Below are 1,153,433 nucleotides of genomic sequence, written 5' to 3'. Positions count from 1 at the left end.
TTCATGACTTTAAATGACATTTTTCATCTGGAAATTAGTAGCATCTGCATTACTGATAATAACAGTGCTTGAAAAGCCTGAATATATTTTTTCAAGTTTACAAAATCCTCAGTATGCCAAAGACCTAATTGTATGTGCAGTCAAAAATGGAGAGAAGATGAGGAATCCTTATCGATTCTTGAAAATTACTCTATAGTATCAACAGAGCCGAAACAATAGAAGAAACCTAATCAAAATGGCTAACAGAGGTAGAAATGCAAATTTTTGCAGTTCCCATACACTCCCCAGATAGAGAGTGTATATTTCTAAGCACAACAGAAAATCCACTGCCCGAAAACTCATAAGAAAACATTTGTGTTTCCATTGCATTACCTACAGTAACAAACCAAGAAATCAGTCAGGTGAGCTGTTGTACCAAATGCTAAAGGTTTATAGATTCACTATGGTTTTGTTTGTTTGTTTGTTTTTGTTTTTGTTTTTGACATTAATAATATGCATCAGGTAACAACTTAGAATAATAAGATGATAATAGGATTGATAACTATGCATTTATTCTGTGCTGCTCTGCCAACACTGATGCTTTTATCAGAGGAAACTTGAACTACACTCCTAGTTTTGTTGTTCTATAAAACCAAATCTGTCTTTGAACTGCTTACTAAAGCAGAGCTTTCTCTTTTTCAACTATGTATGCAAAAGAGGGAAGAAACTGAAATTCTGGAACCTTTGAAATCAACAGGATAAAGGTTCTAGCCTTCCAGGTCCTCTATAATGAGCAACAAGGGGAATTAAATTAAAATTGTGGGTTATATAACATTTGCTCCTATACGTCAATGACAATAAAGGAAGTACTAAGTAGACTTCTGTTATATGCAGGGAAAAAAAAGTAGGATCATAGAAAGTATCTGAGGAAGCGTGAAGTAGTGTGAATAGTAAGAGTTTTAAAGTAAACAAAATTAGGTCTATTTTACTAGTTCTTGTAATACTGTTCAGTACTGTTCTTATATCCAAGGATGAAATGAAATGAAATTAAATGTCATTTTGCAAAAAGTTATCCTGTCCTTCAAGCCGCTGGAGTTACATTTGCATTTACATGTAAAATCAGGAAAAAAAAAAATAAAAATACTAAAACCAGTATTCAATAATATGTCAAGCATATGTAGAAACTTTCAGTGAGTTTTTGTCAAGCAGCAGGTCTGAAGAGTTACTTTATTATTGAAATAATGGACAACTAACTTGGATAAAGTTGCATCAATATTTTTTTAAACAATTTTCAAATTAACTCATATACTAAGAAACACATTTACTTAAGCATTCTAAAAAATGTAGTCTATACACAAGATCTCAAACAGTGATCAAATGCCATTTTTGAATGTGTAATTTGATATACTTCAAACATAACAACTACACTTCTGCACTAAAACTGTACTTCACCATGAAGCAACTGTCAATGTCTTGCTTCTTTCTTTCCTTCTTTTGTTGCATTGGTAGGAAATGGGCAGAGGCAAAGGGCAGAGAGAACAGAAAAGAGATATCTAGATTACCTAAATAATTGGTTTATATTTTTAAATCATTACATTATATAATATCTTTCATAGAACCAAGTATCCTCCCTTCTGAACAAATCCAGGTAAGAAAATGAGAACATCCATACTGTATCTGTAAACTGCAGTCTAACCATTTTTTTTTTTTTCTTCTGATAGTATCCTGTAAAGGTTGTTTAGAGAAAAAGAAATAGGCAATGTACAGAATTCTGTTGTCTTCGAGTGTTCCTCTAGGATTTCTGTTTAGACAGATAAAGGAAATATTTTATTCCTTTTTTTTTTTTTTTTTTTGATTCCTGCTATGGCTAACTTTACAATATTTCATTCGCTTCTCTTTCTTAACACCCTCCATTCTCTCTTCTTTTTCACCATGCCAAAAGTATATAAGTAGTAAATTGAACCAACAGTCTAATATTTTTATTCAGAGTTAAGTTCTTTCTAATCACAATTCCTCTTGCACAAGCCTTCTCCCTTTCTTTGTACTATTTAAATTTTTTTAAAGCTTTTAACTTCTTAATAACTTTAACTTTTTGTTTTTAGTTCCTTAACTTTAATAACTTTAACTTTTAATAACTTCATTTTTACTGTCATCTATGAGCATTATAATTAATAGAGAAAAATGAAGATGGTACACATGACAGGGAGTGAAGCATAAGCAGGAATTGTGCTATACTTGATGTTTAGCTCAATTATATAGAGAATGTGTTACTTACTTAGTAATACTGAATAATGATAAAGTTGTTTTACTTCATAGCATTTATTTCCTATATTTTTCAAATGTACAAAAATAGATTGGGGGGAGCAGGAAAGAGATGGGAAAAAAAAGTCATTGCTGTATTGCTGTAGGGCTGTTTTAGTTTGGATATGTTGTTTAAGACTGGCAAAGGTATTCACAACTACAGTGATCAAAATGGAAATACATCCATTAATATTCCCCTTCTGGTCTTAAATAATAAAGTAGTAGTGTATCTCGTGACTCAGGAGAGGTGTTATGCAAAAATAATGGATTATTACCTCTGGAGAGGAAGCCTCTCAGATACAACAGCTGTTATCTTCAATGATGCATCTTAATATGAGAAAGTAAAACATATGCATGAGAATATTTGCAGAATTACTTGAAAAAGAGCTTTCAAAATTTTCCAGGAAGCTTCTCCAAAGTCTTTACAGAAAGTTTCCATAACACACACGCACACATTAAAAAAAAAAAATCCGATTGGCATATTTTGTATATTATGTGTGTTACTCACTTCATGTGTAAAGCAGGGGGGTTTGATGTTTATAGAAATAAATAAAATAAATAAATAGAAATATAGAGAGCCTGATCTTTTAAAGGAACCATTAGCATTGTGTTTGTACTCTGAATAACATGGATTAATTTAGTTGCTGGAAAGTTGTTTTTGATGTGTGTAATCTGCACTTTATGTTTCCGTTAGCAAGACTTTATGACAAATGCATACTGTAATGTTATTCCTGTACTGCTGTATAGAATAGAAATATGCCAGCATCCCCTTCTTAAGTATGTTGAAGAAACCATGATGAAATTAAAGGCTTATGAAAACTAAGGAGTTTAGTTAATTTTAAAAGTCAGACAAGGCTTTGATTTGGAACAAATTACAGAAGAATACAGGTCATTGAATGAACAAAAAGTGTGTTCCTCTGTGCTATCAAACCATTTAAAGGAATATCTTGGCACAAGGAAGCCATGAAAGAGAAAAAAATTTCCACAACTTTTTGAAGTGTTTGTTTACAAAATATTTTACTTCATGTTCACAAAATCTCACATGAAAATTATATTTGAATAAAACATGAGAGATTTAGAAGAAAAGTGCCATAACTCGCTTGTCAGTGTTCTTTCTTGTTTCTTAGCTCTTGAAGAATTTACTGGACATTTGGACTGACATCATTTTTTCATAAATGGAGAAGTAATTTAAATTAGAGCCTTAGCCATACTTTTATCCAGACAGAAAGAAGAAAAATCTGTCAGAAATGAGAGCCAAAAGAAGATTGAATCACCTGTAGAGATTTATTATAGTTTTTCAACGACAATAGAAATAGCTTAGGGTACTGCAGTCCTCAAAGGTACTAAGAGAGTTAAGAGAGTCTGAAAACACTTTGAATCAGGTACCTGAAGCCAGAATAAACATTGTGGGGAAAAGCATCATTTCCAGACTTTTGCTGTGTATAACATGGAAAGTAGCTTAATGAGAGGTCCTGCCCATAAGTGGCTAACTGACTTGATGAATTCCTTTGAAATTTAACATACTCTTAAACTTTGTGGTCAAAGAGGTGATCTGTTACTTCATATATGTGGTGGGAGGAGGAAAAAGAAAAAGAGAAAGAGAAAGAAAAAGAAAAAGAAAAAGAAAAAGAAAAAGAAAAAGAAAAAGAAAAAGAAAAAGAAAAAGAAAAAGAAAAAGAAAAAGAAAAAGAAAAAGAAAAAGAAAGAGAAAAAGAAAAAGAAAAAGAAAGAAGAAAAATAAAAAAGAAAAGAAAAGAAAAGGAAAGGAAAGGAAAAGGAAAAAGCTAATTACAGTATTCCAAGGAAACAAAACAATTGAGTGTAAGAATCATTACAATCCGCCCCCCCCCTCCCCCCCCCGTTTTTTTTTCTTTGCCTGTGATCTTCAAGGAGGGGGATGATGAACATGTAAATAGATCATTCTGCCTGTTTTCGAGGAAGTTTTGTACACTGGTCCTCACAAAGAACAAAAATCAATTTCTTCTCATAAAGTATTTCAGGTGAGTACAAGCATTATTTTATTCTCTTTCTTACTTTTCTTTTGACCAATAGGTAAATTAATTTAATATTTTGAAATATTAAAAGGAAATCAATGCAAACAATCAAGAGGTTAAACTGGTATTGTTCATGTCCTAACATGGACAAACTGAGTCTCAAATACTTCCAGCTATCAAAGAGCCAGAATAAAGATGTGTGTGTTGCATCAACTGAAGAAAAAGTAATTCACTCTTTCTGGGACAACAGTAAAAGCAGAGGCTATGTAGATGATCTGTTCAAAGCAATAAACAGCCCAGACCCAGCACAAATATTCCAATGCCTATCTGAAAGCTCCTTAACTAGCAGATTTTTTTCTTTTGCATTGAACACATTACTACCTATTACTACCTATTTCAAACTTTTCCTCCTTTTAGACTCAAATAGTAATAAATAAATAAAAGATAAAAAAATAAATCCCAAGATAACAAAAGCAGCTGAATATTTAAATGTCAACTTATGTCTTAATATCTGTCTTAAATAGCTTTTTTCTTCCATCCACACTTTACTTCTCACCATTTTTTCTCTCAGGGTTCAGCTCATCCTCTTTACACACACACAGATTCTCTCATATCCTCTTAGAGGAGGTTAGGGTGTCCACAACAATATTCTGGTTCTCTCTGGAAAACACAAGTTGTCCTCCACATGTGCAAGTTAAGGACAGGTTTCACCCTTATTCTGATGGAGATCCCTCAGCTTGACCTTTTTTTTATCTCCTTCAACTGTTACATTTTCATTCTTTTAGACAATTTGAGACACTTTTCTAAGGCAGATGAGTTTTTAACTTAGAGATCATTTTGTGGTTCTCCTTCCCTTTTACTATAACATTCTCAAACTCATAGCTTCCCTTTGGAAACTATTGTACAAGAGTTCATAAAGGTGTGTAAAAGTAAATGCCTGAATACAACATGATTGTTTCCTCAGAAGGAAAAATGCCTCATTGTTCAACATGTAAAAACTACAATATTTGTAGATTGGCAGATTTGTAAGTTGTAGATTTCTGTGGCGATTCTGTCTATAAAGTTGTCTGTCATAGTTTACACTGTAGAGGCAGAAAAAGGCATAATATCTCATGACACAGCAAAAAATACTTTTGAACTTCAGAAATTCTATGTAATGATTGGAATGGAGAGGAATAAAAAAGTATTGCTGTGTTGAGAATTGCCTAGAATTGTATGATAGTTCAGTCCCCTTAAATTCTCAAGTTTGATGCTTTATTGCTTACATACTCCTGTGTGTTACTCTCTTTCATTCTGTGTTGGCAATGTTGAGAAATAAACCCATTCAAACCCATTGACTGTATCAATAATAAGAAGTTTTTCATCTGAAAACAGGCAAAATATGTCATCTACTTGCTTTGAAATGCCTTTTCTTTTTCTGACATTTTAATATAAATTTCTAATCTAAAATCTAAGTCCAGAAAATGCTATGAAAGCATAGGATCAGAAACTAGACCACACTTCTTTCTATTAAAGTGTTGAATGTACTAGTTATATTAATAAGAATGGCAGTTAAAATCTACTCTAAACATGTAACAAATTGAAACTCATCATATGAATTTCAACACAGTGTTAGTAAAACAAGAATACAATGCAAAGAACCTTTTTAAATATGCTCTAAGCAAAGCAAAGTTTTGTTTTTGTTTTGTTTTGTTTTGTGCGAATATTGCAGCTCTGTTTGCAAGATTTTTCTGACATTTGCATTACAAACAAGTGTAACAACTCCCCTCAAACATATGCATTGGATGTGATTAACCTTAATAATTTTAGACTTCTGCTACATAGATAGCCATATGAACTAAGTATCTAGACTCCCTTAAGAACTGAAGAAGAGAAATATGAATTTTCAGTGTCCTTGACTTAACCTATCTTAAACTTCTACCTAAGCAGCAAGAACAATGCTCTCAGGAAGAAGCCCCTTTAATCCAGATTCATGATAAGGTCAGAATGGTGCCTGTGTTACTTATAAAAACAAGCAAACAACAATAACAAAAACACAACTAATAACTGAGTGTTTATTGGGTTGTATGCAGGTATAATTGTGAAGTGATTGATTGTGGTAGTTTTACGTTGATGGGCAGCTGAGCTCCATCACAGCCACTGTCTCTCTCTCACTCTCCAATCTCAAAGGGAAAGGGGGAGAAAATATTAGGAAAAGGGCTCAAGGGTTGAGAAAAGGACAGGGAGATCACTCAACAATTACCAAGACAGGCAAAACAGACCCAGTTTAGGGAGATTAGAGAAATTTATTGTCTATTACTAGCAAGCTAGAGATGTGAGAAACAAAGAAAACAAACTAAAATCACCTTCCCCCACCCACTCTCTTCCATCTCCTCTGCACGAGTGGCACAGGGGAATGGGGTAATAGGGGTTGTGGTCAGTCCCTAACACTTCATATCTGCTGCTCCTTCATGGTCACTCCCTGCCCCTGTTCCAACATGGGGTCCCTCCCACCGTATGTCATTCTGCACAGACTTCCCACAGGCAGCAGCTCTTCAAGAACTGCTCCAACATGGGTCTGTACCATGGAGTCCATCTCTCAGGAGCACACTGCTCCAACACGGGTCCCTCACGGGTGACAGTTCCTGCCAGGTCACCTGCTCCTGCATGGACTCCACTCCACAGGCTACAGGTCCAGGCTGGAGTTTGCTCCAGCGAGGGCTCTCCACAGGCCACAGCCTCCTCCAGGCCACATCCACCTGCTCCACTGGGGGCTCCTCCACAGGCTGCAGCATGGAAATCCACTCCACCGTGTGACACCATGGGTTGCAGGGGGACAACCTGCTCCACCAGGGGCCTCTCCACAGGCCACAGGGGAACTTCCTGGAGCACCTCTTCCCTCTTCTGCTTCACCAACCTTAGCATCTGCAAGACTGTTTCTCACTCCTTGCTTTCCCAGCTGCTGATGTGCAGCAGGTTTTTTTTTTTTTTTCCTTTATTAAATCTGCTCTCACAGAGAAGCAAACAGCAGCTTATTGGCTCAGCTCTGGCTAGCAGTGGGGCCCTTTGAAGCCGGCTGAAGCTGTCCCTTATCTAACATGGGGCAGCTTCTGGAGTCTTCTCACATAAGACACCACTGTAGCCCCAATGCTACTAAAATCTCACCACGTATAACCCACTACATTGATTATATATATATATATATATGCAATTTTTCTATTCTCATTAATGTTAAACAATTCTTCTGGCAAAGTTATTGCTATAGAGTCTGACAAATTCAAAAAAAATCTCATGCTTGTAGCTCTGTAGAGCACGGACACACAGAATATTTGAATCTGAATATTTGGAAGTGACTCAAAGTGTGCATCTAGTGATTGCCACATCAGATTTTCAATGATTCCAGTCATGCTCAAGTTCAGGAAGTTAGTCAATAGCTTTTTTGAAGGTGCAGTAATTCTGTGATTTCACTTTCTACTTCATACATAATTCTGATGGATAAATGGAAACGGTCTTGGAAATCTGTAGAAGCTCATTCTTTGAGAGTCTTGTTCATTCTTACGAGTCTCTTTCACAGACTCTTAAGTCTCTGACATCCTATTTCTTGCAACTGTATTACCAACATTTTTATTGTACTGAAACTATGAGCAATTTTCTTTTTCTATGAAGGTCTAATTATTTTGTTTTGTTTCATATTATTTCTTAGACACACACAGACAAAAATGTGTCTGCAAGTTGTTGTGGTGGTTACATTCAAGTGGGCAGCCAAGCTCCACCACAGCCACTGTCTCACTCCCCCTCCTCAAAGAGGAACGGGGAGAAAATACGATGAAAAGGGCTCAAACGTTAAGATAAGGACAAGTAGATCAAGCAGTAATTATTGTGACGGGCAAAACAGACTCGGCCTAGGGTGATAGTAAGATTTATTGCTTATTACTAACAAGCTAGAGAAGTGAGAAACAAAGGAAAGAAACCAAAAGCACCTTCCCCCCCATCCACCCTCTTCCACCTCCTCCCCCCGAGTGGTGCAGGGGACGGGGAAATGGGGGTCATGGTCAGTCTATAGCGCTTCTTCTCTGCTACTCCTTCTCAGTCACTCTTGTCCCCTGTGCTGTGGGGTCCCTCCCATGGGATGCAGTCCTTGATGAACTGATCCGGTGTGGGCTTCCCACAGGCAGCAGCTCTTCCAGAACTGCTCCAGATATGGATCTGTACCACGGGGTCCATACCTCAGGAGAAAACTGCTCCAACCTGGATCCCCCATGGGCAGCAGCTCCTGCCAGGTCACCTGCTCCTGCGTGGTCTCCTCTCAATGGGCTACAGGTCCAGGCTGGAATCTACTCAGGCAGGGGTCTTCCACTGACCACAGCCTCCGTCGGTGCAGGTCCACCTGCTCCACTGTGGTCTCCTCCACAGGCTGCAGCATGGAACCCTGCTCCACTGTGGTACTCCATGGGCTGCTTCACCATGGTCCTCACCACAGGCCGCAGGGGACTTCTGCTCTGGCACCTGGAGCACCTCTCTCCCTCCTTCTTCACTGACCTTGGCAGCTGCAAGGCTGTTCCTCACTCCTCTCACACTCCCAGCTGCTGTGTATTGCAGCGTTTTTTTTCCCCTGTCTTAAATATGCTTTCACAGAGGCTCAAAACAACATCACTTACTGGCTCGGCTCTGGTCAGCAGTGGGGCCCTTACCAAACATGGGGCAGCTTCTAGATTCTTCTCACAGAAGCCACCCCTATGGTCCCCTGCTACCAAACCTTTCCACATAAACCCACTACAGTTGTGTAGACAATTTCATATATGGAAGAACTATCTGTGTAAAATACACCTGACTAATGCAGTCCTTCAGAAAATCATAATCCTTTTCCATCACACCTCATAAAAGGGGAAGTATAACAGGAATTACATGGCTGAGTAGAACACTAGGGGTTGATAAATTTATTCAGCATCTGTTTGTTTAGTGCTACATCCATATTAATTTCAACATGTTATTGTGTCATTTAGAAATCAAATATCAATTGTCTAATTAAAAATAATTACCTGGCACTGTCTAGTAAAATGTCAGATACACTGGAAATCATGTATCCTACTAAAGAAATGTGTCATATGTGCATTAGCTGTCTTATCCCACTATAGTATAATAAAAAGTTTTAGTACAGGTTTTGTCTTTTTTCCAAGAGAGATCTTTCTCTCTCTCTCTCTCTCTCTCTCTCTCTCTCTCTTTTTTTTTTTTTTTTTTTTTTTACATAAGATGCCTAGATAATTAGTTTATGATAAGTCCTTATCTTTCAGGTACTTGATGTTAATTAAGATAGACAAAGTCAAGGATAAGTGATCTTTCATGAAGAACACATTAAGTTTAAGCAGATATATCATCAACTCATGTCACTGACAAAGGTGTCAAGTTATGACAAAAAGGCTCATTCACATTAAAGAGTGACCATATTATTTTAGAAAAGCAGAAGTCTGCCTTACAATGGATCCAAGTTTAGGTAGCTCTCCACGAGACTAATTACCTATGCAAGATTATACTGACATTTTTTTAATGAATCCTCATTCATAAATCACAGTCCAGATGTTTTTCACAGTAGCATGCTATATTACTGAAGAGCCATTACCAGTCTGGCACCTGCCCTCGTCACTTTACATCTTACAAAGCCATTTTGATTACAGTTACTTTTGTTTATTTTTGAACTAGTTAACATGCAGTAATAATACACAGATGTCCAGAAAGGTCATCAGAATACTCAACTGCAGTACGGTTCTAGTCACATAATGTAGGTCAATGAACTATATGTGTGTAAAACTCTTTGCAAACACTCTGAAAACTTTGCTATAACCCAATACATAATCAGTAAACAAAACAAGAAATTTAAAAAGAAATTAGCCAAAGAGATCATCAATATAAGCTTCCTTATATTGATAATTGATAAATAATTGATAAATAGCTGATTCATCTGACCATATTTTTATATCAACTTGAAGAGCATTTAATCTCACTTTTAAAGTTTTATTGACAATAAAAAAGTTGTGTTTTTTTCTAATCTTTTCTCACCTTTATAATTTACATGGTAGAGAGAGGGATCTGGGAAGTGTTCTGATCGCTAAAAATAATCTTTGTAGTTTATCACCATTGTTTTTCATGTACACACACAAAGGGCCAAAATTATCACATTTAATATTAGAAAACTAAGCTGGCAATAAACTTCCTTTACATGTCTTGATTAGTTAGTTAAAAGATGCATCTCTAATTGATTCAGAACTTGGAAACATCAAATAGCTCTTTGGATTTGTGTCAGCTAGAAAAGAAATGTAGTCTTTCTTGCTTGGTGTGTAACATTAGACTAAAATCTTATGGACCTAAAAATCTAGAGTCTGTATCTAAATTTAGTTTATAAAATTGTATCTAGGCTACAGGACATTTGAGATTCATTTCCCTAATCCGGGAAGATTAGAATAGTTTATATCATAGAATTATGCAATGGTTTGGATTGATAAGGACCTTAAAGTTCATCTAATTCCAACCGCCCTGCCATGGGCGGGGACACCTCCCATTAGACCAGGTTGCCCAAAGCCTCATCCAGTCTGGTCTTGAACACCTCCAGGGATGGGACATGCACAACTTCTCTGTGCAACCTGTTCCACTCCCTTACCACCATCATGGTAAAGAATTTATTCTAATATCTAAGCTAAATCTACTCTCTTTCAGTTTACACTCCCTGACAAATAGTCCCTCCCCAGCTTTTCCGTAGTCCCCATTTAGGTATTGGAAGTCTGCAAGAAGGTCTCCCCGGAGCCTCCTCTTCAGGTTGAACAACACCAGCTCTCTTATCCTGTCTTCACAGGACAGAAGTTCCAGCCCTTTGATCATCTTTGTAACCCTCTGGACTCATTCTAACAGGTCCATGTCCTTCTTGTGCTGGGGACCACCCGAGCTGAACACTGTACTCCAGGTGGGGTCTCAGGAGGGCAGAGTAGAATCACCTCTCTTGACCTGCTGGATACACTTCTTTTGATGCAGTTAACTTTCTGGGCTGAAAACAAACATTGCCAGCTCATGCTGTGCTTCTTATCAACCAACACCCCCAGGTCCTTCTCCTTAGGGCGGCTCTCAATTCATTCTCTGTCCAGCTTGTGTTTATGCTTAATATCACCCTGGCCCAGGCACAGGACCTTGCACTTGGCCTTGTTGAACTTCATGAGGTTCTCACAGGCCTATCTATTAGACCTGTCCCGGTCCCTCTAGATGACATCCCTTCCCTCCAGAGTGTTAATTCACCACTCAGTTTGGTGTCATTGCCAGACTTGCTGAGGGTACACTTAACTACATAGTCTGTGTCACCGACAAAGATGTTAAACAGCACCGGTCCCAGTACTGACCCCTGAGCAACATCACTCCTTACTGATCTCCATGTGGACATTGAACCGTTGACCGCAACCCTGTGATCATCCATCCAGTTCCTTACTCACCAGCTGGTCCATCCATCAAATCCATGTCTCTCCAATTTAGAGACAAGGATATCATTGTGGACAGTGTCAAAAATTTTTCACAAGTCCAGGTAGATGATGTCAGTTGCTCTTCACCTCTCCACCTATGGTGCAACCCCGTCATTGAAGGATGTCAGATTTGTCAGGCATGATCTGCCCTGGAGATGAAGTCATGTTGACTGTCACCCATCACCTCCTTATTTTTCTACATGCTTTAACAGGAGTATCTTTTTCCAGGAGTATCTTCTCCATGATCTTGGCAGGCACAAAGGTGAGTGGCCTATAATTCTCCATGTCTTCCTTTTTTCCCTTTTTAAAATAGGGATTATGTTTCCCCCCTTCCAGTCAGCAGGAACTTCACCAGACTGCCACAGTTTCTCAAATATTATGCATAGTGGTTTAGCAACTATATCTGCTGGTTTCTTCAGGACCCATGGACATATCTCATCAGGTCCCATGCACCTTTATGTTCCTTAGCTGGTCTCAAACCTGATCTCCTACAGTGGGTGGTTCCTCATTCTCACAGTCTCTGCCTTTGCCTTCTATGGCCTGACTATGTGTCTAGAGGGATATGAATCCCTCTCTGACTCAACACCAAGGTTGCTTTCCAAGAAAGGTCAAAGGAAGGAAGAAGATGCATACTTTATGTTGACATGAGTCAAGGTGCAGAATTCTGACAGTACAGGACACCTATCCTACAGATGCGTGTAACTAGACTGGCTGTAAAATTTTATGTTGTCTGAAAATAGTTCATATATTCAATTTTCTACCCATACATGACCTGATTTCATGTTGTTTGCCTATAAATCATTGAAAATAAATACATTTGGGGGAAATTCATATATAAAATGCAGTATGAATTCCAAATAGAAAAATCATACAGACCATTTTCATAAATATGTAAACATTTTAAATTGTTTCATTTATACAATGAAGTCATCTCAATCAGTAGAGTTTTGTTAAACTTCTCAGTGAAGAGAAAATTGCAGGAAGATTATTATTATTATTATTATTTATTTATTTCATGTAATTTGGATAAAAATTGCACTAACTCTTTTATCATTGCTATTTTATTTCAGTTTAGAAGGAAAATATTTTGACCTACAATGAAGATCTTCTTGGTATTTTGTCAAATTTATTTTATGCCAGCAGCAGTCACTGATTTTAATTGAATGGAAACAACAGTTCTCATCTTCTGTGTCACACTGCTGGATTTTGTATCATTGAATTTCAAGCTGGTTTCACTGGGACCTGTCGGCTGTAGCTTCAGCCAACCTCTGAGTCTCCTTGCTACGCTCCTTTCCAGAGCAGCATTATTTGCCTTTTGTCTGCTCTCTGATTAAATTGACATCATTTTACCTTTTGTGACTCCTGTGTCATTTTCTGTTGACAGCATCTAGTAATGGTAACAGACCAGTGTCCTTGTGGAAGGGGCATAAACCATTGATTGGCTGGGTGTATTAATACAGACTCTTTAAAAGTCATACAGACGTGTCTTTGTGCTAACTGGCAGCTGAATGCGGGCTAGAGAGATGTTATTAACCACAGATAAGAGTCAGCACCCTCCATTCACTAGCAATGTCACTTTGTACCATTTGAGGAACAGTCCATAGTGAAATTTGCTCACACAATTCTTCCCTTACCTTTATACATCCTGGACTGAAGCTATTTAAAGCAGAAAAGTGGAGACTGTTCTGATTAGACTGATGTTCGTTGGATACTTACGTAATTTCCAGAGAGCTAAATCACTTTTAATAAAACCCATCTGCACTTCACAGCTAAAATCACTTCAGAACAACAAGATAGGCACTGCTGGCATGAGAGGTTAAATGTTTTCCATGGACAGGGAATTTGTAATTGCCTTTTCAGAAATGAACGATTAAGAGTGGTTACAAGAAGTACTGTATAAGTCTTATCCATAACACAAAAGGGAGGTATAATAATTATGTCAAATCCTTTCATTCTGATCATTTTAAACAGTATAGAGAAATATGAATACCAAAGCCTTAAAATTATGAGCTTTACGAAAAAATGCATTTAAAAATAAAATGTCTGAGTAGTGCAGAATGGTCTTTGTGCAAGCTTATACGCTGAATGTGAAGTACCTATTCAACCCCACCTCTGTTCAGCAATACAGTGAAAGAAAGACTTACTAAATAATAAATTAATTAAATAAATAAATAAATAAATAAGTTTTTTTTTTTTCCAAAATTAACATGTACGTTTCAGTTGGTGTTTTTAGATTTTATTATTATTATTTGAAATTAAGAAATTTGGCAAGAATTAAAGTATAAACTGCAGTTGGAATTTACCCTTCTTTCTGCTAAGTTGACATTAACACAAATAGCATGAAATAACTAATATAATCTGAATTTTCATCAGCATTCTGAAAACAATCATCCTTGTATTCTCCTCAGAAATGAAGTATTTTATCCTGATTCTAAGTTATGCTGTGATACTTTCCTTATAAGAACAAATTAAAATGGTGATAATAGGTCAGTATTTCAAATATAAAATATTCTGGATTATAGGGTATGCTAGCTCATACCCTATAATGGTATATAGGGTATGCTAGCTCATACCCTATAATGGTCTCACACTGGAGCTCTCTCACATCCAGCCACCTTCAAGCACTACTAGGATAAATTCAGTCTGCCTGCTGAATTTAAACATTTAACACCCATTTGAACATTTCTGAATTATTGGGTGATGCTGTAGAAGTTGAAGAGAAGTGCAAATCTTCATTGATTCATGTAATACCAGTAGAATCCACATATATATAAACATGACCCACAAATATGTACTGTCGTATGATTAAGCCAAAAAGATGGCATATTTAGAAGCATAGAAGCATAGAATATCCTGAGTTGGAAGGGACCCTTAAGGATCATCAAGTCCAACTCTTGACACCGCACAGGTCTACCCAAAAGTTCAGACCATGTGCCTAAGTGCACAGTCCAATCTCTTCTTAAATTCAGACAGGCTCGGTGCAGTGACCACTTCCTGGGGAGCCTGTTCCAGTGTGCAACCACCCTCTCTGTGAAGAACCCCCTCCTGACGTCCAGCCTAAATTTCCCCTGCCTCAGCTTAACCCCGTTCCCGCGGGTCCTGTCACTAGTGTTAATGGAGAAAAGGTCTCCTGCCTCTTGACAACCCCTTACGAGGAAGTTGTAGACTGCGATGAGGTCTCCCCTCAGCCTCCTCTTCTCCAGGCTGAACAGGCCCAGTGACCTCAGCCGTTCTTCGTACGTCTTCCCCTCAAGGCCTTTCACCATCTTCGTAGCCCTCCTCTGGACACTTTCCAACAGTTTCATGTCCTTTTTATACTGTGGTGCCCAGAACTGCACACAGTACTCGAGGTGAGGCTGCACCAGCGCAGAGTAGAGCGGGACAATCACCTCCCTTGACCTACTAGCGATGCCGTGCTTGATGCACCCCAAGACACGATTGGCCCTCCTGGCTGCCAGGGCACACTGCTGGCTCATATTCAACTTGCTGTCTACCACAACCCCCAGATCCCTCTCTTCTAGGCTGCTCTCCAGCGTCTCATCGCCCAGTCTGTACATGCAGCCAGGGTTTCCCCGTCCCAAGTGCAGGACCCGGCACTTGCTCTTATTGAACTTCATGCGGTTGGTTATCGCCCAGCTCTCCAACCTGTCCAGATCCCTCTGTAAGGCCTTTACGCCCTCATTTGAGTCCACAACTCCTCCAAGTTTGGTGTCATCCATCTTTAATATTACTTTGAGGAAAATTAAAATGACACCTGTTATGACAATACACATGTACTATTCCATAAAATCAGTAGACTGATATTTACTTTATTGAGTGTTTTTCTTCACAATATTTATGATAAATATTTTCTTCACAATATTTATGATATTTATGATACACTGTGGAGCAGTGTTGCCTACTTAGGCTAATATTCACTACTTATGTTTTTTTGTTGTTGTTGTTTGTTTTTGTTTTTGTTTTCAAAAATAATTTCAATTATAAAGAGTGACATTACTTTCCATTTCATTATTAGATTTTTTTTTATTATTATTACTCTTATTTTTAGTAGCAGAGTTATCACAGGAGTAGGAAAAAAAAAAAAAAAAAAAAAAAAAAAAACAGAAAGAATATTATGTTATTTTTATTCATATTCACCATAATAAATTTATCCCAGTTCTTATAGAATTTTTTGCACTTTATCAGAAAAATATGTGGCAATGTACATAAATACTGTATAATGAATATAGACTATTATTAAACTTGATATAACACTATTGCAGAAGAGTTGTTCACTTGAGATGAAGCATCTCAACAGTATGCATCCATCTCAAAGGAGAATTTACTGGTGTGTATATTGCCTCTGTATATATGTCAAAAAGCAAGTTTTCAGAGCATTATTTTAAGTAAAGTAAATCATTAATTAATCTTTGCATATTCTCCTTATTTTGGTACTGTATTTGAAATACGCCATTAGATAAGTAAAAATGTCCCTACAATAAGGATATGGCAACATTTGTGGATTTTTGGGTAACAGTTGAAATAGCATCTGGCTGCAATCATAACTGATATAGATGTGTCTAACTAGTTCCTGATGGATATTTTTCTTTGTGTCTCCATCTTTGAGAGAACAGTGATGTCTATGACACTCAGAGGTTGCTTAATTAAACTGTGCATCTGTGCATAAGATTTAATATTTTCAAGAATATAATGTTTTCAGTGTTTGTATCTCTTTGGCTTGCTAAAAGGCACATTATCTTGTGTCTCAAGAGCAGTTTATAAGGAAATTTCCTTCAGAATATTTAATGGAAACAGAAGACAGCAGCTGTTCACAGTATTTAAAGGTTCTTTTTTTTTTTTTTTTTTTTTTTTTTCTTTATAAGAGGTAGTGAAAATTTATGAGAGGTAGTGAAAATTTTTGTTTGTTTCTTTCTTTCTTTTTGTTTTGCCTTTCTCTGCTGTTAAATATTCTATAGCTATGAAATGTGCACGCAGTGAAGCTACACTAGGGCCAGAGGGGAAAAACAAACAAACAAGCAAACAAACAAATAATACAAAAAGGCAGGGAGAAAAAGAAATTGACCAATTAAGTCCCATTTTGCTTTTGGCATGAGAATTCACATCAAGAAAGTTGTATTACTTTCAACAGTTGTAGCGAAAGGTGTTTGGCAGATATATATGAAACCCTCAGTTGATGGAAAATGCTGTTAAACCTCAAGTAGTACTGTACAAATTCAAAACAATTGTCAATGAGCCTATCAATGAAAAATTAAAACTCAAGACTTGGAAACTACTGGGAAAAAAAAAAAGTTTTCTCTGACAGAAAACATAGTATCAATATTCAATGCTATCAATATAAGATGTTGTACTACAAAATATCTGCCTGAGCTTACTGTCTACATAACTGACTTCAACTCTCTTGGTATCTCATTTAGCTGTACTTTCATCATCCTAGGTCAATTGAGTCATGCAGAGTACAGATATAACACTACACAGCAAGCTGAACATGAGCCAGAATTGAGCCTTGGTATCCAGGAGGGCTAACCACATCTGGGGGTGCATCACAAATGCATTGAGTTGGGGTATCCTGGGGTGCATCACTAGCCAGTCAAGGGAAGTAATTGTCCTGCTCTGCTCTGATGTGACCTCACCTTGAGTACCGTGTGCAGTTTTGGGCACCACAGTATAACAAATATATAAAACTGTTAGAGCATATCTGAAGGAGGGCAACAAAGATTGTACAAAGTCTAGAGGGAAAGACTTATGAGGAGCATCTGAAGTCTGGATTGTTCAGCCTGGAGGAGACTGAGGGGAGGCCTCATTGTGGTCTATAACTTTCTCATGAGGAAAAGAGGGGCAGGAATTGATCTCTTCTCTCTGGTGACCAGCAATAGGACCCAAGGAAATGGTTTGAAACTGTGTGAGGAGAGGTTCAGGCTGGATGTCAGGAAACATTATTCACCAAGAGGGTGCTCAGGCACTGGAACAGGCTCCGCAAGGAATCGGTCACTCATGGAGTTCAAGAAGCATTTGGATAATGACTTTTTTTTTAATATATATATATTTTTTGGGGGGGTGGTCCTTTGGGACCCAGGAGTTGGACTTGATGATCCTTGTAAGTCTCTTCCAACTCGGATATTCTATGATTCTATGAGTATGGTTTAGTGTCTTACAAATAAAAGTGAGAAGTTCTTGGTTTCTGTTGAAACCACTTGCCAAGTATTTCTGTTTCAAAATTATTTTTCACCAAGTATATTTTAAATACTTCCATTCATGAAGGAATAATCAAATGTGAGGTGGTCTGTTCTTGCTGAGGTGATCAGCTCCAGGGCAGATGTGTTCTGCAGAAGAGCGGGGGATTGAGACAGGCATGGTGTTTTTTTTTGGCACCAAGGCCACTCGAAGCAGCCAAGGGAGCCACCAGGACCCTGCAGCCCTTGTGAGAGAGGCTGATGAGGCATAGGCAGAGCCAGCATCGGCAGCGGTGGGCCATTTAAATCAGGCGCTGCCACCATTTTGCAGCCACTTGCCGAGGCGATCAGCTCCAGGGCAGATGAGGTCTGCAGGGGAGCAGGGGATGGAGACAGGCAGGGCTTTTTTTTCGGCATCGAGGCCACTCGATGCAGCCAAGGGAGCCACCAGGACCCAGCAGCCCTCGCAAGGGAGGCTGATGAGGTGTAGGCGGAGCCAGCAGTGCCCCCTCCCCAGCCTTTCAAAAGCAGCCCCTAAGGAGCGCAAGCGAATAGGAGCACAGCGAACAGGGCAGGGTGCATCGTAAGGGCGTGGCATGGCAGTTCACACAGGCAGGGAGAGCAGGGAGGGCCCCTCACTGCTGTTTTGCAGCAGTTTTTCCCTTTGGTACTGGTACTGGTAGCCTGCTTGCACGAAACCTGTCCATGGTATCAGTCAGGAAGAAAACCGTGGCCTCAGCATCTCTTGTGGCCTCTCCAGCCACAGTCACTGATATGACTACTCAGACAGAGAGCTTGGGGAAACAAACCGCCATCCAGGTCTTGGGCCTCAGGTTGTGCCCGAGTCTTCTCTCCATATCCGACAGCAGCAGCAAAGGGTATGCCTGTGGGAGGTGTGCCCAGGTTGAAGAGCTGTTCAAACAGGTAGCGGAGCTTCAGGAGGAGGTGAGCAGGCTCAGGAGCATCAGGGAGTCAGAGAGGGAAATTGACTGGTGGAGGTGTACTCTACCCTCTCTGAGACAGACTCAGGAGCCTGCCTCAGCACAGGTGCCTCCTGCTGCACAGAAGACAAAAGTCCCCTCATCCCACCAGGCAGTAAGAGGGGACCTATGCCACAGGGGGGAATGGAGTCAGGTTCATGTTCAGGGTGGTAGGCGAGCCCTGTCCCTGTCCACCTCACCTTCCCATCTACCTTATTTAACAGGTACAAGGCTCTAGAACACCATAGTCAGAACAATGAAGTAGGCAAAAGCCCGTCCCAGTTGGAGAGGGTGCATAAGGCAAGGCAACCTAGCCCCCGCATTATTACATCATCTGTCAAGAAAGACAGAAGGGTTATTGTCATGGGAGACTCCCTTTTGAAAGGGACAGAGGGCCCTATATGCCGACCGGGCCCAACCGACAGGGAAGTCTGTTGTTTCCCCGGGACTCAGGTGAGAGACTTCGCTAAGAAAGTCAAGCACTTGGTACAGCCCACTGACTGCTACCCACTACTGGTCTTTCAGACTGGTAATGATGAGGTAGCAATGATAAGTCTGAGAGTGATCAAAAGGGACTTTAGGGCTTTGGGGCGACTACTTAAAGGATCAGGGGCACAGGTTGTGCTTGCCTCTGTCCTTCCAATAGGGGGGATCGATGCTGATAAGCGGGCTCACCACATTAACACGTGGCTTCGGGACTGGTGCAACTGACGGAACTTCGGGTTTTTTGATCATGGGAAGGTCTGCATGATGCCAGGCCTGCTGGCACCAGATGGGATGCGCCTCTCTCAGAGAGGGGTAAGGATTTTGACTCAGGAGTTGGCAGGGCTGATAGGGCTTTAAACTAGAGTTGAAGAGGAAAGGGGATAAAACTAGGCACGCCGCTGATGAGCTAAAGAATGGTGTGCTAGAATCAGAGGGACTGTGTGCCAGAGAGGTTGTTCGGTCAGCTCCATAAGGTGCTGTGTGTAGGGAAGTGCATTTGAAGTGCTTCTACACAAACAATTCTAAGTATTATCTCAGAAAGGCACTGCTTGCCTGAATATTCATGTTTGTAATTTGTTATTTGACAGTAATCACAACTGTGATTTTTTTGGAAGCCTATGAAGATTTCTTTCAGTTCACTAGCCTTTTCATCCTAATTTCTGTGTGCTCAGTGGCATTTCAAACTGTCTGTTTTTTAATATTGCAACTACTTTTGAGTTCCTCAGAAGCTGCAATTCTGTACAGCAGCTAGTATCATCATTTATCTGCCAACAGCTCTTGTAGTCTTGTGCAGTTGGCCACCTCCAACATAAGATTCAATAAAGGTAAGGAGGAAGTAATGGAAAAGAAAATTTTTATTGGAAGTCTGGGAGCTACAGCCATCAACTTTGACGTTCTCTATTTTCCTGTGAATAGAAAGCCACACAGCTAATGAGACACCAGAATTTACAAAGCAATATGTACAATAAATTAGGAACTGAAAATTACATCCCTAACATTTAAATATGATGATTAAAGATAAGTGGTTCTTGGAAAGAAAAAAAAAAAAAGTTAAATATTCATAAACAGCCCATAGGTTGAATAGTCTATGTCAATTCACAGCAACTAAATCAAACCTTTATCATGTTTTCTCCTCAGATTTTAGGAAAGCTTATTCTAGTGAAATCTCACTAGTTATTCTGCACTACATTTGACCAAGTTTTTAATACTCTCTGTAAAATCTTATAACATTTTTTTTTCCAGGTATATTCTATTGAAGTAAATCAGTAGAATGTGTAGGAAATGAAAACACAAACAAACAAACAAAGGTTCAGTTTGGTCCTCAGAATATTTTGAATTAATTAAATGACTTCATGACATGACAAGAGGTAAGGCAGGTGAGTCAAAAAGCAGCAGAGATAACAAAGAAATTGAGAACCACAAAATCAGGCTTCCACTTCTTATGCGTATTCATAAACTGACACTTTATAAAAGTATTTCACTCTGTTTAGAAAGGACCTCAAAAGATAGACTATAGTCCAACAAGTAGATGTAGTCACTGCTGAAATATATTTGTCTGCCCTTCAGTTAAGGAGTTCTAAAGATTAAGATAATCGTGCTTGCTTTGGATTTTTGTTTGGACTAGTTTGGTCTAGTTTGGACTAGTTGATATTCAGAGGTCTATTCCAACCTCAACCATTCTGCTGTGATTCTGTGATTCCTAAATCCCTGAAATAATCCATTCCAGGTTTTATTATTTTATTGTTTTATTTTATTTTATTTTATTTTATTTTATTTTATTTTATTTTATTTTATTTTATTTTATTTATTTTATTTTATTTTATTTTATTTTATTTTATTTTATTTTATTTTATTTTATTTTATTTTATTTTATTTTATTTTATTTTATTTTATTTTTACCCACTATCCAATTTTCCTCGATTCAATTAAACTTTATTACTTCTTGGTCTATGCTGCTTGGAATAAAGAATGGAAAAATACTGTGTTCTTTCTTACAGATGCTTTTTATGCATATGAATCTGGTTTCTATATTCAGTCTTCAGCTTTCCTTTTTATGTTTTTAAACTGCATATACCCATGTATCAAACAAAAGACATTTAATTATTCTCTTAAATATTTCTTGGCTATTCCCAGTTGCCTGAATATTTCTAGAAATATGATGCCCAAAACTGCAAGCAGTATTCCTACTGAAATTCTAGGAGCTCTGAGAAGAGTAGAAATTTTTTTTTCATTTACCCTGAAGTCTATACATTCTGGTTATGTGTCCTTCTATTATGCTAGCATTTTCATAACCTTACCAAATTGGTTAAGACTGCTAAAGTGGATATACTTGATACCTTTATTACTCCTCTGTTTACAATTCTACTGTCATTTTATAAATAAAAACTATTTCTAAATAAATCTATATTGGCTGTAATTCATTTCCTTTTCTTCTTAGAAGTGCTTCCAATTATTTCTTTCAGTATTTGTTCTGGGTGTCAAAGTTCAAATGACAGAAATATAACTCCCCTTGTTTTTGACAAACTGCATTAACCACCTGATGATAGAAGACCTTCTGTTAAAACTTATTCATATTGGTTTTATTACTAATACTAACTTGAGAGTAAGCCTGTTTCACAGCAAAGTATAAACACCTTATCTTAATCTTCCACTTGCTACTGAGGTGCTTACAGCATTCTTTCTGCTTATCCTTGCCACTGCTTGACAGGTTTTTATTGATTTATTTATTTATATATATTTTTTTATTTTCCCCACAACTTTCAAGCCATTTTTATGATTCTAAATTAAATAAAGCATGGGTCACCTATAGATGATATTGATATTTGTTTGCACATCATTTGACAATGTTTTGACTTACTACATCTCATACTGCATGAGGCAATATGGAGGCAAAATTCAGTAATTCAAACAAGTCTATGACAGATCTGTTTTCCTTGGGTTTCTACTGTCCTGCAAAACCACTGCAGTCAGCTATACGTTGTCCAACTCCACTACATGCCTTTATGTCATACCCTCTGGCCAACAGTGCATATCTTCAGGCTATGTCTATGCAAGTAAATTCAATTACGCTTAGGAAAAGTCTCAGGCACTGGAAGGCACTGCATTTGGGCAGGTTTTTGGCACATTCCAGCTAGCACTAGCCCCTGGCAATTCTTACCACAGTTTGGGAGTTATAACTATTCTGTAGCCATGCCCAATAGAGAATTTGCAAGCTATAAATTATGTGGTGCAAGTTAGCATCAGCACAAGAAAACTTTATGGGACATACTTACTTTGCCTCAGTTTCCCGGTAGAGTGAACTCTAACATGTGAATGTAAGTTTTATATACTGTTTATGTGGCCAACTCACTAATATAAACCAGACAATTCTTACTTCATATTAGTTAGCAGTATCTCTTATTTCATGTATTTTGTTTTTGTTCTGTGTCTCCATGATTATTCTTTAATCAACATGACTAATTCCATTTTCTAAATGTTTTGTTCTTTTGTTAGAGATCGATGAAAATCATGCAGCTCAGCCAGCTTTATTTCTCATAATACTTCCAACCTTTTTTTCACAAGGTGACACGGCTTCCAGGAAGTCTTTCATACAAAATCCTATTCCTCTTCAAGTCCATCTTCCAATTGCACTTCCTCTTCTAAGGAAGTTCCTCCTTTTCTAAGGACAATGACTGTCATTATCTCATGTTTAATCTACCTATGCCCCACCTCAATATTCCCAATCACGTCTTCTCTATTTATTATTAAAAAAATATATATGTATATATATATCTATTAATTACAATCACATCCTTTAGATATTACATTTTCTGTAAAACTAGATTGTTGTTAAAGCCTTGCAAGAATTTGTGGATCAGTATGGCCATGGGATTCGTCTCAACCAGCTGTTTAAATCAGCGATGCAGGCTGAGAAATCTGACTGTCATCAAAGATTTGATTATAGTCGGTAGAGAAAAAGAAGCACCTGTAGGGCTTTATCTACCTGCTGCATATCAAATGATAGCTACTGTCACTCAACAATCATGCCAACTAACTGATTGATCCACTTACTAATTGGATATTAAAAGAATTACAATTTTCGTCATCAAAGGATTTGTGGAACGATGTTCCACTATATAAGTAACTGCAGATTACTCATTGGAAAGCTATGAAACAATTTAGACTTTTCATCCTAACCTTTCATATAAAACTTTGATTTACCTGGTTTCTCTGTGTCAATGCATAGTGACACCGATCATAATCAACTTAGTTCAACTTTATATATTCACCTACAATTTTAAAACTGATGGAGACTGTTATTTTTATATTAGTTCTGACTTACAGTACACCTGAAAGTTAAAAATATTCTATATGTAACATTTCTGGAAATAGATACTGTTACTACATTTGTAAATCACTGAATATTTCTGTTGTCCTAGAAATCTGTGTTTGAAGAGAGTACTTCATTTTCATTTGAGAAAATGCCAACTACAAAAGCAGACAATCTGAGCAATTAGCTAAAGGGATCCTGACTTTTATTTTTAACTGTCTGTCAGTGAATTTACCACCCACAGCTTTCTCTGTGAATATATGTACAGATTATCCTCCAGGGCTCCTCACATTCTGCTACTAAGATAGCAAGGAAATCATGTTTTCCATTTGATTATTCATTTATTCTCCTGATCTATCCAAGAAAAATTCTGTACAGAATTTAGAAAAAAACTATATCTGCTGAGATTAGGAATTCTAGAATGGCATGGGAGCAATGTGTTGTCTTTTTATTAAATGAAGATTTGTGCTCCTACAGTTGTGTATACTTTATTTTAACAGGATAAGAAATTTTGTGAATTTAGTAGTTTTGACAATTTTTCTTCAAATGGTGATAGTTCTGCACTCCTCATCCTTTCAAGATTTACTATATACATTTGGCTTATTATAAACTATATTATGCACAGTTACCATACTCTAATAGATAAAATACTACATATAATGAGTTTTAGTAGATGAATATCACTCTAGTATTTCAAGGTCCACAATACCGTAGTAAGCACTGGCATTTTCATAGTTACAGTTTTAATGCCAGACTAAATCAAGCACCAGTGTCTGATTGGTGGAAAAGACATACGAATAGACATTGCTCTTTTTTATTTGTCACATTGTCAAGGGACTACGAGAAAGAGTAATAGGACACTAGCAACATATAGGCAGACACCTCTGAGGCATCAGAAAACTAATCATGCAAGAATAATAAAAAGGAATTCTGATATGTGATGATTAAATGGTCAATTTCCAAAACCTTTAAATTTCACCAGCTGATATTTATTTCTAACTAAAACAAAAGTTACCCTACAAACACTAAAAAGCCTAGACCTAAATCAAAAGAAGCCAAGATAGGACTCTTTGACTAAAGGTTAATCACAGAAATCCGAGTGATAACCCATGTTATATTAGAGGTCTGATTAAATAACCATAATATTTTCTGAATTGACAAAGAATAGATGTTGTTGCCTTTTACAGAATACATCAGTAAAATATTTTCTTTTGCACAGTCTATCTTTGAGGTTACACTAAAAGTTCTTTCTCTTCAGAACATAGGAAAGAGATTGTACTTTTCCTTATACCTTCTATCTTTGGTTATGTCATCACTTTGAAGTAACAGAAGGGCAATGTGTGACTTCATGTACTAGACTATTGATTTGGCCACCCTAATTCAGCACTGTTGTAAGTAATGTTAGCTGTCTGCCAGCTGCTCACCCATCTGCTCTCTTACTCCTCTGCTTCACCAGGATGAGGGTAAAAACAGTAAAAATGCTCATAGATTGAGAGGACAAGGAGATAATTTACCAATTACTGTCACAGTCAAAACAGATACTGATTTGGGGAATATTCTTGTTAATTAAAAATAGAGTAAGATGGTGAAACACAAAGACAAGAACTAAGACACCTTCCCTCACACTTTTCTTCCCAGGCTCAACTTCAGTCTTTCATTCTTGACTCCTCTTCCGCTCCTTGATGAATAGTGCAGGGGAGATGGACAATGAATGGGATGTTGTGGCAACACAACAATAAAGTTGTTCTAGAATGACCTGATTCTAATGACAGATGAGACTTCAGATGCCTCTAGGACTCAGAAAAACAAAACAAAACACCATTTCTTGTTCCTCGTTTATAGGGACATTTATAGCATTATCATTATAAATTTCTCTTTCAGTGCCATGGCTTTTCAGCCCCATTTTGTTCTTACGACCACTAACTGAAGGTGATACAGATTACTCAAACAGACCTCCTGAGGACCGAAAGAGCTGCCGTTCTATGATTAATAACATGCATTCTTGTACACTATCCTTGCATTTAAATAAATTGAAAATTAAATGGGAATAAAGAATTGTAGTGGACTGCCTAACATAATAAGATAGTGCTTCTGTTAATCCTGAACCATTAGGTCACTTCTTGAAACCAACATTAATATTAACTAGCAATGGTTTTATCTGAGAAATCTTTTGAACGTAGAAAAGTGCCAATAAGCAGGTTTTTTTTGTTTTTTGTTTTTTGTTTTTTTTCCCTTTATTTTTAAGATATCCATGTCTGGAAGGTTTGAAGTTTTGCAGTCTAAAGAAGGCTGGACTTGTAGCAAAATTAACTGAAAATAAGAATAAGAATAAGAATAAATAATAATAATAATAATAATAATAATAATAATAATAATAATAAATAAAAATAAAAACTATAGAAAAATCTTATCCTCTGTATAAGGAAAAAAAAAAAAGGATTTTTTTTTCTTATCAGATCAGTCAGAAACTTTTCACAGAGATCTAATTTTTCATTTTCTTTTTATTTTTTTTTTTTATAATCTTATCACATATGTAAATTGAGTGGTGTAAACAGTATCACTATAGTTTTATGGCAATTTCCTTTGTTTAGGTACTGACATGAATGTCTCCCTGTAGAACAAAACTATGCATCAGCTTTACTTATAATTCATACAAACTGTTCTAAGTTTCTGTCTCACTATACCTGCAAGATAGAATACTTTTCTTCTTTTGCCTAAATACATAATTTGTTCTTACATGATTTTTTAAACTGCACATTTTCATTGTATACCAGGATTTGGAGCAAGTTAGACCACAGCATGTGCCAACAGGTTTAAAAACAATTCTGTCGGGGATACCATATTGTCAGCCAGTGCCAGAATAGTCAGACTCCAAGTTGCTGGTACGGCTAAAACTCTGTGGTAATATTGCAGAGAAAGAGAAGTTTTCATCAGACCATCAAAAAGGTACAAGCTGCGAGCTGTGCTCACTGTCCTAGAGTGTGCACTATATAGCAACACATTCTTATGCATCAAAGAATTTGAAAGAGAAAGATTATCTATCAGTTCTGCGATCATCATCATGAGGCCATTGTATTTTAACTACAATAATTTATAAAATTAATACTGTTTTGAACTGAATCAGAAATATATATATATATATATGTATATATATAAAAGTCTTTTTTAATTTTTTTCTTCCTGAAATTAATTCAAAATAAACCTTCAGGCTTAATTACCATCTGACTCCTGTCTTGTTAAACTGAACAGCCTAAATAATTACTTTAAAAATTGATGGTCAGAGATACAGGACAGTTGTTCACATCTGCAAATGGCTGCTTTGTTTCTATTGAATGCAGAACTAGTGTAAACTAGTTATAGATTTTAATTGTAGACTGTTAAAGTAGGATGAGAAAAATATCATTTACTATCTTAAAATGTACACAGTAGAAAAGGACAAGAAGGGAAAGATTTTTCATCACTGACTTAAAAACATGCCATACATTGGTGGAGTAATCACCTGCCAATTTTCTGAAATTCATAACTGTATTTTTGCAGATTCAAAGAAGAGATTTATGCCAAACAGTTCTACTTTCCAGGAAAGTATTTTAGCTAACAGCTCATGACTTCATGACTTGGCCTCTCCAATACCACTGCCATATAAAATACTTAGATCAATCTTTGTTTAAAAATATTATTATTTTTTTTTCTATAGGAATGAAACAAACAAAAACAAAAGAAAAATAAATAAATAAATATAAATAAATAAAATAAAATAATAAAATAAAATAAAATAAAATAAAATAAAATAATAAAATCACACCACCACCACTACCACCACCACCCCCGCAATACAAAACAAAACAAACAAAAAACAACAACAAAAAGCAACCAACCAACCAAAGAAAAACAACTGGCTGTTACTGGAGGTTATCATGTGGGTTAGCTGTTGTTTTGTGTTTTTCTTTTTGTTTTCTTTTTTTGTTTGTTTGTTTGTTTGTTTTTTTGCCAATATATCAATGGTTTTGCTACTATGCTATAATCTTAAACAACTCATCCCATCTGTTACTTCTTTGTCTTTCCTTTCCTTTTCTTTTCATGCCTGTGAAAGTCAGGTTGTAACTCCTAGCACTTTGAAGAATATTGTAGTTCTTTGATGTGGTTCTCAGCCACTGAATTTGCACTACATAGTGAACTGAAGCAAAGTGCCGCTTTACCTTTAAGTTAGTAAAATCACAAAAGTAAAAATGAACTCTATTCTCCCATTAGGCTGACGTTGTGGTCGAATGGAAAAACAGTGTCTATTTTATAACTACTTTATAAGGCCTAATAAGGTGCTCACTATATAAGAAATAGTTCTAGGAGTAAGAACATATCTGAACTGAAAATACTTATCACAATCTGATTTCTATTTTCTGTGTGAAACTGGTATTTCTTTCAGTGAGTCTCGTGAGTCTCTATTATTTTCTCCCTATGGAATTTCTACTTTTCTTGGATAATAAATCCATATGATTGCACAGATCATCTGGATGCCTTGGCAAGTCTGATACTGAAAAAAATGGGTTAGCCTGCTTTACTTAGGCTGATATAAAAAGTATGTGAATCTTTTCAGAGATAGCGGTGAACAGTTCGAATATCATAAGCCTACAATCAGTTTCTCAGCTTAAAGTTATTTTTAAAGTAACTTTGGACTCCCTTGGATTCACTTTTTGCTATTAGACTTTTTCATATTTTTGATATTTTAGTTTGTCAGCAGCTCACACTAATATATGAAGGTTTGAAAATGCAGTCCCTGGACACAGATAACAGATTATTACTCTGAGTTTGAAAGCACAACATGACATTTTCCTAGATTACATAGGAATGATCCTATATTATTGGACAAATCTTTCACAGTCTCCTGTGCTAAACAGAAATTTAGAAACACATTATTATTGTTGCAGGACATCATCAGCATGTTGAAGGTATAGGTATTGAAACACCTATTTTTCAGTTACAGTCAGCAATTTTACCTTTTCTAAATATGAGGAGAATTATCCATTTAAATTAATCAGAAAATAATCACGACTCTTATACATATCTCTGTATGTTTCTGTTATGAATATAAAGGACCTACTTCTATAAATTAGAAGAATATGAAATCATTGCACTATTTCTCCAGCATAATTATCATCCCATTGAATTCAGGTAATATACGCTTTCATATATTCAGTACTCCTAAGTAATCCATTCTTCTTTCAGATAGGCTCCATAGGTGGGCAACATAAATGCATAGTATTAACATTTTGTGATGACAATAAATTATTTGGAAGATGCAGCGTTTACAGTAGATACCAAGGCTAAACAACTTATGAAAATCTCTGAAAAGCAGATTTATAAAGTGTACAATGTTGTCTTCTAAACTACTTGTCCTTTTGCTAACCCTTGAAATATTAGGTGTTGATGCAATATACATGTACTTGGGAGACTGAGGTGTCCTTCTCTCAATTTCTGCTCAAGAGTTTCAGATGAATTTATGTAAAGGAATCTTATATAATCAGTAGATCATCAATATATATTGCTTTCTTTAAGCTGTAGGTATTTTTTTCCATGGATGTCTGTATTGTAATTTAGGCTGGAATTACATATGATATTGTCCTGGTTTCGGTTAGGATAGAGTTAATTTTCCTCCTAGAACCCGGTATGGTGCCATGTTTTGGATTTAAGATGAGAATAATATTGATAATGTGCTGATGTGTTTGTCTGTTTTTTTTTTTTTGTTTTTTTTTTTTTTTTTTTTTTTTTTTTTTAATTGTTTCAGAGTAATGCTTACACTAAGCCAAGGACTTTTCAGCTTCTCACACTGACTTGCCAGTGAGGAGGCTGGGGATGCACAAGGAGCTGGGAGGGGACAAAACCAGGACAGCTAACCCAAAGCCAAAGATATATTCCATACCAGCAAATGTGAGCAATTGTGTTGTGCATCACTTGTTTTGTACGTTATTATTATTATTATTATTATTATTATTATTATTATTATTATTATTATTATTATTATATTGTTATTATATTTCTCTTCCTTTTCAGTCCCGTTAAACTGTCTTTATCTCAACCCACAAGTTTTTACTTTGTTTTTTTTCTAATTCTCTCCCCCATCCCATTAGGTGGAGAGTGTTACTGAATGGCTGTGCAGTGCCAGCTGAGCTAAGCTGGGTGAAGAAATTATTCATTTCCTATAGATCTGATTTGTTATATGAAAAATAAACAAACAAAAAAACAAAACAAACAAAAAAAAACCAAGCAAGTAGTTGCTTGAATATTGCTATATCGTGGATTTTGAAAAGGTTGGTTGATGAGCATTATTTTTCCTCCTGATGTTTTGTTTGTTTGTTGTATTGCTAAACATGAAACAACTTATTCTGTATTGCATAAGGCTTAGAGTGTGTAATTACGTATTTATTAGTAAAAAAAAAAAAAACACATTAGCATTATGTCCTCTTGTATCATTCTCTTTCTCATTAGTCTTTTTCCTCTTCTCCTTTCTTTCCTATATGGTTTATAATCTTATGCAGGGGTGGAATTCAGACTGACACACATTCAGAAGGATTTAGTTCAGCTGCTTATACACCAGATACAAATGCTATTTTTGTGTTGGGTGCTTTTCTGTCTGTCTTTCAGTTTCTGTTTCAAGACTTTGTAGGTCTTCTGAAAGCCTTGTGGCCTAAGTACCATCCCTGTGAGATGGATTGTCTACTCTAGGGCAAGTCAAATTGCAGTAGGTGCCCACATATAAAGCAAGTAATTACAGAATCACAGAATCACAGAATCGTCTAGGTTGGAAGAGACCTCAAGATCATCAAGTCCAAACTCTGACCTAACACTAACAAGGCCTCCACTAAACCATATCACTAAGCTTTATATCTAAATGTCGTTTAAAGACCTCCAGGGATGGTGACTCCACCACTTCCCTGGGCAGCCCATTCCAATGACTAACAACCCTCTTGGTAAAGAAGTTCTTCCTAATACCCAACCTAAAACATCCCTGGCACAACCTCAGCCCATTCCCCCTCATCCTGTCACCAGGCACATGGGAGAATAGACCAACCCCCACCTCACTACAGCCTTCTTTAATGTACTTATAGAGTGTGATAAGGTCGCCCCTGAGCCTCCTCTTCTCCAGGCTGAACAAGGCCAGCTCCCTCAGCTGCTCCTCATAAGACTTGTTCTCCAGATCCCTCACCAGCTCTTCTCTGGACTCACTTGAGCACCTCGATGTCTTTCTTGTAGTGACAGGCCCAAAATTGAACACAGTACTTGAGGTGCTGCCACACCAGAGCCAAGTACAGGGGAAGTACTACTTCCTTAGACCTGCTGGCCACACTGCTTCTTATACAAGCCAGGATGCTGTTGGCCTTCTTGGCCAACTGCACTGCTGGCTCATATTCAGCCGACTATCAACCATCACTCCCAGGTCCTTCTCCGCCAGGCAGCTTTCCAGCCACTCCTCTCCCAGCCTGTAGCTCTGATTGGGGTTATTGTGCCCCAGGTGCAGGACTCGTTACTTGGCCTTGTTGAACATCATGCAGTTGACCTCAGCCCATTGATCCAGCCTATCCAGATCCTTCTGCAGAGCTTTCCTACCCTCGAGCAGATCAACACACGCACCTAACTTGGTGTCGTGTGCAAACTTACTGAGGGTGCACTTGATCCCCTCATCCAGATCATCAATAAAGATACTGAAGAGGACTGGCCCCAGTACCGAGCCCTGGGGAACGCCACTAGTGACCGGCCTCCAACTGGATTTGACTCCATTCACCACAACTCTTTGGGCCCGGCTATTCAGACAGTTTTTAACCCAATGAAGCGTATGCCAGTCCAAGCCACGGACTTGGACATAATTGTATTTATGATCAATATAATCACTGAGACTCAAACAGTTCACTTAAATATATGCATCTCACACCATTTGTGACTCTAGCTGCTATTCCAAGAATATATAGGTCTGCTTTTTCATCCCTCTGACTTCTGTGTGGATGTCCTGGATGTCCTGGAAATTCTAGCGTATCTCAAATGGAGATTGAGACCAAGGAATTAGGCCTATACAGGCTAGGAAACTGTTCAGGGGACTATATTAAGTGTCTCTAAAACTTAACTGAGTAATTCCTTCAATCTCATCTGCTCCACTTCAATAGAGAATTGATTCATTTTTCCAAATTAGGTAAACAAATCATTTGGAATGCTGTGTGTCATATTGCTACACTCCAAATCCCAGTACAGGAAGATACAGGTATCCTGTGCAGGTCCGTTGTCATATCTGGTAAGCATCTATAGTGAAGTGGCAATAGATGGATGGCAATAGATGAAGTGGCAAGGAGATTCCTGAAGCACCTTGATGATAACTTCTTGGTACAGGTACTGAGAGAGCCAAGTAGGAAAAGTGACGTCCTGGGCCTGTTGCTTGTAAACAGGGTTTTGTGAAGTGGTGGTAGGTGACTGCCTTGGCTATAGTGAACACGAGGCAGTCAAATTCAAAGTCTTTGGTGACAGGATGAAAAATGCCACCAAAACTTCAACCCTGGATTTGGGGAGAAGAGATTTATGACTGCTCAGGGAACTAGTTAGTAAGGTCACAGAATCACAGAATTACAGAATTACAGAATTGTAGGGGTTGGAAGGGACCTCAAAAGATCATCGGGTCCAACCCCCCTGCCAAAACAGGTTCCTTAGAGCAGGCTACCCAGGTAGGCATCCAGACAGACTTAAATATCTCCAGAGAAGGAGACTCCACAACCTCCCTAGGCAGCCTGTTCCAGTGCTCTGTCACCCTCACTGCGAAGAAGTTCTTTGGCATGTTGGTGTGGAACTTCCTGTAAGCCATTTTGTGGCCATTACCCCTTGTCCTGTCCCCTCAAAACACTGAAAAGAGGTTGGCCAAATCCCTCTGTCTCCCACACCTCAGGTATTTATATACACTGAGGAGATCCCCTCTCAGTCTTCTCTTCTCCAGGCTGAACAGACCCAGGTCCCTCAGCCTTTCCTCATAAGGAAGATGCTCCAGGCCCCGTATCATCTTTGTGGCCCTCTGCTGGACTCGTTCCAGGAGATCCCTGTCTTTTTTGTACTGGGGAGCCCAGAACTGGACACAGTACTCCAGGTGAGGCCTGACCAGGGCAGAGTAAAGGGGGAGGATCACCTCCCTTGACCTGCTGGCCACACTCCTTTTAACGCACGCCAGGATCCTGTTTGGATCCCACAAGGGCACACCACTGGTTCATGGTCAACATGTTATCCACCAGGACCCCCAGGTCATTCTCCTAAGAGCTTCTCCCCAGCAGGTCAACCCCCAGCCTGTACTGATACATGCAGATCTTCCTTCCCAGGTGCAGGACTCTATACTTGCTCTTGTTAAATCTCATTTGGGTTCTTCCTGCCCAGCTCTCCAGCCTGTCCAGGTCTCACTGCATGGCAGCAGAGCCTTCTGGTGTGTCAGTCACTCCTCCCAGCTTTGTATCATCAGTGTACTTGCTGAGGGAGGACACTATTCCCTCATCAAGGTCATCACTGAAGATGTTGAACAAGACCGGACCCAGTATCAACCCCTGGGGAACACCGCTAGTCACAGCCAGACTCTGTGCTGCTGATCACCACCCTCTGAGCTCGGCCAGTCAGCCAGTTCTTAACCCACTTTACTGTCCACTCGTCTAGCCCATACTTTCTCAGCTTTGCTAGCAGGAAGTATTGGGAGACAGTATCAAAAGTCTTGTGCAAATCAAGGTAGATGACATTCACTGCTCTCCCCCCATCAACGCAGCTACTGATGCCATAATAGAAGGCAAAAAATTTGGCGGAGCACGACTTTCCCAGGTACCCTGGGAAACTGCTTTTAAAGACATTGGGGCCCATCAGTGCTGGTCGGATTTTAAGCACCACCTCTGGAGAGCAGAAGAACAGAGGCAGAGCACGAATCTTCTTCAAGTACTCAGGCAGAAAAAGAAAGTGTTTGGCCACTGGAAGCAAGGTCAGGCAACATGGGAGGACTACAGGTATGCTGCTCACCTTTGTAGAGAGAGAATCTGGGAGGCCAAAGCCCAGTTATAATTGAAGCTGTCCAGCAGGGTGGGGAATAATTTTTTTTTTTTTTTTTTAAGTATGTTTACAGGAAAAAGGAGGACCAGAGCAAACATTGGTCTGATACTTGATGAGGATGGTCACCTCACAAACAGGGACATAGACAAAGTAGAGACATTCAATGCATTTTTTTGCCTCTTTATCCAATACCAGTGATGGTCTCTAGGAGCCCAGATGCCTTCAGTTGGAGATGTGTGACTGCAGGAATGATAAACTCCTAGTTTACCCTGAACTTGTGTGGGATTTTTTGCTCTACCTGCATGCATACAAGTCCATTGGCCTGATGGGATTCATCCCAAAGTAATCAGGGAGCTGTCTGATTTCATCGCAGGACACCTGACAATTATTTTTCAATGGTCTTGGAAATATAGAGAGGTCCCAGTTGACTGGAAGCTAGCAAATTTGGTGCCAGTTTTCAAGAAATGCAAGAGAGAAGATCCTGGCAGCTACAGATTTCTCAGTCTCACTTCAGTGACTGGTAAAATTATGGAGAAGATTACTCTGGGAGTTATTGAAATATACCTGAAGAACAACGCAAGCATTGGTCAGAGTAAACATGGGTTGACAGTGGAAGATATGTCTAACAAACTTAATTTCCTTCTACAACAAGATGCACAATGTGCTCTGGGTGATCATGTTAAGGAGGGGGGTTAGACTAGATGATCTTCAGAGGTCCCTTCCAACCTCAACCATTCTGTGAATCTGTGATCACCCAGTTACACATGGGTGTATACATGGGTGTATAAACAACTATATTGACACATGGAAACCAGTCAGTATAATCTTTCTGGATTTCAGTAAAGCTTTCTATACTGTTCCTCTTAGATTCTTTCTGGAAAAAAAAAAAAAAAAAAAAAAAATAAATACAGTTAGATTAAAGAATAATAAGATGCGTGAACAACTGTCTGATGGGTTGAGCCCAGAGGGTTCTTGTAGATGGGGTTACATCAGGTTGGTGGCCTGTCACTACTGGGATTCCCCAGGGCTTGATTTTAGGAACAATCCTTTTCAATGTTTCCATACACAATTTGGATGAAGGATTTGAAGGCTTTTTGAGCAAGTTTGTGGATGGTACCAAATTGGGTGGAGCTGTTGACTCCAGCAAGGGTGGTGAGGCTTTGCAGAGAGATCTGGACAAGCTACAGAGCTGGGCAATCACAGAATCACAGAATTGTAGGGGTTGGAAGGGACCTCAAGAGATCATCGGATCCAACATCACCAACAATATGGAGTTTAACGAGAGCAAGTGTCAGATTCTGCACCTGGGAAGGGGCAACCCTGGTTATATGTACTGACCTGGGGACGAGATCCTGGAGATCAGCTCCACAGAAAGGGATCTGGGGGTTTTGTTTGTCAGCAAGATGAGCATGAGCCGTCAGTGTGCCTTGGCAACCAGGAGGGCCAGTCATATCCTGGGGTGCATCAAGAATGGCATTGCTAGCCAGTCAAGGGAAGTGATTTTCCCACTCCACTCTGTGCTTGTGTGGCCTCACCTCGAGTACTGTGTGCAGTTTTGGGCAGAATAGTATAAGAAAGATACAAAACTGTTAGACAGGGTCCAAAGGAGGGCAACAAAGATGGTAAAGGACCTAGAAAGAAAGACGTATGAGGCGTGTCTGAAGTCATTTGGATTGTTCAGTCTGGAGAAGAGGAGGCTGAGGTGAGACCTTGTTGTGGTCTATAACTTCCTCACAAGGGCAAGCGGAGAAGCAAGCGCTGATCTCCTCTCTCTCTCTGGTGACTCCACGTAACAGCTTGAAGCTGTGACAGGAGAGATATCTGATGACTTCCTGGATATCAGGAAGTTTTTTCACGAAGAGGGTGCTCGGGCACAGGAACTGGTTCCCCAGGGAAATGTTCACAGCACAGAGCCTGCTGGAGTTCAAGACACATTTGGACAACACACAACACTCTCAGACACATGCTCTGATTTATTTTTTGGTGGTCCTTTGGAGATCCAGGAGTTGGACTCAATGATCCTTGTGGATCCCTTCCCACTCAGACATTCTATGATTCTCTGATATGTAACTGTCTATACATATTTACATATATGCATGTGAGCAGTTACATAGCACTATGTAAGTGTTGAAATTATGTGCATTCCTAACATTTAAATTATTTTCCAAATATTTGCAGAAATATTTTTTTTTTTGTCCTATCGTTGTTATTGTTAATTTCATTAATGGTTTTTATGGTTCTGTTCATATTGGAATTTTATTTTCTGTACTCTTTTGTCTTTCTTTTAGTATGTTTGTCAGCTGTTGAAGGTCATTTCTTTTAAAGTGTACACATGGAACTGTGAGTGGTATATTCCTATACCAAGAAAGACAATTTCATGATAAACTTATGAAAATTAATAAGAAAACTAATCATTTTAATAACTCCAAAGTTATCAGCGACAGAAAAGAGGTAACTGTGTCACAAATGTACTGATTACTTGATTAGATTGCACCATTCTGGGGTATAATTAATAAAGGATTTCTAAAAAAAAATAAAAGGAAATATTTGAAGGAACAGACACAGACACACACACAAAAAAAAAAAAAAAAAAAAAAAAGAGAAAGAGAGAGACTGATTTGGAGCAAAAGAATAAATCTAACATACTTAACTCTTAAAAGACAGGCTGTTTACACTCCATTAGTAACTAACACGAAAAAAAAAAAATCTAAGATAGACATTTTTCAACAAAATAAGCAAAAGATAGAAGACCTAACAGGCAATTTTTTAATATCTGTTTATTAATCATTAAAACAATATGCTCTTGGATATGCAGAATTCCTTGACATTCAAAGTCTTTAACTAAAGCATGTTTTTTGCTGAAACCTTCTATGTCTCAGGACAAATCTATGAACTTGATGGAGCAATTTGTAGGTGAAATTCCAATGGGCTTGAATGTACAAGAAAGCAGAACAGATAACAACAGTCACAAAATCACAGTCACAAAATCTGTGAGTATGAACCCTACTAAATTCTATAACCATTCTCAGATTCACAGAATCACAGAATCACAGAATTTTCTAGGTTGGAAGAGACCTCAAGATCATCGAGTCCAACCTCTGACCTAACGCTAACAGTCCCCACTAAACCATTTCCCTAAGCTCTACATCTAAACGTCTTTTGAAGACTTCCAGGGATGGTGACTCCACCACTTCCCTGGGCAGCCTGTTCCAGTGCCTCACAACCCTTTCAGTGAAGAAGTTCTTCCTAACATCTAACCTAAAACTCCCCTGGTGCAACTTAAGCCCATTCCCCCTCGTCCTGTCACCAGGCACGTGGGAGAACAGGCCAACCCCCACCTCGCTACAGCCTCCCTTGAGGTACCCATAGAGAGCCTCCTCTTCTCCAGGCTGAACAAGCCCAGCTCCCTCAGCCGCTCCTCGTAGGACTTGTTCTCCAGGCCCCTCACCAGCTTCGTCGCCCTTCTCTGAACCCGCTCAAGCATCTCCATGTCCTTCTTGTAGCGAGGGGCCCAAAACTGAACACAGTACTCGAGGTGCGGCCTCACCAGAGCTAAGTACAGGGGGACGATCACCTCCCTAGCCCTGCTGGTCACACTGTTCCTGATATAAGCCAGGATGCCGTTGGCCTTCTTGGCCACCTGAGCACACTGCTGGCTCATATTCAGCCGACTATCCACCATCACTCCCAGGTCCTTCTCTGCCTGGCAACTCTCCAACCATTCCTCTCCCAGCCTGTAGCTCTGCTTGGGGTTATTGCGCCCCAGGTGCAGGACCCGGCACTTGGCCTTGTTGAACTTCATACAGTTGACCTCAGCCCATCGGTGCAGCCTATCCAGATCCTCCTGCAGAGCTTTCCTACCCTCAAGCAGATCGACACACGCACCTAACTTGGTGTCCTCTGCGAACTTACTGAGGGTGCACTCGATGCCCTCGTCCAGATCATCGATGAAGATATTAAAGAGGACCGGCCCCAGCACCGAGCCCTGGGGAACGCCACTAGTGACCGGCCTCCAACTGGACTTGACTCCATTCACCACGACTCTTTGGGCCTGGCTATCCAGCCAGTTTCTAACCCAACGAAGCGTGCGCCAGTCCAGGCCAAGAGCAGCCAGTTTCTTGAGGAGAATGCTGTGGGAGACGGTGTCAAAAGCCTTGCTGAAGTCAAGGTAGACCACATCCACAGCCTTTCCCTCATCCACCCAGCGCGTCACTTTGTCATAGAAGGAGATCAGGTTCGTCAGGCATGATCTGCCTTTCATAAAGCCATGCTGACTGGGCCCAATCGCCTGCTTCCCCTGATTAAATCTCTCCTTGGGAAAGGAAAGTGGTATATTAAACTAGTGGATGCTACTTAGTGTCTTTAAAGAAAGAAGCCTTGGGTCCCTTACCAAGGTTAGTGTCTTGGTAAGAATGTGAGTCTGTCTTAAGAAACTGGCAGAAACTGGTCCTGCAGATCGACAAGAGCCAAAGAGCAACTGAGTCTGCACAAAGACAAGAGGTCAACTAGCAGTGATGAGGAAGAGTCATCAATCTTCATCCCCATGACCCCCAGCAACCACCACCAGTAGACATTGCGTAAGTGCAGATGGAGCTTATGGAAGTGACTTCTTGAACGAATTTTAATATGAAGTGGGGACAGGTTATGCACATGTATAGGTGCATTGTGAAACTTCATGCATACATGTATGTAACTCTTTACTGCATATAACCATGGCAAGTTTTCGTGTTGTGTGTGCATGATTTTGGTGGGACTACCCCTGTGCTGCTCAGCACTGAATAAACATACCTACCTTAAAATTGTGGAGTCTGTTTTCTGCAAGTCAGTGGAGTGAGAGAGCATCTGTGGTAGAGCTCAGCTGCCCACACGAGTAAAACCACCACAGTTTGTTTTGTAGCTTAACACAGTGTTGAATGTACATGATAACCTTCAAATAGCAAAATTTAATGGCAATATCTATCACAATTCTTTATGTTTAAACCTTTAAAATATAAATCCCCCCTTCTGCCTTCCATACCCAGCCATCTATTTCAGGCTTTACAAATTCCTATTTCCTTGATGCGTTGTTATATATTCCTTCACAAACTTCCATCTATTGGTGTGTGATGGAGACTTCTGAAAGGTTCTGATTTCTTATTGTAATCAGTTGCTGTATCAGACAGATGTTTCAATTAATGTGATTATATTTATATAGGTAGACGTGCCACGTCTAGGAATATAGCACAAAATTTCTCACACTGAATAAGATCGAATTACCAGCAGGTATGCCTCAAAGTAAAATGAATTTCTTTCAGTCTGTAATAGTTAAGGACTGCTTTATCAATGTTATTGGTAATATGCAAAGCTAAAGCTAGCAGAGTTAATTTGCTAATGCAACACTTCACGTGGAGAATATACAGATAGAAGAGCACAGAATCTGAAATAGCTTAAATGTTTTATTTCGGTGTAATCCAACTTGTCCTGATCACTTTCATTTTCAGCCAGATGTTTATTATATTATATTTTACATTTTATAAACCTGTTACTAAATTGGAGGACAAGGTTTGTGTAGTTTCAAAAATGTCCATATATTTTCCTGTTTTCCTGTTATAGAAAATTAATGGAGGCTATTTAAAAATACCTAAAAGGAATTTAGCATGAATGTTATTGCAAACTAAAATATTTATTACAAGGAAATTGTACTAGTGGCAAGCTAGATATTTTTTCAATAAGTTACTATCTATTATTTATAATTATTATTAATAAATCTAAATCTGTATTTAGATTATATATTTAGATGTTGTGTGTGTTTTCTATTAAACATCAAAGCCTTCATTTAACAAAGGAGGTAACAATTCTGAAAATTGGATTATGGAGTGTCTAACCTTATTCTGCAGTGGAATGCACATCTCTGGTTTAGGTGCTTAGAATCCTATGCAGAATACCAGGAGAGAAAGGCACTTGAAAATGGGAAAACAGGAACAGGATCTGGAAAACAGCATTCAGTGTTTTACTTAACTGAGGGGAAAAAAAAAAAAAAAAAAAAAAAAAAAAAGATGGGGCAGAGGTACATCATTTCCTAAATTGCTGCAAACAGGACTGCCATTTAGAATGAATTAACAGCAATACTCTTAAATAATAATAACAATAAAATAATAATAACAACAACAATAATAATAATAATAAATACACACACATTAAAAAAAAATCACTCTTCTATTAGGATGTTTTTAAAACTTGAAATTCTGATTGCTGTTCAAAGGTCTGTTGGTAAATTGTAACCATTTTAGTTATAGCCTTTCTAAGATTATCAAGGATCAGACTTGAGTATGAGATCTCATCTTAAATGGTAACTGTGACCATGAAATAGCAAGAGCTTTCTTCTCTGTCTCCATAGTGTATTTACTCTTTAAATATTTCATGTATTTCAACAAGAGAGATAACTCTTGTCATTTTTTCCCAGTGGGGTACATGTTTTTGGTGAAAAAAAAAAAAAAAAGACTAAGAGGCAATGTGTATTTTAAACCATCTGAGAGAAAATTTAACCTGTATTAAATCTGCTCACTGGGAAAATGCCCTAGCTTGTGGCTATAACAGTCATTGAAATTTTCTCCTTTTGGTCAATTGTTGCTATGTAATTTGTAAGTTCTGAGTAGTATTAACCTTTGACCTATTTGTACTTGCAAATCTGTTTGTGATATATACAGAGCGATAGCTCTAAGAGTGGGATGACCAACAATGCTAAAAAATAAAGTACAGATTGGGTGACTTTGCATTAAAGTGACAGATACTCAGGAACTAACAATTTAGCCTGTGATGTCTACATCCTGCCAAACTCCCACTCCAGGTACTGTGGTTGCTTGTAGCCTCTAACTTACACTGTACTTTCATCTGTTATGAATACTGTCACTTTGTTTCTAAGAATTGGAGATTAGTTTGTGTAACTTCAAAAAAGAAAACAAACTATTACTTTTCAATGTAAATAATAAATAAAGACATTAAAATGTATATTTTAAAGTACAGAATATATTAGAAACTAATTGCATTTCTTTGGGGTATCACTAGCCACAATTAATCATTACTGCAAAATGTAGATTGACATTTTTCTGCCTGTATAAGAGTTCAGACTTCTTGGATACCCTTTGTTCTCCATAACCAAGATTTCATATTTACAATATTTTTGGATAACATACTTTTTTTTTTTTCATGGTATTTAATGTTTAAGGGGAAAAGCCTTAGGCATGAGTATTGTAATGCTGATACCATGGTTTCTAATGACAGTTTTTCAGTCTGACCTTTTTAGTCATTTCTTGTTCATTATCTTGTTTGTGACCTTCAAACATTCTGGAAGGAGATACTGAAATGATACCACTTTTACTCTTCTATTTTTAGTATCATAGAATCATATAATATCCTGAGTTACTCACAAGGGTCATTCAGTCCAACTCATGGGTCAACTCAACAGGACCACCCAAAAATCAAACCATGGGTCTGAGAGCACTGTCAAAGTGTTTCCTGAACTCCAGCAGGTTTTGAGCTATGACCACTTCACTTGGAAGCCTGTAGCAGTGCCCTACCATCACAGTGATGAACCTTTTCCTAACCTACATCCTCTCCCTCCCCTGTCACAGCTCCATGCCATTTCTTTGGGTCCTGTTGGTGTCACCAAGGAGAAGAGATCAGCACATGCCCCTCCACTCCCCCTTATGAGGATGCTGTAGGGCACGACAAGGTCTTCCTTCAGGCTCCTGTTCTCTAGGCTGAACAAACCAAGTGAACACAGCTGCTCCAGTGTATGACTAAAGTATGCATGCTCATTTCTCTAAATGGAGGTGAAGAAAATAAGAAGGAATTAGTATTTGTTTATCTTATCAGGTATGATGATCCCCTCCCCCCTTCCATAACTCTGTTTTAAAATAATATTTTTCTATTTTCTCTTGATATCTCTTTTATCCTGTATCTAGGTATGATATGAGGAAAATCTTGTCAGAATAGGAGCTTAGAAAGGATGGATAAACTGAAATGAAAGGCAACAGTGACGTTTCAGTACGGCTCGCCACTGAGATGGATTTAACTAGACATTGACAAAACTGGGCTGCAGGAATTTTTGCAGGTTATTTCAGCTCACCATCACCAATAGCTGTTGTATTAGCTGTGAACACTAATTAGGTTAAACAAATGCTGAAAAGATCACTAGAAAAATGTGATTAGACTGACTTTGGATGACTTCCTGTAAAAAAGTCATACAAAAAACTTTCAAAGCAAATGATTATTAATCCTTAGCTAGGAAACTGGAAATGGAAGAAACATTATTCCAGAAATAGGATGATATTCCACACCACCACCCTTTTGCCTAGGTATGAGCATGAACACATACACACTGTATTATGTCAGTATAGCATACACTCTTTGCCATTGACCTTACATGGATAACATGCCTAACCAGCTGATATTTAATAAATTCACTTTTTGTTTATTTTTTACTACCAGAGTAAAGCTCCTATCTTTCATGCTTGTAGAAAAATAAAGAACAAAATTTATATATAAATCCATTTCAGTAATAAATGTAGGCTATGTATTTTGATAAAAATCACAGAACAGAATTACAGAATGGCAGAGGTTGGAAGGGATCTCTGAAGATCATCTAGTCCAACCCCCCTGCTGGATCACCTAGAGTATGTTGTGCAAGATGGCATCCAAGCAGGTTTGGAATATCTCCAGAGAAGGAGACTCCACAACCTCTCTGAGCAACCTGTTCTAGTGCTCTGTCACCCTCACAGAGCCAGAACCTCCTTGAGCCAAAATCTCCTGTGGTTGTTTGTGCCCACTGCCTCTCTTGTGTTGCTGAGCACAACTGAAAAGAGACTAGCTCCATCCTCTCAACACCCTCCCCTCAGATATTGTTGTGGCTTAACCCAGCCTGCAGCTGAGTACCACACAGCCATTTGCTCACCCTCCCCTCTCCCTCTCTGGGATGGGGCAGAGAAACACGAAAGTGAAGCCTGTGGGTTGAGATAGAGACAGTTTATTAAGACAGAAATTAATAATAATAATGATAATAATGATAATAATGATAATAATGATAATAATGATAATGATGATGATGATGATGATGATGATGATGATAATAATAATAATAATAATAATAATAATAATAATAATAATAATAATAATAATAATAATAATAATAATAATGTGTACGAAACAAGTGATGCACAATGTAACTGCTCACCACCCACTGACCAATGTCCAGCCTGGCCCAAGCAGCCAGCCCCCACACCCAAGCTAGCCACCCCTATATATTGTTTAGCATGACGTCAGATGGTATGGAATACCCCTTTGGCCAGTTTGGGTCACTGTCCTGGGTCTGTCCCCTCCCAGCTCCTGCTGCACCCTGAGCTTGCCCACTGGCAGGACAGAGCAAGAAGCTGAAAAGTCGTTGGCTTAGTGTAAACACTCCTTTGCAACAAGTAAAACATCAGCATATTATCAACAGTCTTCTCATCTTAATACACATAGCACCCTACCAGCTACTAGAAGGAAAATTAACTCTATCCCAGCTGAAACCAGGACATATATTTATATACATTGGCAAGGTCTCCCCTCAGTCTTCTCTTTTCCAGGTTAATCAGGCCCAGTTCCTTCAGCCTGTTCTTGTACAACAGGTACTCCAGTCCTCTAGTCATCTTTATAGCCTTCCTGTGAATTCGTTCCAGTAGTTCTATGTCCCTCTTGTACTGGGGAGCCTAGAACTGGACACAATATTCCAGGTGAGGCCTCACCAGGGCTGAGCAGAGGGGGAGGATCACCTCCCTTGACCTGCTGGCAACACTCTCCCGAATGCAGCCCAGGATACCATTGGCCTTCTTGATCACAAGGGCACATTGCTGACTCCTGGTCAGCCTGCTGTCCACCAAGACTCCCAGGTCCTCTGCAGAGCTGCTCTCCATCAGGTCAGCCCTCAGCCTATACTGGTGCTTGGGGTTATTTATCCCTAGGTTCAGGACCTTGCACTTACCTTTTTTGAACTTCATGAGGTTGCTCTCAACCCAACCCTCCAGGCTGTCGAGGTCCCTCTGAATGGCAGTAGAGCCCTCTGGGGTATTAGTCACTCCTCTGAGCTTTGTGTCATCAGCAAACTTGCTGAGGGTGCATTCTGTTCCATCGTCCAGGTCATTCATGAATAAATTGAACTGCACTGGACCCAGTACTGACACCACTTGCTACAGACCTCCAACTAGATTGCACACCACTAAGCACAACCCTCTGAACTCTGTTGTTCAGCCAATTGCCAATGCATCTCACTGTTCACTCATCTAGGCCTTACTTCCTGAGCTGTTTTATGAGGATGTTTAGGAGACAGTGTCAAAACCCTTGCTGAAGTCAAGGTAGACCACATCCACCACTCTCCACTCATCTACCCAGCCAGTCATCTCATCATACGAGGATATCAGATTGGTCAGACATGACTTGTCCTTAGTGAATCCACGCTGTTCAGAAACACTGAATTCATCATGGCATTTGAAGAACAAGATAGCTATTCCTTCATGTATTATACCAACCAAAAGTCTGAAAGTATCAACTGTCTTATCCAAGGGAATAACACCCTTTTTCAGACAAATGTATACTTGTAACAAAGATCTATAAAGTATCCTGCTGTTTCAGTATTTGAAAATTATTATTTTTTGATGGTTTAACTCTGTGTTCAAGATGAGAAATACAAGCATTCTGATGAGATTAATTTTACTTGTCTGATCACAGAGTAAAAGTTATGCTTTAAAAAGTTACACCTTTGGTACAGGTACATGCTGGATATGTATCTATAGACTCCACTATCAAAAATGCCAGTAAGCAACCTTTCACAATGTAGATATGAATAACTAATGCTTATAATTGTAAAATGTGATCTGACCTCAGATATTGAGGAAATTAAAATAATTATTTCCTCATTTCCAGATTTTTTAAATTTAATAATTACAATGAGTGGTAGCTGTAACATCTAGACCTGAGTGTTGTCCTGCTCCCAGTCAGACGTCTCAGAAAATCAATGTCTCGTCCAGAGAAGGGCGACGAAGCTGGTGAGGGGCCTGGAGAACAAGTCCTACGAGGAGCGGCTGAGGGAGCTGGGCTTGTTCAGCCTGGAGAAAAGGAGGCTCAGGGGCGACCTTATCGCTCTCTACAGATACCTTAAAGGAGGCTGTAGCGAGGTGGGGGTTGGTCTGTTCTCCCACGTGCCTGGTGACAGGATGAGGGGGAATGGGCTTAAGTTGCACCAGGGGAGTTTTAGGCTTAAAGTTAGGAAGAACTTCTTTACCGAAAGGGTTGTTAGACATTGGAACAGGCTGCCCAGGGAAGTGGTAGAGTCACCATCCCTGGAAGTCTTTAAAAGACGTTTAGATGTAGAGCTTAGGGATATGGTTTCGTGGGGACTGTTAGCATTAGGTCAGAGGTTGGACTCGATGATCTTGAGGTCTCTTTCAACCTAGAAAATTCTGTGATTCTGTGTCTTCAGTATCAGCAGTAAGGGAAGAAACTATTGTATTTATAGGCTGAAATTTATTCAAAAAATTCAATTATTTATGTAATTTGTGTTACATCAAAAGGATATAAATTTAATTATATAATAATCTTAATGATTAAATATTTGTTGTATTCTTGATAGAATACAGGAATTTCACTGTTGAAAGTCTAAAGATACATTATGTTAGATAGCAGGCAGCTTCTACAAGATGTTTGAGAAATATCGTTATCTTTCAAATTTGAAAATCTTCCATCTGGAGTTTTATTCTCACTTTTTGCTGAGTAACACTCTCTTGGCTGAGAAGCAAAGTCATATGTTCTTTTTGGGATAGTTCATTTATGTACTCTTGAGCTTCCCTTCACCAAGTAATTTTCAGTGCTAGTCAATCTTCCAAGAACAGGGATTTGCAGAGGCAAATCACCACAGAGATTGGAAGGCTTTTTATCTGGAATGGTCTGGGGATAATACCTCTTCATAGCCCGTTAATCTGCCATCTTTTCTTTTTCAAAGTTTTTTTTTTTTTTTTTCCTTTCTGTATTTCATATATACTGATAGAAAGAATGAACTGAATGTGGCTGGAACCACAGTCCTGTGTGCAAACTAGCATCATATAGCAAGATTTTAGACTGATCACACATCCAATCACTGCTTTCTATTTGTATCATTGCTAAAATACATACTTTTGAAAAAAAGTATGGTTTCACAGATGCAACATACTAACATACTGGAAAACACCTATTTTTAGGCAAGTGGATATACTAATATAGGAATAGCAAATCTTAAAAGTACAACTTGATTAGCATTCACTAGTAGCACTCACTATTAGAGCACAGTCCAAGTTAAAGCACAAAAAATATTTTTTAACCTCAAAGGGCTTTGGAGATTTGTAAGGTGCACATAGTTTTCATCTTATTTTCTTTAAATCAAGAGATGCTCCATTTTTAGACTTATGAGTAAGTCCAGAAATAAGAAGAAAATCATTTCTGTAGTCCTGGCATTAGCAAAGTTGCATGCATCTGGCAGTACGGAATAGATATTTTGGAAGCAAAAAAATATTGTTTACTTTGTTTATGCCAAGAAAGATGTTTAGCCCACAGCTATTTCATGGCACTATTCATGTCCAAGATCTGAGAGCAATAGAATAGATCTTGCTTGCCTGCGGACCTTCGTTGTTATTTTTGAATTAAAAAATAACAACAAGAACAAAGTGTAAAAAGTCATCCTATTAGAACGTTCAGGTCATTTCAAGAATGACACTAAGTATAATGATTTACTATATATTACAGCAGATAAGCACCTTTAAAATTCCTCTTCACCTCCACAACATTTTCACTCGGCCTCTTTGTCTTTAAGTAACAGTGATGCAGTGGAATCCAGCAGAGCATAAGCTCAACTGATATCTATCTCAATTGATTAGCTGTCTAGCAGATTTGATTTTCAGAATAGATACTTGTGAGAGCTTCAATTTATTAATGGTTGTCCACGTGTGATTAGAAACTGTGGGATGTCTAACCCCCTCTTTTAATTGATCCAATTTCATATTCCTTGTGGTCATTAAGTGTCTTAATGGTAACTTAGCACCTGCATTAAGAAAAAAACTTAACAACATCTTATAAATGACTTTAAGTCAGCAGGTGCCAAAGTTACAGGGGAAAGAAAAAAAAAAAAAAAGAAAAAGAAAAAAAGACATGATTGCTGCTGTAATGTTACTGCAGGATGGATACAGAGTAATAAAATGTTACAGTTGTTTAATCCATCACTATCAAGCAGTTATCATTTGATGATGACATGATTGCTACATTATTACTATCTTTTGTTACTGATTGCCCCTTCTTCACTCAAGGGTATCATTCCTGTTTTATGATAATAACTACACATTCATATATTCTACTTTGTAAGGAAGTAAAGCTTCCTACTTTCTTCACTGGAATGAGCTTGCAGATAGCCAGCTGTATTAGTAATAGGTTGTGCCAGGAAGGAATACTGACTTTTTATGCTTGTGCTGTGTTTATACAGACATTTTGCTTGAGAAATCTTTCTGTAAATCGTATGAAACCTCTCACTCTAAAAACCTATTTCTAATGTTTTCTGATTCCAGAAGGGTTGGCTGTACTATAAAAGTAAATTCTGAATACTACATAATCCATTTTTTTTATTAATATTGCAGAATTTCCCATCATCATTTTTAATGAGAAATGTGAGATTTAAAATTTTGATTTATAAAGGCTGTCTAAAGCTTTATCTATTCTTTCCCCCAAATATATGCACTCACCTGATACTTAAATTTTGGGATAACGCTAAGTTCCACATATACATGTTCCTATAATTTTACCCCTCCCCATGTCAAAGCCTACCCCATTCTGAGTAGCCAGATGCCTAAGCTCTGTTGTTTTTCATTAATTATCTGGAGAAATATCTGTGTTCCCTAAAGGATTTAATCTGTGAAGCATTTTAAGAATGGTGCATTTAGCATGCACCTATTAGATTAGGTTGTCATATAAAACGGAACTACTCTAGTCTCTGTTATTGCACAATAGAGTAACTGACAGTAATTTCCCATAATAACTGAGGAAACAAAGAGAGCTTTGAGAGAGAAAACAGAAAGATATCTATCTGAAGCCACTACACTAGTTATGCCATACAGTTAAAAAAAAAAAGAAAAGGAAATGCCCAAAAGAGAACTATTCCTGGAAATTTTTGATAGCATTTAAAATAATTTATACCCACAAGGGTCAGTACTGAAATCAGTGCTGTTTAACACCTTTGTCAGTGACAAGACAGCAGGATTGACCTCTGTCCCCTCCTTCCCCCAGCATGTTTGCTGATGACATCAAACTGAGTGGTGTGGGCAACACTCTGGAAGGTAGGGATGCCATCCAGAAGGACCAGGACAGGCTCAACGGATGGGCCTGTGTGAACATCATGAATTTCAACAAGACCAGTGCTGCATGTGGGCCAGGGCGATCATAAGGACAAATACAGGCTGGGCAGAGAATGGATTGAGAGAAACCCTGAGGAGAAGGAGATTGGCTCTTGCTGAGGTGGTCGGCCCCAGGGCAGACACGTTCTGCAGCACAGCGGGGGATTGGGACAGGCAGGGCTTTTTTTCTGGCATTGAGGCCACTCGATGCAGCCGAGGGAGCCACCAGGACCCTGCAGCCCTTGCGAGGGAGGATGACGAGATGCAGGCGGAGCCAGCAGTGCCCCCTCTACCCTGACGTTCAAAAGCAGCCCCTACGGAGCGCATGCAACCAGGAGCGCAGCGACCAGGACAGGCAAACAGGGCGGGGCACAGCTGTTCACGCAGGGAGGGTGCGCTCAGGCAGGACAGAGCGTCCCTCCCTGCTCAGGAAAATAGCTCGTCTGTCAACTGTCTGCCTGTAGCTAAACCACCATGGTCTGCACTAGGCACAAGGCTCTTTCCAGAAAGTCTGTGATATCCCAGACTGAGCACCCGCTCAAAAATGAGGCAGTTCAGGTCTCTGGATGCAGGGAGTGTCTGAGCCTGTTGCTATCCTCAGAGGGCGGCAGAGACACCGTGTGTGTGAGGTGCAAGCAGGTGGATGACCTGGTCAGCCTGGTGGCAGAGCTCAAGGAGGAGGTGTAGAGGTTGAAGGCTATCAGGGAGTGTGAGCAGGAGATAGACTGGTGGAGCAACTCCCTGACAGGCCTGAAGGAGAGGTACCAGAGTGAGACACCCCAAATGGTGTTGGACCTCCTGCCCTGTCGCAGTCGGGCAAAAGGAGGGGACCTGGGAGTTGAGGAGGAATGGAGACAGGTCCCTGCTTGACCTCGTAGACATTGCCCCCCCCCCCCCACTGGCCCTACATTCCCAGGTGCCCTTACACAACACGTTTGAGGCCCTGGAGCCTCAAAGAAAAAGAGTTTTCTTCTTGCATCCCTCCAGGGGTAACTGTGCCTGCTGCTTCCCTAATGTGCTTGTATACCAATGTGCAGAGCATGGGAAATAAACAGGATGAGCTCGAGATGATCTGTGTTCGGTCACAGGGCCACGATCTCATTGCAATCACAGAGGTGCGGTGGGACAGCTTGCACCACTGGAACACCATCATGGAGGGCTATGTCCTTTTTAGGAAAGACAGGCTGGGGAAGCAAGGGCATGGGGTTGCCCTTTATGTGAGGGAGCAATTAGAGTGTACCCAGCTCCACCTGGGGGAGGGGTGATGGACAAGTGGAGAGCTTGTGGGTGAGAATTAAGGGGTGGGCTGGTATGGGGGACACTGTTGTGGGGGTATACTACAAGTCACCAGATCAGGAGGAGGAAGGTTGATGAGGCCTTCTACAAGCAGCTGGTAGTAGCCTCACAATCACAGGCATCACAGGCACTGATTCTCATGGGGGACTTCATTTTCTGGACATCCATTGGGTAAGCAACTCGGCCAGGCACACACAGTCCAAACAGTTCCTACAATGCATTGAAGAAAATTTTCTGACACAGGTGGTGGCGGAGCTGACAAGGAAGGGGGTGCTCCTGGACCTTGTCCTTACCAACAGGGATGGGCTTGTAAGGGATGTGAAGGTCAGGGGCAGCTTGGGATACAGCAACCATGAGATGGTGGAGTTCAGATGGAACTTGGTGGAACAAGTAAGGCTAAAAGCAGGATTGCAACTGTGGACTTTCAGAGAGCCACCTTCAACCTCTTCTGGGACCTGCTTGGGAGTATCTCATTGGCTAGGTTGCTAGAAGGCAAGGGTGCATGTGAGAGCTGGGTTACATTTAAACAGCACTTCTTTCAAGTTGAGTATTGGTGCATCCCTAAGAGTAGGAAATCGGGCAAGGGGGCAGGAAACCTGCATGGATGAGCAAGGAGTTCATCAATAAGCTCAAAAGGAAGAGGAAGGTCTATGAAATGTGGAAAAGGGGCCTGTCCTCTTGGGAGGAGTATAGAAGCGTTGTCAGGGCCTGCAGGGATGTGACAAGGAAGGCTAAAGCTCATCTAGAGATGAGGCTTGCAAAAGAGATAACAGATAATAAGAAGGTTTTTTTTAGGTATGTAAACAGTAAAAGGAAGACAAGGGATAATATGGGTCTCCTGCTGAATGAGGGGTTGTCCTGGTAACGGGAGACGCTGGGAAGGTGGAGATACTGAATGATTTATTTGCTTCAGTCTTTGCTTCAAGGACTTCCCCCCCGGGACTCCTCGACCCTGGAGGGAAAAGAGTCTGGGAGGAGAAAGAGTCTGGGAAGTGGAGATCTCCCTCCTTGGTGAGTGGTTTGGGAGCATCTGAGTGGGCTCAAAGCACACAAATCCATGTATCCCGCTGGGATGCATCCACATGTGCTAAAGGAGTTGGCAGAGGTGATTGCCAAACCACTATCACCTCTGAAAGGTCCTGGAGAACAGGAGAGGTGCCTGAAGATTGGAGGAGAGCCAATGTCACTCTGATCTTCAAGAAGGGCAATAAGGAGGATCTGGGAAACTACAGGCCAGCTAGTCTCACCTCCAACACCAACAAGGTGTTGGAACGGCTTGTTCTGGATGCCATCTCCAAGCAATTGGAAGAGAAGAAGGTTATGAGGAGTAGTCAGCATGGATTCACCAAGGTGAAGTCGTGCTCGACCAACGTCGTTGCCTTCTATGATGGCATCAACAGCTGGGTAGATGAGGGGAGAGCAGTAGATATCACCTACCTTGACTTTAGCAAGGCTTTTGATACTGTCTCTCATGACATCCTGCTAGCAAAGCTGAGAGTGTGGGATAGACAAGTGGACGGCAAGGTGGGTTGAGAACTGGCTGACTGGCCGAGCTCAGAGGGTGGTGATCGGCAGAGCAGAGTCTGGCTGGAGGCCTGTGACTAGCAGTGTTCCCCTGGGGTCAGTGCTGGGCCCAGTCTTGTTCAACATCTTCATCGACGACCTTGATGAGGGAATAGTGTCCACCCTCAGCAAGTACGCCGATGACACAAAGCTGGGAGGAGTGGCTGACATGCCAGAAGGCTGTGCTGCCATTCATTGAGACCTGGACCAGCTGGAGAGATGGGCAGGAAGAATCCAAATGAGATTTAATAAGAGCAAGTGTAGAGTCCTGCACCAGGGAAGGAACAACCGCATGTATCAGTACAGGCTGGGGGATGACCTGCTGGAGAGGAATTCTGAGGAGAAGGACCTGCGGGCCCTGGTGGATGACAAGTTGACCATGAGCCAGCAGTGTGCCCTTGTGGCAAAGAGAGCCCTGGTGGATCCTGGTGTGCATTAAAAGGAGCGTGGCCAGCAGGTCAAGGGAGGTGATCCTCCCCCTCTACTCTGCCCTGGTCAGGCCTCACCTGGAGTACTGTGTCCAGTTCTGGGCTCCCCGGTACAAAAAAGACAGGGATCTCCTGGAACGAGTCCAGCAGAGGGCCACAAAGATGATACGGGGCCTGGAGCATCTTCCTTATGAGGAAAGGCTGAGGGACCTGGGTCTGTTCAGCCTGGAGAAGAGAAGACTGAGAGGGGATCTCCTCAGTGTATATAAATACCTGAGGTGTGGGAGACAGAGGGATTTGGCCAACCTCTTTTCAGTGTTTTGAGGGGACAGGACAAGGGGTAATGGCCACAAAATGGCTTACAGGAAGTTCCACACCAACATGCCAAAGAACTTCTTCGCAGTGAGGGTGACAGAGCACTGGAACAGGCTGCCTAGGGAGGTTGTGGAGTCTCCTTCTCTGGAGATATTTAAGTCTGTCTGGATGCCTACCTGGGTAGCCTGCTCTAAGGAACCTCTTTTGGCAGGGGGGTTGGACCCAATGATCCTTCAAGGTCCCTTCCAACCCCTTCAATTCTGTGATTCTGTGATTCTATGAAACCCCGAGGAAAAGGTGCTTGGGTTGTAGGTTGATGAGAATCTCAGTATGAGCTGGCAATGTGTGCTTGCAGCCTAGAAAGCTGACTGTATTCTGGGATGCATCAAAATAAACATGGACAGCAGGTCAAGGGAGGTGATTCTCCCCCTGTACTCTGCTCTCATGAGACCCCACCTGGAGTATTGTGTTCAGCATTGGGGTCCCCAACACAAGAAGGACATGGACCTATTTCAAGGTCAGAGGAGGACCAAAGATGATCAGAGGGTTGGAGCACTTCTCCTGTGAAGACAGGCTGAGAGAGCTGGGCTTCTTCTCACTGAGGTGATTGGCTCCGGGGCAGACACTTTCTGCAGTGGCACGGGGGATCAAGGCGGGCAGGACTGTGTTGTTGTTGTTTTTCCAACATGAAGGCCACTCGAGGCAGCTGAGGGCTCCCAAGGTCCCCCAAGGCTCCATTTTAGGACCAGCTCCCTTGAATGTCTTTATAAATTATTTGGATGTAGGACTAGAAGGTGTTTCGAGCAAATTTGCCAACGACACTAAACTTGGAGTAGTTGTGGACTCTGTTGAGGGTGGAAAAGCCTTGCAGAGAGGTCTGGGCAGATTGGAAAGCTGGGCAATCACCAACCACATGAAGTTTAACAAGAGCAAGTGCCGGGTCCTGCACCTGGGATGGGCAACCCTGGCTATACATACAGACTGGGCAACAAGACACTGGAAAGCAGCCACAGAGAGTGATCTGGGGATTGTGGTTGATAGCAAGTTGAATATGAGCCAGAAGCGTGCCCTGGCAGCCAGGAGGACCAACCAAATCCTAGAGTGCATCAAGCATGTCATTGCTAGCTGGTCAAGGGAAGTGATTGTCCCACTCTACTCTGCACTGGTGTGAGTTCACCTTGAGTACTGTGTGCAGTTCTGGGCGTCACAGTATAAAAAGGACGTGAAACTCTTGGAGAGTGTCCAGAGAAGGGCTACAAAGATAGTGAATGGCTTAGAGGGGAAGATGTATGAGGGGCGGCTGAGGTTACTTGGTTTATTCAGCCTGGAGAAGAGGAGGCTGAGGGGAGACCTCATTTCAGTCTACAGCTTCCTTGTGAGGGGGAGTAGAGTGGCAGGTGCTGATCTGTTCTCTTTAGTGGCAAGTGATAGTGTCATGGCAATAGTGTCAAGCTGCGGCAGGGGAGGTTCAGGCTGGATATCAGAAAGAGTTTCTTCTCTGAGAGGGCTTTTGCACACTGGAACTGGCTCCCCAGGGATGTAGTCATGGCACCAAGCCTGTCGGAGTTCAAGGAGTGTTTGAACTGTGCACTTAGTCACATGGTCTGAATTTTTGGGTAGAACTGTGTGGAGCCAGGAGTTGCACTTGATGGTCCTTATGGGTCCCTTCCAATTTAGGATATTCTATCATTCTATTAATCTATGATTCTTCAGTCTGGAGAAGAGAAGACTCTGGAGAGACCTTACAGCATCCTTCTGGTACTTAAAGGGCACCTGCAAGAAAGCTGGCAGGGACGTTTTACAAAGAAATGTAGTGATAAAATACCTTTAGCGGAAGGAAAATATAAAATAAAATAAAAATAAAAATAAAATAAAATAAAATAAAATAAAATAAAATAAAATAAAATAAAATAAAATAAAATAAAATAAAATAAAATAAAATAAAATAAAATAAAATAAAATAAAATAAATAATAAAAAGTGTAATGGCTTTAAACTGAAAGAATAGATTTAGATTAGATATAAGAAATAAATTCTTTACTATGAGTGTGGTGAGGCACTGGAACAGGTTGCCCAGAGAAGTTGTGGATGCCCCAGCCTTGGAGATGTTCAAGGCCAGGTTGGATGGGGCTTTATGCAACCCCATGGCAGGGGGGGTGGAATTAGATTATATTTAAGGTCCCTTATAACACATGCCATTCTATGATTTTATAATATAAAAGAATGGGGAAGATACAGGTGAAGGAGAAGAAAAGGAAAGAGAAAATGAGAAGGACGGAAAATGACAGAAAAGAACAGTTGCCTTTAGGAAAGGCAACTGTAGGAAATGCAACTGGCAGGATAACAGAGAAACGTCATCCTCTCAAAAATGTATGAAATTTCTAAAAGTTCAAATGCTGTGGAAAATCAGTGATGTTGGCTTCTGGGAGCAGTCATAACACGGAAGTAAAAGAAATATAAAATTTAAAACAGATGATCTTCAGAAATGAAAAGAAGTACTAATTTGAAAAAAAGATGTACAGGTACAGAAAAGTATTTATCCTGTCTATTAACATTATTAATACATAATAATAAGAATAAAACCACAAGCAACCAGCCAAAATAAATCATATTTTGGTTTATTTTTGTAATAAACCAATGCACATGCATTGTGCCACTGACTATAAAATTGCTAGAACCTAAATATATCCCAGATGTTTCCTTGAAACTTTGGAACATGCAGTGTCAAAGAAGAACCATCAGAAAATACTAAGGTGTTTTATGGTAACAGAAACACCTCTGAGAAAATAACAGGGTTGCCTGATTGCTATCAACTGCTATTTCCTAGATGAACGTAGAGCTCTATTGCCAGAAGGTAACACCTCTTTCTTCTTTTCCTGGAAAGCACCAAGCACTTATCTGGGTTGTGACAGCTTTTTGCTGTTACCTTGGAGGAATGGAAGGGAATGGAAGGAAAGAGGTTTGTTTCGACAGCTGGACTCCACACTTGTTTGCAAAGTGGCAGCTGACACATAGTTCTGACACTTCTTGAGAGAGACTGAGGCTGCCTATTTCAGAGAGAATGAAGTGAGCTCTTTGGGTGTTTAGCACAAACCAGAAGCGTCTGGTCGTTTTACCATATGGGGATAGTGTTTCCTATGAAACACCTTTTGATTACTAATTTCTCTGGAGTCAGAAATCTTTGTGTGCTTAGCTTTAAAGGGAACAATTAATAAAAATGGTCTAATATAAACATTTACATATATGTTTGTATGTATATGTTTATATAATGACAATAAATTTATTTAATTAGTGCAACTGTGCTAACAGATTGTCATGGGTGACATAATGATATACAATCAGCAAGCTGCTGTGTCAAATCCGAGCATTCAAACCTAGTATTCAAGGAAAATGTAGTACTCTTCTTGTATATGCTTAATGTAACAACATTTTTCTCTTCGAAACAGAAAATATGAATATAGTTGTTTCAAGAAGGTGTAAAATATGACGGTATTAATATAACTTAACACAAGCTATGCAAGTTTGTATTATTCTTATATTCTCATGTATCACATCTTGATTCAGAACAAAAATGTTGTGAGATATTCTCCAGTTAGGTAGTTAAAGGAAAAAATAAAAATGGAACCATATATAAAACCCCACTGAAAAAAAAAAAATGTTTTTATGCTTTTTAACAACAGTCCAAGAATACAACCATAACTCAAGAAAAATGTAGCAACAGGTAGCAATCTGAGGAGAATAATGTGATCATGAGTTCAGTGATAGTGATTGGGCCAGTAGGTGGGCATTTGGTTTCAAGCTAGTAATGACAATGTTGTGGTTTAATCCAGCAGGCAGTGAAGCACCACACAGCCATTCACATACTCTCCCACGCAGTGGAAAGGGAAAGAGAATAAAGTAAAAAAAAAAAAAAAAAAAAGTTTAAAAAGTAAAAAATAAAAAAAAAAAAAATGGGTTGAGATAAAGACAGTTTAATAGGACAGAGAAAGAAGGGGAAAATAATAATAATTACGATAAAGGAACAAGTGACGCACAACGCAATTGTTCACCAACCCCCAGCCAAACCCTGAGTTTCTGAATAAACCTTTAGTCAGTATGGCTCAGCTGTCCTGGTTCTGTCTTCCCAGCTTCTTGTGCACCCCCAACCTTCTTGCTGGCAGGGCAGTATAAGAAGCTGGAAAGTCCTTGACTTACTGTAGCAATTTAGTCTCTGAAACAATTAAAACATCAGTGTATTATCTGCATTATTCTCATCCTAAATCCAGACCACAGCTCCATACTAGGAAGAAAATCCCCAGCCAAAACCAGGATACAGACAAAAGGAAATGATACAAGTCAAGGCCTAAAACCTTTCATAAAACCTTTCATAAGCTTATAAGAGAATGGCTAAGTAAAACTCTCCAAAATGTCTTTTTTTTTGCTTCATGGTTTCTTTGTGCTTTTTGATCTTCTTGCAAATTCACAGAGGCTAAAGTGGTAGAAATTATTAATAATTATCCTGTATAATAATTAGCCTTTAGGAAAATCTAAATCTATTGAAACTTTTCATTACTGTTTCCCTGCTTGTCTCTGTATTTCTTTATGAATTTCCCATGGGGGAAGAATCATTAACTGACTAATGAATACCTGGGTCATAAATATAAATTATGCAGATTATGTAGACAACTATTAGGCACAATTTGAACCATTTAATTCTTCATTAACTTCTTAGAGTGAATGCTCTGTTGTCTTGTCAAGTGTTGTTTTTATTAGTATTTTTAATTTGATGCTTATATTTCTAATAGAATATCAAAGCAGTTATATATATATAAAATAAACAAACAAAAACAGTTACATAAATAGCCTGTGATAACAGTTTGCACAGAATTACAGACAAATTCTCAATTAGTTTAAATTGATTTTCCTCTAATAAAGTTAATTATAAGATGCCAGTTTATAGAAGTTGAGGTCTTGGCTCTTAATATCAAAGAAGCAGTATCTGTTTTGGGATCCTATCTGACATTACATTTTCAAGTTGCTACAAGCCCAATATGTTGTCATCCTGCTGAAGAAAACTCAGACTGGGAAATATTTTTATTTCAGTGCAAAATAAGAAATGTAGTCTATACTGAGAGATCACAGAACTGCACAATTATAATTAGAGCTATATAATGTATGAATGATTAGAGATGTACAATAACTTCAGCTGACATAGTTGAAATAAATAAATTTAAAAAAGGTTTTTTTTTAAGTATTGAGAAATTCTTTATACATGAAAATTGATACACGACTATAACTGTACTGCATATTGTGGAAAACACTCATAGGTTACAGTTTAAATACCTATTTATCCAATATGTTACTAGAATAGTTATGATGATGAGCTGTGGATAAATTGGCAAACTGTCTACACCTTGTTACAGGACTTTGAGTCATCTGAAATGCTCTACAGGTGATGAAGTGTACCTTTGCATGTATTTGGGTTTGCTGAGCTCACTTAATATTGGAGAGTGCTCTGAATCTCAGGGAATCTAGTGAACAGGATATGTGACATAAGAATATGCACATTTGTCAGCACATACAGAGACAAGAAAGTTAATGTGTTTTAATCTTCTACTGTATCCTACCACTACAGTTCTTTGGCAAAATTTACCCTTAACACAGCAGTTTGCTTGCCTAGACAGGATTCTGAAATCATGTGGCTTCTAAATCCCCTGAAGAACTGTGGTGGTTTTACTGTGCTGGGCAGCTAAACCCCACAACCGCTCTCTCACTCCCCCTCTTTTAGATGAGGAGGGGGAGAAGTAAAGCAAAGAACAACTCACGGGTTGAGATAAGGATAATTTAATTAAAGGGAAATAATAATAATAATTAAATAAAGATTATTATGAACTAAACAATTTAACTAAGGGGAAATAAAAAGGGAAAGGGGCAAAGGGAGGGGGAAAGGGAAAAATAAAAAAGAAGGGAGGAAAACAAACAAACAAAATAAATGAAGGCTATATGGAAGTCCAGAGGAAAGAAATTACTCTCTACTTCCCACAAATGAGCGATGATTGACCACGTCCTTGAAGCAAGGCCTCAACGCACACAGCCGGTGTTCGAGAGGAGGACTGACGTTTTCCCAACGAGAGCCCACCCCTCCCCTCTTCTTCCTGTTTCCACCTTTTATTGTTGAGTGTGACATCACATGGTATGGAATATCCCTTTGATTGGTTTAGGTCAGCTGCCCTAGTGATGTTTCTCTCCTCACTTTTTGCCCACCCCCTAGGAGGGTTAGAGAAAGGCCCAATGCTGTGCCACTGCTGCTCAGCAGTAGACACAACACTGGTGTGATAACACTGCTGTTCCAGCTACAAGTGCAAAGTATGGCACTGTATGGGCTGCTGCCGGGAAAGTTAACATTCCAGCCAGACCCAGTACAAGAACTTAGTCTAAAAGACATTTTAAGGACAAATCTACCAGAAAGACTGAGTCTTTCACAGCATACAGCTATAACTTTTCCTTTAAGTGTTTTGAAGAGTAGTTCACTTTTTTACGTACTTCATAGCTTGAGCCCTCATAACTCTTCTCAGAACAACCACATCTATGCTATTCTGCATAACCAGATTCTCTTTTCATACAATTTCATTTTTTTGGTTGAAGTCATTTGGAGCAGAATCAGGTGTTGTATGCACACTTCAGGAATGAGAGCATTTTATCCTGTTCGGAGAATGTGGTTATTCTTTAGGTGTAAATACAGTATGATATGGTTATTACTGTTCATCCAAATGCTTTATTGATAACAATACTTCAAATGATTACATGGTGTTGGGGGAATGTGATTTTAAATTATATAGTATTTGTCTTCTTTATGAATATTGCAATTAAAATTTGTAACTACAAATATCACTTTATGTATCTGCCAGACTCATACTTTTTGTCTTAATTTGGCAAATACTTAAGTAATTTTCAGACACAGTACTCATTTATCTGTAGTTTAGGGACATATGCTTCTATTTCAGAGTTCCTTTTTCCTTCTTTCTATTTCTTTAAATTAAAAGAAAAAAAAAAAAAAGGAATTGGGTCATTGGATCCTTTGTCTGAATTTTGTTTGTGTTAACCTGCTTTATTGAAAGCTTCATACTTAGTAACTTGTAACTTGTACATACTTTTAAAAAATGACTGAAGGTGTAGAAATTCTTGCTGAAGCAGTTTGACCACAAGAAAAGATTTAAATGTTCAGTGTGGAACTGATTGGAACCCAAGCCTCCACTTGAGCATAGGAGTGTAGCGCTTTATATAAATAAATATAAATATATATATATAAAAACCATGCTTTCTTTCTGGTCCTATCTCATAGGATCATAAAATAATTCAGGTTGGGAAGGACCTCAGTAGATCTCTACACCAGCCTAGCAAAGCAGGGGCAGGAATGGGGCAGGTTGCTTAGGGCTTTTTGCAGTCTGGTCTTGGAAACCTCCACAATCTCTCCGGGAAAACTACTCCACTGCTTCCTTATCAAGAAAAAACAAAAAACAAACAAACAAACAAAAACAAACAAACAAACAAGCAACAACAACAAAAAAAAACTTATAGCAAATCAGATCCTCTCTTTTTTTATTTTTTATTTTTATTTTATTTTTTCTATTGCATTACATATTGTGCTTGTATGACGTGTTGGTGTGCATGTGTTTAGGAGCAATTATTTTAGTGATTTCATACATTTCTCTTAGAGAACTGTCAGACAATCAGACTAGCAGACCTGAAAGGTAATATCAGTCTCCTGATCATGGCACAATAGAGTAGGAAATTTCTTATGCTGGCTCTGTCACAAACTAAGCCTCAGACGTTTTTATGAATACAGCCACACATTCATATATCAACGTGCCTTTACACTGGTCATTCCTAATGGCACCTTTAGATATCATTTACCTTTTTACCTACCCCTAATTTTTCAACAAAATGCCAGACATTCTTTTTAAAAACAATAACAACAACACAACAACCTTATTTATTTATTTAAATGAACTTGTTTTACATCCTTAAGTTATATAGTTCCTCTTGTCCCATGCTCTTCCATCTGTTAGGATTTTAAACCTGAAGTACAGGAGAATCCTTTCTTTATACTTTTCCATTCACAAAGAAACACATCAAATAGAAAATATAAATTACATATAATCATCACTGCCCTGAAAGCTAAAATACAGTCCTAGTCTTCACAGTCACTCTAGTTATGCCAAAGATGAAGAGATTTTGCTAAGATTCTTGTTATACTAGGTGACATCCACTCCTGCAGAGTTGATTGTGCTCTATCTGGTAATGTTCTGTTTACTTAAGAGATGTTTTGTTGTTGTTATTGTTTGTTTGTTTATGGGTTTGTTTGTTTTTTCTTTTAATGTCTTACACCCTTTTATGTCTTATAAAATTACTTACAATTTACTGGGTCTTCTAATTGAAGCGAAGGGTACTTTTTTGCACTTAAAAATAACTTTCAGTGAATTTCTGGTATACTGGTAATAGAAGAACCATTTTTAGTTATCAGCACCCCAAGATAAACCTATGGTTAATATCTTATTTACAGAAACTAAAGACTTTTGTATCTGTGTTTGGTGACCTTGAAGTTGCATTGTGTTCAATGCCATTTTTATATCCTTAATTACCAGGGAATACAGAGCTTTAAAGAAAGACTAACATTTCACTTTAACACCCACAATAATCTATTATAAAGCCAGCTAAGCTAGTCCCCAAATACAGAGAAATGTTATTACATACTCAGCTAGCTGTCAAGGGGCCATGAGTCAGTGGCTTACAGTTATCAAAAGTAACAAGGTTGTTCTGAATTTCCTCCAACAAAGCCAGCCAGCTTATGAAGGGATTAAGCTCTCTTTGATTAGAACAACTGGAACATATCCTTCCCATTCAATTAACATTCCCTCTCACTTGGTTTAGGCTGGTGATTTGACTCTCATACTAGCCAATGCATGAAAAGACTTGTGTTTTTGGCCTATCCTTGAGTATTATAGCAGTAGTATATAGCCATGAACTAGTTAAAAAGTGAACAATCTTACAGATCATGTTCAAAGGCCTAAGAAAATCCCAAGGGCACAATGTCAATAGATACAGTGGAATAATATGTGAATGCTGTGTGACAGGAGACTCTGTGAGCCTTTAGGCAAAGTTTATCACCCCAAGGCCATAATATTTTTACCTTCTATCCTAGACAACCCAAAAGGTATTATGTCAGCTTTATTGGTATTTTAGAAGTTTACATTTATTTTTTTGTCTTAAGTCAGTCATAGTAACCTCTGTTTGCACTGGTGAAGAAATGAATGAAAAATATGTTCAAAAAATGAAGTGTTGATATCAAGACAGATTACTGTGGAAACATCATCCTTGTCATGTTGAAAAGAAAGAGAAAAAGATATTTTGTTAGAACACAATCACTAGTATCTTGAATATGAATTGCCTGCCCTTCCCTTATACTCCCTCTTTCTGCCCTGAACTCTCATTGCTGATTAGCATCTGATAAAGAATAAAGAAAGAAACTACAGATCACAGAATCGTTTAAGTTGGAAGACACCCTTTAAGATCATCTAGTCCACCCCACTGTCATGGGCAGGAACATCTTTCATTATGTCATGTTGCTCAAAGCCCCATTCAACCTGGTCTTGAACACTTCCAGTGATAGGACATTCAAAATTTCTCTGGGAAACCTGTTCCAGTGTCTCACCACCCTCACCATGAAAAAATCTTTCAATTTGTTATATCCAATTTGAATCTATCCTCTTTCTGTAATGCCTGTAATAAGGTCTCCCCAGAGCTTTCTCTTCTCTTCTCTTCTCTTCTCTTCTCTTCTCTTCTCTTCTCTTCTCTTCTCTTCTCTTCTCTTCTCTTCTCTTCTCTTCTCTTCTCTTCTCTTCTCTTCTCTTCTCTTCTCTTCTCTTCTCTTCTCTTCTCTTCTCTTCTCTTCTCTTCTCTTCTCTTCTCTTCTCTTCTCTTCTCTTCTCTTCTCTTCTCTTCTCTTCTCTTCTCTTCTCTTCTCTTCTCTTCTCTTCTCTTCTCTTCTCTTCTCTTCTCTTCCTTCCCTTCCCTTCCCTTCCCTTCCCTTCCCTTCCCTTCCCTTCCCTTCCCTTCCCTTCCCTTCCCTTCCCTTCCCTTCCCTTCCCTTCCCTTCCCTTCCCTTCCCTTCCCTTCCCTTCCCTTCCCTTCCCTTCCCTTCCCTTCCCTTCCCTTCCCTTCCCTTCCCTTCCCTTCCCTTCCCTTCCCTTCCCTTCCCTTCCCTTCCCTTCCCTTCCCTTCCCTTCCCTTCCCTTCCCTTCCCTTCCCTTCCCTTCCCTTCCCTTCCCTTCCCTTCCCTTCCCTTCCCTTCCCTTCCCTTCCCTTCCCTTCCCTTCCCTTCCCTTCCCTTCCCTTCCCTTCCCTTCCCTTCCCTTCCCTTCCCTTCCCTTCCCTTCCCTTCCCTTCCCTTCCCTTCCCTTCCCTTCCCTTCCCTTCCCTTCCCTTCCCTCCTCTCCTCTCCTCTCCTCTCCTCTCCTCTCCTCTCCTCTCCTCTCCTCTCCTCTCCTCTCCTCTCCTCTCCTCTCCTCTCCTCTCCTCTCCTCTCCTCTCCTCTCCTCTCCTCTCCTCTCCTCTCCTCTCCTCTCCTCTCCTCTCCTCTCCTCTCCTCTCCTCTCCTCTCCTCTCCTCTTCAGTTGTTTATTCAAATGTATAAGTGTTGTACTGAACAATTACCATGTTAGCTGTTTGTCATATTTTGCAAGTTACCTGCTTTCTCTGTGTCTTGGTTTCAGTTACAACAGAATTAATTTTCTTCCTAGTAGCTGGTGGAATGCTGTGTTTTGGCTTAGGATGAGAAGAGTGCTGATAACACCCCGATGTTTTAATTGTTGCAGAGCGGTGCTTATACCAAGCCAAGGACATCTCAGCCTTTCGCTCTGTCCTGCCAACAGGCAGGCTGGGGGTGCAGTAAGAGCTGGGAGGGGACAGACCCAGGACAGGTGACCCAAACTAGCCAAAGGGGTATTCCATACCATCTGACGTCATGCTAAACAATATATAGGGGTGGCTAGCCAGGGAGAGGGGGCCGAACTGCTCGGGGTTAGGCTGGGCATCGGTCAGCAGGTGGTGAGCAATTGCATTGTGCATCACTTGTTTGTACATATTATTATTACTTTCCTATTATCACCATTGTATTATTATTACTATTATTGTTATTATTATTTTTGTTATTATTATTTTTGTTATTATTATTTTCCTGTCTTATTAAACTGTCTTTATCTCAACTCACAGGCTTCACTTTCCATTTCTCTCCCCCGTCCTGGAGAGGGAGGGGGGAGGGTGAGCGAACGGCTGCGTGGTGTTTAGCTGCCGGCTGGGTTAAACCACGACACTCTGGTACATTTAATTGAAGTGGATTTTAAATAAGTCTCACTGTATGCTTCTCCTCATTTTCTCAGATCTATGGTTTAAACATATATTTGAGAGTATCATCCTAATGTCCCTTGCTTCCTACATTTCCTTCCTTTCTCTTTTCCTTTCTGTATATCATATACAAATAAATAAATAAATAAATAATCAGTTTTGTTTAGCACAAAAGACAGTCTGATAAAGCTGTCTCATATGTTTCAAGAGCAGCTTTTCATCTACTCTTCATCTACCAAATATTACCCCACTTCATATCTTCCCTGCAATATGCTTATGTAATTACTCCTTAACTCAGTTCAACCAAAAGAGTCTGTGGTAGAGAAGTTCTAATTTTTAAAGGTTTTGAGCTAACCAAGTTCCTGAAATAAAATTAGGTGTATTTTATAAATTAATTTATTTAGAAAATGAGAAATTGAATTCAATAAAACATTCACATTTTACTTTCATTTTCTTTATTTTTTCTTCCTAAAAGTACAAAAATAACATAGGATTTCATTTATTATATAATCTCCTGCTAGAACACTAAGCAACTAATTTGACAAATGTAGAACTTTGGGTATGTGGTTTTGTTCTTTGTGTTTGTCTGTTTCATTTTTTCAAAAGTAAAATACCTGAAACATCTGTCTTTTACAGATCGGTTGGAATTAGAGCTTCTAAAGCTAATACTTTGTCTTCTGTCATCTATTCTCTGTCCTTAAGTGGAGAATTGAATTAGAAAATATGGTCTATATTTTTGTACATATTTAGACCTTCATTTTCAGTTCATGCTGGGATTTGGGGCTTGCTAGAAACATATAAGGAATCTTAGTTACCACTCCTCTCAAATTTTGCAATCTGGCACTTTTTTTTTCTAAGAGTCTATGGTTATTTGTCTCATAGCAGCATTAGATTTATGAAAGAATGCTGGGTATTACATAGAGTAGCCTACGTAATGGTATCCTACTAGTATCCTACATAGTAGGATTTATCCATGGGCCTTTTATTGTTTCAGCTCTTATTGGATTATTCAGCTGACTATGGGCAGGAAGCAGTAGAATTTACTGTAAAAAAGCAGTGGCTGAAACTGCTCCTCCCTCAGGGCAGCTCTTGCCCCTTGCCTCAGTCTGTACTTTTGTATGACTCAATCCATTCTACTTGACAGAAACATTCAAAGAACATTCTTGAAGTTGGGTTTTAAGGCCTCTACTATGACTTAAGCCATTTTATAATCTAAATTGTGCATGTTTAAAAAGTCTACATTCTATTTTTCAGAGAAAGCATTAAAAAAAAAAAAAAAAAAAAAGGATTTTTTTTTCCCCTTGAGAATGAATAACCTTCAGAGAAGTGATCAATGTAGTTTTTTGATTTAAGAAGAATGTCTCTTTTTTTTTTTTTTTTTTTTTTTCAGATTACCTGTCAAAAATAAGATCTGTTAGGATGATGTATGAAATACCACTACAATGACTTTTTTTCTCCTTGATTTATATTTTTAAAGATGATTAGCGTGTCTTGGTTTGGGCATAGTAATTTAAGTTACCTACATCACTGCAGTCTCTTTGTAATTTGATTTCCTTTTTCTTGTTTCTTAGACATTTGAGTTCTTTCATACATTGAGTCTGCACACAGAGAAATGCAGATAAAAATACTATTTGTTTGCTGCATTTTGTGTGCCATGAACACCTAATAAGGAATTAATTACACAGAAAGGAAGGGCAAATTTGTTGTTTGTTGGCATGACTAGGATAACACTGATTTCATTTCTAAATCTACAAATATCAGGTTTTAAAAAGACAGAGTACCTCACAGTAAACAAATTAGGTGGAAATAAATTAAATGCTAGAATACTTTATTTGTGTTTTCCTCCCTTGCCAACACACACATCGATGCATAGTGCACAAGAAAATACACATGTATTTGTGCATGCATATATAAGAACACACACACACACACACATACTGGAGAGGAGAAAATAAGGAACATAAGAAGGAGAAAATAAAGAAAATAAAGTAGGAATGTTTGTGTACCTTGCCAGATACCTACTCACACACAGCTATCCATAACTGTTATTTGCCTCACTGATGGGAACAATGTGATTTCAAGATAAATCAATAAAAAAGTTGTTGTTGTTTGTTTATATTAGCAACTTATAGCTGAATTTCAACTACAAGAGAAGAGAAAATATCCTCTATCAGTCTGTGACCATATAGTTTGTGGCCTACCTCCTTTCTAAAGGCAAGGAGGTAGGGCAAACTATATGATCACAGACCACATATTCCCCTTTTCCTTGCCTCTGAAGGGGAAAAAATTGAAAACATATGTGATTTTGGTTGGTTGGATTTGTTTGTTTTTATTTTTCCTATAAACAGTTCTGAAACTCAAAGTCTACTTTTTCCAGATGTGAGTATATACTTTTCTGACAGTTATAGTCTATAGGAAGTCTGACTGTTTTTGTCAATTAAGGTTATTAGAGATAAGCTTCTGCTATAATGTAAACATACACTACAAATCTCTGGGGTGTGTGAATATGATGGAAAAGAAAAGGGCTGTCTTTAATAATGACTGCTGAATTATGGAAAAGGCTTTGATCCAAAAACAAAACAATGCTGCTTAGTTCCAAATGTATAATGCAAATTATTTAAATTATTTTCAATACAGTTCAGAATGTATTATTAGATGTTTGATGTACTCATTTACTGAGTGCATGCTTGTTGTTCTTAACATTTACAATAAGTAATGCCAATTAAATTATCCTTTTTTTTTTTTTTTTTTTTTTTTTTTTCCCACCCTGATCAAATTAATTTGAGCTGAGAGAGAGGGAACTCAGACTTTCTTAAAGGACCACTATGAAATCTCTTCAGAGAAAGTTGGGTTTATTTGTTTGTTTTAATTCATGGATAATAGAGGAGGACTTATATCAGGAAAAGTTCAAAAGAAAATTTATCACAAAAAATGGATCCTTCCACTTGTTTTAAAAGATATTGATATTACTAAAGGGTATAAAAATAAAAATTGAATGTGTAACAGATGTTGCTGAACATCTCCTTCCATGGAAGGATGGATGCCTAAAAAGAGAGGAGATGGGAAGCATTTTTTGTGAGAGCCTTAATTTAGAAGTAGTGAGAAGGATAACTTCACATCTAATTTTAGACATATCGTTTAGTTTCAGGCACAGTTGGTAGTAGTATGTATAACTTCAAATTGAGCAGTTTGCTATCGCATTTAATATGTATTGAATTCTTATTGAATATACATAGAATTCTTATTGAACATACATTTTGTCTGCAATTGACTACAGAGACACATTAAACAGAAGTAGAAAATTTGGTCCAGAAGACAGATATTTTGGATAAACCTTTCTTATTACACATCTCTACTTTTCATCACTTATCTAAACTGAAAATTCTCCATCCATTATTACTTGTTATATTATTCAAAAGCCATTTATTATTGTTATTATCACTTTTCTTAGAGAGACTTTTATTTGTAGAAGCAGTTGCAACCTTGTATTCATGATTGCAAGTCACAGTATATAGAAATATTGCATGCAATAATAAAATGTATGAAAAAAGGTAAAATTACAGCTCTTAAGTTTCTCTTTTCTAGATTCAGTTCTCCAACAGAATCATTTTTCTTCTGTCTATTGAAGGCACAACACATCCTACTGACATGCAAACAAGCATCTTTTCGCCAAAGATTATGCATTAGATTTGAAACAGACTGTAATCAAATTCAGTCTCATTGCTGTGGAGAGATGAGAACTACATCTACCTTAGCACAATACTACAATAGACAATAGGACAAAGGGTCTGGGAAATGGAGGGCTCCCCCCTGGTGGACGAGGGAGTGGTTCAGGAGTGTCTGAGTGGGCTTAATGCACACAAATCCATGGGTCCCGATGGGATGCATCCACATGTGCTACAGGAGCTGGCAGATGTGATCGTCGAACCGCTCTCTGTCATCTTTGAAAGGTCCTGGAGAACGGGTGAGGTGCCTGAAGATTGGAGGAGAGCCAGTATCATTCCAGTCTTCAAGGGCAGGAAGGAGGATCTGGGAAACTACAGGCCAGTCAGCCTCACCTCTGTCCCTGGAAAGGTATTGGAGCAGCTTGTTCTGGATGCCATCTCCAAGCAATTGGAAGAGAAGAAGGTTATGAGGAGTAGTCAGCATGGATTCACCAAGGTGAAGTCGTGCTCGACCAACGTCGTTGCCTTCTATGATGGCATCAACAGCTGGGTAGATGAGGGGAGAGCAGTGGATATCACCTACCTTGACTTTAGCAAGGCTTTTGATACTGTCTCTCATGACATCCTGCTAGCAAAGCTGAGAAAGTGTGGGATAGACAAGTGGACGGCAAGGTGGGTTGAGAACTGGCTGACTGGCCGAGCTCAGAGGGTGGTGATCGGCAGAGCAGAGTCTGGCTGGAGGCCTGTGACTAGCAGTGTTCCCCTGGGGTCAGTGCTGGGCCCAGTCTTGTTCAACATCTTCATCGACGACCTTGATGAGGGAATAGTGTCCACCCTCAGCAAGTACGCCGATGACACAAAGCTGGGAGGAGTGGCTGACATGCCAGAAGGCTGTGCTGCCATTCATTGAGACCTGGACCAGCTGGAGAGATGGGCAGGAAGAATCCAAATGAGATTTAATAAGAGCAAGTGTAGAGTCCTGCACCAGGGAAGGAACAACCGCATGTATCAGTACAGGCTGGGGGATGACCTGCTGGAGAGGAATTCTGAGGAGAAGGACCTGCGGGCCCTGGTGGATGACAAGTTGACCATGAGCCAGCAGTGTGCCCTTGTGGCCAAGAGAGCCCTGGTGGATCCTGGTGTGCATTAAAAGGAGCGTGGCCAGCAGGTCAAGGGAGGTGATCCTCCCCCTCTACTCTGCCCTGGTCAGGCCTCACCTGGAGTACTGTGTCCAGTTCTGGGCTCCCCGGTACAAAAAAGACAGGGATCTCCTGGAACGAGTCCAGCAGAGGGCCACAAAGATGATACGGGGCCTGGAGCATCTTCCTTATGAGGAAAGGCTGAGGGACCTGGGTCTGTTCAGCCTGGAGAAGAGAAGACTGAGAGGGGATCTCCTCAGTGTATATAAATACCTGAGGTGTGGGGGACAGAAGGATGTAGCCAACCTCTTCTCAGTGTTTTCTAGGGATAGGACAAGGGGCAATGGCTGCAAGTTAGAGCACAGGAAGTTCCGCACTGACATGCAAAGGAACTTCACGGTGAGGGTGACGGAGCATTGGAACAGGTTGCCTAGGGAGATTGTTGAGTCTCCTTCTCTGGAGATATTCAAGGCCTGTCTGGACGCCCACCTGGGCAGCCTGCTCTGAGGTACCTGCTTTGGCAGGGGGGTTGGACCTGATGATCTTTTGAGGTCCCTTTCAACCCCTACAGTTCTGTGATTCTGTGAAATAAGAAAGGGGTGTTCATTGTTGAAGAGGCCAAATGGCATGGAAAAAAAATTTCACCCATACAGCTAAGCTTGCCTCCTTTGCAAAATAGAATTGAATTGAAATAAATAGGAATAAATATCTTAGCAATAGCGCTTGCTTGTGCTAGCTCTTAGAAATACCTGAGTTTTGTATGCAGAAGTACTGCTTAGCTTGGACTAAAACTGTGCTAACATTTGAATGTGTTGAATACATCAGCATTTTAAGTAACGGCAGGGATAACTGGTCTCCGGTCCATACAAACATATGCTACACAGTGAAAAAAACAGGCAAGATTTCTTTAGAAACCTCACTACAATCCATTTATATGGCAATGTTTTTCATGGTTCTGAATGATTCTGCTCCTTGCTACTATAAAAAAAGTAAAATTTTTATATCTGCTTGGTGAGTGCTCTTTTGCTTTTCCTTAATAAGCCTGTCTGACCAGTAAAGACACCATATAAATGAGTCAGTTTAAGTTCATATATATTTCCTCAATTAAATAATATATATGTTCATGAAACATTTACATCCTAATCTTAACATTTCTGTTTTCTTTTCCTCTCTCTTAAAAGTCTTAGTTGATCTTTTGTGACTTTGGAAAGAAAACATTTTTTCTTTAGTGTTTCAGTCTTTTACGATGTTCTATGAAAATCCTAAACTTAAGCAAGAATTATATTGATTTGTTGATAGACTGTGCACCAGATGAAGTCCACACCGGTTCTCTTACTTGTTCCAAAAGAGTAGTGTTGGGAAACTGTGAAGCAGGATTGTTGGCTGTCAGTGAATGTCTTCTTTACTGTATCATGGACAATTAGTGTTACCTAAAATAGCTCTGATATTTTCAAGAAGCATTTTCATTCTTCAGTTGTCAGAAGTATGATTAATAAACATGGGGCCTCCTTTATTCCTGGCAGCTTTTCAGCAACAGAAGGCTAATTTCTTCCTCAGCTAAGTGTCAAATGCATGTCTCCTTTAGTATTAGTTATTTAGGTTCATACATCAAAATGTGTTATAAAATGGGAGGAAAATAATTTATAAAGGGCTGTCCACAAAAGACTTCTAAAACCTGTAGCTGTTTCAAATTTTCAGTATTTCTTTAATATTTTTGAGGCAGATTAATACTATAAAAAATGAAAGAAAGTGCTATTTTAAATAAGTAAAATTAAAGTTACCAAAAATATCTTTTATTTTTTTTTCCTGTTATTGTGAATTCCAAATTTCACATGAGCCTCTGAAAGAGCATTCTTTCACATGTTTAAGAAAATTGAGAAACATAATTATATGATGGTACTGGCCGTTACATTTTTAAATGTTCCTTTTCGTTCTTCAAATTGAATGTTATAAATTTAAAATGCTTGGGGATTACGCTGCTCTAAAGAACTTCTTCACTTTGCAAGTAACCTGATTGTACTAATCAATCATTAAAAGTCTGGGTAGGAGACAGTAGACATAAATGTTGATTGTAGGAAAAGAAAAATTAAAAAAAAATGAAAAGAAAAAAAAAAAAAGCTTTTTACTTCTGGATACAGCTAGGTACATTCCTTTTATTCTGCCATTGATATTCACTGTGACACTGATATTCATTGTGATACGTGGGAATTGTTTCAAAGGAAGAATTGCCAAAAAAGGGATTAAAGATGCAAGTTCATTACATGTGTAGAAAATAGGTTATCTGGTAATTGGATTTAGGGAAACTTTCAGATACGAGGTTCATTCCCTGAGTGAGGCTGCGCCAAAACACATTGTGTCAATGACTGATCTCATGACTTTGTGTCAGATTAACTAGGGACAGAGATTTTTTCTTTGTTTTTTATTTTTTTGTTTGTTTGTTTGTTTTTTGTCTCTCTCCTGTGCATCCCCAAAAGATTTGGGAAACCAAATCATTTACACAGAGTGATTATACTATTTACATGTATGTTTACATTTAAATGAAGGTTCTCTAGATCTCCGTGAAACAAAAGATGACTTTTGTTATGAATAGGGTAGGTATGTGGGCTCTGGTTAAAGCCCAAATCCATTCAAACAAAATAATAACTCTTTTTCAGGTATTAATGAAAAGGGTAAATTTAATGGAAGAACTCCTGTGACCGTTACATGTTGAATAACCATCATGTCTCAAAGGTTTTTTGTTGTGATAGAAGGTAGGTCACTAGTGACCATGAAGTTCAGAAAAAATGCACCAAATGCAAAAGAACAGGTGACAATACACGTAGGATGTTTTCTGCTTAAGGAAAATAAATAAAATTTGAACAAATACCCTCGGAAAAAAAAAAAAAAAGAGAGAGAGAGAAGGAGAGAAAGAGAAAGAGAAAGAGAAAGAGAAAGAGAAAGAGAAAGAGAAAGAGAAAGAGAAAGAGAAAGAGAAAGAGAAAGAGAAAGAGAAAGAGAAAGAGAAAGAGAAAGAGAAAGAGAAAGAGAAAGAGAGAAAGAGAGAGAGAGAGAGAGAGAGAGAGAGAAAGAAAGAAAGAAAGAAAGAAAGAAAGAAAGAAAGAAAGAAAGAAAGAAAGAAAGAAAGAAAAAAAGAAAGAAAAAGGAAAGAAAGAAAGAAAGAAAGAAAGAAAGAAAGAAAGAAAGAAAGAAAGAAAGAAAGAAAGAAAGAAAGAAAGAAAGAAAGAAAGAAAGAAAGAAAAGAAAGAAAAAGAAAGAAAGAAAGAGAAGAAGAGAGGAAGGAAGGAAGGAAGGAAGGAAGGAAGGAAGGAAGGAAGGAAGGAAGGAAGGAAGGAAGGAAGGAAGGAAGGAAGGAAGGAAGGAAGGATAATAATAATAATAAAGTAAAATACATAGGAACCTAACGTGCTCCCTCCAACATAACTTAATATTTTAAATAGAATAAAATAAAATAATATAGAATTATCAATTCACAGAATCAAAGAATCACAGAATCACTGAATCATAGAATCAGAGAATATCTTGGGTTGGAAGACCCTAAAGATCATCTAATTCCAACTCTAGTTGAATGCCCCCCACTATATCAGGTTGGCCAAGGCCTCATCCAGCCTGGCCTTGAACACCTCCAGGGATGGGGCATCCACTGCTTCTCTGGGCAACATGTGCCAGTGCCTAACTACCTTTACAGTGAAGAATTTCCTCCTAATGTCTAGTCTAAAGCTATCCTCTTTTACTTTAAGTCTATTCTTCCTTGTCCTATCATTATCTACCCAAGTAAACAGTCCTTCTTCATCTTTTTTATTGAAGTACATCTTTTTTAATTGAAGCATTTAAGTACTGAAAGGTTGCAATGAGGCCTCCTCCAGGCTGAACATCTCCAGCTCTCAGCCTTGAGAGGTGCTCCAGCCCCTTGATCATCTTTGTGACACTTCTCTGGATTAACATTAACAGTTCAATATCTTTTTTGTTCTGGGAGCCCCAGACCTGAATGCAGTACTCTAAGTGGGGCCTCACAAGGGCAGAGTAGAGGGGGAGAGTCACTTCCCTTAACCTGCTGGTCACACTTCTTTTGATGCAGCCCACAATGCAATTGGTCTTCTGTGCTGCAAGTGAGCACTACAAGCTCATGTCAAGCTTTTCATCCGCCAGAACCCCCAAGTCCTTCTCTGCAGGGCTGCTCTCAACGAATTCTTCTCCAATAGAAAAATCCATTCCAAAATTTGAAAATGCTGCCCTATCATTCCACCCTTACTATCATCTATTTCAGTTATGCCATTCCTACTTCTAGGGTCAGTGGCATCCTCCTGATACTGTTTCTGTCTTTGGTGTCCCTTACTCTCCCTGTTTTCCTTTTGCCACTGACCAAGTACCGCAAATGGATGGGATACATGATTGGCAACTACTAAAGAGAGTGGAAGTTCTGCTATATGTCTGCAAGTTGCACCAGCTGCAACCTTAGAAGCTATGTGTGAAAGGGCCTGCCATTGCTCATTCATCAGTGTAATCTCTTGCTCTGCACTCCTGCCCCGCAATAAAGGTGGTAATAGAGCCAAGTCATCATTAGTAATCCCCACAACATGCCTAACCCACTGGATATTACCCAGAAATGTTTGGACATCTGTTAAATTATGTAACGCAGTAGATATATCAATTTTCCATCCTAAGTATAGCCATGGCTGTTTCCATTGAACTTTCTCTGGAGCTATCTTCAGCCTTTTTGCTTCCAGCATATTCTGAATAAACTGGAGATCTGAATCCTCAAAACATTCTGGTATACAAAACAGAATGTCATCCATGTAATGGTAAATAATTACATCACACCATGTCGTTCGAACTGGTTCCAATGCCCAGGCTACATATAGTTGACATAACATAGGGAAATTTTTCATACCCCACGGAAGCACTAGCTATTCATAGCATTTTGCCAGGACCTGTTTTTTAATGGCGAATCTTTGGCAGTCCTTGTCTGCTAGGGGAATTGTAAAAAAGCAGTCTTTTAAATCTATGATCAATAGGGACCAGTGTTCAGGCAGCATGGTTGGGAATGGTAAACCAGGCTGTAAAGCTCCCATAGCTTGCATTTGGTCATTTACTTTCCTTAGATCTTGCAGGAGTCACCACTTTCCTGATTTTTTGCAAATTATGAAAATTGGCATATTCCAAGGACTTGTGGATGGCCATATGTGTCCTGCCTGGAGCTGTTCTTGAACTAATTTCTCTGCTTGTTGCAACCTGTCTGTTGTCAATGGCCACTGCTCCACCCAGATAGGTCGATCAGAATGCCATGTTAAGGCCAGGGTGGGCGGTTGCTCAGCAGTGGCCACTAGGGAAAATCCTTTTTGTCAGTAGTAATCACTGCTCTGATCTGAGAAAGAACATCCCTCCCGATTAGCATTGGAAGGTTTGCAGGCAGTGCCATCACATGCAGCCTAGTAGAGACCGTTTTTTCTTGTAATTTCAATGTCACAACTTGTGCACTGAGATATGTTGCTGAGCTGCCACCGATGCTGGTAATTCCAGTGGCTGGAGATGTTAGAAGCCAATGTTTCGGCCTTACTATGGAGCTACAGATAGTAACATCTGCACCAGAATCAATCATACAGATGACAGCAATTTGTTGTGATCCTATGGATAATACCACGTTCATCATAGGTCGGGAGGTCAATGATCTGGTAAAACAGACAACCTGGCCCGTGGAGCCAAAACCGTCCTCTTGTTTTACCTGTGCCCCTGCACATGGTTGATAATTTTGGAGTGCAATAAGTTGGGCTATTTTGGTACCTTGTGGGATAAACAATGGCGGGTTGATCGTGTATGCCATAACTCTGATTTCCCCTACGTGATCAATGTCAATAATCCCTGGTATAACAATTAATCCCTTAAATCCCACAGAGGATCTGCCTAATAACAATCTGCCTAATGGTGTGTTTGACAGTGGGCCTTGGGTTCCCATAGGAATTACTACCACAGACTTATCGGGGAGTGTTACGCTTACTGCTGTTGCCAAATCCACTTCGAGGCTTCCTCTGGTGGCTGGGGCATTGTTGTTGAGGAATCTGCCTTGTCTGTCCACACTGCAGCTACTGTTGTCCTTGCACGGCCGATCGTGCTCCTCTTGGAGTTTCCCTGCCACCTGCACATTACTGTAGCATGTGTGTTAGATTGGCAATTACCACACCAGAGAGTAGTCATGCAGTGGTTTTTCATATGACAAGGCCTCCCACATCTATAACATAGCATCTGATTCCAGGGGGTACGTCTTGGAGTGCTACTATTGGCTCACGTTGCTATAGCAGTTGAGGGATCACCAATGGCTGTCATGACAGCCTGTGCCATCACAGCTGCTTGCCTGGACTGATTGACTCATTTGACTCTCTCCAAAATCTCTCCTACAGGTGCGGTTCTTGGTAACGTGGCTAAGATGTTTTGGGTTTTTGCGTTCGCATTGTCGAAAGCAAGCATTCTAAACATGCTCTTTTTTGACTCTGATGTTAAATCCAAATGATCTATGATTGCTGCTCACAACTGATCGGTAAATTTTGCATAAGGTTCGCCATGGGCCTGCTGAACTGATGCAAAGGGAGGTGCTTTCTTTTCCCCTGGAAGACTAAGAAGAGCCCGCAGTGCAAGCTGTGCAGCTGTTTGGTGAATAATTGGAGGGAACTACAGCTGAACTTGGGTATTGAGGTATGGACCCATCCCCGTTAACATTTCTGCAGTAATGCCATACAGAGGTTCCCCGGTTGGCGCAGTCGACTTGCATCCATCTGCGCTAACCGTAGCCATTCCCTTTCAAAGAGCAACGATTGGGAAGGAATTAACAATAAACGCACCAAGTTTTGACAGTCAAGTGGACACATTAAATCTGCCTGGAAAATCCATTGAACTATCTGTTGCGCCACCTGGGACTGTAAGCCATAGTCCGTAACTGTTTTTCGAGCTTGTAAAATCTTCCAATCATGCAGTTGCCACAACCTGGTGCCTTGCACAGGGTCGATAACAACTGGGCAGGCCAAAGATGCGGCATGGCAATCTCCCTCTATGATGGCATCACGTATGACCCCAGACCACCTATGCGGTATCGGTGCCGGTGGAGTTGGGGCAGTGGATAATGAGGGCGTTGGCTGTGGTGGGGTTGACAGGGGAGGGGGTTCTTCCGGATCCTTAATTCTCAAGTCTTCTAATTTGTCGAAGAGTTCTTGAAACAAGTCCTCTACTGAAAGTTGATTTTGAGAAGGTGCTGCTGCACCTCCCATTGGAGAAGCATCTTGGGTGGATTTATTGCTTCCCAGCAGCAGCACGGATGCTGGGGGCACAGCATCATCAAGATTTTCTGGCGTGGGAGGCAGGGAGGGCAATTCTCAGTCTGCATCAGCACTGTGCTCAGATAGGCCCTTAGTTATGGCTGCCGCTGATTCCTTTTTTGAAGAGGTCATACCCCAAACTGGGGTGGGTGCAGGAACCGATGAAAACAATTTTGGCAGACGTGGTCCTGAGTTGTTGGATTTTGTAGTTGATGTTTTGTCAGCCCCAGACAGTGCTGACAAAGCTTGCGCTGCCGCCATCGCCACCTGCTGTTTGACCTTCATATTGCACAGCGCATTAAGCACTGCACACCAGGTCGTACATAGATCTTTATCCAACTTTCCACTTGTGATGGTTGTATCCCATAAGCGATCTCCTACAAGCCGCCACTCATCTAGGCTAAAAATTAGAGGGATTTCCTTTAGAAAACCCTCCTTCTGGGCCCAGTGTACCAAGGATTTGATCTTTTTTACATTGCAAGATACTCTTCTCTTAGAGAGAATGCTGGAGAGAAGCTGCACAGCTGCTTCCTCCTCCATGGTTACATCAGACAGGCTGCAGGGTCCTGATCTCCGCCCTTCTGCTATGTGCCAACTCGCATAGATGACCAACTCGGTGGTCATCTGTTGTTGTCCACTGATGCCTCCGATCTCCTGTAGCAACTCGATCCTAGATGTCCCACATCTCACCATGATACGTCACTTTCCCGCGTCTCACCACGATTCTTCTGTGTCCGCATCTCACCGCGATATCTCTCCACGTCTCACCACGATTCTCTGTGTCCGGGTCGGTGCTTGGAGTTTCTCAGTGTCTCTCAGGTCTTTCGGCTTCTGTCAGGTCCCTCTGTGTCTCTCAGGTCTCTCCGTGTCTCTGAAGTCTCTCCGTGTCTCTCAGCGTCTCTCAGCGTCTCTCAGCGTCTGCAGGTCTCAGCCCGTTCGGGTGCTGTATGTTGCAGGAAGAACGGCCAAAAATAGGACAGACACTAGTATGGTCAGATCATGCTCTGCCTTTATTACCCGAATAGCCTGACTTTTATATCAAAATTAACAGGGGTGGATAGTGTCTCACTCAAGATTATTGGTCAAAAGCACTCAGACAAACAACTGCAAGAAAACAACCCCACCTGCAAGAAAACAACCCCCTTGTGATTAACAGTCATGTAGAACTTGTCCTTGAAGCCAGTTGCTGGCAACAATGTTTTTAATTCCTCAATCGTGCGTGTGGGAACGTAGATCATGGGAACTTCTCATACTTGTCCTGGCAGCTTGGTTTGCTCAGAGGAAGCAAGTCATGGCCTCCTTGCTGTCTCAAGAATCCCTCAACAGTGAAGGATGCTATCAAACACTGTACTAAATCCAGAAAGATTACACCCACTTCATCCACCAAGTGGGTGACTTTCTTCTAGAAAGATACAAAATTCCTAAGACAGGATTTTCCCTCAATGAACCCTTATTGGTTATACCCTATAATTGTTTTGTTCTTCAAATGCCTTTCAATAGCGCTCAGAATAATATTCTCTATAACTTTTCCGGGTTAGACTAACAGGTCTGTAGTTCCTTCACGCCCTTCCTGTAGATTTGGGTAACATTGTCTAGCTTCCAGTTTGCAGAGATCTTACCAGACTCCCACAGTCTGGTAAATTGTTGAGAGGAGATCAACTACAACATTCGTTAACTCCTTCAGTACTCTGGCTTGAACCCTGTCAGGCCCCATGGATTTATGAACATTCAGCTGATATAACTGTTCCCTTTACTATTAAAAATTGATACAAAATTTAAGTTATTAAATGCCTCTGTTTTCCTTAGGCCCCCTCTTGCTGTTGACATACTTCAAAAAGAAAAAAAGAAAAAAAAGTTTTTTTGATGTCTGACACCACACTGGCCAGTGTTAATTCAGGTTGAGCATTGGCTTTTCTTGATTGCACCTACAGGTGCAAACTGCAGCTCTGCACTCTCCCTGAAAAGCCAGATCTTGTTTCCAAAGATATTTTATATTCTTCTGCTGCCTTAGCTCCAGGAGAAATTCCCAGTTCAGCTAAACTCTCTTTCTGCCCTGCTTGCTTGACTTGTGATACAATAGGATTACCTGCTTCTGGGTTTTTAAAGAGTGATTCTTGAAAAGTGACCAACTCTCATAGACCCCTGAACCCGCTAGTAGAGCAGACTCCCAGGGAACACTGCTAATGAGCTCCCTGAGAAGCTTACAGTTTGCTCTTTTAAGAGTCCAGGGTAGAAAATCTTCTGACCTCTTTTCTCATTGTATCAAAAATTTTGAACTCAACTATTTTATGAGCTCTGTGGCCAAGATAGACACCTTCAATGAACTCTTCCCCATGGCCTTCTCTATTCTCAAACAGATCTAGAAGGGCACCTTTGCTAGTTGGCTTACTTGTCATGGAACTATGATAATCCTTGTTTATTTCTGGAAAGTTGAAATATCTCATAAGGATGAGGGCAACTGATCCAGAGATTTGCCTATAGAATTAGCCATGCTGTTGTCCTGAATGGGTGATTAATAGCAGACAATCACAATGACATCTGATTTTCTGTCCATCCCCTGAATCCTCATCCAGAGGCTCTCTACCACATCATCCCTAACTGTAAAATACATGTATACACAGTCTAATCCCTCCTTTATATACAGCACAACACCTCCACCTCACCTGTGCTGCTTATTCATCCTGAGCAGCCAATAGCTGCTCCAAGCTACACCAAGTTTTCAGTCTTGGGACTCATCCTACCAAGTCTCAATAATAACAGTGATATCATAATTCTGTGAAAGTACTGAAGCTTCTGGTTTGTTCTGTTTGTTCCTCATATTGTATGCATTTGTATACAAGCATTTCAGATGTGATCCTGAACCCTCAGTGCTCCCTGGAGCAATGTAGATCACAGAATCATATGATCATTAAGGTTGGAAAATACCTACAAGACAGCCATCACCCTACTATCAATGTCACCCACTAAACCATGTCGCTAAGTGCCAGGTCCATCCCATTAGCTTTGTCACTCTCAGATGATGTTGCACTATCCCTTGGATTGACCTCAGTGTTCCTACCAGTATTCCTTTCCCCCATTTATCCTAGTTTAAAACTCTGTCAGTCAGAATACAAGCCAAGAAATATTTCCCTGATTAAGACAGGTGGGTCCCATGAGGTCCAAGCAGACCCCTCATCTCAAAGACTCTTTCATGATTATAAAACCAAAATTCTGTCTTAGGCACCAGTCTTAGAGCCAGGCATTGATGACCTGGACTCACCTTCTCTCCATGTCTCTCCCCATTACTGGGAGGATTGAGCAAAATACTATCTGTACTCCTGAATCCTTTAGTCTTCCTATAATCCCTCTTTTGATAAACCTCAGGCTTCTTGTTGTGACATTGTTGGTACTCACATGAAAGAGCAGGAGTGGATATTAATCTGACAGCTGTACTGAGTTCAAAAGTTTACTGGTGATGTCCCTGATCCTAGCCCAAGGAAGGCAACAAACTTCTCTGTTGAGAGGGTCTAGTGTGCAGATGAGAGCCTCTGTTCCCTTCAGGAGGGTGTCTACTATGACTAAAATTTGCCACTGCTTCTTCATGGTGCTGGTCTTGATGCTACGCTTGCTACAAGGGGTTGGCGAATATGACCTTAGTGAGAAAACTTGCACAGTACCTCTTCTTCCATCTTTTCACATTTTTCTTCATCTAGCATACACAAGGCCTCATGCCTATTCTGTAATGGAATCTGAGAGGACAGACAGGAACTCCTCTTATGTCTTCATGTAGTAACTTGCTTCCACTCCTCAGTGTGCCTCAGGTTTCTGCCTTTATCTTGCTGCAGATCAGACACTGGGCCTGTCTCAGTAGTGGTCATGCTAGGTTGGCACGGGGTATACTAGAGAGGGCAGAGCACAGCTGCATTGATCGATCACTTTCTTGGACTCCCAGATGCTTTTCAGTCTTCCCACCTGTGAGAAACGATCTGCAGTCAATAATATAGCCTTAGAAGAGTATCTCAGTGAAGTAGCATTTTTATTCATGATTGCAATAGCAGGCATCCTGCAAGCAGGAGCTCACGGCAAAGTTTATCATAACCTATTATATTTCCTATTACCTGACAGTGGATTCCTCCCCTGTCTCCTCATTGGCTGAGTACTACAGGTTCACAAACTACTTGACATTTATTACTATATAATATATATACAGTTTTATTTGGCCAACTATTAATTTCTCATTTTCCTTTTTTTTTTTTTTTTTATATATTATTTCTTTCCTTCTTCTCTAATGACTACAGAGGTCATGAGTTTTTGATTTTATTGATTTTGCACCACTCATCTTATTTTTCTTAGCTATCCTTTTTATGTGGGACCTTCCCCTTATCTGCTTAATATACTCGTCATTGTTATGCCACTGCTGTGCCTGCACAATCACTTTTGAATATGCAAGATTAGTGGAATTTTCCACTGCACAAACAAAACTTTATTTCTCACAAACCTATTAATTTGATCGCATTGATTCCATTGATTGAGTAACAATCAATATGAAGTTTATTAATAATTAACATCTTGAACTTTGTGAAGATAATAACATTTTATAATAAACTGAGAGAGGAAAAAAAAAAAGCTTATCTTCAGGAGATCATCGTAATCATGGGAGGATACCACTGCTGTGACTGGAATGTAAAAGAGGACTACCTACTCATTCAGACACAACTGAGTAAAATACAGGAATCTGCTCCCATCTGTCAATGCTGGAGGTGAAGTTAAATCTTATTTACAGAGACTTACAGATTTAATATAAAATTTGTAGAAAGCCAGTAACTCAATGATTTAATGGAGTCTCAAAAATAAGTCTTCCAGTGATCAGTGATATTCACCAAAAGTCAGAAGAATACATTTTTTTTTCTTTTTTCATTTTTTTTTTTTTTGTTGGTATTGAAATATAGATGACAGTAATTATATGAGAGGGTGTTTTTTATAATACACCTAATCACAAGTATAAGGTTGCTAGGATAAGAAAGCAGGAATGATTTTTTTTTTTGGGGGGGTGGGATTATTTTTTTTTACTTTTCATTGTGAAACAAAGAGGGAAAAGAAGACAGGGAGGCACAAAATCCAGTGCTCTGGTCTTTCCTTTGCATTTTCCCACCAACAATATAATGTTTTCAGGTCAAGACAGATTCAAGAGGGTGTTCTGTCTGTATATAAATATATATTAAAGAAAAATGTTGGTCTTACCTTTCTGTAAGTTGCCCATGAGAAGAACAGAAAGAAAAAATTCATCAGTTTTCTTCTGGCAGCATTGTACATGGGAATGAAGGGTCACACTTCGAAAAGTCCTTTTCAGGACTGGGTTTACAATATAGGATTCAGGAATTGTAGACCAATTGAATAATTTTACTCATAATGGACCTGTGAAGGTCACCTGATTTAGGTTCCTCCTTAGCTAGATTTGACTCTGTAGTTTCAGCATGTCTCTCAAGATCTTGTCCAGTTGAGTTCTGAGTATTTGGAAAAATGAATATTCGTCACACTTTTTCAGTAATGTGTTCCAGATTTTGACAGCTCTTACTGTAATTTTTTTTTCCTAATATGTATCTTGCTGCAGCTTTGTCCACTGTTTCCTGTTTTTTTGCTGTACAGCTCTGAAGACTGATTCTATTTTCTCTGTAATTGCTTTTCAAGCAATCAAGGACACCAGTTGGATCCCCTATAAGTCTTCTCTTCTATCCTCATATGTCATATGCTTCAGGATACTAATTGTCGTGGTGTATCTGTATTGGGTTCACTGTTCTAGATATGTTTTCGCAGATGCCAAACAGAGAAAAACAATCACTTATTGGACTTACTGGTAACACTCTAATACATACCAGTGCGTCCTTGGCCTTCTTTGCTACATCAATACACTGTTTCCTCATGCCCAGCTTACTGCCTATCACAACCTGCAACACTGCTTTCTAGAAAGGTGGTGCCCAGCTTGTACTGTTTCATATCCATCCCAAAGGACACAGCACTCGCATTTGTTGAACTTCATGAGGTTTCTCTTCACAGTATCATCAGCCTGTTGAGATCCCTTTGAATAGCAGCTTAGCCTCCATGATATCAGCAAATCTCAGTTTTTCCTCATCTATATTATCAGATGAGATTGTTTTTTTTTTCCTTAATACAGGTATCTACGAGTGATTGTCACATCCTGGAGTAGTCAAGATATCCCATTAGACTGATAGATATCACAGAATCACAGAATCATCTAGGTTGGAAGAGACCTCCAAGATCACTGAATCCAACCTCTGACCTAACATGAACAAGGCCTCCACTAACGCATATCCCTAAGCTTTACATCTAAACATCTTTTAAAGACCTCCAGTGATGGTGACTCCACCACTTCCTTGGTCAGCCCATTCCAATGCCTAACAACCCTTTCGGTAAATAAGTTCTTCCTAATATCCAACCTAAACCTCCCCTGGTACAACTTTAGACCATTCCCCCTCATCCTGTTACCAGGCACATGGGAGAACAGACCAACCCCCACCTCGCTACAGCCTCCTTTAAGGTACCTGGAGAGTGCGATAAGGTGGCCCCTGAGCCTCCTCTTCTCCAGACTGAACAAGCCCAGCTCCCTCAGACACTCCTCATAAGACTTGTTCTCCAGACTCCTCACCAGTTTTGTTGTCATTCTCTGGACTCGCTCGAGCACCTCGATGTCTTTCTTGCAGAGAGAGACCCAAAACTGAACACAGTACTCGAGGTGCGGCCTCACCAGAGCCAAGTACAAGGGGACAATCACTTCCCTAGCCCTGCTGGCCACACTGTTTTTTATGCAAGTCAGGATGCTGTTGGCCTTGGGCACCTGAGTATATGTCACAAGAACTTCTGAAACCCATGTACAATTCATCACCAGTAAACTGGGAACACACTGGAGTCCTTTTGCAATCCAGACACTTATATCTAAGCAACTGAAGTGAGCCACTAAACTAAAGCAGTCTACATGCATACATTGACATGTGAGCTTTCTGTTCTGTCATCATAGTCTGTGGGGATCTGGAACTTCCTTCACTTGCCACATACAGGTGTTTATTATGGGATGAGACCTTTACTGATGTCCAAGAAGTCTGTATAGAATCATAGAATCGTAGGATGTCTGAGTTGGAAAGGACCCACAAGAATAAACAAGCCCAACTCCTGGGTTCCCAAATGACCACAAAATAACAATAACAATAACAATAACAATAACAATAACAACAATAACACATAACAATATAATAATAATAATAATAATAATAATAATAATAATAATAATAATAATAATAATAATAATAATAATGATAATAATAATAATAATAATAATATATAATCAGATCATATGTCTGAGTTGGAAGGGATCCACAAGGATCATTGAGTCCAATTCCTGAGGCTCCAAAGGACCACCAAAAAATAAAAATAAAAAAAAACATTAACGAATAGTTCATCAGTGTCATCATCATGTCTGAGTGGTCTATAGTAGACTCCAACAACAAAATCCCCTTTATTTGCTTGTCCCTTGGTCCTTACCCAGAGGCTCTCAACTGCATGGTCACCAAATGCAAGTTCGGTATAGTCCAGTGTCTCTGTTACATAGAACACCACCCCCCTGCTTCCCCTGTCCTGCCTGTCCCTTCTGAAGTAACTGCGGCCTGTAACTGACCATTGGAACACATCAGCCACAGACCTCTTCCCACCAAGTCTCACTTATGCCAGTGGTGTCATAACTCTGGACTGGACCAAGGCTCTTAACTCCTCTAGCTTGTTTCTCATGCTGCATGATTGTATAGAAATATTTCAGATGTGCTTCACTGAACACAGCCCCTCATGGGGCAGATTAAAGGGTCTCGCTAGCACACAGTCCCTCAATTTTTGGTGTGCAGTCCCACAGCTTATCAGTGGTGGGCCTGTTTTTGTCTCTTTTCCCCTTCCAATCTAGTTTAAACCCCAAACAATCAGCCCTGCTAACTCCTGGGCAAAAATCCTTTCCCGTCTCTGAGAAAGGTGTTACCCATCAGGAGCCAGTAGTCTTGGTGTCATGTAGACCTTCCCATGATCAAGAAACTCAAAGCTACATTGGTGGCACCAGACTCGGAGCTATGTATTGATCTGCTGGGTCTGCCTGTTTCTTTCAGTATTGATCCCTGCTATTGGAAGGATGGAGGAAAACACTACCTGTGCATCTGATCCTTCAACCAATCACCCCAAAGTCCTAAATTTTCTTTTGATTGCTCTTGGACTTCTCTTTGTTATCTCATCATTGCCAACATGAAAAAATAATAAAGGGTAATAATCAGAGGGGCGCACCAGGCGAGTGACTTTCTGAGTGATGTCTCTTGCCCAAGCTCCAGGGAGACAGCACAGTTCCCTATGGGTCAGGTCTGGATGTCAAATTGGGCTCTCTTTTCCCTTCACAAGGGAGTCCCCTATGACAGTAACCCTACTTTTTTGTTGGTGGGAGTTGTTGCGTTGTGGGCCATAGGTTGACCTGCCCTGGGCAACTGCCTTGGGCAGTGTGGGTGGTGTTTTGTCCACATCATCATTTGCTTGCCCATCAAGTTCCAGAGCCTCATGTCTGTTGTGTAGGGGCACCTGGGAAGGTGAGTTAGGCAGTGGAGGGGTTCATCTGCTGCACTGAACAGGAACGTGCTTACACTGCCCCCTGTCTCTTAAGTCCCCTCCCTCTGCCTGATGGCGAGTAGATAGGGGAACTTCTGTTTCTTGTGTAGTGGCTGGCTGAGAAGCCTGTCTCAGGGATGGCAGAATACTACCCCACCAGTCAATTTCCTTCTCTGACTGTCTAATGCTCCTCAGCTGGCCCACCTCCTCCTGAAGCTCTCCCACCAGGCTAAGTAGTTCTTCAACCTAGGCACACTTCACACAACTGTGCTCTCTACTGCCATCCAGTACTGGCTTAAGAGTAGGGCACATCCATCAGGCTGATACCTGGGTTGCAGCATGTTCCCCCAGACCTCTGTCTGGGAGCCTGCAACAGCTGTTATGGGTGCTGAGCTCCGAGAGTCAGTGGCCTTCTGCTGGGTGGATACCACTGCTCCCTGGTTGAGATGGCCAAGCTTCAGCAACCCCCTCCCCCCGCCCCACTCACCCTCCCTGTGTGCACAGCTGCATGAACTGCTTTATCATGCCCTGACTTACACACCACACCCTGACTTTCACGACATGCCCTGTTTGCTCCCTCTGCAGTGCTCCTGGTCACTCCCCAGGGGCTGTGTTTGTTATATATATATACATACATACATATATATGTATGTAGGTGTATATATATATATATATATATATATACACCATTTACTATATATATATATATATTTATATATATATATTTACTATATATATATAAATATATAGTATATTTATATATATACTATATATAATAATATATATATACTATATATAATATATATATATATATATATATACTATATATACTATATATATATACTATATATACTATATTATATATAGTATATATATATAGTAATATATATAAAATAATATATATATAGTAATATATATATATTTATATATATATATATATATATATATATATATATATAGTAAATGGTAAAGTTTTAGTGCTATGGAATCTTATACTATCATTTAACATGAGTTAATACATACTGAAACTTGCAGAGGCATATTCCAAAAGTTTTATGAATGATTCAGTTTCCAGATGTACTTCCTCCATGTGTCAGTAGATTCCTAGTGCTGTGCTGACAAAATCTAGAAGATTGTGTTAAACACTCCAACTGAAGCTTTAACACAAGATAGAAAGCTTATCTAACCTGACAGCACTCTAGAAATAATCATACTGACTTGTCAAAGATGGTACTTGCCAGGACCTTTAAATTATTTAGAAATGAAGGAAGCTGGGGGGGAAAGGGAGATGGAGAAAGGGAAGAAGGAGGGAAGGAAGGAAGGAGGGAAGGAGGGAAGGAGGGAAGGAGGGAAGGAGGGAAGGAAGGAAGGAAGGAAGGAAGGAAGGAAGGAAGGAAGGAAGGAAGGAAGGAAGGAAGGAAGGAAGGAAGGAAGGAAGGAAGGAAGGAAGGAAGGAAGGAAAAATTCAGCCAAAATCATGGGACTTTTATTGATAAAGTCTTTTTCCAAGGACAAATTAACTATTTCTTATTTCTGCAATGGATAAGGAAATGCATAAATTTAAAAGAACATATGGCATACACTTTTTGAAGGTCATCTGATGTAATAAACATATTGATTCATTCATTAATCTATTTCTTTAGAATATTTTTATTACTAGAAAGGAAAACTGAGAGTTTAATATTAGAGTATTTCAGTAGGCCCAGGATTTCCCTCAAAATCTCATTTTTAATAGGAAAAAAAATGAATGCAGTGGTTAAGTAAAGGAATGATTGGGCTTTTTGAACAGTATGACAGTATAGGAAAGATTTTTGTAAGGTCAATTTTATACATGCAAGCTGGTACATCCAGTTCCTTGATTGATTCATGACTGTTCTGTAATGGTTTTGATTTTTTTCAGAGCAGCTCATCTTTCAAGAGATGATATGCAGCCTCCCTCATCAGCAATCTGCAAAGCCAATTTAATGAAGGTGAAAGTATGTATGTTGCAGTTGAGCAAGCTTTTTAATACTGATGGGAAAAAAAAATGGAGAAAAAATTTAAAAAGTCTGTGCCTTTTTTTTTTCAAAACAATAGTCAGAGTAACAAGAAAATCAGCATCTGTTATGTGTTTTTCCTTTGTTACTTCTAATTGGTCCAGCAAATCTTGGCCAAATATTTGCACAGTGTACCATAGAAATGTCGCTTGTCACTTGAGGGTGACAAGAGTGTCACTTCATAAGTAAATGTCATTTTTCAAGTAAATACCATTGAGTAGGGTGAAAAGAAAAAAAAAAGAAAAAAAAAAAACACTAAGAAAAGGAGCTCAGTGGGTAAATGACTGATGATACAAACAAGAAACAGAACATGTCATGAAGATTCCAGTTAATTTGTACTCACTTTGTATATTGTCCTAACAACAGCAGATGGTAATGGAGGTGATAAGCATAAGTGTCCAAACTATCTCAACACTGAAACTTTGATTCAACAAACATCTCCAACAAGCAATTCTACCTTTACCAGTCATGACATCTGAAATCTGTTTCCTTTTCAATTCTATCTTTTTTCTTTCATTAAATCTTGGGTTTTGTAGAGATATTAAATAACCTGTGTCTCTTGTCCTATGCTCACCTCTCCTTTTGTTCACTTCACCTCTGGATCCTCTTTACAACTCACTTTAACTACCATAAATACTGAAGTACAGCAATTAATTCTATCCAGCTGCATTATCTTTGAATATTCCAACAGCTCTAATATGACATTATTTCTATTTCCATCTCAGAATCTTGATGATTTCTCCACTTGTTTTCTGTATTCACCTTCAAAGAGGCAAAGGTGGAAAGGTAAGGCTTGTCAGACAGAATTCTTATCCTATGCACTCAGTAGACACGGATATCCTTTATGCTTTGCAATTTATAGATTATTGTTTAAGACTATGTATGTAAAAGCTATTTGGCAAAGTATGTGCAAAACTTATGTTCAATTAAACTATTGACAAGAAGAATGAGTGTTCATATTTGATTTAGTTTTAGGATAGAAATCAGATAAATAATAACACAACCTGAAATTGTTTGTGTATATTGCTAAAGAAGAATGTAAACTTCATTCTTTCAAACCTACACTAATTTTTGCAAGCTTTAAGAACATATTAGTTCTCAAAGTGGACTTGTAGTCAGTATTATTCTCAAAAATAACAAGTAAATAAATAAATACATCTGAAAAGGTGCTTGTAACACGAAGAAAGAAATGGTTAGTATAATATTTAAGGCAAATTTAATCTACAACTATACTTTGGGAAAAAATGTGTATCTGCACCACTTAAAGTGACATTAAAATGTGGCATGTCTACCTTCACACCTTCTCTTCCTTAAGAATTTCATTACTCTACCTAGTAATTTCCACATAAACACCAAAATCAATGTCTTGTTATTTGTTTTCTGGTATCAAGCCTTCCAATCAGTTCTACACATTTATCTGTTCTTTTATCTCCCACTTAAACCTTTCTCTCTTAAAAATTCACCTCTGCTTTGCATTGCTTAAAATTCTGGAGCATAATTTTCCACACCCTGGGAGTGTAATCATTAGTCATCCAAATTCCTCTTACTTTCCCTCCACCTGGAATAATAAATTAATAAATAAATAAATAAATAAATAAATAAATAAATAAAGAGAGAGAGTTGGAAAAGTTCTTGCAGTGTGGTGGTTTTACGTGGCAAGGTTTGGTTATTGGAGGGCTGTAGGGGTGGCTTCTGTGAGAAGAATCCAGAAGCTGCCCCGTGTTAGAAAAGGAGTCCACTGCTGGCCAGAGCTGAGCCAATAAGCAATGTTGTTTGCACCTCTTCCAGAGCAGATTTAAAAAAGGGAAAAAATAAATAAATGTTGGAGAACAGCAGCTGTGAGACAGAGGGAGATGAGAAATAGCCTTACAGACACCAAGGTCAGTGAAGACGGAGGGGGAGGAGTTGCTCCATGTGCTGGAACAGAAGTTCCCCTGTGGCCTGTTGAGAGGCCCATGGCAGAGCAGGCTGTCCCCCTACAGCCCAAGGTGTACCATGGAGGAGTGGAGGTGTACCATGCTGCAGCCCGTGGAGGAGACAACAGTGGAGCATGTGGACCTGCACAGAAGAAGGCTGCAGCCTGTAGAGAACCTGTGCCAGAGCAGATTCTGAGACCATGGAGAGGAGACCACTCAGGAGCAGCTGACCTGGCATGAGCTACTGCCCATGGGGGACCCAGATTGGACCCCGTCGTCCATACTGGAGCAGTTCATAGTATCATAGAATATCCTGAGTTGGAAGGGACCCACAAGGATCATCTAGTTCAATTCCTGGCACCACACAGGTCTACCCAAAAATTCAGACCATATGATTAAGAGCATGGTCCATTTCTTGAACAGCTGCTGCCTGTGGGAAGCCCACAGTATCAGTTCAGGAAGGACTGCATACTATGGGAGGAATCCCATGTTGGAGCAGGGGAAGAGAATGACTGAGAAGAAGTGGTGGAGACAAAGTGCTACAGACTGACCTCAACCCCCGTTTCCTCATTCCCTTGCACCACTTCGGGGGGAGGAGGTGGAAGACAGTAGATGGGGGAAGGTGTTTTTAGTTTCTGTCCTTTGTTTCTCACTTCTCTAGCTAGTAATAGGCAATAAACCTCTCCAGCTAGTAATAGGCAATAAACCTTACTGTCTCTACTCCCTACTCTGATTCTGTTTTGCCTGTCATGATAATTGTTGAGCTGTCCTTATCTCAGACTTTGAGCCCTTTCCATCATATTTTCTCCCCCTTTCCATTTGAGGAGGGGGGTGAGAGAATGGTTATAGTTGAGCTTGGCTGTCCACCCAAATAAAACCACCGCACACTGACAGGAAAGATGGAAGGATTTTTTAAGGTCTTTTTGCTTCAAACATTTTTTTCTTTCTTTCTTTGATGAAATATACTAGCAAAAGTTAGAAGCAACGTTCCAAAAGCAGAAAGCTTAGAGGGCTTGGCTTTTTTTTTTTTTTTCTTTTTCTTTTTCTTTTTCTTTTTCTTTTTCTTTTTCTTTTTCTTTTTCTTTTTCTTTTTCTTTTTCTTTTTCTTTTTCTTTTTCTTTTTCTTTTTCTTTTTCTTTTTCTCCATGTCATCTTTGCAGTGTATTAATAATATATGTATACTTACATAGACAATTTTGCTTTCTATAAATTTTATTTCTATTTGGCTCACATTAACCAGCAGTCAAGTGATAAAGTATCTGTTTGCTCGAAGGGTAAACCATATAATTGGCAAATGATTTTAGAAGCAGAGGCCAGGAAAACTGTAGGTTTCTACATAAACTGTGTGCCAAAACAAAACATACTCAGTATTTAGGTTTAGTGACATTCCCAAATTACACATTTGCTCTTTTGATTTACATTCAGGAGACCAGGCTGCAGATGGAAAAGAAAGTGAGAGATTCAAAAGAAGAACATTCTCCCTTCTAAAGCTACTAAAATCCTGACTACTGACACAGAATATCATTTTTTATGAGTAAACATTGAATGTAATACAGGGCTGCTTAGGCACGTAGTACTGCCAATATATCTCTGGGTAATTTGAAGTCCAAATCAGTACAGCTGTAAGTTATTTTTTGTTTGTTTGTTTGTTTGTTTGTTTGTTTTTTAATTCTGCTACAAGATAATTTTTATATTGTTCTGATAATTCTGTAAACTTGCACAGTAATCCATTTAAACATTTAGAGAGAGGGAGCTAAGATGGGCCACATGCCAGAAAACAAAACAAAACAAAACAAAAATGACAACAAAACAATAACAACAAAAAGAAGTGTGATATAGTAAACACATTTAAAAATGTTTTTTAAACAATTTACTGAGTGTTGAGTAGCTTTTTTTTTTTATTCAACCAGATCCTATTTTTGTCCTAAGTTTATGTTTTACCATTTTATGTTTCATCCATTAAACATAAGAATGTGATCCTCCACTACTGATGATGGTGAAAATCTTAGTTATTCATCTTCAATATAACTTGAAGATTTCAGCTAGGTCTGCAAGCAAATGACCTGGCCCTAGGGGATGACACATTTCATCTTTATTTCTGATAGAGACATCTCAAAAGCAATAATTTTATCCTGTTTCCAGGATTGAGTTCATCCTGGTTTCTTAATGAGGTCCAAAATGTTGATTATATTTTGAATATTTACTACTTTAATTAATACTTTTCAGATGTGGGCTTTTAACTTCACAGCCTTCTTCAATTTCAGGAATGTGAGCCATATGAACCTTAATTTCAGAAAAGGAACATTTTAAATATATAGCAAAGAATTCATTTTTTAAAGATTATTGTAATTTGCACTGGAAAAATGAAAATTAGAGTTTTAAATGTGCTAGAAATTTGGTATCATTTGTTGTAATGCTTCTTTTTACTGTCAACAAGTGGCATTTAACTTAAACAGATATCACAGAAATAGAATGGATTTTAAGAAAAGGAATAGTTAGCATGTATATTGAACATGTTCAGGCAAGAAATTTATTTGAAATAGATGTACTGGTTAATTTTAATCTTTCTGTAGATAACTCTTAATACTTTTTATAGGTAGAAAATAGTGAACATGTGGTATTTGTCATCAAGTTTTCTTTTCAGTGTGTTTCAGTGTAAAAACTGCATTTAGTAAATAATACTACCTCACTGCAATAAACTCTAGAACTCTTTTATTCAGACTTTGTGCCTCAGACACATGACACTTAAAAGCCCATTTGACGCATTATCCTAGTGTGGAAGACCAGAGCAGTTTATATAGTTAATTTATTTGTCTTTTTAGTTAATGTGTTGAGTATCTGAGGCTCCATAGAAAATAATAATAATAACAACAACAATAATAATAATGCAGTGCAAAGATACCAATGAAAAGAAGCCAAGCCAGCACCTACAGTTCTAAAGTGAGGTAACTGGTCCAAATGGAGTGCTTGAGATGAGATTGATCAACCTGTGTCAAAGTCTTTGAATATTTTTCGGAATTCAAGCTTATCTTTGGAAATATCTTATGACAGAATGATAATCCATTTGTACATAATTGCAAGTGACTGAATAGTACATTTTTCCTTTGGTACCTGCTTTATGCTGTTAATGAAATTCATGCTTCAGTAATTGATATGTAAGTATCTGTAGAAACTTTCCTTGGTAAATATACAATAGTTCATTTCTTCTAACAAAACTTCCAATTTATTTCAAAATTATATTGTATACACCTGTGATATATATGTGTGTGTGTATCTGCTTGATAGCACATCTAGTGGCTAGAGTTTATAAATTCTATTAAAAAAAAAAAAAAACTATAAATATAAAAAGTCTAATATAGTTTTCTAAAGAGGAATGCAAGGTTAAAGATGGAGTTTACTCAGGTTTTGTTGTTGCTTTTTTTTTTTTTTTTTTTTTTTTTATTACAAGGAATTCTACTACTAATTTAGTAATTCTCTAAAAAGAACTGAATAAACATGATAGAGTACTTAAGCCACTTTATCCCTACAATCCATGCAGATGATAATAGAGTTTGTTTGTAGGTAGGAAGGCCATGGAAATCATAGAATCATTCAGGCTGGAAAAGACCTCTAAGATCATCAAATCTAATCACTAATCTAACATTGCTAAATCATTGAAAATTAAACAATTTGTTAGATTTTAGGGGGTGTTGTGAGTAACTCCAGTAAGAAGCTAAGCAGTTTATTACCCCCTAGCTGGATGGAGGAGAGATTCAGAACAAAAGTGAGAAAACACAAGTTGAGATAAAGACAGGTTAATAAGTGAAGCAAAGCTGCCCATGCAAGCAGAGGAATTGATTCGCTACTTTCCATCTGAAGGCAGTTGTTTAGCTACACCTCATTTGGGAAGTACAATTACATGGGAGGACAAACACTGTAACTCTAAGCATTCTCTCCCTCTGTCTTTCCCCCAGCTGTTATTACTAAACACACTGTTGTATGGTATGGAATATTCATTTGGTCAGTTGGGGTTATCTGTCCTTGCTGTGTCCCCTCCTAATTTTTTCTGCACCCCCTGGACTACTTGTTGGTGGGACAGCATGAGAAACAAAGCAGGCCTTGATGTAAGAACTTGAGTTCTTACTTGAGTAAGAACTGTTCAGCAATAAGTAGAACATTGGTTTGTTACCAACTGTTTTAGACCCAAATGCAAAACAGCACCATAGAGATTGCTGTGAAGAGAATTAACCCCATCCCAGCCAAAACCAGTATAGGGGTTAAGGATGGTTTTATGCATATATTTTATATTTTTTGTTGTTGCTTGTTTGTTTCTCACTGAATTTGTTAAGTATATACCTCAGTATAAGGAAACAGACTAGAAATTGAGTTGGGTGGATTCACCCTTTGTTCGTTTGTTTGTTTGTTTTTCTTTTCCCTGTAAAAAGACAATAGAGTAAAATAAAATCAATATGTCATCTAATAGAATAGTAGCAGAACTCAGTTGAAAACTAAGGACTTAATCCTTACCTTCTCTTGACTGGTCCTAATTAACTTTCATAATAGAGATATACAACATGTAGTTTTATCTTATTTTATCAATAAACTATACTTAATAATTTCTGTTTCCAAATGGAGGAGGTTTAACAAATGTAATTTTACTATAAGGACGATATTGATGTCATCTAATTTTAATCCTTAAATCTACGATCAAATGCATAATATAATCCATATGAAATAATTATCTAATTTCCTTCTTCTAGTAGACAGAGAAAAATATGGACTCAGGAGAGTGATTCATGCTATCATCAGAGAAATATCATAGGGGAGGATTTTTCTTGTCTGAGTTAAGCTCTCTTTAGAATTAATGTAAAGAAACCTCCACAAATAATTCATCATTGTACCTTAAGATAAGTACCTGAGATAGCTGGAGTATCTTATACTCTGACAGCTATTATATCTCTGTATTTTTTATAACTTGAGATGACGCAGTTACCTAAGATTTCAACATATCTCAATGTTGAAATATCTCAATGAGATATGTTGAAGCAAGGAAAACCACCATAATTGATTTTATTACCAAGACTACCAATACTATGACCACACACATACAAAATTAACAGTTGAAATATAATTCTACATAACATCCATTTCTCTAAATACACAACATCTATGTTGTATTTCTCTAATATATAGCACCATAATCCAAATAAATCTTTGTTCTAATGGTATGTTTTGATTGTATATTCACCTAGATGAAGATCTGAGTTCTTGCACTGCCTCTCCTGATAAATGGTCTTTTTTAAGTGATATTTCTATCCTTACTATTCTTACTGTAGCTATTCTTACTGCAGCTTCTTTGAGACTACAGCCATATCCCTCCTACTTCTTTCTGTACTATAATGCTTCATTTCTTTTTCTACATTGCATCAACTTCTTTATAACATGTGTCTTCAGAGGCCTACTGGGAAAGCTTTTTCACAATTATCAGTCTTTTGAGAATTCATCAATAATCAGCTTGCAGCAGTGAGAATATTCTCACAAGGAACACCCTGCAACTGAAAAGCTCTCCTCACAATAAAAAATACAATATAATTCCCTTTTGCTTTGTTCCACCTAGTGATGTTGAAATGCTCAGTCAACATGGAGTCTACAATTATCATTCAATAACAAAACAAAACAAAACCTGCAACTGCTGAAATGCTTAACCTGCTTAATATCTTCCATAATATTGCAAATAAGGTTCCCATTCTAATTCTCCCATGTTACTTTATAACCCTGTAATCATTTTAATGTTCTCTTTAAAAGACTTCACTCATCTTTAGTTATAATATTATTTAATATTTTTATAAATGAAATCATCTACACCTCTGCTACTTATTTCATTAATACCAGATAAAAAATCTACTGCTCATGTGCTTGTACAGAGCTTGTTGTTTTATATTATGACATATTGCCTCTGTGGTACATATTGGTAATGTAAAGTAGAAGTACAGAATACTGGAACGTTTAACATTTTATTTAATCTTTCATCTACAAACAATATGATAAAACTACAAAAGATACATTTCTTCAATGTGCAGCATTGGGCTTACCTGTTTACAGTGTTTGCAGGATGATATTGTATTATCTTGTCATCTTGATCATCAAAAGCTAGGATGTTCTTACAAAAGAAACCAATTATAAAAATAGTTTTATGAATGTAATTATTCACCAAAAGCAACATACTTAACAGAGTATCTTTTGGATTAATATATTTGTAGAGAGAATACATTAACTTTATTCTAAACAAAAACATGCATAATCGTACAAAGAAGACTCTTTATCAAACCTAATTGAGGATAAACCTGTCACATTAAAGTGTGTTCTTGGCAATAAGGTTATGCACAAAACCTTTCTGTGATTAATCTAGAAGTTTAAGCTAAAGAAGTACTGTATAATTGCTTATTACTATGAGCTTCTTACAAAATCTTAAGGGAGAATATAATTTGCACAAGCATATGCTCCTTCTTACATTACTAAATATTTCTTAGGGGAAAATGGTTAGAACATTAATGAATAATAACAACAGATAAGTTCATTATATTTAACACAGACATAAACATTTGTTTCTGTATCAGAAATGTTAATTGCCACAATATATGAGAGACAGTAATTTAGAAATGTTTTTTTATCTCCTGTGCTTTAGCATTTATTTAATCTGGTAAAAATGTAGTACAAAACATCAGATTGATTTCTTTCTTTTTAAGATTTTTTTTTATTATTCACGTGTATACAGGCAAAATAAATGGCACTGTTACAAAAATAAATTATTGCATGACACATAGGTTTCATATTAAAATGTTACTAAAAAGTATGTAATTAATTTTAAAACTGCACAATTTAATAAAATGTAAATCTTCAGAGGGATAAGGAGAAAGAAAGATAAAGAAACATTCCTTGAAGTTAAAGGGATAGAAAGTGTATGTGCAATTTATATTTTTTATTTTATTTTTTCATTAGGAAAAATAACTTTTATTTCCCAGTCATATTTCCTACTTTTTCAGCTAGTAGAACTGAATAAATAAAAGCATTGGAAATTAATTACTTGAAGTAAATCATGTCACACTGCATCATCAATATTTATTTCTGTATTTATTTATTTTTGATAGTAAAAGGTAACCTATAAGTGATTTGATAACATGTATTTGTTGTTTTTTTCAATGAGTCAGCAATTTTCTAGTTAGCATATCATCCAGATTTAGCAATTGTCTACACACTAGGAGAAGTCAGCAATATCAGAAACAGTCTCTATGTCAATGACCAAGCTTTTTTTTTTTTTTTTTTTTTTTTTTAATATCATTTATTAATGAATAATAGCAGATTCTAAATTATATTTAAAAGAAGCCTTTCTCTTTTGTTTAAAATGCACTGCAAACACAAATGGATTACCAATCAGTTAGGCTGATTCAGTCTAATTTTAACATTCCTTTTAAAATGGAATATTTTATAATTTACTAATGTAATAATGGAACAGAATTGCAAAGGTATTATTAGGATTTCCCAGAAAATTAGTCTTCCACTTCCTTAAAAGTCTAGATACTTAGCGATGTTGCCTTACACCCTTCTGATTAGAATTCTTCCTTGGGATATGAGACAGATGAAAATCTTCACTGTGTCTAAATCTAGGCTCCTTCTGTTGGTCTTTCTAGAAAAATAAACTATCTTTGACCTTAAAAGTGTCTTAAGTGTATGTGTATTTGTCATTGTTATTATTAATGATGTTCTTGTTAAATTAACATGTTTTCCCTCTTTCTCTCTATTTTTGAGAATGTATTCTATCTTGTATTTATTACCATTTCCAGAATTTTCACTGAAAAAAAAAAAAAAGAGGTTAAAATAATAATAAATCAATTTTATCTTTCTGAAATAAACATTAAAAAAATATAATCCTGAAAATCTTCTCTCTTAATATGCTCTAGTATTAAGACATGTACATCAGTGGGAGATAAATATTAATTTGGAATTACAAATTCTGCAGTCTATCAGAACTCCAGGCAATAAATAGTGCTGTATGAGCCCTTATTGTGCTTTATTCTGCCAAGTTGCCAAATACTCCTTGTTTCCTTATTTAAACTGGTTTCTTATTCATGAAATTCAACACAATTCTGTATTGTAGCTTTAAACTTCATGAAACTTGTAACTTTAAATTTGGTGATACTTTGAGACACCACCCTCATCAGTGAAGTCACTAGTTATTCCTGCACTTTGGTCACCCTCATGTACTAGTTTTGTCATCCTTTGAACAGCAGCCCCTCTCTTGTTGCTCATTAACAGTAAGTTCCAGTCCTTGTTCTAATGTCTAGTTCAGTGTATTATATTAGTTATTAGTTATTTAATTTATCAAAGTCAGTGTTTGGGATGATATACTAGATGAATTTTTAAAATAAATATTTTTTGTTATTTTTAGATAGTCGTGCAGAGTCATGTGCTCACCAAATTCAGGCTATGGACATGTTCTATCTCTAGATAAAATTATAAGATGGGACATATCTCAGCCAAAAGAGTTTAACTTTTATATAGATGAGGTAGGCAAAATACAGGGAAACAGCATTATCTCATTTTGCAGTCAGATAAATGAAGCACAGACCCCTTAATTTATTTATGTAGTGTATGCCATGATAGCAGACCCTGATGTCAAGGGTCTTAAAGATCAGAGTGCTTTGACTGTATGACTATTCTTCTTTGTGAAAGACATTTGTGTATATCAGATTTGTGTATATCAGATTTGTGTATATCAGGTCATATGTAAACATAATGAAAATACTTATTTTTTTCAATCTCATGAGTACACCAAACCTATGCATATTGTTACAGTCCAATTCCATAGCAAGCTTCAGTTATTGTACTAAAATCTCTTGGTAAATACTTGTCATTGTTCAAAGCTAATCCTTTTTTCTTTTAATTCTTACAAATATATTATCTCTTTTCCTTTTTATTTTATTTATTTATTTTTTTTTAACATACAAAATTAAACATCAAGCAGTAGAAAGACTCCAGAGAACTCATGACTCTGAATGCCCTACTACACCACAAAAATTTTCATGTATAAAATTGCTACTCTGGCTCAGATAAAACATTGCTTTGGTCTTCAAAAAGAAAGTATCTCTTGAATGACAAAATATCTGTAGAATATCTGTGGCACTTATAGCAAATGTAAAGCAAAAATCTGTAAGCACTTCATTCCTAGGAGAGAACTGTCTGTATTTCAGTGCTCATTAGTTTGCTAATTTGCTCATTTACTTTCTTGAGTTTTGCTCAATTACTTTCTTGAGTCAACATAAATCAGTAAAGATTTTAAAGATTCTGTAGGCTTTGATATTACTACTTTTCAGCAAGATAAAAAAAGAGCTCTTAAACTTTATAGTAAGGAAATTAATTTATTCCCTCTCTTATTCTCTCTCTTTCTGTACAATACTCTGTGGCAGAGCTAATGTTCATGAATAATGTGCCTGGATTATGATAATTATGTTGCAAAATGGGGATTTGTATACTGATATAGATCTCTGTGAGGAACTCAGTTCTGTTCACTTGTTACTTGTAAATAACAATGGCCCAGTCTCACCTCTCTTCATATCCGTTTATGGATATGCATAACCTTGTGCAAGTGTTTTTGGTAGACCAAAAACAGTCTACCAAACTGTTAACCTTTTATGTACATCAAGTAAATTTTAGAACTGTATATATATCACAGCCCTTTTAAATCAATCAATAGTAGGTAGATTGTCATGATAATATTTTGTTTCAATATATTATCAAGCAATCTATATTAGACTGCAATTTACTTTGTCTTGGGTTATAGCACCTACTACTTCTTATTTAACTATGATTAGAAAAATGTAATAAAAAATATATGTAATGAACAATTCCTTTGTGTACTTGTTTCTTTACAAAAAGGCATTATTTCAAAAATGCAGGTAAAATAAGTGTACTGTGGACTGTGGATATTTTTTTTTATTGTCAACCAGTATTTCAATAATTTAACACTATTGCCTTAGACACTGGCTAAAATTCAATCCGGAGTAGTCCGAAACTACTCTTTGTTGTGCTGTTAACACAGTGGTTTAAGGAAGCAATCATTTACTAAATCCTAAACCTTTCAATTTTTTCTCCATTCTACAGCAGGCCACTGAGATTTCCCAATTAACACCAAGAGGTTGAAATAGGTTGGAATCAAATCATCCATAAATAGTCTTATTAACCTAGCTTTCCCCCTCCTTATCCCTTATCTTTTCATACAAGTTTTCATTTCTGTTTCTTTTTCCTGTTGTTGGGTGTTCATTGTACAGTATTCCTGTCTTATTATCACTCTAATACTCCTATGTATAAACTAGCTTATTTTCTGAAAATATCAATTCATTTCTTCATGTGCTTCTTTTTCTCTAAATAATACAAGAGATCCTGAGAAAAAGTCATCCTTCTTGTGAAACTTTCTGAAACTTTAGAGAACACTCTAATGACTGTTAGCTTTTGGCTAAAAACTATTGCTTCTAGAACTAATCTAAGAAATCATGCTTGTCTAAGTTTTCTGTGAAAGTGTTTAGCTTGCTTATATTTCTTCTTAACACTGATATTTTGATGCCACTGTGCTGAATCTTCATTATATTGGTCCCCATTCAGAATGAATATCTAATAATTAACCATGGCTTTTGTTTCAGGGAAGAAGAAATAATTTCTCATAAGAGTTTTATGACCCATGACCTTCTCCAACCCATGAACTGAGCAGAGCTCTAAACCTTCTGAAACTCACAGTTACAACTGCATTGAACATTCTCTAAACAAAAATGACTTCTATGTGTAATTCATTTATTTTGGAGAATAGTTTGTTGTTGTTGATGATTTTCTTTATTTCCTTGCAAACAGAAAGCGCAGTGCTACAAATATTTTTAAATAAAATACAGAATATATATATAAGCCGATAGCTAATTTTGACCTCCACTATGATATGACACAAGTACAAGAAATACTGATTTATTGTAAAAAAAATTTTGGACTGTTCCATCAAAAATCTGCAACTATTTTAATATCTTCTTTAGTGCCTAAGCACTAATTTCATGTTCTTTTTCTGCATTTGGAACAAAGTTCAGTGACCTTTCCAGATACAACAAAAGAAGCACAGTTCAAAATGGATTGAAGAAGGCATAGCAAGAGAGCATAGACATAGATTATGCCTATAATCCTCTATCTTCTTTTATTCTGACCTCTCTTTATTTTTATGAATTCTACAATGGTAAAGAAGGGTTAAATCCGCTCAATGTGCTAAATACAGTTCCCACTGTAGTTTATCTGAAGGAAGAAATCAGGCAAAAATTTCTTACAGTAGAATCTCTTCAAATTTATTATAGCACAACTTCGCAGGTCTTATTTGTTAAATTCAAACATATATATATACATACATATAATATACATATACATATATATTTAACATGTCTTATTTTATCTTTTCACATGAATGTCTTGACCCTGGCACTTTGTCCTTATCTATTTCTGTTATACTCATTGCCCCTTCATTTCCAATTTCTGTGTAATTGGTTTCTTTTAATCTGTGCCTTCACTTTCTAGACTGCTCTGCTTTTCCTTGTTTTCTTTCCAACTGTCCTGGAAGTCCCCAGTACATTTGTCAAAGCTTCCATTTGTGGAATAACAACAAGTGTCTAAATTTTTCTGCTATGTGAATTTTAATTAACAATGTTTCTGGTTGCTTTAGAACTGAAAATTAAACTTTGCTGTGCTTAGGAACTGAAAAATTTATGTTATATTACCATTTTGTTCTCCGTAATATGTAGTTAAAGTATTCTGAGAACTATAATAATAATAATATATGTTTAAAAATAGACTGAAATGAAACTTGTAAAAATATATATTTTTACTCCTAATAAACTCCTTTCACATAGTACTTCCTAAGCTCTTATGGTACCACTAATTAATTGCTGTATAATGGCAATAACAATGTTCCATAATTATTTATTGAGCATTAAAAATTTTTTTTTTTTTTTTTTTTTCTGCTGCATTCTTTATTTTTTTTTTTTTTTTTTTTTTTTTTTTTTTTTTTTCTTTATGGCTTAGAGGTGACAGATAAAGAAGAGAGAGAAGATGGTTCAGAATTCTGGTATAGTAATTTCAAAGACGTATTTATTTTTTTAGTAGACAACACTTGCTGTAATTGTTGCTTCATCCATTACAACAACTCAATTTCTCAGACAACAGATAATTAGCAAGACTCTACTTCCTGATGATTATTTCTATCTTCCAATAAATTTCATGCTATAATGGGCAAAATGTCGTGAATAATGAGGAATTATGACGGTGAAAATTACATCACTAAACCTAAAAGTGTATTGTACCATGTGTTCTGAGAGATAGGAAAGAGACATTTTTCCATTATTTGTTTCAGTTTTGGATCATCTCTTCCTTGAGAGATAATGCTAACACTACCTAGAAAACTAACACCTGAATCACAGAATCAGAGAATCACAGAATTTCTAGGTTGCAAGAGACCTCAAGATCATCGAGTCCAACCTCTGATCGAACACGAACAAGTCCTCCACTAAACCATATCACTAAGCTCTACATCTAAACGTCTTTTAAAGACTTCCAGGGATGGTGACTCCACCACTTCCCTGGGCACCCTGTTCCAATGCCTAACAACCTTTTCAGTAAAGAAGTTCTTCCTAACATCTAACCTAAAACTCCCCTGGCGCAACTTTAGCCCATTCCCCCTCATCCTGTCACCAGGCACGTGGGAGAACAGACCAACCCCCACCTCACTACAGCCTCCTTTAAGGTACCTGTAGAGAGCAATAAGGTCACCCCTGAGCCTGCTCTTCTCCAGGCTGAACAAGCCCAGCTCCCTCAGCCGCTCCTCATAGGACTTGTTCTCCAGACCCCTCACCAGCTTTGTCGCCCTTCTCTGGACTCGCTCGAGCACCTCCATGTCCTTCTTGTAGCGAGGGGCCCAAAACTGAACACAGTACTCAAGGTGTGGCCTCACCAGAGTCAAGTACAAGGGGACGATCACTTCCTTAGCCCTGCTGGCCACACTGCTTCTTATACAAGCCAGGATGCCGTTGGCTTTCTTGGCCACCTGAGCACACTGCTGGCTCATATTCAGCCAACTACCAACCATCACTCCCAGGTCCTCTGCCTTGCAGCTTTCCAACCACTCATCTCCCAGCCTGTAGCTCTGCTTGGGGTTATTGCGCCCCAGGTGCAGGACCTGGCACTTGGCCTTGCTGAACTTCATACAGTTGACCTCAGCCCATCGATCCAGCCTATCCAGATGCTCCTGCAGAGCCTTCCTACCCTCGAGCAGATCGACACACGCACCTAACTTGGTGTCACCTGTGAACTTACTGAGTGTGTAGTCGATCCCCTCATCCAGATCATCGATAAAGATATTAAAGAGGTCCAGCCCCAGCATCGAGCCCTGGGGAACGCCACTAGTGACTGGTCTCCAACTGGATTTGACTCCATTCACCATGACTCTTTGGGCCCGGCTATCCAGCCAGTTTCTAACCCAACGAAGCGTACGCCAGTCCAAGCCAAGAGCAGCCAGTTTCTTGAGGAGAATGCTGTGGGAGATGGTGTCAAAAGCCTTGCTGAAGTCAAGGTAGACCACATCCACAGCCTTTCCCTCATCCATCAAGCTCGTCACTTGGTCATAGAAGGAGATCAGGTTCGTCAAGCAGGACCTGCCTTTCATAAAGCCATGCTGACTGGGCCTGATCACCTGCTTGCCCTGCAAGTACCTCATGATGACTCTCAAGATAATCTGCTCCATGAGCTTCCCTGGCACTGAGGTCAAACTGACAGGCCTGTAGTTCCCCGAGTCTGCCCTCCGGCCCTTCTTGTAGATGGGCGTCACATTTGCTAGCCGCCAGTCAGCTGGGACCTCCCCCGGTAGCCAGGACTGCTCATAAATGATGGTATGTGGCTCGGCCAGCTCCTCCGCCAGTTCTCTCAGTACCCTCTGGTGGATCCCATCTAGCCCCATCGATTTGCGCACATCCAAGTGCTGTAGCAGGTCGCCAACCATTTCTTCACGAATAGTGAAGGCCACATTATGCTCCCCTTCCCATTCCGCCAGCTCCGGGTACTGGGTATCCAGAGAACAACTGGTTTTGCCGCCAAAGACTGAGACAAAGAAGGTATTAAGCACCTCAGCGTTTTCCTCATCTTTTTTAACAAGGTTTCCCCCCGCATCCAGTAGAGGATGGAGATTCTCCTTAGTTCTCCGTTTTGCGCTGATGTATTTGTAAAAAGATTTTTTGTTGTCTTTAACGGCAGTAGCCAGATTGAGCTCCAGATGAGCTTTGGCTGTTCTAATTTTGTCCCTGCACAGCCTCACAACATCCTTATAGTCCTCCTCAGTGGCCCGCCCTTTTTTCCAAAGATTATAAACCCTCTTTTTTCTCCTAAGCTCAAGTTGCAACTCTCTGTTGAGCCAGGATGGTCTTCTTCCCTGCCGGCTCATCTTTGGGCATGTGGGGACAGACCGCTCCTGTGCCATTAGGATTTCCTTCTTGAAGAGCACCCAGCCTTCTTGGACTCCTCTGCCCTTCAGAACTGCCTCCCAGGGGACTCTACCAATCCGTGCCCTGAGCAGCTCAAAGTCAGTCCTCCGGAAGTCCAATACAGCAGTTTTACTGGTCCCCTTCCTGGCCTCGCGAAGAACAGAGAACTCTACCATTTCGTGGTCACTCTGCCCAAGACAGCTTCCGACCACCACATCTCCCACCCGTCCTTCTCTGTTTGTCAAGAGAAGGTCTAGTGGGGCACCACCCCTCGTAGGCTCACTAACCAGCTGTGTCAGGAAGCTATCTTCCACGCTCTCCAGAAACCTCCTTGACTGCTTTCTCTGGGCTGTGTTGTGCTTCCAGGATATGTCAGGGAAGTTGAAGTCCCCCACAAGAACAAGCGCTGACGATTCTGCAACTTCTGTCAGCTGCCTGTAGAACTCCTCATCTGTCTCCTCATTCTGGTTTGGCGATCTATAACAGACCCCGACCAGGACGCTAGCCTTGTTGGCCTTCCCGCCGATCCTAACCCAAAGGGACTCAACCTTGTCATTCCCAGCCTTGAGTTCCACAACATCAAAACACTCTCTAATAGAGAGAGCCACACCACCACCCCTTCTGTGCTGCCTGTCCCTTCTGAAGAGTCTATAGCCAGTCATTGCAGCACTCCAGTCATGAGAGTGGTCCCACCACATCTCTGATGGCAACCAAGTCATAGCCTGCCTGCCGCACGATGGCTTCCAGCTCCTCCTGTTTGTTACCCATGCTGCGTGCATTGGTGTAGATGCACTTCAGCTGGGCCATTGCCTTATCCCCCGGCCATGCCATTGTTCCCCCTGGCACAGCTCCAACAAGCCTTGTTTCAGACCAATCCCCCATCTTACTTAGTTTAAATCCCTCTCAATGAGCCCCGCCAGCTCCTGGCCCAGGATCCATTTTCCCCTTAGAGATAGGGACCCATCTGCGGCCATCAGGCCGGGTGCCGAGTAAAGTGCCCCATGGTCAAAAACCTCAAGATTTCTGTGCTGGTACCAGCCTCTGAGCCATGTGTTTATCAGGTGGGCTTTTCGTGTCCTCTCTGTACCCCTCCCTGCCACCGTAGGGATAGATGAAAACACCACCTGTACTCCCGCTCCCTCCACTAATTGCCCCAGCCCCCTAAAGTCCTGTTTGATAGCCTTGAGGCTAAAGTAAGGCTATACAAAGTTCATCTTACATCTGGTGAAGAAATGAAAACAAAAGGAGTGATATAATTTTAATAATCTTTAATATGCTCAAAGTTTGTTATTTAGTTATGCATGAAGATTTCTTGCTTCTGAAATGACACATTATAAAGTTGTGACTCAAACTCATATAATTATCTTAGGATATTACATCAGTTTTCTAAAATATATAATTTATCTAGTGCTGCCTATTGTGTTTATTCTCACAATATATATAATGCTCTTTTATCATCAGTTTTATGTGAGATACTTAAAAAACAGATATAAGTGCCTTCATGCTGCACGGTGTCTGTACAGTACAATGTTTCCTGAATCACTGTGTTTTAGACACAGAACAGTGAAGGTGGAATTCACATACACTGTCTCTTTGTCTTCTGAACTAGAAAACACGAGGAATATATTTATGTTTGAAGAACTTTCCACAGAAATTGATACCACTGAGCAAGCAGAAGATGAAGCTAAGCTGGTGGCAATAATCAGAATTTCAGTCTGTTAAGTTCTTGTCACCATGTGATTCATGGCTTTTACATTGAACTACTTGCAATCTTGAAGACTCAAGGGGAAGCCAGTGAGACAGACATTTACTGCTGGAAACTCCTCTTGACTTTCACTTCATTCTCTGATATGTTCTTATTCATGTTGATGCATTTCAGCACCTGATAAGAAACCAGTGTTCTGTAAAGGAGTTTGTGTATGAAATACAGATAACAGGACCCCATGGAATCATACAGCACTTAGGTATATATAAGACAGTTTCCATGCCCATGAGGGTTTCAGAGAAAATGAGAAAGATAATTTTCTCACTATGTCTTATTAACTGACTCACCTTGGCTAAAAGCTTAGATATTATACAGAACTATAGGTACATCCAAACGTTGATTAGTACAATACAAGCTCTTAAATTTGCTTTATGGAATATGCTAAATTTTCTTTGGGGTATGCTAAAGGCAGGGGTAGGAGTGGGGCATGTTGTGTGCATCTCAACATGGCCCGTAGCTGGACAGGACTGTGGGAAGCTGGAGACCAGTCCTGCTGCAGCATCTCTGGAGCAGAGCTGATGGTCACCAGAGCTGAAATGGGGTCCTAGGCCTTGGGCAGTTATTGGGGGGGAGCCCCAGGGGCTGGGAAGAGATGAGGAGGATGATTGTTCCATCAGTGTCCTGACGCTACCGTAGACCCAGGACTATTTTGTTAAAATGAGTAATGTTCAACTTAGCAGTTGAATATTATGAAAATGCATGCTGTTCAGATTCTCCAACATTGTTAAGTAAACCAACAAAATTGAGAAAAAAAAAAAAAAAAAAAGTGACAAAATTACTTAGGTAAAAATGCAAACCAGCAGGATAAGGGTGGTATCAGTGAACTAGCCACTTCATGGTTGGCCACTTGATTCCTGTCCATGGGATGATGGAGAAAAAATGAAACTCAACTGGCATGATCCTTCTTTTATGCCCCAAACAGTTCATTGCTCACAAGTGACAAATGGGTAGGTAGCCAAAAGTTAATTACTTCAACCTATAAGAGGAATGTAAATCAATAATACAATAAATACATGGTGATGAGTCAAAGTAAATAAATTATATTGTCTAAAGTTCACTCCAATATCTTTCTCGTTAAAAACTTGCAGACTACTGCACATTTTTGCCTTTTTCCTTCTGTCTATTCACAGTTCCTCCTTATGTGTCTACTCCCCCCCTAACAACGTTTACGATACTATACCAAAATTAAAACCAAACTAAGAACCTAAGCATGTGATATGCACAAGATAGATCCCTGAAGCACTAGTATTCCATAGAGATTACTCCAAAATGATAGTTTGTTGAGTATCTGAGATTTCACACAGCATATGTGGCACAACGGTCGATTCAGGCCTGGTCAACATGGGTTCACAAAAGGCAAGTCCTGCCTGACCAACCTCATCATCTCCTTCTATGACAGGGTGAACCACCTGGTGGTTGAGGGAAAGGCTGTTAATGTAGTCTACCTAGACTCCAGCAAGGCTTTTGACATGGTGTCCCACAGTATTCTCCTGGAGAAGCTGACAGCCCATGGCTTGGACAGGTACACTCTGATGGGTTAAAAACTAGCTGGATGGCTGGACCCAGAGAATATTGGTGAATGGAGTGAAATACAGCTGGTAACTGGTCACCAGTGGTATTCTCCAGGGATCCATGTTGTGACCCATCCTCTTTAGTATCTTTACTGATGGTTTGGATGAGGGAATTGAGTAAATTTGCAGATGACACCAAGTTCGGGAGAAGTGTCAATCTGCCAGAGAGTAGGAAGGCCCTGCAGAAGGACCTGGACAGAGTGGGTCAATGGGCAGTGGACAATGGACAGAGGTTCAACATAAGTGTTGGGTCCTGCACTTTGACAAAAACAACCCCATACAACATCACAGGCTTGGGGCAGAGTGGCCTGAAACCTGTGCAAAGGAAAAGGATCTGTGGGTGCTGACTGATGCTAGCCTGAACATGAGCTAGCAGTATACCCAGGTGGCCAAGAAGGCCAACTGCATCCTTGCTTGCATCAGGAATTATGTAGCCAGCAGGACCAGGAGGTGATCATTCCCCTGTACTCAGCAATGGTGAGGCTGCACCTTGAGTACTGTGTTCAATTTTGGGCTGGGACCCTCACTAAAGGAAAGATGTTTTGTCCCTGGAACATATCCAGAGAAAGACTACGAAGCTGGTGAAGAGCCTGGAACACAGATCCTATGAGGAGTGGCTAAGGGAACTGGGAATGTTTAGTCTGGAGAAGTGGAGGCTAAGGGGAGACCTTATTCCTCTCTACAATTAATATGGCACCTTTGAATAATTAACTTTTGTATAAAAGTGTTTTTTTGCTGTTTGCTGGTTTTTCATTTTTACTGAGCTCAGAGCTATGTTTTATCAAAGAGACAATGTTAACAAACATAACAAGTACATATCTGAATCCAGAGTTGTGACTGGTATACACAAAATCTGTTTATAACTTTCTAAATATATGTATATAAAATCTGTACCAACCCAAAAATTGTTATCAGTTCTTAATATTTTTTATGCTTCTCCTTGAGTTATTGCAGATGACTTCACTTTTATCTTTTTATTTCCCTTTCTAGGTAAGAATCTAAAGGCTTGAAATATATATATATATTATTTATTTATTTATTTATTTCTCTCAAAATGTAAACAATTGTAGAGAATAGAATTGTGAAATGTGTTTATCTGATTCGTGTCAATATGGAACAATGGTATGATGAATGTGACCTTCTGTCTTACATACCCTTGTATAACCACAAGTCTAAGAAAAACAGAGTGGTTAATGTATATAGTTCGTGTATCTTGCAATGGAATGGTCCAGCAATTTGTGTCAACAGGGGATAAGAGAACAAAGGGGTTTCAGAATAACTGCTAACTATTATGACTATTGCATGGGACACTATGATATCTGGCCAAGAAATTAAGGAGAAGGGGAAAGCTGAAGGATGACTAAAAGACAAAGCTTGCAGGGGATGCTGCACAAGTCTCTGACATCCAGCCAAGATAGACAAAGGAGAAGGACAAGAAAAAAGGCCTGGGAGGAAGACTACAAGCCTTCAGCATGAGATACCCCCAGATGGACCACTGGAGACTGATACACATGCGCCAATAGGAGGGTTCGGATTCCAGGAACTAATTATAATAACCCTGCCTTTTCTAGAAGTAATAATGAATATGTAGGAGCCTAGGAGCATAAAAAACAGCCGCCTGATGTAACTTGTGTGCATCTTGGTGGAGCAGAGACTCCCGGCACATCCAAGGACCTGGGAGTGATGGTGGATAGTCAGCTGAATATGAGCCAGCAGTGTGCTCAGGTGGCCAAGAAGGCCAACGGCATCCTGGCTTGTATAAGAAACAGTGTGGCCAGCAGGGCTAAGGAAGTGATCGTCCCCCTGTACTCAGCTCTGGTGAGGCCGCACCTCGAGTACTGTGTTCAGTTTTGGGCCCCTCGCTACAAGAAGGACATGGAGGTGCTTGAGCGAGTCCAGAGAAGGGTGATGAAGCTGGTGAGGGGTCTGGAGAACAAGTCCTATGAGGAGCGGCTGAGGGAGCTGGGCTTGTTCAGCCTGGAGAAGAGCAGGCTCAGGGGTGACCTTATTGCTCTCTACAGGTACCTTAAAGGAGGCTGTAGTGAGGTGGGGGTTGGTCTGTTCTCCCACGTGCCTGGTGACAGGATGAGGGGGAATGGGCTAAAGTTGCGCCAGGGGAGTTTTAGGTTAGATGTTAGGAAGAACTTCTTTACTGAAAAGGTTGTTAGGCATTGGAACAGGGTGCCCAGGGAAGTGGTGGAGTCACCATCCCTGGAAGTCTTTAAAAGACGTTTAGATGTAGAGCTTAGAGATATGGTTTAGTGGGGACTGTTAGCGTTAGGTCAGAGGTTGGACTCAATGATCTTGAGGTCTCTTGCAACCTAGAAATTCTGTGATTATTCGTTTAATAAATTCTAAAACTTTGATTGTAATCCTATTTGGGACTTAGCCATTTATTACAAAATTGTGTGGAAAGTGACATGTTAAATAGCAAAAAGACAGCATATCTCAAAGATACTTTTTACAACGTATACAAGCACCATGCTCAGGTAAGTGTTCCTATTCCTTTTGATCATATTGTAATTGGTAAAACCTAAGAGCCTAAAAGTAAAGAAAATTTTGCCAGACCTCATTTTATATTGACCTTATTTTATATTGTCTTTTTAGGTAGTTTGGGCTCAGATTATGTTCATGCTGTAACTTATCTCTGTCCTTCTATTAGGAAACATCAAGGTCTGCCTTGGAAGGATTTTGATTCATTCTGTCTCCCAGCACTGGTTATGTTACATTGCCACAAGGACAGTTGACAGAGGCAGGATGCCAAATCAAGAAAGGAAGCAATAGGGCACATCTACAGTGCATGGGAGAAATCTGCAATAATATAATTAAAGCAATTGAGAATTGGCAGGTCAAATATAAATGTCTACTTTATAATGAGATTAATTGTTCTCTGAAATCTGCTGGCTGTACTGGTGAGCTAAAACCAGACAAGTCAGACACCTGCAGTGTCACATTACTGCAAAGTCAATAGCCTACTCTTAGTCACAGTAAAATCATATTTACTGGAATGCAACACTATTTATGTCCTAAACTAAAAACAGACAAATAAACAAACAACAACAAAAACAACCACCAAACACATTTAATCTGTGATCTGAGCAGTGACCAAGTCAACAGGAGCATTTGATTTATCCATTATTTTCTTTAAACTATGCACTATTAGGTTAAGTTATTTTAAAGACATGAGGAATACTGGAATAATCAAATGTTCAGTGGCAATTTAAAAACTAGTCACTGTAACGAATTGATGATGGGGCATGCAATTTAATGTGTTTCCTATAAGAATTTAATGCCAACGGTCCTTTCTGTAAAAAAAAAAAAAAAAAAAAAAAAAAAAAAAAGCTTTCCAAAAACCTTTCCATAACCCAATTACTTTTCATGTTGGTTTGTTTGTTTGTTTGTTTTTTGTTTGTTTGTTTTCCTGTATGTGACACATGTCTACAGGATAATTCATAATAGCAACATTATTTTTCATTTCATTGACAATTTTCAAGAAGGGTAAGAAAGAAGACCCTAGCAATTACAGGCCTGTCAGTCTCATGTCAGTGCCTGGTAAAATTATGAAGATGATTCATGAAGTTATTGAGGTGCACCTGGGGGACAATGCAGTCATGGTCCCAGCCAACATGGGTTCATGAGGGGTAGGTCCTGCCTAACAAATTTGATTTCCTTTTATGATAAGATCACCCATCTAGTTGACCGAGGGAAACCAGCTGATGTGATTTTTCTGGACTTTAGCAAGGCTTTTGACATGGTTTCCCACAGTATCCTACTGGACAAAAAGCCCAGTATACAACTTAACAAAAACATCATATGATGGGTGAGCAATTGGCTGATGGGCAGGGCTCAAAGGGTTGTGGTAAATGGGGCCACATCTGGTGGACGGTCACTAGTGGGGTCCTTCAAGGCTCCATTTTAGGGCCAGTCCTCTTCAATATCTCTATAAATGATTTGGATGTAGGACTAGAAGGTGTTTTGAGCAAATTTTCCAACAACACCAAACTTGGAGGAGTTGTGGACTCTGCTGAGGGTGGAAAGGCCTTGCAGAGGGATCTGGACAGATTGGAGAGCTGGGCGATCACTAACCACATGAAGTTTAACAAGAGCAAGTGCCAGGTCCTGAACTTGGGACGGGGCAACCCTGGCTATATGTACAGACTGGGCGATGAGACGCTGGAGAGCAGCCCCACAGAGAGGGATCTGGGGCTTGTGGTTGACAGCAAGTTGAATATGAGCCAGCAGTGTGCCCTGGCAGCCAGGAGGGCCAATTGTGTCTTGGGGTGCATCAAGCACGGCATCGCTAGTAGGTCAAGGGAGGTGATTGTCCCGCTCTACTCTGCGCTGGTGCAGCCTCACCTCGAGTACTGTGTGCAGTTCTGGGCACCACAGTACAAGAAGGACATTAACCTGAGGAAAAAAGGAGCAGCTGAGGTCACTGGGCTTGTTCAGCCTGGAAAAGAGGAGGCTGAGTGGGGACCTCATCGCAGTCTACAACTTCCTCACAAGGAGGAGTGGAAAGGCAGGTGACCTACTCTCTGTAAACACTAGTGATAGGACCTGCGGGAATGGTGTTAAGCTGAGGCAGGGGAAGTTTAGGCTGGACATCAGAGGTTCTTGAAGAGGTTCTTCACTGAGAGGGTGGTTGCACACCGGAACAGGCTCCCCAGGGATGTAGTCACTGCACCAAGCCTGTCTGAATTTAAGCGCTTAGTTACATGGTCTAAACCTTTGGGCAGACCTGTGTGGTGCCAGGAGTTGGACATGATGATCCTTATCATCAAGTGCAATGGCAATGGCTGCAAGTTAGAACACAGGAAGTTCTGCACTAACATGCAAAAGAACTTCACACGGGGGTGATGCAGCATTGGAACAGGCTGCCTAGGGAGGTTGCGGAGTCTCCTTCTCTGGAGATATTCAAGGCCTGTCTGGACACCTACCTGGGCAGCCTGCTCTGAGGAACCTGCTTTGGCAGGGGGGTTGGACCCGATGATTTTTCGAGGTCCCTTCCAACCCCTACAGTTCTGTGATTCTGTGATTCTTTGTGATTCTGTGATCCTTATGGGTCCCTTCCAACTCGGGATATTCTATGATTCTATAATTACTATTGTTTTGGCCCTTCTCTACTCTATGGGTTTATGCAAATTTCATAATGACTATAGCTACTATTATTTCAAAACGATTAGGTTGTTCGTGTTGATTAGATTGACAGCTCTTGATCTTAAAATAATAATAATTATCATCATTATTATTTTTATTTATCCCTGGTTATTTGTCCCCTAAAACATTTTAACAGTATTACCAGTAGCATACATTGCCAGCTCCAAATTATTAATGACTGATTTTGTTACAATTTCAGTATCTATCTTTCCAAGTCCAAATAAATGTATTAAATATGTGACGACATTTAACAGATCAGTTAATCCAATCCTAGAATGAATCCCATTGAAAAAAGCATTATCTTTCCCCATAACAATTTGAGACTTTACATAGACCCAATTCTAATGGTTTTCTTCTCCATTTTTTAACTCTTTTCAACTGTCTACTGAAAAGACATAGGGTTTGACAGGTGCATACTATTGATGTATTTGGAAAAAAAAAAAAGTAAGAAAAACAAAACTCTCAAAGCTTGTATTCATTGTTCTGTTAATAGGCAATAAATGAGTTGGAGAAAGTTGTGTTTTGTTTTTTGTTTTTTTCTTTTTTCTTTTTTTTTTTAAATGATTAACAAAAAATATGGTAATACCTTCCCATTACATCATGTGGTTCTGTTGAATTTTGTAGTTTTTGTGTTTTCCTGTTTTCTTTGCTTTTCATTTTTCTTTCTTAACTGGCAGATAATTTAAATATTTCAGAATGTATTTCTCAGAAATATTTTGTTATTGGAGGGTTATAATCATCCTTTGTTGCTTCAGAGGAGGATACCAATAGGTTTAAAAAGTAGTAGCAGCAGTGGTAGTAGTAAGTGAAACATCTAAAACTAATTTTCTGGACATGTAATATATGTGTTTAAGTGTTTATGATTACTAAATATTTAATGTTACAAATGTAATGTTACAAATTTAATCTTGGTTGTATGTTACATTTTTACTTTTAATCAGATTTAATACAGTTTTCAGTTGTGTACTTAACTTTTTGGTAGAATAAAAGTAGAGAAAATATTTTCCTTGTAAGAAAATCTTTTTTCCTATAAGAGAACAGGTTTTTATATAGAATATATTTTCATGTTATATATCTTATATATCTATAAAACATACAAAGAGAGAGTAAGAGGGAGAGAAAGAATGAGAGAATTGCAGATCAAGTAGGCTGTTCACGTTATCTTCAACAGAATGCACGGATTTCAACCAACATCTGTATAAATCTCTTTTCTTCTTTATTTTTTTGTTCTTCCCCTAGCAAGTTGCTGTAATTACACATTTGTTTTCTACCAGCAGGTATTTTTTCATAATCTTGAAAGAATATTTAGATCATCATAAAGCCATATGCTCAACATAACACCCCTTAATTTACAAAGAAATGAAAAGCAGCTGGTTAGTGTGAATGACATTTTCTGTTATACACCAAACTTGCAAGCCCTCAAGATTTATTTCAATGTTGTCTTTAAAGATGTCATTTTTATTGTTACTGATCAAAGAACTTCACTAAGGGTAGGAAATATTTAATGTCTCAGTTTCCTGAAAATTACTCTAAAAACTTCACTAATGATACATCTCCTTTGACTTTCTGTTCACAGAAAGACTGTAGTGCTGATAATGAGCATAGATTAATTAAAGTAATGGACTAAAACTGACTTTTGGTAACAGCTGTGAAAATCTATATTGTGCTGTGTATTGTAAATGTACATAAATAGGACACTCAAGGTGCCACTGATCTTAATTAGTATATACAACATTTATCTATCTCTGGTTGTTGAACAGCCTATTTGATTTCATATCGTGAAACAGACCTAAAAGATCTCTTTGTTTGTATTTTTCTCTTATTCCTTCCAGTTTTCTTTGGTCTGTATTTCTGAAGTTATCTTTCATCAGTTGCATCCTACTTAATTTGTTAATAAAATGTAAAATATATTTTAATATATTAAAGGTGTGGATTTCAAGTGGACTAGTATTTTCTTGTATTCCTTCTCCTTCTCCTTCTCCTTCTCCTTCTCCTTCTCCTTCTCCTTCTCCTTCTCCTTCTCCTTCTCCTTCTCCTTCTCCTTCTCCTTCTCCTTCTCCTTCTCTTTCTCTTTTTTTCCCTTCATGCAAGACTGCAAGATGAGGCTTTGTTGAGAATTAATAACTGTTTTCAATAGTGACTAATAAAACATTCTATTGTAGGGATTGGACATCACATTTTGTCATTTTCCTGAAACATTTTTAACAGTAGGCTATGCTATATCAGCACCAAAACTTTAAAACAAAACAAAACAAAACATTAAATTAAGAATGTGGGTATCTCCTTATTGCTTTTTCATACTAATCAAAGCTGATTGTGAATAAGGTTATCAGATTTAAGTTTAGTATTAAGGGTCAGTTTGCAAAAAAAAGTTTGCAAAAAGCGAGCCAGACCACTTTTAGATTTTGATTCCAGAGAGAAAGCAACATTAGCCTTCTCTTCTCCTTAGTATTAGCAACATATCAAGACTAAAATCTAGTGCACCTAATTTGGCAGAATCAAGGCCAACTAAAGCGTCTAAATTTTTAGTAAAGCTAATCAAGATATATATATGAATTCTGTATACCTTCAAAGAGAAATCCAGGACATCTTAGTTAGCTGCTTGCCTCTTTACGTTATACATATATTTAGGCTTGACTACCAAAGGATGACATATATCTATATCTAATCTCTCTTATTGTAGTTTGGATGTCCTTCAGATGGTTAGGCAGAGCTAGGCATATATATCCCAATGCAGATAGGAGTATATGGACGGATTCCCACTTTCATTTTACAGTTCAGTGGCTATCAGACTAGCCTAAAATGGGTGGTAGTAGTAGAAATTAGCACTGAAACAAAGAAGATCTACTCAGTTGATATTTATGTTTTTCATGTGTCATACTTCAAAGAGAAATTGATCAGAAACATCTGCTACAGAACACTCATTGGAGTGTTTAATGGCTAACACATCCAACTGAGTCTGAATACTTCGTAAATCTCAATAAATGGCTCTGGACAGTGAAATGTTTAAACACTTATGTATTCCTAAGATATTCAACACCTAAATAAATAAATAATAAATAAATAAATAAAAACACCTTGTTCAGTTGTGTGGTATGGAAAATGCATCTGTCATAAATATGTTCTGAAGATGTTGCTATTTAAGGAGTCATGTTCATCGCTCATCTATTAAGGTAGGCAGGACATCACTAATTAGCAACATATGATGAAATGAGGAGGTCCTTCAGAGCTTGATCTCCTTGATCTCCACAAACACATTATAAAAATTAAAAGTAAAAAATTATATACTGTTACTGGCTGCAACTATACTTTTGAGAAAGTCATGGTGGAAGTTCAAGCGCAGTACTCAGCTAATGTTAACTTAATTGCCTTGCACAATTTTGCTCTTGTCAACAAGAACTCTCAGAAGCACTGCCAAAGCCCCAGTCAGGGGTTATCAACTGCAAGGGAAAAATTTCAAGGGGAAATATGATTGGAATAGTGTTTGACTTCCTTAGTGGAGAACAGTCTTCTAAAACTCTCTTTAGATTTTGAATGTAGCATTTAATTTCAGTTTTATACCATAAAAATAACACTCTCTTGAATTGCAACAGTATTCTCAGATCATCATAAACATTTTACAAGAAAAAACGTGCACATAATAATGTCTTATGGATGTGTGGGCTTCGGATGGAATCCAGAAGAGACCCAGGCTGAATCTTACAAGTGCTAATGCATCTGGTTTGTCTTAGTTCAGTGAAAACATCCTCTAGACATTGTTGATGAAAAGTAGGCATAGCTGCATGAGGTCTGAGCAAGGAATTGGTCACTGACCTTCTTTTATTATGCAATATAGATATAGTCTTTTTCTTTGAGCTCAATCAGGATTTAGTATTAGTAAGGATGAACTCCATTTTCATGTTTAAGTCAAGTATATTTGTCAACTCACATGTTCCTGCAGAATTTTGTGTACAGAAAGTCTTTATAATAAGATTAGATCTTTGCTTCTCCAGAGAGGAAAGTGTTTATTTTTCCACGGATAATGACTTCTTATTGGTTAAATTTAAGACATGGTGGTTAGTCTGCCAGAGGGTTTTTAGAATTTCTAGAGATTAGGAGAATACAAAACCTGAGATGATATCAAAGACAACAGACAAATTTTGAAGACGGGAAAATATTAGAAGAACCTCAAAAAATGGATGCAGTTCAGAAGGAAGTGTGATTTGCCAGTAATCTGTAATTGCAACTAGGAGAATTTGCATAACTGATTTGGGTAAGCATCCACAATTCAACAGTTGTGTGTGGAGAAGGGAAGAAAAAGATTTGGGATTGTATCTTACTTTAAGAAAACTATGCATATTTTTAAATTTCTTTCTATCACCTTTGCAATTTGGCTGTACCCTGTTTTGGATTCTGTGATAAATATTTTAATTTCTTTATGCATCTCATGAAATAAGGATGCCTTTAATCTTAAAACAGAATAATGCTCCAGCACTCTAAATCTTTGTATGTGGTAACATAGTTTGAATCAGTCTGAACTATGCATGCATCACCTAGTATTGCAATATATTTTTCAAGAGAGTACCTGAATGGTGTGAGACTGATTCACAATTTAAACTAGGTGGATTAGGATCTGGTGTGATTTAAATCACAAATTACTTCTGATGACAATGATTTGATTAAAGTCCTCTAGCTTGTGGAAAGACAAGGAACATATCTGACATTTGGCTGTCAACAATATAGATATAGTAGAATAACAACTTGGTTAATGAAGAATTTTAGATACTGACTAGTCCAGTAGTAGGTTTAGCTACTGATATGATAGCTCAGTAGTAGGTTTAAGGATGTCAATATCAACAAAAGAGTTAAAGAAGGCATTTAAAAAGCTTTGTGACCTAATTTTAGAATCTGTTACAAAATTTGAAGAAAATTAATGCAGATTAACTTAAACATTAATAAAATAGCTGCTATGAATTTACATAACTTTTTCATAATTAATTTAATTATAAATAAAGTCTTCTGGCAATGAAGCATTGCTTTAAGAAGGCTCCATGTACAAAACACATTATTTTTAATCTAAATTGATATTTTACAAAAGAAACTACTCCAAAAGAACTGTTAATATGGATGATGACAATGCCTATAACATTTAACTTACTGAAGTCATCCACATCTGCAATATTCATTTTAGAATACATGTACTTTTTCTTCATTTGAGATATTTACTGTACTGGCAGAAAAGGTGGTGTTTTCGTCTATCCCTATGGTGGCAGGGAGGGGTACAGAGAGGACACGAAAAGCCCACCTGATAAACACATGGCTCAGAGGCTGGTGCCAGCACAGAAATCTTGAGGTTTTTGACCATGGGGCGCTTTACTCGGCACCCGGCCTGATGGCCGCAGATGGGTCCCTATCTCTAAGGGGAAAATGGATCCTGGGCCAGGAGCTGGCGGGGCTCATTGAGAGGGATTTATACTAAGTAAGATGGGGGATTGGTCTGAAACAAGGCTTGTTGGAGCTGTGCCAGGGGGAACAATGGCATGGCCGGGGGATAAGGCAATGGCCCAGCTGAAGTGCATCTACACCAATGCACGCAGCATGGGTAACAAACAGGAGGAGCTGGAAGCCATCGTGCGGCAGGCAGGCTATGACTTGGTTGCCATCAGAGATGTGGTGGGACCACTCTCATGACTGGAGTGCTGCAATGACTGGCTATAGACTCTTCAGAAGGGACAGGCAGCACAGAAGGGGTGGTGGTGTGGCTCTCTCTATTAGAGAGTGTTTTGATGTTGTGGAACTCAAGGCTGGGAATGACAAGGTTGAGTCCCTTTGGGTTAGGATCGGCGGGAAGGCCAACAAGGCTAGCGTCCTGGTCGGGGTCTGTTATAGATCGCCAAACCAGAATGAGGAGACAGATGAGGAGTTCTACAGGCAGCTGACAGAAGTTGCAGAATCGTCAGCGCTTGTTCTTGTGGGGGACTTCAACTTCCCTGACATATCCTGGAAGCACAACACAGCCCAGAGAAAGCAGTCAAGGAGGTTTCTGGAGAGCGTGGAAGATAGCTTCCTGACACAGCTGGTTAGTGAGCCTACGAGGGGTGGTGCCCCACTAGACCTTCTCTTGACAAACAGAGAAGGACGGGTGGGAGATGTGGTGGTCGGAAGCTGTCTTGGGCAGAGTGACCACGAAATGGTAGAGTTCTCTGTTCTTCGCGAGGCCAGGAAGGGGACCAGTAAAACTGCTGTATTGGACTTCCGGAGGACTGACTTTGAGCTGCTCAGGGCACGGATTGGTAGAGTCCCCTGGGAGGCAGTTCTGAAGGGCAGAGGAGTCCAAGAAGGCTGGGTGCTCTTCAAGAAGGAAATCCTAATGGCACAGGAGCGGTCTGTCCCCACATGCCCAAAGATGAGCCGGCAGGGAAGAAGACCATCCTGGCTCAACAGAGAGTTGCAACTTGAGCTTAGGAGAAAAAAGAGGGTTTATAATCTTTGGAAAAAAGGGCGGGCCACTGAGGAGGACTATAAGGATGTTGTGAGGCTGTGCAGGGACAAAATTAGAACAGCCAAAGCTCATCTGGAGCTCAATCTGGCTACTGCCGTTAAAGACAACAAAAAATCTTTTTACAAATACATCAGCGCAAAACGGAGAACTAAGGAGAATCTCCATCCTCTACTGGATGCGGGGGGAAACCTTGTTAAAAAAGATGAGGAAAACGCTGAGGTGCTTAATACCTTCTTTGTCTCAGTCTTTGGCGGCAAAACCAGTTGTTCTCTGGATACCCAGTACCCGGAGCTGGCGGAATGGGAAGGGGAGCATAATGTGGCCTTCACTATTCGTGAAGAAATGGTTGGCGACCTGCTACAGCACTTGGATGTGCGCAAATCGATGGGGCTAGATGGGATCCACCAGAGGGTACTGAGAGAACTGGCGGAGGAGCTGGCCGAGCCACATACCATCATTTATGAGCAGTCCTGGCTACCGGGGGAGGTCCCAGCTGACTGGCGGCTAGCAAATGTGACGCCCATCTACAAGAAGGGCCGGAGGGCAGACTCGGGGAACTACAGGCCTGTCAGTTTGACCTCAGTGCCAGGGAAGCTCATGGAGCAGATTATCTTGAGAGTCATCATGAGGTACTTGCAGGGCAAGCAGGTGATCAGGCCCAGTCAGCATGGCTTTATGAAAGGCAGGTCCTGCTTGACGAACCTGATCTCCTTCTATGACCAAGTGACGAGCTTGATGGATGAGGGAAAGGCTGTGGATGTGGTCTACCTTGACTTCAGCAAGGCTTTTGACACCATCTCCCACAGCATTCTCCTCAAGAAACTGGCTGCTCTTGGCTTGGACTGGCGTACGCTTCGTTGGGTTAGAAACTGGCTGGATAGCCGGGCCCAAAGAGTCATGGTGAATGGAGTCAAATCCAGTTGGAGACCAGTCACTAGTGGCGTTCCCCAGGGCTCGATGCTGGGGCTGGACCTCTTTAATATCTTTATCGATGATCTGGATGAGGGGATCGACTACACACTCAGTAAGTTCACAGGTGACACCAAGTTAGGTGCGTGTGTCGATCTGCTCGAGGGTAGGAAGGCTCTGCAGGAGCATCTGGATAGGCTGGATCGATGGGCTGAGGTCAACTGTATGAAGTTCAGCAAGGCCAAGTGCCAGGTCCTGCACCTGGGGCGCAATAACCCCAAGCAGAGCTACAGGCTGGGAGATGAGTGGTTGGAAAGCTGCAAGGCAGAGGACCTGGGAGTGATGGTTGGTAGTTGGCTGAATATGAGCCAGCAGTGTGCTCAGGTGGCCAAGAAAGCCAACGGCATCCTGGCTTGTATAAGAAGCAGTGTGGCCAGCAGGGCTAAGGAAGTGATCGTCCCCTTGTACTTGACTCTGGTGAGGCCACACCTTGAGTACTGTGTTCAGTTTTGGGCCCCTCGCTACAAGAAGGACATGGAGGTGCTCGAGCGAGTCCAGAGAAGGGCGACAAAGCTGGTGAGGGGTCTGGAGAACAAGTCCTATGAGGAGCGGCTGAGGGAGCTGGGCTTGTTCAGCCTGGAGAAGAGCAGGCTCAGGGGTGACCTTATTGCTCTCTACAGGTACCTTAAAGGAGGCTGTAGCGAGGTGGGGGTTGGTCTGTTCTCCCACGTGCCTGGTGACAGGATGAGGGGGAATGGGCTAAAGTTGCGCCAGGGGAGTTTTAGGTTAGATGTTAGGAAGAACTTCTTTACTGAAAAGGTTGTTAGGCATTGGAACAGGGTGCCCAGGGAAGTGGTGGAGTCACCATCCCTGGAGGTCTTTAAAAGACGTTTAGATGTAGAGCTTAGTGATATGGTTTAGTGGAGGACTTGTTCGTGTTCGATCAGAGGTTGGACTCGATGATCTTGAGGTCTCTTCTAACCTAGAAATTCTGTGATTCTGTGGAAAAAAAAAAAAAAAAAGAAAAAAAAGAAAAAAAAAATCTGAGTACTTTGAATGTATGTACAAAACAGTGCTGGGAATATGCCAGAAGTTACGAAGACTGTTTTGATAGTAAAAATACACTTGAAGTGCAAAATGTCGAGAGAATGTTGGAAAGAGATTTGGAGTTCATAACAGAAATGGAGCTGTATATCATAAAATGTACATAAAACATATTATGTATCTTCTATGTACAAAATACTCTAGCAACACCAAACATTCTGAGATTATTTTTGCCTCCCAGAATCAATCTACTTTCATTTTTATTGCATTATAATGAGTTTGTTGCTTGTTTCCCCTTACAGGGAAAGACTGCATCTTCATTATTCTTCATTTTGTTAATTCCCAGTGACTGTTGATCAAGTTACTGGAGTACTGAGACACCTTTAGTGTGACTTGAAGACTATATATCCTCTTTGAACTCATCCCTGTACAAAGGTTTACTTTGAAACATGTAGATTTGTCATGTACCTGTACTGCTGTATAAAAATGTAAATAAATTTGTGCTTCAAAAAAATGAATTAAAATTAATTTAGAGTACGAGGTCAAAGTTTTATAAACACAAAAGTCAAATAGCCAAATAAACATAAAATATGAATTTTTAAATTCATTTGATTTTAAAGAGTGATTTTCTAGCAAACCATTTTTCACAGTATGGATCAGAAAATTTTTGGAATGATGAGATAGATCACATCACTGATTTAAGTAGGTGTCATAATACCTAATTAGGATAAATAAAAATGCTGAAATCAGCTTCAGTAAGCTAATGGCACAATACATTAGCACATTCAGCTTTAACCAAAAGGTTGGTGCTTCAATCCCATCCAGGGACGTAGGTGTTTGTACAAGGTTGTGGTAGTCTTTTGAGGTCCCTTACGATCTGTGTTTTTCTATGATATCTGCTTAGATAATCTCTTTCTTCTGATTTATAGAAAAAATTGCCATGTGCAATGTTTCAAGAAATATTGAGTGTTACATACTGTGTTTCTAAAATACAGAATGCAGTCTGTCAAGTATAAATATTATAGCAGATTCACCTTATAGTTTAAATTTATGTTATTTCATCGTATTGCTTAAACAAGTTCATCCATGAACCCAGTGATTAACCAAAAGAAGTATCCTATGCATTTGAAGCACTGATCAAGCATTTCGCCAGACTGATACATTTATGGTACATTCAAGGTCTTGTTAAGAGCAAAAATTGAACTTATATATGGATTAATTATGAGCCTTATCAAAATCTTACTCATGCAACCAAAGTACAGCAAATGGTTACCAGGTGCACAAAATAATAACCTTAAATTTGTTATAGAAGAAAACTTTTATCTACTCCTTTTCTCTATTGTTATGCTCACCATTCCAGTGCCTGAGTCCTAAGGTTGACACTTCTGTTTGAGAGGTGATAGGTACCACAATCAGTAAAGGCATCCAGAGCTCTAGATGGGATATTAATGCTGCTGATGGATGGGGGTCACCGCTTTCTCAGTGATGCGTCTGCCTATTGCCATCCTTATATTTTTTCTGTTGCCAACTGCCTCCTACTCATGTTATCCCAGAAGACTGAAAGTTGCCCAGCATCAATTGACCTTGGATAACACATTACTCTGTGCTGAATGCCTCAACGTGCCTCTATGTTGAATGTGTTGAGTACCCCCTCACAGCTAGGAAAAGCTCAGAGAAGCCCTGACACCCTGCAGGATCACTATAGCCTATGGCCTTCTCCTGGTAATGGCAAACATCACATTTACTGAGCTACATTCAGGTCTCCATCTCTTTCCCTTTTTCTCTCCTTCCCCCTCTTCCTCTCTTTTGCTTGCTGTCTCCTTCACTCTTCCTTCTTCCCTCTTTCCCTTCTCCTCCATCTCCTTCTCCTACTCCTTCTTTCTTTTTCTTTGACATCTTTCTTGTTGTGGTGGTGGTGGTGGTGGGTTTTGTTGTTCCTCTTCTTCCTCTTCCCTTTTACTCCTTCTTTCTCTTAATTGCATACTGATTTGAGCAACCCGGTCTAGTGGAAGGTATCACTGCCCATGGCAGGGAGGTTGGAATTACATGACCTTTAAGGCCCCTTCCAACCCAAACCATTCTATGGATGTATGTTTTTTTAATTCTCTGTTGTCAAATAGGAATTTATGTCAACATACAGCCTTTCTAGAAATTGTGGTTATAGAGAGCACTTCTAACACCTCCTTTCTGCTGGATAATCTATTTTCCTAATTATCTTTGAAAGTGCTACCATCCTAGTAAATATGGCTGATCATAGACTTTTAGGTTAAAAGCTCACTGGAGAGGGACAGACAGACAGGTGTATGTGTAAACACATCTGTACTTAAATTACACATGCTGCATTATGCTTTAGTAAGTCTCACTATCCTAGAGACCCATCTGAGGAAAAAAAAATCTGATACAGTGACCTTTAATAAATGCTAAGAGACAACTCATTTACTTACACCTTGTACAGCAGGTTTTATATTAAACATTTAAACAATTAAACTTTGTTAAAAATACTCTTGAAAGTTCAAATTTTGAAAGTTTACCTTAAAATTAAGGTGCCTGTTAAAGCACATACGTTTGGTGTGTGTGCGTTTATTATTATTATTATATGTACCATGTCTCACCATAAAGGATTATCTTTGGAAAGCCTTGTCTTAAAAATAGCATCATCCTAAATTTACCAATCTTTATAATATCTTTAACAAGATTGATATATGAAATCATAATAAATAGCATTACTGAGCGCAACGTAACAACTTATTTAACCATACTGTTATATACATTATACTTGGCTATTTGTAGCCATTTTTAGTATGCTTACCAGTCATGCTTTGTATGACTAATTTAATCTCTCAACATTGAAATCTTAGGGTACTTCACTTTGAGGAAATGCGGTGGCTTTTCATCTGATATATTGTATAGTAGCTCCAGATGAAAAGGCAATGTTGCACTTACACTCCTTTATATCACCTGTAGAAAGTCTGGAACTGCTTCATGGAGATCTCTGCAGGATGATTTCAGTTTTCCCTTTGATGAATTTCAAGGATTTTTTTCTTCAAAAAGAATATTCCACTATTCTTGTGACACTTTCTCTATGAGAGCAATACAACACAGCAGAGGACACTTAGGACTTACACATGATGTACTATATTGCTACTATAGAGTTTATTCTTTCTGTATTTTCCAACACTTAAAAAAAAATGTCTAAGAACTCATTACTGGAACTTTCCACGTGGTGCTGTAAAAGTCTTGCTCCAATATAATTGAGGTTCAATAGCACTTTGATCTTAAACAGAGAAAAAGATATATGAAAGTTTAATTTCATAAGCTCTTATTGTACTCAGTGTAACCATGTTATATTTCAAAGATATTTTACCTTTATTTTTTTTTCTGATTCTCTCACCCATCCTACTGTGTGCTTGGGCAGTGGAGGAGACAGGGAGGAGGAGAAATGTGTGTGCAAATGACTGTGTGATGCATAGCTGCCTGCCAGGTTAAAACACAAGTTATTTAGTGGAATATCATGCTTTGCAGGAAGATGAGAAATTTATCTTTACTGCTCAGTTTCTTCCATAACTAAAGGAAGAGAAAAAATAAATAAGTAAATAAATAAAATAACCACAGTAGGTTTCAGTTTTTATTTCTTTAGGTACTGTGGAGTTGACTTATTGGCTTTGCTGAGTATATTAAGAGAGAACTGTTATAGTAAACAATGACTTTCTGCTTGTCTTGGACTACTGGAGTTGTAGAAATAAGGTCCCAGTCAGCCAAATTTTCTTGCCCTAAGTACAGTTTTGACAATGTATTGAGCCAACAATCTATTCAGGATGGTCTGTAGTTTTGGCTCAGGACTTTAAATTGCTACAGAATTGACATGTTAACTCACATGTATTATGAAGAAACAGAATCTCATATAGGAAATCAATGGCCATTACATTTAAGTACGTACATAACAGAATTATCTACATACTGCATTTTTACAATCAGCTTGTTCTCTTCTCACTTTGCTGGGAAACTTGGATACAACAAAGTATAAAAAACAGTGATCACAATGAACTACGTATCGGAAATGCCCACCAACTGCTTCAGAATAAGAGAATTTTACAGGCATTTGAAACTTTCCAGCTCCCAAATATAATTTCCAGGTTAGTGACCTTTTCTAACTGAATTTTGGGATCTGAATTCCATGTCTTAATTGTATGTCTATCTGTTACTATTATACAAGTGAAATCCCTATATATTTGTCCAGATTTGTCTTCTAAAGAATACAATATAATTGATCATATTCTACTATTCATTTTCCTTTTGTAGAGATCACATTTCAAATTCCAGAAGCATTAAAGAGGTGAGAGTCTTACACACTTACAGAAACTTTTTTGTGGGAATTGATAAAAGATGTTATTGGGAAGAAAAGACAAAAAAAAAAAAAAAATCAAAATGTATTAAAATAACCTAGATCAAGAGTAATAAGAATAGATAGAGAGTAATAAGAATATTCTTAATTGTTTTTATAGTTTACTTTATTTAAAAAATATATATTTTTCTTAAGGAAAAAATATAAGTTCTAAAGACCTTCTGTCCTGGTTTAAGTTAGAACAGAATTAATTTTATTCCTAGTAGCTGGTGGAATGCTGTGTTTTGGCTTAGGATGAGAAGAGTGCTGATAACACCCCGATGTTTTAATTGTTGCAGAGCAGTGCTTATACCAAGCCAAGGACGTCTCAGCTTCTTGCTCTGTCCTGCCAACAGGCAGGCTGGGGGTGCAGTAAGAGCTGGGAGGGGACAGACCCAGGACAGGTGACCCAAACTAGCCAAAGGGGTATTCCATACCATCTGACGTCATGCTAAACAATATATAGTAGTGGCTAGCCGGGGGGAGGGGGCGGGACTGCTCGGGGTTAAGCTGGGCATCGGTCAGCGGTTGGTGAGCAATTGCATTGTGCATCACTTGTTTGTACATATTATTAGTAGTAGTACTATTATCATCATTGTATTATTATTATTATTATTATTATTGTTATTGTTATTGTTATTATTATTTTCCTGTCTTATTAAACTGTCTTTATCTCAACTCATGGGCTTCACTTTCCATTTCTCTCCCCCGTCCCAGAGAGGGAGGGGGGAGGGTGAGCGAACAGCTGTGTGGTGTTTAGCTTCCGGCCGGGTTAAACCATGATATGGATCAAGCACAAGACTTTACTTAAACTAAACTCATAAAATAGAGATTAATTTTCTGGAGTTGCTCTTTCTGAGGAAAATGCATTACAAAACAACATTCTGTAGGTCAGATATAAAAGCATTAATATTACTTAGTACTTGAACTACTGAGAGGCATAACAAGTATTGAAAACAATACTTGAAACGAATCATAAAAAATAAAATCCCTACTTGATTTCTTTAGATGAAGGTCTTCCACAGTTTTATTATTTGGGATTAATCCAAAGCTGACTGGAATCTGTTTTCAGCTTCTGTATTTACAAAGGTAAAAAACAAAGTACCATAATAATATATATATAATAATAATATAATAATATAAATAAATATAAATATAAATATAAATATAAATAAATATAATAATAATAATCCATAATAATAACATTTTAATCCAGAATAGCTTCAAGATATTAGAAATTCTTTTTAAGATTCTAGACACTGTGGTTAAGCTGTTGTGACAGCTGTTTTGAAAACCTTGGCACATCTGAATTCTATCCTTGATCTGGCCTTGAATCCAAGCTCTAATTTAAACATAAACTGCATTCTAACATCATATTGACCCATCTTTTGACATGCCTGACTTCAGCTCAGTTTTGTTTTGTAACCACATTTGTTTAAAATTCACAGGGCTTTTAAATAAGAATTTAGTAATGACACTGGCTGTAGTAAAGGATGCACCATCTGGCTATGGTATTTTGACCATACCTATGAAAAATATTTCCATGCCTTCAGCAAAATCATAATAACACACTCTCCTTTTTAAAGCTTACACATTTTTTTTACTGTATGCCACAGAAATATTGCAATATTCAAATATCCTGTGTATATGCAATATTCACCAACCTTTTGGTTAACAGCCGAATGCGCTAACCCATTGCACCACAGAGACCTTTCTGAAGGTAAAAAATCTATTTTTATAAATGCAACATTTCTGGGGATAAAATAATGTACATATATATATATACCCATACACATAAAAAAAAATATATATATATAATTGTACAGGTAAAAATAACATTAGGAAAATACAAAATGTATATGGACACAAAACACAGAATTAATAACTCGTATACTTACATGCCATCACATACTGTAAACTATCAGGAAATATATTTAAAGGATATCTGACTTCTAAAACTAACTTCTAAAGCCATTTGTTCTGATTTTCATTTCCTTTGGGATAATTGAAAGGAAGAACCCCAGACTAATATATATAGATAGTCTCATATACTCTTATATATATCTTACAGCAGATAATCTTCTACAACCTCTCTAGATATGAAACCAAGAGAAGACAGACATAGACAGGCATGCCTATGTTGAATTTTCTGTCTAAATGACATGAGTAGGAATGTGTCAATTTGTATCACAACTGATGTGGAACAGTGAGACAAACCTTTACCTGCTAAAGTGCTGCAGAGAAAGAACCACTGCATTTTCTATACTCAGATAAGCTTGGCAGCTGATAAATACAACAAATACAGGGGAGTTTTTCTTCCTCTGAACCATTCTTAGTCATTCAAAGAGCAATATAGCCTTGAGTAAAGTTCTTATTAATATTTTCATTGATTGTTATTTTGCACTACAACTCACAAAGCAAAGAATAATACCGTAAGGTAATACCGTAAAATGGTAATAACATAAATTAATTATTTTTCCCCATCTCTCTCATATCTGTATATTTATGATTCAGAGGTTTCAAAGGGCAGTAAATCCAAATCTGGAATGCCTTATCTCTTTGAGTAGGTCTATCAAAACAAAGAAATAAATAACATGTCACTGTCAAGTTATAGCTGAATAGCTATAGCTATTCAGATCTCCCTAATTTCATTAGTTGTTTGTGAACACAATTTCACTGTTTCTTATATGAGGAAATTAAAGAGATATGGGACAAAAATAGAATAATATATTTTTTTTTAATAGTTTAGATTAGTTAAATTTACTTTCTTATCTACTTATTATTTTTATAATCTTTTTCTTGGTATATAATTCTTAATACTGCACTTTTACTGCAGATAATTTCATTGGAAATTTCAGTTACATAAAATGAAAGAAAAATAGCTTTTGATCCAATGCATTTCAGAGTATTATATTTCATGAGTTCCTTTTGTTTCATTATTTGCCTGGGATTTTACTTTATTTTTATTTATTTTATTTTATTTTATTTTATTTTATTTTATTTTATTTTATATTTTATTTTATTTTTTCAGGTTTCTTCATTATGCCTCAAGCATGTCCTTGTTTCCAATGTTTGCTATGTACCTTTAATATCCCTCACCACAGTAGGACAGGTCCAGGAGTCTGATGTTGTATTTACTGTATGAGCAACAACTTAGTTAAGTGGTGCTTTAGAAATATCATCGGTGTTTTGTTGCTACTAGTACACTTGGGCATGTATCACATTGTTCTGACAAACATGTTGGGAGAATTGTTTTATAGTTTGTCTTGTTTCTGGAACTATACTGACACTGTAACAAATCGTTTCTATTACACAACTGGGGATAATACCCTTGGTTCCAAAAATGAGTCAGGATGAGGACCAAAATTCTTTCAAGACAGTACACAATCCAAATCAGAATTAGACCTCTTCAATTTTGTTGCTATCTCATAAGCCTGCAATAGGAGATTATATATATATATTTTTTTTTCTCCCTACTTTGATAACACAGAAAAGCTAGGACAAAATTCCTTCTTCCAATTCTCTTCATTTATATAGCTAGGAAAGGAAAGAAAACAGAGAAGAAAGTACTTCATTATGCATTCTGTTAAAGCTGGGCTGACATTTTCTGTTCTATTTAATTGTCTTGCATTCTGTGGTATATTCATTTAGAATCATAGAATCACAGAATATCCTGGATTGGAAGGGACTCACGAGGATCATCAAGTGTAACTCCTAGCTCCACACAGAATTATCCAAAAATCAAACCATATTTATGAGAGTGTTGTCCAAACACTTCTTGAACTCCAGAAGGCTCACTGCCCAGACTGCTTCACTAGAGAGCCTATTACAGTGCCCAACTACGTTCTTCATGAAGAACCTTTTCCTGATACTCAATCTGAACCTTCCCTGACAGTGCTTCATGCCATTTCCTTGGATCCCACTGGTGGTCACCAGAACTTCTAGATCCCTTTCCACAGGGCTCTTGACCTCCATTCTGAACACATAGTCATGCGGCTGCACCTTTCCAGGTGCAGAATTTGACACTTGCACTTGTTAAACTTCTTATTGCTGGAGATTGGCATCCCTCTAATTTGTCAAGATGTCTCTGCAAGGCCTCTCTACCCTTGTTGATAGAACTTTTTGATGGAATCAACAGCTCCTCTCAATTTAGTATCATCTGCAAATGTACTCAAAACATCTTCTAGCTTTACATCCAATTCATTTATGAAAATGCTGAAGAGAAGTGGTCCTAAAATGGAGCCCTGGGGAACCCCATTAATGACTGGCTGCCAGCCTAGTGTAACCCCATTTACTATAACCCTTTGAGTCTATACTTGCATGCTTGCATTATCCATGTACATAAAAAAAAAAAAATAAACATATAAATAAATAAATAAGTAAATTGGGCTTGATTCTCAATTACTTTTCAGCAAGTGTAATTATTTATATATATGTGAACCTCAGAGGAGGCTCAGACTGGATATCAGGAAAAGGTTTTTCACCGAGACGGTGCTTGGGCACTGGAACAGGCTCCCCAGGGAACTGGTCAAAGCACTGAGCCTGCCAGAATTCAAGAAGAGTTTTGAACACTCTAAGACACATGATCTGTTTTATTTATTTATTTGTTTGTTTGTTTGTTAGGGGGTGGTCATTTGGGGACCCAGGTGGTCATCTGGGGATCCCTGTGGGTTCCTTGAAACTCTGATATTCTATAATTCTGTGATTCTATAAGTAAGTACAAGGTATATGTTAACTAAGATAGAAAAGGGTTGAAGACATTTTCACAATTACTTAGCTTAGATGACATGAACGGAGTGCAGTACTAGGAGGATCAAAGTTGTAGAGCCCCAGATAAGCAAGGCTAAAGCCATTGTTCAGAGATTATTTAATTCCAGAAAAAAATGAATGATGTAATAACTATATGTGTAAATTTGTGGATATTGGAAACTAAAGGAACTGAACTCAAAACTACTAAGTTGCTAGTATTGTAAACCCACAACATTTAACAGCGCATTGAGCAATAAAGGGTTGCACAAGTTTAAACCAGATGTTGTCATCTTCAGAACAAATTTTGTGCAGTTCTTATTTCTTCATATGTAATGAAATAATGAATTATTTGAAAACTGAAAAATTCTGGTCTAAAGTCTCTTAATGTGTTTGATGTCCCTTTACATGTTACTGTTCTGATTGGAATAATAGATTCATCTATATATTTTTTTCCTTCTGCCCTTAAGTAGGTATCTCCTCAGTTTCTGACCACCAGACTTTATAAATGCAGACATAAAATTACCCTTATATCTAATCTTTTTTTTGTTCCTTGGAATAATGTATCTGCAATTATATGTGGAAGGAGTGTCTGTTCCTTTAACGATCAAAGACTTTTTCTACTAGCCAGAGCATTTATCCTCTGGGTACTCATCCTTCTGACCAAGAAGTCTAGGATCAGGAGCAGAACTCCCCCATAGTTCTGGTGGAAACAGAGACCTGCTGCTCCACGTGGACTGTCACAAGTCCATGGGGCTAGATGGGATCTACCCAAGGGTGATGAGGGTGTTGGTGAATGTATTACTGGGACGCTTTCCATCATCTATTAGAGGTCATGGTCATCTAAAGAGATCCTGGATGACCGGAGACTTGCTAATGTGACACCCATCTATAAGAAGTAAGGCGGACATGGAGAACTACAGGTCTATCAGCTTGACCTTGGTGCCAGGAAAGGTGACACAACAGGTCATCTTGAATGCAATCACACAATGTATGTGGGACAACCGGGGATGAGACCCAGTCAGCGTGGGTTCATGAAAGGCAAGACCTGCCTGACCAACCTCATCTCCTTCTACAACAGGGTCAACTGCATGGTGGATGAGGGAAAGGCTGTTGTTGTACCTAGACTTCAGCAAGACCTTTGACATGGTCTCCCATAGTATTCTCCTGGAGAAGCTGGCAGCCCATGGCTTGGACAGGTACACTCTTTGACGGGTTAAAAACTGTCTGGATGGTCAGGCCCAGAGAGTGGTGGTGAACAGAATAAAATCCATCTGGCAACTGGTCACCAGTGGTGTTCCCCAGGGGTTGATGTTGGGCCCATCTTTTTTAATATCATTATTGATCACTTGAGTGCACCTTCAGTAAGTTTGCAAATTACACCAATTTGGGGGGAATTGCCAATCTTCTGGAGGGTAGGAAGGCCCCGCAGAGGGATCTGGACAGGATGGATCGATGGGCAGAGGGTTTGATGGAATGAGGTTCAACATGGGTCCTGCACTTTGACCAAAACAACCCTATGTAGCACTACAGGCCTGGAGGGAGAGTGACTGGAAAGCTGTGCAGAGGAAAAGGATCTGGGGGTGTTGGTTGATGCTTGGCTGAACATGAGCTGGCATTGTGCCCAGGTGGCCAAGAAGGCCAATGGCATCCTGGCTCGTATCAGGAATAGTTTAACCAGCAGGACTAGAGAGGTGATCATTTCCCTATACTCAGCACTAGGGAGGCCGCACCTCGAGTACTGTGTTTAGTTTTGGGCCACTCACTACAAGAAAGACATTGAGGCCCTGGAACACATCCAGAGAAGGGCTATGAAGCTGGTGAAGAGCCTGGAACACAAGTCCTATGAGGAGCAGCTGAGAGAACTGGGGTTGTTTAGCCTAGAGGAGGCTCAGGGGAGATCTTATTCCTCTCTACAACTACCTGAAAGGAAGGTGTGGGGAGCTGGGAGTCAGCCTCTTCTTTCAGATAACTAGTGATAGGACTAGAAAGAATGGCCTCAAGTTGTAGCTGGGGAGGTTCAGGTTAGAAATTAGGAGACATTAATTCTCAGAAAGAGTAGTCAGACATTGTAACGGGTTGGCTAGGGAAGTGGTGGAGTCACCGTCCCTAGGGGTGTTTAAGGAAAGGTAGGACCTGGTGCTTAGGGGTTTAGAGGGCAACATTGTTAGTAGGGTGATGTTTGGGCCAGATGATCTTGAAGGTTTTTTCCAACCTTAATGATTCTATGATCTATGAAAACTGGCATAATAAGAAAATGACATGAAGATGTTCTGTGTGTCTGCACCAGAGACAGTCTGTCTTTGCCAGGCCAAAGGGAGAAGGGGACTGGGCTGTCTGTGCTGGTATGGTGTGAGCCCTGCATGTGGGTGCTGCTGAAGGCAGTCTGTGGACCAGCCCTGTCAGAATCCTCCATCTGTGTGTGTTCATCTGTTTGTGTGTGTCTCTGGGATAGGTGCTCAGCTTTATCCCTAGTCAAACCTGCGAAGGGGAAATTGGCTGCTGTATCTCCCAGCCTGAGCAGAGATCGTGAATACTGGGATAGACCCTAGCAGCTGAGCAGGAGCAGTCACAGGGTGGAGAAGGTGACAGTGCCTAACTTGTCTTAACCATCTGCATCAAATCTGGCTGAGTTCTGGCACTGGTACTTCTTTCCCTGGTGACACTATGACCAAACAAAAAAAATATTGTCCCTAGTTACATAATTCCCTGACTACCACCACCACTCCTCCCACTCCCCAATTGCTTTAAATTAAAACACAGTCTTTCTTTCTGTCAGAAGGCTGAGACTTGGGAGACACGCTGGATTAAAAACAAAATAGTAATAATAATAAAAAATCATTCCTAAATCAAAAGACACTCCAGTTTTCACAGTGACCAATGACTCATGTTTATACATCTGTGACACAGATGCCAAAAGTATAAACAAACCATGGTACAATGATCTGAGTCCAGGTTCTTTTCTTTCTATTAACATGCTTTCAGCAGCAAACCAAAGAGTTATATTGTTTTCGCCCATGGTGCTTCTATCCAGTACCTGAACTTCAACAGGAGAGGCAAATAAATATTTTCTTGAGATTGTCAGTTATCTTATATTTAGGACAAGTACCTGATGAACAAGACATGCAAACAACTTCAAGGTAAAGCTGTTGAAGAGGAACTCGAACATTTTCCAAACTGTGAGCAACTGCTAAAATCACTACATAGATTAGTAGTTTGTCAGAAGACTAACTGCAATAAAATGACTGTACTCTCCTTTGTAAAGGGTCCATCTTTCCTCATAGACTCTCTGTAATTATACTATTGTTTTTTCTCTTAACATGGAGAAATATTACATTAGATTATTGTACACCTAATATTTAGATGGTGAAGAACTGGCAGCTAATGACAACAATCTAATCCAAATGTTTTGAATCTATAGTAGTTAAAGATAACTGCTCTGCAGTTTGGTACATAGAGTTTGTAGAGTTTGTAGAGTTTGTTGGTATGTAAGTGTGATCATAGAACCATAGAATGGTTTGAGTTGAAAAGGACCTTCAAGTTCCAAATCTCCTGCCAAAGGCAGGGACACCTTTCACCAGACCAGGTTGTTCAAAACCCCATTCAGCACCTTCAACCACCTTAAACACCTCCAAGGATGGGGCATCCACAACCTCTCTGGGTACCCTGTTCCATTTCCTCACTACCCTCAGAGTAAAGACTTTCTTCCTAATGTCAAATCTAAATCTAAATATTTCAGTTCAAAACCTTTGCCTTTTGTCCAATCTCTATGCTCCCTGATAAAGACTCTCTCCTTATCTTTCTTGTAAGACTCCTTTAAGTACTAGAAGGTGACTATAAGATCCCCCCAGAGCCTTCGCTTCTCTAGGCTGAACAACCCCAACTCTCTTCATAGGAGAGGTACCCCAACCTTCTGATCATCTTCATGGCCCTCATTCTTGGGATTGTCCCAACACAGATGCAGGACCTTGAACATGGTTTTGTTGAACTTAGTGAGGTTTACACAGGCCCATCCCTGTCTCCCTAGAATCTATGAAAAAGGCTAAAAATCTTGTATAATCACACCTCATTTGTCCAATGCCTCAATAGTCAGGTAAACGCACAAGGGTCTTGTTACTAGTGAATAATTTAAACTGTCTCAGATAGCATTTTTTGTTATACAGCATGTTACAAGACAAAGACTTATTCATTAAGGTCTACTTTTTTTTTTTTCTTTTTTTAATGTCTTGAATATCACCTTGCCACATTCTGATGCTTCAATTTACAGCAAATGTTGCATCTGTTCTTATCTGTTCTTTTGTGGTACCTTTTATTTTTCAACACATAACATTTGTATTTATGGTTAATTAACAGTAGACCATCTTTCAAATTGACTCATAACAAGGTCATATTTTGGGAATGTGGGTCCCATGTAAATTAGATCTCCTTACTGATTTTTGATGAACATTCTGCAATCTATCACAACAGGTATAAAACCATAGCTATATCAGTTAAAATCCTGCAGAAACTGTATACCAAAGATGACATTTTCTCTGTTAGCATATGTACACAATTTTCCCATGCAAGATATACTTGACACTTCAGACATTTTGCTCCAACATGACTATACGAGCAAAATTATATAGTGTGCTCCAGGTCTCAGTTTATTATTTTGATTATAACAGCTGTTTTATATGAAAGGCATGATATAAAATATTAAAAGACATGTAAGTAACAACGTTACAGGATAATATTTCTTCCTTAATCTTACTAGGTCTTCTGGTTTTAGAAACTCTGGACATTTTTGATTTCTTAGCCATAAAGTAGTGTTAAAGGTACTGTTGGATATTTTGAAGAATTAGTTGTTATGAAATAAATTAGCAGTTATTAAAGTTGTGTGTTTTTCTGTTTTATGCTTTTTTTTTTTTTCTTTTTCTTTTAAGCTGTCTCGACAGATCTCATGGATGAGTTCAAATATACACCAGGGAATGTTTGTAGAGCTTTTATGGTATACTTAAAGCAGCTACATATTTTTGATTTTGAGATAGAGCTTTGCTCTGGAGGAGAAATCTGTCAGAGATAAGGAGAGAAGGAACACAAGGATCAGGGAAAAAAAAAAAAAAAAAAAAAAGTTCTAAGGTTCTGAAAATGCAGATAGTGATTAGTACAAAGGAAGGTGGAGGAGACATCTGTTGATTAAATGATTTTTAGAGGTAATTAAGTGCATTCTTCCAGAAATAACAAATATTACACATTGTCTGCTGTTGCAGGAAGCACGGCCGAAAGCGCAACACCAGTAGAGTCAGATCATACTCCATTTTATTGCCCGAATAGCCTAACTTTTATAGTGAACTTAACAGGGGCGGATAGTGTCTCACACAAGATTATTGGTCAAAAGCACTCAGACAAAAAACTACAAGAAAACAACCCCACCTGCAAGAAAACAACCCCCTTGTGATTAGCAGTCACGTAGACCTTGTCCTTGAAGCCAGCTACTGGTAACAATATTTTTCTAAATTCCTCAATTGGGCGATGTGGGAACACTGTCATGGGAACTTCTCATAGTTGCCCTGGTAGCTTGGTTTGCTCAGCTACAGCAAGCCATGGGATTTTTGCTGTTTCAAAAATCCCTCAACAGTCTGCAGGCACACATGACTTTCTTGAAAGTAAGAGAGAATTAAACAGAACCTATAAGCTAATCAGCAGCTTGGGGCCAGACAAAATTGTGTCATTGGGATGACCTTCCAGATTGTGTACAAGCAATTTTATGAAGCATTAGTGTCAACCAGGTGCTGAGTGCTAAATTAGAAGTGTCTAAATATAGACGTAGGAGGTAAATGCCAATCATTCTCAAAAGTATTCAACGTTTCATTTCTCAAATAATCAATTAATCGCAATTAAATAATTAAATAATTATAAGTTAATATTAAATAAAATTAATATAATATAAATAAATAAAAAATATAAAATATAAAAAATATATAAAATTAAATAATATAAATAAATATAAAATACAAAATATAAAATATAAATATAAAATTAAATAATTATATAAGTTAAATAATTCCATTTATGTAAAATAAAATAAATAAATTCTGTTTATTTATTCCATTTATCTCACCTGTAGAAAGTCATTTCTGTTTTCAAAAATTGGTTAGGTATTTTTATAAAGAATTAATCCTGCTGAGAAATAAAAAATAAATCAAGGACATCATCTTAGAACATCTCAGAGCAGTGATGTTCTATGAACTGCAGTTAGGTCTACTATTTACCCTAAAGAGGAAAGAAAGAACAGTAAACCATGATAGTATGATTTGGTTATTTATTTATTTATTTTGCCACCTTCATAGCTTCTTCATTTCTACTTGAAATATTTGTGATTAGTACTATATTTAATATCTATTTGTACTGGCATTTCACTTGAGTAGTCAAAAGTTGTTACTTCTGTCTTCGAGTGAAAGGACTTCTGGTAACAAATTCATGTTTAAGAGTTAGTACATGGAAAAGAATTGATCTGCTATTTGCAGGTATTCGAAAATTGTTAATGTCAGGTTGTTACAGAACACAAATTGTTTTGTAAGTTACTCAGGTTTTATATGCAATGCTAGTTTGGGACTGAGACACTATTGTGTTTTGACTGAAATACTGGCTGTGGAAATGTGTGACTAAGGCAGACATGGTGCACGTTTTCCTCTTTGACTCTTTTCCTGAGTGGCAATTTATGACATGAAAAAACACAGACTGGTGTAAGGAGATGAACTTACGATCCAGGCCAACCCTGGTTCTAGAGGTGACTATAACTTGAGGAATTAACAACCCCTACAGAAACTCTTTTTCAGGGGTACTGATCTTATTGATACACAGCAATAACCTACAAAGAAACTTTTCTTATAGGGTTCAATCGGTCAGAATTTAATCAGGTTTTCATCAGTTTATTTGCTTATTTAGTTTAAACTTGTCCATTTCAAAACAAGAAATAGAACTACTGATAGTGAGGAAGATTTCTACCTTATTGGTACAAATTACAGAAAATCCCTGAAGACAGCATCCAGTGCAGCCAAAGTACTTGAAGAATAAAAGATATAGAAGGAAAGTGCTGATATTCAAAAGATTACCAAATGATCCTACAAATTCCAGGCTTGCAGGGCTTGAACTTCAGGAAAGGATATAAATTGGACCAGATGTTAAATAGACTGAGATAATTCTTTGCACAAACCAGTTCTTACATGGACCAAAGGATTTTGTTTTTATCCACCTACGACTAATATGAATGCTCCTCTTCCCTAAGATTTGTCTCATCTGTGTGTGCATATGGATATTTTCAAATGACCATATTTTCTCCTGACACAGAAACACAGAAAGCCAATTCCTATGGGGCCTGAGAACATGCAGCCCAAGGTCCTGAGGGAATTGGCTGGTGTATCACCAAGCAATTCTCCTACATATTTGAAAAATCACGGCAGTCAGAAGAAGTCCCTGGTAAGTGGAAAAAGGGAAACATCACTCCCATTTTTAAAAGAGTAGAAAGGAAGATACGGAGTACTGCTGAGTCTTACCTCTGTGCTTAGCAAGATCATGGAACGAATCCTCCTGGGGGCAATGCTAAAGCACATGCAGGACAAGGACATCTGGGACAACCAGCATGGCTTCACCAAGGGTAAATAGTTCCTGACCAATCTAGTGGCCTTCTATGATGGAGTGACTGCACCAGTCAACAAGTGAAGACCAACTGATGTAATCTGCTTGGACTTCTGATACAGTACCACAAAACTTCCTGATCTCTAAATTGGAAAGATAAGGATTTGTAGGGTAGACCATCCAATGGACAAGTAATTGGCTCGATGGCTGCACACAGAGAATAGTGGTCAATTGTTCTATGTCTAGGTGGAGACCAGTGATAAGCGGTGTCCCTCAGGGGTCTGCCTTGGGACTGGTACTGTTCAATATCTTCATCAATGACGTAGATGATGGGATTGAGTATAACCTCAGCAAGTTTGCAGATGACACCAGACTGAGTGGTACAGTTAATACTAAAGAAGGAAGAGATGCCATTTCAAGGGACTTAGACAGGCTGGAGAAGTGGGCCCATGGGAATTGCATGAGGTTCAACACGTGCAAGGTGTTGTACCTGGGTCAGGAGAAACCCAGACAGGAGAACAGGCTGGGAGAACAACTTACTGAGAACAGCCCTGCAAAGAAGGATTTGGGGGTTCTGGTGGACAAAAGGCTCAACTTGAGCCAGCAGTGCACACTTGCAGCCCAAAAGGCCAACTGCCCTCTGGGCTGCTTCAAAAGAGGTATGACAAGAAGGTCAAGGGAGGTGATTGTCCCCCTCTACTCTGCCCTTGTGAGGCCCCACCCTTGAGTACTGAATCCAAGTTTGGGGACCCCAGCACAAGAAAGATGTGGAAAAGTTAGAGTCCAGAGGAGGACTGTAAAAATGATCAGAGGGCTGGAGCACCTCTTCTATACAGAACAGCTGAAAGAGCTGGAGATGTTCAACCTAGAGAAGAGAAGTCTCTGGGGAGACCTCATTGAGGCCTTTCAATACTTAAAGTGGATGGAGAAGGACTCTTTACTTGGGTGGATAATGATAAGATGAGGGGAATGGTCTTAAATGAAAAGAGGATAAGATTTAGACTACACATTAGGATGAAATTGTTCACTATCAGGGTAGTGAGGCACTGGAACAGGTTGCCAAGAGAAGTTGTGGGTGCCTGGAAGTGTTCAAGACCAGACTGGATGAAGCCCTGGGCAACCTGGCCTAGGGTTGGAACTAGACAATCTTTAAGGTCCCTTCCAACCCAAAACATTCTATGATTCTCTGATGAGAAGGAAAAATTAAATATAAACAGGATTTTTGAAAACAAACAATAACAACAAAACCACAATATTCTGTTAACAAATAAATAACAAAAAAAAGATTAAAGGTTTTACACTTTTCATACAAATTTAATTCTTTGGTGACAGGTAAAAGTTGACATTTGCAAATGGAGAGGGTCCAAATACTATAATACACAGGCAGCCAGGATGGCAGATTCACCCCAAAAGGATGAACACTTGGACAGACTTTATGGCACACAAGAGCATATCTATCAGTTTGTACCCATCTTCAGCATGGCATGGAACTCATCTACCTTCTCAACTGATGAAGCTACTGCCATGAAGAATGTTATCTCATCTAATCTTACTTCTTCAAAATTAGCATTTTTTTCCCAGCTATGCATTTAATTTTAACGGAATCATCTAACAGATAAAAATTCCACAGAGGATTCAAATGAAGCTTCTAAATTTGATTAGATTACTTAATGGGATTGAAGTACAGTCAGCATTCAAATATTTGGATTAATATTAATTTTTCGCATTATTTTTTTCGTTATATAGATCTTTATTTTGTTGCTTTTCATGTATATGTATATGTATATTCCCAAAGAATGGTGATGGATGGTGACAATAAAATATTTATAAAGTCTCCCATAGTCACAATCATTTTGTGTCAAAAGAAAAGGACAGAACTGAAACAGGTTGCCCAGAGAAGTTGTGGATGCCCCATCCCTCGAGGTGCTGAAGTCTGTGTTGGATAGAGCCTTGGCCAACCTGACCTAGTGAGTGGCATCCCTGCCTCTGGTAGAAGGGTCAGAGTTAAATGATCCTTAAGGTCTCTTCCGACCCAAGCCATTCTACAATTCTACAATTCTATGATTCTATGAAGATTCTAAGATTCTGTGAAATGTATGCTAAGTAGAAAGTGTCCTTTCTTTAAAAAAACAAATGCAATGTACTGCTGTTTTCCTTACATACTGAAGGCAATATCATAGAATCACAAAATCGTTTAGGTTGGAAAAGAAACTTAACATCATCAAGTCCAACCATCAACCTAACATTACCAAGCCCACCACTCAACAATGTCCCTAAGCATCCACACATCTCTTAAATACGTCCATGGATACCTTCTTTGGGCAACCTGTTCCAATGCCTAACCACCCTTTCTGCAAAGAAATTCCCCCTAATCTAAACCTCCCCTGGCACAACTTGATGCCATTTTATATGGTATGTTATCATAGCTGAGCAAACTGTTATCATAATCTTTGCTGATCAAGAAGGATCAGAATGAGATTAAAGAAAACTGAATAGATTGAAATAAAGGATTTAGGAAAAAAAAAAAAAAAGTATAAAAAAAAAGTATAAAAACTGTCCTTTCACAGATTTCAGGAAAGAAAAAATCAGTAGGAAAAAAAAATGCAAAAGACTGAGGCCAAATAGGAGAATTTCTTTTTATATTTTCTATTCTCTTTCTCTGCTACATTAGTTATCCCATATATTTTATTCTTTTCTTTTCAGTTGTATGTTACCTTTATTTTGTTTATTTTTAACACAGACTAAATTCTTCTTCCACGTTTTAGAAAGGTGAATTTATTTGCTCTTTTGCTGAATGTAAACAAAATTCATATGTAATGAAGCACAGATATTTTTAAGAAAAAATGAAATGAAGGGAAGGGAAGGGAAGGGAAGGGAAGGGAAGGGAAGGGAAGGGAAGGGAAGGGAAGGGAAGGGAAGGGAAGGGAAGGGAAGGGAAGGGAAGGGAAGGGAAGGGAAGGGAAGGGAAGGGAAGGGAAGGGAAGGGAAGGGAAGGGAAGGGAAGGGAAGGGAAGGGAAGGGAAGGGAAGGGAAGGGAAGGGAAGGGAAGATTACCATGGTTTTTATAATCTCTCTACGTTTAGTCCTATCCCTACATGTGATCCCTAACTGCTATATGAGATTGGTTTGCATTCTTCCTAACTTTCATCCATGACTGCATAGTGATCTAGCCTCAGAAATGCAGGATCTCCTGCTGAGGATACTCCACAGATTGGTTGTTACAGCAGTCTCCTAGGAGATGTAAGTTCAAAGTCTTCCAGTCTGACAGGGTCAAAAAATCAAGCTTACAAATTCTTACTTTATGCTTACGCTACATCACAGCTATCAAATGAGACATGACATTTATGCACAAACTTGACAGTGGCAAATCACATTTATGTTTTGGGGTTTCTCAGTGCTCTTAAATCATGGATATGAGTCACATCTAAGCTCTAACCTGAATTGAAGTACCTGTTCCTTCAAAACAGTCACTTCTGAGAAGGCATGAAAAATTAACTGTCATTAGCACTCACACTAAGAAGAAAAGAAACTAATGAATTTCAAGGTAAAGCAGTTCTGGAAAGAAAGCAAAGTGAGTCACTGTGTGGCACTATGGAGGGTTATATGTGACTAAATCCCAGCTGATGGAGATTTTTGCATATTGAATACCATGACACTAACAATTTTGTCCTCTTATTTATAAACTCAAGACAATCCAAGCACTATATATCTCTTACTTGATTCGGCCTTTGCAAACACTTTGACTTTATTCTTTCTTCATTTTGAGTATATATCATTAAATCAACAGATGGGAACATGGAATTTGTTTTTATTTATTTACTTATTTATTTATTTTTTCCTACCTATCTTACCTGGACATAGTTATTCCACACTTTTATGCTTTCTCCAACTTGATTTTAATAGTCCCACTGGCAGAGCTTTTTACCACCACAAATAAAGTACAATAGATTAGATCTCAGGTTAGAAAATTTCTAATCTTCACACTAATTTTGAGTGCTTTAATTGAATCATACTCTCTTCCAACTTCCAACATACATTTTTTTTTTTACTTTTTTTTTTTTTTTGTAGTACTTTCCCTTTCTATCTTTAGTATGCAAATTTTTGAGGGATAGTCAGGGCATTATGATGGAGCATCTTTTGCTGTCTCTTAGAAAAGAAACATTCATTTACATTCTTTTAATCACTTCTTATCTTAAGTCAACCAATTTATTCCCTTGAACACTTCTGTTTCTTAATTCTTTTTAATAAATCAATATACTTCTTGTAAGGAGCTGGTCAAAAATGAATGCAGACGAATCTGAAGAAATTGAATTTGGCTACAAAAAGGGAAGGATAAATTTTAGACTTAGGAACAGATACTCCTCAACAGAAGCAGCTGAATCGAACTTGATGTCTTCCAACACCATTATCCTATACAAGTTGAGGGAGGACTTTAGCTGTAAACCCTAATCAGTTTCAGAAAACATGAAACTGTACATTCCATATATTTTGCAACTTAAACAAAAAACACACAAAAAGGAATAAAATCACTACAGGTGTCATGAGTACTTCTAAAGTACCATTTTGCCATCTGAGATGCTCAGGAAGTTAATTTCTCACTGAAAATAAAGGTAATTGATCAGTTTATGAAAAGGACCTTATTAGATCACTATCTTCCTTTTGCCACCCCTGCATATAATTCAAAAGATATGAATACCTTATCTATTATGCAAGAATTTAATTCCAAAAGAGGGTTTCTCACACCTCCAGATGTTCCTCTTCCTTTCAAAAAGAAAAAAAAAGAAAGAAAAAAAAGGTTTTAAGTTTATTTGTCTTCTGATGGAAAATATTTGCATGTATATATATATTCTTGCAGAAAACAAGTGGGCTTATCTGTTTCTACCAGGCTAAGTTTTCCGCTCATCCATCAATAATTCATAGATTTCAGAAGTATTCAAAATCAGTGATTTTTCTCAGGTATCACCCTCATACCTATACAGCAAGTGATATATTTACAAGCTAATATATTATTTTTCCAATCATCATGCTAGAACCAGAAGCCTATCAGCCTGTTTTTTTTTACTGGAATTGCACATATACACATGCATGAATATACACATATATAAATATATATAAGCATATGCATATATATTTAATATATAATTTATATCTCATATAAATAAAATTATATTTTTATTAATATTTCAAAAAGAACATGAAAAATAAGTAATTTATTCCCTTTTTGTTAAAAGTTGAGACAGTCTGTGACAAGTATCGCAGAATCACAGAATCACAGAACAAAAGAATGGTTAAGGTTGGAAAGGACCTCTGGAGGTCATCTTGTCCAACACCCTGCTAAAGAGGGCACCTACAGAAGATTGCCTTGGACCATCTCCAGATGTTTTTTGAAGATCTTCGAGGAGGGAGACTCTTCTAACTCTCTGGGCAATCTATTCCAGAGTTCAGTCACCCACACAATAAAGTGCTTCCTGATGTTTAGATAGAACCACTTGTGTTCCAGTTTGTGCCCATTGCCTATTGTCTTGTCACTGGACATCATTGAAAAGAAACTGTACCCATCGTCTTTGCACTCTTCCTTCCAGTATTTATGTACATTGATAAGATCCCACCCTGATCCTCCCCTTCTCCAGGCTGAACAGTCCCAGCTCTCTCAGATTCTCCTCATAGGAGAGGTACGCTTCATAGGAGAGATTATTACTAAACATCTCTTTCCTGAACTGTCATTTTTTACATTTTAACAGGTTTGTCTTAGGTTCTCTCTGGGTAGATATGTAGGAACTTGTGCTGGTTTTACCCAGCTGGGCAGCTGAGCTCCACTACAACCACTCTTTCATTTCCCTTCTCAAAGGGAAAGGGGGAGAAAACACAATGAAAGGGTATGAAGGGTTGAGATAAAGACAGGGGGATCAGCCAGCAATTATCATCATGGACAAAACTGATTCAGGGAGATTAGAGAAATGTATTATGTATTACTAAATGAGAAATACCAACAACAACAAACTAAAAACACCTTCCCCCAACCACCCTCTTCTACCTTCTCCCCCCAGGTGGTGCAGGGGAATACATAGGGAATGGGGGCTGCGGTCAGTCCATATTACTGTGTCTCTGCTGCTCCTCCATGGTCACTCTCTGTCCCTGCTCCAGTGGGTGCCTCCCACAAGATGCAATCCTTCCCAACATGATCCTATACGGGCTTCCCACAGGCAGCAGCTCTTCAAGAACAGCTCCCATACGGTCTATACCACAGGGTCCATACATCAGGAGCAAACTGCTCCAAATTATGTCCCCTACAGGTGGCAGCTTCCTCCACATCTTCTGCACCTGAGTGATCTCCATGAGTCTGCTCTGGCAGGGGTTCTCCACAAGCCGCAGCCTCCTCCAGGCCACATCCACCTGCTCCACCAGGGGCTCCTCCACAGGCTGCAGCATGGAGATCTGCTCCATGTGGGACCCATGGGCTGCAGGGGGATAACCTGCTCACCAAGGACCTCTCCACAGGCTGTAGGGTAACTTCAGCACCTGGAGTACCATCTCCCTCTCCTTCTTCACTGACCTTGGTGCCTGCAGGGCTCTTTCTCACTCCTCGCTTTCCCAACTGCTGTTGTGCAGCATTTTTGTTTGTTTGTTTGTTTGTTTTCCTTTCTTAACTATTCTCTCATAGAGACACAAACAGCATTGCTTATTGTCTCAGCTTTGGACAGCAGTGGCTTCTTTTGGAGCTGAAACTGGCCCTTATCTAACATGGGGCAGCTTCTGTCTTCTGAATTTAATGGCTCTATGTGTTTGTAAAGAGCAGATATGGTGCTTTAGTGCTGAGCAAGAGATGAGTTTTCTCATCATACTCCTAGTCAGTAACCAGTAACCTGGGAAACTGATAATCCACTTCAGTTCATCAAAACCCTTTCTTACAACCCTAGAGAATGTCTTGGTGCTCACTTGCAGAACCAGGTATATGGGATATAACAGTTATGGTAGAGTCACCTCCAAATAAAGTAGACTCTAGAATCAGTCAAATGTATCTTCCTTCCATCTAAGAACTATTAAATTTGTATAAAAAAATGAAGGAGACAGAGAGAGCAGATAGACTTCCCTGTAATTTGCTGGCCAGATACAGCAAGAATGCTCTAACCCTGATTTTTTACATGGTGGGTACATGCTCTGTAAGATAATTTGAAAGAACATCTTTGTTGTTGTTGTTTTTATTGTTGTTGTTTTGGTTTGGTTTGGTTTCAGTTTACTCTTTTATTTATTTTATTGGTGAGAGCATGGACTAAAATGCTTTTCATCATTAGAGAGATTATAGCTGTGGGAATATGTGGGGAGGTAGAGAGCATTTATCTGGTCAGAGTTTACTTACACATCAGGAAGAAAGTATGTGACACTGACGCAATAATTTTGTTGTTAATAATATACAATTTAAATTTGCGTTATTTCCACAAATGAAATAATTTAATTGCTTCACAAATAACAAAATAATTTATTAATAAATGTTATATTAAAAAATAAGGAACAAAATCAAGGGATTGGACAGTAATGTGAAATAAAATATCATAAGATCCAGAGCAGTAACAGCAATGTACAAGAGTGTCACCAAAAGAAAAGATGACAGATTGATAAAGACAGTTCTGGAATGGTTGTCAAAAACTGGGAATCCCAGCAGAAGAGACTAAACAGAACTGCAGAGAGACAGAACCTGGAAAATAATTGAGAACACCAGGGGTATGGACTAAGCAGATAATTCAGAAGACATAGGACACAGGGAGTCCCGTGTCCAGCAGTGGATTGATAGTAGCAGATATACTAAAAATATGTTATATTTGTATTACTAATGCAGTTTCATGATGCTCGCATATTTGATTAAGCTGCTTCTTACTGAGTCTGTCTCACATATTCAAATGTTATGTGCTTGTATATGATACACTATAAAGAGACATTTTTAAAAAAAAAAAAAGTGTTGTTTTTCTTTTGTTTTTCTTTTTTTTTTTTTCCAGATGGACTTACTGACACTTTGGATAACAAGCATTTATTTCTAAGTGCCTTATGAAAGACTGTAAGCTAATGTAATTAATATGAAATACATTCAATTGCGCTAATAACTCTGGTCCAAGTCACTTTCTTTTTTATCTAGGTCTTGGTCATGTATATATTGAGCCTCCTGGGAATGAAAGCTGTAAAAGCAGGCTCCTATGGTGACTGAAGTCAGTGGGAAGTTTTCCAATGAACTTAATGGAATTTAGATCAGGCCTTCAAGAGAAAAGACCATTAGGTGCTTCAGCTGTTATGTATGCACATGTTACAAGAACCCTCAGTCTCAATAAGGTACTCAGATTCACTTCTTAGTTCATATAGTCATCTCTTGTCATATTATTGCAAATAAGTTGTGATGCAGAGCACTTAAATGAGCAATGAAATACCTATTTTTCATTGTTATGCAGGTCTAGAAAGCTTGATCACTGTTATCCTTCAACTTAGTTAAATATCTTTAACAAGTTATTGGAGCTTCAAGGTGTTTCAAGGGGTTCATTGGCTCCCAGTTGAACACACTACTGTAGTGTCAGTGAATGAGAAAACAGATATCTCATTCCTCCAAATATGTATATGTAGACATTGCTGCTAGCTGTAGTAATACTTTTTTTCACTTGAAGGAGGTACTTACCTCCCATGGACTTTGATGGGACTCAAATTAAGTAATCAATCTGAAGCACTTGCTTATAAGCCTCACCAAATAAAGTCATTAACTAAGTGCCATTTTAAGATCTGTTTTTTGTTTGTTTGTTTGTTTGTTCATTTTTCTTTTTTTCATTCTCGAAGATCAAATTACTCTTAACTTTCAACTTCACATAAAGAAATAAATTGCAACTTCTTAATAAACAAATGAACAAACAAACAAACATAAAACCAAAGAAATATCATGTCCAAAGAAATATCAGTGAAACATAATGTGTTTACCAAATTGGACTTCAAATTCAGACTTATAGTTCCAAAGTAAAAGCTTAAAATTTCACAAAATGTTGCTATGTAAGACATACAAGTTGTTGTTGTTGTTGTTGATGATGATGATGATGATGAAGATACTTAAAAGTATTCCAAGTCAGGACTCCTACAAAAACAAACAACCATCATCAACACCACCAACAAAAACCCACAGAACTGTAAAATCAACTGACAGCAAATAATATTTTAGAGTTTATCACAAACAGTTTTAACTAGTCTCTTCAGTTTTAGAAAGTAAAGGTTAAAAATTACAACTAAGCTAGCACAAGGCACCTAATAAATTTCTCAGCCCATCTCCTTGCCTCTATAAAAGATTAGAGGAAAACACCCTGCTGATACAGAGATTTAATTTGAAGTAAGATGCATAAACTTTGATACTTCCTCATGGGTTTCTTAATACTGACACAGATCTGCTATACACTGCATACTGTATAAACACAGTTCTGAGGGTAATTCTCACAGTAAAATTAGAATAGAAAAAAAAAAAAAGCATAATAACATGCATATTTAATACCTCCCTGAAGTGTTTTACTTCAGCTATAAAGCACTGCAGCAAAGTAAGAAAAAACTTTCAGTTGCTTTCCCAAGCTCTGTGCCTGAAAGGTATCACATTTGGCATTTGTTTTATTATGTAGAAGTGTATTCATTAGAATAGAGATGATTTTTTTTCCATACACTTTTCTATTTATGAATGTGAAACAAACAAACAAATACGTCAGCAATTCTACAATTTTAAGTAGAGTATACATGTTTTATCAAGCCTTCCATTTGCAAAGCAAAAGTGAAAATTTGTAGGTGGTTATCTTACTAGTTAGTATAATATTTCAGCTAATGAATTTGATGTAAAGTTGAAGATGTCCGTACATCATACATCATTTATTAATTATAATTTTCTGGACCTTTTAATGAACTTTCAATTTGTAATGTTATAATAAGACCACAATGCAGTGATATACTCTTCCTTACTATCATATTTTCATCATGAAATTACACCTAGCCCTAGCACAAGGGTACTTACTCGTGTTATTTCTTACACCAGAAAAATAAAATAATATGAAGATTCAGTAATCTTGCAATTTTGCCCCTGAACTGGCTGTTGCAAGTGCCAACTTCCATTATTAAAAATATGTAATGACTATTCTATTCAGTGTCACAGAAAACATTTTATCTTATTCTATATAATGTCAGTAGCAAAGGTACATTGTATATTAGAAAAATATAACATGAGTAGCAACAAAAGGAAACTGAAAGAGAATTGCAAATACTGTGTTCTTACTAAATGTTAGTTCAGAATCTAAGTACAACTCTTTAATTTGTTTGCACTTTAGAAAAGTACATTCTGAGGTGTTATAGACAAGTAAAAATATAGTATATTGTTCTTCCTAGTTATTATCAACGACCTTGATGAAAGAATAGTGTCTGCCCTCAGCAAGTACGCTGATGATACAAAGCTGGGAAGACTGGCTGACATGCCAGAAGGCTCTTTTGCCATTCAGCAAGACCTGGACTGGCTGGAGAGATGGGCAGGAAGAAACCAAATGAGATTTAATAAGAGCAAGTGTAGAGTCCTGCACCTGGGAAGCAACAACCGCATGTATCAGTACAGGTTGGGGGATGACCTGCTGGAGAGGAGTTCTGAGGAGAAGGACCTGGGGGCCCTGGTGGATGACAGGTTGACCATGAGCTAGCACTGTGCCCTTGTGGCAAAGAGGGCTAATGGGACCCTGGTGTGCATTAAAAGGAACGTGGCCAGCAGGTCAAGGGAGGTGATCCTCCCCCTCTACTCTGCCCTGGTCAGGCCTCACCTGGAGTACTGTGTCCAGTTCTGGGCTCCCCAGTACAAAAAAGACAGGAATCTCCTGGATCCAGCAGAGGGCCACAAAGATGATACGGGGCCTGGAGCATCTTCCTTATGAGGAAAGGCTGAGAGACCTGGGTCTGTTCAGCCTGGAGAAGAGAAGACTGAGAGGGGATCTCCTCAGTGTATATAAATATCTGAGGGGTGGGAGACAGAAGGATGTAGCCAACCTCTTCTCAGTGGTTTGTGGGGATAGGACAAGGGGCAATGGCTGCAAGTTAGAGCACAGGAAGTTCCACACTGACATGCAAAGAACTTATTTACGGTGAGGGTGACGGAGCATTGGAACAGGCTGCCTAGGGAGGTTGTGGAGTCTCCTTCTCTGGAGATATTCAAGGCCTGTCTGGATGCCTACCTGGGCAGCCTTCTCTGAGGAACCTGCTTTGGCAGGGGGGTTGGACCTGATCATCTTTCGAGGTCCCTTCCAACTCCTACAGTTCTGTGATTCTGTGATTCTGTGATTCTGTGATTCTGTGATTCTGTGATTCTGTGATTATTTTTTGTCTTAGCTAGTCAAACTATAAAAGTTAGAATTATGCTAAATTAACAACAACAATAATATTAACAAAAATACTGCAGCATTTTATTCCAGTATGGAAAAGATTTTGACAAAACAAGAGAAGTAAATCAAGGGATGGACTTAAAATAACAGATTGTTTAAAATAGATAAATAAATAAATAGATGTGTAGGCATGTATAAGACCTGTTATTTTCATTCTATTGCCCTGGACAGTCAAGACATATCAAAGCAACATATGTTATTTTATAAATATGCCAGGTTCAGGCAGTGCCTTCTGATCTTCCAGCAAAACAAGAGATCCCTGCTGAAGGGACAGTAACCACAGTGCCAAGATACAACTGTGAAGAAAGTGACAGCATCACACAGCAGTACTTCTGCCCCTAGTAGAGGTCAACAAACACAATCAACATTGAGAAAGGAAGTTCAGCTTCATTTGCTTCTTGCAATTTAAACAAATGAATGTTCAAGAGGCATGCTACAGTAAGATCTGTAATTAGTTCACCCTTCACCATACAGATTATAAGATTTTCTCTTCTTTATAGGGAAAAAAAAAAAATATATATATATATATATGTATATAACAATATTTGTACCCTTTTTGACATTTAACATGCTAACATTTATTCAGAGTAATTTGTCTTAAAGAATAATGATGAAGGAAAGAAGTGTGCAATTCTCAAATGGCAATTGTGCTTTCTGTATCCAACACTACAACAAAAATAAGATACGCCTACGTAACTTTTTTAGGTGTATTTAATCATCTGGCTTTATCTGTGTAACTAAGCTCATATTTTGCCTTTTATAATCCAATAAATTTAGCAGAACACGACAGATATGCCCTGAACTACATTTGCAAAACAGTTAAATAACATCACTAAACTACAAATTTTATTTATTTATTTATTTATTTATTTATTTGATGGTGATCAGGAGAAAGCAGAGACTGACTTAAGGTGTTTTTAGTTTAGTTTGTTTGTTTCTTTATTATTATTATTATTATTATAGATTTTTAAGTTACATATGTGATTTGTTCAACTTCATTTCAAATTAATTTTATTTTCCAGAAATCTTGCCCAACTACTCAAGCCAATGTGAAGAAAACTAGTATCTTATTATTGACTTTTTTTGCTACTATTGGAAACTGCTCTCTTTTCATTTAGCTTTCAGACAATGAGGTCTTTTCTTCTTTTGACCTACATCTTTTGACTATCAGTTGTCTAGACAAAATGACAACAACAACACAATATTTATGATTTTAAAAATAATATTCCAGTTAGGATAACATATTTTTAAAATTTAAGGTCAGTCTCAGTATAGGTTTCTAGGGATGATGAGTTTAAGGGTCAAATTCTCAGGAGTCTATTTATGTTAATCAAACCAGGATCTTCCAGTAATTTACCTAGACAGTGAGGGAGTTGGGAACAGAGTCCGATCCTTTCCTTTTTGAACCTCATGAGCTAGCACTAGCAAAGAGTTTTACCTTTCTCACTACTATCTATCAGCTAAACAGACTTTATAATTTTAAAACTTTAGGATCCAGATAAACTGAGGAATATACAAATAATACTTTTCCTGGAACCTGCCTTTCTAGACAATGTCAATTACATGTTTCTGTTGAGACACACTTTCCCTCTCTCTCTCTCTCTCTTTTTATTAAGTAATAATAATTATTCTTCACACTAGTCCAAAATGATAAAAGAGAAAACTTCTATCTGAAGTATACTTGCACTTTTCCCTTGCTTGATTGATACAGTCAGTATTTTTTCTTTAACAGAAGCCATACTAACATGCTATTCTTCCTATTTTATTATTATTATTATTGTTGTTGTTGTTGTTGTTGTTGTTGTTATTGTTATTGTTATTGTTATTGTTATTGTTATTGTTATTGTTATTATTTCTTTCTGATTTATTCAGTTAGGTGTTTATTTGACAATTATTCAGATTCTTACACATCTTTTTCAATCAATTCAATCATTCAATCACATCTAACATGATAAATATATATATCTGGGACTGCTCATGATGCTCATATCAATTAAACTCACAGTGCCACAAGTGTTTCAAGGATTTCTTCCTACATATTGAAAAGATAAAACAGAGATAGTTTTTAAGAGGTTTGTACAAATAAAAACTCTGCGGTACAAAGGATATCAAATGACAGCTTTGTCTGTAACCTCATGAGAGTAAGCAGAGCACAGTTGTCTGTTTACACAGTGAAGAAAAACAGTTCTAAAGCAATATTCATCTTATCTTAATGTAGATGTCTAAAAGAGGCTGTTTTACTGGCTCTGGGAAAGTGTTTATTTGTTTCAATTGACAACAAAGTATTGAAGTTACTAGCTCAGATTAGGCTGTTTATGCTACAGAAATATAAGGATACATTAAATTAATTCCTAAGCAAAGTACTCTACTTATTCCAAACATTCATTTATGCATGTATTTGCCTTCGCTTCCTCAAAATTTTGAAGGGTATATGTTATATAGTATAAATGGTATTGCACTTACATATCATTAACCAATCAACTTGTTGAAGTTTGTCTTTTGTATAGGCACATTTCTCCTGGACAACATTCTCATCTTCTGTACATTATTTGGTTTTAACTCTCTTTATAAAATATTTTAGAAAGATTCTAGGAAGTCAGTAGCTCATGGCTATTGCTACACACTGCCTTTTCTTTTCTGCTGGTTCTAGCATTGCTTGTCCAGAAACTCAGCCATCAATATTATTTATTTTTCTTCACAGCTCAAAAATTAAGGGCTCGATTCATGTGCTTAAACATAGAATAAAGACAGCCACTGTCTTTTGAAATCATAGAATCATAGAATGTTTTGAGTTGGAAGGTGTCTTAAAGATCATTAAATTCCCACCCTCATTCCACTGACAGGGACACCTTCCACTAGACCAGGTTACTCTAAGCCCCATCTAACCTGGACTAAAATAATTCTAGGGATGGGAATCCACAGAAGCTCTGGGCAACCTGTTCCAGTGCCTCACCACCCTCAGAGTAAAGAATTTTTTCCAAATCTATTCTCTTTTAGTTTAAAAACATTACTTCTTGACCTATTACTACACTATACTCTAGGTTATCTGAGATATCTCCACAGGAATAACAAGTATGGAATTCTATCACAAGAAAGTCATACCCTCTGTATGGCATTGGAAATCAGTAGGTTGTGTAGGGCAATTAAAATGTCATTATTTACTGATGTCTAGGTAAGTGAACTGAAATCTGTGTAACAGTTCATTGGTTTAATACCTAGATTAGATTTGATAAAATTATTATTTTTTTCTTCTGTCACTTGGTTTTCTCCATCAATATGGTTTCTTCAAACTCTTGTGAAATATCTGCTATAGGAGATGGAATTCTGCTTCTTATTAAGAAACCTTAATGCAGACTATGCCTACATATTGGAACTATAAATTCACATTAGACTTAATAAGATCAGTTGAAGTGTCTGTCCACATATTTCTATCTACTGTTATTAGAGTTTCTGTAAGAATACTTTGCCTAGCATCTATTGCCATTTCAGATGGGTGCAAGGTCCTGTGTGATATGTGTAGATCCATTTGAAACTTCTTATGAAGTTAATAAGCATCTATGTTTATGTAATTAAGTTAAACCCCAAGCTGAACTGCTTTCTAGGCTCCACAGACAATAATGGAAGCTCCAGCACTTGTTCTGCATAACAGGCTCATAGAAACCTGAATGTGGGTGTTTGGAGCTTAGGGGCAGTCTTTATTTCATTATGATCTTCATTGCCACAGAGTTTATATCAGATGCTATTATGATACTTTTATACACCTAGAATAATGTGCTAGCACCTGCAGGTGATGATACAAATACACTGAGGACAAGAAAAAACACCAACAGCAAAAATAATCAGAAAGGTATAGTTTTCTTTCTCAGAAAAGTTATGTGCAGAGTCACTACAATGGAGCAATGACAATACTGCTCTTAGCATGACAATGAAAACTATCGTGCTGTTTCATATAAAGCTAAAAAAAAAAAAAAAAAAAAAAAAAAAAAAAAAAAAAGAGTGAATTGATTTCGGATTCTTCTAGTTTTCTTAGACATGATTAAATTTAAAACACACAGAAGACATATGCAATCCAGTGAAGGCTAGACAAATTTGTACACTTCAACACTTCTATTCTAGTTATAACTATTGTGTGGAGTCAGAACTACATACCTCATTCACCACTGCAAGGCCCTACAGCAGCTATGGAGGAGTGAAGAAGCCCTTTGTTACCAAGGGTCCAGTCTGAAATCAGGAAAGTGGCATTGTAAGTAGTTTCACTATAGTTATAGAACCTGCTTAACGGACACCAATAATGTTTTCAATTTACCTTATTTCAAATATGTTTTATGATTATTTCTCTGAACAGTAATTGTCTTGGTTAAGCACCACTCTCTGCTAAATCATCTCGAGCCATAGACCAGTGTTGACTACACAAATGCTGAGGTGAACAAGTCACTTCCCTTACTGTACCTCCATCTCTCACCAATAATAGTGCAAATTATGACTTCTACCTCCTCTTCACAGAGATCCAAGAATGATTAAGAAAAATTGTATGAAATAAATATCTACTATTACCATTAGTAAAGAGCGTGAGAAGAATGTTCTCCCTTCTGGATATCAAATGATGATCTTTAAGCACCTCTGTGGTGGTGTTTTTCAGAATTACTTGAATAGTGAGATTTTCAAATCAGATCAGCTGATTTGAAATCATACTCAGCTCAGATCTAGGTATGATTTCATTGACATCAATGGGACAACTCCCACTAACTTGTTGTTCTTTAATAATTACTGCTGCAGTTTAAAAAATAAAAATGGAATAGCAGAGGACCAGTAAGACACCTGGCTTTGGTATCCAATAGATATCCAGAAAAGATTTTTTATTATTATTATTATTATTTTATTTTATTTTATTTTATTTTATTTTATTTTGTTTTGTTTTATTTTACTTTTTTATTTTATTTTATTTTATTTTATTTTATTTTATTTTATTTTATTTTAACTGTTAAATAAATTAATTTAGCACTTGAAAACCAAGTCAATTGTACGGTATTTTAAATAATCATCACCATAAATATTCAGAGGTCTGTACAAATATACTACATATGCAAATAAGGATGTAAAACTAGAGCTTAATGATTCAGTTACTGACCTCATTGAAGCAGATAGAGGGAATCTTTGGTCTTCCATGCAGTGATTTACCGTTTTATTTCAATGAACCTGAAACCTTTAAGACTCAGCCCATATTGTTCTAGCATTTCAGGTCCTATTTTAGGAACTTTCTGGAGAGAAGAATTCATTCAGGTTTATTGGAAAGAAGTATATCCGTTGTAGTGTTGTTTTATTGTTGCCTTTTATCCAATTAGTTTAAAGAGCTTGTGAATGTACCAACATTCACAATCACTTGTTTTTACAGAGCTAGATGAACCCAGATATTTTGAGACTTAGTGGAAAATGTAATCAAGCAAACAAAACCACCACCACCAAAATATAAAGTAGATAAGAGAATGAATAGTAATTATAATAAAATGATCATGATCTAATTTCCAGAACAGGCAAGACTACGGATAACTTGAAAAATAATAATAATAATAATGTGATAACAAAACAAAAAAAAGACAAAAGATGACAAATCAAAGGCCTCTGAGTACAGAAAATGCTCCCACATAATATCTTGGATAAAAAGTACAGAAGAAATATTATCAAAATATTATGCATAAGAAGAATATGACACTTTTCTGGTTTTACCTTATTCACTACTGGCCCCCAAAAAGATGGACGGTGTCCTCATTATCATTTGTAATATTCCTGTTAAGAGGCAGTATTAGACATTAATGTGTTTGGTTCTCCTTTAATTTATGATTCACTCCCCACTTTAATGAGATCTGCTCTACAGCCCATAAAATAATTGTTATGGTAAACTGACTTTTTAAAATTAGCTACACACCAGTTGGTCCAGAAACCTATTCCTCCAGACTATTCATGCACAAAATACCTTTGTGTGAAGCTCTTTCCAAATGTGCAATGACTGGAGTAAGTCCAGAAGTTTGCCTGCAGAGTCTCTCTGCATGATTGCTGCTGCAAGAAGTCTTACAGTTTCTTTTCCCAACAAAGTTACCGTCAGGGTTACTACAATGTAGAAATGCTGACACTGCTTTCAACCTAACAATGGAAATCATGGATCTATTTTGTATAAAGTTAAAACAGTTTCCGATTAAAAAAGATGTTCAAAGCTCCCTGTTCTGCACTGCTATGTTACAATTTTTTGTTCGAGAATTTTTACAACAAATCTCAGAAGGGAGAAAAATGAGATTTCTTGGTTCACCCTATAGTCTCATTAAGTTATTTCAGTTTAATACAGCATGGCTGTTTGCACCCAGACCATACATCCCTCTGAGATAGTTGGTCTATGCCAATGATTTCCTGCAGGGAGTGTCAGTTTAGGTCACAAACACTGTTTGCAAACAATACATTCTAATCAGCCTATGGTTTTCTGTTTCTAGAAAATAGTGGGTGGGGTACGGAAGGGGGTAGGGGAGGGGGGGGGAGGCACACAACAACAACAACAAAACCTGGGGCAAATGAACTGTATCATATTTTAGGAGCTATACAAAACACAGATACTGAAGAACATTTAATGATAAAGGTATGCCAGTAGGTAAACATCATCCAATATGGATGCTACATAAAAGCATACTTTCGTCACTTGTCAAAATATGAACATTTGTCTTTGTGAGAAGCTTAACAAAAGTAAAATGGAGAATTGGTTTTCTTACACTTTCCACTGTAGCTTGTACTTTTGTCTCTTCTTACCTTTCATAATAATTACTGTAGAAGACACTGGATGCAGACAAACAGGGAACAAACATGGTAGAGACCTTAAGAGTCTTCCTAAACGGCTGAGAATGTTGACTTAACTGCCTGACAGCTCCACTTTTCTCTGTCAGCAGAGGAATTTTTAGATATGAGTTCTGATTGGGACATCATGGTATTGGAAAAATCTGTTAATATTTCTAGAGCTTAGGTATTTGTAGGGTTCTTAGCTGAACAAGATTTAGGTCTTAGCATTATTTTTCTTGTTTTAGTGTTATAAAGGTAAGGAGTGTATGTTTGAATTAAGCAAGTCTTAATCCTCTGTAATAATCCACTTGGAAAAGAATCATATCTAATATCTATGTCTTTTGTCTGTACCCTGAACTGTAGGGCTCAGATACTGGCTCATAGGTTGCAAAATTTTGTGAAATGACTGCAGAATGTAAAATTCAAATTATAATACCTCAAATTCATTTTGACTGAGGTATTTCTACATCTGGAAGCGGACAGAGAAACTAAGGTCCCACTCCCACCAAGTGCATTAAATATTAGAATATCAGAATATCACAACACTAAATTGGGAGGAGCTGTTTACATGGGTACAAAGGTCTTTCAGAGAGATCTTGACAAATTAGAAGGATGGACAATCACCAAATATATGAAGTTTAACAAGAGCAAGTGTTGGATTCTACACCTGGGAATGATATGTACATACTGAAGGACAAGAGAAGGACAAGAGAAGAGAAGGACAAGAGAAGGACAAGAGCAGCCACAAAGTAAGGGATCTGGGGGGGTTTGGTCAATGACTAGTTGAGCATGAGCCAGCGCTGTGCCCTGGTAACCAAAAGGTCTTACTGTTTCTTGGAGTGCATCAAGCACAGCATTACTAGCTGGTCAAAGAAAGTGATTGTCCCTCACAACTCTGTTCTTATGTGGTCTCTCTACCACGTGTAGTTTTGGGAACTTTTGGTTTATTCAGGCTAGAGAGGAGAAGACTGAGAGGCATCACGGTTGCCTACAGGGAGTGAAGGGGCAGACACTTATCTCTTCTCACTGGTGACAGCAACAGTTCCTGAAGAAATGGCATGAAACATGTCGGGGAAGATTCAGGTTAGTTATCAGGAAAAGGTTCTTCATGAAGAACTTAGCTGGGCCCTGGGACAGGCTCCCCAGGGAAGGGATCACTGCACCGAGCCTGCCAGAGTTCAAGTATTTGGACAACACCCTCAGACATATGGTTGGATTTTGGGGTGGTCCTGTGTGGAAATATGAGTTGGACTGAATGATCCTTGTGGGTTCCTTCACACTTAGGATATTCTATGTTTCTATGATTCTATAATTCTATGAATTTAGAGCTGTAGTTCATTTCATACTGCACCTGGCATCTGGCATCTCAAATCAGTCTGTATATCTTTATAAGATGAACAGCAAGGAGAGATAAAAGCATCCAATCTGCCAAATATGGCACTATCCCTAGCTTCTCTGTCTTTCAGTAATATAAGTCTGAATGCATGCTTTAGTTTTAAGTCCATTCCTGCCAAAGAGGAAATGATAGAAGAGTGAAATGTGTTATTGAAACAGAGACATATAGGTCATGGTTCTCCTTTGTGCGCCCTCTTTTTTGGTGCACATAGCTCCTTGTTCCTACACTGCATTATGTGCAGGTGTCCAGGTCTTGACAGCAGAGGACTTGCAGGGCAGTCTTTCCAGGGAGAGGCCGGGGTTACCCTGTTGTGGAGTATTTGCCCAAAGTAACTAGGAAAATTAAACTAATATTCACATTTCAAAGAAAATGTACACTGAAGAAGCTTTCAGGGTAGGGCATAGCTGCATTACCCGAGCATTCCTTAGGCTTCCAACCTTAGATGTTATTGCTCTAAGGAAACCTGGTGTGCTGATTCTAAGGAACACTACAGGGTGTAGAGTGGAGTGGAGACACCGCAGCTAGTCTCTGTGACAAGAGGGAGACTCAATTGATCTTGTGCACACTGAGACCGATAAGCTGCACTTTTGCTACCCTGAGCCAATGACCTGTCATATTTTTGACAAAATGCTGTACTCTAGTGAACTTTTGCTCATTATGATATCATTATAATACCAAAACACACCTCCATCAAAAAGCTACCCACATCCAAGATGTGACCACCCCTAACTGAGCATGCACTCTGAATTTCTTGGATTACCTTTAAATACCTTTAAACAAAAGTCAGAAAACATTTTACTAATCATAACCAATCATCCTGATAGCAAAAGCTGAGAAAGATAGAGGAGTGGACAGTAAGGTGGGTTGAGAACTGGCTGACTGGCTGAGCTCAGAGGGTGGTGCTTGGTGGCGAAGAGTCTGGCTGGAGACCTGTGACTAGTGGTGTTCCTCAGGGGTCTGTGCTGGGTCCAGTCTTGTTCAACATCTTCAGTGATGACCTTGATGAGGGAATAGTGGCCCTTTTAAAGGAGCGTGGCCAGCGGGTCAAAGGAGGTGATCCTCCCCCTCTACTCTGCCCTGGTCAGGCCTCACCTGGAATACTGTGTCCAGTTCTGGGCTCCCCAGTACAAAAAAGACAGGGATCTCCTGGAAAGAGTCCAGCAGAGGGCCACGAAGATGATACGGGGCCTGGAGCATCTTCCTTATAAGGAAAGACTGAGAGACCTGGGTCTGTTCAGCCTGGAGAAGAGAAGACCAAGAGGGGATCTCATCAATGTGTATAAATACCTGAGGTGTGGGAGACAGAGGGATTTGGCCAACCACTTTTCAGTGGTTTGTGGGGATAGGACAAGGGGTAGTGGTCACAAGATGGCTCACAGGAAGTTCTACACCAACACTTGAAAGAACTTGTTCACAGTGAGGGTGACGGAGCACTGGAACAGGCTGCCAAGGGAGGTTGTGGAGTCTCCTTCTCTGGAGATATTCAAGACCTGTCTGCATGCCTACCTGGAGAATCTGTTCTAGGGAACCTGCAGGGGGGTTGGACCCAATGATCTTTCAAGGTCCCTTCCAACCCCTTCACTTCTGTGATCCTGTGATTCTGTGATGGCTTATTGGCTCAGTTCTAGCCAGTGACACTTCCTTTTTGGATCCAGCTGGTACTTGCTCTGATCTGACATGCGGCTGGTTTGGTATTTTTCTCACAGAGGCCATCCCTGTAGCCCTCCGTTACCAAAATTTTGCCATGTAAATTCAATACACTACTATAAGGTCTCCCCAGAACCTTCTTTTCTCTAGGTTGAACAACCACTGCATGTCTTCACAGCAGACCTGGTTCAGTCCTTATTGAAAGTACTCATACATCCATCATACAAAGTAAACTGCCCTGTGTCCATATACTGTTGGCACTGGGACAACACCTCCAGCAGTTTTACTCCCGTTGGTCCTCGTTTTCTAGTGTAGACACAGCTAATGCTTATGCCTTCTTCGCTTTCTCCTTTTGTATCTGTCATGAGCCAACTTCAATCTCTAGGCCTAGTCATATCAATTTACACATCCACTCATCTTTCATGAACTGCCATCAAGTCCTAAAGCTGTTCTTTGGCAGACTAGTCTAACAGAGAAATAGAGTGTTCTTTACTATTTCCAAGCAGTTTAATTATCATTAAAAAAAAAAAAAATCTATACTTCCCCAAGTGTTTTAGTGTGACTGAATGGTGACTTTTATGTGTTTAAATCCTGAATCTGTAGCCCAAAGATCAGAGGAGATTTTGTAAGAAGATCCAGACCAGCTCTCTTTATATGGTGCATTGGCTCTGGACAGCAGCTAAACTACCACCCAGGTACTTTCTCACTGCCCATCCCTCTAAATGGGAAAAGGAGGAAATATGAAGAACAGAAGTGATAAAATATGTGGGTCAAGATAAAAATATGGAGATCACTTACTAGGTACTCTCCTGGACAAAACAGACTTGACTTGGGGAAATTTATTGTGATTAGTATATATATATATATACTAATATATATATATATATATATATATATATATGCAAAAGAAATGATTTGTGTATTAGGAAAAAAAAAAAAAAAGGGGGGGGGGGAAGAAGGGGGAAAGAAACAAAAATTAAAACACTTGTGGGAAACACACCTTTCTCAGGCTTGACTTTACTCCGGACTCCTCTCTTCCCCCTTATTATTGCCAGAAGTAACACGGTCCCATCTGTGAGGCAACAAATGTCACAAGGAGCTGCTGCAGTGAGTACATATCTGTTTCTCTCTGCCACTCCACCCTCCTCATATTCTTCCTCTGCTCTGTGCGCTCACTTTTTTCATAGAATCATAGAATCATTAAGGTTGGAAAAGACCCCGAAGTTCATCTGGCCCATCCCCCTATTACCAGTATCACCCACTAAATCATGTCCCTAAATATGACATCCAACATTTCCTTAAACACCCCCAGGGATGGTGACTCTACCACATCCCCTGGACAGGCTGTTCCAATGCTTAACCACTCTTTCTGAAGAGAAATATCTTCTAATTTGTAACCTGAACCTCCCCTGGTGCAACTTGAGGCCATTCCCTCTAGTCCTATCACTAGTTATCTATGACAACAGGTTAACCCCCAGTCTCCTCTGAGCCTCCTCTTCTCCAGACTAAACAACTCCAGCTCCCTCAGCTGCTCCTCATAGGACTTGTGTTCCAGGCTCTTCACCAGCATTGTAGACTTTCTCTGAACATACTCCAGGGCCTCAATGTCTTTCTTGCACTGAAAGCCCAGAACTGAACACAGTACTTGGGATGCAGCCTCACCAGAGCTGAGAAGAGGGGGAGGATCACCTCCCTGGTCATGCTGGCTACACTATTCCTGATAAAAGTCAGGATACCATTTTGTTTCCTTCTCCTCTGTCTGTGTGTCACTTTTTACCCTTCCTTAAATATATATTCTGCAAGGTGCCATCATCTTGGCTTCGGGCTCATCTGTGCACTACAGTGGAGCTGATTAACTGTTATGGGTTCTGTGGAATTCAGGGTACTGAACTATCATGGTCATAGATTCCCCAACAACTTAACACACCCTCACTCTTGTTGCATTCAATGAGAAATATCACGGTTAGGAACAATGTAATTAAGTGTAATTTATTACAGCAACAGGTACACAGGTTCTTTGGATTTCTGGTGATAAATTCACTGTTTGCAAAAGCAAGCTAGCATGTATTAAATGCACAGGTACACAGACTGGCTATTAACATGTTAAAATGCACAAAGACTATAGAGGTTTCTAAGTTTCCATGGAGACAGCGGGTATAACCAAGTGTTCAAGTCTTACCCCATGACATCCCAATGGTGGGAAGAGAGATTCAGACCATTGACTGACCCCAGAAGTTAGAAGGTATCCCTCATGAGGCTATCTTCCCTGACATTCCCTTTCTCTTAAGCCTATTTATATTATCCACCTTTTAGTTGGAGCTTGAGTGACTCTAGTCAAGCAAATCTTGGTTATCACAGAATCACAGAATTGAAGGGGTTGGAAGGGACTTTGAAAGATCATCGGGTCCAACCCCCCTGCCAAAGCAGGTTCCTCAGAGCAGGCTGCCCAGGTAGGCTTCCAGACGGGCCTTAAATATCTCCAGAGAAGGAGACTCCACAACCTCCCTAGGCAGCCTGTTCCAGTGCTCCGTCACCCTCACCATGAACTAGTTCTTTCACATGTTGGTGTGGAACTTCCTGTGAGCCATCTTGTGACCACTACCCCTTGTCCTATCCCCTCAAACCACTGAAAAGATGTTGGCCAACCAACACCTTTCCAGGGACAGAGGTGAGACTTACTGGTTTGTAGTTTCCCAGATTGTTCTTTTTGAAGACCAGAGTGACATTGGCTATCCTCCAATCTTCAGGCACCTCTCCTGCTCTCCAAGACCTTTCAAAGATGATAGAGAGCAGTTCGGTTATCACCTCCGCTAACTCCCTTAGCACACATGGATGCATCCCACCGGGACCCATGGATTTGTGTGTGTTGATCCCAGTCAGATGCTCCCGAACCACTCCCTTGTCAACCAGGAGGGGAGATCTCCATTTCCCATACTCTTTCTCCTCCCTCTGGGGTCCAGGAGTCCCAGGGGGGAGTCTCTGAAGCAAAGACCAAAGCAAAGAAGGCATTCAGTATCTCTGCCTGCTCAGTGTCCCCCATTACCAGGACACCCACCTCATTCAGCAGGGGACTCACATTATCTCTAGTCTTCCTTTTACTCTTTGCATATTTTAAAAAACAAACAAACAAACAACAATAACAAAATCTTCTTATTATCCTTTATCTCTTTTGCAAGCTTTATCTCCAGATGTTGTTTGCATGTCTGTTACAGCATATTTAAGGAAAGGAAAAAAAAAAAGCTGCACAACAGCAGCTAGAAGAGAGGAGTCAGAAACAGTCCTACAGACTCCAAGGTCAGTGAAGAAGGTGGGGGAGGATGTGTTGCATGAACCAGAGCAGAAGTTCACCTGTGGCCTGTGGAGAAGACCATGGTGGAGCAGATTTCCACATAGCAGCCCACAGAGGACTGCATGCAGGAGCAGACTCCAAGCCAGACCTGCAGCCTGTGGAGAGGAACCCACACAGAAGCAAGTGAACTGGTGGGAGCTGCTGCCCATGGAGGATTCATGTTGGAGCAGTTTGATCATGAAGGATGGATGCCATGGTACAAACCCATATTTGGAGCAGTTCTTGAGCTGCTGCCTGTGGGAAGACCATGTAGGATCAGTTCAGGAAGGATGGCATCCCATGGGAGGGACCCCATAGCAGAGCAGGGGAAGAGAGTGAAAAAGATGAAGCATTATGGGCAACCCCCATTTCCTGGTTCCCTACACCACTTGGGGTGAGGACAGAGAAGAGGTTAGGTGGGGGGAAGATGTTTTTAGTTTGCTTTAAGTTTCTTATAGTTCTACTCTGCTAGTGATAGTAATTAACTTATATTAATCTCCTTATGATGAGTCTGTTTTGCCTGTCATGATAATTGTTGAGTGATATCCTTGTCCTTATTTCAACCTTTGAGCCCTTTCCATTGTATTTTCTCCCCCTTTTCTTTTGATAAGGGGAAGTGAAAGAGTGGCTATGGTGGAGTTCAGCTGCCCAGCAGTGTATAACCACCACAAGCATTCTTTCAATACCTATAGGATTCCTACAGGAAAGAGAGGGAAGGACTCTTTATCAGGGAATGTAATGATAGGACAAGAGGTGATGGCTTTAAACAAAAATGAGGGCAGATTTAGATTAGACATTTATTAGGAGTAAATTCTTTACTCAGAGGGTGGTAATGCACTTGAACATTTTGCCCAGATAAACTATGGATGCCCCATCCCTGGAAGTGTTCAAGGCCGGTTTGAATGGGACTTTGGGCAACCTGGTCTACTGAAAGATATCCCTGTCCATGGAAGGCAGGTTGGAATTAGATGATATTTAAGTTTTTTTTCCAATCCAAATAATTCTATGATTCTATGAACTAAATCTGATTTTGAGACTGAATATCCATTAGATGCCAGAGTGCTTTAAGTATATTTCCTCTATAATAAATCTGGCAGTTATATTTCATTTGAAAGGCATCTATTCTGTGCAGCCCACCTGTTCCATGAGAACCAATGCAGAGCAAATGGGAACGATCAAGAAATTTGCTTCTAAATTGTGTTTTTAATTACAAAGCTAATGCATACTATTCCAACCCGAAATTGCAATTTTTAGAATATAGGATGCAGCAGGAGACATTACAGAAGGTAACAAAAGGGGAATTTGAACCTTCATAATTCAGGGATTGTTGTATCTATTTTGATGCTTTGGAGGAGTGTGTTTCAGACACATTAACTTGAAGAACAGGCCCAGGTAGATCCAGATATTTCTTGTTGAATCATTCAGTAGAGAGAGGGATAAGTATGAACTTTTCCACACCACTGTAGCAATGTGATCTATGGGAAACAAAAAGTTTCATGCATTTCTTGAACTATGAGCAGTCTATTACAGCAACTTCATTTTCTTCTTACCTCTATAGGCATTATGCATTTTCCACCAATCAGTGCAAGCAATAGTCACTCAAGTGAAAACTTGACTCTCACTAAGCAATGGAAGTTTCCTCTAATTTTTTTCTCTCAAAAAAATAAACAATCTGTTTACATCATAGTAGAAATGCACTCATGTTTAGCTTTTCAGTTATACTCTGTTTTTCTGTGAATCTGCTTCTCAGTCTGCTTCTCTGCAAAAGAGCAGACAGTTATAAACAAAGTAAAAGTATTTTCAGAAATTAAACAGTTTAAAAATAAATAAGTTATTCAATCCTTAAAGGAGAAAAAAAAAAAAAAAAAAAAAAAAGCTATCATGGCAAAACAAACAAGAAACTATTTGGAAATGCTTTTCCAGTAGGATGAAGATTAAAAAACTACATGCCAGAAGCCCTAGAGGAACCTCCAGTTACTGGTAAATATTCAGCAAACATACAAAAAAAAAAAAAAAAAAAAAAAAAAAAAGCATTATAAGATTACTTAATTTGTCAATAAGCATAAACATGTAGCACTCTCACTCAGCAAAACACAAACCACATCACTAAACCTCTAGAAACACCATGCATGACAGTTAATCTGTCATCAGAGTTTTAAAAACTGCTTTGAAAAAAGAAACTCAAGTGAGTCAGAATTTTTTGTCATCTACAGGCAATGAGAGAATCAGCAAACTGATGCAATGAGACAATTGAATTTATTTTTTAAGTGTACAGACAATCTGCCTTGTCTCTGAGAATATTAAAATCAAAACATTATGATGGGAAGAAAAGGGCGTCTTCAGTTCATTTATGGCTATTAAGATCTGTAAAATATATTAAGTATTAACTTATAAATAAGCTAATTTAAATTGGAAGTACTCCTCTCATCTCTGTTTGAGGCAAAAAACTTATCTTTTTAGCTTTATAAAGCTGGTTGATCTGTCAAGTCTTCAGCATAGTCAGTCAGCAGATTTTTTTTTCCATATGTGCTGTCTCTTGTTCCATAGGTCTGTTATAGCAGATACATGAATTTTCAATGACTCCATTCCTCATGAAACAATTGTTTCATTTTCCAAAATTCAAGTTTTCTTGGTTTCTGGTGGGAAAATAAGCCTTTGATATCTGAAGTGTATATTATCTGAAAAGTACACAGAATGCATCTGTGTTAAGTTTGCTGCAGTATAAATAATATATATATATATAAATGTATGGTATAAGTAGTACTACAGTGACTGTGACTTTTGAAAAACTATATTGTTTTAACTCTCAAAACTTAATCTTTGCTCTAAAACAGAAACTTAGAAAATTTTGTTTTGGAAAGAAGAGTCAGTTAAAATGCCCCAAAGCAGCATCAGCTAGACCTTTGTTTATGTCTACATAGATATTCCATTAAATGATTAACCTCCAACTTTTTCTTGGCAAAGATCAAGCATCAAAAATGTATGTTACACCCATGCAGGATGGCCTGTGTTACTCTGTGTTAGCAGTACAGTTTCCCTGTAGCACGTGCTATTTATGCTGTTTTTTTATATATATATATCAATTGAGCATATTTTTTTTAATTATAAATAAACAAATACATACTGCGAATTTTTAAATAATAAACCCTTAGAGAGAAAAACAGGTTTGTTGTATACTTAGAGGAAGGGTTTCAATTCATTTGAAATAGTTACATTTGGACATCCTTTCACTCACTGCTAGTTTTGATTTTATGAGGATAGAGGGGAAAAGAAAGGAAATGTTATTTACAAACATTTTTGCTCATTACTTATGAGCAACTGACTCACCACTGTATAATAGCAATATTTAATGGGAGTAGAATACAGAGGGTAGAATTTAGTTTTGTTTTTTGTAGCCACATTTTTCCAAAGGTGAAAAAGCCTGAAAGATGATGCAGACTCTGTTGGAGTAAGGAGTTAAAGTTTATTTTATGTTTCAGGAAGCTCTTTATTTGTTTCTTCTCTTAACTCACTTTAAATTTCGTGGAGAGTATAAAGTGAGTCAAATATTTCCATCCATGCCAACAAAATAATAAAGGCAAACTACTATATAAAGTTCCTTCAGGGTTTCAAGATATCATTTTTGTGAGGGAAATTTTATGAAGCCTTTAAGGACACTTATAATGAGGATGAGGATTAAAGACTACCATGAGTAAAGTGGAATTTAGGAGATAGCAGATATTTTACCCTCAGAGTAGGAAAAAAAATGGTATATTGACAGGCTAGAAATAGTCTTACACTGGGCATTATTAGCACTAGCATTCTGGACAAAAAGATAAAAGATCTGATGATAAAATCTGAGGCACACATACAAACTGCTAAGGCAGTCATATTCAAGGAAAGAACTGGAAGCAATATATTAACTGACAAATAAACCAGACAAGTGTAATAAGCAACAGGAACCTACCTGACCCCATATACTATTTAAGCCAATTTAATAAACTGAATTGAGTTGTATGCTTGCTTCCTTAGAGAAGACTTAAAAAGACAAGGGCTTCAATGGGAGCTAATAAATGCAGCTGAGGAAGAGATTAAGACAGGTACATTATAGGCAACATTAATAGTAAGAAATAATTTGAGTTGGATTACTCATATATATTTTTGGGTTCTAAATGATCTATAGTCAATGAGGTTAAACACAGGGGAACCTTGCTGAAAATAAGGTGGGTGGGTGATTTAGAAATTAATTAATTAAATAAATAAATAACAGAAAGAAAACTTAAAATGAAATATAAAATATTGCAAAAGAAAAAAATACAGTGTACGCAGCATGTGATTTAATATTGCCGTCACCTAAAACATGGGTCAGAGCTCTTCACTCACTGTTTTACAGATTTTAACCACAAACATAAACTTCAATCCCGAAGAAGACAACACAGCCACCCAGAAGAATTTTTCCATATTCAAATTTAAATGCCAAATGTCAAATGTTTAAATGCCAATGTCAAATTTAAATTATGTAATAGGCATGGAGGAAAAAAGTGCTGTCTTATACAATTAATGGTAATAATTTATACCATTAATGTTATAAATGGTATAAATTTATACCATTAATGGTATAAATTGTATTGCCTAATTTGAATTTGGGAGCCCTCTTTTACTCTCTTCTGTAAAACAGATAAAGAATTAATTTCATCAAAATTAAAACTAAGGAAGAATATTTTAGACAGAGAGGACTTTCTGCCATTTTCTGTCCTAGAACACTGACAAGAAAGAAAAGAAAAATTAAAAAAAAAAAATAAAAAATAAAAATTAAAAAATTAACACTTCATTCCAACTGGCTATAAAAAGACTGAGACGGAACTTCCAGTCTTCCAGAGGTTTTTTTTTTTGTTGTTGTGTGTTTGTGTTTTTTGTTTTGGTTTGCTTTATTTTTTTTTTTTTTTCAGGATGGTGCATCCACACACAAAAAATTACTGCAGAATTGAAGTTCATTGCAGAAGTAACTTCTTTTCATCCATCTAGCTAGCAGAGGAGTTACCACTTCTGCAACACTGAAACCAGAACAGTGATAATGAAATAAAGGTTTTAGACTCTAGCCCAAAAATGATCTCAGGCTTTTGCTGGTTACCTTTTCAAAGGCAAGGGAATGGATGGAAGGCAACCACTAAGATGGAACTTTCCCGTTAAGGCATAAACGAAGATGGTAAATCTCCTGAGCTGGCTTTTTAATATATATATATATATATATATATATATCCTTTTTCTTTTTCATTGTGATATGAAAATAATCAATCATTTCATTGTGATATGAAAATGATATGAACATGTCAGATAAGTCCTATAACCTTAGTTATATTTAGCACTTGTTATTCATAAGCAAAGGTTTTCTGTCAGTGTCAGCCTACTTGTTTATCTATATGGTCAAATTCATATGACATTTAACTCCCTGCTGCCTGCTGTGATCAAAATCTAGCCCTTACATGAGGCATTTACCAGTTTATAGCAACAGATAAAACAAATGCCCCGTATATGCTAAATACCAATCCATAACAGATATGTGAAGTTGGCATTGGAACACTACCTATTTTAATAAAGGAAGCCAGACCAAAAAAAATAATAAATAAACAAAATAAATAACTAGAAGAAAGCAATACTATTCTCCTTCATACTACTTATACTACTTCATTACTATTCTCCTCATTTTATTATTAATGTTTTTTCTTCAAAAAAGCCCAGGAAAAAGAAGAAGAACAACAGCAACAACACTTCTTGTATCACACCATGAGGTTCAAGATGCAGGTTACTTTAAGGTCAAACAGCACAGCTCAGTGTTCAATGGTAGATCACACTAGGAGTCTACAAAACAGCACTTTTATCCAGTTTGCTGAATGATTTGAAGACATGGATTAGTGACAATATATATGACTCCTAGACAAATGTCATCTGCACCATCTGTGGACCATATTGTGAATCAGATGGCAGGATAAAATTTGCAATAGGAAAGTTTCAGAGCAGATCTATGTTCTGTAGCCATGATCATAGCTGCACTGGGCTGGTCACACATCTGGGGAAGACAACAGTATCCTGAAGCAGCCAGTGAGCTGTGTACTTGAAGAAGAACGCAACCATGATGGTCTTATGAACCACTTCAAGGACACACTGAAATACACTTCAAGACATAAAAATCAGTGTCAATCACTAAGACAGTGTGACAGTTCAACGCAGTTCTGGTTGAAGAGATTCAGTTGAACTTACTAGCAGAATCATGAATAGTCTTGCTAACCAGTTGTCAAGGAGACATTTTCCAGCTAATTGGACACTACTGTTCCACGCTAACCTATGAATTAGGTTCCATACAGGGTGGCTTAAAACCTCATTTGGAGGTTAATATGACTAGATATGTTTCCTGTATGGAGGCCAAAAGCAAACCTCAACCAGGCAACTCAGAGGTGCTCATGATACTAGTGATCCTACTCATATTGTATCTTTAGTAAGAAAGGAGAAATCAAAGAAAAAAATATCACCAGAAACCATTACTTCTACACATTAAACCAATGGAAAGAAGGACATCCCAGTAATGCAATGTTTTTCTTTTATATCATTTTGTGTTTCTTTTCCCACAACATTGCATTCATTCTGGACAAAAAAAAAAAAAATAAAAAAGTATTTTTTAGAAATGGTTCCCTTTGTGAAAATCACCTAGTAGGTATTGTCTCTCGTTTAAGTAGATGAGAAACTAGGTCTTAAGTGCCCACACTAATTGCAGTTGAAGCAAGACAAACTAAATGTTTAGATAATAATTTCAAAGCCTAGCTTTAGTTAGTGAAACTAATTTCAAATGACATTTTAAAATATTCCAATTAACTAATAAAAAAATGTTTTTGATTTCAAAAGAATGATAGAAAAGGTTTAATTAGTCTTTTGACTAAAAATCAGAAGAATAAAGAACAAGCCCATATTAGTTTCTAGTTTAATGCCTTCTTTGCCTCTGTCTTCAACACAGATGACGGGCTTTGGGACCCTGGGTGCCCTGAGCTGGAGAACCACGGCGGTGGGAATGATAAACTCCCAACCGACCCTGAACATGTGTGGGATTTGCTGCTCCACCTGGACCCATACAAGTCCATGGTCCAGATGAAATCCATCCCAGGGTGCTTAGAGAGCTGGCTAATGTCATCGTGGGACCTCTCTCAATTATTTTTCCCTGGTCTTGGGAATCTAGGAATCTAGGTCCCAGTTGACAGGAAGCTGGCAAAAATTGTGCCAATTTTAGAGAAGGGCAAGAAAGAAGAACCTGGTAACTACAGGCTTGTCAATCTCATGTCAGTGTCTGGTAAGATTATGGAGAAGATTATCTTCGTAGTTATTGAAATGCACCTGGGGGAAAATGCAGTCATTGGTCCCAGCCAACATGGGTTTATGAGGGTTAAGTCCTGTTTAACAAATTTGATTTCCTTTTATAATAAGATCACCCATCTAGTCGATCAAGGGAAGCCAGTCGATGTGATCTTTTTGGATTTCAGTAAAGCTTACGATACAGTTTCTCACGGGATCCTACTGGACAAAAAGTCCAGTATACAGCTAGGTAGAAACATCATAGAGCGGGTGAACAATTGGCTGATGGGTAGGGCTCAAATGATTATGGTAAATGGGGTTATATCAGGCTGGCAGTCAGTCATCAGTGGCGTCCCCCAGGGCTCGATTTTAGGTCCAGTTCTTTTCAATGTTTTCATAAATGCTTTGGATGTAGGACTAGAAGGTGTTTTGAGTAAATTTGCTGATGATACTAAGCTGGGAGGAGTTGTTGACTATGTTGAGGGTGGAAAGGCCTTGCAGAGAGATCTGGACAAATTGGACAACTGGGCAATCACCAACCGCATGAAGTTTAACAAGAGCAAGTGCCAGGTCCTGCACTTGGGACGGGCAACATACAGACTGGGTGATGAGACACTGGAGAGAAGCCCCAGAGACTGTGATCTGGGAGTTTTGGCTGATAGCAAGTTGAATATGAGACAGCAGTGTGCTCTGTCAGCCAGAAGGGCCAACCGTATCCTGGGGTGCATCAAGAACGACATTGCTAGATGGTCAAGGGAAGTGATTGTCCCGCTCTACTCTGCACTGGTTTAGCCTCATCTTGAGTACCATGTTCCATTCTGGGCACCACAGTACAAAGAGGGCGTGAAACTATTGGAGAGTGTCCAGAGAAGGACTACTAAGATGATGAAGGGCTTAGAGGAGAAGACATACGAAGAGCGGCTGAGGTCACTTGCTCTGTTCAGCCTGGAAAAGAGGAGGCTGAGGGGAGACCTAATTGCAGTCTAGAGCTTCCTTGTGAGGGAGAGTGGAGGGGCAGATGCCAATCTCTTCTCTCTGGTGACCAAGGGAATGGAGTCTAGCTGTGACAGGCGAGGTTCAGGTTGAATAGGAAAAGGTTCTTCACCAAGAGGGCAGTCATGCACTGGAGCAGTCTCTCCAGGGATGTAGTCACAGCACCAAGCCTGTCAGAGTTTAAGAAGCATTTGGATTATGTTGTCAGTCATATGGTCTGAATTTTTGGGTAGACCTGTGTGGAACCAGGAGGTGGACTTAATGATTGTTGTGGGTCCCTTCCAACTCAGTATATTTTATGATTCTTTCTGAATAATAGTTACAATGGTCACAATAGGTGAGATTCATCTAAATAAAAGTAAATATTCTACAGTGTTGTAGATATTCTAGTACTTGTCAGAGATGTAACAACTGTTCCTTCCTAACATTCAAGTGCACACAGTCAAAAATATATCTATATGCAGAATGCATCTCCAGATAGAAATTCAGACTTAAAATATCAAAACTGTCTCTATCAAATCTGTAATTCAGCCATCTCACATATATTGATATTAACATCCCATTTCTAGGTGTATTCACAAAATATTTTCTTTGGCTACATGCCTGTTATTTAAGTTTTGTTAGGGCTGTGAGAGCAAATCAAGACTGTTCAAAATGAAGCCTCTGAGTAGACACTTGTTTTCTGCTTTTACCAAGTATGCATTCATGTATGCCTATACCAATATTTAAATTATATTGATATACATGCATCTTAACAAACAGAACACAGGTTTTGTGCGAACTGGAGTGATTGGTATAGAGAAGTACAGAGTAGTACACATCAGACCATATGCTGGATCCATGAAAGCCAAAAAGTGGACTGCACTGTCCTTCTTCTTTGGAAATATTTTCCTACATGTACCCATTATTTCTGGGAAATGTTAACAATGTCTGTACCAACATACGTAAAGTCTAGTACTACTAAATCTTCTTCATGCATAACAGTCTCAGACATTAGAGAGAGGTGTTCCTAGAGAAGACATCCATCTCCTGATCTTGGCTAAAAAAAGTGTAAAGCATAAGTTTTCTATTCTCTCTTTTATTTTTTCTTTCCTTACAGTCACATCATTCATCCCATCCTGCCTTGGCTTCTTTCTCCTCCTTTCAAAAATCCTCAGAAAGCAACAGTTTTGCACAAGTATCTACAAGTATACACCCTGTGACACCTTTGTAAAGCATGTTATTCCTATCAAAATAGAAAAGTACTGCCTGCACTTGTGTCAGGCTGATCTCCAGCAAGTGTCAAAGCAGAGCAAAGCTTTGTTTTGCAGAACTTGAATTTTGTGTACAATCTGTGTTGCCTAAGCATCTAAAGGATGGAAAGGAACACTCTTGCCACTAAGACTGCAAAGACTTAGAGAGGGGTATGTCCTGTAGGATTAGGAGGGCTATGGTTTGCTGAAATGTGTCACTTATCCTAGATAAGTTAAGAGATTTTGCAGTAGAGAAGAAATAGCTGATTTTTTTTTTTTTAATTATTTTTTTTCTCTTTTCTGACAGGGTTCATTCTGGTCCCTTTAGACTAATTCATTTAAAAAAAAAAAAAAATTATTCCGATGACCAGTATGAGCCATTCCATTTAGATTGCTCTTTACAGTACAATTTACAGTCAAAATTTCTCTGTTTATCTTCTCTTTGAGGAATGCTGTCCTTTGCTCTGAAGTTCCTCATTACCAGTTATTACAGCTAGTGCTACACAATCCTCCATCATGGTCTTTCTCTGTCACAAACTAAATAGAGAATCCCACCATCAAGTATGTACTTGTTTTAATTCTGTTCTCTGTTGTGTTGAACAGTAACTTTTGCTTTTCATCAGGCTCAAAGTCTTTTCCTGTAAGAAATGCCATAGTGAATGGCCTGATGCCAAGAAAAATAGCCTTTCAAAATGGGAGAGGATTAACACTGCTTATCAGACCCCACTATGTCTACATGAAAGAACCCGGTGTTTCTTGATCAGCAAAAGAAAGTTCATTACCAGTCAGCAGTTTCCTTTTGGATGTCTTACTGTCATGTTGCACTCACCTAATCCAAATTGCTGATAAAGTTTATATACTTCTTCCTTGTATTGTGCTAGTTCTACTTTCCATAATGTAGTAGTATCTGACACTGTGGGAACCCCAGGCAGTGCCAGTATCACCATCTGTAGTGCAAAGGGTTTGAGAAAGGATTGTTTGGATGGCACTTCTATAGGAAACCCCTAAATCTAAAGGCTTTGGGAGTGAATGAACTGAAGACTTATCGGATGATGCAGGGAAGGATAACAGCAGTTACCTAAGCTAATTTTAAAGAACTTCTGTAGTGTTAAATATTTATATTGTAAGCCAAGTTCTGTGAGAGCTCTAGGCTGGATATCTCGTGTCGTACTTCTCCACTCCACCTACTTCTTAGTTTAACTGTGTTGACTTGCATCTTTCCTGGAGATATCTATCTTTCATGACTGCATGAGACATATTAAAAAGAGATGAGGTAGACATATCACTCCAATTGAGTCCATGAACACTTGCTGGATGGGTGTGTTAAACCTCTGCATAGTGGCAGAATTGATATTAAAAACAGGTATCTGTTTCAGGATGGTATCTGTTTGGTTGAATTGGTTGCATACAGTAAAACACTGCAGAATTTATGTTGTAAATTTGTCAAGTTTTAACATCATGATGTATAAATTTAACACTTGTATCTAAATTGCACTGTTACTGCCTGGTTATTTAGAATATTTAGAATTAATAAGATGACTGGCAGAAAACTGGAGGTAAATGCAGTCTAGCTTTGGGTTTAAAACATAAAAACAAAGATTCTCTGGTCAGAAACAAAACAAAACAAAAAAAGAACAAACAGATCAGATAAATCAAGTGCTTGGAATTTACACAGCCAGTGAGCAACAATATAGAATGTATTTATCCTCTACAAGTGTGTTATATAAAGCTGGATAATATACAACAGCACTTGTAGGGTTGTGATTTAGCTCTCACAGTTCTCTGTCTCAGAAAGGAAAGATTCCACACTTGCAATTCAGGATTCAATGTTCTGTTTTGAGGATAAGAATATAACTGATTATAGCCAATGAACATCTCAATGAATCAGTATTTCTTTAAGTCCATGAGCAGCTTGTTGGATACAGCAAAACTTATGAACAAGTGCAGAACCTAATTCTGTAAATACTAAAAAAAAAATACATTAAAACTCATGGAGGTCAACGGGAAGATGTAGTGATGATGTACAGTTCAGCACTGTCTGGGAGATCTGCAGCTACATGCTATAAATTAGATGATCTTTCTAAGACTATTATTCCCCTTTACTGCTGACAGGAAAACTGCTGCTTGAGCTAATCTGTCTCCCACTGAAATCAAAGGGAGTCTTTAATACGGGGACCTTTGCAGAATACAAAAACCTTAAGGAATAAAAAATACAGTTACACAAAGTATTACGAATTCCTTTGTAGACAGAACTGCCAACTATTTATTTTGGCAAAATACTAGCTTCACAACCTCAGGATCTGATCAGTTGCTGTCTATCAAAAAAAAAAAAAATAAAAAGGAATAATAATAGCAGAATAATAATAAAAGGAATAAAAAGGCAGTGAATTCAGAATAGCTTCTCTGCACCCATGACCTATTCTTCTCATGTTTATTCTAGCATAATCACAATGCCATAAATGACAGCTTTATATATTCAACAGATTCAACACCAACCAGTCCATAGTAAAGCCAGCCACACTATCAGAAACTAGCCAGAAAATAATATTTTGGTAGTCATGTATCCTGAAAAATGCAATGTTCTTGTTTGTTTTGTTTTCATTTTTTAATGTTTCTTTTGGTTTGCAGTGGGTTGATTTATTGGTTCAAAAACCCCAAATCATCAGTGGGAGTTAAACAGAATTTCTGCAATTTTGGAAATGTACAGACTGAGACATCATTAAATCAGTAGTGTCCCTTTGAAATCATCCATGTCTACTCACAGTGCTAATGTAGTTCAATTAGTAATTATGCAATTGTTCGGACTAAAGAATTACAGAATCTGTGACTGCAAGCTTGTTATAAACAATAATCATGCATTTGATATTCTAAAAAATGCAGAGAAATTCAATTTAATACAAGAACCATATATTAACTGCATGTATATTTATATAGAATTATTGCCTATAAGTTTATTGAGTTTGGCCTTTAGCATGGTATTTGAACCATACATATTAGGGCATCCAAAGATAATGCAGTTTTAGCAATGTGTTTCCCTGCAACTACATTTCACACTTGAAAACATCTTTCCCTAGTCCTTCCACAAAATTTCTTTCTGTGGGTTATTTATTGATTTATTTATTTATCTTGACCATGGGGTGTGATGCACATATGAGTTCCAATCTCTTTCACAATTACTTTTCTCTTTTTTAAAAAAAAGCTTTTTTTTTTTTTTTTCCACATTTTCAGTACTAGTGAAGTTTAATTTGACATGGTAAAGTATCCAGAGACAGCTGTTAGCTGCAAAGTTTGCAATAGGTTCTGCTCCCTGATTCTCCATAAAGCAGAGATCTAGTGTTTCTAAATTTTGGAATAACAGTTTTCTTTCTGGAGCTTTAAACATAGCAGTTTACAATTTAGGGAACTCGAGGTTATTTTAAAGATTGCTCCACAGTGCACTGTTCAAATAAGAGTGTGGAGACTCACCTAAGACTGTATTCCCTCCCCCCATTCCATATATCCATAGTCTCCTCATGTTTCCAATAGCTTTCAGAATTAGGTTTAGACCCACCATGAGGCATAACTGTTCATGATTTCATTCAACGTGGTTCCTAAAGAAGGAAACAAGCAGTGTATTGCAGAATAAGTGAACATCAGCATGTAGTTCTGGCTAAATGAATAAACCATTGTTCATTTTGCTTTCAAAACACAGTACAGGGTTTGTGTGTGAGAGTGTAAATAAAACAATTGTCTTTATGTGGCTGCTTCCTTTTTTTTTTTTTTCTCCTGGAAGTTTAACACCACATGGTGGACAGTAATTATGCATGATCTCTATCAATAATGTAGAAGTAACTTCATATCGAAGATAGCATAAACGTCCTAGGAGTATAAGATCATTCAATAAAAACACAGTAAGCACAGTCCTATGCCATTCCCTGTGGTAAATAATACTGAAAAAAGTTCTAAAAAAAAAAAAATAAATAAAAATCAGAAGTACATAAATTGTAAACAGAATTCAAACTTACTCACTCTCCCCCAAAGAAAACAAACTATAAAACTGTAATATAAAATATTCAAGGTAATATGTATAAACCTGAAGAATACTCTCTAAAAAATTTTGTAACCCAGGACTAACAAGGATATAGTGCTTGTTACACGGCAATTAAAGAGTGACTAGCAACTAAAACAAAACAAATAATTATTTTTCCTCTTAATATGATACTGGGTTTTTGTTTTCACATGACTAAAGTTCTTTAATTTCAGTTTGAATTAATTTAAATATCAGATGAAAGCACAGATATTTTCACAACCCAGAGCTTTCTGCATGTCGCATATGAAAATAAATCCATTGATCATTTTATGTCATTACAGTTATATATACTTATCAGCTATGCCCTTCTGAGGGGAAGAGGGCAGAAGTGTTCATTAGAAACACAATCATTTGTGTATTGTTTTTGTTTTGTTTTGTTTTGTTTTAATTCATCTGGGCCTATGGATCATTTGCAAGATACCTGCAAATAATGATTTTATAAGCATTTGATACTCACGGTTCATTAGTATCAGTTACTGAAATAACTTGTTTCTGTTTTTTGTATACATGTGGCAGGTTATTGCCACATTTTTTTTTTTTTAATGTACACATTTGAGAGCTGTGTATACATGTCACATAAAATCAGAATTTCTCTGAAAGCATATGAATACAAAACAAAAGAAATGCAGCAGAATCATGGCACAGTCTTGCCACAACTCGATACAACTTTTTTCCACAAGCAAATAGTGTTAAACAGGCTGCATGTACATAAACCTATTCAAAGCAGGGTTGTGTTTTACAATATTGCAGAGATATGAGGATGTAAGTCATATTACTAAGGTCCTTCATTCAAATTTCCTTCATCACATTCAAACTAACTCTTTTAATTACTGTCATAGTTTACTCCTTCCTTAGCATATACAATCTTCTTTCCCTTTCCTTCCCTTCCCTTTCTTTCAATTTCACTTTCTTTCCTCCTTTCCATTGTGAAAACAAGAGGGTCAACAGCTTGCTCTTCAATTAGCACCCATATTACAAGATGTCAAAAATATCTACATAGCTGCAGGACCTCACATATCCCACTTTAATTTTCTACCTGAAAGTAGAAAGAAAAAAAAAAAATGTAATATCCTAGGAAGAAAGTGGTACAGGTAAATATAACATAACAACAGATTTAGCTTAGTGATGAAATCTTTGAGGAGTACAGGTAGGCTCTCAAGCTATCTGAGAAAAAGAAAATTGTAGGAGGGACCCTTAGGAGATGGTTGGTGGAAATAATGTTCATACAGCGTTCCCTAAGAGGCTACCAAGGGACTTAAAAGAACCATTCAGTTTGGGTAGGCACAAGGAATCCACAACTGCCTCAAGTTCAGTCTACCATTTTATGGCACTGTAGCACTTACCTCTCCATATGTAACCAGGATATCCAAGGCAATGGGAAAGAAAGGGAAAGGCAGAAACTGTCTATGGAATATTGTATTGAATGTAAAGAAGACAGAAGATGAGTTTTCTTCAAGCAAACACACATTTAAATATTAGTAAAATTTTAGCTTTCCAAAGTAAAATAAATAAATGAATAAATAAATAAATGTATAAATAATCACATCATTGTAACTAAGAGTCAACAAAAATGGTTTTCAGTTTCATCAGTAAAAAATGCTTGAGATCCTAAAAGAAGCAAACATTCTAGCTGATCCTCTCTAATATACAAAAATGAAATTAGACTGTGAAATGAAAAAAACACTCTTTAGTGCACCAGATTTCTCTCTTGTCTGTTAAATAAGACCTTCTATACATTACTCTCTGAGTACAGGTCCTACCCCTCCCCCATCTGAGGCTTAATTTATCTTATCTTAAAAAATGTGGAATGCTTGTTCACTTGTAATAAGAAAAACTCTAAGTTTTGTATTATGCATTTATTTTAGTGGACATTTGAAGCACACATTTCATCCTAATTTCACTTGTGAAGAAGGGCAAACACTTTCAAAAGCCATCAGGGTATTCACCATTACAGGAGGAAAAGTTATCTTAGTTTTCCTTTAAATTTGGACTATGTGGAAGGAGGTAGTAAACACATAAAAAGACACGTACTTAAAACTCAGATCACTAATAAATATTGTTATAAGTATATATTTAGACAAGAGAAGAAACAGTTATAACTCCCGTACAGTACTTACCCATTTTAACATTATCACATGGTTGTACAAACAGGATTATAAGCAAAAGAAAGCACTTTATTTAATGAATAAATAATCAAAAGCATTGGTGAGGGTAATCTTAAGAATATGCTGCTTCATACAGTTTAAAGTACATCAAACAACAAAATCCATAGTCCCAAAATTCCATTAAATAATACTGAGTAATTATGTGATTGATAATAGTTAAGTATATATATATAATATATATATATATATGTGTATATAATCATATCATTATGAGTAATTAAGGTATCTATTTACATGCCATGCAATATTAGAATGTGTTGCAATACCTAGGCACAACAGGTTGGTTAAAGAATGGCTGTGGTCAAAAAACAAAACAACAACAAAACAAACAAACAAACAAAAATTGTATTTAAGATGAGGGATATTACTTTCTTTCAGTTCTTTCTTTTTGTAATATACAATCAGAAATGGAGATTCTTTCTGGAAGTTAAAAACATACTTTTACAGACAATTAGGTAACAGTATAAACTTAAAGATGCAGGTAGAGCCATGAGGTGTTGCTGTTAGAGAAAGCATTCATGCTTCAAAACTTAACATACAGCATGCATGTGTGTAATATTCTTCTCACTGTGGACCCAGTCCTGTGAAAAGCTGAGCTTCTCCTACAAGATTATGGATGCTGCTGTGTTTTAGAGAAATTGAATGCACTCAGTGTCTGAAAAGAGTTGCACAGTATTTTTCAGGATAAGGATACATATCAAGCACATAAGTTCTATTAGTCCTGAATGAAGTCATGTGTCTATATAAAACAACAACAACAGCAATAACAACAACAAAATAACAATATATTTCTGCATTTGTTAGCATTAATTTCAGTTTCTGAATAAACTACATTGTGTTTTTTTTTAAACCTGGAGATTACAAATTTGCTTCTTAAACATTTGCTAGTCCAATGCATGCTAAAATACTTGCTATTTTGGTTAGTAATTGTGGGCCAGGTCCTGACATTTTGGTTCACATAAGCCTGAAAAGTCAGGATCTGTTTCTTTATGTTATGATCTTACAGTGCTCAACTGGTTGAAAATAAAATATAAAATGGGACCTCACAAGAAATTTAGATGAACAGCTGTGTTATATAAGATATTATTTTTCAGAGAAGCCAAACTGACTAAGTAAATCAATCCACTCAGGCAATGTGTGTGGGGAAAAATAAAAATAAATTAATTAAAAGATGACTTTAATTTGAAAAGGAGGCATCTACAAATAACTGTTTTCTAGAATGAGAGGAAGAGTGATAGGAAGTTTTGGATTATGGGATGATTGCATTTGATGGATGTATCTACTAAGGTGATCATCAGTGAAAGTTTTTTTTTTAAATAAAATAAAACACCTAATGTTAGTTTACTTAGAGTTTGACTGTCCATGATGTATTGAACGGATTCACAGTTCTAGCTGATATTATATCATATTTTTACAGAGTAAAACAGACTGCACTGCTCCAGAATTCATTTCCACTTTGAAGATTTTCTTCACAGTAGAAAGCAAGCATATACATTAAATAAAATTGAGGTTTTTAAACACAATTATGCTTAGCATATTAAGCAGGAAAGAACTGAGGATTTAGAGATGATGTTGTGAGTACTTAGTTGCTTTCACTATCTGAATTGGCACACATGAGTACATATGCTGTAGAGAACTCTTACTGCTTATTTTATTTTAGGTCAATAGTACATGACAACCTAATACATATAGAAAGATTAACATCTGAATCAGGTAAATATTTTGTGGTCACAGCAAATCAGACTCATCGCAGACTACTTGTTGTTCTGTCTGATCTAGATATGATACCACTGAATCACTCTCATGTCATTAGTTTGTAACCTGTTTTTGAGGTATCAGATACTACTGCCTAAGGCTGTTAGACACTACACATATATTTTTTATCATACCATGGGTCCCACATCTCACCTATTTCCATGTGCCATGATTCTCACTGCATCCTTCTATTTTGAAAAGCTACTAGTACACTCCTTTTTTCAAAACTTCCCAAGATAAAACTTATCTCCATTGTGCACCTCTATTCTGTATTTCTCTGTTTTCTCATGTCAGCTTTGACAGTCTTCATCAATGCAGTACTTTACTCTCAGACAGATATGCATTTCTTCTTTATGTCATTTATAGATTCAAAGCTTCCTAATTTTCTTCATTAGATTACTTTCAAGTCCAAATAATTCTTTCTGATCATGATTCATATTTATAACTTGCTAAAAAATAATCGTCACATTGGATGAGTAATGTAAATATCGTTGTCTTTTTATCTGTTAAAATTGACTTGCATTACTGCATCCTCCTTAATTCTGCTCCATGTGTCTTTCTGTCTGCCTTCAGACAGTTGCTTGGGAAATCATCCTGACTACTCTGCCTTTATAAAGAGTTTGGTACAGATTAAGTAACACTAAACAAATTTAATCTATACCTGTTTTCTATTTTCTATTTGGACAAAGAATTGGTGATAATAAAAATAAAGGACAATTAAAAAAAAGCAAACAAACAAACAAAAAAAACCTTTGGTTTAATTTTTATTAGTCTTTTCAAACTGAAAAATAATAATAAATAAATGGTACCCAATCTTCATAGTTGAACAAAAAAAAAAAATAGAACTGGAATGAGGAAGGTGTCCATATCATTCCATGTTACCAATAATTTTAAGTTATGTTTAGCTTCAGAGATACAGAGATAGTAAACTTAAATAACGTTCAGCTGCCTTCTCATTTTGTGCAGTGGTGTTGTTTTTATTTGTCAATATTTTTTATTATTTTTTGGGGGGTGCTTGTGTGAGTTTTACACAGAAGTTCACACTATTACAGATTGAACAAAATAGTTGTGAATTAAAAATGTGTATTTTTACTGAGTAGAGGTTTAAACCTGTAGAGGTTTAGGGCCAAATCCAGATTATATGGAAAAATATCCCTTTGGATTGAGGTATAATCCTCAGTGTTACAGGTATTTATTTCCTGGTGTTTGTTTTTTTTTTTTGTTTTTTTTTTTTTTCCTGTTTTTTGTTGTTGTTGTTTTGTTTTGTTTTGTTTTTGTTCTTTTGTCTGTTTTTCATGGGTTTTGTTTGCTTGTTTGTTTCTTTGTTTTGTTATAATAAGTGTTTAAATGTTGGATAAGGCTTTAAGCATCTAGAACTATAGTTAAAAAAAAAAAAAAAAAGAGAGAAAAATTTCACCTGCCATGAATTTAAATCATATTTGCTTGTACTCCTGCACAGGTTGACATTCAAATGGCAGCACATTTGAATTGAGGAAACTGAATGAGGAAACAGAAACTGCCATTTCTGTAGTAATAGTCACATCATTGTGATTATTCTTATTTATAAGGAAGGAATTTTCTGTCTTTGATAGGATATTTTTTTTCAAACATAGTCTATTTAAAAAGGAACATATAATTTAAAATAGTTGGTTTTATTGGGTTTGTAAATAACTATTCTATTTCTGTTTTTAATATGGAACCCAGTGCTCTGAACTGTTGATACCTCTACTACCTCTACTTTGAAAATCAGCATGTTCAAAAATAGGTTATTTTTTGTTGTTACTTCTTTTTTCAGGGTTGCTGGTTTCCTTTCCTTTCCTTTCCTTTCCTTTCCTTTCCTTTCCTTTCCTTTCCTTTCCTTTCCTTTCCTTTCCTTTCCTTTCCTTTCCTTTCCTTTCCTTTCCTTTCCTTTCCTTTCCTTTCCTTTCCTTTCCTTTCCTTCCCTTCCCTTCCCTTCCCTTCCCTTCCCTTCCCTTCCCTTCCCTTCCCTTCCCTTTCCCTTTCCCTTTCCCTCTCCTCTCCTCTCCTCTCCTCTCCTCTCCTCTCCTCTCCTCTCCTCTCCTCTCCTCTCCTCTCCTCTCCTCTCCTCTCCTCTCCTCTCCTCTCCTCTCCTCTCCTCTCCTCTCCTCTCCTCTCCTCTCCCCTTTTTTCTCCACTGTACCACAACAAAAACTGTTGTATATCCATATTTTTTATTTTCTTGTAAGAAAATATTTTCCATGCTTTGATAAGACTTTTTTTTCTATTCTCAAAAGAAGGACTGAGGTAAGTGCTAACCTTTCTATATGCTATAGCTGTAGTATTACAAAGACTCATGACAGTATGCTTATTATATATGTTGAAGTATGTCCAATGAATCTGAGCTAGATTCTTTCACATTTGTGGTAAGTAACACTTAATACTACTCAAAGAACTTCTTTTAAATAAGCTCCTCCATAGGAATGACAGAATATGGCCCTCAGCATTTATCATTTCTTGTATATTCCATTCTTATATATATCTATATGAACCAAATGGACCATGATATGCTTGTAAAAATAACTAGAAATTCAGAATGAAACAAAAAAAACAAATGAACCAACAACAAAAGAAAGGAGAAATTAACAGGAATAAAGTCCCTGTGGCATCTCCTGAAGAACTAACACAACACAACCATGAATTCAGAACATTTATTGCAGGAGCTGAATAACTAAATAATGCTGAAGTGGCAGAACAGTAACAAGGATAACTGGTTAGATATTTATTCTGTCAAAGTTATTAAACACCCCTCACAAACTGACATAAGTACTGCAATAAGCAATGTGTCCCTAGCCCATTTTATGCCTTTTATATTGTGGAAGGAAAAAAAAAAAAAAAAAAAAAAAAAAAAAAAGTGAGCTGCTATATACAAAAGAATAAGGAAGAACAAAGAAAACATTTATGTTTTTGGTATGAATAAAATCACCTTCAGATCATCTAACTGTTTTTTTGTTTGTTTGTTTGTTTGTTTGTTGTGTTTAAGACTGATATTTCAGTGTGGCATAAGTAACTTTTGCTTTATTTCTGTAAGGACTTTTATTTATATTTTTTTTTCCGCATGCTATTTATTTGTGTAAATTATCTGTCATGCCTTAACAAAAACCATCTAGGAATGCTTGGATTTGGATTTGCTTTGCGTGCAACTTAGATCTTATTAACATTAGGAGTCACTCTGCTAGTTTGATGGAGGTGACATGATACTGGTACCTGCCAGGCATTGACCAACTATGATAACAAACAGTTAAACAGCAATAATTAGAGATTTAACCCTTTAGTTCCCCCAACTAGCCTACCAGGAGAATGCTCTGTTACATCATGAAGGCACAACACATTAAATATTCTGTGGTTATGGTCTAAAAACACTTGTGTTACTACAACATTAATTCAGATGAAGATCAACACAAATGCTGCTGTTTCAGTAATACAAACTGTCTTAGGTATAGACACACACTTGCCCAATTAGAAAAACATGATTATTGTATTTTGTTCATGTATAATTTCCTCCATATATTCCATCTGAGATCAATGTCAGCTACCACTCGTTAAATGCTAGACTGCAGCTAACTTGATCAAGGATTTCAAATTAACATCTTTCCCCCATACCTGTTCCACCAACAAAGATCTAAATATTCTCTCTTTTGCAGTCTCCCTGTTTTATGAAACAAAATGGAAGTTAAATAATAATAATAATAGTAATTTGCTAACATTTTAAGCCCTTTCAGGTACCCTTTCATTGCTTAATATTTCAGGAGGAAAAAAAAAATTAAAAAAATAAGGCCGGCATCACTTGCTACTACATAGAAAGAAAAACTTTTTTTTCTTTCCTTTTCTTTTTTTTTTTTTTTTTTCTTCATTTCCTTTCTACCAACAGCCTTCTCTCCCACCTCATCAATCCTTTTTTGCATTTTAACACAAGTTCTTTGAGCTCCTTTCAACGTAGTGTGTCAGAGAGAATACTAACACAGAAACACCATCACTGAAAATGAAAGCAAAACAACAGGAAGCAAATGAAAGAAAGTAAAAAGCAATTGTGAAACACCGAAATATGCTACCATATCTTTTCAAGTGAATGTTATAAGTACACGAAATTTGTAAGTAGTAATTGTTTCTATTTACAAGTATTTGAACACTGATTGACTTATAAGTGTCCACTAACATTGTTAATAGCACAATAGGTTTAATGTTTACAGTTTCAGTTGTTTTGTTTGCAATATGATCTCGAGTATAATGGTCCCAGCATAGTTCAATGACAACAAAAGCACAATTTTCTAACTGGATATTCTTTTTAATCATTGCAATACACTGAACTTTCTTGCACTCTCACTCTCCAAATGCATCTTCCGTTGTTCATAGCAGCAGTCCAGGGTCAAAACAAATAAACAAACAAAAAGAATATTTGCAAACTGGAGAGATCGCTGCAGATTTTAATCAGGTCTATTTAACAAAATCACACAACTAGTAGAAACACTCTTTCCTGTTTCAGGACATCATACCTTCTACGGTGCTAACATAAAGATATGCATATCTCTAGTAGGTGAAGCATAGTTCTAGAGTTCTACCTAGGACATAAAGCTCTGACACACACACACACAGTATTAGGAAGTCTAAGTAGGCTAAAGTCATTGGTACAAAGTAATCCTTTCTTATAGCTGGTGCTCCTTTGGACTCTCAACAGCTCCCGAGGCCTGTTTATAAGACTTCAAATTGGCCAGAGGAATGTCAGTCATGTGATTACCAGTGTTGAAGTGGCCCTCACTGGAACCATACTGCTTTCGGTCACTGAACTGGTTTCTGTTGCTATCTTCTTTCCAGGTCCTGGTCAATGTGTGTCCATTAACTAGTTTGTCCTTCTTAACCCATTCTTTCTGAGGTGCAAAGGTAGAGAGAGGAGACTTTGGCTGTTGGTACGATCCCAAGCTGGGAGGCATCCAACAGTTATCTGAGTGACCCAAAACCAGGCATTCTTGCGTGCACATCTCCGTAGCTTCAGCTAATCCTCGTGGCCCTAGAGGCCCATCTGTAGAAGACAAAAAAAAAAAAAAAAAAAGGGGGGGGGGGGGGGGAAGGGGGAGGAAGAGGGCGGAGGGAGAAGAGAGTAAGAGAGGAGAGGAGAAAGAGAGGGAAAAAAAGACATAATATTAGATTGTGATATTTTTTATTACATGTGTACATAAACGTCATAAGAAAATTAATGAGTTTGAAACAAAATACTGCTCTCTTTCAGAAAAATCTGTTAATGTTCATGGTAAATTTTAGATAAATTTTCATCGCATTGGGATGGCTGCTTTGTGGGGCATGTGTTCTCTATATATACAGTCCCTGAATGTAGGCATATACATAGTATATGTATGCATATACAGTTTTCAAAAGTGGAAATACAGTTCTATTAGCCCTAAGTTATCAGTCTCAAGTCCTACTTTGAATAAATATAACTCCTCTATTCATTCATACTTACTGAAAACATAGATCTAGGTGGGTGAATACGTCAGTGGAAGTAAGTATAGCCTTGCAGATTTTGAGTGAGAATTTATGTTCCTAATAAAATTCTATAGTCTTCTTTAATGTTCTGCTCTGCTTTCAGCTCATCTTATGCCTGTAATGCCTTGGCAAACTAACAGCCTACTTCAGTCTGAGAAACACTTTTGTTATCCAAAAATGGGCTGCCCAAAGGAATTCTCTGAAAAATTGTAGCTTCTACTATTTTACTAATTCAGATCAGGGTGCATAATTCTAGATAGCTACCCATAAAGCTCTGATGTACACTCCCCAAAAGTGGGAGCCAAATTAAACTGTGCTGGATTTGATATGAAACCATGAAACACTACAAAGATTGTAATAGAAAACAGAGTAAAAACTGTGATTCTTCTGGCTATTAACACACGTCTCAGCAAAAATAAAATTAAAGGGATAAGAAAAAAAAAAAAAAAAAAAACGTATGTAAATCTTGTTCATGATAAAGAACTTTTCTCATAATTCTCTGTAAATGAGGAATAAGAGACCACAGGAGGCAGAAATGAAGACTGCTAATGCACTATGAATATTAAATATCCACATCATTTTTCACAACTACTGAGGACACAGTTGGCCAGTTGCAAACATCTTGCAATCTAGAAGGTCAACCATGTCTTCAGCAGCACTAAATTCTTCTAAGTCTTACTGCATTCCAAAATGACTGAACTTTCTCATCTGACTAGAATGGGTTTATAAGGAAGGACAAGCCAGTAAAAAGGTAGAGAAACCACTTTGTGTGTCTTTGTGAGATATTTCTCAATATCTGAGATAGATATGCTTTGTCATGATTTGGTAACTGTATTGTAATTTTGAGCAAGAATTTTGAGACCTCTTCCTGTCTTTAGAGTAAATCAACTGGCTAATGTTGTAGATATTTGAAGAGTTAAGGAGACATTTTTCCTTGATTAAACATCCCAGTGACAGGAAGGAAATTACAGATTGATTTTTGAGAAAGAATTTTAGCAGGTAGGAATGAATAGTGAAGTTATAAAGCATCTTTAAAAGCAGTACTAATCAAGAAAAATGTCAGTGGTGTATCAGCAAAAGTGTCTTTACAATAATATAATTGAGATGCAAAATGATAAGTGAGGACACTTTAACAAAGATTTCTGTTTTACAATGCTAAAGAATATTTCATTCTCTTGTACCCCACGCATGTACATTAAATTACTCTTAGTAATATGCCTTTTTCTGATTAATCAAATTATCCCAATTAATTTAAAGGAAATTACTATTCTTTCACAGTTTTTGTTTGTTTTTTAAATTGTAACATAACAACACATGGTAGTCATTTCCATAGATTATCAATACACTGCTTTTACACACATATTGAGAATGTAATAAAATATATTTCTGCATGTTCAAATATAACTTGTTGTGTTATTTCTGAATAGCTCCTCTTTTTGAATATCTGAAGAATACAGTATTGAAGTGACAAAACGCAATCAGCCGTAAAAAAAAAAAAAAAAAAAAAAAATGTTGCGTCTTCATTCCCTGTATAATACACTGTCCTACTGGTTTTGATTAAAACATAAAAAAATGTACAGAATTAATACCCGTTTTCATTTAGGTCAATGCAAGATGAAATAATTAAGAATGACCGGGAAAGAAGAGAGGAGAGGGGAGGGGTGGGGGGGGACGGGAGGGAAGGCAGGAAAAAATAAAATAAAATAAAATAAAATAAAATAAAATAAAATAAAATAAAATAAAATAAAATAAAATAAAATAAAATAAAATAAAATAAAATAAAATAAAATAAAATAAAATAAAATAAAATAAAAATAAAATAGCAACTGTAAAGAAGAAGGTTATCAGAGATTTCAAGGAGAACCAAGAACTTTGATACTAAAATGAGGACTGTGATAATTCCCTGTGAGAATAACACTATTTTCTTCTATAAAAATTAAAAAAAAAAAAAAAAAAAAAAAAAAGTAAATGAAATAAAACATATGTGTCCCTCTAAACTACATTAAACGCTTTTTTGGGGAAGATCTACTTCATGTATTTTGCTTTCTTCTTTAACAGTTTTAGGCTGTTGATGCCGTTAAGCTAAGAATGGGCTTAAATATACTTTGCCTTAGTCATATTTAAGCTGTTAAATTTTCTGGAGAGCTCTGAAATATTAAGATATCTATTACTGTGAACAACAGAGAATAGGAATGGGATGACAATGCTGAGATGATCACCTAACCAGGAGGAACAGTTCCTTTTTCCGTGGTCATTGTTTTTGTTTTTGTTTGTTTGTTTCCAAAGGTTTGGTTTGGCTTGGTTTAACAAAGAACTGCTGTCCCACTTGGACTGGTGCACACATCCTCAACCATTCAAAACTCCTTATGCAGAGATTTCAGCTAAAGCCAAGACCATCATAGCCCCTCTAGGGGATGAATTATAGTTTTTGTATGAGTGTAGGTCACACCAAAAAACAGCTGTAAGCAGAGTGAGACCTCTGCTCTTAGAAGGGGACTAGGAAAACCAGAGTAACACTTGCACACTTGTTTTAGCAGTATAATCATTCAGATCGCTGTGAGGTATGGTGAAAGTTTGCACACACCTCTACTTATGCTTGTACATAGAAATCTGTGAATGAAATACATATTCAGACTTGGGAACAGGTTTACACTCCTACTCATGTCAGTGTGAATATTTTCAAATACTCTGACTCATGCTATCCAATCTGTAAAATACAAGGAAGATTTACTTGCTTTATTAAAATATTGTGAAGTTTAAGTTTCTAGAAGGCCTTGGAAGGGTTCATCTAATACATAATTAGAGCTAAATTACTTTAATTACTTTTGTTTTAAACCATCACAAGAGAAAAAGAATTCCACAAAGTTTTTTTGTTGTTGTTGTTTATAAACATAGATTTCTTTAAGCAATCTATTTTACTATTGAGCTGCTACAAGGAATGATCATTCTGTCTGGTTCAGGAGTAAGGCAGCTTCATTCATTATGTGTGTGATGCCTGTCATATCTGATTTCCAGTTAAGTCCCTTAGGTACAAGCACGATGTTTTTGTAAATGTTTTTGATAATAAAGTGGATTATGAGAATTTAAGGAACTCTACAGGTATCCTACTGTGAGATTCTGGAAGAAGAAAATAAACAGATTTGGGTAAATTTTTTTTTTTTTTTTTTTTTTTAAAGGACCACACACACACACACAAAAAATAATATTTTCTTCAAGGAATAATAATCATATATACAAAAAAAAAAAAAAAAAAAAAAAAGATATCTGGGTTTTCTTTAGCTTCTGTTTTGTGTAATTATGTTCTCAAGTATAAACATATTCTTTTCTCAGACTCTCATTCAGATTGCTATTCAATAGCATGAAGTGAAACAATCATGAGCAGTATGATAGGAGAGAGATCTTCCATGGGTAGCTCGCACTGAAGAGTCAGCTGTTTTGTATAGAGAAAGCACAATGTTGACTTAATAGTAATTATCTTTCTCCACCAGCACAGCTGAACAATAGCTTTCACCCAATTTTCTAAAGTTGTTTCATTATCACATACAATGACACCACTTAAAAACCTGTTCTTGCTGCTTTAATTTTATAATTGAATTAATTTGTTTTCTTTCTCTCCATAAAAATGTCACTGAATTTTCTGTATCAAGTCTTTCCACACTGAAGTACTTATTGATATGTTTTTTTCAAAGTATTTGTTCTTTGAACAATCCGTATTACATGAAGCTGGTTATCAGTCTTGGCTGCTTGAATATATAATGACACAAGTGCTGATAAAACTGTACAAGCCATCTGTCTCTGGAGTTAAATGTTTTGAAAACAACCACAAAAGTGCATAACAAACACTCCCTTAAATTGTCTTTGTAAATATTTATATCAGGTCTTACCCCAAAATGTTTGTTTATTCTTTTAATAGCTGTCAAGCAGATGTATGACTTGCTTCCTCAAAAGCAGACACGTGTAAGAAGGAAAATAATGTATGCCACTAAGGAGCTAGTCATATCCTAATGGTGGAATTTCTGTGTGGTCTTTTATCTCTGTTTATTATACCCTGAAGCTAAATTGCTGTTTCATTGATTAACTTACTGCTGCAATTAGCAACTAGCTTCTGGTGTGTTGACCAGCTGCTTTTCAACCTGTTTCTTTAAAACTCTCTTCCTTAAAGCTGGAAATTAGAAAATTGTCATCAATGCTGAAGGAGTCAAGACTGTGAGATAAGTTAAATTCATTGAGACAGTTTGACTTTTTTTTTTTTTTTTTTTTAGTGTTTTCTTTTTGGAGATGTTATCATTAAGTACATTTGAAAAATAGCTGTGTTTCAGGCAATCATACTTACTTAACTTTTTGTATTACTTCTTTTTTTTTTTAAAAAAAAAAAAAAAAAGCAACAATGGTAGCAATGACATTTTTAGCTCTATTTAACCTCAAATACAGAAAATTGTGGCTTTTTTTTTTTTTTCCCCTTTAAGCTTTCATGGACTACTTTATACTTTACTAAATGACCTTTTCTGAAACTGCATGTCTTTTACAGACTTTTCCACATATATTGGATTTGAAATGACATTTCTGCATTTCATGGAGATTTTACAACTGCTATATGTAATAAATACAAAAACTGGAAACCAGTTTATAATAAATACGTTATTTTCACACTTTTTTTTCTCTTAAGTATTAGTGAAATAAATGAGAACCTGTTCTTTATTTCTAGCCTGGTTAAATGTTAAAAAAAACTATTTTCTTAATAGACATGAAAAAAAAAAAATCTATACAATTATGTGAAATACTTAAGTGATCCAAATATTTTCCACTGAACTGTAGATGTCTATGATTCAAACTATAATTCCAAAAATTGTACATGATGACTTCTTTGACTCTATCAGATTAATTTTGCATTGGGAGATTATTCAAGTACATGAAATCCTGCTTCTGCACAGAATTGCCTCCGTCTTCTGATGACGGAAATGTTTCATGCATAAATCTAATCAGGGTTAAAAAAGTAAGTGTTCCCTTACCTTTATATACTGAATATCTCAATGTGGTTGGGATTTTAAAAGCACAACGAACGTAAAAACAGGTTGTAATTTTGAACAATAGAGCAATAAAAGCTAGTTTTTCTTCCTCTAGTTTATACTGATAGGCAGATTACAGAAAGGTCTTCTGCCTTTTTGATGGTTTGTTTTGTTTTTCAGAAATCACTTGTATTTAGAACACTTCTGGAAATGTGTGAGGCATAGCTCCAGTTCCCTTTTCTTTCTGATAGATTCAGATCCCTCTCTCCCACAGATGTACAAAATCAATGTCAATCTTGCTAACAAAAGCTTTTCTGTATTCCTTTCTGCAGAGATACTATGATACAAAGGGAATACTGAAATTAGTAATCTACTGTTGAAGAAGTGTTTTTTAACACCATGATTGCTATTAGAAATTATTATGAATTTTCTGTCTCGAGTTCCATTCACCTATAGTTACTCCACTTCAAAAGCTACAATGAAAGAAACCATCTCTAAGCTTATTATTTTTGTTTGTTTTACTTCCTGGATAATTAATTCTACTACTGTTTACAAGCTACATCTCCCTCAGTAATAGCTTTGTTGTCATCGTGTTATTTTTAACTTGCCTAACTTTCTGTGACCATCTCTGATTACTTTTTTTTTTTCTGAATACATACATGTATATACACATCTATGCATTTCCATTTGTGCATGTTCATGAAGTACTTATGTACCATAGAATCCACACTTTGAAACACAGGCAGGCTGGACTCATTTTCAGTTCCTTGCTTTTTCAAAGGCAAAACAACTTCCATCACTTGATCTTTAAAAGTTTAGCTTGTTATATGGTATTTTGGAGACTAAAGCATTTGGCTTCCTAGACCTGCTTACTTAGATGTTCCTTAGAAGGAATTCTGTGGCCTGTTTTGGCAGACTTGAACAAAAATGCTGCTTTATCCACTCCACTGTTCAACCAGATGCAGAGCAGGTGACAGAAGGCTGTTTGTGCACTGCTACATCTAAGCAAGTACACTTAGAGAAAGCATATAAGGAATTTCAGCAGTGTTTAGTAGTTTAGATTTATTTATAATACAACAAAGTGTTCTAAACCAACGTTTCTAAAAATAGTAAGTTCAGTTTATGAGTAAGTCTTTCCACCTCTGCCATCAAACACTTTTGAAATTAGTTCAGTTGCATGTTATTACCTTACTGTTTTAGTTCTAGTTCTCTTACACCAGAAATTCTTTAATACTGAATTTATGTGGGACTCAATACTCTGAGATATCTCTGAGTAAGAACGTACTTCTTTATGGTATCTCAGTTTGGTAGCTTGAAAAGTCACAGTGATTTAACCAAACTCTAGGGCTCATTTGTCCATATAAGATAACATGCAGCCCATTTCCCAACTCAGTGGAATACATCTTATCTGATTGTAGAATTTGTGAATGGTTTTCCAATAAAAGGGGTGGAGTAACCATCCCTGGGGGTGTTTAAGGAAAGGTTGGACCTGGTGTTTAAGGATATGGTTTAGTGGGTGACATCGGTAGTAGGGGGATGGCTGTACCAGACGATCTTGAAGGTATTTTCAAACCTTTATGATTCTGTGATTTTTAATAGAGGTCAAGCTTGCTTAGGGTTGTCTTGATTTTATTAATAGATAGATGAACTGACAAAGGTGACATTTGGGACCATTCTGCAGGCAAGTCAAAACTCTCTAAAATCAAAGGGGCATGGTCCATGCAATCAAGGGTATAGGAATATGCCACAGGAGGTGCTCTAAAGCAGTCATGGTCTGGAATGGAGCTGAGCTGCGCAGTGATTAGCTCAAACCTGTATAATTCTATGCTCCTCACTGGTCATAATAATCTAGCTCTGTTATTTATCACAGACTGCACACTGCCTATGTTCAGATCTATATGCCATCTTATTTTTTATGATTTAACTGGATGAAAGCTTGTATTAAAAAAGGAAAAATACCTTTAATGGGTAATTTCCTAGTTCTTTCTGTTATTAAAATTCTATGTATCATCAAATATAAAAATAAAAATGTGTTCTGTATAAACTTTTACTGAAGAATGTAGCCAATTGTATCACACTTCAGAAATACAGAATATAAAATAATCTGCTTTATTACTCTGGTTTAATGCACACTGTCATTAAAAACAAACAAATAAACAAACAAAATTTGTTTTCCACACTGATATTAGGGGTGCAGATAGTAATGTTATAGAATGAGGATGCCAATACCATCTACTTGGACTTCTGTAAGGCTTTTGACACAGTCCCACATGACAACCTAATCTCTAAATTAGAAAGATATGGATTTGAACAGTGGACCATCCGGTGGATAAGGAATTTTCTCAGTGGTCGCATCCAAAGAGTAGTGGTCAATGGTTCTATGTTCAGGTGGAGGCCAGTGGTGAGTGAGACCAGTGCTTTTCAATGTTCTCATCAATGACATAGACAACGGGACCGAGTACACCCTCAGTCAGTTTGCTGGTGACATCAGGCTGAGTGATACACTTGATACCAAAGAAGGAAGAGATGACATTCAAAGAGACCTGGGCAGGCTGGAGAAGTGGGCCCATGTAAATCGCATGAGGTTCAACAAGTCCAAGGGTACTGCACCTGAGTCAGGGCAAGCCCATACGTGAGTACAGACTGGGAGAACAATATATTGAGAGCAGCCCTGTGGAGAAGGAATTGGGGGTTTTGGTGGACAAAAGGCTTGACTTGACCCAGCAGTGCACTTGCAGTTCAGAAAACCAACTGCACCCAGAGATGCATCAAAAGAGGTGTGACCAGCAGATCGAGGGAAGCGATTGTCCTCCTCTTCTCTGCCCGTGTGAGGTCCCACCTAGAGTACTGCATCCAAGCTTGGGGGCCCCATCACAAGAAAGATATGGACCTGTTAGAGTCCAGAAGAGGGCCACAAAGATGATCAAAGGACTGGAGCACCTCTCCTCTGATGAACAGCTGAAAGAACTGGAGATGTTCAGCCTAGAGAAGAGAAAAGAACTGGAGATGTTCAGCCTAGAGAACAGAACGCTCTGGGGAGACCTCATTGAGGCCTTTGAATACTTAAAGTGGTCTTATAAAAAAGGATGGAGAAGGACTATTTACTTGGGTAGATAATGACTGGACGAAGGGGAATAGTTTTAAACTACAAGAGGTTAGATTTAGTCTAAAACATTAGGATGAAATTGTTCACTATCAGGGTAGTGAGGCACTGGCACAGGTTGCCAAGAGAAGTTGTGGTTGCCCCACCCCTGGAAGTGTTCAAGACCAAGTTGGATGAGGCCCTGGGCAGCCTGACCTAGGGATGGAACTAGATGATTCTTAGGGTCCCTTCCAACCCAAGACATTCTACAATTCTCTGATGAGAAGCAAAAAAGAAATATAAATAGGATTTTTGAAAACTAACAACAACAATAACACAATGGCTTTTTAACATTAACAATAATAATAATAAAAAGATTAAATGAAGCTACTGCCATGAAGAATGTTATCTCATCTAATCTTATTTCCTCAAAATTAACATTGTTTCCCGGATCTTTAATCTTAACAGGATCATCTCATCTAACAAATACAAATACCTAGGAGGATTCAAATGAAGCTTATAATTTTGATTAGATTACTTAATGGATTTGAAGTACAGTCAGCATTCAAAGATTTAGATTAATATTCATTTTTAGCATTTTTTTCCTTATGTGGCTGTTTATTTTGCTGCTTATATATATGTATATATTCCCAAAGAATGGTGATGGATGGTGACAATAAAGTGGTCACAAACATTTTGTGTCAAAAGAAAAGGCAACCATGTCCAAAGAGGGGCAAGAAAGATGGTGAAGGGTCTAGAGAACAAGTCTTGTGCGAAGCAGCTGAGGGAGCTGGATTTGTTTATCTTTGAGAAAAGAAGGCTCACAGAAAACCTTATTGTGCTTTACAGAGGAAATAGCCTTAAACTGCATTGGGGGGGGTTAGGTTGAATACTTGGAGAAATTTCTTTACTGAAAGGATTGCGTGGCATTGGGAAGTGGTTGAATCATCATCCCTGGAGGTCTTCAAGAAATGTGTAGATGTAGAACTTCATAGAACAATTTAGTGGTGGACTTGTCAGTCCTATGGTCAAGGTTGGAATAGATGACCTTAGAGGTCTTTTCCAACCTGAATGATTCTATGATTTATTATCTTTTGTCTCTCACACCTCTGTATTTGTGGCACTTGATCAAAATATTTTGTTGATTTGATTTACAGGTAACCTGCTGAGACAGCAACACTTTTCACATGGTCACATTTTCTGATCTATTAATAGAATATGCTGTCAGTCAAAACAAACCTTAAGTCTCCATTTGAGAGATTCTGTCAACTGTTTATTATAAAATCAAATTTGGGCAAGTAATTCATCCACGTTGTGTATGAAAAAAAATATAGGATTCAATATTAATAAAGGTAGTATCCAATATGAGAACATCTGGCAGAATGCTGGAAAACTACTGCCACCAAGATAGCTGTGTAATATCTATTTCTCTACTATACAGTTTTTAAACTTTTTATGCAGCTACAATATGCCTTACCATTAGTTTATATACAGAAAAGGTTAAACCAGTCAACTTGCTTTTAATTTGAATTTTACGATCTTAAAAAGAAATCTAAATAAAATGGTTGCTTTTCTTGGTTGCTCTCTATCCCCTAATAGAAGCCTGATCTTCTTATGTGTAATAAATACATATCATGCCTTGAGGCCAGGAGTGGCCTCAGGTACCTGATGATTTTATCCTAGTAAGGATATTGGCTTTACTAATCCATAACTGAATAAAAACACAAGTCATTATCATCATATACATGTATATATATATCCATATGATGAAAGTGCTACATGTTCAGATATGTATATATTTATGTATTTAGTTTGTATGTACATTACATATATTTTATGTATTCTATTATATATGTATTATATATATATGTATATGTATTTTATTCAACTTAAAAAAAATATTTTAATAGCAAAAATTAATAAATAGTATGCCATATATTCATAAAATCACAGAATGGTTCAAGCTGGAAGGGTTCTTTAAAGATCATCTAGTCCAATGCCCCTGCAAGTGAAGGAATCACTTAAGAAATGAGCAACTTAATTGGTACCAAGTCAGTTATGCAGTCATCCTAGCTTCCTATTGTCAAGATAGAGAGAAACATTTACACAGATTGATTCAGTGTTCTGAAGACCTAATTCACTTTCTGGAGCTGCAAATTTCTGTCCATTGATAAAAAGAAAATTCATTAATAAAAAGTGAATCCATAGATAGCAATTACCCATCTAGCTCTATATGTTTAAAACGGGTGTCATGAGTCTAGGATTTTGTTGCCATTCTAGAGAATGTAATAATAACTTCGAATCTGTCCTTTTCTAAATCCAATTAAATAAAGATTTTCTATTATAAACAACATGGTACAGCAGCCAGTAAATAAACCATCAGACAGCTACACAAAATACCCAATGGCAGTAACAATGATACTCAGGAAGAAGGATTCTATAAAGCCTGTAAAATACTTGTTGGAGGTGCTAGCCATAGTGAAATTATCTTTCAGAAAATAAATACTTCAAAATGATTTGAGTTCTTCACACTTTGAAATAGGTGGAGAACTCTGAAATGTTGCTATTTATGAGAGAAGACTGATATTTGAGGTTTCCTGAAGTCCTTATAGTAGGACAGGTCATACAGTTAAAAGCTTTGAGAATATAAAACTGTGAAAAAGTGAAGATGCTTATATTCCGTGGTTGAGATTTAAAATGGTATCTTTGTCAGCTATTTACTGCACCATAAACCCATGTGGGCTTTAAACTAGGAAAAACTTTATATTCATCCAGAGACACGTATAGTTTTATTTGCTGTAATCTCTCTAGGATATTCAAAGTGCATATAAAGAGTTAATGAAATCCAAGCCAAGTGTTAGGTTTCAGTAGTTTTGTTGGTTTATATACATCTTAGCTGATAAGTCATTCAGTAGTTGTCCCAAATATCTCCAGCTCCCCTGGAGATATTTGTAGTCCACCTTGTAATCCCCATGTATCTCCAGTTTCCCTGTAATCTTGAAATATTACTAGTAATAATATCTGGCCACTAGTCTAATACATACAGGATAACTTAAGAACAAAAGTTTATTTTTCTTATTTCAATAATTTTTTTTTTGATATGAGGTATTGTATTCTAATAAAATTTAACTTTCTCTTAAAAAGAACACAGCATGTTTTAAAGTGACATAAAACTTTGTTCTTTCAAGCAAGTTCTAGAAATAGCAGTAGGCCAAGTATCTAGCATAACTTGACGAAAAAAACAGAGAACTACAGAGTCTCCAAAACAGAAGTTAACTATAATACACCACAGATACCACAGAGGCATATAAACAGGACACCAGGATAGGAGCCAGCAATAATTATCTTATTAATCACAGATATTGATAGTTTCATTCGATCTAGCTTTTATGGAAAAGGATATTTTGCCTTTGTCATACAAAGTTTCCATACTTCCAGGAAAGTCCAAGTTTTCACTACATTTCTGCATTCTTATATCAAGCAAACTGCAGTTTTATGAGATACTCCTGGCTGCGGCTTTCAGTTTATTTCTCTCCAAAAGTAACAAGACTGGATTTTTAATCTTGGGACAAAGATGATCATAACATAACCCCCATTTTTAAAAACAGAGGTAAGGGAAGACCTATAGAACTACAGGTCAGTCAGTCTCACCTCTGTGTCTGGCAAGATCATGGAGCAGACCCTCCCGGAAACTATGCTAAAGTATATGGAAAATAAGAGGGTGATTGGTGACAGCCAACATGGCTTCACTAAGGGCAGATTGTACCTGACAAATCTTGTGGCCTTCTTGTGGATAGGGGAAGAACAACTGACATCATCTGCCTGAACCTGTTCAAAGCATTTGACACTGTCCCCATGATACCCTTGTCTCTAAATTGGAGAGACATGGATTTGAGGGATGGACCACTGGGTAAGGAACTGACTGGATGGTCACACTCAAAGACTTGTGGTCAATGGCTCAATGTCCAAGTAGAGATCAGTGACAAATGGTGTTCCTCAGGGGTCATTATTGAGACCAGTTCTGTTTAATATCTTTGACAGTGATATGGGTGGTGGGATTGAGTAAACCCTCAACAAGTTTTCTGATGACATCAAGCTGTGTGTTGTGTGGGAAGGGATGTCTCCCTCTGGAGGGAAGGGATGTCGTCCACAGGGACCTGAACAGGTTTGAGAGATGGACAAACCTCATGGAGTTCACCAAGACCAAGTTCAAGGTGCTGCACCTGGGACAGAGCAATCACAAGCACAAATACAGGACTGGCAGAGAATGGATTGAGAGCAGCCCTGAGGAGAAGGACCTGAGGGTGTTGGTTGATGAGAAGCTCAGCATGAGCTGGCAATGTGTGCTTGCAGCCCAGAAAGCCAGATGTAACCTGGGCTGCATCAAAAGAAGCATAGCCAGCAGGTCAAGGGCAGTGATTCTCCCTCTTTGCTCTGCTCTTGTGAAACCCTACCTGGAGTACTGCATTCAGCTCTGGGGTCCTCAGCATGAGAAGGGCACGAACCTATTAGAATTCCAGAGAAGGACCACAAAGGGCTGGAGCATCTCTCTTATGAAGACAGGTTGAGGAAGTCGGGATTAAGCCTGGAGAAGAGAAGCCTGGAGAAGAGAAGGCTCCAAGGAGACTTTATAGTGTCCTTCCTCTACCTAAAGGAGGACTACAGGAAAGATAGGGAGAGACTCTTTTTCAAGGAGCCTAGTGACAGGACAAGAAGTAAAGAAAGGACAAGGTGTAAAAAAGGGTAGACTTAGATTAGATGTTAGAAAAAATATATTTTCTGTGAAGGTGGTGAGGGTTCCTTCACTGGAACACAATGCCCAAAGAAGCTGTGGATCCCTGGAGGTGTTCAAGGCCAGATTGGATTGACTTTGGGCAACCTGATTAGCTGGGAGGTATCCCCGCCCGTGGCAGGGGGGTTGGAATTAGCTGATCTTTAAGGTCCCTATCAATCCAAACCATTTTGTGATTCTATGAAAAGTGCCAAGTTAATAGTTTTGGGAACTTTAGCAAATTTTTAACATAAAGATGTTATTGGTGTAACAATCAGTTACAAGATCAGTGTAGTTTCAGCTTAAATTCTATTACTTAGCTGTATTTATAAACATTCAACACTATTTCCTAGGTATAATTTTTAATTTTTTAGCAGTAGATTAACCTGTGTATAGCAGCAAGTGCCAAAGTAAACATTTTTCTCACGATTGTATGAATTAAAAATAATAATAATTATTATTATAACTATTATTAAAAAATAAAAAATAAAAATCAGTTGCTTACTTGAAAGACTACATGAAAAATGGGAGCAGGAAAGACAACATCAAAAAGTTGCAGATCTTGTACTCCAGAGAGCAGATCATCTAGCAGCAAAATGAAAATATGTACATATACTACAGTGTTTAAAAATATAGTTCAGGCTATTTTTGTTTTATTTTGCACACAGATATGAAATATGTAAATAAATCTAAGTTAAAATCCATCTTTTTTTTTTTTTTAATGAAGCTTTGTAGACTTCTTGCCACTTGACTATTTTCCTGGTTATCTTCAGCACAATTCAGACTAAAATCAAACTTAGGTTAAACACAATTTGTTGCAAATCTGTGTCAGATGCCTTATGTGTAAATTCTATTCTGTAAATAAGTAGCTTAACTGAGTTGAAAGGATCTTTTGAAGTATACTTCTCTTTGTAGAATTAGGACCTAAAACTGCAAACTTAAGCTACATGAATCTGAATAACTGAAGTATCAGTAGAAAGTGCCTAAATTAGGTGCATAGAAAGCTTGATTATACTGTTATTTTTGTTTTCCATTCTACACAAGATATATGCTTGATAATTTTCACAGGACACAGATGTCAGAGATGCCATTAAACTAATCCAGAGATGAAAGAACCATTTCCTAATTCTGCTTGTATAACCATATCTCATTTAGTTTAATGTGTAAAATTCAGTTCAGTGCCAGTAGAATTGTTAGAATTGCAGGTATATTGCATGAATACTAGAAAAGGCTTTATTTCCTTACATTTGACTCCTGCCCATGCTACAGTTTCTTCAGTTTCTTTAAAAACTGTGTTCACTTGCAATGTGTTTTGTTGTTGGCAGTGGTGGTGGTTTGTTTGTTTTGTTTTGTTTTATTTTCAGGAGATATCTGTGTCTTTTAATGAGCTTATATAATCTACAATAAAGCTGCCATTAAACAAATAGTCCTGAGACAAAACATAATAATATGCTTCAAAATGAATTTGTATATCTTACATATAATATGCTGAATATTAATGTGGAAGCTATATCAGCATACTGTTTTCCAACTAAATGTGGTTAGTCACACAGTCCTGTTATAATTCTTAGCAAGAGCTATACTGAAGAAAAAAATCTTCATGATACTAAAGAGGAAATCAAATTATACTTCACGAGAATAGTGAATCCACATTTAATGGAGATTGAAAAGTTTCTTTCATCTTCTTCCTATTTAATGAAAAATCTCAACAAACTAAGCTTTCCAAAACTCTTAAACTTGCTTCTTTCCTTCTCCTTCTCCTTCTCCTTCTCCTTCTCCTTCTCCTTCTCCTTCTCCTTCTCCTTCTCCTTCTCCTTCTCCTTCTCCTTCTCCTTCTCCTTCTCCTTCTCCTTCTCCTTCTCCTTCTCCTTCTCCTTCTCCTTCTCCTTCTCCTTCTTCCTTCTCTTTCTCCTTTTGTTCTTCTCCTTTTCTTCTTCTTTTTTTTTTTTTTTTTTTATTGTATTACATTTATTCTTGCAAATAATTCTAAAAATACAGGCCACTTCAATTTGCATCCAAACCTAAGGACACACTGTAAAGATTGTCTGAAATCTGTGCATAAAGTGTACATATGGTATGTCCCTACCAACACATTTAGAGGAATATCCTGGCTGGTGTCTCCAGGTATCTGAACTTGTTTAAGACAACAAATATTTTTAGAGAGAGAGAGAAAGAGAAAAATGAACTAAGATGTATTTAGGGAAGAATCTGTGCATGTATAAACAGACCATGTATGTAAACATTTAAAATGTTCTTTATTTTCTCCTTTGTGTTTGTACATTGCTTGATTTCTAAGTAATTAAAAAAATCTCAAGTAATTAAAAAAATCATTTGGCAGTTTAGGAAACTTGGTTTATGTGTAAAAATAGTGTAATATTGTAGTGTAATAGTGTAATATTGTAAAAATATGTGTAAAAACAGTTTGGGGCAGGAGCATATCAAGACAAATTGTTGTTTTCCTTGAACCATTGTTTTTGTATAATATCAAAAGACATGATTTAAGACTTGCTTATCACCTTAGAATTCATTTCATGTGTTTAGAAACTTATCTTCCTTGCTGAGTCATATAAAAATCTGACTATTTATACAAATCTGACAAAATAAAGGTTATGAATATTTGGAAGTTCTGTCAAGGTTGTTTTTTTTTTTCTTGTTTGTTTTTGTTCTTTTTTTGTTGTTGTTGTTCTTTGTGATTTTGTTGTTGTTGTTGTTGTTGTTTTTCCAATTTGAGACATAAAGTTAATTTCAAATTTCTGAACTCATTGTTTTTATTTTCTGTTTTGTAGTACAACACAGAATATATTTTGGCAGTTTATTGGAGAATAAAAAACTGTACACCAACTCAGTTTAGGAACTTAAAATTGTATTTTTCTTCCTGTGTTAAAAAAATATATATATAAAGTAGCTGATTTACTAATACGTGAAAAGTAAATGAAAAATTGCAGTTGCCCAGTTTAGTTTGCTTAATGTTTCACTGCTTCCCCTCTCTTTCATGAACTGCAGTTCAGGTGTTAATTAACATTTATAAAAAGCTTTGTCAAACACCTAAGAATTATTGTTCAGTTAATGCCTTTGTCCTGTGCTTGGGTTCAATGACTGATTTGAACTGAAGAATGATGAAAAGGATCACTAGTTAATTTTTTTCCTGTAACCTTCAGCCAACAGTGTTGCTTTCGAAGGAGAACTGTTATAAAATTTTAGTTATGATGATATTAACAGTCATATTTGAGAGGATTATTACCCTTTCATCAAGTGAGTTAATTTATTAAATGCTAACTTCAGAGGTAGCGTGCAATTTAAAGGCAATAGCAAACACTTAAAAGCACAATAATATACCTGAGATGTGAGAATACTTTACTAGTATTCTAAAAAAAGAAGTATTCCAGAACCATTTATTCAGTGGGATAACAGAGACAGATATATGTGTCTCTACAGGTTCTGTGGATATGTATTTCTCCTTTGAAATAGGATGGAATTTTATGAATGCCTTCATTGGGTACAAAACTGTGTTTTTTGTCTCTGCAAAACGTCAAATGAATTCCACTGGAAAACTTGATTTAGGAAGTCACTCACTGAAGGAAACAGATCAATTCTCTAGTGAACTACAGGTCATTCCTTCAGTATTTAGTTTCTCTATATAACACACCAATTCTTAACAAGTTCTTCAGCTCATGACTCTACTTTTCCCAAGCTGTCTAAATATAGTTCTGTTTTCTCTCTTTTTGGCACATTTTCAACTCAGGTCTCATCAACATTCCTGTTTATTTTCCACAAAACTATTTACTCTCACCGTCTTCACAGCTGCCTGCATGATAAGCCCTTCACATTTATATCACTGAATTTAGTCACCAGATTTCCCTTATAAAAAGTGAAGGGCTTCTTTTTGTATTGAATTTAAGTATAAAACTTAAGATAATTTAAATGAAGACCCATTTAGGATTCACCTACCTTAGTGTTCTGCTCTAAAGTCATCTGAATGGATTATGAAGGTTTTCCTTTTTTATTTTCACAACTTAAAGACAAAAGTGATGAAGTGTTAAAGAGAAGCTGTAGGACTAAACTGTAGGACTAAGATTCAGCTTCAGCTTCAAAATTTAGATGGCTACAATGTATGTATCTACATGGGAACCATGGATTTTCTAAATTTTCACTTTAATTAACACAGATCCTGTCAATTCTATAGTCCCAGTCATAGAATCATAGAGTGGTTCAACACAATACAACACAACTGAAATGTACAGAAGTGAATCTCAATAGCTCTTTATATTACTCTACTGACAGTACTGATTACATCTCCATTAACTATAAAGACAAATCAAGTCATATAACTCCTAGGTACACACCTTCATTGTAGACAACTAAATATAGTGTTTGAATCTGGAGCTATATCCATAGCTTTGCCATAGTCAAGGGTAGGATAGTCATCACTTAGATCTCTTTAGATCTCACACACATTAGGAAACCTTCCCTTATAAAAATAATCAATTATTTAAAAACAATTGCTATATCAAACCATTTATATATACACCCTATATACATATATATTTCCTTACAGAATTAAACTCGTTGAAACTTTTTTTTTTCCTGACCTCTTTTAATTGTGATCTCTCCAATTACATCTGAGATCAGTGTCCCCACTCTAGAAAAACTTACAGATAGTCTGAAATCACATGCTGAAGTGTTTCAGAACAATTTTTCTAGAACAACCTTTCAGTTTTTCTTCACTGTGACATGAAAATAGAATTGAACTTCATAGAGGTATCAGGAATATAATTCACTTTCACAGTATACTGATTTTTCTCACCATGAAAACATGAATTTCTGTAGTATTAAAGGACCAAAGCTGTAGCTGTAGGACAGTGGGAGAGGTCAACTAGACTGAAGAATAATTATTTACTAGAGACAACTGAAAATTTCACTAATTTTAATGCCCTAGTGAAATATAAAGTGAGATGATGAATATTTCAAAAAGTTTGAAAATATGGATCGTACTGTATGTTTTATTTAGTCCCCCATTCAAGCATAAAGCGCTAGCAGCATTTTTAATTAAAATGGAAAAATGTTCTCTGTTTGTGGGGAGAAAAACGGAACTGAAAGCAGAAAACACATGGCAGACACTTTGACTGTGAATTTTTTTATTAAGTACTCACAGTCACTTTGCAACTTCTTGGTAGTCTGACTTTAAAAGGAATTTTACACTCCATCAGTTTCTATATCTATGTAGTCAAAGAACATGGGAATGGCACACAAACATTTTGGTAATCTGTTCACTGCATATTCCTTCCACAGTGCTCTTTTTCTTGAAGGTTTTATTATGAACACTCCTTGTCTTAATGCTTATACATCAACAGTGTATTCTCTGGGTCTATGTTAGCTTACTAAGTAAACCTTCAGGGATCTATGTTTTCACAAGTAGAAGACAGAAGTAGTAAGATTTCCTTGTTGACAAGTCTGATTAAATAAGACCGAGAAGTTCTTGTCTGCACAAATGCATAGCTCAGCATAGCCCGCAGTGTCACAGAATCTACTAGAAATACTTGTTTAAATTTCACGCTGTGTTACATTTCTCCTGAAGTTCTTGGTCCATACTTGGTATGCTTTGTTTCTGATGCCTACTGTTTACTGTGAAGGCATCTACTAGTGATGATACAAACAAGATGGCACAATCAGAGGAAAAATCCAAATTCAACATAAAGCAATTTTATAAATGTACAAAGTATGAGATAGTGCTACCTGACGGGGATATCATAAGTGTACAGACAAATTTAAAGGAGAGATATGTGAACATATATAACCCCAAATCTATAAGAAATTATTTAAATGAATTAAAGAGAATCAAAAAGGAAAATAAAATACCATTACAAAAAAAAAAAAAAAAAAAAAAAAAAAACAGAAGGACTGACAAATCATTTTTTTTTTAAATGATAGATAATGTTAGATTACCATGGTAAATTACTTTGCTTTTGTAAACAAATAAAAATGCATAAATCTTATCTCTCTGAACTTCAGTAAAGCATGTGAAGTGCCATACATGGAATTATTTTAGTTTAACCAAAATATAAGCTAATAAAACCTGAAGGTTGATTAAATAGTGTATATACATTGCTGGAAAGGGGCTGGAGAGAGGTTTCTCATAATTCAATATTAGAACTAAACTTGAATAATATTTTCAGTAACAACCTTTATATGAATAGATGAGAAAGGCTGATACAATCTGCTCCTGACCCACAAAAGTGAGAATTAACATCAGTAAAGATCAAACTACCTTATCAATAGAACTAGAAGACATTAAGTATCACTAATGATAAGAATCCTGAGCAAGAAGGTAAGCTTTTTTAGTAATAATTCTGTCAAGTATTCACATACTTCTGAAAATCTCAACAGTAAAAGAAGGTACTAGAAGTAAGATGATCCAAATAAACACTGGCATTTGTAATTGATGAATACCATTCAGCTAATCATCTAGATTCTTCAAACAGGTTCTTTTACAATTTCATTCATCTGAAATCCTTGAAATTTTACTTTAAGATGTGATGAATTGTACCCTTCTTCTCCATGCTAACCACTAAATTACCCAAAACACCTAGCTCACTTGTATGAGTGAGATCTTTAACTTCTACAACAGAAGGAACAAAAGACAGTTCTTTCAAAATATTTAATTAATCAAAAATAATATGAGTGACCTTAAATATGTCATTTAGTCCTGTGCCTTTACTGCTCATCTATAAACTTAAGATAATAGAATCTCCATATCTTACAAGGCAACATATTGGGTTGAGGATTACACAGCTGTGAAATACTATGGCAATGGAAGCCTCTTTATGGACTGTTGCATGAGGAAACCAGGAAGAAAAGAGAATTAAATTCACAAACCAATTTATTTTCAAAGACGGCCATTTGACATCTCTCTGAAGCAAAGTGCCATTGAAAGACAGTGTTCCTGTAAAGGATGCTATGATTAATCATAACAATAACAGTGATGCTTCTGAAATAGGGAGTATCCCTCTCTTCTGAATAAGAGAATTCAGACAGGATATGTTTTTCACTTTTGTTACAAGCTGTTCCATTTGTCTCATGATTCAAGTAAACAATTGCTGCAGTAATGAAAGAATTGTCTGTGTTCATTGCCCACTGATATATGACACATCCTCTTATAATTTACTTTGACCTCTTTTTAAGACAACAGTCAGGGAAATGTTTACCAGTGTTTGAGTCTTTATTGAAAAATTAATCACAAGACAATTGTAGCATTATACTGTGACTATTTTAATAAAATATGTGCTTGTTTCATACATGCAAAGGCTGATTTTGATCTCATTTACACCGATACTAATTAACTTTATCTGAATTACTCCTGATTTCATCTAGAACCTCTGTCAGAATGATCCTTATATTTCAGCCAAAGCTTGAATATCTCCAGCAGGAAAGTGCCTTTTTATCGTAAGGCTAAATTGGCATTCATCCAGAATTCCCTGGGAGAAAGGATTTTAACTGCATTGATTTAGAGAAATATAGAAGACTAATATATTTAAAATAAATAAAAGTTATAAATATTTTAACAGCAGCAGCAGCCATAAAGAGAAAGCAACTATTCAAAGTCGCTACAGATAATAAATAAAAAAAATAAATAAATAGTATCATATTAAGCTGTTTAGAGCTAATAGCAGATGATAGAATTTGAAGAGTGCAAGGAAATAAGTACAAAGGTGGTCTTGTCAATAATAACACCAGTACTATATTTACGATTGGATGTTTAAAGCCAAAATAGAAATTATTTCCCGTTTGATCTTAGGAATATTTATCTGTAGCTTACAGGCCCAAATTTGAGTTTCCTTACATCTCTCAAAAGAAGTACTGAGATAAGCGTGCTAGAGATGACAGAGTAGTAACACCCTCAAGCAAGTCAGACCTGTGAGGAGGTGTCACGTTTTCTTCACCTGTGCTGAAAGCACCCTATCTATTTAGAAATGTTCTCTTTTGTTCTCCTATAGTGACTGAAATTTATATTAAAAAAAATAATCATAGAATAAGAGAAAATAATACTTGCTCAAAAACCTTCAAGTCCTTCATCCAAATCATTTATGAAAACATTGAAGAGGACTGGTCCTAAAATGGAGTTGTGACTCCACTACTGACAGGTCGCCGTCCTGATGTAACCCCATTTATAAGAACACTCTGGGCATAGCTCATCACCCATCTTATCATGCTTTTATCTAACTGCATTCTGGTAATTTTGTCCAGAAGGATACTGTGAGAGACAATGTCAAAAGCTTTTCTGAAACCCAGAAAGATTACATTGACTGGCTTCCTTTGGTCAACTGGCTGGGTGATTTTGTCATAGAAGGAAATTAAGTTTGTTAGACATGACCTTCTACTAGTCAGCCCATGTTGGCTCTGACCAATGACTGAGTTGTCCTTCAGGTGTTTTTCAGTAACTCCCAGAATAATCTTCTCCATAATTTTACCAGTCGCTAAAGTGAGACTGAGAGGCTTGTAGCTGCTAGGATCTTTGTTCTTGCCTTTCTTGAAAAATGGGACCAAATTTGCCAGCTTCCAGTCAACTGGGACCTCTCTGGATTCCAAGACCATTGAAAAATGATTGTGAGAGGTCCTGCAATGAAATCAGACAGCTCCCTGATTACTTTGGGATGAATCCCATCAGGCCCCATGGACTTGTATGCATGCAGGTAGAGCAAAAAATCCCACACAAGTTCAGGGTAAACTAGGAGTTTATCATTCCTGCAGTCACGGTCCTCCAACTCAGGGCAGCTGGACTACCAGAGCCTATCACTGGTGTTGAATACAGAGGCAAAAATGCATTGAATGTCTCTGCTTTGTCTATGTCCCAGTTTGTGAGGTGACCATCCTTATCAAGTATCAGCAATATTTCTTCTGGTCCTCCTTTTCCTGTAAACATACTTTAAAAAAGACTTTTTTTTATTGTTCCCCACACTGCTGGACAGCTTCAATTGTAATTGGGCTTTGGTCTTCCAGACTCTCTCTCTATAAAGGCGAGCAGCATACCTGTAGTCCTCCCTTGTTGCCTGACCTTGCTTCCAGCAGCCAAACACTTGAAGAGTTCTTGAAGATTCATGTTCAGCCAAGTCAGCATTCTGCCTCTGTTCCTCTGCTCTTCAGAGGTGGTGCTTAAAATCTGACCAGCACTGATGGACCCCAATGTCTTTAAAAGCAGTTTCTCAGGGTACCTTACTAACTAGTTCCCTGAGCAGTCATAAGTCTGTTCTTCCCAAATTCAGGGTTAAAGTTTTGGTGACAGATTTCCTTCTGTCACCAATGATTTTGAATTTGACTACCTCAAGGTCACTGTGGCCAAGGAGGCCACCTATCGCAACTTCACCCACAAGACCCTCCCTGTTTACAAGCAACAGTCCCAGAAGGACACCTTTCCTACTTGGCTCTCTTAGTACCCGTACCAAGAAGTTATCAATAAGGTGCTTCAGTAATCTCCTGAATTTGCTTGTCTCAGCTCTATGATTTCCCATTTGACATCTGACAGGTTGAAGTCACCCATAAGGATAAGGGCAGCTGATCTTGAAGTAACCTTTGGTTCTTTAAAGAATAGTTCATCAGTGTCATCATCATGGTTTGGCGGTCTATAGTAGACTCCAACAACAAAATCCCCTTTATTTGCTTGTCCCTTGGTCCTTACTCAGAGGCTCTCAACTACATGGTCATCAACTGCAAGCTCTGTATAGTCCAGTGCCTCCGTTACATAGAACACCACCCCCCTGCCTCCCCTGCCCTTCCTGTCCCTTCTAAAGAGCCTGTAACTGACCATTGGAACACGTCAGCCACAGGCCTCTTCCCACCAAGTTTTGCTTATGCCAATGGTGTCATAATTCTGAGACTGAGCCAAGGCTTCTAGCTCTTCTTGCTTGCTTCCAATGCTGTGTGTGTTTGTATAGAAACATTTCAGATGTGCTTTATTGAACACAGCCCCTTATGGGACAGACTGAAGGGTCTCACTAGCACTCAGTCCCTCAATTTTTGGTGTGCAGTCCCACAGCTTATCAGTGGCAGGCCTATTTTTGTCCCTTTCCCCCTTCAAAACTAGTTTAAAGCCTATCAATAAGCCCCATGTGAATATATTAAAATAAGAAAAGTTGAAATTCATCTCATAGAAAAAAATGGTCTCTTCAATTTCCATAGAAAAAAAGAATCACAAAACGAATGTAAATCTTCTTTTTATTATTTATTTACTTGTGTATTTATTTGTGTGTGTGGTTTCATCAAGACAAAAGAGTTCACTGAAGGGATAAAATAGATTCCCAGCTGTTATAGCGCTACTGAAGACAGAGAGGATACCCGTTATACTATCTGTCTCTGTATGGGAGATACAAAAATACAATACTATTTAAATGTGAATACTTAAATAACTTAATAATAATTATTAAATACTTAATAAATATTATGGTAGATCATTTTTAACTATAAATTTGCAACATAATTTATCAGTAACCTGACAACTGCCAGAACAAGAAACAATAACTGGTAACTTATTGAGCTTTTCATAGAAAGATTGTCTTTCTCTCTAAGTGAATGTACAGTGTTGTTTGTTTGTTTGTTTTTCTTGCCATAACAAAGTATTACCCTAAATAAAAGATAGCAAGTGGAGAAATATTAAAGGTTAAAGAGAGAGAAAATTTTGGGAGATAATGCTCATATATCTAGAGAAACCACATCTTGAAAGACTAAAACAGATCTCTGAAACTTGAGATCCAATAAAGTAGCTAAGTGAAAAGAATCCAGAACTATTTCACTTTGGAAATTCTATTATCTAAAAGCAAAATTTCCATGAGACCATATTCCTAAAACTTGCATATATACATGTATATATATATATATAATATATGCTTCCATCAAAGAATATTTTAAAACTATCAGTTTTAAAGTAAAAGTTTCCTAGTTTTAATCGTCAATAATCAGTCTATGATTTCCTTACCAACGGTGTTCATTTACAACTGCAAAGATTATTCAATGTTTTATTGGCAAGATCTTAATAACATACAATTTCAATTTTTAAAATAATGCCTATACTTTTTGCTCATTTAACAGAGGACTAAGGAGCTTCTATGCTCCATTCAACCCATATGACTTCATTTCTTGCCCCCTCTCAGGAATTCATTTACCACAAAATTTTCAAAACCCATATGCTTGTGCTGAAGTTTTCATTCCGTTGACCTTCTCTACTGCCCACAAGCTAATAATACAAGCAAACTTTTCAAAACCAAGTCCACTCATAGATGAATGTTAGCCAGAACAGGCATTATGCATGCATAGCAGTGTACACACAGAACTTGTTTACACATGTAGGTGGGAAACCAGAAACCTGTGCAAGAGCTCCCTTCAGGGGATCCTCCGTCAGAGCTTGGTTTAGAAAAAGACAATTATAGTCTCTTGATGGCAGATTTTCATATGGCTTTGCTTGATTCTGATTTGGCTACGTGTAAGGTTTGGAATCTGAGAGGAAAAAGAACAGATGTCTTTAATACCTTTAAAGAAAACACTTTTAAAGCTAAAAGACTTTCAAACTGTTGTTGCAGAAGTAACAGTAAAGTAAGTACTTTACTACATGGGCAGTGATCAGGTGCTTTCTCAACTAGCAAGCGACAAACATTAATGACTTTGTTAATTATTTCCCTTCTCAAACATCCTATTCTTGGGTGACTGAAAAAGTAGCCAAGTGAAAATGGTTTCCGCCCAGTCTACACAACAGTGATTTTATTGATATTAGCAATGCTACAAGCTTTTAGTGTTGACTAATTATAGCAGAGCAAAATAAAAAGAATATGAGACAAAAGACATAAGAACCCTCACATACAATCCTTACAAGTACATGTAAAGATACTGCACATCAGATAAAAGCAGTAAGTGTCTTTCAACTCTGATAAAGCAAATGTTGTTTCTTAGGCATTGCTGCACTGTAAGCCTATCAGAGTTCCCTTTGTGTTCATAAATCATTCCCAAACCCCTGACATTCAGACCTTGTTAATTCTCTAAAGAACAAGTAATTCCTTTTTTCATCTTTATTATTATTATTATTATTATTATTATTATTATTATTATTATTATTACTATTCTTTTTCTTAAGCAACAGAGTATTTACACAACCTGGGGACACTTTTCTCTTTCTTAATAATTCCTTTGCATATTTTTACAGAATGTTTACTTAGAATCTAATCCTGATTTACTGAAAATAATTGAACCCGTCACCTTCAAAACTCTGGACAAAATAATAAAAAACAACAGATGAACAACATCAACAAAAATGTGTCCTTAAAAGCTCTTCTACCAATATATTTATTTATTTTTTTAATTTAAAACATAGAAGTTCGCAGAGAAGGACCTGGGAGTGATGGTGGATAGTCGGCTGAATATGAGCCAGCAGTGTGCTCAGGTGGCCAAGAAGGCCAACGGCATCCTGGCTTGTATCAGGAACAGTGTGACCAGCAGGGCTAGGGAGGTAATCGTCCCCCTGTACTCAGCTCTGGTGAGGCCGTACCTCGAGTACTGTGTTCAGTTTTGGGCCCCTTGCTACAAGAAGGACATCGAGGTGCTTGAGCGGGTGCAGAGAAGGGCGACGAAGCTGGTGAGGGGCCTGGAGAACAAGTCCTACGAGGAGCGGCTGAGGGAGCTGGGCTTGTTCAGCCTGGAGAAGAGGAGGCTCAGGGGCGACCTTATCGCTCTCTATAGGTACCTCAAGGGAGGCTGTAGCGAGGTGGGGGTTGGTCTGTTCTCCCACGTGCCTGGTGACAGGACGAGGGGGAATGGGCTTAAGTTGAGCCAGGGGAGTTTTAGGTTAGATGTCAGGAAGAACTTCTTCACTGAAAGGGTTGTTAGACACTGGAACAGGCTGCCCAGGGAAGTGGTGGAGTCACCATCCCTGGAAGTCTTCAAAAGACGTTTAGATGTAGAGCTTAGGGATATGGTTTAGTGGGGACTGCTAGCGTTAGGTCAGAGGTTGGACTCGATGATCTTGAGGTCTCTTCCAACCTAGAAATTCTGTGATTCTGTGATTTTGTGAAGTAACTGCAACCAAAGAAATAAATTAGGCATGGCTTTTTTAATTATCTTTCTTTTGTCTATATCAGGAAGTGTTTAACACACAAACATGTTGAACACCATTGTACTAAAATTGCACACCATTGTACTAGAAGCGTGTAATACTTGCTTTCTTGAAAGACTTTCTTTCTGGATAAATAATACCTTAACTAGAAATACTGTATGACTTCATCCAGGAGAACGGGCATGAATAAAGGGATTCTCAGTACAATCCAAATGCAAGAAGAGAAACACTGACTGAAAGTATAAGGAATACAAAGACTTTTGTTACACTAGTTTCTAGACCATAGTCCTGGATAAGCTTTTGGGGCATAAGAAATACAACATATTATTTTCAAGTCAGCAGATACAAAGGATTCAAGACACTCCAGTGTACTCTTCAGAGTATACATTTTATGTGAGATTAACATAGTAAAGAAATCAGATCACAGATAAATGTGCAAAAATGTGCCAAATATGTCACTCGGATAATTCACTAACAGTAAGCTGATTAACACATTGTATTTTATTTCAGAATGAAATTCAAAGCCTGTTATGGCAAAACAATTTGTGCTTACAGGATTGTATTGAGCAATGCTATGCTGGAGCCATTTTTATTTCAGCAGCACTGGGGAAGAAAACATGAAATCATTAGTAATTATATAAATGTTAAGGCCACACAACTGGCTCTATTACTGTTTTCAAATGGTAGCATCTGCAAACTCAGCCTGTAATAAACACTAATGCATCTAGAGAGAGGAATGCTGACACATGAATGGGATGCTTTGTCAGACTTGCATAAAAATGTAGATGAACTGTAAGGAAAGCAAACCAAAGAATTCAAAGGTTTTCTTGATTGCCTTCTTTAAAATGCCAAGAACTTAAGCTGGCCTTTCTTATCTTTCTCTGTATACATGTGACACTTTAGGAGGTCTTTCTTATTGTACTATAATTCAGTAATTGTTCCAGCTCTGTGCACCATGCCTTCCTTCCAAAGGGTAGCATGAGATATATAATTCTGGTAATGAACAGCTGCATAATTTAAGGGTCAAAAAAGCAGGACATTGTTTCTTATTTGTGTTTTCTTAGCAGTTGCCAAGATATTCCAAGCCTATTTAGGAATGCAATCTTTTGACTGTCTTATTTCTCATAGATTATATATGTTGAGACTTGGTCATGTTCCAGAAAGCAGATTTTATCAGCAGAAATGCCACAGCAAGCTTTTATTTCATTTTGCTTCAAAGGACAACAGTACAGAGTTATAATGAGTTTTTTGTTTTGTTTTGTTTTGTTTTTCCCAAACATGAATGTTCTCTGTTCTGTCATGCAGACTTGTTCAAACCTGGTACCATCCCCCTTTCCACAGCATGGTAGACTTAATCAGAGAGCTATCAAAGGCATTTCTATACAACATTTCTCTCACCAAGGCTAATCTTCCAGATGTTAAAAAAGTCCAGTCAGTGAAGCCCTTCAAGATGAAACCTCCATGCTGATCGACTGTTTGTTTTTTTTTTTTTTATTCTATCCCAGCAAATGTTCCATATTTGCAAATACAAGGTTTGCCCTGTATTTTCTGTAAAATCAGTAGCATAAGGCTGCTTTGGACCAAGCTCATAAAGAAACAAAGCCTTCTGCTGCTGTCTCCACAGGGGCAGGTTGTTTGTTCTATCGTAAATATACTTTCAGGTGTCCTGGTGAGAATGAGCTAATCTAACACAAACATAATTCCAACTTGAGAAAATTATGTGGCAACCTCAGAGTTGCCTGCTTATTAATTACATTCTTTGGCTTCCAGCAGCACTTGTTGCTTGCTTGAGGAGACCTGTCTGGAGTTTGTGTCATTGCAGAAGTTCAGGTTGGTTTATGATGTGTGACAAAATGTAACACAAGTCCTCACAGAGACACTCTCATATTAAAGACAAATACATTCATTTATGTCTCAAAGTGCTGGCTCTCTATTCAGATGGTAAATAGGTAGTGTGAAAGAGATGTGACAGACCCAAGTAAACTAGAAATTGTCTGCAAACTGGCAGCCACTGTAGTTCACCGACAGCCTGAATAACTTTCAGGCAGTCTGGCACATCTCCATTTGTCACACTTAAAAGCTTGAGCCAAAGATGCCCAATTAATACGGAACACGGTATTTCTCCTTTCTTGAAGTGGGAACAAAAATGCAAATGTTTAAGATTCACAGTGTGTATCATGTCACCTTCACATTATTAAAGGACATAAAATAGTTATAAGTAAAGGATACATAACTTAAGTTGTGTAACACTCTCTTGGCCACTACTGATCTGTTTTATACTGTACTGTGCATACCACCACTATACTATATATTCCAGATAATGATATCTTAAGTAGACTGAATTCCTTCTGCTGGAAATCATGCAAACAACTAACACAAAGAGTTCGTGGGTATAAAAAGTATCAGGTAATGAGCTTCTGAAATATTTATATAGACCAAGAAAATGAAACTATTTTCTCCCTCTCCTCTTCCCCCCATCAAATTTTGAAGGTCAAGGTCAAGGTTGCTTATTTTGAAAGTTTGAGAACCTTCATGAATCAATATCAGTTTTTGTTATTATTATATAAAACCATCCATCACTGCACAGTAATAACAGTTTTATCTTTGGCTATGACCTAATACCAGTTTATATTTAATGTGATTTGAATTATTGGTAACATAGTCATGAGAGTCAGGTTTACATAGCACTTGCATAGACAGATTTTTTGTTGAGTTATGGGAAAATCTTATTGGAAAATTTTCACAGATCCTAAGTAAGTTTGCAAAAGTCCTCTTTTAGCTAGATGAGTTTCTGATGTTCAAAGAAGAGAAAAAAAAATACAACAAATCTGCATACTATAAACTTAAAACAAAAAGACTTGTGAGATGCTCCTTTAGATTCATTAGATTCCAATATTAGATACATAAAATTGACTCACAGAAGGCTACATTACCAGCAGTCTCTAATTACAAGTACTGATCTTAGTATTCTTTTCACCAGTGGTGGCCTTCCAAACATTTGGAAGTGGAATAATAATAATAAGGGTCAATAATAATCAATAAAGAATAAGAATGCCACTTTAACTATTTTCTGTTGTATGAAGAAAGCTCCTGTTGGCCCCTTCTATTTGTTTACCCCTCTTGATGCATCTGTGAATAGTGTTTTAAAGAAAAAAGCTTTCAGATGTATTTTCTGAGTTACTAACTATTCACACCCAATACCTAATATTGAACTGAAACTGATAAGAACTCCACTAGTATTATTTCAAAATCAGTGGTGTAAATAATATCAGGATCCCTGATTTTAATCATCCACGAATGGCATCTTTTACCAATATTTTTCTAGCTTAATGTTAGGGGTTAGGGTGTTTTTGACTACAAAGTCCAATAATTAAAATAAATAAATAAATAATCAATATAACAAAAGGAAAATGTATTAGGCAAGACATTTGTGAACAAATTAAAACACCAACTCTGACATATATTCAGTTTTCACATATTTACATGCTGAAATTTTCATGTATAATTTCCTCTGAAACATGTCACCTTTTAGCATATATGGTATTCAAAAAGAAAATCTGATGATAAATACTAAGTAAGAAGAAATGTTTACAGAGGATAACTTCTTAAAGTCATGAACCCATTATAAAGAAAAAAAAAAAAAAAAAATTGATGCATATTTTTGCTTATGTAGTAAGCATAATAACTAGCCTTGTAAATACTCCAAAATTTATTTCACAACTTGATATCAGAAAGTGAAGTACAAAATATCATGTACAGGTTTAAAGGGTAAAAAACAAGAAATATTTTTTTTGTTGATTTGTGAGTTTTGACATAAGTGGGCTCAGTATACAGTATTTCTCCTCCTCTTTAGTGGAACAACATCTTTCAGGCATGTGTAGGGGTTGAGAACTGGCATGGATTGCTTCCAGCATCCAACCTTCTCTGGAGACTAGCAGTGCTTGCTCACACAGATATGGTCTATCTGGTTTGTCTCATTGCCTTGACACAGTCACAGGCATATTTATTGTATAGATAATCTCTGTAGTCAAAGCAATGAAATACTTCAAAATTCTTTGTTACAATTTTTGTAGGTTTGAGTGAATAAAAAAAGGAATAAAATTTTGGTTGGTTGTAACTATATACATGATGAAACCATTAAAAATGTTTAGTTAATCAAACCCTAAACAATGTGGGCTAAGGGCAAGGACAAGGATTTCTTGCAGAGCTTTTTGGTCTGCATTTAAAAACCCATATAAGCACAAATATTCTTGTTGCAAATAACACCCTGATCCATGTAATCCTTGACATTACTGCTTACATTTTTAAGATTTTTTCCAGAAATCCTTTTTTTTTTTTTTTTTTTTTTTTTTTTTTGGGAAAAAAGTATGCCTTTCAACTCAAAAAAAAAAAAAAAAAGTTTGAGGCAACTTCCAAAAGAAAACACTGTAATGAACTACCGTGTCACAGGTACCTAGAGGAACTGAAAAATGAAACCAGAAGATGATTCATTACACTTGTCTGCTTACAGATGATGGTTTGAAAGGTCACCTGGAAGAAACGTCTTCCAAATGAAAAAATAGTTTATCTAGTAAAGAAAAAGACATTTGTAGGACAAAACATTGAAACTTTTATTACTTATGATAAGAAAATAAGTTTTTAACTTTTTAAATACTCAGATTTCACTATTAAAACATGCTGTTTTTCCAGTGAGAAAAAATCCAAGTAGAAATCTTTCAGTAACTTCCCAACAAAGAAAATAAGGCTCTCTGTTGTAAATCATTTTTGATTTAAGACAACATATTTTTCCATATAAATCTACACAATATCATTGTGAACACTGAGTATGGTGTGAATCTACAATCTCCCCCTAACAGCCTTGAGTAATCAGCTGTCTTTAAAGCTTTCTCTATTTGTCTCACATGCCTTGCAATGTTCCATTACGCCCATTCTTTGCTTTAAATGCCGTCTCCCTATGTTTCCAATGAAAAATAATTTCATTAAAAGATGCAGCATGCTCTCTTAGCTCAGAAGAACATTTTCTTCAGGTAAAACCTTGTTACATAGACTGAGAAGTAATAATATTAAGAGTATTTAATTGAAATTATCTGGAAAATCGAGACCAAGCTTCTGCTCTTCCAACTTAGAGAAACTGTTTGTGAAATATGAAGTACTTTAAGCTAATGTAATATCTATAAATAATAGAAAGAATTCCCTCAATTAGTTACTCCTGCATGAGAATGTGCTGTAGGGTATGCTCTAAATTCATAACTGAAAAAAAAAAAAAAAAAAAAAAAAAAAAAAAAAAAGAAAGAAACTGCAGAGGATTTATATGAACAAATTGTACAGTGTCTCAAAACCAGAAATATTCAGCATGCTATTTTTCTTTTAAATACTGTATGTATGCTTCTTCTGTCCTAAATATGTCATGTTAACAGTTATGTGTTTATTTTATGCACTGCAGCACTAAATTTCTCCTCAGCTGAAGTCATCATTGTTGCATACCAGCATATAAGAGCCAAAAGGCTGTTTAATGATAATAGAAATGTTTTACTGAATGATTTGTATGGTAATACAAGGACACACAATTTCTATAATTATTTTTTTTAGGATTTCTATACTTGATTATGACATTACTAAAATACTATTGAAGCTGGAGGTAGAGGAATTAGTAAGTAGATGAATTATTGTTGACGGCTATAAAAAGACATAATTTAAGAATTCTTTGGGGAAAGTATCTCTAACTACTAAATATCTGCTGTCGGTAGCTGACAATAAACAGTCCACCTGTAATAAAAGTCCAAAATTTTAGCAATGGTAAAATTAGAACTAGAAAAAGGAAGAGTATGAAATGGATTCAAATAGAAAAAGAAAGTAAAAAAAAAAAAAAAAAAAAAGTAAAAAGAAAAAGAAGTATTGACAGCCCTCTTGTTGAACTCTATCAAATTTCACAGTTTGCAAGTCCTTCCTACTTCAACTTCAATCTTTCCAGTTTGATGGCACTGCTTTACAAATTATCTCATAATGCTACAGCTTCAGTATCTTTCGGTTCTGGAAAGAGCTGTAGTTTTGTACCACTCTTTGTAGTTTTGTACCACTGTTTGAACATGTGGCAATTTATTACAAGATAACAGTGTTCGAGTAAATTCTCCCAACTGAACTACTCATTACATCGTAATCATGATCAAGCACATAGCACATAGCATGATCAATAAAAAGGTACATAATTACGGTAAAACAGCTCTCTACTAACCCGGGTAAGTAATCCACCATTTTAAAGACTTGAATAACCAAACAATTAAATATTGGATAAGGTCAAATATTATTGACTGTAGATTCCTTTCGTTGCTTTTCCTTCTTTTGATTTTCCTTGTAATCCAAGTATGATTTCCATTAAAAAAAAAAAAAAAATCAGTATCTGCACTTACATATCAATAGGATATGAGTGGTCTCACAGAACAACAAAATAATGCATTGACTTGAAGATCAATATTGCTACAAAACCTTGGAGACAGAAAAAAAAAAAAAAAAAGATTTTTTTTTCTGTTTTTCAAAATTCACTAATGGCCTAGCTTCTACAGCTTTTAAACAGCAGGGTTTGAAAATCCTGTGAACTTTTCTAAATGATACCACATAGATATATTTTGGTAACTGGGGCATATTAACAAAAGCTAATTTCAGGTTTCTTCCACAGACAGTGGAGAGAGAGTCTAAAACAGTATTTCTGTATTTGGAGCAAGAGCAAGGTACTCCTAATGAATACCTTTCTGTGTTTTGAACATATTAATGCTCAGTTAATCAGTTATTAACAGTCCAGTCCCATTCTTCCCATATACACAAAACTCCAAGGTATCAACTATAGGTTAAGTATGCTATGTGTTGTTTTTTTGCTCTTTTTTGGCTATAAAACCTACAGTGAGAAAAAGTGGCTTTCATAGTTTAGAAACAGAAATAATAAATATTAAAAATATATATAGATGCAAAACAGTTTGCAATTAAAGCATCATTCACAGTTCATTATTTTTCTAAGCCTTTGATTCTTGGCCAAATTCACTTGGACAATTTTTTATGAATCATTTTTTCTTACACACTTTTCTGGGACATCTTGTCTTAAAAGTATTTGAGATCTTTTGTCTTCCATTTCAAAACCTTTTAATATCAGCAGCATTTGACTCCCCTTTTAGAACTCTTGGAGGGGAAAAAAAAAAAAAAAAAAAAAAGAATATAAATAGTCCATCCTAGTTGGTAAGGAGATCACCTCCAAGTCATTTTCTCCTAAGACTCTTTGTCTGAGCACAAAGTCCTTTTGATGAAGTCTCACAGTGGCCAAATATGACCTACATCAAGTTCCTGAATTGGAGTCTCCAGCACACAAAAGGAAGCAGAAAACCTTGATTTATTTGCCTTCCTACAGTTCTGTATGGGAGACCTACCTTTGAAGTTCCACACTGGTAGGGACTAAATGAATACTACAGCAAACTTCCTTGGTTCTCCAATTCAAAATCTTCAAGATTTTGTCAATCTGTCAATCTGATGATCATCTAGTGTCTTTTCTACTTCAAGAAGCTGATTGTAATGCAATAGTTATTTAAAGTTCATTATAGGCAAATATGAACAGTGGTAAAAAGGGAGTTTAAAATTATTTATTTTATGCTTTAACAACACAGTGATTTATTTTATTTCATATAGATGAAACCTTCTATTTTTCACATTTTCCTTTTCCAAGCACATTTAACCTTTTATTTATTTTATTTTATTTTATTTTATTTTATTTTATTTTATTTTATTTTATTTTATTTTATTTTATTTTATTTTATTCTATTTTATTTTATTATTTTATTTTGTTTGCATTTGAATCTACCCATTTCATTTACCTTAATATCATTAATATCATTAAATTCTTGCTATCTATTGCATTTCTAGGCTATTAAATTAGTCTTGGTCTCATATACATTCTTATCTCTCCACAGGTAGAATGATATGCTGATGTATTTTTATCTGTCTGTCTCCAGAAAGTTGTGAATAGAGACCTGGAAATATCACAAATTTGGAGAAATGCCATCTGGCACAAATCAGTTACTTGATGGCTGAAGATTGTGTGGAGAAACAACTGGCTAAACAGAAAATCCACACATTAGAATTCAGTAGTGCATCTAATTTTCACATTTAAGAGTGAAACAAAATATTGTCTTAGTTTATGGCTTTTATGTTGTTTAATATTTTGCCTGTCTCAGTAATGCAAACTTCTAGAACTTGTCTGATGATATTTTACTTCTTTGTTTTCTTACCAAACCTGGAGCAAAATAAGTTACATTATATTTTTATTAAACAGGGAACTTGTGATTTTTGTGGAACTGCACAAATAATCTCATATAATCCTTTTACACATAAAATACTTTTAAAATTTACTTTAAGCTTGGCATAAAAAAGACATCACAGCTTCTCAAATACACTGGTGTCCTTTAGTGTCAGCTGTTCCTGTGCCATACACATTCTAACTGTCTATGTACCTGTATCTGTATTTGCCAGACTTTCCTACAGGTCAGGAGGAAACAGAAGTAAGAAACCAATTACCTGAGTTACCATGAAGAAATCATAAATTTTGTAACAGATGTGCTCAGACTAATTGAAAAGTTCCCATTAAAAAATGTGGGAGTTTTTCCTATTGAAAGCAGAATTTTTCATGATGCAACTGTCCATTTCTAAAAGGGAAGAAAGGTTATTGTAGATGTGTATTCAGTTAGGAAGGTCAAACCAGAAAAACAAAAGCATACAGAATCTGCATTGCAGATCTTCTGAGGTACTAGCATGTATATCTGAATTAAATTACCTGAACTTTGGCACCTTGGCTAGAAAATATTTGGTTTGGAATTTTTGGGAAAAAAAAAAAAAAAAAAAAAAAAAAAAAAAAGAAAAAAAAAAGTTAGGGTTAGATTTAGATTTCCAGGCATCTCATTTCACATGTTTCTGAGATATAATTTGAACTGAGTGTAAAAGTCCAGTGACTTCCAATATGTACCATTCTCCTGCTTCTCTTACATGGAAGAATATAAAAGAGGAAAATGAGACTAGGACCAAGAGACTTTGCCTGCAACCAGAACAAGCATTATGTTAGAGGTTTTACAGCAGGTGACACTTGGCAACATCATATGTGAAAAATCCTGCTGAAATCCTATTCTCTCCATCACCCCCTCACCATGCTTAATTCAATGCTAAAACATGCAGCAGGCTAGTCCAGTTTGGCAACATTAATACAGGGTCTATGGTATTAGTTTAACTTGTTGCTTTTACTTTATAATAGTACTTTCTCCTGACACTCATCAAATCGTTGCCTGATTGCAATGTAAATGTCAGTGAGTTCATATCTCAAACAAGCAAAAAAATGTCATAATTCTTTTCTGCAAATTTCCTCATATAAAAATCAACCTTATCATGTATTCTAACTACATTGTCACTTTTCAAAATGATTACAAAACTGACTCATTCTGTAGAGAATGACAGAGAAAAGGGGAAAAGTATAGGAAAAGTTTATAAAAAGGCAAAGTATAACCTTGATATAGGTTGCTTGAAGTACCACAGTCATTAAAAGGAAATTATTTTTAAAAGTACCTTCTAAGTACCTTCTAACTTATAAAGATTTAATTAGATTGAATAATTTCCCCCCTCAAAAAAAAAAAAAATAAAAAAATTAAGAATCTTTAGAATATTCTTATTAATGCAATTTCAGTACAATTGTACAATTTTTACATCATTACATCATTATCATTATTATTATGGCACCTACTGCAGACTGTTATTGTTTACAGGGATTAGGAACATCATAACTTACAAGATGTAATTATTCCTATTAGACACATAGTTTAATAACAGTTAATTCTTCAGAAAGACCACCTGTATCTTTCTGCCAATGACAACATAAACAGTTCCATAAGACACTTAATTTTATCCCAAAACAATTCCAGTTCTCACAGCTACTCTTAATTATTTATTTTAATTATTTATTTCCTTCAGAGCAATGCATGAATCCAAAAGAAAGTTTATTCCTTTGCTACACTGCACAGCCCTGTGGCCAGTTAAACAGTCCTCAGTGACCCAAAACTGGCTTTGTCAATGTAATCAAATATATCATTGGTAAGATAATTCCGAGAGAAACCTGGCTAGAATTATAGAAAATAAACACAGAAAAGCAAATTTAAGATTCACAAACTGTATAATAGTAATCCTTGAATAAAACTGTAATCTGCAGCGATTTATAGCAGCAGAGAATGTGGTTTGGTGATTCAACCCATGAGAAAAAAAAAAAAAAAATCTCTGCAGAAATGTTTCTCCTTGGCTTAGCTCACTGGGCACATTGCTTCATATATTGCTGTAAACAAAGAAAAACTGCCTGTGCTCTATGTACAATCCTGAAACTCCATTTGATTTCAGCAATTTCATGGTTCATGCACTAGTTGAAAGAAAATTTCTCCCAAGAAGACTATGTGCATGAAGCTCTACAAATATAAATCTTTTAGAATCCTGAGTAGAGGACCAAAATTCATCCTAGGTTAAATAAATAAATAAATAAAATAAAATAACAATTAAAAAAAAAAAGTGTTTTCTTGTTGTTTTGTTTTTGTTTTCTTTCTGTTGTCAAAATAACTTTTCACTTCCAAGGAATTCCAATTTATTCTTCAAGTCACAAGCACAAGGCATTTTATTTAGTTTTTATTTATTTTTGTAATAAAACCTCATTATGCATATATGTTAAGCGTATGACCATAAATCTGGACTTTAAAGAAAAAAATGCTCCAGTCACAAGAGCTGCAACTCTAAAGAAATTGAACTGCTCATCTCCTATAGAAAATTCCCAGAAATAGGTACTGGAAATTTTTCAATAATTTTAGATAAAAATAAATAAATATTTTTTTCTGCATTATTCTACCATTTTATGTGCCTTGACCTGAATTCAGATCATCTAACTTTTCTTGATATTTTCTTAGTTCTTTCTTGCACAGGGAATAAAACAGAGAACTTCTGAGCAAAATGACAATGGAAGTGGCTTGCAATTCTTTCACACAATGCTGTGTAATTGTACACTCTCTTCCCCATGCTATTGTTGATTTATGCCTTTCTTGTACTTGGATATCGTGAAATATGGATATAGTGAAGTATGTCAGTGAAGTATAGTGAAGTATTGATATAGTGAAGTATGTCACTATTTTAATATTTCACTATTTAATATTTCTGTAGCACTGTATATATAAATATACATGTACTTGTAGTAAAATACTTTTACTTGTAGTAAAGTACTTAAATTGAAAAGGCTGGGAGTCTTCATTTAGTGTAATAATAACAAGGTGATGATGGACAGAAATCCATTGCTTCTAAACTCACTGAAAAATTATTAATCATCAGTATTGTCAGTGTTTTCATATTTAAAGTCTAATTAATCCTCTAATGCTATCCTATGTGTATATAATGCTATCCTATGTGTATAACATTACAATTTTTTTATAAAAATTATAGTTTTAATTTGAACATTAAGAAATGACAATGTAGCTTCTCAATTCTAAACTCTCCTTTAAAACGTTGAGTTGGGGTAATTACTGAAGAACTTTAATTTTGAAGAATTGATGATTAATGAAAACAAAGATATTTTTATTAATTTAGTTTGTAAATAGCCCCACAGATTTTAATTCAAAATCTTCAGCTTTTTTGTAGTTTATCCTAGTTTGCACTTAAAGGGTGCACATGCTAACATATCCTGTAGAACCAAAACAAATAAAATAATGTTCATAAGCAAACATTTGGAGATAAATAATACTGAATTACAAATCCACAATAAGTGATCTTAGTTCATAAGAATTGTTTTCTACTTCACTAGTACAAATAAAAAGAGAAATAAATCAAATATATCTACTACTACATATCAATGATAACATTAAATTCATTACATTGATAAGACACCATCGAAGCCTGCACTTTTCCAGTAGGAGTATTAAATGAAGAGATGATTGAAAAAGCTTTAAGTATCAGAATGAAGGCTGGGTATAGAAATTGACTTACAGTTCAGAACACTTTATTAGTAAACTGAATTATCATAGTAAAAATAGAATCACTGTGGAATCAAATCTCTCAAGAGAAGAGAGCTAAGACAATGCTGAAGATAATAACATCAGATGCTTTAATAAGTATATGTATAAGATGATATAGTATTAAATGCATTATGTATGAAATGCTATTCATAGGCAAGATTTCAAGCGTAAAATCCATGAGCTCATGATCTTTTATGTGTGGGAATACAGCATCCTGACAACCTCTCAGTGGATGATCTTACACACCAAATGAATGGTTACAGAAGTCAATGTTTTTTTTCAAAGAGACAAATTTCCCTGAACCGTCCTCCAAAATAGGATAGAAGAAACCTCCAGAGGTCACTCAGTCTATTCCTTTCGACGTGTAAAATCAGCTATATTTATCACATTCTTGACAGACATCTGCCTCACCTTCTCTTACAGTCCACTAGCAACAGACACTTTGTAACCTACACAGAAATTCTTTCAGCTTGCTTCCCTCTCTGTAGTGCTAGATTTTGTTATCCTATTGTCTAATATAAATCCTTGCTGTATTATTGTTTTCTTACTCACTGACTACATGGAGAACAGACTTTGCAGCAATCTGTTATGTATTTTAAAATGTTCATCTCCCACTCTTACCTCTCCTTCATGACAACTCTAATTTCTACAGTCCTTACAAGCAGATCATTGTTTTGAAATCTCTTCTTCATCTCTTCCGTACTCTTTCCAAATGGTTCACATCCTTCAAGTTAGGGTTCTGTTCAGAATCAACTGCAAGAGCTTATTTCTTTCCATGGACTATTAAGGGAGCCTAGGGTTATTAGCCTCCCAAGGATAAAGTTAATCTTTGTGAAGCACTGAAGTAAATAAATTGTATTTTGTAGTTTCTTGCTAGATGTCTGCAATGTAAGGACCATTGCTCCTAAAATAGCTCCCTGACTGTTATTGTATGGTAAATGATGTGAATGACTTGTTGCTATATTCACAATACAGATGGCCTCAGAATCCACAACTATGAGGCTTTATTATGTGACTAGGTTCTGAAGTGTGCTACTCAGCTATTTTATTAAACTTACCATGTGGAATACTTCAATTCAGCAGATGGAAATCTTTAAGTCATGTTATGAATCAGAAGACACTCACTGGGTACAAACTATTCGGAGAGTATAAAATAAAAGCTTCACTGAGAAATAATCAGGCCCTGTATCTCAAAACATCTATCCATCTCATGCTGTGTTCTGTTGCTCATTGTTATATCACTGAGAGTGCTTCTAAAAATATTTTGTTGTTATTGTGCTTTTTATTGTTGTTTTTTTGTTGTTTTTTTTTTGTTTGTTTGTTTGTTTTGTTTTGTTTTGTTTTGTTTTTTGACTACATCACGTTGTCTAAAGCAAGGTCATTTTTGGCCTTTCAGAATATTATTTTTATACCATCAGGATACAAATCCTAAAGCGTTCTCACCATTGGCTCCTGAGAAACATTTCTTATTATATCTCATATCTTATATATCTTATCTTAACATATCTTATTATATCCTATAATACCTCTCTCTAAAGCTATTTATTGCTTTGGAAAAAAAAATAATAATAATAAAAAGAAAATTGAAATCCAAAGATAGAAGAAAATATGATGCCGCTCACAGCTCAAAATTTCCTCAGTGTTGCCTGTAGCTCAGCTACATGTAGGTCAGCTAATTTTGGAGGATCACAGATCTTCCAAAACTCCTCTAAAGATTTTATGACTGCCACCTAAGAAACACTGTACACATACAATGGATATCATTCCTGTCCTTCTCTAGGACAATTTGAAAGGCAATACGATACACAACACAATACTACAATAAATCAAAAGACTTAGGCAATCCATGAAAATATATGACAGTTACAATTTTTCCACTTGTACAGCGAAGTCATCATTCATAATAGTGAAAGCACACAGTATGTCCCTAAAAAATAAAAATAAATAAATAAATAAATAGAAATACCCTTAGGAGTCTTTTCTGAACAACAATAAAAATATCTCTGGCTACAAAATTGGTGAGTAGGTTCCAATGAAGATGAATTGCATTCGAAAGGAAATATCCAGAAAACTCAGTGTGCAGGCATATGAACTCAGAAACCCAACATGCACAATACTGAGAAGCTACTAGTCTACAGTCTGGAGATGTCTATTGCAATAGGTTACATGTGATGACAATCTGTGTAATGTTGGGTAAAGGTTAGGCATTCCATGAATTCAATATGAATATTTTGGCTGACATCAACTGCTATTATATTTGTCTCTAGAAAAAAAAAAAAAAAAAAAAAAAAAAAAAAAAGAGTTTGTATGAGTGCATCATTCAGATGGCTTACATTTTACTAGGTTAGTAGAAACAACACTGAGAGGTAAAAATCTATATACTTTTATAGAGAAAGAGAGGTAGAAACATATATATATGTTATATATAGAGAGAGGTAGAAACAACAAGTAAAGATGCTTTTTTGATATATAAAGTGGTAAAATTATACAGATAAAGTAAAAAAAAAAAAAAAGCTAGGTGTGTTATTTCCTTCTATCTGGCATTAATAGATTCAGAAACACACAGTTCTGTTTTGGCACCTCAATCAAGGTCATCTTATGCAAAATGGAGCTCTCACTCCAGATGCTGGAACCAGGAGAGTGTTTATTAATCTCAAGATGTGGTGCTCATAAGGGGTTATCACCTACATGACAGCCATACAGCGGATCCCTCAGATCTCTTTAACTTTATGATGAGCAAAAGTTCATTTCAGAAACAGATGTGTTGTCTTTGGATTTACTTTGATTTATTTTGTAAAGTTTTGTTTCCACATAGAGAACTCACAAATCTAAACCAGTAAGGAATAAGTGCAAAGTCAAACGCTAATTCATTTAAAATATATATTTCAAATTAACAGTCTTAGATAATCTGAAAATACACTGAAAACAGCCTTAACTCAAGTAGCTGAATAGTACTTGAATGTACATAGGAAGAATTCAAGGTAAAATTTGTTAATATGAATTGTAGAATTTGTTATCACCTTACTCTCTAATTACTACCATAGAAATGTGTTGTTTTTTTTTTTCAGGAACCTTGATCCTGACAACACTTCAACCAACTATCCCAGCTCTATCAGTTATTTCTTTTTTTCTTGCAACTGGAAAATCCTTATTTGTAACAATTCTAACTCAAAGACAAACCAATTCTTTGATACAACCTCAGTGCTCTGAGAGGGTCATTGAGAGCAAGCTGAAGACAATTATTTTAAATGGGACTTCCACTCTACTTTCTCAAATACTCATGTTAAGATCTTCTATATTCTTATATTGTCTAACTGATGAGATAATCTGCATAATAACGTACTCGTGTTGTGTGTTTCTACTGAATCAACAAAACTCTCAATCTACACTAAAGCACCACCAGGATACACTAAACAGATAGAAACTGCACTACCAGAATGAGTTTCTAAACTGATGTGAAGAGTTGTGCTCTAATCTCATAATTTCACAGTCCTCCATTTGTTCTAAATTTTGCATTTTACCAGTAAAAGTATGTAATTCAGAACTGTCTTTCTTCTGCATACATTGAAATGAATTACATTGGAATATAATGTCTTTAATATAATAGATGGATGACAATTGTGTAAATTATTTTTCCATTATAGAATATGTGCTTTTCATTTTACTTATTAAAAAATCACTTCATAATCCTAGATTTTAGAAGATATCTACTTAGAATTTAAAATTCCTACTCATACACACCCTTAGGCTGTGTTACTAAACATAGCTCTGTGCTCAGATATGATATTAGAACATTGGGATTGACTACTATAGTAGCCCCTTTCCCTGGAAAACTTGCATTTCTTCAAAAAAAAAAAAAAATATATATATATATAGTTAGTTACATATATGTATTTATATATATGTAAACTTGGACTAGATGCTTTAAAGTCTTTTAGGCTGAATTTTCACTAAAGTGAAAATAGAAGTTTCAATCCTTTCACAGCCAAGCTTATTTTGTCATAATGGATAGGATAACTTCTTTTCAGCTTCCAGAGTCCACTCTGTTACTGCTGGTTATGCCCACAATAGCAAGTAGCTTGGAGCAACAACTGTGGTGTAGTAAATCAAATTAATTGGTACTAAGATCCTTACATCACAAGCAAAAACTGCTGGGTCAGAGAGGACTGAGCTTCCAGACCAGTTCCCTCTGAAAAAAAGTCCACTTTGCAACAGGAATTTATGCACCAATACTGCTCTTTAAATTGAAACAATGCAAGGAAAAGAAGAAAAAAAAAAAAAAAAAAAAAGAGGATTTGCTACGGTACCATTGATACAAACCAAAATACTAATGGAGGCACATTCATCGAAGACTCACTGTTATATTTCTTCTTCATCCATGTAAAAATAAATAATAAATAAATAAATAAATAGAAAACATTAACAATGACCTTGACAGAGAAGTGACTGTAGGCCATTTCTCAGCTGAAGTTCCTAATGTTTTTCCATGTGGGTGCTAATGACACCAAGTGTAAATTAAAAACTATCAAGCAGGACTTTAGAGCTCTGTGCATGGTGGTCAAGGGTCTGGGAGCTCAGGTCATTTTTTCATCGATACTTCCAGTGAGGGGGAAGGATGGGAGGAGGAGACGATAGATATTCCAAGTTAACAACTGGCTACTCTGCTGATGTTGGCAACAGGGATTTGGCTTCTACAACCCTGGAACATTGTTTGAAGATCAAGAACTGATGGGGAAAGATGGGATCCACCTCACTAGGAGGGGCACACATGTCCTTGCTAACAACTTGGCCAACCTGTAAAGAAGGGCTTTCAACCAGGAATGACAGAGGAAGGGGAGAATTACAGGGAAAGGGTATGCAGAAATAAGTGGCTCAAGTTGGGATGCCTCCAGAGTGCAAGAGTGCAAGACATGACTACAAGATGCCTCCAGAGTGCAACACAGAGTGTGACTGCAAGACATGGCTACAAAGGATCCTCTTTCACTCCTACTAGGAAACCTGTAGGCTTGATCACCTCCCTGAAATGCTTGTATAGCTTATCCTGAATCTGGTTTGCTCACAACAGTGATCAGTAAGTGATCTCCCTGTACATATCTTAACCCACAGTTTTTTTCATTATATTTTCTCCCCTGTCCTTCTGAAGAGGGGGAGTATGAGTGCAGTGTGGTGGAGCTTAGCTGCCCACCCGAGTGACACCACCATACCATATGGTCAATTTCTGTTCTTTCCCACCCTAACACTTACTCAAACTCATGTTTTGGTTTTCCAAACTCCATGGTTGTGTTTTTGTTGTTGTTGTTGTTATGGTTTTGGTTTTGTTTTTAAATTAGATTAGTGCAATTAGATTAATGCATGTCTTATGCAAAGACATGATGTTGTAAGAATATTCTGAAGTCATATAAATGAGTATGGTTTAAACAGAACAGAATCAAACAACTTAAATGACAAAAATTAACAGGAGAAAAGTCCTTACTTTTCTTTTACTTAGATATTAGGACAAAAGTACTTACTTGAGGGTGATGAGGCACTGGAAAAGATTGCCCAGAGGAGTGGTGAATGCCCCATCCCTTGAAGTGTTCAAGACCTGATTGGATGGGTCTTAGAGCAATTTTGAGTATTAGTTGATATGAACATTATCTGGAATCTTAATACCTCTCTACTTGTAAGAAATTTAACACAGATGGTAAAGGGAATATCTTTAAGTCTTCTATGACAGTAATAATGGTTTTGTTCACAGAACAGACTGAAATAGAATCTTGTCTTCAGTAGGATTTATATATATATATATATGTATATATATATATATATATATATATATATATATATATAATGTTCATAGCTGAAATAACATATTTGGGTTATATGGGAAATAATTAAGAATAGCTATTTTCTGCCCAGCACATTTAATTGCTAAATTTTCTGGCAGACAGAACTGAATTACTAGTGTACACAGAAGTGAACCATTTGGGAAGGAAAGCACTATTGCAAAATAAAGGATTAAAATGAAAAGGAAAAATAAAGCTCTGTCGGGGAAAAAAAAATGCATGAAAGAAGACTGAATGGCAATATGTTTTTATAGTCTTAGAATGTGCAATTTGCAGATTGATTTCCCTGCTCTCTTTAGATCATAGATGTAAAGATTATGCTGAAATCTAGGAAAAATTGATTGTACATGTGCCAAAGCATATTGAGAACTTGAGTCAAATGCCTGCCCTTGTTCTAACAAATTCAGAATGAGGAAATAGCTCTACAAGGCATTTCTTTGCAGATTTATCCAAGTAATTTTCCAGCTATGCATTTTAAAAAAGTATAGGCATCCAGGATGAATCTTCCTCACTAATTCAGTTTGTTCTTGTAAAAGGACTAAATTTGTTCAGCTTTAGCCTTCTGTGAAAAGCAAGAATCTACTAATATTTATTTTCTCTGTGCTACACCTTTTATTTTCTTTCTTTCATTTTTGTTTCTTTATTTTCCTTCCTTCCTTCCTTCCTTTCTTCCTTCCTTCCTTCCTTCCTTCCTTCCTTCCTTCCTTCCTTCCTTCCTTCCTTCCTTCCTTCCTTCCTTCCTTCCTTCCTTCCTTCCTTCCTTCCGTTTTCTTCCTTTCATTTTCTTCCTTTCATTTTCTTCCTTTTGTTTCTTTCGTTTTCTTCCCTTTGTTTTCTTCCTTTTGTTTTCTTCCTTCCTTCCTTTCTTCCTCCCTTCCTATCTCCCTCCCTCCCTCCCTCCCTCCCTCCCTCCCTCTCTTTCTTTCTTTTTCTTTCTTTCTTTCTTTCTTTCTTTCTTTCTTTCTTTCTTTCTTTCTTTCTTTCTTTCTTTCTTTCTTTCTTTCTTTCTCTCTTTCTTTCTCTCTTTCTCTCTTTCTTTCTCTCTCTCTTTCTCTCTCTCTTTCTCTCTCTCTTTCTCTCTCTCTTTCTCTCTCTTTTTCTCTCTCTCTTTCTCTCTCTCTTTCTCTCTCTCTTTCTTTCTTTCTTTCTTTCTTTCTTTCTTTCTTTCTTTCTTTCTTTCTTTCTTTCTTTCTTTCTTTCTTTCTTTCTTTCTTTCTATACTATATTGTTTCTATTTCTGGCTCATGTTTGGTAAGCCTGTGGCAGTTTCTGCAGCAGAAGGTAGAATTACTGAAAACCCTATCCCTCAACAAGAAACATTTCTCAAATACTACCAATAGTCTGCTTAACTGATGGAAGTACTACTTCTGGAGCAAAATTTGCTGCTGCTATTCTTTAGTCATCAATGTTTATTTGGTGCAGTTGGCTTTCTCTCTTAAAATACTTTTCAACATTTCCGGACGATGTTTTAACTGGCACCCTGTCAGCTGACCTATCTGAAGCAGGAAGGCTGACTAGTTGTGAAAGATGTGATTCCCAATCCCAGAAAGACTCCAAGTACTGGAAATTGAAACAAACCCTTTAAAAGCATATGTTACCCTACTTACAATGAATTTTTTTGTGACATCCTTTTAATTGCAACCATATGACACTTGCTTGTAAGCCAGAGGCACTGAATATGAGTGAAAAGTCTCATGTGAAGTACTGAGCTTTGAGTTTTCAAAGGTACGTTCTAAATAAATGAGCAGCTTCATTTACAACATGGAAACAAACAAAACACCAAAAGCTTTTTTATAAAATACTTTTGACTGTGCAGTACTAGAGAGGGGTTATATATACAAGTCATTCCTGGAAGTAACTTAAAAAATACTGGCCAACAACCAGATTTTTAAAAAGACAGTATTGACAGAGTATATTTTTTTGTGAATGGCTTGGGTTGATGGGAGCAGAGTTGAGCATACTCTCAATTTGGACAGATTTGGACAGAAGGAGGCAATGTGTTCAATTACTTTAAATAGCTGTTCCAAGGATTTTAAAATGCTTTGACTACAATGATAACATTAGCTGTGCATATGTTAAAGTAGTATTCCTTGGATACGAATGACGTTAGTCCATATTTCATCTAGAATAAATGAAATTATAATTTCACAGACCAGAATGGTTGAGGTTGGAAGGAAGGCCATCTACCTCTGGAGGTCATCTGGTCAACCAGGGACACAGAGTAGGTATCTAGACTCAATAATTTTTTCATGTTTTCCTTTTCATTAAAATATCCAACAGAAATCTCAATGAAAGCATACTAGCAAAGAATGTTTTGTTTTCTTTTTTTTTGTTCTGTTTTGTTTTGTTTAGTTTTCCCCACCATCTCCATTCCTCTCTCCACTTATTTCTACATACAATCTGCTACTTCTACTACCGACCACCTAATTGTTCCTGCAGTCTGCAAGAATGCTTAATTTAGGTCCAGAGGAAAAACACACTTTAAAAGACACAGATAAAATTTATCTACCTGATTTATCTGATAGTAAGGAAATTTTTAATGAATCTTCAGAGTGGTTTCCATTAGCACATCCTGTTTAGATTGTGTGAGGTAGAAATGAAAGACAGCTTTACACGATAGTGTTATGAGAAATCAGAAAGTGAGATGACAAGCTGAGATATGTAGTTTCAGGAAAGTGTCGTTAAAAAAGGGAGGGGGGGGATTTCAAACTGGTGCAGTCTTAATTTTAAATGAGCATAACTATAAAAGTTTTAAATGGAAAATGTTAAGGGAACAGCAGCTGAAATAAAAACAAAATAAAATTTGAAGCTGAGTGTGCTATTATCACTAATGTTACTTTTTAGTCCTGGATATAATTTGGTCACTTAGTCAGGAAAGCACTTAAGCATGTTTAAATCTACATCTATTTAGAGAAGTACTTTATCACAGGCTCATCTTCCAGCATGCACTTTAAGAGCTATTGACTTTTGTGAAACTTAAATACTAGCTTACAAATGTATTCATGTCATTAAAGCTTTATATTGAAAGAGATGCATCTCTGAAATGGGGCCTTTGTCATGTATCTGAGGGATGATAGTGAGAACTAGAAAAGAGAGAATACAATATAAATGGTATTGGATAGTAGATGCCTAAAAAACAAAATAGGAAAGGAAAGGAAAGGAAAGGAAAGGAAAGGAAAGGAAAGGAAAGGAAAGGAAAGGAAAGGAAAGGAAAGGAAAGGAAAGGAAAGGAAAGGAAAGGAAAGGAAAGGAAAGGAAAGGAAAGGAAAGGAAAGGAAAGGAAAGGAAAGGAAAGGAAAGGAAAGGAAAGGAAAGGAAAGGAAAGGAAAGGAAAGGAAAGGAAAGGAAAGGAAAGGAAAGGAAAGGAACTGTGGTTTCTGATCGCTCTCAGGAAAGAAAGAACCTGGCAAAACTATTTTCTTTGTCGTTTAGCAAACCCTGCAAAATATGTTTAGCCTCCTATCTCTCAGCGATCCCCTGAAATTTCCAGCCTAAGATAACAAAAAGAGGTGGAAAACTATGAAAGAAATATGCACTGGCTTTGAGAGTAGAAAAGGTACTTAAGAAACATTAACAGTACATGAGCAGCATTAGCCAGTTCTGACCTGTATTTTTGTTTTGGGTCTGATACTGACAATAGCAGAAGACCCTAAGTCTATCACTATAATGGAGTTGTATATGAAATCTGAAGGAGGCAAATTTATCCTCTGCACAGTAGAAGGAAATGAACTGCCAAAATGAACCCAAATGATGTATCCAAAGTGGTACTGGAAAGCTGTGTGAAGAGGGAAAATAAATATACATCAACAAAATCCAAGGTTAGCTGCAAAGATTAAACTATTTTTCTGGGGAAGAAATCTGCCTTTTAAGCCTAAGATAAAGATAAACATAAATCCAAGTGTTATATATGGAGTGGTAATTCGTGTTGAGAAAATGGTTGATATTAATAAAGAAGGGGGAGATTTGGGAATGTGGCCATGGGGATTGGAAAGCCCCGTGGTTGAGATAACATTAGACTCTTAACGATGAGGTCATCAGGAATATAAAAGAGTTTAGAGGGAACAAATAAGGGTGATTCAGGAGACTCCACGTAGTCTCCAGTTTCTTGTTTTCCAGGTGGTTTCTTGTTCTCCAGCCATTAAGGCATGGATGTTTCTAGGTGTTTGCTGTTGTTGTTATATGCAAAGTTGTTTGACCAATTAAAAGTTGTTTTGAAAAGAACTGCTGTGGAGAGAAGGGTATAAGAGGGGAGCCTGCACTCAAGAAAAAAAAAAAAAAAAAAAAAAAAAAAAAAAAGAGGAAGGCAACATGATGTTATGAAGTTATGATCAATAAAGAAGCAGGAAAAAGAAGTGAAGAGGAACAGGCTAGCAGAATAGAGACCAGGACGGGAACAGGCACATTGATCGCCTCATGAAGATAGGTTCGGCCAAACTCAGGAAACTGCTCAAAGAAGCTTGTACAGAAAGTCACTGGAAATGAGAGCACCGGAGCTGGGAAGAAGCTCAAGCTGAGAGAAGCGGACCTGCACACACAACTGCCCATCGCTGGTAAGCAGCTGCACATTATGGGGAATCATGCGTCCTTAGAAACAAAGACTGTCCTGGTAAACTTACAGCTTATTCTCCTTATTAACATTCGGACAGTTTATGATCCTGAAACATGGGACCAAACTGAGGTCAAGGTGTGGGACTCTGCAACTAAAAACGACAAGGTTACAGTGGGATTGCTCGGCACGTGGCGAGCAATCTCTGAGGCCTTAAAGAGCCATGTGGGACCAGAGTCAGAAACATGTGGTTTGCCAGATAGTGAGGGAGCTGTGGGCTCATTTACTGATCCGACTGCTATGCCATGGGCACCTCTGCTGCTACAGCCATCAAAGGCTTTTGCTGTTATGCCCCCTGTTGACCTAGACGTGCCTTTTGACCCAGGCCTATTGGCCTTGAAAACGAGATGGATATGCTTTACTTCGATCTGGGAAGAACAGGACACATAAGGGCTGAAGACCAAGTTGCTTGACTACTTAAAGCGAGACATATTGTTCAAAAGGAATGGAAAATGGAGACTGTTAAGTCATGGAACTTAAAGGATTGTTTATTACCTTTCCTGATCGTACGTATGTATAGGCATACTCAGGTTATTATGTAAAGCAATGTTCTGTGTATTTAGAAAGTTTGATGTTCGTGTGTGCATGTTGGTGGAGCGTAGACTCCCTGCACACCCAGTGCTGTTTACTTGCCTTTTATACCTTTTAGAAATATTTGTTTTATAAATATTACAAAATTCAGATTGAGTTGAGACCTCATTTATAACAAAATCATACATTAAAGAAAAAATAGACATCAAACTTTTTACTATATAACTAAAATAAATTAATACTTCGGTATACACATGCAAATATTGGAAACCAAAAGCAAAGGCAAAGTTAAACAAACAAACAAACAAAAAGAGAGAGAGACAGGGAAAGGGAAATAAAAAATAAACTTGGTTAAAAATAAGATTTTTACACAATAATGGGAAAAAAAAAAATCCCAAATATAGATGTCCACTCTGCTGAGTGATCTGAACAGTTTAGAAAATAAATTGTGTGCACACTTTCTGGAAATCTCTTTTGAAATACATTAAAAAGATGATAAGGCTGAATGTCAGAAAACATAATTACAACTTCGTATTTATAAAATAAAATAAATGCAGAAAATCAATCTTTGGGAAGAAATTATCAGGCAGCGTTAAACTGCCAAACATGAACATTCTACTCATGAGCTACTGTAGATGGATTAATACAAGTGGGTATGTCTAACAGCATAATAATTCAGCAAATCATATTTTTACATATCAATGGGACTCATCTCACCTAACCTTAGGTGTGTAACAATGACATCAGCTAGGGGGCAGCCACTGCAGGGCAACCTTCAAATGGCAATTCCTTTCTAAAATGATTTTCAAAGACAGGTAAGATCAGTTTCTCCTGGAGATGTTTATTTCTTTCTTTTGATAATAGAAGGAGCCTGACTAGGCTAAACTTAGATAATAAACATTTACATGACTAGAGTTAAGTGAACTAATAAATCTGACACTGGCCAATGACCTAACAAAACCTAACAGGTTTTGAAATTTTTTTCCACTGTAAACAGTCATTTAATTGAGTGATTTAGGCCAGATCATAGCTAATGACTAGGGCTCAACTAAGTACTTGGTATATTTGGTCAGGAAGGCAGAATAAAACATCTAGACAGCAATACCTCTCTGTCTAGACAAATGTTTTTTCAATATGAAAACAGCTAAGAAATCTAATTTAATTGCAGAAATTGATATTGTTACTGTTATTCCCTGTCCAGAATCTGGGGACTAGCACTTCAAACAATGGAGGGATCTAGGAACAAGAATAGTCAAAGGTGTGCATGTTCTCAGTTAGTTCTGCATAATTGAAATCTGAATCTCTGCTGGTACTATCTGCTGTAACAATACAGAAAGCAAGCAGGTAACAGACTTTCAGTGAGGGCAACTGACAATGTATCAAGTAACAGGATGAGTTTAAACCTAATTACATAGACAACACTACCTGTAGACAACTCCTAATCCACTAAGAGGTACACTGAAAATAGACTAATCAGAAACTTAATTTTCCTTCACTAAAAATTATAGTTCTTCAGGACCTCATTCCTTGATTAAATGAGAATGTACTTTTTCAGTGTTGTCTTGTATGAGCTGCTGCTTCAAAACTTGTTTTCCATAAACATTTGTGTAAGGAAGGAGAGATTTTTCATTAGAATCTCATAAAAAGCTCACTGTGCCCTCAAAATTGGATTCATTTAAAACTCAGATATATTTTTTTCCCCTTATGTTTCACCTGAATTCTAAATCTTATAGTTGCAAATGTTTTCTCACCTCAGGCTTTGTCTGCAAATTGAGTCAAATCTGAAAATCCATGGTGGAAATCAGAAACATAACAGCTTTACTGAATGAGAGCAGAATGCTGAACTGCATTATCTATTTCATACCCACTTGCTATGACTGTGGGGATGAATCATGTGCAAAGGCTTCAGATTGGACATTTTCCTATTTTAACAGCAGAATTTTGTTAAAGCAGAAATGGGGTAAGAAAACCAGTTACTTCAGAAGGTTTATCTGGAGTATTTAATCAAAAAGAACACTTTCTAACTTTAAAGATAGACAAATCTTACTACGAAATATGTGAGAGATGAAGATCATATTTAAAGAAAGGCTTGTGATATTTCTAATTTTCTCAAAGACATCATTTGGAACTATTGTAATTTACTGTCGGTATTCACAAATTACCTCCATTGCATTTTACTACTGTGCTCATCATCTTTTCATCATAACAAAAGGATCATAAGCACCCATTTGTTGTCTTCCACTGAAATCAACATTTTCACAATGGAAAACAAGGTTTTACAGTTTGTTTTTCTTTTTATTATTATTATTCCTGCACACAGTAGAGACATGGCCTAAAGCATCACATAGATTAAAGTAGTCTTAATTAGCTTAGTTTTGAATTCAGTTAATTGTTAGCTTTCAGCTTAATAAGCTGTTTAAATAACAGACTCTTAGCTATCAAATTAGTTAAATATCTGTCTGCAATGTATTATTGGTAAATTCTGGTATGTGTACTCAGAAGCTTGAAGTATATATAGAATGTGCTTAGCTTTCTGGCAGAAAGCTGAACCTTGACTGTTATCCATGCCTACCTTGTGTGTACTCAAACACAAAAGTAAATGAAGAGCACAAATTGAGAATTTTCTGATAAACTGAACTCAGGATTGGAGAAGGAATCAATCTTTAATTACTAAAACCTTTAAACTAGACTTTATTACTAAAACAGAGGACAGAAAAGAATTAACCCCATCACCAAATACTTTTACTCCTAAAAATTCTTAGGAAAATACCAACTACATTATCTCTTTTCACTGTGTTTCTGAAGAACTCATCAAAAAAGTTAACACTGACACTAAGCAATCTATAATGCGTTCATTATCACACATATTCCTTACTGCGCTGCTTTCTAATCTGCATTTTTTAATTATTTTCACCCTTTTGCTCTCAAATTTCTCTCCTCCTAAAATCTCCTCTGGCTACAAATAGCATTTCACATAGAACACTAAAACTATGTGACTTAATGAAGAAGCTGTCCTTCAGTAGTTAATTAGCTTTAGCATTGGAATTTCACTTAAGGTTAAATATTTTACCTATGATGAAACACAAGTAAAAAAGAGTGGAAGGGAACTTCCACATTCCCCTGTTGGAGAATGTCATTGAAGACCTACAGAGCATTTACAATGTGTAGAGCATTTACAATTAGTTCTAGCTAGAACTAATCTATACTTTTGAGTCAAGCAGGCTTTGTTAACAAAACCTTGCATTCATGGACTTCTACTGCTTAGAAATTTTGATACAAAACATTTCTGTATTTGGTAATACATATGTCCATTCACAGAAAAATTGTAAAATTCCTCATCAACAATCTCTGATTCACAAGAATTTAAATTTCATAACACTTTTAAAGAAAAATAAAAGCTGTCAGAAAGAAAAATAAAAATTTGTCAGGTCTGTTTTATAACTAAAAAGCAAAATGGTGAAAATCTATCTGCAACACATTATTGGCAAAATTTTACAATTTATAACTATGTGTAACAATAGATAAACTGTAACATCAATTAAGATTATGAGATCAGTGAGAGCATAGCAGATATTTTGAAGAATTCCCCATTGAATTTTTCTCCTAACATCTCTCTGAATTTGGTATTGTTGTTTTTGTTGTTGTTATTGTTATTTATGAGAAACTAATTTGTGGTTTTGCAGTAGAAAACTAACCTTCTGTACTCAAAGGTAATTGTGTAGTCACAACAAGGAGAAATGCTACGTAGATAAGTGAACAGTAGAAAGTCTCATTGTTCCAAAATAAGGTAGAAGCTTGAGAAAAACTGGATGAGCAGTGTGAGAACAGTAAAACAAAGATCACAAGTTCTTAAAACTTAAGAAAGGAGAAAAAAAAAAGAAAAAAAAAAAAAAAGGGAGAAAAAAAAGAGAAATTAAAAGGTTAATAAAAAAAAAAAAAAAGTGTATGTATGGTATAGAGGAGCATCAAGTAGCTTGTGAACCTGTAGTACTCAGCCAATGAGGAAACAGGGGAGGTGATCAGGCGCCGGGTAATAGGGAATAAGAGGTTATGATATGTTTACTATAAAGCGCTCCTAATTGGCAGGACGCCCACCATTGCAATCGCAAATAAAATAGCTTCATGGAAAATCCTGTCTGAAGAAAATTATTGAGATTTTTCTCACATTGTTTGTTTGTTTGTTTGTTTTGGCAAATCTGAACACTTATAGCAACCTCCTATTCACTGCAGGTGACATCCATCATGTATTGTTTGCTTTGGCAACATGATTCTTCTGCACCATATGCCCTTTTTCGTAACATTAATTCTACTGTTTTGTCTGGTCATAGATTAGACAGTTAATGCTTTAGGGCAGAAATCGCATGTGTTTGAATGATTCTTATAATGAGACCTCTGAGCACTCCTTTTGCCAATTGAACAATCTTTTGAATGTTCATGGAAGCAACTTTTTAAAGTATCACATATAACTGCATTCTTCACTGCTTATTATGCATTTATTCTAGTCCCCCCTATAAGGAAAAGAAAAAAACAAACAAACAAACAAAAAAAAAACAAAGTCTCTTAGAGTATACCTATTACTGCAGATGTCTGAAATAAACAGCAACCGTGACTAGGATTCTAAAGGTCTATATGTTAAAGTAGAAATTTATCTAAAAATATTCATGTTTTACATTATATCTACATTTACATTAAACATGTCAACAGTAACAGATTGATCAATATGGAAATCATTATAACAGACCATCAATTCAACAGTACTTCAGAAAAGCAAACACCTAGTGAAAAATTGGTAGATTCCTCAGAGATCTCAGAAGTAGTGACTGTTTTTGCAGTAAGGTGCAATGAGATGTCAGGGAAAATCTCCAACAAATCAGAATTCATAACAAATTAGATTTAAAAAACAGTGTATGAAAACTGTTCTCAATATCATCCTAAAGCCAATGTATGAAATTATGATATTATGTATTTATTAATAATTATTTATAAAGAATCAGTTATTTATCTAAAAATTGGAGGGGGGTGGAGAGTGTGGAAAATAGTCTGCATTAATCCAATATTATATCACTCCAGTTTTACACAGGATTAATTCATGACAAACTTATAGGAAAAAAAAAAAAAAAAAGAAAGAAAGAAAAAAAAAAGATTAATTAATAGCAACTGGATCTTACAGTTTTTCAGAAGACTTACATCATATAAAACTCCTTCTTCCTCCAGATACTCTCAAGTGCTTCAGAAGTTGTTTCAAAGCAATATTAATAGTTCTGTGAGTAATTGCTGCTTGAGGGAGACTGAAAATGGACCTTTCTGGGAACAAAACTATAAATGATGTTACATTCTTTCACTCTGTATAATCAAAAGGGGTTAGATATTAAAAATATACTTCCCAAGAAAAGCTGAATTACACAGAAATAGAAATACTCATTCAAAATGTATTTCTGGGCTACATTTTTAGCTCTTCTTTATAGGAATGATTATGGAAATAACTTTGTTGAAAAGCCCCAAGGAGAAAGTAGAGCACAAACCTGTGTGTTTAAATGAAAATGAATTTAAACATGAAATATTGGAGCTGTTGTCATTCAACACTTTGGCAATAAAATAATATTTTATAAAAGCTTTTCAGATCTTCCAATAAAGGAATAATATGTCTCTGATTCACATAACGGTTGTTAGCTCATAAAGATCAGATGTAAGTGTACTAAGTTCTTTTCCTCTCTTACTTCCACCACAAAGAAACAATATAATTATATACAGCTTTAAGATCTGATCAGTGTGCAAACCCTGTTTATTCTTTGCCAAATAACTTTCCTACATCTCATGTATCCATCTTCTCCTGTAATTAATCTAAATATATTCAAATAAATAAGAAAGCAAAAGAAAATAGAACTTGCATATTAGGAATAAATCACATTGTCTGTCTTTTATCTACTTTATTTTGTGGTATTAAAACTCCTGCTGTGTATGTACTTTACTGCCATAGTTTTACCACATGGTGTTATACAGCCGTGGTACATCAGTATTTCACTCATTTGCCAGTATCTGCCTGCTACTTGATTAAGGACGTAAATTATCAGAGTAATGACTGGAAGTTTTTGTTTGTTTGGTTGGTTGGTTGGTTTTTTGTTCATGCAAAACACCTGGAGAGTAGTATTCCTAGAATAAAATAGCTCATAAAACTCAAAACGAAACACATTACAGCAAGGAAAAAATAAAAATAAAAATAAAAATAAAAATAAATAAAAATAAATAAAAATAAAAATAAAAATAAAAATAAAAATAAAAATAAAAATAAAAATAAAAATAAAAATAAAAATAAAAATAAAAATAAAAATAAAAATAAATTGAATGGCTTATATCTAGAAAATACTTGATACAGAAGAGACTCAGGAAAAACAGAAAACAAGCATGTGCAAATAAATAAATAAATAAATTAGTTTTGGGAAAGAACTTCCTGCAAAATACCTCATCGATAACATATCAATAATTCGATTTATTTGACATTACCCAGTAAAAGCATCTCAAAATGGTGAAAACAAATGATCAAAACCCCAAAAGACCTCTAATGTAATGAACAAATCAAATTACAAATAAACAAAAATGAAGGAATAAAAGTCTTCACCTGAAAGTTTTTAATACTGAAATGACAGCAAAACAGACCTCTAAGGCTAAGACTGAACTCCTAACTTAAATATCCTGGGACTGTTTTCTGACAAGCAGATCAATCAACATGGAACAGGTTGTGTTGTTGCTATTAATTCTTTGCTCTCCAAAATAATCAGGTCAGGCCAAGGCACATCTGAACTGCCTGCTGGGTCTTTGATTTGCAGTAACTGGACTGAACTACTTGGAAGAGTCTTATCTGACCTGGGCCAGAACCATGTGAGGGACAAATCTAACCTTTTAACAATATAGACACATCAGATCCAGTGGCTGGAAACATTCCCTGTTTTAGTTAGTATAAACATAGCCCATATTGTCACTAGAGATTTGCTATTGATAGCCAAGTTATGAGGAAGGAATTTCAGTGAAATGCTTATGAATAGAGCTTTAATATAAAAGATAGATCTCTTAGGAAAGCATTGAACAAATTTCAAGTCTTATGAACCAAAAACTCTTTACAGAATATGATAAGGAAATGACACCTGAAGTCTCTAGCAAAAGAAAATGCACAAAATAAACATTCTTAGGTTTATAAAATTTTACAGATAAAATATTTATTTATTTAAGTCATTAAGTAATTTCTTAATGAAGAATATAAATATAAAAAATGAAAGTATTGATCATATATTTACATTAAAATAATCAAATTTAATTTATTAAAAAAAAAAAAAAAAAAAAAAGCATTTACAAAAATTTCTGAAGCCAAGATACCCTAAGCTATATGCTGACCCTTTATGCTGACTTTAAATTTTTAAACAAACAAAAATATGCTCCAACTTCTGTGGCAGCTATTTAAGATATAAAGTGGCATGCTGACGGTAGTATTACCAAACATAGCAAGCATTACCAACATCACAAAGCATACCAACTTATCTGTGCTAATAGGCTTGTCTACAGACTTGTCAAATATATACAAAGTAAAATTCATTATACAAAGTTCAAATTTTATCTATAATTATATATTAAAATGGACTTCTATTTATAGGAGATTTTTGCATCAAATAACACTTTATATATTGGAATGTATTGGAATACAATACAGATATGATTTTTATTTTTTTTTAATAAATAAAATTCTAAGTTCATCAAAAATCAGAAGTAAAATGTGTTAAAAGTAACACACTCAACATTGTAAAAAATCTTCAGGAGGCCCTTTACAAATCAATAAGATCAATTTAAAAAGGTAAGTTGATTACTTATGGCATGTCATTATAGTCAGCAAATATCATTTAGAAAAAATAATAATAATAAAATTAAATTAAATTAAAATTAAAATTAAAATTAAAATTAAAATTAAAATTAAAATGTTTGCCTGTTTATGTCCAAAGAAATGGTTCCACAAACAATAACTTCAATTTTTCTTCTTCCCTTATAGTAAAATAAAACAATATAAACTACTTCTATGTAAGTATTTAGTTCTTCCCTTTGAATAAATAAATAAGTAAAAAAAAATATTCCATCTATTTTATATTTAAAATGTGAAAGAAACCTTCCTTCGTGTTTACACAATAAGGAAAAGTAACAAGTCCTTGGCCAAGTTATCCTCTTGCTGTAGGACATGCAGAAATTCCATTTTGACCTCTTTTAACTTCCAGAACAAAAATGGGACAGCACATGTTCAATCAAAGTGATTACATTACCTGAGGCTTCCCTCTCAAATCTGCAGCTGCTAGCTGAAAGCAGTGAAATGAGGTCATGAGGATAAATACAATGACTTCCAGAGCTACAGAAGCACTCCTGGATGTTCTCCCACTGACAAACTCTCAACTGGCAAATATTTCATTTTGATCAGATGTTTCAATACCAGCAGATAAAATTTGTTTTTCCTATAATAAGCTTGACCTGCTCTGGCCATTCAAGTTATAGTTTAAAGGAGGTTGAGTACAGCACATGTGCCACACAAAAGAATTGCACAATCAAAGTTCAGGTTGGTAGGGATCTCAGCAGGTCTCTACTACCCTTGCACTCAAAGCAGCATCCACTATGATTAGTCAAGGTTGCTCAGGTCTTGACCCAGTCACAACCTCCGGGGATGGGACTGCACTTCAAGAAACCTGTGCTTGACTATCTTCTTGGTGAAAAGATTTCTCCTTCTATACTATATACTATATGCAGATATGCCTACATTTTTCGCTTGGTAAATCTAGCTTCACATATGGAGACAAACTGTATATCATATGAACTTCATATGTGGTCTCACATTAGGTTGCTGTGCACTTGCAGCTGGACATTACTGTCCAGGCTCCATGCACTCATGTCTTAGATCTTAGCCATGAAAAAAATAATCCCTTGTTGAGGGCTAAGAGTATTTGAAAATGTATAACATATACTATGATTAAAATGCTAGACAACTTTTATCATCTATATCATTAGTTTCAGAATAACAGGAGGCATTTCACTTCATAATTTGTGAATACATAAGGGTGTTAAGGCATGATTACACAAGATAGATTCCTCTGGAATCTACATTTAAAAGCAACTTAACATTTTCCAGCTATTAAAAGTTATTCTTATAAAGACAACATGGTTGTTCAGTTGTAATTCTTAAGTTCTTTGCAGATGATGGAAAGACTCTGTTAGAAACTAAAATTTACTTTTGAGTATTTTAGAATGTATTATAACTTTATATAGCTCCTAAATTAGAGAAGTGTATGTGCTCAGATTTCTAGCATCAGTGAAAGACTACCTGATGGCAAAGAAACGCTGACAATTAATTTGGTTATAAAAATAACTTTTAGCTAAAAACAGCCCAAGGCAAGGCAGAGGAGAAATGAAAAAGGATTATAAAGACACAAATATATTCAATTAACTGACTTCAAAACTTGCTTTTGGGAAATAAAATTAATATGTCCTGATCCAGTTATATCCATGGATAAACAAACAAACAAACAAACAAAAACCACCACACCCTTAAAGATTTGTAAGCTCTTCAGGAATTGCAGTTTGGCAAAAATGAAAATGGTTTAATTGTCTGAGAAGTATCACCTAGATCAAAAGTATTGGATTGTGTGTTTGAATGTTTTAGAAATCTTTTTAGGAAAATGTCTAATGTTTTATCTTAAAATCCCAGCTTTTTGAATTTTTAAAAAACTTATTGAATTTACTTAGTCCATTTCCATCAAATGGAAAAAATTTCCATCAAATGGAAAAAATATTTTCCTTGTGCAAACAGACTTGGGCAGTTTATAGAAACCCATTAAATACCATTTCTGCTTAAGGCTGAGATTTAAATTAATTTCAGTTATATGCATAAAGATTTATGGACTGAAGTTCAGAGAGCAAAGATGTATTGAAATGTATTGAAACTGATAATATGCACCACTTCCAACACTAAGTCAAAGTTAAAAATAATTGAGAGCAATGAGAATTTTGAGAACAGTGGAAATTTCTATTTCAGAGAAAAATGGTATGGGAAATGGTGACATTTTGTTGTTGTTGTTGTTGGTTTTTTTTCCGGTATTCCTTAGAACATTGTTCCATAGTCCCTGATGTTGGTGTTAAAAATTTGGTTATCAAGAGCTTCCGTAAAAAGAAAGACAAAATTAATATTGATTGATTATTATAAACCATTTTTAAAAGGAGAAAGCAGTACAGTAACATTCACCACAAGATTACATAACAAGTTATACACTCTTGTGTATACACTCTATCATTAAAAAGATTTGCAAAGCCTGTCTGAGCACTATCACCAGCCAAATATCAAGAGGTGATCACTGAAAGATTAAAAGCATACTTTTTTGTTTGTTTGTTTGTTTTCCAGGCAAACATAGCAAGGGTGACAACTGAAGACTGAAAAAAAAGGAATTTTTTTTTTGTTCCCCACCTCCCCAGCTACACTGTCAGCACATAGTCATAACACAAATCTGTCTTTTCTCTGAACTTCTGTGGAAGGGTTCTGAACTCTGAGCCCTTCCACAGCTCCAGCCAGTATCGTTGTTCAAGACATTGGTATGCCAGTTACAGAATATTATAGAGAATGTATAATGCGATATAAAAACATGAAATGTGCTGGTCTGCCCTTCAGATTTTCTCTAGACTCACCACTTTTCTGAGGAAAAGCATAAAAAGGGGCCCATATTCCTCCACCGTATGAATGAATATATTCATTGCTATGCTGAGAGATATTGAAACACCCGGTTATATAAAATACATGGAAACAAACTAATTTGAAAACCTCCATAGTCTGTATTAACACATTTCCATGGTCTTTGGGATGTCATCTTACCTTCTTTCTTCTCTGACAGAAGCATTTAGCTTTGATGAAGTCTGGGAAACATTTCCATGCTTGACTTCTACCAGGGAAAACTGGAAATAAACTTTGTTTTGTTGCCAAAACTGCCAATACCATTCACTTTAGAAACCAACAATCCAATAAGAGGTCAACTGTGTGAAACACTCTTCTATATAAAAATAAATAAATGATTGAGAAAACAATGTGGAAGACCACTAAATGAAGCAACTTGCCAGCCATATGTTCTTAGCTAAAGATGTATTGGCGTGGCATATTCCAGCTCAAAATCAACTCTTCATTTCCAGACAGCAGGGATTTATTTTTATTTTTTTTTTGACTGTACTGAATATTTTTAGAGTTGGAAATAATCCTGTTACAGGGACAATGTTCTTAAAACTGTGAAGTACGTTATTATTCACTGATTTTAAATGGAGGCACTCACCCAATAGCAGAGTACAGAATTCTGACTCTGTGTTAGGGTACAAGTATATTCTGTTATCCCATTCTTGGTTTGTAAAGAGAAATGGAGAACTTGTAATTCATTTAAGCCACAGAACAAGTAATCAAAATTCCTGGAGATATCTGACTTCCTGGGAAGATTTACATACAGGAGGAAAAAGATCTTTAACAATAAACACTGAAATTATCCCCTTCAATCTGGATATATAATTGGCATAGGTTAATAGAGTTTACAGTGTGACAAATTACAATATTTTCAAATTCACTTGTATTGAGAGACTGGAAAAGAGAGCTTTATTATTTTAAATAATAGTAGTAATATTTTAAATAGAAGGAAATGCTTTATAGTATATAAGACAACTGGAATTGAATTAATTATGCTAAAATTAAATGTCTACATCTGAGTTAATTGTTTTAGGTACTTTTTATACTGAAAGAAAAATGTGTTTATATAGCACATAATTCATTTCAACCTTGGAAGCCATCTGGAATAGGTCAAATGAATTATGCCCTAAAATGGCATCTTTCTGTTAAATGTAAAGGGTGGCAATTTCTGATACTTGTGCATACAACATAAATATCTATAGGTATGCAAAATGAATTCTGTTCAAAATGACAAAACAAACAAGACCCCATTAGATCATATATAACAGTGTTATTTAACATATATAACCATAACTGTTCTAACAATATGATATACTGAAACAATTTGGTCTGATTACTGTTAGGTACATCCACTGGTGATTAAAATAAATGAATAAATAAAAAAAATGCCCTTATTCCCCTCTCCTTGCCTTCAGAATGAAATTGTGCTACACAAATCTTTGACTAGGTGTCTTATGTGCCAGTATTTTAAAACTACTGAAGCTCCCAACTATTGCTAGCTTCCACTTTAAAATTGCAGTAAATTAATTAAAATTGCAGTTCTTAAGCTGTCTTTAAGCAGCTATAATTAAATCTTCATTCCTAGTGGTGCTGTCCATTCCAGGGACAAATTCTATATGGTAAGAGGTGTTAGAAAGGAGAATTATAACAAAATCCTATGACTTGGCACACAGCCATATGTAAAGGGCATACATTAACACTTCAACAGTTTCAGCAGGAGTTTTTGGAAAAGAGTCAGACTGGAGAGGATATAGATGAGACACAGCAAAAGATATAACCATCTTTTTTTTTCTTTTTTCTTTTTCCTTTTTTCTTTTTTCTCTTTTTTTTTTTCTTTTTTATTTTTTCTTTTTTCTATGTTCCCACATCCCTCAAACTGTTTTTTATCTTGAAAATTAATTTTTGTTTTGTCAGAGGAAGATCAGCCAAATACTGCTTTTTCTAACACGTTCTCAGACAAACTTTAGCAAAACTGTAATCAGAGAATTACAAAGGTATTTTCAGGAAGAAAAAAAAAAAAAAAAAAAAAAAAAAAAGTTAGTTTGAACAGAATAAAAAGAATGACAATTTGTAACCGGGGAGACACCTTGGAATGTAAAAGAAGTAACAAAGCAGCACTCTGACCCCAACATAATACTGACAGAAGTCATTGTACCATCATCTCAACCTCCACTTGGGCCTGATGGAGTCCTCTCTCCATGTTAGGGTGTGAGCAGCTGCACTCCAGTGCAGCTGGAGTGCACTACACTACAGGGTGCCACACACCTAGGAGTACCTGTGTGAGCCCATGGAGTCTCTCTCACAGACGTACAGGTTGTAAGGAGCAGAATGGGTACAGGATACATAAAGCAGGAACACCTGCAGTCCCAATAGGAGTTTTGTATTAATGTGTGAACCCACACTCACAGAAGTGGGGGCACAGGCTTGTGCATATGCAGTTAGAGCTTCCTGGGATTACTGGAGGGATGTTAGAACTGTGTAGATGTGAGTTCACATTTAATAGATATCCAGTATTTTGCTTTATCAGGTATACTGCTGATATTGATCCTGAATGTATAGTTCTCCAATTGTCCCATGAATAACATATAATTCAAAAATTGATAAGCCACTCTGATCCAGACTTGGTTTCACAGAATCACAGAATGGTTGAGATTGGAAGGGATCTCTGAAGGTCATCTGGTCCAACCCTACTGCTCAAGCAGTGACACCTACAGCAGGTTGTCCAGGACAATGTCTTTTGAAGATCTCCAAGGAGGGAGACTCCACCACCTCTCTGGGCAATCTGTTCAAGTGCTCAATCAACCACACAGAAAGAATTGCTTCCTGATGTTTAGACAGAACCTCTTGCATTCTAGTTTGTGTCCATTGCCTCCCTTACTTGGCACCACTCAAAAGATCCTGGCTTTATCCACATTGCATCCTCCTTTCAGCTATTTATACATATTGATAGGATCCTACCTGAGCTAGAGAAACTTTTCTAGGCTAAACAGTCCCAGTTTATGGGTTTAACATACATGAATGGAGCAATTCTTTCCTGCCATGGTTGTCACATTTAAGATTAAAATTACAGCTCCGATAAAAACCTTTCATTAATTCCCACCCACCATCTAACTATTGCCCAGGAAGATCACACAAGACTGAAGACCTGTAAACTAGGTCATCTCTTAGGAAGATTAATGTGGAGCTTGATGAGCATTTAATCTAGTAAATAATTCAAAACTGTGCCAAGAAACCATGATGACATCTACAAGACAGCAGTACTGAATGAGTAATAAACTAAGTGCAGCATAAAAATATTTTTGTTTCAATCTTTTCTAGTAAACTTTAAGATAAATAATTTCACTTATGTTATAACGAATTATTGTTCTCACTCAAAATTTGGCGATACCAGGAGCATACATCATAGCAAAAATCATTGCTGTGGAAGCCAATTCAAACATGTAACAGTGATGCTCCTCATCTTTAAATTCTACAAATGATTGAACTGATTAATTGATGAGACAACTTTTTTTTTTTTTTCCTTGTATGCACCTTATATTTATGCCAAAGTATTTATGAACTGCAATCGTGATGGTGATTTCTATAATGGCAATTTCTATGATGGCATTTCATCTAAACCCTCGGTCTGATGATATGGAGATACGATTATAAAGATAAAAAGTGACTTTTATCATTCAATTTATCAAATGTAAGTGATATCTCACATTTATTATTAATATAATTTTATATTAATTTTAATTAATATAAATAATTTTATTATTAAAGTAATATTAATTTATATTATATCACAATTCATAAACAGTAACAATATTGTCATCTATTAGACATGCAAAAACATTGTCTTTTTCTTCCATCAGACAAAAAAAAGTTTCCCTTCCAAAGTTTTTCTTGCTTAATATCTAATAAAAATGTAATGTTGCTTCATAGATCATTTTATTTCATATGTTGGCACAAATTAAATTAGATTGTATAGAAAAATAAAAACAACATAATTATTATACATGCTGTTTATACATATAATATCAAACATTATTATACATGTTTAAATATTTCAGACTTTTTTTTTCCTTACAAAATAAACAAACAAAAAAAATTGTTTGTTTTCTGATTTTTTTCCCCATAGAAGATTCTGTCAAAATCAGTCTGATGTTGATAAAAACTGTTTAGCTGAGATGTCAGATTTTGAATTTGGCTTCTTTTGTCTCTTGAGCAGAAGGTGTAGAAATATGATGTTATATTAAATGATTACTTCTCTTTTGCTCATGTATAGACATTTGCCTGTGATAAGATGCTTTGGGGAACCACTGCAATGTAAATTTGGACAATGTTTCTTCAAAACCTCTGCCAATTTATCCTTCAATATCTGACATTGAAGTCAGAGTTTATTCTGAATGCAGAAGTTACTCTACTGATTTGACCATCATATATTTCAGGTGAATTAATCACTACACATATCAGTACATGGAGCAGTAAATGATCCTTTCTATAACTTATGCCTTGCGATGTTTTGCAGTTTTAAAGTGTTTTATTTTTACTTGAGAAGTAAATGATTTTCCTTAGTGGAACTTGAATCTGCCTCGTGGGTGAAAGGAAGCCCTGTTAAGGTAGAAACTGAGTGAGTAAATAACACAACTGCAACTCTGGGAGTTATATTAATGCAGCACTGCTATTTATTTTAATTATTTTTAAATGTCTACACATACTTTTATAATTGTTTTAAGAGGTAGTTGACTGGATGGTTTAATCAAATATTTTAGAGAAGATTGAGTGGAGTTAATGAAATTAATATATATCTATAAACAGAGAAGTTGTTATTTCACTTGCTTTTCTTCTACTAGCTATTTTCAAATCTGCATTTGACTTTCTAACACAAATTGGAGTACTGACTGGCCATATAAATACTTGCCCTCATTATTCTACTCTCACAAATTAACTAGTGAGTGCTTCCAGTTATCTAAATAAGGAGTTGATTGATTGTATAGAAATAATTAATCAAGCTAGAGCTGATATGATCTCCAGCCATGTCAGAACTTTCTTTTCTCATTATGCTTACCTAGAGCAGGATTTAAATGTACAGCAAAAGGTAATGTATTTTGAGAGGTTTCTACAAGTCAAATTACAAGGAGGAAGTCAGATTTCATTGTAATAAGACTTTAAATGAGTCCAATTACATTTTAGTTCAAACAGTCTTGTTTCAAATATTGTTCTGCCTGTCTGGCAGTATTTAATAGAAGCCAACATTGAATTTAGAGCACTGGGAAATAATATGCCAACTTACCTGTCTTGAATCAGTAGAAATAGGCACTCTTAGTGGACAGGCACTTAAATGCATGTAATGCAGAAGCCAAAATGCTGTTACAACTGTATTTCTCTTTAACAACAAGTAGACATAGCAAGCAATATAATGCATTTTGCTGCAGCAACTCATTAATCATGAACAAGCTTACTGTCCTTCACTCTTCACAATCCCCAGGTACACACACACTTAAAACAAAACAAAAAAAAAAAAAAAAAAACTTTTTAACTGCAAAAGCATGAGTTACAACACAGCGTTTCTTTGTTCTTTGTTCAACAAAATATATTATACTCACTGTAATTGTATAAAGTCCCCAGACTTTTGCACAGCACCTTAGTTAGGAAAAGTAAAACAGAAGGGATGTTCTAAACCATCAAATTCAGCCTACTTGCCTTTCTTGACACACATTCTTGGTCCTAGCTGGCACTTCAACACAGATGTTATTATAAAGAACTTGAATTATCTAGCTTCTCCTCTCGACATGCTAGAAATGAAACATGAAGAGAAAGCCTTTAACAGGGCCATCATAAACTTGTGACAACACAGAAACTGAGCTAACCCAGCTACTTCTGAAATGTAGATGAGTGCCTGCTTTCATCAATAATTATGTAAGAAGTCTATAAGCATGAGATCCTGACCTTAACACGTTAATTAGGTGCCTAACATTAGATGTTAACCCAAATGTTAAAGAATTTCCAATGCATCAAGAAATACACCACTACTGCTGAAAACAAAACATTAAAAAAAAAAAGTTTTTGATTAATAATTAAGAGTAGTTACTATATTTGCATGCTTCAGCAAAATTTCCATAGGTAAGTTTGATGCCTTGAGAATGTTACAGCGTGTAGGTGGCAGAAACAAAGGATTTTTTAATTGCATATCAATCAGCTTTAAGCTGATTCTTAATTTGTTAAAAGAATAAAAGTAACAGCTTTCCTCCAGCATACAACAGAGAACTTGTGCTTTTCCCCTTTGAAAACACTAAGCATGTATTTGTAGTAAAGAGGAAAGATCTGGATTCTGTACTTCACATACAGGTGAATATATCTGCAAAGTGTTTAACAATAAAACATAATTGTAACAAGGAATGTCACAGAGGCTGTTTGAAAGCAATGCTCTTTGTGATGACATGTCTTTAAGAACTATTTAAGATTTACATCAAAAGGAATATCACACAAATCTGGAACATTGCCCAACTGGGAATATAAATGGTCATCTTGTTTCACCCATAGATGATCACCGTTGGCAGTAGAGAAATGTATAACCTTATTTCCAGTGATACACCATTATCAAATATAACCAGATGCTCATTTGAATTGCCAATGTCATATTTGAAGACTCTAGTGATGATGGCTAGTTTCCTACTTAAAGAAAAAATAGGTTTTATTCACCACTAAGTTGCTTATTCTAGGGTGTACTCCAATTTTACATAGTGGTCCATTTCCACTCTAAGTGCAGAATTTCTTCAAACTAGAACACAACTTACTGGAGGACTTAGAATCATAGAATCATAGAATCATAAAATATCCTGAGTTGGAAGGCACCCATAAGGATCATCAATTCCAACTCCTGGCACTGCACAGGTCTACCCAAAAGCTACCAGAGAAAATTGGTCTGGTAGTTCTCTATAGCTTAATTCCTAAGACAAAAGTAAATACAGGTGGTCAGTTCCAAAGCAGGCACGTTCTGCAGCGGACCAGGGGATGGCGGCAAACAGGCGCTTTTTTGCATTGAGGCCACTCTAGGCAGGCAAGGGAGCCGCCAGGACCTGGCAGCCCTCCAAGAGTGGCTGACAAGGTTTGGGTGGAGCCAACAGCACCCCCTCTGTACAAAGGCAGCCCCTAGGAAGCATGAGTGTTCAGGGCATGGAGCGGCAGTCTGCGCAGCAGTTTGTGCAGGGAGGGCGGAGGAACCCTCTCACCTACCGGCTACCTCCCAGACACCAAACCCAGCCTTGGTCACCACCAGGCAGCAAGCGCTTGCCAAAGCACTCACCAAAAAGACTGTGGCAACTCAGACCAAGTGCCTGCCCAAAGATAAGGCTGTTCAGGTCTCTGGCTGCAGTGAGTGCCTGAGCTTGTTGCTATGGTGGGTGACAGAGATACTACCTGTGTGAGGTGAGAGCAGGTGGAGGATCTCATCACCCTGGTGGCAGAGTTCAAGGAGGAGGTGGAGATATTAAGAACCATCAGGGAGTGTGAGCAGGAGTTACACTGGAGTCACTCCCTGCAATGCCTGAGAGAAAGGCACCAAGGAAATACACCCCAAATAGTGATGGACCCCCTCCCCTGTCACTGTCAGGCAGAGAGATGGGACCTGAGAGATAGAGAGGAATGGAAACAGGCCCCTGCTTGGTGTCACAGGTGAGCCCCCTCTCTACCCGCCTTGTCTTCCCAAGTGCCCTTACTCAATAGGTTTGAGACCTTGGAGCTCAAGGGACAGGGTGGTGAGGAAGTGGGGGAAAGTCCACACAGGATGTTGTCTAGGACAAGGAAGTCAACTCCATGCCTCAAGACTTCCTCAGCCAAGAAGGAAAGAAGGGTAATGGTCATAGGCAACTCTCTTCTGAAGAGAACAAAAGGCCCCATATGTCAGCCAAACCCTACGCGTAGGGAAGTCTGCTGTCTACCAGGGCCCAGGTCAGGGACATTACCAGGAAACTTCCTGAACTTGTTTGCCCCTCCGATTATTATGCCTTAGTGGTGATTCAGGCTGGCAGCAATGAAGTTGCTGAGAAATGCCTGAAGGCTATCAAAAGGAACTTCAGGGGAGTGGGGAGGTTACTGGGTGGGATGGGTGTGCAGGTGGTGTTTTCCTCTATCCCTTCAGTGGTAGGGAGGGATACTGAGTTGACCTGGAAGTCCCAGCTATCAATACACAGCTGAGAGGCTGCTGCCATCACAGGATTTTATTTATTGATTGATTGATTGATTGATTGATTGATCATGGGGAGGTTTAGTTGGCACCTGGCCTGATGGCTGCCAATGAGTCCCCAGGAGCTGTCAGGGCTCATCAAGAGGACTTTAAACTAGGCATGAAGGAGGATGGGGGGGAAATGAGGCTCAATAGAGATGAACCTGGAGGAGCAGTCCCAGGGTTGGGAATTAGGGCAATGGGGTGACTGAAGTGCATCTACACCAATACACGCATCATGGGCAACAAACAGGAGCTGGAAGCCATTGTGTGACAGGCAAACTATGTCACCATCACTGAAACATCGTGGGACCACTCCCATGACTGGAGTGCTGCAATGGATGGCTACGAACTCTTAAAAAGGGACAGGCAACAAAGGAGGGGCAGTGATGTGGCTGTCCATATTAGAGAGTGTTTCAATGCTGTTGAACTTGGGGTTAGGAAGGATAAGATAGAGTCCTTCTGGATAAGGATCAGGGGGTTGGCCAACAAGGTGGACATCTTGGTGAGGGCCTGTTATAGACTGCCAAACCAGGATGAAGAGACGGATGAGGCATTCTATAAACAGATGGTAGAGGTCACTCGATTGCCAGTGCTTGTTCTCATGGGGGACTTTAACTTCCTGGACATATGCGGGAAATATAATACAGCCCCGAGGAAGCAGTCTAGAATGTTCCTGGAATGCATGGAAGATAGCTTCCTGACTCAGCTGGTTAGTGAGCATTCCAGAAAGGGTTCCCCGCTAGACCTGTTGTTCACCAACAGAGAAGGACTGGTGGGATATGAGGTAGTAAGGAGTAGTCTTGTGCAGAGTGACCATGAGTAGATTTCTCTATCCTTGGTGAAGTCAGGAGTCGGGTCAGTAAAACTGCTACCTTGGACTTCCAGAGGGCTGACTTTGAATAATTCAGGATGCTGGTAGGGAGGTTCCCTTGGAATTCTGTCCTGAAGGGTGGAGGGGTCCAGGAAGGCTGAACAGTCCTCAGGAAGGAAGTTAAAGTTGCAGGAACAGGCTGTCCCCATGCACTGTAAAATGAGCCGGCAGAGAAGAAAATCAGCTTGTCTGAACAGGAAACTTTTGTTGAGTGTCTGGGTGAAAAATACAGTTTATGCCTAGTGGAATAAGAGACAGGTAATTCGGGGAAAGTACAAGGAAGTTGCCATCATACGCAGAGAGAAAATCAGGAAGGCCAAAGTCCAGTACAAGCTCAACCTGGCTATGGTTGAGGATAACAAAAAAAATGTTTTATAAGTATATTAATGGCAAGAGGAGGGCCAAGGACAATCTCAATTCTTTAATGGATACAGGGGGGAACATGACTCCTGAGGATAAGGAAAAAGCTGAGGTTCTTAATGCCTTCTTTGCATCTGTCTTTACTAGCCAGACCACTTATCCTTGGGGTACTCAGCCTCCCAACCTGGAAGTCTGGGGCGGGGAGTAGAAGAAATCCCCCACAGTTCGTTCAGGTGGAAAAAGTTGTTAATGTGACACCCATCTATAAGAAGGGCCACAAGGAGGACCCAGGAAACTACAGGCCTGTCAGCCGTGTCCTCGGAGCCAGGAAAGGGGATGGAACAGGTCATCTTGAATGCAATCACACAGCATGTGCAGCACCACTGGGGATCAGGACCAGTCAGCATGGGTTCATGAAAGGCAAGTCCTGCCTGACCAACCTCATCTCCTTCTATGACCCACCTGGTGGATGAGGGAAAGCCCGCTGCAATAGTCTACCTAGACTTCAGCAAGGCCTTTGGTACTGTCTCCCACAGTATTCCCCTGGAGAAGCTGGGAGCCCATAGCTTGGAAAGATACACTCTTTGCTGGGTTAAAAACTGGCTGGATGGCCAGGCCCGGTGAGTACTGGTTGAATGGAGTGAAATCCATCTGGCAACTGATCATCTGTGGTGTTCCCCGGGGGTTGGTGTTGGGTCACTTCCCTTTGATATCTTTACTGATTATATGAATGAGGGAACTGAGTGTACCCTCAATAAGTTTGATGATGACACCAAGTTGGGGGGAAGTGTCAATCTGCCAGAGAGTAGGAAGGCCGTGTAGAGGGACCTGGACAGGGTGGGTCAATGGGCAGAGGCTAATGGGATCAGGTTCAATACGTCTAAGTGACGGGTCCTGCACTTTGACCAAAACAACCCCATGCAACATTACAGGCTTGGGGCAGAGTAGCTCAAAAGCTGTGCAGAGGAAAAGGATCTGGGGATGCTGACTGATGTTCACCTGAACTTGAGCCGGCAGTGTGCCCAGGTGGCCAAGAAGGCCAAAGGCATCCTGGCTTGTATCGGGAATAGTGTAACCAGCAGGACCATGGAGGTGATCATCCCCCTGTACTCAGCTCTGGTGAGGCTGCACCTCAAATACTGCGTTCAGTTTTGGACCCCTCAGGTCTATGAAGCTGGTGAAGAGCCTGGAACACAAGTCCTACGCGGAATGTCTGAGGTTGTTTAGTCTAGAGGAGGCTCAGGGGAGACCTTATTGCTCTCTACAGTTACCTGAAAGGAAGGTGTGAGGAGGTGTGGGTCAGCTTCTTCTCTCAGATAACTAGTGATAGGACTAGAGGGAATGACCTCAAGTTGCACCAGGGGAGGTTCAGGTTAGAAATTAGGAGACATTTCTTCTCAGAAAGAGTAATCAGGCATTAGAACAGGTTGCCCAGGGAAGTGGTAGAGTCACCATCCCTGGAGGTGTTTAAGGAAAGGTTAGACGTAGTGTTTAGGGACATGGTTGAGTGGGTGAGATTTTTAGTAGGGGGATTGTACATAAAGTACAACCTTGTTATGCTAGAAGTATTGAGCTCAACAATAACTTATTCAATTACTTTTAACTACTAATTTCTAGTCTGCATAAATAACTGTGGAGAATAAGCAAGAATTTCTCTAATATGATTGTCAGCCACCTGAATACTAGATTTCTATGCAATTGGATATGAGTAGCACCTATACTTATGAGAATATATTTATTTTTGTCCCGCTTTGCATTTAGAACGTCACCCATAACCAACTTGAAAAACACATCTCAGTGGACAAAAATTTGTTGTTTTACTTCTTTCTTTTTTTTTTTTTTCTTTTAACTGAAATTGGTATCACAGAAGCATAATTTGCTACAGAAGGAGAAGAGTTTTTATAGTCTACCTGCTTGTTCTGATAGATATTTCAGATATTTATCTTATTGTTATTAAAAACTCCAGTGAATGTTATGTTTTAGTGTCCCTAAGTCTTTCTAAGGCTTAGAAACCTTAATAATTAAAGAGCAAATGTTCATATGCAAATAAATCTCATTGCTTCTTGTTTTACCATAGGTGGACATGATATAACAGTTAATTATGCTATTGCACAGCTACCAGATTAAAGTGGATTTTGCACCTGCACTGCAAAGGCATACATATATACAAATTAATAATAATAATATTTTCAACATTTTTTTACAGGCGCAAGAGTACAGGTAACTTTCCTGAATATACGGTTCTATCCTGTCTTTCTAAGAGCATATTCAAATTTGATATGTTACATATTCCCGGTTTATTTTAAATCAATAGCTTTGAACCCATTTTGAAACAGAAAATGGCTTTTTCAGTTGTAGGGACATATTTAGCTTGTCTAAGTTCAACCTAAATCTTTTACTCAGTTAATGGAAATAAATTCTTTGAAAAACTATATAAACCAATAAGAAGGCTTAAAAAACTGTTTAGTAGGAAGTTGCCTATGCCCTGTCAATGTTGTGTACACAGACCTAAAGAAAAATTAGGTTCTTTAAATAAGGCCCATGGTGTTTGAGACAGGGAGGCTAGTTGCATGCATCATTAAGAGACACTCATGGTTTCTATATGAGGGTCTCTAAGATGATCAAAGGACTGGAGTAACACCTGTTTTACAAGGAGAGGCTGAGAAAGCTGTGTGTGTTTAGCTTGGAAAAAAGAAGGCTGAGGAGAGACCTCATTAAATCACAGAATCACAGAACTGTAGGGTGTATACAAATATCTGAGGTGAGCGTGTCACGAGGATGGAACTAGACTCTTCAGTTTCCTTCCAACCTCAACCAGTCTGTGATTCTCTGATTCTGTGACGATATATTTTAGTCATGATAAAGAATTTTAATCAAGTACGCATGTTTATGGAGAATGAGTAAACAATAACAAAACTTTGAATCTGTAAACAATATTTATGTATTTATTTGGAACAAACTTACTCTGAGAGTATATCTATTTTTATATTCACTCATGTATATATATTTATATACATACAATAATGTAGGCATTCTTTATATGCTATAGTCTTAATTTATGGCTTTGATTTAAAAGCAGATAATCCATTTTAGCCTCTGTTTGCAATTTGCATGGCCTTTAAAACCAGGCTTGACTCCAATAAAAATGCCTAACATTTGAAAACTGCAGTGAATAGCTGTGCTTATCTAAGTGGATCAAGCCATGAGTCAGAATGTTGAAAGACCATTTGGTATCATAAATAATTAAAGGATTGCCATGGAATACTTTATTACAAATGCATTGTTAAAAGGGAGTCACTAAGTGCATATGAGTTTCTTGCTAGGAGATTGCTCTACTTCAATCACTGACTTCAAATACCATTATTGAGATCCTGCTGGAAGAGAAACATAGGTGCTTTTTGGATGGCCTGCTTGCTCACTTCTGTCTCTGTTTTTGCTATACAAGTATTCTTTGCTCTGTAGAAAAATGTGTGACTACTTGAAAAGTTGCTAAAATAACGGATCTGAAAAGGTTTGCTAAAGTCATATTCCAAATCAGAGAACAAAACACTTTATCTGTGTTGAATGTATTTATTATAGGATACACATTAAACATTCATTTATAATTAATATACATATGAAGCCTAAATCCAAGACTACTAATAGATATTTTGATAAATATGCCTCAAATAAAACTGACTTGCTGCACTTACATAGAGCATGGACTTTTTAAATTTTACAGATCCCTCTCCTTCCCATGCACAGTACAGCCCAGTGCCACCTCTCTTAGCAGATTTACAGCCAGATAAGAATGACTCCTACTTTGAGTATAAAAGCCATGTATTATATCTATGCTGCTCACCATATTTTAATCAAGGGTTTGCCAGCACTTCCATTCTTTTCATGACATTATTACTCATAAAAAGTCACACTGGGCTAGGCATAGCACTTAGTATTTCATCACTGACTAACATATATTTATAGCATTTAAAATAAAAATCTCTTCAAGAATTTGTAAGATCTAAGTTGACCAAAGAAAGGAAATATGGTTAGTTTAAAACTTCATTTTCTTCTGCAGTAACAGCTCACAAATTTGGCCATGTATGATTTCTTCAAACCACTATGCTTTATTTTAATAATTTTCCTGGATCTGGCTAAAGTGCATGAAGAAATCAGTGTCATCACTCATTTATTATGTGAACAAAGTAAATGTTTCAAGCACATCAATAACACCAAGAATTGACAGTTACAGTCATGTGTTTCAAGTTAGTGTTTTGTGGTCAGAAGTTTATGTGTATTCTTTTGTCAGAATTTGTGAGTGTTTTGCATTCGAATGACCATACTCATGACTTCGTGAGTTGCTTACAGCAACCTAAAAACAACAGAATTAATCTGCAGAATAATTCACCTTATACTGTGTAGAGATGTATTTAGGAGTCCAGTCTTGCCAATGAGATTCCAGCATGCATACAAATATTCTTGCTTCAAGTCCCATGATATTTGCAGAATTGTTTGTGAGAACACACAACTAGACTGGACATTCAGAAAACATATTTTTTTGTTTTAGCTGGGAAGTACAGAGCCTCTTTAAGCTATCTAGATACAAGCCATATTACATTCATCAGATCTTCTTTTAAATCACAGTATTTTATTTGTTTTCATAGCATTTCTATAAGCATTTTCTTGCTTACTATGTTGGGTTGTTTTGGCTTGGGACATACAGGGAAAAGAAGATCATTGGTTATGTGTCTGAAGATAGCCAACCACAGAACTATGCTATGGTGCCTGTATTTCTGTCAGATTCATTTGATTTAATTTTATTCATTTATTTATTCATTCATTTATTTATTTTTGCCAGAAACTCGTTGACCAGGATTATGTATGAATAATTAAAAAAAATTTGTTTAAGGACAGCCTGTGGAAGCCACTTGGACAGAGTTTCTGCTAAAATAAAAACATAGAAAATTCATATAAAAGGTTGTTCACTAATGCCCTAAAGATAATGCTACTGTGACATATGGGCAAATCAGAATAGGGATGGGAATGAAAGGAAAATGTCTTCTATTGGTCAATCCTATCAGTACATTCAAACATACAGAGTATAAAATAAAAATAAAAAATAGAACCATGTTTTAGATTTGAAATATTGTACAATATTATGTTTGCATTCAGAAGTAGGTAATACAGCAGCTCAGGGAAAACGCAATTCATTATTATGATATATGTATAATACAGGGTCTGTAGGAGAGGGATTAAAACTGAAAACGATGATACTAAATAAATAAGCTTTATTTGCTTTACCCTGGCTAAAGCATATGTGGTACATAAGTTAAAGTTAGGTAACTAGCAAATGTGGTGATAAGATGATGCAAGTATCTACACTGAAACACTAACAGTATTGTATTGCTCACTGAATATTTATATAAGGTCATTACATAACCAAACATATCAAAATATTGATTACCTAAATATTCATATAATTAATTATATATGTCTACATAAAACTAACTTTTTCCACTTGCCAGATCTGTTCTATATATGATTTGATTGAGTTAGTTTATATTTTTATTTTACCCTGTTTTAGAGAAAGTAGCAAAAAATCATTAACTCATAATTACATTGATTAAAAAAAAAATAATGAAAATGTTAATGAAACCTACACTAGCAAAAAAAAAAAAAAAAAAAAAAAAAAAAATTGTAGAAGATAGAAGAAGAAGATAGAAGTTAGACAAAACCCATTCAGTTTAGAGGATACAACAGAAACATTTGACAAAATAATAACACATCTGTAATTTATTGCAGAGGAAATGATGACAAATTTATTAACAGATTGAGTACATGATGTGGATGCTAAAAGCTGTTTGAAAATAAGCTTTAAATATAAGCTTTAAATAAACTTCAAATAACTCTTTGGCAAAATATAACGAAACATTAGAGTATGTTAATACTATTTACTTTAAAGGATGCTATATAGTATTGTTTGGGAAAAAAAAAAAAAAAAAAGTTTTGTGTGAAATCCAAACTGGAAATGGTTTTGAAGCAACAAAGTTGAGACAAAATTATAACACGTTTTCAAAATAAGGTTAGAACTGAAACAGAACTGGAAAGATTATAAAAATAGACTAGTTGAAATAAGTATTGAACTGAATCACAGGAGTCATGCTAAAACTACAGCAGCACTGAAGCAAGAGAAGATACATGTCAAAAAGCAGCATGGACTTCAAACTAAAGTCTGGAGGAACTGGGTAATTTTTGTATTAATCTGAAGTTGTGCCAGGGACTTTCACTTCTAACCTAGTATTAGATCCATCTACACAAATCAAAATCTAGATATGGATAAATATCTAGGAGGATGTAAAATTACTTGTCACCAGATGAGACCTCTATTCTTTTATTAATAATTAAAAAATATTCTCCAGAAAGGTAGCACCTGAATTATTTTTTTCCTCCAAAGGTACAAAACCTTGTCTTGAAAATGTATCTCAACCTCACACAGCATCAATTTCATGTTGTTTGGATAAACTTAAGCCTGGTATTTTTTAATGTTTGAGTTAAATTTATTTTAATTTTCACATTTTGTAGCTTTATTTATTTTAATCATTGGATATGTAAAGAGTCATATGCATATTTTCTTTTGTGGTTCTGTGACATCATAATCCATTTGTGTAAATATATGTTTATTATTAACTTTTTTAAAAAGATGTTAAGTGTATCCACTCTAAATTGTGACCAAAGCACTTTGTATATTTCTTTTCTATGAACCACATAGATTCTTCATCTTGTTTCTATGTGAATACAAATATTTTTCAATTGGCTAGCCTCTCTTGCCAACTCATCAGCTAAATTCCTTGTTAGTCAAAGGTTCCAACTATCTTATACAAAAGACTACTAAATCCTAACATTTTACAGACCCTTTTCACACTTACACTACTCATTTAATGCCCATCCACAAACAGAATAACCAATAAAAAAATAGATTAGTAAATCTGTACATGAAAGGAGTAGTGACTTACATTCCTGCCAGAGGAGAAAAAGCTGCATGTGCTAAAGAAATAAAGCTGTTGGGGCAACAACAGATGTTCTTTAGAATAATAATTTGTCATCAGTTGGTCTCAAACATAGGTACTGTATATTTTATTTGCAATACCTTCAACGTTAATTAAATGTTTAAGGGTCCAACAGAAGAGTTTATATTAGAAAGTGAACATGCTATTTAATTTCTATTTTCAGACATACAATTCCAACCTATTGCTACAGAAAAGATAGCGTAAGATATAACTTTATTTCAAGGTCTTTCATTGTAGAGTAGCTTTGTGTCCTCTAACTGTTCAGATGGGTTCAAGTTTCTGTGCTACAGGAACTTATTTCTGTACTAGGGCTGCAGGAATATACAGTCTATCCCTGCAGCCAGTGCCAGCTGTCACCAGCTGTCTAAATAAAGGTCTGATTTAGGCAAATGATCACTTTCCTCTTGTATGTGTAGTTGTTGCCTCGGATTTGCATCTCTGCCAAAAAACAAATCATCTCTTAAATCACTATGATCTCAATGGGCAACCCATACTGACCATCAGTGCCAGTCTGTATCTTACTGATTGATATGCATTTTCTATTCCAGGACAAGGGACATTTAAAATTTGAATACACTTTTTGAAGTTGAAGATATTTTTTTTTTTTTTCTGCTGAAGAGCAGAAAAGTAAGCTTATATATATAATTCGGATACATGAAAACTGTCTATTTATTTCTCATTTAAAACATACTGAATTTAATTAATTTTAGTGAAGTCTTTCTATATAGAAAGTAAAGGAAAACATAAAAAGACATATACAATTAAATAATTGTATTCTTGCTTGCTACATATGGGAAAACTACATCATCTGAGAAGCAATTTTCTGAATTGCTAATTTCTATATTTGCTAATTTTCTAAAAATTGCATTCCTAAAAAATTCTCTGAAGAACAAAATTGTGAAAGGTAAATAGGACAAAGAGAGCAATAGTATTTACTCACCATTCTAGCTTTCTTTTAATTAAAAAAAAATATAATAATAAAAAATAAAAAATTCCAATACTATGAATCTTTAAAAATGCTTGCAGATTTTTTTTTCTGTTGTGTCTTGCATTAATGTACTACACATGTCAATGCAATTTGATTTAACTATTAGTATTCATTCCCCTAATTTATGTAACTGATAGTTAAAATTATTTGCAGTATTGTTGTTGATTGACCTGGAAGTTTGATTTATTAAATATTCTTAATGGATAGTGCACAAATGTCACTATTCATGCTGTTATAAACTAGAGCTCCTATTAACGTTGACATGGTGTGAAAAATGTTTATATGTTAAATTCACCTACGCAAAAATGCTTAATTCCTAACCATTTAAATTAGTTTCATTTGTATTTAACTATACAAAACACACTCTAAACATTAGAACACCAAAACTTAAAGAAAAAGCAATTTGACACTATTAATATCTTGTCAACAAAATAAATTATAAGAAACTAAGTAAAAAAAGTTTTTAACTACATTATTTTTATTTACTTTCCAAATCTTCATGATTTTGCATCATCAAAATCATGCCATTTTGATGTAACTAGGATAGAGAAGATGATTTATAGACAGACAATTTATAGGTATGCTTTACAAGTACTATTATAAAATGTACCTGTATCTATTCAAGACACTTGAATTGACAGCTAATAGATCAGAATAATAGGAGGAAATGATTTATCCTTTTCTATGCTTATTAGTTATTGGGTTTTATATGTATCTCGTGAATGAAAATTATCTTACAAGGTGCACCAGGAACATTAAATATGCAGTTGGAAGGTCAAACCAGTGTCAAGGGGAAATATGGATCTTATCAATTGCTATTTCTGTCTCTCACACTCATTTTTTCTTTAGAAAAGTGAGTTTGCCACTATGATTTTTCACACACAAGAAAATGAGCATGATTTCCTTTAAATAAAATCATCAACAAAGATTTTAAATAGGTTTCAAGCACAAAGTATATGCCATCAGAAAACACACTAGCTTGCTGCTCTGACTCTGGTCTAATTTTGCAGACCTGGTATTTGAGAGTGGGGAAAACAAGAACAAAAAGAAACTGAGACCATCTGACAAAAAGTGAAGAAAACAAATGCAAAACGCCATACTATCACTTTATTGTCACTTTATATCTCAGGTCTACTAATATGTTCTTTACTGTTCCAAAATTTCAACAATGCTCCTTTCATAAAGGCACTCATACTGAAAAGTGCTCAGACCCCTTATTCAAATAAATTCAAGCTAAGACTTCCAATGAAATTTTCTCACCGCAACTCATGCGACCTGCACATACTGATTAGAAATATATATATATGTATATATATATATATATATATATATATATATATATCCAACAAAAGAAAAACAAAACAAAACAATGTCCTTCAAAAGCACACCATCTATTCAAGTAAAAAGTTAAATGCACAGTACAGGTATAAATGAATAGACCACATTTAAAGAATACTAGAGGGTAAAACCTTTCCACTAAAACAATGCCATGCTACCAGGTAACCTTCATACTCTCACCTCTAGTGTAAGGTGTTATTATGCACATTACAGTGTGTGAAGCACTTACAGAACTAACAAAGAAGAGGAAAAGGAGCAATTAGTATGTTCAGACAGAGCATTGGAAAAGACAAGAAGATCAAAACAAACAAACAAAAAAACTTTATGAAGCTATGTAAGACTACTGTTACAGCTCACTCTACCTTCGTTCCCTCTCACAATGTTCTTTCAATATGCCCCTGCATATTAAAGACTGGGTTCAATAAGGGACACAGCTTTTTGGATTCTTTAATGGAGAAGCATCCTTTTTTCCATTTCAAGTACATTATATAACTGTATAAGTGATAGAAGCCAATTCCACTACCATGCCCTCAAGCACCATTCATCTAAAGCAAACAGCCAAGAAGAAATCTACTGCTCCCTTACATGTGATTTCAATCACAGGGAAAATATAATTCAAGACATCACTGTTAACCGTTTTTTTATGATTTACTAATCTCATGAAGGGAAAAAAAAAAAAAAGTTTATTTTAATTGTGCTTCGTACCAAAGTAATCAAGTAAACTCTCTACAGTCATAGGTGATCTGTTGTATGTAGATGATTTCTTGTATGAAAGGTTTAGATCGACTTATTGCAGGTGATCAGATTTGCTTGAATCCCTAATAAGATTCACATTGACTTCTAAAAATAAAACAGAATTTTACATGGCTTTCATTTATCATTATCAGAAATGAAATTTGTTTATTGAAAACTGTTGACCACCTACTAGTCTATATATTAAATTTTCCATATATATATATATAATATATATATTGCTGCAGGACAGTGAGCAATGTATTGCTAAATAAAATAAAATAAAATAAAATAAAATAAAATAAAATAAAATAAAATAAAATAAAATAAAATAAAATAAAATAAAATAAAATAAAATAAAATAAAATAAAATAAAATAAAATAAGAAAATAAGAAAATAAGAAAATAAGAAAAAGCAACAAGAACGTAAACACAAAAGAACAATAATAACAGCAACAAAAAAGCACCAACAAAACATAACAAAAAAAAAGATTAAATATACTTTCAAGTATTGCATCAGAGAGCAAATACAAAGTTGCAAGGAGTAGATTTTTAAGTAGCAACTCTTCTTCATAGGGCATGTTTGTCCATGGACAAGCTTTTTAATGTTGGAAATCCTATCAACTCTGTTAGCCTTGAGAAAAAGGAAAGAAGGGAGGAAAGGAAAGAAGGAATAGAAAGAAGGAAAGAAGGAAAAGAAAGAGAAAAGAGGAAAGAGGAAAGAGGAAGGGGGAAGGGGGAAGGGGAAAGGGGGAAGGAGGAAGGGGCAAAGGGGAATGGGGAAAGGGGGAATGGGGAAAGAGGGAATGGGGAAAGGGGGAAGGGAAGGGAAGGGAAGGGAAGGGAAGGGAAGGGAAGGGAAGGGAAGGGAAGGGAAGGGAAGGGAAGGGAAGGGAAGGGAAGGGAAGGGAAGGGAAGGGAAGGGAAGGGAAGGGAAGGGAAGGGAAGGGAAGGGAAGGGAAGGGAAGGGAAGGGAAGGGAAGGGAAGGGAAGGGAAGGGAAGGGAAGGGAAGGGAAGGGAAGGGAAGGGAAGGGAAGGGAAGGGAAGGGGGAAGGGGAAAGAAAAAAAATAAAAACACAGAGCCTGGACCACTATTTAATTTTAGATTCTTATCTCTGGCAACTAAATTAGAAAGACCTGTTACCTAGGCACGCTTCCTATGCATTGAAAAACAAACTAGCATAGTGCCATACTTTAGTGACCAGATAAAGATTTGCTTAGTTAAATGCTTACACTTAGGTAAGATGCTTCTGTAACCTGGAGAACTGAGAGAATGTGAGAGCAAGTGTGGAGTTTTGAAAAGAAATGTAACGGAATAACAGAGGAAGAGAAAATTTGTTTGAAATGCGGAAAAATATAATGAGGTGTTGATAGTCTGCGGAAACAAAAACACCCTTAAGAATTTGATAAATGAACTACTGTGATATTTTTTTCTCAACAGGTGGCTATGAGGAAAAATACATGTTAAGATGGTAAATTGAAAGCAAGAACAACAGCTCAGAGTTCATGAAATGCTGAAGAAAAACATTAAATTACACTGTTCTTTAGGGTTTTCTAATAAACCTTCTCTTCTTTCTTTTGCTGGAAACCTGTGAGAAACAAGACCAGCAGTTTTTATACTCATTCCCAGATATTGCCACATGTTGTCTTCTCTCTGCAACCTAAAATAAAAGCAGTACCTCCACAATAAATAAACAAATAAACAAATAAATAAATAAATTTTATTATTTTTTTAGATAATGTTCAGATTGCTATGAATACAGTCCTTGGGATGGTTCTATGAGCAATGAAATTGAAATTCATCATTATGCACCACAACCTGGCCCACTTCCCTAGAAAGAGATAATAGTATTCCACTGTGAAGCATTTCAAAAGGATTATGTTTCTATTTATTTAAAAATTAAAATAATAAACAATTATTGGTGTAAAATGAGAGTGTAAGGATATACATAAAACACTTTGTTTCTACCTTCACATCACTGCACAAGAAATACCAAATCATAGTTTAGAAAAGAAGAAAAGAGAAGAATGAGAATATTACACAACTGATAAATTAATCTTCATACCTTAAAACCTGTATTGAATGAATGATTAAATAATAAAACATTATGTAATTCGTGTTTGTATTGTGTGTGATGAGGAGGTGTAAGTGAAGGACAAGTGCACTAAAACTTTTGGTGGAAAACAGAAGGAATTAAAATATATGTATCTCCATCCTTTGTCCCAATCACAATAATTTGTTATCAAATAACAAAAATAAAAAGTAACTTCTTTGCTGCAAGATTCACTATGTGGTGCAGACATGTAATAAGACGTAATAATTTCAATATTGAAACCTCATTGAATGACCTTAACCTTAAATTTCATTGTGAATTTCAAGGAAGAGCCTTTAGGCTTGATCAGCCTTCAAATGTTTTCACACTTCACTCATAGTAACCTCAAGAGATTTGCTTAGGTATCTTTAACAGAAGACTTGGTTCCTCGAAACCATTTCCAGAAATGGATTAAAATAATCATATGCACTTTTAAAAAGCAACATATAGGGAATATAAACCTGAAATAACCAAAATATCTTAGTGAATATTCCACTGTTAATTACTGAAAACTTCTGCAAACATGTTTACATACATGATACAATACCATTGGAGGTATTCTAGGAAACGGCATCCTGTTTTGGCATTTTAGTCTTCATCACTTTAAAGTGATAAATGTATATCACCTTAAAATGTGTAATATATGCAAATATATTATATGCAAATGCAAATGATAAATGTATATCACTTTAAAGTAATAAAGTGATATACATTTTAAGATCATGGTCTTATAAAATATACTATATACAAACAGACTTAACGTTCTGTTTTTATAGCCTAACTATCTGTATTTTTTTTCCAAGCACAATTCAGTGACAATAAATTGATACAATTGTTAAATGTCTCAAATATAACCTGCAAGATTGTCTCTGAACTTTGTCTGTAAGTAACATTCTGTCAACCACATGGCACAGTGCAATGTGGTTCAACTATCCATAAAATAAGCAGAAGTCTAATGAAAACCAGTTCCTGGAAGATTTCCAGAGCTATTTTCTGATCAAGTTAGAAAGTTCAAGAAGAGTATATAATACATGACTTTTGGTAAATCTGATTCCCTTCACAGGTTATCTTTTGAAGTAAAGAAGCAGATCACAGTGTATAGTAAGTGGAAAATAATAATAATAATAAAATAATAAATAAAAAAAAACTGGCCACTATTTAAATTGCAAAACAGTTAATTCCATGTGCCAGTAGAAGTGAAGCTTTGAGATCAGTCTGACTTCATTCAGAAAGGTGTTTTTTTGTTTGTATGTTTTTGTTTTTTTTCTCCTTAGTGTCACATAATTCAAATCAAATTCTATGTGACATAAAAAATAGTAGATGATATGACAGGAAATATTCAATTTCTATTCAAAATCAATATTAAGAAACAACTTAACAGCACAAAACAATACTAATCTGCAGTACCACCTGATCAGATACTCAGATACTACATATGATTTTAGAAGAATGGTCTTAGATTGCAAAATTCACAGGCAGCAGATTTGCTGTTCATTTACAAGTCTCAGATAGTTTTGTATTGACTTCATTGGGAATACATTTGTATTCTTGTCTATGTTTATTTTAATGAATAAATTAATTTTGAAATTACACGAAACCACTTAAAGAAAGTAAATTGTGAATATATGTGCATAGTGCATCTCCCTTTATCTTGTAAATACTTGAAACTGTTTAAAGAATTCCTCCCTCCACCTAGACAAGTTGAATGTGAAGAAGTTTAAGGCAAAGAATAAACTGTTGAAGTGGATATAGTTGTGTTGCCTTTAGTCAGCTTTTGTAATTAGGTCTCTCAATATATTAAAAACTAAGAAGGTAACCTTGACTTACTGTTTGTGACTAAAGTACTATGTATATTTACAGTTCTGTAATTATGATTTCCTTTGGTGTTTAAAACTTCTGATAAGGACAGATGTAACTCTCATGAGTTAATGGAATATTTATTTCAGAGATGACTTTCACATTGTTTTATTTATTTTACACTGCTGCCTTATCTCTTGGGTGTAGAACCTCTATAATTCCTTTGAAATAAAACCACAGATTTACTGGCTGAAAGTATAGATATATCAGCATAGATGTGGCAAGCTTCTTATGCTTACAGTTGTTCTTCTGTTGTTTTTGGTTGGTTGGTTGGTTGTTGTTGTTGTTGCTTTAAGAAAACAAAACAACAAAAAAAAAACCACAAGCCATCTTGTTAAGCTGCTTAGAATGCACTGATGTGAAAAATCCTTCAGAATTCAAGCAAAAGAGAGAGAGACATTCACAAGTGTTAAAGCACTATTGAATCAGTATTTTCACTGCAGGCTTTTTATGGTTAAGGAAGCATAGAAGTTATAGTCACAATTTCCCAAGTGGGATGTAGGAACGCATGGGTGACAAAAACAACCAACGAGGCAGACATGGCCTGTTTCCTGTAACTTGTTATCTTCATGCTTTGTTCAAACCTCACAAAGAAAGGGTGAATCTGGCTTTCACTGTCAATTTCTTCTGTCAATTGAAAATTTTGCCATTTTCTTAAAAGATTCAGAGTTACATATCTTATTTCTACTCTTTTTGATTGTAATAGAACATCTCCAGTTAAGAAGTAAAGCCTTTCTTCTTGCATCTGAAGATTGCATTAAGCAATAAGTCAAAGATAAGAGATCTATATGACTCATTAATGTATTGGATCTGTTGATATATCAGTCAATATATCAGCCAAGTTAAATCTTTAAAGTGGGCATTGTTTTTGACAATACATAAGAGCAATAAGTTGCTATATGGAGGAAGAAAGATGGCTTTCAGTGAGAAATAAAAAAAGAAGGAAAGAAAGAAAGAAAGAAAGAAAGAAAGAAAGAAAGAAAGAAAGAAAGAAAGAAAGAAAGAAAGAAAAAGAAAAAAAAAAAAAGGATAGAGTGAAAAAAATATAATAGAAGAAAAATTAAGACCAATAATTTAGTTTCAAAGACAGTTTATTTTTAACTGGGTTATATTAAAGCTAACAATCTTTTTCTTTCCAATCTTCCCAATATTTTCCTAGAATTTAGTGGGACTGTTAAAATGTTCATTTTACAGTGATTTTCCAGAAGTGATCATATTCATTATGAATACTAAAAATAAGCAAATTTAATAAATCCAAGGACGCATTCTTTCTGTGAAGTGAAATCCAAGGACATACTCTTTCTGTGACGGAAGATACAAGTCTTCCACTGGTAACATTGACTGCTCCTTTTTTTTTTTTTTTTTTTTTTTTTTTCTCCTGAGGGATATATCTCTGCATCATCCTAAATTTATGCACAATTCTCAGGCCATGATTGAACTGATATTGATGTGTATGTAGAATTGATATCTCTACTACTGGGCAATGAGATAATAAATGAACTTCGTAATAGCTACATGCAAAAAGCATCTAAAGCTAGGCTTTAGAGACATAAAAAATGTCTTCTGATCATTAGAAACAAATTTTCAGCATCTATTTTAAAATACAGCCATATAAAAATGTGCAGCACTTTTCTGTTGGAAGTCAGCCTGACTCTGCATTCATCCACAAATCTTTTCTTCTGACAGATTGTACTGCAGTGATTCTTGAAAGAATAACTGCTGCAGAACCTTGTACCTTTGCCTCAGGTATGTTTCATGGTCCAGAAGAGCCCACAAAATTTGGAAAATTGTTTAGCATAACAATGTTTGAGGTCATCTTTTGTCTTTGTTATTTTCAACTTTTTATCATACCTGAAAATTTTAGAATAAGTTTTATTACAGGAAGTTTGTTTAGACACTGGATGAGTGTTCACTGTGCAAATAAGCACAGACAGAAATATTCTAAAAATATGAGATTCACTTTACTCTTGTTATGACTCTTACAGTGAAATAAAAGATATATATTTAAAATATCATTCTCTACAGACAATCTCAACAAGAACTTCAAAATCTCAATACATATTCCTTTCAGCACACAATAAAAAACAATAAATAATATTTACAGGTCATTGTAACATTTGAACAGTTGCACTAGAACGCAGTTGTGTTACATATATTGCAAGTAGGAGGCAAAGGAATGATTCAAGATAAACCATACATAAGTAAACAGCTAAAGATTCATTAAGAGACATTGCGGCATCAACTTAATTAATTATTCCTAATACTGATCTCTAAAACTGACTTAAAATCTGCACACAAATAATTTGAATAATAAATACAAATGCAAGAACTGTGGTGGGATCAATGGTATATCTTGGGTTTTGTTTGTCTTTTTTTGTTTGTTCATTTGTTTTGTTTTGTTAATTTCTTTGTGGGTTTCTGTTTGTATGTTTTTGTTGTTGTTGTTTTGTTTTGTTTTGCTTTGTTGAGAATAGTCATTCTTTAGAAGAACCAAGATGACAAACTGGAGTAGGAAGAAGCATATCTGAAATTGCCTGAGTTGTCATAAAGGGTGATAGATGTTGAGTGAGGTACACTCACACATAGATAATTTTGCTGTTTAAAATATTGTTTTTTTCTCTGGCATTTTGTATCTCTTGTTAAAGCAATTGATATTTTGTTTGATCAAGGCTGTTTGATCATTAAGTGTTGCTGCTCACAGATACCCAGGGGAAAATGCATTGTTTCCTTATATACAAAATAATATTCTGCAGTCCAAACAACAAATGAGAAAACTTTGGAATACATTTATGAGAAATAAAGAACTAGTTGTTTAAACCACCCTCAACAAATACTTTCCTGTAAGTCAAATAGCTGTTGCCCAGCTCTCTCCCAGTACCTTATTCCCTAATTTTCCATGCTACACAAATCTTAGTTTATTCTCAACTTTCTTGAATGAACCTACTAATTGCCTCCAAAACTAAATCTGGGTAGTATTCTGAGGATAGTTTGCACCAGGGATTGCTTCCAATAAATGGTGCAGAAGACCACATCAGACTTGCTTACTTTGCCCTACACAGCTTCTGTACCTGCAAGTGGTCCCATCTGCTACATCTAAGGACAAGTTGCCCTCACATCTCATTTTTTGCTTTAAAATTGACTGCAGCATACCCTTTGTTTTATTTCAGACACCCTGATCAAAGAAAGCACACAATAAATAAGTGATTTGTCTTGGGGTGAGATAGGCATTAGAGCCAGAACCATATGCTATGTTGTATGCATACAAAATCTGGTCTGAGGTGGGGTGGACCTGAGTCATGCTATGCACATGAGCACTTTTGTACCACTTGGAATGGGATCGGCCCCTTGGGGGTTGTACAAATGCAGCCAACTGCTAAAAAATGAACCTTAGGTGAAAGCAGTACTGGAAAGCATGACATCTTACATCAGATTTCTGCTACCTGCTCTCTTCATAATTCTACTATGAAAGTCTTAAATCTTCCTTGAAATTCTGGAGATTATTTTCCATTTAGATGTAAGTATTCACACTTGTACACAACAACATTGCAGGCAATTCCTCAGCTTCATGGACTTAGAGAAACAAAACAAAAAAGCATACAAAAAGCAATGTCTACTTCATTGCACTACAGCTGAGATTTATATGACACACTGGAGGTAATTTCACCACTGTCTATATTCAGATGGTATGTGAGGAGAGTGTGTCACATACATACACAGACAAATACAGCATAAACTTAGCTATCTCATCCTCCAGACACCAATAAAGCTATCAGCTGAGGGGGGCATGAAGTATATCAGGCCCAGTTTCTCACATTCAGCCCATTCACTTTGAGAAGTGAGTGTCTCATCACTGAGGGAATGTTAAGATGTGACATGCTGCAAAAAGACCCAAATTCATACCCCTATAAACAGCCCAGGTAGAAATTATTATCCTGCCCTTCCATGAGGGTGTGTTTGATTAGGTTCATTGGTAGCTCTAATGGAAGAGTATTGTGACAGAATAAAAAAGAAGATGAAAACTTACAAAGTTTGTGTCTGACACTATTCCGGATCCATAAACAACAATTGATTTATGTTTTATAGTGAGAACATCTTGATAGAATCTTTTCCCCACCATTCCTCAGTTATCCTGTGCCATCCAAGGTTTCATCCCTTGGTGTAGACCATAGCAAAGCTCAGAAAACTATTCCCAAAGTTTAAATGGAGGCTTAAGTGTTACTTGGCATTGTGCCTTTCCTTTCCATAGGAATTATGTTACATAGTATACCCCACAGAATAGCCTCTTACAATACCAGCACCCTGAGGACAGTGACCAGTTTTAGCAGTAACAGAAGCATGTTTACTACTCTGCTTCAGGCTGGGACGCTTAATATCTTGACTGAGAGTCTGAATGCTGCCAGAATCTGCAATGCTGTTTCTCACAAATGAGTCACATAGAATAAACTGAAGGAATAAAAGGATCAATATCAAAACTGAAGCACAGTAAAGAGAAAATAAACCACATGGAGGCAGACTAAATGATCCAGTGTCATCTACCAAACTGGGAATTTTAGGGACATGATCAGTCTCTTTAAATATCTTCAGGGTAATCATGTATAAAAGAAAGGGATATTTTTTTTAGTCTAAAAAATGGTAAGGACAGGGGGCATTGCCTAGAAGCAAAGAACAAAAAAGTGGTGGCACCAAATAAGAAAAAGGTCTTAATATGAGGATCAGTTGGTTGCAGAAATAAGTTCCTTAAGGAAATTTGGTCAAGGCAATGTCATTGCAGATGATACAGCAAAGGCTAGATAAATCTTTAGCCGGAATGATGTGACATGGTTCTGCAAGAGACTGAGTAGCTGCCCAGTCTGATGGTTTTGAGCATTATTATTGCACAAGCATCTTACATCCAGTTCATTTGCCCCTAGGTTTCACGTTTTCATTATAATGCTGGTCTAAAAAGATCAAAGATGGGAGACAGACTATTAATTTCATTGTCCAGTTGCCCATGTTTTGAACATCTTCAGCAGTAATCTTTATGTCTTTTAGCATGTGATTCACATACTGCTGAGAGTCTAATTTTACACCAGTTTCATATGCATGAAATTCAAAATAGTTGCCAGCACTAGCTGCTAAGTCACAAATCTCATTGTTTAAAAGCATTTTTGTGGAATGTATTTTTCTTAACATGCTACTACCTTTGCTAGAATTTTATTTTCATTTTTTTCAGGTACTTTTAAGAGATGTGTCAAAGAATGAATGTAGAAAGTATTATAACATGTTAAGAAGCAGTCATTAAGAAAGAATCTTTTTTCTTTATTATAGTGGGTTTACGTGGCAAGGTTTTGGTAGCAGGGGGCCATAGGGGTGGCTTCTGTGAGAAGGATCTAGAAGTTGCCCCATGTTTGGTAAGGGCCCCACTGCTGACCAGAGTCGAGCCAATAAGTGATGTTGTTTTGCGCCTCTGTGAGAGCATATTTAAGACAGGAAAAAAACACTGCACCACACAGCAGCTGGGAGAGTGAGAGGAGTGAGGAACAACCTTGCAGGCTCCAAGGTCAGTGCAGAAGGAGGGGGAGAGGTGCTCCAGGCGCCGGAGCAGAAATCCCCTGCGGCCTGTGGTAAGGATCATGGTGAAGCAGGCTGTCCCCCTGCAGCCCATGGAGTACCATGATGGAGCAGGGTTCCATGCTGCAGCCCATGGAGGAGACCACGGTGGAGCAGGTGGACCTGCACCGACGGAGGCTGCTGCCTGTGGAAGACCCCTGCTGGAGCAGATTCCGGGCCGGACCTGTAGCCCTTGGAGAGGAGACCATGCAGGAGCAGGTGACCTGGCAGGAGCTGCTGCCCATGGGGGACCCAGGTTGGAGCAGTTTTCTCCTGAGGGATGGACCCCGTGGTACGGACCCATATCTGGAGCAGTTCTGGAGGAGCTGCTGCCTGTGGGAAGCCCACACCAGATCAGTTCATCAAGGACTGCATCCCATGGGAGGGACCCCACAGCACAGGGGACAAGAGTGACCGAGAAGGAGCGGCAGAGAAGAAGCGCTGTAGACTGACCATAACCCCATTCCCCCATTCCCCTGCGCTGCTCGGGGGGAAGAGGTGGAAGAGGGTGGATGGGGGGGAAGGTGCTTTTGGTTTCTTTCCTTTGTTTCTCACTTCTCTAGCTTGTTAGTAATAAGCAACAAATCTTACTATCCCCTTATGCCAAGTCTGTTTTGCCCATTACAATAATTACTGCATGATCTCCTTGTCCTTATCTCAACCTTTGAGCCCTTTTCATTGTATTTTCTCCCCATTCTTCTTTGAGGAGGGGGAGTGAGAGAGCAGTTGTGGTGGAGCTTGGCTGCCCACTCAATAGGAACCACCACATTTATTAATGAAGAAAAAAAAAAAAAAAAGGAGATGAATTTATTTAAGGAATAATTTCTTATGTGTAACAAAGTGAAGGAAAATCTGAATCCACAGAATTCCTGAATATCTTCTTCCAATTCCTTATTTAAACAAAGATAATAGCAAAATTCCTTTGACAAGACCAAGAATTCATTAAATTTTGCAGATATCAGGTCCCACAAGCACACAGATTAAAATGATATAATTAAATAAACAAAAACTAGATTGTGTAATACTGTGAATTTCTTCTCCTAGTAACAACTAAACCAATTATGTCTGATAAGCTATTAAATAGATCTAACCAACATTTAAGTACTATTCCTTTTAACAGAAAGAAAGTATACTTTCAAATTCACTTACTTGTTTACAGTGAAAGGAAATTACATGGAATAGAGATCAAATGAAAGCATCTATATACAAAGATATTATCACACAGCAATAAAGGTAACACAACTGCCTGCATTATAACTGTATTGTCTGAGAGCAAAGTTTATTTCCAGGCTCCAGAGAGACAAAGGCTGACACCAGAAGATAATAACTAAGTACGATATTGCGGTACAACTAGGCTAGCTAGGATCACTGAAAAGGACCATGTCTGGATATTTTTGTGAAGATGATAGATGAGGTTTACTGTCTTTCTACTAGATGCAGAATTTCACTGTCTTCAAGGCAATATTTTCAATACTGCTGTTTGTACTAAGCAGTGTCCAGAATACAGCATGAACAATATTTATACCTCTCAAATATTAAATTAAGATCACTTTTTAATAGCAAGATCATTTAGGAAGACCTCAGCAATAATTTTCCCCAAACTTGATGTTCTAGTACTGATTATATTACATACAGCTTATTATAGGAAAAACATTTTTCTTCACCTTCTTTGTGCAGAGGTTGCAAACAAATAACCTACTCTTTAATCTTGCATCAGAATCAATTCGAATTTTTGTCTTTATATGATCCAGATACTTTGTTACAGGCATAAAACATTAAGCTCTTTCTCATGTGAGATTTGTTGCAATGTTTTCCTAAGTATATTTCAGAAACTGCATACCATCTAGATACTGAAAATAAGTAATATATGCTGGATGTGGTAAACTTTTTACTTTATACTGATAATTCTGTAAAATTAAAAATTATATTAAATAAGTAATTTTAACTGCTCTTGTTTCCATTCCTCAGGGAGCCAGGGAGGGGGGAAGGTGGATTAAATTAAAATTAATTGTACTTTAAAAATGAGTTACTATTGTTGATCCAAGTTAATGATTAATTGCGTTTGTTTATTTATTTATTTATTTATTTACTATTTATTTCTATACTCCTCCCAGTACAGCACCCGGGGGGAAAAAAAAAAAAAAAAAAAAAAACACTTGCATACACTAGAAGTACTGTAGCATGTTATGTGCTTTTTAATACTGGGGGCTATGATTGGCTTCTACCATCTCTTATCAACTTTCTGTTGCCTCCAACAAGTTCACAGCTCTCGCTACCACTGGGGAAATTCAGTACTGAAATTGTTATTCATACCATTGAGCAATTTGGACAGAAATACACCAAACACAATACTAGCCAAGAGAGTATGTAGCCCATTGGCTTTTACATTAACTAGTTCAAGGAACATGCTGTGTCTACTGTATCTACATTAAACATGTGAAAGTCTGAAATCTGAAGACAAAAGTTCATGGTGTCTTTGGAAGCAACAAGATTTTGAAATATTGACTACATGTTTGGTTTCTTTCACCAGCCTGGCAAGGAGCCTCAAGTATTTCATAGCTACTTCATTCAATTAAATGTCAAATACTAGTAAAATTCAACTAAACCTTCACCATCTCAAATGTCTGGGATTTGGAGTTTGGATTTCAGAATTCTCACAATGATTAGAGCAAATTTATATGATATAGGTTAGTTTATAATTCATTTTCCAAAACTGCTTTATTTTAGTTAAAGATTTTTTCTTTTAATTTTTTAAATTGATCTCAATATTTATTGGACACATTTTTAGTATTATTATTATTCTCTGTAACAACTAATGACGTATTAAATATTTTACTCTTTATCTCTTTAATCATGGTAATCCAACCAGACTTGAATATAGAGCCACAAGAAAATAAATAAAGGATGCAATACATAATATTAAAAGTTCATAACTGAATTAATTTAAAGAAGAGCATATTCCTTGCATCATAAGCACAGTTGCTCTTTTAAATAGGGATTTCAAGGCTCTATTTTGAAAATTTTCAGAGTTTAAAACTATTGAACTCAAGCTCAATCCTTTTTGTGAGGTGCTGGGAGACAAAGAGAAACCTTTAGACACAGAAAAAACTGTGGAAAACGTAAGTTTTTAAGTGAAGTTTTTACAGATTAATAAATCACTGAAAGTATTGCAGTCTAATGTTTCAGTCTGAGCAATCAGGCCCTTTATGACAGCTCCAAACTATGCACACAATGACGTACTTATTTAAAGTGTTCTCTGACATTGTACTACATAAAATATCAACTTAAGTTGATAACTGTCATACACTTAAAGATAAAGCACCATATATTTCAATTAATGTATTTATTAAATGAAAAATAACAGACTATCAATGAAATTAAAATTCTAACCTGCAATTATCATAGTTTATTGCCATTAAATGGCAAGTTAAATGTCTAAGAATTGATTAAATGCTTAATTCCTTAATATAAGAGGAATTTCAGTTCTTTTTTTTATTATTTGTAGTTCCTTAATTACACAACAAGTAATTTTACTTTGCTTTTCAATAATGTTCACATGAAAATTAAATTAAATTAATATATAATAAAAGAAGGATTAAATGAACTTTTGTCATTGAAGAGCACATATATGGCTTCCAAGATGATGAATTATAAGAGTAATAGCCAAGGGCAGCGTAGAAACTGATTATTGCTAAACAGAACAGTGTTAAGCAATGAAAAAACTAACAAAATGCAATTTATTTGTTTTTGAGTGAAATTCATCTAGAATATTTCCATCAACACTGATCTGTGTCTTAGATAACAGACCCATGGAAATTTCTATCAGAAACTACACTTTACGTGATGCAGTATCATGCACTTTTGTGTGAGCGGTTAAATCAAACCCTAAGCCGAGGTCACAATTTACTGTGCCTAGGTCTCCACTGACTATAAATAGGGTTTTCACTACTGCTTTCTCAGATGCAGTCACCAAATTTAAAGTCCTGAATGTTTTGGGGTTTTTTGGTGGTGGTGGTTTGTTGTTTTTTTGTTTGTTTGTTTGTTTGTTCGTTTGTTTATGTATGCATATATACCTTTAGAGGTTTCTATCTAGGAATTATAATTTTTGGTTTTGCCCCTCAAAATTGTTTCCCAAATTCATCTGACAGCAGCAACCTCATTCAGGTCCACTCAGAGATGGGAGTGAGAATTGTATGGAACATCACCATTCCTTGCTTGACTCTTGTTCTTGGTCATTATATAGTTAAGATAGACAAAATTAAGCTTATTCCCTTAGAAACACGAAATTCCTGATTCCTATCCTGAATGTTCTTTACTCTAACTTCGTACATGAGGACATGACACAGGAGCATTAACTACATGAAAAATAATAATTTTAACAATTACTACAAAAATAATAAATTTCCTAGGAATCACAAAAGTTGGTGATGGAAAACATTTGGAGAGATCGGTCACTAAGACATTATCATTTTTTTCTTATATTGTTCTCTTTTTATCAGCCTCAACTAGTGCCCTTATACGCATACGTTTACAAGTATATATATGTGTATGTATAAATAAATAAAATCCACTTGATACTTATAAATTAAGACTACTGGGAAATGCAGCAAGGTAAACAACTTAGAGGTCATCCTGGAATATGGAAATATTACAGCAATCAAAATTACATTGCTGAATAATACTAGATCACTAGTTTGTGAGCTAAATAAATGTGTACATTTATCAAGGAAATGCTTCTTTAAAGAAATAAGGATCCTAGAATCATTTAGATTAGAAAAGACCTCTAAGATCACCTAGTTCAACCATTAACCTAACACAGCCAAGTCTATCACTAGACCATGTCCCTAGGCGCTACATCTACATGTTTTTTGAATACTTCCCTAGATGGTGACTCAACCACTTCCCTGGGCATCCTGTTCCAATGTTGCACAACCCTTTCAGTGAAGAAATTTTTCCTGATACCTGACCTAAACTTCCCCTGACACAACTTGAGGCCATTTCCTCTTGTCCCATCATTTGTTGCTTGGGAGAAGAGGCAAATCTCCATTTCACTACAACCTCCTTTGAGGTAACTGTAGAAAGCAATAAGGTCTCCTTGAGCTTCCTCTTCCCTAGGCTAAATAACCCCAGTTCCCTCAGCTGCTCCTCATAAGACTTGTTCTCTAGATCCTTCAGCAACTTCTTTGTGCTTCTTTGGACATATTCCAGTACCTTGCTGTCCTTCTTGTAGTGAGGGGCCCAAAACTGATTGCAATATTTGAGGTGCAGCCTCACCAGAGACAAGTACAGGGGGAAAATCACTTCCCTAGTCTTTCTGACCACACAATTTCTGACACAAGCCAAAATGTTGTTGGCCTTCTCATCCACCTGAGCACACTGATGGCTCATAGTCAGATGGCTATCAGCCAACACCCCCAGGTCCCTTTCTTCTGGGCAGCTTTCCAGACACTCTTCCCCCATCCTGTAGCATTACATGGGGTTGGCCCCAAATGCAGAACCTACCACTTAGCCTTGTTGAACCTTATACGGTTTTCCTCAGTCTATTAATTTTGCCTATCCAGATCCCTATGTAGAGCATTCCTACCCTCAAACAGATCAACACTTATACCTAACTGGGCATCATCTGCAAATTTACTGCATTCGATCCCCTTCTCAAAGATAAAGAAATTAAAGGGTACAGTACTGAGCTCTGGGAGACACCATTTCAACTGGACTCCAATGGATTTAACTCCATTCACCACAACACTTTGGGTCTGGCCACCCAGCCAGTTTATTACCCAGTGAATCTTATACACAGCCAAGCTATGAGCAGCCAGTTTCTCCAGGAGAAGGATGTGAGAAATGGTGTCAAAAGCTTTACTGAAGTGTAGGTAGACAACAGCCACAGCTTTTCCATCATCTATTAAGCAGGTGACCTTGCCATAGAAGGACATAAGGTTAGTCAAAAAGGACCTGCCTTTCATAAATGCATGCTGACCGGGCCTGATCACCCAGTTGTCCTGTACATGCCATGTGACAGCACTCAGGGTGATCTGCTCCATAACCTTCCCCAACAATGAAGTCAGACAGACAGGCCTCTAGTTTCCTGGGTCCTCCTTCCACCCAATCTGTTAGCTGCCAGTCAAATAGGACCACCTCAGATAGCCAGGACTGCTGATAAATGATGGAAGGTAGCCTAATGAGTACTTCAGCCGGCTCCCTCAGTACCCTTGTGTGCATCCCATCTGGCCCCATAAATGTGTGCGTCTAAGTGGTGTGGCATGTCACTAACAATTTCACCTTGGATTACAAGGGCTTCATTCTGCTGCCCATATCCAGCTTAGGGGTCTGGGTACCCATAGAACAACTGGTTTTACTGCTAAGGACTGAGGCAAAGAAAGCATTAAGTACCTTTTCTTCATCTTTTGTGATTATGTTTCCCCCCACATCTAGTAAAGGATAGATATTCTCCTTAGCCCTCCTTTTGTTGCTAATATACTTTTAGAAGCATTTCTTTTATTGTCTTTAATGACAATAGCCAGATTATGCTCCAGTTATATTTTGGCCCTTCTAATTTTCTCCCTGTATGCCCTCATGACATCTCTGCAGTCCTCTTGAGTGGCTTGCTCCTTCTTCCAAAGGTCATAAACTGTCTTTTTCTTTTTTTTAAGCTCTTTTTTCAGCCAGGTTGGTCTTCTTTCTCACCAGCTCATCTTTTGACATGTGAGGATAGCCTCCCCCTATGCCTTTAAGAGTTCCTTCTTGAAGAGTATCCAGCTTTCCTGGACTCCTTTGCCCTTCAGGACTGCCTCCCAAAAGTCTCTGTCAACCAGTCTCCTTAACACCCAAAGTCTGCCCTCCAGAAGTTCAAGGTGGCAGATTCTACTAACTCCTTGTTTTTTCAAAAATCAAAAGCTCTATTAATTCATAATAATTAGACCAATCCCCACTCACTACAGTACCTTAAAGGAGGCTGTAGCGAGGTGGGGATTGGTCTATTCTCCCACGTGCCAGGTCACAGGATGAGGGGGAATGAGCTAAAGTTGCACCAGGGGAGGTTTAAGTTGGATATTAGGGAAAACTTCTTTACTGAAAGGGTTGTTAGGCATCGGAATAGGCTGCCCAGGAAAGTGGTTGAGTTACCTTCCCTGGAGGTCTTTAAAGGATGTTTAGATGTAGAGCTTAGTGATATGGTTTAGTGGAGGACTTGTTAGTGTTAAGTCAGAGGTTGGACTAGGTCATCTGGGAAGTCTCTTCCAACCTACATGATTCTGTGATTCTGTGATTAATTCATGATTGCTATGCCCAAGACAGCCTCAAACTGTCACGTCACCCACAAGTTCTTCTCTGTTCACAAGCAAAATGTTCAGTGGGCTGCCTTCCCTATTTAGCCATCTCACCAGTAGTGTCAGGAAGATAAAAAAAAAAAAAAAAAAAAAAAAAAAAAAAAAAAAAAAAGTGATTTTGAAGATCCAGAAGAAGATCATCTAGATGCATGTTTCACATTTTGCAATTTTGATATGAAAACAGCCAGATATTTTTGATTATTTGAGAGGTCCCTCTCATAGTATTTATAAAAATAATATAAATAAATAAAAAGTACATAATACTGAATTAGTTTGTCATTTACAGAGAGAAAGAATGTCATCCTGTTTACTGTATTCTCCATTTTTTTCTTAAAGATTAAAAGAGATCAGTATCTCAGGATGAGCCTTCATGACCCTGGATAAATAAATAGAACAGCAAAAAGCTGTATTCACAACCTTTAGATTCCTGAATTTATGCATCACTGAAACACGCTTTGCCAGAGGATTTAAACTAGAAACTGCCTCTTAAGGAAGAGATGGAGAAAACCATCAAGTCTCGGCTGGATTTCTTGGTGTTTCAGGGAACGTCAACAAATTAGCTTTTATTATTTGTACTTCATACAATTACAAGCTAAGTCATGTTTAGAATAGAACCTAGTGAACTGAAAATGCAAATCACAAAAGAACAATTTAAAAGAAAATATTTAAGGTAGTGTAATTAAAATAGAATTTAAATACACATAGCAATGTCTTCACCTCAAGGCTCCTTGAGTGTAGCATCTGTTGCAGAAAGAGCAACTCCATCTCATTTGTGAGGAGGGGAGAAGTAAGAAAAGAAACATTGGTGGAGGTTTTAATTCTTAACTTTATAAAAGCAAATGAAGTTTTAAATACTTCCTTCTGGAAAGCAATTCACAAAATTGTTAACTAAAATTATGATTAGTTTTCTTTTATCATTGTCACCCAGTTTTTAAATCTTGCATTTGTCTTTCCCACCAGTTTTAAAATTGTCAGCTGTGTCTTCTGAATTGAAGCTGAGAACATATTTGAACATGTCTTAGAAGGCAGCATCTGCTAGTCATAATCCCTTCTGGCATAGAGTGCCAAACATATGATCACAAAAAAATTAAAGAAAATGCACATTGTATATCAAAAGAGTAATTTTATTTTTTTTTATTTTTTTTTCCCATTAGTTCTAGACTTTCCATTTTTCATTTCTCTTTAATGTCTTGCCTACCTGTGGTACAAGATAGGAAGAATCAAGCTTACTTGGATTCACTTGTTCTGCACTGCTTGTTTCCTCTAATTTATTTTTATTGTATTCCTCTTTAACTATATCTTATTAAAATATTCCACTTTGTTTTTCAATGCAGCCATTAAAATATTTGCCTTAATGTAAAAAATTCTGAAAAGGAAATATACATATTGTAGTTTCATAGTGACAAAACATGACAAACTTCTGGAGATCCCAGATAAAATTATGGTCCAAAATTACAAATGTCTGTCAAAACAGTCTCAAACTTGCTTGAAAGTAGGATTTATTACATGCTTTAAAGGTAGCCAGGGGAGTTTTAGGTTAGATGTTAGGAAGAACTTCTTCACTGAAAGGGTTGTTAGACACTGGAACAGGCTGCCCAGGGAAGTGGTGGAGTCACCATCCCTGGAAGTCTTTAAAAGACGTTTAGATGTAGAGCTTAGGGATATGGTTTAGTGGGGACTGCTAGCGTTAGGTCAGAGGTTGGACTCGATGATCTTGAGGTCTCTTCCAACCTAGAAATTCTGTGATTCTGTGATTCTGTACAGGGCTCCACTAGGACAACAATATATGCGGAATGCAATATCTGGAATAATATACAATGGATGAACAATTGGCTGCTGTGTTGGGCTCAAAGGACCACAATAGAAGAGGTTATATCAGGCTGTCAGCCAGTCACCAGTATGGTTCCCCAGTGCCCGTTCTCATTAATGTTTTCATAAATGACTTGGATGTAGGACTAGAAGGTGTTATGAGTAAGTTTGCAGATTATACCAAATTGTGAAGAGCTGTTGATTCCCTCAGAGGTCTTGCAGAGAGATATTAAAAAATTAGGGGTCTGGGCACTTACCAATATGAAGTTTAACAAGAGCAAGAGTCAGATTCTGCACTTGGGTAGTGGCAACCTGAACTATACATACAGACTGGGGGTATGAGAGTCTGGAGAGCAGCCCTGCAGGAAGGGGCCTGGGTGTTCTGGTTGACAAGAAGTTAAATGTAAGTGAACAGTGAGATCAGGCAGCCAGAAGAGGTGCATCATATCCTATACATCAAGCACAACATTGCTAGCTGGTCTAGGGGAGTGATAGTCCTACTATACTCTGCTGATGTAGTCTCACATTGAGTACTCTGTGCAGTTTTGGGAACCACAGTATAAAAAAGACATAAAGCTAATTGAGAGTGTCCAAAGAAGGGCTACAAAGATGGTGAAGGGTCTAGAGGAAAAAATGTACAAGGAGTGGCTGAAGTCAATTGGATTGTTCAGCCTAGAGAAGAGGAGAGTGAGAGTAGACCTCGTGGGAACTTACAGCTTCCTCACAATGGGGAGTGGAGGGGTATGTGCTGATCTCCTCTCTGGTGAGCAATGATAGAACGCAAGGAATGTCATGAAGCTACAAAAAAAGAGGTTTAGAGTGGATGTTAGGAAAAGGTTGGGACCAAGTATGGTTGAGCATAGGAACAGTCTACCCAGGAGAGTGGTCACAGCACCGAGCAAGACAGAGTTCAAGAAGTGTTTGGACAATGCTGTCAGACTTATGGTCTGATTTTCGGGCAGTCTTGTGTGGATAGAGCAGTTGGACTCAGCGATTCGTGTATGTCTCTTCCAACTCAGGATATTTCATGATTCTATTCCATGATTCCATGAAAAGCATGGGATCAGTTACTTCTTTCAATACAGTTAATTTATTTTTTTTTTCTCATATATGGGGGGTGACAATTATAATATTTAAGTAGTCACACAGAAAATAAAAGAAGGAATAAAATTTTAAAGTGAATACTTCAAATAAAATGAAAAAAAAATCTCAGTTATACACGAGTTTTAGTAGTTCACTGGAAATTGACATATTGTAAGAGAAAGAGAGAATCTAATGTTTTCCATGCTGTTACTTCATCCTTGATAATGATACAAGCTTTTATAGAGCAGTAAATAAATCCCCATGTTCTTCTATGTTGGATGTTAAATAAATAAATAAAAAATCACAATTGCAGTGAACAAGTTTTGAATTACTGTTCCTATGGCTTTATCAAAGGCAGCAATATTCGAAACAAAGGTCTTATCATATGCTTGCTTCTGTATCATATTAATTGGTTTCTTATCACATTAGCCAACTCCCCTTTCTGTAATAACATACAAAAAAAAAAAAAAACCAACACTAATATGTTAAAACATTGATAATACTTTAAGACTTATTAACAACTTTCATGAGATTATCTTCTTCATTTTCATTAACACAGTAAAGCTCTCAGATCATGTACTGTCACATACCTTTCATATCAAATTAGTTTAAATTAAATCATTAAGACAAAAGGAAAGCCAACATTACAATATAAAAGTCTCCCCGCTTAAGTAACTTCCTAAGTACACAGGCTTATATTTTATTGCACTAGATCACAGAAAGCATTTCTATTGGCAATATTGCCCTTGTATCTTGTGTATGATGATAGATGATTACACTCCATATGGCAGTCAGATAAAAGGTAGCCTTAGCTTCCTCTCATCACAGTGCAGGCACTACATTGACTCAGATTCGTAGGAAATGTTCATTGATATATGAGTCTTGTATTAAAGGGAGATCATGTCTTCAGTCCTTTCATTCAATATCTTCATTAAAGAGCTGTTTTGTTATCTTTTTAGAAAGGGTAGAAAGGAGGATCCAGGGAAATACAGACCGGTAAGCCTCACCTCTGTGCCTGTCAAGATCATGGAAAAGATCCTTCTGGAAGCAATGTCAAGGCACATGCAAGACAAAGAGGTGGTCCAAGGTAGCCAGCATGGCTTCACCAAGGGTAAACCGTGACTGACCAATCTGATGGCCTTCTATGATGGACTGACTGCATCAGTTGACAAGGGAAGACTGACCACTGTCACCCACCTGGTCTTCTGCAATGCTTTTGACATGATCTCACATGACATTCTTGTCTCCAGATTGGAGAGAGATAGATTTGATGGGTGGACCATTCAGTGGATAAGGAGTTAGCTAGAAGGTAACACACAGAGTGCTGGACACTGGCTCTATGTTCAAGTGGAGGCCAGTGACAAGTGGTGTCCCTCAGGAATCTGTCCTCCGACTGGTACTGTATAATATCTATCTTATCAATGACATAGATAGTGGGATCAAGTGCACCCTCAGTAAGTTTGCTGATGACACCAGGCTGAGTGGTACACTTGATACCAAAGAAGGAAGAGATGACGTTCAAAGGGACCTGGACAGGCTGGAGAAGCGGGCCCATGTAAATTGCATGAGGTTCAACAAGTACAAGTGCAAGGTACTGCACCTGGGCCAGGGCAACCCCAGACAAGATTACAGACTGGGATAACAACTTATTGAGAGCAGCCCTGTGGAGAAGGACTTGGGGGTTCTGGTGGATGAAAGGCTTAACATGAGCCGGCAGTGTGTGCTTGCAGTCCAGAAGGCCAACTGCATCCCGGAGGTGATTGTCAAGGGAGGTGATTGATCCCCTCTACTCTGCCCTTGTAAGGCCCCACCTGGGGGGGTCTGAGCACAAGAAGAATTTTGATCTCTTAGAGTAGGTCCAGAAAAGGGCCACAAAGATGACCAAGGAGCTGGAGCACCTCTCCTGTGAAGAAAGGCTAAGAGAGTTGGGGCTGTTCAGCCTAGAGAAGAGAAGACTCCAGGGGGAACTCATTGCAGATTTTCAGTACTTAAAGAAGACATACAAAAGATAGAAAGCAACTCTTTTTTTCAAGATAATGACAGAATAAAGGGGAATGGTTTTAAACTAAAAGAAGGGAGATCTCAGGGTACTGAGAGAACTGGCAGAGGAGCTGGCCAAACAGCTTTCCTTCATTTATCAACAGTCCTGGCTATAGGGGGAGGTCCCAGTTGACTGGTGTCTAGCAAACACGATGTCTATCTATGAGAAGGGCTGGAGGGTAGACCTGGGGAAGTATAGGCCTGTCCGTTTGACCTCAGTGCCAGGGAAGCTCATGGAGCAGATTATCTTGAGTGTCATCACACGGCACTTGCAGGGCAAGCAGGCAAACAGGCCCAGTCAGCATGGGTTTATGAAAGGCAGGTCCTGCTTGACGAACCTGATCTCCTTCTATGACCAAGTGACGTGCTGGGTGGATGAGGGAAAGGCTGTGGATGTGGTCTACCTTGACTTCAGCAAGGCTTTTGACACCGTTTCCCACAACATTCTCCTCAAGAAACTGGCTGCTCATGGCTTGGACTGGCATATGCTTCGTTGAGTTAGAAACTGGCTGGATAGCCGGGCCCAGAGGCATGGTCAAATCCAGTTGGAGGCCAGTCACTAGTGGCGTCCCCCAGGGCTCGGTACTGGGGCCAGTCCTCTTTAATATCTTCATCGATGATCTGGATGAGGGCATTGAGTGCACCCTCAGTAAGTTTGTAGATTTCACCAAATTAGGTGCATGTGTAGATCTGCTCGAGGGTAGGAAGGCTCTGCAGGAGGATCTGGATAGGCTGGACTGATGAGCTGAGGCCAACTGTATGAAGTTCAACAAGGCCAAGTGCCGGGTCCTGCACCTGGGGTGCAACAACCCAAGGCAGAGCTACAGGCTGGGAGATGAGTGGTTGAAAAGCTGCCTGGCGGAGATGTACCTGTGAGTGATGGTGGATAGTTGGCTGAATATGAGCCAGCAGTGTGCTCAGGTGGCCAAGAAGGCCAACGGCATCCTGGCTTGTATCAGGAAGAGTGTGGCCAGCAGGGCTAGGGAAGTGATTGTCCCCCTGTACTCGGCTCTGGTGAGGCCGCACCTCGAGTACTGTTTTTGGCCCTTTATTAGAAGAAGGACTTGGAGGTGCTCGAGTGAGTCCAGAGAAGGGTGACCAAGCTGGTGAGGGGTCTGGAGGAGAAGTCTTATGAGGAGCAGCTGAGGAAGCTGGGCTTGTTCAGCCTGGAGAAGAGGAGGCTCAGGGGTGACCTTATTGCTCTCTACAGATACCTTAAAGGAGGCTGTAGCGAGGTGGGGGTTGGTCTGTTCTCCCACGTGCCTGGTGACAGGATGAGGGGGAATGGGCTAAAGGTGCACCAGGGGAGTTTTAGGTTGGATGTTAGGAAGAACTTCTTTACTGAAAGGGTTGTTAGGCATTGGAATGGGCTGCCCAGGGAACTGGTGGAGTCACCATCCCTGGAAGTCTTTAAAAGACATTTAGATGTAGAGCTTAGCGATATGGTTTAGTGGAGGACTGATAGTGTTAGGTTAGAGGTTGGACTCGATGATCTTGTGGTCTCTTCCAACCTAGAAATTCTGTGATTCTGTGATTTAGAATAGAGGTTAGGAAGAAATTCTTCACTCAGGGTGTAGTGAGGCACTAGAACAGGTTGCTTAGAGAGGTTGTGGTTGCCCCATCCCTGGAGGTGTTCAAGACTAGGTTAAATGAGGCCCTGAGCAACCTGATGTTGTGGCATCAGGTGGGTGGCATCCCTGCCCATGGCAGGGGATTGGAACGAGATGATTTTTGAGGTCCCTTCCAACCCAAGCCATTCTATGATTCTCTGGCAAATTTTAAAAACCTGGCTTTACAGTTGTGGCTTGCTCATTTGAATAAGATGAATATTCCAAGTCAAATTTTAAATTAAATTTAAAATGAAACAGCATTTTTAAGGGATGATAGCTGTTAAATATCTGTGCCCAAACACATCCATATTCATTAAGGAAGTTTAGACAAAATTTAAAAATAATAGTTCTTCTCATCGCTGAAGATGCAGATCTATTGCCATTATGTAATACAAATAGTTCCTAATGTAAATGGCAGCCCATTCTCCTTGAGAAAAAGTGGTGCCGTCAGCCTCAGGATCTAGCAGAGCATTGGAGGATGAACATAACATCAGGAAAAGCAGGTGGATCTAGGAAAGTTTGTATGCAACACTGAAAACATGGTCATTGTGTTATTACTGGGAATTAGCAGTATTTGCATAGAATTGTTTATAGGAGTAAAAAAAAAAAAAAAAAAAAAAAAACACATTGTAACTAGACTAAAAATAACTTTGTTTTTATTTTGATTAAAAAATCAGTAAATTCCTGGTTCCTCATAAGGTGCATTTCCTCAGTGAACATAAATTTCACAGGGGACAGCAAAAGAAGTTCCACAGGAAAATCATGTATAGAATATCTCTTACAATTAACATGTACACTGAATTTATTTAACTAAGCATAAACTCTTCTAAGCAAAGCTAAAATCATCTAATCTAAGCTAAGAAGTATAAACTCATCAGCTAAGTGTAAGATCTCCGTGGGCTGCAACATTTTGTGATGTAATCAGGGTATTTACTCAACTGACACCCTGGAATGGCTAATGTAGATTAGCTATCACAGGAAACGGAAAGGAAAGGAAAGGAAAGGAAAGGAAAGGAAAGGAAAGGAAAGGAAAGGAAAGGAAAGGAAAGGAAAGGAAAGGAAAGGAAAGGAAAGGAAAGGAAAGGAAAGGAAAGGAAAGGAAAGGAAAGGAAAGGAAAGGAAAGGAAAGGAAAGGAAAGGAAAGGAAAGGAAAGGAAAGGAAAGGAAAGGAAAGGAAAGGAAAGGAAAGGAAAGGAAGGGAAAGGAAAGGAAAGGAAAGGAAAGGGAAGGGAAGGGAAGGGAAGGGAAGGGAAGGGAAGGGAAGGGAAGGGAAGGGAAGGGAAGGGAAGAGAAGGGAAGAGAAGAGAAGAGAAGAGAAGAGAAGAGAAGAGAAGAGAAGAGAAGAGAAGAGAAGAGAAGAGAAGAGAAGAGAAGAGAAGAGAAGAGAAGAGAAGAGAAGAGAAGAGAAGAGAAGAGAAGAGAAGAGAAGAGAAGAGAAGAGAAGAGAAGAGAAGAGAAGAGAAGAGAAGAGAAGAGAAGAGAAGAGAAGAGAAGAGAAGAGAAGAGAAGAGAAGAGAAGAGAAGAGAAGAGAAGAGAAGAGAAGAGAAGGAAAGAAAAGGAAAGAAAAGGAAAGAAAAGGAAAGAAAAGGAAAGAAAAGGAAAGAAAAGAAAAGAAAAGAAAAGAAAAGAAAAGAAAAGAAAAGAAAAGAAAAGAAAAGAAAAGAAAAGAAAAGAAAAGAAAAGAAAAGAAAAGAAAAGAAAAAAGAGAGAGAGACATCAGATATCCACAACAAGCATAGCGTACTTTCCTTTAGGAAACAAAGGTAGAAATAATAACTTTTCAGAAGCATAATCTGGTCTCTTCTTTTCCTCCTAAACAGCAATAATTGCACTTTTTTTTTTTTTTTCTAGAGGAAAAATTTCACTGCATTATACAGTATGTCTTCACCAGAAGCTGTGTTAGATGTATAATGTTGCAGATAAAACTACAGTACTGAAAAATGTGGCAGTGACACATTATATAAAGTTTCACTCCTACATTTTTTTCTTTTTTTTAGTTAACTCTGTTAATAGTAGCATTCTTCTCTGTAGCATTCCACCCTCTGGACCATTGTTATAATAGGACAGATAAATCTTAAAAAGTAATAAACCACCTATGATTCTCTCCCTTACGAATATATAATATTTGCATATGCATGAAAGCAGAACTGTACCTCAATACACATTCTAGGCATGGCTAACATTATAATGCCCCAGATTTCCTGTTTTTAAAAACTTTATAGTGTCGCTATTTTCTCCAGTTAGACAATGTTAATTTGGGGTTTAACAAGTATTCTCCTAAGAGAAATACCTTAAAATAGCAAATGGAACAGATACTATATTATATTATTCCCTATCAGTAACCTGGAAAGCAATGGATTAAAGAAACAGAACATAAAGAGACATAGGAAAAACAACAAGAAAAGAAAAAAAAATTCTAATATATATTGGTAGAGACATATTTATAAATTGAAATGAAGATTAAAATAATATAGTTATGAAAAATAAGCATGTAACTTGGAATTTTTCTTCTGAGATAACAGAACATATATCTTGACTGTTTCTATAGGCCTTGTTTCTAAGAAAGGAATATAACAGATATACAAATACATACCTATGCCTACGTTTGAATAGATATGCCTGTGTATTGTGTAGATGCATGTATACACTGACAAATACTTTAATGCAAGCATTCTATTAATTTCAGCAGTTTATTCTGATAATGTCAAAGGACATTATCATTATCAGGGCATATATGACACCTCAAATACTATTTCTGTAATGTGATCACCTTAAAATTGAAAGGAATGAAGGTACGTAAAGAACAAAAATTAACCAACTTCAACTTTTTTTATTTATGCAAATTTGATAAGAAAATGGAAGGAATGGTTAAGAGAGCAAATGATTAAATAGCATAATTTTAGCCCTTGAAATATGTTCAAGAATTACTTGTATTTCACAAAGAGAAAAAGGCACAGTGTTTTCCTAAGGTGTAGTCTAAACATACTTTCAGTACTACATCTTGCTCAAATTAGTTAACTTTACTACCTGAGCCATTTTCTACTTCTGACTTAACCTGCCTAAAAGTACCAACATCATTTTTTGGTCCTATTACAGTCTCAGAGGAGTATGGGTCTCCCCATCTGTTTCCAGATGGATAGTCAAAACATTAGACCATAGAGACATGGGTATAATTAATCTTACCTACTTTAGCAAAACTGCAGTGTAGGCAACAGAGCTTATCATTCTAGTTTCCTTTATAATCAATGGGCACAAATAGATGCTGTTAGCATGAAATTTAATTGATTTCCTAGATGTCTGCTTTGGGATAAGAAAAATTACACCTAGAACTACCTTTTTCTTCTAGACACTGTATTTGGAGAGTAGATAGGTAGTTCAGACATAGATACTCCCTGTAAGATAAAGACCATCCCTTTTTGCTCTCTAAGTGTACCTAATTCATTTTTTATTTTTATTTTTATTTTTATTTTTATTTTTTATCATATCGATTTCCATAAAATGAAAGATTTAGAGTACTCACTCCTGATAAAGAATAGCTGCAATCAAGATTCTGTTATACTGTGTATTTAATAAAAAGTTCAAAGAGAGACAATCACAATGAGTCTGAGAGAAACCCAGCCCCAAAGACTCAATAAATGGATTTCTTTAACTCACTCTAAAGTACTAGCTCCAAACCTCTGCTTTGCCTGATTCACAATTTTGAAAAACTTATATCACCAGGTATCACCCATTCTCTGAAGTATAACAACCAGCAGGAAAATGTCTGTTCCAAGGTAGATATTAGATAGAGGTATTATATAGATATAGGTATTGCTTTCTCCTTGAGGAGTTTCAAAAATCTTAGTGGTTTTGAAATAGAGATCATAAAATTTAAAAATCTTGGAAGACTTCATGATTAAAAAAAAAAAAAAGGTTTTAAGAAAACAAGAGCATTGCGCCAGTGGGTATATCTTTACCATTTAAGAGTGAATTTCTCTTCATTATGCTTAACTTCTTGAGCAGTACCTGTGATAGAAACATACCGAGGTCTTGGCTAGTCCCTTTGAGCAAGATGGAAGTCAAAGCATTGGAAGTAACTATATAAGGGAAAAAAGTTAATTATATTTAAGTTGACTTTGACTGCCAAGGAAAAAAAAAAAAAAAAAATCTCACTCTGGCTCTGCCTTAGTGTCAAATGTGAACAGAGCCAACTCAGTCACAGGTGTTGAACTATAAATTTAATTTAAGCTTTCATTATACTCCTCACAACACTGTGGTTAAAAGAGTAGACCTCCCATATCTTCATCTGGAACCTAAAAGGCCCTTAATTGGCCACTAAGTGTGAAGACAATAAGAAATAAGTCCTTTTATTTCCCATTGGAAGATTATAAAATACAAGTTCCAGAGTTCCTCCAAGATTTTGGCTTCCAATATATCAGTACTTTTTCTCATCTTCCAAATCATTTAACTAGAAAAAAAAATGTTTCCTTAATCTTTTTTATTATTATTATTTTTATAAAATCAATGAAAATAAATATAATTTAGAGCCAACAACAACAACAACAAAAGCAAGCAAGCAAACAACCCTCCTGTTAGAAATAATTTAGTATGTTACTATACCAAAAGTGTTCTTGACAGCTTTCTATCCTGGTCTAAAATTGATCTTGAAATCAGTTCTACAGAGAAAAATGATAAGCAGTAGAACACTTAAACGAGCATGGCCTGAGTTCTTCAAAAGTCGCTGTGGCAATATCAGGCAAGGAGAAACATTTAGTTACCAAGTCACTTCATCATTTGTGAAGATCTTCAAAGGAAAGACTTGTGAACCTAGCTTAGTCTTCTAGAAAAAAATCGTATAATCTGAACGTATGATCCATTCTGCCTTGGAGTCAAAGGAAATAAATAGACACTTTGAAATATAGGTTAACTACTACATTTTAAGATAGAGTTAAATCATTTTCTCAAGGTACCCATCGCCATTGTTAACACAGATAGCCTAGAAGAATAGCATGACTGAGACAAATAATTGCTAAATATCTATGTATTGCATAGTAACTGAGTTCACTGGGAACTACATGCCTAATTGGTGCTTGTGCCATTAAATGATGGCGAAAAGAATCTTACTTTTTGTCAATATACGAGATACAAAAGAGCAACATTGTTAAAATTATTTTACATATGAATTCCTCAGACATTCTGTTTCCTCACTCCAGCTTTGTGATGTTTGCTGCCTTTTTAGATCATCCATTTTAGCCTTTCTAGAATGTGAAGGATGGGAAATTTGGAATTGTGCATTTCTAATGTATTTCTGTAAAATATTTAGATTTCAGTGTTTATTACAAACTGCCTCTGTATATCAAACAGGTATACAAAACAAACAAAAAGAAAAAAAAAATCCTTTCTAACTGGTTAAATATTGTATTTTGGAAAAATAGTAATGTACCTGTCTGAAAGCTAATTTATGTACAATATTCTTGTTGTTGGTTTTTTTGTTTGTTTGTTTTGTTTGTTTGTTTGTTTGTTGTTGTTGTTTTTGTTTTTGTTTTTCTGCATTAGGTTTTAAGTTAGCACTTGGCTGTCCTTAAAGTAAACAATAATTTTCTTATGTCAGGTTTTCTTGCAGTTCCTTACAATCCAGAAAACAACCTTTATGTTCAGTTCCTGGATGGTGCATGGTTGATCTTGTAATCTGTTACCATCTGATTTTTGAACAGTCAGTTGTACTTTCTTCTGACAATAAAATACTTTTGCTCTCTAACACATTTAAAATTAATATTTACCCTTCCTGAACCTTTCAGCTTGTACCTGAAACTTTAACATAAGCTGTCCAAATCTTCATCCGCCCTTGGCTGGGAAGATTAATAATAATTCTTTTTGATGAGAATTACTCTGTTGGCCAGTAATGGCTTCCATGGTAATCATGTGGTAGACAGAGCTGAAGCAGATTTCATCAGTTGTAAAACAGTATTAGAATTATCCTACACTTGTAATTATATCTTAGTAGAACTTTTATATGCTGTGGCTCAGAGGCATACAAAAATGACAGCTTTAAATACTGGAAAGCTTCCACAAGGAAAGAAATAACAGTGCCTGCTTCTAATAGCTTTTTTTTTTTTTTTTTTTTTGGGGGGGGGTGGGGATAGAGGAAGGTACAATAGTATTAAGAATTAGATGATTTTTATAAAAGGAATGAAGTATGAGGAACTACAGTTAAGATACACCTGCTATATAAAATGAGACTATTAGTCAGTGTTTCATGTGCTAATGGGAGCAATTCAAACTGCTGCAGGTCTTGTGAATTTCATGCCAGAATAAATCACATATCTTCAAAAAGAGTAGGTTTAAAAGTGAGGATAGGTGTTTCCAGTAGCAAGGACAAACACATTTTCCAACCTCATGTTGTAAATATCTGTTTGTTTGTTTGTTTTCCTGATTATTTCTGTTTCTTTAAATATAAATCCCTGGGGGGGGAGGGGGGGGACACTGAGAGGGGGGAAGATTTTTTATTCCACAGTCCTGCTGGTTCTCTTGGCATAGCAAAATAGCCAATGTATGATAAGCAAGCCAAACAAATACTTATCTGTATTTTAGTGGCAAACTCAAGAGCTGTTTGTTGCATGTTTAGAATATGAATTAAACTTGAAAAGAAGGAAGATGAAAATTACTGTATATATCCATATTTTCCATGGCATGGCTTAATTCAAAGGGTAGTGGTACAGTTAAAATAATTATTCCTCTAAGCTCTAGATAAATTCAGGAGTGAGAGAAGGGGGGAAAGGAAGGGAATAGCCAAGAGCTCATTAAATATAATTTATTTTTCAGGTGAGAAGGACTGTAGAATATGACTGAATTGAAAGAAAATGCATATTCACTGAGATTCTAGGATCACAGATTTGGCAGCTCCATCCCAAATGAATTTTCAGACGATAGGCCTTGTGTATACATCTGATTGCTGGCATTTTTATCATATGAAAGCTATAGCTGTACCTCTCCAAAATCAGAGACTCATTTCTGAAATTATGACCTTCTAAGTAAGGCATATAGTTAATAACAGGAAGTTACATGAAGAAATGATAATGCAAATTTTTCCTGACTGCAGAAGTTGCTATGAAAAGAAAGAAGAAAGACCTCAAAATACTGCAGTGTTTCAAGTTTAAGACTACTACACTGCATGACAAAGGTAATGGAGCAGGCCAGAATGCAGTCATAGAATCATAGAATGGCCTGGGTTGAGATCATCTAGTTTTTACCCCCCTGCTCTGGGCAGGGTTGAGCAGGCTGCCCAGAGCCGCATCCAGCAGCTTGAATGCTTCCAGGGATGGGGCATCCACAACCTCTCTGGGCAACCTCTTCCAGTGCCTCACCACCCTCAGAGTGAAAAAAACTCCTCCTATCTAACCTAAATCTCCCATCTTAGTTTAAAACCATTCCCACTTGTCTTATCACTATCAAGACAGGTAAACAGGAGTTCCCCCTCCTGTTTATACACTCCCTTCAAGTACTGGAAGGCCTCAATGAGGTCTCCCTGGAGCCATGTCTTCCCCAAGCTAAACAAGACTAGTTCCCTCAACCTTTCTGCATAGGAGAGGTACTCCAGCCCTCTGATTATCTTAGTGGCCCTCAACAGGAACAGTTAGACTCTGGCAATTTCTACCTGTAAACACTGTAATTTTCTGTGAGCATTTTTCAACAGGATTCTCACAGAATAAGAGAATTGTCTAGGTTGGAAGAGACCTCCAAGATCACCGAGTCCAACCTCTGACCTAACACTAACAAGTCCTCCATAAACCATATCACTAAGCTCTACATCTAAACATCCTTTAAAGACCTCCAGGGATGGTGACTCCACCAGTTCCCTGGGCAGCCCATTCCAATGCCTAACAGAATCACAGAATCACAGAATTTCTAGGTTGGAAGAGACCTCAAGATCATCGAGTCCAACCTCTGACCTAATGCTAGCAGTCCCCACTAAACCATATCCCTAAGCTCTACATCTAAACGTCTTTTAAAGACTTCCAGGGATGGTGACTCCACCACTTCCCTGGGCAGCCTGTTCCAGTGTCTAACAACCCTTTCAGTGAAGAAGTTCTTCCTAACATCTAACTTAAAACTCCCCTGGCAAAACTTTAGCCCATTCCCCCTCATCCTGTCACCAGGCATGTGGGAGAACAGACCAACCCCCACCTCGCTACAGCCTCCTTTAAGGTATCTGTAGAGAGCAATAAGGTCTCCCCTGAGCCTCCTTTTCTCCAGGCTGAACAAGCCCAGCTCCCTAAGCCGCTCCTTGTAGGACTTGTTCTCCAGGCCCCTCACCAGCTTCGTCGCCCTTCTCTGGACTCACTCGAGCACCTCCATGTCCTTCTTCTAATAAAGGGCCCAAAACTGAACACAGTACTCGAGGTGCGGCCTCACCAGAGCTGAGTACAGGGGGACAATCACCTCCCTAGCCCTGCTGGCCACACTCTTCCTGATACAAGCCAGGATGCCGTTGGCCTTCTTGGCCACCTGAGCACACTGCTGGCTCATATTCAGCCGACTATCCACCATCACTCCCAGGTCCTTCTCTGCCTGGCAGCTCTCCAACCATTCCTCTCCCAGACTGTAGCTCTGCCTTGGGTTATTGCGCCCCAGGTGCAGGACCCGGCACTTGGCCTTGTTGAACTTCATGCAGTTGACCTTAGCCCATCGGTGCAGCCTATCCAGATCCTCCTGCAGAGCTTTCCTAACCTCAAGCAGATCGACACACGCACCTAACTTGGTGTCATCTGCAAACTTACTGAGGGTGCACTCAATGCCCTCGTCCAGATCATCGATGAAGATATTAAAGAGGACCGGCCCCAGCACCAAGCCCTGGGGGACGCCACTAGTGACTGGCCTCCAACTGGACTTGACTCCATTTACCACGACTCTTTGGGCCCGGCTATCCAGCCAGTTTCTAACCCAACGAAGCATATGCCAGTCCAAGCCATGAGCAGCCAGTTTCTTGAGGAGAATGTTGTGGGAAACGGTGTCAAAAGCCTTGCTGAAGTCAAGGTAGACCACATCCACAGCCTTTCCCTCATCCACCCAGCACGTCACTTGGTCATAGAAGGAGATCAGGTTCGTCAAGCAGGACCTGCCTTTCATAAACCCACGCTGACTGGGCCTGATCGCCTGCTTGCCCTGCAAGTGCTGAGTGATGACTGTCAAGAGGATCTGCTCCATGAGCTTCCCTGGCACCGAGGTCAGACTGACAGGCCTGTAGTTTCCCAGGTCTGCCCTCTGGCCCTTCTTGTAGATGGGCGTCACATTTGCTAGCCACCAGTCAACTGGGACCTCCACCGATAGCCAGGACTGTTGATAAATGATGGAAAGCAGCTTGGCCAGCTCCTCTGCCAGTTCTTTCAGTACCCTTGGGTGGATCCCATCCAGCCCCATCGACTTGTGCACATCCAAGTGCCGTAGCAGGTCACCAACCAGTTCTTCGTGGATGGTGAGGGCCACATCCTGCTCCCCATCCCCTTCCACCAGCTCAGGGTACTGGGTATGCAGAGAACAACCGGTATTGCCGCTAAAGACTGAGGCAAAGAAGGCATTGAGCACCTCCACCTTTTCCTCATCTCTTGTAACTAAGTTTCCCCCTGCATCCAGTAAAGGATGGAGATTCTCCTTAGTCCTCCTTTTTGTGTTGATGTATTTATAGAAACGTTTTTTGTTATCTTTAATGGCAGTAGCCAGATTGAGCTCCAGATGAGCTTTGGCCTTCCTAATTTTGTCTCTGCACAGCCTCACAACATCCTTATAGTCCTCCCTAGTGGCCTGCCCACTTTTCCAAAGATTATAAACCCTCTTTTTTCTCCTAAGATCAAACCACAATTCTCTGTTGAGCCAGGCTGGTCTTCTTCCCCGCTAGCTCATCTTAGGGCACGTGGGGACAGACCGCTCCTTTGCCATTAAGATTTCCTTCTTGAAGAGTGCCCAGCCTTCCTAGACCCCTCTGCCTTTCAGAACCGCCTCCCAGGGGACTCCACAAACTAGTGTCCTGCGCAGCTCAAAGTCAGCCCTCCGAAAGTCCAATACAGTGGTTTTACTGGTCCTCTTCCTGGCCTCGCCAAGAATAGTGAACTCTACCATTTCGTGGTCACTCTGCCCAAGACAGCTCCCGACAATCACATCCTCCACCAGTCCTTCTCTGTTTGTCAAGAGAAGGTCTAGCGGGGCACTACCCCTGGGAGGTTCACTAACCAGCTGCATCAGGAAGCTATCTTCCACGCTCTCCAGAAACCTCCTAGACTGCTTTCTCTGGGCTGTGTTGTGCTTCCAGGATATGTCAGGGAAGTTGAAGTCCCCCACAAGTACAAGCGCTGAAGATTTCGCAACTTCTGTCAGCTGCCTGTAGAACTTCTCATCCGTCTCCTCATCCTGGTTCGGCGGTCTATAGCAGACCCCGACCAGGACGCTGGCCTTGTTGTCCCTTCCAATCCTAACCCAAAGGGACTCGACCTTGTCATTCCCAGCCTCGAGTTCTACAACATCGAAAGACTCTCTAATATAGAGAGCCACACCACCACCCCTTCTGTGCTGCCTGTCCCTTCTGAAGAGCTTATAGCCAGGCATTGCAGCACTCCAGTCATGAGACTGGTCCCACCACGTCTCCGTGATGGCAACCAAGTCATAGCCTGCATGCTGCACGATGGCTTCCAGCTCCTCCTGTTTGTTACCCTCCTGTTTGTTAACAACCCTTTTAGTAAAGAAGTTCTTCCTAATATCCAAACTAAAACTTCCTTGGCGCAACTTTAGCCCATTCCCCCTCATCCTGTCACCAGGCACGTGGGAGAACAGACCAACCCCCACCTCGCTACAGCCTTCTTTAATGTACTTATAGAAAGGTATAAGGTCACCCCTGAGCCTCCTCTTCTCCAGGCTGAACAAGCCCAGCTCCCTCAGCCGCTCCTCATAAGACTTCTCCTCCAGACCCCTCACCAGTTTCGTTGCCCTTCTCTGGACTCACTCGAGCACCTCCATGTCCTTCTTCTAATAAAGGGCCCAAAACTGAACACAGTACTCGAGGTGCGGCCTCACCAGAGCCTAGTACAGGGGGACAATCACCTCCCTAGCCCTGCTGGCCACACTGCTTCTTATACAAGCCAGGATGCTGTTGGCCTTCTTGGCCACCTGAGCACACTGCTGGCTCATATTCAGCCAACTATCAACCAACACTCCTCTGGACTTGTTCCAAGAACTCCACATCCTTCTTGTGCATGGGGCCCCAGGCCTGCACAAGATATTCCAGTTGGGGTTTCACAAGAGCAGAGTATCAATGACCTCTCTCGCCCTGCCACATTTTTAATGCAGCCCAGGATAAAGTTGGCCTTCCAGGCTGCAAACGTGCACTGCTGGCTCATGTCCAGCTTCTCATCCAGCAGGACCTTCAAGTCCTTCTCCGCAGGGCTGCTCTCAAGTTCTTCTTCTCCCATTATATATAAATTCCTTTGGATTGCCCTATCCCAACTGCAACACCTTGTACTTGGACTTCATTAGGTTCTCATGGGCCTGTTTCTCCAGCCTGTCCAGGGTTCTCTGGATAGCATCCCTTCCCTCTATTGTATCAACTGCACTGTTCAGCTTGGTGTCATCTGCAAACTTGCTGAGGGTGCACTCGATTCCAACGTCTATGTCATTCATAAAGATGTTGAAGACCACCAGTCCCAAGACTGACACCTGAGGGACACCACTTGTGACTGGCTTCCACCCAGACATAGAACACAACCTTTTTGGCTGTGACCATCCAACCTTTATCCACCTAACAGTCCATACTTCAAATCTATACTTCTCTAATTTAGAGAGAAGAATGTGGTGAGGAATCATATCAAAGACTTTGAAGTCAGGAGTGGATTTTCTAAAAAATATTACCAGAAACATAAACATGATTGTAGTTCATAGAGCATAAGTGATCAGAGGGTGCACACCATGAACATGCTGTGCTGCCTGAAGAGATGAGGTGATGGACAAAGATCTGAGCTGAGGAGCTGTAGGCAGATGCCGGCAGGTGGAAGACCCCACAGTAGGATTCCTCAAGTTCCTGAGTCATGGGTCCAGGGCTGTCAGGTCCTCATTCCAATGCTTGGAATATGGAGCCCAAAATCCTTGGCTTAAATCATGCTCCTCAACATTGTGGTTAGAGCTTCAGGGAACCTTGCTGCAGGGAAAGGACTCCAAACCTGAAAATCGTCCAAAAGCATTCTGAGACCTGAACCTCCAAAATGATGCATTAGGCTATGAACAGTTAATTATTCTGATGCTTTTGAAGAAGCAATCACTGTTACCTCCATTTTTCAGGTCTAACCTTGCATAGAGATGAAGTAGTTATATGCTATTACCTTTGGTTTGATGCCCAAGAGACCTGGTCAGATTTGAGGATCTAAATCATAGAATCATAGAATCATAGAATATCTTGAGTTGGAAGGGACCCTTAAGGATCATCAAGTCCAACTCCTGACACCGCACAGGTCTACCCAAAAGTTCAGACCATGTGACTAAGTGCATAGTCCAATCTCTTCTTAAATTCAGACAGGCTCGGCGCACTTCCCTGGGGAGCCTGTTCCAGTGTGCAACCACCCTCTCTGTGAAGAACCCCCTCCTGATGTCAAGCCTAAATTTCCCCTGCCTCAGCTTAACCCCGTTCCCGCGGGTCCTGTCACTGGTGTTAATGGAGAAAAGGTCTCCTGCCTCTCGACACCCCCTTACGAGGAAGTTGTAGACTGTGATGAGGTCTCCCCTCAGCCTCCTCTTCTCCAGGCTGAACAAGCCCAGTGACCTCAGCCGTTCTTCATACGTTTTCCCCTACAGGCCTTTCACCATCTTCGTAGCCCTCTTCTGGACACTCTCCAACAGTTTCATGTCCTTTTTATACTGTGGTGCCCAGAACTGCACACAGTACTCGAGGTGAGGCCGCACCAGCGCAGAGTAGAGTGGGACAATCACCTCCCTTGACCTACTAGCGATGCCATGCTTGATGCACCCCAGGACACGGTTGGCCCTCCTGGCTGCCAGGGCACACTGCTGGCTCATATTCAACTTGCTGTCTACCACGACCCCCAGATCCCTCTCTTCTAGGCTGCTCTCCAGTGTCTCATCGCCCAGTCTGTACGTGCAGCCAGGGTTTCCCCGTCCCAGGTGCAGGACCCGGCACTTGCTCTTATTGAACTTCATGCGGTTGGTGATCGCCCAGCTCTCCAACCTATCCAGATCCCTCTGCAAGGCCTTTCCACCCTCATTCGAGTCCACAACTCCTCCAAGTTTGCTGTCATCAGCAAACTTGCTCAAAATACCTTCTATTCCTACATCCAGATCGTTTATAAAAATATTGAAAAGTACCCACCCTAAAATGGAGCCTTGAGGGACCCCACTGGTGACCGCCCACCAGCCTGATGCAGCCCCATTTACCATAACCCTTTGGGCCCTGCCCATTAGCCAATTGCTCACCCATCGTATGATGTTTTTATTTAGCTGTATGGTGGACATTTTGTCCAGTAGGATCCTATGGGAAACTGTGTCAAAAGCCTTGCTGAAGTCCAAAAAAATCACATCAGCTGGTTTCCCTTGGTCCACCATACGGGTGATCTTATCATAAAAGGAAATCAGGTTAGTTAGGCAGGACCTACCCTTCACAAACCCATGCTGGCTGGGACCAAGGACTGCTTTGTCCCCCAGGTGCGCCTCAATAAGTTCGAGACCCATCTTCTCCATGATTTTACCAGGCACTGACGTGAGACTGACAGGCCTGTAATTGCTAGGGTCTTCTTTCTGACCCTTCTTGAAAATCGGCACAACATTTGCCAGCTTCCAGTCTACCGGGACCTCTCCAAATTCCCAGGATCGTTGAAAAATAATTGAGAGAGGTTCCACAATGACATCCGCCAGCTCTTTCAGCACCCGGGGATGAATCCCATCTGGACCCATGGACTTGTAGGGATCCAGGTGGAGTAGCAAATCCCGCACACATTCAGGGTCGGTTGGGAGTTTGTCATCCCCACCGTCCCGGTCCTCCAGCTCAGGGCACCCTGGGTCCCGAAGCCCATCATCGGCATTGAAGACAGAGGCAAAGAAGGCGTTAAGCGTCTCTGCTTTGCCTATGTCATTGTCTGTGAGGAGACCTTCCCTATCAAGGAGCGGCCCTATGTATTCTTTAGTTCTCCTTTTTCCATTCACATATCTAAAAAAAAACTTTTTATTTTCTCTCACAGACACAGCCAGCTTCAACTCTAGGTGTGCTTTGGCCACACGAATTTTCTCCCTACAAACACGAACAGCATCCCTGTATTCTTTCCATGACACCTGGCCCTCCTTCCAGTAGCAAAACACTCTCTTTTTCCGCCTAATCTCCATTAGAATGTTCCTGGTCAGCCACGCCGGCCTCCTGCCCCGCCTGCCTGACTTGCGATATTTAGGAATTGCCTGATCTTGTGCTTCTAGGAGGCATCGCTTAAAGAATGACCAGCACTGCTGGACATCGAGGCCTTCAAGAGCAGTTTCCCAGGGGACCTTGCTGACTAGTTCCCTGAGCAGCCTGAGTCCGCTTTCCCCATATCTAGGGATGAGGTTTTGGTGGCACTTTTCCTTCTGTCACCGTAAATTTTGAACTCAACCACTTCATGGTCGCTATGACCAAGGCGGCCACCAATCACCACATCTCCCACCAGACCCTCTCTGTTTTCTAGCAACAGGTCTAGGAGGGCACCTTTCCTAGTTGGCTCCGTTAGCACCTGCACCAAGAAGTTATCATCTAGATGCTTCATGAACCTCCTGGACTTGCTTGTGTCAGCCGTGTGGCACTCCCAGTTAACGTCTGGCAAGTTGAAGTCCCCCAAAAGGACAAGGGGAGTTAATCTCGAGGCCTCTCTTAGTTCTGTAAAGAATAATTTATCGGCGCTATCGTCCTGGCCAGGCGGTCTGTAATAGACTCCCACAACGACATCCCTTTTATTCGTTCGTCCCTTGATCCTTACCCAGAGGCTCTCAACTTTGCCATTGCCGACCTGAAGTTCCACACAGTCCAGCCCCTGCTTCACATACATCGCCACCCCACCACCTCGCCTACCCTGCCTGTCCCTCCTGAAGAGCCTGTAACCATCTATCGCAACACCCCAGTCACAGGACTCATCCCACCAGGTTTTGCTTATGCTGATGATGTCGTAGTTGCGGGACTGGGCCAGGACTTCTAGCTCATCCATTTTACTCCTCATACTGCGTGCGTTCGTGTAGAAGCACTTCAGGTGCATCTCCTTACACTCAGCACCTTGTGGATCTGACCGAAGGACCTCACTGGCACACAGCCCCTCTGATTCTAGCATACCATCCCTTAGGTCTTCAGCGGCATGCCTGGTTTTAGCCCCTTCCCCCTTAAATGTACCTGATATAGTACAACCATTGAATAAATAAACAATGTGAAAAACAGGGCTTTTGGACAAGATTTAGAACACAGTTAAAAATGAACATTATACAAAACAATGTCAAGAGAGGGAAAAAAAAAAAAAAATCAAGGAAATTGAAATAAAACATCCCATGTTACTGAAGGATACAAAGACTGGTAAAAGAACTATGAACTTTAAACTTTTCTGACTGATCCAGTTCATTAGTATGTCCAAATTAAACATCATTACTAATTGATGTCTATTCAGTTGCTTATGAAAAATCCTATAGTCTCAGTTCACTTCCTCTTGGACAGAATTCACTTCCTCTTGCACTAAACAACTCAGTTTACTTCCTCTTGCACTAAAAAAGACATTCTTGTTCACAGTATCAAGAAGAAGGCCATGATCAGACACTGCGAAAACCTGTAAAGAGATTTTGATTGCTTGCACAAAATAGTTTGGTTAGGTTTTTCAGCATAGGACTTTGAAAAAATTTTCAAAAGATATATTTAGTAGCTAATCCAGGATTGATGATAGTTCTTTCCTCAGTAGAAAGGTGGTGCTTAGTAATATTTCAGAAAGTACGCAGGATGGAATTCTGCATTTATACCACTTTCATTATTCAAAATTATGTTTTTAGATGTACCATTTTTGCAAGAGGTAAAGGGCTGTTTACCAGTATTCACAGTATTTGATAAATGTTCTTATATTTTTAATAGAATATTCTGAAAGTAGTCCCTACTACCAATGGTAGTTACAGACTAACCTAGCCTTCATCATGAGCAGTCTCATAAAATTAACTATTCCTAACAAAGTTGTAACCTTAAATGTCTATCTGAATCAGAACAAAAGTAAAGTAATTTGTTTAAGGTAAACTGACAAGACTATAACAGGGACCACTGTACACTATACTTTAATAAAGGACACAAAGTTTAGCAAAAAAATAGTCAGATGCTTATCACACCATGTGTTTAAGAGAGAGAACGTGGAGCAAGCAGGGAAGGAAATAAAATGAATTCCAGATTTGCCTCGTAATTTGCAAATGTTGGGTAATTAACAAATTAAGTTTAATGTTGCAAGAGAAAGCACAGAAGGACAAAAGTGCAACATAATTAGAATCACATTAAAGTAAGAAGGCTGAAGACCTGATTTTGCATTCACTGAAGGTAATAGAAAAGGCAACAGCAAAAATTCCATTCAAGATTTGATCCTTTAAAAAACTGACATATTTCTAAAATACCTATACAATGGTTAGCAGCAGCAAACAGAAACAGATTGTTCAGATGGTACCAATAGAACACAGAACTGGAAGGAAACTGAATCATGTATTAGTGCAGGGCACAATGTACAGAATCCTCAAGGACCTCTGGACTGGAATATCTTAAAGTGAAAAAAAAAATTTAGATTTTTACTTTCTTTTATTTACTTTACAATAACTGAGTTGTAAAAGTAGTATTCTGGGGAAATTAAAGGGAATTTTTTCTATGTGGGATTCATCTCACTAAATCTAACACTTAGACAGTTCCTTAAGTTCCTTATACTCAGTAAAAGAACTAGTATTTAAAAATAATAATAATCTGATATCACTAGCAGATACCTGTTTGTTATAAATTACTTGAATTATATCCTAGAAAAGCCTACTTCACTGCAGTAACTGAAGAGGGAATCCAGATGACAAGGCAAAGATATCATATAAATATCATTAAGGACATGTAACCAGTGCAAAAAAAAAGCTGGGTACGTCAGCAGGTTTACAGCATGAGGACTATTCTTTCATAGGGTTGGCTAATCCCTACTGAAGTTCCTTGAATGGGAACAAGAGACTTAAAGAAACTATAGCATCTATCATGATCTGTATCATACCTAATATCGACAGAGATTTGACAAGAAATTCTATTGCCAGTATGTTCATGGATAAAATGACCTATAACCAAAGGACTTTATTTCCTCTGCTCTTTGCACAGAAGAACAATCTTTTCCACAATTTCACCTACAACAAAGCTTCAGAGCAGCCATTTGCATCATGACAAGAAACATGCTAATCACTGATTTCACTTTTAGGGGATGCCTGACCTATTTGATCCCTTCCATGATATGGCATACTTTGATGTGGCAAGGCACTTGTCACAGTCTCCAACAGTATATCCAAATTGATGAGCTATGGACTGAATAAGTGGACAATCAGGTGGATGACAAATTGGCTGGACTGTTGACCTCAAAGACTCGCATTGCTCAGAGTCAACTAGCAATATTATTGATACAAATACTGTTTAATGACTTTATTAACAACCAGGATGAGGAGAGAAAGAACAGTCTCTGCACGTTTACAGATGATAGAAAATTGGGAGGAACAGATGATATAAAACTGTGAGGAACAGATTATATGCTTGAAGGCAGGACTGCTGCTCAGAGGGACCTGGATGGGTGTGAGGAATGGGCTGACAACAACCTCATGAGTTTCAGTGAAGTGTAAAATCCCGCATCTCTAGGTAATAACCCCATGCAGGGTGTTAGTAAGATAGAAAGAAGGAAAAGAATCAGAAGATTCTGGTGGACCAATTAAATGTGTCAACAGTGCACACATGCAGCAAAAAGAGTCAACCACATCCTGGTCTAAGGTAGTGGAAGTATAATCAGCAGATCCGGGAAAGCAATCCTTCTTTATGATGCAGGTATTAAGCGAGACCACATCTAGAGTGTTATGTCCAGTTTTGGACTTCCCAGCACAAGACACTGACACACTGAGGGAGACTATGTTGTGGTTTAAGCCCAGTAGGCAGCTAAGCACTACACAGACATTTGCCCACTTCCCTCTGCTTAACTGGATGGGGGAAAGAGAATTGCAAAGGCAAAAGTTAGAAAACATGAGTTGATATAAAAGCCATTAAACAAGAATAAATATATAAATAAACACACCCAACGGGAAAAAAACAAGCGATGCAAAACACAGTTTCTCACTACCAGCTGACCAGTCCCTGAGTGATGGCAGCCTTCCCATCCCTCAGCCAACTCCCCTCAGTTTTATTGTTGAGTGTGACATCATACTCATCATATTATTCCAGTTACTGAGCATACTCAATACATAGTATTCCTTTAGCCAGATTGGGTCAGCTGTCTTGGCTGTGTCCTCTCCCAGCTTCTTGTGCACCTCCAGCCAACTCCCTAGCAGGCAGCTTGAGAAACAGAAAAGACCATCACTCACTGTAAACACTGCTCAAACATCAGTGTATTATCAGCACTATTCTCACTACAAATCTGAAACATAGCAGCATGCAAGCTACTATGAAGAAAATATATCCCAACCAAACCAGGACAGTATAGAAGAGGCCACCAAGCTGGTGTTGGGGATAGGACACGCAGTGTACAAGGAGAGGCTAGAAGAGACTACACAGTCTTTTCAACCTTTAGAGGGGAAAGCTTGGGGGGATCCTCATTGCTGTCTTCACATACATAGTGGCAAAGCACAAAGAAGATGGAAACAGTCTTCTTGAAGGTACATAGTGATTGCTGCTCTCGAGAGATTTTGCTGCAATGGACACAAGTTCAAAGAATTATAGAATATCCCAAGTAGAGCAGTGGTTCAGACAGAAGACCTCCAGAAGTCCTTGCCAGCCAAGAAGATTTTCTGACTCCGTGATTCCATTAAAAAGGTAGAAACTTTTCTTTGATACTTGCCACATGATTTTGTTTGGATTCTCAAGATATTTGATAATAACCATTAAATGAAGCGCAGGATACAGTTATTAACAAATAGCTTGAGAATAATAATGTGACCAGTAGGTCAAGGGAGGTAATTCTCCCCCTCTACTCTGCTCTTGTGAGACCCCACCTGGAGTACGGCATTCAGCTCTGGGGTTCCCAGCACAGGACAGGATAGAATCCAGAGGAGAGCCACAAGGATGACCAAGGGGCTGGAGCTCCTCTCCTACAAAGACAGGTTGAGAGAGCTGGTGCTGTTCAGACTGAAGAAGAGAAGGCCCCAGGGAGACTTTATAGTGGCATTCTAGTACCTAAAGGGGGCCTTACAGAAAAGCTGAGGAGGGACTCATTTGTCAGGGAGTGTAGTGATAGGACAAGGAGTATTGGCTTTAAACTAAAAGAGGTTAGATTTACATTTGATATTAGGAAAAAATTCTTTCCCCCTAGCATGGTGAGGCACCAGAACAGGTTGCTCAGAGAAGCTGTGTATGCCCCGTTCCTGGCAGTGTTCAAGGCCAGGTTTGATGGGGTTTTGAGAAACCTGATTTAGTGGGAGGTGTCCCTACCCATGACAGGGGTGATTGGAATTAGATAATTTTTAAGGTCCCTTCCAACTCAACACATTCTATGATTCTATGATCACTACCCTTGTTCTTTCCTCTGATTCACTTTGCCCTCAAAGAAAATATTTAGTTATTAAAATTTTAATACATTTTTCCTCCACCTATCTCAGTAGAGTGCATGTATGACAGGAAGAATGCAACCTAGATTTCAGGTTCACTAAAAAATAAGAAAAAAAAAAAAAAACTTTGCTATGAATTCAAGAAAGTTAGCCTCTCCCATTGCAACTGAAAGATATTTTTTTCTTTAAAGGGTGTGTTATTTTAGCCTTTTTCTAGATTCTGAGTGTTTATTACCTTCTCTTTAAACTTCTCTCTACAAACCTTAAAGCCACAAATTTAAAATATATATATATATAATAATAATAATGAGATTCATCATGAGGGCTCTTGATGAGAAAACAATTAATGGTTTAAGAGAAAGTCTGTCACTACAAAGGTAGGATAAAATGTCTGCTAATCCAGATATCTCACAGAACTTTGACCAAAAAGCAGCTACAGTTTTATTTTAGTTGGACTAGGGTGTACACTCTTTAATAAAAATAAAATATACAAAAATCAATACATAAAAAACACACAGCTATATAGCATTTGCCATAGATATCTGTTTCCTGTGAGCACTGTGTGCTCTGATGATAATGTACTGTCCTTCTTCTGAAGGCAGAGAAAACAATGAAAGCTTTTGCTGTTTACAACATCTAGTAGAGGTAAAACCACAAGAAAAAATTCCAGTCAAGTCTGTCCCTGGATTAATAGCTGAGTTATACAGACACTCTAAAATCCTTAAAGTTAAGAAATAAAAAAAGGAAATGTTATATATTCTGGCTTTCAGCAATGTAGGCAAATTTATATTCAGTGCAGATAAGAGCACTTATCTGAAAGGAGTTAAAGAGGCGTACAAGGGCATGAAGAAAAATAAACTTGACCCAGACTTAAGGAACCAATAGAGCATCATAACCAGAGGGAAATAAGCTTTTAGAAACAGGTCTATGACAAAATATTTATTCAGGAATGTATGAATCACAGAATCGTCTAGGTTGGAAGAGACCTCCAAGATCATGGAGTCCAACCTCTGACCTAACACTAACAAGTCCTCCACTAAACCATATCATCAAGCTCTACATCTAAACATCCTTTAAAGGCCTCCAGGGATGGTGACTCCACCACTTCCCTGGGCAGCCCATTCCAATGCCTAACAACCCTCTCAGTAAAGAAGTTCTTCCTAATATCCAAACTAAAACTCCCCTGGCACAACTTTAGCCCATTCCCCCTCATCCTGTCACCAGGCACGTGGGAGAACAGACCAACCCCCACCTCGCTACAGCCTTCTTTAATGTACTTATAGAAAGGTATAAGGTCACCCCTGAGCCTCCTCTTCTCCAGGCTGAACAAGCCCAGCTCCCTCAGCCGCTCCTCATAAGACTTCTCCTCCAGACCCCTCACCAGTTTCGTTGCCCTTCTCTGGACTCACTCGAGCACCTCCATGTCCTTCTTCTAATAAAGGGCCCAAAACTGAACACAGTACTCGAGGTGCGGCCTCACCAGAGCTGAGTACAGGGGGACAATCACCTCCCTAGCCCTGCTGGCCACACTGCTTCTTATACAAGCCAGGATGCTGTTGGCCTTCTTGGCCACCTGAGCACACTGCTGGCTCATATTCAGCCAACTATCCACCATCACTCCCAGGTCCTTCTCCGCCAGGCAGCTCTCCAACCACTCATTTCCCAGTCTGTAGCTCTGCTCGGGGTTGTTGCACCCCAGGTGCAGGACCCGGCACTTGGCCTTGTTGAACTTCATACAGTTGGCCTCAGCTCATCAGTCCAGCCTATCCAGATCCTCCTGCAGAGCCTTCCTAACCTCAAGCAGATCGACACATGCACCTAACTTGGTGTCATCTGCAAACTTACTGAGGGTGCACTCAATGCCCTCATCCAGATCATCAATAAAGATATTAAAGAGGACTGGCCCCAGTACCGAGCCCTGGGGGACGCCACTAGTGACTGGCCTCCAACTAGATTTGACTCCATTCGCCATGCCTCTGGGCCCGGCTATCCAGCCAGTTTCTAACCCAACGAAGCATATGCCAGTCCAAGCCATGAGCAGCCAGTTTCTTGAGGAGAATGTTGTGGGAAACGGTGTCAAAAGCCTTGCTGAAGTCAAGGTAGACCACATCCACAGCCTTTCCCTCATCCACCCAGCACGTCACTTGGTCATAGAAGGAGATCAGGTTCGTCAAGCAGGACCTGCCTTTCATAAACCCACGCTGACTGGGCCTGTTTGCCTGCTTGCCCTGCAAGTGCTGAGTGATGACTGTCAAGAGGATCTGCTCCATGAGCTTCCCTGGCACTGAGGTCAAACGGACAGGCCTATACTTCCCCAGGTCTACCCTCCAGCCCTTCTCATAGATAGATATCGTGTTTGCTAGACGCCAGTCAACTGGGACCTCCCCCTATAGCCAGGACTGTTGATAAATGAAGGAAAGCTGTTTAGCCAGCTCCTCCGCCAGTTCTCTCAGTATCCTCGGGTGGATCCCATCTGGCCCCATCGACTTGCATACATCCATAGCAGGTCACCAACCATTTCCTCATGGATAATGAGGGCCACATTCTGTTCCCCATCTCCTTCCACCACCTCAGGGTACTGGATATCCAGAGAACTACTGGTTTTGGCGCTAAAGACTGAGGCAAAGAAGGCATTAAGCACCTCAGCTTTTTTCTCATCTCTTGTAACTAAGTTTCCCCCCGCATCCAGTAAAGGATGGAGATTCTCCTTAGTCCTCCATTTTGTGTTGATGTATATGTAAAAACATTTTTTTTTGTCTTTATTGGCAGTAGCCAGATTGAGCTCCAGATGAGGTTTGGCCTTTGGCCTCTGTAGCAGAAAGATACATGGAAAAGTATATTTGTAGAGCCAGCAATGTATTACAAAAGATGAATTCCTATGTGATCTTGTTTACATCGGTTGTCTATTGCAAATAAGCTAACAGATTTCATCTACAGTACAGTAGAGTAAGGTAGCACTGTTTAAATAAAAATACTTTTAAAATCTTGACTTGCAAACTGCCACAGAAACACTTTTGATTGTTTAGTCTATCAAACCAGCCTTTGTGCCTAATACAAAGAAATTAGACAGTGAAGACAATCCCTTTACTGCACCTCAGAAATAATTCTGTGTTTCTATATTAGGGATAAACTGGAAGAGTATCTGTTCCTCTCAGTAAAGTCTCCTAAACGTGGTTTACATACGAAAAGGTATAGTAGGTATTTGAATAGGAATACAGTCTGCTTTTCTAAGAACAATCACAGGGATAGCTGCTGAACTAAATGATTTCAAAGAAGAAAACTGTTTTTTGGAGCTATTGAATAGTCAAAAGAACCTGAAAATAGTAAAGATTGTAACAGTTTTATAATTCAGTCCTTTAAACAATGGAAGTTACAGTTTCAAGATTTATATAGTTTTGTATAACTTAGAATAGATAACAAAGATATGCTTTCTCAAAACCAGATTTCTTTTCTTCCTTGAAATCATAATCTTGAAGTAGCTGCTAATAACCAGTGTAACTAACTGCCTCCTTAAAATTTATTTATTTTTTTTACATTCAATTTAATACGATACTGGTGCAACACCTGTATAATTTAGCATTAAGAGCATCAGAAATTATCATGTCTTTTTTTCTTATTTTTCTAGTTCTTTTCTTCCCCCATCCCTTCCCTTGTTTTTTCCTTGTCCTTTCTTTTATAAAAATAGTATCTGCAACATGCTGTGATTTGCACTCCTTTTTTTCTCAGTAATACAGCATTATGTATCATATTCCACTTCTCTTCTGCATGCTAATACTGAATAGAATGTCTCTTTTAGGTCTCCTGATTTTTTTTTTCATGAACACACATTCCTATAGGAATAATATAAGATCAGTTCAAAAGTACTTGTATACAGTTTATCACTCTAATCTTTCCTGAAGAGCTTGCAAATATGAACAAGAACATTTTTTGTTGTTGTTTTGTTGTTGTTGTTGTTGTTTTGTTTGTTTGTTTTGTAAAATAACAACATAAACTGGAAAGTAGTTCATTGAGAACTGGCCTTTGTTCCTGCAAAGAAATTTGATAATATATGTATACGTATTTTAATTTTTGCAAAGGTACTGAATCAAAACAAAAAAATGTTGCATTCGTAATTGCTTCTGCAAAAAAATCAAGTCCTCAAATCAGCATCCTTCAGTTATGTCACTCAAAGAAAGTCATCACGTGGGAGTCACATGCATATTTTGCTATCCTTTTAATTCATCTGAAAAGAGAGATAAATCACAGCAAAACAGAAATGCTTCCTTTTAACCAAGTATGATAAGTTAACAAATAGCTGACCTCTGTCATTACAGATCCGGATTTCTTTACATTCTTTAATAATTTTGTCCTTTCAAAATATTTGTTATTAATATTTGTATTTTGATGATGGTAAATTTAAGCAAAGATAGACTGAACAGTGCACAAAGTCCATTGCAAACAGAATATAATTTCAAGATGGAAGACCATAAAAATCTGATTAATATCCAAGTACTGCAAGGTTTTGCCCAGAAAGCTTTATATCTGTCTCAAGTTCTGCTATTGCTCAGACCCAGGGACTGTTCAGGGAGGCTTCTTTAGTTAATCTGAGCATTTCAGTATCTTTTTTCACCCTTGAAGTCCATTTGCAAGTCAGAAATTGATCATCTGAAATCCCTAAGGGACTGATAGGCATGTCTGATACATGGACAACACTGAGTTTCTTGCAGAGGCAGCTTCTGGACAATGCTTTTTTATAAAAAAGTAAAGGAAAGTTCAGGCAAGGGTAAGAAGCCAGGCAACCTTTTCCAAGAAGAGAGAGAATCAACAGGAAGAAAAGAAAAAGGAAAAATCAAGATATAACTAAATAACCATGGTTTAATGAGTTACCACTAAGCAGCAGAGCATGGCAAATTGATGCATCTAAAAGATTCCTGTAACCAGTAATTAAACTAAGAAATGGTTATACTGAATTAAACAAATAAACAAACAAACAAACAAACAAAAAGGCTTAGAAATTATGAAATTTGAGGAATAATTAGAAGAAAAGAAACTGCAACCTTCTACCCCACCCTTCCTTGATGCTGAGCACATGCTGGTATGATGAATTTGCAACTTTCACATAACACTCAAACATATTTACAGCAAGTAATAATCATTCAATAAGATATACTAGATAAGTTAGCAGAGATAAGGAGTATATTTTCTGCAGCATATCTAAGCACAAATAATACTAAAGCTAGCTAGCATTAAAAGTAAATTAGGTAATTATTTCTTTAAAAGAAATGTTCTTTACTGAAAGCAAGTTTTCATTCTTTAAATGGTTTGTTGGCTTGTCTGAAGTTTCAGAGACCTATTTCAATGTTGATCCCATGAAATTTTAATGCAAGGCATAAGAAAGCAAATCAAGAAAACAGCAGGGAATTATTTTTGCATTCCCCTGTCACTTTGTCAGCTCTGATAAGCACATAAACTTATGCTAAAAGCAGTTCCAAATCCATAAGGTGTGAGTTCACTGACAAGAAATCAGGAAATTCAAAAAATAATACACATAATTTTTTTGGTGTCTATCATCCTTCCTGGTAGTAATGGTCTTTCAGCTCTGAACAGTGCAAGAGTCTGAGCAATGACACTTCAGGACCAGCTTATGGCATCCTTATTCCAAGAGACATGGAGCAGATGTTTCCAGCTACTACCAGAAATATGTGTAGTAATGGTTCATTTAGCCCATAGTACACTTAACGTTTAGAAAGCAGCAGCTTTCTCTTTCACACATAAAAACTCCAAAATCCATGAGCTATAAACTATGAATCATCTTTGTTGCTAAATTTGATCAACTCCAAACACCCTGTACATATTGCATTCATGCAATCATATCAAAAAGGAAGTCTATATCTAACCTCTTCACAATTGTAGTACAGAGCATATTTTCAATGGACAGGCATTTTTACAGTCCTGTTGGTCCGTGTTTACAGCGTGTAACACCATTACTTCAATTATAATAGCTCTGGCTCTTTGTGACCTGCCTCCCTGAGGCTTAGCAGTCACAGGAGGTTAATCTGGTTTTCTGAGTTTTGATTTACTCCAAGTTCCAGTATCTTTACTTTTATGCAAGTTTCCTAGGGGCTGTGCACTGGAGTGGATACATGCACAACCTCTCATCTTCTATTAATTCATGCATAAACTCAGACCAAAATAAAACCTTAGCCTTTACAAAGCTCAGTTACTACAGGAAAATTATGATAAAATTCCAAAGTCATTAAAACTATACCAAATCTGGAAAACAAAAATCCCCTGTGATTTTCAAAGAGACATAATTTGGCAACTATGAGCCTCTGGGATTGAAACCCAGCCCACCAACTTCCCTCCAAATATTTGCTGAAAGGAGGAAACAAATTCAAAAATCAAAATTCAATCAAATTCAAAAATTTGTTTGGGAGGATGGAAAATGCGAGATATCTCACTCTCCATTAACATTACTATAATCTCAGTGAGGAAAGAAATAGTTCCTCTACCTTGAGAAAAAAGCTCTAGGTAAAAGCCTGAGCTATTTCACTCACAGCTCACAATAAAATAAAATAAAATAAAATAAAATAAAATAAAATAAAATAAAATAAAATAAAATAAAATAAAATAAAATAAAATAAAATAAAATAAAATAAAATAAAATAAAATAAAATTAGAATAGAATAGAATAGAATAATAATAATACTATATGCTATTATACATTCGAGTATTCCCAGCACCTCTATTACAACAAATGTATTGCTTTAATTGTTCAAAGACAATAAAACTAATGTAAAATCCTATTAATAGTTTGAGACTAAACTTGGGATACACTGTATGTGCATATGTATTTAAAAGAGGTGTATTATCTTAAGTGCCATTAGGATCATATTTTAAGTCTCACAGACCCACTTAAATGGATGGATATACATGTATATCCAATAGGAAGGCTGAAGTCATTCTTACTTTACATAAACTACAATCCAGTTGGATTGTCTGCAGGCATGATTTAGCTGGTGATAGAATCAGTTGCAAATAAAATGGTCCATCTAGTATCTCATTAGATGATCCCTTTAGTTATACCCAGGGATAATTTTTTTAATTCTTGACTAAGATAAATGAAAAAGAAAAAAATAAATATAACTAGTTACTTCTGTAAATTTGGCATTTTCATGATAGTGATTACAATGATGAAAGCTTCTTTTAAGTGAGTGTCACTTGTGCTAATGTGATTTTTTTTCCTTATGTAGTGATCATCCACTCATCTTCCTATAACCTCCACTTTTAAAGCCTTCTCATTACTCCTTTGATTCTTTATGTATCTCTTCTGTTCTATACAAAATGCAATTTTATGCACCATATACTTAGGTATTTTAATAACATTCTGCAAAGCCAAGAAAATTATTAGTGGCTCAGACAAATGCATGCATTATGCATTGTATTTGTTTCTCGTGCAAGTCCTCTAAAACAAATTTTAGACAATCCTCTTTCTTCAGTAACAGTAAACTAAGCTAGTCCAATTAGTGTCACTGGGTATCACTATGGTATTAATTTCCATTACCTACTCTTGCATGAGATGATATGGTGATGATACAAAAATAGTATTACAGAAAAATGTGTTGTCTAGCTGAAAATTCTGTTGAATGTAATACTATTGCCACTGGGGAAAAGTTTATTGAATACTGCTATGGTAATTATTTTAGTCAAAGGCAATATAATTGTTATTTAAATATATATATATGATGATTAATTTATTTTCCATATCTTCCTCTCCCACAGTTCATTTGCATGGGTTTTTCTTAAAGAAAAATAAGTATCTACTCCAAAATGAGACTCAGTAATAACAGAGACAGACAGAGCAAATACATTCTAATACATGTGAAAATGAACATACTCCATTACCCTTAAGAAAAGGCATCTTAAGTACCATGTACACAGAGATTCATCACAAAGTTAATATTAAGACCCTTTTCTCAAAAAAAAAAAAATATATATATATAATATATATATATAATATAATATAATATAATATAATATAATATAATATAATGATGATGATAATAATAATAATAGTAATAATAACAACATGAAAAGTTTAATACTGTTTTAAAATAAATACAAACATTTAAAAGTTATAATTTCAAAGAATTTCAAAGAGTTTGATTTAACTTAAATTTCATATGTAATCAGTGGGCTGACGAGTACTAATTAAAGATACAGATAAGCAGCTCTAGGAAAAGAGAGTCAAAATGCATCAATACAAGCCTTTGTAAATAATCGTTTGTAAGAAAAAAAAGGGAAGGGAAGGGAAGGGAAGGGAAGGGAAGGGAAGGGAAGGGAAGGGAAGGGAAGGGAAGGGAAGGGAAGGGAAGGGAAGGGAAGGGAAGGGAAGGGAAGGGAAGGGAAGGGAAGGGAAGGGAAGGGAAGGGAAGGGAAGGGAAGGGAAGGGAAGGGAAGGGAAGGGAAGGGAAGGGAAGGGAAGGGAAGGGAAGGGAAGGGAAGGGAAGGGAAGGGAAGGGAAGGGAAGGGAAGGGAAGGGAAGGGAAGGGAAGGGAAGGGAAGGGAAGGGAAGGGAAGGGAAGGGAAGGGGAGGGGAGGGAAGGGGAGGGAAGGGAAGGGAAGGGAAGGGAAGGGAAGGGAAGGGAAGGGAAGGGAAGGGAAGGGAAGGAAGGGAAGGAAGGGAAGGGAAGGGAAGGGAAGGGAAGGGAAGGGAAGGGAAGGGAAGGGAAGGGAAGGGAAGGGAAGGGAAGGGAAGGGAAGGGAAGGGAAGGGAAGGGAAGGGAAGGGAAGGGAAGGGAAGGGAAGGGAAGGGAAGGGAAGGGAAGGGAAGGGAAGGGAAGGGAAGGGAAGGGAAGGGAAGGGAAGGGAAGGGAAGGGAAGGGAAGGGAAGGGAAGGGAAGGGAAGGGAAGGGAAGGGAAGGGAAGGGAAGGGAAGGGAAGGGAAGGGAAGGGAGGGAGGGAGGGGAGGGGAGGGGAGGGGAGGGGAGGGGAGGGGAGGGGAGGGGAGGGGAGGGGAGGGGAGGGGAGGGGAGGGGAGGGGAGGGGAGGGGAGGGGAGGGGAGGGGAGGGGAGGGGAGGGGAGGGGAGGGGAGGGGAGGGGAGGGGAGGGGAGGGGAGGGGAGGGGAGGGGAGGGGAGGGGAGGGGAGGGGAGGGGAGGGGAGGGGAGGGGAGGGGAGGGGAGGGGAGGGGAGGGGAGGGGAGGGGAGGGGAGGGGAGGGGAGGGGAGGGGAGGGGAGGGGAGGGGAGGGGAGGGGAGGGGAGGGAAAAGAAAAGACATATTTAGAAAACAAATAACTGACAAGGTATTTTGTTCCCCTTTCCTTTCCTTTCCTTTCCTTTCCTTTCCTTTCCTTTCCTTTCCTTTCCTTTCCCTTCCTTTCCTTTCCTTTCCTTTCCTTTCCTTTCCTTTCCTTTCCTTTCCTTTCCTTTCCTTTCCTTTCCTTTCCTTTCCTTTCCTTTCCTTTCCTTTCCTTTCCTTTCCTTTCCTTTCCTTTCCTTTCCTTTCCCTTCCTTTCCTTTCCTTTCCTTTCCTTTCCCTTCCTTTCCTTTCCTTTTTCATGAATTTTCATATGTTTCTACAGCTGACTTAAAAATGAAGAACTTTTGTTGATGCATCTGGATTTATTCTTTTGGGATTCAGTGGCAGAGTGCTTCAATTTCCCTAGCTAATGAAGTAATTTCCTTCTCTTTGGTCAACAGCAGCCTGTGTATTATGTTTTAAGGAACAGAAAAAATTATTCTGTCTCTGATTATTGGTTATTTTGAATAACTTTAGCTGAAGGTCTTATCATTTTGCAATGCAAAAAGTCCTCAGCAAAACTAAGTATATTAGCAAGGACTATGTTAGTGAATCTTTTTAATGCAGGCACTCTACCTAAGTGTTCTCAAGGTAGCATGTAGCTTACTTTAAATATTCAGTACAAATAATAGTAATGAAATGGATAACAGCATGCATTTCTTCCTTTATAATAATTCTGCTATTCTGCTGCCTCTTATACAAGGAATACTTTTATTTTAAAAAGTTGTGTTGCTTTTTTGTTTTTGTTTTTGTTTGTTTGTGTTGGTTTTTTTTGTGTGTGTGTGTGTGGTTGTGTTGTTGTTTTTTTTTTAAGTATTTCAGTATTTTAGAAAAGTTAAGGCCAAATTATAAATACAAGGTGTTCATTTTCCTCAAAATATATTCTGTACTAGATTAAGAAATCCTGTAAATGAACCTTCATACCATGACATCACTAGCAATGTAGTACTTTATTCTCCTAAAGAATTTGGATATTGAAAGAATTAATACTGCATCTGGTTTATGAGTCCTATGTTAAGTATTTCAAGATCATACATTCATGAAAAAGAATGCTATTCTTCCCCTTTGATTATTAACAGACATAGATATACTATAGCTTGTACATAATTAGATCAATAGTATCAATAGATACAGAAAACAAATCATAAGTGTTGCTTATTAGAGAGAAGTAACTACTATATGCAAAATGCCAATAAAAAACACAGGCATACCTCTGAAGAGGGAAAAAAAATAACTTTTAGATATTTTTTGTGTCTCTTTCAGAAAACACTCACTGAATTGTTAATCTCCCATCCTGGTAATCTGCTGACAGTGCCCTTGGAAGAATGTGTTGGAGAATTACTATTATTATTGTTAATATTAATATTAATAATAATATTAATTTTTTAACTTCTCTACTTAACCTTCACAGCATTTGCTTATGACATCGTACATGTATGTAAACACAGGTCTTAAATAAGATGTGTTGCTGCAAGGATAGTTAAGTGCAGTATTAAGAATTTTCCTCAATCTCTGATAAAGTGCAGGTGGGAGTGAGTGGACAAAGAGCTATATTTTTCAAGCACACACACACACAGACGCAAAAATAAATCTTGAGCAGAAATTACAGATAATTAGCTGACAGGCAGAAAGAAGTCTCTTGTTTTGATGTTAATTTTTCCGAGCGTGTTCTAAATCTAATTTATTTGATGTCATAAAAAATAAACAATTGCCATCTATCAAGTTTTCTGTAGATTTGATTTATTATTTCTTTGTATGATGGTACAGAGTACTCTCCAGAGTTTCTAAGTAAGACCACGTATCCAAGATATTTTGCAAATTTATGAGGAGACATGCCAAGGAGATATTACGTACATACACAAAACAGAGAAGGAATATAAAATAGGTGGTAACAATTTAAACAAATTGTTTAAAGTCTTATAATGGGTCAGTGGCAGAATTATTAAGATAATTCAGGATTGCTTAGCCCTACCTCAAAGGTTTCCATCTTTTCACTGGATAAAATTGTGGGCAAAGACATGAGGGGTCTGTAGCCCTTGTTTTAGTGAGAATGGGAGTTTTAGTCTAGTAAGAACTGCAGGACCAAGAGAAAACCATAACTATTGAAGCTGCACTATGGTGCTCACAAACTCATTTATCCTGTTGATGAAGGAGTTGCAAACCCAATTTAAATTACCAGGCATTTGAAGAGAAATTGGTCATTCAAAAATTTTTTATTATTCTTTAGATTGTTGAAACAACTGATTTACTGAAAGATAAATAGTTTAGAGTCAGAAAATCAAATGCCTTTGCAACAACCCCTTACACAAGGGTTCACTCAAATATGGAGACCAATAATATTTTTTACTTCAATTTACAAAATATTGACAAATTTTTATTTGCATTGGCTAACATTGCAGAAGAGTCCTGTTTAGTTGCACAGCCATGGAAGCATCAAAATACAGTTATATGCCTTTAGTGAAATTCAATGAGGGATTCAGAAGCTTGCAGGCTTATAGGAAAAACTAATTTGGGCTCATCTACCAGAGAGACAGGAAGATGAAAATACACTTTTATGGCATTTACCTGTTTTAAAATGTTATTCTGTTGGGAGATAATAAAGTACTCAACACCTTTTTTTTTTTTTTTTTTTTTTTTAATTTAATCTTAATTAACTCAGCTGTAAGGGTATATATTTTCTGTTTTCCTAGCTATTTGTGATACTGACTACTAGGCCATATTTATTTATGGCACATAAAAAGATGCAGGAATTCCAAAATATCCACCATTCTCAATACAAAATGAGCGCTTCAGCTCTGACATCTTCCTACCATTCTAATGAGATTTTAGAAAAAAAATAATGCAGACATGTAATTGGATTTTAACTAGTTCCTGCAACATTACTTACTCTTTTCATACTGATTACCACACGTAATATACTATTAAGTATACATTACTAAGCAACAACAAGATAATTAAACAATCTGTAATATAGAGGAAAAAGAGCATCATTACTTGTTATCCTGCTTTCATGCCTCTGAAGGACAGATGTAAACATAAGTGTATTAATTTTAGACTGACTAGTTTCTTTATAATTTGCAATAGAAAATGCACTAAATTTATGTGCCTTGTCTACCATTTTCCTTTGTTTCTTTCCACTGCACTTCTGAATACAGTCAGTTAGAGAGTAATTTTCATATATTTATTTCATTTTAATTTAAAAGACATTTGAACACAATAAAACCACATCAAGAGAAAAATATGGTAAAATTTTTATTTACTCTGAAATGCCATCTGAAGACTGCTCTACTGAAAAAAATCATGACTCGCCAGAGTCACAAAATTATCAAATTTCTGTAGCTAATTATTCAATTATTTAATTATTCAATTTCTGTAGCTAATGATTTAGGAGTAGCAGGAGAACATCCCGATCTTCACACTTTTTTTTTTTCTTTCTGGACAATATTATATGCTTAGTATTTATATTTAGTACAAATTTATGATCCTGCTGTATACTGGATAGAAGTGAATCAGTCTCCTTTAAGGGGCTGCCTGCATGAATGAACTGACCTACAGCAATATGTTCCATCCAGCTGATTAACACAATAATGCAAATGCTCAGAGGGTTCTACTCTAGGGAAGGCTGCTTGCCACACCACTAAGTACAACTGTCTGCAAGTACTTAAGTGCAGAGCAGAATAGGTAAAAAGGAAAATCAAATAATTATTGGTATTTTGTATGAATTGAAGACAAAATATATGGCTTTTTGGTGATACCTCCGTAACTATTCATACTGGTAGATTCTGACATTATCAAAAACCCTGTATTTTAAAATGGCAGGAAAAATCTAAGATGTCTTTATTCAGCTATTCTTGTAGTTTTTACAGCTACTCTCCTCAATATGAAAGTCTGGAATTAGCTCAATGAGACTATTAAATAGACTGCTATTTACAGTAATATTAGTATATGGATGCTTAAATGCTTAAAACATTTTAAATTAATTTACTGTCACTATCCAGCACATTCAGTACAAGTTCATGTTTCTCCTTTTCATCATAATATTATCATCAATATCATTCAGATATTCAGGTATCTAATATTGCAGCAATTACTAAGTATAATCCCACTGCACTTCAATTCAAAATTCAGTATGACACAGCAACAAATTATGATATCTGCAGATATTAAAAAATCACATAAATACAGGAAAGAATAAAAGGAATAAATAGGAATAAAAGGAATACATGTTCTTATCTGTGGTGGGTGTTTGTTCGTTTGTTATCTAATATATCTGCATTCTGAATCTGACTTTAAATTGTCCTGAAAGTCTCTTGGCTACAAATATGTTACAGTTTTGTCAGAAGCCAAAGAGTAAATAAAAAAAAAAAATGTTTAGATTAGATATTCAAGCATTTTTCAATTAAAATCACTTCCTTATGTTTTTTGTTTGTTGTTGTTGTTGTTGTTGCTGTAGTTGTTTTTTTGTTTGTTTATTGGATTCCCTATGCATAGAATTCTAAATTTCATGAGACCGTAAAGTATATATTGTATGCATTACCCTCAAATGCATATTTCTTTAATATTTATACTGGAGATCCATACCTCAAAATAAACAATGACAACTGTCACAGACTACGAACAAGAAAAGTTTAGGTTGCCTATGAGCCTGTATAAAGAAACTAGAGATAATATGGAGAAAAAGACAGAGAAAGATGGATTGCAACATAGAAAATTTACTGGCAGAAGCCAGTTACTGAGACATTTTTTCCTAATTGTTAGGAATACCTGAAAGATCGGTCCTCTTTAATATCTTCATCGATGATCTGGACGAGGGCATTGAGTGCACCCTCAGTAAGTTTGCAGATGACACCAAGTCAGGTGCGTGTGTCAATCTGCTCGAGGGTAGGAAAGCTCTGCAGGAGGATCTGGATAGGCTGCACTGATGGGCTGAGGTCAACTACATGAAGTTTAACAAGGCCAAGTGCCGGGTCCTGCACCTGGGGTGCAACAACCCCAAGCAGAGCTACAGGCTGGGAGATGAGTGGTTGGAGAGCTGCCAGGCAGAGAAGGACCTGGGAGTGATGGTGGATAGTTGGCTGAATATGAGCCAGCAGTGTGCTCAGGTGGCCAAGAAGGCCAACGGCATCCTGGCTTGTATCAGGAAGAGTGTGGCCAGCAGGGCTAGGGAGGTGATTGTCCCCCTGTACTCAGCTCTGGTGAGGCCGCACCTCGAGTACAGTGTTCAGTTTTGGGCCCCTCGCTACAAGAAGGACATCGAGGTGCTTGAGCAAGTCCAGAGAAGGGCGATGAAGCTGCTGAGGGGCCTGGAGAACAAGTCCTACAAGGTGCGGCTGAGGGTGCTGGGCTTGTTCAGCCTGGAGAAAAGGAGGCTCAGGGGCGACCTTATTGCTCTCTACAGATACCCCAAAGGAGGCTGTAGCGAGGTGGGGGTTGGTCTGTTCTCCCACGTGCCTGGTGACAGGACGAGGGGGAATGGGCTAAAGTTGTGCCAGGGGAGTTTTAGTTTAGATGTTAGGAAGAACTTCTTTACTGAAAGGGTTGTTGGACACTGGAACAGGCTGCCCAGGGAAGTGGTGGAGTCACCATCCCTGGAAGTCTTTAAAAGACGTTTAGACGTAGAGCTTAGGGATATGGTTTAGTGGGGATTGTTAGCGTTAGGTAGAGGTTGGACTCAATGATCTTGAGGTCTCTTCCAACCTAGAAATTCTGTGATTCTGTGATTCTGTGACCTGTCTGTAGCAATGCTAACTCAATGCAGTCATTGACCTATAGTTTTCAAATACAGACTGATTGACAATGTACCCTTCTAAAGTAGTGACTAAGAGAGAGGATAGTAGGCAGAGTAAGGAAAACAAGTTCAGGAAAGATTAAATTTATACTCTGATAGCTAATCTGAGATTCCGAATGAGGAATTGTCATGTTACATTTATTATTTTTAGTGCTGTTGATTTAAAAAGGAAAGCTAGCATCACCTGCTTCTTCAACCCCATTTTTCTCTCTGCACTCCAGCCACAACATACTCCTCCTGGAAGCTCTTATTACTCTCATGTCTTCATTTTCATCCCATTTAAAACTTTTTTTACTGTCAAGGTTACCAACCTTGATATTTTCTTTGCTTGACTGATAGCCCTCAAGGCATGCAGAAGAAACATGTAAAGGCAGTGTTCTCATACTAGGATCTGCTTTACTAATCAGTTTCAACCTGAAATAACACAGTAGCTACAGAGACCTAGACTCCACTTTCACACAGTTACACTCATAGTAAGAATGATCATTACTGTCATTTAATAACAAGTGGTTAATGCAAGGGCTCATAATTTTCCATGAGCCACTGTACTATGTCTATGAATACACAGTATGCTGAGGTGAACAGTTAATGTGAAAACATGCAATGGTCCAAATTAAGTACACAAGTGTATACTTATATATTCTATATATATATATATATGTATTCTTAAAGCGAATCTTCAGCTGGTAATTCCAGGTAATTCCAGCAGAGTAATTCCATCAGCTAGAAAATAAATGCAAGCTTGATCAAGAAAATAATAAATAAATAAATAAATAAATGGTAGGTAAGAAATGCTAATCTAATGTAATGTTTATGACAGGACTGAAAATGTCTTCCTTTGTCAAATCCTGGAATAACCCACCTTACATCAACAGCTCCACTTTCAGTTCTGTAACTGCCTATACTTCTAAGCTAGTTCATGTGCTGAAGTAGGAGGCCCTACCATGGAATACTTGCTGTTGATTTAGGCCTTTCTTCCACACTGAGAAGTTCATATTTGCAGCCTAAGAATATTGACTACAGTAATTTTGTGTTGTGAAACGCCGCAAAGGGACAGAAGAAGCAGGCCATGGTCTTGCAGGGGAAGATGAAATTCTGCTTTCAAATATCTGCCATCACAGACAAGATAAATAGCTTGACAGAGTTTTTCGGGGATCTCCAGATTGTGTATTTTAACATTCTTGACACAGCTTCCAGAAGTGTTTACACAGTTTATTGAAATAATAATAAATGATAATAATAATAATTTAAAAAAAAAAAAAAAAAAAAAAAAAAAAAACTGACTTCAGAAACTCAGTCCTGGTATCTGGAACTGGAATCACCTGTTTCTGTTTTGCCATCTTTGTAGTTCTTCTGCCTTTCTATCTCTGAAGTGATCCATTTTCCAGTGGAAAAGAAAAAAGATTTTAAGCCAAATACTCCATCTTCCTGGAGAACTCTTCAGCCTTTATTTATGAAATAAGAGCCTGTTTCATTTCTTTTCCATTCCAAAGAATATTTAAATAGTTCATAGAAGTTCAGCAGAGAAAGATACTCTATGAAATAAGAAAAGAGATTGACCCTAGTCAAAGTATATCTGTTGTCAAGTACTTGATACGTTCTTACAGGAAATGTGCATTCAAGTTTAGTCAAGCACTGAAAGGATCTAAAGTTTCTCATATGATTTTTTTTAATTATTATTTTTCATCAGTGAACAGTAATAAAAAATGTGCAGAACTTTTTTTGTTCTCTATTTTCCTAACATAGAGGGGAGGGGAGAGGAGGGGAGGGGAGGGGAGGGGAGGGGAGGGGAGGGGAGGGGAGGGGAGGGGAGGGGAGGGGAGGGGAGGGGAGGGGAGGGGAGGGGAGGGGAGGACCACAGATTTGAGACACTGAGGTCAGCCTTCCAGTATTCATTACGATCAGTTTTATGCTAGTTTAGATGAAAAATAATAGAACTAATTGATTTTTGTGGTGTTTTGTTTTGATTTGGACAGTTTTGTTAGTAAGCAATGCTGTCAACCTTATGGGTTTATATTAGTGTTTTTCAATATACGTAAAAACTGTACAATCTCCTGAAATATTTTGTACTTACTGCATTATTCCCTTTGTAATCTACTGATTCTGATGATACTTGCTACAAAACAGACTACTTCAACACATTTTTCTATTATATATCCCCTTAAAAATATGTGAAAGAAATCATATGTGGGAAGGTGAATTTTCTCTGTTTTCCATGTTACCTAATATCAGTTAACTTCCAACACGGGGAAAAGTTGACAAAATATCTTTATGCAAAACATGTTAAGGAAGAAAAATAAACACAAGTATTGTTTATTCAAACATACGACTAGATGAATTAAAAAAAAAAAAAAAAAAAAAAAGTAAAGATTTTGTGGAATTACAGCTCTGCTAATAATTAGGATGCAATCTACTCAGTAAACTGTAGTGGCCCAAGGTAAACTTTTAATCCTGCTTCATTTTCATACAGTGGAAATGCAGATCAGAGAAATTTTAAAGCACATGTTGTTTTTCATAATGTCTTAGGAAAATCTGAGTACAATATGAACACACAAATACGAACAGTCATTATGCAGTTTTGATATGTGATAGCGTATATATATGTATATATATGTATATATATGTGTATATATATATATATATATATGTGATAGCATATATAAATGCTAGTAGAAATTAGATAGCTGTGCTGCTGAGAAGCTGCAGTGGGATTGCTTTAGAAAGGGCTCTCTGTGCTTAATAGCAATGGCAGAATGGATCCCCTATGACAATTAGAAGCATACAAGCCTTCCAAGGTAAATTTTCTAATGGTTACAAAACTGAATAATTTTGAAATAAAATCTAACTCTACACAAAGACATGATTAACAGGAGGACCGATTGTGAGGTTCACACAGCCATTCTCTAGGGTTTATTTTACTCATACACAAACTCCATGAAATTGGAAAGGGACAATGTTCCAGCTCTACCTCATTAATGAGGAATAAATAATCACCATGATATCTATTCTTTTTAGTTCGATATAAAGTACAGCTTTATTGACACTCAAAGTGTTGACTGTGCTCCAGGCTCTCTCTTTCATGTTTCTCTTCCATTCTGAAGGATGTACTTATTTTATTTTGAGCCTTTATTAACAAAACATATGATCTTTTCTTTGCTCTTGGGAAGAAAGACTCCTTGAAGTTAGAATCAACAATAAAGACAAACCAGTTTTAGGAATAACTTCTGATATTTTAAATAGAGTTTTACAAACAGTTAGGGTGTTAAATATAACCAGACTTTTGTCACAATGTTTCATTACCAAAATTTTTAAATAAAGTTATTATTATTATTATTTTTCCTAGAAGATGGCTTCGCTAGTTAATCTTGAAGGTCAAGGCAGCTCAAGATACTCCCACAAGCTTTGTTTTGAATAAACTCACATGATTTATTTTTTTCCTAGACTTAAAATCTTACTGAAGTTAAGCCTCAGTCTTAACTGCCAAAACCTATTTATCACTAATCTACTTTCAGAAAATTTTATCTGGCATTTTATAAAACCCCAGATAACCCTAAACAAGTTGATGTATGCATCCAAATTAAACAGTTCTGGTGCAGATGTTGGCATTTTTATTGGCTTGGTAAAATCCTACTATTCATTGAACTGAAGTTAATTCCTTGATGTTTCCTTTTTCTCTCAAAATGGAGTTGTCTTAGTTAACTTCCTTGTGGCTAAGTCTGTCCTTCTTATAAAATATCTAGAAGAACTGTGACATTTCTTGGCAGTCTGAGCAGTAGTGTCAAGCAATGAATGAGCAAGCATTCAGTGCTTAGCCACGCATAGCCATGGCCTCATGCACAGCCATGGATTCAGGATTGTTGCACACAGGCTTGTTACTGTGAAGAAACTTACATTGCCATTTCCCTTTTAAAATTAAATCTCTAAATCTGCCCATCCGGTCACTTTGCTTGGGGATGAAGGCTTGGTTTATCCAGCTTTACTTCAAGTAATGACTGGAAACACAGTAGGTTCACATAGACTTCAACAAAGAGACACATACCCCTTCCAGAGGATAAATGATTCATCTTCTGGAAATGTCTATTTTTTTCATGAAGAAAAAGTAGGTAATCGTGGCCCTAATTTCAGTGCTCTTAATTGAAGTAACTGCTTTAAGCAGACGGATAAATCCTGGCATAATTTTACACTAGAAGTATAGTATTGGTGCTCCTGTTAGAGAGGCATAGCATTAGGACAAGAAGCAAAAAATGATGTTGGTACTGTATTGTTCAGACCATGTAAGATATAAACTACAGGAGAGGGAGACATAGTAGTAAATCATGTGGGAAAGTATTTTAAAGAAGTACTGTGAATATTTAAAGTGTTACAGCATTCACTGAACAATTTTTTTACCAAACGGCATATTTCCGTTTGCAAGTGGTTGCTCTGTTTTACTACGCAAACTAAATAAGATTTCTGCCTTTATAAAATACCAAGGGAACACTGCCCACTCCTATATTACAGTGGGGAAAAAAAGCACGGAAGAAAGACACTCAGAAAATCTCAGTTGATGATGTAAGTTCTGAGTCTCAGAAATATTCCTAATGTTAACTGAGCCAATTGCAATATGTCAAACTCAATGTCATTTGAACAAAAGTGGAGATAATTTAGATTTTAAAATATTTAGTATCCATGAAAATATTTAGGAATGGATTTTTATTCTTCCTCTTTTTAATTTAAAAAGCCCAGCCATAATACGATAAGAAAGTAATTCTTGCACCCTCTGTTTATTCAGATTCATTGCTAAGGGTCATTTTTTTTCTTCTGATACACACCTAAAGGACAATTTACTTTCCAGAGACTTGCAAGAGAATAGTCTCTGACTCATCAATTTTCTTCTAACCCTAACCTACTTCCCAAAGGTACTGCTGTCTTCTGATAGATTTACAGAGAGATTTCTGTCTCCAGATGGTACGCAAAGTCACCATTAACCCTAAATATGTGACAATATCAAAGAAAAATACACCATGAAACACTTCAGTGTCTTTCATTACATATTACAAAGCAAGTCTGAAAATAGCATGTTTCTCAGCTTAACTTCTATCAAGAAAAATTTATGATCACATATGGCAAGAACCTTGTTATTTTCTACCTGACAGTTGCTCTTCAACACTGCTGTATGCATCTGTTTTCTCAGTCTATCCTCTCAGAGATCATGCAGGAGACCAAAATATATTCTTTTAACCTAGAAACACTGGTTAACTTATGATGGAACCTAACAAGTAGGAGCAAATAGCTCTGATTTCATTGCCAAATAGTCACAACATGACTCGAGCATGTAGCCTTGAAAGAGAAGTTTCTGGTAAATCTAGAAATCTCCCTGTGCAAACTTCATAGGTTCTCTTGCATTGCTCAGCAAATAAAAATAGGGACTCAAATCTTTCCATGACCCAGGTGATATCTGCTGAAAAAGCAGTAAAACTCTCTGATGAAGATTTATTAAGTAAATTCATCAATCACAGAATCACAGAATGGGAGGGGTTGGAAGGGACCTCTGAAGATCATCTAGTTCAATCCCCCTGCCGAGCAGGATCACCAAGATCACATTTCATAGGTGTGGCTTTGAATATCTCCAGAAAAGGCTTTGAATGTCTCCAGAAAAGGAGACTCCATAACCTCTCTGGGCAACTTGCCTCAGGGCTCTCTCACCCTCACAGTAAAGTGCTCCCTCATATTGGACCAGAATCTCCGGTGCCTCAGTTTGTGCTCATTGCCTCTCACTTGTCGCTGGGCACAACTGAAAAGAGACTGGCCCCATCCTCTCAACACCTCCTCAGATATTTATAAACATTAATAAGGTCTCCCCTCAGTCTTCTTTTATTTATTTATTTATTTATTTATTTATTGTTTTTTATTCCAGTCTAAACAAACACAGTTCTTTTAGCCTGTCCTTGTACAACAGATGCTCCAGTCCTCTAATCATCTTAGTAGCTCTCCTCTGAACTTGCTGTGTTCTATGTCCTAGAATTCTAGTTCTATGTTCTAGAAGTTCTATCAATGCTTCTGAGATTCTCAAGTAGGAGGATAGAGTGCCTCAAAAGCAGATATTTCAGACCAGAAGAACTCAAAATTAATTCTCCAGTTCATGGTGGTAGATAGAAAATATGTAAGTCTAGAAGAAAATGAAAAAGAAAGTGAGCAGCTATTAAACTTTGTGCATTCTTGCAACTACAGGTATGTTTATATATGAAAAATATTTAATGTATTAAAGTTAGCAAGGACATAAATAGATTTCCTGAATTCCTTGTAGACACACTAAATTTCTGATAAAGACACTGTTGAAATACTCCATTGAGCTGTCACTCTCTGATTTTTAGGTAGCCTTGAAAGCACTTATTTATCAAGATTTGTTCTGCTACAACCTGAAAGGACTGAGCTCTCCATCCCTCAATTTTCTACATTTTATAGCATTGTTAGCATTATTCCAATCACATTTTCTTTGATCTTAATGCAAGAATTCTGAAAAGTATTAAAGATGTTTTATTTCACGTATGTCAATGAATAATTCACTATGAAGTCACTCACAGCTCACTTATAGATCACCTTTAGCTGGGTTGAAGTAAACTTTTAAAATCATAAAGAAATCATAAAGATTTTTTAAGTATTTTATTAAATATATATATTATTAATATGTATATACTTTACTACATGAAAGAGAAAGATAATGAGAATTAATGTTGATTAGTATTAATGCTGAAATTATAGTGCCCTCAACATATCCATGAGCCAAGTATTCTCTGTAAGAAAAATCTGCAATATCATATTTTGTTCTCCCTCTTGCCTTCCATTTCATTTTAATATAATTCAGTGAGCATGAGCTCTGTTAGGATTCTCCCTGTGTGCCATAAATTGAGAACACTACAAGTGTTCAGATCAGAGAATGCAAGTACAACCCTCAAAATGGAATATGGATGTGAGTAGATTTATAAGAATCTCACCAAAAATTATTTTTGACTTTTTTACACCTAATCATTGACTGATACTTACAGTCTATGGCACAAGGACTCTAGAATGTATACTATGGCTATTAAATATGATGCTGAAGCAGATCCATAATTAGAAAACTGGTCTTCCATTTCTAATTCATTGCTTTCCAACTGTGATAGGTAAAAAATATTAGACATTCCTTGAGTCTATCATTTTATCAAACCCATCTATAGGTTTCCTTTTACATCTGGAAATCTGTAGACATCTAATGATGTTACAGCACAGAGTTACAATGGTTTCATAAATCTCTTTTCTCAGTTTACTTCACAGAAAATGTCATTTGGATGTGATCAGCACTGTCCAGAAAACTATGGAAATAAATGAAATTGTGATTTCAGTTTTGTTTTTGTTTTCTGTTTTTCAGCCTTCCTCCTGGTTAAATTAAAAAAAGAAACAAAACAAACAAACAAACAACAAAAACACCCACCATTTTCCTGTGGATCCATTAAGAGCTTACGCACATTTTACTGAAAAAGCCTGGAAGTGTAGTTGTGTCACTGAAGAATTGGTGGGGCAACAAAAGTAACAGTTCTATTTTATTATTATTATTGTCCACTTCTGAAATGCTAGATTTAATCCTCAGATTATTTTAGCATTATCTAGTAAAAGAGGAATGACTTGAACTCTCCATTACTTTTGGCTCTCAAACTGTTGAGCTACAGTTAAGCTATTCTAATAGCTTTTTCAGTCTTTTCAAACATGTACTTGAGTGCACTCAAGTTGATAAATTTAAATTACCCTGACTCTGAAAACATCAGTTCAAAATGAAACAAAATTGTTTTGAAAACTAGTAATTTAATAAAAAATTACCATATTACAAAGTAATAAATGCTTATATATTTGAGTATATAAGCCCCATCTAATGCCATTCATTATACACTCTGAGAACCTGTGAAAAATTAACATTCTATACATCTTTTCCTTAGGAAACGCTATTAAATATATTATCCCACAAAAGGAGAGAAAATGTGTTAAGTAAACCTACACAATCTGATGTTTTGTTTCCCACATTACTCCCACATGGCAACAGAAGCATAATATATATGTTTCAATAGGTACTGTCCCTTTCATCCTTTGTCACACAACTGTCACACAATCAAAATGTATAAGGACCCCAAAGGACCCCAAATCACTTTCAAATTCCAAATTATGCTGAATACATAAAGCACTCAGTTAATTTTAAAGGCATCCATTTAAGTTCCTCTGCCTTCCCTGTATAATCACTACAGAGCAAAAAATACACCTTAAAGGTATTTCAGAAGTGAAATTTGTACAGCCTCTTGGACAGTTTGTCTGTCATCACTGTCTGGTCATCGGCACTGATAAAATAATAATAATAATAAGAAGAAGAAGAACAACAACAACAACAACAACAATAACAACAACAACAACAACAAGAATTTCAATTCCCTTAGGACTCACCGAGGCTGTTCTCAAAGATCAGCTTACATGTGATACTACGTACACAGCAACTCAGCAACTGACACACTGTCATCATCACCTGGTAAATTCACTATCCACTTCTGTCTGATTTTGCAACACTGTAACAGTCAGTCTGGCACAAAACCTGGCAGCACAGACAGTTTCTTTAATATTGCTGCATTTTCTTCCATTTTAAATAACACAAGCAACAGGTCTTCCACCTCCTTCCCTGCAAGGCTATTAAGTTTTCCTCATATGCTCCTTTGTATTGCTAATTCACATATTTTATTAGGATCATCAATAATATGCATTGCTGTAATAATGGATGTGAAATGTGTTCATCTGATTCGTGTCAGTATGGAACAAGGCTAGGGCTACATGGTATGATGAATGCGACTTTCTGTCTTACATACCCTTGTATAACCACAAGTCTAAGAAAAACAGAGGGGTTAATGTAGATAGTTCTTGTATCTTGCAAAGGAATGTTTTAGCAATTCGTGTCAATAGAGAGCTTGAAGGGAAATGTATTTGTAGGCTTTTCCTTGAAGTCTCTGATATCTGGGGGTTTCAGAATAATTGACTATTATGACTATTGCATGGGACACTATGCAAGTCTCTGATATCTGGCCAGGAGATTAAGGAGAAGGGGAAAGCTGAAGAATGACTAAAAGACAAAGCTTGCAGGGGACGCTGCACAAGTCTCTGACATACAGCCAAGTTGGACAAAGGAGAAGGACAAGAGGGAGGAAGACTATGAGCTTTCAGCATGAGAGACCCCCAGAGAGACCACCAGAGACTGATACGTATGCTCCAGTAGGAGGGTTTGGATTCCGGAAACTAATTATAATAACCCTGGGTTTTTTTTAGAAGTAGTAATGAATATGTATTAGCCTAGGAGCATAAAAATCAGCTGCTTGATGTAACTGGTGTGCGTCCTGGTGGAGCAGAGACTCCTGGCGCACCCAGCACTGTTTGCTTACCTATATTCCTTTCATAAATTGTAAACTTTGATTATAGTCCTATTTTAAAGACTGAGCCATTTATTACAATGGATAATTATCCAATATTTCCTTAAAATTTTATTTTATTTTTTTTTTTTGTCATGAGCATTTAGTTATTAATGCTTTAGAGACTTTATTAGAAGCACAGTATCAAAAGTGGGTATTTCTTCACTGTAGCTTGACTATAGTTTTCTGGTATTAATTTAGTCCTTCCTATATACTTCTTCACAATAATTATTGTCTTGGTTTTGCTGGATTATTCTTCTTACTGACATTATAACTGCTATCATATGTAGCAATTTGTTTATAAATAAACATGTGGGTGAACAGCAGAAAACAAGCCACCAAAATAATGTAATGAAGAGCAATTTACATTTAATAGAATAGCACAAGATTGCACAAATTAACATTTTTTTTTTTTTCATATTTGATCCACAACTTCAAGCTTATTTTCTAAAGAGTTCAAGGCTTATTGATCAGTTAGTAAACTATGATCTGAGATAGGGACATACTATTAACTATTATGGTAAAACAGACTTGAACATGAAAAAATGCTGTCCATGGCATCATTTTCCCATAAATATTTACTTTACTTTTATAATTTTTCTCCTACCACAACTGAATAAGCAAAGGCCTTTCAAAGTTTCTCAACAGTACAGCTACATCCAGATTGAGAAACAATGGTGAGAATGGGCGAGGAGATGTGTATCCCAGGCTTATCTTCAAGTCCATTAAATCAATGAGGAAAAACAGGGCATGAACTTTTCTCAGCTTTTCACAGTGAATACCAGTTAATGCATGTTGGTCTTTCTTTTTCTTCCTTGTTTGAAAATGATCAATGTATGTGGGAAATATTCCTTAGGACAATTTTCATTGGAAATGGCAAAACAAACTTCGAGATTTTGATGAGTTGGTGTTTTCCAACAAATAACTCTTTCTGGAAAAAACAGATCTTACAATTATAACTACTAAGAACGAAGTGAGAACTGATGCAGGTGAAGTGTCCACCCTCAAGAGACTTTGCTATAACACAGAGAACAATTAAGCCAAGAAAATACTGTCTTTACACATATATGTCAATATTTCAATATTCAACATATTCAACGTCAAGATTTCAATATTCAACATATACTGACGTATATATTTGAATATTGAAATCCTGGAAAGCAGAATTTTACTCGGAGTTATATTTTCCATCACCATTTCTTCTATTATTTTCCATCACCATTCTTCTTGGAAAAAGCCAAAAAGAATTAAACAATTAGAAATATTTTTTGACAATAAATTGACAATTTAATTTGTTTTAATAAGGGCAGAAATATACCTGTTTTCAGCACAAAGAAACATTATTCTTTGATAAAAGTTTATCATATTGTTTCAGAATGAAAGTGCTGCAGAAACAACTATTGAGAGTATAATCATAATTTCTAGACTCATTTTGTTCATGAATATTAAACACCAGAGGTTGTTGGGGCACAGTACTCTTTTACTTAAAGGTTCATTACAGAGAAGGATCATAAAAGTTTCAGACATATTCCTCCCCCTATTAATCTACTTTCAGCAACTGTGAAAGTGACAGTAATCTTTAATTCTTTTTTTTTTTCTTTTTTTTTTGTTTGTTTGTTTTTTTTTTTTATTTTTTTTTTATTTTTTCTTTCTTCACAATTTTAATAGTGGCAAAATGTTAGAGAATAAGAAAAATGGTATCTGCAATTGGCTCCCACTAGAGCCTGTTTTTTGTTGTTGTTTGTTGTTGTTGTTGTTGTTGGTTGGTTGTTTTTACCGGGCAAGGCCAGGCCAAATGCAGGGCTGGATCCTTCACATATAGACATCTTACACAAGTCCAAGAATTCATCAGGACTGCAATTAATATGTGTTGGAGAAACATATGACATGATATATAAAATAAACTCATCTGAAACCAGATTTACAATCTACTAAATTGCACTGGTAAATCTTAGATTACAGGTATCTCCATTTCTACTTCTATGGAAAGAACATGAATTAAGTGAGCTCCTGAATATGGGATACTCCAAAATTTTACTACTGTGCTTAAAAAACAGTTTTCTCGTGTAGTATATTTCCGAAATTGTGGTCTCAAACCCCATGTTCAATATTAAAACACTATATTTTTTCCTGATATTTCCCAAATGTTTATGATATAGTATATGGGATTTGAAACTGAAATCTAAGCAAATTTGCACTGTTGCTTTTAGCCAATTACAGAGAAAAGCTGGGAAGTGCTGAGAAGGCAGAGAAACACCTGCTTCTTCACTAGTCTCTGCAGCTGGAAAATGAATCTTCTGGACAAAACAGCATCTCAGTAGACCTTCACCTGGCTAGCAGCAACACGAGGATGAGAGCACCAGCTGGGCATCACCCCCTCTTTAAGAAGGGACCCTTGCTGACTTCAAAGCCATATAAAAGCCTTGTCTCTTCAAAGCCAGAGACAGGGGAGATCAGTGAGCAGCTGAATTAGCTATTTCAGCATTTTCATATGTCCCAAAGCAGATTAAACATCACATAGAGCATGATCTACATGTATGTGCTTACACTGCCTACTACTGCTACACTGTCATGAGATATCAGTAAACAGTGAAGCTTTGAAAAGATTTGTACAGTTTAAACAGTGAGAAAGCAAAAGGCATCGTAAATTGACAGAATATAAACAGTTCAATTTTGAGATTTTCCCAATTCTCAGTTTCCCAGTCCATACAGACAGAAATAGAATTTATAAACAAAATTAGGAGGAAATATGCTGACTCTGTCTTGCTGACAATTAAATTTCTAACAGTAATTTTTTGTTGGCCAGAGACTGGTATGCAGTCTAAAAGAAGAAATGACATCTTCCATGGCCATCTGAAAAAATATAATTTCAAAATACTCTTAAAAAGAAAAGAATATAAATATATAATATATATTATATATATTGTATATATATATTATATATATAATATTTGTATATAAAATATGTATATATTATATACATATATATATATAATATATATTATAGATAGATAGATAGATAGATAGATAGATAGATAGATATAGATAGTTCCAGAAGGGTAAAAATGCATAGAAATTTCAAAATCATCAGCAATGAGTTAACTAAACAAGATTTAGTTAACAGTAAAGAGGACTTTGTAACTTCCAGTGGAGCCCAAGTGCAAGTACAATGGTACAAAGTCCTGCACTGTTAAGTAAAGAGATTATATGTAAAGATGGAAAGTAGAATTTAGTGCATCCCATTAAACCTCAGAAAAATGTCACACTTTCTGAGGATTTCCCATTTCAGAATCATAGTCATGGAATGATTGTCCGAAGATCTAACCATTGCTCACCAACCCATAGTCCTATATCACTGTAGAATATAAGATTATTTCTTCCCGTCCCTCACAATAAATTCTGGAACTTGATTTTTGTTTGCATAGCATAGAAAAGTCTTCTTAACCTAACTTTTATATAATCTTCAGAACACTGGTAATCTTATTACATAAATATATATATATTTATTTATTTATTCCAACACTAAGCTACACAGCTGCTTATTTCAACCAGTATAACTGTTTTGCTGGTTTTGTTCTGTCTTTCTTCACTCTGTCTCCCTTACAAAATGACCTTAAGAAATATATTTTGCTTCTTAGTGTATGAATAATTCCCAAAGATACACAATAAAGCAAAACTTGAATTGCTTTAAAATTAAGTCCACCAATAACTCTTGAATAATGCATTTATTGGCCTTCATATAATATAACCTATAATTTAATGTACAGTATGTGATAAATGACAAAAGATGAACTCTTCAGAATATTTTGGAATTTCATTTGGTATTCACTTCACATGTTCTCTCATACAAAATACCTTATAATAGTTACCATCCTTCCGAAAGAAGTCCTAGCTCTTGTTATTAATATCTTTATTTAAATGCAGATCTTGATTTTACCTGGAGACTGGAATGCTACAGCACTAATCTATCAGGTGAAAAGTACAATTTGAGTCATGTTATCCACAAGGAGAGGACTTTTCCATATGTTTTTTTTTTTTTTTTTTTCCTTTTTCTGTGTGTGCTTGCAATCTATAATTGTATGTGTTTACTTTTAATACAATGACGTACTTTCAGCCACAGAATGCTACACAAAGCAATTGCCTTCATACCATGAATCAGTATGCAGATTACAATCTATGAGTTACAGTAACAGGGATGATAATAATGCCTGCCTCTCCTACACCGTTTTTTTACAACAAAAGTCAGTGTTCCAAATGGAAATATAATTATCATGGTTTTATGGATGGGAAAACTGAGGCTGATTACTGAAGCAACCTAAAGACTGGATTTCAAACTGTGCAAAACAGGTTATTAAATGTTCTTTCTTTATAACTTCTTTATTGCAGGGGAGTCTGACTGTTTAATTGAAATAAAAGCATTGCAAAGGCCCATAGTGATGTAGTGTGATTTCTGATCACTGTTCAGGTAGTTGACTTAAAACTGGTGCAGAACAGGAAAATATAAATTTTACAAACACATTTAAATATTTAGCTTTTTCATTTTCTCCCACAAATGATTTTTTTAACATAAATATATCTTTGTCAAGAGATTTGAAATGAAGTCTTGGGTACTTTTCCTTACTATGTTATTTGAGTAATAACTCAATAATAACCACTCTTTAAACACACCATAAGCTTTAATTTATTCACAGGGAAAAAAAATAAAAATAAAAATAAAAATAAAGATAAAACTAAAGATATAAAAATAAAAATAAAATAAAAATAATAAAAATAAAAATAAATAAAAATAATGTTCTTCGCAACCCTGAAAAAATATTACAACAAAGTAGATAGACATTTATATTTTTTGTGTGTGTGATTTAAGTGTAAAATCAGAATAACCTTGGTGTGGTAACATGTGAATAACATGGGCTTGCAATTATATTTAAGATATGAAGCTGGTGACTGTTTAAAGAAAGGAGATAAAAGAAACATGATATACAGAACACTTTCTATTGGGAACAGAAAACAAAATTTCTGAAAGAGGAAGGTACATTTTCTAGGTATAGTTATTTTCTTCATACTGCACTAGTCAGCATTGAAACAGAGGATAAAAGAGGTTTTGATCCTCTATTTTTAATTCTTTTTTGAAGTCAGAGGAATATTTCTTTGTACAAAGAGTTGTCCATGTTTGAAAAAAATAAAATTAGTTGTCTGCAGCAATCAGGTTTAGTGGGTGTCTTCTATTAATAAAACAGAATTCCAAAGGTGGAAAATTTGATAATCTGATTTAACAATTATATTCACTTCAAAATAAACAAAGAAAATGAATGAAAACCAGAGGAAGAGGGCGTCAACTTATCCCTACATGTTAGAAGGCATGGAAATAGATGAGAAGAGGGAGATGAGAATGAAGATGTTGTGAGAAACACACGTTTAGTGGTCTGGGAAAAATTCCATATGTGATGGAAGTCCTCCTATATGAAATAAATCTAGTTTTGTGGGAAGGAACAGAAAACAACTGAAAACAGCTGCCAGGCTAGTCTGGTGGGATAAAAATGGCTGCTCACAAATAGAAAGAACTTATAGAAAGACAGAAAAAGAACTTATAGAAAGACAGAAGAAAATATTTTTGAAGGACTCATTACTGAAGACAGAAAGAATATCATTCATTAACAGACAGATAACAGGATTGTATTTTATTTTCTTTGGGTGGGATTAAGTTGCCTTCATTGAGGAATGTCAGCAGTGTGCTGAAGTGTCTAAGGAATTAAAAAAATAATCATTTCCAGAAGACATCATTAACTATTCATTAAATGAGTCCTAATTTTGAACATAAGAGATGATATTCCAGTTAGCAAGGCTTTATCCATGTTGTTTCTTCCACCAGCAAAGACATCCACCAGTAAAGACACAGCAAAGACATATGACTATTTATTCAATTTTTAGAGCATCTCTAGATTTGGAGAACAGAGATACTTTTCTCTACTATAGAGCAAGCCTATAGAGCAGCTTAGACTAGATATCTGACTTACATTACTAAAATGAATATTATCCACAGTATAAATACAATATTATTTATGCATTTTGTCATTTTGCAAGAATTTAATGGTGATGTTCCATGTTAACACAAGTGTCCATCTGAACTCAGAGAACTTGTGGGGAATCAGCTGACTCAGCCAGTCAAGGACATTAAACTAAAAACTACCAAGAAGGGCATAAAGGAGAAACAAATAAACACTCATTTAGTATGAAATCAAGATGTCTAGAATAAAATTAATCAAGGCACCAAGAAGCTTTAACAGAAATGCTTTAGTTGCCTATATATGAATGCTAGAAGCCTGGGTAATAAAAAAGAGAAATTGGAATTGGAATTGCTCTTTTATGATCTAACCAGTATTACTGAGACCTGGTAGGAAGATTTGCATGAGTAGAATGTTAAAATCACTGAAATGCTATATTTAGGCAGGATCTAGTGGGCAAAATTGAACAGAGGTACTGTATGTCACAAAAGGGTAGTGCCTCCTCCTGAGTTCATTGATAACTCAGAAGAAAATGATTTTGTATGTTCATAGATCCATGCTCTAACAAAACAAACAAACAAACAAGCAAAAAGCTTAAATGACACACTAGTTGGTTTCTGTAACAGACCATCAATTTACTTTAGAGAAAAGGATGGCTGATCTGTAAAGCACTGATTTCTGTTGTGTAAGTGGAAAAAATGCATCACAAAATATGACTTCACTTCGAATGACATACGCTGGATGTTTCATGGATGGTCTTTGAGATTTCAAAAAACTAACAAGAAAATATATATATATTTAATAAGATAAATATTTCATCTTAAAGGTTGTGTTTTTCATATTTACCTCAAACAACCAAGGAATTCTAAACACATATGCAAACTCAAACACACACAAATATGTATACTCTTCTAAAGGTTTCTTTTTTTTTTCCGCAGATGATCAGGACTTAATTACATCTGCCATGGGTAAATGGCTCATACATGTAACGTGTGTATTATGATCAAGTTTGTGGGTGACACCAAACTGGGTGGAGCAATCAGTATTTTGGAGTGTATAACTATCAGTCAAAAGGATTTCTACAGGCTGGAAGAATAAGTATCCAGGAATCACACAAAATTTAAAAATGACAAAGGCTAAGACCTACATCTAACTGTACCTACATCTAACTGTATCTACTAACTGTATGAAGTTCAGCAATGCCAAGTGCCGGGTCCTGCACCTGGGGTGCAACAACCCCAAGCAGAGCTACAGGCTGGGAGATGAGTGGTTGGAAAGCTGCCAGTCAGAGAAGGACATGGGAGTATTGGTTGATAGTTGGCTGAATATGAGCCAGCAGTGTGCTCAGGTGGCCAAGAAGGCCAACAGCATTCTGGCTTGTATAAGAAGCAGTGTGGCCAGCAGGGCTAGGGAAATGATCGTCCCCCTGTACTCGGCTCTGGTGAGGCCACACCAGTACAGTGTTCAGTTTTGGGCTCCTCGCTACAAGAAGGACATGGAGGTGCTTGAGCGAGTCCAGAGAAGGGTGATGAAGCTGGTGAGGGGTCTGGAGGAGAAGTCTTACGAAGAGCAGCTGAGGGAGCTGGGACTGTTCAGCCTGGAAAAGAGGAGGCTATGGGGTGACCTTATACCTTTCTATAAGTACATTAAAGAAGGCTGTAGCGAGGTGGGGGTTGGTCTATTCTCCCATGTGCCTGGTGACAGGATGAGGGGGAATGGGCTAAAGTTGCACCAGGGGTGTTTTAGGTTGGATATTAGGGAAAACTACTGAAAGGGTTGTTAGGCATTGGAATGGGCTGCCCAGGGAAGTGGTGGAGTCACCATCCCTGGAGGTCTTTAAAAGATGTTTAGATGTTGAACTTAGTAATAAAGTTTAGTGGAGGACTTGTTAGTGTTAGGTCAGAGGTTGGACTTGATGATCTTGAGGTCTCTTCCAACTTGGACAATTCTGTGATTCTGTGATCTACATCAGCATAACTTCAATTTCTTTTGTGGAGGGTCTGGGCTGGTAGCAGCTCTGCTGAAAATGACCTGGAAATCTTGATTAACAGGAGACTAAGCTTCCTCTAGAAGATATTTATTATTCTTCCTGACTATTTCACTGCAGCACTCTGAAAGACCCCAGTTAAGACCTGAATCCTACTTATTATTCTAATATGGCATTTTAACCACCAAAAACAAAGTTCAAACTGATTTTTAAAGCCATAAAAGTAGGAAATATACATGTATACATATTTATCACTTAGAAATTAAGCAAAATTCATGAGTTCACTAAAAATATATACATGGACCTTAGCATAGTACTTTTAAAGCCAGTCCTTAGAACATAAACATGCTTTATTACTATTTTTCTTTTCCATTCTGAAGTACATACTCAAAATGACATACTACTAAGATTTAGAAACTGTCCACCTTGAAGGAAGAAAAAATGCTGTCCTTAACTGGCAAACTAGTATGAAACAGGTTAAATAAAATGAGAGTGAAACATTTAAAGTAAACTGTGTTTCAAAGATTAGAAGAAAACTAAGCCAATGGCAAAGTTCAGTGTTATGATGCATAATACTCATTCATAGGTCATTATCACATAGAATTAACCTCTTTTTTTTTTTAATTGCTGCATAAAGAATTCAGCAAAATATTTACTAGGCAGTACTGTGAACGTGCTATTAAAATATACCATTTGTGTTTTTTAATCGATGTCTATGTCAGGCTTATTTATCTATTAATTTGTTTGTTTATTGTTTTTCCTTAGGGACTGATGTTTAATATGCATACGTTATGTGTACTTTTACAAAACTGGGAGGCTGTGTGAGAGTACGCGTAAATGACTGAACTGTGAAAAACTGGAGGTAGAATGGAAAAAGAGGAATACTCTGGAAGATTTGAAAATTGATTTTTATGTAGGTGATATCATACATATGATATAATTTACTGTTTTGAATTAGAATGCTTTGTTTTTTGCAAGATGGAAAGAAATTCCAGCAGGTTCTTGTAATTATTTTTAACGTAATGTTTCTTCCAGTGGGCTTTTGAAACTTAATTTTAAATTCATGGATTTTTATGGAACCTAACTTAAGTTGCAATAGGAAAATAAATAGATTTTTTTGGATTAATACATATTCTTGTGTTCTTTCTGTAGTTTCAGTCAATTTAAAGATGTCTTAGGTATTCTCCAGCATGCATTTAGTAACTCTTCTAACTATACTGAGATTCCTCCAGTATTAAATCTTTATTCACTGACTATTTTATAAATTTGAAGTTTCAGTAATATTATTCCATGCTATTAAAAAAATAAAAAATCTTATCCTACATGGTCTGCATAGAAATGGTGAGTACATGAAAAAAAATTAAGATTACCTTCACAGCTTCAGTTTCTGAAATGCTTGGCTTTGTAGCCTCCTGTGTTCTGCTATGTAAGTTAAACAGTACCAGAGAGTAACAGTAATTGTCAGTTGACCTTTTGGTTAGACCTAGTCCTATTGAATGTTATGAGAGTAATGAATTGTTACTAAACAATGAGCAAAACAAGTAAACAGAATTATTTAATTAAATTATTTTTTACTTAGCTTACCCATAACAGAAATTTAAAGCAAAATAATTCCCCATAACAGATGTCCAGTAAAGGCAAAATCACAATAGATCTAGCTACATTCCTAAAAAAAAGCTTCTGTATTTTCCTGTGTAACCCTTCCTCTTCCATCATCCTTTCCCCTCCTATCCCAGCAGGGCTCATCAAATACCAAGGCTTAGTAGAAAACAGGGAGCAAAAGAACTGCACATGGCTCACTGCATAAGTGTTTCTTGCATAAGGACACTTTTCATGATGGAACTAGTTGTACAGTGATGTAAATAGTGACTTCCTTTACAGACATGGTAGAGGGTTTGACTTGATAGCTTTAATTCTTGGAAAAGTGTCTAAAGTAAAGGCAAAAAATCCTTTCTTAATATTTATATATGACTGTGTACTACATTTAGTTATTTCATTAGTTATTTTTCTCACAGCACATTCAATTGTCAATTAATTTTTACAGACCTAAGGCTAGCTATTTTTATTGTAGAGTGCTCCATTCACTGTTCATCTGAGATAGAGAATGTTTTGTTTCACAGTTCCCTAGTTCTGAAGCAGCACTACTCACCTTTTAAAACAAAAGTGGTTCCCCTCCAGTTTCAATAACAAAATAAATTGATGGTACAGCATATACAAACCTATTTCAGCTTCAGAGGCTTGCTTACTGTCTTTCATATTCAGACAAATGATAATTCACTCTGATTTTATGAATTGTCTCCTGACTATCACAGGGGAGTGATAGTTAAGCAGTTCTGAATGAAAGCTTCTAAGGCAGGTTGAGAATGACTGCAGTATATATCTAAAGATTCTAAAGATAGATGAGTAGGCAGGTAATGTTATAAATTACCATCAGATGTCATTCACAGACAATAGGAGCTCCTGCATGACAGTCATTGATCTGATGCAGAACTAAGATGCAACCTTTGATGACACTCCTTGAGGATAAAAGGTTATGCTTCACATTTAGTTATGAATAATAAGGTCATGTTTTAATTAAAGTAGTGTCTCAGTGGAATCTTAGGGCAGCGAAAATGTACAAATTAGTATGACTTGTATAACAATTGTTGCTGGAAAACAGCCTAGTGCTGAAGATAATAATGCAGAATAGCAATGCAATTACATTAATGGGGCAAATAACCCACCTCATTAAAAGTACTTGAAGTACCCAGACCCCAAATTAAAAATAATAATAATTAAAAAAAAAAAAAATCTGTTTTCTGAGTTTGCATTTCACACTAAAGAAAAAAAAAAAAGTAATATTCAGGCTAAAACTAAGTTTGAGATTGATTGTTTACAGAGGTTTCTGAGTCTTTTTTAGGCAACTCAAGGGTCTATTCACAATTTTATTTCATTTGTATAGTTCCAACAACATGTCTGGCCAAGTTTTCAGAGAATAAAACTAGACATATAAAATATATATTGACAAACTGTAATTAAATGAAGGTTTGCAGCAAATAAAATTCACAAACATTTGTGACATTTATATTACATTATATTATATCAATAACTATTTGTGTTGCTAACCTGAAAAACATTTAAGCTTGTGTTTAAACTTAAATGTAAGTCATCTAACAGCAATTTTAGAAACTTAATTATAGGGTGGGATGTAGCTACTGCACAGTCTACCCAATAGTCAGTGAATAGTACACCTGATACTCCAGGAGGTGATTTAGGTCACTCAAGACTCATGAATTTACCTGTCACTTGCAAGTCCTATAAAAGATCAGGCATGAAGACTTAACATGAAAGTACCATTGCTACCTTATGCATTCTGTCATCATGGCAAACTTTATTTATTTATTTATTCTGACATGATGCAATGGATGTACTATCAAGCCTGTCTTTCTTCCCACCCACAGCTGTTCCAGCTTATGGTGTCTTCAATCCATTCTAAATGTTCATTTTGCAATTACTCTGCTGTCAAATGATAAGTGAAATATAGGATATATACACAGTAAGTACTTAATAGCTTTAAAAGTATACTTTCCATCATAACGTCACCAGTTGCTTTTCAGAATTCATACGTTTTAAAATGTTTAGTGTTCAAACTAGCAGAACATGTCCAGATCAGAAACGAGGGATAGTGACTCTCAGCAGGAAGCTGGCTATGCAAATGCTTCGGAAACATAAATTGCTCTGAAAAGGCAGAAAATAGAAGATCAGATTGAGAGGTCAAGAGATTATGGAAATGAGCTGTCCACCTCCCATGGTGCACAATAGATTTTCATTTCTTCTGGTTTTCCCAACATGACCGGCCAACTATAAAGTCAAACATAATTACAACAAATACAACCCTGCTTACTGTGGGACTGTTTTTAAGTCTGAATGTTTACAGAAGTGCAAAACCTCAAGGCAACTATAGGACCAGGCCTGATACTTTGCACTTCAGAACTGGTTTTAAATCAACCAGTCTGGGATAGAGGCTGTGATGAATTTGTTCACAGCTGTCCTACATACATAATGCACACATACACGATTTTTTCAGTTAGACAAGAAATCAGTGACATTCCACACGAAAAATGTAAAGCTACTGAATTTTGCATATATTGCATATGCTCTATACTGTTGTTGATGTCAGACTGCAGGTAAAACTGCTAAATTAACACATAAAAAGGTCTCAGAACCTTCTTCAGAAAGATAAATAAAATTCTCCAGAATCCTTATCTAAGATTTAAAATCATCATATTTTTCCCCTAATTTTTAATTCTAATCAGTTTCACGACACCAGATGCATATGAAATTAAGAACATTAAAAATTTAAATTTAAGAATATTAGCTCTTTACTAATGTGGTAAATGTGGTTTTAATGTGGTATTGATTTTTATTGCTTCCAGTTTTAGTGAGGAAATGCACATTCCTTGCTTGAACATAAATAAATAAACAAGTAAAAATGACTAGGGAAAAAAAATATATATATATATTATTTTTATTTCACGGTCTTTTTTGAAAATGCTACTTAATCACAGTACCTTCCAGATTAGAGACTATTCAGGATAATTGCAGGTGTACTTGTGAATGTGGTGGAAACATAAAACAAAAACTAGTTACAGTTGATACTTTGATATGCATATATAGAGAGAGATATATGCATATTGCTATGCATATATATAGAGAGAGAATACAGACATGCAATATGTAGCTATCCCGTGTATTTCCTGGACAGAAAAAAAAAATAAAATTAAAGACTACCTAAAGTACTAAAAAGTACTGCTTTCTAACAATGATCCCATCTGCATATGCTTTTTCTTTCTGCTTATTTCTTATGCAGATTTGCTGCTTTTATCCATTCCTTCTTTTTCAAAATTACAGATCAAAACAAGAATCATGGTCAGAATTCTTCAGCTGAATGTGGTGGGAATTACAGCAACAGTTGTAATGGGATGAGATTGGGATCAATATCTGGATGATATTTGCACTGCTAATTTGTTTATGAAATTTGTTCAGCAATTGCAGTTTCTGACCCAGATACAATGTACTGAACACTGGGGCACAACAGCGTTCTATCAGTAAAAGCTCAGGACAAACTATCATAAACACTAAGGTTAAAAAAAAAAAATCACATGCAGAAGTCCACCTTTTACCTACAAATCCACAGTCTCTGAAATGGTGAAAATTTATCTGACATGGACACAACTTGAATTTGATTCCCATATACTTCAAGGCAGAAATGGCTCAAAAGCCATTTTCAAGCAATCCAAGGCAAATATTGAGGAAATGAAAACATATTTTTATGTTTTTGAATACTCTAACATGCATGTAGAGAAGTCATAGACACCTGACTACAGAATGAAAAGAATAAGCTGGAAAAATAAAGAAAATTAAATAAATTAAAAATTAAAAGGCAGTAGTAAATACTTTGTAATCTGAAGGCCATGGAGACTTGAATGGTGAATTTCCAGTTGCAACAGCATGCTCCCAACAAATGCTTATATTTAAAAAAAAAATGCTGATAGCAAAAATGTCTGAAGGTACAAAATATTGTTTGAAACTCCTTTTAGTTATGCCTCAGTAGAAGAAAATGTGCAGAAACATATTAAAGATCAAAAATCTAAATAATTATCTGTACTGGGTCTGGCTGGAATGTTAACTTTCCCGGCAGCAGCCCATACAGTGCCGTACTCTGCACTTGTAGCTGGAACAGCAGTGTTATCACACTAGTGTTGCGTCTACTGCTGAGCAGCAGTGGCACAGCATCGGGCCTTTCTCTAACCCTCCTAGGGGGTGGGCAAAAAGTGAGGAGAGAAACATCACTAGGGCAGCTGACCTAAACCAATCAAAGGGATATTCCATACCATGTGATGTCACACTCAGCAATAAAAAGTGGAAACAGGAAGAAGAGGGGAGGGGTGGGCTCTCATTGGGAAAACGTCAGTCCTCCTTTTGAATACCGGCTACGTGCGTTGAGGCCCTGCTTCAAGGACGTGGTCAATCATCGCTCATTTGTGGGAAGCAGAGAGTAATTTCTTTCCTCTGCACTTCCATATAGCCTTCATTTATTTTATTTGTTTGTTTTCCTCCCTTCTTTTTATTTTTCCCTTTTCCCCTCCCTTTTCCCCTTTCCCTTTTTATTTCCCCTTAGTTAAATTGTTTAGTTCATGGTAGTCTTTATTTAATTATTATTATTATTTCCCTTTAATTAAATTATCCTTATCTCAACCCATGAGTTGTTCTTTGCTTTACTTCTCCCTCTCCTCATCTAAAAGAGGGGGAGTGAGAGAGCGGTTGTGGGGTTTAGCTGCCCAGCACAGTAAAACCACCACATTATCTTTTTCACTGATTCATTCTAAAATTATATTTTACCAATGTACCTACAGTACTTATTTCAAGGATATTTTACCAATATTTTAATTTTACAAAAACTGTATACCTTTTATGAAATATGCCTTTTATGAAACCAGATGGAGTTAAGCAGGCACTCAGTGAGATTCTATCCTGAATCTATTTTAAAAATGAATTTCTAAATCAAATTTAAAAATAAAATTTATAAAGCTCATCAGAGAAGTGAATCAAATTTTCAACAATCTTATTTTTCAACAATTCACAGCTCATTAACTATGTGTTTATTAAACACATCACAATTATTTATGCTACTTCGTTTTGTGTTTTTTTTTTTCAGGACATACTGAATCATTGATTGCTACTGAGTAACTAAGAGCTCATATAATTGTTTTTCCGTAATTTGCCAGTGCCACATTTATGTCATGCATCATCTGGACATAGCTTTGTCTCTTATTTTTATCACAATAAAACATTGCAAACCGATGCAAAGTCTTAAAATTACAGTTACATTCTGACCTTGCTTCAATTCAATCTTATTTATTGTCATTTCTCTTTTTTGCCTGGAGTCACAAGCCCCTTTCCTTTACAGAACCCTTTTCTAGATCTTGGACACAGACACAGCTACTACAGAAGTTCAGCCTATTAGGACAGAAGCGAAGATCAGAGTATGGGCAACAGGTTCCACTATAGTAATTGCAACAATATTGTGGTCTATCATGTTCTGACTCTAGCCCTAAAAGAGGTAAAGACATACTCTGAAGAAAATTCATTTGGGGTTGAGATAAATGAGAGTAGTTCTGACCACAAATATGAAAGTCCTAAAAAGATATCACAGGGCCTTCAGGATCTGCGTCTGTATGGCAGCCTGAAATAGTACTGCTCTGAATCATTTATAGAGAAAAAGCCATAATCTGTAAACCCAGGAAAATGTAAGGAATGCATTTCTACATTATCCTCAGGCATTTACTCTTTGTATGATTTTTACATATGCCGCTTGTTATGATGATATTGATTAGTAAGTCAACAGAAGCTTTCATAGGGGACTAGAGGTCTCTTTACTACTGCTCTGTAATATTAAAATGTCATTACCGAGTCACCAACTTTTTGCCCTGCTGTAATGTTATTCCCTGATGATTGCCTGCCTGAGTCGAAATTTAAAACTGTCACCCACAGATTCATAGAAGTGATTCAACCTCACTCATAAGGAAAGTGAAATTAAATATTCATCTCTGGACTGCATTTCAGGTTCAAACTGACTGAAGTTCCTCAAGGCAAGATGTACTTAAGTTGCAGAAGACCTTCAGGTTTAAAAAATTCAGGATGTCTATTTATCAAGTCTGGACAGTCAAATAATCATTTATCTGGAATTTCAGTGTATAGATATATATATGTAATTTTCCAGTTTTGCAGCATGCATTTTATTGTTTTGGCTAGGTTAACTCCTAGGTAACTCCTTCTTCAACATGAATTACATTTAGTATACTGAACATCCAGACTACTACTGTCAACATGTAGCTATTCTGATAAAATAACACCAAATTGTGGCAGATTTTTGGACTGTCTAAACTTATTCACAGTGGTAAGCTTTTCTGCAGTTACCAGCCTCTGAAATTAGAGAGAATTAGTTTTGCAAATAAGTAATTACAGTAATGACTAAGGTCCAGTTAAGTCCTCAGACATATGTAATGACTTGAGACTTAACTTCCAATTTACAGATCGACTTCAGGGTTCATCCACACTGGAACCAAAAAAATAAATAAAAATAAAAATAAAAATAAAATAAAAATAAAAATAAAAATAAAAATAAAAAATCTGAGTAAATAAAGACCAAATTTTCTCAATACACAAGAACTAGGAAAAATCATTGATCCAGCACCTAAAAGCAGAGGATTTGTCCTCACAAGATTTGAAATTTGATTAATTTATGGTGCTTAAATGGAGGAAACACTTTTTTTTTTTCTTGTTTTATTCTCACTATTCTTGCTGTAACTCTGGAAATGTAATAAGGGATTTGGTTGTTTGTAATGCCATATTAACTAATTGTACTCAGAATATATTTTATTAGATAAAAATAGATTACATTTTTTGAGTATCCTAAATCCATTTGCAGTCACACAAAAAAACAGTGAGCAAGACACTGGCCCAACATGTCCCAAGCTGTCAAGCAACTTTATAAACCACTAAGTGTCAGAAAGTCTCAGACCAAACATATCCAGGCAGCTGAAAAGAGGGACAGCAAAGGGTTTCAGGGAAATGTTCCATTCATGGCTGTTCCCCCATAACCACTCTCAAATGGCATGGATAAATTAACAGAAATGCATGTATTTAATATCTGACCTCCCTTCATTACTATCATCATGAAGTAGTCTAAAAACTAGTAAAGAAATACAAGATTTATAAAATTGTGAAATTAAGTAAATTAAGTAAATTAAAAAAAAAAAAAAAGTGACACAAGCAAATAAAATTGTACATGCCATATGCATACATTCACATATTCTTATAAAAATTACAGTCATCACAGAAATCCAACTTTGAATCTGTGTAAGGGCTTTCTCCTTTAAAATTCATTAGCCTAGCATCTTTTATCTGACTCTGTAAGATAACAATATGTTTTACGCTAAAGATATGTATGGATATATTTTACTGTGTTCCTCCTTACTGTGTTCCTCCTTATCACAAATCAGGTGTAAAGGTTGAGGCAGGATGCAATATAAGTGCCAGTAGAAAGACAGTAGAAGTGGAAACTTTTTCTTTTTTTTTTTTTTGAAAATCAGCAAAATATATGAGATATCCAAGGCTCTGGCTGCTACTGGATTTAAATAAGAGTTTTAACTATAATGAATTGTTGTTGCCCCTTGTGAGTATTGCTCCCTTTATTGCTAAAGTAAAATCCAAAGTTACAATTGCAAAAATACATATCAAGAACACATCAGCTAATAGGCTGACCAAGAAGATTAAGAAAAGCACTGAAAACTAGTCTGAGTGTCTTTGGGTCAACTTGTCGTGTGTTAAGGGATTTTTCTTCACTTTTATGGAAGGACTCAGGACTATTACGTAGCATTCAATTTCCAGGTAAAATACCAAGCATAATCAAGATATTTCTTGTACGTTACACTCCTATTTTTAAGGGAATTTTCAACTTCTTTTAAATTAATTATCTGCTTTGTCTTTAATGCATACCATACACAAAAGCCCTACTTTTCTAAGATTTTAAAATGCCTTACAGCCTTATGTTTAAATCTATGATATTCATGTTTATCGTCTTTGTATGATGTAACACTATTTCTCTCCCTAGGCTTTTCTTCTATATGAAAGAATGTCTTGGCCTAATGCTTTTCCTCTACTGTGTAGAAAATTATTTCTAGATTAAACTTGGCTTCTGTCTAAGCAGGTGTCAGAACCAAATTATGAAAGGACAAACTCAAACTACTAATTGCAGAAAACACAATTTTTATCTCTGGTTCTTTTTGATGAACAACACAGCTAGAAATATTTAATTATTGTTTAATTATGTTTACCAGAAGTACATACTAAAACTATAATCTTCCAGGGATGAATTCTGGGAAAGAAGTTTTAATCAGTGCTGTAGATGTGGAGAATGCAATACAAAAACTTATCTGTCATTAGAGATTTTTTTTCTACTAATTTATATTCAAAACAAGAACAAAGAAACTGTCTATGGTTCTTTATGGATCAAAATTCCTACTTAAAAGAAAGGGAAGCTACTTGAAGAGGACAAAAGTATCAGTACTATAATTGAATTCTTTATCCCCTGGCATCATGAATTGTCTCTGAGTAATGGCTAAGGACTTGGCCCTGAATAATTAGTGCATTCTCTTAGATTGCATATCCCAGTAGACTATTCAATCCCAAGAGACTATTCAACTCCAAGGTGGGATGAGAAAAGCAACACTATCTAGCTATTAAATGCCCATTTCACATGCCAGGCATTAATCCTCTCATTCTGGCACTAAGCCTAAAGTACCTGATTACGGATACTTGGAGGAAAAATTGTTTATCATACCACTACTTATAATTTCCTTCCAAAATTCAGTACATGATCATACCTTACCAACAAATTTGACCATACGATGAAGGAGAAGGAGAAGGAGAAGGAGAAGGAGAAGGAGAAGGAGAAGGAGAAGGAGAAGGAGAAGGAGAAGGAGAAGGAGAAGGAGAAGGAGAAGGAGAAGGAGAAGGAGAAGGAGAAGGAGAAGGAGAAGGAGAAGGAAAGTATTAGAATTTCATAAAACATAAAATGATTCAGGGTTTCTGAATTTCATAAATGGTCTTTCATAACTGACAGGCTTTCCTGGTTTTGTTTTTCCATTTCCAAAATTTTACATGCCCTGTAAAAGATACTAAAAATACTCATTTTATCAGTTGTAATTAATCAGTATACCTTTCTCATATCTAGAGCAACACTAAAAGAAATTTTGAAGGCCCCAGCAAGTTCCTTCACACACACACACACACACACACACATAATAAAAAACGGGGTGTAAGAAGAAATAAGTTTTTGTTGAGTTCTATATCAGGAAACTTTTTTTTGGTGGTGGTGGGTTTTTTGCTTTTGTTTTTATTATGTTGTGTTTTTGTTTGTTTGTTTGTTTTTTTCACACTGAAGTGATGTAAAAATTAAACATATACTTAGACATTTTTAGTAAACTTTCCATGAAGATGTAATAAAATTTAGGTTCTACTTCTAGTCCTCCAATAAAATTTCTATGACAATGGTAACTTTATTGAAGACCTGTATATATTTGTTTTCAAATGTATTTTCCACTTATCAATTCAGTTCTCTCTATGTACATAGTGTAATAGAACCTTCTGTGTCAAAGTTTGTGCTAATTCACATCATAAAACTCCAAAAAAAACCACCCTGCAGTCAAGAAGACTTTATTCTTTTCTGAAAACTGTGACATAGCCTCATTTCAGAAGATAATCTATGTGCAGTTTAATTTTTACTGAGGGATATTGCAGAAGAAAATCAACCAATTACCATATTGGATTTAAAAAAAAAATCACACAGAAAAACAAACAGGCAAACAAAAACAACAACACACACACACACACAAATCAGTTACCATATTAAGCAACTTTTTTTACTACTTCTTTGTACTTTACCCTAAAATATACAATATATTGGATTGTTTTATTTTGGAAACACCTTTTCAGATACCTGTCCAGATTTTCCATTGAGCCAAAAAGAAATATAACGTATAGAGAGAGCCATACACAAGATGAATACTGAAAATGATTTCTCAATCTTCTTATTTAGTCAGCTGGAAAAAAAATAAATAAATAGATGCATACAAACATAAGAAATAAAAATAAAAATACAAATACAAAGCTAAATATGTCTATCTTTTCAGTTTGAAGAAATCTTCACAAACATGTGAATCTATCTATCTACTAAAATATTAGTTACTTTCATTACTCAAATGATCTAAAAGGTTCCTGACTTTAACTAAGGTGTCAAGAATATAATTTCAGTTTCCTGAAGTTTGCAAATTCCTCACTGATACAACTCCTGTAAAATGATTGTTTTTTACTATGCATAGCATTGTAATTATGGACACTATTTTTAATCTATGCTAAAAAGAGACAGTTACTTAAGCCATTTATGAAATAATCTATTATAATTGACATTACAAAGTAGTGACTTCCTCATACTCATTTGACAAAACATGAACCTCTCAAAATATAACAAGTTTGCAAATACTAAAAATACATTAGGACATTTTTATTCATAATGAAATTTATTATAATACAGTTGATGTTGTATGTATGTATCTAGTGTACAATGTGACTAATAGCTATAGTATTTTCCTTAAAATGCATAACTCAGATTATTTTTAGGTTTCTACTTACAACGTAAAGATATTGCTGCACAGCACAGATCAATGACAGATGAATTCATGGTTTAGTGCCTACATACCACTATGCACATACTATTAAGACATATATAAGGTCATAAGTAAAGTAGAGATTCAGAGTCCTCTTATCAGAATAATCTCTTCTCTGTTCATCATCTTTCCTTATCTCCTTCATCCTTTTCTTTTTCAGGTACCCACCTGGAACACAACTTATGAAACTTAATTCTCACTGGTGGAATAGGGTATACTTAGGGCTCAAACATATGATTGAACAAATGAGGCTTAACACCAGTGTATCAACCCATCTGTGTTGCAAGTAACCATCTGCATTTTCTCAGCCTACAGAAAATGCAGTTGAATCCATAAGTTTAAAGGTCATTGTCAGTTCCCACAGTGTAACTGATGCATTATGTGTTCTGGCTGTAATAGCTTCATTCTGCATCTAGCTTAATTGATCTCAGTTAATTTCCAATATGTTCCACAGGAAAATGTTTTTTGTTTTATTTTGTTTTGTCATGTTTTTCCACTTGAAGTAAATGAGGATGAAAACTCCAATGTGAAGTTCTTTGCCTCACCTGCTAAGATGATTAGCAATAGGTGCCATATATATCAGCACTTGTGAACATAATTGTCAGAGGAAAACTAAATATTAATTGTATATTTGGGGCTCTGATAGGTGAGTCAGAATACCATTTTTCTTTTAGTGTTATCTCCCTCCATAATTTAGTTTAAACAAAAAGTGTTTATCAGCAAACAGAACCTTTTTGATAACTATAGTAAATATCACTGTAGCACGTTCCTATGCTGTTTTCTATAAATATATTTTATCCTCAAATAATAATTTCACTTAATAGAAATACATTAGCTATTTTGTTGTTTTAGTTCTCCAAACAAAATAACTTTCTCCCTTCCTATCAGGAATTTGGCACAAATCAAAAGTACAGGATTTTATTACTTTATTTTATTTTATTTTATTTTATTTTATTTTATTTTATTTTATTTTATTTTACTTTCTACAAAAGAATATTATTCTCACAATTTAGACTTTTAAAAATGTGAGATAAATTACACTGTCATTTACCTGGACATTGACAATGGGATGGGTGAACTGTCTATGAAATTTAAATGACATCTTAATGTAGAACATATTTTGCTGTCAACTCAATTTAGACATCTTCAACAGTATCTTAAACAGCAGTGATGTCATTTTGCAACCCCAATAATAGTGATATGCACAATATTGTTATTTTAGGCAACACACCTACCGATATGAGTAAATATGACTCTTTTATTGCAGTTTCTGTATTTGGGATTTTATGCTAGGTTTTTAAGGGGATTTTTTAATTATCTTTTTGCTAGTATTCACAGATATACTGCCACCATAATCAAATTATCTAGAATATCTTATATTTGGTGATTGTGAATAAAAAAGAAATTTTTATATTTGGTGATTGAGTATAAAATATATATATATATTATATATATATATTATATATATATATTTTTTTTTCAAATTTGTTAGCCCCAAGCTTTGCTTAACATTTTAACTTTATATCCCTTACACAGTAATTTGCAAATCACTAATATATATGTGTATATATATATATATATATATACACACTGTTTTTCTCTGTAGACATTTTATATTCAGGGATACCTATTCCTGTACCTGGATGTCTTTTACATAAATCTATGTCTTTTACATAAATCTATTCTCCAGTAAAATTCCATTGCCCTTGTTCAAAAATAAATAAATAAATAAATAAATAAAGCCTATAAGATCCAGGCATATCAATCAAAAACAACAGAGTCAGCACTAAGTGTAATAATGAAAACCATGATTTCATAAATCATCTTCCACAGGTTGGGGTCATCTTTTAAAATTTTCTTATCAGGTGCAGCTCAAGATTTCTCAGACTCTCATTCTTCTTTCTTTAATGAAAACAATAAGATGTCAGCATACAAATGATGTGACCCTCTTTAGCTTAAAAATATCCTGAAAATGAAAAGATTATGCCTTGCTTTGTCCTTGAAACTGTGAAAGTCAGTATTTACACCACCCCTCTTTCAAAGTTCAATTAAAAAGTCTCTCTCACAGCTCTGTAATGAAACAAAAATTTCTAGTCATACATGGACTTAATTTAATAAACTTTCCAACATATAACAACTTACAATTTAAAAAAAAATAAAAATAAAATTGAAAAAACAAAGTAAGCTTTTCAAATCTATTTCAGTACTTTTGGAAGCACACAGTCTGACATAGCAATGACTTGCAAATTTCTATTTTGAAATTTTTGCAAAGATTTAATCTGCTCTCTCATGAAATGATTCATTTTCTCCTAGTAGAATAACTGAGAAAAATTGAAGACAGATGAGCAGGAAAAACATAAATACATAAAATTTACCAGTTTCTATCTAGAACTGAATGAAAAATATTCCTCAAATGAGACAGTTTTAAAGAAGCCTTGCAAAAAACACTTTTCCCTTCCCTTCCCTTCCCTTCCCTTCCCTTCCCTTCCCTTCCCTTCCCTTCCCTTCCCTTCCCTTCCCTTCCCTTCCCTTCCCTTCCCTTCCCTTCCCTTCCCTTCCCTTCCCTTCCCTTCCCTTCCCTCTCAACAAAAGATGCAATATAATTAGTATGAAACTTACAAAAGTTGAAGAGAAGGAATTTCTGGGAAATGTTAACAAGCAATAAGTGGCAATGACCCCTGAAAGGTCCCAACTACTGTATTTACAGATCTAGCTTACATCAGACCTTGCCTTGACCTGGCAGTGTCAACTTCTAAAGCACTTCTGGTTTCTTTTGTTATTTTGCAAAAGAAATTGCTAGTTCCTATTGCTAGGGATTTAGTTCGCTTGGCAGCACAGCTTCACTGCTGGTATATGTGAAATTCAGAATTTGAACATCTCAATTGTTAAATGCTGGTAAACTCTCTTCTAAAGTTTCTGTAGAAGTCTTCTGAGTGTGTTGCTTCAGGCAGATGTTATTATCAATATTATAAAGGAAATTCTTTTTTCCTTAAGTGAGTTTGAGATGCTACACTGGAAAGTGAACAGTTCATATACAAGCAGACCATATGACTTACTAATGAAAATAATTTGACTTTCAGAATTTAGTCATTTATTGTGGTTAAAATCTTGAGAAAATATGTTTTAGTAAGATCTCATTTTTTTTTCCTATTTCATTTGTCAGAATTTCATAGTATATTTGTTTCTAAACTGCTTTGAACTCACTAGCAGTATTATCCTCACTGAACAGACTCTGGGGCCTGTCAACGCTCCCATATACTATCTGTAATGTAACATGAAATATCAAAGTAAACACTAAACTTATTTAAAATAAAGTGAATCTTACTTCACCAATTCTATGATTAATAACCTGTGGTGAGTAAAATAATACAAAATATTTCTAAAACCAAGGGAACAAATAGATTTTGAAGTTGTTCAATAAGCTTCTAATGACACAAAAACTCAGAAGTCTCTTTAGAAGGGCAAGAATTGTCTGTGAAGGTGATGGTGAAAGTGATCAGTGAGTTGCTGCTACAGAGATGTTGAGTAGCCTTGTAACTTCAATGTCAAGAATAGTGGAGCATATCTAAAATCTCAATAGTGCCTATAAGACAACTGAAATATCTTTCATAGTTACTACACTGAGTTTAAACAAATGCCTGAAACCTCTGAATCACAGTAAGATGGAAAATGATGAAAAGTACATACAGAGAAGGTCCATAACAAAGGCTGGCAATAAATATTTCAGCACTTTATGCTAAAAAAAAAAAAAATGCAGTTAGGAACCAATATACTTGACTCCTTCCTAAAATGAAATATAGACATTTAAAATGCAAGTTCCAGGAAAAGATACCGTCCATCACCATCCAGTACTAACTAAATAGACAGACATCTAACCTCACAAGAAGACTTTTTTTTTTTTTTTTTTTGTCTTGAAAGCTTTTCTGTGCCAATATACTAGCATCAGTTCTAACTCAGAACACTGTGCATAGAAAAGTAGACACTTAAGTCCTCTCTTGAGGACATTTTTAAAGAGTTCTTGGTTAATCAGAGGTAAATTACATTATTTAGAATAATTTATTCCTGCACTTTGTGGAGCTAGTACTGCTAAGTTGAATGTAATATATGACAAACCAGGATAGTATTAACAGAAATTAACTGATCCTTGGTAAGGATGAGAAAATACCTTTTTAATATTTTGAGAATTTCTTACATGTTACGTTAATAAGATTTGAATCCTCCTGTTTTAAAAGGAATTATTGTACCAGCAAAGATTACTTTTCTTTTTTTCCTCATTTATTAATAACCAAAGAAGGTATGTAATAATTCAATTTAATTTATATTTCCCTGAAGTACACTTCAATAGGTAATACAGGTGGAGTTTCTATATTAATAACACCTAGCTGGTGGCAGTAGAACACATATAGTACATAGTGGTTAAAATTAAGTAGGATGACCAGAGACAAGCATTCATATCGTATGCTTTGTACATATCGGTAGCTTTGTACTGCTTAGGAAAGTAATGGACCCTGAGGCAAAGCTGAGGGACTTCTTTATCTGGTATGATTAAAACTATCGGTAATTTCCAAAGTGGTAGCTTCAGCCGCTGTTCTACATTTTATTACCTAAGATATTAACAGGAAAACAGAAACACTGCCTGTTCTATTTAGTTAATAACCAAAGGTCACTTTCCTTTTGCCATTTCATTACAATTAATCTATGTTATTATTGTTGATTTCAGCTTTTAAGAAAAGTTCCTTGGCATTGCCCATCTTCTGCATGGGTACAATAGTATTCCTGGTAGGCCAGGTTTTTTATGATAACTGAAGAATCACTTTATTGTGACTGGTTCTAAATTTTCACCTATTTCTACTCATCAATATTTTGATATTAATGAGAGTACTATCTACATCAGAATATAATTTGTGATTTAGATTAATATGTTGCTTCCTAAATAATGTATTTCAATATTTTGACAAATAATCAATGTTCAGTATGGCAGAGGAATAGCCACCAAAAAGAGTGATAAAATATTCTTCCCCATAATCATTAAACTGAAAGGACGCTTGACACTGATCTCCAGTCTACACAGACATTGTTAACACTAAGAATTTTCTTTTCAAGTGGGAGGAACAATGAAATATACTTTCTAAGCAGCAGCATATCAGAAAAACAGGGATTACGATGTAAGACAAAAGAAAAGGCACAGTCAGAAGCAAAGCAATGAGAGATTAAGCACTGATTATGGAAACAGAGGATGAGACAGAGTCTGTCAAGCTGTGGTGTCTGACAGTGAGAAACAGTCATGACAGTAACTGTAGTGTGTCTGTCTGGGACACAAGATACAACAGATAGGCAGAGAAGGAGACAGAACTGAGTGTGAATTTGGAATATGGAACTCAGAAATTCACTTCTGATAGGCAACAACACAGTACTTGTTTAAAAACTACATCTAACTGTTTGTCATTACTTTGTCTCCCTATGCTCATGAGGCTTTAAAAATGTAAATTGCTACATTGAAGCCTTTGACCCTCTAGCTTTCCCATGTTAATGCTTCTAATTTTATCTTCAGAAAGACTTTTGACTGATATCCTTTGTTTTTCTTCAATACTGTCTTGGATTCCCCTTTTAATATCTTTTTGTTGTTGTTGTTGTTGTTTGTTTGTTTGTTTGTTTGTGTGTGTGCCTGTTTTCTTGTTTTTGTCTTTTTTCTTTTCTTTTTATATATAAAAAATAGAAGAACCTATGGGTTTATGTATATCTGAAAATATACATGATAATATTTGAAAATAACATGAAAAGTAATTCATGTTTTAATTTCAAATAAGTCTTTGAGCAAGAGTTCTCATATTTAATTAAGGCCATATGGATATACCAGCATAATGATATAATTCACTGGGTGAAGTTGTCACATGTAACTTCTACATGTTCATAGTATACGATCTTTGGAAAAAAACTTTTCAATGGGAACATAGCAAGTGATGCAGTCCTTTGGAGATTCTAGGTGAAAGAACAGGCACCCAAAGATGTGAACTCTTGGCCATCCTATTATTTCCATTATATCTCTGGGCTGGAAAAGTTATACTATTTAAAGGTCTTACAATTTTTTCATATGTATGTATAAGTATTACTGCATACATTTATTCTGACAGTCATGGGTAACAGCATATTTTTGCTGTGGGAGCAGTTGTGGAGAAGGATCTGGCAGGTCTGCTGGAAGATATTTAGAAAGCAAGACAGACCTCTCAAGATTTATTTTTCTGAATCAGGGAAAGTCATTCAGATTAGAAGAACTGAAAGATAAGAGGCTAAATATGGTAGGAACATAATAAGGCTAGAAGAAGACTATTGGGAATGAAACAGGATGAGATAGTAGTTTATCTGTTTCTAACAGCTACAAGAGTATCAGCAGCTAGCTTGTAAGCCATGCCACTTGAACAAATGCACCTACACTGTCAGATTTGCCTCTTATTCATACGTTTCTCACCTTTCTTCAGAACCTGGACACAGTGAGGGAAATGACTGCAACATGATACCTCACCACTAGATTAAGCATGGATAAATATTTCCCACAGAAAATTCCAGTTACAATGGGAATAAGTTTCCAGGAAGATTTTTTGTTGTTGTTTTCACTAAAATAACCCTTACAGAAATACAAATTTGTCAATGGAAAACAGATGTTCATAGCATATGAAAATATGCATTTTAAACTGTATACTACGACTATACAGACAGAAAAATAAAAAGAAAAAAAAAAATCCATGACTGCAAAGTTTCACCCATACATACAATTTTGCTGTCTTCTATTTACAAAGAATATAGAATGACTCTTACTTATTTTCAAAAAGATTTTTTTTATTGCATAATTGATAGAAATAAAATGATAAACACAAATTTATTTCTATATTTTTAATATATATCAAATGGTATAGATTGCCAATATTAAGCCTCATTGCAGAAGTCATAGATCTATTCATGATGTAATAGTAAATAAAATTCCATACATATCTTGAAAGTACCTGATACAATTATTCTGCTTTATGCCCTTGTTGAATATTCCTTCCTTTACAGTGTTTTGTGCTAGAACAATAGGGCTCAAAACAGCTAAAACTCTTTTAATGTTGACTTGATTTCATGATAGAACATTTGCTTTAATTTATCTGACCAATATTAGAAGTTTTGGTGATATGGCTTTAGGCAGCAGCGATAGCTCACATTTGTGTGTCTGCAAGACAGAAAGACTAACATGTTTAAGCCACACAATGTACGCTTTTTATTTGACAGATCAGTGGCAGTCCCATTAAAATAAGATACATGCTTTTACATTAGCCTGACAAGGGATTACACTAAATAAAATGTTTTTGACTGGCATGAGTTTCCTATTACTCAACTTGTCCTTTGCTGCCAGAATAGGGATATAAAAAGGAACATAACATGAAAAGCCCTTGTCCTCAGGCTCCCTGAAAGTATTTGGAAGCCAGCAGTCCTGAAAACACACATATTTTTATTTAGGCTTTAATAGTATGCTACTTTGCAATCATGATAATACTAACATTTAAATGCACATATTTCTCAAAAATAAATACCATTCTCATTGGTAATTCACTAAGAACAGCTTTATGTTGACATTTTTGCATCTCAGATACCCATCTAAAAGTAGTATTTTTGTCGTTCAACACATGGTATACTATTTTATACTATTTTTTCTGTTGAATTTTATTTCTCTGCCTAGTCAGAAAGTAAAAGCTGATGAACTTAGACTGTTGCATTACACTTTTAAACTAAAAAAGTGGTACTGAAGTAAGATCTCAAGTAGAACTGATCAGTTAGTGGCACTGATCTGAGATGGTCTGGTTTCTAATGTGATTGACATCATTCAACATTTTACGTGACCTTCCAAGAATTCAGTCTTTTTCACTCAAACTAAATAAGATTCTCAGTAAGCACTGAAGGAATTATATGGGTCACCAAATAGCCTATGTTTTTTTTTGTTTTTTTTTAAGTTAGCCAAAAGAAAGGTTCCCATCTGCTTGAGCAAATGTACAATGTGTGTCCTGATTAGAAATCACACTTCTCAGTCCTTTTCCTGCTTAGTGGAAAGGACATATCAGAGTTCATCATTTCACTGTATGATATAGCCACCAGGAAAGGCCAAAAGCCAAAATAGGTTTAACCGCCTCACAGAATCTTTCAGTCTGTAGCTAGAAAGTATTATGTCTTTACCCTGCAGAAGAGAAAAATCAATTTTTTTTTGGTTCAGAGAAGGCACAATACTTCATTATTAAATTTAGTCTTTGCACATCTTATTTGGTTCTGAATCAGCAGCTCAAGCAGTTCCTCAGTGTTTCCATGGAGTCAGAGGTTTCTGACTCACCAAATGAAACCTGAGAAACAATTATGTTTTACATCTAACAACTCAAGTGGGATTACCACCCGCTTGCAGACACTGAATGTCTGAATTCTTTGGTCCAACTGTACTAGCTCATTAGACAATATTTTCTCGGTAATTTTGTGTATGTAAACACTGAACAAAAGGCTAAATATTGTACCAAATAAGAACTGAATACTGCACAGCAAGGTTTGATGCTGGCAGCCAACTGTCTCCCCTGCAGTTGGAAAACAGTTTAGGTAACTATATTAAAGATTAATGAGCAATTAGTTCTAAATTAAACCAAGACCTCACATCCTTTATAATTCTGAATATGAGCCAACAACGTAAAAAAAAAAGTGTCATTGGGTGCTTTACAGTGGCTAAGTAAACAATAAGTTATCTGTTTCTATGTAGCCTCTGTGGCCACATCTCTACCTCTGTATTAGTTCAGTTTCTGAGTAATCATACTCATCTATACACATATATAGAGTTAGGTGCACAAGCATACAAGCATGTAGCAGTGAAGTATCAGCACTGAAGTATTATTTATATTGGACTAGTAAAGGTCTTGAGGGGTAATACACTGTAAACATTACAACTTTTAGATATGCTTTTAGATAGATGAAAGAACTAACAGCAATTCATTTCTTACACATTTCTGTTTATTCTATATTCTTTATATTACATAAAAAGCAAAAACACTCATGAGATTTTTGTTGCAATTAAATCTCCTAATTCTCCTAATCTCCCTTTTAATTTAAATCTTTTAATCTCCTAACACTCTAAATATGTTGAGATTAAGGTACAATCTATTTAGTCCAGGTACTAATTTCATTGAGTAAAATACAGATTATGAAGTGAAGTGATACCAGCCACCTTGATACTGAATAATACTCATGTCATGTGCCACCCTGAAATACAGAACTGGATTTTTCCTTCTCACTTTCCAGTATATGTCAAGAAAAAGTGACGTACTATGTTTGCTATACTGTTTATATGACTAAGTGAATAAAAAGTCAGTCTTATTTCATTCTTAATATATTTGCACTTTCTTTCATAGAAAAGGTTAATTGTAAGATGTAGAAGATACTTTTAAAAAGGTACTACATCTAAAGAGACTTCCAAAAAAACTCATTCTATTCAATGAAAAAAAAGGTAGGGAAAAAAAAAAAAAAAAAAAAAAGTGAAAATTACCACAGACCACAGCTGTATTACAATAAAGCTTTTACAAGTCAACCTAGTTATATAGTTAGATAAAATAGAATATCTATTGCAGAGTTCAACCTCTATCTAAAAGTGTACTCTCAAGGCTTGTGAAATAGATAAAAGGAAATACTTCTGTGTTAGTGGGAAATATACTAAATGATTTAATATATTTTGTACTGACAATGTGCTTGATATTACACAAAATACAGACATACCATATGAAATGTCTATTACTAGTACTTTGCAAGATTTTACAAGATATTACAGAGTTTTCAGAGATGAACTCTGTTTCTCTCCTATTTTGTAATTAAAGGTTTGACACAATTGGTTAACACAAGTTGAACCTAAGTGTTCAACTACCTGTCTGTCCCCTTGTAGCTTCCATGCAGCAACAGGTGCTGTCCTGCTTTACCCAGATCTTTCTTAACACCGATTTATCTCATCTGTCTGTGAATGGCTCACTCTGAAGGGCAGATCAGCCAGAAGTTCCCAGAGAAGGCACAGAGGAAAGACACACACAAACACATAACAATAAAATAAAATAAAATAAAATAAAATAAAATAAAATAAAACAAAACAAAACAAAACAAAACAAAAAGATAGAGACACTGTTAAAGGAAAGGAGACAAAGACTGAGAAGAAGAGATTGGGAGAAAAATGTGTAAGAAAAGATTAATTAGAAGAGATGAGGTATACAAGTATAAGGCATAATAGCGTAATATTGGGAAATTTCATGTAAAAGCTAGAGACAGAGAGAGACAGAGAGAGAAAAAATGAAGAAAGGGACAGAAGAACAGGATGAGCAAAGCCTTTCAAAGTATATTAGAATTATCCTAGACTAAAAGTTTAAAATAAAATAAAATAAAATAAATAAAATAAAATAAAAAATAAAATAAAATAAAATAAAATAAAATAAAATAAAATAAAATAAAATAAAATAAAATAAAATAAAATAAAATAAAATAAAATAAAATAAAATGATGGACATCATCAAAAAGGGAAGGGAAAAATAGGTGCAAAGCACAAGGAAGAGAGGAACTGGTAATGAAATGCTGAATGAGGAATTTATGCAAAAATGTAAATGGCCTGGTTAAATACATTGGCTGGAGTTTTATTATATACCAATAGAGTAGGATGCCACCTCCAAAATGCAATTCCAATGTCACTTGCAATAAGGACCAAATTACATCATTTTACCCAGAGAAGGTAAAGTCCAGTTTCCCTACATTACTGAGGAGCTTGATCAGAGCCTACATTCACATATTTTAATAAATATACTTAAAATCCATAGGTTTAATTATTTATATTTTACATATAGTTACATGTATGCTGAGTGTCAGTTTATTAGCATGGCCCAGGAACTAACTTCTTTTCTAAAGTTTAGGGTCTGATTGTTGAAACCCAGGTTACTTACCTGAAAATTAAACACTTTGTGAACATTAGCTGAAATTTAGACTTCAATTCTCATGAGAGCTTATAAGAAATTTGGAAATCTATAGTTAACAGAAAGGTTAATCAAAGGTTAATGGTTCTTATGACTGAGCAGAGTGGAGAGAACGTAGGGACACTTTAGTAAGTTTTTCACGTGTTAACTCATTTCTACTGTAAATTTCCGAGGGTTGTAAAGTGCTACCTCCTACCTCTGTTTCTCAGATGAAAAAAGTCTAGGGGCATACCAGGCCATTAGTGTCTAATCAATTTGACATCAGTTGAGGAAAAAGTGCAAAAAGCTATATTTAGGAAATCAAAAGCAATCTATGTAAAAAGTATTATAGTTTAATCTTCAAAACAGATGTTGAAATTGAGTAATCAACCCTGGAAATATCAGGCCAAATTCTTTCCCTGAGAAAGTAAACCAAACCACTGGATATTCTAGCAATTGTAGATACACTGATATTTTAAGCAGAATGATAGAAGTCAGAATAGAGTATGCAGAAAACAAAACAACAACAAAAAAAAATCTTAAAAAAAATGTGCATGCCTGTGTTAATGAAACATGCAATATGTTTTATACTCTGACATAAAATCCTAAAATGTTTGTAAAATTAAATGTTTGCATGGGAAACATTTACAAAAAGCAGAATAAATTAAGGAACAAATCACAGCATTTTCAAAAATGACAAAAGAGAGAGGACCAGGATTACAAATAGTCCAATCTTAAGAGAACACAGGCTTGACTTCTTTGCCTGAGGGCATATGACTCTATTCACAAAATGACGTCAAGAATATTTCTGGGAGGTCCTGTCAATCTGCCTCATATACATGTAAATAAATAAAAATTCACTAGACTAGAAACAGAAATCCATGTTTGTCTCCTGAGTGGTTGCTCTAATCATCAAGCAATAGCAACATTTTTCATTCTTGGGTCCTATAAGTATTGGAATACCTTTCTGTATTGAGCAGAGAATCTACAACATGATGTACTGAGTAAAATCCAAGTCTAAAATCCTTATGCTCTAATATCCAGGGACGAGTAGTGAAAAATAAAAAAATACTCATGTAAAGTCCCTCAGGTACAGAATGGATCTAGCTTTCTGTTCTTCTGGAAAAGTTTAGCCTCTGAAGCTTTGGATAAAAGGGAAGTCAGCATCCTTTTCAGCTTAAGATGATCATTAAATGCTATCTGAACTTCATAAATAACTCCATGAAAAAGGAAATACAAGATTTGAACATATCAAACATTGAGACACTGTTCTTCAGCTCTGGAAAAGACAATGTGAGACAATACAAAGGAACAGAAAAATCTTAGATTAAGCTCTTCAGTTATCCTAAAGCAAATGCTGCATTGGTAATGGAATAAAGGTGATTTAGAATGCATTTGTTTGTAGGAATAATGGAGTTGCACTATGTTCCTCATGAAGGAATACAGATCCATTAATATCAGGACTCTGACATGACAACACCCTCACAATCAGTATTGCTGGGTGTTCTTTGATGCTTCTTTAATGTGCACTAAGGACACTGGTAACCAATCACCCATCACAAAGCCAGTCAAGGATCACAAAGGACAGAAAACAAATGCACCTTATATCTTTCTTCCCACCACAGCTGCACACAACTCCACTGGAAGTAAAGGGGACATAAAAACGAACAACATAATTAAGAAAATAATAACTATGGAAGATAACTAGCCTCTTAAAGAAGACATGAGGTTTGTTGTTATTGTTGTTTGTTTGTTGTTTTCTGGACCTGATGGATTTTTTTTTTCCTAGAGGTGGAAGATATTTCTTTTGATTAGCTTCTGATTTCTGAAAAAATCACAGAATCACAGAATCACAGAATTTCTAGGTTGGAAGAGACCTCAAGATCATTGAGTCCAACCTCTGACCTAACGCTAGCAGTCCCCACTAAACCATATCCCTAAGCTCTACATCTAAACCTCTTTTGAAGACTTCCAGGGATGGTGACTCCACCACTTCCCTGGGCAGCCTGTTCCAATGCCTAACAACCCTTTCAGTAAAGAAGTTCTTCCTAACATCTAACCTAAAACTCCCCTGGCACAACTTTAGCCCATTCCCCCTCGTCCTGTCACCAGGCACGTGGGAGAACAGACCAACCCCCACCTCGCTACAGCCTCCCTTGAGGTACCTATAGAGAGCGATAAGGTCGCCCCTGAGCCTCCTCTTCTCCAGGCTGAACAAGCCCTGCTCCCTCAGCCGCTCCTTGTAGGACTTGTTCTCCAGGCCCCTCACCAGCTTTGTCGCCCTTCTCTGCACCCGCTCAAGCACCTCGATGTCCTTCTTGTAGCGAGGGGCCCAAAACTGAACACAGTACTTGAGGTGCGGCCTCACCAGAGCTGAGTACAGGGGGACGATCACCTCCCTAGCCCTGCTGGTCACACTGTTCCTGATACAAGCCAGGATGCAGTTGGCCTTCTTGGCCACCTGAGCACACTGCTGGCTCATATTCAGCCGACTATCCACCATAAATGCTACTAAGTAGCTAAAGCTACTGAATCGATTATGATTAACAGGCTGCCCAGGGAAGTGGTGGAGTCACCATCCCTGGAAGTCTTTAAAAGACGTTTAGATGTAGAGCTTAGGGATATGGTTTAGTGGGGACTGTTAGCGTTAGGTCAGAGGTTGGACTCAATGATCTTGAGGTCTCTTCCAACCTAGAAATTCTGTGATTCTGTGAAATATTAGAAACACACAGTTCAAACCTGATCTAATAGAAAACCTATGTCCAGTACTGTCTCTGATAAGCACATTTATTATGAGTATTTTATGTCATCTGCCAGAACACTAATCAGTTTTTCGTTATAAGTGTGGGCATCTAAATTATTCCTGTATCAGATCAAATTGGGTAAACTCAGAAGATCAGCCAAAAATTGGCATCATTTTTAAGACATCCTGACTAAAGTTAGGGGTGGATTTAAAGATAGAGCACCTCCAGCAAAGCTGACTTTAAAAAAAAAAAAAAAAAAAAAAAAAAAAAAAAAAAAAGCTGATAAAAAGATTGGGCCTACATTAATCAGTATCATTTGAGTTCTAGGACTGCTTTTCTTTTCTCTCAGTGAATATGCAAAAAAAAAAAAAAAAAAAAAAAAAAAAAAAACAGTATTTACTAAACTGCTAGGATGATACTGCAGCTACTGTAACCACATGAGAAAACTGTGGCAACCATAACTGTTATCACACAACCACAACTACTGATCAATGTTGATTGTTAAAACGATTTGGAGAGACAACATTCTTTTTTTCTCTTATGGACATTTTTGAAACCTTTCAATGGCAGTATATAGGCAAAGTGTTCTACACACATGTCACAATTCAGTATCTGAAGACATTTTACTGTCTTTCACTACTAATCCCCAAAATTAGTTTTCTTCCTGTGTTCTCCTGTACAGGAAAAATTGAAAAGTTCTAAAATTAGAAGAAAAGGGTACATTTGCACTTTAATCACTTGTCTGGATTTGCTGAACATAAATCAGACATTCAAACCCCATCAGCATACCATAATTTTAGAGTCTTACTGACATCACCTAGCAATCTTATATGTTATGTGCTTTATGTCACAGCAATTTGTGTTGTGGTTTGTGTTTTTTTTTTTTTTTCCTTTTTTTCTTTCTTTGTTTCTTTTTAAGTTTGGAGTTAGACTAAAAGAAAGAGGGAAAAAAATGAATTTTAACATTGTGATTTATTTGAAATATATATATATACTTATCTAATTATAAAAACAAAACTCTTCAATGAAAAAAAAATACTGTACAATATTACTAAATATTACAACAAAAACCGATACAAGAAATAGAGCTATATACTTAAAATGACACATACACTCACTGGACTGTAGATATGCATAAGATTTATTCAGTCCAAGACAGGACTGCTTCATGTCTGCATGCCAGCACTGACACTTACTGATCTTCCACAAAGCTTTTCTGACAAAATTGCTTCACGTTATTGGCAAACCTTCAGGAAAAATATGATTACTCAAAACTTCTGTTGTGTAATTCTGTGAATCTGGTACAAGTTGTAATCACTCCCAGAGCACTGTAAGTCAGTGTTACTGAGAGATTTAGTTGGTCATCCTGTATAGGTAGCTATACAAATGGAAGAAAAACACTACAATTACTGGTTATTTCTCCATGATTTGGGGGTTTCATTTATTTATTTATTTTTAATTAATCTTAGTAAACTGAGTTGTCCTTTGTGTTTGGAATATAAGCCAGTTAAATACTAGAAATTGAGGCATTATCTGTTTCACTATCATATTTTCTTACCGTACCTTTAAAATTGGTACAAATATATTTCTCATTTCTTACAGACAACAATGAGCTTCTGTGGTATAATCAATTTATATGCAAACACTAAGCTTTTTGTGTATCACAAATACCATGTGATAGCAAAAATTCTTCTCAGTGCAGTGACATCTCTTTATACACTGACATTGATTAGAATTAGGAAGTTGATAGAATTAAAGTAAAAATATTAAGTATGTTCCAAAGTAGAGCAAAATAAAACCACACAGCAAATTATCTTCATTACCTTTGAAAAGCTAATAAGCATCCACCATCATAATCTAATACTTGTGACTAGTTGATCATAAAAGGAATATTGAGAGACAAACTAGACAGCATAATCTTAGCAGATAAGGATCATCCAAATACACTGATTTTAAAGCTACATAGTATTATTTTGGTCACTTATTTGATCTCATAAGCAAAAGCAGAAGAGATTCACTTAGCAATTGTTTTATCATAGTTAATGCTGTATGTAAAAGTACATATAACTTTTACTTAAGAAATAATAATCCGTTAACCCTTCATAGATTTTAAGAGTGCATAATGTGTCATGCATATTTTTAATGACATTAGCCATGCGCTTATGGTTGAATACCTTCCTCTTCAGAAGTGACATTTACCTTCTTATATTTGTCATTTTATTTCCAATGTTCGTATTTGAAACTCTCAGTCTTAAAGCAATTTAAACAAAATAAAACAACTAATAGAAAAAAAATAATCATCATTATCAACACTGCTAATTTTTAAATAAATGAAAAGTGTTCCTAAAAAGAGTTCCTAAAAAAGATATTCCTAAACAACTGATTTTTTCTTTTTTAGAGAATGCAATATCTGATTATATTGAAGTTAAGATTTATCAGAATTTAACCTGACATATATATATATATACATACATTGTATACATATATATATACATACATAAATATATATACATACATACATATAAATACATTATTGGCTCATGCTTCTTGCTAAAAGTCTCTCCATGCTTTTGGATTTTGAGGGGGAAAAAAAATAGTCTCATTATTCCCTGTCATTCTAGCATAACTATTTTGAAACCACTATTTAAAAAGCCATTAACCCAGAACACTGAGTGTAAATAATACCTGTCTGAAAAGATGACAGTCTACATTTTTTCCCCTAGTACACTGTAACTACGCTGGCAGATAGCTTCTGAAACTGCTTACAACTTTTATTGAAAAAGAAGTACTTTTTTTTTTTTTTTTTTTTTCCCCAAAAATCATATTCTTTACACATTTGCATTGTTTCCACAATATGCTGGCTCCTATATCTAGGTAGGGATTAAAATCTGCCTGGCAGTCACTCATATTAATGCCACAGAGGAATGGCAAAGTCAAATAGTCAAATGCCACTGCCAAGTCATGAATGGCACTGCTCCCACTCAGACAGCAACCCTGGGGACTGGACTGCTACCACAGCAGCGGAGAATCTCCCTGCTAATCTCCTCTAACCGTTGTTGACCTACCTCTACTATCCCCTCCCCAGTATACAATAAATCATGCACATTTTACATGAAAAATGAAGTAATTACTCGGTGAATCCAAAGGCTAATTGCACACAGAAGCCTCTGGGAGTCGTGGGACAAATCCATGTCAGATTTCAAAAGGCTGAGAAAAAGCAAACTAACTTAATAACTCCTCAAATGCTGACAGACCGAGAGGGACTGAAATGCACCATTTCTTCAGACAAAATGATACCCTGCTGATGGGAATGGAAAATTCTAGTGATATAGTTTAGCTTTTAAGGGATTTTGAGGAAACACTGTACCAGAAGCAACCGGTTTCTGAAGACAAATGTCACAGGGTTGCAGTTTCTTGTTTCAGTAATCATTATTGCACACTATTTAAAGTAATCTTCTCTTCCTTTTTACTCTCTTTGCTTTCCACTTGCTCTGCCACTATGTACTACTGAGTCTCATTCTACTCCTTTTCCTCCCCCTTCTCCATGATTTCCAGTGTTTAATTCCTCCTTCAATTAAATTCAGTTCACTCACTGCCTCTTTTTGCAGCTTCTCTCTTTATTGTTCCTTATCCAGCCAAAACCTCCCCAAGCTCCTATTACCAGTGCATCGCTCTGGCTGCTCAGATGCCTTGTGCCTGAGGTAGCACAGCTGTGAAGGAGAGAAGAAAAGGGACTGGGACGGGATAAAAGAAAGTGAAAAAGAGACCAATTCTATTGCCCCCATTTTAGTGTGCAGACAGTCTTTGTTCCAAACAAATCACATCGGGTGTGTTCAGCTTCACCAGTGTAGCTCTGACCTGAATAAAGTTTTTTTGTCAAGTTTGAGCATAGTGTCTCATCATCTGGGTGGTACTAGGAACTGGAAGAGATCAAAACATGTTCAGTATTATTGTTAGAGGTAATAGCAGTGAAGTACTGGTACCTACTGAACATATGTGCTTTTTCAACTTGGATAAACTTGCTTGAATTACCACAGGATAGAAAAAGAAACATTCATGACACAAATGCCACTCTGCCAAAATTCAAGGTCACTTATTATTTATCATTAAAAAAAACAACACATTTCTCTCCAACCTAGCTGTTGGAAGCAGATGAACCATTTTGGTGTTTTTTTCCAAGTCTTCTTCCTGAGGTGCCTAGCCAGCATGGAAAATTTTAGCCTGAATAGTTAAGAATCCACCAAGCCTCATATTATTAATGTAAGGCATACATTTTCACTCATTTCCTATGTGGCAAACATGGCAGTTACCTTGATCTCACATAGCTACAGGGCAGTGTTGAGGTCTTTCCCACAGTTCAAGAAACTGTCTTCAGGAAACAGATAATCAGTTGATGTTTCTTTTTTGTTGTTGTTTTGGTTTTGTTTTTAGAGAAAGAAAAAAAAAAAAGCACAAGATCAAAAGCTTTTTAGTCAGTTCTTTAAAAACATGAACATTAAAAATTTGCAGTGACTCATGGAAACTAAATTTGGACGCCTTTATTTCTCTTTATTGGCTAGACTTCTCTGTGGGACTACAAGCCCAGTTACATCAGGGAAGGTACCATGGGATTTGGGGGTGGAAATCTCTGACCTACAGTTTCATTAGCTACCAGATATAAAGCATATTTATACTCAAAGGTTTGGATTAAAAATTTTGTTCAGCCATTGAACTTCAACTTTTTTTTTTTATTATTTTATTTTATTTTTTTAAGAGGACACATTTGACCAAGTGTCCTAATGTTTTAAAACAGAAAAATAAAAATGTTCTCAGGTATTGGAGTATCTGAGGTAACTGAATTTGATCAGATAGAGGAAGACAATTATTTAAATAACAAACAAACAAAATCCACAGAGAAAGTATAATCTTCCTTTTGTGATATCTTAGAGACAATTGGACATCAAAACTTTACTTTTATATAGACATGTTTAATTGTCTTCTTTGGTTTAATGGGGATGAGTTGGAGGTACTCAGAAATTAAAATTTCATTCTACAGTCTATGTTTGCTTAAGTCTTAGAAAAGTTTTACTTTGTTAGTCTAATATACTTGCTTATATAAAGTGAATACAATTTATTTTTTTCATTAGCAAAACTACAGTGTCATGATGTAACATGATGGATGATATAGGTAGTGTTACAGATATGAAAACAAAGATGTTTAACTGAAAGTTTGCACCAATCAAGACTACAAGGTGAACAGATACATTGTTACAGTCAGTACAGTAACACATTATAACATACATATATTTTAGAAAGAGCCTTTATATTACTCTTCGCCCTTATAACAACTATTTTTTCAAAAATATCTGTGATTTTAGTTGTTTTGGCTTTGAAAAACTCTACTTCTGTCATCTTAGAGCACCTGAATGTCACTGTCTATGCTTCAGACTGGAAGAGGAAAGACAGGAGTAACCTAATTTCACAGGATCAGAAAATCACGGCATCATCTAGGTTGGAAGAGATCACTGAGTCCAACCTCTGACCTAACACTAACAAGTCCTCCACTAAACCATATCATCAAGCTCTACATCTAAATATCTTTTAAAGACCTCCAGGGATGGTGACTCCACCACTTCCCTGGGCAGCCCATTCCAATGACTAACAACCCTTTCAGTAAAGAAATTCTTCCTCATATCCAACCTAAAACTCCCCTGGCACAACTTTAGCCCATTACCCCTCATCCTGTCACCAGCCACATGGAAGAATAGATCAATCCCCACCTCATTACAGCCTCCTTTAAAGTTCCTGGAGAGTGTGGTAAGGTCGCCCCTGAGTCTTCTCTTCTCCAGGCTGAACAATCCCAGCTCCCTCAGCTGCTCCTCATAAGACTTGTTCTCCAGACTCCTCACCAGCTTCATTGCCCTTCTCTGGACTCTCTTGAGCACCTCCTTGTCCTTCTTGTAATAAAAAGCTCTGCCAGGCAGCTTTCTAACCACTCATCTCCTAGTCTGTAGCTCTGCTTGGGGTTGTTGTGCCCCAGATGCAGGACTTGGCACTTGACCTTGTTGAACTTCATACAGTTGGCCTCAGCCCATCGGTCCAGCCTTTCCAAATCCTTCTGCAGAGCCTTCTTACCCTCGAGCAGATTGACACATGCACCTAACTTGGTGTTGTCTGCAAACTTACTGAGGGTGCACTCGATCCCCTCATCCAGATCATTGATAAAGATATTAAAGAGAACTGGCCCCAGTACTGAGCCCTGGGGGACTCCACTAGTGACCGGCCTCCAACTGGATATGTATTCATCCTCATGGGTTCTATGACAGAAAATGTATTACTGTGGTACTGACTGACAAAGGAAGGACACTCAAAGAAAAAAGGTAAACGATTTTTGCTCTGAGGTTTGTGCTGACATGACAAGCACTTAAATTAGCTTGATTATGTGTATACCAGCCTGAAATACAAAAACAACACAGGGAGTCGGTGGCAATATATTACTGATACTTAAAAACTACCTGTGGGGTAAAAGAAAGTAATTTCTAATTTCTGCTGAAAAAATGAAAGTCTTCAGAAAAATGAAAATCTTAACTATAGTCCATTTTTATCTCAAGTGCCCCAGTTTAAAACCTCTGAGAGCCATAATTTCTGCTTTATTGTATTAAAGATGGACAGCTACACAATTTATATGGTTGAAGTTCAGCACTGCCATATTAAATCATAGATACGTTTTCATATTTATGTATTTAAACCATTTTTATGTCCAAATATCTTGCCAGGAAGTAAATGCAAATGAGTTCAGCAGGCATCTCAAATACCACCCTTTTGAGGAGAAAATGAACAACTGGGAATAAGAAAAGGAAAAAGAAAAAAAAAAGAAAGAAAGAAAAAAAAAGAAATTTGTCTGTTTCCAGAAATGTGTATGTATCCTGAATTTGACCATAAGTGTCATATCATACATAAAAAGTGTATGATTGCTGTTTGTTTGCCGCTTTGTTTGTTTGTTTGTTTAATTTGACATACATTTTTATTATTTTCTCAATGACATCCCAGAAAAGACTTTGCATTTCTATTAAGTGAAATAGCATGATCTTGGTACTGTTTTCTTGCACTATAATCCAAAGGAGCTTATACTGTGTAGAAAGTGTTAAATGTGTTTTCTAAGATAAACATGTTTTCTAAGATAAAAGTATAAAGTATACTTTTCTACGTATAAAGATCTCTGATTTTTAGAAGTTTTTTTTGTTTTCTTCTCTCTCGCATCCAGTACTTCCATACTTCCTGTAAAAGAAGAACTGATTTTCTCTTTTTAACTTCACATTTGTTTTCTAAACACTTATTACTATGTTTTATTTAATCCCCACAGAGGGCAACCTTAAATCACTACAGAAAAAAAAATATATGCACTATATATGAACTAAATGTTCAACCTCTGAACCTCTGGCAAGTCAATTCTTAGTGTATTCTTGATATGAGACTAGGCAGTGATAAGGCAGTGAGTTTGATGATAAAGCACTGAATCTGACACACTAAAGATAAATGACAATTACTGATACTGATGCTCCACTTTTGCCTTCACTGTATGGGAAGGTGGGTTCATTTCCATATGCCTGTCAGGTACCTGAAAACAAGGGGACTTATCCCTCCTTAATCTCAATGGATTACCCTCATAAGCTCTTTAAAAGTTATATATGGAAGCTGAAGTAAGCCGATTAGCAATGGTTGTTTGCAATCGGACATCAGCAATGTATATAATTATACTGGGACTTTTCTGAGAATACAGGATGAAGATAGTACCGGTGGGAAGATGTAACAATGGCATTTAAGACATGGTCACATAAAACTCAGGGGGTAGCTACGTACATTTAAAATACTCTCCCAACCTGAAACAGCCATTCATTAGGCATTTACTCTTTCTCAAATTTTGACTTTCTGAAGTTCTAAGACAGCAATTGGTAACACTCATTTATGTCTACTAGCTGTATTTTACTGAAATACTAGCTATATGCCTAATGTTCTCCAAAGTATTTTTGTGGTTTATTATTATCTTTATTATCTTTATTATCTTTATTATTATTATTATTAATGCAGCTTTGGAAAGAAAAAAAAAAATCACACCAGCATTTTGTACTGGAATATTCCCTTGCTAATATTTGTGCTGTGACTATATTTCAGATATGATATATATCTTCTCTATCTAATGTGGCAGCAAAAACAATGCTGAGCAAACTGTGATGCCCCTTTTGAACAGATTTTAGCCTGCCTTGCATCCTTTAAAATGGTATCTGTGTCATGTTCTCCCATTTTTCAGTCCTGAATAACACTGAAAATTAAGGGAGCACAGAAAAAAAGAGGGAGTTGATTAAAAGTAAAAGTAAGACAGAACAGCATATACGTTAGCTAAAGTTCTGTATGATTCTCCTCTGAGATTACACAACCTTTTGATTTAATTTTTCCTGACAGTTCAGTATAATATCATAATAGACAGATTGTCCTTGGTTATTAGTTTTGCTTCCTCTCTGTGTTTGTCCTTGTCTAGTGCAGATGCTTTGTCTGTACCACATTAGTTTTTAGACAAAGCAAATAAAGCATATTTTTATTTTTTTTTTAAACCTGCAGTTTTAGGTGCAAGTACTATCAATGGCATATCCAGGATTTTTGTTGCAAATCTAAGTATTGAATTGCTTCTCTTCATTTAATGTACAACATCATGAATGGGGAACTAAGACATCTGTGACCTGCCAATAGTGAAATGAGCATACATACCAACTTTCAAGACTAGACTTACCCTTTATTTACATTAGAAACTCCCAAGGATATATTCAGATATCTACATAGACCAAGCTCCTATATATTCTCAGCATGTTAGCATGTTCCTGTAATTTTTTCAATCAAGTATGACCACAGCCATGTTCATAACAGAATAGTTCAGGTTATACAATAATTCCTAAGTGTCATGGGGGTGCTTTGAGCCTTTGCTACAGCTGTGGTATAGAAAAATACATGGTCAGAAATACTGGGTGCATGGGTTGGTGAGGCCTCCTCTTCACCTTGTAACATAGATATAGCCGGAGATGTTATCATAGTCACTTGAAGGTATAGAGGTATCTAAACTTAGGTTGTGGTTAATGTCTCAAAATAAAAGGGAGGTTCATGACAATTAAATGCTAACACTCAGATCCTGAAACAGGTTCTAAAGACTAATTCAAAGTAACACATGAAGCTTGGAGTGGATTAGGTCCTACATCATATTCCTCTAATTGAAATTAATTCCTAATGCCTAAATTATTATAGCGTTTGTTACACAATTTCTCTTGAGTCCTACCTCCAGAAGGAGAGAGTGTGCATATATTTTGGGCTGAAAACTAGCACATGATCTCCAAGTACAACAATGGTTAAAATAGGAATGTTAGTTTTGATTATGTTTAGCCCATACAATTTAGTCTATACAGAATGCTAAATATTTCCCCAGGAATGTCAGGAAATAATAAAAGTTATATTAAGTGCTACATATCACACTATCATTAAAACTGTAATATCCTTAAATTTCAACTTGTAACAAAGATACTATAAGAATTAGATATTTTTTTCATAAAATAAAACAGATTTTTTATCTTGTCATCCATAAATCCCTGGTGATGCATTACTGCAGTCACTGAATCACAGAATTGTAGGGGTTGGAAGGGACCTCAAAAGATCATCGGGTCTAACCCCCCTGCCAAAGCAGGTTCCCTAGAGCAGGCTGCCCAGGTAGGTGTCCATACGGGTCTTGAATATCTCCAGAGAAGGAGACTCCACAACCTCCCTGGGCAGCCTGTTCCAGTGCTCTGTCACCCTCACTATGAAGTTCTTTTGCATGCTGTTTTGGAACTTCCTGCGCTCTATCTTGCGGCCATTACCCTTTGTTCTGTCCTCACAAAACACTGAAACGTGGTTGGCCAAATCCCTCTGTCTCCCACACCTCAGGTATTTATACACATTGATGAGATCCCCTCTCAGTCTTCTTTTCTCCAGGCTGAACAGAACCAGGTCTCTCAGCCTTTCTTCATAGGGAAAATGTTCCAGGCCCCAGATCATCTTTGTGGCCCTCCACTGGACTCTTTCCAGGAGATCCCTGTCTTTTTTGTACCGGGGAGCCCAGAACTGGACACAGTACTCCAGGTGAGGCCTGACCAGGGCAGAGTAGAGGGGGAGGATCACCCACCAGGGCACACTGCTGGCTCATGGTCAACCTGTCATCCACCAGGACTCCCAGGTCCTTCTCTACAGAGCTCCTCTCCAGCAGGTCATCCCCAGCCTGTACCGATACATGTGGTTGTTTTACTGATACATGCAGTCATTTTACCCTTGGGAAAACAAGACAGTGACAGGTGACATCTCTTTTCCCAAAAAAATGCCAATAATAATAATAATAATAATAATAATAAAGACTTCAGTTTGTATGACCCTAGATCTAGTCACCTTCTTTCCTTTGCATTCTTTGCATATTCAAATTAGAGATAGATGGCAATGCCGTATTGAAAATAGGGTTGATAAATCCATTCCACTTAAACAGAAAGTGACTATAGTTTTTATAAGAATATTCAACTGTTCTTTTGCAATTATTGTTCCACAACCTACAACAAATATTTCTAGGCCTCCAATCATAATCTGATTTTTCAGACTGGGAGTTGCACTTCTACCCAGAAAGGCTCAATATCCTGCTGTTGATAGTTCACATGCCTCATTACCTGTCATTTCTTCATTGTAATAACTGCAGAGGTTTTAAAAGGTCAAAGAAAGAAGAAAAAAAAATGATATAGTTAGAGTGGCATAATTTTTCTGAGGGCTATAAAAAGTAGAACAGGGACAACAGGGGCAATCTAGCTTTGAATAGAGATAGGAATGGGTGGAAAATACTTGCTCTTCCCTTTCATGTAAGATGTACAAGAAATGCTGTGAGAACGAAAAATTTGCTGCAGTTTAAGCCACCAGTAAAAATCTCTCAAGAATACACCTTTAAGATGTTTTAAACTAGGCTGACATCCAAATCCCTCTGAGGTGGCAGCTTTTTATATTTACTCCTTTACTGTTTCTGTCCCATTTGAAAACTAATCTTTCTACCAACTAGTTAGATGTACAGAAAATCTGAGAATAAATGGCAAAGCAAAGAATGTGTAAAACTCTCTGTAGGATGTAAAGAAAATCCTTTTGTTTAATTTAAATTCAGGATAAGTACTACAGCAGGCAGTGCAACTAAGACCTGCCTAAAATCTGATTGCACATTTGTTTCTGTAGCAATGAAAGTAAGTGGAAATCTTAGTGAATTTCCCAATATCCTTCTAAATCTATGGCTCCCTGCTGAATCAATTTACATATCCAAAGAACAGGATAGTTACTTTCTCATTTCTACCCAATTCCACACATTCACATTAGCTCTTGTGAATGTAGATATATACAAAAATATATATATAAACAGTGGTAGCTCACTAGAAAAACAAATCCCCTCTTCCATTGTAATGCAAAGGGATGGCCAATTGTCTTTCACTTCAGTAAAAGAGATTCTTGTTTCTTTCAAATTATGGTAAGAATGGTTAATTAATTACATAGACGGTAACAGACCAATACAAGCAATGACTGACCTGCTGTCACTACCAACAAAATATTGCAGTCCAAGTATCAAGCTGCTGCCCTTAGCATTGAAAATCACTGTGGCGTTACACTTAATTTTTCTCACCATCTGCATTTATCTAAAATGTGATAAATAATGAAAACAGAAGTTTTTGAAGTTGCTAAAATGATGTGCTCTGACTGATCTTCATTAATAGCTGGTTCCCATGCATCCTGGAAGGTTTTGTTCTTATTTTGATTTTTGGTTTTATTTTGATTTTTAAAGGCAAAACATGAACACATATATGGTTGATTTGCATTACAAAATGCAGATAAAATGTAACTGTGAGTCTACAGGAAGGGAGTCTAGAATGACAAGAAATTAAAAACCAAACAAACACACATACACACACACACAAAAAAAAATCCAATCACACAACTGTTATCACACAACTGTTCACTAGTCCACTTTTATTGTACCCATATTTGGGGACAAAATCAAACAGGAATAAGATCAGACAGTTTTAACAAGATATTTAATGGAATGACCCAGTCCTCCACCCTCACCCTCTGTACAAACAATTATTCTCTCCAATCCTTTAAAACAAACAAACAAACAACAACAACAACAAACTACCAAGTTTTCAGGCAGTGATTTAGAACACCCCAGAAGATAAACTGTGTGAAATCCTCTGATATAAGGATGTAGTGTTCTTTATCTTTATATATATATTGGCCATGTGTGAAGCAGCATAATGTAGAGTAACCATAGCAACAATACAATTGAGTACGTTGAGTAAATCAGCTTGAAAACTGTTGAGTGTATTAGATATGCGGGGCACAGAGGTTCTTATCCTGCAGTTGGATCAGGCCCATAGTAGTTCTTTATATTAATCAGCCCTGTTATAAATAAAAAGTCCCTAAACCTTCCCAAATTAAGCAAGAATGAATTCAGTCTCTAAAAATGATTGTACACTTGAATAAAGTTAGGAGAATGCTATGTTTGTAGAATGCTTTAAAGATAAATCCTAAAGCCAATCTTTTGATCTACATAGGCAGTAAAATAAAGTGCAGGCCTGCAAAAACTTGTATCAGAGAAAATTTTGAGCAATATCTAGTGGGCAATTTTCAGGAAAACACTATTGAAAGTAGATGGTCAACACAGGGTTCAAAGAAATAAAAAAAAAAAAGATAACAAAACCATATTCTTTTAAAATAAATTACAGAAATCAATAGAAATTCTGTGATCTAAAACTATAATTATTTTCTATTTGTCTTCCTTCAAATAATGACCTAGGTATCTTTTAACAGCTGAAATTCTGCACTGAACATTGAGAAATTTGAAAGGAAAACTACATTTGAAGTAATTTTGAAGCTAAAATGAATGTTATCTAATTCCCAGGACTTGATCATGTGGGATTAGGTTTTGAATGTGTTCATAAAAACAAAGGAATAGCTACATTCCCATGAGACTGTGTTCATTATTAATTGTATTAATTTCTGCAGTTCTTAATGTAATTTTTACGATAAAAGCATTATAAGAACAGAAGACCATATATCTTCTTAATTACAATTAAGTAAACAGGTACTTAATTCCCATTTATTTTTGCCATCTCTATTCTATCATTAAGATTTTCATTTTCATTCTGTTTACACAAAAAAAGTTGAAACATTTCTTAAATATGAATATGTGAGTGGAAGGTAAATGTTCAGTAAACTAAATAAACCAGGTGAGGCTACAGAGTTTTCCTATCAGATCCAAAATAAATCACTCTGAGCTCTTAGAGGCAGGAAAACCTGCAGTTAGTTTCAGATTTCAGTTGTCATATTTTAACTTCTTAAATGTAATTGATATGAAGTCCAATCCTGCTGTATTCATTCTTGGGGGGAACAACTGTTTTTATGTGCCTTTCCTTCATATCTACAACCCATTTAGTTGTAGGCAGTGTTATGGAACAGCAATAGCCACAGCACTTTACGGAGATGGCAGAACACATCAGCACTCACAGACTGTGGGGTGTTATTATAAATGCACAAAGGTAATCTGTTTTAAGAGTTATGGAAATGCATCACAAATTTAAACATGTTTTTTTGTTAGGAGTGACAAAGGATATAGTCATTAACACCAAGCACTGTTTTTCTTTCTGTGGTGTTTGCAAAAGAGATGCTCAGAAATATATATATATATTTCTAAATTCTTTCCCATTATGACTTCTCTCCCTATGACATACATAAACCAGCTGTTTAAAAACACAGTTTTTATACAAATATATATATACACACACATATTACTAAACCATGCCTATATATATTTTTTTCAAATAACAGATGGACAAGGTATGTCAAAATCTTCTGACTAAATTTCGGTTGCCAGTTATTATGCCTCCATACCCCGTCAGCTGTTATATGGTATATGCGATGACTGAGAAAGCAACCTCTGACCCACTGGCTTTTTCATGCTCTAACTAGTAAGTAGGAAACAACAGGGGTTGAGGGGAGCTCTATGAAAGAGTGCTTGTCAGAGCGTGACAAATTGGAAAATGGGCTCTTCTGTATTCTGTAATGACAAGAATATTTAGTAGGCTACGTAGGGGGTACATTAAAAAAGATGTTAGCTAGCCTGAAAGTACACTCCTGGGGTGATGTCCTAGTCCCACTGAAATCAGTTGCAAAAAGTTCCATCAGATTGAATGGGGCCATAATTTCACTCCTAATGTACACTCAAGGGAAAATGTCTATTTAATTTTAAAATAGATACAAATTCTACTGCATTCTTTTAGATTCTACACAAAACACCAAAAATATGTGTTTTGGTAAAATGACATAGTCAAGCCTTACTGCTTATGATGCCTAAAATAAACCAATTTAATTTTGTCTTCCTACTTCACCATTCTCTAAACAAGGGTCTGCCTTTAAGTGTGCAGTGGTCAATTACGTCACATGTATTTTTTTATCTGACAATTCAGCAGGGTGCAGAACACCATAAAATAGGTTACTGAAAAATGTCTTGCAAGAGTACAAAATAAAATTTATCTAAGCAGGCTTTTTCACCCCTCTCAGCTCATAACTCCAATATTAGTAATTTTGTTCCTACTGACATTTATAAGAATTGTGACTGCCCAAAGACTGAAAAGAATACTGTAAATAAGTGATTCAAGGTTTGGGGCATAAGGCTAGGATATGGGTAAAAGTCCTTTCTCTTTCAGTAATATCTTGGCAATTCACTTTGGACTTCATTTTTGAAGGTGTTAGGGTTCAAGAAAGTTAAACAAGCACCAGATTAGATTTTCAAAAAGCATTTAAGGCAACTCTTTTTTTCTTCTATTATGACTTTACAGACTGGGGGGGAAGGTACAGATTTCTAAGATGGCCATAACAGAACCTCACAGATAAATATACTGAACGCTGTGAAATCTTTACATGCATATTACTCACAGACGTTTAATAAGTCATAAGGAGAGAAAAACAGAGACAGTAAGGTCCATAATTATGCTATCTTTCCTTAAAATGCCTAATAATTTATTGCTTAATCTTATTTATATAAACAGACATACTGGGTGGTAAGTTATAACATATGAATAAAGATAGAAGACAGCCTGAAAATGATTTTGTTTTCACATGCAACATTAATTACCATTAGGATTAGACTAATGTACCACTTATCACTTGGAAGTGGTATACAGGGAAAGGTGGAACAGAAGCAACCGTAGTGTAATTATTATTCTTTCTGAGTGAATCAGTATGCTTCACATGTCTGTTTTCTTTAATCTACTAGTGTAAGAATCCCTTTTTGCAAACTGCTGAAGAGTCCATTTCATTAATCCTTTAGGAAGAGTTTCTGTCAGATGTTTTAACTAATGGTTCTTAGCCTCTGGATGAGTTTGAAAGGAAACTATTACTTGGATCAATAATTAAACACCTGAGTTTTGGATTTCTTAAAAAAAAAAAAAAAGAAAGGAACTATATTATTATTCTTGTCAATCTTGCTTGGCATTGAATAGTGGCCTTTGAAATCTTGTTATAAGACAAATCTTTTATTTGTCATTGACCATTCCCTTTAGGTTTAAATGTCCTAAACATTCTGCTTTGGAGAACAGACCTACAAAGTGCTCTTTAATCACTGGTATATTAACTGCTGTCAGTACCAGCTGCTTCCATGAATGTTTAATCCTGGGATGACTGATATTTTACTAAAGTTTGTATTAACCATCGGTAAGTAAACAATTACAATCCAGAAAATCTATGAATAAAAACCATAATGCAGACACTGCAACAGCTTTTTTTTTTTTTTTTCTTTTTCAGTGTGAAAAAAAGTCATATATTAATTTTGGTCTGCAAATGAGTCCATCAATTATGGATCTTGAACACTGTTATTATGACTTTAAGATAGATTTTCATATTCTTACTCATACTGGCTAGCACTTCATTGCAAAGCAGTCTCATTATTGATTTTAATAGCACTATTTATTAAGTTAAGTAGTGTTCAATATGAGTCAAGTTTTAACTATTAAGTATCTATTTACATAGCCTAATTAGATATTTTAAGTAGACTGAATCTACATTAGCATTTTAGTTTTGATCAGGAGTGCACTTTTAAAGGAAATCTCTCAAGCTTCCCCCTTACTGTTCTCTGGCTCAGAGCGTACTGAATCCTTGGAGCACACAAACAGATTTTTTCTTTGGTGAAACTTAAGACACAAAAGGCACTCTGCATGCCATTATTACCACTAATGGGCACTCAACTGACAGAATCAGACCAGATCTACTCTCTAGAGTCTACACACACACACTAAAACATGTACAGTGAGGACACAGAGTCCTCAACACCACCTGTTTCATTCCAATACATCTGCTCCTGCTGGGCCATACCACTTCCTGTAAACATATTTCTAATGCATTCCAATCACTAATAAGAACTTAATAAAAAAGGTCAAAATAAAACTAGTCCAAAATAAAACCTCTCAAATATACACTGTACAAACACTCTGCCCTTTACTAATTTATTGCTGTCAGTCAATGCTATGTGTTAGTTAGAAAATAAAATTAGGATCCTAAGTTCCCTATATGATTAATGGAGATAGGAGGCATCTCTAGAGTCATGATTCAGAATGACAAGCTAGTGATATAAGGAAGACCGTGTTAGTACACCTCTGTGACTTCTTAATTCCTTTCTCTTTCATGTGTGGGTGGCCAATTTTACATTTTAAGATTAACAGTGCAAAATAATGTAGATAAACTGCTACAAGAAGGACCTCACGCAGAACAGTTCCAGGATGCTGTGGCATAAAATGTTTAAGCAGAGAAATGAACACCAAGTAGTCAATGGGAGCTGTAAAAACATAAGCATCTCCCTGTTGTATTTTCATGACTTATAAGCACTTTATCTCTCATTATCATTTTAAGAGATTGATACTCCATTTCTATCTACTTATGTTTGTGTGCCCAGCCACTGGGCTACTGCTCACTACTAGAGATTTAAATGCTGATTCAGCAGTTGGCCTACCTGATGGGGCAAAAACCTTAAGTGGGGAGGGAGGGAGAAAAGAAAGGGAAACAAGACGAAAAAGTCATGAAAAGGTAAGCTTGATTTGCTCCTGACAGAAAGATGTAATGCTTTTAGAATATTCCTGTCCTTCCTTTATATATGGTTCCTATACCCATTATTTATTCTAATCTGCTTATTATATCACAGTATATTATAGAAAAAAATAACATTGCTATATTCTTACTCTGGTTATTTTTAGGTTTTAAGACTTTTAGTGCATTTGTACATTTTTGTTGTTGTTGTTGTTGTTTCCTTGTTTGTTTGGTTGTTTGTTTTCTACCACCTATTGTGACAAAACTACAAGACAGAGTTAAACCACTGTAGCAGAGAAGCAAATATAAATACTATTTCACAGCTATGTTCTGTGTAGGAATAAGCACAGTGAGATAGAAAGTTTGTCACAAAGAAAAACTTCTTTGTTTCAATTAGCTGAAAAGAAACTCGGTTTATCTCTACCATAAAACTCTACTGAAGTAAATCCAAGCTATATGTACTTTGGCTGTGACTGAATTAACCTCAACGCAGTGTCAAAGTAACAGTGGCACTTCAGATATGTAATCTAAGCAGAAAATCATTACTTACACTTTTGCTCTTAAGAAGAAAATATTCACTTTCACTTAAAATGAGACTATAGAAATGTGGGGGTTGAAGAGGGTGAATGTATGGATCTATAAAAAAAAAAAAGGAAAAAAAAATAAAAAAAAAGGGGGGGGGGATTTCAGAAAACCAGGGGAAGTTTACTCCAGGTTAAGATTCTTGGATACATCTTTCTCCTACAAACCCCATTACTACATTACTACAAATAATGTTTGCTGCTTTGACCTTGATTTTATATAATATATATATATATATATATATATAGTTTAGTGTTTTAACAACCTTTTTTTTTTTTTTTTTGTCAGGAAAGACACACACTACAAACAAAGTATTATGTCAAAGAGCATTTTCTTTCTGAAGAAAGGAGAAAAAATAGTCAATCTTTGTTAAAAAACAACAACAACAAACATTAACATAAGACAATAAAACAATACTGTCTTCAACTAAGTCACTATGGCATTTGCATATTAGCAAACATTTATGACTTATGGCTGGTTCTTGGATTTAGAATTGGCTTAATACTTATCTCAAGTCTGTGTTCTAATTCAGTGAATGAACATACTTTTAAATCTCTAGTTCCAGACTATAGATTTCATCTCTTCATACTCACCAGATTTCCCAGGCATAAAGGAAAACCTTCTGAGTTCCAATATGTCAAATAGACAGAACAGCAAGTTACAGGCAGCAGCCATTGGAAATCTACTTGTAGCCATTTCACCTTGCAATTGCTGCTTCACAGCTGAGACCAGAGCCTGAGCATATGAGTGTTCCTGCTTCACTTCATACATCCATGGTGACAGAAAAAAGTACCATTTCCCAGATGAGCCTGATGCCCAACTGCACGGCTTCCTGAGATGCATGCATGCACCTTGGTGGGATGCAGGTCTCAGATGCGAACCACTGCTGTTAACTGATCATGAATTCTATGCTAATGCTGCTTTCCCTACAAGATGGAGAGAATCACATTGACTCTCAGAGGAGATTTGGTCTGCTGGTTCCTGTCAACTGAACAGAAGAAACCTTCCACAGTGGTGGTGGTAGTTTCAGTCACTACTTTCCCACCAAAAGAATCACCACCCTAAATTGTACTTTGCTCTGCACAGTAATAAGCTGTCATTTGGACACACCAGATAAATTGTTAGTCTTGCCTAATCAAAGCTAAAAATTTAACACTAGGACACTTAACAGCACATTACTTTAAACACACAACCTAAGTTAGGTTCCTAAAGAAGCCAGGCAGTATCACTTATCATTCTCAAATCTAATTGCTAATCCTGAGGTTGGCTCTGAGATGAGAATGGTGTAAGAGTTGGTAGAAAATAGAAAAGAATATGCGCAGTCATCAGTCCTTTATTATTAAGCAATAGGTTGAATATTTAGATGATGTTCAAACTGCTGAGCAAGCTGAGCAGCTCATCTCTCATTGTAAGGAAGACAGTTAATTATTCTGCAATTTTAAAAGGTCAGGTAATTTAAATTAAATACAAATAATTTGCAGGACATGACAAATAGCAAATAAAATAGACCAAGGATCAATATACCACAGACTTGTTTCTGATTGGAATAAATCAATTGGACTATCACGTAAAGCCTGCCTTTGCATGCTTCTCGGTAGGCGGGGGGAAGGGGGGCAGGGGGAAGGAAGGCGAGAAGCATGCAAAGCTCAAAGCAGGTATAAATCAGAGTGCTTAGTACCATTTCTCATTGTCATACTTTCAACTGCAGTACCATTGTGTTCAACTACCTGGCCAATTGCCAGAAACTCACCTCTCAGTAAATGACCAATGCTGTTATTACAAATGAAATGAGGCAAAAATTGGTTGCTTCTAAAAACTCTGGTCCTTATGCATCAAATCACAGTGCCCCTGGAGACTGATTCCACTATGCCTTTCTCTGTAACTTTATAAGTTTACCAATTATTCCTTTGTTAGATATACATACTGTAAGGATTAAACCTGTAACAGATAGGAGTAGGGTTTTTTTAATTAGAATAAATGAGTGTTTTAGCCTGGATAGCTTTGATCATTGTCATGTTAACAAACTAAGTAACAATGAAGACTTTGAACAGCAGGCTCTGTTGGGATTTTTGCAACATACAGTGTCCAACTACAGCTAAACCTAGTAAGCCAATGCTTTCATTTCTTTATGCAGTTTCATCTTAAAGGTAAATTTATCCAGTACAGTTATACATTAAACACCATCAATGGCTGTTATGTCTTTTACAGGGAATTGTCACTGTCAAAGGGCTAATCTGCTTTCCTTTTTATCATTTTTTTTCTGCCTGACAAAAGGCACAGACAGGGTTTATATGGATACAAAAAATGGATGCTTACACTCATTAGACTTATCCTACTTGTTTAAGTAAGAGACAAAGGTACACTTAAATAAAGCTTTCCATCCTAATGACACATAAGTAGACAATGCAAACATTCTAGTTGTGCTTTTTATTAATTTAGCTCACTTTTGTGTCCTTACTTTCCCATCTACCTTCAAAGACATAAAATAGAAAAAGACAGAAGAGAACAGTTATATAAGCTCACATACATTTTAATGTTCCACCACTGGTAGCACTTTATTCTGTCTTGAAAATACTGATATTTTCATAGCAGACATTTCAGATTATAAGATGAACTGTTTGTTCTTTCAGTCCCCAAGTACTGCTCATCTCTGTGTGTTCTATTTGATTTAGAACAGGCAAAAACATGTGACAACAAGACTCCTTATCAAATAAGACCAGTAATTTAAAGAAGCTTTAATAACTTTAAATAAATAAATAAATAAGAAACTATTGTCCTTCAAAACCCCTGTAGGTTTTACAAAGTGTTGGAAAAAAGAGTGACTTGCAGTGAGCAGGTGCTCACTACATCAGACAGAGGAGTTCACAAGATATAATAAAATTCCCTAGCTAATAATGAAAAGAATATTTATCCTTGATTGTGATATAGAATGGTTAAAACAAAGAACAATTTGATTTTGTAGGGTAACCCAGAACTGTAAATGTGCAGAGTGACGTTCTTGACACTGTTTCAACATCATCATCATCTTTTTGTCGTTCTCTCAAGTTCTCTGGTTAGACACTGTTTCAAAACATAGACATATTCTGCCACAACACTACACTAAAACTACTGAGCATCTTTCTTAGAGCCTCCACTTGACAAGATGGGCCACATGTTTTCAAATGTCCCCCAAATTAAAAGAGCTACAGAGGAATATGTGGCAAAATTACTCCTCCCATTGTTAATACAATCTTTACTGAAATATAAAAGGAAGGAGGATGGATTTCTCCCCTTTACTTACTTCCCATATTACCAGTTTTGTGCTCCCGACTCAAGTCCTGCAGTGGTCCTGCAGAGAGGGTTTGTAAGTCCAACACTATTTGTGTGTTTTTTATTAGTAGTTTGCTGGATGATTTTTACTAGTGAAATTTACAGATGGCATGAAGATTGATGGAGTAATAAATACTAAGGACAAGTTACTCTTACAGAATGATGTGGATGACTAAGCTCAAAGGCCCTGCAGAACAAAATGTATTTTAATAGAACAAATAAAAGTGAACGCACATGAGAATTAACAATGCAAACTGTACTTACAACTTGGAAGCCTTAGAAAGTAGAAGCTTAGAAAAGGATTTTCAGGGCCCTATGGACCCTCACAGGTCTTACAGGAGCAGGCCTTACAGGACTTACATGCTCCTGGGACAAGGGAGAAAACAGAGACCGTGTCCTCAGGCTCAGCACTTCTTGGCACCTGCTGCCAAGAAGGTGCTTGATGTCTGGGGTGGCCTCTGTACCCCCGGCTGTTCTGTTGCTGGCTGGAGTGGTGAGATGGGCTAACAGAACAGCTCTCTACTCGGCATAATGAGCAGCAGAAAGGTTTTAAGATTTGCAGACTTGATATAGAATAGAAACACAGCCTGGTATGCACACCTCAGGAACCACATATGGCTCTTGCTATGGAGGCTGAATCAGTTCTGAAGGTGGTGTAAATCACAGAGGTTTATGCTAACTTACACTAGCTGAACATCTAATATGTGAAGTCCACAAGATACAGAAGACTAAACACATGTTTAAATGATTTACTGAATCAAGATTATAATGTAATTCACTTACTTTTTAAATGCCTTCTCATTGTCAGGTGGAAAAAAATAATACTAATAATCTTACCTAAAAAGTATGAATACCTGATTTTAAACATGGAGACAAGAAAAACTTGCAGATTCTTTAGTGAATGAGCTAAAGAGAAGCAGGTGAATGGCAAATCATAAAGTGTGAGTGTGAGGATACGGAACAGTTATTGGACACAGAAATACATATAAAGATCTCCCCTGATGAATGAGAACTAACATGTTGAGACATAAAGAACATACAAATAAATCTGTGTTTTTGTTTTTGTGTTTTGTTTTGTTTTTTTTTTTTTTTGATTGCTTGTTTTGTTTGTTTATTTTTAAGGCACAATCTCATATTTTGATATTTTGCTGATGTTTTCTGAGCTGTGTGATAGAGTTTTCTTCCCTTTCATGTTTCCTCTTTGGCTATTCTGTTAGTATACCAGATAATCCTGTTGCCATAGCTAACTAGGTGCTTATCAATGGTCCCTCAGAAGTCTTTTTTTTTTTTTTTTTTGGTACTTTACTCATAGAGACAGCAGCCCTTCAAAAGATCGAACTGATTGCAGGAAAGGACAACTTTATCAGTTTCTTTAAATGTCTGTTAGTCTAGAAAGCTGCAGTCTAGTCAAACTAAGTCCATGATATTAATCTTTCTCTGCAGCAGTGAAGGGGAGAGGTGTTCTTGTGAGCTTAAAAACTCTTCACTGGCACTGTGAGAGACTATGAAAAACTCACAGGACACATTCTCCCTCTCAGGAATTTAAAACTCTAAAAGAAAACCTTCTTCCCATTTAAAACTAAACAAAACTGAAGAACAAAATAAACATAAGAAAAAGAATTCAAAACTTGATGATCAGTCTTCTCATGCTCATAGCAGGAGATAACAACAAGATTCAGAAACAAAATTTCTAAATCCCCTAATATTGAAAAACATCTGGTACATTATGATAACACTTTTGATATAGCTGTGCCAGTTTTGCTAACTTAGTCATTTCCTCAGTAAATTAATTTTGACCTGAACCATGTATCAAACTGTCACTTCCATTAACCCCAATGAAATACAACTTATGCCGTCTCAACAGTGTGAACAGCAAATTAGTTACTAAATATTTCTTATGCAGTATCTCAAGTTTAAAGTTCTCTGAGAAACTCTTGAGCTTGGTCTTACATGTGATGGCACTGAAGACACAACTAAAAGTGTATGTACACTTACACTGCTGACAGTCATCAAAAATAAATAAATAAATAAATAAATAAAAGGAAAAGCTCTGAAAACTTGAATTACTTTGTTGCTCTGTAAGAGCAAATAGTCCATATTCCCAAAGGAACTTCTGAAAGAAGGAAAGAAACTAAGGATTCCCTTTGGAGAGGATAGTAACTGTAGGAGACATTAACTATTCAAGCAGCCATTAGGCATGATTAAAGATTAATTCTGTGTCATAGACAGGACCTGGGATCATTACAGGTCATGACTTTCACCTTAATTATTTGGTTTACTGTTTTCATTTAATTAGCTTGGCTTAATAAGTCTTTGCTTATAGATGTATAGCACACTGGATTATGGTGTGCCATCTATTAAGTAAAAGGCTCAGATATTTAACTTATTCTTAGCAGGTAACTTTCATTTTCTCAGCAATAAAATTCTGGATAAAACCAGAGTGGATTCTGAGTACAGACATTATGTTAAAATCTTATTTGCCTCTCCAAAATCAGTGTTAGAAGTTCTACTGAAATTGGTGGGATGTGTAAACTCATAATTTGATGGTAATATTTGAACTTTAATCTTTCAGACTTAACTTCTTCAGTGCTGCCCATTCTATTAATTATATGGGTAAAACTCTCTGCAAGGCAAGTCTGGTAATTCTCATAAGGCATCATAAACTGTACACACCATGTCAGAGAATTTCAAGTCTTCATGTTGTCTACAGTTGTTTAATAATATATTGAGTCAGAACATAAAAGGATTATGCTAAAATTAAACAAAATCATAGTTTTAATCTAAACTGCAATAGATATTTCCATAACGGAATATGACCAAGACATTCACATACTTTTCAAATAGAAAACATTTTCTTATGCAACTTTTGTTATTTAAGATTTTTATTCTTTTTTAAAGGCTTATCTTTTCTCCCTTTTAAAACCATTAAAAACAGCTAATGTAACTCATATTTTTACATTGAACGTGAATTTCATGAAATTTACAGAATATTAGAATAAGTTTGCAGCATATCTGTTGTACAGATTAGCCAGACATACTACTATGGTAGTAGGTAGCCTGGTACAGACTATTGAGAAACTTTAAGGACACTAGGAATACCAATTTATTTAATATTTCCACTGAGGATTTGTTGACAGATGATGCTAAGGGATACAGGTAGACAACAGAAAGAAAATGATTGCCCTAAACTTTTTTTTTTTTTTTTTTTTTTTTTAAGTAGTGGCACAAGTTAAAGTTTTACTAACTTTTCTGGTGTTTTCAGGCCTTGAAAGTTTCTGTTAGAGACAGCAGGAATGTGGAGGAATGGTTAAGTGAAGTAGGTCATGTGAATGTTGAGCAATTAGGAGGTCGCGAGCTAACAAAGTATCGAACGCAGCTCATATGAGTCTGAGAAAGTACGTAACGTCTGGGAGCTAATCAGGCACAAGGACACGATATCCGTTGGAGGTTTAGGAAAGCACTAACTGTGTTATTTCGGTTGATGGGAGTGAGAAACTAGCTGATAAAATAGAGAAATGCACTAACCAATCATGAGCTTAGCTTTTGCAATATGTATGAGCTAATTATATTGAATTAGATAAAAGACGACTGAGCTATCCAATAAATCGAAGTTCACTGATCACTCATATTGAGCGTCTGTGTCTTCCTTCCGTCGACAACAAATGTCCTCGCAACAAATGGCGCCCGAACAGGGACCATCTGAACGGGAACAGGGACGTATATAAAGGTATGGAGAGACAAGCGGCATATGATTTGCTCAAATGCTTTTTAGAAAAGCGGAGCACGCCGCTTATAGACTGCAAAAAGGATTTACCAGGATTATTAGCATATGCGGTAGCTAAAGGTTGTTTTATCAATCCTGATACAGTTTTTGAACAAACAGTGTGGCGTAAATTTGGGGACAAATTGTTTGATGAAAATAAGGCTGCTAAAAAATTATTGAAGCCTTGGAGAGCAGTCACTAAAACCTTAGTTATACATCAGGCTGAGCAGAGAGTTGCTGCTGCCGCTACAGAGCGACTGGGATTGCCGGGAAGTGCTGGAGCTGGGGATTGCCCACTGCTGCCTTCAGTGAGAACGATAACGCTGCCTCAGGGGGCTACAGGGCAATGGGAGCCTCCCCCCCCCTCAGTCACCACCACGAGCAGCGCTGCGCTTGGAGCTCACCGTGAGGCGAGTCGGCACAGAGCAGAGGGATGGACATCAGGACCCTGCAGCCAGTCTGATGGAAGCAGCGGTAGCTGTGCTGCTTCTCTCTGGCATTCTTTTTATAAGAGGTTTACCTTGCAATGCAAAAGGGATACTAACTGGAGTGTTAATAATTGTATGTGTTATTCTTAAATGTCCAGGTATTTTGTGTTGAAAGTATTTGTGTAAGGGTAAAGTTTTAAAACAAAGTGTTGCAAGTCACTTCAGGAGGAACACAATGAGAGACAATACTTGTTTGTTTGGTTATGATTCTAAATTATATTGGCCGCACGTATTGTTTGCTTATCATTCCAAATTAAATTCTTGTGGTATGATTGAGGTTGTGGTATGATTGAGAGTGAGATGTGCCAGAGGCCTCTGAGTGTACAATTGTGCTCTGAGTGTACAATTGTGCTCTGGGTGTACAAGTGTGCTCTGGGTGTACAAGTGTGCTGTGTACTGTGTTAGTGAGAGCCCACTTATTGCCATAGTACAGGCTGAAATCATAGGAAATTAGTACTGGTCGAGCAAAATCATGTTTCACAAGTATGGAGTCATTGTGTGAAGTAGCCACTTGGAGAAACTTAAGGGAACGTACTGTTTAAAACTTTTTGATCATAATGAGTCAATTCACAAATCCATTGCTTTCTTGAAAGAGCACATGAGAAAGAGTCAATATGGTATCAATCCTTTCAATCAATGGTTCACTGATTTGTTTGAAACAATGCATAGATGGTTACTGGGATTAGTCAAAGGGGGATTAAAGATTCTGTTCGCTGTGGTGTCAATCATCATTGCATGTAGTACTGTGATAAATGTGGTTAAAGGGTTACTTGCAAAAATGCTATAAAATGTTATAGAGATTTTGAAATGGTGCCAGAAACAGGTACCCAGTGGATCACTGCGAAGTGGACTGAAGCAGCTTTAGAATCTGCACACGCCGAAGACGACCAGGAAGAGGTTCCTGATAATTATTCTGACAATGACGTGGGTTGTGACACCTCGACAACTGTCAAGAACAGCCTTCGATCACCATCAAGTGATTAGGTTTAAGTGTGTTACTATTAAGTTGTGTTACTTACTATTAATTGTGTTACCATTAAGTGCTTACAGTAATTGTAGTGTTATTAGGGTTAAGTTGTATAGTTGTGTTATGTTATATATCCTTTCAGAACATGCTTATTTGGGGTCCCAATAGGGGATCCAAAGGAACTGAGTGAAATGTTAGCACCATATTCTGCCAGTATTACTCTACTCAGTAGATCCCTTTCTGCAAACGTTTCGGATGGAGTAGTTGCTGCCCTGCAAGCTCTTAATAACTCACTGCCATGGGACCCTCAAGAACTGGATCTCCTGGGGTCTGTGGTAGTAGGGAATAGCAGTAGTAACTGGACACAGACATGCTTTGTACTCAATGAAGGGAAACAAAATAAAACGCACTGGACCAACATAACATCGAGGACCCTTGGATTTGAGGCCAATGGACATTACTGTGGATGGAACAACACCGGTAACATTAGTGTACCATTTGGGGCGTATGGAATAGGTGACACCAATTCGATCTGGTTTCAAAGTCAGGCCAAAGCTTTGCCACCTGGCATGTGTGGGGACCGTGCATGGCAAGGAATACCAGCCAGTGCTTTTGGAGGTCCGTGTTACCTAGGACGACTCACACTTTTCGCTCCAGATTTGCACTCGTGGCAGAACTCGACAGAGAGCAGAAGAATTAAACGAGAACTAAAAACTTTGGATTCTGACTGTAATGATGGTGTACAATTGTGGGGTCCAGCAGGAAGATTCTTTGCTTCTTTGGTGCCTGGTGTGGGAACTGCACATGCTTTGACTAACATTAATAAGCTTGCTTGTTGGGCTGTTAAACAATCAAATGTAACAACAGAAGTTCTTTCTGAAATGTCGCAAGATATGGAGAGCATAAGACATGCTGTATTACAAAATAGGGCCGCTATTGATTTCTTGTTATTAGCTCAAGGACATGGGTGTGAAGATGTAGAAGGAATGTGTTGCTTTAATCTCTCTGATCATGGGCAATCAATTCACAATCAATTGAAATGGTTAAGGGATCATACACAAAAAATTACGATACAGAATAATTGGTTTGATGATTGGCTTAAATCTGTCTTTGGAAATGTAGGGGGATGGGTTTTTTACTTAATCAAAGAGGGACTTCGCCTTTTGCTTATAATTGTATTGATTATGATTGCTGCACGGGTAGTCTTTAGCTGCTTATCTAGGAAACTAGAACAACTCACAGAGAAGGTGTTTGTAGCCCAAAATAAAAACGGGGGAATTGTGGAGGAATGGTTAAGTGAAGTAGGTCACGTGAATGTTGAGCAATTAGGAGGTCGCGAGCTAACAAAGTATCGAACGCAGCTCATATGAGTCTGAGAAAGTACGTAACATCTGGGAGCTAATCAGGCACAAGGACACGATATCCGTTGGAGGTTTAGGAAAGCACTAACTGTGTTATTTCGGTTGATGGGAGTGAGAAACTAGCTGATAAAATAGAGAAATGCACTAACCAATCATGAGCTTAGCTTTTGCAATATGTATGAGCTAATTATATTGAATTAGATAAAAGACGACTGAGCTATCCAATAAATCGAAGTTCACTGATCACTCATATTGAGCGTCTGTGTCTTCCTTCCGTCGACAACAAATGTCCTCGCAACACAGGAATGTCGCTATGAGCACAATGGAAAGGACAAATATTTTGCCTATGCAAAGAAAGCTTTCCTTATGTTGGACTATTTCAAGATGGATCAAAAGAAGGGAAAGCATTTCCTTGTATGAGGCCTGCTAAGACAATGGAAGACTAACAACTTTTGGTACGAGTTTTGGTATTGGTACAGCAAAAATAGGATGGATGTTCTTGGCCACTGATCCCTGTAATCACGTTATTACAATACTTATATCCAGAAAGAAAGTTAATGATTTAATGTGTTCTTAATGGTTAATGATTTAATGGACTCTTTTATCCACTGAGCACCAAACAGGCAGCCAAGTCAGTTGCAAGTTCTTAACTGTGCATGAAAGCTGAAGCCATTCTCTTGTTATGAAGCTAGTGTCTCTTCAGCACACACTGATGGCTAAGCAACAGGCAGATTAGCTTCTAATTGTTTACCTTGACAGTGACCGAGAGGCTCACACCAGAATAAATCTAAAAATTAAAATTCAGAGGACACAGAATTCAATAGCATTGATTAGCACTGTGATTAGATTGGTTGATTAGAAATGTTTACGAAAGTTTTGCAGACTAAGAGTTTGTGGCAGATTCAAAATAAAAAATATTTTTTTCAAAAAGCGCCTGGAACAATCTGAACTATAAAGCTGCCAAGACAGTATCTTCTGCAAATGTGGCAATTACACAGAGGTCTACTTAAAACATCAGATAGTTAAACTACTTAGCAATGACAAATTCTACCAGCTGAACAGTGTGAACTTGGGGACTGACCTGGGCAAAACTACTTACACTATTTACAGGGTTCAAGCAAGCTAATTTTTGATACAATGGCAAATACTGGTAACATATTGGCAAAAAAAGTGACCTTGAATATGGGGCCAGGAATCAGCTTTGAACATAATGTTGCCACAGACTGAGTCCCTGACTTAATACTCTCTTTTCTTCATATGGAAGGAAACAGAAGATTCAAACCTGAAAGTGTCTTAACCTAGTTATTACATATTCAAATGAAGACCAGATCAACTTAAATTGAAGTTGAATTTACCATACTGTGCCTCTACCAGAGCTTGCTTATGCTGATAAATTCCATATAAATAACATCGACATCTTTTCCTCTATCACTTACATTCTGTTGTAAATAATTTCCCTGTTTTCATTTCCACCTCTTTTCACTTTTAAATTTCTGAAGTAAGGACCATGTCTCACTCCTCACTACAGGGAATGTGCATTTACTTTTATATTAATTGAGCTTTACATTAAACACATGGTGCACTGAGCACAAAGAGAGAAGTGATACTCTGGAATGGATCCAATATCTATTTAGTTCAATATCCCATCTCTGACAGAGGAAGAAAGAATCAGTCAGATCCAGGGTTTTAAATCTAAAAGACAGAGAACACTTTAAGTTTGAAATATTCATTTCAAAACAGTGGCCTACCATTTTTTAAAAGACAAGTTCTAATTTTATTTTCATTATGATTTCTTAAAAAGAAATAAAACAGTATTCTATCTAAACCATATCCTGTCCTAATGAGCTCCCCAATCCATTTATATGCATGTGAAGACCAATACTAAATCTATAATCACAGAATCATAGAGTTGCTTGGGTTGGAATGAGGCTCCAGGGTCTCATCCAATATGGGCTTGAACACCTCCAGGGATGGGGCATCCACAGCTCATAGACAACCTGTTCCAGTGCCTCACCACCCTTACAGTAAAAATTTCCTCCTAAAATCTTATCTAAATCTGTTTTATTTTAATATCATTCTCCCTTGTCCTGTCATTATCTGACTGAGCAAAACATTGTTCTCCATCTTTTTTATAAGCTTCCATTAAGTATTGAAAAGCTGCAAGTCAGCCTGGAGCCTTCTCTTCAGACTGATTAGCCCCAGCTCTTTCAGCCTTTCTTCATGGCAGAGGTGCTCCAACCCTCTGATATTTTTTTGTAGCCATCCTCTGTACATGCTTTAACAGGCCCACGTAATTCTTGTTCTAGGGGCCCCAGACATGGATGCAGCAAGGCATCACAAGGGCAGAGCAGAGGGTCACAATCACCTCCCTTGACCTGCTGGCCATTCTTTTATAGTCTATTTTTCCTACAATTTGAATGCATTGTATTAAGTTTCATTCACTACTTGTTTCAGCTCCTTTAGATATCTAAAATTCTCTTGATTTCTTTGAACAGACATTTCTTTGATGTTAAATATGTCATCTGCAAATATATCTACATCATTACTTTCTATATTTTCAGGCTGTTAATATGGATACTTAACAATGAGAATTAAAAGACCAAATACAAAACCTGAACTAAGCCTCGCAGCTTAAGTATTTCCATGAGAAAATAATAATAATAATAATAATAATAATAATAATTCTTAATCCTTTTCTTTTTAGTATCTTGTTTTATCCAATATTTGATCTGTGACTCACTCCACTCTGCATAATCACTTAGTTCTTTTACTGAACTGTAAGAGCAATAAGAACTGCTATGTTATAAGGCAATATAATTTATAATTTAATTATAAATTTATAATTAAAAAATGAAAGGAAATTTATTGATATTGGAATATAGGTGGGTCATCAGAATATTCTCTCATTTGCAATTCCATTTTCTCAAAGAGATTCAGCCTGGCGAAGAGGAGGCTCCAGGGAGACCTTATAGTGGCCTTACAGTACCTAAGGAGGACCTACAGCGAAGCTGTGGGGGAACTTTTTGTCGGGGAGTGTAGTGATAGGAGGAGGAGTAATGGATTTAAACTAAAAGAGGGTAGATTTAAGTTTAGAAGTGGGGAAGCAATTATTTACTGTGATGGCAGTGAGGCACTGGAACAGGTTGCCCAGAGAAGTTGTGGATGCCCCATCCCTGGAAGTGTTTAAGGCCAGGTTGGATTGATCTTTGAACAACCTGGTTTAGTGGGAGGTATCCCTTCCCATGGCAGGGGGGTTGGAATCAGATGATCTTTAAGGTCTTTTTGAACCCAAAGCATTTTATGATTCTATTCTGTTCTATTTTATTATGATTCTGTGATTCAGAACTAAATGTCTTTCAAATATTTCTTAATGTCATGTTATTTTATTAAAACAATAATGCTTTCTTTTTTAATTCATTCTGTTTGGGAAACATAGAAGAACATGTGAAAATAAAACCTTAAAAACTGCCATCACAACTCTCATTAGCAAAAAAGCATAGTCCAAGGATAATGAAACAACAGCATGATAATGGAAATGGTCTCTGTTTTAGTTGGCAAATAGATAGGGAAAAAAAAAAAAAAAAGTGGCTAAGTTGTGCATTTATTTATTTATTGAATATTTGGTTTCTTGTATGTTGTATTGGTAGCTTATCTTGAATACATTCCTGAACATAGAATCGAATCATAGAATATCCTGAGTTGGAACGGATCCATGAGGATCATCAAGTCCAACTCCAACATAAACAATAGAAAAAGTTGATTTTCCATGTCAAAGAAGAGAGTATGTTGAAAGGTAATGGAAGCCTTTTATAGTCAGCAACTCGTTTAGTGAAGTGCTATAAACAATTCATATGACTGAGTTTTCAGGAGGGAAAAAAAAAATTCCCCCTTTCTATTTTCTCATTTTACATAATGCTTTTCCTAAGGGAATGGCACGAGGGAATGCAGAAATCAATGGTACATCAAATTATAGAAACACTGACACATTCTTCTAGATCACTAAAGTTATCAGGCAGTATGTGAAAAGTGTATATAATTTGTCCATCAGAATTTGTCAAAATAGCATATGACAAGTCATTAACCCATAAAAATTCTAATCACATCTGGCACTAAAATTTTGTATCTGTCTTGCTAACAAAACCTCACCAAGCCAAATTTCTAGAGAGATAAAAATAGTTCAACATAAGTAAAAAACTAGTTTTACTGGAAAAAAAAAAAAAAAAAAAAAAAAAAAAAAAATTTAGCACTGCAGTTATAAATTCACTGTACTTTTTTTTTTTTTTTTTTTTTTTTTTTTTTTTTCCTGAACTTCATGGTGGTTATTTAAGGTTAATGAAGGAAATGTAGTCCTGCAAAAGATGTAGTCTACATAGATTGAAAAAAGGATGATATGAAATAGAAAAAGTAATGAAGTGGTAATAACTGAACAAGGAATTGGTTCCTTGGAAGAAGATGTATCTCAGCATAACTACATAGTCTGTAAAATGATAAAAATACAGACTGTATACAGACAAATAAGTAAGCTGAAGAAAACAAGAAAAGTAAAGATGAATAAGCTGAATTCAGTGTACTGCTACCAACAAGGCTCAATTATATGTTTTTTATGTATACTGATGGTTTCAGTAGGAAGTCAAGTTCAGCCTGAACTGAAACAGAAAATTTCAATTTCAATTAGAAATAAACCTCCTATTTACCATAATTTGGTTATTTTTTCCATAGAATTTTAATCATCATTTGTAATGCTTTATTTTCTATTTAAAACTCAGAATCTTCCTGTTTTGCTGGCAAAATACAGCATCTTACATACTTTATTTATTTTTTTATTGTCTGTCATTTTTCTATGCACCAAAAATCAAAAAGATCATTTTCAATAATACAGATCAATTTCAATAATCCTCCCCCTATTCATAGAAAACTATGTTTACATCTATCATTTTTCTGAAGAAATATTATTACTGCATAAGCAATTCTCATATTATGATTTAGAAAAATAAATAATGTGGTACTAATTTCCAGAGTAGTCAGTTTCTGTTCTTTCTATTTCCGGAATTCTTTACTAGGCAAAAACAATTAAATGAAAATGTTTTGTCATTGGATTTTGAACTGGGCAAGTCCATAGCACTCGTGCTTTGATCTGAAAGCAAAAAGCAATAAAATAATAAAAATAAAAATAAAAATAAAAATAAAAATAAAAATAAAAATAAAAATAAAAATAAAAATAAAAATAAAAATAAAAATAAAAATAAAAATAAAAATAAAAATAAAAATAAAAATAAAATACTTCTATACTTACTTCAGTCAGTTTTTGGATTTGCATTATCCATGAGCAATGAAACTTTCCTGATGTTTCATATATGAAACTAGTATTGCCTGGACCTGTTTTATTCATGAGTACCAGATGAGGATCAAAGCTTGAAATTAGAGTTTGTAGCTTGTGAGAGGAAGGTGGAAAGGAAAGGATATAGGGAAATCCTATTGCCTATTAATGAGAAGAGCAGCCAAATTCCTCATACTCAGAAACTTGCACTTGATGTTTACATTCTTCCTCAGATTTATTAAAAATAAATAAATAAAAAGTTTATCTTAGAGCTCATAGGTGTAGAACTAGTACGTGAGACTTGATGGGATTCACTTGAGTATATTGAAATATATCATTTTGGTCAACTCTCTGAAACATTTTCCTTTAGCCTTACCTAAGTCTTTAAAATCAGGTAAGTTCTAAGTTCTCTATACAACGGAATCTGAGGAACAAAAGTGAAACTGGTTCAGTTTGTGATTTGACCTACTGTCATTACTATGACAAAAATGCCCTTTTTTGTTTATTACATATAAAGCAACTTTTTTTTGATGGCAAAGTGCATTGCTTTCATGTGTAATTATCTTAATTACTTTTTATACTCCACATTATTTGGAATGCTATTTGCTTAGGCATAACAAAATGAGTATATTGCACAAAACACAAATACAAGCCCCTAGGTTAGAAGAAAGCAAAGGCCCATCTATATAATGAAAACTTTGGATGCAGTTACGCAGTCTTTATGAAAGTCACCAATTGTGGTAGCACAATGCTTGTATATGAAAAGTTAAGGTCATTTTACCAGATCTAACTCTGAAATTAGGTGTTTTTTCATTTGTTTCTTTGAATGTGATTTTTTTGTTTGTTTTGTTTGGTGGGTTTTGTTTGTTTGTTTGTTTGTTTTGAAGAGGAAAGGCTAGATGACCTCTAGAGATTACCTCATACCCAAATTATTCTGTTAGTCTACTACTACATGAAAAAAAAAAAAAAAAAATCATGATGAAGGAAAATAAATGAGAAATATTTCTAAAACTCACAAATTTTGCCTCACGGTGAAAAATTATCCTGATCATAAGTCACATACAAGAGAAACCTAGGTAATACAAAAAAAAAAGGGGGGGGGGTAGGGGAGAAGCATTTAAGACTTTTTTTTTCATAAGTAAAGTATCTTTAAATCACTCAAATGTCAACAGACAAGCCAGTGAAAGAATGAGTGATGTTACTGCCCTGTCACCATCAGGCAGAGGGAGGGGACCTGGGAGTTGAGGAGGAATGGATACAGGTCCCTGCTCCGCATGGCAGGCGACGCCCTCCCCTTCCAGCCCCGCCTTCCCAGGTGCCGTTATGCAACAGGTTTGAGGCCCTGAAGCTTGAGAGACCGGTGGGTGAGGATGAGGTAGAAAGTCTACCCAGGAAGATGCCTAGAGCGAGGAAGTCAACTCCACGCCTCAAGACTGCCTCCACCAAGAAAGAAAGAAGGGTGAATGTTGTGGGAGACTCTCTTCTCAGGGGAACAGAGGGCCCTATTTGTCGGCCTGACCCTACCCGTAGGGAAGTCTGCTGCCTCCCTGGGGCCAGGGTCAGGGACATTGCCAGGAGGCTTCCCAACCTGGTTCACCCCTCTGACTATTATCTATCCTCTTTTGATAGTCCAGGCGGGCAGTGACAACATTGAAGAGAGAAGCCTGAAGGCTATCAAATGGGACTTTAGGGGGCTGGGACGGTTAGTGGAGGGAGTGGGAGTACAGGTGGTGTTTTTGTCTATCCCTACGGTGGCAGGGAGGGGTACAGACAGGACACGGAAAGCCCACCTGATAAACACATGGCTCAGAGGCTGGTGCCAGCACAGAAATCTTGAGGTTTTTGACCATGGGGCGCTTTACTCGGCACCCGGCCTGACGGCCGCAGACGGGTCCCTATCTCTAAGGGGAAAACGGATCCTGGGCCAGGAGCTGGCGGGGCTCATTGAGAGGGCTTTAAACTAGGTAAGATGGGGCATGGGGCTGAAACAAGGCTTGTTGGAGCTGTGCCAGGGGGAACAATGGCATGGCCGGCGGATAAGGCAATGGCCCAGCTGAAGTGCATCTACACTAATGTACGAAGCATGGGTAACAAACAGGAGGAGCTGGAAGCCATCGTGCAGCAGGCAGGCTATGACTTGGTTGCCATCACGGAGACGTGGTGGGACCAGTCTCATGACTGGAGTGCTGTAATGCCTGGCTATAAGCTCTTCAGAAGGGACAGGCAGCACAGAAGGGGTGGTGGTGTGGCTCTCTGTATTAGAGAATCTTTTGATGTTGTGGAACTCGAGGCTGGGAAAGACAAGGTTGAGTCCCTGTGGGTTAGGATCGGTGGGAAGGCCAACAAGGCTATCATCCTGGTCAGGGTCCGCCGAACAAGGATGAGGAGACGGATGAGAAGTTCTACAGGCAGCTGACAGAAGTTGCGAAATCATCGGCACTTGTTCTCGTGGGGGATTTCAACTTCCCTGACATATCCTGGAAGCACAACACAGCCCAGAGAAAGCAGTCTAGGAGGTTTCTGGAGAGCGTGGAAGATAGCTTCCTGATGCAGCTGGTTAGTGAGCCTACCAGGGGTGGTGCCCTGCTAGACCTTCTCTTCACAAACAGAGAAGGACTGGTGGGAGATGTGGTGGTTGGAAGCTGTCTTGAGCAGAGTGACCATGAAATGGTGGAGTTCTCAATTCTTGGTGAGGACAGGAAGGGGACCAGTAAAATTGCTGTATTGGACTTCCAGAGGGCTGACTTTGAGCTGCGCAGGACATGGGTTGGTAGAGTTCCTTGGGAGGTGGTTCTGAAGGGCAGAGGGGTCCAGGAAGGCTGGGCACTCTTCAAGAAGGAAATCTTAATAGTGCAGGAGCGGTCTGTCCCCACGTGCCCAAAGACAAGCCGGCGTGGAAGACCAGCCTGGCTCAACAGAGAGTTGCAGCTTGAGCTTAGGAGAAAAAAGAGGGTTTATAATCTTTGGAAAAAAGGGCGGGCCACTGAGGAGGACTATAAGGATGTTGCGAGGCTGTGCAGAGACAAAATTAGAAAGGTCAAAGCTCATCTGGAGCTCAATCTGGCTACTGCCGTTAAAGACAAAAAAAAATCTTTTTACAAGTACATCAATGCAAAACAGAGGACTAAGGAGAATCTCCATCCTTTACTGGATGCGGGGGGAAACTTAGTTACAAAAGATTAGGAAAAGGCTGACGTGCTTAATGCCTTCTTTGCCTCAGTCTTTAGCGGCAATACCGGTTGTTCTCTGGATACCCAGTACCCTGAGCTGGTGGAAGGGGATGGGGAGCAGGATGTGGCCCTCACTATCCATGAAGAACTGGTTGGTGACCTGCTACGGCACTTGGATGTGCGCAAGTCGATGGGGCCGGATGGGATCCACCCAAGGGTACTGAGAAAACTGGCGGAGGAGCTGGCCAAGCCGCTTTCCATCATTTATCAGCAGTCCTGGCTATCGGTGGAGGTCCCAGTTGACTGGTGGCTAGCAAACGTGACGCCCATCTACAAGAAGGGCCGGAGGGCAGACCAGGGGAACTATAGGCCTGTCCGTTTGACCTCAGTGCCAGGGAAGCTCATGGAGCAGATTATCTTGAGTGTCATCACACAGCACTTGCAGGGCAAGCAGGCGATCAGGCCCAGTCAGCATGGGTTTATGAAAGGCAGGTCCTGCTTGACGAACCTGATCTCCTTCTATGACCAAGTGACGAGCTTGGTGGATGAGGGAAAGGCTGTGGATGTGGTCTACCTTGACTTCAGCAAGGCTTTGACACCGTTTCCCACAGCATTCTCCTCAAGAAACTGGCTGCTCATGGCTTGGACTGGCGTATGCTTCATTGGGTTAAAAACTGGCTGGATGGCTGGGCCCAAAGAGTCATGGTAAATGGAGTCAAATCCAGTTGGAGGCCAGTCGCTAGTGGCATTCCCCAGGGCTCCGTGCTGGGGCCAGTCCTCTTTAGTATCTTCATGGATGATCTGGATGAGGGCATTGAGTGCACCCTCAGTAAGTTCGCAGATGACACCACGTTAGGTGCGTGTGTCAATCTGCTCGAGGGTAGGAAGGCTCTGCAGGAGGATCTGGATAGGCTGGATCGATGGGCTGAGGTCAACTGTATGAAGTTCAACAAGGCCAAGTGCCGGGTCCTGCACCTGGGGCACAACAACCCCAAGCAGAGCTACAGACTGAAAGAGGATTGGTTGGAAAGCGGCCTGGCGGAGAAGGACATGGGAGTATTGGTTGATAGTCGGCTGAATATGAGCCAGCAGTGTGCTCAGGTGGCCAAGAAGGCTAACGGCATCCTGGCTTGTATAAGAAGCAGTGTGGCCAGCAGGGCTAAGGAAGTGATCGTCCCCCTGTACTCGGCTCTGGTGAGGCCGCACCTCGAGCACTGTGTTCAGTTTTGGACACCTTGCTACAAGAAGATAACTTTGAGGTGCTTGAGCGAGTCCAGAGAAGGGTGATGAAGCTGGTGAGGGGTCTGGAGAACAAGTCCTACAAGGAGCGGCTGAGGGAGCTGGGCTTGTTCAGCCTGGAGAAGAGGAGGCTCGGGGACGACCTTATCACTCTCTACAGATACCTTAAAGGAGGCTGTAGCGAGGTGGGGGTTGGTCTGTTCTCCCACATGCCTGGTGACAGGACGAGGGGGAACGGGCTAAAGTTGCGCCAGGGGAGTTTTAGGTTGGATGTTAGGAAGAACTTCTTTACCGAAAGAGTTGTTAGGCATTGGAACAGGCTGCCCAGGGAAGTGGTGGAGTCACCATCCCTGGAGGCCTTTAAAGGATGTTTAGATGTAGAGCTTGATGATATGGTTTAGTGGAGGACTTGTTAGTGTTATGTCAGAGGTTGGACTCGATGATCTTGAGGTCTCTTCCAACCTAGAAATTCTGTGATTCTGTGATCCTGATTCTGTGATTCTGTGGTTCTTAATGGAGATGGAAATGTGTTGTAGTGTGGTAGGCTGAGCTAATGACACAGCTTTATTCTGAACCCAAAGTGTCTTTGGTATAGTGGGTTGAAGTCAATCCTTTAATGTGAGCAAAAAGGGGCTTTCATGCTTGAACAGTAAGTGAGGATTCACAAACACACAAATGCATCCTTGACATTTATGAAAATCTTTTCTTCCCTTCATATCTGATACTTGCCTTCACATACCATTATGTTAACTCAGGTGCTCTAGTGCTACATGATGGATATAATCTAATGTGACAGGTTACAATATAGTATATTATTAGGAAAATTGGGAAAAAGGCAGTTGTTATCAAATTGGCTGTTAAAGATGTCTCAGGTTTGCTTGTATATATATACATATGTATATATGTATATATATATATACACATACATATATATATACAAAATTTATAACCCATGCAGAAGAGAACCCTAAACTAGCAGGTTATATTTTAAAAAGCATTATTTATCTCTAAAGTGAGAGCTATGAATTTCTCCACATGAAGTAGATGTTTAAAAGGTGTAAACAATTAGAGATGGGATCACTAAGCACACATTTCTTCTAATGAACCAACAAAAGGAAAACTTGTTCATGTTGTAGTGATAGTGCTTTCTTCCCTCACACAGAAACTCCAGCTAAGCTAAAGTACATACCTGTATTACAGACACCTGTTAAATCTAAAGTGTAATCTCAGGTTTGAGCAACATCATCTCAAAAATAGCATCTCAAAAACAGAGCAAAGAATACTTGAAATTTCTGAAGGAAAACTTTAACTGCTGGAATGCAGAAGAAGTATTTTGTAAAGCAATGCAACTGAAAGGAATATAGATTTTCAAGTACTGTGAAAGAAACTTCTTTGACATAGCAGTTTTATACAATGTTATCCCACCATTTGGGGGAAAACTACTCACTTTATTAGATATTACTTCTATGATTATTCAAAAAAAATATATAAACAGCCAACTTAAGAATTTTATCATAATCTGTCCTAAATTTCTATCATGGTTTAATATGCATTCAAGCATCACAGTAGGGAAAGTGCATTATTACAGCCGTGAATCTTAGATGGCATTTTGCAATGGTTCATCCATTATTACTTTCGATTAACACCCAAATAACCCAGTACAATTAGCTCTGCATGTCCCTTCAAGAATTATTTAAAATTCAGTCTTCTGGTATTATCTAAAGCTCTAATAAGTTGGGTAAGAAACAAACAAACAAAAAAAAAAAATCTGAAATTACGAAAAAAAAAAATGCTACCAGGTTTTATTTTGGATTTAATTATTTTTAAATTTATTAATACTTATAGTTATCAGAGATTACATGTTCCTAAAGCTACATTTCTTCAAAGAGATACCCAAAACTCAGGAGTCTGTATTACTTTTGTATCTAATTGTATCAGGGCATTTTATATTTAGAGGAGAGGCTCATGCACATACACCTTTGGAAAAGCATAGCTGAATGCAATGCTTTCAACCTCGTACAAATTGAAAGCCTCTCAAATGGTGATGGTGGGGGAGGGGGGATATATTTTCAGAATTACCCAGTAGATTCTGGAAGTTTTCCCATAACAAAGCACCAGTTAAATAAATAATTCCAAACTTTTATATTTAAAAATCCTAATCCTTGTAGTAGATTCCTTAGGAGATATTGAAAAATCTTTTAGAAACAAATAAGGAAGGATTTATACCTGAGACATCAGACTGACATTTCATAGTAGAATAATCTTTCTTTATATTTTAGGTCATTCACGAGCTCACTGGAAAGATGTGGAATAATGTAGCAGCATGAATGTTTATATCTCTGTGAAAGACACTCACTACTGACTAACACCCCTGCATTTTCTATTACATGATGTCTAATTAAGCCCCATGATGCCACTCTCAAATCTGACAAAGCAGAGATAATTCTTGACATTTTGAAAAACTTGGCTTATGTTCCCCTTCTTTTTACAGTGACACAAGCTGGGGTTTCAAACTGATAATAACATTGCAGCAAGTTTTTTTTGTTTGTTTGTTTGTTTTGTTTTGTTTTGTTGTTTTTTTTTTCAGTCTTTTTCACACAGTAGTTTACTCACAAGGAAGGGAATCACACAGACCTTTATTTGCCTTTGCAATCTTCAAGCACAAAATAACGGCAGCCAAAAGACCAAATTTTGCCCTTACTTGCCTGTGTTCAACTGCTACCAAAATCAATGAAAATTATGTGTTATGCTACCCAGAGAGCGATTGGGTCCATAGCACACAGAGAGAACTGCCACAGTACATACGAGGTGATAGGTCACATCACTTCAATTGTCCTTATCTTCTTTCTGCACTAGACAAACATCAGAAGAGACAAACATAAAACAGTAAAATGGCAATAGCTATACTCGGTATCCTGGTGCTGTCTCTGTCACTGCTGCTCTTCCAGTCCAGCCACAATGTAGAATTTTCTCTACCACACATGGTGCCTCACATCTACCTTTCTTGGGCATCAGCAGGAGACAATCCAGCAATATTTGGAGGCTGTCTTTAAGATTCATGTCTTTAACATGAAATTGTGGCTTTTCAGATAGAAGAATAAGGGTGAAAATGGTTCTGCATATGCTTTCTGAAATTTTAAAAATTAACAGACAGGAATATTCCCTCCTTTTGAATAAGTAGATAGATAGATAGGTAGATGATAGACAGATAGATAGATCATTCAATTGATTGATTGATCAGGTATTTACATTGCTTTCTTCACATTATTTAAAGGATACAAATTCCCCCTTCCTTGACCTGGTAATATCACACTTATTTATGTTATTGTGTTCACTGTAGCACTAGAAAGAGACTACACATTATTTTCTCCATTAAAGGAAACAATAAGAACTAGTAATGACTTACACAAATGATTAAGAGCTGGTTTACAGATCTTAGGGGACACAATAATAAAACTCATCTAAAACTACATAAACCTATACAAATCACATTAGTATATTGCTTCAGAAGGCACAATTTGTCTTTTTTTTTTCTCAGTCAAAAGGACTAAATCTCCTAGAGTTGAGACTAATGCAAAAATTGTTAATACTTTTGACTGTAAACTCCTGAGATCTATGCACCAACAGCAGAATATCTTGCTTTTTCAGTTTCATCTAGAAATTGCTTTAATACAATTTTACAAGAAACGTCATTTGCTCAGGTTGTGTTCCAATTCACCCTGCAAACACAGGCAACAAAACTAATTATTTTCAACCTCAACCTTTACTCAACTATATCTTTTGAAGGCAGACACCAAATTGGTGGAAAATTACATCTTACATTGCATTTCATGCTTATCACAATTTTTATCTTTCTTTCTATCTATTTGATTAAATCATTTCACATCTTTCAGAAGTCATAAGATGGAAAAGAAAGAAAAAAAGAAAAAAAATCACTATAGAAAGACTTAATGTGTATAAAGAATATGCCCATTACAGTTGTGGACTTAGTCATCTTAGCTGTCAAGTTGCAGTGTGCAGAGTAATCCAACTCACACCTGAGTGACAGTAGATTTTCATGGTCTGTGCTTTCCAGGCATAATCTTCTCTATTCCAAAATAAACTTAAAGACTAGAAGTTAAAGCTAGGAATTTATATTATTATTATTATTATACTATTAGAGTTGTAGCAAATGCAAGCACTGGGCAAATGCAAAGTAAGAAAAGTTCAAACTGATCAAATTGATATATATTTAAACTAGAAAAATCAGGCAGAAAGGTTAAGAAAAAAATAGAGAGAGAGAGGAAAGATTACATGTCCAAGACCACGGAGTAGGTTAGTAGTAAATATACGTAACTGATTACAGGCATTCAAATTTTCATTTCACCTTCTTAGTAAGGAGGATACATTGTTCCAAATAACTAAGCTCAAATGTATTTCTCTTTTTACATTTAAGTGTCTAAGAACTCTCACAAAAATCAAAAGCAGTTGGGAAAATAAATGCAGAATCTAAAGTAATGTTGCTGATGGATAAATATGAGTGAAACAAAAAGGTAAAAATGCATTTTTTCATATTTTTACTTTTCTATTTTTAAATGAACTATTAAGTCTTGCAAAATTCTCTGTCCTATAATAAATACCATTCATTAAGATTTAATTTGATTATAGTATTTTTACTACTGTTAAGAATTTGCGCAGTTCACTTTATTAGAAGGAAAACATAAAGAAGCTCCAGAGGAGAACTTTTTTTTTTTTATATTTCATACAAATCAATAAGGTGCAGTAACCTGAGGGAGGGTTCTGAAGTCTGATGAGTTAGAAAAGATATTGTACTCACAGGATGGAGTAAAGAACAGTTTTTCTTTGAACTTTTTAACAGGTTTCTGCACCACCAGCTAGTCTCATGGCTGTCCTGACTATTCATTTGTTACATACAGCTCTTAAGTACATTCAGGTAACCTGCACATTTTGCAAGGAATTTCAAAATTTTAAGAAAAAAAAAAATAAGAAAAAGACTTTAAGAAAAGAACTTACTCTGCAGCTTCTACCAAGGTACCCTCTAAGGGAAGTTTGAATTTCCTGGATCTAGCCCACAGCTGGGGAGTCTCCCTCTGGAGATTTTCAAAAGCTGTCTGGACATGGTCCTGGGCTACCTGCTGTAGGTGGCCCTGTTTGAGCAGGGGGATTGGACCAGATGACCTCCAGATGTCCTCCAACTTCAGTCATTCTGTGATTCTGTGCTTGTTAATGAAAAGATACACCCATCTTTGGTAGCATTTCATACTATGCTACCATGCTATCATACTATCATACTATATTTTTCTGCTTGTAAGACAATTCTTGGTTCAAAAAAGATGAAAGACTTATTTTCACTGTTTTCTTCTGTCTTTACGTTGTGCACCCAACCCTCTCATATTCATCTGGCCAAAAACATTCCCCATAGGGCACTCACAAGCTGATGTGACAGTGATTTATACCCTCTTATAAGGACACTGTGTAAACCCTTGCTATCACTTATAAGTTTAAGGCAGTACAATATCCAACTCATATTAACCAGAACATGCATATCTATTTACGTGTATTTCTAGACTCTGTTTAATTCTATGCGGTAATGCAAAATACTGTCCTCCATATTACTTCAAACAGAACACAGGAACTACAGGCCTGAAAACTGTCATTCACTAAACTAAAGTCAAGAGGACACACGTGAGTAGTTTTATAAATACACTGATACATCTGATTCTGCTTTCACGAAAGATGCAAGCATTCTGTGCAAGCTGTCCAACATCAGGACTGAAGATATGGTTTTCTCAAGAAATTTTACAGGACTAGTTTCATGGCAATATGCGAATCCAGGTTTGATGCATGTCCGCATTGTTGCATATATATTTATGCTTGCTTTGTTGTGTTTTTTTTGTTTGTTTGTTTTGGTTGGTTGGTTTGATTTTTGTTATTGTTGTTGTTTGTTTGTTTGTTTTCAGATTAAACAATTGGTAGAAAATGTACTATTGTATTCTGAACAGGCTACAATGAACTGCTTATTTGAGCCTTTCTTGAGTAACCCTAGTAACGACTAGCTTGATTTGACAGTTCATTGGTTCTTAGGTAAAGCTGGATGAGTCACCTAGAAAAGCATTTCATTAGTTTTTCATTATCTGTGTCTTTGTTTATCAGATATTTTCCCAATTACTCTGCCTCAGTACTCAGTTTAGTTTGTCACCATATGATGTGAAGTGGGCAACATGTTCAAGTTACTGCTAAGTTCCTTCAACATTTTACAGCACTTTCTTTTATCACTTTAGTTTGATTATCTATAAAGTACAATATTTCTTCACTGAGGAAATTCTTCGCTGTAAGGGTAGTGAGGCACTGGAACAGGCTACCCAGAGAACTGTGGATGCCCCATCCCTGGAGGTGTTCTAGGCCAAGTTGGGCCTTGGCCAACCTGATCTCTAGTGGGTGGCATCCCTGCCTATGGCAGGGGGTTTGGAGTTAGATGATCTTTAAGGTCCCTTCCAACCCAAGCCATTCTGTTTCTATGATTCTATGATTCTAATTTGGGCTTCCTTTCAAAATACTTTCAAAGTGCTTTCAAAAAGCTTTGCAAATTTCTAGAAAACTGAGTTGCATTAAATGAATAGGAAATATAAATGAATAGGTTGAAGAGAGGGGGCAGGAGGAAAAACGAAGTGATTAAAACAAATTTCAAAAGATCCCTAGGGGCATTTTTCATACTTAAGTCACAATGGACTGTGAATATCTGGCAATTATGGCATATGTTGTGGCACGTTCTACCTTAATACTGAAAGGTAATGCCACTATAGTAATAAAGACATTGTAGTACACCACCAAGTAAAAATGTGTTTGCAAAAAGAATCATTAAATAGTCAAATAATATCTTCAGAAGACAGGATGAGGATGACCACCTTACCCATTAAGTCAGAAACAACACTAAGTATTATTTTGGAATAAGCTTTTGAAAATAAGTGTTACCTTAATAGTCACTTAAAACTCAAGTGCAATCCCAGAAAAGCACTAACGCACTTGGTGTTTGTGAAGCTGTTTTTTTCATCATGGCGTGTAGATACAGTCTGAGTTAGCACAGCTGATCAGCTCTTGAAACAAGTACATGTTCCTACTACAATCACTTGGAAAATGGTATATTATTTCACATAAAGCACATTTCCTACCCTCAGGTAGGAAAGGTTAATTTGGATGGACTTAATTCCAGGTAATGCAGCTTTTTAGTGTGGATTGGATTTTTTTTTTTTTATTACTATTTTTTTTTGGCAAGTGAACCTGTTTATCTAGTTAATTTTATGTTCTATGGTTGGTCAAGTGCCTCCCAACATGTTTGGCAAGCAGGAATTAATTTACTTAGCTATTTTCTGATGCATTGCATTATGGAGTAATATTTATTTGTCTGGAAAAGTTAATCTTCTACCCTATATATCATAAATAGCACATTTACAAGTTTTATTCTGAATGAAAATTCATTTAGGTTAAGTAAAAAAAAAAAAAAAAAAATAGATCTTTCTTTCCTTACAACAAAATGAAGATATAAGAACTTTTTAATTAGCAATAATATACAGTACAATAATAATATGCACAGTTCTGATGAGAAAATGACATTATTTTTACAAATAGGAACAATGCATATATAAATATGTACATAAGAAATGTGGTTATTCTGTTACCATTTCTACATTTACTTGTAAAAATCTAGATGTTGAAGTATGCTTTTCTAATCCAAACTTCTTCATGCAGACTGTGTCACATAGTGCACTGAAGTTAAGAAATAGCAGAAATAAAATGCTATGCTTTGCCATAGCATTTCTTTGCTTGCTCAGCTAGAAGAGTACATTTTAGTGGCTGGTTGTGCAAAGTCTTGGAAACAATTTACTGAGACTGGATCAATTATACTACCAGGAGACTACAACTGCTTATTTCTAGAGAACTTGTATTAAAAACTACCACTATAACTTTCAGTGAAATTGCAGTTTATCTTTTTGCAACTCCTAATTTTCTAAACTAATGTAATCCAGAAGAAGCCACAGGAATTGGAAACCTCCTTTGGGACCTTTCCACAGACCAACCAATGCCACCCAGATTCCTGTCCCCCCACCTCCCACCCGGTTTCCTTATCCACTGCACTTCAGCCTCTGACAACCACCAGGCAATGCAGAAGTCTTGCTTGATTCAGATCCAGGCACAAGACTGGTCCAACCACACTGCTCTAAGTCACTACTAAAATGTGTCTAAATAAGACCCTAAAATTCTATTTTTGTTGAAACAGCCAGAAACTGTCATGACAGGTATATTCAGTTTGATATACAGAATAGAAGGGTTAGCATCAATCTTAGTGAAAAGAGATTTAAGCTCACAATATAGACTGCTCACAATATAGACCTTCTGCTCTAATTTTAATACAAGTTCCCTTGAGTCACTTCTTTATTTAGAATAACTTTTAAAGCATTTTATGACAATCAATTTTATTAGAATACAAGTGACAAATATGAGTAGATTATCTAGGATATCACTTATGCAAAAACGAGTGTATTCTTGGTTCAGTGCAAGGATACATTTTCTGAAAATATAAAATAGCCACACAAGGAAAGAAAGAAACATGTACTTTCCATCCCTTGCTGTCACTTGGTTATTATATAGTGAAGCTGCAGAAAAAAAAAAAAAAAAAAAAAAAAAATGGCTGTAGAATCCAATTCTCTTATATTTTCTTGATGAAAAAGCTCTCAACTTTCATTTGAGGAGAAAGACAGCAGTCCCTACATCTGGATAATTCCCCTTCACCCTATCCCCCATTCAACTAATTAAATGTTCTTTAGAATTTGAAATCACTAAGTGTAACAAAGCTCCAGAGAATCATAAGCAAAGTCAGGAGGACATTTCAAACACAGGAATGCCTGGTATAGGACAGCCTAGGGAGTACATGATGCTTTCAGTATCATTTTGTACTGTACTTTAGGGCTTTAATAACCCCTCTAGCAATGCTGCACCAACTGCTAATCAATACCAATTATTTTTCTCACCAGAAAAACAATGCTTAGTTAACCCCTTGAGTGCCTTATTCTGAAATAAACAGACAACATATTTTTACACAGATAAAGAAAGCAGTCCATCCACCACAAGGAAATGTAACAAAAGTGGGTCTGCCTCCAAATGTTGGGCAAACATATAGTCATTCACAAAATTTGTCAGGTCCATCAGTTTAAGGCCACAAATTTTAAATTATATATTTAAATAAACAAACCATACACTGTATGCTATCACACTATTCCTTACCATCAGAGAAGGAGGAAACAACTCCTACCATTGCGTCTTTTGTATCGGTTGTTTCAGTTATAGCCCTGCAGGCACAAGGGTTTTCCCACTGAAATTTCTATAGAGCAAGTACACAACTAATGAAACCAATAAAAAAGTTTTCTGTTGTTTGTTTGTTTCTAATTCACTGCCTTTTTGGAATTACATTCAGCTCAGCATAAGTTAGAACAGAGGTAAGTTAAAATGTTTATTTTACTGCTAAATTATATCTTTTATTGCAGAAACTGGGTGGAGAGCAGAACACCTCAAAATAACTTTCTGTGTATCTCAGTAGGCAACATTCTCTTACATATATACATATATACATATGTATTTGTGATAAAAGCTTGGATAATCACTGACATAAATACTTTTTTTTTTATTTATTTATTTGTTTATTTTAAATCTGTGTACTAGACATAAGTTATCATACCAAAAATTAATGCAGGTTAGTCAAGATGGATTTTTGGTTGGTTGGTTGGTTCGTGGTTTTGTTGTTTTTTTTCTATAATTAGGCAAAGAAACAGTAATTATTGAACTACCTAAATACATCAAAACTCTAATATTACTATTCAAGTCATGAATTTCAAGTAAATAATTTAAATGCAAAATATAAGTATGGGTATTGGAAACTAAAAGCAGCTTTACAGCTTTATTGTTTCCGTACATTCTCACTGTCTTTGTGGTAATGGAAATCTAGTTTGTCCTGGAATGCAAATCTGCTAAGTTTCCATTAAATTCATGTGAATCTGTCTGTCTATCTAAGTATATATGGAATGTTCAATTCTTATAGACCATCATATCTTTTTATATATATGCATCCTTAACATTATGTCATCAAATGGGAATAAATTAGAACAGAAAATAGTTGAATTTAATAGAAGACAACGTAAAAGTCTTTAAGATCAAAATAGCGCAACTGCTTCGATAAGACTTCACAAAAATGACAACTCTAATAGGACTAAGAGATAGAGAAAAAAATAACCTGTACCATGGAAAACTCTTGTGATTTATCATACATATAAACAATTGGCTTTACAGTCTTTGTTTACGCTACTTAAGCTAAGTGGTCATTTTAGAAAGTTAACCTGTCCATGATCATATAAAACTACATAACTATGCAGAATATACTGCAATATTCCTTCTGTCTCAGTACACCAGATGGGATTATCTGAAATGTTTTTCTCAACCTAATTTAACTGAGAGTAAAGAAAACAAGGTGCTAACAAGCTATCGCCCTCTGGAGCTGCAACTGTTCTCTGCATAGGGTTGAAACACTATTTTCATCGTAAATCTTTTCTGGGTTTCATAACCATCACCCACATTACTACTATAGTTCATCATATCTCATTGGGGCCTATAAACTGTTCTAATGAAGTATGTTTTAAAGTGATATGAAACTTTGTTTCAGATGTTCTAGAAAAGTTTTCCTAAGTAGAGTAAATTTCTGCTGGTGAAAGGAATATAACCTGAACTTGTGCAACTGGAATGCTTTGCAAAAAAAGTAAGCTAAGGACCACTGACAAAGAGAAGGTGAATCCCACTGAAATTTTTTAATAACAATTTCTGTGAAATTCTTTTTTCAACGTTTTCATCTTTCCACTGCAGTTTCTAAGTAGTACTAGAAGGATGACTCAGAATTTTATGGCTTTTTGAAACACCAAAAATAATAATGTTATAATACACAAGATGTAACTTCCTTTTATTACTTGTTCAATCCACAGCAACTGGAGATAATAACATAAAACATGCCTCAAAATTAAAAAAAATAATAATAATAAATAAAAATAAATTTCATCATTATGGTTGTCCTTTGCTTTAATAAAATGCAGTCTTAATTTTGATGCCATACAAAAATAATGCTATATACTTAAGAATGGAGCATACTCCTGTACTTGAGAATACAAAAATACTCATACCTGGCAGCAAACGTGACCAACTTGTCTTTAATCCTTCTTTTGACACTAATAACAAGAAAGAACACTGAATTAAATTTCCTTTCCATACAGAAAGCTTTTCTTCCTTTATCCAAGTTGAAGTGATGACTAACCATCAAAACTTCCACAGAGGCATGTAGTTTAATTATTAGGTTGACATTGCTATCACATATCTAAAGCAGCAATGCTTCCCCTTTTAAAGACTGATATCAAAATATTGGTAGATATTTAGAAATAGAATTGTGGGCCTACCTGCATCTTTTTTTTATTATTTAAAAGATAAGTGTTGAGTAGAGAGGAGGGGAAAAAAACAAGGATGGATGGATGGGTGGATGGATTGGTTGATTAATTGATTTCACAAGGGAAAAGCTTTTAATCCAAAATTTGAGGCTGAGGGATCATTGGATACAAATTACAGACAATTGGGTATAATTGCAGCCTTTGCTGGATCTAATACTTGCTCTATTCAGTTTTATCATTATCTATATCAGAAACTGAGAGGCTAAGAGGGAACAAAAGCCACAGCAAAACATATGAATCTGGTAAGATTTTACACTAGGAGAATGAGTGTTTAGAATCTACGTATAGCTTTTTAAAATACTTTACAGAAAGTATTTACAGAAAGTAAAGTATTCAGAAGCTCAACTTCTTTTCTGAACTAAGCATCAAACAAAATGTAAAATACTGGGAGACTTTTTCTGCTGGACTACATCAGCTTCATTTAGGCAGTTTATTGAATTAAACTCACTATATTACTCTAAACACCTTTTATAAATTGGAAGTGGTAGAATGGTTTGGTGGCATACCAGACGGAATGGGAGAAAATCCCAGTGAGACAAAAAGCTTCCATCTGGATTTCATTAAGCAGTCATGTTCTTATAATTTAACATTTTAAATCATGAGAGTCATTAGATGTATTATTGGTGATTCTCAGAGATTATATTTTGTTTTACTCAAGCATTTATTTTATTGTTGCTGGGACTAATATTTCATAACTGAATTATCTGAACAAGAACAACAAAAAAGCCGTATTCCAATTTAAACAACAACAACAAAAGTTATTCAGTAATGGTGTTCTGCTGTGGATTTCTTAGAAGTTTCACCCGGACTGAATCAATCACTGATATAAAGGCTGATATTTGCTCAAATGTTAGTGGCCATAATTGTATATACTTGTCTGTACACAAATAGAATATGCCACAGCCAACAAACATACATGCTGTGTATTTAAAGAAAACCTTATTGCATGTAATGCATTATAAAAAATAAGTTAATATTTAAATGTATGAGTCAGTTCTGAGAATATTTATTAGAGCTGCAAAAACACAGTTTTACCGTAAGCAAAAGGGCAGCAGGCAGGAAGGTTCTTTTTTGCTTGTTTGTTGTTTTACTTGTGAAAATAAATTTCTTTTACTTGTAAAAGAAACATTAAGAAACTGCATCTTGCATTTTTAGCAATGGTATTATCCTACTACTGCAAATATCTTAGAGAATGAAAAGAATTTTAAATAATCTGTACTTCTCTGTTTTGTCTTTTTGCTATATTGGCATCTCCAAATGACAGACTAGCTAGGACTGACTTGCTCGACCACCTTCAAATTCATGAAGCTTGGATGCCACAAAATGCTGTATTCTCTTGAGAGGCTGTTCCTTTGTACAGCAGAAATAACTGTTCCAGAAACATCTGTGTCGACCTTTCTGCAGCATAGGTCTGGCTGTTCACGTTTCAGAGCTTGCAAAGTGTCACATATTGAATCACTTTTTTTCTACCTTGGACGCATCCCCCATTCTTGACTTTTACATAGTACAAATATGGATATACAGAGGTTAATCAGAGAGCACAGAGTGCCTAACACTTACATAGGGTTAAAATCAGTAAAAACATTGCTGGAAAAATGTATTTAGTGCATTAAAACCAGTGAAGAAACAGTTTAATGCTGCTCTTAAAAATTAGAAATTTAAGACAGTTTTCTATGAGAAAAATACAAGGTACTTTGACGATGGGCTAACTAGTTTATGTGGATTTCTAAGAGAATTCAGACTGTGTTTAACAGAAGTTTTTGACTGGCAGCAGAGATGATATTGTGAAGTTCTTTCTGTATTGTTTCCTAGATAAAAGACTCTGATAATTAGAATTTACGAATTTTATATATTGTAGCTACTATAGTAGCAGAAGCCTCTTTCAGTGTTGTGAATCAAGAGGTTTTCCTCATTCTCTCCCATGTATTGGGCTTACGTGGCAAGGCTTTGTAAAGAGGGGTGTTGCAGGGGTGGCCTCTATGAGAAGAGCTCAGAAGCTGCCCCAAGTTAGACAAGAGCCAGCTTCAGCCGGCTCCAAAAGCTGGGACTTGCTGCTGGCTGGAGCTAAGCCTGTTAGCCACACTGGTTACACCTTTGTGAGAACATATTTTAAAATGGGCAAAAATGGTTGTGCAACAAAACAAAAGCCACAAGACAGAAAATGTAGAGAGAACCAGTCCTGCAGACACCAAGGTCAGTGCAGAAGGAGGGCAAAAGGTGCTTCAGTCACGCTGCAGAAGTTCCCCTGCAGCCTGTGGAGAGGCCCCTGGTGGAGCAGGCTGTCCCCCTGCAGCCCATGGGTCCCCCAGGGAGCAGATCTCCATGTCACAGCCCATGGAGGAGCCCCCTGTGGAGGAAGGTGGATGTGGCCTGGAGGAGGCTGCAGCCCATAGAGAGCCCCCACAGGAGCAGGCCCCAGGCCAGAGCTGCAGCCCATTGAGAGGAGCCCACGCAGTAGCAGAGGGTCTGGGCAGAGCTGCTGCCCATGGGGGACCTGTGCTGGAGCAGTTTGCTCCTGACAGATGGACCCCATGTGGGAGCAGTTCTTGAAGAGCTGCTGCCTGCAGGCAGCCCCTGCAGGATCAATCTGGGAAGGACGGCATCCCGTGGGAGGGACCTCACATGGAACAGGGGCAGAGAGTGACTGAGCAGTAGCGGTGGAGACAAAAAGCATTAGGGACTGACTGCAGCCCCCATTCTCCGTTTCCCCTGTGCTGCTTGGGGAGAGGAGGTAGAAGAGGGTAGAAGGAGAGGAAGGTGTTTTTGGTTTGCTTTTAGTTTCCCAGAGCTCTAACCTGTTAGTAATAGGTAATAAATTACATTAATCTCCCGTATGCTGTATCTTTTTTGTCTGTGTCAGTAACTAGTGAGTGATCTCCCTGTCCCTATCTCAGCTCTTGAGCCCTTTTTCCCCCCTTTGAGGGGGAGTGAGAAAGCAGCGTGGTTGAGTATAGCTAGCTAGCTATCAGTGTGAAAACCACCACACCCAGAATTAATTAAATACTAGAAAGACATTAGCTAAGGAGTTACCACATTATAAATTAAAATTGCCTAGCTACCTTCTCAGTTTAATGTTGAAAAAGTTTCAACATTCACAAAAAAAAAAAAAAAAAAAAAAAAAAAAAAGTGTTGGTTTAAGTACTTAGGAATTTTTGTATTGTTATAAAGGAAGGGTGAATTGAGTGCTTAACACTTGTTTCAGTTTACAGGTCGATTTTAATTTTGTGTTAGGGATTACAGAGAAATCTGTCAATAAGACAGTGGTACAGAAAACACCTGAAGGCAGTGGAAAGGAGCTCTTACTATTTAATGTAAAAGTCCCCATGTAAATTATAATGTTGAAAGACAAACTTATACATAGTGCAAACAGTCCATCTGTTTTTTCCATGCTCTCAGAGGCATCAGGCCTCTGACTGAATCAAATACCTGATTTTCAGATGTCTTAAAGTAACAGAAAAGATAATTCAAGTAACCACTACATAAGATCAGACATCTGCAAAAGTCTTTCCTCAGCAAACAAACAAATTAACAAAAAATAGTGCCAACAGAAGTATTTAGACTTAATATAACTTGGTAATGCTTCTCATTTTACTCTAAAATCACCTTTTCTGAGGCAGCTACCATGAGACATTTCTGGTACATACACATTGACAGGACCGGTTACTTAGCAGGTAGTTGTGTTCCTCTGCATCCTCTGGGTTTTAAGGGGAGCCACTTCTGAGTAGACTGAAACTTCTCACCACCTCTAAGCGCACTGTCACTCACAGCCCCTTTGTGTGCCCCCAGCAAAAGGACAGAGTAGTAGTATTAACTTCTAAATTCCTTTTAGTAATTGTTCCAAAGTAAATTAACTGCAGTGCACACTACTAGATTTCTTAAATAAATTAGGCATTTAATATTAGTTGGCATTCCAAGAAAGGAACTGTACAGAGAGTAAAAATAGAATTAAATCAGAGTTTATTATGGCTTATTTTACTAGTTGTGCATAGATCCTTTTCATTTTTGTTATACCTCAAGAACAGAAAGATATAATCTACTATTCAAGTACATTGGCATGTTAGTTATGGAATGCTTACAAGGGCAGTAACAATAAAAATGCAATTGTGTTGCAATTATGTTACCAATTACATTATTTTAGAGAGATAACGGTAGAAGGAACTATCTGAAAATGCAAAGTGTGATACAAACTTCAGGTGTTTTTTGGGGGAAGGGTAATAGTAATGGAGATCCCTAGCAGGATAATGTAAAAATCTTGAGCAGGGTAAGTGAGCACTCAGAGGAAGTATAAGCTGTAAATGGTTTATAAAGCACTAGTTCTACAAGAAAAATCTTGATAGCTTTCTGGTCAAAAATTAAGAATTTTATAGGAATCCAATCCATCCAATACAACATGATATTTTAAACCAGAAATGTGTATTTCTTAAGAAAAGGTTATAAAACCTTTTAATAAGTATCCATAATGTGATCACACAGTTATTTGAATACTGATAGTTGTTCTCTCTTTGAAAAGATTGAGAACTGCTGATGAAAACTGTATTGAAGTACATTTTCTTCCCAGATTTAAATTTCACTTGTATCATCTCATGAAGATAATATAAATTTCCTTCAAATATGGTTGTATTCTATGTGAGAAATAACATCCTTTAAAATCGATTATTATTAACATTGTATTTGAGGTCATTATCCTATTGGCCTAATTCCTATTGTCTATTTTTCTGCAAATAGCCTTAATGTAACTTTTTCTTCCTAATCAAATGAAATACCCCATTCTTAAAACATTAGAATATGTCATTTCTTTCAAAAAGCAGGGAAAATGGAGTAGGGAACTTTAAGACAACATATGAAAGATATACATAAATATGGTATTTTAAAAGACCTGGGAAGGAGATATAGTACATTTTATTAAAGTGAACTTACAATTTATATCTGAATATTCACAGTGATACACTTCCTAGCGAGTAATATGGCTACCAAGTAACAGAACTACAGGCTTTGATATGCTACATGAATCAAGGCATTACCAAAGAAACAAACATAATACGATGTTTATTGTACTTTATTTAAAAAACCTAAGTGTTTGCTTTAAACAGAAAAAAAAAATCAAATTTGGCAACATATTATTAGATCTGTACTTTAAAAGGGCAATTTTCTCAATTTCCTTGACTCTCAAAATCATTCTGTCTTCAGTGTATATGAAATTATATTCATATAAATGAAGACTAGTGAGTTGCATGGACAAGGAAAATGTAACAAATTAAACACAATATGAGATTTCTAAAAGTGCTTATGGAATATTAAGAAACAGAAAACATTTTTATTCAAGCAAAGAGCACTGTAATATCCAGTAAAACTGAATTGTTAGCATGATTCTTTTAATTACTAGAAAGCCACTAGGGAAAAAAAAAAAAAAAAAAAAGGCTGGTTCTAATATTTTTACTTATACATCAAAACAACCTATTCCATAAATAAAACTAATTATTTAACAGGAAATAATAACAGTACATTTTTTTAGCCTTCATAAAGATTCATTCCATTAAAATGTAGCACAGATGCTTTTCATCTCTGTTATTATTGTTATAACAGTATGTTATTACTGTTTGATATCAGTGGCAGCAGGCCTGAAATCATCCTCTACTCTTCTGAGTATCATAGGAAATTGTAGGGTATGAAGAACTGTAAAACTCTTATGAGGTATTATAGTAAAATCTATGAAAGGTACAGTATTGTCTTCAAATGGTAATTTAAAACATGAAATTGAAAACCATAAACACTTGAGCATTTATTCATGTGAATTTATTGAGATAGAAGGTGACGGTTTGCTTGGTTTTAATGTAGGTTAGTCAAATGAGAGTTGGATATGCCTAGCAGAATTCCATTTGCAGTCTGCCCCCCTCTGATGGACTTCCCTTGAGCATATTCTGCTAACCAGCTGTTTGCTATCTGAATCTGTTGCTTGTCAAGTTGCCTAAAGACAGCCTAAAGTTGGCCTCATTGAGTTTGTGAGTCAATCTCAATGAGGCCAAAACACAAATATAAACCAAACTCTTTGAAGGTCTTAATGACATATATTCTTGTTTTTTGAAGTGTGTGACTGATACTTGTCATTGGTATTCAAATTATGCAGTCAGTAATAGCAGAAATTTTCCTCCTATAAGAAGCTTTTGAATTCCTTATGTTAAAAGTGGCGGTTCAGTTGGAGGAGGTTAGGGGAGGAGATTAAGAGATTATATCTGAGCCACCTGCTGTATTAGGGTGAACCTATACTAATTACATTGATAGAAAAAGAAAAAAAAAGAAAAAAAAAAAAAAGTGTGTATAATTGCCCCTCACTGTTATTTGTAAAATAAACTGGTTTGATAGAAAGCCCACAGACTCATATAAACTATCACAGAGCAATACTAGGAACCTTTAACAACTTCACTAACACTCAGTATAATCATTTTAACAGATAATTTGTCTGTGCTGGGATTAAAGAGATCCAGTCTGGCCCATGAAGCTGAACAGCTGATAGATCAGTAACAAATGAGAAAGCATGAACATTTTCCATGTTGTTTGAGGAGCTGTTAAAAATACATTAATAAAAGAGTTATTACCTTAACTCATCCCCTATGAGGGAATTTGCACTGGTACTCATAATCCATACTAATGTTAAGCCATCATAAAACTGTAAAAAAATCAATTACAATCTGTAACAGAAAATGCTTTAATGTGACAAAAATGTCATCTGCAGACAGTTATTTAGCCAGTCTGCCTGGGAAGATATTTCCACAACTACTAAAGAAAAACAAACAAAAAGTATGTAAAAAATACACCATTGCTTTGCAAATTTATTGAGAGCAATCAAAATTAAGATTCCAGTTCTTTTAGATTGCATTAGTTAGGGCATCTTTAAAGATCTTTAAAGGTTTCTTGTTTCAGATTGTTGAACTGATTTAAACAAGTATAGTCCCAGTCCCGAGGGATTTTTTTATTTTATTTTTTTTTTAAGTACTAATGGGACAATCCCTTTTATCAGCCTTGGGTGCTTCTATCCCATTCTGCATGGTTGAAGCCACACTATTACTGTGGATTAATCTGTTGTGCTTTGGAATCATAATTACATATTGACAAGTAAAACTATGAGACCTAAATAAAGGGGATTTGAGCTATTATCTGAGCATTCTCATGGGACAAACCTAAAGGGACATCAATTATTTTGCCACAGGCTAACTTATTTTCAATTTTCCTTTCTTGAGTGGCATGAAGTACTTGGAGAAAAAGAACTATAGAAATAAAAAATAAAAATAAAAATGCAGGGAAAATGTAGCATGGTTATCAGAAAGACTTACTACATGTAAATAAAATAAAAATAGATAGTCTTTATTAGGAAAATATTCAACATAAAGCACTTTATTAATACAAAGTCTATTTTTGCTTCTTAATTATTTTTCTTTGTTCAGGCTTTCCTCATCTTAGATAGCTTTGATTACATTTCTAAATACTTACCCACAATGTCAGAGAAAGATCTAATTTACTGAATAGTACTACTGCTAAATTATTAGTCAGAGTGTTTTCAAATCATCCACTAGTTGATAAAAACTAGTTGATATGGTTAACAAAAACATATAGAGAATAAATGAATCATTCAAAGATGTATTTCTTATAAGCTTACATAAGATGGCAAAATTCTAATTTGAATTACATTTAAATATATAAAGCACATGTTCAGGAACAACTAAACCATTCCCACTTGACATACTGTAAAATCACTCTTTAGGAAACATTTTTTTATGTTTGAAAACGATGCACATCCTCCCTATTTTCATATTCCATTTAGTCTTTACCCATATTTTCAAGAACATGGCTATACGGAAGTAATAAATACCAACTATGTTACGTCTAGCATTTGCATCCTTCAAAAAATCTTTCTACCAATCTTTTGGCTTAAATTAATAACCAAAATTCAAAGCAAAATATCAAGTCAAAAAGATTCAACAAAATGAAATCAAGCAGAAAAACATATACATCCACATAAGTACTTGCAAAATAAAAAAAATAAAAAAATCTTTACATTTATGAAGAAAAGGAAAACTTCAATGGAAACTTGCTATAACATGAAGAATATGAAGAATGACTGGAAAATTTGCATCTAATCATATAAATAATATAAAAGCACATAATTATGCGTGCTTGCATCATTTGTTCTTAAATATTTGATCTTCTGCAAATAAGTCTCACTATGAAACACTGTAAGCACTGTTTGGATTGGTTTCACTGAACTCGTATTAAATTTATTTTAAAATCATAAAAGTATATTGCCCATGGTAAGAAAATTCAATGTGACTACTTTTTTAAGGTTAACTTTCATTTTTGCTTGAAGGTTAGGGTTTGCAAATATTTATCATCCATATATACCACACATATCCATATATCACACATATACCATCCAGCAAATATATGTCATCCTTCTATACATGTTTCATTGAGTTGGGGTCCCTAGTCTCTCTCAACAATACATATGAAGTGCAGTATGTCATAGCTCAAGTCAGCATTGTGGTTACTTGTAAAGCTCCATAGCAACCAAAATAGAAGCAGCCTATTCTGGCAATAGGAGATTGCTTTCATATTTTACTAAGATTGGGTGTTCCACTTGAGTTGTAGAGTAGTGAGTGCCTTACTGTTAGAAAAAAAAAAAAAAAAAATACAGAGTAAGAGTTTTGGCTCTTTAAAAACATTTATATAATTGTCAGTAACTTTTGCTGATGTTTAGTAAGGTATCAGTTTAGGGGCAATTCATCAAAAGATTATATGATTATATATCAAATGAATAAGCTTTACAAATTTTATTTAATTAAATGGAGAAGAACAAGTATGAATCTAAACCAGAGAAAAGTAACATAAAAATCAAAACAAATAAACAAACTAAGGAGGAGCAGAATGACACAACTATAACGTGATGGCTTAATAATTTTGACCTTTCCCAAGGGAAGGTATGCAAAATCAAGTAAATGAATGAAAGCCTAAAGGTTTCCCATGTGAAATTTTTATCAAATTGTTCGTTAATGAGATTGTAGTTTGATGACTCTTTTCTTCTCTCTCCAACTATAAACAACCAAAAAAGGGTGTTGGATGATTCCAAATTCGACTCCTGACCTCTTTGGCAGGTTTCTATGCTGACCGCAAAGGTTTCTTTTTGTTTTTCCTATAAAATATGTTTACAAAGGGCATAATGAACATCCACAGTCTCTTGCATCCTCACAGGTGCTCTTCAATGTAGTGAAGCCCACAGAGGAGTATAATGTGGCTAGAACTGTTGAAGCAGCCAAGAAGGCAGTGCAATTCCGTATATCCAAACTGTTTTGCAGTTGGCCACCTAACAAGTGATTGTCTGCCTGCAGACACAAGAGTGGAAGGAACAATCATTCCCCAGGGAGATGGTACCCAAACGCCACACACATAGGATACTCGCTGTATGCCTTATGAACAGTTGTATGCATCCAAGTGACAGCTACATAAGCATGTTTTAAAGCTGTACACTGCTTTGTAATTTTCTGCCTACTGAGGTCTTGGTTCTCATTTTTGGTTCTGAACCCTGTCTCTTCAGTTTGCATCTTTGATTTGTGCAATTTTATACTTAATTCCTATCTCTAGCTAGTTCATACAGGTTCTAAGGTGTACTTTTCCATACTTAGTCCAGATTCTCCTGGTTATGTGAACTCTGAAATTATTTGATTTTTCTTTGTCCCTTTGGATTGGTGTATATGTATTCTCTTACACATACGTGGACTCTATGGCCTAGTGATAATGGTTTCTAGAAATCATGGTTTCTAGAAATCATGGTTTCAAAGTAATCACAGTATTCATTGTGTTTTGGGTTTCTTCTTTCTACTGACTAGTGCCATCATGTTTACTTTATCACTCTCCATCATGCACCAAACCTGTCTACAGGCTGAATTCAGCCCAAGGCTAATACTAAGCTTGATCAGCCATATGTCATAGACTGGAACTGCTGCCAATGGGTTGCCCCATTTATGATCCAAGCTGATACACTACATAAAGCCTTTTCTACAATTGCTGCATCTTCTGTGCACTCAGGGAAGGTTCTCCTCACTTATTACTTGGTTGAAAAGCATTTGTACTCTGCTACATATTGCTAGTTCCTTCTATTACTCTTCCTCTCTACTTTGCTTTCCAGATTTCTAGACATAGTGAAAACCATTAATACAGGAAAATACTCCAAGAGTAGGAAAAGGATAGGCTGATACTTTTCTTAAATCTTTTATTTTATGTAAAAGATATTATATTATATTATATTATATTATATTATATTATATTATATTATATTATATTATATTATATTATATTATATTATATTATATTATATTATATAATAATAACCTATTGTTATAATAATAATATATTGTTATTGTATATTATAATATTATATATAATATTATATTATTATATAAGGTTATACATAACTGTAGAGATATAATGTATCAAATGATCTTTCTAGCACAGAATGGAGTGACAGTTTCTTGTGGTAGGACAAGACTCCAGGATCCCACCTCTTTCAGGGAAATCTTTCAATACGTATCTCTCTTGGGTGGTGATGCTCCATTAAATAGGCTATTAAGGAAAATAAAACATTCCTTATTTTCTTTTCCCAGAATTGTTAATGCCTCAGATACTTACTCAGGTCCACAGAAGCTATTTAAATTTATAAACATAAATTTATATTTATATTTATATTTATATTTATATTTATATTTATATTTATATAAACATAAATTTATATTTATATTTATGTTTAAATATATTTACATTTATATTAGAACTGGATTTTTAATTGTGAATTGCAGCATCAATTTAGAAATTTAATCCGAATCACAAATGGACAGTTAAGTCTAGTGACATATCAAATCTTTTTTCTGACCATTTCTAATTCTTTATCTTAGGCATTCTTTTTCTCAGCATGCTGAATGCTTGAATACTGTTCTTTGGTAGTAGGAACTAATACTAAAGAAACTAATTTTCTAAATTTTAAGCTTCCAGCGATCAAGTGTATCCCTCAGCTGTTGCCTAACTCCTCAGCAGGGCGTTTGCTGTATTAACTAATAGCTAGCCACATAAATGACTTTATAATATACAAGACAGGTGAAAGTGAACTGTGGAACAATCCAGCTGGTGTCTACATCAAAACCTGGGAAAACCATACTGTAAATGGCATGATCAGGTATATTTCAACAAATATAGCTGCCTAAATTCTTTGTTGTTGTTGTTGTTAATTTATTCCTAAAAATGTTTCTAAACATAACCATTCAAAAAGATGTGGTGTCTGATTCTTGTAAACTTCTTACAGCATGAGCTATGTCTTAAACTGTTCACAAGAGTAACAACTTTTATTCAGAATGTGAATCATGGAGTTTTAAAGTTTCATTAAGCCATTAATGAGCATGTCCAACTGCAGAGAACTTCAGTACATGCTGGACTACTGTAAATTAGGACAAAACGTATTCCTTAAATAATTAATTGCAAGTCATATCCATAATAAATACTGTAATTTAAAGTTTCCTTTACAGCTATTAATTGTCAATCAATATCATGCTTCCTTGGAAGAAAGAGATATTATGTTATTATTAATAACATATTGATATTGCTATTCTTTACGTTCAGTAATCACAGTTTAACAAAATCCATAAATGGCAATGGACTCAATTGGTCTTACCAGACATTTTTATTCAAACTCTGAAAATACAAAGTAAAAATCTCTCTTGCTGATACAGAGATGCTGTAATAGGGACAATTTACTCTAGGTTTAATGTAAACTTTAGACTGAAGCACAAAGCTTCCATAGTATTTTAGCATGCAAATCTATGGTTTCAAGTTAGGCAGAAATAATTTTGAGTGATGTCTCCTCTTAACATCAGGGGAGTGCTTACCTCCCTCACTTTACTTTGTACATGGCAGGCCTCCAAAACTCCTACTGTTAAATCTGAATTAAGTAGCCTTAATATGTATAATATTTAACATTTTCAGAAGCTATGCATTAAATCTGTAGCCTAAAACTTCTAGTTAAGGAATGAATCCAGCACTTCAGGGCTTTACATACATTTCTCTAATTCCCCTTGCCAAGTGGATGTTTAAGTGCAAACTGTAGTAAAGTTCACATCACCTGGATCTGTTCCTGCAAGATTAGTGGAATAACATCTTAGTCTGAAAATGGTCTTTTTCTTCCACAGCTTTTTAGTCTCTACTCTAAGGCTTGTATAAAATATGAAATAGGAATAATGAGTTTTAATTTTTAAAGACATTAAATACCTTGAACAAGCTGGTTAAGAATTGTAGAGTGACTTTGTCACCAAAAAGGAGCTTAGCAAATCTAGTAAAGTACTATATTAGTTTTCTGTATGCATGATTATATAAATTTGCTTTGTTATCAGTTTCTGAGAACATAAGCATTTCTTGAAACTGAATTTCTCCTGAACAATGTTGGATAATAAGTGAGTGAATTAAGTCCTGTCTATTATGCCCTGTCCCTGGAAGTGTTCAATGCCAGGTTGGATGGGTCTTTTGCCACCTTGGTCTAGTGGGAGGTGTCCCTGCCCATGGCAGGGCAGTTGGAATTAGATGATCTTTAAGGCCCCTTCTAATGCAAAACACTCTGGTTCTATTGGTTCTATTCTATAATTCTGTTGATATCTCCTTTTTTTTTTTTTTGTCGAATGGTGTTAACATTTTAGGGAGGGAGGGAGGGAGGAAGGAAAGAAGGGAGGGAGGGAGGAGAGAGGGCAAAAAAAAGGAAAAAACAAAAGGAAAGAGGGAGAGAGAGAGAACAAGAGAAGGGGGAGGGTGGAAGAAAGAAAGAGAAAGAAAGAGATAAAGAGAAAGAGAAAGAAAGAGAAAAAGAGAAAGAGAAAGAAAAGAGAAAGAGAGGAAAAGAGAAAGAAAGAGAAGAAAGAGAGAGGAAGCGGAAGAGGAGGAGAAGGAGGAGGAGAAGGAAGAGGAGGAGGAAGAGAAGGAGGAGGAGGAGGAGGAGGAGGAGGAGGAGGAGGAAGAGAAGGAGGAGGAGGAGGAGGAGGGGAAAGACAGAGGGAGGGAGGGAGGGGAGGGAGGGAGAGAGAGAGAAGTGCGGGGGAGAGAATGCTTAGTATATACTTATACAAGTATTCACAAGGTAAACAGCAATCTTAGAATCACACTCTAAAACTGTACACATAATCTGCTCTAAAGAAAATGTTGTTTGTTCAAGTAGGCCAAAGACAAAAAATAGGAAGAGCTTTTTACTCTGCTTTAAATCAAAACTGATGGAGAAGGGTAGACAAAAGCTAAGTGGACTGATGAAACATGCAATCCCATGGGTCATTTTAAAGGGATCATACTCATAAGAATACCATATAAGAAATCACAACTGCATTTTCATAGGGTCCAGAATAAGGATGATGAATAAAATAAAATAAAATAAAATAAAATAAAATAAAATAAAATAAAATAAAATAAAATAAAATAAAATAAAATAAAATAAAATAAAATAAAATAAAATAAAATAAAATAAAATAAAATAAATCCTAGTGCATGGTAACAGCAAGATAAGTAAGACCTTGTAATCTGTGGGCCGCATGGCTGTTAATGACAGTTCAAAGGAAACTGAAAGGTCACATGTCAACTCTCTTATAAATATCCAAGCTTTGACTGTAGTAGCTGCAAGGATATTTATGAGATAACAAATAATATACGAAGTGGTGAAGACCTAGAAGAGAGTTTCTGTATTAAACTGACGTTCACTGTATGAGCAAAATGTTAAGTTCCTCCCACTACAATTTATTGTGCCCCTGTACTATACGCTAAAAGATAAACTTAAAATGGCATTTCACTATTTATTCTCAAATAGGATTACAACATAGATCACACTACCTGCTATTCTCTGTAAGCAATACCTAAGGCAAACTGAAAGCAAAATACTTTTGATGCTGAAGACTATCTTAATACCCATTTTCCATGTAACTGCTGTCATCCCAACAACGTATTTCCAACTGTGAGAACACAGATAGCTTCCTGCAGAGCTTCTAATCTCAGGGCCATTTTGCAGAGCAGCCAGGAGGATGTGCTAGTGTAATGAGAAAACTGGTAACTACTGCCTAGAGCATGTCCTGCTCACTTCTCAAGCTCTGTTGGCTTGAAACAGGGATCCTAGTTTGTCTGCTTGGCTCGTAAATCTTTTCTTCCCTAGACTGCAGCATATTATTCTCACACCAGATAGCTTAACTTACTGGCTGCTTACAGAACTCATGAGATCTCTTTTAATTATATACAAAACTAACACACGAGTTTCATAAAATACTTTCAAGTCAGTCAAGACTGCTAAATATTTGGATTTGAAGTAAACGTGATTATTTTTGGATTAAAATGGTACATTTACACTGCAAGTAAACAAGAAGTATACCAAAAATCAAGGCTGACTAGTATGTACGAAGTTGCACAATGGACTTTAGAGTCCCAGATTTACTTAATTTAAAAGACAACATAGGGTTATTTTGGGGAAAAGACTCTGAAGTAGGCAAAGAAAAGACACAATTTCAGTCCTTTCCCCCCTGCCCTCCCAATAAGTTTAAAAAAATCTTTTACTTGACATAATTTCCCTGTGGCATTGTGCCACCTGCACATAACCATCCATAACTCTTCTCCTGCTTGAAACAATCTTCAACATGCCACTCTCGTTAATGACTGAGATACCCCCTGATGGTGCTTAACATTTAATAGTGCTAGAGCTCCACGTTTGCCCAAACAACCTTTTCCATTTACCTTACCTCAAAGGCGTTCTAATTTTTCTTCAGAGACAGAAATCCTTTAAGCCCATTGTATCCTTAGGCTACAAATTTACTGAGATTTAGGTTTCCAATAAGAGCACCGAGATGAATGCCACCTTCTCATTTATGAATCAATTTTTGCCCATCGGCTTTTCAGTGTTATTACTTTTTATTTTATTTTACACTCAAAGGGGAGAACCTTAGGAATACATACACAGAAACACACACACACACAATATTTGGGGAAAAAATAAAGAGGACATATTTGAAATCAGAACTGAATAAAACTTATAGCATATTCTCCTCAACATATCCTTAATATCTCACATAACGTAGTCACAGATGAAGTATCTTTCTCATCTTAAAGACTCTTATTTTGATCATCAACACATACCACAAAGGAAAGCATGCTGTTTCTTAGCATCATGAGGTATTATTTTTTTGTATAATTCTTGTGAGTGGTTAAAGAAACACTTTTTCATGCACCATAATTCGGCTGACACTCTCATCCATCTCCATGTTTCTGATCTCAATGCAGACAACATTGTACTTTTCAAAATTCTGTAAAGGAGTAGCACATGAAATATATATATATATATTTGCCTGAACTACAAATCCAGTGTTCATCTTTTTCAGCTAAATTTCAAACAGATCAAGAAATAAACTAAATGGTTTCGAAAGTTTAGGTAAAGAACCATAATTTTCAAATTACTGACTTCCAAATTCTGCTTTATTTCATTTTAATCATGTTTTGACAGAAATGAATAATGAACTTCATGTAAAGTCTAACAGACTAAATAGTTCTAATTAGAGAATTATGTGGTCATGGTCATGTAGGTCATAGTCTATATAAACTAAAATCCAGTTTTAACTACTTGCTGGGAGTCACATACTATCCTTGAAGCATGGCTCAGGATTCATCCCATTTGAGGGACAACATAAAGATCAAAAGCTTGTATTGATCTTCTGTCTAAAGTTAAACTGCCACAGCAGAACTCTCCTTCATTGCAGAAACACCCTGTGTAAAAACAGAACTGCCATACTACCAGGTGACCAGGTGATGTTTGCCAAATCCTGATGGCATAAGATTAGGATTTTAACTGCAATTACAACAGTTGTAACCTTGCTTTTAGTTACATAATTAGGTCATATGAACTTGTTATTATTTTTTTTAAAGGAATAGGTTCAGCAAATTATCTCAAGAGTTCATAATCTACCTGGAAAGCTCAAACAACTGAGCAGAATCTCTATGACGTGTAGCATTTGGGAATTTACCTGTAAAGATTTTTCTGGACAGACAAAAAAATTTCAGGTTAGCTCAACCATAATAATAATAAATACATTGCCACTGAGTTCAGTATTGTCTACATACATGCCTAAAGGGTACTCCTGATCAGTGGGTGACTAGGTCCCAAGAGACTATGTAAAAACAGAGACACTGACCCATAGGGTGTACTATAACATAATGAGTCAAGATTGTTTAACTCCACAAAGCAGACTGCTCCATTTATTTCACTCTTTTTTTTTCTTTTTTCTTTTTTTTTTTTTTTCCATGTCCTTATTCTGCTAATGTATTTTACATCTGGATTTCCAGTTGTAAAGACAGAACGTAGAAGTGGTGTAAGCAATTGTGGTTTTACTCTCCTAAATATGCCTTGTACTCAGATGAGGAGGAAAAAAAAAGGAGTAAATACCAAACAAAACCAAAATAAAACAAACAAAAAAACCCTTTCAAGACTGCTGTTGCTTGCATTTGGAGAGTAGGTCTTGCATAACAAACATCAGGAAAAGCCATTTTCAAAGGTTATCTGAACTCATGTTAAATAGTTGCCTATTCAACCAAGCGAAAAATAGATCCAAAGGATGAAATAATAAAACACCAGGGACAAAAGATCTACACACTATTTAGCAGAGAATGAGGCTCTCTATATGGAAACATAAGCAGAGTCTCTTACAGTACTTTCAAAAAAAATGATTGCAAGCAAAGTCTTGTGAAACATTAACGTATTCTGTGACAGCTGTTTGCAGTTTTTCCTTTTAAGCTGTTCACAGTTGTATGTCAGGGCAGTAATTTTAAGAAAATATAAAGATCTGAATACTTTTCCAGATTCAGGCATGCAGTAAACATATACTCACCTGGAAATAAAATATAGCGGTACTGCGGGGTTAAAAAAAAAAAAAAAAATGTTTTGTGTTGTGTGAATGATTCTAGCCCTTGAATTTTCTAAAATGCATTTTTCAGGTTTAGATATGCATTATTTAACATTCAGAATTAATTTTCATAGTTACTGGATAAGCCATTATGAATGGCAATGTATTATAGTTAAGAGGGGAAGGAAGAATGGAGAACATGGTACAAAGCATCTGAAGCATTTCATGCACTGCTTCAAAAAAAAAAAAAAAAAAGTAAATAAATGTTTCTTGTTTTGCTGAAGCAAGAAGGTGAGATTTTGTCCTGGTTTCAGTTAGAACAGAATTAATTTTCTTCCTAGTAGCTGGTGGAATGCTGTGTTTTGGCTTAGGATGAGAAGAGTGCTGATAACACCCCGATGTTTTAATAGTTGCAGAGCAGTGCTTATACCAAGCCAAGGACATCTCAGCCTTTCGCTCTGTCCTGCCAACAGGCAGGCTGGGGGTGCAGTAAGAGCTGGGAGGGGACAGACCCAGGACAGGTGACCCAAACTAGCCAAAGGGGTATTCCATACCATCTGACGTCATGCTAAACAATATATAGCGGTGGCTAGCCGGGGGGAGGGGGCCGGACTGCTCGGGGTTAGGCTGGGCATCGGTCAGCGGGTGGTGAGCAATTGCATTGTGCATCACTTGTTTGTACATATTATTATTACTTTCCTATTATCACCATTGTAACATTATTATTATTATTGTTATTATTATTTTGTTATTATTATTTTCCTGTCTTATTAAACTGTCTTTATCTCAACTCACGGGCTTCACTTTCCATTTCTCTCCCCCGTCCCAGAGAGGGAGGGGGGAGGGTGAGCGAACGGCTGCGTGGTATTTAGCTGCCAGCCGGGTTAAACCACGACAGATTTTTACAAAAATGTGTTTCAGATAATGCAGACACCCATCCAAAAATTTGCATTATTATATATTTTCAATATCTTTAGGAGCCCTCATCTTAATTTTGGTTTATGATGGTAATGAAGGACTTCTATTTTTATTTAAAGTATGTTTGTTTCTTTGTTTGTTTGTTTAACAACTAAAAGGAAAAATTTCCTTTAAAAAATTAACACAGATATTGCTAAGCACTGTTGTTATACTCTGACTGTATAACCTACTCTCCAAACAATCTCTGAGAGGCAGTATAAATGAGGTGAATGATACACATAGGTCACTTGGAAGCTGTACGAGCTTCTATTGAGCAACCCAGATTGGCAAATGTGATGATTTTTCTTCCCAGTCTCCCTTTTACTCATATGGAAAGCAAAGCCCTGTACTATTGAAGTGGGTTATTTGGTATGGTTACATCCTTTGTAAGAAGACATGCTGAAATGGCAGACTGACATAGCTTCTCTATAGCTTCTTCACATAAGAAAACAGGAAAATGAACTGTGTTTAATATATTCTAGTTTCTTGCAGCCACCTCTTCTCACTGACCCCAATACAGGTGAGACACAGATTATCTCTGGCTTTATGCCTCCAGTAATGTTCTCATATGTCACTAAGGAAGCTTACCTTCCTTGGTAGGAAACACTTATAGAATAATGCAGCTCTTTTAAGAGAAAGCTTGCTATTTTGCACAGAAAGATTTTGCTGAGGAAGCAACAGCTTGAACAAAATTTGGATGGCAGCAGGGGAAGAAAAGTAGTTCTTTCAGCATAGTTCCTATTCTGAAAATGTATACTCATGGGAATAACCTTAGTGACATGGCTGGATCCTTGTCTGAAACACAAATATATATACATTCCAAACATTATTTTCTCAGAAGTTCATTATGTAAAATTAAGATGAGTTTTGATATCCTTTGCCAAAACTTCTCAAATATGCCAATGACAATGCCACAGAGTCAGTACTTGACAAATTTCTCTTACATGCATCAGTAGGGACTGGATGGATAAAGCATCCTCAGGCAGTTATAATGGAAACCAAGACAGTAGAAAGCTAGAAATTATAAGAATATAGGATAGTTTGAAAACATTATGTTTTAACCTCACTGGTAACTTCACTGGTAAGGAGTAGGATTTATTGAATAATATTTTTCTCAAAACTCCGAGGCTGTTTTCTTAGGCAACAGTTTTTAAATAATATATATCAGTTGTGGTGGGTTGACCTTGGCAGGCTGACAGGCCCCACCATGCTGCTCTCCCACTCCCTCTCCTCAATAGGACAGGGGAGACAGTAAGAAGGAAAAGCTCGTTGGCCATTGGCCAAAGACAGAGCGATCACTTACCATTTACCATCACACACTAAATAGACTAAACTTTGAGTAAAATAATATAATTTATCGCCAGTTAGGAAAACACAGTAGAATGGTGAGAAAGAAAAAAAAAAAAAAAGAAAAAAAAATTCTAAAAATCTTTCCTCCCATGTCCCTTTCTTCCCAAGCTCAACTTGTCCTTCATTCCTGACTCTGTCTACTCCCACCTCAGCCCTGTGGCACAGCACAATGGGGAATGAGTGCCACAGTTGATCCATAACAGCTTCACTCTGCTTCTCCTTCCTCCTCACACTTTTTCCCAGTTCTGGCATCAGTCCCATGAAGAGGACCCATGACATCAACTGGAGCTCTCCAGGTTCCTTCAGAGTACATTCACCTGTTCTAGCATGGGGTCCTCTGTGCGCTGCAGTGTGGATGGAAAATATCTGCTCCAGTGTGATCATCTCCACAGGCTACAGGGAAATTACCTACTCCACTCTGGTATCATCCACAGGCTGCAGGGGAATCTCTACCCTAACATGACTGGAGCACCTCCTGCCCTTCACTGACCTTGGTGTTCACACCCTTGTTTCTCACACTTATTTCCTTACTACTTACACTTCTGTGGAGCATTTTGCCCTTTTGTAAATATATCTTGGCTGCTGGGTATGGGCCAGAGGCCTAATTCTGCCATGCAGTGGAGCCGTTAGAGCTGGCTGGAACCAGCCATGTCCAGCATGGGGCAGCCCTTGACTCTTGTCACAGCGAAACCTGCAGAATCCCACTGCCAGCACCTGGGCACCTGTACCCAATACAGCAGTGTATAATTCTGGAAAACATATCCAACTTTTTTTTTTTTTTTTTTTTTTTAAGGAGAGAAAATATTAAGTGAAAGAGGCTGGAAAATAACAATATTTAGCAAACTGAAAATATATGCACATGTTTAATAGTATAGAGACAGATTGAGCAAAGAGATAGAGACTCTATGTAGTTGTAGAGAAGTTTTCATATATTGTTCTGATTTATAGTCAAGATTAAACATGAAAAATGAAATATTTATCTTTTTAAAATCTAGTTGAAGCACTTGAGCCAGAAAGGTTAAAAAAAGTTCAAGGAACAATCACACAAACAATTTAAGGCCATGATTTATGTAGCAGGTTCAGTGTGATAATGAGGAAAACTGCTAATCAGTGCCCACAGATATTAGATAATAAATTCAATAGGTTGAAATGGATATTTTTAGTGCAGCAAACATTAGTCTGATGACTGAATTAATCTTCACACAGAGAAATTCTTGCATGCCAAATTTTTTTTTAGGACATGACATGCTAATGAAGTGTTATTTGGGAAGCTGAAAGGGAATTAAGTGGCAAAGTTTTGAAAAGAAACTCATGAAAACATTTGAGCAAACTGGAAAAGGTAATAGGTAAGGGACTCATTCTTTATTACACTTCATATGGCTGAATATAAATGGTTCGATTAGTACAGTGTATCAGAGAACTTGCTATGCAAGACAGAATTAGAAATAATCAAAATGCTTTATAATTAGCAGATATTGCTGGCACATTTGCTGGATAAGGAGGAAAAGCCATGTACGCCTGTGCCCACATGGCTGGAAGTTTAGATCTCTGTGCTAATTAACTTTTTATTCCTGATCATCAAACAAATGTGCTTACAGTGATAGCTAAGGATTTCTTTCCTCAAATATCTTGACTGAAGGCAGCAACCTTGAAAAATAAAACAAAACAAAAGAAGAACAAAAAAACACAACAGCAACAACAACAAAAACAATGAAAACCATTGCTTTTCTTCCCTTTAAAAATGTCTAGTTTCTATTATGGGGCACAACTAACTTACGGTAGAAAGAATTATTTTCAAGTTGCTTTCAGTTTTGCCCTTTAATACACAGATCAATGGCCTAGTCTGACAAACCTCTCAGAAGGCAGATTATCTGCAAAATTGATCCTTAACTACAGAAAGAAGTTCAAGATTATTTCCAATTATTTAATTTTATTTTCTTTTTCCATTTTTAACTAGTCATCTGCCAAGGGTTTTAAACTGGAACTTTGCTGAACTATCATCCAGAGACATACAACTAGCTAAACAATTTGACCTGTTTTGATTCTGAGTGGCTCATTCAAATGATCATAGCTGTGCAATAAATTCCATCAAAACTAAAAACACTGTTCATTACTTAGGTAGATACTAAGCCCAAGTATATAGATATTAATTATATCTTCCACTGGAAAAAGAGATTTGTTTTGTTTGGTTTGGTTTATGTGTTTGTTTGTTTTTATGGTGGTAGTATTAAAGCATTTAAAGGTCAAAGTATTTAATCTGGGTTAAGAAGTAATACATGCCAAATTTATTTGAGTAAACAGTATTCTGTCCATAATATCTTTGTCATATTTCCCTAAGAATGCAGATACCACTCTGTGTGCCTCTCACATTAAGCAGATTCATTTACATATGACTTACACTTTCACTTCAGATGCACTGAATAGAACGTATATAAATTACACTTATTTGTGGAAGTAATACTACATATGATACAAAAAGACAAATAAAGCCAAACCTGTTCATATAGTATTAGCGTTAGTGGAGACGTGCCATATGCAAATACTTCCTCTATACATTTCAGAGGTCAGTGCTATCTGTTCTTAGGCATTACATCTGGCACCAAGACAATGTAACATCATTATACAGATTTTAATGGACAACCTAAGCAGAAAATTAGAGTACTGCTGTCAATGAACTGCCAGATTTATGAGATACTGTATACCTTAGACAAAGCAGAATACAACATGGAGTAGGCTGGCATCTTGTGATGGGCAGACATCTGACAAGACCATAAAGGAAAGAAGCTGAATTAAACAACATGATATTCATTTTTTCACCAAACTAAGCACCCTCTTTCTTGATTTGGGTTGTTTTCCAGTTTTCTCAGCAATTTTGCAGGCTTCTAAGAAAAAGTGTTCTTCCCTTCATGTTTGTTGAGTTGGCAGAATGATTCGTGGACATTTTTGTGACATAAATAAAACACTTTTCTGACTTCTGAGCAGCACAGAGCAGTTCTAAAATGTTTCAATGTACATGGAAGATTTACCTATACCCATGTCAGTTCCTCAGCACTCTATTTTTCATGTACCATGCCTACACTGTTGTGTATAATCAATCCACCTGGCAATTTTACTGACACCTTCCAAGCCCCAAAACATTCTTTTTTCTGCCTCTCCAGTCTAATCTTCTTTTCTTTCCCTGGACTTGTGCAACAGATTAAGCAATATCAACAGTCACTCCTAAATCTACCTCACTGAAAAATACACTCTATCTTTTCACCAGCCCAAGCATATTGATTTCTGAATTAAAGACATGAAATATAGACAGATATTAACATACACTGCAACCAGGATTTATTGTGTTAGTGTGTGAAGATACAGACCTACAGTGGTTGAATATGAGTATCAGCATACTTCTTTCTATTTTTCCTATTTTACATGGATTGATTGATTGATTGATTTTTTCTGGAGAGAAAATATTAGAAAAAATAGAATCTTAGAATAAATCAGGTTGGAAGAAGTCCTGAGATATCTATTCAGATCTCTTGCTTAAAGCAGGATACAAAATCAGTTTGGACTAAGTTGCAGAAGAATGATAGACCTGAAAAAAAAAAAAAAAAAAAAAAAACACGTAGAAGAAACTAATTGAATGCTGTTACTGGCTACAGAAACAGGGAATAAGTAGTACATCAAAATACATGTATATTTTGGCTGATACTTTGTTAAAAGTTTGTTAAACAATTAAGATTTTGAAAACGGGGAATATTTTCATTAAAAACAAACCAATCATTTTTTCTGTCTGTTTCAATGAAAGCTCCACCAGCTTATACTAGTGGTCTAACAATTTTAGAGTTTCTGTTGTTAGCTAACCTGTAGCTGAAAATTGTGAAGGTTAGTGACAACCACATGGTTTTTGTACTTCTCAAGTTTATACTCTGCTTTAAGAAAAGTTTAAAAAATACATTCATGAACATCAGCCAATTAAAATACCAAATATATTTTCTTGTAATGATCATTAAAAGACAAAGTAAGTGATTACAGACATTTTAACACAGTTCTTTTGGTCCTATTTTCTATGCTGCTTTGGGCAGCATAGAAAAGCTGTTCTGAAACTAAAGTGATGTAACATATGAATCTCAGTTTGCATGCTAAATTAATATATTTGAAAATATTTTCTTAAATTCACTTTTATGCCTTAGCTTTCAACTAAAGTTTTCATTGAAAGTTCTCTAAATTAGAGGGAAGAGTAGAATATCCTTTTAGTCAAGCACTCAAGCAAGAGAGAGAGAGACATAAAAAGTCTCAGAAAATGTTCCTCTAAAACTGAAAGGCTGTGGCCCATGAGTCTCTTTTGTACTAAAATATCTTCCAAGGGACCAAAATGTTATTTCTTAAATGTTCTTTACTGTTCTTTTATAAAGATTCTTTTTACTTATTCATGCATGTTCTTGTGGAACCATCTGTTTACCCTTCAGCCCAAAAGTGAATAAACATGCAAAGCAACTTATTATTTGGCTATTCTAGCATTCTTCATTATTGATTAATCAGACTTATTTCAAAGTGAAACTCTTTCATAATATTGTTTTATTTGTTTGCAAAATGACTTGGATAAACTCACAAGTGCCTCTAAAGTCACAATTTTCATCCCATTTGTCTTGTTTTGACATGAATTCTTCCTTAATTTATGCAGAAAGTAGCTCAAAAATGCTGGCTGACTTTGAAGATAGAAAGTGAATATCAATATATGTATTTTTTTTTAATACTAAAGTATTTTGATTTGGGGGGAAGATTAATATGAGGAGGCTTTAATATAGGCTAGGAGGCTTAATTTTGCATAATGTATGATAGGGTTTGAAAAGACTATTTTTGTTAAGTTTCTCAACGATTATCTGAACAGGCACTCTATGCCCAACACAGCAGTCTGTATATTCAGAAGCAGAGTTTGTGAGCCTAGGCTTCTAGCTCAAATCTCTAGAAAATGTCACCCTACCACTCTGATTAGAAAAAAAAAAAAAAGTATCAACCAGATTGTAACCACTGGTGCATCAGGTTCTTTTTAACTATGTCTACCTTATAGATCAGTCATGTTATCTATTTAAATGCTAAAGGAAAGTTAGATAGCCAAAGGTCAATATCATTAGTAAAAATCTAGATTTTCTGAATAGCTCTGTACCCTAGCTGAATGGGTTATACCAATGAACATCATTATGCTTAGATATGCATAGTTATCTTTTACAGTTGGCACGGTGACCTATATTCATCTATAACGTTAGATATTTTCACTCTTCTTAAAAATGTATCATGAATATTTCTCCAAACAATGTAGTTACTCATAAAAATAGACATATTTATATATAACCGTCTATTTACAATTGAAAATGCATGATGTGTATTCAAAATCAAGCAGTAGTGAAGAACATGCATGTATGATATTAAAAAACAAACAAAAAACACTCAAACACATTGAACCTGGAGTAATGGCACAAAGCAATTACCTCATACTATCCCCTCATTTTGCAGGAAGAGAAATATATAAACTGAAACAACAAATCCACAGTGGTGTGGATGATTATTTTTGAGTCATTTGGTTCCTCCAATGAATGATCTACGGAATCTTCAGTTAAATCAACTGAAGAAAAAATCAGTAGTGCAGGGAAACTTTTGATTACACTTTTAATTTCACAAGCTAACCTACAAATCACTTTAAAATTGCTGGTAATTCTACACTATTATTAACCATCTACACATTTTTACTGAAAGACTGTACATACAATCCATTAGTTAATGACAACACTGTGCTTGCCAGAACACATTCACACTCACAACAACTAATAAGTATCTGGGTTTCAAGACGGCAACAACCAAACAAAATACCACTCAATTTGTATTGGCATCTCTACAGAAAATAAAATCTATTCTGTATGCATTCTCTCTGTTACATTGAAGTCTTTCTTAATATTGAAACGTGCTTGCATATTTTAAGTACATTTTAAATTGCAACAACATATGAGTTTTAACTAATAAGTTGCTTTCCTTTAAATTCAGTAATTGACAACTCTTCTTTAAAATACGAAGTATTTTGCATTGATATTTAGTAAAAGGTAAGCATTAAAACTGGTCAAGCATTCTATCACAGTCTAATATATAGTAATATAGTAATATATTTTTACGTAAGCATAAATGAAGGATATCTAATGTGGCAAACATGCACATCAGGAGATTTTTTTATATTTTTATTAATAAATACATAATGATTATACAGTTAATATGGTTTTCATATTATTCAGTCACTTTAGATGAATGAATCATTTATAACTATAGTTTTTACTAAATATAAATGTAAGATTTCAATAGCTATCATGGAGAATAGTCAGACTTGTTAACATCACTAATAAGCACTGGATTTTGGCAAAGGGAAGTTGAGCAGCTTGTTCTTGTTACGCTCTTATACAAATTTTGTGGATGGAGGTCCACAAGCTTGGTATGAGAAGTTGCTGAAGGAGAAATTGTTGTGTTGGCAGGATGGCCATGTTTTGGTGGCAGAACAAAAAAATCTTCGAGGTGACGGTGCCTAAGTGAAACTATTTGCTTCATTATGTTTAAAATGAACATTATGGTTCACACACCTGAATATGATAATGAGCTTAATGAAGTACAAGGTAAATATATAATTATAATACTCAACTCTCCACATAAGTTATGGAAGGGAAAGGGAAAGGGAAAGGGAAAGGGAAAGGGAAAGGGAAAGGGAAAGGGAAAGGGAAAGGGAAAGGGAAAGGGAAAGGGAAAGGGAAAGGGAAAGGGAAATTAGAGGAGAAGAGAAAAGAAGGAAGAGGAAGAGGGAGAGAGGAAGGGAGAGGGGAAGGAGGAGGGGGATGGGGAAGGGGAGGAGGAGGAGGAAGGAGGGAGGGGAAAGAGGAGGAGGAGGAAGCAGGAGGAGGAAGGAGGAAGGACCAAAAATGACAAAACAAGAAAGAAGTTAGTGTTAGGATCAAAAGAGTGAAGTAAAAAGAGCTGGGGGGTGGGTGGAGGGGGGGGGGAGGAAGGAGAAGTAATTTGAAACCTACTAAAGTCTGTTGACAGTCTATGCCCTTTCTCCTCCACCAAGACAGGGGTGCCTTCTTGGAAGCCTTCACAGTTTGGTAAGGAATGCCCAGCATAGCATTTTGCTATCACTATTATATTATTTATATAATATATTTATATCACTATTATATTATTATATAATAGTGATAGCAAAATAGTGATTATCATATAACTACTGCAGTGAGTTTATTTATCAGTGGCAATTCCAAATCTGCTATATCTGTTGCATTATTAAAAACATTCAACTTTGTGAAATTGTCTCTGTGAAAGGCTTTGGCAGGGCTTTGAAACAGGCAAATGTCGCACTCTGATAAGTCCACTTTAATTTGATGCTGTCCCCCTGACATTTTTACATAAATGTAGCTATGTATTGAATGTTGTCAGTACTATTCAGTAAAGATGAAGAAAAAAAAAAAAAAAAAAAAAGGTTATTCAACCTGTCCCAATGCAAAACAATTTCTTTAGATCTTTAGATTTTGAAGACAATGCAGATCTAATCTAAATTAATTTTGTATATAAGCGAGATAGGATCCCTTTCCAAAATGGTAGGCACATTTGAAAATGACTTTTTGTGTTTTTTTTTTTTTGTGTTGTTTTTTTTTTTTTCAGGGTGAAAAATTCTAAAACTGCTATAGATATGGAGGGAATATTTAAGCATAATATTTAAGCATAATATTTAAGCATATCTTGGTGATAGTCCAGTAATGGAAATTTCTTTAAAATGAGTTGACCCATGGAAAAAGAAATATTTGTTCTTAAACAGTATGTCTCCATTGACTTTCAGATGTCTGTTTCTGACGTGAATCCCCTAGTCATCTCCGTTTGACACAACAAGGAATGAATAGCTTTTTGTTTCTTTTTTTTATTATTTATTTATTCACTTTTTTTTTTAGTGGTGATGTTGCATGTTTTTATATTTGAAAAAAAAAAAAAGTTTTTGTTTGTTTTGTTTTCTGTTTAATTTATGCAAATGTGAAGGAATAGGTTTCAGGTCAGGCTTGGTAAAGAAGATTTTGTACATATTTTTTTTTTCTTGCCAAAGGTGAATATGCTCTAAGTTTGGAAGCTTGATATTGTTACATCTGGATGATTTCTATCTGGAAGGTATGACTTCTCCTTGGCACCAAAGAATAAACAAATATAGCATGCTGTACACGCTGAACACAGCAAACATTCTAGGATTATTTTCATTCTCCCTACTTATTTCTTTTAACAGGTATTTACCTGGATCAGTATGAAACACTATAAAGCTTTAGACTAGTAAAAGATTCAACTGTGATTCCTACCTCTAGAATGTTTATTTATTTATGGTTTGGACTGCAAATATAGTTCCTTATTTGTTTTCAATCTACTTCATACATATCTCCTCTACCTTCTCATTTTGTTTAAGACAAGCAGATCAAGTTTATGCACAGAAACATAAAACATTCTTTCAGAAATCAAATATTTGAAAGAAAAGAAAGTATTTGTTGTCTGTATAACAGGTAACACTCAAATCTAATTCTAGGAACCTCCCTTCATATGCATGGATTTCTCCTTAGAGTTAAAGAAGCAAACATAAAATCTGACAAAAGACAAAGACATAAAATAAGCACAGTAAACAAAATTAACTCCCAGTCTCTGGACCAGACTAGGTCAAATCTCTAGGCACTGATATATGAGGGAATTTCTTAAGATGAGACACTTTTTCCATGAAAGATTTCCTTCTTGGAAAGCAAAAGCTTATCAAACAATTTCCTTGAGGAAGGGATTCAATGTTCTGTGACTGGATTCCTTGAACTGGAGGAACCAGAACTGGTCAAAGAAAAATACTTTTTTCTTTTTTCTTTTTACTTTTTTTTACTTTGTTTTTCTTTTCTTTAAAAATAAATCTTTTTTTCAGAATAATGCTATAAAATACAGGATATTTTAATGTCAGTTATACCCACCCCCCCCAAAAAAAAAAAAAAGGAAAGGTATGAAAAATGATATATGTATTCAATTAGTATAGTAAAAAATGAAGCAGGAAATCAGCAATTGCCCTTTTACTTTGAAAAATGTGCAGGTAAGAAAGACTGTTACATGTCCCAAAATATAAGATTATTCCCTTAGCAACAAGAACAGACAGATTCAACTCATGAAGGGTTGGAGTTTGGAATCAACTAAATTTCAGTATCTAAACTTCTCCTATACACAATAGCAATCTAGTCAGGATAGTCTTGAAAACTGTGCCTCTCACATTAAAGTAAATTAAACACTTCTGGTAATTGAATAGGTGTCTAGACTCAATTACTACACTCACTAGGTCTCTGATGGAAGCTCACATTATCTAACTCATATCTGGATGTGTTATAGATATATGGAAAGGTTACATATATAACACCTATATTCCTGTAAGTAGTAACCTAAATGTAATAACTCCTTTTGGAATGAATCTTAACCTAAAGTTCACTTCTCCTGCTTTACCGTTAACATGCAATGCCAGTCCAGAAATATCCCAGGGTACTTAAGATATTTGCATGTGGATGTCAAACATGAAAGAAGGCAGTGCAGCTAAAAAAAGGTAGGGCACCTCAGGGTTTTTCAAGTACCACTGGATGCCTAGTATAACAAAAGATTTGGGCCATATACATCTACATTCTGGAACTAAATTCCATTCCAAATGTCTACACGTGATCTTGACATTTGAGCTCCTATTACACTCAGTAGAAATATGGTAAATGGACTCTAGAGAGAAATTTATCCAACCTGTAATTTAGGGTGAAATGAAAGCTGTAGCACTCAACAAATTAAAAAGGGAGCTTATATATTTAGCATAAAGTTTTAGATCTCCACATGTAAGCATCCATATTTAGGAGTCTATGATATGGAGCTGAGTTCCATTTTTAACGTTTCAAACTAACACACCACACATACCTCTTCTTTAGTTAGTGTAGTCATCTTTCTTAATCAATGGTGAGATATGGGTACTTGTCTATGAAATTTACTTGACCAATTTCAGACATCTATATTAGGAGCTGAAGTGCTTTCCATACATTGTTTCTTCTACCGCTCACACAAATTACTGGGCTAGACAGATTATTGGTCTTACTCATTTATTATATACTTAGAATTCATTTACCTTACAGAAAAAATATATATATTTTTTCTTTATTTCCTTCTTCAGATCTGTATTTTACAGTTTATATAAGACAAATTCATAGAATTGCAAAATCACAGAATAGTTGAGGTTGGAAAGGACCTTTGTAGATTGTTTTGAACAGTCTCCCAGGAGCAACTGGAGACATGTTGAATAGGATTTTCAAAATGTCCAAATGTGGAGACTTTACAACCTCTCTGGGTAACTTGTAGAGTTCTATCAGCCTGGCCTTAAGAAAGTGGTGTTTGTTGCTTGTTTGTTTGTTTGGTTCTTATGTGTAAACAGAATTTCTTTGTATGTTAGTTTGTGACCGTTGCCCCTTCTTTCATTTGGCATACCACTGACAAGAGTCTGATCTCTACGCCTCCCCTTCCCCACCAGGTATCTACACATATTTTATTTCTGTAGTGGGAAGTCTGTACTGAATTCAGCACCTAGATGTGTCTCACCTGTGCTGGTCATCTTCCCTCAGCATTGCCTAATGCAGTCCAGGAGGTTTTTGGCTTTCTTTTCTTCAAAGTCACACTGCTTTGAAAAAAACACAAAGCCATCAGGACCCCAAGCTGCAAAGCTACTGCAAAGCTGCTTTCTAGTTGGTCAGACCCTAGCCTGTACTGGTGCAATCAATGGGTTTATTCTTGCTGCTTGGGGTTACTCCTCACTTCAGAGCCATCAATAATTCTAATTCCATTTATAATTTGTAACCACTTGAAATTAACAATTCCATGCTAAACTAAACACCTTTATTCTCACATCTATAATCTTTCTTTTAAACAAGTGTTTGCCATTGGGAATAGGAGTTGCACTGCTAAGACTCCATTAGAACCAGAATGTGAAATAACGGAAAATGAATCTCAGTATCAGTGTAACAAAAAGTAATAGCTGGTAGTGACAGCTTTCACTGAATTTCAGAAAAGAAACCTCAAAATTCTCAAACACTGTTACTTCTTTTTTTGCTTTGTTGTGTTTTTTTAAAGTACAATGTCTTGAGTATAGTTATCCGATGGAACATCTAGAATGCTAATAAAGCTCTTCTATTTTTCTTAACCACGATTAAAGATATATCTATTCATTTTTGCTTTTTACTTTTATTTCCTGTGGAAAGTCTTTAAAAGATAGAAAAATTCATTGCTGTTCTACTGCTGAAAAGCGTTGTTCAATAGCATGCTCATGAGGTATGGAAGAATACCCAATCAGGTCAAAGCAAGGAATTACCTAGACACAAACTGATATAAAATAATAATAATAATAATAATAATAATAATAATAATAATAATAATAATAATAATAATAATAATAATAATAATAATAATAATAATAATAATAATAAAGTCTCTGTTTTAGAAGAGTTATGTGTTGTGTTTTGTTTGGTTGGTTGGTTTTTGGTGAATTGAACTTGAAACTCTTGATTATTTGTTTATCTGTAAATGTGTTAGAAAGGACTGAATGATTTACTATTATTTTATGTTCTGGACAGATACGGGACTGATACATTATTTTTCAATTGCTGGAGAACAAAAAATTGCAAACTTTTGCAAAATGCTAGAAAAAAAAAAAATAACTAATTTATTACAGATCCAAGATGACATGGGCACCGTGTTGTTATCCATAGGTTCATGCCCAGTGCACCCCGCCAATAAGCACACAGAATCGGTATCCACACCTTTTAATTAATTAATTAATTATATACTTCTGCAGAATCAGGTGCTTGGTGATCTTCCACAAACCAAACACACCTCTGGCTTGAACCACCATTATTTATACACAGCAAACTTGTGAAACTCTCTCTCTCTACTGAGTTTGTGCATTACAGAGGCCTTGGGGGAGTGGAGAGGGGAGGACACCAAATCCTATATTAGCATACATTAACATTTTGATGGGTATGATTTTTAATTTGTTAATGACCCTTAATGAGCAAAAAGTTACCATAGGGCAGTATGGAATCTTCCTGCAGCTGTTTTTCTCTTTGTTTTTTACCTTTCATCCCTTACCTCCCATGCTTCTTATAGATCAAAGCTACTGTTCTACCTATTTTCTTTAAGGTTTCCTTATTTTCTCAGCTTAAGACAGCACAAGGCTACCAGCCTCCCTATTTTATTCAAGGTTTCCTTGTTTTCCCCATCTTAAGACTACTGTGTCTTGACTATGGACACCAAGCATCTAGTTTATCAAATGAAAAGTTAAAAGGTGATTCAATCAAAGTCAGTAAACATCCAAATAGTTTATTATGTCAACAGAAATTATTAAATCAACAAATCATTCTGAAACATAAGCTATAGATATAACCTGAAGGTACGGAATTTTGTAGAAGTTACTGGGTAGGATTTTTGACCTGTATTATGCAGGAAGCTGTACTAGTCAAAGTAGTCCCCAGGGCCTTAGAAATCTATGCACTGGTGGAAGTGAAAGACTTCCACTGACAAAGGGCTCTACAGTCTCAAAGACAGGAGCTAGACAATGACGCTAAATGTATTCAGACATTATGTATACAGTATACAGTTTTATCAGCAAGGGAAACGAGCCACTGGACTATTTTAAAATACAGGCTTGATTTAAGAAATTTTGTGTGAAATCATATGCACTGTGCTATGTCAGAGGTTTGACTAGGTAATGATAATGCTTTAAAACTTCAAAAACCTATGAATCTCTGCAGCAAGCTGAGGTTTACTGTGATAGGAACAAAAGCCTTGTGAGAAGATAACTTACCAATCTGAAATAAGTAACTCTGCACAATTCCTTAAATCATCTTTTGCTTTAGCCTGTACCACTGGCAAAAGTATCTGTGGGTCTAAACAGGAGTGGGTGTCAGCAGCAATGGCAGTCATAGGCACCAGCTTTCACCTAGTATGCAACCTTCCCATTCTTTTAATCCTAAAAGCTTTCAAACTTTTTATTGCAAGTCTGAACAGTCCCCATACCCCATCTAGCCTTTTGAACTCACTGCTGAAGACCTGGACTTTATTGTCTTCGATGGCAGCAGAAGCTAGCAAGTTCAGACACACTAGGTGTTCATCTCAGAGCACCAATAGGACCAGTTTCCCACTCACTGCCCATGCAATGGCTCTACCATCTTGATTTACTCTCCAATTAGCTTTGGTGTATGGGGAAAAGAGAGGAGAACAGGTCAGATGTCAGATGTGGCTTTTCTAAACCAAGATAGTTTTAAAATCCTCAGTGTAAGGAGGTACCAAAGAGATGTAGAGATAGCAATCTCTTGTATACCACTCAGCTGTTATTTTATTTTTTTAAAGAAATAAATGCATGGGAGTAATACTGAATTTAGATTTCAGACTATTTTATAGCTCTTCAGAAGGCTAATTCACCAACTTGACTCCAGTTTTTCTTACTCCTACTTGCCTGTAGCTAAATTTGACAGTGTAAGATTCTGTGTGAGGTATGGACTTGTGTTTAATGAAATGGAGGAAATGACTCAAAGGCAAATGTTCCTATTTTAGTTCACACAGAGTCTCATATTATGAAAACACAAGGATAGTGATGGACAGTGATTTATCTAGAGTGAAAACATTAATAGAAACACTTCTTCCTACATTTAGGATGTTCAGCTACGGACTCCAATATTGCCAAGTATGACAAGCAACTTTTGAGACAGCAAAATGAAAGGCAGGATTAAGCAAAGGGTATGCCTGCAAGGTTAAACCATTATCACCTATTGGGTGTAATGATAGTGACACTATAAAACCAAAGCTCTTTGCTTGAATGGCTTAGCTTCTCCACATGGGATCTTATCATATGACCAAGTGTAATACGAGACCATCTTGCCATTACTCTGAACTTTAATCATAATTAAACCACTGCCATAGAGCTATTTCTACTTATTACTGGAATTATAGTATGATTTAATACCCCTGACACCATTTGGCTAAAGCACTCTAGTATTAGCTTTATTAAAATGTGAGAACGTGAGAACTCAGGTATTTACCATGCAGACTTACCCATATAATATTAATATACTGAAAGACAAACAACAACAATAAAAACTATCCTCAAACATTATTGTTTGTAGACAGCATTATGCCATTACTTCAAGAATATAGAGTTCCTTTGGAATTTTAAAGTAATATGACAGTGCATAATAGAATATTTTACTTAATTTGAAGGTCATTCTTTTTACTTCATGAAAAGTAAAAAGCTTAATTTACAGAAGTAAAAGGGATGACTTTCAAAACACAGTGACTGTATTATGTTTTTTTTTCTACATCTCATTGTGTTACATAACACAAATTGATACTGTTTATTAATGAGGTGTAAAAATTAGGCAAGCATTTACTTAGCTTCCTAAACATACATCAGATAACATAAATATTATATTTCTGTCTGATTTTAAACCATTGGAATTATTGCATAGATTCATCCACAGTGTATTGCAGACTTTCTCCCCAGAGCAGTTCTAACGCTCCACTAAATATATGCTATTCCTTTTTATCTTTCTGAGGAAAAATGAATCACATCCACAGCTTGCAGCTATCAAAATGTGATTTATCAAGCATTTTCATAAAAGTGCATATTTCCCTTTCTTTACACTAGGAGGCACATTTTTCCTTCATACAGTTCTAACTCAGAGCTCTGCTGCATGAAATCCTTAGATACATTAACAATTCCAATCTAAATTTGAGTCCTTAACAACCTTTACTAAACCACAGTGAAAAGGGAATTCTTCACTAACAAGGTTTTGTTTGATGCTGATGAAAACCACACTTATAGTAGTGAAAAATAACATTCTGTGCCTGACTGCTGACAAACAAAAACACAGCTTTCTTTAGACTGACTACCAAAGAAATCAATTCACATCAAAATACATCAGACACCTGTACATTTTTAACATAACTGATGATAAAAGATGTTTGTGTCAACAGTGCATTTCATGATATACACATTGAAAACCATTAAAAAAAAAAAGGTATTTTGTAATGAAAGATGACATAAATTCATAGCATTAAGTACATTTTACAGCATTAAGTGATTTTATTTTGCTTTTTTTTTTTTTTTTTTTTTTTTTTGAGGTCCTAATGAAAGTTCACATTTTCTAAATTCTTGTCTGCTATGGTAAAGAACTTTCAGCAAATGATTGACCTTTGGAATATCTTCCTTCAATAGGACGTGTAATATATACACTCTCCAAGTGCAAAAGGTAGTGTTTATATGGAGAACATGTGAGATGTGTGGTCAGCATTTCACACACCAAGTACAGCTCTTCAAATATGCATGTGTCTATGTAAATATATACATATATATATATACACATGTGTATATATATATGTAAATATATATACATATATATATATGTATTTATTTACATATATATACACATATATATACACATATATATTAATTCAGATTATTCAAAAATATTAGTTTCCAAGAAAATACAGATTCTCCTCTTTTGGCATGTGCTTTTGCTTTATTACAGACTGCAAGCAGTGTAATATGTACAGTCTTTCCCTTTTGTTTGTCATCATGGTGACAAAAAATGTTGGCAGGTAATACGCTGCTTTCCGTTTCTCTTGGCCCATACTTGAAAAGTCACAGTCGGCAAGGCAAGGTTAAGGTTCTTAATCACTGCATTGAAACAGTTCAGCATTATTACAGTTCAGTAAAACATTGTAACATACACAGTGCTTGCCTTACAAATCAATATTATATGCAAAATTAAATCATTGCAACCACGACTCTTGAATAATGAGACTTCCTGTAGTAAATCTGAATTACTTGCAAATTTTTGAATTACAAGTAAATTTGAATCACTTAATAATGCATAATGTACCACAGTGCTGGTGTCACTCTGTAGTGATATGTTGTTTTTAAACAAGATAAATTGTGCAAATGAAATAAAGGTGGAATTAAATAATTGCAACCGAGAGGTTATCATAGCTCTTTGACAATTGGTTAACGTTGATCAGGCAAATGCTGAAATGATAAAAAAATACCTTAGTGAACTGAAAATGACTCATGACTCAGGGAAAAAAAAAAAAAAAAAGTTTCAGTTTTTACTTCATATTTCTCTCTATGTTGCTTCCTCATAACCACAGTGACAGTGTGTGGCTGACAGTGCTACCAGTGCTACTGTTTTCAGTCTCTTTTCATTTCAGTTTCTCCCAGTGAAAGAGATTGCTGTTTTAAGATTAGCCAGATGAATGTATTCTCACAATGTATGTGGTTTTTTTTTCTTTAAATTTCTAATTGTAGCTCTTGTGCCTCTGTACAAGTTAATGATAGCGAGAAAATATGACAATAATGTTTCTTATACTTTTGTGTAATAATTTATTAAGACTTTTAACTACCCTCCCTCGGCCCTCTCCCCTTTCCCCCCCCTCCGCCCCATTCCCTCATTCCCTTCAGATTTTGGTCACTGTTCAAAATATAATTAAAATAGCAACATACTAATATTGAGAAACAATGGCTGCATTTTTATTTACACAATTTCACAGTATACAATAACAAACCACATAACTCACTGAGTATTAAAGCCATTAACCAAAATTGCTCTCACCATGAGGCAACAACTTTACTATCAAGATTAACATCATATTCCCATAAATTGTGACAAACCTTTACTGAATAATCTTTCATAAAAGTACTGTGGGACAAGCCTGTATTTTTTTGTGCTGATTTTTTTCTTGAAGATATTAGAAAACACTCCCATAACTACTTCTTTTTCTTTTCAGTTGAAACAGATAGAATAAGATACCGTTTATCAACATTTATCACCTAAAGCAGGCAGCAATACATGTAGATAGGGATATTTCTACACTCTACTAAGATATTTTCCATCATTTTATCATGTCTTTTAACTCAGAATACCCTAAGATTTTTCATAAACAGTAATCTCTTAAATGGCCACCAAAATGTTTAATACAACTACTGTTTAACATTTCACTGCAATAGGACTAGAAATTCAGATTAAAAGTGTCAAGGAATACAATGTCAAGATGATAATGCACCAGGAATTTCAACCATAAACATATTTAAATATCCACAAAGTAGTTTTGCCCAATTGCCAACTAACATTTCCCTCTTCTGAAAATGGCCAAAGGATTGTCAATAGCCATAAACTGCTTTAAACTCCGTATCTCATCCAAAAACTTGTGCCTCCAGTACCAAAAAAACTTCTGACACAATGCCGAGACAATAACTTTATACTGAATAAGTCAAATCCATATAATGGGCGGTCTCACTCCTTCCTTGCCTAGGGTTTTCCTAGGATGATTTCTGTCATATTAATGATTATATCATTCATTCCTTTGGTGGTCTGTGAGATTTGGTGAGATACAGAATGTACTGTTTCAATGTCCATTTCTACTGTGTTTAAATGGCAAACTTTTGGTAGCAGAGGGGTACAGGGTGGCCACTGTGAGAAGAGCCCAGAAGCTACCCCATGTTAGATAAAGGCCAGTTCTGGATGTCTCCAAAAGTGACCCACTGCTGGCCAGAGCTGAGCCAGTGACCAATATTGGTGGGGCCTCTGTGAGAGCAGACAAGAAAGAGAGAAAAAAAAAAAAAAAAAAAAAAAAAAAAAAGGCTTTGTGCAACAGCAGCTGGGAGAGTGAGGAGTGAGAACCAGCCCTGAAGACACCAAGATCAGTGTAGAATGAGGGCAGGAGGTGCTCCAGGCACTGGAGCAGTTCCTCTGTGGCCTGTGGAGAGGCCCTGGTGGAGCAGGCTGTCCCCCTGCAGCTCATGAGTCCGACATGGAGCAGATCTCCACACTGCAGCCCATGGAGGAGCCCCCGGTGGAGCAGGTGGATGTGGCCTGGAGGATGCTGCAGCCCATGGAGAGCCCCCACAGGAACAGGCCCCTGGCCAGAGCTGCAGCCCATGTAGAGGGCGCCTGCAGCAGCAGGGGGCCCGGAGAGGGGCTGCCGCCTGTGGGAGAGTTGTGCTGGAGCAGGTTGCTCCTGACAGATGGATTTTGCGGTACAGACCCATACTGGAGCAGTTCTTGAAGATCTGCTGCCTGTGGGAAGCCCACGCAGGATCAGTTCTGGAAGAACAGTACCCCATGGGAGGGACACCATGGTGGTGCAGGGGAAGAGAGTGACCATGAAGGAGTAGCAGGTGACAAAATCTTACGGACTGATCACAACCCCCAGTCCCCATTCCCATGTACTGCTCTGGGGGAGGAGAAGAGGGTGGATGAGGGGGAATGCGTTTTTGATTTGCTTTTAGTTTCTCACTGCTGTAGTCTGTTGATAATCAACAGTCAATTATATTAATCTTCCTTATGCTAAGTCTTTTTTTCCCGTAACAGTAATTGGTGAGGGAATCTTCCTGGCCTTATCTGAACCCTTGAGCCCTTTTCCATCATATGTTCTCCTCCTCTTCCTTTTGAGGCAGGGAAGTGAGAGAGCTGGGTGGAATGTGGCTGTCCATCAGGGTGAAACCACGACACCGCTCTAATTCAGTTTGACAAAACGCAAAAGGCCTATACCTCAATACTTCACCAAACATCAGTACAGATTGATTGTTGGTTAGATTTTTGTAAATTTGACATAAATTTAACATCCCCAAGACTAAAACAGGGGTAACTACAGACTATATAAAAACTTTTCGTGTAGCATTTAAGAACACTCAGACACTCTGATTTTCTATTACCGTCTGTATTAGGAATGAATATATTGCTGATAATTAAAATACTACATTCGCACGACATTCTTGACAGAAAGATTTGTAAAATCATGCTTTTAGTAGCTTGATACAAAGTTTACTGAGCATGTTTTTCTGAACTCTTCTGGAGATTTTTATGTCACATTCTGAAGAGTTGTGCAATTCAGAGTCTGTGAAGCAATGCAACAATGCCAACATGCAATGATGCCTTAAAACTCCTCTCTGATCTTGTTAAATGTTTCACACATCTCATACATGGTCAGAGAATTAACAGGATAATTCTGCTTAAGAATTAACTTGCTTAAACAAATGTACATTCTTGTTTCAAAGTCATTCATAGTTGCTAGTCCAGTATAGTTATTTGCATTTCTACATATTGTATAAGATTGTAGCTCCACGAACATTTTTTTTTTTTGGGGGGGGGGGGGGGGGCAGGGGGGAAGGAAAAAGTAAATATCCAGGAAAAAAAAAGGGGGGGGGGAAGAGAGGGGGAAGGAAACTAGAACAAAGCTTTGAGAAAGGATTCTCTTTTTCTTTTTCTTTTTCTTTTCTTTTTTTTTCTTTTTCTTTTTCTTTTTCTTTTTCTTTTTCTTTTTCTTTTTCTTTTTCTTTTTCTTTTTCTTTTTATTTTTATTTTTCTTTTTCTTTTCCTTTTTCTTTTCCTTTTTCTTTTCCTTTTCCTTTTTTTCAGAGAGTTTTACCCAACATAACCTCTCTGACCTTCCATGAAAGGTATAAGAAAAATGCTACTAAAGCCAATATTCCACAGTTTACATTCTCATCAACCATGATTTAAATGTCATAATTCAGATCCAGCTCTGCCTAAATGAGAACGTGGACCTGAATATTGTGCAGCAGATCCCAGGGCCACCTTCTTTCCTGGTTGTACAGGTCCAGTGAAAATTTACTCATCTATACAAAAGGGAGAAATGTCAGAAAGAAACTAACTCTTTTTTTTGTACTCCTGAGATGCAGGAGAATGCAAGTTCAATTACCTTCCAAGAAGGTATTGTCTCCACATTCCAAACAGAAAACAGAAAGCTTAAGGACCCTCTCCCAGTTTTCAGTATGTATAAGTCTCCATCTTCCAATGCCAAAATACTAGACATAGCATTGGTTAAGACTGCACTTTTTTTTTTTTTTTTTTTTTTTTTTTTTTTGTACTGACTGTCACAAATACTTCAATCATGTACATTTATTATACAGAAGGAAAGGAAGAATTTCCAAAAGTAGGCACATACGTTAAAATACACATCCAGCAGTTCCAAAAAGCAAAACATCAATGCCATTCCAACCCAACAAAGAAACTCTATGTTTCTTTCTGTTAGAAGAGGAAATAATAGGTGTGTTATATAAATTTGGAATTGCATTTTTTAGTGCTTCACTGATTTACTAGTCTAACAGATCACTCAACCACCATATCCTTGCTCTTTTAATGTGTATTTGGAATGGGTGTCCTAAAACAAAAGCCCAACGCTAAATGACAGCAGCACTGCAATTACCAAGGAAAGCTCACTGCCTTGTAGTATTTTCAGCTATTCTCACTGTGCAACTGTTTGGAGATGTGTTTTTTTTTCTTACTGGGCATGTTTTCGTTTCTATAAATTACAATATGAGGCACTTCAGGCAAACTACACTATTTCCTACCAACCGTTATGAGCTAAAATCATATCCCTCATGCACTTAAAAACATCTCTACCATTACAAAGCTCAAAGGGATAGAAAAGAATTACCAAAGCAACAGAGAGAAGCCAAAGCAATGAGGGTGACTCACCCGAGTTGGGGTCAGAGTTGCCATCAGCTTCAGTCCTCTTGTCCGGTGAGGCCTGGTCGTAGAATTCATCCTGCGGCTGAACCAGAGGGAGAGGGTGTGAGATCAGGGTTCCACCACCCACCGGTTCGTGGTCTCCCAAACCACTGTCACTGCAGCTTTCCTGGGAGCCATCGGGGAGGTGAAATGTAACACGGCGCTGGGACTACAAAGAAGAGCACAGGACACACTGATTAGTGCTCTTCTTTTCTGTTCTCCTGACATTTATTTATTTATTTATTTTAACTTTTGAAATACAAATACTGGCAATGCTTATAAGGCAATTATTACTATCGGGTTTACTGGTTGTTTTTGTTTTTTTTTGTTGTTTTTGTTTTGTTTGTTTTGTTTGTTTGTTTGTTTGTTTTTTCCTTTTTGCTTACTTTTGGAGCAACCCAGGGAAGATGGCAGGCAGGGGAGACAAATTTTAAAGGTCTGCACACGATCTGTGCAGTAATCTTTTCATAATAAAGTAATCAGTATACCTTTAGGTATGTTTCTCATCATTTTAAAGCTATTTCTGAGAAGCAGAAGCCTTTGTGAACTACTTTATGAAAAGCAAACAGTATCAGAAAATGTAATAAGCATATTTCTGAGATAAAAACCTGTATTATCACTGTTCATACTGTAAGATTTGAAAAGGAGTGGAGAGGAGAGGAGAGGAGAGGAGAGGAGAGGAGAGGAGAGGAGAGGAGAGGAGAGGAGAGGAGAGGAGAGGAGAGGAGAGGAGAGGAGAGGAGAGGAGAGGAGAGGAGAGGAGAGGAGAGGAGAGGAGAGGAGAGGAGAGGAGAGGAGAGGAGAGGAGAGGAGAGGAAAAGAAAAAGAAAAGGAAAAGGAAAAGGAAAAGGAAAAGAGAAGGAGAAGGAGAAGGAGAAGGAGAAGGAGAAGGAGAAGGAGAAGGAGAAGGAGAAGGAGAAGGAGAAGGAGAAGGAGAAGGAGAAGGAGAAGGAGAAGGAGAAGGAGAAGGAGAAGAAAGGAAAGGAAAGGAAAGGAAAGGAAAGGAAAGGAAAGGAAAGGAAAGGAAAGGAAAGGAAAGGAAAGGAAAGGAAAGGAAAGGAAAGGAAAGGAAAGGAAAGGAAAGGAAAGGAAAGCCCACCAAGAAAGCCAAGTTAAACAGAAAAATCACTGTTTTCTTTGTCATTTTTCAAGAACTGAAGGATGTACACTTAACTGATATCAACTATATAACTAAAATGGATATTTAGCATTGATAATGCAACTGTGAAACCACAGTGGTCAACAAAGAATTGTAGAATGCAATGAAGGAATATGAAATTATCACTTCTGTAAGGGAAATAATAAATAAATGACATTTTTGCTCAAAGCAACGCAGTGAAGGACAGCCAGAATTACAACTTTTCCTGAACTTCTTAGGAAAAAGAGAAAAAAAAAAGTCATTTCAAAGGTAAAAAATAAAATCCACATTGTACGTTTGGTTTAGTTAGCCATTATTGATTCTGAACCTCTTTTATCTGGAGAAATAACCTGACTGTGAGTTTTAGCCACTGAATGATACAGTAATTCCCCAAGAGCTCTAGAGCCGATAGCACTGCTGTGAATTGTTTAGCAAGAGCAACTGTGGGATTCATGAAAAGAGTATTACAGGTCTTCATAGATCAGAATGCTGCATTTCTGAAGCATCAGAAACAACTAGTTCAAGATCATCTCAAGAGGGTGGTTAAATTCAGTTAAGCACATCTTCCCTCAAAAACTAGTTTCAACATCAGGGAGCCAAGAGTGATCTGGAAGTGATTCAAAAAACTTACATTAATCTTAACTGATTTATATATTTATTTACTAACTGAGAAAAACCTCAAGTTAATAGTATTAACTGTGTATTTGCTTATTAAAACTATTTGTTAATGGTAATTGCTGCCATTTTACATGATGATCAATGTTTTCTAGCAGGCTTCTTTTTTTCATCTCCCTTGGGTGGGAGTTGATACATACATAGTTGATTAAGTCAATTTTGGATTACTGTGTAAATCAGTATAGAAATAAATGTAATACTATTTGCTCATGGCTGTGATTTTATAATTAGTATTTTACTTTTAAGTTCCTTTCCTAGCTCTAGGATTAGAATGCAGCTGTAGGAAAAAAAAAAAAAAAAAAAAAAAAAGTGAACAGATCCTCTGAGACATTGAGCTGTATTAGTTTCAACAGAGGACCTAGTGATATTCTATCACTAAGTGATTTTTTACTTCACACTTTGTTATTTTATCTTATATTTCCACTCTGGAATTGTCGTGCTGAAGAATTCTTTGAATCATTAGCAGACTCTTTGCTTTGAATATGATCAAAATAGAAATATACTTAACCACACAGCTTAAAATCTTCTCTTCCCACAGTTATTTTCAGTAACACAAATTTAGAGATCTGTTTTTCTGAAGTTAGAAATTATGTCACTAGTAAAAACAGTAAGCAGCAGAAGAAAAGGAGATTACATTCTTTTTTAAAAATAAACTAAAAGATTGTATGGGAAAATATGAATGATGATGAAAATAAATCCTTAAAGTAAGGGGGAAGATGACCATTTTAATTTAAGATTTTGCAAAACAATTAACATGCTGCAGTTAATTACTACCCAAATATAGGATTAAAAAAAAAAAAAAAAAAAAAAAACAGAAGAGGGAAGGAAAAAAAAAAAGCATGATTGTACAAATGGCCAGTTTCATTGTTATGTAGCAAAAAACATTGATCTAGTTTAACAAAAAGCTCCTTATACTAGCCAAAATCTGCTCCAACTCTAAATTGACAGTCATAAAATGGCAGAGGTCAAACACTAATTCTGGCAAACCCTTAGCTGATAGTTCTTTTAAGTCCATACTCTGAATTATAAGAAAAAAATATATAGTCTTGGCTGTATGGTTTTCTGAGACTCTCACTAAGGACCCTACAAACCATAAAGAATTACAAAAGATCTGAAGGTCATGTAAGCAGTGATCCAGTTCCAGAGGTGATGAAAGGACAGTATGTAGTCAATGAGGAAAGTTTAAGACTAAACCCTGCCACCACAACAATGAGGGGAAAAACCTTCCATAGAGATTCAAAGCCAATGCTTAAGCTTAGGCATATCATGTCACTTGCAGGGGAAGACTGTCACTCAATTTACTGGAAGCATATAATTATGCTAAGGGATGTAAGCCTGCTCCAGCAGCCCCAGCTTAGCATTGTTCTTGAAGTCCAGTCCCCTCCCCTCAGGCCGGCACAGACAGCAGCTCCCTCGTGCAGACACACACACACCCCTCTGGCCACACCAGCATACATGTACATGTATACACACTCACACTCACAGGTGCTCCAAGCACCAGCACAGCCCCTCTGCCCACCCAGCAATGTCCCTTTTTCACCTGCCCCATGGGTCACCTACTCACCGGCTGCTCCAGTGTGGGGTTTGCCAGTGCACACACACACACCATGCACTCCCAGTTTGGGGCAGACACAGACGCTGCCCTCAGTAGCCAGCACTGGGCACATGGGCTGTGACCCGTGGCCCTGCTTCAGCTGCCAGCACAGAGCTCCTCTCTCGCCTCACTCATCCCTGTCCCCCAGAAGGAGGACTGGGGACACACACCACTCCCACCCTGCTGTCTGGAGGCTGAAGACCCTCACTTGCTCCAGGAGCCGATGCTGAGACCCCACTGGCTGCAGCAGCTGCCACCACAGGGCAGGGCACCCAGGCACCAGCCTGACACCAGGAGTTGGCACCAAATTTCACTGAGACACAGAGGTCTCACCAGGAGCTGGCACTGAGTCCTTGAAGTGCTGACACATAGGGGACAGAGGTGATATCAGGCAGAGAGAGAGAGTGAGGAGATGATTAAATGACAACACAGGCCAGACTGTAGTAATCAGGCACAGAGCTCAGCCAAAGCATGCTGACTAGCCCTATTTTATATCCCTTTCTGTCTGTTTCTCCTTTGTTCCTTCCTGATCTTCTTCCCCTAAAACCTCTTTTATAAACTTTGTACCGTTGTTACACTTTGCAATATAATCAAGTTATTCTAAGGAATGATAAGAAGTAATTATGATTTTAATTATGCTACATATGCAGGAGTACATACAGCATGAGGTGGGGTTATTATTGAGGTCCACATCACATGTCCAAAATTCAAATCTAAAATCTGTGACATGGTTAATCATATACCATCATTTTTAGGGGAAAAATATAATATATGGGTTTTCTTTAGGTCCTGAATGTTTATCCACTCTTTATTTTTAAACAGGAAATACCACATCTTTGTTATGTGAAACTCAAACTAAAAGGAGTATTCAGTTCCAAATATAATTTATATCAGTTGCAAAAATACTTTGTATCAAAGCAATTTCAATATATAATTTAGGACATTTTGACTCAATATGGTTTTGAACCTGAGCTGAGTTTACAAATCAGAAAAACAACTGGTAGTAGATACACTGAAACATTGTTCTATTAGTCACCTACTACGGCAGATTCCATAAAGCTTATCTAGGTGAAGCATAACTTCACACCCACAAGAGATACAGATAAAAATTAATTCTGTATCTTAGATGGTGACAAAGGATAGAAAACTGTGGTGTTGATAAAGGACAGTTCAAGCATGATAGGAACAGTTTTGTTTTGTTTTTGTTTGTTTGTTTGTTTTCCTGTTTTCAGACCAGGTAGTCAGCCAGTCGATACTTTCTTTTAATCACAGTACCGACCAAAAGTATATAAAATCAACCACACATGAAACTGGTCTAGCTGCTCCTTTCTTAAATAACCTTAAAATATGTCTAGTACTTTCTAAAAATTGTGATTTGCAAAATTACTGGATATATGTAATAGCTGTGGTACTTGAAAATGCAAATAAAAATATCAAGAAAATCTCTTGGAGGACAGGGAGGAATGGAAGGGAGATGATGGGGGTATTCCTGTTCTTGTTGGCACAGTCACAGAAAAGTAGAACCCGTGCTTGGCATAGTATACCATGTTTTACTTCATTAAAATATTTTATTTTTAAGACACCGAAAACCTTTTAAAAATACTTCTTAGTTGCAGCTTTTTTTTTTTCTTATATTCTTCTGTCATATTTTTCTCACTTCTGTTGTCTTGATGTGAAGAATTCTAATTGAAAATAAAAAAATAAAATAAAAAACTAGAAATATCTGGAGCATTTTCATAGTTTTCCAGTGCTGCATACTAGTTTGAAAATATATGTTGTATCAAAGTACTTTATTTCTGACAATCCTAGCTTTATAAAATGCATTCTGATACCACAGTTGTAATTTTACTCCACAAATAAATAAATAAATAGTTTGGAAAGTACTATCATGCATTAAAGACACAGTCCTAAAATCATATATCATATAGACTCATATAGAACAGCTTGGGTTGGAAGACACCTTACAGATCATCTAATTCCAACCCCCCCTGCCATGGGCAGGGACACCTCCCACCAGACCAAGTTGCTCAAAACCCCATCCAACCTGGCCTTGAACACCTCCAGGGATGGGGCATCCACAGCTTCTTTGAGCAACCCATTCCAGTGCCTCACTACCCTTGCAGTAAAGAATTTCCTCGTAAAATCTTATCTAAATATACCCTCTTTTAGTTTAAAACCATTCTCCCTTGTTCTATAATTGTCTGCCCATGTAAAAAGTTGCTCCTCATCTTTTTTATAAGGTCCCTTTAAGAACTGAAAGATTGCAATGAGGTCTCTGTGGAACCTTCTTTTCTTCAGACTGAACATCCTCATCTCTCTCAGCCTTTCTTCATGGTAGTGGTGCTCCAGCACCTTGATCATCTTTGTGGCCCTACTCTGGACCTGCTCTAACAGATCTACATCCTGCTGGGGCCCCAGACCTGGACACTGTACTCCAAGTGGGGCCTCACAAGAGCAGAGCAGAGGGGCACAATCATCTCCCTTGATCTGCTGGCCTCTCTGTTGATGCAGCCCAGGATGCAGATCCTTACTAAAGCAAAAGAATTAGTAGGTACTGTACTTCAGAATGGATATCTAGAATAGGTGAGCCAATATTTTGGTATTCCTTGTGAGACTAAGTTTTTCCCACTGTCTTATTTTCCCAGAAACTGTCAAACACTGGCAGAAAAATAGTTTTTTAGTTGACCTGAATGCTGAAAATCTGAAGTAAACACCATGCCATGTGATATTGACTGCTTGAAATGTCCTATAGGAGATGAGTTACAAGCTGTGTTGTAAACAGAACTTAACATAAGAAATATAAGCACAAGTTTTAAAAATTTTTCAGTATTTCCCATTTATTCTAAAATAAATTTTATTCTAAAGTACATTGAAAATAGCTTCTGATATACATTTTTCTTCCAATTATGTACATGAATCAAACAGAAAGTTATAGAAATCAGCATTAAGAGCAGCTTTTCCATGGTAAGATTACTTTATTCTGAAAATCAGATTTTCTAGCTTTGTACAACTATTGTATTGTTTTTGCTAATCAGGGATCCTAGAAATAATTACACTATTGTTTCCATTGTTGAATGTCTCACAGTGACAGATTTGGCACAAGATACTATCCATTATTATAAAACAAGGTGCAATTTAAAAAAACATTTATACATTATATTGTTGCAAATAGAACCTGCTGAATTTAAACCAGCTAAACTGGCTTCTGAGTTTACAAAGCAGGTACTTAAAATGCCCATTTCTTCACTCTATATAGTTGTAAGTTAAGACTCTTGATATCTGGCTTTCCAGACAAGCAGAAATCATCAAAACATCTGATTCACAAATTCACACCAAGTCAAATTAAGCTGTACAGAATGGGCCATATGTTTGCATATCAGAATATTTTTTCAAGCATGACACATCTTCAATTGTATGTGAGATCTTTATTTCAGATGAGGAGAACATTTGCATCTACCAAAAACTCATTCGCTTTCCTTTCCAAACTATTATGCCATACTTTGTGTTAAGAAAACAAAGAACATTATAAAAGAAAATCAATGAGGAAAAAAAAAAAAAAAAAAACAATCTGGGAATATTTTCCTTAAGGTAAAAATATTTATACTATGGAGGCTCATAAGAGAAACTTGAAAAAGCAAGTTCTTTTCCTTTATGGAAAAGAAACAGAAGAATCTATACAATACATACTTTACTGAAACTTAAATTCCATTCTTGGATAAAGAAGTCAGAGAAGAAACATTTGAAAAGAAAATCAAAAGAAAACTGTTAAAATCCTAGAAAATGATAATGAAGGAAGTGAAATTGTTTGTGCACAACTTTAAGAAAATGCTGTGAGGATGCAAGAAATAACTATACTTATTTGGAAGTCCTCTGTGGAAAATGTGAGTTTGTTCCTCTCAGGATCAAAACAAAGAGTCCTGGTTTATGTACTAAAACATGGGAAAAAAAAAAAAAAATATATATATATATATATATATATATATGATATCAAGCCTGTAGAAATAAAGTTACCCAAACCAAGCTAATAACAAGTTCAGAGTGGAGGAAAAAGATGTGCTTTATATCACCACATTTTAAAATACAGTGTTTTAAAAAGAAAAGAAAAATAAAAAACTATAGTTTAAATCTTCTTTTCTAAAATTTCTCTTCCCTTAAGTGCCTATATTGAAAGAAGATGCAGTTGCACATTTTAATGTACAAAGAAAGTGATCTGGGATAAGCAGACTTCTTTTTTTTTTTTTTTTTTTTTTTTTTTACTAAGATACAACAACAAACTTGCACACACATATCTATGTTTGTATTTGCTCCAGAAAGAATTGGCAAGGATTCTGAATTAACATATGGTTGCCTGTTTGTTTTATAAACAAGCAGTGTTTTCTTTGTTGGTTTGATATTTATTATTTTCAGTTCTGATTGACTTAATAAAAGCCTCCTAAAATCTATAGTCTACTTCTAATTTCCAAACAGGAAAGATGAATCTCAAATATTTCTGATCCGTGGCCTTCTCTGAAAGTGTATAGTGTATCATGAAGGAAGGCCACAAAGTGATTCTGTGATTCTGTGAAAGGCCCTCAAATAAGGTTTCGTATAGTTCAGCCTTGTGATCACTTGAACATACCTTCTTCCTTCATGTTTCACTCAACTTTATGAAAGAATATGACTGTAAGGTAAAACATTCTACTTTCTTACTAAAAAGCCACCCTTGCTTCACCCAAATAGTTTTGGCTTAATTTTGCATTATGTGCAAATTGTGCAGCATATACCTGCAATTTGCTAGGAGAGACAGCATTCTTTTTTTCTTGACTACATCTAAACTAAGCTTGCTAGTGAAGTCTCTACAGCAGTCATTATTGAGGGAACCAACTTGGATCATGGGATAGCCCATTCTTCATTCCCATCTTGATACCTCTTCCAGAGAACCAAGATGACAGAGGTTTCCATCAATATCTCAGGCTAAGAAAAGGACAAAAAATGGAATGACAATTTATTCTGCATCTTCATGCTACGTTTTCATACTGTGTTGCATATATAAGTAGCTTGAGTGGTATTCACTTGTTTTTTCTTCCTATGGTGACAATGTTGACATTGATTCCAGAAGGCACATTGTTTTTGTGTCAGATAGTCATTTGATTTCTCCTACTCAATATCACAGAAATCAATAAATTATGCTGTAATATATTAAAAAGAAGCATATAATCACCTGTTCTACCTTTGTTAAACTACTTAGGCTGCAGATAACTGTGAACCCTTTCTTCAGTGTGAAAAAGAGGAGTCAGACTGTCTCAATTGCAGTCTGCCCTCAGACTGGGGAGAAAACGAGTGCTTGATGGCACACATTTAATCATGGGGAACAAAGAGCCCCATTGTTTGGGCAGTTGTTTTATTTTTACAGTGACAGCAAATGAAGAAAGGTCTGCAATCAAATCCTGTGGTTTCAGTCATGTTTTGTGGTACTATCACTGTCCCTTTTTTAAGTTGTGACATTACTTCATTTTATTTCATGAAACTACAGTCTTTGTGCTATAAATTCTTCCTGATTTTTGGTTTGGTTTGGTGTTTTTGTTGTTTTTTGTTTGTTTCTGGATTTTGTAGTGGTTTTGTTTGTTTGTTTTACTGGACACCCAAGGCCACCATCTATTTTATTTTAAGTTTTACCTTCCTAATTAGAAGGCAAATGCTCCTTTTCCTAATAGACAGTTATCTATCTAAAATCATCTTGTCTGCAAGGTAAATTTGAACTAACATGAAAGCTGAGTAGTACGATTTAATCTAGGCTAAATCAGAGTATTACCTTGTTCAATTTGGGAGTCTGCTAAAATACTAATAAATCGTCAGCATTTTCTGTCTTAGTCCCTTTCCCTGAATTAATTGTCTGAGACTCAGGAAATCACTTCTAAGCCCACAATTATGCAAATTAATATCTCAGATGCACAGAAAGGCAAGAGGGGCGGGGGCAGGGGGAGGGAGGTGGGGGTGGAAAAGAAACTGCTGTATGCAATAAAACTTAAAAGAAAATAGCTAAGTGTGCTACTGGTAGACAACTAAGCTAAATCATTAAAAATGTTCAGAAATATATTTCACCCAAATGGCTACAGTAAATTACAGTTTGGTGTATTTTAAAATTATTTCTTACCAGAAACTCCCAGGAAAATAATCCTGAGAAAGGATTAATTAGAAAAGTAACTTTGCAGTAACTTTGTAGATACCTATTAAAAATTAGCTTTGTGACTTGGGTAATATTCTAAACATGTGTAGTTAGTTAAGGGAGAAAGAGAGAGGTAGCTTTAGTGACATTCACGGCATCCTAAAAAAAAAAAGAATTTAAAAATAACAGTAAAATGCCTTTTTGAGGTGTTTGTACTCAGTCATTGACTACAGATGACTGAGTACAAATATAGGACATTTAACTACTAGAAGACTTTAGACAGACTTATCCCTTTCTCAACTCTGTTGTTATACTCCATGACTGTAGAGCAACATGAAATCCAGAGTTTTCAAATTTAAATACCCAATGTTAAACTGCCAGTAAGTACAGGTAGATCTTGCACTATGTTCATACTGATTTAGGGACATGACTTTAGATATTCAAAACTTGAAATTTTAGCTGCCATTAATGAAGAAATGGATCTCATAGACAAAAGATACTGCACTGACTATGAATTGACTTATTTCTTTCTCTGGCACATTTTATAAGAACTTGTTTGTGTTACAGCATGCAAAGAAAATCACAGATAAACAATTTGGTTGTAATAGAATTATATTTCATGTGATCTTTAGTAATTTAAAGACTTCAGTGATCTTCAATTTATTTGTTTAGTTTGATTTTGCTGATGAGTTCCTCCTAGAAAAACAGATAAAGCACATTACAAGTGTACTCAATTGAAGAAGTATTGTAGAAGCACTGTAGCAATTATAACAATAGCCAGCATAACTTCTCTATGCTCTCAGAAGTTTTATGTTAATAAAAGCATGTATTGATCAATAATGTATATGAACTATTAAAATGTAAAAACAGTTGTTGCTGAAATTCTACAAGTTTAGTTATAATAATGAATTTGTCCTGATTTACATTTTGTAAAACTCATCTGGCTTCAGTAATGTTAACAGGGTAAAAATAAAAATAAAATAAAAATAATAAAAATAAAAATCTGAGGACTTTCTTTTAACTATAAATTACAGTTCCAAATTTGAGGGGGAAAAAAAAAAAAAAAAAAAAAAAAAAAAAAGCATATATCCCATCTGAGGAATATATATTGTCAAGGCTTCTTATAAAAGAAAAACTATTATTGTCTTACCTGAATGACAAAGTAGTAAAAATATTGACTGCTATAAATTGTATTTATATCTATTTAACGGGTTACAGAAGTACTCCATCAATAATGGCTTATTTATTGTATTGACTAAATTGATTCATGTGGTATCACATCAACAATCATTTTTGATATTGCATCTTTTTGATAAAAGCTGATAATGACTGTTACAATAGTGATATGTATTTATACTTTTATCACTTTCAGTCACAACAACAGATTTATGCAGTATCAGGAAGCAGGAAACTTCCAATTGATCTTTAAGAAAAAGAATGATGTGATAAAAACTTGCTTAGTATTCTGTCCAATTAATAATCTTTAGTATAGCATGTAACTGTGGAAATGAAGTAGTCCATGGCTCTTATGTATAGGTAGCAATTGTTTTTCCTGAGATGATTCTATGTTATAATTAGCTTCCTCCAAATTCAACCACTTTGTTTTTAACTGTGTATAAACAAAGAAGAAAAACATGCTACAAAATCCACCAATTTAACAGCAAATAGCCAACTGTCCAATAGGAGGTTTTGTGCCATAGGACTTTAAAGGTAGTCATATTAACACCGTTTTAAATGAGACAGAGAGAAAGAATGCATGTTTGAAGGTCTTTAAACAACCAAACTCTAAAACAATTGGTGCAATAGGTGCAACAATCAGACAACCTCATGTTGATCTTCTCTTTCTATGAGCTTGAAAAAATGCAATTAAATAGTTCATTTTTCTCCTGGATGTGTGGAAAGAACTTGAATTCTCATAGATTCCTGTATTAGCATGAAGGCTGGAGGAGCAAAAGGAAGGATGTTCCCTCTCAATCCTCCATTCCTCTCAATTTAGGGATGTTGTAGGGGGAATAGTACGTTATAAGATTGCCTTATGAACTAGCACTAGTGTGTGTAACAGGTATCTGTCACTGACAGCTCACTGGGTTACAATTAATTCTGAGTCATCAGTCATGTCTTCTCCTGCAAGCACAGAAAGCAGAAATAGAAGCAGCATTGCCCTTTGAGGATAAGACCTTTTACATGCTATGATTCTAGAAAGCAGCTGTACATCTATTAACACAACGGACACTATAGCTGTCAAATTAGATAAGTGGACCACATCTGAAAAGCTGAAAGTGGAAGTGATTGTCAAGGATAATACAGTTACATTGTTGCATGCTGGGAAAGATTCAATTTGTACAATATTTTAATTTTGAAACTAATAATCCCAATTGATTGCACACACTATAAGTTAATTAAAACTCCACAGATAAAATATATCTACATCTCTACTAGAAAAGGAGACAGACTATAATGTATTTGCACCATGAAAACCTATGTTTTCTTTTTTTTACATATGACAGGATAACTATAAGAACTTTCTTAAGAACAGATTTTTATTTTATTTTATTTTATTTTATTTTATTTTATTTTATTTTATTTTATTTTATTTTATTTTATTTTATTTTATTTTATTTTATTTTATTCCAAACTTAAAACTCAGAGCTTCGGAGTTTTCATTTTACATATGTAAACACATGTTGCAGAAAAATTAAATTCTTCAGAAATTCTTCACAGAACAATACATGTACATATTGCAACAAATACTTGCTACAAATTCTTTCTCCACCACATGTAACACATATGTACATTTGATTGCTAATATCTTGTGATGTCAAAGGTTGAAAATCTTAATCCACAGAGAAGATTAGGTCTTTCAGTGGTTGAATGGGCCTTTTGGTTTGATAATGGATCTTTCATTCCTGTGCCATGCTGACTATTGAGTTTAAAAGGCACATCTTTGGTTGGTACATGAAATTATAGTGCCAAATGAAAGAGTAGCCACATTAAGGTGGTTTTCACACAGTTTCTAGAAAATTCTAAAATACACTTCAGTAGTATAAGAAAGATAAACTTTAGTAACAAAGGACAATGAAAGAAGAAAGAGGGAAAAATTAAGTCTTTTTATGTGGAAATCATCTACACAAAAATACAGCAGTACTACTGTGTTATCAAAAGAGCAGATACTCTCACTGCCATCTTATTGTATCAGTAAGACAGTACAAGAAATGTATTTTCTGCTGTCCCCAAGTAGAAAAAAAAAAACGAGAGGTTGACAAGAATCATTATTATTATTCACACTTCACCCAATTTTCAATATTTTCCACAAATTACCTATGGCATTGATCATGACATATTAAAATTTATAGGGAAAACAAGAACTCTGACTATCTGAACAGTTTTAGAAAATGCTGCTAACACCACGATCCCCTTAGAATAGGTTGAAAGATGGCTTTGATAGTTTGTATTCATGTTCTGTGTTGATGATCTCAACTAATTTGTGCCAGCTGAGCTTAGTAACTCACCACTAGTCAATTTCTTTCTTCTAGTGACCTACTGGAATAACTTTGCAGAAATTTTGAAATTTCATTAACTGATGTTTATAACTAATTCCTTCTGCTTAGCTTTTACTGGAAATATTTGCTAAGTCACTATGCAAAAGTACAGACCTTCTTATGATCTTGGCCTAACCGTGAATTCTCCATGTTACATGTCCACAAAATTGGAGAAAAGAGGACGTTGGAACATTTAGTTTGGGTATAAAACCTGTAGTGATTGGTGCATATTTTTTTTTCTTAATTTACATACCAGCAAGTTTCTCATTTCGCAGAATTTGTTGGATGTCATCACCTTTAATCCCATCAAGTTTAAACTGATGGATTTATTTGTATACTCTCCACCTAGAGCACATGACCATGTCTATTAATACAGATAGCCAAAGGACCTGCTGACTTTTGAGCCCAACATTTTACTAACATTTCAAGGTAATTTACATGTATTTTGAAAATGCTAGCTTTTCATCAGGCAAAATGACTGGCACAAACCTGTTTACATTTAATTATATACAGCAATATTATTTTTAAATAAAAGCATGAAAAACATGGAGGCAAATAGGAATAAAATTGCACTTCACATGAGTACTACAGAAGCACAAGTATACGTGTCTTTGTTTTCCAGAGAAAGAAATAATAGTAGTAATAATTTTTAAAAGTCCAAAAGAGTTTGTATCTAAATCTAAGCCAATGGTTTAAGAATATTGCTGTTATGATATGTTCTATTACCCAGATAGATCTGTAGAGAGAACACATTTCTGAGTGATAATTCATCATTAGAACAATATTAAATAAAATATATCTCACTATGGCAAATTGAACTGAGTTGTGTTATTGTTTGCATATCAGTTTCTCGCGTAGTAGATCAGTATCCTTTCTGATATGTACTACTACAGTAGATGGAAGAAAATGCATGGTAGTACCTTGGGATTTTAGTTATCAGAGCGCAGAATACATCACAGAGCTCAGTACTGTGGAAGCTACCTTATCTCAGTCAGGTTGACAAGATACATAAATACCCAAACCCCATGATTTACCCTTTATTGTTGACAGATCACAGATATGAAAGTCTGAGAGATTTCACAGGAACTGCTGTTAGGATGATAACTGGTCAAAAAATGTTGGATGGCCACACTACTTGAGAGAAAATCTGAAACTGGAACCTTTTTATTTAGTAGGAGAATGGCAGAGGAATAGGATGCTATATTACTTCACTGCTACTAGAAAAATGAACATGCAGTGAAAAGAGCAGCCAAACAAAATCAAGACTGAGAAAATTCTCTGCAATGGAGACATATTTGCTGACATAATTTCAACTTTAAGTTTTTTTAAAGTAATAAACACAAGCCTAACCTAGTAAAGCCACTGGAATATGTTCCTCTGACTTAAATGGGATTAGGGTTAGTATATCAACATTTTCACTTGCACTAAAGCCAATAAAATTTCAAGCTTTTATTGTCAGCTATCAGTAAACGTTTGAATGTTTCTGATTTTACCTTTTTTTTTTGACTGGAATTCTGTTACTCACACATATCATCTTTTGTATTGAAGGCACTCAAACAAACATACTCAGCTTTTTTGCCTTGCTGTATTGGATTTTTTTTTTCCAGTGTGTGCTACTAAGTTGTTCTTTGGATATAAAAATTTAAATCTGATTATGGCTTCTTAAACAAGCTTTAACTATATAATAATCACTCAAATTAGACGTTAAACATTTACCATGTCTGTGTGCAGAATTCTGTGTTGAAACTCTTAGCAACAGTTAAACATGTTTTCTTTTAATAGCCTACCACTCTATTTTCTAAGTGGTGATCCACTTAGTTATTAGAATTATTAGATTAAATTAGTTATGGCTAATTACTGAACTATGTAAAAAACATGCCCTCAAATTTTGAATTACACAATGGCCATAAAAAAAAAAAAAAAAAAAAAAAATTGCAGGTAGGGCAATTAGTGTTTTTTTGTTTGTTTGTTTGTTTGAAGACTTCCTAATTGGAACTAGGGAAAAATGTAGCTAAAACTACATTTGTGTAAGTTCTTACCATAAATTTTCCTTTTCCATAGAAGTAGTCATAGATACTGCTACTTACTGCAACTGGTTTTATTGAAAGGAATAAATCTAAATGATTAAAAATTAATTCTGTATCTAATGTAATCATGAGCCTAAAATATGTTACATACAACAGATTAAAGAAACGTGCACTTTGCAAAATACCAGTAGGTTATTCGTTTAACTCTGAGATAGGCAAAGTTAGTTATTGTTATTTCTTAGGAATGTAAACAGTTAAAAATCTCTAGAATTGAAACTAGAAAGTCTGGACAATATATTTTGAATAGCAGTCTTAATAACAGAAGTAAAGTTGACAAAAATAACTCAACATCAAACTGTACATAGTTAAATTAATAATGAGGAAGCCAAATGCTTCCCACAATATGAAAAAAAAAAATGATATGTACATGCCCTGGTTGACAGATGGAAGGAAAAGAAAGACAGATGTGCTCTAATTTCTTGAGTCATCTTTTTTTTTTTTTTCTTTTTTTCATAAGAAACTGCTAATTCCATAACATTGGCTTCAGATATTCACCAGAGCAATAATTCCAAATATCCTTAGGATATTGCCTACTGTATCGTCTTGAATGATATTCAGTAACAAGAAAAATCACTAACAGCTGGCACTTTTCTTCGAAATGGCTAAACATCAACCAGGTCCACTTTGTCAGCCCTTGTAAAGGGGACCATCTGGAATCTTAACAATTAAAATCAGGGGCCAGGTCATACAAGTAACATTTTAAAGAATTTATGATACTGAGTTCTAAACTAAACAGAAAATGACAGATAAGCTAATGTGTGAGAGGATATAAGCAGCATTCCAAACTAGGGGATGGAGGGCAATCATGTGGATGAGTTAGAAGATGGGCTTTGTGACAGATTTCATGAGTTACTGTGTGAGTCTCTGTAATCAACAGAAAAACTTATTAGACTCAGAATCATATAGCCAAAATCAATTTCCAGGTACTGAGTACGAGGGGCCAACTGCCCTCAGATATCAGTGATGTTAAGCACTCAATATTTTTGCTTAATAATAAGTGGGAAATATTGTCTTTTTTCATCTGGGCACGATTCCTAAAAAAGCTGACATGATATTTACAAATTAATTTAAGAGGTCTGGTAGCAAATGCTATCCAAAGAATAAATATTTTATTACTGTATCATTTGAGGTAGAAGAAATATGTTTATAATTTCTATCTACTTAATTGTAAAAGGCTTTACACAGAGCAGGGGAAGGGTAGGGGAGAAAATAGAAGAGTGGCACTGCGAAAAATAATACTCAAGCAACACAGAAAAGTATGCTGTTCGCCCACAAAATTTACAATCTGATTGAAGACTGGGTGAAATAAAGACAACAAGAGAGCCATGGGGAAATAAAGGTAGCAGTAAACAGCTCCATATGACTACTGTGTGTAACAGCTCCATATGATTACTATGTGTACTGCTATGTGTACTGCTTGATGGATCTAAATCATTATGCTTTCTGGTTGCATCTGGGGACATTTTCCTTCTCAAAAAATAAACAAAACCAAACATAAACAACGTAAATAAAAACCATAACAGATCTTTCTCTGATTTTTTTTTTTTCACAGCCTATGTTAATTTAATCTCCTAATTCCACTTATATGATGACAAATTTTACTTTAAGGTATTCCTCTTTGTACTTCGATTTTTAAAACAATAATAAAGAGTAATTACATAAATTCCTTCCCCTCTAGATATTTATACACACTCCATGATATATACATTATTTGATACTTATATTAATAGGCATTATCTATGATAATATTTATATAATAATAGAAATATTGCTTGCAGAAATAATATTGTTTATAATATATAATTTGTAATTTGTAATGTACATATTACTATTCTTTAACATTTTTTTTAATATTAATAATGGTGTGGGCCTCCTTTGAATCAGCAACACAAAAATCTTCTTTATTCAATCCTGTTTGCTGTCTAATCTCAAACACGAAAAACATGTGTTGTGCCAGTCTACAGAATAAATGTTTCAAATGGTACCAATGCCAATTTAATTGGCATCTAGCACAAAGACCCTCTATGTTTACATGTGAATGTGTTTAATTTCATATTGAAATGATTAATCAGAGCAAATGTCTTTATTTTCTGCTGTTTTAACTTCAAGAAATGATCTCTTCTGTTTTTATCCTATTATAAGGATCGTTACAAAAATGGGAAACAATTAACACTGGGTTTAATGCGTGAATGCCATAGAGCTGAAGTAATTGCACTCAAGGTCTGCTAACTTTTTAATCAGGCATTTGGTTGCAAGCTGCTCACGATTGATTCTGAGAGAAGAATTAACACAATCTAGGCTGCAAAAACAGGTGTGCCAAAAAAGCAGACATATTGGCAAAACCAATGAAAGAGTCTAGAGGGTAAAAGAAGCAAAAACTAATAGAAAATTTTTCTTAAAAGAATTTTGCTTGGTGTCCAATCATAATTGAGTGAAATTAATTGCAACAAATGAGCACAGAGAGAGTTTTTTGACCAAAATAATTAAGAAATATGAACAGCAAAACCACAAATGCTGTTTAGAGAAGACTTGCCAGTCAGAATCTTAGTGAGCAGAATTAATTAGACTGGGGAGTTGAAATTTTCATATGTGTTTTGCTAAATAAATAAATAAATGAAAAATGCCATGAGAGGTTTCTGGAATTACAATAAGAACACTTGCTATTCTCAGCATTTATGCTTTATTTTTGAGGAAAAAAAAAATATATATATATCATTTTATTTTCTATCCAGTAAAAATAAGTATTTTTTTTCCTTTCCCTAATATCTATTGTATCTATTCTCCATGCTTAAAAGTGTCCTGAATTCAAAAGTGCTTGTTCAGCAAATCATTTGGTGCACTTATAAATTCCATGTGTTGATGAACACATGGCTGCACACACATATATCTATAGGATCACAATTATGTCAAAGAAGAAACTATCCACTTGCAAGGATAAGTGAAAATTGCAAGCTCAGATCAAAGAGTGAACTATTCATGTGAGCACTCCCATCTGAAAAATACACTTTCTTGGTTCATACTATAGAATTAAAATATATTCCTTTCAGAATTGCCTTTAAATAAAATGTTACTTTTATGTAAGACATATATGCTTGCCTAAGCTTTTACATCTATTTGTTTGTTTCTTTGTTTGCTTGATCCATTTTCTTTAATTGAATCATCTATGTACCTAATTCTAACAATTTTGTCATACAACTAAAATTCTATACAAAGGAATAGTTTATATAACCTTATATAACAGTTCTGTATCAGGATCTTGACCAAAGTCCCCAAAACATCTAGATTAGAAATAGAAAATATTATTACCAAACTACATTGATAATAAGCTTCTGACAATTATTAATGCAAGTCAGGAAAAATTTCACTTATGATAAATTTCACTTTAAACACCATCTAGGGGAAAAAAAAAAAAAAAAAAAGCACAAAACAAAACAACACAAGGGGTTGAAGATGGTTTACCTCATAGATATCTCTGAAAACACTGCACAAAGAACACTTTTTAAAAGAAATGGCAAAGAACTGACTGATATGCCACCTTCCATTCTTTGCTATTTCTGGGACAAAGCAGGAAAAGCTGCCTTAGAATCTGACTAATATGCTCTGTTGAAAATAAACATATCTAAACATTGTTCTAAACTTTTGCTATTCCTTTTTTTTTTCTCTCTCTTTTTCCCAAACAACTGAATTTACGAAGTACAAAATGTATTAATTAACTTAGATCAAGTATTGCAGTATACAGATGCCCACATCTAAACAAAGGTACCCAAAAGCATAATATCAAATCCTTTTAGAGCTGACTGAATACAGGAGGAGGTAGGGTATCAGAAGCTTTAATTGTTGTCCTGTTTGCTTTAATCAAGAGCATCATCTACTCTCCAGTTGCTTACAAATGCTTGAAAACAGAAAGTTGCAGCTGTTTGGGCACCAGCAGAGCTAAATAGAGAGGATGGATTCTAACAGATGACCTGAGATGCCCAAAAGTTTTCCTGTTTTCAAACAAGGTGTCTAAATGACAGAAATTATGTGAAACAATACCCAATTCAATGGCCACTATCTCACCTTGGATAAGTCTGGAAGAATAGTCACATATTTGTGAATCTGCCAATGCTCTGATTTTTTTTTTAATTTTTTTTCCTGTCTTTCACCTTCTTTCTAACAGCTATCACTCAGTCACTCTACTCTCTGTCATCTGCAGGTGAAGGGTTTTACAGAAATGAAAGGCAGTGGTCTGGCACAGGGCCACCCACACACTCTCACAGAGTCCCTTTCACACCTCTCTGATCTGGGAACAATTCAGCATAGATGCCAGAAGGAAAAAGAACAAAGAAAATGTCATTTGAAAATTCCCTTAGTGGCTTAATAATACTGCTGAGATGGCTTTTGCCAGATTAAACAGATATGCTCCTTTGGACTCTAAATATTGCTCTGAAACCAATTCCCCAGCCATTGTCCAGAGTTTAACAGGGGTTGGGATACCAACAACCAAACTTTGAAGTGATTCTTCGAATTCCGTGGAGTTGGCTGCGGAGACAGCTAGAATACTCAGGTCTTTCCAGGCCAAGGAGAGAGAGAGGGCAGTTTGATTTCTTTGTAATGTTGTCTCTAAAGGACTTGGACAAAGCAATTACACAAAACAACTTATTTCAAAAATGCTTAAAAGTAAAGAATTTGGGGGGGGGGGGGGGGGGGTAGTGAACTAGCTGATATTTTTGAATGGTGGCCTACATTCAGCACTGCATTCTGACACTTTGGTAGAACACTACAGAAGCTTCAATATATTAGTGAAACTTGACAGGATAAGGATCTTCCTTCACTTGTCATTTTGTTTTGAAGTGACAAGAAAGCTACAGGCAATAGAGGATTTCAAGATGAGGATTCTATCTGATACTCACATGAAGCATCACTGAATGCAATCCTTTAAGTGATGTCAACAATACAACCCATAAGTATATATAGGCAGAAAAAGTCTTTTAAAAATCTTAAAGAATCATATTTTGAAAGTAAATCATACTTTAGTTTCCTACGTGCCAATACTCACCTACATAATTCCTCTGAGACACACTCAAATATTAAAAGAGACCACTACATTCATTCAGTTGAACACTCAGCAGGATCACTTTCTTGTGATGTTTCTAGTACTTGGGTTAATTTCATTACACTCTCTGAGATATTCATCATAAAGAAATATCAGGATATCAAAATGCAATGTAATACTTAATTCCAGTCCCTTATATGGATGAATCAAATTACTGTCAATCTGGAAATTTGCTCTGAGTTATTAGTGAATATATTCACTCCTTCCAGGTCCTTATCAGCTTCTACAGAATCTAAGCTTTTAGAAAACTTTGTAAAGAAGGTCTCAAAACTATAAACTGAATAAAACCAATGCAGTGCTTGATTTCTAAATCAGCAGACAGACAGCTGGAGTGCCACTGCTGTAACCCAAAGATTTGACAGGCTACAGCAGAGTTAAAACTGATGAGTCCTTTGTCATATTTTCCTGCTGCTATTCAAAACACTCTGAGCAATAGGAGGACTGACGAGAAGGAGGGTTAATGTTGTTCTGAAGCAGTTTAGACTGTGCAAGACTGAAGAAAGTAAACACTATAGGAATGTTTCATTTCTGTAAATTGCAACACGTGATTTGGTGGGGATATATTATCAAGCTAGCTACTCATTTCAGCCAGACTTCATAATGCCTTTAAAAGTTATTGTTGTGTTTTTTTGGTGCTGTTGTTGTTTGTTTGTTTGTTTCATTCCTTGATTACTCTCAATTTAACTATAAAAATCCGGGGGGGGGGGAAAAAAAAAAAGCCTGAATGTCTGCTTTAGTGCATTACATCTTTCCAGAATACTGTCATCCATAGAGCAATATTACTTTCTTTTGCTGTTTGAAGTCAGATGGAAAGAAGCAATAATTAGACTGCCATCAGAACATAATCATAATCTAGATTTCTGCAGAGGATGCAAGGGACACTGTGACCAGGTAACTGGCAATGAAGTTGAATGTAGATATAAATTTAATAAATAAATAAATAGATAGATAAATAAATAAAGGAAAGAGGATTGAAACTGGACAGAAAGAAGATGACTGTGGCCAGGGAAACAGCCTGAAATTTGTAGGTAGGAAAGAATGAAATGAAAGGCACACAAAGATAGTGAATAAGACAAGACTCTATGACAAGCCAAGGACAAATAAAAAGAGATATTCATTCCTATTTACCAATGGAAGAAGAGGAAGGCGATGAAAGAAAGGAGATTTTAAAAGAAATTGAGAGAAAAGCCTCTAGCAGGCCTGCACAGATATAGGACTAATAACGGGTTAGAGAAGACAATTGAGAAAAAGAAAAGAAGATTTTCTCTTCATTTGAAGAGAAAATGACCACTGATTGTCCAATTTGTGATTGGACAACCTCTTCTGGGAATGAACAAGACTGACTAGTTAATGGTACTGTTGTAAGCAGAAATGGATCACTTGTTTCAATGTAGGTATTAAGAGATATAGGGACAGACAAGGGATACAAATAATCCACTGGCAAAGAGTGATGAATGAATCCTACTCTGAATTAGATTTTGTCTCTGCCTTCACCATACAAAATGTTTATATGGTACCAGAAAAGTTGTTACACTTTGTACAAATGACCAGTTAGCATGAAAATAACAGGTACTTCTTCAAGTCAGTGGAGAGAAATGGGCATTTGCCAAATATGTTCTTTGTAAGATATCATCTTTTAAGATAGGTGGAATCACGACCCTGTCACTGCCAGTTTGCTTTCCCATTGACTAAAAAACAATGTCTACATGGCGTTCTCTAAAGTAACATGATAATAACACTGAGTTAGGTAATTTCACCTTTAGTTTCTGTTCTTACTTCCTGAATGGTTTATTTATGGGCCCAAAAGTTGACTTGAGTATGCAACAGTGGCTTATGCTCTATTTCTCCAAAGCTGCAGAGGATGCTAATATCCTTTTGATTCTGAACTGAAGAATAAATATATTAATATTTGTGAAGAATTCAGCTACAGTAGTGATAAATTCATAACAAATTCATTAGAAAACTAATAGTTCTGTCTTCAGAACAGGATATGAACACTGTAACAAATAACATCAACTTATAGTCGAACAAGGAGAACAAATATTGAGGTAGCTCATTAACTTGGACTTGCCTATTTTGTGCACTGAATACATCATGATTCTCTGGAAACAATGATCAATATATGATTAGGTAATTAAAAACTGTACTGTAATTCCTACACATAGTGGGGCTGAATTGAGTTTCCAGTAATAGCATGAATACTGGCTTCTAGATGCTGGATTCTGCAACATTAAAATGATGATTAAACATTCTTTGTTCTTAGTGGATATACCACTGCAACTTGGAAATAGGTAGGGAAAGAGGATGTCTTGCTAAGGCATTCACACTAGAAGTATGAGATATAGTTCTGCCAAGGGAAGAATATCAAATTAATTGGAAACAAAATCTATGTTTTCCATACAACTTTTTATATATATATAAAAAAAAACTTTTTCATCTTTGCCAAGTCTTTAAATCTTTCAGAAATGTGGTTCAGTTTTCTCCTGTTTGTTTTATTTATATCCTCTTTATCCTAGCCCAGGAGTTTTAATTGCTTTTCTTCCTTATGAATTAAAACAAACTGACATTACAAAATATATTCAAGTTTTTGTTTTTTATTCTGTCTGCTAAAGACATCACTGGGGTAACATTATTTTTTGACAATACGTCCATTAAATGAAATGCATATTTGTTTGATATTCCTCACATTTTTCAGCATTCACTGTTTAGTTTTTATTTATAAACCTCACGGATTTCAGACTGAAATGTTTCCACAAAGGCATACTTGGCTCAATTTGTATGCAAGTCTAACTGGCAAGAAACAACAACAGTGTTCAGGACTGACTCTCTCCTTTCTTTGGAAAGAAAGATGCTGTGAAAGTGAACCTATGCACACAGTCATTGAGAAATCTGAAAGTGCTGTGATTGGAAGTGACAATATGGCTTGCTTAGTGAGGATTTGTTTTGAATCTGCAGCTTCAGAATTATTTACTAATTAAAATGTTTTACCATGGAGGAACCCGTTGAGATTTGCCTCTTGTTTCCTAGGGTGCAGGAGCATGAAATCATGGATGAATGAGCTATAGCACCAATAATTTGCTTCTGGTCAGTTTAATGAAAAGGTCTGAAATGAACTGGTGAAATTAGTTCACAACATTTTACCCGCCAGTAAATGCAATTTAATTTAATGGTAAACTGTAAAAGTATACCCAGCTTTCATGAACTTCTAATTTTACACCAGACAGCAGAGTTCTTTCCTCTATACCCTACTCCATGCCCTCTTCAGATTGAGGAAATTAAGGTATAACCAATTGACATTGAATTACTGACATCCAGCGCTGAGAAGAGAATGTTTCTTGCACATGATTAAGGCTAAAAAATACACCTATGTACTCCAGATCTCCCCTCTGCTTCCTCCCCTATGTGTAGTTAACTTAGGCTGTTTTATTCTGGTATTTACTGTGCTAAAATAAACAGCTAGAAAGAAAGACTTTTAACTATTGGGGTGGAAGAAAGAAAGGATACTTCCTGGCAGTAACAGATATAGATGTGATTATAGGGACTAGTATCACTCTTAGTAGATTTACATTTAGTAGAATAAAGTCACTTATCTGTGAAATTACTCATAATTAGGATGACCTCATTCAAAACCCAGTTAAAGGTAAGCAAATCAAAATAATATTTTCTTCAAAGACCGATAGTATACAGTATCCATCTGTTAAGAATAACTACTTGTTTTATCAACTCACTACATTGCCTCAAGTATTAAGCAGGAAAGACCCATGTGCAAGAGGACCTTCTTGGAGGGTGAGTAATTGCTCTCTGCTACTCCGTGTCTCATCCTAGCAAGGAAAGAACAGCACAACTCCAGAACTTCATTTATCCTGTCAGACTCAATGTCTACCTCTTGATTAACAATATAGGAGGCAGAAAACAAATATAACACAGTCTCTAAAAAACATGGTTTGTCTCTTGTTATCAACACAGGGTCGTTAGTTTCTGTATCATGCCCAGAAGTAAATCTAATGAAGAATCACTGTGTCCCTCGAAGCTAAGGTTACATTTTACGTGCCCAAGCTCATCATCATTTCAAAGTGCCCAATTAACAGCATGTGTGAGTTCTGTCAAAAGCTAGTAATAGAATTACATCCATAGCAAGTGGATGGCAATATATGCATGCTTATACAAAATACAAGTTTCAGTGTATAAAAAGTTACACTCTGTGATTCACACTCTACCCCTATAGCTGGAAACAAGTATCTTCATATTGGGTTAACTATTTATTTGTAGTCAGCAGTCATCAGAAGGAGCCCTAGTATCTAGGCAGACAATGGCAAAAGACTATTAGTAAAAGTATAATTATTTTTAGGGGGAACAAAGGGATAACTCTGATTTTTTGATTTACACTTATAGAATGACTCAGTGATGTTTAAATCTTATAAATATAATGTGGGATTGGATATAAAAGTCACATACGACCCCAAATCTGTTCAGTGTAGAGGCAATTAAGTGACCTAAAGCTGATATAAGTGAATCCCAACCACATAGGTGAGAAGTGATTTTGTAGCCTGATGCCTGTTTAATACAAATAGTGAGAAAAACCTTTCATCATCAAAATCACTGACAGGAAAATCACTTTTCCTGGAATCTAAAAAGTAGTGTGCCAGGCTGGGTAAGTTCTGCAAATTCATGGTAAAACTGACTTACTGCATTGATGGTGTTAGGGAGGGACATAACCATTGACATTGACATTGCCAGAGTAACCCTAAAACGTACTAGGCATGCTTAATATTCAATAGAGCTAAAAAGCAAAAATGTGTCTTTCAACAATATTCATTCTCTTTAGCTGGAGAAAGATAAACTTCCTAGGTAAAAATGTTTTTGTTTTGTTTTGTTTTGTTTTCCTATTCAATTTTTATGTGATTTTTTTTAAATAGTGACAAATATGAATGATGTTGTATTGCACAGAGGGGTGTAGGGAATCTTTCACAGCAATGTCATTTTTTTTTTAAATCAAACATTTGTAATAGTCCCACATGATTATACAGTGAGCATTTTTATACCATAGAAGCCAATTTCAATGTGCTGTTTCAATTATCCAATTCCAGTATAGCCAGAAGGTACATTAGCACCTCCAGCCAAATTTCAAGACTTGCAGAGTAACAAGGAGATCACAAATGATACAGATCTCCTGCACCACAGCTAGAAAGGAGGAGGCTGTAGGATATTGAATCAGGACTTAAAGAATTTCCTTTGTGTAACAAGGTATGTGTGTGTTCTCCAACTGTTGCCACTCACAGTCTAAATATAGGTGTTCAAGGACAGTTTTGCATTTTTGAAAGATATACACCTGTGTTTCATAACGTAATTTTTTCTTGGATTTCCTTCTTTGACTTTATTTTGGCTACAACAACATTCTTTTTTAATCTTTAGTTCTTAAGAATATTATAATCTCCACTGGAAGAATTTTGTGGATGTAGAATTTGGGTTTACATGTATGAACTTACTTTTTGGGAAGGAGGGAATGTTAAGAAATTAACTTGCCAGTTGCTTGTTTTGCATTTTTCTTGTTGTTGCTGTTTTCTTTATTTTAATTGTGTCAATTACAATAATGATATTTAAGTAATATTTTCTCTTTAGATTCCTTTATCTAGGTCTTTCTATCCAGATCCTGCCTAAACCTTCAGAAACTCTTTCTTTATGACATTTGAAAAGATATTTGTCAGCTATGCTTGCATAAGCAAAATCCACGTATTTTAATCTCATACTTTGATTATAGCAACACCTCTTCCTTACATTTTATATTTATATATAAAGAAGTCCTGTTTTATTTATTTCCATTCAGAATCATATCACAAAGATCAGCCAACTATTCCTACCTATGTTTTAATGATAGTATATAAAGATCTTATTTAAAAAGAGAAGGAGAAATTAATGCTTATCTACAAAATTCTTCTCCCTTAAATGCACGCTTGTTGATTTTCAAAAGGCATTAGTCACTTCTTACTGCATAAGGGCAGGAGAGCTAGCAATACAGCATCTTTAAGCAGGTAGCATAAGACATACCTGCTGAGCAAACCTTCAAAGCAATAGCAGAAGCAGTCATACTGCTCAGTGAAGTAGAAGGCATGGAGAAAAGTATGACAACAGTTGAAGTGAAGCGCAGCCTCTGTACGTATCTCAGGAGCTAGATCTGGTTTTCATTTATCTTCATCTTGCCACATCTGAGAGTGGCGTTTGGAATATGTATACAGAAAGCAGACCTATTTCCATGCGATCAAAATTATTCCCCCTCTGAAGCATTTTCTAATTAGCTTCTATTCCTCAGTAGTTTTCCAGAAAATTTCAATGGACCCTCCACTTCCAGACTACAGTGAATAAAACATACTGCTCAACTCATCAAGGAGATCAACCATTTTCTCAAGCAGCATTTTTTACTGGTACATATAGAGTGCAGGGTAATATGAAAAGAGGTTCAGATTATTTTTTAGAAACTCACTTATATTCTGGTTTACAGGATTTCCTCAACTCAGTGGCCATAAAGGACTTAGTCGTTTGAGACTTGAGACACAGTAATAACCGTTTTAAGAGAAAAAGAACATATCCTGTTCACAGTGTTCATAGCTAAACCAAAAGACTCTGAAAGAGAAAGAATGTACTCAACATATAACAAATCTAATTGCTGAGAAGAAAAAAATTGAGATTTTCATATAAGCCCACCACACCCTCAAATGTACTGTTTAGCATACTTCTTGGTATGAGATCACATTTACTTTTTAGCATACTTCTTTCAAGTATGAGTTTACATTTTGACTTTTTTTTTTTCTTTCATAAAATGTGCTGTCCATTATATTAAGTGCAGCTATTTCAGGTTCCTTAGCTGGAGAAGGATAAACTTTCTGTATCTGCACTCTGGAGCACTTATACAGATAGAAATCAGTGGCAAGCTGAGCCCCTTCACAGCACTGGGATGCTCATAGTCTTGTTCTCAGACTGCAGCTAAGCAGGTTTAGCTTAAAATTTATCACTGTGATCTGTGATAATGGTATTAGCTTTATCATATTCCAGGAGCCTACATAGTTTCATAGGGTTTAAGGTGAGAGGGGGCTATCAGATCATCTGCTCTGACCTTCCATATATCATAAACCATTAAGCTTCACCCACAAGCTCCTAAATTAAGCCTAAATACTTTAGTTAGCAGTTCAGTTCTCACAAAACTATGCTTTTTGCCAAAGGCAGACAGAAAATGAGAAAAACAGATGCTACCAATCCAAACTCCTCTGCAATGGCAAGCAATTGATTAAATGAGATAAGTGATTTATATACATCTTGCCTTGTGTTAAGAAGGCATTTGCAGTGGTGGCTAAGAGTTGAGGAGCATGAATTTTATACCTCGCTTTGCCAGTAGCCTGTCTGTTAACTTCAAACAAGCCTCTTCCCATTTGTATGCCCCAGATTGTCATTTTCTAGAATAATTGTACTTAAAATTTCCTCCCTAAAACCTTATTATTATTTTATGTTGTTTGTGGGAGAGACTTAAGTACAGCCATGTACATTTTGTCGTTCCTAAAGTTATGCTTAGTTAGGAAAATTCTGAGTGTTGCAGTCCACAGTTTACTATCACATTTCTTAATTCAAACCCTAGTTATGCTAGTAAAGCTTTGCCTGGAACAAGAGGCAGTAAGTTCACAGCCTTCAGGTTCTGCACCCTGCATTTTTCTGTCTGCTAATGTCACAATTCACCAATAACTGCTACCATGAATAAGATGGTCCATTCATTCAATAAAAATTAAAACTCCATAGTAAGGGAAAGAAACACAGAGGCAGAGGATTGCTATAGGATTACTGAGATAAAATAAGAGCCATTCAATTTCAGCAGCAGTTTCACATTCTAGTAATTAATGCTGATGAAAAAAGCCCACACAAACTGGAAGTATTATTCTATACACACAATGCTTACAAAATGACAGTGTAATTACTTGTACAAGCTATTTTTTTTTTTTTAAAGCTGTATTAAACATGTAGAGTATTTTGAAGAAAAGAAAATGTAGGAAGCATTTTCTACTGTAACAGTGAAACAGTTCACAGACTGTGGCAATTTTGCTGAAATTTTGTTTCAAGGAAGCAAAAAGCTGACGATGTGGACTGTCTTTAATCCTTTCTTCTGAAATTACTATTCATAGAATTGAAAGAGATCTACCAGGGTAGCAAATCCAAAACCATGCTGTCACAGGCAGCCATTACTTGTCATCCTGTTCTATTTTCTATTTATATTATTCTGTGTATTACATTGCAAAATAGAATTTAAATAAAATTAATCTGAAATTATTATTATTTTTAAAACTCTTCATATGAATTTTCAGATTTAGTTGCAATTCACTAGGAAGACATTTCAAAAGCTTGAAAAAATAAATAAATAAAAGGTCTTCAAAGAGCTCTAATAATAAACACTTCCTATAAATGGCAGCCTTCTTATAACATTATTTTTCCACTGCTCCAAAATTTCTTTCAAATAAATATGACAAGGCAGCAAACATGAGAAAAAATTGGTACCAAATAGTAAGTGCAGATCCCACTGTTCATCTGAGAAGAGAAACCAGCAGAGAAAACACTATGTAAGTCTGGTATGAGCACTGCAATAAAAGCACAAAAGTCAACTCAGCAGGGTACGCTACCATCCTCAATTCATGCCTAGGTTGGTTTCATGCAGAAATCCCTGCACACTGAAGTTAGAACATACTTCCTTCTCTGTAACCATACTGTGCATCTGACAGTTTCTGCTAGGCACACATTTTAGACTACAAGCTGTTCTTTTATGCTAAACTGCAACTCAATACAGACAAGTGTTAAAAAAAAAAAAAAAATGAAAACACCTCACTGATTTTTTTTTTATAAACCAAACTTCCTTCTAAGCCAGAGGGAAGGCTTAATGGATGCCTAAGCTTTCTAAGATGTGGAACTCACATCTGGAGGAAATATGCAGTATTGATCCTTATTTTGTTATTCTGTCCCCAATTTTATACTTTTTACATTCGCAGTTGAAAAAAAAAATATATTGCAAAAATAATGAGTCACATATGAAGAAGAAAGTTTGATCAGGTGTAAAATTTATTTTTTTTTGTTGGTTCACAACAATGTTTTGCATGAATAAAATGCCTTTTTCCTTGAAAAAAAAAAATCAGAATTCTAGCATTTAGAATTAAAATTCTTGGTAAAGAAAAAAAAAATGCAATTACAGAGTCTAAGTCACAATTTTACCAGTCTTAAATTCTGAAGTTGTTTGATATCAAAGGTATGAATTATACATCATGAGACATTTCCATGTCAGTGTTAAACTAACACACCCCAATCTGTTTTGTTTCCTAAAGTACTTTGCAATAAGTAACTTTGTCTTCAATTATATATTCAGATGGGAATCTCATTTTACATTTTATTCATAAACAAAAGAGATAGAAGCAGTTAGAAAATACTTGATAGCAGAGTTTTATTGCAATAGTAAATCATACCTCTGCTATAAAAGTTGAGGGAAGCATTATGTGAGGTTGTGCTACACTCCACGATTTTATAGCTCTGAAAAAAAAAATCAGCAATAAATTTGAATAAGGCTAAAGAGGAGAGCAGCTGGAGATGCAAAAGAGAAGCGATACCTTTATACTGTACACCTACTCCCTGTTTATCTGTCATTTTTACTTCCACATTTTAAGATTAGAAATCTCTTTTTTTTTTTTTTCAAAGATAAAATGTGACAACTTCTTATTTCAGCACCTTAGGCTGTTGATGACACTTTGTTTTAATAACTTTCAAATAATGTCTAAGTCTGATTCTTACTTGGAAGAGAAGGAAGATGAAAGCTAAAAGCATTTGTAGCTGAAATCCTCTATCCATGTTTATTTTTTTTTCTTCCCTCAGATAATTAAAACTAGTGCAGATTAAAAGAATAACAAAAAGCTTGGAATTGTTTCTTACAAATAAATCAGATAAATATGGGTTAATAAAATAAAGTATTTATGTCTAAAAATAGAATCAATAGTTGTATATATTTTAGTTAGAGCAAATTCCCCTAGAAATAAAGATACTAAAATCTGAGGATAATACCAAGTTTGATATTAAGTACTTGTTTTGTTTGTGGGGGGTTGCAAAACCCATAAGATAATGCTAGTAAATCACTTTAAATCTAATTCCGAGCCAAACTTTGGTTATAATCCTCAATAGTTTCAGAGTCCCTAATGGAGGTCTCTTCCAGCCTAGATGATTCTGTGATTCTGTAATGCCGACAGTGAATTTAATAGAAGACTCTGTAGCTAAGGGTCAGTAAGTGTTTCTTTTCTAAATTCCTAATTTCACAGGTTTATAATTTACAAATCCTCTGAGTTAAAGATATCCTTACAGATGTATTTTTTTTTATTGTTATTATTTTATTTCTTTACAGTCCTAGAAAATTTGTGGTATGACAAAAAGCCTTTACACTGTCTTAAGTTACTTTTGAAAATAAATTCAACAAATTATTGCAACAAATTAAATTGATGTCTTTTTTTTAAACACTTAAAGCAAATTGAACTTGAAGATCCATTGTGAATATTATTGGAGACAGATTTTTTTTAATCTGTTTTGGGGAAAATAAAATCCCATTTGTTATGCACAGAAAAATCCCAATCTCACAAATATTTCTACAGGCATCTTTATTGTATATCTGGGACTTCTACATACAATAATATTCTGTTACTGTTTTTCCTGTATGTGTATATGTATATGGTGATGTATTAAAAAAAAAAAAAAAAAAAAAAAAAACATTCTCTGTGGATTTTGTGTAATTTTTTTTTTTTTTTTTTGTGGAATTTGTGTAATTTTTCTGTCAGCTTAATGTTCAGAACGATTCATGGGCTATCATTAGACACAATTTTACCTCCAATTTTATAAATAACAAATAACAATAAGGTCATGTTTTAGGATGTTGGTTAAGAAAAGAAATTAGAGACAGTCCAAACTGCAAGTGGAGCAAAGAAAACTTTCTTTTGCTCCTTATGAATTTGAAAATATTGAATACTAGTTTGCATATGAGTTATGCCTGGCAATTTTAAACTTGCATAAATAGCAACTGCTGTGTACATGAAAGGAAAGCACTTTCTGTGTTCTACCAGTCCCCATTCTGCACCTGTGATCCTAAGAGGTTTCACAGGTGTAGCATTAATGTAACTGTGACAGTAACACATAATTCACGTAAGATGTTCATGGATAATATATGTTCCCCATAAGCAAGTGAACAAAAGCAAGAATATCATACAAATACTTTTAAACCATAAGTAGTATAACTAGACTTTATTTAAGGTTTATGTTTTGCTGTATTTCCAAAAAAAAATAAAATATTTTTCAAATTAGTTAGCTTTCATTTATAACTTCAGACAAAAATCTGGCCTAAAATACACTTGACAAAATACTTCACAGTTTTAGTGAAAATATATCTGTGTCTGCACAACAGGTCTGTGTATTTATATATATCTCTCTGAAAGCATTTGGATAGGTAGGTGCACAGATAGATAGAACACATTCTACAAATGATCAAAAGATTTTATATTATACAAAATCCTGGAGATCTATAATTGCATCTGATTATCCAGAAAAAAACTACTGAAGCAACAGTTTTGGATTCTGCAAAAAGAGGGAAAAATGGTCAGTCAGTATTATTTTAATATACTTATAGCTAGCCAAATATTTTTTGTTGGATATTTTTTTTAATAACTTTGGTTTTGATTAAGAAAATAAACACTGTTTATCTTGGCCCAGCATCTCACAAAACAAGGGATTCAGTAAACTTGAAATGACAAACACAAAAATCTATTTGTGATGGAAAGTAGCATAACATAGTATTCAATTAGAATAAAAATCTACTCTGTCTTTTCTTTCTGCACTGTATCATTTCCTACTATAAAAGTGAAATTTAATCAATTTTGGGAGTAATTAATGAACAAATATGGTGTAGCTGGATATTGAAATTACCTGTGATGAACTTTAGAGTTCATGAACTTTATCAGGTTATTAAAATGAAAGCAAATCTGTGTTTTGTTTTCTTCCAGCCATATAGTGGTGGTTTGAGTCTGGTCAGAGGAAATCTTTCAGAGTCGTCATCATCATCAGTAAGGAATCCATTGAGAATTTCAGATTTTATGTTGCATTTCAGTATAGAGATTGATGAATATTTTGTGGAACTAATGAAATGCTACAACTATGTTTATGATATATTTGTATTTAAATACAGATATGTCTCAAATGGGTGAGATTAAGTGGCTTGTGGTGGTGTCTCTCTTTCCATTTCATCAGACAATTGTAAGGTGCACAATTTTTTAGACAGTTGAAAAGCTAACCCTCTGCCAACAGTGTTCTTAGTACAAATAAGAATAAAATTACATAATGTAATTTTATTGATAACTTGATAGTTTTTCTAATGTTTTCTTAAAATCAAATTTACTAATACTTTTTCAATTTTGACATCACAGTGAATCACTGTTTCAAAAGACTGTGAAATCTCAAGAATAAGAAATTTTTTCAATCTTGAGAAAAAAAAGTTCACAAGTTGTCAATCTTCTGTTTGTTTATTTTTTACAGCACATCATGGATTTTCTAAATGAATTTATTTCTCTGAACATGTGTCTACTGATTTTGTCAAAACTTGTATACAAGTTAATTCAGTCCTCAGAGATCTTTGCTCTGATACTGTAAAGGTTTAACTCTTTCAGAAAAGCAAGCTAGGAACACATGTACTTTCTCTAATGAGCTGACCTCTTAATAAAAAAAATGGGGAAAAAAAAAAAAGCTGAAAGAAAGCAAGAAAAGGGAGGGTGACATGGTTCTCTAGCCTTCTTTCAGTGAACTCGGGGTGGGGGAGGGAGGGAGTAGGTCTGCTCTTCTTTCCAAACCACTGAAGATGTGAAGCAGTGGTGAGAGCAGTGAAAAACGTTTCTGCTTCTTTAGATTAAAAATTCACTTAACTTATATATGTATAGTTCTTTATTATGTTAAAATTAATTTGAGTTCAAATATGTTCTTAATGTCTGGTTTTGGATGTGCTGTTTATGAAAATGGAGATATAAAATTGCATGCAAAACTATGATATATATCAGTGAGCTAAGAGAATAACTTTTATGTTTTTTATTTAAAAATAGATAGTACGTATTTTTCTCAAGAAAATATTTAAGGATTGATGTTTTCAAACCTCCCAGAGAAGGCTCTGTTTATCCTATGAAAAAAAATCCTTTGCTGGTATTCAGCATTTATGAATTTATAGGACTTTAACTGACATCCATTATGATCAACACATCATGGAGATCAGGGAGAACACATCATGGTAGTTAGTTGACTATGGTAATTTCTGTTGTTCAGTTTCATTTGTTTTTTTAATACTGTCCTGTGTACAATGGGTCACGAGTTGAGGGCATGCCTCATTTTTCTTCTAACATTTGAGTATTAAAAGCCAATGGCAAAAAATAATAATAATAATAATAATAATAATAATAATAATAATAATAATAATAATAATAATAATAATAATAATAATAATAATAATAATAAGTTATTTTAGTCAGCTTATCAGTTATTTTAGTCAGCTGATGTAAAGCAGACATTACTTATTGGTAAATCTTCAACAGTTCTGACATTCTGGGTGAAATCCAGTTCTAGTTTTTTACTATAGGTACTTTAATATTCTGATTAATTCTACCCTGCAACTTGGATCACACAAGTCAAATCTAATCTAGTAGTCTGTTTAATCTATACTATCGACTTGGGTGCTTCAATTAACTGTCAGAAACAAAGGCATGGACCTTCAATTTGCGTTAACGACAATCCAGATTTATCTTATTGTATGACAGTATTAATGGAACATATTATCCCCATAAGATCAAGCATGCACGCACCTTGGATTTTGGTTCTTAGGGAATTCTCTGAGTCTCTTGTGAATAGTGTAGAATTATTATTCCAAAATTTACAACTTTGACTTTTGTTATCTTCTTTGAAAAGAAAAAAAAAAAAATAATAAAATAAAAATAAAAAAGACCAAAAAAAAATAAATAAAAGGGATGTGGTGTTGGATTCTTTGGATTATATACATTATCTATACAGCTATAATTTTTTTTCAGTAGCCTTAGAGAACCAGTTATAAATATCTTCAGTAAAACTTAGGCTCACTATGTACACCTACATACACCCTTTATATATGGATAATAAAATGATACCACACTATTAATTATAACTTCCTTTTCATTTTAATGGCATTTGAAAATCTTTTGTAGCTCACTAAATGAGCTGCTTGGACTCCTTTTCTGCCTGGTTAGTGACTACCAGGAAGAAACAGTGTACAGCAGGGATGGTCTAATTACTGCCAAAACCAAAGGTCACCTAATTCCAGGCAATGCAAATAGACTAATTATATCATTTCTTAAGGAGTCTTTCAGACATGTGTCAATCAGAAAAAATTGCAAATAGCAGAATAAGAAATCCTGTACTAGCATAAATTCCACATAGAATGTGGAATTTAGAATTATTCCATTTAGAATAATGCAATAAAATGACACCATATTAAATTGGTTAATATGAAATTTAATTAGTGTGCTTTATAAAAAGGAAACCATAGGATATTTAAAACTCTTTCAGTGACCGTTAAGTAATTAGCATTCCCTAATTATTTACACACACTATGTGGTTATTTAAAAATTGGGGGGGGGGGGGGGGGGGGAGAGATCACACATTAGTTATTTTCATTTTTATTCTAAATAAGGAAATAACTTTTTGTATCAATATTTTTCTTTGTTAATTTGGAAGGAAAGAAAACAGCAAAGCTCCCACATAAATTAAATTTTACAGAATTCTGACTTTTATGATTACTTGAATTCTACATGTAGATACTTTTTTTTTTTCAATTTGTACATGTATTTAATATCTCTTGACAAATAGCTCCAAGTGAGTATCAGAATGTTTCAGTGTTCATCACAACATTACAAATAGAACCTCCCACTAGAACAGTTGTAGTTTAAAGCCACCACCATTCCCAATTTGAAAATCATCTCCAAAAAATAGAAAGAATTCAGTGCCAGCAGACCATACTAATGCTGTAATATTCTTATAGGTAACATGGTCATTAACAGCTAGTATTTAAAATTATAATGCAGGACCATGTTGAACAAGCAGTCAAGCCTGTGAATGCTACACCTTATGTGAAATTCAGCTACTGTCTATCACACTAACTAAAAGTATTCTGCTTCCACATATATGCCTGAGTAACAAACCACCCACTGGCTCCTGTGGATGATAATGAAAATTAGTCAGCTCTGTGCTACTTCCTAAATCCTCCAACATGAATTATATCTGAAAGAGTACTGAAATTTCCTAATATACTACATGTGTTTTAATTTTACCTTTCAAAGTTACTTAGCAATGCCATCTTTACTTAGGCATGAGGGTTACAAAGGCTTTGAAGCTGCTGATAGGTAGTATGCAAGGGTTCACAGTAGCAGCAAAACCTGTTTCAGAGTGTTGGAAAAGTTAAATCCTGAAACACTGAGACAGAATCACAGAGCATATAAGGTTGCAGTCATCCTGTCTCAAGGCCTGACAAGTGGAAGCTTAAAAGAATATAAAAATAAATTAATCTAAACTAAAACAGCCAGTTGACAACTCCTGGTCTTCTCTAGTCTGTTAGTGTGTAGACTGTTTAGAAACAATACGATAGAAAAACATGAGCAAAACCCATACAAAACCCATGTGAGAACTGTTAATTTAGTTCAATCTGCATTGGCAATTGTCATTTAAACTAGGTGTTAGGACATGTTAGGGTACAGGAGAGGGATATCTGCAAAGCCCACCATCAAGAAAGCTTCAATTTTAATGGCAAGCCTGTAAGACATTTGCACTTTTTTGGCCCAGTGGGCAGTCACAAGCTACTGGAGTAGCACCTGTTTAACAAGGACACACTGCCAATTTACACAGTTTAATCAGCAAATCAGGCTTCTCACCATTCATTGTTTAAAAAATTACAAAATACCCCATCTGATACAAGGACTGGTAGGGAAGAGAAAAAAAAAAAAAAAAAAAAATCTACAGCCACACATTCAGTATTGTCTTCCCTAATTCTCAAGGTAGATCAAAAAATACACACAGTATGATGTCACATCCTATAAACCGTCATCACAAAGTAATGTAATCACTGAGCCATTAGTTTGTATTACGTGAGTTCATTATTCATTGCTTATCATATTGTGCTGATTGTCAGATTCATGTATTCACATTCTAATAGTGATTTCATTGATACATATTTGTATGTGTGTAAGTTCAAAGTAGTGAAAAATGTATTTGTGTTTATACATGTTTTCCATTCCAATTAGCTAAAATTTCAGAAAGAGCAGAAGCAAGCTTTCAAATGGTAAACTGTCTACTACAATGTTTAAATGAATTATTTACTATCCAAATTGACTGCAGCAATCATCTAAATTTAGAGAGATCAGACTTTCAGCAGATGGTACACTACAGACCAGTAACTTTTGGTCAAAAGTGCTTCTGGAATATGCAATTCACTATGGTAAACCAGTCCATCAAATCAATCTAGCATTCTGCCTCTGGGAAAGGGTAATACTTAATCTTCTATAGAAAGATGAACTTCTCCCATAATACACTTGGTCAATTGTGCAATGCCATGCATTCTTGAGAGGAAGAAAAAAAAAAATGGTATGCTTTCAGGTAGGTAGAATTTGTTATGGTATGAACTGGAAGATAGCCAATATCCAAATAAATTACATTATATATTAAGGGTATGACCCCATATCCACTAATCTTATTAACTTTAAAGGAAACTCTCTACACACAGTATTTTCAGGAGAAGACAACAAATTAACACATATTTTAACAGATAGGATACAGAAAGGAAATTAAAAGAAACAGAAAGTGTGCACAGTTTCTATTTTAGGTTAATGCACTTCTAAGGACAGGAAATACTGTTGTGGTTATTTGACTTCCTGTATGTTATAGATACTACACTTGAATTATTTTTGCTTCAAAGTCAATATTTAAGGTTGATTTAGACTGTATCTTTAAAAGAAGAAAATGAATAAAGGTCACATTTTTATTTCCAGTGACAGAAAATCCATCAATTGCATCAGAAAGTAGTTTCCAAGATTAGTTAAAATATCCATCTTATTTTTAGTTTGATTTGGTCTATATTTTGCTTTTAACAATTACACTTTTATATATTCTTGCCTACAGACTTACTAGACCTGTATCATCAATTTTTATTATTCATGTAGGTATTTATAGCTTCTAATCAAATCTCAGATCTTTTTTTTTTTCTTTTTTTTTTTTTTTAGACTAACTTCAGCTTTTCATTACACAGCATGTGTTTCAGTCCTTTCAATCATTTCTTTGTTTTCTTTGACATTCAGCGTTTTATTTATCTAACTGATGGCACCAGAATAAAACACAGTGTTCATAAAGTAGTCACGGTAATGCCAAGAGCGGGGTAAATATAATCTGTTGAGTCTTAGTATTTGCATAGTTACCTTTTTCACTTTAGTGCACTCACATTCCACTGATTGTCTACTCTTTCTGTCTCTCTGCAAAGTTTTCTGGGTAACTCTTCTCCTGAATAGTTATATTTTACAGTGATCACAGTGGAATTCAAATCACTTTACCAAGTTTAATAACAATTAGCCATTTGTTTCTTTATTACTAACCCCTTACCAACTTATGTATCATATTTACAAATCGGCTCTCACTTTATTTGTGCAATCAAATATAAAACAGCTTGGTCATACTATTCACACTTGATGCTGAGAAACTTGCTATATATTCTGCTAAATTAATACAAGATAAAAAATAACTGGTACCATAAAATATCTTTTTACCTCCAGTTCTTCAAGGACAGATCAGCAATGCACTAATGTTACAAAGAGCTTAAGATCATACAGAATGGTTGGTTCACAGGATATTAAGCACTGCTTGATGCAAAGCAAAAATATTATAATGACATAAGCTCTGATGATCCTTAATCAGGTGATTAGTGGGGTTCCAAGTTCCCTATAAACATTACATATGCAACATTACATATGCATTCACCATTAAACCAGAACAAAATATTGTGCAACCCTGAACTACATTGTCTCCAAATTTCCTTTAGCTGCTATAATAGCACAATTTTGTTATACATTTTTAACTTATTTTCTGTACAGTTTAACAATTATGTATCCCACTTCGTTGATATTTACAGAATTTTGCTAAGAAAATTAAAAAAAAAAAATAAAAAATAAATAAAAAGGATAGTGCTGCCTCTTATTTTATGCTTTCAACTCTTGAAGATTTTTTTTTCCACTTGCCCAGATTATCTATTCTCCTCTTGCAACAATAACCCTATCAAAACTGTATTTTGACAACTGAAAACACTAGCAAAAGCTTTGCTATTCTTCTCTAATTTGAAACAAAATCCATTCAATTATAATTCACATTAATATATATTTTTATGTGTCTATATATAGTTAATAAGATGCCTGAGTAAAAGACACCAAAAATATTGCAGTCTAGATGCTGCATTCTTTACTTCCTATTTCATAATGTCATGTAATGTCGATACACGTTGCTATCAACAACTGCCATGGTCTTCTCCATAGCTATTTGCATTTCATTATGATGTAAAATGTCTTCACAATACTATAAGCATGGGTTGACTGAGTTCATAAAACATACTAGGACCTCTTATGAAAGGTGCTATGAAAATGGTCCATGGTTCATATGTCCTGAGCTAACTAAGCAAATAATAATGTTGCAATTTCCAAAACTGCATGGATGCATAAAATTAAATGCAACAATAAAGTGATAGGAGTGGATTAAAAAATGCATCTAAAATGAAGGGTTGATGCAAACAGCAGAATCTGAAGATATGCACTTACACTGTTCATATATCATGTTATGAAAAAGTCTTAAAACCTGTTTGAAATTGAAGAGTTATTTTTTAGTTCTATATCTCTGAATGCAAGGGGGGTTGTTTCCAGGAAATAAAACAAAATAAAATAAACCAAAACAGCTCTGCTTATATTGCACACTTACAACTGACAACACTGTAAAGACTATAAAGTTGTTAAGATCAAAAAAAAAAAATGTAGAAATGATTCTTTTGCTTCTGACTCCCTCCAACATTATTCAAGATCTCCAGGGAATTGTATTACAATTTCTTCACCCTTCCCAAAAATGCAATAGCAAAGACAATGCCAAGTAAACGTGGTTTTGGATGTAAGTAACTTCTTTCTACGTGAAATTGAAGTGTACTGAGCAGTATTGCACCCCTCTGAGTGCAACCTTACTTGACCTTACAACACCCAAATTGGTGAGGATAGTTTTCTTCTTTTAATACATTTTCTTCTTATATTTAATAAAATTTTCTTCTTATATTTATGTTATGGATATGTCATCAAATTCTAGCATTTGCAAATATGTTTTTATCAAATAGCTGATCTGGCTACTGATACAAGTTCTGCATTAGGTTGCACCTTAAATCATCCTAGAAACAATCTGGTATAGGAAGGTGGCATTCTGCTTGATATGCTTTGTATCCCTTTATGAGTATTTGACATCTGCTCTCCAAATCTGCTCTAGCTGCCTGTTGTTTTTCAAGTGGAGTTTGAAGTGCTGTTTTTGACCTATAAAGCCTAAAATGACTTGAAGCTTGCTTTTTTGAGAGACTGACTCACTCCCCATGTGTTAAGATTACTGACAGCACTGTCAGTACTTTACTTTAGAGTAAAAGATAGGGAACTAATGACAAGGTATATGAGTTCTCTTTCACTGAAGAATTTACTTCCACATCTATCTGAAGTGATCTAAATTTGTTAATCTTTAGAATATACCAAAACCCCATCCATCTCTACAGACAGGTAGGTAGGACTTCTGTCATGAACAGTGAGAATAGGAAGGGAAGGTTTTGTGTGTACTGTTTTTTGAGACATGGGAATGACTGTTGCCTACTGACTAATGTTCTTGTCCATTGTGAATGGCATTTGAACTTCTCCAGGGCACCAAGAGGTCAAAAAAATATATCTGATTGTGTTCTGAAGACAACAGAGTTTTAACACTATATACAGAGACTTTACCATTAGAACAGCCTAAATTCATGAAAGTGAACCAGTAAAAAAAAAAAAAAAAATGCTATTAATTAAAGTGTGAAATAAAGTAAAGAAGAGATTACTTATTCTGACTGATCCTATAAAATAATGGCAATTACGAGGTTATTAAAAGTTAGGGCATACAAAGATACAGATCATCGTAACTGCAGTCATAACTAAACTCATTGCATTCTGCTAATTTAAAGACATTTCAAACTAGTGTTTGAAGTTTGTTTAGGATGTACATTTACACCTCCTGCCTTACACTAGCACTTCCACTTTTCCGCGGGTGGGAGGAGGGGGAGAGAGAGGAGGAAGGAGAAAACTCTGTCACTTGTAGGTGTTGAGAAAAGACTTATACAGCCCTCTAGTGTTGCCACAATACAGGCCCTTGCTAAAAATAGACCAAAGCCATGCTAACTTCTTCTCCACACCCTGAAGACAACCCTGCTGACTTTGCCACTGCTGGACAGACAAGTTATTCAAACAACTCAAATCACAGCACTGGCAGAATGAGTTACTCCGCTCTCATTCTCAGATCACAACAGAGATGGTACCAAGTCCCCAACAGCTTAGACTCAGCCTTTGTAAATAAATGCATACTCACAGAAATCATTTCTCTCGCAGAAAAAAAAAAAAAAAAAAAAAAAAAAAAAAAAAAAAAGTTAATTTGCTGTGTATGTATTTAAACAGCTGACTGGAGAGTTTATTATGCCTGATTGCAGGCCTTCAGCAGCAATGATAGCTCCTTTCTCCTTTCTCTCCCTCCCTGCCTCTTTCACAGTGAGTTTGCGTTGACAGAGCCTACGGCTATACTCTCAGAAATCATATAAAACCTGACAGTGCCAAAATTCCAACCGCAAAAAGGTGTTTTAAGGTGTTGCCTTTCAAATCTAATTTTAACAGACAACTGTGTTCAGCAAGCACATCCCAGGATAGCAGTGTGCAGCTCTCGGCTGCCCATGGGCTGCAGATGGAGCTGTTGACAAAACAGTTCAACTCACTGGAGATGAGCTGGGCTGGCACTGACTGCTGCAGCAGCAGTGACCTTTTATTATTATTGCTATTATTATTAATATTGTCATTCTTCTTCTTACTGTTATCTTTAAGTGTCTCTGCACAACTTAAGAGCATCATGTGTTTCAAACCTCCTAACCGTAGAAAACCAGAGCAAGGCTCCCTGGCCAACCTTCACGATATCTTACAGGAAAAATATAAAAGCACACTGCCAAATCTAGACAGATGAATAAAAGTTCAAATCGGAAACCGTGTAAGGAAGACAGAGAAATACACAACTTCAGTGATTTTGTTACAAGCATTAATTCCTATTTGGAAAGAAGTTTACAAAGTGTTGGTTTCTACACTAGGAAAACATTTTATGCTACACATTCCCCCTAAAGCTATAAAAAGTAAAAGTTTGTGCATCAGAACTTTGGAAATGTGCAAGCATTATTGTTAGGAGAGGTGCAACAGGATCAAATTCACACTGTGTAACTATATATTGCCACTTACTACATCTGTACACATATCACGGTGCAAACTGACTGTTGTAGCACAACAGTTTATTTTGCACTTGAAATTTCTGATAAATATTGCCTGGAGATCTCTGCAGGGAACTAACAGAATCCCAGCTGTTATATTTACTAGGAAGGAGGTTAATTCAGCCTTCCCTTGGACAATTCAAATTAAAGCACTGGGTCATAATTATGCATCAAGCAAGAATGATAACATAGATGATACTCATGTTCTCACATGCTATTGAAAAAACTACCTTGCAATTAGTGTTGCAAGTATGATAATGTGTTGCTACAGCTTTGAAGCTCCTCATACTTTAATTTAAGCAAAATAAATTATTGCTTAATCTGAATCAAAGTCTTGAATTCAAATTCACAGGTCTGGAGATTAAGTTTTTCTTATTTAATTAGTGAGATTGCTGTAGATATGCAGTCAAATTCTATTCTCACTTATGGTAAGTTTTCTTTAGTATACAAGAGAAAGTGTGGTTTGTTAAAATTCCTGACTACTACTTCATTGCTGCATGATGCAAATGCCAGAGTGCCAGTGCCTGTTTATGATCACTTTTTTAAATCACAGTCAAGTATATGATACCATTTTTCAAAAACACTGAGCACAAACATCATCTCCAAAAACTTAAGTTTTGTACATCGTATGTTACACATTGTAGTGAGACAGGGTTAAAAAAAAAAAAAAAAAAAAAAAAAAGTAGCAAAAGACTGTTTATATATGTCATTATACTAGAACAACTTAATGTCTGACAGTAAACATAATCTCTTATTCCCGTCTTTTTTCCATTTATTCTAATTTGTATTCCTGTAACTTCATAGACTGTGCATTTTTACCTGTTTGCTTGTTTGTCTTTTGTTAAGTACTTTGCAAAACTACATTAAGAGTCTCTAGTATGTTTGTGCAAGATTTAATTCATTTTTGCTCATAAAAAGTTTTGAATTCCTTTATGAAAGGCACATGACAAAATGCCATTTTATATTACTATGCTGTATTTTATAACTTCCATCCAGGACAAAAATAAATAAATAAATAAAAATTAAAAAAAAAAAAAAAAAAGTAGTTCTGAAACATAATAAAACAAAGCTTGAAGAGAACACTAATAATACAAAAAGTACCTTTAATTTTGCCCTTGGAGTTCCTTGCAGGATTTTACAAGGAAAATTCAAAACAGGCACCATTTAGTATCTATTTATTTATTTTAATCATTTTGTCTCTTCAAGAGAAATCTGCTGTACAGAGGGGGATAGTTTTATAACATTCAGACAATTATTCTGAGTCATGATGATCATCTGGCCCTGTGGGTTTTTTTTAGCAATAGAGTCTTAAATTCACCACTGGTCTGGAATTCCTGGACACTCTTTATAGTTTATGGTGCACATGCTCAGGGTGACAGTTAAAGACATAGCATAGATGTTTACAGAACAGTACTGTATAAAGAAAAAAATAACCACGTTTATAATAAATAATAAATATAATAAAAATAATTATTTCTATTTCTTAAGTCTTATAACAGCATTCAAACACCTTATAAATGACCCCAACTCAGTGGAATCTAATTAGCAGTGATGAAGGATTAAGGCTCACCAGTGTCCATTTAATTGTGCTAAGAGGTTGTGCTACATATCTGTGTATATAATATCATAATTTTTCAGTAGATTGACATGGAAGTCCACCAAAAATGCATGGAGTCAATATCACTTTAGGCAAACAAGATCTGATCAAGGTAGTCAAATTTTAAAATATAGGTGGGTAGGAAAATTTTGCAATGAATGTCTCTTCTCACTTCTAGGTTCTCATATTCCTATTCGTCTTCACTAATGCCTGGCTTCAATAAGTCTATACATGTGTACTGTGGCTAAAGTGGGCTCAAATGTGAAAATATAAACAAATTAATTTTAATTGGGAAAACATAATGTTTTTGTTTGGGTCCATCAAAAGCAACTACTCAACTGCCAACAATATACAATTCTTAATTGTGTTGGACATTGTAGTAAGACAACAGGTTATATTTTTTTAATTTCACTTCTAATATTTGTCTCTGTTTTCCATTTATTTTATTGAAAGTAGGAAAATTATATTAATACAATATGAATAGTATTTTTGTCAGATTCATTCCACATAAAATCTTAATTAGAAAATTAAATTTAAAAATCAAAGAACAGATCAAATCAGAAATGATTATCAAGCATTATTTTTGTGTATTAGATATATTTGGTGTATAATTAATGACTGTTGTAATAATTACTGATATAGGTTGCTAATAATTACACTAAATACATACACATCAAAGAAGCAGACACAACCATCTTTGCACAATCAGAATATGTTCTGACATAATTTGAAAGGAACATGTATCAAATTGAACACAGAAAAGTAATTTGAGGTGTATGAGACACCTATTAACGTGTAATGTTAACCAGTTGAATATGGGACAGGAATTTTAAAAGTTCATAATAAAGGGAATGTGGTAGCTGAGGAAGAAGCTGATGTTCTCTGAGCCACAAACTCAAAGACACACAGAAACATCGTATCTTCAGGGATCTCAAGAGTCATTCAACGTGCCATTTAGAATAGCAGCATTTCTCCACCAATCTCCCCATCCTACCTCCTTTCATTTTTTTTTCTTTTTTTCCTTTTTTTTTTTCTTTTTTCCTTTTTTTCTTTTTTTCCTTTTTTTTTTTTTTAGTGCTAACTTGTATAAAATTATTTTGGAAAGAATCTTACACCAGCTTGTCTCTAGTATTTTTTTTTACGTCAGTGTACTGGAAGTGGAATAAAAAAAAAAAAAAAAGAAAGAAAAAAGAAAAAGAGAAAGAAAAAGAGAAAGAAAAAAAAAAGCCATACACCAAAAAAAAAAAAAAAAAGAAAAAAAAAGAAAAAAAAAAAAAATTATTTCTCAACCAGATGAGATAATGGACCAAAAAGTGAGAAACCTGTAATAGGAAGTTGATGGGAAGACAAATGTCTAATATGAATTCTGTTGAAGTTGGTATGAATGTTGATTCATAATTTTTAAAGGATTTAATGTGAACTATAAAATCTTTTGTTTCCATTTACTTAACCATGCCTGTGTTTACATAGCCATAGTCAACTGCTAACAAACCAAAAAGAACATCACTCTACTTTTGTTCAATAATAAAACAATTAAATAAGTCAAGTCACTAAGTACATGAGCAAAGAAATGAGCCATAAACGTTGAAATTGTGAGAAGAACTATTCAGCATTGTCTTAGGGGCTCGGGGGAAGGAAAAGTCATATCTGATTTTTAAATAAATTTCTACAATGACAAACTACCTATTTGTATAGTAATATTGTTTCCATTTCACATCTACCTATCATGCCTGTGTTTACTAGAATAACAAAATAAAACATTAAACAAAAAGGGATGGCAGATTTCGTAGTTGTTCTAACCCTATCAATTTTATAAGCTATGGTAAAACCATGTATCAGCTCCTGCTGTGCAATGGCTGTTTTATACAATTTGACTATGTGATGAAAGAAACTAGTTGACATGCACTTACAGTATTAAGCCCTGGCACCTGCATTGCAGGCACTAATCAAAGTGCTCCTTCAGAGGGGTGAAAGAATCGCTATTTGTAACACAATAATTAGGCTGGGTAGAAGGGCCTGAAAAGTAAATCAATCTCTTCTGCTCTCTAAATCTGACACCATTCTCTAGGCAGATTGTTAACATAATGAGACAGAAGCCAACAAGAGGTCCCATAAAAGACCTATGTCTTCTTTTTTATTTTTTTTCCTCTTCTTTCTTTATACTTGCAATGTTACTAAGAGCATAATTACAGACAATCCTACCCTAAGTCACTGGCATAAAAGCAGCTATTCCTAAGAAATTCATCAAAAATAAGTTGGCAGAACAGACAGGCTATATAACACAGCAGCAGGCTGACTCTATTTGTCCAACTGGGTTAAGATTATTTTAACCTATTCCCCACTCAAATTACCATGATAATGTCTTCTAGGGAAAAATAATAAGTTCTTATAACATGGTAAGAAAATAATTTTGGTGAATTAATCTGATTCTCTGCTCTTTCTGGGCCAATGAATAACAATTTCACCAAAATCAATGTTATTATTAAATTATCAATCGTGTGAGAAAAGAAATCCAAAGTGGTTATTGGGACTTCTAAAACGGAAACTAGTAAGAGAATAGCAACTCTAACAATAAAGCTTTTAAACAGAAAACTTTTTCTTGAACAGCCTTATTTTGACAGCATAATCTTATTAGTGGCCAAAAACAGCAAATCCATTTTCCTTGGTAAGACTGTTGCATTCATAGATTATGCTTTTTTTTTTTGTAACATGAGAGGCTTAGAAGCCTTCATTATTGACAAATTATTGTATATACTTATGCCAAAAAATAGTAACATATGAGAAGATATAAAAATAAAAATAATCTATGCTGCACATGTGTGGTGGTTTTACCATGCTAGGCAGCTGAACTGCATCACAACCACTCTCTCACTCCCCCTCCTTAGAAGAGGTGGGGAAGAAATAAAGGAAAGAACAACTCACGGGTTGAGACAAGGATCATTTAATGAAAGGGAAAAATAATTATTAAGGAAAGATTATTATTAATTAAACAACTTAACTAAAGGGAAAAAAAGGGGGAAAGGGAGGAGACAAGGGGAGAAAAAAAAAAAAAGCACAACAAAACAAAACAAGCAAAGGCTGCGTGGAAGTGCAGAGGGAAGAAATTACTCTCTACTTCTCACAAATGAGTGATGCTTGACCACGTCTTTGAAGCAGGGCCTCAATGCACATAGATGGTATTAGGGAGGCCAGATGTTTTCACAACGAGAGCCCACCCCTTCCCTCTTCTTTCTTTTTCCACCTTTTATTGCTGAGTGTGACATCATATGGTACAGAATATCCCTTTGATTGGTTTAGGTCAGCTGCCCTGGTGATGTTACTTTTTCACTTTTTGTGCACACCCTAGGAGGGTTAGAGAGAGTCCTGATGCTGTGTTAGCACTGCTCAGCAGCATACACAACATTGTTGTGGTACCAGTGCTGTTCTAGCTACAAGTGCAGAGCACAGCACTGTATGGGCTGCTGCACGGAAAGTTAACATCCCAGCCAGACCCAGTACAATATGGTGGAATGTAGCATGTAGACACTTCCGTAATGCAAACAGATGAATGGGATGTCTGTTTTCTTTCACAGGCAGATATGCACCAGTCATTACTTTCCATTATTTACTACCATTTTTCTTAATCCCTTCCATGAACATGTTGTAACTATGTAACCCTGTAATGCAGTATTACCTTTGGAAATAACAGGCTGTATGCTCTGTACTAAATTTTTAAGGTGTCTAGAGTGAGTCTTACCTCATCTATTCGGTCTGAGCTTTTGTGGATCTGCAGCTTTGTTTTACTTGGTTTAGTTGCAACAGCAGTTCCTTTAGTTGGCCAGGTAGCAATAGCAAATCTGTTACTAATTTATTTATTTATTTTTTAATCTTTGTGTGGTAGAAGCATACTTTCACATAGATAGCAGTAACAAGCAATTATTCTATGTGGAATGAGAGATTTATGACTAGCATAATGAAGTAGTGTAGAGAATTACTGTCTCAAACAATAGCAGAGGTCTTAAGAAGTAGGGACATGATATGTGGCACACAGGAGTGCAGGTATAGCACAGGGCAGAGGCTAGCACTGCATACTTCACAGCTGTGAACAGCTCACCCACAGACAGTTAGAAAAGCATAAGTTTGGAGTAGGACTGTATTAATTTATACCAACAAGAAATTCTTGGTTTACTGACTTATAAGCTGTCATTACTCTTTGCCCACAAATAATACCTTGAGTGTAAATATCTTGAGATATAAAGGATATGGATAGAATTTATCCAGTGATGAATTTAGAAAGGTGTGTCCTGAAATTTGATGGCATAACTTCTAAACTATACTACATGGTAAATGGCATGCTTCCTAGTGATTGTGGATTTTTAACTGTATATCATACTGGTTCTTCCAAATAGCCTTAAAATTCCAGATAATCAGTGTGATCAATAAAGAGCATCTAATAATTACTATTTTTTTAAACAAATTTCTCATATTTCATATTTACCTACATTATCTGAAGACTTTGATATAACTCATCACACTTCACTTTAGATGTCCAGAACATGTCTCAGCTTGAGCTAGTTATCTTGTCTTTTTCTGCAGTTTGTTTGACCTATTTGACTGATCATAGAATTAGAATGATCTTAGAACTGTGGCTGGCAGGTGCCAACTTCTTTGCATGGATATGGTCATTGGCTCTCAACTGGTTGTCTGACTGGTTGGTAAGGAAATTTAGTAAGAAAAGAACAAAAGAAAAGTGTAAAGGTGTCAAATTTTCAGCAATATTTTAATAAATTTACAACTTTTTTGGGAAGTTTACTTGTGTAGAGGACACATAAAACAAACATTTCAATCAAAATATCACAAAGACTATCTACAGTGTTTAAATTCCATTGTTCAAAGTTCATTTTCAATACAATCTCTTTTCTGTTTCTTTTACAGTATTAAATCTTCATATTCTACACTGTTTTTTATTCAGTAATTCTGATTGCCCTGCAAACTGAAAATACTAAACATAGAAAGAGAGGAAACCAACTACTGTTGAAATGGTTGCACAGCACATGACAGCTATTAACAGCACACAGAAGCAGTATACAATCAGTCACTATGACAGGAAAAATTGAATTGAAAACTGACTGCAATCTGAAACCTAAATAAATAGAGTTTGGCTAGAACAACACAGATCCAGTGCTGAAAGCCAACAGAATTGACTACATTAAATCAAGATTTTAGAACTACATGTATGCTTTGCGGAAGAGAAGAGTAAGTTTCTCTATTCCAATACCATTATGAATGTTTGGTAATGGTTTATCTAAACGACTAATACATACAGAATTGCTTTTATATTTGTAACATTTATCAAAACTCATTGTCTCAATTACATTAAGTAACAGCAGATTTGACAAAGTTAGGTATCCTACTATTTCTTTACAAGTCAAGATTTAGATAATGTAAGTTTTTTTGTTAGTTTTGTTAGTTTTGTTAGTTTGCTTGTTTTGATGGAGTCTTTTTTTAAACAGAGTTTTGCGATGAACAGCATTTAATATTCCACAGCATTAAAATTATGCTTTAAAATATTTATTATACATTTTTTAGTTTTTAATATTTTGTTCATAGCTTTCTTGTTGAAAAGAATGTTCATTTTTCCCTGACAGATTATTTATTTTTTTAAAGCCTCCTTATTGACAAAATAATTTATAAACATGACACCATTTTTATTTAAAAATATATAAAACAACTATCATAATTTTGCTAGGTGGCTATAACCTTCATTGTAGCACACACCTGTACTTCAGTAAAAGAGAACCCAATTCTCAAAATGTCTATGATGAGTACGAGACATTTTCTAATGCTGCTTTTCTGTAACCTTCAAAATATTTACCTACAATTTTGTATATATATGCACACAGAACATTCATGGTTTACTGACTACTTCAAATGAATTTAAGTTTGCAACTTAGGCTGAGGTTGTGTTTTCATAAAATAATATACAAAACAATTTTTATGCATTTTGCAAGAACCTTAAGCTGAATTACCAAAGAAAAAAAAATCTGGTTTATTTCTTAAAGAAAAAAAATATATATTTCAATAGAACTAATATGAGCATAAAAAGTCTATAAGCAAAACAGCAACCAAAATTCATTGCATCCTAGAAGAGCACTTTTCTCCTTTATGGATGTCTGGCAGATAAAAATCTAAGCATGCCAAAAGGAGTCAATAGCTCTTTAGAAATCACAAAAAAATATATATATAATTAAGGTAAAAATCTCTTCCTTGATGCTGCTGCAAAGCTCTCATCTGCAGTGCAGATCTTTATCGTACTTTTCGTGCTCCTTTCTGCATGACTGAGAGCAGGTTATGCAATATATGCAAAACACAAGAAAAAAACACATTGCCATGCTTGCACATATTACCCAAGCTACACTGGCTGAACAGTAGCATCTAACTAGAGCAATCTCAGCAGTTCTCAGGATTTCAGTTGAAATTTGATTTTTCTTTCCCATGACAGACAAATATTTTACTCATTGTAACAAAAGGGGCATGGGCAAACCTGTAAGGAAAAGCCAGGAGGAAAACAGATCTGTCTTACTGCCACCACTGAGTGAGGGTAGTGAAAACGGCTAGTAGGAGAAGCCTGACATCCATCACACACCCCCTTTGATGTGCACAAAAGACCTCTTTCAGCAGCAGCTACAGCCAGTCTGGTTTCCAAATTCTTACAATGAGCGAAGTAGTACAGCTATGTTACCCTCTGTTCACACCTGCAGTTTCAGAGAGCAACAGAAGCAAGATCATTTTACAGTACTTTTTTTATTATTATTTGAACCTGATTTTTTCCTTAACTGCAATACAGATGAAGTTCTAGTATTTAAGAAAAGAGACCAACTGCTTATATTTTCATGATTTAAAAGAGAAAGTTGCAGATTTTTCTGACAATTCCAATTCAATATTTTCTTTTTTTCCCTGATGAATCGAAAGAGGACTGATGTTCCAAAGGTTTACTAAAAACATTAATGAGATATGCCCATTTTAATTGTTTTGGAGTAGCAATTTCTCTTGTAGCTTGAAGGGTGTTAAGAATACAAAAATAAATAAATAAGTAAATAAAGAATAACAACCATAACAAAATCCAGTTAGATGCTAAATTCCATCACTTTACTGAAAACTGTTAATATAGAATAATTCTTCTGATAGCAGCCTAGCTATTCATAATTTACATTTATGTAACTAACTGCAGATAGGATGTTGACAATTTCTTTCAAAAAACTTTGAAAAAAAAATGCCCTAGCTAATGCTAAGCACAATCAAGAAAACAAGACTTGTTCTACACAGCAAAAGATCTGTACTACTTTTTTTTTTCCCCCCAGTTTTTCAATTGAAAACATGGCCCTGAAAAAATACAGCCTCTGAAAAACATGACCTTGAATACAGATGTGTCTTATTTTGTAGTCAGTATTTGAATAGCAGTTCTTGGTTATTCACAGGCTAAGCAGTTCTGTGGTTAGCTTAAGGAACTATAAATAGACTGTTTTCAATAGCATTTTTAGATTAAAAAGACTGATTAGAGTACATTGGAGCCTACTACATACTGAAAGACCTCTATAACAACTCAATGGCCTAAAAAGTATTAGATCTATTAGTCTGAAGACTCCACTTAACTATTACATGCATGTATTAGACATAATCTTCCCAAAAATTTCAAGTGACAGCCTAAGCTCCTGGCTTTGACAAAAGGACTGAGCAAGGTATGTTAGACTCTCTTTTTCCTACTAAGTCTTATTGATATTATTAACTTCTCACTTGTGATTTCTGTGAAGAGACAGCCTAAATCAAAAAGGCGTGGCAATCTGAGAAACACCATAATCTGCTGGAAAGATTGTTAGCCAAAAGCTGGTAAATTGAGAGGAATCATCAGAGTCTATGAACTGCATTTACATTTTATAACTCAAAGCTCAGCTTCAAAGAATAAGAAAGAAAAAGAAGTGTATTACAACAAGAACTCTCTTCACAGTTCACAAGCACATTCTTAGCAAATAAAAAGCAGACCTTCAGATACCCACCAAATATGCCTGATAGCTGTCATAACAAAAGACTATAAGGGCTATGGGCCTGTACTACATCCCTGATACATTGCTTCTCTAACCAGCATGGACTTAGTTATCTTTGACTTTTGTTAAAACTATGAAATTTCATGGAATTTGTCACCTTGGAGATGAGTCCCTCACTTTTACATGCTAATATGCTCCTTGAAGTTTTCCCTGTTCTTTTTTCTGGGCTTCAGTAAATCTTCTATCAGTGCTGTTTTTAATTAATAAAACAAAGAGGCCATCAAGGCAAAAACTGACCATCAACAAAAATTTAATCAAAGGCAGCTAATAAATTTGATGACCTTCAAATTGTAAATTAACCCCTGACTCACCCACATGATAATCAGCTTAGCTTTGAAACTACTTAATTCTTTCCACAGCTGTAAAGAAGAAATGGCCATCACTCTTCTTAACTACAATTTGCTTCAATCTGAGAATACAATAGGAAGACTGTGGGTCCAGTAAAGTAAACAACAATAATAAACCCACCTTAATTGCTTCAATTAGATCATCTGCAGGGAATCATTTCACACAACCTCTTCAAGAAACACTACAATTACACAAGGATGAACAGCTACCAAAAAACAGAAGTCACTATCTCACACTTTTTCTTACTTTCTCTCAGGGCAGTTTTCTCAGTTACTCTCTGTGCTCATCTATGGGGGAAAAATAAAAAAATAAATAAAAAAATAATTCTTAAAGGCATCGAAATATAAATACCTAGCTAAGTCTGAGGCAGATTTCTCTAAAGGCTATATGCTGGACATCTCTGAGGATCACAAAAGAAAATATAGTCTCAGACTGATGAGCACAAGAGCAGGTGTTTAGTATTTTGACACTGGCTATACTCAGCTTATATGCCTTGCCCTTTTCAAATTGCATTCTCCTTGTCTTTTTTCAGAGGTGTTTATTTGAGAGTCAAACAAGAGTCAAACAGTGTAAGCACAGAAAACCAAAGAGATTCAATGTTCATGGAAAGCAAATACAGTGAAAGTATTTTTTAATGAACAAATATTTAAACTATTTGAAACTTTATTTGATCAGTAATATGAACATGATATCTTTAAGTCCTTATATTGGCAATGAAACTTCAGGAAACAAGAAAGAGAGTAAAGAGTGCTTCTTGTGTGGGAATTTATACATGTGGGTAGACACACATGAATGATTGTATGTATCAAAGAACATATGCATACACAGGAACGGAATATCAAAAAATGTAGTTAAAACGGCAGATACCCTAGGGATAGCAAATTAATTTAGCATTATGCTTTGGGCACCAAATCCGAGTGGAAAGGATGCAATCTCCTGAACACAGAAAACTCTGCCTTGCAGCTAAAACTCTGACATCTGCCTGCTGTAGTGAAACCATGCTTCAACTCCACATGCTTCAGTGAAACTAAGCTTGTAGACTGAAACTTGCCCCCAACTAAATTTATGGTGGTTGGGTTGAGGAGTCAATTATAATTCCACAAAGCAACAAAGTAGAAGCAGTCTCATCACAACTTAAGAGGTCACGGTACATTCTGGGATGTGATCAAAAGTGAGACAGAAGATTTTAGCCATAAGAAAATCCCCAGGGGGTTTTAATTTTGCCATAAGGCTGGATGAGTTGGTTGATTATAGAATTTGACAACTTCTATGCCTTTTCATGAAAAGAAAGCTTACTCCGAAGCAATAGATTGGTGACAAAAGCCTTCTAAGAAATTCTGGTTGCAAATGATACAACTGCTCTTTAACAGTACCTCAGTCACAAACTCTTAGCATGTAAAATAGCTTTGGGTCTTTTTCCTCCACTGTTTTTTTGCTACATGGGACCTTTACTACATGCCACTCACCTAGTAGTTTCCAGACAAGCTGAAGTTGCAAACAAACAAAATCCCCACACTGTTTCTTTCCTTTCCTAACCAATATTAAATGAAGTAGCAAAACTAGGAAAAATGTCTTTCTGATAATATGGCCTTTTTACCACTGGCTGGAGCAAAAGGGCATAAGATGTTAAATAACCCGAAATTTCTACAGGAATATAGAATACACATTTCACAAAATTGATGATGCATGCTATTCCATGGTGCAACTAAGACTACATTTAATGTCTATTTTCAACCCTTATTCTCTGGACATTGATATGAGGAAGTATGAAGTGTTTTGAACCTACTCCTTTCAATAGCAATGACTTTGTTGTGTGGCCTACATATTGTAAATTCATGGCTGATTGAATATGAACATGAAAACATATAAGAAACATATCATGTTTCTTCATTTCAGATTTTTGTTCCTTAAAGTTGTTTCTAATGACAAGAGCACTTGGAAAGGAACCTTTCAATACTTCAGAATAAATATACTACAATAAATAGAATACATATATCGGACCCCAAGCAAACCATATAAAAAGGCAAGTCTAAAACATAAGGAAATATTCCTTATTTAATGTATTTTATTAAAGGAATAAAAATTGTTTTCTTGTACATCAGCATACAGTTTTTCTCAGTACTTTTTCCCATTGTGCCTTTTTTTTTTTTTTTAATCATTATTATTAAACAATGGTTATGCTTTGATTTTATTTTGAGGGGGGGAGGGTTACATAAGGATATCAGATTCACTGCGTTAGCTTTACTCTGAAGATTGTCTGACCTTGTTTCTAAACAAACAAACAAACAAACAAAAAAAGACAACATGACAAGAATGCATTTTTTGCCATGTACAAAATTTCACTCTTGGTGTGAAATAGACACATCTCCATCTGCAAAGATGGGTGCCATGCCCTTCACCTTTAAAGGGCATAAAACTATATCCACTGCTTATTTATATCCTCTTCAACTACCTATGAGATTAAAGTCAATAAAATTTGTATATTTAATGGGTTATATGTATTATCATGAAAGAGAAAATATTACTAAGGAAATGAAAAAAAAAAAATCCAAAAAAGCGCTGAACATATAGAAGAAATATTTAAGTAGGTTAAGTAGGTTGGAGCTAGAAGTATGACTGAATGAATTCATATTCAACAACTACAGGGGTGAGAGGAATTTTCATTCTCTTCAAAGAAAAAATCTCTAGTCTAACTTACAGAAAGCATACAAAATAAGTATTTAGATTTTCTGCTAAAGAGTCTTCAGCAACTGTTCAGATTTTGTTTGTTTGGTTGGTTGGTTGGTTGGTTTTGGTTTGGTTTATTTTTTTGGTGGCAGGGAAATCAATATTAGTTGTCAAAACTAACACTTCAGTGGTTATGTGCAGACCTACAGCATGTGGTACCTGCCACAAACTGCTTACAGCATACATACAGGATTGTGACATTTGCTGAGCATTTACACAGAGGAATAATGGAGCATAAGGTTAGGTTGCTGTCATGCTGAGACCACTGCCCATCATGCTGACCAATACTGTCTCATAGTTCCTTTGTGATCCCCCATGGCCTGGACATATTTATTATCTCTCATCTCAGACTGTGCAGAGACATTTTAAATGAGTCACAGTAGCAGGTGGCCCTCTTAGGATGTGAAAGCTGCTAGAATGCTTATAAAGAGAGAGGAAACCAGAAGGTGGGACAAGAAATGTCTTATGTGGGAATGCCTGAAAACAATTAAATTTGGAAGTGAAATATATTTTGGTGTCACTTGAATAAAAAAAAAAGTACAGTCCAAGAAAAAGACAACTTTGGGTGATAATAGATAGATACACTCTCTGTCAGAAACAGGGCAGGGATTTATAACATTTTGTAGTGTACTTGTAAAAAGGCAACAAAAATCACAGATTACCTTATTGTAATTAAAAAAAAAAAAAAAAACTACAAAGAAAGCTAAAAATATGGGAGATAACAGATCTGGTTGATAACTACAGCTGGATTAAAATAAATCTAAACACTGACCTTTAACAGAAATTAAAAAAAAAAAAAAAAATAGCAGTGATGTTGAGAAATGCTTTCCAACAGAGGCAAACTGGCCATATGTTTTCCAAGGCAAGCTTACAGTCCAGTAGCAAAAGCACCATGGAATAAAAAGGAAATGCTCTCTTTTCTATTCTATTTTACTGTGACTATAGCTCAGTAATATCCTCAGTAATACCAGTTCATCATCCTTTTATTGAAAGGAAGTTCAGAGAACAGCAACAGATATGCCAGTAGGATAGAGATATATAAACTACATAGAATTTAAAACAACTAAAACCAAAGAGCTAGAGAAATTATTACAGAAATGCAACATGAAACATTTCTGTAAGTACAGGTAAAGATTATGAAAGAAAAATCATACTAAGAAATTAATCACTGGCATTAATTTGTTACTGGAACAACCTTGCAAGAATAGTGAAAGAACTTTATTGCCTGGCACAAAACATCAGAACATGTTCAGTAAATGGCAGCAGGAGGGGCGTGAGTGATACACTTCATTTTTTCCATTTGTAAATTCTTATTTCTTGTGTTGGCCATGCCACCATCCAGTATTAAACACATACAGAAATATAAAACCAAAACAAACAAACAAAAGACAAATAAACAAAACTCCACACCTTACTTGGGACTCTCAGGGCACTGAACTGTGGCACTCCCAGGGTTTGAGCGTTCTATAAAAATGTTCATAGAATCTCTACATTTTTTCCCACTGCCCTAAAAATTAGTTCATAAAGAGAACAGATATTTACAGATATGAATACACACATTCACACACATATACCCTTATATATCCATGTAAGTGTAATGTACTAAAAAACATCAGTGGAAAATATGTTTCAGATATTATTTTCAGTGGATAGAAATTCCACAAAATAGAAAAACACTTTAAGTGCTTCCAAATTCATGGAGTGCTTCCAGTAAGCTATTTCTTTTATTCCTCCAATTAAAAAGAACTCATTTTACTCACTGGGGTGTTACTTATACCATCCAGTTTTAATAACAATGTAAGTTTTAAGGACAGTTTTAGTGTACAGAAATAATAGTTGATTAACAATTATTGTTGCTGTGAGAGTATAAGTATATTGTACATACATTTGTATAAGTATACAAAAATTACTTTATATATTTACATATATGTGTGAATAATTATGTCATATATATTTATATAAATGTCTGCCTTAACACAGAGGAATTCAGTAACAGAAGACAGAGAGAAACATTAATATATAATGCATTTGGTTATACTTACTGAAAGGCCTTACTAAAAATACTTTTGGCATGTGTTTATTAATATTATTATTATTTATTTATTTATTTATTTATTTACAAATACATCACCTTTATACATAAAAGGCAATGCTGCTGTATAGGAGAGGATGAAGTTCAGGGCTCACAGAACACAATTACAGTTCCACAACAGCAACGAGAAAATGAAGGACAATTGAAAGCACAGATAATTTTCATCTTTGAAGGAAGTCAACACCAAAATACTTGTCACACACTAGAATTTTAACTCTGCTCACTTCTCAAGCAAGCTAAGTCGCCAGACCTCCTCTGTACAATCTTCTATGCAGTTATTAGAATAAACCAAACAAGTAAACAAACAAACTGAAAAGTCACACTTACTCTTGAATTAAGGTTATATTGTGCACCAGTTCAGGTTATTACACATTAAAATAACAAAGCTATGTGGTATTTGAAGTGCTGTCATTTTCTAGAATGCCTACTAGGAAGCAGGCATTCACATACTTTCAGCACTATATATATATATATATATGTATATTAAAACAAGAAGTAAAAATGTAAGACTAATCTATCTGAAGTAAATAAATAAATAAAAATCCTCAGTACAGCATACCTGGCAAAAGAACTCAAAGGAGACGAATCATAAAAAGACAATAAGGACTTGCAGAATTTCCCTAAAAACTAAATACGATTGTGGGGAAATTTTCTGCTTCTTAGATTTCTCAAGTGAAAAAGCCTCAGTTATTAATACACATAGTACTGATATGTGTATACTGATAATGATAACACATAGTACTGGTTTATCTAGAATTGTTATTTCAAATAAATGTCTGAAATGTACTATTCAAATGAAGTACACAAGTCCCTTTCACTCTCAATAATTATGGAAACCTGGACATACACACAAATCAAAACTATAATTAATTTTTATCAAAAGAACACTACTTTACTTGCAATGTCTTTAAGAATCTTTAGAGTCCTCTTATGTGTGCTTCTGGTTTGAAATGTCTGAAGTTATTACAGAAAGTTGACTGCAATATTTGTTGTTATTGATTATTTCACAAGTTGGAATAGGCACTTAACCTCTGCTTGTGAACAGCTAGATATGTGTGAGATTTGATCCAAACTAACAAAGCAACAGCTTTATTTTATCTTTATACCTATTTCTTAGCTCCCAGTTTTCACGATTCCTTTCCAGCTCATGAAACAACTATTTTTTTCTTTATAATCTCCTTCACGGGTTACAGAACATGAGCAATGGTAAAAACCTTCAGTCATGAATTGGAATTTTATTGTTTAAACAATTATAGTTCTGAAGTATTAAGGCAGAAATAAAACTTGAGCTGTCCTAAATGGAAATCCAGAACTAATTTTAACTTCAGACTGGTCTGCTCCTGCTTAGTTCTCAGTCTTACTTTTCATTCCTATTCCATGTTCATCTTCCAAAAGTGATTGGATTGTTTTTAGATTATTAGTAAAGTAATTCAAGAAAACCTTATCATGCTGATTAGCTAGAGTAAATGCTGGATGGTTTCAGTCTAAAAGTTAGTTTTACAAGTCCTACGAAGAGTGGCTGAGGGAGCTGGAATTGTTCAGCCTGGAGAAAAGGAGGCTCAGGGGTGACCCTATTGCTCTCTACAGGTACCTTAAAAGAGACTGTAGTGAGTTGTGGATTGGTCTATTCTCCCACATGCCTGGTGACAGGATGAGGGGGAACGGGCTAAAGTTGTATCAGGGGAGGTTTAGGTTGGATATGAGGAAGAACTTCTTTACTGAAAGGGTTGTGAGGCATTGGAATGGGCTGCCCAGGGAAGTGGTGGAGTCACCATCCCTGGAGGTCTTTAAAAGACGTTTAGATGTAGAGTTTAGTGATATGGTTTAGTGGAGGACTGGTTAGTGTTAGGTCAGAGGTTGGACTTGATGATTTTGAGGTCTCTTCCAACCTAGATGATTCTGTGTGATTCTGTAATCTGGGGTTCCAATCCCAAGAAGAAGAAAAAAAAAAAAAAAAAAAAAAAAAGGCTGGCATACAAATTAAAAAAAAAAAAAAATGTTGGCCTCAGCTCACCTTTAGTTTGAAATAATGTTTTCTCAATGTAGAGAGCATTTGCTTAGTTCTTTCTGGGGTTAATACCTTTCTTGCTTTAAATCATTGCCAGAGTAGATGTGCAACATAGTATTCACTTGGCAAGTGAGTCAGGTTTTCCTACAAAACTGGGAAAATGTATTGGGAAATGTACTGGGAAATGAAAAACTCCCCTCCAAACCTACTATCCTTTCATGGGCTGCTATGCATTATGTATTTCCTGACCTTTAGTAACTTGGGTCTCATATTCTGATCTTAAGCAATGAAATCCAGGATATATTTATTTTACAATCTAAAAATTAGTAATGTTGCATTACAAGCATAAATGGAAAAAAACTCCACTTATAATAATAAAAATTGAAGCATTATCCAGTTTTCCGAAGTCTCTTTTAGAGATACAAGTCTGTTTTAGAGATATAAGAAAGAAAGAGATTTTAGAGATATAGCTCAGGCTATTCTTGAGATAGCTCAAATATAGATACTGTTACTTTTGTTATTATGTTTACAGTATCAGACGGTTAGGGGAAAAAAAATAAAAAGAAAAAAAAACATAGTTCATTCAATTCCTGTTATTGGTAACAGAAGCAAAAACAAATAAACAAACAAACAAAAATGCTGGAATAGAAAACATATATCTGCGGCCTTAAAAGGAGCCAGGTTGGTCCTCCTAGGCTTCCTCGATGGTCTGTAATGACAGGTAAGTATTCTGATAAGTCAATTCAGTCCCCAGTCACACTGACCGCTGAAACCTGAAACACCTGTGCTTGTGTCTTAGCTGTCTCAGTGAAATACCTCATACAGGATATATCATACTAGGATTTGAGCCCCAGGTGTCCTCTTTCTGTTCTGTGAGTGGACAAGTTCATAGCTTCTAAAAACTCTATGCATGTGTGTGGATTACTTAACTGTTATAGTTACTCAGGAGATAACACGGTAGCTACTTGTAGGAAGAAATAAAAGCATCCCACAGAGAATTCTTCTATGCACAATGTTATATAAGTCAGTCACTACTGCTTGTATACTAAGGGAAATGTTTTCTCAATATTATTAGAAGAGAACACTTTTCATTTTGTTTCATAAGATCAGGCATGATTTTAGAAAGGTTAGCTAGGAAAGGTAAAATGCCTCGATTGTTTTCCATGTCTTCCTCTATTGTTTTTTCAATCCATCTGGCTGTCCATCTGAAATAACTTGCACAAACTATGAAGAAAAAAAATCACAAAACTAGGGGAATAATCTACATTTAAATACTACTTATCCTTTGCAAGGACTGTCTGGTCACTGCCTTAATTACATAGTCTTGCAACAGGGAGATATTTTAAGATTTAGACAAAGGTTTCTTATACCATCAATGATTAAACCCTTTCTAAGATGTGCCACCAATGATGTTAATACCAGCTCTAATCATGTTATTAACTGTATCATAATCTTGACCAAGTCAGTCTGGAAAAGACTCGTATTTTTAAGATGTACCATTATAAATGTTAACTGCGCACATGAGTCACCTCCCTTAAAAATATATAATTTTGCTAGGCTTGCTTCCAGAAGCATGGAAAAAGACAAGACAAGGAGATTTTTTTTCTCTTGTTTTTAAGATGCATGGCAGAGAATGGCTTCTTCTTTGACTATTAGATTCATAAATATCTGTTTAACAGCACAAAGTCTAAATAAGAAAAACTTCTTCCCCCCCCTCCCCCCCCCCTGCCCCCCCCGCAATACACTAACAAAACCCCATGCACTGTTCAAACCATTATTCTTCTGTAAAAGACAATAGTTAAGAGGGTTGCAATTAAGTGTTAAATCCCAGTCAGGTTAGCAAATGTAAATTATGTAATTTTCCTTATTTATACAGTCAGAACTACTGCTCCCTCTCCCTCTCTTTCTGTCTCTATCCCTCTCTTTCTCCCTCTATCTCTTAGCTGTTATTGGAGAGGGATGTTGGGGGCAGTTTTACTGTGTTTAAATGAGACTGAGGAATTCTATAACTTTCTAAATAAATGATCAGGCAGTATGAATGCCAGTCAATGTGCTGGTTAATATATGGCTCTACAGAGCAGACACAAAACTTGGCAATTAAAAATACTCATTGACTATTACAAAAACTGCAATTACTTCAACATTTCTTTTAGCAATGGAGTGAAAAATGACTTACAGGGATCAGAGGCTTTCATTCACTGCATACACAGAAAAAACTATCTAAAACAGAAAAAAAAAGAAAATCTAAACTCACATCTTTCTGGTGAAAGGGTGATTTTTTAGCCTGACAATTCAACAGGACTGAATTCTAAATTCATGCTGTAAATACATTACAAAATGTACACTGGCTTTATTTCAACATCACTCTAAAGCCTTTGTTCATGCCAGGAAAGGTCCATTTGTTACTTCGAGGAAGTCTCACAGAAAGGTTCTTTCAAAACTTTCTGAATAATTAAGGTAGTTATGCACAGCAGGATTTTTATTGCAGACATATCTGGTACAGGTATCCAGATGCTGGCAGTGGGGTTCTGCAGGGCTCATCTGTGAGAAGAGGCCGGGGCTGCCCCATGCCAGACACAGCTGGTTTCAGCTGGCTCCAACAGCCCCACCACAGGGCTCACTTCAGGGAAAGCCTATTTAGGAAAGAGCAAAACACTGCATGGCAGTTTGAGCATTGAGGGGAAAAAGTGCGAGAAACAGCCCTGTGTACAGCAAAGTCAGAGAAGGAGTGGAAGAGCTGCTCCATGCACTGGAGCAGAGATTCCTTTGCAGCTGGTGGAGGAGACTATGGTGGAGCAGATTTATCCTGAAGGCCTATAGGCCATGGGAAGGAGTTCATGCTGGAATAAAGGAGAAGTGCGAAGGGGAAGAAGTGGCAGAGAGGAACTGTTGCAGACTTACTGCATCATCCATTCCCCATCGCTTTTGAGAGTGAGGTTTGAGGAAACAGCAGCAAAGGAGTGAAGGTGAGCATGGGAAATGGGGGAGGTAGGGTGTTGTATTAAAATTTATCTTTGTTTCTTAATAACTGAATCTATTTTAATTGCCAATACTTTATTTATTTATTTATTTTCCTCAAGTCCCTGTGACAGATGCTGGTGAGCAATCTTCCAGTCTTTTTCCTGAACCAGAGCTTTATCAGCTTATTTTCTTATTCTGTTGCACAGAGGAAGAGGAGTGAGTGAGTGGCTGGGCAGGAGTTTGTCCCCTAGCGAAGGCTAATCCACCACAACAAGGAAATTAAATAAAGGTGTATGACTCATATTGTGCTATAGTAATTGTAAAATGAGACGTGGTTTACCCCTTTGGCAGTGTCTTTAATTTTCTTGTACATCCCACTTTTGCCAAATACTATCAGTATATTTTACAATCAGTATTTTTTTTTTTTGCTTTGCTTTATTTTTAGCAATAAAATACACCTAAACCTGTGTGAAAGCAGATGACTGAACATGAAATTAATTCCAGAAGGCTTAAGTATTGTACTTCCATTGTTCACAAATCAGCTGTATGAGTACTGTACATAATAGAAACAAGGTGAGACCTGTGTACCCAAAAGCTGTTTCTTTTTACCAGCTACAGGAGGTAGCCTAATAAACACATAAAACAACATAAACTTGTGTTGCTTTTAATTAATAATCAGTATGCAACAGGATATTACCTTTATGGAGTTTGTGTCTCAAGTATTTTCTTCATCATTAAACCTGTATTTTTTCAAATTTTCCTCAGTGAAAGCTATGAATGCTTTCTATAGTGTTAAATGTTTTTGTGACAGCAGTATGCAAGTTCTATATGACGAAGGTACTAGAATCCATTAGTTATGCTTTCTAATAGGCAAAACTGATATGAAAGATCTGAAGAGACTTCTGCGATCAAACAAATCAGAAAACAGATATTCGCAATGTAAGAATATGATTTCCAGAGGTCAGAGGTACAGATACAACAGCAACAGGGAAACACAAGGAAAGAGATACCAAAATTACCTCTGAACATGGTGGAGAACTTCTTAGAGATAGATTAGAAAGGAAAGAAAAATACTTAACGTTTTCTCCATTAGACATTCTTAAACACATTCTTAAATCCTGTAACCCATCTGCAAAATAATACTGAATTCCCATACCTATTTAACTCATGATAAATATCTTAAGTATGAGACACTATATAAGCAGCAAGAGATGTATAAATATATTGCCAAGGAAGTATTTCAGGCTTACTGATCTAATATTAGTCATCTAAGTCTGTTTAGAGGCTTCTTTTTTACAAAGACTTCCTCCAAAAATTCTCACTACTCTAAGACGCACCTATTTTTGCAGGATATTAATCACTTGATGTCAATTTCTTTCCACCAACCATAGGAGGAGCTACATTTCCAGTTTACAATTTGGCAACAATTAGACAACTGAGCAGATTGAGATAATTCCTTTTCAAGTTAATCAGAGGCAACCAATTTCTGGAAAAATAGCATCTTCTCTTTGCCAAAGGGAAGCTAATGCAGTCAGCTTTGTAATGTATATTGTAATGTATAAAATGTAAATTTCCTTGCTTTAACTATGTCTTCTTTATCTTTAATAACTTTGATTTAAACCCCATCACAAAACTAGTTCCACAGCCCTCCAAAAGAAAAAAAACACAGACTAAGCACCAACACAAAGTTTGGAAGGTTTACCAGGATTTTAAAAGCCAATCTTTGCAGAAAATTGTTAGGCTACAGGCATCACTACAAACACTAAAACAAGCTGTTTTTTCTTTTCTTTTCTTTTCTTTTCTTTTCTTTTCTTTTCTTTTCTTTTCTTTTCTTTTCTTTTCTTTTCTTTTCTTTTCTTTTCTTTTCTTTTCTTTTCTTTTCTTTTCTTTTCTTTTCTTTTCTTTTCTTTTTTCTTTTCTTTGAGGGGATATTCTGGTTAATGGGTAGATTTTGAGACTGCAGGTTAAATTCATTCATTACTTCAACCAGTTTAACTCTAGAGGGAATGCAAAGAGTGGCGTAAGTGGTGAATGGATGACATCTATTCATTAATTCTGTTGCAGAGTAGAAACAAAACTATTTTTAAATATAAACAGCATGAACACTGAACTTTTAAATCAGAACTCAGAAAACGATCTCCCATTGAACAGACTACAGCATATTATCTCATTTCATAGCAGTAAAGAATAATTTCACAGTCCACCAAAGCAATGAGGAACTGCAGTGAAAATGTGAAAATTAGCAATAAAACACCAGGGTGTTTAGATATAGTGTAAAACATCCTAACAAAATTTTCACCTTGCATCTTTGACCACCCAGGAAGTAGCTTTAATTAATACAAATTGAAGCCTCATGTAATGGAGGAAAAAACTGTATATTTTGGAAAAGATACTACACTGTGAAAATTTTCCTCCTATTTATTGCAGTTTTTAATCATATGTGACTATGAGAAAAATTGTTTATACAACAGTAGCCTGGAAAAAAAAAATAATAATTGGAAAACATTTGCAATTAAAAGTTTTGTTTTGTTTTTTACTTATTAAATTCTGACACGTATGTTAAAAAAAAAAAAAAAAAAAAAAAAAAAAAAGTCAATCTTGATTCTTGAAAGTAGTCTTCTTAAGAAGTGAATTGTATGAAAGACTTGATCCTCTGTGGTCTTTTACCTTGAGTAATCATTTAGACTCTTGCAAAGGCAATGTAAATCACTGCTAAGTCAGATTATCCACTCAAAGAAGACAGCAGTCAAGTAAGACAGCAACTATTATCATAGTTCCTGTGAAGTCAATAGGACTGTGACAATTCATATGAGTAGATCTGCTCCTGAGACTACTTCAGCCACTTTGCACAAGTGTAAACAACTTCATAGAGCAGAGAGGAATCTGATGGCAAACAGGCAGATTGTGACTGGCAGTAACAGAAATACACAGAAAGGCTGCTCAGTTAGAGCACTTCAACACATCTGACTATAGAATGATTTTGCAGAAGGGGAAATTCATATTTGTTCATTCTGTGTCAAGTGCTAATGTCAAAATCTGCCCATCATGATACACCCTATTTCTACAATCTACAGCTTTCTACTATCTTCATGAGAGTTACCACAAGGGTATATGGAAAAATGGAAAATGTTTAGTTCTGAATGATTTTTAATTTTTTTTTTATGCAAAACTGAATCTTTCCAAAGAAACAATGAATAACTTATTAATTGTTTTCATTCATATGTCTCTGGATTGTGAATAAAATATATTAAACAATCGGGTTTAATACAAAACAGGCTGAAATCTACTTCATAAATGATACAGGGTTTTTGATAGCAGGAGATTATATTTGTCTTTTCAGAAGCAAGAAAAAAGCATGAGTCCCTTTATTTATTTGCTTTTCAAACTGATGTATAAATAATGTAATGGTCATAAGACTTTGTTCCACAACACATATGAACAATTTGAAGTTTTATAAACTGTTCCTAAGTAAACTTACTGTTAACTGTGCATTACATGCATTATACTAAGGCAGGTCTTGTCTTTTCTTTTCTTTTCTTTTCTTTTCTTTTCTTTTCTTTTCTTTTCTTTTCTTTTCTTTTCTTTTCTTTTCTTTTCTTTTCTCTTCTCTTCTCTTCTCTTCTCTTCTCTTCTCTGGTCATATTTTATTTGTCATGTCATGTGATCTGCTCTTTTTTCTCCTTTGAGTTTTCTCTTAAATTGACAAGTTTTTAACATTTAAAATGAGCCCTCTTCCTTTTTTTCTTTTTTTTTAATCTTTTTTTTCTTTTGCTTTTTTTTTTTTTTTTCCTTTAATAACCAGAAAAATCCCTTTTTGATCTTTGAGATTCCACCAAGTAATTTAGTCATAAATAAATGATGGCAAAATAAGCACATGTAATAAAGACAGCTATAGATAGTGTCTGGATCAATATGAACATTATAGCTTTCACAGCCTTTTTAACTCAAAGGAAACCCTTGCCAGTCATACAGAAAATCGTTGAGCTTCTACTCCACCAACATCTTCTCATTAAGAAATTGTCACACAATGTAATGAGAAGACTCTCCTCAGAACTTCAAAGGGAAATTGTATCATGCTGACACATCTTAAGACAAAGTCTTTCATTTTAGAAACATAATGAGGCTTTAAATATCATTATGATGAAGATGCAAGGGGAAAAATACAATGGAAGAGAAGCTTTTATACACTTCTTAATCAGGAAATTTAATAATTATTTATTTGTATGGGTTGGATTTTTAGTTTATTTGTTTGTTGGTTTTGTTTTAAATCCCCCTTAAAACACTATTCACCATGCTATCTCAAATGACCTCCTCTTTTTTAAGCTATTTTCAGTCCAAAGTAGTGTGTTTTCCTAAAAACTGTTGTGAAAGAACTTCTCAAATACATAGCAGTAGAGGCATCAGCATTATCCAGTTTGTCCTTTGTCTCTGGAATAAACACATTTCTGTTTTTTTTGTTTTGTTTTTGTTTTTGTTTTATGACCTCAATAATAAATCTCCTAATAGCTTTTAAAAAGCTACATTTCTATTTTCCGTACTTCTTTGATCCTAAAATGATGTGGAAGCCAACTACTTCGGCAAAGGAAATCAGTACGTTTTAAATGGAGTACCTATTTAAATTACATAGAATACAAGGCTTACACAATTCACTTTCATCAAATACAAGAGCTGAAAACTTCCCAGTATTCTCTAGTCCCACAATAAATTATTGTGGGACACAACTAAACACTCAGTGAAACAAACAACAACAACAAAAAAAGCAAACACAAAATAAAATCAAACTAGTTAGGTAGAGGTAGATAGCTTTTTTCGTATTAGGAAATTTTGTTCGCTGGTAAAAGACAATAATAAAACATATGAAATATGTAATAGAGATTTTATTTTCCATGCTTTTGAGACATCTATGTACCAAACTCAGAAATGTAATCTATCAGGAATATAACCTGAAAATTGAAAACAGGTGTGATGAGAAGAACAGATCTCTTTTAAAAGAAGTCAACCACCTAATCCTGATCTGTCAACAGCTGGTAGGTTCATGCCAACTTCCATTCACTTCCAGGACTCAATTTTGTTTATTTTGCAATGATAAGCAGTCAAGCTATTTTAAGATATACTTTAGGATGGAAAAGCCTCAGATCTTATAGATGAACTGTCAGTTTGAGGCTGAGAAGGACAAATACTGTATGTGGGCTCATTCTACAAAAACAAAGAGATTAGAATTCTAAGTCTTGAGTAAGAGAACTGTGAGAAGACATCTCTGTTACTGTGTTTTCGTCTTGCTTCCAGATTTAAACTAAATATTGTAACTTATCTGGAGTGTTCATAAAGCTGTAAAGTAAAAGAAATTACAACAGCAGAGCATTGTTAAAATTAGGACAAAGGGCTGCTATGTCAATATTAAAAATAATAATAATAAAATAACTTCTTGTTTTCAATATAAAACTACATAATCCCTACCACAGAGCACCCTTGATGAAAGTACTTCATTGATTAAGAAGAATCAATTCCTCACTTACATCACCAAAACTATCATCTCAACAACTGAAAAGAATAAGATACTATAATTGCACTAGATGGATTTGTGTCTTATAGAAGCAAAAGTTGTTTTTATTTCAGGAATTCTCTGTAGTCTGAATCATCAATGATTTTCATGTTTATATATATTCTTTTTTTTTTCTTTACATTATTTAGTAGACTTGTAATCCTGACAGTTTGTGTCCAAGATCACAACTGGTGTATAGGAAAAAATCTCTAATATTTTTGATGCAGACAAGAAACTGCACTTATAATTTTCAAGTGCACTGCTGTAAAGGACAGAAATGTCTCAGTAAGTATCCTTGGCCTCTAAAAAAACAACAAAAAATATCTTCCAGAGTGATATAGCAAAGGCATTGAGTTGTCTCAAAATGTTCAGAAAATAGTTTAAATTTGGTATGTGGGGTGCAGAAGCTCACTGTCATTCTCACCTTCAGTTGATTTGGGATTAAGAAAAAGTTTTGGAGGGGCTTTAATACCTGTGAGTGTATTGCCAAATACTAATGATAAATGTATTACAAGTGACTGTTGATTTCTGTAATTATGAATGTATATTCTACTTCAATCATGGATAATATTTTATAATATTTTGATGGAGTAAAGTTACTTCTCACTTTCAGGAAGAAAGTAGTACAAGAGATTTTATTACAGAGACAATATCCATATAAATTACAAAAAGCACACCTTTGATTTTTTCTGTATTTTTAACTTTCCTGAGGCATAATTCTGAATCTCATACATAACAAAAAACACAATATGGTTCATAAAGATCAGTCAGTAGAAAGGTGAACACTGCTGTACAGTAAAGCTACTGCTAACTTTATACTGGTAAGCATGCCATAACAATACTGTATACTTTGATACAATACTGTACCAAAGGCCTGACTTTTATTTTGATTCACTCAGCTTTCACTAGCACACTACATTGATTAATTTTAGCTATTCTTAACTCTTATTAAACTCCTCAAAATGTATACAACAGAATAAGAATGTTCAAAGTTTACTCCAGTTACTCTTCCTGCCCTAGACAGTTCCTCCCTTGAGAGAACATTAAGAAACCTATATCCGGCAAATTGAACTATAAGAAATGGTACTGTGATATCACTCATTACAGTTTCAAACTTTTTTTTTTTTCTTAATGGGTTTTATTTTCCCAGAAAAAACTTTTAATGTTATATCACCCAGTACTCAATTTCTTTCAGCACTCGACTTCTATTTGGGCTCATGAATTTGTTTCTTTAAAAATAATGGAAGTTCCTAACATTCTTTTCTCCCATTGTTTCAAATACTTTAAGTCCTCTGCCTTAGTTCCTGATCATCTCCAGAAAAGATTTTGTATCCTATTTACAATTTTTCTTCATGTCTAGTCTCTTCTGATTCCCCATATACTACTAAATGAACTAATTTGTATTCACTCTTTATTCCATTGAACAGACACTACCATATATGTCTTAATTAGCTCAATATTAATTTCAGCATTTATGCATAATGAATATATCAGCATTTATTTCTGTAGGCTATCAGATTTTCTTTTTCCATCAGCATGCTTTTTTATATATTTTATATATATATTATATATATTATATACATATGTTGTATAAAACTTAAACAGAATTATTCAGGGATTAGACATAGTCATTTAACTCAATAATCTATTAGTCTGACTGTCAATACTAGCAAGGTAGGGATGACGTGAAATAGGACAAATGTCTTTGTGGAAGCATAATTTCCTTACTGTTTCAAAAATACTATTAGCTGAAAAGAGAGGCAGATTTTATGTTATTTTTATTTTATTTTATAAAAGAAAAAAAAAAAAGGCAAAGTAAATATAAAGATTATGGATTGCAAATTGTTTAGAGAGACTTCCCATCCTTCCTATGATAAAATCCAAAAGGATGAGGTGGAGTTCTGCAAAAAGACCAGTGTCCAAAAAAGGCTGCTTGTCTTTCCAACCCTTTAAAAAAGCCCTTCCCACACAACCCCCAGAAAAAAAAATAAAATAAAATAAAATAAAATAAAATAAAATAAAATAAAATAAAATAAAATAAAATAAAATAAAATAAAATAAAATAAAATAAAATAAAATAAAAGAGAGAGAGAGAAAATAAAAAGGATGCCTCTAAAAATCCAATTCTGTGGTATAAAAAATGAATATTCAGAGTCTGCTGAGTGTGAAAATAAAACACTCAATAAGGTTAAAGAACATTGAATTCTGGGAAACCTATAGAATATAAGCTACAGCACAGATAATCATTAGGCAATGAGAAAGATCTGGCAAGATTTCTGTAACAAAATTAATGCTGATAACTGCATCCTCAGTTTAGAAGTACAAGTGGGATTCAGGATAAAAAAAGAACTATGTCCTGCTTAAGTACTGACAGAATATAATACTGTATGTTGAAAAGGACACTATTAATAGGCCAATCTTTTCTGCAAGTTGGAGAAATTATTTTAATTTATATAAGATATATGACTATTCAATTCAAAGGATAAAACTTTGTACCCTATAAAAACATTAAAGGAATCATTCTGATTTGTAAAATTAAGCCTTAAGGCTAGGAATATGATTTCTTAAAACAACAAACTAAAACTCCATGACTTGGTCCAAATTGTATCAGTCTGGATTTGTCAGCCTGGAGAAAAGGAGGCTTAGGAGTGACCTTATCGCTCTTTATAAGTACATTAAAGGAGGCTGTAGCGAGGTGGGGGTTGGTCTATTTTCCCACATGCCTGGTGACAGGACGAGGGGGAACGGGCTAAAGTTGTGTCAGGGGAGTTTTAGGTTGGATATTAGGAAGAACTTCTTTACTGAAAGGGTTGTGAGGCATTGGAATGGGCTGCCCAGGGAAGTGGTGGAGTCACCATCCCTGGAGCTCTTGAAAATATGTTTAGATGTACAGCTTAGTGATATGGTTTAGTGGAGGACTGGTTAGTGTTAGGTCAGAGGTTGGACTCGATGATCTTGAGGTCTCTTCCAACCTAGAAATTCTGTGATTCTGTGATATTTTCTGATAATCTTTTATCTTTCCACCTACTGAGGTGTCACTCCATGCTTTCACATAATCTCATTTTTGTAGCGGGTTTGTTTTCTGTGATCACTTGGCCACTTGGGACAGTTTTCCTCTGTGTCTTGAAAAGTCTCCTCTATCTGCTTTCTTGCTGTTCAGACTCTATACAAAAATAAATACCTACCACATTTAGAGTGCTTGAGTTTTTCCAGCTTCTGCAGTTGTGCAACTTTATACCTGTGTCAATTAACTGAATTAAATAGGTACTTACATTATTTACTAATCACTTATAAACTTGCATGCAATGATGATGCAATTTCACATCTTGATTTAAATCTCTAGAATAGCTGTCTTAAACCAAATAAAAACAGACATGCAACACTAATACAGAATATTATTTCACTAGGAAAAATGCTGACATCAGCAAAAGGAGTAAAAAACATTAAACAGTGCTAAAAATCACTAAGTTATCAGTTCCAAAACCTATCAGACCACTGTTAGTCCATTGTCAAAACAATATTTACAGTCTTTCCTCTGTTTTGAGCCCTTTAGCCTTCCTGTATTCTTCTCAGTTTCTAAGAACTCTCTCCAAGGCTCCTTGTTTATGATAATTCTTCCTGATTCAGCAGTAGCCTGATTCTAATCCACACTACATATAAACCATAACCCTTCACACAACATTTTTTCTAGGAATCATTTTAGGAACAGGAAAGAGAAAAGCAACAATCCTTCTGCTGCTTCATGTTCCTCATCCTTAGTGTACCATATCTTTCAACTGTTTAGATCCAACTGAACTGTCCATACTTAAGTCTGTCTCTGTCCACAAGGAGTTTCCAGGGAATTCTGCTGCAAAGCATCATTACATTTGTTCTATTTTTCCAAAATATCAAGAAAACTTCAGTCACATCTGCATTTTCATACCTAATCAGCTCAAATGTCCATACATTATTTTCATGTATATTTCATTATCATGTACATTTTCATGCACCCAGAGGAAAAAATAAAAATACAGGAAATCAGCTTGTAACTTATTTCCTCTAATTATAAGAAAATGCTGCAAGGAAATCATAATAGTATAGCTAGTATAGCTATAGTAGCAGCAGTAGTAGAAGCATAGTATAGCTACCTGCTTCTGAAATTTATTTTAAAAATGAAAAATTCATTAGGGCAGAAAACAACAACTTAGTCTATTCACTTCCCCAAAATCATTTTAAAGAGTAACAATTCTGACCAGTCTTCCATTTGCAAATGGCATGAGGTGACAATAGACAAATATATTGATTTTTTTCTTTGTAAAAGCACTAAAGAAAACATTTTTCTCCCTCTTGCAAAAAAAATTTTTTGAAAAAAAAAATCCCTGTACTTAAGTCAGAAGACTGAAAGCAATCGTGAATAGACCCAGAGTCATGAAAGAAAAATCATGAAAGAAAAACTCATGAAAGAAAAAGGACATTAGAGTTCAAAAGATCGCATTTTCTATCCATTTTCCACAATACAGAAATAACTACACTTGTTTCTATCCTAGCTGATAATCAGTCTAATTTCAAAAACTTGCATCAGTGAACTTTTCAAAACTTTATTCAACACCTCTAACCCAGTGCTTAGGTATCCTTACTGTTTCAAGGTATTTTCTAATGTCTAATTTAAATCTTGCTTTCTGATTTAAGTTTTTATTTGTTATGACCTCAGAAGTTTTGTATTGTATAGATTATCAACCACAGTTCTTTATATCTTTCCCCACAAATTTCTTCATATATCTGGTCATTCTTACAGCACTCCTATAGGGAACTCTTCTCACTTGGTGCTCATCTTTCTATTTCGGATTCTCAACAGCTGAGCTATATCCTTGCAGTTACCTAATACCAGAAATCAAATAAAATGGTCAGCATTTCCCTTAAAGGTTAGACTTAAAAAAAGAAAATACATGTCTACCTGTAGCACAAACAATCCAGGTTATTATTGCAGACTGATGTATTGCAGCCTACGAGGACCCAGGTCTTGATCATGTTAATTATGGTACAACAGCAACACTGTTATTTACTGAAGTTACAACAATTAGTCGGAGGTTCCAGTGTATTCCCTTTCTTAAAAACACAAAAATATTTTGTGATTTTTGAAATTAACAGATAGAGAATCCTGGAACACAGAGGTGTGTGTGTGTGTGTGTGTATGCATATATATATATATATATATATCTTCACATATATACATACTTTGAATACTTACTGGGTAGGCTAATTTGAGATTACAAATCAATTTCACCTGAAGAAAAAGAAAGACAACAAAGAAGAAGGGAAAAAAAAATCTATGTAATTTTTTATGATGTGTATTGGTGGGTTTTGGTTTTTGTTTTTGTTTTTGATGTATACATATTTACACATATGCATGTATGAACACATTTAAACATTTAAATGTATGAATTAGATTTTTAATAACTCCAGTTTTACAAATTAACATTTTGAGTTTCATTCATGTTAATACTGCCATCACTGGAAATTCTCTGGCAGTACAATCATAATTTGCAGCGTCATATGTTACATGCATACATAAATACGGGTTCTTTCTCAAGGAAAGATTTTTAATTATTCACTGATGGTCCTCATATTATGACACCTTTTGCATGGTTGACCCTGAGGCAATTCTGGGGAGACATGTATTCTTCAACGAAAGGCGTCATTGCAGTTTGCAGGAGCTATATACATGGGACTGCATGTGCACTGCAGCTTGCACAGCTGTGCTTTGCCAATTATACCTAGCTAGCTCACATACGGTGGTAACAGGGAATCTAGCATAAGCAAGTATTTTGCAAGGTTCTGCAGCTCTTCTCACATCCAGTGCTGAATGAATTGACAGTTTGGTTGAGTATGTCTACAGGAGTTGTCCCTTTGACCGCAGTTCTGACATACCCATATGAATAACTCTGCGAACTACTTCTTAGCTCTGGAACATGCATCTTCACAGATGCAAAGGGCTCATGGAAATATATTAATAGAATCATAGAATGGCTTAGGTTGGAAGGGACCTTAAAGATCATCTTATTCCAACCCCACTGCCATAGGCAAGGATACCACCCACTAATTAAGGTTGGCCATGGCCCCACCCAGCCTGGCCTTGAACACCTCCAGGGATGGGGCATCCACAGTTTCTCTTGGTAACTTGTGCCAGTGCCTCACTACCCTTACAGTGAAGAATTTTCTCCTAATGTCTAGTCTAAATAAATCTTCTTTTAGTTTAAGACCATTTCCCCCTGTCCTTATCTACATGAGTAAAGAGCCCTTCTCCATCTTTTTTATAAGACCCCTTTAAGTACTAAAAGGCCACAATGAGGTATCCCCACAGCCTTCTCTCCTCTAGGCTGAACATTGTGAGCTCTCTCAGCCTGTCTTCGTAGGAGAGGTGCTCCAGCCCTCTAATCATCTTTGTGGCCCTCTTCTAGACTCACTCTAACAGGTCCACATCTTTCTTGTGCTGGGGGCTCCAAACCTGGATGCTGTACTCCAGGTGGGGGCCTTACAAGGACAGAGTAGAGGGGGACAATAACCTCCCTCGACCTGCTGGTCACACCTGTGTTGATGCTGCCCAGGATGCAGTTGGCCTTCTGGGCTGCAAGTGTGCACTGCTGGCTCACATCAAGCCTTTCATCTACCAGAACCCCCAAGTCCTTCTCCACAGGGCTGCTCTCAATAAGTTCTTCTCCCAGACCATACTCTTGTCTGGTCTTGCCCTTGAGTCAAGGCAACCTGACCTTGCCCTACGCCTTGCACATGGACTTGTTGAACCTCATTTGGTTCACATGGTCCCACTTCTCCAGCCTGTCCAGGTCCTTTTGAATAGCATCTCTTCCTTCTTTGGTATCAACCACCCCATATTAATTAACGATATTAATTACTTCTATCCAAGAATTAAATAGACAAATATAAATAAAATGTATTTCTCACTGTGTCAGTAAATACAGTAAATTATGAAGCACACACTTTGGAGATTCCGTCATGTTCACAGTTTACTTCAGTCCAACTAGACAATGAAATGTCAACATTTCTGTTCATCACAAATATGTTGTTGTTTCTTATTTTAGAAGAAAACTTTGCAGTTTTCTCAGTCTCCAGAACTGCAGAAAATCATCAATATTTTTGCATTTCCCAATCTCCAAAGTCAGCCTACTGACTGGAAATATGCTTTATATGATACTTTATCTATATGATTTTCAGTTTCCTATGCTTCAGAATTTTTCTCTATTTTAAATATAATGTACAATTCTGTATATATCTGTTTTACAGCTCTGAAACTTCTATAATTTCAGAGGTTTCCATTTATGTAACAATAAAAGGTAAAGAAAGTACCTGATATATTTCCTGCACAATATATATAATTCCCTTGCCCGCAAGATCTTAAAGTACTTAACAAGTCTCCATATCATTAGTTTAAAAAAAAGTTAAGAATTTTCCCTATTTGTGTGTGAGCGCACAAGCATGTGTTTAATGTATGACTTCCTAAAGAAGATGGCCATCTTAATGAACTTAGGCAAGATACAGATAGATAGATAGTTATCGATATGTATGTATATATCCATATAAACCTATCTACATGTCTCTACATATGATTATATTATATATCCATAGATATAGATGTATATGTATATATATATAATATATATATTTTTATATATACATATATATAAGTATATACATGCATATATATATCTGTATACAAAAATATATGCATATGTATCTTTACATACACATGCGCACAGGCACACATATCCCTTATTGAATAAAGACTCAACAGTTCAAAGCACCATACATTCAAAGCAGTCTCATGATACATTACAGCATAATATATTTAATATATTTCTTATTAAAGATTATGACAAGTTTACAATATTTCCAATGTAAATTAATTTTTTCCTCTTTTTTAACTACTTGACAATTGTGCTGTTTCATTTTACATGAATCAGAGTTAAAGGAATCACAGAATCACAGAATTTCTAGGTTGGAAGAGACCTCCCAGATTACCTAGTCCAACCTCTGACCTAACACTAACCAGTCCTCCACTAAACCATATCACTAAACTCTACATCTAAACGTCTTTTAAAGACCTCCAGGGATGGTGACTCCACCACTTCCCTGGGCAGCCCATTCCAATGCCTCACAACCCTTTCAGTAAAGAAGTTCTTCCTAATATCCAACCTAAACCTCCCCTGACACAACTTTAGCCCGTTCCCCCTCATCCTGTCACCAGGCATGTGGGAGAATAGACCAACCCCCACCTCACTACAGTCTCTTTTAAGGTATCTGTAGAGAGCAATAGGGTCACCCCTGAGCCTTCTCTTCTCCAGGCTGAACAATCCCAGCTCCCTCAGCCACTCCTCTAAGACTTGTTCTCCAGACCCCTCACCAGCTTCGTTGCCCTTCTCTGGATTCTCTCGAGCACCTCCATGTTCTTCTTGTAGTGAGGGGCCCAAAACTGAACACAGTCCTTGAGGTGCGGCCTCACCGGAGCTGAGTGCAGGGGGACAATCACTTCCCTAATCCTGCTGGCCACGCTGCTTCTTATGCAAGCCAGGATGCCGTTGGCCTTCTTGGCCACCTGAGCACACTGCTGGCTCATATTCAGCCAACTACCAATACTCCCAGGTCCTTCTCCGCCAGGCAGCTTTCTAACCACTCAGCCTGTAGTGCTGCTTGGGGTTGTTGTGCCCCAGGTGTAGGACCCAATGTCTGGGGAGAAATAATAATGCCCATATAGAATGATATATGCATGAAAAAATACGTAATAAATACATACACACGTGTATGTGTATGAATATTGAAGGAATGATTCCTCTATGAGATATTCCTTGGTACTCAATTATTTTTTTATATATATTTTTTATTTTTTTTTTATTTTTTTATATATATTTTTTTTCAGGACATTACAGTATTTAAGGGATCAAAACCTGTAAATGGATACAAACTTAGAATGGACTTAGTATGGACAGAGTCACATCAGGCGTTAAAAGGATGCTTGGCATTTTGTTCTTTTTTTTTCTTTTTTCTTTTTTTTTTTTTTTTCCTACCACCATGTCTGGAAGAAAACTGCAAAGCCATTGTCTTGCTTAAAATGCAGTGAACATAAATACCTATTTTATTTTCTTATTACTATTTTCTATATGTAGCTATAGGTTATTTACAGCATATTTTTGGCATTCTCATTATCTTTAGTTGTGTACTATGACAGAAGGAATCCTGTTCACAGTCCCCATGTTGCCTTTCTGTTGTACCTATATATACCTCACTTGGCCTTTCAATTTAATCCTGTACTAATGTTTCCTTTCCAATTCTGATTTTAAATGAGCTTGGGAAAAGTTGTTTCTGAAACAGCGATTTAGCTCATTTTCTGGGCCTAGAGGAATATAACTAACCGATTTATTGCCCAATGGATATTGTAATTGTTGCAAAACATGATGTATTCCCAGAACAGTGATAACAGTATGGCATTTTGAAAATATGCCTCCCAGCATTCCATTGAAATTAATGAAGCATCATTAAATAGTTGCAGTTCTTAAGCATGTTGTATGTTCTAGCACACAAAGTATTATTGACAAACTTCTAGATGTCAGGAGGTAATATTTGTCAAGTCAATGCCAAATAAAGTAATAGCTTTAGAAGAGGTATTTTAATAATATTCCAAGCTTCATCTCTTTAACATGCACATTAAGAATATGTAATGGAGAATGAGAAATGGTTGAGTTGACTTCAAGCATGCAAATAATTTTTAAGTCACCATACAAAGATTAAAAATTATCAGGAAGAACACCCAAAGCAGTAGGAAAACGTACCTAACTAAGACTACTGCTTTCAAAAGACTTCCTTGATAAGAAACAAACAAAACAGAAAAATAAATACTAGCCCTTGTCTAATAACTGTATATGAGATTATTTGGGAATATATATACTCAATTAGAAATAGGATGTCCCTGCTGTAATTTGAAATTCCCCAACAAAATTAGAAGATAGGACACTTTTCTAGATCAGGTAGCAAGCATTTTCAGTTTTCTTTAAAATTCAGATGTGACACACTGGAAGGAAGGGATGCCATTCTGAGGGACCTTGATAAACTTGAGAAGTGGACCTGTGCAAACCTTTTGAAGTCCAACAAGGCAAGGTGCCAGGTCCTGCATCTAGGTCAGGGCAATCCCAACCACAAATACAGGCTGTGCAGAGAACGGATTGAGAACAGCCTTGAGGAGAAGGAGCAGGGAGCTGGTTAATGAGAAGCTCAACATGAGCTGGCATTGTGTGCTTGCAGCCCAGAAAGCCAACCATGTCCTGGGCTGCATTAAAAGCAGCATAGCCAGCAGGTTGAGGGAGATGATTCTGCCCCTCCATCTGCTCTTGTGAGACCCCCACCTGGAGTATTGTGCTCACCTCTAGGATCCCCAGAAGGACATAGAGCTATTAGAATGAATCCAGAGGAAGGCCACAACAACAATCAAAGGACTGGAGCATGTCTCATATGAAGACAAGCTGAGGGAGATGGGATTGTTCAGGTAGGTACAATAAAGAAGAGGAGCTCTTTATCAGGAATGTAGTGATACGACAAGGAGTAATGGCTTTAAACTAAAAGAGGTTAGAATTAGATTAGATATAAGGAAGAAATTCACTCAGAGGGTGGTGCGACACTGGAACACGTTGCCAGAGAAGCTGGGGATGCCCCATCCCTGGAAGTGTTCAAGGTCAGACTGGCTGGGGCTTTGAGCAACCTGGTCTAGTGGAAGGTGCCCATGGCAGGGGGTTTGTAATAAGATGATCTTTAAGGTTCCCTCCAACCCAAACCATTCTATGATTCTGTCATGTAGATTTTTACATTAAACAATGGGTGTTAGAGATACTGAATAGCTCCTATTGGAATATAATTTTGAAACTTAAGGCACAAGAAATACATCTTCAAAAGCTAGTAAAACTAAACCAGTTGAAAACTACACTCAGGTTTGGGATTCTAATTTTCTACCATATGTTAGATGATATTCTTGTAATGTAATGTTAGATGAGGACTCAATTCACACTTCAGCCAAAGCTCATCTGCTGTCCAAAATGCCATGTACTGTTCTATAATCTGGCTTGATAATTAAGTCTGCAGATTCTTCAAGGAAAATCAGAAACAGGGAGATTCATGTCATTTTGAACTCAGTCATACATTATGACAGAATTTAGGAAACCAAGGCTCAAGGTTTCCTTTAAAAGGAATATCTAGCTTCCTAATCATGAAAATGCTATCCTAGACACGTAATTTTGTTTTTGCCATCTAAATTAAGCACTTCTAAGCAGAGTTTAAAATATTCACATTACAGCACAGGTTTTATGAAAATACCTGTTTTATCTCATATGACACACACTTGCCCTTATAACATGAAAAGCTTTCTTTAAGTGGTCCTTTTTTGGTATTGGTTGCTGATGCTCTGGATTTTGCTAGTAATGCAAAAAATAATTACTATTTTTGGTCTTCATTTTCTGAAACAGTTTATTTAAGCAGTGCATGGAAGGAGTATCCTCAAGTTTTCATGTTAATAGGCCAACATTCCATTATTGTCATGTTTTTGTTTATAAGGTACTTACTAGTCTCCATCTGGCTGGTGTTCTAAGCAATAGTGAAAGTCTATCTTTACTCATGCTAGACAAATGGCTTGGAATTTATTGATTAAGACTTTTTTTTTTTTTTCATATAATGGTCTGTCAATCAAAATTCAAGCAGATATTCTATTTTATTCACCAAATACTACATTAATGTTTCATTTTATGTACTGTTATTAAACTGCTAAATCGGTTAACAAAAAACCTTAAATGGCCATAAACAGAAATAGGACATGCAAGAAATACTAGCAATGAAAAATATTAGAGGTAATTATATATTGGAGGCAAAACATATATATATAAAATTTAGATACACATTGCTAAATATTTTCATTCACTTTTCTAATTGGGGATATTTATAATAGCAAGGTTTAACTTGCTCTTTTAAGCATGTCATTAAAGCAATATTTTAATTTCTATAATGCTTTCCCAATCCTACTTGTCTGCATAAACAGTTCACTGTCACTCTACTACATGTAACTGTTTAAGCAGGCATCATCCACCTGAAAGAGTCAAAATTTCATGGATTCTGTACTGATCATGTCACCAATAACATGTGATTGACTCCATGAGTTGAAATGTTAAACGAGAAGTATAAATATCTGTATGCCATTTGCTCCATGCTATCAAAAAAAAGAAAGGCAGAACAATGTGTTGCACCTAACCTGAGAATGCAAACAATTCCTCTGAGAATGCAAACAAAATCATCACCTTGGCAATATACCCTACTTAGATAAAAGCACAGATGTCAGCTATATGACAACTTAAATTGACAGCATCTTTTTTCTTTCTTTTTTTTTTTTTTAATAAAAAAAACAATAATGTAAGTAATGTAAGTAAAACAATAACAAACAAATAAATAAATAAACAAAGCCTTATTGCTTCTAATTATTTAGTAACCAAAGGGTTCCAAATCTTGCTGCTACACAAAATCATGTCAGAATAGTGATAAAATATAACAATTTAAAGACCCATCATTTTGAGATATATATTTTTATACATTTTCATAATAACTATTATTTTACTTTAACTCAGTGTTTCATGACAACAATAAAGCAAAATAAAACAAAACCACATAATGTCTTCATAGTTTCTTGTGCAAGGTACACTCATTATAATGTTAGGTACGAGTCCAAAATGCCACTTGAGACAGGTTATGAGACAGGTTGTCAGAACTTGGAAATGTAAAGCTTGATGATCTTTATTTAATAAAATTCTACAAATAATACAAGATTAAGTTCTTCAGAAATATTGTCCTACGAATATACAAATGGAACGTAATACTGAAAACCTGTATCTTAAAAAATTAACCCGGGGCGGGGGGGAGGGTCTTTCCACAAGCAATATAAACCTTTTGTGAGCATGGAGCATGGTAAGCTTTCTAATTATCTCAAACAAGGAGAGTGCTATTTTTCAGCTAGAAGATGCTCATACACCAGCGTGGTAGACAGGAGTCTAGAGTAAATACATTAGCTTAGATTTAATGTTTGCCTTGTCAATTGAAAGTCTAAGTCTTTGTGAAAAGGAAAAGACTTGGTCCCATAATATTCATATCATCAAGTGGTTATTCAGCATCTGGCAGACATCAAAAGAAAGTAACAAGCGATCATCTTCACTGGGGACCAAAGCAAGAAAAAATAATAATAATATTCTGATAAAAACAGCAGGGAAAAGGTAGTGTAATTTTGAGATGCTAGAATAATATGAAAATCCTTGATTTTTATCATACATAATATCAGCTTAGAGAGCTGTTTACAAATGGTATAAAGGAGTTTGCACTGTTTAGTTTACTCTTGAGTCTCACTAGTTTGGAAACCTCCTGCCTCATTTGCAAAGTGAAAAAAATAGCACTGAACTTTGACCAGGACCAACCCATTTACCTAGTGAAATCTTAACTAACTGAAAGCATAAGGGTCTTCAAGTGTAATTTGACTTTAGAATTCAGACAAGCAAGAATGACATGTGTCCATCACCTCAGCAAAATGATAGCAATTTCCTATGTTGAATTAATAGCACTGAAACGTGCCTGATTTCAGCAGCTGTTGGAAGCAGCAGGGTTGCTTCAGTCGGAATAAAGAAAGACTTCCACCTCCCCAGATAAATGCATTCATATCAAACAGTGCATGCCAACAGTCGGCAGTACCCTGCTCTTATGTTAACAGTGATTAATCACACTGCTGATTGGTTCTCAACTATATTCACTTCTGTGCTCACTGTCGACAAGATCACTGAGCTGCATGTGAAAAGCTCTGTATGAGCTGCAGAAGGAAAGGACAGCAATCCCTGAAGAATTATTAAAGTCAGTATGAGGACTTTTCAGCACTTTATATAAGCTTAACTGAGGTCAGGTGTCAGTGATTCACCACTGTCCCCCTGAGACCAATACTATTTTGCACCCCGCTACTGACAATACTGGCCAAGTAGCAAAATTCAGTTTTATTGGTGGAACATTGGTGGAATTACAGCGTGGGGAAAAAAGAAGACAATCAACTTCATATACTTAATAAGTGATCTGCAAGTGCAGTAATAAATGAATATAGGAAAATTGATAGGAAATGGATACATAGTTATACAGTGGCACTAACTTGATAATTTGTCACAGGCATATTATTATTTAACCCTTCTTCCACTGCCTGTTATTTTAGCCTTACACAAGTTATACATCTAATCTAATCGTTCAATTCACCTCTAAAGATAAAAGAGAAAGATCCTCCAAAGAACAATTTCCACAACATAAATTAGATGCCCTGGACACTCTCTTGATTCACTCTCTTGAGACTGTTTTTTCCATACTGTCCATAGAAATGACCTGGGATTACGAGTTTTGACCTAGCACCTAACTTTAAGATTGCTAACTTTTGTGAGAGAAAACAAGTTTGTCCAAAAACAAATTCTGCTTTCACTCACTAGGTTCTTTCATCCTGTTGATGAATCTATTTCTATCTCTGATTCTTTGTCTACAGGCTTTGGTTAGATTGTTGAAAGTATTTGGAATATGATTGGGCATTACAGCAAACTGATCTTATCTCTCCAGTGTAGCACTGTCCTTAAAGAGTATCCTTAAAGAGTATTCTAGTATCATTGGTATCTCATCTCTGTTGGATTTGTATAGAGCCTGTATTGACTGAAATAAAAGGACCTGTATTGACTGAAATAATTTACTATTCAGTGTTCTTACAAATCACCTTCTTCCCCTCTGTTTCTGCTCTTTGATCTGGTGCTTGTATTGATAACTCTTAAATTTGGCTCTGTTTGAGCTCATCCACTGCTGCAAGAAAAATGGTTTTTGAAAAATGAAAACTCAGACTACGTACAAAGTGCTGTGGAGGTCACCTCATTAAAGTTTTGCTGTAGGTTACTGAACAGTAGCAAAACAGACAGTTTTAAAGGCATCTGTTACTTAGCCACACATCCTTGTGGATTTTGGTCTCTGTAACTCCTGACAGCTGCTTAAGTCATTACCATATCCTCATCAATGTAATCAGTACCCTAAGGCTGCCCTACCTCTCAAATTCACAATCTGCAATGCTGCTCACTTCAGTGCTTTGGGGCATATTAGCAACTCAAGCTTTTTCTGCTTTGATGTGCATGTTCTGTACCACTGACCCCAAAATATGCAGGTCTAATGAATTGGCTTTAATAGTTTTCTTACCCACTTAAATGTTTTTGTTTTAATTGGCTATACTACCTTGTGTCCTGAACTACACTGAAAAGTTCAGAGCATAGATGCTAATGGAGCCTTTCTAATTACTGCATAATAAACAAAGGTCTATCAGAGCAATTTCAGAGGTTAGATTTCACAATTAGTAACCCCTTTAATAAAAATCAACTAAAAATTTCACACACAATGAAAGTAATCTACACCAAAAATATTTTCAAATATCTATTATTTTTTCTGAAGCATTTATATAAATTCTTTCAGCCACAATAAAATTATTATTTTCTGCATTCCCTTTTAATCTACCTGCAAACAGCTGCAACCTCAGCTTTATCACAATGTCCCTGAAGTGTACTTAACTTTCATGGATCACCACTCTGGGCCTGAACTTGATTTCTCTTTTCATTTACTTGAAGAAGCACTGATAAGTGAGGGACAGGGTCATGCCATCTACTGGCAAGTTTTATATTCTGGCTTGAATGGATCAGAATCTGATGATTTGTCTTAGTAAACTCCAACATGTTTTCAAACTAAGTCTTTCTTTTTTTTTGTTGATATTATATTTTCTATTACATAGTTGTCAGTAAAAGTATTATTTCTAATGAAGACAGGAAGTGGAGCAGCTGGTCTTATTTTTAGCCCTGTGCCACCTGCCTTGTACATCAATAACACCAGCTAAACACACCTCCATCATTGCTAGCATGTTTACCTGTGATCACGATAACATGGTGAAAGTTAACAATTATGGTAGGTCACCCTGTGATGTCAATAAACTGCGGGTTAGGCTTGAGCAAGGTCATAGAACATATATATACATTATAACTTTAGTTGTCTGCTTCCTTTATTCTCTCCAGAATATTTATCTGTCTATGTTGCATACACTAACTATAATTAAAACAACACCTGATGTTAAGATAGTGAGCATGGTTACACATTTAAATATTCAGTTGCTAGAAAATGTAAATAACTTCAAGAAAAAATATTGAGACATTTCACTGCCATTTCCACTTACACATTTAGATAACATTTCTCAGCAATGCAGTGTGATATCACACTTTTCTTCCTAAAAATATAGCTACAACAACATCCAATTTTCTCCACAGTTCCACCTGGCCTCAAACATTGTATTTTTAAATTTCAAATGTTTATTGAAAAATATTCCCTTAGTAAATAAAAGTTCACATTAATTGCAGAGTCTGCAAAAAGACAAAAAGACCTTTTAATAAACAGGCACAAAGTAATCCAGTATTTTTATTTTCTTTTCCTAAAAGAAGAAAAAAAAAAAAGAGAGAGAGATTACTTCAATGCTGCACTATACTGCTGCCACCGATTACTGTAGAAAATATATTAGAGCCTCTTCTCTCTAAAACAATTATTTCCATTCTAGCCTATATATAGGTTTTGTACTTTAGTTGTAATTCCCATTCCAGCTTATATAGCCTACATAATTTACTCAAAATGCATGTTTTTGTAGACATAAATGTAATCTATGAAAAATAATAATGTTTTTATTTTGGTTATTATTTTCATTCTTGTCTTACCGAATGAAATTTGCTTGATTTATTTGTCTTACATCAATGAAATTTACTAATTACACATAAGGAACACTAAACCTGGTTTATACAATTCCCGATCTTGAATTGATTATGAGGTAATTCTTAATAGCGAATTCTTAATGGACAGTTATTTAACTATCTGTAAAACTAATGCAAAAATAAGCAATTACCAATCTGGTAGAGGAAAAAAAGGAGAAAGAGAAGGGGCAGGGGCGGGGCGGGGCAGGGCAGGGCAGGGCAGGGCAGGGAAGGGCAGGGCAGGGAAGGGAAGGGCAGGGCAGGGAAGGGAAGGGCAGGGAAGGGAAGGGCAGGGAAGGGCAGGGAAGGGCAGGGAAGGGCAGGGAAGGGAAGGGAAGGGAAGGGAAGGGAAGGGAAGGGAAGGGAAGGGAAGGGAAGGGAAGGGAAGGGAAGGGAAGGGAAGGGAAGGGAAGGGAAGGGAAGGGAAGGGAAGGGAAGGGAAGGGAAGGGAAGGGAAGGGAAGGGAAGGAAGAACTTACACAACATGGTGGGAACAAACCATTTAAGTCAGTGAAAATATAAGCATCAAATAGATTTTTATACCTTGTCTGGCTAAATTCAATAGTTAAGAATGCCACAGCTGATCACTTTTTTTTCTAGAAGTACGTCACTGTTCCAGTGGGTAAACTGATTTTTGATGGAATACAGCAAGGGAATATCACTGAGACACAATAGACGAAACAGACATGCAGAGTTGAAGCACAAATGGAGGAATAATTGAAATTCCAACAATCTTTGGATAATATTTCACTTGCTGGGTGTTTTTGTGATTGATTAATAAAGCTTCTCTTCCTGACTGCAGATCTCTGTTATATGAAAAGAGGATTTTTTCACAGGTGAAAATGAGGAGGTAAATATGACTATACATCCAACTTTCTCATTTATGCATTCCTTTATGACATCTCTTAAATATATGCATTAATATTTTTTAATAAAATGTTAATGCAGAATGTGTACAGAATTACCTCGATTTCAATTTTTGTGAGATTAGGCCTTAACATTAAAAAAAAAGAAGAAAAAAATAGAACAAAAAACTTTGAATAATTGCTTTAGAATAAAGCAAGTATGCACTCTCTCATTCAGTACATATTTATATTTACATTTAATTTCCATGCTTAAAGGGCTTGTATTCCAATTTCCAAACTGAACTTTAATGCAAGCTGTGGGTGAAGAATATCATCTTCATTAAGCATCAACCAGCAATCAAACAAATAAGAACATTTCAAAGTAGTATTCCCACCCTGCAGGGTTCCAGTGAAGGAAATAATAAAGTGAAATATGAAAAATAAAACTGTTCTTCAAGAAGAACAGATCTAATTAAAAGGAAGACCTAACAACTTCATGGATTAATTGGGAACCAACTGAGATAATTAGACCTCTGGGAGTAAGATTACACCCATCATAAATGCTTTTTTCACAACTACAGGTTAAGTGCTTAAAGCTTTAATTGGGGGCAGCACTAAAAGGAAAGTGGAACTTGCACAGAAGAATTAATATTTGGTGAAGCAATATCCTGAAGTACTTTGGCATCGTTAAAAAACACATTATTTTTCCCCCAAGTGCGTGGGATTCTTGGAGCCAAATTGACAACAGTGGTTACAATTTGTACCAATCAAAAAATGCTCACACTATTATACTTTGACCTATAAACCACATGTAGCTACTCTGCACATTAGTAGTTCAAATACAGTTTCACCCTCTGTGATTACAGTTTAAATGAGCTGTTATTCTAACACATACATACATCATGATAGTTTCTACTGTCAAACCATGTCTTTCAAAAGAAATCTACCCTGAGAATACTATGATAAATTAAAAAAAAAAAAAAAAAAAAAAGAATCTGAGGACCTAGCAAGCCACTGCTTGTGAGAATAACTGCTTCTCAGAATTGCTCCAAGGGCTAACTTCAGCTAAGCCATTTGAAACAGAAACAATTTAATACTGTAATACAGGTGTCATGGAAACTTTGGTATCCAGCTGATTAATTTTGTGTCCATCAGTCAACTTGGAAATCACAGCAGGAAAGCTTTACTAATACAACACAAAAGATGGTAAAGGTTCTTGCTTTAATCACTCACTTTTGTGGTAGGAAAACATCTGCAGAAGAAATAAATTCTTATTATAACTTATTATATGTTCCATAGGAATCCAGAGAATTATGTCTGTAATTAATCACTGCTAAAAACTTAGAAAAGTTTGAAGCATGTTCTTGAGATATGTGTTTTAAATGTGTTACAGGTTTCTACTCTAAATATGCATGCTGTGTCCTGTGGCTATGTGTTCAATTTATTAAAATATTTGTAAGAGGTCTCAAGCCGTTCTTGGATTAAAATGGGGGGGGGGGGGGGGGGGGGGGGGGAAATGTCCAAGATTCTCCATTCATTTCATCTTGTCACAGTCTTTGTCAAACTGTCAAGCTCCAGCTGCCAGGCTCTACCTGCATAATTAATCTGTAGTTATCCATTTAGACATGATGAGTTTTTTGAAGACTAGTAACTATCCTACAAGCCTGATATGGTTACCTCAGCTATAAAGTATCTTAGGGAATTCATCCACTGCTCTTTGTTTGAGATGCTGCTTAGATGTGCCTTGGTTGCTGCCTGTTTTCCCCCAGCTCCTCTCCATTTTCCTCTACTCTGCAGCCACAGCTCAGTATCCTCCCTTTACTGCATTTAGATTGGATCTAGCAAAATGAATTTAAGACAAAGATGAAGCACGAATGGAATAAATTGTTCAGACCAATGGCATCCCATCATTGTCTCCTACAGGCTGGCAGATTTCTTCTTTCCTCCAGTTCTCTGATAATTATTCTGGACTTTAACCATGCTTATAGTTTGCTCTTTGTATTGGTATACTTTACAGCTTTTCTTGTTCATGATTTTTTCTAGCTCAAAAATTTTCTCTAGTCTCATCCTAGTAGAACCAAGAGATACATTAACTGACATGACTGTAGATGTCAGTTTCAGTCAATGAAATTGTGTGATAAATTTGGTATAACACCATGACTTAGTAAGATAACAATAAACATCTCATTAATAAGTGCCATTTAATTTGTAACTTGGTGTGAAAAATAAACATACCATCATAAAATAGACATATGAGAAATCTTAACAATATAACCTTCAATCATCTCTCAAAGCACTGGCAAATAAATATATATATATATATATATAATGTTAAACCATTTATCAGTGCATCACTTCTGAAGCGAAGATTGTCAGTTGATTCTATTTCTATATGCCTTCTGGATTCAGACACTAATAAACCAATAGCTCTCAGTATGACTTTTGCTGAAATACTGTTATGTTAATGACTTTGGATCAGATGCTTAAACAGTTTGGCTGAAAAAGATGTCTGCTTAGAAAATACGTTGGGGCAGGGGAGGTGAATATTAATGTTAAATTTTAGCCCCTTAAATTTATTTGATTACAAACATGATCTTTGGAACCTTTTTACTTTCAGCTTGATTAGATACTGCACTGAATAAATTAGTATGTATATAAAACTACCATGGTTATTGTCAGGTAAAAACTCTGGGACAAACTCTTTATTATACAATTCATAAGCCAAATGATATCCTATGTTACATCCATGTAAACCACTGGTGAATTTGTCATTATCATATAGAAGTCAGCATTATTCAAACTTAAAAGTTATTCCCTCAGTTGTGCTACACTTCTATATTATCCCATCTTATACTGACACAAACTCCAGTGGGGTCACATATCCCTAGAATTAACATTCTGGTGTGAAAAGGCAATGGGGATTTGTGTATAATATTGCTTAAATTAATTCTTTCTGTTGTCTTCAGTACAGTACTTCCCTGGAGCACCTTTAGTCATTGGTCCACATGGAATGAGAAAACTCTCTGTATATTAGTCTATTAAAGAAACCAGAATATGAGTCACCAGTCAGGTATCTTGACTTTAAGGAAACCCTCTTCACATAATGATAATGACTGGATTAGACCCAAAATATTCACTTTGTGCACCTTTTTTAGGTGCTGAAGATGATACACCTGAAGCAGATGGCTCAGCACTGTGTAGACTAGTGTATTTGAAACAGGGAGGGAGGAAGGACCAGGGAGGGGAAAAAAATCATCAATAATATTCTTTTCACTTGCACTTTGCTAAATATTAAAATGAATTGCTATGAAATACACTCAAGCCAGTGTAACTGGAAAACATGAGACCGAAATTCCAAACACAGTATTTAAAAAATATTTTAGTGACACATGTCCTATACAGGAAGCAGCTGTATTTATTGTGTTTAAGTCAGACACCAGCATTTGGGATTTGTTCAGCTTCAGGATCATAAATTTCTTAAGGGAATTCACAATCCACCAAATGACGTATTGTTATTATCACCAAAAGGGAGTCATATTTAACAAAACAATACTCAGTTGGCAGCAGTTCTGTAGTGTATAATTACAGTTGTCTTTTCCCATCCTCGGATTAAATGTTTTCACTTTTCAATAAAAATAAATAAATAAATAAATACATTGTACCTTTCTCCATCCTTAAACAGCTAAATGTAATTTAAATATAAATTTATAAATATAAATGTATATAAATTATGTAAATATATATATATAAATTTTATGTATTTATATATTATTTCTATATATATATTTATAATTATATATATTTATATAATTTATATAAATATGAATTTATTATTGTCCTGGTTTCAGTTAGAACAGAATTAATTTTCTTCCTAGTAGCTGGTGGAATGCTGTGTTTTGGCTTAGGATGAGAAGAGTGCTGATAACACCCCGATGTTTTAATTGTTGCAGAGCAGTGCTTATACCAAGCCAAGGACATCTCAGCCTTTCGCTCTGTCCTGCCAACAGGCAGGCTGGGGGTGCAGTAAGAGCTGGGAGGGGACAGACCCAGGACAGGTGACCCAAACTAGCCAAAGGGGTATTCCATACCATCTGACGTCATGCTAAACAATATATAGGGGTGGCTAGCTGGGGGAGGGAGCCGGACTGCTCGGTTAGGCTGGGCATCGGTCAGCGGGTGGTGAGCAATTGCATTGTGCATCACTTGTTTGTACATATTATTAGTAGTAGTACTATTATCATCATTGTATTATTATTATTATTATTATTATTATTATTATTATTATTATTATTATTATTATTATTATTATTATTTTCCTGTCTTATTAAACTGTCTTTATCTCAACTCACGGGCTTCACTTTCCATTTCTCTCCCCTGTCCCAGAGAGGGAGGGGGGAGGGTGAGCGAACGGCTGCATGGTGTTTAGCTGCCAGCCGGGTTAAACCACAACAATTATAACTTTAATACAAATATTAATTGTATATTTAAAGAATTCTTTATCTTGGTTCAATGAATAAATCCCTTCTATCCTATTCTTTCATTGGAAATCTGGATTTTCCTTCATTTCTAGCAATATTCCGGGATTTTTATTTTTACTTTTACTTTTAGTATATGACACTGCTATTGAATATAATTATCAGCAATGCCTACTTTATAATTAAGGTCTTGGTTTTCTGTTGATTACCGTAAATCACCTGACAAAAGCAAAAGAAAATCATATATACTTTTAGCAGTATAAAAGACAGTGCTGCTCCATTTTGTGAGTTATGGCAGTTTATGCAGTATTGTTGGTACCTTTAGGCATCTAAAACCTCCATATTTTGCATGTAAAAACCTAAGGTTATGTTCCATCTTAAGTTACAGTTCCGTAAATTCAGAAAAATTCTTTCAGTCTACAGACTTTGAAAGTCCTTCTGAAGGGCTTCCAAATAATTGAATGGATAGCAGTCCTGTATTTGTATTGAAATAAAGGGCAATAAACCTAACTCATAGCTCAGGAAGTTTCAGGTGTTGTTTCATGTAGAAGACCACATGATATTCTGTAATGGTGCTAATATTAATGGATTTTGAAGTACATTGAACTTCAAATAATGAATAATATTTTATTGCTAAATTGAACCTCCTGTTATTTACAAAGCCCCAGTAAGCATGTCCATACCATGCAAGTGACCACGTGACATATCCTTGAGCAAGCGATGTCTGAAATACCTTTGGAATAAAAGCAACATAGCCACATTCATGCAATGCTAAGGAACAATTGGGCATTGCACTAATAAAATGTGATCTAGTATGACCTAGTACATTTCCATGGTGATATGGCATCTCATGAAGATTTATTTGCTTGCATAAACATTAACTTGCAGACCCACATAACAGATCCTATGTTAATATGTTACTTATATCCTGTTTTAGTATGGTAATCAAAGATTACCTTGTCAAAGATTACCCTGTCTCTTATGCTCTTCCCATACCTTCTCTTCCTCTTCATTATTCTTTTCAATATACCCATGTGACTAATTATGAAAAGATAATATACTTGCTATCTACACATTTTCATCTTTACTTTTTAGTAACTTATATGGCTTGGTTAGTTTTTGCTGTTCTTTTTTGTTTTTCGAAAGATAAGATGTTGCCTGCAACCTTTTGAAGATGCAGCTTTGCATTCATAAAACCTCCAGCAGTGGCAGAGCAATTATGAATGGAAATATGAGAGATTGTATCTTTGAATACTAAATGCACTTGGAAATCAAGAAGTCAGAGGCAGTTACTCTACTGACCCAGTCTGTAGATAGAAGAATTATGCATCTGTTCTTCCATGTCTCCAAAAACATGCATGCTACTGAAGACTGCCTACCACACCAAGAAAAACCACATATGAAAGAAATTCACTCTAAAAATAAATTTAAGAATGTTTCTCTAAGAGTAAGAAGGGTATATGTGAAGTTGCTAGCTTCCTGGATTCACCTTGTTTAAAATGACAGCAGTTCTAGAGTTGCTTCATGCTTCTCAGATCTCAGGTTTCTGCAGACTTGAACTCTGCAGCCTTTCTGATTGGTCATGCTTGTCACACTTAATTTGTTCTGATTTTATTTTAAATAATTATTAAATACAAATGAAAACACCAAAAGCTATTTTGCTCCATTAGCCTTGTGCATTCCATTCTATACTCAGACCCTACATTAACAACTGCTGCAGCAATACTGTTTCTTTCAGGATCAAGACAAAACATGGACTACATCCAATTTTTAATCAGCTGTACAGATGGGTTTATTTCACAAATGCACTAGGCTGCACAGATGGAAGTTCCTGAATGCCTGACAAGGTGTTAAAATGGTTACCGAGATTACAAAGGAATAAAAAAGCAGCACTGGAAATTATAATTAGCAGGGACTCTCTCTCTTAAGGGCTTATTAGTTCAGAACTTAAATTTTGTCCTTGGTGTGTGGAAAACGGTTTGCAGAGGGCAAAAAGGTAAACACATATCACATTAGCTATGATAACTGCTTTCTGTCCCTTGGGAATACATGCAATCTTGCAAATATCTAACTCAACTGTTATACCTGATACAATACCCACTGAAACCAGCCAAAAGCATGACATAATATTTTTGACCAACCAAAGGCAGAATAAATAGAGCAGCAGCTTGTGCTCAGTGGCACACTAGGCAGCAGTTAAAAAATCTTACAGGTATCAGTGGAGAAAAATAGTTTTATATACACTAAATGATATTATGGTTTTGAGCAGTTTTATTTTAAATTCACAAATTTTATGCCTAAAACAGTAAACTAAATTATCATACTTGACTGAACAGGTTACAGAATTTATCACCTCGCAAAGTACTATGCCAATTTACTATTATGATGCCAAATGTTCTAAACTGTATTTTGGAAATAACACAGTAATAAAAGAGGTCATGAATAACCATGATCATTACATGATCATTTTCTTGCTCCTGTTCACAAGAACTGAGGGCTGCAAAGACAATGCCATCTGTATGCTAAGAGCACTAACCTTTTCTCCATCTTTAATGGGGTAAGCTTGGGGCCATTCAGGGAAGAAATAAGATGTCATAAGTGCCTCTGCCATCTCTTAATCTATATTGAGTTGGGACAATCATGTATGGGAGAATCAGGAAATATTTGTACTTGATGCTGCACCTTAATTTAATGCAGAGCTTTGTTCTGAATATTTTATTCAGACTATGCTCTTGTTAAGGTCTCTGATCTTTCAGTGCTATGAATAAGAGATGTTTATTGTCCAAAACTCTGGTTTGTCTTGTTAAAGACAGAGGTCTGTGATGAACATAACACCTAACCAGATAAGCACATCAGTTTTTACTATTATTAAATTACCTATGACAATATGTAAAGAGGTGCTTATGTGACACCATATAGACAGTAAGTATCTTTGAAAAGATCAGATTCAGACAAGGAGAAAAAGTTTTACTAGATCCCAAAGGATACAATGATCAAGAAAGACAGTAGTACTCATCTTAAAATGTAGCTTAGAACCAAAGGGAAAATGTCTTTTAGAAGCAGACATTAAATTCAAAAGAATCATGGCGTGACTGGCATGATGTAATAATCAAAGATGACACAGATGAAACATAATCCATAAAAAGTGCTGGGTTTTTTTGTTGTGTGTTTTTTTGTTTGTTTGTTTGTTTGTGTTTTGATTGTTTTTCCGGAAGATGATGTAAAAGGTCATAGAAGTCAACTTCATTCTGATTCTGAGCAAAGTGATACATATCTGTAGGGACTTAGATACAAAAAAATAAGGCAAACACAAGTAGGAAATAAGATAATATAGGTTCATGAAAAAGAAATTCAATCAAACTAATACAATTCTATTTGACACAATTAATCACTGTATGACAAAAATGATAGTAATGTGACCTTGATTTCTATTTCAAAAATAAAAGTAAAAATCTGACTCTCCACAGCATTTTACTACTGAAACTAGACATTAATTCAATATTATAAGTAAATAAATAAATAAAACATGGTTGATTATTAAGTGTCAAAATGTAAACAGAGAATCGTGTTCAAGTGGGTTTACTTCTAGTATCCTTCAGGGACCAAATCTTGGCACTGTAATTTAAGATTTTTATGAATGGATGGAACAAAGTAATTAGAGATGAAATCTGCAGATGTCATAAGGATTAGGAGAGTAGTGAATAAATAAAACAAGTTAATGATTAGGAAGAATTTTGGATCACACTGTAATCTGGACCAAGCAAACTATGTATTGTAATATGACCAGATGTAAAAAATATAAAGGGAGAATGGAGATGGTGGTGGACAATGAACAAAAAACCTTGCAGATCATGTTTACGCAGCTGGGGAAGTAATTACATTCACGAGGATTTAAGGACCATTATGAATAATCAGTTGAGCATGAACTCCAAATACAAGACAGCAAACGAGGCTGACATGGTTCTTATATGCATTATATTCTAAAGACTCATATAATTAATACAGAATGTCATATTAAAATATGGCCAATGCATTACTTTTGTAATATGAGGTGACCATTGCTAGATTATGGTGTTCATCAGGGAAAAAAAAAAAAAAAAAAAAACTGTGAGTGAGATCAGAAAACTAGAAGACTGTTTCAACGCTCAAGAAATGCACCTGGGAGATTCTCACCAAAGAATAACCTTCAACTATATCTAAATATTTTCTGAAATAAGACACTTTCAACTGGCAGAAAAAAGTACAGCAACATTAAACGGCTAAAAACTTAAAATAAACATACTTAGAATAAAACTCATTTACATTATTCTAACAATCAAAGTAAAAATCAAAAATATTTTTGTTTGTTTTTAAAGTTCCTGGACATTCACAGTCAATGAACATTGTTAAAGCAAAAATGTTTTCTTTCAAAAGAAAGATTCAAATAAAAGAATAAAAAGAATAAAAGGAAATCCTAGAGCATTTGTAATGCATAAATTCACATCAGACTATCACACATTCCCTCCTGTCTTTATAAACAAGAAATGACAAGAAAGAATATCATCCATACATACATTCACTTGGTGAAATATTGAACTAGATAAAGCCCACATAATCTATGTGCACATGGCAGGGTCTACATTCCATGACAGGTAATATTGACACACAAGTGTCATTCCTTTGTTTAAATAAATGGAAGTTAACATTTTAGTCAATATATGTAATAGCTTCATACTACTCTACAGAGTGATTCAATGTAATGCAATTAGAGTTTTTAGTTTCTGAGGTTTATTTCAGCATAAACTTATTTGTAAATCATTTATAATGGGTAATGAGTATGAAATTATTAAATAAATTTATAAAAATTCATGACTTCATTAAGGAGTACAAAAGGTAGAATAACAGTCTCATCAACACCAGATTCAACACACAACATTTAAAGAGAATATATTTTATCCACATAAATTAAATCAAATATCAAATTATACACCATGCAGATCAGCACATACTAGGATGCAAGACTGTCACCCATCCAGGAGAGTCTACCACTTTGTTTAAAAGAAATTTGCAGGGTGATGTTGTGCTGGTGACAGATACAGGAGTATAATGTTAATGTCCCAGCTCTCAAATAAGATAGAAAATCTAGGTTCACATCACTGGAGATTATTTAAAATCTCATTAAATACTTCATAATATAAAGATATTATCATTGTTAGAGATATTATATATTGTTAAAGATATCACTGTTAGATTACGTGTACTTTGCAAACTTCAATAATTTAAGCTTGGCCAACTCAAATAGGCATTTAACTTGTCAGATATAATATATAGTACAATCAATCTATTGCTTATTGCAATATTGCTTATTGCCATAGTAGCTGGTCATTAATTCACAAAATTAATACAAATAATAACTTATATAAACTTGCTTCTATTGCTGCTGCCTACAGAACCATTAGAAAATGTCCTTTAATGTCTAGAATGTAGAAGGACAGAAGTCAATCAAATGACATACATTAGTGACATCTAATTCCAATTTATGATTTATTTCACCTAATTTTAGATGTCATAACTTAAGCACCTATTGTAAACTACCTGGCTAATCTCCCTAACTAGATTTTGGAGAAAAACACACACTTCCAGAAGTATACAAGCACCTAACATGTTTGGCTATCCTCAGATTCAACTGTATCATTTCATTCAACTGTAGTTTCAGGTTTAACATAGATGTTTTTTCCAGAAGTAAGAATCTTCTGTTATTCTATACACTCAAGATGGAGTTCTTGATGACTGGAAATAACCTACATGTATTTATTCATGGCAAAGTACTCCTGACCAATCTGATTGGCATCTGTGATGAGATGGCTGCCTTGGTGGAAAAGGTGTCCCTTGTCGCTAGCAAGGCTTTTGACACTGTCACCATTAGTATCCTTACACTGGTGAGATATGGTTTTGATTAGTAGCCTCTCAGGTGGATGGAAAATTGCTTGGCCTGACAGGTTCAAAGAGTTGTGACAAGAAGTATACAGGCCAACTAGTGGTCCTCCTCAGGGATGGATAATGTGGCAATGCTGCCTTTACATCAGATGTCTTTCTTAGTGACCTGGATCATGAGGCAGAATGCATCCTCTGCAAGTGCACAGATGACACGAAGCTGGAGGCATGTACTTTGCATTCTGGAAGGCAGGGTTCCTATTCAGAGGGAGCTAAGCAGGTGAGATAAATGGGCATCATAAACCTTTAGAAGTTCATCAAATGACAAACACAGGAGTCCTCCTCTTGGAGGACTGGAGGAATGAAACCATGCAACAGTGTACACTGGGGGCCATCTTCAACCAAAAGAGATCTAACAATGCCGACTGCATACTGCACTGTTTTAGCAAAACATAACCAACCTGTAAAGGGCAATGACCATTTCCCTGTCCAGTTTTGAGCTGGGTATTGGACCTTCAGTGATCCCTTTCAGAATAAATTATTTCATGATTCAATGACTGCTACTTCTGCACATCACTGCCAGCTCTGTGAAGGACACAAGCCAGAAAGATTTTCATACTTTAAAGCCAACATATTCAGTTAAAGTCTTAGAAAACTGTAGTCCTATAGACAATGTGACTTTTCACATAAATGAAGGACTTGATTTTACCTGAAGCCTGTAGTCTCTCAGGTAACAAGCATGTTCCCTGAGAGCTGGGTATTCCAAGTCAAAGTGGGTGAAGTACAGAAGTCAGATCAAAAAGTATTCTATTGTTCTTTCAGGTCAAAGTAAAAACTCACATTTCGAAAAGCTGAAGTTCCCTATAGTTAGCCTTGGAATAACATGAATGATAATATGGGTAAAAATCTGCAACTAGTGAAAAAGAACTAGGATAACAGAATGCTTCAAGTTTGATACTAACCCAAAAGACATCCATATGCACATTTCAGCTTACAAGAGATGATGGATGAGAAACAAGTCTCTTTTTCCAAGCTGTTGTTAGCAAAAGTTATCAGACGTGAGATGGAAATGACTTTTTCATGAGTAATACTATAGTGGTTTGTTTGTTTGTTTGTTTGTTTGTGTTGTTTTGTTTGTTTGTTTTAACCTTACTGACTGGAGAGCTATTAGGAAATAAATCATCTGCTTGAGAGATAAAAGGAGGTGATCTATCAAATATATCAATGTATTATGCAGCCCTTGAAGAAGCAAGAAAAACAAACAAATCCTAATTAAAACATACATTCTGGGATGAATTTGGGTAATATATGGTGCTTCAAAACACAATAAAGAAATTATTCTGGGTAACAGAAGTACAGAAATAGGAAAGAAAAGGGTGTGAAATCTAATCAGGAAGAGACTCATTGATATTAGTAATGGTAGCAAAAGCAGATTATTTTTGCCATATCTCAACTTCTGATTGTAAAAATAACAGTGTCTTAATGTAAGCATTCACTTGGATTTCAGTGGATGTGATGTAGTAAGTTACAGGCACCCCTAGAAAAATTCAACTTTTGCTGTTTAAATATGGCTACTGGAAAATGGAGGTGGTTATGGATAGCTTTAGCGCAGTAATTACATGCTTATAACAGTTACTCACGAAACAGTAAATCTGGTCCTCCCAATCTATACTGATGTCCCAATCACCAGGCTGGAATATATCTGGAATTCTCTGCTCTTCCTATAGAAACCAGTCTCATTTACAACTATGAATGCAGAATTTATGGTAATTAAAGAAAAAAAAACTAACAGAACAAGCACAAACTCATGAGAGGGGAAGTACCTGAGTCCAGTCCATTCTCTCGAAGATTTTATCCATTATTTTTATGAAATAATCTTGAAAAAATTTCCTCCTTCTGAGTTTTAGTATTCCCAACAGATGACTGACTATGGAGTCATGCTTTCTCTTGTGCTGTCTGCTTTTGGACCTATATTTTTTCTTTAAATGGCATTTTTCTATCATATCTACATTGAATGGCCAATATGAGAAATACTGTAAAGAAATGTCTTCTGAATTATTTTGATGTGCAAATGGTCACCAATGTACCATCCGTGTGTTGTTTGGTACCTCCCAATTAAATAGCAGTACCCTCTAATCATACTTTTATTTAATTCTCATAGCATAATAAAACACATTGCTAAAGTGTCCTGGCTACCAATGACACATAGTGGCTGAGCACAAGTTTTTGACTGTGATAATAAATTATCCAGAACTCTAAATGTACAAGAAAACTATTTGCCAAGAAGAGAACTACTCTGACTAAAAGAAGCAAACAGATAAGGGTGAAGTATAAAACGATATTCTGAAACTGATTGTTTTAGAAGACCCTAGTGATCACTGTACTTGTTGAAAATAAGTAACAGACTACTGGATGCATAAAAGCCTTGCCATACAAATCCAAACAAAGTTTGCAACTAGTGGATGCAATTCAGTTGATTTCACAGCAAGAAAGAGAAGACTTTTCCACTTATTTTTTTATTGAATTCTCTCTTTCTCTCTCTCTTTTGCTCCCTCATAAGATGGTCTCCAGTGGATTTTATTTTGGTGAATATCTGAGACAGTTTTTATTGCTTAACAGATTCCTTGCTTCCTTTCATCCATAAATATATAAAGGTGTTTTAAATTTGAAAGCAGAAAAAAAAATCTCAGAGAAATAATTGCATAGCAGATTTTACCATCTGGATTTACTCTATTACTGAAGCTTTATTTTCACTGGTTTCTGAAAAATACTACTACATTCAAGCAAGTAGATTAAACACTATTAGCTTTAGTACCTTTTCAACAAAGTAATCTGTTGAAGTGATAACAGATTTTAAAATAAGTATACTCATTAAATCAGTTCTCACCCCATTGTGGTTTCTCTATAGGCCACAAGAATCTCTAAACCTGACATTGCTTATTGCAATTATAATATGTGGTATGTAAGTACTTGATTAACTTCATACTATATTTAAGGCAGACATAAAGGTAATCGAAGAATTCTACCACCAAACTGGATGTAATAAAAGTAGCTCAAAAATTCTGCTTGCCATTTCATTCACTAGGAAATGAGCTGCAAAAAGATTTCCAGAGCAAAGCTATATATTCAAGCCTTAAAAATTGAAGTTTTATTTCAAAGGCAATCAGCTAATTCTACAGGTATGAGACAGGCACTAGAACTAGTCAAAAATTTATCGATGGGAAAGGTCTGAAGCTGTCGCGCTTCTACATGTATTCCCCAATTTAGATTTTTAGTTACTTTTACTTGAAAAATTGGCTCTGACTCTCCACATGGCTTGAGGCATAGTTTCAATACTACTTTTTTTGTGTGTCAAAAACACCTGTCTTTTTACTTTAGTGCCAGAAGGGTTTAGCATCTTGTCAGTGAAGTAACACAGCCTGCACATTTATAGGTGTCACTCACTTTACCATCTGTTTTTTAGGATAACAGTCACCGCTATCACCCAGCCTCTCCAGAGGCTCTAACAATCTTTATGGATTAAGGTTTAGATCTATGCTGAAGAACAGCTAGTGGTATCCTACCATTTCCATCTCATCCTAGGTGTCCGTAACCTTAAATCTGTGAATACCTGATTCTACATGAATTCAGTAACTCTCTCTGATACTAAATATTCTGTCAAAACCTTTCTACCACTTCTTTAAAGTGTTACAGAAAATAATTTTCTAAAAAATATCTGCTTGTTGTACACTGAGACAAAACTGCACGCTTATATACACCAGCCCTTGCACTGTTTCCAAACCTATACCACAGGACTTACTTCTAATCTCAAGAGATAGGAGTAACATCATTAGTAATCCTAAATTACTTTTCATTGATGAAGTTATTGATCACATAATTTTCCAAATGGTTTATTAATAAATCCATATTCTATGAAAATTCAGGCTTAATTTATCTATTAGTGAACAAAAAGGGTTTTAATTTAAAGACAGTAGGCTTTTCCGTTTTGTTTTGTTGTTGTTGTTGTTGTTTGTTTTTTCAGAAAGTACAATTTATTAATCCTTCTCATTAAAATAAACAAATACCTAAATAAATATGGACCACATTACATCCCATCTACAAACCAGTGTTGCCAAGATTTTATTAGAGAGATACAGAACTAAAATTTGAAGAGAGATAGGTTTCTGATGTACAGGTGACATCTCAGTACTGCTGTGAGAAAATGTATAGTAACTAATGGAATTTAGAGTAGCAGACTTTAAGTTAGAGAGGCAGGGAGAAAAGGATTTTAATTAGAATTGCATTTAAAGCATGCTCAAATGTTTGCCTCAGCTGGGGACCTATATAATCCTAAAATATGAGACAGGTCCAAGTCTTGCAGCTGGACCAAATGGAAGAGAAAATACCAAGCAAGTACCGTTGTGTGATCTGACATCTATATTCTTTCAGAAACAAAAAGACCTCACCAATCCTTTGCCACATAAACATTATTTTATACATTCTTGGATGTTAAGGTACTAATTAAGAAACATTTATGTCACTATGATTTGTCCTTGGCCTGGAAGTAGCACTTTATCAGTTCTATAACCAGGGAGGGCCAAATGAACTCTACAAACACATTTCCATGTTAAAATCCCAGATTCTAATGATCATGTTTTGGTTGTTAAAAGCTTAATGTCGTCAGGTCTAAAGAACACAATGAGAACAGATTACATAGGTAAATTTTCTGCTAGCTATCTTCCTGATAGGTATCTAAATGTAATACCCTGTCCAAATTACCTGGAATAACATAACCTCCTCTTTTTCTGATCTCATGCATCATAATATGCCACTCACACCTTCTTATCCTCTTCATTACTTTTCTTAGAACACAACATGTGTAAGGGTGGACAATGATCACTGAGACTGCCCAGATTGGCTATAACATTTCAGATGAAGTCTCCTTTCCTTTTACAAAGCAGTCAGACAGATGCAGCTGCTGTCCCACATTTCTCCATAGCTGAACTGCCTGTCTGCCAAGTTAGAGAAATGAAAGCAACAGTAAACATGCTCATGTTGACAAAATGAATTTCTAAGCCACAGTATACTGTAGAATGCAGAAAAAAATATTTTATAATAAATCTGGGCATAGGTTCTCTCCCCCTGCTACCTTGCAGTGAGTTCCTTCAGCTTTCTGAAAGAAACGTGTTCATTTCTCTGATGGGATATTGTGGCTACTGTCCAGTCTTTCACTTGTGGGTTGCATGTACAATAAACCCACTGGTGTGGTTTCTTCCTCTGTTCCCAGTGAATTTGACATGCTTGTTGTTTACTTGTGAAACAATGTCTCTGTCACCAATGTAGCATATTTTCTAAAGTAATTTATGCAATCACATTAATACGGCATCACTATCACTCTGTAATTATTGTGGTCTGCATGGGGACATTTTTCTAGTTTTCATTAGATGTTGGTTAAGCAGTGCTCCTGGCATTCAGCTGCAGCTGGCCAGTGTTTTTCCACTAGGCCCAATTTTCTCCCCATTTTGAATTGGAAAAGCAGCAGCCTGGAATTCCTCAGCCAAGCCAGCTTGTTCACTACATTATGACATTTAGGCTGTGTGGGTGGAGGGGGCTGAGAGTGGTACTGTCTTGTCATCCCTGTAAAACATTTTAGTCTCTCACAGAGCAACACAGCAGTGTCAAAGTGATGCTCTCATTACTGTGGAAATATTACATGTAGCCATTAGTCTTCTCCCTTCAATTAGCAACAGTCAGTTAAACCATGCCCTCAGCTTGCTTTAGCTGTTGGCAACCTTGCCAAATCAAACTCGTCTCCCACTTGGAAAGCAAACTGGGAAAACCTATTGCTCAACAGCAACACTGTTTGGCTGGGAAAAGGAGAAGAGGATGTGAAAGTAGTTTTGTTTAAAAACACTGTGTAATTAATTCACAGGTAAGGAAATAGCACTGGAAAAGATTAAGGAAGAGATCTTCATGATACATGGGAAACAGTGCTAATATGATGAAACTTCTGGAGTTCACAGAGACCCTTCTATTTTATCTTAATCCTTTTTTTATTTATTTATCTCACACACACGCACACACACATACACACACTGGTTTGAAAGGTCAGCTGTAAAAAGACTTTTTTTTTCTTTTGCTGCAGTGGAAATCCAAATCCAATTGGCAGAAAACAGAATTCTCTAGCTTGAGTGATAAATGAAACAGAAAACTGAAATTCTTCTGATAAATCCTGTGAAGCAAAATGACTACCAATATCTTAGCTTAACCGATGTCTAATGCAATATCATTTATTGATAGAAACTAAGATTTGGGTGCTATATCTGTGCAAGAGATCTCTTAAACAGCTGGTGCTGCTATGATCAGAGAAGATCAGTTTGCCTATGTCTTAAATCAACATGAGATTCTAGACACAGAATATTCTAGAAACCTTAGAATGTTCAAAATAATGGCTCAGAGCAGCACTTCTGCCATCTTGAATTCATAATCAAAAAGGTTGAAGACAGATAACAGCGAAAACTTACTGTAGCCTTATTCTTCGACTCTGAAAATATGTTTTTAATCTGTATTTATGTTGTAATTGTTTTTCTGATGTTTTTTGTTTCTTTGTGTGATTGATTGATAATTTTTTTTCCAAAGAAAACCAAAAGCTCATGTCTGTTAACCACCCCAGTGCACATAAATCCATCACTCTTCCATTGTTCTAAAAAAGCCTACCTTCTTTTGATCAGTTCTCTCTAAATGAGCTACTCCTATTAACCATAACTTGAGTGCTGAAACCTTCACAAGCTGCTAAGGAACTACATTTTGTAATAGTTCTGTGAATGAAATTTCCTTTGCTAGATATCTTTACATGAAAATAAACTTTGAACCTATCATTACATTTCTTTATGGCTTCAAAAACACTATTCTTAGTTTGCCAAGTCTGGCAGCCCAGTTAACTGCTCCAACATGAAACATCATTTTCAAACAAGACTTTTTTAGGTAATCCTTTCATGTAAAAATACTGTATGCAATTTTTTTTTACTACTAAAGGTCAGGTAACAGAGCACTTGGATTGAATAACAAGCAGGGATCAACATACTGCAAGTAGTCTGCTACCAAAAGCATTCTGCTAAATGACAGATGGCTGGCAAGCTGTAATGAACCAACATTAAGACACTTTAAAAGAAGAAAAGAAAAAAAATGAAATGAAAAAAAAAAAAAAAAAAAAAAAAAAAAAGGAGGAGGAGGGGATAACAACCCTAACAAACAGAAGGAAAATATATTAGCAAGAGCCATGCATTAACATATCCATATTGGTCAGTCACCTGTGGGCATTTGACCTACTTCCATGATGTCCTCCTACAGTGATACAAGCTTTTCTTCTTCTCAGCAGGTAGTAATCTGCCAGGAAGAACTGCTGAGAACTGCAGGTATCCCTTCTTGCTGATCTCCCAAATTGTTTTTGGTGATATGGGCATTTCTGCAGTGCGTATATACCTTTTGCTCTCTCTTAATTTCCCATTCACAATCCAGAAACAACATTGGAGAATAAGATTATAAAGTCTGAGAAAAAGGTTGGTAACAGCTGCAGTGAAAATGTTCTGTGCACCTTTAATATACAGCATGTTCTCCATTATTTTTTCACATTTTATAGTCATACAATATAGGTCATTAATAGCTTGTTAGAAGAAGAAATATTTTGGGCATCATGTTTGATTTATGTTAGGTTACTGTTCCTTTACATCATGTATTTCCCACTGAACTGTCTATTAAAAGTCAAGAAATCCATATTGTCACACAACTGTGAGTTTCACTTGCTTACTGCCACTTATAAAGTGTGTTAGGTTAAATTTAACTCTGATATAAGTAGATGTTGCCAACTGCATATGTACAGTTCCATTCATTTTCATCTGTATAGGTGCATAACAAAAAGAATTAGCCTATCTGTTTAAAACCAAATAAATACATTTTACATTCATAGTCCAGTAAAGATGGAAAAAATGAACAAATGTTGCTCTGAAAATTTATCTCAAAATTATCTTACTTATGTCCTGTAGTTCTCTCCTGCTCCCTTTTTCCGTATTTCTAATAGAAATAGAAAGGAAAATCCTGCTGAATTCATTACCCAAGTAACAAATTATGAAGATAACAAAGTCTTCATAAAATAGCCAAATTGCTTCTTAATGTATTTGTTAAGCAGGATGTTATGGATACTAGAAAACACATTCTCTGACACATTTACTGTTTCGTATTGGTCCACTGTAGGTCAAAAATAAAAGAATATATGTTTCAAACTCAAATACACTTTGGGACTGATTAATACAATTATACATAGTTATAATTGCATCGCAACAAATTTCCATCTAAAGGCAAAATGAAGTTTACAATTGCTCTAGGCTCTGCACAAATTAACACTTCATCGAATATTAATGAATTACTCTTTGTGACCAATTGCTATGCAAGAAATACTTGTGTCAGAACTTATAATTACATTTATTTCAAGATAAAATACGTGAACATTTCCATAAAAAAGGCTTCCACAATAAAGTGTAAATCAATTAAGACTCATGCCACCGTTTTACTAAACTAATGGTTTTGTTGCTGATTTTGCAGAATGAGGTAACATTATTTTTTCATACTTCTTTCTAATGATTATGAAGACTTCATAGTATTCTTGAAATATAGCACTATAAACTTAATTTGAATTTTGTTTGGAATCAAACACAATTCTTATTACTTATTTCATACATCATTCCAATTTATCAGTTAAAACAAACACATACTGAAATTTTTGGTTACTTTCATTATACATTTATATCACCATCTTTTATAAATTTAATATCGTACAATAGTAGGGGGAAGCTACCTCATTTCTTGCATCTTTTTTCCAGGAATGAGTTTGTTGGTGGTGGTGGTTGGTTGGTTGTTTATTAACTCTTTATGTGATACTTATAAAAGTAGCTTGCAGGATCAATGGCTGAATGTCTTAATTCTTCCAATACAGCACTGGAAGAAAAAAAAGAGCTATAAAAACATTACAACACTGAATAACCAGTGTCGGTTCTACAAAAGTATATTTTATTTTTTTCTTCTTGGATTGCAGGATTATTTGAACATGCTCCTAAAATACAAGTCTGTCAAATAACAGAGATTTTTTTCATAATATAGGCCTTATAAAAGGTGGCTGAAGTATGTCTTAGGTTTTTCTGTTTCTCTGTGAGAAAACCTGGATTAAATATTTGTGTTTTCCAAGATCATGTGAAATGGAGAGAGAAATAATTTTATTCTAACTTTCCCTTTTTGCAAGAATAAACCATACAAGAGGCAAAGATAAGACAAAGCAAATTGCTAAGAGGTCAGAGATGAAACTAACATATTAGCAGCAATAATACAAATTCCATAGATCTTTTTTCTTCTTTTTTTTTCACTTTTTTTTTTTTTTTCTGAATTCACCTCTGTACTGTGGAGACTGCACTAACAGAAAGCACTTTAATTTAACAAGATAGTCATAAAGTATAGATGCTTTTACTAATCTCATGGCATACTGCTGGTGTTCAGGTTATTAAAGTGAATTATATAGTTTTACAAATGGGATCAACTCAGAGTATACAGTAAAGTCAGGAGTGAATTTCACTGCGATGAAACAAATGGATATAATTAATTATGGTGTCAACCACTCTATGAGAGGGCATCATTCCAGCAGAAGACCGAACACGGATGTGTTGTTTTCTATCTTTTGGCGTAATGGCAATTGTTTCCTAGTGTTCTTTTTCTCCTTTCACTTTCAAACAGATGTGTGATTGCCAGGACAAGAAATAATTTTAAAAGCCATCAAATTCAGAAAATTTAATGTATATTGCTATTGTTTTGCATTCTTGCTGGTACAGTGGGGAGCTACTGTTAAACACCTACCACACAAAACTATATTCATGATCTTTATTGTCCAAATATTCTTGTCCAGAACAAATTTATGATAACTATCACTCTAATTTCACATCACTGCAATTTCAAAATATTCTGAGATAGGAAAGTTTCATCTCCCAGCTCTACAGAGTTAATGCTGAGCTATTAGCCATGCATTAGAGGAGAGACTGGAAGTCCCACCAGCAACTTAATGCAGCCACTGTAGCCAGAGCCATGCATTCAGTGAAGCAGTACTTTTCCTTTTGCTGTCAATCTTCTGTACCAGAGCAGCAGGGTTTTATTTTATCTTTCCTTTTTTCCCATTTCACAAGGGTATTTAAAATTTGATCACAACAATGGTTCAGTTCATATGCATATTACAAACTGCTTTGGGGACTGCTCAGTGCAAAATGGGTGGATAATGTTACAGATTAACTTGACTCTGGAGTGTGAACTGTCAGCTATATCCTTTAGCTGGGGAAAAGATTTTAAACACTACCTGGAAAATTGTGAGGCCTAATCTTTCTGCTGTGCTGGCTTGCAGTATAATCCGCATAATGTGAATGTGCTTTCCATCTGACTGAGACAGGCATGCTGTTAAGTGATTTGAGCGATTTGCCTGGTATAATAACCAGTTTTCTCTGTCTCACTGGATGCCAGGAACTTCCTGAAAATCTTTGCCTATGGCTTGACACAGACTGCTGAGTAGCCACAAAACTGTTTGATAAAAGCACCAGTTTTGTCCAGTATAAATCAATAGAATCCCGCTGCAATAGCTGTATTTGACTACAGCACTCAGCTGTTATCAAGTAGGGGACCTGCTCTGACTATTTTAACTTCAGAGTATGTATCTTTTTCCCAGCTTGTCTTCAACACAGCAGGGATGGCTGTGGTGTGTGCTCAGTATTTTAGCCAAAGAATGTTCAAAATTCACAGCAGTCCACTGGCCTCCAGACAAAGATTAACTGAAAATGCATTTCAATGCAGATATCAAATAGTTTTCTAGGAAAAAAAAAAAAAAAAAAAAAAAAAAAAAAAAGTACATAAAGTATGATTCCTCAAATGTGAGCTCATAAATCTGAACTGGAAAAAAATTTCCAGTAATTTCTCCTGTTTTTTTGTACCTGACAATAGGCTATTTTTCTAGGACACCTTCACAAGTAATTATAAAACTTGAAATTAGTTGAAAGAATTTATTGCTCATGGAAGGAAGCTGGAAAAACTCTCCTAACACCAATGTTCAAAACATTATTGTCTTTACCTACTCTGTAATGTACTTTTGCTCACTAAAACAGTTTTTAGGTAACAAGAAACAATATGGTTTCTGGATAGCATCATGGCATAGTACGAATAATTAGCTTAATTCTCCCTAAAATTGGAATTACTTGTGGAGAAAAAGCACTACACTAGTAAAGCTAATAATAATAAAATAAAAAAAATAAATGCCACAAGTTAATTATTTATTGTAGTTTTTCTTAATTCTTTCTTTTCTTTTCTTTTTTTCCTTTTCTTTTTCTCTCTCAAAACACAGAGATTTACCTAAAGCACGTGCAATCCCAATAAGCTGGTCTGACAAAAGGATAAATATTCTGGTGATATCAAATTGAAAATGGTGATTGAAATTTCACTTAAAACATAGAGCTGATAATGTTGTATAAACCCTGCTTATGCTGAAGTTTTTGAGCTTTACTCCAATGAAGCCAGTTCTCCAACACATAGCAGACTTCTATGATACAAGAATATTTATATTTTTCTCCGGTATAAATGTGTTATAACACTTATTGATGGTCAAGTAGGCATGTTCCCCAGGCCAGTATGCCACTTTTAATAAATATGATTCCAAGCACTCATTAACACATTTTTCAAGGTTTTCCAATACTTCCATGTGGGCATCTCAGTGTTCCACAGAAATTAATTATGAGTCTAAGTTTTTATTTTACATATCTGCAAACTGAGGTTGAAAGAGATTAAATTATTTGTAGCCTGCAACAGTGAAAAAGAACAGCAGGAAAATTCTCCAAGGGTTTCTGTCATTTCACTGGCTATTAAAAAAAAAAAAAAAAATTGTCTTGGACTGGGCTTCCCTTGATAAGCAATATTACCAGTATGGGATGTAGCAGTAGAGTATAACAAACCAGGAGATGGTTGGCAGTTCAAGCATTCATTGGATACTGAACAGACTCTGCTTTTGGATGCAAAATATTCAGAGAAATCTGGAAAAGTTTTCTAAAATACCTCTAGCTTCTTCTAACTTGATTTGCAGATGATGTGCAAATTTCAATTTCTATAATTTGGAACCAACAATATTTTTTTTTCTCTCAATTAGGATGTACGGCATTGTTGGCTGCTCACTTTGACCTGAGTTCCTGTGAAATCCCTTGTAAGTTATCTATCTCTATCCTATAAAAGTGAAAAGATAAAACTATACATATCTGCCATATTGGAGGAGGAAGAAGTGGTGGAGGAGGAGGAGGAGGGGAAGGAAGGGAGGGAAGGGATATGAGAAAGGAAGTCCGTGTATGCCCAATGGCAAATTGTAATATATATATATATGTGTATATATATATATTAGCTTGAACATCTGTGTGCAAATATGGTAATATAGCCAAACACAGTAACAGACAAGGGGATCTACCGCTTAGCTCCCTTGAATGATTTATAGTAAAATTGTCTCCTAAGCACACCCTAAGCACACACAGTTAACTTACACATACAGTTTCTCTAAAGTTTTTGAAAATGCAACACCACGTTCAGTACCACAAGGTGTTCATTGTTCCAATGACAATTCTTTTTCTGAGTCTCTCCCTTTTCAAGTATATTCTGTGGAAGACTGAAAAATATTTTGCATTTTTTCTCCTTTAGGTGAATGGATATTAAGAAGAAACATGCAGGAAAAAAAAGTGTTACCAGTTTTCATATATGTTTTTGGAATAGCTTTGTGATTGTCCAAATTCCTCCTACTTTATATATGTGATTAAGGCAGACTGATAATTTTGCTCAGGCACAGCAGGTTCTGAAATCACTGATTGCCAGCTAGATCCCATGCTCTATCATGATGAAAAAGTTTGTATCTGCCTAACTTTTCAGAACATTAATATCTACTTATTCTCTTGTAAGAGTGATTCAGTCTGTGTCTGCTAAATACCCAGTCTAGGTTGCATTTAAATTTGGTTAGTTATAGTGAGATACTCTTTTATAAATTATAAATTGAATTTTCTCAGAATTTCACCAGAGATTTAAACTTCAGTTGACTCTTGTATTGGACTGATTTTTAACACGTTAAAATATCCTTGTCTCCAATCTACTATATGTTTTTATTGCATTAATTAGATGCACACTAAGCAACAAAATTAATATTTGCTTGCCCTGAACAGAGATTTAAACACATAAAAGCAGCACAACCAGGTACAGTATATAAGCATATTTTAACATTAAAAAATCATTAGTAGCATTTTATAATGCTGCTCAGCTTTAATATTAATAACAGACAACTGCAAAAGAACAGATGGATACTTCTTAGTTGCACAAACAAGGTGCATGAAAAATATGCTAGTATTAAAATCTGCAAGATAAGAATGGAGGATGCAGAGTAGGCAGGAGTGATGTCTGGTAAAACCAAAATAATCCTGCAGAGCAGGCAAGCAGGTAGGGTGTCTGATGGAACCAGAATAATCCTGCAGAATATGCAAAACCAGAACAAGCCATGATCCCAAAAATACATGTCAAGAGCAGCTGAGATCACCCGATTTTCTTCTGGGGAGGAAGCAGAGGAGCATAGAACACCAGGGGAATTTTATGGAAGATGAGGAAAAATGAAAGCAGCAGATGTCTGTTCTGACTTCCCTCCTCAAATTGTTCCGTGGACAATTTATAGCTATCAATACAAACTAAAATGGCTTCAGTTCAGTGGTATTGTACACTTCTAACTAATTTAAGACAAGTTTTTTATGGACTATTGATAGTGATTAAGAACTAAGCAATATATCAATCTAGTCAAAAGTAATTTTGAAACTTGAAGCTGGATGGTTTTGGAGTCTTCTAAATATTCCCATCTATCTCTAAACTTTGCATAGATATTCAATTGCAACATTATGTCTACATTCTACATTTTCATGTGACTTTAAAGCTACGAGTGACATGAACCACATGCAACTTTTCCACGTTATTTTCTTACAAGACAATGTAGTCTTTAGGAAGTTCCATGATTTTGTATCGTTTTTTCTTCACCTTTCTGTACAAAGTGGTTAATGAACTAATCACCTTGGGAAAACACAAACAGCAAAGTTAAGACTGCCTATTGTTCTGGCCTATAAGAGGATGCTATATTTGTGTGCACATGAATAAATATATGCAGCAGATACAGGGAGACTTAGGATTAATCTCTTTATCAAGGCCTGAGATGACTTCTTAGTGTATGAACAATCACTTGTGGTATGTTAAATTTATTGTATGTGAATACACATACATATTATATATTGTGTAGATACATAGCTGCTGTGTAACAGGGAGAAAGAAAGAGAGAATATGGTACTCATCTCTCTCATATTCTCAAATCAAATCATTCTTAAGTGGCCATCTTACAGAATAGATTGGTTTCTATATAGATAGTTCGTCTCCCCCCATCATCTTTTCTTTTTGGACATTTCTGAGATCATATAGTAGCACTTCTATGAGACAGGCTTGCAGTTAACTCTAACTGCATACAAAGCAAAAACAGAACACTAAAAATCCCATATTTAATAATTTTGAAAATCTATACTCCATTTGCTTTAGCAGGAAACTTTACAGTGTATGAAAAGAAAAACAATATATATAGAGAGATGACTACTATATTTTCTCCTTATTCAGTGACATAGTGTCTGATATTTAAATCTACGTCACTGGAATAGTTTATGGAAATAATGATGATAATAGTGAGGGTATTGGTGGGCTTGTTAATTTGTAGTGGCTATTTCTCCCGACCTAATTTCCTTTCCTGCTTGAAAACTGTTTGAAATTTCATCTGACTCCAATCAGGTTTATTGGAAATATTAATGTATGTGTTTCCCTATAAGCCACCAGCAGAGTAATTGACCTGAAAGATGAATTACAACATCTGCATTAACAGAATATAGAGTTGTAGTGTGGAGTCTGGCTCTTTGTCCTTTACTGCCCTCTATTCTGTCATTCTGAATGTGATTATGACAATTGAGAACTTTCATTTTTTCAAGAGAGGCAGCCCTGCGAGAGCATCATTAATAAAACACATTACACGCCGTGGTTTATAATAGAAGGTTGTTTATCCAAAGACTGGGGAATGATTCCGGAAATTTACTTAGTCTCTGAAACAAACTGGAATTGCTGTGAACTAAAAAGCCCTTCATAGCATTCGTGGGTGTGTGATACAAGCATAATTTACTAACCTGATTTATTAACCTTATTTTCTTGAAAACTAAAATCTAAAAGAAAAAAAAAAGAAAAAAGACAGGGGGGGGGGGGGGGCAGAATGTTCTCAAACTGCTCAGTGAGCATTCTTCTAGTGAGAAATGACTGAGGAAAAAAAAATGTGATTTTTGTACGTAAAACCGTTTTGAGGTCTGTCTCTGTCTTACTTACAAAAGTGCTTAAGGATGCAAAAATCAAGCACACAATGAGACACTGAAGGCAACCTGGAAAAAATATGGCAAGAATCTGTGGTTCCTCCAATGTAATACCCATGGTATCTTTAACCTTGACACTAACCTTTACCTTGATGCTGATGTATGTACAACTTCCTATGACAAGATGAAATTTTTTTAAAAAATTTCAATATAAAAATACAATGCTGATGACATTTCAACATTTTCTGTAATTCCATAAAGAGTTTAATATAAAAACTAAAAGGAAAGTCAAGAGAAAGACATTTTGGTTTTCATGATTTACATCTGTAAGTAATGTCGTTTCTTCCTCTAAAACCATTTTGTGATCACCTCTTACCAGTATTTCTGTACTTGCCTTCAGGATAACATATGGACAACAAGATTCAGGGGAAGGAGGCAGTAGAAAAAAGCAATTTATTATCTCTAACAGAACTGCTTCAGATAAATCTCTCACTATGTCCATCTTCATAGAAAAACAGAGGATGAAAATACAATAAGTGTTCATTGATAAATGGCTGAGATACCCAATGAAAATAAAATTATAAATAAATAATAATAAAAAAAAAAAGCAGCTACTTGTTTTGCACTTAGTGAAGTAACCAAGCAATTGATTAGCCAGATTAACGAACCAAATTAGTCTGAAAGTTTTCCAGACACAAAGCCTAGGCAACTGACTAGAAAACCAGTGCAGCACTCATGTCATCATCTATCCTAACAATAAAAGTGAAACAGTATTAGCAAGTTTCTGTGTTGACTTCTTCACTCCAGCTCCTTCTATGACCTCCAAAACATTCTCAACCCATATGCTGCTCTTAAACCTTTTGGATCATTTTCTGATACTTGTCTCATATTGGTGTGAAAAGATACCAAGTTTTCTTTCTTCAGAAATTGGAGATTTCTAATTTCTGAAGTATTTGTTTATTTATTGCTTGCAGTATATTTTCCTATTTCTCTCTCACACTTAAGTCATGCTTAAAATGATCAAATTTATAAGATCACCAAGTGGTAAGATGAGGGGAAACGGCCTCAAGTTGTGCCAGGGGAGGATTAGGTTGGATATTATGAGAAATTTCTTTACGGAAAGGGTTGTGCAGAATTGGAATAGGCTGCCCAGGGAAGTGGTTGAGTCACCATCCCTGGATGTCTTCAAGAAGCATGTAGATGTTCTTAGAGTTTTTTTCCAAACTGGATAATTCTTTGATTCTAACATTTAATAGCAACAAAAGCACTTCCTCTTGTTTCTCCCATGCCATAAAACTGAATTTTCAATCCATAGTGCTTAGTTAATAAAATGCATTTGATATATAGTTTATACAAATCACAGACCTTTATACTATTTCTTTTAAGTAATTAAAAAATTCCTTCCTACATTCTTCCCACACCCCCAAAAAAATGGAAAATATTAGGAAATCATTATAACAAAAAAACAGTATTTCTCTTGGTGACAAGTAAAACCATTCAGAATATCTGTCCTTGGACTTTGACTTTTATGAAAACGTATTTATTGTACTTTTGTTGACCTTAATTTCACTTCAGTCAATATAACCTTTTGGGTTAATAATTCCTGATGCTCACCGCTACAAAAGTCAGTATCACAAAAAGCATACAAGAGAAACTCTACAAGTTTTCATCAGTTACTCCCATCAGTAAGATGAGATTCTTCTGAATACCATTTAGAATGCATATGTATCAATTCTTCAGAAGTAGAAAGTCCTCTAAAACTATAAAGTTCTAGGCTATAAACAGAGATTAAAACACATCTTCAAGAGAGTTTAAAACTTTCTTCACAATCTACACAATCCTCAGTTTTTCAGTGTTGTTTTGTCTAATAGAATATCAAATTCCCATTTCACAAAACATTTCTTAATACTCCAGATTAATGCTGAAGGAAGTGATTATTATTTCATCACTATCATATATGCTCAGGAGTGGAATTTCAGGAATCTCTGTTTTTTTTGTGGTGTTTTGTTTGTTTGTTTCTCCTGGTGTCTGCATGATGGACCATCACAGCCAGATGCTTCCTTCAAGTTGAATAAAATGAAGATTTTTGCCACTTTAAAATACTTTTTAAAAACTTTGCTTTGTTCTTATGCAATTTTTTTTAGCAACAGAGATCTTGCAGGGTCTCTCAAGTTGGTGATTAAACTGTAAGCAGCAAGTGGTACTTATAATTATTTTTGTAAGAGAAATAGAAGAATTCTAAAGGAAAAGGGAATTACATGCAAGAGAGAGCCCATTTGAACTTTAAAGTGCAATTTAAATGGCACTTCTCATCCTTGAAGTCTGCCCCTCCCCTTATCAACTACAGTTAGTAATATTAAAAATAAATGGACAACTGTACTTCTCTGTTCAGCAAGATAGAAATGTAATGCTGGTGCTATTCAAAACAACAGAATAAAATCCATGCTATTACTGACTTCAACACAACTTTACATTTAAGTCTAAATCCCCCAAAACTTATTATGGGGAAAAAGGAAATTTTCTACTGGCAAAAACATACCCTACAGACACAGCATGCATTCATGGCAATGATAATTGATTTCAATTAGGATTTACTAGCTCTCTTGTGCCTCATTTTTACAAGGAAAATAAAATCGAGAAAGGCATCACTGTGATTAGCTCCTACAGCCACCTTTTCTGAGTAGTCTGAAGTGACAGCCACAGGGGTAAAAATGATTGTACTAAAATGTCTACTAATGAGGCCCCTGTAGTACTGCTCCAAGAAGGACCATTATATGCTACATTTGTCAATTTCATCTCTTTGGCTTTCTTTTTATCATCTGGAAAAATACTGATTAAGAAAGGTGTGGGTTTTTTTTAAGGCATTATTCTTGTTTAACCTCCATAATAATTCTCATTGCATTCCTGTGCAACTAAAATGTTCCAAACCAAAACATTGTAATATTCCACACTTCCTATTGACTTTTGCTTAGTTTCTTGAGACTAATATATAGTTTATGATAACAATGCACAAACTTCTGCTCCTAGTAGAAAGGGAAGCATGAAAAATGCCTCAAAATATCCTTATAAATGCAAAGCAGTAAGTTAAATGGAAAATAATAAAATATTCTGTTCTTGAGGAAGATGACACAAGTCCTAATATCCCTGAGATGATCAAGTAAAGAAAATGAAGGAATAAGATTTAAGAAAAAAAAAAAAAAAAAAAAGTTATAATTAAAATGTAATTAGAAAAGAAAAAACATATCAGAATGGGAGAATAGCCAGCAGCTGTTTAAGCAAGTACAGAGGAAGAAGAAAGAAAATTGATTTCTAAACATGAACAATTAAAGAAATTGACAGTGGGACCTCTTACTGCCATCATTCTGAACTGTATATTTGGAAAATAGATATTAAAAAAAATTACTGCATATATGGCTCCTAAGAAGCATGACTAGCACACAAGCAAGTTCAAGCTAGAAGCATGAACTTGCACACAAAATACATGGCTATTGCATTCTAGGATAAAGGCAAAATTCTGCAGGAACAGGTAGTTTTTCTTTCTGTTCCTAACTGTAATATTAAGGAGCAACTGCTAGACAAAACTGGAACTCAGTAAGGGACCAGATATATAACACAAGCTTAGATTAAAAAAAAAAAAAAAAAAAAAAAAGTATACACTCTATATTGAATTTTGATTTGTTCCTGTCATATAACAATAAAGGACCACTTTTAGTAACCATAAAGAACTACAACAGATTCACATTTTTTTTCTTTAATATAACAAATAAAAGTATCACTAAGTCTCTAAAAAGTGGAATTTAAAATATAAAAAAAAGTTTGTGTGTGTGTGTACTTGTTCATATAAATATATATTTACACATATATACACATTTTTAAGAAACCTTGGGAGTTCAAGCATGTGGTCATTATTAATCGCAATATTTTAGAATGCCCTCTAGACTAATTCAATCTTTGCAGAAATATTTTTGATGGATTGCAAAGAGCTAGCTGAAATGAGTGCACATTGGTCTTGACTAATTCTGCTGTTCTGTCAACTTTTGAAGGATGTGTGTGTTTTAGAGACATGCAGATTGGAATGGGAAGTCTAGAGTCTTGATAAAAGCGAGTGCTTACTTTCATCTTCCAGTAGAGAAATACTTTAAATTATAGTTAGTGTTTTTTATTTCTACATTCAAGATATTAAAAATTTCATGGCATTTCAAACCAGTAATGCCAATTAGAGATTAACTGTCTTAGTTTTTCCTTTGGTTCTCACACTCGTTCTCTAGGCAACAGCTTACTTCTTTTCCTGACAAAATTACTTCATACACCTGATTAGTCAGTGGTTTGCAGACTTACCATGTAATGATTAGACTTTGCATTTTACTCAAGTACATTTTCAGTTACTTTTTGTTCTGGTTATAGTAATATGATCATTGTATATGCCAAATGTAATATTCTACAGAGAGGAAGACTAAGCTGTTAATACCACTTGGCTTTGTCTCACCACATGAATGTCTTAGATTTCTGTACATCATTTGTATTTGAAAGAACTTCAAACATTGAATATACCTCACCAAGGATTACTTTATACATTAAATATATATATTTGTAGACTATATTGAGGTCCACTGTCTTGACAATGGAAAGTAAATACCATTCCCTTATTATGCTTTATCAAAACCAGTTTAACACTGAATTATTCCATTTTTCCAGAATTTTAACAGCAAATGTATTCAAGGGTATGTGTTAGGCATCATGGGAATGAGCATAATACAGCCTCTAGTACTGATACTTCCCTACCAATTTAAATGAATGCAATGAGTTTAGATTTTAATGTCTGTTAACTTTTTTGGTCTCTAGGGATATGCTTAGGGTACTTTTTATTTTCTTTATTAGGTGAAGGCTGCAATGGTACTTTTAATCTGCCAGTTTCCAATTATTAAAATTGCAGTGATTTATTTCATCCCTAATATTAAGCCATTGCTTACGAAAATTTAGTTCTTCCACTAAAATGAAAGTCCCATTTGTTCTGGGTGAAATAAAGATCTAAATCCTTAAATCAGCTTCTTTCTCCTTCTGTCTTTTCCGTCTGTGAAAATGTAATCAGTTACTGAAGATATATGGTAATCCTTTAGATGTATTATCTGATTAGTTAAAACATTACTTCTTTTTTTATCATGCTTCGTCCAAACTCTTTCAAAATCTTACTTGTCTCTTTCCCATGTGAGACACAGACAAAATATTTTGTCCCTTTGTTTTAGTAGTCCTTCCATACAGCCCCCATTTTTATACTGGCTTATTGAAAGGCCAACAGTTCTCATATTAGCAACTGTAAATCCCAGAACTATCTGTTTCTAAAATAAATCAGGAACAAAGACAGGGCATATCTATAATCCTTTTTAAACAATTCAGCATGCCTTCTAATAAATGTATCCTACAGAAGAGTTCAAATGTTTCTGTTCTGCTGTTAAACAAGATTTTAACAGGTTTGGTTGATACTGGCATTACAGTAATATTTTGACTTCTCTGTATAACTTACAGCTCTGCATACCAACCAATTCAACCCCGTCTTACCTATAATTAATTAGTGTGACTTTATATCTTATCATAGCATGTAATCCCAGGACTGCATACTAATTTCATTTTCATCTGCAGTACTGTATGTACCACCCTTCCTACAATTTCTTCCATCTTTCTCTCTCCCCCCCCCCCAACAGTTTAATAAGCATTAAATAGTTAAGAACTTTCCTTTAGATCTTTTACATCCTTTTATAAATGATCTTCTGACCAGTAACTATACAATTGTCTCTTATTATACTAAATAGTAAATAAAATCCTATAAAATCCTATTTCTTCGAAACTTGCTAGATATTCTCTAACTTGCATAACTTTTCATATTGATGTCATAGTCCGGCTTTTCTGGTTAACGATAGTTATTTTCTTTGAATATAAACTGGTTGTTAGACTATTAAGCCAAGGGCTGGGAAAAAAAAAAAAGGGGGGGGGGGGGAAGGGGGTTCTAACAGACATATTAATTGATCAAGGGGACTGTGATTCAATACATTATAATTTGTTTTCTTTCTTTGCTTTCTTGCATGTCAAATACTAGTTGAACAGTTCCTTTTCACTGAAATGCTTTCCCTTTTTTTCTTCATTTAGTTCACAGCACAACTGTAGAATTTCTTCTAATTTATGTAAATCACATTCAAATATTTATGAGTTAGAATGTTTATAGTGATAAGCTGTTGTGAAAAATGTTTAGAACACTATTTGAGTAATTTTATTTTGAAGTATGACTGCAAAAAAAAGCAGGTCAGTACTGAACACTAAAAATACTGGTTGAAGAGTAGAAAAGTCAGGAGAATGACAACACTGAAAGCCAGATTATGATTTTATTTCTTTCATTTTAAAATCTTCCGATAATTTTTCTGTATCCAAGTTTGAACTTTTTACTGTTTTTAGCAAATTGCCCTGGCAATATTACATTCTCTCTGAATAGTTCTGTGTTTTTTATCGTTTCACACTGCTGAGTGGAAAGGATTTGCCAGCTTGGGAAAATGCCAGAATTTGCATTTTAATAAAGATATGTCAAACAATAAACTTGCTTAACATCCTGTGACGGATCTGGTGAAACTGTGTTTTGTAAGTGTGTATTACTGCACTCACTACACTTTTCTGCAGTCGTTGTTTTAAGAGAGACAGAGCTAAGAACAAATTCATGCATTAACTTCTTTTTCAGCGATAAACTGTAAAATCTGTTACTGGTTTATCATAACTCATCTGGAACTGCAGTGTTCCTGAGGAAATTTCTCCCATATTCAACACCTAGTGTAAAAAAAAAAAAAAACATTTTGGAGTCAAGATGAAGGCCTGAGTTTCACCTACATCATGAAGAAACAAAGCTGTTCAGGAAGGCAGCTGAATCTAGGAAGTGTTGAGAAAACCAAACACCTAGCAATGATGACATGATGACAAGGTATAGTGTGTAGGCAACAGCTTAGAACTTTTCCCCTTAGGTGTTACCTTTACCATTTTACTGACTGCTGATTTATCTGTTTTGTTGTAAATGCAGTATACAAATATTGTGGGCCAATGCCCTTTATTTTTTAATATGCTTAGTATAGCTATTCACTTTCATACAGACTGTAAGAAGAGATACATAAAGCTCGATAGGATCTACTTGCCCTGATGCTTTTGACATCCAAAAAGAGCAGTTATATCTATCTATCTGTGAAAATATAAATTTGAGTGTCCATGGTCACTCAAAAATAGAAACAGGATTAAAAATCAAAAATCAACAATTAAAATTAAACCCATAAATTACTTTAGAAAATATGACCCTATCAATGCTATACATTACTAAAAATGCAATGGCAACAGTGAACATTTTTAGAAAATGACTAAGAGTTATCATAATCATTTGGCATAACATAAACAGAACAAAGCAGGTACTTTTGGCTTCAATACATTAAAACTGGAACTATTAAGTCAATAAATATATTACTGACTCATTCCTTTTTATTATCATTATTGTCACATGTGGTTAAAAAAAAAAAAAAAAAAAAAAAAGAATCCTTGCATTTGGGGTATCTCACTCCAGATAAAATCTCTGGGACTTAACTATTGCCTATAGGAGTTGTTAATGCCATATGAAGCAAGTGCTCAGTTAAGGAAGTGCTGCAGAGGCCAAGCAAAGCAAAAGATATTTTATAGCTCATCAACTTTTCAAATCGAGCATAGAGGTGATGAAGAACATTTATTTGATCTCTGCCTCCATAGATGCAGAAAATGTAACAAGCTTACAAGATATTTTGTTTCACTGAAGTGCAAAAGAGTAAATCAGAAGCTCTTCCCTTCTGGGGGAAAAACAATAACAAAAACAACAAACAAACAAAAACCTGGCAAGGCAACCTGAATCCAGTAATTCACCAAAGCAGTGAACATTACATTTTTCATAAGATTTCTAGGTCTAGTCATAGAAAACTTCCAGGGAAAGAAATATAAGATTACTTCTTTGCTTTCATTCCTTTGTTTGCTGGACAATAATGAAGCCACTCAGGCATGGATAGACATACTGGAGCAAACTACTCCCTAGTAGTTGGCTCTGCCAACTTTCAGTCATAACTGCAGCTAATTTGTGCCAGCTTTAAAATACTATCTTTCCTCACAAAAAGTCCTGCTTTCCACCCTAAACAGCATTCTTTGCAAATAGCATGAAGAAAGCTACAATTAGTTAGGTACAGTGTGCTTTATGATAAGATAACACTTTAGAGAAAGTCTGTTATAACTCCTTATTCAAATGCAGTTATAATTCAGTGCTGAAATGTCACCATCTTTAAAAGGCAACATTTCTGGCAATGACAGATACTTAATTACCTTTATATAAAGATAGATGATGGATGAAATTTAAGTACACCATAAACAGAAATGTAAAAGCACCAAAACTATTCTGCTTAAAAAAAAAAAAAAAAAAAAAAAAAGTCATTACATTTGATAGAGATGTCTATAAGTTTATTTTAATAATGCGTAAATATACACAATTAAAAATAAAGACTAAATTTGAAATTATTTTATGGGTCTAAACTGAGAATAGCAAAACTTCCTGACACTCATTGTTCACTCACATTTTCTTGGTAAATAGTACCCTTTAGGGTATAGACAACCATTTCCTATGGGAAATGTTACCTTAGAAATATAGACTTTGCTCTGTAAGAGTTATAAGTGTATTAATTAATAAGAAAAAATCTTTAATACCCACACAGCTGATTTATTTGTTTGTGTGTGTGATGTGTATTACTTTTATACTTTTATAACTTTTAAATTTGTCATTGATTTTCGGACACTGAAAGCCTTACTCTTACTTTCTATTAAACAGTCTTCATTTCCAGAGCCTTCAATCTGAGAAGAGTCTATTCCAAATTTGTTGTTTAGGACACAAGTTCTTAGAATAAATCATGCTAAGCAGGATGAGCAGGATGAGCAGGAGAGACAAGACAGAGTAGTATCCTTGTAGCTGTCTTTTTTATTATTATTATTAATATTTGTTTATTTTGTTTTGACTAAATATATTCTGTCACATTTCAAATCCTTTAAAGATTTCCCATCCCTCCCTCCCTCTTAGTGCATAGAACAGGAACTGCAAGCTTCCCCTCAGAGCCTTCAACAAAAATCAGTAAGTAGTAGAATTGGAATATTTTTTGACAGATGCTCTTGCAAACTTCAGCATGCCAGCTAAGCCATAGTTGGCTACACTTTTAAAATTGCTTGGAACATGAAATTGTCCTTTTTCTAAATATACCACCTTCCAAGAGCTCTGGGGGGATGTAAGGGTACTGAAAAGATACAGGAGGTGCAAGGTGGGGGGAAGGAGGAAGGGAGTAGGTGGTAGCCTTATGAGCTGGCAAACTCTACTGGAAAAGGACCAGCATTACATTTGCCAATACATGAGGCAAGCACTGACTGCTAGATAGGGGACTACAATCTGCAGCTATAGTGAGGGAATCAGACAAATATATTTATATGTTCTGTTTAGCAACTAGTGTTTGAAGTAAGTTTTTCCTATAAGGTGCTGAAAACATTACTGCATACAAGTTAATCCACTTCTAACTTCAAAAATTAATTTCTCCATATAGTCAGGGAAATGAGTCACATTTCTGTTCTGTATAAGAGAATAGTCTGTACTATGAGAGAAAATTTTGAAGGAAAAAAAAATTACTAGTTTCTGGATTCAGTCTTTTTTACTTAGGGTAGATGTCTAGTGGCCTAAGTCTTCTCTACAGTTAATGGTCAGACATAACTACCTCTGGAAGGCCGAAATTCCTTCTGGATGTACCTGTCTTCTCCTGCTGGCTACATAAATGAAATTAAATGTATAGGTGCTGAGTACTATATCCTTCCCACAATATAGTAAATTCATACCTGATACAAAAAGGTCCAAAATAAAGAACTGGCAAATGGAAATTTCTAAAGCCTTAACCTATAGTTAATTTTGCTTTTGTAAACCAGAGTTCAATATAGCTGTTACTCAAGAATTTATATGTTGTAAAACAACGTATTTGTATGTCAGAAGGTAAACTACTTTTCTGAGTAAAAGCAATCTTTAACTATACTTCTGATCATTCCCATTGACATATTATCTCTTGGATCTCTTCTAGGCAGTTTCAACAAGCTTTCTACAAGCAAATCTGCCACGGAAGGCTTCAAGCGTAAGTGCTGTTGACATTCAATGTCAGAGCCAGACCCATGACTATCTTTCACATAACATAACAGGCATGGTCAGTGTGTCTAAAGGACAATTCTAAATTGAAATGAAAATAATAATCCATTATTTTATTTTATTTTATTTTATTTTATTTTATTTTATTTTATTTTATTTTATTTTATTTTATTTTATTTTATTATTTTATTTTTTTCTGAAATAATTTAAGTAAAAAATCAGTTAGACTATTGTCCAGCTGGACTCTATGTGATGGTTTCAGCCCCAGGCTACACCTAAGAACAGTCATAGTTTTCCTATTGTACAAAATGTGCAGCTCAGTTGTTAAGGGGAGGTGGTTACAAAGATTAAATTGTGCTGAGCACTAGACCAGCACAAAGAGTAATTGAGGCTGTTGATTTTAATCTCTGAGGACCTGAACAGCTTAGATCTTCTCATCCTTAGAAGGTATTTCTTTATTTGTGTCAGATGCAATAATAGGGATTTGAAGAAATCTTACTAATGGGGTCTTGATTCAGAGCTGGAAAAGACAGAACATTTAAATACTATGCATAGGTAACTCTTTAGAACTTCACAAAGTTTGTTTTATCACATAAAATGACACCATGACAACAGTTTCAAAAGTATAGCTACTACTTCTCTGAATCTCAGTCAAAACATTACTATAGAAATCACAGAGAAAAATTTGGACACACTGTAAGAAACAGATATGCCTTACAGACATTTAACTGTATGCCACATTTAGCCTAACAGACTTGAAAGGACATACATGACAATATTTACCAATGTGAAAGAAGACAGTAATTTCCCATTCAATAAATTATGGAAATTCTCTTCTTTTTTTTTTTTTTTTTTCTATGCAGACACTTAGTGTCTGAAGAAACACAATACGTAGTGCTTTGGCAGCCAACATAACAAAAGGATGATCAGAGATGAACCGAGTAAAAACCCTAAATTGCTATATAAGGGACAGTTAATATGCTGAGCTGAAATTAAATACGGTGGTTTTTTTAGGACTTCTCACAGCAGTTTCACTTCTTGGCTGAGATTCACGTATAAAAGACAGATATTCATCACAGAATAATAAACAAATAAAGATAGCTAAATAGCTCTTCTTCCCAGAGTAAGCTATTTCCCACAAGACATTCTCAAGAACTTTGTGTAATCTAGTTTCAAATATCTGAAGAACTGATACTTTCATTATTTTTTTTCTGCAGTCATCTACATAACGCATTGTAAAAATATCAATAGTCACTGTGTTGATACTTTCAGTGAAATTCTTTTAAAAACCCTTCTATGTATAAATTACTACATAAATACCCCTCTGTGCAAAAGTCAAACAATTCCATCTTTCAAAAATATACCAAAAAGCTTTTCAGGGGCTATATTTTGCATATCCATTTAGCACAAGCTACTTACAGTTATTTATATTGATATTTCCTTTAATGTCAGAACTTTTTTCCCCCAACTTTCCTCAGCATATCTGATATGTCAATATCTTTCAGGTATTGAAGAGCCTATACTGGGAGCAGATTTTACAAATTTTGCTGACAAATACATTTTCATGATTGACAAATTAGAAACCTGAATAAATAACGCCTATGACTTCAGAAATACTACAGTATAATCATGAGGACTACATCTTACCAAACCATATGTTTGTTTTCTTTTAAGACAGGCTTATAGGTGGGTATTTGATTCGGTTCAATTCTTTTGCTGCTTCCATAACTAGCTCTCATGTTGCCAACAAAACCAGCAACTCTGTTGCTGTTAAAATCATCTATGCTGCATTTACCATTTATGATTTAAAATTATTCTTTTCAGGCTAAGAGTCAGCTGATCTGACTTTAGACATTCAAAAGCTGGACTTCTTTATGCTGGTACACCTCTGGAGCACCTCACTTCAGTTATCTTTGAGAACTTCCTGAGTAGGAAAAAGAAACTTTCTCTGAAGATTTAGACCTACTATTGAGAAAGCCTGTAAGTAAGTTTGGTTCATGATTAGATGATAGATCAAGTGAATTGGCCTCCTTTTCCAGATCCTATGCCGAGACCAGAATAAGTAGATCAAACATCCAGATCAACATTCTTGAAATGGGTTCTGAAGGACAAAGATATATCTGAGTCCCTGAATTTATCACTTAACCTAGCAGAGTTTGCCAATACAAAGGGCCAGTTAAGTAAGAACATCTTATTTTCTGGGACCTGAAATGAGATCAGCTCATTTAATATAAAATTTCAGAAGTATCAAATGGTGATTGCAATTCAGTGATCACAATTCTTTAAGAGGAAGAGGTTAAATATACTTTTTTTTTTTCTTTGCAACTCATATCATATTTACAGATTTTGGCATTTATTTGGTATAATTGATGTACAAATATAAATTTTGTAAATGGAAATTTTCAGGAAAATTGGTCATGAATTCCTTTCCTTCAAAATTAGAGATGTTCACTGTTCTTCTCATATGTCATCTTCATTGATATAGCCTAAAAAGAGAGACTTCTAACAATGTTCTTTTACTGTATGGACGCTCATGCACTAACTTGAAAACATAATTTCATTATTTTATAATCTTCAGGTGGAGTTAAAATAAAAATCAATCTTACTGCTGTACTCCAAAACAAAATTTGACCTTGAAATTCGTCCGTTCGTACAGTGTTTATGAGTTACATCTGTCCATCTTTCTTCAGGCATAATTTGACATTGTAAGAAAATTACTGTAAAGCCTCCATGGATTTCATGCTAGCATTCAGGGTTCCAATAACTTCTTTCAGTGAGCCCAGGCAGCTCACATCTTTTGAAATATCCTGTCAGTGTTGTAAAACTAAAATAGTTAAAGCTTTCAGTTCAGAAAGCATTTTATGAGGGGTGTTGAGCTGTATTTTATCTTCACAATAAACTAATTTATATTTTCCTCACAGAAACAAAGACAACAGAATCTTTGTGGATTACACAGCGTGACCTGTATAAATAGACCAAGGAAGCACTTGGTTCCAAGGAAAAGGATCATGAAGCTTCACATGATAACAAAATAAAACAAAATATAAGTAGAAATGAAGTTGTGCACCCTGAGTATCTTTACATCAGATGTGAAAAATTGCTATGGACCCAATAGAAGTTGCGCACAATCTAGATGCTGTAGTATTACAATAAAGATTTGTAATTTTCAATCAATTGTATGTCTCAGTCTAGTCACTACAATAGAGCTGTAAAACAATCTTTAGAATGATTTCGTTTTTATTTCAACTTTTTATCAAAATAAGTATTACTTATTCCCTGAGAAGTAAATGCTGGGGAGGTGGAGGGGCGAGGGAGAGAGGGAAGCTTAAGTTCTTTGCAGGTTATCTTAGACTGCACAATACATGTGTCTCTCATTTTTTGTTTGATTTTGTGCAAAAGCTTTTTAATGCCATATTACCCCATCTTTCACTAACATTGCAAGATAAATCTGTAACCTGCCAAATGAGAAATTGTTTTCTAGATATGCCATGGATCTCTTTAAGAACCCTTTAAGGATGTTAGGTGCCCTGGTTCATACTCTTAAGGAGGATTTCATGAAGAAGCTGTACACCTAAAATCTGTAGTATCTTGAGCTCCTTCAAATGGAATTCATAACTGATTGCTGAAGCAGCAGAAAATTATAGTAATGGAGAAGAAACAGATCAACAGGAAACACCCAACATATGCATCATTCTCTCCTGGACTGGATAATAGCTGGATCATAGAATCATAGAATTACTAAGGTTGGAAAAGACCTTCAAGATCATCAGGTCCGACCATCCCCCTACTGCCAATGTCACCCACTAAACCATGTGCCTAAGCACCATGTCCAACCTTTCCTTAAACACTCCCAGGGATGGTGACTCCACCATCTCCCTGCACAACCCATTCCAATGCCTGACTATTCTTTCTGAGAAGAAATGTCTCCTAATTTCCAGTCTAAACCTCCTCCAGTGCAACTTGAGGCCATCCCCTCTAGTCATCTCTGAGAAGAGGCTGACCTCCAGATCCCCACAACTTCCATTCATGCAGTTATAAAGAACAATAAGGTCTCCCCTGAGCCTCTTCTTCTGCATAGTGAACAACCCCAGTTCCCTCAGCCGCTCCTCACAGGACCTGTGTTCCAGGCATCATAGCCAGCATCATAGCCCTTCTCTGGATATGCTCCAGGGCCTTGATGTCCTTCTTGTACTGAGGGGCCCAAAACTGAACATGGTACTCAAAGTGCAGCCTCACCAGAGCAGAGTACAAGAGATCCTTGACATAAATGTCTCAGTGAGACTACAATTCAAAATTTAATTTCCTCTTCTCCTTTAAATTCTGTTATTTGTATGCTCTGTTGTCACAGGGGAAAAAAAAAAAAAATGTAGTACGTAATTTTAAATGACATGGTGATTTAAAAAATAAATAAATAAATAAATAAAAGTACTCCCTCTAGCTGAAGGAAGACACCCCAAAGAATCAAATAAAATTTAAGGAAGAAATCCCCTAGGTCAGTTGGAGGTTTGTCTATAATGTCTATGAAAGGAAAAGAAATAAGGAAAAAGAAAAAAAAAAAGAAAAGAAAAGAAAAGAAAAGAAAAGAAAAGAAAAGAAAAGAAAAGAAAAGAAAAGAAAAGAAAAGAAAAGAAAAGAAAAGAAAAGAAAAGAAAAGAAAAGAAAAGAAAAGAAAAGAAAAGAAAAGAAAAGAAAAGAAAAGAAAAGAAAAAAAAAAAATCTTCTTACAGATACTGTACATAATTTCAACTGAAATACCTCATATGACAACAATATGGAAAAGAGACTACCAGCTATGTAATCACAGACAGGGATGGATAATCTCTATATTAATACAATTAACTTCACTTCTTAGGGTTTTCATAATTATCCTTTGCATTCTTCTTCAAAACAGTGAGTCACTAGCGGTTTGTTTGTCATGATTTGAAAACCAGAATTTGAACTTCAATTCTGAGATTAATGTTGAGGTAGTATTTAAAAAACTGTAAGAAAATTGGAAAGACGATCTAATTTACTGCCTCTGGCTTTTCATTTCATTAAATTCCAAACTTACAGTGAATAATAGCATGACAAAGCAATCTGTGGTTGCTTAACAAATGCCTGGCAAAAAGAAAGAATTGAACTTTCACGTTCTGAGTTCCCATTTCACACTGGAAATATTCTAAATGTGCTGGAAGGATTTACATTTTTCTCTCTATAGACTGAACTTGCACCGTTAAGCTCAAAACCAATTTTGCATTGACTTTAATCAAAGCAAGATCAAACACTTATTTTTCTTCAGACTTACTTCCATCAGGAAAGATTCAGCCAACTAGAATAAAATAAAATCATGATATAAGATGTTCCCCAGAAGAACCTTCAATGTTAGTTGTACTTGTAATGGAACAGTGCTATCAAAAGATGCTTTCCTGTGACAGAAAGCTACAGTTCTTAAACAGAGGCTGCAATGACTATTGTGCAACATGTATGTCAGAGGCCTTCATGCAAGTAAAGTCTTTGGTACCAGCAGGTACCAGTCACTCTCATCTTCTCCCAACATCATGGATTCTAATTTTGTTTTGTTTTGTTTTGTTTTGTTTTGTTTTGCTTTTTGTCACTGTAATGCTACCAAAAGTCATTCTGCTATATAGTGTTTAGAGTGTCTTGTGTTATGTACCACAGCTGTTCCAAGGCTCAATTTACACAGTAAAATGGATATGGACATTGCAAGGCTCACAGAAATTATGTGTTCTGCTGTCAGGTGTGTGGGTGACTTGCCATGATACTTTTTTAATTTCCTATCTGACCTCTGCATATCAGCTTTTACATGAGTACTAATATGTATATAATAACAACATAGAAACAAGGCTATATGTAGATAAAAATATAGCTGAGAACTGTATTTATTTGCTTTGTTCCCTCCCTGCTCTCCTTGATATACACTTAAATCCATTAGTAAGATCAGAAAAGGAAATTTCCATTAACTGCATTTACTTAATCACTAACATTAAGTTTAACTGCCATATTTATTTATTTAGTCATCAAGAACATTTTTTGTTGTTTTAAATACTATATATATATTTATTGTTTGTGTGTGTGTGTGTGTGTGTGTGTGTAAAACATTTAGCAAGTAGTGAGCATGAACAATGTATCTTTTATATGCATGATTTTGTGTTGTATAAATACATCTTTGGTCTTTTTCCTTCCACCAATGATATGATTTAATCATTAGGCTGATTTAAATCAGTGAAAGGTGTCAGAGCAACAGGCATACCAGCTGATACCTTGTCAGAAATTATGTTAAATATCTGTTGCTGCTCTCTATATTGTTTCATTTGATATTTTTGACTTAAAATTACAATATAAGTTAAGAGGCAATGTTTCATTAAGCATACTAATCTCTCTTCCCACCATCAAAGTTTGATATAATAATGTTATGGCAAAAGGCTGGAGAATGAAGAATACGTGAAAGAGAAAAACTGAACCTAGATGTCAGTTTGGCATGCAATCAAAGCTGTCAACTTCTAACCACTGCAGCTGCCTAGGCTTTGGTTAACCTCTCATTGATTTCCCCAAATAGGATTTAATCTAAAGCACAAAATTAAAAACTGAGGGCCAGTTCTGTAAATTGAAAAGTGTACAAATGAATTGCTAGCAAATATATTTGGCAGCATTCATCTTCGTAAAGCCTCAGATTCTGACTCTAACAAAACTTGGTAGAGGTCAGATTGTTTTTTTGGGAAGAAGAGAAACAGAAAGACTATGTAGCAAAATGTAATGATTCATGTTACCCTACTTTAAAGAAGTTTATAGTGAAGGGTAGTAATGGATTTGTTGTTTCTGACAAAGAACAGTATAATGAAAAAATCATAGTGGAGATCATATGGAAAAGAAAAGCAAACAAACAAACAAACAAAACCCTCTTGTAATAAGTCCCTGTGATCTGCAGTACATTGTCACACTGAAGAACATGCAGTATCAGCCATTTCACTTTGTGCTATTTCCTGATTGTTACATTCATCTACTCAAGATATATATGCAATCTTCTATGGATGCTAAAGGAAGGTTCAAGCTGTGCGGGTTTACTATATATTGTATTAAATCCAGATAATATATTCTAAAGAATCAGCACTGTCTAAACATTTCATAATAAAATACCTTCCATTCCTTTCCTACAAAGAGCATAGATTGTCTATGCTCTTAGACTGTCCATGAAGCCCCATTAATCCCAAACCAGAAACAATTAGTCTTACATATGCATGCAAAAATTGAAACTTATTCATATTTTGGATCCCCGTAGACTACTAAATTCACTATGGATATTTGATCCTACTCTGCTTAAAACAGGTGAATCATTATAAATGAGGGGGAAAAAAATGAAACTATAAAGTAACATCTGTGTATCTCACCTTGAAGAGGGAATAGTAACAAGCTTTTACCCAGAACAGACTAAATTTCTGCATATGAGAGAAATCACCAACATATACTTGGCCAACTTCCATTTCAGTCAAATAGCATGGGTAAAACCTATGAACATTATGAAGGTCTACTGGCTTCAATCAGGATAAAGGTATCCTTATCTACACTTAAGTCATTGACAAAGATGGTGCTGAAGTATGTTTTATATATCAGTTCTGTTTATCCCCACAAGATTATCTTGTTAGCCTATACTTACTTTTCTTGTTCTTATTCAATTTCTGCATTTTCTAAAGCTTATCAAATTATACACTCAGTGACAACTCTGAGGGCTGGATTTTTATAGGTCTAGCTGAGTACAAAATCTAATGCCACATGATATAAAAAAAGAGGAACAAAAATGTTAAGCATCCATACGCCACTTTAATCTCTGCATGCACTGTTTATCCAAGGTTCTTCAACCAATTCACTGAGTATGACAAAAACAAACAAGCAAACAAACAAACAAAACACAATCAGCATAAACTTGAAGGCTGTTTCATCTCCAGACACCTAAAGTTAGGTATGCACAATACAGGTGTTTAAGCTCCATTTATGATCAGTAAAGTACTAAGATTTCAGTCCATTGTCTAAACATTGGGTCTACCACCACTTGAGATACTCTAAAGTGTGCTTTATACTCTCAAATACAATCAACTATCTTTTAGGAAGCATATGACAGGATATCTAGAAAACAACATCTCAGAATTAGGTAAAAATCAATAGGAAAAAAAAATTACCCTTTCTGCAACATTATAATCTTCCATCCAAGGAAATACACAGACACCAAAAATGGGGTAAAATTATATTCATAGAATCATAGAATCATTCAGGTTGGAAAAGAATTCTAAGATCACCTTCCAACCTTTAACCTAAGGGTTCCAACCTTTAACCAAGTACTGACAAGTCCATCACTAAACCACGCTACTAAGTTCCACATCTACATGTTTCCTGAAGACCTCCAGGGATGGTGACTCAACCACTTCCCTGGGCAGCCTATTCCAATGCCGCACAATCCTTTCAGTAAAGAAATTTCTACTAATATCCAGCATAAACCTCCCCATGGCACAACATGAGACCATTTCCCCTTGTCTTGTTAGTCAGTGCTTGCAAGAAGAGCCTGATCCCCATCTCACTACAACCTCCTTTAAGGTAATTGTAAAGTACAGTAAGGTCTTCCCTGAACTATTTTCCAAGCTATACAACCCCGGTTCCCTCAGCTTCTTCTCACAAGACTTGTTCTCTACACCCTTCACCAGTTTCATTTCCTTTCTTTGGACTCAAAATACTGTGAACGACACTTGTAACCATTTTTCAGTCTTCCTCTGCCTTTACATTTAACACCAGATCATAAAACATTTGAACTATGGAGCATAATGTTTTTTTTAATTCCTTCCCCCACCCCCAAATGCATCCAAAAGCATTTCCTTCACTATGGAAAGAAAATTTATTTTAGTAGGGACAGGGATAGGACAGATCAAGAAAACTTGAGAACAGTTCTCATGCATAGTTCCTCTTCTCTTCCACCTACAATGATAATTACTGGTTTAAGAAAATATAACATAAAATAATGGTATACAAACAGGAATGACCAAGAGACTTCTTATCGTATGAATATGTGATCAAAAGAAACGACTTACATAACCTCTGTCACACCCTCCCTCCAACTTAGTAACACCCTCCCTGGCAACTTAGTAACATTATGTTATATATATTAATATATTTACCTTCTTTAAAATATTTAGATATGTGAAAACAATTTCTTCCCCCTAGAGGAAAACATAGCTTCTAAAAAAAATGAATAAATCCATGGGAGTATTATAAAATACCTTTTTGATAGCATAATTCAGTGCTATTGCTCAAATGTATTTACAGTACTGCATGTTGATAATTATTATTATTATTATTATTTCATGTATAATTATATCTCTGGAAGAAAAGAACATAGCAGTTGTATCTCTTTAACTCCTGTGTTTTGAATCCCTATACAGGACCAGCCTTTCCAAAACATCTCAACACCATCTCTACCAAAATAAATAAATAAATCAATAAATAAATAAACCAACACCATCAAATTGCCAGGCATATACATGACTGCTTTCTGGTTTTTGCTTCAGAGATGTTCAAAAAGAAACAAAAACATCTTGTACCATTTGAAAAATCAGACTGGAAGATAACAGTACCAGAAAAGCACACAGAAGATGAAGAATTGACGACAATACTCCCAAAACAAAAAGAACTATGCCGTTCCTTTTTTACATTCTCCTCTTTCTCTTCCTGTGCACTAATGCATAATCATATACCCAGTGTTCTCTTCATAAGTCTGCATGCATTATATACTCATGGAGAGACACTAAATAAATGCAAAAAATATTTTGTATTTACATATTAAAAAAATATATACATGTATATATCAAAATATTTCTGTCATGGTATGTTTAATCAAGTGGGGCAAGACCCAGCCTTCCAAAGAGACTTGCTAATCTAGTGAAGGAGATTGTGACCAAAAATGAGAGAATTAAGGAAGAAAGCAAGGAAGTGCTCAGTGAACAGCACAGCAGCCAAGGAACATCCCCTATAAATACAGCATAGCTGGAGGTTTCACCTGAGATGCCTGTACACAAACACACGAATAGTGAAAAATTGCAGGAGAACAATACAGGTTCCTCTATAAAACCCAGGAGAGATTGTACTTCATGCAGCAATTTGAATGTGTGGAGCTTTGCACTGGAGCAGGGCATGAGCCAATCAAGACCTGATAGGTAAAGATCTGGGTGGATGTGGTGGTGAGTGTCTGCTACAGTCTGATTGACCAAGAAGATGAAATGAAGACGACTTCAGAAAAGTGGAGAAAGCATCACAATCACAGGAGTGGTTCTCATGTACAAATGAAACATCCCAATGTCTTCTGAAAGGGCAAAATGGTGGACCACAAATATGTCAAGAATACTTCTGTCAAGCATAAAGAACTATTATTTTGATACAGGTGAATGACAAACTGACCAAAGGAGACACCCAGTTTGACTTATTATTTAAAATAAAGTACAATAAAGTACAATAAAATTAAATACATGAAATAAAAAAATAAAATTACAAGTATAGACTTTAGAAAAGCAGTTTTAAACTTGTTTCCGGATCTGTTTTTCAGGGTCTAATATGAGACTGCCCTGGAGGGCAAAGGAGCCCAAAGCTGTCAGGACAACCTCCTTGAAACCCGAGAAAAGTCCAGAGTGATACCTCAGGTCAACCAATGCTTAAGGTCAGCATTGATAACAGTGAACTCCTGAATAAGTTCAGATGAATTTAAAACATCAATATTTTCTTAGAGTTGATACTAGTGATGACTGTGAAGCATAAAATGAAAGTTATATCATAAACAAATAGAAGACAAAGGAAAATGGGGGACTGCTACTTAAAGTCATAGGAAACCTACTGACAAAGGACATGAGAAAAGCTGAGTCACTACTGATAAGGACTGTCTCAAGCTTGCCAGCTTCCCTGAGCCTGTGTCAGGAAGTAGAGGATAGAAACCAATTCATTAATGGGGATGTAGGGCAAGATGGATTGCCTCTGATGGTGCTGAGGAGGTCAGATAACATAATCGCAATGCCATATCTTACAATTGTTTTGGTGATCAAGGTAGTTTCCTGAAGACTGAAAGAAGGCATACCATCTGACCATTTTCAAGGAGAAGGAGGAGAAGGATCTAGGAACTGAAGGCTGGTCAGCCTAACCTCATTACTCAGCAATTCATCCTGGATGCCATATCCAGGCACATCCAAGAGGAGAAGGAAACTGGAAATAGCCTACATGTATTTATCTGTGGAAAAGTGTGACTGCCCAGGTGAAAAAGTTATAATCTGATGCTAGTAAGGCTTTTTTTTTTTCCTCCTTACTGACAAATTAGTTACATAAGGTTTTGATGGGTGGTCTCTCAGGTGGATGGAAAATTGTTTGGCCTGCCAGGTTCAAAGAGGGCACAGACCAGATCAGAGGTACACAGACCAACTGGCAGTTCTTTCCTAGAGGTACTCCTCAGGGATGGATAATGAGGCAATGCTGCCTTTGCATCTGATGTCTTTCTTAGTGACCTGGATCATGAGGCAGAGTGCTTCCTCTGCAAGTGCACAGGTGACACCAAGGTGGGGGCAAGTGCTTTGCATGCTGGAAGGTGGGGATCCTACTGAGAGAGAGCTTGGCAGGTGGGATAAATGGGCAACAGGAACCTCTTGAAGTTCATCAAATGACAAACACAGGAGTCCTGCCCCTGGGAAAGACTAACACCATGCCACAATGCAGGCTGGGGGCCAACTGGATAGAAACCAGTTTTGCAGCAAAAGACCTGTTGGTCCTCAAGGACAAGTTCAGCCTGAATCAGCAGTTTGTCCCTGAGCAAAGAGAACCAAGTGTATATCAAGCTTCATTAGTAAAAATGCATCCAACAGGCTCAGGGAGTGTGATTCTTCTGTTGTATTCAGCTATGAGACCACATGTCAAGTAATGTGTCTTGTTTGGGGTTCTCCAGTACCAGAAATACACTTACACTGGAGTGAGCAAGGAGCTTATTGATAAGGTCAAAAATAGGAGAAAGGTTTATGAAATGTGGAAAAAGGGCCTGTCCTCTTGGGAGGAGTATAGAAGTGTTGTCAGGGCCTGCAGGAACGTGACAACTAAAGGCTAAAGCCCACCTAGAGATGAGGCTTGCAAAAGAGATAAAAGATAATAAGAAGGTTTTTTTTAAGTATGTAAACAGTAAAAGGAAGACTAGGGATAATGTGGGTCCCTTGCTGAATGACGGGGGTGTCCTGGTAACGGGAGACGCCGAGAAGGCAGAGATACTTAATGCTTTCTTTGCTTCAGTCTTTGCTTCAAGGACTCCCCCCGCCCCCGCCCTGGGACTCCTCGACCTTGGAGGGAGGAGAAAGAGTCTGGGAAGTGGAGATCTCCCCCCTTATTGACAAGGGAGTGGCTCGGGAGCATCTGAGTGGGCTCGACGCACACAAATCCATTGTCCCGATGGGACGCATCCACTTATGCTAAAGTAGTTGGCAGAGGTGATAGCCGAACCACTCTCTATCATCTTTGAAAGGTCCTGGAGAACAGGAGAGGTGCCTGAAGATTGGAGGATAGCCAATGTCACTCTGGTCTTCAAGAAGGGCAAGAAGGAGGATCTGGGAAACTACAGGCCAGTCAGTCTCACCTCTGTCCCTGAAAAGGTGTTGTAACAGCTTATTCTGGATGCCATCTCCAAGCAATTGGAAGAGAAGGTTATGAGTAGTCAGCATGGATTCACCAAGGGGAAGTCATGCTCGACCAACCTCGTTGCCTTCTATGATGGCATCACCGGCTGGGTAGATGCAGGGAGAGCAAGGCTTTTGATACTGTCTCCCATGGCATCCTACTAGCAAAGCTGAGAAAGTGTGGGATAGAGGAGTTGACAGTAAGGTGGGTTGAGAACTGGCTGACTGTCTGAGCTCAGAGGGTGGTGATCGGAGACACAGAGTCTGGCTGGAGACCTGTGACTAGCGGTGATCCCCAGGGGTTGGTGCTGGGTCCAGTCTTGTTCAACATCTTCATCGACGACCTTGATGTGGGAATAGTGTCTGCCCTCAGCAAGTATGCTGATGACACAAAGCTGGGAGGAGTGGCTGACACGCCAGAAGACTGTGCTGCCATTCAGCGAGACCAGGACCGGCTGGAGAGATGGGCAGGAAGAAACCAAATGAGGTTTAATAAGAGCAAGTGTAGAGTCCTGCACCAGGGAAAGATCAACCGGGTGTGTAAGTACAGGCTGGGGGGGAGCTCTGAGGAGAAGGACCTGGGGGTCCTGGTGGACAACAGGTTGACCATGAGCCAGCAGTGTGCCCTCGTGGCCAAGAAGGCCAACGGGATCCTGGTGTGCATTAAAATGGGTGTGTGGTCAAGGGAGGTGATCCTCCCCCTCTACTCTGCCCTGGTCAGGCCTCACCTGGAGTACTGTGTCCAGTTCTGGGCTCCACTGTACAAAAAAGACAGGGATCTCCTGGAAAGAGTCCAGCAGAGGGCCACAAAGATGATACAGGCCCTGGAGCATCTTCCCTATGAAGAAAAGCTGAGAGATCTGGGTCTGTTCAGCCTGGAGAAAAGAAGACTGAGAGGGGATCTCATCAATGTGTATAAATACCTGAGGTGTGGGAGACAGAGGGATTTGGCCAACTTCTTTTCAGTGTTTTGCGGGGACAGGACAAGGGGTAATGGTCACAAGATAGAGCACAGGAAGTTCTGCACCAACATGTGAAAGAACTTCATAGTGAGGGTGACGGAGCACTGGAAGAGGCTGCCCAGGGAGGTTGTGGAGTCTCCTTCTCTGGAGATATTCAAGGCCCGTCTGGATGCCTACCTGGGCAGCCTGCTCTAGGGAACCTGCTTTGGCAGGGGGGTTGGACCCGATGATCTTTTGTGGTCCCTTCCAACCCCTACAATTCTGTGATTCTGTGATCCCAACAAAGTGTCACCAAACTGGTTTGGGCCTGAAGTGTACATGTATAAGGAGCTTTGGATGCTCTGGCGGCTTTATGTGTTTAACCTCAAGAAGGTCAGTGTAAGGCCTTACTGTAATTTTAGCTATTTTATTGGAGGACTTGGAAAATACAAAGCCAGACACTTCTTGCAGACGCATCTGAAAAGCAATGGAGACAAGCTGAAACATGGAAAATTCCAAGCTGATATGAAGGAAACATTTTTCATAAGGGTGATCAAACTCTGGAATGGATTGAGGCCTTTTGAGGCTGTAGCAAGCCTTGGAGATTCTCAAAACTTACTTGGGCAAGACCCTGAACAACTAAGTTAGAACTCTGACATTGCATTGCATTGCAGCAAATAACCTCTGAAGTTTCCTTCCAACACGCCTAGACAATATATTTAGAACTTTCATCCTTAAATAAAATTTTGGTGGATAATAGATCTTTTTGTCTTTTTTTCTTGTGTAGTATATCAAAGTTAGTCTGCTTAAACATTTTAATATTGGAATTATTTTTTAGCTGCCTAAAGTATTCTTCTGATACTATTAGAAATAGTTTCAGATAAATAACCTGAATGAGGCAGTATCAAATGAGATGATACTGTAGTAACACTAACAAAATGTGAAAAATGTGCTACTTTGTACAATATGAGATTCATCATTAAAAAAAAAAAAAAAAAAAAAAAAAAAAACAACAACAAAAACAGCAAAATACAACAACTTTTCCCTCTTCTGTCACTTGTATTGGTTCAGTTAAAGTCACTCAGAAAGTAGAGCTACTCTCTTCAGATCATTCTTTCGGGATAGAGAGATGATAGACTTGGAAGCTAATCGTTTGTGGGAATCAATTCACATCCCCAAATTAACCTGTGTGTCATATAACAGGATCACTGAGTTACAGAAAATTTATGGAATTTTCAGAAAGAGTAGAAAGGTTAGGAAACTTGATTCAAAACTATATTTTACTCTCCCTTCTTCCTGCAGAGTGAAAATACTTGAGTGAAAGATATTTTCAGAACACTTATTGGGAAACCCCAATAAAATTTGATTGCAAGGATGTTTCTTCTAATTGTAGTTATGACATTTAAATTTATGTCAACTGTTTAATTACTCATCTCTTTCCCTCCTCCATAATGGATAAATATTTAATGAGAATAATCTCCACTGTGATTGTGAACAGTGTAAAGAAGTTAATTTCACCTCTATTTTTCCTCAGGTCCCTGAGAAACCAGGTATAATCTGAGGAGTTACAGAATAACTACCTTTCCTACAAATCTCTTTATAAGTATTCACCAGAATGCTAATATTTATTTAGATATACCTAAAGGAACCTTGCCACCCCAGGAGAAATCCTGCTGAACTTTACACAGGGTAACTACAGTTAGAGTCAGGAACAGTACAGAATAAGTGCAGTATTTGACTTTAAGCTAGATGTTCAGTTTTAGTTACAGATGCAATTGCTCAAAGCCTTAGTCTGCCTGATTCAGATATACTGATGACCTCTTGTTACCAGCAGCACTTGAAGGAACACATGAGCCTCCTTTCAAAATCAGATATGAAGAAATCCACACAGGGGACTATTACATTATTTCTGTTAAGAAAACATGCCTTAAAATATCTCAAGAAATCCATCAGCCAATGAAGTTATTATTACCCTATAACGTCCCTTTAGATCTGTATTTAATTGCGGTATATTGGGTCATGAAAAGAAGCTAGAGGTAGAAGACTGCTATTAAAACTGCATAGCCTTTTTAGTGTAGGAACTACAGTAGATGCCCAACAGTTCAAAAACTACATATTTACAAATAATTAAATATTACTTATATTTGACAATTCACGACTGATGTTTTCTCTCTGTATATATGAAGAGACAGGGAGAGAGATAAGCTAAAAGAACTTCTTATTTTATTCACTAAGACTGGAAGCATTGCAGTTTAAGAAAAACAGGAGTACATGTATATTGAAATACTGACAGACAACAGCATCCTGCTACCAATGGCAGATTCCTAGGAAATGTCTTCACCAAGAGAAAAAAGATGCACTCTTTATAAAGGATTATGATTTTCACTAGATGCCAAAACAAGGATGAGATAATGTCTACATTTACATTCCCATATGAGACATTAGAACTGTCATAGCAGTGCTCAAACAGACACTAGAATATTTTTCCTTAACATCACAAGAGAAAGAAGCAGGCAAAGAGAATAATATAGAATCATAGTATCATAGAATCATCTAGTTTGGAAAAGACCTTCAGGATCATCAACTTAACTGTTAATGTGACCTACTGAGACCCATCACCAAACTGCATCCCTTAGAGCCACAATGTAAAATATGTAAGACCAGTCTGGAGGTACAGTTCTTCATGAGGTCAGATAGACTTGGCCTAACCATTTTCATTAATATATTGCATATATACATATTAATATATTTTTTAATATATATATATATATATATATAATTTTCATTAATATATTGCATATATACACATACATTTTACAAAGTTAGGGGTGTGATATGAGTTATCAAGTATTGGAATATTGTATTGGAATATTGTAAAACAGAACAAGAACGAATCTGTCTTTACCCTAGTAGGGCACTTGGCTTTCCATATGGCACTTCATCTGGTACTGGTGTACATCTGTCTCACAGAAAACATTAGATGGTTAGATTCACTAACAATTACAGGCTGCAACAAGTTTGATTTCAATTACAGCAGAAGAGGAAAACAGCTGGGATCCCCAAGAGGAGGAGCAGGCACCATGGGGGTGAATCAAAAATCAGAATGGTACATTGTATGCTACTAATTAAGAAGAAATTAAACCAAGAGATACATGTAAACTTTTATTTATATAAATACTGAAGTTGGTCAGTTTCACTAACACCACATTTGAGACAGAAAAATAGTACCTAATTGACTAGCATGTATTTTAATTCATTCTAAACTAAAGTTAAATTCTAAACTAAAAAAGGAGCTTACCTTTGAAAACAGTCAAAATAAAATCCAAACAAAAGAATATCAGTGTTTGTCCAACATCTCAGAATTACACCCAAGTTAAGAGACTTATTTTAGTTGGTAGTCAATAGTCAATTAGTCATTAGTCAGTAAGAGGCACAAAGACTTATGAACAGAAACAAAATATAAAATAAAAACTTCTGCCATGTTTAATAACAATATCTACTCTTGCAGACTCCAAAATAAAATGAATACAATAAAATAAAATAGCATAAAATAGCATAAAATAGCATAAAATAGCATAAAATAATAAAATAAAAAAATAAAATATAAAATGTACAGAGCATTCAACTTCTCAGAATCCTGACTCATGCAATTACCATCTAACTTGAACAGCAGAGAAAAAGCTTCACCTTTTGTTACTTCTTCTGTGGGAAAAAAAAATGGTTCCTATATGACCTATTAATTGGAAACCAAGCCATTTATAGGTACCATACTCAAATGAGATGCCTTAATAGATTGTATCCTTTAACTTACACCATTACTTACAGCTCAGTGTCTCTTTGGTCTCTCAGAGAAAGATTATGTTATTTTAGGACAAGCTCAGTCGTAAGCTTTGTGCTCTTAATTTCTCCCTTGTATATATGCAAACTGTCTGATATGTGTGGAGCAGGGAGAGTTTTCTTCCCAAAATGAACAGATGTTATCAATGCCAAAGGACCATTATATTCCTAGAAGGGATCATTTCAATCATGTGTCATGTGTCTATTCAAAAGCATTGGTCAGATAAATGGCACCATGACTACATCTGCCACTTTACAAATAACTAACCTGTGGCTGGAAGACAAAGCTGAGATAGCTGAACTCCATCATATAATTGTTGCTGATTTTGCACATCTGTAACACAGATGGGTTGGAGACCAGAGAATGATAGAAACCACAGTGACAACTGCTAGCTGGCCTTACATATGGATGACATAAAGGAGACTGGCCTGAGGCTATGTGACTAGTAAGGCCGCATGGCTCACTAGCTTGGCTTGTGGCATGTGCCAACAACATGATTTAGAAAGCAATAAACAGTTAAGACAATAACCCCTCATGAGTGAGCACATCCATGAGCACCCAGCATCACATAGGAGTCTGAGCCTGAACTGCTGTATAGAGGGTACCAGCTGCCAAACATGACCCTGTTGCACAGTTGTAGTCAGTGTCCTGGTCCCCTCCCTCCATGCTGGTCCGTACTAGAATGAAAGAAATGCATCTGCCTTGATTGGTATAGGTATGGGTGTGCATGTATATTGTAGAACAGATTTCATAGAAGCAAAATTGCTATCCACTTGCTACCATCCATCTCACACGTTAAATACGTTTTTGATTATTTATCACTGAGTGCTTCTTTTCCATTCCTACATCTATCCCACCCCATGCTCGTTCCCCCATAAAATCATGCAATCTGAACTGCCACATAAACAGGTACACCAGACTCTCACCTAAAATCTTCTGCATCTAATCTTTGGGTCCAGGTACTAATTAACATTAAAATCAATTACTAAAATCTAACTTCAAGAAATAGAAAATCTAGTAGCAGATTTTCACATGTAGTGGATTTTCACAACAGTGTGCAACTTGTTTTAGAAGTGTTTTTGTTCTTTTTTTAAAAAAAAAAAATTTGTTTGTTTCAAATTGTATTATAAACAATGTTAATGAAGATTTATTTGCTTTGCCAAGAAGCCTACAGAAAAAGACTGTCTAATTGCTATTTAAATGGACAAAATAATCACAGGTTATACAACATTATTTTTTTAAAAGCGATACCATACTTTTTCTTTTCTTCATATTAATTAATACATTGCAAAATGATCAGTCCTCATTTACTGTACAAACCATCAACGTTATTTGCTAATTGGTCAGACTGTGAATATATATCAGTATGAAAATTAAATAATAATAATAATAATAAGTTTAAAACACTTAAAGGTACTTATAGTGGTTTCAATAAATTAAGAGTTGGAAGAATTTTTCAAAGTCATGCATTTGCACTGATGGGAATGAAGCTTTAGTTAAAGCCATTGCTTTATGACAGCCATAGCAGGTTGCTGTCAAACTAGAAAATAAAAAAAAATAAATAAAAATTAAAAATCCACACCAAATATCAGCTAACAGAGCAAAGAGAATATACATGTATCTTCACTTTTTTTTTTTTTAATCTAAAACAAGCAGAAGAAATTGTCTATTCATTTGTTTAACTCTCTTGACATATTAAACCTAGCTGAAAAGATTTATCTGACAAGGAGCATGAAATCAAAGGGAAAAGCTAAGAGAAATCTTCTGGAAATTAGCTTAAAAGTTTAGAACTTTCTTCCTACTTTAGTAGCTTTAGAACCTCGTTTCTACGTATTAGCATCCAACTTCCATTGAAATGATTTTCTGGACAGCTCTAATTGAAAGATCAGTTTTTAAAAGATAATGTGTAGATATATATATGATATATGTAGTATACATATATATATACATATGTATGTATAGATACATGTATAATATACTTTCTCTCAAAAAAAAAAAAAAAATGGTCTTGACCATGAACCATTACATATATACTACTGTTAGTATTTGGAATAAAACTACATTAGGACTCTTCATTCTGTAATTAATATCCACTGAAATAAAATATTGTAAGTGACAACTGCTAAAACAGTACAGTCTAGTACGTATACAAAAAGACATACAAAAACTGAGCTAGAAGCTTAGGTGCATGTTCTGTCATTACTCCACTGCTTCAGTACTTCAGTATGTTATAACTAGGTATCCATTCTCCATCACTTTAATAGGAATTTATATATATCTATCTATGCATAGGCACCTACAATTCTAGTATATGGAGCTCGATGCTGCTTATTAGTGTGTTCATTTTATATTGCTTGTCCCAACGATGTACGATTGCCTTTTTCCCTTCAAAGTTTCCTTCAGATTCCATGTTATTGAATCAATATATAACCACAGCATTCTTTATCAATAGAGAAGAGAAAGATAAGATAGATATCTAGATCTCTGTATTGGTTTTATAGTATATGAATAGAGATTCCACAAAGCTCATTCAGAATATTTTACAGTAGAAAATGAAAGCAATTAACTTACCTCTGAAATGCCTATATTGAGGATAAAATAGTCTACTATTGAGGATAAAAAGCTGAATAGCAGAAGTTAGAAAATAACTAATGTTTTAAGTTTAATGTTTGATACTGGAAGCTTGCCATTTCCTAGCCTTTTTTTTTTTTTTCCTGATGTAGCTTAAAACAACTGCCACAGAGTGCTTAGTTTTGGTGGAAGAGGGCTAAATTACAAAAGAAAATAATCTTCTTACTGTATGCTTGTAGTTTTAATAAATGTAGTTGAACAAATGTAATTAAATGTATCAAAAGATGTGAACAAATTCAGATTGCAATTATTATTTTTAAACATGTGATAGTTCTGAACTTCAACATGGAGCCTTGTAATATAAATTAATTTCGACAAATTCTCTTTTAAAAGCACAGTTAGTGGAGAGATATTGAAAATTCTATCTATCCAGATTCTACAGTACTTCATTTCACAAACAAATAAATAAATACCACCACCAACCCAAAAACAAACAAAACCAAAACCACCACCACCACCAACAGCAAATAACAAAAATAAAACAAAACAAAAAATACACCAGCATGGAAACTGATGGACTAGATTGCAGTTCTGTACAGAGCAGAAACTGTGCATCTAGGTAAACCATAGGTGCTCTTGTTGTAGAGCTTTAGAAATCACAACTCTGAACCCTGGTTATTCTCTGATTACTGACTCTGAAAGTGGAAGACAGCCAGCATCTGCTGGACTCATTTTCTGAGAAGCCCACATGGTGTTTAAAAGGAGATCGTTATTTTCCTTGGCTTACTGGGTTGGTGTCCAGAGTGAGTGTTATACAGTACTAACAAGAGGATGTCTGGAGAAAGGTACTATTCAGGCCTACCTGTGAACCATTATTTGTTCTGATGGCAATAGCTAGTCTTCATAAAGATAACAGAAAATGTTGCTTATTAGTTTTACAACCTTCAGATGAGCAATTCACTCTTCCCCTTGTCAGATGGTAGTTCTACTTCACTACAGCCATTACTTCAACAGCATGAAAATATTGGAAAAAAAAAAAAAAAAAAAAAAAAAAAAAAGGAAATATTATTTTATAAAATTGCAGTAATGCACCTTGAGTACTGCAGGAGGTTTGCCCATTGAATTCAGTGACAGCAGGGCTCAAAATACCTGACTTAAAATTAAATGCTTATTTTATTTATTTCAGTGGATCTGATATCTTACCACCCATGGTTTGTCAGGTACCCAAATCTCCCACAAGTACTTCGGCATATCTCCAAAATTCAGTGCCTAAAAAGCAATATTTAGATAAAAAAGATGTGTCATTCTTACTACAGATCTTACTACCGATAAGCCATCGCCCCAAAAGCCCAATATTGGCAATATATAAAGCAAAATGGGTGAAAATTTCTGTCGAAGGAAGATAAATAACCTTTAATGAGGGCTCACAAACTTCAGATGACGTAGCCTAGTGTAACCAAACATATGCATGGTAATATTTAAAGTGCTACATCAAACATCAGTTTGGTTTTTGAAGGCTTATTGTATAACACTCTGCTGCAACCAGACAACAGATTTTCAGACAGCAGGGCAGGTTTTTATTGTTCTGTTTAGTGAACTACCAACTGAAATTGCTGTCTCATAACGAGATTTTTTTTTTTAATTTAATGCACTATTAAGCTTTTTATTAAGATATTATTAATCAACCATGAGACTCTAAAAAGCAAAAACAGCAGATCTTTAAAGCTGCAATTAAAGCTGTGTTTAATGCGGGAGCATTAATGGATGTTCATGCTCTGTTACTAACTGCTGAATATAAATAGCACTACGTACATCAGGTTCCCTCCTGAGTATAATACTAAGACACCCCAAAATACCATGTCTTCAAGGTCTCAAATCATTATGACTCTATGTGACTATAAAATAACTGTGGAGGGAAAGTTCAGTAGGCTACCAAGTTTGAAGAACCTTCAAAACTACATATTCCTATAGGAACTGAATTGGTTATCCAATGTGAAAAAAGAATACTACCACAATAATTCTGAACAATGTAAGCCAAAAAAAAAAAAAAAAAAACCAAGAAAAAAACACGTGCATTTGGAAGGATAGTCTGAAATGCAGGTATCAACCCAGCACCAGGCCTTTTTGCTGTTCTATTTTATTGGAGAAAAGAATGCTCCCCAGAGAGAGAATATTACATTAAGAGTAATGTATCTGGAAAGTCAGACAATTTCAAATCCATTCTCTGTAGAGTAACATGACCAAATTGTAAACAAGTATTCTGTGCACCATATTCAGACAGAACATTAGCATTCTGTACAGAATTGTTTATCCACTCCTATAACATCATATAGTGAGCAAAATCCTCAAAAAACTTTACATCAAATAGTACTTTTATTCACAGTGGAAAACACATGTCTCTTCCAAAGTACTCCCAACAGATACCTCAGATATTTCACACAAGTTCTGTGTTCTTGGAGAATTATATCACAGTTCTAAAAGCTTTTTTCAAGAACTCCCCTTGAAAGCAAAAAGTCATTGTACGTATTTGTATCAACAAAAAGTATTCTCCTCTGATATCTGAAGTTACATTTCCAACTGACTTCAGGAGGTCCCTTCTTTGTCGTATAAAATTTCATTTAAAATAAAAGAAGAAAATGCTTTACACAAGCAGAAATGTTATTTGGTCTTATACTCTGAATCAAAAGGTACTTATACAATCCAAGGAGATTAAATAAGCATATTTTAAAAGAAAGGTAAAAGCCACTGAGAATGTCTCATTCTAAAATCTGGCTGTACCTCCTCTGATATTTTGTTTTCCTCATTTACTTGAGTACAAATGAAGTGCAATTCACCCAAAGGCAACAGAATTAAACCATTGAAAAAGCAGACAGGGAGTCCCTGTGGATCAAGTTCTCTTTTTAGAGTGTATATTGCACAGTTTTATCTACTTTGATAAAGTGATGAGTTTTTGAAGGCTGACTGTGTGACATTTTATCAAATACTTTCTTACTTGATAGAAAGTCACCTTTACATAAATAAATCACCTTTACAGAAATTATAAGTATTGTTTCCCAATAACAATTGGAAAGTAATCACAAGAGTAATTTCAGTAACAGCCAATAATGAGTTTTTTCACTATCCCCTAAGCTTTCAACTGGCTTAGTGAGACAATCAAAATAAAACAAGAATGGACAGGAATAAAATTCCATTCATATAGAAATTACCAACTACAAAAAACAAATGCATGGCATCATTGAGTACGAGAGCATTTTTCTACATAGCAACTTCCCCAAAAAGCAGACTGCTGCTACATAAGAAATAAAATGTCTTCACTTTTATATTGCTTTTGGTAATAATTAAGATCATTACATGTGGCAGGGTCAGCAAAGAGAGCAGCTTGCCTTGATCCCCATCTTTCTGCAGCTTCTCTATTCCCACCAACAAGCAGACAGAAGAAAGAAGTGAAATGGCTCCTGCTCTGTCTTGCAAGCGACTATTCTAACTAGAATTAAACCTGGACCTTACTCTTCACCCAAATAAATTACAGCTGGAGACTGAAAGAAGGAAGGTTTTGACACAGACAAATATATATATTTGAATATATATATGGATATATATATACATGTACACATAAGGAAAGAGTAACATGAAACATATTTTTAAAGTATTACAACGAATGGTTTAATGTTTCAATAGGAGATGAGTTCCTTGTCCCTGAGGTCAGTGCAGAATGTACTCCCATTATTTGTTGACCTAAATTCATGATTTCTGAAAGGGTTCATGACTACCTTACATTTCAATTTCAGGGTTGGATTCAAGAGGTCTTAAGAATATATAGCTTCTTCATCAAAAGGTGTTGAAAAGTCAACATAATTTAAGGTATCATAAAACATGCAAGATTTGTTTCTGTAAAAGTTAGTACAGTTTTATCTTTTTCTTTCCAACTGTTCTTCTATTTCATGAGCCGACATCAGCAAAAACCTTCAACCAAAATGCACACAGGCTTTTTATTTCATCTATCATCTACCACTTACAAACAAAAAGGTTGTGAGAATATCTTGAGCTAAACAGTTTGGATGGAAGAGGGAAATGACAGTCAGCATCACAGATTTGATTGTAATCCATAGCAAGGAAGAACACACAAGCACACACAACTTGGCAGTTGCTTTTTCCCAGTAAAATGAAAAAATAGAACCACAGACCTGCTAAGAGTCTGAAAACAACCTACTGTGTCATCATTTTATGGAAGAAAGAAAGAGAGAGAGATTAGCCTAAACTCCTACAATAATATGGATTTTTCAGCTGACAAAAGCAATACTACATAAAATCTTTTCTGTGCTTTATTTCTAATTACTTTCTATCCTTTAATGAACAAGAAAGTACTTGATCTTGAAAGTCCTTGTGCAGTCAAAACTCCCACTAAAATTAATGGGACATTTTTTCCAGTCTAAAAGCTCTGAGATCAGGCCTCAAACTTAGCTTTCTAAGCTCCCATTAATCAAACTTTTAGGTTTCGTTTGTTTTTGTTTTTGTTTTTCTTGTTTGTTTGTTTATTTGTTTTTGTTTTTCCTTTTCCACTAGGATCATATATTCAGAAATACAGATGTAATACAGAAATCATAGTCTTTTCTGAGGAAGGAAGAGTGCTGTACTTTGTTATCATCAAAATTTTAATTCAATTTCACAAGTGAAACGCTGATTTTGAAGAACATATTACCTGGACACCAAATTCTTAATTTTTCTTCTTCAAATACTTTATAGAGATGTCACAGATCACCTGTAGAAGTTATGGCGTCTGATTTGTACAAGTGAAATGTGTACATAAACTTTCTTATTAAGCAAACTTCTCTGAAACTAATGGACAAAACCGAGAGATTCTGAACATCCTTGTCTCCCATTCCCAATAAAAGGACTTCTCTCTTTCCAGAAGTTGGAGGAAAGTTGGTTTGGAAACGGGTGTGGGGAAAATACAGAGTTAACATACTAAGTTAAATAAGTTAAACATGAAAAAAGTTCATTTTTCCTGTGGAGCCCCACACAACTCACAATGTATGTCTGAACATTACAGTGCATAAAAGAAAAAAATAAATCCTTATTTGGATGCCTACTAGCAAGAAAGTTCTGAATTCAAAAGAATGTACAGTATTTTTGGCTGTAAGACACTAGCATCATTACACCAGCATAGTTCTCTGTTTTCTCTGAATTACTACAGGAGGCTCTTGCACAGAAGTAAAATTAAAATACACTATAACTTATCAAATCAGGCAGTACTAACAGCAGTGTAGAAAAGAAAAGCCATGAGACTTGTTTATGTTTGATCATTAATAAGCCTTAGCAGGGATAATTTCTTTTGTTCATTTTTTACACTTAGGTGTCAAAGTAGCATGTATATAAGAGAGAACTGAAAGGAGAGCACTGCATTTAATTGCTCACTTAGAGAGCCTGTGTACTGGATGTATTACATCTGGATGTATACCATCTGGATATGATGGATATGGTTCCGCATGGATCCTTACATAGGATATTGTACTTTTCTGTGAAGACACCTGTGGAAGTTCTGTAACATCTCCTCCATTTATTAAGAACTCAGCAATAACGAACTACTGCTCTTTTAATTTTATTTGAGAAATAAAAGACCCAGCAGATAACAGAAAGAAGGAGAAATAAGGATGATAAGCTCATTTGCATTTTGACACATTGACGCACACACATGCAAAATACTTCCACAATAAACATCAAATTGAAGAATAAGCACCAGATAAGTCCTTGCCAATTTACTGGGTTCTTGTGTTTGCCAGCTGGCATGTTTTAAATTGACTTCAGTATTCTTTTGCCTACAGCTTGCCTTTAAAGGCTGTAATTTAAAAGACTTGAAAAATCACATAAAAATATTAAATAAATAATACCTAATGGTGATGGCTGCTTCTCCTGAGAGAGGAAATAAATAAAAAGAGAAGCAGAAAGTAAAAGCAACAACTACAGCAGTTGTAGACATAAGTAATTTTGCATGTTTTCAGAAAAAGAAAAAAAAAGGAAAAAAAAAAGAAAAAATAGGTAAAGTCACTTCTAAAGGATCTTTTTCTAAAGTAAAACCTTAAAAAGCAAATTACAATTTATTAAACAGAATTAAAGTAAAAATATAAAGTCAGTGTTAGAACTGAAAGGTTCACAAGACATGCAGTTATTTTCCTTTGTAAGCAATTAAATATGTTTTTAGAAAGACAAATTAAGATCTTCTTAGGTAAAGAAATTAAGCACATTTTTCACTGCTCATTCTTTTAAACCTATTCTAAAATCTATCTGTATTGATATTAGCAATGAACACAGAATGAAGAAAATCTAGTGAGAGAAATGTCTTCTATATCACACAGAAATTCTGCCCCACCAGAAGAAAACAAAAAGAAACTTCATAATGAAAGTTTGATTTTCAAACCATGTGTGTTCCCCTATACAACTTGAAACACAGTACTCTGTATACTATCAATATTTTACTGTTAAAGTCACATCTTGTATTTACCATTGTTTCACGGATCTCTATCTCCTGCTTTTGTCCCAGACTCTTTTTTAAATAAATCTGTTAATCAACTAATAGCTGTTAAAATGAAAGGAAATAATGCTGCAAAGACATTGCAAACCAAACAGTAAGTTCACCTTTTTACTCTGCAGTGAATTAGTTCTCATCTATTTATTGTCTATGTAATGTCTAATTAAAACTGATATCTTGGTATTAGACCATTTGACAGGTATAAAATTTTATAACTTGTGAGATGGCGAATATGCAATTTCAGTAGAATAGTTTGCTTGTTTTGAACACAGACATCTAGATGTAACACACACATAAAGGCAACATAACACAATCATTAACCACGGACAGAACTGTCTTGGCATTTCTAATTCAGTACAATTCTTTATGGCTGAAAGGGATCTGGACTGACTGTTAAAGATAACAGTTTAAAACTGGACTCTGCCATAGAAGATTATATCATCATCCTGCAAATAACAAATTATTGTTTGTTTGTTTTTTTCCTCTTATTGTTCCCTAATATTATGAACTGTGAAAACTTCCATCCTTATCTCAAGAGCAAAGACATGGTCATATACAACAAAGAATAACATGTGGTTCTTGAGAATAGATGACCATTACTTAGGTCCATGTGGGTTATCCCCACATGAAATAAATTGGTGGTTTCAATTTAGCTCAAAGTAGATGTGATTTATCTATGATATACCACAAACAGACTACTTATTGGAAATTCTAAGGTCAAAGAGTTCAAAGATTCAAACCACTACCTGACCAAGAGTGACTGGCTCTGTACTGCTGTTCACTGCAGTGCATCTCTTATATGGATAAACTATGAAAACAGTAAATGCTAAAGGTTTACAACCTTTCTTGGTTGTGAAACTCTCTTAAAGTAAAGCTGCAAAAGTCTCAATTATATGAAAAATAGCAACATCCATGGGATAGATCATTTCAGTAGCTGCACCATTAAGCTAGAAAACTACTTGCAATGGGAAAAAGAAAACAGTTTATTGCTGATAACATGTACTCTCCAGATATTTCTAAATATCTGCATATTAGTGGTGGCATGTTTTAAAAGGAAAAAAAAAAAAAGGGGGGGGGGGGGGAGGAGAGATAGTATCTCTCTTTAAAAGCAGTAAAATGTCTCTCACGTTTTCTCTTTCTCTCAGAGGCAGCATATTGTGAAGGACAATCCTTTACAGCTCAGAAGAGGATTCTAGTCTGGTGGGAAGATTTTCAGGGATGCAAAGTTACATTTTACTGAAATCCCAAAGGTAATGGTTATTCAGCTTTGAAACTGGCACTATGATTCAATGTACTATTTTTTTCTCCCAGTTCTATGTGTTGATTCCAATCCTGTGAATTCTGTAAGCTAGAATTCATGCTGGGAATGAACACTGAGACTTTCTTGTAATCATTTACACAGGTGGCACAGCAATTCTGTTATGAAGTGAACAAATTATAAAGTGAGCAGCAGCCTTCTGGTTGAGGAGGAGGGGTAGTTAATTACTGTTACCATTGAAAGAAAAGAAATGTAAACTTCCAACAATAGTCTAAAGAAAATCATGTGGAATTTATTGTGATCAGTTTATTTTTCTCCCAATAAAGAATAGCAATAAAGCAATCCTAATGAAGACCATCAGAATATCAAAGAAACAAAGCAATGCTCACAAAGAAACTCCAGAAATCACCCTGATTACAATGACTAGAAAGTGATTGACTGAGCCCTTTGTTAGCAACTTTTCTCTTTCACAGACTGAAAAAGAAATATTTTGTCAAGATTTGCATAAAGAACCTACATTGTTACAGGCATTCCTATTCAATTACTCATATAGCTTGTTTCTAGTAAGTCTAATCTTATTTTCTTTTCTGTCTGAATGTCACAAATTTTATCTCAGTACTTACACTGAAGTTAGTATTAGAAGGAGCAGGAAGGGGCTGTGCTGAGGTTTAAAACATTTCATACTTAGTAATACAATTATCACAGCTGCCTGCCTAATTTGTCAAAGGTTGATGCATACATCAAGAAATCTTAACTGATCTGTGTTGATCCTATTGCCACACATTCTCTCTCTCTCTCTCTCTCTAAAATAATATAAAATAAAATAAATAAATAAGGCACATTTCATGCTTTCATGTTATGAATGAGGCTTCTTCATAAACATCACTACCTTCTTAAATAGTCTTCATTAGTGTTCTCTCTAAAAATGTTACAATTTTATGAAAGATAAGCCTGAAGTGGAAACAGAGGTCACTAAATACATGATAAACACATGCTGCCTTTACTGTATTTTGGATACCAAACATATTTCACTCATTTTAAAGAACAAGATAACAAACATTTTTCAATAAGATAATGTCAAAAGGTCTAAAAGCTTTGCTTGTTATACCATCCCACACTAATCCTGACATTGCCAGCAGTTGATTTGTATCAGTATTACAATATAATGTAATTAGTAATGGTAATATTACCACAAATCGTATAAACAGCACTACTCTACTGCCTTTGAATTAGTTTTGTAAGCATGTTAATAACATACCATCAAGCATCAATATGAAACCTTGACAGCTTCTTGAAAAAAGGCTGTGCATGTCTAAGCAATTTTCTCATACACAGGTTTTCTTTAGAAAACATATTGTCACTATTTCATTAGCTCAGAAGGGAGTGTATGCATAAAAGAATCTCTGTTAAAAAAGTCTGATTGCTAGCCAAGAAAGCATATGTTCAATAGTCTGTATTAACTGCTGGCTAGGATAGGGTTGTAGGTACTACAGCATCAAGTGAATTTCTTCTTTAAAAGATGTCTAAAAAAAAAAAAAAGATGTTTAAAAGTGAAGTGAAGTGAATGCTTTCTATTTTCATTCTTTTTCAAAGGGGGAACCCTTTGAATGGCACAAAATGTCATTTTGACAGTATTTCAACAAGGACTGTTAGAATGAAAACAGTGCAAACATCTTAGGTCTACTCCAAAGTCTCTGAAGTCCAGCAGAATTGTGGATTGTGTGACCTAACCTGGTCACTTTCCTTAAACTGTTTTTAAAAAATAATAATAATAAAAATAATAGAGAATGTCTCCAAAATGATATTTGTGTATTTCTGCTGCATATTTTACTGCAATCTGAGAATAATCAAATCCCAACGTTCAACATTACTGGCAAAGGCAGAAAGTCTGCAACTCAGTTTTCCAACTTGTGTTATGCTGTTACTGCAATCAGGTCTGTGACCTGCTCTCTGGACACGCCACTCCTTTTACTATAGATGGAGTCTAACATCAAGGTTTGCAATTCAATATTCATTTTGCTGTCAAAAGTTCAGCAAGAGGGATTTTATCATCACTATTTTCCATACTATCAGGCAGTTGGCTGATCTGATTAGCTTTCCATTTTATATGGAACTGCTAACTTAATAAGGCATTTAGAATGCCAATAGATACCCTTAACATTATAAGATGATGCATACAAGGGTATAGAAAAGTCTCTTTTATCAAGTTAAATTATATAGAGATGGAAAACAGAATTTTCTCTAATCTTGTGTGTTTGTTTTTTTTGTTTTGTTTTGTTTTTTAGAAACAGTAGAACCATTTTAATTCAGTATTCTTCAAAAGATTTTATATCTATAGTAGATATCCCTCACATAATATCTTAGTCCAAATCTTTACAGTTTGGTTACTGCAAGTAAAAATATAATGGAAGGGGTTTTTGATTGGTTGTTTGGTTGTCTTGTGCTTGTTTGCTTGTTTGAAAGCACCAACAATCTTAAACATGGCTATATTGATAGAAATTTACAAAATTTACAATCACAGGTAAACTTTCACAGTTTCTCTGAAGGAAATTTAATGTTATGTAACTGTATTTTTCTGTGTTTCCACTTGCCAACCTGAAAACCTCTGAGATTCCATATGTCTTTAATTATATAACACCAACTCTCTAATTTTTTTTTTTTTTTTTAGTCTTGCAGAGGGGGAAAGGGAGAGTGAGGAACAGCATTTTTCTTCTTTCACCAGGGAAACATTGGGAAACATTTTTTACAATCTAGGAGATTCAGGTGTTTTAGAAGGTCTTTGACAAACTTGAGACATTAGATAAAATGGTCTAAACTTAATTTTCAGGAAAAAAAAAAATGTTAAGAATCTGAATCCATTTGAAAGTGTAGACAGCCTCTTTATTTTAAATTTTATCTCTTGCTTGGGAAACAAAAAAAAAAAAAAAACGGAGATGGGTTAATCATCCTAAACAGAATCCTTCCCTTCCCCCCCACATCCCTGGTTTCCTTGCCCTTATTTAGATGGATCCATTCTCCTCTCCATTTCAGCTTCCAGGGTTTATCTGAAATTTTACTACTGCTTGCTCTGTTTTGATTTCTTTTAATATTTTTAAAATTTAAGTGGATTTTGTTTAACCGTAATACTTTTTCTTTACCTATGCTTAGTTGTTGTGGTTTAACCCGGCCGGCAGCTAAACACCACACAGCCGTTCGCTCACCCTCCCCCCTCCCTCTCTGGGATGGGGGAGAGAAACGGGAAAGTGAAGCTCGTGAGTTGAGATAAACACAGCTTATTAAGACAGGAAAATAATAATAACAATAATGATGATAATAGTACTACTACTAATAATGTGTACAAACAAGTGATGCACAACGCAACTGCTCACCACCGACCGATGCCCAGCCTAAACCCGAGCAGTCCGGTCCCACTCCCTCGGCTAACCACCCCCATATATTGTTTAGCATGACATCAGATGGTATGGAATACCCCTTTGGCCAGTTTGGGTCACCTGTCCTGGGTCTGTCCCCTCCCAGCTCTTGCTGCACCCCCAGCCTGCCCTCTGGCAGGACTGAGTGTGAAGCTGAAACGTCCTTGGTGTAAGCTTGGTGTAAGCATTGCTCTGCAACAATTGTTATCAGCACTCTTCTCATCCTAAGCCAAAACATAGCATTCTACCATCTACTAGGAAGAAAATTAACTCTGCCCTAACTGAAACCAGGACATTAGGGTAGAGAACAAAGATGTGATTTGTTCAATTAAGCAAAAATAAGCAACTATTTTTAACATTTGAATGTAGGGTCATTATGAAGTCATCCTTCCTGTATTGAGGTATTCTAATTAGAGAAGAGGGGGAAAAATCTCTAAGATTCCCATCATCTAAGGATTGTTTAATCCATGAAAATTAGAGATCTATTATATTTTTAATTTCTATGGTAGCTGGCACAAAAATACAAAGAAGCAAAACACAACTCTTTCTTTCCCTCCTTTTGCTTGACAATCACAAAGATCTAGGACTGATCAGAATAATACTGTTCCATGACTCAGATTCAGTTTATGTAGCCAAGAAGAGCCTCTTCATTACTCTTAAACTCCTGATAAAATATAAAAATCATTCCTTTGATTAGTCTTTTATATTAACAACTTTCACAAATATCAGTTGTGCAGGTTTTATATTACACTGACATTTAATGTCCCATTGAAAATCCAGTATTCCCTGATGTGATAATCTTCTAATATAATATAGCAGTTGATAATACAGCAACAAAATTTAAAGCTTTTATTAACTCTGAAATCCAACATAACTTTTCCATTATGTTCATAAAATTTAATATTACCTTAAGAAAATATTAGCACATCAATTAATTCAGAATCTGTTTTACCATGATAATTACTTATATCAGATTTTGGAAAGGTAAGTTGCATTTAGTGCTGTGATACAACTCCTATATTTATTTACAAAACTCCTATATTTAATTACAAAGACTCTTCTAAATTTTGAATTTAGAAAACAGAGCTTTACAAACAAATAAACAAAAACTCTCAAGCTAAAATACAAATGACCGGTTTTGTGCCAAAAGAAATAATTTTATAAAGTCTACAAGCAACTCTGAAAATTATGTTAAAAGTTAGACAAAGAAGGGAAATTTGTCTATTGTTAACTTTCTAAATTACATAAATTTTGCAGAGTATGTTTCACCAAATAGCATTTGCTTCAGTAGTATTGCACAAAGATCTTCAATTAATAATATTAACTGTTCCTTTAATATTTTTTTATTCTCAAAACAAACTCTAATCATCAATTTTATTACAAATCTTTTCTCCCCACACTAAATCCACAATCTTTTTTCCCCACAGCTTTAATTTAAAGTGTTACGTAAAGCAGGTCACCCTATGTTCCATGTCAAGGCTCACTATCCTGTAACCAACCATCTTGACTATATTTTGAAATTACCTCAGTACAAATTCAAGACAAACACTCAGTAATCTGCATCTACAGTGGACTTATCCCTTTACAGGAAGGAATTTATTGTAATTATTTTAGAATAAATATTTATTTAGAATATTTATTTCAGAATAAATGTGCAATTTCTTGTGAGCATACATTATGCAGAATTGGTCATTGTTCTAGAGAAACAGTTATTTATTTCAGAAAAATGACCCTAAATTAAAATTAACAATAAACAATTCACACTGTCCCAAAGAAAAGCCAGAAATGACCAAAAATAGATCAACTTTTCTCACAGCTTCAGATTATTTGAAAATCAACCTAACAGCTATTTAGAAACTCGCACCTTTTTTCAATATTTCATAACTATTTTCTTTGACAACTGATATAAGTCATCAGAAAAAGAAAGAAGGAAATTAGGTAAAGCTGAAATGGAGGCTTTAAGTTGTGGGTTTTTTTTGCTTAGTTGTTTTTTGTCTAATTTTGTCTTTAGCGACAGCTACACAGACTTCAGATATTCCGGACTCCACCATTAATCTTTCAGCATTCAGTAACAGGAGGAAAGCAAAACAAAACAAAACAACAAAACATAATTATAAGAAGGCCAATTTATACAATATTAACAACATATTAATTTAGTATTCTGTTCATGCAGTGATAGTCTCACTACTCTCGCTATTACAGAATTCAACAGAAAGATGCTACAGTATGTCTTTAGCTCAAAAACCACCACATTTCTCATCATGTCTCCCTTGACAACCAGGCTCTTCTGAAAACAAACTGTTCCACCAGAAGGCATCAAGAGAAGTAGAAGGAATTTCCATGCTTCCTTCCATTTATCTCACCAGAAAAACTGAGCTTCAGCACTTTCAGAACTAAAAGTGAAATCTTAATTATTTTTTTCTTGCAAATTCCTACATAAAGATGAATCAATAGTTGTAGCAGCATACACTGATAAATATAAATAAAACCAAATGTGACTACCTAATTCACTTCTTCTAACAGAAATCTTCAGATATCACCAAAGATATCACCAAAATTGAAAACACAAAAACAGACCAGACCAACAGAATTAAGCAGTTGACTAAACTGAATGTGTGCTAAACTCAAGAGCTGAGCACACATTCACAAACCCCAGACAAAGATTTTATTATTATTATTATTATTATTTTATGTTTTCCCCCACTTCATAAACTTTTAAATGATCTCACACTGTGCTGCCACCAGAAAGACAGCCCTCATTTGTGTCCCTCTTTCTCTGGGCACACCCTTTGCTATGTCGATACTTAAATCACGTAGCTCACCGGTTATGTCAGCTCCTTGAACTGAATAAAGAGTAGACCTGCCTCCCCAAGTTATTATTTTTCCTGAACTGCTGAACATTCACTGGTGCTGACACAACAGAGGTGGCAGGAACAGACAGCTGGAGGCAGGGAAAAGAGTACGACTTGCCTTTTTGTCAGTAGCGTGGTCAAAACTGATGCTGAGAGATCAAAGAGAAAGACAGAATATTATATGACAGGAGCTGTATCTCATTCTGTATTCTTCTCTTGAACTGGAAGAGCATGAGATGAACATGAATTCCCATTAGAAATAGTTTTATTATACAGCCAGCTACCACCAGTTCTTTTCCACTATCTGGAACAATGATCTGATGATTAATGGTATTGCAAGTTAGGCTATCATTCCACAAGGGACACATTGAGCAGTATCTTGACTTTTCAAAACTTAGGAAAACAAGTTCCTTAAAAGAACCAGCAGCGACAGAACCAGAGAATTTGGTCAGCAGCATATGCCAAAGTAGTTATTTTGCTGTTCCTTGGGAGCTATTAGAGAAAATGTTCATTAGACGTATATCACAATAGAGCCTATAAAAGGTAGAAAGGAATGAGAGACAAAACAAAATGTTCATAATAAACCAGAACTGCTTGCTCTTTGAACCTCTCAGATAACGTCAATATTCACAGTAATGGGAGAGAAATTACAAAAACTAAAATGAAAATAAAATTATATAAATTAAACAGGTAAGCCATTTAATACTAATGCTGATTCAGACAAAATGGCAAAAAAAATATCTTCAAGAAAAAAAGGTAATGATTTTTCCTATCAGTGGTCCACCCCTAATCAATATTGTGAGTACATGTATTTTAGAAAATTTGTCTAGCTGAAACATTGCAGACTTTAACTGTTCGCCTAGAATATTTTCTGAAATGTATCAGGAGATACTTTTTTGAGAAAGTGTCTGGACTTGGAGACACTATGCTCTTTCTTTACAGAAAGTGCAATTTGCAACAAAACAATCTTTCAACTATACTTTCAGGGTAAGTATATAATAAGTATTATAAAACTTAAGTCTAAATTTCAGATTGCACCTGAAAGCTGCAAGCAAAACTTGTGATTTAAACCTTTTTTTAAACCTTTTTTGTGAAATATTCATATTGTACTAGACTAAGGACTATTTAGGTGAAGACTGAAAAACTGATACTTTTCAAGATGTATTTCAATCTCATTGGTATTCATTCTCCCTAATTCAGTGTCAATCTTATTATATTCAACCTTTGAGGTCCCTTCCAACCCAAGCCATTCTATGATTCCGTGGTTCTATGATAGTCACTAAACTGTTTTCATAAATGCCATAATGACAAATATTTAATATACCCTAGAAAGACTAATGTATAGTGAAATAATGTAATATTTAACATAATGTATATCTGAAAAAGAAAGCATTTAAGGAATGGCTTCACATTTCTAGAAATCCACATAGATCTTTTCTCTCATTTAAAATAGTGCTGTTTTGTTGTTGTTGTTTTCCAAAAACAACTGTGAAAATAACTTGCCAAATAGAATGTACATGTAGGTCCTTAGAACAAGGGTTAAAAGAATGGGGGAGCCATGACATCATGAGCAGCCTGTGATGTTACATTAATAACCTACAAACTCCATACATCAGTAGCTGTTCCTAAACATTGTGTAAACTATGCATACGTTTATAAATGTAAATTTTCAGCCACTGAAAGAGCCATTATTTAAAACCAGTGAAAGAGGCAGTATGGATGTAAATAGAGTCCTTAGTTTAATTTTAAGCCCAACTAATTTTTTATCTTAAGACATTTTAAGGTGCCAGAGCCCTAAAAAAAATCATTTTTGCTGAGTTTGTTTTACTGTGTAAAATGAGAGCTAAATTAAACTCCTCCATTTGATGAGCTGTACCAATCTGATCTTAGAGCTTCTGCTGTACAAATGCCCAGTTCCCTTGTTCTGATCCTTTCTAATCTCTGCCATATGCTGAAACTAGCCTCAAAGGAGAAAGTATGCCTCTATGGCAGTTCTAGGATGAGTGACACCATTGCTAGTCATTAGTAAGCCCTCACATATTCAATCTCTTCCAAGTCAGTGAATTTAAAAAGAGGGTTCACTGTTTGATATTTTGCACTTGAATGTGTGCCAACTCACCTTGCAGCCCCATTGGTTACTAAGGTAAAAAGAGTTCCACCATATTTGTTCCTTTTTCTGAAGAGGGAAGGTTATTTCTCAGACTCTAACAACCTTCCCACATTGATACCACTGGAAAGTCTAGCGTTCCTTTCAATTAAAATGCTGTGGTTTTCAAACTGAGTGAGAAATTTGATAATGTGGAGAGCACATGTAAAGCCTGTGGCTTGCAAATGACTGAGAACTTGCAATCCATCTTCTAAAACAAAACCCTTAAGAACTGTCCTAACATGAAAAATATCTTTCACAGAACTATTATCCATTGGCATCCTGCACCATTTCACACTGCTACACTGAGAAAATATGAAAGAGCTGTTCGGAGAATACAAATGCATCTGGTTTTTGATTAATTGCATTAAAACCACAAATGTGAAACCTCCACACAGAGAAGTGGGTGAATAGGACACTTTTTTCCTCTTTTATTTTTGTCTTGCTATAAAAATATCACAATTTTCTCTTTTGGGAAAGATGCCAGCAAGGCTGAAACACAATGAAAATGTCCAAGTGTTGGCCAGAAGGAGAGTTTTGTCATGACTGACAAGGGTTCCTATAAAGGACACTGGAGGGAAGGGGGCAAAGAAAGGATGAACCTATGAGATTATCAGTGCAATTTTGTTTGATGTATAGTATTATATACTAAATTTCTTCTTGTTGTTTTAGGTTCTAACCTCTCCCATGCCCCCAGTATATCATTTTCCTACTTTTCCCATTGAAATTAACCTATTTTTCAATTTTTAATTTCTCCTCATATTACTTTTTGTCTCTTCAGACATCTTGGAAATCTGCTTATTGTACCTATGCCAGACACGAAATCTGACTGCCTTGCAAATCAATTATATTTTGCTAGCAGTAAGAAAAGCAACTGAGGGTGAGTAATGCCAAAGCCAAAATCAGCACCTTGATTTTCCTCTGTCCACATTGTATAATTGAATGATAATAAATGACTAAGAAAATTTAAAAAGATATTGAAAGATCTTATTGACATCTATGACCATTTAATTAACTTTGTATGGGTGGCACTCAGTAGTTTTCTGGTCTTGCATGTCTTGAAGGCCACTTACAATGGGAGGAATCATGTAGTTTGTCTGTATTGTCCTAAGCGAGATAGTAAAAGTACAGCTGGCAAAAATGCATTTTTTTCTCTAACTATAAATTCAGGTATCTAGACAGACAGCTTACCATAAACTAGCTTCATTGTAAACTAAAACAAACTTTGCAAAGCCTTTGAAAAGAGACAACTTACCATAAACTATTAACTGTGTCAACTAAATTTTACTTATGATAATGAAATGCTTGCTAATTTACACTTTGGGCAAGACCTTCAAAAGGGCTCAAAGTTCAAATGTCCAAGTTTCTGAAATTTTTTGTTTATTTTTTTTTCTGAGCAATTATCAGAATTCGAAGCTGCTTTTTATATATATATATATATTTATTATTATTATTTTTTAATGCACTGCCATATGTTTATATATCTGTAAGGAAAAAGATGTACCTTGTAGCATATATGTGAAAGAGTGCTACAGAATAACCAAGTTTGCCATTTTACTGACAGAAAATAGAAGAAATAGGGGACTATGGAAATTGAGTTTTCAGGAAATATATATTGTTTTTGAACCATGACCTAATAGTCATTCTATCAACCAGCAGTGCTCTTCTGCCCAGCCTCAAGGTCTCAGCTTAGACTGAAGTTTCAGTGCTACCAACAGGGTGACAACAATAGTCTTGAGAGAAAACGGGGCAAGAAACAAAATAAAGAAGCAGTATAACAGACAGAGAACCTAGACAAGAAGAAATTCAAAACTAGGTTATAGAGACAGTTACCTAAACCCAGAACATTAGCCACAATATCATCAAAGACATGTTTTCTCTTGATTGCTAAAATCAAATTACTTTAAAAAAATTAGTTGTATCAATTTAAAGAAGGGGGAGACATTACGGTACTAATAGGTAAGAAACGATGCATTATTCACACACACACATCAGAGAAAAAAAAAAAAAAAAGTTTATGGACAATATTGACAAGTTGGATTTACCCAAACCCTGACAGGATTTTCCTAAGGGCACTGTAAAGGTTGACTGATGTGACTGTAGTCCACTGTATATAATTTATATGGCAATTAAATGGGGTTCCTGATGACTGTGAAGAGGCTATTGTTTCACTCATCCTTAAAAAGGTAAGACTCATTGAATTATGGTATGGTTAGCCTCATCTCAGTCCCCAGGAATAGAAATATCATGGAATATGTCTCCCCAGAATCCATTTTCAGGTACTTGAGAGTGAGAAAATAATCCAGAATATGAAATATGGATTTATCAATAGTAAATCATGCTCAGCCAGCCTCACACCTCTGATGAAATGACTGGCTACAAAGAGCAGAGAATGTAATCCATCTCCACATTTGTAAGCCTTTAGCTGCTACATCTTACAGTTTCCTTATTTGGAAACTAAAGAGGCATGGGATAGAAAAAAGAATTTTTAGGGTGGGATGAAAGTTGGCTGGATTAGCCATGAATCCAAAGTCTAGTCATCTGGCTAACAGCTGATAAAAAGCAGAGTACACCAATGACTGATACTGTTCTCATACTGTTTGGGATATATGATACTGTTCCCATACTGTTGGAATTTACAATCTGGACTATGACACAGATTGAACCCTCAAGAAGTTTGAAGATGGCATTAAATTTGGAGAAATGCTTGACAGAACAAATGGAAGAGACTTGATCCAGAAGAATCTAGATAAACTTGAGAACTGGACCAACAGAAAACTCATGAGACTCAGTAAGGAAAAATGCAAAATTAAACATCCCCATAAAGACTGGAAAGTGGTCTGTTAAAATATCTGCTGGGAAAAAAAAAAAAAAAAAAGGCATGAGGTTTATGGTTTATGTCAGGCTGAATATGCATCTTATTGCAAATAAAGCAAATTGCACACTAGGCTGTATTATGAGCAGTGTAGCTACACGTTACTATTCACCTTTATTAAGCATTGCTGAGTTTGCACCTCAAATACTGTATCTCATTATTGTCTCTCAGTTCAGGAGAGATGTTGAAAAAGCAAGAGATTGCAGCAGGTAATGTCAACACCAATTTATTTGGATTACTATATACTATACCATACTATACATTTATATATAATATTATTGCTACGCTTTTTTAAAAGGAGATTATTTCAAAAGGGCAAAAATTGATAATTGAACTTCCATCATTGTAGTATGATATATAGATATCAATTATATTATTTCAAGTCACATTCCAGGCCCAAGGAAAAAGCCTGTTCTGTCTGTATGGTCACTCACCATCTAACACTACTACCAGTATTTTGCACTACTGTTTTAAAAACTCCAGGATATGGGTGCTATAAGGATGGTAACTGAAAACACTACATAACCATACTGACAATTTGTATGCCTACCATATTGTAGTTCATATACTAGAGTTTGTACCTCTGTGGGATCTTTTTTGGTCAGAGGAGACTGAAGGAAATGGAAGCAGGAGTAAGGGAGCATAAAATGCTTCCACTGCTAATGTCTGACAACTGTTTAGGGCTTATGCCTTTTTTTTTTTTTTTTTTAGAGTTTGGGGAAGAAAGAGAAAGAAAGGCCAACATCTTCCAAGTTTTCAAATAAAATATGGGTGGCTGATACTCTGCAAAATTTGGTTTCCCACCATCCATTTTACTTTGTTTCCATAGCTTCATATTTCTTTGTCACAAATCAAAGAGCTTTCATTGGAAGTGAACAAGTACTGCATTTGGAGACTGGCAAGACAGCTTCATTTGGCTAATGGTGTACCATTCCAGGAAATAATACTTCCTGATAACTCATCAAACGACACTGATGAGAGTAGCAATGAGTAGAATGACAAATTAGCAAAGGCACTTGCCGGGTAGCTTTAAATATTTAAAAAGAGCAAATGCAAAATTATATCACTACAAGACAATGCAAAAAGGAGAAACAGAAATTGTTCTAAAAAAATGTAATTGCAGTTATTGCTTTTCTTTGTATACATACTTATTAGAATTATAACATCAATAAAATAAAAGATTACAGTAAGAAAACAGGAGGAACCATAAGATAATTGTGAGAAATGTAGATAACTGAGATACATTTAAGTGCTTTGGGTTGAACACCAGTCAGTGCAAATTAAAACAAAAAACTTCTGAGACCAAGGACACAGTGGAAGCATATAGAAATTGAAAAGATGCTTTGGGTTGCACAACATAAGGAGGTGTACAATCCATGATGGTCATGAGACAATTTCTCACATCCATTTGGCATATTGGACGTGAATATTTAGCATATTCTTCCATTGAGCTCACTTGAAGAACAAAGAATGGGACAACTAGCACAGATGCCTATAAAAAGCTTTGCACTCTGAAAGTCACGGAGAAGAGCATCACTTAGGATAGCAATAAACTTGGAATATTTGTAAGAATTATGAATCTGCTGAAGTGTCACCTTACTCTGTCATGCAACAGATTTAATTTGCCTTGGTGAAAATTATAAAAATAACAGAAGTGTGAAATTCTAGAAGCCAGATTCTCAGACAACTCCATAGCCTTCTTAATGGAAGCACAGCATTGTATAAGGTGAATGCAAGGCCTGAACTGGCTTTAAAACTAATGGTAACTCTGGGAAGCAATATATATGATTTTAATAAAAATAAAATAATTAATTTAAAAAAAAAAAAACACTTTTTACTTTTTATAATTAAAACTTTTAAGGGGAGAGCACAGTAAAACTGGAGCTTAACTTTTCAGACTAAACCTGTTCTTATCACTGTTTTTGAACTTTATGCACTTCTTTTTACATGGATAAACTTTGTTGTAGTAAGATTTAGTTCATAGGAACATTATGAATCATACTGATGCAATACTTAAACAATTGGGTTGTTTTAGTTTTGTGTTTTGTGGTTGTTTTTGTTGTTGTTGTTGTTGTTTGTTTTTCATATCACAAAAGAAACAGCCTTTAAGGTTTTGTTGCCTCTTCTTTTGAAGTGATTTGGCCAAGAAGCTGAAATCTGTTAACGAGCTAAGATGCAGAGGGAGAGTAGCAATTCCGATGGTTACTGCACTTGAATTTATTGGTTGAATAGCTTGCAAGAATTAAAAAAAAACAAAAAAAAAAAAACAAAAAAAAAAAAAAAAAAAAAAAAAACTTTTAATTTGCATTACAGTTGGGAGGGAGTTTGAAGTCTGCTATTTTCCGAAGTATGCAAGCTCCTATAAATGAAATTCTGACTGCATACCTAAAGAAAGAAACACTGTTAGTGTTTGCTTTGAGTAATGAAATTAAAAGGCTTGAAATGAGCTGCAGGAAGTTGCTTCCTAGTTGTTCCTTTCTTGCTTCCTGCTCTAGGACAAAACAAACTCCATTTATGCTTCTTATAACAGATAGTTGTCAATTCTGTCTTTCCAGTGATAAGTCTTCCATCTCTCCAAGTAATCTATTTTCAGATGACAATTCTTTACTACTATTATAAGAAGAAAGTTTTAACCTAAGTTTTCAATGCTGAAGTTTAAGCCGATTACTTCTTGCTATGTCCATGATGGACACAGAGAACAGAGTACTCCTCCTCTATTCACAGTAGCCTTTTTCATATTAAACTTTCTGCGCAGAGGTAGATATGATCCAGTCACATAGAGCCTGATCTAATGTCTGATAAACTCAATGCATAGATGCTGTTCTGATCATTTATTATATGATGTGTCTTTGAGCCACTGCTGCATTTTTCCTAGCAAGAAAACAGGGTGGAGAAAAATCCATATTGCTATTTTTACCTGTATAAAACAAGTTTCTGAAGTGATGAAAACCATCTTAGAACTTAGGTAGGTTCCTTACTTTCTTTCAACAATAATTAGGGCAACTTCCAAGACTTGCAATGAAAGCTGCTATTTCCTGGCGCCTTCCCAAAGCAACCCATAAAAATGCCACCTCCATCAGGCTGTTCAATATGCATGAGATAAGCTATACCATTTAATCTAGAAAAAAAAAAAAAAAAAAAAAAAAAAACAGTACCCTATATAACAAAAATTGAAGTAAAATTAACAATTAAAATATTATTTAAAGAAAATGATTAATGTTCTATACATATGTTGACACAGAAATGCCTTTCAGTTTGATTTTTCTTCTTTACTTTGGAGTGTAATCAATGATGATATTAAGACTTTGCAGATAACACAGAAAAGCCTAGTCATATTTTCAGGCCTTATGTAACAATTAGCTTACTTTCTCACACTGCAGGGTTGTTTTGTTTCAATACAAAATCCAGGTATACCTACTGATTTTCTAATCATCACTGCTTATCAATCCTCTCTCCTTCACAGGCAAAAACATTTTATTTTTAACATTAAAAATCAGAAAGTCCAGAGAGAGGAACAGGATGCATTTCCTCATAATAGATGAGAAGGTGAAAAAGAAGCAACTGTATATGTTTTATATAATCTTTAGGATCTTGAAGCATTCTTGTTTCTTACTTACTCCCCATATGGTTACATGCCCAGGGAGTTTCTCGTATAATTATAATCACTACATTATTGCTCCCTAGATTCTTGCTTTACAAGCTTCAAAACTAACTTAGTGAAGGAGTTCACTAAGTTAGTTTTGTTGAACAAGTATCACTTGTTCAAGTTTTCCTAAATCACATCGTTTCTGTGATTATGGTCTTCCATAATCACATATGATTCTTCCCTGCTAGACCACTCTGTTAGGCAAAACTTAAATAGCTTACTAGTTTAAAACCACTTTCCCAACAATGAACCATATTGTAGCATTATATAAGAACAGAATTCATTATTAATACAATTAGGATTTCTTCAGCTACTTTAGAGTCTTCTCTTCTGAAACTAATTACCCTGTAACCAGCCCCGGGGTTGTCATACCTCAAGAGTTCTCAAAGAAGCACCTTTCTCCCTCTTACCATTGAAGATGTTACTACAGTTACCCTGAGCGCTGCTTAGAAAGAATAAGACAAAATTCCTTTCCATTCCTTTCCTATTCCTTTTCCAGAATAAGACAAAATTATAATCTGTTCCCTCTGTTTGTTAATCCTATCTTTCCTCTTGTCTGTTGCTGACTACTTAGATAGCACCTGGTAATGCAGAGGATTTAGTTTTCTCTTGGTCCTGAACCCCAAGAACTTTTCATTAAAAATGTTATTGTATACTAAAGCTTACTTCTGCTTTTGATCCTTTACCCATTACTGTCATCTGAAACTGGTTAAATTTTGTTGATTATTTTATTATTTTAGCTGAAGGTTTCTTCCAACTGAATTATTCTATTCTATTGGAAATAACATCTACAATTATTTTTTTTTTATATAAAACTTTTTATTTCCCTGTCAGTACTCTATAAAGATCAAATGCTTGTGTAAAACTGTTGGAGAAACTGGGAATGAGGTCTTCAATTTAATAGTATTTCTCTGGCATATGTTATTAGTTTGGGGAGGAAATCTTTGGGAGACTGTCACAAATCCTGAAGAGGTTTGTCTATTGTTCCCCTTACTCATGCTGTAACTGTTTTCCCACTTTCAGTACGTACAGGAGATAGCCTGAATGATAATTACCAGACTAGCTAAACTGTAGATTTATTTTTACTTATAGATTTCTAAAAAATTGTTTTCACAACTGTCAAGCACAAGTTATATTTGCAGAGCAAAAGAGAACAGGGAGGGGATCAAAGAAAGAAGGTAGAAAATGCTATCCTGCCATGTAGATGCTGTTGATAAAATTTATAGCTAAAAATTTAATATGTTTAGGGCCATGATGAAATGCTTATCATCACCTTGCATTGCCTGTATTTCTTGCTGATTCCAGCCTGCTCAGTGCATCTTGGTAATGAAATGAAATGGCACGGGCCCAGTGCCTGCAAAATAAAATTCATTTCATTACAGTTCAGGAGGTTTTCTTTTTCTTTTCTTTCTTAAAGACAAGACTGGACTCAGGAAGATAATAGGCCTTTATGGGATTATTTTTTTTTCTGTGTTTTTTCTCTGTTACTAAAACAATAAACAAAAGTTTAAATTTAAATTTACTGGCATTGACTCCAGTACACCTTCATTTAACCATAGCACATGGCTTCATGAAATTCCATTCAAAATAAATTTCACTGTTGGTTAGATAATTTATTGCCTCCTTTTTTTCAGTTCCTCGTTATGTACTCATTTGTCCTTACTCTTCTACTTACTCTTATTCATCCCATAGGAATTGGGAACAACTCCTTTAAAAAGGTAATGTGGCCCATAGCCCAGCTGAAGTGCCTCTACACCAATGTACACTGCATGGGGAGTACACAAGCAAGAAGAGTTGGAAGTCATGGTGCAATTAGAAAACTATGATCTAATTGCTATCACAGAGATGTGGTGGGACAAATCACACAAGTGGAACACTGGAATGGAGGGCTACAAGCTTTATAGGAGAAATAGGCAGGGAAGGAAGGGTGGGGGTGTTGCCCTCTATGTTAAGTGGATAGACTGTGAAGAGTTGCCACTGAGAAACAGCCACGAGCAGGTTGAGAGCTTATGGGTAAAAATTAAGCATCAGACCAATAAAGGGCAGGAGTCTACTCCTGCAGTAGGAGTCTACTATGTTGTTGGAGTCTACTACAGGCTGTCTGATCAAGGGGAGCCTTTTGATGAAGCCTTCTTGCTCCATCTACAAGAACCATCACACTCACAGCCTCTCATCCTGCTGTGGGATTTCACTCAGATGTCTGCTGGGAAAGCTAAATGGCAGGTAATAAGCAATCCAGGAGATTCCTGGAGTGCATTGAGGACAAATTCCTCATCTAGGCATTAGACAAACCAGCCAGAGGAGAAGCATTTCTGGACCTGGTGCTCACCAATGTGGATGACTTCATTAAAGAGGTTAAGATTGGAGGTAGTCTGGGTTACAGTGACCATGGTTGAGTTCGTGATCTTGAGGGATGTGTGCCTGGCAAAGAGCAAAGTCAGGACGCTCAACTTTAGAAGAGCAAACTTCCAGTTATTCAAAGAATTAGTGCATGAAGAAGAATTCAAAGATTACTGTCCCTTGGGACACTGTCCTTAGGGAAAAATTTTCTGATCAGAGCTGGTAACTCTTTAAGGATATCTTAGAGCACAAGAGCTGTCTACTCCCATGTGCAATAAACCAAGCAGGGAAGGCAGGAAACTGGTATGGCTGAGCAATGACCTTCTGGTCAAACTTGGGCAAAAGAACTGCACAGGCAGTGGAAACAGGGCCGTGTGCCCTGGGAAGAGTATAGAAACTCTGTCTGGATATGCAGGGATGGGATCAGGAAAGCCAAGGCACTGATAGAGCTAAACTTGGTGAGGAATGCAAAAAATAACAAGAAGGGATTCTACACGTACATTGGCCAGAAAAAAAAAAATAAAATAAAATAAAATAAATAAATAAATAAATAGAGTGTACCGCCTCTGAAAAATGTAGATTGAGAACTGGTAACAACAGATATGGAGAAGGCTGAGGTACTTAACAACCTCTTTGCCTCAGCCTTCACTGGCAATCAGGCTTGTCCCCAGACCTCTAGGCAGGGGCTGGGGAAGCAGAGTCCCTCCCACTGTAAGCGAAGAGCAGTTTCAGGACCTCCTGATGCAGCTGAACAGCTACAAGTCTATTGGGCCTGATGACATGCATTTCAGGGTTCTGAGAGAATTGGCTAATGTAGCTGCCAAGCCAATCTCCATCATATTTGAAAAGTCCTGGCAGTCAGACAAAGTCCCCAGTGACAGGAAAATGGGAAACATCACTCCCATTTTTAAAAAGCGTATAAAGGAAGATCTGGAGAACTACAGACCGGTGAACCTCACCTCTGTGCCTGGCAAGATCATGGAACAGATCCTCCTGGAAGCAATGTTAAGGCACATACATGACAAAGAGGTGATCCAAAGCAGCCAGCATGGCTTCACCAAGGTCAAATCATGCCTGAACAATCTGGTGGCCTTCTATTATGGAGTAACTGCATCAGTTGACAAAGGAAGACCAACCAATGTCATCTACCTGGACTTCTGTAAGGCTTTTCACACAGTCCCACGTGACATCCTGATTTCTAAATTGGAGAGATACGGATTTGAAGGGTGGACCATTCAGTGGATAAGGAACTGGCTTGTTGGACACACCCAGAGAGTAGTGGTCAATGACTCTATGTCCAGCTGGAGGCCGGTGATAAGTGGTCTCCCTCAGGGGTCTGTCTTGGGACCAGTGTTTTCCAATATCTTCATCAATGACATAGATGGTGGGATCAAGAACACCCTCAGCAAGTTTGCAGATGACACCACGCTGAGTTGTGCATTTGATACAACAAGAGGAAGGGATGCCATCCAAAGGGACCTGAATAAGCTTGAGAAGTGGGCCCACACGAACCACATGAGGTTCAACAAGTTCAAGTGCAGGGTGCTGCAACTGGGCTGGGGCAATCCCAGGCATGAGTTCAGACTGGGAGAATTTATTGAGAGCAGCCCTGCGGAGGGGGATTTGGGGGTTCTGGTAGATGAGAAGCTTGACCATGAGCCAGCAGTGTGCACATGCTGCCCAGAAGGCCAACCATGTCCTGGGCTGCATCAAGAGAGGCATAGTCAGCAAGGTCAAGGGAGGTGATTGTCCCCCTCTACTCTGCCCTCATGAGGCCCCACCTGGAGTACTGCATCCAGGTTTGGAGCCCCCAACACAAGAAAGATGTGGAGCTGTTAGAACAAGTCCAGAGGAGGGCCACAAAGATGATCAGAGGGCTAGAGCTTCTCTCCTATGAATAAAGGCTGACAGAGCTGGGGATGTTCAGCCTGGAGAAGAGAAGGCTGTGGGGAGACCTCATTGTGGCCCTTCAACACTTAAAGGGTCATTATAAAAATGATGGAAAGGGACTCTTTACTCATGTAGATAATGAGGGAATGCACATAATGAGGGACAAGGGGAGATGGTTTTAAACTGATTTAGATTGGATGTTAGGAAGAAATTCTTTACTCAGAGGGTGGTGAGGCACTGGAAGAATGTTACCCAGAGAGGTTGTAGACGCCCCATCTGTGGAGGTGTTCAAGGCCAGGCTGGATGGGATACTTGAACTAGTGGGTGAAGTCCCTGCCTATGATAAGGGGGGTGGAACTACATGATCTTTAAGGTCCCTTCCAACCCAAGCCATTCTCTGATTCTCTGATTCTATGATCTATGGTAACTCCAGCTTAATAATTATTTAAAGGTTACAAAACACCAGTGAGGATCCATTGTCACTGGACTTTTTGCTAGGGGAAAAAAAATAAAAACACAAAATCTGAATTCTGATACAACACAACAAGCATGTTTTTGTTTGCTTTGGTCTCATTTTGCCACATATTGAAGGTTTTCCACAGTTATATAGCTATGGAGAAGCATGAATTACTCACAAAATTAAATTATAACTAAAACACCACATTCCAAACAAATGTTGCATCAGTACGACTCATAATGTTCCTATCAACTAAATCTTACTACTACGAAGTAGTAAGTTTTGGGGGATGACCTTCTGGAGAGGAGCTCTGAGGAGAAGGACCTGGGGGTCCTGGTGGACAACAGGTTGACCATGAGCCAGCAGTGTGCCCTCGTGGCCAAGAAGGCCAACGGGATCCTGGTGTGCATTAAAATGGGTGTGTGGTCAAGGGAGGTGATCCTCCCCCTCTACTCTGCCCTGGTCAGGCCTCACCTGGAGTACTGTGTCCAGTTCTGGGCTCCACTGTACAAAAAAGACAGGGATCTCCTGGAAAGAGTCCAGCAGAGGGCCACAAAGATGATACAGGCCCTGGAGCATCTTCCCTATGAAGAAAAGCTGAGAGATCTGGGTCTGTTCAGCCTGGAGAAAAGAAGACTGAGAGGGGATCTCATCAATGTGTATAAATACCTGAGGTGTGGGAGACAGAGGGATTTGGCCAACTTCTTTTCAGTGTTTTGCGGGGACAGGACAAGGGGTAATGGTCACAAGATAGAGCACAGGAAGTTCTGCACCAACATGCGAAAGAACTTCATAGTGAGGGTGACGGAGCACTGGAAGAGGCTGCCCAGGGAGGTTGTGGAGTCTCCTTCTCTGGAGATATTCAAGGCCCGTCTGGATGCCTACCTGGGCAGCCTGCTCTAGGGAACCTGCTTTGGCAGGGGGGTTGGACCCGATGATCTTTTGTGGTCCCTTCCAACCCCTACAATTCTGTGATTCTGGGATAAAGTTCAAAAGCAGTGATAAGAACAAGTTTAGTCTGCAAAGTTAAGCTCCAGTTTTACTGAGCTCTCCCCTTAAAACTTTTAATTATAAAGAAGTGTCTTGTTTTGTTTTGGTTTTGCTTTTATTTTTATTAAAATCGTATGTAATGCTTCCCAGAGTTACTGTTAGTTTTAAAGCCAGGTCAGGTCTTGCATTCACCCTATAAAATACTGTGTTTCCATTAAATAGGCTATACAGTTGTCCAAGAATCTGGCTTCTAGAATTTCTTGCCTTAAAGGATAAATTGAATGAGCCAAATGGGTCTTTTTTTTTTTTTTTTTTTTTTTTTTTGGAATATGAAGATAATTTTAAGAAGAAATACATATTCTGTACTAAAAATGTGCTAACCTTTCTTTTGCAGGATAAACCAAGTAACTCTGAAAGCTTTTGGCATTGATAATACAAAGAACCTATTATTTAATTTGTATTAAACCCAGGAGCTGCAGAAACTATCCACTGAGGTGTATTGCTATTTTATGAGAAAAATGACTTTTAAAAGCAGAAGATGAAAATAGTTGCATTAATAATCTTCTTCCAAAGGATGGATAGGTACAGTGATTAAAGTGTTATCTGAGGGCTTTAATGACCTAGGTTCAAGTCTCTGTTCTATTTTCCTTATCTCTTTGAGACACAAAGCTACATGACTTGTGTTCCCAAACTAATAAAAATACCCAAATGCTCATGTTTCCCTGTCCTTGAAAATACTTTTAAAAGTTTTTAACTAGTTTTGGTAGACACTGACTTGATCTACATCAAATAAATGAATTCCAAGTGGACAACATTGCACCATGATATCCAGTTTAAAAAACAGTCTCCTTGCAACTGCAGAAGCTCTTTAATGGCTTTCTGGTATTGTTGGGTAAAATATCTTAATTTGAAATATCTTCTGGATAGAAAGCTATAGTCTTGCTTTCTATACTTCTGAATAGTTACTCACATTTAATAGAGCATAGCACCTAGTAAATGCAATACATACATGTACTTAATGGCTTACCCTAAACTATTTCTACACTTTTGTTTTGTTTTGTTACTTCAGACTAATCTATAATCCCACTTGTCTGTCATTTTCTATAGGCAGACCCACTCTGAAGGCCCTCATTAGAGCAAATGAGGGGATGAGTGGGCAGCAAAGTAGCACAGTGCCAATTTGGCTTTATCTGAATGAAAAATGCAGCTAAATCAGCTGGGGGAGAGGAGCCTAACACTTTCAGAACAGAAGTACATTCAACAAGGTGCTGAAGGAATTAGTTGTACTACAGGACTGGGTTACTAACTTCATTAAAAGCCCTAGGAACAATCAACTTTCTGTTGTTTGGTTTTTTTTGTTTGTTTGTTTGTTTGTTTTTTCCCTGATGTGTATTTGCTGTCCTCTGATAGAACATCTCTTGTTGGCAAATTCAACACAGATCTCTTGGAATGGTAACAGGCTGCTTTCTCCAGTTATTTTCTAGGACCTTATAGTGATTGTCATTCACTCCTCCTTAAACTGGATTATATTTCTCTAAATTATTTCAAGCTCTCCATAAGGTAATGTTTTATTTTTTTCTGATTTGCGATTATGGCACTCTAAAACATCAGACATATACTGGATTATGTCTGCTACAAGGGAGATCTGGGCATTTTACCAGTAAATCTGACCAGCTTCAACATCATTAGAAGATGATGACATTTTACTGCCTGCTTCCCCAAACACATGCCACCTCCTTTCATTTAGCCTTTCCTAGCACTGATACTGAGCTTAATGAACCAAAATACCTGCTCCAGCACTGGAAAGTGCAGTCTGTAGTGAGAAAAAGTGTAGTCTCCAAACTTATTTAGAATAGACATCTTTTGTCCAGAACAAGAAAGAAAGTTGGAAGTGAAATAGTTTTCTAATCTCTGGCAATGGGATTAGAAAACCAGGCTCATGGCCCGTATAGATTTGAATGCAATGACAATAATGGAGAACAAGCATTACTGACCTCTGATGTTTATTTGGCAGTCTGTATTTCAACAGTCACTACTTTCTTTATTGAGCTATGAAGAAGAGGAATCTGAGTACAGGAACAGGAGTATCAGTGGTTTTCCTGGCTGAAATATGTTACAGCAATTGCTATTGCTAGGGGCCTAACATGGAAGAAATACAGATATATTGATAAGGATCATGAATGGACTAGAAAAAAATGGAATGGGTAGGAATCAGTAATGAAAATACCAATCTGCATTCTGAAGGAAACACAGAATGAATAATGTGGCAAAATACATCTTTCTCTTGACAGACATTGTTTACTGCTAAGACTAGACACACATTGGTGGGTGCAAGAAAATGCATCCTTTCTCTTATAGTGCACTAGCTACATAGATACATAACAGATATTTAAAGACTGCTGACTCCAACTGCTTGTATATATAAAAAAAATACAATCTCTGAAGAAATAATAATAAAATAATATAAAAAATCTGCTGAAAATGTATCTACAGCCAGACTGTAAGTTGCTGCAGTTATTAATCTAGCACTTATGATTAATAATAATCTCAGGACTGAGTTAATGTGCTGCAGATTTCAGAATGAGTCGAGTCAATCCAGGTTAAGTGATTCACTCTACTGATTACTTTCCTTCAACAGGAATTTGATGAAATATGCTATCTCAGGAATCTGTTATCAATAACTGCTACAACCTCCAGACACAGTTGAGGACTCAGAGCCATAAAGTACTGCAGTACTGCACAAAAAAAGTACTGTAAACACTGAAGTGAGTTTTATTGAAGAAGTCTTGATTACCATGACAGTAAACTCCTCTAACCACATCCAGTACACTGAAAGGTACTTACAGAATTTATCGAATCTTGTTCAAACCAAATATATAACTACTCTCACTCTTCATTTTTATTTTTCTTCGTCACCCAGAAGAACATATTTTTTTGGTTTATCACAAACCTTCTGTCTGTTCTGTCCTCTAAGTCATTTGTCACACTCCTCAAGGTCACAGGGGAGCCTCAGTGGGAAAGCATGTGTGTTGATTGATTGGTGCTGTGATGCCTATGTGTACCAGGGCTGCTAAATGAGCTTCTTTCCCCTCTCCCCCTTCTCTCTTGCCTCCAAGCAATGATGTGATTGAAGGCAGGAAGGGGGTGGGGGTGTTGTTAAAGGGGGGTGGAGGTGGGGGGATGAGGGGATGACACCATAAGGGGAAAAAAAATCTCTCCTGAGAATCCAGTTAACAAGGTTCATAAAGCAGTATTAACCCTGGTGATTGAACTATCTTGTATCACTAATCCCTGGTCACTTTCTGAGTAACAAAAAGGACTTTTTTTTTCTTTTCTTTTTTTTTTCCTAGAAAAAATAAGGTAGCATAAATTTGAGATAAATGAGAGAGTTAGAGAGTGAGGGGTGGGGTGGGAAGGAGAGAGAGAGATGACAGAAAAGAAGATGAGGTGAGAAGGCAAAATAGCAAGAGGGCAAGAGAGGAGGAGGGAGAGAACAAAGGACAGCAACGAAGCAACCACAAGAAAGCAAGCAGGAGTGACAGTGAATGAGCAAATGGAAGTGTGTGAGAGTGCAAAAGGGAAAGAGTGAGCATGAGAGAGAGTGAGCATGATAGTAGGAGAGCAAGGGAGCAAGAGATAGAAAGAGCATGGATGAGAGCAAATGAACCTGTGAGTGACTGATAACAAGTGAGCAAGAAAACAGGCATGCAAGGTGGTGGGAGCACACACAAGACCAGACAGAAGAGACAGAGCTTGAAAAAGAATGTGAGGAAGAGCACACATGTGACAGTGTGTGACAGTGCACAACAGTGTGTGATGGGAAGAGCACAGAGCACATGAAAGAACATATGAGAGTGAGGAAGAGCACATGAAAGACAAGGGAAAATAAACAAGGATAAACCAATCATGAAAATTCCCTGGAAAAATAATGCTGAAACTTCCCTCTATGGCTTATTACTACTTATAACATTACTTAGGAAAAACAAACAAACAAATAAAAACTTTAATCATACTGGTAACTGCATTCTTAATATAGTTCTATTAACTACATAGAAAATACATTATTTTGAAATGTACACTGACACTATCTGATACATTAGATGAAGATCTGTGCTTCTCTGAACAACACCTTCCCGTTCATCTCTTAGAAACTCATAAAAACATAGACATGCCATCAAACAGATTGTATCTGCAGCATCCAGAGGCATCATTTCAATTTCAGAGAGAGAAGAAATCTGATAGATTATGACTTCAGTAAGCATCAGTGCCTTGTGTATTATCATAATATCTCCAATAAAAGCATTCCAGATTAAAACAGAATTCACAACCATAGAAATGTAAAATAAATTAAAAAAAAAATCTGATATATTTGCTCTTGATAAGTATGTGTAATAGCTAGGATCTGTTGGGTGTTCTGCTGCTACTCTTCAGTCACATCAGCAGTGAAGGACCATCAGATATTAGTAGGGAGAACAGAAAGGAAAAAAAAAATGTCATCCTCCTTTCACCTCACTGATTTGGCATTTAGGCAGTATAACAAGGCTAAAAATTCCCACCATCCTTTTTGCCACCCAGCTCATATTCTCCTGCAGTAGCACTATTAAACACATTAACCCTTGAAGGGTTACCCTTTCTAAGTCATCTCTTCATGACTGGCAAATTGTGTATATCTGCGATTTTCATTAACACTTTTTTTTTTTTTAAGGGTATCTAACATTCCCAGCTTCTAAATCTCTTCAATACCAAAAACATTGACAGTTTACAAGGTATGTCAAGATACAATCTTAACGACATATCATTTCAGTCTTGACCTGTGCATAACCTAAGTAAAGATAAAAGATGTTATTATCTCATCTATAAGAATTACCTGTTAAGAAAATTAATTTTGTTTTTTAATACAGCATAGTGTGCAAAGACTCAGCTGTGGCCATCTGTGCTTAAGAAACAAAAAACTGCACTATATTGCTAATTGAAAAATATATGAATATATAACAATTTTCCCACTGATGAAAATATAGCCATAGTGAAAATAATCAGAGCTAAAATTAGTCAACTTTTACTGAACTAAACATATAATAAAAAATTACAAAACTATTCATTACATGAAAGTAGCAATTTACATTGTAATGGCAAGCTCTCACATAATTCCAAGGACAGGAAAAATACTATCATAGTACGTGAAACCTCAAAAACCTTCTTACTGCTGAAACTAGAAAATGTGTAAAAACATACATTTACTTGACTTGCACTGTGAACACTTCAATAAGTTATGAATGGTTATTATACTATTGAAATGATTAAGCTAAGTGATTGATTAAATAGAAAAGATATCAAAACCTAAACACACAAAAACTACTAATCTTGTAAAATTTTGAGAAATACTTGAGAAACAGAAAAGAGACAGTCATTTGGTAGTCAATGGTAGGCTGAATTGATAGGAAGGAAGGAAGGAAGGAAGGAAGGAAGGAAGGAAGGAAGGAAGGAAGGAAGGAAGGAAGGAAGGAAGGAAGGAAGGAAGGAAGGAAGGAGGAAGGAAGGAAGGAAGGAAGGAAGGAAGGAAGGAAGGAAGGAAGGAAGGAAGGAAGGAAGGAAGGAAGGAAGGAAGGAAGGAAGGAAGGAAGGAAGGAAGGAAGGAAGGAAGGAAGGAAGGAAGGAAATCTGAATTATTTTGTAAACCATTTAGAGTGAAAACTTCAGCTAGTTCTTTCATTGAACACTTTCGCTAAAAATACATTTTGCAATTGTCATTAGATTTGTAGGAAATCTGAAAGATTTCTGCTGCTCAGAATATGTGACTTCAGTTCACATATTTATGAAAAATATCTAAAGTTTTCAGTAAGATTACCTCACAAGTCAGGAGTTAAAATAAAGTGTCGTCAGAAGGGATTACCTGTCTCTCTAAATGTAGTACAGGATACACTACAGACAGACAAATAAAAGCAATAAGATTAGTCCCACTAAAACGCAGAACAAGGAACTGTTTGTTGTTTTTTGATCGGAAAAGTCCCCGAAGTCCAAGTTCAACTTTTTTGAGTATTTTGGATTTTTTTAATATACTTATAAATAGGGAAAATCACCTCTGATACAGGCTTTAGTTCTATATAATATATATTGGGGAGGCAACTCAAGATGACTCAGGATAGAAGTTAACAGCAAATATGGTAGTAAATGTATAAACAAAGCATTGGTTGTGTGTATAAGCATGTGTGTGGTTTCTTTGCTATAACAATAGAAACATCTGCTTTGGGACATTTTTGGCTACTGATTGCAGCATACTGTTAGTTATTTTGTCTATATGTCAGTAGAGAAAGGAGAAGTTGGATGTAGTAAAACCCATAGGTAATCAGCAATAAAAAGCAAGAACCTTTAAAATAATTAGTTTGCAGCAACATCCCAAATCTCAATGCTATCACAAACTAATCCACTCAGTTGTAAAATTATACTGGATGCTTTTTGCAAGCAAGCTTTCCCAGACAATGTAACACTCTCTAACGCTAATCTTACCATTGCTTAGGACAGAAATATGGTAAGGAAAACATTTGTCTTAATATTTCTGCTTCTAGGAAACACGGAGGAAAACCAATTAATGTTGTAACAACTTTTTTTTCAGCATTTAAGTGTTCAGTCTGAGTCCTAGGGAAGGAAATATTAGTGTCATTCTTATTTCTCTTATTTCATCTAAACTCTTTATTACCTAAATGAGATCAACTTTTTGAAAATATATATAAACTCTTTTAAAGTATTCATGGAATTTTGTATTCTGTTTTCCTTAGGTTATGTTATAAAATGACAAGTGTTGATTTTCTGTAGATTGTATGTTAAAACCCTAAGTGAATCCCTCAGCCTGCATTAATCACAAGTGCATACTGCTCCAGTTGTAGAAAGCCCGCATGGGGCAGGCCTGTTTCCTTTCTCTCACTCCTCCTTGTTTCACGCCTAACCTACATTCCCATTTTATAAATTTAAAATCCCATCTTCTCTCTTCTCCATTCCAGTTGTTTACTATAGCTCGGGAGGGCTTCAATGCAAGATACCGGAGCTGTCACTTGTTCTAAATCCTCCTCCGCCTCCCTCCCTCCGCCTCCATGCTCAATTCACTCCACGAACAGCTGCATCACAGCTGTCAGGGTGAACGGCAAAGATGTCCTTTTCCGATAAGACTGTGCCTGTGGCACACAGAGTTCCTTCGAACAGCTAATTAGCAGGAGATAGGCCACGGTGAGGTTTGGTGCTGTCCATCAAGTCTGCTGCCAATGTCGACACCATCAGCTAAGCTGTCACGTTTGGTTCCTCATTTAGGGGGACTGGCAAAGCCTCTTTTCATGGCTAGGAAAAGATGGTGGAGTAGGGGCTTTACAGAGAAAGTGGAGAGTCAGTGTATGTCAGTTTCCAATAAGAAATGTCTCATACCTACTAGAGTTCTTTCTACACATATAATTTTATATTTTTTTCCACTTAGCTCTTCTACTAACAACTCAGAACTATGAGGGCAAACCAAAATGCAAAATGAAAAGGTGGGATAGATTAATTATTTTGTAAAAATAAAAGTTAACAAACACCATTGTGTCTGTGATTTGTAGTTTTGTTTTCTTTTTTAAAAGCTATCCTCTAATTTTTATCTTCTCCATAAAAATATTATTTTTAATAAATAACAACCAGGAGCATTCAATTTCTTTTTTCTTTTCTTTTTTTTTTTTTTTCTCTTTCCATGACAAAACTTACTATGTACATACCAAGCACTACAAGCACTTGTAGCTGAATCCAAACTCCAGTCAAAATGACAACCTTTGGTCTGCAGAATGGATTTTGATGAGAAGATGAAAATGTAGAAGGGTATGAGAAAGAAAAGTATATCTGTAATTATGTTACCATAGAGCAAAATGTTTGGGATCGTCTGTGAGGAGCTGCCATATTTAATTTCAGTTATTTTCAGACATCTGAACTGTCAAAGCTAAAGCATATTTATCCATGGCTGTGAGTGTGGGCATGGTGATGGGGCATCAGGAAAGCGTGATCTGAGTACAGACATTATACCTAATTTTAAAACAATGCAGCTTTGCACTGTAAAATAATTAAGTCAAAAGGGAACTCAGAAAACCATCTAGTTCAGCCTTCTCAGAGCAGAAGAAAACTTCAGGGCAAAACCAGATTGCTCAGGGTTTTGTCTGGTCAAGTTTTGGAAATTTCCAAGGATGAAGATTCCCCATTGTCAGTTTTAGCTTCAGCTGAGTACAAAATGGTTCTTTAATTCTCTCAAATCACACCTGGGAAAAGACCGTGCCTGTGGCATGCAGAGTTCTTTCAAAATCTCATTACCTCTAAAGGCTTTGTACTTCATAAAAGATAGGCACAGTTGTTGCACATGAGTACATAAGAAAGGCATACCTTTATCATAAACTTCTGAAGAAATCAGAAGGCTATATATTTTCAATGCAATACCTATTTAAAAAAATAAAGTAAAAGGACGAAAAAAAATAGAATATTAAAAGGACCAATCTCCTACTTGATTAGACCATAAAACGTGCTCCCAGAAAAGTTTTTTTTATTGCAGTAGATTATTTTTTTTTTTAACTGATTTCCTTCATTTGTTTCTCAAGTGAAGTTTTATTTCAGAGTAAATAAGAGAAAGAGGCAAATACCAGGTTTAGCATTAGTAGCTATGGAACTCCACTGTTGTGATGAATAAGTTTCCCACTGATTCTTTTCTGTAATTTTATTTTCATTTGATACTGTTACATGAAAAAAAGAGCAACTACATTTATTTTCATTTTAATGATTTGGCCATCAAAATTAGAATCATAGAATCATAGAATATCCTGAGTTGGAAGGGACCCTTAAGGATCATCAAGTCCAACTCTTGACACCGCACAGGTCTACCCAAAAGTTCAGACCATGTGACTAAGTGCACAGTCCAATCTCTTCTTAAATTCAGACAGGCTCGGTGCAGTGACCACTTCCCTGGGGAGCCTGTTCCAGTGTGCAACCACCCTCTCTGTGAAGAACCCCCTCCTGATGTCAAGCCTAAACTTCTACTGCCTCAGCCTAACCCCGTTCCTGTGGGTCCTGTCACTGGTGTTAATGGAGAAAAGGTCTCCTGCCTCTCGACATCCCCTTACGAGGAAGTTGTAGACTGATTAGCTAATAGCTAATTAGCTATTTAAGTGCCAATATCGAATGTATGACACAAGCATACAATTTTTAGCAGAGAAAAAGAGGACTGGGTTAAACAGTAAAATATCATAATACAACTATTAGAAAAATATATATTTAAATAAAAATATGAAGGAAGCAGTGCTATCAATTAATATGTTTTCATTTCCATATAGCTGTAATTGATCACAGACAATATTTTGTGCTGTGCTGAAAAAAAAAATGGGCAACAACATTCCCCCATCTCCAATAAGTGTTTGGGCCTTGTTTGCGTTTTCTACCTTAATCTATCTTTCTACCTTAATCTTTTGGCCGGTGTCTTCAGTAACCCTGTTTCTGCCTTTTTTTTATTTTTTCCTTAAGTTTAAATTAGAAAAAAAAAATGACTACTTGAATAGAAGCAATTAAGTTTTATGCTTCTTATTACAGAGAGGTAATTGGAATGTGGTTATCAACAAGCTTCACAAAGGTACAGGTATATACTTCATTTCTTCAAATTTTGAGTTACATTTCCAGTTGAAATATGGAAAAATATTTCTGTATCTCCATCAAAATGTTACTCATGATTTTCAATTAAACTTTTTCTAATATGTCTGTTTTAAAATACCTGTCAGACATCTGCACACAGGAATTTCACACTAGCCCCTTCTGACAAATTAATGATTGGAAAGGATTGAAATTCACACTCATTAAAATCTCTTTCCATCAGTCCTTCAAACTTTGAGAACTTTCATTTCCATCTGATTGATTTTTGGAATTCATCCCTGCAAGGAACAAGTCTTATGAGAAACACTTACCACTGCACACTGGATGCCTTGGTAAAACTACAGCTGAAGCATCAAAGACAGTGATGGGAAACCTCTGCTTGCATTGAAACACAGCCTAATGTAACTTCCAGTAGGACTTTAATTAAGATCACAGCATTTGGGAAAAAAAAAAAAAAAAAAAAAAAAGAGTAATTTACTTAATTCTGATTTTGACACTTGAAGTTTAAAACATCTGCCTAAAATGGACAGCATCAAATTATTCTCTGCTTTGTCTTCTATTTCAAAACAGTTATAAAGTGGGCCTCATTTAAAATCTTTGCCAAAATGTTACTATATGACCAGTTAAATACATTTCTCGTTTTTTAATTCATTATAGTATCTAGTAAAACAAATGAAGCGAAGGTATTTCACCTCCCAGAGGAAAATTAACAATTCAAAACTATAGAAAGTAGCAATTTAAAACTATTCAAGTGTTGTGACCCAAGTCTTGCACTTGGGTCACAACAACCCCTAGCAGCGCTACAGGATGGGTGATGAGTAGTTAGAAAGCTGCCTAACAGAGAAGGACCTGGGAGTATTGGTTGATAGTTGGCTGAATATGAGCCAGCAGTGTGCTCAGGTGGCCAAGAAGGCCAACTGCATCCTGGCTTGCATAAGAAGTGGTGTGGCCAGTAGGTCTAGGGAAGTGATTGTCCCCCCCTGTACTCAGCTCTGGTGAGGCTGCACCTTGAGGACTGTGTTCAGTTTTGGGCCCCTCACTACAAGAAGGACATTGAGGTGCTCAAGAGAGTCCAGAGAAGGACAATGAAGCTGGTGAGGAGTCTGGAGAACAAGTCTTTAGACAGAACAAGGTTTAGGTTGGATGTTAGGAAGAACTTCTTTACTGAGAGGGTTGTTAGGCATTGGAATGGGCTGCCCAGGGAAATGGTTGAGTCATCATCCCTGGAGGTCTTTAAAAGATGTTTAGATGTAGAGCTTAGGGATATGGTTTAGTGGAGGACTTGTGTTAGGTCACAGGTTGGACTAGGTGATCTGGGAGGTCTCTTCCAACCTAGGTGATTCTGTGAGAAATAAGAAAGAGACTACTTTATTTCAGCTGTCAGTTTCTTTCAATGAAAGATAAAATAAAATTTGTTATGTCTAAATGTTCAGAAAAAAAAAAACTTTTTCACATATAGCTACATAATGGAAGTCCATCAAGGTGTATTGAATACGAACACAAAATCCAATACCTGATCTAGCAGGCCCTTAAAACAAATTTTCCAACAACATAAACAAACAAAAACCAAACACATCAAAAAGGTCATAGAGAAACAACATCTTTGCCCCATTCTTCTTTTTTTTTTTTTCTTAGTACTGATGGCCAAGCAATGGGGTAGGTCAACTCTTGGCTGGTGTGCAGTAGGACCATTCTTATGTATGCTAATTGATTAAACAAAAGAATACTGAGATTAATTAAAATCTTTTAGTTAACACAAACAAAATCACTCATTAATTCATACCTTCAATGAAAAAATGTTGTGATGGAAAGAAGTAATTAATTTACCCAATGAATATCTAAGAAGAGGCTTTAGAAACCTCCATGAGAGAGAGAGAGAGAAAGAGAGAAAGAAAGAGAGAGAATTACTTGAAAGTGGTTAGAGGGACTGGAATAGTAATATTTCCCCCATTTTCTAACCAGTTCTAAAGTACACTCAAATTCCATTTATTCTGAGACATAAGGCAAACTACATTAATTTTCCACCTGCTTTCACACACCATTAAGCTTCCTGAAAATAAGCATTATTCTGTAAATCTGCAAGGATTTCTATTTTTGAACACTTGTGATTCACTCAGTTACTACAGTGATGTGACCCCTAATTAAAAGTTATCTATCTAATAGATAAAGAGCAGACCACCTGACATTACAAAGAGACTTAAAACACTTCTGAAGTTCACAGGATGAATTCTGAATCATTTTGATGCTGGATTTTTAATCTTATGATCTCTACATTTGGTTTGACTTGCCTGTCTATGTCCTATTATGACAAACGTTTACATATGTGCTTAACCTTAGATTCAGCTTCCCCTCTGATTATAATGATCTGGTTTCAGTTCCTCTGAATTGTGTCTCTTGTGCCTTTCGGTAATAAAGAATTGATTTGACAAAATTGACTATGACAAAGTGACGCGCTGGGTGGATGAGGGAAAGGCTGTGGATGTGGTCTACCTTGACTTCAGCAAGGCTTTTGACACCGTCTCCCACAGCATTCTCCTCAAGAAACTGGCTGCCCTAGGCTTGGACTGGTGCACGCTTCATTGGGTTAGAAACTGGCTGGATAGCTGGGCCCAAAGAGTCGTGGTGAATGGAGCCAAGTCCAGTTGGAGGCCAGTCACTAGTGGCGTCCCCCAGGGCTCGGTGCTGGGGCCGGTCCTCTTTAATATCTTCATCGATGATTTGGACGAGGGCATTGAGTGCACCCTCAGTAAGTTTGCAGCAAGCTATGCGCATGTGTCGATCTGCTTGAGGGTAGGAAAGCTCTGCAGGAGGATCTGGATAGGCTGCACCGATGGGCTGAGGTCAACTGCATAAAGTTTAACAAGGCCAAGTGCCGGGTCCTGCACCTGGGGCGCAATAACCCCAAGCAAAGCTATAGGCTGGGAGAGGAATGGTTGGAGAGCTGCCAGGCAGAGAAGGACCTGGGAGTGATGGTGGATAGTTGGCTGAATATGAGCCAGCAGTGTGCTCAGGTGGCCAAGAAGGCCAACGGCATCCTGGCTTATATCAGGAACAGTGTGACCAGCAGGGCTAGGGAGGTGATCGTCCCCCTGTACTCAGCTCTGGTGAGGCCACACCTCGAGTACTGTGTTCAGTTTTGGGCCCCTCGCTACAAGAAGGACATCGAGGTGCTTGAGCGGGTGCAGAGAAGGGCGACGAAGCTGGTGAGGGGTCTGGAGAACAAGTCCTACAAGGAGCGGCTGAGGGAGCTGGGCTTGTTCAGTCTGGAGAAGAGGAGGCTCAGGGGCGACCTTATCGCTCTCTATGGGTACCTCAAGGGAGGCTGTAGCGAGGTGGGGGTTGGTCTGTTCTCCCACGTGCCTGGTGACAGGACGAGGGGGAATGGGCTTAAGTTGAGCCAGGGGAGTTTTAGGTTAGACGTTAGGAAGAACTTCTTCACTGAAAGGGTTGTGAGGCATTGGAACAGGCTGCCCAGGGAAGTGGTGGAGTCACCATCCCTGGAAGTCTTCCAAAGACGTTTAGATGTAGAGCTTAGGGATATGGTTTAATGGGGACTGCTAGCGTTAGGTCAGAGGTTGGACTCGATGATCTTGAGGTCTCTTCCAACCTAGAAATTCTGTGATTCTGTGATTCTGTGTGATTTAACCACCTTCAACCATAGAAGAAATCCTCGCTCACAGAAAGATTCAGTGTCTGTGCTGAGACGTAGAATTCTGACTTGATCAGAAGAAGGCCAACAGCATCCTGGCTTGTATAAGAAGCAGTGTGGCCAGCAGGGCTAGGGAAGTGGTTGTCCCCCTGTACTCGGCTCTGGTGAGGCCGCACCTCGAGTACTGTGTTCAGTTTTGGGCCCCTCGCTACAAGAAGGACATCGAGGTGCTTGAGCGGGTGCAGAGAAGGGCAACGAAGCTGGTGAGGGGCCTGGAGAACAAGTCCTACGAGGAGCGGCTGAGGGAGCTGGGCTTGTTCAGCCTGGAGAAGAGGAGGCTCAGGGGCGACCTTATTGCTCTGTACAGATACCTTAAAGGAGGCTGTAGTGAGGTGGGGGTTGGCCTGTTCTCCCACGTGCCTGGTGACAGGACGAGGGGGAAGGGGCTAAAGTTGTGCCAGGGGAGTTTTAGGTTAGATGTTAGGAAGAACTTCTTTACTGAAAGGGTTGTTAGACATTGGAACAGGCTGCCTAGGGAAGTGGTGGAGTCACCATCCCTGGAAGTCTTCAAAAGACGTTTAGATGTAGAGCTTAGGGATATGGTTTAGTGGGGACTGTTAGCGTTAGGTCAGAGGTTGGACTTGATGATCTTGAGGACTCTTCCAACCTAGAAATTCTGTGATTCTGTGATGCAACTGACACAGTTAAACTGTTATCTACTTGACCAGGCATGTCTACATTTGCTGGAATCACACCTTTGGACTGCATCATAAGATCAGAGATGGTTGGATAGTTGTTTTATTCTTCTTTCATTGGGGGGAGGGGGGGGAAGGGGGGGAAGGACAGGCTTCTCTACCTCCAGTTTGTGCCCTTACTCTTTTAACTGCAGCAGTAACAGACAAAACCAATCCCCAAATTCATCTGTAGTCTAGGAGCTTCTCCTGTAGTTTAGGAGCCCAAATTAGCCCAGGGGAATCAGAGGATATATTGCAAATTTCAGCCTTGTGCTGGAATTTTACAGCTTCAAGTTTCCAGCCTTTCATGGTCAAATGTCTTTTGTGCACCAAAATGGCCACATAAAAGAAACAAAAAAACAAAAATCTTCTGTGGAAATACATGGTTAAGAACAACAAATCCAAAAATGCTCAATGATAAACTAAGGCTAAACTACTCAATTAAATTAAAAGAAGTGCAAAACCAAGGAGGTAAATTGTTTCTGACAACAATTTTAAAGTTTGGGAAATTACAGGTAAGCGTGACCTGGTTTTAACCTTTTATCAGCTACATTGATCAAGTACCAGGGGAGGGGAGGGGCAGGGCAAGGGACAGGACCAGGACGAGATGAGGGGAGGGGAGAGAAGGGGAAGGGAAGGGAGGGGACGGGAGGTTCTGTCTTGTCTTAAATAAGTAAGTTCTGACTGAGAGTTGGAAGCACTTAAAATTCAAAGACCTAATCAAATGAGATGACAACACCAGAAAGAGATAATCACAATATTTTATGAAATGATCACTGAGTTTGATACTACTGGTATATCTGCTTATATTGGCAGGTCTTATGAAAGTCTTGCATTGCACGTGCTGATAAACTACATACACTAAGTAAACATTTCAAATTACTGTGTAAATGAAGAATATCTCACCCGTCCAATGACACATACTGTGAGCCAAATATGCCTGCAGTACATTGCTGATTTTGGAACATAGAGTTGATAGGGGAATGCTCAATGGTCATTTGTCAGAGTATTCTGGAAATCAGATTACTCAATAAAAACAAACAAACAAAAAAGCTACGGAAACTAATAAGTTTAGTCAGTTCTTTGAACTGCTTAACTGAAAAGCAGTATTTCTGCAGCCCTTTTTTAGGACCATTTTACCTCATTGCATTAAAATAAAAATACTTTTCACTTCTTTAGTTTTATATAACCAGTACTAACATATGAATAGTGTATGGAAAATATCATAAATAACAATTATAATAATTAAAAAAACACATGGTTTAAAGTGGCAACAAAGGAAACAGCAACATAAAAGAGAACCCTCCAAGTGATCAAGGAGAAAGTCAGTGACACAAACATAAAGACTCCCTAGAAACATACCTCATAATGTCTTTTTCCAGTCTTCTGCAAATGAGAAATTATCACTTGGGGATTGCACAGTTGTGAGAAGAATACTGTCAATTTTGCTAGGCTGAGTTGCACTGAATTTGACTGCCAAATGATGGTGAAAAACTAGTCAGTTACTTACAGCTCAAGATGATTACCAATAACAAGCTTCACTACAGAAAAAATAACATCAAGTGTTCTAAACAAAGCAAGCCACAAAAATCACTGAAAAAGTCTAAGTTATAGAGTCCTAAAAAGTTACATGGGAAAGCTGAATTTTTCATAAAAATTCATCCCCAAACTATGGATCTCCGTGTAGAGTCCTGCTTAGTCCTGATTTATTTATTTTTTTAAACACTTCAGCTAAATTAGTTATTTACCATTTATATTGCTATATGTCAAGATAATTAAGCTATACAAAATGTGACTGTACAATTCCTGACTCAATAATAAATGAATACATAAACCCAAGAATCTTATACATTTTGTTCCTTCCTATTTCTGTTTGGCTAGAAAGTCAAAGCCTTGATCTCAGTCCAAAGGCCCTTTTACATCAGTCATTGATCCCTATTCAGACAGTAGCAGTCTTTAAACCACAAATAAGACAAATTTCAGAAAGACGAAAGGTAATACGTTGTTGGGTCATGAGCTGTCATAACAGACAGGTCACAAGGCCCATCAGTTTTGATCCTACTTTGGTTCAAATTGTTGGCAGACCAAAACTCAGCATGCATCAACAGAAGAGCAACTAACTCAGCATTTGAAGAGATCAGTTAGGACTGATCAATTACTGCCCATCATTTTGTGGCAATTTGTAAACAATTCCTGTTCACAGCTAATGACTACAATGTGAACTTTGGCGATGGAAAGAGAGGACACCTTCCTCATTCAGAATAAAAGAGCTCTTAACACAGGCCATACTTTTTATAGGACAGTATCATGATCCCCAGTCTGCCTACAAAATTTAAAATTTTTACAAGTTTTTCAGTATTGTCTTGGGCTGGGGAAATTAGACTACTGATAAATAGGCTAAAATATTTCATAATTATAAATATATATAATATCATAATGCTAGAAAAGGGTTTATCAACTTCATCAGGTATTGCTTTGCATTGAAGGACACTGAATAGGACCCTTAAGTTCTATTTTCTTACCAGTGAACAATACATTCTTACAGTAGTATTGTAAAATTTAAAATGTTTTCTTTTGAAATGCTGCTTCTTTTCCATCTTGTGAAAGAGACAGAATGAATTCAGAGGCCTCAACAGTATAAGCAAGTATGCTTGCCTGTTATAACTGCTGATTTTCCTGAAGAGAATGTAATTCCTCTGTAGGATCAGCTAAATTGTAACAAACTATTTCTGAAAAGTCACAGTAAAACATGGGGTTTTAAAATCCCATTAGACAGTGCTGGGAACTTGTCAGATCCCACACAATTCATTCCCTCATCCAGTGACGCGTGATATTTGGCACATAATGCATTTATGCTTTTTGCTTGCAAAACAAAGATATTTTTTCCTCCTATTCTCCTGACCTTTATTCTTATTATCAAATACTTTTTCCAATTTCATTGAGTTATGTAAAACTACCCCTGTGAGTAATGTCAGAATGATTTTGTCTGTCTCTTGGAATGAGATATTTGACACAGTTTCTGCAGTAAGACTGTGTTTCCAAACTCTACTTAAATCAAACATATTAGATTCAAAAATAATGCAAAGTCAGAAAAAAAATACAGAGCTTTGAGTTTTTTATCTCAGAATTAGTTGTTTTATCTAATCAGTAATCAGAAACAGCTTAATACAAAGAATAGTTTCTCTAAGCAAGTTCAGAGAGTTCCTTGCCAGTTCCAGAACTGAGTACTTGTGGGGAAAAAAAGTGCTCATAGAGACTCAAAGAAATGTAAAATAGTTTAAATTTGATTGTAGTTTATCATCCTTGTTACCACTTTTTTTTTTTTCTTTTTTTTTTTTTTTTTTTTTTTTTGCAGTGGTGTATCTAACTTTGAAATATCATTGTTATTTTAAGTTCACTAATTAGTTTCCTTATAAAAAAGTCATTAAATCCAGGAAGGCACTTCTTTCATTTTAATTATGTAATGACTATTTTCAGTGATTGGCAAAAGTTCTTCTAAATGCTATATTCAATCTGTATTCAATCAGGGACAATCTGTACTGCCTACATAGCATTACCTCATCTCACTAGTTTTTACAGCAGCTACATGTTATCTATTGAGATTTTAGGATGTAATTTCCTGTGAATGACAGAAGCTGATAACAGTCCAAGTCATGAAACTGAGAACTATACTCACTCACTTTTTAGAATATTGAAAATACATGCTACATCAACTGCACAAATAACTGAATATTTCTGTTTAAGAAGCACTTCAGTATTACCACCCTGCTGGAAAGCCATAGAAGTGTTAGCTCTTATTTAGTTGCTCCACCTACCATTCCTACAAGATCAACATTGTTCACAAAAAATCAATAGAACCATTATAAAATACGTTCACTATAATTAAGGAGGCAGAAGTTTTACATTTATGCTGCAGGCTACATTGAAATACCAACAGACATCAGGACTGAGTTAGCACTCTCAGCTATACTAGCTATTCCTCACTAAACCATAGTGTGTATTTGTTTGTTTGTTTCTTTAATTTATTTGCTTCAAGTACCACCAATTTCTACTCGCTCATTAAGAACCCCATGCTCTAAATTTAAAATCCCTAAAGGGAATTTATTTCTTGATGTCTTTTGCTGCGGAAACAGAATTAAAAGAATGTGGAGTGGAGGAAATAGGTAAGGACTATACCCCAAGTTCCTTATAAAATGAAGTGGAAAATTTCTTCAAAATTAAGTACAGATGAAATATAGGGATTTCTTCTGGGGGTAGGAAGAGGATCATACAATAGTTTAGGTATGTGCATAGATGTGTAAATACACACATCTGATATGCATATGTAGTTTTACACCTATGGATGGTCTCACTACAAATAGCCATTTTATGCTCACAAAGCACATAACGGACTTCTTATATCTTTGTAGGACTGAAACCTTAAGATGGAAGACTGATCTCAATTTTGCTTATTCAACAACTTTTGTCAGTAACAGTCCTTTCAAAGTTCTCAAATTACGTGTTTATCAGAAGGATGTAGAAGCTTATTCACTATGCCTGATGCACACTCAGTCAAGTTTGGTTCATGTTAAATATTCTAGAAATACATCCCAACCAAGTTGATCAAGCACACTATTTCTCAGACAAAAATGGAAGTATACCACAAAAGGCTATTAGACCATAACAGCAAATAAAAAATAGAAATAAACATACACTGCAGATATCAAAGCATAGTAGTAGGCCAAGAGACAGAAGATTTACAAAGCTGTTTCTAGCATCATATACTAGCAGTATAAGTATCTGCACATATAACGTGTAGAATATTTCCATATTCAGAATTGGTATCAATGACTATTAAATCTGAGAAGCATTAGGTGTGCACATACACATTCATAAATCCTTAAGGCTCTGAGATTTTTATTAGGTGAAAGGCAAATATATATATAAATATATATATATTTGTTGCAACTATGTAAAACACGATGATGATTTGAGGAAATCATCAGAAGTTCTTCTACATAATGTTCATCTACATGTCTACACAAGACCAACAGAAATTGAAATTTCAATTTTTTTTTCAGGTCTGAAGAAACACACAGTGTTTGTTGGCAGTTTCTTTTTAGTAGTAGTAGTACAGTGTTTGTTGTCACAGTTTTGAAAGATATTAACACTGTGTTAAAAACAGTGTTCCAAGTTTTTCTTAAAGCTGGAAGGATGGACTATAAAAGCAGACATAGGATGAAGCATAGAAGAATACCACACATTTTCCTTACAATTAAGCCTGTCAAACTTGCATCTGTACCTGCTGCCAAAAGAACTTATTCCACTCTGCCAAATGACTGGTGTTTTTTAAACACAGTATCAGTGAGGGACATTTAAAACTAAGTAGCTAAGTAGTATATCTGTTAGGGAAAGGATCTGGAAGAATTTATCACCAAAGTGAAATGAAGTCAAACAGCCAAGTGTCAGTAAAGGTTTGCCTTTTCTTTTAAGTCTGAGACAATTCCACCAGCCGAATCACATCCCAAATAAAAACATTTACTATGTCATAAAATCATGCAATGAAATATTGCACAATTTTATACAGTTATGCAATATGGTATCGCTCCAATATAAAAAAGTCTGTTTTCCAGAGGTGGAAGCAGGTACAAGTTACAACAGGGGAAATCTAGAAACATGGGAATCTAGGGCATGAAGGGCTGGAGAGCAAAAGCTTAAAGTTGACACTTGCAATGAACATTGAGAGCAACAAAACAAAATACTACTACTACTTCTGTGACAGAAAAAGGGTGAAAAAGGAAAATGTGTAACTGTAATTGATTAGGGTGGATATTTTAGTGACAGAAAGTACAGGTAACACTGAGGTACTCAATGCTTTCTTTGCCTGAGTCTTCACCAACAAGGGCTTCCAGACCTCTGGGCTAAGGGACAGTATTTACAAAGGTCTACCAGCAGTGGACAAAGATTGAGTTAGGGATATATGTCATGACATAATTCAGTTCTTTTAATTCTGAAATTGTGATAGTAAAACTGAACTGAGACATGAAGATATAAAATATTGATAATAATTTTCCACTACACTTTGTATTCTAATTAGAGACATTTAAAACCCTGGCATATGTTCAGAATTAAACACACTTAAAAGTATCAAAGAAAATGACTGTTAAATTAGATCAATTTTCAAGCATCTTATTTTAAAGTGAACAAGATGAAAAAAAAAGGAGAAAAAAATAAACTAGTATTACTTTAATACTTAAATTAGAAGTGACTCAAGTTTGACAGTGTATTTGTTTCATGCTACAGCCATCATACTATGAAAATGCAAAATAAAACACTATTTCAGTTACACATTAAAAATAATTTAGCAAAGGTTTGCAAATAATATATTAAATGTACCATTACAATGGAATTGTGGATGATTTAATTAAGAACTGAAGAACAGCACCCTTTTTGCAAGTAACCCAGCAGGTTCCTAGTAAATGATCTGTAATATACAAGCTAGACTAGTTCAGCTAAAAGCCAACAAAGCATTAAGTGTTCCAAGGAAAAGGAAATGCAGGGGAAGGGATGACTGGAGAATGGTAAGCAAAACCTTGCACTTAGGAGAACAATGTTGCATGTCAAAATCCAACTGCAAAGACTATTCACATTCAATTACTATCCATCTCTCGATCTTATTATATCCAAACCAGATTCAATTTCAAGTCACTATTCACAAAGCAGAAGGAATGCAGAAACACTTTGGTATGGATCACACTTTTTGTAGATGTCATGTGCCTGTTACTAATCTCAAGTTTAAATGGTTCATGACCACTATCTTTGAATTTTATACTCACTCTGACCAAGTTACCATGGGTATACGTTTAAACAAAATTCTTATCAAAATATACTTCGAATAACGATGGGATCTGCCTTGTTCTTTCCCCACATATAGTTATTGTCTTGCCAAAAAATTATTTTACAGAAGGAAAATGTAATGAAGTTTTAAATTACAATAGGCTAACATGCTGGACTGGCTGTACAGATCTGCATTACAGGCCACTGCGATTTAACAGTGGCCTGTAATGTAACTGCACCTTAACAATATCCTTTAAATAAATTGAGACAAGAAATGTAGGCATTTGTAACTTTACAATCAGCTGAATACAAATGCCATTTTGGTGCAAAGACTGCCTTAGGAAGAATATGTCAGGCGTTTTCATTAATAGCTAAAGGAATTCATTCCATTTGCTGCCTAGTAGACTGACTCTATTGAAGAACTCAAGCGTTAGAAGCATAGTGAACATACAAATCATATTGTACAATTTTATGAGCTTTTCTTTACACTACAGAATTAACTCCTTTTACATATTTAATATGGAATATGACCTTACAGCAGTGATTAAAAATAAAATAAAATTAATAATAATAATAATGATGATAATAATAATAATAAAATTATGTTTTATTATTAATAATTAATAATATTTATTGTTGTTTTGTTATTATTTTAAAAACATGCCTTCTGTGCAGTATATTTCAAGATAAATTTATTTCTGAAACAAGTGAAGTACAACACTGTAATACTGGTATCTGAGTGATTGCCAACCTAAATATGGAAACTAGTTGTATTCTAGTTCACAGTTCAAATTTACCTGTCATTATAAAAACTGTAATGCAATTCTAATGGAAGATGCCTTTTTAAGCACCTGTCATGACCCAACCAAAAGCAGATGCATTTCAGCAGCTGTTATAGATGTGGTTGGACATGAAAGCAAACAGTTCAAGCAACTGTATCACTTCAGATATGTTTAGAAATTTATTGGAATAGAAAGCTAACAGAAATATGATTTATTTTAATAGATTTTAATAAGGTATTGGTGTCTTAAAAGTAAGGAGATTTTGAACATGAAAAAAAAAAAAATCTGTGCAATTGACACTGTCTGCATCTGTACAGGACACAATTTCATTTTTCCTATTCTACGGAAGTAAAAATTCAAATCCACCAAGTCTGCTGACAGGTTTACAGATTTCACTTCAGTATCATTAATAATGATAATCACCCAAAGGAAATAAAATAATCAGTGACAAGATCCCAAATCAAAGGTACTACCTGAAAATACGAGTTATTCCATAGACAAAGCTAAACAGCTTCTGACTTTTACCAAGTGTGATGCCCCTGATCTCTTAAAATAAAAATATCAACTCACATCTAAGGAAAGACAAATTATAATTCTGTTTGGTGAAAATAAGCTTCCTAGTTAATTTTTCTGTTCTTCTTACGAATCCTATGACTGAAGAGAAATAAGGAAGTTACACACTGGATTCATCTTTCACTGTGAGCCAGAATCAAGAACTGAAGCAGTGTCACCTAACACAAAACTTCCCCTTACGCTCCCACTGAGCATAAGGGGGAGGTTTGGGTGAGGAATGAATGCAGAATCATGTCCTTGGGCTTTACTCACCTCTTATTTGGAGCTTTAGTGTGATTGTAACTGACATAAAAAAGGCCAAAAAACCTGCTCCTGAAGCAGTGCTTTGACTGCAGAGCTTCTTGTTCATGCTCTTCAAAATCATATTAATGCCAGTGTCTTTTCAAAGGGAGATTGAAATCTTCCTTCAATTCCACCATTCATAGGGTCCTCCCACATGACCCTCTTCAGTTCTCTTTTAAAAGGAGCAGTAATGGCTCAACTATGTCTTTGATCCTGCCACCATATTTTTTTTTTTTTATTCTAGTAGTATAGAATTGATATAGTTTCAGGGGCTGCTTTGAGAGTCTTTTTGTAGTCAGGAGCTCAATAATTCCTGCATTTAGGCTTCAGGAGGATCAAACCACAGAAATCTTTCAGGCAAAATCCTTATCTTGATACAGGTATAGTCTAACTCTGTCCACGAACTCATAATAAAGTGTAATACTCAGTCTTTTATCTAATTCTCCTATAAAAGCTTGATATCCTAAATATATGGGAGCCACATTTCTTTGCACATTCACTGAAAACTGATCTCACAAGCCTAGGCAGAGGAACTTCTGAATGAGAGAGTTATTATATGAGGAAGAATCTATAAACTCAGCCACAGAGGAAAAAAATTCTCTTTGAAATCCTTTCTTTGTTTTAGGCACAAAACCTGTACAACCTCTGCACAGCAATTTTAGAGTTTATTCTTTAAATCCAAGGTCGTGCAGCCAGAGCAGCTAGTTCATGCTCAGAGGGGAGGTAATCATCCTCTGTTCTTCTCAGCAAGCACTCTTTGCTGAGGTCAAAGAAATGGGGCAATGTAACACTGGAATCCATTACAAATTAGCATAATGTCATCACCTCTCTCTGTGACATTTAAAATGAGCACAGATGAAGGACAGCATGGAAAACAATGCAATTACAAGTATATGGATCCAACAGTAGTTCTGGGAACAAACAAAGAACCGGTACTGCACATAATGAATCTTTTAACAAGCTCAAATGTTCATTATTTTATCTTCTTTCTCTGTCATCGTTATTAAACAAATAATAAATAAATAAATAAATAGATAAATAAATAAATAAATAAATAAATAAGAAATCCCAATCAGACACTCACTTCTGAAAGCAGGAAACCTAAACAAAGCATCACAAGCTTTCATCTTGTACAAATACAGAAAGAGAACATACACCTAAAGGTGAGAAGAACATCATCTCAGCACCAAAATGCAGCACTGCTGTGAGGCAATCTGTGAAGATGAGATCTCTCTCTGTATCTACACTGAAGTCTCATCAGACTTTAACATTTCTGAAAATTAACAAACAAACAAATAAAGTAAATAAAAAAGGCACAGAATATAAAGAAAAAATAAATAAATAAACATACAAAACCCAGAAACTAAAATGTGCTATCTTGTCCGGTAGTAATTTTACCATATTTTTAAATCAGCCATGCTCAAAAATACATGGAAGAAACAGAAGTACTGATCTTGATATAGCAGGACAGAGTGAGAAACAACTCAGCTCCTTTTCATTGAAAACAAACTTCTATTTCCTCCCACGTGATCTAAGTTTTCTGAATAATAATAATAATAATAATAATAATAATAATAATAATAATAATAATAATAATAAAGTAGCTAAAACTTCAGTCTCAAAATATTCTGAAAACATTTTTAACTTTATGTCTTTTGTGAGACATGATAGCTAATTAGTTATTTGATTATCATAATCAGAAACACTAATCATTGCAGTCTTGATGAAAATTCAGTGATTATCCCAAGAGGGTTGCGGTCCAGTAAGTGTGCTGACAGGCTATTTGTTATTGTAATGGCGATGCATCAAGATAACATATAACAGAAAACAAAAGACAAATACAGATTAATGCTATCCATGATACTTCAATACAAGAGAAAATCTATTGTGACCTCCAGGTCAAATTATGTGGTTCTACTTATGCAAAATTTCTTATAACATCAGTTTTATGTTCAGAAGACTGTAGGCTCCTACTGAATGAAGCTTTAAAAAGCATTAGCATAACCAGCAACCAGTGCCAAAACACATCAGAGAATCTGTTTAAAATTACCACACATTTAACTGAAAAGTTACAGAAAGTCATTTTATTGTTTAGGAGCACAGTCAAAGTATGGCAAATACAAATAAAATGTGAAGCAGTATCTTTCCCTTTCATAACATTACTTCTTTAAATCCTTCAAAAACCTAAAGTTTATTTATCTTATATAACCAGTATTACCTATTTTTTATCTTTATAAGAAAATAACATCCCCTTTGAGAAATACCAGTACCAGACCTTCTCCTATGAAAATTACAACACAAAGATGACATTAAGTAAACTAATTTTCCCCAAGAAGTTGCATTTTGCCAGCCCACTTGAGGATTTATTTTTAACCCTATTCCTTCAGCCTGTAATTTCTTATTTAAACTTTCAATTTAACAAGCTTAAAGTAGAACTGTTCAGTGATGAAATACTCAGGAAGTTGCTTTAAAATACTACATTACTATTATCTGCTCCATGAGTTGGAACCCTTTTCTCACCTTCTCATTCATACCTTTTTAGTTTTATTATTTTCAGCAGGTAATATTAAATGTCACCCAAGCTCTACAAAAATACCAATGCCATTACTTTTTCTTTCTTTCCTCTTTCCCCTTCAAGACTAACAGCTGCCAGAATTGTGGATGTCAAAACTGGCAGCTGGGATCTTTTCCCATACTTGCCAAAAGTTTGATTGGAGATATGTAAATACACTTCTACAAAAATTGTCCAAGGGGTCCCAAGAGGCACAACTGAGGTTAGATACTTCCTTCATAACTCTGCGAAGCCACTGTATCTCCCGAACTCCCAGAAATAGAACGCAAGAATTCAAGACAAAGACATGTCATTTTCACAATGACTTCATAGAGTAGCTGTCTATCACTACAGTACAAACGTATATGGCTTCCGTTGTCACCGTATCCAAGCAGTCACAATTTTTCATGTACTCCCACCATGACTACCAAATGTAAAAAAAATTATTATTGTATTTTGACACTAAGAAACTTAAGCACAAAAATACAAAATAAAACTGGTAAAACAAACATAAATTTAATGGAATCATATTAATGACTGTAAAATAAGATCTCAACAGAATATCTACTTCAGCTACATAAAAGGAAGAAAAGCAATTATACTTGACTCATTTGTCAAACATTTGGCAAATTTGTAGAAAACTCCAAGAAAGAAAATATCGATGGGTAATTTATCCCAGTATTTTACTGCCTGATAAACTTGCTTTTTTTTTTTTTTTTTCACCTAATCTAAATCCGCAGATTAACCCAACGTATTCCTCATTTTCAGTTGGTGATCAATAAAAACAGTTGATCGTTGTCCTATTTACAACAAATTCTTGCATAAAATAAACCTCATATTTTCTCTGAGTCTTCTCTTGTCTAGATTAAACAAAACAAATTCTATCACCATTTCTTTGTAGGTCAAGTCTTCTAAAGCCCTCATCATTCTTAATCTTCTCCTTCATGTTGCTTGCTCAACTCTTCTTTAAACCATGATGACCAAACCTAAACAATACACTAGATATGGTCTCAGAAGCACTATTTGACCTGAATAATTATTTTCTACATTTTCTTTCTGTTCTACTATCATCTGATTAGGCAGATATCTTCTGCTTGGTGCATTTGATTTCTCCTTCCCAAGTGTAACAAAATATATATCAACTTGTTGCTTTAAAGCTGCTGTCCAAAATTTTGAATGCTGATCTCCAAGAAGAATTTAAATAAGACCTAGATAATTTCTGCATGTTTTTGATCATACATTAGCATAACATTAAAATTATTTATGAAGACACTAAACAGAACACTCTATCTAGAACATGCAGGAGTCTGTTGACATGCCTTCTCCCTCATGAAGTGATGCTAACAGTAACTGATTGATTCTTAGACATCATGACACTGATTAAATGGAATCCAAGTTTGCTTACAGGAGTGTCATATGAGACAGGATGAAAAATCCTACTAAACTCAAGGTGCATTAAATCTGCAGATTTCTATATAGATCGAAAACATTCTAGAGTTAAATTCACTTCTTGTAGAACTTAACATTTTGCTCTAGACTCTTAAATGATTTAGTCAGAGTGCCTACAACATCCTGTCTCTTTTTATTATTTGGAAGCCCAATAATATTTTTACTTTCCTCTAACACTTCAGGCTCCCAAAACCTCCACAAGTTCTCAAAATATAGAAGATTTAGATAAAGCGCTTATTCATGAATTTTGTCTTTTATTATTATTTTATAAGGTTTTTCTTCTATGCAGGCACACTTCAGCATGTTACCTCAGCATGCACACTATGTACTCATTAAAACATTTCTGTTGTGTATCTGGTCAAATAATTCTGTATGATAGTGCACAAACACTGAAGCAAAGAACAACACTGATTTTTTCTGCTTTCTTTTTCATATTTGATAATGGAAATATATTGTCTATTTTCTTCTTATTTTTATACATCTGTGAGAAGCACCACTGCCTAGATAACATATAGTTTTCACTTTGCACTACTTTATTTTATTTTTTTCAGGTTATTTCTCTATACTGGTACTGAAGCACGTATGTCTTTCTTCCACTTTTGGATGATTTCTTTCTGGTTCAAGTTATCAAAGAGCTTCTGATGCAACCATAATGGTATTTTGTGGTGCTTCCTGTCCCTTTTGCATCTCTCAAAAGGATTTGCAGTTGTACTTCTAGCAGAGACTCCAGTTCTGCTAACACAATATACCTCAGGTGATCTTCCTCGAGGAATCTATTTATCTGTTCTCTAAATTTGTCAGTTCATTAGCATAATTCTACTGTTCTTGCATCTTCCTCTCCCTGAGGAAGAAGAGTAAAATATAGGTTCCAAGCAAGATTCTCAAAATTACCCAGAAACTCTTTATCACAGCTGAACCAAAAAAAATGTTATTTATTCAAACATGTTCAATATCTGAGTTGTAGTGATCTCTATAGGGTCACAAACAATAGTTGTGGTGCTCAGAGAAATACATGTAGACTTAGTTCTTCAGAATGTCAAGGTGATACCCTGTGTACTGTCCCACGCTTTTTTCTGTTTTCTTTCAACAAAAAAAAAAAAAAAAAAAAAGTATTTTTTCAGGAAATCTCACGTGTCTCTCAGAACAACCTTCTCTCCTGTAAGTACTACTGGAGACAATACTACACCATTCAAAAACCTGACTAGTATATATACTAGTACTATATTATCTAGAGGAAAAAGCATTTTACAAGTAAACATGGTTAGTATTCTATTCTGTGATCACCATCTTGAAGAAGCTTCACTTTCAACTTAAGCTCAGGGGTCTTAGAAACCACTGTTTTTAATATTTTCTATCAACTGGGAAAAAAATATTATTTTTTTTTTAACCTTAAAACTACAGAGAATAGATATATGAAACAAGATGAATATTAATACAATTATACAGAAGACTAACTTGGATACCAGATGAAGTATGAAATGTCTTAAAATGCAACTACGTAAAAAGCAAATATATTTAAAAGAAAACAACAACAACAAAAAGTATAAGCATAACATAAATCTTGCATTGTTAGAAAACATGTAATTTGTCTGATAAGCTGCAATTTCACTTTGCCACAATTTACATCTTGTTAGATACTTCACACTAACCACCTGCAAATATATTCTTCCTCCTTAGCAAGCAGGAGAAGGATAAACACATTCTGTGGGGTCACTGCACACTCAACTGCATGTCAGCATACTGTGGCTGACATTTGGCAAGCCTAAACCTTGCATCATGTCAGGGAAACCATTTTTGTCGACATCATCAAAACCAGTTCTCATCAGTCCCCAGCCTTACTGTTAGGATAGACTCAAAATATTTTGCTTAAAACATTAATTCCCTTAATTTTTTTTACAGTGATTTGTACATGCTTAAACAAGACTGGAGCAATTAATTTTCCTGTCCAGCAGAGGTGGTTTACCTCAGTGAATAATTTCTCACATTAATAACATTTCTTACAGGAGATGAGTGACCTTGAATAAATATATTTGCTCTTTCTATCAAAATTAAAGTATGTACCATGATTTGACAATTCATCAATTTCCTTGCTATAAAATAATGGAAAGAAGGTGCAAATCCCAACAGAAAGGTTTTCTGTTGCCTATCTACCACAAAATTCCAAGAATATATTTCCATAGGTTCCTATTGGCTTTTTAACAGATGAGGTATTTCCCACTGGGAAGCAGTTAAAAATAAAGACAAACAATGGTTCCTACCCAACCACAGCCTTAATTCAACAAGAAACACAAAATAAACCCACAAAGATGACATTGCTTTATAAAACAGAAGAACTTTTTAAAACTTTTCCTTGAAGTACTGGAATTGGGTCATGGAGGGTGTATGGTGCATTTAGTAAAGAGGGGCCTATAACATCAGGGGCCTGTAACTGTAGCAAAGACACTGTTATAATACAAAGTCATCTGATATGGCTGAAACTCCATACATTACAATGAAATGGGATGGCTTTGAGGCTTTAACATGTTCAAATACCAGATATCATATTTGATATATTTGAACATAACCCCAGATATTTGTTGGCAATACCTACTCTTAAATAAGAGAAAAAGAAGAAAGTATCAAATGAATTCCTGCAATCTAAAAACTACTGAATAATGTCAGCATTGCTTTGTAAAAGCCTGTACATGTCTGCTGAAAAACACTAAACTGACCCAAATGTTTAAAGCTAGTAAGATGAAAAATTGGGTTTCCAAAACCAGTTCTAGTATGTAAAATAAAGAATCACACACAGCATTAAGCAAGGTAGGTATCTTACTAATTTCAGTCAATAATAGCAGGATCAGCCTTTATTTTTTACTTTTTTTTTTTTTGAGTGTACCTAAAATGAAAGCTGCTGTGAAAAAAGGAAAAAAAAAAAATCCCCAAAGATTAATGAAGTTGAATTTAAAAGAAAATATTTATTTCTTTAATTTATTTTCTTTATTTTCTTTTAAGAAAAATAAAATATTTAAAAGAAAAAAAATGTGATTTGAATAGTTTTTTATGCTATTGAGATTAAATCACTACTCTTGATCTTAACAAATATTCCTAACACAAACTTGCTTTTATATTTATAATAATACAATGGTAATAACTTTCACAGAATCACAGAATCACAGAATTTTCTAGGTTGGAAGAGACCTCAAGATCATCGAGTCCAACCTCTGACCTAAAATTTCAATTTCAAGTAATCAAAAACATCATTTGAAATCTAGTATTTTATTCATGGCATTATTGAAATATATGTTTGTAAACATAATCAAGTCCTTCTGGCTTAATTCATTCTCAGAATATCACTGACAGCTACTAATGTTGACATACTCCTTTGGAATAAGCATACAATAAAACTCAGTATGTGAAACGTGTGAAAGCAAATATAAAATTATCTAGGTCAATAGGACTTATTTATGGCTACCAGATAATGTAAGTCCAAAAAATTTCAGAACAAGCATACAGAAAATCTTTTTCATAGTACCTGAGCTGTCAAGAAGCATTACAACTAAACAAGCAAGCTAACACCACTGTTTTTTAATAGGGTGTGGATATAGAACATAATCCCCCACAAAACGGATTCCGTCCTAAGTTTAGTATTCATTATTTTAATACAGGGTTCAAGAGTGTTTCATAAAAACCCAAAAGAGACTGAGGAGACAGATAAATAAAAATATGATTTACAGTCAGAATTGTACAAAGGACTTAGTAAAACTGAAAATATTTGAAAATATGCTAAATTTTAGCTAGCCAAAGAAATTCATGCTTCAGACCAGACCCAATTAAACATCTACTAAAACAAAAGCAGACAACTGCACAACTACATAATTGATATGGTAGGTAGGACACAGGACTATTAGGATACTCACTCCATGTCAGGGCATCCCAAACTGTCTGAGAAAACTATGTTCAGGCACATGAATTGCACACAAACTATACAAATTTTTATTCTTTCAGACATTAACTAAGAGTTATTTAGTATTTCTAGACATGTAAAATTGGACACATACTTGTGCAATATGCACAAGTCTTTCTGCTCTATCCATTCTACTAATTTATTAGCACTTTAAAATAATACCCGAGTAACAATTTATTTTCATGTTCATTGTGACCATAGCGTGAATAGTTTCATAACTATGGTACCTACATGGTTTTTGTCCTGCATTCTCAGTATGATTTAACCCACCTAAGATCTGAATTACCCTCTGCAGTTACCTCTGTCATCTTTTTAACTATCCAAGAAGTGTTGCATATCAGCTGGCAATTTAACGTTACAATGACCCACAGATCAATCCTGAATTTTGGCTAAAATTCGGAAGAGATGTGCGGTAACTGTAACAAGCTGGCTCTTCATTTTTATGCTCTTCTCATCCAAGATATGTCAAGGACTGGGTGGCTAATGACAAAAATTACTTGGAGGTTTAGGACTGGAATTGAGAATGAATTACAGGCATTATAATTGTAGTCAGCTGACTGGGATGTAATGGAGATAGTGGTTCCCAGAGCACAAAGGGGAGCTCTTGCAGGAGGAAGACCTCAGACCTTTTTTCTTTTTTCTCAGACCCCAGTCTTTTTTCTCATTAAAAATAAATTATTTACTCTGCAGAACAGCAACACAGCTGTCCACCTTAACTCTTTACCCAATTCAGTGTTAGAGGAATTCATTGCTTTGTTGCATGACAGTTTTCTCAAATCATTGCAAAAATATTAAGAATCCTAATACAGAGCCTCTGGAGGTTTATAGACTTTCTTCCCAATAAATGACCTCCCCCCACACACATACAGGTGTGTGGATATCAGAACAATTCTCACAGAGTGTGATGCAGTGTTACTGCTTGAGGGCTTCCTACACGTTTGGAAAAAGGAGATTATCATATGGAGCATTCTTCCTTCATCCACATTGTAGTAAAACTACAAACCTTCCTCTCAGGGTCTGCAGATTTTGCTCTCACTTTGCTCATGCTAGTGGCCTAGCCATAAGGTACAACCATTGTAAATTCCAGTGGAGAAAAAATTGCATTCAGTTCTGAGGGTTCAACACAATTCTCGGAGTTCGTACAATAAAATCACTGTTAAATGACTGTGCAAGACTTTCCTCTCAAGGTGTGTTTTTTTGTTGTTGTTTTGTTTTGTTTTGCTTTAAACAATCTTTTGATCTTTTTTAGTATTTATCTAATTAAAATCACATTAGCCATTACAGGAGTCACTGGATCTCCAAAATATAAAACTACTTACTCTGAATAACTCTTAATTACTGAAGGATACAAACTAAAACGTACTTCAAAGTGAAACAAACAAACAAAAGAATGAGGGAATGGGGGCAAATGCTGGGAACTCAGAGGGGAGCTAGAAGCCTTGTGAAAGCAGAAGTGGTAATGAAGCAGAGATGACTGGAAAGTTGACATTACTGGAGGGCTCTCACAGAAAACAAGCAAATGTGGGTTTAGTGCAGTGGAAGAAAGGCAGAATAGGTTTAAGGATATAACTTCATAACAAACCAAGCTTCTCCTCTCTACCCTTCATGGAATATGTTTTTGCTGAAATTCTTTTTTTTTTTTTTTTTTTTTTTTTTAAATGCGAACCTTTCAAATGCCCAAGAAATAATTCTTATGCACCCACACTGTGTTTTCTGGCTTGAATAAGTTTGTTAGTAGATAAACACTGCTGCTGCCTCATGCTTGAAAAGTTTTGAATGTAATTGACTGTCAATGATATGATGATTTATAATGCAATCTGCTGCTACTTCTGCTGCTGCAAATAACTCTAATTTGCCTCTATTGTATTAGAGATGATGAACTTGACAATCATTTTCAATTTTCTTATTTGGCTTTCATTCAGGTTGATGTGGCCAGTAACAGTGAATTTTCATTGTTCTCCCCTGAATGCAATAAAGGAACAGGAGCTTGTTTTATATAAAGCAGTTGGCTGTTTCCAAAAGACTCGTTTATTGTGTAACGAAGCTTCTGCCAAGCAAAATATTTAGAGAAAATACGGACTGAACGTTTTATTTTAAATCTTTATGCTTTATTCAATCAAATACTGGCCCCATTGTGCTACATGGGAAAGAAGATAGGTGATAGGATAACCCAAATTCCAACCTCTCAACTGTATTTTCTCTCCTTATAAATGAAAAATACTGACTTCTGCACTTGTTCTAACTTTCTTTGGTTTGCACAGGCAAAATGTCTGATGTAAAAAAGGCACATTTCCAGTCCATACAACAGTTTCTATTTATTGAGTTACACCAGTTTCTTCATCTAGCAGTTTTCATAATTAGTCATAATGTAGTTGTAATATCACCACAGCTATTGCATGGAAGAGGGAGGTGGATTTTATTCTGCCTCATCCACCACCAAAAAGAGCTGGCAGCTAAGTTTCAAAAAGTAAACTCTGTTGTGTGGGTAAGAACTAAGAGACAGATTTGAGATCTCAGTTTCATTTAGAACAGCTGGCAGTTTGATTTGTTTGTTGTTTTTTGTTTTTTGTTTTTTTACTTGTGAGCTTATGCAAAGGCATTTAATAAGAAATTGTTGAGAAAGAATAAATATGAAACTCCACAATGTCATTTGCACTGAGTTACCTTTCTGACTGTTAACTGCATTTCAAGAATGACATGATTTACACAGTCATGCTTCCAGTGTATGAGCATTAATCTCATTATCATTCATCGACAATAAACTAGGGTGCTGTAAAGATTGCTTGAGTTTCCAAATAATATGAGGGAATTTTTAAAAACAAACTTTTTAACGCTTAAGTCTAGGCCAAGTTTAGAGGAAAATCAACTGTTTCTCTCCTTTTCCCCAATTCAGATATGAGTAGCAATCATGCTTTACGTTTCTTCTTACAGTATAAAATAACACTTATCACAGCATAAAGAATGTAGTTATAGGATTCATATTTGTACATGGAAATTATAAAAATAAAGGTTGAAAATAACTGATATTGTTTGCTGATATTGTTATAACAAATTAGGAATTTGAAAAAAAAAATGAGAATCTATAACTAGACCTTAGTTTAAACATGTTACATGTTGAGGAAAAAAAAATATATTAGTTGAATAATACACAATTCTTGTCTGAAAGGCATAGAAATTTGGGGGGCAATATTTTGTTCATAAAACATGTAGGATTAAAGAAAAAAAAAAAAAAAAGTAGCTAGCCTTGATTGACTTTGGGAGGAAGAAAAAAAAAAAAAAGAAAAAAAAAAAAAAGCAGCAAGCAATTCCATAAAGTTTATTCCACAATATGAATTTGTATTGTATAATTAATATATAATCACACATCATTGAAGCAAGCTACATCATTTCACGTTAATGGATTGAATTACCGAAGACAAGATTTCAACTGAAGACAAATGTGAAACTTTGATTACATATTATTAGAATATGAATGGGAATCAGCTAGAACAACAAAGGGAATGTTAGGATGTAGAAAAATATCTTCAGTTAAATACAAATAGGGCATGAGTCAAAAAATTAACAAGATTTTTTTTTTTACATGGGACCTATCTTTCAAACAAAATTTTACTGTTACTCTCCAAGTAGAATTTCAAAAATGGTCTACCACCTCTGCTTCATTGATATGGAGTGACATTTACGGATAGAAACTTAGCAGTGATGTGTGGCTATACACCATGACATACTATAAAGATTTAATTTCTCTACACCAGTTAAAAAATGTGCTGTGAGTACATATGCACAACATTTTCTCAGTCTTGAATCTCAGTCAGCAACTTAAACTGCAACTGGTGAAGTGAGCAACTGGAGAAAAGGAGGCTCAGGAGCGACCTTATTGCTCTTTATAAGTACATTGAAGGAGGCTGTAGCAAGGTGGGGGTTGGTCTATTCTCCCGTGTGCCTGGTGACACGATGAGGAGGAATGGGCTAAAGTTGCGCCAGGGGTGTTTTAGGTTGAATATTAGGAAGAACTTCTTTACTGAGAGGGTTGTGAGGCATTGGCATGGGCTTCCCAGGGAACTGGTGGAGTCACCATCCCTGGAGGTCTTTAAGAGACATTTAGATGTTGAACTTAGCGATATGGTTTAGTGGAGGACTTGTTAGTGTTAGGTCAGAGGTTGGACTTGATGTTCTTGAGGTCTCTTCCAACCTAGACAATTCTGTGATTCTGTGATTAAATGCAAAAACATCCACTGACTTCAACAGCACTTGGAGACAAAAGAGACAGAACTGCAATGGCAACTACAGAACTGTGACCAGGTGTAAAAGTACAAGCTTTTACAATTCATTTTTTTTCCAGTGATAGAAAGAAAAGCTCTGTCTCCTTCAGTAATCAAAATTTAAATGCCCTTCAGACCCAGAAAGCAGAGGAACATTTGATGAGAACTGAAATGTAAAATTGCAATGTACGGATGCAAGAATTTAGCAAAAGTTACATTTTTCTACAGCTTTGATATTATATATGTATTTGATATTTTCTTTACAAGTTTTCAGATGATACCCTATTTATAGGTTAGCAAAGCTGGAAAAAGTACTCCTGAGATACATATTGGTTATGGTTGACATACTGAATGGCAATTTATCTCCTTCTGTTTACCGTTTCATTTGTAGAGAGATGAAGAAAAAATAAAGGCAAGCTTTTTTTTTTAGTTGCTTGTTTAATCTGCTGAAACCTATTTGAGGTAATCCCTGCTCCACAGTAGCTCCCAGTGGGAGATGTAAGCTGGCAGCAATACAAGCATTCCCCCAAAAAACTGCAACTGAGACATCTCTTTTAAAATATGCTGTAAGAGAAGGAAGCTGGAAGGAAAAAAAAAAAAAAAAAAAGTACTTTTCTACATGAAGTTGCCTGTATGGCACCTCCAGTTAACACCAGATGAAAAATTGAACAATCCCCTGTGTCTTTAAGTGAAAACATTTTAAAATCACATTGAAATTAAAATATGTCTTGAAAAAAGAACCACCACATATACATATATATGAGCCGAGCACATGGTTCCTCTCTGGATTTGGCCACTGGGGTTTAAATATTGTAACAATTATAGCTATATATGCAAAATCTCAGCCTTCTATACTCTAAGCACTGGATTAAGTTTTCAGGAGGTCTGTGTATCTTCATAACAACAGCTACATACAGTTACATATGCTTAATGTTTTACTTTCCACATCATGCCAGCTAGATTTATGAATATAAATTTCCAGACAAAAAAATATATATATATTTAGTCTTTACTCTTCAAACCATAAACCCTTTGAAACTTGGTGCCTCTATTCACTGTTCTATCAAACAAAAACAAAAAGCACAAAGCACACACAAAAAAGTGCCTAAATGTGTCACAATATATACAGCTCCTGTGAACTATGGTGAGCACTGCCTGAATCCTGCCTTCAGTGTGTATAGAGCTCAAAAAATGAAGTTATAATTAGAGCTTTTAGGAACACATAAAAGCAACAGAGTGCTGAAGGAAGAACTTCCAAACATTTTACAAGGTGGCTTTGCTACTGAAGCAGCAGCATGTAAAGAATTCAGTTTTTTTTCTAAAGAGATGCTTACACATTTCCACATGCACACTTCGATGTGAACATCATAAATGTACTCTAAAAAAAAAAAAAAAAAAAAAAAAAAAGTTCTTGCAATTTTTCCTTAGTGTAATCCTTTCCTTCTCCCCTTCATTGCTACAGAACATACAGACCACCATTTTCAAACCTGACACTTAAACGCTTAGCTCCTGAATCCATATATTTATATGGGGTATAATCCATATATACATATATGGGGTATATTTAACTGCAATTTTTATTCAATTCACTATGGGTGCAGACACTTAGCTTTACACACCAGATCTGAAAGCACTGAACTATTAGTTCAGACAAAATTGTATCACTGGATGAGAAACAGTAACATCAGAACTGGTGAAAGACTGCATTACTTTTACATTGTACTACACAGCAGAAATAGAAGAAATATTTTAAAGGATCTGAAAGAGAGGATTTCTTTTTCTTTTCTTTTTTGAAACTGAACTAAGAGTGAGAGACAAAAGGAGTGAGAGATGCAAAGAGCTGGACTGCCAGCCTTGAAGACAGTTTTCACTAAGAACTGCAAGAAGCAAATAATACTAGAATGCTTATTGTCATTGAATATCATAATTTACCTTTAAAAGTACCTCTGGGAATGAAAAGAAAGTCAATATAGCTGTGACAACTGAACTGATCCCTCTTTAGATGAGAGAGGAAAACATGTATAGGGGACTCAGAATCTAAATCTTCAGTGTATGTTGCAGAGGTTTCTTGTCTAACTTAAGCATTTATAGTCATTTCGTTGCAGAACATTTTATTATGAATAATCACCAACAAATGCATTTCATGATCTAAACATTTGGAGGGTGTTCTTCATGTTTCAGTTCTCAGACTTCAAATACTTCAAATATCAGTGGCAGCAACAATCCCCCAAATATGTATTTTGGCAAAATGGCATTTAACCGAAAGTAAGTTTCCCATAATTCTAAATCTCGTGGTCTACAGAACTTCACTGTCCCTTTGGCAGCCCTGTTCTGAAAACCACTGGAGCTGGCATCATCTCACTTATAGTTTTCTTGGCGTAGAGACAAAAAAAAAAAAAGGTCCAAATGCTTATAGAAATATTGTGCCTGTTAAGTACGCCTTAGGAACCAGATTTAACAAATTATCATACAAATTAACATCCAGTCAGGGTGTGCACCCACACTTCCTTTCTCTAGGAAGAAAGGGATTAAAAAGGGAGAAGTCCTGGAATATGAAGGTCTTGCATTAGTTTCAGAATCAGAATGCAAGTAAATCCGGTCCTACGGCTTCAGGTAGCTAAAGCTTCAGTCTCATTTCCAGGACGTGAACTTGGTCTGTGGTTTCTGAGGCCAGTTTTCTAATATGATGCAAGAATACCAACTTAAAATACAAAATGGATTTAAGAGCAAAATGTGTCCGGTATAAAGAGGCATTCTAAGAATTGTTTGGCTTTCATTTCATTTTTCCACCCATGCAAAATACTCAGTTTTCCTGCTCAGTAGCCTGAATTTCAAAATAGTAGCCTAAAAGGTAAGACTTTTGATCAAATCGTTCAAACTTGTCAATGGCTCTGAACTTTATAAATGGCATCATTAAAAAAAAAAAAAAAAAAAAAAAAAGAGAGAGATCTTTTCACATCACATGCTATTCTGGTATATGAAATATTCAAGAATATTAAAGAATATTATTTATTAATACCAGTAAACATCACGATAAACAGAGATAACACTACAATGCTGCCACATATCTCATTACAGAAGTTAACACCTGATAGTAATGGGCTTGTGTCAATTTGTGGGGAATAATGGCAAAATGAACAAAAGTTTAGGTGCTTATTCATGAGGGACAGTAGAAAAAGACTGCACAGGTGCAGTTTCACCCTCCACCTAATTGCTGCCTGCCACTGAAAACGATAATCCTAGGTCCTAGTCCTCTTCATTTCTTAGCACTCCTGCAGCCAGGAGATAGTTGGTTCTTACCGATTAATGGAAAATAACTTCTTTTTTTTTTTTTTTCTCTTTTAAGGGACACAAGATAAGCAACAGGATACACAAGGGCACAAGAGCTGGGAGCATCCTTGTTGGCAGCAGCCTGTAATTACATCAGATTAGGTATAATGTGATACTGTGCCCAAGGCTGTCTGAAGTTTTAGTACTGTCCAATAAATTTTAGTAGGCAGGGATAAGAGGAAGGGAAAGCTCAGCTGTTTACAAGAATGTCTGAACTACATATGTAGATGCAATTGGAAATTATGGATTCCATTTGCTAAAGAAGAAAGTCAAAGTTCCACAAATTCCCCTGTCAACTCAGGTCATGCCTAATATTAGCAGTATCATAAGGAAAATTGACACTTAGCAAGCTAAAGTTTATTTAAACCCCACATTTTCTAGTGTGAAGGTACATGTACCCTGTGAATAAATTAGAATTACTCTCCAGTGTATCTCATCTAACAAGCAGACACTGCCACTCTTTGTGCTGCAGTAAAAGTGAGATTTCAGGACCATTACCATGAATTGTTTCTTTCCATTGATTATTCTGAGGCCAGGTCTACCATTCTGACCTTGAAAATACATAGCCCCCTGTTGCAGGTTACAGGTTGTACTTGACCACTGCTGGTTTAAATCAGAAGCTACAATATAACCACACCAGGCTTTGTCTTCACTATTCTACGTGATCCATTTTATTTGTCCAAACACATCTGTTTATAGTTTTCCTTCTTCCAGTGAGGAGGTCACAGATGATACTGGAAAATTCTTCCAGGACACTGATAGTAACAGAGGGAAACAGGCAAAAAAAAAAAAAAAAAAAAATCTTTTTTCTCTGTTTCCCCAACACCCAAAACTTTTGGGGTTATTTTTTGGTACCATAAGCTGTCATATCTACAGACTGACATTGGTACTGTTACACTAACTCCTACATTCATTCATCCATTCTCCTTTGGATTAAATGACAAAGTAAGCTCTGTCCATCTCTTTCAAAAAAAAAATAAAAATAAACAAAATAAAGGCAGAGGGAAATATTCGAATGCACAGATTTGCTAGGTCCCACTGAAGATTGTTGTGAGTTTTTTTTGGACTGCAGTAGACTGACAGATCTTTCAAGGATTTAGCATCTTGCAGACTAGTAAAGTGACAATAGTAAAAGTCTGGCAGGGAAAGAGGGTGAGAATGCGACTGGGTAAGGTAAAGAAAAAGGAAAAACAATGATTCTTCCACAATACCTAAAAACTTTTGTTTTTCCTTAGAACCAAATCTATTCAGTGCATCAGTTTCTATGTGGAGACTATAAATCTAAGTTATGTAGCTACATACCAAATGCACCAAGGGAAAGCACTTCTCTTTTTCCTTGATAAGGTGTCCCCTTCTGCCACTACAAGATGAGTAAATTACTCCACCTGTCTAACTGATCCCCAGTATTCAGCCTGACACTGACAATGGCAGCGCACCTGTTAGTGTGATGGACAAGTGATTGGCAGTGTGGCATTTACAGCTTTCTATAATAAGTTGGTTATTATACAATGATGTTGACAATCTAGAGAGTCTGCAAACATTAAAGTGTAACTAGGTATGAGCTTGGGAAAAAAAGAAAAAAAAACAGGCTATGGGTGAAATGTGACCCTGCATAAATTTTATGCCAAAGGCTTCTTTCATTTTGAAAAGAAAAATATTAAATTTTAAGTATGTCACTTTTTCCTGGGAGCAAATTATTCTATTTATGTGTAGCCATAAAATGTCAGTTCTGAGCTCTCCCATAAACTAAGCACAAGATTGCAAGTCAGTGCCTTGATCAGCTTTTCAGGTACATAGCATCTACACATGCAAAAAGCGTAAGCAACTACAGCTACAGTCTATGTAATATGCCTTCTGCAGCCATAATAAAGTGCAACTTAGATGCAGCTATTCCACTTTCTTCCCCTTGGTCCTAGTATGTTTATCCCTTCTATACAAGCACCAATCTGTATACGAGTGTCACAGCAGTCTGAGGGTGGACAAAAGCCTTATCAGCTATTAGCAGCTGGAAATGGCCCTTGTATTTAACAGTTACCTAGGATGTCAATCTGTATGCTAAGAAAATTTGGTGGTTCACCTGGGAAACCAGAATACAGTGCAATTTAGCAACTGATAAGAAAATCTCAGACAAATTAATGTTTTGTTTAAATACAGTGTCTCCAGCTGTTAGTGGTATCAGGCAGAATAAACTGATTGTACCAGTTTGGCACCTCTGAGTTCATCTCATGCCTATCGTATTTTCATCCACATTTTTAAATATTTCCAATTAATTAAAGCCTGGAAATGGTGATTTTTATCCCTGATAATATTCTTCTTAGCATTACTTGTTCAAAAGTTTGATAGCCTTGATCTTCACTTAAATGTCTACAAACTTGCTAGGTGTATGTGTTTTTTATTATGGCGGACTGTAAAACATGACAGTGCCAAATTGTTACTCTATTCCATGAGAGCATTTCACCCTGGAGCATGTTACTGTGATTAAACAAGGCAAGTCATGCAAATTGTAAAACCTGAAGATTATGATGTGACACCCCAAAAGCTTTAGTATTCTAATTATACTGTCTACACACACACACTACTTGACATTCTTTTTCCTTTAACTGTGATATAATAGATATATAATGATATAGGTTCTGTTCAGCAAATGACATAGTATATGAATTTTACATGCTGTTCTGATTAAATTGCTAATCTTGGTCCCAATGGCTATGTTTGTCGTAGTGATCTGGACAGCACCAGATCACAGCCTTGAACTCTGGCACATGTGTATCCACAGGGTCAAATTGTTCGCTAGCCTGTGAACTTCTTACAATTCCCTAACATGGTTAAAGTTGTCAGTCTGTCAGTATTGCTTGAGGCTGTTCTCCCAGAAGGCAATTTTTAATTTTTTTCCTGGGTGAAGGAGCAGAGGGAGCAGATAGACAAACAGGGATGGTGGACAATAAATGTTTAGATATATGCGTGGGATCACTGCTATGACACCAGAAGAACATAATTTTTGAAATAATTTTGTTAACTTCTGATCAGACCCATCAAACTTTATCTTTAGGGAAATGGACAGCAAATGGAAATACACAAGTCAAATGTTTAAGCCTTAGTTGTCCTCATCATACCTAGATGGTTTAAAAAAAAAAAAAGAATAAATGCATCATGCAAGAATATTTATGAAGTTCCACATCTGATTTTGAAGTGAACAGATTGACTTTTTTTCTTCAAACAGAAGGCTAATCACAGATTCATCATTTTAGTATTAGAAAAAAAATCTTCCAGATTCTAACTATAAGATCTGAAATATACAGTAAAGCTTAGAAATGAAATCATCATATCATGTTCACGACACCATTAAAAATTCATTTATTTATTAAAGGCTGATAAATTAATAATGTCTTAATAAATTTGTAATCCGCAGAAATTGATTATCCACAAATCTTAGAACTCAGCAAGGCTGGTTCATAACCATTGGTTTTAGCCACACACTGCAACTGCTACAAATCTGCTTCCAGCCATATATAACACAGTATTCATAACTGCAACATGCTCAAAAATGCATTAAAACAAATTCTAACTCTTTTTAAATGTTAGGAGGTATTTCACATATCTATTTTTGATATAGTTGTTGCTAACACATGCATTCACACACACAGACACATAAATACATCCATACATACAGAAATACATTTCCGTTCTAAGTTTAGTGGAGTAAAAGTCATAAAATTAAAAGAATGCTAAAACAAGCAGCTTCATACTCTAAATGACGGCTGCAATGCTAAATCCAGTCTCACAAAACTTGTATAGTGACTTGAAATCTATCATTTTTTTCACAATCCAAATGCTATTTTTCAATTCAGTGGGCCTCTAGCTTTTCAACAAACTGGATCAATTTGAAGCTACTCATTCAAAAGGCTCCTTAAATGTCAGTTTGAGAATTCAACATGACAGAAGAGACAAAGAGTCATCTTCATTTCCAGTCACAATCAGTTGTGCGCACAGCTCCATTTCAGAGTAGCACCACTGGATTGTGCTATCAGTGCAAGCTTCCCTGGAAAGAGCAAACAAGCCTTCCAGCTTTTGTTTCATTTTGTTTTCCAAACTTGAACTGTGTAAAAAAAAAAAAAAAAAAAAAAGTAACTTAAATAAATTAATAACTTTTTAGAATAAAAAGTGGTATTTTTAAAAATATCTTCCTTCAGGCGACTCAAACTATTTCACCAAGATAGAAATGGAAGAAGCAATAGAGCAAATTCATAGTGAACCCTTCCCATATTACTCACTTTCAGTGACTTTATTTGGTAAGTGCAAATATAAGTATTTTAACCAGCGTAAACTCTAATCATACTCAATTGCAATCATCCAGCATGAGCATATGCCAGAGGTCTTATACCAGAGATCTGGTTACTGTTAAGGAAAAAATGCAGTCTCTGATGGCTGTATGAAATTACTGCTATGACACCATGATTGTGAAGGGGGAGGTGATAAATGAAAGTTCAAAAGACTCTGGAGCAGCTGCTCTGTCTCCAATGTACACCTTTACCCATGTAACCTAACTCTTTGATCTCACATAGAAATTTGGCTGCCTTATGTTGTTTGCAAGCAGAAGGTACATCATTGCAGACCAATTTATATGCAGCTGATTTGTTTCTATACAAATGTTTTAGAAAGAGAAAAAGAAGTTGTGCTGGTGGTACATAAAGAAAGAACCAAGTGTAGGAAGCACAGCTCATGTTTCAATAAAGGCCACAGAAACACAAACCTATATTAGAATATTAATAGGAATGCTAACAAAAAAAAAATCAAAAGAAAAAAATTGAATGAAATTCTAGGATATTTAGAGGACTGAAAAAATCCAAAATAGTACAGAAAAAAGTTGGTTTGTACATGTACACACAGAAAGTATAAGACCAGACTGAGCAGAACAATGGAAAAAATAAAGGTATATTTGAAAACTTTTCCCACCTCTAAAACCTGTCAATACAAAGATTTGAGGGATAAGTATGCACAATGGGCATACTTATGTGGTTTTTTTGTTTGTTTGTTTGTTTGTTTTTTGTTTGTTTGTTTGTTTTCTGTTTTTAAACCAGACTCTGCTGGATACTTTAACTTTGCTTCCTAGCCTTATTTAGTTAGTTAGTTCCATCATTTTCTTATTTGATATAAAACAAGTAAGCAGCAGAAGTGGTACGTCAACCAGACAGAGTGCCCCACTTTCAATTCTTATCTCCTTTGAGTGCCAGCAGGATGCTCCCTCTCATGAAGTGTCACCCTTCCATCCAGGTTTTTGAAGTGCTAAGCTACCCCAGCCAAGCAGACAGCATCCTGGCACATCTCTTAGAGAAGGTTTTCAGCTCTCCTATGACACCACAGCATCTGAATCGTGGAAGGTTAACCATATGAAAATTTTATTAAATATTTTCATTTCTACAGAAAGGAAAGATACTTTAAGCTGGAGTCAAAATTAATTCTGTTCTCACATTTAGCTGCTGGTTTTTGAACTGTGTCACATGCTAAATTAACATTCCTGAAAACAGTGCACCTGTCTTGCCCTTTTGAAGCTCAGTTGCATCCAAACAAATGAGGGCATTCTGATAGGTGTTCTTTTCACAATACATAAAAGGCCATAGGTTTTGTTCTCAGTCTCTGTTCTGCTGGGTTTTTTTGTGTGCTTTTTGTTCTTTTCCCTTTTTACAATGTTTCTGATTGATAGTTCTATCAAATCTGAGGTAGTAATCAACTGGCAAACAATGTTCCAGTGGAAAAATACAACAGAATTTAATACAGATAAAAACAGAGATCTACTGAAGTTTTTGCCCAAAATGCACAAAACATCCATGATTTGTGGTTATTGTTTAAATCTACCTACTTAATTTTTCTAGAAGGATTTTATAGCAAGTCAATACACTGGAAGTGTCTAAGTATGTTACTCAGCTCTAATTTCTACTAACAGGTGTTCAATTCAACAGAGCAAGTCACTGAAATTATTATTTGCATATTAGTTTGCATACAAGGCAAAAATTGCATCCTAACAACTCCTAATAAAAAATGATTTTTATTTTGGAAGGCGACCCCAAATGTCACAATACTGGGGAAGACTGAGGTTTCAACTAATTTCTTTATCCTCTGTTCATATTGAACATGTGATGGTTACCTGTGAAAGCTACCAGCTGTGTATGTCCCAGTATGTATTTTGTGAAACGGTATCATTATTTGCCAGAGAAGATAGGATATAGTAGAGTTATTTTCTTATAGACATCCTCATATCACATTCTTTTTCCCCTCACAGTTTGTATTACACACTCAGGTACAAACCAGGTTACATTGGTAATTTGATAGACCCAGTATCCATCAAGATTTCTGTCAAGAAATCTGTTAAATCTATTGAAAATGAATTTTTTAACAAGTTATACTGTACTACTAGTAATGGTTCTATTCCAATAATAGGTCTCTTAGCACCTACGATTGCAAAATCATTAAGATACAGTCCCTTTTCTTTAAAGAAAAAAAAAAAAAAAAAAAAGTCAGAAAAAACTTTCCTAGTAAGGTACAAAATACTATTGACTGAGTTCCAAACAAAAGCATGCTGTACCAAATTCATATTCCACAGTTGGGATAGGTCCTCCTACTGTCTAATGCGATAATGTACAGCAGAGAATTGGACTTAGCCTATCCTAAATCCACATACTCTTTTATTTGCCCTGTATCAAAAGAATAATCTTATTTTTTCCTCTTCAGTGAAAATCTCAAAGCCTGTACTAATTAACTGTAAGCTACAGTAGCTGCTAGAATCCTAGCAATCTCTTCTTGCATTAAAGGTTCTCTACATATTTTTGAAGTATGGATGTAGGGGCTTTAATTTCAATCCTAGAAGCAGCATTAAAATCTGAGCATATCAATTTAAAAAATCTCCTGAAACAAGAAGAAAGATTTTGTTGTTGTTTGTTTGTTTTAATTCCACTTGATTTTGAAACTGGACCTTGTTAAGTGGTACAAGATAATGTGACCAATGGAAGTAACATTGCATGAAGTTCTAAAAAATGTATTATTCAAAACCCTTATCTGTACAGGAGCTATTTTGAGCTTTTCCATGAAGCCCAGAAGAGGTTTGGGTAGAGAGCATAGTAAAATCAACTCTTAAATATTTTCTTTAAGAGAAGTTAAAGAAATGTCCTACCTTGTTGTACAGGATCTTCAAGCAAACATGTAACAATCTCCCCAAACCTTAAAATCCTGAATTTAGGATTATTTAGTGAAGTGTACTATGATACCATATTGACATCAGTTTGTAGTAACTAATTGCTTGTGAAGCCTCATTCACACATCCCCACTCAAAACAAACTTTTAAGTGGATTAAATCTGCAATATTATGAACACTTTTTCTAATTATGAGCAAATATTAAACCTCAAAAAATCCTAAAAATAAATAAACACGAGAAAGAAAAAGGAAGAGACAAGATTTCTAAATGTTCCTTAGTGGTGTCAGTCCTGCTGTTTTTTCCCTTCAGCTGCACGTATCTACTGCCTAGGGGGAAAAAGAAAAAAAAAAGAAAAAAAAAAGTGAAGCAACGGATTTTGCATTCAGAAGCATAGATACACTGTGTTCTTTTACTTTACTCATAAATGCCTACAATGATGCAGAGAAAGAATGACAAGGGAAGGCTTATCATTAATTGCGGGCATTGTGCCAGTTGACTCCCTCAATACAATGCCTTCTCAGAATCTGAAGAAAATGAAATATGTAAAAGAGAGGATCTGAAAGCCTAGAGAATCTTTATGCAAGTATTAAAATGAGAGGCAAATCAGATGAGTGTGTGCATGCATGTGTTTTAGAAATTCTACCCACACAAAGAATAGGAAATTAATTAATTGCACAAGAAATACTGTATGCATACATTACTTTTTGCTTCCACTATCAAAAGAAATACAGACACAAACATTTTTATATTGCAAATATACTTCATAGGTCAAGTTAAGTCTTCATAAGAAACCCTGATCCTCAACACTGCTAAATAATAATAATAATAATTATAAGTCATATTCAGATATTTCCACTTAAAGCCACGCAGTTTGTTGTCTGTTGTACATATGAAAGTACTACATCAAAGTACCTGTTTTTTAGCACTGTTAACTTTTAACAGTGCACTTAGCTTTCAACACTGCTCAGAATGCTAGTAAAAATAGAAACTGACATTTCTAAAAATAATAACAACAAAAAAGGCCCACAAAAAAAAAAAAAATAACACAAAGTCACACTGAATTGATTTTGTTTAAATATTTGAGGATATCATTATTTAGCTAAACAACATTTTTTATCCAGTAAGCTCTCCCTGCACAGTTTAAATGAGCAGCTCACTGTGACAGGAAACACAACATTCAGAATAAGTCATTCATATGTGACAATAGAAATGATTCCTTCCGATGCATGGATAAAAAACACATTTCTATTTGCTGAGGTATCACACATCATAGTAGAGAATCCTTTAGACTGAGTCCATTCATCAAAACAGAAAGACTATGTTAGCAGACAAATTACTAGAACACTATACAGTTCTTTTTTTCAATACCAAAACTGACTATGTTCAGAGGTTAAAATGTAAATAGTAAAAATTGAACTTTTTGACATGAATTTGCAATATGACATGCATTGCAATATGAAAGCAAAAAGGCAATAAATGAATAATCATGCAGCTTTTCTTCTAAATGTGCTCCTATTGAAAGTTCCCAAAAAAACTTCAGAGTAGCAAAACTTATCTCACATCTGTTTATATTGACTAGCTTCCCAGCTGAATCTGATAGATTTTTAAGAGAAAGTTAGAATTGAGGATTTTGGACAAAATCTGTCTTTCTTTCTTTTAAACTTTGACTTAATATTAGGCACAATTTAATCCTTACAATTTACAAGTCTTACAATTTAAATGTAAGACTTTCACAATCCCTTCAAAAAAAAAAAATTGTAAAGAGAAATAAACTCCAAATGCTAACAGCTGTATGCACATTTAATTTTCAGTAAAGCATGTGTTCTGAGAATCATGCTTGTTTCTAAAACATCTGTAGGCATTTTATAGAAAATTACATTCCTCTAAACACAACATATTGCAATCATACTTCATACACATTTGTATTCTCATTTTATGCAAGCCATAACAATACTTCATCTAGTACCAATATAATGACAGCATACACCATCTACAAGTTATTAATGTAATTAGAACACTTTTTTTTTTCACTTGACAACACTTTTGTTTGTAAGAAATTATTTTTTTAACTAAATCCTTATATCACATATTATTTTTTAATTGTAATTGGTAACAGAAAATAAAAAAACATAATTCCCATTTAAAGCACATAATTCCCATTTAAAATGAAGGTGAGGATGATGTGTATTTACAAGAAAGTATCTGTTAAAGAGATTACTTCTTTCTTTTTCTGTCTTAACTTCAGTTTATCAGTTCTTAATGCATGTGGCATATACACCTATCAACTGATCAATGCCTATTGAATTACACAGCCAAGTCTGTGAAAAACATGTGATAATCAAATCTCTCTGTTTAAAGGTATGTTTGAAGCTTTCTACTATGATCTGAACCCTTATGTTCTTTGGCGTTCAGCTTAATTACACAGATGTTTTCACAGATGAATACTGACTCTACCAGCTTCCATGGAGAGCCAGGCTGCTGACAGGTGGCTGTGCCATACCTTCATTCTTACAGAGTAAAAACACAATGTATTTCATGTGCTGGAAAGTTAGCAATGCAAATCCCTCTCTTGCTCTCCTCTGTGACATTTTGCCAACTACAGTAACACTGCTTGCAAACCAGCCATTTTTACATGATTCCCACGGACTCACAACAGCAGGTGGCTCAACTCTTTTCACCTGGATATGTTGGAGGTGGGAGGGGCAGCAGGAATGGAGGTCTGCAATGGGAAGGGTCTGCAGTGGAGAGGAATTAACAGCATCACTTAAGGCAAGGTAGTTATTTTTGCTGTTTCAGTTCCCAAGGTGGTCAAATACCAAAACCCAGGTTCTTTCCTTACACGTAAAGTAGGTCACACAGATCTTGCCTAGTAGCAAGTGATCTAATACTTCTGTACCTCCCTCAGATAAACTGTCTCTTTACTATACTTCAGAACAAACCAGAGTTAAGATACGCCTACTTGTACTGCAGACCTGTAAACTGAGGCACAAAAAGATTAAAGCATAGATTTTAAGAATGTTTTGAGCATTCAGAAATCCAAATATTTTATCTTCAAATATATGCTCCTACAGGTGAACTCAGGCCCAAGAGAAGTACCCACATTTCTTAGGCCTTCTCAGGTGTAAAATAACTTATTTCCAGATTAGAGACATCTTTTAAATTGGGATAGGAGACAGTGCAAAAAGCCTTCAGTGCCAAAGTCAATTCCATCTCCACATAAAGTGTTAATTCAGTACCCTCCCTAAGATAAAAGAACTGGCTTTCTACTCCAAAAGTTGTCTACCAGATTTTCAAAAATTTCTGTTCAGATGGGTTAGTCTAAGAATTTTGCGTCCATGCTGGCTATCAGTCCTGACTATAAAGATGTTATTTTTTTTTTCCTGCAGTAGAAATTAAATACAACACACACTAAGCAACAAGGTCATGTTTTGTGAAAAGAAGAGAACAAACATACACAATATCTAGATTCCCAGCTGTTGTGAACAGACACAAGTGGTTCAGAGATAAGTCTGAAACAAGTCCCTTTTCTATTACTGTTGAAAAACAGATTTCCATTATTTCAGTAAAACAGAATAAATACCTGGATGGTATATAACAATTTTGCTCACTAAATCCTTCATCTTTACTGTCTAATCAGCAAAATGTATGCAACTCCTCAAGCAGCCATACTGTAAATATGTTGCTTGATGACTATACAGGCAAGTTATGAAATCAAATCAGAAATTTAATGTAAGATGGGTTACTTTTTTGTTTCAATACCTTCAACTGTCATTTAGTATGTACAGAGCAACCATGCTGGTCAAAATACAAGAGCTGAGTTTGAATTTCATACAAAATAAGAGGATGAATTTCTGCTTCATACCCAAAGTACAAACAACATCGCTCACCAAAAGTTATAAATAATAATAAATATAATAACTGCCCAGTGGTATAGATTCATTGCCCAAAGTCACTACATCTGTTGTGTGACTGCCTTGAGCTTTGTTTTGCAGTTGCATAGCCAGATTGAGCATGCCCAGCAATATGTTCAGCAAGCGATGTATTTCAGCTGTTTCTTGTCTTTGTGTATATACCTGTTTTGACAACGCTCTAATATGAAGAACATTGCTGTCAGAAGCAATCTTTTTGCACCTATAATGCATAGCCTTTCATAAAACCATGCAAAAAGGCTAAGGAAATTACTGGATTTAGGAAACACTGTCTTAAGCTGTTTAATCAAATCCTTACCTGTGTTTACCACGCTAAGCAACAAATGCTTCCAAGCCAGCATTTCCCATTTACTGCTTAATGTGTAAAGGGAAAAAACAAGTTTATATAGCTGGTCATTTGCTTTATTAGAAACTACTGCTGACAGCCTCTCAGGAACATTAATACCTGGTGGTTATTTTCTGCTTTTTAATATTAAAATGAATACCTAAGTCTTTATAGGGCAACAATGTTGTTATTATTGCAAAAGCAGATTTTATTATTCAGACTTTACATTGTTTCCACAGTAGGTCTGCTTACATGACTTCTAATTGTCTTCAGCAGGAAAAAATAAAAATAAAAAATAAAATCTTAAGAATAATGAATTTCTAATGCATAGTGGTTTCTTCTTTGAAACTAATATACAAAGAAGATGTAGAAGATAATGTGCCCTCTTCCAAAAAGAAAAGAATTACTTTTCACAAAATTTATTACAATAAAAAATTTTTTATTCGTGTAAGAGGTCTTACTGGCTAACAAAATGAGGTCTCACAAGCTTTTCATCTGTTAAAACAGCAGATGAATTTCTTGGAAAGCAACTAACAGCTAAAGAGGCAAATGGATATTTTAGATAAAAATTAATCAGAACATTCAGTTCCTCTCCAGAAGCAGTCAGAACTAAGGCTATATCCCAGCAATACCTCATTCACTGACATTGTGTTCTGCAAGGAATCAAGGTGACTATCTGCAACTCCTCAACCAAAGCACACAACGTTGTTAAGGAACAGCTTAACAATCCTGTTGGGTTTTGTTTTGGTTGTTTTCTGCTGTCTGAAAAATTCTCTTTACTCCTCCACCTCTTACCTATACAAATTTGATTGAAGATTTGATTGATTAAAGATTTGGCTTAAGATTTAAGATTGAAGTTTGTATGTTCCTAAAACAATCTACATTGAAACATCTCAAGCTACCAAATGTAAATTTCTAGAAATAAATTGTTCTGACATCCAGCCCTAAATACTTTGGAGGGTAACAGATGAAGTAGCATGACAATATATATAATTTTCTCATTTTTCCTACCTTGAATTTATCGCTTTCCTACCCTCTGTTACTTGGGCTCCTTTTTTACAAGTATTTCCCTGATGGAACCATTTACATGCATATTTATTGTCACCTTTTTTTTGTCACTAGATTCTTGTGTCAGGAACAGGATTGTGGACAAGGAAAAAAAGGTGTTACCTTTTATTGTTTTTGTTTGTTTTGTTTTTGCTTTTAAAACATTATAAATGAAACAGTTACCAACTGTTGCTATAAAAGGAAGTTGGAGAGTGTAGGATGTATTTTGAGAATTTTAATCACAATACTGAATGAATCTTCCTCTCATCAAAGGCAACTGAGCAGTTTAGAACTTTTGCCATATTCCTGTTTCTTCATAAATCTTATGCTAAACTCATCATCTAATGATGACGCAAGTCAGTCTATAACAGTATATTTTAATTTTGTTGATGTGAGATTTACACAATAGAGTCTAAGTGGTACTTAAAGTAGGAGACAGGTGTAGTCTGCTGTTCAATGCTGTAGATCTCATTGCTCATTTATATCTATACACATACATATATACATATATGTATATAGTGGCAACTGTGGCTGTTTAACCACTTATGTTTAAACTCTACAAGGGAAAACAGAAGCTGACATGAGCTTGCAAGCAAGGCAGCTTTCTACTTTTATCAAATCAAATAAAAAATGAATCTTTAAAGACACTTTAAAGCTCCAGTTTCAAAATGAATTGTTGCTCTCTTTTGTACCACTGTTAGAATAAAAGAGAAACAGATTCTATACGATATTCATCCTGACTAGATTTAAAAGTTGAAATTCCAGATAGGCCTATCTTCATTTAACCTATAAATATAAATCTGTTTCATTTCATGTAAAATCTAACTGTGATCCAGAAGGGAGAATAAATATGTCAAATAGGAATTTAGTAAGCAGAGGAGCAGGAACAGTACCCTGTTTTTTAAAGAAAGTTTCTGTTTGTCAAGACAGAGGCAGCACACTTGTAAGGGCTGTAAACAACATATATCATATATTTTCTGCTGCACTTCCATAGTAGAGAATTTAATTTATCCTCTGAGAAATAAGTTGATGTATATTTAAAGAAAAAGCCTGCTTCAACTAGGCCCTATTTTACAATTTTTGAACTCCTTATCTTAAAAACATACAATTTTCCTTACAACCAGCACCTCATATAACCTACTTATTAAAAATAAATCAATCAGAGCAAAAGGGGTCAATGCAGCACAGGGAGCAGACTATGGAGGATCAGAGGCAGGAGACTACTTGCAAAAAGCACATTCTGGGATAAGCTTCTTCTCATATCCTACGAAGATGTTTTTAACGCTTACCTTCCACAGATTCTGAGTTTTACTGCTGTGGATGTTTTATCTATGCACACCATGTGAAAATATCATAATTAGTTTTTTTTTCTTTGACAGGATGTTAATCATCATATGCTTTCAGAATCCAGATACTTAATTTAACTCCTTGGACTAAAATTCTGTCAACATGTTCGGATATTTGGCATGAGAGAATGACCAGGAATGTTCTTTGTGCAGTAAAACTCACATACTGCTTTACTAAGTGGCACTCACAATGAGTTCTGGGTAACGGATATCAGCTTCTATAATTTTGCAAATACAGTAACAACTGAGACTCCCATAACCAAAGAGAAAAAAAAAAAATATATATATATATATATATAAGTGTATATATCAATTTCCAATTTAAGTTTAAACTTCCTAGACCTGTAGAGTAAGAGATAAATTCATTGTTTTTTCTTTATGTGCATTTTTTCCTATAAGTTAGCTGAAATGTTTAGATTATATCTCTTCCTCCAACCTCAATGAAAGTGTGAGATTTTCATATTAACTAATTAACAGATATTTGAGTACATCTTTCATGCAAGCAATCCAAAGAACAAATGAAATAGTTTTTGTTCTAATTCAAAAAATGTTTGAGATACTCATTAAATACAAACCAACGTGAATACGTTTGAGAGTCAAAATCTGATGAAAAATTATCTTTAAAGTGTGAAATTAAAAAGTTAAAAATATTATTCTGAAATATACTGAATATACTGAAACATGCTGAAATAGTGATATACTGAAATATACTTTTTAAGATTTAGGAATAGATTTTAATGGACATATTAATGAAAAATATTGTGCATTATACCTGTTTGTTCAAAAATAATTATGCATGTGAGAAGAAGAAAAAATAAAGAAGGTTGAGAGGTTAGAGAAAACTACTTTACAGCTCTGGAACATTTATCTATTTATTCTGTTTTTAATTCATTTGACTAACTTCTTTCTGTCTGGTCCATTTGGCATACAGTTTTTGTCTGACCTTACTGTCTGGAGATCATCTCAAAATGACAACTGAAAACACAGCATGATACGCAGCATGCATTTCCTAGCTTACTACCCTTAGAAGAAAACAAGAAAATAAATAAATAAATACTGAATAAATACCTGGAGGCAAGATCCATGTACAATCTCTTTTAAAGTATAAAAGAATAAAATTGTGGAATTCCATGTGTTTCGTTAGAGAAGCCCATATATAAAAAAAGATATTTACTTGTGTCACATACATAACTGACTACTTCACTTCTTGTTAAATGAACTGCATACCTAAGGATAGGACTCTCCACCAGCAACATACATAGACCATTACACCTCCACAAAGCCGAAGAAGCTTTCTGGAGAAAAATAAAAAAAATAACATATACACACTACAATTACACTAATACATATTTAGCTGTAGACATATTAATGATAGATTGAAATAGTTACACTGACATCAATTTATAATCCCCTTCCAACTGTCAGACAATATATATACATATACACACACACACACACCTTCCATCATTAGTATTACAGAAAAGTTTATTTTTTTATCAGTAGAAAGTTGATACATCATTAGTGTTGGAAAAAAAAAATAGATATTTGTGCCTGTTTTACTGCTGTCTGTATTTGCCATTTGCTTTACTTAAGGCTGAAAAAAAAAAAAAAAAAAAAAAAAAAAAAGATTTCTGTTGTACAGCAAGCAAGATGCTGTTCTTACCTAGGAACTGCAAACCATGTAGCACACTGCTTAGAAAAGAGCTGTGTATTTCAACAGCAAACCAGAAGAAAATTATATCTTGTTTAAAGATTGCTGAGGCTTGAGTAAGGGCAGGTTACTGTGTTTTGTTTAGCTTTGCAATTTTAATAGCAAGTCCTGTATCTATTTATAAATTATCTCACCTTTAAATAACTGACCCCATTTCTTCTTTTAAGTGGTTATTTTTTGAAACAGACATACTGGTTATATTAAATACATATGTTTTCATATTGTTAAAAAAATAAGTAAAATTAATCTGGGTCACATCTGTTAGACACTCTTAAAAAGAAAAAGGAATCAGAGAGAAATAATTTTCTTATGTATTAGTATAATATGACTTGGCCATACACCATTGGAATACAGATCCTATGTGTACACAGATGCATCTTAATTGGTCTAGCAGATTCCCCAACTGTTCCTTTACGGCTGTAGAAGAAACAAAATAAGTCAAAAAGCTGTATCTGAACAACTAGAGTAGGTTTTCCCTGTCTGTTCTGCTTCCTATTTTGAGTTATTTTCTTCCTTAGGTCTGATATTTCCAGCCTGAGAGCTCAGAGATATTCATTAAACATGGCACAGGTGATTTCTAAAACATCCCTTGTAGCTACTGACAACCATTTTCCATCCAATAACTTCTCATTCTCCAAAATTTCCTCAGGAGCACATTTTCATAATCAACCCTCACATCTCTATTTAAACTTGCCATCTCACTGTCACTAAAAAAACTGTGCAATTCCAACCCAGGCAGTAATACTGGGGTACAGAGAAGTGAAAATAGGAAGCCAGTCTCCTCTCATACACAGACAGAAAGCTTCACTGATCACCTCAGGATCCAACTCTGACTTTAACTGGTTAATCTGCTATCCCTTACAGGTTGGCATTCCATGAAATATCTTTAAATATTGCATTGTACCCTCTGTAAGCACTGCATTGCAGAGATTTGTGCTCCATAAAAAGACTTTTTTTCTTCCGCTTTTTCTCTATGCTAATATTCACAACAGGTCATTTTGACATACGCAGCTTTTCAAAGACACTAAAAAACATGCCTGCAAGTGCAACCTTTTTCTTTCAACAATTTTCTCCAAAATATCCATACAGAGTATGGGCAACTGGGCACATGAAGACTCTTGAGGAAACAGTGTATGTCTTACTACAATAGCTAAGAGACCTTTATAAAAAACTACGCCTATCCATTTATACAAATAACTGATAAGGCTATATCACTGGATATCATACAAAAGCAAGATTTCAAAAAGCAGAAAACCACAACAGCTCTTTTGGAAACCACCCGAGCACAATTTGGCTAAGATTAAAGTTATTCTATAGCTAAGCCAGAGATCACAGACATGAAAGCACTTTTATTCTGATCAATACTGTTATGGTTCACTGAATCACAGCAAAAAGCAGTCAACCAGAGCCAACTATTGGCCAAAGAAACCTGACCTCCAGGGCTGGGATCCCATCATGTCTGAGATCCAGTCCCAACCGAATGAAATATTGTTCACACACAAATTAAACACTGTATTCTCAGAGCTGCCGTCTAAGGAAAGGGGTGAATGAATTAGCAAGCAAACTAACTTCAAAGGGTCCTTTACAGAGAAGACATGTAAATATCAGAGCTTTGATCAATGCTGTCCATCAGCTGTCTTTCTCCCAACACAGTTCTAGTATTTGTCATAAAAAATATACACAATCAATTATAGAATAGACATCTGCTCTAAATATTGACTATTGAGTTGAAATACACCTGGCAAGCTTTTGAAATTTTGCATTCCCTAAAGAATGCAATGCTACTTTAGGTTGAGACACAGTTTGTCTTTTACAGCTACTTATGCTGAATGAGCTTTGTGGGAATTAACCCCCCTAAATTTTTAAAATCCCAGATGCTATTAATAATCTTACTAAAGAATTAAAGCTTCATGTCATTGGTTACTTTGTTCATATCTGAAGCCATCTCTTCATGGTTTAAAAAAAAAAAATACATGTTGACAATGTTCTAATCAGAAAACAAAATGTACATTGAAAAACTGGTTTATTTTCTAAACTGCTAACTCTGTAGCCTTTCAACTCTCTGTGTTTCTTTCTAGCAATGCTACTGGGAGTCCAATCAGACTTAAGGATTCCAGCAGATATGAAAATACATTTAGTTTAATCCCACAACAACATGCAATGTGGCATGCAACAAAGGTGACACAGAGGCCTTGCCTCTTCTGTCAGGCTGTACTTTCAGAGACGTTTCACCCAAAGAAGAGGGCCTTGAGCCCTGCAGCAACGGAAAGCACAGGCTTACAGTTCAACATAAACAAGCACATAAACCCTCACCTAGCCCCTGTGTCCACCAGGTACAGCACACAGCTATGAGTAAGCACTAAATTAGATTCACAACCAGTGCTATGATACGGGCACCATTAGCTCAAAGGTTATGCAGTATTCTACTGCTCCACCTTCAAGATGAGGTCTCATACCATCACTGAAGCAGACTGTACAGAAAGAGTGAAGCTGCTGTCTGATTGCTTAGCAACTTCACAGGAGAAATGTCTTCCCACAGGAAGAAGGTTTCTCAGTGGAATTCCTCCTGCGGCACAGCAACCCATTAACAACCTGTCCAGCATGGGGATTCTATATCTGCCCTGAGAGCTTGATTTGCCACTGTTTAGATCATTGTGTAGTGATGTATACATGGATAAAATGAGCATAAAATGCTGTTATCTTTTAGCTCAGCCACATTTTTACACTCCCTTTACACCACAGTAAATGATTACACACATTACAAAGCAGTGAAAGTCAGGTTTGAAAGGCGTTACTTTTTACCTGTTCTTTGCCATTTCTCGGTAGCACACAAGTATAAAAATATTGCTAACAGCCTCCAGTAAGAGCGATTTTTTTTCCCCCCTGAGAGTTTCAAAGAATTTTACAAACAAGCAATCAATTTCCACCACACCCACATGAAACAACAACTTTAATATATATATATATACAGGCAAACAAATCAAGCTACAAAGAAAGTTACCTAAGATCAAGGACAAGTTAATTGAAAAAACTCATATGTCTCCCAGGAGACCAAATTCTCAATCCTCTGCCTTAACCCTTAAGTCACACCAAACCTTTGTAATAGCATTATCAGTATGGGCCCTCATTTCATTTTCTATGTATTGCAGTTCCTCCATCCCTTCTTTTTCTTTTCCCCAGGCACTAGAAGAGACATTAGTTCTCCTCTGATATCAATGTCTGTTTTTCTGACATATGTGGTTTTGCACCTCTTCTTCTTTTTCCCTCCCATTAGGTAAAGCCGAAGGTGTCTTTATGTTGAATAAAAGGATAAACAGAAAAGCAGAAAGAAGTAAGAAAGATGAAAAAGAGCATGATAAGCAACAGCAAACGGTTCCACAATTCTTCCACAACAGATGACGTTGTGCTGTGACAAATCAGGCTTGTATAGATTCTGTCATAAGCTAACAAAAAGACAGTAAAACTTTCAATGGCTATTGCTGTTTTCAAAACATTGCATTAAAACAAGATGTTGCCTTTAATTTTTTGGCCAAAAACTATGTACTTTTTCCCTTTTTTTGCATGCTGACAGGAGTCAAGAGCTTGTGAAATGCTGTTACCAGTTAAAGAATTTTAAGGGCACCTAAATTCCATAGAAAACACAAATACCAGCAAAATAGCAGCAGTACTTCTGTGCCATTTTATCTAACACAGGGGTCAATTGGACCATGTTTTTGTCAACGAAACCAGAAGAAATCCCCAGTCCTTTTCAGTGAAAAGGTCAGCTTTCAGACATATTTATATTCAGTTCCATGTGAATTAAGAACTTACCGATATATAATTACCCTTCTCATAAGTGCCTTCCAAGCAGGTGCTTCTTTTTAAATCCCATTAGTTATTAGGGCAAACTGTGGCACTAGCTAATCATATCACATAGGTTATATAATTTTGCCATAAGAGTCCTCTCTAACATCATTATACATGCCCATAAGTAATTTTAAATGCAATTCCAATGTTCTAGCTGTAAATGCAGACTAGGACAGGTTTAAGTATTTTCTGTATGTTCCTCGTGAACTCATCTTAGAATTATCTGCTAAAGTCATTTAGAAGGGGAAATTCTTTCTCTTTCTTCAATGCCCCCCCCCCCTTTTTTTTTCTTCAGTAAACTAGCACTTGTTTATCTGGACCATTACAAGTGCATAATGAAGACTTGTGATTATCAATGTCCTTTATGTCCCTCTGTTTCTTCTTCCACCAACCTGCCAGTATCAGGAAACTTCCAGCATAACAATTACAGCATTTAGCACCAAAAGCATGTTGTTATGATCCTACTATTTTCTTCAGATACAGTGAATATTTACAAGTCAACACTTTTCAAGACAGAAAGCTGAACTGGATCTCTACGTGGTATTAAAAACTGCCACGTTATGATGCATGTGCAATCAACCATTCAGGGACTTAAACTAAAAGTGGTCTTATTATGCAAACACTAGTCTCTGGTATGCAAATAAATACAAACAAAGCAAAACACAGAACTCTCAAATAATATCAGCTGCTACTGGCAGTCAAATCATTTCATATAATCACCTCAAAAACAAACAAAAACTATTTTAAGCATGATTGTCATTATATACAACTAATAGGATCACATGTATGGCAGGAATATATTTAAAATCCGGATGCCTACACCTATTTCTTGAACAAACAGTGGCTCTCCACAAGCAGACCTTCTAATTAATCTATCTTGCAACTGAGCCATTACCACCAGCAGAATTTAATTGGATAAGCCTATTTACAAAAGCACAGTAATCTAACGCACACAAGTAAAGTTTAAGCAGAAGACAAAGGCAAAGGACAGACAAAAGCTTCAGGTTTTGGAGCATTATTAACGTCCATCTAATTGTCCCACACGCATCCCATTCTAAAATAAAGAAGACAAGAAGAAAAGGAAAAATGTACATAGTTCTGAGAACAGCCAGGAGCTAGTACTGCAGTAGAGACTCCCCAAAGCCTTTTGTTTTAGAGTTCTAGCAGTAGCTATACTGAATCTGCATTACAATGCTTTGCCTCTGGGCAGCAGCAATACCATAGTATACTACATTAACTATAAATGTTTAATCACTGCCTATGATCTCAGCACAGTCCACCAGTTTCATTTTGTGAGCATGGGCCAAGCTGTGCAGAAATATCCTAAATCAAGGTTTAACAGCATCAGTTAGAAATTGCTCTGGCTGTGAATCCTCTTATCTCCTCTTATTCATACAACCCAGCTCTGAAGGCAGACTGCCTTTCCAGCGCAACTGTTAAACCTAAAGATGCACCCCACAATGCAGAGCACGTAGACAAGCAAATTAACTCCCAGTCACATTAATGTTATCTAGACCTTAGTGATATCCACACTCCTACAAGCTACAAAGCCAGCTGTCTGTTCTCTGTGAAGCTGAAAAGTCATAGTAGGACCCAGAAAAAGTGAGAAAATGAGATTGATCAAGTTCATTTCAGTAATGCTGTTTTGCATAAAATTAGGCTTCTTGGTAGTTAACTCAAGAAAAGATTTCTTTCTTCAGTTGAAGAAAAAGAAATAGAGAAAGAAGTCAGGTTATAATAATAAGGTCCATAATATGATATATTAAACTGAATTTTCAGCACCCCCCCACCCATATAAATAGTCTAAAAACGTAACAAAATGGCATTCAACATTCTGTAGGCTAATTATGAGCAACAGCACTAGTAATCCTGAATTCTTCACCTTCATCATTGACAGAAATGCACTGGTGTAACCTGACTTTAATAGTGAACTGGTATCTCCAACATTGTTGTTTAATGAGTTCTGATTTGATATTAGTAACAGCTTGCCCCACGTTAGTGTACTGGTGATGGCCTCCTACAGTTCCCTTTGAAATGAAATTAAATTAGGATCACAGAACAACAGACATTGTAAACTCTAGTGAATAACCTAAAAGATATATAGCGATCTATAACAAGGATACAGGGTACTAACACAAAGATAATTTTGTGGCTCAAAAGTTAAATAATCAAGTATGTGCCTGTGAAATGTGTGCCAGGTATTAACATGTGTCTACATTTTAGAAACTTAATTACACGTGTAAATAAATAATTATTTCCGCATGTAGATACCTTCGCTTTGCAAAACTGCATAGTCCTTCAGTAGGTAATATTTGGTTTTTATTTCAGTGTATGATTCTACTATGCTTACGTGCATTTTGTGAACTCCTTTTAGTAGTCATTTAGTTGTTTTACCTGAGTTTGCAGGATATACCATTGTGCAATTACTGCACAATAACATATGGAACATTAATGCATCGTAAAACCCCACTGAGATTAAAATGTACTTTTCACAAGTCTCTACTTAAATGAAGGACCAGCATTGTTCCCTTAGATAAGTACCACAGACAGTCATGCTCAGCTGCTGCCAGGTGGATTGCTGTTTTCTAAAGATCGTTTTATGATCTTTTGGCTATATATTTTTTGCAATCTAAAAAAATGGAGTTGCAGGAAGTTGTCTTGGTAGAGAGCAGAAGGATCCTCTTTCTAAACCATGCAGAGTATCCACCCAGATACCCCATAAGTAGAATTACTATCTTTAAATAAAGATCTCTTCTGTACTCTGCAGGCCCTGTATTGGTCTACTTCACTCATTTTTATCTGGCATGCCACAAAACAGTTTGGAGATTTGTACATTTCCCTTTGCCTGTTGCTTTAGTAATATGCATTTTCCCTTCAAAATTATACAAAACTGTTTAGATACTGACCTTCTTACATCTCTTTCATTTTCAAAGAATAAATATATATATATATATCTCTGGGGAGCCTGTAAGAAAACCCTACAGTGTTTGTCAGCTTTCAAACATTATCTGTCTTACATTACAGGTCAAGCTTTTAACTTACTTTTGCTCTCTGCTCACTGTAACACACCAAAAAGATAGGGGCTCAGAACCCAGCTGCAAAAACACAGGATGTGTTTTAGAAGCCTCCTCTTCTCAGCGGTTCCCTCCACTGAAAGCAAGGGGTATGACTATTTTGATATTGTTCTCGTGAAGTGCTCATTAAATTATTGTTCATAGCAGGGGGCAAGGATACTTTTGACTAAATCTGTTAGCCAGACTCCTGCAGTGAATCTCCTCTGGATTCCCCAGCAGGCGTCTCTTTGAAGTGCTTATAATAAATGGAATACAACTGGGAGAAATCAGAAAGGGCAATGTTGACAACTGTCATAGTAGTTTACAGCTTGAATGGCAACTGAGCAGAAGGTCTCTCTCTCTCTCTGTCTCTCTCATACCTCAGATCTCCTTAGCATCATTTCTGGTAGGCATCCAACCTCCATTAGCAAGAATTTCTGGAAAACTGCATTTCTCCCTAAATTCTTTCTCTCTGTTGTAAAAGTAATGCACTGTTTCAGGCCACCAGGTCTTGTAAATTAAATGGTTTTGCAGCTGTAGCAATATATCCACTATGATAGGCAAAGTTCCAAGATATAATTGGTGATACATAATAGAAATTACAAGTTATATTAATGGTGGATATATTTCAAGGAAAGATCCATTTTCTTTCCGAAAGCATTTTTATGCCATTAGATAAAGGGCAGCAAAGTTAATTCCACTAAATATGGTATAATTCCTGATGAACTGTTTTTATCTGATGAATGCTATATATTTATGCTGTACCACAAGTTGCCTCATCAATTATCTCATATCATCAGCACCAGAAACTTCAAAACATACAACTTTAAAATACCTACTAATAGCTGATAGCTTTACATACTTCTTAATATATGGTGAAAGCACACATGTTTTTGAAATAAAACATTTTTATGTACTAAAATATACACACATAATACTTCAGTTGGTAATAATAACTGTAAGTTTCCCTGAAGTCTGGAAAATTATATCTCACCACTGTTCCAAGTGTTCCAATATCTAATAATGTTTTCAGCTCTTGTTAATACTAGCTTTGCAATACCAACCTCTAAGACAAGGGCTTAAAACCCCAAGAAAAAGTTAAGATACCTAACAAAAGCTGTTAGAAGGTTAAACATAACAATCAAGGAAAACAAAGAAACAAAGGTTTAAAAAAAAAAAAAATCACATACAAAAATACGTGGTCTAGTATGGCAACAGAAGCTGTATGATTTTGAGATTTCACTATTTTGAATCAATCTACAACATTCCCATTATTGCAGAGGCAAATACTACACAATTTAATAGCCTTTTACAAATCTTAATTTCTCTGGTTCTACAAAATATGCCCACTGACCTGGTGAGAATTAAAGTACCTCTAACTGAAGGATGCTAAAATATAAGCTAACACTCAGCAACAGCAAGTCATTGTGTTCTTGCTCTGAATGATAATTTGGTGCATGTGTGAGACAAGCCTGAGGCCTAACCAGGACTTCCTACAGAGAGAGGAGGAACAGGCAGCACGGTATGAGCCCCAAAGCACCACTTTCAAGTGTTATATTTCAAAAACAAGTTTAAGACTATGCATGGTAGGGACAGAAGCATTAATTAACTGCCCAAACCACAACTCCGTGTTTTGACTTTTCAAAATTTTTCTGAAATCTGTCATTTATAAACTAACTGAAGAATAATAATAAAGTTGATTGGTAAACAAAAAAGAGTAGTGATGATAGCAGAGCACTGCTAAACTGTGTAAGAGACCATGCCAAGTTTGAAGAGAAATAGCTGTTCCATTAGTTTCCATGAGAATAAAGAACGAGAAACTAGTTTTCATAAGAATGAATAACGAGAAACTATCTGGGGACTCAAATTTTAGTCAACATATGCAAACACAAAGAAAATGATCTTGGACACTGAGGAAATTACGTGAAATAAGATGTCACATATTCCCTCAAGTCACTCCTCCTAATACTACACTGGGCTACTGTCACTGTCCTTAAAGCTAGCTTTCATATAATTGTTTAATTGCAAATTCCAGGTTAACCTATGTTTTCCTATCAGGCCCTCCCTGTCCATAAAACCAGCAAAACAGCTATTTTAAGGTTGGCCCTGTGTGGGAGATTACTGATGCTGAAAAAAATCACATCACTGAAATATTTGACTAATTAGTTCTGAAAACAGATTGAAACTTAACACAAAACAAAAAGTACAACTATACAGTTATAAAGTACTGTCACTTCTAATCTTGGCTAGGAACCAGGGATACTGTAACTTGTAAACTCAGTAAGCACAAACACCTCCTTCCTTTATGCCCACTACTTTATTCACCAGTTATCTATACTGGGGGCAGTTACTAACCTACACACTTGGGAGACCAGGACTTGGAAAAACATTCCAGAATTTCCCACTTGCTTTTGATGAAATGCAATGTTATCTCAAACATTGCCAAAGATAAAAGACTCAGTACTCAAATACATATAAGTTACTCTAAGAGAGAGAACTTGAAAGACAGAAGGACTCTGATTTTTTCTGTAGGTGATATTGGACTCATATAAAATCATCTTTCCCAAATCTGAGTCAACACAATTGCCTTCAGCAGCTTAGAGCAACCATTTCTCTACATACACAACAAAAAAATTCCATAAACATCACTATGAAAAATGGTTGAAAAAAGACTTAGATGATTTACACCAGCAAGATGCTAGTTAGGTTAGATGTTCACCATCAATACTTTCTCTGTATGTGGTCACGAAAAGTTCTACAAGCAAACAGTAGGATGTGAAATCTGTTGACTGCTATTTGTTTTATAAGCAGCTTCTTAATTATCTTGTTTCATTCCAAAATGTTTGCCCAAAGAAAACATGATATTCCTTCTACTTTTAGCCACTAAGATCATACTAAGACATAGCTGATCCCAACGCCTAAAAAGTTGGATGAATCCAGCTATTCATGTATTTTCTTGTTCCAGACCAAAAAAAGATCTATATATATATATTAGTAACAGCTCTTCAAATATCATCAGAAGAAATGTATATGTTCCACTGAAGTACAACAGTGCAATGTGAAATGAGTTACTGAGAAAAACTTACCTGAATAATCATGTTATGTATTAGGATGTCTCTTTGAAATATGTATAAGGGAAATTAAAATCAGCTTTACAGAAAGAATAGCTTTAAAAAGACTCACATGATTACCTGTTTTCTTGTATTGAAAGCTTTTTGCATTGCAAAAGTACAGACACAACCCCTTTAGTAAGAGCTTCAGTGGTTTAAGACATCAGCATCTCACAGAAGTGCTAGTATAAGGGATTGTGAAAGTATTTCTTAATCTATTAAGTGAAAACCCTTCCAATACATCTCACCTGATCACTGAAATTAAGCGGGCTGGCTGTGTACTGAAGTGCTAAGAATAACAGAAATTCCTGTGGGTAGAAGGAACGACTTTCAGCATATACATGTTAAAAAAGACCAAAAAAGAAGGTAAGGAGAGAGAGAGGAAGGAGTAGAAAAGTATGGTTAATTTTACTGCAGCGATAATTTGGAAGGCTGTAACACACATGAAAATCAAAATATGTGCTTTAGTGAAAACAAACTTTAGTGAATCTTTATAACAGCATGCACCAAAAAATATTTTGGTGTCTTTAACTGAGTAACTAAACTCCTAACATGATCTGTGCAATATAAACAAACTCAGTTGTTGGATTCCCTTTTCCAATTAGCCTGAAACTGTTTGTGTAATCAGTTTAACAAGGGGAATTACAAAGTCCTGCACCTGGGGAGGAAAAATGCCAAGCACCAGTACATGCTGGGGGCTACCCATATAGAAAGAAGTCTGACAGAAAAGGATACCAAGTAGAACATGAGCCAGCAATGTGCACTTGCCACAAAGAAGGCTAATGGTATCCTGGGCTGCATTAAGCAAAGTATTGCCAGTGGTGGCGGGAGGTGATTCTTCTGCTCTATTCAGCATAGGTGAGGCTACATCTGGTCCAGTTTTAGGCTCCCCTATGTGAGAGAGACATGGACATACTGCAAAGACTCCCACAGAGTGCCACAGAGGTGAACAAGGGTCTGGAGCATCTCTCCCCTAAGGAAAGACTGAGATAGTTGGGAATGTCCAGCACAGAGGAAAGGTCACATCCTATCAATGTGTAAAAATACCTGAAGGAAGGTTTAAAAAAGGATGGAGGCAGTCTCTTTTCAGTGGTGACCAGTGCCAGGACAATAGGCAATAGGCACAAACTGAAACACAGAAGGTCCCATCTCCTGTCATCAGAAAACACATCATTATTGTGAGGGTGACTGGCACAGATTTCCCAAAGAGAGGTGGTGAAGTTACTATCCACAGATATCTTCAAAAGCTGTCTGTACACAGTCTTGTGCAAGTGGTTCAAGGTGGCTCTTCTTGAGCAGGGATTTGGACTAGATAACTTCCAGAGGTACCATCCAACCCCAGCCACTCTGTGATTCTGCAATTTGATATGCCAACTGGTAGCTATTGGTGATGTTTTGAATTTTGATTTGGTACGAAATACATGGGTTGCAAACACTATATAGATGATCTCCATCATTTTCTGAATAGTTATCTCCTTAATAAAGATTTTACCTATTTTAAGTAGTTATCCAGTTGCTTCAGCAACATCCTGAATTATATCAGGGAGATAATGTTTATTTTAAAATAATAGTAGCATTAATAATCATTATTGCCATCACAGCAGTAATGATGTTGACCACTGAGTACACAGAATAGGTGCTTATCATAGAAGATTATCAAACTCCAATTCTGCATGCAGCAAGATTAAGAAATTGAAGCATATACATATGCTATTAACAAATAGGATAAAAATCCGAGAAATTTTAGCTCTAGCATTTTTATTTGGTTCTCAGACTAATATCCAGAAACTATATAATAATCTAAATTCTGATTTGGGATTCTTCCAGTATTTAAAGGAACTGAGAAAACATTTGTTCAGACACACTGAATATTCAGAGATAAAATGAAGTATACATCAGAAAGAAAATGTTTATTTGCAGGCTATGCTGGAAGCTGAATTGGTTTTTATACCTTAATAGCTACAGAAAATATATTTTTATGGTAAAAGTTGGGTGTTCTTGTACAAAACTGCAATTTAAAAACATCTTTCCAGATGCTGTGAAACCCTGGAAGTGACCAATTTACATAACTGTGGCCGAGCCTTTCTTTTAGACATCTGTGATTACTCCCAGATCTTACCCCGCCATTTCATTATGGACTTACTTGCTAGGTTTAGGGACAACTTACTAAAATTTTGCTTTTCTCTTACTCTTTACTAAACTGACTGAATACTCATCTAAGTCAGAATACGTACCAAGACCAAAATACAATGCACTGTTTTATATCAAGTCCTGTCAAGACAAACAAATTTAAGGACAACCCTGCTGCTCTGAAAAGTACATCATTGTTCATTGTGTGTTTAGGTTTTTATTTTTTTTTTTCACCACGCTGCTTTTAGATATTTATTTTTTTTCACCACACTTAAGAGATTGAATCATACACTGGATGAAACAGCACATGAGTCTCATAGTAAGGAGAGCTACAAAAATAATATACACTAGAATTTGACTGCAAGACATTAAAAATGTATATGTTGTTCTATATAATGCAAATACACATTAATCTTAGCCATCATGATCCTTTTATATGTAAAACCAAACTGATCAGTGAGATACAAATGGAAAAATAATTTTTGACTTTGGAAAAGAAAAAATAAATAAGAAGGATTTGTCCTCATACTGATCAAAGAATAAATTTCTCTCTCTAAAAAATAATAATAATAATAATAATGCTTATAATGCTTCCTACTTGTATTATACTTTAAAAGACCATATTTCTCCTTTCAGATTTCACAACAGTAAAAAGGGACTAATTCTTATTTTTAATATTCTCATTTGACTAAATTAGAGGATTATCTGAAAAACCCAGATAAGATACAGCAAGTTCAATTCATTCAATAGAAACATGTTTAAAAAATCTTTCTCTCATAAATCTTAATAGTGAAATATATAAGGAAGGAAAAAAAAAAAAAAGCAAGAACCCTTTTTACTTTATAGATGTGAAATTAATTAAAGAGATAAGTGAGTTACCAAGGGTTATTCAAAATCTTTAAAGAAGTTCTAGACTGAACATCACATCTCAGGCCAGTGCTTTTCATGACATATCTTTTTCATGACTTGCAGCACAACAGATCTATTATACTATTAAAAATACATACTTACAGACTTCTCTAAATATGCAACCTGTTCTGTTGAAAAACAAACCAAAACAAACAAAACAAAATAAATAACAGGAGAAAGAAGAATAATTTTCTTTATAAAACATGAACATAATCTTTCTTCTCTTCAGAGGATACTGAAGAGCACAATTTTGACCACAGAACCAGACATGGATGTTCTTGCAGTTGAAGTACTATTTAAGAAATTCTTGCTTATTCAAAATACTCGATGTAAGATCTCACAGAGCTTATGGGATGTATTTTAGACAGTGGGATTAAAAACAAAATTTAACTGGAACTGGTTATACAACAAGGAAGTACTACACCAGGCAACAGCATATATATTCATAAGACCTAATAGATCACAAGGCCTCCTTGGCACACAAGGGAGCTAGAAGCATATGTAATTCTCCATCACCTTAACAAGATGCAGATGCCTTACTGATCTCCATTACTGGACACAGATTTCCTTGGTTGTCTACGACAGGTCTTCTGCTTTCAGCGCTACTGTGCATTTCATCTCAATTCCATAATGAATAACAAAAGATCATGCTAAACTATGGAAACAATGTCAGTGATTACTTTTATTTGAGATTTTCTATGTGTGTACATTCTCTACACCCACCAGCTGCATAGCAACAGGATTTGCTTCCAGGCAGATCAAGGGCTAAAATATCAGTTGTGCTCCAAGATCCCTGTTGATTGGGATCAAATCCATAGGTCAAGGTAAAGCAATTTTGGATGTTCAGAGGCATTTTGGGTAAGTGTGCTGTTCCTGAGAGAACTATGTCTGGCATGCTTATAGAAAGCAAAGCCTAGTGAAGTATTATGGTTCAGCTACAGTTAAGTTCTCTTTCAAGCAAAAATATGATTAAAACAAACATACAAATCCAAACATAAACATTCCCCATAATGCTAAAACTGGACTTGCATTAAGCGGACAAAAATAGTTTTACCTAACTTGTGCAGGTTTTCCTTTGCCATGTGCAAACCTGCACAGGAGCCTGGTGCAGGCTTTTCTGGGTAGATTTCATCTTTTGAATAGAGTTTCTGCATTTTCAATTACAGGAATTCAGTATATGATAAAGGGAAAATCATTAATAAATTACAGAAGGAAAGACTCCACTTAATAACATCTACTCCAAAACACAAAGAACAAGTTGTAGTCTTGAACTTAAGTCTTCCATGTGGAATCATGCTACCCTATCATTGAATCACCAGCTTAGTTCCCTTGTAATGAATTAGATTCTGAGACTCTCAGAATAAAGCTACATACACTGTTATGTCTTTTATAAAAAAGAAAAAAAAAAAAAAAAAAAGACCTTGCTTCCATTTTAATTATATTTTTCTCAAACAGCAGGAAGAAATAAGAAATAGCAAGAGCAAATCCAAGTATTCTTTAACCCCAAATTAAGAGTTCAAAATCCAGGGAAAACATTTTAGTCTTGCTTAGTGATCTACTGCAACAGCAACTGCAAATTGCCTTCACAAACACTTAGGGGAAAAAAAAAATAGACAGTATCTAAGATACACCTAAAGAATACTAAAGTAGAATAAAATAAAGTGCTAGGGAAAAACCTATTTGTTTATCCACTTCAGGTCTTTTTAAAACTAATTTGTCCATATTATCAAGAGGAATACCTTCTAACATAAATCCATGCAATGCTTTCATTAGTACTGTAGTACAGGTAATGGCTAAAGCATTAGAAATTAGTAGAAATCCAGTAGCAGAGAGCTTTGCATGTTAAGAATGGGTACATCTTTGTTGTGAGGGAGAATAATGCTGAAGGAAAAAAGAAAAATAACTGCACAGATCTCGGTGCACTTTAAGGTGAAAATCCCCAGGAGATATATTACAACTGTAGTGTAAACTGTACCACAGTTGCTAGCCATCACATTTTTACATAATAGTGTATCTATTACACCAGTCCATTACAGACTGCCCCATCTAGCAGGTGCTGAGTAAGCACTTCAGCAAGTAGCTCCCACTGTGCTGCCTTTGGCAGCATTGCTAGGAAAAGCAAAGCTAGCTCACTTCAAGCTAATTGGGGATTTCTACTTAAGCTGCAGTATCACCAAGGAAGTGGCCCACCACAGTACACATTTGCTAGACAAGCACGAAGTGGACAGACAGATCTGGGATCTGACCCAGTTACTAAAATAAAATAAAATAAATCAAATTATTATATTATTTTTTTTTAAGGAGAGAGTAATACATTGGGTCTGGAAAGAACAGAGAGATAGTCACACTAGTAGAAATGCCAGATACCTAACACTGCAGTCTGATTTCTCCAACAATCCCTTAAAGCTGCAAGTTTTATGATCAACTTATTCCACCAACTACCTGTGTGGAAGCCAACCACAAATGGAAAACATAATCTGGAAAATCTTACACTGAACAAGTATTTTGAAGCATTCCCTGCCTCCCCCCAGCTCTCACTTGCTTCCATGAATATAGCAGAAAGGTACAAGAGGGGAGGACTACAGTCCTGTCACTGAAAGGGTAAATGATAGATTCGTCAAATTGGGTAGCATGAACTTACCGGACCATGAGCAGTTGCTTTTATCATTTCATATATGAAGAGATTATTCTCTGCTTTTCAGAAGGAGCATGTGCTTTACAGACACTGTCAGCCTACCTAGCTCTGTAAAAATGAATAAAGTTTCATTGAAGCCAATGAACATCCCACTTAGCAGAAACTTCAGTTTCTACCACCTTCCTGGAACATTTTCATCTTGAGATGCCAAGTGTGGAGAACCCAGTCCCACCACTGACTCAGCCGGGGATGAGAGACAGTGTCAGGACATATCCTGTAACAGATGGCTTCTGACTGCTTTGGGAAAAAAAAAAAAGAAAGAAAAAAAAAAAAAAAGTGCTTCCATAGCTGTTTGTCTTCTTTTCTCTTTCAGGCTGCGTGGATGTAAAAGCTGCAGAAGGAAGTGGCAAGATGTCATCACTGTACCAATACCATGCAGAGGGAAAGCAGAAAATACAACTTTTTGGTATACTCGTCAGCTTGAATGAAATGCTGCACATTATTTATGAGACGTGTGAGAAACAATCCATTGTACAGAACAACGATAGTCAATCCTAGATATAAATTCTCTGCTGGTCGATAACCACTATACCCATTCCCTTAGCCATGAAAATGACCTGACAGAGCCATAAATTCACACATGGTCCATTTTTCAAAGACAAGCTCCCCCACAGACAGTCTGCAGTGCACCAGCCATGACATCGGTGTAAACATTTACTCATTTATTATTTTACGCTGACTGCTTTTCAGCTTCTCGACACAGACAAGCAAGTAGCCATGGTAATGTAACCTGGGCCAGGTTCAAGTCCCAAGTGCAGACTGAATACAGGTTTCAGAGATGGCACTATCACTTGTTCTCCCATTAGTACACTGGAACTCACGAAATATGGATTTTCCTGTAACACAAAAACTTCCATAAATCCATACGACTTCAGTCTATACATGCACAGGACTGGATCTCTACCTACTAGTTTGTGTTTTGTTTTTTTTTTTCAGAGAACCAAACAAAAAAGTCAGTCTAAACTTACTGAAAATCTTCATAACACCTGGCAGTGACCCAAAATCTTTCCAAAGAGCCTGACTGATAATTAGTGTGTTTTCAATGTTTTGCCCCTTTTGGGGCCCATGTTCTAATGGGTTTTAGTGCTAGCAAATTGGTGTTAAGATTTGTTCTGTGCATTAACGTGCTCTGAGTGTTAAGTTACTTATTTGTAATGATACTGTTCCTGTAGGAAAGCCTGCCTTGATTGTTAATGATACTTGAGGCTCTTAATCTGAAAACGAAGGGGGAGAGAAACTGCAGGGTGTGGCATAGTCTGCTACACAGCTTGTCATTTACTGAAAATAAAAACCTCATTTAATTCCATTGATAGCACTCATGATATTATAATAGCCATTTAATTTCCTAAACAAATTGTGTTATAAGAAGCTGGAGCAAGTTCTAAAATTACAGTATTTTAATTGTTCATGCTTGTTTGTGGTTTTACTTTAAGCTAGGAACTGTTCAAAAGTTTCAAAATTGTTTATTTGAAAACAGTAATTTCAAGAAACTTACTGTTCCCTTACTCTCACATTAAATGCATTTTTAAATCAGCACTACAATAAAAAAAGTACAGTACTGTCTTAAAAAAAAAAGTAAAAAAATAAGATCCCTAACATGCACAATGTCAGATTTCTGAGCATCAGAAACTATACTAAAAGTAAATTGGAAGGAAAAAGTCTTTAACAATTATTCATACGTTGTTATGGTCAAAACATGTTATGACATCCAGAAAAGAAAGCATGAAATCTAGGATGACTGGCAAAGAATCATAAAATAATGTTATGCCAGATTTTCCTGATGCTGTCAACCTTCTAAAAATTTTGTGTTTTCCAAAAATATTTTAAAAATATAAATTGCAGGGGAAACAAACAAACAAACAAAAACCCACACTTCCCTTTTGTGTTTTAACCCTGGCAGGCATCTAAACACCATATAGCCACTCATTCTCCCCAGATGGGATGAGGGAGGGAACTGGGAAGGTCAAAGTGCAAGAACTCATGGGCTGAGATTAAGACATTTTACTAGGTAAAGGAAAAGCTGTGCATGCAGTCAAAGCAAAACAAGGAACTTATTCGTTACTTTACATCGGCAGGCAGGTGTTCAGCCACTTCCAGGAAAGTAGTGTTCATTATGTGTTTCTTGGGAAGACAAACACCATCTCTCTAAATCATAGAATCATAAAATAATGCAACGATTTGGGTTGGAAGGGACCTTAAGGATCATTGGTGGTAGGGGGATGGTTGGACCAGATGATCTTGGAGGTCTCTTCCAACCTTAATGATTCTATGATTCTATGATTCTATCTAATTCCAACCTCTCTGCCACGGGCAGGGACACCTGCCACCAGACCAAGCTGCTCAAAACCCCATCCAGCCTGGCCTTGAACACGTCCAGGGATGGGGTATCCACAGCACTTCTGGGCAACCTGTTCCAGTGCCTCACCACCCTCACATTAAAAAATTTCTTCCTTATGTCTAAGCTAAACCTACCATCTTTTAGTTTAAAACCATTCCCCCTTCTCCTGTCATTATCTGCCCATGTAAAAAGTTGTTCTCATCTTTTTTTTAAGCCCCCTTTAGTTCCTGAAAGGATGCAACAAAAGCCTTCTCTTTTCCAGGCTGAACATCCCCAGCTCTCTCTATCTGTCTTCATAGGAGAGGTGTTCCTGTCCTCTGATCATCTTTGTGACCCTCCTCTAACAGCTCCACATCTTTCTTGCACATAAATGTAAATCAGGTAAATAACTAAGGTAAACAACCCTGCTACTTCAAATAGCTCACAGAGTAGCCTGTCCTTAAGACGCTGCTGAGGTGCACAGGGGAGGTGGAAGGAGTTTTGAATTTTTTGTTCTCTTTAACCTTAAAAATGCCAGTTTCAGTGAGCAGATAATTTTGAGGAAACTTCCCTAAATCCAGCATTTATGAAATTATGAAAAGACAGACATCCACATGCATTCTGACTCTACAGTGCTATTCTTATAATATTCATCTGTCTATACAGTGGAATAAACTCAGATTTCTTCAGAAACAGTCCTGGACCCAGTAACTTACCTATAGTTGTCATTACGCTAAACATTTCCTTTCCTATTGAGTGGCTATACAGTCACTTTTCCCAAACTGCATTATATATACTATTAATGAAATTACTTCAAAACTGTTGCATGAATACTACATGCTGAAAAAAAAAAAAAATGAAGTTATTATGCTCATTGTTGTTTTCTGTCTCGTTACCTCTGATTTCCTCATGCACTGTACATAGCACCAAACTACCTATCACAGGATTTGGATTTTTGAGGATAAGCACCAAAATAAATATAAAAAGAAGTGAGAAACAAAGGAAAGAAACGAAGAACACCTTCTCCAAATCCACCCTCTTCACCTCCTGCCCCAGAGCAGCGGAGGGGAACTGGGAATGGGGGCTGTGGTCAGTCCCTAATGCTTTGTCTCCACCACTCCTTTGTGGTCACTCTCTGCCCCTGTTCCACATGGGGTCCCTCCCACGGGATGCCATCCTTCCAGAACTGAGCCTCTGGGGGCTGCCCACAGGCAGCAGCTCTTCAAGAACTGCTCCCACATGGCTCCATACCATAGGGTCCATCCCCCAGGAGCAAACTGCAACATCACAGGCCCCCCACGGGTGGGCAGCAGCTCCCCATAGACCCCCTGCTCCTGCATGGGCTCCTCTCCACGGGCTGCAGCTCCGGCCCAGGGCCTGCTCCTGCAGGGGCTCTCCATGGGCCGCAGCCTCCTCCAGGCCACATCCACCTGCTCCATCGGGGGCTCCTCCACCGACTGCATTGTGGAGATCTGCTCCGTGTGGGACCCATGGGCTGCAGGGGGACAGCCTGCTCCACCAGGGACCTCTCCACAGGCTGCAGGGGAACTTCTGCTGCGTGCCTGGGGCACCTCCTGCCCTCCTTCTGCACTGACCTTGGTGGCTGCACGGCTGGTTCTCACTCCTTACTCTCCCAGCTGCTGTTCCCCAGCAGTTGTTTTATTTACCTCTGTTTCCTGCATTGCTCAGCAAACTCCAGGTCATATTCTTCATCTTCCTTTCCCTCTCCTCTGTCTCTTCCTACCACTCACAATTCACTCCAAGCAAAAGGGTAAACACCTTTTCCCTCCAGATATTCCAGTTGACTTCAAGCGCAGAGTCCAACCAAAGTAAGAGTCTTCTTCTCAACTGCCCAGTTGCCATATTTTTATAGGAATATACTGTGACAATTTGTATTAAACACTTTATCAAAAGGACTGTTTCGTTGAAACTTAGTCAGTTTAAGGACTCTTGCAGATTTTATTTATTTATTTATTTATTTATTGGTACTTTTTATGTCACTATTTCCTGTAGTGATGGCATCATATAAGTTGTTCTATATTCATGAACATGTTCTGGATTAGAATCCATGTTCTAGTACCATGTTATTGGTATTGAATTCACAGATCAACAAGATTGCAAGATTACATTCTATTAACTTGAAGAGTCAGTGATGATTTTATTTTTTTTTTAACCTAATTTTCTTCTTTAGGGTTTCTGACTTCTTATACTATTTTTATCAGATGTCCTTAGCTGCATTTGGAGCACGTTTTGTACAAGCTAATTAAATCAAAGTAATCGGAAACAAATTGGACCAAGTGTCTAAGATTTTTCATATCTGATCCAAATAAATTGTTGGTATTTTTCACTATGAAAGACTTTACCATATAGAAATTACCGTGGATCAGTTGCAGCTCTATAAACTTCTATATAAATTGCACAGTATAATCTACAGATAGAATTACGTCCACAGACAGAAGGCTTTGTGCCAGGTAATTTTCACTTAGTAAAATACTGCAGCAAGTAAACAGATTCCAAAACTTAGATTTCCTTTCCAAATTATTATTTCTATATGTGTGTGCTCTTTCAGAAATTATGCAATTCATTCTCTATTTTTTCTAGTATTGACCGCATCTTTCCAATAATAGAAATAGCACTTCATAAAATTAACCCATAGCCCTCCAAAGCCCCTTCACAATGCCACTTTCCTAAATACTTAGATGATCTTATCTTCACTGGTGCAGCTTTCTCAGGAATACTGAACCAGCGAACACGTACGCCATTACATATACCTAAAATTTGGTTAGAATTTACATTTTCCATACATGTGACATTGCCCTATATCAAACTCTTGATTTATAGAACTTCGTTCTGATCCTTGGCCTGCTATTAGATAGACAGATAGATAAAGCAGTTATACATTAAATATTTTAGCCTATTTACTGTATGGATACTGTATTTAGTGTTACTACTACTTCATCTCCAAACTTCAAACAGCTGAAAACTGTTCCCCTGTAGAAGATCCAGTATTTTCCTAGAAAGAATAATATTGTTTTCCAGCAAAACATCTCACATAAATTGTTGCTGTTGTTTCAAAATAATTCATTTTAATAAATAAAGCATCTCTCATTCACAATATGCTATATTGATCAAGAAAATAAGGACATGGTGTTTTGGAAAGAAAACAAGCTTGATAAGTTTTATTTTTCTGTCTTAACAGTCAATTCTGTATACATTGTCTTGCAAAGATTTGATGGTACCTGAACCAAATTTAGTAAACGTCCAAAAAAGAGACTACAGAGACTTTCAAAGCTAGGCAGGAAAAAAAAAAAAAAAAAAAAAAAGGCTAGAAACATTTAAAAACATTTGTCAGAAAAATGTTAATTTTCATCCTTCTCTGGAGAAAGGGAAACTTTGATGAATCTATATAAATCAGATTGAGTTTAGGGAATGAACACCAAATACTTAAACATGCTATCTTCTCTATCAATTATCAGGAACCAGATTTCAGAAGATTAAAAAAAGCACTCCCTTCTTTTTTTTTCAGGTCTCAGATACAAACACACATGACATCATTATTATTATTTATATTATGTTTGCACTCCTCTAGTAACTGTTTGAAGCAAGTAAAAATCTCTAGGTAAAAACAGTAACACAGAATTTCAAGTACTTCTGGAGCTTAAGTTACACTTCACAGCTCATCAAAATTCAGAACTTTTGCAGGTAAAGATGGTGTTCACCTACAGTATAATCCTGTTCTGTAAATGACACTCATAAACAGCACTTTTGCATTTTCAGTACGTTAAAGGATTCACAATCACATTTTCTGAATTTACAAGTCAATAGACAGCCTTTCAATCTATCTAGTCCTTGCAGACTCAGCATGCTATTTGTAAACCAGGATGTCCTTCTGGCTTTGTACATTGCTTCCTGCATTACAGGTTTGGCAGACAAAATTCCTCTCTCAGTAGACACAACACAGTGGACTGGGGTGGTGTGGACACTCCCAAATTATCAGAGACTTCAGGCAGCAATTTAGTGCAGCTCCATGCTGAAGCAAAATGCACCACCAAGTCAAATTACTAATGGTAGTAGACTGGTGTTGCGTTACTCAATGCTACTAATTCTTGCTTCATAGACAGTATATATGGGTCCCATGGCCTTTACAAAAATATTTTTGGAAATAGAACATCATTAACATCCTGGAAGATTAATGAACTGGAAGATAATCCACTTTATTCTTTCATAGCTACCACAGATTTACAGGGTTAACAATGGCATTAAGGAAAAAAAGAGAGAAAAAAAAAAAAAAAAAAAAAAAAGAAAAAAAGCCTACCAAACAAAAAGACTTTTAATATACAATTCTTTTCTTTCAAATGACACATGTAAAAGCTATCATGAAAGAAACCAGAGGGCAGCATGTGATAAAAGTTCCATCAATCTGTTTTCAGAATAAAGCTGTTCTTAAAATATCACTCTCCCTCAACTAACCACTTTGTTTCTAAGAAAAAAAAATGAATGGGATGATATGATGTCATTGCCTGTAACAGTAAGGAACTGAACACAGCAACTCCAGAAGGTCTTCTCCAGAGTTAAGTTCCCCACATGCTGTAAATATGCCTGTTGTCTTTTCTCAATATTCTGTTCTAAACTTGCCCCACGAACCAACTGTCTTTCCCGATGCCTGTAGCTCTGTTACCAGGAGAAAACACCAACGTTATCACTAAGGATTTGCTACTGGATCAGTTCTGTAGGTGTTGTAAATCATCACAGCACAGCTAACGGATGATGATTTACCATGCCCTGAGGATCTGGCCCTGTGTCCTTATTACTTCATTAATCTGCATATTCTGCAATGTTCACCAATCTTTTTTTCTAAATTACTGTTACTTCTACCCACCTGTTATAAGTCTGATGTGGATTCGCACACAGTTCATACCATATTTTCTTACTTATTTTTGAAGAACATCTCCCTGACTCTCTCCATGGTCCATCAATGATCTATATGGCAGACTGAATCAAGCCTGAGCTGGTAGCTGTCAGCCCATATGAATTCAATTTTGCAAGACCAATCCATTAGTATCTAAACACTATTAATTTAGAGGAGAGGGAGAAACACATTTTTTTCTATCCCAGGGAATAAAAGGCTGGATGCTGTGGTAGGAAGGTGTTTGATCAGATCAGCTGGAGCCAGAGGACCGTGGCAAATGCCTTCTCATAATAATGAGTAGCTCATTCCCAAGAAAAGAGAAGGTCAGCGTCATGAAACATGTTTTGTTATATTCCTTCAAGATATCACCAAAGCTAAGAGCTCAGCAGAATTCAAAGGAGGCTTAGATATTTATATGACTAACAAGACTATCAGCTGCTACACTGGACAGTATACTTTTTTTTTTTTTTTTCAAGAAAATAAACTGTCATGTTTCAGTGCTTAACCCTTTCACTAGAAATGCTAGATAGAAAGAAACTCAGTGTAAATGTTGATAAGTTTCCCTTTTGGAGCTTCTGTAATTTCTTTAATTTCCTTTTTACACTGCCTACTGTTAAAAAAAGGACCCTGAGGGAATACTATTCTGATGTTCTGTGGCATGGCCTGAAAATCAAGGAACCCATTCAGTCAATGAAAAACTAACTTTACATTTTATTTGCAATTTTTATTTTTATTTTTTAAATAAAGTGTTGTGTTGATCCCACGTTTAAAGTGAGTCACCAATAACTCACGTCAAATTTATTATGTGGGCATTTAAACACCTCCAGAGTCCTCTAAGTAACATTAACATGGAAGAAATAACTTAGATAGAATTAGAAGAGGCATTTCTTCAGCCTAAAACCTGATGTTTTCCAGAAAGTAAATGTTCTCAGAGCATTCTCTGCAGAAATATGCAATGGTTATCTTTAACAAGTCAGCATTTTTCAAATGTTACAAAGCTGTAGGTCTGAAATGGTATTTTTCATAAACTTAAAATAGAATGAACTGAGACCTAAAATTCTGTACTTTATTAAAAAGCACAGGCTTTCACATAGCATGTCCAACCATAAGAGATATTTAAGGAGGGAAATAAGATTCCATACCCTAGATGAATATTAACATCAACTTGAAGGTTACAATTATGTCAGACTAAAAGCAACCAGGAAAAAAGGAAAAGTATTTTGGATAGGCTAAAGAAGGACTCTCACTCAGTAGTAGCAGAGGTTTGCTGCACAGAACTTTTATCTAAGTGTTCAGCAGAGTGACAGAAAAGGGATTTGTCACTCTCAGGTTCACTGAAATAACTACATCCAAGAGAAGGAGAGTTAAAGTTACATATCTAGGGAATGGGAATCAATTGAATGCACAATTTATATAAAATTCACACTTTACAAATTTGTTAAGAGTTATTTCATCACAGTTATAACAAGTAAGGAGACACAACTTCTTAGTCATCCCCTCTTCAAAATTTATTTTGGACAACAAAAGATTATCTTACTTATCAAGTAAAACTCTCTTCCGTAATAAGGAATCTCATAACAAATGCTTGTCTTCCTTCCCTAGGATCACGAGAAATGTTAAAAGGCCAGTATTTCATGCAAACATATGCACGTATCATTCTGCATCAATGCTGTGCTATTGCTAACCACATATATTGGATTTAAAAAAAAAAAAATCAAACATATTAATATGCTCTCCCATTTGCCTATCAGTATTTTATTATTTTTAATAAATATTCCTATTTTTATGATGAGAGAATAGTTGCTATATATTCATATTTTCAACTAAATGTCTTCAGCTTGATAGGTTTGCTGTTGCAGTTCTTTTTGTGTTTTTACTGTACATCAAGAAGTCTTGCTATCATGTCTATTCCAAATGCTTAACTTCAGACAAACCACCCACTATCTCTCCTTCAGAAAATAGCACCTCTTAGGGATTTTTTGACTGTTCTATATACACATATGTACTGAGTTTGAATCTCCCACTTTGTTTCAGGAATGACTTCATTGAAATATTATGTGGATTTCAGTTATAGGATTATAGACATTTGTTAGACTAAATGAGAGTACACAAGGCAAATGAATGGATGACCACTTAGAATTTCAGCATAATACTTCCACACTGAAATTCCTCTTACTTTATACCCTCCTCTTATTTCAAAATCTTAAGTAGCTTATTTGTTACATCCTTAGTCTTATAAATATATACATACATGTATATTTATATATGTACTGATACCTGATTCCCTTCCAGCTGCCATAGTCCCATTTTTCCACTCAGCTACCTCCTCAGACCCAGGCTTCTTACCTGAAGTCAGTACATACTCCAGTAGTAAACTATCACTGTTCATCACCTGCTGTGAATCACAAAGTCACCACAGAACCGTCTTGCCCCAAGATAAACCTACAACGAATATGGCCCTCTAGTGAGCTGCTATGCAGGAAGTGCAATTTGCATTCACTGGTCAGTGCCACTTGTTTCTCAAAGGTGACAGGCCACCACTAGGAGAAAAAGGTCACTGCCTGCCACTGAGTGGCAGCTACTATTTGTGGAAATGGATCAGCAATGATCTCTTACCACAGGATAAGTAGTCATTGCGAGTCCAAATTTGAAAATGGCAAATACAACAATCAGTTCCCCTGAGCAGGCAGCACTGATGGTTTGCAGCATGACAAATCCAGTTTGCAGCACCTGATCTGCTTATAGTAAAGAAATACAAATTTTGTCATTATAATCATCATTGTTCACAGTATTAATGAGCTACTGCCAACATCAGAAACAGGATAGTACCAGTTATTGATAAGTAGTACCTGTTCTAAATACACAGAGTCCCCATCTGCTGAGGCTACATAATTCAATCCTTCAGCAACAGGGGTTTGTGAGCCCTTCACCTCTTTTTATCATCTTATGAAACCCTGAGTTTTTTCTTACATTTTTCTACAATGTCCTCCCATCTTATTTCTACTCAGCAATGGTGCAACGTATTTTTTCATCTGCAAGTCTTTCTATCTTCTATAACCACAAGAGCTTAATTTCCCAAACCCTTAACTTCTTTTCTCCACCCACATGTGGGTACCCAGAATATAATATTTCTAGAAGTTGTTCAGCAGATAGACAGGAGCAGCAGCCACAGCTAACTGCTGCCTGGGCAATGATTACTTGCTACCACACTGTCTTTTCCTTACCTGCAAGCTTGAGAAGCAGTATCCTTGGTTTATGGCAGAAATGAGGAAGGCTAAAGAAATGCCTTGATGTGTAATGTGAAGTATAGATTGCCAGGGGCTGGTTTAGATACACAGCCTTTCCTAAGGTTGGTTTCTTTAGAATCTAGATAATAGAAGTTACATTTTTCCCCTCTGCTTTTCAGGGTATATCACAGAGGTTTTTTTGCAAGGTCCTGTATCAGCAGACTTATATTAAAAAAAGAACCAGTACAGACTCAGATGCTGAAGTTCTAGAAAAATGAATGCCCCAATTTCCAACTGTTTTGCATCTCATATAATAAACTCTTATCCAGCATTTTTAATGCAGACATCTTACTGAGGTCATTAGCTTGATTTATATTTTACAGATGTAGTAAATGGATAAATAGTGGAGTGAATGGATGCTCAGTACAATAGTTGCAGAGCCAGGAATGAATCACTGTGCTTTGAATCCCTTTCCACCGTACTGTGTGTGCAGTAATAAAGAGCTGTGGAAATGGCTATGAAACCACAAAATCACCTTGTTTGCACCAGTTTGAGTGATTATACAGAGAAGTTTGAAAAGAAGTGGAAAATGAGGCCCTGAATGAGATACTAGGCAAGAAGACAAACCAAATGTACCTTCCTCTTTTATTAACTTTCTTAATGAGGTTATCCCTGACTATCAGGAACTCTAATGAGACTACAAACACCTATTTTAAATGCCAAGCAAATTCCTGGTAAGCAACAGACTCCCTCTTCGTAGAGCTGATTCTCTTGAATCCTAATAGTAACTGACAAGACTTCCCCATCTGGACTCTATTTTTTTTTTTTTTTACTTTGCATTTTGAGTATGTGACAAAGCTCTGTACAAGGGATTGCCTTTACAAGGAGAACTGTATGTTTTTTAAAATGGGTGAGCAGCATTGTAATAACATATGTGGAAAGATCAAAATGCAATTTCTTTTTATTATTCCTATTACTGCATACCCCTACACAAATGGCAACCTCTTCAGAGACATCATCTGCAACATAATATTGATTCAATGCACAACTTTGTATGCCTGCCACGTCCTCAGATTAAAGATTTAAATTAATATGACAAGTGAAACATTAAGAAATTCAACAATTCACCAGATAGGCTTATACACACAGGGTACACTTTATAGTAAAAACAACACAAAACCAGCCACAGCTTAGGCCTAGGCCAACTTTAATTTGCTTGATTGATCTTAAGATCTTTGATCACAAATTCATTATTCTCTTATTAACTATTAGAATTATTGGCATTTATAAGGAACCTATAAACCTGTTAAACTAGTCTTAAATGTTGCAATCTATTTATTGAACATGCGAGCAATGAAAAATTAATTATTAAACAACCACCACAGGAAAACATCAGTGGCCTTGTCACCTCGGAGCTAGATTGATAGCATGTTACCTTCTGGAGTGTGCAACTCTCAAATATAAACCTTGGAACGGTAATGTTAAACATGTCACAGCATAAGTCACATTTCTAATTTAATGTTTTATTAAATGTTAGATAGAATAAATTTATCCAGGCCTCACAGACTCTGTCTTAATAAATGAATTGGCACTCTTTCAGATGTAAAAAATGGTCACAGCTTCTCAAGGGCATCAGAAACCCTGAAGCATATGACACCAGTAAATACAAAAAGCAAAGGCAGCATGGACAGTGATATATTTGCAAGCACTGCGGGTGAGCCAACACTTTCAAAGTGCTGAGGCTAACAAAACAAGGGCAGTGAACTCCCAAAATGGGAAAAGCACCTGCAGTAAGAATCTGTGCTTGAGTGCTGTTGCATGAATGTGTCCACTACTGAAAAAAAAAGGAAAGGGTGTGGGTTTATCACCCTCCTGCTACTATATTTCAGGATATGTTTGTATCTTTAAAATTTCATGAGCACTGTTAATAATTTATTTTTCTCCTGTCTTTTAATTTTTTAAGGCTAGACCTTGAAAACAAAAGGCAGGCAGGCAGACAATATATTGTCTCCTTCTACTGCAATATCTACTGCACCTTCACTTGTGTTTCCTTACAAAACTGCTGTCATTAGTAATATATAATTTCACTAGGAAAAATGGTAACAAGCCCCTTAGTCAAAACCAGTATAATCCTGCCCTGGTGCATCCCTCCAGAGACACTGTAAGGCTTCTGTAAGTAGCTCTATTTCAAAAACATTTGGCTTACATAAGGCTCAACGCTACCACTCAAGCAATGAAAGGCTTTCACAGCACAATTGAGCTCTTCTGTATATTTCCACCAACACTAAACTAAATGATTGTAAATGACAGTTAAAACTGCCAGAAAATTCCCCTTCCCCCATCAGTGATTAAAAAATTAAATACTTAGCACAATTTTGTTCCAGAACTCTAAAGTGTTCAATAGCTATTCATCTCACATTGCCACACGTTATACTGTTAGCCAGAATAAGAACAACAAGTTTCAATAAGCAATGCACAAAAACAGAGAGCAGAGAGATGCCCTAAAAACTTCTCATGCAGTCTGTGCATCTTGACTTCATGCATCTGGCATCCCACCAAATGCACAAGAATGTTTAAATGAGAAGGTAAAAGGGAAGAGGTCTCTGAAACTTCCTTTGAAACTAACATTTTTCAAGGAAATCAGGAAGCAAATTCATAGCATATAAACAATCTAAAAGAAAGTAAAAAACAAAAAAAAAAGAAAAAAAAAAAAGAAAAAAAAACACAGTTGTGCTGAGCTTCTATATACATGTATACAAAATTCGCAATCTAACTAAATGACACTTGCCACTCCACTTATTAGTCCTAAGGCAGATGTGAAAGGAAATTAGAAGGTCTTTATTAATCAAAAAAAAAAAAAAAAAAAAAAAAAAAAACAACCTTCATTTAGACATTGGTGCTGCATGAAAATATAAGCAGTGAAATGAACTTGCTACCAGTAAGAATGACAAAAAACATTGTTGACCTAAACTACATTTAATCCTGTCTTTAAATGACCTGAGGAAATATAATCTGAGATGGACAGTCACACATCATAATAGAAACTGCATATTTATATGGATTTTTTTCTGCATTCAAAAAGCAAGGAAAAGGTATAAAATACAAATATCTTTTTTTTTTTTTCTTTCTTTCTTTCTCTTTTATTCTGTATAAGTAATATATTTGATATTAATGGGCTCTCCTTAATGGTACAGCACTGTACCCCAGAACAGAAATTGGTCCAAACATTTTAAACTATTACACAGCTTTATGTGACAAATACATGAGCTTAACAAGTAAATAGGATAAATAAATAGGATTGATAGTATCTTTAGTTTAGTTTTTAATTACACTGGTAACAGAACAAGTGTTTTTTTGTTGTTGTTGTTTGTTTCTTTGCTTAACAATGACTGCTTTCAATTCATGTGTTTTTTTTTTTCTCATTTTTTTTCCTTTTTTTTTTTTTAAAGAGAAATTTTTTTAGCCCCAATTTTCTTTTAGCCCCAGTTTCAATTACAAAGAGAAACCAGCTGGTTTAGTATTTTCTAAGAAGCTACTGCAGAGTGTCTTCATTTTTGAGGTACAGTGGTTTGTTATTCAGGCATATAAAAATGCTAACACTTTTAAACTAGAGTAAGATTGTACATAGGCAAGTAAATAAACATGCTTATAATATGAGACATCAGAAAATGAAGAACAGCATAAGTAGCTCAAAATGCTCTGGCTGCATCTAAGCTTACACTTTTGGAACATGGCTGCATCTTCTGCCCAGTCTGTGTTCCCTATTTTTCTTTACAGGATTAGTAGGACACCAAGAAGAGGCTATGGCAGATGACCTCCTGTTGCCAAAATATGGAATTTGGATCCTGTTGGATCCCTGTTGTGCTCCCTGGCTCGGACATTTACAGTGCTATTATGTCCAGTAATACAGAAATATGAATAGCTCCTGTTCCAGAGCAAAGAGAAATCTAATAGTGATGAAATGAGATAAGCATAAGAATAGAGATAAGCATTTTCGCTTATCTCTACTCCAGAAGAAAGAAATAGTGACCCACTGCTGCAGTTGTTATCCAGGGATGCACTATCAATCCAATGTGCTCTATTGTACCTTAATACTCTATCCCTTAAAATGACAAAATACATACAGAAGTTAGGTCAGGGAAGACTGTAAAGTTGTTACAAAAAGTTACAATAATAAATAAATCTTTATTTTCTACTACTTAAGCATTTGCTTTTTTATTTTCCTTTATTTTAGGATAAAAATCCTAATATTTACTAGTTATCAAGTTCCAATTTGCTAAATATGTTACACTGAAACATGAGCTAGTTCACTTCCTCTCTATTAAGAGGCAACATTTATAAGTTTGTCTACAGAAAACTATAGTCATCAGATATCAAATATAACCTGTATATTTTTTTTTTTCTGCAACCAATCAAAAGATCACTTATTCTTTCTGAGCAGAACAAATATACATATAAATTTATTTCAGTATTTTCAGGCAGAAGATAGTTTGCCTTTTTTTTTTTTTCTTGCCTGTTACAAAATAAAAGAATGCGAGCTGAAATTTGCCTTTCGATGGTAACAAATGGGAATCTATCTAAAGTCTTCTGTGCAGTAAAATCAAACAGATTTATAATGTCATAGGATGACCAACTTTATCCACAATATAATATAAATAGTACCATTATGCCTACAACAGCTGGCCCAGGCCAAACCTAAAAATAAATCTAAAATACGATTCAGTTTGGGAAACCCTATCAAGAATGCATTGCTTTACTTCAATATCACAGAATCACAGAATCATCTAGGTTGGAAGAGACCTCCAAGATCATTGAGTCCAACCTCTGACCTAACACTAACAAGTCCTCCACTAAACTATATCACTAAGCTCTACATCTTTTAAACATCTTTTAAAGACCTCCAGGGATGGTGACTCAACCACTTCCCCGGGCAGCCTATTCCAATGCCTAACAACCCTTCTGGTAAAGAAGTTCTTCCTAATATCCAACCTAAAACTCCCGAGGCTCAAGTTTAGCTCATTCCCCCTCATCCTATCACTGGGCTTGTGGAAGAGTAGACCAAGCCCCACCTCACTACAGCCTCCTTTAAGGTAGTGCGATAAGGTCGCCTCTGAGCCTTGTCTTCTCCAGACTGAACAATCCAGCTCCCTCAGCCGCTCCTCGTAAGACTTGTTCTCCAGACCCCTCACCAGCTTCATCGCCCTTCCCTGGACTCGCTCAAGCACCTCGATGTCCTTCTTGTAGCAAGGGGCCCAAAACTGAACATAGTACTCAAGGTGCGGCCTCACAAGAGCCGAGTACAGGGGGACAAGCACTTCCCTAGACCTGCTGGCCACACTGCTTCTTATACAAGCCAGGATGTTGTTGGCCTTCTTGGCCACCCGAGCACACAGCTGGCTCATATTCAGCCGACTATCAACCAATACTCCCAGGTCCTTCTCTGCCAGGCAGCTTTCTAGCCACTCATCTCCCAGCCTGTAGTGCTGCTTGGGGTTGTTGCGCCCCAGGTGCAGGACCCGGCACTTGGGCTTGTTGAACTTCATACAGTTGGCCTCAGCCCATCAGTCCAGCCCATCCAGATCCTCCTGCATAGCCTTCCTACCCGTGAGCATATCGACACACACCTAACTTGGTGTCGTCTCCAAACTTACTGAGGGTGCACTCAATGTGTTCAATATGGTTTACTTCTGCAAAACTAGTCACTGGATGCAGGTTGATATCAGTCTATCCAGAAGTTGTGGCTGCCCCATCCCTAGAAGTGTTCAAGGCCAGGCTGGATAGGGCTTTGGGCAACCTTGTCTAGTGGAAGGTGTCCCTGCCCATGGCAGGGGGATTGGAACTAGATAATCTTTACGGTGCCTTCCAACCCAAACTATTCTATGATTCTATTCACAAAATGGAAATTCTGGGTTACAACCTATGACTCACAAACTAGCATTACAAAAAGCTAAAGATATTAATTTTCAAAACTTTCTCAACTGAGCTAAATTACAGTGAGTCAGCAAAGTGAAAGTCCATTAAAGAGAACTGCAAATGAAATAATGGCTCCACCAATTTTAACAGACAGATTTTCATTTGCTTCCTATTTCACTTTAGTGTTTGTTCCTCCAGACCACAATACGTTTTTTTTTTTGTTTTTTTTTTTATAAGACACAATAATGTGTCTTATAAGACACTTGTCTTATATTTATAAGGCACTATAATTACACTGTCTAATGGAAAAATTCTCAGTGATAAAGGGATCACAATAGTTGGTTACATATTAATTAATTAATTTATTTTTTTATCCTACACAGTATACAATAACAGATGGTAAGTAGGTAAATGGATGGATAAAAAGCATTACTATGTGTGTTCTACTACAAGTCCATGCATGACAAGAAAGCTCCTTGACACTCCCATTAAATGCTGGAAAGACTTCTTAACAAATATTAAATATAAATTAAAAATCAAAGTCTGTGACATGTAGGATGTTTGTCTTTAGTAATCTTTGTTTTTAAGGATTAAAAATTGAGATTTGCCAGCCACTTTTACAGTGACTAATAAGCTAATAAATTTACAGACAGGTGAATGCAGAATTCTGGAATTCTCTTTAAAAAGATGCCTACAATCTAAATAAATTATTTTAATCAAAAACAGAACAGCCATTAATACTGTAAAGGGACCACCTTTTCCAGAGCTTTATGCAATCCGTGTGAGCATAAATAACTGTTCATTGTGGTACCATTACTTGTGGGTATAAATATTTGCTCTTTTACTAAAGACAAACATTTTTTAAACAAATTAATTCCCCAAAGTTGTGTGTATTAGAAATGTTTTCATACATGCAAATCATGGGGATTAGAGATTACAGTTCCTGTTATACTACAGAAGAATTATTACCCTTGGTGCCTTTGGCCAGGACATTTCATTCTTTTTCCTGTTTGTGTTCCTACTCTTCTCTTATGAATTATGATTTGTTTGAAAGCTTTTTCAAACAGGAGTGATTTATATATGTATACCATTCTTCTAGTATTGACTGTGGACTCCAGGAACTACAGCTGTAGTTTGTGTTGTTTGTAGCTGTGTTTGTATAGATATTCATACTTGAAGGTGTCATACCTACACTATTGTTATTGTTATAAATGAACCCTCAACTCAATCTGAGTTTAGTAATATTTATAGAAGACAAGTAAACAGCGCTGGGTGCATGGGGAGTCTACGCTCCACCAACATGCACACATGAACATCAAACTTTCTAAATATACAGAACACTGCCTTTACATACTAAACCCAAGTACACCTATACATATGTACAATCAGAAAAGGTAACAAACAATCCTTTAAGTTCCATGACTTAACAGTCTCCATTTTCCGTTCCTTTTCTTGATTACAAACAACTCTCCATTTTCTGTTCCTTTTGAACAATATGTCTTGCTTTAAGTTGTCAAGCAACTCGGCCTTCGCGCCTTATGTATCCTGTTCTTCCCGGATCGAAGAAAAGCATATCCATCTCCTTTTCAAGGCCAATAGGGCCTGGGTCAAAAGGCACGTCCAGGTCACCAGGAGGCGTAACAGCAAAAGCCTTCGATGGCTGTAGCAGCAGAGGGGCTGATGGCGTAGCAGTGGCATCAGCAAAGGAGCCCGCAGTTCCCTCACTGTGTGGCAAAACCACACGTTTCTGACTCTGGTCCCACGTGGCTCTTTAAGGCCTCAGAGATTGCTCGCCACGTGCTGAGTAATCCCACTGCAACCGTGTCGTTTTTAGTTGCAGAGTCCCACGCCTTGACCTCAATTTGGTCCCGTGTTTCAGGATCATAAACCGTCTGATTGTTAAGAAGGAGAATAAGCTGTAAGGTTACCAGGACAGTCTTTGTTTCTAAGGACGTATGATTCCCCATAATGCACAACTGCTTACCAGCGAGGGGCAGTTGTGTGCGCGGGTCCGCTTCTCTCAGCTTGAGCTTCTTCCCAACTCTGGTGCGCCTGTTTCCACCGACTTTCTCTATGAGCTTCTTTGAGCAGTTTGCTGAGTTTGGCCGAACCTTTCTTCATGAGGTGATCAATGTGCCTGTTCCCGTCCTGGTTTCCATTCTGCTAGCCTGTTCCTTTTCATTCCTTCTTTCTGCTTCTTTATTGATGACATAACTTCATCGTGTTGCCCTTTTTTTTAAAATCTTGAGAACAGGCTCCCCTCTTATACCCTTCGCCCCACAGCAGTCCTTTTCAAAAACAACTTTTCATTGGTCAAACAACTTTGCATATAACAGCAACGGCAACTTATATAACACCCAGCAACTTCCATGCCTTAATGGCTGAAGAACAAGCAACCTGAGATTGCATGGAGTCTCCTGAATCACCCTTCTTTGTTCCCTTTAAACTCTTTTACATTCCTGATGACCTCATTGTTTAGAGTGTGATGTTATCATCAACCACGGGGCTTACCGACCCCCATGGCCACCCTCCCAAATCTCCCCCTTCTTTATTAACATCAACCATCTTCTCGACATGAATTACCACTCCATATATAAATTATCACAGAATCACAGAATCACAGAATTTTCTAGGTTGGAAGAGACCTCAAGGTCATCGAGTCCAACCTCCAACCTAACGCTAACAGCCCTCCACTAAACCATATCACTAAGCTCTATATCTAAACGTCTTTTGAAGACTTCCAGGGATGGTGACTCCACCACTTCCCTGGGCAGCCTGTTCCAGTGCCTCACAACCCTTTCAGTGAAGAAGTTCTTCCTAACATCTAACCTAAAACTCCCCTGGCTCAACTTAAGCGCATTCCCCCTCGTCCTGTCACCAGGCACGTGGGAGAACAGGCCAACCCCCACCTCACTACAGCCTCCCTTGAGGTACCTAAAAAGAGCGATAAGGTCACCCCTGAGCCTCCTCTTCTCCAGGCTGAACAAGCCCAGCTCCCTCAGCCGCTCCTCGTAGGACTTGTTCTCCAGGCCCCTCACCAGCTTCGTCGCCCTTCTCTGCACCCGCTCAAGCACCTCGATGTCCTTCTTGTAGCGAGGGGCCCAAAACTGAACACAGTACTCGAGGTGCGGCCTCACCAGAGCTGAGTACAGGGGGACGATCACCTCCCTAGCCCTGCTGGTCACGCTGTTCCTGATACAAGCCAGGATGCCATTGGCCTTCTTGGCCACCTGAGCACACTGCTGGCTCATATTCAGCCAACTATCCACCATCACTCCCAGGTCCTTCTCTGCCAGGCAGCTTTCCAACCATTCCTCTCCCAGCCTGTAGCTCTGCTTGGGGTTATTGCGCCCCAGGTGCAGGACCCGGCACTTGGCCTTGTTGAACTTCATGCAGTTGACCTCAGCCCATCGGTGCAGCCTATCCAGATCCTCCTGCAGAGCTTTCCTACCCTCAAGCAGATCGACACACGCACCTAACTTGGTGTCATCTGCGAACTTACTGAGGGTGCACTCGATGCCCTCGTCCAGATCATTGATGAAGATATTAAAGAGGACCGGCCCCAGCACCGAGCCCTGGGGGACGCCACTAGTGACTGGCCTCCAACTGGACTTGGCTCCATTCACCATTATGGTTATATTATATTATATTATAATATATTATAACCATATTGGTGAATGGAGCCATTCAACATTATGGTTACCTATCAAGATGCTACTTGGTTTGGAGCATGTGCTATACCAAACATACTGATCTCCCTTTTGAGAACAAATAAATAATAAATAAAAATAAAAGTAAAAGTAAAAAAGCCCTCCACCCATTTCAAGCAGATTCTAAAGTTCACTATAGCCTTACTTCATTTATAGTACTTATCACTCTGTGCTCATCTCTTTCTCCCTTCACTTGTCTCCTTTCTGTCCCTCTGCAACATATTGCTACTGTGGGAGGCATTCACACTGTCTAACTTTAGTCAACTAATTTAGGGCTCTGAATCATCCTCTAGGAGTGCCTGCCTCATAGAATTTGACTATATATGGAACAGACATTTTTTAAACTTAGGTGTTCTAATATGTACTTTCTTCAAATACCCAACGTATTTTGGCCTAGCTAGTTAATGGCCTAGCTAGCTAGCTAATGCTTCTTTGTATTCTTTCCTATACTTCTGTAAAAAAAAGTGAGCGAACTCGTGAAGTGTTTCAGATTTTTTTTCACTATTTTACCACCACTTTCACTTTCTCTCTACTATACTTAATGCAGTAAGCACACTATTTGTAGGAAAGCATAAAAAAAAAAATTACAAAAGGAAAAAAAAGATCAAATAGATATGGTATTTAGCCACTGAATTTTGCTAAAACGACAGTAGAATCTAAAAAGTACATCTGCTCAATAAATTGCAGCATTCAGCCAAGGAGGTTACAGATGTAAGCAAGACAGTCCATCAGTACATTGCCTAGCCATGCCTTGACCTTTCTTCTGAGACTGTCAACAAAGGTGCCAATTAGAGCCATGATTAAAGCAACACATTTTGTGTTGTGCTAAACACAACTGTTACAAAGATCATCCATTTTGCTTAACACTGGATTCCTGATTGGTTCAACATAGATTTTCCACTGATGACTACTTTGGTATGTCTCCAGACAAAGAAAAATTAAGTGTACCATTCACATACTTTCCTTTTGATCTCTTGGGCCACAGAGAAGCTTAGGCTTATGCTGTTAACGTCTGAATGATTTTCTGGTACATCTTTGACTTTATTTAGTTTGTAATCTCTCTCAGAAATTAAGTGATCCAAGACTTTATTAAGTTCCTTTTATATCAGGATTTAATGTTAAATCTACCTGTTTCCACATACCACAACTAATTCTGTCAGCCATAAATTATGCATCCTAATTCAACATATTGAGATCTGCAACCCAGATATTCAAGAGCCGCTTCTGAAAGCCTTCCCTTCAACAAAGCCATAAGAAAAGACTTGATCAATATATGTATCAAATATCAATTTATTTAAAGAATGTGATAAGGTGATGAGAGGTGGGTAAGGAAGGCAATGATTTTTTTTCTATCTCAGTTACACAATACACACATGTAATTTATAGAAAATTTATGCAGACAAGATGAAAAGAATATATAGTTGAATATGGACTGTATGCTGCATGAAAAAAAGACATGTTGTGTATTAATGGTAGGGAAAATATTATGGGATTATATTATAACATTAAGCATTATCTTGGAGTTTGATTAATAGGGCCTGTGTTGGTTATCTCACAAGCAATATAACATGTTATAAAGATTTTAAACAGAATAAGGCATTTCTCTCCAGGGTTATTTAAAGTTACAGAAATGTACATCTAGCAGTTACTATTAATTACTATTTATTTCATCAAAAGTTTATTTAAAATGACTGTTTCTATAATAGTAAAAAATAAAGAAATCATCAGTAAGAGCAGCAACAATACATTGCCCCAGTTCCTGATTAAATGTAGTGTAGCTGAGTGGGAAACTTGGAAACTTTTTTATACCTGTGAATTTCAGAAGAAAAAATATATCTAAAATTCAGAAGAGTTATCTTCTGTATCTCATAATTCTATTAGTTTGCTAAGACTAAATTAAAAAATAATCACTTTATTTGTTTTTATTTTTATTTTTTGAAATGAAGAGGTACTAAAAAACACCAGTGAAGCCTACTCCAAATTGTCATAAAAACTCCAATGAGATGACAGGTTTCTTCTCACAAATTTAAGGATATGAAACAGGATCTTCCAAACAAAGAGTTGTATTAGCAATATAATCCATCACAGTTTACTCCCACTGTATTCTTTCACTTACTATTTTGTACATTGAAATTATAAACATTGATACCACTCTCCAGGAAGAAGTTATTACTAGAGACTAACAGGATGGAGGGATGGAAGGTATTAAAACACTTCATTTGAAAACTGCAGCATCTCTCATGGGTTTCAATATCTTACAAAGATCTGGGGATCAAAGAGGAATATGCAACCTTCTCAGGAAAGGAGACAACAATGAAATGTGCCTGACAAGTACTGTTAAATCTTTTCTATGTTCACGTTAATTTTTACACAAGTTCTGGAGGAAAAGAAAAAAAAAAAAAAAAGTGAAAAACGTGTAGATTCTGCAATGGAATATTCTCAGGATATGGATTTATTTCAGACACTTTAATGTTTATTTATTGATGCATTTTATCCGTGTTTACATAAAAAATAGTGGAATAGGGGTTCCATTTAATAAGTGACAGCCTTCTAGAGATGTTGAAAAATATTTAGTGATATTGTCCCAAATGGCAGTGTACCATTAGAAAGGCATATATTAATCTCTTATACTACCTGAATACACATACATTTCAAGAGATACATTAATCCATAGCAAATGCAAAGTATGGATATTCTCAGTACAAAGCCAGCAGCAGTTACAATATTCACACTGTTTTCATATGCATTGTTTCTGCAAAACTCAGCCTTCAATCACTTAATGTTAAGTCATTTTCTTAGGTTTGGATGGAAAACTGTAAACACTTATATAACTTTTTCTTAGGTTAGCTTTGCAAATATATTGTGAAAAGCATTTAGTTTTTATTTATTCACTGAAGTGAGCTCATGTGTTTGGTACACATTTTTTTTTTCCCTATATTAACTAAATGGCACATAGTACAGCTTCTTTTCTTATATTTGATGCAAAGGCATCATTAATGTTATATTATGTTCATTAATAGATATGACTGTACAATGTATGTTCTATGTCTGTCAGTTTCTTATGCTGCACAAACACTGTGGTATTTCAAAAAAAAAAGTGAAGAGCACCAAATCTTCTTTCTCTTCCTCCTTCAAACAAGAAACTCTACTTATATTTTTGATTGTGCTATATTATACTGATTTGTTTGTGTATTGCTATGCAGAAAAATAAAGGTCAAAGTGGTTTTACTGTTATACTCTTTTAAGTCAGCATCCTGTATTTGACTATATCAAAATAACTTCCTCAGCAAAAATGAATATACACATACCTGCGCACACGTGTGCATGCATATATATATATGTATGCATAATTGGTCCCTAGATAGCCAAGACTGCATTCCATATTCAACCTTAAAATCTTATTAGACTCCAGTTCTAACTATAGAGATGTTGCTACCATTTTAATAAGCTTGTTCAGAAAAAAAAAGAAATTTGATACCTGTTGTCAACCTCCATTCCACCCAAAATTGTTTTAGGGTTGGATGGATTATTGTATGGAAAATACTGCATTTCCTTCAGACAAATCTTTGGAAATATCAGAAATTCTAGTTGTCCTTATTCCCTTTACCAAACAGGTAGGGTCTAAGTTGCAGGTGACTGATCACATTTCCAACAAAATGTTCAGGATTTCGTTAAGTGTCCCTTCTGAATTCAAGGCAGAAGCATGATTCTGTGCAAGGTGTCCCAAGCAGTTTGAGAAGCCTTCTGTGCAAGCAATATTCTTCGTGAAGAAAGGTGGTGGAGCTTGTTGCACACTGTAGGCAGTCAGGGTTGATGAAGCAGATATTGACTCTCTCAGGGAGAGGATGGGGAGCACTTGAGAGAAAGAGAAAGAGATACCAGGAAATAAGCAGGCCTACGGGATGATATGACATATAAAGCATCAAAATAGCTTTGCCTTTCCCTTTTTCCAGGACAATTTGGAGGATTAGAAATCTTAAGATATCTAGGTTCATATCAGATTCTGGAAGAAAGTCTGGAAAAATAACAGTTGCCTAAAACTTTACCACTAGATTTCTATTTATTTATTTATTTGTTTTATTTTCACATGAGGTTTTCTTCACACAAAGGCATAAGAAATAGGCTCTATACTCTACAGGCTCCCTGCCTATTCAGACTGATAATATTTCTGCTAGCTAGGATTATCACCAAGACAGGGTTAAGAACTATTACTTGCAGCTTGTTCCGATCTTAATTTTGCATGCGTCTGCCTAACATACTGAACGAATTAACTACTTTTCCATCCTCTGTCTTTAATTTCCGTACTTGTGGTCACAAAGAGCATAGCTATCTCATGAACATTTAGATTTAATTGTGAAGGTAACCGGTCCTTAACCTTGTTAGATTCACTACATAAATGTGGCAAGAAAAGGTTCCTCTCAAGAGACTAACTCCCTCACCATCTCAGTCAGAGATTAAGTCATTCTGGGATAGGATGCAAAATGAAGCAAAACCTCTCTAAAAGATTTTTTGGGAAAAAAAAAAAAAAAAAAAAAAAAAAAAAAAAAAAACATATATTGACATTTTACATTATAGCAAAAAGTTAACAGCAGGGTGCTTCAAGGTGCCATAAAAGAACCAGGTGCTCAAAATATATTAATTAACATGAAAAAAATGAATGAGCAGCAATGTAGCAAAACTTGCAGATTGCACAAAAAAAGACTGTTAACCAAGTATAAAGAAGACAGGAAACTTCAGAGGTAACTGACCAAGCTAGATGGATGGGCAGTCATAAAAGAGGTGAAAATCATTTATTTAAATGCAAAGTAAAGCATATTGGTGAGAAAAACTGTAAGGAATCATTCACTTTACCAGACATCTCAATTAATAGCACCAACTTAGGAAAAACACCTGTGCCCCACTACAGACAGCTCAATGAAAAGCCCTGTTCAATGTGCAGCTGCAGTCAAAAAAGCAAGTAAAATGTTAAGATGCATAAGAAATGAGCTGGGGAATAAGAAAGAAAATATAATGTCATTATATGAATCAATAATTTTCCCTCCTCTGGAATAGTGTAATGTACTGGTCACCCCATCACAAAAAGGATATTACTGAATTAGAAGGTATTCAGAGAAGAGTGATTGTGATAATTAGGCATATAGAGAAGCCTTCATATGAAAAGACTGGAAAAAAATGGAATTGTTAACCTTAGGAAAAAAAAAAAAAAAGATGAATAAGAAGGGATACGATGAAAGTATAAAAATGGTAAGTGGCAAAGAGAAAATAGATCAGGAGCTTCTGCAGTCCTGCATCTCATAATTCAAGAACAAAAGGACACTAAGTGAAAGTGAAAAGCAGCAGCTTCAAATCTGATAAAAGGACATACTTTTTAATGCAGCACATAATTAGATTATGGAACTCAATGCCACAGGATGTCACTGATGTCAAGACCTTACCAAGATTCAAAGAAGGACTCGTCACTTACAACTCTTGATGTTATTGGGAATCTTACACAGACTAACCATTAAAAAGTTTTGAAAAAGAGGTTATGTGCCATGTTTCATGATTTAAAAAATACTTCTAAAAAGAATTTGGAGAAAGGATCCCTAGAAATGGATTTTTCCGTCTCCAGCTATTTGATTATTTTGTTCTTTGCTTTGTTTTGTTTGCATTTTGTCTTGAGACATATATTGAAGAGAGGCTGTAACAATGAATCACTACTCTGATCCACTTACTGAAATCCTACTAGTAGAACTTTGGTCCTCCCTTTCACAGAATATTTATCCTATTCTTTATTGTAATTCACTCTACGCCATTCCAGTTAGCTGACTGGATTAGTGCCTCATCTATTGTCAATTAGCATAATCGTTGCCATAAGCAATATACCACTGCACATGTATTTGGAGCAACTGTGAAATTTCTAGATGCAGAAACACATAAATTTTCACTGTGGCAGCTATGCAATTCATTCCATGTGTCCCAATTGTCTTAAAGCCCTACCTTAACCTCCAGCTATGCTATTGACATCTTGTTTCACATCCTGCAGCTGGAAGACATATGCAATATCTCCAAACAAGAGACACTTTTCTTCATAAGCCTCCAATTCTCCACAGTTTCTTTACCACATTTTTTTCTCCTTTCTAACTCTCTCGGAGAGATTAAGGTATTATTCTCCCACCTTTTGTTCTTAAACCATTTATTTTCTCATTCATTGGCTTTCCTTTCCCTAGTTCTTTCCTATATGAAGATTTTCCGTGCAAGTAAATAATGGCAGACACAAGCATAATAGAGCTTTTCCCCAAATTAGATATGTTAACCGAAAAAGTGAATCAAAAAGAGAGTGTGAAATATACTTGGTGGAATCAAGATTGTTAATTTTGACCAGTATTCCCAAATAATTCTTCCTTCCACTGTTATTAATTTCATTACATTCTCAGAGGGAAAGGGAAGAAAAAGTCTTTAAGTATTATAAGTATAAAGATTTTGGAGGGAAATGGTAGTAGTCTATTTATTATTAGTAGTAGTATACTAAAAGCCAATTTAATTATATAGCATTAAAACCACCTACAATTTTCTAAGATTCAGATTCAACTGAATCTTGTCACAAGCCTCATTCAACAGAAGCTATTAACTAGATAGCAGGGAGATAAACCATACAGGTACCTTTATACGGGTTCTATTTACTGGTCCTATTGCTTTCATTTGACACCTACCCAGCACAAAACCTGCTAAATTCTCGGGGGTGGGGTAGCTATAAAGTAAGTGAAAATATTGGGAGCAGGCGAATGTTAAGCAGCTGAGTTTGTAGGGCTAGCTGGGTAAAGAAAATGCTGTAACTGCCCTGGAGAAAATTTGGTTTTGGACAGTGCTCAGGAGATGACCACTGCACAGAAACCCTGAGATAGCTGACCTTGGGATTATGTTTGAGAGAAGATGGCAGACACAAATAAACTACGGTGTAACTAGAAAGGAAAGATGTTGTGTACTTTGTCTCCTCTCCTGCCCCGGTGATTGTTTTTGCTTTTGTGCTATTTACTTTTCTGTGCTTCCAGGTGCATGTGTCACACATGTCAATCAGGCATGGTCCTAATTTTATTCTTCTTTAGGCTCTTCTTCTTTAGGAAAAATATTACAGTAGCATAAAGAGTTTATGTTCTACCCTTCCTGGCTTGAGCTGGTACATCCTACGAAATGCTGTAAAAAACAGGTGGATTAATGACTTGTGTCAGTGCTGTTTTCTGAAATATCCATGCTGCACTCATCATGTGGTTTAGATATGCCTGTAGATTTACAGGTAGTCTGCAAGACTGTTTTTAGGCTGAATTTAGTACATAGGACATGCATTTAAAACACTCTGGTGTAACTATGCTACTGTTGTGCAACAGTCAATTGCAGAAGAGAAAGACCTAATTAGCAACAACAAGGAATTTAATGTTAAAAAGCTAGAAAAAATGGATCCTATATTATGTGGGATAATAAAAAGTATGAATACTGCTGGTATTCTAAGAATACAAGCCTTTGAATTCCAGCCTATGACTATTTACAAATATGAGCTCAAATAACAATTCCACAATCATGAAACAAACAAACAAACAAACAAACAAAAACCTTTCATTTGAAAGCCACCTACTGGGAAAAGAGTAAATTGCATTTTTACCTCATTAAATGCTGCACAAATGGAAACAATGGATTCTAATGCTGACTAAATACAGTATTAACAGCTGTAATTTTTAAGTTAGCTTCTATATCTTTGTATTTCATATAGTGAAAAGGTAGCAAGATATCAGGAGAGCAGATTTAGCTCATGAAAAAAAATGTTGCGAAATAGTGATCAACTATGTAAATACACCATCCTACCTCTTCAGGTTCTTCAGCCTATATTTCAAGTCAAGTCCTGTGTTGTAAATGTTGTCATCAGTTAAAAAGTATGGTATAAAGTCAAATATTATTTTCATATGAAAAATCTATACAATTAATAAAAACTATTTCAACTAATTTACTTTCCCTTTCTTAGCAAAGAAGCATAAATGTCAGCTAACTATTAAAATAAATGATAAAATATTTATGGTTGTGCAAAACTAGGTTTCCCAGAGTAATATTACCTCATCCATGTTACACATGTATGCTCTCATCTTGTTTTGCATATTAAATCTAAATAACATAGTATGGTGTTGTTTTTTTTGTTTTGTTTTGTTTTTTCCTATACTTTGTATTGGATAAGTATGTTCCCTTACCATGAAAATAATCTTTTCATGTTAGAAGTTTAGATCCAATTAGATTAAGTAAAAGTGTGCATGAAAAGATCTATGGATGGATAGACTTCAGCATAAGAAAAGGCATGCTTTTGTATGGTGTCACTGTATACTGAAAACTAGTTTTTGGAAGAAGTAACAATGAGAAGACATTTGTTCCCATTATGGAAAAATGTCTTCTGAAAACAGAAAAGTGAATTAATGTATATTTTAAATGATAAAAGAGTGAATGTGCAGGTAAGATAGCACCCAGCACTTCTTCAAAGTGAACCTTCCAAATCTAAAAACATTATTTACCCAATTACAAGTTGGGCTTTAGTGGCAAGGGTGAAACTGCGATGATCTTGAGTGTATTGAAACAAAGGCCTACTAAATTTTATGCTCTATTAGAACTTTATATAATATACAGAATCATATTAAATTCCATGCAGAACTTTTTCATTTGCTCATAGCTTTCCCTATACATTATTTGGGATTTGGTATATACTATGTTTTATCCTCAATCCAAAAACAATTATTTTTTTTTTTCCCATCAGTACAAGAAATTGAGCTATACTTAATGGTTCTGAATTGGTTTTCCTAAAGATGAAAAGCTCCTTTTTCTTTGGCATTTCATCAGGAATAGTGTGATTGGAAGACAAAAATGGTAAAGGAAAGCTTTTTTTGTTTTGCAGATCTCATCAAGACATAAGCCACATTTCCATGAAATTGGTTAAGCAATTGAAAAAGCTTGACCACATTTAATACAAGTATAAGCATAACTAACACTTAAATATAAATATAACATATTTAACAAAAAAATATATGCTTTATGCATATCAGCTTTTTTCTTTGCCTTTTTTTTTAAACACTAAAATAAACCATGACATTCTAGCAATAACAAAGATAATTTTTCTGCTTCTACTGCTGTCTCAGCATAAGCCTAATTCTGAATATTACTTCCTAAAATATATCTTTGTTCAGATATGCTGTCTGATATGGAATGAACTTTAAAATTGTCCAATACTAAAACACAGGTAATATCGGACAAGATTTGCAATGGCTTTAACAAAGCTACTCACATCTTAGAATCAGCCTCAGCCTCTACTCAAGACTCTGAATTGTCCAAGGGCCAAGATGTGCAGCTACTATAATTAATCCCATGATATTCACTACCTACATGTGTAAGGTATCTGTAGGATAAGACCTGAAATCATGATTTTGCTCTTAGCCAGTAGTTATTTCAACCAGGAAGGTCAATTTTCTAAGCCCTAAATTTATAAAGGGCATTAAAGAGATATTCAGCAAACAGTTAGCACATACAGTTCATTTTGTTTGTTTGATTTTGCTTTTAATTATCATTGATAGTAAGATAGATGATGAAAAAGCAAAGCAATCTGTGGAGTAATATGACTTTTTCTGTTGAACCACTGCTAAGATAGACATTTGAGATCAATCTTTCACTTAGTTTATGATACTGAGTTTTCAGTTCATGGTAAACAGCTCTCTCTTGAACTGTTCTTCATTTCCGTTCCCCTAATCTCCAAAACAGTCCGCATTCAAACATAAGAACAGTATTTTTAGCTTACTCATTTCTTCCAAAAGGTCTTTAAGTAGAAAGCAGACAGTTATCTCACAAGATGAGGGTGCTAGTGGACAACATTATCACAAGGACTTTCTGCCACTTTCCACTGCAATTCCTGAAACATGATAAAGGAGAATAGATGGGGAAAGTCCTAAGCACATTACAGTCTGAGTTTTTCAACATCTAGATGATGATGCCAGGCACCTAGGGGTTATGGACATTCTGTCCTATACCCAAGCTCATAAAGGACTGGGACTAACTTTCTAATAGCCATAAACTCTTCAAGGGAATTAGACTGGTACATTAATAGTTATTTGTATGAAATTCTAACTAGTTATTTAATTCTGCAATGCCCAAGTGACAAGATTTGGGGCTAACACAGGCTACAGTTGCAATGTAGCATGTCAAAATCCAAAGGATAAACTAAACTGTAAAGGAGAGGATGATGCTGAAGAACTGAAAGTAGGCACTTGACCAAATCAAAAGATTTGTATAGAACAAATGGGATGAAGAAATAATGTTAATCAGCACTGGATAGATTTTGAAAAAGATAAAGATGTTGCTCTTTTCAACTTTAATATTATCTTTCATTTTTCTTAGTTTCTCTGGCCAAATTAGAAGCAATGTCTATTCCTGAACTGTCTATGCCAAGCATAATCCAACAAAGTTAACTCTGAATAATGAACCACTTACAAAGCAATGATTATGTCATGGCTTTGAATGTTTTAGTACATTTTTTTTCTACAAGAATAGTTACAACTATGATTCTTTGTGATTGTATAGATTGAAGTGAATTTGACTCCAATCAAGGAGTCAGGAAGTAAGATCCAGGGAATTACAGACCTGGCAGCCTGACATTGGTCCCAGAGGAGATTATGGAGCAGATCATCTTGAGTGCCATCACACAGCACATATGGGACAATTGAGTGACCAGAAGCAGCCAGCATGGGTTTATGAAGGACAGGTTCTGCCTGACTAACCTGATTTCCTTTTATGACAAGATGACCCACTTAGTAGATGTTATCTTCAAGAAACTAAGGTATCTGAAATAGTAGTTTGGTTTCAATATTCACAAAGAATTGCATGTTAGCATCCTCTCATAGCTCGTCCAAGCTACTTCTCACATGTCCTAATACGTAGTACTTTAGACTTTCCAACAGTGACTGTCCTGTTTAGACTATAATTAGTAATCATCTGAAAAAGGTAAGACTTTCCTAAGAACCATGTTCGTTCCCTGTGAAGCACCTATGTCCACTCTTAGTTCAGGAGGACTAAATAAAACACTATAGCAGTTTTCCTTTAAGAAAACTTTGTAGTTGAGAATGTTTTTGTTTGTTTTGTGGGTGTTGTTTGTTTTTGTTTTTGTTTTTTTTTCCATTTGTTCTTTGTTCTTTGTTTTTCATGTTTTCACTAACACTTAATTTGGATGATTCTGTCATATTTTTATATTTGGAATTATAGCCTATTGGTAAGGAGAAATTAACCAGTACAATTTCTCAAGGATCTGAAGTAGACAGAACAAGTCTCTTAGTGAAAACACAGAAAGGTTAATGAAATACATACATCATAAAAGGCAGAGTGCAAGAAGGGAAACCTATTAGAAATTCATTCTGTTGTTTGAAAAAATATATTTTTTCTCTATTAACCTATAAACAAGGTATTACTGATACATAAAACCTCTGATACAACAAATTTTAAATACCAGAATATTTAACTATGAGGAGGGATTTATTACACATCAGAAGTACAATTTGAAGATTGTTTGGGAAGGTCATTATTTGCCATTTTTAAGAACAGTTTTATTATATCCAAATATCTATGACATTATATTAAACATTCCCCAAGTGACATTGTATGCACTCAATCTGTCATTCTCAAGGTACTCTGCTGCCCTCAAAGGAAGTGTAATAGATAGCATTTTAATAAATGAGTGAGCTACAAAATCACATTTCACTTTGAGGAGACTTTTCTACTCAAAACATTTTCACTCTCAACATAGAAGTGGCAGATACCTTCACCTTAGGGCCATTTTCTATGTGCTTATAGACCAAAGGGTAGTATTTGAAAACTCAGCAAGAGTTCTCCTTCTGCCCCTTCTCATTTAACAGAAAGTTTGTACTATGTAACCTTCCACAGGGTAGAGTGAATCCTCTCAGCTCAAGCCTGTAAAACTCTTTGTTATAACCATGAGAGAAATCTCATTTTCCAAGCATACTCTGTTGCAGAATACACAAGGTTTAAATGCAGATGAAGTCAAAATCTCATTAATGACTCAGATCAACAGCTGCCATTGATCGTTAAAACATAAATGTGGTGACTTCTAAATCTTAAAATGACACAGCAGCTGTGCATTTTGGGAAATGAGAGAAACTGTGAATATAATGTAACAATTGATGAATATCATCTTCCTGCTACATAGATATTGCTGAGAATTTTCTGGTTAAAATGAAAAGAATAACATAGCCTTTATCTGACATTTTCAAACTATCTCATGAACTCACACACACACAAAAAAAATATTCCAGGTTTTTCTTGATGCTTATTTGGTTTGCTTTCATTCTGCAAAGAGTTGCATGAAAAGCAACTGGGAAAGATTCTCTCTTTATTTTTAAAGCATCAAATGCTGTAAATCCCTACATTCTCAAACATGGCATATCTTACTGGCCTATACATTTTGAAATAGAATGTCATTGTTATACAAATGAAACTAATGATGATACCAGATGGGAATGCAAACTGGGCATGACTTGCAGGTAATTGCCACTAGTGGGACCCACTGCCCTCATTAGTTATGTATTGTTGCAAATAATGTTATCTGTCAATTAAAAACTTAGATTAAAATAAAAATACAAATTAAAATAACGTAACATAAAAAACACCTGGTGACCTCAGATTCCTAACATGCATAAACAAGTAGCTCATCTCCATTTCTCAATTTATATTAAAACCTATGTATTTAACAGGAATTAAGAAAGATCCTAACAAAGCAAATTAAAAAAAAAAAAAAATCCCATTAAAAAAAAAAAGCAGTCACAGATAGCAAAGGTTAAAAATACGTTAGATCTAAATTTAACTCAATAAAAATGCAGTTTGTAACAGGTGTTTATGAAGTCTTTTCAGTTTGCAGCCACATGCAATACATGATCTGATTGAAACAAAATAATAACCAATCAAATCACTGTCAAGTACCTAAAATGACTGTGTCTTGCAAATGAGTTCTCAGTGAAGTCAAGGATAAGTACTGGATGACTCTACCCCAAAATGTCTGTGAAGAAGAACGTACAACTACAGTTTTGCACAGCAGTATGTTAAATTGGCCAGAATGTAAAGGAAGTCCAACAGCTGCAGCCAATCCTTGTCCCAAATTGAAAATAAATAAATAAATGATAAAATTAAAAAATGGGAGAAAGCAAGCAACACATCTCTCACACAGGTGGAAGTCATCCACACAGAAAGCTCACCAACTCATCTGTCCCACTTGTTACAATGTAACAATGTTACAATGCCCTCAACAGCTTTACTCCTGAAGAAAATGTCCTCAAGCACCACAAGTCTCTGTAAAAACTGATGCAGTTGTTATCATTTGAGAGGGTTCGTGAGCAAACTCCTCACAAATTACTGCTTTTTATCTATTTTTATGCACTTCGGATATGTAACTACTACCATTTTGGTCTGTATCAATACAACTCTGTGATAACTAACGTGTACAGAAAGCCAATAGCAAATCTGGCCTCTTGAAAATTTCTTCCTTGAAAATTCCCTATGAAATACATGGCTTTACTTGGTTTAAAGTAAAAAACAACACATCTAGGGTAACACCCGGGAAACAAATTCAAACAAACAAACAAACAAAATCTTTGTGAAGAACAAGTAAATGCAAGTTCATGAAAAATCACTACAAATTAGAAAATTCTTCCTCTTCCATTCACCTCAGCCTGAATCACAGTCATTATTTCAATATACTTGCAAGAACAAGTAGTGTGGGTATGCTCCAGGGCTCTGTACTGGAAGACTTAAGAAAAACACTGACAACAACCTGCAGACTTACAAGGCATGAATGAAGCAAATAATCGTCACATGGCAGAAAAAGCAGCTTGCTTCTAACTGCTAGACTTGTTTTGCTGTTATTCATTATTTATCCTTTCCCTCACAAGCAAGAAAAACAGAAACAGCCTTGAACATCCTCTCAATTTCTTCTCAACTCGTAGGTCTTTACCTACCTATCAAGAAGCCACAGCCTCTGCAAGCTGTCTGTCTCTGTACACAGAGGAATATTTGCATGACTAGCATAGTAATTCTGTTTCGGGCATTTGGCTTTTATTGTTTAACTGTCTCCATCACAAACATTGAATAATGGCACTAGATAACATATACAGAGTTCTGTTAACTGATCAAGAAATAGCCGAGTAGGAATGACCTATGATCATGCTTATTGGCATTTAATTGAAAACCTCTTCTGAATCATCATTTACATCTTCTGTCTGAACTGCTTTGTTCTGTAAGCCAATGCTTCTTCTTTTCTTGTTTGAAAAACAAGAAGAAATCAAAACTCAGAACCTTATACCTCCACTGAAAAGCCTAACAGTCAACAAAGATGTGTAGAAAAAAATTCCTCACCTTCATTAACATGATTGAAAAGAATGAAGCTCCCCAAAAGTAGAGGAAGACAGGGATGGACTGTTGCCCATCCACCAAGAACACAGATAAAGTAAAACAACAGAAGCTGGCAGCACACACTGGCACCAGGGAACCAAATGCCTTTTGGCTAAAGTGCCTTATACAGTGCTATAAATGAACATAGATTTGACATAAATGTAGGCAAACCTTTCTATGCATGGTATGGCAAGTGCTGCATACCTATGGCATTTTTGACAAAACGAGGTATTAAAAATGGTGTAAGAAAAGATCGTATTTCTGAAGCATGATACCAGTACAGCAAACCATCTAGTTTTTAATATACTGCAATAATTAATGCAGTCGTACATATTTTACCTTGAATGTTTTGCAATTACTGGAGAACTTGATGCTTCTGTTAGTAGAAAATAAGGAGTCCTCAAATATTTCCTTTACACAATCCCATTTACTTACTGTAAATGTCAGGACACCCGACTTTGTCTGAAAAGTGGACACAAAATACAGATTTCATGCTCAGAAACAAACATTATCAGCAAAAAAAAATAATCCCAGAACTCAGAAAAAAAAAGTGGGTTTTTTGTTTGTTTGTTTTGTTTGGTTGTTTTTGTTTTGAGGTTTGGGTCCTGGCATCCTTACAGCTGAATGGCCTTGACTACTCTTCTTACTTTTAGCCTCCCACCTTCAGTGCTGCAGCCAATAAATCCACTGGCCTCTGAACTCCCATTTCAAAAATCTCTTTTATTTCTTCAGGTAGGTAGGTACAAGTTCTGCCATTCAGCCAAGCACTTTATGGCACAGCTTCTGATGTTTCCAGCAGCGGCCGTATAAAAGAGTGTTTAATTGTTCCTTCTGTGTAGCCTGAAGGAAGTATGGTGAGCCAGCACACCCACCAATTTAACTAGTGAACAAAGTTAAAGATCTAGGTTAAAGAGCTTAATTTAACCCAGGTTAATGGACTGGTCAACGACCTGCTGTCAACGGTCTTCCAAAATAAAATCCTATTTTTGTACTGCCTTCTGGATTTCATCAAAGACATTCATCCACCACTGGAAACAAAGCTGTATTTTTTGTTTGTTTTTGATGGCTCGTTGGTGTTTGTTTGTTTTTAACAGATGCAAAGCTGTACTTTTTGTATTAAATTACAAATTTAAAATAATAATTTTCTCTAACATCTTGGGTATTATTGAGACTTTTGACTTATGATGTGAAGGTCTCACATTAGATGAAGGGCAAAACATGTTCTTTAAACAACAATGCTCAATTATATATAGTCCAAATTTATACTAGACTTCCAACCACAAACTGTCACTCCTATTTGTATAAGGAAGGAAGCCTTTCTGACAATCATCAAAAACTGAGCATCATGACACCAAATTTCCCTCCGGTATAAAAGAATTACATATTGAAGAAGGCTACAACAATTCAAAATAAAAGATTTTGAGCTCACATGGTGAAAATATTTGTTACCAAGAGTAAGCAGAATTGCACTTCCTTTAGATGGTATTTCAGTCTTGGAATTTGCCTGAAACCATTAACAATAATTAAGAAAGATGCTCATGTTCACTCTCTTTTAATATTGGCTTAAGTGTCCAGAGAAAAATGGCAATGTTTAATATTTAAATATCAAACATTTTGATTAAACATTCAAGTGTTAATTTAACTAATGTTAAGGAAGTCTGAAAATGAGTTTTTGGAACCTTCCGTAGGTCTTTTGGGTTGCAACTGCCAAAAATGCTTTTTGAAATTTGTCACAACTGCATTTCTTCAAAAAGTAGCCTGACCCCAAGATCACAAATGTCAATTGTAGTTAATACGCAACATTTCAAAGTTTGTATTTAGTGCTGGACTGAGAAAAAAAAAGAAAAAAAAAAAAAAAAAAAAAGACCTTAATTAAAAAAAAAAAAAAAAAAAGCCAAGATTTTGACTAAAATCAAGTGTAGCTACTAATAACTATAATCAAGTGTAGCTACTCAAATAACATCAGTTGCCTCTTGCAAATGTAAAAGACTCCACATTTATCCATTTTACATTATAGCTGCAAATTATCAAAATGCAATTTATACTGTATTAAGGAGACAGTACGCTACTCTCCTAGCTTCTGGTCACATTTTAAAAAGAGAAAATCTTCTGCTGAATGGACAGTACCTCTTGTCTATTTTTAAAGTAATCCATTCAAAATAGTAAAATATTACATATATTTATTAAAAGTGGTTTTGTTTTGGTTTTGTTTTTTAGAAAATATCCCCAGGAAACATTACTCTCTTTTTTTCTTGTATATGGAATAAAATTGCAAACACTGTAAGGTTAGTGTTTGGGCCTTTTTGGCTTTAATTATTGACAACAGTGAAGATTGTTTAAGACTAGCTGTGTCAGAGTTTTGGATACCAAGTGTGACAGGCTCTGCAGGTGTACACTGCTTTGCCTATTGATACAAATTGAATCTGAACATAGCAATTTATTCAGCAAATCAAACCAATCACTGCACTGCAGTTTTCTCTTTCAGCTCTCATTTCCCAACCAACTACTCTTAACCACTTTGCTACTTCTGCTTTACAGGAAGCTGCTATTAGGGGGTGTTTTATGAAGAAGGTATGTGGATTTACAAAATTTTAAAGACAGTTCCACTCTTCCACTGCTGCCATTAGGTGCTACGTCATTCACAGATGTTTTATACTAGCCATCTGTCTCCAAAAGACTTTATCATTATATATATTTGCCTACACCTTACCCTAGCAAAAAATAATCACTGTTACATCATGCAAAGCATTTAAACATATCAAAGATCAGAACAGCTTGCAAGTGAAATTTGCTCTGATTGACTATGAATATAGTTGTCCAAAGAACAAGATTACTTCAAATCCTTCTTTTTCACTACAAAACAGACAAACTGAGAAAGAGGTTCTTTAAATCAATTATGTTTTAACCTATTTAAGCTAGAAAGACATTTCAGCTAACCAGTCCTACAAAATAACCAACATGAAAAGATCAGAGTGAAAATTAACAACAGATTGCCCAGTAGATAAGCGTGGAAAGAAAAGTAACCAACTCAGGAAAATCTGATTGGCAGTCAGCTAAAGGGGGGAAAAATAGAGCAATCTTACAGTGTTGAGCCAATATATAACCCTGGATTAATAGCTAGCCTTGGCAAGACTCAAATGTGAAGATGCTCACATCGGGCATCCCAGGCTTGCTGCTTCCAAAGGTTGTTGCTATGGTAACTAGTGACAGTCAGCCAACAGTAAAATGAATTTAGAAAAGATACTTAGGAAGTATTGAAAGGAAGAAAGGAAAAGAAAGGGAGGGAAGAAGTTTGATGTCTGTAAGAATATGCATAGTTCCATTATCTGCCGTTTGTTCTACAACAGCAGAGAAATCAGGCACTGAAATGGAGCAGGATTTCCATTTTATCTCTGTGATATTTGAAAGATATTCCTGCCTGCATGAGCTTCTAATTGAAAGAAATTATTGTCTCTTTCACGCGACAGCTTGTCAGTGACTCAGCAATCCAGCAAATTCAGCCTCCTCTGAAAACTGCATGGAACTGTTAGCACATTGTTCTCATCTAAACTGTTTACAGGAAGCATGGAGTGGCCCATTTCTGTCTTTTGCCTTTAAATCATCCTGGGGAAGGTCCCACCCTGACATGTAAAAGGGCTCAATGGAAGAAGTATTTGTCGTTGTAACAAAAGGCTTTGGGACTTTACAAATCTGGTGGAAAACTCAGTTGATTTTTTCAAAGAAAGAACAAAACACCGACTGGTTTCTTTAAAAGAAAAAAATTGGTTCAAAGGAGGATAGCTGGAACTGTGGTCAGTGGACCATAAATCACAGTGCCCATGCCCAGCTGTGTAGCACAGCATGGAAGAAAAGGTTTCAGATGGCAGTGTCCCTCAGCGATAGCTGTGGATGTGTATGCCAGAAAGGTAGTTATTGTTGTTTACTTGCTGTGCTATCAACATGGTATGCTAGAAAGCACACTTTTTAGGAATCAGTGTGTGTGCACTATATTATCTTATCTGCAGCAAAACATTGTCCCAGTCCCCCAGAAAACTCCTGCTAGAGTACTGGCAGAAAGAGATAAAAATGAAGTACTACTTCTGGTAAAACTGAAGTGCTGAACTAGACTCCCTTACAAGCACCTTTTCCTAAGATTGACTGTATGCCACGATCAGGAGGATGAATAAGAAAACCTCATACTCAGCCCTAGAAATACTCAGCGGTTGATTCACGTGAATGCATCTTTCAAGTCTAGAAATGGCATGGAGAATGGTAGAGGCAAAAAAACCTGAGATAGTGCAAGCATGGATGAAGTTGTTGTTTTCAGAGAATAAATGTTTAGAGAGGCTTTTACACAAAAAATGTGCTTTTACAGAAACGGCAGACATAGCCACATTTAAGAAAATGACCAAGTTTGTCTCCCCTTCCAGCTCTGGGACGAGGAGGGCCTTCACTTGCCCTTCTGAGGTCGTGACTCGGGAAAGTCACTTAATCGCATTCTGCTTCATTTCCTCCATAAGTAAAATGGAAAAATACAAACCCACTCAGCCTTTTAAAAGTGCATTCATGTTTAAAGAAATGAAAAGTGCTAAGCAAGTGATAAATATTGTTTGAATAGATTAATACATGGGTGATCAATATACATTATGAGACAGCTCTTACTCATCATGTTTCCCACAGCTAAGGGAATGCAAGAAATAATAATAATGATGATGATTATAGCTGGTACAAATGCCCCTAGTGAAGGCTGCCAAGTTTCCTAGAATGTAAAGCCATGTTCTCATTTACTTAACTTTAGTGAAACTTTTACTGTATGAAGCCAAAATTATACCTGCCATCTGCATCAGACTGACTCAAGATTTTTACTAATTGATGTTTGTGTTGATTTGATTTTACCAAATATTGCACTGAAATAGATTTTATTTGTTTTGAAAATGGAACAAATTAAAAACAGGTCATTAAGTTAATACTGATAATTTTTCTAGCTAATTATTTGCAAATCTTTATGAAGGCTTAAGACTAACGTGATATTAAGCAAAGCAAGAGTACTGAGATCACATAGTTCCTTTTGCTAGATCCACGAAAACATGTCCAAATGGATTTCATGAATTTACAGATTTCAAAAAGTTATATGCATTCTAAAAAGGATAAGGATGCAGACTTTAGCTGCAAGTATGTAAAACACTCCTACAAGCACAAGCAAGAAAAACAATGTTCTAAATATCTGGAGAATGACAGTGCCAAAATATTTTCAAATTTTAGATATAAAGCACTCGATAGCAACCCTGTCAACAAATACTAATCAAAGATCAGAAGTGTCGTTATCTAGCTGATTTTTTATAGAAAATAGGCATATGGTAGAATTTTTGGTAGTTTCTTCATATTTAGAAATCGTAGCAGATTATTATTTTTTTTTAACAGATAAGAGAAATCTGTTATTTTTCAGTAGTCGACCCATATTATTCACCTAGATGATTATTATCCCTATAAAAAGCTAGATCATCCAGAGGATAATAAAAGACAAAAAGCAAACAGAAATCTCCTATGCACAATCTCTGGTTCATTTCTTTCTAATGTGTTTGAACCCATTGCAACAAACAATTGCAAGACTTGCAATGTGTCTCCAAGAATGGCATCCAAAACTTTTCAAACTCACTGCTCCACTTGCCACCTTTCTTTCACAGGGGGACTGTGTTGTAGAAGACAAAGGTGGAAAAGATGAAGGTATGGGGATTGCCACACTGGAAGGGACAGTTCCTCCTCTCTACATAATCCTTTTGCCATTCTAGTGCAAGTTCTCTCTTGCACATGCAGAATAGCTCACTTCTAAAAAAGCAGAAATAATTATATAAAAAAAAAAAATGCAGCTGAAAATAGAAAGTTGTTCTGAAATGACACATAGTTTTCTGAACATCACTGTATCTTTGTCTGTAGTTTCAGGAGATTTTCTCAGTATAGTGCCTGAGTAAAACTGTTGCTTAAGTTATTAAAAAAAAAAAAGTGGGGCAAGCTAACATAACAAAATATTTTTATTTAGACAAAGCTAGCCTGACACGGAAAGGAACAAAGGTGCACTCATTTATAAAATAAAATAAAATAAAATAAAATTAAAATAAAATAAAATAAAATAAAATAGCAGAAAAAAATGAAGCACTTTTAACTCCTAAATGAAATAAAATCACTGCGACAATATACACACATACAAAGATAAAAACCTTTTAGTTAACCATCTGATCTAAATCCATTGTTACATTAGAGAGTAAGAAGAAATCCTGAAGAAACATTCATGAGCAACACGCTGTTGTTAAATCCAGTGATAAACATTATTCCTCAATAAGAAAACACAATATTGTTTTGCTCTTTAATTTCATTAAATAATGAAAACACTTGTGCTTCTTTTAAGTACCTCTGAAGTGTTTGGCATTAGTCCTAATTCTTTACAGAAAAAGGTACCCTTTTTAGCTTTTAAAGCAAGAACAGTTACAAGAACAGCTAGATGCCAGTCTTCTACTTCTGCCCACAGGATAACTGGGGTTTGCCTTTCCTGAATTCATTAATCATTGAAGTCCACCTAAACTGAAATAGTTTGTGTATGAATGAAATATGAGAATAGAAATACCTTTTACTTGCAATAGATCTGCTTTTATCTTCATATTTATTCACTTAACAAAGAAGTATGTTTTATTTATCTGAGTACAGGTCAGAAACTTTTGTCTATGGACCTTAACACTTTTCACTAGTGTGAGCCTGAAGTTTGCAAATGGGCTACGGATTTAAAGTATTATAGTTTGAGTACTCATTTTTCGAGAACTAGACCCTGGTATAAGAGGTGATGAAAATCTTAAACTCCCTTTGTCTTCAGAGGCAAATAGGTATAATTTCTGTTTGTCATAGAATCATGGCATCATTAAGGTTGAAAAAGACCTCCAAGATTATCTGGTAGTTATCTTGAAATACACAGTCAGGTTGTGATGCACAGAGAATGGGTTATCACCATGGAAAATTCAGCTGAAATGCACCTTTTCACGTATTTTCTAGTCATTCCAGAATAAGCATTTCCTAAACATTTCGTAGATATTTAACAAGTAATTAATTGTATAATGTTCTAATTTATTTTTAATTGGAACTAGAAAGGAAAGCCTACATACACAACCAAGTTATTAAGAATAAAAAAGAATCTCAGTATAAACACAAGCAGGCCAAACTCCTTTCATTTGATCCTTTGCTAAAAACAAATTGAAAGAGTTTGGCCAATAATGGCTAGGGGTGTTTTTGTTGTTGTTGTCTTCCTAGTTGAAACTTCCTAATTGTCTTACCTGTGGAATACTCTGCTTAATTAGCTTTCTGCCAGTTTTTATCTGCATCTGTGCTAGGAAACATCACAAATGGCCTAGTCTCTAAACCTACTAATCTGACAGACTGACCCCTGATAAATCACTGTTATAATCCATAGCTTGCTGCCTTCCACTTCAGCTGTCTGTGGCATGCTTTGATTAATAGCTGCCTTGCAGGAGAAACATATGAAAATTATATCATGTGCAACTGGTTTGAACTATTGTGCAACCATGGGACACTGAGCCACTCTGGGGAAAAAGCTAAAATGAACTACAGTAGATAAATGTCAATTTCAGGGGTTTGATGTTATATTATATTTAAATTAAAGGGAATGTTATTCTGGTTCCTTCTTGCTCTGAACCTGCAGTTTTTTCTCTTTCAGAAGATTCTGATAAAATATGTGATCATCCTCTGCCAAAGCTCTCAATTCCTCTTCGGCCCAGACGGCAGGGTTTATATGATAAAATTTTAATGACCATGGACCCGCATAACGATGTGAGGCACCAACACATTTTCAATAACACTGTGCGTCTGTGAGGACTGGCATCAGGTGATATTCCTACTGCTGAATTCTGCATGTCCTAAGAGGCAGGCTTAGTGCCTCTTACAGGCAGCACCAGAGAAAGCTCCATTATCATGCAGCCGTTGTACAGATGAAATGGAGATTTATGAATCCCTGACAAAAAAAAAAAAAAAAAAAAAAAAAAAAACTATATTATGGACTGTAAATTAAAATTGGGGCTTAACACATACTGAACTACATGCTAGAAAGGCTGATTTCCAGCTTATCCTGTCTATTCAGGCCCAGGCACCTGTAGAGACCACCCCTTGTGAAGCAGTCCTGAGCTCTCCATGAAACCCAAACATGCTAGACTTTGCAAAGCAAGTGCCAAAGCTTTTATGGCCATGGAAATAAATAAATAAATAAATAAATAAATAAATAAATAAAAGATCCTCAGCTATTTCAGCAGGCATTTACTTGCAGCATGCTTTTGTAGTATGGTGCCTGGGACCCAGTGGGTTCGTTCCATTGCCTTCATGGAGAGACTTCTATTTTATTCTTCTCTAAGCAATAGTGTGTTGCAAGCTCAAAGGACCAGAATTTGGTTTCTGAATTACTACCTGCTGTTCATGAATCACAGTCTTATCAGATCTGCCACTGCACACCTCCACCTGAATCGCTAAATCCAAATAATTCAAATTGTTTACTATTCAAGCATCTTCTAGAAAATCCCTTAGGGAAAAATAATTTTTTGAATGGAAAGAACTAGATGGTAAGATAGTGAAAAAGGTTTTTAAAAACTCTCAGGGACAACAAACCTGTAAGGCAAAGGGATTAATTCTGTATTGAACTACCTCTCTACATATGCCAGTGTTTCAAATACAGTGCAAGTGATACAAGCTGGAAGATTCATCTTGGAATATATTCAAATATGCATCCACTGGTATGTCCAATGATTAAGACTTTCCCCAGGAAAAAGAAATGAATAACACCTTTTCTGATATTCTTTTTGCACCCCAGACAATGAACATAATACAATCATTTCCTTTTCACTTTCTACCCATCTGAACAAAAAGCACCACATAAACAAACACAAAATAAATTTACTCATTACACATTCCAACTCAACTGTGAGAGACTAAGGCTTACTTTCCCCCATTCTTTATAACATCTTATATTTCTTTGGAAATTGGGTTACATCTTTAAGAAAAGATAATTTGTCTTAGCCTTCCTCCACTTCCCCCAAAAAATAGAAAAAAAGGAGCAGAGAAAAAGTGCAAACTCCCCACACACACACTGCCCTGAAAACAGAAAAAGAATACAAATTAACTTTCTTTTCTGATTATTTGTACAATTAAAAAAAAAAAAAGACTAAATTCACTTTACACTTCAGACCTCTACAAGGAGACTGCCTCAAGTGAAAGTAGTTCTACATGGACCATTTTGTGCTTGTCTAATGTGTAAATGTGCTGTTTTATGTTGAAGTAAGTATAAGCAACTATACAGTGCGTGTACAGTAACTTTAGCCCCACAAGTGCCATGCCCTAAGGCATGCTTACAGGCCATGTTTCATAAGGCAAGCAAAGTTTTTTCAGTGGACTATCTGAAGTTGCACAGTATATAATAGAATATATTCTAGACCCGGTGAAGCAATACGTTCCAGAAAATATGTTGGTTTTTTGTTTGTTTGTTTGTTTGTTTTCTGGAAGGCACAAGGGTAATATCACCTTATTATGTTTTAGACATGTTCACAAGCCCAACCTGGCCTCTAGAAAGCTGAAATAAGGCAGCATAAGGCAAATTTAAGACCTTTTCTAGTGCTGTTGGGTAGATCTGATCTTTGATTCATTTTCACTTTTCTGTGAACACATTTCTTTTAGCTTTCCTAGAACAGGAATACTAAAAACAGCAAGAATACCACCATCTTCCCACAACTGGTGAAATAATGCTGGCAAAGCACGTATGTATATAACTCTATGAATATGAGTCTTTGTAGTAAAGATCTTCCCAGCTCTGCAATGACTAGTACCAGGCAGCACATAGTAATATGCACATGTAATATGCAGTATGACAGACAATGATAGTCTGAACTTCATGTCCTCAAGCAAAAGCAACAGAATAACAACCGACTTCAGGAGGTACCACAATGTAAGACTGGTATCTGGAACCAGTTGTCCCAATATTTCTTTTAATCACCTATGATTGCAGCTTCAGATGGCTAACAGCAATATGAGCACGTCTGCACATGCAAGAAAGGATGTACGAGCTCAGCACATGTTGTTATCACACAAGAGCATGTTATCACTCATCACTTCCACTTGCATCAGCAGCCCTACCTGTGCCCAGGCCTCACCCTGCTGGTCCAGCCAGGAGCCTTACACTCTCTCTAACCTCAGTATGTCCCCTGGGAGGTGCCCAATATCTGGGGCTGGGGCTGCCTCTGGCTATCCTGCTCCTAACCCTGCCCCACCACCCCTATGCAGACACCCCCTGTTCCCAGACCCAAGGGAGCTGCCAGCCCATATGGCACCTGGCTGGGCAGCAACCAATTGCAGAATCCTAGAGATGGGGTGACCACAAATACCTATTTAACAAGGAAAATAGATTGCCATGGTTTTGGCGATAAACCCCAAAGTTCTTTTTATTCTATGCCAAATTTCTTTTACCTAGTTTTTGCTAGCCAAATGCCCAGAGTAAAGCTAGGTAAATCCAAATGTGATTTTATTTTTTCTTTTCTTCCTGCTTTTTTTTTTTTTTTTTTAATTGCTCTGGATGACATACTTGGCATACCAAGGCTCCTCACTGAGTTAAAGGCTCCTTGTACACAAGCACTTACACCATGCATCTGTAATCATACTCTGTAAAATGGCATAAGCAAAAGAAAGAAGTGACATTTTTTCCTCTTGATCACAACAGAATAAACAACATTTTAAAGGTTAAATTATTCAAATTCTACAGTTACCTGTTAAAAAAAAACGACATCTCTGCTGTACCTTCAGATTTTTTCCTTCCAATTATTTTGATTTTTTTTTTCCTATCCCACTTTTCCTGACTACTGCTACTTACGGGGAAAAAAAAAAAAAAAAAAAAAAAAAAGTGTTGTAACTAGTGGCAACTCATTTACTTCCACTGATAGCTACAGCTCCAAAACATGGCTTTCAGCTCAACTCAGAGAAGTTAGATGAACAAGCTACAGCAAGTTAGTGAAATAGAAGCAGGCAACACCTAAAAGCATATCACAGTGTCTTGTGCACTAAGAAAATCTGGGTGTCAGCTTTAACTTTTTTAAGGTCAGACAAGTGTGACAAGAGGTCATGGGAAGAAAAACACAATATTATTCTCTGCACATATTAAGACAAAATAAAATAAATAAGACTAGGAAGTTCAGTCTGAAAAATCCAATTTTAATTGATGTAAATCTCTTCAGTCCCCTTGGTGCCAATTCTATCAGTCACTACATGAGGTTGATGGAACCATACTGAATTACACCAGCAGAAAATCTGTCACTTCAATGACAGAAGAGACTACATGGTATTCAAAAAACATCATCCTTTTTTCTAAGGGTTTACTGATTATTCATTTTATGATTCTGGGGTTATCTATAAAAAATAAAACAAAATGAAACAAGGGATTCTGCTATGTTTCTATGTGTGATAGCGCAAGGAAATTTAATCCATAAACCCCCTTGCTTATTATCTTTCCTGTTAATCCTATACAACCTGCTTTGTCTCCCAGGAACACCCCTCATGCTCATGCCTCTGCCTCTATCTTTCATTATACACAGGTTATCCAAAATGCAGGTTTATGCATGAAGATCTACTGTTCTTTAACTTAAAAAATATAGCCATGTGAGAACTGAAAAGCAGTGGGGTAGGACAATCCCAATAATTTTTTCTATTCCTTATCAATCCATGAAATCAGTATCTTTGCACCCAGGCTCTTTGATCCAGACAAGACCCTTTACCCTATTTTCTGATTCTGTTCCACTTCTCAGGATGTAACACAATTAATTCTTCCACATGGTTACAAAAATAAATAAATAAATAACTACAAGGAATCAGGGAAAACAGCCATACAACACTGTATAAAATAGCATTATGAGTGAGCTCATAGAAAGAGATGCTGACTGAAGAATTTAAAGTTTTTTCAAAACTTTTGATCTTGTTTATACATGTGAAGGTTTGATGTGAAAGCCTGATGTCAACTGTAAAGAGAAACATCTCTCAAGACAAAAATAAAAAACAGACCTCCTGTTGAAACGTACCCAATGATAACCAACAAGTTTCTGATCTTGAAGAGAACATCACCTGAGTGTCTTGCATTTAATATTATTTTATGCCAAGCAGCCCTACTTTTTCTTCTCATTATATTTTCTTCATGGATAAGTGTTTGGTTTCACACTTCTGGTAAAATAGAAAGTTGCTGCAGTAGATGTTCAGTAAGCCTTATTAGAATAACTACCCTGTTGCCTGCTATAACATGCTATTTTATGAGGACCCATGTACAAAGTAAACATAACAATTATTCTTTTCATCTATAATAATAACAATTATTAGTAAGTAGAATAGTAATAACATCTTTGTATTTAACACTGAGCTCTAACCCTGCTGAGGAAAAACTGAGCCTTTCGTTTCAAATATTTCTAGATTGTATTTGCTTTCTGTATGTTTTACTGTTAACTTTGATTGCAAAATATCAGTAAAAAAAACAATTAAATATTTAAGCATTATATACACAAAAGGATCTTAGTGGAAATTGGTAGATTTTTTTCCATCTTGAGATCACAGAATCACAGAATCACAGAATTTCTAGGTTGGAAGAGACCTCAAGATCATCGAGTCCAACCTCTGACCTAACACTAACAAGTCCTCCACTAAACCATAACACTAAGCTATACATCTAAACGTCTTTTAAAGACCTCCAGGGATGGTGACTCCACCACTTCCCTGGGCAGCCCATTCCAATGCCTAACAACCCTCTCAGTAAAGAAGTTCTTCCTAATATCCAACCTAAAACTCCCCTGGCACAACTTTAGCCCATTCCCCCTCATCCTGTCACCAGGCATGTGGGAGAACAGACCAACCCCCACCTCGCTACAGCCTCCTTTAATGTACTTATAAAGAGCAATAAGGTTGCCCCTGAGCCTCGTCTTCTCCAGGCTGAACAAGCCCAGCTCCCTCAGCCGCTCCTCGTAGGACTTGTTCTCCAGGCCCCTCACCAGCTTCGTCGCCCTTCTCTGCACCCGCTCAAGCACCTCGATGTCCTTCTTGTAGTGAGGGGCCCAAAACTGGACACAGTACTTGAGGTGCGGCCTCACCAGAGCTGAGTACAGGGGGACAAGCACTTCCCTAGACCTGCTGGCCACACTGCTTCTTATACAAGCCAGGATGCTGTTGGCCTTCTTGGCCACCCGAGCACACAGCTGGCTTATATTCAGCCGACTATCAACCAATACTCTCAGGTCCTTCTCTGCCAAGCAGCTTTCCAACCACTCATCTCCCAGCCTGTAGTGCTTCTTAGTGTTGTTGTGCCCCAGGTGCAGGACCCGGCACTTGGCCTTGTTGAACTTCATACAGTTGGCTTCAGCCCATCAGTCCAGCCCATCGAGATCCTCCTGCAGAGCCTTCCTACCCTCGAGCAGATCGACACACGCACCTAACTTGGTGTCATCTGCGAACTTACTGAGGGTGCACTTGATGCCCTCATCCAGATCATCCATGAAGATACTAAAGAGGACTGGCACCAGCACGGAGCCCTGGTGAACGCCACTAGTGACCGGCCTCCAACTGGACTTGACTCCATTCACCACAACTCTTTGGGCCCGGCTATCCAGCCAGTTTCTAAGCCAGCAAAGCGTACACCAGTCCAAGCCATGAGAAGCCAGTTTCTTGAGGAGAATACTGTGGGAGACGGTGTCAAAAGCCTTGCTGAAGTCAGGGTAGACCACATCCACAGCCTTTCCCTCATCCACCAAGTGCATCACTTTGTAATAGAAGGAGATCAGGTTCATCAAGCAGGACCTGCCTTTCATAAACCCATGCTGACTGGGCCTGATCGCCTGCTTGCCCTGCAAGTGCTGTGTGATGACTCTTAAGATAATCTGCTCCATGAGCTTCCCTGGCACTGAGGTCAGACTGACAGGCCTATACTTCCCCAGGCCTGCCCTCTGGCCCTTCTTGTAGATGGGCGTCACATTTGCTAGCCACCAGTCGACTGGGACCTCCCCCGATAACCAGGACTGCTGATAAATGATGGAAAGCGGCTTGGCCAGCTCCTCCGCCAGTTCCCTCAGTATCCTCGGGTGGATCCCATCTGGTCCCATCGACTTGCGCACATCCAAGTGCCGTAGCAGGTCGCCAACCATTTCCTCATGGATAGTGAAGGCCACATTCTGCTCCCCATCCCCTTCCACCAGCTCAGGGTACTGGGTATCCAGAGAACAACCGGTATTGCCGCTAAAGACTGAGGCAAAGAAGGCATTAAGCACGTCAGCCTTTTCCTAATCTTTTGTAACTAAGTTTCCCCCCACATCCAGTAAAGGCAGGAGATTCTCCTTAGTCCTCCATTTTGCATTGATGTATTTGTAAAAAGATTTTTTGTTGTCTTTAATGGCAGTAGCCAGATTGAGCTCCAGATGAGCTTTGGCCTTTCTAATTTTGTCCCTGCACAGTCTCACAACATCCTTATAGTCCTCCTCAGTGGCCTGCCCTTTTTTCCAAAGATTATAAACCCTCTTTTTTCTCCTAAGCTGAAGCTGCAACTCTCTGTTGAGCCAGGCCGGTCTTCTTCCACGCCGGCTCGTCATTGGGCACGTGGGGATGGACCGCTCCTGTGCCATTAAGATGGTATCACAAGCTATAAATCAACATTTAACATCCAATTGAATTTGTTAAAAAGTAAACCAATTTTTTGATGATATAATTCTGGTGATAACAAACAAATGATATCTGAAATATTTTATCATTAAAAGGATGCTGGTGGCATTTGATTCTAACAAAATAATCATTATTTTTATGTAACATTATTGAAAATATAATATTGACTCTATATGACACAAGAATGTCATGTCTGTTTACTTTTAGTGGTTACCCAAACTGCTTTGGAAATTACATTATTATGAAAATGTTTGGGGTTTGTTTGGTTGGTTGTTGTTGTTTTGAAAGGGGAAGAAGAAGAGAGGTTGCTCTTGTTTTTAAAGAAAATTTCAGAAACAGCCTAAATACGCCACATGTGAACAAAAATTGCTGTTCAAATGTCACTTGTGACCTGACAGAGACAGGGAAACGTTGAAAGATACTTTAAAGCATGCAGAAAGGATAGAAAGAAATATTTTACTTCCAACTAGTTTATTTGTATTTTCTATATTCAGAGAGGTCTAAAATGCATTCCCATCCACCTGTCAGTGTTCTTGTAATGAACTTATTGGCAATATTCATAGAAGGTAATGAAAAAGGTTCATTATACTTGCATGGAGCACATAAAACAAATGTTCACAAATCAGAAAAGATTATAGGACAATTTATTAAAGCTTGCAATGTTAACGTATTTTACTGCTAGCCTTGGTCAGATGTTCAGGTAAATTTGTTCACACTAAAAATAAGATTGCTTGATAAAAACAAAGTATCACAGTACATCATCAGCAGGGTTATTTTTAAGCATAACATACAACGCATTTCTATATATTTCTATATATGCTGATATATTAACCCCATGTGTCAATGCAAGGAAAAAAGGTCAGGAACCTTGCATAAAAAGTTCAAATTGTTAGTGAAAACAAACCAAATGCAGAAGCTCAGTAACAACAATGAACAGAAAAACTGGGGAATGCAAAGAAAGTGGCATATGGGAAAAATGCAAGGGAAATAAGAATATACACAAATATTCTGGAAAAACACAGTTATCCAATGAAAGTGATTAACTATGTTGTATACTTGCCAAGTATATTATTTGCATTTCAAATTTTTGAAGTCAATGGGTTCTCCCCAAAGGCTCAATAAAAGGAATGAGTTTTAAAGAGTTATTTGAATGAAGACAAAAGATGGTGATTTAAGTCATGAATAGCAGTGTACAAAAGTTAGATACAGAAGAAAAGCCCAGAAAGAGAAAGGTACTGGGACAAAACAGAGAACAAGAGAGCAGTAAGAAATACTCAGTAGTAAAGAGAATTAGAGAAAAAGTAATCTCTAAAAATTAAATGGCTACAGGTCTGGGAAGAGCTTTGAGGTAGGTTTTCAGTATAATATAGTCTATTTGCATTAACAGAAGTCTTTTCACTGACTACAGAGGATTTCTAATCATACCATATAAATTTCACCTTAATGATCTCAAGGCATCTTGAACAACAAAAAAAGGCATTTTTTCTTTAATGGCACAAGCTAAGGTAACAAGAATACAGTCTATGTAAAAATATCATCATAACTCTAATTAATGTAAAATGTGTCTGTTACTTTGTTATCCAACCTACAGTCCGTTGTATGACTTTCCATCAAAGGTTGTACAAAGTGAATGAATGCCCTTATAACTGTAAAACTAATGCCAACTAGCACTGCTCTGATCTTTTCCAAAGACAGACCAGCAAGCAGAGCTTGCTAAAAGTTACTGGGGATGTTGCTATTTCAGTTTTCCAATGTTGCCTTACTGAAATTCAGTGGATTACAATTTAATACAAAGAACAAGGACTCTGCATGTAATCCAGTCTGTATTTTCTGTGTTTATGTATAGTTAAATCCTACATAAATTGACATCATTTTTGGTTAAGGTGCACAGCATCTTACTGTCAAATAAAATGTCCATATACGTAAAAGCAAATGCAATTCTTCCTGAAATTGAGAGTTGTGTAGGCAGTATCCAATCCAAATTTAGGTTGGGTGTACTAGAATTCTAATAACAGGTAATCTGAAGTGCTCATTAGAGATATGCAAGTAATTCATTACTTAAGTGTGTCTAATTTAACCATATTTTCCCCTTCAATGAAGCCTGCCCTAGTGGAAATTAGTGATCCAGCCCACACACTTCCAATTCTGTCAGTACTTTCAGTTTACATTTGCCTTTTTTTTTTTCAGATTTCTAAAAATGACTTTCTCTGTCTTCTTCTCTCTGATCTCCACTGGGTATTTATACACAGCAAGTATAATTATGCTTTTGGCAAGCTAGTGAAAATTAAACCCTTACAAGCAAGGGGAATGAGAAAGGAGAGTGAGGAAACAGAGAAGAGGAAGAAAATACTGTTTAAAGTGAAGTTATCACAGGCTTAAGCAGAAGGCAGCTACATATTGTAATTTTACAGCACACTTCTAGGAGATGGTGACATTTGGCTAATACTTAATGAAAGCTTAAGATGGGTGCTTTATTGATTTGAGGGAGTCTATCTACTGGAAGATACTAAAGTAATGAAACTGGCAAGTTGTTGTCTTTTAAATGTCAACAGATCTGCTCCCAAAAATCCAATCTCACTGACAAGCAGATGAATATCTTGTATGGTAGGTCTTGCAGCACTACATACAGTATACATGCTGAGCTCTGATGTTCATATTCATCAGTTTTGCTATTTTTTGCCCCAGTAACAAAATAACAACTCCTGCTAGTATACCACCCTGCTGTCTATTTTAATTGAAAACTTTCCCAGGCCTTGTTCTTTAAAAAGCTGTAAAAACTTAAAGTTAAGCAAATACTAGATGAGATATTTAGAGGAATTCAGCAGTGTAACACTTTTGTTCCTTCTTCATACAGCCTAGCATCTTCACAGTACCTGGCAGTCTAAGAGTTACCAAATCCTACCATACATTGTACAGAGGCATTACTTCCAGGAAGGAAAGGACCTTTTCCCTCAAACCTCAGAAAAGCATTGAAAAGAAGCCTATTCCCTATAACAAGTAAACACAGCATATAGAGTAGATCTGGACAACCATCATGACTGTCTCTACAGGGCTGCCAAAGGTAGTCCTGACTGTTAAGCTTACAGGGCAAAAAAAGCTATAACACATAAAACTAGTTTTTGAAGAAAACTTCATGGAACTACCCTGCCTTTGCTGGCTGGGCAGATCTATACCAACAATCCATCCTGTGCCAGCATGTCTTTAGAAGCAATCACGAAATTGAACAGGATCTCAGAATGGTTGAGGTTGGAAGGGAGCTTTGAATGTCATCTCATTCAACCCCCCTGCTCAAGGAGGGATGCCTACAGCAGGTTTCCCAGGACCATCTCCAGGATGTTTTTTGAAGATCTCTAGGACAGGAGACTCCACAGCCTCTCTGGGAAACCTATTTCAGTGCTCAGTTACACACACAGAAAAGAAGGAGGTTTCTTCTGTTCAAATGGAATCTCCTGTGTTTCAGTTTGTGCTCATTGCCTCTTTCCCTGGTACTGGGCATCACTGAAAATAGTCCTTTTTTTTTTTTTTTTTTTTTTTTTTTTTTTTTTTTTTTTGCATTGGAAAAGGTTGCCCAGGGAGGTGGTAGAGTCACCATCCCTGGGGGGGTGTTTAAGGAAAGGTTGGACATGGTGGACATGGTTTAGGGTGTGATATTGGTGGTAGGGGGTGGTTGGACCAGATGATCTTGGAAGTCTTTTCCAACCTTAATAATTCTATGATTCTATGATTTTCTTCACATATTCCCTTCAAAGTATTTATAGACATTAATAAGATCTCCCCTCAACTTCCTCTTCTCCAGTGGAACAGTCCCAACTCTCTTAGCTTCTCCTCAGAGGAGAAGTGCTCCAGTCCTTTGATCATCTTTGCCCTGTTGGACACTCTCCAGTATGTCCATGTCTGACCTGCACCAAGGAGCCCAGAATTGGACATGGGCTCCAATACTCCGTGTGCAGCCTTACCAATCCTCACACTCTCAAACACAACCTCAACCATTCACATAGCAGCAAGTTTTTCTTTGATGTGCCTTTCACAGCTAATTCCTCTTGGAGAAGGAACTACCATAAATCTCATAGAAATTTCTCTCTGCAGAAAAAGCTGACAGTCTCAGCTGCCTAATTAGAGCAAAGAAAGGCCACTTTCAGTGGCTGAAATGTCAGCAGTATAATTCCACAACAGTTTTAGCAGACAAAAGTATTCTGTATGTGTGAAACCATCTGAATCTGGTTTGCAGTATGTGTGAGCTATGGATTTGTTCAGCACAATATATATTGAAATGTGTACACCATAGATTAGAAAAATAACAGCCACAAACAGTTAATGGATTGCTATGTATATTGATATTCTTTTGTCATTATAGTTTATTTCTGCCTACAATAGTGGTCAAAGGTAATTTGCATTCTCTTGTAAGAGAAACTACGAAGAGAATTAGCCATCATGGTACTTCTCTTCAAATCCACTTGCCCCTGAAACGAAACAAACAAAATCTGAATCACTGCAAATGTGTGTTTTGCACACAGAAGCCATAGAAAGTAGCATTACTACAAGCCTGCTGGGAAAGTACAATAAAAATAAATCAAAATGAAAGGAAGTGCTGTGGCTAATACATAAAGATGGAAAGCCAGAATGAATGGTTAAGAAGTGGGTGCTTAATGGTTATTGGCCTATTGTATTTTAGGAACCTGATCTTCATTTTGCTGAAGTAAATGTAGCGCCAAGTAAAAATATATTCATATTTCTAGCCTTACTGTTTACATTGGAATATGTTGGGTATTATTCAAATTGCAGAACAATCCTTAAAATAACAACAAATACTTCAAAAAATATTGTGTAAAGTAAAGGTTAAATTCAGTTATGTATTTAGAAAGTCCTCAGTTGTCAATGGGTCATGCAGTCATGCACCACAGACCTAAGTGGAGGGAGGGTGGAAAACTGTTACATAGATTTGATCATGTATTGTGATAAGAGAAACATGGGATTAGAAATTAGAAAATGATTGATTAAGAATGAATATGTAGGCAACACTCATTGCTTGATACGTGCTACATTTGCGATGTGCCTATGCTGCGCTTAGGCCTCCAGATAACAGGAGCCCCTGGGACCCCGAGAACCAGATCAAACCAACCTTATGGTTCGGACTGTGACCAAGGGCTCAGAGATAAGGGGCACTGTTCTTAAAAAGGGACGTCAAACATGCAAGGACTTGAGATAACAGGGGCCCCTCAGATCCAGAGTATTGGACCAAACCAACCTTATGGCCCAGATAGTGACCAAGGGCTCAGAGAGCATGCACAAGGAGACGAGATGAAAAGTTCAACCCTGATGAAGACATCTTACTTCATCCTCACGACCCTCAGCGCCCACCACCAGAAGGCACAGAGGGGAGCACAGAGGGGAGGAGTTTACGGAAATCACAGAATCACAGAATTTCTAGGTTGGAAGAGACCTCAAGATCATCGAGTCCAACCTCTGACCTAACACTAACAAGTCCTCCACTAAACCATAACACTAAGCTATACATCTAAACGTCTTTTAAAGACCTCCAGGGATGGTGACTCCACCACTTCCCTGGGCAGCCCATTCCAATGCCTAACAACCCTCTCAGTAAAGAAGTTCTTCCTAACATCCAACCTAAAACTCCCCTGGCACAACTTTAGCCCATTCCCCCTCATCCTGTCACCAGGCATGTGGGAGAACAGACCAACCCCCACCTCGCTACAGCCTCCTTTAAGGTACCTATAAAGAGCAATAAGGTTGCCCCTGAGCCTCGTCTTCTCCAGGCTGAACACGCCCAGCTCCCTCAGCCGCTCCTCGTAGGACTTGTTCTCCAGACCCCTCACCAGCTTCATCGCCCTTCCCTGGACTCTTTCAAGCACCTCGATGTCCTTCTTGTAGTGAGGGGCCCAAAACTGGACACAGTACTTGAGGTGCGGCCTCACCAGAGCTGAGTACAGGGGGACAAGCACTTCCCTAGACCTGCTGGCCACACTGCTTCTTATACAAGCCAGGATGTTGTTGGCCTTCTTGGCCACCCGAGCACACAGCTGGCTTATATTCAGCCAATCAGAGTATCAACCTAAGAGTATCAACCAATACTCTTAGGTCCTTCTCTGCCAGGCAGCTTTCCAGCCACTCATCTCCCCGTCTGTAGCTCTGCTTGGGGTTGTTGCGCCCCAGGTGCAGGACCCGGCACTTGGCCTTGTTGAACTTCATACAGTTGGCTTCAGCCCATCAGTCCAGCCTATCCAGATCCTTCTGCAGAGCCTTCCTACCCTCGAGCAGATTGACACATGCACCTAACTTGGTGTCATGTGTGAACTCACTGAGGGTGCACTTGATCTCCTCATCCAGATCATCGATAAAGATATTAAAGAGGACTGGCCCCAGTACCGAGCCCTGGGGGACGCCACTAGTGACCGGAAATGACTTCTTGGAGCTAATTTTAATACTAAGTGCAGAAGGGAGGAGTATATGGAAAATACTTATTGGAGCTAATTTTAATAGTAAGTGGGGACAGGTTATGAATATGTATAGGCATACTGAGAAACCTTATGAATATGTAAATCTTTACTGCATAAAAGCAGAGCAAGTTGCCATGTTAGGGGCGCACTACTTTGGTGGGACTACCCCCGTGCCGCCCAGCGCTGAATAAACATACCTACTTTACAATCTTACTGATTGTGGAGTCAGCTTTCCATGAGTCATTTGGAATAGATAAATCACGTAACTGCTTATTGAGGGAGGAGAGTGTAACCTTTCAACAGTAAAAACAGTAAATTAGTATCTGAGTTGCAAGTCTTTTGAGAAGCATGGAAAGCATCTTGAGAAGCATGGAAATTTGCAGACAGAAAAGCTGTCTTGCCAAGAATATAAAACAAGAAACAACAAACAAACAAACAAAAAAGAGGAAGAAGACACAAAACATCATGGCCAGATATTTATTTTTTTTTTTTAAACTCAATAAACTCTGGATTTGGCAGTCAAAAATGTTTTATTATAAATTAAAGTTTGAATAGTCTTGGATTTCATGGTAAGCTTTGTCAAGGGAAGCTAAGAAGACAGTACTGTAAAACAAACAAAAAAAAAATGACAGGGACGTCACTGAAAAGTGACATTTTCCTTATTACTGCAAGTTCTATTCAGCTTCCCTGTTATATATGGAGTAGTAATTCGTGTCGAGACGATGGTTGATATTAATAAAGAAGGGGGAGATTTGGGAGTGTGGCCACGGGGGTCGGCAAGCCCCATGGTTAATTAGACTCTTAACGATGAGGCCATCAGGAATGTAAAAGAGTTTAGAGGGAACAAAGAAGGATGATTCGGGAGACTCTGCAGTCTCGGGTTTCTTGTTCTTCGGCCATTAAGGCATGGAAGTTTCTGTGTGTTTGCCGTTGCTGTTATATGCAAAGTTGTTTGACCAATGAAAAGATGTTTTTGAAAAGCACTGCTGTGGGGTGAAGGGTATAAGAGGGGAGCCTGTTCTCGAGATAAAAAAAAAAAAAAAAAAAGGGCAACACGATGAAGTCATGTCATCAATAAAGAGATCAATAAAGAGTTATGTCATCAATAAAGAAGCAGAAAGAAGGAATGAAAAGGAACAGGCTAGCAGAACGGAGACCAGGACGGGAACAGGCACATTGATCGCCTCATGAAGATAGGTTCGGCTAGACTCAGCAAACCACTCAAAGAAGCTCATAGAGAAAGTCGGTGGAAACAGGCGCACCAGAGCTGGGAAGAAGCTCAAGCTGAGAGAAGCGGACCCGCGCACACAACTGCCCCTCGCTGGTAAGCAGTTGCGCATTATGGGGAATCATACGTCCTTAGAAACAAAGACTGTCCTGGTAACCTTACAGATTATTCTCCTTCTTAACAATCAGACGGTTTATGATCCTGAAACATGGGACCAAATTGAGGTCAAGGCGTGGGACTCTGCAACTAAAAACGACACGGTTGCAGTGGGATTGCTCAGCACCTGGCGAGCAATCTCTGAGGCCTTAAAGAGCCATGTGGGACCAGGGTCAGAAACGTGTGGTTTTGCCACACAGTGAGGGAACTGCGGGCTCCTTTGCTGATGCCACTGCTACGCCATCGGCCCCTCTGCTGCTACAGCCATCGAAGGCTTTTGCTGTTACGCCCCCTGGTGACCTGGACGTGCCTTTTGACCCAGGCCCTATTGGCCTTGAAAAGGAGATGGATATGCTTTTCTTCGATCCGGGAAGAACAGGATACATAAGGCCCAAAGACTGAGTTGCTTGACAACTTAAAGCAAGACATATTGTTGAAGAGGAACGGAAAATGGAGAGTTGTTTGTAATCAAGAAAAGGAACGGAAAATGGAGACTGTTAAGTCATGGAACTTAAAGGATTGTTTGTTACCTTTTCTGATTGTACAGGCATACTAGAGTTTAGCATGTAAAAGCAATGTTCTGTATATTTAGAAAGTTTGGTGTTCGTGTGTGCGTGTTGGTGGAGACTCCCCACGCACCCAGCGCTGTTTACTTACCTTTTATACCTTTTTTTAATATTCCTTTTATGAATATTTCTAAATTCAGATTGAGCTGAGACTTCATTTATAACATTTGCTGAGGAGTTCCTCTGACTGTATATTCATTGATCCCAAACAATTTGCGGGTCAAAATTTGGGTCCATGATTGTTGGAGTTGTTGAACTTCTGATGAATCCAAAAGAGAATTTTAAGGACTCCCATCAGGGCAATTAATCATGCAGGGTGTTCTGTGAAGGAGCCCGGAGGCCAAAACCGCTGGTATGTCCAATTCTCACTGCATTTATCTCCAATTCTGCAACTGGGACAACCTCATGAAACCCCATTCCTATGAGAACCATAGAACCTAAAACCGAAACTATCCGATCACTAAACTGAAGTTGCTGGTCTGTCAAGAATGTCAGCTTCACTGAGCAACTGCAGGGAGCCTATTTAAATCCAAAACAGTATGTGCCAACAGTCTTGTAATTTCTCCTTTCTTTAAAAAAAAAAAAAAAAAAAAAAGATTCAGCAAGTTTTAAAAGAATTTATTTTTCACACAGTTTAGACAGCTTTTTTTTTTTTCTTTTTTTTCTTTTTTTTTATGATAGCGTTCTCAAATCTGGGGTCCATTCTCTAATAGTTCCCAGTGGTAAAGGCTATTTAAATCAAAGGATTAAGGTTTTAGCTTTACCTTTTGTAGTTTTGATGTTTTTCTTCAGATATTTAGCCATTCTTTGTTGTATGTCATTTGCATTATTAGCTCCTAGTTGTTTTTTTTGTTTTTGTTTTTTTCTTCCCATTTGCCATAAAAAAACAAATCAGTTATGTCATTTGGAAGCAAAATTTAGAATAACGGTTGTTTGTTAGTTTTTATACAACACATGCAGCTCCGTGAGCAGCTTAACCTATGAAGCCCAGTTTAATATGGTTTTATGTCTGGTGTTTCAATTATCCTGTGTGATCTCTGTTTTCCAAAGCTTAGGGAATTCAACAGCTCTCGCTTGTGAGGACTCTCTGATGTCTAAAAGTACAGTTGAAAATACATATAACCTCTGACAAATTTGTCATATTTATTAGAAGACGGACAAAACATGTTCAATGACTAGGAGATGAGTAGATTAGTAATTGCAAAAATTTACAAAGATCTTCTTTATAGAATGCTAAATACTTTTTTTTTTTTTTCCCCTTTAATAAATCCTTACCATACAATTGCATTCCTGAAGCCTGAATCCTCTGCAAGTTCCCATATCTGTCTTTGTGCCTGTTTTCCTGTACAGTACCAAGTTTTAGCCTAAATTCTTGAAGCCACACTGGTTTCTGCTTTTTGTCTCAGTGAAGCTTTCACCTTTCTTTCACAGCTATAAATGATCACCTTTGATTGTATTAAAATGCATTTTATATATTTTTCAGGCAGGTTTATTGGTTATAATATTAATATGCACCTCTAGTTCCATAGGTCACTTTTTAAAAAAAGAAGCAGTTTTCTCTTTTAGTCATTTGAATTTATCAAGAATGATGTGAGGTAATATACCTAATGGGGAATAACCAGAGAAAAGAAAATCTGTGAGACTTTAGTTATCTGTTAACATAGCTTTAACTTTGCAAAAAATCTTTGTTTATTTTTCTGAATTTATGTTTTTATTAACTTTAGAAGTCGTGTAATGTTCAATGTGCAAGGCATTAAAAGACATATACCAATCCCAAACAATGTTTTGGAAACAAACAAACACGCACACACATACATAACTGCCTTCAGTTATGTGAGCTGTGATATCCATCCTGAGCAATTTAATCATCTATCAAAGGACATTGTGCATCTTTTATTTGTCAGAAAAATTATATGAAAGTCTATTTTGCACCATGTTGGAAGCAACAAATCCAACAAAGAAATAACAGCAGGTAAATATTTTTGTCTGACCATAAAATAAGAGAAGACAACAACAACAAAAACATACAGACTTGTTATTTCTTCTGCAAGTTGGAAAAACGTGAATCTACTATACAGCACACATACAACAGATAGTGAAAATCTGCAGTGATGACTAGCAAACCGATGTGTTTCTTACACACTACGCATGAATGTTCCCTGTCTTACTGCAATGACCTTATGATCTCTGGTGCCAAGTGTTCAAGTCCCAGCTGTGGATTTAAACTCAATCTCATTTTGTGTTTCCATTCTGTTGGCAGCGGAGTCATTCTTCACTGTGCTGCTCAAGCCAGAAAAGGCTTCTTGACTCAGAGGCAGACACTGATAAGCAATAGCTATAAGAGAAGTTGTAATTGCACAAGCTCTTTCTTTCCCCCAACAGGTATTACTACAAATGAGCATCATTGAAAATTCTTCTGAGTTTTAACGGGGTAGATAACCTTGTAGACAATTCTGAATTTAACAATGTGTCCAGATTAACAAAGTAGACCAAAAAAAAAAAAAAAAAAAAAAAAAAAAAAAAGGGCTGCTGTGCTTCTGTTCTTTAACTCCTTCCCAGTATGTATGCTTTTTCATGGTTGCCTTTTTTTTCTTTCCCCCTCTAAGAAAACTTTCTGAAATAAGGAAGATGAGTAGGTAGTCTGAGCAATGGTAAGCTGCACTGCTGAAATAGTACAGCAGAACTTTAACACCACAAAATCAGGTAATGAGAAATTTTGATATCCTGAGCAATTTAATCATCTATCATGGGACATTGTGTATACTTGTGCTTTTCCCTTCTCTGCACTGTCAGGTGACATTAGCTATTTCTTCTCATTGATTGAATAGATTAAGCATTCACAGCAAGAAATGATTTTATGTATTTTTCAGGCAGGTTGTAAAATAGCAGTTATTCTATACTTTATCCTCAGTATTCAGTGAATGCACCATGCACTCTTTCCAGCATGCTGTTCAAATCATGACTTGATACCAAAATATTAACTTCCTCAAGGGTTCTTGGTGCTCCCATTATAGCATTTTTGTTCTTTCTAAATATTCACAGATTTATCCACACAACATCACTGTGCAGTACAGTAGCACTGCTGGGCATATTTTATGAGGGAAAGTTGATGTGCATCTGATGAAACCGAAAATGCAGAAGTGTGAAATAAACTTCAGAGCTCCAGGGACCTGCTTTTTCCATGGCTGGCACTGTGCAGCCTTCCACATGCCCAGAACAGAATCCCCACTGGTCTCAGCTGCAATAATGAGTGCAGGAAATCCTGTAAGTCAGAATCTGTGCATCACAGCCTGTCACAGAGATCAGAAGATACACACAGTGAGCAAGCCTTCACATAAATGAGAACTTCATTTAAGTCTCATCACCAGGCTAACTTCAAGCGTAAGAAAGTTCTCCTTTATAAATTCCCTTTCCAGACAATGAAAAGGGTGACTTTGCATATCTAGCACAGACAGCTGATCAGAGTTTCTCAACACTGGTATCAGAGCAAACCTACATAAGTAAGTTTCTAGGCTTCCAATTAGCCCTTGTGAATATTCTCCAACTCTTTCCAACTCTAAGCTTCTCACCAACTTGTCTACCTACACTTTCCTCAGACTATTCATCTCCAGTCTCTGCTACGGATCTCCCTGATTAATATCCCCTATTTTTCTTGCCAATATCATTCTTTCCTCTGTGCTCTTCCAGTTTGCACATTCATGCCTAGCTGAAACATCAGACATTGGAAACATCACCAATCTGCCTTGTGCCCCTCAGGTAGACCCTGCCATCTCTTACTCCTGCTAACCAAGGTATCTCCTTCTTCCAGCCCCCCCATACTCCATGCCTGTTTCTCACCTCACTGCAACGAAGCTGCACTTTAATTCTCAGTTCTGTTTGGTCATCAAGTAGACAAATACTGAAAACAAAGAAGAAAACATCGCTATGGAGACAAAGAACCCTCCGTGAGGAGCATTGTCAAAGAAAAGAGCTGCTCACCCAATATGCATAGATATAGCTATTTATGGTTGATTCATGTGCAGTCAGATCACACCAATGATTTCTGAGAGATATAGCAAGCTCAATTCAGACACAAATCACAGACTTTAGCTGCCAAATGCTAGTGCCATTACTGAGCCAGGGCCAACTGAGGTATTTTCAGTGTTTATGAGTGGACTAAATGTGGGTGCTTTTCCCAGAGGAAGAGCAAAAAATACATTCTCACCAATTACAAGTTCATTTTCTAAAGAACAGAGGGACTAAATTTCCTCCAGTAAACAGAAGCTTTTAAAATTATTATTATTTTAATGCAGAGATAGGTTCAAAAATATTTTGCCTCTATCTCACTCTTCTCCAGACATTTTCCAAAATTTGAGCCTAGGCAGATCTTGATGAGGGAAAATGTTAGCTAACTTAATTTTGGCAAAATTTTAAGGAAATGAAGACAGTTTCCTAGCGGAAGGTTACTTACTCAAAAAATTGTTACCACTTCACCTATGAGAGCTTGCTCATAGGGGTCAATTTTCTGGATTTGCTTAACAAAAATGAATACATATGCTAATGCATTGACAAGTTCTGAAATATTTCAAGCAATCTGTGCAGCCAAAAATAGTGAACTTGATGGGCCTCACTCAAGATTCACAATACATACACATTTCTGTTTCACTTCAGCATAGTTTAGCCAAGCAAACTGTAAACTCTTGTTCATTGTTCCAACAGAGGATTAGTTAAACCTCGCAGGCTAGCGGTCCATCTGCTTTGCCAGCTAATGCTATTGTCCCAGAGACTCCACCTCCTTCATTGTTCCACTGAACAATCCATGCCAGCTCTTTTCTCAGCTGACACTGACAAGTACATGTCAACCCTTCTGCGTTCTCCCGCACACATCTGTGACACTGAATATAGCCTTTCATGGTTTCAGGCAATTTAAAGCCTAGGAAGAATGAGGAAATATGATATTATAAAAATAAGAATATACTCAAGTTTTAATTGCAATACATTATCTACTCAATGCAGTGTCCAGATTTGAGTATTTTGGTTCCTTCTATGCTTCCCTTCTTAAGGAATTACTAGTTAGCGTTGCAATGTAAAATATGTTGCTTTAAAGCACTCAGCAAATGTAAAATACATTTCCACGTGAAGAAAATCTGATTCCCTACCATAAAACGTTTCAGTAATTTTTAAAGTAGATTTGTGTGGCATATCAGTGAAGACTGCTTTTTTGGTTGAATCCACAAAATGGAAGGACCAAAATAAGGAAATCAATTCGTGCCAGCAGGTTCCTGAAAAGCTCCAACTAAATGAACTGATGCAATCTCAGTACAGGACTTATAGACAGCAATGACAACAAAATTCTCATTACTCCCAGAATCTCAAGGCAAAAGAAAGAGATGCAACAATCTATAGTTGTTGCAGGTGGGAAAATCTAAGATCATTGATAAGACATGGATGAAATTCAGTGCTCTGTCCCTTACCATGTATAGCACTGTTTCATTCAAACCTCATGTGAACTTTATATCATGCAAAACAATGCAGTCTTATTTGCCGGTGCCAATTAGTCAATAACAGAACAGAGAACAGTGTAGATGGGTAAAGTCATTATGCTTTAAAACAGCAAGCTTGCATTGCAGTTGTTGCCTACAGCACATATATATTTAAGGACAGAGGAAAAAAATATATATACTCATTGGCACAATACCTGTGTAAGGTAATAAAATATAAAAAACATCTACTTTTGCTGATTCATCAGGCTCTGAGGGAGTGTTATTTACTGAATATTCTGTAAAGGAGCCAAGCCTCCAAACCAGGGAAACAGTGTCTCTCAGTCATGCCAGACCACGTTGTCCTTCAAATGGCTCTTACAGTACCAGCCCGATACAGAACCACAATGACCACAGCTCCTGGACCACACAATAGCTGATAGATACTAGCTTTAAAACTGGGTAATAAGGGGGAAACCCAATAAATTCCCTACAGATAGCGTGCAGTCCTTGAAAATCTTAATTTCATTTATGTCAATGTAAACCCATCTCTAGAGATTTCTTTCAAGTGATTTCTGCCTCCAAATAGAAGGCATCTGAAAATTATCCACCAGTCTTCCAGTTTAACTAAATTGGTTTTATATTGTAGCAACTTGTTATATGAAAGGAGGAGCTGGAGGGGGGTGTAGTTTTGCCTGAGACATGATTAGATTTAAGTATTGAAAGGGAAGGTCCCATCCTCTGGACACAGTCTGTCAGACCCATACAGCTGCTTTCTATTCCTCCCCTCCCCCACACCACCTTTTTTTTATGTCACCAAGCACAGCAAGGTGACATATAATCAAGTGTTCCCAAACTGATGCATTAAAATGCTGGTCTGCAAACTCCTGCCCTGCATCTATGATGTAAGAATTCTCCTTCATTATTCTTTTTTATTATTTTCCCATGCAGATCACAGTGACCCATACAGATCTTTGCAAACCTGTATGGTAATCAAAAGTCCCTTCCATAACAATCTTTTTCCCTTAACATATAAAAGGTTTTTTCATTAAACATCCAAACAGAAAACATTTCTCAGTGGGGATACTAGTTCTCTGATTCATCTTTAATAACCCAAAAAACAGTAATAAAAAAGGTGCTAGGAAGCCAGTGAATCAACAATATTACCTTCTTCCAACAAGAGCCTCTAGTAACTGGATGTCAGGGAAGAGGGAAAGAAGTAGGGAAATTTTCCCATGAATTATTCTATAAAATACACCATCTGAACTTTTCTTTGTCTGCATTCTCTCCATGGATGGCTAACAGAAACTCTGGTGTTAACCTAAGAAAACAGATCCATCTGGTCCTGTCTGTTGAAGTGCAGGAGACCTCTCTTCAACAGGAACCAACTTCTAAATTGCGAAGCATTCCAACTCCCCTAGATTAGAAAACAGTAGACTGGAAAATTGCAGGAGATTGGTTTCTACAGACTCTCTGTTTACAACTGCAGTCTGTAACAAGACAGCTATGACTCGTTCTGCAAAGGAGTTTGCCTGCAGCAGTGCCCAGGAGGCAAGCGAGGATCTTCTGTTTGTTTCAATAGCAGATCTCTAGCAAAAATCAGTGTGATAAATCTAGAATTTTGTCTTCCTCATTTTCCTTCTCCAATTTTTATTATTATTATTTTAGCTCCAGAAATCAGCCTAAATATCATTAAGGAGACTAGAATCTTGGATGGATTTAATCAAAATATTATGCAGAGAAAAATATATCCAAGAAGTAATGAAATAACAAGGAATTACTATAAAAAAAAAAAACAAAAAAAAAACAAAAAAAAAAAAAAACCAACAACACAAAAACTCATAATCAGATACTGCTTTTATCACATCATATGCATTAAACTTCTCTGAACTGATGTCCTTTTCATCCTAATGTACTAAATTAAATATCTGTTCCTTGTAGAATTTGATTCATCTAAACTAGATTAAAATCAAATCATGAACAAAATCAATTTCACTTAAAGTACAATAATCCCAGCCCACTGAGGCCCCCTTCTAGTAATCACAACAAATGCTGTCTCTACCACCATTGCCGTCCCTTATTTTTCCCTGTAGTCTTTCATTGGATGCATAATTTTCATATAATATTATAAATTCGAACCTTGTATATCTTTTTCATATCTTATTAGAGCATGTTGGCCAAGAAGCCAGAGGCAAGACAACCTCATTCAAACATTCCTCCAGGGTTTTCAGGTCAAGTCATTTTTTAAATTGGGATTGGTATAAACCTCAAGGGATTTCTTGATTTAAGAAAGAAGTACAAATATTTAAGCTGTCTTGGGGGGATTATGCTGACATTGGATCGTGGGATTACCTCCCACGTAAGACTCAAGGGATTTGGACTGGTTTGGCATCTCGTCAGAAAACTGGACAAAAATGCGTCTTACGTGATGTTAATCAGATATTCAATCATTCCTTACTGTAAGCGCGTCAAAAGGTATCAAACAAAGGAGAGAGAAGCAATTTATTCTAGATGTATAGGAAACAAAAGCAATGCTCTGACGTGATGGTGTTTTGGCTTTTTTATAAGGCAGAAATCATCATAGTGAAAACAGGCTAAAATCCTTCAAAATTAGTTATATTGCAACCATTTCGGGGCTTGCCCCATGGATTTGCAGATGGATTCCCCCACTCCCAGCAAGGTGGTATCTAATTAAATATTTTTGCTAATAATCAGTAACAATTCAGACTTCCACAACAGACCTCCATTTGTCTCGGGGCATTTTAATCACCAAAATCAACAGCTATCTTCCAAAAGATACTATTTTATGTGAGAAAGTTTTAAGCAAAACCACCTCTGTCCTAGTCAAATTCAGGCTCTTACTCAGATCTGAGACCAGGCTTGAACTGCAATTGAATCTGTCCTGTCAAGAACAGCACTCTAATAAATTCTTTGACCATCAGAAGTGTGAAAAATGTCATTCTCCTTTTTTTTTTTTTTTTTCCCTCTTTCTCCTAGAGCAGAAGTTAGAGGGGGAAAATGACAGGAGTTAAAGTCATTCACCACTGGCACAATAAAAGGAACAATAGCAAGCAACAGCAAGAAATAAAATGGTTACTTGAAAACTGTATCTGCTTGGTTCCGTCGAATGTAAAGGGTCAATGCCAGACCATCATACTGAGAAAAATATTGCAAAGGAAAATGGATTTATTTTTTTTTTTACAGAAGTAATGTTGAAAGGAAATTAGAAGTCACTCTTAGAGAAGGGTAATAATGTGTTGTCAAACATGGATCCAATCCCCTCAACTACATATATATATGTATTTGTAAACATATTCAAAAATTTAAAAACAAACAAACAAAAACCACACAACCCTAAGCTCACATTCATTAATCATAAAGTAAATAAATATCCAGTGTGGAAAGCATGTTTCCTTGTGCTGTTTCACTGGTGAATCATTCTTCTAAAAGCATATTTATTCTTTCATCCAGACACATCAGACACATCTCTACTCTGTCTTTCACATGCGTAGCCTCACATATCACCTGTACAACATATTGTGCAAAGACACAATCACAGTTTCAAACTGCAAAGGTAGAAGATAAGGAGACTAGACTGATGGGAAAGTCAATCATAAGTCTGCACTTTTTAAAGGTCCCTGACAGGACTCACTGTTGGATAAATCTATTCTCATGATGCATAGAAAGTTCTTATGTGACAACTCCATTGAACCAAAATTTAGCTGTAATAGTCTCTCTGTTGAAACACAGGCTTTCTTCTTTGTGTCTTTAAGGTAGCACAGGAATCACACTATATATAACAACACAGATTGCATATGCTGGAGAAAATAAAATAAAAATAAAAATAAATAAAAAAAGAAGAAAGAAAAAAACAATCCTAACTAAACTTGACAGGAAACTACTTTCCACTCACTCGTGAAGAGATTCCAGCATCACTGACAACAAGCCCTGCTGATTGGGGTCAGTCACTTTTCAAGCCCAAGGGGACCATCTTTTCCAACTTCAATCACAGTCTCATAACTCCTGTATAAATAAACATACCAAGGAACAAAAAAAGTATGGAGAACCAGCACTCACAATCCACATACAACAGTGGCACCCATTAAATTGTAGTAATAATGTTTGTCTGCTAGGAAGTCTGGAGATGAAAGAATCAGTCTCCTTCACACAGATGAAACAAGTTTTATTTGAACTGTGTTAATAACTTTGAATGGTTTGGTAATTTTACAAGCACATCTGCCCAGACAAATGCATTATAAACAGTAAACACCATCTGAGGAGCTTCTAACTTTTTATGCTCACAAAAGAAAAACTGCTGTGGAATGTGTCAGATGTTTAACTAACACAAAAATGAAAGATAATTTTTAATGCTGATTTCAGATATGATTCCAAAGGCCTTTTTTTTTTTCTTTGAATTTGTAAGGAGTTTTGAAGTGATGTTTCTGCAAAACAGAATTAATGATAGTGCTCACGTTTAACCAAAAAGTCTAATATATCTTATATTAGTGGTGTCCTGAAACACTAATAAATGTACAGGAGTGAGAAACACTTCTTAAATTCCTAGCATTTTGTATCCTGAAACCATCCTATGTGAAAGCCTGAGGGGAAGGTGGGGAGAGAAGGCAAACAGAAAAAGGGACAAGAGATTAACATTAAGGGATTTCAATTTATGGATCAGAAGCAGTTATATTAAGTATATAGGAAATCAAATGTTTATATAACTTTTGCTTGTAAATAATTTTTTTATTTTTTTTAAATGATCATTCCATCATTATAAGATTTTTTTTTTTGTGAATAGAAAATATTTCTTTGAGCAGTTTTAAGCTATTAAAGACAAATATACATATGTGTTTCTAAATTTACTTTTTGATATTTAAAAATTACTCTGCATCCATGCGTATAGATGAGTTTCTAGATAAACAACAAATCTCAGGATCAAAATTTCCAAAGGGATCTTTTGTTACATCAGTATTCCTGAGATCAAAAATTATTTTTTCTCTATTATAGAAGTCCATGTCAGTGAACACACATACCCCATCCACCACGCACCTCTCCCCCAAAAAGGAATTGCTTACTCAATACAATAGAGACTTGGAAATTATTTTCCACACATGCCATAACTTTCTGCAAAGAAGTATTCTAAAATTATAGTACTATTGAAAGCTGATGACATCTGCAGGATATCAACTTGGCCATCTCCCTAATGTGAGGCAGGATTAAGTATTCATAATAGATATCTTCCTAACCTATACCTAAAAATTTGCAGAAATTGAGTTTTCACAGCCTCTTAAGTAACCCATCTCAATGCCTGGATAGTCTTTTTCATTACAAATATGGTATGATACTATACTTTGTCTACCATCTGTGCAGGTGACTAGCTAATTAAGTTCTGTGTTCAGAACAGAACTTAGCTATTCCTTCAGTGTTAGCCTTGTGTGCAGGTTGTATAGCATTTGCAACGGGCTCTCATTGTGGTTATAATACTAAACACAGGGGCTCAAGCACTGGCACACAAATGTGTTCAGTGTTTGAAATACACTGGAACTCTTTAACTGCTAACTCTCTCCTATAGTTTTCAACCATGCCAAATAGCATCTGCCAGTTAGTGCCTGAGTACTGCATGAGAAACAGAAGGAACCAGTACTGGTTTCCAACTGGCAACACAAATCAGGCCATTCTGTTTTGGAGGAGGGTTAAAGAACAAGTGAGACTTTAGCCATATGGATGAAAACTGTGTTGCATAATCTGAGGGCCAGAGAGTGGTCATAGATGTTTTCTTTACTAATATGGTCCTAGCCAAAGGGAAAAACATGTTTCTGCTAGAAAATATTTCAAACTAATTAATGCTATTCTACTTTTCTGCCAACATATAAGCATAAAATTAGCATTCTGTAAATATTTAAGATGAGACTACATTTCCTCTGTGAAATTATGTTTCTATTCTTTTCCAAACAAAAGTACATGCCAAGTCCTTGAAAGAAGAAAAATCTTCACCCTGTTGAGCACCTGACTTATTAATGAAAAGAGAACCCCCAAATTAACGTTACTGCATATGAAACCTAAGCCTTTTCCTAGTGCTGTTTTTTTGTAAGACTCCCATGTGCCAAGCTTGAGAAGGTTTAACAATTTCCCTTATACCTGGAGAGCTATACAAGGCAGCTGCCGCAACAGATCCCATTCAGCGCTTTCTCAGCAGGTTCACTATCTGATCTAACATTGCCAGAACAACAGGCAATGCTGTTCCATGAAAAGGGACACTGCTTTTTTATCACATGCCAGTAAAAGCTGTCTTTTTCACAGGAGGCTTAATGGTAGAGGATATACTTTCTCTGGTTATATTGGTCTAACTCCATCACTGGTAAAAGCAGTGCAAGTCATGGCCTGCAGCCACTCTTCTAATCATAGTGCTAATTAGTTCAGGATTAAAGAAAGAGGAACTAAGCCTTTGCAATACTCAGTGGTGACATGTCTGTCTGGCACCCAGTTGCAAAGAAGGATTCAGTAGATCCCTGTTACGTTGTCAGGCTCTCCTTGCATTTTAAGTGCTTAAGAATAGCTTTGCAAAAGCTACCAGCCTGAACAAGGAGATGCAGAAAATAGTCAGAAGGGAGAAGAGATGGAGATGTGTAAAACCCACATCTGAGTATGTCACCTAAGTTCAGGTTGTAGTGCCACGATTATCTCTAGCACACTTCCTCCCACTTCTGGAGTCAAGTGCTCCAAAAAGAGTAGGAGTCATGTCATGCCATGTCACGTCTTCCATTCTCCAGCAAATTTAAAGAATGGTGAATGTCATCTCTACTTGCAACTTCTCCCTCTCCATACAGATATACCCAGCATGAGACTGTAATTACAGACTCTCTGGGCAGATGAGCTGAGGTTCAGGCCATCTTCTTAAAGTGAGAAAGCAAGTGGGAAGGTGGCCCAAGAGGAAGAGTATCTGCTTTGAAAATATGCAAAAGGCACAGTTTTTAACAACCCAAAAGCCTCATTACATGCACAGCTGTATGCATATATTGACGCAGGAGCGTTGCAGGTTTTATCAGCAGATATTTTGTCACACAAGGACTTCAGCACAATGGTAGCTAACAAGAGTTCTGAGGATTTCATCCCACCTAAGTGCTGAACATACCCACATAATCTATGATATGTGATTAAAGTCCTTCAGCCCAAAACGATGGATGTGTTTGTATTTAAACTCTGGCTCAGAGAACTGCCAAAGCCAGAGGAATACAGTTGTTTGGAAAAGCTCATAAGAATATTCAGAAATTCACTTGTGTATGGTATGATTCAAACTACTCTGATGACATTTGGAAATACAGTAATCATTTCCCAGCACTGGCAAAGTAACAGATTAGTAGCTACTCTGAAATTCTGCTGGGTGTTTGAAAGGTGATATTTTCTATCATGTCAAAGCATCTGACATTTCATATTTTCTTACCAACTCATCCCAATTTATTAAAGTCACCAAAGCAAGTGTTCTGACTTGATTTTAATGGAAACATCTCTTTAAAAGAATTTTCAAATAAATTCTAATCATCTACAGTACAACCTTCAGTTAATTTTCCAAATATTTTTTTTTAACATTTTACAGTTGTAGGTTTCTTTGATGTCTCCTTTTTATGAGCTTACATCATACAAAACTGCAGGTTTCACACGTTATAGTCACTTTTAACGCACATAATCACGTTAACTGGTAGTTAATTTGTTTTTGATTGTTAGAATTACACTTTCAAAGACCTTTTAATCATTTTGGCAATGTTTTCTCCAGCCTGTTTACAAGGCAAACAGTTTGATCTCTGCAGTGAGAGATTTTTTAAATAAAATTATTATCCCATTTAAAGGTGGTGACTTTTCCTGTCACAAGCTGTAATACAAAAACACAAATCAGGAATAAGTTTAACATCATGCATATGGAAAATCATAGCTGTATTAAAGATAAATTTGTAAACACAAATACAAATAGATTCTCTCACAGTAACAACGTTGTGGAATTAAAAGAACTTAATCCAATCATCTGCTTTCAGTTTCTTGCAAAAATCACTTACATTAACTGTGTTTTCAAGTAGAAAATTCAATTTTGAAGATCCAACTTCTTTTGAAGACTGGGGGCTAGCAAGCAAGAATACAGGCAGGTGCAACTTAAGACTCGTCCCATCTATTTGTGTTAGGTAAAGTCTGAGTCATTAGGTCAGTCATTACCAAACAATACACCTACTCTTCCTGCCTGTCATTTAGATAGAAGTTCTCCATCTCATCAAATAATATATGTTTGATTATTTTGTAACCAGCCTTATGGAAAGGCTATGATAATGTGTTTTTATTTGCACTGTTAGGGTATTATTCTAACTTGGCATTTTTAAGCACAGCAACAAATATCCAGTGCACCCTCTCTGGCTGCTATTACTGCCTGAGTCTTCCTCTGACCCTGCTGCCCTTCTCCAACCAGGCACAGCTGCTGCATGGATGACAGCAGCCACTTTAATAAGCAGGAAAAGTAGAAGCAACCAGGCAAAGAAACATCAGCTTGCAGTCTTGCCAGGCTTGCTCCTTTGCCTTATTCCCTTTTGCTTTTCTCATACTGGAGGAAACTCATAACTAATGGAGCCTGCAGGGAAATGAGGAGCGCTGGGAAGGAGGGGCACACTCAGGCCACCAGCTACTACTCCGTTTAAAAAAAATAAAAATTAAAAAATCTGCACTGATGTTAAAATGGATCGTAACTCATAAATGAAATCCCCAAATTAACTGCGTTTCTGCTATCTACTGGTACTGCATGAGACATCAAGTCTGAAGCAATTATGTGCTTAAAGAAAACAAGACATAAGCTGTAGCTTTAATAGTAACTCAGATTTGTTCCTACCTTAGGATTCTCAGATGTGAAGTTAAGACTCTCCTCAAATTCCCTGTAAAAACTAGAGAATAACTCCACATCTGACCTCAACAATGTCTCTGCAAAAAAAAAAAAAAAAAAAAAAAAAAAAAAAAAAAAAAAAAAAGCTCTAAAGTAAAGGGCTGTCCATAGGCTGCCATTAAGTGTAAGGCAGTGTCTTCGTTTGCCTTCATGCATCAGCAGTTAACTCATTTTTCTTTACAGCTTTTGAGAAATTCCTCATATATAGAAAGAAATAAAAAAGTGAAAAGTGTAAATCTACCTCATTATGCAGCTGTGCTAGCAGTTCTCCATCACTTAAAAAGAAGCATCATTGACAGGCTTTTAGAGGCAGCTGCATCCTGTCCTCTCAGCCTTAGTTTGTTGCATGGGAAAAATGATTTTGGAGCACTGTGTTAAGTCTTAAAATTGGACTTCTCAGGGAAATTTGGTTTGCTACCTAATGAAGCACCTGGTTATTTCAAATGGTGAAAAAAATGCTTTGTTTTAAATTACAGTTTAGTTCATGGACCTTTTCTTTTAAAATCCATCTTTTTGTAGGAGTAAATAGAAATAAAAGCCTACCAATTAATATATTTAACCTCTACCTGTTGCTAAGTGTTTCTGTGCATGTAGTAACTTGTGAACATTTATGCTGAAAAAATGTCTCTATTTCAACCATCATCTAAGAGTTGTCATTAAGCTCTTGAAATTGGTAACCTTGCTACTGATATATTCATACAAGATGGCCTTTTATTTGTAGGTGAGTCTGGCATCAAATCATTGAATTATAGATAAAACTGTCTGATGTTTCTAACCTTTTTCCAACCCTTTTAGGCTAGATTTATTTCAGATACTATTATAATGTTACATTCTTTGTTTATAGTAATTGAACTGAGCAATCAACACAAAAACAATGTGTTAGAGAGCTTCTCCACTTGTGTTACAGTAGTCATCTATTGAATTACACACAGATGTCATTCAGCTCTTTAAAAGGACTGCCCTCAGGTTCAAGCCTGTATTTCACTTATACATTGAAATTCTATTATGAATTATGAACCAAAATGAATTTTCAGCTTTCCATGTTTCAGTAGAATGAATGTGTTCTTTTTTGGGGTGGGGACTGGAGTGGCAGAACTGAATCATGAATATAAAGAAAAAAAAAAAAAAAACAACAAAAAAAACCCAACTTCTAGTTCAAAACCAGTTATGGAACTAGATATCATATTCTCTTGGGTTGTTGTTTGTTTGTTATTTTCTTCCTTCTACCACTTTAGTTATTATCACTGGCATAATTATAATACTAAATTTACTTTCTGACAGATACAAGTATTTTGTCCTTACAGTATCACCTACCCAAAACAAGAAACAAAACTGAACAGAGATACCCAGACCATAGCTACTTTGATGCAGAAGTAAATTAAGAAAATCAAACTCAAAGACTTTCCCTTTCTCACTTTTCAGCTACCAGCAATCTGTGTCAGTTAATTTTCATAAAATAAAAAGAAATTCCATGAGTATAAGAAAGAATTGCTTGGTCAAGAAGCTCCAGAACCATGAAGAAACTGTTTTAGTAAAGCCACAGCTTTGCAAAACCTTCTGGAAACCTCCTGCTGTGTTTTTGAAGTTCACTGGTGATCACACATACAGCCACAGGACTTCTGGACTTCTGTGATTTTGTGACTTCAGAGGTATTTCTTTTAATTCTGAGTTCTACTTGCCTTGTAGGATTCATTTTGTGACAAAAAAAAATAGTTAATAACCAAACCTGTCATACCATAATCTTTTTAAATGGTCATTATGTAGAATAAGATAGTTCATGACAGTAGTAGAACCCCTACGAATAAACCAGACAGAAGTACCTTGAAATTGCTTGAAATTGGTAATGCTGTATAGGCAGTCTTTTTTTTTTAAATTATTTTTAAATATATTTTTTTTTTTTTTTTTTTCCTTAAGTCTATCATGAAGTTCTGGTTAGACTCTGAATTACAGAGTTTGGACAACCTGATTCACACAGAGTAATAAGACTCTACTAATCCCGAATACTGTACTAGGTGCATACTGGAGCTTTGAAGGGATATTTCTTACCTTTGGATATTCCCTCTGCTAGCTGGAGGTAGTAAGAGGACAGACACAGTGTAGCAACATATAATGGGCCAACTGGACCATCAAACCAGCCAACAGTAGAGAAGACTCCTCTGAAAACAGTAATTATCAGCCTTCTGCTCCTTGTAAGAATTAGCAAAATAAATAAATAAAATAAAGCTACACCTGTGAGAGCTGAGAAAGGTTAGCACTTGTTGTATATGGAGTGGTAATTCGTGTCGAGAAGATGGTTGATATTAATAAAGAAGGGGGAGATTTGGGAGTGTGGCCACGGGGGTCGGCAAGCCCCATGGTTAATTAGACTCTTAACGATGAGGCCATCAGGAATGTAAAAGAGTTTAGAGGGAACAAAGAAGGGTGATTCGGGAGACTCTACGCAGTCTTGGGTTTCTTGTTCTTCGGCCATTAAGGCATGGAAGTTTCTGTGTGTTTGCCGTTGCTGTTATATGCAAAGTTGTTTGATCAATGAAAAGTTGTTTTTGAAAAGCACTGCTGTGGGGTGAAGGGTGTAAGAGGGGAGCCTGAGATTAAAAAAAAAAAAAAAAAAAGGCAACACGATTGTTACATATGGAGTGGTAATTCGTGTCAGAAAAATGGTTAATCTTAATAAAGAAGGGGGAGATTTGGGAATGTGGCAATGGGGGTCGGAAAGCCTCGTGGTTGGTGATAACATCAAACTCTTTAACGATGAGGTCATCAGGAATGTAAAGAGTTTAGAGGAAATAAAGAAGGGTGATTGAGGCGACGCCCTGGCATCTAGGATTGCTTGTTTTCCCCTCTGTTAAGGCACGGAAGTTGTGGGGGCGGGGGGGTTGCTGGTTAGAACTGTTAACATTTATTGTTTAGTGTGGTTTCAAGTGTTAACGAAATGCGGGAAAAGCAATCACGTTTTGTTGCTTTCGGGAACCTTGTGGTGGGCAGAGCATGTGTAGAAGAAGAGGGAGAAAGTCGAAGCCGCTCCTGCAGTCTGGAACAAAAGGTTGCTAACGGTGATGGGGAAACCGTGAGGCCTTCACCCACAACGAACACCACAAAGAATTATAATATGAAGCGGGGATAGGATATCGATATGTATAGGCGTACTCGGGTTTCTTATAAATATGTAACAACAATGTATTATATATATTTGGAAAGTTCGACGGTTGCGTGAGCATGTTGGTAGAGCATAGACTCCCCGCGCACCCAGCGCTGTTTACTTGCCTTTTATAAATATTATTTTATGTTACTAAATTCAGAGTTGAGACTTCATTTATAAAACGATGAAGTTATGTCATCAATAAAGAAGCAGAAAGAAGGAATGAAAAGGAACAGGCTAGCAGAACGGAGACCAGGACGGGAACAGGCACATTGATCGCCTCATGAAGATAGGTTCGGCTAGACTCAGCAAACCACTCAAAGAAGCTCATAGAGAAAGTCGGTGGAAACAGGCGCACCAGAGCTGGGAAGAAGCTCAAGCTGAGAGAAGCGGACCCGCGCACACAACTGCCCCTCGCTGGTAAGCAGTTGCGCATTATGGGGAATCATACGTCCTTAGAAACAAAGACTGTCCTGGTAACCTTACAGATTATTCTCCTTCTTAACAATCAGACGGTTTATGATCCTGAAACATGGGACCAAATTGAGGTCAAGGCGTGGGACTCTGCAACTAAAAACGACACGGTTGCAGTGGGATTGCTCAGCACCTGGCGAGCAATCTCTGAGGCCTTAAAGAGCCATGTGGGACCAGAGTCAGAAACGTGTGGTTTTGCCACACAGTGAGGGAACTGCGGGCTCCTTTGCTGATGCCACTGCTACGCCATCAGCCCCTCTGCTGCTACAGCCATCGAAGGCTTTTGCTGTTACGCCCCCTGGTGACCTGGACGTGCCTTTTGACCCAGGCCCTATTGGCCTTGAAAAGGAGATGGATATGCTTTTCTTCGATCCGGGAAGAACAGGATACATAAGGCCCGAAGGCCGAGTTGCTTGACAACTTAAAGCAAGACATGTTGTTCAAGAGGAACGGAAAATGGAGAGTTGCTTGTAATCAAGAAAAGGAACGGAAAATGGAGACTGTTAAGTCATGGAACTTAAAGGATTGTTTGTTACCTTTTCTGATTGTACATATGTATAGGTGTACTTGGGTTTAGTATGTAAAGGCAGTGTTCTGTATATTTAGAAAGTTTGGTGTTCATGTGTGCGTGTTGGTGGAGCGTAGGCTCCCCGCACACCCAGTGCTGTTTACTTGCCTTTTATACTTTTTATAAATATTCCTTTTATGAATATTACTAAATTCAGATTGAGTTGAGACTTCATTTATAACACACTCAAACCCATTTCTATGGCTCAGATATCAGTGGTTTTCAGGCCTTTGAATTGCATGCTACCTGTGGATCAATGGTAGTCTTGAGAATTAAATCCCTGGTGACTTTTAATGGCTAAAAACATCAAATAACTGGATTTTATCCAGTTTTTATTAAAAATAAATAAATAAAAAAGTCTTCCACTATCCCCTTATGCTCTTGAGGAAAGATAGTTGAACTGGGTTACTGGGTAAACACAAAAGGAAGGCTCATTTTTCCCTAGGTATTGAGGGACCTGTGGAGCTTGTCTCTCCTTGGGTGTCAGCAGCACTGCAACATCCCTCTGGGGATTACTAAACAGCCTGAGTTACTGCGTGAGCATGCAAACACTTATCAGGAGAAGAGAAAGCACTGCCAGTGCATAAGGACCCCCCATCTTGGGATATTATGCCTATTCCAAGCTTAAGTAATCAAAAAACCTTCAGCAACATGTCCACCACTCTCCCTCCCATAAGGATTTAAAAGACATTAAATGAGTCTTTTTTTTTTGGTAAACTAAAGTGTATGAATAGCCTATGATTAGGCTGTATACTCAATAGTGGATAAAAGTCAAGATATGTTCTCTTTAGCTAGATTAAATTTAAATTTCATTCTTTTTCACTGTAGTAAGTTATGCAACTTTAGATATGTAACAATTGTTATGGATGCTGCACAAGGTATTCAGCCATTTAAAAATAATGCAACATTTCCAGTTTGCAGACACAACATACTTTGTCGTAACACTATGATTTAAAAGCCAGGCCTTAATTGTCTTCTAGCCGTTACTGTTAAATGAAGAAACCTTTCTTTCTCACACACATTAACAGTCTCTTTTTTTTCACTTTCTTTAGTGATAGTATTCTAGTGCCTCAGGTAATAGTTTATTCAGAATGGAGCTGCTACTCTGGCAAACAAAAACAAAAGTTATAACACATTAAAAATGAGGCTTCAAAGAGGAGGAAAAAATGCATTCACTTATTATTCAATTTTTAATATCAACAGGCCTGCAAATTCCTAAGCTTAAATGCCTGCTCTGTGTCCCATACTAGGAGGTATACGCACTGCCAGTCTGACTAGCCAGAGCTGTCATGTACCTCAGTAGTACATGCCATAGCAAGCGATGCTTAGTGGAAATTCAGTTATCCTTCCGTCCCCTCTAGGAAATCTATACCTGCACACAATAACCACCTTGATCTTAGGAAAATCAGTTTTATGGAAGAGGTATTCCTAATTTACTTGGTTTGACTTGAGAGGAGGCAACAAGGCAGAACTATACAGGCCATTGTGACACACAGTCTCTTCAATGACAGCTGGAAAGACTGTGGTACCTCAGCAGGCCTTAGTACCTAACGTTTTTGCAAGGAATCAGCTTTCACTTCATTGCCACTTGCATTTCAGCTCTTCCAACTACCTGTCTTCCAGACAAGTACAGCTCCTTGTCTCAAACTGTAAGCGTAGTTGCACTATCAATACCATATTCCCCATGGTCTTTTTCAGTCCTTGTATTTCAGGCACACATTGAATCTGCCCCAGGGCATATGGAGAGGAAGAAAAGTAGATTTCTGGTATTTCCCGACTGGCATACTAGTGTAATGTTTAAACCACTCTATTCCTAAGTCTACCAATGCTGCACAGAGGGAACATAAAGCTTAATTAATTTATGTTTGTAGAGTGAGAGCTTCTCAAATGAAAGACATGGTGTAAGTAGAAATTAATCCTATTAAATCAAGTATTGGGGGAAATGATCATTGTGGACTGAAGCTTGCTTGTCTGTTCTTTAAATAGAGACAACGCAGGTAGCAACGTCAATGGAGACTGCATACCTCATCATACATTAGTTCATTCATAAAGTTCATGCCCAAACAAATTCTCCTGGCACCTGTTCTGGCACTTCATGTTGCAAACCTGAGCTGGGGACAGGATCCTCTCTTTGTAAGTGCAGACATTTTGTAGGTACTATCTGTGGTCTCTGTGGGGGATGAATCAGTTGTCATGGGTACTTTCAGTTTACAATCCCACAGACTGGAACTGGCGCCTGCTACAAAAAGACAGTGTCTTGTTGAAAGCAAAGTACTTAGGAGCAGATCCTGGCAAGGGGAATGAAAGAGCTTGGGAGGGGTTAGGGGTGGGAGTGGAGCACACACCAAAGAGAATGAAGAGAAGGAATCAGAAAAAGAAATCTCTATATTAGCAGAAGGAGAATTAAAACTTTTACATAGAGAAGTGAGTTGCTTATGTAAACAATTCTAAAATCAGTTATTAGAGCCTGGCAATTTTTACCAGTTGCCAAATATGCACAGTTATTTTTCGTGTTACAATGTTATTTCAAGTAAACTAACTAGAAAAGCCAAGTCTATGAATCATTGATCATAATCACTGATTTCTTGTTTGAGCTGAAGTAAGTTACTTAACCTTCCTTTCTCCACCAACACAATGAGAAATAATAAGATATGTCTATTCAGAATGATGTTATGAGAATTACCTGTTATTTTGCGGTGCTTTAGCAAAAGTCATTGCTCTTCAAATATGATACTTCCACAGAAAGCTTAAAGGTGAGATACTAAGTGCAAGTCTTATTAGTTACACTGTTAATGGTGTGAAAGTGCAGTGAGGATAAGCAGAGGGCAATGATCACTTTGTGCTTTGTCACAGTGCTACTTTATGTATCATCACTTTCTTTATCAGAACACATCTTATTCATGAAAGGGGGTTCCAAGCAAATATGGAAGATAACAAGGAAGAACTAAAAATGAAAGCAGAATGTTACTCCATTGTTTCCTTTCATAGCTGCTAGCACCTCTCAGAATAACATTCAGCTCACTTCAGCATTATATTGTCAGTGTTGTTTTTTTTTTTCCCCCTTCCTCTTTCATTCCAGACTTCGTATGTAACTTGGGCCTGAGTTGTAATGCCTTGGCATACTGTCAAAGTATTAGTATGAGGAAACCACAGAGCAGTAACTTCACTCATACAGCATTTTTATTTTCTCATTAGACAGACTCTTGTGTGTTTGTACATGTGATGATGATGCGCAGCCAAAAATACCTGTGCCCGAACCAGCCACATAAAGCGTGGAAGCCACAGATGTTACTGCAAAAGAAAGCTAGCTGGCTACAAAGTGGGGAGAGAATGCAAAAACCACCCCAAAGCCTCATTCCTTAATTTCATGTCCCATATATGACATCTTCTATCAAAGCTTTAACTCATAAAGTTTATGCTGCTGCTCCATATTGTTATATATGGAATGGTAATTTGTGTCGAGAAGATGGTTGATATTAATAAAGAAGGGGGAGATTTGGGAGTGTGGCCACGGGGGTCGGCAAGCCCCATGGTTAATTAGACTCTTAATGATGAGGCCATCAGGAATGTAAAAGAGTTTAGAGGGAACAAAGGATGATTCAGGAGACTACCCAGTCTTGGGTTTCTTGTTCTTCGGCCATTAAGGCATGGAAGTTTCTGTGTGTTTGCCATTGCTGTTATATGCAAAGTTGTTTAACCAATGAAAAGTTGTTTTGAAAAGCACTGCTGTGGGGTGAAGGGTATAAGAGGGGAGCCTGTTCTCGAGATAAAAAAAAAAAAAGGCAACACAATGAAGTTATGTCATCAATAAAGAAGCAGAAAGAAGGAATGAAAAGGAACAGGCTAGCAGAACGGAGACCAGGACGGGAACAGGCACATTGATCGCCTCATGAAGATAGGTTCGGCTAGACTCAGCAAACCACTCAAAGAAGCTCATAGAGAAAGTCGGTGGAAACAGGCGCACCAGAGCTGGGAAGAAGCTCAAGCTGAGAGAAGCGGACCCGCGCACACAACTGCCCCTCGCTGGTAAGCAGTTGTGCATTATGGGGAATCATACGTCCTTAGAAACAAAGACTGTCCTGGTAACCTTACAGATTATTCTCCTTCTTAACAATCAGACGGTTTATGATCCTGAAACATGGGACCAAATTGAGGTCAAGGCGTGGGACTCTGCAACTAAAAACGACACGGTTGCAGTGGGATTGCTCAGCACCTGGCGAGCAATCTCTGAGGCCTTAAAGAGCCATGTGGGACCAGAGTCAGAAACGTGTGGTTTTGCCACACAGTGAGGGAACTGCGGGCTCCTTTGCTGATGCCACTGCTACGCCATCAGCCCCTCTGCTGCTACAGCCATCGAAGGCTTTTGCTGTTACGCCCCCTGGTGACCTGGACGTGCCTTTTGACCCAGGCCCTATTGGCCTTGAAAAGGAGATCACAGACTATCACAGAATTTCTAGGTTGGAAGAGACCTCAAGGTCATCGAGTCCAACCTCCAACCTAACGCTAACAGCCCTCCACTAAACCATATCCCTAAGCTCTACATCTAAACGTCTTTTGAAGACTTCCAGGGATGGTGACTCCACCACTTCCCTGGGCAGCCTGTTCCAGTGCCTCACAACCCTTTCAGTGAAGAAGTTCTTCCTAACATCTAGCCTAAAACTCCCCTGGCTCAACTTAAACCCATTCCCCCTCGTCCTGTCACCAGGCACGTGGGAGAACAGGCCAACCCCCACCTCACTACAGCCTCCCTTGAGGTACCTATAAAGAGCGATAAGGTCGCCCCTGAGCCTCCTCTTCTCCAGGCTGAACAAGCCCAGCTCCCTCAGCCGCTCCTCGTAGGACTTGTTCTCCAGGCCCCTCACCAGCTTCGTCGCCCTTCTCTGCACCCGCTCAAGCACCTCAATGTCCTTCTTGTAGCGAGGGGCCCAAAACTGAACACAGTACTCGAGGTGCGGCCTCACCAGAGCTGAGTACAGGGGGACGATCACCTCCCTAGCCCTGCTGGTCACGCTGTTCCTGATACAAGCCAGGATGCCGTTGGCTTTCTTGGCCACCTGAGCACACTGCTGGCTCATATTCAGCCGACTGTCCACCATCACTCCCAGGTCCTTCTCTGCCTGGCAGCTTTCCAACCATTCCTCTCCCAGTCTGTAGCTCTGCTTGGGGTTATTGCGCCCCAGGTGCAGGACCCGGCACTTGGCCTTGTTAAACTTCATGCAGTTGACCTCAGCCCATCGGTGCAGCTTATCCAGATCCTCCTGCAGAGCTTTCCTACCCTCAAGCAGATCGACACACGCACCTAACTTGGTGTCATCTGCGAACTTACTGAGGGTGCACTCGATGCCCTCGTCCAGATCATCGATGAAGATATTAAAGAGGACCGGCCCCAGCACCGAGCCCTGGGGGACGCCACTAGTGACTGGCCTCCAACTGGACTTGGCTCCATTCACCACGACTCTTTGGGCCCGGCTATCCAGCCAGTTTCTAACCCAACGAAGCGTGCGCCAGTCCAAGCCAAGAGCAGCCAGTTTCTTGAGGAGAATGCTGTGGGAGACGGTGTCAAAAGCCTGATGGATATGCTTTTCTTCGATCCGGGAAGAACAGGATACATAAGGCCCGAAGGCCGAGTTGCTTGACAACTTAAAGCAAGACATGTTGTTCAAGAGGAACGGAAAATGGAGAGTTGCTTGTAATCAAGAAAAGGAACGGAAAATGGAGACTGTTAAGTCATGGAACTTAAAGGATTGTTTGTTACCTTTTCTGATTGTACATATGTATAGGTGTACTTGGGTTTAGTATGTAAAGGCAGTGTTCTGTATATTTAGAAAGTTTGGTGTTCATGTGTGCGTGTTGGTGGAGCGTAGGCTCCCCGCACACCCAGTGCTGTTTACTTGCCTTTTATACTTTTTATAAATATTCCTTTTATGAATATTACTAAATTCAGATTGAGTTGAGACTTCATTTATAACATTATGAATCAAGTATCAGATCATTCAGACCATTGCTAAATGTAGAAAGTCCATCAAACTTTGGTTCTTCTATCTTCAAAAAGAAATTTTAATTAGTCTCTTCAGCTCCTGTAGTTTTCTTTTGTTTTGTTTTTCAGCATAATTATTCAAACAAATCTTAAGGAGTTGCCACAGAACTTGCCTTGAAAGTGGATTTTCAAAAGATTTATCAACATTTTGCTGTCTTGAGATATAACTGAAACATTTTCTATTTGGAATTAGAAAGAGGTTTGCTTGAGACACATATTGTTTTCCACTGATGTACACATGCTGTACTGGTAACAGAAAACATGGAGAAGGCTGATGTACTCAACAAGATGACTGACTGATGTAATCTACTTGGACTTCTGTAAGGCTTTTGACATGGTCCCACACAACATCCAGATATCGAAATTGGAGAGATATGGTCTTGATGGGTGTACCATCCATTGGATAAGGAATAGACCTGGAGGTTGCACCCAGAGAGTTATGGTCAAGAGCTCTATGTCCAGGTAGAGACCTGGGACAAGTGGTGTGCCTCAGGGACCTGTCTTGGGGGCAGTATTAGGTGTCTTTATTAGGTATCTTTATCAACAACATAGACAGTGGGATCGAGTGCACCATGAGCAAGTTTGCAGATGACACTAAAATGAGTGGTGCTGTTGATGCAAAAGAAGGAAGGGGTGCCATCCAAAGGGACCTGGACAAACTGGAGAAATGGGCCCACATGAACCTAATGAGGTTTAACAAGTCTAAATGGTGCTGCACCTGGGTCAGGGCAGTCCCAGACATGATTATAGACTGGGAGAAGAACTAATTGAGAGCAGCCCTGCAGAGAAGGACCTGGGGATTCTGGTGGACAAAAAGCTTGATGTAAGCTGGCAAAGGGGAGATTTAGATTAAAGGTTAGGAGGAAATTCTTCACTCAGAGGGTGCTGAAACACTGTAACAGGTTGCCCAGGGATGGATGCCCCATCCCAGGAGGTACTGGATGGAGGTGAAAGAGGACCAGGTTGAATGAGGCCCTGGGCAACCTGATCTAGTGGATGGCATCCCTGCCAAGGCAGAGGGGGTTGGAACTAGATGATCTTTAAGGTTCCTTCCAGACAAAGTCATTCTTGAACAGTTCTTTGTAACAGTTACATAGAACTGGTATAATTGAAGGAAATTTACAGAATCCTGGAACCAAATGTCTGTTATAAAGCCCCAGTGAAATGGCTCCAATTTCTTCTCCCCAATGAATAAATCCCCTGAAAATGTCAGGGTTTTTTTCTCTACAGCTCATCAACCTTGATGGATGAATGCAGTGTAATCAATAACTTAAAGAAAAACTGTGAGGGGCTCTAATTACAAATATAAACCCTACCAAAGTAGGCACAAATAAAGAGATAGTTTAAACAAATAAAGCATCTATGTATCAGAGCAGGAATTATCTTTTGATATTGTTTGCCTTTTTGTGCTCTGTCAGCTACACCATCATTAACGTATTTGGAGAAGTTAAGAAAACCTTGTGCTTTAAACAGAAGGATTTGCATGAATTTATGAAAATAAAGCACTGCCAGAGCACCACTGTAAGCTAATTGAATGAATGCACTGTTGCTATATAAGGTTATATATATAAGGTTAACAAACAGCAGGACACGATTCTTAGAGAAATGTTGTGGTATCTTGTTTTTGGAGTATAATTATTTACTACTTTCCCTACCAAAAAGGAAAGGAAAAGAATAAAGGAAAAAAAATCCAAACAGCTAATGCAGAAACACTTCTACTGAACTGCCCTAAAGCAGCCAAAGCATTCAGCAGCCAGCCAGATCATTTCATTTCCTCTCACAGAAATCACTCCAGGGTTTTACAAAACAAAGCAAACAGTGAATATATAATTATGCAACATTGTTTTAAAATGAAAGAAATTCAACAGTACAACAGTTGAGTGGTTACAACATCAGCACATTTTTTTTTTTCAGCTTTTTTTTCTTTATTTTTTTTTTTTTTCTTCTCTCATTTGTGATCTGGTATTCACTTTTATTCATGTGTTTTCATCTCAGTTACTAGAAGAGGTCTACACTGCAACTAACAGAGTGTTTCTAGAAAGGAAGGTTACCACAGTTTCAAGGAAAAATGGTAGAGATGTTTACTGAGTCTTTTAATGAAAGTGGTGGAAAGGTTTGCAAATAGTAATGAAAGAAGGAACAGATTCACTTTTTGATATACTCAATAGTCAAGCTTTTCCATACTTAAGACCATTAACAATTTTCAAATATTTCAACAGTTGCTATAAAAGGGAAGGCAAAGGACTTGGAAAGAAGAGAGACAGATGTGCAGAAGGCAACATGGACTTGGAGCAAAGAAAATGCAGGTTAGACACTACAAAAACAATTTTCCAAGAGTATGGATAGTGATGAACTGAAATGATTATAGAAAAAGAGACTTAATTTCACCACTGGAATTGTTTTTAAAAATATGTGTATTTATCAGGAAGGGCTTATATACAGGTGAATCCCTCTTTTGGCAGACAGCTTGCTTTCTTAACTGAGTGATCTTCTCTGTCTTCTTTCAAAGAAAACTAAGAAGGTCTGAAAATACAGGAAACAAGATACAGGAAGAGAGAAAGCCATTTTAGTCTAATATAAATCCATATATTGTTCTGACCCACTAACTTTAGGGTTGTCTTGTCCATGTTGCATGACTCCAACCATCACTGATTCAGAGCCTTCTTTGGACAGAAACTTAATTTAGGAAAAAATTAAACCTGTGTGCTCAACCACTAGTGAACAATGAACAGAGCTTTAATGTGGGATTCAAGACATCTACATTGTCACCCTGATTCTGGTTAATGACCTAAAATGTGATTCTGTCCATTACACTGCACTCGACTCCGTTTCACTTCCACAGTCCATAAGATAATATTTACTTTCTTGTTTATGTGCTTTCAGATCTACTCGTGCAAATCCCAAGCCAGGGCTACATATTATTCTTCTTAATAATTATTATATTGTTGTTGCTGTATTATTGATATTACTAATATTAATTATTTCAATAATAATTTGTCCTGGCTGACACAACTTTTAGACCAAGCTAATCACACAACTTTTAAAACTGTACACCCATTCTGAAATTTTCTATTTGTCCTTATTCAATATTAAGTCAATGAGAAAATACAACCATATGTAGATGAAAGTTGGAGGATTTTACATGTTTTAAACAGATCTATCTGACTTCCTTTGCATACAAAATTAGAACATATCTAAAAACTCTCAGCCATAAGTTATAAATAAAGTTATAGATATGCCATTTAATGGTGGAACTAAAATCTGGAATGAAATTTATCTTTGTACAACTCTACCTTCTGGGCATTCACTTAACAAGACTACCACTACCAGTAAAACAACAAATACTAGGGAACATAGCAAGGGACTAAAGCTCGGTCACCTGTTAGACTGCACAAACACTCCCTGGTCATCTAGGCCTCTCCAAAACTATCTTCTAGACAAGCTTTAGGAGTTAACAGGATTCTACTCTGGCAATCTGCAACCACCTGCTGTTGTAGACTAGCAGATTTTAATAGTATGGATGCGTGTCACTCCATGACAGTTGACCTCACCGTTGGGAACATTCCCAGGCACATTTAATTTCCTACTGCAAATCTTGCCAAGTGGCTCTTATATTAAATAAATGTATTTTATCCTAGCTTGAGAAAAAAAAAAAAAAAAAGTGAATGGTGTATTTTAAAAGTTTGCTGCAGCTAATTTGCTGCAATTGTACTTTATCTATTTGCTCTGTCCTTTAACTAAATGACACCTTTATGTGCAAGGCTTTTGGAACCTGTTGCATTATTACTAAATAGGTGTAACTTCCTCACATGTGTGTACTTTACAAGACCTAATGTTTTTAAATACCCATTTCTACAATATTTTTCATAAATTCATCAAAATATAGCTTCCCTTCAGTACAAAATCTGCCTTGCAGCAGTACAATGGAATACAGAATAAAAAGTCAGAGCTGCTCTTATTTTCTCCAGGAAGGTGTCTCTCTTCTAATGTCCATAAATTCAACCACTTATCTTGATGAAATGTTGGCTGCACATGGCCCAGCCTGGTGACCAATCTGTTTATTATGCTACTGCCATATCTCACTGTCAGTTAAAATTTTAGCTTCATAATACAGATGTGTTGGCAACTCAGAAGCACTCATCTCTACCGCAAGGTGACCTTTAAAAAAAGCTTGTCCTTCCACAGTAGTGAGATGTACGTGGACTTAAAAATTCCACTAATGGAATGGTCTTCATGAACTGAAGATGTAGTAGTTTGCATCTCATTCAAGCAACAAGTATAGAGATTAATAACTAATATATTATTAATATGTATTTATTTCCTCTGCTGTATCCAGTTTTATATCAGGATGCATAATTAATGCACTACTTTAATCATGCTATAATAATGAAAGTCTCACAAAGGCAACATGCAACTTGGTTTCATGTAGTCAGCGATGTCTAGTGGGAAGCATTTTCATGTCAACTATAAATAAATAATTAGATAAACAAAAAGCATGTCACTGGCATTATTAAGGCAAAAGGTCTTTCTATAGTTTTGTTAAATAGCAACAAGAGACACAATAAGGTTTTCTTTCTGTTGTTTGTTTTCAAACAAGCCACTTGAAAGAGAATGAATTGGAAAAACTCAGCCACTGAATTACTGATCTGGCCTTCTTATAAGGTTTGATGTGCCTTTGGTTTATTTCTCATAAGCTGCTCAACCAGCAATGGGGAACACAAACTGACAAGAAAAATAGTGGGCAGTGAGAAATAAAGGGTAGGAGGACAGGAAGCATTGATTTCTCTAAAAGGAGAATGCAAGTCTATGTGTGCTCTAACAACAAAATGCACAGGTGAAAAGGAAAAATCACTAGCCCCATAACTGGCAGTCTACTGTAACTTATGATAAAAGAAATGCATGGGATTTGGCATCTCTCTCTGAAGACTGTTATGCTTCTCCCATTGTAGCTGAACACTTTTGTGAAGATCAGCCCTGAAGTTTAGTTACATGATTCTAAACTAAAATGCTGCACAGCTTTCAAATATTACTCCCTTCTGTCTACAGTTAACATCTAAATGCTATAAAATAATAATGACTAAGTTACATACATAAATCTACTTAGTATCAACTATGTCAATACTGTATCATAAGAAACCCATCTACTATCTGCAGAAGATTTTAATTTTCTGATCTTAATTGTATAGGTTGTTATTACGAAAAGTTATTATCCTAATACACTAAAATGAAGACTCTTTGAAATCTAAAATCAGTAATAACAACGAGCAAAACATTTGTTCTTCATAGATCTGGTAACTCTTGCAATGAGAAAATATTCCATTTACTTTCTATGTGAGACATTGATGTTTCTGTTTCTTACTCTACTTTATCACCATGATGTCTGTACTTCCATTTACATAAGTGTTATAATCAGTATAACAATACATCATTGGAACCTACTACCCTGCAGGTTGAAATTGACCACCTTTCCATGAAATTTTATGGATAATGACAGGAGAAAAAGGAAAAAGGAAAAAGGAAAAAGGAAAAAGGAAAAAGGAAAAAGGAAAAAGGAAAAAGGAAAAAGGAAAAAGGAAAAAGGAAAAAGGAAAAAGGAAAAAGGAAAAAGGAAAAAGGAAAAAGGAAAAAGGAAAAAGGAAAAAGGAAAAAGGAAAAAGGAAAAGAAAGTGAACACAAGCCACTGCTTGGAAGCCACCGATATCAGTGTGTTATTAAAGAAAAAAAAAAAAGGATCTAAATCTGATTATTAAAATTCTAATCCAAACTTTGTTAATTCCAGCAAACAGAAGTATCAGAACTCATGCCTATGATGCAGCTTTATCAATGCTGAAAAGATTGTAGAATTCTTATGTTAATGAGTGAGAATAAATTTCTATTAATTATAGAGTATAAGATATCAGATGGTTTATCTGGCAGTTTTATATAAAGATAATTTATAATTACTCTTTATGTAGAGTCGATATTTATCAATGTGGGACAATAAAGGGACAACCAAGAAGCAAACCTGACCCCCCCCCCCCACACACACACATTAGTAAAGCTTGAGGAAACACCACAGACATAGAGAGCTATTCTTTTGGGAACAAGCTGAACGGAGTAACAGGATGTACTACAGCTTTCAGGTATCACACCTTCCTTTACCAGAGGCTGTGTCAAACACACAACGATTGAATCACAGAATCACAGAATCATTTAGGTTGGAAGAGACCTCCCAGATCACCTAGTCCAACCTCTGACCTAACACTAACAAGTTCTCCACTAAACCATATCACTAAGCTCTACATCTAAACATCTTTCAAAGACCTTCAGGGATGGTGACTCAACCACTTCCCCAGGCAGCCCATTCCAATGCCTAACAACCCTTTTAGTAAAGAATTACTTCCTAATATCCAACCTAAACCTCCCCTGGCTCAAGTTTAGCCCATTCCCCCTCACTGGGCACCTGGGAGAATAGACCAATCCCCACCTCTCTACAGCCTCCTTTAAGGTACCTATAGACAGCCTCTGAGCCTCCCCTTCTCCAGGCTGAACAAGCCCAGCTCCCTCGGCCGCTCCTTGTAAGACTTGTTCTCCAGACCCCTCACCAGCTTCATCACCCTTCTCTGGACTCTCTCAAGCACCTCCATGTCCTTGTAGTGAGGGGCCCAAAACTGAACACAGTACTTGAGGTGCACCCACACCATAGCAGAGTACAGGGGGACAATCACTTCCCTAGGCCTGCTGGCCACACTGCTTCTTATACAAGCCAGAATGCCATTGGCCATCTTGGCCACCCGATCACACAGCTGGCTCAAATTCAGCCGACTATCAACCAATACTTCCAGGTCCTTCTCTGCCAGGCAGCTTTCTAACCACTCCTCTCCCAGCCTGTAGTGCTGCTTGGGGTTGTTGCGCCCCAGGTGCAGGACCCGGCACTTGGCCTTGTTGAACATTATGCAGTTGGCCTCAGCCCATTGGTGCAGCCTATCCAGATCCTCCTGCAGAGCCTTCCTACCCTCGAGCAGATCGACACCTGCATCTAACTTGGTGTCATCTGCAAACTTCTGAGGGTGCACTCAATCCCCTCATCATTGATAAAGATATTAAAGAGAACTGGCCCTAGTACTGAGCCCTGAGGGACTCCACTAGTGACCGGTCTCCAGCTGGATTTAACTCCATTCACCATGACTCTTTGGGCCCAGCTAACCAGCCAGTTTCAAACCCAAAGAAGCGTACGCCAGTCCAAGCCATGAGCAGACAGTTTCTTGAGGAGAATGCTGTGGGAAATGGTCTGCTTATAATCATCAGGTTTGATTTCAGACATCCAGTTTCTGTGGGCAGGTATGCTATGCTGTTTACTATCTCACTCTTTCTTTTGCTGTTCTCTGTGATTTTCCATTGCGTCCATCATTCATGACCTTAAGCTTAACAGTTCCCCTCAAGCTGTTAACCACCACACGTAAATACAAAGTTATTTTTAGTTTATATATTTAGTATGGTAAAATAGTTTCTCACTCAGATGGCCATGCCTGCTGCCTAAGCAGTTCACTGTAAAATGAAGGTAACTATGATTTTGTTTTGTTTTTAGTAATAATGTTATTGGGTTATAGAAAAATAGAAGGATATAAACATTTAAAGAGCAGGTCTGATTACAACTGAAGGCTTCCAGAGACATACTTTTGTGAAAAACTGATATCACTTAGGAGTGCCTGCTGTTGGGAAGGTTAAGATGAAAAAACTAAAGCTATGAAGTTAATGTAGAGAAATTAAATCACATTAAACTCTGTAGATACTCTCTGAATTAAAATGCCTTTTTTTTTTTTTTTTTTTTTTTTTTTTGAGTTTAATCCTCCCTTAAGCACTGTACTTCTCAATAAGAGTTTACATACAGAGGCTTAATGGTCCTTAATTTAGCTGCATTAACTTCAGACTTTTAGTTGTTCTCCCACATGGACTTGTCATAAGACACCTAACTACTGCATTTGCTTCGTGATTGCATAGTTAGGAACACACAAGGCCTGTCTAAGTGGTGCCATTTATAACAGCATTTATTTGAACCTCAAAACTATTAATGCAGAACTATTAATGTAAAACTATGGGTGCTTCAAAGCTTCTCTTAAAATGTGTACATCTTTTTAAACATCTCTCTTCAACAGATCTCAAATAACTCCGCAAAATATGCAAATATTATTGTTCCAAAGAAGTGAAGCAACAAAATTTAGGGTGAAACTCATAATGGAACTTAGCATCATTCAGGTTCTCCAAAATCTGTTGCTTCCTGGGCAAATGCTCTGACAGGAAGAAAGCACTACTTTATATTCTAAACATGTTTTGAATGAAAGTGGCTGTGGTCATGACTACTTGCTGCTAAACTCACTGCTGTCAGTGTGTGTTAAGTTCCTTCACAGACCAGCTATCTAGACCAGACCCCCATGGGATTTAGGTACAGGGATGCCTATGTTTTAAGTATAAATAAGGTAAAGTGCAAGTTGGACTGCTCTTCCAAGATATCAATGCTTCTGGGAAAATTCTAAAAAAAAATAAATTTTGGCTGAAGAAATTTGAGAAATGAAAACCTAGACTGTCAAATGTCTAATTAAAATGAAAATCATGAAGTATGCTAACAACTGTGAGTAAAATGAGCTGGTGAGTATTGGATAAGTTGATAGTGGCATAGATATGCTTTCCAGGCTTATTGAAAACCCATCCAGGTTGGAAGAACAGTGCATTCTTGCATAATTAGAGATCTCTTAGGTTGTCTTTTGGGAAAAAGAAAAAAAAGACTTCAGTTCTACAACCCAATGGGACAATGTCTGCTTTATGACAAAAAATACATATGACTAACAGGTAGAACTATTAGTGTCATGTGGGATTTTAGCCCCATGGGCTAGCTGATAAGGGAATTATGAGACAGAGATGAGAAAGGAGAAAATTTAGTCTGAAAAAACAAACAAACAAACAAAAAGGGCTTCTGGCAGCAAAAACATTGAAGGAAATGAGGGAAATGTGGATTTATTATTTTTTTAGACGAAAAAATAAAAAGAAAAAGATACAGTTTGTCTTAGATATGCAGAGGGAAGCAAAAAGAACAAAGATTATACTAAGGTTATGGTCCCAGGAGGCAGGAGGGATAGTGAAGTTGTAAATGGAGACAGAAGGAAGGCAGAGAAGAGGAACTGAGGGGAGAGATAAGAAATGGTTTATGTTACAACAAGTCTAAATGTCATGCACTTCTCTTCCCCCCTTTCAGCTTAACAAGTGTTCTGAACCACAAGGAACATGGATGGTATCAGGAAAGTAGGGTATTCCCAGGGGACTACTGTCATGGTAGGATTATTTCTTTTTACCTCCCCAACACTGACAAGTGCACTTTTATAAACAATGTTCTGCTCTTAAAGAATCTAATTTATGCCTTAATAATTCAGAGGTTTCAGAAAATATTTAACAGAGCAGTATCTACTACAGATGCTAATCTATTTCTATTACTTCAAATGTTTTGCGTGGCTCTGTAAGAACAATATATATATTTGTACCTATACAGACAACAAACATTTTCATATTTCCACCTGAACTCTATGTTCAGGCTGAAAGTGTTCTAAACTGCCCTTTGCCCTTTCAAGGAGTATTTTCCCACTCCTTTCCAGCAGGATTATCTGACTCATCAGGAAGCATATTTTCAGAATGTGCTTTTTTTTCTTTAATCAGAAGAAAATAACTTTGTTTTAGTAGGGTTTGTTTTCTGTGGACACAGTGAGTTGCAACAGCTCACAGAGCAAAAGATGAAGACATGCACCTGTGGGTGAGGGAGGAGCTGCCTCAACAGGACTGATTTTGTTGGTTAAAACTGCTATAGAAACTTATTTTCTAAAGCAGTCAAGTTACACAGTTTAACTGTGTTTTTCCTTGTTAGAATTTCTTCACTTACCCTAGAGTGCATATGTGCAGAGAAGTATATTTATGCACAAGTGCTAGATTTCATTACTGTTGTGTGGTTTATTTCACATAAAATGTGAAAAATATTACCAGGTAGCTCTCAAAATCATTCTGTTGTTTCATTCCCTTAGTATTTTGGTTTTCCTTCATATTCCTTCAAAATCCAATAGTACAATCAGTATGTAAAGTTAGTACTGTTAGTACTGTTGCAACGTGTAGGTCTTCTCATTACACTGATTGGAAGTTTGTTGTCTGCTGATGCTTGTTACTAAGCAAGCAAAGAGAAACAAGAACAGCTTTTAAACCATTCCATGTAATTGAAGAGAACAATATTGCTGCTGCTGTTTTGAAAATTAAATCACCTTTATCAGTAATCATTGTTTCTTTACCGTATATGCAGAACTATCAGTCTTTCTGTTAAGTAACAGTAACTTGCTTTTGCACAATAGTTTCAGCTCACAGTGATTCTAATAACATTCTCAATATGGTTGACTTACAGAAGTATCATTCATTCTGTTGCTTTAAGTAAAGGGAGATAATTTATAGAATCATAGAATATCCTGAGTTGGAAGGGACCCTTAAGGATCATCAAGTCCAACTCTTGACACCGCACAGATCTATCAGACCATGTGACTAAGTGCACAGTCCAATCTCTTCTTAAATTCAGACAGGCTCGGTGCAGTGACCACTTCCCTGGGGAGCCTGTTCCAGTGTGCAACCACCCTCTCTGTGAAGAACCCCCTCCTGACGTCAAGCCTAAATTTCCCCTGCCTCAGCTTAACCCCATTCCCGCGGGTCCTGTCACTAGTGTTAATGGAGAAAAGGTCTCCTGCCTCTCGATACCCCCTTACGAGGAAGTTGTAGACTGTGATGAGGTCTCCCCTCAGCCTCCTCTTCTCCAGGCTGAACAGGCCCAGTGACCTCAGCCGTTCTTCGTACGTCTTCCCCTCCAGGCCTTCACCATCTTCGTAGCCCTCCTCTGGACACTCTCCAACAGTTTCATGTCCTTTTTATACTGTGGTGCCCAGAACTGCACACAGTACTCGAGATGAGGCCGCACCAGCGCAGAGTAGAGCGGGACAATCACCTCCCTTGTCCTACTAGCGATGCCGTGCTTGATGCACCCCAGGACACGGTTGGCCCTCCTGGCTGCCAGGGCACACTGCTGGCTCATATTCAACTTGCTGTCTACCACGACCCCCAGATCCCTCTCTTCTAGGCTGCTCTCCAGCGTCTCATCGCCCAGTCTGTACATGCAGCCAGGGTTTCTCCTTCCCAGGTGCAGGACCCGGCACTTGCTCTTATTGAACTTCATGCGGTTGGTGATCGCCCAGCTCTCCAACCTGTCCAGATCCCTCTGCAAGGCCTTTACGCCCTCATTTGAGTCCACAACTCCTCCAAGTTTGGTGTCATCAGCAAACTTGCTCAAAATACCTTCTATTCCTACATCCAGTTCGTTTATAAAAATATTGAAAAGTACCGGCCCTAAAATGGAGCCTTGAGGGACCCCACTGGTGACCGCCCGCCAGCCTGACGCAGCCCCATTTACCATAACCCTTTGGGCCCTGCCCGTTAGCCGATTGCTCACCCATCGTATAATGTTTTTATTTAGCTGTATGGTGGACATTTTGTCCAGTAGGATCCTATGGGAAACCGTGTCAAAAGCCTTGCTGAAGTCCAAAAAAATCACATCAGCTGGTTTCCCTTGGTCCACCATACGGGTGATCTTATCATAAAAGGAAATCAGGTTAGTTAGGTAGGACCTACCCTTCACAAACCCATGCTGTCTGGGACCAATGACTGCTTTGTCCCCCAGGTGTGCCTCAATAAGTTCGAGAACCAACTTCTCCATGATTTTACCAGGCACTGACGTGAGACTGACAGGCCTGTAATTGCTAGGGTCTTCTTTCTGACCCTTCTTGAAAATCGGCACAACATTTGCCAGCTTCCAGTCTACCGGGACCTCTCCAAATTCCCAGGATCGTTGAAAAATAATTGAAAGAGGTACCGCGATGACGTCCGCCAGCTCTTCCAGCACCCGGGGATGAATCCCATCTGGACCCATGGACTTGTAGGGATCCAGGTGGAGTAGCAAATCCCGCACACGTTCAGGGTCAGTTGGGAGTTTGTCATCCCCACCGTCCCGGTCCTCCAGCTCAGGGCACCCTGGGTCCCGAAGCCCATCATCGGCATTGAAGACAGAGGCAAAGAAGGCGTTAAGCGTCTCTGCTTTGCCTATGTCATTGTCTGTGAGGAGACCTTCCCTATCAAGGAGCGGCCCTATGTATTCTTTAGTTCTCCTTTTTCCATTCACATATCTAAAAAAAACCTTTTTATTTTCTCTCACAGACACAGCCAACTTCAACTCTAGCTGTGTTTTGGCCACACGAACTTTCTCCCTACAAACACGAACAGCATCCCTGTATTCTTTCCATGACACCTGGCCCTCCTTCCAGTAGCGAAACACCTCAGATTTACCTCTGATCAAAGCCTATTATTTCCAAATTATGCCAGTTCCTTAGTCCCTTATGAAAGAAAATATTCCACTACAACAGAAAGGATTGTATTATAATCATGCGACATCTTGCACAACTGGCAAAGTAAAGATCGGAAGAAATTACCTACAATGATCCAAAAGGGTCAACAAGATCACCATTACAAAAAACTGCTGTTATCATTTGCACTGTACATCTCTACTGCCCATGAGGGCCTTTAATTTTATTAATTAAGAAGCCAATTCCTGGAACAGGTCTTTTCAAAATTCATTTTAACCGTTCCTCTACATTCCTCCAAGCTTTCATATTAATTCAAGCACAAACCAGCTATGGCAAAAAGTGGGGTTATTTTTCTTCATGAATCTGTCTGTCCTTTCACCTGATCAAAATATTTATCATCCAGAAACTGTGGTATATGACTACATTCTAAAATTTTGGAAAAAATGCTTATCTTAAAAAAAAATAACACAGAAAGCGATATACTCTATTGGTAATTCAGGATTATTGCCACTGTGCATTCAAACAGGAATCTCGGCACAAAGAACCTATCATGTTCTAAACAGATGACAGATAATTATGATAATTATGAGCAGAGCTCCATCCTCCTACAGAAGATGACTCTATCCAATCTATTCCTTCTCTGAGGAAATCATGTTCACTCAACAAAATTTATCATGAGAGCTGAAGACCAAACTTTCCCTGCAGTTACTGGAAGTAGGCACCATCCGAAGATATTCCTTCCCTCATATCATAACTTTCTATCTGTTAGACAGCTTATTTGCTGCATTCTGTCATTTCATGAGAGATCATTTCAGAATTCAGAGTGATCTTTGAATCAGAATTCAGAGTGATCTTCACAGTGACCTTTTACAAGACTTTGGACTACCTTTGAAATTCAGTTAATGTCTACACCTATATTAACATCTGGGAAAGGGTCAGACAGACAGATTTTCTTCCATACCTTGTCTACACAGAGACATGCAAGAAAATCATTCTGCATTTAATTTTTAAAGTAGATTATTTAAACTACATTAAATCTCTGGTAATCGTAATTCATTTGGAAGGGAGTTAAGTTAAACCAAATCAAGGCAATTTTTATTCTGAATGAACATCTATGCAGGGACTTAATTAGGTTTAACTAATCCACTTTAAATTCATTTTTACAGATTAATTTTCCTGAAAGTCTCTATATAAATTAACTTTTAGTAAACTAAATTTTTATTCTGTTTCAAACACGGATTGTGTTTTGGCATGTATTTTCTTGTTAAATTTTGACTATGAGAATATATCACAGAGACAACTTGGCAGTAATCCATTTAAATGTCACCAGTAAACTGTTTTTTTTTTTTTTTTTTTTTTTAATGACATGGGAACATTTTTAATGACATGAACATTTTTAAGGGTAGTTATTAACAACAATGTTTTAGAGGTACTGCCACATCAAAAGAGGTGTGTATATTTTTGTAGACGATTTTAAAACAGCTATTTATTATATATATATATATAATGCTGTAAAATGGTGTCTAGACAATAATAATAATAAAAAAAGCTACATTGTCAGATAGTCCTGCTTGTCAAAGACTTTATTCCAATTTATCTTTACCCTGTTAAGTAGTAAAAAAATACCCCAGACGCAAACAAAATAACTGAAAAAAAAATATTATTTTCCAGTACAGATATTTTAAGCATAAACATTTAATTAGAATTTACTTAAATTATTTTAATTTAAACTGAGAGTGTTAATATTTAGAGAAATTCATAAAGGCATAATCATACAATTTTTCTTTGATAAAATAGCCTGCAGTTAATTTCCTTAGAAATAGACAAGGATACTGTATCCTACTGAGAAATGAAATTAAGGAATGAGATGTGGTTTAAAATGTCTTCTCATACATTTAAAAAAGTGTTTCTTCTTTCTTTATCTGCATGGGAACATAATAACCTCAATTTTTTGGAAGCAGAAGAGGGTAATGAGTGCTAGGAGATGTGGCTTCTGTCCCCACTTCTTTTTTAGCTTTCATAGTTTAATTTGGGGCAAGTCATTTCCCTTCTTGCACCTCACTTTCCTGATATGTAAACTGGGGGTAATAATATCGAACTCCTTTGCAGAGTACTCTCAGATCTATGGTTGAAAACATTATGACAAGAAGAATACTGGGTTACTGTTACTACTATTACTACAACGTAATCAATAGATATTAATTAGATGTGTTCAAACTGTTTGCAGAAAATAGTGTACCATGACAGAAAGGACAAACAGATGCATTTACAATAGAAGCCTAAAATCCTAAAGCCACATATCTGTCTGAAAAGCAATGAGCCTAATACTTCCACTAGATTTCAACAAAATGCATTTGACCAGAGCTTAAAAGGAGTGGGGGTGGAGTGGGGAGTTACGTTCAGGTCACATGAATTGATGATAAATATATTAATACTACAGCATTCACCTCCAACTGACTGCTTGGAAACTGATGAAACATTATAAACGCAAAGGTCACTGCAGCCAAGAAATGAGCTGGATTCCCAAGATGGAGTCAATAAACACAGAAAACCCTCAGTAGTAAAATAACGAGCTGTAACATAAAAGTTCTCTCAGAATAATTGTCTTTGTTGCTGAGTTGGCTTTACTCATACAAAACTATGGGCAGAATTATGTGTATGGTGTATGGCTAGGACACTTAACAACATCAGCTTCTGTGAGGAGAGAGTTCAACACCTTCCATCCTTTACCAACCCAAAACAACTTTCAGACAAAGAAAATAAAATAAGTACTCTGAACAGTACAGTACAAATTCAAATGAAGAAGTTATCAGTAGTAAAATGTTAATTATCACATTACTTAGTGTTATCTAAAGCATCTTCGATGCTTTCTAATGTCAAACTCATACAAAAATCTTACTTATTTACTTTACTTTACTTTACTTTAATTTAATTTAATTTTTTTTCCAGAAGACAGAAGAGGTCTCCTTCCCTTGAAATTAATGGATTTTTGCATCCATTTTTGGATTTTTTCCTCAAAGCTGCTAAAAGATGTTTTCCTGCTATTTTTCCCCACATTATTTTCTCTGCCTTTTTTGTTTGTTTGTTTGTTTGTTTTGTTTGTAAGAGACACTAACATGCTTACATTAATACCTTACTGTGACACTAATATCTTACTGTGAACCACAGATTTCTCAGGAAAGAGAGGAAAGACTATTAACACTGTGAATCATTCTCCATCAACCTCTGTTATTACTTTTCACATTATTTGTTGACTGCAGAATGTGTGTAGCAAGGGATGCAGGGGGGTAGAGGAAGACAATACATAGTTCTTATTCTATTTCAAAGCTAATTTCCCTGTTCTCTTGGCTCACCGTCCAAGCAGCTTCTCTAGAGCAGCTTGATTTAGCCTGGTTTACTGTCCATCTGACCCCTGCAAAGAGTTTATATCTGAGCTGAGTTATGAAAAATCTTTAGCAACATTGCAAATGCTAACATACAGCCACAATAATGCCTTTGTTATAGAAGAATATTTTGTCATTTTCTTTACCCTGCAATATTTGACTTCGCTGTCTGTCTGATCTATGACCTACCTGTGCATGTTAAAAATAAAAATACAATCCAGTCTTGTCCATTTTTAGTGTCACTCAAAAGTGAAATTTTTAATTATTTTTTAAACATCTTTTCCCCTAAGCAGGAATTATGTTGAAGTTATCTGACACAACATATAGGACGTCATACAAAACACAGGGAAAAGCATGACAGGGAAAACAGGTCTCAGTGGAACACTGTGTAAGGGACTGACACTTCAAAGCGCATAACATTCCTTTTCACTAGTTGCAAACAGGGGGAATGAGATGGTTGCAAGATAATAACTTAAAATACACACACCCTTCATCTAGCTTATTCTAAGACCAAAGGTTAAAAGTAAGTATGACACCCTGCTCTATTGCCTGTTCTTACCCTCAGGTAATAAAAGAGCAAATGAAATATAGTAATAGGTCCCTCTGCTCCACGACACTGTACCACATCTGTTACATACCTCAGGAATATCGGACATACTCTAACACATAGTTTAATAGTTATTAATATTTTACGCTCATTTTGTATGAGAGTAAATGACTAAAGAACAAACAAACAAACAAAACCAAAAGAATCTCTGTAAGTAGTTCATACAGGATTTGATGTGAGCTAAGTTTGACTTGACTCTCTGATAATGATTTAAACAGAGCTATGGCTATCAGTTAGTACTGATAGCCTTCCCTTTAAAATTTTCAATACTATAATGCAATGAAAAATTAAGTGTTTATTTATTTGAAATAGATGCACATAACAATTCCTGTATGAATTAATGAGAGAGAGTAAGAAATCACAATTTTATATTTAGAGTTTTGCTTAGAGTGGTGTATAAATACCTTGAATAAAGCTGCAAAACCCATATGTAAGAAAATAGGCATTTTTATTCCCAGATTACAGTAGGAAAATGGGCACTGCAAGATTAGTTTGTGGAGTTTAACATGAAGGTTTCACTTCAGAAAGGTATTACTACAAGTAGTGGGATTAACCACATGCCAAAAATTTAACATATTGCCTAAACTTTTTCCTGATTCAGGCCTAGTTGCCTGTCAGTGACAGAGCTGTAACACAAAACTTTGGCTGCCAGTCTCATCCTCCTAGTCATTTGTGCAATAAGGTAAAGAGTTAGCTAAATGTCCACATATTCTAAGCAGACATATTGTTCAGCATGCAGTAAAAAGCAAGAAAGGATAAAGCATGGCTTATAAGGTAAGTACTGTAGCTTCTTCTTGGTTTTGAAAAATATTAATTCTTCCAAAATCATGTTCTGTCTCTGTTCTACATTCAACTCCCTATTCTTTCCTTTTTCTTTCAATCTCTTTAAAAGCTGCTAACATCAGCTGCTTCTTTGTGGATTTTCCTTTTTGCTTCGTTGCCTACAAATTGCTGTAAGCTCTTCATTCCCTATGAACCTGTTCAGCTGGAGCAGAACAGCTGTACAGCAGGCTGTTCCTAGAACACCTCTGGAAAATGTATAGGAAAATGATAACAAGCCATACAGACGAAAGATTTTTTTTTTTGTCTTTTGAATATTTAAAAGGGAATATATATTTATATATTTTTAAACCTACATGCATATAAGCAAATGTAGAGTTGGAAAAGTTAGATAATCATTAAAATACTGTGTACATTTCTCCAGAGAGTAAAATGTCTGCAATTTTCAGTCCCTGATTTATATCCCTCAGGGTGTCAGAGGATGTTTAACCATGTCAACTGGAGTGGAAAAACACTGCATGTCAGCACAAGAAGGCCTGATTGCTATAAAACAAATGTTTTTTTAATCCTTAACCCCCTTCCCCATACAAAAAAAAAAAAAACGTTCACTCAGCTGACTCTTGATCTTTAACTTCTTTCTTAGGTTCAAAATATTATGAACTCCACCACTAGTCATTTTACTTCAAATGATAAATATATTTTCAGAAAACAAAACAAGACAAAACACAAAATCAAACAACAACAACAAAAAAACACCATGGTTATTTTGTTTTCCTGGTTTCAGAACCTGTAATCAAAAACGGTAAGATGAGAAACTTGAATAAAAGTCTCGAATAAAAGACAGACTTCTGCCAGATAGGAGACAGAATGTGTGAAGAGGAATAGTTTTGAGTCTTGTTTGAAATTCTCCAAAAGGATGCTTCTAGCTGAAGAAAATCGACCCTGAGTTTCTGATCAAAAGCTTAAAGAAGAAGATGGAAGGATTGCTACTGACTTCTAAGTGTTATGTCTAAAGGACCTAGTTTAATCCAGGAGTAACTTCAGTTTCTTCTGGCACAGGCCTGCTAGTTCAAACACATTACACGGTCAAGACAAATCATCATTTTAATGATGATGTTCCTGCTGTGCTTTCTGGGTCTGAATGAGCAGATTGCATAAATCAAGCTATAGTAATGTTGTATCACCAGTGACTCTAGCGGTGTTCTTAGTTAGCCTTACAGGAAGAGGGGGTCACTTTTGCCAGATGTTTAAATATTTTGTCATGTACTTCTTTACTGGAAGATTTTGTTAGAGCACTAGTCTTATTCAGTAGAAAGGATACCTCCCCCTTTCCCTTTTTTTTTTTTTTTTTTTTTTTAAGTATTTCTGGCTTTCTCAGAAGGAAAAACAAATAGGAAAGTAGTATCAATGACTGAATCCAAATGATACAAACATTGTTTGATTCTAATACTTCAGTTTTTTTGCTTTTCTGTTTTGTTTTGTTTTGTTTGTGCCCTTTACTTTCCCTTCTCCTTGTTATCCATTTGCTTCTCTGGATTTATTTGAAGCAGTGGTTTCTGGCTGGCCCCTCCAGTTTTGTCCCAAAGACAAGGGGAAGGGGAGGCAACTAGCTTTTCTTCCCATAGTGACTGGTTGCCCTTCATCCTGACAACAAAATAACCACAACAGCGCAGAACTGAGACAAGCAAGGGACAAAATGTGACCTTATGGGTCCTGAAGGGAAGGAAAGGGAAGATGAAGCAGTATTTATGTTATGGGTAGATAACGAAAATATTTAGATGTCCCAGTATATCTGGCAGAACCTAGTGCTACAGTACTACACCATGGCCAAAGTTTCCTTGAATCTCCAAACAGCTTCACAGATCCCTACTGACTCTTATCTGAAATGCTAAATGGTGTTGGGATACTTGGGGTATCACAAAAGGCTCAAATAACATTAAAAGATTTGAATGGTATAGCCCATCTGTACTGGAAAACAGCATTTCTAGACCTGGTGTCATTCAGCACACACACACAGGACATCACATTACAATCTGAAAATCAAATAAAAGCCCAGAGCAAACTCCTGATAAAACACAAAATAATAACTATGGGATGGCTCATTAACTTCCAGAGTTCCTAAGAGGTTGAAGATCTCTGAAATGTCTGTACCTCTGTAGTGCCTGCAAGCCTGATATGAGATTTAATGAGTCCTCTGTATCAACACAGAAAGAAAGAAATGTTCTATTGTTTCCAATTCAGTTAGCTGTCTTTTTACCTCCATAAAAATACAATCATGCCAGAAATTTAACTGCAATTTCTTTTTGAACACAGTGTCTGTTTAACTAATATGGATCAGAAGACCAGCTTTTTAACAGTTAAAAATGGATGCTTTTATGCAGCAGAGAAAAAAACACCTGTAAATTAAATTTATTCTAGAATCCATTTTTATTACTATTTTTCTCCAAGAAAAATAAAATCAATAATAGGAAAGATTTTTCAATAAGACTAGTAGGTCTTACTGCTTCACCATTCAAAGTGCTGAAGTTTACTTCACTAAATTCTAGCCCTTGACAGTAACATCTTCTTAAGATGATGACCTATGCACTGATAATTCCAAACATGCCACGTTCAATATCTACTGTAATTGTACATACAATCTTGTTTATTTTATTTCTTACTCAGAATTACCTTGGAAAGTTACAATATCGAACCAAGACTAAAGAAATGCAAAAGCTTCCCGAAGCAGTCAAGAGAACAAACTATGTTAAACAACAAAAAAAATATAATCCATTGTAAAACAACTACTGCGGGGATATACATTAAGTGAACAGCTCCTGGACTGTAGGTGGAGGAAGGCGCAATCTTTTCAGTCCTTTAAAAAATCCCAAATAAATATTGTGGACCAGGTACTATGGATTAAATGGATTCTTGTTAATTTCCAGACTCCTGGTAAACCACTAAGACACCTCTCCAAAAATGACCGAACAACCAGCGGGTCTTATCTCATCTTCTTTGTAATGATCTGGCCATGAAAATTGTGTTTTTCACTGCATTATCAAGAAAAAAATACTGCATAAAATCAAATGGGAGTTTGGGGAGAAGGGTTGGGGGTTTAGTCTTATCTTCAACCGCTTTCTTTTTAAAAGGGAAAAAATCAATATTTTATCTTGTTTGAGGTCACTCAATACATTTGTGCATACAATATTATCATTACTATTACAAATAATATTAATAATTACCTAATACCTAGTGCTTAACATTGATAAACTGAATAGATACAGTAGAACAGGAAAAAATATTATGGAAGAAAGCAGGTTATTAAAATTAATGTGTACCTGAATCAGAGAACAATGTTTACACACATGCTGTGCTACATACTGAATAGTTACTTAGCCCTAGAAAATCTTAGTTTTTATTTTGATTGCCAAGTAATTTATTTTGATTGCCAATGCATGCTGTCTACTGCAGGTTTCATCATTAGCTAAACTTTACTTAACATTTGCACAAACCTACAATTTAATCAACATATGAATGCACAAGAGTTTTACTGGTAATGAAATTCAGTCTAATAAAGACAGAAGCAAGGTTTAAGAAACCTAGAAGATTTGTAAAAAGTCTTGTAATGCCACACTGCCTCCATATAAACAACAAAATCTGAGACCTTGCTTACATATGGTGGACTGTTTCCAGTCATCACAAGGCTGATGGGACTGTTACTTCCATTCATTTCTTAGATTTAGTAGAAAAGATAAAAAAAATATGGAAGATGGTAAAGGAATGTTATAATAATGACTAGAATGGATAGATTAATGCAATGTGTTTTCTGAAATACAAAGCCATGAAGAGAAATTATTTTTTGTTGTTGTACCACTAAATTTGCTTTGTTTGCCTACAATGTTGTGCAAATACTGTAAAGTATTCAAAATGGCATTTGGTAAACAGAGTGATGAAAGCTACAACATATATATTCTAGCATACATTGTCTACTCTTTCAGTTTTAGCTGAGAGAGACTGATTGTATCCTTGTGATATGTATGGCTGTGATAAATTAGCATCATCCACACTCAGAATTACCTGTACAATGTTTACAAAGAGAATTGATGTTAGTTGCCCAAAGCATTTAACTCATTTAGGTCTCTGTGCTGCCTACAGCAAGTTAGCACCTGACATACCTAACCAAGCAACAATAAGCAGTTCATGGGATCCAAAAACAACAGAAAGCCCCACCCTTGTGACAACAACAAATAAACATAATGCTATCTAAATATGGCTGAATTAAAAATATTTCTCCCCTCTAAGGCTAGATTTACTGTCAGTGCAAAATGGAATCTTATTTTTTCAATTATTTAGAAAATATTGTAGCTGTGTTTTAGGCTGTTAAAATCTCACAAATAATTTAGACATCCTTGGCATGAAGTTTAGTTATCACAGCTTCAGTAAATTGCCTGTAAGTGCTTATGGTACATTATCAGCCCGGGCATCACTGACAACCTGTATTATAAAAAAGGGCAAGATTTTCTTCCAAGTTGTCTACTTACAAGAAAACATCCTGAAATCTCCAAAGATCCCATAGCAGAGCATTTCACATGGGTAACTGATGCAGTACATCCTATTACTTATATGTCCAATAAAAAGCTCTCAAGTTATTCATCCTGAAGAACATATATTGTAAGCAAAAAAAATCAGCTTTTGAGCACATTCTTCCACAGAGGTTTTGTCATATACACAAAAAGACAAATCTCTTCTATAATTGTGGAGTCTTTCTCTAAGTTCCCAAGGCAGATTTCATGCATTTTCAGCACTGTAAATCCCAGTCTTCACTGGTCAGGGAGCACCCCTTCCAGTAACTAATAGTAAATATGAATAGCTACAAAGTCCATAACTTCAAATTCAATGCTCTTGTCCCATCTGAAAACAAAGGCAACCAGGAGTATATTGTCCTAGTTGTCAGCTTTCCCATTCTTCACTTTACAGGCCGTCTGCAAATTGCACTTCTAAATGCAATGCTAAAACCACATTTTGCTTCAGGCAGTAGAGAAATTTTTAAAGGACTTGCTTCATAAAAATGGCCTAAGTATCCTCATTTGACGGTTTTAAACTACCTTTAGCCATCTTGTAGTGGTGGCACCATGCCACACAGAACAGTTGTTTATAGAAAGTCAAACAGATACTACTGAAATGTTACAGAAATTATTGTCATAGGTATTACCAAAACCAATTTTTATTCTATTTCACTTAGTTTTTTAAATTCTATTTGTGAGATTTTCATGTAATCTTAAAAATGGTTGAGATGATTCTGCTTGAGTGACAGAGTGAGAAAGAGATGGAGTGAGAAAGAGGAACGTATTTGCAGTAATTTACGTGTAGAAAGCCTTGCATTAATTCAACTATAGAAAGTCTGTATACCATGGTCTGTATACCTGAGAAGAGGAGATCATTCCTGATGAATATATTTTTAAACAATATCAGGAGTATATTAACAAATATTAAAAAACTATATTAATAAATTTTGAAATTTAAACAAGAGGGCAAGGACAATTCGATTCAAGTTCATTCTGAGAGATAAAATGGTGATTTGTTGTTGTTGTTGTTCCTTTTTAACACTTTTGTGTTTCTAGTGATTGATATCTTCATCTATCCCAGTAGAACAGTTATAATTGAAGATACCTGGATCTGTTAAAAACAATTCCAGAATAGAAAGGTCCTCTGTAGTAAATTAGAGAATCAGGAATGTTGACAACATCAAATCCTCTGACTGACTGATCATGCCAAAGTAATTTCCAGTTGCTGTTCAGTTTTGTGTGAATAACAATGTGAATAACGTGCCACAAGACAAACAAAACTGTCAAGCTTCTGGACTTCAACCTTTCCTAGCTTTTTTTTTTTTTTTTTTTTCTTTTTTTTTTTTCTTTCTTTCTTATAATATGCATGATATGCATGATTAGTTGTATAAAACATTTCAGGAATACCAGAAATTTGAATTTGGAACATACATGAACACAGTAAGGTCAATAGAAAGTTCCCTTCAATGGAAATGTAAACTGACCTACTGGGAGAATAAAACATAATTACAAAAATCCCCATCCTGCACTGATCAAACTGAATCTATTCAAACTAAGTGAATGACAAAGGAAAGTGGTGTTCTGTTGTCCAACAGAGAAAAGTTACTGACAGCTGACACTATGAAGACCAAAGTGTTTTATGCCTTTTTTTCATTAGTTCTAATATAAAGGGTCAACAATGAGGGGTTGACTAACATAATTAACACACACACACACACACACACACAAAAAAAAAAAAAAAAAAAAAAAAAAAAAGGAATTATTTCAATTCAAAATACAGGCAGAAAAGGTTGAAGAGTACTCAAGTAAATTATTTTTCAGAACAGATGTGCCTGATGAACTTCCTCCTGAGTATTTCAACAACTGGTAAAGCCGTCTCAAAACTGTTACAATTAAAAAAGTAGTCTGTGAAGGATACATAAGGTATCAATAAAATGGAAAAATAAAAACATAATATCTTTAACAAAAAATAAAGAAAAGAAAGCATGAGTTTAGGAGTAATAAAACTGACAGCTATTAAGTCTCTCAAAAATTCTGGAACAAATGAACAGTGTGCTTTATAAGTTATTGGAAATAATGAAATGGAGGTAAGAAAAATCAATTAGTTAACAATTAGTCAATCATATAAGTACAAATCATGTCAAATTTCTTTCCCCAAAATGGTAACAGACCTTATGGATAGATGAGTTGCAATCCATTTACATCCACTTACACGGCCTCAAGGTTCTTGCCTCACAGAAAATTCTCAAACATACAAAAAAGAGAAAAAGAAAAATTGCTTACGTAGCTAATGTAGTGTGCATACAAAATGGATTAGATAACTTTGTAGAGAGAGAGCAATCAAGATTAGTCTATTAATTATTATTAAAAATAAATAAATAAATAAATAAATAAATAAAACACAAACTTTTAATAATACTGCATATTGCATTAAAGAAGGCACATACATAGGCCTCCCAGTGCGTTGGAAGGCAGGTTAAAATGCAGATTCTAAAAGGAAAAAATCTGTGCAGTTAAGTAGAGGCTTTTCAAGGAAGGATCTGGAGATCTGAAAGGATCCAATCTGAAAATAAATCATCCTTGGATATTAAAAATTTTACCTTAAAACTAACTGCAGGATATACAAGATAAAATTTCTGCTTTGCTCTAGTTTTGGTAAAACATGAAATGAATTGCTTCTGTCCTATTTTGGGCAGCTCAAGAGATACAAACCAACAATGGACTGCAATAAAGTCCAAAGGAGAACTACCAGGAATCTGACCAACAAGGAAAGATCTGAGATCGAACAATCTGAGATTCCTAAATCTAAACAAGAGGAAGCTGAAGATAAAGATGATATTTTAATGTATAAAAGATAGCTTTAAAGAGGAATGTGTTGGCCATGATGAAGCAATGAAATTAAATTGTAGCAAGATGCTGAAAATCTTTCTAGCACTAAGGAAGGATACTGAAACACTGAAATAGACTGCTAAGTGACCTTTGGAGTTCCCATAGCTGGGTGACTTTAAGAAATAAATATCAGTGATGACTTAAGTAGAGTTTTTGTGTGTGTGTATGATTTGTTTTCATTTCTATTTAGAGGAGGAAAAAAAAAACACACAACAAAAAACACTTTTTAAAGAAAATCTAAAAAACATATATGTATAAGAACCACTGTAAATAATTACTGCAGAGTCAAGCCCTCATGATTGTAATGCTAGCTATCTAGATCTGAAATTACAGGGAACTCTGTAATTCTTTGCTATTTTTCTCAACTATTACTTAATCAGATCATTTGTTTTTGGGTTGGAGAATAAATCAGGTTCAGACAGATTCAAATTTCACTGAAAAATTGAGAGTGATTTGAATATGGTATTTTAAAGCTCATACATACAGTTTGAATATAAAACTCAGAAATGAGTATAGGAAATTCAACTATGGAACTAGAAACAGCTACAAAAGTTGATGCGATAAAAATACTTGCACACACAGAATGATGTGATAATGAGCCATACATCAGAAAAAAAACTATACCAGACAATATGTAGAGAAAGCATACTTAAATTCAAAAGGACACCTGTGCCAGCATTAAAAATGATTTATTGCATGAATTGCAGGTCAAAGCAGACAACACGTGCCTACAAGAATAAACCAAGAAAGGGCCTCCCTCCATTCAAAACTGGACTATTACATGCATTTCTAAATCAGTGTATCATCTGGTGTAGTAAAATTAACTCAAATTAGCATACTATAAACAGCGCAATTAAGAAATTTAAAGGCTTTGACTAAATGAAAAAAAAATTCAGTTAAAGTCATCACACAAATCTTAATTAAGGCTGCTGCCTTTGCAGTACAAAACAGAAACACAGCCCTCTTGGACAAGTTGCTGCTATGTCATGTGGGTCAATCAAAAAATATAATGTAGTTCTGTTGGCAACTAGTAAGTCAGCACTTACACCACCCAGGTCAACTTTTTTGGTGTGTGTGTGTATCCTAACCTCTCTGGCTTCACTGTCATTGTAACTCCTGTATTATAATAACTGTGTAAGTAATAAGTAGATATATACATATATAACCATGCATTCTTAATATTTAAGAAGCACATAGTGTATATTTTCAATATATTTCAATCATTTAACATACAGTACACAATATTTTATCAATATGCTCCATAAAAATTATTAAATGTTCTCCTGGGAAAGAATGGCTCAAAAAAAGACCATTTTGTGTCTTGTAATCTTCCATCTTCTTATTTTTATATAAATGAAGCATTCACTGGAGAATATTGTGGAAACATTACTTCTAAGAAACATATTGTGGCAAGAAAATGAAATTAGACTAAAATAGCTTAGTCATGTCTATACACATTGCTAGTGTAGTCATGACCCCCAGATTAGAAGGGATTGTTCAGAAAAAAATAACCATAAATCCTATGAATGGAGACTGATGAAATAAATAAAGACATACACTGGATTCCATATTTCTCATTCTCCCCAGATTCCCTATCCAGTTCATCAAGCCATGAAGAAGAATCAACATATCAGGGAAGGCGGGGAAAATGCCAGGAATGCCATGTTCTCCTGAACATGGAGAAATGGATAGACTGCAACTCAGATAAAAGAGAATTTCATGTCACATTTAAGGAATTTTTCACTCAAGATTGGAGACCCTGTGGTGGCTAAGGATTTAACAGGGTCCCTAATGCTCATAGAGTTGCATATTTGGCAAAATTAAAGTACCTAATATGGACCATGGGGACTGCAGACTGCTAACCTATTCTCTCTGTTTGGCCAGTTACAGACTCTTCTGGGACTTTTGTTGAAACCATTTTCTTTACAGTTTTAAGAACTGAAGCTTCTCTGAAGAAGAAAACAAGTGAAGGAAGAATGTGTTTGTAAACTGGAGTTATGTTGTATAGAAGAACTGGTCTTGCTGAAGCTAGATCACAGAATATGAAAATACGCTCTAAAACATATTCACATTTTAATGTTCTGACATAGAAAAATGAAAAACTGAAATGAAAGCATAGAAAAACTCCTCTTGTAACCTTGACTCAGGTCAAATGAGAGGACAGGAAATCATGAGCAATTTCCTGTGTTACGGTGGTTTCATATAAACAAAATTTTCCTGTATTTATGTATAAATTATTAATTAATAATACCTTTATTTAGAAATTACCATTTCATAAGAAAGACAACTACAAAAAGATTGAATTCAACAGGTGGCAAACCCTATTAAGGAAAATGCCTGATATTTAAAATACAGAGATAATCAGTTCTGCTGTACAGGCAAGCCCATGAAATTCAGCACATTTCGTTCTGCACTGATTTATATCAATATAATGTTACACTGAGTTCCTCCTAGTCAAATATCTGATAAATGAATCAGTTACAAGAAGCAATTGAGTATAAAGCAAGTCTCTGAACAGGTTTCCATTGCATTTGTCACTGCAATAAGGGAATAAATCTTTCAAATCACTACTTCTAGTGCATTTCCACAAACCCTCATCATGAGACCTGAATTACAGCATTTTGAGATATAGAAGGTTGCTTCTTGACAAACAACAAGCATGTTAATTGTCTTGTTTTGCCTTTCATCCTTAGTAATTACTTTTGTTCCATATGGTAACAAGCTAAGTGCTTTTTATTTGCCTGTGAAAAGCAGACCGATTTGATACCAAAACTGCCCACATTTCATGTCATGCAAGAAGCTGGATTTACAAGTCAAGTACAGTTGTGTGGGCTTGGCAACATCATGACAACTTCTGCTAAAATTTCCCTCTGTCACTTTTACAGTTGAGCCCAGTAGAGATAAAAATAGTGGGAAGAACAGTTTTAAAGAAATGCTTCATATCACTTTACAGCATTACTGGGATTCTTAATTCTCTGTACCCAACTTAGAACAATGGGCACTAGTCATTTTTCAACCAATTTTGACTCTTATCTGTGGAGATGGAAGATGAAAAGGCAAGAGCAAAAAGAGCAGGAATGCCTGGTTGTTCATCTCATAAGACAACATCTGACAGGCCCAAGTACAAGGTCCTGGACCTGGGTTGGGGCAATCCCAAGCACAAATACAGGCTGGGTGGAGGTTGGATGGAGATCAGCCCCGAGGAAAAGGACTTGGAGGTGCTGGTGGATGAAAACCTCAACAAAAGCCAGCAATGTGCATTTGCAGCCCAGAAAGCCAACCGTATCTTGGGCTGCATCAAATGAAGTGTGTCCAGCAGGAGGGAGGTGATTCTCCCTCTCTACTTTGCTCTCATGAGATCCCACCTGGAACACTGCATTCAGCTTTGGGGCCCCCAGCGCAAGGACCTATTAGAACCAGTCCAGAGGAGGGCCACAAAGATGATCAGGGGGTTGGAGCACCTCTCCTATGAAAAAAAACAACAACTGAGAGAGATGGGGATGTTCAGTCTAGAGGAGATCATGCTCTGGGAGACCTTATAACAGCCTTCCAGTACCTACAGGGGGCCTGCAAGAAAGCTGGAGAGGGACTCTTTCTCAGGGAGTGTACTGATAGGGCAAGGTGAAATGGCTTTAAACTGAAAGAGGGTAGATTTAGCTTACCTATTAGAAAGAAATTCTTCACCATGACAGTCATGAGGCACTGGAACAGGTTGCCAAGAGAAATTGTGAATGCCCCATCCCATCAAGGCCAGTTGAACGGGACTTTGAGTGAACTGGTCTAGTGGAAGGTGTCCCAGCTCATGGCAGGAGGTTTTGGAACTAGATGATCTTTAAGGTTCCTTCCAACCCAAACTATTATATTTCTATCATAATGTTAAGTCAGTTGACAGTAAAACAACATGCCCCCTACTCCTTCAGGCCTTCAAGCTTCACCCTGTGCTTTATGCACTTAAAGCCCGTGTTTCTTGCTGTTAGCAAACATGGAGCTAAAACAGTGAGAACAAGAAAATTTGAAAAATAAAAATCCTCCTTCATACGATAACCTATGAAAAGCCTTTTTTTTTTTTTTTTTTTAATTTTTTTCTTTTTTTGATTGCTGTGGTGAATTATAATCAAAGGGAAGAAATTCCCACTTTTTGGTGTGTCTGTCAGGAAATTAAAACATTTAAAGCCTTAAACACTCTCATTTTAAGAGCTGAAGGATGGTCAGTATCTATTGAGCTAATTCCTAAAGCAAATAAATTCCACATAAATTATTTACTGCAAGTTTGAAATACAGACAGACTTTCCCTAGGGTTAATTTAACTTTCTCAAATTTAACTTGCTTTCTAAAACCTACACAACTTTGAACAAGAAACTCAGGAAACAAATTGCTAAAGTATGCAATAGCTTTATTCATTTTTGTAATCATGGCCAGCAGTTAGTTAGAAAGAGCATTCAGGAATATATCAATGAATTGCAGTTAAGATAAGGTAAAATTAGTAAACTTGAAAAAACAGTTCATATTATGTTTCTTTAAGATAAAACCAAAACCTTTAGTAATCATATTTTTCCAGTAATCATATTATTGATTATTGTTTTGAATTAAAAGCTTAGATATAAACATATGCTTGTGAGATGAACAACCAAAATAATATGAGATTGATCTGAAGTAGACACCTAGTGAGTTAAAATAACAAATATGTTTCTTGATAAACGAACAGGTCTTAAAGAGTAAACATATGGTGAAATATTGAAGATAGCAAATGTAATGCTTTACATTCTTTGTAATGCAACAACCTAAGGAGTAGGAGTAGGAGTATGTAAGGAAGGTTACATACTTTGGCTGGTATGTCATTTTAAAATAACACAGATTTCAAGCTCACTCTATACGTCAGTTTACCAATACTAGTATTTTTATATCAGCTTTCCCTTAAGTTAACCCTGAGCACATTTTTCACCTTGCAATACAGATATAGCCTATAATTATTGTTTTCTGTTACCCACTATCCTCTCCCCCATTTGAATGTGTAGCTCACACACACAGAAATCTTCTTTGGATTTGGAAATAAGGCAAAGATCAGATTGTTCCTCTGATGTTTTGAGACCCTCACAGCAAATTTATAGTTAACTAAAAAAGCAAACAGAAGATTATTTGAAAACAACAGCAGGGAATGAAGAAAAAATATATTCCTTTTTTTTTTTTTTTTTCCCTTCCCCCCCCCCCTCCCCCTGCAATTTTTCTTGTAAAATTGCATTATTCAATTACAACTACAAGAAAAAGAGATATTTACCTAAAATGAGACCATTGACAGGGTTTAACAGGACTCTTGAAAATCATACAGGAGTCTCAAATTCATCACAGGCTTCTCCAAAACAAAGCGTGTAACTGAAGCTGCCATTTCTGAACTTAGTGCTAATGGTTTTCATCTTTTACACTTCAGGGCTGAACTGAATATTTTATAGTGAATCAGTGTAGGATGCTCTTGAGGGAAAGTAGCCTAAGAGATTCTTATGAGTCAACTTTTTCTTATGTATATTTATTTTTCCTCACAATGCACTCAAAAATGGCTTTTTTTTTTTTTTTTTCCTTAAATTAAAGCTTCTCTTCTTTCCCTTACATAAAAGGCCAAGCAAGAACAGATTGTGAAGCCATTATATTCATGAAGAGAAAAAGAGAGGTTAATTCAAAATTCTATGGTCTATTGAACCCAATATCCACACGTTCCCCAAAGCAACAACAAACGCACCACGGAAACTCAATCAAGGCATCAAATCCACTCCAGCAAATGTGTTGTGCCAACCCATTATTAATGTTGCCTCTCAGGGAAATTCTATATCAGCATGAACTTGCTGAAAATATTGTTCACAAATTCACATTATACTATTTCCTTGACATTAGATGTCAAAGAAGGCAAATCAGGAGAGTCCAAGAGAGAGAGAAGAGATTCAAAGATTAGTTCTGTACACAGACCTGATCTGCCAAACAAGTTGTATGAATATGTTCAGGAACAGTTTAATATACTGATGTTAGCTGTTGGTGAATTTGACAGGTTATAGATAAGCAAGTTGTCCCTGTGAAGAGAGATTCTGTGATTTAACTTCCCTGTGTTCCCTTCCATGCCAATCACAGCAACAGGAGTGAAATATTGGTGAACGAGCATAGCTGAATTAAGCCATTCAATGCAAGAGTATGGAGCTTAATTGTATTCCCTTGCATCTTTTCTTACTGCCAAATAAAAACACCATTGTCCTTGCTAAAGGATTCCCTTTCACATCTCAAGGATCTTTGCCAACTTAATTGTGAGAGTCACACTGTGTGGCCAAGTGAAAGTGAGGGGATCACAAGTCTTCATATTTATCCCTTCACCCTCTTTTTGGCAATACAATTTGAATGTAGTAAGTACTGCTGTACACACCAAAGAATTTCATGTAGTAGGTGCTTGCACCAAAAAAAAAAAAAAAGTCATTTTATAATTTGGATGCAAGCTACATTAAAAGGTTTGTACGAATGTTGCTTAAATATACATGCTAAATACATGCTAACTGCATCACAGACTCACAGAGAAGAAATCTGATCAGAGATGATAATGCAAATGTCCACTTCCATAGATGAATAGCTGCAGTAGGTGAGAGGGGGAGGAAGAAGGGAAATACTTTCTAATATGACCTAATTAAAATTGTAGATAACAAAGTAAATTGATGGCAAAAAAAAAAAAAAAAACAAAAAACAACAGATATTAAACACGTATTTTTAAACATTAAAAATCATATTGAGATGTGAGTACTTATTAGAAGGCTCTCTGAGACCAGGGTGCATTAGAAGAAATTGCACAGGAATTTTCTGTACTGCTAGTGAGTGAACCACTCCAGAATCCCACATTTTATTTATTTATTTTTAAATAATGACATTTGATAAAACAACAGCACAGCGGCAGCAATGAAACAGGTCACATCTTAAGTCATTATGGCTATTATCTGAGTAGCTCTAATGCAACAAGTCTATTAGACAGAAATATCTATTTGTTATCAAAGTTTACTTGATTTTGTTTAGAAAATCAAATTGAGCTTTACATTGGCTGTTATTTTGTTCCTTAACGGACTACTTATTAAAAGAAAAAGTGATGTGCAAAAGCATTTTCACTGAGGTGAAAGTGAAAAGTGTCTTTGCCAAAATATTAAATTGCACATAGAAATATGAAAAACACAATAAAGATAATTCATTCAGAAAGAGAACAAATATAACTTTGTATGCATTTGTTTAAATGTCTGCACTGAAAAATCAGCTCTTGGCATTTCATGCAGCTGGGACAAAACCAGTCTGTAATTTCATTCCGTGCTCCAGTTGGATTTGATTTCCTAACACCTACTTCAATAAGGACAAACTGTTGTTTTTGCAGAAGTCTGGGCAACTAACCCTACAGAAAACCTCTAAAAACACACTGGCTGTGAATGGAGAAAACTGTGAAATGCACAAGCCAACAGTTTTATTTGGTAATAAATTCAGTCTTTTGTTATAATTGCCATATGGCACATGAATTTTTTTATTTTTATTTTTTTTTTTTATGTTTAGCAGTTTTTCATTAGGAATTGATGGTTTTCTTCTGTTAAAAAAAAATATATATATCATTTTCTTAAGGCAAACATGCTTTTCTTGCTTCCTTAAATCTGAGGGTCTGTCAAAGGTATATTCAAAATACCATGCTAGCTGGATGTCCATTTTGTTCTAAATCTTTTTAAGAATAAAGCAATATCCAGATGAAGATGGACCAGAACCGGGACTGTAAATTAAATCAAACACATAAAAAATGAGATTTATAGCACATTTGCTCATTCAATCTACAGCTCATTTATTCTAAATACCTTTTCCTAATGAGTAATTTTCTGGATGTCACCACAATTTACTAGGGTCAGCCTCCAAGTGTAGTACAAGCAACATATTTAAATTAGTTTATTTGGTCAGGAAAGAGCAATATAACCTGGCATATATCAATAAATTATTAATTTGTCTGTACTCAGGGACAAAAACATTGCTGCTGTAATAGAGGAGCAGCAAGCTGCAAGTAAATTATCCTTTTTTGCTTGCATAAATTTGATTCCTGAAAAGGTGCTGAATAAATACGGATCTAGTTTAATATCTTCCAATGAGGATATTAGGGTTCCAGCTGCCAACTGTGAGAAACATGAACCAAGATCCAAGCTAATCTGCATACACAGGCCCTGAAGACAAAAATCCTGCTCCTCAATTCTTACTTCCTTTTTGCATCCAAGGTGCACAAGACCCTTTATCAATTGATTTCCATGTGGTTGTAAGAGGGAGAATAAAGACAGTAGTGAGAGGATGGTTTTATTTTCTGTTTCTCCCCTCCTACAGACCAAAATCAGAAAAAGTACCCCAGGCTTAATACTGTTCCTTTTGTTGTTGGTTTCTACATCATCTGTTATGAGAGTAATTTTTGTGGGGTCTAGGTTTTTCCTGCACTGGAGAGAAAGGGAGATTAAAAATCTTTTAAGAGCTATCTAGATCATGTTAAAAAGGATAAATTGTTATAGCCTACTGAATTGACAGAAAACATTACATGATTTCATAGGTCTGCATTTTCCTAATCATGGCATTGTGCAGTATATTAACAATAAGGAAGATTTTTCTTTAAAAGAAAGCATGAAATACTTTAGCTAAAATCATAACTATCTTAATTTCTCAATTCAGTGGGAGTTTTGGTATGTGCTAAACTTGCAGTAAAAATGAGTTATGAAAATAGCTGTCATACAGGCCATTTTCAAAACATGAATAATTCAAACAAATTCCTATTTTTTCCTCCAAAAATATTAAGCTCTGTAACTTGTACAATTAATGCAGCTTGAACAGTAAGACCTTAAAAGCAACTACTTATTCTATACTACAACATTTCATTAGATTTTTTATTGTGTTTATTTTCATGGACCTTAATAGACAATATATCCTGTGCAAGGAAAAAATGTAATCCATTTTACCAACAGTGCACAGTCAAAAGAGAGATGGAGAGTTTGCACTTTGCATGTTGTGAATGAAAATTGAGAATATACATAATAAGCTTCTCTAAACTGTAATGAGTTATTGAGCTGTGTGTCTCCTAGTGTGTCAGCGATTCTTTTTAATTTATTTTCTAGTTTCTATAGAACTTTTCTGTAGGAAAATAAATCTCAAATGAAATTAAAGTGAAAATATACAGTGAAGTAAAATTAATAAAGAGCACATGCTGTTGAAATTAAGACTATTTGCCACACAGTACATTCATGTCTAGAATCATGCAAGGAGTGACTGTGGCAATGACACTCCACCCAGAACTGGGACTTCCACAAGGAAGTGGAAGTGAATAGCATCCTCACAGCTATTTTCTCCAGAGGCACATGTGTATAAAGATGCAGGAATGACAGCTACAGCTTATAATACAGAAAATATACTTTCTCCTACATTTTTTAAACATTGAAGGCAAATAATTTTATTAAGTTTGAAGATTTTATGAAGACATATCTTGTCTTCATTGTTCTTTGTGCAACCACAATTTTAGAAAATCTAGCCTAGCTCAGAATTTGCATAGGAAAAGTCTAATTAACAAATAGAACTCAGAAGGAACTATGTGTATATAGGATAGAAACATAAATATTGTCAGAGAGATTAACAAAAGAAAAGATCATAAACAAAAACTGTGGACTAAATATTCTGTTCAAATGAACAGCAGGATTTGAGAAACCAAGACTAGGTACCCTCCTCAAATACAGACTGTTGATAAAACTGCTGCTAAATGGCTTAGGGCAAGCAAGTTTTTTTTTTTTATTTTATTTTTTATTTTTTAAATCCTAGCACTGGAAGTTGCCTCCACTCATAAGAAAGCAATTCTTCCTATCTGTAATACGCTCGTGTCTTCCAGATCTGCAGTGACAGCAGTATCACAAAACTGATGTTTAACTATCTTTGCCACTGAAAAGTTTTTCTAAACATCTAATGTAAATAGCCCATCCTTCTGTTACAAATCACTACTTTTTGCTTATCTAAGTTGTCTTAGACACATACTCAAATGACCGTGGTACAGAGACATACCGCACATGAGCTGAGCTACATCAATGGATCATGTCTAATTACACTTTAATTACCACTGACTAGGAGTACTCATACAGTCAGCTACTGCAGTGCAGAGGATGTGAAGCAACCATAAAGCTTGTGAAACTCAGTCACATGTCTAATCTGAGCATTAAATCCATTCTTCTACTTTCTCAGAAATGCATGCCTCCTTCTCTACTCCATCTAAATCTATAAAGGGGGCTTGACAGGGTTTTGATAATCAGCACTTCTGGATCACACCTGATAAATCTGGCACTGCACTCAAATAGTTGTTGTTGCTCCATCTATCAGGGTAGTGCACATACCTGGGACAAATTGGGCTGAACCCATTTTGCTTGATGGGAATCAAAATTATGAGTGTTTCCCACCTTTTCAGGGAGACATTCATGTATGATGTTTATACCCTATACAGTGAAGCAAAGTGGAATTAAACTAAGAAAATCTAAACTTAATAGTAACACTAATATTTCACCACTGCAGCATGGCTATATTCAGAAGAGAAGGACAAACAGGAGGTCTTTAAGAATGTAGGTGAGTGTTCCAGAGCCACCAACTCAGAGATAATATCCAGTGGTCAAAGAGCACTTGAATACAGTCATGAATAGAATACAGAATAGCTAAAACAAAAATAAAATAATTATTTTTATCCACTCATTTCCAAAGTCCAAAGGAAGTGTTTGTTGTCATTATCCCAGAAAGACATACCACCTTGCCACTGCTTGCGTGTTGCACGGTTCAACAGTTCCATAGATAAAAGCTTCAGTAGAGCCCTGCTGGCAAAATATTAGGGAGGACTTCCTAATGACACTAAGTCTGTTAGATTATGAAGAAGATCTCCCAACAGGGATGGCTGAAACACAGTCATTTAGTATATATGGTAGATTCAGTCAGTCTGGTAGAAAGTAGAGAGCTACAAAGAACAAAAAGTACTGGCTGCCTGCTAACATCTTTCTTCTATTCATCTTGAAATTCACTAAATCTCCTGGTGAAATTGTGTAATTCTAAGAGGTTGGTGCCCTAGCAAATTTTGACTCATAAAAAGTGCAAATTTTTATTCCCACTCAAAGATGAATACAGAAATCTAGTCTTTCCTTTAGCTTTTTCCCTGCTTAGTATTCACTGCATATTTGTCTACACTAGGTAAACATAATCCATATACCCTTAGCACTCAGCCTGTCTAACTTAATAACTTATTTATACCTATATCATGAGTATTTGGCAAAGCAAACTTTCTAAATTATGTTAAGTTGCTTTTATGAGCAACTTAGCTAAACAATGAAGAGAAGTTACACACCTTCACAGACTCAAGGAGAGATCCTGCCTGCTTAATTTTACCCACCTTAAACCTCGTCAGTAACTGGATAAAAATACAGGCAGTGAGATCAGGAGAAATAGTTCAGTAGACATCTAATATTAAAGCACACATTAGACTCATACATTAGAAAATTGATTCTGAACACCTCTTTTAGATAACTAAAAGACTTTCCACAGCCATTTATTGTGATAATATACAGAGCTCTGCAGTTAGACAATGACCCCCTGGTGTGATATCTCAAGTCATGTCACAGCTTTCTGTCTTTTTGCTCATGATTGTCCACTGGGAAATACGATTTTTTTTTTCTTTCGTCTCTGCTAGATTTCAAGACAGGTGAATGAAGAATGAAGTCAGTATCACATGGAGTTTCATTTCTTTTTAAAAAGTTCTCTTCTTGAGCATATTAGCTCCAATCACTAGGGTGGCCATTATGTTGCCATTGGCAGAATAATATTATACATATTATACTATATATATCGTACATATATATATGTACACATATACACTTCTTTTGCACTAGTGTTATATGCAATATATTATATACAAATAAATGAATAAAAAGAAACTACTAACAAGGTATTAGAAACCTCTACCTTTGAGGAAAACATGCTAACACTCTCAAAATTATTTGAAGAGGTATCAGAGTGTTAAAAATTATGTGCAACTACTAATTGAAATGAAATAAAAAAAAAATCATAATAGTTAAAATTATTACTAGCATAAAAATTATTACTAGCAAAAGCAACTAGTTTTTTAGAAATGCATCCATCTGTTTTTCACAGCCAATGGACTAATGTATACATGTACTCATTAGATTTTCATAGATCAGCTTCCATTTTCTTTATGTTTGGGGCTCCAATGACCCCACCACAGGACACAACTAGGCCCAGCAGCCAGCACCTTGGTGAAAGCATGTTTAAGAATGTGCAAAACACCAGACAAGGGGGGGGGGGGGGAGGGGGGGGGGGGGAGAGAGAAAAGTGTGAGAAACAGACCTGTTTCAGAGAAACAGACCTTTAGCAAACCCTAAAGTCAGCAGAAGGAGAAGGAAAAAGGGGGGGGGGGGGAGGGGAAAAGGAGGAGGAGGAGAAGGATGAGGACAAGGACGAGGAGGAGGAGGAGGAGGAGGACTAGGAGGAGAAGGAGGAAGAGAAGGAGGAGGAGGAGGTACTCTATCCAACCCCAAGCCCCTGTTCCCCATCCCCATCCCCTCCTGCACTGTTTGGGCATGGGAGAAAGCTTGTGTTTTAATTTTTTTTTTCACCATCCAACTTTATTTTAATTGACAGTAAATTAATTTTCTCCAAGTCTTATTTGGCCTTGAAAATGATTGGTAAGTGATCTTGCTAGCTTTGCCTCCACACACAATATTTTTCATCTTATTTTCTCCCCTGACCTGTTGAGGAGGGGGAGTGAGAGAGCTGGATGGGCATCTGGCAATGACAAGGTCAGACACTCTGCACTTCGTACTAAAGATTTTCACACATCTAAGGTCCTGCCTCTGCACACATATCGAAAAGTCTAAGTCGCAACAGAGATGAAGAGTTTCATACCTAGAGCAGACTTAAGCCACATCAGGATCAGTAAGCTAGATGTTCTTCTGCCTCCTTTTCCTGAGGGCTTGATCTTATAGGCACTCTTGTGCACCTGTAGCAAATTGAGGTTTCTACAAAGTACCACTGTAAGTACCACTTTAAAAAAAAACTGTCTGCTGAAAGAACCACAGGTCCCACTCATCCAGTAGTTCAAGCACTCATGTAACTTTTGAGAGGATTAAGTTCAATTGCTTTTCAAGAGTATTCCAACTCCCATTGCCAAGTGCTGTAGCCATGAGACTATGAGCTATGATTTTTTTTTATTTTGTTGTTTTTGTTTTTTATTCCTACTGATGTAAATGTATAAGATGATTGACAACATGTGCTGATTCCCTTTTCACTGCTATTACCTTACTTAAGTAGCTCTCTCCTCATCACAGTAGATTTTGTGGATTCCACCCCAGAGTATTTCCCCTTTGCAATAAATGGGTGGCTAAAGATCTAACCAAGTTTCATGATTCAGCCTCGCAGATAGACACACATGCAAAAGTTTGGCATGACAATGCTCAGGATACAGCCCTTGGTTCTTTATTCACATCTCAGCATGACTGCTTCCCCTATGGTTTACAGTAGAAAAATAAGTTCTGTTGTGAATTTAATGATGTCTTTGCTTTTCACTGACTACAGATTATGCCTATTAAAGAAGTTTCTGTTTGCTGTTGTTTTGTATCTGGTTTCCAGCAGTAACTGTTTTTTTGTATACTGCTTTCCATTCAGCTGAGCAAGAAAGCTATAGTAGTAGCTAAAACAAACAAACAAACAAACAAAAAGCACAAAACAAAACAAAACAAAACAACAACACTTATTAATTTTCCTCTACTGCCTGGGAACCAGATTTATGAAATGCCATGAAACAAATATGAACTATTTTATATTACAGTTTTCCTGTCCTCCGCCATGGACCCTGAATTTTCTGTTAGCACTGGAAGGGGGTAAGTCTGTTATGTGAACTAGGGCACTCCTAAAAACAAGATTATAAACCTCAAGTGGATACAGCAGAAAATATTTATTTTGTTTAAAATAAACGGAGCAACTCTTGCATTATAACTGGAGTCACATGTTATAAATCAGCTTATTGAATAACACAGCCTTGGAACAATCACTGTTCTGGGACACAGCATTCTACTACATAGTGAAACTTCCACAAAAGCAGCTACAGTCTATGTTGCTAATAATAAACACTAGAAAACTAGATTTATTTTTCCCCTTCTTTCTGGCCCTTTTTAAAGAGCTTTGAACCTAACCCTTACGAATTACACAAGACAGACATAAAATAAAACTATCTACCTTGAACCAATAGGAATTTCTTTTATGTCCTTTTCTGAACTTGTATTTTCTCTGTTATCATTAACGTATTATCTTCCATTAGTAAAGCTTACACTTTTCATGCTGTGTAAACCTGTGCTAAGTTGCTATATCTGCAGGACAGGATTCTTCTGTGTTTGTTAATACAAAAGACAAAAATAATAAAAAAGAAACTCAATAACAAATCTTATTATCTTCAGAAGGGCAAGAGTCTCAAGAATTAAAAAATAACAATAATTAAAAAAAAATGGAGGGTCCTCATTGACAAAACAGGGGCAGTTAGATACCCTGAATTTTTCCACCACTCCAGACATGTCAATCAAAGATAACACAATGCAAGAATATCTGAGTGACACTCCAAGCTGCATTCATAAGCAACCTGTCTCATTCAAAGTCAATGAAGAGACAGGACTTACAAGCCCACACTGAAAAGTTATTGAAATGTGACTGACATCTCAAAGGAAAAATGTCAACTGGATAGCATGACCCCGTGCTGAAACACTGCAAGGTTAATCAAAGTTATGGCAGTCGGGAGGTAGAAAGGCCCTACCTTAGATTGAATTTTTGTACTCATAGCACTGACTGGGCCACAGTCTCATATTCACTTCCTCTCCCACTGACATTTGCATCCTGAGTTTGTATCATTTGTCCACTCTTCTTTTGGTTTCATTTTAGAAAGATACTGATAGATGTTGCTGTGAGTAGATCTTCTGCATCTGAGTAACAATAGGTCTCCCTTCTCCTCCTTTGGGACTCATTGTGCCTTTAACCTATGAACTAAGATAGTAAATATACCATTGTGAGATTAAAAGAAAATGCTACAGGTTGTAGAGTTATTGCTCAAAAAAGCCTGAGTTAATGGATTAGAATTCCTTGTCTGTCCATAGAGGAATAAAGGGAGTCTCAAAATAGGTAAAAATATTCAGACTGTTTCTTAAAGTTTCCTATCTCCCCATGTTCAGAGAGTTCCTGACAATTCATTTGCCAATATCATATTAGAAAATATCATATTAGGAAATATCACACAGACATATCTCCTGCTCTCATTTCCCTCCCCCTCCCCCATTTTATAGGACTATAAAAGGTCTATAAAGACTATTTATTTCTTCCCATTATATTTTTAAAATATGTTAGTAACTATTATTTTTGCTTAGTGCTATTACATTTATAATGTTGACCCCAAATATCCATTTAGCCCCAACATATTCAACAAAGTAACAAAGCTAGAAATAAAAAGAATACATACTGCCAATGCAATAATTATGTTCATATCATTCATAGTTACAGAATGGAAACCTTAAGTAATTTAAGCAAGCATGACTTACTTTTTTATACATACATATATATATATATATATATATATATATATAAGTAGTTCTCTGGTATATATTTTCTTCCTTGATGGCATATTTTCACTTTGTTGAGTTTACTTCATATTTTTTCCTGTTTTCTTATTCTGTCAGCTGATAGTAATATCCCACAGATACAAATAGCACCTTCTTGATGTTGCATATAATCAGCTAAAAATGCTAGTGGCCCCATTCTGTTGGCTTCATTCCCCGCTCCTCCTACTTTTCTAGAAGGCAAACAGCCTAGAAAGTAAATATGCTTCTTCCCCAGAGCCTATGGGCCTAGAAACCCTTTTTTCTCCACAGACTCACGGTCTCATTTCTAAATCAGTGGCCGTACTGAATGTCATACATTTCCATTATGCAATCAGTCCTCCAGTCAATTATTTAATTAAAAGAAGATTTACCAAATAATACCCCTTCTGCTCCAGTAAAAAGATAGGACCGATATGATAACAAAATATTTATGTCTTTATTATTAATTATTTTTAAACCAATGATGGTGAAAATTCAGATAGGGGGAAGATCACCTTAGGAATAAATTATATTAAACATGACCATCGAGGACTTTTCTTTTAGGAAGATTAATGGTTTAATGTTTAATTAATCCTATCCATTTCTGCATTTATGGGGAGGCAGAGAAGTCTACTTTATAATGTGAAAAATTAAATATTAAAAACTTTGTGCCTATTTGACTTTACATTTTCTTGTTATGAATGGGTATTTTCACTTTATTTCACTTTCTTCAAGCTACAAGAGACAGAAGCAATTACTGCAGCTCTGTTGAACAAAGATATTCTCAATGTACCTCTGATACTGCCTTGCCAATCCCAAAACAAAACAAAAAATTAAAAACTATTTGAAGTATTAATGGAACCTTTAAAACTTACAGTCAAAATGACACAGGTTACTCAAGATTAGAGAAGGCCAGGGGGAACTTCAGAAAAGCTGAACAAAGTTATGTGTTTAAGAAGCTCAACAGATAAAATTCAGTGTAGACAAGAGGCAATGTACATTGTATGAAATAGGGTGAATTACCCCTATCTATAAACGGGTTCTAAATTAAGTACACCTATTCAAAGAAAAAGATGTGGGAAGTATTTTGGACAGTTCAACAAAACGACTTGTTCAGTGTACAACAGTAGTCAAAAAGCCCAACAATATTATTAAGGTCTGAAGAATTCAGAGTACTAAAAGAGAACAATAATGTAAATAGTGCTTTTAAATATAGTGACCTTAAATACTGTATATACTTGTCTTGTTTCAAAAAGCAGATTTAAAAAAATTTTTAAATGGTCCATCCAGAGGAAAGCAGCAAAGTAATGAAGATGGTTTGAACTATGACAGCAACTGAGCTGCAAGAAACAGCACAGCACAGGTATGGATGGACACCCTGAATGGCTCACATAGCAGCCAGTTTCTGTTTTCTTTCCACTTCTGGGTTGTACCTCTGAGAACTGCCCCAGCATCCCACTGCTACGAGAGCCCTGCCTCACTGCCACTCCCGCACAGAGCACACACTGAGCCCAAATCCCTGCATGGTTCATAGACCTGCCATGGCTGCAGCTCCCGGTGCCTGGCTTGCAGCATGGGGCAAACTAATGTCTCAGTCCCACAAAAAAGATTTCTTTAGGCAAAATATACTACCTTCTGTATCTTGCTACACTAGCATATGAAGGGCACATGAGGGGTACATGAGCAAGAGACAAGATGGGGAGAAGAAGGAACCTGGCTTAGATACTGCTGGGTGGAAAACTTTTGAAAGACAATTCCTTCCACGTCTGCCCTAGCACAAAATGGTCCTCTCTCTCCCTTGTGCTATCCTTCCTCTTCTTTATACTTTCTAATACCCTAGTCATTTTCTTTCATTTCCTATTTTGACCTAGTTATCCTTCCTTTCCCATCTATCTTTGTTCATTCCTTTCTGACTTTCTGTGCCTCTTGTCTTCATAAAGGTCCTGGAGGTTAAGCGGAGACTAAATTGAATACAGTTTTAAGACTTCCATAGCAAATTATATTTCTCTCCCTTTTGCTTCTGGGTACTTGATCTTCCTCTTGAGAGATGCAGCCCAGCAATTGGCTGTGTGCTGTGTTGTGCCTGATACTCTGAATGTGACTTGTTTCAAGAACCCAGTCTGACTACAAGATTAACATCTAATATTTTATCCCATCTGATAGCATTCACTTTTGTACTGCCCAGTTTGGGGGCAGGAGTGTCCTGATATGCTCTCTTCATTCTCAAAACAATGACTGAACTTAAATTGAACACTGATTTGGATGAAGTCTGCTGGAAAACAGTGAATGTGGAGACCTCCCTCTTTCATATTAGAATTAGTCAGGGGTGTCATATAGTCTCATTAGGAAAATATTAGTCACCACATTTTCTTCTATGCTGATTTTTAAGTCTTTAATGCTTAACAAAGTGAGAACAAGAGCCTGAATCTTCTACCCAAATGTCGTTGCCATAACCACTATTTCTACCTATTTCCCATGATTTAGTGTTACTGCTATTATAATATGCACCTAGAACAAATTGTGACACCTGAGTGTAAAAGTCAAAGGACACAAACCTCTGTAAATCTATGACCCTAATAATATCTCATCCAGAACAGGCATTGAGACAACTTTCATTTTATGTTATTGACTGTAAGTGGGATCTAGATAGTACTGACAGGAAGCCTGGAGGCCTGAATTTCTAAATGCAACTTTACTATTTACTTCTTCAGTGAAGTAAAGTTGCTTCCTTCCCCTCCCATCTGTAAAATACAGCTAGTCAAGTTTACAACCTTGAAAAAGTTTTTAAGTCTACTTGAACAAATGCCAAAGTAAGAACTAGGTATTTCTCATATTTTAATCACTGAGAGATTTTAAATAAGCCATTCTCACAGAGACAACCTCAAGGTTGACTTCTGCTGATTAATTGCTATTTTATAGGTATGTATAGAAGTTATTTTGTGTAAATATATTGTTTTTATTTATTTATTTATTTGTGTGTGTATGTGTGCCTGTGTGGTGTGTGTGTGTTTCTCACAGATGTTTTCGATAAGAAGCTAGATGTTTGATTGGAATTCAAGACTCCTGAACCAGATGAAAAGGATATTTTAGAGAGGCTAGCTCAGTATTAAATTTAGAAAATGGGCTTGTCTGGCAAGGAAATAATTATTACAGAAATCTGGAAAGAAAAAGGGCTTCAGATCCAGGCCTGATATTGTGGCCAATAAACTGAAGATCTGAAACAGGCAAGAAGTTGGCCTCCCTTCTAATGAAAGTCCATTAGGGATGCAGATAGACTGTGACTGCTTTTCTTACTGACTTTATTAATTAGGACCCTCAGGAAATTCAAAAGTAAAAAAAAAAAAAAAAAAAGATGTTGAGAGGGAACGTTTCCAGAATTGCTGCAGAATGTGTCAGACCTCCTCACTTTTAAGACATGTACACAAACCAGAAACATTCTATCCATTCCAGCACAACTGAACTCAGTGGGAAAATTCCACTCAGTTCAGTTCACATATCAATTTACACTTAAGGGTAAAGTGGTTAACTGTCTTCTCTAATTGAATTGTTTTTATTATGGGTTCTGGTTTGCCTAAACAACATGGCATTCAGTACATTAAAGATGCCATGCACCGGTTGGGTGGCTCAAACTTAATTTTGTTGGAAGTTATAAAAAGGAGAAAATAATTTAATGTTGTTTTTTCCTTTCTTCCTTCTTTCTTTCTTTCTTTCTTTCTTTCTTTCTTTCTTTCTTTCTTTCTTTCTTTCTTTCTTTCTTTCTTTCTTTCTTTCTTTCTTTCTTTCTTTCTTCCTTCCTTCCTTCCTTCCTTCCTTCCTTCCTTCCTTCCTTCCTTCCTTCCTTCCTTCCTTCCTTCCTTCCTTCCTTCCTTCTTTTACTGGTTATTTTTACAATTACAGAATCATATTAAAGTCTTCAAGATGCTATTGCTAACAGACAAAAAGTGCAACACCTTGCATGCTAACTAGTTTTTTTTTTGTTGTTGTTGTATATATATATTTTATTTTATTTTATTTTATTTTATTTTATTTTATTTTATTTTATTTTATTTTATTTTATTTTATTTTTTCGAAAGTCTAAACAGGTAAAAGCAAAAGAGAGATGGAGGAAGAAAACAGAAGAGAAAAATTAAGGGCAAAGTCTGTGCCATTCTTTATTTATATTTGCCAACTCCTATAGTTCAATGATTACAGAATCCTTTTTTTACTTTTTTTTTTTTTTTTAATCGTGTAATTCAGGGAGGCTGTTTAAGAAAATAAATATTCTTTTCTGCTCTGAAGAAATTCAATCTGTTGTGACAAGAGCCAAAGATTACCAGACCTTTGAAGTAAAGTACTCCCTCTACTTATAACGAAAAGGTACGCCCTTTCATTAGAGAGAGTACCCAAAAAACTCCAACAGGTTTTAAAATGGTAAAGCAAGCTTGTATTTGAACTAAAACTAGACCAAATATTTTTAATAGAAAAAACAGAATGTGTATTTCTCTGAAACAACAGAAATAAAGTGGAATTATAAAGTATGTTCCTTTCAGCTCTCATATATTTGAAAGCAACTCCTTCTTTCTGGGCTTGGTTTCAGATCAAGTGGATCTGTGTTGCAGCACACTCTGGGAAGTCCTCTCTAGATCCCTCAAAAGCTCTCTTTTCATCACATCTGCACTTCTGCCGCATGTCTGCTTCCTGCACTTTTCACTAGTTCCCTGCCCTCTGCCCATGCTTCAGGCTCCTGTGTAGATGGACCACACTGCGTACCCTCTGCTCAGGGATCTCTCCTCCAAACCAACAACAAAAACAGAACTACCTATCTGCTGCCCACTCACTCTATTCTTAGAGAAACAAAGAAATGAAAATAAATGTCATCCATCACAAATGTACATTCGGGAACCAGCACTGTTCTCTGTTCTTCTCACAAAACATCAATGCAGGCAGGAGAGCTTCACGACAATAATTGGGAGAACCATAGTCGAACATACATCACTGTCTGCATCTGGTGCTATTTCATACACTCTGCACAAGGATCTGAAAGGATGACATTCCAGTGGACAAACGGTGTTTCAAAATAATACTAATTTATTCTGCAGCCTTGCACAATCTGCACTGAGAGCTAATGGCAACAGATTGAGCAGTACTACAGATCTCTCCAGCACAGACTCTTCTCCTACAAATGCAGAATTAAGTATTCATGAAGAGATTTCAAAGGTCTAAAATGACTGTAGAGCTTTCAAGACGCAACACTCTGAACTAAGACACACTGTCAAATAACAAGTCATAACTGGAAAGGCAAAATTTATCTCCTGAATGTAAGAGCTATTATAATTATTTTTCCCTATCTTTGCTTTCACAAATTAATTGAACTAAATTTCCAAACACGAACAGAAATAACTGACAAAAAAGGAATTACCAGAAGGAAACATAAGTATAAATGATTGGCACTAAATGGAACAGTTTTCTCTCTCTCCAGGCTTTTTATTTTTCTCTAAGAGTATAACAAAATGGCTGCTAGTTATGCATTTCTGATCAAGAAAACACAGAATTGTCATAAAAAAAAAAAAAAAAAAAAAAACAAGAAGAAAACAAAACAAAATAACAATCCCCTTGAAGCTTTTGAAGCTCAGATTGATCCTTTATAATATTTTTTGTTTTAATAGAGAATACAATTTGTATTTCATACTAATTTTCAGCACTGACAATGACTTCAAAAAACCAGAAATTTACAACAACAAAAAGCCTCTATGCGTTTTGCTCTACTTGCATGCACCAAATTCCACCAAAAGTTTCCTTAGAAAGAGCAATATGGAAATAATATGACTGAGCTAATGTAAAACACTTCCAGCACAGCTGTACATACGCCATTAAGAACACCTGAAGAGCCAGGTTGAACTCACAGTTAAGTATATTCATTAGGGTGGCACTAAAGTGCTTTATTTTACAGGAATAAAGCAGATGGAAATTTGATTTGGCAATACAAAGTCACAAACCACCTCTGCTTAAATTCTTCCTTGCCAGGAATAATAAAGTCCAAGGGACAGATGTCCCAGGATGTTGTCAGAGTGCTGGACTCTGCAATAGTCTCCACTACAGAAATTTTGAAATTGAATTTTTGAAATTTTGAAATTTCTCCACATTGAAAGAAAAAGCTCCTTTTGCACCTCTGGTGAAATTCAAGAAATACTCTGCAGTGAGTAGTCAATGGGTATGCTGTTCACCAGTGGGTGACTGGACCCTGTTGTACAGATTGTGCACCAATGTCTGCACTGCACTGTCATTACCCACATACATAGGTCATGCACTGAATCCAGACACTGTGACTGATTTTTCATTACTTTGCATGTCAAAATCAAATAAATGTATCCACACAAAAACCCCCTCAAAGAATTATTTTCCATAAACTTAGATTTGACACACCTGAATAAAGATAAGGAGGGTTGTTGCTAACTGAATCAAGTTACAGGACACTGCTTTTAATTTTCAAGATTGCTGAAAGATGAAAAGTGAGTTTGACTTGATTTTTGCATATAATCTGGATAGGGAAGAAGGAGAGCAGCACTTAGTTTTTCTCTTTGCCTGGAAGGATATTTGATTACACATAAGGCAGTAAATGCATTGACGTATTTATTTCCCAAGGGAAGTGACAAATCAGTATATACCAGCAGAAACTTTCTCACTTCTAGAACAATCCCCTCTGTTGTGTTCTGGGTGACTGTGAGTGACTGTATATGCTCTGCCAACTTTTTTTTTTTTTTTTTTTTTTTTTTTTAATTGGGGTGGGGAGGGAGAAAGGGGTAAAGTTTTATGATGTCTGCCACTGGGTAAACCAACCTCACAGATAACTAACACACATACTCACACACATACAGATAGATACACAGGAGGTTGAGAAGATTTGGGTATTTGAGCTCAACTTAGAGAAAAATCAAAGCTGCTTTATTTTTCCCTTCCTGGCTTCTTTAGTATCTCTTTTTAATTCACAGTAATATGATTTATAAAGCGTTTTTCAAGCACAGATATATAAATAAATATTGGAAACAAAGTAGTCTTACTGTATTAGGTTATCAAATATTTTTCATATGTACCTTCCCATATATCCCCCTGTTACTGTGCCATATATGACTAACACAGTGGCTACAGATTCACCACTTTGCTAATATAGGTTAAATAAAAAATAAATCAAAATGAGGAACTCAAAGGTGTTCCACAAAGCCAAAGCTTCCAAAACAAAATTTTGAAATATGGAAGATGATATCTGTGTGTGTATTTAGGCAATTACAATTATTTGCATTAAATTATCATTGCCTAATTCAATACCTGTAAATATCCTTTTGTTTCTTTTTCACTTGAGGTTTATTTAAAGCACCAAATGCCTCAACTGTATACAATGCTTTAAGTGCTACATTCAGAGCCACAGACTCTGCCTTGAGAAAATGTCCTTTCTGCTACTGAGGCAAGAGAGAATATATGTCAAGTCAGTCTCCTTAACTCCTTTTCTGTTTTCATTTTATGTGGTTTTTATGTACAGGTACAACTCTGTATCATGTGGGGTTTGATTGACTTTTTATTTTTATTTTTTTATGTTAAGTTTCCATATGTGTGTGCAGGCATCTCTATGGAAATGTTTTGCCTCAGAAAGCTGGTACATGAAGTGAATGATGAAATAGAATGCACCAAATTAGATCAACGGTCCAAATTCATATTGAAAGTAAAAGAGCACAATTCTATTGCTTTCAGTGAAATTCAATGAAGTTTAGACTACAGCTAAGCACCACAGCATAAAGAGATCTTATTTGGTATTCCATATCTGGAAAGCATGGAGGTGACAGAATACATGACAAAATCTGCCTGCAGGAAGTATGCTTTCTTCAGTGAGCTGTGGGATTGATTATTAAAGCTTCTGGAACTTCTCGCTTGTTCCATGTAAACAACATACATGTAAAGTAGCTGATGTGTGAGTAATTTACTTGATCTGGGTCTCTCCACTGCTACACTTCAGCTAATGTTGAAAATGTTAATGTTGTTTGGCACAGCAGAATGCTCCCTTCACTTTAAAAAAGCTGCTGCATCTCACTATTCACAGTATTTAATCTCTAAAACAGTACAGGACTTCACACCTTGAAATGTTTATATATTTCCATTCTACTATGATAGCTGGCTTTCCTAGATGGTGTTGGTTAAAGAGATTTGAAATTTATCTTCTCTGTAGTCTCCTTCTGGTCCCATTTTGCAAAGGCAGAAGTATCATTACTATAACCCTCTCAGAGTCAGTTGCACCTGCAATGGGACAACAGTCTTTTTCTTGAAATTTTCATCTATTTAAAATAAACATTTTGCTATCCTTTATAACACTATCTCTACTTGCTCTGACTCTATGTATTTAATAGCTCAGTATTGAAGTCACACAATTCCCCGAAGAAAAGACTCATACAATGAGAATAAACAGCACCTGCACATGGGAATTTCACTTTATGTTTTGTATATGACACTGATTGAACTAAGTAAAGCTTCCTGTAGTAGTAACAGATTATTTGTTGTGATAAACTGTCCTTTATCTCACCTTTGCTGGAGAAGAAGTAAGAATAAAATGACTGAGTAAAAGACTGCAATTTCCCCCTCCTCAATGTAGATAAGGGAATGCCAAGGGATGTTGCACATTCCAAACTTGCTCTGGATCATCTTTCAGGGTTTATATATTTTGTGGCCTTTTTTTTTTTTTTCTTTTGTCTCTTATTCACAAGAATGCATGAGAATTCTGAGGGAAGAAGACTGTGTTCCTTTTAAACAAAGTATGCATATAACCTCTTGTTTCAAGGCAGAGTCTGAAAATATGACCCAGATGGACTTAGAAAGTTCTAAAACCAAAAGGCCAATAAAATAAATATGAACTTGCTTATTTTTATAAACTTCATGGTTTTTTTTTTTTTTTTTTTTTTTTTTTTTAGTGCTGTAGTGCTGTAGTGCTTGAGGTTGTCACTGTTTGTTTTTTCTTGCCAGCAGACTACTGAATTGTGATCTCTGCTTTGCCTGAGGAAGGTAAAGACAAATTAAAGTCGCTGAGTCTGCATGCAGTGGGTCACCTTGAAAGGGACAACCCTTAAAAGAACTAGCTCTCTATGGACTGTTTCTGAAAAGAAAAAATATATTTATCTTAAAACTCAGGTTGATGTCAATGAAAAGATATATGAGACGATAAGCATACACAAATAGTGAGTGTTTTCTGGGTAGTGGTATGTAAAGTCAGATAAATATGAGGAAAAGGCATGCAGTTACACAGCTATCTATCTGGGTGAAGAAAGGCTCCAGGAGTTTATTTTTATTTGTGCTGAAGTGAAGGAACTTGATTATGCATACACACTAAAACAGGCCCAAGAGCACAGTTTAAAGAGGAGAGAAGTGGGGAAAAAACAGATTTATAGCACTAAAATGTTGAGTAATCTTTGATGAAGAGGTGTAAATGAATACAAACACACAAACAAACAAAAAATCCCTATGAAGCTAAGGGCGCAACCAACTACTTCCAGTTCTGACATTATCTAAATGATATGTATTCACAATGTCATGTAATTTTAGTTTTCAAAATTATTAGAAACATTTGAAGAATCTCATAATCAAATCTAACATCAAAATTTAAAAAAAAATAATTTGAAAATATAGTATTTTCCATTTACCTTATCAGATATTTTCAATTGCAATGCAAATCCAACTCACAGCATCTTTTTATCTTTGAAACTGTCAGCAATGCAGAACCAAAAGTTATTCACTCACTATACTCATAATAGCACAAACACATTTAGTTTTCCCATAGTTCTTGACTGTAGGTAAACTAAAGTGGCTTCTCTACAACCATTCAAAAGCCGCATAGTCATATCAACAAGTATGCATTATGCTATATTTGCTCTTTGACAATGATTTAATTTATTTTACAGTGTCTTACTTCTTGATAACCTGATATTTTGTAGATTCTTACAAGATTCTGGTATTCAGAAATAAAGGATATAGTTAGTGTAATTTCTATGTATTTTAATTTCATAGGAGTTCATAAATACTTTAGAAAGTAAATGAGAAATTTCTCTCAATGTTACTGTCAGACAGCACTCATCTGCCTCTAATTTAAAAATAATAATAACAATTATAAAAAGTGATTTTAAGGATTTGGCTTTTGAAATGGGACTTAATTCAAACTACCAATAGTTTCTGAACCTTGCAGGCACATACAGTTAAATAATAAAATAATAAAAAGGCAGCTGGCAGATGTAAGTCTCCTTCATTTAAGAACCTCTCATCATGAGAGGTTCATCTGGTTACTCTGACCAATTCATGACCAATTGGCATAATAAGCTTAGTTTCTTTCTCACAGTGCATACATCTATCCTGTGGTGTCTTACCTGATGGGGAGATGAGACATTGGGAAGTGAAGTTATTAGGTTCTTATTAGCTAAAAACCTGTCTTATGTGGTTAAAAACATCACAAATTAAGAATAATTAACCTAAAATCCATCTACTGTATTTCTGACAGGCAAGACTGAGTTAATTTTATCCTCTGGGTTTAGACAATGCAGATGAGTTTTGATGTCAGCTATTTGTATTTCTTTTAGAAACTTTTAGAAACTCCCAATTTTATCCCTTTCAGCTATGGGAAACAGTAACCTTACCTGTTCCAAAGCTCATCTTTTGAACAAGGTTGTTTAATGCTGCATTAAATATCTGGGTTTTGAGAACTACATTATGCTCATCTTTTTTTTTTTTTTTTTTTTTTTTTTCATCAGACTTATAATATATTGTTTGCTTCTCCTCTTTTGTCTATGAATGTCAGTAGAAAACCCAGAGCAGAGTTTATAGTGAAAGAATTACAGTACTGAATATTCAAAATCTAATCCCACACCTTTTCATTCATAGGTATCCACAGAAGGAGCGAGTGGAGCAATTACATGTCCCTAAAAATACCTGAATCTTTTTTTTTTTTTCATGTCTGTCCTCATTTTTGTCATCATTTTTATAAATGTAGGCTACGTGGGGCCTCCAGACAATCCCTCTTTCCTTTGCCAGCATGCATTCATCCTCAAACCATTTCTGCCCTGCACACAGGCACACACATAAAGTCACAAAAAGAGGAAGATGTACTGCTTCTAAAAAAAGATGCCTTCTAAAAAAAGAGACCTTTCATTCTTCCTTCATTCTAGTCATACAGAGGCTTGGCTGACCATAGTAAAATCTTAGGACAAACCTGAAAACAGAGCCATTCAAGTATTTTATGGGGGATGAAGTTTCTAGGATCACCGATTCTGTGGGTATCTGTGAATGGAAAAAGTGTAAACTCCTCTGAAGGAGTCCAAGCCTATCAAACATAATTCTAAAAAGTGTCATCCCTTTAGTAATATCCACCTAAGATATTTCAAATTATCATTTTTTTTTCAGTCATCAGTAATTTTCAAATAATTCTTATATTATTAAAAGAGCAAAGACCTTAACCAAAACATACTTGTTCAAGAATCAGTTGTAAAAATGACCATTATACTGCCTGAAAGTGTGATGTACCAACAGTATTCAAAGCACCTTCAGAACTAGGAGTCATAGCAATCTTGCTATCATTTCTGCTAATTTACTTACATTCTGACAGAATTAAGGATTCTGGGGTTTAAATACTATTTAAAAAAAATGGATTTGCCAAAACTGGATGAAAGCAATAAACAATGCAAATGGTAAATCACAGAGAGTTTCATTTTCTGATGTATAATGTAATGGGAAAACTGACAACTAATGGCTGACCTCTGTTTCTTTGCTTTCTGTACTGTGATCATTGAGGTGAAATGCTCAGACATATTCCTTTAATTTTTCAGAAGAAAGAAAATGAATAAAATACCCTTTCAGTGAGCCTGGTGTTTAAATAAATGACATTTATAATAGGAATGCACTTTTGCCTCCACTTCAGAACCTCTTTTTCTCTTTTCTGAACAGCAGTTGCCTATGACAAGGAATGACAGCCCATTTCCATTTCTATCTCTGATTCCTGTAGACAGGTCACACTGTCACATTCAGAGGAAGAGTGCGGGCTTATTCTGGCACCAAAGTTTTATCTGCACTGGCCAGTGACTGGCACCCCAGAACGAGCATCCAGGCCTGCCTTGTCCACATGTAAGCATCCTATACCAAGGCAATTCCATTAGTTGCTGAGTCTTTCATTTTTACATTTCCTCTTGGACAGAGCCCATGATTAACCTAGAGCCCTAGTCAACCATCAGAAAATTTAGCTGATCCTCAGGGAGAACGTAGGAAGGTACCAGAGAACCATCAAGCACTTGGCTGGCTTTGCTTATACACTTCCTGATGTGTAGGGAAGTTCTGACCCAGAAGATGGCAACCTTTAGCAGACTTCACTTTGCACCTTAAGTCTAGACCTGCCAATCTAAAAGTGTTCGGGCAAACACTATCGTATCTAATACAACCTTAGATGAAGAAAAATTCTTTGGATTAGTTTATACTTAGAGGCTGCTGGCAGATTATAAATATATATATATATAATAAATATAATATATATATATTATAATAAATAATAAATATAATATATATATGTGCTCCCCCTGTACTCAGCTCTGGTGAGGCCGCACCTCGAGTACTGTGTTCAGTTTTGGGCCCCTCGCTACAAGAAGGACATCGAGGTGCTCGAGCGGGTCCAGAGAAGGGCGACAAAGCTGGTGAGGGGCCTGGAGAACAAGTCCTACGAGGAGCGGCTGAGGGAGCTGGGCTTGTTCAGCCTGGAGAAGAGGAGGCTCAGGGGTGACCTTATCGCTCTTTTTAGGTACCTCAAGGGAGGCTGTAGTGAGGTGGGGGTTGGCCTGTTCTCCCACGTGCCTGGTGACAGGACGAGGGGGAATGGGTTTAAGTTGAGCCAGGGGAGTTTTAGGTTAGATGTTAGGAAGAACTTCTTCACTGAAAGGGTTGTGAGGCACTGGAACAGGCTGCCCAGGGAAGTGGTGGAGTCACCATCCCTGGAAGTCTTCAAAAGACGTTTAGATGTAGAGCTTAGGGATATGGTTTAGTGGAGGGCTGTTAGCGTTAGGTCAGAGGTTGGACTCGATGACCTTGAGGTCTCTTCCAACCTAGAAAATTCTGTATTTCTGTATTTCTGTATGTGTGTGTGTATGTGTGTGTGTATATATATATATATATATATATATATATATATATATATATAAAAGCCTTACAAGTAATCATGCAATTCTTCAGCATTATGATACTATACATCTAGGAACAGCTATTGTGAGTGGCAGTGACTGTCTAAGAATATCTACATGTTTATTGTTCCCCCTGAGGCAACAAGCATTGTCTGAAAGGAAAGCTCTGTGTCTTGAGTATCCCTTGAGAACTACAATTACTGTTATAGAGGAATATACCATACCAACTCTCAAGTAATTGAAAAAGACTGACAGGCAAATGACTTCTATGCCCATTGCTCTGGGTTCAGATCCTCTGAACGTTAATATACGTAGGCAGTGGGCCAATTTAGCTTCAAAGCTAGAGCACTGAATATACCAACATCAATAGAATTGTAGCTTTTCATATTGTTCCTCATTTTGGCCTACTGCCTTCAAACACAACTAAAATAAGTACTGAAAAAAAACAGGCACTGCATTTTGTTAATTCTAAACAATAACTGCAGCTTGTGGCATACAGCTGACTGCTTTTATTTACTTATTTATTTTTATTTTTCACTAAACAGACCACATCTCCTGTTCAGAGCTCTAACAGAAACATCTAAGTCCATAGATTTGACAGACAGTATAGGCTGAGAACACGACTAACTGAAATGCACAGGCAAGGATAAATAGAAGAATTAAAGAAGTTAAATCATGCTTGGAATTTTACAGCAAGTTTATAACAAAACTCCCTGAGATGGTAGGAAAATATCTCAAGACAGAAAGATCCACTTCTAGAAACAAAGAGATTTAAAAGAAATGTAAATAAAATGTATATATGAAGAAAATAATATGGAGTACAAGTTTACTTCAGATTAGGTCTTCATCATAACGTAAATGGATTAGTAGCATTTACATTTATGGTTATCAGAATTTATTTTTGTGGACAAGTAGGAAGATTTTATGGCCCCTTCTGAAGCCAAAGAAGCCTTATCATTTATTTCAACAGATTAGGATTTTATCCTTGGTTCAGGTTTAGTTATTTTTATGACATATGTGAATTCCATGAGATAAAAAAAAAAAACAAAAAAAACAGACAAATCCAGTTTCAAATTCTGAATCAGCCTTCTCCAAGACAAATATAAATACAGAAAAATGTAATGTCCACTTTTCCCATTTTTATTTTTTAAAAGACAAGTCATGAATTGTTAGTTTATCATTTGTTGGTGTGCAACAACTCGATACAGAATTTTACAAATTAACAGTTAATGTGGTAATAGTTCAGAAATTTTAATTGTCAAAACATTTTAAGTGCTTTAATAGCCAGAACATTTTAAGTATTTTAATAGCTAGAAATAGACTGTTATTCTTAATAAGAACGGTCCATAGATTTTTATAATGAAAATTAATCTTATATATGAGTAGCATTGGGTATCTCATCAGCAATCTTATGAAAGATTTTGACATAAACCCAACAGATTTCTTCAAAATCCTAGTAAGAAAATCCTGTGTCACTGATGAGTATGAAACATTTTCTAATCAGAAGTAAATGACATCATACTTGAGATGATCTGTCCTATAACTTCTTAGCAATTGGACATGCAGCAACAGATCTGAAAATATGCATGGATATGGCAAAACAATCTTAGTAACTGTTTTGCATACTTTTGAAAATATCAAAATTGAGGGTAGAATGAAACAATGAAAAATTTAAATGCAGAAATGGTCTCAATGTGAGGTACTTAAAGATTTCAAAGGAACTAGAATTGCACTTTTTTTTTTTTTTTAATTAGTTTTTGCAGAATAATCTAAAGACGTGGGTTTCCTGGTTTCCTTCCATCTCTGCTCTGCTAGTTTTGAAGCTCTTCACAGGAGGTCTTTATCTATTTTAAACAACTAACAAGTGTAGCCAGAAATAATGTAAAGAGTGTATCAGCCATATTACCAACATATTGACACACTCTTTAATCCATCATTTGATATTACTAAAATGAAGCAAAAAAGGGCTACCTTGCTTCAAAATGCTCCATTAGCTTTTGCTGCTAAATAAGTCCTAGCCAATTCTTCTGAGAGAAACAAATCTACAAAATTAAAACTGTGAGCATAAGAGTTAAATTACCAGCCAAATCTACATGAGAAACAGGTATTTGAGTTTAACCAGGCTAGAAAACTATTTGAGAACTAGGATTAAGAATAAGAGGCTGGCAACAGGTATCAGCAGATATGAGCAACAAGGATTCAGAAACAGGATCAAAAAGGAAATTGTTCTTTTACTTGGAATCCCAAATTTCCACCAATCAATTTTCTCTGTACCATGAGGTGTCCAAACTCCTTTACCTCCCACAATCTTTATTTATTCTGTTCCCTGACTTAAAACAGTGCTTAGGTTGCTAACAATGTCTTAGTGGTTAACAACCATACTTATGAGAAAGTCACAGAGAAGAAATTATCCTTTAAAAGGCAGCCTAATATACCCTTTTTGTTAAATCTCTGAACATTAAAGTTCATTTGTATTAAAAATTGTTTAGTATTGTGCTTGTGTATGACAATAAGCAGAAGGTTATATTTTGTAAACAATTAGACATTGTTAATTTAGAATTTTGTTAAAGATTTATTATTATTTATTGGGTTTCAGTGTTTTTAACTTTTATTGTCCTAATCACAGCTGCATTATATTTTGACAATGAGAAACCACAAACTATATTCTGACATATTTATAATGCTCTGTTGATATATAATAGATTGAAGAGTAGCATTACAGAATATAATAGGACTGAAAAGACAAAACACTAGAGCATCACTTTATCATGCAAACCTTCAACATTCTCTTGAAGAAAGGAAAAGTTTTCATCATACAATGAAAGCTTGAATTGCTTAATGACAGCACTTCTCAGCTCATCATCCAATATGACATTCTAAAAGCTGACTGACCAACCAGCTCTTTTAAGAAAAAACCTTTTGAGGGTCCTTTTGAGCAAAAATGTTTCATACTGTTCCAACATAAGTCAGGTCCAATTTTAGTTAAACTGTGTCTCGTATTCTATTTGTTAGTGACCTTATTTCAGTGGAACAGCTGCCCTTCCCTTCCATATTCACTCTCTTCAAGACATACCTGAAAAAACTGTGATGTCAGCCTCTCACACAAGGTCTTCTCCTTATTAGTTCTTTTTTTTTTTTTTTTTTTTTTTTTTTTAATTTTCCTTACCCTAATCTCTTGACACTTTGTCAGTTAAGGTACTTCATGTGTAGAAGTTATGGAAAATACATTTTCACACACATGACCAGTGTTTCCCAAGACACAATGTTTTTATATCTTTTTACCTCAAATATTTTTAGATATTTTTACCTACTGGAAATAGATCTCAATTAAAGAGAAGGAGCAAGCTTCAAATCAAAGCAAGGGCTAGCTGCAGTTTCAGTCCTGTTTATTTTACATCTTTAAAAACATTGGCTTCCCTCAGTCTTGCAATACTTTTCATTCATGAGAAGCCTCTAATTTTAGTTTTAATTTTCAGTTGGTTTGTTTCTTCTATCATAGGAGGAATTAGCATGTTAGTTAGCATGGATGTATCCTTTACACTTTTATTTGCAGAAGTATAATTTCTACTGCATGTAAAGTGTTATAAGACTAATTCTCACATTACCATAAGGCAATCATTTTTTTTTCCTTGGGTGTTAAAAAGTATTCTAGTAGATAAACTCAGATGAATGCATAAAATAGGCCAGATAATAACATACTGCTGCAAGAGACCAGCGCTATGAAGAAAGACATGAACCTTCAAAAATTCACCAGGTGGCAGCCCTGTTTTATGGAATCACAGAATGGTTGAGATCAGAATGGACCACTGAAGGTCACATGGGCCAACCCTCCCACTCAAGTAATGACACCTACAACAGGTTGCTCAGGACTGTGTCCAGATGTTTTTGAAGATCTCCAAGGAGGGAGACTCCACAATCTCTCTGGGCATCCTGTTCCAGTGCTCACCTGCAAAGTAAATAAGTGTTTCCTGATGTTTAGACAGATCCTCTTGTGTTCCAGGTTGTACCCATTGCCTCTTGTTCTGGCATTGGTTACCACACAAAAGAATTCAGCTCCGTCCTCTTTGCACACCTCCCTTCAGGTATTTATAAACATTACATAATGAGCTTTCTCTTCACCCCCAAGCTTTTACTTCTCTAGGCTGAAGAGTCCCAGCTCTGAAGAGATGTTTCAGTCCCTTCATCATCTTTGTGGCACTTTGTTGGATTTTCTTCATCAGCAAAATGTTTCTCATGTACTAGGGAACTGGACACAGTACTCCAGTCTGCACTGTCTTAGTGCATTTTTCTATGCTTGGGTAATATCTAAGGCAATAGAACCAGACCCAGCGCTAAGGCTCCTAACTGCTGTGACAGACCAATAAAACAGTAAGGTTAGCATCCAAACACTGCAACGTCAGTGTATTCCAATTTACTTAGGCTAGAAATCAGTCCTAGAACTTCAGAAATAGAGTGCTTCTATGTATTTCATATATACTTATTCTAGAAAAATAGATACACTTCTATGTATTTGATAGAGCATTAACATGTATTTGATGATACATAATTTTATTGCATTTATTTTTCTTTGCAGTGCCATTTTAATATCATTAACAATAAGCAAGCTCTTCAAAGACAGGCATTGGTTTGACTCAAGCTACACTTACACCAAAGATTTCTTCACAACATATTGTTCTGGACAGCCTGAAAGCAGCTCACAGAAGTTATAAATGGATTTTTAAAATTAATCTTCCTTTTCTTTCATTGTAAAATTTCAACTAACTTACAAATTTGTTATGAAACATTTCAAAGTCTTTATTTTCTTATTTTAGGACTATATTTAACTAAATATAAATTGTGTTGCTTCCAAATATATCTCCTCTCTGTGCCCAATATAAATAAAAACATTTATTTGATTCTCTTTTCCTCATGTCCTCCATTAATATAAATATCTTAGCATAATGAAATGTATGTAATTAACATATGCATGTATGCTTTCTAAACCATTGTACATTGCAAACAGTAGTTTAATTTATGCCAATGTAATGATGATAACACAGAACTAAAATCTGGTCCCCTTTTCAAGACATGCTTTCTTTTCATTTAGTGCTGCTTTTGAATGTTCTGGGATTGAATTCCATGAAAGCAACCAAATTTAGAACAGGTACAACATGGGAGCAATGAGCAAGCTTTCTTGTTTGTCCTTGGTTGTTCTCTCCTTCACAATATCCTTGACCCAAAATAACCACTCTTAGGCATAAGAGTGTAAAATAATCTCAATGCTCATTCAGCCTTCCTCATATCATTGTCTATAAGCTAATTAGTTCAGATAATTTTTTACCTATACAGCAGAAATTAAATTAATATAATATTAAATTGTATGTATAGCAGAGACAGCTAAACAGGAATTTGGTTTAAGAATCTTTTCCAGACTGTTCTCTTTACTAATTTATGCTGAGGTACTTGGTTACACACTCTATTCATACTCAAAAATGTTCACATTGAAATTCTAATTTGAGTTAAGATTCTATGGGTTGTCTTCCAGCCATCTGTAAAAATTTAAAGAAGGCATCTACAGGAAGACTGAAGTAGTTGGTTTCCATGTGATACTTTAAATTATTTTTGTGTATATTATCTATCAGCATGAGGAAGATGCGGAGCAACTATTGAAGGCTTCTTCTTTGATGGTGGTAGTAATGGGGAGATTCTTAAAAGAGAGAGCAAAAGCAACCGTATACAACTGAGTTACATGGTCCAAAGGAAATAAACAAATCATCACTTTTTCAAACTACTTAAAGGTGGTTGCTAATATGGTAGCAATCTGCTGTGAAGTCAAGCTGTAAATAGATTCTTTTGTGTTAGATTTGCATGCAGGAGATGTTAATCAGTTCAGAGGCTCAGACATTTATGTTCCTGAGTTATAACAAAAAAGCTCTCTGACACCTCTATAAATGGAAATACTCTGAAAGACACTTTGTCTCCTTTTTATGTACAGAATATTACCTATCACCTGTAAAAGATCAACTAAAAAAGGAAAATTTAAGTACCTGGCTAATTATATACGAGTGCACAAACTGTCCAGACATTGTTTTATTACATTCTGCCTATACACAGCTAAAATTCAGCAGCTCAGAAGATCTAACTTTGTACTTTGTATTAACAAGCAGTGCGCTTTCTTGTTGCAATGTTCCTGTTCAGCATTCATCAGGTATGTGACTACTTCATTGGACTCATAGTTATTGGGAAAAAAAGGGGAAGAGAATAAGGATTTGAAAGCTGGTTTCCTTGACCACCATTCATTTTTAAGAAAAGCTGCTTCTTATACTATTTAACATTGGATTATATGCAAATCTTCTAGTGAGAATAGTTACTATATCCCAGATGCTAAATTATATTCTCAGATACATGGCATGAATTACTGAGTATCTTAAACAGTCAACTTTTATGCTGCTATTTTTAATGCATGCAGATATTAAATAGCAACCGAACTAAAGTTCAGCTCTGATCCCCTCAATATATTGAATTCCTAGTCCTGTTTTGTGTGTGAACATATCAGATCTTTTATATGACCATTATGAGATAACTGATTTGTCTTTGAGGCTTTGAGGTCTGTGATTACCATGTCTATACAACTTTTTTTTTTTTTTTTTTTGGCACTCCCTTTAGTGTATAGTGTATCTGTCATTCTTTTTCACAGTTTGCACTTCAGAAGTACATTCATTCTTACTTCAGGAGAAGGGAGAAAGAAGCAGTTTTTACATGGAGTCATGGTGATTGCTGTGGTTATTGCCTACATTTTTTGAGTATTGGAAGGGTGAATTTGGTAAGCTATGCTCAGAAAATCCCTTTTTTAAAGATCTTAAATCCTAAGGAAAACAGTAGCATAACAAGATGCAGAAAGATACATAGAAAGGTGTCTTGGAATATGTTCTCTATTTCTTGAAGAATCATGAAAAAGTGAGAAAAGATTTGGGAATTACCTCTTTCTGTATGGCAGAAAGTTATGTGCAGCAAGTCAGGAATTTCATTAAAAGTGTATATTGGGAAAAATGTTACTCTAAATGGTGTTCACTTTCATAGCATAGATTTTCTGATTTTTTATTTTATTTCTATAAATCCTGTTTCACATTGGATTCCTAAAATTGTCTCCATCTTCCATAGGTTGCAGACTATAGGGACCCAGATCTGCAAATCATCTCAGTTACCTTAGTGCAGCTGGGAAATAAACCAGCTCACAAGTAAAAACCCAGAGGCTCTACAATTCTTCATCCAAATTTCTGCAGAATTACATTGGTATGGGACCCCTTTTTTTCTCCTGTGTGGTCATTGACTCTTCAGATTGTGCAAATAAAACATGCATTATTACATAGCATGGAAATATCTAAATAAACCTGTGTCTTTTATTTTTGCCTATAACTGAACATTGGGTGGGCAGACATTCCTTTTTCTCTGGAGTTGTGTACTCAGGTTTTTAATAGCAGGTCACTTTGTGCTGGTGTCTCACTCAGCTGCTGCAGGGAAATGAAACATCACACCTTGCTTTGAGGGCTGCACACATTTGTGTCTTGTGAGCCAGATGTACTGAATTTTACCCTTGTATTACCAAATTTCTGATGGAATTCAGAAAGACCTTGACAAGGTGGAAAAGCACTCCTCATTTCATGACAGTGTAAATATTACCTTCACTTTGATTGTAGTGAAGAAAGTAAAAATGGAAAAATCTGGTATATACCCTGAGGCCTTTACCCAGGTACATTCTCCTCTTTTTTCCCCCTCACCAGTGTAAAATCTGTGTTACATCCTAAAACAGGTTTGTTTTGATGAATTATGATGTAAAAGGTGAAGATGAAGACTTCCAGGTTTCCTAGTGTAGTCATTTGTTAACAATTAGATTGCATCAAAATGGCTCAGATGTTGGTTTGGAGGGAGGGAACAGGTATGTGCCTCTGCCCTGGCTCAGTGACCTTGCTGTGAGAACACTGGGGTTCTGCCACAGCAGAAGATTAAGCATTAGAGGCAGGATAAAAGTATCTTATCCTTAAACAAATGTCCTTTTCAAAAGCTTAATACAAAGCAGGTCTAGAAAGTCTGCAGCTATAATGATTTCATGTTTTGCTGATCCTGGCCTTTTCTACTGAAAGACTTTTTAGTGGTCCCTAGTGGAAAGTTGAGATCAGCATTTAAATGCAAGTCTATCTTTTTAACATAACTCCTTAGCAGCCCATAGCTCTCAGTGATACTGTGAATTTATAAACAGTTATGCATGGATACAGATTTATATATATATCATATATATGATATATATCATATATCATATATATATATATATCATATATGAAATGCATATCACTCTTTTATAGTTGATGACCATACATTCAGATTATTATTTGCAAAAGAATTTTAATATCTGGTGTGTTTTTTCCCCTCCTTTCTCAATTAATGAAGATGCAAAACCACTGCCTAATAAGTTATTTTTTTCTTGTTTGAAATACTTCTTTTTGCAGTCAGGGACCAATTATAGACATTTCCTATCTCCTTTGAATTTCTACAGCTGAGGTATATGCCTTCCTCTCCTAGGTAACAGAGATGGTACACATGTGTCGTGGGGAATACAAGGCAAATGTACTGTGTCCTTTCTAGCTTTGTACAAGTAATACTTTACACCTGTTTTAAAGTGATAGGAAATTTTTAATGTTAAGTAAATTAGAACTCTCATGAAAAAAAAAGCAGTAATCTGAAACCTGGCTAATGTATCAGTTTAGCTTGTGCAGTTAGTTTCTCCTATAGCTGTTATTTTCTTCCTCTTTTCCATTCTGCAGAAACTCCAGACAGCAAAACTTTTCTAGGCAATAGGTCAACAAAATCCTCTTCTGTGTGCTATGCATCCTGCTAGTTACTTCAATTAATACTAAAGAGACTTTCTTTATCATTGGGAGGCCTTCTGGAAAAGCTGATCCATGCGAAAGGTTTCATGTTCTAAGGTTAAAAGTGCCACTAACATTCAGCTCTTTCTCTTACTTTGTCATTTAGAGAAATATGGCTAAATCAGTCTTAGCCTATCCAAACACAGAATACCAGATAGGTAGGCTCATTTGATGCTTCTGTATCTGCACACTGCAATTTTATTTCCCACTGCGACGGTGAAACAATGCATGTGCTCTTGTATGACCTTGTCAAACCTCATCAAGTAGCAAACATAAGGATCAGGATCCCCAACAAGGTCTCTCACACCCTTAAAATCCTAGCTTGGAGGGGCTTCTCCATGCCTTCATGAGGGATGGCACATACTACAGTGCATGAAGTGTTTCTCAGCTTTTTTTAACCCATGCTTCACTTAATTCACTATGAATATCTGTGTATTTCCCTACCTCTTCAGTCAGTATGTGTCAGAGGGGAGTTTCTCATCTGCTCTCTACTGTATCTGCCAAATTTCTGGAAGATTCAACTCAGAGCTGACCGTCAAGAGCCTCTTTGTTCTTTTACATTCTTTATCCATGGCTGAACACAAGGCATTTAACCTCTCAACTTTGATTTTTGTCACTTGTAAAATGGAGAAAACAATCTCTAGTAACTGCCATGAAAGAAGTCAATATTTATCATTGATAACCAGAATGTACAATCCAAGATATCATGCTTGGGCATTTTCCTTCCATCAAAATCAATGCAAAGTTCTCATTGACTAGAGGAAAGCAGCATGTGGCCTTTGCTTCTGTTGAGTATCTAGAAATTCTGTGATCACTAAGACATTAAAGCCCTGATAGTCATTGACTTTTAACCAGACTTTTAGTAACAGTCATGACTTTTCACTGTCACCACTGTCTCAGAGAAGAAATGAGAGAGGTAAGCATTTTTTTTTTTAATTTTTTTTTTTTAAAGCACAGTGGGAGTTTTAACTTATAGCACATGTAAAAGCTGATCCCATTCATGCTGCAGTCATTGAGAGTGTGAACTGGCTTCCATGCAATGAGGATAAGACTTTCATTAAATCTTGTTTTATCTCATATATCAAAAGATTGGAAAGGTTTCAGTCCAACTTAGTACCTGCCCAAATCTGGAATCACAGTTTTTTGTTGTTGTTGTTTTCTGTTTGCTTGTTTGTTCTTTTTATTTTTTTTTTAATGTTTTATTTTTTTTTTTCCAAATCGGTGGATGTTATTCCTTATAATTGCTTTATCATTGCTCACTAGGCTTTTTTTTTTTTTTAAATGATTTTTCGTCACAGAGCACCCTCGGAGTTTCTAATCTGAAAACAACAGGTCCAGAATAAGAAGGCAATAATGTACAATAGAAGTGGGACAAACACTACTAAGTCACACAGATTCCTTTTTTAACTTAATTTTAAAAGTTTCATAACTATGAAACTTTATGGCAGTTAAGAAAAGTGTATCACTTCAGAAAGAGTTCAGAGAGGAAAGAATAAAAGCATATAGAAGTGAGTAAAAGAAATATTTCTAGGAACTAAGTATTAAGACTAAGTTAGGTGACTTATGTGACAGCCAGAGTATCATGTCACCCCTACAGACGCAGTTAGGCCATCTGTCTTTTCAACTAGGATATGAATATAACGTGTTTGGTGGATAAAATTAAGCATGCTTATGCAAATATGCTCTTAGATAAACTTAACAGCAACACCATGTCATAGAGCTTATAAAGACCCTTCCTTTTTACTTTATCACATTTAGAAGAAAAGTGAGCACAGCAACTACATAAGTGGAATAAACATGATAAACATGATGTGTTTCTTTCAGCTGAGAGTATCATCCCTCATCTACTTTCAAAGATGAAGATGCAGAGGTCATTACTGAAATGGAATAATCAGTTCCAGGCCTGAGCTCATTCTGTCTGAGACTGAGAAATTAACAACGTACTTCTCACATCAGTGTATCCTCAATATCTGAAGCAATGCTTCAGTCTGATTAAAAAGAAAAAACAAAAAGAAAAAAAGCATGTTGGTATAATTTTCATTCAACTTTGGTGATAAAAAAATGAAACCATATGGATGTCTTTTTCACAAACATACGTTTGTTTTTATTTTACAGTGGCAACCTAAGAGCAGTCAAATTCAGAGACTCCAAAGACAGGTAAAATAAGTTTTCAAATCTCTGATTAAATCAAGCTTCTTCTGATATGAAAAGACCGCAGCATTTTCCTTCAGCTTCAAAATGATTGATGTCCCTGCTGAATGGCAAGACAGGAGAGCAATCTGCAAGCAGTTATGTCTGAAGGAAGAAAGGAAGGCAGGCAGGCAGGCAGGCACGAAAGAGGCACGGAAATAGGAAGATGTATGGTATGTTTGTTACTATATCAACATGCATGTGTGCTAATGCAAAAAAATACTTTTTTTTTTGTTTTTTTTTTTTTAATGATTTTAATAGACACTAATTTTTTAGAAGCAGCCATAGAAATATTGTGCAATATATGCTGCTAATGTTGGTGTAAGTTATAATACAAAATAGGGAAACTGAGAAATAGAGGATTCCTCAGAAAATGAAATAGCATTCCACAGATGAACAAAATTAGGTAAGATAAAACAACTCAATATCTGAAACAGAATAATCTTTTCCCTCTTTCAAAACTAATATACCTATATAAAAGATAGATAACTATCTGATTGCTATTCACTATTTTTCACTCATAGAAGCCTCCTACCAAGTTACTGCACACAGGCTGCATACAAGAAAATCAGTTCTGTTTTTTTTTTTTTTTTTTTAACTGTGACTATTGTAATTAGACCTGTCTGTATGTGCAGAATGATCAGACAGGGCATATGAAGCACATTAGCTTTAGTTATTAAGGTATGACCATGTATTCTCCTAACAACCTTCAAACACATGTGGTGTCCTAGAGTAAGTCATGCTTGTTTTACCCAGTAACTAAGTGTTCCTTTGGGGCCTGGTTCTCCACTGAGTTGGCATCCATGTACATGGAGTTCTGGGTATTGGCGGTTAATCCCAGAGATATCACCAAAATATCAGCCACTATTGAAGTAGGGTAGTGATGAGAGTCAGTGTAATGGGCATAGGTATTGCAGAAAACTTATTTGTAGCTTATTTATCAGTAAGTAGTGTGCCCTCTCATTTCTGGTTGAACTATACAAAATAAAAGTTTAATCCAGCCTCATAAACTAAACAGGAGTAGGGCACAACCATTACATGTAACATCAAAATCCTTGTCAGTTTTAACATAACTGCTGCTGTCACAGACAACACGATGGCATAGTTCAGGAGTTACCTTGGAATAAAGACAGTTTCCACACTGCAGGGCAGTGATCATCTTGATTTGTGGAAAGAGAGTCTAGCCACATGGATGCAAGTTGTGTCATACTACTTATCATCAGAGCTAAAGAACAATCTTTAGACAGATTTATTTACAAGTCTTGAAATAGCCATTGAGTGGCTAAAAAAATAATAAAAAAATAAAAACAGCATTTTTTTTATCCTCTCTGGCTGTTTATATTTACAGATACATGTAAATCTATATATGCATCTACCCAAGTCATTGCTTAAATTCTCACTGTGACAATCAAGATGAAGTTGTCCTTAGTCTAAATCTACAAAATTCATAACTGTATGCTTTATGAAATCTTCTAAAACAGAGAATTATCCTCAAAAAAGCAACATTTATTCACAGTGAAAAATGAGAACTATACAAATTGCCAAAGGAAAAATGAGGAAAGAAACGGCATTACCTTATTTATTTTTGAGAGCAAGATTGCTGACATTGCTCCACCCCTAAGAGGAGGAAGAGGTGGAAGCATTTCAATTACACTTGAGAACTCTGGCAAAGGAATATTTGCTGAAATTTTCTACAGGATTACACACAATAAAATAGAAAAAAAGCACCTGATAAATATAAATGGACAAAGATAGTGCTAAACGGAAGGGAAGGGAAGGGAAGGGAAGGGAAGGGAAGGGAAGGGAAGGGAAGGGAAGGGAAGGGAAGGGAAGGGAAGGGAAGGGAAGGGAAGGGAAGGGAAGGGAAGGGAAGGGAAGGGAAGGGAAGGGAAGGGAAGGGAAGGGAAGGGAAGGGAAGGGAAGGGAAGGGAAGGGAAGGGAAGGGAAGGGAAGGGAAGGGAAGGGAAGGGACCTGTCATCCACCAGGACCCCCAGGTCCTTCTCCTCAGAGCTCCTCTCCAGCAGCTCGTCCCCCAGCCTGTACTGATACTTCATGTTATTCCTTCCCAGGTGCAGGACTCTACACTTGCTCTTATTAAATCTCATTTGGTTTCTTCCTGCCCATCTCTCCAACCGGTCCAGGTCTCTCTGAACGGCAGCACAGCCTTCTGGCGTGTCAACCACTCCTCCCAGCTTTGTGTCATCAGTGTACTTGCTGAGGGCAGACACTATTCCCACATCAAGGTCGTCGATGAAGATGTTGAACAAGACTGGACCCAGCAACGACCCCTGGGGAACACCGCTAGTCACAGGCCTCCAGCCAGACTGCTCCTCTGATCACCACCCTCTGAGCTTGACCAGTCAGCCAGTTCTCAACCCACTTTGCCGTCCACTCATATATCCCACACTTCCTTAGCTTTGCTAGTAGGATGTCATGGGAGACAGTATCGAAAGCCTTGCTAAAGTCAAGGTAGATGACATCCACTGCTCTCCCCCCATCTACCCAGCTGGTGATGCCATCATAGAAGGCAACGAGGTTGGTCAAGCATGACTTCCCCTTGGTGAATCCATGCTGACTACTCCTCATAACCTTCTTCTCTTCCAATTGCTTGGAGATGGCATCCAGAACAAGCTGCTCCAATACCTTTCCAGGGACAGAGGTGAGACTGACTAGCCTGTAGTTTCCCAGATCCTCCTTCCTGCCCTTCTTGAAGACCGGAGTGACATTGGCTATCCTCCAGTCTTCAGGCACCTCACCCATTCTCCAGGACCTTTCAAGGATGATAGAGAGCAGTTCGGTGATCACATCTGCCAGATCCCTTAGCACATGCAGATGCATCCCATCGGGACCCATGGATTTGTGTGCGTTGAGCCCGCTCAGATGTTCCTGAACCACTCCCACGTCCACCAGGGGGGAGCCCTCCATTTCCCAGACCCTTTGTCCTGTTGTCAGGGGTGAGGAGTCCCATGGGAGTGTCCTTGGAGCAAAGATGGAAGCAAAGAAAGCATTCAGTATCTCTGCCTTCTCAGCGTCTCCCATGACCAGGACACCTCCCTCATTCAGCAAGGGACCCACATTATCCCTAGTCTTCCTCTTGCTGTTTACATACTTGAAAAGACCTTTCTTATTATCCTTTATCTCTTTTGCAAGCCTCATCTCTAGGTAGGCTTTAGACTTCCTCGTCGCGTCCCTGCAGGCCCTGACAACACATCTATACTCCTCCCAAGAGGACAGGCCCTTTTTCCACACTTCATAGACTTTCCTCTTCCTTTTGATCTTATTGATGAGCTCCTTGCTCATCCACACAGGTTTCCTGCCCCCCTTCCCCAATTTCCTATTCTTCGGGATGCACTGATCCTGAGCATGGAAGAAGTGCTGCTTAAATGTGGCCCAGCTCTCACAAGCATCCTTGCCTTCTAGCAACCTATCCCATGACATACTCCCAAGCAGGTCCCGGAAGGGGTTGAAGTTGGCTCTTCGGAAGTCCAGGGTAACAATCCTGCTTTTAGCCATACTTCCTTTGCCTAGTTCCATCTGGAACTCCACCATCTCATGGTCGCTGCATCCCAAGCTGCCCCCAACCTTCACATCCCTAACAAGGCCATCCCTGTTGGTAAGAACGAGGTCCAGGAGCACCCTCTGCCTTGTTGGCTCCTCCACCACCTGCATCAGAAAATTGTCCTCAACACATTGTAGGAACTGTTTGGACTGCTCGTGCCTGGCCGAGTTGCTTACCCAGCAGATGTCTGGGTAATTGAAGTCCCCCATGAGGACCAGCACTCGTGATCGTGAGGCTACTAGCAGCTGTTTGCAGAAGGCCTCATCGACTTCCTCCTTGTCCTGGTTTCAGTTAGAACAGAAGTTTCAGATAGAACAGAATTAATTTTCTTCCTAGTAGCTGGTGGAATGCTGTGTTTTGGCTTAGGATGAGAAGAGTGCTGATAACACCCCGATGTTTTAATTGTTGCAGAGCAGTGCTTATACCAAGCCAAGGACATCTCAGCCTTTCGCTCTGTCCTGCCAACAGGCAGGCTGGGGGTGCAGTAAGAGCTGGGAGGGGACCCAAACTAGCCAAAGGGGTATTCCATACTATCTATCATCATGCTAAACAATATATAGGGGTGGCTAGCCGGGGGGAGGGGGCCGGACTGCTCGGTTAGGCTGGGCATCGGTCAGCGGGTGGTGAGCAATTGCATTGTGCATCACTTGTTTGTACATATTATTATTATTATTTTCCTATTATCACCATTGTATTATTATTATTATTATTATTGTTATTATTACTTTTGTTATTATTATTTTCCTGTCTTATTAAACTGTCTTTATCTCAACTCACGGGCTTCACTTTCCATTTCTCTCCCCCGTCCCAGAGAGGGAGGGGGAGGGTGAGCGAACGGCTGCGTGGTGTTTAGCTGCCGGCTGGGTTAAACCACGACAGTCTTTTTGGCGCCCAACGTGGGGCCCGAAAGGTTGAGATAACGGCAGATCTGACCACAGTGTGTTAAACTAAAATTGGTGTAAGTATTAGACCTGCTTAATAGTCACTTGTCATAATGCTGATTGCTTTAATCTCAACTCTGCTGCGCCTGTTTTCCAAATTGAGTATTATAGTACATTATTTTCCGTATTTGCTCTCTGTCATGTTATTTATCCTCTCCGGGCCCTGGTTTCAGATCATTATGGTACTGAGTGTTGTAGCAATGGCTTATGAGACGATGAGATATCTGGTCATGACTCTAACTTGGTATTTGTACTCAGTAACATCGTCGACTCTGTATTTTGGAAACTGTATCTTGGAAACTATTAGCAATTATACCTATTGTTTTTTTTTCATTAGGGAGTCAGTCTGTGGAGGGGAAAGGGGAAGATATTTTTTCTTACTTGATTACTCTCCCTTTCTCCTTCACCACCCCTATATCCTCCTGGGTCACTCTGCCTTCCTCCTTCACCACCCTCTTACCCTCCGAGCTTGTTACAATAGCTCTCCAAGATATTGAATATTCTTGGGATACTCAGACCAGCATAGTCTTGTTGTTCTGCCTCCTGAATGCACTTCAGATTCTGCTTAAAGTTAAACAACTACTTAGGAAGCTCATCCGGAGATCTGCCCGGAGGCAGTATAGTTGTGGGTGGCAGGAAGTATGGGAGGATATGGGCAGGCATCTAGAGCAGTTGGCACCCCCAGTGTTTTGGAAATTCACTCCTGAACAACTGCAAAATCCTCAAAAACTGGCAGAATGCTTGAGAAAAAGGTGTCACGATTCTGGCAGTTCCAAAGTAACACAAATCATTGTAACATGCTGGGGCCTGGCTCATGCCTATCGAGCTGCCATTGATACTGCTATCAACTTAGTGACAGACCCTGCGGCCACTCCAAGCCCTGTGACAGATCCAACGGCCACTGTGACCCCTACGGTGGACTCTGCAGCTGCTCCAGTCCCAGCTCCTGCAGCTGTTCCAGTTCCAGCTCCTGCAATTGCTCCAGTTCCAGCTCCTGCAGCCACTTCAGTCCCAGCTCCTGCAGCCGCTCCAGTTCCAGCTCCTGCAGCCGCTCCAGTTCCAGCTCCTACAACTGCTCCAGCTCCGGTTCCTGAAGCCGCTCCAGTTCCAGCTCCTACAACTGCTCCAGCTCCGGTTCCTGCAGCCGCTCCAGTCCCAGCTCCTGCAACTGCTCCAACTCCAGTTCCTGCAGCCGCTCCAGCTCCGGTTCCTGCAGCTGCTCCAGCTCCTGCAGCCGCTCCAGCTCCTATGGCTGGGTCAGAGAAAAGAGCTGTAGCAGTGCAAGTTGACCCTGCAGAGGGTATTCCAACCTCTGTGGCAGACCCTGTAACAAGGTCAGAGAAACGAGCTGTAGCAGTGCAAGCTGCCCCTGTAGAGAAGGTGAAAAAATGGTATAGAGATTCAGGTCGTTTAGAACGCAGAGAGTCTTCTGCCAAATCTAGGTATAGAGACAACGGAGACGACGATGACGCTGGGCCATCAAGGATTCAGGAGGAGGAAGATGAGGATGCCGAAAAATCAACAGTAACTATCCGAAGCCTAAACGAGCGTGAGTTACGAGATGTGCGGAAAGATTTTGGTCACTGTATAGGTGAGCAGCTTGTCACCTGGCTGCTCCGATGCTGGGACTCTGGAGCCAATTGTGTGGAATTAGACGGCAGGGAAGCCAAGCGACTGGGATCCCTTGCTAGAGATGCAGGCATTGACAAAGCAATTGCAGATGGAACACAATCTCACAGCCTCTGGAGGCGTCTCCTCTCAGCTGTGAGGGAAAGGTATCCCTTCAAGGAAGAACTTTTATGTCTACCAGGCAAGTGGACCACTATGGAGAAGGGAATCCAGTACCTGAGAGAATTAGCCGTACGGGAAGTGATTTATGAGGATCCAGACCGCAAACAAACATCCAAAGATCCAGATGAAGTCAGGTGTACACGACCCATGTGGCGGAAGTTTGTACGGAGTGCACCATCATCATATGCCAGCTCATTGGCAATAATGGCCTGGAAAGAGGATGAGGAACCCACAGTGGATGAAGCGGCTAAACAACTCCGGCAGTACGAAGAAAGTCTCTCTTCTTCCTTACAGGCCTGCGTCTCAGCTGTGGAGAAACTTTCTGAAAAGGTTCACCAACTTGAAGAGAATCTATCATCCTCCCCACCTGAACCAACCAGTGTCCAACGACCGAAAGAGAACACTTGGGAGAAACTTTCTGAAAAGGTTCACCAACTTGAAGAGAGATTATTCTCCTCCGCACCTGTACAAAGCAGTGTCTCAGCTATCAGGGGTAGGCGTTTATCCACACAAGGAAGACGATATGGTGGGTACTCACCCCGTGCCACCCTGTGGTTTTACTTATGAGACCATGGAGAGGACATGAGAAAATGGGATGGAAAATCTACCGCCACACTAGAGGCAAGGGTACGTGAGTTGCAAAAGAAAACAATCAAGAAAAAGGGATTCTCTGAAAAGTTTGCTGCTCCAACTTCCGGCAGACAGTCCTTCAAACACAGAAACGAAGAAGATTCTGACCAGGATTAGGGGGGCCCTGCCTCCAGCCAGGGGGAGGAAAGGGATAATCGAGTTTATTGGACTGTGTGGATTCGATGGCCTGGCACGTCAGACGCACAGAAGTATAAGGCTTTAGTAGACACCGGTGCACAATGTACTATAATGCCATCGAGCTATAAAGGACCAGAGCCCATCTATATTTGTGGAGTGACAGGCGGATCTCAGCAGTTGACTGTATTGGAGGCTGAAGTGAGTCTGACTGGGAATGAGTGGGAAAAGCACCGCATTGTGACTGGCCCGGATGCTCCGTGTATCCTTGGCATAGACTATCTTAGAAGAGGATATTGCAAGGACCCAAAAGGGTTCCGGTGGGCTTTTGGTATAGCTGCCTTAGAGACAGAGGGCATTAAACAATTATCTACCTTGCCTGGTCTCTCAGAGGACCCCTCTGTTGTGGGGTTGCTGAGGGTCGAAGAACAGCAAGTGCCAATCGCTACCACAACTGTGCACCGGCAGCAATATCGCACTAACCAAGACTCCCTGATTCCCATCCATAACCTAATTCGTCAATTGGAGAGCCAAGGAGTGATCAGCAAGACTCATTCACCTTTCAATAGTCCCATATGGCCAGTGCGAAAGTCTAATGGCGAGTGGAGACTAACAGTGGACTATCGTGGCCTGAACGAAGTCACGCCACCAGTGAGTACTGCAGTGCCGGACATGCTGGAACTTCAGTACGAACTTGAATCGAAGGCAGCCAAGTGGTACGCCACAATTGATATCGCTAATGCATTTTTCTCCATCCCTCTAGCAGCAGAGTGCAGGCCACAATTTGCCTTCACTTGGAGGGGAGTCCAATATACTTGGAATCGGCTGCCCCAGGGGTGGAAACACAGCCCTACCATTTGCCATGGGCTGATCCAGTCTGCGCTAGAGCAGGGGGAAGCTCCTGAACACCTGCAGTACATCGATGACATTATTGTGTGGGGTGATACAGCAGAGGAAGTTTTCGAGAAAGGGAAGAAAATAGTCCAAATCCTTCTGAAAGCCGGTTTTGCCATAAAACAAAATAAAGTCAAAGGACCTGCACGAGAGATCCAGTTTTTAGGAATAAAATGGCAAGATGGACGTCGTCAAATCCCAATGGATGTGATCAACAAAATAACAGCTATGTCTCCACCAACTAACAAAAAAGAAACACAGACTTTCCTAGGTGTTGTGGGGTTTTGGAGAATGCACATCCCAAATTACAGTCTGATTGTAAACCCACTCTACCAAGTAACCCGTAAGAAGAATGAGTTTGAATGGGGCCCTGAACAATGACAAGCCTTTGAACAAATCAAGCAGGAAATAGTCCATGCAGTAGCCCTTGGGCCAGTTCGAACAGGACCAGATGTAAAGAATGTGCTCTACACTGCAGCCGGGGAGAACGGCCCCACCTGGAGCCTCTGGCAGAAAGAACCTGGGGAAACTCGAGGTCGGCCCCTGGGGTTTTGGAGCCGGGGATACAGAGGGTCTGAGGCCCGCTATACTCCAACTGAAAAGGAGATATTGGCAGCATATGAAGGAGTTCGATCTGCTTCGGAGGTGGTCGGTACTGAAGCGCAGCTCCTCCTAGCACCCCGATTGCCGGTACTAGGCTGGATGTTCAAGGGAAGGGTCTCTTCTACGCATCATGCAACTGATGCTACATGGAGCAAATGGGTTGCACTGATTACTCAGCGGGCTCGAATAGGAAACCCCAGTCGCCCAGGAATATTGGAAGTGATTATGGACTGGCCAGAAGGCAAATACTTTGGGATATCATCAGAGGAGGAGGTGGGTCGTGCTGAAGAAGCCCCACTGTACAACCAGTTACCAGAAAATGAAAAGAAATATGCCCTGTTCACTGATGGGTCCTGTCGTATTGTGGGGAAGCATCGGAGATGGAAGGCTGCTGTATGGAGTCCTACATGATGAGTTGCAGAAGCTGCTGAGGGAGAAGGTGAATCGAGTCAGTTTGCGGAAGTGAAGGCCATTCAGCTGGCTTTAGACATCGCTGAACGAGAAAAATGGCCAGTTCTCTATCTCTACACCGATTCATGGATGGTAGCAAATGCCCTGTGGGGATGGTTACAGCAATGGAAGCAAAACAACTGGCAGCGTAGGGGCAAACCCATCTGGGCTGCTGCATTGTGGCAAGATATTGCTGCTTGGGTAGAGAACCTGGCTGTGAAAGTACGCCACGTAGATGCTCATGTGCCCAAGAATCGGGCTACTGAAGAACATCAAAACAACCAGCAGGTGGATCAGGCTGCTAAGATTGAAGTAGCTCAGGTGGACCTGGATTGGCAGCATAAAGGTGAATTATTTATAGCCCGATGGGCCCATGACACCTCAGGCCATCAAGGTAGAGATGCAACATACAGATGGGCTCGTGATCGAGGGGTGGACCTGACCATGGACGCTATAGCACAGGTTATTCATGACTGTGAAACATGTGCTGCAATCAAGCAAGCCAAACGGTCAAAGCCTCTTTGGTATGGAGGACGATGGCTGAAATATAAATATGGAGAGGCCTGGCAGATTGATTACATCACACTCCCTCAAACTCGCAATGGCAAGCGCCATGTACTTACAATGGTGGAAGCAACCACCGGATGGCTGGAAACATATCCTGTGCCTCATGCCACTGCCTGGAACACTATTCTGGGCCTTGAAAAGCAAGTCCTATGGCGACATGGTACCCCAGAAAGAATAGAGTCAGACAATGGAACTCATTTCCGAAACAACCTTATAGACACTTAGGCCAAAGAACATGGTATTGAGTGGGTGTATCACATCCCCTATCATGCACCAGCCTCCGGGGAAGTTGAACGATACAACGGACTGTTAAAGACTACATTGAAAGCAATGGGCGCTGGGACATTCAAAGATTGGGATACGCATTTGGCAAAGGCTACCTGGTTAGTCAATACTAGGGAATCTGCTAACCGAGCTGGACCTGCCCAATCAAACCTGTTACATACTGTAGATGGGGATAAAGTTCCTGTAGTGCATGTAAGAAATATGCTGGGTAAAACAGTCTGGGCTACTTCTGCCTCAGGAAAACGCAAACCTATTCGTGGAATTGTTTTTGCTCAGGGACCTGGATACACTTGGTGGGTGATGCAAAAGAACGGAGAGGTCCGGTGTGTACCTCAAGGAGATTTAATACTGGGTGAGAATAGCCCATGAACTGAATTGTACCATGTTAATTACTATATAATACTGTATGTTATCACTACCATGACTACTATAGGTAACTAATTAGAATGTATGGAAAAGAGTGTAACCTGAGCATGACATAAATGGTATGGAATAAGGGGTGGATAGATGTCCTGGTTTCAGTTAGAACAGAAGTTTCAGATAGAACAGAATTAATTTTCTTCCTAGTAGCTGGTGGAATGCTGTGTTTTGGCTTAGGATGAGAAGAGTGCTGATAACACCCCGATGTTTTAATTGTTGCAGAGCAGTGCTTATACCAAGCCAAGGACATCTCAGCCTTTCACTCTGTCCTGCCAACAGGCAGGCTGGGGGTGCAGTAAGAGCTGGGAGGGGACAGACCCAGGACAGGTGACCCAAACTAGCCAAAGGGGTATTCCATACCATCTGACGTCAGGCTAAACAATATATAGGGGTGGCTAGCCGGGGGGAGGGGGCCGGACTGCTCGGTTAGGCTGGGCATCGGTCAGCGGGTGGTGAGCAATTGCATTGTGCATCACTTGTTTGTACATACTATTATTATTATTTTCCTATTATCACCATTGTATTATTATTATTATTATTATTGTTATTATTACTTTTGTTATTATTATTTTCCTGTCTTATTAAACTGTCTTTATCTCAACTCACGGGCTTCACTTTCCATTTCTCTCCCCCGTCCCAGAGAGGGAGGGGGAGGGTGAGCGAACGGCTGCGTGGTGTTTAGCTGCCGGCCGGGTTAAACCACGACACTCCTCCTGATCTGGAGACCTGTAGTAGACCCCTACCACCTTGTCTCCCATACCAGCCCACCCCTTAATTCTTACCCACAAGCTCTCCACTTGTCCTTGACCCTGCCCCATCTGGAGCTGGGTACACTCTAATTGCTCCCTCACATAAAGGGCAACCCCACCCCCTCGCTTCCCCAGCCTGTCTTTCCTAAAGAGGACATAGTACTCCATGACTGCGTTCCAGTCATGCGAGCTGTCCCATCACATCTCAGTGATCGCAACGAGATCGTGGCCCTGCAAACAAACACAGATCTCGAGCTCATCCTGTTTATTTCCCATGCTCCGTGCATTGGTATACAGGCACTTTAGGGAAGTAGCAGGTGCAGTTATCCCTGGGGGGATGCAAGAAGAAGATACTGGACAGGGGATCAGGAACACTACCTTCTCTGAGGAGTCCTCAGACAATCCTATGGGAGAGCTCAGAAGTTTTTCCCTGTCTTCAACAGTGACAGCAGTGACGACTTCCCCCAGCCCTTCTCTGTCACCTTTAGCTCCCCTCCCTTCCCCCATCAAACCTAGTTTAAAGCCCTGGTAATCAGCCCAGAGAGCTTGCTCCCTAACACACTTGCGCCCCACTTGCTCAGTTGGTGTCTGTTCATAGCTCACATACCCGGCCTCTCAAAGGACAGCCCAAGATCAAAATACCCAAATCCCTGGTCCAGACACCACCCCCTCAGCCAGTCATTTACCTGTCCTGTTCTGCTCCTTCTATCTGCATCCCAGTCCCCCAGCGGGAGGACAGAGGAGAACACTACCTGCACCCCTGATCCCCTCAGCAACCTCTCCAGGGATGCAAAGTCCTTTCTAATATTCTTCATTTTTTCTGATAGCGGCTTCCTGGGATCCAACCTGAATGACTACAAGAGGATAGTAGTCCTCCGGTTTAATGAGTCGTGGCAGAGCCTTCCTAACATCTCTGACACATGCCCCAGGAAGACAGCACACCTCTCTGGATAGGTTATCTGGGCGAAAAATCGGAGCCTCAGTGCCCCTCAGCAAGGAGTCCCCAGTCACCAGGACTCTCCACTCTTTTTTTTTTTTTGTGGCAGCGGTTACAATGCAGTGCTCCATCCGGTCCTGATCCTTATGTTCTGCACTTCCCCCAATCTTGCCTCTCTTCTCAGGGTTGCTTCCCGGGTTCGGACTACTGTCCAGACCCTCAGCCTCATGTCTATATGTCTATGTCTATGTCTGCTTGTGTTGATGGGAAGTTAGTTAATGAGTCAATATCACTCCTGACAATACTTCCTCTTTACACCCATTATCCATCACTTTCAGAGCTGCAGTGACATTGTAAACTGCAGAGTGGTCACTCACACATAACTGTACCTCTTCTGTACATAGCCAGTGTAGGTAACATGCTTTAAAATATATGTAAAACAAAATATTTGGATAAAGGATGAAAAATTCCTAAGTTGATCAGTCTTATCTGTACTGTGAGTGCATGCTACACTGTCTCCTTGATGTTTGTTCAAAGCATACCTGCAACATCTACAAGAAGGGCTGGAGGGTAGACCAGGGGAACTATAGGCCCATTAGTTTGATCTCAGTGCCAGGGAAGCTCATGGAGCAGATTATCTTGAGTATCATCACGCGGCACTTGCAGGGCAAACAGGTGATCAGGCCCAGTCAGCATGGGTTTATGAAAGGCAAGTCCTGCTTGATGAACCTGATCTCCTTCTATGATAAAGTGACACGCTTGGTGGATGAGGGAAAGGCTGTGGATGTGGTCTACCTTGACTTCAGCAAGGCTTTTGACACCATTCCCCACAACATTCTCCTCAAGAAATTGGCTGCTCATGGCTTGGACTGGCATACGCTTCTTTGGGTTAAAAACTGGCTGGATGTCTGGGCCCAAAGAGTCATGGTGAATGGAGTCAAATCCAGTTGGAGGCCAGTCACTAGTGGTGTCCCCCAGGGCTCAGTACTGGGGCCAGTTCTCTTTAATATCTTTATCGATGATCTGGATGAGGAGATTGAGTGCACCCTCAGTGAGTTTGCAGATGACACCGAGTTAGGTTTGTGTGTCAATCTGCTCGAGGGTAGGAAGGCTCTGCAGGAGGATCTGGATAGGCTGGACCGATGGGCTGAAGCCAACTGTATGAAGTTCAACAAGGCCAAGTGCTGGGTCCTGCACCTGGGGCGCAACAACACCAAGCAGAGCTACAGGCTGGGAGATGACTGTTTGGAAAGCTGCCTGGCAGAGAAGGACCTGGAAGTATTGGTTGATAGTCGGCTGAATTTGAGCCAGCTGTGTGCTCGGGTGGCCAAGAAGGCCAACAGCATCCTGGCTTGTATAAGAAGCAGTGTGGCCAGCAGGCCTAGGGAAGTGATTGTCCCTCTGTACTTTGCTCTGGTGTGGTTGCACCTCAAGTACTGTGTTCAGTTTTGTGCCCCTCACTACAAGAAGGACATGGAAGTGCTCGAGCGATTCCAGAGAAGGGCGACGAAGCTGGTGAGGTGTCTGGAGAACAAGTCCTACGAGGAGTATCTGAGGGAGCTGGGCTTGTTCAGCCTGGAGAAAAGGAGGCTCAGGGGTGACCTTATTGCTCTCTATAGGTACCTTAAAGGAGGCTGTAGCAAGGTGGGGATTGGTCTATTCTCCCATGTGCCTGGCAACAGGATGAGGGGGAATGGGCTAAAGTTGAGCCAGGGAAGGATATTAGGGAAAACTTCTTTACCGAAAGGGTTGTTAGGCATTGGAATGGGCTGCCCAGGGAAGTGGTTGAGTCACCATCCCTGGAGGTCTTTAAAAGACGTTTAGATGTAGAGCTTAGTGATATGGTTTAGTGGAGGACTTGTTAGTATTAGGTCAGAGGTTGGACTAGGTGATCTTGGAGGTCTCTTCCAACCTAGACGATTCTGTGATTCTGTGATCTAAGTAGTCTTAGATGTCTACTTTTAATGGGAATAAACTCTACATTTATCCTTAAACTTTAACTTGAGAATATTTCAGTGTATAGAAGGGGGTGAGAATAATTTCCATTATTTTTATTTCCTTTGTCTTTGTTGAATAACTTTCTAATATAAAATGCCTGAATAATGCAACAAACAGATCTCTAAGACTCCTGTATCCCAGGGGAATTGCTCAGCTGGTACGATATACAGCCAAGCACCTTCATGTTTGCTGTCCTAAATCCATGAATCTTGAATCCCTGGATGCACTAGTGGCCCAGTTTCAGTAGAATAAGAACATTTTAGAAGTTTTTTTTTTATTGTTGTTGTTTTTTTTTAGGTTAATTCTTTCCCTCTGATTCTTATTCAGCATAAAGATTGATATACCGTAGGCATTTTACCCTTCTTCACTTTTTGGTCTTTGATTACTAGAGAAGTGTCAGAGAGTAGCAACTGTCTGAGTGCTAAGGCACATGGCTTGGAAGATTGAAATTCCAGTCCTTGCTCTGAAATAGACTTCCACATATTACCCTGAACAAGCCATAGAAGTAGTACGTACCTCAGTTCTTAACTGTGAAATGGAAAGATGAAAAATCTTTAAAATCATGTTACATTATATAGAATAGCACATGGCATGGTATGTAACAAAATATGAAAGGTGATCATATCTTATGGCAACTGTAAATATAAATTAAGGCTAGTTAATCCCAGAAAAAGAGACATATTTTTCATAGAAGTGTCACAGATTCCAATCAATTCTAATACCAATTGACTGTAAGTCACTTGTGATCCTTCTGTTGGAATCAGTTCGCTTTAGGCTAGGCTCTTTCACAACCTTGTGATATTTGAGTTTCCAATACGGAATGTATTTCAATTAATTTTATAAGATCAGTGACATATTTTCAACAATAAATAATTCTGTCTGCTTCTGGAAAACCCTTTGTTTCCAACCCTTCATTTTTTGGCATAAAACACCTGACAATCTCTATTCTCTGTACTGAATAAAAAATAGAATGGAAATTAAAGCAGAATAAGAAAAAATAAAAGTGAGAGTTGCAAAAAATGCAGCATTGATAAAAAACTGCCGGTGTGAAAGATGTGGAGGGAAAAAAAAAAAAAAAAGCGACCGTTGCTACCTGGAGTGGAAGTTGGATAGTACCTGAGCAGCTGCTAATCAAATATTCACTGTAAAGCAAAAGAAGGAAACTCACTGTAAAGAGAAAACTGAAGGCACATGGGAGAGAGAGTGAGCATGTTTGAAAGAGGAAAAAGAACCAAAGCAGAAGAACACTGTACATGCTAAAAGTCTTGGGGATTTGCTACATGACACATGGACTCCTGGTGAGTGAGACATTAATGCTCAGCCCCAACAGTTTTCACTGACTTCAACAAACCTTCACATCATATCATTTCACAGCCTGTCATAAGATTACTAGTTGCATCTCCCATTATTTTTCACCCTCTTTCAAACAAACCCTTTTCAGCAAACCCTTCTGAAGTTTTCTATCTGCCTTGCCCCTTTGTCCATATTTGCTTCCTTATAGTCATGTCAGCTATAACTCACTGTAAAGCTTAGTTTGTCAGTGTATTACAGACTACAGTTTTGAGCTCCACTAAGGCCTCTAATCTTTTCTAAACCAGCCCTGTGTGTCATAGGTAGAATAATATCTTGAGCTTCTCAAGCAACGTGGTTCAGCATATTTGAGAAGCATTAGTTTTTAGGGTACAGAAGGCATTATCGCGCCAGGAAGCAACATACACTATAGAAAAATGACACGTGCACTGTGTCACTAGTTCACAAGTGTTCCTACTGCTCACTACTATCACCTGAGAATGTCCTGAAAGGCCCCAGCACTGCCCTACAGCAGAAACTCTATCCTGTTTTGTCCACCTGCAATAAAAGTACCTGAAAATGTACAATACATTTGTAAATTTGTCATTTTCCCCTGGAGATGACAGGAGCTGGCAGGCTGCTCGGTGCTGCGGTGCCAGTCCAGCAGGGCACCTCAGTCCAGGCTCATCTCATCAGCCATTTGCCCATCTGCGGGAGGTGGCAGGCATACTCAACATGGAGAATACATCTCAAATATCTTGTCAGATTGGTCCACAATGCTCCCTACCTCATACAAGTCTTCTTTGTGGAAACAACAATGTGTTTCATAATCAGTACATTTTAATTGCTCTAACACTCAATGACCAAGAGACATAAACATTGCATACTTTGGCATTAAAATTAGACTAAAATGTCAGGAGATATATATATATATATTTAATTTGAATTTTATATGTGAATTTTATATGTGAATAATGCTATGGTTACTTGTACTGAAGATAAAAATCAATGCTAGCCACTTTGTTCTTTATCTGAGTATTTTTTAAAGCCTTTACAACAGCACCATGAGAAGATTCTCCTCTTGCATGGCCTAATTTCTCTTACAGCTCTGAAAATTGCCATCTCAGGATCTAGAAGGTTGAGAGACATGTTTTTCTGCAGATGGCATGAGAGAAAAATTAAGGTATGACGTAGAGAACGATGTTAAGTAGCAGCAGACTAATGGAGAACATTTTGTCCTACTTTTGAGAAGCACATCAGGAACAGCTTGTTTTTATAGTGGATCCAAAGTATAATCACTGGCACTATATGATTGCTGCAAGCATCGTACTGCACTAATCACTACCACATTATTGTGAGTTTTGCTGAGCATTTTGTAAAAGACATATTACATTCCTCTTTTCCTGCACTTATCTTGAAAATGAATCAGACATACCAAAAACTCAAGACAATAAATAATGACTAAGGTGTACCTTTTAACATTCTTAATATGTTTCAGAGATTTACTGCTTTTCATTTTCACTAGTTACCAACAATCAAAATACTGACTAAATCTATGTATGGATTTCTTCTAGGTAAATCACAATAACTAAATCGTGGAAGTAAGATATGACTTTGATGCAAAAGCACAATTTGAAGTACCTCTTTCTTTATCTGCAGCATTTATGCATTTTTGTCACAGTAAAGGCCAAGCATTTTGAAGAACAACTTTGTAAAATTTTATTTATAAATTTCTATTTAGATATTGATCCAACATCCATATAGAGTCACTGCAAATACAAACCATTAGAAATCCATTTAAAATCTTCTCTTCTAAGTCCATAACTTTTCTTCAATCTTGCCATCTCAGTGTTAATAAATAAAACCAAACAAAAAGTCTTCAACATCAAGCATTAACTGTCCATTTAATTGCCCTCCTGGCAAGAAAAGGAAAAACAACAATAGCAACAACAAAAGGCATGTAATACTTGCTAGTTGCATTACTGAATACTCTACTGAGCAGTGTTCATTTAGTATTTTGAGTGTTAAAAAAATCCAAGCTGTGCAAAATCAGTTTGTATATATCAAACAGAAATATACTGTGTATCTATGATTGATGGGTCAGGGGATCATGTAATCTGCTAAACCTCTGGACCTGCTAACTGGCTCTTCCAAAATCTGAAAAGAAGCAAATATTTATGAAACAAATGCTTATGAATGTAATCATTATTATCCACCTGAGAAAACTTGATGTTAGGAGTGAACTCTGACCCTTTTGAAATCATTGAGAGGGCAGTCATTTGCTTTAGCAGATCAATGTCTTACTATGATTTAATCCAGGTATAAAATTACTTGTATTTCCATCAAGTCAATTTTCAAAATGGGGAAATAAACCTGATTATTCTTTTAGCAAGTCATTCAGGGTCTCTTGTATTCTGCCTACATTGTGTGTGTGTGTGTGTGATTTATGGGTTTCAGCATTTAAGAAGGAGAGGTAGAGAAAGGGTTTCCTCCAGGATACAAACAATTTTTTCTCTTTCAACCTCCAGTGCTGTTGAGGATTTGGCACAGGATCCCCTACATGCTCAACGTTTGAGAGAAACGTTGCTACAGCCTCTTGGGATTTTCTCAATACTGTTTCTAGACAATCTATATTTTGTAACAATGCCTTTTTCATCTAAACTAGATTTTCCTTAAACAACAACAGGAGAGAAAATCAGAAAAATATTTCTGGTTTGTTTCTTCCCTTCCCCTATCCTTAACTGAGGAAAATATCCTTCACTGTTTCAGAAAAGAGTCTAAAAAATTATACTCCTCACAATGTGCCACTACTAATCTAAAAGATCTAAAATCATAAATAATGTCACATATCTGTATAAATATATATATATAACTGTATATATATATATACTTATATTCTATATCTATAAGTCTATATGTATATGTATATTTATAGATTTCTTTTAAAGCAGGGTTTCATTTTATTGTTAAAAAAACATGTATTGCCTGCAACAGCCATCAAGTTCTTCTGGCCTTTAGCCAACTACAGGCAAAGTTTATTTGTATCAGCAACTGCAGCAGCCTAAGTAAAAGGTACCCTTGGGGTTTGGCTTGTGTAAGTGGGGCTGTCTCTGATCACAGCCGCATCAGGGCCAGCTCTCCTGGCAGAGGATGTTTCTGTGCCCTTTCTTGCACATTCCCACAGTGCTGTGGGGTGGCATGGCTTTATAACGAGGGAGCCACTTTCCCTGCAGTCTTATGGTAAAGGCAAAGCTGCTTGTACTTCCCTAAGAAATGTTTTTCACTGCTTTGAAAATGCTATCTGTGGGAAGATTGTTCCTCTGTCACATGAAGCCAGCTCTCCCTCCCCAAATTGGGAGTGTTAAGGATAAATGCTGTTTGTGTGTGTGTGTGTGTGGATAACAGCCTCTTAAATTTTAATTGCGCTCATACATAAGTTTATCTGCTGATGGTGTAAGTGTCGGAAATACAAAGCATGCACACGCACCTCCCAGCAAATGAAACGTGTCAGCAAGTGCTGCAATCAATAACAATATAATATTCTTTCCTAAATAATGGTACAGCAGCAGAAGTGTGTAAGACAGTGATGAATTATTCAGCAGGTCTGCTTTGCTGCTACATTGCTCCTTCCATGCTTTAAGCTTTCCTACAACTGAAACACCTGGCACAGCACTCTCTGACTTCATCTTCTTCTGAATACCTAAATCTCTCTCTTTTTTTTTTTTTTTTTTTCCCTTGTACAAAAATTAAGTTTCCTAAGTGCCTAAAGCTTTAAACAGTCTTCAACTGCAAAATTGTGTGATGTCTTGAAGTTTTTAAGTGCCTTATTCCTACCTGATGGCTTTATATGGAGATGTGCTATATATGTTAGCAGGCAGCTGCATATTAAATGTTTCTAAAAGTAAATGCTTCATAAAGTTGGATGACATTCTGGACAGAGTTTTCATTAAGAGACACAGGTCAGATGCAGTCAACTGGTTAAAATGAAAGCCTAGGTTGTGAAATGTTTATTTAGATCGAACAGTACGTTACTCCCACATAGCTAGATACTGTTTGGCATTAGCTAGAACACACTACATAATAATTTAGTTTTGCAAAAGAAAATGATATAAGATATTTTTGGTAACCTAGTTCTCTAAAATGCATATATGATTTAAGTATATGTCCTGCAGCATGTAATTAAATACAGATTATGTGACCTTCATGCACTGAACAAGTTTTGTAAAAGTTAAGATATACATGCAAAACTATATGGTTCACAGACTGAAGGTAATTTATGCAAAATGAACAGAAAAAAAAAATTGAAACCTTTTTTTGACAATCTGAAAGAAAAATTATTGCATTTTCTTTCTCATACACTTACTTAAGCAATTCTGGAAATTATTTAAATCTTTTCTCTGGATATAACACACTTCTGTTATGCCATGTTCATCCAATCTTTTATTCTGCTAGATACCTCTTAACATATTTCTTGTGTTCTGCCCAACTCACCTTTAAATGCCACAAGCAATACAAATCTGTCATCTCTTTTAGGAAACTGCCTGATTCTGTAATGCAGCTTACCACTAAATACTTTCTCTGGTAGTCAAGCTATATTTCTGCTGTTTGATTCATTTTCTACTCCTATCACTTCAAGTTAACTCCCTCTACCCCTACTATCTAAATGAAGGAGGTCTGATTTCTACTTGTGCCTTGATAACTGCTCTGAATGGAACAGCGAGAAATAAACATGCCTGTTCTTCAGAAGGTCACTTCAGAGATCTCTCTGCCATCATTCTGTTCCTTAGCCACTTGCTGCTGTCCACTGTCAGAAGCAGGACCACTGCTGTGACCCCAGACAGCTATTTTCCTTTTCTAGGAGACACCACTGGATTGCCATTGAAATGCCTCAGCACTCTTGGAGGAATATGATTTTTCTTAACAGGCAGCACATAAACTCTTGAGCCATTGCGTAAGAAAGGCTTGTAATAACAGTTTAATGCAACACCAAAATGCCATGTGTCTCTCTCAGTGGCTGATCTACAAACCTGCATTGCAACCATCAAACATTGCTTCTGCCAAGGAGCAAAAAGAATGCACATGGAATAAGGTCACAAGGTTTTGACCTAGATTTCAGTCAGCAGGAGACTGCATCAGAAAATAAAAATTGGACATACTACAGTGCCCTTGATGAAAAGGCTACAGCCCTGAGTGAATGAAGAAAATAAGGTTCAACCTAGCCTTTGCAACACTCAATGTATAACCGGAAGAATGAGAACTGATTGTGCATTTGTTGTCTGCAGAATTCTTTGTGATAATATATTCAGAAAGAAAAAAAAAATCTATGTCAAACAAACTGCTGCTTGGAGCAGAGAAAATAGCTATCTGACTCATGACCACTGAAACAGAAAATCTTTGCTAAACAAACCATTACATTTTATAAGCAAAGTTTGGAAAAGTTGACTGGGAAATCTATGCAAAAGCACTTATGCACAAACTATACTTTTCTACCAGAATCCTTTATTGTTTCCCTCTGAGTTTAGCAGCTAAGAAACATGACCTGTCTAGTCACTGTAATTATTAGAATAGGTTGACGAAGAAGCAATTTTCTTAAAAGCAGTTTCATTAACTTTGGCAAATGGAAATTAAATGCAAGTTTTCAGAAATGCAGTTACTCTAGCAACTCCAGAACATGAATGAAAAATAAAATGCATGAAATATGAATAAGTACAAGATGATCATACCCGCCCCTCTCTGTAACAAAGTGAAGGAGTAAATAGTATCAGTTCTTCTACCTAGAGAATAACTATTTTCCATAAATCTTACATGTCCTCAGGACAAAATAAAACTGTTGTTTCTGTTATACAGAGGAAAATAATTTGTTAAGGGAAAAAAATGACAAGACCACATATGAAAATATATTGTGAACTGTTACCTGCAATTGTTCAGTGAAACAATAAATCAGGTTTTATAATCTCAGATGACAATTCAGATCTATTCATATTATCACTTGGTTTTATCCAAATACTTGTAATCTTAAATTATCACAACTATTACTTCACTCCTTTATGTTCCAGTGAAGTTTATGTATTAAATAGGTCCCATAAAACAGAGTTACAACTCTCCAGCTGAATGTGATACAACTATAAAATAATTTAATCTCATTTTAAAGGGCTCTTGTCTATGGTCATACTAGCTAATTAGAATTGTTCTATTTTCACTACAGCATCTTCACAGAAAAGGGTTAATTTCTTTTAAATTTTTATATTGCTGAATTTATTAGGAGTACTGTGTTGAAAATTTCCCTATCTGAAATCTACCTGGAACAGTTCTTCCTGTGAAACTTCCACAGGAAATTTCATCAGTACAGATGTAAATAAAGTAACAGAGATTAATGTCCAAAATATTTCTTTGATAGTAATGGATGGCAAATACTACTGATGAACAGAAGCCAAACTTCAAATAATCTCCTTTAGATGGACATCCAGTGTCAAATTTCATTCACATCTGTGACACAGGCAGGTTCTGTTCACATCAACAAGAGTTTGCTTAAATAAATAGTGTTTGCAGGAAAAGAAGCCCTCATGTACATGGAGGAATTAATAATTTGCAATGTATTCTCCCACATGCAGCAGACCTTATAACAAAGGCCCATACAGTGAGCATGTTGAGATGGGAATAGTAAGAAAAAGCCAAACAGGATTTGAGACTGTGCTTTTCAGACGGGCATATAAAAACAGCCGAAAACATAAAATGGAATGAAACATGACAAACAGTTGAAGGGAATATTCCCTAAAATGAAGACAGCTCCATAAGTGCCCTAGATTCTAGATTATCTGTAAGGGTTTCCAGTACAAAGGTCCTGTACTTCATGTTCCTCTCTCCAGTTACTTGGTATTTAGACAAGACTTCCTTTGCACAGATTTGTACCAAGTTGAAACAGCCATCCTAATTTACTCATATCATAAAATTATAACTTTGCTACCAAGCTTTAAGAATTCTATCATATGTAACTCTAACTTCAGCACAGTTCAAAGCTATGTGCACTGCTGAGACACCTGTCCTAATAAAAAAGAATGAGATTTTTTTCTGTGTGTTTTAATGATCCTATGTGATAAGTAACTGAGTAGTTGTAAGTAGGCATATGTTCATTTTCTGCTATTGATACAAATTTCTTATGTCATCTTGGCAAAATCAATTAATCACTTAAGCATGTTTGCCAGTTCAAAGGAAAGGAAAAACTCCTATTTCACAGAAGTTTATGATAATAGCTAAATTCCAACTGTCTCTCTGAGACAGTACAGTGATAAGGGCAACAACACTTTCTAAACAGATTTCTAATGTCACTGAGATGGCTCATCCATTCTACACCACAATGTAGTAGCTCAGGCTCTGGTGAGTCCTTTCTTGAGATAGAGATTTAGATGGTACTATTTCTTTCTTACACCATAGTAAGTGAACCCAGCAGCCTAGTGCAGCATAGAAAACTATTTTGTCTGAAGGTTAATTTTAAAAACAATACAATAATTAACTAGAAAAAAAAAAATCCCTTAGCAAATCTTTTCCCCGTGAGGCAGGAAAGACTAAAATCTGAATATCTGTGTAAAAACAGTGGTTTGTCCCTGTTTATAGTTTGAAATATATTCTTTCCACATTAATTAACGTATCTTCATCTTTAGTTAAAGCCACTTCCAGACTACTTATGGCACATTTTTAGAAAAGACCACTGTAGATAGTCTGTGTACACCAGTTCTAAAATAGCATTAAAAGAAGTTGAATCTGTTTTAAAAATAATTTTCTGTTTAACACATTTTCATGACAAACATATTTTCATGACAAACATGTAACTATAATTGTGTATTTTATCTGATATAGTGCACAAATATATTCAATTTTTCTATTTAATGTGATTTGTTTTGAAGCAGTTCACATAACTTATATTCCTAAACAGAAGCACAGTTACTGAAATTTAAACCATTAAATTAAGAAGAAACAAAGTCTATGAACATCTTTGGACACTATTCAGTCCACTTTGAAACATTTCAAAAACTCTTTCTGGTTCACCTCGTAAAGCTGTCTCTTGTCCACAAGACTCCTTCTTCAGAAGTCTCCAAATAAGATACATGATACATGAAGAGAAAGGTATCTGACTCTTTGTATAAATGGCTTTATTTATACCTGAAAAATATTTTAACATAGTGTGAAGCCTTTTGGCAGTACTACAGTAAAAATCTTCTTTCACCATCCAACTACGGGTAAGATTCATCTAGTGTAATGTTATGACAAGATGTTTGTGTTATAAGTTGGGATAGTCACTAAACTTCCCTGTGGAGCAAAAACCAACAAAACAAACAAAAACCAGGAATCCCCCAAACTAATTCATCTCATATATTTTGCCTGCCTAGTTTAAGATAGGTGATGCTTTGGAGGTGTTCCTGTCCACTGACTTAATTGGTAATTGGTGACCACTGTGCTATTACTATAGGCAATTCCATGTATTAGGATAGTTCCAGGCCAGTATCCATACATTGTAGCCCTTGAAGCACGTAGGAAAAAATGTGAATTAGCTTCTCACCAGCTTATGTCTTCATTATTGAAACAATCTCATCTATATTATTTACTTCTCATCTATATTATTTACTTTGCCACACAAGTTGTTGTTGTTGTTGTTGTTATTATTATTATTATTATTATTATTATTATTATTATTATTATTATTATTTTAAATATTCAAGAACATTCCAACTATCCATTAATTTTTATTTTATATTGAAAGTATGGCGTCTGTCCTTGAGTCTACGAGCCCAACTTCTGTCATCTATCCACTTTCAAACAAATACCTCTCTGTAGGTGTATCAAGCCTGGTGGAATGTCTAATGTCTACCCACTTAGAAAGTTAGTCCATTCTTTTAAAATTTTCACTTGCAATTGTCTTTTACCATAAAATAGCTCCTTGCTTTCTTTGTCCTTCTGCTTTTACACAGATTTTAATCCTGTGTTATATGTAAGTGTTGGGGGCAGTGTTGTGATCTTTGTACACAACATCGTCAATGGATTCTTGGTTCCAAGTGTTAGAACGTGTTGGCAGAAAGGGGTGGTGATTGTGGTGGTAACAGTTTGAAAACTTAGCATTCCTTCCTAAGAGTCTCATGTCTTACTCTGCAAATGGAAAGCATACTGCTTCTTTTATAAAAGCCTTAAGTTTTTTACCACAATTTAACAGTGGAGAGCTCTATGAATTGTTTTTGATAGGTACATAAATTTACTAAATTACACATTGAAAAAAAAGGTGTCCAACATCATCAAATATAATTGAATAAAAGCATCCTAATTTTGGTACTACCACTGGTGTCTCAGCAGAATGTTCTTCTTGTTCCCTGTTAGAACAATAAATATAGAACAAGGAGTTTAATGGTCTTTTTTAGACCAAACTGTTGGGGTGAAGTAATTGGTTTTGGTGCTCACAGTATCTGTAGCTAGATGAATTTACAAGGAAAGCACTTTAGCCTTAAAGCAAAATTATGAATATGTATCAGACTCCCACATTGCATTTATCGTCTCCAATACACAAAAATCAAATTTGGCATAACATGAAGAGAAAATAACTAACAAACTTCCTGAAGCAGAAAACTATTATTTAAAGTGACAGTCTCACCCCTCTGCCTTTAAATAAAGGACAAAGGTCTAAAATGATCCTTCTTCACTCTTCCTTATAGTCTGTTCACAAGAAGACTGCCATTAGGCACAGCACTGCTGACACCATCATCTTTTATATGATACTTCTGATGACAGCTATTAATGCACCATCAGTAGGAAACTTACAACACTAAACATGCATTAAGCAGCTACTACTTTCTAGCTGTCTGGAGTTTCTCTAAAACAATCAAGGAAACTGGCAGAAGTCCTAGTTTGCCATCATGTACAAACTAAAACAATTTGCATTTATCTAAAGCAGCAAGGAATAATACTTTCATGATGCTAATCGGGGAGAAATACTCTTTAAAAGCAGATTAATTTTCAGATTAATAAATTACTTAAGATCATATGTGGAGAGAGACTATCACTCAAGCTTATATAAATGGATGAAACAGCAACAGATAGTACTCCATCCAATATAAAAATACAACCAAAAGGACTGCAAACCAATAAACTAAATATGGTGGACTCTCAGTGTGGATATCACTTACTCTTTGACAGTATTGGTCAAGTCTTTTGCACATTAGTTACAAGCCATGGCAGAATTTTTATTCCCCCAGATTTTTCTTAACATGAAATATATGATTTAGGAATCTTTTCAATACACTATGTCCCTATTTAACTTCCAGATGACATCATTTTATGGCACTGCTTTAGTACAGTAACAGATTCAGAAGGCTGATAAAAATGCTTATAACCATAAGGAAGGAAACAAAGAACAGGAAGAAGCACCGACAGATGAAAAGACTTGCATGTGCATTTGGGGAAAACAAAAACAAACAAATAAATAAATAAAACAACCAAACAACCCAACACAATGGCAGCTAACACAGAATTAAGAAATATACAGAGAGCAACAGAACAGACATCCAAAGCCATATCAAAGCTATGTTTTCATGCAGTGTACTCAGAAGGAGTACTATATTCAAACTGCATGCCAAAAATACCAAGCATAATGAGGCAACTCTTGTCAAAGTCTACTCCTAAAAATTCCACATTGTGATATTCTAAAAAACATTATTTTCTGGATGAGTTTCTTTATTTTGCTTTAAAATTTTCAAAGTTTAGGGAAAGGTTATTTCCACATGTGAGACTCTTTGCTTGTGTTCACATCTGGATGTGGAACCTAATTAGGAAAATTAAAATACTAATATTTTCATGTGCATCAAAATGCCTCTTCTAAAATCCTGTCTGCATTTATTTTAATTTGAAAAGGAAAGAGCTTAGATTGTTGCTGGGAAATTAATCCTTGCTTTCATTTGTTGTTTTGGCCCCTCAAACAGAAACTTAACTTCTGAAAGGTTAATTTTTACCATAATTGCTATAAAGAGGCTGCCCTGTAAAAGAGGCTTGTTTCCTAGTCAGACAATGGCTTTATCAGAGAGCTTACTGTCCAGTCATTGAAATGTTCATGTCAATGTCAAGTTGAAATACCATCATACTCATGCCAAGTTAATGAGAAAGAGTGTTCACGCACTTACTGGAGCTAAGTGTCTTACTTTTCTCTTTTTTACAAGCTGTTTGTGAGCCAGCTTCACATTTGATACAAGCCAAAATTGTTGGGAGACAAAATGTGTGACAGCTTTGTGGCTGTATAAGGAAAAGCACTGCAAGTAACCATTTCTAATTCCTGCTGGAGAGCAGACAAATCTGCAGAGAAGGATCTTTTAGAGCTGTAACTTTCATAACCAGCACCAGTCACATCAGTGTGTATTCTCTTTCCTTTACCAACCAGTAAGGTTGACAGGTTGTTTTTGTCACTAAGTCAGCTTAGTTACTGTCACACTCTGTCCTTCATAAACCAGACGGGACAGAGAGAACTGGGTTGGTTAGCAGTGCAGTCTTCCATCACTGTGAGGTAAACCCCTGAGGTTCAGGGGTTTACCTCACAGTGATGGTCCAGAGCAGTAGATCTGATCTCTTATACATCGAGATGTAATGGCAGAATGCCACCAAGTCCATTTTGTAAACAAAGCAATTGTCTTAGTAGTAAGGTGCTGTTTTTTGTAGGCTTGGGTGTTTTAGGGGAGTACTGGGGCATGAGTGTCCTTTTGACAGTTCTGTAATGGAAAAAATCCTAATTCACTATGCATGAGCCCAGGTGCTAGTATTTGCAGATACTGCAGTAATTTTGACTTCACAAGAGCCAACCCGTGCCATCTTACAAAATCAGTCTTCAGAATGATAAATTACCTTACTCCATATTGAACTGGATCCAGGATGGAGCAGACTGCACAGGAAATTATCACTCTTTTTAAAAAATCTCTCTGAAGTACATTTTTAGGATGATGTCAACTAAGACATGCTACATTATCTTAAGAATATATCAGAGACACAGCAGGACTTGAATTTCTCCTGCTTTTCATCCAAGAGCTCTGGCCATAAAATTTTAAATGTTAAAGAGTTATGTGGGAGGTCAGATGGATACAGGTATGACAGCTTGAATGATGCAATAAGCTATTTCTTCTCTATGTTGTATAAGATTAACAGAAAGCCAAATGTTTTAAAATTCAAATTACATCAGCAAGTTTTAGAAATTTGGTGAGACTCCTCTGAAAAATATTGTATACACTTCATCTTCTGTCTTAAATGTCTTAAAATGTCTTTTAAACAATTTTAAGGTAAAAACTTAGTAGACAGAGGTTCCCTTTTTCATAAGGAATCAAGAATCTATTACACCAGAGGTCATCTAGGCTTAAAGAGAGAGAAGAATAAAAATATCTGTTGCTAGGAATCTCTATTCTAGGAATCTATTTATTACATAGAGAAGAAAAGGAATAGTTTTCAGTCATGTTCATCTTGAACTTTGCCAACATTTGTTTACAAGGACTATGATGCCCAGGAGCAAAGTACTCAGAGATGAAAGTCTAACTACTTGTGTTTCAGACAGTATGCTTAGCCCTGTCATCTTTCTCACTGAGAGACCCCTGGAGAGATCTGGAGAAAGCATTTGTGTAAGTCACTCACCCTGGACAAAGCATGGGACGTTGAACTCCTATCTTACTAACATATTCATTATTAAAACATAAGAAATTTCATCCACACTTGAAGGAAAGCAACCTTGCAATGCTTAGGTGAATGTGGAATGAGCTGTAAAACTATTTTTCACATTGTATGTTTTAAAAATTGAAATTGATTTCTTAAGTAAAGGGAGGTTTAGTTTTTCAACTCTAACTAAAAGTTCAATTCAAGAGAAACTGCTCCGCTATGGTGGAAAATATTAAAATAAAGAATGATTTTTTTTTCTTTAAAAAGAAATATTTTCTGGTAAAAAAAAAAAATAAGATAAATCTTTGTGGAATAAAAATGGGCAGAACAAACAACTTGCATACAATTTGCACAATAAAGACTTGCTTTACTAAGCTGAATAAATAAGGCAATCAGCTTTAAGAAAGAAATCCTTCTTACCAATTAGACATAATTTTCAACCCCAGAGAATTAATTTGCCCCAAACTGTACTGCATGCATGTCATCAACCAACACCATTTTTCAGTAAATTCGGGAGTTTCATCATGTTTAAAATAGACATTCTCCTGTATTCTTCTGAAAATGTGGCAGGTACTTCTAAGTCTACAATTTTTATGAAGCAATGATTTTTTCATTACACATAGCTAATTCCTGTCTATTGTTAAAGCATAGCTAAACTGATTCATTTTATTGGGAATGTATGTATGCATCCAAATATACATTCAACTTACACATTGACAAAAATAGTACTTATTCATGCATTAGCATGTATTCTGAGTATCAGAAGAAGTAAGGGATATTCCAGTGTCAGAGGACACAACTGAAAGCACGCACTGTGCATTGTACTGTGGCTAAGATACAAACCCAGTTCAGACTTCTAGATCAAGCCTTCATACAAGTCTGTGTATGACTGATGGTGTGGAGTTGGTGGTCTGTTTGTTGGTAGAAGAATTCATTCTGATGTGATTTAAGATAAGAAAGGAATCCAATTCTCCAAGGGGCTCTGATTCACTTAGATTGCTGTCTACATTGTACAATGTACTGGAAGTAACAAAGAAAGAGGAGAGATGATGTTGTTCTGACACTCTCTGTACTAAATGTGACCTATATGCCCTTTAGTTTAAAGTTCATATTTCAAGTTCAGAGGTAAACTCTGAATGTTAGATTGCTGCATGCATTCACCTTTTGCTCCAGGGATCCTACTTCCCCTGAGGACCTCATAAAAAATATTTGCCATCTCAACCTTTCATTTTGCTCAGCAAAGATCCATTGAAAAGGTATCCGTATCATAGCTGCACTCCAGTGTCAGCCAAAAACAAAACAAAACAAAAAAAAACAAAACACACACACACACACAAAAGTTCTGCAGAGCTGCAACTCACTGCACTGAGCTGAACAAAAGCTTCCTTCCTCAAGAACTGCAAAGGCTCTGCTTCTGACAAAAGCTTGCTTTCTTTTCCAGCTCTTTAGGATTCAACATCATGACTTCAGGGATAGTTGTAGACATGCAGAGGTTACGTGGAGATTTCTGAGATCTGAGATTCAGTTTCTGTTATTTTTCATAAATCACTGTGCTACCTTTCTATGATACTTTTATTTTCAAGTGGAGTTGTCAGCCTGCTGAGATAAACCTTTCTGGAGACTGTGGCAACTAGCATGTTGCTGTGGGATTGTGTTAATCAAATTCACTATCACTTTCATTAGACAATTATAAATTAATTCCAGGTTTTATACAGATGAAAATTTAAATGTGTTTAACACTGACCATCATTTGATCTGACCTCTGCAAATGCTGTGGGTCTAGCCCGAACAAATTCTGCTGCTAGATTTCTAGCCAAAATCTAAGCAAGGTTTGAATGAAGTTAGCTGTAAATGTACACCAACCCTTTCCTGAAAGATGAATGGCAGTTTCTTACTCATCACCCTTTAAAAGATGCATTAATCTTTTACTTCTTAGTAATACCTTATAAGTTGCTTCTTTGATCTTTGTAGTAAACATAGTAGGATGAATCTCCTGTATTTTCAACACCAATAAGTGTTAGTTAGGGAGGATTTCTTTTACTTCAGTTTAAACATTTGGAATGTTCCTGACTGTAATGTTGATTCATGCAAAAGAATAAACCAAACGTATCTACTTGTTCTTTTTCAGCACCTTAAGTAATAGAGAGCAAAATAATTTGAGAAACATGTTCATTTTAAACTTGTGTCAAGAGGCTAACCTATACTAGCTGCAATTTTAATCACAGAGTATACTCATATTTGTCTGACTTTATGAGGTACATGAAGTATAGGGCCTATTTGAAAGAAAAAAAAAAAAAGGTCATAAAAATGGGTCATAAGAAACCAAATGTTGTCCAAATGTAGCAAGCTGTTCAGGTTTTCACAGAAATATTTGGAGGGAACAATATTGAGTGCTTATAGTAGAAAAGAAATACAAGGAAGGCAGAAACAAAGTTCTAGTGCAAATAAAAAATAATTAAGTTAAGCAAATGCATCTTAGCCTCCTCACATAAATAGCCCCACATTTGCTCTTAATATCTGATTTTCATTCCCGCTGTAACAATTTCAAAGTTAGAAAATACAGTTCAAAATTTGCAGCACAAATGACAGAGGACTTATTCTTGTGAAGAAACAGACTTCAGGAAGCTCACATTTAGCATGTATTGTATTTTTTTCCCACCTAATTCATAATATTAGATCAATTTATTTTCTTAAGTGCACATGATCTGTTGAAGTGTCCTGCAAGTACTTTCAACACATTACAAATGTCAAGGAAAGCATTTGTGTGTGCAGCTGAAGTCTCTCATATTTGACTTCTGTTTTGTATCCTAACAACTACCATAACCTTATTGTTATGTCAGCCTAACCTGTGAGAATGCCAGTGAAGTGCGATTACAGCAGGTGAATTGCCGGTAACAACCCAGACACAGAACCTTTGGGGGAAGAATGCACATGCAAATTTACCTCAAGTAATGAGATCAAGGGTAAAACAGCCTCATCTAATAGCATAACACTGTCCATAATTCATATTGTCCATGGGTGGCAAAAGGTACATCCAAGCTCTGTAGCTATAACTACTGTAGCAGTGCAAAGAAAGTTTTCTTTTTCCAGTGAAGAATAGCTTTTCTTAGTTCCCAGTGATAAGATAGCTTTGAATAAGCTGCAAGATATTTTCTGAGATGTTTAAAGTATTTAAATTATTGCTCACCAGGCTTTGTACTTTCAGTAGAAACACTGATACAATACCAGACACGTGAAACAATTTATCATATTCATATAGAAGTTTGGATGTTATACTTACTGTTCCATTATTGAGTTTACAGCTGGAAAATTACAAGACTAATTTAAGCACAATCATACTGTTTTGATTAAGGAAATGATGTTCAAAGTATTCTAGGAAATATGAGGTAAAGAGGTGTTTTTTTTGTTTTGTTTTGTTTTGTTTTTGTTTGTTTTTTTTTTAAAGAATTTTAAATAATACCAAATATGAAAGGAAACAAAATGTTAAAACTACACTGTCACTAGAAGACTGCTTTTTAAGTTCACTGTCTTCATTAAATTCCTCATGAATAGGTCCAAAGGCAGAACTAAGTATACATAATTCACAGTTGACAACACAGAACTTTGTTTTTAAGAAAGATTTATTTTTTGGTACAAAAAATCATATTCTATCCATGCCAAAGCTAACAAGTATGCGGTAGAGTTTGACAAAAACACATACAATGGTTTTCTCCATCTCCAAATTACTGAGTTATCTGTAATGTTCTGTGTTTAGGAAAATTGTTATAAGTGATTTATGGAAGGGCAATGTCTAATTAGTACCTGAAGTTGTACTATGCTGCTGATTCTAATTAATAACACTTCCTAAGTGTGTTCAAAGTCATTTAAGTAAAATAAAAGCCTTCAGAAATGCATTCGAGCATTTGATACCTAGATACTGTAGTGATAAGCAAGATATAAAAGCCAAAAGTAGGTTAGACAGATTAGACTGGCAGATAAAACAGAGAGAGAGAAACCATAGGCAAATAAAATACAGGCCGATATGAAAGACAGACAAATATGCTTGAAAAGAAATAAATACAGGGAGAAAAAAAGGTGGTTCAATTTGAGGAAAAGCTTGTGGTTGGTTATAAGACATATATAGACATGCTATATGTAGTATACTTTTAAATATGAACACTGTAAAGGGTAATGTATCCATATAGCATAGCTGCTCTAGATTAAAGATCTTTACCTCAGGATATTGTATGATATTCTGTGATTCTCTAGAGGAATATGCTGTGACATATATGTGTTATACTGAACCAAATTCTTCTGTGACCAAATGTATCAAACCCAAATAAACTGATCCTGCAAAAATATTAGTACGCTAGAGCATTAGTATCCTTAGTCAGTGGAACACAGTAATGAACTGTACATCATTTTGTGCTGCTAAGAACACCAAATGACTTGTGACACCCTATTCCCTACTTCTTTACAACCAGATATTTATATCTGAGCTCTGTATATAACTGTGGACAATTAGTGTCAGATTAGATGAACCCCTACCTGAACATCGTTCTTGTCTTTCAGATGGTACAATCGCCAAGTAGAATTTCACATGTAAATTACATAATAGACAGAAATACAAATATATTATACATGCCATACTTGGTAATCTAAACAAACTAAAGACCAAGCTGGAGCGACAGTATCCAGGAGTTCACATCTTTTTTTTCTTTCTTTTTCATTTTAATTTTTTTTCCCCCTCTGCCTTTGCACACTGCAATGAACAAGGTGTTGTAGGGGAGCAAGGAGATTGCTGTTTATTTACCCTGCTGGGCATCCGGAGGGGATGATAAGAGCCCACTGAAACTGCTGAGTGACTAAGGAGAAGTGAATTACACCTTTCTGAAGAGCGACACAGCATGTGTCACCCAGCCTCCTGGGATACTCAAACCATCCCACTATCAAGGAATGTTCTGGAAGTCCATACACCAGCAGTCACTGCAAAATCAGTAGTGATTTTCAGATACAAAGAAAGGGGAGCTCCAGAAGGGCTTGAGGATTACTATTTTATTTTATTTTATTTTATTTTATTTTATTTTATTTTATTTTATTTTATTTTATTTTATTTTATTTTATTTTATTTTATTTTATTTTATTTTATTTTATTTTATTTTTTTGCATTTGTGAAGGGCCTGAACACTGACAGAAAAACAGTTGTGAATGGGGTGGGTGATGGATATACACAATGAGCCCCAACTGTCACAGACCTAGCCTGCTTTAATCCTTAATGAGATACCCCTGGGGTCAGCTGCCTGATGAGCTTGGTTTAAGCTAACAAAAATTTGGTTGGATTTTGAGGCAGGTAGAGAATCTGCCAGGCAAAAAGGCATAAGTGAGGGAGAGATGAGGAAAGCTCTGCTTGATAACAAAGAGCCCTCACTCTTAACATTTTTGTGCATCTCTAATAGCCATTCCTCCTGCCAGAGTGGATCTGTGTAAACAACCTCCCCTCCCCTCTGCTGCATTGGACCTCTTGCTGATCCCCCACTGGCAGCTGTGGTTTGGGAGGCAAACAGTGGTCATGCTGTTCTGTGCACAATGACAGGCAAATAAAAGAACAAACAAGCTTGGGAGATTTAAAATCCAGAGCTCAGGGACTTCTCTGAGTTTCACTGCGCCACTGTGATCCTCCCACTAAATATAAGAGCTGTTTTCTTCAATAAATGAAGCAAATAATAAACATATCTCCTCGTGTTGCTCCAGAGTCCCTGGGGAACCCCATAATGGCAGAGAGTAGAAATTTGCAGAAAGGTGTCCTGAGATAGATTTTGAGACTTACAAGGCATCAACTGTCACAAACTGCCAAGAAACAGGAAATGGGATGTCTCATGACACCCATGGACTCTAGCCATTAAAACTCTTTGCATTAAATGCATATCTGAGCTTTATTTCAAAGAAATGCTTGATTCCATCAAACTATTTTTGAACCATAAAGGTTTATAAGGCCTTTTTGCCTTTCATACCTCTCTCTGTTGACACTGACACAGTATCCTCAATTTGAAGTTCCTCTCCCACAGCGTGTGAAAATAAGCTTGTGCATTAATTAGCAAAACTAGATTTCAAAAAGCATTTTCTCATGGAATAATATAGTTGGAATACATTAAGTTGTAAATATAAAGTTGTTTCTATAGTTGAAAAGGGCAAGGCCAGGTGGTAACTGCACCTTACATGCACGGTCAGAATAAGTGCATCCAGTAAGATGGAGGACCAGTCCTGAGTGTCTGTTCTCAGCAGGGTATAACAATGGATGTTTTATACATACAGAACCATATGAACTGTCATAAATGTACTCACAAGAACTAATAAGTAAGTGATTTATAATCTGTGTGCAGCCCAACGTTCAAAACCAAACGATTTGACCAATTTTTGCTCTCCCTTTCAGAAGGATCTATCTACCCTGTCAGACTAAAAATCATGCAAACCTTGTTTAACAATAAATAACGCTTATACTACTATTAGATTACACACAATTTAAAAATGAGCTGAATTTTTGTCATATCTTATATTTCATCAGTAAAATGATTTATCTAAATCTAAACTGCAGAATTCTTATTAGGAAGCTAAATGTGAAAGTCAAACAGGGAATTCCAGATTGTATTCAAAGAGAACTGGCAATTAGAAAATCACAGAATCACAGAATCACAGAATTTTCTAGGTTGGAAGAGACCTCAAGGTCATCGAGTCCAACCTCTGACCTAACACTAACAGTCCCCACTAAACCATTTCCCTAAGCTTTACATCTAAACGTCTTTTAAAGACCTCCAGGGATGGTGACTCCACCACTTCCCTGGGCAGCCTGTTCCAGTGCCTCACAACCCTTTCAGTGAAGAAGTTCTTCCTAACATCTAACCTAAAACTCCCCTGGCTCAACTTAAGCGCATTCCCCCTCGTCCTGTCACCAGGCACGTGGGAGAACAGGCCAACCCCCACCTCGCTACAGCCTCCCTTGAGGTACCTATAAAGAGTGATAAGGTCGCCCCTGAGCCTCCTCTTCTCCAGGCTGAACAAGCCCAGCTCCCTCAGATACTCCTCGTAGGACTTGTTCTCCAGGCCCCTCACCAGCTTCGTTGCCCTTCTCTGCACCCGCTCAAGCACCTTGATGTCCTTCTTGTAGCGAGGGGCCCAAAACTGAACACAGTACTCGAGGTGCGGCCTCACCAGAGCTGAGTACAGGGGGACGATCACCTCCCTAGCCCTGCTGGTCACACCGTTCCTGATACAAGCCAGGATGCCGTTGGCCTTCTTGGCCACCTGAGCACACTGCTGGCTCATATTCAGCCGACTATCCACCATCACTCCCAGGTCCTTCTCTGCCTGGCAGCTCTCCAACCATTCCTCTCCCAGCCTGTAGCTCTGAAATCATAGAATCGTAGAATATCCCGAGTTGGAAGGGACCCATAAGGATCATCAAGTCCAACTGCTGGCACCACACAGGTCTGCCCAAAAGTTTAGACCATATGACTAAGTGCACATATGACTAATTGCTTTTTAAACTCCAACAGGCTTGGTGCAGTGACTACTTCACTGGGGAGCCTGTTCTAGTGTGCAGCCACCCTCTTGGTGAAGAACCTCTTAATGTCCAGCCTAAACTTCCCCTGCCTCAGCTTAACACCATTCCCATGGGTCCTATCACTGGTGTTTACAGAGAATAGGTCACCCGCCTCTCCACTCCATCTCACAAGGAAGTTGCAAACAACGATGAGGTCCCCCCTCAGCCTCCTCTTCTCCAGGCTGAACAGGCCCAGTGCCTTCAGCCACTCCTCATACATCTTCCCCTCCAGGTCCTTCACCATCTTCGTCACCCTCCTCTGGACACTCTCCAACAGTTTAATGTCCCTCTTGTACTGTGGTGCCCAGAACTGCACACAGTAGTCAAGATGAGGCTGCACCAGCACAGAGTAGAGTGGGACAATTGCTCTCGACTGACTAGCGATGCTGTGCTTGATGCATCCCAGAATACAGTTGGCCTTCCTGGCTGCCAGGGCACACTGCTGGCTCATATTCAACTTGCTGTCAACCAAAACCCCCAGATACCTCTCTACAGGGCTGCTCTTCAGTGTCTCATCACCCAGTCTGTACGTATAGCCAGGGTTGCCCTGTCCCAGGTGCAGGACCCAGCCTTTGTGGTTCATGTGGTTGGTGATCACCCAGCTCTCAAAGCCATCTTTGACTTCCTACCTACTAGGGTAGAAATGTCATTGAGAGCAGGTATAGAACTTTATAGGCATTTTGGAGTCATTTTTCTGATCAGATTTCCAGCAATCTTCTCTCTAAAATACTTGCAAGCAAGTTGGAGTGATGGAAATGGAATATCAATATCAAGAAGGATGTTAAATACCTCCAACACGGTAATTCTAATGCTTATTTTCAAAGATATGTTAGCTCTTTGTACACTTATCAGCACACTGCTCCACAAAGTTAGTGATTCTGGTGTAGTTAGTTATATCTGATTGCAAAGTGTAATTTGGATTGGATTTGCAACCAATAAACTCTGTGTGAGTGTTCCAGCTCCCATAATGATCATTCACAGAATCTCTATTATCAATGGGAACATGTTAGTTGGTTACTTCATTTTGCAAACAAACAAATAAAAACAAACAAATGTGTTTTTAAAATCTGCAGTATTTGTATGATACACACACAACTAAAACTACAATATCATTGAGATGAGCTGGAACCCTGTAGAAGGCATTCACACAAAATTGTGGAGTGACTTTCTGAAACAAACAGGTAGATAAATTACTTACCTGAAAAGGAAAAATGTAAGCCACACCAAATATATCATTTTACTTAAATCAAAAAATAAATGCACACAGAGAGACAGATTTTAAAAGTGTATTCTATACAAGATTATTAAATATAAGGTTATGTAATATGAAAATAAGATAGGAATTATTGATTTTCTACATATTTAGACACTTTGCCAGTAATTTTGTAACCATGTATCCTATGTGTATGTACTGTGAAAGGATAATGAGATTTACCTTGTTACAGTTTCATTAACTGCAGCATTTTTTTTTCAGTGATGGAAAAAGTGGGCCTTATGTCTTTCATTATTATTAGAATCATATTGATTATATTATGGTGTTAAAGACAATATAACTAGCAGTGTGGTTAATGTTTTAGTAAAGGAAGAACTATATTTTCATAAAGAATGGTTTGGCTGCCCATTAACACATTTGAAATGCTGGTAGATTTTTAGTTTGCACTCATGTTTATACCTGAATCTGGTTTTTATCTGGGAGGTGATGAGAAACAAGTTTCTGGCTCCTTCTCAACCTCAGCTCCCTGCCCAATCCTTACCAGGCATCTCAAATTCATATTACAGAAAGGGCTTTTCATGAGCCCAGAGCAAATGGATGCTGCTAGTGTTTGTTCTTCCCACTGCTGGTTGTCTCCTGCACCCAGTATATCCTAAAAAGACTGGTGTCACACTTTGAGTTGGAGGGAATTGCTTGAGAGTTTTCTGCTTTTTGTAGATAGCATAACATTTACCACACCCATCAATCTTTATCCCATGTATATTACTATAAAAACATTATTTTTGTTAGTAATTGATGTTACACTAAATAGGAATGAGTGAGGCTAGACTTCATTGCTGTTGGCAATGACTGTCGCTTTAGTTTTTTGTTTGTTTGTTTTCATTACACCTCTTAAATGTTTCAAGGCCAATCTTCTCTGATTTCCACTTCAATTATAGCATTTCTGACATTCATATGATACAATATAGACTGCAGATAGCTTTTAATTTACAATTTTCTGTCAGCTGCATCTTAGTTTTGTTTACCACCTGAGATACTCTTTTTTTTTTATTTTTTTTTTATTCTCATTATTTCCTGGGTTACTTCCCAACTGGGGACTTGATCTTGAAACATATACATAACTGTCTTTAATTTGTTAAAAGTGATTGTCTGTAGATTTGGTGCCATTGCAGAATAATGTTCTGCAAATGCAGACAGCAAGGGACAGGGGATCTGACTTGACAGGAAGCTTTTGAAGTTGTTGTATATATAAAAAGTGTCTGCAATAAAATAATAAATCAGACAATAACAATAATGGATTATGGTGTATTTAATCTATTTTGATGATAAATTAAATGATAACCAAAATGAATATTCTTTTGACATGTTAGCATATATTCTGAAAATTTGAAATGATGGATAATTTCTCTTCTGATGCTTTTTATAAAGCTTCTACACTCTTTGCATCTCTTTCTACAATCTTTATCATCCCTCTCTCCATAAATACTCAAAAATATCATCTCAAGATAACCTTTTGTTTGACCTTTCAGCAGATAAATGTCCTCTAAAGAAATCAAACTTATATTTTCCAATTTTCCTCTTCCAAATAATCAAGAGCCAGCAATATACAAAGAGATACTGTTCCAGTTTTGTTCTTGAACTCAAAACACCAAATTACCATTTGACCCATTTTAATAATTTAAAACAATTTTTCTTTTCATCTCAAAAATGTCAATTAAACACTATTAATTATAATGATGCCAAATGACATATCCTAGTTCCTTTGATGACAATTATTGTTTTATAAATGCATACCCATTTTTATGCATTTATTAATAATATCTTTTAAAAAATGAATAAGCATAGAAACAAGTCTACTACTTTCAAATACCCAGGATGAAGTTACATTCTGGTATCAATATATTGTCACTGAGAAAATCTGCAAAAAAACCTGTATTGGGCCTCTAAGGCTGGACCATACAGCTCTGGTCCTGTTTTATTCCTTATTTTAATGGCTGGAAAATATGTAATGTTACTTAAATTAGTACCTTTAGATCAGTGAAAGTGGTAAAAGTCTGGGGAGGCTCTTAGTCTTTTAAAGACCTAGCTAGAAGAAGGGGAAAAATAATTGAAAGTAGCCAAACTGATTTAGAAATGGTCTCAACTTAGGGTGACGAAGCTGGTGAGGGGCCTGGAGAACAAGTCCTACGAGGAGCGGCTGAGGGAGCTGGGCTTGTTCAGCATGGAGAAAAGGAGACTCAGGGGCGACCTTATTGCTCTCTACAGGTACCTCAAAGGAGGCTGTAGCGAAGTGGGGGTTGGTCTGTTCTCCCATGTGCCTGGCAACAGGACAAGAGGGAATGGGCTTAATGGGAAAGTTGTGCCAGGGGAGTTTTAGGTTGGATGTTAGGAAGAACTTCTTTACTGAAAGGGTTGTTAGACATTGGAACAGGCTGCCCAGGGAAGTGGTGGAGTCACCATCCCTGGAAGTCTTTAAAAGACGTTTAGATGTAGAGCTTAGTGATATGGTTTAGTGGGGACTGTTAGCGTTAGGTCAGAGGTTGGACTTGATGATCTTGAGGTCTCTTCCAACCTAGAAATTCTGTGATTCTGTGAAAATAAGAAAGCCATGTAATTGCTTAAAAGCTGACTTTCTGGAGAAGACAAAAGGCTATACTAAAGAGATATACTAAATCTTTCTTCCCATCTTCTCTATTCCTATTGACTTCAAAGCTATTCTTCATAAGCAACACCTCTGAACTGAAATTCTGTAACTTCAGTATTTTCCTTAGGATTAACTTTTTACATGTAATTGGAAAACCATATAAATGGCTATTCATTATATTTCTAGCTGTATAGAAATGAAACAAGTTTCTTCCAAAGCCCATTGAAAGTTCTTGAAGTCTTCTCTTGACTTTGCTCTGGATCTGGCCAAACATGAAGAAAACAAGTTAAATATCTAAGCTGCTTGGCTACAGTAGATGGTTAAATAAAACAAATATATAAAAAGTATAGATGTACTTTCTGTTGAATGTAGTTCAGTACTTTCCTGCCAAACAAAAATTATAACTGAACATAACTTCCCAGTGGAAAGATTGCAGAAATGAGACTTAGAACAAAAGGTATGGGGGGCGGGGGGGGGAAACAAGCAATCAGATGACTGATTTTTATTTGCTATTGACCTAATTCTTAAAACGTTTTGATTTCCAGAAAATCCATAGAGTGGGAAACTTTCTGATAAACATCATATGATTGTAGTGACACCTCAAATAAAAGAGAAAGAGAAAGCGAAAGCGAAAGAGAAAGAAAAAGAAAAAGGAACTTCTGTTTCACACATGAAACTATGAGAAGAGAGTAAAGACTGGATATAAGTAGGACTTTTTGAAAGATCCCAACCTAAATGTCTGTCATCACAGAGATCATGGTGATCATGTCAGAAGAATCTTCTGCTAACAAGATTTGTGTCTTGGCTTAACAGACGGGATTAGCAACAGTGAGGGATAAGGAAACAACCAAATGCTCTTCCAATATTAATTACTTCCTTTGGTCAATCAAGGAGCAAAAGCGAACTTTCTGCTTTACAGCAACCACATCACTTCATCTGTCCAATGTGGGATTGCCAAAGAAAATGTAGTATTCTTTGAGAGTATCACTGAACTAAATTAATATTAACGAAATGGCACACTCCGAGAGAGTTCAGATGGAGGGTATGGAGAGAGTCACATATATGAATACAATGATCAAAAAAAAAAAAAAAAAAAAAAAGAAAAGTGTTCTGCACTTTGGCTGAACTATAATTTGCAACAAATTGTATGATGACTCCAACCAAGGCTGTCCCCTTGGCATGACTAATAATGCTCTAAAACTCACAGTGTTTTCATTTCTCTCTTTCAGCTTATCTGTGCCTTGAAAGTCAGGATGTCAAATCAGGAAAACGCTATTCACAGTGAGACCATACATCAGACCAGTACATCACTTCTTCTTTCCTACTTTTAGATTGTAAAAACTTCTGATAAACAACTTAAATTGATTTTTCAGTTAATGCACATGCTAGCAGATACTATTCTCAGCAAGAACTCTTTGTCCTAGACTCAGACTGAAATCAGGCCCAAATGCTTTTTCAAATTGACTACTGATAAACCTTCATTGAACTAGTGAAAACTTCAGAAATGCTGGTCCTAACACTTTTGATCCTTAAACTCCCTCAAATGTAGAATGATAAAAGGTTTAGTATTTGAAAAACATTTTAGAATCCTGTCAAGAAAGAAAGTATGGATGGTATCCAGGACCTTTTTTTTTTAAAAAAAAAGTGCAGTTACAGCCCTATAACTACTGTGACTTCTAAGATAAGGGTGATTCAGACAGCCCTCCCAAGCTATAATACTTCCTGTGCAATCAAGGAACTGCATAGTCAGACTTGGAAAGACATTTAAGAGACTACACTCCAATGATTTTAATGGGGCATAGACTCCTAAATACTTCTGTGGGTAGGACCTATAGTGCAGAGTCTGCCTAACCTTAGATATTACTAACTCTTCCCATTGACTTTATAGGAAACCCTGGGGAGTAGGATGTCTGAAAGCTTACTGCTATTTTAAAAATAAAGCAGGTATGTAAAAGTGGATGCTCTTGCTTTTGCTTCGGTGATTCTGATAAGAGAAAAAGAAAGTCTTGCTCCAGCTTTCATTATGATTTTATGAAAATTATTTTAAGTAAGGATTCTTACCTTCTGAAGCTCAAGTATTCTAACTGAAATACTTGTTAAAGCTAGTTTATCATAGAATCATATAATGGTTTGGGTTGGAAGGGACCATAAAGATCATCTAGTTCCAACCCCCCTGCCGTGGGCAGAGATGCCACCTACTAGATCAGGTTGCCCAGGCTGTTATCCAACCTGGTCTTGAACACCTCCAGAGATCCACACTGATCCACCCACAACCTCTCTGGGCAGTTTAGCAAGTTTCTAAGCTTCCACATTGAAAGCACGCCCATGTGTGTTCCAGTATCTGGAACCCACCTTTAATTACTTTATTGTGTTCTTCTTTTTCCATCTACCTATGCATGGATTCATTACAGAAACAATAAATTATCTTTCATTGTGAAAAACAAAAACAGATAAACAAAACCAACCAACCAAACAAACAAACAAAAACACAACATATTGGAGAATCACTTATTTAGATAAGAATTCTACATCACCTGCAGGCTGGTTGTCTGTTTAGTTGTTCTGAAATGTTACTTAAAAGTCTCTAAAAAGGACTGCCTATACAACAAGAAAAATCTAAAGAGGGTGCCATGATGGATGATAAGGAACGAAGGCTTAGGGTAAATTAACTTGTACAGGATTTCACATTCATTTCTATTGAACCTTGCTTTTTGTATTGCATTTTATAGGAATTTTTCATGAAGGTACATCCTTGAAAATTATCTCATCATTGTGCCTGAATGAGTTCTCAAATTACAAATATATATATATATTTGTGTAAATGTATTTACACAAATATTTATATGTTTACATATATACTAGAAAGCATTCTTTTAAGGCTAAAGCTCTGACATCAGGTTTAGACAGTAAAGGAACCTACAGAAAACAGAAACCTCAGTCCTGAATCCTGAGATGCTACTGTCCTCTGTGAAAAAGCTCAGCTATTTACAACATGAGGAAAGGCACAAAAATATACCAAGCAGCTTTCCCATAAACAAAATGAACAACACATCTGGCTTTGGTATTTATGCCCTTTCCAGCAAATGGCTGCACTATGTTAGAATTTTCAAAATGTCTATCACTTTACATATATAGATTTAATTTAAAACAAGGCTTATGGTATAAATGCATTGTAGCTTCAAAGACAGGCTTTTTCAAAATTATGGTATGAGAGCTTCCCATGGTTTCCATGGAAATGACCTTTCACTATTTCCATGGTAATGGATCTAGTTTTATATATTTCTCTTTTATGAGACTTTATTATACCAACAAAGCTAACATCCAGAATACAGTCCTTAACTTACAGATGCAAACTCACTGAGAGAAATAATCTGACTCCCAAGCCCCATGGGTGCACTAAGCTTTTGTATGTCTTTTTAATACTGTGTGAGTAACAGAGTTTTGATAAAGAGCACCTACTGCATATTATCAATAGAGAAATGCTGGTTTATTTTGCTCATTGCTATGTTCCTAAAGGAGTTTCTAGATTCATCTGTTGCAGTCTTTTCCACTGCTCCCAAAGGCAGAACAGCTAGAAAACAGAATGGATTGAGAGCTCAGCATCTTCCATAAATTCCAGGCTGTTGATCACATCTTGCTGTGAAATAAATATTTTGCTAGTGCATTTATTGAAAATCTATAGGTCTTTGCAATTACATATACATGGGCTCGCTGATCTCTCTTTCAGAATTTATGCTTGTTTTCTCTCTTCCTTTTTATACTGTGTTATCATTACTATTATTGCTGCTGTCATTGAAAGCTAAAATCCTCTTCTTCACCCTGAAGACAAAAAGAACGGAAGCAAAGTATTCAAAGCTGTAATACTGAGAGAAACAGAGTGACTGAGGTAGCTCTGTCCTCAGCATCCTTGACACCTAAAGAAACCCAGGTAGGCTTAAAGTGTTAAGTGCCTCAAGGTGAAATGGGCACGATGCTGGGACAGGACTGCACTGCTACTGAGGTTCACAGATAAAAATCCATACCCTTCAGAGTTACATTCAAATAAGATAAAATTTGGAAGAAAATTCCAGAAAAAAAAAATATCAATAAACCTTGAAGCAGATATCTTTCATCCTCAGTCACATTAAATCCTCATTAGGGGTTAATGATGAAGCAAATCCCATCCATTCAGAAAAAGTAAACAAAAGAAATCTGTGAGGAAACCTTACAGAACTGCACATTCCTTACAGAAGAGAAAAATCAGTAAGATTCTCATCAAACTGATTGAGCATTTTAATCCAACTATAATTGGTGAATTGATGATGATGCACAAGAAAAAAAAAATAATATATATATATATATATATATATATATATATACCCAGCCTGACATTCAGATTTGAGTTTTCTAGACAACCAATTAAAAAAATAACAATTTATATAAAAAGCTAAGCCCAAGTTGGACACAGGTGGCTGCATGACAATGATTGCAGACAACAAAAGTAAAAAAAAGCAATTTTTCTGCACAAAAATTAAATGTAATGTTAATTTACTTAAAAGAAGAAAAAAACAAAACAAAACAAAACAAAAAAACAGCTAAAATATGGGTCAAAACATTTGTTGTCTTGCTTTTAGAAATGTCCTAAGAATTAAATCCTTCACCTCCTTCAATGGAGATAGTGGCCAACATATAAATCACTTGTCATAAGTGGTCAGCTGGTATAAAAACACCACTTTACATTACTGTTAAAGAATAACTTAAATGATAGGATTATTAGCATTATTTATGCTTTTTCTTAAGGTATTCCAGTCACAATGACTATCAAGGCTTCAGCTTGCCAGCCCTGGAAACATCCAGCTCCATTTGATTTTATTCCTTATGTATTTCTAAATGAAGTGCGTGACAAGTAATGCTTTTTTTTTTTTTTCTGTAGATTTAATTTGCAGCTTTTTTTCAGCTAAATACTAAGGCTGGAAATACTTAGATAGATTACTCAAATAAATAGGAGGCTTGAAAAAAATGACTTCATCCAGCTTTAGATCTTTACAAGGGTACATGTCTACACATCCTTAATTCATTTTCCCTTTATAATCAACATTTAGGATTAAATTTGTAGGAATGACTTGGGACATCTCCTTCAGGATGGAATGAGATAAAATTGTTTATTTCTCTCCACTAACTTTAAAGGGTGTCTAGCTGACTAGATCATTCAGTCAGATGAATTTGATCCAAGATAACAGCAGAAGCTGGCAGCTGATTATTCTAGATGAAAGCATTTATTTCTCAGAATCTATTTCTCTTATATAGCAATTTCTGTCAATGTTTTTTTAGAAATATTTCTATTTTCTGTTATAAATATTTAAATTAGGAATATTTCTATTTTCTATTTAGAAATAGAAAAATATTTAAAAGGTTGTTTTTTTTTTTTTTTTCTTGATGAAGTTCGTATTTTTTCAATGATTTTTCAAATTTTTCAAATGATTTTTTCAAATGATTATTATTTTAAATCTTATTTTTTGGCTTACAATGCTTAACATAGGTCTCTTTAAAGAAGGTTTGAAGCCTTTACTTAAGTTAAATATTTGCTTTTGTCTGCCAGCTATTTTGGATATGAGTGAATTATTTTTTCTCTTAAATAATCTTGATTTCCCACTTATTTCTACAGTAGCTTGACATTCTTGTCACACTTAGAAAGACAGACTACCTCGTTTCTTGTCATGGTCTATAGCAAAGACATTTATGATGGTACTTTTATAGTGATTTGGATCAGAACAGTAATATACTATTGCCATATTTAAAAGTATAAATTGAAATTATGTCAACATTTGTCATCAATAGCATATGACACGCTATTATTATTAATAATATTAATTAGAATTAATTAATAAATGATACTAATAAACACAAATGCAAATATTATTTTTGCATGCCTGGAAAGACCAGGCCAACATAAGAAAAAAGAAGAACAAAACATAAAAAGGCCATGTGGAAATAAAACATAAATATACAAAGCAACACACAGACTTGACCCTGTTGAAGTTTTCTTGTACCCCAGTGGTATGCAGGTCTGTCACCACAGAGCTGTAAGCCTCATTTCAGAGATCTCTATAAAGCATATAAATTGCAAAAATAATTATTTTACAGCCATAGTTTAAAAATACACATGGAAATAAATACCAAATACTGGTTATAAAAAGGAAGTCTCCTAACTTTGTCATTGAACCATACAGAACTCCAGCTCCTTCTACCACTATCTCCCATAAAGGTTAGAGTAGTGACATTCTTGTTTGCAAAGAAAAAATATTCTAGGATATAGTAGTGACATTCTTGTTTACAAAGAGAAAACATCCTAGGGTAGGCTTCTGTGATCACACTCTCTTTTACTAAGGAATGTATCATTTTTTGGCATAAAATATGACATCTCTAATCTCTGTGTTTCAAGTTTTTAACATTAAAATAATGAATTAAAAGCTAAAGTAGGGATGACGTGATGCTTCTGGAACTGGATTCACTGGTGTAATCTTTCTCCACTACATTTTCTGGTCCATCTAAACAGCTTTGTAAGTTGTTAAAGTATGCCCCGTGTCTCCCAACTCTACAAACTGTTTTAGCCATTTGGGTTCAGAAAGGATTATGTTCTTCAGTGTTTTTAATTAACATATTTCTGGCCATAGTCAAAACACTACAGAGCAATTTTCATTTAACATTTCTCATGTATCTGAATTTTAATCCACCCACTCCTTCTGATAAGACACTGAGTAGCAACCTGAAAATCGTGCTGCAAAGCAGTTTCAGAAGGAACTTGGGAAAAAAAAATGTATTGTTAAAATCTGTTAAACATTGGTAACCAATTTAAACTTCTAATGATGTAACAGACCCAGAACTAAGACTCACATTGATTAGCTAAGGTTTGCAAAACTCTCAAATATAACTTACTGTATAGTTATATTTACAAAAGGAACAAGCTGTAAAAAGAGGAAAGAACAACTTTGCCACATACTAGTGGCAAGGAATGCAATAGCTGTGAAACTTTATGATAGGATATGACATGCATTTCTCCATACATTTACATTTTAAAGTTTTAATGAAAGCATATTGTCAGGGAATGCCAAGACCACTATGTAATTTCCCTTTGCAGTGCTGTGACAAGATTCTGCTTCATGTTGCAAGGAAGAAAACATTTTGTATTAAATGCAAAGTGAATATGCAAGAATGAAATTGAACAAATTCCTTCAGTGTATCTGCTCCCTATTGGAAATCTAGTGGAAGCCAAGCCTTCTTCAAAGACAAAAAATGTTTGCCTTCATTTCTTGTGAAGCAGGCTCTTATCAGATTTTTCAGACACAGGTGACTAGAAAGTTTCCTCTTTCTTCAAGAAAGTTGCAAAGTAAAGACCCTCAAGCACTTCCTGAAACTTTATCAACGAAATAATTTTTGTTGATAAAAACAAAAAAAAACAAAACAACAAACAACAAAATAAAAAAGTAAAACTGAAGTAAATCCATGCATATAGAAATGAATCTGAATGTTAAATGTTTTATCTAACTTCATGCATTGATTGTATCACTTGATATACAAAAACCTGCAACAACTACAAAAATGTAACATTCTCAAGATCAAAATAAAATTTAATTTAGAGCTCTTTCTGTAGGGTATTTTTATTGAGTTTATCTATGTTCAAAAACTAAATTAAATTGTTCCCTTGGGTTCATAGTAAACTATGCTTTTCTTTTTCCTTTTAATGATGGCTATCAGTGAAGAGATTTTAATTCATCTTATGTCACCTCTTGCTCCAGTTCTCTCTCTCTCTCGTCAGAATCTGGCTCTTAAGCTAGACAAGGTTAATGCTGGTGTATTCAGTACAATTAAATAGCATAGAAACAGCACTCATCAGTCTCACATGTTGCTCAAAAAAAAAAAAAAACAACAAACACACAACAAACAACAACAACAAAAAACAATTGCAGTACTTTAAAACTTTATAAAATAAAACTCAGGATGGGACTTCTGCTTCTGGACAATAGGAAACATTTTTCTGTCACTAAGAGCAAGTTATTTAAAAATGATTGTAAGGGTCCTCAAGCTTGGTTAAATTCAAGCTCTGCATAAGGCAATCAACATATTCAGCACTGAATTACACACTCCCTGGCATGACAGTTTGTACTTACAGGTGAACTGTACTATCTTGAAATTAACAGGGCCACACTGAAACTCACAGATTTATCTGCCAGCTAATGTGAACCCATATTACACAATCAGGGTCTAAATTAGGCCAATCAATTAACTTTGGTGGTAGTGTTCCAATGGAAAGATTCATAACTCTTAATAAAGAAGGTGAAGATGTGAATCTTAGGAAAAAGAAACAAAGTCATACATCAAGAGACAATTACGGGTCTTAAATACCAAAAAGCCTGAACCTAGGCAATAGACAATGCACTGGCTTTTGTTCCTAGTGACAATGAGCATTTTATTTATTCTGTTGCACAATAATGCTGGTGTATTATTTCTATTCTCTTGCTGTATTTGCCAGAAAAATACACGATTCTGCCTCCTTTTGGTCATCAGTGTTCCCTCCCAAGACTACTTCAACAACCATTCTGTTTCAGGGATTGAAAGTGAAAATGGTTCTCTAGTTTAGAGTATCAGTGCTTCAATGTAATTAAGTGTTGAGTTAGCCACTTAGCATGTCTTTAATGAGATAAATGTTATAAAAGACTGTTAAAAAAAAAAAAAAACAACAGCTGAGTATGGTCAAACTATCTATCTCTAAAGCGATCAGAGGGCATTTTAAGAGCCTGAATCTCAGATTCTTTTTTGATGCCAATTCAATACTGTTCCTCAATCTTTTTTTGAAGGAGTCACTTGAAAAGAAAGATCTGATTTTCTGCAGGAATAGCACCATTAAAGTTAAGGAATTTCTTAAGTAAAGTATATAGCTGAGTATTATCTGACATTAAGATAATTAGCTCTAATTTTGCTTTGGACCTTAGCTGAAGCTTTGTGGTTGGAAATAATTTCTGAAAAGGTTTTTTGTATTTACAAGTTAAATAAGTGGGTTTTGAAAGATATATAGATTTCTACCTCATTCTTAAATCAGTTTTACCTGACATCAGAATTACATTTTTAATATATAAAAATTGAGCTAAATGTAGTTAAGAAGCTATATTTGGATTTCTGAATGGGAACTATCAAGCTATACATGTCTTCAAATATGTAGACCTACGGAGCTAATGAAGCTTTCTGAAAAATTAAAATCTCATGATTATACAGGTATGTGATATAGCTTTGTAAAATGACCTAAAACTGCACCACTAGGAATTTTTATAGTGACATCAATTGGACAATATTAAACGTTTTTAAAAATTTCATTCCAACATATAAATGCTATTTCTCTCTTGTTATAGCAAACAGATAAATAGTACTATTTTTATAGGGACGGCCTACTTCATCCTCAAATTTAAAAATATATCATTCTCTTGCCTAATGTTTTCAGTCTCTGTGAAACTGCAGAGACTGAAATATAGCTGCAATAGAAAGTTGTATTTCTGAGCAAATAATTGTTCATCTTTTCTTTCCTTCTTTCTTTCCTTCTTTCTCTCTCTCTTTCTCGTGTTTTTTTTTTTTTTTTTTTTTTTGTTTTGTTTTTTTTTTTTTTTTTTTTTTTTTTTTTTTGTTTGGTTGGTTGGTTGTTTTTGTTTTGTTTTTGTTTTGTTTTGTATTTTCCAGATGGGGATAGAACAGAAATGAAAAATAATGTTTTTCCAAACTCTACAGAGCCTAATCACCTCTTTGCTCAGGCAAATTCCCTGTTGGGGACACCAACATTTTTAGAACAATAACTACTGAATCAGCTAATAACAAAATAGCAGAAGGGGAGGGGAGGGGAGGGGAGAGAAAGGAAGGGGAAAGGAAGGGGAAAGAAAGTGGAAAGAAAGGGGAAAGAAAGGAAAAAAAAAAAGACATAAAGAATAAAAATGAAAGCTTGCAATGTATTTGACTACATATTGTACCATGTCATCTTTCTTCAATACTGTCATATTTACTTCCCCTGCTGCCACCCCCCCGCCTCCCCCTGGTCCCTCTCCCTGCAGCTTTAAACTAGATTTTTAGGTATTTTGAAATTAACATGTTTTTCTCCATGTTTATTCAACTATTTCACCCAACTCATTCTGTATTGTCTTCTGGATGAAGCTGTTACAAAAAACAGAGTATTCATTTTATCTCACCCTTAAAGTCTAATACAGAGAGTTGCTTGAATATGGTCTGAATTCAAGAAGAAATTACAGAAGTGCCAGTAGTTTCTGTGTTCAATAGAGCAGCAATACCTAATTAAATCAAGACAGCTCTTAAGTAAATATTCTGTATTTTGTAACATAGCACACATGATTTAAACTATGATGATGTTAAACACAGATTTACACATATTCAACGAATGCAAAACTCAGTAAAGGTACCAGTTTAAAAGATTTCAACAAGAAAATTCAACACAAAGTCTCAACATTGTACAAAACAACTTCTGAAACTTTATTGTGAATTTTAAAGTACATTTAGAAAGGATCTTATCCTTAATATCATTAATTAAAAATAAATTTGAAAGAAATCCACATACTAGTAGTTTAAGCAAAGATCAGTACAGACTTTTTTTGAAGTCACAATATATACATTTATGAGTGCAATAAGTTTCCAATTACATTAGGTATATATTTTTTAAATAAAGAGTTTTGATTTGACATGTGTGAGAGGCATACTGTTTACAATGGAAATGTTTTACAAAATATAGCAAAGCAAAAATGGAGTTTAACACATTTTGAATGTACAACTACTTTATATCCTTTTCATGTAGTTCTTTACTCAAAGTGTACAAAGGTCCATTTTTTAAAGGACACCTGTTTATTTCCACTGTCCAACACTGATTAGAAATGATATTTTTAAAGATTCATTACTATACATACCAGTGAATTCATATTTAACTCAATGGCCACTACAACGAAGAAAATATTACAGAATCATTGACAGCATCTTCTTCTCTCCTAAACTATGCATAGATAAATACATAGCAATCGTGCCTATTACTACAGTAAGTGAAACACTTCACCTGATTTTTGCAGCTATTTTTTGCATAAATATAATGCATTATATATATATTAGTTTATTCAACAATCAGTTGATTGCTTATTTAACACTCAGTAACATATAGAAGTACATACACTGCTTCCCTTAAATATTTTCCACTCTGTAGTGGCTTATAAGATTCAAAATATCAACACTGTAAATTCATAATTCTCAATGTGGGGGAAAAGTATCCCTCAGATGAAGTGATACTACTTGTACAATTAAACCATATTATGAATCCATAGCGTCCACCTCCAAAATACATAACAGGAGTAATATAGTATATTGTGGCTACTAACTACTGCATAATCATTATATAGAAAATAGTCACATCAAGTGTTTTACATTTATGATTACTCATTACATTATATCACACACACAGGGAAAATTTACCCAACAGATGGACCTCCACTGTCTTCCATGTTTTAGAGAAAAATCATCACACAGTGACAAAGTTATGTCTTGAGAAGTATGCAAAATGTGTTCCCTTTTTCAGTACCTAAAAGTGAGGACCATCCTACTAATAATTTTACAGTTGATATAAAATTAGATCTTAAAAGAGAAAGTTTTCTGCACCACAACTAAACAAACCATGCACTGGGGGTGTGGGACTGTCACTCAAACTGAGGAAAAAGCATATCAGAAAATTACCCAATAATGAATTAGAAGTTTCACTGTCCTTTCAAACACAGCATGGTAGGGTTATATGAGTTGCATTTAACCACTCTGTAATGTGCTATCTGAACAGCTCAAAAGCATTGCTTAGATAAAGACAGCTTTCCATTCCTTATTGCTGAAATAAAAGCAATATGCTGAAATTCAGAATAACTGATTATGGATTTTTAAACACCACCAAGGAATTTTGGGACATGAAGATCTCTAGAAGACAGCTTGCTATTTTTTAAAGTACATGGGAAGAATCAAATGCGTATGTACTTTTCCTGGACTTCACCAAATGAAGCTTCTTGAAACAAAGAGCCTCACTGTCTTTTCAATATAACTATCCCTTCTATCGAAAAAAGTTTACCCTCTCTGTGCAAAACTACTATTCAATACCAGTGATCACTTAGAGGGCAGACACTCCAATTCAGATGTAATCTACTTTTGGCTGGGCTCCTAATCCTGGAATGTCTCTTTGCTTTTTCATGCTGAACACAGTAAGACTAGGTTTTCAGCAACCTCTGTTAACAACAGGAAGAAATGCTAATTATTTTTTCTGGATTCACATGGTATTTTTCACTTTTTCTGTCCACTAGACCACCAGAGATTTCATGGTGAAAAGACATCAAAATATGAACCCTGACTGCACCTAATATGCACAAGAAGAACGCAGCAAGCCAATCAATTTGAGTCCTGCTATACATACTATGTGCCTACCACATGCAACAGCACACATTTTGCATAGGATGAGACCTATGGATTGCCTTGGGAACCCAAAGGCAGGGAAACATGAAGTCTGTGGCATTACTTCTGGAGACAAGACAGATTTAGAGAAAACACTAATGGCATACTGACAGGTTGTACTTTTAGAACTTATAAGACTTACTAAAAAAAATAGATAACTAGAATCTTTACCAGTCATAAGATTTTAAAACTGACTTTACCAGTCAGATTAATACAAAAACTCAGTGTTTTTGTATTAGAATGTTATTTTGGGTTAAAAATAAATCTATCTGCTTAGATTCTGTGGCATATTTTTTCCCTATTTCCGTTTAAAGACACAACATAGCCCACCCCTTCCTAACTGATATTTTTGAAGAATATAACCAAAGCCTTCCATGACTCTTGACGGCTGTTCCACTAGTAACAAGTCTAAATGACAACAAAACTTCTTCAGTCAATGCTACTGAAGAAGTGCCTCCTTAAACAATTCACGATACATGAGGGATTACCTCAGACAGCAACTAAATAATGTTTGTGATTTTTCTTTTTTAAATTTCTCTCACTAGCATTAATCTATATGGACAAAACTTTAACCCTCTCACAACTTGCTATTTTTCATAATCATTAAGTGTTTATACTAAACTGGAAAAAAAAAATAAATCTTACTTGAAGGGCTAAATTCAACTATCATGAACATAGCATAATCTAAAACTGTTCCACTTAAGTCCACAAAAAATATTCCAAATTTTACCTTTTTATTCTAGAGATAATAAACAATGTTAAATAGATAAGTTCCTTTCAAAAGAAAAGTTATTCTAAAAATAAAGCTGAATAGCTTTTTTCTTCCTTCTCCTTGTACATATCTGATGTAAATCCACTGCCATCAGTGGTGGCATTCTTAGTTTAAGCCAGTGTGAAAAGAAACCAAGGATCTGTTTACAAACTTCTGACATTTCATAGTGATAAAATTTATCACTATGAAATTTATTAAAAATACATCAATATCCCATAATAACTTGGGGCTAAGAGGCTAAGATTGTTATTGTTGTTATGAAATAGATATTTATCAAAGGATAGAGAGGTTTTTATTTAACATCAGGTCAGAATATGAAGATTCCAAACCAATTTTTTACATATATATAGAGAGAGAATTTTCTAAAGCTGGAAACACTCTTCCTAAACAGTAACTGTATTCCTTAATTATCCTTGAAAAGAAGGGTTTGACTAACCCTACATTTTAATCTTTTAGGATTTAGTTTAGCAGGATAAAGGTTATAGCAGAGTAAAAAATGATTTAATACAGTGCCTACAATCTACTGATGCTTAATATAGTTGATCATGCAAATACTTAAAATGATAGTATTAAGTGATTTATGCAGTTGATTACATAAATGTTTATGACAGCCTTAACCACATAGCTGGATTCTGCCTGATTTTCACACACTTTCTTTGAAGACATGCATGTGTAAAGATCAGTAGCAATTGCCAATTTGCCTGATCTACCACATCACCATACAAAAACTGCTACAGATTTTCCCCCTCAGGTGCAATTTTGTCATATTCCATTAATCCTTTCAATCCTACCCTAGTGCTGTGGACTTGTTATTTAGTAATCCCTGATTGTTGTGGTGAAGGAACATTGGAAAGTCTCTGCAGTCCGCAAGGCAGGAAATTACAATGGTAGTCTATTAAATTTGGCTCTTACAGTGCCCACTTGGATCAAGCCTGCTTGTCACAATCACAACCAGTAGCCATAATATCAGGATAAATTATCACCAAAATGTCAATTTAAAACTAACTTTCTGTCTTACAAAGTGTTGCCTCTTCAGCACCCTGACAAAGGCAAAAGCCCAGCTGTATTTTTAAGGAGGGGGAAAAAATCTTAAATGAACAATCATGTAGCGTAGCTTCATTCAGTTATGCATGTCAGGTTTACAGTTTTCAACTCCCAACTGGGAACTCTCCCACATGATTGCAACCTATTGTGCAACCACACAACTTGGCTTTCTTCCACTTGAATCTGTTAAAGAGAGATTACTGGGAGCATTGCTTTCCAGGGCTGCTCTAGTTAAATACAAGATACTCTGTAAACACCACCGTTTCTCTTTTTAATTCAACATTTTTACACTGCAAAGTGATTTGTTTGTTTGGATATTCACTCTCACATGCATGCACATGCACACACACACACGCATATACATGAAGGCACGGGGTTTCTATCCCAAAGCAAGCATGTGTACCCCTATCTTTCTTTCCATAGTTTTTTTTTCCATACTTTTTATTCATTCATTTATTTATTTATTTATTTTAGGAAAACAAGCAAAGAAACCAACCAAAAATCAACCTTTCATGAACTTAAATTAATTAAATTTAAATTAGTTAAAATTAGTTAATTTAAACCTGTAAAAGTTGGCATAATTCTTCTGACATGAAAAAGTAACACATACAAGCTCTTATCCAGGATTTGGGATTGATTATTTAGTGAACTCTTTACAGAAAAACTTGTTTGCATATTAATTGTACTAAGATTTGTGTTCAGTGATATATCCAAACACAATCTTTAACTAAGAAAAAAAAGTCTAAATATTGAAATATTTTAATTCTGAAATAAAACAAGAAGGGAAATAAATATGCAAATCAATCACAAAAATAATGAAACAACCAAAGCTTCAGAATCTTCCACAAAGTAGAGGAAATTTTAAAATAAACTTCTTCTTAGATATATCAGATTGTTAGAGTTGTAACATTTTATTTCTAAGACCTGACTTCTCTTTTGGAATTATTTTACTTCCACTGCTGCATTGCCATTTGAAACTCCAGCAAGATCTTATCCTTTTTTTCTAGAATAGAAAAAAGATCTTATCCTTTTTTTCTAAAATAGCAGTCATCAATGTGATAGCACGATCTACCTACCCTGTACACACCACTCAAGTTTCTTAGCATACTGTTGCACGAATCACTGCATGGGTGCAGTGCATACTATCACCAGATCACCGAGCTAGTTTTATTCATTTGCTTTGATGTACACAGAGCATAGCATGTGGAAAATTCAGTGCAGAAGAATCATGTTAGATGGGGCTGCTCAAGCCTAACCAAAACTTAACACATTCTTTACTGAAAGGAAAACAGGAATTGTTTTCTATGAGTAGTTGTAAAAATACTTGAGATTTCACTGTTGAATTTAAACCCTTATAATACAAAATTTAATGAAAAAAATGGTCCATGAGTAACACCAGCCAAGTGTCCCTGTATGCTTTCTAACACTTTAAAACAGAAGGATACACTTATAGTAAAACACTTTTGCAAAATTTAATTTCTAATATGAAAATAAAAGGGTCATATGCAAATAGTTTAAAAGATCTTAACGCATGCTGAACAACAGTACACAGTCAATATCTGAAAGAGGAATTTGACTGGAAAAGAAGGTTTAGGTGTCTATTTCTGACCTCAGGAATAGACACCTAAAAAGTAAAAAAAGTAAAAAGAGCCCTCTAAAAGTAATAGTAGCAGTAGTGGGTGCCAAGCACTTCAAAACAAGACACACCACTCTGCACTGCTGTTTGCATTAGCCCAAACTCATGGACTTTGCTTAAGATGTTCAGTACAGGACTTTTCATCAGCATAGACACTGCCTAACCATTACATGAACAAACACACATACCATGTTTTTTACAAGGATTCTATCTTCTAACACAAAGCAATAGTGCTACCTACCTGATGTGGAAACCACAGCATATGACAGCTCTGCCTCAGTCAGTACCATTGTTTCCAGTCTGTGTTTCCCAGGCTGAAAGTTCGAAAATACCTGCAAAGCTCCTACAAGAGCAAAGTTTCACACGATTCTAATCCTGAAGACTTTATCAAGAAACAAATACTAAAATGCAAATAAACCCAAATGGAATAAGAAATACACATGGATATACCTCATGATTTCTTATGGCTAGAAACTCTTTCACTTTGTACGCTAGCCAATGCCGTAATGGCATCCCTAGCTGTTTTAATTCTCATTCAGTCTGTGAACAGCAGGGATAGGGATATAGTCAGAGTACTGGCCACTAAGGAGCCTGGCAGTTACAAACTGTTCATCCCTTCTGTCTTCTGTGATGGCTTTGTCTAAAGGTATTCCTACAGCATATATTCACCTTGGATGCATATGCACAGTAGGTCTGTGTGGGATAAGTCTCCTGTTGATTTGGACTGCAATTGTACTACCTTTCCAAACAAATATCTCCCATCTATTTTTATCTTCTAAAATAAATCTTCAAATGTCATAGAATTAGATCATCATCTGTTTATTTAAACAAGGAGAACGTCCAGTACAATCTGAGGACTTGGTTCACTTCTTAACTTGAAAATGTAAAGCAATGTTGAATAAGTCAAAAGAGAAGTAGCATTTTCTGAAAGTGTTGAAGATGACTTTGAGTTTTCTATGACTCTTTAACTATTAACTATATACCAGTGCATGCTTTATAGGCAAATGAATAATGTACCTTTGGCCAGCATTTTCTTTAAGGTTTAGAACCTCAATGTATTTCAATAAGTGTATATAATCCTGTACATACATGCATGTGTACGTATCTGTAACACAAATCTGCATGCACAAGCATTATGATAATGCAACATGCTGAGCAACATCATACGCTCTTTTGCTGCCTAATATAAGTAAAATTACAAAAATAAAATTAATAGAACTGAAGTAAATGATTAAAAAATGTGAAGTACAGTGGCTACTACATGCTAAAAGAAACACAATTTTGAGATGATGACATAGTGTGAAACTTGATCAAAGTAGTCAGTTCATGGAGTCATGGAGTTTCTCTTTGAACAGAATAGAACCTACCTGTTATGCTTTCAGACAGTGTTTTGTCTTGCCTTTTTTTTTTTTTTTTTTTTTTTTTTTTTCCCCTCCTTTTCAGATCAACTATTGTCATTACTAAAATTTCCACTGAAAATATTTTAACCTCCAGATCAGCTTTCCAGCTTTCAGGTAAAGCAGCAGCCAACACCCACAGGATTTAGTTCTGTGATCCCCCTGAGCTTAACATGAGAAAACAAGGTAGCAAGTTTTTCAAAAGGACTTAATATCAATTTTAAAATTCCCACAGATTTTAATGGGAACTTTTGCTTTCTCTAAACTGTTTTGATAAAAAAAAATCCCCGTATGAACTTATAATTTAGTTATCTTGTGTGGAGTAGTCAGTGAAACTACTTGTATATCATATTTTATTCATAGTCAATTTTCCAAAAACAAGCCCAATCAGGTAATGCTATCATTGTTACCTTATCAAGTAAGAGAATCATATTGAAAAAAAAACAAAAACAAAAACAAAAAAGCTAAATCAGGGAGTAGTTTAATTTTCACCTTTGTCAAGAGGAAGATCTTCATTTCCAGCTGTTTTCATTTTTAATTGATCTTTTTTTTTTTTTTTTTTTTTTTTTAATGCAGTGAATGAAAGCCAGCCAATTTTCTTCAGAGAAGTGCTCCTATTCTCTTAACTCAGTAAGAACTACACAGTTCTTATTGGTCTATTGCACCATGGGGATTGGATAAAATATGAAAGCAAGTATTTCTTTATTCTAGCCTGGAAAATTAACTGTTAAGCTCAGTGGGGGCAGAAATGAAGGTGGCATTTAGATATAACTAATTTAGTATCAAACCAAATCAGAGAGCCTTCTCAGAGAAGAAAGAGACCAAAGGGAACACAAAATTGTACCTGAATTATTTCTGAGTCAATTCCTATAAAAGCTGAAGAACTTTCTTTTATGCTCAAATGGATTACACATTTCCTTTTATAATACACACACTGTTCACAGTTTTTAAGATAATGTAATGAACAACAAATGTTATAAAAGAAAGATTTTATTTTTTTTCAGTTAATTAAAGTGCAAGGGTCATTTGAAGATAAGACCTGGACTGCTTTTTAAAAAGTAGATTGTGGGTTAGTTCTTCATATAATTTGTAATAATAAAGCTCTGTTAAGTTTATCCTTCAATTAATGAAACCATGATTACAATTTGCTTAATTACTTTATGTTAATAAAATAACAAACACAACTTGTAAATTTTGTTCTTTGCTTTATTTTGCCTGCTTTTAATTGCTTAGATTTTCTTTAATTGTAAGGAGTGCATGTTTGAGGGGATAAATTCTCACTTGTGCTGTCAGATCCAGCTAATCATTCCCTACTTATCCACATTTCTAAAGATTGAGAATTTTACTTGAAAAGAGGCTTAGAAGCAATTGTCTTGTGTTCATTAATCCATAAACATTTGATTTCAAATCAGATTGCCAACAGACATAACCTCTTTGCATTGCTACAACAGAGACTTGATTTGATTAATCAAACAGCTCTGATTCACTGAATTGTCTCCAGAATAGTTGTCCCTGACAATACTATGTAAATAACTGCTGATGTTTGCTGGCATTCTCATCTTTCTAAAAGTTCAATTTTCCTTCATGAAAACATCAAATTTTATATTTAGTTCAATAATAATTTGACAAAAAGGGCCACTGTATATAATGTATATAATATTTAGTCCACATTCCATTCCTGGCTTTGAAAACAGGCGTCACTTTTAAGATGTTATTTCACTATACCTCAGTTTATCCTTTACTGAAACAGTATCCTTTACTGAAAGAGTAATAATATCTATTATAAAATACCTTAAAATTATATTATTTGTATAAACAACTGTTTTGTTTTGTTTTTTCATTTTCAGAAATTACAGAGCATTAGATCCCATATAAGTAATTGCCTGCTTTGTTCAAAGTAACTCTCATTTATACTGAATAAAATGGAGGACTTTTTAGTGTTAGGTCAGAGGCTGGACTCAATGATCTTGAGGTCTCTTCCAACCTAGACAATTCTGTGATTCTGTGAAAATGGACTGTTTTACGAAATAGCAAGGCTTTGTGAAATTACAGAGGAAAATACAACAATTAAATCAACATAGCTGATATTAAGTTTTGCTAAAGCTGCACAATCCAGAAACATGCAACAGTATGTCTCCATCATATTCAATGCATAACAAGTAAGGGTTAATCCGTGTATTTGCACATTCTCCTGTGAAATACAGCAAAGGTGTGTCTGCAGTATACTAGACTAGATTAGAGAGGGAAAAGGTAAGAATGTTCATGTTTTCTTTGGTTAGACAACAGGAAGAAAAGCAAAAGTACTGTAAACATTAGGAAAAGCTAAGTCTGCAGACTCAGAAAAAAAAAAAAAAAAAAAGACACAAAACCACAAAACTTTCATTAACAGATTTCTAAAAAGAGACAGTTCCCAGAACCAAGAAAAAAAACTTCACGGAGTTCAAAAATCAACAAGAATCATGGACAGAAGGCTTCAGGGGAAGCAATAAAAGCTGTGAAGGAGGAAAATATCTATTTTTTCCGTGCTCTCTTAACTACTGCAATTCCCAGCAGAGTGTTGGTGCAAGTACTGATGCAACCAACTGTGATTCTTCTTGCTGGCTCACTCTGAGGAACGTTGTGTAAGTAACCCATTGATAAAGACCCCTATGAACCTACCAAGACTTCAACTTTTCAAGAAAACATATGCACAATTAAAATGTTCAATTCTTCAGTATTGTGTCAAATACCTACATGAACTGAGAACAGGAAAGAAATCTTGGCCAGCCTAAAATGACTTGGCCAAAGTGCAGACTGATTAGATTACATTATTTCTCACTTTCCATTTGACACAATCTGTTTCTTCTTATGATTCAGAGAACAACTGAAGGATGGAGCTTCCGGTATGATCTTAGTCTAAGTCCACAATATTGATTTGGTAACATTCTTAACAAATACTTCTGTATATTAAGATGAGCATCTTCAATACTCCTGAGAAATAAATTAGATTACAATTATTTAGTGTACATGTAGCCTCACATCTTTCACCTTCATGAAAATAAGATATTCTATATCACTCCCAGGATTACTGACAATGTATTTACATTTTAAAATTTATATGTATTAACATCAAGACAAGCATGTTCATATTTACATCAGTTACTTGTTTATGATTTGTGCTAGATTTTATTTTTTGAACGTTTATGTCTTTACCACATTTGGAACCGTACTATGTATTCAGTGATAATTGATTAAAGAGTTACAGAACATTTGGCGATTTCTTTTCATACTGTTGGCAGAGACTGAAGCCTCAACACAAAAGGAAAAAATATCCATGTTTGTTTTAAAAATAAAAGGTCCAACTCTTTTGGTTATTACTCTAGTGTAAAATAAGAGTAATTTCCCTAGAGAAAGGGAAGGTGAGAGGAAAAAATTATGCCAGAATTTTAGGGGAGACATGAAAGGCCCTCAGCAGACCTCTAGTTGTGGCCACCCTTTCTGCATTAGCTGTCTTGGTTCAAAACTGGGATGTGATCAAAAGTGAAACTTCTTTTAGACTTCCAGCTATTCTCAAATGGGCTTTTGCCCAGCATGCAGATTAGCATAATTCGTTTTTTGTGTTGAAAGAAAGGTCTGCAACTCAAAACAGCAGGAGTGCTGCAAGTCAGAGCTGAGCTGCTTCAAAGACATGAATAAGGAAGTTTGAATGTTGCATTTATTTATCTATGTTTTTATTAACAGTAAAGCTGTGTCCCATCATATCCTTGTATTCAGTCCAAGTATCTATCACCTGACTTTGTAAATGATGTTATATTGGTTGGAGATGATTATCACAGCCTAAGCTTAAAATAATAAGTTTCAATTCAATTGAAATGCAAAGACAAAATACTGCATTCCTTTCCCAGCTGAGCTTTCATTTAACATGCCAGATTAAGAAGCTTGCACTACTTTACTGGATCAGAGTCAACACAGTTTGTCCAAGAAACTCAGAGATAAGGGGAAAACAGGTCTTAAGCAGACAAAATTCTCAATAAAACAAACAGGCATTTTGCCCAAGTATGTTCTACAAAATTTGTCATGACATTTGTGCCTCTGCTAAGTCTGCAACAGTGGACTGCTGCTCTCATATTTTGAGATAGCTACCCCCACTCCCTCACCCAGTTCACAGGAGTAAAACTAAATTTTTCTCTTTCTGCTTTTTTTTTTCTTTTTCTTTCTCTCTCTCTCTTTTTTTTTTTTTTTTTTTTTTTTTTTTTTTTTAACTTTCCTCAAGCTTTAATGAACTAGAAATCTGCTAAAGAAAATTTACACAGCAATTTAAAGCAGTATAATCTGAAGCTCCAATGGTTTTGGATTTAGTATAATTCATCTCACCATTGTGTTAAACTACCTCAAAATAAACTACCTCAAAAGATCCATGAACTTATGTGATTCTTTTTTAGCCCATGGCTAGAAGATAAACACTTATTTTATAACTATATAAGTTTCTGCTAGGGCACAGACAATCTTAATATCTCTACACTTAAAAGTACTTTATTTCTTAAAATGGCCTGATTTGTATATACTATTGTTTTCATCAATGTACTCCTAAAAAAAAAATTCTATAAATTTCATGCTTTTCTGCTGTTCTTAAGACGTTTATGTGTCAGAAACATTAAAAACTGGAACTCAGCGAACTTTGTTTGGAAATTGCACTCCAAAAATTTGTATCTTTAGGTACTACCTAAAAAATGATGTCTCTATGCATAAGAAGCTCTAAAGTGGGACATGACAGAAAGTATCCATGTAATAGCAGAAAATATTATAACATGTTTAAAAACTCCCACTGCAGGTCATCCTGTAAATAAACTAAACAAAGAAATCATAACTATATTAAGTACAAAATTATAATAGAGCTATGCTTTCAAAAGCATCAGATAATCTTAATGGTTAAATTCATAATTGTGGAGAAGGACTGAGCCCCAGTTTCCCTAATTCCTTCTATTTAAAGTAAATTAATACTTCATATTAAAAAACAATTATTCAAGACACAAGGGAAGGATGGGTGCTGCGGGAAAGAAAAAAAAAGTCTTAAAGATCTTTCAGTTTTCTGCAGACTATTGCTTGTGGGAGGAAGAAAGAGGGATTAGCACGCAGACACGAGGAAACAGATTCAGTTCTTGATTACAAGCGAAAACATCAGTGGAATAGCTGTAATTTCAAAAACATAACATTAATAGATGTGAAATCATGATTGGGCTCAGTTAGCCTTTACAGAAAGATTATTACATGCAAGCTCTAACCTCAACAACAACAAACAAAAACCCTTGACTTTGGAGTAAATGGTATTAATATCTTTTTGGCCCTTTTCCATGACTATATACACTAATGGCATTAGTGTAAATGTGACTCAGACTTGGGATCCCTCGTCACTGTAGCAGCCAAGAGCCTAAGTATATGAAATCTCCTTGGCTCTCGTAAAACACTAGTGCCAAATTCTGGGAAATGAAAACACTGATTCATCTCAGAACAATCTATATATAACAGCAACACTAGGCACACATAAAATTATGCACTATCTTGCCTCAAGGTTAGCAACATATTCCTAGCAGAAGGAAAAAATGTTATTTTCATTCCCTGCAATCATATGATAAATAGCTGCAGGGCAGATTCGGCAAGATCTCGAAGGTTGTGATTTTACAATCTAATGAATGTATGTCTAGCTTTTTGCCACCTGAAAAAGCAGCAAAACAAAGCAGGACTTGTCAGTATTTTGCTTATGGCAGAAATCAGACAATGTCCAGAACCCTTTATGAGACACTGCTAGCTTCTTAACTAGTTTGATTATAACATTGACTCCAATACTTCAACAACTCGGCTTTCCAGTATATGGTATAATTGGAAGCAGCAGTCAGCTGCTACTGAGTTACTACTGACTGTGAACCAGATATGATGTCTTGCAGGTACCTTTCTTTTTTTTTTTTTTTTTTTTTTTATATATATTAAAAAAAGAAGATACTGAAAAGGAGAGGATCCTTAGATGGGCAGAGTATATGTACAGGACATTAGGCAAGCAAACTACTTTGAAAGTTCAGAAGTAGAAAGACCAGAAAGAGTCACTGAGTTTAAATAAAAAGGTAAGAGAGGAGGCAATGGTAAAGGAATATTTTAAGAGATATAAGGGAGAACTTTTGAAACGTCAAATAAGAGGCACAAGGTGTAAAACAACTGTTTATCCAGATTGCTAACCAGGTTAGACAGTAAATCTTAAAGGCATTTTTAATGGAATGGTAACCCTTCAACTGACATTAATTCAAGCTTATGGGCAATTTCAGAAGACACAAACAAATGTGGGAGACATATACTGAGAAGTGAATTCTTAGGAGCAAGTAGACTCAAACTACATCACGAAAAAATTGAAGACGACTACTCATGCTCAGGACTGCTTACCTAGCTTGCTAAGGAAGTGCCATTTGTTCCCATTATACTCATTTATTGTCAAGATTGAGTAGACTGTGGATGAAATGTTTTATTCTGATCATGCTTCCTATAAAATACTGTTTTACTGAAGTAAAAATTGAATAAAGACACATCTATACCATCACCATCACAACTTAATGGCCTGTGTTAAGCTAATGTTTGATTTTGATGTTTCATACTACTCCATTTTTTGGGGAATGACTGAGTTATAACCACTGTATGAACCTGCAATCATTGATGCAATCATGCATAGTTTGCAAAATGGTAGCATCAACACTGAAGAAGGTATAAAAATGCATTGCAGCTATACCAGATGGAAGCCTGGCACAACTTTTAGGAATATTGTTGCTAATGTCACAATGAATAAATCTGAAAGTACAGGCAAGGACTTTACTGCAGCCACAGGACCAAATTTTATGCCAGACAGTAGGGCAAAGATTCACTTTACATCACTTCAGAAGTGTAAAAGGACCTAGAATAAGTACACCTGCAATTCATATCCTCAAAGGCACCTTAAAATCACAAGACAGTGTAACATGACCTTACACTGAAGAAGGTAATGCTGTATAAAATTGTGCTAATGATAAGGTATTGTAGATTCACTTGTACATAGCCAGTTGAGATCAACTGCAAGTGTAGTGTTCAGGGCTGACCTTGATCAGCTACGTCAAGTTACAAAACACCCGCTTCATTTCTCCACATGGATTTTAGATTTAGACAGCTACCTCACAACAATCTTGATGTAGAACACACCTGTTCTGCAGTGAAGATAGAGCCTTAACAGAAATAAGAAAAAGGCACATCACATTTTAAGACCAATGAGTGTACAGCATAATCCAAATGTAAATGAGATCAATTTTATCTCAGTCAATTGAGTTGTGCAGACTGATGCAAAACCTAATTCCTCCCTTTGTATTTTAAAAGATTTCAGAGAGAAGAAAAATTTACTGGAGAAAATGTCAAACAAATTGGCTACATAGATATAAAAAAGTCACTTTTTTTTTTTTTTTTTTTACAAGATTGTATTTACAAGATTGCATCTTCTTCTGCAAGAGTTAATGCAGTTTGTGAAAGTTATTATGCCTTGGCTTATAAGCTTCAGCTGGATGTGGTGGCTGTTCAAATTTCATGACAGAATGCTAACTTATCTTTGCTATTGAAAAAACTAATGAGGTGGTAAATAGTTGCAGAGCAAGGTTACATGCAGTGATATGCAGGTTTTGCAGGTTTCTCATTATCTGTGCAACTGTATACATGTAAAAGTAACGAAAACCCAAGACAGGTAACCAAAGCTTAAGTCTAAAACTGGAGTAGAACTGCGTTGCTGTTTTCTAAAGCAAATATGACAAATTCAAGCAATCTTAAAACAAAAAAGCCCCTCAACATTTCAGCTGGGGTTTTCTGCTAGGTCTGAGGTCTCATGGTCTCTTAGGTGAAGATCACAATTAAGCTAACATAGTCAATTTATTCTCATGCTGGTTTTACTCTAGTTGAAGAAATTGCAAAATGTTAAGCAGTCTTAAGCTTTCCCTCTGTTATGCTTGTTGCCTATGACTTTTAATTGAAGGTGCTATCACAACATCCCCACCAGACTCCAAATGTCATGGATAATAGCAAACAACAGCACAAAGTGCAGAGCCCTCTGACCCCCAAGTATCTTTACTGAATATTGCAAGAAATAGGATATAATGTTCTTCAGTAGCTAGAGACTTGCTGAAATTAACTTAAATAATAGGCTTCAATTTCACAGGTTAGGCTTATATCTGGCATTGGACATGTAAGTGTTAAAAATACCAGTTGTGAGATGGTGAATGTAAAATGTTTTTCAGTGTGGTCTGCACTGATCTAGAGAAGGAAAGTTCTGAAATCAGGATTAATTTCTGTGACTAATGACAGATAAAAATCATAACTGGCAATAAGAAGTACTTTGTCTGCAGTTGATCTGAACTATCTATAAAGTGTCTTAGTATGCACTGTATGAAACTGCTCTGCTGAAAAGTGCTCAGCATGCTGCTTTAAACAAGCAGACTCAAGGATCAGTGGCATTCTTTGTATCACACCAGCACTGCCAGCTTTCTTATTAAAAGGCTAAGTTTTCCTGCAAGTCCAGACATCCACACAGCTTTTAACCATTTTGAAATGTAAAAATACATAAATGTTTTCATCTCTCACCCCAATCTCCCTTTCAAATTGCTGAATTCAAGAAACACTACCCACTTACTGAATTGCAATCTCCAGTGTTTTGCTTTGTGATTTACATTTTTGCTGTTGTTTTCAGAATCAATTTTCTATCATAAGTCTCAGTGAGATACCACACCTATTGCAAATTGTGAATGCATTATACCATCTGTGAGAAAAGTATGAAGAATTTTCTAAAAAAATGCAAGCAAGCAAAACATATTAAACAGTTATTTTGTCTGCTTGTTTTAACTATGACAGATACAGGATGTATACAAAAATAACTGGTGATACCCAGCAGGCTAACTGGTACTACAATATTGCACATTACTCTAGCAGTTGTAGGTTAGATACAGAGGATTTTGTTTGTGTATTTTTGCTGACAATACAGACATTTACTGCTCTGTAGGAAAAAATGAATCCTACAATTCATTACACCATACAAAACACGTTTCACTCCTCCATGATGCATACGCCTACACAATATCAATTACAAGTGAATCAAATTTGGTCAGTACTATAAGACATGTGCATAACACTAAAAAGCTTGCAATCTCTGCTCATCCTGTACGTTCTTTTAGTTATACAAGTCCTCTAAATTAAAGCCATTTCATGTTTTGACATGCAACTTAAGGCTACATTTGTTTACTCTCTCTGTTCCGGTTACAACCAGGAGTTGTCACAGCTAACATCTCTGCAAATCCAGTTATGAAGTTAGGCCCTAGTTTCTTCTCTGCGAATCTTTCAGCTCAGTTTTGAAATATAAATTTAGTACGAAACCAAGCAAGCCACAGAGAGAAAATTTATGTTACATATTTCAGGACTTAATTTTCTTTTCAGATTTGTATTAATAACTGTAATTCATTCTAATTGGATTCTCTTAAATATACTGGAACAAGTCAAAGCAAGTACCTAGCGAGTTTAGAAAGTGTTTTACTTCCCATATCATGCTTCTATCCAGATATAATTCCAGATAAGATCTTCATATACTAATGAAGTCAGTTAGTTCATTATTAGCCCTTACCTACTAGAACATGCGGTTACAAGGTGGATGTGGTTACAAGGTGTTTGAACAGATTGTATACAAAATGCGTTGATTCTCTGCTGATAGAAGGAAGGAAAGTATCAGATTTCTTTTATTTGCATATATATGTTTTACAAAAATAAGTATGCTCAGAGAATGAAAGAGGAGATTAAAAAGAGGAATAAGAAAGGACAGCAATGATATCTCATAGAAGAATGTGAGGTATTTAAGCATCAGCCAAATGACGCTATTTTTCAGATTACTTGCAGTGGAAGCTTAAAGACTAAAATACTCCACAAGCCATTAGTTTCTTGGTACTCTGTGACAGATTAGAATACTTCTTAATCGCTAACGCACAGAAGAAGGCCAAAGCCTAGCTTTTAAGAAAGCAGAGGAATAGTGAAATTCAGCAATGCTCAGCAGGGATGCTATCAATAGATACATCACAGAATCTAAGCAATACATCAATTTTTTTTAACACTTTTGAAAAGTGCACACCATTTTCACAATTTATTAGGCCAGAGTTTGAAAAATTGCATTAAGAAACAAACATTCTGATTTGCAATCAGGGAAGCAAATTAAAAGCAAAACTGTCATGAGATTTAAATTACTTGCTCAAAGTCCTGGATTGCTACTTTGCCTGGAGGCACTCTGAAAGCCTACAGAGCTCATCCAGAAGTTGTCTTGCTCTGTCAGTTAAATACTATGGACTGCATGCGGTTTGTGGTAATGTATTAATTCTATAGCAAAAACAAAGAAAAGCAAAAGTAAGTATTTAAATATCACTCATAAAGCATATTTAAATCTTATTCACAAGACGGTGTACCATTCACACAATTTATCTCACTAGTCAACTACAGTTTCCTGTACTTGCCCACCTGTTCTGTACCAACGCTCAGAAGAATGGCTATCGGTAGTGAAAACAAACAGGAACAGGGCAAGCCAAGGATGGGTTCCCTTTGCTACATCCATGTTTCTCTTGTATTTTCACAGCATAGACATGCTTTGCCATTTTTAAGTCATCGCAGTTTGAGAAAGAAAAAAGGACTTGTAAAATAAAAATAAAATGCCAATCATGGTAGTGGATCATCTATCTTGTCTCATTTTGTATTTCTGCTGATTGACAACCAGGTGCTCTTGTAGCACACAAAGGAAAAAAAAATCAGACGTTCATTTCAAACTGAAATGTTTGACAGATATAACAGCTTTCTGAAATGAAACTGATGAAATCTCAAATAGGAAAGTCCATCTCCTGTACACAGTAGAGATTAAATTTCAACAGGCAAGGTTTACTGTCCTTATACAGATGCAGATTTCATTTATTTTTTTTTTTTTATTTATCTGGCAGTTGTTAAAAATATGGGAGCTTTACTCCCATAGTTTTACAGTTTTACTATTGGTGCATAGTCTACCTCCTGCTGCTCTGGATGCTGCAGGCTGCAGTATAATTTCAGTGTACTGTTGTCACAAACTGAAGGCAATTTCAAATTCTCTTACTGATAACACTAGTATATAACACTGGTATTTTGACCTGTATTTTTGAAATGGCGAAAGTGAAACAATGTGATAAGTGACTGAAAATTCATACTGCTATAGTCACATACCTAAAAGAAGTAGAAGAAGCATTTTTACAGTGTAATGTGAATGGCCAGTTATAACAGAGGGTAGATACAGCTTCTAGAGATAGCTTGCATCTTCCTTTTTCTTTGCTCACATTCACAGAATGAGGTATCAAGGAGCATGTAGCACTCAGCAAAAACAAAACAAAACAAAAAAAAAAACAGAAATACTCAGCACAGCACCAAAAACTGAACCTAAACAAAACAAACGACCACAAAAAAAAAATTAATGGTAACAACAAAACTCTTGAGTTTCACTGTATCATCTTCCCAAAATAGTCAGCTGTGCAAATGGCTTGATAACAATTTAATAAAAAGGATGTTTCTGTTGATTCTGGAACCTTTTGGATTTGATCCGTATTCTAAAGAAGACATTCCCAAAGGTAAGTAACTGTGCATACTATACATTTTTGTGGACATATACGCTATTCAGATTATATCTTTACCTATGGAAATACTTACCCTTAAAGCCCTTCTCTTGACTTCAGTGAGAAAACTGGAGTGGATCCTACTCAATACTGATAAAATGAAAAGTACAGATCATACTGGATGATACTTTTCACTGCACCACAGTCTTCACTGTTGTGTGATGCATCTCATCCAACTGTATCCATCAGTTTCAACAACCAGCTTAAACTAGCATATTTTCTTTAATGATGGAGTAAATTGTGAACCCAGATTTGACATGCAATTAGAAATTACACAAAATGAATTCCACCATAATGTCAACAGAAACAAAACCAGGTACTGTGTGCACAGGTGCTACCAGCTAAGTACAGTGTTGAAAATTATACAAAGGAAGATGCTCATTTTTTGTGAACATAATTTGCAGAAATTAGGCTAGATCCATAATCAGAACTTGGGCACCTGTTCAGATGTATTCATTACAGGCAAGGAGAGGGATTGGCGTAACAATCATATTCACAAAAACTAGGACACTGAGTGAAAAGCTCCCCAAAACAGGGGCTCAATATCACTCTCCTTCAGGCTCTAGACCTTATTTTACACATCAAGGAGGTTTTCACTATAATTAAAACTCACGGATCTACACCCTTTTCTGTATCTCCCGGACCTATTCCTGTTAAAACAAGGTGTTAGAATTTTCTTCCAAAAATACTGGTAGGGGAAAACAAAGACTCACATAAACTTCAGTGGTTGAAGTATTCCACCATGAAGGTCAGTATCAAATCTTTTATTTCTCTTCAGGAATCTAAGTGAAAATTCCCTATAATAACCTCTTATATATGTCATACATAAAAGCATATGTCCTAGAGATGTCTTCCCCTCAGAAACATAATTGCCACTGTACCTTATGTGTTTTGAAGGAGCACAGATTTTGAGACAGAAATTTGCATTAATCATGTTTAGGTATTTAAAAGATGCTACATACCAATAAAAAAGAAGCTATAAGAGTGGGGAGTATCATTCCCAACTGAAACATGGACTTCATCTTAGATTTTTTGGTGTACTAAAAGCTATATGACATAGACTAAAGTAGCTCATTTTATAGAAAATATTGTACACAGATTTTTAACAATTTTTAACAATTAAGAAAACCAATCGCATTATTTGTAACACATGAAAGCCTATGAGGTACTAAGAATATTCTGCTAAATTCAAACTCAGAGTAGGATCTCACACTTACTTTGGCTAGAAAGAATGAAGGAGAATGGACGAATATCAATTTGAGGCTACTAAGCATTTTACAGATCAACATTGATAATTATCGTCTTCCAGCAATCAGCCAGCAAGAATATCTAATTAATGTTTTTTGGGGGGGCAGTGGGAGCTGTTTTAAAGGGCTACCTAAATCTTGTTCCTACAAATGTAGGGCAGGAAACAAAGAAAGGAAGAAAATCCGATAGCTGATCCTCCACATTTAATCAAATTCAGCTCAAAATAAAATGATTTTTAATTCACCTGAGTCCCACTTCATTGCACATTTTTTTTTCAGATTTTGAAAACATTATCTTAGTGTCATCCTACTGCTTTTATAAAGTAGATAACATCAGAAAGAGATGCACATGGCATAAATCAGCAGATTTACTCCAGTCTGGACTTAGTTTCAAATGTTGAACTGTTACTCTAAAAAGTGTCTCTTTATAGCAAGAACTGAGCATATGCAAAAACAACTTTCAAGTAATAAAATCAAGATGCATACCCCCCAAAAAAAGTTGGTGTGGCATTTCATAAAAGAAATGGTAAAAGCTACATAAAAGAAAATGGTAAAACTACAACATTATCTTGTAGGAAACTACAGAAATTACACATCAGCTGCAGCCAGCTCTCAGTGTTTTCCTGGTAAATGTTAAATTACTCAATTTTCCCTCTTTATGCAAAAGAAGATGCAAAAGAACCCATGCTAAAACTTTAAAACAAATCACCCACCCCCAACTCACTTGCTGCAAAAGAAACAATAATAATAAAAATAATAATAAAAAAAAGCACAGCTTTTGAGACTGATACAATTTAGACACCTCAATGTGACTACAAATTAAGATTTTGAACCAGCTTGCTTAGTATTATCACACATAATTCATGGTACTCATTAAGCTCAAAACTGAGAAAGTTTGAAAAAAAATGAGAAAGATTTGAAAGTCCAGATTTTTCTAGTAAGACCAGCATGAAATTGATATCAAAATTGGAGTAGGCCAAATGCTTCCCTGAATCCTTAGGTCCTAGAAATAATCAACATATGGTTTTGTGTGACTATAAACATGGTGCTATACAAAATAATTGAATTTGATTTATTTGATTATTTATTTTCATGATTGCACAACCAAAACAACAATGTAGTAATACCAGTTTAAGGTGTCTTATATCAGTAATGACTATTTTTGTTTCCACAGAGAGTTTATAGCTCACTAAAACACAATCCATCACAACAAAATTATTTCAGCTATACTAAAAGGAACTATTTTATATGATATTTTAATTATAAAGGACCTGTTAAGATAATATGCATTTTGTGTCAAGACAAGCACTTAAAATCTCAGTCAGGTAAGACACTAAAGCCCCTTATATTGCAAATGTTTTGCTAAAAGACAGCAAAAGAAACAAAGAGAAGATGCCCCCCAATTCAGTAAAATATGATAGCATCCATTCATTTCTTATCTACAGCCTGGGAAATCTTTTCTCAGTGAATGGAATGTTATCACAGGTAAATCAGAAATGAACAAATTAAATGCTTACATCAGTCTACTGGGATAAATCATTTCACATGCATTCCACCACAGGCTGTCAAGTCAAAGCAGTAATAAAACAAAAAGAAAGTGTTGTGTGATTTTGTGTTTCTCTCTTCCTTCAGCAAAGATATGGACATTACAGAGTGTGTGTCAGATGGTTCTTCTTTGGTAGCCATTGAGGAAACTTCTGAGTATACATTTTAAAAACCACCATAATATTTTGCCGGGGAAGTGACACCAAAAATTATGGTATCACCTGATCTTTCAGTACATGGTATGTCCACTTGGTCAGTCATATTCTGTATGTTAGGTGCAATTAAATCCTAGAGTAAGAAGATACAGCACCTCCTGAAATAAATGAAACTTGAACTCAGCTGCTGTTGAACTGAATTTGCCTAGATGAGGATTGGTCCATTAGGTATTATTTATTTGCCCTTGTACAGAATACATACAGATGAAAAGTTGTATTGCCAAAGTAAGAATCCTAGAACTGATGAAGGAATCTTACTTAGGATTTGAAACTTGCACTTCAGACAGGTAGGCTGTGCCCATAAAAAGTTGCTGCATGTAAATGGGTCACAGTTTTCATATCTTTAACATCTGTTGTTTATACCCAAGAAAGCACATCAGGGGCAAGAAAATTAATTCCCCAATTGCCGTCAACTGAGTTAGGGAACAGCAATAAACAGCTTACTGTAAGCCTCAAGCTACAATAAAATTGCTGTCAATAAACTGCGGCTGATACGGTTTTGCTGTGCTAGAAGAATAGATTCTTTGGAAGTGAAAATCTGAAATGGAAACTATAAGGATTCTTCCTTGTTCCTATACACAAAAGAACATTATCACAGAATTCCAATAGTATTAAACTCTCAGGATCCAATTCACTGTTCCACATGTGCCATAAATTTATTAGCATTTATGAAACTTTGGTTTTGCACATTCAGGACAGATGAGACTCTAGCAGTTCTGATAAAATACTTTTGCATTGGAAACATTTAAAGAACAAGGAAGCTTGCTAAACTTTTGCTGTCTGTATCTGTATACACAAAATGTTCCCTACTCTAGTTTAGCATTTCTACTGTCACTATTGAAAATGGTATTATAGCTAAGGTTATGTTCAGATTTCCATTATAACCCAGAGTTTTCACATGCTCTTAACTTTCTGAAAAATTCTTCTTTTCAGCTAAAATTTTCCATGCTTGGTCTCAGTTGAAAAATGAATTTCTTTAGACAGTTGAGCAAAATCTGTTAACCTATTTTTCAGTTATACAAGGATAGTAAAAATACACTGCACACTTTCAACATTTCTAATATTTTAGTATAGATATAGATATATAAATATATAGAACTCAAAGCAATAAAATTTTACATGCAGACATTTTTCCAGGTGACTAGTCCTCACACAAGACTAATCCATGCTAATACATACAGAAATTAAGCAGGGAAAGGAAAAGAAACAATGGAATTGTATTCTTTTTTTCTACTGAGTAGTAAAACAGGGCCAATAAAAATAATACCTTGTACAGAATTATGGAATGCTATGGTTACAGAATTTTAATATTTGCAAGTGATGTAAATTCTGCACTGCTGTTACAATGCAAATTTCCATCATCTTATGCACCTTGAAATTGTCACTCTCAGTATATGAAAATAGAATCACTAATGTTTTAAGGTTTTTTTTTTTTTTTAAATATTATATAAACCCCAAAGTTACAGATTCAAATACTCCAGAGTAAGACAATATCAGCCGCATTTGCCACAGAAAGCTTGTGATCTGGACTGATCAGTGTGAGTCTGGCTTCCTTGATTAGGCAAAAAGTCCATTGACTGAAAAAGGAGTAAAACAAGCTCCATAGACCTTATGTTATCGACTGTATGATTAAAAATATACCTTAGTATGGAATTCATTTTATGTGTCAGTGAAGCCCCAAATCCTAAATTTCTGCCATCAGATCACAGAAAAAAAAAACAAAAAACCAAAAAAAAAACAAACAAACAAACAAAAAAAAAACAACAACAAAAAAAAAAAAAAAAAAACAAAAAAAAACAAAAAAAACCAAAACAAAACAAAAAAAAAATCAGCAGTTTTTCTTGAAAACAGCGTTTGAAGTAATTTGGACTTTAAGGATCTGCTTCAGTCCCACTACTTTAAATGAAAGTTAAGCACATGCCTAAAGGTTGTTTGCTTAAGAATGCACACTGAAGGTTTGGGTCAAAACCTGTGTTATTTGCCACTGCTGTACTTCAAATCTGATTAAATGAAGTTATTATAATTTAAAACTTGGATAACCATGGTAAATTGCCCATGATTTCTTTTGTTATTTAATCTGTTGTTAACCTAGTGACATTGAATAAGAGGTTTTTATCTGTTTATTTGCTTTTTATAAAAGGTCTTTCACAACGAAGAATACATGTTGTCTTCTTCTGTATTTCCGTGTAGCTGTTTGGTGTAGTGACTTACTAATTTGAAGTGCATTTTAAAGTTCAATCAAATTCTGAAAAGAACACTGATTGAGAAGCCTGCATAGATTTAAGCATTCGTTATGAGTCATAACACTGATTTTGGAAGCTTAGCTATACGAGCTGGTGGTGTGTAACATCCTTTCCACACTCCTAATTATGTGAATTAGCATTTAGAACAATCCCAAGTTCAAGTATTCAAAAATGCTCTTTTCAGAGCATCCACCAGGTTTACTGCAATATAGGCACTTGAAGAAGGCTTTGGTTTTTATACTGGATATTTCTGAAACATCAACCTGTGCAATTCAAAGTGATATGTGAAGACAACCACAGAATTTCCTCTAAATTTATTGACAATTGCACAGAAATTGCCCAGCAAAAAATACTAAGAAGTTTGTATTGAACAATCTATTTCTGAATTCTAAAAGCTTTCTGACTTAGGTCCCAGTTCTAATGGACTTCTAGGGCCCAGCTCCCATTAAAAGTAATGGGATTTTGCTTGAAAAAAGTCCAAGTGTGGACTTGGGTCTCAGCTCTCTGTGAGTTTTAATTTATTCATCTGCAAGATACACTGCATGTGTATTTCACTTGGACTGAAAGAAAATTTAAATAAAAACTTAGGATACCAGTATTTCTTAGACATATACTAATCCCGTATTATCTTTCCCCATCTTAATGATTCCCATACCATTTCCAAACCACATAAATAAAATCAAAATATAGGTAACTTATTACAACTTGTAACATAAGACACCGAGAAAAGAATTATTTTAAACCTTAAGAAAACAGTACAGTGGCAGAGAACTAGGTATCTCTTCATGAAGGATTTTTTTAAAAAAAGTTTTTGGATATTGTGACATTAGTATTAACTACTATTTAGTGAGGTTTTTATCTTTAAGTCTGAATACTTTGTGTAAAGGCCATACTCTATAACACACCTAAAAAAAACAACCAACCAAAAAGACCTATGAAAGACTTATGAAAGCGTCAGTGCCAATGAATGCTAGCCAAAATGCAACCTAATCCCAGGAATTACAGAAAGAATAACGAATAATATCAAGACTGCTAATGATTACCACCATTGTTGGCTGTACTCCTCCAGCCAGAAGTGTTAAAAGGACACAAGAAGGTTACTTCCTGTAACATGCATGAAAAAACAAAACAAAACAAACAAACAAAAACACCATCTCCTCCTCCATGAACTAAAAATACATAAACTCAGTTTAGATAATAGTCTGTCTAAGAAACAGTAATATTTGCAGCTATACATAATATTACAGCTTTTACAGGGACTGATAAAAATCGTATGACATCAGTATTTGCTGACCTCAGAAGGGTCAGCATATGAAGACTTTAATAAGTCTTCAATGGAATTTGAATCACATCCATACAAACAAATAAGACAAATATAGATATAATGGCTGATTATTAAATGAAACCAATATATTTAATGTAATGAATACAGGTAACTAAAAATATTGCCTGTAGTTTTTGTTTGTTTGTTTGTTTGTTTGTGTTTCCTTCTTTGTTTCCTCATACTCAGTTTCACAGTGCAGAGCTTACATATTCTGTCAGGTAAATCATATTTTGGATCTTAACTGCCTCAAGATACTGTGGGGGATTAAGTCTGAGTTTCTTAATAGAGTTTGGAAAGCTAATTCGAGCTAAATTAACAACATCTCTGAACAGAAAAGGAATGCGTGGGTTGGTTGTGTTATATTTTGTAACTAAAACTGGGGAAAAAAATCTGGAAACTTCAGCCAAGTAACCACTGATTATGCAGAGCTCTTCTATGCTTTTTTTTTCCTTTATTTTATTTTTAAAACATTTTTTTAAATTTATGCTGTCAGTTTGTTTATGGTGCTGTATAGCAAAGCAGCCTGCACACTATGTGAGTTCACCGCAATTTAAAGCCCTTTAGAAAGGTTAAGTTTTTGCACCAATCTTCTAAGATGTTTTCAGTGTCTCACTATAAGTATGAGTTGTCTAAGAGTAGTGAGTTTAGCAGAACTGCCTCAGAAGTGCTTGTTTTATTCTTAGTATCTTGTTAGTGTGACACCTTACAGACACCCAAAGTCAAGACACAGTTCTGGGTACATCACATTCATTTTAGATAAGGCTAATGCAACAGCAAGGGAATGACTTTAGCCTAAACTTGGCTACTGTCAAAATCTTTTTGCAATGACAAGCCTAAATGTGTCTCGCTTGATTCTGTAAGATCCACATCCCTAATAAACACAAAGAAATCACCATAACTTGTAGGGTACAATGCCAGCAGGTGTATGAACGTCATTTCTAACACCTAAAAAGTTGGTGCAGTGAAAGCTAAGCACTAGGAAAGCTGCTTTGCAAACACACGAACTTAACTACTGACCACTCCAGTGCAACTATCATTAAATAAAAGGTTCTTTGGCTGTAGTACCAGCTTGATCCTTCCCTCCCCCCTTTTCCTACCTACTGCAGGACTGGCATCAGGCCAGCCTAAACGACATAGTACCTTAGTGCCATCTACAGGCTACATTGACATTCTAATTTAGTGGCAAAAGATGAGCACCAATAAAATAAATTAGACAGCGTTGCATTTAAATCTTTATTAGCAAGGAATTATTAGACCTAAAAAAAAACTAATGCTGGATTTGGTTGAAATATGAGTTTCTCAGCCTCCTAATCCTGCTTCATATGGCGTATTTCACAGTTTAAAATGAGTTATGACAGATCACTTATGCATTACTAAGATGAGAAAATATTTACAGTGGGCTGACTTTTTTTTTCTGTATAATTCAAATGTATTCAGAGAACACATTCCTTTTTGAAAGTATGCTTTGGCCATTTTTTAAAATATGCAACGAACTGTCTATACGATACCAACTTTAATCTATTACAACACAATAATTTGAACTCAAAACAGAGGAAGACTTCTGTATGGCTTAAATATATCCCACCAACAAACCACATGCTTCACAGACGAAGTAGCTTAGAAATTCAGCTGTCTTTGTTACGGAAAAAAAATTAACCCTTTTAGTAACACTAACTTAACAAAGTTCCAGATAAGCTTGAACTGTAAAAGAAACTCAAGACAACTCAGATCAAAATTTGAAATTAAATGTACATATCCCTTCAATCTTGAAACAATCACATCTTTCTGTCTGAAATTTAGCATATAGGGAAAGAGGATTTTTTTCTTCATTAACTTTTACATTTGGACAGTCAAATAATGGGGAGAAAAAAAACGTCTTTTTTTTTTTCATCTTTTTTTATGCATATGTATGTGCATATGCAGGGACACATGCAGTTCTTTAACAATCAGTATTCTTCAAAACCCAAAGTTTTGGAGGTATTTAGCAAATGCGTGGTTAAACCCCAAGTAAAATTAAAGGGGTTGAGGTTTTTTGTTTGTTTGTTTTGTTTTGTTTCTTTTTTCCTTTTTTTTTTCCCCCCATAATATAATTAAGCTAAATTAGACTGAAACAAAACCAAAAATAAATATACTTGCACTTTTAATACTGGTTGATCGGGCACTTGTATGCAGTACTTATAGACCAGTAAAAGTGCTCGTTTACCTGTCTGGTGTGTAAAGGGCCCTTTGTCTTGAAGCCTCCTTGGGAACTGCACTCTGAGGCACTGAAGTGATCTGAACTAGTGGAAGAGCGTTTGGAAAGGGTGTCACAACCACCAACAAAGGTGTTGTCCAACGGGAGTTCCTGAATCACGTGGTGCTTTTTCACTGAAACTGGAGTGTCAGGTTTGAGATGAAAAGCAGACTGTGGAGAGGCAGATTTGTAATGCTTGGCAAGATCAGGACTGTTAGGCTTAAAGGTTGTTGGTGGTGCAGTGCCCCAGTCAAATCTTCCTATACTTTGCTCCTCCAGCTCTGCTGGAAGGCTGATTGTCCCGTTGATAGGTTCATGAACTGCATCATCAGGTTTGGACTCCTCAATGGTCACGAAGTTCAAAAGAGAACTCTTTGGAGATTTCCTTTTCTTTCTTTTCTTTTTCTTGTTTTGCTTGTTCTCCTGATTGGGAGACATCCATTCAGCACCTTGCTTGCTCCTCTGTGCGGCTTTGAATCTGGATGCATGCCGGCAGCGAACGAGAACCGTGACAAAAATCACCACTATAACAACCATTGCACCTGCCACAATAGCAATCATGATCGTGAGATAGTCCTCATTTTGGTAGGGTTGGCTACTGTCCCCTATGTTCCGGTCCAAAGGTGTTTCCATAGTCCTGCGTATTAAGTCATAAATATAAGAGGCATTTCCAGCAGTATCATTCACATACAAAAATACAAGCACAAGAGTATGCAAGGATTTGGGATAACCCAAATCACTTATGTTGACAACTAAGCGATGCAGCCCCACATCACTAGGAGTTGGTTTTTCTTCCAGAGTGATATTACCTGTCACTGGATCGATCCGAAACAAACCCTTGTTATTTCCACTTACTATTGTGTACTTCAGTTCGGCATTCATTCCGGTGTCAATATCTACAGCAAACACTTCTGCTACCACTGATCCTGGAATTGCTGAGAGTGGCACTAACTTGAAAGAAGTATTAGAAGGCGGGTAAATGACAACAGGACTGTTATCATTAACATCCATTACATTTATGGTTACTTTTGCTGTAGAAGAGCGAGGAGGTTGTCCTCCATCAACTGCCTTCACATCAAAGGTGTAGGAGCTCTGCTGTTCTCGATCAAAAGAAACATTGGATTTTATAACTCCAGAGAATGGATCCAGCACAAAGTTTTCATTGTCATTCAGGATGGAAAGGGTCACCACTTTATTTTCCCCAGCATCTGCATCAGTCACCGTGATCACTCCCACAGTGCTATACTTTGGTAGGTTCTCTGATACAAAAAACTGAAAGTGATTATGAGTAAATTTGGGACTGTTGTCATTTTCATCCAATACAGTAACAATTACAGCTGCTTGACTCTGCAAAGGAGGGGTGCCATTGTCTCGGGCTGTAACAGTGAAAATGAATCGTTCCTGTTCTTCTCTGTCAAAAACTCTGGAGGCTGTTAAAACTCCCGTCTTTCGATCCAGATCAAAAAAGGAGGCATTAGGGCCAAGCTGATAAACAATGTCTGCATTTTTCCCACTGTCTTCATCTGTGGCACTAATAGTTGTTAAGTATAGACCACGACGGTTGTTTTCAGAAACTGACAGCTCAATTACAGGCTGGCTGAAAATCGGAGGGTTGTCATTTTCATCCTCCAGTTTAACTCTTACCAGGGCAGTCTGGTTCAAACTGGGCTTGCCAGAATCAGAAGCAACAATTTTAAAGCTGAATTCTTTGGTGCCCTCATAGTCCAACAAGGAAGAGGTCTCTAACAAATACTGGTTGTCATAAACTGCCTTCAAGTGGAAGGGGACCTCTCTCTCAATGAAACAGATCACTTTGCCATTCACATCAGTGTCCTTATCTGAAACTGTAATTAGGGCAATCTTTGTATTGACAGGATCTTTCTCAGATAAGTACACTGTGCCATTGATGGGACTTATAATGTACCTGAGGTCTATGTTAGGAGGGTTATCATTTACATCAGTGACATTGATGGTAACGGTTGCCCGAGCTGGTGTAGAGCTACCATCGCTAGCCAGCACGGTCACTTTGTGAATAGCAGTCTCTTCCCGATCTAAGGACCTCTGAACTGTGATCAGCCCTGTGGTATTGTTTAAAGCAAAAAATCTTTTGGTGGCAGGGGCAACTTGGGCACCAAAAATATATCTGATTTCTGCATTGCTTCCTATATCTGCATCTGTAGCATGAAGCTGAATTACGGAGGTGCCTACGGGGGCATTTTCTGGTATATGGACCTCTACTTGACTCTCTTTAAAAACTGGCCTGTTATCATTGACATCACTTACTGTGACTTGCAGGATAGCTGTGCTGGATTTCTGTGGGGTTCCTCCATCCTCCACTTTGATTTTCATCACATAGGTGTCCTTTTGCTCTCTATCCAAGTTCTGCTGCACAATCAGTTGAGGCCATTTCTCTCCTTCTGGAGTTTCTACAATATCCAGTCCAAAGACACTCTGTCCATTCAACAACTCGTAGTGCTGTACACCGTTGAAACCTGTATCAGGATCTGTTGCTGATGGGATTGGAAAGCGACTGTTGATCAGAGTGTTTTCTGGTATGGAGATATTGATGACAGGGGATGGAAACATAGGTGCATTGTCATTAGTATCCTTTACAATTATTTTTATTTTGATCAACCTGAAAAAATCATTGGGGAGAATCACCACTTCAAGTTCAAAGAAGCACTCATTTTCTTCTGCATAGGAAGCGCCAGCACAAAGTTTTTCTCTGTCTATTCTGTTAGATGTTGTAAAGATTTCCCCGGTGGTACTGGACACTTTGACCAGAGGGGCATCCCCTGCTTTAGACACGAGTCTGTAGACAAGGCTGGCACTGGTCCCTGTGGCAGCATTGATATGAGAAATGTTCAGGTCCTTTGGTATGTTTCCTATGGGAATGTTTTCAGGCAGCTCCTCTCTAATAGTGTAAATAAGTTCTTGAGCTACAGCAGAATCCAGCCTTAAACAGGCAGTCAAAGCAGCCAACAGGTAAAAATCCCTCAGGTCCATGATAATGTTTTTATTCTCTTTGCCTGGATCTTAGGACTTAAAGGTTTCCACAGAGAAATGATGCGCGATTTGCAAGAGGAGGCATGCATGGACTGCAGGATGCATTACATCTCATTTCTTACTTGGAGACAGCACTGTCAACACAACCATACAGAACAGCATTATTGGCTTTTAAGGCATGACAAATCCACAATTTCCAGCTACTACCTGTTTTTGCAAAGACACACTCGCAATACTACATTTTCCTATTGCTCCCTTTTAAAGCAATCCCTCCAGACAAATGCACCAATATCCCATTGGCTGCATTTGCACAGAGCAAGAACAGAAATAACTACTTGCAGGATTAAGGGTAGCTACAGTTTCGACACGTACTTTCTGAATAATTTCTTGGTACACCGTGTAATCCGTAACGTGCATTCTCCCTCTACCCTCCTCCACCCAGTCATTTCGTGCAAGTAAAAATCATCCTGTACTTCTGCTGGATTGTAACTGCTATGGCAGCTGCCGAATGTCATTTGTTGTTTGCTTCCATACGCATTTTTTTTAGCTCTTGCTAACCAGATTTCTCTTTGCTTCTTGTGCCTTGCATCCCCCCACTATTGCTATCGCACTGGGAAATAACCACCCGGACATGCTGCTGCTGCAGCAGTCGTCACTGGCTACTTCACATCCCTATTGACTGACAAGACAGTATCAGGACTTACAGTTTCTTACACTCTCAGCTCGACGTTTCCCCTCCAGATGTTGGATACTTCTCCTTCTGCTTAATAACCTTAAACTTTATTTGTTTGTTTCAAAACACTGTATAAAACAAGGGGCTGGAAATTCCAAATGCAACTTAGGAGCAGCCAGTATGTTTACAGATGGAGGGGGAGAACGTCTCTTCTGAGTATGAGAGGAGAAAGAAAGGTACAGCCTTTCCCCATTGACACTGATCTCCCTTCAGGATGTTATTAGCAGCTGCCACACACAAATACTGCAGACTAATAATGCAGGTTAAAAAAAAAAAAAAAAAAAAAAAAAAAAAAAAAAAAGCGACAGAAAGACTTATGTTTGCATGCTCTGCTAAACGCAAATTATCAGGGTGCAAGGCTCCCAGCACCTACAGTTTGGTGGAAGTGGGCAGCCCCGAAGCACTAATCTTATCTGCATTAAGCAGCACGGTAGCTGATGCCCGTGATTACTTCCAGCAGAGTGATGCAGGTAGGGATGCAGATACTGTGAGTAGGTGAGCCTTCGCCACCAACACCAACTGAATTCAAAATACTGATTCTTTCCCTAGGTAAATACACTGCATGTTGGCTTTTATTATTTCTTTTAATGAAATGCATCACAGTGTATGGGTAACTTTGCACTTACGTTGGTTGTCTACCTTTGACGATCTGCTGCAGCTAAGCAATGATCTGTTCCAGCAGATACAGCACAATGCATCTGGTAAACCACCAGTTTTGGAGAAATCAGCAGCAGCCAAACGCTTCCTCCTTGAGATATGTGTTGCTTCGGGGTGGCAAATTAGCAACTCCAGGGAACAAATTCACAGTTCTGTCGTTAGTCATCCTCTCCACGTTTCATTTCTATTAAGCGGCGATCCTTCGCGTGTTTAACATACACGCAACAGCACAAACAAACAGCAAGCAGAAATCCGGTGCACTCACTTCTTCAGATCGGGGGTATTTTCCGCTCTGCACTGCACACAATTTCCATCCCTCTCTCACCAGAGCAGAGCCAGCTACGTTAAGTCTGCAACTTCTTACTGGAAATGACAGAGTTGGTCTGGCGGTGCTTCTCTCCCCCCTCTTTATCTCTGGGGTGATAGTTACCCACAAAAAAAAAAAAAAAAAAAAAAAAAAAAATCCTAGCAGATTATTGCTTCAGCGATGGGAGGAAGCGACAGCGCTTTTCCCTCCTCCCTCCCTGTCTCTCCCTTTCACGCACACTCTCTCCTTTCCTCTCTCTCGTTCTCTCTCTCTCTCTCTCTCTCTCTGAACTGAAATTCTTGATATAACTCTCAATAAGCCCAGAGGGAGGGTGTGAGCGGCGCTAAGCCCCCCCTCCCGCCGCACTGCATTGGCCCACAGCGGCGGGGGAGGCGGCTGCCGGAGCGCGGCCCTGGCATTGGCCGCCGGCCGCGTCGCTCCGCGGGGGTGGCCGGCGGGGGCAGCAGGGCAGCACAGCGCCTCCGCACCCCGCGGAGGGCTCGGGAGGGCCGAGCCCAGCCGAGCTGAGCCGCGGGGCGAAGCGAAAAAGCGGGGTGAAGCGGGGCGAGGAAGGAGCGGGGCGAAGAAAAGAGGAGCGCCCCCCCCGCTCGGGGGGGAAGGGGGCGGGAGCGCATCGGGGGGTCGGGGGCGCCGAGGCGGGCGTGGGGTGCCCCATCAGCGAGGCTCCATCGTGGGGAGAGGGTGGAAAAAATAATGATTTTTTTTATTATTATTATTTTTGTTTAGGGGGGGTTGCGCCCGGTCCGCTGTGCCCGGGGGGAGCGCTTGCGGCGCGGCGCGGGTCGCTGCTGGCCCCGCGCATCCTCCGCGGCCTGCAGCCCGCAGCAAGCACCCTGCCCCGGCCCTCCTCAGCGTGCTTCGGCTTTATATTTAATACATGCCTTTTCATCTATAATTCACGCTGCTGCTCAGACTCCAGCCCTGTCTCGGCTCCCATTTACGCCTGCACACCTTTCTCCTTCCCCTTCCCGAAGGGTCAGCCAAGATACTCGCTGAAGGGAGAGATGTTTTGCTGGTTTTTTTTTGTTTTTTTTTTGTTTTTTTTTTTGGGCTGCTTAAACACTGAACTGGAAAACACTTCACTGTGGTTTGATAAATAATAAAAGTGAGCATTTCTCCTTCCCTGTAAATGACACAGGTAAATTATCCAGCTAGCCACAAAGAAGCATCACATGCCTGGAAGACAATGTAATAAAACGCCGATGTATTATGATATGAGTGACCTCCAAAGTGTGACAAGAAGATGATTATACTGCATTATATATAGTGCATTATATATAGTGCATTTTTCAACGTTTTCTAAAGCATGAATGAACCTTCATTTGACTGCTTTTATTGCTAGCTTTTCTCAGCTTGAACTTGCAAGCAGTATCGCACAGTACCTCTCCAATTTAGTATGCCCAGATACATGGCCATGCTTGCTGCTGTTTCTGGTTAAGCCTTTCAAATAGATGTGCATACAAAAAAACAAAGATAACATTGGTATTTGACTTCTTGTATATGCGATATTGCAACTAGAAAATGTACACATTTTCAATAGATAGCACAGGCCAGCTAGAGATCTGAGTTTCTACCTTGAAGATTTTACATTTTCAAATGCAGCCTCCTACCTTCAGATTCCCATATATACATATGGAACACATATGACACAGTGTTAAGTAATAGTGGAAGTTCCTTGTATCTGTTAGAGGTCAGTAATTTGAATGGCTTGGCATTGTGTGGTACATGCTGATACTACTGTGGCACATCCCCTTGGAAATGATACAGATACAGACTGTTAACACGCTGTGTATGTGAACATTGCAATCCTGTAATCACACGATGTGTAAAGAATAAACATTCTTAGTTTTGCAGTGCTTTGTATTTGTGTCTGAAAGACTCCTATTACAGCCCTAGAGAAAAAATTGATTCTGGTTTTGATGACATCAAGTAATGGTAGCGAACGGAACTGAATCTAATAATAGTTTAAGAAAAATGTTCATTATGTAATACAGGAAGGATGGCTAGAGCCCCAGCATTGAAAGTCAAGCAAGTGACACAAAGGAGCAACCTTACTGCCAAACTGCTTAGAAGAAGAATTCTGTGAATGAATTAAGTATGCAATCCTTTCGTCTTCCAAAATACAAAGCAGAACAGCCATTAATAAAGAAGGTAATTAGAACTACGAGCATTCTGTGTAATGCAGTCTGCTTCTGAAATATGGCATGTTTATGTATGCGTTAATAATGCACACATTTTTTCTGACACTAGTCATATCACAGCAGTATGGCATCACAGACGTTTTATAGCCTCATTCTAGTAACATCACAGACATACAACATTCTTATTCTAATCACACCATAGCCATTTCAATGTCACATTGTAGTCACATCACATAGCCTGGTAATAATTATTTAACTTTATTGCTAAGCTGAATAGTTTTCTGTTTGCTCAAGGATGACTTTAACTTGTAGTCAGAACTGATTACCACATGCTCATAAATGAGCTCTTCTCATGTATACAGGGTTAGCCTCATGAAAAGTTAAGGAGAGAAAAAAAGTAAAATTTCAGTGAACAAGTCATGGTTGGATTTAAACCCCAAATGGTCACAGGTCACAATAATAGAGTATTTTTGATGTTTTCTGAAGCTACATCGGAAAGCCAAAGATGTTTACTTGAAGTTCTGCCATGTTAATGTTAATGTGCTTGCTTTAAAATGCTGTAGTTCTTTAATCATGCAATGGGAAAGGCTGGGCTTCAGACTACAGTGTTTGCACAACAGATTGTAAATTGGTGTCTCAGAGCACCAAAGGGGCTAGAACTGTCATGACTACTTCTAATAATCTTGGAAGAAAATTAATAGAAGCCTGAGTCCTTGAGCAGGAATCAGAATCACTCAGTACAGCAGTACACGGTCTCTGAAATTCGAGGAACTGCCATAAAATGTTTCCAATGTTCACTTGAGTAGCCATGTTTTATCCTCCAGTAAACGTTTATTCAGTTGATCTTACATTTGGGAAAACTATGGCATTTGGTGTTTGGTCAAATGCAGCTATGTACTGTTATTTATACTGTTCCTTAATAGCCTCCTTTCTTTACCATGATGTATTAGACTTTTGTCTGCATTTAAGAACACTGGTCTCCTAATCACATCATAACCTATTAGAATGACTTTTGTATTGTAGCATATTAACTCTTCATCCACATCATTACATGTTATCTTCACTTCCATATTATTATGTATCAAATTATTTTCCATATCATATTTGACTCAAATTCTAGCATGCTAGAAACTGACTCCAATTATTCTGTACTAGCTATAGTCAAATTGCACTAAATGGAATTGCTTACATTGTATCATACTGACTACAGGCTTACACAATACATTATACATGAAACTGATTCACATTATGCTTAGCTAACTAAAGACTTTAATCTTGAAGTGTTGAGCATAAAATGCTATCATTCTTCATCGAACTGGCTCTGGTCACTTGATCATTTTGTACCTGGGATTGCCTCTTACAGTCTGTTATTAAAGCAAAATGGCTTTTCCTCTCCTGCAGTTCTAACACTTTCTGTGGAGAGCTGATTCATATTCTAATAAGTGAGCTCTCTGCATCATGCCATCTCTCTACAACACTCTGCACCTGACCTACAGCGCAACTATAGCATATCCCTTCATTCCAGTGTTCTGAAAAAATAAGCTACAAACATTTGTTATGTGTGTTCCAATAGCAGGTTATGTGCTAGCTCTTTAGCAATCCTTATTATTATCCCAGGAAATTGTTGTTTTGTTTTGTTTTAAATGTTGCTTAAATCATTAGCAAGTGCAGCTTTGGTCCCGTCCTGAGTAGGAATTATTTAAAACCAAATTGCCAGTTCTGCCATGATTATTCAGGGTGTTCCTGATGTGGTTCCTTGAATTGTCTGCTGAAATGCAAGTGGTTTAGAGTTCAGTGTGGCAGGTAAAAAGTGAGGTCTCCCCATGTTATGGATAGTATTTAATCTGTGAAGTACTTCACCTTCATAGGGAAGGCATTTGCTTTGCTCTGCTCAAACTAGCACTAGCATTTCTCTCTCCTTGACTCAGGCTTCTGACACAAGCCGGTCTCATGGTAACCTCAGGAAATCCAGTTCTTACAAGAAGCACCTGTGCCAAAAAGTGATGCTTATCTTCTTCTGTGCTCTTAACCCTGAAAACTTTAGGAATTTTTGAAGACAAGAGAGGAAGAATGCCACAAAGTTCATAAGAGCATACAGAGAGGATTGTGGAGCCATTTTTCTGCGTATCATTGCAAGCATGTTTCTCCTTACAAGCATGATTCTTTTGTCCAGACTTTATACATCTGAGGCTTTGGATTTTAGGAGCCAGTTTAAGAGTTTCCTTCTCTTTCTAGGCATAGGGATTGAACCTGGAGTCTTTATTTACAGAAATAGTTCATATGAAGTCAAATAAAAATATTTTGTGTAATGTAAAGTGTATGTAATCAAAGTATTTCAAAAGGCCAGTTCATTGAATTATGCATGGTACTTATTTAATATGCTCATTTCTATCTATTATTTATTTATTTATTTATTTATTTATTCAGAATGTTTGTTAGAACTCTAGGAGTGCAAAAACACGTAAGCAAACAATTTAGGACTATATATTATATATGTACTCTTAAACCACAGTAGCAAAGTCAGTTAATGATGAATAACTGAAGCCAACTGAGCTTCTGAGATCTTGGAAATACATGCAGAATCAGGCCCTTTTAATGGGTCTTCTTTCTTGAAAATAAACTTAGTCCCTGGCTAATGAAATCACAAAGGGGGCAGGTGACAACCTTTATTCCATTTGAATGGCAGAACTAAATTTAACTGAATTTGCCTTTTTTTTTTTTTTTGACTGACAAAGATTGCAAAAGATTGCAAATGTCAGTTCATGGCTCTGAAGGGTCTACAAATGCACAAGCTGAAAACCGGCATTTTGCAGTGCCAGTGTTTAATCCCTGTCACTGTACAATACAGCAAGGTGCCGAACTCCCATTAATTATTGCTGCTTATTTAAAGGTACAGATTAACATACAGACTTGAATTGCTTGCTTGGGAGTGTGATGATATTTTTTTCCTCTCACAGAGCTTTGGTAACTATTTAGTGAAACAATAAAAAACATTTTGAAAACGGCAAAAAGAGAATAATAAACAAGTGCCATTTAAAATGCAATTATTGGACCACTTAAACAAGATGTAATTGCATGTGGCACAAAAAGAAAAAATGTTTTATTCTTTGTTACCCTCATATTATTTTTTATGATGGAAGTAGCTGATGAATCAGAATACAGAAGCAGATTCAAACCAGTGTGCTTTGTGTAAGGTGAAAGTATTCCAAGACCTGAAAATAACCTGATGTCTTATTAATGTTTTGTTATTTGGAAATGGGAGAAGGAAAAAGACAGGAAAGAAAAGGGAGCCTAAAGGTGTTCAGACAAAACAATGACTGAATAAAGCTTTGCTAAAGTATTTTTATTTCCATCAAAAGAGTAAGTAAGTCTAATTGATGGAGTTATGCTAACGCAATGTTGACAGGATGAGAATGAGACCCAAAATATGAAAAAAAACCTCCTTCAAGCACTTCATGTTTTTCGTTTGTTTTTCGTTTTTCTATTTTCAACTTCTTACCTGCTCTTTGCTTATATAGATCATCTGCAAATAGAATATGTCCAAATTAAATCAATATATATACTCTATTTGGTATTACTGAGATTGACATCTTTGCATCTGAATCTGCACCTAAACATCTTCTGTTTTGGGGACCTACTCTGATATCAGTCATGCCCCACCATTTAGAAAAGGTGACTAAGGTAGTGAAGCTTAATGAAGCTTCGTGTCCTCGGGGGTGGGGGGGTGGGTAGGGGGGAGGGAGGTGGAACACTTGTTTGACACAGACATAGCTTCATCATTTAAATTACAGATTGGAAGGCAGACAGATGACTAATTTCTGTTAAATGCATTGTGCTGTTATGATAGCTTCTTTTTGTTTCTAACACTTCTGTTTTTCTTAACATTCCAGTTAAAACAAGGAATCTACAGTGTTGGAGTTTTGCCTTTTGGGGGTGTTTTGTTTTGCGTTCCACTGGTGGAAAAACTGCAACAGCTACAGATTATGCCTATCTGTTTGCCATGTATGCACTGAAAGGAAGAGGGCAGATTCCTGAATCTCATCCCTTCTCTGTGCCCCAGTGGCATTGCTGTTATTATGAAAGAATCTTTGTTCTCTGGAGCTTGAGACCCATAACAAAGAAGGTGTGTTTCTTCCTCCCATTGGCACTGTTACTCTTACTGTGTATGTGCCACCATGTTCTAGGGAAGTACTTTGATGTAATTTTGGCTTTCTGTAGGCTAATTCCTCTCAGAGTTCCTCTTGATGTGGAAGCCAGAATTCAACAGAGTGCCCATGCAATGTTGAGCCTAAATTAAAGGATTCATCCCAATGAAATTGCTCTCATTAAAGCAGTGGGAGGAAATTACAGGTCTGTGTTTGGCATACTTTAAGGGAATAGGTTATATGTCACCAAATATCTTCACATTCATTTACATACTGTTCATTACTCTAAAAATATTTGGATTCTGGACAAGAGAAAACAAATCTAAAAGACCTGAAATCCACCCTAAATCCACAATTTGTCTTCTCCATAGATATTCACTCTTGCATTCAGTGATATTATTGGCCAGGTTTCTTAGTATGCAGAAGTTACTCAAAGTCTTCAAGTAAATAATGTTTAATTGGGAATGTGGTAAGTTATAATGGAAGTAAAGCAAAAATGTACAGGTAATAGGGTACTACTTTCTCTTCATAGGAACTTACTGGATATTCACAGTCAGAAAATAGTATAGGGAAAGAATAAGATGGTGAGTTTCATTGGTTTTCATTTGTTACTACTAATAAATCACTTCTGCCTCCCATGTTGACAAGCAGCAGATGTTTCAACACAAACTCCATCAAAGTTAGTCATTTTGTCTTCTTCCTTATCAATGTTTCTGTCTCTCTAAGGACGACATGCCTCAGGAAATAAGTAAGCACCTATCTATAGGGGCATCACTCAGTCATGCTTAGACAATTATCACAGCAAAACACACCTCAGACTGATCAATATTTGCTTTCCTTGTCAAATTTCTGGATGTCACAAGCAACACCAAAGAGTGGGATCAGACCAGAGCAAAGCCTTGTCTAGACAGTTAGATTAGATTGCTTTTACTCCTAGCAGAGGTAGGAGAGTGCTTTATCGGTCCAGAGCAAAGTCTAACAGGGCCTCCCTCTTCCCAGCTCTCGGCAAAACAAGGAAAATGCACCCTCCAGGGGAAGACATCTTAAAATAAAACAAATTTTTAAAAATAAAAAAGAAAAATTAGAAATTGCTTGTAATTGTCATAGGGCTTTCTTTGGTGTTCTTTTTATTTATTTATTTTTATTATTTTGGCAAAGTTTGTCCTGACATATGCCAGAAAGTTGTTGTTTTCAGACATATTTACAGGGATCAGTGCTTAGATTCCCTTTCAAATCTCTGTCTTTCCCTCTTATCTTTCTAAAGCTCAGATACACTGAAGGTCTTCTGCCTGATTAGTTTGTATCCATGCTTGCAAACCTCAGCCCTGGGATGAGGAGAGAATACATGTTTCCAAGATATGGCATTTTTGGAAATCAGTAACTCAAGTTTATTCAGAGTCCTATTTAAGCATTCATTTTCTGTATAGTATATATTTATGTGACTATTTGTCATCAAAAGCAGTACATTTATATAACAACAATAACAAAATCCTACAGATTTTCTTGGACTAAAAGCTCCGATGAAATATATGTGGTGCTAAAAGAAGGTATATGAAGGTATAATATAAAAATTATAAGTTTATCTCATATCTGTAATTGGGGAGGTCTTTTACTTTCAGGCATTACAAAGTATGTCAGTCACTGTAAAGATTAAATCCACACTACCTATGCTATTATCATGCCAGTGAGAAGTAATAATTACCAGGCCTTTTTTTCCACTGTGCAGTTCAGTAAATTTCATACACACCTAAATGAATACCAGTCATTTCAAATCTGAACTTGAGCTATTGCTTGGCTTACATTACTGCTCACCTGATTCTTGACTGAGAAATGTAGGAAATATATATTTTTTAATTATTATTATTTTATATGTATATATATAGGATGACTTCACTGAGGGTAACCAGTTGTAGTCATCACAATAACATTCTGTTCATTAATGACAGATTTTATTTATTTATTTATTTATTTAAATCTAGAAACTATGGAAATCTTATTAACATAATTACATTTAGGTGAATGGAGAAACTATCTTCACTAGCCCTAGAGAGAGATATTTTTTACAGATGATATAGCAGAACCTTTCACTGTACACCTACCTATGCTTCTATGAGGGAACAAAAGGACAAAAGGAGTTGCAAGTTTTCAGTTTTCTTTCCCCAGTAGAATTTGGCCTTAAATCTACATCTTTGATATGAGTGAAAATCTCCACTCCATTGATAAAAGCATTTGTTACTCAGTTTAGTCTGATATTGTGTATGTGTTTATGGGTCAGCGTCCTTCCTCTGTCAAAGAGTTACCCAGATATTCTTCAGTTACCCCATCAGGTACGTGAAAGTACTGTAACATCATAAAGTAAAAGCCAAAGCTTTTGGCAAAGCTTGGCATTGTTTGCCAGTGACAATCTTTAGCTGAAATGTAATCTCTCTCTCTTTTTTGTTGTTTTTGATTAAATGGGGTAAGCTTCCAATCAGGCTAGAGAAGTTGAACTTATTTGGTTCTCATTCAGCAGATAAGTGTCAGCTCAGTTTTCCTAAAAATAAAGGATGGAAAGCAAAAAAAAAGTGTATGTGTGTCTTGAATCAGAAATGAATGTGATCAGCCTGAATATGGGCCTCCAGACACCTGAAAATCATCTCAAGAGCAGGACCTGCATGTTTTAAAGTAGTATTGAAAACAGAGGTGCTCCCCACAAAATAAAGGCAAAAGGATTGTTTTCGTAAGTCTTCTTTAATATAGTTAGCAATAAAAATGATTGTTAACAATCCTATGTAGCTTAAGTCAGCTCCCATATAAAATATTCTACCACAAATTCTGTCCTCATTAGCACTGGTATTACTTGTCCTGATATGAAGTAGATCTTACTTAATACTGTAAGACCACTGAGAAGTTATGTGGTCAAATAACAACCAAAGCTTCAAAAAACAGATCTAAAAAATTCTTAGTTTTCTGAAAATAAGATATAGGTATCTGTCTCAGAGTGTAGTCCTGAAAGCCTGAGCTTAAATGCCATCAAACTCTGAAGTAAGTTTCTCTGCACCTTGCTTCAATTCATATTGGTAAGATATGAGAAAAGCTGACCTTCTACTTTTTCAACTGCTCAGAAGTCTCTTAGTCTTCTCTCTGGCCAACATGTATCTTAAGCCCTATCAGAATCTACAAATAAGATGCTTTTCTCACTGGATTCTTTACTCCATGAACTGTTTATGTCTCAAACATGAAGCAGTCACTGAAGAAAACCCTGGGTACTGTTGGTAAACCTAAGCCTTCGTGATTATCTAATAACTTTGAGGTTAAGATACTCTGCTAACAGGAGTGACATGTGCTTGAATCAGGACAGAGAAGGAATAAAACCTCTCACATCCCCTGATTCCATGAGAACTGTCAGGGAATTCCAGCTTGTGATTCAAGTGCTCTTGGTGGTTCGTTTACCACTTCTAACAGATCTGTAACAAGTAATTAAAAAGCATGCCTGCTAACAATTGCTTTCAGTTCCTACACAAGGCGTTCTCATTCTTTAAAATAATCTTAAGGTGCAAATTGAAAAGTTGTTCAAACCATTGTTCCAACATGTATCACTACATGCTCCATATGTGCCTGCCAATAAATCACCATGGTTTTCCTCCTTCTATGACTGTTTTTTTTTTTTTTTTTTTTTTTTTTAAAAAAAAAAAGCATCATAGTATTTCTTTATTTTATTTATTTCTTTTTATTTATTTCTTTCTTTCTTTCTTTTTTTTTTTTTTTTTTTCCATTTTATTTTATTTTATTTTTTATATATATATTTTAAGAGATTACTCTGAAATATATAACTCTTCCCTTAGGTTCTAGAGGCAACCAAGATGACCTTGTGAGGGAAAGGCATCTTGAGCATAGACATAGACATTTCAACCAACAAATTGTTTCCTGGAATGCAACTTAACTTAATTTACTAACTGAAGTCCCATAAAAATTGCTCAGGCACTTTCCAAGTTTACCTACTACTGTGTCGTACAGAAGACAAGGGGAGTTTCGTTTCTTTTCTTTTTTCTTTTTTTTTTTCTTTTCTGTTTTTTCTTTTTTTCTTTTAATCAAAGAAATGTCAAAGAATGTCTTCATTATCTTGACTTAAAAAAAAAAATAAAAAAAATCAGAATTAGAGAGTAGTTAATCCTCCTTGAAGACATTTACATCTAAATAGCAATAACTGATCTAATGAACTCAAATTTACTGTGCTACAATGAATGTAGATCATGGAACAAAGAATAGTTGGAAAAAAAAGATTAATATTTATACAGTGTCATTTTTAAACAAAGCTATCCAGACTAATTAAGAGTGTGTGTAAGAAGGGGTTTCAGCAATTAGAATCATTCCTATGGTACATTTTATATCTTAGAACATAATGAAAACTCAATTGTATTTTAAACTGCAGTTCTTTCTATGGAAAATACAAGATTTTTGTTTAGTTTTATAGATAATAATAGAATCTCTTCTTGTTTGCACTGAAACTGCTGAAATATTATCCACTGACGTCAAGAGGCTTAGGCTCAAACAATAGTTAAATGCATTTGGTTCAAACTGTAGCTATTTCTCATAAAGGTCTGCACATCTTCTAAAAGCAGTAAACAGTGTCACCTAGAGGATATTTGTAAGTACTGCATGTCATGTACAAAACATCTCTTCTGCAAAGATTTTTTTTGATAAGCAAAGTAAAAGCTTGAAGCTAGACAATTGCCATAGTAATTATCTTAATAATAATAATTATCTTAATAATAATAATAATAATAATAAGAAGAAGAAGAATATGAAGTATAAGAATAAGACTATGACGAAGAAGAATAAGAAGAATTTAAGAAGAAGAAGAAGAAGAAGAAGAAGAAGAAGGAAAGAAGAAGAAGAAGAAGAAGTATTATTTAATATGCTTTGTTTTGGGGACACCAGAAATCCTAATACACTCTCACAACAAAATACTTGGCTGCCCTAGGGCTGTTAATTCACAGGCATTTAAAGAAATTATGCTAACATCCATTACTGCTGTGAATCTTAAGTTTAGTTCAATTAAGGTGACAAAATATTATGTAAAATTTCCAAAAAGAAAATAAGGGAATAATTTGTTCTATCATGTTGTTTTGACCAGCGCATATTTAAATGACTACTTTTAGTTATTTGTGTTTAGTAAATGACACTAACAAATTTACTAAAAATAGTTTAAAAATCTAACTAAACTCAGTGAATAGTTGTTATTATTTCATCATTATAGTTTTATTGCCAAACATTGCAAACATGTACTATCATATAACATTTTCAAATATATTTGTATGTAGAACAAGCAATGATATTATTGGCTACTTATCATTCACTCCTTTCAGAAAGATGAACTTTACTTTGCTGTTGCAGATTTTCATTAGCTTACACTGGTCACTGTTTCCTTATCTTTGGAATAACTCATCAAACAACAATTGGGGACCTATGGTTCAAAACACTTTATTTGAAAGGACTTTAAGGAGACACATGTTACAACTGCCTTCCTATCCGGACAAACTGACATTACAAAAAGTTTTCTATTACTAAACTTAGATGCTGTGAGTGTACCTCAACAGATGATGAGTTGTAAAGTTCTCCATCCCCCACTTTTTATAATTCAGCTCTGCCATTTTATGGGCTAAAATCCTTATCTAGCCTTTATTATTTTATTTTATTTTATTTTATTTTATTTTATTTTATTTTATTTTATTTTATTTTATTTTATTTTATTTTATTTTATTTTATTTTACTTTACTTTACTTTACTTTATTTTATTTTATTTTATTTTATTTTATTTTATTTTATTTTATTTTATTTTATTTTATTTTATTATTTTATTTTATTTTAAAGAAACTTAAATGTAAATAACAAATTGCTAGGAGAAGTGTTATTATTTGCCTTAACTTAAACTGTTCTCTTTTTCTGTCTAGATCACAAACAGCTTCACATCCTACAACTTTCTACTATACCTGTTTTACCAAAGAAGAACTTAAAATTTCACTTGTAATCCCAAATCCAGTTTCTCATAGTTTCATGTTATTTTACATAAATTTGAATATCTAAGGCTGTGTCTAATTTCAGTCATGGTTCAGGCAAGAGTGCAATCTACACAGAACTTGAGTGCAATAGGTCCATTAGGATGTAACTTAATATCTGTTTTACAAATGAGCTGCATTAAAAACATACCATTGGTTAATGAGGCTATAATGTTAATTAAATGAATTAAAAACTGTAATATGAAATAAAATCAAACAAGACAGTTACATGATACAGAAATTTAATTATAACAAAGTTACAGTAGAGCTGTCAAGTTAACTAGTTGCAGATAAAATATTTCACAAGAGAATACTGGCTAAAAACAGTTTTCCTTTTATAATTCTGTTATAATTAAAGTGACCATCCATTATAAAGGCTGACATCACTTGCATTCAACAATAAGTTTATATTTATACAGGTGCATATTATGGGAATGAACGTAGTACTAGAATGGTAACTGAGGTAATTAAAAACACTACTGCATCCAACACATTACTGCCTGACAAGAAATGTTGCAAACTACAGGAATTAAGCTAAAGGAAAGAGGATGCCAGTCAAATAATGCTTTTCCTATTTCAGTGACTCATTTATCCCTATCAATGAAGGATTTAAATAATATTCCATTTTACCTTTTAGTTGTCTTATTAACTTAAATTGTAGGAAAAGGGTTGATGAGTACAAATCTCAGAGTAGTAACAGCAATGAAAATAATAATAATAAAAAAAATAAAAAAATCTAGCGTTGCTACTTCAAACTCATTGATAAAATCAAGAGACCTTGCTTTCTAGGGTAAGAAAGAGACCACAGAGCCAATACTGCACACAGTTATGATGGGAAAATGTGGGGAGCACGGAGGAAAAACAAATCCTATAGAGTTTCTTACAGAAGAGACAGAAACCACAGCCCCACAGTGACAGGTGCTTCATTAGGAAGAACTCTGCTGAATTTGTGTGTTTGCCTGAAAAACGTGTTTATAAAGAGAAAACGGCTGTGTTCCTGCAGTTGTACAGAACCTTTCTTAATTCATCCACTCTCTTTTATTTTCAGACTAAAGAGTACAGTGAGACTGACTGCTCTCTGTGCAGAACTCAAGAGGCAGCAAACGCAATACAGGGTAAGTTTCTGCACATTAGTACTTCTAACATGATCACTAATGTTTCTACATCTCCAGAGGGTTTTGGTGTAGGAAGACAGTTGCTCTAGCAGGGTGTCTGGGGGGAAAAGTGTGAACTCTAATGAAAGAAGTGAAAAAAGTAAACAGCTGGGCTTCCTATCATGTGAGAACTGGGGAAATGGAAATGGTCCATAGGAACATCAAAGAGGAAAATGCGATCCCTTGAAATAGGCTTTATATATATATATATATATATGTATCTCAAAGTAATGCTTTGCTATATATAGCAAAGTAATGCAAAGTATACTAGGAAAAAAAAGGATGTAATCAAGAAGGCCTAGAATGAAGCAGAAAAAAAGGTAACAGCAAGAGAAGAGGATATAAATTAGGAAACAAAAAGAAAGAAAGTAGCATCTATATGAGTTTGGTATAATTAAAAACAAGATTTGTAATTAGTGGTTATGCAATCATACTTTCAAGCCTATTTACTAGTTCAATATGAATAAGGACATTTAATATGTGCAAATATTTGATAATATCACAGTGAAGTTGTCCAGTTGCCAATTTCTCAGTGGCCTAACTGCTGACTTCTGGTGCATTTAGAGCAGTCATAGTTCAGTGTTAAGCAGGATGTCTCAGACTGTCCCCATCAAATAGCTTTGGTTATTGCAAAAATGGTTTCTGTGTTCAGTGCAAAAGACCACACAAACACAATTGCCCCGTGAAACCTCAAAGTAAAAGACTTGATGTAACTACTTCCCAAAATGTAACCTTTTCCCCATTTTTTTTATTTTTTTTTATTTTTAATTTTTAAACTCATTACAAATGAATATTTGTATCAAAATGCATAGGGAATGTCCTTGAATTATCCATACGTTACATGCCTAAGTGTCCTGTAAGCATCTGCAGTGCTGCCTTGTTATATATAATGTAGATGGGTTGTTTCTGTATGAGTCGTCAGCCAGGCATTTGTGTTTCCATAAGTAGAGATCCCTGGTAAAAATGCAATAGTCTTTCATTAACTCATTTTTGGGAGAGACATGGTACAATTTAAAAACTGTAGGAAGGAAGAACCCTGACAAATCACACTTTTCTTTGCTACATTTCAACAACACTTTGAGCTCCTGCTTTTAGTTGCTCAGTAATAGTTAATTACATGCTTTATTGAAAATCCTCCATTGCACTGACAAACAGCTGAGAAACAGCAGGAGGTTATGAAGCAAATGCTTGTCATTACGTAACAGTTTATGTAACTGGAAAACTCTTGCAGACAGCAATAAAGATGAGGGTAAAGAAGATAGTGAGAACAAGCTTTAGTTGATTGTGTCAGAGGATTGCTGCTGGAACCATCTATTAAATGTGGATTCCTGGTATTGAACTAGATAATCATGCTGAATTGATAGGATAGCACAGCCAGCAATGGCAGGAATATGTTTGCTGAAAATTTATGTCAAGGTTGCCTTGGAGCTGCAGATTTCATACCAATATAAGATTTCCTTGTCTGTATAGATGCATTTTTGTCATAAACATCTGGAAAGTTATCATTTCTGACTGCTACTGGTCAGTTGTAAACCAATTTGAAACTGCTGCCGTGTCATATGTAACATCGGAACACTGGCGTCAACAAAAATTCAGGTCTCAATAGAAGATCAAGGCAGGAAGATGCATTATGATTTTAGGAGTTGAAAAACTTCATATTCTGAAATGAAAACTTTAAAAACAGTTTGAAATATATATATTTTTAATTAGTTTATTTGAAGAAAATGCCAAAAAGTTTGATTTGGTGTTTTTAGGTTCTGGCAGAGGATTATGTTTTGGGAATGCTTTGCAGAACCACAAGCTTATGAACATAAGTGTGCATGCATTTCTGCTGTTTGTGGTGACAATTTTAGTGCACCTGTCTAGTGTATGTGCTCAGATTTTTTTACAAAGAACTAAAAGTACAGAAGGAAAAAAAAAAAAGGTGGAAAAAAATTATAATTTTTGATGTGTAGTTGAGCTGCAGCAGACCCATGCACACAAATAATGTGCTTGAGTCTGGTTTTACAGATGCAGCCCTCCTGTTTGTGATGAAAATAATAAAGTTTTATCATTATTGTTTGTTGCCATGAGTGCTTTCTTTCATGAATATAGGCAAGTGTAGCTCTTTGACTTTGCAAACTATCCCTGAGATTAGGAATCATGGGACTATAAATGGTAACCTGGTAGGGAAATACTCTGCATTTGTATTCCCAGATTACAGATGGGATTCTGCTTCTTAACATCAGATTCAAAGTTATTTAAGGAATGTCATGATAGCATGGGCTATCTGAAATTTGAAGTCTTTATGTAGTTGCAAGCATGTTATTTGAAGAAGGAGGCCCTAGTGGAACTTCCCTCTGTGTTCATACAGTAAGAAAACAAATGGTGAAAAGAACTCTGAGAGAGAACAAAAGGACAAAAACAAAGCAAACTCAGAAAATGTTGCTTAGCAATGCATCCTGTATCACTCCAGGGGGATGGTCTTTGCCACAGATATTTACATGTTATGAGTAGAGTTTATTGAAAAACAGAGAAACATTTGCACAAAGCCAAAATGTAAATAAATGATATATTACAGTTTTTCTGTGCTACAGAAATCAAATGAGAAAAAAAAAAAAAAAAAACAAGCAAAAAAAAAAAAAACCTTTTTTTTTTTTTTTAAATAGTTGATTTGGAAAATGATTTATTATTACTATTACTATTATTATTACTATTACTATTATTATTATTTTCCCTTACTAATTATTCCTCTTTCTACTCTATTTCAGCTATTTGGTTCAATATATTAAGTGACAGTCCCAGTTTATTATTTTTTTTCCTTTATATATTTTACTTTTGTCATTTGTAACTTTGCATATGAAACCTTCAGAATGGTGAAAGGAAGAATTCTGTAATTTTAAAAATTTGAATATTGGACGAGTAGTAGATGAGGAAGTTACATGGCTTAATATTTCTGTTTAAAAAATGAAGGATCTGGAAAAATGGAAAAGGTAAAAAAATCTTTGATCATACCGTATTTAATTGATAGGAGCTAGATAATAATAATAAAAAAGATAAAATGAGATTTCAAAATGTAAATTAATTTCTGTCTACAAAATTTTGAGGATTACAATTGAACAAAATGTGTAGTAAAAAAAAAAAATTATCTCCAACAATTGTCTTCATTTTTTCTAGAAAGCCTTACCTAGTTGGACATCTCCCTTTCCCCCATTTAAGGGCCATTTCCTTTTCAGCAGACTGCCACAAACCTCATTCCAAATTGGTGACAGTATACCTTTTATCCTTTTGCTTCTGGTGCAGCACATTCAAATGATAAAAAGCTGTATAATGTGAATATGCTCACTGAGTACATGAAACCTAGGCATCATTCATACCAGTTTTCCGCATAGATTGATTGGTGCCATGCTTTAGGTTACAGGTTTTATAGTTTTCTATGAGGTGCTTTTCCTAGCACAGCATCAAGAACTGTCCAAGGTTTATTTCACAGCTTTTTATAATTCCATTTTATCTCAGCATTTTATCAGGTATAATGCATAGCATTTTTAACAGCAAACTCTTGCTGGGCACATTTTACAGCATAAACTTGCATATGTATGAAAATATATAGAGATGGCAGAGTACTTACAAGGCAAGAGGTAGAGAATATTTTTAACCTCTAACATCCTCAGCACTGGGTGCAAAACTATTTATTTTATAGTGGAATTTATACATGTTTTCAGAGGATAACAAAATGGAATTTAAGGTACAGGAAGTATATTTTGGCTCTAATATTGCAAGGCAGAGCCACCTTGCTGTTTGTTGCAATATAGATAACTACATTCTTTTATCACCTTAGAAGAAATCCTTCTGAGTAATAATCCTCCGTACCTTCCTGGTCTGTTCTTCTAAAAGAAGCAAGTTGTCTGCTTCCTGGTGACATAAGTGAATGACATTTTACAAAGTCAGAAATGTGGGAGAAATACACATATGACTAGTTGCTTGTCCTCCGATAATCTCTTACATTCCTTCAGCCTTTCCTACCGTTCACCACCCTGTCACTGTGACACGATAAACAGACTGAGTTATTTGTTCACAGCTTCTTTGCACAGTGTGGCTTGGTGAAGGGCTATGCTGGACAGCAAGGTCAAAAGCTGCTTCTTTGTTTTGTCCTGAATTTTGCACCCTCTGAAGGGGAAGGGAGATTGTGTTTTCTGAGAGTGAGCTTAAAAGCTTTGCAGGAAAACCTTTGGCAAGTGCAGGGTGGAGCAGGCAGGGAGCCTGCAGCTGGAGTGTGAACCAGGCGAGAAAGCAGAGCATGCAGACACCGAGGTGACAGAAAGAGACTTTCTGAGAGCCAGAGAGAGTTTGCTGCAATCCACAGTGAAAGCTGCTGGACTGAGAGCAAGGTCAGAAAGAAGGAAGGACAGAGTGGATAGGGGAGAGATTTGTTTTCAGATGTTTAAAGCTGTTTCATCTACAAAATTTTACCTTTCTGTATTGTAATGGCTGCTTTATTCTACTCTGTGTTCTAATGAACAATTATTTTTAACACTCAAAGCCTTATTTTGTGGTGTGATGTAGGTGCATATGCCCCATGGCTCTGGCTGACTCAGTGTCGCATCACACTGACCAGCAATTTGCACAAGGAGCAGTCTCTCAGCTACAGGAAAAGAGGAAAAATTTACTGCATGGCCTGAATGGATACTGCATGTATCCAGAATAACTGAGGTGTAAAAAGACTTACTGTCAGTATGGTTTCCCAAAACAGAAAAGGGGATATGAAGGTAACATTTCTGAACTGGATGGAGGGTAGAGTATTTCTTCTCAAGTGCCAAGTCAGCTGCTGCTGGGAGCTTATTAACCTCTATGTATGACCATTGAGGAATGAATTCCTATCAGTTTACAAGGCATAGAAAATGTTATAAGACAGAAGATGGGAAAAGACACTATAGGACAAACTGAAAACAGTCTGAAGGGCACATCTTTTTATAAGCCTGTACAACATTGTCTCCTGTAATAGCAGGATGCTGAACTTTACAGGTTTTGTAAATAACTCAGCGTTCCCTCCACTGCTGTAAATATGCAGTAAACTTTTAAGAATAGGCCTTAGATTTTAAGAGACTTACTCCTATTCCCTGTTTTCCAATGGATGCATGCTTTCAAGTCAAAATAATCTTTACTAATTATATATTAATAGCCAGAGATTGACATAAATTTTGTCCAACCAAATTTCTGTTGGAAAGTAGAAATATAAATAAAAATGAAAATACCATTGTAAAAGCAGAAGGAAATCAGTTGCTGATGATAAAAATGAGGCTGTTAGGAGACAAAAATACTGCCTTTCAGTTATTCTGCCACATCCAAAGTTATTTAAGTGTCACTACACTTAATAATGATAATGACTACACTAGTATTATTCTAACTTTTCTAACTTGATTGTTTTTTTTTTTTTTTTTTTTTTTTTTTTTTTTTTTTCCAATGTTGGAGGAAACCACATGGGTAATAACTGCAAAAACTTAGACAAAAGAGAATTAGGACCATGGTGATACATCCTACTACCATGGTTGGATGGTATAATGTATTGCATTGCAATTATGGTCTTTTATAAAGGCATCAACTATTGCATCAATGTACTATGCAAATCCAATCATGGTGTCATCCCTTCTGACATCAATGGTTTTTATCTCCCTCTTTACTACACTTTTCTTGAAGACATGGGGGTTTGTAAGGGATTTCCTTCTTCAAGGAAACAAACATGAAATAATGTTCTTCTTGAGTTTGTTCTCAAAAGGATGTTTCTGCTATCTGACAGAGGTCTGAATAGACTTTTGCCATGATTGCAGAGGCTACAAAGAACAGGGAGATGGCAGGTTGTAGCTTCCTGAATTGTAAGCAAACTCTTGTGGACAGCCTGAAGCTAGCACTGCTCAGCTGTCTTAATCAGCTTCCATGCTGCAACCCACAGAGTTTTTCCCTCCACTGAGTACAACAGAAATAATAGTTTCTTGTAGGCAAGATTTGGACCTTGAAATTCAAGAAGGAACATACTGCAAAGCTGTACAGCCCTAAGGTTTCCAGGAAACCTTAGGCAGAAAGACTGGACTGTAAACTGAATTCATACATGTGAATGTACTTTGTTAATTTATTTGTGTCTTATTTGTCATAATGCTAGTTCTTGTTTTGCACTGGCTTTAGCTTTTTTAATGTTAAAGTTGTCTCAGATGACTTTCATTTTTTCATTAAAAAACATAAACTGCTTTTTGTTCTTCAGAAAGACCACTTTTTTTTTTTTTAATGTTTTTATGATACATTAAAATAAATATATAAATACATTTCAAAAAATAGTAAGTAAAACATAAAACAATGCAAGTTCTGTTTAAATTAAGGTAAAAATAAGAGAGAGAAGCTCTTTTTTCATGTATAAACAAACAAAATCCCCAAACATGATAGCTTATGTTTGTTTCTCAGTGTTTTGCAGAAGTCTCTCACCTCTGTCAACTGAGCCATGGTGATACTTTCACAGATAACAGGAAAACATATTATCACTGAGTAATTTCTGACCTTATTCAAAGTTATCTCTTTCTTTCCTTTAGTCATGAAAAAGCTCTGTGTGCTGTTGTGCAAAACCCTTGGTGCTGACAATACTTTGTTGCTGGTGAGCTGAATCTCCAGCACAACAGTTGGTAGCTGCTGATCAATAGTATCTGAAGGTGACAAGTTTCCAGAAGACACCGGCTGTGAGCTTCTAAACTCTCTGGAGAATGTGGAGTTTGGCTTGAGAGATACCCAGAATCTTAAACAGTCTTTTTTATCCTCTGATTCTGTAGTTATTACTGATCTTTCCAACTCTAAAGCACTTTTTTTTTTTTTTTTTTTTTTTTTTTTACACCAAACAGTGCTTCTTTTCTGATCATCAAAATGGCACTTTAAAAGGTGAATACGATCCAAGCAACAGTCACATTCTCCTCCAGGTTCTCAGCTCTTGTTGCCAGAACTATTGTTTCTATCATTATCTTTATTAGCAGTCTAACTTAATTAGCTACATGACATTATTTAGTGGCAGATTCTCCACTACATCTGCACTAACCTTTGCATACATAACGTAGATTAAAATACACATTCATGTGATATGCTGGCATGTGGGCAAAAAATAAATGGAAAGAAGACAAAAAAAGGAAGTCCAATAGAGGGACTCTTCAGACTCCAAATGTTTAACCTATAAAGATGCAAAATGAAAGGAAAAGGACTATTTCCTATAGTGGATTTTTAATAAAATCCACTTTATTCTTTATTCTAGAGGAACAAGACTTAACTGGTGTCAAGAAAAAACATGCTAAGATAGGCAACAGACTGTGGATTGAGTTAAATCCAATTTCCAGGTGTCCTTGCTTAGGCACAGAGTGTTTTTATGTTAGCTACCTCTTTCTTTCCCTTGTTCCACAGATGAGCAACTCCTGGGCATTGTCCTGCTAGTCTGGGGAGTTGTTCCCATCTTGTTCTCCCCCTGGAAATCTTTTCCACAAGGGCAATCATAACAAGGCTCCAGAGAGTTAATTGCATTCTCCTACAGATACCACAGCACACACAATACCACTGTGAAATTGCCCAACATACAACAGTGCCTGACCACTACTGATTTTTTTATTGTATTTACTGCCACTGCCTTTTCACTGGTATCTAATGCTTGATAGCTATCAAAAACTGTTTATATACTTTGCTAATCTACTTTGATGGATATTGTGCCTTGGCTTTCATTTCCCTGCACTGCTTTTTAATATAACTTGTGATCCTGGGAGATCAATTTAGCTTTATGTAAAGGTGTCTTCAGGTTCCTTCAGTGTGTATTTAACTATATCTTCCTTATGTGGAAGGTAATTTTTCTAGATTTTTTTTTTTTTTTTTTTTTTTTAACCTGGATATGCCTCAAAAAGAGAGTAATGAACTTTTTATAGTTTCATCAGGAAGAAATCTAAACCTCTTGCAGCCAAAAGATACAGGAAAATTTTCAAAGGCGTGTTAAGCTAAGTGTACAGGTCATCTCTGGCATATTTGCAGGACTGTGACCAGGTATATGTAACCCACTGCAAAGCTGGCTGTTTATCTACATGGTTATATAGTATAATACAGAGATTCACATCTGTAGAGGAAATAGAAGGAAAACATGGAATTTCAGAAAAGAAAATAGGAGGAAGTAGACCTGTATGGACTTCCAGGAACTGCTGCATTGCACAATGCCGACTTCCCATGTTCATGGTATCTGCAGAAAAGAAGGGATCAGAAGTCACAATTCAGATAATTGTTTTGGATGTCCGTGTTTTGTGGCCTTGTCATCCTGTGAATGGACTTGCTATTTCACTGAATCTAACCTTCTGCGGGCATATAAGAATTCAATTTACAATATCCTGTTGAGTTCTCTCACACACCAAACACCAGGTTAATGTGCTAAAACAATCAACTGTAGGACCAGAAGAAACTAAAACTATAATGTAACACAGCGATTAAGCAGAAAAGGCTGAGGATGCTTCTAAAGCCCCTTTGGTGTGGTTCTGCTGGACTCAGATGAGACTGTTTTAATGGCAAACCCTTAATGGTCAGATCTCCAGTGTTCTAACGCTCAGTCTCCATTCTTTGTCTTCTCACCTCATAAATAGTTGAAGAATTCTTCAATTTTGCAGCTGTTATTGTAATTAGCAAGCTAAATGAGTTCTGCTTTTAAAACCGTGAATCACAGTTAACTGCTTAATGCTGCTGCCTTAAACATGTGTTTACTGACATCTTAAACCCTTTCATTGTGATTTCTCTCCTTGCATATACCTCTGTTAATGCCCTTACCTAAAATGAGTGGATCATCGAGCAGCTCTCAGTCTAGCTGAGACAGCTATTGATCAATGGTTTTGAAAGTCATTTTCCTTACAGATTTATTTATGTATTAAGGACCTAATTTAGCCTTCCTCTTTTAAAAAAAAAACTTGCTGTAGTTCACTTCAAAACTTTGCAAACTAGTTTGCTGGTGTTGAGGAATGTCAAAAACAAAGGCTATCAAAATCAGTTGCAGACAATTTTTCTCATCTCAGATATTCTTTTCCACTACAACTGCTGAACAGTTATGTATTTCAGTAGTATCTCTCTCATGCCTTTGTTAATAAAGGACTTTACATTCTTTGATATTAAAGAAACATAGATAAAAGTTGTTGTTGTTGTTACCATATCAAATACACTCCTGGTGAAAATTCACTGCTTTTATTACATTTCAACAGGGTAAATTTAATGTAACTCTTTGAAAACCATTGGTGTCTAAAGGACTGGAAATAAAATGCTTTAATGCTTAAAAATACTTTTCATTGGTTCCAAAAAAAAGGAAGCATATTCTGGACAGCTATGACATTACACTTCTCCACATGGATGTGAGACAGTTAGAAATGGATACCGTGAATCTGCTTCTCTGTGTACCCAATGATAATTATAGTATAGTAATGATTGAAATTCATATGCTGTACTGGATACAAATGCAGCAAGATTCCTTTCTTTCTTGGGTCATCAAGGAGATTGATAGGGATGCATAGAAGAATTTAAGTATAGCAATACCTAGCTTCTGAAAGCTCTGCAGCAAAATCATATTTTGTCCTTTTTCAATGCATGCGAAGTGAGGTATCACAAAAACTTGCAAGCTGAACAGGAAGTCACATGAAATTCTCAAGCTCTTTGAAAATATTGAGAACAGAGGAGGCTCAATCACTCCCTCAAGAACACAATTATTTCTCTTGACACCAGAATTCTGTAATATTCTTGGCAGCCTGAGACATTTCTTTTACACACTGATATCCAAAACCTAACAAATAAAAACTAAACAACACAAAATCCTACAGAAAAGTCCCAGCCACTCTCAATATAGTAATAGAGTACTCATCACAAAGGAAGCTGAGGTTAAACATAAGGATTTACTTCTCAGAGCCTCTACCCTAGATGACTACTAAGACACAGGATAAAAGTGTTTAGTGTGATTCTATTCAAACATATAAGATAGTTGACCACACTGGAAGCCCCTAGTGAGATCAGCTATTTAGCAGCCTATTCAGGGCACTGACAGAGAGCAGTACAGTGATGGCATCAGAACCCCTTCAATGGAGATCATGTCTTTGGACAAGAGACAAGGTGCCTATAGATAGCAGTCCAGCTGGGCTTCTGAGCAACACAGTAAATCCACAATGTCAGTGCTCAGCGTGCAAGTATACATGTATATAACCTAGTATGACTGCAACACAGTAATAATTATTTCCACCACCAATCACTAGATAGGCAGATCACTAGAACAAAGTCTAAATTTGTCCTGAATTCTTCAGCACTGCAGGATACATTTAAACTTAAAGTTTCCAGGTTCCATGAGCCTCCTGTGCTCCTGTCATTAATGCCACATATGAGAATATGGACAACTTTATTTTAAGACTTTTTACTTAAAAAGATGAAAAAATGCTTATCATAACTCTAAGTAGCTGACAGTGATACATGCAGCATTGATAGTAACAATTTCTTATTTTTTCTTCCTTTATATCTGGGCTTAAGCAGGCTGAAGAAGGAATTTAAGGAGAGTGGAAAGTATTCCTGGCAAGAGGGTTGGAACTAGAAGATCTTTAATGTCCTTTCCAACCCAAACCATTCTATCATTCTACAATACTGTGATTGTGTATCAGACTCAGAAGTACATGTAGCTTGTTGAAAGATCATGAAGAAATATGTACCAATATTTAGGAAATGCCTCTGGAATAAACTTTTCCCTTTGAGTAAAAGCCATTTCTGTTTTCCTATTGGCTTCCATGAACTGTCAGAAGCATGAATTAAAAATACAGAAATATTATAGAATAGAAGGCATATTCTTAGTAATGCTCATGCTGTTCTTAGTCCCATCTCTTTTCTCAAAATGTTTTATTTTTTTCTTTCAACTGAAAAATACCATGATGAACAACAACAAAAAATAACAAGAAACAAATATGTAACAAAATATGAACAAGAAAGAATTGCAATAACTCTACAGAGACAAGACTTTCAATTACTTTTTGATGCATTTTGGAATCCCAGTAAAATACAGCATTTCAAGAAATCAAGATTTATCACTGATGTGAGTTATAATGTAATTGTTAAATGCCTAAAGAAAAAAACAAACAAACAAACAAACAAAAAAAACATTTAAAAATAGAACTGTTTAAATGTTCAATTGAAGGAGTTGTCTGAGCTCATACCTTTATTGATTAAACTGTGTGGAGGAAATGTCAGTGCAGAAGATGTCAAAAAATCTGTATCTATGAAGATTTTGAATTTATTACTACACAAGCATTCAAAAATTTAAATGGTAAAGAACTAAATAATGTACCAAATGTGTGTCATAAAGTAGTACTGTTGAGCTCAGAGAAACTGATAAATGTAAATAACGTCTGAATTTCATTCCATACTTTTGTCTTTGGATGTCACCAACAGGGAAATTGATTTTTTTTTATTTTTTTTTTAATTCTTGAGGGACCCTTCCAGCCGTTAGACAGAACAGCTAGACAGATCAACAAGAAACTGCAAATGGGATTTTTCTGTACCTTTGGTGTTACTGAAAATAGGACGTAACTGCCAAAACTATTGCTTGTGTGGTAGAACAAATTCTCTGCTGATGTAAAAAGACACAATTGCATTGACTCCAATGACGTTACACCCAATTTATGCCAGGAGAAAATGTAGCTCTTTATCCATTTATCCATAAGCTGGTTGCTGTGACTTAATTTCAAATGAATTATGTTACTGTTCTTGGTCTGTGCCCTTGCAGCACTTTATTACTTAGAAGGCTAGTTCAGCAGAAATAAATAAATATGTGATTTGCAGTCTCAGCAAACGTCCTAGCCAGGAACAATGTCCTCTCTGCAGTGTTCCAGACTAATTGCCCCCAATTTTCTGCTCTAACCTTCATACCCAATTCACTCCCTTCTTGCACTAGTCTCCTTGTTCTTTTTTTCTACTCGATCCTCATATTCACATTTTCTCCAGTCTCAGCAAATCTTTAACCACCAGCTTTCACGTATTTAAATTCCTTTAAAGAATCGCTTCCTCTACAGTGATTGTGAGAAATGAGTATTATATTTAAGTACTTTAACTGGGAAAAGAATATACCTTAAATCTTTTCTTGTTAAGCTCTTGTGCTGAATTTTTGTGTTTGATAGTATATTCCAGTGTTTATGTTAACAAATACTGTAATTATTACTGTGATTCTGTGATTGTGTGTCCTATGCTTATTAGCGCATCATCATCCAATGTTTTTCTAATTTCGTAGTCAAAATCTGGCACCGAATATTTTAAGTATTTTATATAAGTAGTTTAAAGGACATTCATACAAGTAGGAAGATTTTTAAGCTTATTTTAAGGCTGATTGGTGGCAACTTTCTGTTCAAAAACTGAATGCAGTAGCAATAAGTTAATCATAAGCATTAATAACATCATGCTTGAGGTCATTGCTTAGATACTAAAGACCTTTTGATGATTAGAGAATGTGTCTGAAAATTGTTCTGGGCACCTACTCAACAGCTTGTGACTTTGGAAGGCAGTAATCCAGAACATTGGGTTCATTTTCTCATTAAGTCTTCTCCATTATAGACAGTTGTTTGTGAGACCTGTTTGAATCAGTGGTGCACAGGAAGGATAAAATTAAAGAAACTGGTCTGATTGAAGTAAGTGACTCCTAGCTACTTACTTTGGAGGACACCTGGTGAATTTAGCAGAATTGGTTTCCACAGTCCATCTGCATTTCCTCTGAGTAGTTCAGTCAGGTGTGGAGTCTGATTCTGTGACCTTTGTGTGTTTGTGTCCACTATGAAAGACTATGGATCATTCTCTTGAGTATAGCATGCTGGTAAAAAGTAGAAGAAACATTCATGAAATCCATAATGTCTGTAATAAAAAAATGTTATATTGTTGAATTCTTTTATTGTCTGATATAAGAAAAAAATAAAAAACAAACACATTTTGCATACAACCACATGTTTTACAGTCAGATAAATGTTTGTATTCAGAGAAGAACAATGAAGCTGTTGGAAGAAAGCAGAAAAAAAATACTCATGAGGAGTAACTGAGGGAACCGAAGTTATTTTATGAAGAGAAGGGGAGGCTGAAGAGAGATCTTATCACTTGCTACAACTTTCTGAAAGGATATTGCAGTGAGGATGGCCTTTTGGACTCTTGTCTCTGGTGGCAAGTGACAATACATGAGGAAACAGTTTTAAGTTGCACCAGGAGAGATTTAAATTAGATATTAGGAAGAATTTCTTCATGGAGAGGGAATGGGTTTCACAGGGATGCAGTGGAGTTGCCATCCCTGGAGTTATTTCATAAATGTGTGGACATGGCACTAAGGGACATGGTTTAGTGATGGGACTCAGTAGGTCAGGCTCATGGTTGGACTCAGTGATCTTGAAGGTCTTTTCCAACCTAGATGATTCCATGATTCTGTGATTCTATGATTCTATGAAATATTCCTGACTGGACTCGCCTCTTCAAGTTATCTTCAAAGTTAATTCCAAGCTACCTAACACTGACATGTTTGCCAAATATGTTCTTTTTATTATTTCTCTACAGATTTCTCTGAAGAACTTAATCTGTTCATCTCCTGTACCAGTCTGGACTGGGGGAAATTCTATGCTCAGTTCCTACCTTTTAGTCATATTGCTAATGACTTTCTTATTGTACCATTAAAATGATTGTACTGTATCAGGCTTTCAGCTTATCTGGCTGGTATTTCCTTTCTAATGATCCCTATGGACACTTAAAAAGAACTGTTATAAAAAAAATAAAAAAAAAATATTGCTACAGAAAATCGTATTCCTGGACTCATTTAGTTAGCATTGATATAACTTCTGATAAACTCTAGAGTAAAACATTAGTCTTGCGTCACCCATTCCAAAATCTTCCTGTTTTCTCTTTCATGTCATAGACAGTTCCAGTGGTCCTCTGGTGTTCCCAAACACAGACTTACAGCATAATGCTGACTACATACGCAATAGTCTTGTTTTGATAGTTTTTTCCTTCTATCCTTCGTCATTGCATCAAGACTTCACTACTGGGTAAAGTTTTGCAACAGTTATAGGCATAGTTATGTGCATCGGAGTATGAAAACAAATCCTTAGATAGATTGATTTTGCTGGAAAAAAGAAAAAAAGGAAAAGTGTAGATGTTGTTCCTATCCAATACAGTTCTAAAAGATGATTTAATGAGATTTCCAAGAACTTAAGGGTATTAAGTTTCCACCAGATAAATGCATTTGAAAAGTCAGACAGACTAAAAGACCTTTTCAGTGCAGATTGTTGATACTGCATTTATATCATGAATGTATATCATATATGATTCTAAGTGGAGTCAAATGTACTTTAAAACCAAATCATATTGGATTTTTGAGATGTTGTAGATGACTATACTATTCTTGTACTTGTTGGTATTACCTTACACATCCTGGTCTATCTTGGTCTTTACCCCAGTGTTTTCCCATGCACTAGTGTACATGCAATGCTACGCATATCTCCGTTTCCACACTAAGGACTTGCATGAAAGGCTCTGTCCCTTCCTTCCTTTCCTCCCCATGTCCAAACAATGTAAATGACATCTCTTTTCAGTAAAATATTGGATATGCTATTTGTGTTGTACAAATGAGAGTCATAGTACTGACTGTTATCTGAGACTCATAATGAACAGAATGAGTGTGGGAAGAGAGCACATATAGTGTAATGCCCTGGGTGGAAAACAGTCTCTGTGCACCCAGAACCATTTGAAAGCCTGAGCCTATGCTTTTTGCTTGCTACACTTGCTATTGAATTTGGGACAGCTATTCCATGTGGTTGGTCTACACAAAGTCTCACACATTTATGAAAATATAGACTTGTAAAGTATCTAGCTGATGGATTAAAGGAATCTTCTTATTTTTCTTTTACTCCATATGTTTTCTTTCATTAAAGAAGGATACATTATGTTATTGCATAAGGATGATTTTTTTTTTTTTTTAATGGTAAAAAATGTCTTGGAATGTTTTTGTTTGTTTTGCTTTTTGTATGAAGGTCAGATGCTTATATTTTAGGTTAGTATTATTAAAAACAAATAAACAAACAAAAAACAACAACAGCTGGCAAATATACTTTAAATCATTTCATGCCCTATTTGGCAAGTTAGATCAAGGAAAATTCAAGGTAGGATAAAATTAATTTCCCTACTTTGCAAGTGTAGGGAAATAGAATATGTAGTTCCATATTCTAGGAACAACTTCAGTTACAGCTTTTAAATATATATTTAACTGATATCTTGTGATAGTTCTTATAAACTAATTGAGCAAGAAATCATTATTCCTCTTATATTCCTTTGGTTTCTTTCAAACCTACAGTTTGATCCAACCCTGACTGGTTTCTAAACATGTTTTCACTCTAAGTTAGTTTCTGCATTTGCCTTTGCCTCTTTATTGAAAGTCTCCTACAGTCAAGGAGATGGTTGACTTTCATTTATTGGTATTACACCAATATCAAAAGGGTTGATTTACTACTCTAAAACTGCATGTAAATCTTTGTGTGTGTGTGTGTTTGAACTCCTAGAATGACTCTTAGCATTAGATACAAAATATATAGCTGCTTTAGAACTGTTATTTTCTTTCTGTATTTGATCAGGGAGTTCCTTTTGATTACAGTTTTCTTGAATTTTCTTAAGTGGCCAATTATTCTAAGTATATATTCAGCATAGTACAATGTTAAAAAAAAAACACCAAATTCTGTTCTGTTGCTTTGTTTTGAGTAGAGTTCTGTGTGACCCCTATTGTATTCTTACGGGTTTTCCGAACAAAGTAGCCTAACATTTTTCTTCCTAAGGTACGATTAATCTGCCCTAGTTTAGATATAAAAAAATAAATTTCTCTGTCTAAGTCACCCTATTCTTTCTTTATAGTCAATGAAAAGAAATGGGCACCTCAAGGGAAGGATTCGTCTCATCCTAAGATCAGTATCTAGAATAGGTCAGATGAATTGTCCTTTGGAGGTGCCAATTTCTTTCCAGTGACTATCAAGGGAACATAGGGTGACTAGCTCAGACTTATATCTCTAACTTTTAGGTGTCTAACGTTAAGTGACATAAGCTGCTCTTCCTTATCATAACATTTTTGAGGATATGAATAATTAATTCCCTTCAGAAAATATTACCTTGAAGACAATAATGTTCTGACCAAGACCCAAAATGTTAAAACAATTCAATTTAGAATATTATATGCTCCTCCGGCAGAATTATGGGAGATTTGATGGAGCAAGCAAAATGAGACGTATTGCTCACAGAAACATTACCTATTCTTTTGGACATGCTACTAGGATTTTATATAGAAAAATAAAGTTTCATAATTTATCAGTGGGATTCCTCACACTTAACTTTAGAGATTTATAGTGGAAACAACTGCATCTGATGCAGATTTGGTAGGCTCCATTTATAATCAACGGACAAAAATAAGGCCTTTCAACATGTAATACTTCTAACCCATTTTATACGTTTACTTTAAGATGAGATGAATAATGCCCCCAAAGTTTATATTTTTTTCCACTGATTTTAAAGCAGGAGAAGGAAGTGTGATTAACTCTGGTGCAGGTGCCAAACGTATTTCTCTGTTATTCATGGTTGTATTGTGAGGAGAAAATAGTATCAAATGTTTTCAAGTGGCCAAAATGTTGTGCTATAAAGTCTCAAAACTGTTTGATGACCCTCAGCTATCCAGTGTTGCATAATGCTAATGTGTCGTTGTGAAATCATTTCACAGCTGTGACATCGTACTAGTATTTATGGCTCAAAAGTGACATTGATTGATGATAAAGTCAATTTCATCTGCGTACAGATAATTGTTCCACACGCTGTTACTTATGATATCATTTTTTTAAAAAAGAACAGAACCAATTTGCAATGATGGTAGAAAATTGACAAAGAGATGCTGAGAACACTTTCTTAACATCTTGGGATTTTGAATATAGCCACACTTCATCAAGAATAATTTTATTTATTCTTGATTCTTTATTTAACAGACTTTTATATTTTTTACTATCTGGTCTGTGATTTTGCAGACTGGAAACTGAGATACAAGAAAAGATTTTCAGTGATGCAAAAAAATGTGGAAAGGATTATATCAACCTCTGAGTGAGTTTTGGTTTTATGTTTGTTTTTTTTTTTTTTTTCATGTTATTTATATCCCACCATTTGCCATGGATGTTTTCTGCTGTTATTGTTGAAACTACATCAATGTGCAAAAAGACATTCCTGATTCCTTGGACCAGATGGAGAGAATTTAGGAAACTGGACTGTTTGCAAACAAGTAGATGGGTGACACTGCAGATTAAAAAAAAAAAAAAAAAGACAAAAAGACGTGTATTTGAATCTTTGTGACATTTTTATTTATTTTTATTTTAAGATTTTATGTATTTTTACATTGCACAATAGGTGGATTAGAAAAGCAGATAGCAGACTGATGACCAGAACCCAATTTCCTCTACATCCAAACAGTGTGATCTCAAAATCTGACTACTGAGTCATCCTTCTCTCCTGTTTTCCATCTGCCACCAGAAGTCTTGCATTCTTGTTCATACAGAGATCCAGTTGCACCTGAAAGCCAAACATTGAACTGTGCTTTATTGTTCTCTAACATGTAGATGTGATTTTTTTCTGTGTGAGTTCCAAATTTAACACAGGTCTCCCTGTTTGGGTGAATGCAGTTAGACACTAGGTACTGTAGACAGCCAAAGAGCACTGCTGGCATCTAAAGAATATGAGCTTGCTTGCTCAGTTAAGCCTGCAGACTTGTGGGAATGGGTTTAGATTCTTATTCTAGATTAAAAGAGGCTTCTTATCACTGATGAGGGAGGTCTTCATCCAGGAATATGAATGGAGTGTATTGACTAGCTTTATATAACTCATTATCAAATGCACAAAGGCTTTGTAGATCATCTTTCCTAGGCTGTCTTTGCAAAGCAGTTGTGAAGATGCTCAGGTTAGGATCTGTTAGGGCCAGGTGTCTATAGAAAAGATGAGGTGAGACCAGGAGAGTCAGGTCATCATGTTACACAGGCACTAACCAGCACTTCATTTGTAAGTGTTTTAGATTGATCCATGCAACTATATTCTTTTTCTCTTTGCATAGCAGAGAACTGAAGGGAAACAAGTACAATGGGGTCAATTCCCGTAAGGAGGGTAAACACAAATCATTGATGCTCATTATTATTATTTCATGAATATATAAATTGTATTTATATATATATTTGTGTATATGTGTTTCCTAGAGTTGTAAATCCAGCAATTCCTGAATCTCCTGATTCTGATTGCAGTGCAGTTCTAATATTCAGTATAATCTGCTTGCACAATCTACAAATAAGTTAGAGGAAAATAAGTCTTTTTTACTCTGTCAGCTTTGTAATAATACAGAATTTAATTGACCTCTCTGCAGCAGAATTTCTAATTCTGAAATAAAAAGTGAAAAGTCAGGGATCCTAAATTTTGTGTTAATAGACCTTAATGAATCACCCCAAAATAACTGGCTCAAACAAGTTGGAACACTTGCAGCCAGTTTAGTTTGCCAAGAATCCATTTCTCATCTAAGAGATGGATGAAGTTACCAAATGTGGAGAATGCAGAGTGCTAGTGTTATGTCCTTCTATTTTATAGTTGATTTATTCTAGTTGTGATGAAAGGTCACAAATTTCAGTGTTCGTTTTCTGCTTCCTTCAGTTCTTACAAATGAAACTCTCATCAGAGTAGGGCTAATAAGACATCTGAAAGTACACTTTGTGTCAGTCAGTTCTCCTACCATTATCTTTGTGACTCAAATGACCATTATTAAGATATATTTTAATTCTGGCATTTGCAATGTCTATATTGTAAAGTCTGATCTAGTGTCTAGTGAGCTAATGTACAACTTTGGGATCACTATAGTAGATTTGGAATTAATCCCTGTATTACCTTCATGTTCTTTAACATTCGCCTTGTACATTGACCTTGAATTGCCAATGAATTCCTATGGAGAAAAAAATTACTAGCTCTACTAATTGTCTATCTGCCAGCTAAGAGATACTGGCTAATAAGTTACTGTATACTGCAAATGAAACTTCTTAATTTTGGAACAAAATTGTGGATTATTAAAGCATTCGTCGACTTAGGTTTGGATACCACAGGGAGAACTTTTCTGAAGGACTAAATCCAGGTGTATTCATTACCTTGAAAAATGGAATTGTGATGAAGTTGTTAGGAAGTAGGTTATAAAACCTACATTGCTACTTAGGAGCAATGAAAGTCCTACCCAAAGTAGATCAAAAGGATCACATAAAATCATTCTACATTATGTTCTTATTTAATGTTAGAATGATTTATTTAATGTCAGAGTGATTAGAAGAGGATGGGGTGGGGACTAGGGAGTGAGGAAGAAAACCCAGAAGATTCTTACTGTTTTGTTTGTTTATTTGTTTGTTTGTTTTAGAAATTATCAGGGTTTCAAAAAGACTGACAATTATAATATAAATTTCTTGACTCGAGTTTAGCATGAGACCGCATATGTGAAAAATAATAGTCCTCAAAGTTATGGTGCAAAAGAAGATGCTGTAGGAAACAAGGTAAGGTTGAAGTTTTCCAGTTCTGTCTTTAAGAAATGTTTTTAGAAAAGTCTTATGCAAGGACCTAGGGAAAGGGTTATCTAAATTACATAATCCAATAGTATGGAATTGGCTTCCGTATACCTGCATTAATTATTGTCTGCAAATTTCTGGGTATTCTGGAGTGAATTATTTCCTGATATTTTGTTCTGAAGTCGTGGATAGGGCAAGGATAATGGAAATTGTAATTTCAATGTTTTTAAGCACTCTATCTATGGTCAAGAAATGAGAAAAAACACTATAAAAAGCTAGCAGCCAGAGAGGTGAAGATTTGGATTTTGCTGTATAAACTGCCGGTCCAGTTAATGTTAGGAGAAATAATCAAATGGTGCAAATATTTTAAGAGCAGTGAATATTACTTCAAATAATAATTGGCTAAATTAATGTAAACAATATGTTCACAGACCACTGTGAACAATGTATTGGGTTTACATGGCAAAGTTTTGGCAGCTGGGGGCAAGGGGGTGGGGGTGGGGTGGGCAGGAGGAAGGCTGGAGGAGTGGTCTCTGTGAGAAGAATCCAGAAGCTTCCCCATAAGGGCCAGTTTCAGCAAGCTCCAATGGGATCTGTTGCTGGCCAGAGCCAAGACAATAAGCAATGTTTGTACCTCTGTGTGAGCAGATTTAAGAAAGAGAAAAAATAAAATAAAAAATGCTGCACAACAGCAGCTGAGAGAGCAAGGAGTGAGAACCAGCTCTGCAGATACTAAGGTCAGTGAAGAAGGAGGGGGAGGAGGTGCTCCAGGCACCAGAGCAGAAGTTCCTCCGTGGCTTATGAAGAGATCCATGGTGGAGTAGGCTGTCCACCTGCAGCCCATGGGTCCCATGGCAGAGCAGATCTCCATGCTGCTGCCCGTGGAAGAGCCCACAAAGGTGCAGGTGATGGGAGCTGTTGCCCATGGGGGATCTGTGCAGGAGCAGTTTGCTCCTGACGGATGGACCCTGTGATATGGACCTATGTTGGAGCTGTTCTTGAAGAGCTGCTGCCTGTGGGAAGCCCCCACAGGATCAGTTTGGGAAGGACAGTATCCCATGGGAGGGCTTCACATGGTGCAGAGGCAGGGAGTGACCATGAAGGAGTGGCACAGACAAGGTGTTAGGGACTGACCACAGTCCCCATTCCCGTGCACAGCTCTGGGGGAAGATGTAGAGGGTGAATGGGGGAAGGTGTTTTTTATTTTTTTGTTTGTTTGTTTGTTTCTCATTGCTCTAGCTTGTTAGCAATAGGCAATAAATTACATTAATCTCCCTATGCTGAATCTGTTTTGCCTATGATGATAACTGTTGAGTGATCTCCCTGTCCTTAACTCTATCCCTTTTCATTGTGTTTCCTCCCCCTTTCCCTTTGAGGAAGGGGGAGTAAGAAAGTGGTTGTGGTGGAGCTCAGCTGCCCAGCTGGAGAAAAACACCAGAAATACTTCAAAAAATAATTGGCCAAATTAACGCAAACAATCTATTCATAGGCCACTGCTTAAATTTTTACTGTTTGAAATAATAGTCTAATTATGCAGCTCTGGAGAAGAAACTGTGAAATAAACCCAGGGCTCGGACAGGCTCCACCAGTTTACTGAGCCATCTTGACACTTCAGAGTCAGCTAAGCCTGTGTAACTCCTGACAGCTGCTTAAGGGCCTCCAATGATGGAGTCTTTACAGTCTTCCTAGGAAAACCATTTCATGGGGTAGCTATATTTATCATTAGGTGTATGATTTAATACCTCATCTCAATATTTCTTGCTACAGTTAAAGATGATTGTTTATGTTCAACTCACTAACAGTTCAAACCTTGTTCAATTCTACTCAACTTCTGATTTGAAGACTGTCATGCCCCCCCTCAGATTTTTCTTCTTCATGCAAAACAAAAACGTCCACCGTAAGTTTTATCTTCTAGGTTTTTGATCTTTCTTATTTTCTTCTTTTGGACTATCACCAATTAATCCACCTTCTTGAAGTGTAGTGCTGAAATCTTATGCTCCTAACCAAAACCTTGATGCATGCGTTTATTCAATATAAAGACAGTCCTAGACACTACACCAAAGAAAGGAGAAGTGATAACACAATTTGGTGAGACTACCGCGGTGAAACTTCTGGGACTTTTTCTAAAAGCAGTTTTCTAATAACTCTGTAGAGTAAGCATACTTTATTCATTTCCTTCATATTTTATGGTACTTGTAGCTCTCTGAAATTCTCTGAAAAAGCTCTGAATTCTAAATCAATACATTTCCTATTAGAACAAGGAAAGACTTACAGTCACTTTTATGGACAGTATGCAGAATTCCAGAGTCTGTTTGGTGTAAGTGAAGTCAAAACCCAGGATTTTAAACTATCATTGTGGCTTTACTGTAATATTCATGGCTTTTTATTATTTTTAATAGAATTCATTTTGCTAGAATCTGGCTCAAAAATGTAAGTTATTTAACAGATATAATTAGGTTGCTGAGCATTAACAGTTAATTATCATATTAATAAACAGTTATTACTCTCGTTTTATACTGAACCATGCCAAAGCAGCATTATTATGCATACATTGCTCTTAGGCAATGTAATTGTCCTTAAAGGAAATCATTACAATTTAAATGAAATTGGGAGCTACTGGTTAGGGAAGGCTGTAGGGCATGCACAATACATACTAAGCAAGGACATGTAATTTACCCAAATCACATCTTTTTAGCAATTTTACGTCACTGGGCTATCTCTGTTTAGTTAAGATGAAAACAGTTTATTTTTTGCCTTGTAAATTTACAAGGTCATTATTTAACCCAGGACAAGCCAGTCTCTGCAATGGAAGACAATGTAAAGTAGCCGTATCATATTATTTAATATGGGTTAATAAACTATGACCAACATTCAAAATCTGTTTTATTTTAGACTATAATCTAGGGAAAGGATTTGCTGTGACACTAGCATATGCTGCCCAAGCAATGTGAATCATGGACTGAAAACTACAGTACTCCTAATGACATCCAGTATAAAATATATTTCCATATGGAAATAACATTCTTTTTTTTTCTGATTAGGGTTTTGCCTTCTTTTTCATACTCTTTCTCTTTGTTTAAGATATGCATGAAAGAATTATTCTGCTCAGTGACATTTTTTTGCCATATAGAGTTTAATTATTTGACTTAATTTATTTGTTATTCATTAAAATACAAGGAGTTTGAACACTTATTTCTGGAATCTTATTAGATTGATAATTAATTAATGTTTACATTATCATAAACAACTCCTTAGTTTCAAACAATGACTCACATTTACAAAAAGTAAAAAGACTCACATTTATCATCTGTGGGTGCTAAAGAATCTTCAGATGAATTATCCAGTAGCTCAAGATCAACTTCATTAATAAGCATGTAACACATGGCAAAAGTAACACATGGCAAATGATGTGGCTCATAGCTGCAACAGAGGTTGTAACAGAGAAAAATATATAACCTGTCTTCTTTTCAGCGGCAAAATATGTTAAATTTTTTTTTGTGTGAAAAAGAGTGCCAAAATAGCTAAGAAAATTCATCTGACCCATACAATCAATATAAATCTGCCTTACATTTGTTTTTTAGTCCATATGAATGTTTCTTCTCTCATGCACATTAGGCTAAATCAAGAACAACTCATATGGTTGAATTGTATTAATACAAAAGCAGAACAGTAATGGAGATCAAGCCCAATAGAGAACAGATACATCTAAAATCTATCTGGGCATCTCTTCACATACTGAAAACAAACAAACGAAAACCACCATTAATTGCATTAATTTCATATGGTTTCTAATGTAGCTAAAGAAAGTCAGAAGAACAATATATTTATGTCTAACAGAATACAGGCTAAATTACACACAAAGCAACACCAAGTGTCTTTGACAAGAAACTCATTCTCCTGTCTTTAATATAAGCTTTTTGGGGTCAGATCCTTTTATTGTCTCCAGTGTTAACCTGTAACACTTTTTTTGTGTCCTTGACTAAAATAGAATCTGACCTCCTTAACTGCAGTGGCTGCTACTATCTGCATCACCAGAATATGCTTGTGTTACTTTTTAAATTCATACATTGTTTTTAAAAATATTAAAGATACCTTTTTCACATTGATAACTTCCATCAGTAGCATTTATTATTTCTAGCATTATAGTCATTTTAAGCCTGATTTATTGCTAGTATCTGAATTTGTGATGTTACATGATGTTCTTCTAATCCCTGTTTTTTACCTGGTACAATTAGACTGATTGAAAAGGAAAGTCATCAAGGCTGTTCATGAGGGGGCATCAAGTGCACCCTCAGTAAGTTCGCAGATGACACCAAGTTAGGTGCGTGTGTCGATCTGCTTGAGGGTAGGAAAGCTCTGCAGGAGGATCTGGATAGGCTGCAGCGATGGGCTGAGGTCAACTGCATGAAGTTTAACAAGGCCAAGTGCCAGGTCCTGCACCTGGGGCGCAATAACCCCAAGCTGAGCTACAGGCTGGGAGATGAGTGGTTGGAGAGCTGCCAGGCAGAGAAGGACCTGGGAGTGATTGTGGATAGTCGGCTGAATATGAGCCAGCAGTGTGCTCAGGTGGCCAAGAAGGCCAATGGCATCCTGGCTTGTATCAGAAACAGTGTGGCCAGCAGGGCTAGGGAGGTGATCGTCCCCCTGTACTCAGCTCTGGTGAGGCTGCACCTCGAGTACTGTGTTCAGTTTTGGGCCCCTCGCTACAAGAAGGACATCGAGGTGCTTGAGCGGGTGCAGAGAAGGGCGACGAAGCTGGTGAGGGGCCTGGAGAACAAGTCCTACGAGGAGCGGCTGAGGGAGCTGGGCTTGTTCAGCCTGGAGAAGACGAGGCTCAGGTGTGACCTTATCGCTCTCTATGGGTACCTCAAGGGAGGCTGTAGCGAGGTGGGGGTTGGTCTGTTCTCCCACGTGCCTGGTGACAGGACGAGGGGGAATGGGCTTAAGTTGCGCCAGGGGAGTTTTAGGTCAGATGTTAGGAAGAACTTCTTTACTGAAAGGGTTGTTAGGCATTGGAACAGGCTGCCCAGGGAAGTGGTGGAGTCACCATCCCTGGAAGTCTTCAAAAGACGTTTAGATGTAGAGCTTAGGGATATGGTTTAGTGGGGACTGTTAGCGTTAGGTCAGAGGTTGGACTCGATGATCTTGAGGTCTCTTCCAACCTAGAAATTCTGTGATTCTGTGATATGAGGAATTACGGCATTACCATAGTTGTCATGAGCTGGGGAACAAGAACTTCTGATTAAATGTGTGTCACTACCAGAAAGGTCAACTGAACAGAGTTTGGATTACTACTCAGAACAGGTCCCTAGCTGTAAAGTTGCAATTACTGTGCTACTGTGCTCATTGTGCTACCAAAATGCTGTAGTGTTAGGGATTTATGGAGAACATGTGCTATTCACAACAAATGTTCTAAGGCATATCTGTTGCACAGAGTCAGGACACCACATTCACATTTAATTTCAAAAGTCAAGGCTTAGAGAGGAATTCCAGAATTGTTGTTTGCATCAAGCTGAAAGGTAAACAAAAGAGTGGGTCAATAGAATTTAGCCGTGTAGCTGTTAACCACTAGAGCTACTTGGTCCAAAGCACTGTTCTAGAATGAAAGAGAAATGCTTATCTCTGTAGTTAGAAGCATGCATGGTTCGTGTGTATCTATTTATAGTCTCCCGTTTGATAATATAATAATGCCCTTAGACCTAAGTAAGATGTCAGCTGAGAGAATCTAAGGCTATATTTAGATAAGCCGGGATTACTTCATTTGAAGCCAGAAAACTCTACATAGGCATCCATCCCTAATAGACTGCAATAATAATTTTGCTTGATCCTGTGGAACCATATGTACCACAGGGACAACAGATGGTCTTGTCCAAAATGCAGATTATCAATACTGGACAATAAGCTGTGAGAGATAAAATGATGGATAGTCAATAGGTAATGGTTGAACCACAACAGCTCTTCACAGTCATGAGACAGTGTCTGTTACCAAAACGTCCTGAGGTGGGAACTTTCACAAATGTCGTTACGTTATATGCCAGTCTTCCCAAATTCTTTACAGAGCATCCTTCCAACTATGTTAACTGCTAGGTTCATTTTTACCTTTGCTATTTTCCATCCTTTCTAAAGCCAGAATTATTAGTAAAGAATCAGGAAATACTACTTATCAAATATCAACAGAAAATATATATTTTCCCCAGTTTCCCAGGTCAGGGCTTGACTTAATATTTCTATTTTACAGTAAACACAGCTAATGAAATTAACCTACCAGAGCTATTTTACAAGTGGCAACCCCTGACAAATAGTAATATCGGTAAAAGGGACGTATTTGTATGGGACAGCATATTCTTGTTTTCTTTGGGGGAATATTGCAATGCTTCTCATTTCTTGTTACGGTGCAGCACAATAATAGTAACTAGGACAGGCTTACTAATCATGCACAGGAATAGCTGTATGGATACTGTACGCAATCAGTTATCCTTATTTTTGATATTATTTAAATGCTTTTTTCTTCTCTACAAAAATATGAGTTAAAGAATCACCTCAGTAGTCACAATAAAAGATATTTATTTTTAATTTATTTTTTATTTTTTATTTTTTTTTCTATATGAGCATAGTTTTCTTATGTCATTATAATGATACCAATAATTTTTCTTTAATTTTGCAAAGGAACACACTTTTTTTTTTTTTCTTTTTACATTTAAGATTTTTTTTCCTGTAGGCCAATTCCATTTGTAGTTTATGTTGCAACAGAATTCCCATACAAAGCTTGATTTTTCCATCTCTCCATCATAATCAAGATATAATAATAATCAAAATCATAAATAGTATTCTTTTTGGTAGTTGTATTTCTGTGGATTTCTACTGTATTTTACATGAACTCAATAGTGATTTTGTGTTTCAATCCTAAGCATCAAACTGCTTACTACTAAAATGTCCTTCAATAACTTTTTTTCCTTCTTTTTTTTTTTTTTTATTATTTTCTTTTTAGAGGTGAGAATGCAGTAAAAGAAGAGAGAAAATAATGTTATATACCAACATAGTTGAGATCCATTCACAGGATCAAAGAATAGATGATTGAAATCCATTTTCAAACTCCACCACAGCTTAATTGTGAGAGACAGAATGATGCACCTGCTGAGGGAAGGGATGAATTTTTCGGGGCTTCCTCCTGTTACCTAGTAGAAATTATCCTCAGACGAAAAAAATCCTGCCAAAAAAGCTTTTCTGTGGAGAAATGATTGCACACAATACAGCAACACGTTAATTGTCATAATGAAAATATATCACCCCCTGGATGAAAACTGGAATATTTTGAATTTGAAAATTGAATGCACTAGTTTTGGTAACAGTTACAGATGTCTTTGTTTTGTTCATACCAGACTATATTGTTATCTAACGAATACTGTGTGGTTTGTAACTAGTAACTAGAACTACTTGTGTTTTACCAGTCTTGGAAGATGCGGGGTGATAGTCTGGTAAAAGACCAGGAAAGCAGTGGAGAAAAAGTAAGGAGAATGCTGCAAAGGGAAGGAGACACTAGCAACACAATAAATGGAACAACGGGAAAATAAGAAACAAGAAAGTGGAAGGATATTCCAACACGTCACTTGTATAAGAAATGCAAGACAAAACCTTCAAAGTGAAATTTTACATTTCAGAGGCTTTCTTCCTCTCCTTTCATTCTCTCTGGCCCCTCTCTCTGTCTTTCCCTCTCTCTTTCTTTTCTCTTTGCCTCTTTTTCCTTTTTTTTCTCTTTTTTTTTTTTTTCTCTTTTTTTTTTTCTCTTTCTTTCTCTCTTTTTCTCTTTTTTTTCTCCTTCCCTCCTTCCCTCCTTCCTTCCTTCCTTCCTTCTTAGGCTATAAACTTTTCAGAGCAGCTGGAGGAAATAAACCCTCTGTATGCTTGAATGACTCTCTGGGCAATACAAATGAGTCATCAATGAGTTTAGTGTGCAGCAGGAGAAAGATGATACTGGAATGAAATGTTCCAGTGCATATTTGTGTAGTGTCTAGCATAAAGGTCTTCTGCTCCTGACAGAGGCCTCTGGGCTTTCCAGTGATGTAAATATTAACTAATAATAATAAAAGGATAAGCACTTTATTTACATCCGTGTTGCCATCTGTTGTGTAGACTGAATCAAGTACACGTTTAGCTTCGTTTGCTTTTCTCTAAGCCGTACACTTCATTTGCTGCAAAGAACCTGACAGTTTTAAAAGCTTCCATTAAATTTTTAGAATTGAGAGGCATTGTCAATATATATATATATATATTAATTGTCTTGTTAATAAGCAGTGTTTGTAGACTGGAATTAGAAGTAACATATGGATACCCATGCAGATTTAACTGCAATTAAAAAAAATACATAATGTTAATCTTGACAAAAAGAAAGTGCCAGACTATCTACACAGTGAATAAAACTATTTTTCTTGGATGATGTACCATAACTAATGTAGATTTTGCTTTATTTTTCACAGTATATTAACAAAATATAGTCCCCAATAATTAGTAGTATGTTTGGAAGAAAGGAGACTACCAAATTATATGTGAATGTTGACTAAATGTATCTGTGGCATCATGCCCCTTCTGAAGCAATTGTGCAATATTTAATTCAGAAAGGTGCACTGACAATCTGCTCCCCACACCATCGCAGACAAAAGTGCCCAACAACACCCTTGAGTTGGTTTAAGATCTGAAGTATATAAAAACAAAAGCCATTATGTGTAATTAAAGAAAAGAAAAATAAATAAATAAAACCACCTGTGAGTGACTTAAGTTTCTGCAACTTTCAGGAAATTCTTAACTCCAGTTTATTTTGTGAGTTGGACCATACCTCTAGTTTCAGAGGAAAGCAAAGAAAACCCCAGAACTGACTGCTTGAGGAAAGAGAAATTTGTGTGAAAATCTGGTGACTGACTTGACATGATAATATGGCAAAGACGCCAGTAAAATTATGAATAGGTGCATCAATGCATTATTTATACTTTTTCTTTACATACAGACACACAAGTAAACAAGAGCTCTGCTAAGTGATAAATGAATAAATAAAGTGGAATTTTGCCTGAGGTAAACAAAGACAAAATAAAATGTTGGCAAAAATAAGACATCATATATAAACTGTGATTTTCTGTTTGACAGTTGTAGCTCAGTTTTAATTATTCATGTTAATACTTCAAAGAACACTAAACAGACATAGTGCCAATGTTTAAAAACTGTAATGACCTATAAAACAATAGGTCTGCTGGCCTGACATTTATCCTGAAAAATAATTGCTGAGTTACTAATATGAAATGCAATCCATAGTGTATTGCTTGCATTCGGTGCTTTTGGAAGTTAAGTTGTAAGAGTGTTATATAATTTATTGAAGTTTTAGTGAAATATTTGTCTTGTTAGGACTTTTTTTTTTTTTTTTTTTTTAAATTTTGGTTAAGATATTAGAATTAGAATGGGTAATTTTACTGGTTTTGGTGGGGATGGAATTTTCTTCATAGACTGTTTTATGGTACTATGTTTTGGCTTTGTGATTAAAACAGTGTTGGTATCAGACTGATGGTTTAGTTGTTGGCTGAGCACTGGTTGCACAGAGTTATGACCTTTACAGCTTCTCTTACTGTCTTGACACTGAGGAGGCTGGGGGTGCAAAAGAAGCTGGGAGAGGACACAGGCAGGACAGCTGACCCAAACTGGCCAAAGGAATATTCCATACCATATGATGTCATGCTTGGCAATAAAAGCCAAGTAACCATTGTAACTGTTCCCAAGTAATTGTTACATGTGATGGAGACGTGCTTTCCTGGAAATGCCTGAACATCTGCCTGTCAACGGGAAGTAGAATTTGCTTTGTTTGCATCTTTGCTTTACCTAATCTACTGTCTTTGTCTCAACCCAAGAATATTCTATCTTCTGCTCTTCCAATTCACTTCCCCATCCCACTATGGGGGAGTGAGCAACTGTCTGTGGGGAGCTCAGCTGCCTACCAGGTTTAAATAACAAAAACATAAATTGACATGCATTAAATGTAGTAAAAAGTCTGTTGGACTCATAAATGATTTTAAGTACTAAATGAACTACCATCACCAAAACATAGTGTTACTAGTTCTCATTATCCACTGATTCTGGTTTAGACCACTCAAACTAGTTTTCTGTAAGACAGTTTCAGGTGATGGTGGGGTGGATGTCTCTCTTAAAGAGTCCATTATGAAGAGGCTGTGTAAATGGGACTGAATCAGGTGTTGGTCCCGCTGTCCACATTCCTCCAATATCATCATCTGGATTTGCATTTTCAGGCTACACTCAAGGGGTTCAGTACATACTGCAAAATATGTCATGGTATAACATCAGCAGGAATACCACTGACTGAGTGTAGCCAATCTACTGTACAAGGGGCTAGACTTAGACAGTCTTGTGTATTAGTCAGACCCTACTTGGTTAAGGGAATAGATATGTGCCCCTGACCCCTGTATGTCAGTATAGGTATGGTCTTGGATTCTTTTACCCATCCAATTTCACATTATTATCACAATGTGGAATAAAATATAACTGATAAAGACTGGTAATATTTAGTAATATTTATTAGTGAAATCATTGTTTCACTTGTTTGTTAGAAAATAAGACAGAAATCGGTGAAAATTGCTGAATTTTGTATGCAAACGCTCATGTGAATGGTATAGCAAAGTTAGACACATGAGAAGAGCTTCTGTTGCTATGTATATTATATTCAGGAATGGCCAACTACTTTTGAGTCATATGTCTAAATAATCTTTTAGATTTTTCCTTGCCTACAAGATCAGAATGTTTTCCAAAATCATTGCCCAAGTAAGTTTTTTCTAAGACAGCACGTCTTTGCTTTCTCATCTAAAATAGGCCCACATGAGACCAGGGCAGATGTATTGTACTGTAGGGGGTGGAATAAGTGAATTAATAGACATTCCACACCATTAATTTCTGTGGGAAAAGTCCAGAAATGATTCACAAGGTCATATAAGTTAGAGTCCTCTACATTAAACTCACCTGAAATCTTTTTTATTTACTTCCAGTCTGCTCACATATAAATGACTGTAAACTGGTGCAACCATAATTCCAGGAGCTAGAAGAATGTATAAGTTAAAGTTATTTGGGATCCTGTTTGACCTGTATTGTCTTCAGGGTCCTTGGTGTAGAAACTTATGCAAATCAGCTTTCATCTATCTGCTTTAAAGGGAATTCACAACTGTGTATGCATACATAAAAATGTCCATATGTAAAATAAGCTTAGCATGCAAGAACAGTGCATAAAATGCCATAGCTTTCCAGCATATTGAATATTGGTTCATACCTTCTAAGGCCAGAAAGGATCATCTTAATCATCTTGTCAGACTTAACACAGGCCATGGAATACTCTGAACTAATTTTTGATTCAATTGTGATAGATACAGCTGAAAGAATAAAGTGACATTCAGATTTTTCAGCCCCTTGCACACTTTCAGAATAAAAATGCAATGTCCAAAATTAAACTCTCTGTCAATGCAGCTTTCTTGCCTTTGGTAGCTTTTCTAAATTTGCAAGGGTCCATAAACTGCATGCTGAAAAATATATAACCAGAACATAGATTTTGAGAGAAAACTTCCATCAAGAAAAGAAAACATCCAATGTAAGGCCTGGGGAAAAAAAAAAAAAAGAAAAAAGCACAATACCAGCAGGACCTAAGGAGAAGTCAGTATGACTAGACGTGAAAGAATTGGTGCATGGTTACGTATCTTTTTAAAACTTGACCTATAGTCACCAAATATAGCCTCTTGATTTTTCTGGTGGAAGACAGAAAAACAACTATTCTTATTCTCTCTTTTTTTTTTTTTTTTTTTGGTTTGTTTTTGTTTTGTTTTGTTTTATGGCCCAAGTACTTAAATGAATGGTGGGAGGAAAGCTACCTTAATAGTCAAAGCATATATTTTGCTTTTACTGTTCTTTTGCATTTATATGGGTATGATTCTTACCCACTGACTACATGTATGATTGTTTGCATTTATTTTGAGCATAATTCATTAAATTAATTCTTTTGCCACTAATAATCTAGGAACCCTTTAAACATAGAGAAAAGGTTGAGAGAAAGAGAAAGGGTTGGAATCATATTTACATCTCCAGCCAGAGCAGTTGGCATTGAAAAGCATTACCTATAGTCCAGACTTTGGAATGGGGAATTTTATGTTTATTTGTTGCCACAGCAGCCTATACTATATCTCAATAGAAATTGCTTAAGATGGGCTGAGGGTAGAGTGCTAGAGGGTTGTTTATTAAATATAGTAACTGCAAAAGAGAATGAATTTGGGGAATGCTGTGAGAAATAGAGTAATATCCCCTCACTATAGAGACAGTGGAAGATGGGACCTTGCTTCAGAAAGAGTATTCAGCGGGGTAATGCTGAAGATACTTAGGGAAAAGAGTACAGAATACAGCTATGAATCAGGCAAAACACAGACACAAAATAAATGAAACACCATGCTGTGAGTTAAGAAACAGACTTGCAATGCTTTCCTTATGAATAAGAATATGTTAAAAAAAAGATATGTTCCTGAAAATTTTCATGTTTTTCTTTCTCATTGTGGCTACCACAAGGTGTTGTGTTAAAGGGTAAGGAAGTTTGGCAGGACCTAAACCCCCTTGAGTTCCAGCATGTCCTCAGATATCAGAGAAGCTGGGGGGTGGCTGGGCCTGGATTTTAAGTGATGACTAATTTGGCAGTATAAATCCAGTCTCATTCAATATATTAAATTACCGTGATCACAGATGCATAAATAGCTCGATACACTTCCAGTCTAGTAAATGACTTGTAGCTTATTGAAGCAACAAAGTACAAGTTCTTTTGGATTGCCAGTGATAAATACATTGTCTGCAAAGCACGTGCAAACACAAAGAATATGACAAACACAACTAACTACACATTTGCTAATTTATGAAACAACTCTATAGAGTGTTAGGTTTTGCAGGGAAGCACTTGGTATAACCAAGAGTTTGAATTTCACCAAAATAGATATCCATATGGAGGGGGAAGAGAGGTTCAGCTTGTCGACTGATCCCAGTAGTCAGCGATGTCCTTCCAATTTGTCTGCAATGGCGACTTACCTGACATTTTCCTCCCTTGAGTCATTTTTATACTATTTTCTTACTTCTAGGTGGAGCTTGACACATCTAGTCATATGGGTCTTCACTGTGATTAGTGTAACTTTTTCTCACTTTTCCTGTAAAGGTCAGAGAAATTCATGCTTAGTGAGAGGTGGTTGCACATTGGACGCAGGTAGCCTTTGGGATGGAGGTGTGTTTTGGCATTCTAATGGCAGTATAATGAGCAAAGTTCACCCAGAGGAACTGACTTGGTTATCAATTAGAGGCAGGACTGGCCGTGCAGTCTATCAGTTCCACAATACCATCAGGTTCCCCATCCCTGCAGTGATAGCACTGAGTCTGGCTGCGGTATCTTGACTGCTCCACCCTCTGCGCTCTCTCTTAGAGTCAGCACACCAAGCTCCTCTGGTGTCACTAATACCTGAGGTTGCAGACTATGTTGCCAAGGGGACTATCATGGAACAGATTCCTTGCATATCTGTTGCATCTCACCCTAGAAATTTCCTTAACGCTGAACTTTACCTTAAGATGTGGGCTTATTTTTTATTTGTGGACTTATTTTTAGGCTCAATAAGTCACTTCCAGGAATTATTCCACACAGATTATAGTTGGATATATAATAAGAAAAAAATAAATAAATAAATAAATAAATAAAAGATTAGGTTCTGTTGATTGTAGTTGTAACAATAGAAGTGAAACAAAGGTGAGTATATCATATTGCAGACTTTCTGTTTTGATCTTAGACCTGCCTTATCACCATACACCTGCCCAGCAATTTCTGGGATATGTCTGACCCTGTTTACTGTCTCCAGACATGATACTGATGCTGGTTTGCTGACAACTTTCCAGCTTGACCTTGGATGTTCCGTGTCTGGAGATCTAGACTCTTAGCTGAACTTGTTTATCATCACCAGACCCGTTCTGCTGGTCTGACAGCCAGTATTTCCAATTTTGGAGAGTAAGGGGTTAATAACAGTAAAAAGAAGTTGTGAATTCTGATGCAGTGATAACCTGTCTTCAAATCTCTCAAGAAAAGATAGTGAAGCTATAAGGACAAAATAAAAGGCGTGGAATGAAAGGGGAACCAAGTCCCAGCAGCTAAAAGGATGTGAATATTAGCTAGAAAAATGAAACTGAGCAACAGTTAGAGCTGTTGTCGGTGTATCAGGTGGCAGCAGCAATAGCTGCCTTCTGTCTGTACAGTGGTTTTCAATGAATAACATGTCTCAGTCCCTTACCCTTTTACTCTGTCTCCAAATCCACATCTAGCTCCAAAATTTGTCATTTTGGGTAAAATAAACTTTGGGTTCCTGTTACCGATGATATTAAATAAAAGTAATGAGTCACGAGAATTAAAATCACAAAAAGGGGACTCATACATGGGCTGTTTCCCTTTTATGATCAAGCACAGTAGTAACAGCTGCAGGAATTCAACATTGTGTATGCTTGAATAAGTCTATGTGCAATACAAATGAGTGATCAATGGGTTTAGCATACTGCAAAAAAGAAACAGGACTGAAAAGCTGTGTATAGTAGTAAACACTCTAACAGCTCAATAATCTTCTACAGAAAGCCTTGTTGCCATCATAAAGTATTGTGAGGTGGAAGGAGAACTGATACGCTGTTTTAATATTTTCGATCATTCCGGTTGAACTAGCCTTTAGAGAAAGAATACGTGACATGTAATAAAGTACTTTGAAACAAGAGGGGGGAGAACATGAGAGTGCTGCCAAAGAGCTGTCACATTTGCTACTAAAAAGGGCCAGATTATACTTCTAAAACTACTGTTCCAAGGACTCTTGGCCAAAGGGTGAGACTGACCTCTATGGTGCTATAGATAGATTTTCAGATAAGGTTGCTCAGTGCATACCGGAGTGCTTTAGAGAAAGAGGGGGGGGGGAAAGAGAAATCAGAACTTAAAGAGCAACCAGAGGCAATTGGTTTAAGAGAGCAAATAATAACAGATCTCATTTGCTTCTAATTTTGACATAATTTTTGTTGTTGTTATTTATTTATTTATTTATTTTGAAGGGGAAAATTGGGTTTTCTTTTTGATTTTGTTTTCCATTCTAAGATACTACCTTAGCAAACAGAATATAGCTATCAAATATTTTGCTAGTGTACTCAGAATTTTTTCAGGCATTCTAGTAAAAACTTGCTACTAGAAATATATTTACTGTTCATATAGCAAATATTTGACAAATTATGAATTTTAATCCTGTTCCACGAGATACCTGACTTGCATTCACTGAGCAAAATTTATGTAAACAAAAATAATGTTGCATATTGAATAAACATTTCAAATGAGTAATATAAAATCTATGTTGAGAAAAGACACATGTTGAGTAGCCGTAGGCAACGAACATAGCTGAGAAAGTATTAAGCCACCTGACACACAGAAAAGAGGCTAAATGTTATTATTTACTCTGACGCATTTACTTTTCTCTATTCTGTCTTTTTCTACATTTTCCAAAGTTTTGATCTGATTATATGGTGCCAACAAAGGGTACAGTGCCAGAGGACCATGACATCCTTGAGAGGTATTTTATTATTATTGTTGTCATTATTATTATTATTTTATCTAATTTCAGTGATAAGCACTGAAGTAGTAGGGATGTCTACTCACAAACAGTACAAATACATTTGTAATGCTCAGAACACTATCAGTAATAAGAGGTTATCTCTATTATCTCTATTGAGCACTGATACATAGAGACAGTGTTTCCTAAAAAAAAAAAAAAAAGCAAAGGGTTTTTTAATTGTGAAGACCATCTTCTATCTAAATGCATAATGGGTGGATGGAGGGAGAAATTTTGGATATACAGTGGCAAGGCAGGCAGAGAAAATCTTTTTACTATGTTATGAAACTTGACATGGTAAACAAATATTAATAATCAAATAAGTTTTTCTACATAAAACCTTATATGTGATGATAATCACTATTTCCTAGCAATTCTATTCCTTTTTGAAGCTTGGTACCTGCTCTCATGGGGTAACATATTGTCATGGAAAATAAATCACTTAGTATCAAGTAGGACAGGATTAAAAAGTAAAGGATATGTGTTGAAAGGATGATTAGCTATTACCTGTTTTAGGTATGTTTCCCCCAGATATACAATGGGATATGTACTCTTAAACTTCTCCTAGCTTGAATGCTTCTGCATTGCCTGCTCTGAGTACATCTCTGCTGTTTCATCAGTTTCAGGCCCTCTGGCATGCAGGGCCTATGCTGCTCTAGATTGCAAGAATTATAATTTACACTGAAGCTCACAATACATCAAGAAGCTAACCTCCAAATATATTTTTACTGTGTTCTAGACACCTTCGTTAGAGGAAATGGTACACAAGAATGAAGCAAGTTCTTCTCTTCCATTCAGTTTTATCCTGACTTCACACATGCCCTAGCTACACACCCCTGGGAATGCAATACATGGCCTCACTTTCATGCTGTAAAAAGATTGTTTTGGTGAGCTGTGGTGGAGCCCTCACATTACTCACTTTGTCCTGGGGGAAAAAAAAAATAAAATGATAATTATACTTTGCTGACATAAATCTTAGAAAAGATCACACACTTTTTTATATATTGTGAATATGGCCCATCTGGTCTAGTGAACTAATGCTCAGCAGCATGCAGCAGTATGCTCTGCATCTTGGTCTGTGGGAAGAGATCACTATCTAGGGTAGACACATTTAGCAATACAGATATAAACTTTGGTGTCCTTTCAGGGCACAGGTCCTCTGGCTGTTACTGCTTCTCATAAATGAGATGCAACATTTCTCAGTGTCATTGCTCCTGCTCAGCCTCTACTGATATTCAAACACCTTTTTTTCTGCAAAATATAACATGGTACACTCTGGGTTTACAGTCAATTTTAGTACACATATAGATGTACACTAATACTAATCATGCTCTGCTAATACGAGGAAGACTAGAAGTGTGCAAAACAACAAATACCAGCAAATATTTGTCTTGGTTTTATGATGGCTAGTAAAAATCCTTAGGCTTTGGGAAAAACTTGTAAAGGAGTCCAAGACCCTTTGCTTTTCTTCTGGTATACAATTATTCTTCCAGGCCATGAAATATCCTCACATTTCTGCAGTCAACTTTCTCCTTACAGTCTCTCTCACTCTAGTTGTGCAGGACTAAATATGAATGGGCTATACTGGAAGTTTCTCATGTGCATAATGGAAAGAGAACTGGGTGCACACCTTTGCATTACTGATGTGTTGGTTGTTGTAGATGTCTAAGTTGATGTCTAGAGAAATCTGTCTTCACGAGAATCCCTCCTATGCATAAAACTGTTGGGGAAGGACTGTAAGCTTTATTATGGACTGCACCCATCCTGGAAAGAAGAAAGAGTCTTGGTAAAACTTTCTGTTACAATTGTCATCTGTCCTTTCCAGGTAATTCTTAGACAAGTTACCAAAGCCTTTACTGGGTAGTTTGTTACCAAGTTATCCAGGCAATGATATTTTTCACATTAAAAAAAAAAAAAAATCTGAGTTGCATGCATCTCTTTGTTGGATATTATCCCATTTAAGTCATCAAAGTTTAATGACTGTTGTTGTCTGCTCTGTGATAAAAGCAAGAAATCTCATAATACCACTTGTGGGATTTAGCTCAATGCTGGGCTGAAAGTCAGCAGAAAATACATGCGAGGTCTGGGTTCAAAGAGATGTTTGCAATCTGATACTTGGTACTAGCACTCTGCACTAGCACTGAATTTGAAACATAGCTCCTAAACTCTAAATAGACTGACTTCTTCACATCCTTGTATTTTCACTGGTAAAACTGGTTAATATGCATGCAATGCTTTATGTTGTAGTATATATGCTTTTATTTGGAAAACCAGCTGTATAAAATTAACATTTAAGACTCAAGAGTGAGTCATTCCTGAATATATTCAGTTCTCTGTTTTTTTTTTTTTGTTTGTTTGTTTTGTTGTTGTTTTTTTTTTCCCCTTGTTGTTGTTTTCCTTTTTTTTTTTTAATGATTCTTATTTAAAAATATGCAAATAGATATTATGTTCCAATATTTGAATGTTGGGGTTCAATCAGTCACCTGTTGAAGAAGGCAAGTATATTTAGGGTAAAAACAAGATTTTCATTAAGGAGATTGAATGAAAAATAAGAAATAACCTTTAAAGCAAGAAAGACAGGTTTAACATCTTTCTTTCCCTCTGCTCCCCATGGCTATAATTCACACTAATTCCCCTGAGGTACCAGTCACTATTTCATGAAAAGTGTCATGACAAGGAGAAAGGTGTCACGTATCAGGTATTTGCATTCTTGCTATAGCACTTCCTCTTGACCAACTCTCTAATATACATGGCTCAATTATCACTTATGAGACTAACTTGTATCATGAAAAGGGGAACTAGAAACAGCTTTCATTTGTAATTTCTATAAGATATTTTGTCTTTTGAAAACTGTAAGTGGATGTGTGTGCTGCTGAGTAGGTTTGCCCCATATTTAAGGAGAGTGACAAGAGTTCTTTCAGAGACTTAGTCTGACAATCACTGAAATAAAGGGGAATATTAGTTTTTATTTAACCAAGTAACTGTTCAGTCTTTAGCAATGAAATAGAGAGTAGCATGATTCTTTGTATGATTGTAAAAAGGCTTAATCAGCACTGATAGTCAACTTTTTGGCCTTATTCACAGAATCAAAGAATCACAGAATCATCTAGGTTGGAAGAGACCTCCAAGATCACCAAGTCCAACCTCTGACCTAACACTAACAAGTCCTCCACTAAACCATATCCCTAAGCTCTACATCTAACCGTCTTTTAAAGACCTCTAGGGATGGTGACTCCAGCGCTTCCTTGGTCAGCCCATTCCAATGCCTAACAACCCTTTCGGTAAAGAAGTTCTTCCTAATGTCCAACCTAAACCTCCCCTGGCACAACTAGCCCATTCCCCCTCGTCCTGTCTCCAGGCACGTGGGAGAATAGACAAACCCCCACCTAGCTACAGCCTTCTTTAAGGTACCTGTAGAGAGCAATAAGGTTGCCCCTGAGCATTCTCTACATTACATCTCTACATTTGGTTGTAGAATTTCATATTCCTCAATGTCTGTGCCAGATTGTCTCCTCAAATTCAGCTCTAGTTCAAGCACTTTTCAAAAGGTTTGACCCTTTGAATTTACAGTTTTCTTCTGAAGCATGGTGCAGGTGCAATGATAGGACTGAAAACATGGACCAAGCTATTTTCTGGATATTAGAGATGAAATGTATAACCTTTAGAATTGGTAACACATGCTATCATCTTGAGGTCAAACAGTGGGATCATAGGAGTGGGAAAGACCTGGGAATAATTCAGTTCAAACCCTATGAATTGCAGATAACTGCCCGGCACAGGACATCTACTTTATATGACCTCATATATCACAGACAACATAACACTTTCTAGCATACTGTTACAAAATGAAGATTTACAGCAAAAGATCAAAGCTCACAGCTATACTGTAGAAAAGAGAGCAGAATCACTATCCATGTTCAAGACTCCTAGAGTCAGAAGAAATCTGAGAGGTAGAATTTTCACCATGGTGAGCTTTTATCCACATATAACTCTCATGTAGCACTTTGATTACAGAAGCTCATCTGCTTATACTTATCTTAAAGTAGCTTGTTATTTACACCCTACACGCAGAAAGTGCTACCTCTGGATAGAGAAAGAAATCCCCTTCATAGGAAACATAGCTTAATGCCTCCCACATGTGTAAGAAAAGTTAAAAATGATAGCTCATTTGATGCAGGGCTTATGACTTAGTGAGCTTATTAGTTGTCTGAATGAAGAGTTGTCTGCCTTGCATTTTTTCAGTTTCATTTAATGTACAGGCAAAAAAAAATAATAAATAAGCTGTATTATGCTGCTTGTTATGATTTAATATGGCAGGCAGCTAAACACTGGAAGGAAGGAAGGAAGGAAGGAAGGAAGGAAGGAAGGAAGGAAGGAAGGAAGGAAGGAAGGAAGGAAGGAAGGAAGGAAGGAAGGGAGGGAGGAAGGAAGGAGGGAAGGAAAGAGGGAAGGAAGGAAGGAAAGAGGGAAGGAAAGAGGGAAGGAAGGAAGGGAGGGACATCTTTGTGTCCCTCCTCTAGGCTCACTCTGATAGGTCCATGCCCTACTTAAGCTGGGGGCCCGAATCTACTCAATTCCATGTAGAGTACATAACTGTAAATTGGAGTTCAAATCTCTGCACATAAATCTTTCATGTTACAAGGAACATGTAGACTGAATCTTTAACTTTAGCTCCACCTACTCTTCCTCGGTAAAGTCATTGCTTTCCCCCATGTTCAGATTCTTTGTGTGAATGAATGTCAAGACAACCATTTAGAACATGCTCCTGACATACTCCATACCAAGTGTCTCAAGTTAATGTATGTATCATTCTTCTGACACAGTATCAACAAAACACAGATGACATTGTGCAATACTTCACCATACAAAACAGATGTAGCATTCAGTGGACTTTGAAGTGTACATGGATAGTTTCTGTATAAGACATATATACAGAAGGAACAACATTCAAATGTATTGATTGCACCAAGCTAACACAGTTTGAATTTGTTATAATACATGTATGCTTGCATTCCTTCTTTATTATATAAAATGTCACATAACATCTTCATATAATCTACTAATTGTATGTATTTAACACATTACCCCCAAATCTGACTTTCTTTGAGTGCATATGTACTTTTGACTGACATACAAGAAGTCAGGAACTCAGATCTCAGCACTAATCACTCCAGAATTAATATTAACCAGACAGTTGATTGCTCCAGTTGTCCATTAAGTACATACACCTATAACAGTGTTCAAATATTGATATGGCATTATTTGCACAGGAAGAGTTGGTAGTTTAAAATTTACTTAAAGCACCTCAGATTTTCCAAAAATCTGCAATTACAGGACCCTCTCCAGACCTCAAGATTTGTATCATAACAAGAATAATATATTAAGTTCTTTTAAGGATTCCTTACATGTGATGCATAATATTGGTTCTTGTTAGAATGCAACTATAAATACTTGGAAGAACTGTGAAATTATTTGTGTAAAACTGGACTCATGCATTGGAGCTATTAGATTGTTCATGACTTTGACAAACATTAAAACCCTCATTAAAATATCCTTGACATAATTCCATATTAAAAAAAATAAAAATATTTTAAAAATGCAGTTATCACTGTAATGCTTTCTCATTTAATCATGTATAATTTATTCATTATACATTGCCACTGCTAAATCATATAAGAATAAATTTTCATTGTGAGAGAAGCATCACTATAGTTAGACCATGTGTTTCCAAGAAAATGTATTACTCTAGAGACAAAAATATTTTTAGCTTTCTTATCTTTATTTTTTTGTACAATCTCTTTTTATCTTGTGTCATCGTTCATCTTCTAAGCTCTCATTCAAAAAAGCTTGTAAATTGCTAAGTGTAAGCATATATTTAGAGTCAATAATGTTATAAAACTATTTTGAGAACACAATTATTTTGCTAAATAGAGATATTTTCACAAGTGAAGGAATCAGAACCTCTCTCTGTGCTTACTCTCCTTCATATATAAGTCACTCATTATACCTCTGTTTTATCTCTGTAACAGTATAACTATACTGCAACTGTAATGCACATTGACACACCTGTACTAACTGTTCTGTAGGTAATGTAATAAACAATAAATACCAAGTCACGTGACTCACAAAGCTATACTCTATGCCTATACTTATATCTGTGAGTGTTGATAGAAATGCTTTTGCCTAATTTCAGACAGTCTAAACTTGACAGCTGTTTTGAATTCTGTTCCCCAGACATTTAATTCAGTAACATTTTACTATCACAGAATCACAGAATGGCTGAGGTTGGAAGGGACCTCTGAAGATCATCTAATCCAACCCCCCTGCCAAGCAGGATCACCTAGAACATGCTGCACAGGATGGCATCCATGTAGGTTTTGAATATCTCCACAGAAGGAGATGCCACAGCCTCTCTGAGCGACCTGTTCCAGTGCTTTGTCACCCTCACAGTAATGAAGTGCCCCCTCATATTCAGCCAGAACCTCCTGTGCTTCAGTTTAGTCATTCTACTAAAGTGTCTTGGTATGCATTATGTCATTTTCAGTCATAGCTTCGAAGCAGTCTGTGTAGTTTTTTTGCCATGTCTGCCAACACCATCCTGATGTTTCAGATATACTAGAACACTTGAAATCAAGCAGAATTCCTATTTTGAGGCAACTGAACTTCATCTTTAAATCTATCAATAATAAACAGAAAAAAGTATTTTATTGCCATAGGAAATTTATTCCATCTATCTTTGCTTTCAAATAGGATGAATTCCCTTCTGGGGGTTTTCTTACTTTTCATGAGATAAATAGAGTTTAAGTCAGGTGAAATAATTTCTGCTATGCCTTCTATACTAGCTGAATTAACCATCAATATCTGCTCTGTAACATGATTAAATGTTCTATGAAGAATAATGAAAAGTATATGAAATACAGTACATTAAACCTATACTAAGATATATAAAATATTAATATGAAGAACAGTGTGTATAATATTATAAACTTTGATCTGTATTACAAGTTGGAAGGTGATTTTGGACTTCAGCCTGCAATGTCTATGTTTAGTTACTTGGTTCATAGGCTTGTAATATGGCACTTACTTTAAATCTGTTCCTTAGCCTTCTCAAAATGTGAAAATAAAACTTTGAGAACTACTTTAGAAAGCGAAAATAAAGATAAACCTATGTAGCTCATACATGTGTTCTAAAGACTTTATAGAGAATGCTTCATAAGGTGGGGAAAGGAGAATAGAACAGCAGAATTGTATGATTACATTTTGCTTAAATTTACAAAATTTTTATTTACTTTGTGATACCTATAATTTAACATTATGTTTTGCAATTGGGTTTCATTACTTAGTAGGTGATCATGGCCTACAAGTCTAGGTGAATACATGGTATTTGAACTGTATCTGAAAGACACATGATGGTGATCAAGAGCAGGGAAAAGAAATAAGTGAGGTGTTGGTACTTTACAACAGAATACTAAAGTTTCCAATTTTAAAATTTTATTAATATTCCTTTAGAACTCTACAGTTTCATGACTTTCAAATTGTTCATTTCTCACCAAATGTTCTAAAAAAGAAACACATCTGAAAATCTGTTGCAGGTAATATTTATTAAGATAAACTTAATCTAATATTTCTACACTGTAGTGCAGTTTTGGGTACCACGGTACAAAAAGGATGTGAAACTATTGGAGAGTGTCCAGAGAATGGCTACAAAAATGGTGAAGGGTCTAGAGGGGAAGACATACAAGGAGTGGCTGAGGTCACTTGATCTGTTCAGTCTGGAAAAGAGGAGGCTGAGGGGAGACCTCATCACAGTCTACAGCTTCCTCATGAGGGGGAGTGGAGGGGCAGGTGCCAATTTCTTCTCTCTGGTGACTAGCAATAGGACCTGAGGGAATGGAGTTAAGCTGAGAAAGGGGAGGTTCAGGTTGGATATCAGGAAAAGGTTCTTCACCAAGAAGGTGGTTACACACTGTAACAGGCTCCCCAGGGATGTAGTCATGGCAGTCACCAAGCCTGTCAGAGTTTAAGAAGCATTTGGAGTATGCTTTCAGTCATATGGTCTGAATTTTTGGGTAGATGTGTGTGGAGCCAGGAGTTGGACTCAATGATCGTTGTGGGTCCCTTCCAACTCGGCATATTCTATGATTTTATGACTTATTCCTAATTCTTTTTTAAAAAGTAGTTTCAGGCTGGAAGATTCTCCAAAGGTCTGCTTTAGCTGAATATGTGCTAAACAAAAATTCTGATAGTGGGCCAACTCCTGGGAACTTTTTAAGCTCTGCTTCTTTCCTAGCCCTGGTAGTTCTGTCTAAGTCCTGTAAAGCTCATGAACTCCTCACTCCACAGTGAAGATAAGAGAAAAAAGTGCATTTGCCATTTCTATGACATACTGTTTTGGGGATATGCTGTTCTGAAATACATTAGGATAATGTAGCAAATGCAAATTACCACTGATTTTACAGCCTCTCAAATCTCACAGATGCCTTGTCCAATTACCCTCAAACTTTCTAGGGGGAAAAAAATCATCATCTTTCAGAGCACCACACAAGAGAAATTTCTAATAGAACGGTTTGATGTTAAAATTAGATGGAAGGATCTAATTGAGCTTATAATGGAAGGTACTTAGAACCTTAGCCATAGAAAGGAGCCACAGTTCCAAAATAGAGACCATTTCAGAAAATCAGAAAGCTTTAGACAGACTGCTTTTTTGCCTGACAGAGTATTGAGAAATGGGGGCAAGAATAGTAACCAAGACAGGTCTGTGTTTATTACTGTTTGGATATTGCCATTACTACTGTACGTAGGAAAACAAACAAAAAACACAGTTTTGCTGACTAAATATAATCTGCATTTATGGTAAAAAACTACGAAAGCAAGTACTTTAAAGACTGCATTTAATTAAAGCCAGATGAGTTATTCTGTTTCTGAAAATACATAACACACAGTTAAAAAATAAAATAATAATAATAAATTAATTATATCAATCTGTCCTTAGCTTACCTATTAAAACCATTGCTTTTCAGCTTTCATCTAAGGCATCACAAGGGTTTGTCATCTCCATATTTATGCACACACATTTTTGTAACACATGTGAATATCTTGGACAAAAATTTTGCCCATAAATAGGCAAATAAATAGATTTCCTTCTACACTTTCATGCTTGAAGGGAGACCATCTTTGTGCAAGTAATCTGGCCCGCATTCATTTCACTTAAATTGAGGCAGCTAAACTAAGGGGCTAAAACAGGACCTGAGCTGCCATAGGTGTTTCAGATCCCCACTGATGTGGTGAAGAGATAAGGAGAACAATGCTCAGTCAGGTATCTAACACTAGCTGGGATAGATGCAATGGAATTAGTTCTCCCAAATCAGGTAAGATGTGAATAAGAAGAAAGCACAGAGTTGACTCCACTCCTTAAAGCAGGGTCAAAGACATCACTGTCTTACAAAGGGATTGTTGTTTTGTGCTGGGTTCAGCCAACATAAATTTATTGTCACATTGAATAAATTGTGGGGTACAGGTATGTGTCTCAAAGCATCTCTTTCTCACAAGATCTTTCAAAGTTCCTGACCAATATATACACTGCTCCTTTCTAAACCGAATCTTCAATATAATTTTCTGATTTTGTGTTTGTTTTGTTTTCTCCTCCATTTTTTTTAGATAGATTCAGCTGAGGAAAGATGCATCCTATGGAAGTTTAGGAATTTTTGGAATGTATGTAGTATGTTTTGCTGTTTAAATATCTGTGCAGGGGTGACTGTGATGGACTCTTGCAGCTGAGCAAATCCAGTGGGTTGTACAGATCTAGTGGATTGATCTAGTGCTGCTTGTGAACGAATGAGTAACATGAGGTTTTCAGTTAGCTATTGACTCAGTTTTATTTATGCACTATTCTGTTCCTGTAATATGTTTTATACTTGGCTTTTATTAATTTTGTGTTGTATGTATCAGTATTTTATTTTTTAAGCTAAAGCCAAGTCAAGATGGTGGTGCCTCTTGGAAAATGTATTTAAGAAAGGGCAGAAAATTATAGAATAATTAAGGTTGGAAAAGACCTTCAAGATCATCTGGTCCAATCATCCCCCTAACACCAATATCACCCACTAAACCATGTCCCTAAGCATCATGTCCAACCTTTCCTTAAACACCCCCAAGGACGGTGACTCCACCACTTCCCCGGGCAACCCATTCCAATGCCTGACCAGTCTTTCTGAGAATAAATGTCTCCTAATTTGCAACCTAAACCTCCCCTGGCACAATTTTAGGCCATTCCCTCTGGTCTTATCACTAGCTACCTGTGAAAAGAGGCTGACCCACAGCAGCCTACATCTTCCTTTCAGATAGCTGTAGAGAGCAATAACGTCTCCCCTTAGCCTCCTCTTCTCTAGACTAAACAATTCTAGATCCAGCTAGTGATTTTTTTTGGAGGAAGATTGAGACACTAATTCAAATCTAGAAAGCAACAATAATGCTTTGAAATAAAACTGTATTAACTAAATAACAGTACGCACATTGCTAGTGCCTTTTCCATGTAGAATTTAATATAAAAGAGTTAAAATTAAGGCAATTCTGTGCACTGTTCAATAGAACTTTATGTATTGTTTGCATAGTCATCTAGTAATATGTTCAGAGACATTTTATGGCTTCTTTATTTCTCCTTGGCACTCTCATATATTTTATTTCAGGTACATTCTACACTGTATAGACAGTGTATAGACCTTTGGCAAGCAGATACCTTAAAGGCAAGTGGTGCCTTTAAGAATGCCAGGCCTTGGTTGTGTGAAAACAATATTTTGTTCCTGAGGTTTATAATTTAGGACCACTAAATATTGGTATGAGTTGCAAGATCTAGAATTCTTGACCATTTCTATCATGACTGTGGTAATTTTAAAGAAAAATATTTATTACTGTATAATCTGTATGATATATAACTATATAATATGTTTACATGACTACATGTAGTATAGGAAGTATTCACATTCAGGAAGGCAGAGAACTGTGGATTAACTACAAGTATCCTGTATATGAAAGGACGTAAGTATGGACTTTGTCTACATAGACATGTAGCATACACCATCCACCTTTTCTTTCCCTCACCAATAAAGCTTACCTAGAATGATCCATACAATAGCTCAAAAGCCTATTCAGATAATGTACCTACAACCTGACACACTTTAGACTGTCAGCAATTTATCTGCCATGGTAATTAGTTTGCCATATTAGCCATAAATATGGCTTCTAGTGTCTTCAGCGTAGCTCAATGGCTCTTCCACAGTCAGCTATTTTTATGGTCTGACCCCTGAAGTTAACAAAATAGGTCTTAAAGACCTGTCTTAAAACAGGTGCCTATTTCTCTCTATCAACCAGACACCTGGTTATAATAACAATAATAATAGAATATTCAAGTTAGTCCCACTTTCACTGGCTCAAAATTTGAGACCTATATGATGATGCAGTGGTTCTTGATATGTTTAAAAACATATATAAGAAGACAAAATATTCTTAATAACAAATTAGATGTTATAATACTTTTTTCTTCTTCAGATGTTTTTTAACCATCTTGTAACTTACTTCTAAACTCCTGTATGATCATGCCTGGAAAGTTTCCACTCATTTCATCTAAAGGACTTTTTTTTATATATATATATATATATATATTTTAACCACTGCTAAAACATATGGTGTATATCTAGTTCCAGACAAAGATGGTAACTAAGCAGCACCTGTGAAACACCATTCTACAAACTGCAGACCTACCAGCAATACAAATGGAAGGAACTCATCCAAGAATTTGAACTCTGAATACATACTGTGTGTGTAGTCTGCCACCTGTTCTATGTGTGAGCATATATTTATACACACACACATATCAGACCAAGAACAAATGGACTTAGGGTGTAGGTAAATTATCTGAATAGGCTTTTGAGCTATTCTATGAGTTGAAGCACTAATAACATTTCTAATTTTAATGAGGACAAATTCAGTCTCAGAAATTTTAATTAAGCTAAAAAAAAAAAGTGTTTCTGATTCTTCCTTCTACTCAACTGATTTCACTGAGTAAGCTTTGCAATATCCTAAAGACGACAGTTCAGTTTCCAAAATTTAGAACTCTGTTAGCTCTGCAATTCTTTAATGATTTATACTAGATGCATTCAGTCCCAGACAGGAGAAAGAAAACAGCTTTTAGAAAGTGTTGGATATGTTACCACAGTAATTGTATCAGCAAGGACTTTGGAGCACAGACAAAATACATGAAACAGAGGAACATTCACTATTCACTCAAGAAACACAAAGGAAAAGATCAATGTTTGCTCAATGAGGAAGGTCAAAATAGGCAAAACGTAGAGGGAATTCACTGTCAGGACTAGGTTGCAGAAAATGAAAATTGGTTTTTAAATGTGCTAGTTGGTATCTCTGAAAAATCTAGATTATTTTTCAGATTCATTTTATAGAATGCTTGTAATAAGCAGATGGCTACAGTTAGAGAGTACCCATCAAGGGACGGAAGAGTGGAGATTTGACCTTGTGTTCTGAGGCAGGAATGGGAGGAAAAAAGAAGGAAGGAAAGGAAGGAAGGAAGGAAGGAAGGAAGGAAGGAAGGAAGGAAGGAAGGAAGGAAGGAAGGAAGGAAGGAAGGAAGGAAGGAAGGAAGGAAGGAAGGAAGGAAGGAAGGAAAGAGAAAAAGAAAGAAAGAAAGAAAGAAAGAAAGAAAGAAAGAAAGAAAGAAAGAAAGAAAGAAAGAAAGAAAGAAAGAAAGAAAGAAAGAAAGAAAGAAAAAGAAAAGAAAGAAAGAAAGAAAGAAAGAAAGAAAGAAAGAAAGAAAGAAAGAAAGAAAGAAAGAAAGAAAGAAAGAAAGAAAGAAAGAAAGAAAAAGGAAGCAAGCAAGCATTCATGCTAAGTACCTAGATGTAAACCTGCAAAGTAATGTAAACCTTGATTTACTGGACTTTGGAGAAGCAGAAAGTAGTCCAAAGTAGTTACCTGGTAACTAAATGCAGAACTTAATATCAAACAAACAAATATCTAAGATTTAATGTAATTTTTACTGTTTTTTAGCATACAGTTCTTTGCTTTATCAGTACAGCAAGCTGGCTTGTTACATTTCACAGCTGTGCTGAGATTGACAATAATACTGCAGCAAAATGAATGTGGGTTTGTATTTGGGAAGGCAGATACTTAAATCTCTGTAATTAGGCTTCAATAAAGAAAGTAGTTAGTGGTAGCTGTTTTCAACAGTACTGTGCCAGGGGTCATGCCTTTCTGAACCAAAAGGGTCAGAAGCAATCACTTTTATTACTTTGAAAATGCTAATTAACAAGTCTATCAGCATTTTGCAATACTGTTTCAGTAATTCCGTCATATTATGAAGACTGTATTCACTAACAGAATATGAAAAATATATGAATATAAATAATAGCAAGAAAGACTGGCTGAAATCATCCTTATATAATAATAATTTATATTATAATAGTAAAAAGTAATTTATTTTGTAATAGATCTTTCCTCTATACTCTAACACAGAGGAAGTTTTGTGGTCCACTCACTGTTTCAGAAAGCTTTGTGTTTCTGTCTGATGATGACATGGAAACATGGCAGTCTAAAAGGTAAAAATGGTAACACTTGGTCATATATAGAAAGGAACGGGATCTTTTTCTCTTAAACAGGAGTGGTTTTCCCACTTACCAAACCTTTTCCTGGGGAAATTCAGTGAAAATCAGATACGTACCACAACCTAGTAAAAATGTACAGAATTAAAGCTTCAGTGTTTGACATCTTTCTGAAGGCACACTAAAAAAAAAAAAAAAAAAAGAAAAAAAAAAAAAAGTAGTGCTGCTTTAGGTATTGATGAGGAAAAAAAAGAAAAAAGTTGATTTAGGCTATTAAACCAGGAGTTCTCACCATCTGGAAGAGCTACATACTATATAACATCTGTTGACTTAACTCTCCAGAACATCACTAAAATACTTACAATTAAGAAAAGCAATGACTATGTACAAACATAGTTGACCATTACTGGAAAAAACAGCCCATAACAGATTAATTTTGATATCATGTAGTTCAACAATGCTTCATGTAATATTAATTGTCCTTTGTAACATATTCTAATTTTAAAATTCATTACTGAATTATTCAGCAGTCTATAAAACAGATGCATGGCACTGCAGCACCCAAGTTACTGTATCCATTATGAAATTATATTTTTATAATCTGGAGGTAATTTGTCCTTTAAATCTCATACAGAATCAACAGATGTTTCCAGGTGCTATGACTCACCCTCAGTTTTCTCACTCCCCTGAAAGGTTTCACTTGTGTTCCCTTATTATCTTTTTCAACATTAAATGTCAAGATTTTATGGTTAGTTTAATTGGTACTATTGCTCAGAGCTTGATAGGCATATACTTTAGGAAAACAAAACCCAGAAAAAATGTTTTATTTTTCTTGTAAACTCTGCTTGTGTTTACAAAGTTAGGAATAATTTATTTGTCCAAGCATACTTGGTGTCTCAGTCACAAAAGGTACAAAGTTTACACTTCTGGAAGACTAATTTGGTTTCCTCCTATAGATGACAATACAAACTTGAATGCTTTTTATACCTTCATCTTCCATGAATGTTACAGAAAATATTTCTGGAGGAAATTATATGACCTGGATTAAAAGTCTGTGTGACAGCATGGGTAGTGTTATGGAAGGACAACTTTTTTATTTTATTATTTTATTTTATTTTATTTTATTTTATTTTATTTTATTTTATTTTATTTTATTTTATTTTATTTTATTTTATTTTATTTTATTTTATTTTATTTTTTCCCCTTGAGTTAAAACAGTTTTATATACCCATGTAAAAAAAGTTCCCACTGATGTTTTCTAGAATAGAAGCAAGATATCTGCAGCATGGTAGCTATCTAGCTAGAGCAAAGTGTGACATACAGCATCTGTTTACTAAGTATGCCACAGCAAAGTTTTGACCCACTTGGCAGTCTGCCCCTAGAATAGATATATGCTTAATGCAGGATACATCCTGCATAATGTCATAGAATCATCATTCTAAATCTGAATAAATCACCCTATCTCCCCTCAGAGTCATTAGAAAGAAATGGGAACCCCCAGGAGTATTTCCTTGTTTGTTTGTTTTTTTTTTTTTGCTTATGTTTTGTTTTGTCTTTCTGATTTATTTTATATGACCGTCGTTGGGTAGGATGATTTCACTTCTGGAACTGTTTGCAAACAAATGGAGGATGACTGGCACAGACGTAGACTGAAGATGTCTAAGCAAGTTGGATCTTTAGGTTGGATTCTAGGTTGGATCTTAGGAAGAACTTCTTTACCGAAAGGGTAGTTAGACATTGGAACAGGCTGCCCAGGGAAGTGGTGGAGTCACCATCCCTGGAAGTCTTTAAAAGACGTTTAGATGTAGAGCTTAGGGATATGGTTTAGTGGGGACTGTTAGTGTTAGGTCAGAGGTTGGACTCGATCTTGAGGTCTCTTCCAACCTAGAAATTCTGTGATTCTGTGATTCTGTGAAGTATATTCTAATCCTGTTGCAACCTCCTCTCCACACTCCAAAATCAGAATTTTTCAAATATTTAATCTTTTTCCACTAAGTTTATATAGAGCTTGTCATGCTTCTGTAACTTAGTCTTTAACTTAGAAATGTTTTGAGAAATGTTGCCTTTCTTTTTTAAATCATTATTCTTATGGGATTCCTGTGAAATCTGTGCGTGGCATGGCATCAGTAATAACAATATCAAAGAAATTGAAAACATGAAATGGAATGAAATAGATTTGTATTTACTTATTTATTTATTTATTTGTCTCTTAGTATATTAGGAGTGATAAAGATTCCTCTGGAAAAGCTAACTTCTCAAAAATGTTACAGGGTGAGAACAATATAAAATAATAGCTGCATAATCTGCCTCTCATTTCTTTTTCTTGAATAGGCAATGTAGATAGAAATGCTCATCTAGAGAGTTAACTAGGAGTAATCTCAAACAGCAGGAAGAAGGGCACTTCATAGTCACGTAATCAACTGAAACAGCATTTAGAAAGAACAGACAGCTGGCCCAGTCCATACATCAGCAGCCAAGTGGGAGAGTTTGTCATTCTGTAAATGGCAAAATAGCAAACACCTGACCTGGAGATAATAGGTTAATTGCTTTAATATTACATTTTGCAGTGATGTTTGTTTTAATGTTGTGATGGATGAAAAGAGGTCATTTTTTTTTTCTGAATACATGCCTTCCAGAATTGCAAATATCTGCCCAGTGGCCAGATGAAAAACATCTTTTGGGTGATGAAATGAGTTGCATGCAAATGACAAGCAGGCTTGATGTGCCCTGAAAACATTCAGCTTGGAGTGACCTGTGATCATAAATTACTGGCATGCTGCATCAGATCCTAGACTTGTAATTTCATCAAGATCAACAAGATGCAATCTTGAAAACTGTTAGCATGATGTGAGGATGAATTGATGCCCTTGTCCTTCCAGACTGTTGGATCTGATGCTCAGGAGTCTGACTACTTTGTGTCTCTAAGTAGCAGCGTAGGGCCATTGTAAATAATTAAGTAGAAATTTGTTACCCTTTTGTCAAATGTATTTCTGATGTTTCTCTTCCTCAGCCTCCATTAAGAAATCCCTTGATTAAATTTTAAAGTCTTAAACAATTTGAAAGGCTGAGAGCACAGGACACAAACTACAGTCTGAATGTTTTGTGCAGGAAAGTCATATTCTCTTTGGGAGCAAAGAAAATAATGTCAAGTATTTAATACGCAATCCTATGATTCTCTTTCAAGACATGATGTTATAGATTTGATTACCACCTCAGTGGCTGGAACTTGTAGGTCATTTGTTTTCTCAACTATTTGCTTTTAGAGATTTAGAATTTCTCTTAAACGTACAAATGTATCTGTAAAATGTATAGCTGAAAATTTAATCCCATTCAGTTACATCAAGGGGGTACATATAGAATAGTTAATACAAATGTGGAATCTTCAAAATAAAACATTGCCATTCATAATTAAAAATCACAATTCCACCAATAAACATATTCTGAGTTTTCTGAAATGTATAAAATCTCATAAGAAAGAGACATGATATTTTACATATAAATGGAAGCTGAAAATGAATTATGCTTACCTTGATTTTTACATGTGGGCACATAATTTTTGACCATTCTTTTTTATTATATGCCTCTTTAAAAATATATACAGTTATAAAACTCATTATTATGTATGTCTTGAAGCAGACATACAATATTTATAGTGGCAAAAGTCATTTACTGTGCATTGAACAAAATCCACACACTAGGAAGGAAAAAAAAAACACAACATTGTTAGGGAGGAGCATATATTCCCCTAGTAGAGAGCTTAATTCTAGAGCAGAGGACATATCATTAATGATGACCTATTAATACTAGCAAAAGTATTGCTGTGCAGGCCTGACTGCTCTCACACAAATAGATATTAAGTGCTTTATTTTTTACTCTGATTTCCTTAACATTTGTACACTCAATTACAAATAGCCCCCATCCCTTAATGCTATATATCATTTTTCACCTTGCTGTAATGTAGCAGTAAAAAATAAAAATGTCCTAGTAGAGTACAACATTTAAAAAAACACTCCCATGCATGAGTGACAGCTCCTCACTCATCACACTACATTTACACTCCCTAACTAGAATACTGTGAAAAACAACAACTCCCTGTAACAGTTTTATTTCTCCCCCAGAAATATCTGGCTACCTATTTAGAAGATTATAGTCATTAATGTACTCCTTAGACTTTATGTTTGAAATATAGATGCACTAATTATTTGCTTTGAAAATGATGACTTCTCCAGTTTACACATCAGACAAATCTAATTACATTTTACTAATTATATGCTCCCGCTTCAAAATTTTACAATGTCAGGTTAGATGGTTCTCCCAGTCAAACTTTGTAAAACAACCTCTGGAAAACAAATCTTTCTGCCTTTCCTGTGACAACATTTCACTATCTCCCAAGCTTGTTCCATGCAGTCTCTCCAGCTGAGAAACAAGCACACACACACATATATATATATATATATATACACATGTATATATCTATATCTATATCTATAGATATAGATATATGTATATATATGTATATGTATATATGTATATGTATATATATGTATATATATACATGTGTATATATATATATACATGTGTATATATATATATATTATTTTTTTTTTCCCCCAAAACAAAGTTATGTAGGTTTCTAAGAAAATCTCAAGAAAACCTACATATGTACCACTAGGTATGTCTGACTGAATGCACTGACTCCATAGACAGTATTTTCAATGTCTGGCAGGGAGCAAGTAAGACTCAAATACTGAACTTCAAAAAACATGTTTAGCAACTCTTAGTGGCTGCAGGCTGTATAATGAGTACCACAGAGAACTTTATAAACTTCAACCTGAAGAAACCTACAGGCACTACTGACTACATTACAGTGTCCAATGCATGCCCAATAGCACAGTAATAGAAAAACATCTTGTCAGAGTAGACATCCAATAGCAAATTCGTTTTTTTTCTCATTTTTGTTCCTTCACTGCAAATCATCCGAGTTTCAAATGCTGAAATATATTAAAAAAAAAAAAAATTAATCAATGTTATGGCATCTGAGGTCCACATTCTATGCTGGACTGCTGATCTTAATTTGCTAACCTTAGTTGAAGGCAGTGATTATTTTCAGCAGAGGAGAAGCGGGCCTGTATTACGTACTATTTCACTAGCTAGCAGCTACAGTTAAAAAAACAAACAAACAAAAAACAATGGAGACATGTCTCTTGAACAGGTGATAAGAAAAAATATTTTTTTCTGAGCATTTGGTATGCTCTTTGTTTAGAACTTTTAACTCACAGTAATTTATATTTTAGTGTTGAATGTACAAATAAACATTTCCCAGAATAAATTTTAAAATAATCTTCTTTGCTTCACCTTTGTACAATTTTAATGTACAAGTTAACTCTTCAAGTTGCTTTGCAATTTAAGCATCAGAATGGTCTATAAAGTATCCAGAAAAATTACAAGCAGATACTGTAACCCTAGTACAGCTCTGTAAATAAGACTAAGTTTGACTGTTTGTGGCCACAGATCTATACTACTGTCACATAACTGGGGTGTGGCTGAGCCAAGTTACAGATCAAGTAATTGCATTCTGTACTCTGAGTATCATCTGCTAATTTTCAGTGAATAAAGTACTAGTCTTCCTTTTCTTTCAAGACAGCTGTTTTGCTGAGTGCTTTGAAGTATGTTCCAGGATCCATTTCAGATGTGTCTGCAGCTTGCTTGTTTTGATTTGTTTGCATAAGTTCTATCATGGCTAATTGTTTCTTATTTAATATTGCTCCTTACTTTATTCAATCCATTTCAGTTATTTACCTACTTATAAAGGAAAGCCCTTAATATTTGCCAGTTATTAGCACACACATTAGTTTTATGAGTTCTATGCGAACTGTTCAAGGATGAGAATCACAGAAACACAGAACTGCTGAGCTTGGAAGGGACTTTAGTAGGTCATCTGTTCCAACCCACCTGCTCAAACAAGGACACCTAATATTGCTCAAGGCTGTGTACAGAAAGCTTCTGAAAATCTCCAAAGAGATTTTCAAACCCTACAGCCTCTCTGGGAAACCAGTGCTCAGTCACCCACACAGTAAAGAAGTATTTCCTTGTATTCAGATGGAACCTCCTGTGTTTCGTTTTGTGCCCATTGCCTCTTGTCCTTGCACTGGTTACCACTGAAAAGAGCCTGTTTTTGTCTACATTGCATCCCATCTTCATTGCAATCCTTCAAGTATTTATATACTTGAGATGTACTTTTTATACTTTATGATACTTTATGAGATCCCAACAGACCTTCTCTACTCTAGGCTGACACGTCTCAGCCTCTCCTTATAGGAAAGATACTTCAATCCCTTAGTCATCTTTGTGGCCCTTCTTTGGACTATCTCCAGTATGTCCATGTCTGTCTTGTACTGGGGGCCCCAGAACTGGACACAATATTCCAGATGTGGCTTTACCAGTGATGATGAGTGGAAGCCACTCTTGACCTGCTAGCAACACAAATGCAGCCAAGAATACCATTAGCCTTCTTAGCAGCAAGGGCACATTGCTGGCTCATGTTCAACTCTGTGTTCAGGTCCTTTTCTGCCAAGATGCCTTCCAAATGGGTGGCTCCATAATATTTGTACACAGGGTTGTTCCTCCCCAGGTGTAGGATTTTGCAGTTACCCTTGTTGAACTTCATGGGGTTCCTGTCTACCCATTCCTCCAGCCTGTTCAGCTCCTTCTGGATACATGGCCTTCTGGCATATCAGCCACTCCTCTCAGCTTTGTGTCATCTATAGTCTTGCTGAGGGTGCACTCTGTCCATCTCCGTTAATGGAGATGTTAAACAGGACAGGACTCAATATTCACACCTATGGTACCCTGCTAATTACTGGCCTCCAACTAGATTTTGTACTACTGATTGCTACCCTCTAGCCCTTGTGATTCAGTAAGTTTTCAGTCCACTCCAGTTTAGTTTAATTGATAACTATTCAGCCTCTGTTGTCTAGTTACTCAAACTGAAGACTATTTGGGCAGAATGCTTTGTCCAGTACTCATTTAAGAAAAGAAAGGACAAAGCAATGGTGAGGAGAGTTGTTTGTTTGTTTGTTTGTTTGTTTGTTTCCTCAGCTTATATTGTTGTGGAATTTCCTGGATGGACTATATGATTCATCATCCTGAAGGGTGAACAAGAAATACAGCACATTTGCCTGTGAATGTACCAGCAGTTCCTTGTGATTACTGTTACCTTCATTGGTGGAACTATTCATTGAGAGTGGCAGTTTTTCAACGGGTTTCTCCCAGATGCACAACTTTAGCTGACACTGTGCTGTGAAAGCTTTTATGTTTGTATTTATTCCTTATATGAGGGTTATTTTCTCACACTGTGGTATAGAGATTCTCTGCTAATCAAGTGTTCATTCTGATGGCATTTCTTTGTATGAGAAAATACATTTACTTTACTCTTCCTGGCTGCCCACAACATTTGCAAGTGCATTATCATAAATCTCTTTATATATATGTAAATAATATTATAAATGAAGTCTTAACTCAATCTGAATTTAGTAATATTCATAAAAGGCATATTCATAAAAGGTATAAAAGGCAAGTAAACAGTGCTGGGTGTGTGGGGAGTCTACGCTCCACCAACACGCACACACCAACTCAGTCTTTGGGCCTTATGTATCCAGTTCTTCCCGAATCGAAGAAAAGCATTTCCATCTTGTTTTCAAGGCCAATAGGACCTGGGTCAAAAGGCACATCCAGGTCACCAGGGGGCGTAACAGCAAAAGCCTTCGATGGCAGTAACGGCAGAGGGGCCGATGGTGTAGCAGTCGTATCAGTAAATGAGCCTGCAGCTCCCTCACTGTATGGCAAACCACACGTTTCTGACTGTGGTCCCACATGGCTCTTTAAGGCCTCAGAGATTGCTCGCCAGGTGCCGAGCAACCTTGTCATTTTTAGTTGCAGAGTCCCACACCTTGACCTCAATTTGGTCCCATGTTACAGGCTCATAAACCGTCTGATTGTTAAGAAGGAGAATAAGCTGTATGGTTACCAGGACAGTCTTTGTTTCTAAGGACGTATGATTCCCCATAATGCGCAACTGCTTACCAGCGAGGGGCAGTTGTGTGCACGGGTCCGCTTCTCTCAGCTTGAGCTTCTTCCTAGCCCTGGTGCGCCTGTTTCCATCGCCTTTCTGTACGAGCTTCTTTGAGCAGTTTGCTGAGTCTGGCTGAACCTATCTACATGAGTCCTTTTCATCAGTCTTCATGTTCCTTTTCATTCCTTCTTTCTGCTTCTTTATTGATCACATAACTTCATCACATCGTGTTGCCCTTTTTTTTTTTTTTTTTTTTTTTTTTTTTATATTCAGGGCAGGCTCTTATACCCTTCTCCCAAAGCAGTTCTTTTCAAAACAACTTTTCATTGGTCAAACAACTTTGCATATAACAACAACAGCAAACACCTAGAAACTTCCATGCCTTAACGTCTGGTGAACAAGCAACCCGATACTGCATGGAGTCTCCTGAATCACCCTTCTTTGTTCCCTCTAAACTCTTTTACATTCCTGATGGCCTCATCGTTAAGAGTCTGATCCCCCGAGATCACCAACCACGGGGCTTTCCGACCCCCATGGCCACACTCCCAAATCTCCCCCTTCTTTATTAATGTCAACCATCTTCTCGACACGAATTACCACTCCATATATAACAATAATATCTTATAAAAAAGGGGAAGAAAGTTCTATTGGGGAGACAACTGTCTGGTAGACTCTGAGGCAGGTTTCGTCTCAGTGCAATCTTAGACTATTTAGATCACTCCGTTGTATACATTTTTTTTTTCTATTTATAATTATGCCTTTGTTGTTGATCATAATAACCTTGCTGTTGATCATAATATTGTAAAAAAAAAAAGAAAAAGTGTTTAGATTCTTGGCTTGGTTTAATCTCAGAATCACCCCATTGGTTTGTATAACCTACTTTGAAGTCCTGTTTCTTATCTCAATTGAAGAGCTTTTTTTTAATTATTATTATTATTTTTTTTCCTTTATAAAGCAAAACCAGAAAAGGATATTTTGAAAGGTAGAATGAAATAAGCTTGTAATATTACTTAGTAGGTGATTTAACATTTGAGCTTCTCTTATTTGCATATCAAAATGAGATATAAAAGCAGCTTGGAAGGAACTGCAAAGCAGTAACAAGAAGCTACATACCAAAACTCATGTATCAGACTAGGATAGACTGGTCTATTGTATATATCCATGTCAGTCTTGAACACACAGAGGAAAAGCCACGAAATATACAAACACCTGAGAATGAAGATCATTGTATCTGCAACTGCTTATTACTGAAATTCTTTCTACATGAAATTTTCTTCTCTGAGTTTTCAGTCCTTCTAGTTTCCTGTGCATTTTCATCTGTATTTTTTTTTTAACTTGCATTTCTAACTCAATTCTCAATTGAAAACTGTGTCTTCTCATCGGGAAATAACTGTCCCTTTCTACACATTGTTTGGAAATTTTGTTCTTTTGACAAATATACAGGCAACATTAGGCTGTAATGTTTTATTTCTAAACCAAAACAACATATGAAGCTGACTAATTTTCTATCATTAAAGAAGGAGCAAGTAAGTGGAACCAAAAACTCTGTACACAAATAACAAAATTTCACTTTCACCTAGGCATGTAGTCATATGAACCAGCTGGTATAAATTGACATTGTCTTTAATAGAGCTATACTACACCAGCTGAGCATCTGGCAACTATTTAGATGATAAAATATAAAAGATAAAATATATTTTGAAGATAAAATATATCCATTTGTTGTTTTGATATATGTATGTGCTTTCAGTGAAGCGAGGGTTATTTTAGTTGGAATGTCAGTCTGAAAATTATTAGTTAACGGATTAAAACTAATCTGAAAAGCAGTGGTGATTACATACATATTTTGATTTTAGGAAGTCTATGTGTTTGCAGAACTGTGAGTAATTATACACTTGACTGGGTGAAATAGGATGAAATAAATCAATAATTTATTGTGACGATTTACTCATCGATTAAGTGTGCAAATCATCAGTACTCCTATGCACTGTGCCAAACAGTGAGATGAACTGAGATCATTAAAAAGTCTTATATACAACTCTTACTCTTACAATAGGTTGGCCACATGGCTGACTATAATTGAGATTCTTATAGCCCTTCATTTAGCTCAGCCTTAGTAACAGATTGTCCTTTTTGCTATGAAGTCAGAGAACTATTATCCATCCATTTGCTCAGAGATGCACTTCACTGTCCCATTCTCACACTTACTGTAGTCTTTCAAAGTCTGTTCTTTTTCTTTGTTAGATCTTAAAGTATTTTAATTGACAAAAAGAGTAACCTGCATTCTTTTAATTGCCAAGAAAAATGGTGAGGGTTTGGGGTTATGTCGCTGTCAGTGTATAATTCCTTTTTTTTTTTTTTTTTTTTTTGAATACCCTGTTGTGTTTTACACTTCATTTTGAAGGTAACATTAAGTGCAGCTTAGAGCATTCGTTTTAAAGCAGGAGGTTGACACTTAGTGAAGAGACTATAGCTGGGAAACTTTGATAGAGCAATCAAGGGCCATCAACACTTAATGGCTCTACACCAGTGGATCAATGGGTTTGCTAGCAGCAGGGCCATTGACTTTGAACAACTCTCTGCCCAGAATCTGAAAGGGTGCATGTTCATGTCAGAGCTAGAAAATATGCAGCATATACTCAGAGAACTGAAAGGAGTTACAGGCTGTTTTAAAGGGGAAAGTTCTCTCTGCAAACGGGGAATTTTCCTCTCAGTAGCCAGGTAAGCAGTTTAATAAGGCCAGAGTGCTTTTTTTTTTTTTCCCCTGAAAACACAACCTAAGTCTTGAATCCGCACTGCAGCTAAAGGAACAGGGATGCTTAGTTCTTGGATAGATTTGTGCTTTATTTTTAAAAAACTAATACTGTCAGTTTAAGAAATTGCATAGCTAAATCAGTGTTGTTTCCCTTTCTTGTGCATTGTCGCGAATCCTGCCATCATGAAATTGAACTACATTGAAATTAAGGCAAATTTTTGTAGGCAGCTGGGTCTCAAGGAGGCTGATACACTGATTTTACAGTGTTGGCAGCAGCACCATATGGCATTCCATTACAAAGAGAGGCTCTAACTTGATTTTATTCTAAAGAAGTTTGTCTTAGAAAGTTTCCTGGAACCTATGATCAGCCATTAAATGGTATTAGGAACTTGGAAATGTATTATATCCAGTGACTCAATACAAACCTGATGCAGTGCAAGTAAATAGCCTTGGACAAATCTGTCTATCAATACAGGAGTTCTGTTTTTATTTTTGTTTGTTTGCTTTTGTTTGTGTCTTATTTACCTGAAAAATACGATGTATAAAGGTTGTGCGGAGGTGCATGAATCTTCTTCTGGCTAGCAAAATGTAGTGATATGTCAGTTGCTTAGGTAACTGACTGTTTTATTTAAGAGCTGAAGAAATACGTATTAAATGGATTTGAGGATGAAATTCACTACTTTGTGCAAAATTGGATTTATGCAGGGAGGTAATGGGTAAAAGGAACACTAGATTCACATACAGAACAACGTGCTTAAGAAAAAAAGGTGGGTAATGGAATGTGGTTGTTAGAATGGGAATATTTCAGGGGGTAGATAAATTTTCAACAGTGATATTCCAAAGATATTTCACAGTGAAGTGCAGACATTGACATTAAAAAAAAAAAAAAAAAAAAAAAAAAAAGCTTGTATATAATAAAGGCAAACCCTACAGCCTGTTGGCACTGGTATCACATCAAAAAATCACAAGCTTTTTATTTAATCGTGTGTGATTTACGGAACAGCATTTGTAACACAGACTGCTCCATCACATCAAATCAATTGAAGTTAACTGACTAATGTTTCAGCTGTAAACTGTTGCTAACAAAGGAAAAGATGGTAGAAGTTACGAAGCACCTTTTATAAGCTTTAAATAACTTTTATTTCCATTTACTACAGTGAGAACAGAGGGACATGTTTCACATCATTCACAAAAACATGGGGTCCTTCTAGGATTTTTTCAGGTCACATGTAATTACTCCCACTGCTGAGTCCAGATTTGCCACAATTGTAAACAAATGTTTAGCAGTCTCTTAGGTGCCAATCTGAATAGATGATGTTAGACATATGAAATCAAGCATGTTCTCAAATGGATGGTGATTTTTTTTTTTTTTAATATGAGTATTTATGAAAAATTATTTAAAAGAAAACTTTTTTTCGTTAAAATTGAGACAAAAATAGCTCAGAATAAGCAGTTAGTAATTAATTCATTTAAAAATATTTTATTCTCTAATGTTACCTGAATAATTAAACAATAACAAGAAGAAAATAGCCAAATGATGATTTAATCTGATGTGTTAATGAGTTAATCTCTTTTTTGTCCTCTTTTTTTTTTTTTTTTTTCCCCCTCCCTCCAGTGAAAATCCAGAGGGACAAGCAGTTTGTTGGGTCAGCTTTAACAAATGGATGTGCAGTTCCTGTTACCAGGGCTACAAATTATGGCCATCTTCTCTCAAAATCATAGAAACAAGACTACAACAAACATAAATTACCTATAATTTTCTTATTCCGATAATTCAAATTCATATTTCCATTGCTGGGGATGAGGAAAGGAAAGTATGATTCATATTGCATTGAAAACCTAATATGGCCTAAGATTACCTCTACTTTGAATGAAAGGTACCTGTTACTGTAAGTGTGGAAAGCTAAAATAAAATCTTCAGTTAGATTAGAAGATGTATCTTTGCACCTATTTGGCAGGAAATGTGTCACTCTTCAGAATTTTACAGTCTTTGCAAATTTCCTAGTTTGTTATTAGTGCATTAAAAACAATCTATTTTTCAATCAAGTGTAAGTATTGCAGGTCTCAAAATAAATAAATAAATAAATAAATAATGTGAGCAAAATCTAAATAATTCTTCTACAGCTCTTTGCTGACTTCCTGGCAGTGAGGTAAAAATTACTTTAAACATGAACCAAATTAGGTTCTCCTTTAAAGGCCTGTATTCATTCCATGGCGCTCCACAAGAGCCATCTGTCCTTAGAATCACAGAATCATTTAAGTTGTAAAAGACCTTCAGGATCATCAAGGCCAACAACCAACTGGTCCAATCACATGTCCTGCAATGCCATGTCTACATGTCTCTTAAATACCTCCAGGGATGGGGACTCTACTACTTTGAAGAAGAGGTAAACAAGGTATAAAAGGTACTTTCTACAACAATTACACAACCCTGATGCAACTTAGTGCCAGTACTGAAAGAAACTGGGAATATATCCTCATTTTACTGTTCAAGAAAATAGAAATCTGCATTCTTCAGAGCTTCACTATAGTCACTAAAAGTTTTTCACTGCCATGCTGCATCCTTCTGTGTTTCAAGGCATGAGTCATTGGCTATTTCCCCTTACAAAGAGTTAATGAATGTCTATAGAATTTGCACAATATTTTTCTTCTTAAATAGCTTGAATAAAGAAGATGTACTGAGGCTAGGATTCATCTGATCCAATAGATGATCTTTAAAATCTAGACATCTTTAAAATCAGATCTTTAAAATCTAGACATCTACGTCTGGAAGTGTTGGTGGACTATAGGATGAATCCTTGGGCAGAAATCATATCACCTGTAGTCATATGAATCACAGCCAACATTTTTCTTTTTCTTTCTGTTGACTGTGAGGGGAGTCAGGAGTGACCAACTGAAAGCAAGTATTTAAGTTGTTAAGTGATGGATGGAATCAATTGGATGGAATCAAGACATCACAGTATGTAGCTGATACTCAACCAGTGGAAATATGCTGGTCTTTCATCAGGCCCAGAATTAAAACACTACCTTTCATTATCCTGTATAATAATTTTCAGAATCAGTCTGGCTCAAGTATTTTAAATGGTACAGGGTTAATTTTAAATGCAGTATGTGAATATAAAATATTTCATTAAGGTATATCACTAACAACAAAGGAGCAAAACCAGTAAGTTCAGAGTAGATTATACATAAAAGTAAATTTTTATGCATTAAGTAAAAGTATTTGCTGGTATATACATTAATAAATACTAAAAATAATAAATAATAAAATAATAAGATTGAAATCAAATTGTTTGAAATACAGAGTTTTGATGTCTCAGAGTGAATGTTTTTAAACTCTTATTTTTCACTGGTAATTTCAAAGGTTTATATTTCTATTTAAGTTTAGAATTGTCTCTTTAATCTTCAGTGAAATACTAGAATATGCCAAGAATCAATCAATCAAATAAATGAACCAACTTTTAAATGTCCTAAATAGTACTTTTCTATTAGTATTCTACTGTTTCTTTATCAGACAGATCAAATTACTTATTTAAAATGAATTTGAATAAAATTATTTTTACTCTGTTAAAATAAATAACATTAATCAAATAATAAATGTGAAAAATTGTGATTTATTTTCAAGAATGAAACAGTGTTTAGGGCACTAAGCACTGAACAGTATTGAGTACACTAAACAAGAAGAGATGTATTTCAGTGGTCATTAATTTTTGTGTATGTGTGTGTTATGGTGCTTAATATGATATTACAAATAGTATATCCCTTCCACATGCTCACAGGAAGCAAGACTAAGGAAGTATTTGCAACTGCATGTCCTCAGCCTGTTTTGAAATTTATTAAATGTATATTAATACATGCAAAAATGTCCTAACTACTTTTCCAGTAAGACAGGGTGTTTAGGAATAGTAAATACAGCAATTTCATTCCACAAATAACTTCCCACAATTTTTTATTTGCCAAACCATGTCTTTTAATTAAAGAATTTTCCATCATAAGTAAATTAAAAATAAAAGGTGTTGTGAGATCAATCCTTTCAGCTCCTGAATGCTGATGAAAAGAAATGCAATAAGCTTAAGTGTAAGAACCCTGTTTTGCAAGGTTCACTATAATCAATGAAAAGCTTTCTCATTGATTTCCATACAGCCCAGATTTTTCCTGACACCATTTGCTAAGTACTTGTGCTAATAGGCTTTTACATAGCAGGGGGGATGTGTACTGTCATCAAGAGAATAAGGAAATCTACAATTGTGTCACCAAAGAGAGCATAGGTGAGTGGCAAGTAGCCTGGAGTACAGTTAAAGCTGCACAAGGCCCAGACACAGATGCTTTATGTGTGTCTATGAATGCAAAAAGATGCAATAAAGTAATGTTTAGATTTTAATTTTCTCTCACTGACGACCACCATTTAACAATGCTTGCTGTATATGTTTAATCCTTTGGGCAGGAGCAGTCATGAGGTATTGTTGCACTGTGACAGGTGTGTTCACAACCTATTAAACAGCTTCTCAATGCTGCATACCTTGTATTGGTTACAGCTTTACAGGAGATACTCAGTACTGTTTGTGTACATTTTTTTTTTATCATGTACTATAAAGCATCATCTTGAATAGCCTTGCTCATGGCTTTGTTATTCCCCCATAACCCTGAGGTGTACAAGGTAGAACCTTTAAATTCTTTTGTTTTCCTAGCTTGCAGCACTCACTTGGAGAATAAATGTAAGCATAACTAGCTCTAGTTTCAACTGTGCTACATTTCAAATTACTACAACTATTATCTGTTTTGTTTAAAGCAGTTTATGTTCTCTTCTGTGGGAAATAAAAAATTTTCTATACTGGGATAAAGAAGAAGACTCTATTAATTACTCATATTCATTTTCCATAAGCTTTGGTTTGCCCAGTGGAAGGCCAACAAAAGAAATTGGTACTTATTTTTAACTTCTATTAGCCATAGCATGGACAACCTTTAGAAGTCCTGCTTAAGGTAGGAACAAATCTTTTAGACTGTCTTATGGAGAGATATGAAACTTGAGTTACAAATAAAACTTCATGTATTTCACCAAAGCCTTCAGAATCAAAGTCTGCTTACAGTTACACATGCATCTATACAAATATTTCACTTCTTGAAGTTCTGGCAGGTTTACATTCCTAATTTAATCTCTTTGATGATACAGAGATCACTGAGTTGTGACTCTTTCTCTGGATTCATCTTCACAGCTATATTATGCTAATTGAATTCTGGTGGAGGGTCTGATGCAATGTTGGGCATGCCTTGAAGTAGAAGTCTAGGTGGAGCTGATCAAGGCTATTTCAGTAAACTAGTAACTACCCTGCTGGTAGGGAGCTTTGGCAGAGAATGACAACTCTGTGCCACACAATAAAAATGTGAAAAAAAAAGTAATCTTTGTTTGAAATGTCATTTAAACATAATTTTTCTAATCAGCTACTAGACTATTCAAACTGAAATGATTAAGTAACAGAAATAACTGCTGTAACTCAATAAATTTATAAATCTACATCCAATTTGGATCTTTGGTGTAAGCATTATTATTTGATGGTTATCAAATTACACCATCAGTTGTATTGTTGTTTGTTTTCTAAAGGAGAAACAAACGGCTATGATAGCTTTTCTATTTATTCAAATTCAATGATGTATAATCTGTGTGTTGGTGATGGCAGGTCCTAAGATTAGCTAAGTAAAAGCAAATGTCTGAACAAAAAACTCACTTAGCATTTGTATAAGCACAAGAGCCTTCTTTAGTACGTTTGTGTCAGATTGTACGAGGCCCAGTTAAGTCCTGACCCTACAAGGAACAGTGTGATGTATACGAACCCTGACACATGACAAACGTGTAAGAGTTCCATGCTCCATATGAAGGTATGTGGACTTTATTTGCTGCTGTCCTCTCTATGCAATTGTGGTTAAAGCTTGTACAGTCTATGGATATACACAAATCTTGAATATTCCTTTCTTTAAAACAATACCTACAACATGTCTTCATGTGTTTACTATCATGTAGTTCTTTATCATTTGTACTTATCATTATCCAGCAAAAAGTAGAACCAGAACAAAAATGATTGAATACCACAAAATATGTGTATTTATAGACAAAGATTTTCAGTGTAAAACAGGATAAAACAATGTAAAAACATTGTAAAATCCAATGATTCAAAATACTTAACATACAAGAACTGTTTTATTCAATCGAGTTTGTTACCTTTACAAGAATATTCTGAATTGTGATACACAGCTATTAGTATTTAAATATTTTTAAAGGTTAAGGAGAAGAATATCTAAGGCAACAGAGCTCCATGAACTGTGGTGTACATGAGATAGATTTTTTCTTTTGATTGGAGTAAGTATCTACAAGACATTCATTTTCTTAACTTCTTTAATAATAATTCTGATCTTATTTCATGGGATAAAAACCTTACAAATATATATATATAAATATAAAATAATTAAGAATACCTGCTAAATTTCACATACGAGTAGAAATAAAAGTATTATTTTCAAATGAATATTTAGTTTATTGAATATCTAGTAATCAGCTTTATAACACGCATACAGATTTTAAAAAACTGAAGAAATCAAAGAACATCAAAGTTATTTCAGAGTATCACTTTAGAGAATGACATTCTGAATCAGTAATTGCCAGATAATGCATGTTAATAAGAACCTTTGAAACCTGTACTTCCCCCCTACTCATTTACAGAGTGTCTGGAGAAAGAAAAAAAAAGAAAAAAAGGATAACTGGATGTTATGAGACTTTGACTTTTGTCAAGTAGGTGGTCATTTCTGTCTTTTTGGAGCTATCTAATGCTGAAGAAATATAATAGAAAGACAGGTATCTGAAGCTGACATAGGCAAAATTTGAAAGTATTCATGAAAACACCATCCTAACCAAACTGCAAGTGTAATTATCAGACAATTAACACTGAAAGTCTGTTTAATTAAGGTTAATCATATAAAAGGAAATATTGAATAGTTCTGTTTATGCAATCATTATATTTAACATTTTGGTACAGCTACAACTCAAAGTCTACATATAAGTACAGTTTCAGTGTTGCTTCATTTTCTATAAAGATTAAAAATTGTTCTGCTAGTTAATTCTTAGTGACAAGATGAGAAGGGTTTGTTATTAATAACATTCTAGATACAGGATTTATGGGAAGAAATTGCTACATGCAACAAGGATTATACTCAAAACTTAGTAAATGGCTGATACCTAAAGTGTCCTAATGAAAAATAAAAATAATAAAAAAAAGCTTTTTATCTCATAATCACACCCCTAGCATGTTATATAAAACTTTAGACACCATAGTCTATGCATATATCTGTTTCTTAGAAGATGAAAAATCCTTACGTTTTTTATCCAATATGTATTTAATACATATTTAAAAAAGTAAATGAACATAATACCAAATATGTGTTTGTTTTAGAAAATATACATAATATACCCATTCTTTATACAAACTCTCTCAAGGCTGTGATACTGCATGCTATTTCATTGTCAATGTGTGACTCTTTAGAACATCAACAACTGGTATGTAAAGGTCTGCTGGAGTCATGCACTTTTTAACCATTCTACTGTTTCTGACATAAAGGTGAGCAAATATTGAGTGACCATTTTCAAAGCCTGTGGTAGCCAGTTGTATACTTGTTACGTAAGGGGAATATTCATAAAATTTTCTACTTACAAAGGTAAAGTAGCAAAAGTATAGTTTTTGCTTTGGGTTGTATGCCTGTATTTTGAAATTCTATGAAAAACTGTACAAAGGCTTGAAAAAGAGCATGTGGAATGTAAGTAAGTAAATGCAGGGTTTCTCTATGCACACTAACTGCAGCTGTCACTTCAGGGCAAGTGGTGAAAAGGCTTGTGAAAGAACTGGACAGAGTTAGGACTTTGCAGATGGAGACAAGGACTTTTCCTCTGCTGAAGAGCTATATTATCCACTAGCATAAAGGAAAAGAGATGATGCTGTGAGATATTCTCATTAGCCTGCTCTACTCAGCAGGTGTGCTGCTGCCAGCTGTGCCAGCTGCAGCATAGCAGTGGCCCTCAGAGTCAAGCCAAAGTACAGTCAAGGTGCAGCAAAGCATAATTACTTTTGTGTAATAGGAACACAATCTTTCAGATAATCATCAGTTTAAGTTTACAGTATATAAACATTTTGAATGTTTTTACTGCCATACAATACCCAAAAATAACTACAACAAAAAACAAACCAAAACAACATCAGTAGTAGCTGGAAACAAGGATTTGATAGGAGTAAGTAGTCTTAAAGTATCAGGAAAATTATTCTGGATAATTAGTAGCAAAAGACGGCATAGAGTGTCACTAGCTGTCAAAGACACAGAAATTGTAATTCAGAAGTTTTTGTAGTGCCAAAAACTTCAGCTGAAGAAATGGAAGTGCAAATGATCTAAAATCACATTTTCAAGAACTGGAAAGTGAATCTTCTTAGTGGCTTATTGCTATACATGTTGTTTCATCCATCACTTTACATTATTCCTCATTTCAAGGTGTTAGTGTCAAAAATTGCCTTTTACTCATGCATCCTTTCTGTAGGTAAGAAAGCTGATTAACTTACTTAGTAGGTAATTACCTAGACAAGAATTAAGAATTAGACTGTCCCTGGATTTTTTGCATATACTCAAAAGGAAAAAACAAAAACAAAACAAAACCAAAACAAAACAAAACCCCTACTCCAGATCTCTTGCTTAAAGTCAGTAGTTCAGTTCAAAGTTCATGATAAGACCCTTATGCCTTCATGAGTAAAAATGCTTTATTGAGTTATTATCAAGAAAGGTGGTTTCCCACACTTGATTTACTGTGAAACAAATGAATAAATTAAAACTGATAGTTCTGTTCCAATTGCTCTAATTTGTGTTGATAAATTGGAAATTATGAGAAATTTCTTCTCAGAAAGAGGAGTCAGGCATTGGAACAGATTACCCAGGGAGGTGGTGGAGTCACCGTCCCTGAGGGTGTTTAAGGAAAGGTTAGATGTGGTGCTTAGGGACATGGTTTAGTGGTAGGCAGGCAGTTGCATCAGATGATCTTGGAGGTCCTTTCCAACCTTAAGGATTCTATGATTCTGTGATAAGCTCTAAGCCATTTGATTCTTCAAAGGGATTTTTTCTTGATTCTCCTGTTAAAATCACAAGTATTTTCCATGGACTGTTGTGGTTTAACCTGGCCGGCAGCTAAACACCACACAGCTGTTCACTCACTCTCCCCCCTCCCTCTCTGACATGGGGGAGAGAAACAGGAAAGTGAAGCCTGTGAGTTGAGATAAAGACAGTTTATGAAGATAGAAAAATAATAATCACAATAATAATAATAATAATGATGATACTACTACTACTACTGATAATGTGTACGAAACAAGTGATGCACAATGCAATTGCTCACCACCCGCTGACTGATGCACAGCCTAACCCCGAGTAGTCCAGCCGTCCTCCCCTTGGCTAGCCACCCCTATATATTGTTTAGCATGACGTCAGATGGTATGGTATACCCCTTTGGCTAGTTTGGGTCAGCTGTTCTGGGTTTGTCCCCTCCCAGCTCTTGCTGCACCCCTAGCCTGCCCACTGGCAGGACAGAGTGAGAAGCTGAAATGTCCTTGGCTTGGTATAAGCATTGCTCTGCAACAATTAAAACATCAGCATGTTATCAGCACTCTTCTCATCCTAAGCCAAAACATAGCACCCTACCACCTACTAGGAGGAAAATTAACTCTGTCCTTACTGAAACCAGAACAATACAACCTGAACATTAACATGCTTCGCCCATTACCATGTTCTTAAAACAACAGATACAAGACTTTTGCAGATAGATATTGCTTCTATTTCACATGCTTAAAGCATGTTGCAGCAGGGAATTCAGGATTCACTGGGCAAGAAAGAGATGGACAAAGTAAAAGATTAATCAGCTTATTATATTAAACAGCTGTTAACAGTTAAAGTACAGAAACAGCCTTGTGAACAGGAAACAGAACTCTTCTTTCTTAGACGAATCCCCAAATACCAGACTATAGAGTTTTCTCAGATACATTATGTATCAATGTATGATCGACATGGTTGATAACACATCAATATTGTAGTTGTTCCTGAGCAGTGCTTGCACAGCATCAAGGCCTCCTCTGTTTCTGACACTTAACCAGCTGCAAGTAGGTTAGGAACAGGCAAGGCAAGAGACTGTGAGGGGACACAGTCAGGACTGTTGAACCCAAGTGACCAAAGTGATATTCCACACCATATGAAGTCATGTTTAGCAATAAAACTGGGGCTTATTCTTTCCAAGGCAGCTGTTGCTTGGGGACTGACTGGGTATCACCCTGCTGGTAGAAGGTGGTGAATGATTGTTTTTGCACTCCTTCTCCCCTGCCACCTTTTCCTGCCTCCCTCCCCTCCTTCTTCCCTTCCCTCTCTCTGCCTTCCCCTCCCTCTTCCCCTTTTCTCGCTCTCCCTCACCCTTTTCCTCTCCCTCTTCCATCTCTCCCATTTTCTCTCTCACTCTCCATCCTTCTTTCTATCCTTCCCCTTAATTTCCTTGCTGTGTGTTGTACTTTCTCTTATCCATTTTTCATTCTCCTTTTCTCTCCAATTATTGAACTGTTTTGATTTCAACCCACGATTTTATTTGTTTTTTTGGTAATTTCTCTCCCCCATCCTGCTGAGAGAAGACTGAGCAAGTGACTGGGTGATGTCTTAGTTGCTGGCCAGGGCCAACCCACCACTTTATTTATAATTTTGATTTATAATATTTAGCTTTATTTACTGGTTAGATCAGTTACTTTATTTACTGGTTATATTTTCTTGCCATGCAGAGTATAAATGGGAATGCATGGTAATAAGTCTTAGTGAGCCACATTCCAAGAAATTAGGTGCTGACATATCTAAAGTTTGTGTCTCTGAATCACAAAATCTGAATTTTCTATGGGATAAGAAACTCAGGTACAGGTGTTACTAGAAGTTTGCAGGTTGTAAATAGTATTTCAGAGAACATACAGATTTTAAGGACTGGTGGTCTGATGAGTAGATGAAATTAGCGGTCTCAATATCTAAATCTGGAGGGTATGAGGTATGAGGTACTTTGTGCACAATGATTACAATGAAAGACAATCAGATACAGAAGTTATATTGATTTTTGTAGGCAAGATTGTAGTTCCTATGGAACTTATTAGGATGTGTCTTGTTTACTTTGTTACTGCTGATTCTGTATCGAATAATCAGAGTAAAGAATCAGACTGACTTCGATGAGACTTGGATCAGGTCCTGAAAGACTGAACAGGAAAGTTCCTTTTACTGAAAATACACGATGAATCCTTCCTCCTAACTTCATTAGTTATTCTTTACACCATACCTACTTCTTTCACAAAGATTGTCCTTGAAACATGATTAAAACAAAGAGAAAACATTAAGCAAATAACACCTTCACTCTTGGCATTGAAAAATGCTACTTTGTAAAGGAAAAAATTACACGAAAGAGAATGGAACTGACTTTCATACTGTGTAAGTTTTTGTTTTCACAAATACATAAATAAAACGTTCAGTTTAATGGATTTTTTTTTTTTAATGCAATGTGATCCACATTTTATATGTAAAGTAACAATTTTTATTCACACACAGTTACCTAATTTGTGGTAGGGAATAGAAACAAAACACTGTTGTTTTGTTTTGTTTTGTTTTACCCCTTAAATTTCATTGCCAGAATAGTGTGGGCATAGCTTTATGCTATCAGCTGTCTTTGCTAGCATCTTCAAGAGAGGAGTATAGTGAAGAAACAACCAATTAAAACAATGAGTGTTCAATCCTCATCTTGATCTGTTCTCTTCTATTGCACTGAGACAGTTACCTGTAATTCTGCCATGGTGGAAGGAAGGTTGCTATTGATGGGTTGTATTGCAATCTGTCTCAGATGATGGTCTCTCCAGCAGGAACTGTTGGAAATATAAATGATTCATTTAGTTTTGAAGGATATATATGTAATGGATTTTGAGGTCAGGCTCAATTATTAGGACACAAGTTTGGGACATCCATCTGCCACCACACATTTTTGTGTAATTTCTGGGTATGCTGGGTAGTCCAAATTCTAAGAAGTATTCAGGTACATAACTACCATAAAAATCAGTAGAAATCATATACCTGAGTGTTATGTTAGATGATCTAGGTCTCAGACCCTTCAGCTTAGATATTATTTATATTCCATAATTTAATTCTGCCTTTGGAAATCAAATGGATGAAAGAGCATTTCTTTACTCCACAAAGAAAGTGCTAAGTGCCTTGCACTCAGTAATAGGTTCCATTTAGCTTTCTGTTGATTGTAGAGTAGGTAAGTAACAGACACCATATTAAATGCACTACTTTACCATGAAATACATTAAATAATTAAGATAATTCACATATTTAAAGTACTTTTTAACACAGCGTTAACAAGCATTTTTAGTACAAGGAAAAGCAGTATGAAACATAATCAGTGATAAAGCACAAGAAATTTGTTTTTCATCATCTTGTCAAGATTGACAGTTAAACTTTTTAAGCTAAAATTCTAAACACTGTTGAGGAATTCTTTACTTTTGGGGCCTCTTGGGACTTAGTTAAACAGTTGTCAGTCAGTATGCTATATGGACCATTTATGTGTGAGAACAACCTAGGTCTTGTAAGAAAAGTTGATCTTCTCCCTGGCTTGTACTGTCTTCATGACTATCTGGAGATGCCTAGGACTTTTTTACCCTTGGAGATATCTAAATTAACTTCTCCAACTTAAAAGGTACAAAAGCTCATGAGAACACTGTGTCTTTCTGCCTTCACTATAAATACCACAGAGATGTCTTAAAACCTCTGCCAAAGATGTAAAGCATTATTTGTTTTATAAAAATCTTTTATATTTCGAGACAGTAAAACTACAACATACTGTTCATATACAATTTTATTGTGTAGTCAACCCAACGAATATCACACACTGTAAAAGGCTCAGAGTGGTTTCAAATCTAATGGGAGCCATAAGTTTTGATCCATATTTACTGAAGTCTCAGAGTTGTTAAAAAAGATTTTGCTGCCTGTATAACTGTCTAGGTCATTCTTAGTCCTTTTCTAGATGTAAATGTGACAGCAAAAAAGTCATTATCCATTATCCATTATTGGAATATACTGTCGCCTCCCTAGATCTTCCAGATAAACTTTTTTTTTTTTTTTAAATTAAATTAAGTGAATCAATAAAAGTTAGTAGGCACAGATACTAAACTTTTCTCAGTTGAATGCTCATATAACTGGTTATGATTTGTTTTTGCATTCTGAATTCTGCAATTACTTCTGAACAGTGGTCTATACCAGATTCTGGATTGAAAGCAGAAGCAGACTGGAATCTCTTTTTTAATCCTAAACTCAGTTGCCTAAGACCTAGAGAGGATTGAATGACCACGTATACGCTGATACTTACTATTATTCTCTGTCTCCACCAGACTCACAAAATGAGATCATTTGGTTTGCTTTTATAACTCTAATGCATCCTCAAATTCCTTCTGCAAGGCATATGATCCTATGATCCTAGAATTTATGCATCTAAAGCTTTACAGTACCAAATTTGAAAATACATCTTTTGTTTTATCCGTCTAGATGCATTTGTAGACCAAGAACATTCTTTCTTTTCTTGTTTATAAAAGCTTTTCTTACTTTTCTCTTCCTCATACATCTTTCTCGTATGCATATTTAGTGATAATAAGAACACCATAGGAATAGAACTTTACAGTTTATGTTTCATAACTTGTATTTTAGTGTTAATTCTGCTTCTGATGTATTGGTAATGCACCTTTGTCTCATTTTAAGTAACTAAATGTTATTTTGTTACTTTACTGAATGTTGCTTTAGTGTGATAGTCTACCTATATTCTAGTTTCCACTGCTTCACTAAATGATTCATCTATGCTAGAAGTGCCGCAGTTGTCCTGATTTCTTCATAGTACTCACTGCAGATGTTTGCAAACAGATCCAACTAATAGCTTTTTTCCCCCTCCCTTTACTGTGTTCATCATCTTCACCTCTACTCATTTTCATAAAACTGGTGTAGTATTGGTGTTCTTGAGCTCTGAACTGTGCATTCAGTTGATTCTGAGTACCTTTTCTTATATTAAATTAGAATTTTCGTTTTCGTTAGGGTATTTATATACTTTATACCTTTCATTATTGATGATAATTTAATTTACTTGATAATTTCCTACTTACTTTTTAAGGGTTAATTTACTACTCTCAGGCCTTTTTCCTGTACTTGGTCAGTTCTTCCTACTCAGAGATAAACTACTTCATATATTTCTTGAGTTATGACATTCATAATTTTTTGTCACACATTTTATTTGAAATTTCACTACTTGAAAGCCACTCTCCCACTTACTTAACTATATGCATAATACCATGTTCCTAAAATTTCTCTCCAGCTTTTTAAAGTAGCCCTTCTCTGATTTAATGGGAAAGAAAAAAAAAAAAAAGTAAAAAAAAAAAGTAAAAAAAAAAAAAAAGTAAAAAAAAAGTCATCTAATGCAGTGGAACTGGTGATTGTAGGACAAAAGGTTGTTTTCTTTGTGTTCTGCACTTGTGATTGTTGCTGGCTGAACCACTGATTCACCACTGAGTGAATCACTGCACTGATTTACCTGTGTATCTTCTACCTTTTCAGGGATTTAACAGCAAAGATGCAGTTTTTAACCACTCATTTCTGTGCTTCACTCTACATGACAGTTGGAAATTTATTGACAGGTAAATAAATTTACCTTCTGTTTTTACTATATCTCCCCACCCCCCAAGAAAAATATTTAAAGGAACAGTTTCCAATGCTACACGTGACCAGTAGCTCTTAGAAAATTGATTTTTGAATTGATTGTAATCTAGATTTTTGCAGGATAGGAATAATTGGAGAGAAACTCCATGATTAACATATTCACTGAAACACAAAATTCTTTTCTTATTCAGGATAAAGGTAGTGACATGCATTGCTGAATGTATGTTTCACCAAAAGTAGCAATAATCTACATATTCCTTCTTAATTATGTGCAAAGTAAGAGCAGCAAAACTCCTCAGGTATTATGCTGTCCAGATAGTTTGTAGACCAAGCAGGAAAGATGAAATTTCAACTGAAACCAGATCAAAGTCTTCTGTGTTACTCAATTCACACTCGTACACATAGATAAGTGCACGTATCTATGTTTGCAGTCATAGTGCCTAGCTCCTGAGGACCTATAATTATAATGTAAAAGTCAATGTAAGCTATTCTTAGATTGCTCTATATTTAAATGCTACCAATAGACTAGTTTTTCCTTTCCTGCTTCTTATGCTCATGTCATTTTCATAGTGAATCACTTTTCAGGCCAAGTTGTAAAGCAATTCTTGCCTCCAGCTGTCACAGGTAAGGCAAAGTCCATCCTTTGATGGATTCTTATTACTTATTAAATATTTAATAAGCTCTGAGACTAGTTCAAGGCTGTATTTCACTTTTTCAAAGTAATTTTGGTGCTGCTTGTCAAGGAAATAACACAAGCTGAACGAAGGGCACACAGCACTAGTTAGCAGTTTGCATACATGTCAGTAATGATAACTTACAGATGTATAATCAGGTTTATTTTCCATTTTAGCTTACACCAAATTGCATTTTAAAATATTAACCTGAGGGGGAAAAAAATAAAATTGCTGAAAACAGATGCAGGAAACAAAACTCCAACAATATCCAACTGCTGTGTAGAAAAATAGAATTTAAAAGGACTTTCTCTCTCTCTCTTTTTTTTTTTTTTCCCCTCCCTCTATGATTGGCACATTTTTTAGCATACTAAGAGCAGCAAATAAGGACACTAAGCTCAATGAGCAACCTCCTGTTGTTTCCCTTATCTTTAGTTTCTTGCTTTTCCTCTCTCTTCTGTCATCTTTTTTGTCTCCAAAGCATTGACTTTCTTATTTCAGAGGCTTTATAATATTATAAACCAAGAATTGTAATCCTGAAGATTTTCTTTTATCACCATGGCAAAGTGAAAAAAAAGATCACTTAAAGTGCATCCATTTTTGAAAACATAATGTAGAGCTGTTGAAATAGTATTGCTGGTGATTTGGAAAATATGAAGGATTCACGTGTTTTATTTTGAAACATCATAAATTAGCTTCTATTTGTAAAACAGCAGTTACTGTTTTATAGTGTCACTCTGGAGCTCAATATCATTCTGTAACCTCAGCAAATAACACGACCAACTTCATTAATACAGTTGGAAAAATAATAGTTAGCCAACAACTACTTTTATCTCTTGAAGAGTAATCATGATCCATAAAAGAACATTAGCAAAATATATCAAACAAAAGTATTGATTAAAACAGGCAGGTAAACAACAAACACAGTATAATTTATTATTTTCTAAATAAAATTCACAATTATATAATTATTAGGAATTAAAGTGGCATTAATACTAATTAAGAACGAGGAAGCAAAGAAAATAGGTCTTTTAGAAACTTTAAGTAAATATGTTTATCACAGGATAATTACATTTGTGAGGAACTACACAAAATCACTAAAGCTGCTATCAGGAAATAAAATATAGCACTCAGTTTTGGAAGGTATATTTGAAAATTGTATGGGATATCGTTGACATAAGTCTTTTAAACTCTTTATTAAAATTGCTGGCTAAACAATATTGAGCTACCAGAGTCAGATAGATGAAAAAAAAAAAGTTGAAATTGGAAGTGCTAATGTTATTTAATTACCCAATTTTAAAAGAATTCAATGTTTCTCTTTTAGACAAAGGACTCTACTATTTTTTGGTGGACAAGTACATTGTTAGAATCATAGACTGGTTTGAGTAGGACAAGACCTTACAGACCATTTACTTCCAACCCCCCTGACATAGGCAGGGATATCTTCCTCTACACCAGGTTGCTCAAAGCCCCACCCAACATGGCCTTGAACACTTCTAGAGAGGGGGCCTTCACAACTTCTCTGGGCAGCCTGTTTGAATGCCTCACAACCCTTTCAGTGAAGAAATTTTGGCAAAATGTTGGCTTGCTGGAATGACATAGAAATGAAATGACAAGAAGCAATTTTCTGGCTTACATTTTTCTTTCATTCATGTTCTGAACTCTTCATAGTCCTTTCTCAGAACTACTTTTATCAGATGTTTAGATTATTTCTTTCATACTCTTCCCTCCATTTTTGTCTCTTTTATTTTATTTTTTCTTTCTCCTCCTTCTGATTTCTTATTACCCTCTGCAATTCAAACATTATATCCTAGAGGTCTTTAGTCCAGAAAGCTCAAGGGGGTAAGTAACTACAATTATTTTGTTTCAATTTGGAGGCTTCACTAATAAGTTTAATAATTTCTGCTATTTTTGATAAAAGATGCAATTTATCCTACTGAGTTTGGAGAGATTTAATCAAACCTCTAACAGTGTTCTCCCTGTATCTTTTTAAAAGAAGATCTTTCTCCAATTACTGTATGTGTAATAATACTACACTCTACTGTGGCCTGTGCTATTAAATATTCTGCAGTTTCATCATTTTATTTTATTTTATTTTATTTTATTTTATTTTATTTTATTTTATTTTATTTTATTTTATTTTATTTTATTTTATTTTATTTTATTTTATTTTATTTTATTTTTAAAGCAGAGTGGCCAATGTCAGACATGGTATGAATGACTAAATGCCTTAGGCTTCCAGGAGATAACATACGCTTACACATAGAATCTGTGCCTATCTGAGCTAATTTCCATTTTACTGCTCTTCCTTTAGTTTTAAGAGAATTGAGGACATTGATCACATGGAAACTTTGATGTGAAAATATCTGCCTTGTGATTAAAAGAAATTGAAAATAATATACTCTAAAAAAATCTAAGAAAACCTGTCTAAAGTAATTAACCTCAGTAGAACTGGGGATACTTTTCCAAAAGAAATTGTAATACACCCATTGCAAGTAGGGCAGAGAGATGTTTACATAGAGGCATTTGAGAAAAGCAGTAGGACAGTGCAGTTCTGGCTGATAATTAGTTAAAAGGAACACACACACACAATAAGAAAGAAAAACTAAACCAAACTCTTAAGTTATCTGTTTTCACATACAAGGATTTAGGACCAGCTGTCAGTATTGAAAATCAATAGACTGAAAAGCTATGAAAAGAAAAATTTTCACAATATACAGAGGCAATAGTAGTTGGTGAATAAAACTCAATATGAGAGGATGTCATTTGGATTAAGGCAATGACTACATGAAGATTCATGCATAATACGTAGCATTAAAAATAAAATATATAAACTTGACACTTTAGAGAATGAATAAAATAGTAAGATTTTGGAGGTAAGGAGTAATTATTGTGATGTTCAAGAAGAGGAAATGAATAGGCTTTGACAAGAAAAACTCATTGGAAGTAAAAGGGAAGGCTTAGGTATGCCAAATTTGGGTTATTGATACATAAGTAAGAGCTCAGTTGCACTGATTTTTGAACAGAAAGAATGATTTTTTCACAATCTAGCTCTCTTTTCTATTCGAAATTCTTGTTCATGAGGTATCTGAGAATTTTAAATATTCAACAGTATCAGCTAAATCTATCACATTCTAATCAGCTTTGCTTCATGGGCTGTCATTATACAAAGGATCTGAGCACATAGTAAAGATAAAATCACAGAATCATAGAAACACAAGGTTGGAAAGGACCTACAAGATCATCTAGTCCAACTGTCCTCCCATCACCAGTACTACTGACTAAGTTACTAAATCATATCTTGTAGTACCTTTTCCAGGTGCTTCTTGAACACCAGTTCCTTGTGGTGTAGGGCCCCATTTGCAGATCAGACCTGAGGTCTAGGAAGTGTGCTGCCTACCTGGGGCCTGTGTCAGGCCCCAACTAGAAAATTTCTGGAGCTGGTTCACCCCATTGATTATTACTCATAATTCAAACGGACAGTGATGAAATCACTCAGAGAAGCCTGTGAACTATGAAAAAAGATTTCAGGGGTTTAGAGTAAATAGTTCAAGGAGTGGGAGCACAAGTAGTGTTTTATTCTATTCCTTCTGGGGAGGTGAAGGACACAGACTTCAGTTTACTCAAACCCTGGCCTATTGTTGGTGGATGGAACTCACCAGTCTCAAAGGAAGAAATGAATCCTAGCACAGGATCTATCAGGACTCATTGAGAGAGCTTTAAACTGGATCAGGGCAGACCTTATTGCACTCTACAACTTCCTGAAGGGAGATTGTGATGAGGAGGGGGTCAGCCTATTCTCCCAGATAGGACGCAAGGAAACGGCCACAAGTTGCACCTGGGGAGATTTAGATTAGATATCAGGATTTTTTTTTTTTTTTTCTCTCAAAGAGTGTTCAGGCACATGCAGGTGGAATACCTGCCACCCTCCCCCGGCAGCACCACTCCCTGCAGCCAGAGACCTGTATAGCCACAGTTCTGGACAGGCTCTCCATTTGGGCCACCACAGTCTTTTGGGGGCAAGCTCTCTGCTTGGTGGAGATCATAGAATCATAGAATCATAGAATATCCTGAGTTGGAAGGGACCCTTAAGGATCATCAAGTCCAACTCTTGACACCGCACAGGTCTACCCAAAAGTTCAGACCATGTGACTAAGTGCACAGTCCAATCTCTTCTTAAATTCAGACAGGCTCAGTACAGTGACCACTTCCCTGGGGAGCCTGTTCCAGTGTGCAACCACCCTCTCTGTGAAGAACCCCCTCCTGACGTCAAGCCTAAGTTTCCCCTGCCTCAGCTTAACCCCGTTCCCGCGGGTCCTGTCACTGGTGTTAATGGAGAAAAGGTCTCCTGCCAATCGACACCCCCTTACGAGGAAGTTGTAGACTGTGATGAGGTCTCCCCTCAGCCTCCTCTTCTCCAGGCTGAACAGGCCCAGTGACCTCAGCTGTTCTTCGTACGTCTTCCCCTCCAGGCCTTTCACCATCTTCGTAGCCCTCCTCTGGACACTCTCCAACAGTTTCATGTCCTTTTTATACTGTGGTGCCCAGAACTGCACACAGTACTCGAGGTGAGGCCGCACCAGCGCAGAGTAGAGCGGGACAATCACCTCCCTTGACCTACTAGCGATGCCGTTCTTAATGCACCCCAGGACACGGTTGGCCCTCCTGGCTGCCAGGGCACACTGCTGGCTCATATTCAACTTGCTGTCTACCACGACCCCCAGATTCCTCTCTTCTAGGCTGCTCTCCAGTGTCTCATTGCCCAGTCTGTACGTGCAGCCAGGGTTTCCCCGTCCCAGGTGCAGGACCTGGCACTTGCTTTTATTGAACTTCATGCGGTTGGTGATCGCCCAGCTCTCCAACCTATCCAGATCCCTCTGCAAGGCTTTTACACCCTCATTCGAGTCCACAACTCCTCCAAGTTCGGTGTCATCAGCAAACTTGCTCAAAATACCTTCTATTCCTACATCCAGATCGTTTATAAAAATATTGAAAAGTACCAGCCCTAAAATGGAGCCTTGAGGGACCCCACTGGTGACCACCCGCCAGCCTGACACAGCCCCATTTACCATAACCCTCTGGGCCCTGCCTGTTAGCCAATTGCTCACCCATCGTATGATGTTTTTATTTAGCTGTATGGTGGACATTTTGTCCAGTAGGATCCTATGGGAAACCGTGTCAAAAGCCTTGCTGAAGTCCAAAAAAATCACATCAGCTGGTTTCCCTTGGTCCACCATACGGGTGATCTTATCATAAAAGGAAATCAGGTTAGTTAGGCAGGACCTACCCTTCACAAACCCATGCTGGCTGGGACCAAGGACTGCTTTGTCCCCCAGGTGCACCTCAATAAGTTCGAGAACCATCTTCTCCATGATTTTACCAGGCACTGACGTGAGACTGACAGGCCTGTAATTGCTAGGGTCTTCTTTCTGACCCTTCTTGAAAATCGGCACAACATTTGCCAGCTTCCAGTCTATCGGGACCTCTCCAAATTCCCAGGATCGTTGAAAAATAATTGAAAGAGGTTCCACGATGACGTCCGCCAGCTCTTTCAGCACCCGGAGATGAATCCCATCCGGACCCATGGACTTGTAGGGATCCAGGTGGAGTAGCAAATCCCGCACACGTTCAGGGTCGGTTGGGAGTTTGTCATCCCCACCGTCCCGGTCCTCCAGCTCAGGGCACCCTGGGTCCCGAAGCCCATCATCGGCATTGAAGACAGAGGCAAAGAAGGCGTTAAGCGTCTCTGCTTTGCCTATGTCATTGTCTGTGAGGAGACCTTCCCTATCAAGGAGCGGCCCTATGTATTCTTTAGTTCTCCTTTTTCCATTCACATATCTAAAAAAAAACTTTTTATTTTCTCTCACAGACACAGCCAGCTTCAACTCTAGGTGTGCTTTGGCCACACGAACTTTCTCCCTACAAACACGAACAGCATCCCTGTATTCTTTCCATGACATCTGGCCCTCCTTCCAGTAGCGAAACACTCTCTGTTTCTGCCTAATCTCCATTAGAATGTTCCTGGTCAGCCACGCCGGCCTCCTGCCCTGCCTGCCTGACTTGCGATATTTAGGAATTGCCTGATCTTGTGCTTCTAGGAGGCATCGCTTAAAGAATGACCAGCACTGGTGGACATCGAGGCCTTCAAGAGCAGTTTCCCAGGGGACCTTGCTGACTAGTTCCCTGAGCAGCTTGAAGTCCGCTTTCCCCATATCTAGGGATGAGGTTTTGGTGGCACTTTTCCTTCTGTCACCGTAAATTTTGAACTCAACCACTTCATGGTCGCTATGACCGAGGCGGCCACCAATCACCACATCTCCCACCAGACCCTCTCTGTTTTCTAGCAACAGGTCTAGGAGGGCACCTTTCCTAGTTGGCTCCGTTAGCACCTGCACCAAGAAGTTATCATCTAGGTGCTTCATGAACCTCCTGGACTTGCTCGTGTCAGCCGTGTGGCACTCCCAGTTAACATCTGGCAAGTTGAAATCCCTCATAAGGACGAGGGGAGTTGATCTAGAGGCATCTCTTAGTTCTGCAAAGAATAATTCATTGGCATTGTCATCCTGGCCAGGTGTTCTGTAATAGACTCCCAAAACGACATCCCCTTTATTCGTTCGTCCCTTGATCCTTACCCAGAGGCTCTCCACTTTGCCATTGCCGACCTGAAGTTCCACACAGTCCAGCCCCTGCTTCACATGCATCGCCACCCCACCACCTCGCCTACCCTGCCTGTCCCTCCTGAAGAGCCTGTAACCATCTATCGCAACACCCCAGTCACAGGACTCATCCCACCAGGTTTCGCTTATGCCGATGATGTAGTTGTGGGACTAGGCCAGGACTTCTAGCTCATCCATTTTATTCCTCATACTGCATGCGTTCGTGTAGAAGCACTTCAGGTGCGTCTCCTTACACTCAGCACTTTGTGGATCTGACCGAAGGCCTCACTGACACACAGCCCCTCTGATTCTAGCGTACCATCCCTTAGGTCTTCACCGGCGTGCCTGGTTTTAGCCCCTTCCCCCTTCGACTCTAGTTTAAAGCCCTATCTATCAGCCCTGCCAACTCCTGACCAAAGATCCTTACCCCTCTCCGAGAGAGGCGCATCCCATCTGGTGCCATCAGGCCCGGTGTAGCATAGACCTTCCCGTGATCAAAGAACCCAAAATTCTGCCGGTCACACCAGTCTCGAAGCCACGAGTTTATGTGAACAGCACGCCTTTCAGCTTCGATCCCCCCTATCGGAAGGACAGAGGCAAACACAACCTGCGCCCCTGATCCTCTAAGTAGTTGCCCCAAATCCCTAAAGTCTCTTTTGATCACCTTCGGACTTCTCTTTGCTACTTCATTGCTACCAGCCTGAAAGACCAGTAGCTGGTAGTAGTCAGTGGGCCGTACCAGGCGCTTGACTTTCTTGGCAAAGTCTCTCACCCGAGCCCCATGGAGGCAACAGACTTCTCTGCGGGTTGGGTCCGGTCGGCATATCGGTCCCTCTGTCCCTTTCAGAAGGGAGCCCCCCATAACAATAGCCCTTCTTTCTTTTTTGAAGGATGATGTGGCAATGCGATGTGTAGGTCGCCTTGTCTTAGGCACCCCCTCCAACTGGGACGGGTTTTTATCTACTTTGTCATTTAGATTGTCTTGTTCTAGTCCTTCATATCGATTATTTAAGGGTAGATGAGAAGGTGAGGTGGGCAGAGAGAGGGCTCACCTACCACCCTGAATAGGCACCTGCCTCCATTCCCCCCCTTGATCTAGGTCTCCTCCCGCTGCCTGGCAGGAGGAGGGAACCTCCGTCTTCTGCGTAACAGGAGACGCCTGTGCTGTGGCAGGCTCGTGAGCCTTCCTCAGAGAGGGTAGAGTGCACCTCCACCAGTCAATTTCTCTCTCTGATTCACTGATGCTCCTGAGCCTGTTCACCTCCTCCCGGAGCTCCGCTACCTGGCTGAGCAGTTCTTCAACCTGGGCACACCTCCCACAGGCATACCCACCACTGCTGTCAGAGACCGACAGAAGGCTGGGGCACACTCTGCAGCCCAGGACCTGGACAGCTGCGTGTTTCCCCGAGCCCTCCATCTGAGTAGCCACACTGGTGACCGTGGCTGGAGATGCCGCATGAGATGCGGAGGCCACGGTTTTCTGCCTGGTTGATACCATGGTCAGGTTCTACGCAAGCAGGTTACAAGCACCGAAGGGAGAGGCAGCTGCAACAGAGTGACGATGGGCCCCCCGCTCGCCCTGCCCGTGCAAACTGCTGTGCCACACCCTTCAACGTGCCACATCCTGTTCACCGCACTCCTGGTCGCTCATGCTCCCTAGGGGCAACTTTTAAACAGCCTGGGAGGGGGCGTTGCTGGCTCCGCCCGCGCCTCGTCATGGCAGATACTTTAAAAATGTGTTCCTACTTCAAATCAAGAATGCCATAACTCTCACTCTCCCTTCTCTCCCTAAATCTTTAATCTGGATAAAACTCAAAGGGCAGCATAAGGTCAATATATTGTGTAGTCCTAAAAGAGTAGTGAAGACATAAATGTAGAAATAGAAGTAACCTTCCCAGCTGCTCTGCCTAATCACTATTTGAGTTCTTACAGGGAATCATTGCTATCAGATTGGCTAGTTTTGATTCCATTTTCCACACAGAATGTAGCTTTGTCCTAAGTTTTGGGCATACTTTCATGCAAGGTCTTGAGGACCTACCACAAACCCAAACATCTTCAAATTATGCTTTTTTTTTTTTAATTATTATTATTTTTATGTATTTATTAATATATTTATTTATTTTTTTCCAGAATAACTCAAATATATTCCAGTTCTGAAATGTGGAAATGTATGTGACATGAGTATTTTACTGTAGTACATATATGAGATATAGTGCATATTTTTAAGTTCAAATGTCCTTGTTAAGCTCTCTGATCAGTGTTTAAGTACTGAAATGTTAAACTAGATTTTTTTTTTTCATAAAAAGTAGGTATCCACAGATGAAATCAATGAAATACGAACAAGCCACTTTTATAAAAATTGGTCTACTTTTATTTACATTTTAAAATATAGATTTATCAACTTAATCTACACTTGAGAAATGCACACAAACGAATGTGAGAAACTCATTTATTTATTTACTTATGTATTTATTCTACAGAACAAATATAAACATTTTTAAAGGCCTGTAGACTTTGACATAATTTTACTGGTATATTTTATTTTATTTCAGTGCCTTAAACTAATAGAATTTGTACAGATCTCTGATGGATGTTTGCCCAAGAGAGGAAATTCAGTGATGTAATATATCCTTATCTCCCCCATTGGCCTGTGGCAGAGCTTATGGGACAGCACTGGTGACCATATGAATGATACAGGTCATGAGAAAGTGAGCAGGAAAATGAACAGATAAATCTTGTTGCGGAGGCAACAGCTTTTCATAGTGATAATCCAGGCACAAACTGGATACCTAATACACTTGCTAGCACCTCCAAGGACAGCAGTGATCCTGTGCTACCCAAATTACTGTTGATGAAATGTGTCCACACTTCTTGAAGAGAAGGTACCCCTGCTCCCCTCACACTACCTCCCCCTCCAGAAAGCTGCTGTCCATCAGCAGCTGTGTCATCCTTGCATTTATGAGCAGTTATCTAGGTGTTGTTACTTACTTCACACATTCTGCAGATGTTAACACTTTCAGACATGAACACTGACCCACATAAAACCACAGTAAGTTATTTTTTTCCAACACATAATCACTAGTCTATTTTTTAACCAGTTCTTTATCCTTTTTTTGTGTCTTAATCTGGATCTCTGAAGCTTGCAGTTTTTAAGCTGAGGCCTGTCATGTAAAACTTGATCAAAGGCTCTCTACAAATCCATATAAAATATATTATATGCACAGTCATTATCGACCTTGCCTGTAAAACGAAGATATAGGTACAAAAATCTTAGGCAGTAGCAATGTATTTGCAAGCATTACAATATGATCTGCTGCAGAGGGCTATTCTTTTGATGTTTCATTTGTAGCATATTGTTTCATGAGTAAGGTAAGCCTTAATAATTTTTACTTTACAAAGTACAAAAAAGAACACCATAGTAAGTAAGCCATATAAAAATCTGAAGTTTCTCTTAAAAGACAATTTTTTTTTTTAAACTTGTATATTTAAGATATACATATATATGTATATTGTTGCTGAGCATTTCAATTAGAACTCTTATGTAAAATTTCAAATATTTAAAATTTTCTTGTCACTGATGACAGTAAAAATTTTGGTTGGAGTACAATAACATACTGTTCTGTGAATCACAAGAGTCATGTTCTTACTGGAGGGTACTTGAGTACCCAGGTCGGCTGGAGTCCTTGCAAGAATTCTAAATTATCTTTTTTTTTTTTTTTTTCTTAATGTGCCCAACTTGTCAGAGAGACATGAAAAGAGTTGCAGAACAGCACAAGGAGAAACTCAATTCCTCACTGTATTGCTGCTGACCTCCTTGGTCCATTGTTCTGCAAACTGGCTCAAAGCAGAGCTTTTTGTCAGTGACTGAAAAGGGGCATTGATTTTGGCAGTTGCTGTTCAGCACAGCAGGGACAAGTGTACTGTTGGAGGTGGGACCAGCAAGAAAATTACTATTAGCATATCCAAATTACTGTACAGATGCAACTTTAGAGTCATTTAGTTCCTTTAAAGTTTGACATTTTAGGAAAGTTATTATTCGCCTTCATTTCTTTATTCTCCTGCATGCCTCTGTTCCCCTTCATTCCCCTCTGGATAGCTCGATACAATTCCAGAATTTGTAGGCTACTTCTCTGCATTGAGCCCCATATTTCCTGATGATAATATTAATTTGACAGACATAGCAGAGCTTGACATCTGTGAAATCTTTCACACTGATATTAGTAGTTGATGGTGAATGAAAAAGCTTTCCTTGGCAAAACAAATCTAATTTACTGATTCACTGGAGGTTCAGAGAATATAAAACCAAAAATAAAATATAAGCTTAATATCTATGATGCTATCTACAATTTAAATACCTTTCCTGAAATTTCTAAATTTTCCTCATCAACATTAACCCTTCAACTATCTAGAAACAAGAATGCTTTCTCTGTGTTTTTATGTCTCTTCTCCAATGTGCTATGAATTACTGACTTGCATCAGCAGCTTCAGGCCTCTGACTGCTTAGTTAATGATTGAGAACACCTTTGTCTACTTTGGGAGTTTGTTGTGGTTCCGCTCGAGTGGGCAGCCGAGCTCCACCACAGCTGCTCTCTCACTCCCCCTCCTCAAAGAGGAATGGGGAGAAAATATGTGAAAAGGGCTCAAGGATTGAGATAAGGACGAGAAAATCACGCAATAATTATTGTAACAGGCAAAACAGACTCAGCATAGGGAGACAGTAAGATTTATTGCCTACAACTAACAAGCGAGAGAAGTGAGAAAACAAAGGAAAAAAAAAACAAAAGCACCTTCCCCCCATCCACCCTCTTCCACCTCCTCCCCCCGAGCGGCGCAGGGGAACGGGGGAATGGGGGTTATGGTCAGTCTACAGCACTTCTCTGCCGCTCCTTCTCGGTCACTCTCGTCCCCTGTGCTGTGGGGTCCCACCCACAGGATGCAGTCCTTGACGAACTGATCCGGCGTGGGCTTCCCACAGGCAGCAGCTCTTTCAGAACTGCTCTAGATATGGGTCCGTACCACGGGGTCCATCCCTCAGGAGAAAACTGCTCCAACCTGGCTCCCCTACGGGCAGCAGCTCCTGCCAGGTCACCTGCTCCTGCGTGGTCTCCTCTCCATGGGCTACAGGTCCGGCCCGGAATCTGCTCCGGCAGGGGTCTTCCACAGGCGGCAGCCTCCGTCGGTGCAGGGCCACCTGCTCCACCGTGGTCTCCTCCACAGGCTGCAGCGTGGAACCCTGCTCCACCGTGGTACTCCATGGGCTGCAGGGGGACATCCTGCTTCACCATGGTCCTCACCACAGGCCACAGGGGACTTCTGCTCCGGCGCCTGGAGCACCTCTCCCCCTCCCTCTACACTGACCTTGGCACCTGCAGGCTGTTTCTCACACCCGGCTGCTGTGTGGCGCAGCGTTTTTTCCCTGTCTTAAATATGCTCTCACAGAGGCGCAAAACAACATCGCTTATTGGCTCAGATCTAGAAAACAATGGGGCCCTTCCCAAACATGGGGCAGCTTCTAGATCTTTCTCACAGAAACCACCCCTATGGCTCCCTGCTACCAAAACCTTGCCACGTAAACCCACTACAGAGTTTTTTCCCCATCAAAAGTTATCCATTATTACTCCAGTAATAACTTTCTCTCCTGTATCTTGTTACTATTCTGTATGATATAGAACCTTATCACATCTTACTTCTTTTCAGTTTCTTTCTAATACAGTTTCTTTCTTACCTCAGAAAGCTGGATTGAGAACTGGCTGACTTGCTGAGCTCAAAAGGTGGTGATCGGCAGCAGAGTCCGGCTGGAGACCTGTGACTAGCGGTGTTCCCCACGGGTTGGTACTGGTTCCTGTCTTGTTCAACATCTTCATTGATGACCTTGATGAGGGAATAGTGTCTGCCCTCAGCAAGTACGCCGATGATACAAAGCTGGGAGGAGTGGCTGACATGCCAGAAGGCTGTGCTGCCATTCAGTGAGACCTGGACAGACTGGAAAGATGGACAGGAAGAAAACAAATGAGGTTTAATAAGAGCAGCATAGAGTCTTGCACCTGGGAAGGAAAAACCGGACGTATCAGAACAGGCTGGGGGACGACCTTCTGGAGAGGAGCTCTGAGGAGAAGGACCTGGGGGTCTGGTGGATGACAGGTTGACCATGAGCCAGCACTGTGCCCTGGTGGCCAAGACGGCCAATGAGATACTGGTGTGCATTAAAAGGGTCACGACCGGTAAGTCAAGGGAGGTGATCCTTCCCCTCTACTCTGCCCTGGTCAGGCCTCACCTGGAGTACTGTGTCCAATTCTGGGCTCCTAGGTACAAGAAAGACAGGGATCTCCTGGAAAGAGTCCAGTGGAGGGCCACAAAGATGATATGGGGCCTGGAGCATCTTCCCTATGAAGAAAGGCTATCTATTCAGCCTGAAGAAAAGAAGATTGAGACTCTCATCAGAGAAGAAGACTGAGAATCTCATCAACGTGTATAAATACCTGAGATGTGGGAGACAGAGGGATTTGGGCAACCTCTTCCCAGTGGTTTGTGGGAATAGGACAAGGGGCAATGGCTGCAAGTTAGAGCACAGGAAGTTCCGCACTGACATGCAAAAGAACTTCTTCACGGTGAGGGTGACAGAGCATTGGAACAGGCTGCCCAGGGAAGCTGTGGAGTCTCCTTCTCTGGAGATATTCAAGGCCTGTCTGGACACCTACCTGGGCAGCCTGCTCTAAAGAACCTGTTTTGTCAGGGGGTTGGACCCCATGATCTTTTAAAGTCCCTTCCAACCCCTTCAATTCTGTGATTCTGTGATTCTGTAATTCAATATATACAGGCAGATACAATGAAGTTCTTGTTTTTAGCAGTATTAATGGAAACAAATTCCTGAGTTGTCATATTGTGTGAACTGATCCACCATGCTCCACCAGAATTTTATTGTCTCCAAAGGGTAAGACAGCATATGTTGTAAAAACTGTTGGAAAAAAAATGTAGGAAAATGTAGGAAAGAAATGTAGTAAATGTAGGAAAAGCTATTATAATTGGAAAGGAAGGTAAGGTGAAATACCTAACTTAGAAACATCACAGAAGCAGCATGGCCAGCTAGTGAAGGATAACATTGCTACTACCTTTCTCTTCTGAAAATTGAGCTAAAGCAAAACAACAACATTGCAAATACTAAAATTATTTTCTTGTATTAACAGTAAAATATTTCATTACTGTGCTGGAGCAGATAATTAGGAAACTATAGCTACTATGATTTGATGAAGTAACAGAATTCTGAAGCATACCTGCTTGACAACCCTTAACTTCAAAGTTCAGCAAGATTTTTGAAGCATTCCTTTTTACCTTTTTGCAATTCCTTCTCTCTCCACTTCATATTTACCTCTTGATTAGGGATGCTTTGTCTTACTAAGGAGTTATGAATAAAATTTAGAGTTCATGAAAAAAGCATCTGGGGTAGTGTATTCAGAAGCCAGAGTGAGAAAAGTGAAAAACAATGCTAATAAATATAATGAGACTTATGAATGACAACTTTCATGGCTTTGCTTCCCCAAAGGACAAGAATACATTGAAGATATATGACTTAAAGAAACTGATAATATTCTAAAGTAAAGGTTGTTCTCCTTTGTATCATCCATTAACTCCATGAGAAACTTGTGGCGAGCATCCAGTCCTGGTCGTTGTCAACAATGGAGTTATGCTATGGGGTTGCTTTGAATGCATATGCTTGTGCTGACAAACTTTCTGATGGTTAGAACAAGATTCAGTTCCAATGATGATAAATATCTTATATTTTGGAACTGGAAAACAGTGTTCTGCCTTTAAATTATGTTTAGGTATCTATACAAAGTGTCAATGAATCTGGATTTTGGATTAATTACACAAATGTAATTCTATATCACCTTGTCTATACTGGATTATGTCTTAAGAATGCACTGACACATAATATTGTGCTGTCACAGGGGAACTTAGGGCAGAATGGCTGCAAGAACAAATCACATCACTCAATAATATAGAAGGTAGAATTTATTTTCTAAGTTGGATAGATATAGCGGATGTATAGTAATTTCTATTCTAAGATTTCTAGGACATACATACACTCTGTATAACTGCAATTATGCTAGCCAAAGCTCCTGCTTCTTTTGTCCATTTGTGCTTGGCACTAATTTTCAAATGTTAAGGCATATTAAAAAAGATATGTTTAATCTTAGTGGTAACTTAACCTAAATGAGTTCAGAATTCCTTTGGGAATATAAAACAGTTCATTAGGTCTACAAAGAATTTTTTTTTTCAGGGAAGAATCTTGATGATTTATTTATAATATTCAAAACCAATTAAAAAGTTCTCTAATTATTAGAAATACTTAACCTTCACCAAGGCAACATAAAAGTGAAAATAATTAAAATAACAGCAGTGAAGTTGATTATGAACAATAACTATATTTATTGCAAGACATTCTGAGAAAAAAAATGGAAAATTTACCCAAGTTTTTGTTAATGTCCTCTGGTTGCTAAAATTGTCTGTATTTTCTATTTAAAAACATATAGAAAGAAAATTATAAACTTATAAGCTCTTCTCATGTAGTATAGATGAGAATTTGGGAGGTGAAAAAATGCATGCTTTCTCCTTTTTACTTATATAAACTCCATGAGAAATACCACCTACAGTAGCTACACTACAACATAGTTTAAAGCTATTGTGTAAGAACCTAATTATTTGAATGAAAAAACTTTACAACAGGTAAAACAGGTTACAAACTGTTTTGTAATTTTTGTAATCTCCACTATGTAATTATCCTGCATGTTTTATGGAAGTCTGGCAATGTTTTCCTGTGTTCCTTTGGAATCAATTTATTAATTAAAAAATTAGGTCAGCTCCACTGACCTAATTAACTCTAATAAAACCAACTAGATCACAATTAAGATTCTCCTTTCACAGAGGTATTTTGTGTCTCTTTAGTGTCATTTGTAATTTAAGTCTGGAGGGCTAGTACAATTCTTTTGTGTTCTTTGTGTTTTACTCTTTGCCACTTGATCTGCTTATTTAAAACAATACGAGTCCCACAGCTCACAAAAGCCGGGGACAAACTTTGAATGCCAAATTTAGTATATGTATTATTCATGTAATTTGTGGTCTCTATGAAAATATAAGTGAGAACAAAGTCTGTGCTAAAGAAGGAGGAAAGTTTTATAATCCTAATTGTATTGTCACTGCATCTTCCAAGGAACCAAAAAGGTTACTGGTTTATGTTGGCTGAGCTTCATGAATTATCAAATTAGGAAGCACTGACTAAACCTGTGTTACTGTTTGTTCCACTGAAGAACCGTATTGCTAAAAGACAACTTTTTGCACTGCAGAAAACAAATAGTAAGTTACTTTTAAATTAAATTAAAGCAATATCTCTATCCATCTATACTTTTTTTTTTTTTTTTTTTTTTTTTTTTTTTTTTTTTTTTTTAAATACCAGGGTAATTTCTCATTTTAGGTTTATAATTACAAGAAGCTTTTTGGAACAGGATGCTGAGGTGTATAAACAAATCTCTGTAGAAACCTCCAAAGTCTAAGCTATTTGTCTCAGTTTCCACTGCAGTTGGTTAATGGCGAAAGATCGTACACCTAGATGGTGTATTATCCAGCTTAGGCACCTATAGCAGAGATGCCCTACTTTCTTTACAATTATTTCTGTCTGCTTTCTAAAAAAGTTAAAAGATCTTAGATGAGAAGTCTAATGTTTCAGGTCGTAATAGTCAGTTAAAATTAATTATGCTTCTTACAGTATGACTGTATTAGACAATCCATAGGCTGGATTGTCTAATCATTCCTTACACAGAAGGAATAAACAGAGTGAATACAATAACAAAACTCCTAAGTGGCCCCTGAAGAGACAACTGCAGGGGAAAATGAGCAGTCCTAAAAGACTACATACACTAGAAAGTTTCCCAGCTGCGGGAAGAAATTTTAAGAGTGAGAAAATCCCGCAGCTGCCAGAGTTCATAAATGTGTCAAAAACCTGTCAAATAGTTAGATGACTCAATTAATCCAAAATAACAAAATAGTGATCATCCAGAGATAATATCTAGTGTGGAATTAAAAATAGCAGCTGAAAGATGACCTAATGTCCCCATAGGCACATTTTACATAGGCCCTAAATTCTTCTGTTCCCAAAAGTTTTACTAGAAGAAAGTGGAACATTATGGGAATTGATTCCACTCAAAAGCCATTGTTGGTAACAATTAATTTCAAAAAGCTCCTCACTTGGCCAAAGATGACTGTAACATTGCACCCGTCATGATCATCTTTTCGTATAATGAATATTGCAAATTGCTTTAATCTTCTAAGATTCACAAGGAGGGCTGTGGTGTAAAAAGTACAATATTTCTACAATCTTTTTCTTTTGAGGGTACTCAGTGTAATTAAAACCTCTAGTATATGATTTGAATATGATTCAGTTAAACTCTGCTTCAATTTTTTCCAGTATTCTTATCTTCTTATTTGCATTTTAACGGACTTTACTTTTAGAAGGGATATTATTGGGTTAAAAAGTGGCTGGACGACCAGGTCCAGAGAGTAGTGGTGAATGGAGTGAAATCCCACTGCGACCAGTCACCAGTGGTATTCCCCAGGTGTCGGTGTTGGGGCCCATCCTCTTTAATATCCTTATGGATGGATGATTGGGATGAGGGAATTGAATGCACCCTCAGTAAGTTTGCAGGTGACATCAAGTAGGAAAGAAGTGTTGATCTGCCAGAGAGTAGGAAGGCCTTGGACAGGTTGGATCGATGGGCAGAGGCCAATGGGATGAGGTTCAACATGGCTAAGTGCCAGGTCATGTACCTTGATCACAACAACCCCATGCATACAAAATCTAATGACTTGGGGCAGCGTGACTAGAAAGCTGTGCAGAGGAAAAGGATCTGAGAGTGTTGGTTGATGCTCACCTGAACATGATCTGGCACTGTGCCCAGGTGGCCAAGAAGGCCAATGGCATCCTGGCTTGTATCGGGAATAATGTTGCCAGCAGGACCAGGGAGGTGATCATCCCCATGTACTCAGCTCTGCTGAGGCTGCACCTTGAGTACTGTATTCAGTTTTGGGCCACTCAGTACAAGAAGGACATTGATGCCCTGGAGCATGTCCAGAGGAGAGCTACAAAGCTGGTGAAGGGTCTAGAACACAAGTCTTATGAGGAGCATCTGAGGGATCTGGAGTTGTTTACTTGGGAGAGGCCTACAACTACCTGAAAGAAAGAACTGTGGTTTGGCCTCTTCTCACAGATAACTAGCGATAGGACTAGAGGGAATGGCCTAAATTTGTGCCAGGGGAGGTTCAGGTTGGAAATTAGGAGACATTTATTCTCAGGAAGAGTAGTCAGGCATTAGAGCTGTTTGCCCAGGGAGGTGGTGGAGTCACCATCCCTGGGGGTGTTTAAGAAAAGGCTGGATGGGGTGTTAATGACATGGTTTAGTGGGTGATGTTGGTGGTAGGGGGATGATTGGACCAGATGATCTTGGAAGACTTTTCCAACCTTAATGTTTCTGTGATTAGAATAATATATGACATAACAGTAGGTATTCACCAAATGGCAAGTAACTCTAAACAAAACTGTGGGGGAAAAACAAAAAAACAAACAAACAAACAACAACAAAAACAACACTTTTTTTTTTTTTTGAATTCCAATAAAACATCGATAATTCATAATTTCACGATGAATTGCAGTTATGTGAAGAGAACCTTAGACCATTCCTGTACCTTTTTGTTGCCTGTTAAAGGAGAGGTAGAGAATGGTCACTATCATTTATATGGAAATTTATATTCTGTACATGTAATGCCATCCTGTGACTATTTATCCTTCATCCTATTTACCTGTCAGTACATCAGTGTATTACAGTTCAGGTACAGAAAATTGTGAGTGATTGTGTATAAATCATAATAAAATATGTCACATAATATCAAGATTTTGGTGTAGTATCTGAGTTATCTGGTGAGAGTATATGGACATTTAAATTGTATGTGGTTTTCCATTATCCAAAAACCAGCCTGGCTCTCCAGACAGCAGCTTGATATAATTGTAAACACAAACACACACACCAAAACACCATGGAATAAATTTTTGTTTTACAAAATTCTTTAATTCCTTATGAGAAATTCAAGAATAGTATTTTCTGAGCATAAAATTTTCTAAAGGGCGGAAAAGTAGAAAAAATGGTGTAATGAACTTAAGTGAAACAACACAAGTTATATCAACTATAGTTATCTCTCTCTATATATTTTTCTAAAAATGTTATTCTTGTTGCTGGGGAAATTAAATCAATATTCATTTTGTGGGAATAGAGATGTTGTTTTTGCAGAGTTACATTGTTTAGAGGGAAAGAATGTGGTACTGAGATATGCTTACAGTGATAAGAAAGCTTAAGCAGGCGACCTTGTAAAATGCAGACAACCAGACTCCTTAGGACAATTAGGTGAAAATCACGGTGTTAAGTCAGATAAGCGAAGAAACATTACCACTTCAAACAGTAAAAATGGCAAAAGGAAGTTGAAATTTAACAGGTCGGCTACTGAAGGCCATGCATTGTTTGTGAAGCATCAGATAGATTGTGAACCTGGATTACCCACTCAGGGGAGGGTCCTGTCATGAAAAAGTATATAAACTGTGTTTTGGAAGTAGTAGGCGCTCTCTCCTGCTTGTGGGACGTCCGCCATTGCAATAGCGAATAAATTACTACTTCACTGAGATCCTCGCCTGAGCCTAAGTTATTGGCTACGGAGTGTTTCTCACAATTTTAACACTTCTGTGTGTGCCCTTAACTCTATAAAATGAGAAGTTGCTGTGCTGAAGTGAGTTTAGCTTGAGTTTACTGGATGTACCTCATATAGCACATTTTTGGCCTTCATAAACATAATAAATCAAAACATCAAGAGAGCTTATGGAACTTACTCGAACTTTAGTCAGCAAACAAAACGTTTACTTTTCTTGTCCCCTTGGCTATATTTTTATTTGTTTTCTTTATCATGGAATAAACTGTTTCTATCTTATACAATATCATAAAAAATAAAAATTTTACGTGGAGAAAGGTAAAAAAATATATATAAAACCAGCCAGTACAGTTACAATGCTGATGGATTTTTTTTTTTTTTTTTTTTTTTTTTTTTTAAACCAAACTGTTAGGAATCAGGTCAGCATTCATGAACAAACCACTTGTAAAAATCTGGAAAGAACTTATGTTATGAGAAAGCATCTTCTGGAGATGGAGAATGTAATAACCATCTTCTCATTTCAGGGAAAAAGCACAGCTTGGAAATATGATGGGTTTATAAATACTCTTGAAATTTTCCTTTTAATGAGATGGATGGATTTGTAAGCCTTTATATGCTAAACCTCAAATATTCTGGGTGGTTAACTCTTATAGAAAAACTGCAGAGATGAGTAATTGCATATCCAGATGACTAAGAACTATCTTAATTAAGACATAAGGAGCTGATATTTCCACAATTTGTCATCTGTGTTGATGAAAATTGAATTTGAAACATGCGCATTGTTATGCGTGGGAACACTAGCTGTAGAATAGAAATTATGACATCTTTGGCACCATGTTGACAATATCATATAGATGTAAAATGTAAGGGCATTTTCTGCTTAAAAAGCGTGTTTTACCTAGTATGAACAGGGATACATAAATTTATCCTTTACTTCAGGCAGCAAAATCTTGAATCCTTTCCTTGCCCTTGCCCTTGCCCTTGCCCCTTCTCCTAGTGTTTCATGAAGGGTGAATAAAGACTTTGAAAGAAAGGATAACGTGATAGTACTCTTGCTTGATTGTATTGATTTGGCACTTTATCAAGCAAGTGCTTGATCGAGCACTTTATCAAGCAAGTGCTTTATTCCTTTTTTTTTTTTTAAATCAAGGAATTATATATTATTATTGGAATTATATATTATTAATTAATATATATATTAACTATATATTATAATTGGAAGTATAATTCCAACAGATGTGTGAAACGTGAGCGGCAACAGTTCCGCATAGACAGGGTCACCAAACTTAAGCTTTTTAGCTTTTTTTTTTTTTTTCTTCCCTATTGCTACTTTTGCTACTCTACACATACAACTTACCATAGGAGGTGAGTTGACCCATTGCTATCTCTTTTGGAAAACAAACTAGAACCTCCCTTATTCTGTTACTAAGAGCCCTGGTTCTCAGGTTAAAATGCATAAGATTGCATGAAGTCAGTGCTGGGGTTTAAATCTGTTTCACTGTGATTTTCTTTTAGCATGCTTTTGACTTCATATATATATATTTCAAATGCCTAATATTAATTTCATTTTATATTTCCAGTGGGAATCTGGTTCTCAAAGGATTTTCTGCAGCACTGTCCAACACAACATCACTGGGGAATGGAGATAATTGAGCTTGTATTATGGTTGGGCTCATTTTTCTCTCTCTACATTTTTTTTTTTCTCCTCAGAATGACAGATGCGATCTCCAAGGAGAGAATTAGAGAAATCTTTTAAAAAACTGATAAGAAGTATCAGCTCTTTAGAATGATTCTAGTATATCAGGTCAACAGGATAATTAATTATTGAACTTAAAATATTTTGCTGATCTTTTTGTTTCTTCTGATGTGCTGGGCCTTACGCTAACAGTTTTTCTTTTCCTATAAGAATAGCAAACTGAGTAGCTAAATACTGCAATTAGATGACATGTCATAATGTGTCTAAAGAATTAAACTTTACTAGAACCTTTTAGCTGATGTTTTCTGTAGCCATAATCTTATCTGTGGTAAACAATACTCTGAGTTACTGATCTGAGTCTAAGTAAGAACATTTTGGATTGCTGAGTAACTGGGTTAATATCTATGTATATATGTACATATACATTTAAATTGATTTTGGACTTTCTATTTAAGAAAACATTGTGTAGCTTTCTGAAGAGCAGACTACATTGATTTCAGTCCTCCATTGATTCCAGTCCTTCAGTTTCCTCCAAGGAAACACTTGTGCTTCTTCATTCTGTATTACAGAGTTAATATTGTTCTGGTGGAAGCCATCATCTGACTGCCACAGTGAAGACTGAATAGTATATGCTACCTTTGCAGTCAGTGAAGAAGAATAGGCAATTGTAGGACATGAGTGTGGTATCTAGGTTTATATCACCAAGAGATTAGATTAACTGAAGGTTTTATTGACTATAAATAAGTGTAATTACTTGTTTTGAAATAACCTGAGCACAACTGTAAATTTACTGTAGAGGTTCAAAGGAGAACAAAGTACAACAGAAATTAATTGTTCCTGGCAACAGAATGATTTTCCTCTTTAAGGTTTTGGGATCAATTTTCTTAAAGGGGTATGGCTGGTCCCAAATAAACTGCTAGTATGAAATAGTAATAGTAATCTATAGTTTAGCAGTATGTTTCTATGAATACAATGGTTCTAAAAGTTTTTGAAAAAGAAATCCACTTTTGCAGGGTCATGTGTCTTTATGTTCCACCTCCTGCATATAATCCAAACTAACTTTTTTTTTTTTTTTTTTTCCAAAAAAAAACCACCACACTTTATTTTTTATTAAACTATCACTTAAATTTAAAATGTGCAGTTTTATATCTAGGAAAGATCTTTCATTCACTTTTTCTCTCATATTGAAATCTTAGTAGATTGGTTGCTGCAGGTTGGCATACTAATAGGACACTGCAGTTACACAAGAATGCAGATTAAGTACCAGACCAAAGGATCATACAGTTTCATACTTTGTTGATAGGAAACAGTAAATGTTTTAGAGAAGTGTTATAACACAATACTGTTGAGTAGGAAGCACAAAACAGTATTTCCACTAACACAGCTAAATTTTCAGAGAAATAGTTTACACGCTCCCCAAGCCACAATTTATATCTCTGCTTTTGATACAATTTGTATTTTTTGAACTTTTGCAATGATTTTTGTATTTCATAAAAGTTTTTTGCCATCTGTTACACTCTATAGCAATCAGTTCCATAGTGTGGTTGATAAGAATACACCTCCCTCCCCCCGTTTTTTTGCTGTTTTGAAAAACTGTCTGCAAGTGTTAATGTTGGAAGGCTGACTGCTAACTATCCTTAATTGGCAGTAGCATTCATTCCTGGGCAGAGGAGTGAATGGTGCACTGCTCTTCTGGAGTTGTTGGATGAAATAAAATGTAATAGTACCTCTACTACTGTATATTTCTTGTTATACTTTCAGATGTTCCACTATTATTACAAAATATTACCATAAACATTAGAAAATAGGTGTATTTGAATAAAATTCCCATGAAAATATTTGTGATTTCATTTTTTAAAGGCAAGATATTAAAAAAAAATCAGAAAAAAAAAATTGGACAGATAATAGAACTGTTTATTGATGAAGGAAAATTGGAAAGAAAGATGGATGAAAGAAAATACAGTACTTTTTTTATATACAGTGAGAAATTACATCCAAAGAAATCTGAAAACCCCAGTATAAATGTGTAGAATTAAATAATACTGTTTGGGCTCATGTAGTTTTTTAAATGTATACAGTGTATAAACAATGCAGCTCACTCATGCCATCAGTTATATATATATATATGTGTATATATATATATGTGTATATATATATCACACACACAAAATAAATACTTGTTGAAAGATTAACATAAAAATATGTATAATTTAATAGTTTTGATCTTCAGTAGTGCAGAAAGAGAAAACATTTTGGGACGCTGCATTGTCACTTTGGTTGAAGTACAGGCTAAGAGCTTTGCTATAGCAAATGCTTTTAATAAATTAGTGGCTTTATTATAATGAAGTGAGAACAGTGTTCATGCTTTTACTCCTGTTCATCCACCTTACCATAGAGAAGCAGTAATTTTTTCTTCTTATGTTGGGGTAGTTTTCCCTAGAAAGGAACTCTAAATCTTTGCCGTTCCATAAATATGTGTACATAAACAGTGATTTATTGCAATTTAGCTCCTGTTTTGGTGGAGGAGGTTTATGGTGCTGAGAGAACTCATTAATCTAATTCACAGCTCATAGTATAAACATAACCTTTACAATATATAACAGCAGAAATTATGCATGGTTGTGATTTACTGTTTGTGTTTTGTAAGGAGGAAGAAGTGTGAACTTGTCTTGTGACTTCCAGTTTAAATGCTTATTGATTAAGTTGAAAAATTAATATGAAACTGCTATAAATAACAATCTATGTATATGTACATTTTTTTATTATTTAAATAAAATATTAAAATTAAGATGCTGTGAGAACAGCTTATATGAGTCAGACAAGTAACCTTAAAAGGCATATACCGGAGTTGCTATTAACCTGAGCAATTATTACAACAGAAAATCTGCTCAAAAGATAGATTTCTGACATTTTCTCTCTTTTTAATATTATATAACACAGAAAAGTAAGACATTACTGGGTTGTGAAAGTGTTAAATTTCTCTTTAGGTCTTACATGCTTAAGTATGCATATTTTATTAGGATTCATATTCTCACTGAAGTGGAAAACTCCAATTTTGAATTGAGAGGATGTTAATATAATAATTGTAATATATTCATAACTTGTAATGCTTTTATGAGTTCACCTATACTCAGACTGAATTTTAAGAGAAACTTAAGATGCTTAAAAAATAGGCTTTTTTTTTTTTTAATTTTAAATGAATGATCATTTAAAAGAATGATCATATTTTGGTGTTTCCATTTTTGATCACTGTGCAGAAAATTTTGAATTTCTGTCAAAATAGCACTTATAATTATGAATTCTCAATATTTTAAATATATTTCAAGAACATACTAGAATGTGTATCTCATACTTTAATATTTTTCAGAGTATTTTGCCAACATCTGCAACATCTTAATTGGAAAATTGCATGGTTAAATACGTTTATCTGACACTTTTTTAAATATTTTAGAAGTTATACATGAGAGTTAAAAATATTTTATTGAGATACCTTACTAATTAAATCATAGTTCGTCTTACAGAGCCATATTCTACCTATAATCACTACTTCAGTAGAGAATGTTCAATTCCAAAGAGTAATCCTTAAATAATATTTTTGTTTTAAAAATAGTATGGATACACTATTATCAAAAACAACAACAACAAAAAGCAATATTTAAAACAATGCAAACTTCTGTTCAGGAATCATGAGAAAGTTAGGAAACATTAGTGATAAACTGTATTGTAAAATTTGTCTTTTTGCTCTCATATTGCAAGCAAACCTGCAACTTAAATTCACTAAAATTATGTTTTAAAGTTCTATGAGAAGATTTTATTATTGAAAGTCTTTAAACACTGTAATTCCTTTAAAATGTAATAAAAATATCTAATTAGAGAATATTTTACAAAGAATGATGATTATTTTTAGTTTTTACAAATAATTTTATTTACTTGTTGTTCATTTTCAATTTGAGACATACAATCACTGGTGATCTCAAAAGCATTTGTTACCAGCATTTAGTCATAAGATGCATATCTTAATATATTTATATATTATAACATATAAAGATATATATCATATATCTATAAGATATATGGAGGAAAAATAGCTATATCCTTATACATTTCCTCACAGTTTTTCCCAATTCCTTTGTTTTGTAATGTGACAGTTTCTGTACAATACAAGAAACTCATTTGAAAGGTTCTACAGATATTACAGCAGTGTAGCTGTATGAATGCTATATAAATTTTAAACACATATTTATTCTCAAAGTTAGATGGTGTTAATTATTCATCTTTCCTTCCAAGCTTTGAAAGAAATAAATAAGATTCATATCTCTAAGAGTTATTAAGAAGCAAATACAATGATATCTATAGAGACATTGCAAGAACATAAGGACACACATCTTCCTTAAAATGAATGAATTAAAAACAAACAAACAAACAAACAAAAAACAAGAGGTAGAAATCTTTTAAAATGGTAGTGACTTAGAGAGTTAAAATACCATAGTACACACCATAGTACACACTGATGTTTTTACATGTATAGAGCAATATATTATTCCCAATAGAAGATGTTTGGATGACTCTGGTTAAAGTTTCTATGCAACAGGGGACACTGAGGACACATCGGTGTTTATAAAGAGTTTTAAACAATAGATCGATTTAACTCTCCAGTAGAATTTAGCAGATAATTTCCTTAGAATGTATTTTATATTTCAATCTTAAAGGGAAGCAGTAGAGTTCATAAACAGTTTTCCTTATATTTTGACAATGTACTTGTCTTTTAGAGATGATTAAATATTAAAGTAAACCTTTTATAATGTAGTCACAGATGTTTTCAGCTATAAAATATTCTCAAATATTAAGCTCATAATTATCTATTTCTTCAAGAAAAGGGAGCTTGATAATTGAACCCATTATCAATTCTGAAGAAAAATATATTGAGTTCTGGAGGATTCAGGTAATATAAAGCAGATGACCACATTGCAGAGGCCTAAATCATAACAGCAAAATATTTGGCAAAGTATTCTAAAGATTTGAAATGTAAGAGCCATATACTGACCCTAAATTGTGTGATCAATAACAATGTAGGAACAATAACGCATGAACAAAGTATTGAGAGTTCTGCTATTGTACTACAATATGGAATTACAATACTCTAAGTGAATCAGTTTAGCTGATAAGAAAACACTTGTTTGAATGTTATCTCTACTGAGTGGACAGTCAAAACTGACACTGTCACATTTCAGAGAAGGGCTTTATGTAAAGCAAGACAGCCTAAATCTAAAAAGCTAAGAACATATTTAAATATTGTAATAACCATAAATCCCTAAATAAATCCGTATAGTGTTATACAAATCTGCAGGTACATTTTACTGATACCTGAAAGCCAAATAAGGACAATTGGCTTATAGCTTTGGTAAATCAAGTTTAATCATTCAAACCAGAAGATAAGTGATTTTGATCAAATGGAAGACATTTGTATGGCAAGGTTGTTTCCTCTCTAGACTAAAATTAATCACACCTAGTAAGATTTCACATAATCCTACCCCAACCTATTCCCATCATGCACTAATTCCTTCTGAAAATAACCAAGATGAAGAAAATAAAGAACATATATTTCAATAATTCATTTCAACATTATATCCATCAATGTCACATGTACGCTTTCCTACTGACTACTGAAATAATCCGGTTGATAGAAAATGTTATTTTGAATTCTATTGATGAACATTTATAATTATGCTTTGTAATTAATTTAATAATAACATTTTATTTACAATTTAATAATAACGTAACATAATTATTGTTTGGAAAAAAAAATCTATTATCTAATTTTAATAAATATTTTTTTTTTCTTGTAATTGTCTTCCTAAATCAGATAAACTACCAAATTAATGTATGAAAAGCTTCAAAGAAGTGGTGAGAGAGTTTGTGAATGCAGATATTACATGATTTGGAAATATCTGAAACTAGCCTGCAAGTTTCTTTTTCTTTCTTTTTTTTTTTTTTTTTCTCATTAATACAAATGTCTCTAATGGAATAAGAATGTTTAATGAAGTGAACATCAAACTGGTAAAAAGTGAGAACAATTATACATGTATAATTGTTCTTTAGTGTAAGAACACTTTGAAAACTTCTCTCTGCAAATAAACCACGTTACTTCTCCTTAGGAACTAACTTATTGTCCTATTCCATTTTTATCAAGTTGAGATACCTCTTTCTAAAGAACATTTGAAAAAAAGAAGCTTGTATCTTTATATGTTATTTTCCTAAAAGAAAAAAAGAGTCAAGTGAACAGTCATTCCATATGAAGGATTCTGATTTACTTGTTTTTAGTATTGCACTGATTGTCACATAGAATGTGTCCTTAGAAATATTTTCTATGTGAAACAACATTATGGATGTGTGACACATGATATTTCCAACCCCCTCAAAAAAAAAAAAAAAAATCAGCAGCAGCTTGCTTTTTTGAATCATTATCTTCATGTATCCTAAGAAAGGCATATTGTGGGTTTAATTGGACAGCAGCTAGGAGTAATTCAGAGGCATCACTAACTGTATCTTCGCAACTCTAGCTCTAGGTGGGAACATCATGTAGGAGTACAGATTCATCTTTTAAAGGCACCGAAATTCAAAGTGCCTTCACTAAACAAAGACCCTAGCTATCTCTAGCTCTAAGCATACTTCTAGAAATGGGTACACCTGGAGAGTTATTATACTTATTTTAGGCCAACATGAAATGGTAGTTGGTTGTCATCAGGACTTTCAAATTATTTAATTCAGATCTTTTACAAAGAGATAAGAATTAATATTAGAATCATAGAATATCCAGAGTTAAATGGAACCCACAAAGATCATCAAGTCCAACTCCTAGCTCCACACAGAACCACCACAAAAAACCAGACCATATGCCTGAGAGCATTGTTCAAATGCTTCTTGAACTCCAACAGGCTCAGCGCAGTGACCATTTCCCTGGACAGCCTGTCCCAGTGCCCAACCACCCTACCAGTGAAGAACCTTTTCCTAATACTGAACCTGACCCTCCCCTGTCACAGCTCCATGCTGTTCCCTTGGGTGCTGTCGCTGTCACCAGAGATGAGATCACCACCTGCCCCCCTGCATCCTCTCATAAAGAAGCTACAGGCCGCCATGAGATTTACCCTCAGTTTCCTCTTCTCTAGGCTAAACAAACCAAGTGACCTCAGCTGCTCCTCATACATCTTGCATATTGAGTCTGTATGGTTGCACTTCTGTCCTTTCAGTAACCGAAGGCCACATTTTATGCATTTTTCTCTCACTACAGATTAATTCTTATATTATCTTTAAACAACTTGCCTGGAGTGACATTCATTTCACATACTCCTAGACAGGTAAACAATAGTCTAAGCTAGTTATAAAAGCCTCCTCAAGGACAGTGATAAATACCTCCAAAAGAGCAGTCATCTTGACTGAAAACAGATGTGTAAACCAAAGCAGATGACTTTCTGTTTCTACATCTCTGGTACGCAATCCGAGCCTCAGGATATACGTCTGATGCTGTTTCAATGATCCAGCCTCCATACATGTATGTTTCAAATTAATTGCTTTACACCTCCTGAGCTCTCCCATTACTTTCTCTCCCAAGCCACAGACAATGGTTATATCCTTTTAAATTCCTGCTACACAATTTGGCAGGAGAAACACAAAGTTAGGAGAAAATAATTTCATATTATTTCTACCTTATTATTATTAAAGCAAACAAAAATTTACAGGCAAGCTGTCAGCTTCTTCTTCCTCTCACCAAAGTCCTTAACTGCAATGTAAGGTTCTGAAAATGATATGTTCCGAAATAGAGGAATCCTCCTTCCCATGCTATATACTCACAGAGAAGGTACAAATCAACCACACTACATTTACTAATGCCTTGGAAAATAAATATGGATGGGACATTTCCTTCCATTAGAAATAGATAATAGATAATAGCAGATAATAGATAATGCTCTAGCAACTCTCAGGCATTTTTCCACAAGATCTTCTTTGGATAGGACATTAGAATTCATTCCAAGAGGATATGCTTGTGCAGTGCTTGTGCATCATTTCCACAGATTTTCTGAAAGAGTTCACAGTGTGAATTTTAATATTTTTTTTTGTTTGTTTTGTTTTGTTTTAATACTGAGGACAAGAAAATCCTGTGTAAAGATTCTCCTTTTTGAAGTAAGATCCAAGTATTACCTTCTTGATCTTTCTAACATGAGTCCAAAAGCAGATGCAGCCTTGACCTAGATAGTGGCTGGTACAGCAATAAAGACTGCAACATCATCTTATGATGCAAAATTGTTCACCAGCTATAGTGCTGGTAATCTGTTGGGAATAGTAATGATGATGCACACAAATCTGCGTTGTCTCTGTTCCTGCAAATTCTGGGATGCAATGCACTCCTTTGCATGCTGGAGAAGTATTACTGGCTACTACTGTGGGAACATGAGTTTCCAGACAACACAGACACATCTCTGGAGTGTAAGAATAGTTTTGTAGCTTCTCTCCTGCCCCTGTTTCTTCATTAAGATAAGACTGCATCACTGCCTTTTTACTTAAAACCAAAAATCTGTAATGGACAAAAATAGTCTGTTTCCAAGATCCTGGATGTCACCCTTGAAGAGAAAGTTGAGGTTTAATAAACTCCCAGTTTATTCCCAAATTAATTTTCTACTTCAGAAGAAAAGTCGGTAGCACTACTGGGACATACATAACTAGTTGTTTACTCTTGACATTGTAGCCCTATATATTCATTGTTCATGGAAGCAAACTGTGCCTTGCATGTCAGCATATTTCTTCATCTGCCTACCTTGTTCCCTCTCTTGTCCATTATCTTTGTTTCTTCTCTTTTCACCCTTGGATAGCACATCTCCATGAAGAGAGAAGCCCATATATCTCATTATTTCACACTTTCCTCTTCACAGATGGTAACCCCACCTGCAGATCTGCCCTTTTCTTGCCATTACTACCTTCATGCCCTGTTTAAACTCTGTTATGTTTGCAACCAGGTCACCTGCTGAGGGAATGGCTAGTTCTGACAAGACCCAATCTCCTATTGAGCAAATGAGCTACAGACACAGATGCCCAATTATTATTAAGTGTTAGAATAATTGTAATTATAAGTAGAGTGTTTCATTATAATACAGCTGTTGAGGCTTTAATGCATCCCTGCAATGTGCTTTATTAATAAGCTGTATAGAATTGCTGACTTTACAATTTTCTGGATCACATTTACGATAACAAGAGGTCATGAAAATGAATTCAGTACAGGAGCCCTACTGTGTTAGTTACTATGATTCACAAGTTTATTATGGTAATAAAGCAACATGAGACAATAATGTTGGGAGCTGAAATACACTAATGATGCTTCATATTGTTCCAAAAACATTATGCAGAAGTGGTAAAAAGTGTTATGACTTGCAGATAGTCAAATGTAGCAGATGTCACACTACTGAATAAAGCAAGAGAGACACTACTGTTAGCCCATGCACTATTTGTTGCTTTCTCTCACGGTCATCCTAAGTTAACAGAATTTAAGTTGGTTAGTTCACACAAAAACAAAATATACGATTTTTATTAATTCTTATCAATCTATAAACTAATATTTGAGAGACGAACTGTGTGATCTTATCTTCACTAGATGTTTTCTACTTAAATTTATTGATACTTGGTAAACAGATTTCTGAAGCAAAAGAATAAGTGTTTGAAGGCAATGCTCCCACTATTCTTAAGTGTATGTTGAAGCTGTTGGCTAGTTAAAGCTGTTAAGTGTAAACCTATCTCCAGTGGCTTTGAGGAAATAAGAACACAACAGATCAGAACAACAAGGGAGATTTATGATGTTCCTTCCAATTTCTAAACAATGGCAGTCAACTGTCCCAGATAAACATTTTAATATGAAATTATCACAAACTGTGTTTAATTTACTATGAGCAGGGTTACAGAAAGATTCACTCCAGTTAGGATTATTCAAAAATAGGTGGCACTTTTTAAACATAAATTTTGATTAATCTGGGTATAATTGCATTGCAAATGAGAGTTCCAAGAAACCACTGTACCCTGATTGACTATGCTGTTTAATAGCTAACTGCATCTGTGACTTTTGCTTTCAGCCTTTTCAATTAGCTTATGTCAAGACAAATCTTCTCTAAAGGGTGTGATACACATCACAAAGACCTGGTTTTGGTCTCTGTTTTTCTTTTGTTGTACTGTATGGAACTCATTGCTATAGGAAATCTGCAAGGCTGAGAAAATAAAAGAAATTCAAATGGAGCATTTAGCATTTAGATAGAGCTAAACTGTAAAACAGAATCTAAAAGCCACTTAAATTAGTTCATGTATCTTAGTGGATTGCTTAATCTACTAAGTATTTTTATTCATTAGACATCTATTTGAATTTTCATTATTCTGAAAATGACTTGTGTCATTTTGTTTGTCAACACATGCCTCAAATGTGTTTTCTGCTGAGAAGGGTAATTTTTGTCCAATAGTAAAATTTAATTTTGGAGCGCAATTACATGGTTTTAAGCAAGCAAGCAAACAAACAAACAAACAAAAATAAATAGATAGTTTCTGAGAGAAATTTTGAAATCATCAATCTTTTTTTGTATCCCAGCTGTATGTACTATTTATCAGAATCTCTCTTCTCTGGTTTGGTTTTATTATGTTGGCATGCAGGGCTTCCCAGTGACCTGGACAGAAGAAGAGCAATACTTCATGTACTTATGATTGCAACCCACTTCTGTCTTAATGGAAATGAGTCCTCTCCTAAATCCTCTCAAAAGAACCTCTTTGAATGAATTCTAAAAAGACTACATTATTTACCACCTCCCTCCCACAAAGTTTTTCCACTCTTTTTTAAACACTCTTACTGAAGAGGTCTAGATATACTAATAAAAAAGATTCTCAAGGTGATGATTTCTTATGGTTTCCCTCTAGTAGGAAGAGATAGACACTTTATCTAAGTAATTACATTTATTTTTGAAACAACTCATTTGAAGGCTCCTTATACACTCAGTGAAAAATAGCAGGTAGCTTATTGGATGAACTATACATCTTTTTGCTTGCCTTTAGAATCCCTCCTTTGATTCAAACAGAAAACTTAGACCTTAGATAGACTGAATTGACTTCATGGGCCCAAACACCTGAAATTTTGGTAAGGTAGTTAGGTTAAAGTAGATGTCTAAACTAAGCTTCCATGCAAGAATATTCTGTCTTGAATTCATTGCCACTGAATGTTTTAAAATGCAATAGCTGGTGCTTCATAACACTGATCACTTAGAAATCTGGTATGGCTCAAGGTACCCCACTATTCTTTGACACTTCACTTTTCAGTGATTACTGGGAAATGAGAATTGCAAAAGCAAACCGGTGCCATGAAAAATTTAGCTAGACTTTAAAGTATTTGAAATGTGGAAGATTTAAACTTCACTTGAAATGTGTAAGAAATGGATGACAGCAGGAAAGAAGACATTTAGTGGTTGTCTTATTTCTAAAGCAGCTATTTCTGAAGCATTACCTGCTTTCAAAACTACTCAGGTAATTCAAGCAGAGGAGGCTAACTATATGACTATTATAGAAATGAGAAATACTTCATGTAAAATAGATGGAAAAATGCTTTTAATAGATTTTATTAAAATAAAAGCAGAGAGAAATTTGCAATTGATCATCTATGGATGAGATTTTATCTTACAATTTAGGGGAATAATTGGAATCCCCTACTATGAAATAATTATAATAATAAAACAGATTAAAAATGGATGAAAATAAATTGTAGTTAACAAAATAAACATTTTTTTTTCCAGCAAAATAAATTACTCAAACAAGACTGAATGTGAGGGAGAACAGATAGGATTCTTGCATTGTTGGAGAATGTACAGTAAAGAATGATATTGAAAGAAAAAGATACTGGAAATTCAAAGCTGGAGCCCATCCAAAACTCTGCATTGTAGAGGACCAAGACAACATTTAACATTTGTGAAAACACAGAGAAAATGATCATGACTATAAGAAACTTCAAGTATCAGAACAGAATGTGCATTATTAACAAAGTGGATAAAGTACCATTGGTTCAGAAGAATTATCTATAACATAATATAGCAATGAAGGAATAGCTAGAAAGTATATGGGAACTGTACTAATTTTAAATTGATACAAAAGGCAATATGGTGTTAGAAACAATGATATTAATAATGTTAAAGAAATCTCTAGGTAACAAAAATGAGTCAGGATAATCATTTGTGTAGTAATTAGATGGTAGTATTGTCCACAAACATAAATACGTCAGATAAATAGATGCATAAATATATAGGAGTATTTGTAATTTTGAATTTCTACCAGCTGCTATGCCTATAAATAATTAGGTTATACATGTTCTATCACCTAACTTCAACAAGAATGAAAACAACAACAACCACCACCACCAAAAACAAACAAACAAACAAACAAAAAACAAAAAACACACCAAATGATGCAGAATATGCAGATTATGCAGACCAAGATTCTGGGAATGTTCTCTGCACACTAGAGTAGAGATTAAAGTGAACTTTTTTACTTCATACACTTTGCTGTTATTGAACCATAGGTAAAATGCAAAATCAGGGAGAAACCAATAAGAAAGCAAAGTACTTATGCTTATAGATAGGGTCAAAGAAGCAAGCACTTAGAAAATCGAGTAATTTTTGCACAGATTATTTTGATATGACAAGAGATTGTACAAGAGCATGTCTGGAGACTCCAGATAGTTTTGTAGAAATCCATAGCGTAAATACAGATGGGAAGAAATTAAGGTGTAGAAGATAGTAAAAGTGTTTCAATACCTACTATGCTTACCACAACAGAGAATAAAGGATACTTCATGGTAAAAATAAACTCTGGAATTCTATGGATATATCAGTAACCCCAGAATACAACTGTGCAAAATTGTCCAATAAAGCTGAGATGCAAAAAGACTTGAAATGCTTTGATTTTTTAATGTTTTTAATATTGCCTGGTACTACACAATTGTTCAAAAAGTTTACTGAACCATAGCCCTTTAGAACTATTGTGATAAGCAAAAAAAGCTAAGGATATATGTCTACTGTAACATAGAAAATATATCTCCATCATGGTGGGCTACCTGGAATTTAAAACAACAACAAACTGACTTTCCTGCTCTGACTGCAACTTAATTGTACTTTAACTTATTCATAGTAACTTAGGAATGTTAAGAAAACATTTTATTGTAGCTGTGTATGAATGTCATGGATTATCAAGACAACTATGTTATATTGTGTACAAATAAATAAAAGAAATCCTTTCTTAGTGTTTAAGTATGAAAAGCTTCACTTTATTTCTAGAGGGGAATTGGTAGTTGAAACCATCCATAAGCTGCTTACTACTACTTCTGGGATTCACTCCTGAATTTCAAATTGTCTTGTCAAGTCTCTTCTATTATAAATCTACAGATTCCACAGTAAGTATACAGATTTGGTAGATTCTAGACTTCCAGATACAATATCAAGAGCAGTATTTAACTATTTTTGAAAAATGAGTGATCATATAACCCTTATGAAACATCTTCAAAATATCTTGTATAGTGCTTTTATTATTTTTCATGATTTTTGGTCACAGGTACACAAAAATCCACTTAGGCTTTTAAACATTCATTTTTTATTTATTTATTTATTTTTAATGTAAACGCAGTTTTCAGATAAATTGCTGAATATTTTTAATTATTTTCAGATCACCTTTATATATGTTATTAACTTAATTTTTTTTTAGATCCATTAATTAGGAACAAGTCAAGGCATCTTAGGTAGAATTCTTCACCTGTACAAATAGAGCCTACACAAAATCTAAAATTTTCCACAAAAGATTAAGTTATTCATATAGCACTACAGTCTACAATGTCCTGCTAGACCAGACCTTGTGTGTAGCTAAGTAAACATAAGAATATTATGTTTGTCTTCCAACCTAATCCATTAGTCCTGTAGAACACCAGTAGGGCTTATATCAGGTATATCAGGGCTTATATCTCACTTTGGAAAGAGTTCAGGTGAAGATCACCCTGAAATTTGCAGAATGGAAGAATATAGTAAAAATGAGTTGTTTTTGTTTTTTATTATCATTTTTATTTCAGATTCAAAAACATGAAGTAAATATTCTGCAATGTAAAGTTCTGTAGTACAACAAAAGTAAATATTTTGCCTATATAAAGTCTCAGAAGGAAAAGGGTGTTTAAAGAAAGATAGGACTCAACTGGGGATTGTCCAGAGGAGAATCATTCCATCTCTATAAACCATCAGGAAAATCACAAGAACTGAAGATCTTTCACTCATTCTTCCTTTTTGACAAGAAAATCACTCTCAAGATCACTAATAGTGGAGCCACTAGCACAAACTTAATATATATTTATATATATATAAATACATTTTAAGAAAGTTGCTTAGACACAGTACTGAACCACTGATAAAATGATTTAACATTCCTAGCTAATTTTAAGTTACAGATTAACAAAATATTTTTTAAAGGAAAATATTTCTGAAATTTTAATTATGTGGATTACTAGTTTATATTGTGTGCCTAAAAAGGGTATTCTGACAGAATACAGCTGGTCTAATATATATCAGCTGGGCCATCATCCAGAGGCTCATGTTGAACAGTGACAATCAATTAGAGCTCAGACACTATGTGAAGAGGTATGCTGACAGACCTACTTTTAGTGATTTCTGACCAACATAATTCACCATTTTAAAGTAAGACTAAATACAAAGTTTACAAAGGTTTATTTTTAAAGTTATTTGGGATTCAGTCTTCAACTTTAACAGCAAAAGACTTAACTCTAAATCTTATTTTTGTGTGAAAACAGGAGATACAGGATGCATGAGAAAGCTTATCAAAGTCTCCATAGGTAAGTAATTAAACAGCTTTGTGAAAGTAAGAAATTGTACACAGGCTGTGAGTGACACTTGACTTCTCTTGACTAGCAAAAAAAAAAAAAGTAGAAATAGAGATTTGTCTGAGATTTTCATTATAGCCAAATGTACAGTGGTAAGGAAAAGCTACATCATTTTGTAAAATCATGGATAAACTAGGTGCAGTCACATGTACTAGGCAAATAAAACAATCTAATAAAAATCCTTCTCATGTGGTGTGTGCTCCTCAAAGAAAGGCTCTAAGTCTTGTTTATATATCAGATCTGTGACTGACTTCTATGTCATGCAAGTGTCACTGTCTTATGGTATCCTACCAAGCCAAGCTTCTTACGTTGAACTATAACGATATGAATGATCAATCCCAGAGTTTACTTGAGATGACTAGTGAAAGCACATTATAGTGGCAGTATCTACCAACTTTTAAGTGCTGGATATGGAGAAAGCAGACTTCAGGCTGGTCAGGGAACTAGTCAGCAAGGTCCCCTGGGAAACTGCTTTTGAAGGCACTGGCATCCAGCAGTGCTGGTCAGTCTTTAAGCACAGCCTCCTAAAAGCACAAGATCAGGCAATTCCTAAATATTGGAAGTCAGGCAGGCAGGGCAGAAGGCCAGCCTGGCTGACCAGGGATCTTCTACTGGAGCTTAGGCAAAAAAAGAAAGTGTATGGCTGCTGGAATAGGGTCAGGAGATGTGGAAGGAATACAGGGATGCTGTTTGTTTTTGTAGGGATAAAATTGATGTGGCCAAAGCCCGACTAGTGTTGAAGCTGGCCATGTCTGTGAGAGACCATAAAAAGGTTTTTTTTAGATATGTGAACAGAAAAAGGAGAACCAAAGAAAACATAGGCCCGCTACTTGATGGGGAAGGTCTCCTCACAGACAATGACGTAGGCAAAGCAGAGACACTTAATGTCTTCTTCACCTCTGTCTTCAACACTGATGATGGGTGCCCTGAGCTGGGGGACGGTGGGAATGACAAACTCCCAGACGACCCTGAATGTGTGTGGGATTCGCTGCTCCACCTGGATCCATACAAGTTCATGGGTCTGGATGGGATTCATCCCAGGGTGCTTAAAGAGCTGGCTGATATCATTGTGGGACCTCTCTCAACTATTTTTCAACAATCTTGGGAATTTGGAGAGGTCCCAGTAGACTGGAAGCTGACAAATGTTGTGCCAATTTTCAAGAAGGGTAAGAAAGAAGACCCTAGCAATTACAGACCTGTCAGTCTCACATCAGTGCCTGGTAAAATCATGGAGAAGAAGGTCATTGAAGTTATTGAAGCGCACCTGGGGGACAATGTGGTCATTGGTCCCAGCCAATATGGGTTCATGAGGGGTAGGTCCTGCCTAACAAATTTGATTTCCTTTTATGATAAGATCACCCATATAGTTGATCAAGGGAAACCAGCTGATGTGATCATTTTGGACTTCAGCAAGGCTTTTGACATGGTTTCCCATAGGATCCTACTGGACAAAATGTCCAGCATGCAACTTAACAAAAACATCATGTGATGGGTGAGCAATTGGCTGATGGGCAGAGCTCAAAGGGTTGTGGTAAATGGGGCCACATCTGGCTGGCAGATGGTCACTAGTGGGGTCCCTCAAGGCTCCATTTTAGGGCCAGTCCTCTTCAATGTCTTTATAAATGATTTGGATGTAGGACTAGAAGGTGTTTTGAGCAAATTTGCCAACGACACCAAACTTGGAGTTGCAGACTGAGGGTGAAAAGGCCTTGCAGAGAGACCTGGACAGATTGGAGAGTTGGGTGACCACCAACCACATGAAGTTTAACAAAAGCAAGTGCCAGGTCCTGCACCTGGGATGGGGCAACCCTGTCTATATGTACAGACTGTGCGATGAGACGCTGGCAAGCAGCCCCGCAGAGAGGTATCTGGGGGTTGTGGTTGACAGCAAGTTGAATATGAGCCAGCAATGTGCCCTGGCAGCCAGGAGGGCCGACCATATCCTGGGATGCATCAAGCACAGCATCACTAGTCGGTCGAGGGAGGTGGTTGTCCCACTCTACTCTGTGCTGGTGCGGTCTCACCTCGAGTACTGTGTGCAGTTCTGGGCACCACAGTACAAGGACATTAAACTGTTGGAGAGTGTCCAGAGGAGGGCAACAAAGATGGTGAAGAGCCTAGAGGGGAAGACGTATGAGGAGCGGCTGAGGTCACTGGGCCTGTTCAGCCTGGAGAAGAGGAGGCTGAGGGGGGACCTCATCATGGTCTACAACTTCCTCGCGAGGGGGGATTAGAGAGGCGGGTGACCTATTCTCTGTAAACACCAGTGATAGGACCCACAGGAATGGTGTTAAGCAGTGGAAGTTTAGGCTGGATGTCAGGAAGAGGTTCTTCACCGAGAGGGTGGTTGCACACTGGAACCGGCTCCCCAGTGAAGTAGTCACTGCACCAAGCCTGTCTGAATTTAAGAAGAGATTGGACTGTGCACTTAGTCACATGGTCTAAAGTTTTGGGCAGACCTGTGGGGTGCCAGGAGTTGGACTTGATAATCCTTATGGGTCCCTTCCAACTTGGGATATTCTATGATTCTATGATTTACAGTCTGTACAACAATAACAAAGTTAATTTTTCACATTTTTAGAGGAAATATATTTGAAGCACTGCGAAAAAAATACACAGATTGAGAAACTATTTGTATGTGTGGTTGTTGTTTTTGTAAAAGAATGGAAAATCACTTGAATGCAAAAGGGAAGAATTCAAATATTTCTATTTTTAAATGCTGTGATGTTGTGGTTTAACCTGGCAGGCAGCTAAATACTACACAGCTGTTCATTCACTTCCTGACCCCGTGGGATGGAGGAGAGAATTGAAAATTGAAAAACTCATGGGTTGAGATAAGGACAGTTTAATAAGAAAGAAAAAAAAAAAAAAAAAAAAGAAAGAAATAAGAAAGAAAGAAAAAAAATAAAACAAATAACAACAAACAGAATAAATAAAGGAAGTGATACACAATGCAGTAACTCACCACCAGCTGACCAATGTCCAGCCAGTCCCCAGAGAACATCATTCTGCCTTCTTGTTCAACTCCCCCCAGTTTTATTGTTCATCATGACATCAAATGGTTATGGAATATCCCTTTGGCCAGTTTGGGTCAGCTGTCCTGGTTCTGTAGCCTTCCAGATTCTTGCACATGCCCAGCCTCCTCACAGGCTGGGATATGAGAACCAGAATAGTCTAGTCCTTGACTTAGCACTGCTTAGCAACAGATAAAAAACAGTGTGTGCTATCACCAGTATTTTCATCAAAAATCTGAAACAAAGCATCATTATGAACCTTTAACAAAGAAAATTAACCCAGCTGAAACCCGGACATATGGCTGATTTTTTTTATTTCCAGGATCTATCTACATATTTCAGATAACAGTCCTTACAGAAAATGTCTTCCTATTCTATATATAAAAAGTCAAAACAGCTGCTTTCAATACAGATAACTTGATAATTAAGATGAGTATTCTGGGTGTGTTGAATGTGAGGGTTAATATGTCTGAGTAAAACAGAACTGGATGTATGGTAAGGCCCTGCACAAGATACCATTTTATTCCTTGCTATTCAACATGTCACCATCACTATGGTGTAGCAATTGAAGTCCTACAATTTTGGTCTCTCAAGAATTACTGCAAAGATTTTAGTTTTCCTAAATTTGCTCAGCTATTTGCACATCACACTAACCTCTGAAAAAGTGCCATATAAAACAAAGAGGCTTTATCTTTTTTTTCCTATTGTTGGGACATTCTGTGCAAACTGCCAGACCTCTTCTACTTATGCAAACACAACAGTAGAGAAGTGCCGTGGAGTGACCTTGTGATTCAGTTGATTTGAGGCATCTGTAAAACTCTGATCCACTCACATTTATTAAAATCACATTCATCGGCTTTGCTATGTTATGCAAACTTTTGGAGCACCAGTCGGATCCCTGAAGTGCTCTTTTAAGCCTTATAAGCATGTGATTTTATTTATTATCTTAGTTAATGGTATTGAAATGTCATAGTGAAAAGATCCAGGTCAATAATTACTGCAGATCTTTGGGGTCTCTCTTAATTGTCACAATCAAAAACATAAACAGGTGGATTAAATGTTTGCTTAGTCATTCTCATTCAATGTAGTTTAAAAATGATAGCGATATGCAGCTTGAAGCTCTGATACTCAGGAGATAACCTTCTCGAGACTGGACCTTAAGAAAAAAATTAAGAAGTATATTACAAGCCTATTACAAGCCTTTAATTTAAGATTCATTTTCATTTGATTAAGTAGGTGTGAAGAGAGAAAAATATCATCCTCTCTCTGCCTTCATGTATTCTAGAGTAGTTCTTAATTATGTCTAAGTTTACATGTAAATAGACCTGTATTTTAAAATGTATTTGCACATAGATGGTAATAAGGATGTAAAATATTTTTTTGCAAGACTCAGAGAATCAGAGTTTGATCATTAATCAAAAATTATGAGAGACATAATTTTATTTCTGACATTAAACATCCACTGTATTGTAATAGTTTATTGTTATTACTTGGTCAAACTTGTTTAAATGGGTGGTCAAAAGGTCATTGTCTTCAAAACCTGTAATAGTCCTATTACCACTTAACTAAACTTTGGCTTATTTTGTGATAAGATGATTTAAAGCTCTAGAGGTGAAAAGGTCTGTATTAACCCTTTGTCATTGCTGAAGACCACAAGTCAGGAATATTCTGCATTACAATATTAGTGAATATGCTCCCTTGTGCCCTGTTTTTGTTTCATTTAGCATAAAATTTGTAAATTTATCTGTCTGCAAATAAAAATAATAATAAAATAATACTTTGTATCCTGATTTAACTTCTGTGATTCAATTGTAGCCTTCAAGTACAATGTAGGTTTGTGTTTTTTAAATGGTTCCTTCCTCTCTCTCTCTTTTTATTTTTTATTTTTTTTTTTTTTTTTTGTTGAGTGTTTATGCTTATGGAGTTGAGAAAACAGAGCTGCAAAAGCTGTCCTAACCTTGTGAGAATACAAAATCAGTAGAAAAAAAAGAAGAAAAAAAAAAGTAGAAAAAAAAGTAGACAAAAAGAGCAGTGTGAATTTGTGAGTGACTTCTCTATGTACCCATAAGATATTCACTAACATTAATCAGGCCAAGTGTCATACAAAGAAGGATCAAGCTTTTCTGACATCTACCTGCCTTTACTCACCTCTGAGACTTACAGCTCACTTTGGAGGAGAGTGCTTGGTTGTCGGAAGTATGCTCATGAATCAGATGCTGTTCAAGACTTGGATGCTGAACATTCTGAGATCATCTCAAGCTGCCTCAACTGGTCTCAAGAGGGCTGTTACTGTTAGAGTTATCAGTGTTATAATGCCAGACTTGATCTAGGGAGGTACAGTGAGGTCAGAACACCAGAGCAATGGCATGAGTCATTACTGAAATGATGCCTGCATGACTGGTATGGCTTTAATATCTTTTTTTTTTTTTTTTTTAAGCAGTGTGCAGTGATTATCAACAGTGCAAAATCCCACCTGTGTAAAAATAACTATTTAATAAATAGTGCAGTTGATAATTTTAAAGAAAATACGTTTAGCAGTAATAATTTAGATTATGAAGACATTGTTAAAACACATGATAAGCTAACAGAGCTAAAACTGTAAGGTTGGGAAATATGGTTATATGCACATTATATTGAGGACCGGAAATGAGATACATGGTCAGGTTGTTCTAGCCTATATAGGTGTGCTTGTCATGGCTGTCTAATTTCTGAATTCTTCACTAACATATATTTTCTCTTTCACTCAGAAATATTTATGAATATTACATTATATAAACACATCTAGAAAAATGTTCATAGCTTTATATATTTCTATTAGAGAAACCAAGATATATATACCTACATCTTTTACTTCAAGGAAGCATGTAATCATCAGCTCCTGGAAGAGCTGATTCTTCAACCTTTCAGTCTTCAGAAGAGTCACTAATCATCCCTTATCATCATCAACACCAGTTAGCCAAATTAACTGAAGCGACTTGAGACTTAACAAGTTTCTATTCTAATTCAGTCATTAACTTGGTGTATCAATTACCCAATAATTTTTAGCAGGTATCTTAAATGTTCTCTTACATATCAAGATATAGCATGAAATCAAATAATTAAGGAATGAGTGCATCTACAAGGTCAGTTTATTTCCCAGTTTTGCTCCAGGGCATTGGTCCATTGACTGTGCAAATTACACTCGTGCTAGTTTGTTTCTATGCTCTCTTTGTTCTCAGAGAATCAACTAGCTGTCTCCAGAGTAAAATTTGGACTTCACTGAAATTATGGCTTCCAATTGTGTCAGCTCATCTTAGTCATCAGCTGTGTCTAGATAGATATCAGATATACTAAGAAGGTACAGAGTTTTTCACTTTGGCTTGCGTGGTCCACAACTATTTCAGGAGGCCACATAAGTTCTGTAAACATATCTACTATCTTGCTAATTTTCGCCTGGTAACAAGGATGGTAACAAGATGGCTTACCCCATCTCTTTGCTTTAAGGTATACTAAAAAGAACAAATAAAACAGTATTATTATTAATTTTGTATTGCTATGGCTGAGATGAGATATGATGAGCTGGAAAGAACATTGAACTGAATACTGTTAAAACCAAGAAGACAGTTGCAGTATCAAGAGGAGAAAAAAAATCCAGGTATGGACAAGTGTTTTGACTGTGGGAGCAGGCATTTAAACACACTCTACTGTAGCAAGTGCTTCAAATACTACATTGAAACACTTTTCATATTATGGATTTACTTGAATGGTGAAGGCTAATCTATATAAAATAAGAACAGGTAAGAATAACATTGGTAATCCAAGACAATTGGAAGATGACAAACATTTGCATTTTCAAGCTTTTCTCCTACTTTTACAACGTATTTATTTGTAAGACAAAACAGCTGGAGAGAGAAATTTGTAATTGAAGATTTTTTTCAAGACCATTTAATCTGTATTAATGTGACCCCATGCTGTTATCATGACCAGTGAGACCTATGATGACTTGCTGAGTAAATGCTACTTGTTAAACTTGCAACTACCTAGGAGCAGCATTAATTATAGCAAGAAGTTTAAATCCAGAAAAAGATTCAATTGTTGAAGTCTGAATGAAAGCCACATGACTTCTTTTAAATTCATATTAGAAAAAACATATTTTGTCTTCCTGGTCCTAACTGCTAACTGTATGCTCTTAAAAGACGCAACTCCTTTTCTGTTCCTAAACTATTGCTGGTATGTTCATGGACATACTGGAGAGTCCAGCAAAGGGCCACCAAGATGATCAAGGAACTGGAGCACTTCTATGAGGAAAGGCTGAGAGCGTTGGGACCGTTTAGCTTGAAGAAGAGGAGGCTCAGGGGGATCTTATCAATGTGTATAAATGCCTGAAGGGAAAGTAGAAGGAGACAGGCTCGTTTCAGTGGTGCTAAGTGACAGAAAAAGAGGCAATGGGCACAAACTGAAACAGAGGAGATTCCATCTAAACACCAGGAAGTACTTCTTTACTGTGCAGGTGACAGCACTGGCAGAGGTTGCCCTGAGAGGTTGTAGATTGTCCCTCCTTGGAGATCTTCAAAAGACACCAGGACATGGTCCCGGACAATTTGCTCTAGGTGACCCATCTTGAGCAGGGTGGTTGGACCTGATGACCTCCAGAGGTCCCTTCCAACCTCATCTCTTCTGTTATTCTGTGATCTTGTACTTAATGGTATAATTGTTAATTTTGGATGAAACTCTTGCTTCAGTTTTTGGACTCTACTGCAGTCAGGATCAGAGAGTTAGTTTAATTATCATGTACTTCTTTGTACAAAGATCACAAAAATATCAAGAGCGGAGACAAATAATACATTGGTTTATAATTTTTTTAATACATGGGTTTTAGTCTGTGCATTTATTTAGTGCTAGGAACCAGCCATTTCAAGCAGAGACATAGTCCTGCTAAAATGCCTTTATATTTCCTTAGTAAGAATTTCAGGTATTGAAATAGACCTGAAAGGTAACATTAATAAATAAATAGCCTCAGTTAACTGTATGAAAAGTGGAGCTGATAAAGGAATCTATCAATTGATTATGAAAAGATATTAAGTATGAACCCTGTTTTACCTTGTGATCATAAATATTAATCAAACTACTGGCTCTTGATGGGTTAAAGTCTAATTCCAATCTTTGAGTGAAAATAGACATTGGCACTTGAAAAGAAAGGTTTTGATATAGATGGAAAGAGAATTCTTCAAACTCTTCAAAACATTTTTACTTTTGAGTTTGAAGCACTTTTTATTATTCTGGTTTAGAAAGAGTTATATGCAATCTCTATGCTGGTGGTCTATGAATTTCATAGAAGCATAGGATGGTTTGGGTTCAAAAAGACCTCTAGTTCCACCCCCCCCACCGCCCTTGTTGATGTTTATACGTCACATGTAAATTGTATGTTATAATCTTTTATAGAATACTGTCATCGTGATTACTAGATATTGATAAAAAAAAAAAAAAAAAAAAAAAAAAGAAAAGAAAAGAAAAGAAAAGAAATGAGAGCTCTGCAGAACTATTCACCATTCCCAAGAATGTGAAATGTATTTGTTTGATATTTTCCATTACAATATTTTTCATGGTCCTCCATTTGTTTCTTAGTCCTGCCATTGCACAGCTGTTGGTAAGAACTGACATTACAGATGTAATATCTTTCATTTACTTCCCCTTGTATGAATGTATTAAGCTTCATGAGGATAGCTTATATCACACCTAACTGAGTTTTCTAACATATTACTTCCTTTTTGTAGAGGTGTTACTGTGATTATTTCAAGCAAAATACAAAGGATTCTTTGTCTTTCATGTTGAAATTAAACAGTACTTCAGAAATATATATATGGGCTGTTTCCAACAGCACTGAAGTTTTCTTCAATTAGTCCAGATTGAATAGTCTCTGACAACTGTACTGTGAAATTACAGAAAGAACAGGCCAGATATTCAGGATTATTTTGAATCTCATCCTTTCTAGTTGCAAAGAAATGCCATTTATCATATCCTAAATTAAACAGCTGGAGAGCTGCTATAATTTTTCAGTGGACTGTATGTTGTCATTTGCAAGGTTATTTGAAAATCCTTTGGTAAATGAACCACGTGTGTACATGCTGCAACTCTGTTTACTTACAACAACATGTATTATTCAAATGCTGTGTTTCCTAGTTGATCTACCATTTATATATTGTACAAGATGTGCAAAACTTATCACCCCCTGAAATAATTGTTCATTATTACTACTGTTGTCCTAATATGCAATCTTCTAAGTATATTTTAGGATCAAACCCATCACAGTATGTACTTATTTTTGCTTAGTTTTATGGAGTACTTCATGGCCGGCTTACCATTTAAAATCAGAGATGAGACTCTAAGACTGAGATGACATTTCTCTATTAATTTTATTGATTCAGCAAAATATTAAGAAATTGTTTAATTTTTCTTCTTTATCTGTTTTCAAAACCAGAAGCACTCAGCACTCTAGTGGCTGTGAAAATGGAAAATCCTGTGGGATTCCAAGTTTCCCCATGAATTTAGTGGAATGTGATGCGTCTATGCAACAGTAATATTAATTATCAAACATAGGAAAAACACTTTTACTGGCCTTCTCTTTTGTTTCATTAATAATTTCCTTAGATTAAATTGAGTTATTACATGAATTTATTTTCCACATATTGCCTAATATTTTTAAACCATACCTGGAGTAAGCTATTTTATGTCTTTTTTTTTTTTTTTTTTTTTTTTTTTTGTGTGTGTGTGTTTGTTTGTTTGTTTGTTTTTCATTTCCAAGTACCAATGAACATAATTTCTTTCTAGGTTCCTTATATTTGTGTCTTTGTTCTTCATTTGTCTTTATTCTTGGATTAGAATTCCAGCTTTATTTGTCATATTCATGTCTTTTCATCTTTACACACTGACCAGTGAAACCATCAACATTCACAGATAAAATCATTCATATCTATAATAGACTATGTTTTGAAATTTTTAAACTTGGAAAATATTATTTTATATTCCTTTTTTATTTTTTGTTCCCCCCCCAAAAAAAAATCTTCATGGAAATTCTTAGATTTGCTTGTACTTGTTTCGATTATACCCTTAATAATTTTGATTTATATGCCCCCTTTGATCACAGATTCAAGTCCTGTCAGGGATGACTCATATAGCAGATGAACTGAGGATAACCATTTTTTGTAGGAGGTATTGGAAATCCTGTTCACCTTCTCTTGACATTGAGATTCTGTTCTAGTCAGCATGAAAGTTGCACTTTTGCATAACTCTAATACTGGAGCCTAGAAAATGGACTTAACTTTATGTGATAGTGACACTAATGAAATTTTCTCAATTGTTTTTAATTTCCTCTTTCTCAAAAGGTTGCTTCCAACTCATCTGTTCTGTATTTCTTTTGAGACAAAAACAAGCAATGCCTCAAATTTATCAATACCATCACATTATGATTTAGTTGCTTACAGTTGCTTACAGGATCACTGTAAGTACAGATACCTAGTTGTCCTGGAAGTGTTTGTAAGCTACCACTGTTTCTGAGATCATTCTCTTGTATGGATGCTGTGCACAGTAAGGAGGAAAATTTCAACTTCAGCATGGAGTTTCATTCACTTAATGTCTACATGTTCTGAGAAATCCTCTTATTGGTTGGGAATTAAGTCTTGTTCTTAGACTTTTATCTATTTATGGCAAAAGCATTGAACATGAAAAATCTTGTTATAGATGCATTACAGAAGTGACCTTTCATGGTTGCAACAGCAGAAAATTTGGAAAGCTAAACACCTTGTTTCAGAGGCTTGATTTCGTCTGAAAAATTAGAAAATGAATCTTTGTATAGATGCTTTAGATACAAGCCCTTTTCTGATCCTACAGAAGAAAGTTCTCTGAAGTCCTTCAGAATTTATTTCTCAGTTATATTCAGTTGCATACAGCTCCATTAGTTTAATTCTCCTCTCACAAAGAAGTTCAATTACAAATATTTATTCCAAATGCCTCCTTTACGAGTCTCAATAGTTGGTGTTATCAGTCAATTATAGTTTAATGATAAAGTCAGCAAGTCAGTCCTAGAAAAGACCAGGATCTGAAACTTTATGGGGCAGGGTCAAACAAACTCTTCTTAGAGAGTTTTTGAGTCTCACTGTTAGAAGTGGGAATTGCAGTAAAGAAATCATGCTTCCATCAATGTCTACTTGGTAAATGCAATTTTGTTGTTATCGTTGTTGAATTTTTTCAACAAAAAAAATTGTAGAGGCCTATTTGTAAATAGATAGAATAACTAGTTCTAGAATGCAAACTTTTTCTTCAGCCAGCTATCTCAATTCCAGATGCACATCAGACCTTTATAATGATCATACTGAACTGAAGAGCATAAGAGCATAAGAGCTTCTTTTCCCCAGCATGACAACTTATATTTTAACAAATGTTTGACAAAGAGTTCTCTTGTGATGACTAAACCTATCAAAAGAAATTAATGAAGAGGTTTATGAGCTTGCAGATAGTCTGTTCCAACTACATTGGATTTATATAAGATTTAATAAAACTTTGCTTGGAATGACAGCTCAACACCCGCTTCAAACTAAGTTCAATTAAATTAGCATTCCAACACAGGATATTAGTTTCATGGTGCATAGAGAAATTATAGGCTGATATTTGCATATATTGAAATCCACAAGGGGAATGAAGCATATAAAAAAAGGAATAAGCAGTAACAAATTAATTTATTAGAAGATCAGCCTAGAAAATATAATGCAAACTAAAATAATTTTTATAAATGTTTCCAGTGAAAAATATATCAACACATTACTGAAAAATAAAAAAATGACTTCCTGTATCATCCTCTATCTTTTAGTCTAGGTTTCCTAGGCCATTAATTTTCTGGTTTAAAAACAAATAAATAAATAAAATAAAATAATAATAAAAACAAACAAACAAACAAACAAGGAAACAAGGAGATACAACAAAATAAAGCTTTCAAGTAATCAAGATACTTCTTGCAATTACTTCCATTCCATTTTTAGTGGAGTGAAGTTAGAAAGTGTATTGCATAATGTGTTCAAATTTTTATAGTGGGATTTGTCTCAGTAAGTATGTACCGTAGATGTTTGTATCTGAGCTCTCTGAAGTCAATAAAATCTGATCATAGTCAGTGAGGTTTAGGGCACAATTCATCTCATTGTAAAGAAAAAAAAAATTATTCAGAATACCTGCTCCAGAAAAACTGTTCCATTCCTTTCATTCACTAATATTAACATGTTAATAAATTATTTGATAAACTGATTTGATGACTTCTGTAAGATTTATTTTCTAGGGTGGGACTTGGAGATCTGTGTTTATCTCAGCAACTACTGTTGCTTGTTTCCATTTTACGTGTGCTCACCTATTCTTATTTGTGAAAAGTGTTTCTTTGATTATTTCTTTGATTTATACAAAGTGCTACAGAATAATTAGGTAATGTTGAACTCTTGTTATCTATTGTATTTATATATATTTTTATTTTACAATTATCATTATGAAGAATATTGGCTGCACTGTACAAATTAAGCTATTTTGACTTGTGTCATAATTACTGAGGTAGAAAATCATCATTACTCATCTTTACATCATATAAGTTAAAGAATAAACAAACTTCTCTTAAAATGTAGTCCCTACCATATTTTTAAACATGATTAAAAGAAAAAGATCACTTATATAATTAAAATGTTACTACACCTGTTGATTTTTAACCACCTAATATTGACATTTAACATTTTTGTAGCTCTTCACATGTCCTTAGTGATTTTTTTAACCACAAATAATAGAGTAATCAGTAGGTAAAAAATGGCTATGCACAACTCAAAACCATTATTCTTATATTTGTAATTCTGTCCTTCTACATTTACATTTAATTAGAAGTTCGGTTCATCTCCTTATGCAAAAACTTTTTCATTGTTCAGATGGATAAATCTGTAAATTGTCTTAAAAAAAAATCTTACTAAATATATACTGGTCAGTGCATTGCATACTGAAACAGAGATGTGTTGTAGTTCAGAGAGTTTTAAATGTGAACATGCATGCCTTATTACAACAAAATATTTTTTCTTTTTTATATGATACTTTTTGATAATAATTGATGAGTCTAGCCATAAACGGTGGTGGTGGTGGTGGTGGTGAAATCATCTGATCTTTGACAGTTCTAGCTTTGAATTCCAATTCTTTTTTGGGACAAGTACAAGGAGGTTTGTGTCAAGAGGAGGCTTGAGTCATGAAGCAAAATGTTAATTTAAACTTTGAATTTCTCACTTTTTACTGTTGAAACTTTCACCTGGTTTTAAAAAAATACATAAGAGCTACGATTGTAAGATTTAATATTATAAGATTATAGAAAACTGAACTAATCAACACTTATTTCCCCATAGAGAACAAATAGAATTTTTAATTCCATTTCTTTAGTTTACTTCTGATATTCATTCTCCTCCTACCTTTTTTCATCCTCTCTGTCTGTGTCCATATAAACCAGGCTTAAACCAAGTCACACATGGCCTAAGCAAAGGCAATTTTATCTAATTGTGAAGAATATAACTTCATACAAGATTCCTTTAATATTGTATTTATTGGGTACAGGTGTCCAGGTGCTGGCAGTGGGGTTCTGCAGGTATCCTCTGTGCGGTGAGGCCTGGGCTGCCTCATGCTGGACATGGCCAGTTCTATCTGGCTCCAACGGCCTCACTGTAGGGCCCAGCTGGGCCCAGCAGCCATGGTGGTGGTGCCTCTGAACAACTTGGTTGAGTTTCTAGTGTTTCTGTGAAAACATATTTGATTCCTAAAATGAATGAAGAATATATGTAGCAATCTCTTCAGTGTATGTAATACATGCATTTTGTTATTTTATGCCATTAGTTGCTTATTTTTGCTCTTACAGCACCTCGTAAGGTAAAATTTCACAACAGGACAAATGTTCCTATGGACTTTAAGGTAGTATTGGTGAAGTGTTTTGATTGTCAGTATTTGCGATCAATATAGTTGCACAGTTAAATTATTTGCTGTTTATTTTGGCTAAGCTTTTATTGTTTATACCAAGGTAAAATAAGTCCATTTATCATCTTTATAATGTAATAGCACTGTTCGTGGATCTACTGTTAATATTTCCCATTCCTCTGGGAATGAGCTGAAGCAACTCTCCTGTGAAGAAACACTGAGGGAGTTGGGGTTGTTCAGCCTGAAGAAGGGAAATCTCCTTAGCAGTTTTCTAGTAACTGAAGGGGGGCTACAAGAGGTCTGGAGAGGGACTGTTTTTCAGTGTAGCGACAGGATAAAGGGCAATGGCTTTAAACTAAAACCATAGATTTACATTAGATGTAAGGAATAAATTATTTTTTTCTGAGGGTTGTGAGGCAGTGGAACAGGTTGCCCAAAGAAGTTGTGGATGCCCTATTACTGAAGGTGTTCAAGGCCATATTAGATAGGTCTTTGAGCAACGTGGTGTAGTGGAAGGTGGCCCTGCCCATGGCACGTGGTTGGAATCATATGATCATTAGGTCTGATCAAGTAGGTCTTGTCCTACTCAGACTATTCTATGATTCTATGTTTCTGTATTTAAGGAAGGGAAGAAAATGCCAACAGCATTACATTGATACTCCATGGCAGAGCAGGTTCACCTCAAAAGTGATTGCAGCCCTTGGGTAAGCAATGCCAGAGCAGAAAAAATGAATAGGAAGGAAGGAGCAAGGGAAGGAAAAAGTAAGGAGCATAGAGTAGTAGGAGAAAATCTCTGTGCCTTGACCTCAGCCTCCTGATCTGCTTGCTGTCTCATGGAATGGACTGAGTGTAACCTGCAGAGGTAACTGGGGGGCAGGCACAAATGTCTAGAGTGAAGCTGAGCTAGTGAAAGCGGAAGGAAGGGTGTTTTCCCTAAGTATTTAAATGTTTGTATTTGTTTCTCAGTGTTTGAATTTGTAATTAAATGTCTAAAATTAAATTCCCCAAGTCAAATCCATTTTGCCTGAGACAGTAATCATGGAAGGATTTCCCTGTTCTTATTCTGACCTAGAATTTTTCTTGCTTTTAATCTTTGTATTTTCTTCCCTGGCCTGCTGGGCAGGGTGGGGACAACAAGGAAATGAGAAGTGGCTGTGATGGTACTCAACTGCTAGCAATGGCCACTCCACTATGAAATTGCACTTAAATGAATCTGAGCCTGAATAATCATTTACATCCTTTGGAAATGCATCTGTGAGGAGTACCCAGCCATGCAATTCAAAAATGCTTGGGCTGAAATAATGCTATAGATATTTCAGTCAAGAAATCAGGTTGAATCAGGGGTCCCTTCCAACTCAGGATATTCTATGATTCTATGATTCTACAAATCAGACTACATTACCAAGAGAGAATATAAAATTTATTTTTAATTTATTTACTTCACTTTCACAGAATAGGCCACAGAGCTTGCATTTTTTTATGGCAAATCATGTCCTTGGTCAATCAGATGCAATAAATTGACAGTTTCTGTTAACGGACTATTATAAAAACGTATCTTTTAATACTCTGAATAACTATTATTTTCTGTAAGTAAAGGATTTTATTTTGTACTGTCCTAACCACTCTAGCAACCACCTTGGTTTATTATCTTTTTCCTTCCTTCTTACCTTCTTCCTTCCTTCTTTCCTTCCTTCTTTCTTTTTCCCTATCTTTGTTACCAAAAGGACCGATTGGTTTATGAATAAAATCACAGTGGAGCTATTGGCATCCTGACCAGCAGTGAACTTCATCAATGTATATGCACCATAAGGAAGAAGATCAATTTGGCAGTAACAGGTAGTAGTTTTGCTGATAATCTTTAAGTATTCTGAGACTACTGAAAGAAATTATCAAATCCCTGTTCAACTTCTTAGTATTAGAGGTGAAGTTTTGAGTTTATAAATCTTGTGGAAGTGATACAGGTTAAAGTTTGTCTTCATCTGAGAACCATTAGAATGAAGGTTTTGAATTAATCTGTGATATTAGGACCATGGTCATCATTCCCAGAGAGGCTTCACAGTATATTCGAAGACATCTTCTCAAAGACAGTTTTGGTTTTAAAAATGTTGGAAACTGAATGGTCTACATTATGAACTAGACAAATTTCATACTTTTACAGGAAACTGAAATACATGTAGCAGCTACATGTATTTCAGTTTCCTGTAAAAGTATGAAATTTGTCTAGTGATCTAATTGCTTGTAACTAAAAGCACAACTTAAGTGTATAAGCTCCTGAAGGAATTTTAGATTTTAAATCCCTGTCTGAGAGGCATAAAAAATGCATCTGTTGGTGAGCTGTGAAAGCTGGCATTGGGGGGATCTGATGTTTCTTTTTCTGGGCTCTTCCTGTTGTCTGCTGGACTATTTGGGGTTACCAGTCTGGCTGATGTGAATTCTGGTTCTCATTCAATATGAGAATGGAAAAGCAGTGTATAATTTAATACTGGGATTTTCATTACCAGCTGGACATGTAAAGTTTTAGGTATTATATTGCTAGTGGTTTAGTGCTTACATCCTCTTCTTAATGAGTCAAATGCCTGTGCAACAGTCTGAGAGGTTTCCAGAGATTATCATAATCATAGAATGACTCAGGTTTAAAGATAATTCAGTTTCCAACTCCATGCCATGGGCAGGAATGCCTGATGCCCATGTGGTCTGGGGCCTTGTCCAACCTGTTTTTGAACACTTCTAGGGATGGGGCATCCACAGTTTCTCTGAGCAACCTGTTCCTGTGCTTCACCACCCTCTGAGTGAAGAATTTCCTCCTAAAATCTAATCTAATTCTCCTCTCTTAGTTTAAAACCATTCCCCATTGTACTGTTATTATCTGATTGAGTGAAAAGTTGCTGAGATATCATGTTACATTTTTGGCCTTCAGCTGCAATGAAAAATAACAGTATTTGACTATTTAGAAACAAGAAAAAAATATTCTACTCTGAAGTAATGTGGCTTAGCCCATTACACTGCTATAGTCTAACAGTCTAGTTTTATGATTGGGTTTAAAAATAATAAATAATAAAAAAATAACTACATGTTTTGAAATGTTTCAACTGCCATCAGTAATAACATCACTTTACTTCAGTAGATGTATTGTTGTATAGCTTATAATTAAATAAAATGTTTTGAATGAATTTTGTGTTGCTAAACCAGAAAATAATACATTTCTGATTAAAATATCACAAAAGTTATTGGCATATGTAGCCAACCTGTTTTGATACCAATAAGGAAAATTTATTGGAGAATATCTTTGATATCACATTAGAAGAACTTTCATTGAAAATGCTACCAAAATTAATTTCCTCATCTGAGAATATGACAGTGAACCACTGTAATTACAGTGAACTACTGTAATAACCATGGAGAAAGTTCAGAAGGTACATTTCTTGGCTGTAATTTCTTGGCTGTAGTTTGTGATTGCTTTGAAATATATATATATATATATTTTGTACTCAAATAAGTGAAAAATTGGAGATTTTTTGCTTTTTGGTGGGCATTTCTTTTATTTACTTATTTTTTTTTTTTTTTTTTTTCGTTTATCTAATTTTTTAAAATAGAGACTTAAAATACATTTTTTTTCTGTTGTAACTTTCCAAATCCTGTAATGATGGAGAAGGAAAATATAGTAGCAGCCTTTGGAAAATGGGTAAAATGCACCAAGTTTTACTTTTTATTTTACCAATTGAGTTAAATGGTATAAAATGTGAAAAAAATAGAGAAATTTCAGTATTTTCATGAAAAACTACTAAACTATTTCTTTAAAGATTTTAATCAGATTTTTCATAAATGACTCTTTATATGCATTTTAATTTGAATTAGAATATTCATTAGTGCTAGTCTTAGCAACTTCTAGTCTACATGTAAACAAATGCTTTTCTAAAGAATAGCATTCTTTATAAAGAGTAGTTGAGGCTGGTAATATTTGTGGACTGATATCAAGGAAATGACTTCTGCTGACTCAGACTCTTTGCAAACAACGTTAGATAGCTGTTTCCACTTTGGAATAAAGAAATCAAAAATTGCATTGAGGCCAAAGACATTACAGTCCTCTTCCCCAACTTTCATGACTTGAAATAGACATAGTCTTGGTGAACTGCAGAGAACTGCTATATTCTCTTTTGCAAAGAAAACTGGGAGCTCAGGAAAGATAAGATGGCTTGAATCAGAATTGCTGCCTGCGTTGCTGAGCAAATATACTCCGTGGTGCACCTGCTTTTCAAATTATCCAGACTGGAATACATTGCAGTTCTTCCTCTGTGTGTCCATTTTCTTCCAAAGGATACCTTATTGTAAAGAGACATAAACCCAGGTGTCTTTCTTGTGTGCACGTGGGATGTTTCCAAATCATACACTTTTGGATCTAAGGCTGCAGAGCACACCTGCCAAGTGGTGTTGATGTGGTCACTATTTGTTCATTTAAAGAAGTTTGGATCAGGTTAGTTTTTAACCCTCATTTAATTTTTACTCTTGAACGGTTTTGTGAAATTCAGAAGCAGTAGTAAATAAAGGGCATTGCTTATTTCTTCAGTGGTGCTAAACAGCTTAATGATACGTTCATTCTCTCATTTTTCCTTTCAACTCAGGCACTAAGCAATATTTTGCATATTTGTGAAGCACCAAGGAAATACAAAAATCTCTAAAAAAGATGTAAAAAAAGGAGGAAGTCAAAATAGGAAGAACATTGAAAGTGCCTCATGGAAGAAGAAGCAAGCAAACAAAAGCCATCACATCAGAATTATCGTACCTGGACATGTAGATGGAGCAACACTTCCCATGTATTCATATTTTGTGATTCATTAATAGAGATCTATCGTTAGTCACATACATCTCAGGTGTACTTAAGTGACATTATGATTATGCTTTAATCTTTAATTTTTTTGAAGACTGACTTCATTGAAAAAGAAAAATGAGGGGAATATTTATATTTGAATTGTTTATATTTGCTTGTAATGCTAGTTTGCATGTCATAAAATTGCTAGATAAGATTTATATGGGAGAAGTTTTAGATTTGTCTGTGTATTACACAGTAAACATGCCAGTGAAAATCAAGAAAGGATGAGATTAATCTAGTTAATGTGACAGAATCTAGACAAGATCCAAACTTTGGGAAAGCAAAGATGCAGCAAGAAGAAGAAACAAGAAGATCAAAATGGTAAATTTTGAGTGGATCCCAAATTGTTGCTACTCGTACATCTGGGATCTGACATTGTAACTTAAATGTCAGCATTGGTCTGTTTAGACCAACAGGCAGATTAAAGGCAGCTGGCAAGGGCATAATATGCCAGCTTTAATAGTGGCACAGAAATAGTGGCAGTGAACTAGGGAAATGACTTTAGATGATCACCAATAATTTTAATTGATGAAGAAAACTCATCCATTGGAAAAACCTAATTGGCAAACTAGTGAGTAAAAGTGATTTAATGTGTTCTATGGATCAGAAAATAAGACCTGGCATAGAGTATTGGCTATTAGTGCAGCTGTTGTGAAGATGATCTGCATTGGAAAATTGAACTGAAAAAAGCCATCAGTGAGCAAAAGCTTTGGGAAAATAACTGGCATTTAGTAGTATTTTCTGCAAGAAGTTGAGAATTTTTATTCTCTTGAAGTTACTACTAATCCCATAGCAAATCATTATAAAGGCAGTGTAAGAGTCAATGACAACAGACAGGGATTTGTGAGGTTTCAAAATATTAAATCAGAAAAGAAAAGAAAAGAAAAAAAGAAAAGAAAAGAAAAGAAAAGAAAAGAAAAGAAAAGAAAAGAAAAGAAAAGAAAAGAAAAGAAAAGAAAAGAAAAGAAAAAAGAAAAGAAAAGAAAAGAAAAGAAAAGAAAAGAAAAGAAAAGAAAAGAAAAGAAAAGAAAAGAAAAGAAAAGAAAAGAAAAAGTAGAAGCCATACTGCATGATACTCAGCAAAGACATATTCTATTGTTTTAAGGCAATAACCAGGCAAAATGATTGAAAAGGAGTATTCATACAGATAAATGAATATAGATGAGTAGAAAATGAATTTAATAATTTATATTATAGAAATCAATATCTAGCTGAAAAATAGAAAGGTACGTGTCACAAAGTGCTTGTGTATGTGATAGACCTATAAGACTGAGAATTTAAAGCAGCACTTTTCTGAATGTTTTGAATGGAAGTGTTTGTGAAGAGTTGGAAAAGTTATTGAATGGAGATGTGACCTAGTGAGCTGGAGGTAAATGCCTTCTAAATCCACTGAAATAAGTAGCAGATGAAAATGTTTGTCCTTTCAAAGCAGTCAATGAACTTTGAGGGATAGAATCATAGAATATCTGAGTTGGGAGGGACCCACAAGGATCATTGAGTCCAACTCCTGGGTCCCCAAAGGACCACCCTCCCTAAAAAATAAAAGTCAGATCATGTATCTGAGAGTGTTGTTCACATGCTTCTTGAACTCCGTCAGGCTCAGTGCCATGACCACTTCCTTGGGGAGCCTGTTCCCATGCCCAACTGACCACCCTCACAGTGAAGAACCTTTTCCTGATATCCAGCCTGAACCTTCCCTGTCACAGCTCCATGCCATTCCCTCAGGTCCTCTTGCTTGTCACCAGAGAGCAGAGCTCAGAGCCTCTCCCTCTGCTTCCCCTCGTGAAGAAGCTGTAGACTGTGATGAGATCTCCCCTCATCTCTAGGCTGAACAATCCAAGTGACTTCAGTGACTCCTCATACATCTTCCCCTGAGACCCTTTGCCATCTTTGTTGCCCTCCTTTGCATAAGATTCTTCTTACGTGTGTTACAATAAGTGAAAATCAGGTGTTTAAATCTAAGTTCCCTTTCTTCATTGCCATGGAAGAATACCAAGCATACAGTGGATGATGAGCTCCATCTTACATGCCTAATGTTTATTCTACATGTATTAAAGATAGGTGAGTTGAATCTCACCTTCTGTGTTGCTATTATTATTATTATTATTATTATTATTATTATATTTTAACTAAAGGTGTCCAGATATTTTTTGTTGTTTTACATCATTTAGGAAGGCCTGTAAATTCACTTGTAACATTGTTGTAGCAAGAATATGTTACTGAAATGTGATCTTACCTCATCTTTTTTCTATTTTGAGGTAAACCGTGATCATGATCATTTAAAAAATTAAGCTACGTGAGTCTATATCTATGTGGTAGAACCATCATTAGAGAGCTGGAACTTAATATTTTGTTGCTGTGTTGCTAGTTATGTGCTAACAGTGTTGGAAGCAGCTTAAAAAGAAACTTATTGTCTTTCAGCTATGCTGATGATATTTTATCACTGAAATGTTTTCAGTGATATTATATCACTGAAAACATGTGCTAGTTTCTGTGCAAAAGTAGTCAGGCTTATCTGGCAACTAAAACAAAGACTGTGAGTGTATGCAGAATGTCAGCACGTTATCTTATGTGTCAAGCTCTACACTGGGCAGAGCACTTGGATGAAAGGGAAATGGATGGCTAATGACTAGCTTGGCATTTTAGCTGAGATTTAGAGAGCCCAGAACAAGAATCAATTTATAAGTGCCAAAATCACTTACAACATAGGAACAAATGTACAAGTTCAAGTCAAATATTTGTCCTCCTACTGCTGACTCTGTGCTATAAACCTTTCCCCCCACTAGGACTGATGAATAGATATAGTGTTTAATGAGTCATACTATTTTATAGAATTATCTAGCACAAATTTTGTGAAAAAGAAAGTAGTTAAGGGCTACATATTTTGAGACAGCTTACTGTTTAGGTATTCTAATATTTAATTGGGATGTTAAGTATATTTATTGACTTTCTATGCTTGGCAGTTAATCAAGGGAATATACCTGACTGATGAGATCAGTCTTCCATCTTATATAAAATAGCATCTAATTTAAATCTAGTCCCACTGAAATCAGAAAGGCATCCTGTAGTAGCTGCTAATCTTGAATATCAGGTAGCTTAAGGTAACTCAATGTCTTTTTATTTGTTTATAACATCTGGCTGGAGAGAATACAACCATTTATTACTGGCTCTATATTCATCTGATTTGCCGTACCTATGGCAAACCTATCAAGTAAGCCAAGTCACTGTTCGGCTTTAAAATCCCCTGTTAAAGATGGCTTGATTTGATTTAATCTTGATTTATTTGAAAGATCATCGATTTTTCTTTACTGTGGAACTTTTGTTTTGTTTTCAAACTCTGCAGTGTTTTGAAATGGGTTTGCTGTTAAAAAGCCCTTTTGTGAAATAAAGTTGTGGTAAAAAAAACATTGCGTGGAGGTTACCTGGAGACATCACAACGTGACATTTTCTCTTTAAAAGTACTGTGTGAGAAGTAAACAGCAATACCAAGAAGAAAAATGTCCTTTTAAAAAGCACAAGCCTGCTGCACAAGATAAGCAGAGGGGATAATGAATGTTATAAACCCTGAAAATTACTGCTTATTTTAGAAAAGTTTATATGTCAGAGGGGAAAAAAAAAAAAAAAAAAAAAAGTAGATTAAAAGAACAAAGTAATTTGTGTACATGAAACTGTAGTTCTTCACCTAATTAAGGAAAACCAACTCAAATTTTGTCACGACTTTTGTTCATTTACAAAGAGGACCATTCTGGTATTGTTATTCAGGCTACCAATTGTCATGTATTGTCAGCTTTTGTGGCATGTAACTTTGTTGCTTTGGTACAATCTAGATTTACTGGAATTGTCAATTGATCTGTAACACTGAGTTAACTGGTTTTATTTAGATTATCAGAATTAATTTAGAAACAACAACAATGGCAACACAGGAACACAGGAATTACAATAGAACTGGAAAACAAAAATACGTCTGTGAATACCAAAAGGAGGTGGTTTAGAGAATAAGAACATTAGACCAGCTGCATTCAGTCTGTAACATTTCTCTTATCAGAGCCACTTTTTTATTTTTATTTTTTTTTTTTTTTTTGTAGTGGTGTGGCAGTTGTCTGCTAAGGATTGGAGATCATTCCCTGACCCATTTCCAAGAGTTGTCAGAACCCAGTAAACTAAATTTTCCATTCCTTCATCAAACAAACTTCCTTAGGCTTCTTCCAAAATCTTTTTAGTCAAGAGCTAAGGAATGTGGCCTAATTGCCATTGGTCAAGTCAATCGGTATAGCTATATTATTCTTTAATTATTCATTAAAAAACCTCTATATTCATGGTATACTATTAACACTGAACTGTGATCCTACTACATTTATTCAGTGTCTGTACGCAAGTATATATAATTTAAAAGACAGAGAAATACATACACATACCCTGAAAAGCTCTGATTTTGTGGGCATAGAGCATGGAATTGTACAGCTGCTCTTTCAGCTCCACAAGCAGTCTGTTTGTATGTACAAATAGAAGAGGCATTATAAAAAACAAAGTCTTTTAAACCTTGAATCCTTTTTCTGTGACCTATTTTAAAAGCTTGTCCTGGAGTTCCAGTTCTCCCTGCCATCAGAGAGAAACACCACTGCTCTCTATCATCAGTCTCTCTATCAGAGAGACACTCCTCTCTTTATGGATGGCCATTCACTATATCTGGTTAGGTACTAACTGGAAGTGCCAGTTCTTTTCAGTTGACTGTTCAAACGATAAATGGTTAGATTACATGTTTAACCTTAAGGAAATTAAAACTAGGTCAGATGAATCCTACATGGATCAAAGAATAAATATTGTGAAACTCTCCTTGTGTTTTATATTTCATCTAAAAGATAACTTTTTTTTTTTTTTTTTTTTTTTTTTTTTTTTTCTCCTCCATTGCCTGGACATTTTCCTCAGACAGATGAACCCAGATTAAGATAAAATAAAATACACAGACCCATGATGGCTTCACCTATGGCAGAAGTGTCAGACCTGACTGAAAACTAAACTTCCTCCACAGAAAATAAGGATAAAATAAGCAGATGAACTCAACAATAGAGTTGATCAACAAGACATATGACAGGCAGCTGTGGGACTTAAAGGTTATCCTAGATATGAGGCACATTTACCCTTTTAGTTACAGTGGTACGGTGTTGTTCAAGCAACAAACCCTTGAGATTTACCTGTTACCCTTCTATGTTGAGTTATGTTAATAATTTGAATGCCTAATAATTATGCTGTGTTATGATATCATTTGAAAGGTCAATGAATTCAGGAAATTACTTTCTTATAGCTCATATGACAGTCTTTTTGTGATCTTCAACAAAAATTGGATAGTTGATTACTTTTTGTATTACATAAAATAACAATCATGGAATACAATAATAACACACAGAGATATGATGTACTTGCTGTGTGTTTTAAAAACATAAAATTAATGAATGAATAAAAACCAAGCAAAGCTCCCTAGTAGGAAACATTAGCTCTATTTCATATACTGAATAAGACAAATATGAAAAATATAATTTAAAATGTGGTTTAAAAACTGCATGTTTTACTTTCTATGCACTTAAAAAAGTATAAAAGGGAAAAATATGCACATAGATATGGAGAAACATATTATAGAAATATATTAAAACAATGTTTACAGATATTTCTTTAAATTCTGGATGTATGCTTGCTTTAACAGCATTCAAACTGCCTTTGTTCTCAAACTGAGTTTGTATTTTCAGGAACAAGTTCTTGCTTGTAGGGATGCTTGGGGGAATACCAATTTTAGTGTAGATACTTCCTCATGTGAAGAAAGGTATATATATATGTTATTTGCTGCTTGTTATTCTCTGCTGTTCCCTTTTCAGTCAAATATACCAGGACCAGAAAGAGTACCATGAGTTGTCAATGGCTAATTATGTATAACAAATATTGAGTAGCTAAGGGAAGCAATCCACGGGCTGCTATTGTTCACATTTATTGTTCACTGAACAGGTAAAAATAACAAATTTATAGAAATTTAAATAATGAAAAATCCGTTAGTAATCAATAACAAATATGGGCTGTATTTTTTCAAGTGATTTATTACTTCTAAGGAGCTTGTTACAACTTTTTTCTTTCATACAGAGCTCTTCTGACTCGGTCTTCTTAGACCACTGGCTTTGGCAACACTATGAAAAAATGTGAAATTATGAGTTCAAATCATGTATTGGATGAAAGTGGTGTAAAAATATTTTTATTTTTTACTTTTAATTATTTTTATATAGAAGGTGAAAAATCTGTAATTTACTCTTCTAGTTCATTTTTGGACATAAAAATATACTTTCATGTGAACAGCTCCACTCTTATTTTACAGTTCTTTGCTCAGAATTCCCACATGAAGACATGAAATAATTTGTATCATGTAAGAACTTGAACTTAAAAGAAGCTAAACTTTTAAGATCAGATCTAACTACAACAGGTTTTAAAGTATGTGCTTCATTTAAATATGAACAGTCATTTATCATCATGGTGCTACATTGAACTGTGAAACCTTCGTCTTTCCTTTCCGATTTTTTTTTTTTTTTCTCTTGGAACACAATTTTAAACTTGTGAGTTTTTGTATGTGATATTACTTAAGGCTGTGATTCTGCTTTTTGAGCACTGTTGTCAGTATAGCCATGCATAATAGTGTGTGTGTGTGTTGGTTTTGTTTTCCATACAATATCAATTTATCAGAAAGTGAAAAGAAGCATAAAAAATGAATGCCCCTTCCACAAGGCCCAAACAAACATACTCAGAAAATAAGGAATCATAAAAATAAAATATATGAATTTCTGACCTAATTTAAATCACTCTTTCTAACTTAAGTCACTCTTTATTTTGTTTTGGTTTGTCTCAGATGTGAGCCTCTTATTTTCTCTTTTGATGCATCCACTTATCTACTTATATATTAGTATATTACTAATATACTGTATTATATTACTACTGTATTATATTACTACATTATATTTACATTACTATATACTATATATTATCACTATATTATTTGAGTTGAAATCTATTTAAATTTGCAATGTTACACACTCCTTTTAAAACTGAAGGGATTTGATGAGGCTGATTGCATTATCCAATGAATTTCACCTTCTAGTTGTCAAAAATTGACAGCAAAGACATCAAGAAGTGGAGAGAGGGACAAACTCTCAAGAAAGTATTATTTTTTTAAATATTGTGTCAACAAACAGATCTTTAAAACTGCAATGTAAAACATACCTTCCAATAGCAAAAATGAGATGCGAATGAGGTATATATGTAGTGGAAGAAATGAACACTTGTGACCAGTACCCCTGCCCCTGGAAATATGTTCAGCATAAATAACTCTATCTTATAAGGCAAATAGCCATTCTCTGTGACCAAGGTGGTCACATATCCGTCCCCTTGTTCCTCCTCATTAGGCCTTGAAGGTTCTGCACACTAAGTAGACTTCTTCTCCCCCTTCCTACCAGTCTCAAGGTTCCTGGGCACCAGGCCAACTTCTTTCCTGGTCTTGGAGGTCCTAGGCACACAGCCATCAAGGTTCTTGTGATGACTCCATCACAGAACAGGGATGCATAACAGCACGTGGCTCTGTCTATAAAATCAAGCAGCTGCAAGTCCTAGCTGGGACTTATATCGGAAATGCTGATGGACGGCAAAACCTGTTATCCCCTGGTGGCCAGAGCTGCCCCAGCTGTTATCTGCTTCCTCCACAGACTGGCTGAGTGACTTGTATTCTTTTACATGTCTTGAGTATAGATTATGATTTTTATATTGTTAACAATATGTGATATTGATCCAGGTATTAAGATTTGACCTGATCTGCAGAGGCCCTAGATTATTAAGAATCAAGCTAAACCGTGTTATAAAATTCTGTGCTACACTTCTTATGAAATCGTGCAACACTGATTGTGATGATAAAAATTCCATGCTACTCTGATCATAAAATTCTATGCTACACCAATCATAAAATGTTGTTAAAAAAATGAAAGCTTTGTACTACAGCTTACTGCCATCGTCATTCTGCCCCAGATCCCCAAAAGAACCTCTTTGTAGCATCGAATTACAACACTCCAACATAAAGATCTATTTTTAAGTCTTTCTGTCTGTCTTTCTTCAAGCTTTCAGTTTGGACTTTAATTTCTCCGTAGGCTGATAAAATGCTTTAAGGAGAAAAGAGGATTTTGCAAAGGAGGTGTAAACCTTCATGCCACCAGCATATGTATTAAAAAGCTAATATAAACCATACAATTCTAGATATGAATATAACACTAGAAGACTGAGCAATTCTGACTGACATGTATGAAACTTTTTTTTTTTTTTTTTTTTCTGGCTTATGCTAGCAATAATCAATATTCATTAATAATCCACTGAAATGACCCATCATTTGAATGTGTGAAATATTCGTGGCATATGTTTACATCATCAAAATCGATTTGCTTTACAAAACTAATTCATTTCAGTTGAAATATACATCAGGTAAACTACCTGTTGAGGACTGACATTTGAATTGCAAACAAGAGCTGCACCAGCAGAAATTTTATAAATATTTTTCTATGAGAAGAGACAGTGCTAGTACACAAAATGCACTTTCCTCCTGTCATTTAATGTTATAGTATCTCTGCATTTTCAATGCCAAACATAACAGTCAATATAAAAATGAGTGTCACAGTTATGCCAAAGCATATCTATCATTTTTGAAGGGCCAGTCTGGATTTTTTCAAAGCTTTTGGATGAAGTGCAGGAAGTTTCAAATACTAGTGTACCTGACAATTTTCATATATAGCTACTAGTGTACCTTGCGATTAAGCTGAGCATTCATATTTTTGATTCTTTTTCAAGGTGAAACAGAATGTCAGTGTTACAGAAGAAATATTTATTGTGTACTTCCCAAAAACATGATTAATGAAGCAACGCTGAATTCTGTGGTTATACAAGGTAGAGAATATAGAAGCAAAATGGTTTCCCTGAACTTTCCTAGGTTTGTCTAGATGGTTTGCAACTAAAATCACCTTATTTGTTACAAATACATGATGATCATGAGACAAAGACATAACTTTTTAATTTTTATTTATTTATTTATTTTTTAATCTGGGCAATACAAATTGTCCATCAGCTTTCTTCAGGAATATATATATTTAAAAAAGGAGAAAAAAATAATAAAGGAGAAAAAAAAAAGAGAGAGAGAGATGCCTGTCTGTATCAGAGAAATTATGATCGCCAAATACACACAAATTTATTTGACCTGCACTGAGCCTCATCAAACAAATTAATCATCCATCTGTCAGCCTTCTCTAACCCTTGTTTTGAGCATCACTTTTGTGGAGTAACTGTGTTTTCTGAGGGCAGAATTTTTTGCCCTCACAGAAATCATCTATATAATGATTTGTGTTTTTAGAGGTCTAGGCATCCAGAAATTTCAGGGTGCTAGAATGTGGTGAAATAAAAATACTATGAATTTCTTATGAGAGAGAATGATAATGACTTCTGTCTAGAATATGGAACAGTTAAGCTTTAGAGGCATTAGGTTCTTAATGCCTTCTTTACTTCTGTCTCTACTAGCCAGACCACTTATCCTCAAAGTACTCAGCCTCCTGACCTGGAAGTCTGGGCCAGGGAGCACAAGAAACCCCTCAAAGTTCACGTGGAAGCAGTTGGGGACCTGCTGCTCCACGTGGACTGTCACAAGTCCATGGGGCCAGATGGGATCCACATGAAGATGCTGAGGGATTTGCTGGATGTTATTGCTGGTTTGCTTTCCATCATCTATCAGTGGTCATGGTCATCCAGAGAGCTTCCGAATGACTCGAGACTTGCTAACATTATGCCCATCTATAATAAGGGTTGTAAGGAGGACTCAGGGAACTACAGGCCAATAGAGGCCAATAGAATGATGTGCAACATGGCTAAGTGCCAGGTCATGCAGATTAGTCACAACAACCCCATGCAGAGCTACAGGCTTGGGGCAGAGTGGCAGGAGAGCTGTTCAGAGGAAGAGGATCTGGGGGTGTTGGTTGATGCTCACCTGAACATGAGCCGGCAGTGTGCCCATGTGGCTAAGAAGGCCAATTGCATCCTGGCTTGTATTGGGAATAGTGTTGCCAGCAGGACGAGGGAGGTGATCATCCCCATGTACTCAGCTCTGCTGAGGCTGCACCTTGAGTACTCTGTTCAGTTTTGGGCTCCTCAGTACAAGAAGGACATTGATGCCCTGGAGCATGTTCAAAGAAGGTCTATGAAGGTGAAGGGCCTGGAACACAAGTCTTACAAGAAGTGTCTGAGGGATCTGGGGTTGTTTAGTCTGGAGAAGAGGAGGCTCAGGGGAGACCTTATTGCTCTCTACAACCACCTGAAAGGAAGTTGTGGGGAGCTGGGTGTCAGCCTCTCATGTCAGATAACTAGTGACAGGACAAGAGGGAATGGCCTCAAGTTGTGCCGGGGGAGGTTTAGGTTGGAAATGAGGAGAAATTCCTTCTCAGAAGGAGTAGTCATGCATTGGAACACTTTGCCCAGGGAGGTGGTAGTGTTCCCAAGGTGTGTTGTGTTTAAGGAAAGGTTGGACATGGTGCTTAGGGACATAGTTTAGTGGGTGGTATTGGTGGTAAGGTGATGGTTGGGCCAGATGATCTTGGAGGTTTTTCCAACCTTAATGATTCTATGATCCTGTGACATAGACATCTGTAAAATTAATCTGCTCTGTAATGCAAGAAGTTGCAATGTCTTGTGAATTTGTCGTGATAGCATTTAATTTTAGAAATAGATTTTAATCTGACATATGTTTTACCACAGACCATTCCTATATAACCCCTGAATCTGAACACACAGGCTTGCTTATAGCTATAGTGTATAGAATAGTGTATAGAATATAATGTATATTGTATAGTATATAGAATCTTTCATGAATATTGTTAGTAGAGTATGCTGTATCACACTTCTGAAAAGGTTAAGCATTTCAGTATAAGATATACCCTGTCTCAACTCTCAACTTCCAGACATAAACATTTTATTGAAACTAATTTTTCATTAATTTTTCATCTTTTTTTTTTTTTTTTTTTTTTACTGATCCTTTGCTTAGTCAAGTTTTATTTGATAATTAAAGATTGAAATGAAATAATGGTTTTCACTTTGATAAATTATCTCATGGATATACATGGATATACGGCTGTATCATCTGCTGTAGGCAAAAAGTGATGATAAGCAATACAAGTATTCAAAAAGTATTTGTTTTTTGAATTCCAGATTTTAGAAAATGCCTATTCAGCCAAAGAATTTTAGAAACAAAACAAAAATGTAGGAGACTTATTTTGTTAACACAAACATAAACTTAGAAGTTAATATAAACTTCAGAATACTGAAATTTCTTTCACAGCTGTTCATACTGGATTTTGATATTATACTATGAAAACCCTAATATTTCTTGCATGATCCTGTTGTAAGTGAAAAAAAAAAACCAACAACACAACAAAACATTAAAATGTGAATGCTAACATGACTGATAATTGAGGCTGTGTCATAACTTTAATAAAACTTGGATTGAATAGAAGTGACATGCTCCAAATCCATCAGCTTACAAATAGATAAGACAGAACTACCAGTTAGGAGGCTGATTATGTATTGTGCTTCTGCATGTTGACTCCTTAGATTTTGGAAAGAAGAAGGTGAAGATCCTGGAGTAGAGGGTCTGAGGAGTGAGCGAAGATCCCAGAAATCAGAGAGCTGTGTGGAGGCAAATGATGGGGAATGCCACAGGACTTTGTCTAGTAACACCTGAGACTGCTGATTGTGGGCAGCAGCATGTCAAGAACCAGTATGACCTTCTATCCAACCCTCCTGGACCAGCAGAGATGTCTCTGCAGGGATGTAATATTGAGACCTAGAAAACAATGCTGGAGAGGAGTGAGTGGGTGTGTCAATGAATAAAAGCGGAGTTCAAGCTCTAATCTGTTTGGTTCTTAAATAAACCCTGGGATCTATATCCTCTGTGGCTTGCCACTTACTCTGTCTTGACCCATGACATATCCTTGGAGTGTAACTCATCTTACCTAGCTGAATATCTACATCATAGTTATCATCAGCAGGTGAGACTGCTGTGCCCAAATTTCCCCCTATTTAGAATAAGAGGTTCAGATGTATCTGATTGAAGACAAGTTAGTTATATCCTTGGTGATATCTGCTAATTCAAATATATGGAATTGCTGAGCTTTCTAACATTGAAAATGAAAACAGGTTTGAAAGCTTGGTCTTCTGCACCCTTGGGTAAAATTTTCAGTTGTAGAGAAAATGAAGAACTTTTTAGATACTTAATGTAGAGAAGAGTTTTCTGAAAAATCAGTGCCTGCCAGAAATGTGAAATATGATGTTCACCATAATTTCAAAAATGGTGAGATATATAATACCTGGACCTTTGGGTTTTGATGGACAACAAATTGTCCATGATCCAGCAATGTGCCCTTGCATCAAAGAAGCCCATAAATATCCTGTGCTGTAATTCATAAATGTGTAATCTGCAGGTCCATGGGAGTGATCCTTCCCTTCTGCTCAGCACTGGTAAGACCATTTTAGGGTGGTGTGTCCAGTTTAGGCTCCCTGGTACAAGAAATACATCAACTCCTTGATATATAATTCCAGAGAATTCAGAAAACCAAGCTTGTAAGTAGACAACACAAAAAACAAAAAGCATTCAAAAAGACTGTGAGAACTGAGCCTGTTCAGCTTCTAATTCCACTCTTTGACAGTGGAATAAGATGAAATTGTCTTGTATCATAAGACTTGTTTGTATTCAGTCTGCTGGACATTTAAGGTATGGTACTTATACATGTGTTATTACTTATTTCCAGTAATTCTTGTAGAGGAGACATCAGTGTTGAACACAGTATATTAAGAATACTCCTACAATACAAAAAGCAGAGATTTCTAACATAAATATTTTCCTTTTTATACCTTCAAGTACTTCATTAGTTCTTTCTGCTACAGCATTGTTCTGAGACCAAGTGCAGAGAAGTATTAATGTGAACATTATCGAATTCTTGTTCATCCATTACCTGACACCCCCCCCCAAAAAAAAGCACAAATAAAGGCATTGTTAGAACTGCACAGAAAAAAAAGTTATTTCAAAAGTGATTATTTTTGTTTAACTACGTTAACTGTTACAATGTCCACAAAGTCATTTTTAGACTTTCAAAAACATTGTTTTTGAACTTCTAACCTAAAAAAAAATTAGTGAGAAGAGATGGTAATCAGACTTGCAGTGATATATAGAAGTGATTTTTCTGAGAAATGATGCATATGAGTATCTAGCTGAGATTACATTCTGTCTTTGTTGTTTGCGTACTAGAAATGTCAATGAAATAATTGTTAGAAAATTATTGAGCACAGTGATGAGTCAAAATAATTCATTTTATGAAATCAAAATGATAAATGTCAATCATCATAATAATAACAACAGCAAAACAGTTTTTTTTTTCGGGAGCAAGGGTCTAATTCTGGGGCTTGTATTTATATAAAAATAATATTTTGCTGGTTCAGAGTTTTCACTGAAGCTTAGGAGCTAACTGCTGCATGAAGAAAAGGGGGAAAACTATGTTTCCCCCCTTGTTTGTAAAAGGGGTAAAACTATGCTTTTTGGATCTGATCCAAAAATTCAAAAATACTCCTGAAATTAATAGCATTTTTTTCTGTTCAGTTTGGCGGTTTAACATTAGACCCTCAAGCAGTGTGGATTTTAATTCAGTGTCCTTTTTGGTTCAGGAAATGTTTTTATATTGAAACAGGGATTCAGATTTGGTTTAGGGTTTCAAAGGTGTCATGAGCATGTCAAGGGTTTCGCCTAATTGAACATTTTTGACATTGAAAGGATCCTTTTTTTTTTTTTTTTTTTTTCTCTAAACTTTTGTTTTCTAGACAGTTGATGCACTTCCTGTAAACATACAATATTATCCTCTAGGTATAATGGAGCAATTTGCAAGGGAGCAGGGTGTTTGTTTCACTGGTCCTCTCACATGTATAGGAATGAAATAATTTAAATATAATATTCAAAAATTGGAGAATGTACTTACTTATTAAATAAAGTTAAATGGAGTGAAAAAAAGCAGAAATTTGTTGTTTATTATGCTGATGTAGCTCCACAGTTTATTCTTCTCAGCTGAGCTAAGATTTTTCTCTACTACCTTTAGATTACAGTTTTATAACTGTAATTTCTAATAGCTGACTTCTGGGGAACCACACAATACAGTGTGATTTTTTTTTCCTACTTTTCCTACTTTTATATTTTCATGAACTGTATATATTGATTATTATAGTATAATATATATTAACATATTTTATACATTACATATTATAATTATATAATTATATAATAATGTATCGATATAATGTATATATAATGATTATTATAGTATATATAATGCATATATACTATGCTTGATTCTTTTCTTCTTTGAAACATTTCTCCATTGTTACTTTGAAAAATACTACATACTGTATAATGGGAAGTATTAAATTTTATAGTGCTGTTGCTAATTTGCATTGCTAATCGTCTCCTGTAAATATTTTCATAAATAGATGTGAGATTCCACTGATTATGAAACTAAGAATGGAATCCCCAATATCTCTTTCACAACTGGCAAGTTGTGAGATTTATGCAGGATCCATGAGGGGAATATATGACAATGGTACATCACATTTAAATGATTTTTTTATTGATAATCAACCTATAGCCCTAGGTATGCAATCTGGTCAGACACAGTAATAGAATTTTAGTGTGTAAGTGGGCTGAAATTTTAAAAGGTCAATGGAGTATATATACTCCATTGGAATATAAATACAGTAATAGTGACAGTTGTTAATGTCAGCAATAAGATAAAGCTATTCAAACATACTAATTTACTTAATGTCAAATTTAATTTAAATCATCTTCCACACTAAGCAGTAATAAGTTGTATGGAGAAATACAAGGTTACTACTTCCTTATGAAAGGAGCTGTAATTTATAATTTGCCTTAATTTCCTAAATAAAAACACTGCTAGTATTCTCCAATTGTAATTAATAAGCATGACAAACACTTAACTGCTTTGGTTTTGAAAAAAAAAACATTTCATATACCTTGCTTTGCCCCAGGAAAAATTTTAACAGTTTCTGTTATGTATTGCTGCCAGAGATTAACCAAACTCTCTCTATATCCTTCCACTTTTAGGCCAGCATACATCTAATTATTTAGAAAAGAACTCTATTAAGTTGTGTAAATTCATGTAGGCGTAAGCAGGTCTAACAAAAGTGTTTTTGTCAAGAAGGCAGGTAAACAGGGTCATATGATAAGATTTTTACAGCCTTCAGCTATGTGTTGCAAAGTGTTTTTTTCTGGGGTAGGTTTGTTTCCAGACCTTCCAGACTGTAAGAACTTTATTAAAGAGGCTGATTACAGCTCGATGACTTCTTCTCGGAGCATAGGAGGTGATCTAGAAAAGTGCTGAGTAGGAAAATACTTAGATAAGGAGATATGTAGATATGTAGTCTTTCAGGATGGAACCCATAGCCAATCTGCTAACTTCTTCATATGGAGCCATTTTTTACATACTTTCCTGTCCTCTAACTGATGAAAAATCATTTTGTTGTGGAACTGGATTATTTGAAATAGCCAACTCTCTTTCCTATAATTCAAATGTGTGTTGAATTAACAGAACAATCAAGTTTATTTAAGTTATGTGAATTAAATAATTTCTATTAAGTTTGTAGATCTCAAAATAATAAATACATTGGTGTAATACTAGAAACAAAAGTTTGGAAATTAATAAAATACTTCTTTGTGAGAGACAAAAACTACTGATCAAATCAGAATGAACATCAAACGTTATAAGACTGATCAAAGGGCCAGAAGCAGGTATAATATAAACTCTTTAAAAGATTGGACTCTTGTGCAAAGATAATTTAATGAGAAGGTTTCTGGTTTTGCTTTGCAAAATATCACTGCATAACTTGCAAATTTAAAAAATAGAAGTATGCTTTGGAAGCAAAATAGTGTAAAAATCCCTAAAAGTAAAAAAAAAAAAAAAGCAATACTTCTGTAGGTTTTACCAAAGAAAATAAGAAGGAACAATGCCAGAAAGTTTGAAAGTCAGAGTTTGTGAATACTGTGAACAGTGGAATGGAAAAAAAAAAACAGGAACCCGAAGCAGAATGCATGTCAGCTAACTTTAGACATTTGTGTTGTAGAATTCCCAACTGCATAAGTCATTGAGCTTCCCATCTTTCAACAGAAAGTTGGCATAGGTTTGCCCAAGTTGCCATTAATCTCAACTTAACACACCTGTTTGAGGAGTCAAAATAACTGTCTTATTACTGCTTGCTTATTTCTTTTATAATGGTGTGGTGGTTTTACCCAGCTGTGCAGCTGAATTCCACCACAACCACCCTCCTCAAAGGGAAAAGGGGAGAAAATATGATGGAAAGGGCTCAAGGGTTGAGATAAGGACAGGGAGATCACTCAATTATTGTCATGGGCAAAACAGACTCACCATATGGAGATTAATATAATCTATTGCCTATTACTAACAAGCTAGAACAGCGAGAAACTAAAAGCAAACTAAAAACACCTTACCCCCTCCATCCATCCTCTTCTACGTCCCCCCAAGCAGCACAGGGGAACAGGGGAATGGAGGCCATGGTCAGTCTGCAACACTTAATTTCTGCAGCTTCTTCACAGTCACCCTCTGTCCCTCCTCCATGTGGAGTCCCTCCCATGGGATGCCGTCCTTCCCAAATGATCCTGTGGGGGCTGCCCACAGGCAGAAGCTTTTCAAGAACTGCTCCAACATGGCTCCATACCATGGGGTCCATCAGTCAGGAGCAAACTGCCCCAGCATGGGTCCTCCATGGGCGGCAGCTCCCCCCAGACCCCCTGCTCCTGTGTGGGCTCCTCTCCATGGGCTGCAGCTCTGGCCAGGGGCCTGCTCCTGCAGGGTCTCTCCATGGGCTGCAGCCTCCTCCAGGCCACATCCACCTGCTCCACTGGGGGCCCCTCCATGGGCTGCAGCATGGAGATCTGCTCCATATGGGACCCATGGGCTGCAGGGGGACAGCCTGCTCCACCGGGGGCCTCTCCACAGGCTTCTGCTCCAGTGCCTGGAGCACCTCCTGCCCTCCTTCTGCACTGACCTTGGTGTCTGCAGGGCTGTTTCTCACTCCTCTCTCTCAGCTGCTCTAAAAGAAAATCTTGACATTTTGGCATTTATTTTCCAAGTACTTGCTTGAACTGAGATTATCACAGCTTGACAGTGAGGACTATGGTTAATGCCTCTGGTGTTCATGTACAACACAGCTTTCTCCCACGAGGGGTAATCTTACCTGTATGGAGACAACTTTATTTTTGTTTTAGATCTTACTATAAGTATTTATAAATATGTTTGAAAAACTGACAAAATTATAAAAATATAGAATGATTGGAAGGGTTGGAAGGGACCTTAAAGGGGTGGAAGGGACCTTAAAGACCATCAAGTTCCAACCCCCCTTCCATGGGCTGGCCACCTTCTACTAGACCAGGTTGCTCAAAACCCCATCCAACCTGGCCTTAAATGTTTTCAGGGGTGGTGCATCCATAACTTCTTTGGGCACCCTGTTCCTGTGCCTCAGCAACTTCACAATAAAGAATTTCTTCCTTATATTTCGTATCTTATGTCTGAAATGAATTAATGCAAGCTGCATGCAATTCCCTGCTTGAAGTTGTTAAAAGAGAAGGAATGAACTGTACCTGCTAGCTCCTAGACATACTAGAAAATACTAAGATCTAAATGAGAACTCTTTGTAGACACCACATTGATTTAGCAGCCTGCTACTCAGTGATGTTCACTCAGGTGAATGCCAGACCTGCAGGGACTCCTGTGAGCTGCAGTGTTTATTTATGAAATAAGGAGAAAATAATTACCAAGATGATACTCTCTCCCTGAAACTAAAAGAGGTTCTCTTCCTGTGATATCTGTTGCCTCTGATTATATGCAGACTACTTGAAGATTTATTTTGAAGGAGTTGTACTTACAACTCCTTCAAACATTCTTTGTACTTACAAACATTCATTGTACTTACAACTCCTTCAAACTTACAACAGAGGGTCCACATTAGCTAGGACAGTATACATTTAAAATGTAGTAATATGGTATACACCTGGCTCCTCAGTAAAATCATATAAGTTGGCTAGCTTTCTTTAGGAACCTATGATATAATCCACTCAAGTAAGGCAACCATTTACTTGCACTATTTACTGTGTAGAAAACCAATTATAAATGCCTAGCGTCTATATCCATGAGTGGAGACTCAATCTACGTAAATTAGGAATCCAGCTTTCTTTACTGATAGTAAGGACCCAAAATGAAGTGTCAGATACCTATACAACCTGAAATAAACTTTATTCTGAAGGCTGGTACTAAACAGAGCAAGCTGATTTTCCTTAAGGTAATGACAGGAATGTGTAATGCTCATACAGTTAGAAATAGATCTAGGTTTCTATGTTATGGACTCAGTTGCACAAAACATAACTCACAGCTAAGGGAATCTAAATCTACATGGAGCTGGCAGGAGATGTCCTGATGTAGCTTCAGTTGTTGTTGCCACAGTTGTGTATATAGTATATTTGTTATATGCAAGATGGTATTAGGCATCTTTATTTTGGCAGTCCTACCCTCTGTGTAAGTGTATAACACAGGTAACAAAACTGAAGGTTTTGGCTGCCTACTATAGACATCTAGTGTTATTTTAGGCACTGCTGAGCACCCTATTGAGACTGCAGATCCTGATACTAAAGAATTAAGATTATCTGTAGGTCCCTTGTGATATCTACCAGCACTAGATGAATGTGTTGCATTACATTAGATGCCCATGTTTGTCAACTGAATCCTACTACAGATGTTTAAGTTCCCATTGTCAGGACTGTAAATATAGGAGCCATTAGTCTATACATAGTTTTCTAGGACCTCTGCACATGTCCTTGGGTACCCTACCTTGCTTCTATCTACCACTATAGAGGGATCATGTATCATGTATCCACTGGAACCTTATGTGGCTGCCTTGGATGTCCTGAGGAATACTAAAGTGTCCAGAGCAGCTGAATGTGAGTAGCTGAACTGAGATCTGAAGAGTTGCATTAATGATAAGGAAAGCTTGGATTCAAATTCAGAAGTATGTTTACCTGGCATTTGATCCCGCTTCAGTACTATGACTTAACTTATCACACAGGCATCTAGAGCTATTTGAGAGGAACCTGAATGCTTGAGACATCTGTATGGAGCCAACAGCTACAACAGAATACTAATGAGAGATTCATGATCTATTGGAGTAGCAGCTGGAAGCCTGAGAGGATATCTGAGGAAATCTCAGACAGAGTATGCTGCTGTAGGTAAGTAACTTCATTATGCCTGAAAGTTCTACCATGAAAGTATTTTTCCATATTTTCATCACACTTTATTTTCTAGTAACATATTAAAAGCTACCAAAATAACTAAAAATAGTTGTGAAACAAAAAGTTGAGTACAGACAATAACGTATAGCCCTGGTGCACTGGCAGTGGGACAAAGATTGTGGCAGGTCCTTTAGGCCACTTTTGTAAATGGAACTCATCTAGAAGAGACCATATATGCCTAACATTGACACATTTCCTGAAACCAAAGACAAATGTGGTCAGATTTTAATTTCATGGAGGATGTTTGGGATTTTGCTATTGGCATCAGCAGGGACAAGAATTAACCCAAAGAAATTAAAATATAATCTTCATTTTTCTAAGTGATAAGCCACTTCTGAGTGCAAGTTCTAAATGGAGAAAAAAAAACGATACCTAAAGGAACTGGCAGGCAGTACTTCAGCATTTGGAGTTCAAATGTGTGGTTTCTATAAAACAATGTTTTTAAGGTTTTTAACATGCATCAAGAAACATTTATTTTTTTAAGTGTTTTGATGTAGTCTCTCTCTTTAGTATGTCAAGAGAATCCTCAAGAGACAATTCTGAATACTAAGTGAGTGACTAGTATTAAAAGTGTTATTCTAGTGATCTGTACTTCCATTGTTGATGTTTATGGGCTGGTGTTTCTTTGCAACTGAATAGACACATATAATAAAAAAATAGGAAAAGAATGTTCTTATTACCTTGAACTGAGTGCCTATCTTTAATCTAGTGCATGACTCATATGGTCTGGTGGTTTAAGACCTTGCACAGCTTTTACAATGCAAAGAACCATTAATACTGTTTTTAGCTGTGTTTTTATTTTAGTGCTATATATAGTTGACCTGTTTCAAGGGTAAGCACTTTAACTCACAAAATCTCCAAAGATTTTATGTTCTAGATCTGGCATAATTTGATACATGGTGAAAGGTAAGAGATAATGAAGGGACAAAATGAATTTGGGACCACTGAGTTTTTGAAAATCAAAGAGGTATGATAACCATGATGTATGTTATAGGTATGTACATTTTTTTTTATACTTTATTTTGCTTCTGGCTTTTTATTATTTAATGTCTGTGTAGATGGTGTCTAGATTCGAGTTTGAAGGGCAGGAGAAGCAAAGGAAAAACAAGTAATTTCTTAGCATACATTTGAAGAGAAGAACATTTTTTTTTTAGTTTATTGCTGCACGGTGAAAGCTGGAGCTAGGGCAGTTGGAGAAAGAAGAAGGGGATACGTGAAAGTTTGCATATTCACTGAACACAACTTCAAAAGTAAAGGTGAGGAAGAGGAGATTGTGCTCAGTTCAGTTGCCTACAGAGTCTGCTGTTATTTGAGAGTTTGCAGAGACAAAGAGCAAGGAGTCTGGCTGCCAGCAGCTGCTGCAGAAGGGTGTAAGTCCTGTGACGCATCTACCAGGCCCATATGTGGGGTCCTTTATGTGAGGGAGCAATTAGAGTGTACCCAGCTCTCGCTGGGGGAGGGTGAAGGACAAGTGGAGAGCTTGTGGGTAAGAATTAAGGGGTGGGCTGGTATGGAAGACACGGTGGTGGGGGTCTACTACAGGTCTTCAGATCAGGAGAAGGAAGTCGATGAGGCCTTCTATGAGCAGCTGCTAGTAGCCTCACGATCACGAGTGCTGGTCCTCATGGGGGACTTCAATTACCCAGACATCTGCTGGGTAAGCCAGGCATGAGCAGTCCAAACGGTTCCTACAATGTGTTGAGGACAATTTTCTGATGCAGGTGGTGGAGGAGCCAACAAGGTGGAGGGTGCTCCTGGACCTTGTTCTTACCAACAGGGATGGCCTTGTTAGGGATGTGAAGGTTGGGGACAGCTTGGGATGCAGCGACAATGAGATGGTGGAGTTCCAGATGGAACTAGGCAAAGGAAGTAAGGCTAAAAGCAGGATTGCTACCCTGGACTTCCGAAGAGACAACTTCGACCTCTTCCGGGACCTGCTTGGGAGTATCTCATGGGATAGGTTGCTAGAAGGCAAGAGTGCTTGTGAGAGCTGGGCTACAGTTAAGCAGCACTTCCTCCATGCTCAGGGTCAGTGCATCCCGAAGAATAGGAAATTGGGGAAGGGGGGCAGGAAACCTGTGTGGATGAGCAAGGAGATCATCAAAAAGATCAAAAGGAAGAGGAAAGTCTATGAAATGTGGAAAAAGGGCCTCTCCTCTTGGGAGGAGTATAGATGTGTTGTCAGGGCTTGCAGGAATGCGATGAGGAAGGCCCACCTTGAGAAGAGGCTTGCAAAAGAGATAAAGGATAATAAGAAAGGTCTTTTCAAGTATGTAAACAGCAAGAGGAAGACTAGGGATAATGTGGGTCCCTTGCTGAATGAGGGGTGTGTCCTGGTCATGGGAGACACTGAGAAGGCAGAGATACTGAATGCTTTCTTTGCTTAAGTCTTTGCTTCAAGGGCACTCCCCCGGGACTCCTCACCCCTGACAACAGGACAAAGGGTCTGGGAAATGGAGGGCTCCCCCCTGGTGGATGTGGGAGTGGTTCAGGAGCATTTGAGTAGGCTCAGTGCACACAAATCCATGGGTCCTGATGGGATGCATCTGCATGTGCTAAGGGAGGTGGCAGATGTGATCGCTGAACCGCTCTCTATCATCTTTTAAAGCTCCTGGAGAATGGGTGAGGTGCCTGAAGACTGGAGGATAGCCAATGTCACTCTGGTCTTCAAGACAGGCAGGAAGGAGGATCTGGGAAACTACAGACCAGTCAGTCTCACCTCTATCCCTGGAAAGGTATTGGAGCAGCTTGTTCTGGATGCCATCTCCAAGCAATTGGAAGAGAAGAAGGTTATGAGGAGTACTCAGCATGGATTCACCAAGGGGAAGTCGTGCTCGACCAACCTCGTTGCCTTCTATGATGGCATCACCAGCTGGGTAGGTGGGGGAGAGCGGTGGATGTCATCTACCTTGATTTTAGCAAGGCTTTCTATACTGTCTCCCATGACATCCTACTAGCAAAGCTGAGAAAGTGTGGGATACATGAGTGGACGGCAAAGTGGGTTGAGAACTGGCTGACTGGCCGAGCTCAGAGGGTGGTGATCGGTGGAGCAGAGTCTGGCTGGAGGCCTGTGACTAGTGGCGTACCCCAGGGGTCGTTGCTGGGTCCGGTCTTGTTCAACATCTTCATTGATGACCTTGATAAGGGAATAGTGTCTGCCCCCAGCAAGTACGCTCATGACACAAAGCTGGGAGGAGTGGCTGACACGCCAGAAAGCTGTGCTGCCATTCAGCGAGACCTGGATAGGCAGGAGAGATGGGCAGGAAGAAACCAAATGAGATTTAATAAGAGCAAGTGTAGAGTCCTGCACCTGGGAAGGAAAAACCCGAAGTATCGGTACAGGCTGGGGGATGACCTTCTGGAGAGGAGCTCTGAGGAGAAGGACCTGGGGGTCCTGGTGGATGACAGGTTGACCATGAGCCAGAACTGTGCCCGTGTGGCCAAGAGGGCTAATGGGATCCTGGCGTGCATTAAAAGGAGCGTGGCCAGCAAGTCAAGGGAGGTGATCCTCCCCCTCTACTCTGCCCTGGTCAGGCCTCACCTGGAGTACTGTGTCCAGTTCTTGGCTCCCCGGTACAAGAAAGACAGGGATCTCCTGGAAAGAGTCCAGCGGAGGGCCACAAAGATGATATGGGGCCTGGAGTATCTTCCACAGAATCACACAGAATCATAGAATTTCTAGGTTGGAAGAGACCTCAAGGTCATCGAGTCCAACCTCTGACCTAACACTAACAGTCCTCCACTAAGCCATATCCCTAAGCTCTACATCTAAAGGTCTTTTAAAGACCTCCAGGGATGGTGACTCCACCACTTCCCTGGGCAGCCTGTTCCAATGTCTAACAACCCTTTCAGTAAAGAAGTTCTTCCTAACATCCAACCTAAAACTCCCCTGGTGCAACTTTAGCCCATTCCCCCTCGACCTGTCACCAGGCACGTGGGAGAACAGACCAACCCCCACCTCTCTACAGCCTCATTTAAGGTATGTGTAGAGAGTAATAAGGTTGCCCCTGAGCCTCCTTTTCTCCAGGCTGAACAAGCCCAGCTCCCTCAGCCACTCCTCATAGGACTTGTTCTCCAGAACCCTCACCAGCTTCGTTGCCCTTCTCTGGACCCGCTCAAGCACCTCGATGTCCTTCTTGTAGCGAGGGGCCCAAAACTGAACACAGTACTCGAGGTGCGGCCTCACCAGAGCCGAGTACAGGGGGACGATGACTTCCCTAGCCCTGCTGGCCACACTGCTTCTTATACAAGCCAGGATGCTGTTAGCCTTCTTGGCCACCTGAGCACACTGCTGGCTCATATTCAGCTGACTATCAACCAATACTCCCAGGTCCTTCTCCGCCAGGCAGCTTTCTAACCATTCCTCTCCCAGTCTGTAGCTCTGCTTGGGGTTATTGCGCCCCAGGTGCAGGACCTGGCACTTGGCCTTGTTGAACTTCATGCAGTTGACCTCAGCCCATCGGTGCAGCCTACCCAGATCCTCCTGCAGAGCCTTCCTACCTTTGAGCAGATTGACACACACACCTAACTCGGTGTCATCTGCGAACTACTGGGGGAGCACTCAATGCCCTCGTCCAGATCATCGATGAAGATATTAAAGAGGACCGGCCCCAGCACCGAGCCCTGGGGAATGCCACTAGTGACTGGCCTCCAACTGGACTTGACTCTATTCATCACAACTCTTTGGGCCCGGCTATCCAGCCAGTTTCTAACCCAACAAAGTGTACGCCAGTCCAAGCCAAGAGCAGCCAGTTTCTTGAGGAGAATGCTGTGGGAGACGGTGTCAAAAGCCTTGCTGAAGTCAAGGTAGACCACATCCACAGCCTTTCCCTCATCCACCAAGTGCGTCACTTTGTCATAGAAGGAGATCAGGTTCATCAAGCAGGACCTGCCTTTCATAAACCCATGCTGACTGGGCCTGACCACCTGGTCGCCCTGCTAGTGCAGTGTGGTGACTCTCAAGATAATCTGCTCCATGAGCTTCCCTGGCACTGAGGTCAAACTGACAGGCCTGTAGTTTCCCGGGTCTGCCCTCCGGCCCTTCTTGTAGATGGGTGTCACGTTTACTAGCCGCCAGTCGACTGGGACCTCCCCTGATAGCCAGGACTGCTGATAAATGATGGATAGTGGCTTGGCCAGCTCCTCCGCCAGTTCCCTCAGTATCCTCGGGTGGATCCCATCTGGCCCCATTGACTTGTGCACATCCAAGTGCCGTAGCAGCTCGCCAACCATTTCTTTGTGGGTAGTAAGGGCCACATCCTGCTCCCCATCCCCTTCCACCAGCTCAGGGTACTAGGTATCCAGAGAACAACTGCTCTTGCCGCTAAAGACTGAGGCAAAGAAGGCATTAAGCACGTCAGCCTTTTCCTCATCTTTTGTAACTAGGTTTCCCCCCGCATCCAGTAAAGGATGGAGATTCTCCTTAGTCCTCTGTTTTGCATTGATGTATTTGTAAAAAAATTTTTTGTTGTCTTTAACGGCAGTAGCCAGATTGAGCTCCAGATGAGCTTTGGCCTTCCTAATTTTGTCCCTGCACAGCCTCGTAACATCCTTGTAGTCCTCCTCAGTGGCCCATCCTTTTTTCCAAAGATTATAAACCCTCTTTTTTCTCCTAAGCTCAAGATGCAACTCTCTGTTGAGCCAGGCCAGTCTTCTTCCACGCCGGCTCGTCTTTGGGCACGTGGGGACAGACCGTTCCTGCGCCATTAAGATTTCCCTCTTGAAGAGCGCCCAGCCTTCCTGGACTCCTCTGCCCTTCAGAACCGCCTCCCAAGGGACTCTACCAACCAGTGTCCTGAACAGCTCAAAGTCAGCCCTCCTGAAGTCCAATACAGAGGTTTTACTGATCCCCTTCCTGGCCTCGCCAAGAATAGAGAACTCCACCGTTTCGTGGTCACTCTGCCCAAGACAGCTTCTGACCACCACATCTCCCACCAGTCCTTCTCTGTTTGTGAAGAGAAGGTCTAGCGGGGCACCACCCCTGGTAGGTTCACTAACCAGCTGCGTCAGGAAGCTATCTTCCACACTCTCCAGAAACCTCCTAGACTGCTTTCTCTGGGCTGTGTTGTGCTTCCAGGATAAGTCAGGGAAGTTGAAGTCCCCCACGAGAATAAGTTTCTTTCTTCCCTATGAAGAAAGGCTGAGAGACCTGGTTCTGTTCAGCCTGGAGAAGAGAAGACTGAGAGGGGATCTCTTCAATGTGTATCAATATCTGAGGGGTGGGGAACAGAAGGATGTAGCCAACCGCTTCTCAGTGGTTTGTGGGGATAGGACAAGGGTCAATGGCTGCAAGTTAGAGCACATGACGTTCTGCACAGACATGCAAAAGAACTTCTTCATGGTGAGGGTGACGGAGCATTGGAACAGGCTGCCTAGGGAGGCTGTGGAGTCTCGTTCTCTGGAGATATTCAAGGCCCGTCTGGACGCCTACTGTCAGCCTGCTCTGAGCTACCTGCTTTGGCAGGGGGGTTGGATCCGATGATCTTTCGAGGTCCCTTCCAACCCCTACAGTTCTGTGATTCTGTGATATAGATTTCTGTATACCTACAGATGTTTCAAATGACAGTTAGTTACTGGGGTTAGGCATTTTACAGAGAAAAAGACAAGTTGAGAGTTGTCTTTTTTCTTTTCTTTTTTTTTTTTTTTTAAATTTTACTTCTTAAATATGAGAAAATAACTACATTGTAGGCACCTACATCTGTGCTAACCACCCTAGATTATCTTTAATTGATGGAGAGAGCAAGCACTTCTAGATATGAATAGATATGATTTTTTTTCCAGTAATGGAGCTCTGAAATGGTTCAGATGACTTGGTCTTATAACTATTTCTCTCGACTCTCTATAAAGCAAGTATAGGCTGAGATAGGCATCAACACTAAAGAAGTCAGGATTCATCTGAAACATCAGGTTCAGGATGGAGTATCACCTACTGCTAGGGCTATGAGGAAGGGGTTTACATGTCAGTTTATGGGTTTAAAGAGAAGAAATTGTCATGATAAATTAATTTTAACAGAAGAGCTAGAAAGGATAGATTTTGAGGAGACAATGAAGAATAAATTTTTGATAAGGAAAACAGAGGCAGACGTCTCAATACCCTGAAGAAAAGTTTATTCTCAGCCTCAGGACAACGTAGTTCTCATTCTGTCTATAACACTAATTTAGTGTTTGGCAATATGCCTGTTTTAGGTGCTGGTGCCTCAGTTTCCTGAGATCAAAGCAGAGGTGATAACGCTTTAAATAATTTTGTGAATATATAATACATATACATAAAACATTTATTTATTATTTATTTATATAAAATATAAATTAATGTGATTTTTAAAAACTAATTCTACAGATTTTTTTTTTTTTTTTGTAGAATATTTGTCAGATGAATTCAGGAGGAGGACAGTTTGAACAGTATACACAAAATACAGAAAATAGCCATTTGAATTACTAAGAGAAACAATCATGATAATAAAGCAGTTACAATAACAGACAATTTTTTTGTATAAATAGTTTAAAAATGACTTTCACGAAATAATCACACATACACAGCCTGCTATTGTGGCTTTTTAATCCAGTAGGTGTAAATTTGAAATCCTTACATTACTGTGGGAGAACTGTTTTAAATAATTAAGGCAAAGCCTATGTAAGATGTGCTAGACATAAAATATCCAGGATAAAGAACCTGTGACCAAAATAGGATATAATAAACTTTTCAAAGTATGAAAGAATTTTAAGTGATGAACTACATTAGTTCTGAGCAATTTTACGTTATGATTTTTATGATTTTCTGTAACATGACTACATTAGCATTTGTAACCTCCAGTTTCTCCCTTTTTCACTTCTCTGTTCCTTATCCATCACTATGAATGCCATCAGCAACAATCCTCTGCACCAACTGGGCAGGCAGTTTTGAATTTTGTTTTTCTCTTTTGACCCATCTAGGATCTCAACTTTGCTGCAGTTTATTGACAAGATTTGGAGTTGATATCTTCACCATGCTTAAATGTTACAAGGGTCGAATACCATTCTGAAACACCTTGGGGACAGGATTCAGCTCCCAAATAATAGACTGTAGATGGTTATTGCAGATAGTTGAACTTAGTTATCTCAGTGTGCAATTCTATGTAAGTGGTATTTATGTTACTATTATAGTCAATGTCACTATAAAATGGCTATTTTTTTTTTCTAGGCTCAGTTAACTAAAAACCACCCCAATGCCTAAACTTCAGTGACCAGATCTAGTTATGCAAGATTTTCTGTAAGTCCTCGGAACCAGATGTTTCTTTCATTTGTCTTGGCAGAAAAGTATTAGGTATTTTATGTGGGGAAAAAGAATAAATATATATGAAAGGTAGATGCCTAAACTAGGCAGTTTTCATTCCACCTGGGGATGGGGACTTGGATATATTCAAGGATAGATGTTTGTAGACATGAATGATCTTTTCTACTAGGAAAAAGTGGTAATTTTGAAGCAGCAGATTTTTTTTTTTTTTGCTAATGTACTGTATGACAGTTGTCTGCAATACACTTGTATACAAAATTATGGTGGGAGTACTACAGATAGATAAAAATTTCTATCAACATGGCAAAAACTGTTTACGCATGTTACATGTAGTTCATAGAGTACCAGAATGGCTTAGGTTAGAAGGGAATCATCTAACTCCTACTAATTACATTTTACTTTTATTTTTATTTTTATTTTTTACGTGTTAAGTAGTTACATTTTAACAGCTTTAAAGTGACTGTTCCCATATAGTTAAGGTGTCAGGAAGAGGAAAACTTTTTTTTTCCAACAACAGAGGAGACAGTCAAAAGTTAGCCCTAGTCTAAAATTGCTCATTCTTTGCTTTTGAGATCCTGGATTATATTAAGATTTCATGCAGACAGCACATTATGAAAAGGAGAGCTTGGGTAACTCACTCTAGAGGCAAAGTTCAAGAGGAAAAGTGTATTGGTACCATCTATAGTTAAATTAAGTTGTTGGATTGATTATGATTTTTTTGAGTAACACAGTAGCAAGCTGACCCCATCCTGATGAAGTGTTCTGAGAATATATCAAGAGAGCTCAGCAGTCATAAGGGTATGCGAGTCAAAAGATGCAATTTAAGGAGAACCAGAACAGAAACAGATCTAAAGGAGTTTAATGACAGTATAAAGGTCAGTAAACAGAGGACAATAGTTGCCTAGCACCAGAAAACAGTATCAAAGCCTCTCTGATACCATTGGATCAGGCATTCAGGCCCATCTTTTAGTATAAGAAGTTGTTTATATATTCAAGGATAGATGGTTGTAGACAAGACTGAGTATCTGATCTTTCCTATTAGGAAAAACTGGCAAATCTGAAGCGGCAGAAGTTTGGGTTTGGTAATGTAAAACTTCTCAGTATCAGTATTGAAGAGATATTCTTCATTTTGCACAAAGAAAATTACAGTCTGGTATCAGGAATATTTTCTACATAAGGATTTGGGAGGAATTCTTCCAAAACATAAACAGTATTAGCATAGTGTAGTCACTGACTACAACTATGATTGTGGTATAAGTTTTGTTTAATAACTAATTTAATCTGTATGAAATACTCAGACTGAAACTTGTCCAGTCATATTTAAGAGTGAGAATGCTTACTGTTAACTTAAATTCTAGCACAGACAATCACTTTCATAGTCAGTGTAGAACACCTTATCAGTAAAATTATGTAAAAATTATTAATTGGGTTTACATGGCAAAGGGGGGCTGCAGGGGTGGCATCTTTAAGAAGAGTCTAAAAGCTGTCCCGTGTCAGATAAGAGCCAGTTCCAGCTGCTCCAAAAGGGACCAGCCAATAAGCATCATTGGTTGTGCCTCTGTGAGAGTAGATTGAAGAAAGTCTGGGAGACAGAGGTATTTGGCCAACCTCTTTTCAGTGGTTTGTGGGGACAGGACAAAGGGTAATGGACACAAAATAGAGCACAGGAAGTTCAGCACTGACATGTGAAAGAACTTCATCACAGTGTGGGTGACGAAGCATTGGAACAGGATGCCTAGGGAGGTTGTGGAGTCTCCTTCTCTGGAGATATTCAAGGCCCGTCCGGACGCCTACCTGGGCAGCCTGCTCTGAGCTACCTGCTTTGGCAGGGGGGTTGGACCTGATGATCTTTTGAGGTCCCTTCCAACCCCTACAGTTCTGTGATTCTGTGAAATGGAAAAAAAACTTCTGTGCAACAGCAGCTGGGAGAGAGAGGAGTGAGAAACAGCCCTGCAGACATCAAGGTCAGTGCAGAAGGAGGGCAGGAGGTGCTCCAGATGCTGGAGCAGAAGTTCCCTTGTGGCCCATGGAGAGACCCATTGTGGAGCAGGTTGTGGCCCTGCAATGGTGTACCACAATGGAGAACATCCCTGTACTGCAGCTCATGGAGGAGGCCTCCATGAAGCAGGTGGGTGTGGAGCAGGATCTGGCAGGAGCCACCCTTTGGAGACCCACATTGGAGCAGTTTGCTCCTGACGGATGGACCCTGTGATACAGACCCAAAATGGGAGCAGTTCTTGAAGAGCTGCTGCCTGTGGGAAGCCCACTCAGGATCAGTTTGGGAAGGATGGCATCCCATGGGAGGGACTTCATGTTGGAGCAGGGGCAGAGAGTGAGGGTGAAGGAGCAGTGGAGACGGACTGTCATTATGGACTGACCACAGCCCCCATTCCCTGTTCCCCTGCGCTGCTCAGGGGAAGGTAGAAGAAGATGGATGGGTGTGGGGGTGGGTGTCGTTAGTTTGCTTTTAGTTTGTCACTGTAGTCTGCTAGCAATAGGCAATAAATTATATTAATCTCCCTACACTGAGCCTGTTTTGCCCATGACGATAACTGTTCAATGATCTGAATGATCTCCTTTATCGCAACCTTTGAGCCCTTTTCATCATATTTTCTCCTCTTTTCTGTTTGAGGAAGGAGAATGAGAAAGAGCAGTTGTGGAGGACTTCAGCTGCCCAGTTGGGAAAAACCACCACAAATATACAAAACACTTTAAACACTTAAGACTAAAAAAATCAGAAAAATAAATCCTTTTCCCAAGCACTTTTTTTTTTTTTTTTTTTTTTCTTTTCCATACAATCTTTCTTTCTGGCTTATCACAAATAGTAATTCATTAACTATAAATATTCATTTTTTTTTCTTGACTCAGAGGAGTAGTGAGGAATTTCTTGTCATGAGATTGTCATTAACTATTGTAGCTCATGAACAGTTCAAACTTTTTTGATAATCTGTCCCAATTTTATGGATTATTGAATCTCTAGTTTATTGACTATTGAGGTAGACACAAATCAGTAGGAGCTACTAAATGAATACTAGCAAAATGACTGCATGAACACAAATAGTTTTGGGCTTTAGAGGAGTCATTCAGTTAAATGTGGAAAAAGTAAAATTGGAAAAGGAAAAAAATATCATTCGAAAATGAACATTTGCCCTGTACAACTCGTTGCCAAATTACTCAAAACAGTCTGATGAAGAACAATACATTTCAGTATTTCAGGTTAATCTGAGTGGCAGTTTGAACAGAATTTCTATGTCTAGTTTTATTTGCACTACATATGCTGGTCTTTCTTCAGAGAAGTTCAGAGAGCTTAAAAGCAATACTTTCAGAAATGCAAGAAAGCTGTTTTGCCTTGAAGTACCATTGTCAAAACACTGCAATACCTCACTCTTATAAAAAGGTTAAAGGAAAACACAAGCTTCCCCTCTCTTTGTATTATATGTAGCTACATTTCAAATTAATACCAGTAATAATGATCATAGAATCATAGAATCGTAGAATCATAGAATATCCCGAGTTGGAAGGGACCCATAAGGACCATCAAGTCCATCTCCTGGTACTGCACAGGTCTGCCCAAATGTTTAGACCATGTGACTAAGTGCACAGTCTAATCTCTTCTTAAATTCAGACAGGCTTGGTGCAGTGACTACTTCACTGGGGAGCCGGTTCCAGTGTGCAACCACCCTCTCGGTGAAGAACCTCTTCCTGACATCCGGCCTAAACTTCCCCTTCCTCTGCTTAACACCATTCCTGTGGGTCCTATCACTGGTGTTTACAGAGAATAGGTCACCCGCCTCTCTAATCCCCCCTCGCGAGGAAGTTGTAGACCATGATGAGGTCCCCCCTCAGCCTCCTCTTCTCCAGGCTGAACAGGTCCAGTAACCTCAGCCGCTCCTCATACGTCTTCCCCTCTAGGTCCTTCACCATCTTTGTTGCCCTCCTCTGGACACTCTCCAACAGTTTAATGTCCTAGTACTGTGCCCAGAACTGCACACAGTACTTGAGGTGAGACCGCACCAGCACAGAGTAGAGTGGGACAACCACCTCCCTCGACCGACTAGTGATGCTGTGCTTGATGCATCCCAGGATATGGTCGGCCCTCCTGGCTGCCAGGGCACACTGCTGGCTCATATTCAACTTGCTGTCAACCACAACCCCCAGATACCTCTCTGCGGGGCTGCTTGCCAGTGTCTCATCGCACAGTCTGTACATATAGACAGGGTTGCCCCATCCCAGGTGCAGGACCTGGCACTTGCTTTTGTTAAACTTCATGTGGTTGGTGGTCACCCAACTCTCCAATCTGTCCAGGTCTCTCTGCAAGGCCTTTTCACCCTCAGTCTGCAACTCCAAGTTTGGTGTCGTTGGCAAATTTGCTCAAAACACCTTCTAGTCCTACATCCAAATCATTTATAAAGACATTGAAGAGGACTGGCCCTAAAATGGAGCCTTGAGGGACCCCACTAGTGACCATCTGCCAGCCAGATGTGGCCCCATTTACCACAACCCTTTGAGCTCTGCCCATCAGCCAATTGCTCACCCATCACATGATGTTTTTGTTAAGTTGCATGCTGGACATTTTGTCCAGTAGGATCCTATGGGAAACCATGTCAAAAGCCTTGCTGAAGTCCAAAATGATCACATCAGCTGGTTTCCCTTGATCAACTATATGGGTGATCTTATCATAAAAGGAAATCAAATTTGTTAGGCAGGACCTACCCCTCATGAACCCATGTTGGCTGGGACCAATGACCACATTGTCCCCCAGGTGCGCTTCAATAACTTCAAGGACCATCTTCTCTGTAATTTTACCAGGCACTGACATGAGACTGACAGGCCTGTAATTGCTAGGGTCTTCTTTCTTACCCTTCTTGAAAATTGGCACAACATTTGTCAGCTTCCAGTCTACTGGGACCTCTTCAAATTCCCAAGATTGTTGAAAAATAGTTGTGAGAGGTCCCACAATGACATCAGCCTGTCATCGCACCCTTTAAGCACCCTGGGATGAATCCCATCCAGACCCATGAACTTGTATGGATCCAGGTGGAGCAGCGAATCCCACACACATTCAGGGTCGTCTGGGAGTTTGTCATTCCCACCGTCCCCCAGCTCAGGGCACCCATCATCAGTGTTGAAGACAGAGGTGAAGAAGACATTAAGTGTCTCTGCTTTGCCTACGTCATTGTCTGTGAGGAGACCTTCCCCATCAAGTAGCGGGCCTATGTTTTCTTTGGTTCTCCTTTTTCTGTTCACATATCTAAAAAAAACCTTTTTATGGTCTTCCACAGACATGGCCAGCTTCAACACTAGTCGGGCTTTGGCCACATCAATTTTATCCCTACAAAAACAAACAGCATCCCTGTATTCCTTCCACATCTCCTGATCCTATTCCAGCAGCCATACACTTTCTTTTTTTGCCTAAGCTCCAGTAGAAGATCCCTGGTCAGCCAGGCTGGCCTTCTGCCCTGCCTGCCTGACTTCCAATATTTTGGAATTGCCTGATCTTGTGCTTTTAGGAGGCTGTGCTTAAAGACTGACCAGCACTGCTGGATGCCAGTGCCTTCAAAAGCAGTTTCCCAGGGGACCTTGCTGACTAGTTCCCTGACCAGCCTGAAGTCTGCTTTCCCCATATCCAGGGCTGAAACTTTGGTGGCAGTTTTCCTTCTGTTACCATAAATTCTAAACTCAAGCACTTCATGGTCATTATGACAAAGATGGCCGCCAATTGCCACGTCTCCCACAAGATCCTCTCTGTTCTCCAGCAACAGATCTAGGAGGGCACCTTTCCTAGTTGTTTCCCTTAGCACCTGCACCAAGAAGTTATCATTTAGGAGCTTTACGAACCTTCTGTAGTTGCTTGTGTCAGCCATGTGGTGATTCCAGTTGATGTCTGGCAAGTTGAAATCCCTCATAAGGACGAGAGGAGTTGATCTAGAGGCATCTCTTAGTTCTGCAAAGAATAATTCATTGGCATTGTCATCCTGGCCAGGTGTTCTGTAATAGACTCCCAAAACGACATCCCCTTTATTTGTTCATCCCTTAATCCTTACCCAGAGGCTCTCAACTTTGCTATCGCCAACTTGAAATTCCACACAATCCAGCCCATGCTTCACATACTTCGCCACCCCACCACATTGCCTGCCCTGCCTGTCTCTCCTGAGGAGCCTGTAACCATCTATTGCAGTACACCAGCCACAGGACTTATCCCACCAGGTTTTGCTTATGCCAATGATGTCATAACCATGGGACTGGGCCAAGACTTCTAGCTCATCCATTTTATTCCTCATATTGCATGTGTTTGTGTAGAAGCACTTCAAATGCACCTCCCTACACACAGCACCTTGTGGAGCTCACCAAAGGACCTCACTAGCACACAGTCCCTCTAATTCTAGTGCACCATCCCTTAACTCACCACCGGCATGCCTGGTTTTATCCCCTTCCCCCTGTGATTCTAGTTTAAAGCCCTATCTATCAGCCCTGACAACTCCTGAGCAAAAATCCTTATCCCTCTCTGAGAGATGCGCATCCTGTCTGGTGCCAGCAGGCCTAGTGTCGCATAGACCTTCTTGTGCTTGAAAAAACAGTAGTGGGTGGTAGTCAGCGGGCCGTACCAGGCCCTTGACTTTCTTAGTGAAGTTTCTCACCTGGACCCCAGGGAGGCAACAGACTTCCCTGTGGGTTGGGTCCGCGCGGCGTATTGGGCCTTCTGTCCCTTTCAAAAGGGAGTCCCCCGTGACAATAACCCTTCTTTCTTTTTTGACAGATGATGTGACAATGCGGGGGGTAGGTTGCCTTGTCTTAGGCATCCTCTACAACAGGGATGGGCTTTTGTCTACTTTGTTGTTCTGACTGTCATGTTCTAGACCCTCATACCTGCTATATAAAGGTAGATGGGAAGGTGAGGTGGGTTCCCAAACAGGAACCTGCCTCCATTCTCCCCCTTGGCCTAGGTCTCCTCCTACTGCCTGGCGGGATGAAGGAACTTTTGTCTTCTGCATAGCAGGAGACACTTGTGCTGTGGCAGGCTTGTGAGTCTGTCTCAGAGAGGGTAGAGTAAACATCTACCAGTCAATTTCTCTCTCTGACTCCCTGATGCAAATGTATACATACACTGAGAGTAATATCTCAAATTGTAGCTGACTGCCTAGAAAAGAAACTTTATTTAATTAGGATAATTATATCACTGAGGCCAACAGTCTGGCAAGATTCAAGAAGTAATTTGTCACTAATGAGAACATCTATAGGATTACAAATAAAAACTAGTAATTCGAACAGAGTGCAAATTTGTATGCCTCGGGACTCTTGCAAGAAAGGTAAGAAAAGATCCACCTAGAAATGAAGAATTCCTCACTTCATTACTCAAGAATTTGCATAAAGAAGTAATGGCCATTGGAGGTGCACATACTAGAAGAGATGCCAACTAAATGTAAATTAAATCTGATATGTTATTCTGATATGCTTCTGGTTTCAGTTTCATATTCAAGTTCTATCTCAGGGATGTAAGTAAATCCTGGTACAAGACTTGCAGATCTGTTAATAGTCTGGGGTGCTGTACTCTATTGAGACCCAAGTAAACCGAAAGATGAACAAAATATGAATGACAGATTCTGTGCAGTACTTCCATTTGTTTGATATTGGAGAATGGAAGATTCCTTGAGAAAAGCTCAGACAGTCTCTGCCTGATAAGAAGGCTAAAATGGGAATAAATAATATAGGGTTTGAAACATAGTGCCATATTAGGAACCAAGAAGGCTCTTCTAATAGTTTGATTCATGCAAGCACAAATAGATGTCCAGATCATTATAAAGAATAAATAAATAAATAAAATAAAGCAGATCTAGAACACCTGTCTTTAAAGCCTCGGACACAAACCAAAATGAGAACTGGAATAGTAACTTCATACAACCAGAAGGTGACTTCGTGAGTTTGAATGTGATGCCTTATTGTCCTCCAACATGAGTCACACAAACTGTTGATTGGTTTTTAACAACCATTTTCTGCAGTAATGTAAAATGTTATATATATATATATATGTATATATATAAAGACAGAGAGATGGAGTGAGCACAGTGACCACAGTTTCTTTACACTTCTTTAATAAAGAGGCAGCTCCTGTGGACCTTCAGGAGCTAACAGCTCATACATCAAGGACTGCTGAAAAGGCATGACACAATGTTAGTCCTTAATCTTAAGACACCTTGATCAGTGACATCAAGGGAAACTCACTCTTAATACATAAATGGAAAAACAAACAAACAAAAAAGAAAGTAGGTATATAAATGTTTTAAAGTTTGCTGGAAAAGGGTAAAACTCTCAAAATTCTGAAGTCTTCTGAAAAGATTGAAATGTGAAAGAATTAAAATTTGTAGATAATATTTAAAGCAAAGGCCAATACTGCCTTCTAGAAGGGCAGTAACAGTAACAGAATCTGGGTTTGTAAATTTGCAATAGCTTTGTTCTAGCTATTTTTTTTCTGCTCTGGTAAACACATTTCTTTTAAAACTTTGGCTTACATTTATATAGCAAAGGATATTAATTCCAATTTTTATGATGGTTCAGTGTTTGCTTTTTATCAGGAAAATAGGGTTCTGAGTTGAGCACATGAAAAGACATAATGGTTCAAAATATTGGAAAGTGGGATATAAGAGTTTAAAACTTTCTGATATCTGTTTAATAGATAGAGAATTGCTATTGACTACACGTCTGTGTCATTGGATGGCTATTTTCTTCCTTTATGTGAAACTAAGTGGTGGCACTATTTCAGTGTCAGATTCTTCTTTATAGATTTTTACATCACAAAGAACTCACACACTTTGTTTTGGCAGTACTCTCAGACGGGGCATTCATTATGCACAGTTGTCTCATCTGTAAATGTGTTTCCTTTAGGCAGTGATAAGACACATGATCAGTGTGGAAATTGCAATGCCACTGCTACTGTTTTGTTTTTAGGATCTAGTGCAGATACAGACTCAGTGGAGGTTTAGCTTGTACCTGAGGGCAGATACAGGCCTTGTGAGGAGAGGTTCATTTTACATATCCATCAGTTCAACAACTGCTAAGAAAGGATATGATTCATTCAGTTCTTCCTTATTTTGAGAGACATATTCTGTATCTATTAGTGCTTGTTAGGGCCTTGGTATGCTGAAGTGCTCCTTGTGTTTAATGAAGTGTGAGGCATAGAATTATTTGGAGAAAAAAATCTGAAGGTGCTTCAAATTCTATAAACTGGAGAAATGCTCAGTAATATTATGCATCCTGTCACATAGGAAATATTTACTAGCTGGCAGAAAATAGATGAAAACAAAACAAAACAAAACAAAACCTTAATGTTACTAGTTAAATATAAAGGTAAATGACAATTATTCCTAACTTGATCCTAAACTGTGATCCAGTAGAACTTCTCAGGATAATATATACTCTTTCTGTCTTGTTTGCTAATGTTATTTTTTGGAGGTCAAATTTTATTCTCAGCATTTTGTTTTCAAAGGCTCCTAATAGAAGGTGTTCCAGCTGCAATAGTAATTAAAACTCTGGGTATTTCTGGAGTCCAAATGGTATATAATTGCCTCTTAAAATTTGAACAATGATGTGCTCCTCATGTTCCTGCTTCCATCTCTTGTATTTTTCTTTTTTATATTTGAGTCAGGAGATTGTTGATTCATGCAAGATCCTGTGCCTTTCCTTGGTTTCATGCTCATTGAGATGGACCACTTGAAGGAGATAATCCTCGAAACTCAACCAATCTCTCTTATCCCTCTTGTGTGTAAGTCTGTATCTTCCGAGAAGATTCCTGAAGAAACCAAAGTCTGCACTCCTCAAGTTCAGATCTGTGATCCTGCTGTTTACTCCCTACTCACTATTATCCCTTCTCTACAGTCTACTGAGGACCAATGGCATCCATTGCCAAGCTGATGAAGAGATCTTTAAAATAAAGTTGCCTGGGGAAAGGACCTTTGACCCTCTCAACTCTTACTAGTTTGATGCCAGGACTCTATGATATGCTGGGTACACTGGATCACATTTGAAATGTTTTTACATTTTTGCATGCAGCATGAGGAATAAACAAGATCTAGAAGCTTTGGCTCAGTCCCAGAACTACAACATTGGCATAAACAAGACTTGTTTGGAAGAATCCTCTGGTTGTTGTGCTGTGATGGATGACTATAAAGTCTTCAGGAGGGGTAGGCAGGGCAGGTGAGGTGGGGTCCTCTGATAAGGACTAAGGGAAAAGCACATAAAGCGGATGTCATAGTGATAGCTTACTGTAGACCACCCAGCGAGGATGATGGCACTGATCATCATTCTATAATGAATTAAGGGATATTTATAGATCAGCTGTCCTTGTCCTTGTAGGTGACTTTAACTTCCCAGACATTAACTGAGAATATCATACAGCCAAGATAAACAGGTCCAATGAGGCACACGGACAATATCTTATTGGAACAGGTACTAAGGAAGTTGACTAGGAAAAGTGGCCTCCTAGATGTGTTGCTTATGAACAGAGGGCCTTGAGCATGAAGTGGTGATTGTTGGCTGTTTTGGCCACAGCATTCATGAAGTAGTCATGTTTAAAATTTTTGATGATAGGAGGAAATCTACCACCAAAACTTTAACAGTGGGTATGGGATATGGGGAGAGCAGATGTCAGGCTACTCAGAGAACTAGTCAGTAAGGTCTTCTGGGAATCTGCTCTTGAAGGTATTGGAGTCCATCAATGTTGGTCACCTTTTAAGTACCACCTGTTCAGCACAAAGTAGACAGCAATTCCAAAGTGTCAGAATCCAAGTAAGTTTTTATGAAGGGTAAGAAAGAAGACCCTGGTAATTATAGGCCAGTCAGTCTCACTTTAGTGACTGGTAAAATTATGAAGATTATTATGGAAGCTATGGAAAAACAATTGAAAGACAGCACAGTCATTGGTTACAACCAATATGGGTTCACAAGGGGAAAGTCCTATGTAACTAATTTAATTTCCTTTTATGACAAGGTCACCCACTTACTTGACCAAAGGGAGCCAGCAGATTTTTTTTTTTTTTTTTTTTTTTTTTTGATTTTAACAAAGCTTTTAGTACTCTTTCTCACAGTATCCTTCTGGACAAAATGTCCAGCATACAGCTAGATAAACACATAATATAATGAGTCAATAATTGGCCAATGTGTCAGGCTGAAAAGGTTGTAGTAAATGGGATGACATCAGGCTCATGGCCAGTTACTAGTGGGGTTCCACAGGACTTCATTTTAGGTCCAGTTCTCTTAAATGTTTTTATAAGTGGTCTGGATGCAAGACTCAAATGCATGCAAAGTAAGGTTATGGATGACACTAAATTAGGAGGATCTGCTGACTCAGGCTGCCCAGGGAGGTTGTGGAGTCTCCTTCTCTGGAGATATTTAAAGCCTGTCTGGACGCCTACCTGGTCAGCCTGCTCTAAGGAACCTGCTTTGGCAGGGGGGTTGCACACGATGATCTTTCAAGGTCCCTTCCAACCCCTTCAATTCTGTGATTCTGTGACTCCCTCAAGGGTAGAGAAGCCTTGCAGAGAGATCTTAACAGGCTAGAGGGCTGAGCAGGCACCAACCACATGAGATTTAACAAGAGAGGCTGCAGAGCAGCCCCACAGAAAGGGATTTGGGGGTTCTGATTGACAGCAAGTTGGATGCAGTCAACAATAAAACCTGGCAGCCAAAAGGGCCAAAGGTATCCTGGGGTGCATCAAGCACAGTATTGCTAGTCAGTTGAGGGGAGTGATCATCCCTCACTACTCTGCAGTGGTGCAGTATCACCTCAACTACCATGTGTGGTTTTGTGCACCAGAGTATTGTGAAGTATGTAAAAACTATTAGAGAATGTCCAAAGGAATGCAACAAAGATGGTAAAGGCTCTAGAGGCCAAGATGTATGATGAGTGGCTGAAGTCACTTGGTTTGTTCAGCATAGAGAAGTCTGAGAGGAGACCTCATCATAGCCTACAGCTTCATTTTGAGAGGAAGCAGAGGGTGAGGTACTGATCTCTTCTCTCTAGTGACCATCAGATAGGACCTAATGCATGAAGCTGTGTAAGGGAAGGTTTTGGTTGGATATTAGGAGGAGGTTCTTCACCGAGAGTGGTCAGGCACTGGAATAGACTCCCCAGCAAAGTGGTCACATCACCAAGCCTGGCAGAACTTAAGAAGCGTTTGGACAACACTCTCAGACATGGTTTATTTTTTAGGTACTTCTGCGTGGAGCCAGGAGTTAAGACTTAATGATCCTTTTGAGTTCCTTCCAACCTGGGGCATTCAATTTTTCTGTGATTCTGTGATCTTGAATTCTACCATGCAGCATGGTGGCTGCAGACATAGCTGCCTGCAATGTTCAGATTCCTGCCAAATGCTTACTTGCTTGTATGAGCTCCATCAGACCTTGTCTTTCCTTATTTATTAAAATAAAGTTAAAATAAATGGTCTCCAGAAACCTTCTGGATTGTTTGTGCTCTCCTGTGCAGTCCCTATTGACTTACCTTCTCTATATTTCTTTAAGTCTCTCTCTGCTCAGTTGCATGTCAGAAGTCCTCTGACTTTTTTCCATGTCTTTTTTATTCCTAGTATTTGTAAATGTTTCTATTCTGTTTGAAATCAATACTGCATATCTACTTGATGAAATTATGGCCTCTCCATAATCCTTCTCTTTTTATGACGCTCTGTGGATTTCTTTTCTGACTTCTACTCCTTGATTACAGAGTTATTTGGCTGGCATATAGCTGTTCTTACTTTTGTTCTCTCATTCTGGCTTTTTAATGGTTTCAGTCTCTGTTTTCTTATGAAAACAAGAAAGATAAAATGAAAGATAGGATGAAGTATAGATTCCACTTGAGGGGGTTCTAGGTCAATGAAGATGGTGTTGAAAAGAAAAAAGTTTTTCTACCTTGAATATTCATCACAAATGCCTTTAAACTGTCATTTCTTCTAGCTTTCTGCATTAAGTTAGAGGAATATTGTAATAAATAAGTAACACAAGGTGTCTTCACATGCTTGTCTGATCATCAGGAAAAGCTGTATTTTGCAAGAACTACATAGCTTCTAAAAAATTAGGCAAGGGATCAGAAGAAGACAGGCAGTGCAAAATATAATGAACATATTTTTAAAGAATAAGTTCATAAAACATATTAAGGAGTTAACATACTTAGTTTGGCCTCAGCTCAATTATTATGATTTTTTTCAACAAAAAATCATCAGATTATATCTTCTCTTGTCAAAGAATTTAAAAATTGTTTTTGCATACCTAATGCACGTTAATCCGATCAAGTCTTTCATAATTTGTGGCATTTGTGGATGCCAATGAAGAACATGACAATGTGTAAGAAATTTATAATAAACATTCACAGGATGCTGAACCTTTTCAGTTTCAAAATAGTATATTGTCAACTGGCATTAAGCCTAACCTGGGGTAGGAACCTTCCGGCCTCTGGATCTTCCAGTTTTGCAGCTACAAATCTAACAGATCCACGGTGGGAATACACAAGCCAAAGTCTGATTCTGCAATATTTAGTTAGGCTACTTTGTTTGGAAAGGGTAGCTGTACGTTGTAGGTTGTACATGCATTTTATGATATACACTCACTGGACGAAAAACAAAACTAAATCTGATTCACAAGTCTACAATTCAGTTCTTAGTTTGCAAGGTATTTCTCAAATGAAAAATAATAAAACCATAAAAGTATTTTGTAAGAGGTAAATAACTTATTTCTGTAATGCATAATTTTTAACTATAAAGTTATTTTGGCATTATATACACACACACACACGCACACACACAGATATATATAAAGTGATTAATAAGTTATATTCTGCATAATTATTGTAACGTATTATAAAATAATTGTCCTGAAAGATGGTTCAAGAGCCCATAATTTTTGTACCCCAACATTCTGAAGAGAGATGTGTGCAAATTTGAAAGGGGGAAAAAGGATTTTTCTTACGACAAGAAATTGTTCTTAGGACTTAAAATCGGCTTTAGAACTGTCATTTGCAGAACATGACTGGAAGTGAGATTGCAGTGCCAGATATCACTAAGCATAAAAGCATATTATGTAATATTTATAGCTCTCTTTTGTGCAAAGGCTTTCTATGCTGATTAACCGAAAAATTCTACCATTGTCATTTTGTGGCCCAGAGAACAATGTGATGTTATTTAATAAGATGTATAACCTTCCAGACTGCTTATTCTTTTTGGCACTGTTAAATGGGGTATACATACATTGTCACGACTGTGCCAACGTTTTTTGGTTGGTCTAGTTATGGCTTCCAACATACTTCCTTGCAGACATGTTGACACTATTTAAACAAACAAACAAACAAACAAAAAATCCAAAAGAGAGAGAAGAGAAATGCATTTAACATTAGTTTCAAAACATTACTTTCTATAACTTTTTTTTTTCTATAACATTTCCTGAGTCAGGCAAAGGAAGGATAGCTTTCTAAACTCCCTGGGAATTAAAATCAGAGAAGTCAGCCACCAGCTCTAGCATTTTGCAATTAAATTTCAGGAAAAAAGTCCTCATGTTATGTCTTCTACTCACTGCTCTATTGCTCATTTGTAAAAACAAACATTTGCAACGAAGACATAACTGCCAATTTACTCTAACTAAGACAAATGAGATAATGAGGCCAGTGGCAGCTCTGAGTTGACAAACTGAGCTGAATGCCCAGCTCCAACTAGAAAGCTTTCTTTCCCTGCCAGAAGGTCTATATGCTAATACTAACTAATTTGCCAACCTTGGCCCTACTGTGTTTGACAATAGGAGAACACTATTTTGTTACAGAGGTGACATTAATTTGTATGTAGACTAAAGTTGAAACAAGTAATCTATGCAATATTCTAAGCCAGGAGGCAATCACCAAAAATGTAAAACCTGGTAAAAATAAATACAGAAATACATAAATATGAAACTCAGATTATTTAAATGCAATTGGTGATGAAGGAATGAAAACATCTATAGAAAACAGTGAAATAAATAATCTGAAGCTCCTCAAAACCCTTCACTTTAGTATCCTTAGCATTAAAAGAATTAAAGGATTTTCCCAAATTCCAGATTCAGCACAAAAGGGACACCTTAGACCCGTTACTTATTTGAAGAGTTATATGTAGATAAAACCTTTCAGAATATTTTGAAACACCTTTTCAAATTCATTTCTATCACTTTGTAAGGGAGTTTTTTTCCTAGAGGATTTTTTTCCTTATTTTCAAAACTTCATAAAGAAAATATGTGACAATGAGGGGATTTCCAGTAAGGAATATTGCTTTGTTTTTTATAAATGTCTAAATGGACAAAACAACATTTATAAGTACATTCCAGATATAAGGTTTCAATATGGATGAAAAATATATTTCATAGATATCTGGTACACTAAATTACAAAACTCCAAATCAAACCACCACCACCAGCAAAAACATGCCAGTTTATTCGTTTTTACCCTCTGGGGCTGCGAGAAGAATCTGTGATTATAGAGGAATATTATCAACATTTTTTTTTTTTTCCCTATAGAATACAACATCACTGACATCTAAAATTACTTATAATATTGTAAACAAAATTGTACATTGCTATTGACCAATATGAAGGTGCTGGTGATTGCAATGGCAGTTGCACACCTTGACCAAAGATGGTATGTGTTGTTACATGAAGACAACTCAGAAAAAAATATTGTCCACACTTTATCCAACAAATTATCCATACTCAGAGAAGTGAAATGAAAAAGAAAAAGAAAAAGAAAAAGAAAAAGAAAAAGAAAAAGAAAAAGAAAAAGAAAAAGAAAAAGAAAAAGAAAAAGGAAAAGAAAAAGAAAAAGAAAAAGGAAAAGGAAAAGGAAAAGGAAAAGGAAAAGAAAAAGAAAAAGAAAAAGAAAAAGAAAAAGAAAAAGAAAAAGAAAAAGAAAAAGAAAAAGAAAAAGAAAAAGAAAAAGAGAAAAGAAAAGAAAAAGAAAAAGAAAAAGAAAAAGAAAAGAAAAAAGAAAAAGAAAAAGAAAAAGAAAAAGAAAAAGAAAAAGAAAAAGGAAAAGAAAAAGAAAAAGAAAAAGAAAAAGAAAAAGAAAAAGAAAAAGAAAAAGAAAAAGAAAAAGAAAAAGAAATCATTTTCCTCCTCTTTATGATGCAGCCATGCAGCCATTATGAAACTCTTCTAATACAAATCAGTAGAATTAATCATTATCTATAACTAATGCACTTGAAAAACATATATGTGGGTTTATGCTGATTTGTTAAATGATCCAACAATAAAATATAGGCTTTCATTTATGAAAAGCAAACAAACATTATACCAAGTAATTATATATCTGAACAGTTACTTAAAGAGAACTTTAATGTTTTAGAATTTCTAGTTTTGCCGAATCTTTTATAGTTTCACCCTATCTACTGTATTTTAAAAGCTGTGTAAACTAAATAATGAATATTGATGCATATCCCAAAGAACAAAGAGAAGAATGTATTCTAAATTTAAAATAAGCAAGTTCACTAATGTACTGTGGTTTCTGAGGTGTTTTCTATAACAACTTCTGATATGTTAGAATTGCCATTTCATAATATAGGGTGACAATCAGCATCACTTACTCAGGTTTTTAAGCTGGATGGGTGTACTATTTTCCATAAGCCTTTCAATACTCCTGCCTTTCTCCCTTGACAAACAGAGAACTCAGTGTTTTAATGTTGGGTAACTGGTATACTAGGTGACTGCAAGTTAAATGGAGATTTGGTTGAAATGCTTGTAATTAGGCGAATAATTGTGAACACTACTGATTTCTGTTGTGTTATTTTTCTTGTACGTTGACATTATAGCAAATGATTGATTTAATACAATGATTTTTAGATAAGTTAGTTTATATCCAAAATTTATTTTACACATGTGGGGGTTTTACTCAGCTGGGCAGCTGAAACTGCACCATAACTGCTCATTCTCTGTCCTCAAAGGGAAAGAGGGAGAAAAAATGATGGAAAGGGATCAAAGGTTGAGATAAGGATAGGGAGATCTCTCAACAGCTATTGTCATAGGCAAAACATACTTGACATAGGGAGATTAATGTATTTTGCCTATTACTAACAAGCTAGAACAGTGAGAAACTAAAAGCAAACTCAAAACACCTTAACCCCTCCATCCATCCTCTTCTACATTCTGCCCCAGAGCAACACAGGGGAATGGGAATGAAGGCTGTGGTCAATCTATAATGCTTCATCTCCATTGCTCCTTCAAAGTCACTCTTTGCCCCTGCTCCAGCAAGGGGTCACTCCCGTGGGATGCCATCCTTCCCAAACTGATCCTGAGGGGGCTACCGACAGGCAGCGTCTCTTCAAGAACTGCTCCAATATGGCTCCGTACCATGGGGTCTCTCTGTCAGGAGAAGACTGCTCCAACACGGGTCCCCCACAGGTGGCAGCTTGTCCCAGGCCCCTGGGTCCTCTCCACAAGCTGCAGCTCTGGCATGGGGCCTGCTCCTGCAGGGGCTCTCCATGGGCTGCAGCCTCCTCCAGGCCACATCCACCTGCTCCACTGGGGGCCCCTCCATGGGCTGCAGCATGGAGATCTGCTCCATATGGGACCCATGGGCTGCAGGGGGACAGCCTGCTCCACCAAAAGCTTCTCTACAGGCTGCAGGGGAACTTCTGCTCTGCTGTCTGGAGTACCTTGTCCCCTTCCTTCTTCACTGACTTCGGAATCTGCAAGGCTGTTTCTCACACCTCACTCTCCCAGAGGCTGTTGCACAGCATTTATTTTTTTTCTTCCCCTTTCTTAAATCTGTTCTCACAGAGGTGCAAATAACAATGCTTATTGGCTCTGCTCTGCCCAGTGGCTGGTCCCTTCTGGAGCCAGATGGAACTGGCTCTTATCTAACATGAGACAGCTTCTGGGCTCTTCTCACAGAGGTCCCTTGGCTATCCCCCACTACCAAAACTTTGCTGTGTAAGCCCAATACAACACACAAAATTTGTCTACCTTGAGAATGTGGCAAACAATCAGAGTGGCAAAAGTGCAACAGCAAGGAAACTAAGAACACAAAATATTTTTCAGAGGAGATAAATGCTTGCAGAACTGTGTTGATATTTTTCGTTGGATTTGTAAATGATTCAGGCTCATTGTTGTGTATGGACAAGACAAATACCAAAGCTTTCTGCAAGAGGGAAATAGTCATTAAAGTGGAAGGTAATAGGAACAGCTTTTAAATGGAAAGGGCTCATTAAATTGCTTATCATGTTGCATAATGTTTTATCTGAGGAACTCATGAACAGAATCGATCTGGCAGGTTTGTTACCTGGTAATATACAAGAAATATATATATATATAATATAAAAATTTACTAAACTCAGCAGTCAGACCACTCAAGATGGTCATAATGAGTCTTTTCATCAGGTATGAAAATCTTTAAGAAAACAGTCACTTGAAGACTATGGCTAATGAAATGAAATGAAATTTATTAATAATTCTTGCAGTGACCAGAGAGGAATGCAGCAAAATTGAAACAATATGACTGGTTTCAAAGAGATGATTATTGATGCTCTGTTGTGTTCTTTGGCCTTGTAGAGCACAGCAGATTATGTTAGTGACTGCAACAACATAATACAATGATATGGTCAGTCTAATTATTTGTAATAATGATCTGGAAGACATTATAATCTGAATTTGAAAAGTTTGATTGAAAGGTTTCAATCATATAGAAGTTTTATAGTCTTTGGTCTTCCAACTTGACGGATTTTTGTGTCACTTTTATATATCTCTTGTTTTTTTTTTTTTTTTTGTGTGTGTGTGCATTTTCTCAGCTCAATTCATAAGAAGTGTGCTAACACTTGGAAAAACATAGATTACTACTGGGTTCCAGTATAAACAGCTGATTTGTGGATAATTTTCTATTTAGTTATGCTTTAGTTATGTAGGAAAAATTAATCAATCTAAAATACAGTACTTGCATTGTGTGTGCATTTTTAATCACAATAGCATGATCACTTAAGTCAAGCATTACTGTAGTTTAAGTAAATTATATATTGGATCTTATGTGTTGAGGGATTTTTGAAACTGCAAGGAGGCCATGACTTGCTTCAGCTGAGCAAACCAAGATACCAGGACAACTATGAGAAGTTCCCATGACAATGTTCCCACATTGCCCGATTGAGGAATCAAAAAATATTGTTGCCAGCAGCTGGCTTCAAGGACAAGACCTACATGACTGCTAATCACAAGGGGGTTGTTTTCTTGCAGGTGGGGTTGTTTTCTTGCAGTTGTTTGTCTGAGTGCTTTTGACCAATAAACTTGTGTGAGACACTATCTGCTCCTGTTAAATTTGCTATAAAATCAGGCCATTCGGGTAATATAGAGAGAGCATGATCTGACCATACTGGTGTCTGTCGTGTTTTTGGTCATCCTTCCTGCAACACTTATCTTACTCATAATCACATAAAAAAGAAATCAAGCTCATATAGGATCTCCAATTTTTCGAACACCCTGTTGACCCCCATTAATTACAGTAAACTTAATTAAGTCTTTAATGAACTAATCTGCTTTGTTTGTTTGATGTTCTACTTGTGAACAATGCTGTATTATTTTAAATATATATATTTTCATACAGGAAAAAGAAAACTAATAAAAAGTCTCAAAATGCTAATACACTTCTAACTTCATATACTTTTTAAAGTACCTAAAACTTTGGATTCCCCTAAATAAAAATTGACAAGTGTCTCATATTTTCAGTCGAATAATGCTTTATGACATTTGATATTTCTTTCCTCTGTTCTTGAAAGAAGTACAGGGGACAGAAGACAGAAAGCATCTTTTACTTTCCCTTTAGCAGTGCTGTTTTGTACAGGCAAGGAAAGGAAAAGATAATAGTCATGAAGTCCTAAGATACTTCTGTCTCTATGAAAGCAGAAATTAGCATTCAGTTTGGACTGTTTATAGACTGCTTTTTGTGGTAAAGAGTAGTAGATGTGTTTAAGGTTTAGAAACCAACTAAATTTAGATTGGTTTAATTGATAGATTAGTTGACAAATAGCTAGTTATGCTAAGTTTCTATGTTTGCATGAATAATCTTTTAACAGCAAAGTCATCTTCAACCCAGTATGAACTTGAAGAAACAAAATAAGTATTGGGTAGAAGTCATAATCAAAAGGAACAGAAGAGATTCCTTAGTGTGGAAAGTATCAAATAATGATATATGGACAATGAAAGGATAATGATATATGGACAATTCTCCATAGATAATGTCAGTAGTGCAAATGAACTATCATTTGTGAAGAAAAACAAAAATTTCCAGAGGTCAATTCAGAGCAGAGATTTTAGACGCCTATTTTAAAATTAAATATGATACTACATCTAGCCGTACCTTCCCTTTACTGACCATAAATGAATTCTAAACAATGAACTCAAATGTATGCATCAAATACAGATGTAATCTAAAGACTAGCTGGCTGGAGACAAGAGGTACCCTTTTCCCAGTTCATATTATTCATCTGAAGTATTACAAGTGATACAGGCTTGCTTGTGGGATCAGTAAAATTATTGGAAGGGAGGAATTGATTCTAATTACAAGCCTCATTTGTTTTGGGAAACATGCTTCACTGTTTCTGCTGGAAATATGCATGTGGAAATCAGGACAAAAATGGCAGAATAAAAACACTAGAAAACAAACAAACAAACAGCAAAACCAACCAACCAACCAACCAAAACAAAACAAAAAAACTTTATTAGAAGAACAAAGCATACTTTTTTTTTTTTTTTTGAAACAGAAGTTTGGATCTAACATACCTGTTGTGAACATTTGGGTCATATGCAAGGCTGGTTGTACTGCCAATTTTTTAGTCTGCTTGACTCCTCCTTTTGCAAGCCACTTGTCTCAGTTGCTTATATCTCTGGCAAATTCTTGCTGTTCAGAAGGACTTTTTCAAGCCAAGTGAAAGACTAGGTGATGTTAGCAGCCTCAGAAGAAAGGTACCTCTGATGATTTAACAGATGTTTATCTGTGGAAGAATCCACAGGGGTGATCACTATCTACACATTGCTGTTAGGGTTTGATTTAAGCTCCTGCTGCTCTCATGATTGCCTCTGTTATTGTTTGATGGCTTCTGACCAGGGGATGCCACCATGCCAGCCATGGACTTTTCTATTTACTCTGCCTTACCGGCATACCATGTCTACAAAAACTCTAGCTAGTTAGTGATGCATTGAAATGACGTGAAAGTAACCAAATGACCTGAAAGTAACCAAATGACCTGAAAATTCATGGCATTTTTCTTATTTTAATGTCATACCTCCGTACTGGTAACTTTATTTAAGTTAAGTAACGAAGAAGTGAAAAAAATGATTTTTTGTTTTTTAATTTTCATGAATAGAGGGGTGCCTTTGCTCTGTACTCTATTTCCTAAGCTCTTAACTCCAGCAATTTATACTCAGCTTGAATAGACTTGCAGAAATGGGTAAAAAGAAATTACCTGAGAATGATACCTACAGAATAGTTTCTTCAACACCTAAGACAGACATATTAAAACAAAACAAAACAAACAAACAAACAAAAAACAAAAATCTTTTTTTTTTTTTTTCTGAAGTTGTTCTTGTCAGTAGTTATGCATTTAATCTCGAAAAATCATTCTTAAACAGATTTTTTATTTTAATTTCAAAATGAAATAAAGTATGTCATCTCACACAGCATTCTGAGGTTTCATGCTGGGGGGAAGGTGTAGCCTAGCTATTACTGTACCATTCATAATTTGACCAGGCTGCCTTTAGTAGAGTCATGCTTGTAATTTTATATTCACATCAGCTGAAAACTGATGCAGTTCAGAATATAAATGCACTAATTGATTGAGATTAATTGTGGTCTCTTCCTTTTCAATAAATAACTGAAAATGTAGCCTTCTTAAATGGTTATATAAGATTTAAAAATATTTTCTTTTTACAATATATAAGATATTTGATAAAAAAGATTATGATTTTAGCATGGTTATTTCATTTGGCTAATAAGTTATTTTTACAATAGTGGATCAAGTGTAAAATAAGTGTAAAATAACACAATTTTATTACTGTGTCACTGCTGATCCTGCTGATGAAGACTGATCTCATTTTGTTCATGTTCATGAATATTTAGTTTTCTTTGGCCCATCCTAGTAAAATGGGAAGATCAACATTTCCTTTGTATTTTTTTTTTAATTATTATTGTTAATTTAGTCGAGAAGTTCAGATGTGTTTAGTACAATCTTGTCTCTTTCAAATTATGTTTTGTCATTGCTGCAGTGATGTAATGAATATAGTAGGTACACCAAATACTTCGTGTACTTTTCACAAAGCATCAGTGTTTCAATGTGAATGAATCACATGGACCTATTAGAGTGAGTCCAGAGAAAGGCCACAAGGATGATCAGAGGGCTGGAGCACCTCTACTATTAGTTAGTTATCCAACATGGAGAGGAGAAGGTTCTGGGGAGACTTTAACGTAGTCTTTCAGAAGCTAAAGCAAAAGACCTACGAAAAAGCAGGAGGGAGTCTTTATGAGGGAATGTACTCATAGGACAAGAAGGAATGGTTTTAAAATAAAAGAGATTTAGATAGATATAAGGAAGAAATACTTTCCTGTGAGGATGGTGTTGCATTGGAACAGGTTACCCAGAGAAGTTGTTGATGGTGTTGCAGTACTCTTGGAAGTGTTATAGGCCACATTAGATGGGGCTTTGAGCAACCTGGTCTAGTGGAAAATGTCCCTGTCTATGGAAGAGGGATTGGAACTAGAACTTCCAACCCAAACCATTTTATGATTCTATGATCTTCATTACAAAGTGAGGTCTCTGAACAATATCCCAATTCAACATGCACAAAACACAAGGACAAATAATTGTAATCTGTACCCATGGTACCCATGTCCTTTTTTTTTTTTTTTATTTCAAAATGTACTGATCAATTAATCAGCGTTCGGTCACCAACCAAGATCTCTTCAAGTAAAATTATAAAACTGACTGGAAACAATGAGAATTGAAATCTGAAAAAAAAAAAAAAAAAGAAAAAAAATGAAAAAAAAAAAAAAAGAATGTATTTTCAATTATATCCAACAATACCAAGTGATCTTTTTCTGACTTACAGAAACAATACTGCATCATTAAGATAGCACAATGTTGACTACCATATTATGTATAGTATCTGTCTCTCTGTCTATATATTGACTTACTAAAAGCATCTGTATAGAGGCACTGGTTAACCAGTGGATCAGGTCTGACTGTTCTAAACTGTTTTTACACAGATCAGGGCAGTCATATGATTTTCAGATTTTGCTTTGGTAAAAGCTAATTTATATATGAATATATGTAACAGAACATAAAGAGTTCTTGTAATGTAATGTAAACATATTAGAGCTAAGGATAAAGACTTAAATTAGTTTAAAGTTCTATATATTCTCTATTGTTGCTAAAGAGAGCTAGGCATATGTGAACAATGACTTTCATTAAAAAGAAAAAAATCTACTGGTGAGTTGAATTACCCTCTGAAGCTGTCAGTCTGTTTCCACTGACCATAGAAGTAGCAGGAGGTCCAGCTTGGGTTAAGTAAATGTATTTTTTGTAACAAGTAATCTGTCAGGGAAAGAAAGAAGAACTCGAGGTACATTGTGAGTTCTCTAGACAAATGGGAAATATGCACACTGAAAATCAAAATGCAATCTCACAATTATGCTAAGGAAGTGAAAGAGAGTGCCAGTATCTGTATGCAAGAATTTGGCTCCCAGAACAAAATTTTTAATTTCTCAGTAGTTTCCAAACTTCCATCTACAGTCTGTGGAAAGAATCCAACACTAAGAAACAAGATTTTCAGTAAGTCGCACAGTAAGCAGTGGGGCACACAAATTGGCCAGTAGACAGCAAAGGCAACTCACATATTTCCTTCGCTGCCCAAAATTCACCAGTTATTTTCGATGGGCATTGACTGGGTGAAAAATTGTCCTTCAAGGCTGACAGTCTTTCTCTGTGTGCAGAAGTGCATCTTTTCCTCCTCTGCCCTCTTTGAAACACATCTGGAAGTGCCAGTGTTGTCCACCTTTTATGTAATAGCCTAGAGCACACACACATTCAAGATGATCTTACTTCTGTGGCTTCCTCCGCCTGAGGCAGTTAAAACATGCATTCCTCAGGAGAGTGAGTTAAGCAATGGAAAGGGAGGGATTGCTCTCCAGTTTTTATGACAGAGCTTTGACACTGCAGAGAAGTATTTAAGATTTATGGGATGGGAGAGAGTAAGCACAAGAAGTTCCCTGCCTTAGGCCACTGATGGCACTATTCATCTAGGAAAGGACTTTTTTGTTTGCCTTTTTTATTTTTATTTTTATTTTTATTTTTATTTTTATTTTTATTTTTATTTTTATTTTTATTTTTATTTTTATTTTTATTTTTATTTTTATTTTATTTTTATTTTTATTTATTTTTTAATTTTAACTTTAATTTTAACTTTAACTTTAATTTTAATTTTAATTTTTATTTTTATTTTTATTTTTATTTTTATTTTTATTTTTATTTTTATTTTTATTTTTATTTTTTATTAAATATATATATTATGAAATGGAAAGCAAATAAGCAGTTGTAGGAGAAGAAATCAAAATTAAGGACTTCCTTGCTTCCAAGCAATAACTTCCAAGTTATTATTCCAATTAGCAGGCTACCAAGTCTTGCTCCCTCTTCTGCTTTCCCTATGTCTTCCAGAGGAAGGATTCAGAGACTTAAGAAAACATAGAATCTAGTTGTTTTCCAGCCTGGACATAAACTCACACCGGTAATCTGTTACGTAAAAATGAGCACAAACATTACTACTTCCCAGTCACTAACCCTCTATATGGCAAGATGTCATTCCACTGAGGATTTGAATAAATAAATAAACAAATAAATAAATAAATGTGATTGTGTTCTGAGCTTAATTAACTCTTATCGTGTGCATTGGCTGTGATCAAAACCTGTTTCAAATGCTTCTCAAAACATAGACACACAAAAACAACCATTCTGTGTGAAGTAGTGAAACCAGACTCTTGACATTTCTGCTCATAGGTGGGTGTTGAATTCTGAGTATGTATTACATTTATTAGTTAAGAAGTAAGCACCCTTTTTTCAAAATTTTACAAGTGTATCTGCAGAAGGCTCTGTTAGAGACAAAAACTGGAGCCAACAATGTGCTGATTAAAATCTATGCAAAAGAAAGTTAAAGAGGAAACCTTAGGGTGAAGGGAGAAAAAAGGTAAAGTAAGCTCCATCAGTACATGAAGGGAGAAAAAAGGTAAAGTAAGCTCCATCAGTACTAGGAATCCAAATATGTGAAAGCAAAGTTCTAAGGGAGAAAGCAAGGAAGACTTAGGCAGTGTTTCCAGCACTGAGTCATGGAATCCCTCAGGCATGATAATCATCCAGATTAACGTGTATCTTCTGCACTCCTAATGACAGAGTGATTGCATTGTAAATGCTTCTGAGAAGTTTCCATCTTTTGTTACAGCTATCAGATATGCCTGAAGGGGGAAAGTTACAAGTCAAACTTGTTGAAAAACAAGTACTTAAATTTTTTGGGGATTGGGTTAACTGTAGAGTCTGCCTTTTAATAAATAATACTAGGTGGTGAAACTCTGCCCAAAATGTGGCTAAAAGAAAGGTAAAGGAAAAAGACTGTATCTTGGATAGGTGCTGGTGGAAAGCCACCTGAATTATTAAAATCAAATAGCTCTTATATTTGGATACATAGTTAGTTGTCCATCCCAGTAGAATAAACTGGTGCAGAACAAATGTTTTCTTTAACCTTCATGTTCCAAGTGATACAGTGGGAAATGTGAAATGCAGAAAATATAATTGAACTTCATATAAAAATTATGTTGTATAAATAAAAATGATATTATCAGCACAAATCTGAAAATAAGAGAGAGTATTTTCTCTAAATGAAAATAGTTGAGTCTACATTATCAATATCTTTTAATTATATTCTGTCATACAAGTACTTAAACTTCTCTAGCAGAACATAATGTCTGTTTTCTTGAAACCATTAATTATTTATGTCTTGTATAATGGCATATTTTTAATTCATAGACCTAGCAAAAAAAAAAATTAAAAAAAAAATCCTATGGCAGTCTAATAGTTAAACTACCTATATGGTGAAAAAAAGCATAAGGACAAAAATACTGAAATAAAATATCAATATTGTCTTTTTAAATCATATGTCCTTATGGATTATGATAGAATAAGACTCCAAACTCCTCCTTACTTAAGGAAAAAGATAACATGAAAATTGGTACAAATTTTTCACAAACGTATAAATGAATATTTTAAGACAGCTTATATTGTGGATATTTTCTGATCAGCTGTTCATATTCTTAAAGCATAAACTAATTTCAGTAAATATCTTCCCTAAAGCACTCTAAACTGCCAGCTCATGGTGATCCAAGTTATTTCCTTTAAATAATTTATCTCCACATAAAGCTAACATAAAACTTGCTCTAGCAATTAGCATAAAGGGTTGTTGTAGTCAGATACTCCTACCTGATCGCTGAGCCTGATCTACTTGCTAAGGATATGTTGGACTGTGTAACAACAAGTCTATCTGCCACTGACAGAAGGCTGCATTGGTACTGTTTTGTGAATTATATAGGTCAATGACTTACGTAGATTGGTTAATACCTCAAAAAATGTCTTTATGCTTTATGTACTTGCTTATGGAAGTAGGCTTAAACTCAGTTTTCATTCCCTTTTGCAAGATGTCTGTAAATATTTTAGTGAATAAGCTTATTGGCAGGATATTCATGAAAGCAAATTTTAAGCCTGTGTTAAGAATACAAACATTGAATTGTAAAATATGAGCATTTGTCCTATACATTCATTTATCAGAATTATACATTTAATTAGGAAACAGATGCCATTTAAGTAGAGTACATATAAAAATGAGTGAATTACTTCATTAGAAAAATCTCTTCTACTGTTTCCAAAATTTCTGTATTTAGGCATTTTTCAGCACTCTCCATCAAGTCAGAAACAGTAACAAATGTGAATAAGAGTAAAACCAAAATTACTAAAGTATTAGTGAACCTGTTTTAAAACATTATATTTCCTTGAAAACAATCTCCTTGACTCCTGAGCCAAAAGAAAAGTTTGAGGTCATTCTTGCAAGGAAATATGTCACATTTCAAAAGTTAAAATACTACAGACTTTGAGTGTTGTTTATGCTATCAGAAGTGAAAACTTAAATATGAAGGTTTTTGTATGCAACTACCTGGGTCACTTGTAACTGCATATTGCTAATATTTTTTATATATGTTCTAAGTAGAAAATGTCAAAACACCAGATCATAAAATGCAATTATAACAAGCTATTAAGAAATCATATATGCCACTGAACTTTTGCAGACTTACAGACCTTCAAAAAATACATGAAAATTAAAGGATCCTTTAAGAAATAGCAGTTAACATCATCAGTCTCTCTCATAATATCCTTGTCTCTAAGTTGGAGAGACATGGATTTGGCAGATGGACCACTCAGTGGTTAAGGAATTGGCTGGATGGTCTCACTCAAAGAGTTGTGGTCAACGGCTCCGTGTCCAGATGGAGATCGATAATGAGTGGTGTTTCCAAGGGGTCACTATTGGGCCTGGCACTCTTCAACGTCTTTGTTGGTGACATAGACTGCGGGATCAGGTGCACCCTCAGCAAATTTGCCGATGACACCAAGCTGTGTGGTGCAGTTAACACACTGGATGGAAAAGATACCATCCAGAAGAACCTGGACAGGTTTCAGAGGTGGGCCTTTGCAAACCTCATGAAGTTCAACAAAGCCAAGTTCAAGGTCCTGCACATGGGTCATGGCAATCCCAAGCACAGGCTGGGAGGAGAATGGGTTGAAAGCAGCTCTGAGGAGAAGGTGCTGGGGGTGCTGGTTGATAAAAGGGGCGGCTCTCGTGGGGGAGGGGGCTGTTCCTCCTGAACAACCACTACGCATTTTGAGGCCCTGCTTCCCAGGATGTGGCCGAACATCGCTTGTTGATATGAAGTAGAGAATAATTTTTTTTCCCTCTCTCTGTGCTTCCGCGCGGACTGATTGTTTCTTTTGTTTCTTTTTTTTCCTCCCCATTCCCTTTCCCTTTAACTAAACCTTTCTCATCTCAAACCTCGAGTTCTCTGTGTTGTATTTTCTCGCCCTTCCTCTTTGAGGATAGGGGGAGTGAGAGAGTGGTTGTGGTGGAGCTCGGCTGCCCACCTGAGTAAAACCACCACAGGTTGTAGCGACTAAAGTGCAAGATCTGGCACTTAGCCATATTGAACCTCATCTCATTGGCGTCTGCCCATTGACACATCCTGTCCAGGTCCCTCTGCATGGCCTTCCTACCCTCTAGGAGATCAACAGTTCCCCCCAGCTTGGTGTCACTGGTGAACAGTCACCTGCTGTATTTCACTCTGTTCATCACTGCTCTCTGGGCCCGGCTGTCCACCCAGTTTTTAACCCAGGAAAGAGTGTACCTGTCCAAGCCATGTGCTGCCAGCTTCTCCAGGAGAATACTATGGGAGACTATGTCAAAGGCCTTGCTGAAGTCTAAGTAGACTATGTCAACAGCCTTTCCCTCATTTACTAGGAGGTTCACCCCATCATAGAAGATAAGGTTGGTTAGGCAGAACTTGCCTTTCATGAACCCATGCTGAGTGGGTCTGATCCTCCAGTGGTACTGTGTACTGAATGTACAGCATATGTGTACTGAATACTCTGAATGTCTATAAATGCAAGAGTTTTTGGGAAAAAAAAATATAAGAAAGTGCAATAAGTATTATTATTATTATTATTATGTTTTCTCCAATAAATGGATGTTGCTCTTGTTGTTTAGTAGTAAGACTTGTGGCCTCTGTATTCTTACACGGACTATGTTGCAGGCTGACATTTACAACCTGAGACAGGAAAATCTCTGGATTTATACAAAGTAAATCTAACTGAGAAGGAAAAGAAAAAAACCTGTCTTTTTGAAAAAGATTATCCTGTAACCTTCCAGAACTTGATTCTGGGTACTGTTTCTTCAATCTGGACTACAAATTGGCAAAAAGGGGTGCCAATATGTAAATATTTATATTTTATTATATTTTTAAGTATCAGAAACTCTGCTCATTGAAGTTTAAGTGTGGCTACTTGTATTTTGTAAATACGGATGTATGCATGTGAGAATTTCTCAGTCTATTAGAAGAATGTGATTAAGAGATGGCTATTCTCTGTCTTAACAGCTGGCTTTGCATATTTCTCCTGATTATAGCAAGGGATTTCTGTGAGGAAAGCTGTGCAGAATGGATTTGAAAATGTTAGTTTGAAGACAACACATTGCCACTATGACTCAGACTACTTTTATTACCATGTCTGGAACTTGTCATTAGAGCTTTGATTAAGTTCCCATTTCTCAGAGAATAAGAAGACTGCAGCATGACAGTAATTGAAGATTTCTAGAATCATTAGTTTTTTTTTTTTTTTTTTTTTTTTTCACTTCAGCTAGTGATGTTGCATACCAAGATATGAAGTATAAAATGCATTTGTTACTGATCTCTTTCTGGCAGTGAAATAAACAAGAACACCTCTTGTTATATAACTCCACTAACCGAAGAGACAGCATGAAGCCCATTTTTTAGATCTGTTGCCAAATTTTCATACTCCTATTTGTAAGCTTGAGTTCTTTCTGTGATCATCTTAAACAATAATAAATGGACTTTTTTCTTGATAGATTTTTCTTTCTTTTCAAAGAAGTACACTGAAAGGAGGAAGCCTGTTAAAAGCTTCAAAAAAGATGGTCTCTATTCTGATCTCTAGTATGTTAAATCCTTGAATGTAGTATAATTACTTGTGATTTGTTTTTCTGTAAAAGAGAGTTAAATCTGAACCCAAAACTTCAAACAGTTCCAGCCTGAGAAAACCTATTGATCATAAGATTACAGTTATTCCCTAAAAATGGTTTTCAGTCAGATCATGACATGTCATTAAACAATGTACAGAGAAATATTATCCTTTATACAAATTAGCATATTTCCTTTCAAAGAGATCACTGATGACATTTAACAGTTGCTAGTGGGTTTATTTTCTTTTACATAAATATATATAAAATATGCTAATATTTTCTTTATAAGTAAAAAAAAGATGAAAAAGAGGAATAATACATCACAAGCTTAACACAAACAAAGAGATGTCATCTTTTAAATGAGATATATTCAGATTTAAATATTTGCAATAGATTATATATGTATATATATGTATCTTTTTTTTAATATAATTTAGTTAGCAGAATTTCGTGGGGCCAGAAATTTAACTAACCTTGCATTTGTCTTTCCTGTGCATAATCATGCAATGATATAAACGTCTGGCTTTAGATGCTTTGTAGCAGTTGAAAATTCAATCTGTATTTTCAGTCTATTCTGTGTATTACATATTGCTATGATCACAATTACATCAATGCCACTATGAAGAAGTTCCTGTAAGCTTCTTCTGGAAAACAAGGGAACTTAAATTTGTCTCCATGCCAGGATTTTGGAAACTTTATACCTCAATATAGTGATTTATTATCTATAACTTTATTGCATGACTTATTTTGAAAGAATTACTATTTATTAACTTTTTGATATTCCAAATTAAAATATGCTATTAAAATGAAAAGTATCATTATTATCATTCTACATTTTAAGAACATGTAGTCCTTCAAGCTTCAGCTGACTCATATGTAAATTCCACATTCTTTGTCATTTAAAAATTATGCTATAAAAATTAAAGGTTTAAAAGATTATTTTTTCATTAGTATGAGTATTTTGATAAGAATATTTTGTCAATAAAATTAAGTTTAGTACAAGAAATTAGAAATGAGAAATTAAAATATTTTGTCTATCCACCCTTTGTGGAGTTTGAAATAGAGTTTATCTGACATATTGGTTTCACATTACTATTTCCTGAGTCTAAAGAAAGTCATGATTGCTTCTTTAAAATTATAGTTCTAGTTCTCAAAATTTTGGGGAGGTAGATAGGCATATATTTTAAGAAGTCATGTCCACAAAAAAGACAAAAATAGAAATTAAATTGAACGTAGACGCTAAATGTATTGACCAAATGTATTGAAAAAAAAATGGTAGAATTCTTTACATGCATCAAGTTGTCCGTTTCTGAATAGACTTGAAAAACATGAGTAGCTCAGTGCTGTAGTGGAGCCTAAATGCAAAGAGGATCTTGGAGTAGGTACTTCATTCATCTAGATCTTTGTCAAGTAGGCTTTGACCATTCTCAGCATACAATGACAGGTATATAAAACAAACAAACAAAACACAACACACAAGTTCAATGGGAAAAAAAAAAAAAAAAGTAGTTATAGACCAACTTATTACATATTTGTTATTTGGGAGAGAATTTGAGGTGTTTGTGTACCTCTTCTAAGTCTTAGGACATTTTTCTGGCCATCAGATGGAAGGACACATAATTATGCAGCTTAGTGTCTAGTGAGACATCATACTTTCATTTCCTTTTCAAGAGATGTGTTTGGCATTTTAGCCAGTGATAATCTAAATGAAAGATCTCTTTTCATGAATATCTCCTGACTCTTTCCATTGTTTTGGAAGCTGTTTGTAATTACAAAATTATTGTAAAAGAAATCTAGGCACCTTATGTCACCTGCAAAACTACCTGTTTGAGTATGATCCCGAGGAATATTATCCCAACAAAATGACTTTGAATCACAGACTATGTGTCGTGGTTTAACCCGGCTGGCAGCTAAACACCACGCAGCCGTTCGCTCACCCTCCCCCCTCCCTCTCTGGGACGGGGGAGAGAAATGGAAAGTGAAGCCCGTGAGTTGAGATAAAGACAGTTTAATAAGACAGGAAAATAATAATAATAATAATAATAATAATGATGATACACTGGTGATAATACGAAAGTAATAATAGTATGTACAAACAAGTGATGCACAATGCAATTGCTCACCACCCGCTGACCGATGCCCAGCCTAACCCCAAGCAGTCCGGCCCCCTCCCCCCGGCTAGCCACCCCTATATATTGTTTAGCATGACGTCAGATGGTATGGAATACCCCTTTGGCTAGTTTGGGTCACCTGTCCTGGGTCTGCCCCCTCCCAGCTCTTACTGCACCCCCCAGCCTGCCCGTTGGCAGGACAGAGCAAAGGCTGAGATGTCCTTGGCTTAGTATAAGCACTGCTCTGCAACAATTAAAGCATCGGGGTGTTATCAGCACTCTTCTCATTCTAAGCCAAAACACAGCATTCCACCAGCTACTAGGAAGAAAATTAATTCTGTGCTAACTGAAACCAGGACATCTATCCACCCCTTATTCCATACCATTTATGTCATGCTCAGGTTACACTCTTTTCCATACATTCTAATTAGTCACCTATAGTAATCATGGTAGTGATAATATACAGTATAATATACTATTTAACATGGTGCAATTCAGTTCATGGGCTATTCTCACCCAGTATTAAATCTCCTTGAGGTACACACCGGACCTCTCCGTTCTTTTGCATTACCCACCAAGTATATCCAGGTCCCTGAGCGAAAACAATTCCACGAATAGGTTTGCCTTTTCCTGAGGCAGGAGTAGCCCAGACTGTTTTACCCAGCATATTTTTTACATGCACTACAGGAACTTTATCCCCATCTACAGTACGTAACAGGTTTGATTGGGCAGGTCCAGCTCGGTTGGTAGATCCCCTAGTATTGACTAACCAGGTGGCCTTTGCCAAATGCGTATCCCAGTTTTTGAACGTCCCAGCGCCCATTGCTTTCAAGGTAGTCTTTAACAGGCCATTGTATCGTTCAACTTTCCCGGAGGCTGGTGCATGATAGGGGATGTGATACACCCATTCAATACCATGTTCTTTGGCCCAAGTGTCTATAAGGTTGTTTCGGAAGTGAGTCCCATTGTCTGATTCTATTCTTTCTGGGGTGCCATGTCGCCATAGGACTTGCTTTTCAAGGCCCAGGATGGTGTTCCGGGCGGTAGCATGAGGCACAGGATATGTTTCCAGCCATCCGGTGGTTGCTTCCACCATTGTAAGTACGTGGCGCTTGCCATTGCGAGTTTGAGGGAGTGTGATGTAATCAATCTGCCAGGCCTCTCCATATTTATATTTCAGCCATCGTCCTCCATACCAAAGAGGCTTTGACCGTTTGGCTTGCTTGATTGCAGCACATGTTTCACAGTCATGAATAACCTGTGCTATAGCGTCCATGGTCAAGTCCACCCCTCGATCACGAGCCCATCTGTATGTTGCATCTCTACCTTGATGGCCTGAGGTGTCATGGGCCCATCGGGCTATAAATAATTCACCTTTATGCTGCCAATCCAGGTCCACCTGAGCTACTTCAATCTTAGCAGCCTGATCCACCTGCTGGTTGTTTTGATGTTCTTCAGTAGCCCGATTCTTGGGCACATGAGCATCTACGTGGCGTACTTTCACAGCCAGGTTCTCTACCCGAGCAGCAATATCTTGCCACAATGCAGCAGCCCAGATAGGTTTGCCCCTACGCTGCCAGTTGTTTTGCTTCCATTGCTGTAACCATCCCCACAGGGCATTTGCTACCATCCATGAATCGGTGTAGAGATAGAGAACTGGCCATTTTTCTCGTTCAGCAATGTCTAAAGCCAGCTGAATGGCTTTCACTTCTGCAAACTGACTCGATTCACCTTCTCCCTCAGCAGCTTCTGCAACTCGTCGCGTAGGACTCCATACAGCAGCCTTCCATCTCCGATGCTTCCCCACAATACGACAGGACCCATCAGTGAACAGGGCATATTTCTTTTCATTCTCTGGCAACTGGTTGTACAGTGGGGCTTCTTCAGCACGACCCACCTCCTCCTCTGATGATATCCCAAAGTATTTGCCTTCTGGCCAGTCCATGATCACTTCCAATATTCCTGGGCGACTGGGGTTTCCTATTCGAGCCCGCTGAGTAATCAGTGCAACCCACTTGCTCCATGTAGCATCAGTTGCATGATGCGTAGAGGGGACCCTTCCCTTGAACATCCAGCCTAGTACCGGTAATCGGGGTGCTAGGAGGAGCTGCGCTTCAGTACCGACCACCTCCGAAGCAGATCGAACTCCTTCATATGCTGCCAATATCTCCTTTTCAGTTGGAGTATAGCGGGCCTCAGATCCTCTGTATCCCCGACTCCAAAACCCCAGAGGCCGACCTCGAGTTTCCCCAGGTTCTTTCTGCCAGAGGCTCCAGGTGGGGCCGTTCTCCCCGGCTGCAGTGTAGAGCACATTCTTTACATCTGGTCCTGTTCGAACTGGCCCAAGGGCTACTGCATGGACTATTTCCTGCTTGATTTGTTCAAAGGCTTGTCGTTGTTCAGGGCCCCATTCAAACTCATTCTTCTTACGAGTTACTTGGTAGAGTGGGTTTACAATCAGACTGTAATTTGGGATGTGCATTCTCCAAAACCCCACAACACCTAGGAAAGTCTGTGTTTCTTTTTTGTTAGTTGGTGGAGACATAGCTGTTATTTTGTTGATCACATCCATTGGGATTTGACGACGTCCATCTTGCCATTTTATTCCTAAAAACTGGATCTCCCGTGCAGGTCCTTTGACTTTATTTTGTTTTATGGCAAAACCGGCTTTCAGAAGGATTTGGACTATTTTCTTCCCTTTCTCGAAAACTTCCTCTGCTGTGTCACCCCACACAATAATGTCATCGATGTACTGCAGGTGTTCAGGAGCTTCCCCCTGCTCTAGTGCAGACTGGATCAGCCCATGGCAAATGGTAGGGCTGTGTTTCCACCCCTGGGGCAGCCTATTCCAGGTATATTGGACTCCCCTCCAAGTGAAGGCAAATTGTGGCCTGCACTCTGCTGCTAGAGGGATGGAGAAAAATGCATTAGCGATATCAATTGTGGCGTACCACTTGGCTGCCTTCGATTCAAGTTCATACTGAAGTTCCAGCATGTCCGGCACTGCAGCACTCAGTGGTGGCGTGACTTCGTTCAGGCCGCGATAGTCCACTGTTAGTCTCCACTCGCCATTAGACTTTCGCACTGGCCATATGGGACTATTGAAAGGTGAATGAGTCTTGCTGATCACTCCTTGGCTCTCCAATTGACGAATTAGCTTATGGATGGGAATCAGGGAGTCTCGGTTGGTGCGATATTGCCGCCGGTGCACAGTTGTGGTAGCAATTGGCACTTGCTGTTCTTCGACCCTCAGCAACCCCACAACAGAGGGGTCCTCTGAGAGACCAGGCAAGGTAGATAATTGTTTAATGCCCTCTGTCTCTAAGGCAGCAATACCAAAAGCCCACCGGAACCCTTTTGGGTCCTTGCAGTATCCTCTTCTAAGATAGTCTATGCCAAGGATACATGGAGCATCCGGACCAGTCACAATGCGGTGCTTTTCCCACTCATTCCCAGTCAGACTCACTTCAGCCTCCAATACAGTCAACTGCTGAGATCCCCCTGTCACTCCACAAATATAGATGGGCTCTGGTCCTTTATAGCTCGATGGCATTATAGTACATTGTGCACCGGTGTCTACTAAAGCCTTATACTTCTGTGCGCGTGATGTGCCAGGCCATCGAATCCACACAGTCCAATAAACTCGATTGTCCCTTTCCTCCCCCTGGCTGGAGGCAGGGCCCCCCTAATCCTGGTCAGAATCTTCCTCGTTTCTGTGTTTGAAGGACTGTCTGCTGGAAGTTGGAGCAGCAAACTTTTCGGAGAATCCCTTTTTCCTGATTGTTTTCTTTTGCAACTCACGTACCCGTGCCTCTAGGGTCGCGGTAGATTTTCCATCCCACTTTCTCATGTCCTCTCCATGGTCTCGTAAGTAAAACCACAGGGTGGCACGGGGTGAGTACCCACCATATCGTCTTCCTTGTGTGGGTGAACGCCTACCCCTGACAGCTGAGACACTGCTTTGTACAGGTGCGAAGGAGAATAATCTCTCTTCAAGTTGGTGAACCTTTTCAGAAAGTTTCTCCCAAGTGTTCTCCTTTGGTCGGTGGGCACTGGTTGGTTCAGGTGGGGAGGACAATAGATTCTCTTCAAGTTGGTGAACCTTTTCAGAAAGTTTCTCCACAGCTGAGACGCAGGCCTGTAAGGAAGAGGAGAGACTTTCTTCGTACTGCCGGAGTTGTTTAGCCGCTTCACCCACTGTGGGTTCCTCATCCTCTTTCCAGGCCATTATTGCCAATGAGCTGGCATATGATGATGGTGCACTCCGTACAAACTTCCGCCACATGGGTCGTGTACACTTGACTTCATCTGGATCTGTGGATGTTTGTTTGAGGTCTGGATCCTCATAAATCACTTCCCGTACGGCTAATTCCCTCAGGTACTGGATTCCCTTCTCCATAGTGGTCCACTTGCCTGGTAGACATAAAATATCTTCCTTGAAGGGATACCTTTCCCTCACAGCTGAGAGGAGACGCCTCCAGAGGCTGGTGGGTCGTGCTCCATCTGCAATTGCTTTGTCAATGCCGGCGTCTCGAGCAAGGGATCCCAGCCGCTTGGCTTCCCTGCCGTCTAATTCCACACAATTGGCTCCAGAGTCCCAGCACCGGAGCAGCCAGGTGACAAGCTGCTCACCTATACAGCGACCAAAATCTTTTCGCACATCTCGTAGCTCACGCTCGTTTAGGCTTCGGGTAGTTACTGTTGCTCTTTCGGCATCCTCATCTTCCTCCTCCTGAATCCTTGACGGCCCAGCGTCGTCATCATCTTCGTCATCTCTATACTTAGTTTTGGCAGAAGCCTTACCTGGATTGGCAGAAGACTCTCTGCATTCTAAACGACTTGAATTTCTATACCATATTTTCACCTTCTCTACAGGGGCAGCTTGCACTGCTACTGCTTGTTTCTCTGACTTTGTTACAGGGTCTGCCACAGGGGTTGGAATGCCCTCTGCAGGGTCAACTTGCACTGCTACAGCTCGTTTCTCTGACACGGCCACAGGAGCTGGAGCGGCTACAGGAGCTGGAGCAGTTGCAGGAACCGGAGCTGTAGCGGCTACAGGAGCTGGAGTTGGAGCTGGAGCAGTTGCAGGAGCTGGGACTGGAGCAGCAGTAGGAGCTGGAGCTGGAGCGGCTTCAGGAGCTGGAGCTGGAGCGACTTCAGGAGCTGGGACTGGAGCAGTTGCAGGAACTGGGACTGGAGTAGCGGCCGGAGCTGGAACTGGAGCGACTGCAGGAACTGGGACTGGAGCAGCTGCAGGAGCTGGAGCTGGAGCGGCTTCAGGAGCTGGAGCTGGAGCAGCTTCAGGAGCTGGGACTGGAGCAGTTGCAGGAACTGGGACTGGAGTAGCGGCCGGAGCTGGAACTGGAGCGACTGCAGGAACTGGGACTGGGGCGGCTTCAGGAGCTGGGACTGGGGCGGCTTCAGGAACTGGGACTGGGGCGGCTTCAGGAACTGGGACTGGGGCGGCTGCAGGAGCTGGGACTGGAGCGGCTGCAGGAGCTGGGACTGGAGCGGCTGCAGGAGCTGGGACTGGAGCGGCTGCAGGAGCTGGGACTGGAGCGGCTGCAGAGTCCACCGTAGGGGTCACAGTGGCCGTTGGATCTGTCACGGGACTTGGAGTGGCCGCAGGGTCTGTCACTAAGTTGATAGCAGTATCCATGGCAGCTCGATAGGCGTAAGCCAGGCCCCAGCATGTTACAATGATTTGTGTTACTTTGGAACTTCCCGAATTGCGGCACCTTTTATTCAAGCATTCTGCCAGTTTTTGAGGATTTTGCACTTGTTCAGGGGTGAATTTCCAAAACACTGGGGGTGCCAACTGGTCTAGATGCCTGCCCATATCCTCCCATACTCCCTGCCACCCACAACTATACTGCCTCCGGGCAGATCTCCGGATGAGCTTCCTAAGTAGTTGTTTAACTTTAAGCAGAACCTGAAGTGCATTCAGGAGGCAGAACAACAGGACTATGCTGGTCTGAGTATCCCAAGGATATTCAATATCTTGGAGAGCTATTGTAATAAACTCGGAGGATAAGAGGGTGGTGAAGGAGGAAGGGAGAGTGATCAAGTAAGAAAAATTATCTTCCCCTTTCCCCTCCACAGATTGACTCCCTAATGAAAAAAGGCAACAGATACAATTGCTAATAGTTTCCAAAATACAGTTTCCAAAGTATAGAATCGAAGATGTTACTGAGTACAAATACCAGGTTAGAGTCATGGCCAGATATTTCATCATCTCATAAGCCACTGATACAACACACAGTACCATAATGGTCTGAAACCAGGGCCCGGAGAGGATAAACAACATGACAGAGAGCACATACGGAAAATAACGTGCTATAATACTCAATTTGGAAAACAGGCGCAGCACAGTTGAGATTAAAGCAATCAGCATTATGACAAGTGACTATTAAGCAGGTCTAATACTTATACCAATTTTAGTTTAACACACTCTGGTCAGATCTGCCGTTATCTCAACCTTTCGTGCCCCACGTTGGGCGCCAAAAAGACTGTCGTGGTTTAACCCGGCTGGCAGCTAAACACCACGCAGCCGTTCGCTCACCCTCCCCCCTCCCTCTCTGGGACGGGGGAGAGAAATGGAAAGTGAAGCCCGTGAGTTGAGATAAAGACAGTTTAATAAGACAGGAAAATAATAATAATAATAATAATAATAATGATGATACAATGGTGATAATACGAAAGTAATAATAGTATGTACAAACAAGTGATGCACAATGCAATTGCTCACCACCCGCTGACCGATGCCCAGCCTAACCCCGAGCAGTCCGGCCCCCTCCCCCCGGCTAGCCACCCCTATATATTGTTTAGCATGACGTCAGATGGTATGGAATACCCCTTTGGCTAGTTTGGGTCACCTGTCCTGGGTCTGCCCCCTCCCAGCTCTTACTGCACCCCCCAGCCTGCCCGTTGGCAGGACAGAGCAAAGGCTGAGATGTCCTTGGCTTAGTATAAGCACTGCTCTGCAACAATTAAAGCATCGGGGTGTTATCAGCACTCTTCTCATTCTAAGCCAAAACACAGCATTCCACCAGCTACTAGGAAGAAAATTAATTCTGTGCTAACTGAAACCAGGACACTATGGAATAGAGAAAAAATTTATACTACTCACATATCTTCTCTTACTCTTAGCCAAAGAAGATTCCATGACTGGAAGTTAAAATCAGGAAAATATAAACAACAGGGAGACTTACAGTAAGACTGGTTATCAGTTAAAAATAAACTACAAAAGGAAACATTGATTAATAAAATTCTTTTAGTCTTCATTTTAGATAAATGACATGTTAAAAAGTATCCTTCACAAAACTTGTACAGCCTGTTAATTTAACAAATCATATTTATGATCAGCAGTTTCTGTTGTTTGTCTAAAATACTAAAATAAATGCATACATTAACATTAACAACTGTAAGAAATTAATAAGCGTTCCAGAAAGGAGTCTGTGTCTATGAATAGAATAGTATTGCATCCAGACTCACTATAACAGAATTCTCCAGTGATTACTGTACAGGAAACTACTCAAATGATTTTCCTTAGAGATTGGATACAGATTTTTTTTTTTGTTTGTTTGCTTGAAGAAATTTCTTATTCTCTGGAGAATGCACAAATCTCTTTCCTGTTTGGGTTAAAATAATCAGCACACTTCAGATATATCACCCTCTTATGGCCAACAATGCATGCTGTTGACTTGAAAGGAAGCAATCTGCACACACCACAGATTAAAATAGTGAAAAATACTTTAAACATACTCAGATCAGAGGTTGACATCATAATTTTGACATTTTTCTGGAGACAATAAGGTTCCACAGAGACCTTACCATGTTCTTTCAGTACTTAAAGGGGGGGAAGCGAATGTGTGTTATAAGGAAGATGGAGAAAGATGTTTTTACCAGGGACTGTAGTGACAGGAAAAGGGGCTTTATTCTGAGAGAAGACAGATTTAGATTGAATATAAGGAAGATTTTTTTTTTCACAGTGAGGATGCTGAAACACTGAAAGAGGTTCCTTAGAGAAGATGTGGAAGTTAAAAATGTTTAAAGTTGTGTTGAATGGGTCTTTGAGAAACATGATCTAGGGAAATGTATCCTTGTCTATGTCAGGGGGACTGAGCTAGATGATTTTTAAGTGTCTATTCCAACCCAAACTATTTTACGATTCTATGATTTTTTTTTTTCTTACGATAGCTCTACTTGAAATCCTGATTGTGTGTGTTCACTGATTCTAGCTTGTGCTTCTCTTAGATCTGCCTTGTCCTTTTCTGTTTTATAATATTAATTTAAGAACATGAATAGACTCATAAAACTTCTTTTGTTCTCACAGGGATCTCTACCAATAAATGTTCTTTCATATCAGTCCATTTATTGTTTTAAAACATAACATGCCAAAGGTTCAATTCTTAACCTAGTGAAGAAAAAACACACTTTTTACTTCTGCTATATTTTAGAATTTTTACTCCAAGATAGAGATGAAAGCTAAACAAAGGTAAGGCCAGCAGTACCAGAGAAGGAAATTCAGTTAAGGCATCAATTAAATAAATAAAGACTAAATATCTAAATAAAAACAAAGTTCCTGTCTAAAGGGAATAAAATTTGTTAAAAAATTACTGGTCATTTGTGTCAAAAACAAGTCATATTCTTGCGTTAAGAGAGATTTTACTAATTTTAACTAAATTTAACTTAATCTAAATAGGTTTCTGTGATTGACATTTATATCAAAACACTGCTCTTAAGATGGTCAGATAAATTTGACCTTTAGAGACCCTACTTGTCTCTGTTAACTGCAAAAGTATACCAAACTGCCAATTCACATACAGGTGTCAATAGTATTATATGTCCAAAGTAAACCCTTCCCTGACTGGAGGGCAAAATTCAAGGAGGTCAAGAACATGCTTTACAGAAATTAGAGAATCTTATCTATCTTACAAAACAAACAAACAAACAAACAAACACAAAAAACAAAACACAACAAAAACAGCAACAACAAACAAAAAAGTCAGGAAGTAACTTCATACACTTTTCCAAGTCTCCTAGAGGTAGGATTTATGATATTAAAAGGTATGTTAAAGGAGATCAATAATCCCTAGCTGGAGACTGAGTGCATACTTCGTGTGTCTTTTTATTTATTTTTTTTAACTATGAGTAGTTTTCAAGAAAAGAGATTACCTAAGATTGTGGTGAAGAGAAGGGCAAGGGAGAGGAGAGGAGAGGAGAGGAGAGGAGAGGAGAGGAGAGGAGAGGAGAGGAGAGGAGAGGAGAGGAGAGGAGAGGAGAGGAGAGGAGAGGAGAGGAGAGGAGAGGAGAGGAGAGGAGAGGAGAGGAGAGGAGAGGAGAGGAGAGGAGAGGAGAGGAGAGGAGAGGAGAGGAGAGGAGAGGAGAGGAGAGGAGAGGAGAGGAGAGAAAAGAAAAATTACAGAATGAGAATCTTTGTGGACTATATTGCATTCTAGGTACTGCTAGAAATCCAATTTGACTTTAAAAACTATGAATCTGTAATTAGCATTAGCCATTGGTCATAATACCATTCTTTGGATCCTTCAAGCCATCCACATACTTCCTGTGCTTTCTAACCTGACAGGATTTCAAGCTTTAAAAATGTTTTTCTGTTTTTAAATTTTCTTTTAAACCATCATAAAAGCATTTTGTAACATTGTGTTTTACTGCTATTAATAAAAATCAAAACATTTTAATGGTTTTGTATATGTTATTGACAAGGTAATTTTATCTGAAGAATTTGCTTGGCCTCTTTCTATTAGCCACTTATAACAGACAAGAAGACAGATGTTTCACAGATGTGAGGGAATAAGATCTCATTAATAATTAAGATATTTAGTTTCATAATTGCATAAACCATACAGGTAAGTACCACATAAGGAATTTGTTATACCTCATCAGGCTGTAGAAACACATGACATTAAAAAGTAATTTTTCCCTATGCAGTGTTCTGCATATGCAAATTCTAATTGCAGAGCTCTTTGAGTGTGTGCAATTTTTGTAGTTGTTTATTTTCTTTTAACAGAAGTCCCTGAAAACTCTGCCTACTTTGATAATGTGTTTTTGACAAGCAGCTTTTTTTTTTTTTGTTCCCCCTTCAGGCCCACATTCTTTGCTGTGATATGTCACTAGTGGTTGTGTCAATCATGCAGCTTCACAAGAATTGCCGTTAGAGAAGAGCAGAGAGTGATAGTTAAAATGTCTAATCAATTTTAAAACATGTTATTACACTGTAACACTAAAAAAAAATGCATAATTGTTATAGCAGTATGGATGTGTTTAAGATCAGTGTATTCATTACAATCAAATTACAGAGAATGGAGACCTATATGACTGCCAAATATTTTGAAGATTTTTAGAAAGGGTCTATCTATTAATTTTCTTAGTTAATTTTGAAATTGTAATGTGGCAAATTTTCTAAAGCTCAAAAGTTTTTAGTAATGTGGTTGAGGAATAGTAATATTCTGGGAAGGACAAATGGAGGAGGATGTAGGAGGTTGTGTTCACATATAAAGTAAAACCATGAATTATTGTATATCATATTGCAGTGAGAAAGTTATGTTAGGATTAAGAATAACATTACCCTCCATGAATTGAGAGAAACTGCTCGCCCATCATTTTTTGAAACTGGCAAACTTATATAGGTGCTCACAAACTCCTAATATTGGCACTAGAAACGTGTATTGCATTGATTTGCTGTAAAGCACCACAAGGTAGCACTAAATTTTGGAGTGGTCTCTGCTGTATATTTTCTTGTTTGGGGTGAATGGAAGGCATACAGCTGCTGTTGTAGTACATCATTAGAATTAGTTTCCTGGGATTAACATAATGCTATTCTATGAATCCTCCTTTCCATTTTACTCTTTCTGTGTTGCTGTTTGTTTATAGAAAATCCTATCAATCACTTGGATTCATTAAAAGTCTGCCTAAACAGCACAGTTCTGCATAATTTTCTTTACCATTATTTTTAAAACTGTGCATGGGAAATGATGGTCTATGCAATTTTTTATTCAGTATAACACTCTCCTTTGAGAGGTAGACTAGATTTACATCAAGGCTGATTATGCCAAGATATGATCAAGCTGCTATAAAAGTATGTAAAAAACATCTACACTTTTCATTAAAAAGGATCATTTTGATACAGAAAGTTGTTTGGTCTTAGACAGCAAAGAAAATGTTTTGCAAATGCTATTCCAGAATAATGATATTCAGGCACTGCCTAACAACCCATTTCAATATAAAGTTTTGGATACACTCTAGAGAAACCTCTTTCTGTGGATGAAGATTTAAAAACAGCTTTGAAGCTTTTTTTTTTTTTTTTTTCCAGCAAAACCAGGTTTACTAGAAGGAAGTTTGCCTTTGTCTTACCTTCCTTTCTTTCCTTTGCCCTTCATCCAGGTGATATTAGAAATGTATTTAGCCAAATGTATTTAGCTTCTATCTGCAATGTTACATGTCTGTTAGTGACTTGCACTGAAAGTTACATGGTTGTAGGAATTCAGCTAATATAAAAGAACTTTTGAATATTCAATACATTTTTTTTTCCACATTTAAAGAAAAAGGTGTACTCCCTCTTAATCTGTTGGGACACATTCCAAGTTATTTTAATGGATGTAAGAGGGTAGAGATGTGATGTTACTGGATCTAGTGGAAAATTTGATTAAAGGGGTTCAAAATAATATATTGACTGTTTCATAAAATCACATGATGGCTCCTTGGAATAATCTTGCTGAAAGGTATTCATTTTTCATAGTTAGTTTTGAGTGTGCTATGTTTACCTTGATATTATATTTATCCAGTTTCCACATATATTCCTTTCTGTTATCTTTTCCACTTTGCTTTCATAGTGTTGACATCTGGGCACAACAATTAATAATGACTTCCCCAATATAATTAAAGTAAGGATATTAAAGATATACAGCATTTATTTCCTCTGTATTGTGCAATGTAAGTACCATATCATGATTTAATACCTTTGATGTATCTAAAGCTTCAATAAAATTTAAACTCCAGGGATGAAATTCAGAGGTTACCTCATAAAACAAAATAAAATAATAATAATAAAAAAATGCTAATAACAATGAGAACTAGAAGAGATTAATTAAAATGTGTGAACAGAAAACAAAAACACCTAAGGATGTGATATGCATACTTGTAAATCCTTTTTGTCTGAGTTACTGGAGTTAGTAAAGATATGTTAGTAATACAGTCTGAATGGAAAAGCAAAGCTTCTAATTTTGTTAGTTTTACTGAATTCAATATATTTTAGTTTGTTTATTGTTTTTATGTGTTGAAAAAACAAACAAACAAAAACAACAGCAACAAAACACCTTTGGTTTGTTTAAGATAGACGTAGAAGCTTGTAGCATAGTGGGGTATTTCCATTCATCTCCATTCAACCTGTAGATGGCATCACTACTACGTTTAGAAATGGAACTACCAAAACAGGGTAATAGATACTGAAATTGTGAAGTTTCTTAAAACACTTAAATAATGGATGAAATAAATTGGAAATTGTGATTTCCCTTAGTGTTTTGTTAGATTTTAGGTCATTTTGTACACATTTTATGAGACATATGCTGAGATGTCTTCTGGAGAAATTTTGTTACAGGAAGGACATGATGTTAGATAAATCACATAATACTCAGTTTTCTTGACTACTGTGTATGATGCCCCAGTTTCTTTGCCTTTCTTATCATTCATTACTCATATTGAGAGAATATCTCTGAGGCATAGGTGCCCTTTTATGTGTTGTACAAGTATATGAAAGAGAACTTTCTTGCTGCCTTGCTTTTATTCTTTGGGAAATGGAGATACAGGAAGCAACTGATGAAGGGTTTTTATCCCTTCAGTATGTTTTTTCGGTGATTTTGTCTCAGACACATGCTGTCTTTGTTCCTCAGTTTCCACAAGTATTTCAAGCTGAAATTAGATGAAGCGGACCATGCTGTGCACCTGATACTTCCTCTCATGACTTCATAATCAAAACAACCTGATGAAATAATCACAGAATCACAGAATCACAGAATTTCTAGGTTGGAAGAGACCTCAAGATCATCGAGTCCAACCTCTGACCTAACGCTAACAGTCCCCACTAAACCATATCCCTAAGCTCTACATCTAAACGTCTTTTGAAGACTTCCAGGGATGGTGACTCCACCACTTCCCTGGGCAGCCTGTTCCAATGCCTCACAACCCTTTCAGTAAAGAAGTTCTTCCTAACATCTAACCTAAAACTCCCCTGGTGCAACTTAAGCCCATTCCCCCTCGTCCTGTCACCAGGCACGTGGGAGAACAGACCAACCCCCACCTCGCTACAGCCTCCCTTGAGGTACCTATAGAGAGCGATAAGGTCGCCCCTGAGCCTCCTCTTCTCCAGGCTGAACAAGCCCAGCTCCCTCAGCCACTCCTCGTAGGACTTGTTCTCCAGGCCCCTCACCAGCTTCGTCGCCCTTCTCTGCACCTGCTCAATCACCTCGATGTTCTTCTTGTAGCGAGGGGTCCAAAACTGAACACAGTACTCGAGGTGCGGCCTCACCAGAGCTGAGTACAGGGGGACGATCACCTCCCTAGCCCTGCTGGTCACACTGTTCCTGATACAAGCCAGGATGCCGTTGGCCTTCTTGGCCACCTGAGCACACTGCTGGATCATATTCAGCTGACTATCCACCATCACTCCCAGGTCCTTCTCCGCCAGGCAGCTCTCCAACCATTCCTCTCCCAGCCTGTAGCTCTGCTTGGGGTTATTGCGCCCCAGGTGCAGGACCTGGCACTTGGCCTTGTTGAACTTCATGCAGTTGACCTCAGCCCATCGGTGCAGCCTATCCAGATCCTCCTGCAGAGCTTTCCTACCCTCAAGCAGATCGACACACGCACCTAACTTGGTATCATCTGCAAACTTACTGAGGGTGCACTCGATGCCCTCGTCCAGATCATCGATGAAGATATTAAAGAGGACCGGCCCCAGCACCAAGCCCTGGGGGACGCCACTAGTGACTGGCCTCCAACTGGACTTGACTCCATTCACCACGACTCTTTGGGCTCGGCTATCCAGCCAGTTTCTAACCCAACGAAGTGTACGCCAGTCCAAGCCAAGATCAGCCAGTTTCTTGAGGAGAATGCTGTGGGAGACGGTGTCAAAAGCCTTGCTGAAGTCAAGGTAGACCACATCCACAGCCTTTCCCTCGTCCACCCAGCGCGTCACTCTGTCATAGAAGGAGATCAGGTTCGTCAAGCAAGATCTGCCTTTCATAAAGCCATGCTGACTGGGCCTGATCGCCTGCTTGCCCTGCAAGTGCTGCCTGATGACTCTCAGGAGGATCTGCTCCATGAGCTTCCCTGGTAATGAGGTCAAACTGACAGGCCTGTAGTTTCCCGGGTCTGCCCTCCGGCCCTTCTTGTAGATGGGCGTCACATTTGCTAGCCGCCAGTCGACTGGGACCTCCCCCGATAGGCAGGACTGCTGATAAATGATGGATAGTGGCTTGGCCAGCTCCTCTGCCAGTTCTCTCAGTATCCTCGGGTGGATCCCATCCGGCCCCATTGACTTGTGCACATCCAAGTGCCGTAGCAGGTCACCAACCAGTTCTTCATGAATAGTGAGGGCCACATCCTGCTCCCCATCCCCTTCCGCCAGCTCAGGGTACTGGGTATCCAGAGAACAACCGGTATTGCCGCTAAAGACTGAGGCAAAGAAGGCATTGAGCACCTCCGCCTTTTCCTCATCTCTTGTAACTAAGTTTCCCCCCGCATCCAGTAAAGGATGGAGATTCTCCTTAGTCCTCCTTTTTGTGTTGATGTATTTATAGAAACGTTTTTTGTTATCTTTAACGGCAGTAGCCAGATTGAGCTCCAGATGAGCTTTGGCCTTCCTAATTTTGTCCCTGCACAGCTTCGCTACATCCTTAAAGTCCTCCCTAGTGGCCTGCCCACTTTTCCAAAGATTCTTTTTTCTCCTAAGATCAAGCCACAATCCTCTGTTGAGCCAGGCTGGTCTTCTTCCCCGCCAGCTCGTCTTTGGACACGTGGGGACAGACCGTTCCTGCGCCATTAAGATTTCCCTCTTGAAGAGCTCCCAGCCTTCCTGGACCCCTCTGCCCTTCAGAACCGCCTCCCAAGGGACTCCACCAACTAGTGTCCTGAGCAGCTCAAAGTCAGCCCTCTGGAAGTCCAATACAGCGGTTTTACTGATCCCCTTCCTGGCCTCGCCAAGAATAGAGAACTCCACCATTTCGTGGTCACTCTGCCCAAGACAGCTCCCGACAATCACATCCTCCACCAGTCCTCAACTACTTTCTCAGGGCTGTGTTGTGCTTCCAGGATATGTCAGGGAAGTTCAAGTCCCCCACGAGAACAAGCGCTGAAGATTTCGCAACTTCTGTCAGCTGCCTGTAGAATTCCTCATCCATCTCCTCATCCTGGTTCGGCGGTCTATAGCAGACCCCAACCAGGACACTAGCCTTGTTGTCCCTGCCGATCATAACCCAAAGGGACTCGACCTTGTCATTCCCAGCCTCGAGTTCTACAACCTCGAAAGACTCTCTAATATAGAGAGACACAATGAGGAAATACATGCTGGATCTTAAGGTCTTAGGCCATAATTATGCTTAATGCCATGTTCCAGTGTCAGAAATGCTGTTAATAGTGCTGTATGGGACTAAGGTCAGCACAGAAAAACCTTTAAACATTCTACCAGAATCCTATCAAAATACATGGTTTCCATCAACCTTTCTAGTTCTGCCTCTCTAGGGTAGAACTTGAAACTGTTTCAAAAGTTTCCCATATTCACTGCAGTCATCTGTTTACCTTCCATGCAAGCACAGCAGCCAAAAAGTCTGGCAATAAAAATTACCTGAGATTTCATTAGTAATTCTTGCCACGATTTATTGAGTTTCTATCAATCAAATGTATATATATACGTATTGTGAAAAAATGTTAAAAAGTTAAACAGCTCAGTGATATTGTTTCCTGCTGTTGTGATTAATAACACTGTCTACATTGGGTCTAACATCTAGTCCACACACTGTCGTAGTGTATGCAGTACACTACACCACACTTCAGTATATAACTGAAAATCCTTTGTCACTTTGGAAACAGTTTTATTTGGCTTTGAAAATGATGGAAAACCAGAAGGAGTATTCTGGAATGCCAGTTATCCATGGAATGATGCAAAGAAACAAAATATATATGAATTATTACAAATTCTTTCCTCTCTTCTATTTTTTTATTCCTCTTTTTTATTTTTATTTTTATTTTTTTTTCTTCCTCTACCCCTGCCTCTTTTATTTATTTATTTATTTATTTATTTATTTATTTTATTCTGCAAACTCATTAATTACTGCTTTGGAATTTTTAAAGCATGATTATTGTTGGAGAGCTGAAAGGACTAACTGTTGAATATGAGCTCCATTTCCTTTTTTATTGATTGTAAATGAAAATTCAAATGACTGTTCAGCTGCCAATATATATATACATATTCTTATTTGTAGAATATAATTTGCTAACATAATAAACAATAAGGTGAGCTTGAAAATCCTAAATAAGTATTAAATGCTACCGAAAGTGAAAGGAAATAATGTAAAGATACAAAGATACACTGCTTTTATAATGGTAGAAAATACCCATTTGAAATGAAGCTGTGAATGAGAGACCTTAAAATGAGATGACTGTAGCTTCCACTGGTTGATTATTCTGCAAGAGGACATGCACTTAAATTAGGACTCCACTTATTAGGACTCCACTTTGTCTAACTATCTGGAAGCCATTTGGCAAAAAAAAAAAAAAAAAAAAAAAAAAAAAAGCAGATCATCATTTGCTATTTCATTCTTTCTACTTTTCTTTCTACTTGGTGAATGGCTGCTATTACCTTTTGTGACCTGTCACAGCATGTGTCTAGCTTAACCTCTTGTCAGGGTTAAAAGTTCAGAGAAGGTAGTCACTGTGCTGTATTAAACATTAATACTAAATAGTCTGTTTCTCTGGTGAGAAAATAGTGTTGCTTTCACTCAGAAAGAGCGTATCATCTGCCACAAGTTGATAGTAGTGACTAGTGGTAGTGATATATATATATAGGGCCCTGGAACATGTCCAGAGAAGAGCTATATTGCTAGTAGTGACTAGTTGATAGTAGTGACTTGACTGGTTTACCTTGCATGCACTTTTATGTAAGTAATAATTACCCTCTTAACGTGAGTTTAAACATTCTATGAACTATCAAGTATTTGATGTATACAATTTAATAGTTTAAATGAGCAACTATCAATCTTTATTCTGTTATCACTCTTTGGGATTGCTGTTGCCTTCAACTGTGGTCAGATCTGCTTCAACATAATTTTAACTAGTTCACAATCATCTTCAGTGACCTAAAACCCATGAAAAGAATAAGAACTTTCTTATTAGAATTTTTTCTTTTATGAAACTCCAGGTAGCATTTTTTCCCCTTTCATGTCATGCTAATCTGCATTTAACCAAGCACCAGTTTTGACCTCTCATTGGGCCCTATACATGATTCTAATTCATGAAGACTTTTCAGCAAGAGACTTATCCACACCTTGCATAAGTTTGAAGGATGTTGACCGATGATTGCAAGCCCTCAGTTAAAATAGCTTTTTGACACTCAGTCTTTCCTATTCATTTAATTCAGAAACCCACAAATTTACTTATTCTGTTGGTTTGCCCAGCTGAAAGGGCTTTGTTTTCCTGAAGGCAATTCCACTTTACGTGTCTTTCTCTATTCTTAAGAAGTACCTATATTAAAATACCTGTGAGCATCTTGGGATGAGCATGTAATGTTTGAACTGTTTCCTTCATGAGTTGAGTAACATTTTTCAGACTTGATTTTGATTTTACTGAGAGCGCATGTATTTAAAGTAAGGAAACAAATTTATTTTCCCCAAATAATAACCTGTTATTGTCTGTGTGTTTTGGAGAAATTAGAGTCTAAGAAATAAATGTTTTGTATAAGAAAAGGTGCTCTTGAAAATAACATCAGTATAATCTAAGTGAGTTATCTACATACCAGTTTAAATTGTAAAGGCTTTTAAGATTCTGAGCTGCAGGTTTTGTTTAACAGCAAGTTATTATACAGTAAATGCCCAAGAAACAACATGATATAATTTCAAAAACTAATCTTGGCAGATCTTTAGCATTCAAATTACTTGTCCTGAATGCAACAGAACAAGTATTCTGCTATATAATACTTTTGTTGATAAATTGCCTTTCATTTTATTGCAAATATGCATACAGATAGACTCAAATAAAGTTTTGTAATTTAATACATACAGACTTGGACCGCTTCACTAATTGAATTATAAAATAAGCTGCTATATTGTTTGTATCAGGAATAGTGTAGCCAGCAGGACCAGGGAAGTGATCATCCTGATGTACTCCTCTTTGGTGAGGCTGTACCTCAAGTACTGTATTCAGTTTTGGGCCCCTTACTACAAGAAAGACATTGAGGCCCTGGAACATGTCCAGAGAAGGACAGTGCTGGTGAAAGGTCTGGAACACAAGTCCTATGAGAAGCATCCGAGGGATCTGGAGTTGTTTTAGTCTGGAGAAGAAGAGGCTATGGGGAGACCTTATTGCTCTCTACAACTACCCAAAAGGAAGTTGAGGGGAGCTGGGGGTCGGCCTCTTCTTGCAGATAAGATAGGACTAGAAGGAATGGTCTCAAGTTGTGCCAGGGGAGGATTAGGTTAGAAATTAGGAGATATTTCTTCTCAGAAAGAGTAGACGGGCAATTGGAGTGGATTGTCCAGGGAGGTACCTGGGAGTTCTCTCCATTGTCCCAGGGGTGTTTTAAGGAAAGGTTGGATGTGGTGCTTACAGACATGGTGTAGTGGGTGATGTTGGTGGTAGGAAAATGGTTGTACCAGATGATCTTTAAGGTCTTTTCCAACCTTAATGATTCTATGATTCTACAAAATAATTAAAGAAAAAAAAGAAAAAAAAAAAAGTTCATTCAGATGAATGACAATAACAGCTTTACAAGATACCCCAGCTTTTATTTTGCATATAAATGAAATGTTTTTTTAAGCATTCAGTTAATTCTAAGTGTATGTCATTATATCGGAATACAGCAAACATACAAATGTTATACACACATAGATGAACTACAATGCAGATTTTATATTACAGTATAAAGCTTTGCACTTCTTTCTGCATGTTACAATGAATTAGGCATAAAAATATGGGTTATATTATTGGCTATTGTATTTAGGATGAAAAAATTGCTCTTTAAAATCTAAAAAAAATTAAAATCTATAAAAATTAAAATCTATAAAATATCACACCTTCAAAGACATATTATTGCAGATGTTTTAAAGTAAGTTATTTAAGGTGTTGCTTAATTATAACATATTTAAAATTATTTATGAAATAAACTAGCCATCAAAGCAGGAAACCTTTCAATTTTTACTTTTTTGTCTTATAGTAAAATACTTATTTCCAAAAGTTCAGTATATTGGAGATTTAAAAAAAAAAATAAGAAAAAAAATCATTTAAAGACTGCAGACTACCTTTTGATAAAGTAAACATTGTTGAATATTTGCTAATATCTTTAGATTTTTCATATACATAAAATTTAAATATTTTTAAGTCAGGAAAGTTTATTTTAGGTAATGTAAAAGTTTTCAATGTTTTTATTAACCCCCACCAATTCTGTCAAAACAATATTACTTAGCCTGAAGTAGTTACAGTAAATTAAGCAACAGAACCAGTATACCTACAGTTCCATTATAGCCATATTTGATAAGGTAACCACTCAGATAGGATGAGTTACCATGAGGTAACTCAGATTTAATTCATTCTACAGAGTTTACATATCAAATGAATAATAATTTATCTAGACTTTCATCTGTTTCAGTTAGAATATTAATCTAGGTTAAATGTTATATTGCTGATTAAATGAATTAAATGTAGGAGGAACAGAATTCAAAACATTCAGAGCATTCAAGTACCATGTCAAGACAAAGTAGTTCAGACAAAGGAAAAAAAAATCCTTATTACAATTTAGAAGAATATTTTCCTTAGAATTCTTGTACACAGAGCATTTAGCTAAAATAAATAAATAAATGAAAATCGGATACTATGATTCAAAATTCCTCTTTAAAGGATTAAGACTTCAACTAGTAAACTGTGTCTCTTTAGCCACCTCACTAAAAATGAGAAGGTGATGGCCTAGTTAGATAGCTTTTAATTATTTGCAAAATTTTAGAACAACCTTGAAGACAATAAGCAATGTTTAAAAAGATTCTACAAATCTTCTGCTTCACAGCACATTCTACTCTCAAAATAGTTTAAGATGAGAAAGGGACGTTACAGTGTCCTTTGTACAGGTAAAATATTTTCTACCCAACAATTAGCTAAGTAATTTTAGAGGAATAATAAGTACCTTCTACACAATCCTCTCAGCTTTTGGCTTGTAGTGTGGAACCCATCAAATTATTTTAGAGTCTCCAATCACAATGCATTGCTGTACTATATTTCATATTTTAGTTATTTAAATCTGTCTTAATTTCATCTTGATTTTTAATTATAGCAGGCTACTTTTTTTCATCTGCTCTATAGCATTTTCTATTTTCTTTATCTGTAGAAAAAAAATATCCAATTTCAGTTTCATTGTTTAAATAAGCTGATATATAGTACTTAATGTAACTACTTCTTCATCTGTGGTAGAAGAGACCAGTAAAGAGTAGAATATAGTGAAGAAGATGGGATAAATGACCTGAGAAATCAAGACATATTTAAAGGATTTGGTACTTTTTTTTTCTTTATTTTTAAGAACATGATCAAAATAGGTCTGTGAAAAAAAATAAGGAAACTCATTTTTCAAAGACATTAATGTAATTTTAGAGGCAGAGCATGCAAGAGAAGCCAATATCTTGCATTAGAACTTTATTAAGTGAAAAAAATAAACAATCTTTAGGTTACAAATAACTTTATTAGTCAGTGCAATGTAATTCCTTTAGGAAAAATATAAATATATATAAAGAATAAATTTAAGCCAGCTTTGCTGCACAACTTATTAATAGGCTAACAAAGGCTGTGAAACTATTCTGGCAAATGCTACATGATCTCTGCCCCATATTGTCACCTCTAGATCAGAGAAACTAACTTCTTAAAGATCAGAGTTACATAAAAGAAAGAAACAAAATGTGTTTCATGAGTCAAATGAAAAATGAGTCAAACTTGAGCAATCTGCAGTGCCTAAAATATGTCTGAACTTCTTTCAGAGTGGGAAGAGACAAAGCAAATGGCAGGACAAGAAGAGTGGACTGAGCATTTTGAGGAGGAGGGATAAAAAGAAGAAGATGCAGATTCCATTTTATTTTATTTATTTATTTATTTATATTTTTAATAATCCTGAGGTGTTAGAGAAAAAATAAGAAAGGATGTGAAGGTGAAGTACATTTGAGGATTACTGGACTACTGATTAGACAGAAGAAATCGTACAACCAAAGCAACAATAGAAAATTTATTGCACCATAAGATTTAATGCTTCAGAAAGCTCAATAAAATGAACCAAACATTTCTCAAAGACAAGGCAGTATTCTAGATTCATGTAAATCACAAAGGGGCAACTTTGTCTTTTCTGAAAGTGGGTCAATGCCCTTCTGGTGATTGTGAGGTTCTGGGGAAAGCCCCAGAGTAAATTAAACAGCAGATAAAAAACGATAACAAAAAAATTTTCCCCAAAATTTTAAATTACAAACTTTTAATTCTCTGCAAGTTGTATATATTTCTCTAGAATATAAACATCTATAACTGCCATAATAATAAAAAATGAAAATGTAAATCAGATAAAAGGGAATATGTAACTACGTGATATATCACAGTTCTTCCAAGCTCCCATTAAAAATGAAGGGAGTCAGGAAACTTCCAGAACTCCCTCTGCAGAAACCTGAGATAGGAGCATATTGAATAGCATCTCCTGAAAAAGTTACCGTGACATGAAAATAGTAATAGGATTTCATACATGGGTTTATCTCAAACATATTTTTTTGACTTTTCGTCTGAAATCTAAATGTTATAAGAGACTCAAACCTTTTAGAAATTTTACCAATGGTCTCTTTGAAATGAGTGAGCACAGATTCCATTGGCATCTTTGTTTTTAAAAATGTCATCATGTTTCTCCAGGCTCTACTTATTTTGCCAACTGCTTGACTACAAATGCAAATATCTGAATGTGGACTGCAGGAACTGCAGGATTTGGCACATAACGAAGGCTTAATAATGCATTTAAACTGAGGAATATATCAAATACAATTGGACTTGAATTTCTTTCTAAAAAATAAAATTGTGAAATTTTCATTTATGTTTCATTTGGGTCACACTCTCTGCAAATCCATCTGACAGACTATAGATCAAGGGAAAAAGCAAGAAGGTAGGAAATGATTAACAAGCCTTTTACTTCTGATAGTGATGTTTGCTGTTATAGCTAACTTCAAATCTCAACCGTCTTCATAATTCAGTTTTTTCTTGCTCCAGTCATTTATCTAAAGTTGGCTACGTGCCTATCAAGTTCTTGTCCTGGGAATTTATTTTATTTTATTTTATTTTATTTTATTTTATTTTATTTTATTTTATTTTATTTTATTTTATTTTATTTTATTTTATTTTATTTTATTTTATTTTATTTTATTTTATTTTATTTATTTTCCAGAACTTTGAATTCTGAACTTTGAATTCGGAGAATTGAATATTTTTATTATGCTTATACTGTTATGTAATATGTTCTCAGAATATGATTTTTCTTGAGTCCATGATATTGGCCATTTCTCTCACTTAGGAATAGGTTAGAATCATTGCTAAACTCTCTTGTTAAACTCCATCCCCTTTTTAAACAAAAGGGATATTAAGCTGTGAATTCTCATCTCTATCTTTAGTTTAAAAGTTAATTGTCCAAGGCTCAATATTAGGTAATCCTAATACCTTTCAAGATAATAAGAAACCCCAGACTCTTCAAAAGTTTAAATTAGGTCATCAGTTCGCTTAGCCTCATGAACAAGTTCTGCCGTCCTTCTGCCCTACATTGAGGTATGTAAGACTTACAGGGCTAAAACTCAACTGTTTATCCTAAACTCTTTTTGAGGTAGATTGAAACAAGCTAAATACGATTCATTGGCTTTTTTTAAATGCCTAAGGGGAAATGATTTGGCTCCATAGATACTGATCATTCTCCACAGGCTATAAAAAGTCTGGAGTGATTAACTCAAACACACATGCCTAGTCAGATGACTGAAAACTGAGGCAGATTAATCCCACCCTTATTTGCTGGCAACTGCCAGGAGTCTTAATGTGTATATAGTTCAGTGAATAATTTAAGATAGGGAATGCATTTAATTAACTTCATCTCCCTTTCTAATCGTAAGCAGTCTTTTATGTTCTAGATTTTTTTGAAGAGTTTATTTAGAAAGTGTTCCTAAGTGTTTGTATATGCTATATAGATTTTCAGTATATAAACCTGATATGCATAGGTTAATTTTCACTAGATGTTAAAGTCACGCTGTAATTTATTCTTTCCTGATAAGAAAAACTTAACTATTAAAATCAATTTGTGATACTGTCATAATAATACACTCACGGATAATACTTTTATTTATTTATTTATTTATCCTTATTCTTTATCTGGATGTGAAATTCTGCAGAATGTCCTTAGAAGACAAAGTAAAGTAAGCAAAGCTCAGCTGAAACATACTCAGATTCTTTGACTGTTTATGAACACATAGAATATTCTTTCACTTGCACTAGAAAAACAAAACAAAACAAAACAAAAAGAATAAGTTGACCCCAGTGATTGTTCTTAGATTTTTTAAAGTATTTAATAATTTGATATTGTCATTACCGAGCGCTGGTTCCTGAGGTAGGCTGTGTTAGTCAGTATAACCTTTTAGCTGGTTTGTTTGCTTTTTGTCTCTCTGACTCATAGGTATTATGTTAGTACATTGTCTGGATATGGTTTTCTTTCTTTCTTTCTTTCTTTCTTTCTTTCTTTCTTTCTTTCTTTCTTTCTTTCTTTCTTTCTTTCTTTCTTTCTTTCTTTCTTTCTTTCTTTTGGGTGGGGGTGGGGAGCTGGGGTGGAGTGGTGGGAATGGGTTTATTCACTGTTCTCTACATCTTTTTCATTTTTGCTACCTGTCATAATATTAAAGAAAGAGTTACCATCTTTATTACAAGTTTTACCAATTCTAAGAACTCGCTGGTGTTATACATAAGATGTATAAATGTATACAACATGAGAATCCTTTGAAATACAGCAGCTAATGAATAAACCTCACAATATTTCCACGGGTTGATTGAGCTCATTTTATTGAAACAGAGGTCTTTCACAGAATTTGAGAATTTGGTCACTTGCCATGTAATTTAATAAAATGATTTTGATTCATGTCTGTTTTAGATATTAACCCAAATATTTTCTTGTACATTTTTCTTTTTTTGATGTCTAAATCTTTTTTTTTTTTTTTTGAGTAATAAAATATATTAAGAAATACTATTAAGTAAATGAACTAATGCTACACATCTTGAAGTTACATGAGTGATGCTGTTTAATCTGGCAAAAGATATACCAATCTCAAAATTAAATTAGTAATTAGGAATATTTTATGCACATATAACAGTTCATATGTCTTTGGCTTCATTCAATTTGAAGGAAAACATAAATTTAATTGACCAAAAATTATTTGCATAGAATTTATCTCAAGTATCTGTATAACTGCCTTTATTTGGTAATGACATATTAGTGTTGAAATCTAAATGGTTGCATAAAGTATAGATTTGTATAGATATTATCTCTCCTTGTAGAAACTCTTATGTTTAAGTGACTTATGTTTTTGAGTTCTGTAAACTCAAAACACAAAACTCATAAACTTATGTTTATGAGTTTTATGTTTAAGTGACTTATGTGGATGTTGTTGGCAGCATCATCTTTATTCCTGAGGACTGATGCTGTGATAGTGTTCCATATTTCTTCTGGTGTTTTGATAAAGGAGTATTGCAGAAAGTGCAATTACTGCTCAGGAAGAAAAAGTGACTATGTAGATGGTCAATATATTGACACGGTATTCTAAGTCAGCAGTATATGTAGATCAAAGATGAACTCAGTGACATAATTGTATAGAATCCCTTGAAAGCCCCTGCAATTACACTTTGCTTCATTTCAGGCTTATACTATTTGAAAGATTTGAAGACTATTCACATTAAACATTTTTAAAATTATTATTATTATTTGTCCTATTTCTACTGACACTTTCCTTGGATAGAGGTGGCTTTATCGAAGGAGTTCAATGAGAACTTCTAATCAACTCTAAATGTGTAAATTAGACAAATTTATGGCTTGAAAGGACATGAGAAACCACTGTTCAGTCTAGATTTGTATTGAAATGGGATCAAGTGCACTGATGTTTTCTCTGACAAGAGTCTAACTTGTTTTGAAAAACTTCCAATGACAGGGATTCAGCAGGGTCCCTAAGAACATTGTCCAGTGCTTTACAATACCTGTAAGGCAGTAAAAATTGCATTAGAAAAATATCATCACTGAAATGGATATAGAACATGAAAGCCCATCCAAGAGGCAAAGTAACTTTATCTAGAGGATAGTCAATAGTTTATGCCATAAAAAGAACAAAACCAAACAAAACTAAAACAAACACACAAACAAAACCATAACAAACAAACCAAAAGAAACATTTACCCTTATTGAAATGAGATATAAAGAGAAGTGCACAACAAAATGTTCACTGTAATAAAAGATTTGACAAGGAAGACAACATAAATACATGCAACAGTACTTTATTTGGGCAGAAATAGTCAAGTTTTTAGGAAATATCATCCTTAAAACTGCAGTATCCTTTAAAAGCAGAGGTACTAATTTGATGTTGAATCAGAGGGGAAAATACTGCCTGGTAAATCACTACTACTATTTTTTTGTGCCATCTAGCTTTTTTTTGGAAGCTTTCCATTTGAACTGACCTCAAGACTTCAAAGCAGCTAACAACAGTCAGGATCACAGTAAAAGTCAATGTAAGTATAGGCCTTGCAAATATAAATTTACAAAAAAAAATGCAGTTATTAACTTCAGTTAACAATTTGTTAACAATTACTATTCCTGTTAACAACAAAAATGTTTGGAGATGATTGTGGTCAGTTATGCTGCTCACTTACTGATGGGATTTTGATGTAAAATTCAAAATAAATGTAAATCAACACCCTATTTGGATGGGTGTGACAAGTATGTGATTAAAGGTGACTTACTAGCAGGCCTGGAAATTATGAAACAGATCCAGAAAGACTTTGGTGGTATCTCAAATCAGTGAGGCTAAAATTTTGGTGTCTAAATTTAAGGATAACATCCAGATTATCCATGAGCTATAGTGTCTTCTGGAAATCTTAAGTGTTTGGAAAAAGTGCCTTGAAGATATCAGGTAGGTCTTCCCTCCTTTTATGACTCCAGCATTCAGGAGTGTAAGTGTTCCTGAATTCAGCAAGGCATTTCTTCACTAGTAGAGTTCCCTAGCAGACAGACCTACTCAGTTATTTGACTTAGCAGATATCTGAAGTCTGTGACTTTCCCATACATTACAGATATTAAGAGCATGATTGCAACTCCTTGATATTGTTCAGATGCATAATTTCTAGGAACTGTGAGGACAGAAATTGGAACTGCCTTTGAGTGACAAGTGGATTGAAAGGAATAGAAAGAATTCATAGTTCACAAATTGAAATGGGTTGATCTAGAATCCCCATCTACTGTTGCATACCCACAAAAAAAAAAAAAAGGCTGTATCTTATTTTTAACAGTACCATAACAATACAAAAATAAGCTCTTTTCCCTACTTTTTATAATGTTCATGCAGCTACTTAAATTTGAAAATCATCTCTAAGAACTGAATAGTGATAAAAGTTGTTTCTGGGGCTTATATATAAGATAATGTAATATTTAAAAGATAATGTAATGTTTAAACCATTGAATCAAACTTAAAATACTTTACAGGATACTATATTGTTTTTGTATCAAACTCTTTAAACTTTTTCTTAACTTGGGGATACTTAAAGCTTCAAAAGGGAGGAAGAATATATATATATATTTTTTGTAAATATTGTGTTACATCGTGTGCTCTGAAAGAACATAAATATCCAGAGCATTCTTCCCCTTCCTTGACATTGCACAGTTTGTATGTCTTTTCAACAGACACAGAAGCATATATAAACATATTGCAAATCTGAATGCACTTTGGCTTGAAATGTTATGTCCAAACACAAATTTCACATCTGTCACATTTTCAGTTTATATATTTGACATCCCTTGTCAATATGAAACTGATCTACTGATGTTATAATAAAACATGGGCAAAATTTAGTATAGGGTGGTAAAGGAGATTAAAATTTGCATTTGAATCAACATTAAGATAGTTTTCTGGTTCACAATATTTAGACAAGAATACCAATATTTTTTTGATTGCTGCTGTGTAACACAGAGCTAACACAGAGGCTGTGGTGGCTCAAATATACCCAAGGAAAAAAATAAGTCAGATTTTTTAGCTTAACATTAGCACCCACATTGAAGCTTTTCAGTAAAAGTCTTGTAACACTAGTAGAACAAGGACACACAAGAATTAGGACATATAAAAAGCTGTCTTAGATCTCAATTCTTTTTTTTTTTTTTTTTTCTTTTAAATTAATTATTTTTATTTTTAGCAGAGTAGGCCTCAATTCTGTCTGTCGCTTAAATCTATCCTGTTGGATGAGATGCCTCATACTCCAAACATCAGTTACCATAGGTAACCCCATGGCTTAACTATACACGTATGTTGTCTTTCCGACAGTTTCCTTATTTAAATGCTCTGTTTTATGATATGTCTGTTCAGGATCTTTTAGTATACAACAGATTCTGCTCCACTAATCCTGCTGACCTAGTCACACATTGTTTAACAGGCACAGAATACTCCAGTATTATGAAAGTGTGTGTGGTGGTTTTACTGTGCTGGGCAGCTAAACCCCACAACCGCTCTCTCACTCCCCCTCCTTTAGATGAGGAGAGGGAGAAGTAAAGCAAAGAACAACTCACGGGTTGAGATAAGGATAATTCAATTAAAGGGAAATAATTATAATAATTAAATAAAGACTACCATGAACTAAACAATTTAACTAAGGGGAAATAAAAGGGAAAGGGGAAAAAGGGAGGGGAAAAAGGGAAAAATAAAAAGAAGGGAGGAAAACAAACAAACAAAATAAATGAAAGCTATATGGAAGTGCAGAGGAAAGAAATTACTCTCTACTTCCCACAAATGAGCGATGATTGACCACGTCCTTGAAGCAAGGCCTCAACGCACGCAGCCGGTGTTCAAGAGGAGGACTGACGTCTTCTCAATGAGAGCCCACCCCTCCCCTCTTCTTCCTGTTTCCACCTTTTATTGCTGAGTGTGACACCACATGGTATGGAATATCCCTTTGATTGGTTTAGGTCAGCTGCCCTAGTGATGTTTCTCTCCTCACTTTTTGCCCACCCCCTAGGAGGGTTAGAGAGAGGCCCGATGCTGTGCCAGCACTGCTCAGCAGTAGACACAACACTGGTGTGATAACACTGCTGTTCCAGCTACAAGTACAGAGTACGGCACTGTATGGGCTGCTGCCGGGAAAGTTAACATTCCAGCCAGACCCAGTACAGTGTGCCATGTTGCACTTCCTGATTGCCTTAGCTTCTCAAATGTTCGTAATTTCCTGTGAGGAATTCTGGCATGCCTATTTTTGTGTTTAGTTGAGAGAGGTGGAAAAGGTATTCTATAAAAACAGACAGTTCAGAAGATCAAGGCAAGGTATATGATATGGACACATATTTTCCTAACATTTTTTTTTTCCCATTTACATCTATACTCCTACTGATACAATTATTCTGTTTACTGACATTGAATCCATTGAGAATGAACTTGCTGAAGTTGTGATGTTTATGGTTCCACATCTTTCATATATGGCAGCTCTGCTTGGAAAATGAGCTTTCATAAGATCAATGTATGACATTCGGTATTTTTTCCATTACTTGTGTATGAATATAATTTTGACATGCAAACCTAATGAAGTTCAACAAGGCCAAGATCCTGCATCTGGAACGAGGCAATCCCATGATTAAAGGCTGGGAAATGGGTGGATTGAGAGCAGCCATGGGCAGAAGTACTTGGGGGTATTGGTGGACTGAAAAAATGCATGTGAATTGGCAATGTGCACCAGAAAGACAACCAAATCATGGACTGCATCAAAAATATAGCTAGCAGATTGAGTGAGGTGACTTGTTCCTTCTACTTTGCTCTTGTGAGACCCCGCATGGAGTACTGATTTCAGCTCTGGAGCCTTCAGCATACGAAACATGGATGTTTTGGAGTGAGTCCACATGAAGGCCACAAAGGTGATCAGAGGGCTGCAGCACCTCTTCTATGAGGACAGGCTGAGAAAGTTAGGGTTGTTTAGCCAAGAGAAGAGAAGGCTTACAGCACTGATACACCATGGGTTAAAGGGTGACAGCCTTCTCCATCATGGTCCTTTTCACGGGCTTCAGAGGAACTTCTGCTCTGGCACCTGGAGCATCATCCCCAAGTCTTTCTTCACTGGCCTTGGTGTATGCAGGGTTGTTTCTTTCAATATTTTCTCATTCCACTGTTCCAGCTGCTGTTGCACAGCTGAAATTTCCCTTT

The 1,153,433-nt window shown here is 36.6% G+C and overlaps 1 protein-coding gene across 6 annotated transcripts; it reads right to left on the bottom strand.

The window, feature by feature from the left end:
* Positions 1-181,031: 181,031 nt before the first annotated feature.
* PCDH9 (protocadherin 9) lies at positions 181,032-920,722 on the bottom strand. Of its 6 annotated transcripts, XR_004254141.1 has the most exons (5): positions 920,268-920,722; positions 915,873-919,042; positions 453,248-453,323; positions 207,857-207,987; positions 183,172-183,186 (listed from the first exon to the last, which is right to left on the bottom strand). XR_004254141.1 is itself a non-coding variant. In XM_032201943.1 (4 exons), the coding sequence occupies exons 2-4, from the start codon at positions 918,906-918,908 to the stop codon at positions 182,813-182,815; spliced, it is 3,612 nt and encodes a 1,203-aa protein (XP_032057834.1). In that variant the 5' UTR covers positions 918,909-919,042; positions 920,268-920,722; the 3' UTR covers positions 181,032-182,812. The 6 variants fall into 6 exon arrangements, 5 of the variants coding, with proteins under 5 accessions (XP_032057834.1, XP_032057843.1, XP_032057858.1 ...); XM_032201943.1 differs by lacking the exon at positions 207,857-207,987 and having other exon boundaries at positions 181,032-183,186; positions 453,248-453,449; XM_032201952.1 differs by lacking the exon at positions 207,857-207,987 and having other exon boundaries at positions 181,032-183,186.
* Between the last annotated feature and the right edge of the window lie 232,711 nt (positions 920,723-1,153,433).

The sequence above is a fragment of the Aythya fuligula genome, chromosome 1, assembly GCF_009819795.1.
Source record: "Aythya fuligula isolate bAytFul2 chromosome 1, bAytFul2.pri, whole genome shotgun sequence".
In the NCBI taxonomy this organism is placed as follows: domain Eukaryota; kingdom Metazoa; phylum Chordata; class Aves; order Anseriformes; family Anatidae; genus Aythya; species Aythya fuligula.
The sequence above is the reverse complement of the archived record's forward strand: the minus strand, read 5'-3'. Positions and strand labels throughout refer to the sequence as shown.

What these genes read in the sequence shown, in the direction of transcription:
- PCDH9 (XM_032201943.1), bottom strand. Translation starts at nt 918,908, where the DNA reads ATGGACCTGAGGGATTTTTACCTGTTGGCTGCTTTGACTGCCTGTTTA. An exon ending in GCCCTTTACACACCAGACAG is followed by an intron (nt 453,450 to 915,872) that starts GTAAACGAGCAC and finishes TCTTCTTTGTAG; the next exon opens with TCCCAGCGCCGTGTTACATT. An exon ending in CAACTCTGACCCCAACTCGG is followed by an intron (nt 183,187 to 453,247) that starts GTGAGTCACCCT and finishes TGTCTTCTACAG; the next exon opens with ATGGGCCTCTAGGGCCACGA.